Source organism: Anas platyrhynchos, chromosome 5 (genome assembly GCF_047663525.1).
Source record: "Anas platyrhynchos isolate ZD024472 breed Pekin duck chromosome 5, IASCAAS_PekinDuck_T2T, whole genome shotgun sequence".
In the NCBI taxonomy this organism is placed as follows: Eukaryota; Metazoa; Chordata; class Aves; order Anseriformes; family Anatidae; genus Anas; species Anas platyrhynchos.
Window position 1 is genome coordinate 23,434,275 of NC_092591.1, and position 1,134,936 is coordinate 24,569,210.

Consider the following 1,134,936-nt stretch of genomic DNA (forward strand, 5'->3'; position numbering starts at 1 on the left):
TGCCACAGGCCAGGCAATACAGCGGATGCTGCGGCGAATTACTGCTCCACCCTCGCCGCTCACCTTCAGCCTCATGTCACGGGCATGCCTCTCAAGGTCTTTGCGGAAGTCTTCCCGGCTTAGTTTGTCCAGATCCAGGATGGAGTGCTTCCATTCGATCTGCTCCACGCTGTGCGGGTCGTGGGACACACAGTGGCCCAGCTTCACCTTTTTGAGCGTGTGCCAGCAGCGGCGATACGCCTCCTCGAAGTCAAAGATGAGTTCGCTTAGTGTGCGGAAGACGGGTGCTTTGTACATGAGCTCCTCACGTCGGCTGATGCCCAGTGCCCCATAGCGGCCCCCAAAGTTCACCCCCAGCACAATGTGTCGGAAGTAGTTCCCTGAGAAGTGGGTTTTGAAGCTGATGGGGAAACGGTCCAGCGTGGTCATGTTGTTGGTGAGGTAACTGCCAGCAGCCACTGTTCAGGAAACAACCAGCGATATCGTTTGTGTGGCAAGAGACTTCCTGCCTGCTCCAAACCCTGCCGGCCTGCTCAGCACACTCACCGCCGATTCAGGCATCACATTGGCAGGGTTTGTTCTCCAAATCAACAGTCCAGCTCATTGCAAGCTGTCCTACTTTCATGGGGAAATCAGGCAGTCAGCAATGGGGAGTTAATTTCCAGGCAATTTTGTGACACAGAAGTTGCAATACTAACACCTTGAGTGTACTATATTCCCTAGCTACCTAGCTGCAATACCGTAGCATTATTCATCAGTTTGTTTTAATCTGTTTTACTAGCTGTTATTTCAAATAGAGACTGAGGAACCTCCAGGACAAAGTACTCATCAGACCACTCTTCTGAACCATTCGCCATCTGTGCCCCTCCCGGTGGTTTTGCCAATGTGCACCAACAAACCAGCCCAAGTGACGCAGGTAATGCCTAGAAGGTAGCTGGGAAAGACATATTCTTTAAGAAGGCACAAGCCAAGAACTAATAAAAGTATTGCCTAAGCTGACAGGCAAGAAACCTGCATGTTGGACATAATACTGAAGTGACATACACCATAATTAGATGTTGGGGAGGATCCCTAATTTATCTTAGTGTAGAACACGTGCAGGCAACACTGCAGTAAGGGAACGATGTTATCCACAGAGGACCTCCTGACCTAACTCTAGCTAGTATTCTTGCCCCCTTTACATGTTCCTTAGATCCTTTCTTTCTCTTTTACTTGCTTCCAGAGTTTTCCAGAGCAGCACCACCCTTCTTAGGGAGGGAAGAACAACTCTGAAGAACTAATTTGGCTATTTCAGGGGATTGCTTGGATTTGGATTTTATTGGCAGTGGTTTTAGGGACACCTCGGGAGGGAAAACGGATGTGGGGTTTGGAGACATTATCAGCAGTCTCAAAGCATGATAAGAGAACAGAGGAGAAAACGCAGGGATGGGCAGGCATGCACATTTCCAGGAGGAAAGGATACATTCCCAGGATCACAGCTTCCAGGCATTTGATTGGCAGGGCCTCTTTGGTCATTTCTTTGGCCAGATCCATCAGCCTGTGGAGTGGGACAAGGGAGAGACGAGGAGAGTTAGGAGGCTTGCACTATGCAAACATGGCCAGTTCGGCCCTTTTGCATATACGCAAGGTGGGTTTCCAGGAGAGGCAAAGGCCCGTCGAGGACAGGGAACAGGTGTGTATCTTCCTTAGGAAGCTGTGAAATCCAAACCCGCTCTCCACCACTTACTGTCACCGCTTACAAGTTGCTCCTTCAGTGAGTTGCAACAAAAAAGCTGCCTATATGGCCATCCTTGTTCTCAGGGAGGCAGCAGCTCTCAGCTTATTAAGTTCTGGGTGGACACCTATGTGACCACGAGCAGCTCAAAGGACCAAGGGCCAACAACATTTGCCTCACAAGGCTCAAGGGCAGTGAAGGCCTCTTCTCTGGCATCAAACAACCCTGCTCTTCATTCGGCAAGTACTGTGGAGGAGACATTGCACTGACTACAACACAAAACATCTGGGGTTACATAAACCTAGGGACTAGACCAAGAGTAAGAAGCCAGTCTTGGGAGAGTCTCAATATGCTGGCTGATAAAACCAATGAACATCTGGTGCTTATCTCCAGGAGCTTATCATGTGCAGTTCTCCGAAGTCTGCGGTCAGAACTCCCCTCCTCCTTCAAAGTATAAACTCTTCGGTTTATACTGCAGGAGTTTTACAAGTCTGGATACTGCAAAGGCACTCACAAGTACTACGAACTTAGCCCTGTAAAGGTGCTTGGCTTTTACAGGGCTCATTTAGGGCAGGACCTAGCTTCAGAATCCATCAAGTACATGTAGTTATACAGCAATTAAAAGCAGGCAGGATCTGTACATCTTTGAAATACAATTCTGTCATTTTACTGGCGTTACTGATTCATGACAACAAAACCTACCCTTGTCCTTGAGACAGGCCAGACGCAGCTCTGTCCAGCCATACCCCAGGCAACAGACAGTGAAGTCAGCTAACGCAGGATAGAGCTGCAGCACTGAAAGCACTGACTGTCAGCTAACCTTGGCCAGTGGGTACAGCAGGGCCCTACCATTTTAAAGCAAGGATTAAATGTGGCAGAGGCTGCCAGCACTTACCCAGTCAGAGGTCTGCTCTTCTTAATCTCAAAGAATTGTGTCCCAGTGTGATTGTACCTGGAGGCAAGACATTAAGGGCTTGACAGCTTGGAAAGGAGAGTTTGAAGAAAACCTTTCCGAAGAACTTTATTTACTTACTATTCTCACAGCAGTGAGGATGCTACAAATACAACACCAAAGCAAGACAATTCCTTCCTCGCTATCCTGCATTTCTCCCATTTATAGTCCCACCTTACTCCTGTATTTCTTTCTCATGTTTTTCTCTCCCTCCTCACTGTATACAGGTTTCCACTCCGTTTCCCAAAAGTCCATGGTGACAGCCCACACAGAGGGGCTGGATACCACAGATGCACAAAAGCAGGGTTGCCAGCTCATCTCTGTAACTGTCTTAAAGGCGAGTCCTCGAGTAGGATGACCCAAGAGGAAGTTTTCCCTCCGCCACAGCTCACCTATGCCTTAGCAGGGAGGTGACACACTGCAGTCCCTCTGAGACCCGGCTCTCAGCGTCTCAGATATGTAGTAAGGTAACAGTAAAGGATACTGAAGCTCCCTGATGTAGCGCTGTACAGCTTCCAGGCGCTCAGGGATGGGGGTGGACGGCTGGAACGCAGGCACACTCGGTATGGGAATCTGAAACGGGGAGCAGAACATCAATCACTGCTTCCAAACCCCTTCAGCTTCTCGCTGAACTCAGTGTCATGTAGTTACACAGAGCGTGTTCCTCTAAAACCAGCCCCTTTTTGCTGCCTGAAGTGGCCACACCAGGTAGCTTTCTGTCCCCATCCTGATAACTGGGCATGGATTCAGAAACTGGCAACACCACTGAGCTGTCAGAGAAACCACGTGAAAGGGTCCGGCTCTTCGGCAGCATCACCAGGGAAGAATTAGATCAATTAAGTGACAAGGCAAAATGTCAGACAGCAAGGCCATCAGCCAAGAGAGCTCGGGCTCGTTTGAGTATGCAAACCGGAAGGCACAACACAAAAACAAGACGGAGACAGAGAGAGGCAAAAGTTGAGAACGAATTTCCCCAAAGCCACTGGAGCATGGAACAGGCTTGTGAGCAAGGGCTTACAAGTCCCGTACTGCCTCCTGGCACCTCGGGTGAGTTGGCACTGACTAAGACACAGGCTTGACAGCATAATGACTCCCCACCTTCAGTGTCTGTTGTCTTGAATTACGTAGTCAGAGAATGACTTCCGAAAGTTCCCCATTCAGGCTGCTGTCCTATTCTGAAGCCTCAGCCTTATGGGCCCAGTCCAATTTTCCTCTCCATTTGCTCCACATGGGATAACTGCAGCTTTGTCGGCAGATGAGAAAATGTGTCTAAGGAAGGAGAACAGTCCTGTCTGCTCAGCTACAGTGGACAGGCAAGCTTGGATGGCAGACAGCCCTGACGACACATCCATTCAACAAATATAATGGAAAAGGCACAAATTTGGTGCTACTGACGGGCTTGGAGAAAGAAGCCTGCACCTTCCCTCTGAAGGATAGCTCCTGCCTTTCCCACACCCATCTCATACCAGGCTGCAGCTTTCCCCAGCACTTGGCTTTTGAGCATTTCGGTTCCTGCTCAGACTTCCCCCAGAGATGGGCTATCCCCCACCTAAGAAAGAGTGAGTCAGAGCCAGCTCGTCCCTTGGGGCCTTCCACGCCGCTCTGCACTAACTGTTAGCTGCAGACGTGTAGCCAGCAGCACTGCTAAGCCACTCATCACCTTCCACATGTATTTCTGTGGCCACTCATTTCCGTAGCGTCTTCCCCCGCCCTGGGTTGGCGGAGGTGGCCAGTGAACCAGCTGAAAGCCGAGCCAGCGCGCGTGGCTAGGTTTCAGTGCGAGCTGTTCCCTGACCCGCTTTGCCACATGGCCACACGCTGCTTGTGCCAGCGCAGCACAGGGGCTGGCCCTGCCTCTGGAAACTAGCTTGAAAAAACACTTACAGGTTATCTCCAAACACCATCAGTGAGTAAACATTGAGTGTTCAGCCTCTATCTATTTTTTCTCCCCTATGTTTTTAACCCTTCTTTTCTTTTTTTGGGGAAAAGAAAATAGCATCATTTGGCTACTGGTACCCATTTCCCCAGCACTTTACCTGTTATTTCCAGTGCCTTATTTCCATGCCCTGTCTGGAGCAAGGGGAGGCGTTTGCAGAAAACGGCACAAGAGCAGGGGCAGATATGAAACTGGGTTTGTTCAGCCACAGCAGGAGCAGGGAAGGCTCCAGAGAGCAGAGCAGGGATGGAGCCGTCTCTGGAACTGTGCGAGCTGAGTCAGTTTGGATGCTGTGAGCTGATACACTGAGTCATAGGAAATCATTTCCAGGCAGAAACAATGAGAGAGGTATCAAGCAGGACAGCCTATTTAACTTTGTTTCATTTCTTCATGGTGGAGACTCTCATGCTTTTTGGGTGGAAGCAGACTGATGAAGTGCATGTTGTCAGCACAGACTAATGACTCTGGCCAGGTACTCCTCCTTTCACTACTGCAGCCCCCCAGATCCCCTGTTCCTCAGAGGACCATGTAGCACTGACACAGAGAACTGGCAACCAGTTCAGCAGGGGACTAGTTAATGCAGAAGAGCCGCCTGCACCTCAAGTAATTAAACTGATGAAAGTACAGCGTGCTCACTCTCTCTCTCCCAGATCTGGGCCTGCAGCCCAGACTGGGCTACAGTTTCTTTTGCATCAGGTCTACAGCATTTTACTGGGGCAAGAGAGGAGAGGAATAAAGTCTCCATCCCTCAAACCCACACAGATGGGATTGGACACGCTAGCACATTATTCTTGCCCAGCACCATCCACTGCATATCTCAGAAGGGCTATAAATATTAGGCAGTCCTCACAATCCTCCAGAAATCAAAGAAGAATTAATTTGGAAGAGAAACGGGGGAAAATCACATCTATTTTGCTTTCCCTTTGGTTGCACTGAAAGCTGGAGAGAGAGCTAGGAAGAGAGCCCAGACTTCCCAGAGCACATACCTCTGCCAGGCTTAGCAGACTGCTTGAACGTGTCCTTGGTCCCTCATCACTTGTGTGGAGGGGCTGCATCACCCCACTCCTAGGTTCATGCACGCGGACAGGCTGGCTGCATGTGTAAGACTGGGACTCTAATTTCAGAAAGGGGATCCAGAGAACAAGGGAATTTCCTGTACTAAATGGGACACACTGTACATGAGAAAAGGCAGATAGGAGAGAGGAATGAAGCTCCACCCTTATCCATATCACAGAGGTATGTTTTTGACCAGCCTAGTTTAGCAACAGCTTCTGTTATGGTGCTTTAATGTATCTGAACTCCTCCCTCATTTCCCTTTTGTAAGCCACATGGGAACAATACCAATCCCAGTTGTTAGCCTGACTAAAGAACTTGCGTTTTTTGCTTCTCCATCTATACCCATTAGATGCAACACTTCCTGTCTTTGCCCTCCTAACTACCACACTTAAAATCCTGCCTTTCTTAATGAGACGAATGCACATCATTTTGTGTTTCCATTGTGCAGCTCCAAGCAAAGCAACACCACACCTTGTAGCTAGAAAGGAAACAACCTATGAGAGGCTGGCACTCAAAAGCTGTGCATGCACGGCCAATCGACTGCATCCTGCCAACCTGTCTCAGCTTGTTTGGTGGGTACCCCAAACCTACCAGAAGGATACCTTGGACCCCTGAGGAGATTTCTGAGCTCTCAACAACTCAGTGAAAGACACAACCCCTGCAGCTGATCTGTGAACACTTCCATGTCTGATCACAGCCTCGTGCCATCATCATTTTATGGCAGTAAGTTTAATTTATGGACAACTCTTTTAAAGAGTTATTTTCCCCAACAGCCAATACTGGCCGCTCTTCAAGGCAAAAATTTGGAAATAGGCAAACCACAGTCTGACTCCAACACCTAAAGACATATTTGTCTTCTAGCATATGGACAGCGTTCAGCCTTCCAGAGGAGCTGGCCCTGCAGAGTACACTCACTGCTCTAATTCTCATCTGTTGCATCAGCCATGCAAAGAAACTTAGTGGCACAGAGATGCACAGTGATATAAGCAAACCTCAAAGGTAAAAATACACCCCTAGAGGGGGAAAGGAGCTAGGATAACAGCTCGTTCATCCTAGCTGTTTCCTGCATCCCAGCATCCTCTCATCTGTACGCCTGGTGAGCTCGGGCATGGCATCTCAGATTGCAGAGCACCGACGAGAGTTTATAGATCTGTTTCCCAGGGGTGCTAGCAGACACACACACACAAATGGACAGACTAATGTCATGTTATTCCAGAGGAGCTCGTACTGCTTATGTCCCCTAACCGTAACCATCTGGCACTAAGACTGTATAAGACAGCTACGTGAGAACAAAAGCAGAAGTACTTCGCATTAAGACCCAAGGCAGAGACTGAACACAGTACTTCCCTCCCCTCATGCACCATTCTGTTGCTTGTGAGCTTCTTTCTTCCCTTTCCCCTACCAAACCAGACCTCTTGGTCAGGAAATTAAGAACTGCATGTTCTGACTGATCAGAAACATGCTTTCAACCTTCGCCCAGGCTCAGGACAGTCTGAGGAGAAGAAGGAAATGTGAAAGGGAAAGCAAAGTCTTGTGGGGTTAGAAGAGGGACCATAATCTGGATTCAGGATTTGTTCTGGGTGCTGCCACATAACTGCACGGCACAAAGGAGCTCAGATCACACACTGCTCCAGAGTTCCTCGTGGAGAGTGGTGCTGATTGCCTGTGCACTGTATAACACCACGGTTTCGCTTACTTCAATTTTCCATCCCAAGGAATTAAGTCCTTGCAATAGGAAGCCTGAGCAGAAAACCCTTCATCCTTTTGTATTTGAATTTCCCCTAACAGCATGATGGGAACACTCCCCTAGTTGGTCAATGGAGTGACACACCAAGTGTTTGCAGTGCCTTTTGTTCACAGGATGCCAAAGGAAAGGGGAGCTTTTTCTCCAGCTGAGGTGCAACAGCAGACAGCAGCTATGGCCAGGGTTCGGTTCACATGTGAATGATTCAGTCCAGCACAAGGTTAAGCGAAACGATCATCGGTTCCTCTTTCCACAGAGCGCTCTGCAGCAAGGCCAGGGATGCACTCAGAAACCCCAGCTGGCCCTACACCAGCAACAGGCTCTGTGTTAGATGACTCCTCTTACAACTCCTGGGCATCAGGGGTCCCTTCTCCCACCGGCACGGCTCTGTGCAAGAATCCCTCATGCAGACGGACCCAAACCCGGCTTCTTCTGCTTCAGCGCCTCACCTGGCTTCTCACCCCAACTCTCTGGCCTCCAGCCTCACTCCCTCACCCCCCATCACCCACCCGGCCCCCAGGGACCCTGCCCCGAGCCTCCGCTCCCTCTGTACGCCCTGCGGGGCCCGGGCCGGGCCGGGCAGCGCCTTGTGGGGGGGGTCCCCGCGGGCTCTCACCTTGGGCAGGTCGGAGGCACCGCGGATCCTCTGCGCCACCCGCTCGCCCTCGGGGTGGATCCTGGCCACATGCCGCCACATCCGCTCCCAGGTGGGCTCGTCCACCGGCAGCCCGCCGCGGTTGACGAAGAAGGGCACGCCGCCGTCGCGCAGATCCTCCTCGCCTTCCTCCTCCTGCTCCTCCTCCCGAGCCGGAGCCGGAGCCGGAGCCGGAGCCGGAGCCGCCGCCGCCGCTTCGCCGCCCGGGGGGCGCCTGGCGGCGGCCCCGCCGCCCCCCGGCATCGGCATCGCCGCCCGCTCTCAGCGCCCGCCGCCCGCCGCCGGGCCCCCGGGGGCCTCGCCCCGCATGGCCCGGCCGCGGAACCGGGGCCGGCAGCTCCCCCGGGGCAGCCTCACGCCGAGGGGGCTCGCATCGGGCCGCAACGGGGCTGGGGGCGGAGGGGGCCGGGCCTGCCGCCGGGGCTGCCCCCGCCGCGCCGCCTCCCGAACGCTCCGCGGGGCGGGCGGAGACAGCGGCCGCCCCCCCGGCCGGGGCTGCTGCTGCCGCTGCTGCTGCTGCTGCATGCGGGGTAACAAAGCCGCCGCGCCCCGGAGGGGCCGGGCAGGGACCGGCCCCGCTCCGCCCAGCCCCGCTCCGCCCAGCCCCGGCGGCTTGCGGGGCCCGCCGGGCTCCCGCTGCTGCTGCCTCCCGGGGTGATAAGGCCGGGCCCGGCTGGGCCGGGAGATAACGGGCGGCGATGGAGCAAGCAAAAAGAAAAAAACCAGGTGTTTTGGTCTGCTTTCACAGCCTGGTTGCAGCCCTCCCGCGGTGTGGCAAAACATAGCTCAGAGTGGGCTCAGCAAAATGCAGGTCTGGGAGCCCCTCCGCACCCCGCATGCTGCCAGCACCACGCTGGCCTCTCACAGACCCCATGGGCACGGGCAGGGCTGCTGGCCATGTTTCCTCCCCGCCCGTGTCATATGAACGTCCCAGATGTCATTAATGCGTTTATGGGAGCTCTAGCATAAAGGTATTTCCTAACTTGGACGCCAAGTGAAAGAGGCACATACCCAGCAACGTGTCAGCTGTTGAGGAACCTGCTAAAGGGCATCCTGAAATGTTGCCTTCAGCAAGCCACACAAAGGGCTGTTGTTTGGCAGCAGGGCAGGGGATGAAGGAAACACATCCTGGGGATGGTTGCTGTGGGATCTGCAGTCCTGAGAACTGGGAATAACCTTTATGGAGACTGCCAGAGGATTTCGGAGTGAAATGCCACTTTTCCTGTAATGTTCTGCAGGCAGATGTTCACATGAGATTATTTCTGAGGGCACAATACTTGAATGCAGCATCTGTTTTCAACTCAACATTGCCCAAATTGCCAAAAAGTGAATTTTCTCTCAGGAAAATTAAGCTAAATGCATGCCCCTTCTTCTTCCTTTCTCCAGCCTCCAAAAAAGGCTACCAGTAGTGCTTCATGCAACCTACACTGACTTCCATAATACTTAGCCCATACTTCTCTGAGTGAGGATTTTCTGTTGTGTGGGGACTTCGAGCAGTGCTGATCAATCATTTCTGTAAGATTTCTAGTGTCACAGTTGTCTTTGCCTCTTACCTGTGTGCAAGTGGGGACTGGTGGAAGTTGACTCCTTATATGGAGAGGCAGCAGAGCCTGTGGCAGCAGCCACTACAGCCCCTGAGCAGACATGGTTGGTCCAACCAGTTCACTATGCCTGTTCCACGATCCCTTCTTCCCCTAGCTCCTCTCCAAACGCAGGACCAGAAGTGTGCCCAGCATGAGATGGCGGCTTAGTGCCATACTGGGGGACAGCACCGTTTTTTTCGTGGAGTGGCAGGTGTAGTTGCAGTGACAGCACGAGGGAAAGGACAATGCAAAGCTTTTAAGTGCTTCTGTTGGAGCTGTGTTGCCTCCCCTGGCTTAAATTTAAGTACAGCTGCCATAGAAGCAAGGATGTTGGCTTCAGTTTTGAACTCCGTCACTAATTCATGGTTGGTCATTCTCATTGCCTTCTGTGCTTCAGCTTTTCCCTCTATCAGAGGGAAATGCTGATAACCCTGACTTGCATCCAGAGATATATATATTTTGAAGATTAGTTAGCATTTGTGGCCCAGTAAGAATGATTCTTTTCTAAGAATTAAAGTGATGTGCTATAATAGAAGTGAAATACTATCCATGTATCTTTAATGCCTTGAAATGCACACTCAGAGGAAGTGTAGCTGATAATCTCCAGCAAGCCTCAAAATAAGGCTGATCAGGGGATTCTTTGTTTCAGTTTGTCTGAGTTAATTATTAGGCAGCGTCCCTCCCTTCTGGCCATCACTTAAATAACGTTGCGACAGCAGGAGATCAGTATTTTAAGGTAATAACACAGCACAATGTTTTGTTTAGTTGGGAAAGACCAGAGCAAACAGAGCCCAGCTGTGCTGAGTGAGCTGGTCCCTGCAGCGTGGACGGACCGTGCGTGGGGTGACAGCAGAGGACAGAGATGTCACCGCCTTGTCTCCGCAGCTGGCATTTCCGTGTCTGTGAATGTTGTTACCTGTGGCCCAGGCTGTGTAATGGATGGCAAACGCTGCCTCTCGTTGCTGGCAGCAGATTACTGTGGCTGTGACAAGCAGGGACTGGAAGGGGGAGGTGATTCTCCCCCCTCTACTCAGCTGTCATGAGAAGCCACCAAGAGCACTGCCTTCAGCTCTGGGCCCCCAGCACCAGAAGGACATTGCCCTGTCAGAATGAGTCTAGAGGAGGGCCGTGAGGATGATCAAGGGGCTGGAGCACCTCTCCTATAAAAAGAGGCTGAGGAAGTTGGGTTTGTTCAGCATGGAGAAGAGAGGGATCCAGGGAGACCTCATTGCAGCCTTCCAGTACTTAAAGAGGGCCTACAGGAAAGCTGGGGAGGGACTCTGTCAGGGAGAGGAATGGTAGGACAAGGAGTAATGGCTTTAAACTGAAAAAGGGTAGATTTAGATTGGATGTTAGGAAGAAATTCTTTACTTGGAGGATTGTGAGATGCTGGAACGGATTGCCCTGAGAAGCTGTGGAAGTCCCATCCCTGGAGGTGCTCAAGGCCAGGCTGGATGGGGCTTTGGGCAGCCTGGTCTGGTGGGAAGTGGGGATTGGAACTGGATGATCTTTAAGGTCCCACCCAACCCAGACCATTCCATGATTCTATGAAGATGGTTCAATTTTCTTTAATAATAATTATATAGAGCTTTCTTTTGTCTATCCTCTGTAGGGTAAGGCTGTGCAGGCACTCTCTGTGAATCATAACTGAGGAAGGTTTGAAAGGGCGAAGTTTTTTTATCACAGGGAGTTTGAGACTTGCCATTAGTGAAAGAATAAAAATGTTGATATAGAAAGGCTTGAAATCAAGTCAGAACTTCTTTGAATAAGATTGTTCAGGAGATACAAAATAAGTGATGAATGTCTTCAAGTAGTGTAGAGAGCAAAAAAAAAATATTGCCTTTGCTGTTACAGGCAATTTGGGATTTTCATCTTTGTTAAAAGGGCTCCAAAATTTGTTTCTGTAAACATGGACCGTAGTGACTGATAATGCTTTCTGTTTTGTAATGTCTTTTACATTCTGATTAATATTTCATCTTTTGATTTCTGCCAATCATTTCTGTTTATGCTGTCATTTATTTATTTTCTTATTTTAAATATTCAACAGCATCAGGCTGTTATTTAAGCAGTGTCGCCATGAACTTGCATAACAGCAATTAAAACACCTACCAGAAATTTCTAGTTCTTGGTGGCAATTTTAGGTCACTGTTTCCATGGTTTAATTAGCATTTGCAGTTTCTTAGCGTGAACTGGAGCCTTTCATGTAACATTGTGTTGCTTATAACATGGACAGGGGTTGTGCTGTCTTGGCCTCTTTGTGATTTAACTTCTCTGTGCTGCTCAGTTCCTTTTTTGAAACCTTCAGAGTGGGTTCCCTTTTCTACATGCCTCAAGAGTTCAGTGAACAGCCTCTTGTGACAAATCAGCATCTCTCTTAACCTATTTCCTGCAGTTGATGTGGCTCTAAAGCTGTTATCAGAAAGCATTCAATTTCCTTCGGTGTTTTTTTTAAGAAATATTCTGTTTATTTGTGTGTGTGTGTGTTCAGAATGCTTGTTTCAGAGGCACCTGTAAGTTTGTTTGAGCAGATTTCTCCACTGGCCTGAGTCACCCAGAGCCTCTGTATGACACCAGGCAGCCTGCAGCATACTTGGTGAGAGTTCTTCCCCCAAGAGCTGTGCTCCGATGTACCACAGCTCCCCTTGCACCCACAGGAAAACTGTGGGGCATTCCTGGAGATTCAGGCTTGACTTGATTCAGGTTTTCTTCCAGGCTTGACTCTGGTGGCAGCTGTGAGAGGAAGCGAGTGGCCGGAGGGCAGGAAGCGAGGTTTGGCCAGCTGGGGTTTGGTGGGCTGCGAGGGATGTGAGGGGTTAGCAGAGCTCTGTGCTCCGTGAAGGGGTGGGGAGGAAACCTCTGCGGCTTCTTAGTTGCAGATTTTCTAAGCAAAATAATTATGTAAGGTATGGTATTATTTGTATTCACTCTTCTGTGAATGCATTTATGTGACTCTCAGTTTATCATGTGGGATAAAGGGGGGAGCTGACTTTGTTTAACTTATGGGAAGAGAAGCCTGGGAGGTTGCAGTCTTTAGGTACAGAAAAGGCCATGGAAAATAGGTGTGATCTGCACTTCCATGATACACAGAACAAGAAGGGATGTAAGTTTAAAATGTAATGGGAGGGTTAGAAATTAGAAAAACTTTCCACAAGGACAATGGAAAACTGGAACGAGTGGTCTCAGCAGAATATGGAGTCCGTACCACTGAGAAGTTTCAAGCACTGTTCATCAGCTTTCAGTCAGGAATGGTTTGGTTAGAGTTGATCCTGCTTTTGGGAGGAGGGAGAAGGACCTGTGTGACCTGGTAAAATGCCTTTATGGCCCTTTCTTCTCTGACTGAAAATCAATAGCCTAATGTATTGTTCTCTGAAGAGGGGGAGGGTTTTTGCTGATTTGAAGGGCTCTCTTGGTGGTAAAGTAAGCTAAACTCTGACCCTTGTTCATACAAACAGCCTCATGGCTTCCAGTCACTGCACTTAAATGAGAGAAATGGTGTATATCAGGCTGGAACATCAGAGCAGAGTGGTTTAATGGAAATTTTCTTACTAATATTGTTTTCACAGATTATGCAAACTACCTCTTTAGTTTGATTTTTTTTTTTTTTTTTTTTTTTTTTTTTTTTTTTTTTTTTTTTTTTTTAGCTACTTTCAGTTAAAGATAGAGATTTGCAAGTCATGTTTTAAGTGGTGGTTTATGTTTGTGTGTTGTTCCCTTTATCTGTGTTTAGTTTTCTCCAGCTCACAACTGTACTGCCTTGAGCCTGATTATACAAATTGTCTTTATCTAGTGCAATGAGATTGTCTGGTGTGCAGGAAACCCTTGTGAGGTCCGTGTACCACCAAGTCTTATGCATATGTTGCAGTAGATCTTTGCTCGTAGCAGGAATTCCACCTTTGCCCCTAATTCTGCTTTTGCTGCAGGTCTATTCAGGAAGATCTCTACAGATAACAGCAAAGGTTCTGTTATTTGATTGCAAGGCCGATGTAACCTTTAGTCTGTCTGGGCAATTGACTGGCATAACAGTGCCAGAACAGCCCTTGTTTTGTGGGCAGCTACGAATGACTTCATCGGTGGCCAATACAGCGAGTGCACATGTTTTCCTGTTCAGGTGCAGTTATACTGATTACTTTCCCTATGTAGGTCAGATCTAAGAGGAAAGAGGCATGGATCCAATCAACTACTGAAATGTCAGCAAATACTTGTGAAACTCGTGCATTTATCTTCCTTTATCATTGGCCTGTTGAGCTATAGCACAACCGACCGACCTTGCCATGTCACATAACCCAGCACGTTGTCACATGGCACCCCTCATCCCATCCGTCACACGGTGAATAACACACCAGCCACACGTCTTCCTGCATGTAGGGATCTAGACAGCAGGATGCAAGAAGGCTGGAAGGATAGGACTCACTGGGACGAGGCAAAGACTGTACATGGTGATCAGAACTTTACAATGGGTTTGTTTTATTTGGAGTTTCTCATTTGTTCTTAATAATAACCCTGTTGATGAAAGGGACTTAGACAGGGCTTGGCTGTGGCATTTCAGGGTTGGGACAAATGTCTTGCTTCTGTGCCACCCCAGCTTAGAGGCAGGGTGTGAGACCAGAAGCTAGAGTTTTGAGTTGTGTGCAGAAGTGGCATCTGAAGATTAGTTAATACGGAGAAGGAACAGAAAAAGCACCTTGATACCTGGGGGCCTGGTGCAAGAATGGTAAGAGTAGATGCTTGCTGAAGTTCAGCTGTTTCCTTCGGAGAAAGACCGTAGATTGAAATGGTTTTACATCAAATTTCTGTGAAAGGAAATTGAATAGATAACAGGTATTAAGTGTTCTACCTAGCTGGGAAGGAAAAAGGCTTTGTTTTCTGAAGATGAGTGGCAAACTCCAGATTTAGGAGTCTCAAGACAGTTAATAGAGATTTCTTGTTCTATAGGAGTGATAAACAGACATAACAAAGTCGGAGTCTGAAGATACACTAGATAAAAAACAAACAAATGAAGATACACTAGATAAAAAACAAACAAACACCCCCAACACAAACAAACAAAAAACCCCATCAAAACAAAAACACATCAAAAACACATCAAAAACAAAATCCGAACACCTGGGTAGCATAAATTGGAAATAAGTATACCTGATTCTAAAGTTCATTACCTTCTCTGGTGAGCTTTTAGAAAAAAAAAACAACAAAAAAAAAAAACAAAAAAAACCTAGAAGGTTCTTTTATCATAAAATTCTTCTTTTCTTTTCTCTCTATCTGATATTTTCTCTAGAGGTGGGGAGGAAATGGGCTACTCCCGTAAGACCCTTTTTCCTGTTCAGCACCAGTACCAAAACCAGACACCTCTGGAAGGTTTAACTAGAACCAGAATAACAAATGCACGAACATTCAGGCTATGTATTTGGTTTGTTGGAGGAACAACATTCAAATTCCACCAGTGCTTCATGTGGAATAGAGATTTGAGCATACGTTTCTCACATTCAAGTAGGTGTAGTGACCTTGGACTGCAATGCCAGGCTTTCTTCTATGGGCGAAAGCGAGCATTCAGCTATACACATAAAATTCACTTCTCCCAAGCTAGCCACAGGTGCAGTAGGTCAGGAGCTTATGTGGAACCTTAGGTTCAATTCCCTGTGCCAAGTCCCAGTGTGCATGCGATTTGAACTTCAGTCTCTCCTATCTTTGACCCTACAGATTGTCAGGACATCCTGGAACTGGCATCTCTCCCTTTCGGTTTGATCAGAAAATCCTCTCTGAACCCAACCAACCTTTCTTAGCAGAAATTTGTTTTTCTTCAGCCAATTTCAATAAACTGGTGTTTTGCAAGAACGGGTGTGTTTTCTCAAGATTTTTTTTGATTAATTCTAATTATTTTCTCAGTAAAATTGGTCCTAAGCAGTTTGCTGTTTACAGCTTGATCCTTACCGTTTCCAGTTTTATCTGTGTGGTTCAGTAGCAACAGATGCTTTGTTTCCTGAAGCCTAGGATAAAGTTACTGCACCAAAGAAACTTTGAAGTGCTCCAGGGGCTTCAGAGATCTGTGTTGCATTCTGTTCTCCTCCTCTCTGGTACTGTGCTGTCTCCATGCTTCACCTGTTTTCTTGATGCTACACCTACAGCATCTTTGCAAAACATGAGAATACTATTCTTCCCATTCTGCAAATGGAAAAAAGAGATAGAGAACCTGAGCACATGCTTTTACTGAAGATGAAAAGCCACCTGAGCTGCCTGTGTGATCATTGACCTCCAATAGTTCGCGCAGTGGAGTGAGCCAGTGGAGTAGTTCAGAACCACCTCCACACAACAGTATCTGAACGTACCAGTGCTGGCCCTGGCCCGTGTTGGTAGAGCAGTGCCATGCTATGTGCATTCCTGATTTGGGAACAAACTTGGCAGCGCTCTCTGCTGTGAGGTGTAAACTTGTCCTGAGTGACTTGGCCAAGATCACACAGGAAGATTTTGGCAGAGCAGAGATTTGATGGGGCCACAAACCAGCCGTCTTTTGTTTCTAGGCAACATAAGTGGCAAGGGAATGAAAATTTTGTCCCTCTGGAAAGTCTTCTCTGCAATATTTTTTGGAAAGTAGGTTAATTCCTATAACAAGATGAATCTTGGGGACTGGAGAGAATTACTTGGAATGGGATTAGTTATGCTAAGGAAGTGCTTAGTTTGTTTTTACTGCTGGAAATGCAAATTAAGTTTTGATGGACCAGACTTCCATCTTTCCTTTATTGAAGTTAGAGCAGCAATACATCGTTTTGCACTATTATATCATAAACTGAAAGGAATTGTTCTACACTGAGGATTTTATTAGAAGAATATTAGTAAAATGTTTCATTCAAAAACTAGGTTTAATAAATTAATGTACCATTAATAAATGGTACATTCTTCTTGTCAGTGTTAATCTCCTGGCTCCTGATGTGCTTTTTTATTATTATTATTATTTTTTTTTCTCCACACTGTTACTAATTTATTCACGGCCCTATTATGCCAAACTTACTGACAAGAATGTGAAGATGGAGTTACTTTTTGGTGCTGTCTGCAGGGTGGAAGCACTTATTTGGACAACGTATTAGACATTCACTGTAGAGTAAGTCAGCAACATTCTCTCCCATCTTGACAAGCATGGGAAATGTGAGGGAACTGGAATGTGAGTGGATACTCTTTGCAGTGTGTTCCTGACGATCCCCATTCAAAGAGTCAAAAAGTCTTTGAAAACTGTTGTAGGAGTCGTAGCATTTCCTTCTTCAAACAGAACCTCTGCAAACTCTTGAGTCACAGCATAAGAAAAGGACCAGAGGGACTGCTCTGGTGTCTTAGTTTGCATTTCACTTGGGTTCAGAGTGAACTCAATTTTCTCCAGTTTAGTTCCCAGAAATAACATACAGGCCCTTAGGAAAAGAAAATACACTTCCCAATATGAAAGCCATCTAGAATATAGCTCTGCTTATATTTTACTAATGGATCAGTTTTTCTTCATTCCTTCTTTGCAGTATATATCTCCTTCCTTAGAGGAAAGCTGGCACATTAGGATGCCAAAGGAGGATTTGAAAACAACACAAAAGTAGTTTGAAGGGAGTCCCAGCCAAACTACAACAAACCCAGTCCTATCCTTAAATAAATGTACAGCGCAGTTCTTCCTTATTACCCTGGTTTGCTGAAAATTGCTACTCTCTTGGCAATGATACTTATACATTAACTAATGTATTGTATCTTTTGTAGGTACCCTGTTGAATGTGCTTTATGCTACCCAGTGACATCTATATTCCTGCAGAGGAGAGAATTTGTGGCGGCAAATTTCTGAGGTAGGATGGGGTTTACATGGGAGTTAAGGTGTAGAGCAAAGAGCACTGGTTCCTCGATGTTGTCACATTGAGCCGTATTAGAGGGAAGTCACTTTTTGGCTATGGGCTAAAAAGATAAATTTACTGAGGGAATATTGTGTAAGTAATATACTGCAGGGCCTAATACCTACGTACTGGGGGTATGAGAATTGAGCCTGCAAAGGCTCAAGAGGTGTTGCCTTCTGCCCAGGTTGTTAATTTTGTTAGTGTTGGAACTCAAAATTCATTGAACGGTTAATAAGTCTGTGTTTATAACTATGGATGTTATACTTTTCACCCTCTCCAACTGGAGGTGGTGCTGAATCTCAGCTCCAAAACACCTTGACCCATGAGTATTTGCCCTCTAGATTTTTTTCTTCAGGCTTACAAAGAGGTTGTGTTTGTGTAGGCTTTGTGCCATATTTGATCATTTGTAATCACTATCGTGATTATTAAGCAGTTTTTTGGGGGAATAGAAATCTTGCAGATAGTGTAGACATGAGAAAAAATGGGAAGAGTGACATCTAGTGGTTTAGTAATGAAAATGTGCGTAACTTTTTTTTCCTCAGGAAAATTAAAAATAATGCTATTCCTAATAATTGACATATGATTCACCTAGAAATTATAAAACTTGAAATTATACACCAGTTTAGACATAAGTTTGATGATTGATGCCAAGGAGTGAGTTTGATGTCTGATGCCAAAGCCTGGCTATTCTCAACGTGTTCTAATGACATCCTGTTTTTATTTTCTGTTTCACAGTTTGTTTCTTCTTTAGAATATTTTTACATAGCTATCCATTTCCCACAGCCAGAACGACTTTAGGATCATATGGCTGTATGATTTTACTTAAGGGTTGGAAGAAGGTCATCTTATGAATTGCTCAGTTGTGAGGAAAAATTATTTGAAAAGAAACTGATCTTGGCAAAGATCAACTGTTTTCTTCTGTTGAGAACCTAACTTTCTTATTTATTGCTCTTGGTGTTAGAAGAGTTGACACTGCTCCAGAATCTTACACTGGGAAGGATTCTAGTGTAGGACAGGACTTTTGTCACCCAGCCCTGTTCTCTGCTAGCTCAGCAACCTTGTCAAATGGGTTCTGCCTAATGATACAGTGTGTTATGCCCACATCATGCCAGGTAGAGAAATTGGGTAGTTTTAATAGGTTCTTTCCCGATTTAATTTCTGAGGACTCAGTTTCTAGGCTATCGGACCAATGTAACTAATCCTGCTACCAACTACTTAACAGACAAATTCCAGCTGTCCAGTTCCCATTGAAGCATGAGCTAGATGAAATTTCTACTGCTGCTTGGCAGTGCTTGGCTTCTTCTGTTATACAACACTATGATTTCAGGTTAAACTTGGAACGCCAAGAAATGAGCTAGTGTATGGACATTTTCTAGATCTAGGTAACAAAAAATGTGTGTCCTCACTGGCCTGGCTGCCTTCAGAAAGAATGGGAACAGACATTTCCCTTAGACTTGAGAAATGAGTGGGCTCCACTGTGATAAGATGGAATCTCTCTCTCTCTTACCTTTCTTCCCAGGGAGTCACAAGCAATCTCCCTGCCCATCCATTACAGTACAAAGTTGGTTAAGTTTGTTGTGTCAATTTTTCTTCTATTTGTAGAGCACTGGCCATTGCAGTTGGGTCAGTAGTTAAAGTAATACAGCACATCCTGTGCTCCAGAAGGCTTTGGGGATGCATAGCATATAAATGCACATGTAGCTGTGAAGAATTCTGGAAAAAGAGGTATTTAACACCTAGAAGGAGCAGTAACTTGGTCAGGTCTCACGAGTCTTTGGTGGGGCCTTGGATACATCCAGATGGCTGCTGCCCAGCTTTGTTTCCTTTCAGTTCTTCAGGGCTGCAGAAATGGAGTGGAAGGTAAGAGGATGTGTGGTGCAGGTGCTGTGTGTTTCAGTAACGTGTCTGTCACAGCTGTGGGGGCTGAATGGAGAAGGAAGGAAGCAGGTGAGCTTTGTTGTGCTCAGAGGAAGTCAGCATGTGTCGGGATGCTAGCAAATGACAGAATTTTCTCTTAAAGATCTGTGTTCTCATACTGTGAGAAAGGGACAAGCTTTTCATTGCTAGGTCATTGTTAAGTGCCTCTCTTATGAAGTTATAAGGCAAGCTTATTTGGATACAAGTTTTGTGGAGAAGTCCCTATTACAACAGGCACAAAAAAAAAACAACAAAACAAAACAGTTCATTTGCATCAGGGAGTGTTATGGACAGGAACTGCATATAGAGGAAAACAAAACAAAGATTTTTTTTTTTTTTTCCAACAGTGCAGTAGTTGCAGCTAGCGGGATATAACAGAAACCATTCTGAATTTAGCTTCTGTACTTCAATGAGCAACAGACCTCCAAAATTTGTGCTATCACCTTTGAACTTCTACACATATTTTCAAGTATGTTATGTGGTATGACAGCAATTACAGGGTGCTGTAATTTTGATTGCTGTACTAGCTGCTTTTCCTACAGGGAGGCAGGGTTCTTAGGCCTGTGGTGTCAATGACCTTTCCCCAGCCATGGCTTCAAGCATAAAAGTGTTACCAGTGCCTTACTGTGCCAAACCTATGGCACATCTAGGCTAGTATATCTACCTCTGGCAGTAACAGCAGGCAATTGTGTTTGGGGCTAAGACATGATCCTGAATGCTTCCTGTTGTGCATTCCCCTCATTCTTCCCTAACATCCACAGCCATTGGATTTAGGGTAATAATGAGGTACACATGTGCCTGTTTCCATACCTGTTTTGAAGCTGTTGCCCATAAATTAATCCTCTTTGTACAGTCTGCTCTTTTCATCAAGCCTGCTGATATTATTGTTCTGCTCAATCTTGTGTGACAGCACATTCCACAAATTCATTACTTGCTCTGTTCATAAAGAAAAGTTATTTACTTTGTCTGCTTTAGCTATCTTGCACATAGTTTGAGAGAGTGCCCCTACTTCTAATATTACAAAGTTTGGTGAGTAACAGTTCTGCTCTTTCTCCACCACCTTCAAGATTTTGTAATTCTCACTTATATCCCCCCCAGCCTTCATGTCTCCAAATAAAAGAGAGAAATCTCTCCTTGTAATGCAGCTGCTATATCCCCTAAATTCCTGTTGTATAGTTCATGTGCCTGCATGAAACACGAGTGCTTAAATGTGGATACAGATCAGACTCTCACTGTCTGTATGTCCCAGCTGTCTGTCACAACACAGAGTTAGCTACCCAAGTAAAGCAGCCAGAGCGATTGCAGCATAAATATTTTTTGGAGCACCTTCTATTTGACCTCTTCTAGAGCTGTAGTGAGCAGATTCCAAGAACACTTGTGGGTTGAACTGCAGCAGTTTTCTGTGTTTGTGGATGGAAACTGGCCAATTCACAGCCATCCCTATGGATGCCTAGCTTATTCTTGGACTGAGACCAGCTGTTACAAAGGGCCAGAGCCTCGCCAGTTGTATGTTTCTGGTCATCTGGGTTACAGTGATGGCCAATTTGTACTTTTGTTCAAATAGGTGGTTGCTGCCTGTCTCAGAGCTGAGTGTATGGAGTCCTGCTTTACTTCTTGGTAGTCAGTACCCTTGCTGCATGCACCAGGATACCCACTGTGAGTGCGTGGCCAGCTGCAAGGCAGATAGAGGTAACAGCCACACTTGGAGGCATTCTCACTCTGCTGAGGACACTGATGCCCTCTGTCTTGAAAAGTGACGCTTTAAAGAAAGTTGATGCTGCAGACAACATCTATCAATTCTTTGGTCTCTAAAAAGTGGAGGTTGCTTTCATATGATGTGGTTACGATAAATCTGGTTCTTACATGTTGCTGTTCTGGAGTTCTGGCAATTTATTGCAGATTAAGTGGTCTTGTTTATTGAAAGTAATCCAGGTGTTGCTTTTAATCATAAATCATGTAGTAACCTCTTTCACAGATGACTGAGTAGCTCTTATTGGGTTCCATTCTGAGCAAGGATTCTTTACTCTTTTTTAAGTCATATGTTTTGTTCACCTTTTATCTCTCATGTCTTATTCTCAAGAGAATCTTTCAAAACACTTTCTACAAACAATCTTAGGAACTAAAAACCATAACCCTAAATGTTATCATAAACTATGGACTCTCTGAAGATACTGTTTTTATAGCAAATTATAGTGTTGCTTCCCACAGCTCTCACTGTTCCTGTGGTGGTTTTACCCTGCTGGGCAGCTAAACTCCACCACAACTGCTCTCTCACTCCCTCTCCTCAAGAGAAGATGGGGGGAAAGAAAGTATGATGAAAAGAAAAAAAGTGACTCAGGGCAGCTGCTCCCTCTGCTGTGCAAACCTCCTACCAGAAGCTTTGCACTTGCAGTTTGCATTTAGCTTTGTTTTTCCCGTGACACAGTTATGTTGCTGGGTGTTGATTCCTTGTGCATACTAAGACTTTTGAGAAACCCTCAATTCCTGGGCTCACAACAACATAACACTAATTTATTGAGTCACACTGGTAAAACAGAATCATGTTTTTATGTTTATAAACAGTACTATAAAAATAAAATTTCATAACAGTGTAACAACTGTAAATTATTTAAAATTCTATGAGATCTCACATTTATGCATCTTTAAATAAAGTCTTTCTAGGATTTTGGTTTTATGAAGCAATACTACACCAGGAAAATTTTGATTGGGATGAAGAAGGTAACATCTACTGTTTTCAGGAGTTTTTCATATGCCGTAAATACACTGCTACTTAAGCAGGTCAAGGAAGGATGTAGCTAACTGGGTTGTCCTAGGGGAGTACACCTTCAGAATGCTTCAAAGATGGATATTCATTCTTCAGTCTAGTTGGGACTTGATCTACAAATAAACATCAGCTGCAATTCCTTTACTTTCATGCTTTGTTTCTGAACAGTTGTGTGCTTTTAAATCAGGTCTGGTTGCCCTTGTTAACTGCAGAATCATTTTACAGGATGATTCAGGTATGTGTGAACCACATATGAAATCATTTGGAAAAAATGGAACCAAAAGCGCTGGTTCCAGGTATGCATGAGATACATCCAACCCACAAGAAGCTGCAGAAGTCTGAAACAAAGATCGTGTCTCACTACTGTGAAGCACTTCAGCGTGTCCTGAACATTCCAGATAACCTTTGAGGGTGCAGTGAGTTCAGAATTGACATGAACTATGCTAGATATCAACATTACATGGATATTTCCTGACCTGCCAGTTGGGGAGTATGAGATTGTGATTGCTCAGAAAGTTGGATCTCGGACACTGCTGAATGCTTACGTGCATCAGCCAGAATACACAAATCTAGAGAACAATACGTGGCCATTGAATAAAGTTATGATGAAATAGTGTGTCACTGAATAAAGTTATGATGAAATAGTGTGTTCTAGGAAGTACTTCCTATGTATCATCTCCTCAATCCACATCATGGAGATTGCTGCCTACTAGAAATAATAAATCTCAAGCTAAAGTTCAGAATAGGCTCACAGAATCACAGAAATGTTGAGGAGCCCCTGGAGATCATATAGTCCCAAGTCTGTTCAAAACTAAAGCAGGTTATTCAAGGCCATGTCCAGTCACATTTTTGAATAGTCTCCAAGGATTATCTGCATAACCTCTCTAGAAAAACTATTCCAATATTTGGACAGTCACTCTGAAAAAGTTTGTTCTTATACTTAAATGTAATTTCCTGTGTCTCAGTTTGTACCCACTGCTTCTTGACATGTCACTGGATGCCCCTAGGAAGAATCTAGCTCCATCTTCTTTACTTTCTGCCATCAGGGATTTGTACACATTAATAAGATACCCCCTGAGCTGCCTTTTCTCCAGGGTAAACAACTCTACCTCTCTCACCTTCTCCTTGTATGACAGGAGCTTCAGTCCTTTAATCATCTTTGTGGCTCTTCAACGAGCTTGCTCCTGTTTGCTTACGTCCTTCGTTCTGGGGAGCCCAGTGATGGACACATCACTCCAGGTAGGATTTCACCAGTGCTGAGCAAAGTGGAGAGATCACCTCTCTCAAACCACTGACAGTACTGTCCCTCATCCAGCACAAGAGACCCTTGGCCTTCTTTGCCACAAGGGCTCATTGCTGGCTCATGTTCAACCAGAATCCCTAGGTCCCTTTATTCAGGGCTGCTTTCCAGCTGGTCAGCCTGCAGCATGTACAGGTGTATGGGGTTATTCCACTCTAGGTGCAGGATTGACTACACCTGTTGGCCTACTTCTTCAGACTTGCAGGGTCCTTCTGGATGGCAACACAACCATCTGGTGTGTCAGCCATTCCTCCCAATTTTGTATCAGCTGCAAAATTGCTAAGGGTGTGCTCTGTCCCTTTGTCTAGACTATTAATTAAGATGTTAAATAATATTGGCCCCAGTATCACCCCTGGTGTGCACCATTAGTGATTGGCCTCCAGCTGGACTTTGTGACAAAGATCACAACCTTTTGAGTCTGACAGTTCAGCAAGTTTGCAGTCTACCTCACAGTCCATTTATCCAACCCATGCTTCATCAGATTCGGAGGGATTTCAAAGACTTAGTAAATAAATGATATGTATGAATAGAAAAGTGAATCCTCCTTCTTTTAAGATCTATAATATGCTTATTGGATGGAGTGTAACAAACTGCTCCTGCTGAATTAATTTGATTTTCAGTTTGCAGAAAAAATCCACAATTCCCAGTTTGCTATTTCTGCATGGATGAGGGAAATATCTGGTTTATTTTGTCATGAAGAGGGACTTAATCAATGTCACTGCACAGCTGTCAGTGAACAAGGGAATTCTACTGTCATATAAAATATTTGGCTATTTGTATTTCATGTAACTAGGCCATCTCTAGAAAACTGTGCAAACAATGGTCATAAAATCAACTATGTGAGTTTTTTTCCTATCTTTTTAATGCTTTTTAATACTATTTTTGAACAATTGAACTGCCTGTTTTTTTGCCAGCTCAGATCATGAATGAGTTCATGTGAATGAACTCATATTACTGCATCACCCCGAGGGCAGAGAGTTTTGTATGAGATCTCTGTGCAGAATAAATAGCAAAAACTGTGTCAGTGCAAGGTCCTGAATCTTTCTGTACTTTGCTTAGTACCCTAATAATCTGCATGGGGGAAATGCAGAGCTGTTTCTGTGAGCTAACTGAACAACAACTGGATCTGAAAGAACTATCTCCTTCAAAATGTGCAGGGACTGTCCACACACTTTGATGCTTTCCAAGTGGATTTGTCACTGCCTCTCCTGTTCCAGTTGATGGGATTGTGCAGGCTGTCTTCTGAAGGATGTTGCTGCTGATTGTTAAAGTATTCTGAGAGTTAAGTACACTGAAATGGAGCGTTTCTTTGCTTTTCCTGGATTGAGCATGCTAAGTGTCTGGGCTTGAGGAATCAGCACCTCAGACCCACTAAATTCTTCTACATACTCAGCAAATACTTCCCTCCCTTTGATGAGTAGTGCCCAAGAAAACAAATGCCAGAACCAAGAAGAACATCATTCTTTTTGCTTTAATGTCCATTTATATGTCTCTAAGCCTTTCTGACTCCTTTCTACATGCCAATATTATCCTGAGGATCTGACACCCCTCCAACAATTCCTGAGACACCAGTCTTCTCTCAGGTCTAGAAAACATCATTACATTTATCTGTATTTTAATTAACCATCTTTATTCTTCCAAAGGATCTTGTCAAGCAGACTCTCTGTCATTCATTTCTCCTTTTGTTTATGTAGCATTATACAGCAGGGAGAAGTTCAGAGGGAAGTTGTGACTCTCTCAGCCATCCAGAATTTATGTTTTCGTTGGAACATAAAATACATGCATGAAGTTGTTCCAGCATCAAAACAGAGGTAAAAAGGTCATTTCTCAGTGGAGATCTCTTACATAATCTTCTGCTGCAGTTTGAGAAGCTAGAAGTTAATTGTCTGCTTATTGAAGAGAGACAGAGCAGTGGGAGTAGGCCTGGTGAGACTCTCTGGGGGGATACTAGCAAGGAACTGGTGGGAGCTTTGCAGGGCTGGTTCAGGTAGAAAAGCAGAGATGAAAATTTCTCTTGGAAGAAGATTTTTACTACCAAACAGGTTAATCTACTTCCCTGGATCAGAACTGAGCAGGACAGAAAACATTTTGTATTTAAGTGTAAGGTAATTCTCCTAGCTACAAGCTCAGCTCAGTTGTGATGGCCAAACAGAGTGTGCAAAGCTGGGAAGGGCAGTGATAAACAGGACAGTAGATGCTAAAAGATAGGGTCACTAGTCACAGCTTCCTTTAAGGTTGTAAAGTTGCTTCATGTCTTTTTAATTCCATTAAAGTCAAATAGGTGGTAGCCAGCTGGCAGAGTATTGAGCTCATGAATTTAAATGCTGAAATTGTTAAAATGTGTGGGGTAGAGCCTGGGGTGCAGGAGTTATCTCAATCTTTGGCCATTTGTACAAAGTCTGTGTCTGTATGGTTCATGGAAATTAATTTGTAAATTCATGAATTTGGATGCAAATGTCGTCCTCATCCTGTATCAGACGTTAAACTAGTTTGTGCCTAGGCCAACCTAAGTGGTCAGGAAAGCAGGGAGCCTCACTCAACCCAATAGGTTTTGCCTCTGACCAAAGAACTGGTGCAGTGCTGGGCCATGGGAAGGGCTCATCTCCCCGAGAAGCTGAGCTGCTGACAAAGACAGCAAGAGGCACATGCTGCTGACACTGGTCTCACTGTGTGGCTAGCGAAGCAGATGTCTGCACTCACTTTGCCCCAGTCTTCTGGCATCACCATTTATTTTTCACAGTTCAGGCTGAGAGCATCTCCTCCCTCACCTCTCCCCAAACATAGTGCTCAATCTGTGTTAAACTGTGCACGTAAAACCTGGCTACGGGCACTTCACCTAGCCCTGGCCCAGTTATCATCTGCCTGTTGTAAGAAGCCCATTGTGATGTAGTGGGGAGAAGACAGGGACAGACCTTTTTGGGGCTTTTAAAGGGCTTCTGCGTTCTTTTTTTTCTAGCGAAGTGAGATTAAAGGTGGGGACACTCTCTGCCATCTAGTGGCAATTCAGTACCCCTGTCTCAGCAAGAATTTTATTCCAAAATTAGAGGATTTTTGGCTAAAGAGCAGAAGTAAGATTATTTCTTATACAAAACACATGTAAGAACTAGTTGTACATAGGCTCCAGATCAAGAATATTCACACAGATTATTCAGTGGATGGCTTTATTTGAATAAAAGTTGATGACAAGGGAAGGGGGTGAGCTATCAGATGCTGGGAGACAATTCACTACAGTTAATAAAAAAGCACTTGAGCAACATTACCTTTGTTTTACCATTATAGTTAGATGTTTCCCTAAGAAAAAAGATCCATATGCACTGTGAACAATTCAATTTGTAGCTTTTACTCTAATTTTGGTAGGTCTCCTTTTGGTTGGCTCTCCTTGATCTACTGCAAATGGCAGGACAGCTCATATGATCCTGCCTCATAGCTCTGCTTTTCTGCAGAAGTGCCAAAAACTCCTGTGTGTGTGTGTGTGTTGTAAAGGCTCCTTCTGAGGGAGTGGGTTCTGCAAGCATTTAATGTATGTGGGGTGGAAATGGGCACCAGAAGACAGCAAGTGAAAGAGGGGAAAAGTATATGCTGAGAGGTCATGTCTGAAAACCTCCCAAAAACTGATAAGGTCCGGAGGCTAGCAGTGCTATCAAACCTACAAGCATTGATAAATTAGCACCAGAGTCAGCCAAATCTGTCAAAGGCCACCAGCAAACAACAGGATCAACAGCGGGCAGCGTGACTCATACCGCATCTGAGGCTGTGGTAGTTGATATCTGCAGACAGGGACCACAGGTAAATATATACAGCAGCAAAAACAAGGGACCCCTTGTCACGCTCTCCAACCACCTGCCTGGAAGCCACTGAGAGCACAATCCTCTGCTTGTGAGGTGACAGCTGGGGTTGGCCTCCCAGCTGCTGCTCCAGCCAGAAACTGCAAGTTAGTGCATGGTGTGCAAAGGAGTGAGCTGTGTGAAGGGAACGCCTTGTGTGTAGTTATCTGCTGTTATAAGTCACAGCTTAATTCTACTAACAATAACTTTATTAATCAAAACGTGTTATTGAAAATAGGGGTTGTGATCTCTGTCCCCTGTCAGGGAAATGAACATCTTCAACATATATACTAAGTAATCCAGACATACAGATAAATCCATGTGAATTCCTGAATGATTCCTGGCAGGTAAAGAGGCCACAACCAGCGTGGAGGGAGGTCAGGGAACTTGTGCTGGAGTGAACAGGGTCTGGATGCCATGGATTGAGCCCGCCAGTAGTTCTGTTCATACACACTTCTAAAATTACCAATGTAGGCTAATTTTTTGACTAGTCAGGTTATTGTAATGGGTGCCATGTTTCTTAGGTGCTAAGTTGTCTGTGTGAGGGATTGAGTTTTGCAAGCTGCATTTCGGATAAAAAATAGATTTATTAGCAATTTGCTGTAAAGTATTAAATATTTATTAAAGTACCTGAAATATGCTAGGCACAGGGTTTATTAAGGTCAAGAGCTCTGCATTTGGAAACTTTTTAATTTTATTTTATGAAAATATAAAAATTTTATTAGTACTTGGAAATTTGATTATCAGATACCTAAACTTTGAAGACCGGAAGCAAGAATGAGGTACAGGAGGACAGAAAGTTTTATATGAAATGAGGAAAGCTACCAACTGGTGCCAATAATGCTGCAACATGTAGGGGAACAGACTGGAAGTCCTAGGCCCAAGTTTGCTACATTTTGGCAGTGGTAGATGTCATTCCAGGGCTTTTACATGTAACCGAAAACAGGAATATATGTTTCCTTCTTTCTTAGTTCCTGGCTGAGTTTCAGTGGTCATTTAATTAATATGCATATGAAGAAAATCTCTCATCACTCTCTAGGTAGCAAAAATTATACTTATGAAGGTATAATTTTTTGTATAACGAAAGCTGAAAATACTAGGAGAGTGGAAAGAGAAGTTTTTGCTCTGTTGTGAAAACTGAAACTATATGCATCATGAAGGATGATGTTTTATAGAAATGAAAGACTGTTATGTAAATTTGTATTTGTCAGAGCTGCAAAATGGAGAGTAAGTACCAACTATACCGGCAGTGTAGCACAGAGCTTTGATTATGAAAGGCTGAATTCTGTAGAGCACATCAGTGCACAAGAGACAGGCTGGTTAGAGGAAAAACATAAGACTTCTATTTAGCTGCAAAGGCAGTTCATTCAAAGAGGTGTTCATCCTGCTGGGAATATCTATTTTACCCTAGGCAGGCTTTTACTGTGTGCTTCACATAGGGCATAGTTTTAGCAGTCCCCTGAAAAAAATTAAATTAGCATGAAACATGAAATAAGGCACAGTCTTGCAATGATGGTAGAATGGCTTTTGGGAGATCACAGAGCAGCTTTTAATATTCAAGTGCTGTCTGCATCTGCCAAAAAAAAAAAAAAAAAAAAAAAAAAAGTGGTGAAATCATTAGCCTTAAATTTTCATGGAAAAAGTAAAAATTGTTAGTTCTTCAGACTTTTACTGCGTTGACTTTGAGGCAAGGACTTGGCTCAGTAATAAAACTAATAACTGATTCAGTCTTTACAGTTATTACCTGTTTGTTTTTTACAGAAAGGTGATCTAGCAAAGTGGAATATGCCTCTTTACAATTCTCAGTGTGATGCTTTTTAGGAGCCATTTATGGGTTACCCTGAAATTTCATAGAAAAGATAATATTATTTTGTCAGCTAAAGATTTAACTTTCCTTTTACTATTACCAGTGTAAATGCAAACACCTTAAAATTGTTGAAATTCTTCCTGGTTTACAAAGCTACATAAGACAGAGGAAAAGCTAATTTTTTTATGATCTGTTTCTGTCTTGCTTCACCCTCATGTGAACTTACCTAACACGAGACATCAAAGCATCAGGTGTGATGTTAGCTGGTGGGGAATGTTATTTTCCTCATATTGCTTACCAGCTGAAATCTTCAATAAAAACAAAGTAATAGAATCTAGTCCTCAAGACAGAGCCTTTCACAGACAGAGAACGTTATTTGAGGATCTCCCAGTCTGTGTGATCAAGCACTGTTGAGACTAAGAAGGGGTAAGAAGCGCAGTGCTGCAGACCGCACAGTAAGGAATGGTTCCCTGGGTGAAAAGTTCCAGTGTTCCTCAGCTCAGAGACATTTGTATGGGGCAGAACTGTGAGGAGAGAGTTGGGTTGGAAGGCACTTTAAAGACCACTCAATTCCAAACCCCTGCCATGGGCACACACCCCTCCCACTAGACCAGGTTGCCCAATGCCCCATCCAACCTGGGCTTGAACACCTCTGGGGATGGGGCATCCACAGGTTCTCTGAGCAACCTAATCCTGTTCTTCACCATCCTCATAGTGAAGAAAAATCACTTTTATTAACTAATATAAAATTAAACTTAAAAAAATCTGTATAACCTATTTGAGACATAAAGATCTAAAGTATGGTGCTTAGTAGAAGCACTAAACCCATGTTTTTCCAACATTTGTAACTGGATCCGTCTTATCCATCTTCCAGGCTTGCAGTTTGAGTGTGCTATTCCAAGAAATACAAGATGAGCACAGGGGAGTGTTGTGGTTTAACCCCCAGCAGGCAGCTAAGTGCCACCCAGCCACTCATGCACTCTTTCCAGGTGGGATGGGGGAGAGGATCAGAGAGGTTAAAGTGTGAGAACTCATGGATTGAGATAAAGACAGCTCACTACATAAAGCAATAGCAGAATGCACAAGCAAAGCAAAACAAGGAATTCATTTGCTACTTCCCATCGACAGGCAGGTGTTCAGCCACATCCAGGAAAGCAGGGCTCATCATGCATAATGCCATCACTCCAAATGTCCCCCCTTCCTCCTTCTTTACTTCCTTTCTTCTTTACTGTCATGCTCAGCATGTGCCGTATGGTGTGGGACATCCCATTGGTCAGTCTCCTGTCCTGGCTGTGTCCCCTCCCAGCTCCTGGTGCACCCCCAGCCTCCTTGCTGGCTGGGCAGAAAATTTCTTGGCTCTGGCAAACACTGCTCTTCAACAACTAAAAACATCAGTATGTTATCACCACTATTTTTGTTAAAAAATTCAAAACACATCATTGTGTGAGCCTCTACAAAGAAAATTAACTCTGTCCCAGTCAAAACCATGACAGGGAGGAAGGACAGAACTGTTGAAACCAAAATCACAGATTTACTCTCTGTGAAGTACTCTCTGAGAGTAAATCACAGGTTTATTCTCTAGAGCTGTAAGATCATCTAGTTCAACATTTAACCCACATGAAACACTCTTTGCTGATGCACTTGTTCCTTTCAGCTTCTCACCTGTAAGACTGTGTCCCCCAAGATAGACTGGATCATTGGTGCTGTGCACGTCCTTGTGAATCAAAAGACCAGCTTTGTGGGGTTTAACCTGCTTGTACTTAAGGGAGACATTGATGCAATTCTGTCTTAGGCTTCTCCCCTATTTTTCTCACATGGATGTGCTTTGAGACTGGAGACATGCCCATGACAAGCTGTGGAGGATGGGAATTTAGCGACACATGATTTTGAATATCTTCTGCTGTTGTGCAGGTCTTTAAAGAGAGAAAATCTCAGCAGAGCATGCTGGTAAGTAGCAAGGTGAAGTTTGGATAGGGTGATAGGGCCTTTCCAAGTCTTGTGGTACCTGTCTGTCTGAATTAAATGACACCTAACCTTGGTCAGGCCTGGAAGGACACTTTTTGTTCAAAAAAAGAAAAAAATGTACACGGTGATAAGACCATTTCCTTTCTCACAGCGTCTCCTTTAATGTCAGGCCTGAAATATGAAGTCATTAGGGGATATTAAAACAGTGCTGACAAACTAATTAACAAAAGACATTACGCCGGATGGGCTCAATTTATCCTTTTTAATGGTTCTTATAAATGGGTGCCGCCAATTAAAATTAATAAAGATTTACCAGCGATTGCCCAGCATACACTGTTAAGGAGCTCCACTGAAGGTCGCCTTAAAGTCAGCCTTGTCAAAGCTGCAAGTTCAGCTCCCGATACCAAGCCGTGCTGAGTTGCTCTCAGTTATTTTTTTCCAGGCAGTTTCTCCCTCTTTGTATTTGGCTGAAATCTATATATTTCTGTCTCTGTCTCTCTAAAAACCCATCCATCTGTATGGTGACTCTGTTAAAAAATATCCACCCCATGCACTATAAGATTTGTCACAGTTTCACAAAGGAGAATTTCAACAATCAGTATTATGAGGACTCTGTCCCAAATCTGTCTGTTAGGATGAAAATCGTGACATAAAGCTTTCTTTTTAGACCGATCTCTATTTTCTTGCTGTCAAATTAATGTACAACAACATCCCTGCTTAGGGGCACAGTACAGACAGTCAAGAATGCCTTGTGTGGTTGTAGCTTTGTTCAGCCTAGGCCCTACTAAATATCACCAGGCCATGCTCTTCTGGCTGCCGGGGTTCCACCGTGATTGTTGCTTATGTTGTGTGAACAAGGAGGTTTGGAAATTCATCCTTATATTTGGATGACAATGAGAGCACTCATATTGAAAGAGTTTCAGCCAGCAATGTTGGAATTTAAAACAAAGGCTGGTCTAAGTGATGAGGCAGGCATTACAAATATGATTTAGGAATGGGTCATGGGAAAAGTCTGTTAATACCCCAGTGACTAAAAATTTATTACAACATCTTCTTTGCCACTGGGTCGCTCACAGCAAAACAGCTAGAAAGATTACCTTGCAGCCCTAACTTGACCATCTTTGAGGCTCTGCCCACAATTTCCATTTTGCGAGGCAGTTGGGCAAGTAAACTGGCTGAATGCCATTCTTTTCTCCCTTCCCTTGAAACAAATGCTGGCAGAAAGACTGCTCTAAGTGGCCAGATGGAGTTGTGCTGGTCTCTGTTGGCAGGTCTGTGCTGATCCGTGTCATGGGAATGTATTGACCACAATGGGCAGGAGACAGACTGTGGGAGAAGGTGGAAACGTCTGCTTGAAGGGATGAACTGTTTGGCACAATCTTTTTGTTTCACTGCTGTTAAGGATGCCCCAGAGGGCAGTACTGAGGGTCACCTGCTGTTATCTTCTCATGCACATTTAGAAGGAGCCCCAGTGCAAGGTGGCAAGAACATGGTCATCTGTTGGAAAGTAGCAAACAAGCTGAAGATTCATTAGTCCGCAGGACTCGGTAAATGACTGCTGTATGCTGGAAAGAGGAGACCAGAAATGGTATCCTCTGTTCTGTTTTATCATTTCTTTGTAAAAATACTGATGATTAGGAAGCACAGTACATTAACAGTTCAAAAAAGGAAAGAGACCCATGGGAACAACGGTGAAGTCAGTTCTATGTGAGAGAGGGAAACAACTCAACTGATTTTGTGGGAAACCGTATCAAATAGCCACAACCAGGGCAAAGTGACCCTGCTGGGTCAGCTGATGGAACTCCAGGGAAATGGGAACGATTGCAGCTGTGAGAACATCAAGAGAGTTGAAGTTTCATGTAGCTTCTTACTTCCCTTGCCATTGCTACCTCACATCCCCACTCTTGAGTATGCTAAGCACATATAGAAGATCTATACAATATAGTCCAGGATTGAACGTGTCCTTCCTGTGCAGCTTAAAGGACAGGATAACAGAAAAGATCTTCAGATTTGTTGGAGATGAAGCAAGAGAGGGGATAGGAAAGGAAGGGAGGAGAAAGAAAAGAAGTAAGATATAAAGATGAAGTAGAGAGGAAAGAAAACAGAAATGTTTTTACTGAGTAGAGTCTCAACCATGGTGTGAAATATTAGTAACTCCTCTAGATGAATATGGATTGAGTATTTTTTCACTTACAAGTAATATTCTTCAACTGCAAGGTACATGATTTTTCCTGATTACAAGTATGACAGACTGGGAGTAGGAGAGAGTCTGGATTTTGGAATCAAGCTTGCTGTATTGAAACAAGTTAACTGCAAGATCAGGCGTAGAAATGTGAGTCCATGCAGGCTTTTTCAAGAATGCCTTGTGGATCCACCCTGTATCAACTTTATTCCTATTATATTTGCTGTGTGAAAGACATCGGACACAGGTCTAGAGCACAGAAAAGATGCAGCAGTATGGCAGCTGACAGAATCTGTGAAGCCATGTATTCTCAGTGGAGGAGGACTAAATCTGTTTCTAGGCTTTCCGTAGAATAAATTTCACATCTATGATTAAATCTGATCATTTTAAAATATATCTCATTACATAGCCCTCAGAATTTCTCTTGAGCTGTCTGAATACCTAAAAGCCTTAATAACAGCAACACCTATGTGAGACCAGTTGCCCAAAGCAAGTTCCCTGTTGGCTTGCCTGGTAAGTTGATGACAAGACAGTATTTGCATACCACATCAGCACTGATTTTAGCAGTAGGAAGAGTCTGGACTCTTCCTATTACTTTTGGCTAAAGTCTCATTTTTAGTAGTGTTGAAAGTATCCTGGAAATAAGTCTTTGGATAAGTCCATATCCTACTCTGTGTCCTATTCCATTTAATGTCACAGGTCAATTGTTTACTGTCCCACGGTAACATTTTGGCACAGACATTTCTGGCACAGCTCTTCATCTTTGCAAATCTCCTTAAATGTCTTCTTCTGTGCCAGCCTGTTGGATGATAGAAAACCTGTGTGTTTATCATAATGTGTAATGTTTAAGTTCATTGCTTTGTAATGTTTAAGCGTATTGCTTTTTTTTTTTTTTGACTTCTTGTTTATTTTGCTAAAGAAGCCAAAAGCTTTTAGGCTCATGTTGCCTAACAGCAGAGTTTAGAACAAAGATTGTTTCTCTCTGGATTGTTGATTTTGTCTCTTCATTTTCTCCCTATTACTGATACAAATGTGAGTGTAAGAGCTTTGCGGTGTCCCTGCAAGCTGTTCCATGTTTGGTATTCAGTTTCATGGGACTCTGGAGAAAACAAACTGGCTAGAACATGGCAGCCCTTCTGTAGCCCAAAGCAAGACCATGCGGCAGTTAGAAAATATCTGCAAAATATTTCTCAGCATCCTGCTAAGCAGCAGAATAATATTGGAGAGACAGTGTAGGTGTGAAAACTAAAAGCAGGAGTCTGCTGTTACTCTGCTTTGTCTTTTGCCAAAGGGACTACGTGTCCTGAGTTTTGGCTTATAACTTCCCTGGTAAATAGCACTAAGCCCAGTGGAGCAGGTGGGTTCTGCTTGCAAGATGGGACATATCATCAGTATCTCTACTGATCTACTGCCACCTCTTTTGCATGCCTACAGTTTTATTTATTTATTTATTTTCAAAACCTACTTCCAAATGCCTCTTTTAATTGAAGATAGTGGTAAGCTCCTAGGTGCACCACTGAGATTTTAAAGTCTGGTACAACTCGGATCCTACCATATGCAGTGGCTGCTACTCTGGTTTACACAGGATGTGTTAAAGGGGAATTTTAGGGGGTATGTGCTATAACCTGGTTCCAGGCTACTAAGCTTTGCAGCTTCCTCAAACAACCCTGCACAGAGGGATCACCAGCTTTTGCCTGTACTCTTGATGTACAGTACATTAATCGTGCCCTCCCTAATTCCTGCTTCAAGATAAATCTCTTGCGCTCCCATTATTTGGCTAATTGCTGTGGATTATATGGCAGTCGGGTGCTCTTTGGCAGGGAAAGATTAATGGAGGACATTTCCTTTGTTTTGATTTCATTTGCTAATTGCTGTGTGGAGAAGTGGTTATGTTAATTCATCCTCTCACCCTGTTAGATAGCAAGGATTTGTTTAGTGTGTGCTGGGAAAGGAGTAGTTTGCCAGGAATCCTAAATGTTTCTTTGCCTGTGTTTTGCTCAGTGGATTTGGGAGGGGGGAAGTCTTCAGGCAGTGGGTTGGCTTTATCATTGGGTAGATGGATTACTTGTGCGTGTGCTTTTGTATGTTTCCATGTACAGGAACTGTTACAGGTGCACAAAATGAGAGACAAAAAATTGCTGCATTTTTTTTTTCCTAAAAGGTTGAATCATCTGTTTGTTGACTATTTGGTCTCTTTGTACCTATGTCAGACTCCTGGTAGAAAGCCAGAACCCTGTTGTAAAATGTGGGTCTTCTAACTTAGCAGGTACATCACCAGTCTGGCCACTGGACAAGACGCAGGTCGGAGCCTGTGAACAGTTAGTTAAGTATCCCTGCTCTCCCATTGAACTTGATGGGAATTGGGGGATGTTGCTAACCCTGTTTATATTACATCATTTTAAAAACAATTTTCATCAAATATGCACTTCTCTTAGATAGATGCTTTAGATAGATGCAGAAGTCTGAGGGAACTGGCCAGATAATTGAGCCATTCACAGTTGCTAGCCAGAAAAGAGTCCAAGCTGGTCACTGGAGACTGAAAATTGCTGCCATCTGTTGCCTGTTCTCTGGCTTTTGCAAAACGTCTTGAATGTCAGTCTTTCCTGCTGAGACAGATGTTCCCATTGCACATCTACAGTCAGGGATTTGTACTAATTGCCCCTTTCCATTGACAGGTTCATCCATAGCCATAAAAAAATCCACCTTTATCCCAACAGAAATGCCTCAGAACAAGGATTTTATTGGTGTAACATCTGAAAGGCATATTTGGGAGGAATGTGCCCTGTGCCTTCTGTAATTTAATTGTTCTGTGAATAAATGAGACACCTCAGTCTCCAGAGTTATCAGCTTGACAGTTTTTACTAGAACAAAATTCTTTTGGTTCAGTGGCTGCAGCTATTAATTTCAAGACCCAGACATAAAGACTTTATCATGGAAGACTGCCAGTCTTTCTACCAAGCAGGCTGTCAGTCAGTCCTCTTAGAAAGTCTGGTGAAGATGAACAAGCTGGGTGTCTGTAGGTCTGGTTGTTTCAAAGAACTTTACGTTGAGAGCAAAAAAATCAACCCTGGACAGTAATAGAACTTGTTGTGCTAAGCTGTTTATGTTTCTGATACTTCACAGTAAAGTGGGAGGCAGGGGGTTGTTGTCTTCAGATTAATGAACTCTACTTATTATACTTTTTTTTTTTTTTTAATTACCGTGGAAGTTTTTCTGTTTTCAATTTATGAGAGTATAGACAGGAGCGTACTTAACTGATCTAGACAGTTCATTATTTTTCTATTGCTATGAGAGAATCTTTTGTCTCTTTGGTAAACTTCTTGCCAGGATGCTTTAAGATGCTGTCCTGTTTCAGGTCTCCCTGATATTTGAACAGGCTCAGTTCTGCTTTGTCTTAAGTGGCTCCATTTGGAGCACTTGGAACTCCACCCTTGTCAGGTTGGCAGACCTTGGCCCCATGCATGATTCTTGGTGTAAAGCTGTCATTGTCTGGTGTAAGAAATGTGGTCTCTGGAATCTCTTTATAGCTACTGAGAGTTTTACGAGTTATTGCTCATGTCTAGCAAGGAAATCTGCTTTCTTTTTGCCATATGTGTTACTGCAAGAATGTTCCTGTTGTTGTGGCTGAGGGTGGTGCAAACACGAAACATTATCGGGTATTTCATGCTGGAAATTGTTTTGAGATAGTTTGTTACTATAAGAGTGTTTTATAATAGCTGTCGGGCCCTACTATGAGAGAGAAGGCCCACTGTCAACCAAGTCATGTGGAAATGATTCCAAAACACTTAATGTATTTTGCAATTCATAGTACTTATTATCCATGACTCCCAAAGCACTTTCAAGAAAGGTTAATGTTGTGAGAAGTCTTTAACATTGGGGGCTAGTGGTTTGCATGGAATAAGCTCACAGAATCACAGAGCAGGATGTCGAATTGGGCAAGGTGACTGGGAAATCCAGAGAGGAAAGTTTGTCAAGGAAAGGAAGAGGCTCAGATCCTCAGAACAGCAAGGGGACTTTATTGCTTCCAGCAAGGTGTTGGAGCTTTGCCTCGGGAGTCCTAGTTCTTAATTCATGCCAAAGCCCATGCCTACTGCTCCCTGACGTGGTAACATCAATGAAACAATTGCAAGGCTAGATAGAGGATGCACTGTTAGTTTGTGGGAGCAACAGCATCAGCAGAAGTAATCCAGAGCCTCTCCAACACTATCCAAGTGTTAAAACAACTGGAGGTTCACATGGTCTCCTTTATGGCACCAGCAACAGACAACGCTGCCATCACGATGCTGAAGCCATGCAGTCTAAACATCAAGTATCTAGTGTTGCCTTGAAAATGAAAAGAAACAATGTGTCATGGGTTAATATGTTATTGCCAATCAGTGACCCAGCAATTGGATGCAGAGGCCTTCATCACGCATGTGTATGTGCCACTGAAGAACGAACTGAGATTGTAATTGAGTTGGTGAGGATGAAGATTGCTGCTGGCAACATGGGCTTGCATACAGCAGTCATTTGGAAAGCAGTTCTTGATGAAACACCATTAGCAGCATATTCACTGGGAGAGTAGAAATGAATTTTGTAGGCCAGAGAAGCAAAACCAATCATGCTTAGTGTTGTGTCCAGTCCCTTACTGCCCCTTCTGATGAACTTGGAGGCTGTGTAGACAGAAGGGGGTTAGGACATTTTGTCATATGTGCCTGCCACTTTGTCAGCTGTTGTTACTGCTAGTAATAACTGATTCCTCAGGGTGACTTTCCTGATCTCCTAATCTTTTAATTAGTGGGAACTGATAAAAAGGAGGTGACCTCCACAGACAGGGCAATGGGAAAGATATCGAATCCCAAACAGAGGGAAGATTCTTACTGTATTTTAGAACTGAATACTATTATTTAGCAAATTTTCCATACTTCAAAGTTGTTCAAGGGAACAGAGAAGGATAACCGCTGCACACCCACATTACTAGCTATTTTATTTCTCCCCTGAGCAGGAGAAATACTGTCCATGGTGATGGAGGGATAGAGTTGATGTGATCCATCAGGCTCTTGGCAAAGTCTGCTAACTGCACTGGATGTTTGGACTTCCTTTGTTTGCCTTCCAGATTCTAAAATCTACTTATTCATTGTATGTAGAGATGACTCCCAGCAGTTATTGAGATGTTGCTGGCAGCTAAGCTTATGCCTTTAGTCAGGCTGTTGTTAGTTACCTAAAGATAAATATGTCTCATCCATAATGCTCTGGACTGCCTTATCTTTCAAGCCTGCTTGGAAATAATTTGTGCTGTAGAAGCAGAGGACTCATTCTCCTGTTGCTTGGCCCTTCTGACTTCCAGATAGTTAGAAGATGTCTACAGAACTTGCATTGTGTTGTTTTACTTCTGCTCTCTCTTGAGTGTTTTCCTTCTTTTCAAGAGGTGTCAGTCTGCCTGAGGCTGAGTTTCCTTCATTCCATGCGTGGCATGTAAGTGTGTGTGGTTGCTCCAAGTAGTATCTATTCCTCATCAGGCCAGAAGCAGAGAACATATTGGAGGCTTCTTTGTGTGTTAAGGCACTACACCTTCCAAGGAGGGTTGTTGAGCAGGAAGAAGGCAGACAGAGACCATGGTGGTGGGTCTTTCATGGCAGGATGTGCTAGTAATGGGATGTCTTGACATTCTGAAGTGGATCCATGGAACTGCCATTCCTATGAACCATCTCTCTGTCTTAAACATTTTTAAGGCTGTGTTTCTGGCTTGTTTTCAGAAGAAAAAGCTAATTCTTCATCCTCCATCTCCATCTCCATACTCCATCAATAACTGAGTGGGTTATACACACTCAGTCAAGTGGAAATATGTTTGTGCATTATTCTTTGGATATACTTCCTTCAGTAGAGGAGGTAAAATCACAGGGCTGAACCAGGACCCCATAGTTCTATACACTGCAGAATCACTGAAGATATTGACCCCTGTCCTGAAAAATGTTAGTTTGTTTGTACCTGAGTTGACTTCTGTGTGAAAAGGATGATTTGTTACATAATTTTAAAAGCACTTGAAGATCCTTCCAGCCCTGTAAAAATATATGGAATTATCAACAGAGAATATGATGCCCAGCTGTGCAAAGTCCTGGTGATTAATAGGGCCTGACTGTGAGAAATGATTTAGACCATGGCAGATCAGCTTGAGATTCCCAAAGGAGAATAAGCAAAGCAGTCCCATGATTCCCCAGAGACTCAGAAGGAATACCATTAAAAAATTAACCTTATTGGAAAATAGAATTTAAAATGCAGAATGCAGCCAGGTAGTGTCCTTAACAGAGGCCAGAAAGGTCATAGTCATTGATTTTTATTTTTCTTCACGGGATGTTGCCATCTGAGAATGCTGTCATGTCCCAGGTTGAATTCTGACAGAGGGAGTTTGCAAATGCATTTAATCAATCTGTAATTATTGATTTGGTTTCAGAGAGGAGAGTAAAGTATGGTCAGTGAAATGACAGGCAGGCTGTACTTTCCATTCTCTTTCCAGGACCTGAGGAAAGACCATGCTAGTCCAGGATTATTGCCTGACTCTGTCCCAGGCAGTCTTTTTTCAATGGCTCCCATATCTTTGATGATTCCTGCATTACAGTAAGGGACAAAAGTGATCTCTTGTTGTCATACACGTTCTTGTTCACCCTCAGAGAGAAAATTCTTCCAGTATAGCAGCTGGCAGGTCTCTGAAATGGAGTACAGCCAGAACTTCCACCCCAAGACAGCATCTGTTCTTTCTTGGAAACAGCAAATGCACATCAATCAGAAGAACACATGCAAAAGTCAGCCCATAAAATGTTAGTAGACCTGACCACAGCTGAAGTTTTCTGGCCTTGCAGCAAATCTAACTAAATCATGCAAAGTCAGTTCTTGAACTTCCAACTCAAAATGACTGACAAACTTGTCTTGGGTAGATGTACCTCTTCCAACTTTATAGCAGGACAAATCCTACCGTTCTTAAATTGCTAACTCTTAGCCATTCTTAAACTGTTTATGGATACTTTCTGTGACAGATCCATGTTCCTGTCATCAATTCAATGGAACTGGTTTGACAAAATCAAAATATGTGGATGGAAAAAAGATGAGAGAAGAGAGTGCAAAAGAGCACAAAACACAAAATACCCATCCACTGCTCACAAACTTTTGGCTTAAAATTAAGGAAAATCTGCTGAAATGTAGAGAAAAACAAACAACAACAACAAAAAAAAAAACCAACAACAAAAAACACAAAACCAAACAAACAAAAAAACAACAACTCTTGTACACGTACAGAGTTGTGGTAAAGAGCTGATGGAAAATGATTTCTCTTGTACTGTAAGAGGGTTAAAATGGTAAGAAACGAGAGTATTCAATAGATCAGAAGAGTTGGCTGAGGGTACCAGTTCATCTAGTCAGTTTTTTGACTCACTTGGACAAAACATCAAAGAGAGAAAAACTTTTTAAAAGACTACAATCATGAGATCAGTCTTCAGAAGGGTCAGAGGAGAGCTTCCAGCAACCACACTCTCAATGCAATTACTACTGAAGTAGCACAAACAAATGTATTTAGGCTTTTGTTGAATATTTGCTTGTGTTTCTACATAGATAGAATGGACAAAGGGGTCCCTAGGTGAAGAATCTGTCTGTAGTAAAGGTAAATGGCTCCAATAGGGATGCTGAGTCTATTTTTGTAGAGCAGTCATCTCCAGTGTGTTTTGACTGCACATCCCTACCAGTAAAAAAAGTTTGAGAATGCTCATCCACTTGCATCTGAATCTGCTGGGCTCTGAAGAAGTTGCCTGATTTTCTGAGCTCTTGTGCTCCCCTTGTTCCCATTAGTTTCAGCTGGAACATTTTCCAGGATGTCCGACTCTCTGCTGGAAGTACCATAGAGCCTGGCATGCACCACTGCAACTAAACATTTCATTGTCATGAACTGAAAGAATGGCATAGAATCTTGTATGTCTGAAAAAGAGCTACTATATTGTATTGTTTCCCAAGCACATTGATGCTCTTGTCTTAGAACTATCCCAAGGAGAGATTTCTGTTATTTCTAGTGCTGACAGGGTGTCTGGCATTGCACAAGGCAGTGTTGTGTGCTCTGCCTTAAGGTGTATATGCTGCAGGCCCTGGAGAAGGTAGTGGGAACTTTTCTGCTTATTTCAATAGATTGAAAATGCAGCTTTTTGTCCAAAGACAAAGCAGATAAAACACCAGGGAATGAGATGAGTAAACTAATAAGATTGATGTCTTCAGAGAAAATCAAACTTTTGGTGCTTAGATACCTTCTACTTGAATTCATTCTAGATGTCCCCTACCTTCCTTAGAGAAGATGTTTGTTAGGAAGTCTTTTCCCTTTTGTTTGAGTCTGTGGAGAAATGAAAATGTTTTCTGCTAAAAACCAACAGTTTGAATACAAAAATAACAATTCTTTGAAAGTAATATTTCTATCTGGTTGTAAATGAGGTATTGAACCTTTCACTAGAACAGTATCTTTGATCTAAAATCTTAAATCCAGAGCCGAGCTACAATAGCAGTACTCAGCCAGTTGACTCGTAAAGGTTTGACAATTTAGGGTTCAGAATCAAGAAATCTTTGGAAGCTGGAAGTTCTCTTCTCTACCCTGTTCTAGTCTTACAAGTATATATATAATTTATAAGTTTTCAGTGTGATTTGAAAAATGCAGTACCTCTATTTATTTGCTCAATTAAAATCTCATCTTTTTGAGTTGTGTGAAGGTATTTTTAATGTTTAGCAACACCATGGTTTCTTTTTAAATGGCAGCTATCTGAAAACTGCATTTGAGTGATTTCAGGGAATCCTTTCAAGCTGTAGCAGTCTGGGCGATCAGTCTGCCAGGTAGGAGAGACCTCTTTTCCAGTATGTTCATGTGCATAGACCTAAGGCCAAAAATATTTCCCTGTCTCTCATATGTGCCATTGATCAGGAAGAATGGTGGCACTTAGTAAGGTTTCTCAACTGCCTGGAGTAAGGAAAGGGGAAGGCTTCAGGTTTGCTTTTCTAGCTAAACTTCTGTTTTCATAAGGAAGAGTTTAAGTCAAAGGAAAATCCATTGCAAATCAAGAATTTTCTCACTGTTGAGCACCATGTAACTCGAGGAAGATTAAAGTAATCCATCAGATTCATTATCCTGTCCTTTGGATTAACAAATTCAGTTAAAATCCAATTTCTTTGTCCAATTTTATTTCCATTACAGGATTTTGCAAGGGTATATGTATTCAGATCAAAGACTTATATTAGAAACAGGAAATGTGATTTTTAATCTATTTTAATCTTGTCATACAATGTTACATTTTAAATTGCTGAGGAATTGCTAATTTTATTTTGGTGATCATCAAGTCCCTCTTTTTTTGGTAAATACATAAAGGTCAGTATGCCAAGTATACTACTACTCCTGACCAGAGAGATGTACTATGTCTATCTGTATCGGCTTGAGTTAAGCAAGGATGTAGTTTCCTAATTTTTACATTTTATTATACTAGAAAATCATGGGTTCATTTTTATCAGAAGATTAATTTGTGTCAAGATCTAATTGGACTGAAATTGGAATTCAATTACAATGGAAAATCAGCTTAACATTTTTATTAGTTATCTATCCAGACTGTTGAAGGTAGTCTTACTTAAAACTTAAGAAAATATTTAATTGGTTAAATCTGATTCTAAAAAAAAACAACACCCATCTACTTAGGGAATTGAACAGATTATTTCTGTTTGTTGATGCATTTCAGTATTTGAAACTAACTTGATATACAGTCTCATGCCTTATTTTTCTTAATGTTTTATAAAAGAAAAGTAAGCCTTTCTGGTTTTCAACTCCCAGTTGTTTTATCAGCTTTCAGTGAGCAAGTCTTTGAACTAAACTAGTCAAATAAACCTAAACATCTTTTTGTACTAAGAAAAAAGGCTCTTCTTATCAAAATGAGGTTTCTTGTTTTAACAAGCAACAAATCTAGGTGTTTGGACAGTTAGTTACATGATTTTAGTGGTTCAACATAAAGTGTGAGCAGAGAACACCTGTACAGCTTGCCCTTTTCAAGCTGAATTTTAAACAGATCACTTTTTAGAACGTCAATAGGGAATATGCCTCTGCACTTTAGCAGCTGTATTTTACACTCACACATAAGTTTAAACTGCTGGTACTGGTGGCTTGTACTCAATACATCCTATTCTGTATGTCCTGCAACAGCATCAGTGCCTGTTGGCTTCTGAGAGGGGCAGGTATCTGAGTGTCTTAAACTGTTGAAGCAAAGACATCATAGCTGCCTGTTAGAGGGCTCTTGGAGGGGGGTTGTGTGTAGTCACCCCATGGGATGAGCTGGTCCCATGCTGTGGATTAAAATTGTTGAAGACTGTGATCTGGTGTAAAGTAGTTCTGAGTAGTTCTGTGTTCTGAGTAGATTATATTGTTGCATATTGCACTGAAAACAGGAAAAAAGTAATCTCCATCCCCCTGTTGCTGAAAGCTAGGCATTCATAATTTCATCATCTTTCTGCCTGGAGGGGAGTGTTTTTTGCTAAGTTAATTCTGTCTTCTGTCTTTTTTTTTTTTTTTTCCCTTCTTTTCTTTTCTCCCCTGCAGAACATGAGAATAAGACTTAGGAAGCCCATTTCATGTTAGAAATCTTCTTTTGGCCAAAAATTAGACTAGAAATAGTGTGCAAGGATTCAAGTGATAAAGGGTAAAAATGCTGCAGAACCTTAGTTTGAAAAACCAGCCCAGGACTCTTTTCTCCAGAGTCCCTTCATCTTCAGCCATTCATAAAGATGATTAAACAGATTCATACCAAGGGAGACAGCCTGCCCAGGTTTTCTTAATATGCAGCATGCATTCTCCTTTGCTTTGTGTCACCATCTCTTGTCCCTGCCAGGTCATTCCCTTCTGTTGTCATTGCTGAATTTAGCCTGAATTTCTCTGTCTTTATAAATCAGTACCGTCAAACTGTTGCCATTCTGCAGTTGGTACCGGATCCCAGCAGCGAATATTCATGGAGCAATGCCAGGATGGTTACCCCTCTGCTTCACACTGAAATGTCTGTACCCCCATACACAGGGTGCCTGTATTATACCGTGAGCCCCAATTTACTTCCTTGTGCTCTCAGCTTTTGTCCAGACAGTGGCTTGCTGCTTCCAGGCTGGGTACCCCCAGTGAATGTGTATTGCTGGTGTCTTTTTTTCCCCCTAACTCTCTTTGAATTGTCTCAGTTAATGCCTGGAGCTCTTTTCAGTCAGCTGTTCAGTCAGCAAAATGTGTCTTTACGTGCTGTTTGCCCTTAAGTTTTTTCCCAATGCGTGTTTAAAGAGGGGTTTGTAGGAAAACACTCTGGTGGCTCTTGCTGGTTTTCCGATGATCAAATGCCCCCCACTGACAGAAGCGGGCTCCCTCCCTCCCCAAGGTGAAAGGCGGCTTCCCTCAGGTGGGCTCTTTGGGCCAGTCAAGCAGAGTTTGGGAGCTTCCTTCACCAGTAATGAAAGGCAGCGCTGTTGAAACCTTTTCTCCTGAAAAATCCTTATTAATCTTTATTGCAATTTTTATCCAATCACGTTTTGAAACAGAATAAACTTTCAGCTCTGTACTGAGAAGCAGGAGGGGCCGAAGCCATCAGGGCCGCGTTGGCCCCCGAGGCCGAGCAGGCCGGGCCCTGCTGTTCTCGGCCGCCGCCACAGAGGGGCACCAAAACCTCACGCTTCGGGCCGGGGCCGGGGCCGGGGCCGGGGCCGGGGCCGGGGCCGGGGCCGGGGCCGGGGCCGGGGCCGGGGCCGGGGCCGGGGCCGGGGCCGGGGCCGGGGCCGGGGCCGGGGCCGGGGCCGGGGAAGGGCAGGCTGTGACATCAGGCTTCTTACAGGTGCCACCCGATGACACAAATTTTTATAATCTTGAAGCCCTCTGAAACTGGAGGAGGTTGAGGAACATTGGGAGAGCTGAAAGTCTAGAGTACAGGTCAGTGTACAGTCCTGAACTGACTGATGGCCCCCCCATGCACAGAGCTGGGTTATGTGACTGTTGCAAGGTCACACTAGGTCCTCAACTCCTGTTTGCTAGTGTAAAACTTTAAAGGTTTTACAAAGCTTCAGAACTGAAATCCCTTTTCAGTTCTCTAGCTCTGTGATTTTCCCCTTCACTTTTTAATGTAAACCAATTAATTCTCTTAAGGGAAGGTTTCTCTGTTTGTAGAAGATCACCTAATCTAGCCCAAGGTGGGAAGAGATTTCCAAACCTGTAAATGCTAGACAAAAACCCTGCAGAGTTCTGTGTAGTTTATTTAACCTTTGCAGAACCAGACACGTGAAAAATATATTTTTGCCTTATATTTGTAAAGAACAACATGCTTGTGTATCATGTGAGGATCCAGAAGCCTCCCCAGTCCATTGGTTACCACAAAAGAGTATTAAAAAAACTCCAAACTGAGAAAATACTTCAAAATGAGCAAGTCAGTGTCTTTAGGAAATCTTTGAATTACTGACACTAGCTTTTGTTCCATTTGGGGATTTCTTTTGTATTTCAAGGACTATGATATCACCTGGAGAGGGTTCACCTTGGGTATGGAACAGAAACCAGCTGAGGGCTGTGATTTCCTATTTGTACTGTTTGGTGGTACCTTTGGGAGGAACTACATCACCACACATCTCTTCTGAAATTTTCCTGTTCCATTCCCAATCATGCTATGGCTTCATCCTGCCCTGATTTTGTATGCCAGAAGTAAAAAAAAATAATAAAAAAATAACAAAGAAGCAATGGAAAATCTGATAGGAAAGTCAGTTGCTAAAGAAAATGAATAAAATTAATGTCATTCAACATAGCTTTATGGAAACTAGGTCTTGTCAAACAAACTTGATCTTAAGAATGTAATCTCAAAAAAATGGATTGTTAAAGGCAATTGTGTAAACGTAATGTACTTAGACTTTAATAAAGCATTTACCTTAATGATAGTCTGGCTAAAAATTTAGCATTACACGATATCAGTGAAGTGTCTGTTGAATGGCTTAAGAGCTGGTTAGCTAAGAGAGCTCAAAGGCATCATTTGTAGGAAGTATCACTGAATGAGAGAGTATCCAGGGGATTCAGCAAGAACTGATAGCAAGTTCAATGCTATTCAACAGGTTCATCCATGACTGGGAAGTAACTATAAACCACATCTGAGCTTTAGTATTTGCAATGTCACAAGAGCGATATGGTGATAAATAAAAGAAAAACTTTATATGAAGTGATTATCCTCACGAGGAAAGTCTAATTCTAAGAAAATATATATTAGCATTAGCAGTCATATACAAAGTAATACACTTGGGATTAAGTACTGTATCTTGCAATCCTCCATTCTGTAGCTATATGTTGAGGAAAGGTTATTGCATTCCTTAGATCTGACCATAGGAGCAGTTAGTAGGAGTGATTTTTAATCTATATGAATGGCATTGGCGTATTTACAAGTAGCATATAGCACATAGCTCAAGTATCAGAGATTTTCAAAGGAGGAAAAAAACTGAAGAGAGTGCAGCAGAGGCACCAAGATGACTTGGAATGAGCATGGAAAACTCTGTTTAGTGTCTCAAAAAATATTGAGAAGTGACTTACATGTTGCAGATATACCGTCATGAAGAAAAAATACCAGGCGTACTTTTTCAACACCATGATCAGAGGACCCTTTTAAAATAATAGGAACAAGCATCTGGAAACCAGAGCAGTTTACACGATTAATAAGGTAAATTCTTTTAGTAAGAATTATTGGAAACACTAGCAAAGATGTTTTTCATTTCGGGTGTCCCCTGTGCCATCCAGTGCCTTAATGAAAGAGTCATTCTAACTTATCACCATTATGCTCAAAGCATAGTTCTGTGGCCTGAAGTATAAAGGAGATCATCCACATAGTCTTGTTGCCCTTAATTATAACTCTATGAAGCTAACAACATGCTGAAGAGATTCCTGTTGTCTTTGTCCTTGAGTTATACTAAGGTCATAGACAACCCTGCGGTGTCTCTCTGTGCCAGTATTCAAAAAGAGCAAACCAGGTGACCAAGTGATGTCTTGCATATAACTTGCAGGAACATTCTTCCTTCTTGTGCTCCCCAGCCATGAGTGTGTTTATGGTCACAAGAAGAAAGCTTCTGTTAACAGCTTACACTTTATTCCCAACCAGCCAATTTCAGTCAGCTGGCCAACTTTAGCCAACCTGCTGTATTTCAATCTCATTTTCCAGCCCCTCAATCTACACCAAGAGCTTTGGTTGACTATTCTTAAAAATTCACTTGATCCACACTGCTCTAGATCCCTCTTTTTCAACCCAGAATGCAAGTAAGCTATTTTTGGCCTCCCCTGCTGACTACTTGATGGGAGTCAATATGGGGACATAGGGGAAATGAAGAGTGCTGAGGAAGTCTCAGTAGGTCCAAGTAATAAAAACGTCTGTTGTTTCTGCCTCTTTGCTCCTGTGGGTTTGCATATCCAAGGGAGGAGAAAGACTGGAAGTATTCAGAGGCTTTGGATGAAAATGAATTAACTTGGAGAACAGAAAAACAGGCACAAGAAGATATGAGATATATGGAGGAGAAAGAACAGTATGCGGAAGCTGAGGGGAGGTCTTTATAGTAAGATTTTCCATTAGATTTCAGGTGACTAAGCAAAACCCATTTGCAGCTGCTTTGGCAACAGCTTTGCTGTTTGAACAGCCAGAGATTTGTGTGTGGCCCTCACCAAAGAACTGCAGCACCATCCTGTTTCTTTCTCATTATGGACAGGGGTTTACATCCCCTACTCTGTTTTTGTGCATCCAACGGATTTGGCTTCACACAGAGCTGAGGCCACAGCTGATCCTATTGTAAATACCAGTGCTGCTTTCCTGGCAGTAGCCCTGTATTCCCACAGTGGTTATGACTGGGGTCAGTGACCCTTGCAACGACTTTGTGCCCTTTACCCTTGCCTTCTTTCTGCTGTAATGGCACCACCAATGATTTAATAGCATTAATGTTGTAAGGCTTTCTCAGATCATTCTACTCCCATTGGCCCTCCTTTTTCATCTTAATTTGGCTGGAACAAATGGCAGCTCTTTCTTGCTGTTTGCTAATGAACCTGGAGTAAGCAAGAAGAATGGCCTTATAACGACCTCTGTAATCTCAGTTCAGAGCAGGACTTGACTAGAACAACTTTACAGTTGGCCAGGAAAGTAATGGGTCTGTGGCAGACATCGAAGTCTACCAGAGTCTCTGTGGACCATACTTTTTCTCGGTATGTTTCGTTTTCTCAAATCCAACAAATTATTTTGTGATAAAAAATATATATATATTTTCTGTTCCATGCATGATTAAACCAGGACTCTGTGAAACTTTGTCAGAGGGGAAGAAGAATTTTATAGGATAACCATTATCCAAGTTGTCAATATTCTTATGTGGGATACTGCAAATATTTACTGGAGCAGACAGAGATTTGATCTGGGATCTTCCACAGCCTAGTACTGTAGCAACTGTAGGACTGAGTCCTTGCCAAAGAAGCACTTATTAATTCACTCAGAGTGAAAGAGTTCCAACAGGAGAGACTGTTCCCAGAAGAAATTACACCAATCAAGTCATTTAGCTGTGCTGGGGGAGAGCCAAGTTCAAGTCTCTGGTCCAGAAAAGCAGACTAGAAACCTGAACCGAAATCTCTCATATAGATGTAGGTCTCCTTCTACATGAAGGCTTCTGTATTGTCCACTGGGAATTAAGGTTGCAAAGGTTGACTCAGGGCAGTATTGTCCCGCAAAACATTTCGATTTCAACAAAAGGAGTATTTCCCAACAAAAGTGGCTATGCCAAAGAGCAAGACAAAACAAAACAAACAAACAACCAAAAAACAACCAAGAGTGGTTCTATGAATAAGGTGCTGACAAGGTAGAGAGGGAGGTGTTCAGGAGATAATTAGATAGTTGCCCAAGCATGGGCAGACTTGTGACAGCTGCTTAAGCCATGTTTTGAGTTCTGTTTTGAGTTCTTGCAAGCATCTGCCTTACTTGGACTGCAGTGTGTGGCAAATGAAGGATCATAGAGGGGATTGGCAGGTTTGCATCATTCTCTCCTGAATGCAGTGCGTGCCTGCAAAAGACCACACACCCTTTCCTTTGCATGTTTCCTTTCTGCGTGAGGGAGGAGTGGAGCTGTTGATTGATGTCTGGTGCTTTCATGTATAGACGTGAGCTTCAGGATTTTGGCCTGTGTGGAAGCAAGTCATGCCATTACATTTGCTCTGCTTTTTCTGTTTTCAGTTTCATTGTTTTGGAGCAGCTCCTAGAGCTTTTTGTTTCAGACACATGGCCACTTCCCCTCTCTGCTCGTGTGGACCAGGGCTGCCAATCAGTGCTATCAAAAGAGATCTGACTAGATTGCTGGTTCACTTCATTCCACTTCCTAGAATTATTGTGGTGTTTGTTTGTAACTGGAAGGATTTGTTCCTTCCAGACACTTGGTATTGCTTTGTGTGAGTTCAAGACCACTTCTACAGCACTGGTTTTCATCCAGCTCCACTACTGCTTGGAAAGCATTCTCAAATAGCTGTTTGGCCTTTGGAGTAGGTTTGACCTAGTGTTTTACCGGTGGGCATCTGGGTCAGAATCATGGCTGGCATTGACTGGTCTCCTTGACAGTAGTCTGGGCAAAGAAGCCAGGGCTTGATCAGACCATTAGGTAATTAGAAACTACTGCAGTGACATATACTCAGAGTCTATAGAAATGGATGCAAAGACTTTTCTTGCGCTCCTAGAGGTAATATCTCTAAAGGAGTAAGACCAACTTTGAAAAAAAAAAAATTCCTTTACCTGGAGTGACACCCCTGGATGTATTGCAGGATTTTACTGAGTTTCCTGAGCACCTGCTTTGTGCTCCTGGTGGCACTTGCAATACCAAGAGGCCTACAAAGAGGGGCCCGAATCTTTCTGTGGCTTGTTCACCATCCGTATAACAGCTACATGCTACCACTGCACAATCTTCTATTACTGGCTGAGGAAACAGAGGGAAAGTAGCCAGATTCCCAGAATGTAGACAGGATGATGGGACTGGCAGTTGTGATTGGTATCCGTGACTTTTGAATACGAGGTCAGTCAATGTCAGTTGCATGGTGCAGTTTTTGTAAAGCAACTCTGCAGAACTTTTGGAAAATTTTTGAGTTTTGAGCTCCTGACTCCAGCTTTAGATCATTCAGAATAGAATAGGACAGAACAGAACAGCTCAGTTGGAAGGGACCTCCAAAGATCACTGAGTCCAACTGCCTGACCACTTCAGGGCTGACCAAAAGTTAAAGCAGATTATTAAGGGCATTCTCCAAATGCCTCTTGAACACTGACAGGTGTGGGGCATCAACCATCTCCTTAGGAAGCCTGTTCCAGTGTTTGACCACCCTCACAGTAAAGAAAATTTTCCTAATATCCCATCCAAAGCTCCCTTGACACAACTTTGTGCCATTCCCTTGAGTCCTGCCAGAGGTTATTGGGGAGCAGAGACTGGCACCTCCCTCTCCACTTGTTGTCCTCAGGAGGGGGACTCTAGTTTCAAAGCTGAAGTTGAAATTTCAGTTCTGTTCTCACTTGGGTGAATTACGAGGTGATAAATGTTACAAACAAGAGCCTTTCTCTGCCAAGATGGGCAGTAGGTGCTTGGTAATGCTTGTTCAGATGAGGCTGTCTGGTGGCTACGCTTCGAGGAGATTCTTCTACAAACAGCAGGCACTGGCAGCATAGGGGAGGACAGGGAACCGGAAGGAACATGGCTATTACTCAGTTTAATAGTTTATGTAAGGACAAACTTCTCATCTCATCTTCTTCATTTGGGTGAGAAGGGAGGACAGGCAGTACTCTAAGCTGAATGCAGGCTATTGCTGCAAGGTGTATGCAGAGATGGAATTAAATCCCAAACTGTACCTGAAGAAATTGACTCATCCCTCCACAAAAGTGAGCAATAGCACACTAGTACATTTTCTTCCCAGAGACACTAAAATTAATTTCATGTTTTTGTTTTAAAGAGAGTTCTTGTTCTTTTCTTCATGCTACATCGGTCACCTAGAACTAGCTGTTAGCTTTGTCCTATGGTCTGACCATCAGATAGCATCTACACTGTTTAGATCCTGCTGTTGTTGTTCTTGTTAGAGGACTATATCCTAGCCTCCTTGTCTTTAATGGAAAAGAAATTTACTTAAAAATGTGAGAAATAGTGCTGACATAAGTATGGCCTTAGGACACTTCTATTCAGAAAAGAGAAATATAGCAATGAAAAGCATCTTTTTTTTTTTTTTTTTTTTTTTCCTGCTGTGAATTAGTGTGTCTACAGTCTTTGGCTACGTGTCTATTAAGCTAGGCATTGGCTATAGAAGTGGAGTAGCACCTTGTCACTATAGCTGTTCTGCCTGTTCTGCCTTTCAAAGGGGTTGCCAAGAAGGTGGTAATTATCTGGTGACACATGAGCGTCAGGTCAGTTCTCTGGAAGGGGATGTTTCGAAACATTGCTTATTGGTTCACTTCATCAATTGAAAAACATTTAGTGTTTGGCTGACACCAGCTGTACTATACACTTTGGTAGTTCCTGATCATTCCTCCAAACATGGAGTGTCTCTGATAATCTTTTTGTTATTGTGTCCTCATGTCCTCAACACTCTGTCCTGTGCAGACAATTTCATTGTCCTGTTCCTTTTCAGCCCCTCCTCAATTTCCAAATACTCGTGCCTTTCCACACAGTGTGCTGGAAATGCTCTTTCCAAACTTCTTTATGAAGCTCCTTTAAATGTTTATGATGGTAAAATGGTTAAAATGATCTACAAATCATATATTATGTGGAGTCTTCATCAGTTATATGTTTTATTAACACCCACAGCCCCTAATTTGCTCTCAGATATATACAGAGCCCCAAAATGATACACAGAAGATACAAAGGATGGGGTTGGTCTTGAAATGTTCTATCTATAACTCACTTCTTGTTAGTTTTAGGGGTTCCTAATGCTTGAAGTATGATAATTAATACCATCACCTCCTCCTGTTTGATGTCTAACTGTTGTGGCAGCAGTTTGCAGTGTAGTTTTCTGCCTGTATCAGTCCTGTACTACATTTATTTCCTTTGCTGATGATTTTGACTGAAATAGAAACTGTTAATGGATTTCTCCAAAGGGAAGACTGCACACTCCACATAATCACCTCCCAGAATGAATATAACTTTTGTTGTTACGGTGACCTATGATAGTAACAATATTTTCACTTTAATTGGAGGTCTATGACAAGACTTAAACAGATTTTGGAACTGTAGTTCAAACAGGTAATTGAATGATGGAAATCCAGTGGGAAACTCTGACCTTTGGTAAGCTCTTGGGGAAAAGTCATTGTTGGTATAACTTGCCTTCAGCACTCAGAGGACCACAGTGCCAGAGCTTGCAGGATCTCAGGTTTACAGTTTAGAGAAAATACGGAACTGCATGTGGGAGCAGTGGTGTGTCTAAATCAACCTTGTAAGGCAAAGGAGTTCATGGTGCTGGCCTGAGGTCACATAGAAAGGCAGTATCAGAGATGAAGGAGTATTGCAACTGCAGGCTCTTGCTCAGGCTGTGTGCCTCCAGTATAGAACTGTACAAACCGTTCAGTCTGTGGGGCAGAATTAATATGACTAGGGAATGCCACAGAGCTCTTAGCAAACTGCTAGTGGTAACCTTTCACTAGGTAAAATCTGCATTACCCAACCTTATGGAAGCTAACAGCAAGCTGAAAGATTTGATGATCATATTGTTACCTATGTTATATTCCACCATGCTGAGGATAAAAATATTATCTTAATGCACCTGATCCTCAGAAGTACTACCAGGAATTTGAGCAACATCATTCTTTGTGCATGTAGCTTTTTTCCTCACACAGATCTTGCTGATTTCCCCTCATTCTCGATTGTCTCTACTGATTGTCACATATCATTTCAAGAGCTAACCCCATCTCTGACTGCAGCTATTCGTTATCAGTCCCTTTGCCTTTACCACTTCCATTTGTAATTTAAACACCCTAATTTAATAGGTTTGTCTCATTATTTTGATTAATCATATTAACTCATATTAATTAAGAGATGGATTTAGGTAATGACAGAGGTTAATGGAGTCAGTTTTCACTTTCCCCTGGTTTTTCAAGGGAGGGGGGACACAGGGGTAGGAGGAGAAAATAAAAAGAGAGTAGGAAGAGAAAAAAAGAGAAACTATTGGGGGGGAAATCTCAGTTAGCAATCAGAAATTCCCTGCTAATTGAATGTCTGATTTTATTAATGATGAAATTTATAAAGGTCCTTAAGAAAAGAAAAGAATTTAGCCAGTTCAGCAGTTAAGTGTGAATATTAACTAACTCTGAGATAAAAGTTAAAATATCCATTTTCTTTTCTTTTCTCTACTTCTTTAAATGAAAAGCTCTCTTTGACACTTCATCCCATTAGAGCTTTACCTTCCTTTGCCATCCATTTCTAAATGGCTGGAGACTGTGCAGAGAATGTAATGTCTTGGATGGTTTAAGAAATGCTGACCTTGGAGGGCAGGAAGTTAATACGTGGATCATCATAGTGCTTATTTTCCTTGATGCTTGCTTTCCGATGATGCTTTGATAAACGGAAGAAGGATTCCAGCTCTGCCCTATGCTCTGCCTCTGCTCAATCGCACTTGTTTCCCTGAGGCTCAAGAAAACCCAACTGCAAACAGAGTGTCAGATGCAGAGTGAACTTTGTGTTGGAGCTGTGGGCTGCATTTCCATCTCAACAAAGGAATGGTGAATCCTTTGCTCACTGAAGTTCCTCCATGACGGGTCTCATGGTTATCACTCCTGGGCATGTCCAGCAGCAGACTGCTCCTAATTTGTCTCTTTTTCCTTACCTGGGCCAGTGCTATATAAGTGTAAAATCCCATTTGAGGAAGGGAACTTTTTATAGCCCCACTCATGCAAATAACAGCATGAGGGCAAGTCAGTGGAAAGCTCTTTCATCCTGTGCTCCATGGTACTTCAACTGACTTGCTTGAATGAACACTTGAATAGAAAGATCGTTTTTTGCTGAAGCTGGCAGATAGTGAATTGTGGGATAAGTGTGCAAGACCCCCGAGCAAGCAGTTATCTTTTCTTCTTAGCAGAAAATAAGTTTTTAGTAATAATGGTAAGATTCCCCCGGTATGCAAAATAAAGGGAGGTAACCACACAGGTAGACGAACAGCTATTTACACCCTATATTAACAAATATAAGCAAAGGGTTTGTGTAAACTAACTTGAGTCTGAATCAAAAAGGAGTTCAGACAAGAAAGTTGTTTTGTGAACAAACTATTACTGAGGCAACCTGACATCTTTATATATGCTATTCCAGTAAATGTTGCTGATGAGATATATCCAAAGGTGACTTGTGAAATGTAGCCACTAAGTTTGTAAGACCATGGTCCAGCTAGAAGTGTAGTGTGCTGTCATCCCTAAAATTATTCAGTTATAAATTACAAGGAAAAACACCAAAGAGTGAACATTTCCTGTGAGGTGTTTTTTGGGAAATATTCTTTAGGTGTGACCAGCTGTAGTCATTGCATTTACGTTAATTCAATAGAATAAGCTGCCTATGAAAGGACACATCATGCCTCTCGACTATCCCGATTTCTTGACTGCAGTACACTTACTTGCTTTCATCTGCTTTAAGCTAAAGTTTCCTACAGTCTGATGTTAGTTTTTAATTTCATCCAACTAGACTCTAACACCTAACCTGACTGCCACTCAGATGAAATTTTAATATGAATTCCAGAAGTTGATTACTTTTTGGTGATCTGTGATTAAAATAGCGGAAGTCTGAAGCGGATTTTTTCCATAATCAGTATTTCAGAGTGAATGAATGAAACAAATTTCAGTTTAAAGGGCACTAGAACAGTTGAAACCTGATCAGACTGACTGACCTTTTTATGACTTTGATGAGAACATCCAAAAACAATTTTGCTTTTGCAATTATGTTTTATAACAAGTGAAAATACACCATGTTTCAAGACTGTTGGCAACTTCAGAATGTTGGCAGTCTGCTTTAAGATGTTAACAGATGCTATAAAATCAACATCCCTCTTTGTTTGTTTGCTTTACCTTTGCTTAATGTAAGCATAAGTTAACTAGGCAATGGTTTCTGTGCAAAATCAGTTGACCAAATGGTTTCTGTGCAAAATCACAGTGGAGAACCATGAGTTGGAAAGATCCAGATGGCATTTCCAACCTGGTATCTTTTGGCTTACACATAAAAGTAAGAACATATACGATGTGCATTTGAAAAATACAGGGTTCAGAAGAAAGAGAAATCTGGGCATTTAACATTAAGAGACTTCACAAATAGATGACTAGGAGAAACAAAATGCAGCCTGAGATTGTAAAGTGACCCAATGAAATCGCACTAAATTGGGAATTGGAACAAAATGACTGGCAGTGTGTTTTTGTTCAGAGAACTAAAGTCTTTATCAAGCAAGAAAACCTCTCAGGCAGACTTTGTCGCTGTGGAATCTCCCTGCACAGTTACTGACGCATCACAGCTGCCCCTTTACCTCGAGTATTCCTAAAACTACAGCCTTTGAAGTCCTGCTTTTTGAAATACCCTCAACTTATTTTATTAAAAGCATGCAAAGCTTCCACCTGTACTGGATTTTACATTCTGTTGTTCCCAGGTTTTCAGTACAGGTGAAACAACAGAATGTAAAATCCAGAAAATGTAAAAAACAGATAGGAAATTCATATATATGTATGTATATATATATATATTTAAAAGAGAACAATACTTCGTGATATTTTAAGACAGTTTGGGGATTATTTTGGAACCTGACTCAATTCTGAAATCTTGCATTTTGCAAACCTGTTGATTTCAGTGAGGGTTCAGACGGACAGAAGACACCAAACACACTATTTTCATTGCAGGATTGGGAAGGCTGGACTTCTCTTTTTATGAGACTTTTAGTGGATACTCTTTGAATTCACATGTGTGTAAAGGGCAAATCTGAGTAAACGAGCTTGAATTTACTGTTTACGTTTTTTTTTCCATATTCCTCCACTTAAGTTCGCAGTACAGATTTTTTTTTAAATTAACAGTAGACGCACAACTAGGGATTTGCAAACTGCTAGGAAATACTAAACAGGCAAAATCAGAATATAATTCTAGCCTCTGACTAAAAATGAAGGCTAAAAAAAAAAAAAGGAATAACAGAAAAAAAAAAGTGTGGAATTGATATCTTTCTCAAAAAAAAAAATAAAATCACTGTAGTTTAATTCTGATTTTACCTCTGTTGAATTTATACCAGACAAAAGTCAGTGGTGTTGCTTCATAGTGTACAGTAGCATGAGGTTAAGACTGGGTCTTGTATGTTAAAACATTGTCTGTAAGTATATACATACTTCTTTGTGGTTGCACTGTATCTCTTTGTCTATGCATATTCAAGTGTATATATTTCACAGCTGCTGTCTGCATCATTCACTTCCAAAAGCAGCATGCATTCATTTTCATAACTTTTTGTTCTATTACAATATTAATGGGACTATCAATGGGAAAGGACAAGAGAAGCATTTTTAATGTTTATCTGACAGTTGCAAATTTCACTTGAGGTTGTTTACTGGGATCTGATTGTTGGCAAAGAGGAGTGGGGAAGGCAGCAAGATGAATGAGATCACAGGGAGAAGAGATGTATTTATGGGTCCTCTTTGCACCATCTAAGAGTAATAAAAAGTCCTGTCTTACCCCTCCTTTACCAAGTCTTAAGTTTTAAACAGCAAAAAATGAGGGATTGTTTTAATTAACTTCTATCTAATCCAGGCAGCCTGTTCAAAGTGAAACATGTTGCATTTAGATATGTGAAAATTAGGTGAAGTTCTTCATTCATTCTCATCCAGTGTATTTTCCCCTAACAGGGAAAATGCCTGGAAGTAAGAAAGAGTTTGTGGACTTGCAGATGAACCTGCATGTGATATCAAACTGTGGTTGTAGCTTGTATTTTTGACCTTCAGTTCTAGGATTGAGAGGGGCTTATTTGTTGTGGGGAGAGCTGAACCTTTTCCCAGTTTTACTTTGCAGTTTTCATTGCTGTAAACAAATCTTCAGACCAAACCAAACCAAAAAAAACAAACAAACAAACAAAAAAAAACAAACAAAAAAAACAACCAACAGTTTTGGGGTTCTACTTCTTTGTCTTTTTAGTTTTTAGTTTAAAATATCTACTTTAAGTCTCAGTTTTTAGACTAGAAATGAAGGAAGACTAACTTTCCTTCTTGATATTTCTATGAAAATTTACACAAAGCTGCACAGCTCTACCAACCAGTGTTTAAGAGTGGAATCGTATATTGATAGACTACAGATAACACAAAATTCTATCACAGATGACTGCAGGAACAGAAGCATTTCAGACCTAGGTGGCTGGCTGAATTGTTTGGAAATCCAAAATAACTGCTATGTAGATTTAACTATTTAACTATTAGCTGCTGCTTTCTGGGAATTACAGCACAATTGTGCTTGTTTTCCTATTTTTTCTCAACAGGCTTGACTCTCCTGGTGAATTACATCTTTGATGTGCCCAGCTGAGAAGCCTTGGTGAGGACTGACCGGAGCGCTGTGGCAGATCTTTTGAATCTTTCTAAATGAAAAATATGAAGTTCCCACAAGAAGCTGATATGTTCCCCAATACTGTAATGTAAAAGGTAACTAATTTTGGGAAGAGCTGCAAGAACTTTCAGTTTTGAGAAGGAAAAAGAAAATAATTGTCACGGGGCAAGAATTCTTACTGTGTTTTGAAATACCAGAGTACGGAAAAAATAAATTTGGAAAATGGCACATTCAAAACCCTTGGATAGTAAATCAAATGGCAAAGTGGGGGTCTTAGCTTCTGACGTTTGCTGTGCTTTTGGCAAAGCAATTTTCAGTCAGAGCTAGACTGGCTTGTCCTGCGCTGAAATACTGTGTTAGAAAAACATGTTTCACAGCCAGTGCACAGAAAAGACAGCTTGGGTGGGTAAAGAAGAAACTTGGCAGTGAACCAGTCAAACAAACCAGAGACCTCTCCAAGATGCTTTTGTGAGCCTGCTTGCTCTGTGAGCGTTTGGATGGGATGGTTTTGGTATCACAGAATGGTTGGGGTTGGAAGGGACCTCTGGAGGTCAGCTGGTCTGACCCCTCTGCACAAACAGGGCCAACTGGGGCAGGGTGCCCAGGACAATGTCCAGACGGCTTTTGAATGTGTCCAAGGAGGGAGACTCCTCTGGCAGGGGCTTTCTCCTCTGGCATACAGCCCTGCTGCATCTGGATCCCTCTCTTCCCCCTTCCTTGGGTTGGAGAGAGCCATGTAGGCAGACAGCATATAGCCATGCATGCCAACCAGCTGTTCTGAAAGACTGTCTTGTGTGAGGGAGGGAGAGAGGGAAAAAGGGACGGACAGAGGAGGTGAGAAACTGCTTCATTACTACTCATTCAGGGGGATCCCTGAGAGAGGAAGAGACATTGGTGGAGTCCACGCATCACAGGCTGGTAACTCCACTCACTGTTTATCAATTACCAGGACTAATTTCTATTCCATGTTAGGTTTGGTTTAATTACAGTTAGGTTCCTTTCAAGAGTTAGTTTAATTACAGTTGGGTATTCCTTGTTGTCACTGCCCCCAGAAGAGGAGTCTGACACTGGCCTGTTTACTTCCTGCAAAATCCAAATTCAAGCTGGGACTAAGGAAATCTGGACCTTTATTAAAAAGCCAATGTAGCATTAGCCTCATTGAACATATTTTCATTGCCTAAGGCTCCCCTGACACTTTTAACCAAAGGAATCTAGGTTGGGGGCATCCCTGCCCATGTGTCTATGCTATGCATTGTACAGAACAGGCAGTACAGGCTTAGCTATTCACTTACCTCTGGGATCCACATGCACTTCTCCTCCTACAGAGCCACTGTGGGCAGTGTCTGCCTTCAAAGCTGGAATCTCTGCAGGTAAAGAACAGTTCTACCCTTTCATTTAATACCAAAACTGTTGGGCAATATCATCTCACTTATTAACCAGCTGCTGGGGCCAAAACCATTGTGATTTCTCCCAAAGTTGCTGCTGATTGAGCTTTGGACTCTGGTTCTTCACAGAGTGACAGCCTCAGCAAGCTACCACCATGAAAGTAGCACCAGCAGGGCCTTTATCTCTGGCATCCAACTTGCTACATCCTCAGTCCCTAATCATTGTGTCTTTCCAAGGTGAATCCTCTAGGAAGGGGCTAGTGTGTCTTCTGGACACTAAGATGGCCATGTGCACAGAATATAGCCTTATCTATTGGGCTAAGCATTAAACCAAAAGCCCAGCCACTTAACATCATAGTCCCAGCTTCTTCCTCTGGGAAGACGAATCCTGCATCCTTTTGCAAGGCAAAGAAGTAATGGGTATGGCTGATGGAGTTGCAGAGAAAGAGGTAATGGAGGAGGCCTTGTTTCTCCCTCCTGGCTGCATGTGATGTTATTCGGTACCCTTGTAGTAAAAAGTGTCCCCAGACAGAAAAAAGATCTCTCACAAAGAAGGCGGAAAATTTGTGTGTTCAAAGAGGCATGAAGCAAATTTCTGGACAGCAGGCTCCTTAAATGGGTGCTAAAGAGAGCACAAGGAGATGGTGTTGTGCTTCACAGCTCTGAAGGAAGAGAGATGCTGTCAGAGTAGCGTTTAGAAGAGGTGGTATGTGACTCTGCTTACCTACCTTTGTTTTGTAGTGTTGCTGTCTTTCAAAACAGTGACAAAACTGGCAGTGACAGGACTAAATGGGAGGTGTCCTGAGGACAGGATTCCAGAAGGACTTGTGATCCTACTGGCCTGCACAGGTTCAAAGTGAAGACAAATACCTCTTCTGGCCTTAAGATAGTTGTAGCACCCAGTAGGTTGTTTCCCCAGGGTGATGCTGACTGAAATGTTATTATTTATGTGCTGAAATTCTCCTTAGCATATCCCAAGTTGGCTGGTGGATGAAACCAGACACACATCAATAGCATACCTCTGTGGAAAAGTATTTTCAGCAGTGTTATATGTTCTCAAAGCCAAGAGCGTGTTCTGTGGCTCAGGAAGTTAAAGGCAGACCTCATGCTTTCTACATCTGCTGCTCTTAAAAAGTCCCTTTAGCAATAAAGCATTGATGTGCAATTGGCTCTGCTGAGCTTGCTGACAGCAGTGGTTCCCCACTGAGTGACATGGTTACAGATGGCACCTACTCATACTGCATACTTGACCTGGAAGCTTGCTTCACAGGATTATATCAAGGTATTGAGAAAAGCTGTGTTGTTACAGATGGGAGGGGAGAGTTATTACCGTGACTTTTTTAGGCATATATGGTACTGAAAGTCACATGCCATCTGCCTGTGTGAAGCCCTGCTCTAAGCTGACCTGGTTCCATCTCCAGGTCAAATGCTGAATTGGTAGAGTTGCTTACTGTATTTTTTCTTTCCACAACTGTATCTTTTAGCTTTACTCATCTTTTATCAGAATGACCTTTGGTAGGAACCGTACAGGAATGTGGGAAGTTACATTTAACGTATTTATGGTTGCCTTTATTCATGTTCATAAAATACTTTGCAGGCATTTATAGTGTAACTTCAGATCATATTCTGAAAGTAAGAAAGAGTTATGTCTAACTTGAAGGTAGGGAAGTAGAAGTAAAAGGAGGCAAATGGATTTGCCCAAGTCTGCAGACAGAGTCAATGGGGACTGGCATCTCAAGTCTGGTTCCTGCCATTGTGCCCTAAAAATGTGACTACATTACTGATGGACTGGAAGATCACTGAATAATTATTTTGCTATTCTGTGCAGTAAAAAAAATAGCTTTCATCTCTGCCTGTTGGGAGGACAGCATTGGAGAGAGGTGTGTGCAGAATGGAAAATGGTTGGTTAGTTTTGATAGAGGCCTACAAAGTTGTAGAAACCAGTGAGAAAGACTCTAGGTTTCATTGGGTGCTGTGTGAAAACCAGATGAAGGAAAAGCTCTAAGTATGCAGATGAATTTAACTCTAAGATTTATTCTCACTGGATTTTGTTGGGGACGAAGAATATAAATGGGATGAGATATTCAAGTCCATGGATAGCTAATGAACAGAATGGTCTAAATATAGCCTTTGGCTGTACAGACTCCTGAAAGGAATGGGTGCTGGAAGAGTATAACTGGAGAAGGTACACTCTGTCACAAGCAGCTGATGCTAGCTGCTGGTGAGGCAGGATGTTGGGTTTGATGGACCATTGGTCTGTCTGTTCCTGTGACCTTGATCATGCACATTTTGTTGTGATGGGAGATGTAGACTCTAATCTTCAGAATAATGGGTACTGAGTAAGGCAAGAGCTGTGACAAGATCCTAAAGCAACTCTTCCACTCCAGTCTTCCTTGCTCTGTCCTTGTAGCACTGTGCAAAAGTCCAGTTCCCTGCATTCTAACAAGCTAACAAGTGTTAGGATGTATGTGGGAAACCCAGGTCCTCTACTCAGCGTTGCTCCAACTATTTTGAACTCCAACTATCCTGTGCTTGTGAGATTGCAATCCTACAGAGACAATTCAAGACTGAGGTCCTGTTGTGCAGATGCAATAGCTGAGGTTAATGTTGTTATAGAATTTGACAGACGTGTTAATTATATTCTGTGGTCTGTAAGTGCTGTTACTGCAAGATTGTTCACTTTCTGTCCTGACTGTTGCTGCCTGACTTGTGAAATAACCTGCCATATTTCCTGTTTAGAAGTGACAGTGTTTTAAGAGGAGGTGAGATGATTCCTACTCTGAGGTCTTTTTGAAATGAAACACTGCATGTCGTTAGCAGAAAATAATAAGCCTTCCTTCAAATTCCATTTGAGCAACAAATCTGCAGTCATCCTAGGGTTTTGTATGTTAGTGAACCCAAACACTATTTAGAAAAAACAAGTATCCCATATCAAAATTGTAAGACATGAAAAGAAGCAACTACAGGGGAAACGCCACCACTACACCTTTACTATTTTCGAAAATTCTAAACAAGTTTAAGCTTAAAATCTGGGGTTCACTGATGATCTAGGCTGGTAGTATTCAGACTTGCTCCTGTGACATGCATGGATGGGAAAGGAAGAAGTTTTGGAGCATAGCGAAGTTTTTCCAGAAATCACAAGCCTCTTTTGCCTGTCTGCCTGGGGAGAATGTAAATGTGAGTGTGTTTTCTGGTGATTGTCCAGGTGATAGCCTCTTCGGCATTCCACTGAACGGCCACCTGTCCGCCTGTAATAAATGATGGCTATAAAGGGAAGTGATCGCAGCTGTGATACAGCCAGAGGCATTTGTTTATATTCTTATAATATGTATCAGATTGAATAGAAATTATCACTTACAATTGACAAATGGAGAGTGGAGATAGTTGGTGGGTATCAGGAAGCTCAGCCAGAGCTGGGCCAGCTGCAAACTTTCTTCAGTGAAGGCTGTCTGCAGAATGCAGGTGTTGAGCCAGCCAGTGATTAATGGTGAGGCTGGATGCTCACTTTTGTTAATGATCCACATGTCTTTGGATAGCTGCACACAGTCGGGAAAGCTTGTTTCTTCTCAGAAAGAATCCCTATGGGTAGAGGCTGCCATTTCAGGGGTTGAGTGTGCAAGTAAGTAAATGGGGGGCAAATTAGAGGGTTATTCCTGGGTATTTCTCTAGCAGAATAGTATTGCTGTGTACTGCTGCCTCTCTAAGTAGTGTACAAGACCAGGATTGCTGAATCTAAACAGAGCACACCTGGTGGGATGGGGAAGTGTTATTATATACTACTGCAACAACAATACTGTTGTGTGAGCAGGGGGGAAGGACTGATTCTTGGATCTCTTTCTGATCAGAAGAGTCTTCCTTATGTGAATTATTGTCCCGAATGGCTGTGAATGTCTCTTCCTCTTGTCTCTGTGTAGACACAGAACTTCCTCATCTGGGTCAAGAAGGTGAGCGAGCCCAAGAGAAAAGCTTCAGAACTGATCAGGGGCTGGAGAGACGGCCAAGTACATTCAATTCGCAAACGAGCTGAATGTTTCAGGCTCCCACTACTATTTGATCCTTTTGCCAAGTCTTGGGAGGGTTACTGGAGCTAAAGAAAAATCTTGGACCAAAGATAGAAAAACAATTTCCCAAGACAAGTGATACCATCTCTGCTGCTTGGCATAAATTTAAAACTAGACTGGACAAATCTGTAGAAACTATGCAGCTGGTAGAAGGGGCGAACTATGTGCCCTTTACAAACAATTTCTTAGGAGATCTTTTTGAAGTCTGCATGTGAAGACCTATTTCTGCAGATATCTGTAGTGATCTTCCATGTTCTTATTTGTTGTCTGAAGCTACTCAAAGGTGGATATGTTGAAAGAAATCCAGTAGGTGTGGCTAAGGAACAAACTTACCGGCAAGAGTGTTGCAGTTCAGGTCACTTCCATCCATTGTATGTCTCCCCTTTTGGTATGAAAGAATAAAGACAGCATCATCATCGATAGACATTTTGTAGAAGAAAAAATTATGGGACATGGAGCAAGCTGTAGCATAGAACTTAATGTCCTCTCACCCACCTATTCACCTCTGAAAAATGCACATTCAGTCACCAAAAGTGTTAATCTGTGAGTTTATGGCATGCAGAGCTGACTTGAGAGAAAGCTCCATATGAGAGAGGCCAGCCATATAGCTACTGCCAGGAGTAGGCATAGGCTTGGTAGTAAGCTGTCTTTGTGCTCTTCTTTCTGTTTACTAAAGTGCTGCTGAGTGCCTGATAAGGGGGGCTGTCCTCTAATTCTTGGAGTCTTGCCCTAAATCTGTCTTTTCAGTTTGGTAGAAAACATGTCCCAAATCTCTGAGAACTCAAAACTCCTGCTGGTTGACAAGTTCAGGGAGAACTGCCAGTCAGTCCTGTGCAAGGACTTTCAGCTTGGAAAGGAATACTCTTAATTTGCTGCTCAGAGACTGAATACTATTAGGGGGTGGGTTAAGCATAAGTTGGGTAGTTCAAAACAATACTACACAAAAATAAAATATTTGAAAGAAGTATCAGTTTCCTCTAATGCGTTAGCTCCAGTGATGGCTCTTACGTTGGGTTTCCCCACCAGCAGAGGAAGCTGTTGGACACAAATGAACTCTCATTTTTCTTATACGGCTAATAGCTAAAAGGCAAATGGTGCTTTGTCTGGCTTGCATGGGACAACGAACTGTTCTGACTGCAGACCCACTGGCTTTGGCTTCCTTCCCTGGCTTAAATTTCATTCACATCTCATGTTTGTGCAGCGAGAAGGCTTCTTTCCAGAGATCTGGCTTAGATAGAACGTGCTACTCTGCTCACTGCTGTCTGGTCTTGCTAGGACAGACAGTTCCTTACAGAAGTTCATAAATCACATAATGCATGATGTGATCAATACATCCCTTCTGTATTGAAATTCCAATAATCAGCTTGCCCCAGCAAGCAGGAGGCTGAGCTGGGTACATGCAAGCACCTCAAATCCTTCTATGTCTATCAGCACATTGCTTTTAGGGATTTTGTCACAGATGCTGGCACTGTAAATTCTCTAGAGCAGTAATTATGATGTGTTTCTGCTTGTGAAGCATCATTCAACGATAGGACATTATTTTTATCCTATTGTTCAGAATTATGTGCCTGCTTTAGCTGTGGGTGACCCACAGTCACAGCTGTGGGTTTGTATTCCTGGTTTGGTCTCTGTGCTGTAGTTTTTGGTGGGACAGTAATACCTTAATCTGAAACCATTCCAAAGTCTTCAGGCAAGAAGAACTACATAAACAATGTTTTGTGAGTGAAACTGCTACTCTTAATGATAAAAGAGAAACTCAAAAATCTCTTTCCTGGTTTCTTAATATCATTTTGTTTGGAAAAATTAATCTGTCCCTGTAAAGCTTATGAAAGCATAACTTTGACACTTGTTTTAAACATGAAGGTTTTAGTAAGAAAAACTTTCTTACTAAGTAAGAAAAAGTTTATAAAAAAGTTTATTACTGTAGTTTTACCACACTTTATCTGTTACACTGACCTGTTTTTCTCCTCTTTTAATCTAAATAAATCCTGTTCCTTGGGGGAACGTAAAGCAGTCTACGTTTGTCCACTAGTGTCTGGTGGTGAATGAATAAAGTGCTCATAACTTTGGTTAGACAAATACCACTTTAAATGATATCAAAAATAAAGTCTGCAATAAGTTAATTTTCTGCAGCTTCAGTATAGCCATACTTACCTGCTATAAAGTTTAGCTGAGTATTACTTTGCATGTTCTTACTTTGTCCTCTTCTTGTAACTGAAGTTGAAAGTGTCTAATGTCATGTTCATTTGGGAACACTGTCTTTCATTCAGAGATACATTTGAGCTACAGAAAAGCATTCAAAATGAAGTAGAAATAGATAACAGGTAGTGACAACATATCTTGACAGTATATAGTGCTAAATTCATGAACTTATACTAGTAAAGTTATGGGAGACACAAACGAGTGTGATATATTGATTATGTAGCTGCAACATGGGTATTTTCATAGCTGCAAAGGCTTTCCCCCTAACATAAACTGCTCTCTGTTGGGTGTGGGTTTTCTTTCTAGAACCAGGAGTTCTAGGCATAGAATCCTGAGTCTGGCTGCAGGCTGGAAAGTCCTCCCTATTTCATCAGCATCGACGTATGAGAAAAGCTGTGGAGAATGAGAGAAACTGAAAAGGATCAATATAGTGTGTAAATGATACAGTGAGTGAATCTAAAAGTAAGTGTGAGCTGGTAAAAGCCATTGCAATGCTAGGTGGAAACAAGGAGCATGGTTCCTCAGCATGCTTCCTAGAGGGGAGTATCTCACCTCTGCTTTTGGCTGTTGAAACTTTCAGTCGTTGTGTCTCTTTTTTCATTGACAGAATCCATGGAAACTGTAGCAGTGTGAAGCAGCTGTAAAAGTTTGAACAGAAATTCAGGTAGTGTGGTATGCTGTTTGGTAATGGCCCTATTGCATACTTCTGGGAAGAACAGCAGTGTTTGGTAATCCAGCAGTTTAGAGGCTTCCAGAGCCAAATGTTTCGTTCTAACTACTGTGATGAAAGGTCCTCACAAAGACCTTTGCAAGCGTAGGCTGAACTTTGTTTAGCAAGGCAAGACAGGTAGTAGTAAGAATGATATCCTCTCTTGATCCCTGAAATATGCACAAAAGCATGATCCAAATACCTTCAGCAAGCTCCAGAGTAGCTTGTAGGGTATTAGTGCCCTGACTGTTTTGATGAACTTATTAAAACGCAAAGCTCATCTTTAAAATATGTGGAAAGGAGTTCAGTGAAACCCTGTGACCTGGACCAGAAGATGCCATCTGTATGGCATTGTTTCAGACCAGAAGAGCTCTTGTTTGTTTAGAATAGGATTAGAATCACAGGGGGAACTTGTCCTCACCCCATAAATGAGCGATTACTTGTGTTGCTGTTACAGAGAACAAACGTAGCCTTGTTAATAATGTTGCAAAGGGAACTGCAGTCATTATCATCAGAAGTTTGGATTGAATTATACCATTACCCTCCAAATTTTACAGCTTTCTCAGAGCCCATGGCACTCGTAGTTCCTGTATGAATTATGACTGATTGTAGCTACCTGCCTTCCCTACTCAGTACAGGGCAATGAAGCTTGGAGTAAGAAGGAACATTTGTATGTGAGACTGGTCTGAAGAGGTACAGTGGACAGAGGATAATGCCTTAAATGCAGTCCAGGAGCCTGCAGATTGGTCTTGGCCGTCTATGTTATAACCCCAAAGAACAGCTGGTTGTGCACAGTCGAACAGACTCTCAGCAGGCTCAACCACAGGTTCCTGGCAAGCTGATGCTATTTAGAGAGAACATTGGCAGCTCTTTTGAAGGAGGTGAGGGGGAAGGAGAGAAGAAGTATCAAAAAGTCATTACTTGCTACACAAAGTGATAAAAGCCATAACAGAGTGTAGGGGTTTTCCTCCTTGTTATGGGTTTACTGTCTACTGTCTGTCTTCTCCCTTTTAAGAAGAGTCTGGGTTTTGAGTTTTTTGTGGAATTTTGCATGTGTGTTTTTGACTTTTTCTTGCGTTTTCCCCACCTGATGGTTTATCTTCTCTGTGTCTGGCTCTTCCAAGCTGATATATGCCTGCAGCATGAATGCAAAAGCTTCTGGCATAAGGCCATCCTCTTTCCCCCTCTTTGCCCCCATAGCATTTGCCAAATATTTTAAGAATCAGTCAAGAGGACTGCTACAAAAATAATAGCATTGATGTTATCTCTGTTCCTCCTACTGCCCTAGGTCCTTGTGCATCATTCATGCATTGCTGCTACCAGGATGGTGCTCCTACTTCCCTCCACGGTTCTTGGAAAAATGGTCCTCCTAAGTGATGTTAAGGTTATATCTCACTCCTGAGGGTTTTTGTTTGTTTGTTTCTCTTTCTCCTGTCTCAGTTGTATATTGTCTCTAATTCCAGTCTAGAAGGTGACCTCTGCATTTTTCCCTGTCGTGGTTGGTAGGGAACAAGAGGGCCTTGTAGCACTGGCGTTCTCTTTCTCTTCTTTCCCCAGAGATCCTGCATGCAGGTGGCTCTTCATCCTGTATAGGTGTGATGGCAGTTCCCTCCAGAGTACACCGGGGCTGACCCTACTCTGCATTGTGGGATAGGAATGAGAGATGTAGTATCTCTGGTCCTTCCGTAACAGTTTTGCCCCATGTGAGGGATATATCCCATGGCAGTACAACTCAACATATCCTCAGTGCGTAGTCATGCTCTGGAGCTGACTTTTAACAGTGATAATTGCCTTCCCTGTAGTTTTCCACTAAGGACCGGCCACATGCTTTGCATGGGTTAATGAATTAAGTACTCCATGTGACACTGATCTCTCTCATTATGCTTGTTCTAGGGGGACGAAGGAAACTAAGCATTATGATAATAATTGACAACAACTAGTTGGAGCTACATGCAGACCAGCCCCCTCTGTCCACTAAACAAAAGTGTAATTTACTTGGAGCTGGGTAGCTTTTGGGACCTGACTTGCAACCACCAGCTCCTGCCACTAGGCAATGCTTCCTGTTCTCCCTACCTCTTTCCTTTTCACTTTGGCTTTTCCTTCTGCTCTCCTGAACCAATTCCAGGAGGAGAGAGCTAACAACACAAAAACTCAGGATGGGAATTTTCCCCTGCATCCTCACTCCCCCCACCCTCCCCTCCTGTCCATACAAGATTGATAATGAAACCGATACCTTTCACCGGCGTAATTTTCATATTTAATGAGCGTGACTCAGAAACTATTACATTAATTAGTCAAATCCCACAAACCGTTAATGGTGCACGCGGTAATTAATATTGTATTCAATTAAAAGCTGACCTGTTTCAGGTGCCTTCCCCTGGTTTGGGGGGCTCTTCAGAGACAGCGTATGTTCCAGTGCCTGAGGCCAAGCCTTTTATTTTGTTCCAGTGGTGGGCAAGGGAGATATTCTTCTTTTCTGTTTTGCTTTTATGTTTTTTTCCTCCATGAACATATGCTGGTTTCTCCCCCCCTCTCCATCTCCAAACGTGGCTGCTCTCACTATACAGACAACCTGCTTGCTGTGATTTATGGGTTAGCACAGTGCGGGGCTCACAGACTGGAAAATTTCCAGTTTACACAAGAATTCCCTGAAAAATGAGCTTGGTTAATTTATTTCTTTCATTAACGAGTTCGAACTGTGAGATAATCTTTCTGAAACCCACTACCCTCCCCTTCACAAACCCTGAGAAGCTCAAAGTGCCCCTGTTCTGCTTCCGGAGGGCTCAAGTTCACCCCTCAACTAGTTGTGAGCAAAAGCGTGTTTGCTGAAATCTCTGTAAAGAGTTTTTGTTTGTTTGTTTGCTTGCTTGCTTACTTGAAAGTGAAGGGTGGAGGTCCTAGATCCCAATGTTAATATTTCAGACCTGTTTATCTGAGTGGTCTTGCTGCTGTGTACTGCTGAAGCCCGTGGGTTTGCTGCTCATTGCTTCTATGGGAGCAGGGTGCAGGGATGATTTTATCACAAATGCTTTTTTAACATGTATCAGAAGACAACTTTTGTGAGACAGATGGGTGATAATAACTCCTCTTTATTCAACATTAGTGTGAAGGTTTAGTGCTGTATTCAGTATTGGTCCCTCGCATGGCAGAGCACAGGAAAATTGGAGAGAGTCAAAACAATGTCTTTGAACCTGCTGAAGGGATTAGCCAGTATATTCCAACCCACAGAGCATGGAATTGAGACACAGCAGAGCACTTAGAAGCAGATCATAATTGTAACCAGGAAAAAAAATGCAAAAAGGAGTGGTTGATAACTCTGTTGAAATGTCCCAAACTGATTTCAAGCAACAGCTCCCAACAGCAAGGTCACTGTAGCCAGCGGTCTCCAGATCACATCATCAGACAGGGGTGCCAGGACTAGACCTACGTACAACTCATCACCTCCTACTGAACAGGAGGAAACAGCACAGGAAACTGCTGGATATGCTCTGTGGATCTTGAGCAACCAGTGAACCACAGCTGAATAGGAGAGGGCAGCTGCAACAGAAGCTTAGCTATGCTTCAGAGCAGTTTGGTGTCTGCTCTGCCCAAAGGCTTTTCATTGGAATCTGTTGCCATAAGGAGTTATTTTCCCCTATAGATATATTGCTAGTATTTGTCTATACAAAGTTTCTGCAGAACAGGGGAAACAAAGATGCTCTTGTCCTGCAGATATGCTCTTGTTACAGGCAGTTTGAATAAGAAATACAAGAAATATCACTGGGATTTTTTCCTAAATAAATTTGGTCTTTTTTTTTTTTTTTTTTTTTTAAGGAAATAAGAAATGCCATGAAACAAATGTATAGATACTTTATAAATACCTATTATCCTCCTGTAAATCAATAGGATTTACCGAGAAGGAGTTTTACTTAGTGGCATTAAAGACTTTCATGGCAAGTTCTAGTTAACAGTATCCACATATTGATGCCTGTTCATTAGTCCAGCTAAAATGTTGCTCTCTTTATGTAGTACTTACCACACTTATAATGGGTTTCAGCTTTTTTTTTTTTTTGTGGACTTCTGTAAAAACTTTCCAGTGAATATCTGGTCTCCTATATTGTGACACTGAGCCTCCTGACAACGGGACTGCTTTTCGTAGTTGCTGCTTGTGATGCTCTTACAAGTATTTCAAAGAAACCCAGAGATATACACATTGTAAGCTGTAAACCATTAGTGTGGATGATGTGGACATGCAGTTCTTTTCTATTGCTTTTTGATCCTTGTCAGGAGTTATATGTACGGTATTAAAGATCTAAAATTTACCAGCTAGTTATCACTAATCCTTCTAACCTGCATGTGCTTCTGTTGGAAAGGCAGGTATCAGGTTGCCAGAGTGAGGATGACAATGCAAATGAACAGCTGACTTAAAGTGCTGATATTACTACTCGTGGTAAGCCTCTGAGCCACTACCACCCAGTTTTCACTGAGTCCAGAAATTTTAGTGAGACCCACTCAGCAAGAGTCAATGGGCTGTCTACTGCTCTGCAGATGCGGGTACACACTGTAGGTGTACCTCGGGGCTGGGGGAATACTGGAAAACATGGGATCTCCCCCAGGGACACGGCAAACATCCTCTGATTGCGAGCTTGCAAAGGTCAGACATTTACTTGCACACTGCTTTTTATTTTTCTGTCATTACTGTGAGTTATGCAAACTGGAGATGGAGTGTTCAAAACAACTGAAGAGAAGATGAGTTGGGAATTGTTACCTAACTTCCTGAGGCAAATCACAGGGTAATGCTTGTGGAAAACTGATTGGACTCACTGAACTATTTAAATCAGTATAGGCTATATTCTTGTACCATTGCTGACAAGTACCTTGACAAGCATATAGCCAGGTACAAGTGCCGTCCGCTGAAAAGCTGCAGATATAAGTGCTGCCCACACTCATACAAGCGGCAAAGGAAGAGCACGCTTGTTAATTCCTGAATACCTCTTCAATGTGACATAGGTATTTCGTGCACAGCTAGCTGGGTTGCTAGTTGGGTCCTCTATATTCTTTTCATTCAAGAGCAGTTTGGAGTTTGCTTGCAAAACAAGCGAGACCTTCCTCTATGTTTACATTCTGTAATGCAGTGATGATCTTCCCCATATAATCTGCAGCACTTTGTGTTAAACAGATAGGCAGATTTGTAACTTGGACAGTTGGCTTACCTATCTTCCTTACATCATTATTCTAGGCCACGTGGTTAGGGGAAACCAAGAGAATTTTCTGTTACTTTCAGGAGCTGGAGTTTTCCCCGGAGGAATCGGTGATGTTCACTAAGGAAAGTCAGGCAGAGCAAAGTTGAGTGCATATTGAAGCTGAGCTCCTGTCTTTCCTCTAGAGACTAAAGTTAATGGGGTGGCATGTGGAATCCTCCTGGTGCACAGCTACATGGTCACTGACTGTCTGGCAGTTGTTTTTCTCCCGTCATTAGGAACTTTATTGTGCCTAAATGAGGGAAAGGATGATTTTATTTTTTATTTTTTTTTGAGGGGGGGGATATATATGAAAATGTACGTACTTCTAAAGAGGAAAACAGAAGAATTCTCTAACCCTTGGTCACTATACTTAAATAGTCTCAATCTAAATGTAAACTCTAAGATAGGAGGGCAAAATCCCATTGACTATGTTATGCTAAAGTACGCAAGACAAGGCAGCTAATCTGTGATGTGTATTGCTTGATAAACTTTGTGTGAAAGAAGAGAAAGGGTCCTTTGCATATGAGTTAGAAGGAAACCAAAAAACAAGTAGGAAAATGTTTCTTCTGCATCTGGTTCCTAGGACAGTCCCACTCCTTTAACATAATTTGCAAATGAGAACAAATTCAAGTAAAACTAATTGGCCATCTCCTGAGAGAATCAGAGAAATAAAATGTGATTCAGCTCATCTTCTGCCTGGAAGAAGTACACTTTTTAGATCAAATGACATTAGGGCAGTACCTCTCTGCATTTTTTATTTCTTTCTCTGTGGAAACACCCTAGGTTAGTTTGCCAAAATCCTGCCGTGGTGAGCTGAGAACATTACTTCACTGAAGAACTCATTTAGAGGCTAGATGAAAACAATCTGGATGCATATACATTTTGTTATTTACAGTTTTTATCAACTGGTCAGCCACAAGTTACTGAAGTTGATATGTTTATAAAAAGAAGGAATGAAAAAAGGAATAAAAAATGTCCCCCTAGGACATGGTACACACTAGAGCAACTGGCCATTGTATCTGTTTGCAAATATGATGCAATTTCTAGAAGCTCTATCACAAGTTCCTTCCAGAGGTTCCTACCAGGTGTTGTCCATATACAGTTCTAGTTTTCTGAGCTCATCCTTTGGAAAGGCAAATGAGTTTTAAAAGTAGTTCAGGTTTGAGTTTTTTTCTTCTGTCCTTTTCCTTAAATCTATTTGTTTTGACATTCCTTTTCTCTTCATACTAAGTTTTGCTTCTAAGTGGCTCGTACATCTTGCTCCTACATCTGCTGAGTTCTAGCTGGCCTGATGCTGGTAATTTTGTGCCCTTTTCAGTCAGCAAGTTTTTCAGAAACTTGTGCTTTCTCACTGGGTCTGACTGTAGGGAAGAGGGTGGTTTTCTCTGCCACAATAATATCATGCTGAGCCCATTGTAGTTGAGTTTTTGGGGCAATTTCATTGGCACAATCAGTTCTGTAAACCTGTCTCTAATGTGTCCATATTGGCAGCATGTAAGTACAGATGTGACTGCTGAAATCTGGTTGTCCACAGCCATAAGGAGGCTGTCTGAGATCGTAATGCTTCTGTTGCAAGTTAGCTATCTTCAGTAGAGTAACTCTACAGTTAAAGAACTTACTACTGTCAACTCTTTGCCTTATCTTTTCTGTGCTGGCTTCAGCCATTTATTCCCTGGCTTCATATAAAGTATAGCTCATTTTATTAGTAGCTTCTTCATTGCTTCTGTAGCTTACAGCCCTTTGCCTGATGTCTGCTAAATCTTCTAGCCTTGAGCCCAGAGACCTCTCACTCACATTTATTTTTCTTTCCAGAGGCTGAATGAGTAACTCCTTGGCTAATGCCCAATTTGTTGCTACCCAGAAGCCCTCTGATTTGAGAGGCAATAGAGTACCTGTTTTATAGCATATCTACTTATCTTATTTCATATCTAATGTGGACAGGGGCATTGTCTTGGCTTTAAACCAAGATGCCTGCAGTCCATGTTCTGGCCTGATGGAAGACGCCTGAATGTGCTGTACCTGTGAACATCATCAAAGCACACCATGTATTTTTAAAGTTACTTTCCCCTTCTCTTCCAGTTGAGGCTCCTCAATCCTTCTTGTCTCTGTAACACTTCCATCATGCCTTGGAGCTGCTGCTGTTGTTCTGTTATGCAGTCCTCTGGGACAGAAGCAGAACTCCTATTCTGCTCGGAATGGAAGTCACCTGGTTTGGGACTGAGCCACAGCTGTCTAGAAGAAAGTAATAGTTGTAGTCCAAAGCATGTGTGGTTCTGTTAGTTCCAAGAGACTTTTTTCTTGTTTACAAAGAAAATCCATAAAGCCTTATTTCTTAAACACAGCAAGGGCAAACATTTTTTTTTTTTTTTTTAAATCCTGATAGTACTGGCTAAAGCCCAACCCAGATCACCTCTGTCTCTGTCTCCTGGACAAATCTTCCTCCAGGAGCCCTCCCACTGTACTTTCAGCTCCTGCTGTATACATGTTCACCAATTCATGTTGTTCCTATTGTGTTTCATTTCTCTAGGAGACCTATGCAAGAAGTAACTCAGACTCAAAAGATTTCCCCTTGTTGCCCATCACCTTGGATGGAATATAAAGGTGGCAACTGCAGCAGCAACTAGGATTAGGCTCGTACACAGATGTTTATCAGCAGCCTCAAACACGATCTGATACATTATGATCTTTAACTTTCTAAGAACTGTTTCGATTCCCTAAAAATGATAATCTTCACATGATCCCCATTTAGTCAATGACAGTTGAATTAAAGAGCCTGATACTTGGCTCGCTGTACATGGATATCTTTCAGAAAGCAGAGAACGCCTTTGCTTTTCAATTCACAGTGCTATGGAGCTGCTTGTGAGGATGGGTAGTACCCATGCACGAGGCAGGCAGTTGTGAACTCTGCATCTGTGTCTCTGTGTATATATGTGTGTGTGTCTCCATCCCCAGCACAGGGAGAAAATCCAACAATATTTCACCCAAATGAGAAATGTTATTCTGCAGATTAAAACCACGCAGTGCCTGGTTTTGTCTTTATTTATGCCTTTCTATTTCCTTCTCTGCTGACATGGGTGCACATGCCGGGAAGCACTGAAGGACATAATTGGCGTTGTGAAAAATTATTGGGAAGCCAGGACGTTCCCTTGCAGTGATCCCCCCCTTCTCTTTCCCATCTGTCACCATCTAATGTGACAAAGTTTTTATCGGGCATTGAGGCAGAGGAGATTAAAAGTAAATACTGCAATCAGGAAGCAGCTGGGGGGAAAATGTAACACATTTCACACTAAGCTGAACAGCTCATCAACTTAGCCTTGTATATCTACAGCGGATGAGAGGGAGGGAGGATTGCAGGGGGATGGTGTAGTGCAACATGCTCCTCCACACTGGAAGGCTGAAGAGGATCATGTGTTTTTCTGTACAAGTAGGATTCATGCTTTCTGGCACTTGCTTGCTTTGGGGAAAAACAAAACGAAACAAAACAAAAAATGACACAGGATCACAGTAGTTTTCCACTTGCTTTTGTAACAAGCTCCTGTAAAGTACTGTTTCCCCAGGCTCTGATTCACATGTTTTTGGACTCCCTTCCTGCTTTAGTGATGATTGTAGGTACTGTCATGTCCTATTCAGCTATCAGGGCTTTACCAGACATGTAGCTCTGGCTGCCGTATGTTCCTGTTGCACCATCTTTGGAGAGCTGCAGCATGCAAGGTTTGTTGGCTAAATGGTAAGGATTGTGTACGGGCAAATACAATGTTTTAGGCTTGTGAAGCTGAACAGTGAGATCTATGCTAAGCACTGCTACATTTTGTCCAAACTCATCTGCTTGCAAAGGCATGAAAACTTGAAAAATGTATGTCATATTTCTTAATTAGTATTATTTTTGTGTATAAAAGTTAAGGTCATTGAGCACTACCTGTCACATTCTCTTCTTGCAAAGGTGTTAAAAGTCTTTGCTTTCATTTCCCAAACTTCTGGCTGTGTTTTCTTCCTTTTCTGCAGTAGTGATGTGACATGAGCTCAGCGCTGGTGAGCAAGGATAGGTTGATGGTTGTGGAGGGCTGTCAGAATCCTCTTATCCTTGGGATATATAAAGCCGGGATAGTCAAGGCAGCCTTCTCTGGCATGTTTACCCCTCTGAATGTGACTTCTGCTATGGCTGGAAGGGATTCTTCTAGATCAGGAGGGTCTTCATCTCCAGCATTTGTTTGGTCCTTGACTTTTCTGCTGAGTGCCAGTAAAAGTTCAATTTATGTCATTTATGATGGTATTTTGCGTGACGTTAAAGGCTATTTTGCTAGGAAATAGACTCTGACCCTGTCACTTTAACTAATATGATGGGTTTTCCTTAATTTACAGTTACTTCCGGGCTTTCTTATCGCCTGTTCTTCAACTTACATAAGGTGTCCTGTGTCTGTTAGAAAGTTGTCCAAGAGCAAAAAAATCATAAAATCTTTTCAACTACTTGCTGAATAGTGAGATTGCACAGTGTCTTTTCACACAGGGTGAACTCCTTTTCTTGTGCTTGTTTTCCAGGGTGGCCCTCAGTCAACTGATGTAGGTTGGCATTGTGTAGCTATTTGGTGCCCTGCTTTGGTGCTGTCACTCTGGGGTCATCCAGCCAGGAGAGCTGTGACTATGGAGAAAGTGTATCCCAGCATCAAGCAATAACTATGGGATGATTCTGTGGCTTCCCTAAATCTTCCAAATAACAGAATGTAAGAATTTCTTGGTATTCTACTGGTATGCCTGTTCCTCCTTGTAAATACTTGAGTTGACTTTGATCTAATGAGTTAATCATTCTTTGTTGATTGTAAAATCCACCAAACAGGACAGCTATGCAAGTCTGTGCTTTCTAAATGTTTGGTTGGTAAAAATGTGGAACCTGTAACTTCTTTTGGTGTTAACTTAAAACACAATATCCTGCCACTGGACTGCCAGCCATGGGTGCTTTGTCTGTATTAAGGCATTTACATTACTGGCTAAAGAACTCATATGTCCATAGTATGGAGGGAGTGGGGTAAGGATTTAAAATATGGCAAAGGGTCATTATTATACTTTTCCCAATATCTCCTCATTATCAGAAATAGGCAAGTTATTGAGGATTTTTTTTTCAGTAGCTTATGAGTTATTCCTTAGTGTTTGATAGCTACATTCTGATAATGCTGTCTGCAACAAGCAAGCACTTGTCCTCATTATGGAAATACTCATTTGTTCCCCTGTTGATTTGGTCACGTGTTTTATCTTAGGTTTGTAGGCCTTGATCTTGTCTTCTGTGTTGCTCTATCTCCAAACGTGTGAACACGAATATCTTACAAGCCAGATCTGGAAGTCTCACCCTTAGTCTCACTTCACTCCTAGTGATACCAAAGCCAGATAGAGGAGAAGGAACCATGATGTCCTGCAGAACACAAGACATGAGAGGAATTAAACTGGTGAGGAAGGAGCTTAGGAAAACTGCTAGATGGAGTGTGTGCGGGGAGAATTGAGCTGGGCCTTGAAAACCTCCAGGGATGAAGATTCCAGAGCTCTCTGGGTAACACATTCCACTGCTTAGCTATGGTAAAAAATGGTTTTCCTTGTATTCAGTCAGAACCTCCCCTCCTGCAGTAGATGGCCACAGTCTATCATCCTTCTGCCATGTGCCTCCATGTAGATCCTGGCTGTATTTTAGTAACTTAGGATATGAGGAAATGGCCTCAATTTATACCAGGGAAGGTTTAGATTAGATGTCAGGAAGAATTTCTTCATGGAAAGGGTATTCAGGAATTGGAACAGGCTGCCCAGGAACTGATGGAGTCATCATCCCTGGAGGTATTTAAGAGACGTGTGGATGTGGTGCTTAGGGACATGTTTTAATGGTGGACCTGGCAGCATTAGGTGATGTCAGGGCTTGATGATTTTATGGGTCTTTTCCAACCTAAATTATTTTATGATGCTATAACCTCCTTTTAGGTGTTCGAGTCAAACAGGCAGGTCATTCATACTGGGGAGAGAGAGGAGGATATCTCTGCCTACTGCCTCCTTAAAACCTCACTCATTGTCAAAGAGATTTTACTGGTACTGCACAAGCTGCTAGAGCTGGCCAAAATAGATGTGGAACATGTACAACTGAGGGACAGTCTACAAGCATATTGGCCTGAACGTATTATGAAGCTGCTGGATAAATCCCCCCATGTTCCCTATGTGATCACCCCCCCAGGAATTCATGTTACATGGGGGGTTTTCAGGCTGACACTGTCACTGTTGCTGTCATACCCATTTTTCGAAATACCCATGTCTTCAAGGAGGGATTTTATTCTTTCTTCCTTTTTTGATCTGATGTTAATAAAGAATTTAGCACAGTCCATAATGTCATATGTCATATTGCCATATGTCATATGTAAATCTAGTACTAGGTTGGTACCTTTTACCTTCAGGTATCTGTGAGCTATTTCTTTTTGGATTCCCAGAGTGAGCTATTTCATTTGGATTGAAATCCCTTAGGAGACGGGGCTTTCACACAAGCATTGGATAACTTGACATGATTTTATCTTTGGTCAGGCTAGAACTGTCCATTTCAGTCCTGCAGCCATGACAGAAGTGATACAGTGGGGTAGAAAATGTATTTGGGATCTTGTACAGCTTATGCCCATAGCATACTGGTAAAAGCCACCATTGACATTTTATTGTCACTGGCACCATATTTATTTGAGAAATTTTGTTCCTTTTTATACAACTCCCTTACCTGTCTGCCAAAGTCATGGACGTAGAGATGCTCTGGCTCCTTTACAACACTTAGACTGAGGGGATAATGCGGAAAATAGCCTTGGGATGATTACCTCAGTCTCCATCATGAATTCACCACTTCACTCTGTATCCCTCATGCTTGGAAACTCTACAGACTACATTACAGGTTGGGAACTTCTTTTCCCCAGTCTTCAAGGTGGGAATAACAGCAGTTGCTGAAGCCAAAGTCACATACCTGGTGCATTTCCTTCCCCAACCAAAGCTGAACAGAGAAGATGACTGGGTAATTTTCTTTAAAACATTAGTGCAGAGCATCATGCTGTGGCTAAATATCTGCTCATAATTATCACCAGAAAGTTTGCCTGAGTCTTCCTTCTGCTTCTGTCTTCTGAATCCAGAAGAAACCCATGCAGTCTATATTTATGCCTTCTAATGGTCAACTGACGGTACCTTCCTGTTTAATAGTGTGTTTTTTTAAATGAGAAAGAACTGACTTTGAAGCAGCTACTGCCTCAGAGTGCAGTCATGTGAGAAGGCTGGCTCAGCCCTTGGAGATGTCCTCTCCAAGGAATGCATTGCTGCAAGAAGCCTGGCTGGTAGCACAGAAAGTAGTACTTCCTAAGGGTTAGGTGGATGCTTTGCTGGTAAAGATTCTGCCTTTTGGATAAAACATAAAACTGAGGTTCTGAACACTTGCATATTTTTATAAGTGCTCCCTGACTCTCTCCTAGGTGTATTATAAAGAGTGCTTGTGCTTTGTTTGGGCAATACCAAGTACTGTGATGAAGTGCAAGTAACTCAATGGGATTTATACGAGCTTATGAAGCGGAGAATAAACCCCATAGTTTGCACAGTAAATCAATTTGTAAAGCGCTTTGGGATCTTTCTGGATGAAAGGCGCTATATAAATGTAAGCCATGACCATTCATCATTATTGAATATGAAATAGAGATATACACTCTATCAAGCTAGCAGCAATAGGCTTGGGCTCATGATTGCTCACAGGCTCCAATCAATCATCAGATCACGACATAATGCAGCTAGAATAAAAAAAAAAAAAAAAAAAGAAAGAAAGAGAGAAAGAAAGAAAACCCACAGCAAATCATTCCAAGCAATGCAATTAATGGGCATCCAGTATAAATAGTGGTCTCAGTCAGAGAGACTGGGCTTTTCCTGAACTGTAGAGTCGATGCCAGAGCTATACAGTGTGAAAGAGAGAATTACTAACCTAGTGTTAGCAGGAAAACGAAAGATTCCTCACAAGCAGTATACCATATAGACATTCACTACAGTTAGTCTAAAAAGACTTTGTGAATATGGTTTTCAGAATTGGCTTTATTTATTTATTTATTTGTTTTTATTTGGGAAATGGAAAAGAAAAATATTTTTGTGTAGAAAATGTTAGGCTTTGTTCTACATTGAGTCACAGAGGTGCTGTTCATTTTTGGCACTAAGCTGTAGCCCAGGCACCTAACCTATCACCCGCCACCTAGCCTTGGTTGCCATCTGTAGCATATGTGGCTCCTGCAATACAACGTGCACCAAAACACTGTCCTCATAGGATGCAAGGATTGGGAACAGACTGCCTTGCATGCCAGGGTGTATAATCTGTTTTCTGTTGCTCATCCTTGGAGAGGCTGCCATGATGTGCTCTATTTTATACCAATTTAGATGGATGAAGTAGGGATGCTCCAGTACTAGGCCTCAAGAGCCATGCAAACTGAGGGCTTTCTTCACTTGGTCAAGAGCTTTCTGTCTATATATATTTGCCTTATAAGAGAAGTCAATACCAGGTGTGAGGTTCCCTTCCTCCCCCCTTCAATTGTGCTGATGCATCTGTCTCTCAAACTGCTGTGATGCTATGGGATATAATATTCTGCTCTCATTTTCTGTTTGTTCGCTATTACCAAAGAAAGATTGAAATTTAATAAAATATAAGAGAGGGGAGTGAACACTGGAATAAGAAAGTGGGGGGAGGGGATCAACAATCCCATTACATAAAACCTGTCTTATCACAGGTCAGCTCGGGTAGACCAGGTAACCTCTTCTACTGCTGTGATCACCACATGGTAGCCTACAGATTACATACGGTCCATAGCACCTATATTGCAGCCTGCAGCTATCTTAATTTCCAGTTTAGCGGTGTAGCTTGACATATTCTGGAATCACTAGGTAGAGCAGATCTACAGGTATCCTTTCTGTGCTAGAGGTGCTGCAATTCACTGCTCTGTCAGCGGGTTGACTGTAGGATTGGGAGATGGAGGATCCTGAACACTGAGCCCACAGGTCTTTTAAATAAAGTCTTTTGCACAAGACTTGCTGGCAATGTGTTTTCACTCACACTTTCCATAGTTTTTGAATTGTGTGTACTAATAGCAGGTGAAATTCTGCTACTGGTTGGCCTTGTCAGTGTGGGGCAAAAAATATTATTAATAATAATAAAAAAATCAACAATTTGAAAACTTGGATCAGAGAAGTTACAGGCATTAGCTGCAGTCTTGCTCTGTAACATGTATAGCTGCATGACGAGCTTGGTTTGTAAAGCAGTTGGCATGGGAGCAAGAGGAAAAGAGTAAGAGGATTTCTAACCCACCTGCCCTCAGGAGTAATTACATTCCTGTCCCAAGAGGTCTTTCCACATTTTGCGCCTTGGAGGAAACAGGAAGGGTGTCTGCGTTCCTTCCATTTTACCCCTGTTTGGGTGCATCTCTTGGTCTTCCCTGCTTCTGAAGGTTGTTACAGGATAACAGCAAAGCTTTTGCTAAGGCTTAGACTGAATTGAGTCATAGGCATAGAGCGAGCAGCATGTACTGAGCAATCCTTCCCATCAGAGGTTAATTAATTGGTAAATACCAATTTTAGTTCTTATCTCAGTAGGTCTCTGAGAACCTATAATACATGCAGCATCTGATGCCAGGGCTGATAAATACAGTAAAAGTGTGTTTTCTCTTAATTTTTCCTAGCTTTTCTTCAGGGTGGGAATTTATTCCAAGACAGGATCTCAGCCATAGCTTGGTCTTTTCCTTTTCAAACAACCCCTCATACTTAGGTTTGGCAGTACAAATTCTAGCTCTTTTCTGGTTTCCTATGCCACAGACCTTAAGCATTTATCTCAAATCCATGCTCATGAAACCACATAGATCCGTGAACTATTATATCTAGCTCTGAAATTCTTATCTATGCACCACAACATTGCAATTGCATTGTTATTTCTAGCAACAATCGATATCCTTTCAGTCAGGCTTTTAATAGCTTCTTGATTAATTAATTAGTTAATGTAGCTAATTTTGTAGCTTCTTGATTAATTGATTAATCAAGTAATGTTTTTTGCAGTACTTCTACAGTAAAGTGTGGTATAAGTACTATGTAATAGGATATTAATTATTGGCTTTGTTTTAATACTGTTCCAATTGGCTAAATCCTACCAAAAAGTTCATTTGGGCTCAGTATTTTAATATTAGATCTGCCATGGAGTTCTCTTAGTTTGTGTGAGTGGGTGAGCTATATAAGATCAGAACAAACAGAACAGATACCGTAGATTTATTAAAATCTAAAAGTGTTAAATTTTTCAACTCTCTGTTAAAACTCTGCAATATTTTAAGAACCTGTTGGCAGCATATGCCTCTACAGTTACTGTGTCTATTTGGCTTTTAGGCTATAGTTTCATATGGGCAGGGATACACCCTTACAAAATGCTGGTCCCCTTACAAGATAGCATCTGGCATATAAGACTGATATATTTAAATAAATAGGTTACCAAGTGAATTTCTGTAGTTGGTAGAGGTTTATTCCTTTCTTCAGCTGAGATTATACCTGGAAAGCTGTTCCATATGCTGGTGCCAGTTCCTAGCATCACTGACTAACTGGTGAACTGGTGAACTAATATAGCAGCAGCAGTGTAGCTTAGCTGACAGGGCTTGTAGCAGCCTCATCTTTTCACACTCAGCACAGTCCTGATGATAGTACTATGTTTGCTTTAGGAAGTTTTGGGAATGTGTTTGCATTTATGAAAATCACAGGGAAGGAAGGTAGTAAAAATACTCCCTAATTCTAAAATCAAGGAAGGGAAGACTCTCAGGCCAAGGAGATCCCTAGAAGCCATAATTGATGGTCAAGTGCATTGCTATGTGAATAATTAAAGGAAGAATCACCGTGATAGAGAATTCCACAGTATTAAAAATATGAACTAATGCCCAGGGCAAAGGCAGGGAGTAAGAAGAACTGACCCAAACTATGCTGTGTTTTATATTACCACTTGGGAAAGTATTTTGGGTCACAACGTTGGATCTCTGGACACATCAGCCCAGTGCCCCAAGGACACAGTCTTCCTCTTCCTGCTCTGTTTCTGACCCTCTGTAAGTATCTGGCCATTGCCAGAGGTAATGTTCTAATGTTGATTGCAACCTTGCCTGACATAGCTACAGTGTTGGACAAAATGGATCTTAGTTTAGGAGATCATAATGCTTGGGCAGAGTGGAAACTCGAACAGGTGGAAGGGAGAAAGCAGATTACCTGTGGAGTGTGAATGGGTCTTCTGATTTCATATGGGACGGAGATGATTTTCTTCATCATAGCTGGCATGCTGCTGTGTTTTAGGATATCAGTAACACACCAGTATTTTAGTTTTTGCAGAGCAGTGCTTACACTGAGTCAAGGACTTTTCTGCTTCTCTTGCTGCCCTGCCAGCAAGGAGGCTGGGGGTGCAGCAGGAGCTGGGAGGTGGCACATCAAGACAGCCAAGACAGACTGGCCAAAGAGATATCCCATACCATATGGTGTCTTCTTGCTCAGCAATAAAAGCAAGAGTGCTTGGCCAGTGGGGCTGCTGTTGTTTGGGGACTGGCTGGGCATTGGTTGGCTAGGGTCAGCAAATGCATTATGCAGCACATTATTATTATTATTATTATTATTATTATTATTATTATTATTATTATTATTATATTTGTATTTTCTTTCTTTCTTATTAAACTTCCCTAATCTCAACTAACAAGTTCTCACACTTTAGCTTTTCCACTTTTCTCTCCCATCCTATTTTGGGGGAAGTGAGTGAATAGCTGTGTGGTGCTTAGCTGTCTGCTGTTTTTTTAGATTCAGGACAAATGTAGATCTGTTTCCAGGACAGTGCTAACACATGTTCAAGGCATTCTGGTAGAAGAGTGCAGCTTGGTGAAAACCTAATAGGCTCCTGAATCACCTTTTACCAATCACTTTTTACCAATAGGCATTTCCTCATAGACGGTTACATGTGTATGAACTGCCCTCAAACACCTAGCTAATGATGAGTTTCAGTGACATTAATAAGGATTAGAGGAGGTAAGTGTCCCCATGTGAGCTTATTTGCACTTGATAACTACCTTGGAGAACTGAGCAGCAAAAACAGGGCCATAATCAGAGACTGAAGTCCCTGCTCTGTAAACTGCCCTACCGAATAGAGAATGCCACAGAAGCTGGGCTTGCAGTCAGACCTTGTTTAATGTCTTCTTGATTGTTTTCATGCAGCTTTATTCTGTCAGAGGGAGTATCAGACTACCATAATCTTTCTTCAGTTCTGCTGACTGAGAGAGCTTTTTAAAATAGAAGTCCTGAAGGAGTTCCTGTAGTTAGTGCTGAATTTCAGGTAGCATAAGAAATGCATTTGTGTGCTGTTTTTGTGAGCCTGTTTCCAAATGTTGCATTTCTCATTTTATGCTTACCATTTTTAGAATAGTCCAGATAGGATGTCTGTCAGCTGTGCCCAGTAGCAGACAACGTGTCTTCGGATATTCAAATTAGGCGCAGGTAAAACTTCCTAGGAGACCTGTGCTGTGGTGAAACACGTTACCCAGAGATGTGGTGGAACTTCCATTCCTGGAAATTTCCAAGGCAAAGGCACTGTTGACATGTTCTAGGGGTGGTAATAGTCTCCTTTCATGACTGGACTAGATATCCCCCAACAGGTCTTTCAAAATGACCTGGTGAGCTCACTGCTTCCTTTGGGACAGCTCCTCCTCTCTCACAATTCTCACAGGAACAGCAGACCCATGCGCAAATAGACAGCTGTCCTCCACCTAACACTAACTGCCAGGACCTCCTTAGCTGAGAAAGGTAATTTTTACTTCACCTCGGGGGCAGCCTAGGTTAGCCATAGCAGAAGCTGGTGACTTGGTTGCATCTCCACGTTAGCTTGTCTCCAGAGAAGTCAGTGTGAGGTGTATCAGTAATGATTGAACTGAACGGTGAGCATTGAAAGCTTGATAGGCGTGAAGCCTTCCTCTAGAAGCAAAAAAATTCATGCATTGGTGGAGACACTGGAAAAACTGGTGAAGTGTTGACAGGATTCTGTTGCAGGAAACAGGCACTGAGGCCTGCAGGCAGCAAAACAGTCAGATCCCCAAATCATGCTGTGCATGGAGACCATGAAGATGTCAAAAGCTGACATGAACAAGGGCTTCTTTCACATAGTACAGCCACTGGGATTTGATTCATATTGTTTGGGGTTATCCTGTCATGCTGTTACCAATGCAAATGTGTGTGCACCACTGTGCCAGCATGGCAGAGCTATGAAGAGATCAATTTGTGTTGAAATACATGTCATTTTCGCTAGATCTGTAACTGCTTTTTGGAAACTCCTTCCAAGTAATCGGTCTGGAATAAATCACTACTTGTATGTCTTCATTTTACCTCCACCCCTCTGCTGAATCCATCTGTTATCCCATTTTAAGGGAAAAGGCATCTCTGACGCTATGCACAGAAGCCGAAGCTACTCTGTGGCACATAATATTTCTGTAACAATGAAGTTATTGGTCATAACTCATGGCCTTTTCCATTTATGCCATAGCTTTCCCAACATCAATAACAGAGAGAGCTTTATGTCTGCTTAGGCGTATTCCTTGGGCATACTTTGAACGATTCCAGAAACAAAGTTGCAGGACACACCATATTCTAACCGGCTGTGTGGACCGCTCCAGGATCTTGTCCACCCCTGGGCTTTTGTAACTTCATTCATTGACACCCTCTTGTCCTTTTTCACAGGTTAGTCAGGGGTGCTGGTAGGGTCTGTTCTTGGTGTGCTGTGAGCTTTCAGTTTGGTTGTGCGCAGAAGAGGCAGACACACCCAATACCTTGCCTTCCGCTGTGTCCCTCTGAGATTGGAAAATCCTAATTATACACAGGAAAGACAGATATATACAGGGAAGCCAAGACTACATGGATATCTCAGAATATCCTACTTTAACCCACTTTCCAGGGGCACTTCACCATTGTGAAACATTTTGAATTTGTTTTTGTTTCCTGTGTCAAATTCATCTGACTTTTAAAAGAACTTTATTTTCCTGTCATACTGTCACAAGAGGGCAGAATCAGGGCTTGTACATGCAGTAGCATTTAGTACAGCCGAACAAATTGCTGTGTATCTGCTGAGCTGTGCTAACAGAGTTGTGTGCACAACTAGCCTGCAGCTGACATGGGGTAATTCCACTTAATGCTGTCCTCTCCTAGGTTAAGTCAAATGACCTTGCATTTATCGCATGCCAGGAGCATGCATGCGTTCAATTACCAGGCTAAGATTATATGCCATGACTTCTTAAGCCTCAGTAACTTAATCCTCTATCTGAGCCCTGAAGGCTGCTAGTAGACCTTGAATAGGTATCTTCCCTAGGTATTTTTATAAAGCCAGACTGCAGTGATAGTCAGAGCAGCACGTGGTGTCTTCTGCAATGCCGTGAAGAACCTGCTGCTCATTCCCTTGCTAGAGAGCTGCTGTTGGAAACCTGGGTCTCTGTGAGAGCAGTCCCTGTCCAAGTGAGGATATCTTCACCTTGCTGAGAGCAGGAGCTACCTCCTCGTGCATGGCTACCTGAGACACCTCTGCCAATGCAACAGTCTAAATTTAAGGGTGACTGGAAATGTTGGCTTAAATCTGTCTGACTGATAGCATAATTGCGTGGATTTCTTTTAAACAATTAGCTTGCAAATGCATCCTGCTTTGCGTAGATACTTAAAATGTCACATAATTTTAATTACTAGAGAAACTTTAAATACTTTCTATTTTTTCTTTCTATTTTTTTCCTTTCTCAAGGCTAAAAAGTCTGATAATAGAACTACGTTTTTGAAGGATTCATTCATTGTCACTCAAAATAATTGTTGTGATTTGGTTTCCCATTGTCAATGAACTTTGAAACTATTTAATTTACAATGAAACCGATCACAGCTTTGAAATTAGTGAAGCACTCACTGCGAGAAGTGTCTGCTGAACTAGTCTGCATCAATTTGGCTGACTACCAAGTAATTTAAATTAAATGGATTCACATCTGTGTGTATGCAGACAAGGCCTCAGATATGGTAGGGTTAATTCCAGAACTAGTTCAAGAAAGTGGACAAATGCCAAAGAGACCAAAGGTCTCTCACATTCTAACTGACCCTGCTAAATTATCATCAGTGGCAGCACAGAATTTCATGTGCTTTGCTTTCTAGGTGTCCGCTCTCTCAGACCAGAGAACCACAAGGATATAGTCCATGCAGACAGGACCTGAAATATGTCCTTTAAGATGGCTAAGTCTTTACCAATGGTGGTACAGTTTAATGTTTTCCTGCTAATTAATCCTCTGAAAACTAGTCATGAAAGGATAAACAAATCAAGAGACTAGAATCATAAACAGACTTCATGTCTGAGATTCCTGAGTGAATTGCACTATAACTGATCAAATAATGTTCTTCCCTAATTAACACCTCGACATCTTGCTAAGCAGAACCTGTAAGACTCTCTAATATCGCTTATTGTCTTGAATGCTTCGACAGTGCCACACACAACTATGACTGCAATCATCCCTATTAAAGATGCATCTATCTGGAGACTACAGGTCCCACAATGCAATGAGGAAAGCTTCTCAAATAGAGGTAACTTGCTGGGATTTGTAGTCTCTGGGACAGTTCCACCGTACAGAAGAAGAGGATGTCAGGGATTTTACTCCACTAGAGTGAATTAAGAGCTTGTTTAGAGCTCCCAGCAAATTGTTCTCATTCAGACAAAGTTTGGGTGACCTCAGCCTGGATCATGGAAATTGTTCCTCTGGTTTTCCATTTCCCCCAGCTGCTGCTTAACACTTGAAATGGCTCTGGCTTTTTATCTGCTTCCCTTTGTGGGGACAGAGGAACCTGTGCTCTGTGTGTGTGTGCATGCATGTGTGTGTGTCTGGCTGCCTGTCATTACAGCACTAATGGAAATACTGCACGGATCACAACTCTCAATTAGCTCCTCGGGAGATTGCTGTGACAGCCAGTTACTGAACAGCAAGGCCTGAAGGAATGAATTAATTTGTAGTACACGGCAGTTAGAGTCACAGTGTTAGCAATGGAATGAGACAGCAATAGACCCTTATTAGGCTCAACCTGTGTGATGCAAGGGACTGTTACCTGAGGGATGTCTTTCTTTTTTTTTTTTTTTTTTTTTTCCTCTACCACAGCCCCCCAGGGTTAGGAAGGATCTTGGACCACGAGTGAATGAGTTTAGAGTTCTCAGTTTGGCTTGTGGAGTCACTGTCTGCCTGAGGCTGTTTGGCAGCTGGCACTGGGGTTTTCATTCAGCACAGACAAGGGCATGCTGCTCTCCTCCTGGCTTGGAGCCAGGCCAAAGCCACTAAGTGAGTGGTATTCAGGGAAGGTAAGGCTATCTTTCTGTCTGTCTTCAAACAACATCTCTCTTCCTTATTAGTTCAGATAAGTGTGTATCACAGAGGATATCCTAAAGCGGCTGCACCAGGGGATGCTAGTGCCTTGCCTTTGCAGTGCTACAGCTATACTGAGACAGAAGCAAAACCTGCTTCGTGAGGCATGAGCACTCAATCTTTGCAAAGTGTTCCTAGAAAAACTGGAGATCTTCACAGAGAGCCTGAAGTTTCCAAAGATTCAGCCTGCTAACAGCCACACATCCCTGTACCTTGAAGTACCATGCTATGGCCCACCAATACAACTTCTCACCCTCCTATTTTTCAGCTCTGCTGTTTAAAGATTTGTCATCTCTTAATCTGACATCTGCAAAGTTGAATACAAAGGCAAGTCTTGTCTTTTCTTGATCGTGCAATGACTTTTTCCTCAACCTCATTTTTAACCTGTTCTATAGATTTGGCTTCTTAGTGTGCAGAGTGGATTTTCCTGAGTGGACTACCAGCCTTTCTCTTCCTTTGAGGAAGACCATTCACCTGGCAAGATGCAACATGAAGCCAATGAAGTTTTGGGCATACTGCTTGCACAATATAGTTCTGTTTGCTGATATATATCTACCCTCCAGAACCATGTTACATGTAGAGTTGGGAAGTAAGCTGAAAGCATAGGAATGTTCTTGGAGTAATCCTTGCAGAAGGTAAGAAACAAGAAAGGAAAATTTCCTACGGACTTTTAGAGAACTTGGTGCTTGAGAACAGAACTCTGCTGTGTTGCTTTGACAGTCTGAGGAAGATGTTAAATACCACATGGGAATAAATGGAGGAGAGTCTGTTGTAAGTTCTTTATGCTCTGGAGAGAGATGTGTGAATGGTGAGGAAAAGAGAGAGAATTCATTGACAAAGAGCTGCCCTTAGAGGTGGATGTCAGATGACAGTTTATGTTACCTATGTCAACAGAAAGCAGGAAATCAAGCCCAAACTCCTCTCAGCACTGGTGTCTTCATAACTTGGAAGTCAGCAAAGTGGTTGTGAAAGGGTTTGCAGACGTATTAGTGCTCCTCCTGTGGGCAGTATTGCCTTGGAGTGCCTCTTGCTGTCCTTCACATCTGATTGCAAACGAAAGCTGTTGCCTATTGTTTCATTTTTGCAGTCTCTTCCATGATCTTTGTATCTGCTGCTTGTATGAACTGCCTTATTGTCTCCTGCTGCACCTTGTGGACAGTAAGTGGTTCTCCCCCCTTCCTTCCTACAGCTTCATTCTTTATGCAGAGCTCAGAAGTGCTGTCATGCACTGCTGTTGCTTGCAGGTGTCTCACCCAGACAGTATGTCATACTTTGATGTAGTGTATTGATACAGTAATGGTATTTCTGAGTGAGCCCTAATGGTGTGTTCTTAATGATAGAACTTCCTGGCATTGTCCGGTAGACTGCACTAGAGATTTTACATACTGCTGTATGTAAAAAACTGTATTTTACATACAGGGGTCCACGAACAGGTCCCTCTGACAGAGGCCCAGAATAGGTGAACCCCAACTATTTTTCCATGCATTATGTTGAAAATGAAGAGGAGAACATTCATATTGCTGACATGGCTATAAGAAGACCAGAAATGTTACGAAAAGACGCCCCAGGGTCTCTTTTTTGGATCCATATGTGTCCCAGTGCTGTCTCTTGCAAATTAAAGAAAGAGGTTTTGCAAAGGAATGGGATTTGGCTGGGAAAAGGAACGAAGTTTCTCCATGGGCCATTTACAGCCAAGATCTTTTCAGTGACACAATTCCACTATGAATTTTGATGTCCACGATTTGGATTTTTCCATTCTTGATTGTTACTGTATTTTTTTTTCCCCAGATCTTTATTCTGGCTTGGTATGTGTTGAATTTGTTCTGCGAGGTGCAAATGATGACACAAGGACCAAGGCTGAAATACATCAGTTCTTCTTTCTTGTTCTTAAGTGACGGGACAGTTTTGGGACATGAAGTGGCAAAAAGCTACCAGAATGGTTTTGTTACAGAAATGGAGTAAAATTTAGATGAAGAACAGGGGGAGAAACAGACCAGAAGAGAGAGGCAAAGAAAATGGGAATATAGAAAGAGAGGAAAATTGATAAATAAAAAAAAAAAAAAGAGAACTGACTAAAGCAAGAGAAGAGAGAGGGAGATTCTCTCCTGATTAGAATTCATGAACTCCATTCTTACATTAAGTCTATATATGACACCTGGCCTTTAATGTGAAGCTGCCTACGAGCATTAAAAATTAAAAGCAGAAGGTAGGATCCATCCATCTCGGGCAGCGCTGCTCCCCTCCTATCTGAGCTCTGCACAAAGCTATTACACATTGATAAATTATTTTGGGTAATAGCTGAGATATTACATTGTTTCTGAGTGAAGGTAAAATCTCTCCATGACATGGGCATTTATCAGGAGCGCATTTCATCCTATTTATTATGGCCGAGACGAGATCGCAGGCTGCGGGCAGAGCTGGCACGTCGTGCTGATCACCTCCCCCATCGCCTCCCTTCCCTCTGTCACTTAGATGATGGGATATTGATGGAGCTCATGACAAGTTAATTATTAACTAAAGATATGCAGTTCACCTTTGCCAGGGGAGGGGGCATAGAAGAGAGCAACGATAGTTCTTAAAAAAATAAATGTATCCATTGTATCTTAGGATTCTTCTTTCCACCTTCCTCTCCCTTCTACCTGTGGTATTTTACAACACCCCCCCAGCATAATCGGGTAGGTTATTTGAATTCCAGTAGGGTCTGGAAGGCCAGCTGACATGGAAGAACCTCTAAGAACTTTAGGTCTTGTTCAGAAAAAAGTTTCTACTGAAGTTCTTCCCTGTTGGCTTGGCACTGAAGATAAATGGGGAGGAATTTTCACTGTTCACAAAGTAATAAAGACTTCTCTAACTCTTGAGAGGGACAGAAAACAGAGACATGGAATCTTGATTCTGTCCAATAAATGTATATATTTTTTTCTTTGTAGGGTAAGGATGTCCTAACAGACTGAATAAGTCAGCTATTCCTTTCCATGGAGTGCTGGAGGTTCGCCTAAATTCTAGCTGGCTTGCAGGACAAAGGCTGAAAGAGGATGCCACAAAGGTAATGAATGCTTCCTTTCTTGCTCCTCTAAACTCCTGGGGTAACCAGGAAGAGTTTGCTGGTACATGAGGGGCTGTGTCATATTTGCTGCTTGATTGTCTTGGTCACCAAGGGAGACAGGTGCAATATGTGGACCTTTGGGTTAGATTATCAGATAAACTGAGGTATTACAAATAAGAGTTGCTCAGTCCAGGCCATGGATTGAGCAGTCCTTCAGTTTGCAGCGTACAGCTTGCAGTGACACAGTAACTATTACCACATGGCCGGGTACCGTGGGTTACTGTCCCAGCTGAACTGGTATCTTATTCATGATGCAGAGAGAGTCCTTCAGGAAAAAATAAGTGTGTTTGTTTTTCAAAACCCAAGCTGCTCTGGATGCAAGTTTAAAACTACAAGTGTGCCCAATTTCATGCAGGTTGGATTTGAGCCTTAGAGCTCATTTAGGTCCCATCTACTTCACTTCCTTGAAAAAAAGCCAAGGATTGTGATGTGAGGATTGTGGCCCATTAACTTCAAAAATTTCCATAAAATGAAACTTCTGCTTTTGTTCTGCTTGTGTTTTCAAGTGCTGTATCTCAAATGCCAAGTATAACAGATGGGAATGAAGAGTATATACAAGGGGTCTCTTGGCTTAAAGAAAAAATGATTATTGTCCTAGTTGTCCTCATATTGCCTGTGGTAAGGGATGGAAGAATCCTACCTGGTGTTTCTGCAACAAATGTTCTCCCCAGAAAAAAAACACTTTTTACATACTTTCTTCATGCTTTTCAACCTGAAGTATTCAAAAACTTGTGAAAGCTGATGAACAGACATCTCTAATTCTTTGGTGTAAAGCTCTTGTGCATCAACACTGAGCAGAGTAGGGGAAAACTGAGTACTGTTCTTTGAAATCCACCAGTTCTGGACTTTCAGGAACAGGCATAGACATTTCCTTTCACTGACTTTTGTCTTTTACTGTGTGATCTGACAGCTCCAGGGTAATTCTGAGAGATCGATTTCTAAATTATTATTATTTATTTATTTATTTAAATAGCTGCATTTCCTGCTCCACAGTTTTGAGGAACCTCTCTTTTGAAAACATAGATCTCTACTTCTTTGCCTCAAACTGGGGAAGTTGAAGTGCATTTAAAAAAACAAGATTTGGATTCTCAGGTGTAACTCTTCCTATCCGAGGCTATGCTAGATGCTCTTACATCAACAATGCTATGTAAAAGCAAAACTTTCAGAGTGCTCATTTGCTTTACACACTTTGGCTTTCTGAAATCTCCGAAAATCTAGCTGCTTTCTATCAAAGGAGAAGGAGAGATGGGATAGGGCTCCCATGTACAGATAAAGAGCGTTGTCTGAAACATGGTGGGTAGATTAGCTGTCCGGACTCCAAGTAAGAAACTGCCCATCATTGCAGTAAGGCTAATCTCCCTGTCCTTGTCTGGTCATAGCGATCAGTTTGCCCTCTACTTAATATAATAAAATATATAATAAAAATGTATTAACAACTGTGAACCACCCTTATCCCCTTTCCAAACCCCCCTGGGATCCCTTCAAGGTTAGAGGATGTGCAGTATGCGCACCTCAAAGAAAATGCGAGTTCATTATCTTCACCCTTTTATGGTACACCTTGTCCTTGCCTGTTGCCTCTCTTGCAGTTCTTTTTACTCTGGACCTCAATCTTCAGTCCCTGCCTGCACAATGTAGCTGTGTGGACATCACTGACAAAATACTAATGGTGGTAACACCTGGTGGTCCTGCTTGTCTTCCAAAGATACATTTCTGGTGAGTTTTGTGGGAATCTCATCAACCTATGGACTTTCATGTATGTGTTCAGGAGGGCTGGGCTCTTGACTGTCTGTGACTTCTTCAAGGCAGAGTGTCCACCATTGTTTCCAAACAAGCTGCCCACCTACTGGTTTGGCAATAACAATTCTTACAGCTTTTTTTATTTTCCCTAATTTTTGGTTTTACTTTGACTTTTCCTCCCAAATGCCTCATAACACAAGTTTTAATTACTTATTCAAAGAATGTCTCTCACAGTGACATAGGTAATAGCAGGATTTCAGTGCCATCAGGTTGTTCATGTAACACCCAGTTCTGTAGTACTATAAATAAGGGGTGGAGTGGAGATGGGACTGCTCTCCTTGAACGTGTAGATCATTGTTTGTAGAATACGTATTGAAAGCCCATAATGAAAAAGACTGTACTGAGAGGCAGTAGCATGAATATATTTTGCTGACATGTGTTTGCACATTTGGAAACGTACTTATCAGTAATATTTATTTTTCCTGGCATAAAGATGCCGATGTGTGGTTATGCTACCTGCCAGCTACAGAAATATAAGTGAATCCTCAGTTAAGTTAATCTTAGCTTTTTTAGAATTAGCTTGGTTTTGAATGTGCTTGGTGTGATTTAACTGGACTATACCTGGGAAAGTGTATTCAGGTTGGTAACACGAGATGTGTTGCAGGACAGACAGTAGCAACAGATCTAAATAGATCAGAATATGGCTCCTTCAGAAGAGCTAGAACTGAATGTGCAGTTTAGCCAATGTGTCCTGTCATGTATGATAGTGTGTCCATCAAGGGTGAACTGTGTGGGCAGGTAGTATGTTTGTTCAGCAAGACTTTATGGCTGCCCTGCCCCATATAGCAGGTCATATGCTGCAGTGATGTGTCGGACCTGGTGTCCTTTGCCAGCCTGATACCTTGTCTTTTGCTGTGACTGACATAAAATACGTTGGAAAGGTGCAAGGACTTTAGGCAGGAGGCAGTTATGGGAGCAGCTGGTCAATGGGGTCACATCTGCTGAGCCTGCATATGTAGAAATTGGCTAATTCTGGAGGGGCTGGGTTGCTGACAACCACACCAACCATCTGAGGTGTGGATACCTCTGCCCTTACACCAGCTTGGTCAATTGTTGGTTCAGTTGTGCCGAGCTCCTGACATTAATAGCAGTTGAGGTGAAGATTGCACCAGATAATTATTTGTGTGTGGGAAAATTACTTTGTCATCTTTTAATTTCAGTGAATAATCTCTTGTCCTTTTTACATCCTAGTTCTAGAGTAATGGCAATAACAAGCCAGTTCCTGGCTTGTATGTTTTTGTGTTATCCTCAGTATTCTCAGCAACGTGTCTTTCTGTGTCTTTTTCTCTCATTGGTAGCAGAATCCTATCTGGTCTGCCTCCTCTGGTACCCTTTGTACTTTGTCTTTTGTCTTCCCTTAGCCAAATGGTGAAAGCACTTCCTCCTTCAAATCTCTTCATGTGAACCACTTCAGTATTTTGATGCTTTTAGGAAAATAACTGATGTGAGTAAGAAAGTTAATATTTATTAGTATTCGTTCGTCATACAATTTACTCTTAAAAGTGTTTTAGATGAGTTTGTCATTAAGTCATCCGGTCTTCCTTACGGTGAGTCTCCCAGTGTATGTCAGCTCCTGCTTTCTGCCACGTGTTTCAGTCTTACCTGTTGTGTCTCACCTGAATCTTCATATGAATTTAGGTGGTAAACTGAACAGTGAGACCTTGTACCTGAGGCGGTGGCTTTGGGTAGCATTGCAAAATAAATCATTCCTAGTAATAACCTGATGTGCACTGGGCCACGTATGTTGCTGCTTTCTAAGGTACCAAGCACTCATGCAAATGCCAGAGGCCACGACATACCACTGTGGTTGATCCGTATTCATGCAAGCATCTGACGTGTGCACACAAATACACGCATGCACCCCTTCCCTCCACCATAGCATAAACACAGGATCATGTTCCATATGTGCCCAGGTCAACACTGAGAAAGAGTTTAAGCAGCTCACAGAAACACACAGCAACTTAAAGAGTTAACCCTACAGTAATTGGAAGGCAGGGGGGGAACACTGTAATGGAGGGGTGAAGAGTTTCCATAAACCCATTGCCTCAGCTCAGAGAACCTGCTAAGGGGCAGTGGTCAGAGAGAAACAGAAGGAGAGAGAGAGATATCAAGTGTAGTAATCAGAATGAAAAATGGAGCTCCGGTTACTTTAAACAAGAGCTAATTTATCACGAGAACGAGTGGATAAGTAGCTGAGTTTCAGGCGTTCAGTAAGTTCCCCGTTCTGCTCCAAAAATTATTCCACCCCTGTCTCCATGCTCCCATAAATCATCCCTTTCTTCACTTCTGCTCCGATTACCAATTACTCCTGCCTACGACACGCTTTCCCCTGCCCGACACAATCTGATGGGGCCCTGCCTTTTAATTTTACAAATGCTTTTTTCTTCTTGCTTCTCAGCTCCACGTCCCTACTCCTCCCCTCTCCAGTTTCTTTCTGTATCTTTGTTTCCCCTTTCCCTCCTCACCTCCTCATCTACCTTTTTTTTTTTTTTTTTTTTTAATTTGAGGGAAGGGAGGGCAGTAATGTTTTCTGGCACCTCCCCCTGTGAGGTTGACGGAGTTGAAGGAGAGGAATAGAAATTAATTATTTCCCCCAACCTGAACTCTCTTTGGATTTGTGGGTCCTCTTCCTAAGCACATGAAAAATTCTAGACTATCCAGTACAGCTGTATCAAAGGTGGAAGACTTACTCTTGAAAGGATGAGTTGCTCTTTGTTGAGCCTTTGAAGGAAGACATAATTTTTTCCTTTTTTCCCTTTTTCTTTATTGTACACAGAGCTTTTTGCAGACTAGAGATATTTTTTGAGCTGCACAGCTTCAGGCAGGAGAATTTTAATTTCTTTTTCAGTGTTATTTTTCTGCATATACTTCACCAGTGCTAATATTTACTTTGCAGTAGTTCCCAGTTAGCTGTCATACAAATATAGAGGCACTGATCGGGTCCCAAAGCCTGGTAATTTAGGCTAGGTCTGAACAAGAAACTTTTGTTGACTTCATGGTTTCCATACATGAAATTATCTTACCCCAAATTTGTACTAATAAATGAATGTCAGCTTTAGGAGAATGTGCTGAATTTACTGATATAATTATAACTTTCTAATACAAAGAAGTTAATATTTTTTATTTACAGTATTCTAGCGTATTGTAAGTCTGGTGCACTGTTTAGATGCTGGATGGATCTGTATGTGCATTGCATACCTAAAAATCCTAAAACAAAATTCAAACATCAAAAATTGGTATGCAATAATGCATTGTTTTGCTTATTCATGTTGTTTCACAACCTAGTTTATTGCTTACTATCTGTTTGTATAAGCTACAGTTGGAGCATTTGAAACCATTTTATGTCATGTTTGTCAATTCAGCATGGAGGCAACAGATTTGTTTGATTCAGGTAGTTTTTGAAGGCTTAATTAACTGATGCTTAAGTAGCTTTCAGAAAATGAAAAAGGTTCAGGGGGGCTAACTTACATAAAAATACATGCTGGCAAGCCCTAAGTTGGAAAAGCCACCACAACTGAAGAGAAGTGTTTATGCAGGTCATCACTCCAGCCTAATGTACACAGAGCTCTTATTTCCACTGTTGAGGTATTCAGCCAGATTGCCATGAAGCTTACTGAATCTGAAAAGACAAAATTCCCTTGCCCTGCTGAGAACAGGGCAGGCAAAGTGACAGCTCTGCCTTCTATGCTGCAGAGAAAACTGCTGTCCAGGGCTGATTTTTGTGCAGGATAATGGATGGAGGAGATGGATTACCAAGTGATAAATCACACAGAGAAATTGGCTGGTGCCAGAACCCATGAGCAAGGAGATAGCTGGCATGCTCTGAAGCAGGTATTGCCATCTCCACCTAAGGAGCAATAGCCTTTATACTTACACAGTAAAACAAAACGAGTTAATTACAGGGCAGCTTCTTGCAATAAGGCATTTACAGCAAAACAAGGGTGGCAAAGGGAACATGTCAATTCATGTCTGTCTGTATATCTTTATTATTTTGGGGGGAAAGATCAAGGGAAATCCTCTTTGTTCTCATTTTTCCACTTTATTCTCATTCATTAAACCCCCTAGTGTTATTTTGTAGGGAGAATCAAGGAGAATCACAGGCATCTTTCAATAAGGAAATAGAGGACCTAACTGAGCATGACACAAATCATTCCTATTCCACATGGTTTGTATGCACTCCCTCTGTCCTGTCAGGCAAAGAATAGTTGCTGGCACTCACTATATAACTCTGTAATCAATTATACTGCTCCACATCACCCTGAAGACCAATGATACTTCGAGCTCGGTGTACTCTGGGCTGGGCAATCTATGCACTAGACAGAGTTACTTGGAGATGGTGGAAATTTGGCTTAGTCCTACAGCATCTTCGTGTGGGCTGAAAGACTGTACTATGCTAGGCACTGTTAAGCACATCAGAAAAGTGTGCAGTGATGTGCTCTACATGTCAGATTTCCTGAAATGTGCAGCAGAAGTAGGGGCAGTGCAGCTCTCTAGGAGGCTAGGGAGAGGCTGGGAGCACCCAAAGAGTTTGTGAGAGAAAATCTTTGAACTCATTATTTTCAGGAAGACTGCAGCCCATGGGCACCTAAGCTTTGTCCCATCAAAGCTTTGGGTAGAATCTCTAAAAGTCTTGTGTGTCTTGAGACTTCTTCAGTAAGCGTAACCTGACACTGTTGTTGTTAATAATGTAAAGGATTTGACTGAACCTTGGCAAAGCCATCCATTACACATGGAGTTAACTCATAACTTCTGTGACATGTAGGGTAACTGAGATTCACTCTACCCAGACATATGGACACTGGGTTAGCATCTAACACACCAGTAGGCTGGTGGCACTGACCATCTCTTTTAGGTAAAGATCCTTGAAGCTTGACCTATATTTTTTGAACATGATATTAGAACTGTGGTTAGATAGTTGATTAATCTTCCAGCTGGCTCCTCCCAAGGACCTGGCATGTATTGAACACTGAAATGACAGATCCACTACCTTGCTCTGCTGTCTCATTGTTGAAAAACCCTGTGTGAGTGATTTAACGTTCAGAGTTTTCCCTGGAAATCCCTGCTATTTCACAGCAGTTTCATTCTGAGAAAGAGGTGTTGACATAAGATTGCCTTGAATCAAGCTTTTTTGAACTTAAGTTTTTAGATATTCTGACAGTTCCACTGTTTCATGGCAGTATGAAATTTGACAGGGAAAGAACTTGTAAAAAGGGCTTTTTTTTTGTCATTTTCAAGAGTTGACTGCTGGAAATCACTGTTTACATGCTGTAGCTCATGTTTTCCTGGGAAAACACTGTTAAGGTATCAAGGCAGTAAGTAAACATGCAGGCTCCAAGCTGAGGCAGAAAATTACGTTGAGTAGGCTGAAATCTGGCAGAGTTGCATAAGGCTGTGGAGCTGAAACTTCTGGCCTTGCATGGGACTGCCTCACAGCCCACCTCACCTTCTTTTGAATCTGTTAGATACCTGCCCCTTGGCCACATACCCAGGGCTCACACGAGATGAAAAGCAAGGTCGCTGCATTCTCTGCACTACCTCCCAGTCCTCTGTGTGATACCAGCCATCTTCTCCCCACTTTAAAACAATACTGACTCCTCTAGCTGGGAGCAAGAGCACCTCAGTGGTAGAAAACCATTGGATTTGGAGTAGAATAATTTTTCTGACACCCACATTTGATGTGGGGGGAAAGGATGTGCCTGAGTCTTTTTCTTCAGAGCAACTATGGCAGGAGCAATGGCCATGTTCTCAGTACTGTCACCTTGCTTGTGAAGGCACTTTGTTCAGGAGTCAGGAGGGAAGGTTTGTCCCTGCAGGCCCAGCTGGGTGACACCAGCACAGGACTGAGAACTGCCTTTTCGTTCCATAGAAGGATGCTGGACCTTGCTGAGGGGACTGGATGTTTACAATACTATCACTGCGATAAAGGACCCTTCTCCTCTCGAGAGATCTCCAGGCTGTGCTTATGTTACCTGCCACATCCAGTGTGTCTTGAAAACAAATCTCTGCAAGGAAGGTTATCACAGAGCTCTTTAACCGATTCCCTCATATGTCCATCACATGAGGAAACCAATTAGGCTGTGCTGCCTACACCTCGCTTAGAAGAGAAAGGAGCTGGCAGGACTTAGGGTGTGCTGGAAAAGAGGGAAATGACTGCATTTCAGAATGCCTGCCTACAAGAAATCTCTGGTGCCCATTTCAGACTTTATTTTTTTCACTGACACTAACAATGAAAAGGAAATGGACTTAATACTTGGGCTGCCTAAAGCATTTGGTTTGAATGACTCATCTATTGCATTCAGTCTCTCCATCCTGCAACACCTATTTGCCAATTGCTAATTAGCTGGCACTGAATTTTCCAAATAGTACTGAATACTTTTTCAGTGATAAATTTGTTTAAAGAAACACATCTGACACCCCTTGGAGAGAAAGTGGAGTTGATGTATTTTACAAGGAGGGACACATTTTCTTTAAGCATACAGCAAGATGTCTGATTGCAGAAGGTTTAACCAGAAGGACAGAAAGGCACAGAGAGACTCATGGATTTTGGAGGTAATACTCTTTATTTTATTAAAAAATTTCGCTTAGCATTTTCTAGAAGTTGACTGGCATTTCTTACTTCTGTGACATGACAGATACAGGCTTAACACTGACCTTTCTAGAGTCTTAGAGTAGCAGAGTTAATCTCTGCTCTGAAACGTGATCACAGTCAACTTTTCATTAATAGAGAGGGCTGGGATGCCCCAGATAATGGGGAAAAAAAAGAAAAAAGAAAAAGAAAGAAAAATACATTTTTGAAGACCATCTCTGAGTATGTTACCTTCTTGTTAGCAGTTATGTTAAGTTAACCTTACTGACTCTGAAATGAAAATAAAAGCATGTGTGATCTTTTACTTTGTAGTTCTACTGAGGCAGTGGTGCCACGGGGAAAGATGCAGGATGCTGTTCCTCCGCTACCAACCAAAGGGTGCGATCTGACTTCCCAGAAGGCACATGGCAGGAGGCAAGGGAACGGTTGTATTGTGCCCGCAGCATTAGTCAGAACCAGACAGGATTTAAACAGCAGAGCCGTTCTAAGTAGCAAGGCACAAGAAATTAGATGATTTTCTGAGGCCTGGGTGAGTTTGTATTCACAACAGGTGATGACAGCATTATAAAACCTAAGCACATTAGAGTTGGAGTCATTAGGCTTCAAGTACTCACACCATCTCAGAAAGTTGTACCCACCATTTAATTTATGGAAGCACAGGAATAACAAATAGATATGTGTTTACACTGCACTATGCACATATACACATACATGCACTGATGGCCAAGTGTTTTCAACAGAAACAATTCATTTTGTGCATCAGAGCCCAGCTATACTGACCTTATGGAGTCCAGCAGGGCTCATCTCTTTCTTCTGCAGAAACAGCCTCCAGGTTTTATGGCAACAGGCTTTCAGCTTCTGCTTAGGAAAGATCTTGAACCTGTGTAGCTTCCAGGGAAGTTGCTGGTGTTTCCAGGTGCTCAGTAGTACTCTGAACTGGAGCTTAGACGGACTTTGGAGTAGCCTGGGTCTCTTTATTTATGTGCTTATTAATGGGGATGTTCTGGGAGGGGTTTTTTCATTCCTTTTTATGGACATGCCTAGGTTTTTATAAGAAGACGCATCATATAAATTAACTCATAAATCTTTATTGTGGTCACTTCAAATAATCTGTGATTCACAGTACAAAAATGTGGTGCCTTGGTTTACCAAGAGGCTGCCTAACTCAACTTGCTTTCCTGAGTCTCTTCTGCTGTGCTAGGGCATTTCTCAGACCACATATCAAGTTGCATTTTTATTATTTTTAAATGCCTCCATGCTTAAATGCTAGAAATCTATCTTTAATTCCAGGCACTAATATCTCTGGAGAAATGCTTTTTTACATTAATTCAAAACAAAAAGAGACTGGACTAAAAAAAATGGAGTAGTTCAGAGGCTGGTTATGCTGCTGAGACTCCAAAGAGTGAGTAAGAAAACATAAGACAGTATCACCATTGCTCCCCCCAGTAAGGGGACAGAATTGCCTACCTGAGTGCCATAACTCATTTACCATTAACAGGCAATAGGGATTTCTTTTTATCTTGTAGAGTAATTTTGTACTCTTAAAGGAAGGAAAAGGACCTGTGCAAAAGCAAAACAGAAGTTGGGATAAAAAGCAATGAGATAGTTGGCCTTGACAAGATAACTGGCTAGAGCCTGTTTATCGTGAGTTCAGAAAATCATCTGATAAGGTGCCACGTGGAGATTAGTGGAGGAATCAGAAGGGAGAAGGGGGGGACAGCAACAGGTGGTGATGAAAGTCAAAGTATTGTGCTGGAAAGAGGCTTTTCCAGAAATGATCTAACCATTAATGGCTTTGGCCATACGATTGGCATGGTGCTGGTGGAAGCTCTGAAGCTGGTAGGCATTTTCAGTGTAGAGGTGCTTCCAGGAGACAAGGGGAACTATTGTGCAATTGTCCAAGGGCCTGTTACAGCTGCTCCCGAAATAGCACATACAATTCCACCAATATCCCAGAAGGATGGGTGTGAACTGGAACAGAGCACACAAAGGTACTAGGATGGCCAGTGATACGGGAAGCCTGTTTTACAAGATTTAGGAGCTTTGCTAGTTCAGTCAGGCAAAATGAGGAAAGAGGGGCTATGATTTCTGTCTATAAATACATCAAGCCACAAAACCCTCAAGAGAGAGAACAGCTATTTAAGCTTAAGGACAATGTTGGCACAAGAACAAATGGGTATAAACTGTCTGAGAATAAATTAGTCTGTAAATTAAATGAAGGTTTCTAAGCATCAGAGAAGTGAGATTCTGGAACATCCTTCCAAGGGAAAAGAAACAGAATGAATTTTAAGATGGAGCATGATCTTTCATGAAAGGGCGCCTGTGATGGTGCTGGTAGCAGGAAGAGGGTGGACTGTATGACCAAGAAGTCTCTTCCAGTCTGTGCGCTCACCACCTTTCCCCTGCCCTCACCCTAGACCATGCCCCTTCTTTTTTTTAGTACTCTGAGCTCCACCTGCTCCCGCTCTGAAGGCACCATGGACCCCTTATCAGAATTCTGCATTGCAATAGGTTGTTTTTAATCCTCCCCATATCTCCCTTATTTTTTTCCTTGCCGAGCTTGCTGGGCTGTAATGTTTCCCTTCGTGTAATCCATCACAGACACAATGTCGCTTGTGCAAATTAAAATGCACCTCGGAATAATAAAAAAGGGGCTTTTTTTTTTTTTTTCTTCCTTCCCAGCAGCAGTTCCTCAACACAAACCATTTGTCTCTGGGCAGGAATTCAAGAATGTTAACCCTGTGTGTGCTCCTGTGGGGTACACAGCACCTCCTGTGGGATCAACAATTACTGGAGACCTATGCAGTGAAGGAGGCTGCCTTGTGGAGTGGACCTTGCAGATAGCTGGAACTATAACCCAGTCCTTTGCTCCTGAGCGCATTGATGGTAAGGCCCAATGCAACAAATTAAAGGTCCTCCATATCCGAACAAAACGGTACAACCCAGGAAACCTTCGTAGGAAACCATGTGGTGTGCCACAGAACTCAAAGAGTGGTTGGAGCTGAGCATTGTATAAAGGGTCACCAGGCTATCCCATATTGCTGTATAGTTCTGGAGGCTGTAATTGGCCTCTGGGTAGGGCACTGGTAACTTGTGCCTTGGAAATAAAGCTACAATGAATCCTTGCTGAATGAATTCCATCCTAGCTGAGACAGTGCATCTAAGAGGTTAAGTCAAGGACAGGATTTTATGTCTTCTTTCTTTCATTTGGGGGGAGGGTGTGAATTTCTCCTCGGTGGCATATAAATTCTTTCAAGTTAAATATGCATCTTAAAAACCTATTTCATATGACAAGAAAGGTCCAGAACTGGACTGAGAGGTAGGCAGGTACTAGAAGATCTGAGTGCTTGGCTGTAGAGAGGATGTGGCTTTGAACAGCCACCCAGCATGGAATGACACAGGAATAGTAGTTGGGGGGTGGACAAAGACTGAATACGGTCCCTGGGAGGGGAGCACTGGTGCTTGGATGGAAAATGCTGCCATAAGGTCATGATTGAGAGATAAAACATATTTGTAGTTTATGGCTTTGGCTTTTGGTTTATGGCTTTGGTTTTTGTACATCCTAATTTTTTCTCAGGCACAGTTGGATGATTTTTCTTAATTCCCCAAACAACTGTTTCACCCTGGACTTTGACTCCCATCAGAACTGTTTTATTTATGGTAAGGGTAGGTCACCTCTCCCTCCAGCAGGACCAATATTTCTTATTCTCCAACTCCTTTCTTGCATCTCCTCCAGATCAGGAGCTTGCTAAGCTCTTCAGTGCGAGAGCTAATGGCAGTATTAGTGCAGTAACACTTCCACAGCTTTCCACGTCAGGCATGGGGTTTGAATCATCCAGTTTGACTTGGGGAGAAAGCTTATTCACAGAAGGGGAACTAGAACAGGCTACTCAGGATACAGAAAAGAAAACAAACCATTTCAAAGCTTGAGGTTTCTGGCAGAGGAGATTTCTTCATTGTTCTTAATTCTTCTTTGGAATAACAAGGTCAGGAGTTGTTAGAAAAATGGGCACATATCCAACAGTGGGGAAATGCACAGGCATGCTGAACACGACCAGCAAGGTTGCCAGAGGAGGCTCTTCTCTTTGGGTTGGCCTGATTTTGCCCTCACTAATTCAAGGGACCTCAGCCATTTTACTGTGCTGTAGAAGCTGCGTAGGTGGCTGGTATTCACTCTGTAGAGCAGCGAAGTCTATTGATATAATAATTGGCTTTGTATTAACAGCAAGGCTGCTCTATTCATCATTTCCTTCAGGGGTCCCAAACAAATGACATAAAATCCTGGGAGATTGTTCCTTTTCAATTTATTATTTTTTCCAGCTCTTCCTACTGCAAGTCTTGCTCTTTCCAAGCTTCATCCTTATCTTCTGAAAAGAATAATTCCAAGTTGGATCTCTGCTCGTAATTCTCGGTGCCAAAGAAATAGTGCTGCCTTCTTGCAGTGTAATTGTCTTCTTTAATCTCCCTCTCATAATGCAAATCCTCTCATAATTCAAAGAGCCACAAATTTTCTGGAAAACTTTCTGTTTCCAGTAGATCTAAAAACAGCCTTAATTCCTTCAAGACTTATTTCCAAGTGAAAAAAGGCTTAAGTGATCGAGCTGTCTGTCTGTGACTGTCAATCTGTCTATAGTTTTTCTCTCATTCCCAACAATAAGTTTTGAATCTGTTATCCCAAATGGATTTACTGAAAGAGATTCAGAAATCTTAAATGTGCTGGGCCCTAAGAAGTTCCCTGGACAGGGAAGAAGACTTTTCAGTGTGTGCTTTGGAATAACATTTCCAACCTCACCCTTTGCTAGACAGACAAAAGGCAGTCCTTTAAAAGGGGTGCACGAATGTCCTAACAGTGGGAAAAACCCTGATTGGAGTTCATACACGTTTACATGCAGCACAGTAAATTCAGCACACGGCAGAAATCAGTAGGAAGGTGAGATTCATTCACCCTACTGATCATGATGCTATATTTAAGGACTTCAGTAGATGATTTCAGAGTTACACAGCTGTGCTCAGTTCTATCTGGTGTATTAATTTGCATGTTCCTTTCTAATGCCTTCTTCCAGGCTGGATTTGTATTTTCTGTTGCATTTTTTTTCACAGGACATACGTTGTTCATACCTGGCTTTTTCTTCTGAACGCTCACGTTTTTTCCCATTTTGCTGATGCTTTTGAGTGTAGGCTGACTTTAGCAAGGCAATTCATGTTGCTTAAGTTTCTGTGTCCCTGGCAAAGAGGTGAGGGAGAGCTGGTAAAAGCAAAACCAGGCATGACCAGCCTGCCCCATCCCATTCGTGACTCTACCCTTGCCATAAATCTTTTCGTCACTGCCAAGTTGTGGGTTACAACAAAAACAGGAGGGCAGCTGCATTGAGCAGGATAATAACTCACTGAGCCTGCTCCTCACAAAGACTGACAGAGGTGATTTGGCATCTCTCCCTTCACCAGCTACTGCTTTTGCGCTGGTGACCTCCTCCTGTGAAGATGGGGTAAGCCCCGGGAAGGGATTTTTGTTCTTATCTGAGGGATTGATGGCAAAGTTCTCTGGGGATCCTGAACCTGAGGGAGTATTGTGAAGCATATTTGTTGCTGTGGCCCTCATCTTCTGGACTTCTCTCTCCTTTCTATGTTAGGGCCCCAATGCCATCACCTTGCTCTGCAGTGCCCTCACAGTACCCTTGGGTAACTACTAAGACAGCGTGAGAAGAAGCCCATGATCATCTAGAGCTCTCTACTGCACATCCTCTTGTAACTATTCTGCGCTGGCATCCAGCACTGACTTGCCCCTGCCTATTGAGTTCAATGTGCTGTGGAGCATCTGAGGTTCTTAGCTAAGTGTAGAGAAATAACTTCCCCTTTGTCCCGTGCCCTCTTCTGCAGGAACCCATTGGCTCAGAGCAGAAGTAACCTGGTAGCTGTGTGCTTCTCTGGAAAGCAACCACACTGCCCTGTGCCCACATCTTGTTATGTGCTGGCATCATTGCTCTGACAGCATGAAGGATGTTTGGTTTTGTTCCTAATGCTGTTATCATTTATCATCCTATTGTAAAGCCAGAACCCACTGCTCACCCGCCCTCTGTCTGTTCCAGGTTTTCGACTCCCCTGCTTTCTGCTATTGTCCAGGTAGGGAAACAGCTTGTATCGTAGGAACAAGCTGTATTTCCCCTGGGTACTAGAAAAGAAGAAGCATCCTTTCTGCTCCCTGAAGAGACTGATGATGATGCTGTGACTGACGATGATGCTGTGACTGATGATGATGGTTTGACTGGTTTTTAGCCCTTGAGCTTTGGAGAAACAACTTCAATTATGGACTGAAGAGCTGATAGTAAGCTTACTTGATAGTTGGTCATCCCATAGCGATGGTAGCTGGTCCTGAATACGGAGAACTCCTATGCAGGTGATGCCTTTGGAAGATCTTAAGTTTTCTAATGCTACAGATGGAGAGAGGGATGCAGTGTGCAAACTCCCGGCTCTTCAGATAGTGTAAGACCCTCAAAACTGCCTGGGATGTAGCATGCCTGGAATATTCCATAGCCAGAGCTGTGGAATATGTAGGGGTAGAAAATGACTGAAGGAGTATCCTGTCTTATTCAGTCTTATATTCAGGCCTCCAAATGATACAGAAGCAGCCCTCTAAGTGCAGATCAGTGGCCCATCAGTTTCTGTGGGCAAGCTGAAGTAACTCAGAGGCAAAGAGAAGCATCTGTTGGGACTTGGAGATGATGAGGTGAGGAATGAAGACAGCACTCACCTTGTTTTCTCTGGCAGTGATTTCAGGTAACAACAACCTGAAGTTGACAAAAATGTAGATTGGAGCTGGAGGTATGCAACATATTGCTAACATTTGTGGTGTAACCACGAACTGTGCCAAAATGATTTTTCTCCTGCCTCTCCTGCCTCACTCTTGACTGAGTAGTAGTGATGCATCTCATCTCTAGAAGCCTAGAAACATTGCACTGTGTTTCCAGAAATATTGTGTGCACCCTGTATGGGATTCCTCGGCCTGTCTTGGAGAGCCAGGCCGCAATGATAAGACTGCTTGCAGAAGGAACAGCTTTGCTCTTGCTGTGCTCAGAAGGGCTTTGATAGGTATTGGACTTCGGGTAGGAGCTTGTTTGGTATGAAATCTTCCAGTAAGCAGAATGATCTCACTCCATGGGCAGGCTTTATCCTATGCATCTGTTGGAGCTGTCAGCATTAGATTCTTATTATCCTTATTTATAGAGCAATATAAGTGCTCTGAGCACTTCACAGATACATAAAAGAGAAGATTTCCATTCTCTAAGGAGCTGGCAGTAACTCAGATGTACAGGAATCATGGGACAATAAGTCAAATTCTGAGGAGGTGTCCTGGATTCAGCTAGGATAGAGTTAATTTTCCTCCTAGTAGCTGGTATGGTGCTGTATTTTGGATTTAGGATAATAATGCTGATAACGCACTGATGGTTTAGTTGTAGCAGAGCAGTGCTAACACAGAGCCAAGGACTTTCTAGCTTCTCACTGGTACTGCCATGCCAGCGGGGAGGCTGGGGGTGCACCAGGAGCTGGAAGGGGACAGAGCCAGCACAGCTGTCCCAAACTGGCTGCAGGGTTTTTCCATATCGTATGGCATCACGCTGAGCAATTATATGGGGTGAGTGGCCAGGGTGGGAGGAACCACTGCTCAGGGATGGGATGGGCATCGGTCAGTGGGTGGTGAGTAACTGCATTGTGCATCACTTGCTTTGTATGTTCTATTATTATTACTATTATTATTAATAATAATCTTCCTTTTCTGTCCTAGTAAACTATCTCAACCCATGAGTTTTTACCCTTTTTCCCCCTGAATCTCTCCCCCATCCCACTGGGAGCACTATGTGCCCGTGTGGTGCTTAGCTGCCTGCTGGCTTAAACCCTAACAAGGGGGCAGATGTGGTGGGGCAGTTACTCAGGGCAGAAGTCTTTGCAACAAGAGGCTATGACAAGAGGGAAACCCTGTTAGCAACAAGTTCGTGCAGAAGGCAAGTGAGGGTGATGGATCAAAGGTGCCGATGAGGGAGGCTAAGAGATGGTGGTGAGACAGAAAGCTTAAGAGTTGACTGGGAAGAGAGGGTTTCAGTGGATGACTCAAAAGGAGCCCAACTCATAGCGCTCCATTCTTTTTCTGCTCCCAGCACTGAGAGAAGATTGAGAACATTTGCACCCTCCCTACTCTTCTACTTCCCTGGCTGCTGAGGAGAGGAGGGAATGATGCTAATGACTATCATTAACAATACTTAAAGTACATCTGCCAGCAAGTGCCAGGGGCTGCATTTGCCAGAGAAGTTTGCTTGTAGCTGTAACTCCTCGCTCAGGTTGGGGCCTTGCCTTCAGTGCTTAGAGACCACCAGCTCCTGAAACCAGTCCTGTGCCGTCACAGGGAGCCCAGCGCTGGGTCTTACGCTGTCACCATGCTGGGCACTGCCTGTGGGCATTGCAGAGTTGCTAGCACCAGCCTCGAAGAGCTGGCACAGGAGCAGTGGGGTGTTTTTTCCTCGATGACTGCCAGGACCTGTGTGTCTTCCTTCTCCTTCAAGTAAATCCTTGCAGTGTTTCTCTGTAAAACTCTATTTGCGCTAGTTAAGTAGGTTCTAAGCTTAATAGCAGCATAGTTGCTTTACTTACCTTTATTTGTGAACCCACATGCCTCTGTGAAGGGAGCTACAGACTGCAAGTCAGCAGGGTCTCCTGTCCGTGTCAGCGTACATCATCCATGCTGACCTCCCTCCACAAGCCTGCTGGTGGTTGTGGAAGAGGGCTGCAAGGTTTTGCTGCTCTTTTTTTTTTTTTTTTTTTTTTGCCTGCGGTAATGGACAATGATTTCAAAAAATAAAGATACCGTTGTCCTCCCCCCTCAGCTCCCCCTCTCACTTTGTGCCCTGGTCGAACTAAGCGCTCCTGCTGCCTTTTATTAATCTTCTCCCGGGACGGTGCTATCAGCAGCCCATCAGCGTTCGACATGCCCTCAGTCAGCAGCGCTAACTCGATTAGGGCAGTGAGGAGTGACTTACAGGGGAAGCTCTTCTCCACAGGCAGTATTTGCATACAGTGATTGATGCTGATATGTCCTCTAAACACATCCACATTTTGCATTTTAAACAAAGCAATTGCTGTAGAACTGTTCCCTGTCACTCAGCGGGATTCCCAGCGTACCTTCCCTTTCTTAAAATGGCCTCTCTCTTTCCCCAGGAGGACTCTCAGGTGGGATGAAGAGAAGGTCGCTGACTCCACCTTATGCTTAGACGGGAGGAAAGAAAAGCCTGCTGTTTGTCCTGGCTTGCAAAGTTGCTTCTGGACAGCTCTGTGCTGCGTGGGCAGTGTTACACAGTCAACGGGCTTTCCACCAAGAAGGTCAAGTTTAAATGGGGCAGGTAAACTGAAGAGCTCCCATGTTTCCTTTAAAAACTCTTTCCTGGTCAGATTTAAGGCTCAGGGTGGACTCTCCCAATATTGACTGTCCCCGTTCTGTCCTGGGAATATATGAGGTGGCTGGCACCCATGCAGTACTGAGCATATGTACACGTATGTATGCATAAATTCACCTTCCTTGAACAATTGTCAAAAGAAGATGCCATGCTTCCTTCCAATTTCTGCTGGGCATTTTATTGGGAGGGCCTGTTCAGATGAAGTTCTGATCTGGAAGTGATGTCTTAAGCCATATCTTCTGTAGAGGAGAACATGCAGGGAGAAAATGGGTAAGTTTAACTTCTGTTGAAGGAAGGACAAAAGAAACAAAATGGTAATACTGGTATTTACCAAGGGAATTCAGCTTGCTTTGCAAAGAAGACAAAGAAGATACATTTTTTTCTTTTTTTTTTTCTTTTTTTTTCTTCCTTTTTTTTTTTTTTTCTTATATCCTAAGTATTTCTTTCGTTTCAAAGAAAAAGTAAATTTGCCCAGAAAGCAACTCACTTTGAACAGCAGCAAGGACTTAGCTGTCACTTAGGCTGTTAAGGTCCTTGGAGCTGGCACTCAGTCCTCCCAATTACATGTGGAGTGCAGGGATCACACAGGAGGAACGATAATAAAATTTACGTAACATTGTACAGAGGTCCCAGAAAGAGCATCTCCTAGAGGCTGCCAGTGCTCTTTGCTTTCTAGGTACTCGTGGTTTGCTGCACTGTTAGGGCCTAGGACCTTCAACAAGACTCAGAGGCCTGTTGGTGCAGTGCTCCAGTGAGACCTAAAAAAGCTTTGCTTAGGCATGGTAGGAAATGCCTTTTTTCACCCATTCTGTCACTGCATTCTCATCTTCTGCTTATCTCAGAGGACTTGGAGTGTGCTGCTGATTGCCCTTCGAGTCTGAAAACCTGATGGTTTTACAAAGCTAGGCACTTCGTTCATGGGCTCACACTGTCTGGCTCCGTAGACACGAGAGCTCTGCAGAGAAGGTGGCCCTTTCATCTCCTGCCACACCATATTAATTTTGCAAATGTGACAAGCTCAGCTTCGCAAAAATAACATATTGCCCGTGTCTTGTTCTATTTAATATTGTATTCAAATGGTCCAAGTGCTCAGCGGTGTGGGCTGGGGGGAATGGCTCTGCAGGTTTCACTGTCACTTGAGTGGCAGCTGGCTTCCAGAGGTAATTATAGCTGTTCGGTGCCGTGGTGCACCAGGCCTCTTGGGGATTAGTGGGGCGTCAGGTGCACGATGTCTCAGAGGGAAGCACACAGATGCTTCAGTTCCCAGGCCCTAATGGCCATAAGCTTTATGAATCGTAATATCCACTTGGACCTGGGACTAAAGTGAAAAAGAAGCATTGCAATGACCTTGCAAAAGGTGTTTTAATTTTCCACAAGTCCAAAAAGGCAAATTTAGACCTAAGGAGCTTGATTAAAAGTGAATTGTATTGCCATCATCTGGATGCCTGGAAGGTAATGTCCCCTCAGAAAAATTCTGGGGCTCTGATTTCTAAGTTAGAAAAGAAAACAAAGCCATTATAATTATGAAAATTGTTAAGTTAGAATGTTAACAAAATCTGTAGAGGAATTATAATAACAATTTAACTATGGTAGTATCCAAGTAAACACTGAAGTGAGTTTAATGAAAGTGATACGGGTAATTGGTATGAATTATAGTCTAATGTGTTCATTAATGTCACTACTTAGTGACATTAGGTGCTTACAGAATTAGGTGCAAGAAACTTTAAGTACTTAGAAAATTAATGTGCAAACTAGATAAAGTAATACGGGATCAGCGTGGCCCTTTCTTGTCTTCTTTGGGGTGGGGTTTCCAGGCACTGGACTGCATTAAGAGGCATTAGGCAAAAATCCTATATGCTCTACCTGAGCAATAAAAACTGTTAAAACTGGTAACTTGTTAAGTTTCTGCTCAAGTAAAGTGATTTTCTGGAGTAATCGCAGTACCAAAAACAAACCTGACAAAGTAATGTGTGTTAATTAGGCTCTGTGATCTTAAACTAATCTAAAAGTTGTTAATCACTAGGCAAGAATGGTTAGACTTGCAAATACTCATGGTAAACAGAATGAAACTGTAGTAGTGTCTGTCTGTGCACCTCCAGGGCACATCAGGTGCAGACCGAGTGCCTCTGCGTCTCCGTGCCTCCGGCATAGGTTAGTGCAGGATGCAGTCCTCAGCTTTAGGCCCTCCTGGTTGGGAGCCCTCTGCCTCTGGCCTCTGATGCTTACCCTCAGGTAGGAACCTAGCTGCACTGCCTGGCTGCCCCATAAGGATCCTGTGCTGGTTCCTGTCTTTGCGTCAAGGTCAACTGCTCTTCATTCCTGCAGTGGAGGTTACTCTGTATTTATCAGCTGCTCTGCTCCTGGCTTGCCTCATCCTGGCTGCATTTTCTATAGCCTGGCCATACCTTGGCCAACATCTTTGGAAGGCTGCTGCTTCCTCCCTACTACAGGTTCACAAAAAGGAGTTGTGCTGCAAGATAAGTGAAAGTCCCAAATCAGTGGGGAGGGGGAATGGATGGGAATGCTTATTTCTGAGGTAAAAGCTTCTAGGCACAGAACCAAGACACCTGCTGGATCATTCTTTTCTGTGTATCTTGCCAAGGAAACAGAAGAGATCAGCCGGCCTTTCTTTGCACCCTAAGGCTCCATCTGGACCAGGCATCCTATAAGGGTTGAAGTAGTAAACTCTTTGCTATAATGTCCTTACAGACTGTTGTATGGCCCTTCTCATGGCACAAGTCGGTCAGCTGCCAGTTCTCATCTGTTAAGACTGGGACAAGTGAGGGACTGATGCTGGAATACCAGGACATCAGGCATAATTTCTGCTACTCTCTTTTGTTGTAGTGCCCACAATGGAAATACAGTTAGTACAGGAATAAATACAAATATTTTGCTTATGCAGTTTTTCCCAGGACAGCAGTAGGTGGAATGTGGGAGGATGAAAAGCAGTTTTCTGTAGGATATAGCCACACACAAAAAAAAAAAAGGGGAATGAGGTAGGCAGAAGACTTCGGGAGAATTAAGGGATCTTTTAAGGTACAAGGGGGCAGTGGAAAAGAGGGCAAGGACACTGGAGCAAAATGAAATGACTTCTTTGTGCCAGTCCTTTCCCGTGTTTCTAATTTTACTTGATAATTCAACCAATTTACCTGATTCAAAGTAAAGCTCAGTGGTCTGTGACTTCCCAGATCACCCCACATGCCTTTTTTAGAACAACTTACAGCTTTGGCTACCCTTCATTACTCCAGCAGAACAGCTGATTTTAATGAGAGAAGTCATGTTTTCAGCAGCTCAGCCACTTCCATCCCAGACCCCTACAGACCTCCTGGATGTACATGGTACACCAGGCAGGCAACGATTTGTTATTCTTTAGCAGTTTGTTCCAGCATCTGCTCTCCTGACACCTCAGTCTCAGTAGGTGTCTCATCTTCATTACTTGGGAAGGGTAATTCTGGGAGAGATGTCTTTCCAGCAGGTCTCTCTCTCTTGTGGCGACTCATACAGAGAAGCACTATCTTTTGATGTCTGGATAAGTATTTACCTTTACGGCCTGCTTCTCCAAGAGAGACTTTCCTGTGTGATGCAGCAACAGACAATAGCCATCCCTTCTCCATAAATAAAAGTACTAGGAACACATGAACATGGGACTGGGAGGAATGCTGTGGCTCACACATGTACATGGACCAAGCTACATCTCAAAGGTAGCTGTAGTTTTGTTGCTGTCCTTCCTGCTGGGCAGCACTCCCAGAACATCCTTGCTCCAAGTCTAATGCCCCTTGTTTACCCTGTTTTGGATTCTTTGCTGCTGGCTATCAAAACCCAGATTTTGGGCAATAGGTTGAATTCTGTTTCTTAATCAAAGAGGTGATGATTCCCAGAGAGCAGAGCTTGCAGTGAGGGTATGGGGAAACCTCTTGCTGATGGGAAAAATATATTGTAGCTTTTCTGTTGGCTCTGAAGAGTGCTTGGCTTCGCCTGCCTTGTTCAGATGGACTTTCCTCATCCTCTTCTATATTACTGTCCCATCTGGAAGTACGGAATATGCAGTAAAAGCACATAACAGCTGCTTGTCACCCTTCCTGTATGTGGGAGTCTGATTAAGTCCATTGATTCTGAAGCTCTGAATTGACATATTCTCCCTTTTGCTATGCATTTTTCTTCCCTTTCTTTTCCTGTATCAGCTTGTAAGCCATGAGAAATCTCCCAAATTTCTCAGAATGCATCATTAGTACCATGTTTTTGGGGCATGTTCCATGAGAAAAGCAAAAAAAAGCAAAAAATAAAAGGGGTCATCGAATCCCTGTCCAGGTTGATTCAAGCAGTGCAGCCATTAAATCTCCTCGTATTTTGAGAAGTCCCAGGTATCACTTACATGAGGTTTCAGCCACTTTTCCGGATATATTTATTTGCAAGCAGCATGCCTTGGGGAAGGAGAGCAGAGCCAGGGGCTTGCTTTATGTGCCCTGAGCAGCCACAGAACAGAAAAGAGACCCTGCCCAAAGAGCTGGCAGTAGGCATCATGTGGAGAAGGAAATGCTTGCTGGGTTAGCATGGCAGTACTGATACCTGCAGGATCTGTTACTGATCTGCAGAAAGGGGATCACATTTGCTTTTCTATTAATTACATTTTCCATTAGTTATCGATAGTTATAACGATCACCTTATAATTTTGGTAAACCCAAAACATTTTAATTGCCTCTCTAGGCAGGCATGAGGTTTTGTTTAGCCCTTACTCATTTACAGCTGACAAAGTACATGGGGCACAAGGTAGTCCACGAGCTTTCCTTTTGTTTAGAAAAGGCAGAATGGTCTCCTGATTGAAAAAAGTTGAGAAACACAGCTGTGGAGCATATGTCCTGGCTTTGTCCTCTCCTTCTGGCTCCTTGGTTCTCTCATGATTCTATTCTCAGACACACTTGGAAGGTGTTTAAGATTTATTTGTAAAAACGTTTTTATCTGCTGTGATCACTAAATGTGATCATGATGGTGGTTCTATAATTGCTGTAACTCAAGTCAGGTTAGTAACTATTTTGCCAAATGAACGCAGCATCACGGGAATGCCACTTTTCTAGTTCAACACTGGCAACATCACATGCTGCTACGTGCTACCCTGCTGCACGGCCTTGCTGGCTCCTGCAGGTAGATTTCAGGTTCTCTTGAATTGCACCGTGGAGCATGAGATGAGGATGGTACTTCACTGACAAGGCAGATGCTGCATAGTTTTTTTATTGACTAGACCTGCCATGGAAGCTGCCGTGGTCTAGTCTGACTGAGGACTGTGGACTTCATTGCTATCTACTTTGGTTGCTTTGTGTTCCTTGCAGAGCTGGAATGTCAGCACACCTCAGGAGAGCCTCAGCAAAGGGGAACAATAAACATAGTTAACTGGGGTGCCCCTCCTTCCAAGTGGAAGCTATCCAGAACAGGAGGACTCCCAAGAGGGGTTTGGAGCAGCTCAGTGTGGTCAGCTGGCACAGGAGACTGCGTAGTCACTGATGTTCTTCCCACCCACACGGGCAGTGTGACAGAGACAGGGCACGAGGAGAGAGGCAGGAGAAAGAGAGGCTATCACAGCAGTGAAGAAACCAAAACACAGTGCCTGATCATGAGAAATCAAAAAATTGAGGTGGAAAGAAGAAGATGCAGTAGCAATTTAGTTTTTTTTTCTGCAGCTCTGAAAAGCTAAAAATGCTCAAGGCAGTGGCAGAGCTGAGGCTAGCACCCAGAAAAGATAATGCCTATGCTAATGCAGTTCCCATAAGCATCACTTCCTTAGGACGCTGCTGAATTTTTATGGTTTGATGAAAAAAGCAGTGGGGGAAATAAGTGATTACCCCAGGCTTGGTTACAGGGGTTCATTAGATAGAATAATAGCCAATGAAATTGTATTTCTTAAGATTGACCCAAAGGATCGTTGATTTGTAGTAGCATTAACCACTGGCAAAAAAATATAAACAAGAGTTTGGTTAATGTGTTTGAGTTTAATAATGTAAATGGTAATGGAAAATTACTTGCACAATTGACTGCTTTCAGTGTTGCAATAGAAAAGAATTTACAATGCTGGAAATGTAATTATTGAAGGTGATTATAATTTTGGCTTCAGTTAGATCATTTTCCTTCCAAATACAACACTCTTCACTCCAATGAGATTATTCATAACTTATGTATTGCACTTGACTTAATTGGCATATGGTGTAAATTAAGCCCTCTCAAAAACATGATTTATGTGCTTTGTTCTAACCGATCTATTAAAGGCAGCTTGTTTTGCGTTGATTCTTGCCAATTTAGGCAAAGTGATTTCAGTTTGCTCTGTCGTGGCTTCTCCTTATCTGATCACTGTCCTGACTTATTATTCAACAACTGCAGTTAAGTTGGAGCCGTGTGATAAAGCTGATTGAAAATGTAATGCCAGTTTCTTGAAATCAGAGAACAAAATGTGTAGTAATTTCATTCATCAGAATAATGCACTTTTTATAGCATGGTCAATGTGCTCATTTTAAGCGTTTGGAGAAGCAGTAGATTGGTATTTATGATTTTTAAAAGCCAGGATTTCTAAACAGAAAACAAATTTTAAAGTGCAATAGGAAGGAATATATTACCCAAAATCTCTTATCTAATACATCAAGGAATTCATTAAAGATCATCTGCTTTTAAAACACATTTCTGCTATAACAAAAGGATTAGATCAGATAAAGGCCAAGGAGTCTTTTTAGTTCCCTTATTTTCAGATGGAAAAAAAACGGAGGAGAAAAACCTCTATTGGGGAAAAGGCCTCACCCATCTATAGGCAGAAGGATTCTGATCTGTTAATGTTATTATTGTTAGAAAAATATGGTTTAAATAGGTTAATTTTTTTAAAGCTATTTTGAAGAAAAATGCAAACTTCAGTAGTGCTGTGAATGGAAGCATAACCAAGAGACTCAGTGGGTGAATGTCTGCATGGAGATAGATACAGGAAGAGTGCCCTGACCCTATCTGTGTGTCAGACAGGGACTAGGGTTTTGTCTTTAGAGATCCAGCTCAAGTGGTGCAAGGCAGCCATTTACCTTTCCTAATTTAGTTGGTGCAGTGTGTACCCAGTGAAAGGGGTAAGGATGGCAGCTGCATTTCAACCCTACAAATAAAGGACTGAGGGTGAAATTGAGAGAGACATAGAAGAGTGTGAGCAGTAGGAAAAGTGAGCACGGGACACTGTTCCTTGTGTCTTCTAATGCAGGCTGTACGGGCATGAAATGAGACTTGCTGATGGCATGTTCAGAACAGGCAAGCAGCCACTTCTTTGAATAGTGGGCTAAGGAACTCGTTGCTGCTGAGGAGCTGAACACTTGGATTGGTTAAAAAAAGTGACCGGACAAATCCATGTAAGAAAAAATCATCAGGGGATATTAAACACAAAGACTTCTAAGATCTCTAGCTCCGGAAGTCTGATCCTTAAATGGCTGGGAGACTTGCTTTTATACCTCCTTGCCCTGTTTTTACAGCCTCTGGTCATCTGCTGCTGGCCACTTTTGGAGTGAGGGAACTGGCCTAAATGTGCCTGCAGTCTGAACCAGTACAGCTGTTTCTGCGTGCGCTGCCCAGAGGTGGTTGCACAACGCTTTCAGCAACGTTAGCATGTGACTGGTGAGATCTAAGGGCTCGGTGAAGCACTGAAATCTGTAGCAGTCCGTGATGAGTCAGTGGTAGCTGTTGTCTTTCTCAGTTTTTCCTACTAATGATGCTTTGAGCCTTTGGCCAGTTCTGGTCTTTCCCGTGACTTGACTCCTGCTTATCGTTATTTGGATGCTGCTACTCCCAGGGCTGATGACTTTTCTAGCCTTACCCAAGCCCCAAGGAAGGAAGCACACAAACACCATAACCATGCCGGTCCTCTCAAAGCTGATTAGCACTTATGGAAAGAGACTTTCTGGCTGCAGTTCTTTTGGATTGGGGCTGTTGTTTTTGGCAGGCTGGCAGCAGTCAGGACTGCTGTGTTTTGCTGAACCATCCTTGGGCTTTCTAAACCCCATGCTCGTTAGTCACTGCTCAGCCTCTGTCTTTTCCAGCCACCCCCAGCACACTGCCAGGTTAGTCCTCCTGTTCTCCAGGCACAGGTGCTCAGGTTTTTCCACGGTGTCATTTCAAGTAGGTTGCAGTGGGAGAGACTGACGTTGTAAAGAAATGGGCACAAACTCTCCAGCTTTCTGTTACTGGAAAGTTGAACACTGAAATCTTATGTACATTATCTAATGTTTGCTTTTGTTCCATGTGTGATACCTTAGCCTGAAAAACGTTGTTGGTTTTCATTTTATTTTGGGTGCTGGTAGTCACAAGCAACTACTTCAATCATTTGGAGTTGAAGAACATTTCCTAACAGTTAAACGTGCCTCTAACTTGACTTTAGAGAACTCAGTACAAAGAAACCTCCTCCCCAGCTACTCACAAAAACAAACAAACAAAAACCCCAACACCCTACAATTTAGTATGAAGCTCTCCTGTAAGATGCAATTTCAGGTTGCCCTCAGCCTTTCTCCCACTGTTCAGTGCGCCTACTGTAAGCTTTTTTGTTATTATTTTTTTAATTCCAGGGTGACTGAATAATAGTAAGGAAAGCCTAGAAGAACCTGATGGTTGCCAAAGCAGAAGGATGCCCAGGAAATGTAAGGAAGGCAGTTGCTACTATAGAAGTACAGCTCCGGGTGCCACACCAACTTTTCAGAACCCCCAAACTACTGCTTTTCTCAGTACCATAGATCAACGATTCCCAGGTTGTATTTAACCCAAAGTAAAGTCAGGATTAAACTTCTCCTACCATGGTGGCTAAGATCTAAACTTGCTATGAGCTGTTACAGAAGTCAGAGAAGGGTGAGGGCTCTAGATGTGGGTGGACTACAAGGACGAGCGTGAATATGCACATGCAGACTTCCTAAGGGACTGTGCTGGTTCAGACTGAGCCCATCACAGAGCAGTATGACTGGGAGGCTGGAGGCAGCTCTCTTAAGTGTAGAGAAGTCTTGTCATTCTTCACCTCCCTCCCAGCTCTGTGCTCATCTTTTTTTTTCAATTGTGCCTATTTCTATCCCATGGCTTTTCCTACCAGCCACTGCTTCTTCAGCCACCTCCTCCTCTTCCTCTTCTTCCTCCTCCCGAGGGCAGGCTGAATGGCTTCTTGGTTGCATGTTTTAGAGGAGCCATCCCAGTGAGTACCACTGTCTGTTGAAATTGTTTCATAGAGGGCTTTGGCAGCACTGACTGAGGTGTATGGGGATGGCGGTGCTTACACGGGGTGTGGAGCTGTCTGTGCTATAGACTCAGATGTAGAATAAAAACCTGGGGTCCTGATTTCTCACATCTCTGCCCCAGTCGCCACAGCACGTTTCCTTCTGCTTTCTCAAGCAGACACGAGCTTGCCCTCCTGCAGCACCTCACCGCCAGATCAATGCAAATGCCATGACTTCAGCACTTGTACCCACTTTATAAGCACTGGACAGCTGCTGCAGTGCTTGCAACACTCCTGATGTCACCGTTGGGCTTAAGCCAGTGGTCTATTTTATGATTAGAGATTTTGTTTTTCCCTGGAACAACTTCAAGGCTTTTTCATCGCTAGCTCATGTTTATTCCTTGCACCAGTGAAGTGCAGGAGGTGGGGAAAAACGGGTGAGTGGAAGAGACAGAGCGGTTCGTGCCAGGGCCTGACGGCAGTGCCTGCTGAACCAGCCCTCAGCAATGCTCATCTTACAAAAACTCAGAAGCTTGCTGAGAATTTTTTTTTTTTTGGATATGGGAAAACACCAAAATGAAGGCTTCTACGTGAGAGGCTTGGACTTATTTTCCTTTTCACAGCGTGCAGTGATCAGGCCTTCCCCCACCCCGGCCCCGTCAGTGGGCCTACGTGCCTCCTGAGGGGCAAAATGGATCATGTCCTAAACACAATAAACATTACTCTGTCTGGGTTAGTTTTTACATTTCTGTGTTTTATTTCTTGTTCTGTTTGAAATGACCTGTACCACAAGAATACAATTTATTTCACAGGTTTTTCTTTTTTTTTTTCTTTTTCTTTTTTTTTTTTTTTTTAGGAGCAGATAATAGTTAAGTAGATACTGTTTATGTCACTGACTGTCTATAACTCCCTGCATCATTCTCACAGCCTCTGTCTCCCCAGCTTCCCCATATAAGCCAGCCACAAGATCAAGAGTGGCCTTTGGCCATATGATTGATTATAGCTTGTGGATACAAAGTGGAAGCACTTTTTCTCAGCTCCAGTCGGCAATAAAAGCTCAACAAGTTACATTCTAGGGTCTTTCTCAGTGATTTTCCCCTCTAAGAGCTGCTTACATGTTCCTGGTGCAGCATGTTTTATTTTATACATTTGTTAATTGTTTTAAAAAAAAGATGACAGCTTACAAAGAGAAAAATAATGCCCCCTTAGCGTGAACAATACTGCAAGGTTCTGATCGTTGCAGGGGAGTTTCTTGTAGCTTCACAGTTTTGCTGCAAGGTGTAATGCCCAAGTTTCCCCAGAAACCTAATTCTGTGTGGTATTTTACCCTTTCTTCTAATTGATCCCCATGAGATTCATTTTGCATTACAGGCCAGAGACCGCTGTTCCCAGAGAAGAATGTGCCCAAAAGAGAAGAGCTGGTCACTTGGGAAGAAGTGCCTTTTGCAGAGGCTGACAGGTAGGTGGTTTCTGTTATCCGCGCATGCAAATCAGGGGCTCGAGCTCTTTTACCATCACAGTAGCTGTATGTCGGCTCCATGCTTATTCACCATCACTGATACACTTACCTCGTTCTTTTCTTTCAGTCACAGAGGCCGTTTGTGTCCCAAGGCCCAGACTCTGGCACCTTTTGCCCCACGCAGAAGGACAGCTGTATGGAGCTGACTGTGACTCCCAAGTTACAAACAAATGGTATAAAAAGCACCGACCAGAGCCCAATTCCTGGTTCATGGCTCAAGTACCACATCTCCAGACCTTTTTGTAAGAGGCTATGAGCATTCAAAGAACTAAGCAGTTGCTGAAGCCTCATTTCCTATTTCCAACTGCACTGAGAGAACTACGCTAAGATGCCACCCCTCTCTACAGGCCCAGCTCACCGTGTAGCTGGACATGCCCCTCAGCTGTGGCAGCGTGCTAGTACTAGTGATGCACAGACCAGAATAGCTGGGAAGGGAAGAGGCGCATGGGATTCCTGCACCTGTCTGAAGGGTCTGAGAGACCTGACCTGCTTCCCAATTAAAGATGGTACAAGACTTTGAAGGGTTAAATTTAGACACGTGTTTCTGTCCCAGTTCCTGGGGAGGAGTTTGCATTCCTGGTGTAAAGAGATTAATAAATGTTAATTACTGCCTGGTTCAGGTCCCATCCTATTTCAGACGCAAACATTTCCGAGCCTATTACCTTCAAGCAATGGGGGATAACCAGATGGGCTCCAAGGTTATGCAGCTGTAATGGAGAAAGATGGTCCTGAAAAAAAATATGCATTTGGTATCTTTGTATTGTTCTGCCAACGCAAGAGCTGCCTCCATACCATAGCTCAACTCTAAATAGCCAGCACTGGCTGTGGGCTACAAGCTGATGCAGCAGCTCTCCTTTATAGTCATGCCTGTAGGTTGTTCTCCCTTCTGTTCTGGAAAGCAGGCCCAAATCCAAATTCAATAAAGCTGGAAGAGCCTTTTGCAGCATCACAGAGTGGTTGAGGTCATCTGCTCCACGCCCCCACTTGATCACTTGGGTGACTTAGAGCAGATTGCTCCGGACCATTTATTAAATGACCTTTCCAGCCAGGATCCCACAGAACAGGACTTGCTTCTAGGAGCTTTTGAGCCCACTTTGGGACAGCTGCTTATGCACAGCTGTGAAGCAAGTTCAAACACAAAGTACTGCGGCTGGCCTGAGCGGGACTCGGCTGGGAAGCAACAGTGGTCAAGTGAGTCCCACTTAGAGGGGATCGTGCAGCCCAGCAAACTTGTGAGTATTCGTGCCACAGCCAGAAAGAGTTGCCAGGTTGCAACACATGGCAAGCTGGCTCCAGTGATGGCTTGCATTTCAGTTTGGTCCCTCTCAGTCACAGATGGGTACAGGGATCATCAGCGCAACCAGAAGCTATAATTTTCTCCCCAGCTGCCTCTGGGAGGGAGATGAGGAAGAGAAGCACAAGTATCTGTTCAAAGCACAAGGCCACTGTGTAATTGCTGCTGCAAGCATGAAAACAGTCCCAGCTCCCATGTGCCTTCTGCCCCTTAGGTCTCTGTTGGTTTACTAATGTGCCTGAAGCAAGACCGAATTCCTTTATTGAGTACAAAATGGGTGAGAGCAGCTATGACTGTACAGTGCACGGCGAACTCAGAGGAGATGGAACCGAACTGACTCACGTACCAGGAGTGGGCTGGCTACACGAGCTGAGAGCTCAGTATCAGCAGCCTCAGTCTCTGAGCTAGCCTGACCTTCACACTGCAGCACCGAGAGCCTGCACAGTGACACGTTCTGCTCCAGTAGAAAACAAGCACCCACTGTCTCCCTGATCACACACCTTGACCATCTGGAAGGGTTCCTGCTGGGGCCACAGCACCTGGGCTATCCAGGAAAGGACAGAAGCTTGATGGGAACAGAGGCAGTAGAGGTCGTGGTGTCTCAAATGCAGATCAGAGACTTGCTCGCCTCTCCTGCCATGCCACTGACCACAAAACAGACAATACGTTCAGGTTTCATCAGCTCAGGCTGGCTCAGATCTAAGTGACCAAGAAAATAACATCTCAGAGAATGCAAACAAGCTGCTTTTGTCAGTCACCCAAATTCCCTTCTGCCAACTGGGAATGCAGCAGTTGTGGCTTAGACAGCAGATCTAAACCAAGGCTTGGATGCAGCAGGAACCTTGTTACATGAGAGGAGTAAATAAACATTCCCCCACTTCTTCTCCCACCACCTCGAGGTCAGGTATACAGCTTTTTCCATCAGCAAGAGAACCTCTTAACAGGTCCAGGGACAACCTATGCTAGCTAGCTCTTTTGCTGCTGTTGAGGATAACAGGATGAGGCAGGGGAAGACAGTAGTTGGGATACTGGATTTGGGGGTTCCACACCACCCTCTAAGTTTATTTCCCTAGGCTGTCACAAAAAAAATAAAATAAAAGCAATCTCTTGGGCTCAGGAGCTGCCTCCACGAAAAAGCGGTTCCTTTGATTCCTAACTAGCATTTGGCAATAAGCCTTAGTCTGTGTGGAGGCAAAGATCTATCACTTTAATGAAGTCTAGGAAAGCCCTGGTTCGGGGTGTACTTATACTTGGGCGGTAACCATGCAGACAAAGCCTTGTGTTCTGTGCCACAAGGAACGAGTGGGGAATGGCACTCAGCTGAGCTGAAGAGGCAGGTTTGATACACTACAGGGCGAAAAGTGTGGAAGAATTGTAGTTAGCACCACATAGGAGAGGATGCAGAGATTATCAAGTCAACCCAGCACGAGAGCTTACATTGGGCTCTTCTCTTTCCTTGCCCTCTGGGAAAGGAGACTCGCGCTCTCTCAGGGACGCACATCCTGCCTCTTCAGGGTCCTGTGGGGATTGTGCATGGGAGGGACTAGCCAGGCGTAATGACACACTGTACAAGGTCGCAGAATATCTTACACAGTTAGGAGCATCTTTCCCGGTAAGAAGTGGGGCCTGTATGTACAAGTGTTAGCTGTCGCTAGAGGAGCCCGGGAGGCAGCCGTTGCGATCAGGAGAGGTCCAGTAGTGCCCCTCTCCAAAGGAGCACCCGCCCTATGGTTAGAACCAGAAAGGTGGCGAAGTGAAGGACCCTGGCTGCTTCCCCTTCTATCTAACCCCTCGCAACACCAGCAGATCAAGTTTATATTGACTCTATTCTTCCTCTCTTCCTGCTTTAGTCCCCAGTCCCCCTCCAGCACTGGCGGAGGGAGCTGGGGAGCAGGCGGCCTGGACAGTGCTAAGAGCATCACCGCTCAGAGGGGCCGAGCCCCAGCGACCGCCTCAACAAGTGCAAGAGCATATTCTGGTATTTCCCACAGAGAAAACAAATGAAAAAAAGAGAAACAGGTGACTGATTAAAAGAGTTTCCCCCCTCCTGTACACGAGATTCTGCAGTCACGCCGACAGATAGACATTAAATAATTCTTCCATAATAAATGATTGGAGATAAAAGCCGGCGGTGGCTGCTGCTGCTGTTTGGATTGCTCCATTGTCTGCATCTTTGTTTCTAGTTTGTTCCCCGGCCACTGTCGGCTGGCGCTGGGGCTGTCAGACCTTTGCCTCTAGCATTTCTAGGAAGAGTTTATGCATGGGAACCTTGCCCTGCAGTTTGATGCTGTAGAAGTGCTGCACAGCTTTGGCGGCCGTCTGCCGCAGGAGGGGCAAGGTCAGGAGCAGCTTGCCTGCTCGCCGGGGCTCCTCATTGCGCTGACTCAGCTCGTAGTCCTGCAGGGCTTCGTGGAGAAGGTCCTGGAGTTTCTGCACTGCATCCATGTCCTCTATGTGCATGGAGTCTGGGGGGAGGGAGAAGAGAAAACAAACAGCAAAATCAGACATAAGGAGGGAAACGCGTTACAGTCCTTAAGCTAAAGATGCTTCCTTTATTTTATTGCTTTTCTGGTTTTGTTTTGTAAATGAAAAAAATTTTACTGGGTAAAAACACCTTGCTGGCAGGTGCTGCTGCTCCAAAATTTGGCATGAGCCCCCAGGAGCTGGCCCTAGGAGTGCAGGAACAGTGAGGCTGTTGCTGGGGTTGATGACACCTTGTGCCCCGTGTGCCCACTTCGCTGGTACCCCAAGTCTGTGTGGGGGTCAGCCTGGGGCCTTTGCGACTCACACTTCCACTTGCCCTCCATGCTCCTGCCGGGGAGAGTCACCCTGCAAGGGGCAGCATCTGCTGTGCTGCCACTTGGGAGCAATCTCATTAAGAATAATTAACACTGCTATAGTGCTTCATCTGTCTAAACTGCCTAATTGCCGTGCAGCTGCTCAGGGTGTCAGCAAGACAGAAAAGCCCCAGTAGGTCACAACCGGTGTGCACAGGGGTGTTGCTGGCCCCACCTTTGTGCATATGCCCCTGCTTTCAGAGACTGCCAGCAGCTGCTCGGAGAGCTTCCCGTTTCAGTCCATCACAGAAATCCGTGTGTCCTGCAAGGCCCCTTCCCCCAGGCTGCCAGTCAGATTCCTACAAGCTGCTGAGGGCCTTGCAGAGTGTGCAAGGCTCCCTGGTGTCTCTCTGGGGCAAAGGTAGCTCGTAGTGACCCCATCCAGGGTCAAGCTGAGGTATGTGAGGTGAACACGGGCGAACACAGGCTGCTAAACTCGTGGGTAAGTCCTGATGACAATGGGCAGCACCACCGAGGGGAGAGGTTGTTCTGGAGAAGCTTCCCAAAGACAGCATCGCTGATGGCTTTGCTCCCTTTCATCTCGCTGATACTGGCTTCTTCCTTACAACTCCAACAAGAGCAGGACACACCGTTGCCTTGTCTTCATTGTTCAGAGACTTTTAATCAATATTGAACCTATTGATAAAGATTGCTGCCACAGGGCAACGAATCCAGGAGCAGCAGCAAAGGGATGCTAGAATAAGCACGCGTGCACGCAGAACTGCACCCGTCTGCCCCTCTAGCTGGGCTTTGCAGTGTAACAGGGGGCTGGCTCAGCCCACACACATCCAACACAAATGTGAGGGCTTGGGTTCCTGGGTCTGACAGCAGTGAAGAGGAGGGAAGCTGGCTGAAATGCCCAAATCTCTCTAGAAATATATGTCACCTCTGTGGAGAGCTCAACACAAATTAGAGACTGTGAATTTCATAAAATACATGTACAGTTATATCTACTCATGGTGCATGATTTATGAAGTATTACAACAGTTGAGAAAATATTCTGTCTAGCAAGAAAGCTGTTTAAGAAGCTGTTTAGAAGGACTCCACTAATTAGAGGATATTAAAGGGTTGAACTTCCAAGAAGCCTAGTGAGGAAAAATCATTATCGCTACATTTGCTTTTTGTATCGAAGAGACCAGGCAACAAAGGCCAGAAAAGGGCTGGCAGGTCTTCACAGAGACCTGAGCTAGCCACAAAGGTTAATTTGGAGGAGTAGAGAGGGAGAAGCACGTTGCCAAATCAGTCTGTCGACTTCCCCCAGATAGGCAGCACCTCTGGAGAACTCCCATGCACAATCAGGGGAAGCAAGTGTGCTTCCTTCCAGATGGCAGAGGTGATTTTGGAGATAGAAGCATCAAGAGCTGGAATTTGGAGAGAAACATGCTCCAGCCTTCTTATTTAATGTTTTTTTTCTGGCCAGGGGCACATGGGGGAGAAGTAATCATATCTTATCAGAGCTCACAGAGCCCAGTGGGTGCCAGAGGTACCAAGCAGTTAAGCCATGCTTCAGCTCAAGGTGGGTGCTCTGCTTTTGAGTACTGATGCTGCTGTGCAGTAGACAATGCTTAAGTTGTGCTCTCATGCCACCTAACCTCTGTACAGTGAGACCTCATAGCCCTAAAAAGCTAGGCAGATAGGTGGAGAGAAATTGGGGAAATAAAGATCAAGGCCTGCCTTTCCTCTCTTTCCTGAAAGCAGCTCAGAATTGGCAGCTGACTGCAAAAAATAAAATAACATTGCAGGATTAATTTCCTTGCAATCCATCAATGAGCTGGTGTCAATGGCATTGATAAACTGTTAATTACAAAATCAATAGCTATGAATTTTTACAGCTGCCAGAGCACTGAGGTGCTCTGGAGGCTGCCTGGCCATGTCCCTGAGGGTCAGCAGGCCTAGATGTGAGGCTATATGGCAGGAGCCCTTCTCTCCAGCACCGCTGGCATGGCACATAGGGCAGGCGGGAGACTGGACAAGGCCTGCTGCCTCCTCACCTGACTCTCTTCTTGCAGCTTCTGGCAGGAGGAGGAAGAACCTACGAGGACCCATTAATGTAGAATTTGCTACACATCCCCTTGCTAGATCCACATCTTGTTCACTCCATCTCAGCATTAAATGTACTGGCAAAGAAAAAAAAGGTGGGGGCAGGGGATAACGTTTCCCCCTGGCCATTTTAGGTTGTCCTTAACTGAACATGTGCTGAGGGCTCTTCAAAACACAGGTTGATCAATTTGTATTCTTGAGGCAAGAGGACCTAGAAATGTTTAAGATGAGGCTGCTGTCTCTGAAGGGTAACAGGGTAAGTCTATAGCATGCTTACTGTGTCAAAAAATGGGTGATGATCACACTGTTGGAACATGCTTGCTGCTCTGGGCATTAAGAATTCATTTCTCAGCTCTCTGAAATGCACCTGGTAAAGACAGTCTTTGCTTGGATTCTCTCACCCACCAGGTGAGCCCTGGTGGCATTTCACTGAGGATTTAGAGATCAGCCACAGCCCTGGCAGGGCGGCTCCTTCAAACCAATGCCTGCCCTATTGTCGGTTTCTCCTCTAGCGAGGAGTGAGTGAGCTGCCCCTTCTGGTTCCATTTGCTTTAATTACTAGAAACAAAGGGTCAACGTACAACGAAGAGAGGAAAGTCCCGAGAAGCTGGATTACATGAGCAATTACACCCAGAAGGGATAGGGAAAATTCAGGAATTTACCTAGATGGAAGGCAAGCAGCAGAAGGCAGGTCTAGGCAGCACAGGTGCTAATCTAAGAGTTCAGCTTTAAACCCTGCCTCTGACCCAGGGGAGTTATGGACTAGCCCTGAGGTAGTCTGCATTCTTAATGGTTTAGGAGTCAGCTGTTTGCATGCAAGCAAATACATGCAGGCTCTGCAAGTTTATTCCATGTCAAAAATACATTGAGAATAATAACATATTAAAAGAATGCAGGGTTGAATGTGAAGGTTATATTATAAAAATACAGCTTGCGCTATCTAGCTTCCTTGTACATGTGCCGAAAGGCTCTAGCTGCATGAAAAACAAGATCTCATGTTTTACTTTCAGTAGCAATACGATAACAAAGCAGGATTGTTGTGGCTTATGCTCCTACAGAACCGCACTTCTACCTGCACCAGAACAAACCGGTGAAGTCAGAGCGGCTCTTCCCATCCAGCTGAGGACATGCAGTGGCCTGTGCCTCCTGACCCTTACCTCGGTTTCTTTATTCCACAAAGCTGGAAGCAGAACCCTGAAGCAGCTGATAAGTGTTGTTTTTTTGCTCTGTCATTGCTCAGTGTTCCTCCACTCCTGATACAGACCATCCCATAAGCCTTACACTGGGCTTAGTCCTGAGAGCAAAGTGAGCAACACCAGCAGAGTGCTTCCGTTGCACTGTGAAGAGCTTGATAGCATCAAGGCTGGGGTCCTACAACAGCTCTGCTCATAGCATGAGCCAGATAAGTGTCCCAGTATGGCTCTTCTGTCACCCTGTCACTGCACTGAGGAGCCCTTCTCCTTGTTCAGTCCTTGTGACCTTCCTGGTAGACAGGAGGCAGTTTTTTTTTTTTTTAACAAGAGTTGATTACATAGCCAAAAGCCACCGTCCCACAATCGAGAGAGGCCAGCCTTGGCCATCTGCCCATCCTGGTTCAGTGGCAAAGTGAAGGCAGCAATTAGAGGTAAAAAAAAAAAAAAAAAAGCAATATATGAGAAATTGAAAAAGGGAACTAGATAGCAATTTATATGAATCAGAAGTTATGAAGTGTAGAAAATCGATAAGGGAAGTGAAGGACATTGGAAGAAAATCCAGGGCTGAAAGGGATAAGGACTCCTCAATAAAGAAGAGTTTTATAAATATTTAAGAAAAACAATCATTTGTAGGGGTGCTCTTTTCTGATGGAGATGATTAAACTATTAACAGAATGGGGAGACAGAAGTCCTCGGTGAGTATTTCTGTCCTGAGCTTAGAAAAAAGAAGTGTTATGTACCTGTCTTACATGAAATGAAGATCATCAAATCATAGAATAATGACAATGAAGACTCCTTAGTCTGTTGTTTATGCAAGAAGATACTAGACATCTGTTAGGTACAAACTTCACAGAAATCAGCAGACCTTGCTTTAAGAGATCTAAAATTGCTGGTGAAGGCTCGTCTAGGGCAGATTAATGATGAACAAGTCTTGGTATTTTTGAGAAATTCAAAATGGCTGGAGAAGTTCTAACGATGCATATACTTTCCTGGGTCCTGTTCGATAATTGCCATGGTAGCCTGGTGTGAACCAGAGCAAATAAAGGAAAAAGAAATGTGATGTTCAATTAAGACTTAAAAGATGGTATTACAACTACTGCCAGTCAACAGAATACTTTGGAATAAAGGTCTTGTCAAACAAACCTGATTTCATTCTCTGATGAGATTACAAGTTTGGTTGATAAAGTTAACTGCATAGATATAATAGACTTAGGCTTTTATAAGGCACTTGGCTTAGCACCACAGGACATTCTCATTAAAAAATTAGCACTGTGCAATACCAATAAAGCACACTTTCAATTGATTAGTGAACTGGCTAGATGACAGATTTCAAAGTAGCTATCAGTGGTGAATCATCCCTGAAGGAGGAGTTTTCTAGTAGAAATCCACAGGGATCAGTAAAAAAAACAGATGCTACCCAACATTTTTATCAATGATCTGTAAGTGATTTCTTTCTTTCCTTTTTTTTTTTTTTTTTTTTTTCCTTTCAAATTGCTGCTAAGATGTGTGGAAGACAAGGAGGAACAGAAGGCTGTAAAATAGGCAGGATAGAGCAGCCTCACAGAGTGCTCTGGACACTTGAAGTAACACATCTATAGGCAAGAAATGCAGCTATGGGACAGGAACTGTATCATGTCAAGCTGTAAGGTCTAAAGGACCTGGGATCACAGGAGGCAGCTCAGAAAAGATCAGTATGTGGAGGATGAACTCAGGCAAAATCACATTAGGAATATGGTACCTTTTTTTTTTTTTTATATAATTGAGGGAACAATTTATTTCTAGAGTCAGCTATCATGAAAGATTTCAATTACCCACTTTATCTTTCTGGAAGATGGCTTTAGCTGAGCACAGAAACTGGACTCAGTGCTGACCTGCAAGGGTGAATTCTGTTGAAAGTTCGGCGAGATGTGAGACAGTGAGACTCCGGGGATGTAGAGGGAGCCCTCGTCACACGGTAGCTTCAGCCAGCTTCCCTTTGGAAGGGACTCCTGAGCAAATATGTGTCTGGCTGTTGTGCAACAGCAGCACAGCACGCAGCACCTCTCGTGTCTCCCACAGGCACAGGCTTCCAGCCTGCTGGCCTGAGAGCTGTGACCTTCCCCACACTAACATGGAGGCACTGGGCTGAGGGCCCTGGCCTTTCTCATCCTTTTCCCAAGAAGAAATAGCACAGTCACAGCAGACTTTTGCCAGCACATCTTATTCTCTGTCATCCAGATGGAAGGGACCCGGGGGGTGGGTGGGATTGAGTGCTTGTTGTCACCGAACATTTCCAGGACCAGACCAGGCAGTCCCAACCCAACAGGGTTCTTTTTTTGGGGGGTGGGATGGTGGGATTTAAAACTGGGACCAGGGTGTCCCTGTTTGTTGTAACTGACCAACACTACTTAGCTGAATGCATGCTTGGCCTAAATTCCCTTATCTGAGCTCACGGCACACGGCCCTTCTCTTAGGGCCAGAAGCCAGCAGCCAGCCCAACCCTGGCTGGTCCCACTTCCTAATACAGACACAGATTGCAACTGGGGCTGTAGTGGCAGCAAGCAGTACTTTTCCCTCCTTTTCAGCTTGGAGCCTCCATCTCTCTCCTGTCTGTGGACAGAGGAACTTTGGGGATGCTGTATGACACGGGCAGAGCACCATCTCGGGCACTGGGCCCTAGATTGCTCCCAGGTCAGATAACAGCACGGGCTTTAACTCCCTGATCGTGAGGCTGCCTGAGCCAGGGCTGTACCTGAATTGGCGAGGGCCAGAGCTTTGAGCGTGACAAACTCCTCCTTTTCCACCTTGAGCTTCTTGTAGCGGCGCACCAGTTGTAGGATGGCCAGGTAGAGCTCCAGCAGCCCCGTCAGACGAGAGTGTTCTTCGTCCATGATGTAGTCCTCAGCATAGACAAGCTTGTCCTCGTACGGCAGGGAGCGGTACACAATGCCCAGGATGAGGATTTCCATCCAGGCGCTCTGCAGGAGGCTCATCTGGTCCCCAAGGGAGAGATTGGAGAACCCTGAGAGGGCAAAAGACAGCCAGGGTCACAGGGGTGTACAGCAAAGCCTCTAGGAGCCTGGGCTCCTTAATTTCCTTGGGATTCATCCCAAGAACTCTCCCCCACTGGCCACTCTCAAAACAAGGCTTACTGAAGCAACCTCTGTCTGTCTGGCAATCAGCACATGCAGAATATGGCAACCCAAGGCTAATGATAACCTCTTTTTAGTGAATTCTACCTCTCCTAATGCAGCAGCTGTTTCATACCACATTTTCCTGCTCACTGTTCCTCCACAGTTTTGTACTGCAGCCTATTTAGTCTCCCCAGCTGAACCAAAGAGCAGAGCAGAGCTCCAGAGAGCAGAAAAGAGGGATCTGATGGGATAGGAGGAAATGACACGGGCCTGAATTTCAAGCACAGCATAATCTCATTCAGCCAACATGAGAAAAGGTCCCACCACAACAGAGCACTGAAGAGTCAAAAGCTGAATTTATCTGTGAACAGAATCCTCTTCCACTTGTCACCACTCCCTGAGCTCCATCAGCTTTCTGCCCCTCACAGCCAACAATCCTACGCAGCATAAAAAGACCTTTGTGGTGCTATTCAAGTACCTAAAACACTGCCAGAAACCGTAGCAATGGAACAAGCAGCCAGCAGTGAAGCAAGGCAACCTCCCCAGATACAGAAAGAGCAATCACAGTCTGGACATCGACAGTGACAGCCCCGGAGCCCTGCTGGCAGTGCTGAGAAAGTGGAGAAGCTGGAACAGAGAAGTCCTGTCTGTCCTGAGGGGAAAGGGATAACAACAACAAAAAAAAAAGTGCACAGGAAGGAAAGCTGTATCCGTTCTGTCCTCTGTACCAGGCATGTGAGAAGGCCAGACCACAAAAGACCCTAGGAGGCAGGCACTGTACACAGCCATCACAAACAGAGATGTGTTGGTCCCCTCTAGGCAGCTCCTGTCCACCGCTGACAGGCAGGAGCTGTGCTTTTTGGCAGCTCCTGGTGTCTAAAGGTTCCCAGGGCTGTGGGAGAACAGGACACCCCCAGCTGTGCTCCACTCGCCTCCCCTGCCAGTTTTAACCCCAATGCTTATTAAACCTTGGGGCTCACGCTCTTCGAGAGGCCTGGCAGCTCATTAGCTGCTGTCCCCAGGAGCCTCCCAGCCCTGCTCACTGCGTGCTAGGCCCAGCAGGACGCGTCTGTCCCACAGCCCTCCCTGCTCACAGTCCTTGGCCCCACATCGGGGCCTAGGTAGCCAGCCACCATGATGATCATTTGATTTCTCTTGTTATCAAGTTGGCAATTAACAAAAGAGCTGATGATTGCTATATTGACTGGCTGTGGGTTCTCTTTTTCTATCTGCACTATCTCAGCCGGGGAAGGGAAGGCAGAAGGGTGGGTTAGTGGTATTTATTTATCACTGCGCCATGTTTTGTGTTTGTGTTGCCAGGGGAAGCAAAGGGTGATAATGGCCTGGCAGCCCTTGGACATCCAATTTCCCTTATCAGGCCACTGAATAGAAAAGAGGCCCCAGGCCACATTAATTAACAGATACCAATCAGCTGTCACGTGTTGTGTGTGCAAGGTCTGAGGGGAGCAGTGGGTGGGAGGGAAGAATCAATAAACCACTGGGGAGGAGAGCCAGAGGGAACAGCTAAAGAGGAGTCCAGGCTACTGGGGAGAAGAGCTGCACATCCAGCTCCATGGCTGTGAGACTGATCCTGGTGCAGCACAGCCCGTGCTCCACGTAGCCCTGCACCTGGTGAGGATGCGAGTGCTGCAGCAGTGCTGACCTCCTCCTTCACCTCAGCCTCCTGCAGGCAGTGCTGTGCTCTTGTGCTGCTCCTGAATGCAGCTCTCCTGACCGAGTCCAGGAGCAGGCTGATGCAGCTCTCAGGCTTGGGATCCTGTATCCTCACGTCTCCTTGCTGCACAGGGATCTGATGGAATCGGCCCTGACACAGGGAAAGCACCTGGAATCTGTACCCTGCAGCCAGCCAAAAGCAGTCCTCCGGGCACCTATCTCCTAGTGCTGACCACGGAGAACAGCCCAGCATTGAGGCTGCTGCCTTAAGTCCAGTTTCTGGGTCAGTGGCCGTTCTGCACCGTCATTACCCATCTGGGTTACAAGGGGGGTTATGCCATCGCCTCAGCACAGCCTGCCAACAAAATTTGTAAAAGATTGTGAAACAGTGAGGTAGTGCAGGGAGAGGATCCAGGACAGACATGACTCACGCATTTCTGCTAGAGAATAAAAAGTGGAAAGTTTTTACTTAACCCAAGCAGTAGCCTGTACACCCAGCATCTCTGTGAATCATTCCTTCCCAGATGTAGTTATGGCAGACAGGGAACTGCACAGCAGAGACCGTGCTTTACCTGTGCCAAGGAGGACAGAAGAGCCAGCTGCAATTGCCCTGCCCACCTGGCAAAGCCCCCTGCCAGCAGCAGTCTCAGGTGGCCAGTGACTCCAGTATCAGCAGGTAGGCATGAGGGAGGGAGTGCTGCAGTGACAGCCCTGGATTTGAAACACGTAGCAGAATTGGGACCCTCCTCTTCCAGCGTTTTCACAAGTAGAATGCAAGTGCTGGAGGCCTGTGCTGTACTATATTGCACTCTGCACAAACAAGGGAAGATCAGGTAACGTGGGGTCTCCCAGGGTATAAAACTTGGGATCTGAAATGATAAATGCTAATTTCACCTGGCCAAAATCACAGGCTTGCTATCATGGGTTTGTCACACTGGAGAACCTCCAGCTGTGAAATTCAAGGGCCTTGCCATCATCTTACAGCTTTCAGAAATTGCTAACAATCCAGCTCTTTTGCATTCCTGAGCTATTTGATGGCACAGCATCCAGAACTTGCCCTTAATATGTTTCTTGCTTTTTATTCTTGCTGCAGGTCTTATCCTGAAAGATGCTGAATACTCCACAGGCATCAGGAGAAGCCCGAGAAAGTATTTCAGGACGCAGAGCCTCCATCTCCAGCACAGAGCTGCGTGAATGTTTCCCTCCTTCCCAGGTGCAGGTTGAGCAAAGCTGCTTTATTTGCAGCAGCTGATGTGACATTCATTCTTTTTCTTTTTTTTTTTTTTTTTTTTTTCAGTGGTTTGGCAATGGGAGCTCCCAGAATTACAAAAAAAAAAAGTCACATAATTTGTGGCAAGTGGAGTTCATAATCTGTTAATTTATTATCATTTCTGTCATCCTGGAGGGCCATTAGCAGAGGTAATAAAGGGAGATGTAATTATAGGATCTGAGGCCACTCCAGACACAGCTGCTGTCACTCCACTTGCCATATTTCATTCCGTGCTAGTACTACCATCTTCCTAGTGAGAACAGCACAACAGCTACCCTGGGAGAGCCTTCATCGTCACCCCTCGAGAGGAGTCTTGTCTCCCTGCATCAAGGCATGCAGAGAAGGTAGATGTTGTTCAAAGACAATTAGCACAGGGGAAGGGGGAGTAGCGGGGAGGGAGCCTCCTACAGAAGTGTACAACTCTGTACTGGCTAAGTGTGGCTTTTGAGCTAATAGCTAATAAGGCTATTGAGCTAATACCACTTGCTGAACACCATTAAATCATGCTTCCTTGTTATCATAGGAGAGGGACTTACTTAAGCTTCACTGATTTTATTTGCTAACACTTGAGGCAGAAGTTTGTGCCAACATCTGGGATCCTGAAGGGTTGGCGTGACTTTAACATCACGCAGTGCTTTACTAATTCCAGTGTGAGCACAAGGCAGGGATATATGATTTTTGTTCCTTTCTCAGTGCTCTCTGTGTCCAACACACAGGAAGCAGTGTCTGTTTTTTCTCAAAATCTTTGAAAGGCAGAAAGAAATACAGGGCATGCATAATCCAGACACCTGGCAGCCTCCTGGCCCTGCCCTGCTCTGCCCCCTTGCTGCCTAACTCAGTAAGTTTCGTACTTGTTTCAGAACTATAGGGTACTTTGTTCCATTTTTATGAACTGTCTTTTATTATGTCTGATTCTTGGTACTGCTCCCTTGTGTAACAGCCCCTGAGCTCTCTCCTGGATACACAGTTGTGTTATGATACTGCCCCTGGTCTGAGCTGTGCCAGGCTGATGGCTGTTACCGTGTTGCAGGGGCTTTGACAGGAAAGGAAAATACAGAGAGAAAACTGAGATGATGGCAGGTGTGTCCTGCCTTTCAGAAAGGAGAAGAGAAGTCCTTTTCAAAGTGCAGGAGTCCTACTGTACTCCCATTCTGGGAAAATGATTATGGCAAACTCTATAGGAGCTTGGAGCTGAACATCCCACACTTATCCCACAGCTGTAAGCAAGGGAGCTTCAGCAGGGCACCCTGCACAAACAGAAATGGCCAAGGTTAGAGGAACAGACAGCAACACCTTACTGGATGGCCGTAGTGGATGACTGAACTGCATTAAAACCACTCCTGTTAACACCCCAAGTACTGGGTTAGTAGAGCAATCCGGGCTGAGTTCCCTAATCGCCACTGTAACCCCACTTGTGATGACTCAGCCCCAGATGGATTCCAGCACTAGCAATGGGTGTAATCCCCGCAGATCTCATGTAAGAAGGGCACCACTGATATTAACCTCTAGTCAGAAACACTGCCCTCAGAAAGTTTCTTCAGACTTTACAGTCCTGCTACGGACTTATTCCGTATAGCCCAGAATACCACTGACCTTTTAGTCACAGGAGAAATATTCACACTGAGAAAGAAGGAGCAGCCATCAAAGAGAAAAAGAGGGGTGACAAAAAGAAGTAGGAGAACTGAACTGTCTGCTCACTCATGCTAAGATGCCTCACCAACAAGAGCTTAAAGCCAAGAAGCAAAGTCTGAATCCATCTCCCCAGAACCTCCTTGAGGCTCATGTCTGCTCCTTGTGCCTGGGCCCAGCCTATCTGCAGGTGTGAGACGCTGGTGCTATGTCACTCAATTGCACAGGCACACTCAATTGGATACAGACAGCAAGCCTTCAGAGGCCAGTCACATTGCCAATAAGTTGTCCTCATTATTTTTCAGCACAGAAGCCTGGAGATTCATTGACAATAGTGAGTATGTCCTCCATCCCAATGGGACGTGTTCTGTGATGAACCCAGTATGAAGAAAGCTTTCCTGAGTCTGGGGGCAAGAATGCCCACTACAGACAGGGTGGGTACCTGCCTTGTCATTAGCACTGAAGTCTGGTCACTATTGTAACATTTATTCATCTATAGGCACAACACACCCAGCACTTATTAATGCAGTTCAAAACCTCTAGAGTCCAGCATTCCAAGGGCTGTTCCCCAAGGGCTTTCTCTGTGCCACTCAATATCAAGTATCACGAAGAACTTTACTATAGCCTCTCAAAGCCTACTGCATAACCCCAGGGCACACACACACACAATCATCAAATTATGCACTTGCACCAGGGGCTATAGTGGAGTTTGTTTCCCATGAAAGCCCACCACAAGCAGTTTTCTGGGACAGTAATTTCCATCCATCACTATACATAAAAATCCTACTTGCAGACAAACTGATAAGCACAGTGATAAATAATAGCTCCCTTTGCTGTTCATGCTTAGGCCTTATAATTTCCCCTGTTTACCTGGGATGTGCTTTGCCCAGCCAATGATCACCACCAGTTCCCTGTCTGCCAGGTCACAGAGGGTTGTCAGGGCTTTGATGTCACTCTCCGGCATGGTTGGATCAGGCATGGCATAAATCTTCTCTGGCTCTGCCACCAGCAAGTGGGAGACGATCTTAGTCACTGCACATTTCAAAGGAGAAGTTGTTGTTGTATCTCTCATGACATAAGGTGTCATAACAGCCCTTTCTAGAAGGGCCTTCCTGGGAGAACACAGCTAGAACACAGGCTGCAGGACCTCTGAAATGGTTTTGGTCACAACAAGAGGACACTACACTGCAGTTCTGTAGGCTGTAGTAATCTGCCTATGTCAAACCAGCTCTGTACAGGGCTGACAAAAGCAGCAAGCTACTCTAAGGCTGTCAGCCGCTGTCTCAGGTAGGTCCAACAAGGGTGGGAGGAGACACAAATTACAAAAAGTAATGGTAGGACTTGGAAAAGCTTAGAGAATTGTTGGAGAGTTATTGGTGATTGGAAGAGAGAAATCAGCACAGGACCAGTTTTGCCAATGCCAGAAAAGTACAGAAAAAAAAACACTACATGAATTTTATAATCTCCTACGAAAGTTCAGTGATTTAATCCTAGGTACAGTATGTATAGCACCTGGGTTACACCTTAGATGTATCTCATCTGCCTATGCACTATGATCATAAGAAAAAATTCCTAGTTCTGGTGACCAATATGGGAACCAGAAATGACAACTGCTCCGTTGCACATTTTGGGAGACCAATGAAAAGGAATGTAGTGGCTGTCAGAAGACCACAATTGTAGACCAATACATACGTGGCTTTTTAGCTGGAGGAGGGATCTGTAAGCTCAGGTAAGTGCTACTCTCAGAATCCAGTCTCCTCTTGTACTTCTGGCGGCCTCCTCGGACTCGATCCAGACGAACACCTGCAGATAAAACAAACACGATAAATTCTCATGATTCTTTATTGCCACAGGAAATCTTGACATTCAGATGTAAAAATCTGCTAAGATGTCCCCCACAGTCCAGGGATTGTCTCTCTTCCAAACACTTGAGATCCTAACTGAACCCAGGGATCCCAGTAATACCACATAAACTGCCTCCAGCTCTAACAGTACTGCTGTAAGCTTTACTTTTATTCAAAACATTAAGGAAGACAAAAATTAACCCATTTGAACTCTTGAATCACCATCAATCAAACGGACAAATGAAAAGCCTCGGAATTCAATGCCCTCTAGATGATCTTGCTTTTAAAAGAAAGACTTTAAATGTCAATCAAACCCGCCGTTATAAAAATAAGCTTTTAGATTGTTCTTAAAAATGAGAAGTTAAATGTTCTGTGACCTCTCACTATTTATATTTGAAAAAAGTGATCTATAGCAAATAGATTATGAACTATGAATTCAACAAAAAATGTTTCAGGTTTCATCAAGTAAGGAACTGTAATAAAAGTAGAACCAAATAAATAGAAACAACCTCTTCTATAATAAAGCAATGATAAAACTGAGGCAGGGAGACACTGAAGAATTTGTTAGAGTTCTTTCAAAATCCAGTGAATCACACTGAAAATAGCACGCTGAAAACAGCTCCCAGTGACTGTCCTCATACAAAAAAAAAACAACAACAAAAAAACACAAAACAATAGCAGCATCAATAACCAATTGAACAGGAACAGCAGTTGAATTGCTGTTATCTTGTACTGTATCAGGACAAGATACAATATTAAAAAGCAAATAGTGAAAAGAGCCATAGACATTTGTCCAATTGTCAGTTATTTCTGGCCAGTCATATTGCTTCTGGTAATCAGCTCCTGTGAAACTGGGGTAACTCAGTCTTGCTGGGAGAAACAGCCATCGTCAAAAAATCCTTCAAGGTAAAAGTAGGTGCGGACAAATAGAATAATTTTTTGAATCTACTCTATACAGGTACTTCCTTAGAAACACAAGTTTATCTGGTCTAATCACAGGAACCAATTATGAGATACACTTACTAATCACACTGAGACATTAATATTTGCAATCAATTTACTGCATAAACACAAACAACCAAAAGCAAACACTCCAAATCTGTTTTGAAACGATGCTTTTTGAACAACCTGTACCTCTGAAAAACCTGGAGCTGGCTGTCAAATATTTGACCTTAGAAAGAGGCACATCTGTCATTCACACGGTGTGTCTTGAGCCAATGCCACGTTTGCTTACTATAGCATGGAAAAGAGAAAGCTTTTACTGTTGTGCTCACACCAGCCCACTGGCACCACACGAAACCATTACTTGCCCAAGACCTAGATCCTGACACTTTGCAATTGGAGCACCCAAAGCAGCTGGATGGACAAACAGCACCAACATCAGCAAGAATGACCAATGCCAACCATACCATCAGTGCCATTACAGCGTGCCAGCAGGAATCCCTGCAGAGCAGGTCTGGAGCTCTCCAAAGTAAAGGAACTGCTGCTCTGGGAGGATGGAAGACATTAGGTGGATAGAAAGATATGAAGCAGAATAGGAGAATTCGGATCAAACCTTTCCTTCCCCTTCCTGTTTTCTATTTCTGACACAGTATGGAGAATTCACTGATGTCCATAAGCAGAAGTACCACCTTTCCTCCTTTACACAGCAGTTTTTCTGCAAATGTTGCCTACTGCTTCTTTTATCACCATTCCCTGCAGCAAGTAGTCTGTGGGCTAAATTTCTTCTTGGGAGCTCTAGTATGTTCCAGAGAGTGATTTCAGGCAGCCAGGGAATCCCAAACCTGAGATCATCTAGGGGGATCCCCAAGGAACAGCACTGGTAGAGTCCTGGGGGAAGCAGGGTACTTGCACTTCTGCCCATGATTTCTTTCCCACTATAATCATTCCCTGGTTTCATAAGAAAGGAGACCTCTATGCCACACTGGGCTGAATGAGTGACAGCCACCTATAGTCAGGAAGGAAGGAGAAACACAAATTTCAGGAAATGACAGAAAACTGAGTACCCAGGTGTGAAAATTTGGAGGATCGGGAATAAAACTGTTCAAAGGTTATGGAGGAATGCAGAAAAGGTTGCAGGATCCTGAATCAGAGTTTCCCAGGACCCTCATAGAAGAAGAGACACTGGAAGGTCCATTCCCTCATGCCACTGGGCAGGATGTCACTGGAACAGGGAGACATCCTTCTCAGCCCAGGAGAAACCAGCACGCAGCTCTCTAGGATGCTTTTGTTATGCAGTCTGATAAACAGTGCAGAGGGTGGGGTGAAAATGGGGAAAGAGCTTTCTTTTCCTTCTCCCAAGGAGAAGCGTGCCATCTCCGGTGCTTGGCAGAGGGACGGCTGCACAGGTTGCAGCAGTATTAGGGACCCTCAATCAGATTATAAGGACACAAAGGACTTAAGTGCATTAAAAAAAGATAAGAGAGACGCAGGGAGATTTACCCTCCATCCCTCCTTCCCTCACCGAGTAGATAGAGGTCTGTTTGCCCAAGGACTTCAGCTTGTTAATTTTGAACAAGGCTTTGTCCTCCTCTTGTTCCCCATCCTGTGCGACACTCCTTGAGGCAAACGCTTTCAATCAGCATTTGCTGAGCCACTGCTGTACCCTGCCATCATCAGCTCCAGCCGCAGAGCCAGTGAGCGGGCTGACCCCTACGTAGCGCATCCCAGTGCCCGCTGCTGAGTGCAATAACAAATAAAAGCATTTCAACCCGAGTCCCTGACTGCAACAGTCCAGAGGTGAGCAGCAAGGCCAAAGCCCTTCCCTAGAGATCTGACAGTCTACTGGGTGATATTCAGATGGCAGGAAAGGGCACAGCCAAAAAGCAGGGTCTGATACTGAGCTGTGGTATTGAGGTGGCTCATTAATGCCGGCTGCTCTATGATTTGCTCAGCGGCTGATTTAAGATGGGGAGGGCTGGTTATAAGGCAGCTCTGGAAGGGGACACACTACGGGATGTTAAAACAGAGTGGGGAGGCACAGTGGGTAGCTCAGAGAAGCAGTGTGAGGGGAAACATCGAGTGAAGAAACGGAGTGGGAAGTAAACTGAGATACGAATGGAAGTGAGGGGGGGAGAAGGGAGATGAGAGGCAGATTTCACACCAAACATACAGCCACCTGCACTTTAACTGGAAGATGCAGTCACTTATGAGATGCAGTCAGTCCATACTGAAGACTAAGCAAGGGTTTGGTGCCACAGCCTGACAAGACAACAGCAAGAGAAAGCAGTTGCCCTACAGCTCCTGCACAAACCCATTTCTCCCATGGATCACAGCTGTCCAGCTCCCAGGAGAAAAGACACTCATCCTACAAAACTCACCACTACAGGCACTGCTGGACCACCCTTCTTGACACCATCAGCGAGGAGGGGCAGCTAGAGCAGTGGAAACAGGAGCGCTCACAGACATGATGTGAGGTGATACAGCACAGGGCAAGGTTTGGGAAGTACCACCCCATACTAACCTAACTTTCCGGCAGCTGCTTCTTCAGAAATGAAGGCTATCTGTGCTGGAAACATCCCCTCTCCTCCCATTCCCGTGATGCAAGGAACCTCCTTACCTTTGGGGGGAACAGCCCTGCCACCCCATGTGAGTGAGGTGTGGAGCTGGTCCCTGTGTCCACCACAGGGATCGCGTCCCAGCTCACCGGTGGCACGCTCACAGCTCCCCAGCCTGCCTGAGCCCACCTACAGAGAGAAGGGCAAACCCAGGGCTGGTGCAGGACTTCTCAGCTCAGCATCCCGCCTGGGGGAGGGCTGTCAGTTTTCGAAGCGTCCTGTGGGTGCCACTCGTGTTCCAAGCACTCGTGCGGAGAGGTCTGTGCCAGCACCGAGCCTCTGCAGTGGGAGAGCTGATCTGCTGATCTGTTCGAGCTCCCTTCATTTCTCTGACATGCCCCTCGGAGAGATGTCTGCCCGACAGCTTTGGGATCAGATGTCCCCTTGCTGACTTGATAACATCAGGCTTTGGGGTTTTTTTCTTAATGGAAGTAAAATAATTCCAGCTTTTTTTAAAAGCTGGAGCTAGGCCCAGTCTGTCGGAAGTAAAAATAGCCGAGTATGCAGAGGCAACAGCACACAGAGTCAGGTTTAGTTTCTCTTTTATTTTCTGGGGACTAAAAATAATCTTAAAAGCTCTGTGAAGCTGAGCTCTGGCCATTGGGAAATGCAGTCTAGGCCCAATATCAGCTGTCGTGTCAAATTACTAGCCTCACCTCACTTTCCATCGAGTCCTATCACATGCCTATGAATTGATAGGAACAGAAAGATCCATCTTGCCAAAAGAGCTAACAGAGGAGCCAAGCTACAGGGTTTTTGCACGGTACAATGTGTGTCTAGACCGAGAAGGACACGACTGAAGGGAACACAGGACAAGCACTGGCCAGGGAGCGATGTCCCCGGGACTGCTTTTGCCCAGCTTCCCTGTTACACCAGCCGGATCCTGCGCCCACTGCCCACCTATACCTTGAGTTGCAGTTTCTGCATCAATGCATCAACCAGCCTGGTTGCTCTCCTGGAGTCTGGGCTGGGGTGGTGCTCTGCAGGTAACAGAGACACCTCTGTCCCCGGGAGCTGCAGTCTGAAGCCCAGGGGTTGGCACTGCCCAAGGAAGCTGGAAGGGAGAAGTTTTCTGACCAAGGTGTTCCCTCTCCCCTGTTGCTCTGAACCTCAGGAAAGACAAAAGGATGTGGCAATGGGAGGAGTGAGCCAGGAGGAGACCTATCAAAGAAACAGAGCAACTATGACCATAAAAGTTAGGCTTGCTAAGATGGGGAAAGAAATAGATGATGGGGAAAAACAGGACTGTCTAAGGAGAAGATGGAGAAGCTGTAACCTAAGCTCTCTTTTGTTACTCTGAGATTCCAGCATGGGAGGGGGAGAAGTCCTGTACATACCATTAGGCTCTTGAGCTGCCGCAAAAGGATGCCAGCCCCTGAAAAATCTCCTGGTAGATGACTGGTGCAATTCCCCAACTCATCTGTAATCTAGGAAAGTGACTTGGGGGTCACAGGTCAGCATGGCCAGAAAAACCCTGTGATTAGCGTGGTGCATGTCAACAAGCCTGGGAGTGACACTTGCAGCAGGAGGGTGGGGAACTAGCCTGGGGAGAGGGGCTGTGGCATCGGAGAATCCATCTCCTGTGTTATAAGGGCCTACAGAAAGACTGGATCAGGTCAAGCAGGATGTTGCAGATTGCTCTCCCTTTGATATTTTCAGGGATGTACTAGTTATGTAGAAAAGCTCCTTTCCTGCCCATCTGGCTAAAGAGTCCCTGGACTCGGAGGGACAGGTTATCCCTGTAATGTCTGATGATATACCTGGTTCCAGAGGCTGTCCGTGCCTTGGAGCAGCGATACAAGGTGCCCTTGACCCTCACACACACAAGCTGCACGTCCCAGGCGGTTGGTTCTGGTGTAACCCGCACAGCTTGTGAACGAAGCCTTCCCCTCCTCCACTGCCTCTGCAGCACTAGCCATTGTTGTCCCTAAAACATACAGCTTCCTTCCCATGCTGCAGCCCCTCAACCTCACCCCCAATCACAGCAAAAAAAAAAACACAACAGGAATTAAGAAGGGCTTCAAGGGCAGATGGGAACAAAGAATACCTTAGTACCTTGTTCAGCTCTCTGTAGTAACCCCCACAATCATACTCTCACCTTGTGTTCAGGGTCCATGCAAATGTCCTTTGATGGTTTCCCCTCCTAGCCCTCTAACCAGTCTGAGGCAGGACAGCGGCTCTATTGGCTCTACTGCCCACAACAGCAACACCCCCACAGCAGCAGGCTGAGGGGCACTGTGTGAAAGGAGAAGACACAGGCATGCACCTGCCAGGAAAAGACCATGGATGACTTTCACAAAAGGACCTAAAAGATGGCAAAGCTCCAGCCCCACTCACTCTCCAAGACACAGTGCTCAGAACTAAATCCCCTAAGGGGTGTTTTATGCCTGGGTGTGATTTGACTCACTTTACTTTAGACTTTAACAATTTTCGTCTGTGCATTTGGGCTCCTTTGACAAGCAACAGAGAGAAGCAGGAACATCCACATTCACCTCACCCTCCAGACGCTCACCTGAGGAGGAGTGATGACAGATACTTCTCTCCACCGACTATCAGGGGAACCTCCGAAAGCCCTGCAGGGTCAGACCAATGCTTTCTGTAGCCCAGTTTCTTATTTTAGTCTATTTAGGTAGAGAATGCAAGCCTTTTGGAGTAGGTAAGGGAGCATAAGCATGGGCTAAGAACCAAATTTTTAGATTTGTGACAGCGGAGAGGCCCCCACCTGTGTGTGGAGAGAGGCTCACTTGTGACAGAGGTCTGCAGGGAGATCCTCAGGCCCACCAACACAGCGTGCTGCCACTTCAGCCAGGCCTCACAGCGCAGCTCTGCTTGGGCCTTGCAGCCATAACTGCTCTCCTGAAGCTCTCACCTCAGCAGTGATTTTTCCAATACTCAGAACTAGCATCCAGCTAAAATTTAATTCTTAAAATAGAACAGCTTTGCTGGGCAATTCTGAGTAAATACCCCACCTCCCCCAGGATACCCTGCAGCCCAAGGGCTAGTGCGGTCTTCTCAGGTAGATGAGAAAAGGGGATTGAGAATCTCAGCCGAGCTGAGTCATTGGTGAATGTAGGTCACCAGAGCCCATGAAAATGGTCGTGCACATGCCTCAGGTTACTGTAGAGCAGGGGGACATACATCCAGTCCCAATCTGCTCCTGGCTACCTCAAAGGATCTCACTGCACTGTTAGAACTGCCTATAAGTTTGTAGCATGATGGTTGGCAACTAAAGATCCTTAAATGGTTGTGTTTTTTATCAGCTTCCCCTTTTCTGTACATGTTATAAAAGTACTAAGCATAATTTCTGGTGATGGAGTACACAGCGTTTATCATATACCTGTGTAGAGGTGATGCCTCTCTGAATCTGCACTGCTGTACATCGAGGGTCTGAACTGCTTGTTTGATAGAACAGAGATTTACTTATGGCAAGAGCCATGGGGACTCATCTAGGCAGGTCAATGGTTCAAAAGGAATGGAGGAAACCAAACTAGACAGATTGATAACCCAATGGAAGTGCCAGAAGGTATGGGGAGAGTCCACGATGCACCAGTGATGTGATCAGAAAAGAGACACCAAGTGCCATCATCCCAACACACACTTTATTACAGCTCATCCACTGGAAGCCTCTTTGGAGATTTACAACTGCCCTGCCAAAGGCATCACATGCTCTGCGTCACACCACCACCAAGCCCAATTCCAGACGCATCGCAAATGCTCAATTCATGCCTTGGAAAATAGCTGGGTGTGGAAGATATAGACATCAGGATGCCACTCACTGCACCTGGAGATCCTGTTTCAAAGAATGGGGAGGTTGCCTGTCTGTTTTTAAACACAGGGGCATTTTAGAGAAGGAAAAATCATTTTTCATTCTCTCTCTTTTTTTTTTTTCATTTGGATGCCTCCAATAGTGATATTTCTGGCACCGGCTGGAGGCAGAATACTCTATAAATACAAAGCCATTAAATCCCATGCAGCAGCAACCTGATCAGGGCTGCCTTTTAATTTCCTGACATGAGCTGGCCACTAACCCAATTACCCAGAGTCCCCGGAGGAGCCCTCATCCCTTCCCAGGAAGCACAAAGCAAGAACCCGAGCATATTGCAGGGACATCAGCTGAGCTTTCACTGAAATCAAATATCTTTTCGAGAACACATGGTTTGGAAGCAGGGATGGGGGCAGGAGGGAGAGCTTGCTGGAAACACTTTGCTCCATTGAGAGATTCTGACACTTAAAAACTGAAATGAAACACCCTCCATTTAGTTATGTTGCTAAAAAGGAGCTCCACTGTTGATTCAGTTACCTCAGTTTCAGTGAGCAATGAAGGCAAAGTTACTGCGATTGCCAGTGGTAGGAATCCCTTGTTCAGATACTAAACGACTGCACCCAATTTGTACAATCACAGAGCCAGGCCAGCCCAGAGGTGATGGATTTGTTTCCTTGGGAAGCATTTGTGACATCAGCCCTGGTTGTAGCTTGTAAGGGAAACTGCAGAGTTAGGACTATTTGTTAGGGATGTTCCACGAGCTGCAGGCTTTCCTAATCAGCCAGGGTCTTTAAAGGAGCAACAAGGATTCAAGAAACAGCCGCATCTGAAGTCTGTTGATTTCATGCTCCATCATCTCTGCACTGAAGTGGGGACCACCTCCAACATTCAGAGATGCAGGGACTTGGGCAGCACAGGAATTATCAGACTGTTGTAAGTTCCTTTCCTGCTCCACAGAACAGGGAACAGCGTAACTGCAGAAACATTATATGTGGGAATCCACTGAAGAAAACAGTCTGCAGGGCTTCCAAAACTGTAAAGAACCCATGTCCAGACAACAGTTGGTATGCTCATGAACTTCTACAGTTGTTATCCTCCTAAAAGCTGCCCAGAAGCCTTCCAGATGTTGGGCTACAATGGCACCCTGATGTTGATTTGTTATGTCCAGTATTGCCCATTTGTCATTTCCATCCAAGGAGGAGCTCTGTATCGAGGGGCCTTGACATCCCATTGCACCTCACCTGTTATATCCCATCTCTCTTCCCATGTCCCCAAAACACTTCCCTCTCAAGAGATTAACACAAAAGGAAGGATTAACATCACTGTCCCCACCGTGTCCTTGCCTGGATCATGGTTCTGCAAGGTGACACGCAGGACTGTGACTTCAGAGAGGCAGCAGAGGTGTGCAAGGCAAGGCTGGGAGGTCATGTTTAACCAGCCAACGTCCAAAATCAAATGTCTGAGCCCACTTAAAAAAGCCATGTGTCATCTGAAATTACATCCACCTCTTGATGACAAGCAAATTGCTGTAGAACAGAAAGGCCATGGGTAGCTAGAGCGTGAATGGCAAGGGTATATTCTCCCCATACCTGACAAGGTATATTGAGGTTTTAAAAGAGACCTGCCAAATCACTGAAATTTCTCTATCCATCATCTTAGAGAGCCAGAGAGACATAGACCTATGCTGTAGAGTCCAGAGCTGAAGAGCTACACTTAGGCCATTGTGGGCATGAGACAGTGCTGGGAGCAGACAGGGATGCCCATCTCTGAAAAATACCTCTGCTCTGCAAGATGCAGAGACATTTTCCCTCACAAGCCATCCCCACTGCCTCGAATCCTTGTAGATAACATCTCCATGTGGGGACAGCAGTAACACAGGTTGCTCAGGTCTTCCTGATTCCTGCAGAACAGGAGACCACACATTTCGGTTGGACAAAGCTGTGGAGATGCCTCAGTTCCCTCTGCCTGCAGGGTGGCAATTCAGGGAGGCCAAGAGCAGCAGAGCGTGGGTTTTCTAGGGACGAGACCTCTCCACGGGGGCACTGCAACTGGGGTCTGCAGGAATCTCAGCCTCCAAGTTCGACACGCTCCAGATGGAAGGGGAAAGAGAGAGACAGGCAGCCAGGTGTGCCAGCACCTTGGACATTCAGGCCAGCTGGGCTCTGCGGGCAGAGCTCTCTGCCTGCTGCTTCCCCCAGCGAGTCTCGCCTGCCCTGCAGCGTCATGCCTGGAGAACCTGAGACAGCAGCACAGCTCTGGTGTCCGTGCAACTCCCTCGTTGCGATGCATTGATCGGAGATCTCTTAAAGAAAGTGGCCTGGATATCCGAGACACCTATTGATTGCTCCATCGGCTCTCTTCCTGCCCTGATCCTCATTCGCTTGGCATTGTCCGAACAACCTGCACCTCTGCACTAGGGGCAGTCTGCCCAGTCCTTACAGGGTGACAGCCAGCTTTCTGCCCCTCTGCAGCCCATGTGCAAGGAGAGAACATGCCTGGTGACCCTCACGCACATTCACCACGGAAGGACCTAAGTCTGCTCCCACTGAACCCAGCTGAGCGTTTCAGGAGTAATGGAGAGGCTTGGAATCATCACTGCATGGTTTTTGACGTGTTTGAATACTGGTGCCCCCTTCCTAAAAACAAACTCATACCACATGCCCAGCAAGCAGAATGTGGGACATACATCATGTATAAGGACAATCACCAGAAAAATCTTTCCTCTCTTACTGAAAAGAAATCATGAAGCCCTGAACTAGGTACTGATGGAATATCATACTCTTCTTCCTCAGAGGAAGGACATTTTCGTTACTCAGAAATGTTGCCAGTAAGTTACCAGCCAAATGACAAGGACCTCAAGGAGAAATGTGGCAAGAGAGGAATCAGTTTCCAGACCGCTCATTTAGCCACAAGACAATTTTCCCAAAACTCCTGGCAATCAAGCAGGAGAAAGAATCTGGCTTGACAGCCTTCTGCCATGGATGAACCCAAGGAAGATGAGAGGTAAATCAAGGGTAAGGAGAAATAGGAAGGGGAACTACTGAAAGGAAAAAAACCTCATATCATAGCTTGCACATCAAGACACATCTTATCCTAACGAGTGCAGGGTAGGCTCTCTGGGAAAGCCAAAGCATCAGGGACTTTTTATATGGTCAAACTACTAGAAACGTACAGCAGGGAACACTGTTGCCCTGGCAAATAAAGGGGTGGATGAACTAACAGAATGACAGATCAGAGACGGTAAAAACCAATGAACCTTTTCTAATCCAAAATCCCTTGTCAATTCTGCATTTTTGAGCAAGTCAAACAATTATGGATTTGTTCTTTCCAGAAACTCCTGGCTCTGTGGAGACCGAAGACTGCGAAACCATTTTTCTTCCTTTTTGGATTTTGCTTTTAAAGATGTGTTTTGATTCAATACTGTATACTAATACTTTGTGCTTCCACCAGGCTTCACTTAAAGTTAACTAATCGGTCTTCACGATCATTTTGCAAAGCAATATAACCCTTATTTCTCAGCTGGGGAAACTGAGCAAAAGAAAGAAAGAAAAAGAAGCATGTCCTACATCACTTGACCACTCAGTGTTAGGACACAAGACTCCTGTTCATGGATTGCTATTGTAGGCTCTTCTGCTTCCCTTGATATTGTCACATGTTCTTGCATCCCACTGCTATCAATAAATCTTTACACTGTATATTCCACAGCTCTAAATATTATGGGCAGGATCACAGATACACTAACATCAATAGCAAACCACCCTTCCCTAGTGGCTTTAATGATGCTCAATCAATCCCTATATGAATAACTAAAGACACTTCAGCACAAAAGCAGCCTCAAGAGTCAAATTTCAGTTTGCTGTGGGTAGTATCCCCTAGGGTTCAGGAGTTCAGGCACAGCATGGTGTCAGTGAACCTGCATTGCCTTGCAGCCTACCTCTGGTCTGCAAGGAGTTAATGGTTTTCATAAAACTTGGAGGCTAAGCCACTGTTCAGATCCTGCTCTGGGCAGTGTTACACTCATACAGCTGGGAGCAGAGGTTGTCCTGGCCGCAGTCAGACAGGCCAGAATGGGCTCCTGCAGCTCTGCTCCCTCAGCTGCCAACTCTGAAATGCTCAGCTACATGGATGCTGGGCAGTGAGCATGCCTGGACCTATGCTGCTGCTCTGCAGGGTGTCTGGAGCCACATCATACTTTTAGGGTTGTTTTATGGCATTCATATGAACAGGCTTTCTCATTACCAATCTGCACTCCCACTAAAACCGGTGTCACTAGCATGGACTGGCGTGTGGGTGAGGAGATATTACACCACCCCAGAGCCACCACATGCAGAGAAGCTGGTTTCCAGCAGTCCCTCTCTAACTCCAAAAGCAGGTGCCTCCCTCCCAGCAGTAGATCAAGATCCTCTGTCTATCACCTCTACACCCCCGTGAGGGAGGCCAGACTATAGAAGTCTGCATCTCCTCCCCTTGATACCTGGTGTGCTCCAGCAGGAAGTTATTTACCCACAGAAACTATACATCCATCAAAGCACGGGACAGGGTTTAACATCTAATCTACATTCTTAACAACAGTGGCTGCCATCAACTTGCCTCTCAAGAAATGAGAGAGCGCCAGTGCGAAGCAGAACACGCTCAAGTGACATCGTGCAATTCATCACCAGCTGCTAAAATGGTACGACCTGGAAGCACGCTGCGTGCTGGCATCTTGGCTCCAGCACGCTGGACTTGCGCAGACCACAGCCAGCTGCTGGTCCTTGTCGCTAAACTGAGGGAACCGTGCTCTGCCAGGCACGGCAATGCAGAGGGTTACACACAACTCTTCTTCCTCCCCCCTCCTCCTCTCGCTGCCTCTCCCTGAGGGACCCAAAGGAAACAAAGCTTTAAAGTCAATCCATAAGAATGTGTTTAATTGCCACTGAATTCCCTGTGGTTCACCTTGAATGGACAAGGATTGGGGAGGCAAGGGGGGGAAGGGAGGAAAAGCAGCGCAAGAAAGAAGCTGAACACTGCTCAGAGAATACTGAACAGATCAATAGGCTCAGCACAACGCAGGTTGAGCATGCAGGGCAGACGACCCACAGCTCCCAGACAAACCTGTGCTCGCCACCATCTTCAGAAAGTCTCTTGAGTGGGAATACGGGCATACCTTTGCAGCACGCTGTGCCATAGCTCTCCATTAACTCCATCCTTCCCTTCCACAACCCAGCCAACTCAGTCACGATCAAACAAGATCCTCTCCTTCCCAACACTGCAAAATGACCTGGAGGGCAAGGAGAGCAGCACCTTCCAGCATGGGGTTCCTTCAGGAAATCAAATAGTCTGGCACAGCCAATTTCTAGTTATTTATCAAATTTGCTCTGATGCTGGAAGTAATATCCCAGCACAAGGGTGCTGACTAGAACCACTCTCCTCTCTGGACTGCCCTCTTGGTCACTGCTGATCCTGACTCTTTTAAAAGTCTCTTAAAGAAATACCCTAGAAAAGTCAGAGAGGGCAAGTGTGTAGTTATTCTACGGCATCCTGCAAGGCCTGGATCCAGTTGCTGCCAGGACAGACAGCGATTCTGAATCTGACTCTGTCTTACCTTCTTTCAGCATCCCCACTTTGAGGCATTTCATGAAGCGACAGGCCTGACAGGACTTGCGCCTCCGTTTCGTGATCTCACATTCATTGGTGGCCGGGCAGCTGTATTCAATATTCCCTGCAATCAAACACAGAGATGGTCACCCATGTTCTCCTCACTGATCCAGGGACAGGCTGCAGAGCCCAAATATTCCCAACACCATCAGTCTGTAAGTTTGCTCACTCATTCGCACATACACACACACACACTGAGACCACAGCTGGCTTGTGATGGCTCTTTTGAGAGCCCAGCACTACTTGTCAGAACACATTTCAGAAAACAAAACAAAACAAAAAATAATAATATTGCTGTAAGTATTGGGAGAAACCTGCCCATCCAAGGGGCTGACTCAGTGCTTAGCTTTCAGGCACACTGTGTCCTCCCAGCACATCATCACTCCTTGTGCTGCGTTAGTTATAATGTGGCCTGTTCCCTGGAGCCCAGGGCTGGGAGGGGGAGCAATCCAGATATTAGCAACATTCCCCTTGCTGCCCATCTTGCTCAACATCTGTGGGATGGATGTCACCTGTCCTTTCTTGCCTTGCTCAGGGGACCAGGGAGCTCGGAGGCAGCATTTCCTCCTTTGCTTCCTCCTGTCAGATGATACCCTAAAGGTAGCAGGGAAGCAGTGACTGAGAAAGATGGATAAGATGTCCTGTAAAATGAATGCACATCTTTTAGATTTTACTTTATGAATCCTTGTGCACCTGCCTCTCATCCCTTTGCAGAGAAAAATCAGCATTTCTTTCCTCATTCCCTTTCATTTATGATTACTTCACAACACTGCCTCCAAGACAAAACAGGAAAAGAAGCATCCAAAATTTATTTTTGGTCACATCATATTTTATCATAAGCCAAGTATACAACTGAAACATGGATGCAGGGTCCTGATCTGAGGACATAATTGGAAGTACACTGAATCACGAGTAATCCAATGATTATTTAGTCCTAGAAGACAATAAACAGAAACAGCTGTCCCTATCCTCCATTCACTTTGAAGATTGTCAAGAAAGCTTGACAATGATGCATTGACTATGACAATGTATTTAAGACAGTCTGGCTGCTAGGTAAAAGAAGCAACTCCTGAAAAGCTTTCTAAACTCTACAGTCAGTTCAGCAGAATGGTTGTTTTGGTGGTTCAGATACTGGAAATTGAGATTCAAGAGTTCAGTCAGAGCTGTAGGAGGGAGCATAGGTGAGAGCAGAGAGGTCACAGTCTGGACTTCGTATACCATCAGGTTAGAAGGGAAGATCAGAGTTTAGTAGCACCAGGACAGGATACTTGAGTTTTGTTCCTACTTTGGCAGCGGATTTCTATGCTCTTGTGCAAGACACTTCCTTCGTCTGCATGAAGACCAACATGTAGTACAGAAAGTACATACCACTCTCTGGGAGTGGTGATTAGACCTTGGGGCTAAGTAGTTGGAAAGCCCATTGAGCATCTGAGTTAAAAGGGCGTGGATCCAAAAGGAAGGAAGCACCATTTGATTTATCTCACTATGTTTGGCCCCTTGAAACCCCAAGAGCACGCAAATCTCAAAGCATAAACGTGGCCTGTCTGGTAGTTACAAACCTTGTACCCCCTACCTCCTGCCTTGTCAAAAGACCTACAACTTGACCCTCAGCTCCAGACCAGCCATCCCATTTCTCTCCATTGCTCCTCTGTGCCCAAAACGCAGTCTGTCTGCAGGAACAGGGATTGCTGCACAAGTCGCTTCCGTTCAGACTAAATTTTGTCATTGTGCAGCACTTGAATTTCAATAGCCAACAACGTATCAAGGTTCTCAGCTGGAAATTGAGATTCAGGCCTGATCTCAAGGCAATAAACAAACCCCTGCTCTATATACAGCGCTCCAGCACCTTATAGACTCATGAGTACACAGGTCCTGACCTCATGATCTGATACTTGCTGTGTCCCACATGGGAAGGGAGAGAGCAGGAACAAACCTGGGATAAAACTTAATCACAAGCTAACTTTGGAAAGTCTTTCCTAAGTTTCAGTGTCCACTTTGCACACCAAAGCCAGGACCAGAGTTCTGGAGAGCTATGAGATTTCATGTTTGTTGGTCCCAAGGTAAAAAATTTGCCACCTAACATAGATGCTACACCAAAGACACTACGCCCTGAGAGCATCCGGAGGCAATGACAGCCCTCTCCAGCAGTTCAAGGTCACTCTACTGAGTCAGGCAGATCCTCCAACATCCTCATGCCTCTCCTTGACAAAGCACTGGGAATGGTCTACGAAGCCTACATCACAACTAAACTGTGATGGTGTCAGAGTAGGTATGGGGTACCATACACACACTTGAGTATGCAGCTCAGAAAGGCATTTCGGTGCTGGGATCACACCTGCTAAAGCAGCAGAGCCAGATGAGGGTGGGCACGGGGCAGGCTCCCCTTCCCAGTGGCAATGCAGTGGCCACCGTGTAGCACAACATCCATGGGGATTGCTGATATACAAAAGTGAAAAAATACACCCAGCAATGGTGGGACATCCCTCTGGGCACATCATACTGCCTTTGCATCCAACACAGGCTTGTGTGTCCCTTCCACACACGCTGTGCACAGTCCCAAGGAAGGAGGCACCAGCAACTGTGTCTTACAGCGCTCTTTACAAGGGTACATGCTAGAGGTGAGGCCCAGGGAGCCCCTTCACACAAGACAAAGCTGCCAAAGCAAACGGACTTTATACCAGCCTCCAAATGTGCCCTGCGCTGCATGGATGGAAAGCTACAGCTGGGGGCGATACCTGCCATTTTTGCAGGAAGCAGGGACATCACCGGGGAAGGCACAATCAGCATTACCCAAGCAGAGCTCATCCAAGAAAACTATCGTCTCCAAAACTTTAACAAACTTCTCTGACTTTTTTTTTCTTTTTTTTTCTGGTCTCTCAATTTCTTTTATGGTTCCTGGGGCCGGCTGCCAGCACAGCGCGCTGCTCACAGCTCCCTGTAATTTCTGTAAGTGCCCTGTGATAAAGTGATGAGATTAACTCATCGAAATTCCAGCAGCCTCCCAGCGGCTGGCGGTCACACCGCCTGCCCGGCTGCCGGCACAGGGGGCTCAGAGAGAGCTCCCCCTTTGCTGCGGCAGCTCAGGGTGCTGCCAGGCCCTGCTGAAGGGTCTCCGTGCACAAGGGCTCACAGAGACAAGCCTGTACTACATGAGTGTAAATGTGGGGCAAGCCTGTGTGTGATTATGTGACCCAGAAGGAAAGGGCAGAAAATGGGATAATCTAACAGACATGGCCTTGCTTTGAACTGTCATTTATTAGAAGAGTGTTCCTTGATTTAGGCAATATTTACATTTGGTCTGAAAAACCTGCCAGGACCTCCCTGATGCCACTGCGCAAGATTAACCTTAAAAAATGGCTTCAAAAAAACCCACAAGTGGCTGGTGACAAGATCAGAGTCTGGAGTTGCTCTAGCCTTCATATGTAGCCTTGGAGGGCAAATCACTTCCTCTCTGTGTCTTAGGCTTCCCATCTGCAAAATGAAATGAGCACCAAACCTACCTTCTGGGGGGATCGTGAGTCTTGATTCATTAAGGTCTAACTGCACTTTAAAGCCTTTAGATGAGAGATGCTAAGGAACAGCCAAGGACTATTAAAGTGATAGATAATGTTTTTTATGCTGGAGAACTGCAAAATTACCCTATTTTCTGTAAAATGGGGACCTTTGACTGTTAAACACTTTGGAACATAATTTGCAGTGTACACATAATAGGAGCACCTGAAAACTGCACTCCAGAACTTGGTTATCCAAGAGACACCGTGGTCACCGTAGCTCTCTGGAAGGGGCAGGACTGGAAGAGGAGAACTGGGGAATGTGGTAGCATCCCCCACAGCTCCTGCTTAGGTCATGGACAGGGCTCCTCAGGGGAGATGAGCTCCAAATCAGTATAGCACTGAAAGCACAAGCTGCTCCCCACCTTACTTGCTGATCCTGCCTTCTGATAAAGCCTTCTCCAGCTTATACAGGGGAACTCAGGAGAGATCAAACAGAAGTAACCATGAAAGTCTTTAGAGCTAAAACCTTTTCAATCTCTGCTTTTTGAAACAAACAAACAATTCTTCTTTTGGGTTCTTCTCTCTTTCTGGTCCATTCCCTTTCACCATTCTTTCCCTCTCCTTTCCTTGCATGCTCCATCCTGCTCTGAAATGCTGCACATGGACCTCTCCTTTCCTCTCTTTCATTGGGAAACATCACTGTAGCTTTTCCCAAATTTCAGGGAGAAGACCAAATTTGGAGATAACTGCTGCTAAGTGCCAAATTCTATTCACTCAAGACAAAAAGTCACACTTTTCACCCCAGTGACTTGATGCAGCACACTGCAGTTGTGACCAGCATAGTGGTGCCACTCTCCTTCGGGACCCTAGGGCCAGAGGATTGAGGGCTAGAATTCCCAGGGAAATCCATCTCATAGCCTTCTCAGCTCATGCATTTGTTTCCTTTTATCCTCCCCCCCCCCTTTTTTTTTTCTTTGTACAAGAACTGCTTGCAAAATACCATAGGTTTAGGGAAGTCCCATCAAGCAGTCAGTACAGTGCCTCCATGTTTGAGCTGCATGTGACAGTCTGCAGGAGAAAGCAACCAAACCTCTCAACAAGCCATTACCTCCTTTTATTTCAGTACCCCCAAAATTTGGTCCAAATCCTTTTTATCTCCACTTCCAAAGGCAAGTTTTTCACTTAGGTATCCCAGTAAAAAGGGACCTGAAAACTGTAAAATGGCCACAGTGAGTGCAGAACCAGACTAGTAGAGCCTCAGCACCCAGCAGGCACCAGTCCAATTTCCTCTGCACCAGGACAGGGGAACACTGATAATATACATGCAGTGGATTCTCTATTACCTTCTGCTTAAATTAACAGAGACATCATAGTCCGAGTCCTGATGTGAGGACAGGTGTGTTGTGAAAATCAAAGGAAAATCTCTCCAACGATCTGAGCGAGGTGAGAGGAATTATTTTTTAGGCCACAGTTTTTAAGGAAAGGGATTCTAATATTGGACCTGTACGTCTGTATTTAGGCACCTGAACAACAGGCTTGATTTTCAGAAGGGTTATCCTGGGCTTCCAGGAACACGCTCCTGACCTAGGTGCCTAAGCATATGCAAGCATCAGTGGATGCTCCCATTTTCTGAGGGGAAAAAAAAAAAAAAGCCTAGTATCTGTGTACACCACAGCCTGGGATGGTGCTTGGATTAACCAAAATTTTACTTCACATAATTAAAACTGAAATAACAGGGCCAAGGCTCTTGACACTGTGAGAGCAAATGGGGCTAGCTATGGGTCTAACACCAGCATTGTTCACCTTCTCAGGGTGGCACACCTGGCTTCTGCTCCACGCAAAAGGACTTAGACATTTGCACAGCCTGACTCAAGTCATTCTCCTGCCTGCAAGTGGGTGCAGATGTGCCCCAGGGCTCTCTGCTGGCAGCACACATCTTTCTCTAAGCCTGATGTGCTTTCTCACAGACACTGGGGTTCTGACACAGAAATCCTTATTTACCAAAGGTTCAGAGAACAGATCCTTCTGCACAGAGCAATCTCTGCAGATGCACTGAGGCTAAGATTGAACAAAACTAACAGAGCTGAGTTGGACTGGAGGTAGTTTTCTGACTCCAAGTGCTAGGGCTGTGACAATAAACAGCACTCAAGCACCAGATCCTAGATATCATGCTTCTTCTGGTTATGTTGCAAAAGCTTTTGGAAAGCTTAGAACACCTCCTGTGTTTCGACTGTGAACTCCCATCTGAGAAGCAGCAGGCACATTTCTGAGAAGGACAAAGGGACAGGACAGGGCCTGACTGCAGGGATGCAAACCTCCCTCCTGCATCTCACGGGCCCTTTGCTGCTCCTGTGGACAGAAACACACTTCCACTCAGGAAGATGTGCAAACTCTCTCAGCTGTTCCTACCTTCCCAGCAGCCATGGTGACCACAACAACGACAACCAGGAGGCCCTAGAAGAGTATGGATTTTGTTACAAATCCCCGCAAATCTTCTGAGCTGCATTATCCACATGTTAAGCCCCTTATTGGTGTAAGGGCATCTCAGCACAGCAGCTGTGGAGCTACACTACAAGAAGCTTGCAAGACTCAAGCAAGGAATCCACAGATGCAGACACTTTACCTCATACACAACCTGCCCACTCAGAAAATGATGGTCCATGTCTCTTCTCTCTGACTCTCCAAAAACCAGTTCTCCCCAGTACAAATGCTTGCAAGTTCTGTTGTATCACCGTATAGGTATGAGTTCCAAGCACGCAATGAGCCGATTCACAAAGGTCAGAGGGTGAAATCTTAATTCAGATTTATTTTGCTGAATTTTAAGATTTTATTTTATATTAATAGGTCATTTTAGAAAAAGCCTTAATTTTTTTCTATTTAAAAATGAAAAATAGATGAAGGGTAATCATGAATATGTTGAATAATAAAGGGCTCGTATGGTTACATAGCACTGTTATTAGTTTAATATTCAGAAAAGGCAACTACTCACCAGTTATAACGACTGATGAACAAAAGATAATGACAATATATTTGATTTATATATTATGTTCTATCTACTGAACAAACTACTTCAAGAATGAATATACTTCGATTAAGAACATGTATCCTATAAGAAATTCAGCATTTGCACTTGTCCTGAATTTGGATGAAAGGATAAGTTAGGATTTCCATGGAATAGAAATTTAAAAAGTTTTAATTCAGAAACATCCAAAACACATTACCTTTCCCGTAACAGACCTTTTCCATTTCATTTGACTAATGTGAAATTCTTGGTTTCAAATCAGACCTACCTTAAGCACCAAGAGCAGCAAACTTCAAGGCACCTGAAACTCAGGTTCTCTCCTATCTTGGCTGGACTGCACCATCCACATGCTCACAGTGGCCACAGTGTTTACAAAGGATATCTGCATCAAGGAGGTAAATGCAGACTTCCCCTAGAATCTAATAGGGACCCAAAGCACAGTTCTCACAAAGCAATACATTGATAGAAAAATAGGGCTCAAATTTTGTTGGACAGCCTAATTGACCAAAAATGCTTCAAGTCAATTTAAAGTTTCTAACCCTTCCCCAAAGCACAGCAAGTCCACCCTGGGGACAAAATGACATGTTCAGAGAGAAAGGCCTGCAGCCCAGTGGTGTGTGCTATCATCTGGTCTCAGATTTTTGCCTTTTTATCTCAAGCACTGCCAGTGCTGCAAATTGGAGATGACAAAGGTTTCCAGGCCTTGATTCTTGCCTTGGGTCACATCACACAACAGGAGAGATGTCACAGGCATGACCCCTATTAACCTGCGGGGCAGATTAGGTTGTGGTATGTGATCCCGGCTTAGTTTGGCAAAACCAACTGTTCCAATTCAGCTTGGTTTGGATACTCCCGACTTCTTTTTTTCCTCCTATCATCAATATTTTCCTGGGGGAATTCTGACTTGGTAAAAATTCTGCTCTTTGGAGGAATCTTACTGATGGAAAACTCTAACATAGCTGTAGTACTGACCTTGGAGATAACCAGCCATGTACCTGCTAGCTTTCAGCCTATCTCCCTCCCATCACTGGCCTGGCTAAGGGGGAAAGTGAGTGGGAGTTGCCAGGCTCTGCCATACTTTAACTCAAAAGAGGTCTGCAGCTTGGGTGTCTGTTCTTCTCACTGCTGTGGCAGAGGGGCTGTTGCAAGGTCCTCCTGTCTCAAGGCATGTAGGTTTTACACGTGATAATGCAGCTAAAAAAACACAATACAAACTATGTCATTTGAAAGGGGGTGAGGGAGAACGGAGCTGTTGTTTAGAGGGGAACTTAACCTGACATTCTGTCTCACGATCAGGGATATCTAAGATAAGGCTGTGGTAGTCTAATCATCCAGGAACCGTTTTATAGCACCTATTGCTAAATAAAGGCACCAAACGTAGAGCCAACAGATTAAGTACTCTTGTAATAGTAATTGGTTTTCCAGATCTCAATACTCAAGCACAGGGAAGTGGAGTGGTTGGTCCGAGATCACAAGAGCTGGATGACAAATTTAGCTACTACATCCCCAAAACACCTGAAGCTCCCTTCCTGTGCACAAATCTTTCAGTCAACACCATTCCCAAATACCAGAACCACGAGAAGACATGAAGATATGATCAGGGAATGCAGCTGTATAACACACATATCTGCAAGCACCACAGAGACATTGGGCAGCCAGGATGAAGATTTTCCCATTTCTTTAGCTAGACAGTTAACAGATCTACTGAATGTACTACAGTTGACAAATGAATACCTTTTGGAAATGTTTTTGCCTCATTGTCTTGTATGCGATGCTTAAACTCTTTCCCCTACATGCCCAGGGCTGTGCTTGAATACATCACGCGCTGCAGCACCACTCTGCGAACATTTTCTTGACTCAGCCAAACTGTGCAGCTCTATTTCCTACCCAATTTCCTCCCTACTTTTGTCCTTCTCTATTTCCTCCCAGCTCAGCCTTCAGCTCCATAGCTGCAATTGCTCCTCCTCAGCAAAGCACTCCAGGTTCTCCCACTCCTGGGAACTGAAGCATTTTGGTGTCTCCATTGCTAGCCCAAACTGATGACAGCGTGAGAGAACTCTCCACTCTCTCCTTCCCCTGTCTGTTACATGTTAACAGACAATCAATTAGGGAACCACAGGGAGAATAGGGCTGTGCTGGGGAGAGGGGGTTAGAGGGTAGCAGCCTCCCTTCCTAGGATGAAGTCAGCTGCCATATTACCAAGGCTGATACAGGCTCTAGTTACTGTTTCTCTTCAGAAGAATTCAAAAGAAAATGATGCAAACTCTTCAAAACTTCTTAGGTTTTTTTGTTTGTTTGTTTTTAATTCTCTCTCTCTAGGTTAAGCCTATCTTCTCCTCTGCTGCAGATGCTCCTGTATCACTCCTATGAGGGGTTAGTTTTTTGGTATTTTCCTCTATAATAAGTCCCTAGAGCTTTGCTTTCAGAGTACTACCCTGTTCCTGCTTTACTACCTGAACATGCCAAAGAGAAACACTGAAAATGGGTTCAAGTGCTGGAGAAGGGACAGTCTGTGATAATACCTAGAAGTACGAGTAAAAGTTCAATCACAGGAGATTCAACAATGACAAATCACAGAAACTCTGCGAGAGTAGATGCCAATGCCCTAGGGATGAACATGCCTTCCACTTGGCATAATGAAAGAGGAAAGCTCAGTGGAGCAATACAGAGTGATTATTTCCACAGCTGGATAGCAGTAAAGAAACACATCTGGAACCTATGAAATTAAGCTAGAAATAGTTGATTCTGTAGAGATCTGGGCTGAACCACACCCTGTATTGCTCTGTCCACTCCAGAGCTGAACACCCCCAGTGACGGAATGTAATCAGGCATGACTGGCCCAGTCAATGAACAAAACTAAATTGAATGTTCTCCCCACATGTGCATTTCTTTCATTTTGCAGGAGTCAAGGGAGTGCTGGTGTGGTGGGTTGAACCTGGCCAAGTACTCACACAGCTGCTCATCCACTGAATGCCTGTCTCTAGTCAACCCACCACAGCTGGGTAAACCCAATATGCTTTTGTGAATTATTCTGTCCTTTTTTTTTTTTTTTTTTTTCTTTCTCCCCCAGATAGAGAGTGTAGGAAACAGGGAGTATTCGTGTGTTTAGGCACATATGCTCCCACACAGCCTGCTCGTGTAAGTACACCCAAGCATCCCTCGATATTGGAGCTTGCCCGGATGCACTTCTACTTTTGGCTACACTGTTGTACCTGTACCTGTGTGCATCTTCGGCAAGCCTTTAGCAGTCAGGACACAGACAGATACCTCATATGTGTATTGTACAAGGAGATCAACGCACTGCAATTTGTCTACCCATACACGCACTGAGGTTTTCAAAGTCACCTAAGGAATTTCCAATCCTTAGTAAGACTAACAAAAATTGGTACACCGTACCTTGAATAGTCCTCTTGAAGAAGGCTTTGCACGCCTCACAGGAAGCCACGCCGTAGTGGTACCCCGAAGCAATGTCCCCACACACCAGGCAGAGCCGCTTGGGGATCGCATTAAGCATGTACTCGCACTTGGTGGGCGAATCCTCCATGATGGCACTGGCGCAGTCATCGTAACGCTTGCGGCAGGACCCACCGCCAATCCCCGTGCCGTTGAACATGGGCGGTGAGTCCAGGCCGTTGGGGTGGCCGCCCATCGCAATGCCGTAGCCACCGCTAGCATCGGAGGAGCCGCTCGGGCTGTGGTGGCTGATGGCGTCGATGCCAGAGGATGGGCTGGAGGGCTCGGTCTTGATGAAGGACCCGCAGCTGGAGGAGAGGTGCCGCTCCTCCGTGGCCATTCTGCCGAGCAGCCTGCAGAGAAAGAGAGCAAAGGCACTCAGTGGCCTCCTGGCTAAACGCAGCTCCTGGGCACTCCAAAGAGAGCCCTCCCTTTCCCACCTCAGTCCAACTCCAGTTGGCTCAGGCAGTTCAGCCCCACACAGGTGCTTCTCCTCAGGGATATGATCACAACTCACTATGAAACTGCTTCCCACCAACTCACACCAGGAGAAAGTCAAGGCTATTCATGTAGATCACAATTTCAGGCTCTCCACAGTTTACACTGCTGGGAAGGGGTATCAGTGCTGATGAGGCACAATCCACCCACTCCAGGTATCCCCGCAACAACAGAAAGAAATGAGCCTCTCTGTAGCAGGCCAAATTAAAGATGCTCGATTAGTTCAGGATGCCCCACCCTGGCTCTAAGCAAAGAGCTCACAAGCACACCCTGCAAGAAGGATGTGCTCAGCTTGGATTTTTATTTGTAATACAGAAGACTTCGGCTTATTTTCATGTTGGATTCATTCCTTCCCTTCATTAACATCACTAAAGGGGGAGATCAGAAACAGAAGGAAAATCATCTGATCAAAAGCTTCCTCCAGCTTAATCTTAATCTTTATTCTATCTACTAGTATAAGTCTTTTACATGGAGAAGCTTTTCTTAAACTTTCACTTCTTAGAGTCTTATGCTCCGAAGTTGCTAGCATAACTAGCAACAGCATCTTTACCAAATCTGCAAGCTCTTCTTCTTATTTATTGTAGTCATAGATAATCTTATTGCTCATACAAACGTTCAGTCTTTTTTTAGAACTCTGCTAATTTTGATGGTATCTTATGGCAATGAGTTCCAGGGGTTACTTGTGCAGTCTATGAACAAAAGGAAAAAAAACACTTTTATTGTGCATGCTGTATTTGCAGCCTTTCAGGTTCCCTTAATATCTCCCGATTTTCCTTCTCAGGAAACGTTCTCCTCATTCAGCTCTTCATTATCTACACATCTGTTCACCACGCAGAAGTTGTTGCAGACCTCTTATCTGCTTCATCATTCACCTCTGAACTTCCTCTAGTCTGGCTATTTCTGTTCAGTCCCTAAGAGTTCAATGAGGCAACTCTTCAGCAGCACAAAACTGGCACCACTCCATCACTCCTCCAGCTGAAGGTCTGGACAGTAGTCAAGACAAAGGCACGCCATCAATTACCTAGTGACGTTACCATATTTTCAATGTTATTTTCAGCCCATCTCTTATATAACTCCTTATATTGTTTGCTTTTTTTTTTTCTCTTCTTCAAATTAGAATCTAAATTGTTACTATATCTTCCACAGACTATATTAGCAAGTTACTTACTGAGGTCCTCAGATCTTTTCCTGAGTTGCTACAGTTAATTTAAAATCCATTAAGATCTATGAAAAATCAAATTAATGCCTTCTGAAATGCAACCCTCTGCAATGGTCAACAGTGCACTTCATCTACCACTGTGCTGTCCATGTACCCAGCTTTATTACAATCCTCTGGAGTTCTTCAGTCTTTCTTGAAAATTTAATGTCATCTGCAGAGTCTCATTGTTCGCCCACTTCCAAGTGGAAGTGCATCATTAATGCATGGATCAAACACCACAACACAGATCTTTGTGGGTCATTCATGTTAACCTTTATCATGCTGAAAATTGACTTCCCTTTCTTTTCTGGGTAGGGCATGCCTACTCTTCTGTCTCAGATGCTTATAAATAGATAATAGTATTAACCTGAGAGGTTAAATTTTCCCTCCAGCAAGACAATTTGTCAACAGCTTTTAAGAAAACCTAAATACGTGCTAGCAAATGATTTTCCTGATGACATGTCCAAAGAATTCTGACTGGCTGGGGATGCTTGACTTTTCTTCTTGGAAGCTCTGGTGGTTTAAAGTTACCATACCATGGTCATGTGGGTAATTTCTATTTCTATTTCAGTTTCAGCCTATTTACCTGGTACTTGTGGCAACTCCTCCTGCCAAGAGGTCAGACCCATCAGGAGATAGGACAAAACATTCAGTGATACAGCAAGGCTGGGGTGCACATGTTATATGCATCATTTCTGTGTGTCTGTGGGTATGAATGTACATACTTGATATGCAGCAGCTTCACAGTCCTGCATCCTTATGATCTCATTTGACCCAAGTATCTCTTAATTTTCCCTTCTCTCTTTCATCCTCAATGTTTGACCTCATCTCCCATCTCTGGGATCGATCAGCCAAGTCTGTTATTTAGCAAGACTGTTGACCTTGAGAGTATGGGCAGGCATCTCACGTGTCTGAGCTGCTTTGCCTGGTGTTACTTGAGAGGAATCCAGAGTTTGGTCCCACTCAGAGACGGTGTGATGAGTTGATGAATGCCCATGCCTTGCCCAGAGGGTCACACTGAACTAGGGGCCATGGAGCAGTTACAGGAATAATTGCTGCAGGTGCATTCCTCTTCAATCCTGCAGGACAGCTAGACAGAGTGCAGATCTGCTGGTGTAGTGCCAGCTGACCGTGTGAAGGAAGATGAAGCTTTGCTGGATGAGACCAGTTTTTAGCATCTCATAGCAAAGCTGAAAGCTGCTGCACTCACCAGATTCTGGAACCTCTCCCTACCTGAGGGGTGCATATGTAGTAAAAACCTGAAGATCGCCAGGCACAGAAACCTGAGGTTAGGGTTAAAGCAGAAGGTGAAACCACCATAAAACATGCTTCTGCACTGAGGAACTCCACGGTAAAAGAAGTTGAAGTTGCAATGATAAGGACAGAGAGAGGACAACACTGTGAAAAAGGCATTACAAGGAAGTGAATTACACTGTCAGACTCGGTCAGGGAAGTTCACATCCCAGCTTCTGTCTCTTAAAATGCCCAGAATTCACTGACTGGGAAGAAATGAAGAGGCAACAAACAAAATTCTGAGCTACATTACAACAGATACTGAAAACTGGGAGCAGAAGGACTTCAGAGAATTAAGGTTAAGCAGAGGTGACAGAAGTCCTCTGTGTCCATGCTTTTATCTACTCCAACTAGGGAATAACATTTCATGTTTCTCATGTTAGTCATAAATGAACCAGCCTCACCCTGGTACACTTCCTAGTCCTAGAGTTACCCTTTACAAGTACAAAGTCAAACCTGTTTAAGGAAAATAAAGCTACTACTGCCATGTCTGGTTATGGGAACATGAGGCGGGGTGAACTCTCCCATTGTTGTATGGTACAATATGTTCAGACAGCTACTCACTGTCTGAGATTCACAAGTATTTTTGGAAGTCCTGTCTCCCGTATTCCTAAGTGAAATCACTATTTGTAAGACAAGATCCCACAGTGGAGATTACCTAGGAACACCATTCCGTCAGCCCGTCATAAACCAGGGAACTATTAAAAAGTTGTTTGCAACCAGTTCTCAGGACCCTTGCCATACGTCCAGGCCTCACCATTTAAAAAAATCTTGGTTCTGGACTGATAGACATGACTACTAGCACTGTTTCGTCACCAGCAAGTTAGGGAAGGCTGGGCTTGCCTCAAACCGACTCATTGAGGTGTTTCCCTCCACTGGAGAAAAAACAGCACAAAACACGAGGCCAGTCTCCTAGGACCATCTCACTTCTCAACTCACAACCTCAGTTATGGAGGCCGGTGGTTGCAGTGACTGTCTGGTGGTCAGTCAAGGAGAGCAACACCCCCTTCATCCTTACAGCTGAGGACACTCCTGTTCCTTTCCAAGACACAGTAATATATAGCAAGCTCTGGTTAGAATTGAACAAATGCTTTAGGGACAAAAGCCCTTAGCACTAAGACAGACCAAAGATCCTAGCTAAGGTGTCTCCGCCACTCCAGAGGTTGTTTTTCTTTTCTGGCCTCTGGTACAGCTTGCATAGTTGGCTTCAGCTGGGCAGCACACACCAAATCAAGCCTCACCAGCTCTGACTTTCCTACAAGTCTCATGAAGATCCTGCGGTGATTTTTAAACAGACTCAGCGTGTACCCTGGCAAGGAAATAAGACATCTTGAACTTCAAGAGCAGCTAAACGCTTTTTGCAAAGAGTTCAAAGTGATGAACAGCCATTTTGCTCAGCTCTAGTTACCTTAATAGGAAAGTAAAAGGAGAGAGACTTGATCCAACTCTCCTCCGTGCTGGCACAGGAAACTCCGTTACTATTTCTGTGCCCATGTAACAGGCTTAGAGGTTCTAAACGTTTCGTTCTTTTCACCTTTCCTCATCATAGGTCATTCCTTCTAATCCCTTTAGCACCTTTGTGGCCCTTCTCTGGCCTTGTTCCAACCAGCCCGGGTCTCTCTTGCAGCAAGGTGCCCTGAGTCGCACACTGCAGCAATGCCACAGCGCTACGGGGAGAGAGGCTCTGGAAAGCACACAGCCAGGCAGACTCACCGACCAACTGAGCGGCGGCTTTGCCAGCCACCAGGCTCCACACCAGCTCACATTACCTGATACCCACTGTCTCACCGGGACCTCTGTGCACATAAGCTGCTTTTGCCACCTCGCTCTGCACAAGATGAAATTTGGATTCTCCTTGCTGCAAAGCAGACCCGTACAGTAGTACCACCTTTAAACCACACACTACTAACTGATGCTTGTTTTACTAAGGCTTTTTAATAATGCTTTTTTTTTTTCTTTTAGCCTAGAACTTTTTTCCACTCTGAATTGTGTCTAATATTTTCAGGTGTGTCAACTGTAAATTTGAGAACAACGTCTTTTACATTTTCCTCCAGGTCACTAATGAGTATATAAAACTGAAACACTGCCCTTTTGGATACCACCTTTGCAGAAGGATAAAGAATGTCTCTAACCCTTCTGTTTACACTCTGTCAGCTAATCCATGATTCATTTCACAGGATTTGTATCAAAACCAATTTGATCTAATTTCCCTAATAAGATCTTGAACAGCTTTGTGTCAAAAGCCCATGTACGGTCCAGAGACAGTCTATCCACTGCTTTCATTTTGCCCACTAATTATCTAATTGTATCAAGAAAGGTTATTGTCTGCTCTACTCCTGTTTGATAAACCCACTGCTGTTTATCATTCACAGCACTGTTAGCCTTTGTGTGCCTCTAACTGCCCTCCGACAAGCATGCTCTGATCTTTATGATCCTGGATGTAGGTATGAATATTTAGACCAAATCAAGATTGTGCTTTAGACATTCGCAGTGTTTATCCTTCAGCGTTATCTCCTTTGGGCAGTGATGCTGAGTTAATGTTACAAGTTTCTCCAATTCTTCTCTAGCTTTTCACCTTTTGCTACTCCTTTACAATGGCTGGAGTGCTTACAAGTTCAATGCTGTTTTGAGAACAATAGCAGTAACGAGAGAGAAAGACTACATGGACAGGACCAGAAAAGGAGAAAAATTAGTGTTTTAAGTCCAGGGAGTAAATATTCCCTCCTTTTTTATTTTTTTTTTTTTAATTTTAGTTTTTCCTTTTAAACCTGAAGGATTACAAGTTTCAGATCCATGCAGATAAGGCTAGTTTATTAACCCCCTTTGAGGTTATTTTTTTCCAGAAATAGTCATTTGTAACTGTTCACCTCATTACCCCAGTTCTAGATAAGAAAATGACAGGAATTTAGTATTATCTATGTACAAGTCTTTACCTTACTCAAAAGAAAAAAAGACACACCTCTCACACTTGCTTAGCAAGACAGCTAAAACAATACCCAGCTCTGTAATAGATGGTAACTTTCCCCCACCAAAAGGATTCTCTATCAGCTATGATATCCAGAATTCAGTAATTTAATTCCCTCTCAGGAGCTCTCAGTGCTGATGCAAAACCAAGTATCTCACCCTGCACCTTCTCCAAGCAGCCCTCCATATTCTGATCTGGAGCTAGGAGAGTTTAGAGGCATTGCTTCTGATGTTCTTTAATGGTTGGTCCTCATTACATGACCTTCGATAAGAAACTCAAGGTTATCTCGGTGCTATGCTCCAGTTACCTGGAGGAAGGTAAAAATGGGCATTAGAAGTTCTGCCATATAATCCAGTCCCTCCACCAGTATATTCTAAGAAAATCACACACCCACCAACCCAACATGCTGGATGTTTCCAGCATTAAGACTGAAATTGTCATTAGAATGAATGTTGAAGTATATCTGTACGACTAGGATGAACTTGGGGAAGGAGTGAGCAAGGGAACACTCTCTCAGACGCTCCTCAGGCAAAACCTTTTTTTCTGGGTACAATGCAAAAGAACAAGAACAATGCAAAAGGTCAGAAATGGTCTTTTTTGGTGGTTCTCATGGCTGGATCTGGATTCCAGACAGCATTAAATCTTGAACTTTTAAAGTCCTAAGATCTACCATAAAACTGAAAACCCCTGCAGGCAACATGCCTGTACAGGTTGTAACTTCCAGGGGCCTGATGGCTCTGCTTGTGGAACTGTGCGTTAGTCCTGAAGGTCACAACTGGGGAGTCCACAGGGGATTCAAGCTTTTCTTCTCTTTTTTTTTTAATTTTTAATTTTTTTTTTTTTTAAACTGAGAAGACTGCCAGTATAAATCTGCTTACTTCAGGTCCCAGCTTGTGACAAAACCACACTTTGGCCTGCACAGACATTTTTAGACCAACCACGAAAGACCAAAGACTCTTTAATCAGCAGAAACACCAATGGTTAAACAGAGATAAAAAAAAAATACCACCTCTTCTTGGTTACAGGCCTATTTTTACTATCAGTATTTGTTAGCCCAGATGACAAACTTACACTGCATGTGTAAATGAGATGTGCATATCATGCCATGGTGCCATTTGGGCAACACAGACTTTGTGTCCTCTGCAGGCCATATGAGAAAGCTTCGCAACTCACAGCTGGGTGACAAGCGATAGATCAGCTTCTCAAACACTCGCCGCAACTCCAGGAACAAGCCAAATTTTGTCAGGTGTTTGTTTTTAGATACAGGAGACAGAAATAAATAATGTTTTCCAAGTGGCAGGCTAGACGTGACAGCTGCAATAACAGCCCGTGTAATTTTGGGTCACGTACGCAAGGAGCCCGTGTCACGGAGCCGAGAGGCTCGCACCCGCCGGGCCCCGGCCTGCACCATGGACAGCTCACACGCGGCTCCCTGCTTCTGGACACCCCTGTGGTGGTGCTGGGGAGGCGAGGTTCAGCACGCCCACCCGTTCTGCTCATCCTTTCGATACGGACTTCGGATGAAATACACCTCCTCACCCTTACTGAGGGGTCCTCTCCACACAACGGGCCATGAATAATGGGATCTGCTGATGTGCCACTTCTGCACTGCGGGTAACTCAGCCGTACCCACCACAGTCCAGGCAGCTGTTTGGGGCATATGCTATCAAACAAGAACATATCCTCTTCCCAGGGCAACCTTCAGTTCTCTCTGGGGCTAGGCAAGAGCTTGGGTGCTGCACAGGTGATGGGCTTAGTTAAAATGTTGGACACCAGATCATAAACATAAATTGCCAAGTTACCAGTGCCTAGGCTTTAAAGGTTTTTATTCAAGTAACATTATTGTCCTTTGCTGTAAAGGACAAGAAAGTCAGAACCTCAAACCAACCTAAATATTTTTCTCCAGAGTGCAAATATGATTTCTATGGGGTTTGTCATGCTTGCTAGCAGAAGCTTCCTTTGGCTTGCATGGGCTACGCTGCTATTTTGTAGAGCATGGCAAGACCCAGACAGACTGTTTGCAAGGCATTTGTCCCTAATATGCCCACACAAATACCACATGCTTGTCTTTGGAACAAACACAAACCACAGCTTAGCAAAATGCTGATGAGTTTGCTCTCTAATTTGGAGTGGAAAGCATCGTGTGACTTCTACTCCACAGTATGAACACCAGCCTGGACTGTCAGGTTGCACCAAGGTCCAACCGCCAGCCTTTTATTATAAATGAGTGACACCGTCCTAATTCCAATTGCAAACTTTTCTGACACATCTGGCTTTGCTGGGCATCTAGACCTGGCTTACTTCGTAAAAACACATCACACTTGTCCTGCCTTTTACCCCTGCTCTGAAGACAGATACGGAATTTTTTTTTTTTTTATTTGCTTTATAATTTGAGGAGGTCAAGAGAACTTTTGAGTCAGGAGGCTGAAGATGCTAAAACGCAAATAGGTAAGGAAGCCAATAAAGTCCCACAGCTCCCTAGCTGCAAGAGCCTATCTAGAGATCCATCTCCAGTGCTCAGCCCTGAGGAGAAGTGCATAGTATGAGATCTACCAAAGTAGGTCATGGCATGACACCAGTACTGCCATGTAGACTGGAAGAACAGATTCCTTGCAGAGGAATGGGCAAAGGAAGCCCAAGCTGGTCTCTTCTGCAAGATAAGGAGATGTGGGACAAGTGCTCATACTCTGGCTCTTACACAAATAGTATTTGCTTGTCTAATGCCCAGGAGATATTTTATCCCTTTGACCTGTTGCATAACCAGAGCCCAGTTACGTATCGGTAGATCTGCTCTAGTCCAAGTTAGCTCACGCTGATGAAACCTGCTGCAGCAAACTGTCTGGAGGCTGCTTAATAAATAAAAAGCCTTCTCGTGGGCAGAAGACATTATGGATTTCCTGCTAGTCTTCATCCCTCTCCTCCTTCTTGTAATTTCTCTTCACCCTTAGGACAACACTCTTGTTAGTAAACGGCAAGAAGTATTACACAGATGAAGTGACAATTAATCTGGAGGTGTGACATATATTATCAGTTCATTCTCTTATTAACACATTGCCTTTTGAAAGTACCTTGCCCTCTGGTGTACTAATGGCACTCCCTCCAGAGTGAATTGCTTTAGCACTTGAGCTATTGCTTCTGGCTTATACTTTCTGTTGATACCACAGCAAAACAAGGACCAGGATTCACTTACCATTCACTCTTTATTCAAATACTACCAGCACCCTTTTTTCCCCCCATGTTGCCATTCTACATTTCATATTTCCAGGCTGTCTATACTTTCTTCCCCCAATACTTCTGCATTTGGAAGATTGATCACACCAGCTCAAAAATTTTGCTTGCTGCAGCAAAGCTGGAACTCAATCCCTGTTGAAACGCTCAGCTAGACCTTCATTTCTTCTTGAATGTCTTTCTTTACACTGTGCCTGTCTAGGGCACTTCTAATCTATATCTCTCTTAGTAGTACCTTCAGTGTCCTTCAGGCACTTGTGAATGAGACTCATGCAACAACATATTCAGTAGAGCACACTTCAAACACTTATACGTCAGAATTTTGCTTTCACCTTTTTGGCTGGGCAAGGAAATGAAAACTTCCATCACAGTCATTCATGTCACATTCATTTTTGCATCCCAGCCTCATCCTTCGTCTCATCTCACATAGACCTTTTCTTTCAGTCACTACCCTCCTAGCATTTCTGACAGAAAACTGCCATCAGTGCAAATTCCTCAGCCTGCCCCTCCTTGCATTTCAAGATACCCACTGAAGACACCTTTCCCTTCAGCCTTACCTACGATTCATGGCGAACAATAGCAGAAGAAAAAAGAAATGCACAGAACTATTGCTTAATTATTGAGAAAGGGAGGAAGGACTTAGGATCAGAGATACCCACTTATCAAGAACATCATCCCAGAAACAAATCTAAAAAAAGACTAAAGAATCAATATTTCTTCTGAATACTAGCTTACTGAAAGGGTACTGAGAGTTTATTCAGAGAAAACCTGAACTTGTGTGTTCTCCAGCCTGGAGGCGTTTAGGAATTCACTGAGTCTGAGCAGTAGTTAATTTTGTTGGAGGGTGTCTCTTTCTTACAACTCAAAACTTGTAACTGTGGCAAGACTCTACCTTTTTCTCCCATCCCTGCTAAGACAATCCAGTCAGGATAGATGAGCTTTACATAGATTCCACCTGTAGCTCCTGGAGAAATCTATAATTAAGTGGCTCATCATGAGAAACATTACTCAAAAACAGATAGGTCCTAAAAAAAAAACCTGAATGAAATTAATTCCACATAAATTACAGCATGCAAAATAACAATGAGCAATTAGTGCTTTTCAATTTGATTATTTTTTTTTTAAATCCCCAACTCACCTGGAACCATTTCTAAGATGCTACAGAAGTAAACCAAGATAATAGCATGAGAGCAAACACTGGATCTGTCATGGGCAAGGTCTCCCAAAACCACTGAAAAATGTGGAGGCTAGAGTGTGTGGAGTCATGGGTGAGGAGGGAGGCACAAGAGGAGAACTGCATGGGGGTCAAGGAGGGACAAGAGGCTCATGCTACCAACTGGGACCAAGGTGCAGTACTTGAACAAGCAAAGAAAGTGAGTATGTGAAAGAACCACAGCTAACAAACACCACAGGATTGAGAAGACTAGATGTTGGAAAGACCCAGTTTCCTTCTGCACACCTTGGACTGCTGTGACATAGAGGATTATCTTTAGCTACCTATTTAAGATATCCCCAAGGTTCAGTTTTGCTGAGTCTTTAAAACCCCACCTTTGGTAGGTATTTAGCAGATTTTCTACAACAGACTGCATATACTAAGTAGCCAGTTGTAGCTGACCCAAATTCCAGCCTTGAACCCTAATGACTTGTTCTAAATCCATTTCATTCATCCATCTTCCAGACTGTCCCCATTTCCTTTGACTGACAAAGTACCTTCAGTCCACCTGAGCCCAGCCCTACCTCAGGCTCCATGGTGTCCTGCTTTCTTACTTGCCTAAGCCAAGAGGTGAGAAGGAGATCGTGGTCAACAAAACACTCTTTAGACAGAAAACTGTGTAACAGAAGAAGCACATACTTCATTTTCCCCATCACTCTGGCTTGTCTTGCACGTTCTTTTCTCTAGAAACCAACAAGAACTCCCATTCAAAAGGAAATCTAAAGCCAAATGTCCTTAAATTCCTTACACTTTCCTTCCAAATTGGCATCACTGAAAATTTAACTGAATGTGGTTAAAAATATATAAATAAACGTGCTCCTTCCTATCATGATGAACAGCTCTTCTCATCCCAGGAAGTTTTCACTTTACCCTGTTACTATTTTCAAACACGAAAGAGAAGAAAACAAGCCTGCAAGATCTTCAACCCATTTCACTTATTTTTCCCCTGTATTTAGCATCCCTACTAACAGACAAAGAGAAGCCAAGACAGACATGGCAATGCAGACAGATGGGCAGTCGGGCACCTACAAAGATTTGCAGCTGCTTCTACACTTTCACACAGCACCTTTCTGAGACAGGCTTAAGTGTTACATAGGACAAAGGCTACCTTCAATAGGGTATCTGTGTATACCGGGTATGCATATGCACACAACCCCATTCCTCACCCTCACACATCTCTCCTTTCCTCATTATCTCAATGCACCTAAATACCATTCCAGCAGTTCACTACAGAAGCCAAACTATGACTTCATATTTCCAGACCATCACAGTGAGTGCTCAGACCTTTACAGGAAACACAATGTACTAAAGCAAAAGATTAAAAAAAAATAATAATAAAAAAAAGAAAACACGAAAAGAAACACCCCCTTCACTCACAAACCAAACCAACAAAAACTCTACTGCTTAACTGGGCTACATCATCTGCAGCCTGCACCCTGATCACGGCCCTGTGTCTACCAGAGCATGAGAGGGAGAAGACTGCACATAATTTTACGTATGCCTGCACTCTGTCATGTTTAGTGTTTAAGAACTCTCTGCTTTCTATCCAGAGAGGGTCTGCGACCCTTTGCAGACACTACGTGGAGGGGACTACCCTCTTCATGGAGGGGACCTGAAAAGAAGCAAGTTTCAGCAACCCCCAGCCCGGTGTGACCCAGCCCACCCTGCCCGCGTGTCCTCCCCACTGTGCTTGTTCCGTTTGCCCTTGGAATGCTATCACTTATTATCACGCTGACTTCTCCAGATGGGGCATTTTGGCTATTGATCTGATAAATAAACAGCCTGCTCGCTCGATCAAAATGTTATTTTGCATTTCAATTACTGTTCACTAATGCAACCTTCATCCCGCCAAGAGCGCTGCTGGCAATGACACTCGACCTGGCACAGGCGTTTGCAAGCAAATTCGGCAGCGCCTGCTCCAAGCACCTAACGGGATTACCAACCTCCATTAGATGCATAGATGGAGAGGGAGATGGACAGACAGGACTGGGCTGAAGGGGAACAGACGTGTGCAGAATAGAAGGTGTGAGCAACCTGGACAAGGGGCAGGGATAGGCAGATGCATAAATCCATTCACAACACAGTTTTGCCAAATATTTTGACGGTGGGAGGTCTCAGAAGATGAAGACATCCCCTCCAACCCCCTCCCCTGACAGCTCATAGCAGACAGAATGAGCTCACTGTGTGTGAGCCATGCAAGAGTTCAGAGCAATGGGAAATGGAAATCAATGGCTGGTGATGAGCCAGCAGTGAGCACTGCAAACCCATCGGGGCAAACAGGGTCATTCCTAAAGCAGATTCTGCAGCCTAGGACCATGGGGGTTCAGCTGGCCCCAGAGCTGGACACAGGCTGCAGTGTGTAAACCTGCAGGGAGGAAACCCTCTTAGTCCTTGAGAGTTCCTCCAGTAGAGAAGAAAATGTGACTGCCTCTGGAGAGCATGGTGGTGAAACAGGGAGAAAGGGTTATCCAGATGTGTTGGTAAGAGATGGATCTTTGGCAGGTGTTGGTCTCTATTGATTCAGCACTGTCTACATCAGGGAATACTTTGCCAAATCCCCAAATTGGTTTCACTCAAACCCCACCTACAATGGGAAAGAGCACAAATAGCAAGTCAGCGAGTAGCCACCAGCAGTGAGGTCAGGCATGACTGGTTATGAGACAGACTCTAGCCCCAAACTCTTCTGTTCATGTGATGTGCTCCACCAGATGGTCTTGCTTTCTTTGTCTCGGCCCCAGAATCCTCCTGCATGAAGCAGAATGCACCTTGGGCCCCCGTCTTTTTTCCTAAATTTCTAAATGCAACTGAACATGCATCAAAACCTGACTCAGCCATTCAGCAGTGGCTGTAAATGCTACGAAGTCCTTTTACCACCTCCTGTGTAGCATGTCTCTGGGCAGGTGCTGGACTTAGCTCCCAGGTGACAAAGCAATACAAATTATCGAGAAAATGCATTTATCTTAATTTCCAGAAATCCTTTGATAAAAATCTCCCACCAGACCTGGACTCTCTTCCATCTCATTACCAGACAGAATCCAGACTGAAACTGCCGGTCATCCATGAGTTAAAAATAAACAAACCCATATAACACCCTGACATTATATAAACAAAATGCTAAGTATACCACAATGAACGAGATCAATGTGATGCATAAAGACAGGATCTATAACTCCACACACACACACTTCATCTGCTTTGTGTGGCCAGCTCCCAGCTCACTCTGCCCTTGGCAAACTGAGCCTGTGTCCCACACCCACCTCCCTCTGCCCAGGTCTGAGCTGCAGACCTTGTTCTCCCAGATCTGGCTCTTTTTGCCCATCCTTTCTTAGAGCCCAACCTATTGGAAGCAGAGTCTCTGATACATCCCACACCTAGAACACCTCTCTCCCCAGCCACAAACACAGCCCATGGACCCATGTATATGTTATGGCTCCGAGTTGCTGGTTCTGTACTTATGCCACGGGGCAGTGAAGTATAATGTACTAAGCCCTTACAATGCAGCCAAAAAGTCTCATAGTCTAATTCTAACCTCAACACTAATCTTGTAGACTTCAGCAAGTCACTGCAGCACCCCAAGGCACTGCTTCACCAACTGAAAGGCACGGTTATGGTCCTCAGTGACCTCCCAGGAGCACTGTGAGCATTAATCAGCAGCTATGCTTAAAAGAATGGAGCGTGCAGATGAGTGTACTAAAAAGAACGATGGACAGATAAAGCCCTTGTGCTCACGTGATGGCTTCCACTCCAGATTATCAGCAGAATTTGAACATCTTTCTTCAGCACTATGGCCCGGAGCTTAGCCTATATAAGTAGTGTGAATAGTTAGTGTCTTCCTGCATGCAAGCTAGCCAGAGAGGAATAAAACACTGGTTTAACAAATGTGTCAGTGTTATACAGACCAGTCCTGACCTCCTCCCAAATCTGACTCCACTTTAAACCCAATCCCCTGTGACCCAATCTACACAATAACCTTATCTCTAACACCAGCTAATCCTATCTCCAGCTCCCTGGGTGCTGCTTCACACACCAACTGCCTCCTGACCACGCCACCATGCCACCCATTTTTCTATTCTGCTTCACGGTTAGACTTCACTAGAAGTTCTTCATCAAGAACTTATTTTCTTAAAAAATGCTTTTCCATTTCATTACAAAACTAACTCAAATTTTGAAATGTTTTGTACTGTAAGATTTCCAAAACAAGACTAAACAAAATGAGACGTTCAATTTTGCTTTGTTCCTAGCGCTGTTTAGCCTGTCACGTGCTGTCTCATGTGTTGTTTGACTGACCAAGCATGCATTGTTTCAAGAACATAATGAAACAAAATACTGGAAGTTTCCTTTAAAGTTTAACAGAATTTCCACTCTGCTTAAAATTTCAGGTTGCAGCCAGATTTGGGGTAAAACATTTGCACTCCTTACATCTTCCAGACAGCCCTCTGCCTGCACTTCACTCAGCAGGTCTCCTTTCTCAGTTTATATTTACTCAGAAACATGTATCAAAACATTTCTATGTACATTAGAACATACATTTATTACCTTATCCTCTTTAGCCAGGCAGCTTAAGGAGAGAGATACAAATAAATTCAATCTGAATCATCTGAAACATTGGAACTCTACAGAAAAGTTCTGGAATTCAAGAGTATCATGGAAGCTGTGCCATCAACTCACATAAAGTGGACATCCTGTATTCATCACCGCTTTTACATAGTAGGGATTAACCATGCGTCAAGGAGCATCACGCAGTCAAAACTCAACCCCTCTGTTTTGAAAGGCGTGTGCTGCTGGAGAAATCCAACTCTGCTTTTCCATCTGGTGCCATTTAAGCTTTACCCCTTTCCTTCCGTACCACAATGAAATCACTGCTGGCACGTAATCAGAAGCTCAGAAACCCTGGCTCCCTATCAACTTACAAAAATTGACCTGGACTTTTTATCCACTTTGCTGAGAGCTTGAATGAAACTTCTTTCTCATTCACTCATGAGAAGGAGTGCAGCTGAGCGCTTCATTTTACAACGTATTGAGGAAAATTGTTAGAAATTAGTATAAATATTCTGTTACCTGAACCCTACCCAGCATTTTGTAGTTACAGTCAAAATAAATCAGAAGGAGTCGGGACAGAATCCTATCTCTTCATTTAAAAGTCTTGATCCAACTACTACTGAAATTAAATAGGGATTTCTATTGATCTGAAAAGGAATTGGACTTCAGGATCTGAAGAGTCATTTGAATGTTGAACACTGCAGCTACTCCGTGCCCTTCACTGGACTTCAGGAGACTCGTCTCCTAATGTTAAATCACTTTCTCCAAATACACTTGTATTTCAGATGTCCCTGGGTGAGGAAAGCAAGATGAACAAATCTTTCCCAGTAGAGGGCTTTCTCAGAAAAACCCGCTCAGGTGCACAGATCGATAACCCTACCCAACGTCTGCAAATCATCGGGCACAGTGAAACCCTTCACACATCTCAGTCACCAGGTGCCATCCTCAGCAGGTAACTGGCCCGAGCACCCCCTGGAAATCACACTGCTGTCACCTGTGCCAGGCTTGTCCACCTATGCAATTCAGTCCAGAGAGGAAATTTAGCAACTACAGATTCCCTAAAAAGGTCTAGTAATGATCCAATTAATTCCTTTGACTCATGTTAAGCAAATAAATAGTACAAGCTCTAGGTCCATCTGACAATTACCCTGTTTGCAAAGAACAGGTCCCTGTTCAAGCAATTTCCTTACTTCCCACCCTACAAATAGCATTATTCTCAAAACTGGATTAATTTAAGGAATCCAAGATGCAAATCAAAATGGCTACAAGTAGAAAAAACATTCCCCATGCCATACCGATGAACTCCCCAGAGGGAGTTCCACTCCACAGGGCTGACAGCAGCTACTTAGTAGGAAAATCACTGCTCATCCCATGTATGCCTGAACCACCTATTCTGCCCTACTGGTGTACCGGATGCAGTGCTACTCACCACCTGGCATCCACAGCAAATCTGGTACAGAATAGGGATCAGCAAGGGAGCCACTGAGCCCGGACTGCAGGGCTGGGAGAGGTTGCTCCTGAACGTGCACAAAGGCAGTGCAAACACGAACGTCAATATTCGTTTTCCTATTTTTTGTACGTAATTTGGCTGAGGTGTTTAAGTATCTGACAAATCTGCAAACGCTTTAAAGTTCCTCTGTCCCTGAAGAACTGCTGGGCAGAGTTTTAGACCACACGTTGTTGAAAGAGATCTTTTTGATATGTTCCTTCCAAAAATTAAAAAGAAAACCATCAAATTTGGTACAGCAAATACCTCATCGACTACAACATGAGATCCCTCCCTACAACATGAGTCACCTCTAAGGTGACTCATGGCCTGAAACTCTGCTGGAGAGATACACAACCAGTCGGACATAGGGCAAGGTTGTAAATTTGAAGCATGCTTCCTGCAAACCTATACTCATTAGTCAGTTTGGAACACTAAAACACAGAATGAAGTTGTTTTGTCCAGCTTCAACCCTGAACAGTGGAAAACTCATCTGTTTCACAAAAGCACTGGCTTGCAAACCAGAGACATCATTCAAGCCTTGTGAACTTCCACCAATCCAAATAAATTAATTTTGGTGAAAGCTATTTAAAAAATGACATCTTGCTGTCTAGCAAGAAGGTATATTTTAAAAAGACCCTCTGCATTACAACCCCGCACTTCACATGGCACCTGGAGAAGTCATGGCTGGAGTAGCAGCAGAGAGAGAAGGGAGGTTATGGATTCTGGTGTATCCCCTCAGAGCACTGTTTATTCTAATCAATCAACTGAAAAAATAGCAGCTGAAAGTAATTATTAATAATCAAGTAAAATTGGATTATTTCTCTGCACTGCAGTGTTGTCTGGACTGAGAAGCTGGTGTAGAAATAAAGTTCATCAGAGCAAGCTACTGAAATAAAATTGCTGACCTTGGCAGTTCATCAGAGAAGGTGCAGAAAGGAACCTCAATGGAGCATATGTGGATACTATCTGCACTGCAGGAAGGCTAACAAAGATATTATTGGAAGGCAGCTGAGCCTAGACATTTGAATCATCATATAGCCAGCTGTATATTCAAATGACAGTAGTAAGACCTACTGCCAAAGCTCTCCAGTTCGGAGGTATCTGTTTTTGTGATTCCTCACTCCTGCAAGCACAACTCAGGTCCCCCTTCCAAATGCATCGTTTGAAAGGAAGGGGCTCAGGTCATCTCTGAATATGTTATGCCCTCTACGCAGCTGCGGTCTTGGTTGATTTTGTACTCAAGCAATGGAATGGAAACATTGCATTATATTGTATACACACAACGTGATGCAATACACATCAAAAATGAACACTGTACCAAACATTTTGCAATATACTCCAGTCAGGACAGTTGATGGTTGCCTAAAACAACCATAACGTGGCATTGCACAGAGAGAGTCATATTCTCAAACACAAATACCTAATTGCAACGACAAAGCATGCACTTTTACTGCAAAAACAATGGCTCAGTGAACCTCATTCACAAACTCAGACGTAGAACTGCATTAGTCAGTTGTGTCCACGTCCATGCAATTACACACATATCTTCTAAGTACTTTGCAAACTTGATTTAGGAGTCTCCACTTGAAAATTTATCTCAGATATGGTATTAATGGCCAGACTGGATATAAAAAAAAGTGAAGGTCCCTTGCGGTAGATGGAATTGTACCAATTTACAAAATTTAGGCAGCAAGCCATGGAACTCTACACCTCAAGCAAGGAGACATACTACCCAAGTATGTCTGCAAGGGGAATACGCTGCTGCTACTGAAGGAGGCAGAACTTGGAGCTTTCTGACATCTGTATGTGTAAGACCTCAGCCATAAAACTGAATTACCACAGCAAACATTTTGTGTTTAACAGCTTACTAATTACATTTTCAAATTAAATATTTACTCCTATCTTCTACAGCACCCAACAGAATCTGAGTTACTCCCTCATTAAATTTAACAATTTCTTAAATTAAAATAATCCTTTATTTAAAGGGGGCTGGGCAGAATCTGGAGAGTTTCTCTTCCCTCATAACCGTTGGATGGTGCAGAATGCTACACAATCCCCAACACATTAATGATCTTACAGAACGAGGGATCTGAGGAGTGAAGGGTAGCAGGCAGAGGATATATGCACCTACTCTGCTAAGTCTAGTGATCCCCAGGGCAGGCTTTTCCTTATCACTTGCAGTAATACGCTGCTTTCACTGTCCCCCTGCAATCTCTGCCACACTGGTGTATTTATTTCTAACACTTATTTGTTTCAGGAAGTGAGGAGGAAAGACGGGGAGATGTGGTTTAATGTTTTTCTTTGAGTCAGATCAGTCTGGAAAAGTTCTGATAGCATGGATTATTTACCAGAGCAAAAACATACCATCACTTCTGCAACATTAGTGTCTGCTTCAGGTACCAGCAGAGCAGCATTCAGGAATGGGAACAGGATAAAAAACCATGCTAGATCAACAGCACCTTGGGTTCTCACTATCGGTGTGAGAAGAAAGGATTAAACCTGCATTGAGGTTCACATCATCCTCCATGGTTTGTGTAAGACCATCAATCAATCAATCTTACTCTCTCCTCCTTTTCTTCCTGGGAACCACTGCAGGAACATCATGCCCAGGATCTTGTTTAAATCCACGACTCCTCTCTGTCAAGTCAATTCTTCCTATCCTCCCTCAAGCACCCCCACCCCCAAGACACCTCCCTCCCTCTCTCCCCGAAAAGGGGCCTTCTGAGCTCGTTTTGCTAATGTATTCTCAAACCAAATTAGGGGCCCTGACTCTCGGTGAAGTTCGTGAGTTAGTTGCCGCGATGCACTGAATTAAAGATACCATCTCGGACTCAAATCAGATTAGAGCCCACACACACACATGCAAAAGCCCACTTTCTAATCAATTTTATAAAGGGCCTTCAGCAGAGATACACTAATGGTATTGAGCTAAGATCTTTAAACTAAGTCTGCAAGAAGTCTGCGGAGATAAAATGCACACTGTATTAAAGAGAAAGCTCTTCACTGTGCCCTTCCTACTGAGAACCCAGAGCACATTGGAAAAGCACCTCAAAACACGAAACAGCCCTCCTGAGCCTGAGATGTACCCTCCCATCCTACCCTCGTCTTCCTCCTTCAAACCTTTAAGTCTTTTCTTTCACCCACCTTGTGTCAAGCTGCAGCAGAAGGTCCCTGTACAGAGGGCAGAGGAGACGGGGGAGCTACAGAGCCCTGGCATACACTAACAATTAGACGTAATGAAAATGTGTGGATCCTTTTGGGATTCCTTTTCCATGAATCTACAAGAAGCAAATAAGGTTGGTGATCAGCCGCCCAGGTTTAATGGGGCGCTCCTACTCCAATAAAGATGCTCTGCAGTCATGTGCAAGATGCTAGGCACGGCCGTGCTGCTTGGAGCATATAAGTGGGATGCCACTGCAGCCACAACCCGGCAGAGATGTGACTCTGCATATGGCAAGGGGATCCCTCTAGAGCAGGAGCTGTGCACACCCAGCATCCTAACATCCTTCTGTCTTCATGTTTCTGGGTTTAGCGGTGGAAGGTCTTGTCTGTGGCAGAACGTTTAGCTCTCTGAAGCCAACAATCTGGCTTGAACGTGGAGCCCAGAAAAGGAAGAGCAACAAGACATGAGAAAAAAAAAAGTTAGGTAAAGATTGCCCACAGACAGTGACTTTGAAGGGGAGGAAGAAGAGAGAGTTTAATAAACAAGCTGAAATTGGTGATTTAATAGCCCAGTTGTTGCTCAATCACTAACAGCCAGGAGAAGAAAAAAAAAAAAAAGCAAACTGAAGACTCTGGTTTTGCAAAGTTTTGTGTGTCAGATTAGGAAGCAATCGTCTGCTCTGTTTTAATATTTTCAGTAAAAGCACCTCAAAACATTTCACACATTACAAAGCCAAATCTCAGAACCCAACATCAGTCTTTACAGCTGTTCACTTTCTAAGATGCTGCTTCTAAGAAAAGGATGAGAGGACGTGCTTAAGTAACAGAAAGTCTGTGTCTTAACAACAGTCCCTTAAAGACAAATTCCTCTTTACCCATGAGAAAGTACATGTCTTAGATCCTCAAAAATTCTCAGATGCTCAAAATTTTCTTCGTTTCTGAAACTCTAGTCAGCAAACTGAACCGTGACATTCCACATATACAGTACAGAGCCCCCTCAAAATCTTGACAGAAATAAGCCAAACACAAAATACAGTTCTCTGACCACTGACTAACACACACACTACTCTAACAACACACTGGAATTGACCACCTGAACTTTCACAGGGCCAGGCTTGAGAAAAGCAAGCCTTCCCCATGGTTTTCAGACAGGTGACAGTTCCTAGAGCTTAGAACACCACCTGTGGCATCCTGCAGCAAAGAAAACCCCAGCTATACTTTTTAAGGGGCTGAGGCAACAATCTTCCAAGAGCTTGAGCTCTGCACACTGTTAGCACAGAAGAGAGAGGGATTTTAAGGGCCTTCTCAGATCAAAGCTGCAGCACACGGAGACCACAATTCCCAGGCTGTCATGTGCTCCTTTACCTGTTGGGCTCTGAGGAAAAGCTGGGGTTTGTATGTGCTGCTCCTCCATATTAACTGCTCGTGTGCATGCAGGACGAAATCCAAAGGCTGTGCATAACTAGTAAGTGCCCTTTTGACCATCACCCCCTCACCAGCTTCCTCTAGGCTGAGAAATCTGTCCCCTACCAGCAGCTCAGCAAAGCTTCTCAGAGCTCAGACGGGCTCTGCTTTCCCTGAGACAGCTTCAGGCCTCACACCACTCCAGAGTTTTACGATGTTCGTGTGCTGAGGATGATGCCAGTTTTCAATGCAATTAACCTTTACAGCCTAATGAAATGGCTCTATTGGCTGCGGTGGCAGCAAGGAGCCTCTTGGCTCTGGCAGGCTCCTGAGGATGGGTTATCGAGGTTGCAGAGCATCACTGCTCCACTTCTATTTGCAGGCTGCTGCTAATCAATGCCAGACCTGAAAGGAGTAGGCAATGCCAGCCCCAGCATCGTACTCCGACACCATATTGATCCCTGGGAGGAGAGGGGACTTGGGTCTGCGCCCATTGATCTGCTGTGTCACAGGCAGACTTCTTCCAGGAACGTACCCAGGCAGCAGCAGCACGCAGCTGGGAGAAAGGAGAAAATTCCTCAGATGGGAAAGCGTAAGGGTTACATCATAGGGGACACCGAGGCAGCAATCTGCCCTGTGGCTTAGGAAGAAGATGATGTGGGATGGATATTAAGGCTTCTGTGCTTGCTGTTTTATCCTCCTTAGCTGCAGTGACAGGCACATCAGTACTCCCAGGGGTGGCTGATGACTGCTGCACCCCGAGGGCTGACACTGAGTCCCTTGCCTCCTCTCTAGCTACTGAGCTTTGGGAAGCGGTGGTGGTGGGGAGGGAGGGTTGCAAGTCTGATGTTACCCAAGGAGGTGACAGATACCTTCGTCTCCCACACCAAGCCATCCTGCCAATAAAACTCACAGAGCACAAACCTGACCCATATTTGCATAAGACTTTAACCATCTCTGTTGAGACTTACCCTGCAGTGCTCAGTTGATCCCACTGCTTTAATTCCAAACCTGCCACAGATGTGCCATCACATTCAAGCACTCTAAATTCTAGAACCTACATTTCAATCTTGAAAAATTCTAAGGATGCTTTTATAATCAGTAAATTCATGGACTAAAAAACATTGGTGTCTGTCTCAGTTGTCTAGGTGGCTTCATACTCTCACACCGTATCATTTTTTTTTCTACAATGCTGAAGGCAAGAAATTTGCATTAAGAAATAAAACCATAACCTCCACATCACTTCAAAAAAAGAGGCCTCTCATCAAGTATTGCAAGACTAGAAGCTTCCTCCTTTCTCCATCTTTGTTGCTTTTCTGCTTTCAACAAAGCTTGCTTTTGCTTGCACTGTTTCTGGCATCATTATTTTCACACACCTTCCTCCTTCTTTTTTAGAAAATTAAATTTTTCAGATACTGTGTGCATCCTTCAAACACAGTCCTGGCTCAAGCTTCATACAAAACATACAGCCTCAGAAGCATCTGCACTGCTCCAGTGTAAGAAAAATGCCTCCAGGACACAGCCAGGACTTAGCTCCATGTCCTGTCACAACGAAGGTAGGTGCTGCTGGTGGTGGCAGCATCCACACAGGTGAAGGTACAACACTAATGTTGAAACCACAGTCATTCGGTGGTGAAGGAGGAGACAAGGAAGTCAAATTACAGTTGCAGCAACTGAGCTTTGCTTGGATCTGAACCGAGCTTTTCTGCTTTCCGGTTACAGAACACATTAGACAAATAGATGGTGAACACAAACTATTTGAAGACTCCCAGGACAGAGAGTTCCAACATCAGCCATCCACAGGCCTTCCTCTCAGGTACTGGTGCCAAGGAGTTTCCTTATCAGAACCTTCCTCTTACACAGCCTTTGGCCACTCGGTTCCCATATCTGAGCAGTAAAGGATGATAATGCAGAACTGCCCAGGAGATTAACCTGAATCACAGTTTTGCCCTACTTACTGACCTGGGAAGTAATTAGCTCACCATATTGCCCTTCTTCATGTTACAAGGCTCCCAAGAATAGCAGAGGCACATAGCATTCACATCGGTAGAATTCAAAAGCTCCAGCTCAGCCAATCTGAGGCAGAGCAACCCTGCAGATCAGGGGGAGGCCTGGCTGAGTCGAGCGGAGAAATGAACCTTCAAGCAGCTAAAAAAGGCACGCGATGCAGTCCTGGGAAGCCCTGGATTTCACTAAAGAGACAGAGCCAATCCAGAAAGATAGGAACGATGGGAGATGGGGTGAGAAGAAAATAACTTTCTGAAGACTCCGAAAGGCAGCAGAAAAGAAAAACAGAAAATAGGTTCTGGTAACTGTAAATCGAAGATGATCCAGATCAGCTTGCAGCGGATCTGCCTTAAAAGGAGACGGGCAACAGGTAAGCCGGAGAAGCAAGAAAAACACTTTGTCCTTTATGCCTTTGGCACACAGTAAGAATAGAGGCAGGGCACAGACAGTATGATATAGATGCTGCCAGGGCAAAAAGGTCTCTGAAATTAGTGCTTACGCACGCAGTGCAATACACTGGGAGCTGCTCTCAAAGGAGGATATTTTCCAAATACAAAGTGTGCTTATCTCCATATCTGGGTGTCAAAATCAGGACTGCCACGTGCAGCATATGTTTATATATACAAACACAGGAACCTGCTTGGAAAAGAAGCAAAGGCTTCTTTGCCATTCAGCCCCAAATGAGCAGGGACGCTCTCATCTTTCTGTGACCTGTGTCAAGGTAGAACAGATGCATCTGCACTGCACGTAAGCTTTCATCTTGATTGTAGAAATTCAAGCTGAAGGACTTAGGACATGTCGCACCCATCTTCAGGACCTCCTCTCCACTAAAGCAAAAAGGAAGTACAATCTAATTTGTGTGATTGTGACTGGGACAGGGCAGGCTTTATTATTAAATGCATTCTTCTCATTGCAAAAGCATTTCACCCAAGGTGTTAGGCGGTGTACTGCGTATTAAAGCATTCGCCCACAAGAACTTGGATTTCAAAGGCAGACTAAAAGAAAGGAGATGCTTCGATCCACAATTTACAGACAGGGAGAGACTCAGAGACTTAAAGTCTTTGCTCAGATCACTTTGGGAGGTTACAGAAAAGCCGGGAACTGGGCTTTGATCCTGATCCCAGCTTTAGACCTCTCAGCCTCCTTAAGAACAGAAATTAGGAGAATGGCAGAACCAGAGGAGTTACTGTGCGTGCTTCCAAGAGCAAGGGATATATATAATTTATCAGTAGGGACAGAATACCACAGAAAATTCAATTGCTTTTTAACAAAGCCCAGCAACAATAACAGTCATTCACATCTGCATAATCTTTATAGATTTGCTCCCAAACTCATTCTTCAAGTACATCTCAACATTTCAGGATATTTCTTCCTTTATATGTTTGCTTAGATTTTGTTTCATGTATTTTAAGAAAAAGATCATTTTCACTCAGAAATGACAACTATGCGAGGACAACTGTTACGTTTAAGCACAGCTAAAAAAAGTCAATTTCTTCAAGTTAAAATTCTACCAGTTCCTTGAGGAAAAAAAAAAAATGTCCCAGAGGTAATCCCCACTCACTGGGAACACAAACCAGATAGCAAAACGTTGCCCTGGACAGCAGAAACATCCACATGAGTGTCTGCAGAAGGAAGGAAACAGGGAAAGGATCCCCCTGTCAGGTCAGAAAGCATCAACTCCGCTCTCTGTGAGCACCGCAGCTAGGTTTGGGGAGTCTGTGCTGCCATCTTCAGGGATGCTCTCTTCTTTCTGTGACCCAAAATCGCAAATGAAGGAAAACAAGAATTTAAACAATAAGAAAAAAAAAAGAAAAAGAAAAGGAGATACCAGCTCCAGCCTTTTCCCTCCAAAATTTCTGGTTGCCGTGTCTTGACAAGCTCACAGAGAATCAAGGAAATTAAAACTGTGAGAGCCTAGTCCATATACATCCCAAGGCTGCAGGAAAACTAACTAATCATTGGTGCTTAGCCCTGTCTGATTTTTCTCTCTTCTAATCCAGAATGGGATCGGGTGATTATTCAATGTGCCTCGATGGCAGATGCTCAGTCGATGCTAACTAACCATCTTCTTTACAAAGCAATTTCAAAGAGACAGAGTGAGAGACCCTGACCCCTTCCCACAGGGCTGAATTAAAATGAAACAGTTAATTGTGTGCCCACAGGGTTCTAAAAGCCCTGTTTTGCAAGAACAAATCACAGGTATTCCTAAAACTCATGTATGTGTTATTCTTCCTCAGACTAAACAGCTAGATTGGAGATGCTGTGGGGATACACGCTGCATAACAGCAAAGGTAAATTGAAGGGGACAAACCAGAATCTCCTTGTTTCTGACCTAGCAGACGTGTACGTATCTTGAATCATTCCAAAGTGCCTTTTGATGTGTGCAAGTCCCCCCCCCCCCCCCTTTTTTTTTTTAAAGGACAACCCATCCTATATCGCTGTGAATTCTTTGTCTTTTCTCTGAGTTCTTACCTTGTTACATGTACCTTACATTTTTCAAATTGCTTTACAGGCTCCTGGCCACAGGGCCCTCATGGATCAAATATTGCACAACAAAATACAACCCATTAATACTGTGTTTTCAGGTTGAAAATCATGTGCTTGCTCCCCAGCTGCTATGCTGAGACAGGACTTTCTTTGCTGGTCGTAACGCTGACTGAATGGGAACCGTATTCTTCAGATCTCTATTGCCCTCTGGCCTCACTATCCCCGTGCCCTCGGTAAACATAACTGCTCCATCTTCTCAATTCATCTACATGACAGAAAAAGAAATAATGTTTTTATTCAAATTAAGCACCAACTATTTGCTCCTCCATAGGTCAGGATAATCGCTGAAGGTTACAGATATAAAACAGTGCTATCATTTTTTATTAATATTAACAACCCATCTTTGTTTAAAGCTTTTGGCTTTGTATTTTATTTCACCTACGATACAGTTATTACCTCACAAAATGGAAGAGTTCCTTTTTTATCCACTCAGGTCACTGTAAAAAATATATTAAAAAATGATGATTTACAGTGAATAAGAAGCAATACGTAGCACCTTTCAACCACAAGGACTTCAAACTGCTACTCAAAATCGTATGCGCATTAAGGGATTGTTTCGCTCATCTGTCTCTGATGCCTAACGCGGCAGCTCTTCTGCAGCACACAGCCAGAGTTCAAGAATTGGAAAAAGAATTGCCTGTCCTATGGAAACTATAGCAGAAAATAAGGAACCAATGTAAATTTCTGAGCTGGCATTTTATCAGAATATTAGTACCCACCAAACAAGCAGTACCGCAATGCCACAATGGGTGCCAGGCTGAGGTGCTGGCTCTTGGAACAATGAACTTGCATTAGCAACACCAGCTCTTGCCCTGCCCTCCACATTCGCTTGCTTACCTTCTGCTCAGCTTTGCTAACCTGCAACAACAGTCGGGATCACAGTTTAGCATATGCACAAATGAAAGAGGAAGGAAAAAGCAAATGGTTTACTCCTAACTGAAGAGACTCCAGCTAAAAAAGGCTGACTGAACAAAGAAGAAAGCTGTCGCTTTGCTGATGGATTATTTTAAAGCCATTCCTCAAAATTTAATAGACAGTCTCTTCTCACACGGTCCTGGCCCTTTCTGTGATCCATCACGTAGACTCAGCTTGGTCCATCTCTTTTGCATGTCTCTCAAACACGCACCTGCCTTCCTCCATGCCATCCCTCACTCCAGCCAACCGACTGGCTGGCATCGCCTCGCAGCCAATGCCCTCGACACGTCCCTCTGCAAGACCTGCATCTCCTGAAAAAGCTGGCAGAAAGCAACTCACTAACGATGGGTGCGATGTGCAATGAAGGACTCGTGCTGCCTTTTCAAAACCTTCACAAAGTGTAAATGCACTCACAGCCTATTACATTGGGTGGATTGTTCTTCTTTTCCCCAGTCCCGGCCTGGTGCAGATCAGGTGGAAAAAAACAAAACTAGCAAAACCTTTGTCTTCTTGGCTTTCCAGTTGCTGCCTTGGTGCCCTCTCTGCTGCTCCCTTGCCTTTCCCTGTTCACACCAGGCACTCCAGGGCAGTGCAGCATCTCCACACCTCTATCCGCAGACAGCACACCGCGACCCTGTCCTAGGAAGAGGCATTCCCCGTATCATCCTCGAGGGAACCTGCAAAGCTGCTGGTCTGCGTCTCTGAGCCTCCAACACTGCTCTCGAAAGAAGATGTAGAGGTGCTGGGGGTACATAGCTTGTGGATGCTGCTACAGAGGAGGAGATGGAGGGACAGATCCAGAGGTAGCAGCAGCGGTTACCTTAGGCCACGGTGGAGGAGCCTGAGCAGAGCCGGTCAGAGGCAGCTTAGCCGTACTGTGCTTTGGTCTGTGCAGTAATATCAGCCTCTCACTTTCATGAGTGCTAAATTCTCACAAAAATGTTTTTTTTAAAACCCACCACAGGCGATTAAGCTGTGATCTAGATTAATTAGCTGCCATATTTCATTTTTAAAATCAGAACTGGCCTGTGCTGACACCGAGGAAACTTATAATATTTTTACTCGTACCTAACCGCCTCTGATTTTTCACGCTGCCTGGAACTGAACGGCTGCTCGGGGCCTGGCTTACCCGTGCCAGGCTGCTGCCTGCACCCACTGCTGAAAGCACTGCTGCTGCACCCCTGGGGACGGTGCTGGGCTGCGGGTGGGGGACCAGGGATCTCCTAATGAAAGTGCTGACCCCGCCGTAACCCACGCGCCCCCAGTAGCATTGCTTCAGTGCTGAAAACAAAAGATTGATGAATTGTATAATGTACTTTTACTGCTGTTAATTTTTCTGAGTGCTGCTGCTTGGTGTCTCCTGGAGGCTAACAGGCCCCTTTGGCCACAGAACAATATTTACTCCAGCCCGGCAGCTGGAGGCAAAACCTGCATCCTTGCCCTTCCCAGTGATAAGCAGGCGTCAGAGCGCGCATCAGGGAAAGGACACGTCTGACAGAGGTACAGCATTACTGCATGGAAACACGGCTCACCTTCTGTCTCCGATTTCCTGCGAAGATCTTTCACTTTGCACCTGTAAATCCCTAAATAAAGAGGGGATAAGCTACAACCTTGCCTAGGCAACACCGCAGATTAGCCTTTCTAAAACTATTTTCCAAGATGCTAAACTCTTTTACCCAGCCCTTTTTTGCTTCCTGTCCATTAACTCTCCAGAGCAAATGATGTTCAACTCACCTCCACAAAGCACCTTTCAGTCTTGATGATGCTTGAAATAAATGTTGGCTCCATAACCCCAATCCCAAATCTGCATCTCCCAGAGTCAGGAATTCTCTCAGGGACTGAACGTGTTCATCCAGCCCCTGCCATCAGTTCACACTCCTGTCAGGCTGTTTCAAATACTAACATTTATCACAGGAGTCGTAACAGCACCCTTCTCAGGCCAAGAAGATGCTCTGAGTCTCAGTTCAGCAGGAGGCACCTCCTGAAAACCAAGCTGGAGCTGTGCAGGAGGTAACCGTGCTTGCTTTAGTACAGACAGACACGTACAAGAGGTGTGCACGAGATGCACGTACAAGCATAAGTCATATGGGTGCAGAGGCAAATCCATTTAGACCAAGTAGCAGCAGGTAGGCACCATGTAACTCTCTGTATATTTAGTGTCATATAAGTATTTATATGAATTATCAATGCACTGTACTCTACAAAAACAGGTAAAATACAGAACCTGCTTTACCTTCCTCACACCTGCTAGAGCAAGCACTGCACAAACGTAAAGAGAACAGGAACTACCAAGCAATGCCATAGGCCCACGAACTTTTCAAGCAGAAGAGGTGCTGCCATGTGCTGTTCTCTGCTCCCTTCTTCCCACTCAGTAGAAAGGACTTCAGGTAAAAATAAAAGTTAGGAGAAAAGTGAAACCATCTCCCGCACCACGCTGCCAAGAGCCAACAAGCAGCACGCGGTAATTCTGCACCGCAGCACTGAGACTTGAAACCTGCAACAGTTTACAGAATGGGCCAGAAAAGTCTTTAAAAATTGGTTGTAGCCCCCAGTTCCCCCCTTTTCCAGCACACTGAACATGAGTTTTTTTTCTGCCGGGGTTATTCCACAGTGTTTCTATCACAACAAAAGGGGCAGCTGAGCCTTTCCTTCTTCCATGCTACACCAGGGTTGCTGTAATTCACCCCAACCACCGCACAGGACTCCAGCCCCATCCCACCCCAAAATGATGCGCTGCTCCTGTCTTCCCTGCTCCCATGGAGCAGAAGTGCAGCACAGGCCTCCTACCAGCGGCTGATGTGCATCTTCCTTGTCTAGTTGCAGGGATGCTAAACACACTGTAATAAATCTCCTCATCCCACGGGAGCTGTTCACTTTCCTCGGGCCCCACGACATTACACACAGCAGCTCTTTCCAATGTCAAAAGCTCCATTTCAAAGCTCCTTTGCCCTCTGAAAGATCCTGCTGCCCTAATGCCTTATCTCCCCCCACTGCAATTTGCTCCCAGCACCACCCAGCTCCCAGATTCCCCACCATGGGTGCAGGAGGCAGGCTCTGCATTCAGCCAGTGACAGAGGGATGTCAGGAGGAAGGGACCCGCGTGCTTGCGTGGGCAGGCTTTACATACATGTTTCTTCCTCACCTTATAAGGACACCGCCAACAATTCCTCCTTGTGGCAAAGAGACAGATCAAATGAGTCCACAAATTAGAAGAGAAGTCCATTCCCAGCCAAGTGGCCACACAGTGCACATTGAATTAAAAAGCCCTGAGAGAAACAATTTCTCACAAAGAGAATTTTTTAGGCAAATCCTCATTCAATTTTAGCAGTTGAAACCTATAAATGTGCTACCAAAATCTTCCTTCCTCCTCTTGTGATCTCTCCTTCCCTTAAAGCTGTTGTACTCAAATTCCAACTTTTTTCAGGAAGAAATGGTCACGCATTATCAGTGTGTGTTCAGTACTTTAGACGAGAAAAGTGGTGAGAAATAGATTTTTCCTACTATGCTGCAAACAGAAACCTTAGACAAGGCAAGACATGGCCACAGAGACTGGACTGCTGCTCTGGGCTTTTCAGCCACCATTGCTCCCTCACAGTGTGATCTCAAGCTCCATGACCCGGGTTCTGCCTTTGTTCACCTTTCCTCCAGCTCGCCATCTCCAAACACAGCTCTAACACTGTCCAGTGGAAGGATATAATCCAAAATCACAGAATCACAGAATTTCTAGGTTGGAAGAGACCTCAAGATCATCGAGTCCAACCTCTAACCTAACACTAACAGTCCCCACTAAACCATATCCCTAAGCTCTACATCTAAAAGTCTTTTGAAGACTTCCAGGGATGGTGACTCCACCACCTCCCTGGGCAGCCTGTTCCAGTGTCTAACAACCCTTTCAGTAAAGAAGCTCTTCCTAACATCTAACCTAAAACTCCCCTGGCGCAACTTTAGCCCGTTCCCCCTCGAATGCTCAAGATCATTCTGCATCATCAGCTCTCCTTGGGATCTCCTGTCCAGAACAGTGGAACATAGCTGGCCGTTGCTTTTCACATTCCCTAGCAGCAGCAAACCTCACGACACTAAAGAATCAGATGGCGTTCAACTTAGATTTCCTACCCACAGGGGGATATCAGTAACGTTTCGCTTAAAGCATGGTTTGTTACATTTGCCTTCCATTTTTTCTTAATCCTGTGTTTCTGAAGATATAATTGCTGTTCAGTTTGATGGCATTTATATATATACACACCTTAAAAGAAACTTGACACAAGAATCAGGTCTCTTCTTCCCAGCTGTCATGTTCTAGTCTTTCTCCTTTTGTACAGGCCTTCTTCTTCTTCCACTGGTTTCATCTTTATGGATTTGGCAAAGGACATTCTTATCTGGAGCTCTCGGGAATCCCCCGCATATTGGAATGCTTCCTTGGAGTCCTGCTTTACTCTCCTCTGTTGTGTTTTTATCCCAATAATATTCTTTGCAACTTCAGTGAGTTCACACTTCACCTCCTCTCACACCTCATTTGGCATTTTGTCCTCTGTGCATTTTAGCCATGCATCAAACTGCTCCCCAATTATCACTGTAGAGCCTTCCCCAACATACTCCAAATTATTCCCAAAGGGCTGAAAGAATCATTTCATGCACTGGAAGCATGAAAGCTGAACTCTGAAAGAAGCAGCTGGTGATCTGAGGCACTAGCAGCACCTGGCAGAGTTTTAGACAAGGAAAATGACTAGTTCCTGGCCTTCCATTCAAAACTTTAGTTTCCCCCCCCCCTCCCTTCAATATGATCTCTTATAGCAGTTCAAGGGATATCTTCCTCTACTGTGATGTTGAGCTGAATGGGCTAATATTAATCTTGTGCCAGTTTTATACTGGTGTATGCCATCTGATTTTGACAGTTACTTATTATTTATACAAGTATAAATGACAGCCGATTCAGGTCCAAAGCACCTTAAAAGACAATTTTAAAAAGCAAGTTCCCAAACACGCTCAAAGTTTGTAGATGGTTTCTTCATCTTGTGGCTTCTGCTTGTCTAGATTCCCATATAAATTCTTAACACAAGCCTCTTCCTTCAACAGCACTGACAGCATTTCATGGTTGTTAGTTGCTTTCAGAAGATGAAGTAACCCAATATAAATTACCTATTGCTGCGAGTGAAACAGAACCTGTTAACACAGTAGTTGCTGCTAGAAGGCAGCAAGTACTGACTACATTATTACTGGCAGAAGGTTTTCTGTCAAGGTAGAAGTCATTTTAATATGGCTTCCTCCTCAAAGATCTTTCCCTATGGCTATTAAAGGTTTTTTTCCGTGGTTCAGTAGTCCATATCATGAGAAGTGGCAAATCTGAACTCACACTCTGGTGAGAGTATCAAAGCTACAGTGAGACCAGAGAGATGTAGTTCTCCCAGAAGAAACTAGAGACACTGAGGACTGGGGACAGGGGTCAAAATAATGTCAATCCCAAACTGAATGGATTGTTCCCTGTTAAATCTGTATTTATTTGCTGCTCACAGCTATTCATCCTATGAAGAAAAGAATCCCAATAAACCAGCTACTGGTAAGGGAAAAGATATGGAGAGTATTTAAAACAAGTATGCCTACATGTTCATCATATTGTGATGCAGACAAGACTAGATGAGAAATTAGCTACATAAATTCCTGCATCTCCTGGCAAGGCACAATTGGTTCTCTTGATGAACCGGTTATGAATTTCAAGCCAATATACTTGTGATTCTTAACTCAGGCTGCAAGAGCACCGTGATTCAGATCCCAATGATCCAGTTATTCTCCCAGCTGCCACTCACCTACAAAAGTGACATCGAGATACACTGTCAGGGAACCGGGTAGGGGATACTTCATCTTCATATAGGTTTAACCTAGATGCACCTAAAATTCTAGTTGTCACATTATTAGGGAAAGAGTGACAAACTAGGTATTTTAAGATACCAGAAAATAGTTGTGTCAACTCAAGAATGAGGAAAAGCAAGACATTGCTTCATTTAGGAAACAGTATGCAAACACACCAAAGATGCACTCAGAAAGATGGTAACGTAGTTCCTTGTTGTTTTTCAGTAATAAGATGGGAAACACTAAGGTTTCTCTCCTAACCAAGCTTCTTTACCGTGAGATCTCCACAGCCAGTGGAATCGCTCCTCTGCGGATGTGGTGACAGCTTCCAAATATGTACCAGCAAAACGAGGAAGGGAGTTTGCAGGGTAGAGCTGGTCAGGGATGACAGAGAGTGTCCTTGGAGGCTCCACAAGGTCCTCAAACATGGAAACCCTCTCTTAATGCAGAAGCGAGAGCACTGCCAACGTGCCCAGGAAAAACCCGCATACACCATTTAGAGGGCAAAATAATTTGAACATTTCCAGCGAGCCAGCCTGTGACAAGAAAGGCGTGATGGTGGGTCCCCAGGCAGCCCCTTCCTCAGGAGCGAGGTGCCCGGCGCACTGTCGGCAGAGCCCTGCAGATGGCTGCAGAGCTCCTCCAGCTCCTACCTGCGCTGGGGCAACGGGCAGGTGGAGGCAAAGCGTCCAACCTGTCCCCCACCGAGGGAAGCAAAACCACTCTCCTTCCACACGAAGGACATTTCCATTTACCTTGCCTTTATTCCTACCCAAATCTAACAGCCAGTCCACCTGCAGGCTGAGTAGCAGTGTCTAACCTCCCAAGGATCCTGCTGCATGCCACGTCTTCCCACCTTCTTCTCCCCCTCTCACGTGGTACAGGATATATCTCTGCAGGGACAGGATCAGGTTTTGCATCACAAAATTTTGGGAGCACATCCTTCCTCTACCTCATGATGATAATGATTTTTTCCTTCTCTGTGCCTGCCTTCTGCCAGTTATATGCTCTGAGTGCAGGGCACCAGCCTGTGGTCAGCTACCCAGCATGGGCAAGCTGATGCTCAGCACAATTTGGTGCCTTCCTTGAAAATGCCAGCCACAGCAAGGAATCGTGAAACATTCCTTTACGGTATTTACCTGGTCCCTTTTCAATCTGCACACTTCTGAATCAAATAAATTATCTCCTAAGAGGGAGTCCAGAACTTATAATAGACACCAACCGCCCGGCCTCTTTTAATCCATGCAATATTAGACTCGTTAGTCATCAGGATAACAATCCTATTTGCAAATCAGCTACCTTTATCAGATAACCAACGGGACCTAGTACAATATCTATTAGTCCAACAACATCAGCACCAAGATATATAACTGCTTCTCTACAAAACCCCTTCTTCTAATCCTTCTTAAACTCAACAAGACTGATTGGTTTTTATTATTCATGAATTAATTTTTAACTCTTGGTCCAACAAGGGAATTGAATCTATAACATTTTGCAGAGACTGAGGCAAAGAAACGGTATTGTGAAAAAGCAGGCAATCCAAAAGCAGGTATTTTTTCTTCTTTCAACCAACAATGGGAGGGGGGAACCTGCATCTGTTTTTCCCTGAACACCTGGGGTGAAAATTCTAAGGAAAATGAGCACATTAAAGCAAGTATAAATACCACATCACTGTACTGCAAGAGCTTTTTTGTTTGTTTGTTTGTTTCATAAATATGTTATTAAAAATGGCTGTAGAATTAAACTTGTTCATACCTTTAAAAACAAACCCATGTTAGAACACAGAAATGGGGAGATTTCTACAGTTACAGTCCGTATTATCAGTGATACAGGGATCATGGCCACAGTTAGGGCTTAGAGTTCCCTTTGCAATGACAGTCCCCTAACTGTAATTGCTGGAAGAAAAGCACCGGCTCTGTTTTAAAGTAAAGAAAAACAACAAACCACATCTAAAAGAATAAAAAGAGAACGATCAGAAACACTGTAGGTATTGAAAAACACAAAGCACATTCCATCTTCATATAACTTTCTGAGCAAGGGATTCCATAAGGAAAGCAAACTACATTCCGTGCCTTCCAAAAACAAGAAGGGATTGAAAAGAAAAAAAAATAAATAAACAAGAAGTTTCCAAAATAACCGGAATAGAATAAATAAATAAATAAATAAATAAAAGAAACAAACAAAAATCAAAACCAATGTTGTTTTTTTTTTTGTTACGGCACAAGAGCCCAGCTTTATCTGGAGAATGTTGTAGCGGGATCTGTGTCTTGCACATTGTTTTTCAAATTCCCCTGTGGCATTTTATTAAAAAAAAATATTTGCTTATCTTTATAAATCACAGATTTTAATATGCATTGATTTGTAAACAGAACAGCTATTCACAGTTGTTTAGTAACACCTAACCCTATATACCTACTAATCATTATACCTACCGAGTCCTAACAAAAACACCAAATATTTTTTAAGCACAAATGTTACGTATGGCATATTTGGACGGCGTTCTACTTTTACTGAACACCTTCCAAGCAAGGCTATCGAAAGATATACAAACTGTGATTAAGAAAGACTCAGCACAACCGTGTGATGCAGACAGACTTACCCATTCTTATTATTTATGCATTTATACATGCATACTCACACGGAAATACGCAACCACATGCAGAAAGACTTGAGTATGGGTATGAAGAGACATTGTAGAGATAACTGTTTGAGTGAAATAGTGCACATACACAGCATAGAATGAACATATTTTATATATAAAATGATCAATTTTATACTTGTATTTTCTGTTAACTTAGTGTGTGCACGTCCATTTAAAAATAAGTATGCACACACATCTCCTGCTAGACGTACATTCATACACTTGCAGATCTCTACGCAAGAAAACTGTTTCTGTCATACTTTGACTCATTCTAGTCCTTTACAGCCTGCTTGGTGCCACTACGCAACTTGCATCAATTATTCTGAGGGAGACGCATCTGGCATCATCTATGTAAAGTAATACATACAGACACGTCAATGCACTTAACCATCATTTTCAGAAGGTCACATTTGCTACAATCTACTACAGCAAAAAGAACCCACAAGAAGCAAAGTTAGCGTCCTTCACAAAGCCCAAGTACTGAAAAGCAAGTCCCCAGGTCGGGATTTCCGTGGCTTTGACAGCGAGGCAGGGTTGTACCTGCGGCCCCCTCCCTGCCCCTGTCCCTGGGCAGGCTGCGTTGCGGGCTGCACCGAACCGCTTGGAAGTCGCTGCTTAATGCAGTTAGGTGTAGGGACAGCTCTGATCCATCCAGATACCTCTGCACTACAGACGAATCTGATAACAAAAAACCTCTACTAAACCGTGTCAGGCAATAGGCTGCAGGGCTTTCAGTTTCACAAGAGAATGGCCTCAGCATCCCCCTGTACCATTACCCCCCTAGACTCCAAAAAGGACTCAGAAAACTCTATCAGCAGAAACACAAAAACTACAAAGTAACTGAATCAAACTCAGAGGTAAAATGTAGAAGCAACAAACCATAAGTCTGAGAAAGGGCTGAAGAACTGAATTGGTGTGTTCCACCTTCCAGAGAATTAAATGCCTCTTACTCCTGTACTGCACTTCCTGAACTGTATAAAACTAAATGGCATTTGCATGCCAGACGTAGTCCTGAAACAAGGAAAAATAAAAGTGCTGCAATTCCTTAAAATTTCTTTATAAATTGAAGATTGCTTTAAAGAATAAAAAGCAAAGTACAAAGGAAATGTATACATTAAAAATGTATAAAGACTAATTCTGCTTCTGTGCACCAGAAAGAATTCTGAACGAAGTCCCTGAAACCAGTAGCACCCTATGTTCTCTCTCGTCGTATTGCCAAATCTGTGAAAATCTCATCTAGATAGGTATAATTTCTTAAATCAGGAAATAAATAATATGGCTGAGAATTAGAAAGTTGTCAGATTGACTGAATCAAAACAAAAACTACACAGAAGACTAGAGAAAAATAAAAACTGTTGAATAATAATTCTGTAGCATCCTTTAATTTTTTAATATACAAAATGGTGTAAATTTCAGTGAGAAACCCGGTTTGTGATTGTTCACGTCAGCACCTTTTTTAAAAGGTACCAGCGGCAACTGATAGAAAATTGTATTCCTGTCTTATTTTCACCCAAGTGTTTGTACATTCTAAAAATGACCACCTCCATATGCAAAATCATAACAGGAGAATTGAACATTTTTTAAAGCTGTTCTTTTGACCTTTCTCTTGAGTAAAAGGACAGCGAGACAATACACTCACCAGCATTGTTCACGGTGACGGCTCCATCACCGGAGATTGAGGGCCATTATTACTAAAGGGAACTTTAAAGTGCCAGGAGAAAAAGGGGAAAAATTAGAAAATAACACTTCTTAATATGCCATATGTACCAGCAGCCTTTCAGAAGAGTAGACACAGAGCAACAAGACATCTTCATGTAAAAACAGCTGCAGTAAAATAGACAATCGGTTCAAAACAAAAGGTGCTATGATAAGAAATTGTCTCCTGTTATGCAGGATACTCTAAACTGAAGGTCCCAGGCACACTCCCATCTCCTACATTATAGGCTTTTCTAATTTAAGAAAAATATGTGACCCTTAAAATACATGGTAAATCTGACAGCATTTCGAGGATTGGAAAAGGAAAATCTGGACTGGAGGTAAGGGGTTCTCATCAGCGTCTCTCACCCTACCAAGAACAAACTAGAACAGGCTTCCTTTTCCTTGCCAGCTTTCAACAGGACGCAATATTTGTGAGATGTCCTTACAGCCACGACAAAAATTGTATGAAAACAGCTACCCACCTCTGTGTTTAATATATTTCCTCAAACATACACAAAAATGCAGGAATAAATAAAACCCTTTCCAAAACAAGAACAGTACTACCATTGCCTTTTTATTACAACTTAAGTCTTATCTTGAAAATGAAAAATTAAAGAAATGAGTTAATATTTGCATGAAAAAGCAAAGGAGTCCTCTTTTCTTTATATACACACAAGTTTGTGACTTTATGAATGGATTCTGTGCTATTCACTAAATCCTTATGGGGCAGGAATATTTTTTTGTAGGACGACAAAGTCAGCCTAAGGGTAACTATACGGAGATTTGCTGGGATCCTTCAAAATGAACAGGATTTTTTTATCAATTTTTTCCTCCCCCATTCAGAAAGGGAGTGCAAGAAAATTCCAGCTCAGCAGGGACACAGAGCCATCGCAGGTTGTGTGATAACAGCTTGCCACCTGCTTTTCGCAAGTTGTCTCTGCGAAGTGCAAGGGGCACTGAATAGTAACGTTGCCTGTGGTGATAGGAATGCACTGAACAGCTCAGTATGCAAAAGCACTTACTGGTACACAGTGCTCTTCACAAAGGGCATTGCAGAATGCTTTCCAGACTGTGTCAGAAATGCTAGGAGAGAAAGTATTAGTGCGTGTGTTGCGGGAGGAACATAAGCGCTTGCCATCACAATAAAAGAAGGTATTAGCAAATACAGGTACAAAGCTGCTCGTAGAAGGAAAAAAAAAAAAGACACCTACCAAACAGCAAACTTAGCAGCAGTCAGACCAAAAGGAGCATTTCTTTGCAAGAGCAGCAAGGGTTAACAGTGGCATACAAGCTCCCGTCCGGTCAAGATGGGGTCAAATGATGTGCAGTGAAAGTTTCAAGTCCTCAATCCCCCAGAGCTTGTTTGCTAATTACATTTGCAATTACAAACATGACAAATATATTAATATACAGTGCGTTCCACCTTGAGCAGGCATGTTTCTCCTCGCAGACAGTCACTGCCAGCAGCCACACTCGCAAGCCCTGGAAGAGGCAAAGTACACAGTGCTCCAGAGGCGAGGATCGTTTTGTGGGCACCTCTCCTGCTCTGAAGAGTCAGGGCAAAGCCCGAGAGAGAGCCAGCACAGAAAGGATGGACAAAGACCCAGAGTAAGTTACTACAATTTAATTCCTAACAAGTAAAACTCACCAGCTGAAGAACTATTAGTAATAAATAAAACTAAATTATGCTCTGTTCCCGATGGCAGGCACCAAGCACTTTGCACATGCAAGCCACGCAGAGACGACTACATTCCCAACTCAAAGGCAGCTGATACTCAGAAGACTGAAAGAAATCAAGATTTTCCTATTTTCAACAAGGTCATCACGAATGAGTAGTGCTAATATCTTCTTTGTTAAGTCCCTTCGCTACACAAACAACCATCTGATTCACAGTTTTCTGTGGAAGCTCTGATCTTGCTTTTTTTTCCCCCAGTTTCTATAGCAGCATTACCTAGGAACCTCACTGCTGGGTACTGGACAGATGCTAAATTTACTTCCTCACAGTGCACAAACTAAAAATTCTGTTGTGTTCTGGCTGTAAAGTTAACGTCAGTAGATCCGTGGAATAAAAAATAGGTCTTACTGGGAAGAATTTCCCAGTCTCCACAATCTGCGATGGAGCTATTGGCTTGCAACGCCGGCGGCTGCTATGACCCCCCGACTCCTAAACTGAGCAGCAGGAATTAGAAGAAGCTGGAGAAAGGATTTTGGCTTTCAGATCCAAGGCTTATCACCATCTTTTTCTACTTTTCCACTCTGAAGCAATTCTACCACGCTCCCCACGGAAATTATGAAGTTCATCTGGCCGCAGGTTTAAGCCTTTTCCCTTCTCCCTTCTTCCATCCACTAAGAGCGCTTGTGTCCTTTGAGCCCTGGCAAAACCGACAGAGACCCACTGATATAATGCACAACAGAACTTCGTATTGAACTAAAATCATTTGAAAAATACAGGATTTTTCAGATGATGTGAAATTCTGAGCAGTAGAAACAGAGCAGAAACAGGGCTGGGGAATATCAGCAAAAAAGGCACTGAGGATGGAGCAACGTTCTCTGGGAGAGGAAGAAAACGGGATGTGAAATCTCTGTCACAGCAACTTTCTCTGATGCAATCTCTCCAAAGTCTTTCCCCTCTCAGGCTAAATGCAATATTTATTGATTACTTCAAATCAATGCAATGAAAAAAATCCTATTTTTTTTAAATATATTGATCTTTCCATATTTCTCAATAATTGATAATGATTAGACCATCTTTACTTTTACAAACGGAATTGGAAGAGGAGGGAAAAGTTGATACAAATACTGTAAAGATACCAATTTCCTCATCAGCTTCGTGCTCAATACACTCAGTGTAGCAAGACCCCATTCTGCGATGGGAACCAAGTCAGGAACCCCGCAACTAGGCCATTTCCCTTACAGAGGTTTTTCAATTCAGTCTGTCAATAAAAGCCACAGCTCCCTCCCCATTCTCCCCAATTAACAACTCCTCCCTATCCCAGATTTTCAGAGATAGTCAGAGCAGACCATTGCATTCAGCTTCTCTGACTCAGATTTCCTCCCATTCACAGAATATGGACATTTCCAGTAACCTCTCAAATTAAGTCACATTTCCTCGGTCAGTGCATTAGAGTCAGTGACAACAACTTCGTCAATTCTCTTCTGCAGGGTCCGGAATTCACTCTTTCATTGACTTAAAATTCCAGTGTTATACCTTTCCGTCTCTCTATCAAATATATCAGATATCCCTTTCAACTTCTTCCTTCTGCTCATGAAATAATTTTCATTTTTATCAGATCAGTGACTCATGTGTCTTTCTTGTACATCAGAGGAAACTGTGTAAGAGACATAGCATCTGGCAGGATGCCCTTATTTGCCAATGATTTTTATTTTCCCTTCATTATGGTTACTTGGTCAGTTTCTGTCTGTCATGTAGAATATTAATTAGAAACAGAGATGGCAGTTTTGTAGTCCTATCAGTATTTCCAGTAGCAAATCTAGCATGGCAGAAAAAAATATCTCTGGGACATGGAAGTTAAGCTAAAAAAGTAAAACTGCCCTATTTCACTCTCCTTTGAAGCAGCCTCAGCTTTGCATATGAGGTACACATAGCACTGATATTCAGCATGACCATATGTATGTGCACATAGCTACATATAGCTATTTCTATACGCACACATGCATTTGTGTGAATATAATCCCACATTTGATGTGTCCGGGTGCATATTCCTGGTGTCTGCACGCGCGTTCCCCTCCCGCCGTACTGCAGACAGACGTTGTCAGCGCAGTGTAACTAATGTATTCTCGCCATATGCCTCACCTGAGAGACAAACCGCAGGTACAAATCGTTGCCTTTGTTAGTTTGCCAATTCGAACTCATACAAAAGCTTCTCCCTTGGAGCTGCAGCACCTACCCCAGGAATAATTTGCCCAAAGGTCAGTACCAAAAGGTAGGTAGTGGTCGCTTAAGCGTGGATTCCTGTACAAGAAACCAAACAGATAGCTGCCGTAGGACACATGCACAGAGGGGCAGAATTAGGTATAAGCATTTTCTTACTCTCACTGCAAGATCCTGCACCGAGGGAAGCCACACTACCCGCTGACCAGGACTCCCTCAGGTTCCTGGTGCAATCATTCAGCTCAACACACTCAGACAGAGGAAAGGGAACTTTCACTGCTTCAGGAAGACAAATCCAAAAGCTAAAGAGCACGACGAGGGACAGTGAATTCCTTTGCTCAGATACTTTTTGTTCAGTTGCGAGGCTATTACGAATACCAAGTTCTTAAACTTCAAGGTGAAGGGAGTCACTTCTCTCCTTTGCCTCGTTCATTCTCTCTCAATAATTGCAAGGTGAAATACAGTTTCCAGGTAACTGTATGGATCACGTATTGAGTGACCACGTCCACTTCTCTTCCCCCCGTTATTTCCTATAGCCTCACAGGCAACTAAGCATGAAGAGGCAGTTTGCAGTATTTTTAAATTCACTCTTAATTTAAGGTTTAATTTGACTAAAAATGCTGCACACATAATTAAAAGCATTATTTTTTTAAATGAGGAAAATAACTATGAAAGTCTTTTTAGTGGCTAAAAAGCCCAGCAGTCAGAACAATGAGTAGGTCAGTACCATAAGGATAATATGCTCACACAACTAGGTAGCGATCCAGGCGCAACTACAGTCCCTGTATTTGCATGATATGTTAACAATATAATTGTCTTACAGTGGGAAGTAGAAATTGCTATAGAAGTATATATTGGATCAACTTTTCCCCTCAGTTATAAGAATGCAATCCGAAATCTACCCTCAACAAAACCAAAATGTAAATCAAAGCAGCACCTGACACACTGCACAGACACCTTTAATTATACTGTGTTTTTAAGGCTTCTCATACCTTTTCCTTCTCTCAATAACTTTTTCCAGACTTAGACATATTTCCCTGCATTGTCATTGTACTCATCAAATAAAAAAATATAGAGATGAAGACATTTAAATTCATATTTCTTAGTCTCCCTTCCCCAGCCTCAGCAATGTTAAAAAAAAGGTTAGCTGGCACACAAAACCAAGCCAAGCACTTCTCTAAACTGACAGCACTCCGACACTTTCTCTTCTCAAAAATCAGCCCTCCATGCGTACTGTAAAGCTGTAGGGGCTCGGTGGCACTTCCCCCAGGGCCACCTTCATCTGTCTGCTCTGCAGCCAAAGAGTTGTGAACATGGGCAAGGCGCCCTTGACATTACTGGGCGCTGCCTGAGAGCCCGTGGTGAAGTAGCAGGGGTGAGCAGCAATCCCCCACGCAGATTCTTCCTTGCTGTTTTCACGTTGTTTGAGTTCCTTTTCTCAATTCCCAAAGTAGAACAAATAAAAGGAAAAAGTTAACAGACAACACAGTAAGCGATAACGATCTAGCTTTTGATTGTGGCATTTTGTTTAGTTGTTTTTTGTTGATTTGTAATGAAGGTAAATGCACTTTCTATTTTTGACTAAATATTCCAAGACTCCCAGTGGCATACAGAATACATTTCCCTTAAGAAACTGTTTGTTTATTTTTAATTCAAAATGGAGCAGCCACAAGTGAAGCACCAGTGGGGAAAGGAAAATCACATGGGTTAGATTATTAATTTGTATTAACAATACTAAGTCTCATTTTAATGAAACTGCTGGAAGCAGGGGATTAAAGGAAGGAGAAATGTGCGTAAGGACGGATGGAATATGGGCAAACGAGACAGGAAGACAGGTAAAAGACAGCTGTAATGAGGGAAGGGGGGTAAGTATCTTTGTGGGGTTTTTAAGTGTTTAAATTTTACTAAATACAAGGTGTTCTTCTGAAAACAAAAGCAATGAAACAGACAAAATTGCTTTGCTCCCACATCTCATGACACCACCGAACCTGCGTAGGTGACACACGGATTATTAACATGCAAACACACAAAAGGGGACTCAGCTCAGGCTGAGATTTATCGGAGAGGAGAAACGCGCGTGGAAATGAATCGTTCCAGCAGGCTGGATGCAAACGCTGAAAAGATTTCGCCTTCTTTCCTAACTTCCCCGAAAGGATGGAGCCAAACTTAGCAGGTTAAAGTGCGTTTGAACGCGGCATCGCCAGGCACAGCCCAGTTCGGAATACAAAGAGCAGTGGCAGGTGCTAAGGTATGTGCCAGCGGTCCCAGCTCGGGATGCCTGCTTTGCTCGCCAGCCCTCCTGCTCGCTCCACTCTTTCCCAGGGCGGGCTACCCGAATAGAAAACCGTGGGAAAGTACGTTTCCAGGGGGGATTTCGGGTGGAAATCGGACTTTTTTGGTTAAAAAAAAAAATAGGAAAGAAAAAAAAAAAAAAAGCGCATCCACTTTCTGCAATTTCCTACGCACGTCTCTTTAAAGACGCCTGGCAGTAACTCATCTAATAAAAAAAAAACCACCCGGCACCGACGGAAAGTCAAACTGCGCCGGCAGGACCGCGGCGCGGAGCGTTGGCAGCCGGCTCCCGGCTGAGCGGCGCGGCCCCAAGTTGCAGAGACAGGAGCCCAGAGCCCCCCGGAGCTCAGAGCCCCCCGGAGCCACCCCCGGGCGCTCCCCCCGGCGGTGGCCGGGCTGGGGGTCGCTGCCCTGCCCCGTCCCCTCCTGCCCCGTCCCGTCCCGCCCCCGGCACGGCTGGGCACAGCCCGGCAAGGCACGGCGCAACTCACTGGTTGTGGTAGCCGAGCGGGTCGGAGATGCAGAGCTCGGAAATGTCCATCAGTCCAGTTTGAGCATTCCCGGTCGGAGGAGAAAATTAAAAAAAATAATAATAATAATAAATAAAAATAATTAAAAAAATAAATAAATAAGGGGAGAGCAAAAGGAAGAAAATAATGATAATTTAAAAAAAAAAAAAAAAGGCAGGAGATGGAGCGGGGGAAGGCAAGGAGCGAAGTGGCGGAGCCCGGCGGAGCGGGCGGCAGCTCCCTGCCGGGCGGCCACGGAGCAGCGGCGGCGGCGGGAGGCGGGCGGCGCGCAGGACCCGGCCACGGGGGATTTGTCCGGCCCGAGCCCCGCTGTAGCTTTAACGCCGGGAGCCGGCAGGAGCCGGCAGGGCGGCCATTGGCTCCCGAGCGGGGGCCGGGCTTGCGGGGCGGCTGGGGGAGGCCCGGCCCGGGGAGGGGGGAACGGGGGGGGGGCCGCAGGCACCGCGCTCCCCCGGGCAGGGCCGGTGTGGGTGCCCCGGGGGCAGCCCCGCAGCCCCGGGCACGCGTGGCACGGCCCCGGGCACACGCAGCTCGCCCCACGGAAGGCACTTGGGAAGCTCTGCCTGCATGCACGGGCTGTCACCGTGCCCACGCGTGTGTTCACACCTGTGCGATTGCACTGCACCTACCGCGGGGATGCCACAAGGCAGGAGGCTCGCTGAGGAGCATCTTTATTGAAGCACCCGAAGCTCTCCGGCACAGCACTGACAGCACAGCTCATGCAGAGGTGTCCTACAGGGGCTGCCCAGCCACTGCTGCCGACCTTTCGCCTTCCCACCTGTGCTCATGCAAACCTCACCCATCCCTCTTCCACGCTTCCCATTTAGAAATCAGACAAATATAGCGAAATTACCTTCTCTGATAAACCAGAGGCCTTTTGAAATGGGAAATACAAACACCTGGGTTAAGACTTCGTTCTCCTGTATCAGGCAAACAAAAAGAAAAATGTTGGAGCTAAAATGTTATTCCTCAATACAAGAGGTGGGAATGAAGTTGAGGTGAATGCAACACACCTGGAGGAGCGATGAGCTCCCAGAGCTTCTCAGATGAGGGGGCCTGTACAGCAAAGCAGAAAAGGCACTGTGGTTCGGTGGCAGCAAGCACCAAATTGTACAAAAAGTTTTAGTCTAATCAGTATTTGTAGAAACTTGAAGCAGATCATATCCCAAAAAAGGAATGGTCACAGCCACTGCAAACCATCTCCTTCGCTGCTGTCCGTGTAACTTCTGCACTACACCCTCTACCAGAGATCTTAGCTACTATAGGAAATGCAACAAAACTACCCTACAAAGCAACGGTGCGCCCTGGTGCGTCCCCCAGCTGCGGGGGACAAGCTGGGTGACTCTGATCAACTTCCCTTAAGATAAGGCAGCCCAAGGATATCCCACAAATGAGAAATCCGTTATGGTGGTGGGCTTCTGAGAAGAAGTTAAGGAGAACAGATACTTCGTTTAGAAAATGGGAGCAAGAGCAAGGACCCACCCGCAGTTTTGTAAGTACAGCAGAGTCTGCTCACCTGCATGTTTCAGGTGACACAAAATTCAGACCATGCATCCATCCAGGAAGCAGGATTAAAGCAAATGGAAACATACACACATGTATCTTTGCACACCCAAGTGATACATCAGCACTGTGGAAACTCTAAGATGCTTTAAATGTTAATGAGGCAGAGGACAAGGGCTTGGGGGCAGCACGAGTAGGGCCCAAGACTGTCAGGAAGGAGTCTCACTGTCCACGCTGTAGAACACCTGATTCAAAGAGGGTCAAGGAGGAGGGAACCAGCTCCAGGGTGGTCCCGATGCGCAGCAGCGTGGGAGCCTGGGGAGGCACACAGGGCCAGGACGTGGGGAGGCTACAGCCCAAGAGGAGCTAGGATGCTGCTTTTCAGCCAAAACCAGCTTCCTGGTTTTGGCTGAAAGCAATTTTCTCCAGAAAGATGCTCAACGGCTGCATCCTGGCTGTGCAGAGATTGGGGTGGGCTCTGGGTGACTGGGAGACCTGGGGGGGAATAGCCCGGTAGGTTCTGCTTGCCCAGCAGCCAGTGTTTTAATTTGTCTCTTTAAGTTTTATTCAGGCCGAGGTGAGGCAAGCAGGGGCCCATGTGATCGCCTGGCACAAGGTCCACGGGGCCGAATTAACTGATAGCGGCAGCACAATGGTGGGTTTGTGCTCTGGAAATGGGCTGCTGCTGACAGAGAACTCCCCGGGTGAGGTGGGTATTTACAGAGGGGTGCAGAAATGTAACTTTAATCTCTTCTGACCCAGTGTAAACGAACAAATGGCGCTTCCCCCACCTTGAGAGGAGCTGTGCAAAGGCCTGGCTCTTCCTTTCGCAGAAGGCTGGAAAGGAATTACCTCTGCTGGCTGTGCCTGACCTGTGAGCTTGAATTCCTTACGGAAGGGGACAGGAATCCTGCAGGCTGGCTTTGGAACTTCAGGAGGCTTCAGCTTCCTTTGCAACCCCCATGCTTGCTTGTGCTCTTCTCACAGCTTTTGCCAAATTTCTCAACCCCCCCAAGAATAAAGAAGGAAACATTGATCCCACCATGGCCTTCCTTCCAATTCATGTTGTGAAAAAAGTGCCGGAACAAGGACTCAGGCTGCCAGATCTGGAAGCCAAAAGCCCCAGTTTGGGTAAACACAAGGCAGAACGGCACACACAACAGCAAAGCGAGCTGCCCCCATGAGCACAGCCTTCGTTTGCTGGCCTGACCGAGCCCTGCCATGCTAAGTGCGACCTGGTGGGATAACAATCATAAGGCAGCCCCTGGATTTTGAGGCCCCCAGTTCTTCTCACACCGATCCCAATGCAGAGCAAGAGCTTTCCATCACTGCTAGCCTAGGATGGAGCCACAGCAGCACCAGGTCTTTGAGATAGGCAAACTGCCCCCTCCCAGGATGGAAAGCAAGAATTGCAAAGACATCTTTTGTACTTTCTCTGGCTCTTCCAAGAGATGACAGATTACGAATTTCTCTAGAACTTTTCCCCCCAGCTTTTAACGACTACGCTATTTTTGATGGATTAGCTTTTTTACTTTTTTTTTTTCTTTCCAATTTTTATCATGGAAATAATGATCAACTTTCCAGCAAGCTGACTGATTGACTGACAGAAATTTCATTTGGACTAATATAGGAGCAACTTGCAAATCATGCCAAACAAACCTGATTTCACTTGTTGATAAGGTTATTTTTTTGTGAATAAGGAAAATACATGTACAGCAGATTGAGATATCCAGTTACTTTCAAGGGTTTGGGATTTTTTTTTTCCCTTTTATGAAGGCCATACTATTGTATTCTCACAAGGAAGTCAATGAGGAGGTACACAGGGCAAAACCCATCCAGAATTAGGAGAGCTAAGCTGAGCAGACAGACTCGTGTACACACACTCTTGCCTTGTCCAGTGGGGAAAAGGAGCTCAATAAAAAGCCTTTCCCAGCTTCCAATTCATTTAAGGAAACAACAGTTACACACAGACCATTGGGATGAATTTAGAAGACAACCCTTTTACACTTCACAGGCCAATAGTACTGCTTGGACTTCATAGAAGTCACTGCATTGCATGCCCTGATCCCTCCGCTTTGCAAGGAGGTTGGTAACTGTGGAGAGAAACTTAAGTCCTCTGAGCACAAGTCCCTGCTCACTGGTGGGCATTCACCACTCCCACATATATCACCCCTTGCTCCACCTATCTCAGATACAGACTCAACCCATGTGGACAAAACAACTTTCTCTGTTTTGGGGCTCAGTTCTTTTTTCCCTTCCTGTGCCTAAACAAAACAGTTCCCCGTCCCCACCAAAGGCAATTTGTTGATCTCTACCAAACTCCATATTGATTTTTGTTTCCTCCAAAACCTCTTAATTGGCCTCCTGAACAATGTATTCCATCTAAAAGGCATCACCACCATCCGTGCTAAGCTCAACATCTAAGCATGAAATAGTTTTTGCATTGTTATTTTTAACTAACTGGCCATCTGAACATCCTAAGACATGCTTCAAGCATTACCTAGTCTTGGAAACAATAATTCTCAACCTATAGATGTCAAATCATATCATAAAGAGGTTATGTGACTTGCCCAAGATCAATCTGAGCAATATGCAGCACAGCATGGCTCTGAATCCGTATCTTAACCCTTACTGTCCTGCTTTGACTCGGAATTTCCTATCCCCAAAACGCGACCTTTCATTAGGTTCTGACTTTTTCCTGTTTTGTGTTCAGATACAGCAATGTTAGGAGCCTCGAGAGAAGACAAATGTAATCCTTCCATTATCAATGAGAAGTTAAAACTTTCTTTTACTAACCCCTACTTTTGGAGGGCCAGTGCTGTTTTTTGTCTTTCCATACCTGCTTTCGTCTTTGCAGTGTTAATAGCAGGACAAGTTCTGCTTCCAGAGCAAAACACAGTCCTGTTGGCATCCTAGATGAAAGTGCCCAGATACACACACAAATACAAGCTAGGAGAAGCCATATTAACTTTTACACAATTCAAAACAGGGCATCAGAGTAAGAGCCAGGCACTGAGTGTTTTACTAAATGTGAAGAGATACCATTTTCTAGATTTTCAAAGACCTCATAGTAAGAAACATACTTTCTTTTGTATGAGGAAGGCAAGAGAGTAAGTTTTATAGCTGGGATTATGCTTTCATCTCTCTCGCATCATCAGTTTGCTGGGGTATTTAATATGGACATCTACCCTCCCTTACTCAGAAATAGTACAATTTATCTGCTTCCATGTTTTGTCAATCTACTTCGTCAGCCAGACTTTGCCAAGCTCTTGTTTAACTAAGCAGTCAGCAATCGTCCTCAAAAAAGGTAGGTAATTACTGAAGTAGATTGATCTTGTAGACTTAGAAAATCTCAGAGGAGGGCTGTGTCCCAGCTCCACATTTTGACCTGTTGCTGATGCGTTTCCTGTGATGTATTACAGTAACCCTCAGTTGGGCCACCTTGGTTGAGCAGAACATGACCAAGACATTAACTGGAAAGTGATTTTATCCAAACTGACAGCTACACATCATCTACCAGCACACTCACTGCTATTTCCCAGACTCTCTCCAAATTGCAGCAAAGCAGAAATGAACCTTTCCCCAGCCATAATCCCAGGTGTCCACAGAGCAGCACTTGGGCTATTTGCTTAGCCACCAAGAGTAGGGAGGCAACACAGGGAATCAAGGGGTCTTGAAATTCTGTTTAGCCACCACAGACCCTTCAGCAGAGACATGACAACCGTGGCTCTCCCAGTATGGTGGTTCATCCTGTCAGATGGGACAAAGTCAAACACCTTCACTTTCTTTCCTACCTGAGTACACAAGCTTCAAGTCTTGTATTTGAAAAGGCCCAGGTGAGAGGTCAGGAGAACAGGGGATGCTTGTTCATACCTCTAAGCTGCAGAGATGATTTGCTGCTTCTCTCTGTATTCCCATGCACTCTAACCAACCTGAGGACCCCGGTATTCACTGTACCAGTTTACTCACTGAACTGCTCAAAAGAAATACCTCTTTTGTCAAAAAGGATAACAGTTACTAATTGTAATGCTGCAAGGAAAGCGTTAAAACATTTTTTGGCATGTGCAATGGTAATGCTCAGTGTCTCAGCCCAGAAAAATTGAGAAGCTTAAAGAACCAAAATGATTCAGGGTTACACCTGTTAGCAAGCATATCCAACATAGGCTAAGCAGTGAAGATGGAGTATAATTTTTCCAAGTCTATGATTGAAACAGGCACCTAAGCACGTGCAAGATAACTTTCTCTCAGCAACAGCAATAAGGCAGCTGCAGTGGACCATGCTTTCCAGTTTGAATTCTACGACGTGACAAAAAACAGTGTGTATGTGTGCAATTTCCTCTTTAGCTGGGTGCTCTGCATAGGTAACAGACCTTTTGGAAAGTGACGTAGGACGTTATAAAGAAGCAAACCAGTGAAAGGTTTCCATCCAGGGTATATGGCATGTAGAAAGCAAGGATTAAAGGTTTTCTTTTCCCTGCAGGAACCTCCGCCTGGCCTCATCTGGGTACAGTCAACAGAAGACTACTGACTTCACATGGTTGGCCAGACCAAACACAGAAGAGCCCACTGACAGTGGATCTGTGCACAAGTGTTTAACAGTGAGACAAATCTGCAGATTCCAAGTGACCTTAGGAAACCTGATGCGTGACAGTCTGGAAAAAAAAACAGAGATCATCACGCGACCAGGACTGCCCTTCTGGTCACCTTCTCCAGCCCCAGAATATTCCAGTTTCGAACAGTAAGGGGTTACAGGGTTTGGCTGAAGCCAGACACGACAGAGGCCAGCTTCTTTCTGACAACAACACAAAAGCACCAAGCCCCCTCTGCTCTGGATCCTCCAAGCAGCTCAGTTAAGTACACCTACACTCTGAAGATCTGTTCTGCACTAACTTTAATGTTTTACAACAGCACAGATTTGTTCACAACTCCCTCTTGAGTGTATTTATTACTTGTACAACATTTAGTTCACTTTCTGGACAGGAGCAAATTGGAAATACGGGTTGAGGTTGTGACATCATTTTATTAGATGGCTTTTATACGGTTATAACAAACCCTATCCCAAACTTAACATACTTTTAACTTCTGAGTCCCATCAGCTGTACCTCAACACCTGCAATAAAGTGCATATTAGGAAATCAAAAGTCATTAACATTCACACACTACATGAATGGTCAGGGTTTCACAGTGCTTTTTCAAAAAAGAAATTGAAAAATAACAAGAAATCCAATCCTGACCTATACCACATACCTAAACACTATTTAGGGGTGGCAGGGCAACTCAGGACCAAATAAACTTGTCTTCTTTAGCTGTACAATATATGCACATACAGGATCATGAGGGTAGCCAGTCAAAAGGAAATACATGCTAATTACCAGAAAGCTTTTCTATGCAAAGGAAAGGAGAAGCTTCACTAATCAGCCCTACTTCGGCTAAGCAGACCTGTGTACTCCAACAGATAGCACTCTATCATGTGTGAAAATACAAGTCCCTAGGTGTCTTTGTTACAGTCCTATTAGGGTGACTTCCAAGTCTTTAAGTTACTCAGAGATCCAGGCACAGAAGAAGTTGCGGGCAGCAATAATGCCATCTCCTGATGGACCCAAATATGCATCACTGGATTTCAGCAAATACGCCTTCATCCTTCCTGTGTTGCCAGCTTTGCCATTCTTGTGACAGCATTAGAGAAAATTACTTCTCAGTATCATTGTTAAGGCAAACTCAAATCTCACTCCCATGTGGTCTGAGGGTGACTTTGGTGCTGCAGCCTCCTAGCAACAGGTCCCCCACTGTGCTTAGAAAGGAAAATGTGGTTTTGGTCTTTCACTCATCTCTTGAGCACCTTTATTGTAGTGATGATCTAGTACTACCAACATCCACCTCTTTGCTCCTCCATTAAATATACCAAGCTTCCATTAAATATTTACAGCCAGATGAAATCAGCAGTACTCATCTTTTAGGCCTTGCTTATCAACTTTTGGCAATGCTTCATAACTCATGTAGTAAGCAACGCAGTAAAGGGTAGGCTTTATGCCAAGACATATGTATGTATGCTCCACAGGTGGTTGTTACCAGGTTCCTCCTGGGAACCATGCAGCCTGGGGCCACCACTCTCCCCTTTGCTGCTTTTTCAGAGTACCAAGAGGCCAAGCAGAAGCAAGGCAGAAGGAAGACGGTAGGAGGGAAGGACTGTCACTTCTTCAAAAATAGAGGTCCACAAACCAGCCAACGATGTGGCACCTGGGAGGGCTTTGCCTTGCTTCCTAGTTAGAAGGTACCAGGTGAGGGTACCTGGAGAAACCACGTTGTTTCCAGGGGCTCATTGCAGGAGAAGAGCCATTAAACTGATTGGTCAAGCAAGGTGGTTAAAGCAAAGACAAAAATGTAGGTCGTCAGCCTTCATTAGCCAGGAATCATTTTAGTTGAGTCCACATCCCATTTGGCAGTACAACCATACTCACGGCAAGCTGCATTTCACCCAGCCGGCCTGTTGCCTCTTCCAAAGGCACCATGAGGGAGCACCACTGGCCTGCAGCACAACTCCAGGCTGTACCAGTACACGTCCTGGGGAACTGCCCAGCGACGTAATGATGATCAGAACATGCCTTGCACGTCCTACTGCCCAGCACGTGTGCTCTGCCTGCAAAGGCATTACTAATACTTCCAGAAATACAAAATACTTCTCCATAGACACACCAAGATGACAGCCATCAGATAAGCAATAAATGTTTTCAGGGGTTGAACAGGGCTACATACCAAGCACCTTTAGATTACATAGGACCAATTTTAATTTTTTTTTTTTTTTAATCTACTACAGTTTATATATACAAAGTTCAAGAACACCACTGTAAGCCCTAAATATTTGGCCAGCTCTCAAACACCCGTTAATGAGATGTTGTAGGTCAGCTGAGCAGACAACTGAGAGCCTGCACTCTGAATTTAAGTTCCCAAACTTTTTCCTACTCACTGTGGACAACAAATAAGCACTCAGATGACTCAGTAGAATAGTTCAGATGGAAGGAACCTTCAAAGATCATCTAGTTCAACTGCCTAACCACTTGAGGGCTTACCAAAAGTTAGAGCATATTACTAAAGGCATTCTCCAAATGTCTTTTGAACACTGACAGACATGGGACATCAACCACCTCCCTAGGAAGCCTGTTCCAGTGTGTGACCACCCTCATGGTAAAGAAAATCTTCCTAATATCCCATCTGAACCTCCCCTGGCACAGCTCTGTGCCATTCTCATGTGGCACAGAGTCCTATCATTAGTTACCAAGGAGAAATGACCAGCACCTCCCTCTTCACTCCTCTACCTCAGGAAGTTGTAGAGAGCAATTAAGTCACCTCTGAGCCTTCTTTTCTCCAAACTTCACAACCCAAGTCTTCTTAGCCTTACCTCACTGGATATGCCTTCCAGCACTTTCACCAGCTTTGTTGCCCTCCTCTGGATGCTCTCAAGCATTTTAACATCCTTTTTATAGTGTTGAGCCCAGAACTGCACACAACACTTCTGTGCAGTGATTAGCTCTCCCAACAGTAAAACATATCCAAAATTATAGTACGCTTCCTTAGAGTGCTGCTAGGATTAAACGTTTGTGAGGTGTCCACATGTGCCCAGTGCTCTCAAGCAAGGGTCAATGCTAGCTGCAATACCTGGGGAGGTGCCCAGCAGAGGTTTGTCAGAATAAGCCATGGGGCAGCACGCTGGAGCCAGTATACTGTAGGTGCACCTGCAGTGCTACCATTTCAACTCACCCCAAACTCCTGACACAACCTAAATACCCCCCAAAACTCTCTCCCTAAAAGAAATTGTTCCTTCAAAAATAGGAGGAGAAGCTGGGTCATCAGGTGAGGGTGAAATTGGTTTAAAAGCCATTAAGAAGAAAGCAACCCAGGCGTTCAGGAGCAATCACAGCTGCTTGGGCTGATCAGGAGAGACAGAGGGGATTATTTATTTATGGAATTCCTGCTCTCCCTAGGCGGGCATATTCACTGGGGAAGCTTTAAGAGAAGTGGGGAGCAGGAGGCTGCTGGGAATCCTCCAGAGGTTTTCCTGGCTTGGGTCTCAGGAGAGCTAAACACAATTCATGCCCAGAATGTCCAGGAGGCATCAACTGTCTCTCAGAGCAGGAAAGGCCAGAAAGAGCATCGCACAGGTCTGCTGGGACAGAGCCCCAGGCACCCAGGGTGCCATGCAAGCTCTGCAGAGCTTTCCGTAAGATCCCTTCAGAGCAATAGAGCTTCAGTACATAGCTGCTTCTGTTTCTCTTTTCTCGTGGTTCAGCTGCTTCCTTTAAACACAGATCAAGTGTCTCAAGGGACTCAGCAAGCGTTTAACAGACCTGCCTGATGGAAGGACCTCCAATGAGAAAACCAAGACCTGAAAATCCCAATAGACAACCTCAATTCAATCCACAGCTGATAGAGCAACCCTGAAGTTAGATGCAACCAGATGCTTCTGCACAGAAAGCACATCACTCTAGTCTGTATCCACAGCTCATCCAAACATCCTAAACATAGGGGGAGGGAGGGACTAGCAGATTAAACAAAAGGAAATAACCGAATTGAGAAACAGCATGGAGAAAAAGATCAACTATTCTTTTTCAAGGTACAGTACAGACTTTGCTGATAAAGCTCCTCGTTGTTCCCCCAAACTGGGAGGTGAAGAGGACTTATTCCCTAAAACCATGAAGTTTCCTCCCATATTCAGAGCCGACCTTTCACCACAACTAAAAAAAGAGCTGTAGAGACAGACGCGCACAGACCAGCCCAGACACATCTGGTAACTACCCTCCTCTCCTGACTTCGGTCAGAGAGCCACAAAGGGGAACCAGGGCTTGGAAACTATCAAATATGACCTGAATTTCTTGTTGGAAAATGCTGCAGAAGAAAAACGTTTCAGAAGGGTCACTGATGGGGGCCGAACAGATTATATGATTGGTACAGCCTGTGCTGTGTCAATTCATGTCTCCCTGCAATTCATTACTGATGAGATGCCAGAGATTGAGATGAAAAGGGCAGGAGCAGACAGTGCACTCCTGCTTTAGACACATTTTATTCAACATTCCCACTTTCTTCCTGCTCCCCCTGCCCAGTATCCCTTGCATTGCTCCCCAGTGATGCTGTTCCCTCCCTCTTCCTGCCTCAAATCAGGATATTGCTGTGTGCTGCTCAAGTTCCTGCAAAGCCAGTTACGGCAGCAAAATAGCTCAGGAATACATAAAGTAGTTTGGGAAACCTTTGAAAATGTAAGAACTGAAGGACAACAGGGTAGCATCTTCATCAAGATCAGTGATCCAAGGGAGCCTCAACATCAGATAGGCACACAGTGAGAGAGCTTCAGCAAGTCCTAAGTCACAGACTGTCTTCCCCTTGGTCTGCTTCTCAGCATACAAAACGTGATTTCTGCTAAATACAGGAAATACACACGAACGCAACAAAATAGCTTTGTTCTTCCAGCCTATGTTCCTTCAAACAAGGGGCAATATTAAAAGGATCCATTTGCAACGAAACAGGTCTTATTTGGCCTTTCAAAGAGACCTTCCTTTGCTGCCTGTTCAGAAACAGGTTGCATTTTCACAGTTTCTATGACCTTTCTTTCCCAGTCTGGGAAGAAAATCATTAAGCACTGATAGCTGGTTAATCCTGATGGGAGACTGCTCCAGAGAGCGGTCTCCCCAGGGGAGCTGGAACACAGAAGATCCAGGACTCCTGGGGGAGCTCTCCTGCTTTGACCTGAGTAGTGGCTTAAAAATCTTTACAAGGCCACACCAAATACACTGCTAGTTTACAAGTGCCAGGTTTATTATTTTATGTATTTTAATGCACACTGTTTGGGAATTCCAATTCATCCCTTATTTTCCAAACTATAGCTTTAGGTTCTTAAATCCTCTAGAGTCTTCATTGTTATTTGCCTCTTCATGCTCTTGTTTGCCTTTTCTTTTTTTTTTATTTCCTTTCCAACTTGCCAAAAGAAAAAAAAACAACACATGTCCATTTTGACTCTGTTCCTGGCCAGTCAACCTTGCTTTCAGAGTCTGGCACACCAATTTCCCCTGCTGCAACTGTCAGGTTACAAAAACAAAAGGAGAACATTCGCTTCCTTGTGAAACACTTCCCATTGAGATCTTTCAGTCACAGTAATTTCTGCAGCAGGCTCTGTGCTTTCACAGAGTCTCAATTTTGCAGAAATCCAAGGCTTAATCTGTACTTATTGATGTGCCTTTGACAGCCAGGAGGAGGCCTCTCCTTCCTGCTACGGTACACTCAGGCCTCTGCACGGGTGACATTACCTCTGTACTGCTGGGCACAGGATTCCCCCAGTGGCACTGGTATTAGAGACGTCCAGTGTTTGCCTCCTCTCTTTGCAGGCTTTCTTTGCATGATGTGACTGCAGTATGATTCAAGGTACAATTTAAAATAGATTATTTTAAGCTCTAAATGTGCAAAAGGCTCTCATTACTACTGAAACTAAACCTGTTTAGGCATCTAATGAGTCCAAATGAAGTATCCTCAAACTGGCAGGAGAGCATCCGTGGTTTGGATTTTCACTAGTTTAAATGGATTGTCTCAAAATCGATCCAAGTTTAAGTGTACAGCTTCCTTGTGTAGAACAGATCTTCTCCGGACTGAGAAAGTGGCATCACTTACAAAATAAAATACTGCCTGTGCAAGGGTACAACACCTATTAACAAGTACCACAAAGCAGCACTGAGAAGAAGGGGCAGAGGAGATAGCTGCATGCAGCTCGTTAGGAAATACTGCACCCAAGAAGGGGTATCCAGAAGCGACAGCCAACTAACAAAAGTTTCTGGGATATCCCAGTATATTCAAGATCCTCCCACGGTTGGGAAACATAAGGAAAAAAAACATGTGGGTGTATCTCCAGAGACGCAGAATGTTTTCAGGTGCAGTACCTGCATTACACAGGGGCTCGGGGCTCTCTGTCAGCAGAGGATGCAAATTGGTTAAAGCGAACGGCACACAGAGCAAGGCTGCCCATCTTGCAGCACTCTAGCCCTACATCCCTGCCTCCCAGGGCAGCTCACAGAGCCTTGCTGTCAAGAAAACCCTCCCAGAAGACGCAACAGCCTTTGTGGGAGGCTGGGGCCAGAATCCGCTCCTGTCAAACAGCTCTCCAGCCCAGGATGTGACTGCGGCTGCTGAAACATGTTAGCTAATGAAGATTGAGTCAGGCAGGCAGAGACGATCCCCTCAGCCTGTTAATCCACTTAGGGAAGGAGAAGGGAAACCTGAGCTGAATTCCTGTGCTCCCTGTGATGGACTGTACTCTGCTTCAGCACCTATGCAGAGCAAAAACAACCAGAGCTGGACTGGGGAGAGCTCTGGACACAAGATGAGTGCTTTTGGGAGGCACGATGAAGAGGACAGACTCAGGGAACAGCACTCCCTGTGCTGGCTTTTGTGCTCACTGGGGCTAATAAACCAAACTGTGCTTTACCTGCCCCCTCAGCACGAGGAAGCAGGATGAGGCTGGATATGAGCTTCTGCCTGACAGCAGGGCAGGGCGAGCACAGACACCTCGAGCTGTTTTTCACAGAGCAAAAAGGCTTCCCAAGGGGTCAGCTCGGATTCCAGAGTCAGAAAATCAAAGAGAGCATTTGTGCCCCACACATCCATCATCACAGCAGCGACAGAAAGCCAGCCCAAGCCTCCTGTCCAGTTTAGCTCCTGCGATTTACAGGGATGATGGGTGCCAATCCCGGGAAATGTCAGATTATCCTTAACCACCAGAGGGTGCTCCCCATCTCAAAGACAGAGTCAATGTCAGATTCACCCAGACAGTTAGAGGAGCCTTCACTTCCAGCAATCGGGGAATCTGAGCAAGGGAAAAATTAGAAGATTAATAATAAATAATTATTAATGAATCTGATCCTGTGTCTCCCCTCTCTTTCCCCATCCCTCCTGTCCGGGCAAGGTAAGGCCCTTTGTCCTATTTGTCCTCTGTGTCCTGCTCAGTCAGGTGATTTTCTCACACTGGAGGTTAAATCACTTTTATTCTTTTCTCCTAGATCATGGATCCAGAGCAGCAAATAAACATTTTCCGCTTGGCAGGTCTGTAAAGAATGAGAGTCCAGCCTGCCTGCCTGCGAGCACGGTAAGGATCGCACCCTCTGGGCACACACAGCTTTTTGCAGTGTCAAGGCCTCGCCTTACCCCTGCACAGCCGCAGCAGGGTGGGGGGCACCAGCCCTTGTTTGCAGGCTCATTTTCCCTGCTCTGTCCTAAGCCATTTTTCCAGAGGGCAGGTGCTTGCTGTGCAGAGATGCCTCAAGATGATGCTTTCAGAGCCAATGCGCCCAAGTTTTTGGGCACTAGCACTGCCAATAATACAACTGGAGGGAAAGACAGTTCACTTTGGGAATGCAGGGCCCCCACAGCCTCTCTTCCTCTGCTCACTGGCAAGGAGCAGAGGCTTGTGACTGAAGTGACACGCTCAGGAGCCATGCACCTGGCAACATGCTGCTTTGTGCATCGCCTTCCCTTTTGCATAGGTTAGAAGTAATACCCCAGAGTTACATCATATGGGGAGAACACAGCAGTTAGGGTTTAATCACAAGGGTCATATTGCACCCTGGCATTCAGAAAAGAGAGCTTAAAGCATGCCAAGTAAGATCAGGCACCTATGCAAAGCAGGCCGGCTCTGCTGACACGTCTGGCATAACATCCATTTGCCTCAGCCCCAGCTTGCTTTGATAGTCCAGGTTTGTGTGTCCCACGGGGAAACCAGCTCTCGTTGATGGCTCCCACCCAGCACACATGCTGCATTTGCTGTCTGACCACCACAAGAACAGATTGTTGTATTCCTTCTTTAATTGCTCTTTCCTCTCTCCTTTGGCCACTAGTGCCAGGTCCTGCCTGCAGGGATTTTGGGTATCCTGGCATCACTTTTTGTTCTGTCCTCTTTAAACCAATAACAACATTTTTTCTGATAAAAGAGTGAAAATCAAGCAGTTAAACCCCTGCACAAGGAACTCTCATTCAGTCTCTTACACAAACTAAAGCATGTTTGATAGGATTGGCTTGCTTAACGTCCAGAATGAACCATTATCTGCAGTACATGTGGGAACTAGTTCTTTCCAATTCAACTGGTCAACAGTGACACTAGCCATACTTGAGAGAGGCTTCACACTCTGCAGCCAAATAGGCCAATGAATCCTCCTCCAGTGTTTGAAATTGTGAGAAGGGAAAGAGGTGAAAATATGAAAGATTTTATGGTCAGTTCTCAGACATTTGCAATAGACAATTCTACTTGCTACAAACAAAACTTCGGGGCTATGTGTCACAGCTACACTTCTTGCACTACTCATACCATTTTCCTTGCAAACATAGCAAATACCAGACATGGCACAGAAAGGTTAACCAGTGTTGGGTTTGGACACCAACCATCCTAGCATTATTAACATTCAAATTCTCAACTCAATAAGTTTTAACACTACTCCATTACCATTCCGGTCACCATAAACGTGTTCCTAAACATGTACATAATCAGTCATCAAAAATGAGGTTATCTAAATATAGGTATTTTTATAATTACTTTTTTGTGTACTTTCACTAGGAGCTCAAGTTTTGTCATTCTTCCTCCTACCGCTATAGCAACAACTTTTCACATCATTTCACAGCCCTAATGACATTCTCCTTTCTTGCATATTGCTGCATAGGAAAATTATGTGGGTTTTTATTCTTTTAATTCCTGTTAGTGGGTTTTAAGATCTCAGATTGTCTCTGATTCCTTTACTCTTCAGAACAGCAGTATTTGGACGTCATTTTTGCTCATGAAGCCAAATTACAGCGAGATCTGTCTTCCACATGAAGTTGCACCCCAGTGGATATTACAACTTGGGGATTACATACTATTTGAGATGAACAGGTTTTGACTACCTGTAATTAGCTGCAACTACACAAAATGGAAACACTTCCTCCAAGCAGAGACGCTGGGACAACACCATCTTACAGCACATAAATTTGTCAAGTACAACAGGAACAGCGAAACAAAACCAAAAAAACCTGTGCATTAAATAGGGCACACTACAAATGCAGTTAAGAATTAGAAAATGACACAATTGTGTTTACTACAAGTGAGGAACACTCTTAGCTCTTGGGTACATGCACATTATTTTACAGACATTAATTACATGATCATATTTTTCCCCACAGGATCTCACCTCAGTCTGCACTCAGAAAGGATTGTGTCCATGCAAAGAACCGCTATTTGAAATACTGTTTTCTGCTCAGAGTGGCTGGGGTGGCCCCAGGCCTTATTTACTACACATTATTCAAACCTGGCTCTGGAGATTTACTCATTTCCTCATGTGTTTTTCTTTGGGCTTATCATTACACTGTCCAAGGGCTTCACCATCCCAAGATCATTTATTTTCACACACCCCTGTGAAAGGAGGGGGTATTTTTATTCCCATTTTATGGGTGAATAATTGAGGACCACTGTGAAAGGTGTTTGCTAATTCTGGGTGCCGAGTCTGAGACATACACAGCATGACTGACCTGTGTTTGTATAGCACTGCGCTAGTGGATTCCCACGCACTTCATCTGCAGCTGTAAGCACTCACTGCTTCTGTAAAGTAGGTCCTTTGGGATCAAAAAAGGTTCGCTATAAAACAGGGAACGCACAATTAAACACCCACTGGCACAACAGCTGCTTAAAAAACTTAAAGACTATCATACAGAAATGGTCAGAGAGAAAGTCAACTGCCAGGTCAGAATTTCTCTGCCTCAGCCATAAAAGCTTCTCTTTCTCTCCCGCCGTCCCTTGTCTCACTCACTACACACCTGACAAATGAGGCAGGGGTCCTACAGATGGTCTCTTTCACCGTGCAACTCTGATTTATCTCAGAGAAGGTCCATCACACGCAGTGAATGAGGCAGGGGTCCTGTGGAAGAAATAGCATAGAGGATATGTTGCTAAAACCTGAGTTGTGTAAGACGCACAGTTAGGTTGACAGAAATGTACAGAGTATAACCGGCCTTTCTCCACCTTCCAGTTCTTGTGTTAGCACCCTTCAGAGTGCTCTTTTCAGTTTGTTGTTTCTTTCACAGAAAAAGAAATAAAATAATAATCCCTCACAATGCATCACAATGACATTTCTGTGGGTTATCAGAAAAGACAGACCCATCATGCTATTACCAAGGTAATGGAGCAAACAGGCTGTAGGAGTAGGTCATTCTCCTCTGTGAAGAGTAACATGAGCAGCGTGAAACACCAGGTGAATTTCAGACACTGATGATTACCGAGGAATAATGAGTCAGAAGCTCTGCTGACCATTCAACCCAAGTTGTGCCTCTTTTTCTCCAATCCAGACCATCCCAGCCCACTCTTCATTGTCTTTGCCTCCTTACCCCAACCCTTCCCTTTGCTCTCATTACCTCCCCAAACACCATTCCCCTACAATGTGCATTCCCAGCTTGCTTGTTCAACAGCTGCCTGTGACCATTCACTACCCCTCCTCACTTTTTTACTACCCCTCCTCACCTTTTTGCCCATTCTCCTTGCCCCATCTTCCCATTACTTTGGTGGCCCCACTTACTGATATCCCATCACCCGACACAGTCCTGTCTGTCCATCCAGGGGGGCTCCAAAATGTAATTTTAGAGGTTTATGAAATCTTCTTGAATTATTTCTACACAGAAGGAAGGCAAAATCCAAAAACACAGCATAAACCCTATTTTGTCTTTTAAAACACGTTATTTTTGACAAAAGTTTTCCCCAAACAAATCTGTCAGAGATATAGAAAATGTGTAAGGTAATGACTAAAGCTAGGCAGTGGTATGAACAGCTTAAATGAAATTTTACAGGGAGTACTAGTAGAAAAATGCAGTGCTAGTAGTCTCTGCTGCAGATTTGAAGATAAAAACTAAGGAAGATGCTTAACCAAGAAAGAGTGCTGCTGCCATCTCTTTTTAAAACTTCCCATGGTTGGTCATATTAGCATTTGGATGGCGGGCCTGTGATGGTTAGCAAAGTGCTGGTACTCCTTCATATACTATACAGGTAGCTTATAGATGCTAGCACTTATTTGATACACACACCTGCATCCATCTCAGGCTTGCGTCAGCTGGTCACAAGATCATACACATCTTAGAGTCACGGGATATAAGGCAAGGACCAGGTCAGCTGGTTGCTGCGTCCCTCTGTCCCAACTGAGGATCAGCCTTAGCAGCATTATGTTGACAGATGTTTTTTCAGCCTGCTCCAAAAATCTTCCACCACTTCCCAGTCTGTGTTCTAATGCTTCTGTATTGTTGCTAACACAAACTTTGTAACAGAACTGAAATCTCCCACACTGCACTCAAAGCCCATTTACTTCCAGCTCTAAGAACAATAGATAACAGCAAACAGCTTAATTGCTTCCTCCTGGACAGAGCCTCTTACAATTTAAAGAGGCATTCCCCAGCCCCTGTCTAATATCTAGATTTCAATGAAAGAAATATTAACCAGCCTAAACAAAAACTAATTAGTACCTCAGTCCCTCCGATTTCATCTCTCCAGGTCTCTAAGCTTATCACTTGGAAGGCCACAGGTTTTGCAGCCAGCAGGCTGGCTTGTGGCAGACAAGCCAAATTTCCCTTCTCTTCTAGGGAACTCCAGCTGACTCAGTAGCCATGCCTCACTGCAGTTCCAACAAAAAAAAAAAAAAAGTGTCCTGCCTTCCAGTGCTGTGCCCTGAGCACAAACCAATCTCCTCTTGCTGACAAGCAGTGACGACATGCCAGATTTCATATGAAGCAGCTCCCAGGACACTGCAAGTCCACCACCTTGGCACATGCAGGACAGAGAGCATACAGAATGACTGGAGTTGCACAGGAGCAACGCCATCGAGTTATAACTTTTGGAACTTCGCATCGTTGGGATAACAAAGGTTTGCCTCCAGTGTTACAAACAGCTCCCACAGAGGCCAGGAGCCATTCTGCACAGATAGGAAACGGGGACCTTCTCTTCCACAAAGCCTTGGTGAAGTGTTGTGTGGGGGAAGGCGAACTGACAGCCCAAAGGCACATGCAACTGCTCTGCACTGTGTTTGCACAACTGCGTGAGAGCGTATCCCTTGGTGATGTTATTCACAGGCCTTGGCCGACAGTAAATAAGACAGTGGAGCTTGATTCATGAGGGATGACAGGAAATCTATAACATGTGGGCTCTATAATCTGCTCGCTACTGCGTAGCAAAATGAAAGAACAACAGTCCAATTACCGAGTCCTTGCTGATCCCAAGCACATCCTCCAGATCTTGTTCTGCTCAGAGCACGGGGAGTCTGTGGGCACCGAGGGAAAGCCAGCTCTGGCTCAGGCCCAGTTTTCCATGCTGGGCAGCGCAGCAACATTTTGGAAGCATCAGACTACCTTCCAGTGGACACAAACACTGCCTAGGCAGCGGCGTGAACTTCAGAGGAAAGTTCTAGAGAGCGGCAGGCAGCTGAGCTCAGATCACCAGCTCAGGATATCAGTCACTGCACTCCATTGCGAGCCTCTCTGGGCCCAGAGGGCCGGCCTAGCCAGGGAGCACAGATCCACCAGAGCAGCCAGGCACAGCCAGGGTTAGAAACAGCATCAAAACACACCTTGTGGGGAAGGAGATGAGCTGGGGGGAGATGTGAGTTCTGGGGCCAGGCAAAAGAGGGGTGACTGAAGAGAAGATTTCACATCAAGTGGAGAGCTGGCCCATGAAAGAGCAAGGAAGAAGTCTGCTCTGTGGCTGCTGCTCTCACAGACTGCTCTCATGCCACCAGTGCTGAGGACACATGGAAAGACAGAAGAAGGTTTCTTTTGGACAAAACAGCGATGCAGGGGGGCTGCTAATCCCAAACAGAAGGAGGAGGAAATGATTTTGCGTCCTACTGTGCGGTGTCAGAAAACCCACAGGGCTGCCCAAGGCTGGGAAGGCACAGGACAGCTCAGCTGAGGGCCCTGGCAGCTTGGAGGAGGCAGTTCTCTCCTTTTTCTCTAACCAAACTTACACTTTTCATTCCTTACATCTCTGGCCCTTACCGCTTCACACCTTTCAGATCTACCTCCTGCCTCCTAGGAAAGGGGCAAAGGGAACTTTTCTCGCTTTGGCAACAGGTAAACAGCATGGCAGGATGGGGAGGGGGAACAATTTCCACTTGATCCCTAGTAAAGGCTTTCTCCTTTGCTGAGTGCACACTCTGGGGACTGCTGTCCTTTCCCTGCTTCCCCCTACAACCATCTCTGCCACCACCCCCCTTCCCCCCCTCCCCCTTGTTATCTGTCAGTAAACAGTAATTAAAGATGTGGCCTGCTTGATAAAGCTCCCGCCCGCCCTCACACGGTGCTGCCCTCTCGGACGTGTCTAATTAAAATCCTGATGAGAAGATGAAGAAATCCCAGCAGCTGGGAATCTGCTGACTCTCCCCGCGCTCGGCCTCTTCATTACTGACGACGAGGCAGAGAGATATAAAGGACCCCGGGAAACGCTCCGGCAGACCAATCGATACAGCCTTTTGTGGGACGTGACGGACCGCTCCAGCCTGCCTTTTGAACTGTGCAGGTAATGAGGATGCTGGAGCGTGGCTCACTGCGCAGGGCTGGTGGGCAAGACTTCCCCACTCATCCTGCTATGGTGCTGCTCCTGGGAACAGCACCCAGAGCCCCTGCAGCTTGGCAGCCCCTCACACCACGCAGAACTAACACAGATGTAGCAGCTGGGGGATTTACGTGTCCACCACCAACCCAAGCTCCAGAAATCACCGCTTGTAGTACCAGAATGCTGCCAGAGCTCTACCCACTCCATCACTTCTATCCAACGTGTGCATGTGTGTACATACACTGCAAAATGCTAAAAACCAGCACAGAATTGTCCTGAATGAAGCCAGCACCAAGAGCACACTGTTGTGTCCACACAGACGCTCATGGGAACAGCACGTTTTCACACCTCTGCCAGGGTTTTGTGCTAAGGTGACATTCTTGGTATGCACAAAATAAAACAGCAAAGGTTTGCATGAAATGCACAGCAATATCATCATCATGAATCACCATACCTCTATTTAGACACACTTCACTTCATGTAAATACATCAGCTAAATGGTTTTATTCTTGTGTTTTTTCTGAGCCTCGTTTTACATGGAAACATGCGCATTTTCACTCATGTTTATCCAAATATAAGCAATGAAACTGCTTAGTTTCAAAATGAAAAAAATAGTAAAGGAATAGAAGCAGACATATTTCCTGAAGTTTAGAAGTGTATTTCAGGCACCTGCTCCCACATCCCTTGTGAGCATGCCCACAGGAGGCACACTCATCCTGGGGACTAGGATCACGTGCAAGAACAGGGTGTGTATATGGTTGCAAATACAAGTGCATTGTGCATGTAGGAAAAGCATATTCCACGTGTAGAATCAATAAAATAAAAAAAGTGAGTTTTTAAGTTCACACCTCCTGCTCCACAAACCACTTCTGCTCATGCAATCAGCATCAGTCCAGCAAAAGCTGGTGCTCTCAGGGTCTTAGCTAGGTCCTTGAAACCTATCCCCCCAAAAAAAGAAACCAAAAAAAAAAAAAACACTCCAAAAAAAAAAAAAACAAAACACATTTGTTTTCTTTCCTAGTCCCTCACATTTCATTATCTTTCTAGATCACATGGATCAAAAAAAAAATACAAAAGTTGAAAAATAAATTTCATTAAAAACTCAGAAAGTAAGTAATGCCTATGGTTATGATTTTCTGACTTGCCACTGTCCTGCCCCACTGTTGTCAGTAAGCCTCCAGGTCCAAAGAGAAACCACATAACAAATCATTCCTGGACTGATTCAATACTGAGTTAAACTTCTGCAAAAACAAAAAATATATATATATCCCAAAACAGCTCAAAACAAATAGTCCATAGCACAATGTTATCCGTAACAGCAAGAAGAGGTCAACCAAATGCAGAAGCAACATGCCCAAAGGTGCTACTGAAAAGGGACTTTGGAGATTGCTCTGGAAAAAATGAGTGAAGAAGGGCAGCAGAGGGGAATCCTGGTGGGAATGGTGGCAGCAGCACTGTTGCAGGGAAGCTCACCGCCTCTCCTGGCCCTGCAGCCTCCCTTGGCAAGAGATGGTGCTGTGCAGAACAAGACAGCAGCACTGAGTGCACAGAGCTCTCTGTGCAATCCCCGCCTGTCCCAGTACCTGTACTTGATGGAATGACACATTGCTGCAGCAGCTAATAAATAGAAGTAATTTGATTAGCTTTCCCTAACTAGCGATAAGATCCTGACAAACCCTTTTTAATGCGTTTCTGGAGCAGGATGAAATTGTTTCATTTGGCGAGCAGGGCCCCACGGGAGTTGCCTCCAAGCTCCTTTAGTGAGAGGTAAAAATATGCCAATCATTAATGAGGGGAGAATTACGGAGACTTTAATGCAATCAGAAAAGAGGAGCCCTGAGGCAGCTGGGGAATAAAACCTGCCCTTAAATCAGAGGCAGGCAGCTGGAGCATGGAAATAAAGGCATACACAAGCATGTACATGCACACACACATACCTACCGCACACAGAGATCGTGTACAGCTGCTGAAAATACACTGGGAGATTTGCCTGGGCAACAAATACCCATCTCAGCAAATGGTATCCATCTTCACCAAAAAACAATTGTAAAAAAATAAATCACAACAAGCTACATCCACTTGTCACACACACACAGAGGGAGGGGACCACTGTTCGTGCAATCCCCACACACTCACACACGTAGAACTGCAGTTTTCAACATTTCAAACCAAAGCCTTTTGTGGAGGAGGCATGTTGGCTGCTTGGGCATCGAGCAGCAGCAGCGAGGCAGCTTTGCCAAGTGGAAGGGTGCCTCTCTCAGGGCCAGACTTGCTGCGTGCACACAACACGTCCAAACCCCTTGATCTGTCCTCCAACCAGGGCACTTATGCCAGAGGCAGCATCTACTCTGGATGTTGAAAGGCAGCTCCTCCCATCCCTTCCCCACTCCCTCCTCAGCCACTTCAGTGAATTCCCTTCCTTGGGTGAAACAGCTCTTACACGAAACCTATAACTTTTATTCTGAAGCAAACGAGAAGTCTTCAAGCTGCTGGCATTTCCCCTGGCACTGCGGCAGGCAGGAGCTGGGGCAGACCCGTGTGGCCTGGCTGGCTCTGATTTTGCAGGTGTCTATGTTCTTTCAGAAATTCCTTTTCTGACAGACAACATCCCATCCTTCTGCAGCAACGCTCTAACTCCACCCAACAGAAAGCAAACGGCTGTGTCAGCACGGACCATCCCAGAGAACACTAGCTCCCAGTTTAATGGGGAAAAAAGAAAAGCCAGGATGGCTTTTTCTATTCTCTCTTCCAGATCTTCCACCTTGTTTACTTGAAAATAACAGGCTAGAGCACTGGGATAGCAAACACCAACCATCTTTCCTCTCCCAGACACACAAAACATGATGCCACGAGGTCCAAACATGCAGTACTTTTTCCCGAATTTGAGTTAACACTAAAAACTAGGAGAGCAACTGAATGGTTGGTGAGAACAACAGGAAAGTCAATACTTAATTCTGGCCTTAAAACACACACGGGGAGCTGCAAGACAAGTATTTCTTCCTTGCAAAACCCCTGTATTATAGTCAGAGTACCTGTAGCACCCCTGCCCTCTGCTAGATGGGATGACTGTCCTGCTTAATGTACACCGTAAGGCTTGCATTGAGAAAGCTAAGCTGATTCTTCTGACAGAGACATTATCAGACACTTCTGCCACAAAAAGGCTGTGCTTCTACACCATATTCTCACGTATACTAGATAATTGTGGGATGAGAATGCTGGTGTGACTATTAGCCATTTAATCCTACAGACAAAGGAATTACAGTCACCAAGACAGAGTAAAAGATAATGGAAAAGTAAACAGGGGTCTGTCCTGAGACAGGGAGCTCGAAGCTCAGCATGTAAGTTAGGGTAGGCAACAGGCAAATGCGTATCAAGGACAGAGCTGCATGTCCCACTGCTAAATGAGCACAAAATACTCAGTCATAGGTGAGGGGGCTTCACGTCCCTCAAAAACAGCTCCTGACTGCTTGAACCATGCAATGATGGGCACCTAAAGCAGTACAGAAGAGCTCTCTGTGGCTGAAAGTTCAGAATGAAAAATATCTCAGAAGGTAAGAAAACCTCAAAAGGTTCTCCCAGATTCTCTCAGTACTGTCCAAGACTGAAAGGATCAAAGCTGCTGTTGGGCACATCACCCAGTCAGACTGCATTCCCTGAAAGACAGAGAACTCACCTCCTAGAAACAGAAACAACTGAGATGACCCTTGCAGAGAAACCATCAAGACTAACAGGGAATTCAGCATTGTGTTAGCACAAGGCTTTCTAACATATAGGAATCGTATTTCTGCCCTTTTGGGACTGGGGCCAGTTTTGATCAGAAGCTCCAATTGAATTCAGTGATTTCTTCTGGTCAAGAGGTTTAGACCATTCAAGATAATGGCTAGACTCCCTCCATGGACGCATTCTGAGGCGATCCAGGTTTTACTACAGACACAGTCCAGCCCAGCCCAGCCTACAGCAGAGCTGTACGCAACAGCCTCTGAGCAGCAGGCAGAGGTCTGAGCTGGTGTCACACAGTGTGGCTCCACATACAGGACTGCCTCACTGCAAACAACTTCTCATCCTGGTTTGTTATGATTAAAAATGCACGTCACCCAGAGAGGCCTTGGAGTGGAACCCAGCTGGAAATTGGATCATTAATATTCCTTCTCATGCCCATTGCCACAAATTTCTTACCTCCCCAGAAGCAATTGCTAATGATGCAACAATTTAGGGTCTTGGACTAAAAGCGAAGAGAAGTCAAGACTAAACTGCCCATCGTTACTCCAGTTCATCCATCTTTGCCCATATCCTGACATCCCATCAATCTTATGCCAGCGTGCTGCATGTCAGATATCCTTCAGCCCTTTCGAGCACCTGTTCCCAATTTATTTACCAAAAGGCCTTTAGCTTCCTAAAGCATCAGGAAGGAGATTGAAGATGATCCTCATTCCCGAGCAGCTGGAAACACAAGGAAAGAAAATGATTTGTTCAAAAGTCTTTTCCACTGAGTGTCTGGCTCTAACCTTTGGCCAGCACACTTTCTACACCATTAAGGTGCTGTCCAAGGGCTGGAGCAAAAAAATGCAAAGCAAGTGTAGGACGTACCACACAACTGAGAATCTCACAGATGTATAAATGGGGATGTACCATTTTTAGCAGACAGGTTTACGTAGGAGCTCACCTCAACCCAATGAGTTACAGCAGTAACAGCACATGAAGTGGACAAGCTGTGAGAGGTACAACTCCCCCATCACTGCTACAATGGCCCTTAGACAGAAGGGATCCAGAAGCAGGACGCAGAGCAAGTGACTGAAATCCCCTGATAGTCATTGTGCTCACTCACAGGCCCATCTGAACCTTTCCCCCTGTACAGTACATACATTAGACAGCAAGAAGCACAACTTCACCAAGACTACACCACTGATCATGAAAATAATAAAATAATGATAAAGACATTTTCTCCTGGGACTTCAGCATCACCACTGTGGACTGCTCATGCACATTGGTACAGGGCAGAGGAAGTTTATTCTTGTCAGCTGAGCTGATATTCATTTGGCTGCAGGCAGCACAGACTCCAAGAGGCTGAATGTCTGGCTGAGAGGTGGAGTAGCCCGACAGACAGCAACTAGCACAAGGGAGACAGGAAAACAGCTCTGGTCACAGGAATCAGGTCACAGGAATCAACTCTAAGTTCTGTTGCAAGCATCTATTAAGCCTCCAGCGTCTCAGACAACTACCCCAGAAGCATCTGTCTCCTTGTAAGCATTTTGCATCTTAGACAGCTAAAAATTCTTTGGGAATTTTTCAAAATGCACATCATGCTGAGGACTTGCTCCACGTGTCTCTCTGTAACACCACTGCACCACAAATAGCTCCAGAATGGGGTGTTTATTAATACACTGCTGTAGTTTAATGGGAAACTGCTCCTGACACATTCAAAGTTGTATGTTTGACACTTGCACTTTGATGCCACTGGTTCTTTTGTTTTACTTCATGTCAGAAATAATAATTTTCATTGAAAAAAAACCACAACTTTGGCAGTAAAATGCATAACTACATCATCAGCTATCTCACTGCAGGAACGTGAATGGTGACAGTAGCAGAGTGATGAGCTCAGTGAATGTACACAGCAGTAACAGCTCAAAGTGATCTGGAAAAGGAGCTGTCCTATCAGTCAATTAGTGTAGCCAAGACCCTGCCACACCAATTTGAGATGAGGACAAAGAAGAAGAAAAAAAAAAGAACCACCAGTGGGTCCAGAAATATATGATTGGTCTTACCTACTTCAAGCACATACCTATTTCAAAAAAACAACCAACCTAAACAACTTACTGGGCCACACCACAGATATTTCCGTATTATTTGAATGTAATAAGCAATCACCACCTCTGCCTATTCCCTTTAGCAGCTCCTAGCAGCTGTTTGCATCTCAGCCTAGTGGTCTGTTCACAAGGGCAGCGCCTTGGTTGCTACTGGAAGCCAACAGTGCCCCAGTGAAGTCAAAGCTACAGCCCAGACGAAGGTGGATAAGTGATTAAAGGTATTTTCAAGAGACAACAGATAGGAAGAAAACTCTGCCGCAGATTTGTCAGCTCCTGTTTGTGTGGAATAAACACAGAGCAGACTCCACACAAGGACTGGTGACTTCTTGCACATCACCGAATGCCACAGACTGCTGGGTGCGGGCAGCTGAATCATTCAACCTTATCTCAAGGCTGCGGCCTCAACTCTTCCTACTCAGACTGAGAGACAACCCCTGAGCCCTCCTCACCCCCCAAGCCTCAGCCTCCCCGACATTTCTGGGACCCACATTATGTGCCTTTGCAGGACGCCCCCTCTGTGAATGCAAGGGCAGAGCAGAAGGGTGCCCTTGGTAGTCCTGCTGAGGGAGCAGTGTCTGCCATGCCACAAATTAACATCCTCCTCAAATTATTTAGGGGGGACAGAGGGAAAAAAAATAATCTCAAATAGTTTCTCCTTTCCTGCCAATTGTCCCCACCTTCTACCTCAATCCTGGCTGGATTCCCCCTTCCCCCTGTCCTCAGCTAGCACCGCCAGGCTCAGTCCTCCTCACCCTAGCCCCCCCTCCCCAAGGACAAGCAAAGTTATTACAATAATGAATTAGCCAGGCTGCTTACTGCTGCCAGTGGCGAAGGCAATTATCCCACTCCACGTCCCCAGCCACCGCTCAGCTCCCTCATAAAGAGAGGCTTTTGGGGCCGCTTTGTGCTTTGATTGGAAATGAAGAGATTGCTAATTAGGGAACCCCTGCTGGGATCGGGCTGGCAGGAACAATGGTGAAACGGACGGAGCACACGTCCATTTAGAGAGGGGTGGGGGGAGAAGAGAGAAATGTGAGCTCCTCTGTAATGTAGTGCATCCTCTGCTCATGCCATAAACAACAGGGCAGACAATTTTATAGAGCTTTTCACCTTTTAAAGCATGCTAATTTGTTTATAGGAAGCGATAATTTGGTGTGTGTTTGCATAGGTCAATGCCTGTAGTTTCTGTGTACAGTATGGATTGATGCATGCGTACATACACACAGTCATTTCCAGAGAGGCATTTCCTTAAAGAGTGTCTACACAGCTGACTGTATATTTCTTGTCATTTGCTGAGCAGCACGCATCAATCCTGCATTAACAGGGAAAGATGCGTAGACAAGTCTATTGATGAGTATTAACACAGAATTTAATGCCTGAATTCACAAATCACCAAAGTTGAAAATGACTTACCAAATTAGTCAGTTCACCTGAGGCTTGCCCAGCACCTGCTTCCATTGCTTTGCCCAAGTGCTTTAAATGACAAATAGACCTCCAGAAGGAAAAAATTTCACCATTAATACAACATTTTCTTAAAACTCCTCTCAATTCAATTGCGCTAACTATCCATGGGGGTCACAGAAGCTAAATTCACCTTTCCAGGCTTATGAATTGCCCACAAACAAGTTACAGAAAACCTCCCTTGCAGTGCACGAGCACATCTGCACAGCTTCACAACACTGCACCAAGAGCCCTCATATATGTAACACACATTTTGTGCTCTAGCCACTTTTAACCACTGTCAAAAAAAAAAAAAAATACCTCCCCCAACAGGTCAACATGCAAATCATACCACTTATAAAATACAGCCTATCAACAAGAGCAAATGCCTCACCTTTTTGTGCAAAGCTGATACAAGGCAGCTGGAACCTATCCTGCATTGCTCAGTTAACTAAGTAAATCCATCAGGGAAGGACACAGGTACCATGTAAAACTGAAAGTATAGTTTTCATCCCACGTATTTGCCTTGCGATACAGGAAATTTGCATACTGTTGATTAGCATTAGGTGACTTATGCAAGGTAAAGCAAATTTCACATTTTAAGCTTGAACTTACATTTCAGAACTCCCTTGTAGATACTGAAGCATTTGAACTACTCAAGTGTGCTTTTCCCTGAAAATGCTTTCAGTAAAGTACAAGTCTTAACAGAAAGTGAGCACTAAAGGGTGGAAACATGGTTGAACTGAAAATGACTTTCAAATTCATAGACTATTTCTCCCTGCTGTTTGCTCACCTCTAGTGTTTATATCCTTCAAACAGTTGTAGCTAGTTTTCATGTTCCCTTCTTAGTCATCACTTAGCCAAGCTCCACATATTTAGTTCTTTTGATCTTCCCTCATAAAAACAATCCCTCCAGCTCTGTCATCATTTTTGTTGTTCTTCTCTTACTACCTTCCAAGTTTTCTCTGCATTTTTTTGCTTCTAGTGCCCAGAGCTGAAAGTCTCTCTCCAGAGTGGTACAAAGCAGGAACACTACATCATTGCTTCATGATGTCCTGCCTCCATACTACACTGTCAAGTCTCACGCAAAGGCCAACGTTTGCGACCTGCCCACTTTTTCGCCTTGGTCTGAGGTGCTGTAATGTCAACTCAGATTGGACTTGCCAGGCACCACCATTCCCCTTCACTCTTTCACTCAATTCTCCAACATGTTCCACTTACCTGAGGAGTGTTTCCCTCAAGTAAGTACAGCCTGAAAGGAAAATCCTGTGTCAGAAACATGCTTAGGGTTGCATTAGTTTGCTGACAACCCTGTATTTACCCACAGCATGTACAAAACATGACCACTTAAAAGCAAGGAAACATCTACCTATGGACATCAAGGGCCAAGTTGTAATGTGGTATACACTAGCAGAGCTTGTTGGTTTCACCACAGCTGTGCTGGTTTACACCAGCTGAGAAGCTATTTCCATAAGCCTTAGACTGGCTGTATCACAAACAATCACATTATTCAGAGAAAGTACAAAGAAAAGCATGTTTCACCCCAGCAGTTGCAATTCCTGATGCTCGAAGCCCTGTTACCTTGATTTCATAATCCAAATATTTTCTTTTAAGGGATATGGCTACAGTGAGCATATTAACAATTAAACACATCTACCAACTGGTACTGGAATTCTTTGTAAAAGCATTTACAACTGCTCTCTGACAGCAAGACTAATTTGGAAAAAAAGAGATTCATTCATAGGGTCTGATTTTGAGTAGCCTAATATCCTAGCAAAGGTGGATGAAAGGAGGTGGCCTTCTCATTGCATTATAGTAGGCAGGTTGGGGCAGTCAACAGAAGAAATAATCAGATATTCTAAAATCCTGAAAGGCAGAAGCAAACCCGGATTCACCCTCTCATGCACCTAACAATGGGCTGCTAGTTCTGATCTTATATGAACTCATTCTCTTTCAGAGCACAACTTGCTTGAAATAATAATTCAGTTCTTAACAACCATTCCTGTGCAAAAGGAGCAAGTATGAACATAGCAGTACCCAACCCCGGATTTATTCCCCATATTCGTCCTGGAGCAACACAACTACATTCTGCCACATGCAGTATGGGTAAAGGCCAAAGTCTCTTAGGGCATACTGAGTTTTTTTCTCTGGGAGATTTTAATATAACATTTTCATCTGGAAATTACCAAGCAAAGAACCACATTCTCTTCCCCCCTCTGCAGAAGTGTAGATATCCCTTTAATTTCATAAAGATAACACGTGTGTTACATTCAAAGAGCATAAAACTTTGTTCTCCTTGCCTGTTTTTCTCCTTTAGGAGTTTGGCTCTTACAAATCAGATTGTAGGGGAGAAAAAAAGAAAAAGGGAAAAAAAAAAAGTCTCTCTCTACATAGGCTGCAACTATGCTTTAATCCACATCTGGTGCTGACAGAGGAGATCCCACTGTCCTTCCACCCCCCTCATTCCCACATTTGTCCTGTGTCCCTTAAAATCATGGAATATCCTGAATTAGAGGGGACACATAAGAAACTTTGAGTCCAATGCCTGACTCCACACAGGGCAACCTAAGAGCTAAATAATATATCTAAGACTGTTGTCCAAACACACTTCTTGAACACTGACAGGCATGGGTCTGCGATGACTTCCATGGGAAGCTTGTTCCAGTGCCTGCCACCCTCTCAGTGAAGATTTTTTTTCCTAATATCCAATCTGAGCTTCCCCATATGCAGTATTGCATTAAGCAAAGTAGTGCCAGCAGGTTAGGTGAGGTGATCCTTCCCCCCTCCACAGCACTGGTGAGGCCACATCTGAACTGCTGCATCCAATTCTGGACCACCCAGTACATGAAAGACACGGATGTACTGGAGATAATCCAATGCAGGACTACCAAGATGCTGAACGGACTGGAGCATCTCTGCTGTGAGGAGAGGCTGAGAGAGTTAAGACTGTTCATCCTGGAGAAGGGAAGGCTCAGGGAGCTCCCATCAATGTCTATAAATAGCTGAAGAGAGGGTGCACAGAGAACAGAGTCAGGCTCTTTCTAGGGGTGCCCAGTACTAAGACAAGAGGCAATGGGCACAAACTGGAACACAGGAAGCTCCCTCTGAACATCAGGAAGCACTTCAGTGCTACACAGGTGATGACGCTCTGGCACAGGTTGCCCAGGTAGGTTGTGGAGTCTCCCCTTCTTGGGGATCTCCAAAAGCCACCTGGATGTGGTCCTGGGAAACTTGCTCTGGGTGTCCTGGCTTGAGGAGGGGATTGGACCAGATGACCTTCAGAGGTCCCTGCCAACCCTAACCATTCTGTGATGCTCTGATCTTATCACTGGTCACCAGAGAGAAGAGATCAGCTTCAGATCCCCCTTGTGAGGGGTTGTACACAGCAGTAAGGTCACCCCTTAGTCTCCTCCAAGCTGAAGAAACCAAGAAACTCTACCCATAAGTTACACCCTCTAGTTCTTTCACCATCTTCATTGACCCTCCTTCAGGCACATTTTAATATATTCTTTTATGTCCTTATATTGTGTAACCCCAAACTGTACTCAAGACCACAGTACTCAAGGTGAGCCTACACCAACGCCAGCTATAGTAGGACAATAATTTGTTCCCACCAGTTGACACATATGAATGTATAGCTCAGACTGAGGAGATGATCTGAGTTAAAAATGCGAGAAGGTTAGTTTAATTCAAACTGAACACAAGATAGATTACTGCAAACCCAGGTGTACATGACATACGGCATCCACATTGCTAATGTACTTTCACAGCTGCTGTAACATCAGATACTTTACTTATGTTTGGGGTATTTTTCTTTTAAAATTTCCATTTTTGTGCCGGTAAATGATGACGTGGTTGAGACAGAATGAGACTGAAAGACATAATTACTGAATTGAAAAGCATGATGCTGTCAGCCCAGTACTTGCTAGAAACAAAGTCTATCCAGTGAGAGATCTGAGAAGCATAATAAATTTAATTCCAAGAATAGGCTAAGGAGTGACCTGATCTAATTGTAAGTGGGGGGAAAAATTAGAGTTCTTTAATCTAGCTTTATAAGGATGTAAGACAAGAGTATTCCTAGTATCCAGAACTAGACAAATTCCACTTTGCAATAAAGAGCATGTTTTCATTTTTAAATGGCAGGAATTGGCCACTGGGACATGTCAAGAGGCATTCTGGATAATCTATCACAATGTCTTTAAGTCAAGGCTGTGTGTCTCTCTAGATGTTGATGTTGGGAAGCTAACAGATCACTACAGGAGTTACAGCACCAAAGCAGTGTGGGTCTACCTTAAACTCTGTTTAGATTCCTTTTGATTCTTTAAGAGTTGTAGAAAGCAAGACAAACATATACAAATACAAACATATACAAATACTGCTTTGGTCTGTTGAAACAGTTCACTAAGAAATGTTTGTGTTGTACTATCCAGAACTTTTTGGTTCCCTATAAGCTTCAACAAAGAAGAATCACAAATGGCTTTTATAAAGCAATTTCTTATACATTATAATAAACAAAGTGGCTGTTTAAATCTATTAATGTCTTGATTTTTATTTTATTTAAGACCTGCTTTATTTTAAAATTGTATTCAAGCTTCATAGAGTAAGCTGCCTATAGGAAAAATACATTGTAAAAATCTGCCACATCAGGGTTACAAAATGAGGGAAGAGAGCTGCCTCTCAAACAGCCAACACCACTGCTATGCTGTCCAGGTTTGCCTTTACTGTTACAACATGCATTTTTAATATGGGGGCGTTGGAAGCCTGAAGTCAAGCTATGGACTCTGCTGTGACACATGCTCGTAAACAGGAGAGGAAATATTTTCTCTTTGAGCTTCATATACTTTGGCTAACCAGACACTGATCTAGTTTCAACAGCTAAAACAAATCTATCCTTTAATTTCAAGTGACTATAGCCATGTTCCATTGGAAGATACTGTCACAGTACTGTGATAATATTTCTGTATTTTCCTCTATTAAGTTGCAATGCACTATTTTACTGCCTATTGAAGGCCTCTTAAACCCACACACTGCTGTTCTCCAACTAGCCCTCTGGTTTGTCATACCAGGATGTTCTCAAAAACCGTTCACCTCTCCTTTCCGCAACCTCTCTCAAACTTCAGCTTCTAAAACAATGCTAGCAAGACTCACTTTCCTACTACAACTTACTGCCTCTAGCCTCTTTGTAAAATTTATAGTGCCTTTTCTCCAAATGGATCACAACCACCTTTCCAGATTCTACTTTTCTATAATGGTGACCGAGGATTAATTATGTTCACCCCATCACTCACCTGGAAAGGGAGAAGAAATTACAAAAGAAAAACACTGAATCCACTGAATATTTTTCTAGAGTTTCCTTACTCTGAAATTAAATTCTTAAATATGCTAAATATTCTAGTTGAATACAGCGAGGTGTCTCTTTTTTTTAATCACTTGCAGAACAACTGATGGTAGGGGAAAAAATCTTTCATGACATTGTTAATTTTTTAGGAAGCCCCAGTCACACTTACTCATTTGAAAAACTACACTAGCATAGCCTTGGGGAAGAGGAGACAGCAGCTATAAGGGTAATATGTGTTCTCAGTTTCAAGTACATGACTGAAGAAGCAACCCCTGAATCCTGGCAGATGCAGACTTCCATTGCAGAGCTTTATTGATGCACCCACCATGGCTGCAGAGAGGCTGGCCCAGACCACAGGTGAGGACTTGCCACGTGGCAGCCTCTGGAAAAAGGTCTTCTCCAAGCTTGAGAGAGAATGTCCTCCTCTCCATAAAGAACTGCTACCTGTGTCTAGCCTTGCACCCTGGCCTAGAAGACAGGTTTAAGACACAGAAAGGAATCACAAAACTCAAAGCACAAAACCTTTTCAACAGAAACACAACAAAAGTTACAGAGCAGTGCAAGAGACTGATGCAAAGTGCTAGCAGGGGTCAAAACATTGAGTTTTGTTGAGGAAAGGAGGATTTAGAGATAGGACTCAAGTTCAAAGAGTACTGAAGAGTGGAAACAGTGAGGAAGGAAACTCAAGAGGAAACTAGGGAGAAAAAAAAAAAAAAAGCGAAGAAATTAAGACAGAATTTAAATCGATTAACCAGTAAAAATTCTGTGGTAACAGAAGGGCTCGAGCTGTAGAACTGTCACCCCAGCATGGCATGGAAGAAAGTTGTGCAAGCAAAGCAAATCAGACAGAAGAAAAAGGACTGAAAGCTAAGAAGCTTTTTCCACTTCTGACCGCTGTGATTCTACATCCCAGAACAGCTGGGAAGCTTAGAAGAGGTAGAGCTACTGTCACAAAATATCTGTAGAAAATACAGGACCACCACTTCCCCCAAATCAGTAGCACATTACTGACGGAAACAGCTTTCCATACTCAGAAAAGATTACAGGCTTCTCCTTTAAGGGACATTTAAGCAGGGAGTATTTTTTCTTCCCTAATGATAGGAGAAGGAAGCGAAGGAGGTCAGAGTTCTGCAGACCTCTTTGCACTCCCTGTGGTCTAGTTAAGGAGACTTAAAAGGATTCAGATTAACTGGGGTGGCTTTGTCGATTACACACAGAGAAGAAAATGACCCCGTGTGGTAAGTGTTTCCAGGACAGCTGCTCCGTTGGTGAAACACTGCTGCATTCCAGAAATAAACTCCTACAGTCAAATTAGCAGCTCGAGCCCTCTCTCCACAGAAACGTGCCTTTACCGAAGTTGCAGCAGTTCCCAGATGAATGGGAAAGCAGCAGCATAAATTCCTGCTTGGCTCGACTTTTAAATAGTAAATGGTGCAAACATATTTTTGTACAATATCAGCCTATAGTCACATAATTGTCCCACATTATTGATGGGCTCCAAAAAAAAAAAAAAAGGAAAATTGGGAATATTTCTGGCTGGGTTGGAGAGCTACAGCTAGCATGAATCCTCACCAGTCCAGGCCTGTCATGAGTTTTTCAGGTCTCAGTAGTTATCGGGACTTCAGTGTAAGAGATTTGGGTTTAATTCCAACGTGGGTCAGTACCTACCAGTGCAAAGTATAGCAGAAACATGTAAAAAAACAGTCAACATTTGAACCAAGACAGGAGGCACTGTTGCCTGGCCTCCTCTAGCTCCCAAAAAGTAACACAGAGCTGCCCTCTCACTACAGAGGTGAATTCTGGGCTGTGAAAGAGAAATTTGCTCAGAAGCCCCAAAGCACACATTCATGTTTTACTGAAGACATCCATTAAGCAGCAAAACTACAACACGACACAGCTTCCAACTTTACACAGGTTTACAGATGGCTGCATTGGAGAAGGCCCATGCAATCTTGGGGGGGAAAGAAAGAGCCAAAACATGAAACTACAACTTTCAGAAGACAGCAGTGCACGTTTTCAGTGCTCTGGGCTCACAAGGTAGGCATTGGGCAAGCAACAGGCTGCTCATGTAACCACTGAGTGCACAGAAGTTTGTGATCCTCTTCTCTTTTTCACACTGGATCCTCAATTTATAAGCAAAATATCTTGTGTTTGCCCAAATGCCTCCTCTGTCAGGTAATCAAGAGCTCTGGGAACATGCGGGAAGATGTTCCACTGCATAAGGAAAGTACTGCAGGCCCACCACGTCCCCTCACTCACAGATAGGAAAGATGAAGCTGGAAGCATTGCTGTAGTTGCATGGAACAAGCATCAGAATGCAAATAAACTGCTGGGTGTTACAGTATAGTTCCCATTTAATTCAACACATCTTCTCCAGCAGGCAACACAGCAATTCAATGCTCTTCTGACTCAACACACCACCAAACCAAAGCCCATTAGGTGACTAAACTTTCTGCAGCCCTATGCAGTGCAGAGCAGAGGATGTTACACTTCGAAACAAGCTCACAGCTTCTGCATCGTCTGGTTTTACACATCCTCTAATCCATTTCCTCTTTTCCTTTGCGCCTTTCTCTGCCCTGCAAATTCCACTGCAAAAGGCACCCAGCCTGGGGGAAGGCACACAGTACTGGTCAAAAAGGATAAAGTCAGGAAGCATCATTTGTGCCGAGCCTCACCTCACTCCCTGACTGCATTCTCGTCTTCACTGCTACTTTCGTGGTGGCTTATCTACCCCAGAAACTTCCACAGCTTTGGGAATGTGGCCTGTAACAGCAGAAAACCATTCAGTGTAAACAAAACATACATGCTGCATGTTTTTAATGTGGCATCAACATAAATAGGCCAGAGGCCAGCACTGAGTGACAACACCAGTTCTACTCACAACAGGAGCCACGAGAACAGCCACGCCAGGTGAAGTTAGGAGGTTAGCTAGTTCCATGTTTCATCTCTGATAACAGCTACTAGCACATGCTTAGGGGAACACTAACAAAGGAGAATGTTGTTCCTGCTCTTCACCTTGCTGTGCTTTTATGGCTTAGACTGTTCCCTTTACACCACAATTTGTACTTTCCACTGATAAGACGACGTATTCCCTTAATTCCTTGATATCTTCTTCAGTTCACCCATACCTTTGCTACTGAATGATGCAAAGGCCAACAAATCCCACAGTTTAATTTTGTGTTATATGAAAAAATACTTCCTTTGGTTTCTTTAAAGTCTGCTTCCTAAGAAGCATTAAAAAAAAAAAAAGAAGAAAAGAAAAAAGAAAGAAAATGACTACAGCATTAGAATAAAAAGGAAAACACATTCATGTACAGAGATACTGTGTATGTCTAGCAAAGGTCTCTTCTAGCTAAGAAAGTGGAGGTGCTAATTTTGCAAAGCAAAGAATTAGTCAGACTTTACACAGAGACAAAGGGGCACACTTTTTTTTTTTTCTTTTTTGTATCTTTTAGTTAAGCACACAGTAAGTAAAGCTACCTGCATTCAAAACCAACCACACTCACAGCAATGCATTACCACAAATTCCTGTCTCAGTTACCCTCAACTTTCTTATTGCCACAGACTTCATGACTGACTCTGCTCCCGGTAGTCTCTTGTCTTGAATCAGACTGTAGGGTCTTTAGGACAGAAGTGGTCTCGTAACTAAATGCAGATGTCCCAAGAGAGGGGATTTTGTCATGATATAAACAACAAGGGCAAAATGGAAGCAACAGTCAAAGCTGCCAGCACAACTCGTAGCCATAGACTGAGAGCTAGTTAAACAAAAGTGGAACAGTCACAGCATGGGGTTTATTAAGTAATAGATAATTTTACATTACATAATACACAATGTTGCATACTATATTAAACCCAGTACAGTAAGCCTCAAATGTTCAACTACTGATCAAGTCCCAAAATAAACATAATTATATTCTCTTATCCCCCCAACCAACCAAAAGAAAAAAAAAAAAAAGCTGGCTTTACGCTTTCTAGTTGCTCCCTAAAACCTTCAGTCTAGACACTTCTGTCTTTTAAAAGAAAGCTGCAATTTTTCTCATCAATTCCTTTCACATGGTGGAGATGTAAAGTAAAACATCAAGTACAGCAAAGTTGTTGGCAACATCAAAGGAGATGAACTATAGAAATGATATATAGGGTAATTAAATGGCTCTAAGTTATTTGCGTATCTCTATATATAAGCTGGCCTGACTTAATAAAGAAACGTTTCACAATAGCTTTTTTGGCCCTCCTGGCTTTCTGCAGGATGCTGTAATCCACTCCAAATGGGCCCAAGCTTTCATGGCCTTCTGACCTGGCTGTGGGAAGCTGCAGAGACCTGTCCGAGCCTCCTTGTAACACAGCAACACATCCAGAAATGGAAAGGGTGCAAAGCACGTGAGTACGAAGCAGGGAGAAAAGGAGATACGGAGCACGATGAGCAAGCTGCCCTTTTATTTCTGCAAGTGAAGAGTCCACATTTGTAGTCACCAGCAATGGTCTAGCTAAGGCTGTGAGCCAAGCCCAGTTTGCAAGCTGACTGCAACTGGTGCCTCGGGGGAAATACTGTCAGAGCTTCCCCAGCACTCTGTGCTGCAAGGAGGGTCCCACAGCCCAGAAACAGCCAGGAAAGCGTGTGCCCCCCACCCACGGCCACAGAAGCACCCTACAGACCCTTAAGGCTGCCACTCCACATGCTGTGCCCTTTGGACATCCGATTCATGCATCTACAGGCGTCGGTGTAGCTAAGCAGACAGAAAGCATTGCTCCTTCAGCAGCTCCTGTAGCAAGTCAGTGTTTCTCCTTCTACCACCCTGGGGTCAGAAAGAAATGCCTGACTTCTCAGGGCAGGTTTGAAACTTCAGTGCAAAGCCCGTGGGATGTTTCATCACCCCACCACCAGCCCATGCAGGTGGCTAGAAGTTAGCACGGGGCTCAGGACCAAGAGTTCAACCACGTTAGCCACTATAAGGCAGTAACGCTTGCTGAGCTGCCTCCCTGCACACGCACATCTCCCTGGGAGCAGACAGACGAGTGGTAAACTTGACACATGTCTAGCACGGGTTTTTTCTGGGATGGGTTAGCAACAGAACAGCTCTGCCTTTGCACTATCCTAGGTAAACAGAGGATGTTGCTGGTACAAAGTGCCTCAAAGTGGCAGGAACAGCATTATCACTTCAGTGCTGTTTCCTGAAGGATCAATAAGCCAAGACAATCAATTCTTCTGGCTAGTCCTTATTCCCCAGGAGAAGCCCCGGCTCCCAGCCCCCATCATTTAACCCTTCACAAACACACCAAGCAGCACCAGTAATTGTATCCTCCTTAAACACACACTACATGAGCCCACGTGCCAGAAGAGACCACAGAGCTGGAAGGAACATGGCCAGGTGAGCAGGGGGTTGCAGAGAGGAATGGCCCATTACCTCAGCTAAGCAATAATATCTCTATCTATCGCCCTTCGAGCATGTGTCCTTGCATCCAATTTCTTTGTATGGGATAGATTGTCCCAAAGAAACCATACCTTCAGCTCTCTATCCCCCACTACTTGTCTGTGCAGGGAGTAGAGGGTGCTCCCAGGGCACCAGCTGGCACTCACCGAAGAGGGCTGCATAGGCAGTAGATGGCACGGAGAGTTATTACAGACCCAGGGCTAGAGCCTGCTACGCACAAAAGTGAAGTTTAATCCTATATAGCAGAAAAAGAGCAAGAAGGATAGGGAGAAAGCTCAGGATGAATGGAAAAAAAATGATTATTTGCACCGTGAAAAAGGGAATAAGGGCTACAGGAAGCAAAACACTGGGCCGCACTATGAGTCTGCAGTAACACAAAGCGTTTTGCTGTGATCATGCAACTCTCCAGAGGCCACGGAGAGTGGGCAAGCAGGAACCCCATTTAAGATGGGCAAAACAAATCATCACATCAGTGAAGAGACTCACCTTAGGCTGAACAGAGAGTCTGTGTCAGAGCTAGAATTAAAAAACAACAGTGAAACAAATTGCTTGGTATGAAGGTTGGCCATGAATACATTTAAGCTGTTCACAGAGTTTTCTACCTAAAAAGCAGTAGGGCGTGGGATAGGTTCCCAGAAGGACTATTGAGGGAAGCATTAGAGAGGATCCTGATGCAAGGAACCCCTTCCTAGCTTTTGTTTCACTCACAAAATCCTTGCAGTTTTCCCCCACCCAAAGAAAGCATTAGCCAATGGTTTTAATTTGAGAGCAGCCCTACTGTCAGGGCTACAGATTATGGGTCCAAGAAGCAGGACTGAGAAAAATCATATTCACAGGAGCTCTCCAGCAATCTACATGAGTTCACGTCACCAGCAACGAAAGGTTGAAACACCCTATCCTATGCTGTGGGGACTCAATGCAACAGGGAAGAACTTCCTACCTACGGGGAAGCAGTAGAAAGAGCTGCCAGCGACAGCAGCTGAGAATTTAAATAACCCAGGAGTCCTGGGGGAAAGAGAAAGACCTGAGGATGGAGAGTAAAGCAAAGAAAAAGAAAGCTGTCTGACAGGCCTGGTGGCAGGCATACCCTCTCTTCTCACCCAGAAAGTCACCCTCCAGGCCCTGTGAGCTTTATAGGGATGTCACTGACATGCCTGTGTTTTGGTACGTGGCTCCTGGTCATTTGCTCAGGCCTAGTACAAAGAGGTGATCACGGGAGGCTGGGGAAACGAGAACTTCTGGAGCGCATTTCCTGCTGATCCGGCGAACACAATTATGAAGAGAGAGAGAATCCATTCTGAGAGCAGCGTGAAACTCTTGTGAGCAGGATCATTCGCATCTCACATGGTAGAGGGAAGGGAAAGGGCAGCGACTCCTTAATGAATAAAAATAGCCACTTATGCTTCCCTCTCATACACGTGAGGTTCAGGCTTTGTAGCTTGGCATATGCTTTCCAGTATTCAAATAAGATTTAGTTATGAGTTTTATCCCATTAGAAAGGGTAGTTTCCCCTAAAGAGACAGCCTTTTTTCCTTTTTTTTTTTTCTAGAGACTTCCAAACATCCCAAGGCTTTAAAAATACCATTACTTTCAAGTCAACACGGCAAGTAAACTGTGTTCTACGAGTTTAAACAGTAAAAGTGTTTGCTTCCCTGAAATTCCTACACCACTATACAACCATCTTTTAAATAAACGTGGATAGATGGACAACAACAAGAACAGAGTTTTACGTAGCTCATGGAAGAGCTGAAAATCATTTTTCAGTTCCCCAGTTCTTCATAATCTGTATGTATGCCAGGCAAAGCTGCACTGAAATACAACTACCATCAGAGTAAACAGCAGCCCATTGAAAGGATTCAGCATAGCACTGGAAAGGAAAGGGGAAAAAAAAAAAAAAAAAAAAAAAGGAGAAGGAAGAGCAATTTGTCTAAAAGTTAATCAGGGAAAATCTAAGTATAAACTTAGATTTATACTTAGGCCATGGCTACACCAGAACGGAGCAGGAGAAGAAAAGGCTCAAAACAGAAGAGAAAGTGGGATGGGAAGATGGGGAAGGTAGGAAAACAATGTTATACAGCGCTCAGCTCAGCCACAGAAAGCTCATGTCTCGAAGTGATCTGCTGTGGGTGCCTCTTATTAGAGGGAAAGAACACAATTATTATGTATTTCAAATGCATTTAATAAAGTACACTCTAGCTGGTGGTGCTCTCCTCAGCAGGTCCAGGCACAGAGCACAAAGAGAAACGGGCCTCAGGCATTCACATCAGGTCGCAGTTTTAAATAATTTTTCAACTAGGGCAAGGTGCCAATTCTTACCTCAAGGTGCTGCACCCAGATAGACATGTCAGCAAAAACACGAAGTTCAGTATATAAAGGATGACCACCAATACAGATGGCTCCAGAGACAAACAGGAACTGATTTTTATTTTTTGCCAGAGCTTACCACCTATGAAAAACGAACCCAGACCTTCATCTCAACAAGAGTCACCAGGCCCAAATTAATACCAAGTGTGAAGGACATCTCAATTGACTTTGTTTGGTTTTACTAGGAGTAAATTAACCTTCTTTCTGCTTGCCTTATCCAAACAGGACGACCTTCTTTGGTGGCTTGTACCAAATGTACTTAAACACAAAACAGCAACAAGAAGAACAAAAAACCCACCAAACCCAGCAATGTGGGGTAACTCCTTGTTGCCAGCACAAAAACCTCTTGTTTTCAAGCTATGCACCTGTGTCAGTGATTTGCAGTCAGAATGCCATAGGCAAACCAGCTATTTGGGGTGTATTCAAGGTTGTTCTCTGTAGATCTTAGAGTACTTTTGATGTCAGCCATATATCATTTTACAGGCAGGGAAACTGAGGAATACAGAGACATGAGTTGGCCGTATGGGTCAGAAGACAGCAGGTTTCTATCCTTACTCCTTTTCAGGATCTCTTTACGGAAGAGGGGCGTGACCATGGCACAGCCTTAATTTTGTGCAGTCTGATAGAAGTTCTAAGTCCAAGCTCAGAGCAAAAAAGCCTACTGCTAGCTAGTTGACAACACCCCACTTAGCAACACAGGTCCTCTGCTTGCTGCAGGCAGGACAGCTCTTTCTCAGCAGCAGAAGGGTCTACCCAAGCATTTATGATGAACTCATCACAAAAGCAATCAGGCATTAATTTGGTCAATCATTCCTATGATAGTGAACCCAGTTCTCCAACTAAACTACTTGACCACAAGACTCCAGCTAACCTGGAGGACAGAAAAAAAAAGCCAGACACATTAGTCTATTGAATAGAAGTGGAACAATTTAGATATTAATTTACCCATACTTTTTTTTTTTTTTTTAAGAAAAGGTTAGCCAAGAGTTAAATAGAACGAAAAATACAATACATTAAAAATGTATTATTAGTGCCTGGATTTAAAAGGAAGCCCACCCTCCAGTCCTTCCCATTTAGGAGAGCATTTATTTGGAGTTTCTACTGGGCTACAGCATGCACTGCATGTGTCCTGCTTTGCTAAAGGAGAGCCTTTCTGAAGCATCACTTGACTTTGTTTTAAATATCTCACTACAGTTTCCATTTTAGCTCTGTGAGATGATTATTTTTTTCTCACCAAACTGAAGTTATACAGCAGTTGAAAATGCTGATGGCTTAACTGGTTTCTTTCCCCCCCGCCCCCCACCTCCACAGCAGCCCTGAGGGGTTTTAACTCTTTCTGCAGCACTGAAATCCTGCTTTTGGAGTTCAATGTTTAACTCGCGCTGGGAGACTCATAAATATTCGGAGTCACTCTCTCCCTCTCTGTTTGATTAGGAAATGAGCCTTTAACTCAATGTAATCCCCAAGCCATTAACAAAAAAGCCCTCAACAGCTCCACTATTAGAATTTCACTCCTAACCCACAGAGGATTGAATTAGATTAACATAACTACCCGCAATCTGAGTTTATTTTCTGTGCCAGATAGAAATGTGTCTTCAGGAAAGGAAAAGAAGAGAGCGGGAGAGCAAGCATAGCATAATGAAATGTAAAAATAGAGAGATGAGAAATAGATGGACAGATGTACAGGTGAAACGATAAAAGAGGTGAGAGACAGCAAAAGCAAGAGATAGCTACACAATCTTTAATAACTGGCTGCTGGCTTTGGGGGTTTTATTCAGAAGGCCCCCAAAAAACATAGAATTGTTTCAAGAAGAGTATTTTTTCTTGATGTTTACTCCATATTCTCAGTGACTTACAGCGAGACACCTGAGCATGCTGTACTCCAGACACCTGTGCAGAAGATTTGGCACAGGTTATATTTATAATTCTCAGGAGGTGTCATACTCTGCAATGGAAGGAGGGGCATGAGAAAGAAATCTGCATGTCAATCACTACTTTGCCATCAAGGAAACAAACAAACTAGGATGAATAATAAAAAAGATTTTTCATTCCTTACATACATATATAATTAATTAAAATAAATTAAATCATGCAACAGCTCTGCGATAACTACACTAAGTCAGTCACTTTGGAGGTTCATAGGTGCTTAGTCCACATAAAATGAATCATTAGTGAGACAGAAACTAAATAACAAAGACTTCCTTACACATAATGCATCAAAGTCTTTCTATAACCACAGATAACTCCTTCCCTCCCCTCAAATAAAAGGGGACCCTTAAGCCTTTGATTGGTACACCACAGGGCAGTAGATGCTTAGCGATGTTTTCCAAATGCAATAATAAAACGATACAGCAGGTTGAACAGGGGAAAAGACACATGTGGTTAACAGCAAAGGATAAAGTCCAGCAGCTATGTGGACACAACTACTGAATAGTCCAAAAAATTCTTAAGACTAAACCTTTTCCAGCTTTATACTCAGAGGACTTCTTTGGGAATGCCTGCTAAAATGTATCATAAAGGAATTTTTGCAGTAATTCCTGAGCGTAGTCATGCTGAAATTTCTCTATTTGTAAGAAGGAAAAGGAGTCAATTTTTATTTTTCGAGTGATAAGACACCACTTGGCTTTCAATTTTTAGAAGGACCTCAGACCAGCTATTTGATAGATTCTTTGTTAGTTACAGAGTCAGCAATTTTATTTTTTAATGTCTTTCAGAAAAAAATCTGCTCTCCTTTTATTACACAATAACATTGCATTGTCACAGAGAGGCAATAAAGGTAATCTCGTGCCAAAACAAACAGAAAGGGGGCTTAAATAATTTAAATATATTCATTTTTAAGTAAAGCAAAAAGCCTTAATAATCAAAAGGAAGCTTTCTATGATGAGAATGGTCAGGCTGACAGTTTTGTTTTATTTGGGGGGAGGGGAGCTTCAGAGCATGCAGCATATTCACTGGAATCATTTGGAGCATTATTTGTGTATGAAAATTCACCGTGTTTATCAGTATCGTCCTAAAAGCCTGCCTTAAATCTAGAATTTTAACTGAAAGAAGAAATAGTTATATCCATGATTAAAAACTTAAAGATAATTGTAGTCAGTATTTTTGTTCCTTGAACTTAAGTTAAAAACTCTGAGAATTATAAAATATACATCAAATAAAATAAATAACTGCCTCTTTGTCACATTTCTACTGCCAGTCCAAGCAATTCAGCAATCATCTGTTCCCAGCACTTGATATTTTAATTGTGAAACAGCTCTGGTTTAATTGTTCTATTCTTATTAGACACTTGTTCCATCCAAATTATGTTTAAGTTAAGCTTTGTTTTCCTTCTTGTTGCTTTCAAAGATTACAATGATGGGAAAAAAAGTTTTTATAACATTTATTCCATGTGCAATTTATACTAAATTAAAAATTACAAATTATAATTCTTGCATTTTGGGGGGCAGATATTATAAACACAAGAAATCAAGGAATATTTTCCATGCTTAAAAATAAATTAAAACTAAGTCCTGTAAAAGATGTAACCCAAACCTCTGAGGCCAAAATAAAAACCTCTTTGACTTCCAGTATTTTGTCAAAAAATATGATAAAAGCTATTAATAAAAAAAAAGTTTGTAAGTAATTATTAGGTCTTGCTTCTCTTCATTCTCCTGCTAAAAATAAATACTCAAAAAGTGTATCATTGTTCAAATCATTTTGCATTTTGGCTGCTTTAAAGCAAACAACTCGCTGGCAATCAGAGGCAGAGTGAGTTCCTTCTTGGATTGCCACTGTGCCGACTTTGCAAAGACTTGCACCCCTCTTTTGTCATTGAAGAGACTTCGGTTGCTTTGGGACTTTTAAAACTGGAGAGACATCAACTGCTCAATGACAAAGGCATTCAGTAAAAGCAAAATTTCATTTTCATCTTTCTGCTAAGAGGAGACTTGATATGCTTTTTTTTTTTTTTTTTTTTGGGGGGGGGGGGTGGTAAGTAGAGGAAAGGGTGTCACTTGGTTCTTTTAAGACAGGACTGCTGAAGTTTCCAGGTTTGCCTTTACCAGCACGGGATAAATAGCACCTGTCCTTGGTAAGCCCTTAAGCAGAGTTACGTTATACATTGACCTTTTTGGAATGCCAGCAAACCTGACCGTTTCTATTCCCAAAACGCAGCCGTTCCACTCAAACTTTCACTTGCTTATTTCCAGAGGAAAAAGGAACTCTCATACAGTGCAACCGTCTGATTTCTATAAAGTTCTGAAACCAACTCCTATCCTTGTGGGTCACACTGACCTTCCTTTGACAGGGTGAATATAAAAAAAAATCTACGTTACCTTTAACCACATTATGATGCTACCATAATTTTTAGTCCAGATAAAAGGAATGGTGCAGAGAAATACTTGGATCAAAAAAACACCACCAAAAACAAAACCCAAACCACAAAAAAAAAAAAACAAACAACAAACAACCCCATAAATGCAATAAAGGTAGAAGTTCAGTACTTACATGCTGCAGGCTGAGAGATGAACCTCGAGGCTGGAGTAGAATTTCCCTTGCCCTCAGGTGTTTCTAATTGCTGATTAAATATCTTTTGGTTCCGCCTGCACCAGCCGACAGTCCCCTCTGCGTCTCTGCCTCTCTTTGTGACTAGGACACAGTACTCCGAGTCCCAACCTATAAATAGATCCCAGCTCTGTGATTGATATAACAGGCAGCTGACAAAAAAAAAAAAAAAAAAAAAAAAAAAAAAAAAAAAAAAGGAAAGAAAAAAAAAAGAGAGAAGAAATAACCAGGTCTTAAGCAAAGCAACAGAAGCTGGGCTTTTAACTCTGTGCTGTGCCCAGGGAGGAGTCCCCCACAGTCACCCGTGGGCATCAGAAAGAGAAAGTGCAAGGCAATTACTTTCCCAGCAGCATTACAGCAACTTGAGGCATGTAAAGCGAGTGAACAAAATTCAATGCACAAAGAAGGAGAGGGAAAGCACGACTGGCGGACTGCATCCAACTCTTCTGCGACTTAACAGAAATAAATGTTATTTTAAAAACAAGTTAGGGATTCTGACAAAATGAAAGAAAAGTTCAAAGTTGAGTTCTGGGGGTTGGTCCTGGCGTGTTTGTATTTCTGCTGCAGAATAAACTGGGACTAGTGGGTAGGTCAGCAATTTAACAGTTTGGCAGTTTACTTAGCGTCTCAGCCCACAAACACTATTTGATGAGGCTGCTCCTGAAAACAGAACCGAGGGTATTGACAATGCATTGCCTACTAGCTCAGCAGAAATCACTGAGCTCTCACGGACCGAACCATCACTTCTGATCATATCCCTGACTGCCAGGAGAAATCTCCTAACAAGTTACAGGGATCAGCACAGCTCTTTTGCAGAGGCTGGGCTGGGAGTCTACGGTCGGGGCAATGACCTGAGATAAAGCATCAGGAATGCTTTTACCCTGGTCCCCATTAATGGATTGGAGTAATGGCCCTGGACTTTCTCTATCTAACTTCTACAGGTTCTCCTCTTGGACCCACAATCAGGCAAGGCCAAAAGCTGCTCCAGGAGGCAGCCGGTCCTCCACGCTCCTGGATGATCACAGCTCCCAACAGAACCTTACTGGTTAAGCAGTTTCCGAGCAAATGGACTCAAAGGCAAGGCAGCTCCAGATGAATGCCAGGAGAAAGGTAGGAAAGTAGAGGGAGAGCAGTCGGCTGAGAGTGAAAGCTGTTTTGCCTCTACACTGCTACCTTTGGCAGTACCAGCTACAAACATCCCTAGCACCACACTCAGCTCTGCAGGCAGAAGTACTAGTGCAGACAGAGCAGCAGATCCACCAGCCTTCTTTTCAACATACTGCTAGGCTTGCTTGTGCTGAGATGCTACAGAAATGCTGAACTCATAAAGAGCAGGATAAAATCCTCAGGCACTAAGCCCATGCTGAACCCCATGGTTCTTTGGCTCGGTGGCTCAGTACCTGAGCTATTTAAGCTAGTTTAGGCATGTCTACGTTGCACTGCAGCTGCTGCTCTTGCTGGAGTAAAGTGAGTTAGTTCAATAGGGGCAGCTATCCCAGCCATCCTGAAGTCAGTCAAGGACCCACCACATCATAGCCACGGTCTCAGATCAATGCGGCTATTGATTATTTGGGGAGATAAAAGTCAGTTTTTCATTTTGGGCCAAATACAGCTGCATGAATGATTTGCCTCTTGCCAGTATGCTTTGTGTCTAAGCTAGTAGGATTTAACCAAAATATTAATAAATAAATAAATAAATAACAAAACACCTTTCTCACAGGATGAGGACCTGATGAAGTGCTGTGGAAAGACTCACAACTTCTAGACATTTTCCTCAGTGGAGGTTCTGCACTGCAAAGTTTCACATGCCACTTTACCACTGCTTCACATCCCCCAGTTTAAAAAAAAACAGAGATAACAATTCTTAACAATGCACTTTAAAGCACGTGTCTACAGATGAAGACGTACAAATGAAGAAGGGGTAAAAAAAAAAACACAACTCTCTGATAGGCTGAACTCTAGTGTGGAAACACACCCTCCATTCCCTGCCAGATTCTGGTCCTTCACCTTCACCTAGTTGAATGATCCACCTCAGATAAAAATTTACCTGACCAAACAAAGAATTTTTTTTGCATTTCAGACCTCTCATTTGGTGTAGTACATAATACAAGGTGTTTTGGGCTTTAACATTCAGAGCTGTACAACATTTTATACCTCCCACTGCTATCAGAAGGAATTTTAGAAGCTCAGTACACAGAATAATCAGGCTGAGGCACAGCATATCAAGGTCCTAAAACAGGGGCACCTAAATCCAGCAGTCACTTTTGAAAAAACTCAGCTTTAATAACAGCATATTCAAATGCAGACCCTGAATATCTTACCATTTTCAAGCTGTTGTTTGCCATTCTATATTGTTGACATGTAAAGATCTCCAAATACTACACTGTCAAGCCTTGTTTTGTGTAGAACGGTACTATCCCTGCCCCATCACACTGCCATGGGCCAAACATGAACCCCATGTCTAAGCTTTGGGCACTTCTCAATCAGGTTGCCAAGAAGCTCTATTCAGTCATCAGGTCCAGGTGCAGTGCTTATCATTGGCACCCCCTATCCAGAGCTGAGCAAAATCAGACACACATTAGTCCCCCATCCGCCCACTTTCCATCTGGAGGACAAAGGGATGATGAGGACCTGCCAGCATGCAGCTGTTAGCTAGTATGGATGAACCTCGAATGGAAGCAGCATTCCTCCACCCTCCCTCTTTGCCTTTAGGCAGCAGCAGATGTGACCTTAACTGCTCCTGACTGGGGTACCCAGCAGTTCAGAGACCTCCCTTAGGTAAAACCTCAAACCCAAGTCCCCTGCCCCCACGGCCATCACCTCCTGTGTACAAACACCTCTTAATTCCAGGCACTACAGACTCAGGGTGAGGCAGGGAATGCATCCAACAGTAGAGGCCACAAGACTGAATGCCTGCTTCAAAACACTGTAAAAAGGAAGACAGAAGATTTCAAAAGAACCCTCAGATACTTTAAAAAACAACCACCAAAAAAAAAAAAAAAAGATTAACATCAGGTGCTTGTAGACTCTATAAAGGCTCAACTCTTTCCTTGAGGCACCCCAGGAAAGTAGAAGACATTGTAAAGTGCAAGTACAGCTTTACAGTCTTTTCTGCTTGTTTTTTTTGGGGGAGGTATTTTTTAAAACATTTTGTGCCAGGGCTAGTTTCATCATATGCCTGTATTTCAGTATCAGATTTTGGCAGACGTAAAATTTCAGAACTAATTTTTCTTCAAACACAAGGAGTTTAAGGCTTGCTGCAAATCTGGGCAGAGTTTGCTTGGATACATACATGCCATTATAGAATAATGCAAAATATACTTTCCTCCAGATGATAAAAATAAATACAATTCAGTTACCCTTACTAGACGAAGACACAGCAAAAACAGTTCAAGCTTGAAAATACTGGGCCAATCAATGGCATCCAATGGAATGCAATGGAATTTTCACCCACACATTAAACCACGCAGATAATCTTTGTCCCTTCTGCCATGAGCCTTAGGATGCTTCTGTGCACATCTGATTTATGTGATGTAAGTGTGGAGCTCAGAATTACTGCTGCTTTTATATCAGGGAATGCAGGTATGAATAAAAGTTTTAAAAGAAACTAAAAGTCAGCTCTGCAATTTCAAAGTCTAGCCACAAACTAAGAAGAACAATCATAAAGCACAATAAAGTTTCACCAGCAGAGTCATGCTACCCTGAAAGTCTTGCAAGCCCAAAATTCCAGGACAGTGCTGTTAGAACCCTGCTGGATTTAGCAAGGTCTGAATTTCACAGATTTCAAACAGGGGCTACTTCCAAGACCAAGAAAGATACTAGAAAAGGATAACTTTTCACATATAGGAAGTGAATGTAAAAAAAAAAAAAAAGCAAAAAAACACACAACTCTTTCAGGACTGTGAAAACAAAAACATAAGGCATAAACGACATGCAAAAGGAAAAGTTTGAGTAGTAACATTCCCAGATGCTTGGCACACATAGTATTACTCGTAGATTTGACTTAACAGGTAGTTAAATATACTATGCATTTTGACACAAAACAAGTACTCTGAAAAACAAGATGCTCAAAAGGAAACAACTGATATCACTGTGAGCCATCCTTATTTGATTTTAATGCTGCAAACTTCTTATTACATCAATACCCTTTGTGCAACCAGTATCCTGAGCAGGATACTTTTGGACACTGGAGGAAGTCACACTGCTTGGTTAACATATTTGTAAACTTTGCTCCTACGTATTTTATTAATTTTCAGGTATGTGAAAATGACCAAGATTTTCACACAAGTTCCCTACCAGATTTAGCCATTCCAGCTGAAGATGTTACCACCTTCTGCTGCCTGCCAGCTGGAGATTAGGGTTCCAGAAGCTCTGCAGCATAAGGGAACCTTTGAGAGTTTTCTAAACTTCAGGCAAAGGACATCAAGTTAGGGCTCCAGAACTTTCCTGGATTAGGAAGCACACAAATCTGTTCTTTCATTTCCAAAGCTGCAGGCAGAAAAAAAGTCTTCACCTGGCATCTGTGGCAGTTTAGAAGAGGTTATAACCATTGGCTTTAACAAGAACTACAGCAAGTCCAGAAAAACTCTACCTTGTTTTTGTGAGTTCACCAGTAATAACAAAAAATGAATAAAAAATGGCTTGGCCTGAGCAGCAGACACGTATCAAAGTACGCCCAGAGAATACCCAGAGTGAGCACTCTGTTCTACACATACACACAGAAATAAAACCTGGAAAGATTTAACTAAAGTCTGAAAGCACCAGGGCAACCACATGCCAGATTACATTTAAACACGCAACTTTAGTCAATCTGCCGCACACAGTGTGATAATAGAGCCCCGTCTACCCTTACCTCACTTAGATCCCTCCTAAACTTCCGCTGCTACTGCAGACCTGTGCCTAAAAGAGCTTCTGTGTTTACACCCAGCAAAATACAACGAAACAGAAGACTCTCTTGGACGTGCTCCTACCTAAATTGGTGTAACCACGATATACTCTCTCTGGAAACCACCATCTTCTTCTTCCAATCGCACGCTGCAACGCATTTCACCGACATTGGGCTGTCAATTCCATCACTTGGGGCAGGCGCCTTTCTCGCTTTCAACTTGTTGTGGATGCTTTGCAGAAAAGCTCATTGCTGTTGCTGTACCACTTGTTTAGGACCTTGTTTAGCACCAGCAAGTCCACACCTGTGCTGGCAGGGCATTAGCTGTGCACTCAGACAAATCTCAAAGCAGCGCGGCAGCCTAGCAAGGTCGGCTTCAGGCAAGAGATAGTGTTTCATGTTCTCAGTGACCTTGGCAATGGTGGGGAGGGAGAGGAAGCAGGGTAGATTTTTGAAAATAACTATTGTAATAAAGCTCATAGCAATTCTGATAACAGGAGAAGCAGGACAAAGTGAGATTTAAACTAGTTCTGGTGCCAGATCAAATAGGAGGGATTGGGACTGCCAGAAACAGGTTCCCCCTGGGTTTTTGTTTTTGTTTTGTTTTTAATTCAGATTCCTTCAGAGAACTTCTACAAAACCCAAACAACTACATTATAACCACAGACAGGCCTAACCATAATGTCTGGCTCCAGATCTAAACTCCTTACAGCCAGACTGTTAGTTCAGCTCCCCAGAAAAATCATCACCATTTTCCAAAGGCATGCATGAGGGTGGGAGGTTATTACTGCTCCCTCTTCCCCTCCCCAAGGAGAGGCCACATATTCTTTGATTGTGTGTCTTACTCAATAAAAAAAAAGATATGAAAAAAATAAATGAAAATAAAAATTTAACAGATTAAGTTCCTCAAAGAAAGGGGATGTTCCTGGTTGCAGATATCCAAATGAGGAAAAAGCCTTTACAGAAGCCCTTCGGGCACACACTGAGTGGCTTCAGGGCTGCCCACTCACCTCCGTCCACGCAGAGGACATGCCTGGTGATTGGCACAATCCAGGTGAGTCTACAGAGGAAAACAAGTGCCAGAACAAGCTTCTCAGCCTCTAAACCAAGAAAATAAAGGGAAATTCTGAAGTGGGTCCCTCATGAGCCCCCTCTGAAGCAACACCACCAACCTCCCAACCTGCCTGATCTCTGAGTCAGGTAAATTGTGTCTGAAAGACCCTTACCCCTGTCCAGAGCTGGTCTCAGAGAGAAGACACAGCTCTCACCGTCCTCAAAATGCCATCAAACAAGTGTCTTTCAGCACATCTGCATTGTGTGTCCATGTCCAGGCTCTGGCTGTGGTGATCTGCAGGGGGAGCTTCTGTGAGGAGAGGCTGGGGCTGCCTGCTGCTGGACACAGGTGGCCCCAATGCACAGCACAGCTGAGCCCCTCAGCCAAGCTGGTGGCACTTCAGGGAAACCGTGGTTAAGAAAGGGCAGAAAATGCAGCACTGGCAGTGAGGAGTGAGAAAAAACCTTGTGCCACTCAGGGGTGGAGGAGGGAAAACAGGAAGGAAAGAAGGGAGTGAAGTTTTGCCTGGAAAGAAGAGGAAGGTGGGGGAAAGTGCTTTAGTTTTTGCCTTTGTTTCTCACCATCCTACTCTATTTTAATCAAAAATAAATTAAAATATTTTACCCTAAGTTGAGTCTGTCTTCCCCATGACAGTAATTGGTAAGTGATATCCCCATCCGTACTTGACCCACAAACTTTTTCATTTTCTCCCTTGTCCTGCTGAGGTAGGGGAGTAAGAGAGCGGCTGGGTGAGGCTTTGGCAGCTAGGAGTAGACAGGACACCAAGAATAATCCAGAATCGTGACGGAAACTGTTTCGTTCCTGCAGGAGAGGCTACTCTCCCACACAGATCTATACCAAAACCCTACCTCCAACTCCTGACTGACGAGGGAATTAAGCCACCAGATTTGGGAGCACTTCAGGGCACACGTGACTTCCACAGACACTGCAATCTGTCTGCAGAGGCCTGCCTCAATTCCCTCGCTGGCAGTGAAGTTCTGCCACCATAAACACTCCCTCACAGCGGGTAAATCAAACACGAAATAGCAGACTAAACACAACTCTCACAGCAGCCTCTCCAGCTCATGGCTGGACCACTCACTCCCCTGGAGGAACTGGGATCCATATCTTCAGCTAATGCCTCTCACCTCTGTGCCGTCTAAAGTAACTTCTGAGCCCACTCTCTGGCTGCCAGGACTTTGGCAGAGAGTTGTAAACCCTTGTGGCTGTTCGCAACATGTACAGACCCAAGTAAAATCCCTTCTCCCATATCTCTCTAGGCTAACCAAAAGAAGTTACGCTGAATTTAGGCTTCATCGTAGTAATACGCGAGGTGGGTTTTACCTCTTCACTGCAATTTTGCTGCTGTCTCCTCTGCTTCCTCAACTCGCCCCTCGAAGTCCTTCTTAATCCAAGGGCTGCCAGTCACATCTGAAAGTTCTCCCCATCCAGACCCATAAGGCATGGGAGTCCTCACCACCCTGCGGTCTGTAGCACCTCAAAACTCAGCATTTCCTCTCCAAGAGGACAGAGAGAGGAAAGGAAAGAAGGGCGGGACCCTTTTATTTAAATGTAGTTATCCATATCTGCAATGAAAAAGGTTTTTGCAGAAGGATTTGGTGATCCCCTCTTCTCCTTGGGCAGACAGAAATTCATCTCACCAGCTCAGAGCTATCCCACATGAAGAAGCAAAGCTAGAGCACACACATAGTGGAACAAGCTGCAGGGACCATCAACACCCCTGCCAAGCATTACTGCTCATTTCAGTCACTGAGGATTTGGTGCATCAGTCACTTGATGCTTTGCACCAAGAGGACCTAAAAGATGAGCCACAGATGTGGTCCCAGCAGAGAGGCAGCAGTGCTAGGGAGTACCAAGATAACACGGCTGTTGCTCAGGCAAGTATACCACGGCTACCCTTCTCAGCCAGCTTGAGCCACACGCTGCAATTTAACACCCCCCACAGCCTGAGAAGGACCCCCAAACCCAACAGTTTCCCTGCCAACCATCCAGAGCCCCTCTCACCCAGACTTGTGGCACCACATGCCACAGACAACATCCCCCTTGCAACGCATCTGAGGCCCCCATGGGATAGCACCCCGTGCCTGCATCCATGCCCCTGGGCCTTGTTAGTATCCCACCAATCTTCCACCCTGCTTCCAGCCCGCTCCACAGACAGCAGCCCCCCAGGGGACAGGCCTCTTCTGGACACAGAGGTGCCATGAAGTTCACTACAAACAGCTTTCACATTCTTACTCTGCAGTGGATTTACCCAAAGCCCTTGGAAACGGCTGGTTGAGGAAGGTTCCTGTCAAGTCCACGTTTCAGAAAAGACATTTCTTCGCTCGGTCACTTGCTGCCGCTTTAGTCCATGCTCCTACCGCACTGGGACCTAGCCTCGCCTGGAATAACCAGTCCCTTCCATCACTTCTGCCTAGGGCCCTGCAGCCACCAGGAGGAGAGGCCCAGCTCCTTGCCCATCCCCTCCCTTGAAGAAGGTGTCATGGGCATGGCCTCAGCACGCGCCTGCGCCAGGCCATGGTTCCCAATGGCGCACAGAGAGGAAGACCCAAAGCACTCGCATGTAGCTTCTTCCCTGACAGAACACACACCAGGCAATCCTGCGCTCACAAGATTGAAAATATTCCACAAACTCACTACCCTTCTGTTTCACATCTGTGCAATAGTAAGTTCTGTGCAAAAAAGTGATAGATTCAGCCCTCTGCACCTTTGTGAGGCAGGGCAGCGGCTTCTGAGCACTTTGCAAACAGGTAACAAAAACTTCAGCAGAAGCAGACCCTTTTTTATGTCCTGTAGCAGGTAAGGGTATGATAACAAAATGGAACTCTAAAGGGCTACTTCATCACGCTCTGATCAGGTTTGGATTTTGGCAGAAAGCACCATTCATAGGGACCTTACATCCAGATGAGAATCAGGCTAGACTAATTCAAATGGAGATCACCATGAAACAGTATCCAGGCTGAGTTATCTCCGCGTGGTGCTCTCCTGAGCCCTGTAAATACACATTAAGTTAGCATAGACAAGACTCTTGCTCTGGAATAAATCATGTGCCTTGACGTAAGCCCCTGGGATCCACTCACATGGTGAAGCCCCATGGAAACCTCCTGCTCTTTGGGAAGCCTGTTCTCCAGAGTTGTTGTGCTATGTATGCATTATTCTTCTGGAGAAATATTTTTTTGCCACATTATCAGATGACACGATTCACAATTTTAAACCTGTAGAAATGGGATGTCAGAAAATGTATAGTCAGTGGAATTTTTTTCATGTCTCCTTCTTAAGTACCCCAAGAAAACAGCTTATGTTTGGAGAAAGAAAAAAAAAAAAAGTTTATTCTGTTCTACACTTTCTCAGTGAAGCACACAAGTAAATGGTTTCCTAAAGCTCTGTCAACATTTTATGAACAGGAAATTTAACAAAAATGTGAGTTTGGGAGGAAATGTTTGGAAGTCTTCTATGTTAGACCTCTTGTTCTGACTAGTAATCGGGAGAAATTGTTACTCACTCTGGAAAACTTTAATCAAAGAGTAAGACTTGACACCAAAAGCCACAGTTATTGAGAAGCAGGCCCCTGCCCTGAACTGCTCATTGATTCCCTTCTTCAGAGCTGATTTCTTGAGCCAGGTTCTGCATCACTACAAACTCTTATTTCACCTTCTTCTTCAGAACATGCAGAGAAGCTGCTTCTGCATTATTATATCGTGCTTGCAAAATGTTACCCGTTCCCCTTGCAAACACTGAGACATGAAGACAGACAGCCCCAGTAGTCCGTGTAGTAACAAGATTGCAGACAAAACCCATTCAAACATTACTTTTATTTAGTGGTACAGAGCAAGAAAAAAGTAAGGAAATTCCCTAACAAAAATGTCGTTAAGACTGTGACATGACAGAGATGGCTACGGAATTACTCTTCATCTCTAAGTATTCGTTTATGTTTCCAGATGCCTTGTAAATGATAATTTTCACCACAACTAATTACAGACACACAGTAGTGACTCCCCAGCCAGACTTGTATCCCTTTTATGTTATTATTATTATTACAAGCAGCATTCAGAACCTCAGTGAGGTCCTGGACCCTTTGACACTAAGCACCATGCATATGTATATATGCAAATACGGTCTTTATTGCAAATACTTTGTAATTTGAGGCCTGGTCTGCATCATTTCTGTATAAACATAACTATCCCACTTCACAGGAGTGATTCTATAAGAATATTGCACAGAGCAAAGTTATGTAACTATAACCAGATCCATGTTATTCCAGCTTACATCTCCAAAGAAGCTATCTATGCTGAAAGAAGACAAATCCAATGAAAACCAGGTCATCCACAAGCTAGAGGACAGAAGATAAGAGTCAATATAGACATCAGCAGTTTCCCATCTGTGTTTTTACAACTGCACCCCAACTTACCTCGTGAAAGAATCTTCTACTGGAAATTTTGGGTGTGCATTGCCTTCTCAGGGATGTGAAACAAAGGTGCCTTGTTTCTCTTGTGTTTGACTGTCTTTTTAACTATTATTCTGAGGCTGCAATGTTATTCACCTCTTACTAAATTCCAGGGAATCCACATGCATTAGCAGTATTATGAATGTTCAGAATTAGGGAAGCTCATGCCTTTCTAGTTACTAGAGAATCTCTGTGGGTGTGTGGGTGGCTGTGTGTGTGTGAGAGAGAGAGAGAGACTGACCAACCAGTAAATCCTCTCACGCACACGCAGTAAGATGTGAGCCTCAACTGAACTCTTCTGTAATTGGGGCATTTGGACAGTCCCTGTCCCATGCGGATTTCCTGGACTCTAATAAGAGTGAGCTCATTCTGCAGTCTTTCCCTAAGGGATAATAATAAGGTCTTCCTCTTCTACCTGTCACCTATTTCATGAAACTTGGATCAACTTAATACCTTTCAGACTTCTGACTGGGTGTAAAATGTGTTCAAAATTAGATAACAGCTTCAAAAGTTGCAGAAACTTACCCAGTGCAATCACATACACAAGAAAGAAAAGCAGGCCTAACAACAAATCTGGGTTAAACTGACAAGGCATTTTTCTAAGGAACAAAATGTTGCAACATAATCTGTATTTCATTTACTTAAAACAAAACAAAAAACAAAACAAAACACAACTTTCACTTTTAAGCCAAAAAGATCTGGATTCAGGAATCCTCACCAGTGCAGTGCTCAGCTTCACCCTTGTTCACTCCTCTTGTGCTGCCATACCCTTCCTCACAGAGCATGTCCCACCTTGACCCTGCGCTGCCTGACATGCAGCATTGAAAGAGGGCAGGCATGTGCTGGTATGGCTCCATGAGGCTGTCCTGATGATTCTGTGATTGGAGGCAGATTTAGGGACAAGTTTCCTTGGCCCCAGCGTACATGCATGTACTAACTGTCATCTTTCATATGTTGATAAATGGTCACGCACAAACCCCTGGAACTGAAAGCCACATTGTTGTGCTAGATTTATTCCCTTTTCTTACCATGTTCTATGTTTCAAACCACCTCTGTTCACTCTGAGTCTCTTAGGAACAGTGTGGATATGAAGCAATGGCAGGCTGCAGCCTGGACACCTCCCTTTACTTCCCTTCAGCGCTGTATTGCTCCAAGGAGGCTGGGTTGGTCCTCCGCATTCTCAGAATCCAACTTCCTACAAGGCAGGTTTCTTGGAAGAAAATGCTGCAGACGGCTATGTTCTCTAGAGTCAAACCTCAGGATAAATAGGTCTGGATTGTGTTGGTCCCATATGAGGCATCAATGCTATGTCTTTGTCTTATCACTCCACTCCTCCCCCTTCACAAATCCAAAACACTTTCTCTGAATAATCTCAACTGCACTGATTTCTTCCCTCTGCAAGGGAGCCTGGAGCCTGCACTGATATTTTTAGGTAACCCACTTGCTCAGTTTCTTTCCCCTCTGTGAATAGATCCTTCACTTATTCTAACTCATACTGCCGCCACACACATTCCTCATCTCGTTCTTGTTCTGGCACTCTCTCAGAACTGTAAATGCAGCACCTACTTCTTAGATACATGGCTACACTATCACTTGCTGCTAGTTTTTGTGTCTGAGCTCTCCTATGGCTGTACCCCCAATGACCAGTACAGAGATCATAAGGAGACCTTGATAATGCTTCAACCACTTAATATTTTTATGTAGGAAGCCAAGCAAAAATTCCAATTAGTATTTTTATGATTATTCATTAAGCCTGATATAGATCCCTTTCCAAAGGAAAGGGAGTAAGATACCCAGCCAGCATGTAGCCTACAATTGAAGAAGTTTCTCATCCAAATTCTGTCTTGCTTCATAACAGCAGTTGGCATAAAATATTGCTAGTCTGGCAGGAGGAAGCTTTGGTGCCAAGTTTATTGAAGTACGAACAAGGAAACTGGTGACAACACAGGACGGGATCAATCCAGTTGGATGGCTGCATCCAACCCATGCTGCTGTCACCCCAAAGGAATTTCCCTTTTGGTACTAACTATGACCTGGGTTCTTAACTCTTTTCTGAAGCCGAAGATGGCATCTTAGGAATACCTTTTTACACACACCTCTTCTTTCAGCCTGTGTGCTTTCTCCCATCTAATTGCTTTTTTTTTTTTTTGCTTCCTCTCGCTCTCAGTCTTCCCTCTTCTTTTTATTTTGGCCCACAAACAAACCCCTTCCCCAGCATGTCAACAGCAGTGGGAAGTAACCTAATTAATAGTTCCTTGATAGCCTACCCCACACACGCGCACACCCATCCCCCCAGTATCCCACTGGCAATTCAAGAGCCCTCTCTAAAGAAAGGAAAATATTTCCATACTAATTAATAACAACATCGGGTATTTCTGGGCGGAAGGATCTTGGATTCCCATCTGGGCCTATATCTCTCGAGCTGACTGAGCAATTGTACCTCAAAACACATTTCCCTTTCCAAATCCTTGTGTCATTAACTGTTTGTGCTGCTCTCTGCATCAAACATCTTTGTCAGCCTGGCTTGTATCTTAACTGGTATATTTGCAATTGAGTTCAGGCTAAATTCCTTCAGTGCTCAGCTTGTCTCTTTCTGAATGTGCCACTTGCTCATAAACCTACATTGCTTCCCTCATGTCTTCTCCATCAGGATTCATGTGAGCCAAGGACCTTTCCATGTTGTGGTTCTCCAAGGACACAGATGCTACCAGATCCATTTAAAATGTCTCTGCTGCTTGACATCCCCTGACATCCACTTCACTGTCTCTGTTTCTGCCACAACCGCTTTTAAAAAAAGTGCTGCTTTTGAAGCACGCCTGCAGAGGTGGAGGAGATCTCAGAGTTGGCTGATCTATGGCACAGATTTATTCTATATGGCTTGTGTTTTCATGTATAGTCCTACTACTGTCTTCTCATGCTAATAGAAGATGCTTCACTGAGGACCGTGTACATTTGGGCTTGCAGGGAAGAGAGGGACCATATGAGAATTTTTCCATCCTGGCCTGGAATCACCAAAAGGAAGAGTTGTGTCTCCTACCCCTAGAGATGACCTGAAACAGCTAGACTAGTTAGTTCCTCTATATCTCAGGCCAGCAAAAGAACAAAAAGCAAATAAAGACAAATGTGGGAAACACTGGTGCTTCTGAAGAAAAAAATGCAGGAAGGCAGAGCTCTTCCCAATGAGAAAAAACAGTAGGGGTCCTGTACCACCTACCAGTTCCTTAAAGCTGTGACAAATGAGCAAGAGTATTTCTATAAGCCCTATACAGACAGAATTGTGGTAGGGGACACCAGCATTGAAAGAGTCAGCCAGACCCCATCCTACACACTGGAAGACACCAGGCTGTCTCCAGGGACTGTCCAAGTAGCAGGAACAAGAATAACAGCTACAGAAAGGTTCACAGCAAGAAGACTCCCATAAGCACTGGGTCCCTTTTCTACACAGAGTTAGCTGAAAAATACTTTCAGATAAGCATTTAGATAAAACAAATGCATAAGGAGAATGTTTACTCAGCAGTGAGCTGGTGAGAGGCATCTTCAAATCAGAGCAGTAAAGAAAGACCTGTAAAATGCAACAAACGAGGAAGATAAGTGAGGTGCCTCCACATATTCTGTCGCTGTGGTGCTGCATGCACAGCCTCCACCACGTCACATACCCCACGTGTCCATTTCCTATGCCAGCCTTCTTCTGAAGAGCCTTTTAGAGCCTGAGGAGCCCCAGCTTTTCCCCAAGCCTCCCTACGTCCTCATAGCCCCCAGTGCCTGCCTGGCCACAGATTTGCCCAGAATCCACAAAACAAAACAAAAAAAAAAACTGCACAGCAGTGCCGTGCACAGCAAAACACACGTTTCCATCCACAAGGCTGAAAGAAGGAAGGATGGAAGGAACAGCAGAAGAAAGGATCCCTTTTAAAGGAGGGGGAAGAAGGATGGCAACAGAGGCAAATAGGAGGGAGAGTGAGAGGGGCCATAAATTCCCTTCTAATTCCAAATAATTCCGATTACATGGATGAGTAGTTTTCAATCAGAAAGATAATCTCAAAGATAGATGGCAGGATAATTGCTCGTTGGCGCGACGTAAATATTGTGTCGTTTCTATTAATCTCAGCGAATCGGGTGTCAGGGTTGTCACTCATTCATCAAAACAAATTAAAAAAAACATATTAAAAAAAGAGAGTGATGCTAGAGGGAGGGGGATGTGTATCCAATAAGCAGCTGAAGGCGTGCAAGGTAATGAATGCTGCTTACATGCTGTTTGTATTTTTTGGTTTATAAAAGCTAAAAGTAATTCAGGCAGTAGGTCTTTATTAACCTCTCAGTAGGGACTGCAAGGGGCAGTGCTGCATGCAGAACAGCAATAGGGCTGCAGAATGGGACTGGGAGAGCACAACAGGGGGAAGGAAGCAAACAACAGGCCCCAGATATCATGACTAGGTAGTCTGGGCAGGAGGTACTGCAGGATCACAGTACCTGGGAGAAAGGACACAGATCACACCATAAAACTAAGGCAGTGCCACCACATGCCACATGTAGGAGTGGGCAGGGAATGGAGAGTGGTGTGGGGTGGTTAGCAAACAAGGCACATGGTGCTCCTAAATGGTGCAATTTGCCAACCAGCTGCATGATAACAGCATGTCTCTGCCTCACTGTTATAACCCCTAGCTCCCTGGCACTGTATCCCTTAGGCATTGTGCCCCCTCTCCCCAGCCGTGTAACCTGCCTGCTCTCAGGCACTGTCCTTATGGGACAAATACAGCCCCTCAGTCCCCTGGCCAGGCAGTAGTCTACTCTCTTAGTTCATTTCTGCTGACCCAACAGGAACAAGCATCCCCATTTCCCAGCACTCTCCCATTCTGAAGGGACCCCTCACTTGCCTTGGCCTGCACTTACAGGTAATAGCTTGGGTCACACACTGGCCATTCACCATGACATCACCCCGATTACACAGGTAAATTCCTTGGGAAGACCATCATTCCACTCTCTCTCTTTCCTGTGGGTTGACACCTCTTTTCCCAGGTTAGAACCCCTGATCTTAGCATCTGTGCATGGGATTTTCCCTGGTGGGTGCTGGTCTGAAAATACCACTCACGGCACACAGCTGACATGGGTTTGCTGGTCCAGAGAGCTTGGAGCAAATGACCTCAAAGAACAGGCTGCCTAAATACCTTTCTGTGTTCCCAGGGATACAGTCACATCATTCCAAGAGTGGAAAACTTGCACTATAGACCATAGCCTCCAGCCATGCCATCCTGTGCTGCGCCCCACAAGAGCTGGTAGACCCATCTAGAAAAGCATTTGGAGAGATGAATGCCCCAGGAAACTCGGCTGTGGGCAGGAAGCAGTTCATAACCGAGCAGGGAGGTTCTCCAAGTCAGAACTATTTGAGCCTGCTGCTCACTGCTGTGATGTGACAGGGAACCTTTACCATGCATCACGAGCATCCGAAGTCACTGAAGATCCTATGATGCTCTTACAACAAGTCACCTCCATTTGGTGTTGTCTATGCAGTATTTTTGTGGGGCTTGAAAGCATCTGTTCCTTTCCCTGCCTGCAGTCTGGAGCGGCCAAAACACTGCTTGAAGCTTGGGCTCTGACTGATGTGTTGCAAGTACTTTGAGATGAAAGAAATGCAGAGGTATTATGTTTTTAGACCAGGCTTAGTCTGTCAGCTAAGACAAGTTTTACCCTCCTGAGCTCCAGGAAGAAGCTGACAGATTTTGGCTGTAAGTTAGCTTAGTGCTTTGCAAACAGCCTGCTAACACAAGGACCTGAACCAGTGCCCAGTGGCTGTCTTCACTAAACGGATTTGAAAAATGCTAATATTTCATCCCTGGCCACAACAGTGTTTCTGTTCATTTACTGCTGTTGTTTGTTAAGTGAACTTATTTATTTAAAATGCCATTCTATGGGCAGCTCCTGTTGAAAGCTGGAAACAAATTCCCCATGGATGTCCTCATGCCAGGCTGTGGCAGACCTGGTCCCAATGTAGGCCAAGATTCATTAGGATTGAGTGCTGTTCTCACTGCACGGTCCTCTGGGACAGAGGGAGCGCAGAGACTTGTCCCAGCAATACTTTTGACCTGTCAATCCAGCCAGCAACGCAATATCCGCTGGGGATTTCAGCTGCTTCTGTGATCCTGCCTTATCTCCCTACATCCCCTGGCGTGCCCGCCACTCGGTGAAATGTCACTTCTCTCTCCCCTTCTTCCAAGATGGAAGTGAACTTGTGTGCCTGGCAGGGGGGCTGACAGACATGAGCTGAAAGGCTGTCAAGGACCCACTGAAAAGCGGGCAAGCCACGCTGTGTCAGATTTCGGGGTCTAACACTGCAGCTTTCTGTCTGCTCCTGGGCCAGCTCTAAATGGAGCCTTTGATAGGCAGCCAGGCAGCTGTCATCACAGGGTCAGCCTCAGAAGCAGGAGGGTACGAGCACCTGGGAAGCACATGCCAGTGCATGGAGAATAGCAGCAGCATTGTGAGGCTGGGCACTGCCGGGAACCAGGGGCATTGGAACAAGGGGAGAGCTGAGTGTTAGACAGCGGGATGCACCGAGTGCCTCCGTCCACAAATCCCAGAGAAACCTCAGTTCCACGGTGATTTCTCATGGGTGAAGTGCCACCACAAAACCAGCCTCCTAACTCCTCAGTGCTCATCTTTCTCGCTATGAAATTAGCCTAAAGGAGACTCCTAAAGCGTAAAGTGTGCAAAGAAAGCTACATGTATCTCTGATAACCACTCAATGTCATATCCCATTTCCCATGAGTGGGAACAGCAGTGGCCTTTTACTTTGCTATGGCTGAACTCAGGGCACCTAAGCATGAGTAGATGCTCAAGAGCAGCGTGCCTCCTCCCACTACATCACAGCTTTTCTAGTGAGCACCTATGTAGGTCCCTAATACAAGAGATTCAGCTCACCCCTGATGGCTGTGTGGGAAGAATAAAATGCTACGCTGAAAGGTGTCTCCGTGATAGCTTCACCCAAAGGCCTGATACCCATGCCCATGCAAGCTGGAGTTACAGTTCTCAGCCCAATTTATGACTACCAATTAAGCCAGTTCTATCACTCTGGAACAAGAGTTGGTCCTTTGCTTAGAATCAAGGACTTTCAAATTACACCTGAAACACCTTGGTGTGGGAACCAGCTCACAGTCTGGACCCTCAGATAATGCTTTTATTTCTTTTCTTCTTCTTCCAGAGACACTTTTGGAAAACAAGCACCTGTAGAGCGAGAGTTCTGTCACAAATGAGAGATTGGATGAAACTGAAAATGTTAGTAAATGATGAACATCATTGCTAGTCATCAGCAAAAGAACAGGTCAAAAACTCAGTTGCACCTGGGTCCGTGCTAGGACTACTGATATATATTATGAGTGACCTGAAAACTGTTGGTAGAAAACTGCAGATGACAGCCTTGTTTAAATTAATCAAGGTAAATGTGGACTCAGAAGAACCTCAGACTGACAAAGCTAGATGGAAGGGCAGACAATTGGGATTGAAATCTAGCATCAGCCAAAGCCGGACAGGGCAGACTGTCCTCAGCACTTCCATAGGGCTGGAATTTCCAGATGAATACAGGAAACAGACGTTTCAATGGCAATGACCTTTAATTCTACAGCAGTGTCAAGAAAAAAAAAAAAAAAGCACAAAACACCACTCATTCAGATACCCCAGGAAGGAAATACTAAGTGATAATAGATAGGAATTTTTGTCCCTATTTTCTGTACTCTACAGAAGCACTGCCTCTGAGGAGAAATGCCTTTACCCTTTTATTCCCTTCCTCGGATACTACTATAAAGAGCACACTGGAACTATGCTCTCTCTCAGGGAGAGCTACCACAGTCAGTTAGCACTGGATAACTTGTGGATGAAGACAGGAGGAAGAGAAGTGCAAAGCTGAGAGATAAAAGTGCCTGAAGAAGCCACTGCAACATGCTTCTTTGCCATAGGAGCATGGCACAACATTCAATGACAGCAAAAAGCAAGTCCTCATTTAGAATATATGTAGCCACATTAACTCACGGGATTTACCCCCACCAGGTAGCAGTCAAGATACTGATTAAGCAGGATTTAAAATAGGATTAATTAGGAGTATGAATTATGAGGTGATCTATACAGGCTTTCCAGTCATCTATTCTCTCGCTAACAGCAGCCAAAACCTGCTGCAAGAGTCTCAGAGTAGTTTGGGATAATCTGCTTCCTAACATTAGGATACAAATATAAATTATAATCTCAACAGAGATCCAATTTAAACCTGCAGCAAGTGGTGCCCTACTTCCCCAAAACTTCATAAGCTGGCAGGACTCTGCACACTGCAGGGTAGCAGTCTTCCTACAGAACATTCCTCCAGAAAAAGATTAGAACTGTACACAGCTGTCCCCTCGCCTGGCCAAGGCACCACCAACCAGATCCACCTTCTAGGAGAAAAGGCAAAGAACACCCACACGTGGAGGCTGAAGTCAACCTCAAACCAGCAGGAGAAATAACTTACCCTCCAGACTCCATGCCCAAACCCAGCTCTCCTGGAGCACCCTATATCAACCACCCTGGGAGAGAGCACAAAAGGAGCAGGCAGATAATTGGTGCCAACCTGTGGGATAACTTGTGCATCTCAGCCCACCTAGGTCTATTTCAAGTGCTGGATGGCTCCTTTCTGTGTAATTCCTCTGCACCTTCTCTCCAGACCTCCCTCCTCTGCCCCTCTAGATGAGGAGATAGCTGTGGGCACCAGAAGCTACAGGAAGATAAGCCTGACTTGTTACCCAGAGGCAGAACAACTGCACCGGCCATGTGAACCCAGCGTGCTGGGGTCAGGCTACAAAGCACTGCAGGGTACAAAAAGCCATCAAAGGGAAAAAATGATAATCTTCCTTCCCTGGTTACATTTCCCAGCTCTGCCTTGCCCTTTCCTGACCTTTACAGACTGACAACCCACTAAAGATGAACGTACACACACAGACACACACACCCCTTGCACAGAGCATTCCCCACATGGCATAACTGCCCAGGACCAGCCAGCTCCAACATTCGGTCGCATCAGGATTGATGCTACCCTATGAAAACACTTGCATTATACGTTCCCTTTAACCTGCTACACTTAGGATGAGATAGGCGCAGCAGACCCTCTCCAAACTGGTGAGTACAAGCTCACCCTAAGAAAAACCCACTCATTTCCCCTCACTGGAGCACTACAAGGACTGCGTAGAGACTTCATCACTGCATGAGCACCTCTGGGGACATCTAAGGCCCTTCTCACTGGATAGTCCCATGCAGAGCAGCACAGCACTCATAGCTCCCAGCTGTGAGAAATGCAGACCTGCTCTTCATGGGATGTGTTTCCAGAGTCCTCTGGACAGCAAGGTGATGTGAGAGATCACACCTCTAGCTAGTGGAGAAAATAGGGGCATATTTAGCACATGTCCCAGCTGAAAAGCAGGAATGTCAGGGCCATAAGGCAGCATAACCTGCAGCAATGGCCCAACACAGTCTAGGCCTGACAACAAGGCAGATTCCCCAACAGCACAAAGGGTGAACATTAACCTCTTCCAAGAGCCCTACTGCTCCATTTTGTCTCTCAAACGCTAAATAGAGAACACAGAGTCTAATGCCACAACAAAAGCCTGGAAGCCCTGGTCCTGAGCCTGGCTCACCCACATTAACACCTCCCTAGCACTGACTTCATTACTTCCCTGCTCCTCTGTTTCTCCACAACAAGTTCCTCTGGGGATGGTGTTGATCAGGGTGGCCATGCCTGAGTAGCTCTCTGGAGATGCTGAGAAGGAAATACTGGAGAAGGACAGAGCAGGTTGGTTACAGTGCATTTGGTTACAGATTGCACTCATTTCCCTCCGTCATTTACCTCCATCAGCCTTCTGCTCCTGCACTGCAGCAAAATCCTTCTGATCCCACACCTGGACCCCATTCAGACCCCTTCTGTCATTATTAACTACACTGCCCTGAGGGCACCCTAAAGGCAGAGCTCCTTACAGAGGGCACAGGTCTCCTCTCCAGAGCATGCTCACAGACCCAGCTGTACGCACAGTGCTTCTGACCACACTCCCACTGGCTAATCCATCAGCACTCAGACACAGACTACATGTCTATCCAAACCTCACGGAGGCCTCTGGGAGGATTTCCACTGACTTCCACAAACAGTGAGTCAGACTCGTTTGTCTCTCCAAGGAACACATTCTTAGGATTCCCCCCATGGACAGTAACCTACCAGTCTCCAGATACCAAATGACTAACCTCACATGGCTGCACATCCTCCTGGCACTGCAGTCTGTTAGGCTTCTCTTCTCCAAATATCATGTTCAATCTGGTTTGCTTTCACTCGAACATCTCCTGGCACCAGGAACCTTTATTTCTTACCACTGTTTCCAATTTCCAAATCCCTTTGGCATCTCCATGCTGCAGTCACTGGTTACAGTGCTCCCAATTTAGTTTCCTCTGTGGATTTAATTAATAGATATATAGAAGAGGAGGAAAGCAGATTAATGAAAAGGATTAATCATACCAGGCTGAATGCTGATCCCTGTCCCACCTCACTGGTCATCTCATGCTATTACATACCAGCTTTTCAATGACTAAGACAAGATCTTTCTGTCTCAAACTTACAATGATTATCCTCCGACCGGTTTTCAGTTTCCATTCTCTTTCCTATCTGGAGAACAAATGAACACTGCTAATGGGATTTCATATAGCAGATTCACATAGCAGATTCACTAGGACTCAGATACATGTAAGATATCAGCCAAAAAGGTGAGTGAACAAGCAAAAGCAACCACAATCTCAGAGCACTTGCCTGGCCTGGTTTACTCTCCATACCGTCTTCACAGATGTCATTACTTGCTCTTAAGAGCTCCACTTCATTTCTTTCTCTTTTCCATCTCAGTTTCCAAGGAGATACCTCCACCACAAGAACCTCAATACTCCCACCGTCCCTATCCCTTGCTTCCAGTCTCTCGAGCACATTTCTGCTCACATCATCTTACACTAAAGCTGGAAATAAGGAAAACCAAGGTACAATCTGAAGAGCTCAAGAATTTATATAAGCTGCACGTATAGAGATGTCAGTGGATGTAAAGTCACATTCAGCCCTGGAAAGCTCCTCACTGCTTCTCACAAGTAGGAAGTGGCCACAGAAAGTGCTCAACATCCAGAGGAACTTTGCAGCTTCAGTTACAACTGCTGCATTTAATTTGCCTGTGGATCACTAATGATGATGCTGACAGATATCTCAAGAAGAATGAGACCAATGCTCTATCTCATTCTGAGGCCTGAAAAAAAATATATTAAAAAATCAATTTATTTGTTATCTGAACATCTCTCAAGGAATATGGTGGGGCAAATGTGTCCTTCCCATACGGACAACATTTGCTGGGCTGGAGTACAGGTCCATTTCCCTCCTCAGGGAAGGCAAGATACACTGCTTCCCAGAATATCTCCAGATTGATCCAAGATTGTTATGAGCGGGCTAATAAATGGGTTAAAACTTGATTGGAAGATTAGTCTCAGAGGGCAATGGTTACATACTGCCTCAAGGTCAGTAACAAGATGTATGTAGGGTTGCATCCCGGGACCCGACCTGTTTAAAATCTGTGTGGATGATTTGGAGGATGAGAATGTGCTTTGTCACATCGAGTTTACACTTGACACAAAACTGGAGGAGTGGTCAATATACTCAAAGCATGGCTGCCATCCAGAAGGACCTACACAAGCTGCAGGAATTGGGCTAAGATGAACCTTGTGGCATTCAACAAGGACAAACGTGAAGTCCCACACCTTGGAAGAAATAAGACGCTGCAGCAGTCCACAGCATGCAATGCCTGGTTGGGCAGCAGTTCTGCTGAAGAGGACCTGGGGCCTGATGGGCAGTAAGCTGAGTAAGGGCCAGCAGTATGCCCTGGCAGCAAAAATGGCCAACAGTACCCTGAGCTGTAATCACAGGACCACAGCCTGTAATTATTTCCCTTCAATTAACACTTGACAGACTACATCTTGAATATAGCATTCAGATTTGGGGGCCTCCGTACAAGAGAGAGATTGATAAATAGGAGCAAGTTAAATAGAAGGTGAACAAGGTGGCCAGGGAGGCTGGAGCATGTGCCTTGCAAGGGAGGACTGAGGGCACCAGGCTTGTTTAGCCTGGAGAAGAGGCGGCCTTGGAGGGACCTAGCAGCAGACATTCAATTCAGACACCTACCAGGAACTTATTAAGAGCCAGACTCTTCACAGAAGTACATGGAGGGATGGCAATACACAACAGATAGAAATAGAAACAAGAGAGGCTCACAGTGGATAGAAGAAAAAGCTTTTCCAGCATGAAGACTGTCAAACATTGGTACAAGCTGCACAGAGAGGCTGTGCCATCTCCATCTTTGGAGGTTTTCAAGGTGTGACAAGGATAATTTATACCAAGAGCCTCCAAAGATCTTGCTGGTGATCTCACTCAATACTTAAAATAAATAATTAAATGAAAATTTTGAAGTCCCATGAAACTCAGGCAAAGTCTGAAGCAGTGATAGTGAAATTCCCGTATTCTGAAAAGGACAAATGGATGTTGTCAGGGAACTCTAGGTTGGTTAGGCTTGATCTCAGCCTGGACAAAACAACGAAACAGTTAATTCAGAATTATAATGGGAAAAATAAAATCAGAGGCTAAAAATATAACGGAAACTAGGTCTTGTCAGGCTGCTACCCTGCTGCCTTATCTCTTTGGCTCTTTCTTCCTTTTTTTCTAAGGCAGGATGACAAGCTCTGGGCTGGGCTGCAGAGGAGAGGGGGGCAGACCTTTGCCCAAGGACTGTCAGGTAAGAAAACCGGGGAGAGATGTGTCCCCACGGAGACAGAGGGGCAGAGCTGGGGGCTACAACCTCTGCTCCTGATTAAAGGCAGGCTGCACACCTGCCTCTGAAGGAACAAATATCATGAGGAGCTGGGCAGGGTACTGAGATGTGTCCTGGACTGAAACAAGGAAGACTGAGCAAAGTTGTCAGGAAACAGTGTCTCCCACCATCTTCATAAGCAGATGGAAACAAAATACAAAATTATTTGCTTCTAACTTCCTTCTATTACATCTGAAGTAGCAAATGCATACTGTGAGCAACCTACATGGTATGCAATTTATGGATTAAAAACTGGCTTCCCATTTGAGATCTGAGAGCATCTGTCAGTGGTAAGACAGCACTGAACAGAGAGACTAGCATAAGCCTGCCTTGTCCCACTGCAATTCCAACTCGTTGGTTTACATACTACCTACAGACTGGTGGAATGAATTAAAATGAGGAGAGAGGCTACTCTCAGCCACATAATTATCATCACTCTTTATAACTCAGCAACACACAGCCCATTGCAAAGTACAAAGTGGGACTGATGCTGCAGGGGGTCATCACAGAGGCAAACTTTGGAGTCCCAGGCACAACACGAGCTCTCATGTAAACCTTGTATCTATCACGTGGGAAAGTTTGAGGAACAGGTAAACATCCTGCATGCATCAATAAGGCAGTCAGATCACTTGCCCCACAGCAGGTGCAAGCATTTTGCTCCCTTGTTTATTCAAGGCTGCGAGGACACAGCATGGCAAAGCACCTGAGAGCAGGGTGCCAGGCTTGTAGGCAGAACTGGAAGGAGTTCCAGAGCCAGGAGGTCGAAGGGTGCAGCTTCAGAATGAGGCATTGCCATGCTGCCTCCCCATGGTAAGGGGAATTACAAGAAAGACGAGGCAGATGAACTCACAGTGGCTTGGGGCCCTTCGCACAAGATTAGTTACAACCTGGACGAGTGTTTATGAATCCTTGCAGACGTTCTGGATGAACTTCTGTTGCAGGAATTTGTTTGCACCCTGAGCAGGATACACCATCATGGATTGCGGCAAGACAGACTGTGCACATCTGAGAACTTATTAAAAGCTGTCTACAGAGGATGTGCAACATGGCTCTGAGTAGATATGGACAGATTGCACAAGGTCACTGGAGACATGACTGGCTCACAGCTAGCCTGGTTAGTTGTATTTGCTCTTTCCAACAGCTCAGTTCCCAAAAAAGACCCTCATTTCTATCCTTCAGTAATCAGTCAAGGGTCAAACGAAATGCAGAAACCATCCCAGAAAATGAAAGGGAAGCTGATTTCATACAACCAATTTCCCTTTTACTGAGAGCTGCCACAAACAGTCCCCAGTGCAAGTCCTCTTTGATATGTAGGCTAAGAGACAAAGTAGTTCTGAGTGCTCCCGTGTCACTCCATAAAAGCACTGCAATAGCCCACAGTAACTGACCACTAGCTCCCTATCACTACACTCCCTGCTCTATTCCCCATGCTCCTTTTTGCCAGGAGGCATCGTCTATTCAGTCCTTGCTGGATTGTTTTGTGGAGCACTCTGATTAGCGCTGAACCAAAATCACCCAACCCTTGTGGACCTTTTTTCCCCCCTCCTACTACCAGAATGAGATTTCATCTTGATGTTCAGAGCCTGGAGACCCAGAGGCCAGAGGTCACCACACGATCCACTGAGCCACCCAGTCCCTAGATCACAATGTTAACAAATCACCATTTATCTTTGTTACTGCAGCAAGTGTCCAAGGCAAAACGGTGCCAAAGATCACATCTGTTGGGATAACCTATTGATTTGTGTCATATTCCGCCCAATCCCTATTTTATTCTTGCTCAAGCAGAGGTCAAGGCAGGTTAAAAATAACTCCTTCAGTCTGAGGTGCTGGACTGAGGAATTTAAAGGCGGCTTGTTCTTCCCAAGGGTGGGGGCTCAAAAATCTCTCCAACAGGCAACAGGAGTAGTAAAGCTACAGCCATCACCAGCAAGAACTTGCACTTGGGGAACTCATGCCACAAGAGGAGGTTTTGCAGCTTTAACTAAGAGACTTTTTTTTTTTTTTAAGAGAGAATAAATCAGTCTTCTTAGTTCATTCAAGCAACTAAGCATTACAAAAGTTTACGTGATGTACATACACAGTATATGCTTTGAAGTACCAGCGCAGGCTGATGCAGCTTCTATTACAGCATTCACACCTCCCAGCCAAAGTACACAGGCCAGCATCAGCATAATTCATTGTCCTTATTCTACAGTAAGTTATGTTTTTGAACTTTATTACAGGGGTAAAAAGAACAAAAAGATCAGAGTTGAAGGTGTTACTGCTGTTCCTAACACTTATGCTCATGTATCATTTTTGTCAGAGAACTCTCTAGGTAGATGCAAATTTTTATTTATATTATTTTATCCCATTTCAAAACACTTTACACGGGAGTTAAATTGCCAACACTTTAGAGATATTTTACCTTCCATTAACATTATGGCCTGTAGGAAATTAAATTTTAAACTAATACACATTTCCCCAGCTTTTTCATTAAAGAAACATAATGTTCATTCAAAGCAGAAAACAGATCTTTAGAGCATCTACACAGCCTCCTGAAATTTTTCCCAATGATGCGAAAGATGATATTACCTTTACTCAGGCTTTGGTAACTCCACCCCTATACTCAGATGATTAGGAAAGCAGCCCAGTTTGTTATTTCATCTTCTTCTAACGCCAGTCCCTGATGTTCTTACTAAAGCTCTAAGGGAACCCTAATAAGTGGGCATGTCCTCTTTTCATCTCCACACAGATACACATTTGCATATTGTTCATCTAATGACCACACTATAGAAGGCCACTGAAATCTTCTGCAGAAGGAAGCTTTAATCTAAGCAACTTGTGCTACCAGGTGGTAGAAATAACCACTCTGGTAGAGAGAGAATAAAATCAACCACAACAGTTATTACCAGCACCTTGCCTGTAGAGGAGAGGGTATCAAGAACTACAACATGTCTCAGAGAATTTCCTTGCTTATCCAAAAAAGTGCTGATAAAATTGGTTCCCTTTCCATTTCTTCCTTGGAAGTGAGGGGCCAGTATATTTTAGGAGCACACTTTAGTCATAGTACTCTGGACAAGAAACAAAAAAAAACATCCTGGCCTTATGTAAAAGATGTAGTGTGGCCACGATGATGTTCACCTCCTTGGGAAGTGAACATTCAGAAACCCCACCTCCAACAGGACGATGGTGTAAAACTTCCCTGTGAAAAGTCTTTGTATAAGGCAGTTTACTGGATTACACCAATAAAAGCCGGGCTCTGTGTCTGATGATCCAGACATCAGCCACCTTAACGCTGTCACAACAAGCACAAGAAATATCAGAAGGGGATGATGTTCTCCTGGACCTGCAGACAGGCACAGGAGATGCAGCCATTTCACCCTTCCTCAGCATCCTGCAGTTTTGGCAGAGACGGCAGGGGGTACTAGCCAAAACCTCTCCTAGACACCACCAAGAAACACACATTTGTTAGTCCACAGAACTACTCTGTCCCATGGCTAAGCACGCTCTGAGATCACCGACAGTCACCAGATCCCACATGCAGCAGCCAGCAGAGTCGAAGAGCAGCTGAAGTCCCAGCAGTGCCACGCTCACCTGTGCGACGCACTCTCCGAAGTTACCTCCTCCCCAAGGCATCCCTTCACTGGGTGTTTCTCCTGCAGGAGGGCAGAGCCCAGCACTGGGCTGCAGGAGCCAGCTGCAAGAAGATTTAACCAGCCGTGGCTGCTCATTTACAGGTTAAAGAGGAGACCTCCAGCACAGCCAGGGGCAGGAGGCAACAGGGAGCTGGCGAAGCACTCCCCTTTCTGCTCCCTCTCGAGCGGTTCTGCGGGCGATTACTCCGGAGCACCCAGCCATACCGAAATCAATAAACAATTTCTACGCAGCTCGGAGGACTTTGCCACAGTTAATAAAAGTCTCCAGGCACAGTTATGGCTTCATTTCACCTTAACGTCTTCTTTAACTGCCCCTTCTTTTCAAGATCAATTAGAAGCACGTGCAAAGAGAGTAAAAACAAACAAAAAAACAACAGGGGAAAAAAATAGATGCAAGGTCAACTAGGCAGCCCAGCTCTCTTCCTCCCCTCACCACTCTTTCAAGGGGCACGTGTAAATACAGGGACTGACAGGTAACTCATGCCCATTACAGCCCCTGGTTCTGGGCACAGACCAGCCCAAGACCAGCCTTATTTTGGAGAGCTGGACTATCTGGTAAGACTCAACCGAGCCTGTAGGAGAAACCTTTGTTCCCTCAAATTTCAGTGCAAATTCAGGACCCCATAACAATTCCAGATACGAAGGGTTGGTTTTCACTCTACCTATCCTTGAAAGGGATACAGCACAGGCACATCTGAGCAGGTCTTTGTCTTGTCCTCAGGTGTTTCCAGTCTCACTATCTCAATCATGCCTTGACTTCTGATGAGACATCCAGAACCCTGCCACTGAACCATCCTCGATTCCCCAGCAACTGACAAGAGGGAAGGGGTAATGAAGAATAACTTCCATTATTAACAGGAATTGGGGGCAAATGGCTGCATTTTGGCCTCTCCTCCAACCTTGCAAATTAGGGTGCTAATATTACTTTGATGTTATGTATTCAGGTTGAATGTATTATAAAAATTTGTATGTGTTTTTTGTTGTTGTTTGTTTTATTTTGTTACGACTGCAATAGCTGGTTCTGCACCTGGGACATAAGCTCTTGCACAGACCATAGGACAGTGAGGTTGTGGAGGACCTGTCCCATACACCCGACCTGCAGTCCCTAAGAGGCTCCTTGAGTCCAAATGCTTCCTCAGATAGAACCCAGAGTCCCTGCCCTGGTTTTGCTGAGCCTGCTGGCCACCATGGCTATTCAGTCAATGTCAGCTGAACCAACTCCTTCATCATTTTGCAACATTTTAGACCTATGCAAATTCAGATTAAACAGCTCCATGCCCCTGACGTCACCACAGTCCCTTAACCAAAACTGTACAGTACAAACTGACTGAAATCATTAAAACTCATCGATTCTTCTAACTGCTGCAGGAATCAGCAAGGGAATATCTTGTTTGCACTCATCCCATCAGACATGGGAAGGAGTCAGCAGAGAGAAACCCTGGGCAAGCAGCCCAGGGGGGCTGAGCCATCCAGAAAAGACACTGCTGAACTGCCTCCGCTTGGTAGCGTTAGCCCAGGAAGTACTGTTCCCAGAGGTTTGGCCTCCTAGATTGCTGTTAGAGAAATGGATCCTCCCACTGAAAGAACAGCTTGAGAGCACAAAGCATGGGGACTACAGAAAGCAGGACACCACTTACCACCGTGCCACTGTCACCAGCAAGGCATCTCCCAACTGAGGCCTCAATTCACAAGTGCATCTATACCGAGTGTGGGTCTCTTTTTATGCCTCTTTCACAGGAGCAAAGAGTACAAGGGAGGAAGCTGTGCTCCCCAAAGACGACTACTTAATATCTTGGTTCCTCTTCTTGCCTATACACGCCTTCAGACACACGTCTTCCCCGATGCCTTTCAGTGTGCTTTAGCTGGTATCCTGGGATGCCCTGGCTCAGGTTCTGAAAACTAAGAACCTATCAAGAATTCTCTTTTTTTTGCATTTTTATTTCACACTGATGTCATCACAGATCATGTGTCATCCTCTCTTTTATTACCTGTGGCCTACACCTTGTCTCTGCTTGGACGATATAATCTCTGGACAATAGATACTCCTATTTGAGGCCTGTAAAACATCAGGGTTAGATAGACTTCAGTGTTGAGCAGAACCTTCTAGGGACTATAGAGGGACTATAGAAAGCAAGTTTACAATGATCTTCCAGGCTACAGCAATCACTCAGAGTATCACCTTGGTCGATGGATTGCTTTGCTAAAAGAACGCTCCTTACATCTCCTAAATATAAGCACAACTTTTCCAGGAGGCCACCCAGTGACTGATCTTCACATTATCCTTGCTGAAGGAGTTTAAAGTTCTTTAGCCACCACTCACTGGACACTATGCAGATTTCTCTGCATGCTCACCATGAAAACTTCAAAATAACCCAAGTACACATCAGATAGAGTGAAGCATTTCAAAGCAGGTTATGCAAACCTGCACCTGGTAATATAATTTGAGGCCCCTTAGAGAACATTGAGATCACCAGTATATTAAAGAACACATCAGAAACTAATAGGGTGTTAAATATTTCCAACTGCGAAGAGCTTACATGGCTGGAAGGATACAGCTCCAGTAAAAGTCTGTATGCTGCATCGCAAGCCTTCAGCAAGAACTGTGATTTTCTTGTTTGCATTATTTTACAGACTGTTCAAGGCTAAAGAAAATTTAGCTTTATTATTTAAACATGAAATATCTCAGTGATACCCTCTCATAGCAAACTGGTCTTCCCCTTTAATGTTTAATCTTGTACGGTGTTTCTACAACCTGAACTAGTGTGGGGGTACAAGGCAGGGCCCAGAAACTGTGACCTACAAGGGAACATAGCAAAAACAGCCATATCTATAAAATCACAGAAAAATAGTCTTTGAGTAACTCCTGGTTTGGCTGGGAGCATTTGGGAGGAAGAGAAGGGGGCTAGACAGAACGGACATGGAGGCCAAATAATGAAGGCCCCAAACTTGTCACTTGCACGGAGTCACGAAAAACCATCACTTGAAACAAAAGAATTCAGTAAAAGTATCACCAAGACAAAGGTGACTTGACATCCTTGACAAAGAAGGGATGAGACCTCTTAAACCAGCTGCTAAGGTGTTTGGAGTCAGAAGGGAACTTTATACTCCACAGACACGGTACTATATATTTATTACACATCAATTTGTATCTACCTGGAAAGAACAAGTTAGAAGCAAGGTAATCTCCCAGGCTGTGACAAAGCCAGCTTTCTATTTAGAATCTGTAATGCCAAAATAAAAGAAAGTGCACAGCATTTTCAGAACTGCCCAAGTCTTCTCACCTGCACATTCAACCCTGGTTTGTACGCATACAGTACAGATGCAAGTAATCTGATTTTTTTATTCTTTTTTTCTCCAATGACCAAGCACATGGCTACATGCAAGCAAGACCAGGAGTTCACCATTAGTATTAACACTGTCTTGCCTCAACAGAAGTAAAACCACCTTTAATGATCTGATTCTATGAACATATAAAAGTAAGATCCTCCAGAAGAAAGGTAGGAAGCTATTAATCACACACTATACGATTCAACTAATGTTGTTCAAGGATGAGCCCTATCATGGCTGAAGCAACCTTTCTTTTTTGGAATAAGCAAGCACCTTCCTACAGTTTCCATATTTAACAGAAAACCTGTCTCAGTGTTGACTGACCAAGGATCCTTATCAGGATGGGAATTTATATCTACTATGACATCCAAACGGATATGGCAGATAGGAGAATATGAAGATCTTTTTGCATGTGAATGCACATCTTAATTGACCAGGCGTGCTTGCAGCTTTTTCCTCTTTTTTTTTTTCTTCTTTTTTTCCTCTTAAATGGCAGTCATTTCTCTTCAGGCCTTCAGGACTCCAGAGCATTTAGTGTAGCCAAACTGAATAAAATCCAATTCATAATGATCTGTCATAATTCTGTGCCAGGATATGGGGAAATGGACCAAATGGTTTCCCAAAGGGAGATTTATGTTGGAAGGGGGAATGGCAGAAAACATAAACCAAGTCTAAGCTTCTGAATATTGTGTTGCATCCCCCAAGCACAAGAGGGAAATGGAAGGACAGCTTAAAACACGGGTCCCTTTACCCTGATCCCTCTACTGCTGGCAAGGCTGGGATTTTATACAGGAAAGAAGAGAGAACTAAAAGAAGGGTCTGGAACAGAAAAGATCAGAGCTCTTATTCCCTTTGCCAACATGACAGCCCTAAGGACCCAACAAAGGAATGTATCAGCTTGTCTTCCCCTGTTAAAGATCACTTGAGCTGTGGCATTTTACTGCACCCTTCCATCCAACTGGATCACCTCCAGTGACACTTATTCTTCAATTAACAGGAGGAAGGATTTAATGCAGGAATGCCCTCATGCTGCTGCCTTGCCAGAGGTGCATGAAGTGCTCCAGGACGCCAAGAGGCCTGACAAATACACAATCTTTTGGGATAAGGGCTTTTGTACCTTTTCTTGGGCTGATGTGGAAAAGCTCACCAGCAAAACAAGTCATTGCAGCATGTGAAAATGAGAACATTCTGCCCAGTGAACCAGTCTGCTTTAGGCCTTCCTAGATAAAAATACATGGTCCAATCTCAGGTTCTTTCCAAAAATCCAGGAGCAGAGAGAGTAACTGCACTTGTGTCCCTGAGAATCACTCAGCACAGCCCACCTCTGCCTTGGGTGACAACAGCATTGCCCTGGACCACCTCCCCATGAGTACACGGGGGCTGGGGAGCTGGGCTCGCCCTCCCTCTGCTGAGGGACGTCAGCACCACAGCTGGGCGCACCCAGGGGCGCGGAGCTCAACCTGTGCTAAAGCATCAGCACCACCCTCAGAGGATGAGCATGGCCTGGCTCCCCTGGACGTGGCAGGCAGGAGAATACAAAGATCTTTTGGAATTTGAATGCCTATCTAAATCAACCAGGCCTGTTTGGGGCCTTTTTTTTTTTCCTTTTTTTTTTTTTTTTTTTAAAGGTAGTTATTTCTCTTGTCACCCTCAGGACCAGGGAATATTTCAGCATTGTCCACGTGACTAGCTTTCCTCCACCCTACTTACTAAAAGTGGACAGGAAAATAAAAACATCTGTGCTCAACAGGGCAGATGGATTTGTAAAACTGGGTGGGACAGGGCAAGCTGAAAGCTGGTTGTTGATATGACCGTGAACATGAGGGAGGGCTCCAGAGACACATAGGTGCAAAAGAATGATCAGCGTGTCCCTCGTTCCAAGACAAGTTTCTCACTCCTGTTACTTCCTCACTGGCCATCTTGTCCTTCCTTAGTGAGCACTTAGCGAGTTTCCCCGTTAACCAGCCTTAAGCCTCCCTCCCTTTCTCAGGTGGCAGCCTGCTGTAGGAGGCAGCCGCCTCACCAGGCAGCAATACATGGTGGAGAGAAAATTCCTGTAAGCAGCTTCCTTGTGACTGAAGCAGCAACCTTGACCAGTCACTTCAGAGCCCCGTTACATCCATAATGATACTGTCTCCACCTTTCCCTTCCCCCCAGCATGAAAGATGAGTGGTTGTGTGGAACGAGTCCCCGAGCTGTGATGGGAATCCGTCTCGCTTGGCTGCAAAAAATATATATATCCTGGTATGGCTATGATGAATCCTTTCATTATTCATCTGCAATTGCCCTGCTACTGCTGCTGTTCCGTTCTCTCTCTCTCTCTTTCTTTTATAAATAAAAATGGAAACAGATTAATGACAAATGTTGACAGTGATTGCTTTTAAGCAGCCACACCTGAACATAGGCTGTGGGAGAGGAGCAGTGGCACAGCAACATCAGAGGGATGGGAAAACCAGGAAAGACTAAGCAAGAGATGGGAAAAGATAAAGATGCTCACTCCAAGTGGGCTAGATGAGCAGTGACCGGAGCAGAGCATCTTTCTGGTGGCGATGACCTCAATTTGCTCCAACAAGCGAGCTCTGGGTTACCAGAGCTATGTATCCAAAATACCTAAAATAACTAGCAGCAGCCATTGGTGCTGTTAAAGATTTCTGGAGAAACGCTTGCAGAAGCTCCACCAGATTATTGACAGGATGAAATGGCAATGCACAGAGAGGCAGTCACACACAGCAGACCCCAGCCATGAATAAATACCTGAGAATCCTGCTCATCCCACTCCTCTCCTGGAGACCAGAGAACATCAAAGCCCTAGCTGGTGCAGCCCCTGAAGCCACTTGTGTCCTGGGAATGTGGCTTGGACAGGCACAGGCAGCCTGTGACCGGTCAGGCCACAGGCAAACAGTGACTGAGAGCATCCAACAGAGACAAATCTGGCCTCATGACACCCTTCCCTGTCCACTCCCACTGCATCAAGGAACATACCAAGTCCTTTACTCAAGTAATGCTCCAGGAAGCCGCATTAATTATTCCCAGTGAATGTTTCACTTCTTTATTGAAGAAAGGACAGGAGAGGAAGAGAAGCTGGAAAGGTGGTATCCAGGCCTTTGAGAAAGAACAACTGACTCCCTTTATTTTTACTTCTGATCTTAAAATCCTTGCAACTATTCTGAGCAGATGGGCTGCAGGTGGCAAACTGCTCTCAAGATGCTGCCTTCTTGTAACCAAACTGTACGCATCCTGGCGCACCATCTCCTGGTCCATACTTCGAATTATTTCTACAGACAGGTGGAAGACCTGACCTCCAAAAGGGCCAGCTGCTTGGTGTCCCACACACTGCTGCAGCATTGCAGCCATTGCACGTGCCTTAGTATTTAACCCAGATATTGCCCCTCAGACCTTCTAGGTGCTGTGTACACAACCTGTGCTCAATGGAATCAATCTTCTCTCCCCCATGGGAGAGCCAGAGGTCATTCTCTTGTCCTTCACACCTATTATACTATTATCCAAACCAGCTAGGGATCTAGAGGTTATATTCATGTTTTTCCATTCTTTTCTTTGCTTTTTCTCTCTTCCTCCTCCTCCTCCACATACAATTTGAGTTCGCTTATCATTGATTTATGTCTCCCTACCCCATGGTCATCTCCAGCAACTGTAGTCTCCTCCTCTAGGTCCCAAACTTCCTACCTTGAACACCACCCATCCACCCAAAGATACCATCTCTGGTAGACAAATCCTCTCCCAAACCATCTCCATGGCTAGCTTACCTTCGATTATACCCTCTAGCTGGCTCCTTATTCCCATCAAACAGTTTGGCATCGCATTTGTGCCCAGAGATGTGCATGGACACATTGCTGTTTGCTCCCTGCCAGCCTCCCACTTAAATAAAATCATTTTTATCCTTCCCTCAGAATTGCTCCTGCTCTTTCTGTGCCAAGCCACCCTCCTGTTGTCCTCAAAGCTGCTCACACTGCTCCCTGGACTTCTTTCAACAGCAGCTAATGCAAGACATTACAGCACAGGAGCCTGCGCCAACACCCAGCGCACAAAGACCAGATACATGAGAGGAGGGAACACACTGTCAGCATTTAATAATGAACACTAATTGCAAACAGAGGGACGGAGTTCTCCATCCCTGTTCTCTCGGCAGCCAGAAGCCACCCGAGCCAAGCGACGTGGCCATTCACAACCCAGGACCTGCTCATTGCTGAACGGGCCCTGCTCGGCAGCTCGCTGCCACCAGCCCGCTCGGTGTCTGACCGACCCACTGAACAGACAGCCCCTTGGAGCCTTCCTCGTGTCCCACCAGTGCAGACAGAAATACAAGGCCCTCAGGCAACTTCACAAGCTTTCTGGACCTGCTGCAGATTTGCTCTGCAATCCTTGTGAAGTTCTAGCTTTCCTGACCCTCTGGTTTTCTTGAGAAGATTGCCACACACCTCCCGGGACACTGCGGGACGTGCTGTTTGCAGGCCGCAACATCTCTGAGGCTCTACTGAAAGTGGCTGCAGAGGACAGCAGGCTGCTTTAGTAACATTCTTGTTCACCAAAAGGGCTGTTCTCATCACACACCTTCTTAGCTCAGTGAGATACCATCATTTTGCCCCATTGCCCACTACTCCACACAGGATAAACAGGTTACCCCCCAGGAAGCAATCCACCTCAAGGACACTTCAGATTCTCCAAAGCAGACCAAACTCCCTCCAGCCATAATCTCTTTTTTAGGCAGCATATGCAGTTGTCTCACAGGAAATATCCCATCTTACCTTTTTATGGTGTAAAAACCCATAAGGAACACCCAAAGAGGAGCACAGTTCCTGGTGAGGCAGTTCCATGTGACTTTACAGCCCCCGCAAAGCACCTCTTGCAGCCTCAGACCGTGTGGAGTTGCCATGAGCTGCTGAATCCCTTGAGAACACGGGGTAGTGGGCACAAGTCTGTGAGTGACTGCACCAAAGTTAAAAGCTTGGTGCTGCCAGTTGGGTGAGTCTCCCTCCTTCACACTCTTCTTTCCCAGGCCTTTCCCCCGCAGCCCGCCCTCCTCCCAAGGCCCAGTCCTGTCCTCATGCCTTGTGTTGCCTCTGGCACTCCTCACACACATCAGTTCAGCCAGATCAACTGATTAAACCAGCAGAAAACAGGTTTTTTGTTGTTGTTGTTCTTGCTGTTTGTATTTTTGTTCCCTCCAGTTAGTCTCCTGGTAGGGGGTTGATGCAACTCAGGGGTGTCCAAGGTGTTCAAGGATATCACAACCAGGCATGGGAAGACGGTGGGGTGGGAATGGGAGGAGAAGGCTTCCCCTATCAGCTGTGATGAACTGCTTACCTCACCCCATGGCATTTGCACCCTGTATTTTCAATTAAGAATATAATTACCTTAAAAGTACAGCCAACTGTGAAGACTTTGCAGGATGTATTTGGATAAGAAAGTAGCAGCAAATTGGAAGGTCAGCACTCTTCCACGTTTCTGTATGCTGTAGGCTTTCAGCTCCCACAGGCATTCAACATGAGTGCATGGCCAACCTAGAAATTCTGTGATTCTGTGTGATTGTAGCTGAACTCACCGTCCTAATCTATCCACCTGCATATTCAGTCCATACTACGTGTTGCTGTAGCCCTCACTCTTCTTCTAGGTTTTTAACCTACACAGCCCTCTTCTCTGTCTCAGTATCCATCCCTCTCCTCCGGGTCTGGGCCAGTAGTTGCATAGTTATTGGTGGAGTTATTGAGGACAGCACCAAGAGAAAGTTTCAGCTTTTGCCTTGCCTTACAAACTCTGTTACTAGTTTTGATTATGTTTTTCAAATGAACACCCTGCATTAAGCCACATGAGCTTTCAGGCTCGACAGCACCAACCAGATTTACACTCTGTGGAAAGACAGAAGACCTGAGGTCTATTGACCTTCACACCACATTGCAAAGTCCACCTTTCATTCAAGCTTAGGTTTAATGAGATGACATGAAGAGCCTAAGTAATAGGATATAGTATTCATATGGATATGAACTGTACAAGCAAAGGCCTAGTCTGGCCTCTTTTTCTTCCTTATCCTGCCCCTTGTGTCTCACAGCTTCACCCTTTTGCCCTTGCTCTGACTCTTTCCTGATCCTCCCATCAGGTGACAATTTGAATTTTAAAGCCATTTACACTCCAAAAGGGGCATAATCAGATTTTTATCCCATACTTTTCTGATGTGACTTTTTTATTATGACATCAAGTACTGACCCATAATAAGGATGTAAATGCCCACTTTAATGTCTATTACCCATATCTGCAGATGCATATAAAATTATAGTATCATCACATAACTACATATTAACCTCTTGAGCTCCATGACAGACAAGCTCTCCAGGGAACACTGTATTCCAATTTCCAGCAGTAGTTCAGTGACAAGCAGTAGAAGTTGTACTCATCCATACCCCAAACACTCAAGGTGCCTGCAGAATGACACAGAACTCACATTCTGAATACACCAGGTACGGTGCTTTCAGTCCCCAGCTTTCTGTGATAAGAATTTGAGTCCTTCCCCTGAACAAGTACCACAGTTACATTTAAGTATACATACAGGTGTGATGTAGCTTACCCAAAATCAATTTGTGGGTTTCAGCAGAGCTGCATCTGAGTCACATGGCAGTGCACAGTCATCTCTTTACCCACAGGGAGTAGCAGAGAGAGCATAAGCTGTACAGCAACACTGTGTGTCATCTCATGCCTCTGAAGAGCAAAACATGCACTTTGCTCAGAAAGTACCCATCTTGCACAGGTGTAAAGGTGCAGTGTGTGAGCAAGGGATGATGTGGTCCACAATGCGCATGAATCAGGATACCTCAAGTGCAGTTACCTGTCCCATCTCAGGATGGTATTTGTGGAAATTCAAGGAAATTGAGACATTTCTGATTTTTCAGTTTAATGGCATCTGCTTACATCAGGAATTGGGTGTTCATCTATGAACAGAGCCTGTGAACCACACCTGACACAAGAATCACAGAATGGCTGGGGTTGGAAGGGACTATGAAGATCATCTAACTCCAACCCCCCTGCCATGGGGAGGGATGCCACCCAATGGATCAGGTTGGCCAAGGCCCCATCCAGCCTGGCCTCGAACTCCTCCAGGAATGGGGCATCCACAGCTTCTCTCAGCAACCTGTTCCAGTGCCTCACCACCCTTACAGTGAAGAATTTCCTCATACTATCTAATCTGAATCCTCTTTTAGTGTAAGACCATTCCGCCTTGTCTTGTCATTATCTATCCAAGTAAAGAGTCCTTCCCCATCCTTTTTGTAAGGCCCCTTTAAGAATCCTACAAAAACTTGCAGGAAGGGTTTTTGTTTGGTAATTTCTAAAGAAAAGGGAAAAAAAATGAAGAGTTGTTAATTTCTCTACAAGATTTAAACCTGAGAATCAAAGTAGAGAACAGAACAAAATGCAGGACTGGCAAAAGTTAATGCCGCTTTTCTTAATACTTTTCCCCTTTGTTTTCTGATGCAGCTCAGTCAGATAATTGATTGTGGTTCCAAAGACGGTCTCTGACCTTATGGCAGAAATATGAACAAAGACTTCTCATATTTTAACTCTCTACTAAACTGGGCACTGACAGGCAGCCTACCATTTGTTAAATAACAGCTGTTTTTTGCACTGTATAGTCATTGCTTTGGAGTTTGGGGGTGAGAATCAGAAGGCAACACTTGAAGCGTCAGTGCAGGACATGTCAACAGTCACATTGTCCTGTGGTGTTCAGGTAAAAGTATATGCAGTGCAACTGCTCAACACCAATTTTTCACCTACCTATTGCTCTTCTTCAAGTCATAGTGGACAACCTATTTCAAAGCAGATCTTCGGTGAAACCATGCATTTGGCCTGTCCTTTGCTTTCCAATTCATTTCAAAATTAGGAGTCATAGATATTTACAGAGAGAAAACATATTTTGGGAAGCCATAATATCCTGTAAGAAAGCTCCAGCACAAAGTGAATAGATACCAAAAATCCCTAGCTTAAAAATAAATTTTATATAATAAATATATATATATACATACACTTATGTATGCATAATTTTATATATGTATATACACATCCGGTTACAGATACAAATATTCAAAAGTGAAGAAATGAACTGCCATCCTAATTCATCCCTCTGCACATATGCATTGCAATAACATCAAATCAAACGAGCACACAGTTTATTTTCTATGAACTCCAGCCTCATACAGAGCACAGAGCACACACCTCTGGGGAGGTGAGGTCTGAGAAGTCCGAGAACTGAAGGAGATTGGGTCTGACTATCTGCTGCTAAAGACAGAAAGAACACAGACTGAAACTGTCAAAAACAAAATTATTGTGATGAAAACAAGTGACCACCAGCCCTGGAGAGATGCCTGCCTGCCACCTCTCTGAGGCCTGAGAAGCAAGAGAGATACTCCAACGAGGAGCACAGTGCTCCTCACCTCATTGGCACGTTGTGGCTGGATTTCCAGAAGCTCTGAGCACTCACAGGTGCCATGGAACTTAGTAGGAAATTGATTTGAATCTACAAAAGCTTACAAATTAAGCCATTCCAAATTGCCCATTCCTTGGTACCTCATCTTGGCACCCCAGCTCCCAAGAGACAATCCCTATTTTTTGTTTTATTCATTCCGCATTCATCTATAAAATAAGGGTGACAATCATAGCCAAATTCCTAGCACATAAATAAACCCATTAACATTCTAAGCTACTACAAGCAGGAGGCACCCCGAAGAGACTGACAAGGATTGATGGAATTGGAGCCTGGTTTGTCGTGGAAGCATGAAATTTCCACTTCTTTCTTTCTTTCTTTTGTTAAATAACACACTTTGTTTAAACGTCTAAATAAATGGAAACCCAGGAAGCGTGTGTCTTGCAGTCATGCAGCATCCCCAGCGATGTGGTCAGGAGGATGGGAAACGCCACCAGCTCCAGGGTAGCCCCATGGCAGTCCCTGCGCTGGTTGAGTGCATGGCCACGACAGCCCTACATCATCCCACGGGAATCCAAAAGGAACAGCAAGGGAGAAAAAGCACATGAAAGCTTGGCCTGCTGCTGATTTCTATAGGCAACTTTTGTGATGACACTGGACAGACAGGAAAGAAATCACAAGATTTCTTTCACTCACCACACAATGCCGAGCATCAAGAGCATCTTCACCTCTGGCTTTCTCAAAACAGGAGTGTGTGTTTCCCCAGGGAAAGGGGGAGTGAGGGGGAAATCCACACATTTGCAAACTATGTTGTGAAGCAGGATGAAGAAGACTCCTAAGGCAAGGTTGGTGAAACTTTCGGGAAGAGTTCTCCAACTAGAGTTCTTCCGATACATTGCAATTTTAAAGGTGTTCTGCAAAATCCATGTTTCATTTCCCTAATGGCAGCACCTCCTGACTAAAGTATGCTCAAGTCTGCTCTTGTTCTCGTCTTTAGGTATGTCCCTGTCACTCCCCAATGGGATTGAATGAAATGAATATCACTTAGCTTTTTGAAACTCTATATACTACTTTATACAACTTTTCATTAAAAAAAAATTAAGTAACTGCCGTTACTGAAAAATTTGTTGACTTTGGTAGAGAACAAATTTTGTACTCCTAGTTATGAACTATCGTTTATTTAGCTGTGTGAAATCCTCCATGAGCACATAGTAAGTCTACCTGTATTCATTTGTAGTTTCAGGTGATTCTCTGAGCTGGAAAATTATAAAATGAACATGGTCTGAAAAACTCCAGTAGAAGATAAAAAAACCACCACTTGGATGGGACCCCACAGCCAGCCCGGCTACTGAAGTTACCACCTGCTTTTGCATGTAGAACTAAGGGTATGTGAAGACAAACAGAAAAATCAGCTTAAAAAAAAAAAAAAAAAAAAAAAGACATCCCAATTATCAAATGAAATGCTTCATTACAAAGAAAAAATGCAGGTAGGTGTGGTACAGCATCTGACTATTTTTGACTGTTACCCACAGCTCACCATATTTGTCAAACCGGGGCACATCCTGTAAGACAATCTGTTCTTAAGAGCTCTTTTCACCTTCCTCCCAACAAAAATCAGCACATCCGACCAGAAACACTTCCCAGTTCCCAGAGGTGTGGCTTGCAGATGAGAGAGAAAAAAAAGCAACATTTCTAAAAATTGGAAAACAAAACAAATTAAAAGGACATGCATAATATTGACAACTTGAAGCAGTTTCTAAAAGATCTTGATCTTTGTTTAAAAGCATTCAATCAGTTTGGGTTCTAATTTTTCACAATTTGTTTGTGGGAACAGTTAATGTAGAAGGAGCCCTACTTCCACAAGTATGTATAGCTGTCAATTTGGGGATGAAAATACATGCAAAAGGAAATTCAAAGTCCACTGCTCATTTGATCTTTGAAGCCACTGCTACCGTGGTTAAAAAAATAAATAAAAGAATGAGGCTAATCAATCTTAAAAGGATGTTAGTGTTGGCAAAATAAATGGATATCCATTAAAATATCAATTGGAACTGACCTACTCATTTAAATGAAATCCTTTTTGGGACTGGGTAGATCTGAAGTGGTGACTTGGAAGTGAAAGACTACTTAAGAAACTCTGGAATCTTTTCAAACTCCAAACAGGGAGCATCACAATTGCCTAGAGATGACATCATGACAAACTGGGAAACAAAATCATTGGAAAAAAAAAAAAAAAAAAAAAAAAAAAAGGACATAAGTGAGTTACCTGAACTCCTTGACTTCAGTTTGCAGTTCAAAGGAAAAAAGCACAGTAACTTCCTACAGACCCTCAGCTAACAGCTTATATTTAAGAAAACTGTCAAGGAAGCATGCAAATTATGGACATTGCAGTCCTGTAAATCTACTTCAGTGTCACTGTACCTTCTCCTACTTTCAACCCAGTTTGTTTTGTATCAGATACAACAATTCTTTCATAAATTGATTTATTTCCAGTTTTTATAATCAGAACAGAGATTCTGCAAGACCCTTGTTCAGAGAATACATGTTTAAGACAAAATAATACAAGCAAGAATCTTATTTACATGTTACCCCCAAAACAGAGTCCTAAGAATCCAGAGTCTATTAAACAGTTAAATCTTATGACCACGTACAACATTTGTAACATGTACAATGTGGCTCGTTACAGGTTTTGAGCAGTAGACCTGTTTGTGAACTCTCTAGGTAAGCTGTCTGGGACAGAAGGAAGCTAGACTGAAACTGATGGCTTTGGCTAACTGTCTGGTGTCACCAGACTTGAAAGAAAACTCAAAGGCTTCAGCAGTGCCTAGGGGCTCAAGTCAGGCCAGACCAGTCTCAGCTCACGGCACTCACACACCATGCTGGACAACAACAAGAGGTGCTGGCATGAGACATTAATACTACGTCCAGGGCTTGGGATTTGATTCATAAAATAGGTTAGGTTGGAAGGGACCTTAAAGATCTAAGCAACAATTTGAACGTGGCATTATTCCTTCACTATATCTTACATCTATTTTGGAACAAAGATAGCACGATGTATTTTAAAGCTGCACTCCACAAGGTCGCTGCTCTGTAAAGTTGTACAAAAAGTACAAAAGTTAGAGCACAGACTCCCAGAAAAGCACTTCCTCTGGTCACAGCATCTCCTCTCAGGTGATTGCAGCACAACTGTTCCACAGGAAGAAACCTCCCGTCTTGCTCTTTTGGTGTGATAGTGAAAGCTAAAAGCCACCACCAAGACACTTCTACTGAGAGGCAGCTTTTTATGCCACAAAAGAGGAAAGATGCAACTATCCTATCAGGGTAATAACCCCACTAATGCTCTTCCTTCACTTGTCTCCAATTCCAGTGCAATGTTCACAGAGTTGAATTTAAAGAACTGAGACAAAGCTGCTGAAGCTAAGCATGAACATCCTGAATGCCACCCTGAGACAGCAGCCAGTACAGCAAGAACGAGGAAGTCCTCAGCAAGGAGCATCTTCCACCGAGTGATCATGTGTCTCAGCACTGCACACTTGTATGTCATTGTACTGCTCAGAAATCAACAAGCGTACAGAAATGATGCATCATTTCAGATGGCAGAGGTAATTTTTTCTCATCTTTGCACCTTCCCATGCAAATTTCAAGACAATTTTTTTAGTAACACCATAAAACTTCCACCACCATGTTTTTTCTCTCTGTTTGCCAAAAGACTTCCCATTTTTCAACAGATCTCTACAACGCAGAAAAAAAAGCCAAGCCAGACTTCTCCGAGATTCTAAACCAGACGCAACTCTCATTTCATGTAGACAGTAAAATCGAACAAAAGTGACTGGAAAATCCTATAAAATTGACCATTCCTCGCCTTTTAGATGCCTCTGTATTTATCTCAGTGGTTTATATTTGGCTACAACACTCTTTCAAGGAAGCTGCTGCTGTCTTCAAAGCAAAGCCTGAAGATACAAAGAACCTACTGTTTCCACAGTGCTTTGTTCCATGGTTAATTTGTCCTTAATGTTCAAACCTCACACCCTATTTCTACCTTGAATTCATCTGACTGTGGCTTCCAGCTTATTTTTATGCCCATCTGCTGAAGATGTGAAATGCTTTATTTCCTGGTATTTCCACTTCCATTGGGGGCTTTCTACTACACAGGCAAGGCATCTCTGATCCTCTTCTGATAAAACCAAAGAGACTGAGCTCTTAAGTATTCTGAATTAAGATCCTTTAGTCCAAAATTGCACTGTAATACAGCTAAAGAAACATGGTGCATTTCAGAATAATAATAATAATAAAAAAGATTATTATTTCTAGGAGTCTGTGCATTGAAAAGCAGCTATAAGAACTTTAGATCGAGTCTGCTGCCTCCATACCAGCGTTATGGTAGCGTTACAGCAGTGTCTGGACAGCAAGGATTAACACGATGTGTGGTTACATGAATATATGAAGGCTGAATAGCAACAGGCAAGCAAGATTTCCTGCCTCTGTAAAGAATACTTTGTGCAGACACTAGAACTGAATGCAGATGAATGTGGAATACTGGGTATTTTCATGCAGGAATGGAATTAAAAGGCTGAATGACAAGTTTTATAGTGTGAAGCTTATGAATAATGACTTACATGTGTTAATGGATTACAAGTACTTGTTGGCTGTGTATAGCTAGTTATACAAGACAAAGAAGCCTAGTTGTAAAGGAAGAATAGGACTTCCCAAGCTTGCTGGAAAAAAAGCATAACAAGAAAACGCCAGGATGATGATATCTATGAAAAAAGAAGATGCAATTTCCTAATAGGGAGGGCAATTAATAACAAAAACTAAGGAAGATGAGTTACTCCTTACTTGAAGCTTCTGAAGTCAGATTACTTGTCCTTCTAAAAATATAATTAAATCCAGTTGCAGGATACCATAGCTAAAAGGTTCACAAAAGCTTTCTCCAGCTTTGAAGAAAGTTAAAGTCTTTTTTGTTACCTGGCACCATGGCTAAGAGAATGTAAAAGAGAGGTCTCACTACATAATTCCTTTGTTCTCAGGTACCCCCTAGACATCCAAACCTGGCCACTGTGAGACAGAATACAAACTAGACAGACCTTCAGCCTGACCCAGTGCAGCCTTCCTTATGCTGTTCATCCCATTCCTTCAGAGGTTACACGGAAAAGAGGCCAGCTTTGCAAAACCCTGATCATCCTCATAATACTGGCAGCTCTGCTTTAAGACAATGAATACACTGGGTCACACACGCAGGGGTCAGCAATACTTTTTCCAATTACTTTCTGCAGATATATGTATTTTGCTTCTTTCTTTCATATAAAAGAAGCTGTACCTGTCCATTTTCTACTTCTACCAATTCTTTGAGTTGGTGCAAGAATTCTCTTTCTGAGTGTGCCAGTTGGCACACTATTCTCAACACACTACAGTCACACTAACAGCCAGGTCTGCACTTGAGAAGGATTTTTACCTGCATTAAAATTGTGATGTACGTTGAGGGTTCCCTATGTCTCCACAACACAAGTCTGTTACCTCACTGAGGGCTCCAGGAACTGGTGCCAGTTCAGTCTCACCTGCCTGTGAGTCAGTTTACTTCTTTAAACAATGAGATGCTTTGGTATAATTAAGAGGCTACGTTCTCTCTCTGTGCCAAGCTCTGTCCTTGTACTGAGTAAAAATTAATGGCTTAAGAATCTTGTCTTGCCTTATGTAAAGCAAGTAGCCCCTTATGTTTTATACTCTAAGAAACTTTACTACATTTTAAGGTACAAAAGCAGGATGTCTCCAATGCAAACACAAACTGGAATAGAAAGCAGTATTACAGTGAGAGCAGATTTTTGTCCTCCTTTGATATTCTCCTAAAATAGTATTACTACTATAACCAATACCCCTCCTGAAGTACATTTTCTGAACAAATGACTGGTAGCAGCCTTTACTTTTGTTTCACTGAAATTTTTCTGGTTAAGAAACTGATCCTGAAGACAACAAATCAAAGTTCTTATCTACTTTACATAATTTCTTTTCAGTTTCCTGGCACATATGTTGTGTTTTTTTGTAGCATGTTCTTTCTTCAGTGCAGAGGGGGATTACAGTGTTAAAAAAGACACACAATCACTCTCACTGCTGCCCCTCCACCTATTTCCCTTCTCATCCTCTGCCCACCGAGCAGCTGTCCACAACATCCGCAAGGTAACAGCATGAGCTTCTGCAATTTGAAGGACAGCACTAACCATCTCAGTGTCATTATTCAGGAATGGTAGCAAGACACACCTCTGCACAGCACAATCACGAAGCTAATCTATCATTCGGTAGCACTACTCCCAGCCTCTTATGAGTTTCTCTCCAGCTACTGTTTTGCTGCTTTCTTTGCTCTTTATTGCACCTTATCTTAAAATCATAAAACCATTCTTTTAATTTGCACCTCTCCAGTACCTACTAAACTGGAACTTAAGCCTCACTAGAGCTCATTGGAACTGCTGGAAACGTGCAAAGAACAGCTACTTAAATGTGTTCCTCCCAGATCTTTCTCTTCCACTGAATGTGCACCTTCTTGCCACACATACACAAAATTCTTTTTGCATAAGAGTTTCATTATGAGCTGGTCTCCATAATCTTTGAAAACCTGGGGGAAATTGCATGATATGACAGGGGCAAGAAGGGCAGTATATTGTGCCTCTTTCTAAAAAGGCATTGAGGACCACCTGGGGAACGACAGACGAGTGAACCTTACCTCAGTCCCTCATAAGTTTATGGAGAAAGTTCTGGAAGCCATTTCCAAGCATCCAAAGGACATAAAGGTGACTAGGAACAGGCAGCCATATTTAACGAGGGAAAATCATACCTATTAATCTGACTGCCTTCTAGGATGAAATGACAGGCTCTGTGAAGGAGCGGAGGACAGTGGACGCTGCTTACATGGACCTTAGCAAGCCTCTCGTGGCAGTCTCTCATAGCATCCTCGCAGCCAAATTGGGGAGCTATGGAGTGGACGCAGCCCAGTATGAGAGGTCAGTGAGAAATTGGTGAACTGTCCAGCTCAAAGAATAATGAACAGTGGTTTGAAGTGTACATGGTGCCAAGTTATGAGAAGCACACCTCAGAAGACAATACTGGGATCGATGCTGTTCAGCATCTTCATAATGATGTGGAGAACAGAACAGAACATACTCTCAAAGAGAGAAGGAAAATATGCCATAGACAGGGGGAGCTGCTGATATGATAGAGGGCAGGGATACCATCCAAAGGGACCTTGACAGACTGAGCAGACAGAATCCTCCTGAGTTCCAACCAAGGTAGATGCAGATTCTTGTACCTGGGACAGGTTTAAGGAACCTGCCTTGGAGGAAAAGAGATGAAGCAAAGAACCCACTTCATTCATTTAAGAACGCTGCAAGTATTCAAAACTGAATGAAGCTACTGGAGTATGAAGATGAATTTAGATAAACACCCTGGAGGAACAAGATGAAACATGACATATGATTCATATAGCTTGTCTGCCAGTCAGGAGAATCAAATTTGGTTGAGAGCCTGACTGACCTACAAATGGATTCCAACGTAGAAATAGGAAAGACAGGGAAGCTACAAGAATTTAGGTCTCCCAGCACTTCCAGGAAGCTGCCATAACCAGAAGCATGATTAATCAAGACAAGGCCTGCTGTAGTTACTCTTCAGTAGCACGACAGGTACATTCAACCTTTAAAGGCAAGGAGGACCTCCTAGGAAGCTTACAACCTTAGGGCTTACTCAGATGAACAGTGCCACTGACCTCAATAGGAAAATCTGATGATAATTTATCTTTCACTGCCCCCAGAGGAAAATCATGTGAAGTCTGGTGTCCTTCCTCCCAAGAGGGAGATGAAGGCTGTCGATTCCCTAACACCTCTTGTAAAGGTTTTAAACTGTCCTGCCACCACAAAAGAAACAGTATTGCTCTGAAGAATACTTGGAATATATCTTGCTGTATCAGAATTGTTCTAAAAAAGGGGAACATAGAAGACCAGATTTTAAAACTGCAACTAAATGCTTGATAACTGGAATGAGTCTGTTAAATAGACTCAAACCAAGAGAGGTTGTGGAAGAGCCTTCATGAGACAAATACTGAATTGCACAAATGCTCTTTCAGGGGACCACTCCCTGCAAGTTGGGTTACAAAGCTCTAAACCAAAAATTTATTTGCTGGCTGTCAGGAGAATGTGACCACCATTGCCTTCACTGTGCTCACAAGTACAAGACAGACAATTGCCTACTTTTCAGGTTTCCTTCCTCTTTATAAATTCTAGATCACAGGCCCTCCAAGTGTTTAGATTTCTTCCATTACCTCTCAAGCATCACTGAGCCAAGTGCTCCAAGTACAAAATAAGACAATCCAAGGGCTTCTTTAAAACAGGAACACTCCTCATTCCACAAAGCCTTCGCTGCTTGTCCCATAATCCAAACTGACCTCTGTACACCTTTGGCAAGGTAAAAAGGCTTTCCCTGTTCTAAATAGTTCTAAAATGTACCACTAAAAACAAAATAATATTTTGAGGGGGATTTGCATGGGCAGATCTGACAGTTTGCTTGGGCTGCGAAATATAAATCCAATTTGGATCTCTCCCCACGAATAAGTAGGTATTAGGGGATCAGACACAGGCCGTGTGTCTGTAATGTAACTGTATTTGTCAATCATGATTTAGACTGAGCTGTTCAATTTTTTGTTTTGTATACGTTATGACCATTTAACATATTAATACATAATTAAATATAAAACACTGCCTTATAGCTTTGAAATCAAATCTGTCCCTCAGCTATTTGATTTAAAAGGGAGAGGCAAACACTGTAAAACCACTAAAAACACTGCAAAAAAATGGTAAAAACAGTGCTAACTGCACTTCCACATTCAAAATGAGTTTTACAAGCTTCAGTTGCCCTGTCTGGAAGCTCCACCCAGAGAGAAAAACAAAAGTAATTGTGTTAATACAAATATGTCTTATTTTTAAAGGACTTGGGAACCCATGAGGCCATGGGCCCTTTGACATGTGCTATACAGGTATATATCCTAAAAATTTAGCCCAAAATAAATTCCAGGCAGAGTAACTCAATAAAAGTACATGTAATGTGATCAAGAATAGATGAAAAAGAGGGGAGAAATCACTATCCGTATATTCTGCAAGAGAGAAGGTAACAGAGGACCAAGTGCAAGCATTACAAAGAGAACAGAATCTCTTCTGTGCATGCTGCAGAGTAAAGTACAATCAACAGCAGGTGGAGACACCTCCAACAGATAGAGCAGACAATGCTTTTTTGAAGGGAGTGAGAACATGAGACAGATATGGTCTGATCAGTACCAAGAAGGCTTTGAACACAAGTGACACTTTAAATCTTTTTTTGTTGTTGTTGTTGTTCAGTTACATGGTAACTTCGATGGAAAATGTCCTGGGAAATGCAGACAGTCTCTTTTGAAGTTAAACACTGAGAAACAGAAGTTAGATATAACCTCTACCATACTTGAAGGATATTTGAGGGCCCAGGTTCCTTTCCATGACACCAGCTTCCACATTTATGTCCAAGTGGTTCTTCCAAATCCTTATCCAGTAGGAAATTTAGGAAAGAACATGCACTACACAAAGCAAGATGAAAGACATTCAGAAGAAGGGAGAAGGAAATGGACCATGCTGTCAGTGAGCCTGGGGCAATTTCTGAATGGACAAGCACTGTATTTGCTTCACTAGAAGCAACATGGTTTGAGTTCATTCACACATGGCCTAAAAACATTCTGCTACTACAGAATTCAGGTTCCATGTTTCATCTTGTTAGCATTCCCTCCTAATTCCCCAGCCAAGAAGTCTTCCTGGCCTTGGAGAAAGCAGGGGGACTTTCACACAGAAAATGCCAAATGCAGTAAATAAGCAACATGTCCATGGGTGAATATAGACCAAGATCTGAAAATCCAAAAGATTCTGTATACAACCCAGCACATAGGAGCTGGCATCAGGGAAGGAGATGAATGCATAATAAATACAGCAATAGCAAGAACAGTTTAAAAAGTCACTGCAGTCCCAACACTGATTACCTTTTTTTAAACACAGATTCACAAACATCGTTTAGATATGCAGGGCACGCAGATCTATCTGGACGATGGCACGCATCACGTGCCGATACTGAAGATATCACTACTGCCAAACAAGATGTTTGATGAAGACATACACCAGAGTCAAACACTCCCAAAATCCAGCAAGCTTTTACAGTTGCAATGGTTTCTTTTAGCTGTATCCGGGGCTCTTCTCTGGCGGCATTTTAAAAAAGTTAGTGGAGGCAGCAATAGTGGCTTTCTCAGCTGCTGGTGTTTTCCCTGTCCACTCAGAGTTCTGGGATCTCAGGGATGTTGTTGCTGGTAGGTCTGACTCTGCAGCATCCGTGTGCACAGATAAAGTCGCTGGAATATAAAATTGCAGGAAAGGGGGAGCAGAGGAAGAGAATAGGAAAAGGAGATTAAAAAAAAACAAGTTAGAACAAGTGATTTCATGGCAAACTCCTCATATATATCATTATTTATATAAGGGTGCTATTGATTGAGTTCCTGCAAGTTCTGCCCCCTCCAAATTCTTTGAAAGACAGGTTCTTGAGAGCATTAGCATTCTTGCCCTGATGATTCCCACATGTAGAATTCCAAGCTACCACTAACCAGTCCCCTTAGTCAGAGTTCCTATTGAAAATCAACAAGTCTCTGAAAACTTGACAATTTTCAGGTTGAAAAGCTCAGTTAAAGAAGAGAACATAGGTCACCATCAATACCAATGGTACCATGAACCTCCACATACATCCAATGTGGTAAATCAGACTATTAGAACAAGAAGCTACCTGGCTAAGCTAGGCTGGAATCCATTCCCATTTTCTCAATACAAATGCTGCTTCAAAATGGGACAGGCTATAATTAGCAGGAAGAATTTGCAAATCCACAGCTCAACCAACCAGTAACCCAAATTTCTAGAATGATTGCAAGAAAACCTAGAAATATGAGAGTTTGCTCCCATTCTCAGTATCCTGAATTACAAGCAGAACAGAGTAATGTAATAATTGTGTTTTTATTACAAGCTGCTTCTGCTGCTCTGCAGTGGATGGAGGATAGAGGCCGTAATAAGCCACAACTAGAGGACTGACTGCTTTGAAGTTTAAATAAAAAAATAGCATCAATGGCTGAGGTTCCACACTCAGTAGACCTGGATCCCAACAATCTTGCTCCTGCACATCCAAAACAGTGAGTCATTTCCACACAACCACAACAACGCAGCTGATAACAGCACACACTGTGTTTTACTTGTAGCCCATTGATTTCCTCCATCTGAACATTCCCAAAAAAAAAGAAAAACTAAGCAAAAGTTTAAGCTAATAATCACCACCGATATTACACCACTAGCAGCCTCCCCACTTGGGCTCTTCATCTTTGATCAAAGAAAAAAAAAGCAGGCTTCTTATTATGGGGTGCCATCACAGCATGGGAACAAGCAAATGCATTATCAAGAAATAAAGGGCAAAATTCACTAAATTGCCACTACTCAGACTGTTCTTTAATACGTAGTTTCAGAAGCAGTTGTTACCTTTTAGAATTTTTTGAATTACTTTATAAGTATGAATGCACGTCAAGACAGACAAAATCTATTTATGAGGATTTTTCCTCCAGACTCTCCCCTGCAGTAATAAGTGAATAAGATGTGAATTTCCACACACACTGCTACGTGTGTAGGTGACTAAAGCACACAACTGCTGAACACCTCAGTGGGAAGCTGGACAACTGTTCACTACGTATTTCATGACCATCTATACTAGTGGTCTGCTCTGAGAAATGGAAGACAGATGTGACAATCTTCATGAGATCCCTTTCAAGCTAGAGAATAACTACAATGAGAAGGAAGTTTTACAAAGCATTTTTGAGACAAGCTCTGCTATGCCCCAGGGGACATTATTCCAAATATATCTCACTGAAACTGAGTTTACTGAATACAAGGACACTACCCTTGTGTTTTGAAGCCCCTAGCCTTAGATCACTGAAAATCTGAAGGATTTTTATCACCACAGACTTTCCACTTCCCTAGGCATGATTGTTGGTCAATAAATTGGATGAACTTTTCATCTAATCCAGCACAGCCACTCTTTCTCACCGCCAGATTTTCTTATTCTACTGCCAAACTACACCAGTCAGACTTTTGTTCTTGCTTTGTGGAAGCCTCATGCTTTAGGGCTCTCACACTGCTGAATCACACAGCACAGAAAGCACGAACTTTAATTTTCAATCTCTCTCAACACTTGCATGTGACAACTTATTTTTGGTAGTAACAGTCATCCCCTGACGTGCAAATGAATTTTGAATTTTCTGGCAATTTTTTTTGTTGCTCTCAGCATCCAGGCCTTTTTCCAAAATGTTATTCTTCAACCACAGCTGTGGTATTTAGGCTAATTAGTCTCAAAGGGTGGACAAATAATGGAAGTTTAATGCTGTAACAATAGAGACCTAGGCACTTCTGCTACAACAATACATGTTTTTTGATGTTTATACAAAGGTCTCTAACAAAGCATCCTTTACCAGAACCCATAACTACTGTCATAAAAGCATGTGAGTAGACACGGAATAAACCTAGTTTGCTCGGCTCCCAAATAAACCTATCTCCAGCTCCTTTCTCTCATTCCTGCAATTAGAAGGGAGCTAGCATCTACATCTCATATTCCTTTTATTAGCATCTTCTGATTTCAGCCAAATTCAACTCAAAACTTTCAGTGGATGGCGGTGGCGGGGGAGGCGACAGGGGAAGATTTGTAGCTGCATGTTTAAGAAAGAAGCTAAATTCATCACAATGACAGGGGAGAGTGTTGGCAGAGATTTGAGCTATTTATTCTTTTAGGAAAATCCTATAAAGAATGACACGAGGAAGCCTCTATCTGCAGTCTTGTTCATCACACTAGTGAGGAGTCCGATAACAGATGTATGCAGTAGCGTGATTTAGTGCCGGGAGCTGGCCCCTGATGTGTATTAATACAGCGGCAAAGCGGAACGAGCCCCTCTTCATCACTCATCTCTATAAAAGAGGTGGAATCCGAGATGGCCCGATGTTCGGCAGAGCAAGCCCATTTGTTCTGCTGACTGATGGAGCCAGCTCAGGCTGTGTCCTTCACCTCCATGGGGCACTCAGGTTGCAAAAAAGGAGATCACTGAAGCAGGACCTGGTCAACAAGTGAGACGGGAGCAGTTGGACTCAGCTAAGAATCTATTTAAAAGTGAAGAAATCCAACACTGCGTGTGCCTGCAGTGACAGTCATGGGCTTGCGTTCTGATTCACCCATGTTTCATCTTTTGAAAAAGGAGTAAGACACCACAAACAGAGCCTCTGTAGTGAGAAAATGAGGCTGCCATGATTCCTCAGGGACAGGGGAATCCAGGGTAGGACATTTATGTAGAGATGAGTAAATGTATACAAGGCAGAAAAATCTCCATCTGCCTCAACAACATCTAACAAGTCTAAGAGGCTTCAGTTAATTCTACATTACTGCAGAGTAGTCCCGTGTTATTTCTTCAGACATTAGTCATTCTGCAGTCAGATCACCTTTGGTGGAAATAATACCAGTTTTTAGATGTTTCCAAGTTACATGCCCAGGTTGTGCTGCAGCTGCATTTGAGAGACTTCTGTAGAAAGTTAGCTAGGACTCAGCTGCAGTTACCCTATCACTTGAGTTTCTTTCTGCAAGCACTGTAGCAAACCCTGCCCATCTGTTAATGTTGCTGGGGCTGTTTATAAACAGGGTGTAAGGCAGAGCTCTTTACCATTTCTACCTTTAAAGATCCTGCAGCACTTCTCTCTTGATGATCATCACAAGCAGCTTGCCCAGCTTCCCAGCAACTACACCCTCCTTCCTTAATTTGCAATACTGTTTTTCACCCTCATCCTCCCTAAAAGATTGTCAGACATCTGTGCTACATTCCATTGCTGAGTTCCACTCCAGATGCAGCTTCAGCTCTGTAAAAAGATGTTCACTATACACTCTGCCTAATCAGTTAAGTAAAATGCACATAATATTTTGAAACATGCATGCATTAAAAAGTGGAAGCTCTCCCTATAGAGCATGAGCAGCAATGCAGTACAGAAGTTACACTTTGAACAAAAACTACACAGACAGGTAAAAACATCTCATAATGAGACACTAGCATTCATACCAAGAAAACCTAATACCTCAGAACTAAAATTCTGTGGCTACCATACACGATTTTACTAACCCTTTCACTTCAGAAGTCTGAGTACGCTAACACGAGATACTCAAAAGCTAGGAAAGAACATCCCAAATAAACTGTCAATAACAAGTAAGACTTCTGCTGAGCAACGGATTATTAATGTTCTTTTCTTTTTTAATATGGAACCTTTTAGGCAGTCTGCACTCCAGACCTATCACTTGAGGGAAGAAAGTTGTACTATCTCTTATTTCATTATTCTACTGTCTATCACCAGCCCAACAAAGAAACCCAAACCTCATTTCCCCCTATTCATCACCAGTTTCTTTGGCCTTTATGGTTTTCACATCACCATTTTTCCCATCAGTTCACCCAATTCTTTGTCACTGGATTACAACCATAGTTTCTTAATGAGCTAGTTGCGAGAACATCAGTCACTTGATAGCAGGCAAAATATTTTAAGAGGTAGGGTAGGCTGAAAGGCCAGAAGTCAGTCTCCTAAAACCTTCTGTGTTCTGTGGATTTACACTTTTAAAGATTCTGATGAGTAATCACTTTCCAGAATTAAATCATAGGAAAACACTACACACCCAGAGCAAGAAAAAGAAAAAAATTGACTACTTTCACCCATAACAGTAAGACAACTCCAAGGGAGTTAGGTCTTCTCAACTAATGATCATATAAAAATTACCATATTTCTGCTCCTGCCAAAGTGTCCAGAGGCATAATGAAAAAGGGCACAAAGCCACCAGCTAATGTCAGCCCAACACTGAAGGCACACACTGTGTACACCAATCACCTTCTTATTACCATATACTGCATAATTTAGGACCAGTGGAAATAACACCTTCTGGCAAAACAGATTATTAGCCCCTGCACAGTGGAGCATTAAGTTACCTTACTATAACTACACTATGAAAGATTTGTTTACTTGGCAGCTTTTGATGCTCCACAAAACACACATGATATTCTCTTACATGTTGCCTTTCTCTCACTTGTATTTTTAGTTTCAAATCAAGGTAATGCTATTTTTGACTGTTCTGACTCTGGCACTCTGCCCAAGAGGGACACAACTTTAGAAATGCTGGCAGACAGATAAATCCAGGTTACCTGATGTTGGGCTGGATGTGGAGGCTGCAGCTGGCTTTCGTTTCCTCTTGATGTCCCTTGAGCATGGTGGTCCCAGGTGTACATTTGCTTGCCTACAGAGAAATTAAAACAGCCAGTTAAACTCTGTTCCAGCGTCACCTTCCCTTGAAACTCTGGCCAGTCATCCTCCAACCCTCCTCCACAACAGCCTCTTAATCAATAGTTAATGTGAACCACAAGCTTCTCAGGGAAGTTTTCCTCAGATTTTTTGTTAACATAACATTATGCTCACACTTCTTTTAAGAGCACACAAAAATAAACTGAGCAAAATAATAATTATTTCCTAGCAATTAAAGGATCTAGTTTTGCATTCACTTTTAAATAACCTTTGCATAAGTAAAGACAAGATCAAGCAGAGATATGAGACACCCTATCATTACTTCTATACAAGTCTAAAAAATGTCTGCAATGTTGCACTGAAGAAATTACAAGACATTTATTCCCTTATTCAGAAACTAAACTAACTTAAACATATTTAAAACTGTAGTCATCTTACAAAGTATGTATAGTCTAAGTGTCCATGAATACTATTTCTACTGTAACTGTAAGTTCATATAGTTAGAAATGCAAAACTGTTTCATGAATTTCCAAAATCATGATTTCCTTATAGAAAGTGCAGTGAAAACAGCTGGATCTGGCTTGCAGTATCATCACCTCGCTGCACCTGTAAGATAGCTGAAAGGCATAATCTGTCCCAGTCACATCAGCTGTTGAGTCTGAAGCCTACCAATGACCACTTTATTAACCCTTTGCCAACTAAGAAGAAACCTGCCTTACAAGGACATGCTTGAACAGAGCCATCCTCCAGGTTCCAGACTTAGGAAGAACTGAGGTTTAATTCAGAAAAGACAGTCTTGGCAGCAGTCCAGAGAACCTTCTCAAATACAATCCATAATGAATACAAATGCATAATTTAGCAGTGATGTTGGATTCAAACCCCTGCTTTGTCTGAGATAACAGAATTTCTTTGGCAAGTTGTTTGGTTGCTCTCTGCATCAGATGTGATGTGACAAATGCAGAACTGCCGTGCAAATAAAAACCATTAAGGACTGTGAGGTGTTTACATCATGTAAAGATTGGAACCATATACATTTTGACAATTAAGTGATGAAATGCTTCTGTCTTTAAAGTTTATTTTGATTTCTTTTCCTGAACATTTAACATTTATCAAGTGCTGAAAACTTTTACAGATAGCAAGAGGGAAAGATTGCAGCTTCATACCTCCATGCCAAAATTTATTAAAAAAAAAAACCATATTTGTAATATATACAATTTCAGAAGCCGAATTTACACAAATAGGAAGTTTCCTGTTGTAGCTACACAGAACAATGCAGGGAAGCACAAAAAATTCCCTCTGCAAGCCAAAACTATAAATTGTTTGAATACTACAGGGTCTACCTACTTACCTGTAACAAGCATGCAACCACAAAATAAGAAAGAAAACAACAAAATAGCTACTATTCTGTATTCTCAACTACTATTTTGAAGTTCTACATGATTTGTCATCTTAATTTGACATTAATTAGTTTACATTTTTTTAACCTGTTATATTTTAACCTGTATATATTTTGTTATATTTCATTGAGGGCCAATTTTTCAAATCCTTGATTTCTGGGAGCACGTATTAACATAATCAGAACTAAAGGCTTGCAAAAATACCAGCACAACTGGAGACTGCACATACAAATCCTTTGTTTATACACATATATGACTAACTTGTAAGTGACCTCATGCATGCTAAAAAAAAATATGCTTTTGTACATGGTTGTGATAGTGGCCAAATAGTATTTTGGCACAGTTTTACAATGTATTCTGAAACATTTAGGCACACATAGCCCAAGGAAAAGATAGTGTCAATCAAGTGGAACATCAGGTTTTTATTTAGCATCACTGTTACAAGATTAGATTACTAACTAGATGACTTTATGATTACATACAACAATCCAAATAATCTTATTATATAATAAAGAAAAGATTCACTTTTAATTTTATGAGCTTACACTACATAAGCTAACTGATCCTTGGCAGATAATCACTACAGACTACAAAGGAAGTATGCACAATCATTTCTAAGTGACTTTATGCAATTTTTTCCCGGTTCACAAATGTTACAGCTAAATTTAGAATCAGAGCTCCTGGTTCTCAGATCCATGCTCAGACCACATCTACCTCTACCTCACAATTGCACAGAACGAAAGTAGAAAAAAAAAGTCTGAGAATCTCAAAATCCCTTCTTGTACTAAAAATAAAGGCAAATTGTACTCCAGCTGGAGACTAGTAGCAAGGATGCTGAATCTATCAGCCCTGCCTCTAACACACAAAGGCTCAGAGGTCATAAATTGCCTCTGTAACGTGTATTTCGTTCAGGTTTATCCCTTATTGATCACCCACACTCCAGTTAGTAAATCAGGAACCTATTGATTACTCACTGGCTCTGACTGCCCTGGTGGTAAAAGTGTCAGTTTCAAGTGGTTGGTGCACTTTACGGGCACCGTAAATCTGCATACAGGGAATCTCCAGGTAGTAGGTACCTTGGGAGAGGGAGAAAGAAGAATGCACACAGGAATGATAGACCTCATTAAGACATGGACAGGAAGGGTACCTGAGGCACATTTTATGAAATATGCTTTTTTTGGTAGCTAACACACCTTTCAATTTCTGTTTACTAACCTAAATACAGGTGCTATATTGGTAAGAGAATAGGTTGGCAAATACCAGTGTAACAGCAGACTCTTAGAAACACCACCACCAGGAAGGTAAGGCAGTGGGTATGCGTAGCATACCGCCTAACATCGGACAGGCTGAACTATGAATTGTGAAAATCTGTTACAGGCTGCAAGATGAATTAGTCGTTCTGTGAAAGGTAAGTTTAAACAACTCTTCTGTACAGTTCAAAATGACTCAGAGGTAAAACAGAACAAGAACAAGAGGAAAGGATGACTGAAAATACACATTGGTACACTGTCACAAGCCTCTGTGAAGAAGTCAGAGGTACAGAGCTTTGTGGGATGACAGATTTGGGCCTAAACTGAGAAAGCCGAATGGTACTTACTCCATCCTTACTGGCTATTTCTTCTGCTAGGATTCTATAATTTCCTTGGTGTTGCACAAACAATAACAAGTAAATAATTGCCTGATAACTTTTGGACAATGGCTGGTGGATCATAAGTAAAAAAAAAAAGTTGCAGTACTCAGTCTCTGTTGGATCCAATAGGTGACCACAGAAAACCTACCTTACAGTCCAGAAAGGACTGAAATTCTACCCTGGGAAGAGAGAAAGTAGAACATATCTGGAGACACACAGCAGGCTCCAAAGTACAGCCTGGGTACTTGGGTAGCCACAATATATCCAAATCAACACTGTGACCTCTCACTAACAGGAGATAACAAAAAATTACATATGTACAGAAAAAAATGGTTTTCTCTTAAAAAAAAGTATAGTTTGTTTCTGACAGTGATGTGCTTTTATTTATTTATTTATTTATAAATCATAAGCTAAATCCATATTTCCTGGGTAATTCCTTTTCTTTTGATTGTACCATAGCACTCAAGGTACCTGATTCTGATGCAGGTCACACTGGAGAAAAAGCAGGCGTTGCTATGCACAAAGCTGGGATTCGTTGTTGTCTTTAGTGTGTCAAAAGGATTTTGAGCAATGCTTTCTTTTTCTCTTTGACATACTTATTCTATGATGTTTTATTTTTATTTTCTTTAAAGGAACTGCAATTGCATACACCGGAGTCCTATTTCACTCCTACAGTTCAAGCTGACTGCATGTTGGACTATCGGGGTCATTTGAGCTTGCTACTCCTTAACCCTGTCATAGATTTAAAAATGGAAAACTGTAGGTTTTAAGTCTGGCAAACAATATAATCCGTGGAAAACAATGTCTGCACAAGCAGACACAAACTCACAAAGAACCTGACTGAACAGGATCAGGCCTCTCACACCTTAGTCTGTAAAGAGAAGTCTAGATTGTAAAATGACGTCCACTCAAAATCCGGAGTAAAATACAACTCAGTCTCATAACAGAGGCCTCTAAGAAGATCCTGCACAGCTAACTGCGACAGTCTGTGGCCTTCTTGGAAAGGGATGGCGTATCAGACACCTGGGGGTATATGCCTCTTGCAACATTATTCAGTTCTCAACATTATTCAGTTTCTCTGCTGACAACCTTTATTCTACCCCTATCCCTGGAAGATGCAGAGCACGTGGATTCTGTAGTGAAAATAAGGTAGCCATTAATCTACTGTCATACAAACAAGGGGTGCTATTATCCTCATGTTAAAAGTAAATGTTCAACAAGGAAACTGCTACCAAAAGAATTCCACACAGCCCAGCTGTAGCAGTTGCGATGCTGAATTCCCAGCAAACATAGGCCAAATGAAAGGTTCTTCCTCTAAGCCCTGAAGTGTTACCTGAGGCTGTTTATGGTGGCTTCACAAAATTAATAGTAAGAGCAGAGTTCCTCCTCCTCTTTGAAACTATAGACCCAGCTGGGCACCAAAGTCTGATCTGCACACAACATTTGTAAATCAATACAAGTTGCTCATCCAGTCTGCATATAAAGCTGCCATACAAGTAGCTCCTGTTACCACATCACAACGCTGATATTTGTCTGCAGCAGTCTCCTCTGCCCTGCAGAGCCTCATGAGACAACTGCTAGAGCACATTTTCAGATTTCAAAATCACTAACAGGTCAGTCCACTTCTTAAATCATCTGAATGTCACGGGCCTTCATGCAGCTGCACTCTGTTCCCCAAGTAAGCATTCTAACAAGAGGGAACACATTTTTTTCTATTTTCCCAAGTAAGCGTTCTGAATAGAGATGATGCGATCCCATACTGTGTTCACTGTTTTCGTACTGACTCATGGTACATGTGCCAGAAACAGCCCTAATATTTGCCAGGCCTGCTGAGTACACGGATTTCACAGTGGCAACATACTTCATAGAGGAAGAAAGAGGTAGTAAGTAAACAAGCTTCTGAAGCCAAGGGGAATTTATTTTTCACTCCGGAGAATTAGGATTCACCAAAATGGAAGCGTTAGGCCTTAGACAACTGCGTATGACAGTAGGTTGATAGCTGCTGTTCACTGCATGCCTGTCAGAAGAATTCAGTTATATCCCCAGCTGGAATATTAGCTAGGCTTTAGAAGCAAAGGAAGACATGAAAGTGTTCTGGCTAAGTGGAAAAAAAAATAAAAAATTTGAGAGAAAGATGCCTAAAGCAGTCAACAGCAAAGACAGTTTTATATACAGACATTCCAGGAAGATGAAGATGTGTGGATAGGTCACATGAAATGAGCAAGATACTATCCCGGTCAAGTGGGACAGCACGAACCCAGAAACAATCATTCACTCCTTCAGCTATCTCAGGAAGGGCTTGACATTGCAGGCAATCCCTATACCTCCACATGCTTGGGTAAGAGGCAGAAATGGAAAAGAAAAAAAAAAAAGTGATTTACTTAAACATGCATATTTCTAGAGCTGGAACTAGAATTAGAGACCTTCAAGCCTTTCCACTCTAAAAGCACCAACAAATCCAGGGTTTGGAGCACTTGGCAGTTTACTAGAAGATGATCACCTACCCTTTTAGATTTCTATACCATGTTCCAGGAAAGATTCAAGTCTTGCTTCTTAATGCAATTAAGCCTCTAGGTTTATCGTTAATATTAGTTGAGAGGGCATGCAAATGATTTACTCCTTTCTTTGAGGATTTAGCTGAACTGTTCAGAGGTCTATCTAACGTAATTCTTCAAATCTTCATCTTGAACTTCTACTTGCCATCTCACTGGGCACTGAGGTCCACTTTTCTTATAAACTCCGGTCAGAGCATTTAATTAAGTTTTTCACCCATAACCCTGTTTTCCAGGCTAGACACACCATAAATGACATTAGGGACAATTTATCATCTTCTACCTTCCTCTCTTGTTCTACCTGTTATTAAAACTTAAATTGAAGGGAACATTGGCTGTAGGCTCTTCTGAAACTCCGATCCTGCCTCAGTGGAATAACATTCCACCAACCCACAACCTATAACATCTTTCTACTGATAGAGCCATTGGATACCCAGAATCTAATAACATTCTGCTTGAGCCTGTAGAAAATCCTCTTCAGGAGAGTTAAAGACTTAAAGAAGAAAATTCTGTACAGACCACTCCTTTCACCCAGAGAGGGAAACAGGTAGAGGGTAAAAAGGCGAAGGATCACTTGGGCTGTCCACGCAAGTCTCTGCTTGCCTGCTTTTAACAGCCTGCATCGTCAAGCAGAAACCTTAACAGACAAGACATGATTAGCAAACGCTTTGTGCTCTTAAAGGAGAGTAATTATAGGCATGTGAAAAAAGGAAGAGATCCCCGAGGTACTCTTCCTTGCATGCCTCCCGAGAGGCAGCAGGGCCATTAAAAATTCCATGATGAAGAGGAAAAACAGCCTGGGAACAGCCAGGAGGCAATACAGCAAATTAATACACCAGCTGTCCCTTGGGAGGACTGCAAGAAAGCAGGAAACTCTCCTCGCTTCACAAAATAAAATTATACCACTAATGATAACAGTCACCACACACACAAAACTGCTTCTAATGATGGGTGTGAAATTCCCAGTGCTATGCACACACTTTGAATGAAATCTCTTCTCATCACAGACATAAAGCAAGAAAGGTAATCTTGGTAGTGTACAATTCACACAGCCTTTCAAATAAGACTTCCCAAGGAACCTTCCACATAGAACTTCCTCCTTGACACTGAAAAGCCTTTCTTGAACGCCCCCACCTGCGCTCAGTATTCTGAGCAACAGATCTGGTTAATGGAGGAATGGGTTACCAGTGACATGCTGCACTTCCAGACGAACTGCACCAAAATCCACCACAGAAGAAAAGAAAACATTTCCACTGGAGAGGGCAGACTCTACCTGGTAGTTATGCTCCATTGGACACATTTGTGATAGCAGAAGCTAAGCAGAGAGGTAGTTTTCCATCAAGCACTGGGCATCAAGTTGAAGAAATATCATCAAGACAAGTTCTTCTTTAAAGTATTTCACAGAATTCTCAGGAAATTAGCACCCCCACCCCATTCTGACAAATCTCTGAGCAGAGTTTCTTGAGTACAAGATGCAAGCTGTTAGGACCTTACTAAAGCATAAAATGCTAGAATTGACTCCATCCATGAAAAAAGAGGAAGAATTAACTGGGGCTTAATGGCTGAACAGAGCTTACAGAGATCACCTGAAATTCCTGTAGGAAAACAGACTGCCAATGGACTTAGCTCTTGAAGTACCTAAAGAACTACTATTAAGAGAACATACCTGTGGAGGAATCAATTTCCTTCTGTGCCCTTGGCAGCATTTTTACATAAAGCAGGCACCTCGCACTAAAGAATTCAATCCCTGCCACATTATTGGGCCATATAACATTTTTTATTCTTACCATAGTTGCCCTCCACTCCCCCAACCCCACCAAAGATGAGCACATTTGCCACTATAAGAAGGAACTGCTTTCCTAAATGACAGGCACTTAAAAATGCAGTCACTGCTAGGATGAGACAAGCAACTTCTCTGCCAACATTCAGTAACAATTCATTGGGGATATTGTTTGTCAGGACTGCAGTCACCTGCTCCTTAGAGGAAGGAATCAAGCATATGTCCATGGGTTAACTAGACTATATATGCAGTAAAACCAAGCAAGCATATGTCCATGGGTTAACTAGACTATATATGCAGTAAAACCAAGCAAACACGATCACTCCAGCTTCAGAAATCTCTTGCAACACTCAATAGTTTTGGAAAAGCCCTTCACTGATCATCATAAAGGCAGAACTTTGCTACAGTCAAATTTGCGGGCAGGAGCTGTCCAGATCTCCTTTCCAGAGGACAAACACCAAACAGCTGGTCTCACCTGTAATTTCTGCATAGCACAAAGTGAAACACATGAGGCACAAGAAAGGTTATCCTCACTGCAGATGAAGAGATCAATTAATCTTGCTTCACAGGCACAAAACATCCCCAGAATGGGGCAAAAGCACAGAAAGGAACCAATTTGCTGATGCACAATCTTCTGGATTCTTTTTATTCTCATCCAGCTGACCGTTTAAGAGTTCATTTCCCTCCCTTCCCCCTACCTCCTCTTCCAGCTTTAGCATGCTGGCTACAGCAGCATGAGGTCATGGTGCGACATCACAAAATTCCCTGCAGTAGCCAGTGGGAGGAGAGGCTTTGCTGGGTGGGTGCCAAGCTTCAGTTTAGACACATACAACCTCAGTACATTTTTCATGCTCTATTTGCTAATTAACAAGGGGGAAAAAAAGCCAGGAAGCTTAAAGTCCAGACAGTTCTTTCAGATTTGATCCTTCGTACGAGCACGTAAGCAGAGCTGTCCCCCAAGCAAGTCTGTTGCCTTGTATAGTGAAAGAGCTCAACCTTACCTTTAAATAGTCACCTGCAGCACAAGAACCGGAGTCACCTCCAAGACCAAGACCACCTCCAACACTTGGATTTCATATAGGCTTAGTCAGCAAAAGGTGCCCAAAGAGCATGTTAACCCCAACCACGCAGATTCAAACGTTAACCCCAACATTTGGCCAGACCAGATCTAAATTGCAATAGAGAAAGATACCAAGCCACTGGAGATCACCTCAGGTGAGTTCTGAATCTGTTCAGAGGATCTATTTTAGGCACCCAGGAGACCAAAATGCCTCAGCAAGGCACTCACACTAGTCTGTCAGCACTTTCCCTTTCATCTCGTTCTGATTTGAATATTGGGGAACAATACTGTGCCCATTTGCACCTACGTAACAGACTTGCAGCATCTCGTTGCACAATGAAAAACAGATCACATTTATTTCTAAAAAGACAGTATACTCTGCCTGTCTGTCACACAAAATATTTCAATACGTCCTGAGTGCTTAGAGTACTGAGTCTGCCAGCTAAGCTGCATTGGTATGTTCTATGCTAAGTTTGAACACAGGCATCACAAGGAAAAGTGCATTAACTTCCAGGCTGGTGAGTACTGTTCAGACTGCATAGTGCTCCTGAAGGGAAGTACGGGAGGGAAGTCAGACAACCCCAACAGAGCAGAGCAAGGGAGTTACCTGGCGGTGCAGTGTGCTGGTGAGCATCTTCGGTGGGAAGCATCAGCAAGCACATCCAGAGAGTACAGAGGAGATAATGGATTGAACTGGAAAGTCAAGAGATTTTATTTAAGCAAAGTGTTAAAGGAAATAGTCTCCAGATACAGCTGCTCAGATCTACTCCCTGTAGTTGTTCATACAGTATAAGTAAATCTTTTCAAAATCCCAATGGATGAGCCTAGGTGAGAACTGACTCTCAATTCAAATGAAAAGTTAGCACAGGGTGCAACAGGAAAAACTCATAACCATCTTCTCCCGACAGACAGCCCTACAGGCACACTTTTCTTCCACCTCACATAATTACATATGCTGGTTGACTAAGAGCATACTTGAAGAGCTCTACTGCTGCATACCACAAGCAAAAAGTTCACCTCCCTGTAGTGAAGCCCCCTGTCCACATTCATATTGCAGCATGGAAAGTCACTGCTACAAAGAGTGCAATCACAGAACTTCCCAACAGTGCCAATATTCCCGGTGGCCATACGTGTCACTGAAACAGATCTCTAGAAGGCTCAAGGCCCACCAGGCTCAGTTCACAATGAGCTGCCAATTCATTCCACAGCAAGTGAGCTGCTCCTCCTATTCACAAGCTTCCCTTGCAAACTGCTTAAAACGATTTTCTGAAACCACGTGTGGTCAGGCTAATCTTGCATCCTTCGTAAGATATACACTAGACAAACCCTAAAGGCATCAAGCCTGTGCTTCACTGTAGAAAACATAATTCTAATATATTTTTTATGGGACGGGAAAGATATGGAACAAATCTACTCATAAAATGCACAGTGAAAGCTTTGTTCAGTTCACATAGAAGATTTAGAGTGGTCTTCGGTCTGGGGTGCCCACGTTACACTTCCATTCAGGGTCTCCTCTTTGTTTATAATTCACACCACTAGCAAAAAAATCATTCCCATCTGCTTTGCAAGGTGCTTCACCAGTTCCCGGAACACTTGTTCTTGAATTACTAGGGTGACTGGTACATGCATTTCTGGATAGGGATAATCCACAGCTGTAGAAGACCTCTCGTCAGAAATGCTTTATGCTAGTCTAGAACTCAGTACTAGGCCTTTGCCTTCAAACTTTCTGGCAGAGAAGAGGTACTAAGTACAACAAAGCTTCTGTTATTGGTAAGCTCCTCCTTAAATTGGACTATTAGTTTACCATCAGTGAAATAACACCACAGCCGCACAGTAGGGGAGAATCACCAGTAACTCTCTGCAGCTGCTTCAAGTTCAGTTATGAAAAATAAAACTGATTTATACAGGTCATTTGAAAGCTTACAGAGTTATCATTCTTAAAAATATAAAAGTGGTATGTGAAATGCTGCCATTAACAAGAAACGCACAGTTGCACAAAGGCCCAGAAATTACTTTGCACAAAGGCATGGAAATAATTTCTTGCCACATATGTATTTATAGTCATCTGAAGGGTAAAACAACTTTCAGTCCTAGTGTTCACCAATCAAAAACCAACTTGCAATGGAGCAGAAGGGAGTGTGCAGTACTAGGAACACTGTCACAACACGACCGCTCAATTGGAAGTTGTTTTTTTCTTTGCTTGCTGCTATCAGGAACCTGTGCTCTTACACTGTAAGTAAAAAAGCCTCCTACCACTGAAGCTATGCAAGATTTACATACAGAGAATACAAAACAGTATGAGTACCTACACAAGAACTTCAGTCAGTTAAAAGAGTGCCTACTTCTCTTGCTAATCACCTCTTACTTTTTCCTGTTACAGTTGTTTATTCAATTAGTCAGGTGACTTTTTTTTTTTTAACCCATTCTCTGTTGAAGAGACTATCAGGCAGAAGCCTGAGCCAAACGAGGAAAAACAAAGCATTCAAAAAGAGAAAAATGTTCCAATTATTATAGAATTTTATGAGGCCAAAGTTCCTCCTGCCAAGAGTTACTCTCCCTCCCACTCATTATTGGAGAGGTAGGCATATGCTAACCTGAAACAGGGAGATACACAAAAGGAGTTTGTGAGCTATTCAGTTCAAACAGACAATATAATGCTAGTGACATGAGTTGCATTCAAAGCCCAGAAGACATGAGTTACTAAAACAAGAAGGGACAAGGCTACCTTACCTCACGTGCAAATGCCACAGTGTGAGGGAAATCAGAAGCCAGCACTTTGTTCTTTCTAGAGAGAATGAAACCAAGAAAATAAAAAAAGTAGAGCACAGTCAGCTTACCTGGTTGCGATCTCTCTTCCCCATGGATGGTAACCAAAAACTGGAAGGAGGCAGTCGGAAGGACAGGTGGGAGTAACGCCAAGGAAGGAAGGAACACAGGGAAAAATAAGGGTTGAGGATAAGGCCAGAAGGGCAAGAGAAGGACAAAGATGGAGGGAGAAAGAGAAAGATTAAACATCAATAGGACTCATTAAAAACAAGAAATTTCAAACCCAGGGAAGAAAACTGGATGCCAGCAGGTGGTGAATCAGGCTGGACCCACTGCACTACACTCAGGAGGAGCTACCTTTACTGCTTTTACCTAGCCATAGCCCAACAAGAACAACATTAGAGAGATGCCAAGGAATAGGCACCATGTCAATTTCTATTGCTGGCTACAATTTTAAAACACAAACTGGGGAAGGAGACAGAGAACAACAAAGAAAGAATGCAATGTCACTACTGCCTTGTCAGCATCATTTCTACAGTCAGGGTGTGTCACAATAGCATGAGTCCACAAAGAAGCTTTTTAAATAACTAACATACAGGGCTCAATCTTCTCACACTGTGCAGGAGATATGCAGTTATTACAATGGCACAGTGTAAGAGAGAGGGAAAGAAAAAGCTGACTGGATCCAAAAGGACATTTGAGCAGTGTCAACATACTAGGGCAGCCTAGTAACTAAAGAGTCAGCAATTGCATTTAAGAAAACAGAGAAGCTGTCAGCAGAGGACTGTCTCCCATTCAGCAGGTGACTGCATTCTTAAGTTACCCCAAAGCTCTTCATTCACAAAAGGGAAGAGGACCCCATAGTTCTTCCTCCCCTCCCAGAGCTCTACCCAACAGCTGTTAAGGGCCTTACTCTTTCTGGCGCGGATCACTAACAATATGACCTAGCCTCTCGGTGCCCACAGTGCTCATGGAGGTCTCCTGAAACACAAAGACAGGTAAAACGTTGCAGACTCATGCAATGAGCAGACCTAAGTTTGCTACTGCCCATAGGAATAGATCTTGCTCCCCCAGCCCACTCTCAGCTAAATTTACCCACCCTCTCCTTTTAGAATCTCAACCGAGTTGATTTAGTTAATTATAATGGCAGAAGACCATTTGGTTTTTGTTGTTGTTGCCATTGTTATTTATTTATTTTACTGTTTTAGCTACTACATTTGCTTGCACAGGGGTGCACAAAGAACTGAACCAGCATGAAGTATGCGGCACAAAGATGCAGTGAAGAACAGGGAAAATGGCTGAGGTATGCTTGTTTCCAGTTTGCTGGTGTCAGCTGAGCCAGGCACAGGCTAAGAGGTCAGGACATCACACTACCCACCCTACTAACAGAAATCTTCCTCACAAAACTGCATCCAGCCTCTTCAACCAAAGGGGAAAGGGACTCACAAAGAGCAGGTGAATGAAACAAGGAGGAAGCTTAAAGTTTGCCCTTCCTGAAAACAGCAATTTAGCATGAGGACATCTAGCATCTATAAAGAAAAAAGTATATCCAATGAGAAAGAACTTGCTCTGGGAGCATGTTTTTCCCTGTGATTCACTGCCCTGTGTATGGCTTGAGGCTGGTGCACACATATACACACAGCCTGAAGCACCAGCTGTTTGTATCTGCATAGCAGCTCCCTCCAGGAAAGAAAAATACTTTGTGGTAAGGGTGTGAAGATGAGGGTAAAAGGTTTTCTCAGTTAAGAATGTTCACAGTTTCACTCCAGGTTACATAAGCAAAACACATTCAAAGTTTAGGGGGAGTAGTAACAGCAGGGGTAAAAGATGGGCTATTTGTTATAGCAAGAAAATTATTAACTGAAAGTGCCGTAATGTTTAAATTTACGGTTTATTACTGTGTAAATTACAAGCCGTACTTTTGGTAATTAGCAGCTCGCTGGCGGGGAGCTCTGAATGAAACTCATTATTTATGATTACACTTTAGAGAGAGATGGGGAAGGGGGAGCAGTGACCTCCGCTGCAAATGACAAAGATCCCTTTAAGGTGATGAAGATGAATTAAACAAGTAAATATTATCCTTCTCATTTGGATCATTAGAGGTGCTGCCAACAGGCCCAGCCACTTGCAGGTGGCCTGAGGAACCCTACCCCAAAGCCAGGCTCTTGCCTGCTGAGGATTCATATTTTAAACACTTGTTACAACTAAGCAAGGTGAGTGGAAGGAAGAAGGGACAAACAAGTATCTTCAGGTATGACAACAGCTTCTGAAGAAGAAATCCCATTCACCTAGAATCCAAACCCCTCTAACACACCTTAGAGTTAACAAACTCTCTAAAGCCAGCCAATTCAGAACATAAGCAGCTGTCTTCAAGATCACATCCCAGTAAAACGTAACACAGCAGACTCTCAGAAACATCTTTTATAGTACACAACTGCACTCCACACTCCAACATCCAGACCATCTGCCAAGTACTGTTTATTCCTTTAAGAACAGAATTAGCATTTTTGCCCTATGCTTATAAAAAATGGTTAATGACCATAAAAAAAAAAAGGTCAATGGCTCTGGGTAACATTATTGTATATACCCTTTCACTCTATCTCATCACTAAAAATGGAACAGCTAAGACCGCCTGCTTCTGCAGTCATTTATATCAGTTTTCTTCCCAACCTAAAATTTTACCTTCCTTCAGCTTTTGGTTACTTCTCTGCCCTTGTACTCCTAAATTACAGGCATGTACAAGTCTCATGCTATCATTATTTTCCCCTACTTACTGTCTAAATCTTCCTGATATTTATGTTCTCTGTCATTCATCTTCAGACCTCCTATCATACTGATCTTAGCACTAATCAACCGTCTCTGCCACTCCAAGCCTGTTTCAAAATCCACTTGGTTGCTCAATCAACTTTCAGCAGTGAAAACATTTAACTGAATCAAAGACTATATGAAAAAACTGTACAGGGCTCCCTTTCTGCAGGAAAGGATTCAAGTGCAGTCTTAGAATAGCACTTCAGCAATAATCAGCATTGGAAATACAAATGAATTATCTTGCAAAAGGGAATACCTTGCCAACAAGCCTCCTTCGACCTTTTCGGAGACAACGGGCAGCAGCTCCTGGAAGGCGATTCAGGCGAGCATGAAAGCCTGAAAATCAAACACAGGAGAACTGAAAATTCTTCCTGGTAAAACAGCCAGGAAAAATTGTTGATTCAGTGGTCAAATTAGTATTTCTGTCTCTGTTTCTCAGTCCACATGAAGTAAATATGCCATTTTATTCACAAATCAAAAACGCCATTTAAAAAAAAAGACAGCTGATAAGAGGAATAACAACTATTGTTGTGTCTTCTACAGTACTAGTGCAGCGATTTTTAGCTAGATTTTTACAAAAACAGATCACTAATATCAGTTTATGTTGCAGCACCTGTGAATAAAATCTACTCATCATCAACATCAAAAGTTCACAATCACACGTCATTCCTTGTGGAGCTCACCTCTCTGAGCTGGTCGCGAGGGCAAAAGAAATGTGGAATCTGAGAGCTTTTCCAGTCCTGAGTCAATCCGCTCCACTTCAGATCGGTGGTCAGCTCCCCACTTGGGAAGGAGGTTGGGGACAGTGAATCCTGGGACACATTCTCCTTCATAAAACCAATCACTCTGCTCATCATCTCCTGAAGAAACAGGATGGAATTACCGATGAGAAACACCAACGTGCCCTGTGACTGTCCCACGAAGTACTACAGGTAGGCATTTTTGGATGTGGAACAACAGCTGAAGTCTCATTAGGAATTCCTTCCTGAAGAACCTTATATTTGTATTCTGTTTCAATCACCTGCAGTAACTATGGAGCCTCACTAAATGCTTTAAACTATACAACTCAGTCTACAAAATTTCCCTATAGAACAAAGCCTTCTTTATAGACCTGCCTAGGGCAGCTTTAGCACTCTGTTGCGGCTGCATCTCATCAACCTTAGTTCAGTGCTGTGTGATGTCTAATGCACAACTCTTCCTCTGAAGTAATTACTGTGACAGAAGTAGAGGCCAATCATTTGGCACACACGTTCTAGGCCACCACAGGAAAGATTTCACAACAGGACACCAGGCTCAGAATAAGCAAAAGGAGCATACTCACTGATGATGCAGATCCCTAGTCTCCTAATACAGCAGCAAACAGGAAAAAAATAAGGCTTTGAAATGGTCGCTCTGAGTGTAAATATTAACCATACAGTGAGTCTCACTCAATCAAAATTCCTTAAAATCTGTCAGAACTACAACCTCCCTGCAAAACTAGAGCAGCAGCAATAGAAGTCATTACCAAAACAACTCCATGAAGCAAGGCCACTGTAATTAATAGCTGCAGTCTAATACTGACCTGCATCGGACACCATTCAGGGTAAACCTGCCTGGCCGGAAATCCCCTGGGGGCAGTAGCACGTGAGAAGTGTAAGAAAAAGCAGGAAGACAGCAGAGAGACACTTAGCCCTTCAGTATCCCATCTAAGAAACAGTCCTGTGCAATTGCAAGGTACTTCACCTTGCCTGAAAACATTACTAACACACCTGACTTCGGGAAAACTCTCATTTGCCTATCATTAAGACACGAGGATTCCCAGTTATTCTCCTCTCTCTCTTTACCAAGTCACATTATCCCTGACTGAACTCCTTTATGCCTACCCACACGCCTTGCCAGCCAAAAAAGCAGAAAAAAACTCATCCAAGTATGAATCATCTCACACATAACAGAAGAAGCTGCACCCAAAACCAATCAGCAACAGCAAAGACAGCCAGAACACTTCAACCTAAAGCTCTCACACTGCTTATTTCTGTGATGTCAGTTGATCGAGAATGCTTATGACAAACATTTTGAAATATAGACATACCCCTACCCACCTTACATTAAACAAAAGGTTAGTAACGTTGTCTAGGTCTTCTAAGTGATCATAACTCATGCAAAAATATCCCTTACACTTTTGGCTCTGTGAGCATAGAGCTATGTCATACCTCAAATCACTACTTCCACATGACAAACATTAACAACCAGGATCATGTACTAATACCTCTGCAACATTTGCCTTGAGCGATTCCTGTGCATTTTACAAAAACTTGCAATCAAATTACACAGTAGGATCATCCTCCACTCACTGCAATTTCAGCTACCAGTGCATTTCAAAGACAACTCATTTAATTAGCCACAGCAAATATGTATTACACAACATAACCTCAAAAGGAGGGGAAAAAAGCTCTATTCCACTTAAGTACATTGCTATTTCAAATTATTCAGTTTGGGATTGACTAGAAAACTATCTTTGATATGATCTATGACAAAAAAAAAAAATCTTTTGTGTTCTCTCCACTTCACTGAAGCAAAGACCTGCTATTTACTTCTTTATGACCAGAAATTATCAAAAAAGGAGGGAAAAAGATGTTCCTTATTTAACCTGATAATACAACAACATGTGATTTTCTAAGACCTCATCAGCCCTTTTTAACGTAAGCTAAAACATCTTTTGCCCACAAAACCATCACAGTATAAACTGTTTAAACAAGCAGAGGTGACCACAAACCTCTAACAGGTGTGTATGCATGCACACATGTATTTGTGCACATCATCTACACCAATCTTGTCTTTAGTGATGAGGTAGAAATATAACACTTCAGTCACCACACTGCTTCAGAACTTGGTATACTAGTGCTCACTAATTTCAGCTCCCCAAAAAGAGTTATCAGCAAAAACAGGGGATGGGAGATTTGGCCTTCCTATTGATTTTGAAGTATGGGAGGCTGGAAAAATTGTTTCCAGAGCAATGCTGATCTCTGAAATTCATACTCTTAGGGAAAGTACTCCAGCCATCTATGGTCACAACAGATCAGCCCTACAGTCTAACACATCATCATAAAAAACTGTACGTATGTTTGCTAACACCATCCTGCCTCACACAGACACCTGGGCTGGTAGCAAGTTAGCAGGAGCAATATTTCCCACTGAGTTACTGGTTCTACTTCCTTTAGCACTCACATATTCCCAGAAGAGATCTCATCCAAATCTTAGCTTTTGAAATGTGACAGAGTGCACACCTGCATGAGCTACATGGCTTTACAGGTCTCTAGGGTCATATCCCACCTGCTCCAACTGTAATAGTCCCAAGTGCCTATGTGCCTACTGTAACTGCTTTTGCACTTACTTCCACCACATCCCCCAGAAACCGAGCACTAAGCTGTCACTGATAAAATCAGCACACAGTCCACACTCAAAACCCCTAAGAAATAATTTCTGCAGTAGACATTGAAGATATTAGGCTCAATTAAGGCACACAAGAGCAAGGGAAGAACAGGTATTTACAGAAATAAAATCTATCACACATTACTGGTTTTCTTAGCAGTTCCTTAGGTGACTTGTCATACTAACTGATTTTTGGAGCTTTCTTTTCCTGCCCATAGAGATAAAAATAACAACAGATTCAGGCTGTGGTATGTAAACAACATCTAAAACACCTACAGCGATAGAACATTAACTTTGCTCTCTCACTAGGGAAAGCTCTAAAACTTTTCTTCTGTTTCCAGGCCTTGCCAGAATAGTAGTTCCTTATATATACTAAATGTTATAGATCTGATATACAAGAGTGTACTGTTACCAAAAATCACACCTTTCTAGCCCTCTCAGATCATTTTCTTAACTTCTAGTACCTCTCAGCCACTAGCCTTTCTCCTGTACTTCCCTCTCTGTCTGTCTTCAAACTTAGATCCTTCTTTGTATTTATAAATTAATAGAAATTCTCCAGTAACACTCGAGGAAAATCACAGGACAGTTGTTACCTTGGCGGCCCTCATCATTGGTAAACAGGCCAGTATCACTGCTGCTGCATACACTGCTGGTTTCACTGCAACAAAAACAAACAAACAAAAAACACTAAAAAAATGTTGTCATTCCAGCAGATACAAAGCAAAAAACATTTTCTTACATTTTACTAGCTTCTCTGAGACCAAAACGCTATACATATTTCACAGAAATTAGGCACCATTGCATTTCAGATACATGACTGGCTCTAGTATGGGATATAATAACTTTCTGTTAAATCCTAGCGATGCTGCATCACTTGGAAAAGAGTAGAATCCTGTATCTAGTCTAGTTCTAACATATCAAAAAGTAATTAATACAATGGCATTTGCCTCGGGTACTAGAGTTAATAACCTAACTCTGACATTGTCTGGAATACTCACTAGGAAATTAAGTGTCGTTAACTGTCCTTGGGTCACTTAAAAGCTATTAAAAATATCTAAAGTTTTGTATTTCAGACTTTTTTTTTTTTTTCTCAAATGTGTTACAGAGCTGCATAAAGCCCCCTTCAATCTACAGCAACTTTTATTTTCTTTAGAGGGAAGAGCAATGTGTACATTTGTAACTCCTCAGCTAAATACCTTAGCACAGCATGACTTGCTACTGCTCAACGCCACACGCTTTGCATTTGCTGAAGCGGTTACAGGAGACTTAATTCCTGAACCAATGAATTAAACTAGAAATTAATGTGTAGAAAGCCGTTAATTGACTGTAAAACTAGATGAATATTTGCAGCAGAAGTACATGCTCAGGTCAGTCCCAAGCATCTGATGGCTTTAATGCTGATATTAAATCAATCCTCAGACACTTCGGGCAATACTTCCCCTGATTTAGCTGAGGGATATAAGAACAAGCTGAGCTATTTTCTGCCCACCCCTTTATCACTAAGGCCTTATAGGAGATGTGAGCACCAGGTGTAAGTCAGCATCCCAATCAATCCCCAGTCAGGGAGTGTTAGAAAGCATCCCTTGACCCCTCCAGGGGGATTGGGTCATACTAGACACCAACTCCTTTAGTTCTCAAAGCAGAAGGATGGGTTATGACACAAAGTGTAATCCCAAAGAACTGCAGGAACATAATAAACCTATTCTTCAGTATATTGTTGCTCTTGGAAAATACACTCTGAAGTGTAACCAAATAAACTCATCGTGTGGGGTATCTATAAGCTCTGCATCTTCATCGTTGCATAAAGGCCATTTAAACTGCAAGGATGAACGGTCTGTATGTTATTCCCACATTTCGGTATGTAAATTGATATCAAATTCCAAATCAATTCATTACAAAGTTTGGCCATCCATTCGCCCTCCCACATAAACACAATAGCAATTAAGGCCAAGGACCAATAACCATGAGTCATTTGTTTCACTCCTAGCTCTCCTACCAACTCACTGTAAGACCCTGGGCAAATCTCTTAGTGTGTCTGCTTTCCCTTTTGAAAGCCTGGATTAATAGTCCTCACAAGCAGCAGATGCAAGGATTGAGTGACTGCTTCGTAAGGGTTTTAGCATCTTCAGAGGAAGGGTGCCTGAGAAAGGAAAAAGCATTAAGTCAAGATTCCAGATCACATTAACAGTACTCTAAGCATCCTGTTGTACTGAGAGCTGTTTAGTTCCTTACAGATAAACATTACTGCCAGTGCCTTACTTGAATGAATTTTTGTGGCTCTCACTCACCCTCTCTACCACTCATTTTACACTTCAGGGCTGAACACAAACTAGACTCCTCCACAAGCCTTTCTGCAGGTCCAGTAAGCGCTGATTAATGACCTCCACTTGCAAAGGAGGCTACTTACCTTAACCATGAAATAATGAATCCTATTGATCCAACAACCTACTGCTATAGAGTGTTATTGATCACCCAATCTTTGGTTAAAATGGTCCTCATTTAGCAATTTCACTGTCACAAACACCTGGAGCAAAGCATGCTTATAATTAAATAGTTTGGGGGAGTTAAAGTGAGAGGTGATGGACAGAGATCTCAGGTTTCCCCCATTTATTCTTTCTCCTGAGCTATTGTTTGTGTCAGGAGAGATATTGATTTTCTATAAAAATAAGAAAACAAGAGGCACCGAGGGGCTGCAGAAGGTCAGGCTGGGCTGGAGAAGGAGGGGATGCTGAACACTCTGTCTTTGTCACTTGCCTTCCAAGAGAGGAATTTTTTCTTTACTGAGAGACTGGCCCCCAATTCATCAGCATAGCCAGGCTCTCGAGTGCCACTGCAGGCTGTCATCAAAACAGCTCCCTTCCAGCAGCGCTGGTTACACTCCCAGGCCAGAATACATCAGCATCAGCCAGCGAAGTCACAGCACTGGTGGGTCAGTGCAATGCAGTTTGAAAAAGTCAAGTTACAGCACGTGATAGTAGATTAGCCAAACCAAACATCTCTCACCAGTGAGCACATCACTCAAAATGATTTGTCAGACAGCTCTTGTACCATGGTTTGTTCTGCCCTCAAGCTAAACCCAGACCATTCTGAGAGTACTCAGCTTAGATCAACAAGAACTTCAGCACTCAATATATAATTTCCCTTTGCTTTATTATGGCTGCAGGGAATCTCGGAGCATTAGAAGAGACAGAAGGTTACTTCTAACAGTCTTAGCAGTTAATTGTCACCCTTGTACAAATATACAGATGACTATTTAAACTAACATCACTTGCTTCTGCTGTTGTTTCCACAATTATTTACAAATTAGGCTTTGAGTCGCGTCATTACCCAACTTAGAAACATCACTTTCCCTCATCATGTTCCTGCACATCTTTCCTTCTCTCAGTTTACGTTCACCTCTCGATATGTTTGGCAATTTCAAATATTTCATTCTATGCACAGTTTGAATCACAATGATGCAGCACATCTTCTTCCATAAAAAGATGAGGTGAAGCCCTACAAGCAAACTGTAAGCACTACCTCCCCATTAAGGATACATTTCTGAAGCTTTCTCAATGAATGGGAGTCTATCTATTGAATACAGTAGTCTTTTGATCTGACTTGGGATAAGGAGCTTTGTAGAAAGCAGAGAAAATGCCGGTATGTTAGCATTTAAAGAGATTCTTTTCTACATAACAAAGAAAAGCAAGTGTCATTGGAGTGGAGGAAAAAGAATGTGAAAGAAACCATCAGTTCTGAATGTACAATTTAGTTTGTCTAAAAACACATTAGTTTGGTAACACACCCCATCACTGGGGGGCTCTTTTCTCAGGTGAAAAGCAAAGGACACGAGGCAGGGAGGTGGTGGAGTCACCATCCCTGGAGGTATTTAAGAGATGTGTGGATGTGGTGCTTAGGGACATGGTTTAGCAGTGGACTTGCAGAGTTAGGTGGTTGGACATGATGATCTTGAAGGTTTATCCAACCAAAATGATTCCATGAACATCAGCGGAACCAATACAGCATCAAAATGCTCCATAAATTGCTCGATCATGATGGGTTGTTTCCAAGTACTGCGAGCTTTATCAGTCACTTTCCCTCCCCTCAGCTGGCGATGACACCCATACAATCCTCTCTCCTAGGCATCCCATTTTCTTCTCCTTTCCTCAGGCTATGCCCTTGTTACACATCTCTGCAAAGTACTCCTCTCATGGTACCAGGAAAAGCAGCTAGAGCAGAGTAAGAGCAGGGCGAGCACAGCCAGTTTTGCTCTGCTAGCAGCAAAGAGCTATATTTGGAGCGGCAGAGACCAAAGCCTGATCCTCCACTGCTGCGAGGGATAGTTAGTCTGCAGCAAAGAGAGTTGCGTGTGTTTCTCTCCAACTTTGACCCTCCCTAGTGAGTCACTGCACAGATCACACATGTGGCGTTGGAGACATCAAATATTCTGAGAAATATTTGATTTCTCAGAAAGAGAATCCCAAGGATTTGGCAGCAGATGGGAAGTGTCATTTGATGCAGACACTTGCACAATAATTAGTTTGAGAGCAAGGGACAACTGAGAGAGAACAAAGCGATATCCTCAGCATGGTCCTTAAGTAACAGTCCAGACAAAGCTGTTTGCTTACTCTTCTGAAGTCTGGCACAAATAAAGGCTGGATGAAAGCCTGCTGGTTTAAGTTCAAGTTTGACATGATGGAACAGGCTCTGACTGGTAGAAAAACCTCAAGGAACCCTGTCCATCACTGCCACATCAGGTAAGAGTATCTCTCAGTCCATCACCAGTGACATGCAACATTCAGGGGCTACTCAGTGTGTTTCCTTTCCTGGACTACGAGCAACAGCACTGAAAAGACTGAAGTGCTTTCAACAACACATAACAAAAGGCATCCACTAGTCTCTTGAAAAGCCCCGCTCTGTACTCACTTTTTAACCTAAAGAGAGCCACTTTTCAAGAAAAAAAACAGACCTTTTGACCTTTTTTTTTTTTTTTGCTACTTCCATCCTCTAACAGTCACATACAAACCAAAAAAGCAATAGTGGTTCCCAGGATCAGGACAGCGAGGATGTATCGCAGCCTGTGCTTCTCAGAGTCTCTCAGAAAATACCTTTGAGGAGTTTGCAGCTATTACCCACAAAGCCCTCGATAACCAAGTGCCACTTGTCCACTCTGACAAACTGCAGCAGCTAGACAGCCAGAACACTTAAATGAACCCGAACATATGAACAATTACACTGGAGCAAACAATTATACTTGTCAAATTCACTGCCCTCTCTCTGACAGTGCCTATTACAGCGGATGCCTGAGGAAAGAATGTAAGACCATAACGCCAATTGACTATCTCCTTGGTATGTTCCTATAGCTTCCAGCAGTTTCAGGGCTTCCTGAGCATGATCTTCTATCTGGGCTATAATGCTAAACAGCCCCTGATAAATCCGTCCTCCACATCCCCCATTTGGATACATGAAAGTTTCCCCAAAGTATCCCACAGCAGAATTCCAAAAATTGTGTGTATGAAAAGTAATACACTTTTTTATTGAATGTCTCCTGCTTCTCACACAATGACAGTCTCTACTCCCTTTTTGTATGCTATTCGTTAAGAAATCTCCTCCATTTGACTCTCAGCAATTGTTTCTTTTCTAACCTGAAAAGTCTCTTTGTACACAAGCAGCTTTCCAACCCTGAACACTCTAAAAATTAAACTCAAGGGAAAACTTCTCAAGAGCAACACACGAACAAACTCAGACCACAATATTTACATTTCTTATTTTCATCTCTTTACATTTCTTATTTCATCAGAAGTTCTTCAAAACTGGACACAGAGATATGCCAGACTCCACTGCTTGTGCAGACCTGTCCTGTAAGTATACAGAAGTTGGGTGAAACTGAATTAATCTTCTCACTACTTTCTCCCAAAGCTAGCCTTTCAGGACCTGATTCCAGATCCACTTAGAGATGCAGAACTGCAGACGAGATGTTTTGTCTGAGGTCCGTACAGTACCTACACAGAGGGCTAGTGGTCACGATGGGAGATCTGACCTGCTCTCTATTATTACTTATGGTAAATTCTGAAAACAAGACAGTTCAAATCAATCGGACAACCCAAGTGCCAGCAGGGGATATAGCCGCCCATTCGCAAGCCACAAGCATGCTACTTTGTAGCAGCAGGGCCACAGACTTTTCAGAGGGCTATTTGTATCATATAAGCCAGAAACATAGTAACTTTACCAACTTTTCAAAGCACTTGGGTCATCAGTACAACACTAGCAGGAAAGGCTGCTGGAAGAAAATCCACAGTTTAAAAGTAGCTGAGGGGTTTCCCCTCTTCAAAAAGAGAACAGCATTGAATAATTTTGATAAGAATTTCTAAAAGCAAAGCACGGGATTTGCAAGCAGCTGCAAACGAGGCAGCCAGCTAGCTCTAACACGGGGAAGAAACCGAGATCTCACCATTCAGACATATTTTCATCTGAGCCCTGCTTCTGCTCATCAGCTTCGCACTCCATCCGCTCCTTCCTTCCCCCTTTGCTGAGGAAGGGCCTGTTCTCTCCCGTTTCACAAAGGCCACGACTAGATGACGTCCAAGGCGCGTTTTCCTTCCAGCGTGAAAGACGCTGTTTCTTAGCTGACTTGAACCTGCAGCCCCTCTCGTAGTTCCACTCTGACACCCTGAGCTTTTGCTGCAGACTGGCAGCCACCTCCGATGTCACGCGTTTGACTTTCCGACGGCGCCTGAGAGGTCGACACGGCGCGTTCTCTGTAAAGGAGTCTGACTCATGCCACGAGTGTTGCTTGCTCCTCAGGGTGGCACTGAGAGCTGGATGTCGTTTGACCACTGCTGTGTCATCAGAGTCACTGAAATTGGCTGTCAGCACCTCCCGGCAATCCTTCACAGCTTCATCCAAGCTTGACTCTGAGGCCTCGCTGTAGCAGCAGGCGTGCTCTGCCTGATGCGTGAAGTCTGAGCGTCGCTTGCGACCCCGTCTCTTGCGAAGCTGACGTCGCTGCTGCCGTGGGCTTAGGGCCATCTCTTCCCATAGCTCATCCAGCTTGTTTTGTTCTGAAGTCTGCTCTAAGGCTGAAGCCAAGTCATGCACCAGTTCATCCATTGGCAACGCCTACTAAAAATGACAGCAAACAATTAGCACCAGACATAAATGTCACTACTAACACGTTGCTAAACTACAGTGTACTATAGCCTTCGTAACATTGACTGAGTTACACGCTTACTTTGAGCTGCCTGGAAGAAACAATGCAGCACAACTGCTGTTTCTTGGGCTAATGTTTACTCCTTCCTCCCTTTTGCAAGAGTTAAAGCCTGCTTCTAACCATGGTGGTAGAGACGTCACTACTGTGGCAGCTGGGTCAAGTGCTCTGAAAAGGCCTTACGGCTGCATCTTTTGCTTTGAAGGCATGTGCTCTATTACACATCTTAAGGGCGACAGAGCCTGCAGCTAGCTCCCTACCTGCTGTGATTGTGTTGGCTACTATAAGCCACAGGGATCAGCCCACACGGCAAGCAGATGGAAGTCTTCCCAAAAGTAGACAGGCAGCAAAGCTGGGAGCAAAACAAGAAGTAAAGCAGGCAGCTGGCAAGTCAGCACCAGCACAAGCCACACGGGACCCTGTGCTCCTTGCGACAGCGTGCGCAACACCAAGCCCTGCTTGCCACAGGCAGGCTTCCCACCCCTCCTCCCTCCGGGCTGTCAGCGCCTCAAACCCCTACCCCCCCCCCAGCAACCTCCCCCTCCGTGCCACGATTCCCCTCCCCAAACCCACGGCTTCACACCCAGCCACCGGGCCCCGTCCCACAGCAGCCCCGGCTACCTCAGGCCGCCCCACAACGCCCCCCGGTCCCTGCCGCGCACCGAGGCCCGGCCCTGGGAGCCCACCGGGGCCCGGCCCAGCCGCTCCCGGCCCCCCGGCCCCGCTCACCGGCCCGCGGCCGCTCCGCCCGCCCCTCGCAACGGCGCTTCCGGCCTCCCCGGGCCGCTTCCTCCCCGCCCGCCCCGCCGAGGGGCGGGCCTGGAGCCGGGGGTTGGCCCGGGACGGGGCCGCGGCGCCTCCCGGAACGCCCCTCGGGGCCGCGGGGGGGAGCCCTGAGGGAGCGCCGCGGGATGGCGGCGGCTTCCGAGGGGCGTCCCCTCAGCAGCGGTCCCGTTACTGCCCAGCTCTGCCCCCCCCGAGCCGCCTCCAGGCGCTGTGGGGATGGGGTGGGCGCGGGGTGCCTCAACGTGGCACCGCCACCACGCCACCGAGGGTTACTGTCACCCCAAAACACAACGTGTCCCACATGGAGATCCCCCCCCCCCGTGTCTTTACATTCACAGAATCACAGAATTTCTAGGTTGGAAGAGACCTCAAGATCATGGAGTCCAACCTCTGACCTAACACTAACAGTCCCCACTAAACCATATCCCTAATTCCACCCCAGTGACCACTGAACACCTTCAGGCACGGTGTACGAGGCCCTTCCTGAAGCTCAGCACCCAGATCTCTGCTCTCCACACATCCCTTGATTCACTGCGTGTACCTTATCAGGCGCCGCGGGGCGGGTTATGAAGTTCTTATTTATGGAAATATCAGCCACCGGCTTATCTGACCTCTGGCCTGCCTGCGAATGAAAGTAACGTCTGCCCTATAGAAGGCCCGGTGTTCCTGATCGATTTTCTGAAGATTTGTGCTTTGGTAGGCCCTGTTGTCGGAGTCCCAGCCCGTGTCTCTACAGATCATTAGCTGCTAATAGAAGCTGTATGTTCGCAGCCCTTGTCATGCGCTCACTCTTGCGCTGCTTGATTTTTATTTTTGGTTTTTAATTGCAAGATGTAGGTAACCAGTAAACTAGGTACCCAAACTCCTCCGTTTCATTCCAGTGCTGACACACCAATTTTATATATCTGGATGAAACTTTGTTATTTCTCACATTAAACCTCTCTGTGTAATACCCCTGTCCTTCTTAAGCATATTCTTAAAATCACTCCCATTTTATTGGTCACCTGCAGCCATCAGTAAAGCCAAGTGTGACCCCACACTCACGTTTTACTTAGCTTTCCCTTTTGTTTCCCATCTTTCTGTTTATTTAATCCACGTGGCAGCATTCATATTCAAGCCAATATTGGTTCATTTTTCAAGTAACATTTTACGAGGCAGTATATTAAAGGCTTTGCTGAAGTCCAGATATATTATGTACATGGCATTCTCTTCATCTGCTAATTTTGTAAATTAAATCAGAGAAAGTAATCAGCTTTGTCTGACATGATTTGTTCTCTATAAATCTACACCACTGCTTATTGCACATAGATCTATTATCCTTTGTATTTTTGCTTTTTTTTTTTTTTTTTTTCTGCTTCTATCCTGTCTGTGGCCAGGAACAGAAGTTATTCTGAAAGGCTGATAATTGCCAAGATCGCGACTTCACCCTGCTCCCCCCTAAAAGACTGGTACTGTGCTTGCTCGTCCTCAGTCCTCTGGCACCCTCCCTAGTTTGCTAAGATACTTCAGGAATAACCGTAAGAGAAGCCTTGAGCTCGTGGCTGACTCCTACACCCCTCTAGGACAATCACCATTTAGCTTCACTGAGTTCTCTCCATGCCATTTCTCCAACTCATCCTTTATTTTGTTCTGAGCTGTCATTTTAACATTTTCATTACCTTTTAGTCGTCTGAGAAATTTCCATGGAAAAAAAAATATTAAAAGAAGAAAAACAGTCATTCAGTAGATCGTTTTTATCCAATTCTTAATGTGTGACTTCAGCTAAGTTACTTTCTCTGCACCAATTCATCTCTAAATGTCTGTGCTTTTGTCGTTTTAACCCTTTCTATGGCATTAACTCACTCTATTTGACTGCAGCATTTTGTTTTCCTTGTCAGTTTCCTATTTCCAATACAGGGGTTTTCTTTTTACTCTCAGATCTGAGAGCCAATCCCTCCTAAAATCTAATCCTGTTTTACCGCTGCAATCCTTTTTCATGCTTCAGGATATAAAACAGCTACAAAATGTCTGGGTTAGAGAGAAACTCCCCTGATGGGAAGGTTATTCTGTAAACATCCACTTCAGAGCTTCTTACCCCTTCATTTCGATCACTCCGTGCTGGCTGCGGTTCTGGGCAGGACAACAAATTAGACAAACAGTTGTGTAAAAGCATTCCTGTGTTGGTGTGTCCTGGGCAGATGCACAACAGCAGATGCCCAGGCTAATTTCTCTTATTTTCCATTTGTTTTCCCAAACAGTTCTCTGCTGTTCTTTTGGTCGGCAAGCTGTTTTGCAACTGATATAAATTTTACTTCACCTGCCTATTTTTATTTTTTTTTTTAACAAATTTCAGCATTTTAAACTAAATTTCAACAGATGTCAGCAGCTTCTTCCTGATTTGGGGGAGGTGGGGGCTGATTTTCTGGAAGAAGGTTAAAGGTAGCAGAAGTGTTTTTGCAATTTGCAAGAGTCACAAGAACTACTAATATGATCCAGAAATAGTTCATTCACAGTACAAGAAAGAAAAAAGAAAAAAAAAAAAAAGAGGCGCTAGGAGTGGGAGAAATAATAATGGGGCAGTTGGGATAATCTAGTTTTGTACAGTTTATGATATTTCTGTTCTGTCTCACAAAGTCGAGAAGTGAGATGGCGACTATAAATTCTGAATCCTTGCCTGAGTTCAACGTAATCCCTCATCCCTGGCAAATTATTTAATCTTTGTGTAGTTTGTGGATTTCCTGCATGGACAACAGGAACTGGTCCATCTTCTCAACATTCATTTTGCTTGTGAAATGCTCTGGGCATGCAAAATGTTCAGCACTCTTATCCTAGCTGGATTGTTAGCCTTTCCTGGGCTTTGCACATGCAGCTATCCTTTTCCTGCCCAAAGGCTCTCGTGACCAGCACCAAACTGTTTCTGGGACTTGAGATGGGAGCGGGGATGGTGGTGGTGAGGGATGTTCCTGAGGTGAGCAGGAAAGGAAGGTCCGTGGGATGCTTACAGCACGTTGTTGCTGCTTCTTCGCCCAGCTCATGCTCCAGCTGGCACAGGGAGAGGTATGGCCTGGTAGGACGGGAGGAGTAAAGGGGTCGTTGCTCTACCCCCACAAATGATCTGAGTGGTCCCATGGTGCTTCTCAGCAAAACCTTCCAGGGGTTAAAAGGAAAAAGAGAGAGACAGAAAGGGGACAAGAGACAAAGGGAGGAATAAAGTCAAAAAATGTGCCGTGAAGCTTCTTGCAGCAAAATGCGGAGAAAGTCATTTCCAACTTCTTTCATCTCGGAGATGAAGCCACTAAATAAAAGGGCAGCGCAGAACACAAGGGCTTTTAATCTGTCTCATCTCCTTCATAATAACTGCAAATTTTCCCTGGGCTCCTGGGAGTGAGCCTCTTTCCTCTGTCTTTGCCTTATCTCCCCCCTCCATATTTCACAGCCGGCTCGGCTCCCCTCACTCGGCTGCCCCCGGCCTAGTCTCCGAGAGGCCTGTGGGAGCCGCCAGCTCCCAGGGCCGCATTGTTCCCGGCTTGGGAGGAAGCTCAGGGAGGGAATTGAAGGCAAGTCAAAGGGAAACGGCATCATCGCTGCTTCATTAATGGGAACCTTTCAGCAGAAAACATATCAGAGCGAGGTCTTTTCAGAGGCAGTAATTAGCAATTTGGAGCCTTCCCCCCTCAGGAGATGCAGCTGCGATCTAACAAGTGGGAGCAGTGCTCGCCTCCTTTTACGCTTCGTATTTATTGTTTTTCATTTTCTCCATCTTCCTCCCATTGTCCGGCCTCCTCCTCGCTGCCAGATAAGGGCCCTTTATTAATCGCTCCCTTTTAATTCTTCATTAATGATAATAACTTTCTCTGGCACGCGGAGAGGAGTTAATCTTTCCTGGGTATTGAGAAAGGACAGGGCTGAAAGGGAGGGAGCGAAGAAGTGCATGGTGGACAAGGCTGTACCACCACATACTGCCCTCCCTCCCCACCACCCAGAAAAAGCTCCTGGAGACTTTGGCTGTCGAGCCGTGAGATGCCTCTTGGAAAGTCCTGGGCTGACAGTGTGGATTTGGTAGGACAAACCCTGGCTCAGGGAGCAGGTATACTTGGGCCAGATGGAGGCAACTCCTCGGTGTCTTTGCCAAAAAGCCAGTGGATTGGTGTAACTGGTGGTCTGTGTCTACTCATCTTGCAAGAACACTCCCTCAGGCACCTTCAAAGCCTGATTTCCAAACTGCCGATATTGCCCAAAATTTAAATAGCACATGCAAGTGAAAAAAAAAATGTATCTGGGAGGCTCTGCACAGGACAAGGCCCTCCTTGGTGCCTCCCTCCAACCAGTCTGTTCTTTCTGAGCACTGAATGGAGATGCAGATCCAACCTCAGTCAGGATTCACGAGGGATTTACGGCTGCAAGCAGCTGGCTGAGCAATGACCATGTGTGGAGCATGTGGTGAGAGTTGTGACAATGGGCCAGTCCTGCTGATATGGCCAAGTCAAATTCCTATCTACTGTGGAGAGGGTGCTGTGAGCAAATGGGTGTGAGACAGCTTAAAGCAAACATGGTTATTTCCATGATAGGCAAGAGACAAAGCATCACAGATGCAGAGTTCCTCAGGAAAGAAATTTAAATAGTAAGAGAAACCAGTTTTACTTGGATTCTTCCATGGCAAGGACATTTATATATAGCATGCAGGGTGCTAATAGTGCTGTAACTTAGAAGTAAGTTACAAAAAGAGAAACTGAGTGCAATCAAGGCAGGAACTGAAGAACCACTAAACAAGTTACAGGAATACCCCTAGTCTTACAACCAAAAGGCCAATCGTGAAGCTCCTCATCTCTTACTTAACTCATTTTATTTGATGATTTTCTTTACTTGGCAATAGATCACTGCCTCCTGTATAATTGTAACAGTCTGGGTTCTTGCTGTGGCTGCCTGTCCCCCAGCCATCGCTGGTGTAATAACAGTGGCCTCTGAGCCACCCAAAGGGGCACTCATCAGTCTCCCAGCTGGCCTCTAGGGCCCAGCTAAATTCTCTGAGTTTTCTTTGATGCTCAGAAAAGAAATACGTTCACTGTGGCAGCAAAGAGCTGGAAGTGGCACTGGTGATGCTGGTGGGCACTGGAACATCGTGGACATTAATGTCGGGTGGCAGGAACTGGATGCTAGCTTGCCGTCAGCAAGAGCAAGCAGCATTTCAAAAACGGTGGGCCTCAAACACAGCCAGCAGAGCCGAATGCAGGGATCACCCACAAGGACTGGTGAAGCCTCAAGGAGGGTGAAATGATGACTTTTTCAGTTATAATAATTGCGGGTTTTGCTTTCTGAAGGTCCTCTTGCTCCCCTCCTGTTGTCCTTGCACCTTGTCATTATCTGTCTGTTGCAGTGAGAACACGGGAATGCAGAAGGTCTTTGTAGATAATGCTGCAGGGCATGCCACAAGTCTGCATAAAGCAGCCAAGCAGAAGAGGCAGAAGGCCTCACTGGCTGTATTGTCATTCCCAATTCAAGGGGAAGATGAAGATGTCCTGCTAGCTGCATGTATGAGCAGGGCTGGGCATTTCAGCCAGGGGCACACTTGTTGGAGGAGCCCTGAAAGTTGTCTGGCATCTGTAGGTTGGTCTGGGCCTGGTGCTGCTCTTTACACATGTATCTCTTATGCATATGGGTCTATAAATGCATAGCTTTAGAAAGCAACCAAGACAGCGTACCCTGAGTCACAAGTGTTACTAAAATCTTTGCACACAGCAGCAGCTGGGTCCCTGTCCCAGGCTGTACCTAACCTCCCTCTGCCCTCCAGTCCAGCCTGCAGCCAGGACTCCCCTCCCTGGGCTCCATGTGGTTGCTCATCCCTTCTACCATCTCTTTCTTCCTGCCCCATGCATTTTCCTGGTCCTTACCTCTTGTTGCTCGGGACCTGAGCTGATCTGCAAGCCCCCACTCCTCAAGCAGATCCTGCTCACTGCCTTACCTGGCTTTCACGTGCTGGGTGCTGCGACTTTCCACGGCTGTTCCCAGCACGGAGCCCAGGCACCCCCCTCCTGCTGCCCCATGCAGTGGCCAGGGGAGCCTGTGGTGCTGACATTGCCAAGCCTTTCGGAGGTTTGAGAGCGCTTCATGGTAAGGAAGAAGGCGGCAGCATGGATCTGCGGGGAGGGGGAGGGGAGCAGCCTGACAATCCCCTTCGAATTATAAACATATCCTCTTTAAATACATTTCTAAGGATAACATTTGTATTACTGCGTCCTGTGGCTGCTGATAGGGCCCTGCTTATCGCCTTGGTCTCTCCTCCTTTCTCTGGGCCCTGCTGGGAAAGGTCCCTATCTGGAGCCGAGCTGGCAATCCTCCGCCAAGCAATTGTTTCAGTCCAGGGGAAAAATTAATTTCTGCCTATCGTTAATTGAGAGAATTGTGTGGAGAGCTGGGAGGGGGGCTGGTGGGGGGAGTGGGGGATGGAGTGGGGAAGAGAGAGATCGTGTTATTAACAGTGTCCCTTTCATAACCAAATACCCTGATTTCCATCAGTGAGATGAGAGGCTCATTACAGCAAGAAGGTGATTAGAGAACTTGGAGGAGCTATCAGGCTGAGCAGGAGAGTGGCAGGGAATTCGGGAGGGACTTGCAGCAGAAGGGCAGCCGCACCAACCAACCATCCCCTCTCACCCTCACTGCCTTCTCCTCCACCCCTCTTCTCCCTCTCAGACCATGACCCCCTGCACACATCGCAGGAAAAAGCCATGAAGAAGTTCCAAAGATCAGCAGTTTCAGCTGGAGAGATGCGTTATGTGGGGGCAGAGGCTACACACTCATAACTGAAAACCCACTGGAGGTGACCAGGTCCTAAAGGCCCAGCTGAGAGTTCATTTCAATTCCTTTTATAATCAATGAAGAAGATGCAAAAAACATTGACCTCCTTCCAAGCTACACAGGGAGGTCATGCATGGTCATTCAGGGTGTCTCTAAATTGATTCCTCAACAGGTGGCTAAAAATTAGGACTCCTAACCATCTTGCTCACCAAAGTTATATACAAGTGGAAGAAAACTACCCTTGATGCTACTCTGATCCAGCTTTTGCACCACTCTTTGCATGCATGTCCCCTACAAGATATTTCCCGTGTTTTAGAGGTATCAGTGCTGTGATACAGCCCACCAGCCCCCAAGCCATCTCATGCACCATGTGTACGTCTTCATGAATTTGCTGTCCTTCAGCTCACAATTGCTCCCCTGACAAATAGCTGCAGAATCCCCTTGATTCCTGACATTGCTAGAAATAACTTTCTCCCCCTTCGGGAAGGTAAGCAGCCTTGAAAATTCATCCAGCCCACATAAACATTAGGGGATGGGACTCGGATAAAAAGTTGAACTTCTCCCACCCTGCATGCGAATGAAGCAATGAAAAAAATCCATCAATTTAATTTTCCTTCTTTTTTAATATAAATCTTTGGCATCCCAGAACAAATCTGCAGTGGACAAGATGATAATAAAGATTCTACTTAATTAGAGCAATCTATCTAACCCATTGTTAATATTAGTTAATGCTTTGGTCATTAGGATTTTTCTGTTATTAGTCCATTGCCAATACTGCACTTAAGACTGTTAAAAATCCTTTTCTTAGATGATAAAGGAGTCTTCAGCAAGTTCCAAACTGGAGAGAAAAGGTGCAACAGAGAACTCAAAGTATCAACTGACCAGAGACAGACTGAAAACATGATGGGGACTGAACTCTCCCCTTCCTTTGATGAAAACCACTCCTCTAGGGTAGAGAGAGGGGCAGAATGTCTCACTCCCAAGACTCCAAGAAACTCGATATAGTATGGCACTCACCATAAATTGATGTGAAAATAGAAATACTTTTAGAAGGTAAATGGACTCATTTTCCTCTAAATCACACAGAACATGAAGGCAGACAGAAGTGTTCGGTTTCACAGTACACAGAGTTCTCAATAAAGTAGCACAAACAACCTCTCCTAACTCCCACCCCATGCAGATCTCCTACCTCTTCTTAGCCTAATCCCATCTACCCATGACCATGTGTTGAGCTCTAGTAATCTCCAGCTCCTCAGGGAGATCCAGACAGAATCCAAAGCAGACCCTCCACACAAGGCAAACCCTCCCATTTTAGCACTAAGTTTCATTGCTTTCAAGTAGAGGAAACACCCAGAAGTATGTGGCCTCTTGCAAAGCTAGCTGGAGGGCAGAGTGGTCACCGTGGTCCATTCCATCCTTAGCAATTTCTCTTTGTTCACTTATCCCCATGAGACAATTACCAGCAAACGGCAAATTGTTAAGACTGTGCCAACGGTTAATAGTAGGCACAGAGCCAGACTCAGAAAACTTTGAAGTCAGAATGATTTGTGAGAACTTGTATATTTAGCCTTTCCTCTTTAACGCAGTCCATTTCTTGCTGATTTCTTGTGGAAATCACCAGTAAAATGGAAATGGAGGAAAAAAGCCTGTCATAGTTTGTGTTAGTCATGTCATCTCCTAAAGATGCTGAGCTCCATCTTGAATATCTAGTATTATCAGTCAATTAATGAATAAAGAAGATCCCAAATTCGTAGGTAGCTTTGGTCTAATACAATTGATAATTAGGCCAACACAGACTTCGTGGCTCCTCTGCTACTCTGACCTCTGGCCAGAGGGGCACTGGAAAACAAACAAAAAAAAAATACAGTCACACGACCAGCAGTACTCAGCCCTGGGCAGTTGGACACAAGCATCCTCCAGCCAAGCCATAAAGAGCTGCAAGCTGGTGGTAGCCTCTGGCTGTGGATACCTAGTCTGAACTATTGTCCCGCACTTACATAACTGAGGTTGTCTTCAAGTGGCGAAATCAAGGACTTACATCTCAAATCAAAAATGATCAGGCACTTGAAAAGCCTCAGCTGCTAGCTGCTTTCTGCCTCAGACAGTAGTCTGGCACCAGCTTTGCGAGGCTGCAGCAGTGAGGTCTGAGGAACAGCCTGCATGGCTGCTTCTCATCCTCTCACTCTCTGCAGCACATCAGGAAAATGGTAAAGAGGGGAGAGTGCCTGCTCAGCCTCCCACTAAATCCATCCCAGTTGATGGCTCTGAAGCATCAATTAGACTGACTAGTGTAGAATGAGACCAGGAAAGGGGACAACTGGAATACATAAATGGAACAGAAAGGGAAGATGTTTGGAGGAAAAAGATCCAAGTAGCGACAGTGAACCAAAAGCAGTGACTGAGGTAACTCCAGAAGGTGGATGGGAAAAACAAGAGAGGATTACAGCTTCTCAGACAGGAAAAAGTGCTGAAAAGGAGAAAAAGAACAGACAGAACTTTAATATTAGAGATATAAGATCTATGTGATCATTTCCTTAAATGGGTCAATGAGAAAACAACATAAAAGTTGACAGATGGTATACAAAGAGAAAAAATTAAAAGCAAATTAACTGAGGGAAGGTGGGAAACCAACCAAGAAAGTACCTGCAGCTTCAACGCTACTGAACTGAAATGACCGATGTTCCTATTTATTTTTACTTTCTTGGCCATCACCCTGCATCTAACTTCTCTTTGCCTCTTTTTGTTGAGTCTGTCAGCATGGGATTCAAAAGGGACAGTGATTATTTTGACCATATCTTTCTGCATTATCATGAGTTACTCTAGATCTCGTAATGAGACAGCTAAAGAAGAAAGGAGAGCATAATTGAATGCCACCAAAGCACGCTGAACTACCTCAGCAATTAAGAAAGCTCCCTCCCACACACACAGCTGGTTCTGCTGAAACCCTTCTTGGTGCTCACAATGCTTGGGTGATGTCGAGGGCCAAATTGCAGTTAGCTGGAGCTCTTGGAGAGAATGGGACAAAGGTGCGAGTGCTGGAAACCAGTTCTTAGGGCAACTCAGATGCTCTGATGATCTGTTGTGTCCCAGGGCAGTGCAATCTGGGACAGGCCCTGCTCTGTCACGGGTGTATGCACTTCCCAGCATCTTTCCTCCAGAACATCAGTTCAGCACGGAGAAAGTGAGAATCAGCCAAACTCATTGAACGAAAGAGAACATGACACCTGTACAAAGAGGGACAGACAGAGCTACAAGCAGAGAATGTGGGAGAATTTCAGGAGGAAGAGTTTGAAAAACAGAAATGTGACTACAAAGAGAGGAGAGTGAGGGTGAATTAGACAGAGAGAGATGGAGACAGGGGTCGTGTTTGGAGGAAAGAGCACGGGGGGAGAAAGGAGGGGGCAAAGTCCGAGGCACTCAGCGAGTTCAGAACAATCTCCATTCTCCGCAGCGCTTTCTGTTTAAAAAAATAAAAAAGGAATGATGGAGAAGGGGAGAGAGTCAGACAAGTTTAATGATGTGTGTTCAAAGCTCAGATTGGAAAAATGACAGAGAAAAGCAGCCTGTTTCGGCTCTAATAAATTGTTCTTTGCTGTAAGAGACGCCTGTCGCAGCATTAATACAGGGCCCTAATACACGGGTCAGGGTTAAGTAATTTTCTCCGGCAACTTAAGCGAATAATGAAGCTGGCAGCGGCTAGTGGCGCAGTGGGAGAGATGGCCCGGGCCGCCAGCACTTTGTCTTCATTTATTATGCCAGCTCTCATGATTTGGGTACTGGCTGCAGCAACGGGAAGCCTCCGCCGAGGAGATATCGCTTCATTTCGGCAAGGTAATGAAAGCTGGGATGGGGGGAGGATAAACCAATTTGCTGGCTGACATGGGAAGGAGTGATTTGCAGACCTGAGTGAGGGAGGGGGGTGGCCAAGCGAGAGGAAGCACAAGGCTAAACCAAGGGGGGTGCTCAAGGCCCTTCCCTGAGGTAATGGCACCATGGTTGTGGGGAAGGCAATGGAAGATCAGGCAGGAGGGGAGAGTGGGGCTGGAGCACAGGAGATACCAGCTCCTGAGGGGGCAGGGAGCAGGGAAGAGCCACCAGGGAGGACAGCAAGGGTAGGAGAGAGGCAGAGGCTGGTGGAAGAAGCAGCAGCTGGAGCAGGTTCAAGGGCTGGTGGAAGTGGTTAGTGGAGCAAAGCTGAAGAACACGCAGTGGTGGGATGAGGAAAGACAAGCAGAGAGCAGCTGTGTTGGGGAAGGCAAGCACAAGAAGCAGGGTGAAAGGGAGAGCACAGGAGGTCATCCTGTCATTGATGGTAAGGGAGACTCATCCTTGTCTGAGGCATGGACACTCAGGAACTCACTGAAGTTCACCCCCACCAAGCTCATCACTCTTGTCATGAGGGAGAAAGTCCGGATGAAGCACAAGGCTACCCTGCAGCCACAGCACTCCAGGGAGAAGCGGGAACTTGTGTCTCCTGGACTCTCTCCCCACCACACGGGCTTAGGCAATGCTGCTGCAAGCCTACTTCTTCAAAGCAGATTAGCAATGACCGATTTGGTGACTTAACTCCCCAGCCGCGGGTGTCACTCAGACCAGGCCGGGCATAGTGGTCGTGTGCTCTGAGTACTCTGCACTGCTGTCTTCTCTTCTCACCCTGCCTGAGGGATATATCCCAGCAGCTGGGATGCCATCTTCATCCCTGTTCCAAAATACCTGCACCTCTCAGAGCACATCCCTACCTCCTTCAACCCCTATGCTCCCTGCTCCCAAAACAGCACAGGGAACAGAGCCCGGACAGAGTCGAGCCTGGGACTCTTACATTTCTCCCCTCCTCCCCCTCCTCTCGATGTGGGTTAAGGATTTCCAATAAGGACCAAGTGTTGGAGGCTTAACACTGCAGTCTCTGGAGAAGCAGGCCAATTTCACACTAATCTTCCCCATGAAGGGAGAGAGCATCGGAAGCAAGAATTACATCAAAGAGAAGTTAATGCTGAGAAGCAGACGACAAAAAGGAGCTGCTTTCAGTTTCAAATGAATACACACAGCTGGATTAAGAGATCAGGCAGCTCAAAGCCTGTATCACAAGCTTTGGTACCCAGGATTTAGCCAGCAGGGAAGAGTTCTGATCTGGGGGCTCTTTGAAAGGAGAGGAGGGTCTTTATGGAGCACTGCAGGTATTTGAGAAGAGCTGGGTAGAAGACACAGAAGGCTGATCTCTTGGTCTGGCCTCTGCTGACCTCTTCTAATAAATATCATGACAGACTCAGATAATGAGATGGGCTTGTGCAGCCTACATAGCTCCTGAAGGCTTCCTCCAGTAAGCGAGTGGTTATCCTGATATTTCCCCTTGCCCCATGTGCTAGCAGACACAAAATCAGCCAGGGTCTCGCAGCCCTCCCTCCCCTTTTAGTCTGGGGCATTTCAGCTGTGTGGGGAATAGCCCTTCAGGTCCTGAGATGCAGGCAGTCCTTTCCCTCCTGGCAGGAGGCACATTCAGCTTCAAGCACGAGTAGCAAAGGCAGCTGAGCTCCCTGTAATATAAAACGCACCCTCTGGAGGAAAGGCGAGCAGAGGCTGATTGCAGTAATGTGTCTGTTGTCCCATTTTAAGTGGTGCTGAAGTGAGTCCCAGCACGCTCCCCCCACCAGGAGGCTGACAGGTGTAAATCCCGCGATGAATGAAGGCACCGAGCCCTATAAAGCTGGTGTCTCTCCACGCATCTCCGCTCTGATTGACTTGTCCGCTCTCTAAGGCTGACTCTATCAGCTCCTTGCTGCCTCCAATTCCAGGTGTGATTTAGTTTGGAGATGAGAGGTGACAGTTAACATTGGTACTCGTCAGTGTAGATCAGACACAGTCACGCTGTCTTCTCCTGCCTCGCTCACTTGCCTCCTCCCCCATGCTCCCCACCCCTCGGGTATCTCCCACTCTTAGCTGTTGCTCTCATTCTCCCTGCCTATTCTCATCCAATCCCTCTGTTTACCATCATATCTTTTGGCCTCCCATCACCGTTGTCACAGCTCATCTGCAGCAAATCATTTCCTTTTGCTTCTCTTTTCTGACCCGGAATAACAAATTCTTAATGCCTTCTTCAAGGAAGCTTCTCTTGTGCAAAGACTAGGAACAGCTGTTTTGGCTTGTCCTTTCCAGCCCCCTATAAAGCCAAGCAAGTAATATCTCACAAATACTCTATTTGCCAAACTTAACCTATTTCTCCATTCATGAGTTGTTCATTCAGGTTTAATTCTCTTGAGTGTATTTGCTGCTTGGAATTCACCAAACAGCTTTGAGGAATGAGTTTGGGCTTGATGACAGAAGAAAAAAAGGGTTTTGCACTTGGTATGTGAGATTACAACTGCCTTGTTTGGTTTGGAAGGGCTTCCTGTAGTCCATATGCTGTAATATTGTACAACAACCCTAGATCCAACATTTCTGATACAAATGCTCAGATTTCATATTTGGAATTCCTCCTTGATTTAAGATTCCCAGTTCACCAAACAGCTCCTGCCAATGCCTACTGTCTGTAATCCTTATGAAAAAGGAACACAATGGAGATGAATCACACTTAGTAGAGGTAATAACTGCAAAGTCTGATGTAATCACACAGCTCCTTTTAACCCAAGTAACTTAATATTCTATATCAATATTAGTCTCCCATTTCCCACTCATGTTCTATTTTAGTCCCTAGTACTTTGCATAAGAGGTTTTCTTTAAGTCACACTAAAAATACAATGACTCCAGCATGATCAAATAGGAGATGACTCAGTGGACAATGCACTGGTTAGGTTAATCCTTTTTTCTTCCTACCCTTATCATTTTCAACAAGTTTTGTAGCTGATTCCCAATGATGTATACTCTTCTCTTTTCCAAATGGTGGGTCACCCATCATCAAGAGTTTTACCACAAAAGAGTAGAATCAAATTTACAGAAGACAAGCTGGAAGAGACTGCATGAACAATGGAGAACAGGCTAAGAATCTGTCTGGACAGTCTGGACAAGAAAAAGGTGAACCAGCCAGAAGGACCCAGGGAAGCTGAGCAAGAGTGATCAGAGACCTTGAAAATCTGGCCAGCAAGGTAGATTTATTTAGTCTAGATGGAAAAGAAGACTGGAGGGGTACATGATAATCTTCAGATACATTATCAGGGTGCTTCAAAGAGGCAGAGTCCTTGGAGAGTAGAAGTTGTCCCCTTAAACTTCATGAAGGGAGATTTAGAAAGCTGGGAGAACTTCTTGGCTGTCTCTGTAGCAAAGTCCTAAAAGAATGTGGTTAGAGAGGTGGAGGTAGCACCATCGTATTTCCTAAGGACCAAGCTAGGCAAGCATTTGGAAGGAATCACATAGGTATTTTGGGGCTGGATTAGATTAATTTTCCCACTGCAATTTCTCTGAATCTGCAAATATGTTGATGACACTGCTAATGTGACAAACCACCCATAACTCATAGTCCCTTCCAGAAATAAACACACTACTGAAAATCTGCAGTAGAACCACATTAGCATGGAAATTATAACAATATGAGGCATTAGGTAATCTATCTATGATTCCCAGCATGGTTATGACAAAATGGAGAGGAAAAGGAGAATAGCCACTATATATGTACCACGACACTGCTGAGAATCTGGAGGAATGTGTCGTCGTCTTTGCAGGAAAGACCAAGATGTATAATTTGGAGACTGCAGGTTGCCTGTTCCAGGTATTGCTGAGTTTTGTGATTCTTTCTAAGTTTAGGTGTTTTAATGATAAAGTAAGTTATGAGTCCTTGTGCTTCAATGAGGTGTGACAGTAGTTCTGTCCAGGCCTGGTGAGAAAGACACTTATCCTTTAATTCAAACTGGATGAATAATATTTACTCTTAGCTTATTCAGTGATATTTTTCCTCTAACCATAAATTATTCCTCTGGTTAAAGATCTGCACTTCGAGCTATACCAGTGCGAGAATAGTGATGCTATGAGAAGCTACTAAGGCCAGTTGATTCCTTTACATTTGGTCTCTTTTGGATTGGTTTTGTTTTATTTATTAGAAGTTTTGTTGACATCTGTGTGTAACCACTCATCCTCCTAACCTGGAGGCTCCATTAATATCTATCCCAGCCCTATATATCACCAAGAAGTCACATCTGTTCCTCCTGACACGTTTGCCCCTTCAGTTTGAAGGGCTGTCCTTCCCTGTACTGTCAAACAAGGCTAGTCAAAAGCTCAAAGTGGCACTGTGTACCCCATTACCATCCTCAAACTATGTAAGGTTATGGGGAGACCTTATTTGTGTAACACACCAGACCTGTGGACAGAAAGAGGAAATTCAAACATCCAGATGCACCAGGTAGGCTGTAAGACTACTCAGGCAGCCTCAGCTTGTCCACAGAAGACTCTAGACATGGGAAGTGCTAAGGGAAATGGGCAGTGCCAGCACAGGGTGCCTGAGCCTACCAAATTCTGTCAGCTGAGCCCAGCAGATTTTGCAGGCCTATCATTTCTGTACGCCTGAAGACACCCCTGCCAGTGTAGTGTTGTCAGTGCTGGGATGCAGCAGCAGAGGGGACTTGCAGCACTTCAGTGACCAAAAGCCTCTCCAATCAGTGGGCTACCACCTGATCCCTGCAGCTTTCCAAATGCCCTTTCTCTCCATCCTCCCCTTCAGAGGCTCAAAGTTCAGTTCTGGGGAGCAGAGAGGCTTTTACACTTCCTACTTCTTTTGAAAACAGAGCCCGTTTCCCATACCTCGCTGTATGTCCATCCGCTCCCCCTCCCTGCCTCAGCACCTCTTTCCCTACCTCCAGCCCGGGTGACGATCCATGAAAGCCCCCAGCAGTATGTCACGGGAGTGATAATTACATCCCCCGCTCGCATCATGCCGCCTGCTGCTGACCTCTCACCCCTCCTCTCTTTTAATCACCCCCTGGCATCAGTCACTCTGACAGGGCAGCGGCACGGCACACGTGACGTGTCAGCCCGGGGACATGACTTATAGGGCCCGGCCGGTGGACAAAGGGAAGGGAGATAGGCAGCATAAATCTCCAGGGTGAATAAAAGAGAGTGATGGGGCACTCTGCCGGGGCCTGCGTTAGCAGATTCTCGGCCTCTTGTTATTCAGCCCAGAGTTATGGTGATGAGGAAGTGGCCGAGAGTGACACGCGCTGGTCCCAATCAACCTTGCGAAACCTGTGGAGACCTGGAGGAGCCTTAATGTCACGCCTGGCTGCAGGGCCCCAACGAGGCGCAGGCGCATGTGGGCCAGAGGAGCAGCCGGGGCAGTCCCCAGCCACCAGAGGCATCTGACCAGCAAGGGCTTCATCTGTCGGGGCAAGGCACTAAGTCACACAGAACAAGGACAGAAGACCCCAGGTTGTACCTCTTCACCTCAACTGAGTGTGGCTGGGGCAGGATCTGCACATCAGAGCACCTGCTGGTGGCCCAGGACACCTCCAGCTTCTGCCCCAGCTCACACACCAGCCCTCTGCCCACTCACAGGGTCACCTGCCATACATCTCCTTTCCATCTCCTCCTTGCACTCACCTGTTGCTTGGGATTAAATCACATCAGTCAGCTGCTGCTGACTTCACACCTTCAGAAAACATAAGTTCAGGAGAGCCTACACGAGCACACCACAGCTGAGGGGTCTCATTGCAGAGGGCTCAGCACAGCCATAACAGCACCCCACATGTCCTGTGGGATACCCTTTCCCCCCATTGAGTGTCCCCAGCTGGGTTCCCCTCCATGCCCACCATTCCCCAGCCCCTCAGCAGCATGAGAGGAGACTTTTGGCTGGGCTGGGACCTGCTCAACACCAGAGATGAGACCAAACGTGGCCCCATACCTCCCACACCATCCTTCCTGAAGGCCCCATCCTGCCTCGTGGCTTCTCTCTGGGCTGAGGGGGAAGCCCTGCAGCCCCCTGCCTCCTCGCCAGCTGGGTCCTAGTCTCCGAGATGGGAACACACAGCTCCCTGCCCTCCTCCCCCCCATCTGCCTTTTAACGATGATGGAAGCTGCTGTCAGCGTGCAGCGACAGTAATAAACACTCTTCTTAATAACACAGGGTGTCCCTCTTATTAAAATGAATAGACTTCTGTGGTGAAGCCGGGCTGCCTGCCTTGCAGCCTGGTGGGGACAGCAGCCCTCGAGCAGAGCAGTTTATCTGCTGTAATTACTACAGCAGCTTCGGCTCCAGGACATCTCTAGTTACAGCACGGTACTGTAGCCCCAGACAGAGGCACACGGACAGCCCAAGGTACCTTCCACCACACAGAGAAATGCAGGCAGATAATTACCTGCATGTCTGCAAACACCTATAGTAAGTGCCATGATGCAGAGACATAGAACAGGGTTAAATGCACTCACAGCCAGGCTTGTAGGCATCCTAAGCCCTACTCCTGCCTCTTCTCTCCTGCATAACAGGCATATTAATACACATCTGTAACCACGCTGTGCTGAATACAGGTAGAAGAGGACAAATACTTGGCCTGTGGGTGAGAACCCCCTCCTCCAACAGCTCACAGTACACATGCTCAATCTTTCATTCCCTGGTCAATGAGAGCCACAGGATAAATGTCTTTCAGGCTTTATATACCAGCATTTCTCACCCATATGGGAGCTGCCTATTTCCCACCCACTCATTCCACAGGATCTCTGTATCCCAAGCACCCTCTTTCACCCTGCATGCTGTAGCCAAACACCAAGTTGAGCATTCACGGGACAGGCAAGGAAATCATCCAATATGATGTTCGACAGCAGTTCTTTTGGAGGTATGCTTGGACTGGCTATTACAGAAGACTGTGCATGCTTTCTGGCCTGGGAAACCAAAGCATTCCTCTCCTCTGCCCGTTTTCACAGCATTTACGAAGCTGTCTGTTTCTGCAGATATGCCCAAGGGCTACATGCATGTGGAAGAGCTGCACTGGGAAGCACTTTTTACTCCTTTGGAGGATTATCCAAGGGGGAAAAAAAATCTATCAGAAAAATGACAGTAGCACATCCCTACATCCAACAGTTCTCTGGACTGCAGAGACCCAGCAAGACCAGTTCAGGTCTACTTCATCTCACCCATCAAGGAGTAAGTAATCACAGAGGACCAGACCTCAGCCACTGCATCGTTTTTCTGCAGCCTCAGTGCATTAAGGCAGCTTCCTGCATTGCTGTCAGCATCAAACCCTGAAGAACTCCCTCCCTCGCAGGCCTCAGGTGTTGAGGCCCACCTAACCTTGCAGTGCTCCTCACAGAAGGCCCAGCAGCAAATCCAGCAGTTGTCAATTTAGCAGATTTGGCAATTGGGCGGAATCAAAATCTGATTTGTGTACAGCCAGGAGCAGCAGTCTGCAGGACCTTACCACAAAAAAAAACAGACTGAGGTATATCTGCCATACCATCTGAGAGAGAGACTGGCCCTTCCTAGAAAATTTAGGATATTGAAACCTTACTGTTTTCATTGGTGTTTGGTACAGTAAGAGACTAGGGCACTGGACCAAGTAGGAAGAAAAGAACGCAACAAATAATGATGAATAAACCAGTCTTTCTCAGCCAGTGGTTTCCTGGGTTCACAAGTCACATGCTTCACAAGAAAGCTGCAGACCTGCTGTTTATGCATATTTCTCAAATCCCTCATGTGTCATGTCCTGAATTATCCTCAGAGGAAGGTTAGCAAGGATATATTTTGGGGGGTAGCTGACAAATGCAAAACAAGACAAGGATTTAATATATGCTTCAAGACAAGGATCTAAGAATGCTTCCAAAGACTCAGTACTACCCCAGAATGAATCAGTCTCTCTACCTACTTGCAAACAGACTACACCACATTTGTCAATGTTACTTCCACCTTCCCAGGTTCTGGCATGGATGCTCCAAAGCCCACTTCTCACCAGCAGACCTAGACTTCAAGATTCACACAGCTCACCTCACTGCCAAGGGCTGCTGGCCAGGGCTTTCCGAGCTGCAAGCCTCTGCTGGCAGAGAGGCCTGGAGCAGCAGGGAATGGGTGCCCTGCAGGGAACTCCAGGGGCCAGAGAGGTCCTGATGCACTATCTGCATAGCAGTAATGGGTGATGCAAACCACTGCAGATGGAAAATAAACCTATATATAAATAATTTTTCTTTCCTCCTGTTGAGAAAGCAGTTGAAACTTCATTCACTTGCAGCCCTTGGTTCAGGCAGTGATATCAAAAAGTGCTGCTCTCTGGAGACACTGGGCAGCAGCTCATTGCCTGTCACGACACATCACGTGGAAAACACAAGAGGGAAGGAGGCTGCAGTGTTCTGAGTGAAGAGTTTCTCAACCATGGATACTCCAAGTCCTGAACAGGCCTCCTGCTTCATGTAGCCTGCAGAGGAAGTTTTTGCTTGAGGACACAGTTCAGTGTTGCTACAGTGAAGTGAGTCACATTGGAGAGCAGAGGACCAGTCTTCCAAAAACCTCAACACCAGCGACACTGTTTGCAGTGACACCAAATTAACATCAAGGTTTTGCTGCTGGTGCTCCTTGCTGTGGGATGCTGGAGGACTTCATTACTCCATGCTGGAGTTACAGCGGCATGCACACAGAGAAAAAGGCTGAGAGCTGTGGCCAACAGCCTGGCCAGAGGGTGAGGAGACAGGGAAGGACCAGCTCTTAATGCTCTCTAGAAAGCTCAGACCATGGTTTTGGCAAATCAGTTTCTGAGCAGGTACCTCGGTGGTTGGACAGAGGGTGATGTGTGCCACCCAGCTGCAGAGCTGTGTGGTGCTGAGCAGGGTGCTGGGAGGAGCTGGGCTCTGGGGAGAGCTGAGCAGCTGAAGGCACATCCCAAACAGAGATTCTCAAGTGCCTGACATCCAGAGAAACTGAGCCATAAGGATTCAGCCCCATGAATTCACCAGGCTCACATGCTCTACGAGGCTGTGACATGTCAAGAAGCAGATGAAGAAATTATTCCGAGCAAGTGTATTTTTCTCCCATTGCCCCGCAGACAAGCACATACAGATAAAGAGAGACCTCTAGTGATGCTGGAGGGACTTTGCCTGTCCTCCCCCTCCGAGCATCCCTCACAGCCAGAAACAAACAGCTCGGTTGCTCTGACTAGTGCAGTAATCACTTTACTCCTGAGCCAGGGAAAAACAGGGGCTGATCATAAGAATATTTGCTCAACCACAGAGCTGGAGAGGTGCCACTCTGAAAAATGGGCTCAGATCTTGGCCACCTCTGCTCCTCCAGTTGCAGCCTCCCAAACTCCAGCACGGTCCCAGGCATACACTTCAGCAGGCATGTGGAGAACAGCAATTGCCAGGGCCAGGAGATGTTCAAAACTGCAGCCCAAGTGCACATGTGGCTGAAACTTGCATCTGGTAGGAGCGGGAGCTCAGCTGCTGGCAGCTCAGCACGGCTGGAGGCAGGAACAAGGAACAAGTTGTGGCTGAACTGTCACACCAGGAGACACTGCATCTCCCTCACACGGCTCTGACAACTGCAGCATCACACATGCAGCCACAGGACAGAACAGCACTTCGGTTCTTGTATTCAACCCCAAATTCCCAGGGTACAGCCTCACAGCAGGTGATGGACTGCATGTATGGGTGTGTTCATGCCAAGCTCCCCATGCCCAGCACAGGGAGAAGGCAAGCAAACACCACCAACATTCACCATTCACCTCCTCAACTCTGCCCAAACAAGGACAGGACACAAAGCCAATAAAAGAATTTTTAAGTCTATTCAGACAGCAAACTACTACGTTAAGCTTTCCAGGTATGAAAAGGATTTGACAGGAAACACCAGAAGAAGCACAAGCTAGAGGCACACCTGGCTATGGCAGAGACACACCAATTGCTCTATGCAAAGTGAAAAGGCAGACAAATATAACTTGTCCTGTATACCCATAGCAAGAAAAGAAAGGAAGAACTCCTGCCACCTTCTCCTCAGTTCAGAGCCTTGATTGCTCAGTGAACAGCTCCTGTACTCGCTGCCTTCCACTCTGCAGTCTCTCCTGTTGCCCAGCCAGTCTGTAAATCAAGAGGGAGCAGCTCTTTTCCTGGACTTCTTTTCTCTTGTGCTAGTCCAAGCCCCGGTGACCTCCTGCTGGGAGGAGGGGGGCAGTTCACTGGGGCTGTCGTATTTTGCTGGAATGTTTTATTTTCTGTGCTGAATGAAGAGTAATTGTGGAGGGGAGGGAGAGCGCAAGCACAAGAAAGTGTGTGCACTGCCAGCCAGGCTGATGTCCTTGTCCCACAAGGTTATGGAACCATTTTAGCTCAAATAATAATAAAAAAGCCTCATAGAAGCAAGGGATTCATAAAACAAAATATGAGCTGGGCATTTGGCAGCAGCTGCCCACAGAGTGGGAAGCACACGCTGAAGTCTGGAGGTAGACAAACTCTGTACCCTCCCAGCAGCTCTGCAATTTCAGGAAACTGGCAGGGTTTATCATAGCACAGGCATGGATGTGCACACATGTAGCAAGAGATAGCTGTCACAAGCCCGCTTGCTTTCCTTGATTACTTGACTAATGTTATTTCAGATATTCAGGCCCACAGAACTGAGAGGCACTCAGACTAAGGAGCACATCTGACCCGCATGTGAGCAAGGTGAGAGCAGCTTGCCCAGGGAGCTCCCCCTCTGCCCCACTGGGTCCCAGCACACTACACAGGCACAGCAGAAATGTGGCTTCAACTACTGTATGAGGCACTTGCACTGAATGTTTCTTTCCTATTTAGAGGACAAACATCAAGTAGTACAGAATAACAAATCAACCTACGCAAGAGACAGAAAAGCCTCCCCTCCTAGAATTCAAAAACTATGGGGACTTGCAAACTTGGGATGAAATCCCAGGAGATATATAAATTCTTCCATGTGATAAATAAGGCCCTGAGGATCAAATTCAAGACTTTCTAGAGAAAAAAAAAAAAAAAAAAAAAAAAACACAATTGTGCATTGTATTTTAGTGAGCTACAATAATGATTACTATTTGTTGTAACAGGCCAGGCACACATGAAGATTTCCTGACTACAAAGGCTATGCTGCTTGCTGATCTCTAGTCTGTCAAGACAGACATTTGGAGCAAATTCAGAGGGACTGGGGACAAGTTAGGACTACCTGGTACTTTGGAGGAGTCCATTGTTAATAAGCGATAGGTTAACAAAAAAGCATACTGAATAATATAGAAAAATCAACCTGTGTTGTTAAAAGACAAGATCTATTTCTTCCTGATGGGTGTTCTTCCATTAAAAAGCCTACAGTTAACTATGAAAGCTGAAGGCAGGATCTGAGCAATCAGGTGGGTTTTGAGTTTACGACTCAGCACAAAAACTAGACTAATGACCAGCAACCACCAGCCTACACTGGAAGCAGCTGTGCCCATCAACTCTCCAAGGTCAATGATTCAAGACCAGAGAAAACACACCATAGGAACAAATACAAAGAGAGCATGAGGACAAATCAGAAATGCTTTACTGAAAGAAAACCAGCTATGATTAGTCTACAAATAATCTTGAGCAACATTACAAGAGAAAGAAACATTACCAGGACTTGCAAAACAAGGATGCCATCTTGAAGAGGCCACTGATAAAGCTGAATTACAAGGAGGTGAAGGCAACAACGTAATCTGAGCAGGAATCACAAGGATTAAATTGCTAATTTCAGCACAGCTGACAAAAAGCTTTGGGATGCCAGGATGAGAAGTCTCCAAAACACTGTTTGATGCATTTTTCAGGGACTAGGGGCTTAGTAGAGCAGTGGCAAAAGTCTTGGGCTAAATTTAACAGTATTAGCAAATCCATGCCAGAGAAGCAGTAAACTTGAGAGACAGAGAGCAGCAGGCATACCCAATGCTGAGGGATACAAGGCCACACACACTCACCTGTTTGCTGTCTCCAGACCAACTCCAACTGGTGATCCATGTCAGCAAGCAGTGAGGATGAGCTGTTCTTAAGGGAGAGTGGCCCCAAAAGCAGGGGTAACACAAACCCAGGCAGTGTCTGGACAAGGGCACAGTCCTGTAGCACAACAAGCAGAGGCATGGCCCATTGACAGGCCCAAGCAAGGCAAAGCAGTGAACCTGGCCCAGCAGCCATCCAGGGAGCATGACCTGAAGCAGCAAAACATGGGGCTGAAGTGACCGCTGCAGTATTGGTGTGGGGTCTATCTAGAAAATAAAGCCAGAGACACAGCTACAGACCTATACACCTACAGCAGGGCTAAAGAAGCAACTACAGCCCCAGGCTGAGCTTAAATGGGCCCACAGGCAGAGAGAGGGTGGGGTGCCCCAGGTGAGACCACTCAGGGCAATTAAGGCCTGTTGGTGCCCTCAGGGCTTGGCCAGTTTTGCTGAATCTACAGTTGTTCTTCACATGGGGTAGGATCATCCACTTAGGGAGCTGATGTGGCATCACGTATCCTCGCTAGCTGTCTCTTAGTGACAGCCTTCATTAGATGCTCCTGTAACATGTCTGCTTGAACTCAAACACAGGGGAAGATGTATGCTCAGTCCCTGAGGAAAGGATTTAACAATATTCATGCAATAACACTATAAAACAAACAACTACAAAGATATGTATATATATATATCCCCTCAAACTGAATTAAAAGTAATACTACTCTATTTCAGAGAACCACAGAATGGCTGAGGTTGGACAAAATCCCACTTGTTCCAGAAGCCCACAGTCCGCCGGCCTATGTCCCCATTCTGACACCAGTAATGGCACTAAATTCCACCACAATGCTCCCCCAGCAGCTGGTTTCTGGGCACAAAGTCTGCAGGACTCTTCCAGATCCACAGAGCTGTACCCCCCAACTACTGATGCTGGCACCCCCACCCATGCCGGTGGCTGCACCACAGGCCAGGGGCGTCCACTCCTGACTCCTGCAGCCATGACCAACCTTCACTCATACACATATAGCCCGTGCCTGGAGCTGGCGTGTGGTCTTTGCAGCATGCAGACACATGGGAGAGAGTGTGAATACACAGAGAGAGCTAGGAAAATGCTTCAGGACCAAAAAAAAAAAAAAAAGAAAAAAAAAAAGTATTGCCATGTTCCCAAGGAAGCAGAAGGCCTCCGATTCGAGCGAGCCAGATGAGAGCACAGCATCCCTCCTGCAGCTCCCTGTGGCCAGGTAGAGACACAGTTCCCCACGGGGTCAGTTGCCTTGGGCACAGGGGACAAGACAGGAGGCTCTTCCAAAAAGTGCCTTTTTCATAGAATTATAGAAAGGCTTGGGTTGGAAGGGATCAGACAGATCATCTAACTCCAGCCCCCCTGCAGGGGCCCTCCTCTGGACTCTTTCTAAAAGATTCACAGCTTTCTTGTGCTGGCAGCCCCAGACCTGGATGCAGGGCTCCAGGTGGGGCCTCATGAGGGCAGAGCAGAGGGGGACAATCCCCTCCCTCAACCTGCTGGTCACTCCTCTGTTGATGCAGCCCAAGACACAGTTGGATTTCTGGATTGAAAATGTGCACTGCTGGCTCGTGTCGAACCTTTCATCCACCATAATCCCCAAGACCTCTCCACTGGGCAGCTCTCAATGAGTTATTCTCCCAGTCTGTACTCCTGTCTGGGATTGTGTCTTGGCCTTTTTTACCTGTAATCTTCAATTGTGGCCACCCAGAGCAATGCAGCACAGGGGGAATAGGTCTGTTCTCACCCCTGCCTGGGCAGTTCACGTGCTAAGAGGGGCAAAAAGTGCTACAGGATGAAATATCAAAGAGAAGCAGCAGGGAGGAATAGCGGGGAATGGTTTGTTGCTGCAAGGGTGCCTTGTGCTGGGAGCTGCATGAAGCCCAGTCCCAATCCCGATAAGCTGGGTGAGACCGAGGAAACGCAGTGTGTCTGGGTGAGCTCGGGGTCTGCTGCTCCCCTCCCTGGCACCACGCTCTCCCCATCCACCCCACGGGCTCTGAAGGAAGCAGCACAGCAACTGCCATGCCCATAGGCGCGTTGGTCACTTACTCCCCCGCTGCATCTAGCTATTTATTTATTTGATGTAGAAGCCTTCGTGTGCTCCCCCCCACACCCCTCGCCTCTTTTCGCCATCTGTCCGTTCTCTTGGAAATCTGTTCCATCTGACCTCGAGCTGACCAGCGCATCCCTCGTCCCTCCATCCTGCCACGGGCTCCTCCAGACGTCCCCAGCTCAGCTCAGGGGCTTTTAGCTGACTATGCAAATGTCGCCCAGCCAGCTGGTGTCTGCCTCCCAGAAACACATGTTCCAAAGCCCCCCGGACAGCCGGGGGGGAGGAGGGGACAAGTCCCTATGCCCCGGCCCGGGGGCTGTGCGGAGAAAGTTACTTAGCCAGGAATTATTCAGCAAGCAGATGGGAGGAGGGAGGGAAGGAAGGAAGGGGAGCAGAGAAAGTAAGAGCACGGCGCCTCTGCGTGAGCGCACGTAGGTGTGGGTGTGTGGGGTCCCAGGTGTGTGAGCGTGTGGGGTGTGAATAAAGGGATGTGAGGGAGGCGTACAGGTCAGGGGAGGATGTTGCTGGTTGTTTTATGGCCCTTTCCTCCTCATGACAGCTTGTGTGGCATGCAGAAGGGGCTGTAATAGCGCAGCGTAAAGGAGATGCAGCTGGCAGAGCCAAACACCAGGCCCTCAGAAAGAGCCCCTCCAGAGAGGTGCTAAAGCACGGCAAGGCCAGAAGGCCTCATTTTAATTTATTCTTCAAGATCTCTCTCTTCTCCATGCCCTAGCATGTAACCAGCCACCCCAGCTCTCTGGATCCCCATTCACGCAGAGGGAAAAGGCAGAGATGCTGGAATGGGAGCTGAGGGTTTGGGGAGGACTTTGGGGCTGAACCAAGTAGGGAAGGGAGCAGGAGATCATTGCCACAGCACCCCACCAGGGCTAGTAAACACTGCAGGACACGTGCCCAGCCAGAAAGCCACCCGCAGGTAGAAGTCCAGCTCATTTGGATATCTTTACAGGACAAAGACTCTGGCACAGGCATTTCCTGGGGTGCTGGCAAGGAACAGGATTAATGTGATGATAGTTGCTAGGTCTTTGCCATGTGTAAAATTAGAGGAGGTATTGAAGAGAAAAGGCTAAAGCACCCACAGTGCCTCTTGTGGACCCCCTCGGCCAATTTGGTGCCTGTGCTGCTACAGCCAAAGGCTAATGCATCCCATTTCTCGGGCGGAAAGGAAAGGTTGGGTCCGTACATAATCACACTGGGCTTGGCCTCCCTTTCTCCACAAAGTGCAGAAATTCCTTTTCTTTGCCTCTTTCAGGCACACTCCCTCAAGACTTCAGGCTTCTGCGTATTTACTTCTGGACATTTTTACTGCTAGCATTTGAACAAGGGGACAGCAAGTCACATTTCACTGCCTCCCCTAGGCTTAAGAAAGATCAGGACATTGGCTCTTCAAATTTAACAAGATTCCTCTTTATAATAACAACTAAAACTAGAAGTAGCCAAGGTACCTCTCTTCCCCAACCTAAATTTCTCCTGTCACAACAGCAGCTCTGTCCCTCTGATGAGGACCCCCTGGGCTCCCTGGGAGAAGGCAGGATGGCAGCTCCAGATGTAGCTGACAGATGATGCTCTTCCTGGCCATGGGCAAGAACTGCGAGATGGTGAGCTGCCAGGAGCAGCTTAAGGCAGAACTGCAGAGTGTGTGTGTGAGGGAAACTGGAGGTAACAGCAGCATCTATGCAGTGCACAGAACTGCTGGACAATGGAGATGTCTCCTTTGGGTCCTGACTACAGGCGACAATGAAACCTGTCTCCAAGTCAAACCTGATGGTAGAAAAAAAGCCCGTTGTATGAAACAAGCCCAGGCAGTGCCACGTGCTCCTCCTCAGCAAGGTTAGCAGGACACCAATCAAGGTAATTGGGGCTGAGTTTGTTCCCCTAAATGTGCTCAGAGTGTGGGGTAAGGACTGCCACCATCCACAGATGGAAAGGACTGCTCCTGCCCACATCTGTGGCCAGCTGATCTGCATTAGAGTAGCTCCCAGAATATCACAGTGTTTTACAAAGAGCAAAGTGAATGTGAATGGGTATTGCCAGTCCTTAGGTATACGCTGATGTGGTTGGGTTTGGTGTAAGAAAAAAAAAAAAAAAAAAAAAAAGTTGCTCTGTTTTGGTTTGGTTTGGTTTGGTTGTTGTTGTGTTGTTTTTGTTGTTGTTTTTTTGTTTGTTTGTTTGTTTTTGTTTGTTTGTTTGTTTGTTTTTTACTGAAAAAGAAATCTGGATTATGTTTGCTGAACAGCAAGGCTCAACAAAGGCAAAGTGAGGGGAAACCACAGAGCAGGTCAGCAGATCTGAGCATACAGCCAGGACTAAGCATACAAACCAGGCTCTAGCTCTGGCACTTTGAATGTGTGCCAGCTCCCATTGGGGTGCGGGTCCCCTCCAGCCACCACTCCCAGGCTCTTCCCGACCATGGTTTGTGGGGGAGCACACTGCTCCCCAAAGGAGAACAGATGAGGCCATGTTGTTCCGTGGTGAAAGAGGTCTGGGGACATTTCAGCGTGTGCCATGCCATACAGCTTGAATGTACTCATACAGGCAACACTGGAGAAGCCCATGAAAGGGCACCAAACCCCATTTCGAAGAGAAACTCAGAAACTGTAAATCAGCACATGCCCTCCGATCCTCAGTGCGCAGCCAGACCCACCGAGTAGGAGCCAGCACCTGGGCCTATAAACCCTCATCCTGACCACAAAAACAGAACTTGGGCATCCACTTGGCTGCGGCCTCAGGCAGTAGTCCTCTCCTCCTGGCTGCCAGCATACACGAGGAGCCCGGGGCTGGCAGTGCTGCTGCCACCAGTGCCACCCCAAGGGAACGGGAGCGGGGCTGTGTCCCTGCCGGGCTCCCGGCCTCCTCGGGGAGGCTGCGAGGCAGAGCGTGGGCGAGGAGGGGGAGCGGGCTGCCTCTCACGTCTCCTCTCCCTTTGTACGTACCTCCCGGTACGATTATTAAACGCAAATTACAAACGATGTGACCCAAGCGATCTTTATTTCTTCTTTCACCAAGTGGTGCCTGCGGGGTCCTGATTCTGAATTCCGTTTCAATTACCGATGCCATTTTAACACAAAGCGGCTTCTGTCTGCAATTACCGGCACCGACGGCAGCGCAGAGGCAGCTCGGGTGGCAGAACACAAAAGCCTGGCATCTTCCGCCTGTTTAGAAACTTTCATTTGCTGTGATTAAAGGCAGGAGGCGCGGGAGGTGTCTGTACGCAGCAGCGTGCTCTCGGCTGCAGCGCTCCGTCGCGGTGAAGTCCCTGAGAAACCAACCCTCAGCGCTCACCTCCACGACTCGCTGGCTAGGAAGGACTGCAGCTGATGTTCCAGCCGCTGTGATGCAGAGGGACCGGTGGCATTAACCCCATCATGCCTTCACTTAGCGAGCAAACTCTCTGCTTTCACCTGCAAAGCCAAGCAGCCGGGGCTGGGGAGCAGGTCGGTGCGAAGATGAGTATTTTTCCTTTACGTTGGCAAGCTCAAGCACTTAACGCTTTACAAAACAAATTCCCCTCACCTGCACAGGAAATGCAGCCTCCTGTAGGTAGAAGGGTAGGAAATGGCACTCCCACTCAGAGGAGAGGGAGCAGAGGGACCCTCTGGAAGATGCTGTCATGCCCTTCAAAATACTTCCAGAGCATGCATGGAGCGAGTCTCAAGGCTCCTGACCCCAAAATCAGGCTGAGGTAGGCGGTCTGTAGGGTTGGGAAGGCGGCTGGCCCCCAGGTGCTGCACAGCACCCATTTTCCAGCAAGCCCCCAGCAGGGAGTTGAGTGGGTTCCTCTTCTCTAGAGGTTCATTAGGGGTTGCTAAATCCCACAGCCTCCCACGAGGGTGGCTGGGACAGCCTTTGTCCCATTGATGGCAGGCAACCAAGGACACCCTGGTTCTCCCCACCCCACGGTGCCGCACCGTGGGGCACCAAGCGCTGCCTGAGCCCCGTCCCCGGGAGCCGTCAGGGGGTGAGGAGGGGACAATTTACAGCCCCGGTGGCGGAGCCGTTTGTCACGCCGAGCCCTGGCACCTTGTTCTACCCGTGTTGTGCGTGTTTTATTGGTGTTGAGCAGAGGGAGGCCGGAGCAGAGGGGAGCCTGGGAGGAAAGGCACTCAAGTGAAAAATGAACCAAGGCAAACAGGATTGAGAAAGAGAGAGAGGGAGAGACATGCAGGAGAAGGGGGCGAAGGGGCCAGATTATAAAACACAAGACAAATGTCCTCACTGGCAGCAGGGTTAGGGAAAAAGAGGGAGAGGGGAGAAATGAGGGGGGCAGGGGAGGGAAAAGAAAGAGAATAAAGACGGTGCCTTGTGGCCAGCGCTATCCTAGTGGGATCGGGGAGGCTCGTGTAGTCAGAAAAATAATTCTCAGGCTAACAAAGCAAGAGGAGGGGGGCGGGAGGGGAGGAATGCTACAGATCCAAATGGAAAGTGCCCCAGGGTGTCCAATCTGCTGGGTTTAAAAAAAAAAAAAAATCATTTTGCCTCATCCCCTTCCCTCCCCCACCAGGGAGCCGGCTCCTTCCCCGTCCCCCCGCCGCCGCCACCAAAAGGAGCGGGCCCAGGGAGGGAGCAGGAGGTCTGTTTAGAATTTCACATCCCTTCCATCCTTCTCCCTCAGTGCTAAACTTTCAAGACAAAAATCATAAAACGAGGCGCTTTGTTGGCGAGGCAGATTCAGAGATCTTCCTGTTAGGAACAAGAAAGGGAAGAGAGAGACAGAGAGAAAGACAGAGAGATAGCTAGATGGAGGGCTGGCTTTGTGCTTGCAACAAGCCACTAAAGGTGCATTTTTAATTAAATTTATACAAAATGTGTCAGTTTTATCTCTATGTTTCAAACCTGACTCTTTTCTATCAAAGTAAAGTATTGATCTTCACTGCCCCGAAGCTACCTGACTGAATTAAACAGAATAAATAGAAGAAGGACTGAAAGGGCTTAGAAACAACTGCAGAGAGGCGAATGTTTAATGGCTCCATAGTCATTTGCTGCAATTAAAAAACAAAACCGTTTAGAGGGGCTGTTAACACCTTGAAGTCTGAAAATCCTCACTTCAAAAAAGCCCCAAAACAGCTCCCAGGCAAAACATTTTAATTGCCATAAATACTTCCAACCTCCGCCATCGCTGGTGTGTGTGCATGGTGTGCAGACAGACAAACAGAGCCCTGGACCCAACAGGACAGAAACGCAGAGCTGGCAGGGTACAGGTACGCTCTGTAGGGTGCAGACACCCCCAGCCCAGGAAAGGAGTGTGCCCAGTGGGACCCAGACACACATCCACTCTTTGTAAGCAAAAACACCATTAACTGGGCAAGTTAAACGTGGTTGTTTTAGACCCACACACGTATTCCAGGGCCATTTGCCTAATGTGATATTTTTCTCAAAGCTGGCCATACCCAACTGCATATCATGGGTGCTTTACAGGGCCCCCTCTGTGCCTGTCTCATGTCACAAGAAGCTGCTGTGGACTTTGTGCCACAACTGGTCCCACTCGGTCAAAAACTGAGCCGGGGCTGGGACACCTGTGACAAGAGCCCCTGGGACAGGCAGGCCCAGCAACTGCATTAAATGCTCTTAATCATCCTGCAAATTACAAAAGAAAAAAAAAAACATAGGAAAAAAAAAAGCACATTTATATTGACTTGGTTAATCTCAAAGCATGTGCTACTTACCCAAAAAAAACTTACTAAAGCCTTTCTGAATGCCCTGCACATCCCTCAAAGTGGGGATCTCCCATCCCGTCTCTGGGGTCCTGCTAGGGTTGAGCTCAGCAGAAGAGCTCAATTTGGAGACTTTTTAGAGGGAGACAAGCAGGCTGAAGAGCCCTATCGGCTTTGGGCTTCCAGAGTTTGGCATATCCACCCATTTATTCAGTGGGTTGATTCACCGAGCCACCCGCACACATAACCCTGCAGGCCACAGGGAGCCACACGCTTAGCTCCACTTTGGCTTCGGACCTCGAAGCGCTGAGAAAGTTGCTTGACTTGGACCGAATCCTCTGGCAGTCTCCCAGGGCACTTTCCTGGCTTTGTGGGCAGTTTCGCTGATCGGGGCGATGATCAAAGCAAGCCTCCAGCCTATCGCTCGGACTGGGAGTCCGTCTTTTTCACCGCTTCAGAATGTCCCACAGCACCAAAAAAGGTGTCCCTCATCATTTCAGTGCCAAAAAGCATCCTGAGAATTTCCCTTACTTGGATCTGGAGCAGGATGACTTTTGCTGGAGGAGCAGGGTCAGATAATAAAAGCTCAGACCAGCTCTTAGTGCCTTATTAGTTTAGGCAAGTAAACTCTGCATTTTCTCATCTTTCAAACATTTTGTTCAACGTTTTGTTCAATTCAGTAATTGTCACTTGTTGTCTGCCATCAATAATCGGCTATAAAACAGCCACACTCTGTAGGTTTTTTTTTTTCCCTGACATTTTCTTGGGTGGAAGAAAAGCGAGGCAAAAGATTTCCTGGGAGTAAGAGGACACTGCCTGGAGGCTGCAGCGTGGATGTCACCATGCACAGCTCCTGCCTGCTGTTGGTAACAAACCCCGTGTTTTCAAGGCATCTGCTTAGCCATACACCTGGGTCTGTGCTGCTGCAGCTCCTAACCAGCACCTGAGCTGCAGGTGGATGCTCATCGCAGTCGGCTGAGATGCTGAAAAGCAACAGAAGCGCAGGGACGGAGAGCAGCGCGCTGCTTGACAGCATTTCAGAGCCGTGCTCCCGCCTGAGCACCGAGTCCTGCCCTGTCCCCTCCGTGGGCCTGCAGCCTCTCAGGGGTGGAGCAGCCCTACAAATCTGAGCCAGGTGCCATATTCAGTAGCAGGGGGTACATACGCGCTCAGTCAACACCACGGCGTGTGCATCCCAAGCGAACCGTCTGGGAACCAAGGAACCTGGCGCTGAGGTTGAACGCTCCCGCTGCTCCCTGCCAAGCTCCTGCTGCTGCACTTCAGAGCGCTTTGCTTCGTTACGGACCCCTGATTAACACTTTCTAAGCATTTCAGCCCACCCTCCGGTCACTTTACGGGTTGCAATGAATGCAGATTGGAGTTTATGGGTTCATAAAAGCGTGAATTAAGTCAACAATTTTTCCCCCAGCCTATTTGCACAGCCCTTCCTCGAACGACCTGGCCCTTCAGACAACACAAATATTTCAGCTCAAGCGAACTACCCAGCAAGGCATTTTTAAGGGGTCAGACTCAAACCAGTGCCCAGGAAGCGCTGTGCAGCCCGGTGCTTGCAGCTCTTCCAGCCTCTCCCCCGACATCCCCTATCTTTGGGCTGTGGAAAACGCTGTCACCCAGCAATCTGCCCCTTTTCCTGCTTGCTGCGTATCGCTGCTGTGATCAGCCCTATCTCTGCGAGGAGGAGGGGCTGGCTGACCAAATTTCTTTAATTAAAAGAAAAAGGATCAGGTTTATTCCAGATAAGCAGGCAGGATTAAAACAGACAGAAAGAATAGACAAGGGGCAGCTGTCAGCACTCCAGCCGATCCAGCGCGATTATTAATAACGATAAGCAGGAGAAGAGGGCTAATAAAGGGATAATGAAGCGGTCCTGAAAGTGACAGGAGATGCAGCCCGATAAGAGGCCATGTGGCCCGGAGCTGCCCCAGCCCCAGCGAGGTTTGCTGCAGAGCATCTCACTGGGGCCAGCTCGGGGAGCGGACACCCAGAGGAATGGTTCTTGGTATCTACGAGACCTTCCCAGTCTGGATTTCTGCTCTCAGCTCTTGCAGTGCCCCCACTCTCTCTCAGCACATCCCCAATATGCAGGCTGCCTGTGTCCTGGTTCACACTTGCGGTTGTCCAAAAAGGTGGAGGGATGTGGCTGGAGAAAGAGCAGCCAGTGGAGAGTTGGCTCTGGGTGCCCTTTCCTGAGGGAAAGCACACGTGCAGGGCACAAAACACAGACAAAAAGTGCTGCAGCCTGGAGGCAACACGTGCACCCACCTGTACCAGCTGGATGCAGGTCCTGGCCACGGTGCCACTCATCGGAGGGGAAATACAGAGGGCAAAGTTCTTTCCTGGGAGCCATTAAGCAGTGAATGAGAGCCTGCCGAACAGCAAATCCAGGCTCTGTTCTCTCTGTTGGGGAGAGGCTCAAATCGTCTTTTGGGATACTCAGCAGAAGTGGGAAACAAGAGGGAGAATGAGGAGTCGGCGCCACACAGCAAGCTGCAGGAGGCCACATGGCTGGAGAAGGGTGGGCTTGCTCAGGGAGCACTCTGGGAGGAATTAAGGCTGTTTGGGACAAATTTAGTCTCTTTTCAATTCAAGCATCCCGCTTTCACCCCCAAGCCTAGAACATCTTCGTCACAGAGAGGAAGACTGATGAAGACCATGGGCTGAGCCCCCCCCTGCTCTGCCAGGGCTGATGGGGAGCAAGGCCCGAGCGAGGAGCGGGAATTGGGCTCTGGCTCGCGCCGCCTGGCTCCGTGCTCTTGCCACTCCAGGTCACCACAGCAGATGCTGGGAGCATATGCCATGAATTAATTCCGCTTTCCCTGAGACGCTCCGGCGAGAGGAACGGCAGCGCCTTTCCAGCTTATTACCATAGGAGCCCCCCCACCTCCCGTCACTTTGTCACACTTCATAAAACAACCAGCCAGGGTCCCTTTAAGAGGCTCCAGGCTGGCAGGCAGGCTCCCTAGTGGAAAGTTGCTAGGCCTGGATTTTTTTCAGCTTTTATTTTCTACACTTTCATCCAGAGCTGTGTGTGCAGACTGTCCCAACACCCCCTCACCCCTCCCCAACAAACTGTACTCTAGTAAGGCATCTCCACTAAGCCAGTCAATACTATACCTATTATAAACAAACCCAAAGATTCTTAAACATGATAGGACCTAGAATTCTTTTTTTTTTTTTTTTTAATTTATGAATTTCTTTTGCATTGTCTGTGACGAGGCTAACCGCTCACCAGGCCTTGGAGAGGCACTCGAGGGCACACTGCTACACCACACCTCACCCTCCGTGATGCAGGGCTGAGGGGGCTGACAAACTTCACAGGATGGCCCTGCAGCCTTACTCATCAGCACTTGTGAAACACAGAGAATCTCCCTTGATCAAAGTGGTAAAAAACAGTTTTTTTTTTAAAAAAAAAAAAACTACTCCTCAGCTAGGCACAGCCCAGATGGCTGATACAAGATCGCTGGAGCAGGGCACACAGTTCTGCCCTCACTTCTCACTATGCCTGAGGATCAAAGAGTGATACACCTAGAAAAAAATTACACCTGCCATTTCCTCCTCTGCACACTCTTCCACTGACTTTTCAGAAATGCAGGCTCCTGAGCAGCTCTGTGACAGCCTCCACACGCTGGTGCTTCACCAAGAGCTGGCCTGGGCTGGCAGAGGCACCTCCTTGTTTCTTTTCTGCACCAGGACCTGAAAGGGAGAAGGCATGATCTCAGCCTCTTCCCAAGCACCGCAACCAAAACACAACTGCGGAAGGAAGGCAAGAGGGAACAGCTTCCTGGAGAAAGGCGAGGAACCAGACAGCTCACCTCCCTTCTTCCAACTGGGGAAGTAATTGAAAAGACATGGAAACAAGTCTCAGTCTATTAAGTTTATTGAAGGAAATTAAAGAGACAACTTGACCACAGTGCACATAAATACTTGAGCAAGTAGAAAATATCTGACAGCATGGCTTATCTGGGAAGGTGAAAGCGTAATCAGACTCAGGGAACAGAAGATGAAACAAAAACTGAGTCTAGAAATAAAGCAGATTTTCAATCACAAGGGCAGTCACCTGCTGGAATAATGAACCAGGGAAGACTTTCAACTACACTGCCTGTCTTTCTAAAAGGCAGGCGAAGCTCAGCCACATCTCACTGGACTCTGCCACGGCCTGTATTATAGCAGGTCAGACAAAATGATCAAAGCCGCTCATTTTCCCATAAAACAGATGAGGCTGTGATTTTTTTCAGGCCCATTCCCAAACTCTGCCCAGGTATGTTTTGGGCTCCCAAGGTCCCAACCTGGCCCACGCACTTTTGTCTCCCTCCCACCCTGAGGCCCCGAGGCACGGGGAGGCCGACAGGACTCTGCCCCAGGCACACTCCTCTGGGGGATTTTGTGCAGCTTTACAGCAGCTCCTCCAGCACGAAGCCACCACAGCTCAGCAGCAAAGGCCTCGTTAAATCCCACAACGCTTCTCGTGCACTCTGTTCTCTCCTGCCTCTTCGCCAGCACCTGCTCTGCCCTTGCTCCCCTCCAAACGTTACACAAACCGTGTTCCCAATCACCCACCCTCCTTATTCCTCTTGCCCCTACCCTTGCTCCAGGCCCCCCCTGTGCCTCAGATGGCCCCCCATGCCCTCTCACCCTCCTACCTCTCACCAGAAAGGTCTCTGGGGGTCCCGTGTCCCTCCTGCTCTTGCTTCAAAGGGTGCTTTCCTCTTCGTCTTGATTCCTGAAGGGTCTGCGTGGCCTCTGAGGGGCTCAGCGCTGTTTCACAGCCCTGCTGCACTTCTCCTCCCTCACTGCTGGGGCAGCAGCCTCACAGGGGTGCTCTGCCCGCCCAGGAAGATCAGAGGCAGAGGGTGAGATGGGCAGGATGGTTGGTGCCACACACGGCTGCTGGAGGAGCAATGGGCTTGGCACAACCCCTGCCTGGAGCGCTTGTGCAGCCTACATTTAGGCTGCCATCCTAAATGCTGCTTAGCTTTCCCCTCTTAGTGCTCTGAGTGGCCAGCAATGCCACCTCGCCACGTCCCTAAAGAAAACTCCACAAATATGCCACATGTCACAGAGCCAGTCTCAGGCTGGACAGCCAAAGAGTTGGATTCGTAGATCACCCACTCTTGTGACTCAGGCCTCTCAGCTTTTGTGGTCACTGAAAACTGGTTGATTTGCACTGAATACGGTGGAACCAGGCAAGCAGCTTAGAGGATCAGTGTGGATTAGTGCCTCAGCTCAAGTAGAAGGGAGAGAGCTCACACTCGATGGTCTGTCATTTGTAACTGAGAGCAGAGACTCTGCTTTCTCTGTTATCCTTGAGATAGGAACTGCACAAATCTACATCCCATTCCTCCCTCTCTTTACCATTCTTTTCCTCTCACACAGGCTTGTTGGGCTTGTCTAATATACTAAGCTACTTTAGTTCCTAAACTTAGTATGTGTTTTTATTTTTAATAATTATTATTATTGTTCGTTTTTTTTTGTTTGTTTGTTTGTTTGTTTTTTTCCAGGAATGTAGGAAGAATCCTAAATTCTCTTTGGCCTTGGTGTGTCAGTGAAAAAGAGACATTGGCCCAGCTGGGAAGTTTCTTTTCATGCCAAAACAAATTTCTCTGCTCATGGAAAGATTTCAGGACTATTGTCCACACACTGAACCCAAAGCTTCTCTCTCACCTAATTTTCTACTTAGAGGGGAGATTTCTTGATTTTACCAAACTTAGCACCTCCTTCAGACAGATGATCCTTCTCCTGTTCTGGTGGCCCCAGGCTGGGACCCAGTTGCTTCTCTCTTGCTGGTAGATTTTTTTTTTTTGGCCTGTCAACTCTGATCTGAAATTTTTCAGAGTACTCAGCTGTCCTGCTCTCGGTGCAAGAATAAGAATGCAGCGCTCCATTAGACCGACCAAACAAGCTAAGAAAAGCAACACAATGAGCCTTCCTCCCAGCACCTGCACTGCCCCCCAGAAGTATACAGCAAGATCCTCCAGTGGGACAAGGCTTTGAAGGACATTGGCTTAGAAGTAATATTACTGTTTCCTGCAAATAATGACCACGGTTCTATGGGGACAGGGCATTAACAGCTAAATGGATTTTTTTTAGGTGACAATGAGAGTGGGTTACTTGGTTCCAAGGAAACACACACCGGGGAGTTACCTTGTTTCAGAGCAGCAGGCTTCGTTCTTTCACGTGTGGAATAAACGGTATTATCTTTGCAAGCTACCTATTGCCTGGAGCCATCTCCTTCCAAACTGCGTTCTCATCTGATTGCAAAAGCTAAGCAGGTTGGGCCTGGTCAGCCCTTGGCTGGGATTCCTGAAGGGAAAAAGAGGTGCTAGAAGAAGCAGAGGTGGCAGTTTAATCGGTGATGCTGTTTCCTCCAAGTCAATACAGAGGTGATGTCCCAGGGGAAAGGTTAAACTAGCACGGGATGGCTGGAGGCTGCTGGATGAAATGTAAAGCACATCTCCTGACAATGTGTGGCATCTGTTGTGGGCAGATGATGATCTTGATGTCCTAGGCAAACAAATTGTATCAACCTAAGCTCCTCTGATAGCTATCACAGAAAACCACACTCCATTCTGTGGCTTTGTAAGATGGTCCCCCAGAGAGGCTGAAATTTTGGTTGAAGAAAGATTGACTGCTGCAGTTATCTGCAAAGGTGCTGCAGTGAGGTGGAAATGACTGCTCGTAAGTAAATATTTTCTTGTGTTTGGAATTCTTCATCTCTTTGGAGAACAAAGAGTCTCATTACAAAATATCCAAAACTCCTCCTGAGCCCAGTTTTCCTATGGAGCAAGCTCCTATTTATTTCCAGTCTGAAATTAATTCTCAAATACAAACAAATGAATAGAAAATTAAAGTGATAAAATATTTACAGTGAACATGTGTAAGAGGAGATGTCTGGTGTGCCAGTGCTCTAGGGCAGACTGATGTGGTCCTCTCTCTCAGACTGTCCCAGCTCCCACTCAGTCACTAGTTCTGAGGATACCTCCGTGAAGAGATGGTCCCAATCCCAGGTGACATCATCCTACCAGAAGGAAAAAGATTAAACATACTGTAACATTACTGGTGACTCCCAAACTAGCGACTCGCTCTGAATGATGCCCCTGCCATGGAAGGCAAAGACTTTGTTGGCTAGGATAGGAACCCTAGTGAGAATGAAAGGTAAATCCATGCTACAATTTAAAGATTTTGACAGAATGATGCATGTTCTCAAATCCAGTAAAGGACACATTTTTGGTATTGTTAATCTTAGATACTCTCACTCAGAGTACAAGGAGGAGCCATAAAAATCTTCCACCCTTCTACATGTCTACTGGAGCATCTGCAATTTTGGGCTGCAGAAATCCTTTGTTTCAAGTCCCGAGCTTCTGCCTGTCCATTTGTTCCAAGGTTCTTCTGTGCTGATTTAAAATTGCCCTCTGCCCCAACCCTAAATGCTGTCTGCCTGGTTCTTCTGTACCACTCTGCAGAACCACCTGGAGAGCATGGTGGCTACCAGGACCGTACAACAAAGCACTGTTTCTCTAGGGATTTGTGGCAGTACTAGGCTCTTCACAAGCTCATTACTATCTCTTTCAGACTGAAGGAGGTCAATCACACACACAGAAACACCTATAAACCTTTAAAATAATCTGCTGGGGAAATTAGACCTCCATCAGCTTTAACAAGCTTCTCTTCACAGACTCCTCCTCACATCTCTCTCCCCCGTGACACCAACAGAGGCCTAATTTCAGAGTACAACCTGAGAAATATAAGAAGCTTTTATCTTACTGGTGTTTCCAGAAAAGTCTCACCTCTCGTAGTTCATGTTCTGGAGCCAAAACTTTGGTGAGAAGCTTTAGGTCAACCTCGCCATCCTATGAAAACACACATGATCATACTCTTACAGACACAGAGAAAGCATCATTTCACCTGAGATGGTGTTGCTAGAAATATAGACACAGTATTTTGCCCCATAAGCGATATAAGCCTTATCTAGAACAGGACCTCACACAAGGTGCCTCATATGAGCAACAGATACTATACCCACACTGTCTGCAGGCACTAAGAAACCTGAAAAGCACCTTGCAGAAAGGAAAAGACTTGCAGGCAGACCAGAAGGTGTTTGGATCATAGGCTGTACATTTTATGCAGCTGAGTATCACTGTTGAGGATGAAGGGGAACTGAAGGAGAGGAAGTTGCACTGGTCACCCCACAGCAACAACCACTTACCAGAGTCTGAAAGGCTGCAAACTTCATCAGATCTTTGTCCAGGTCATGGTATGTCATCACTCGGTTCACCTGCACACTGCAACCAGAAATAGGCAAAACACAAGCCTGGTAAGTGTGGAATCACATTTGAGGAGAACGGTGGCTTGAACAGGAGTCTGGGGACACCTGTCTCAAGTGCCCATATTCATCACCTAACATGGACACTTGAGGTCAATGTCCACAGGCAGAAGCACATCTCATTCAGCAAATGAATGGTCATTGACAAATCTGTGTGCTGGGTTGTACAGATGCATAAAAAAGGGTGTGAGGCAACCAGGGATTCCTTTCGAGAAGCCAGCATGCCAGAGAGAAAATCCACAAACTAGCTGCAAGGGCCAGAAAGAAAACAGAAAGGTAGTGAACATTCAAACATACATACCCAGAAAATAACAGCCAAAATGACTCTCCTAGCTTCCCAGCATGTAAAGCATCCCCTAAGAGCCTCACCATACAAGCTATTGAACAGTAGGGACTTTGAAATTTCCATGTCTGAGCTGAGTAACAGCTATCAAATATAATTTCTTAAAATGTAGGCTCCAAAGATGGTCAGGGGGCAATATACTGGCATGCCATGCTTCCCTTTGCAGGTTATGCAATCCTGAGAAGACCTGTATTAATTTATCTTCTGTTCATGTTTGCCCCTGAAAATTACTTGTCTTCTATTGCAGAGTGACTATGGATACAGGAAGAACAGATGGGATTATACAAAAGAGAGAAAACAAATAAATGAACTCTGGTGAGAGAAAAAGTCATTTTTGATTCACTATTGTAAAGCGTCGTTTAATTATATTAACAGCTATTTAATTACAATACCCACTCCATATGTGTAAGAGAGGCATCTGTGGTCAGGAGGAAGACATCCACCTCTCCAGACAAGGCTCAACAGAAATCCTAGGCCATGATCTTGGCCATAGGCCCAATAGGAGAAAGAAGAATTTCCTGATACTTTTAAGATAAAAAACGCCAAACTTCCATTTATTTTATTTTTTTTAAACTGACTGGTGTCCTAAGAGTTATCACTGACTGTGATAACACCTTCAAACAGGATTGCACTTTGCAAATTAACCAGGCACTTGAGTGAGAAGGCTATCATGTGGAGGGCAAAACTGTGTGTAATCAAAATGTGCATGAAAATGTGTGTGTACCGGAGGCATTTGTTATACATGCAACCTTGAATCAGGCAAATCTTAACTTTTCACTTACATTTTGCAATATCAAATGTGTTGCTCTAATATACTTTTTGTATATATAGAGAGAACATGCAGTAATTTCTATCTCTGTGTAGTAGGAACCAAGTTTCCCCTGTTCAGCCTGGAGCCCCACTGTCACAACACACGGCATCGATTGCTGCTGAACGGCCGTGCCACCGACATCCATGGCACATGAGATAAAATGGAGTTTAATTTCAACCAGCCATTTCGCACTGCAGATGAGAGCCTCCAGAGCACCTGGCAGTGCTTTTACCTGGGGGGAGCTGCCACTTGCATGGCCAGATCTTCCTCCTGGACTTCCTCCAAGTCGGGGATCACAGGAATGTCTGCAACAAGAGAAAGCAACAGCTGTAAGTGGGAAGTGTTGTGCTCTCCTCTCACTAGACAAAGGCTCCCTTGCTTCACAGATATGAAACAGCCTGTCTCTTGTTAGAGGAAAACATGAGGCAGTTATTTAGCAATGATTAAAAATATATTGTTTAATATTAAAAAGAAGGTAATAAAGCTTTAATGCTTGGAGTCAAAAGAAATCTGACCAGAGAAGCAAATTCAGGCTGGGGAGAACTCAATAGCCATGGACTGAATTTGAAGACAACCTTAAAGCTGAAAAAAGCTGGCTGCCTACCTGCCATCATCCTAAGACTGGCAACAACTTGCCTCCTATAAGATGTGTGATCTTTTGCTCAGCTCAGCCACCAGTTTCCTAGAATCTGTTAGGAATGAAACATGGGACAGAAACTGGGAGAAGCCACGTGAACCTGCATGTTGAAGGGGATGCTGGCTGGGTCTCACACTGTGCAGAGGACTTTGACCTTTCTGATAGCTAAGGAAGGAAGTGCATGTGGTCCAGCTGATACAAAGCCTAGGGAAGATGCACTGTGTTGTAATGTCAGAAATCTTTTCATTTTTTCCAGTGTGAATCCGGAATAGCTGATAAAGGTCACTAGATATTCCCAGCACGAGGGCTGTGGCTACTCCACCTAAAAAGGATGCTAGAAACAAAAGAAGGGAGGAGAGCAGAAAAAAATGGGTGCACAGTGAATCCTGCTAAAAGAGCAAGGCTCGGGAACACTGGATGCTTTTTGGTCTAAGTACTGTAAACATTTGGAGATAGGGCAAAAAAGGAGAGGGGAAGAAAAAGGAAAGTATCTGGAGGAGCAAAGCAAGGACAGAATATGCTAGCACAGAGCTCCTTTCAAGACTGAAGGCTACTAAAGTTCTCTGTGGTCCCTGAGCACTCAGACTGTGGAGATGGTCAGCTCTGGGAAGAGGTTTCCCTCACACACGGTGGGGACAAAGCTGACCCCTCCAGTGCTGGGGCAGGCAGGCTGCTCCTGCCTCAGCCAGCAGTGTGGGGCCGTGTTACTGCCGGGCCACAGCAGGCGGCTGGGCCTGCCTTTGCCCAGTTCTGCAGCCCAGGCTGCCATGAATATTCAGGAGCTGGAGAGATGTCCCCACCTGTGGCGCTCTGAGCAGGGTCTTGCTGAAGAGCCCCTTGTCCGGCCGCCTGTCAGACCTCCACAGGCTCTCAGCTGCCCTCTCCTGCCTGCCGTCCCCTCCCGGGCTCACCGGGGTGGGAGGCAGCCGTGGCCCAGCTGCACGGGCCATGGGTCAGCCTGGGCTTCATCGTCGGGGCCGTTCGGTGCCGCCACACAGTGGGATTTCTCACTAATTGGCTGCCGGGTGGAGGGGCTGAGCGGGACGGCGGCTGCAGAGAGAGCCAGGCCGAGGCGAACGGCAGTGACAGCTTGGCCGATCTCAGCAGAGCTGTGCCTTCGAGCTCCCCAGCCACCCGAGGAACAGGTGCCTGCAAAGCGGCTTTCTGGCTACGGCGAACTTGCCAAAGACGTTTAAAGGAAAACTGCAGCAACAGGCCTCCAGGATGGTGCGTGCAAGAAATGCCTCGCCACGGTGAGAAACAGCCCAGTCTCTCCAGATCTATTTCACCCCTTTCATCGGGAGACTGCGAAGGCTGCTCAGCAAACAAAAGGAAATGAAGAGCTACCTGGGAGCTGAGCTACCCCCAGCCACCGGGCAGCATTTCCTATAGAAGGAGAGGGTCAGATCCTTCTCCTCTTTTGGCAGCACAACCAGGTGTTCACAGCAAACTGAATTTCTTCACACAGTGCTCTTTTTGGGGTCCCTTCTTCCTGTTTTTTGCCTTTGTTGATCTCTTTTTGAACTAGAGAAAACTGTAGTTAGTGTTCTTATCTATGATGCACCCTCCGTTTTTGCAGGTTCCTGAAAAGTCCTGGATTTGCCAGTGCTGATTTTATCTCATTGCCATCAAATTCCATGGAGAGATTCCCAAGCACCCTGCCCAGTATCCTCTACTCTGTATTTCCAAAATGCAACCACATAGAAATTCTTTCCAAAAGAAATTCAAGGCTCCAATATTTTATAGGCGCTTTGAAAATACTACAGACAGAAAAAGTAGAAATGCTCTGGGGGCTCCTTCCTGCCCCTCCAACAAAGGCAACTGCACGATTGTTCTTAATGCAAAGTGCAGGTGATTTTGTCCATTTCTAGGCTGAGGCAATGCCCTTTAGGACTGTCAGACTGACAGGAATTATAAGACAATATCAGCTCCCTAAGCTAACTGCTATCAGTAGCAAATCGGGCCTGAAATATCTGGGTCTTAATTTCACTTGTTGCTCATAACCTCCCCCTCCCTCTGCCAATTCCTGTGGTGCCACATCTCCACAATCCCTCTCCTTTCTGTCTCCTTACAGTTCTCAAAGTGTCTCCTTTCTCACTTTATTAGCAAGTAGCCAACTCCTTCTCATTCGGTCTCCAGCCCCCTAATCACTCTTGTTACTCTTCTTAGGGTTTACATCTCTTTTTTTTTTTTTTTTTCCCCCAGTAAGCTTTTTCTCATAACACAGCCAAGTCATGGCACTATGTCAGCTGTACCACATGGGCTACAGTGCTGCAAGAATATTGGCATATTCTTTAATATTCCCATTAGGTGTAGTGAGACTACTTATATGTAATAGTAGTACCTACAGAAGTTTCACAGGACCATGTTCTCCCAGTCTTGCAGTGCAGCATGCATTCAGCTGGAAAAGGTTTTAGGTTTTCCCAACAACAAGGCCCCATTACAAACTCTCATTCTGTGTTCTTTGCCCTGTGACCCACTGTTTTCCCTCCTGTTGAGTGTGTGGGTTTCAGCTCATTCCCCAGAACACTGACAAGCCTGTGTTTCTGGTGAGGAATCTTACCACATAATTTACTGCCAGGCTCCCGTGCCTGGATTCAGTCCCCATGTACATAAGCTTTAGAAATAATTTCACAACATACCTACATGGCAAGGAGCTGCCTGTGTGCAAAAGGGAACACTTTCATGGCTATCACGTCTCTGCAAGCAAGTGAACTCATGGCCTGGACATTACGAAAACAAGATGTTTTGAACATGAAAAGAAGGGATAGCCTCAAAACCTGGAAACAAAAGGTGATTCTCTGCAGACTAGCTTTAGGTTTTTCTTTTTTCTTTTTCTTTCTGCATAATTTGGCTGCATTTGGAAAAGAGAGAAGACTCCATATCATTTTTAAACAACTATTTTTTATCAAAACTGTAGGCAAATCTCAGAAACCACATGAAAATCTCACAGCTTCAGCTTTTCTTCCCCCACTTTCACATTCTTTCCTGCAGACTTTGAAATCAGAACAAACTGATATGATAATAATAGTAAGAAACGTTAAAATAAAACTTGAACTACTAGTGAAGAATTTAAAATAGGGCAACAAACTGGGTACAAACCACATTACTGACCTTGGTTTTCCAGCTGGCCTACGAGCCCTGTGCTATAGATGAATGCTTCCTACGCAGCCCCCCTCAGACGGTCTTCCCTAGGCAGAACTCCTCTGAATCCCCATTTCGTATGGCAGATTTCAGGGAAAATGTTCCTACAAATAGCACTCAACTCCTCCTGAGTATCCTAATTTCATTTGAGCTGAAGGGAAGGGAGAACAGGTGGGCACACCTGCCAGGCAGTGCTTTAGAAGCAGTAGAGATGTGTATGCAATAGAAGGTGGAGGGGGTAACAAAAAACAATCAGCGTGTACAGTCACCTTAAAGAGAAATGGATGAGGCTTCTCCTTATTGCTCAAAATAACTGGGAACACAATGAAACAAAGCCTTTCCCCATAGATTTCTCAGCCCAGAAAAAGAAACAAGATACTAGCTTCAGCAACAGCTCATGATAGAGACGTAAAATACTGAGCACCAAATGCTGGATGACCATTGCAGACTCCCCTCTATCTCCTAGGTGATGGTGAACAATAGTGAACCATCAAAAAATGAAGCCAAAATCAGTGCAGCCACAAAGACTTAGGAGACACCAGGACCAATTATTGGCTAACAGGGGAGTTGCAATATGCTGCACCAAACAATAAACAAGGAATAGCCATTTTTAAAGTCATACATAAAGCAGGGCTCTGCGTGTTCATCCTAGAGTGCATGCAGTGCCAGCACCTTTTTGCCCCTTAGCAAATGACTTACTGACAGCTGAGGACAGCAATGGAAGAAGGTGACAAGCAGGAGACAGAAGAGCCTGCACCACCCTACAGCCCAGGTGCTCCTGCAGGTTGTGGAGTTGCACTTCCCCTGCCAGGCAGAGCTGATTTTTGGTTTAGTAGCAACACCTGCAGGCTGGGTCCCTCAAAGTGCTGCAAGCTCACAGTAAAATCTGGTCCTGGCCCCACAGAACCGAATTCTTTGTTAGAGAAAAAGTGGGGACAGGCAGAATCTGTTCAAGGGCAGGCAATAAATCAGTGTATGTAAAAAGCATGTCCCAGGTCAGGCCTGCAGTTATTCAGCTGTGTGGCTGCCACTTACTTGCTCACTGAGCTGTTTGAAGAGCCAAAACCCTGCCACACCTCAAAATGCCTCCAAAAGAATGCCTCCATCACACTTCATCTGATCCAACTTCTTCCAGCCAGGTGAGCCTTCCAGAGGCCAGCACAGAGCAGGCATTCCAGCAGCAGGGACTGAGCTGTCCTCTCTGTTCATTGCCACATCCAGAGAACAAAAAGGGCAGCGGCTTCTGGAGCTGGCAGTCCCCTGCCGCTAAGCAGGCATGAGAATGAAACTAACTTTAGTTTAAGTTACTCGCTCCTAAAATGTAAAAACGAGATAATTACAATATCTCTGCTGCTGCAAAACTTTGTTTTACTGAACGCTGTTACCTTCTGCATCACGTTTGGGGAATTTTAAACAGGCAAATGGAAGAAGGTCTGATTGAAGATGAAGTTAAGTGAAAGAAATTGGTCTCATTTAGCACATGACAGGATTCATCTGTGTTCTCAAGTCCACTGAGGTAGCATCATGGGCGTTTCATATTCATGAGCTGCTGCGACACTGTGTCCCCTCATTTACAAAGCACCGTGTTCAGCAAATTCTGTCCCTATGGACACTCCGTGCATTTCATGGTCTTGTCAGAGAGACATCAAACACTTCAGTAACCAAATACCAGAAAATGGCTTTAATTAGCGCATCTCAATGCAATAAATAATTTTCCTCTCTAAGTGGAAAAATGGAGAATTAAAAAAAAAAAAAAAAAAGGATTTTTTAAAGAAAAAAGTGGAAAGCAACAGGCAAAAAAAAATCTTCAAAAAAACATAAGGAACAAGGGACACATACAGCTTCTGCTGAACACACAATCAAGCTTGAAGCCTCTTGGAAGCTTTCTCAAGAGAGCAGCAGGCAAATGGAGAAGATAAAGAATACATCTTTGGACGCTGGGACATTAATTTCATAGGGATACCTTTCCCTGACTGAAACTGCCCTAGCAGCAGGCTGATACTGAACAGCGTACGTGCCTGATCAGCCAGCAGGGAGATGAAAACAGCAGGGTAAAAAAGCAGGCGGTACCACAGCTGCTACGGCGCTGCCTTAAAAGCTGAGACAAGCAGAGGATAACCTGCCTGTCCCATGCCCCAAAACGCCCTTTAGAGAAGAGAACGGTAACAGCACAACCTAGGCAGCTGAAGGGAAAAGTCACCCAGTGGGCAGTTGTCAGGGGAGGCACAGGATGTGTGTGGGTCATGCAGTAGATGCAGTGCTGACCCTCCAGCCTTACCTTACAGAGGCACCAGACAAAATCATTTTTAAGTCAGCCTCAACGCTCTGACGATACTGCCAGCTAGATGGAGGGCTGCCTGGGAGGTCGGGTGGTTCACCGAGACATCCCGCTTGCTTTGATAAAGCCCCTTGCTGTCTCAGACTGCTCAGCACAGTGTGACTTGCGCCTCACGTGACACTTTGCTGGGGCAGGCGTCAGGCACATTTGCTGCTGCCACAAAGCCTCTGCTCGGTTTCAGTCCCTGGGAAGCATGAAGAGAGGTAGAGAGACACTGCTGCAATGCCAGGAGCAAACCAAGGAACGGTTTTGCTGCGATGCAAACCAAGGAGCAGTGTCAGGTGAGTCTCTGAGCTCTGTGCTGGGCTTCACCAGGCAGTAGCCTGTGCTGTACTGTGCAAGAAGACCAGGCACCAGCAGCTTGAAAAGATGAGGAACCACATAATGCACAGGGTTTTCACCAGCAGCAGAAGACAGGTGGGCTGGAGGCCAGGTTCAGGACCCAGCATCCAACATATTCCTGAGGTTATCAGCATCTGCAGTGGCCAGACACCTCCTAGCCTCACCAGCAGCCCACTGACAGCGTACTGTCCCTGCCCTCCTTTCTGTAACATCTGTTTTCCTCATTTCAAAGCTGTTCCCAGCTCCTTTGCAGTATTCCCCTGCTGAGATGCACTTAGGAGGTGGTGGGGCAGCAAACGAGAAGGCACGAGGTACTGAGGGAGGGTCTGGTGAACTCAGGAGCACAAAATCCTCCCCAATAACACCGGAGATGAGTGATTTTGTGTTAGAGCTTTAGTGTGGCAGAGAAAGAAGCTTCTCAAATGCTCCTGTGGAAGTATGTTCAGGAGCAGCCGTTTCTGATTCTATTTCATCCTCTTCATGTAACGCTGGAAAAACAAGACAAACTACATTTCTTTTATGCTAAATCCTTCGGTTTTTTATTTTTTCTTATATATATTTATTAAAAAATGCCTCTTTGATCGGCAGCACCCATGACATTTCCACATCCAGCAACTCCTCAGAAGCCTCCCTCCCTCCACACAAGGCCACCGCTGCTGACAGCCAGCTGGGTTTGATCAGAGCCACTCAGAATCGGATTTTCATAAGACAGATGAGGAATCTTACTGCTGCTCTCTCTCATATCAGATGAGAAACTAAGGGGGAGGGGGAACGGGTCCTGGGGGAACGACACTACAATCAAGGGCTACGCGGTTCTCTCTCTGTCCCTCCACTGCTGCAATTTTCAAAGAAGTTTGCCTTAGGCAGTTTTAAATGATGGTGTCTCAATTCTGTAATCATCTTTCAAGAGCTTTTTCTTAAAGGGTATTTTAGGTAAACCTAGTCCGTCAACTACACTTATGGACTCAGCAATCACAGGACCAATATGGCTCTGTACCTACCATGTCGCAGAATTTAGTGGTGGAAGATGCTTAGCTGGAGGATTTTTTAAGCCCCAAACAAGCTGTGCTTCCTCCCTTGCAATTAAACTGCCCACTGCCCCCTGACAAGTGGTTAGTCACTCCAAACAGCACTTCAGCCACATCCCCTGGGGATATGATATCTGCTCCACCACATCCACTCTGCCTGCCAAGACAGAGACTTCCTCGAACACCCCAGGCTCTAGATCCCCATGTTGTCAGCAGTCCCTGGAGGAGTTCAGGCTGGACCAGCGGTAGAGGGGAAACCTTCAGGTTGGTCTGAGTTTGCCCTTCACTGCCCTTGTGCAGAGATTCAGGGCAGTGCTGTAGGGGAGCAGCCCAGGGGAGCAGCCGGTGTGCTGACAGCACCACACACAGTCACGGTGCAGAATCCAAGAAACTCAGCAGTTTCTGTCACCCTGCCCCAGGCTCCTCTCAGCCCACTCACACAACGTCCCAAACACCTTGTTTTCCTCTCGGTCTCCATTGCACTGATGCTCAGCACGTTGAGTCCATTCAGCTCTGCCCAAACTGTTCCCAGTGCTGTCTCCTGAGCCTGTGAAGCTCCCGCTCACCATTTCCCTGACAGTTCCTGCAGTTCCTCTCACCCTTCTGCCTAATGCTTGGCCAGCAGAGCTGCTTTCTCCATCACAAACTCCTTGCAGCCACAGTCCCTGGAATCCACCAGCACTCAGTGGCTTAAAACAGCAGCTCTCCGGGGAAGCAACCACCAAACTTTGTCAGGAGTGATGCAGGCAGCAATAACCCACACCCTGCTCTTACTCTCAGCTCTGTTTGGAGCAATTTCATCATTGGTGCATATCTGCATGCAGTTTGTGAGGTGTTTGGTTTTTTTATGACTGTGTTTGTCCCAGGTGCCAGATATCCTATGAGGGCCGCCTCCCACCTGACAGGCAGATGTCACTTCCCAGGAAGATGCAGGGACCGTGGTACGTGCCCATTTCTTTCTCTATTTTTTTTCTTTCTTTCTCTCTCTCTTTTTCTCTTTTTTTTTTTTTTTCATCCTGTTCAAATGCAAAGGAGCTACTGCCACATGCTAGAAGGGTAAGAAGTCCTTCTAAAGGTTTGACATTGTATAGAGAGGTCTCACCGTTAGCTCTGCTTCCTTGAGGAGGCTTCCCAGCAGGCAGGAAGGGGTTTTGCCTTGAGGGCACAGATCTAGTGACTGCCTCCCTGCAGCTTTCCTCACCTGCAGGTCAGGTTCAGGTTGTCTGCATAGCACAGGCAGGCTTTCATTTCAATCAGCTCTCTCATTCACACACACTATCTGCTTTAAAATAACAAGCTGTTGTTCCCACAGACAGAGAATTGCACGTGTCACAGCCCAGTCCTCCAAGGGAAGCCCTGTACTAGGAGCTGTGCATCCCCCGAGTAAGAGAAAGAAAAGGAGAAGGGACTTCTGAAGGAAACAGTCTGTGCAGGAAGGGGAGCTTGCAGAGAGGTGCCGATCTTAGCTAACAAGCCCGCACTGCAGTGCTGAGGGGAAAAGTCCAAGGGTGATGTAGTGAAGAGACAGGCGTTGAGGGAGCGCAACCCAGCAGTGCAGAACAGGTGGACGAGAACAGAACAAAGGGGAAGCTTTTAACCAGCATGATGAAGTAGTTTGCTGATGGAGAGCTAGAAAGAAATGCCAATACTTCTCACCCCAACAGGAAACAGCCCTTTGTAGCTGCATGTCAGAATGAGACACACAAACCGAGTAAAGCCAAATGAAATACCCAAGCAAAGCAGAAGCGGTGTCACTACTGTCCTGCTGGAGAAAGGAGCAAAGGGAGGGAAAAGCCCTCTGACGTGAACTCAGTCATCCTGTCCTCCTCCCACTTTATGACAAAGAATAGTTTATACTGGGGAGAAGCAGATCTTGGATGCTACAGAAAAGGAAATAGCGCTCTGCGGATAGCACTTCTTAAATTCTGCTGATAGTCTCCCATCTCACACAGTTTCCCTGCTGCTCAGCGCTCAGTCACTGCTGCCCATTTTCCCTGTTGACATGGACAGAAAATTGAGCAATTACCCTTAACTCCTCTCTCTCAGATTGCCCAGATTGCTACATACATAGCATTAAGCCCCCAATTGCCCCTGGCCAAAACTGACTCAACTGGGCCTGTCCTCTAGGAATTAAACACCTTTTTGTTGCTTATGAAGGTTTATTATTCCTCAAGTTGTGCTGCATTAAATCCTGTTAAAGCAGGAGCCCATGGTGCCAAGGAGCTGGGCCCCACCATGCCAGGGTTTAGCTGGACACACATCAGCCTGGCAAAAATAGGTTATCCATTTTCTGTGCCTATGTACTAACAGGTCCCAGTGTCTGTTCAGGAGGATGGGCACTGAGCTCAGAGCAGGTGCTGTCGGAAACCCAAACACCCAGCAACTAGACACACCAGAACTAGTGCTGGAGAGACACTGCACTTTTTCAAATCAGTCTTTCCAGATTGGAGTTTTACAGGAGGACACGGTGCTGCTTTTAGTCAAACACATTTATTTGCTTCCTATAAACTCAAACCTGGCTCCTTTTTAAAATGGCTCTCTTGTCCTGGGCAAGAAGAATTCCTACATTAATTCCTACCTTCCTATATGAAGAAAAAATATGGATTAAAGAAAATGGATTCTGAGCAAAGCCTGAACCAAGGTACTTCATTTGTAGGATTTTGACAGTCTGTATTATGCATTATGGATGACTTGCACCTTCTGGGTTTCCCTGTGCACCTGCAAGGAGTGGCCAGAACTGCACATGGTTCTGTGCTTGTCCCTGTCTGGACCACCCACTTACCTTCCAGGTTATTCCAGTTTTTCCCCAGCCTTCCCACAGCCTGTGAAGCAACTGTCCTCTCCCCAAATCCCATGGAGATGAGTACTCAGATGCTATTTCACACACAGTGTGAATGGTAGTGAGAGAATTCTAGTTTTACTTCTGAAACGACAAGGCATAATAAAACCTAAAGTCTCCACTTGGCTGTGTGACCTTCCCTCTGTTCTCCACACGCCGAACTGTAGGCTCTCTCCAGGGCCTGTGCTTTTTTAATGCTTCCTCCAAAAGACTCCAAATTCCGAGCCTCTGGTCATTAGTGCCATACAAATGATCACAACCGAGCACACTTCAGATACATAGGGCTATCTTTTTAAGTGCATACAGTTTTGTCTTTGATACTTTCAATAAAAAGGTTGGATGGGGGGCAAGCAATGTTAATGGAATGGTAGAGCTAACCTTTCTAACGGGTTAAAGGAAGGCAATCCAAACATCTTGGTTGTCAGCAGCAATCAGCAGGCAACCACACCTGTTCACATTAAGGCATACAAGCTAACACATTATGCAGCACAAAATAACCATGACCCATCCTTGAGGACCCACACGCCAGGAAGGGCTGTGTGAAGGGGAGACCTATATGGCTCAGTTTACAGCACAACTGCACAGTGCTGCTCCCTGCCTTCTACACTGGGCAGTTATTTATATCTCTCAGCTTATTCACAAAATTAGTTTTAATTAGGTTCTGGTGTTTGTTTGTACGTCAGTTTTCTTCAGTGCAATTACTAAGCCCACACGGAGAGCAGCTCTCCCAGAATTAGCCTGTTTGCACTCCCTGTAGATATAGGACCACAAGCATGCAAAGTACTGATCATTTAGAGATTTTCCATATGGAAATTAGATCCACAACCCAGTGTACCTGACTGTACTAGAAACTGCCTGGGTACGGACCATAACAAGATTAGCAGGATCCTTCTTCCGACCCATACATATAATCTAAAAATGAATTTTGATTAGCAAACAATCCAAAATCAACCATTAACAATAGGTTAGGTAGAGGTAAATAAGTGAAGTGTAGTATGACTTACCGTGTCTTCATAGCACATTCTGTATCAATTCTAGTCTGTGCTTATTACCCAAGGTGTAGGAGCACTAAAAGTCACATGCTGCTACCATGTGGCAAGCATTTTTACGCTTAGTTAGCAAAGAAAGTTGTACTCTGAATACAAGTCCAAGTTTCAACAAGAAGGACAACACATATGCAGTCAAACAGCTATTCAGAACAATCAGCCTCACTGGTGTACGCTGAAGTCTATGAAGCCCAAGAAACTTCCCAGGGGGAAAATCAAGTCTATTCTGAAGATGCCAGCGCTGCAAAGGTGCTACTTGTGGCAGTCATATGTTGTAATGCTTTATTTGTCTGGAAGACCCAAATAAGCCTTCTACTTAGTCTCATTAACCATATTGATGTCTGATCATTTGTGACTCCTACTAGTTCTTCAAATACTTGGAGATATTTTATAGATGCAACGTTTTATACACAGTATAAAATCCTTAGCCCTTGAAAATTTAGGAAGCTCCTAGAAACTTCAAAGAATTTCTATGTCTTACAGGCTTATATCTCTGGAACTTCATACTGTGGATTTTTCCTGAGCATTTTCTTGGTTTATCCAGTTCTAAAAGAGTAAATGATATAAGCTATAAAGAAAACTACTGCTAAGTCAGGAGTCCAGTAGATTTCATAGCAGCCTGCATTTGGCAAGTGGATTCTTTAAATGAAGAATTCTCTCATGACAAAAAGCCCCAAGAGAACTGTGCAGGCACTCGTCCTGACTGCTGCAAGACTGGGGTGTTATCATAAAACACAAGAGGGGCTTTAAGTAGAGCCTGCTCTCACCTAAACTAGGGGACAGCAGTGCCTTCTATCCCTGCTCTGAACCTTTTATTGGTCTTTTAGCCCTCTTCTTACTCCAGTGCACTATTCTCCATATGGAGGTAATCACAGAGAAAAGTGTCCCCTTGACGCTTTCCTTCTTCCCCAAGGCTTTTTATTATTCTATTTTAATGAAGAGCCAGACTTAGACTACAGGCTCACTTCCTCATCCTCCTCTCTATCTCCTTTGCTCTCTCCCCCCCTTTCAGCAGCTGGGGAACTTCAGCAGTGTGATATATGTCTGATATATGACTGAGGGAATTTATAACAGCAGCTACCACATTTGTTTCCCCTCCAGGGTGGTTCATTCCCTTGCCATTTCGAACCAGATGCCTCTGCTCACTTTACTGGAGAACCCCCAGACACGCATGAAGGCCATTCTTGCAGTCAAGTAGGTAATACCTTACCTCCTCCATCACTTGATACCTCCAGGCTCTGCTGCCTGAGACGGTGGCTGCAGCAAAACACAAGGAAATAATTTCAAATGCAAGGCCAGAAAAGCACCTGTGTCCCCTTTTTCCCCACAAGCCTTGTACCTGAAACAAACCCTTAGGCTATTACACATGGCTTAGACAGCAGTGGCTGGGGTGAGTCTGCTGGGAAAGCAGATGCTTCTCCCTCTTTCCATCACATGGGAGTGACAGAGCCATCACCTTACTCCACACCCAGGGAACTACAGAGTGACCAGTACTGACCCACGCTAGGACACCCAACCTGAATTCATGCCAAGTAGTTTCAGATCTTGGTGTACATGAATTTAGAGTTGCATGCCCCTTCTCCATGAAACCAGATGTAGAAGTTGTAAAGGAAGTCTTAGCAACAACGGGAACTTACTCTTCCACTTCTTCCGCATGCTTTTTTCCTAACCTGTAAGACAAGGAAAGGTTTATGTTTAGAAAAGGCTAGAAAAACTTATAAAAAGCACACCTTTCCCTATATAACTCTTAATGTGCAAAACAGTTCCTGTATCCAGGTCTGATATCACACAATGCACCCTTAAAAAGTTCTGAGTAATCAACGAGCTAAAGTCCCTGAATACATCAGGTTAATGCTGAATCATTTAGATCCCAAAGACGGACAGGTCCAGATACAGTGAGAGCCACAAACACTTGTTGTGGTTTTTTTTGTTTGTTTGGTTGTTGTTGTTGTTGTTGTTTTTTAAGTTTCTCAGATCCTTTTTCATCCTCTCTGCCATCAGCTATGGGTAAAGTTTGCCTTACCTGAGTACAGAGGTCGGCACATCAGCAATGAAGAAGAAGGCATACTTTTTTTTTTATCTACCCCTGAGAGATCAACAGGTTCTTCCTGCCCCTGGTTGTGCTTAAAGATTATCTGGTTGCCTTTGCTGGTTAGGAGCCCCACTTGAGCTGGCCAAGTTGAGGTCAGACACGCTGTCGCTGCAGTAAATCAGGGTTGATCCAGCTGAGTTAACAGGAGTTCATAATAATAACGTGGAGGGGGGGAGGCACTGGCAAATGGCAGCTCCCTTGCTCTCCACCCCAGCAAGCCCAGAAGTAATTCAGTTCCGATTAGGGACGCTTGTTCAATATTCAAAATGTAAAACATGGAGGTTGCTGAACCAGCACTTTGAAAAGTTAATTAAATGCCAGGTTTCTTTTTAGCAGATACTCCATCACTCGCTGATTGCTTTGGCCATTTTGCAGAGTGAAGTTTCATCTCTATGCGTTGGGAATAAATATTCTCCCCTCCCTTAAGTCAGGGCACCATGACAAGGGATACAAGGGGCTCTCCCCTACCACATGCACTGTCCCAAGACACGTCAAGATGCAAGAGAAGCTGCTTCATTGCCTGGCATGGCTCCTTTCAAAGCAGTTGCATGATATGGGGCAGACTTTTCATCAGTTCTCTGTTCCAGCAGGCCACCATCCTCTTCTAGTTCTCCTGTGAATTGTCTGCTCTTGTAAGAGCAAGGAGCAGGACACAGAGGATGTCTGGCTATGAGAAGGAGAAAGCCCCTTGTCTCCACTGCTCTCCTTGGAGCTTGCAGTCTATGAGAAGCTGAAAATGAGACCGAATCAGTGATCTCAGCTCTATAATATCCACTGCTATGGTCAGAACTGCAGCCATATAAGTGACATCTGCACCCAAGCTTTCAGCTATATCTGCAGGCTGCTTTTCATGACAAGGCAGAAGCACAATGGAGTTGGGGAATTCAGGAGTGTTCTTTCAGTGAGAAGCATTTGTTCAGTTGCCTCCTTTTCCCCAGTTTTGTGAACCCCTGATACTATGGAGAGAGGAAGGGATGGCTCTAGAGAGCCCACTGCCAGCTCACGCTGGTGTATGGAATCTGAAAAGACAGATATGAAAAGATGATGCAAGATTTATCTTATTTTATCTCTCTCCCTTCTTCCTTCGCAGAACTGCTTCCCACACGCTGTCTTCAGACCCTTGCCCTCACAGTGGGATCGTTTCCTGGAGGTTCAACCTAACCTCTTCTTAGCATGATCCCATACTCTTGATAATTGTCCAGCCCCAAATAACCCTTTTCTTTCCATCAGTACTCACGCTTCTTACATCCTTCTCCATTGCCTGTCCCCAGGCAAGAGTGCAACACTCCACATGCTTATACTTCCCAGGAGAGTGCCTTGCTATCCCCATAAGCAATTTCTGTTTCTTTTTCCTGAGCTCCCTGTCATGGCAGGTATTCAGCTGGCCCAATGGGAAGGCAGTCATAAGTTACTCCTAGAGGCAGAGACTATTATGTGCATTCTCAGACTTAAAACGTTCCCAGCTTTTCCTAGTTATGTTAGAAAAGGACTCACTGAGGGCAATAAGCTAACATGCACAGTGAGAATTCACCTTACTGATCTAGATGACTCCAAATCTGGGCAGCTTTGCTGTGGGTCCCAATGCCCTTGCTTAGGTTTAATATTCTGCCCTCACATTTTCATATTTTGTACAATGCACTCAGACATCTGCACAATTCTAGAATAGTGTAGTTTCAGCATTCCCAAAACCATCTGCAGATTTGCCAAATAGCTTTACTTCATTATGAAATAGCTGCACTGTATTGGAGAAAATCGTAATTTGGGGAAAAAAGTCATAAGCAAGGAGAGGACAAGAGTACTGCCTGCTTTAATGCTAGAGTCTGGGTCTTAGGACTCTCTCCCACCAAACAGGATAGTTCTCTCCTGGGCAAGCTAAAGCCCACTGTCAGCCCCTGCAGGGGAATGCCCCAGCCCCCATGCTTCAGGACACAAAGGTGGCAGTGGGTAATGCCAGCCTCTCACTTTGACAGTACCATGGTTTACACAGAGCATTTAACTACCAGGGGAAGTAGAGCAGGAGCTAGAAATGACTGCTGTCCTGTTTAGGAGACATCTGCTTTCAGTCATCTGCTCTACAGTGGTTTGTTAATATATGACTTGGAACAGCATCAATTGATGAAACTGGCATTTCAAACCAGCTCACAGGTAGAGAACTATCTGGGATTTATGGCATGAAATTTCTGGAGTGCCAGCAGAAATTGCAGCAAACCCCATGTTGCCTTGATGACCAAGCTATCAGGTAAAGAAGACACCAACCAGCTTACTATTCCCTTTTCTTTTTTTTTATGGAGCCTTAAACCCAAAGTCTTCCTTTTGTTTTGTTTAATGGCATGTTACTTTTTAATTCCTTGTTTCAAGCTGGAAAATAAAATTACAAAATATTTTTGGTTTGTTCCTAACTAGTGTTCATCCACAAGGGCACAGCTTTCTAGTGATGAGTGGAAGCAGGCACTGAAGAAACCGGACTGTAAACTCAAGCCAGTATCGACAGATTTCCTACCTTTTTCTTGTGCTCTCAGCAGCAAGTGTGCTGCCCTGCTCTGTTTGCTCCAGCAGGAGGCACAGCGCAGGGAAGGCAGCAAAAAGCATCCACAAAATGAACAACCGTGTAAGAACTATAGAATACAACACAATACAGTGCAATAGCTCTGCTGGAAGGGACCTCCGAAGATCACTGAGTCCAACTGCCCGACCACTTCAGGGCTAACCAAAGTTAAAGCAGATTATTAAGGGCATTCTCCAAGTGCCTCTTGAACACTGACAGGCATGGGGCATCAACTACCTCGCTAGGCAGCCTGTTGCAGTGTTTGACCACCCTTGTGGTAACAATTTTTTTCTTACATCCAGCCTGAATCTGCTGTGGCATGGCTTTGTGCTGTATGGATACAACCAGTTAAGTAAGGGCAAACAAAATAATGCAATCCTAGGAGCAGTGCTCAGAAATGCACTGCTGTATTATACACCAACTGTCTGCTGTATTATACACCAACAATCATTGGTTTTTGTGCGGGTGATACCTCTGTTTCTCTCATTCCATCCAATAGATTCTGGATGGCCAAAGAAAATGAACTGACCCTGTCACCCTTAAACTTCATTTCACTTCCAGGCTGTCTGTGCTCCCAAACAGGACCAAAATCCTAGAGTATTCCCTCAGGCTTTGGCCAGCTGCTGATCCCCTCTCTGTTTCACAGTGTTGAATAAAAGAGAAACTGGGCAGAAGACCCCTGACAGACCCCAGTTCACCTTGCTATACAACTCCTACTACACAGCACCTATTTCTCTCCAAGCTGTGTGCATGGGCAGAGGATATAAATCCGATTGTGCTCTCGAGCACTGAGTTTGCTCAGTTGTGGCCAGCAGGAATCCTCCCTCTATGTTAATGCCAGGGGGTTGAGCCTCAAAAACGAGGCTTTCCCCCACCGCCACCCCAGCGCCCAGCTCAGCCGGGTGGGAGCTTCCTCGCGCTGTGCTGAGGGGTGAAAGGCAGGTCTAATGTAGACATGATCTCCGTTAAACTGTTTCTTTCTCATTTAATGGCCTACCACGGAGATCTAAATGGAGATAAAGTAGCCGGGCTCAGAGAACCGCCAGGACGCTATCTTTATGCGGCATGACAATGTGCAGTGCTTAATTACACACCGTTAACCTATTTTAGCAGGGGACATCACCGGGACGAATGGGGGGGAAACGTCCTTGAAACCTCCTAATGCCCACAGCTCGCGGGGGCCGCGGCTGGCGGAGGGGGGCCGGACACCGGCCCCTCACCCTACAGGGCTCCCCCAGCTCCTCCCCGGGGCATGGGGGCAGCGGGGCCCCGGTGAGGGGGGGACCGGGCCGGGCTGAGCCCCGTGAGGCGGCGGAGGCCTGAGGCGGGCCGCGGCCGCCCTCTGGCGGGCCGTGAGGGGCCCTGTTGCCGTGGGGCGGGCGCTGCACGGGGCCTGGCGTGTCTGAACGGCTTCTCGGCTAAAAGGGAAAAAAAAAAAAAAAATGTCGTGGTGTTGGAGATGTGTCTTGTTGGGAGAGAGCGGAGCAGAGAGAGGGGTTGTTCTGGGCAGCATGCTGCCTGTGTGCTTCCACCCAAACCGTACCCACCGGTGTGGCTTGGCAGAATCTGCAGGGAGACACGAAGCCTTTTGCCTCAGGGGCACTGACTGTAACTCAGGTCTAGGCCTGAGGGAGGGGAAAAACATGATTAAAAAAAAAAAAGGACATTGTACTCTCTTGCTCAAGGATTTTTTTGGTGCCCATCACCGCAGCGAGTGGGTGGTGAGCCACGAGTTGCAGCATGTTTCATAGCCTAAGGCATAGCTGGTTACACAGCCCAAATGACGCACAGGCGCGAACTGATTGGCTCTCCCAGCTCGCCAAGTGTGGGCCTCGGCCACTGCTTGTTTGCTGAGGCACAGGGAGTGAAAAATGCTCATCAGAGCCGTACAGAACCGCAGCCCGTGCTGGAAAGCAGTACCACAGCCCGTCTTCTCCCTTGTGCCATTTCACCTTCCGTGGGGCTTTCTTCAGTTGTTCAAGTTTCTACCCCCTCTCCCTGGGCTGTGGCAGCCTGGAAAAGGCTGCTTTGCCACAGTAAAATCAGGGAGTTAAACCTCCACATCTCCTAAAATCAAGGCAGGCTTTGCCATCAATTTCAGCAGAGTCAGGACTACAGCGAGCCTTTATTTCTGTCACTGCATGGCACTTCACAGCCCTCTGCTTCCAAACATTGGGGCACACGGATGTATGTCTGCATCTCCTCAGTGGGGTTTTGGGCAGACACACATTTTTGGTACCCACAATGGTCCCACTGATGACTTTCTAGCACCTCACAGGCTCCCTGAGGTGCCTGGCCCGCACTGCCCAGAGCACTGCATGGGCAGAAGAAGGACCTGATAGATGCTGTGGCTAACCAGCTCCAGCTGAAGCAAGCTTACCAGGCACTCATTATTCAAACTGTAACAAAAAATGTTGTTTCTCCTCATGTCCTAATACACAGGCTTGCTTAACAGAAGCAAGTAAGGAGGAAGGCTCTGGCAAGCAGGACTTTAGGAACTGGCACGAGGGAACAAGCGGACAGCCGGAGTTCACAAGGGTCACTGAACCTCAGCCTACTCACTGCAGCAGCCCCGTAACAGATGTTCCCAGGGCTCCCCAACTCGCTCACTGGTAAAGAGCTGACCAGCAGAGCCGCTCAGAGCTCCCACTGAGCAACAGAAAAAACAACAACACTCAATACAAATTCCTGCTGTGTGGGAAAACAGCACTGCAGTTTCTGGAGGTATCCACCACACATCTTCGTTCCCTGAGAACAGGGGCTCCTGTCCAAGAGATCACGTCTTCGGTCTCCAGTAACCACCAGGGCCAACTCTCACACCAAATGGCTCCTGAGGTTACAGGAGCACTGCAGTTTCCATTTAAAGGGAAACATACAGTGCTGATCCCCATGGTTACACAGAAAAACTGACTGCTAAAGGGGACAGAACTAGAAAGGAACGTAAAAGAACCCAAGCTTGCTTGCCTTTTTTTTTTTTCTTTCCAAATCCCACAACAGAAAACAAACTCTTCAGCTTCTAGGACCTGGCCAAAGTCCATTTATTTGTGATTGGCCTCACTGAAAACATTAAAAAAAAAAAAAAAGAAATAGGAATTTGTTACTGAGTGGCACCTTGTGCTATCATCTGAGAGCCACAGTTCTGCAAGAGGGCATTTTATAACTTGGGTTAAAGACTTCAGAATAGTAGAGGGGTGGTATGGGGATGGGGGAGGACAGAGAGGGAGATAGGGTCAAAGCAGTAAATCAGATCATCTTAGGTCTCTTTCCACAGGTAAACTGCATTAAGTCAGACTCCACAGTCAATTTAGAGGTGACTTACAAAGGCCAGACAAGTTTTTAGCCTTGGCTTTGATGTATAGAAAAAGGTTGCTTGCAAATGGTCTTCAAGAGGATTTTGCTTTTTTAAATTCAAAATATTTGGGAGAACAAGGATGGTCTCCTGTGGGTGTGCTGGTAAATTCCTTGGAGATGCAGAGAACTAAGGAAGGAAAATCAGAGAGACTTCACCGTGAGCACACTTTGCCACCTCAGCAGCTTACCTGGACTGTTACCAAAACGTCAGACTCCCAAATTTGTCATGCAAACTCCATTGCCTAGGGTAGCTAGATTTTACAACCTTATTAGCTCTTCAGCTGCTCTGTGTCTTTCAGGAAAAAGCCAAAGAAAACTTCACTAATAAAGACAAACATCAGCAGAAATATAGCTTTAAAAAAAAAAATTCCAACTCTTTCTCGAGGTTCCTCTGAGCGCTGCAAAGACACAAGTATGGGCATAAGCCTAGCACTTTCTCTTTGCAGGAAACCCTTGCAAGTTGCTCTGTGCAGGATTAAAAGGAAAAAAAATCCCCCATCACAGCCATGCTACTGAGGGATTCTCAGGTGACTCTTTTGTCTTTTAGGGAGTTTCATTTTTCTGCCAGTTATCTTTCCTGAGTCTAAACAGAAACACCAAGGAGAGCTCACCCCAGCAATGACATGGAGGGACAAGAGGACAAAAGCCTGTTAGCATTCCTGGAACATCCAGCTTATTAAATAAAAAAAAAAAAAAAAGAGAGGGAGAGAGAAGGAGAGGAAAAAACCCACCCTGGGCCTGCAGACTGCAGCTTAGCGCCATCTTGATGTCCTTGATGCGTGCCGATGGTGTGGAGGCGGCTGGCACCAGAACAGCCCAAGAGAAGGAATGAGAGGCCAATGGAGATTTATGTGAGGAGAGTGAGATGGACAAGGTAAAATTGTCAGGAGGAGTTGTTAGAAAGTAAAATATATTGTGACAATTCCACTCCTGCCGTTCATCAATAAACTGACAGATCATTTAGTGTCAATTAGGAGTGATAGATGGACAAGTCCCCATGATCCTGGGCCAAAATTAATGGCTGGGAGGGAGAGGGTGATTGAAAATGACGGCTGACATTGAGAGGAAAGTCCTGAAGGTCCCCAAGGGGCCATTACTTGCCTCATTCCCTTGCAGATCAATGCAGGGACAAACCCAAAAACAGACACTTCAAGACAAAACTTAATCAGACTTCCTTTTCTTTCGTCTCCTTCTAAGTTGTGCCCCCTCACTTGGTAGCCTCAAGCCTTTGTACCTCCACTGTTCTCATCTCTGAGGACATCCACAGATGGCTGCAGGATGCAGAGGGAAGCTGCTGTCTTCCCCACAGCCTGAAGCATGGCTCTGCTCCCAACATGGCAGCGTCACAAGGAAGCCCAGCCTGAGATTTATCTCAACATTGCTGGACTGGGAGTAGAGGGCAGACACAATGACATGAGCTTTCCCCTGCCACACCAGATAAGAGAAACTCATGAGCTCTTTACTACTCCCACTTGCAAGCCAGGGATGGCCAGAGGTTCTATAAACCAGACACTCTTGAGGATCGTTTCATATAGATACGACACAGGATAGTTTAAGCCCATCTTTTTGAAACAGGAGGTTTTTAACTTTAGCTACCTCTAGAGACCCTGAACCATAAAAAACCTTAATCTCTTAAATAACTTTCCTCCAGCTCCAGGGTGCAATCTCACCATTGCCCACCCTCCAGAGCCCTAAATTATGTCTACACATTGCTTGGGTTACCAAAGCTGTTCCGCTCTAAAGGTCACCCCAACCGCATCCACTTCCTTCTGACAGGCCCTTGATATCCCGTGAAATGCATTCCTGGACACTGTACCAACACGTGTTCCAAAATGTTCTGCTTATTCTCCTAAACAAGCCTTGATTATTCCAACTCGGTATGACCTACCCCTCAGAAAGGAGGAGAGATTTCAGCTGTGGCTGGAGCACCTGTTGCTAAAATGCCAGGATTCCTATAGAAGAAAGGAGACACATGTGCAGGCGCTAGAAGGGATTTCCTCCTGAAAACAGCACTTGCTTTTTGCTTGGAGGACCCACCTGAAACAAGCTGTGTTTATTCCACAACAACCCCAGCTGCAGCCTAGAGAACTGCTTGAAATTTAAGGGGCTCACCACAGGGAGGTTTCAAGACCAAAGGGAACAAGGACCCAAGTAAACTGCAAGTGTCCCTAGAAGAAAAGAGAGAAAGAAAAAAAAAAAAAAAAGAAACAACAACAACCAAAAAAAGAAACAAAAAAAAATAAAGAAACATACTAACAGGGACAAAAAATGGAAGAAATTCTGTAAGGATAATGAGCTATAAGTAGTCAGATAGATGAGATCAGCACAAGCTGGAATTAAACAGATCTTGGAAGCACCTCTCCTTTATCAAATCCTCACCAGTGTGCAAAACTGAGTTCCCCTTTCCTTTTTCCATTGGCAGGCACTTTGTGTTTCTTCCTTCTGATGCAGGAGATAACTCGACAATAAAACCTCTGCTTTGCTTGTCACAAGTTTCAACACTGATGTCATTAAGGACATCAGCACAGCCTTCAGAATGGCACTTGGGCTCCATCCAGTGGTTGGAGAGCTGCTTCTCTAGAAAAAATCTGATGTAATTACTGTTATTTATATAATCTCAGCAGGGTACTAGGACCCAAGTGGCTGCCTAGGTTCTTGGCTGGTCCCCCTTCCTGTAACACTGCAGCTACAATATTGCTGGGGCAGCCAGGGGACTGCCTGGTCTCACAGAGAGCTGTTCTCTCTCTGTACAAACTGAAGTAAATCCAGCAGATTCAGTTGCAGAGGGCCCTGTCAGTAAGGAAAAGAAGATGCTTCTGTCACTACTTTGCACCATTTATTTGCTGATAGCAGAGGCCAAGTCTGAGGGTTTGCTCAGACACTTATCTGCAGTGCTCACTATTCCCCATATTTACAAAACTGAACTCCTAGTAATGACAGATGTTTTACAGAGGTACTGGAAATCCAAAGAAATCTCTACATGCCTGACTTTTGAAAACTTATCAAAAAAAAAAGAAAAAGACATCATTTCAATAATTTGATAGTTCTTGGGAGTTTAAATTTCTGACACTATGCTATGGAGACTTGTGATAAAATTACCTTATCTTACTTGCCTACAATCTGTGCAAATTAATTTTAAAACCAGTTACAGGCTGGAAAACTTTGAGGGGTCTCCTCCTCTTCTTATCTTGCAATAGTCTGAGACAGCACTGGTCTGATGGAAGGAACAAGTAGGATGGTGAGAATATTTGCAGGTTTACCGAGGTATGACAAGATCTGGGCAAGTAAGGGACTAGGAGGAAGCAGCAAAGGTAGAAAAAAACAAACAAACAAACAAACAAACAAACAGAAAACCACATTGCAAATTAAATTATACTCTAACATGTCCCAAATGGAAATAAAAAGAACAATTTCAAGTCATCATTTCACACTGATAAGACTTTGAACTAGAAATATAGCAGAAAAGAATTTAAGTATCCCTGCTGGGAAAGCAACAAGTATGCAGTTGCAACTGGCTGAATCTGTCAGAAACAGAACTAAAAGCTTAGACCTCAAATAGAGAAGAGAACACACAGACAGTGACAAGACTGCTTCACAGGTGGCTGCAGCATCCCATCTGGCCCACAGCATATTCACACACCACAGAAAATCTAACTGCAGCCACTCTGCTCACCCTTTCTAAGCAAAAGATCACAGATTTCAATACTGGCAGTTCAAAATTACTTAGAGAAAATTACTGAAAGCAGTACACTGCCCAAGCGTAGGCTCAGTTACACTGCCACAGGAGTCCTTACAGCTGCATCAGACGTATCAAAAGAAGCACGGTATTTTAGTGTGATTGCTTCTCTCATAGTGAAATTGGAGCAAGTCAGCTTGATGGGCTTCCAAACTGAGTCAGATTGGTAGAAAGCTGTGGGGAGATAAAGCCTGAGAAAACAGAAACAAGAAAGCTGCAGCAACATTGGTATGACATCAGCCGATGACTCAGACTTTTCACATGAAGGTTTTTACTCTGGGATATGTCACAAAGACAGCCTCACAGGCCAGCAGCTGAGACTTTTCTGAGGAAGAGGAGAGAGGGAAGAGATCACCCTGTTGAGAATCTGCCACTGAAGGAAAGAACTGAGAGGGAAGCGGTTGTACAAAAGTCTCGTCCCTCCTATGCCTAAAGAAAGTCAGAACAAGACTTGCCATCATAAAATGCATTCCATAAAAGCTCTTAATACAAAGGAAGAGAATGCTGTCAGATAAAGCATGAATTCATGTATGCATGAATGAGCAAGGGGCACGTCTTCATCTCACATCCCACTGGGCAGGGTCATACAGGTAGAAAGGTCTGCAGCCCCTAGCTCCTGTTCTGCTTCTTCAGCTGAATCGTGTCCAGCCTCGTAGGAGCGTTTACTCCACGCACCTGCTGTATCTATAAACCATGCAATTGGGATGCCAGAGAAGTATCACTGACAGCTACTGCAATCTATCAGATGAGGCTGAAGTTAAACCATGGAAAACATCCTAGAGGAGCACACAGCACAGTGCCATTACATTAGGAACCCACACACTGTCCTTCAGGGCACATTAGGCTCAGTCCTGAATAAGTGTATTAGCTCCTATCCAGTCCCTCACGTAGCCACCAATTACATGATTTATTTTTCCTAAGCAATGCAATTCACCCTTGTTCTCTGCTATCACATTTCCATAAAGCTTCTACTTGGTTCTACAAAGAGCTGATTTATTCTTCAGAGACAAACAAAGAGCGATAATTTTCCCAGAAAAGTACTGTTTTTCAGAATATCGACCACCTTTCTCACCTCCTAAGAAATACTGGCTATGTAACAGGTCTCTGGATGTCCTGTCCCATTCTCAGGGTTCCAGGAAAGAAAATATATAACTTTTCCAGAAATCTGAGTGCCTCCAAAGCACATGTTCAGACATACACACTCTTATTATAGGCTTTAATGTATACAAGCAATCTCACACCACTCCGTGGCAGAGGCCTTCAGTTCAGTGAACAGAAAATATAACACCAGTGTAACTTTACAGCTTGAAAAATAATGAATAGATTGAAATCTCCTCCTGGTCCGAACTATCTTTTGGTTTTGATATTAGCATAGCTGAATATTTCCTTTCTATTAGTTGTCCTTCATAAGCATCAGGCTTCTCAGCATACATTATACAATTTGTACAGTTTTTTTCTTCCATCTCTTCTCTCTGACCATCTCCATCCATCTCCATTATAGCACAACCCCATACACACATACACATTGACAAATTTGACCTTTGCTGTCAAGGCTAATCACTAAATCCCGAACTGTTCATTGCACACTTGTCAGTGGGACACTGTCATGTGTCACTCTTCTGGAAAGGACGCAGGCAGTCAAATCCCACCCCACCAGCTCCTGTATTTAACATGCTTGTTTTGTTCTTGGGCTCCTTCCAGTTACTATACCAGGTGAGGACCACACCGCCTCCCACAGACAGAGATGTGTACACACTTCTGAGCCCAGGCAGAAGCGTCAATTTATAAATTTAATAAAATATAAACATTTGCTAGTGGAGCCATGCAAGAGCAACACTTCAAATGCTTTCAAGGAGTTACAAGGATAGTGGAGATACAGCCCATCTACAAGACTCAGATTTTTTTTTTCCAATGCCTGTGGCAGCAAAGCGCAACCAGTGATGTTCAGTTAATCCACACCTAAGCTCTTAATAAAAAAAAGAGGTGAGTACTCACTTGGTAGGTGCCAGCACAGGATCATCTGCCCAGCCTCCTTGCCGGCGTGGGGGCTTAGGTGGTGGATCCTTTAGTAAAGAGAAGAGACATGTTATAGCCAGCTCCAGTCAAGCCAAAGTCAAGGCATTTCTGACACCAGGTTCACACATACTAAAGTAACAACTACTCAAACAGAGAGAGAGTGTTTAAGATGCTGTTTAATCATAAATAGAAGGAAGAGAAATATTGCAGGACAGTTTTTTAAGTGTCTTTGTAAGCAAAAGATGTACCACTCTAGTCAACATCTTGACAAGTTGCAGGTCTGGGTGCCTTTGACCTACCCAAAGCACAAAGGAGATTAGATCCACAGAGGATGTGCTGTTCAAGGCATGTTTCACAGGAACACCTTCATTACCTATACTCACATTTTGGCTGGGAGCATCACATTTTACGTGTTTGCTAAGACACAGGTCAGCCAGCACACATTTTAGACAACTCATTTTAGATGAGGAATTGTTCCCTTAAAGTGTCTGCTTTTCTCTACTGGCTAGAATAGGAAGTTAGATGGCAAGTTCAGATACGGACAGACACACCACAGACCTCTAAAATTAGAGGAGATGAACCCCACCACCACCAGCACTTCTGAAACGCTAAAGGGAAAGTTCATTTGGAGCTTAAAGACACTCCCTGCTATGTTCTTGCACTGTCTTGTGTGCCACTCCGCCGCATGGCAAGAGAAGACAAGCCTTCAGCTTGGGGCTTACGATGGGAATTTTCAAAGACTGGGCACTCTGTGTGGGATCTGCCCAGCGTCCTCTGCAGTTTGGGGCTCAGCCCCCTGCCTGAAGCACCTCGTACAGCAGCGGCTTCAGTGTTTTGCATGGCAGGCAGTGGTGAAAGCAGAGGAGCAAGGTGAACCCAGGGGGTGAACTCAAGTTTACGTAGCTCCCACTTGATGGTGCCCAGGTGGATGGACCTGTGAAAGGATCACTGGAAGAAGGGATAATTGGGTAAAGTGATGTCTGAAAGAGAGGAAAACACGGTCAATGCAAAGGTGTCTAAGCCAGAGCAACGGAAAGGGGACATGTGGCTCCCACAGGTTTTAAGAAAGGGAACGGACTGGGTGACTCCTGAGGATTTCTGACTTGACAGAGGGGAGCTTGCATGTGTGGTGGGGTCAGCCCCGAGCCAAAGCCGAATTGTCTCTTGCCACAGATGAGGAAGGGGCTGAGCTAACCCCTGATGGTAGGGGTCTCCCGTGTTTATTTCTTGAAGCAGAAGCATTGTTTGCGAGTGTGGGAAATGAAGAGAGCCTGCCAGGGGCAGCCGCTGCCTGCTGCAGGGAGGGGGCACGACCCCGCATAGCTCCCTGATAGGAGCAAAAATAGTCATTCTCCAAAAATAAACAGAGAGCAGGAATGAGGCAGGAGCCGCAGTCCCAAAATACCAGCTTTCTTCGGCAAAGGGAGCACAGGAGGGCAGAGGGACAGGCAGGGAGCGTGAAACGCAGGAAACAGGCTCCTTATATGGGCTCATCCGCAGGGGACAGAGCTCAGCCGACTGGAATGGCCATGTCACAGAATGTGAAGCCTTCGGGGGCCCAAGTGAATGGAGTTTTCTGATCTTTAAATGATTCCCCCAGATTCTTAAGATGCCAAACCAGAGAAGAGGCTGCAGTGCCAAAAAAGGAGCATTTTGAATTCGGTTGATCTGGACACACCCAGAGCCCAGGAAAAAGGGGAAAAACACACCACATATGGGCGTGCGTGCCACATAAACATCCCTATTCCCATTACACACGCCCCTACCTCAAAAACACACTCCCTCCCACGCCGATCCTTCCCATGCAAACAACCCTTCTCCCTCCTCCCCGCATGCCATCGCCCGATCGGCAGCAGCCTACGTTCCCTTACAACGCCTCGCAAAATCACACCGAGGGACACACGTGCCACCAAAGAGCTTGGACAGAAGGCTGAGGGAAAACAGCACCTCCAGACCATCCCTGTGTACTTACAATTTCAAAAACCCCATCCCCAAAACTAATCTTTAACTCCAAGATAAGTCAAGCTGGGCACTCCAGATGAAAGGGTGCTGAGAATGACTTCCGAGTGCTTGCACAGGACATGACTCCGATGTGATTAGGGGCTTGATTCCAACGTCTTCCCAATTTTATAGTGTTTTCCCATTGATCATATGCATCAGGCAACCGTGAATGTCTGTCAGACCCTGACAAACAGCTCACATATACCTACAGGCCTTTTATTCCTCTTGCAATAAATCAGGCAATTCTTTTTGAACTGCCCACAGGAGCACTAGCAACAGGAAAGGCAATGTTAACTGTCAGCTGAGGATAAATAGTTTTTCTTCGTCGGTTGCCTGTGAAGTGCCATAATAAGGTCACACGCCACATGCACTTTTGTCAAGTAAATAAACTTACCTTCGTATGCCTTCCCATTTCTAAAATGTAATTTACAATTGAGAATGCAACGTCGTGCATGGCGATAATATGGTCATGGCTAGGGACCTTGCAGCTGCAAGCAAGAGCTTGAGGCAGAAAGTGAGAAGAATGTCAAGCCCTGAGGGAGCAGGGCAGAAATGGTGGATGTGGTTCTTCTGTAATGGAGCAAATGAGCTCCTGAACACGCCTTTCTGATGAAAAAAGACAGTGGGCTTTAAATGATTAGCACCTGTTGGTACTACGTGCTGTATCTTGGGCAAGTTTTATTATACAAAGCTATGAACCCAAGGCGATTTAGTATTCAAATCTCTGAGACTCCACCAGCTCCTGACAAGTGTCCTCTCTCATGTCCTCTCCCAACCACACCACTAACTAACCACTTGTTTGTTGCCATGGTCTTGTTTTATTTCTCCTCAGAAATTCAGTCATGAAGGCAGGATTTCCCAAGCCTTCTTCCCAACACTTTCATACTACCACCGTAATCAGGGTTTTATCTCTCCCTTTGAAAAATGACTGGCCTCGCTCGGTGAGCCTGAATTCCATCTCTCTTGCATTAATGCAGAAACGCTACCTCCTTCTTTATCTGTAGTCAGGCCCCTTCTTATCAGACAGGTGTTCGATTCTAATTTGGCTTCCTCATTAAGACAGAAATTTCCAACGTACTTGTCAGATCATGTCTGCTGTTTTGAAGGTGCTAGTTGGGTATCGCTTCCCTCATGGAAGCAACTAACCTGTGTCTCTGTGGGTCCTGAGGATCCAGCAAAGTTTCTGTTCAGACCCACCACAACGCAGGCAGATTACGGACACGTTGGGTCCCTCAGATTCTCGGGAGGGTCTGGAAATGTGAATTAATTTACCTTCATCAACATGACAACTCCTCTGAAACAGCCAGCACCCTGTGCAGGGAGGCAGGGACTCAAATGACATTGACGGTATGCAACAGAGGACATACGATCTTTCCGTCATGCTGTACAGCTCCTTAAAATGTGTGGGATCTGTGTTCTGCCCCTATGAAAACACGGTGAGATTTGTACATGATTTGTGTCCTATCTTCACCTACTAATGACCACGGAGCAGAAAGAAAGGCGTTATGTCCAGACTAGAGCTTCCTTTACTCCAGCAGGTTGCCAGAGTTTCCCCTGACTGAGGAAAAGCAAACGTTCAAAAACAAGCCTGATTAATTAGTTTTGACTGTTGCCAGTTAAGGAGCTGTAAGTCAAATAGCTTCTAAGTAGCTACATAACACTCACAATCCACACAGATCTCAGAGCACAAATTATATCAAAAAGGGTTCAATTCCCAGATCTAGGCAAGCCTAGTTTTTTTTTGCAAAGAGCAGCCCATCTCTGCTAGCCCTCTTTATCACATCCACAGACAGCAGAAATAACACATCTGATTGTGATGAATCCCCTCTAAGGACTTCTGCATGTCTTAAATGCCTAGTAGAAAACACTGGATTTTCATTTCTTCCACGATGTGTCATTCTTCATAGTCACTGACCTTCCTTTATAAGGGAAACTGCTACTGAGATGGAAACGGTTCTTGGGGGGCTTCAAATATTCTTCATCATCCACCACAACAGGTAAAGGGAAGCTCATATTGTTAAACATCTGTCAAGAATTTCTTCCCTAAAACAATGGTCAGCTAACTAGTCCCTTTACATGTGTATCTGCTAAGAAGTTGTCATATTGCAGCATTCGACACCTTAACCTGCCTCAAGAGTCATTGCTCTTTCCTGCATGAAACCACCACAGCGTCACACCACAATCTGATTCTGTGATGGGGATCTCCAGGTGGAAATCCCTCACAACCCACAGTTACAGGGCTATGCCCCTTCTGTCCCCCCTAGACACAAACATCTCTCATCCAATTTTCTCCTACCTCGTGCTACCTACTATCAGAAGCGTTCCCATGCATCTACACCACTCCTTTTGTCTTTTGCTTCCTTCAGGTGGGTCTGGGAGAACTCAAACCATGACACAAATGTGTGGAAAGAAAAGGAAAAGCTTTCCATAAAATTATTTCCTATGCGATTGTCAGGGTCTGTCCCTAATCCACATCAAGGTAGCCAAGCAGGAAGGACACGACTAGAAAGGCTGGGAAACACGGCTGACCAGAAATGCTATTTCAGTAGATGTCATCAGAAGGGTAGCAGATAACCTCAGCAAGCTGAAAATAACTGCCCTGCCGGCCAGCCGCTTGGGGTGCACGGGAGAGAGGCAGCGCGAGGCCTTGGGGAGCTCCGGGCCACACAGTGCTGGGGCTCACACTGGGGAAGTTGGCCTAATTAGGGAACAAAAGTTCAGCTGCATTTTTGAGATTCCTCCTGGAGAATCTGGCCAACTTCCAGCGGAGCGGTCCCCGGGAACAGGCTCGGAGTCCGGCATTTCTACAAGCAACCAGAAGACCACTGGAAAAAAAATAAAATAAAAAAAGGAAAAGAAAAGACGCAATCCCTATATAAAGGAAGCAGGTAAAAAAGCCAATGCATGCTTGGATGCCGGTTCCCATCAGTGGAGGGTGTTTAGCAACAAAATCCAAACAGGGGACAGAGACTCTTGGACACGGAGGGACAAATTCAGCCCAGCCCAGGACAAACATGCAAAAATGGCATTCAAAACGTGCACCAGCTACAGGAAAATCTGCCTCAGAGAGCCCTCCCAGGTTCCCAGAAAGGCCTGTCACTTCAACAGCTACCTACTGCCAGTCCCCCCGCTCCCAATTGCATGCCTAAGAAGGCAAACCCTGGCAACAAACCATGCAGAGAAAGTAGCTATTCCCTGGTGAGAGCTGCTCTACAAGCTGAAGATCACAAGAGAGAAGAGGATGCAAGAGAAAACACAGTAAGACTGCAACGTCTTTGGGATGTGAACTTCTTGTCCACCATTCCCTAGATTTTACTGCCATGCGAGCCATGGATCCCAAAAGGGCTACAAGACCATGTTACAGTTATCCAGGTCCTCTTAGGTAACAAACTCTCTGACTAGTGGCTGGACAGTGCCTATTTTTGCATAAATAACATCCCCCAGTGAACACACAGCTGAGTGCATCCAGTGTCGGGCTCCTCTGTCCCACATCCTAAAGCCATATGCAGGAAATGCGGGGAAGATCACCCGGGGAGCGGCTGCTAGGCAGATTGAGACCAGACCAGACAAAGCAACGAGCGTTTGGAGCTGGGTGCCAACCGCTGTGCGGGGGTAAGAACTGGGTCAGGAAAATACCGCTCTGATTAAAGGCCCTGATCATACAAAGCCCAAGGCCATGTCTACACCACAGGTGCAGACACACCTGCAAGCAGGGGCCCTGTGAGTCAGCTCCAGTCTGGAAAGGCTCTGGCTTGAGTTGCTTCTGGGAACCACGCTTGTACCACCCCGCAGCACTGCCCAGCTGCTGCAGGTTGCTTCTTACTGGGGGATCCGTGTCGTCTGCCCCATGTTTTACAATTCAGACACACAAACCTCACCAAATAAGCCCACCACTGGCTTCACACTTCAGGGACTTAAATAGCTGATAACTTCTTCCAACTCATTGAAAACATTTGTTCCTGACATGTCTTCTTCACCTAAAAAGTCACCGCTGGGACCTACAGCTACAGAAGGACTTCACTGCCCCTCTGGAAAGGTCAGATTCTCAAATTCTCTTTGCAATTTTCACTTTAAAGTATGTCATCGCTCGAACTTTGAGAGATAAAGAGCCACAGATGTCAGCATCCACCTAGATATGGGTCAGAAACCAGGTGTTCTCCCTGCCATAGCCCATGAAACACCTCAAGGCTACCTACAGCATGCCTGCCAAAACAGAACTACAGAGCAAAGTCCCAGCTGGATTCACTAGGACTAAACCAGATGTCTCCCTGCTCAAATGTTGTTACCCTGAGATTAGAAAGTCCTTGCCTGCGTTCCAAAACTTTTCTCAGTTCCCTTCTGCAAAGCAGAGCAGCTTCAAGAGAAGGGCCTGAGAGCCTGCTCAGACCAGAGCAGCTCACAGCTTTGTCATTAGACATCATATTCTCTAGGGAAGTGGGAAACATGGGTTTTAGACACACTACAGTCCCCAGTCACTCTTTACCACCTTAACAGATCCATGGTCCCACCCTGACACCGCCTACATACTGCACAGTGTGGGGATCTAAATGGGCTAAAATAGTGGATTTTGCTGTTAGGGTTAGGGATCTAAATCCTTCTGTGGATCTGTGTTCAGGGAATCCCCACTGCTTTCCTGCACCAAGTTCTATTCCTCCTTTCAGGCAGGAGCTAAAGTAAACTGGAGAAGGGACTTCACAAAGGCCCCAGAGCAAATCTGTGGCAAAGCCAGGAAGAGAACCCAACAAAAATCTTGGCTCCCAGTCATGTTCATACTCCTCCTGCTTATTCTGCCTCTGCAAATTAACTGAGATATTAGGATACACCCTTTATTATACCATTGATCAGCCTTACAGCCTTTGGCTAAATGTCCCAGGCAGCCTTGGAAGGTGCAGCCAAATGAGTGATTCAGCTGGCAAAAATTCAGATGCAAGATGAGTGGTTTGCCAGGGGATGCAAAATGAGTCTCAGAGCAGGCAGATGGCTGGAGGGCAGGACTTCAGCAGGTACGTTCCCATCAACGGCACAGATGGGGCTGCTGGCTGCTATTCGGGCAGCCACAAACTATCTTCACAGCAGCAAGAGGAAAGGGACCAAATCCAGGAAGAGTTCAGATTGTAACACTCAGCACTGCCCAAAGGGAGTTCAGGAAAGGGTTGCATGAGCCATCAGGGGGACAAAGGGGCCAACCTCGGACAGATGATTCAAGAAGCCAAGTATTTCAGCTTGGCCAGGCAATGACTAAGGGAGGGATATACTGCAACTAAACAAGTTCTGGATCACACTTTTTATTATAAAGTTCCACTAATAATTGGTTCGGATTGCGATACAATTAATAGAAGTTAGTAAGCATTTTAAAGTCATAAGTATTAAAAGTTACAAGTCTGAGTGCTCCATTAACCATTTTGTTACCCTTCACAGGCACTTACAAATGGAAAAATACTTTGAAGTGTGACTGTGCTGCTGAAGAGCATAAGCCTGAATAAAGGGTGCAGGAATTATTCAGACAGGAGGGGTTTCAAAGAGGAGATCACCTCATACCAAGGAAAATCTCCTTCCCAGGGACCATTGCACAACATCCGTGAAGCAACAACAATTGCTCATGCAGAAGTCACATCAGTTTAATTGTTTTGAAGAAATTTAGCAGCCAGGAGGAAGAAGAAACCTGCAGCATGTGACCAGCCACCACCCAGACTTCAGGAATCAATGAATTAGGACAAGGCACGGAGGTGGAATTAGTTCCAATGAAACCACTGTAAGGACTGGTTACAGTGAGGTAAAAAAAATTTAAAAAGAAAGTTTAGGTCAAAATTTGGAAAAAAATAGGAAAAAAATCTACTGGGTAACCAGTCCCCTAAACTAGACCCATCCACAGGAGGTCTGTTTGTCTGATAAATGGAGAAGTGCTCAAGATATAGTTGTGAGCCATCCATCGCTGATTAACAAACTCAGTGGATCTTTTTTACAGAGTCATCTCTGGCGCTACCAAGAGAATCTGAATAGTCTTAACTCCTTGCAATAAGTACCCCACTGAGGCCAGAAATAATGAGATGGTTGGTACAGGTTTCTTTTCTGGGCTTTAAACTTCACAAATGGATCTAGTACACTACTACTGCAGGGCTGGTGCTTCAGCAGAAGGAATCAGTGTATGGGAAAGGATGCTTTAATTATCTAACATATAAAGTAGAGCTACTCTAGCCAGGAAAATTCAACAACACCAATTGCATCCCTCAGAAGAGTGCAAGACTATTAGCATAGAGAATTTAATAGAAACAGGTATTAGTTTGCAGCTCATTCTGAACAGCACCACCTTGTCTCCTAATGCCAAATAAATGCTGAGATTTATTTTAGCTTTGCTGTGTGATGAGAAAGGAGGAGTGTATTCCTTTCCTCGGTATAGCGGGAGGTAGTAAGAAGCACTATGCTATCCCACTAACCACAACTATAAGCATTCCAGAGCAGGTACAGTAAAAAGGAAAGACTCACAGGAAATACACAAGCACACATCCCTGTTACTACCAGCTGGCCTTCTCGTCTGGGGCACCAGCAGGACTCCATAATCCCTTAAGACAAGTTTTCGTGTTATGGGAGCGAGCTAAACATAGTGGACAGGGCATCTAGGTAGGCTCAGGTAGGTTCTGTACTTCATTAGCTAATTGTTGCCCTGACTTTTAAATGAAAACAGAACATCTTTCCAGTGGCCACGTGTAGGTCTGTGACCTCAGTACAAGATGCAGCAGCTGATAATTATCTTTATAACAGCTGCTGTTAAAAACAAAAACAACAAGACTGTCAATAATAGGAACAGAGGATGCAGGAGAGGTACTGCATCTCAGGCATGATTTTATCTTATTCTCCAGTGCTAGAGTCCCCTCTTAAGGTAGTCTCCAGACACATGGATAGGTTGGTCCTACTAGTCCCCTTCAGAGGAGCCAGCATCTATCTAGAAAGCCTCTAGTCTTACATGGTCAACCTTTTCCTCAGGGTCTTCATCCTAGAAGGATAAGGAGGGAAGAAGAAAGAAAGAAGTTAAAAGGAAAAGCTACAAAACTCTACGCAAAATAGCGTGGAAGATCAATGTGAATGGCTGTCCTGCAGCACACACTTTGCAACCTCCATTGCTTGAACAAAGTACAAAGTTGATCCCATTGTTGTAAGATTGTATATCCATGGTCATCTATGCATATACAAACTGTAATACTACAAAGCATGTCTGTTTGACTGCAGAGGCAGGAAAGTCTGCCAGCAGTCATATCCTTGAAAGGAATATTAAAGAAGAAAATAAAAACTCAACTACAAATGAAAGTGAGAGGAGAACAAACTTAGTTCTAGTAGCATGAGAAAACCCTAATTTTTCAGTCACATAGGATGCTAGAAAGGTTTGAATGGGCAGACACTGCAACCATGCCAGAGCCCACAAAGGGCAGACCAGTCATGCTGGGGTTATACACCACAGCAGGTTGCACCCCTGTTTTCAGGAACCACTGTTTCTCAGACCAAAGTCAGATCCTCCCCTGGGAGCAGGAGCTGTAGCCGTTAGCTTAAGTTAGCCTTAGCTGACAATAGCATTGTGTAAGTGCACGAACTTCAGTTAACCCCATTGTATAAGGGAGCAGCTTAGTTGTGGAGCAGATGAGTAACTGCAGTAAAGCAGCCTGTTAATCACTGCGAAACTTGTGAGCTGGTTGAGAACCTTTCTGAGGAGCAGACCGCCAGAACCAGCAGCAGCAACCACTTGTTAGGCACCAAATACAAGGAGGAGGCAATTAAGAACCTGGTAATCTCTACATAATCCTAGAATAACAGCATTCAGAATCATTCAGGGAGAGACTATAATGCATCCCATGACCTTGCACCAGAACTACACACAGCATGGCTGGAACCACTATGCTAACCCAGCTTTCTTCTGTACTGCATCATCTCTCCTCCGGAACAGGGAAATCATGCAATTTACTAATTCCACGTATCTCTGATTCAAGTGTTTTGGTATTTGAGTTCACTTGGTCTCTGTGCTGTCATTTGGTCCTATGGTCTTACTGTGACAAGAACAGAGGGAGGCTACATGCAGATTAGGGCAGCAGGGGTACAGAAGTGTCTGTATCAGTGAGCACCTAACTGGTAAAATCTGTCAGAACTGTGTATCTATCAACCAGGGACCCCTGATTCTCAGACCTGAGAGCCAAAAGGCTTCTGCAGGGCCCAACATGACCAAAACTTCTCTGGATGTACAGATCCCAGGCAGTACAGGACTTACAGTCACACTGAAGGATATCCAGCTGGACAACACATGTTGAAAAAGCATTTAAATAAAAACATTTAAATAACCACCTATTTGAGCAATCTTCCATCTGGATTTCACCCTCAGCAACTGCTGTGTAGTTGTTTGTTCACTTGGGTTAGATAACCAGAGTGCTATTTAAATGCAGCTTGGATGTCAGCCTCAGGAACATGGCCAGAAGTCACTACCACGAATATCTGTAAGCTGGGTGGTAGAAATCCAAATAGTTTCTCTGCAAAAGTCACCTGTGGGAACATCCTTCCAACGTGCAGTGGAATCAGCTCGAGCTTTTGTCTGTTTGCATGAACCTTGCCTATATTTTTGCAGCACAGAAATACTCATTTTTAGCTATCACACACAGACCAGAACTGTATAAGCAGGCTTAAAGATATCAGGTAGGACAATAAGTGAGGAACATACTTCCACGAGTGAGAGCACAGGGACTTTCCACAGGGCTTGGTGAAGCACGTGGAAGAAGACCATTGGGAATTATAATGATTTTGAACAAATCCTGTTGAAATCCTGGAAGTCCTACCTGTATGGAGATACTCTCAGCATAGCCTGGAAAACCCTCATTCTTTGGGCTGGTACACTGCCTGTTAAAAGCAGAGGATCTACAAAGTGCTGCCAGAGGGACATCAACAACACCATGTTGAATGCCTAAGAGACAGAAACCCAAGGAAGTCTTGAACAAAGTCCCAAAAGAATCTCATCACTGTAGGATAAAAAGAAAGCTGACTCTGGAAGCAGGATAATGTGAAAATCTTTTTGCATACTGATTTCTTATGGAACAACAAATAGTTCACTCTTGCTGAGAAGAGACACAGAAAAGGAAAAAATTGCTGATATAGTTAAATGAAAGGGTTTTCCACTCAGCTTTCCAAATCAATCTCATCATGAGCTCCAAACCTGGCTGAACAACTTCTTTTGGTGGATGTCATCAAGCCAGCATTCAGGCTGTTGGACATAGTAACGCTAGAGCCAGGAAAAAGGTTTGACTTTTATTCTAGACAAGTGTCCAGAAGCCCTGGTAGAATGCGAGAGCAAAGATCTTCAATAGATCTCGTTATGTGATCTGCCCCTCCCATTATACAAATAACATGGCCAGCTTGAGTCTGTCTGATTTTGTCAGAAACCCGATAGCATCAAGATGAGTGAAAAGTAACACAGCAAGCCAAGGGATGGGAAAGGCCTCCCGATGGAAAAATGGCTATATTACCCCTCTGAAAATGAATGTTTGAAATGCAGAGTTCTGGCATGCTGCTAGCAGATTTATCTCTAGGAATTCCCATTTACGGCATATTCCCCAGGGTGCCCAAGAAGTGCCTGCTAATTTGCCAAGGAGCTGTAAAGGCCAGGAACACGCACAGCCATTGTTGCAGGAGGATGCTGACTGCACCAATTACAGCAAATAATCATGTTCCTTCTTGCCTCTTGAAATAATACATAGCTGCAATGTTGTTTGTTAGTACTTGTACTTCTGAAAAGGCAGGAATGCTCTGCGTGTCAGTGGCAGGCTATGAGCTTTCTGACACTGAGCTCTTTGAGGAGCCAGTGGTCTGAATTTGAAGGTAACGCAGATGCTTTCCCACAGGAATGGGAATTATCAAATAGAGATTTGGGCAGAGGAACCATAGAGGTACCCCTACAGTTAAGAAATTTATTGTGGGAGAGTAAACACCATATATATTCAACAGACACTCAAAAGAGTTAAAAAATATCATATTTTTATATTTTTATAGGGGTTGGGGGACATATAGCCTGCTACAAGGCACAAGAGATTGCAGCTGTGCCCTAGAAAAAAGGTTTTCACAACACAATTGTGAAAGACGACAGACAGGTGATGAGATGTACCATCGTTTGGGGTCCCTTTTGGAAGAGAGTCCAGGTCAACAAGAAATCAGCAGTAATCTGATAAGATCTAAACTCCAAGTCAGAATATTTGCATATTGACTTGAAAACCAAAGATCTTTTTAATTATGTTAAATGAGTTGTTCACACCTCAAAGTGATTTCCTTGTAATAAGCTCAAATGTTGAAATGTAGACAGATAGACAGGTACTTTCTGCTTCCTTCAAGCAAGCTGCTCTGACTGGAAAACACATCCAGGATGGTTCTCACTGTCAAGAAAAGACCAGAACATTAAGACAAATGAGATGTTCATATCAAAAGCTTGAGCTGGGTGGAAGCTGAGCGGATTGACATGGAAATACTAAAAAAAGAAGCCAAGATGAATATTAAAACAGTTCTAAAACCTTGAGGAACCACCTAGAACTGAATCACTATCCTGAATGTGAAACTGCCCATGAAGGTGTCAATAGGCAAAGGTTTAGGACAAATCTCTTTGTTTTCAAAATCACTAATAGGAATAAAACCTCCTGTTATTAAATTAATTACTGGCCACTATTGCCAGTTCTAGTAAAAAGAATGATTTTTATTTATTTCTTTTGAGTTTCTTTGGGGAAGGTTCTTTGAAAAGGTTTCAGGATAACTGCATGAGACGTCCATTGTAACGACTGCCCCCACCAGTTGGAGGCAAGCCAAGACCAAGCTTCCAGAAAAGTGAAAGGTGGCTGCCAACCTAGCGTGAAGGAAAATGCAAGCTTAGATCTATTAAATGCTCGTTTTGATATCAAATATGACCGTGTATGAAAGGTCTCCAATTCTGAAGCAAAGGAAAAGGCTGAGGTTTATACACAGTAGATTTTGTCTCTTCTCCAGTAGCTCCAAGGTTTCCAGTTAACAGCAACACTTCGCAACAAAGAGCTGTCTGAAGGGAGAATATTGACACAAACATTTCTTCCTGGTGGTTAAGATCCAGTAATAACATATTTGAATCGTTTAAGGCGTGGAAGGCCTCACCCTTCTGCTGCTGAAAAGCTCACTGCCTTCGGTCAGAAGATTCTAACTATTTCTTAGTCCTCTCCAGGGATGCCCAAGGACTGGAGCTGTTATGATCTCTTCACAGCGATTAGGATGGCTGTGATGTGAGACGCACCAAGTAAAACTGCAGTACGGTACAGTCAGTCAGTTCCCCTACAACATGCCTTGGTCACTTTCTAACCAGGGAATCAGTCCATAAATGAGGATGGGCAGTTCCAGCAGAGAACAACCTGACAGTGAGCTGCCTTCATCTGGAGGTTAACCAAGGTTAACACCCACGTGCAGCACCAGCTATTTTCTTCAAGGCTTTCTTTACCTATGGGCCCCATTGCTATTTTGATTTCTAAATTACAAAAGATCCTACTACTAGGTGTGGATAAAGAGCTCCATTTGCTTTGCACAGACCTGACATTTCCTATCAGGCCTTTCCAGCGCTGCAAGGACAGATGGAAGAAAGCACAGGCAAAACCATCTACTGTTAGGGCCCGTGTGCCTTGCTTAACAGGAGTTTCACGGAGCTCACTGATGAAGCACAGAGCCTGACCAGGGGAACACCTGAACTTCTGCGAAGGTATATTCAACTTCTTACTATGCAGGAGCTAAAATTTTAGAATAATTTCTGCTAGTCACATGAAACAGCCAGGATGAGGCTGGGCGTCACATCTAGGCAAGTATCAGTTATTCCACTTACTATGAGTGCTCTTCCTCATTCTCTAGTACCCACAACTGTGCCAAAAGGAGTTGGTTTGATTTGCCTGTAGAAAGGGATTTAACCCCAGAAACCAGAGCACTCCATTTTTGCTAACGTGGCAGAGAACTGCTAAATCAAAGAGGATGCGCTCTGCAGAGTTTAGGTGACCTCTGAGCATGGGCCTTTCACTCCTTCCAGAAACTTCCTCACAGAGTTCCTCCTGAGCTCCTAACATAACTGGGGAAGGAAGAGTGCATAGGTGGGAAGAGATGATTCTCTGTTATGCCTATTAAAAGAGAAAACAGCATACTCTCTCCAGTGGGGAATTAAAAAAGCTACATGAGGTGTAATTGTAAGAGGAGCTGTAACAGCATGTTTTCAGCAGCACAGAAGGGACTCCAGGGAAACAACCCCTAGAAACACATTTTGACTGGGATGCAGCTACTCAAGGTGAGAGTTTTGTCATGCCACAGAGTATCAGAGCAGTAGCCACTCCTAAGACAGATCGTGCCAGGGCTGTGAGCACAGAAGCTTCAAGTACAGTTGGTGCCAGGGTAGTCAGCAGGGCAAAGTGGTTTTGCAGTTCAGAGAAACCAACGACGCAATATGGTGGAGAACACTGCTGGTATTGCAAAAAGCTAAGGATTACCTCACTTAAACAAATGCCACTGCCAACGTGCTGGAAGTTTGATGACCCTTTTATCCATGTGAAGGTGTAAGGGAAAACGTCTGACCGTCATTTCCTGACAGATAAATGCTCCTTTCAGCAGGAGATGCCTGTGGAGAGCAACAGAGAGCAAACTTCCAGGGTTTAAGGATTCTGCAGCATTAAGCAAGAAAGTGAATCAAAAGGGTTCAGATCTTATCTTTCTGGGTATTCTAGGATGTTGCTTCACCCCCCTGTGAAAGAGGGGTTCTTTACAGCCTGCTGTTTTCCAAAGAGGTGCTGACAGAACAGAACCTGAACACAAGTCTTTCTCCAGAGCCAAGCAGGAACTGAGTTTGCACATGACTGCCCATGAGACAAAGTCTCATGCTGCAAAGCTGGCTCCTAGCATGACCTTTGTGGCTGTGCATGGACGGAAGGAAAAATAATGTTGCTGTACAAACCTGATGGTGACCACCAGGAGCTGTACTCTGGCTCCAGCAAAAGCGAAGTTGAAAGGAAAGGCATCTGCTCACCTGCACTCTGCCTCACTACCACGGATGGTGGTAGTAACCACCAAGAAGGCAAAAGTGGTAACAAAGCAATCACTCTGCTCTTATTTTGATACCCGTGGGAGATATGTAGGGGATGGAGAGGCCCCAGGGCTGCTTGGTGCAACTCTCCATGCACCTGAGAAACCACAGCCGCAGGGAAGAGCCTGTGTGGAAGGCAGCAGGGGGAAGGGGCAGGGCTGCCTCTTGGGTGCTGACTCAGGATAAACTCCACCGGGCAAAGCACCCCGTAGGGGAGACTCCCCGTGGGGCCGGGTCGGGGCCGGCAGACACCCCCGGTTGCACGGGGAGGGGGCCACCCACCTCTCCGGCAGACGCAGAGGAGGAACTCTTCCTGCTGCCGCTCTCAGCGGGGGGGAGCTCCTGGCGTGCCCTGCGGCCCATCCTCGGCACCTGCGGCAGAGAGGGGAGGAGCACACGGTTACCCACGGGGCAGCTCCGGCCGAAGGGGCCGCTCCCAGCCCCGGCCCCGCTCACCCCCGGCCGGCGCGGCGCCGCCGCCCGCTGCCGCTCGGCCTCCATCCGCCGCCGCCGCCGCCGGGGTTTCCGGCCCGGGCCGCCCCGCCCCGCCGGCCTCCCACCGGCCTCCAACCGGCACCGCAGCCCCGCAGCCGGCTGTGCGAAATCATCACCTTCCAGATATTCGGCTCTTCTTTGATTATACGGGTTCGGGTGCCCGTCCGTGGAGCGGGCGCTGCTCCCCCAGCCCTGTGTTTTACCACACGGGAATGTGGCCCCGCATCCCCAGGCCAGACTGCAGCCCCGGGTCGCACCAGCAACTGTGGGATGTGTGAGTGAAGGTGTGCCATCACAACTGGCTTCTTGCTCAGCAAATGGCACCTGAGCAGCGTGATTGTACCCACAGCAACGTCTGCTAAAGCAGCAGGCCCTGGGCAGTTGGGACCCCAAACTGGTGGCTGGTGGGGTGCTGCTACCAGAGGAAGGGCAGGAGCAGAGGAGGCTGCCGCCTCGAGCTGACAGATCACAAAACAGCAGGACCCATGGGTTGGCTCATCCCGAATTGTCCCTTCCCAGCCCTCTCCTCGAGATCTCTCCCTGGTCCCCACCCCAGGCATGACCCCACCAGCACACCCCAGCCCCTCCCAGAGACGCGGGGTGCTGCCCACTGCAGGGACACCAGCCTCAGGCTGACTGAAGGAGGGTGATGGAAACAGGCCACACGCGGGAAAGAAAACAGCTGAGCAGTAGCAGAACTGAGCCTTGCCCCAGAACTTTGACTTGTGACTTCAGAAATCCTCCCTGGGAGAGAAGAGCAGATATGTAGAAAGAATGAAGCCTAAAATCCCTCCTGCCCTGCTCCTCTCCGTGTCCCCACACAGACACATCCACTCCTCAGAATGGGCTTTGTCACCCGCGCTGATATGTTTTTGCCTGCTTGGGGGAGGCAACAGAGGAGAAAGAGTTTTCATCCCTCGTTCTGTGCTGTGGTTAAAATGGGTCTTACTTGCTTTAAATGTTGGTGTCACTCATTCTGAGCAGCATAATTCCCCCCTGTGTTTGATCCTGGACCTAGACCAGCCCCTACTCAACCAAGAAGGAGAAAGAATGAACAGGACAAACCTCTGTTCCTTCCGTGGCTGTCTAAAACCACCTTCTGCACTTGCTTTTTGTTCAGCTTAGGTCTGTGGTGGCTGGGTTTCTCTTTTCCAGTGTATTCTCAACTCTCACCCTGCCTTACTTGTTCGGTTTTGTCCCCGCTATAAATCAAAGTGCAGCCACCCCCTCTGCTCTGAACAGCAAGAACTACGTAAGCATTCCTTTCACATACAAGTTCTCACACCTAAGCATGGACTCCATCCATCTGGTTTCAACCCAAATGCAATCACACAGAATAGGACTAAGAGTCCCCCGCTAGCACCTTTTGCTGTTGATTACTTCTTGCCTGGACCTATGAATAGAGCTTGTGTCTAGTCCTCCTTCTGCCTAAGAGAAAGCCTGGAGAGCCTGGGAAAGCAATCACGCCTGAGCATTGCCACATGCTTCTGGTCCTAGACCACTTTTAAAGCAAGTGCACACACGTGCAGTTAAAGCTAGAGCCATGGTGGAAAGCCCACATGGTAGCACTACAGTGGGAGCGAACAATGACAACCTTATTCAGAGCAGCTAAAGGTTTTGTCAAGCAGCTCGCAGTCAGCTGCAGAATTTATAGGATGCAGGGCACCTCTAGGAGCAAGCAGTGACACAGAGCGCTGCGCCTTTCTTCCTCACCCTTCGCACAAGGCAGCTGGCCAGACTCCTGGTTTTGGCACAGGACAGTTCACCCTAAATGTTAAGCTCCCACTGGGAAGCAAAGAGCCAAGCAAATGGTAGCTTGCTCCACCCTAGCACCACCCTAGCAGCTCCAAGCACCTCACTTTGATTTTTTTTTTTTTTTTTGCATTTTTTTCTCTAAGCACTTGAAAATACGTACTCCATCTCTCAGGGTTTTTGGTGGAGGGGAAAAACTATGAATATTCTGTTACTCACACAGATTCTGGGCCAGTATATCCTACCGTTGTGAAGTTTCAAAAACGAGATTCCTCCCTCTGAAAGGAGAGAAAAGGCCCACACTTTGGCCTGTCTTGATCTCCACAAGAACAGCCGCTGTTCGAGTTACATCAGCCCCAGCTCAGACTGACAAACCCCCAGCAGGGTTGCCAAGTGTGAAATATTTCCTCTGATACTCACGTGCTCGGTAGCCCTGTCAGGCTCTCCCTCAGCCCAGCTGGATCCCAGCACGTCCAAGATGTGCAAACTGTTGGCGATTGCTCTTTGCAGCCACCAGCAGTGGTTCCAGCGTGTGTCAGACCATGGAGCTTCTTTTCCACCTCCTCACAACCTACAAAGACCAACACAGTGAGCGGGAAGTGAGCAGCCTGATACTGGAACCGGCACTGCTCCCACATCCTTCTTCTGTGCTACTGTTCCCAAGCAGTAAGACCCCACTGTTAATCCACAAGGGCAAAGTCAGCTCGCAGCCATTAGCAGCATAATCTCGCATTTTCTGCTATTGAACGTCATCCCATTTTTTCCATCTCAGCCATCAGAATTACCACCCCCTCCTGTAGGATATCCCAGTCCTCCCCTGTATTGACAAAGCCTCCCGACTTTGGACAAACAGCCAATTTCATTAGCACATTCATTTCAGCGTGCCAAGATCATTAATGAAAACTGGGCCCAGGACCAGCCATTGGGGAGCTCCTTTCATAATCTCTTATAATTCCTGCACTTATCTCCATCTTAACTAATAACTCACCATGTGGCACTGGAGCAAATGGATTGCTGCAGTGCAAAGCAATCAGTTCTACCGCATTTAGCAACGTAACGCGTTGGATAGAGGAGTTCCCAGAGTGGAGAAGCATCCAGAATTCATCTCAGAAGCATCTCATGAGCACTAGAAACATCCATCCCCATCCCCATCCCACGGACAGTTAACGGCAGTGCTCAGAATTTGCAGTCTTGGTTTCCCTGCAGTCACTTTGGAGCCACCAGACCTTGTTCCACCTTCGTCTGCTCGGTCTTCTGCGGAACTGTTTTCACAAATTGACCTCCCCCAAAGCACAGACAAGCCATGTCCAGCTCGCCCTTCAGTCTCCTCTCTGAAGGGTCACACAGCCTGCGTGTGAACGCTGCTCAAACCCAGCGTTCCCAGCCACCCCGTGGATTTCCACCGCACCTCTTCCACACTCGGTGTCTCCACCCGGAGCTGTGCTCCCCCCACAGCAGGACCCCAGGCATGCCCTGGTGTTTCCAGCCCCGCACCTTCACAACTCACCCCCCAGCTTCTTTGGGAAGGCAGCCAGTGGGCACGAAGCCCCTGACCCACCCCAAATCCCCAGACCTCTCATCCCCAGGAGGTCCCCAAGCGAAGGTGAGGCCAAGGGACACATCCCACCTCCCGGAGAGGCCCCGTGGAGCAGGGGCAGAGGACGGACGAGTTCTCTGGGCAGCCCCAGGGTGGGCAGGGGGCCAACATTTTGTCTCCTGGCTCCTTTCGGAGGGCGGCGGGGCAGGTGCTGGGGGCTGCCACCCCAGGGCAAGACGCCGCACCGGGGAGCTCGGGGGGGCGCTTTCGGCCGCTTTTCCCTCGGTTAACGGGAGCGGCGCCCCCGGGGACCACCGCGAAGGGCTCGGCCCGGCCGCTCCCCGCCCGGCTCCAGCGGGGGGCGCCCGAACTCCGCCGCCGCGGCTTCTGCGGCGGCCACGTCGGAGGGCGCCCGGTGCCGCCCCGCCGCCGGGGGGCCCGGCCGCGGGGCTCGGGGTGGGGGGGGTGCCCGGTGCCGCCGGCCGTGCGGGGGGCCCCGGCGGGCGGTGGTCGGGGTGGGGGGCGGCGGAGGGCGGCCGGGCGGGGAGCGCCGTAGCCGCGGTGCTGCGGGCGAAGGCCGGGCTTGGAGCTCCCCCCCCGGTGCCCCGTCCCGGGGACGTCATGGGAGGGAGGTATAAAACGGCGGCGGCGAGGCCGGCGGAGGGGCAGTGCGCGGCGGAGGGCAGGCCGGGGGACAGCGGGGGCAGCCCGGCCGCTGCTGGTGCCGCCGGTGCCGCCGGGGCGATGCCGGTGGCGGCGGGGGCATGAATGGTGCAGCGAGAGGGGCGGGCGCCGCTCTCCCCCCGCGGCGGCGGCGGCGGCGGCGGGGCGGCTCGGGCCGCTGCTGCTGCTGCTGCTGCTGCTGCTGCTGCTGACACGTGCGGCGGCGCGGCGCGGCGGGGCGCTCCCGGCTCCGCGGGGCGCGGGGCGGCGCATGGGGAAGGAGCCCGGCGCGGCGAGGCACGGCGCCCGCCGCCGCTTCTCCTCGCGGAGCGCTGCCAGCTCTTCCTGGAAGTCGTGAGCGGCGCTCGGCGCGGTGAGTTCATGCACCTCCTCGCCAAGCCTCAGCCCGCGGGATCTGGGGAGGCTGCCGCCGGAGCACCGCCCGGTCCCCCGCGCCCGCTCGCCGCCGCCGCCGCCGCCCGGGGGGCTCTCCCGGGGGCCGCCGCCGCCCCCTCGCCCATGAAGATGTACGTGCAAAGGGCTCTGGTGCTGCTCTCGCTGCTGAGCTTCGCCACCGTGAGCCTCGCGCTGTCCTCCTGCACCACCTTGGACCTCGACCACATCAAGAAGAAGCGGGTGGAAGCCATTCGGGGGCAGATCCTGAGCAAGCTGCGGCTCACCAGCCCCCCGGAGACCGTGGGGCCGGCTCATGTGCCCTACCAGATCCTGGCCCTCTACAACAGCACCCGGGAGCTGCTGGAGGAGATGGAGGAGGAGAAGGAGGAGAGCTGCTCGCAGGACAACACCGAGTCCGAATACTATGCCAAAGAGATCCATAAATTTGACATGATCCAGGGCCTCCCCGAGCACAGTAAGTGCCGGGCTCCCGTGCGCTCCGGCCCGGCGCGGGGTGCCGCGCCCGGGGGCAGCCTGCCCCGCCGCACCGGGAGCCGAGGAGCGGCGCCCGCCGGGGATCCGGAGCATCGGGGCCGGGGCCGGGGTCCCGGAGGGGCTGGGGTGCGGGGGTGAAAGGGGCCGGGGGCGCGGGGCTCAGCACCCCGCAGGTGGAGGAGGCGGGGTGCTGAGAGCCGGCGGGGCACCCAAAGGGGTCCCCGGCCCGGGAGCTGCAAGGGAAGGCCGGGAGGGGAGGGAGGGCGAGGTGGGAAGGTGGCAGGAGAGGAGGAAGAGGGGGCTTAGGGTGAGTGTGGTGCGTGGGGTGAGGGAAAAAAGCCCGGTCGCTGGTGCCGGGCGGGTGGCTGGGCTCGTCCCTGCCGCAGATCCAGGCAACCTGTTCGGTCAGCCGGCACCCGCCTGGCTCCAGAGAGGGTGGCGAGGCACTCGCTGGGAAGGCTCCTGCATGGAGGACGCCGTGGAGGATGTTACGCTGACAGCGGCGAGGGATCGGAGAGGGAGCAGGAGATAGCAGGGATGCTGAGCAGGTGCAAAGCAGACAGTGATGCACAGGGGACCCCCTAGGGAACGCAGGCACTGAGGAAACGTGACAGATGTTGAGCAGGTGCAGAGCAGATGATGAGCAGGCCCAGATGCAGACACTAAGCAGATTCAGGTGCAGAAGCTGAGCAGATGCAGATGCAAAGACAGAGAGTGAGCAGACATGAACCCCGAGTAGACTGCAGATGCTGAGCAGATGTAGGCACAAGCAGTGCTTTCGGTCTGTGCTTTGGATTCCTTCGGGTTGGAAGATGTTGGTGGGCATGCAGTCATACCCCGTCCAGGGTGTCCTCTCGTGATGTAGTGCGGTGTTGGGGACTCTACTTGAACGCCTGCAGTTCTGGGGAGGAGCTGTGACTCGGTGCAGGCAGCCTCAGAATGCAGTTACTCTGCCAGGTTTATGTTAATCTTGACATATGATGAGCTGGAATAAGAGCTACAATGTGGTAATGCAACAAATTTCACTTAATCTCTAGCAGACGGCACTCCATATGGTTATATGATTAGCTCTTAGTCCAGGAGGCACCAAGACTCGAGGAACAGAAAGTGCACAGAGTACTAGCAGCTTACCCAGATTTCAACATTTTTGACCTACTAAAGTGCAATTCTAAAAATATGTGGGGAAACGAAGCGTCTGTGCAAAATACAGCTGCACTATGAACTGGTGTGTTTTGGGAAAGCCTAACAGTGGGAAATGAAGTCAGAGGAGTGGATTTGGATAAAGCAGAGGGGTAAGGTGAAGGAAGATCCGCATGAGAAGGAGTGGTGAGGCAGTGGGGAGGGTCTAACTGTGGAGTGTGAGCGTATGGAGAGAGGAGAGCTCGGGGAAGTAGAAGTGGGTGCTGCAGGTGGGCATGGACATTGCCATAAGGAAAGTCCCACAGGTTCAGCCACTGTCCACCACGTGCAGAGTAACACCTCCATGCCTATGGAAGTGAACAAACCTGCCCCACGTCCCTTTAGGACACCACGGCAAGACCAAGTTGTGCTGAGATTGAATTCCTGGGAGTGGGCAACAGAAAGGGGGAACTTTGGAGTTGGATCCCAGCAGGAGAGAAGAGCTGCAGACGGGCCATGGTGTCAAGAGGCACGCTCCTCTTCAAACCTGGGGAGTTTCATCTCGTACACCATGGCTGAATTTGGCCCCGTGTCTTCAAAAGTGGCTGATGTTCAACTTTCCCATGACTCTGTCACTGTGCCAGGCGGTGATCTCAGAGCACGTTCGGAGCCAAAGCCCGTCTCCTCCGGGGGGGAAGGGGAGCACGGCTCCATTGAGGGAACTGAGAAGATGATACAGACGAGGCTGAAATGCGTGTGCGCGCGCACACGCTGTTCTAGCTCCAGAGTATTAATCGAGCAGTTTGTTGGCTCAGAGAAGTCATCCTTCTCCAAGACTTAAGGCCCAACAGTGAGCAAAGTTGAGGAGCAAAAATAGCAGCAGGGAGAGCCTGATCCTTCTAGGAAGGAAGGATTTTCAGGAGCAGGTCCCTGTCCCCACCCTGAGCTGTCTGATGATTCAGGGAATGGTCTTCCTGCTGCTGTGCCTCTCAGGGATGTTGTCTAAATTATAAAGAATATTTTTTGAGAATAGCTCCCTCTTGATCAGCCATTCACTTCAAGGAGCTCCTAAAGCCCATGGGGGTTCAGAGCCCCTTGAGCACTGATTGTTGCTTAGATTCAAGCTCAGAAAGCAGCTGCAATGGTCCTACAAAGAGCTCTGCTTTCCTTCCCAAGGAAGACCATGCCATTTTCTAAGACAGCATGAGAGACAAGGCAATTAAAACAATTGGTCTTTTGGCCAAGCACCCCTTCCTTCCAAATCTGCCACCTGCAGTTCCAGAAGGATCGTTTTTTTTCTCTTGAGTTCTGCAGCTTTGACATTAAGCACCTTGAAGTACCGGTGCTATGACACGGAGTGAAGCAGCACCTGCCTGCAGCCAGCCTGCCCTTCCTTGACGTCAGACTGGAACCACACAGCGATCAGCTGCCTCGAGGCGGGCCAGAAACAGTAGCTGTGTGGGATTGGTGGCACATGGAGAACCTGCACCTTGCTGAGAGCAGTTGTAGGAAGAGGGGATTTCCCAAAGAATGTGCTCCCTGCATCCCACCTGGCACTCCAGGAGGCTGCTGGTCTCATTTGTTCCATCAACAGCTCTGAGGCTGGCTGGGCTCCACAATCATAATAATATGATAGCAGGGCCCGATTGTGAGGATGCATCCTGTTGTATCAGACACAGAGTGGCATGGGTACACAGGTGTCACAGATTCCCTGCCTCTAGGCTTCGTTACAGCCACTGGCTGTTGTGGACTTGCAGGAATATTGCCTCTAGGTTTTGTTCCTTGCTGGTATCTGGACAAGTCCAGATTCCAGCATAGTTAGCGCACCATGAGCTGGGACTGGACCCAATTCCCTGAAAACATCACCTAGCTGCACTTGCCTGTGACCTCTTAAAATAAAGACTTTGCCCCAAAGCAGACATCTTTCTGGGAGCGAGACATGTTCTGGACATCCAGCTGTGGGAAGCGGGCTCCAACCTTGCAGTGCTGAGCACGAAACAATGCAGCTCTATCACCCCATTGCAGAGGGCTGGTTCCCAGGGTATGAAGGCAATAGGAAGCTTCTCCTTAGGAAAGGGAAAATAGCCATTACCGTTTCCACTAGGAAGGTCTCCAAAGACACCTCTGCCTTACTGGGGAAGGAAGTAGGTAGGTGGCAGCGTGGAGATAGCAGGGAAGTGCAGGAGATGGCTATTTGTTACCAGCACAGCTGCCTCACCTCTTAGGCAGAACATTGTAAGGAGTCGATGAACAATAAATCACTTTGTCTCTCATCTGTGCTGTGCTGTGGGACCAGATTTGCAGTCTCTTAGTAGATTATCAGATAAAGTGCCAATGTTGTAAAAAGCTAGTGGGCTAGTCTGACCGATGATCTGATCTAGAAAGGCATTTTGATGGCTACTGGGACACCCCTCCTGGACAGGCAGTCGGCCCTGCAATGGAAGGGCAGGCTGTCAGCAGCACTATTAATAGGGCTAGGATTACAAAACAGCTTAAGGGGGTATTAAAACGCAGTATCCACCTAAGTCTGTAACACAGAACAGTTATGAGTGTTAGGCTTCAGCTACAAAGATGCCTTGGGGCATTTAATGAGATCAGAGCTTGCTGATCTGTGCTTTTCCATGGCACAAAACCTAGAAGTGGTCACAGTGGTGGAGTCCCCACAGCGGGTGTCCTCTCGTGGCTCGGTGCACTCTGTGCCACAGGGCTGTTGGGCTGAGCATACCAGCTTGCAACTGCAATTGGGATCCGATCTCCTGGGGCTACCAAATATTCATGTCTTTAATAGTAGGCAGAGATGTTCCTGTACAGAAATGCTGCTCCATTCAACAGCAGAAATGGCAAAAAATCCTCCGATCAAATCTCAATGGGAGCATCTGGTCATTAGCTTATTGAGTAAAATTTTTGCAGCCTAAGAACACATCTTTGTAAGCTGTCAGGCTCCTGCTTGCCAAATCTGGGTGTAGCACAAGAGGAAGACGTTCATCTTCATGGAGATGACTCCAGAAGTGCATCAGCATTGCTCAAAGCAGAATTTGGCATGGGAAGTGAACTTCTGCTCTCAGGCACTGTTCCACACCAGTCCCTCTTCAGAACCTGTTTCCCTTGGGAGACAGTGGTGCTATGAAGAGAGGGGCCAGCTCCAGGAATATAATTTCAAGGTTAGCAGGACTTCCAGCCTGTTTGTCACAGAGTGGAACTGTGGCTGGGAACAGGTGACAGTTTTTCTTTTCTTCTTCTTTAATATAAAATGAGAAAGGAAAGAAAAAAAAAAAAAAACAAACACACAAATATCAGCTGACATGAGAGCCTCGTGTTGCCTTGGACAACAGCCAGAGGTCATATGAAAAGCTTTGTAGAACTGCAAACAGATCTGCATGTGGGTGTAGAGCAGGAGTTGCTGTGCCTTATCTGCAGGAAACCTTAAAGCCTTAATGATGCTGAGCCTTGAAGGCTAACGGGTCAATAGGAGAGGAGCAACAGGAATCACAGCCTTTTCTATGGGACCAAGGTGGTCCCAATGAAGAGAAGCTTTTTTTTTTTTTTCTTTTTTGAGAACTTTTTTGGACCTTGTGTTTTTTACCCACTGTCTTTTTGGGCATCTGAGGAGTGGATTTTTCTGCTCAGCAGGCACACATCCAGGCAGAGACTTGCTGTGCTATTTCCTGCCCATGTGTCTGATCTCCGCAGGCCTCTCAGCACTATTATTCTGTCCTTGAAGAACTCTCTGTCTGGTACTATCCATGAATTCCTCCTTCAGGTCATGGGTGAGAACTGACCTTAAAACCCAGTTCTTTTGGTACACAGAACAGTCACGGCTCCCAAGAAGTCTTCCACACCTCATGCTTTGTGGACACTTGTCTGGCTTTCATTTTAGGAGACAATGTCAAGGTTTGTAACAGGATCACCTTCAATGTACCTTCATCTCTCCAGCATGAGCACAGGATCAGAGTGACACCACCACGACGACTGGGAATGGATCCTACAAGCTGCAAATGCCTTGGCTGGGGTTGTCATTTTGAATGCAGATTTAGGAGTACTCGCAATGTGCAATAAGCAGAGTTAGAAAAGAGGATTAAAAATAATGCTGTTGATCTGCAGTGATTCTCTGGTTTGCAACATTGAAATAACGGTGGCAGTAGTGGGAAGATCTTGCAAAATATTCCAAACATAGAGCAAATCTGAGTGAATTCATCCTGTCTTATCTTTAGCCAGGTAACCATACTTTTTAAAGGTGGTGAGATGTTTGAGTGGCAGGCCTCAGCTGGCAAGCTCTTTCTCAGTCTGTTTATTTGAGATCCCTCACCTCTGGCCTGAGGTTCTCAGTCTTTCCCTCTGTCTTTCTCCCAGATGAGTTGGGCATTTGCCCCAAAGGTGTCACCTCCAACGTGTTCCGCTTCAACGTGTCCTCGGCAGAGAAGAACAGCACCAACCTGTTCCGAGCCGAGTTCCGGGTACTGCGTGTGCCCAACCCGAGCTCCAAACGCAGTGAGCAGCGCATTGAGCTCTTCCAGGTGGGTATCCTCCTCACCTTCCCCAGTGCCTGAGGCTCCTTAATCACTGCCTCAATTGATGTGAGCAAGGCGGTGCTGTCCTTTTTCACACTCACATGGCCCAGCTGCTCTGAGCACCCCGCTGTGGTGCCCGCTGCAGCTCTGTGCTGCACTGAGAAGGGGGTTGGAGGAGGCAGCCCTCCCCAGTGGAGGATCCCTGACCCTTCTGTCACATCTGCATGCGTAGGTCCCTTGGCAGTTTTGTTCCTCTGACTATCGCAGCACAATGCAGTTGGTGCTAATCCAACGGGTGGAGCTCTCTGACTTGTCACAGGCTTACTGGAAAAGAAATGCTCGCTTTCAATGTTCCTTTCACCAGCAGTTGGGTGCACAGTTCCTGGCACCCTTAATGTAGATGCTTATCTGGTGTTTGGTTTGAACTCTTGGGCTCCCCTGGCACCATCAGGTCTGGTTCGGGTTTGGAAGTGGTCTCAGGCCAGGCCGAACCACCCAGCTAATGGCACAGTTTAGCATCCAGGCAGCACGTTCCCACAGGCTGGTGTCTGTCCACTTTCTAGGAGGAATGCAGCTAAAATTGCCCTTTGCCTGTTAGCTCTTCAGGTCTTCCTGGAACTGAGCTTTAAAAGTCAGAGCAGTTCTCTACCAGATGAGAGCACTGACGAGGAGGCAAGCCCCAAGCTTCTCCATGGGCTCTGTGTCCTGTGCAATGAACCCAGGGTGCTGCAGCAAGGTGCACTTTGCACAGACTGTGGTTGCCTGTCTGGAAATGGCAGGGAATATCAAAGCAGGGGGGGAATTCTCCAAATCTCATCAGCCCTGATGTTTTTTGGTAGAAGCTAAAGAGTGGAGGACACATGAAAACACCACTTTGTAGGACTCAACAAGTTTGCAGAGCAAGGTGTTCTGTTACCCATGGCTGGGTCTACTTTGAAATCCAGATCCACATCCCACACATTAATACAGAAATAAAACCACCTGTTCCATCTGTTGCTGCATGCTTCTGCCGCTGGGTATGTATCCCGAAGCAAGGATGGGCTGGGAGAGGTGAGCCGCGTAGGACACAGAAATAGATGCCGTGTAGCTCTGGAGTTCAGGTTGGTTTTGAAGTGTTCCCCTCACTTGTGCCAGGGTATTCTGCTGTCTCATGTGTTGGGCCACACCTGAATTTGTTTGTAGCAAGCTGTGGAAGAAAAAAAAAAAGCCACAAGGCTGTTCCTTCCTCATGCATGGCACTGGCTGATTCTCTCTACCACTCCTTCCAACGCAGATCCTTCGGCCGGATGAGCACATAGCAAAGCAGCGCTACCTCAGCGGCAGGAACGTGCAGACACGGGGCTCCCCTGAGTGGCTGTCCTTCGATGTCACCGAGACTGTGCGCGAGTGGCTCCTGCACAGAGGTAGGGGTCTTACCACGACTGGGTGTGTCAAGACATCCATAGAAATGTGGATCAGTGCTGGCAGGAGCATATGTTTGCTCCTGGTTTTGCAGGAGCGCTGCTCAAATAGAGGGCAGCTTCTTTGAGCTTGGGAACAAACCTTCCCCCAGAAAGCCACCTCGGTGTGTGACATTTGCAGCCTCCCAGCTCTGGCCTGGAGTCCCCGCTGGGTAGCTCTGTGGGCTGAGTCAGAATAAGGTTTCGTCCTGTGGAGGAGGAAATTGTTTTTGCTGAGAGATGCTGGAACTTCTTTTGTTTCTTTGATTCTAAGCCCAGGGAGACCTCTCCGCTGGTCTAATCTATCATCTGCAACTCATAGAAAATGAGGATTGCTCTGCTTTAACTTTCCTGTGAGCTAGAGCACATCTAGTAGGAAAAAACAGCATGGATCCCGATTTCTTTAGCTGTTTACAGCTTGGCAGGTATAAAGGTGAGGAAATACCAGAGGCTGACACACCTAGACAGAACATACCTCTGCCACCACTGGGCAGCCCTACAGATAGCTACGGGGCAGCTCCCAGCAAGAACACTGACCCCATTCACAGCTGGAGCGTAGGCACCGTGACTCACAGCTGGATTGGCCTCACAGATAGAAGCTAGGTGCCACTGAAAACTGGAATGCAGGCACTGGCAAGCAGCCGCTCCCTGGAAGGATAAGCTGTGAGCTTGTAGGCTCCTCCTTTTTGAAGCGCTCCCAGTTGTGTCCCGATGGCTGGAGTTCAGCGCTGGAACTGCGGCGAGCTCTCTCTGGCTGACAGACACCATGGAGTATGCTGCGCTTAGGAAAAAAGGTGCTAGGCACCTTGTCAATGCCCCAGGGAGCCAGATGTTTCAATTCATGACACAACATAGGAAAAAAAAAAAAAAGAGCTTTCATAAGAGTCTTATGTTCCCTGGGTCAGGCCCACACAGCATGACTGGTCCAGGAAGTTATTATGAAAATAGACTTGCCTCTGGAAAGTCTGTGTGAATGAGACTGCTAGCGGCTCAACCAAACAGGAGGCTGCAGCTGCTGAGAAAAACGCTTCCAGTGAAATTACTTGTCCATATCCAACTTGCTTAATTTCAGATCTCTCCTTCAGACACTAACCAGAAGCCAGATAGCAGACAGGTACTGAGGACAGCAAAACTAATCCAACACAGACACCACAAAGCCAACTCTTCAAAATACTTATTTTCCAGTGGAACTCTTCAAAGATCACAAATGTTTTTGGGTGCTGAATAGACTAAAAAGCATAACCAGAAGCACCAGGTTATCAGGAGCATGGCTTTTGGCACAAGTGAGGCCACAAAATTCTGCTTCCCGTTCTCCTTCCCAAGTCAGCTCCTGTGCCCTAGCTCTGGTAGCACCCCTCACTTTGAGACAGACCCCACAGCCTAGGAGTTCAGCACAGTCCTCGTCCCAGCCGAGGAAAGCAGTTTCTTACAGAGTCCTCTCTTTCTTTGCAGAGTCCAACCTTGGCCTGGAAATTAGCATACACTGCCCTTGCCATACTTTTCAGCCCAATGGGGACATCTTGGAGAACTTGCATGAGGTGTTGGAGATCAAATTCAAAGGTGATAAAACGCTGGATTAGGGGAGGCCGTTGGAGAAGGGAAGGCTTGGGGTGTCTAAAGAAAAAAATGTGGTCTTCCTTTGCATAATTGAGGATTTTACCTTGCATAACATTTGTTGTACAGAATACACCTCTGGGTTTGCATGCTGATCATACAGGTATACCCATTTTGTAGATAGATTTGAAATGGGGGAAAGCAAGCGCCGGCTGGGTGGGTTTGCACGCGTGCCTGCAGAAAGGAGTAATTTTGTATTTCGGTATCTCTCTGGGAAGCTCAGCTTGATGCCTTCTCAGATTTCCACAGAGGCTCTGCTTTCCAGTTAGGGTGACTGGAACACAAGGAAGTCAGGCATCCTGTGTGAGGTGGCCCAGAGAGTCAGTGGCTTGGCTGGCCTAACAAGTAGGAACCTCCTGGCTTGCAGCCCTGGGCTGCAGCCACTGGCCCCCACAGGCTCCATTTCTGAGGCTGTTCTGCAGAGTGCCAATGATCTGACATCTTCTTTAAACCATTCATCTTCCTGCCTGTCCTGGGCCTGAAGCCAGGAGCGAGTGGGATGGATTAATGGCCCCACCAGCAGTTTACAAATGGTAAAACAGGTGGCCCACAAGACTCTATTTCAGGCCTGCAGCAGTCAGATTCACTGGGAGTGCAGGGGTCCCTGGGAGGGGAGAAGTCCAAGCAAAAGTGGAAATGGTGCCTGAGTCCCTTTTGCCTTGGTCCAAGGGCAGGCATGAAAGCATTGAATGAAAAATCTTGTTGTGTCCTCCACTTTCACACTGACATCTTCTCTGTGGATCCCGTTTCTCTCTGAAGGCATTGACAACGAGGATGACTATGGCCGTGGGGACTTAGGGCGCCTGAAGAAGCAGAAGGACTTGCATAATCCCCACCTCATCTTGATGATGTTACCCCCACACCGCCTGGAGAGCCCAACGCTGGGGGGCCAGAGGAAGAAACGGGCCCTGGATACCAACTACTGCTTTCGGTAAGTGAGAATCCTGCCGTTGTCACCGGGTCCCACGCCTGAGGTTGGTTAAGCACGGCAACACTTCTCACCTCCAGGAAAGGCAGTGCCCTCCGAGGGGGCTGTGGGTCACTGCGGAGCTGCAGGGGCCATGTGAGGAGTGCTGCTCAGCCGACTGCACCCTGTGGTGTCCAAGAAGGACGCTGGCCAGCTCAGCAGAGTCACTGTGAGCTTCTGGCTGAGTTTCAGCAGCCCCTTGCCAGCCCTGGGAGTGGGACAGCAGGGAGGTGCTGTCCCCGGGGCTAGCAGCAGGGTTGCCTGTCAGCGTGTGGGCAGAGCCAGGCAGCTGACTTGCCTGCCTCTGCCTCTTCTCCGCTCCCAGAGCAGGCCAGCACCGTGTCCCACTGATCATAGCCCTTCTCTTCGGGAAGCTGCATCATACAAGCACATTTAAGGCCCTTCTCTAGATTCACCGTGTGCCGATGCTGTGTTTCAGGAACCTGGAGGAGAACTGCTGCGTGCGTCCTCTTTACATCGACTTCCGACAGGACCTGGGCTGGAAGTGGGTCCACGAGCCTAAAGGCTACTTTGCTAACTTCTGTTCGGGCCCTTGTCCGTACCTGCGCAGCGCAGACACCACTCACAGCACGGTACATCCAGCGTCTTTTCCTCAGGGCTCTGTCTCTCCCTTCCTTCCTCAGTCTTATCACATCTGGTCTCTTCGAAGCGGCAGAAGTAGTTCAGATTAATACTTGTAAAAAAACTCGAAGGAAACTGCAGGAAAGAGTCTAGGAGGTTCAGGGGGGAGATGTTCTTCGTAGGGAATCAGTACGGAGTCCATGCTTCCAGCCAAACACTGAGGAGTATGCAGTATCTTGGGTGAGATGAGTAACAGGACTCACAGTTTTAGGGTACCTATTTGGTAAGGGCCAGAGTGTTAACCAAATCCCTCAAATCTAATGTCAATCCTGGTCATTATGTTCTGCCTACGTTTTTCCTGCATTTTTCAATGGATAGAGGGTTTTTGTACACTCGGTATCAGGTTGTCATGCAAAGCTGCTGAGCCATGGCACACACCTGCTGTCTACTCCTACAGGGGCAGCTGTAGTCCAGAAGTAAGGGGGTGTCCATGTCCAGAAGTGAACATGGCTATGCAGCAAGCTTCCCCTTTCTGCACTGCCATCCTTTCCAGCTGTATAAATCCCACCTGGCCTATGGGAGGGAGGAACCCACTAGGCAGTGATATTCACAAATATGACTGGCAGAAAGCAAATATTTTCATGTAACTTCCACATAACCTCTGTTTAACATATGTACACTGGGCAGTCTTTGGGAAGAGTGCCACCTGAGCCCCACTACAGTCTAGAGCATAGAAAAAAAGGCAAAAGAAATGCATGCTAATGGAAGAAGCACAAAGAGGAGCAGACAAACTAATCGACTGACAGTCCATTGCTAAAGTTAGAAAAATCAGAGGAGAATCCTGTGCTTCTGTCCACAAAAGAGAAAAGGCAGCAAGTCAGAGAATGCAGCAACTCACTTGAAACTTAGCTTCAACTTTCACTAAAAAAGTCGCTGGAAAAATGCTGACTTGGCAGCAGAATAATTAACTGGGTAAAGATGATATTGTAGGAAAGATGCTAACATTTTCTTGACAGCTTAAGAGTCTGCAAGGCTCACTAAGGCTAAAGGATTGGTATGAGTGGGAGTAGTTGATCTAAGGGGATGAAGGAGTGGACAGGTGCTGGGCAAGACAAGTAAACGAACAGCTTAGGAAGGGTAATATGCATGCCGGGTGGTACATATACCATCTAGTTGTCCTGAGAAATTCTCTAATAGATACTGGTATGAACGAGCATGAGAGAAAGGAGAATTTAGTACGGTCCCTAATGTTCTCATCTTGCTCAAGAAAGGAAATGCTCAAGCAGTAAGTTCAGCTGAGTGATCTGAGCAATCTTCAGAACAATACCACTGCTGACAGGAAAAAAACTAGGAAAAACATGGCAAAAAGCAGATTTCTCACCAGTTTGTTTAACTTACTCTGCTGAGTACAGCAGCCCCAGAGGATGTGGTAACCATGTGGTACAGCCAGGGCCTTCACTCAGTATTCCAGACAGTTTCTACCAAAATAACTGGAATTACGTGGATCTGGGTGATAGAACAGGATGCCTCCTTAAAACCCCTGATCCCCCAGGACCGTAGTTAACAGACAAGGTGCTGGACCTTGTCATATAACCCAGAGAAATGCTAATGAGACTGCGGTAGCACAGGTGAGATCATGTTTTGGCCCCACGATTCAGCAAGTTGCGTATCACTGAGAAGTGGCCACCTCTGGGAAGAAACATGGCAATTCTTTTGTGGAGGCTGCGGGGCCAGAGTGTACAGTCATCTGTGGGACAGGGCCAGCTGGGAGAAGGAATCCAGGGCGGTCCCACAGGACACCGTCCTGGCTCCAGCATTATAGTGTAATGACTTGGAGGAGGGAGTGGAGAGCGAGAGCATGAGACGGTTCAAAGCTGGGAGGGAACTGTGGATACTCAAGATGATGGGCATCCATCCAGTGCTATCTAGAGATGTTAGCTGAAATAAGCAGCACTGGTTTTCCTTCTTCTGTTTTCTGTAATGGAACCAAAGACAATGTGGCCCTGGGCTGGTTATAAGCAAAAATTGTGACATTATACCCCACACCTCATCAGAAATTAAAGAAGTGAATTACTCCTTGCACTTCTTCAACCCTTAGGCACTGGCCAGGGGCTACACTACAGTTCAAAAGAAAAATGTCTTTGGGTCAGGCCCAGATAGGTGATACCCTTTAGGAGTAGGCCATGGTCAGGACATGATGAGTATGACTCACATCTGGGAAAAGCCCTCTGATGAGCATAGTCCAAATACCTAGAGACCAAACACCTTCCTGTCCTCAACCAGCTTAAATGGATTCCTGGCTCTGTCACCACATTTGTGTGTTTCCACAGGTGCTGGGCTTATACAACACGCTGAACCCTGAGGCATCTGCCTCGCCCTGCTGTGTCCCCCAGGACCTGGAGCCACTCACCATCTTGTACTACGTCGGGAGGACCCCCAAAGTGGAGCAGCTCTCCAACATGGTGGTGAAATCCTGCAAGTGCAGCTGAAAGGCACCCTGGCCCGCCCAAAGCCAAGAGAGAAACTGTCAGCACCCACTCTCCTGCTCCCAGGCTAACACAAAAGGAACCGGGGGTCAGAGACTCCGCATGCAGAGGGCCGAGCACCAAACCCTGGGGCTTAGGGTCTGGCAGCCCTCGGGAATCTCTTCTGGAACATTTCTCGGTCTTGTTGGCAATGTCGCCTTCCCTCTGGGAGCTACTTTGGTGTCACGAAGGCCACGCTCTCCAAAATGGCTGGACAGTTGGTGCAGAAGAGAAGGACAGAGTGGAGGAACTGCTGTGTATTTGAATGCTGGGGTAGTTGAACTGGGAAGGCAAGGAATGAGAAAGAACATTTGAAAGGGGGAGTGGAAATGGGGCAGCATTTCCTTTTCTAGCTGTAGCTATCTTGGGACCTCAGCCCTCCCCACTGGCCTGAAGAATTATTTTCTCCTGCAGGACAAAATCTTGGAATTTTCTTCAGAGAAAGAAAATACACCAAGAAGGGAAGCTGCTCAAAGAGGAGATGCTCAGAGATGCACACAGACTTTTGTTCCTCAGAGCTGTGATCCAGGAGTCGTGCAATTGTCACTGTGCTTCTGCCAAACCTGTAAGATCAGATGGCAGATCCTGGCTATTGGTTTCTGAATGCAAACTGCAGGGCTCCCAGTCAGCCTGCTGAGGGTGGGCAAATACAAGCAAAGAGGGTGCTGAGTCCGTTTTTAGAAGGACTGATGCCTCCATTCAGCTCGTTTCCCTTCCTGGAAGTTTCTGAATGATGGTTTCTGGGTCAGGGCAAGAGCAGTATCTGTGGGTACCTGAATTTTGGGCCCATTCGCTCATGAGCTGATACATCCTGAGGACCTTTTGTCTGTTGTGGTTTGTGAGGTGCTTTGGGGAGTTCTGCACAATGATCTCAACGTGGCCCAGGCCTCACCTGCCAAGACTTAAAAAATATTAATCTCAAAAACATTGTAAAAAATAAATATTTGGGGGGGAAATGGTCTTTTTTTTTTTTTCCCACAAGGAAGTTGCTTGTTGAAGGGCTAGATGGTTTGTTGTTTTTAAAGTGCTACTGCTGTAGCATACTTGATCACTTTGAAATCTTTCCCCTTTCCAGGATGTCTCTTCAAGGGAATGGGTACGATTTAGGCCAGAGAGCCCCAGAATGGAAATCCCTTCATACCTTCAAAGAATGCCTGGTGTGCATCTGCTCTGCCCTTCCCTCATCCTTCAGATGTACACATCACCTCTGCCATTTGATTTTGATAGACTCATATAAAGCTCCCCTCAAACGTAAAACTTCTTACAGTCCTGTTTAAGTAATCAGGGAATTGAAGTTGTCACAGCTGACAAATGCCCTATGTTCAGTGGAATATATATGGGCTGCCAGTACAGACTTGCACACAAAGGTAAATAACCCCCCTCAGATTTACCATAAACATTGGAGATATTCATAAAAAGTTCTCAGATGTGGCCTAGGCAAGTAATGAATATACTCTTTCTAAAAAGTATGTTATTTTCAGCCACAGATATTCCCCAAAGTACAAATCTCAAGTACTTGCATGTCACGTGAGATTCAGAGGCTGCCTCTCTGACTCCCTCAACCACAACTACTTAAAGCCATGTACTAAAGACCACAGAGGTTCCTTCCTGTCCCCTCCCAGTTCCTGGTCCCCAGCAGCTGAGTGTCAAGTGACACCTAGCTGCTTAATAGCTTGTGGCCAGGGCTCTCCGTGGGCAGCTCAGGCTGCAGCTCTTCCAGCCAACCCTCTGCGTTTGTGGCTGCTTCCATACACCTCACTGAGATGCTGCGATAGTGTGTAATCTCAAACGTCTTAAAAAAAAAACCTAAACAAGTCCTTCATCACCAGCTGGCTAGAGATTAGGAAGGGTGGGTCAATGGAGGGAGCCTGCCAACCTTGGTGACATTTTGGCTGGGGCACACGTGCTCTGATAGAGGCACTCCCCAGCACTCAGCTGTATCCCTTTCATCTCTCAGGGGCTCCTTGACCTGTCTTTGGTGTTATGACGAAATGTACAGCTCTGATCAGTCCTGCAGCACTAATTTATTGCTGTACAGCTCTCCATACCCATGCTTCCCCCTTGCCTGCCAAAGGAGGGAGCAGATAAATGCATTGCAACTACACTACCATGCTGATAGGCCAGAAATTTAGTGGCTGTGCTGGGGGGGGGAAGAGAAATCCAGATGCCAATTGGCGCAGGAATTCTCTCTAATCTCCTTTTAGCAGCATTCCCTGGGGAGGTTTTGGTTTACAAGCTGCAGTCTGTTCTTTGGTCATTGTTCCTCGTGAGCCCTGGGTTGGCTCTGCTGCCCATCCAATTGAAGGGCTTTCTCGCTAGTAAGGGGAAAAAAAAAAAAAAAGAAAAAACAGGGAGGGGGAGCTGCAAAGAGCCGAGCAAGAACATGAGCTTCACAATCATACGTGGCACTTGGAGCACGCCAGAACCACCCACAGATTAACCCTGGCAAGCCCCTTGAGGTGGGTCTGTCTCACTAGCCCTTGTTCACTGCTGCTCCTTGGAGCAGGGAGGGGTGGCAGAGGGATGGGACCGTGTCTAACAGCTGCTGGGAAAGGAGACAAAATGGAAAGGGGGGATCAGGGGAGAAGCGTCTTGGGGTGTCCAGTCAGTAAAGATAAGGTAACCTCCTGGTTACAGCAATCCGCAATGTCAAATGCTCCTTTCAGTTGCTCCTGTCTCCAGACTTCAGTTTTCCCAGCTGCGTTTGAGAATTAGGTTTGTGAGATAGGATCTGAATTCATTTTCTTACAGTCAAAATAACTTCCCTAGGGCTGTTTTAGCTACAATCCAACAACAAACTCTACTACCTATATGGGGTTAATAACAGACTGAACACACTCCTGGGCCCAGGCTTACCAAAACATTTCAGGACACTTGTGTGGGAAGGAGGAGAGGCAGAGAGCAGTTCCCTATATGCTGTGTTACTAGGTGGCAAACTGAAGAAGACAATGGGAAAGAAAAGTGGGCTCTTCGCTGTCAACAATGAATACAGCTCCCAACAGTTCCCTTTTGTTGCTCCCAGGAACAAACAAAAGCTGATGAAAACAATCCCAGCACACTTTCCCTCTCTTTAACAAAGATCAATGGTTAGAAAGAGTAAAAAAAAAACAATTCTGCACTGCAATAGGGAAGATCCTACACAGCCGATCAAATGGCCATCTTTGTAGTCCCTGTTTCTCTGTGGCATACTCTGACAGCATGCCAGAGGCCTAGATCTGAACTTGAACACCTCGTTTTTCAGGCTACAGTGTAATGTAGAGCTCTGCAAGGAATACTGCTTCAGTAAATACAGGCACATACCCTCATATTTCAGCAAATAATACACTCTTTGCAGACTAAATGAGTCTTTATCCCCCGGTCTTTGTGATGGATGGTCTCTGGCTATCTTGCTGCCCTCACAAAAAAGCAGCAGCACATTCCTGTTACTGCTGTGTGAACTCGGATATGGTGCTTTGTTCTTCAGCCTTCCATAACCAAGAGGCATCAGTACAAACAGTAAACCAGACAGACCATGTCGAAAAGCAATGAAAGATATAAAAGACAAACATACCTGTCCACTCCTCTGGTAACATCGTGGCTCTGTTCTGCTCTGTCCTATGCTTTACAGCTCCTTCTGTTGTGATGATCAAATCTCCGTTCTCTCAGTTTGCAGATTCCTTACCTGTGATTAGGGTGTCCTCATCAGGGCAGAAATAAAGGAGGCTTCCTGGCTCAGATTACTTTTGTCAATGAAATCACTACAGCCATCCCATGGCAGAAGAAGATCCCTTGCCAACACTGTCTTATGATGCAGATGTCTTCAGCATCATCCAGGGTCCAGAACAGGACAGGTTCAGTACCACAGGGTGAGCAGGATGCAGCTCTAGGGCCAGGTCCGTTGAACAGAAAAGGCTCTTTATGCACTGCAAGTGTTTCTAGTAGCATGCAAATCATCAACGCTATAGTACTGGGTTGTCTTCTCTTAAAAAGTGGCTGGAAGGCAATTAAATCTATCAAGAAAACAGTTTTCAGTGAACATGGAACCAACAGGGTGGTATCTATACACTTGCGAAGCTATCCTGATTTGCAAGTGTGAAGAAAAATAGATGGCTGTTTGGGCTGCCTATAACCTACATTAATTGTGGTTTAGAATAACAGCAAATATTGGAATAAAGTGCAAGGAGGAATGCATGCCTTATAATTATTTAAAAATAATATCTATTAACATTTTTTACAATAAAAATCACTAGAATATATTGGTTGAAAGCTGTATAAAATTAATAACTAGTGTGTGCACTACAATATTTAGTAAAAGAACCTGGATTTTCGGGTCCTTGATTTACAAATATTTTCTTTCATTTTTTATTTCATTTAAGCTCTGGTTCATTCTTGACACAGCTCCACAACTGACAGACAGAAGCAAAGTTCAGTGTCCTTTGTCTTCTTTTGAAGAGAGGCTTCAGATGCCCTGTACAAATGTAAGATCCTTTATCATGCAGCAAGTCAAAACAGAAGAGGCAGCTTTACTCACTGGGAAACAGACCGTCATTGAAATGACTTCAGACACAGCAGCGAGAAATACAGCAAGTGAAAATTGCTAATTAATGGTTGTCATTTCTCACACTTCTCTAAATAACAGTATTGCACTTGAAACGCCACTTATGCCCACAGTTTCAAAAACAACATTATACAGTACTTTGGATGTCACAGTGTGTTTCCTGGAAAGACCAATTTCAAAGATTACAGACTTTAGTATTCTATGATTCTAGGATTTAGCAGCTACTCATCTGCTTTTCAAACATCCTTATCTAGGGCTAGGTTGCACAGGAAAGATGACAGAGATGGTCTGAAGGCATTCAACCAAGCAGCCTGTCCATCCCCAGTACTGGGCTATGATTCCATGAAAAATGCACTTAAGGATAAGAACCTTTATATCTAGTACAGAATAGAGGTTCTTTACAGCTGTGGTTTGTGGCAAAACAAAAAAACAAAACACACACATTATGGTTTCCCACTTCCTGCAGACTTAGTGAACAGCTTTCAGGCAACAGCTCTGCTCCCTGTGGTATATGCTGGCACTGCTCAGTTACACCAGGGAATACCAATCTTTCAAACAGCATCTTCTGAAGACAGAGATTTATTTCTCCCTTTTTAAAGGGGGTAGTGTTCTTTGTGCAGGGTGATAGTTTTCACCTCTCATTCCACTTATTTGCCTAGGCAAGATGATGCCTCATTGCTGTCCACAAAGACTGATGCAAGAAGTAATTCCACGTAGGGGCTATGCATGTGGCAGAAAGCGAAAGTGACTTTCTTCTGTGGTTTGTCAACACCTGGACATTTTTCACTAGCTGTGTACAGATTTTCATTGATCACATACAGAAATTAGCACGAGGCATTATAACAATGTGTCAGGACCGCTGCATGTACCTGAGTTGATGAAAGAAGCCAGCTGGGTCATATCAAACCAGAGATTTCCTGACATTCTTCAGGAAGGATTTCTTTTTTCTTCTGAGGTTATTATCCCCTTCAGGAAGCTGACAAAGCAAAGATTTGCTGTACAGCCTGGCGCAAAACTTACAGGATCTGTGCAATGCATGTAGTGTAATGACTGGGGAATGTCTTGGTAACCACGTTCTGAGTGTTTCTTGAAACAAAATTATGTATTGTCTTTTGAAGTGCTGAAACCCTGTTATAGGTAGCCTACACGCTTAGGAGATCTCCATTGCTTTCAAGGATTTGTAAGAAACTTCACTTTTTGGAGAAGGCAGTAGCAGACAGCCTGACTTGCAACAACAGTCAACAGAAGATGTCTGGCTTACAACAAGCTGCTTTGAGTGACACAATTTGATATTTTCCCCATCAAAGCACACTTGTTACAGAAATCTCTATACTTTAGGATCTGAAGATCCCATTTGAGTACTATTATGCTAAGCGTTCTCTTGTGCTAATCTGAAGAGCTGGAAACAAAAAGAACAGAGAGAAAATAAAGGATATGATGACAATCTCAGGGAAGCATGGCCTTGCAGCAGTTACAATGTGCTGACTACACTTGTGAAATTGTCATGCATCAGTGTTGTCACCTGAACTCAACCAAGTCATTCAGAAGACCTAAGAAAACTCACACAGCCACAATTTGGCAGGAAGAGCCACCGATCTTCATTCTTAGATGTTTTTTTTCAAGAGAAATTATCAGTAGACATGCAGAGATACGAGTTTTGTATGTCTGTAGACAAGAAAAAAACTTCCAGGCTGCTATCAAAGACAAAATGTATTACGTACTGAATTTCTAGAATTAGAAATGGTGGAGATAATAACTCTTTCAGGAGGGAAGACATCCCTGATTTGAATGGGGGAAACAACACACAACTGGAAGCATAAGATCTGTGACTAGTGACACTAATGCGATGGCTACAGCTTCACTTGCCCTGCTGGGAGATTCACAGCTGTCTGCCTGCACACCTTAAAGAATGGCACAGACATCCCAGGTGTATTAGATAGATCTGATACAGCAAGTACTTTTCAGAAAGTCACATAAATAAGGCAAAATCACTTGAAATATATGAAGTGAATCCTATATAGTAATTACTGGAAATAGCTGGGAAAAATCCCTTCTAATTTTTCTTCACCCATCTTAATGAAAAGGCAATTTTTTCTATACAGTGGAATGAGGGAACGACAGCCAGACATTTGGACTTGGTAGTAAAGGAACTTTTCAAAGATCCCTTCATGACTTTGACATGGTCTTACTCGTGACACAGGGATTAATTAGATCAATAAGCCCAAAACATTTTTTCTAAGGAGACTTTATGACTCAAACATAACTACGCTGAGCACAGTAACCTGTCTCCTCTTAAGCCAGGGGAAGGAGGCTATACTTTACCATTGCTATATCTGTGGTGAAATGATATTTTCTAAAATACTCTTGCAGGGACACCAAACTAAACAAATTTTCTGTGTTTGTCTCGTGTTGCACATCCCAGAATGCCAGTAAGCAAAAGGCCAAATACAATGCTGAAATTTCTTTCAGAGATGACACCACCTCCACCTGCCTCAAGTAAATGTTTTGAATTTTAGTAATAAAAGATAGATTTTGAACTACCCCCAAATTCTTAAAAATTACATCAAATTTCTTTTTAAGGCCAATTTTTTCCTTTTTTTTTTCTTTCTTTTTTTTTTTTTTCTTTTTTTTTGTGTCCAACAGGTCAGATAAAGAAGCAATCCCTTTTCAAAGAATGTAAGATTTCTCAAGTTCATTGTGTGCACTGTAGGCGTGGACTTTTAGAGAAGAGGCCCTGTTAAGTATACTCTTTTCCCCAGGGAACCACTATGATTCACTGAATACCACTGGCAAAGACTTCACACCAGGGTCTCCACAGTCATCAGTGATTCTTTCCTTTAAATTGGAAACAGCAGTGAAAACTCATTTTCAATGAGTGCCAATAAAATCCTTTTTTGGTAAGGTAACAGACAGAGCAGACTCCTCGTGGCAGGCTTGGTGCCTTGTTTGTCACCTTTAGTTCAGTGGAGTTTGTCCTCTTTGTTGAAACTGCACAGAGAGGCTGCTTCAAAAAACTGGGAATCCGACAATTTTGCAGTTTGTGTTTCCTAACTACTCATCTCTAAGGCAGCAAGGAAACTTGATCTCATTTTTTGGAAAGGGCAGGAGTGCTCTAAAGTGAGAAGAAAAGTTACCAGGTACTGTAATTCTTTAAGACGTGCTGTGATTGTGCACATTCACCTTGAAGGTGCTTTGCACTCAAGCACTTTAGAAGACAAACACTGCAAGAAGTGAATGTGTGCATGTACAAGATAACTTGACTTGGCTATTCTAGTAGGCTGTACTGCAACAGACAAAATAAAACATCCATACAAAGGCAGACTACAAGTCCATTAGCACTCACCTTGTTTCTGACAGTGGTCAACAGCATATAGCTCATAGACAAGCTAAGAACTGGAAAATTTCATTGTGATGCTTCTCCAGAACAGTCATTTGAAAAGGCTTAGAAATAGTCTGCTATTTTTTTGACTTTAATATTTAATATGCCCCAATAGATTTCTTTTCCATCTATTTGTCTACTTGCCTTTTCAAGCTACACTTTTTTTGCCTCCACAAAATCTTGTGACAATACTGTCCATTACATACTGTGAAAGAAATCACCACCACCACTTTTTTCTTTGAATCTATTATTTGCTAATTTCATTTGATGATCCTACTTCTTTTAGTGGGCAAGACTGGAACAATCATTCCTTTTTCTCCTTCCCCCTTACACTCCTTGTCTATATCTTTCCCTATTTAATGGTTTCTGCCTGAAAAGAACTATGAATGCTAAGTTTTGTGCTCACGATATAACCAATCTCGAGGACTCTCTGACAGACCTGATTCTGTAGGGATAAAATAAGGGTTTATTTATGATGTTTAGCATAAGCAGGGATGTCTTAGCTCTAGAAACATGAGATTCTAGAAAGAAGAAAAGGAGGTCAAGTCCCATGTTTAAGTAAAGCTCAGAAGTTTCTTTTGGAAGAAACTCATGACAGATCCACAGGAATAATGTGTCCAGAAGGAAGTGATATGAACAGGATCAATCAGCCAGTTACTGAAACAGCAACAACAACAACAAAAATCCAACTATTTAAATAGCACCAAATAACCCATATGGGTTCAAACAGTAAGCCCAGGATTATCATGAGCAGCAAATGTAGGACAGACTGAGAAAAAAAGTCCTTGGCAGTTTGATCAAGTAAACCTTAACAAAAATAAGTCAGCAGCCAGATTACTTTAGTTTCCAGAAAATAATCCAAAACGACTGGAACTGTTATATTAGTACAAGGTACAGCCCTGAGAGAATGCAAGCTGAGATTCCAGGCTGTTCTATAAACTCATCTATAAGCTGATGATCTCCTTCACAGCTCAAGAAGAGGAATGGTCTCTCACTGCCAGCCGTTCAAATCCATCCATACAGAGACTCCACAGACACAGCACTGAAATTCCTTCTAGCAAACAGATGTCCTGATACCAAAACCTCCTCATGGAAAAAGTATCACAGATATGTATGGTGGCCTTCAAGGCCTCAGAATGAGGAGTCTATCCAACAAAACATGTTTGTCCAAGAGAACATCTGGTCTTGTGAATACAAACTCCAGTATGTCTCACTGGCATCAAAGTCCAAGTGGTCTACACCTAGTATCAGAGCATGATCTTCCACTGATGGCACTCACACCACCCATAAGGCTGTTGTAAAGGCTAAGATGAACAACCTAAATATGAGCTTAATACATCATGTACCGAGAACCAGTCAGCTACTTCTGGAAGGGAGGGCATCTCATATCCTTCTCTTAATATGTATGTTGTGATGTGCTCCTAGCCTGAACACAGTATAAAAGGCTTGCATGAACATTGTATGAACCTCTCCGTTGTGGCCTCTAGTGTGCACCCTAATCCATTCAAAACCAACAAGCCCCATTCTCTGTCATGGAAAAGACTCTGTAACTTACAAGTGATGCCAACACCACTGAGTAGGAGAGGAGAGGAGAGGACGCCTTGGTTACATTATGCTGTCTCACCACCAAAGCAGATGCTGAATGATTGTTGGGGGTGCTGTACTGGCAATTTTCTTTTCTTATGGTAAACAAAGGCACTTTTGATGAAACTCATTGGTGAGCGCAGGGATATAAGTGTCATAAAAGCAGACAGAGACAAACTAATATCCACTTGAAGAGAATTTATATAATTGTACTCCCCTCACGTGCAACTATTATAAATTCAGAATGCTTTGCCATTCTTCTTTTGTTTCTCTTGTACCAGAAAACACTTTTCACAAAATGCATTCTCTCTGAGCCGTGGGGAAAACAGTTTTATGCCTCCCTCTTGAATTACTTAACTGAAACACTCTTTGAGAGAGGTTTTTGAAAAGAGACAGACATGGAAGTAGCAGACCTGCAAAGAGACAAAATACATGCTACATTCAGTTCACAGTATCCAGCAGGCACAAATACATATGTGGACTCCAGGCTGATGAGTATAAGGAAGTAGGAAAAATAACAAGCTGGAATTGCAGGATTTATTCCTGATTCTCTATTGTATTGCTGCACATGCTCTCAACATAACAGCAGCTGTGCTCAGAGCTAGGATCAGCAGATGCCCAAGGCAAAGTAATACTGCCATTTCCTTTGAAGGTCTGGCTGCCCTAACATATCTCGAGGCTGAACAGGAGTTCAAAAATGAAGTGTTTGGCTGGAGGTAAAGGACCAGTCTTGATATCTCTGGATTTTTCATTTGTTGGAAGCAAAAGAAAAATTTTTCAAGGACAAACGATGCATGACTTCACTGCTCCTAAAGCTGACAAAACTCATCCCTTCAAAAGGATGGTCTTAGATTGCAACGTGCATTTCTCTGAATATTTAAAAAATCATAGAGGAAAGATGTCTGATATACTTCCACTAAGCCATCATAGTTACAGATGTGGTGTTGGCTACGTTTAACATACAATGCAAAGAAGTTCAGAAGACGTGGGCTACAACTGAGTACAACTTGTTATCCCAAAATCAGTGGGCGGGAGACTAGCAAAACTGACAAAAAAAATAACTTACTTTCATAATAAGCCAGCACTAACTGGTAAATTGCCAGACAAAGATATAAGAATGTTGTTTCTGTTAATGATACTCTGAAGACAATCACCTTTCCTGAGCTATCATCCAAACCTCTGTACAGTTTTCAGTGGTGGCTGTGACAACCTGAATGAAGAAACTAGAGAGAAAAACCAGATGAGATGAGAATTCCACAAGGATGCATATCCTACAGCTACTCGATCCTGCACATGAAACCCAGTGGAATAAAGGACAACTTGGATCCCCTGGGAGGAAGCAAGGAATGGAATCAGTTATCTACTGAAGCTAAATCTTGTAGGGAAATAGCACCTTAGTTCTGGAACAGAGCTGAAGGCTATAGCCAACACCAAACATGGCAGAGTAGGCTATGAGAAGACAGACCCAAGGTCTTGAAGCCCACAGCAGCTGAGGATGTGCAGAAGTTTGAAATAAAAAGCATCTGTAACTGAATTTTCACTAATGATGAGCCAACAACGTGACACACCGGTAGAAACAGTAAAAAACTTTATCTTAAACATCCCTAAAAAATTGATAAGTACAGAAGTGACTTGATCTGGTAGTAACTTCACAAGATTCTACAGAACTCTTGGTCACTGGTGATATATGATGGTGGAACAGGCATCAGACAAGTGCTGCAGAAATTCTTGAAGAACAGAGCTGAAAAATGCAGAGAAAGTGAATTAGATCATGACTGTCTAGGAACTGAAACATAAGCCAATGAATTAAGAAGAGGAACGCTACATCAGAGAACTGGATTTTGAACAAATGAAATATTTGATCTTTGTCATATGTGTGAACGAAAGAGAAATAGTAAAATGCATGTTCTGTCCTATGAGTTTATGCCTGGAGCAAGTGATAGTTAAACTAATGGGGTATGAACCTAATTGTTTCATCCTCTCACAATTTATCTGGTCTTGAATGACAAGAAGTATGCACAACCCAAGAGTGAACATGAACACAAACACTCTTTTCAAGAGAAAACACTTTTGCCCTCTGACACTATTTCTGTCAGCCGTTTGGATTGATCATTATCTAATTTGCCAGCACATTAGAATGATCTCTTAACACTGATTATACAGGGTAGATGTGACAGGGAGGCTGTGGAATAAGAAAACAGATCAAACAGGCTGTTAGAATCCAATCCCTGAGGGCTCCAACACAAGCAATAGGAAACACTGTACTCTTTGAGAATTGCAATCATACCGAGTGCTGTTTGACAAGGGAGAAGTTGGAAAATACCACGAAAATAGTTTTCCTTTAACCTGGCACCAACAAAGAGCCAGAGCTGAAGCTGCTTCCTGTTCATTTTAAGGATGGGTGGATCTTCTCTCCAATACATTTTCCAGCTGCTGAAGTTGTTTGCTAACACAAGCAAATTAATTTTCATAACATTAAGCAAATTCTAACTGGAGTGCTTCACTAAGCCACTATTGCAACTGATAAAAGCCACCTGGACCTTAGGGTTCAACCTTGGGTCTAAAAACATCAGCCAATTAAAAAAGTTTATATAGCCTAAACAAACAGAAATCAAAATACAAAAATAAGCCACACAGAACATAAGCACCCAACAGTGAAACATAAAGACAAATTTTAAATCCTGTCCAATATAGCAAAAGCAAATATTTTGAGGGTGTGAATTAATAACCGAAATTATAACCAAAACAAACAAATGAAATGACTTTATTCAAATGGAGCATTTCCATGGCTCTGTGCCAAAATTCAAGTCGGCGACTAACAAGGATGTCTCTGCTCATATGGTCTAATATTTTTCTCTGCTGTTGGTTGCCGTGTGATGACAGCAGAGAATATTGGCTGTTACTGGACTAGGACAGACTGAAATGGCTGAGCAAAGAAGTTTGAGACTTTATGTTCAAACTTGGACCTTGGGAAGAACGATACAGACAGTTGGAGGACCTCTGTCTTATAGAAAGATCTCACAGTTAGTGATCGGGAAAAGATTGGAGGATAGACCCCAAGGCTCAGCACAAGAAGCTCTCACAGACAGTCATTCACCTCAGCCTACAGCTGTATCACCAGCTTCTGCAGATGTTCAGGTACTCTCCTCAGTGGATTGTCCTCTCAGCAGGGACCTGTTCACCGTCCCCTGGGTGTTACAGGTGTGTGGTGGTCCGAAGTCACTGCTGCTTTTTCCTCTGCCCCATACTTGAAGCAACACCCTGGATTCCTCACCTGATGTTCAGTGTTAGTCCTTCTCTGCAAGCAGAGGCTGAAAAAAAACAACACAAAGCAAAGCTTTTGAGTAATCACAGGACTGTTTTATTTAAAACGCTGCTGAACTGCCCTGCAAATCTCAGCCACCACCAGAAATCTGGATCTCCCTACCATATACCCTTTCTCTGCGCTACAAGATGAGATCACAGTATGACAAACCTAACTTAATGAGCTACTATCTGAAAAAGTGTTCTTGGTATTCCTCTCAAAACTCTCAATCTGCACTTCCCTAAGCCAGCTCATCTCTTCACATGCTCCTCCATACCCAGTTTGTGACTCAGTCTTATCCAGAAAGGGGAGATAATACTTTTTGCCCCCATGTGACTGAGTCACATAACTCTAAACCCTCTCCCATATCAGCATGCTTTGCCTTTTTCTTTCTGCATCTTTTATTCATTTGCTTGCAGGGAAATCTACTCCCCCACTCCAAAAGATGCTGAGTACCTTGGTGCAGAAGAGGTGGGGATGTGAAAAAGTTGATTTTTAAAAGAAACAAGATGGGGATAAGAAAGATTTTCTTCTCATTATTAGAGAGACATATTGCATATAGAGATATAAAGAGAGACATACTGCAATATTTTCCTTCTTAGGAAAGTTATGGGAAAAAGTCAATGTCACTGTCACTTCTTTTATGTCAAAAAGCTTAGATATTCCCTTAAGAGAAAAATTCGAAACACTTAGAAATGTAAAAAGTTTATTTTGGACAGTTTGCATTGTCCTGTGTATTTAGCCCATCAGCTTGCTCCTAAATACGACTGACACTTGTTGAGAGCTGAGTTTATTAAAAATATTTCTGTATTTTTAAAAATACACTCTCCTTGAAATCCCAGCATAGAGCCAAACACCACACAGTACAGAGGATCTGGAAAGATGTTTAGAAAGCAGTATTGCCAGCAATGGCCCTGCACAGAAAGTTTGGAACCTGAATTAGGCACCAAACTGTCAACCATGTGTATGAAGATAGGATACCAGAGCAGAACACTGTCCCTTGGCAATATGCTGATATTAAGAAAACAAAGGCACATGAGAGAAGCAGACAACTTCAACCTCATCTTCCTGAAGTGTTTTTTTTGAGCCTTCCTTGTCTTATAGAAATGCATAATACAGTTTGTCTTTTCTCACAAACTGAATTAAAATCACCTAATGTGAGTTCATCCTGTGTGGCTACCTTCAGGACTCAGCACAGAGGGGCATTCCCACGTCTACATGTAAATAGGTGCATTCTGACCATGAGTCCAACTCATGGCCATTGCTATGATTTAATTATTTCAGAAATCTTAATGTAAATGACCCTATGAAGTTTTCTCATTTCAGAGCTACTTGTGAGCACTCTACCTCCTTTTAAGTTCTGGTTGAGTAGGGGGAACAAAAACCTCAGATGATTACTGACAGCAGCCAACATGAAGTGTTGATTCCCTCTTGCGATGAGTGTCATTGCAGTGAATCACCGCGTAAAACAGAATGAATTTCCTTTATCCCTTGCCTGCCAGGAGGTGTTAAAACAAAGTATCTGCCTGTGTGTCTGTCCACATGTTTACATACTATTATGTCATCCATGACTACACCTCAAAAACATTAACACTTTGGTACTTTGAACAGTCACATGGGGGCAAAAAGTATTATCTCCGCTTTCTGAATAAGACTGAGTCACAAAGAAATCACAAGTTGTTTAAATGTGATGATATGTGTATGCTACAATCCAGTGCTATACAGACTTTCTCAGCAGAGGTTTACAGAGTTCTGGTCAGATATCAGCACCTCATCTACTCTGCTTCCAAATTGCAGGAATGAGAGCAGAATACTGGGTTAGTCTGACAGCACTGGGTCAGGGACCCGCGCTAAGATTTATTAGTGCTAGTTTGAACTGTTCCATCATACCCATAGCAAGTCTATAGCAGAACTGAGAAGCATGTCCAAATCTCTTGAATCCAGCGTTGAAAACAGGAACTTCCTCTCTTCCTGAAAAGCTCTGATAATCCTAGAAACTCAGATCTTTTATCCCAGAGCAGAGGGAATTTCTAATCCCAGAGTGATGCCCAGCATTCTCTCGATAATATATAGTACAACTAAGAAAGGCAATAAATAGATGGGGTTTATTTATATCCTTGGGTGACTGACACTAGCAAGCCAGGACAGCTGACAACTGAAGACCAGCCTTCCCTCCCCCTTTTACTTATGGGCACAATTTCAAGTTGGCTTGCTGGACTGGGCAGACAAAGGAAAGCAGCAGTTCCCAGTCACAAAAAAGTACTGGGGGGACACACACCAACAGCACACACACAGCTGCATTCATTAGAGTGAAGTCTCTCTGCATTAAAAGAGCAGTGAGCAGCCTCATTAACAAATGGACACGTGGTGGGGGAAGCCAGCATGAGGCTCCCTCCTCCTCGTGCTACAGAGAAGAGGCTGGGTGGGCTCCTCACCCCGACTGCTAAGGGCCTTCTGCATTTGACAGGCCTCATTCTGCTTTCTCTTACTCTGTTTCCTACTCCCTGGTTTGTTGTGGCTCTCTGTTCTCTGGCTCTTCCACACATTTCATTTCATAACTTCAGACACTGCTTTTACTCTATTCACACACAGTTTGGCTTCTATTTTTAGTCTCAATAAAGTAATGCCAGATTAAAACAAAATCCAATTTGGATGGGCAAAGTCATCCTCTCTATAGGTAGCTTAATGCCAAAGGGCCAGATGTGAGACAGGCGTAGCCAAGATATTATATAACCTTTCCCCAGCCTTTGCACACCTGATCTTGAATGACATTTCCAACCCAGCAAGGAAATACAGGCAGTTCGCCATCACCTCACTACTGAGAACAAGCAAAGCTCAGCCTCCAGTCAGGCAAAAATGCCAGCTGCCTGAAGTCATTACTTATCCTGCTTCAGAGTTTTCTCGGAGTCTGTCAGAAGTGAAAGCTCCTAAAATTCAAGCTGAGCTCTAGTTCTCAAAAAGGGAAGCCAATTTCTAGAGGCTCTCCTTTCCTTTTTCTCCTGCTTTCCCAGTGTTCCTGAAACTTGGAATGCCCTTTCCATGAGGCTGTGGCATGAGACCAGGAGCAACAGGAAAAAGACTTTCATAAAAGGCTTTCTTTCATAAAAGAATGGCAAAAGGTTGACTAAAGGTGTGAGAGGTGGGCTGTTGTCACAAGTTAAGCACTAAATGTAATTTCTGATCATCAGAAGCGAACACAGACCCTCAGCTCTAGCTGAGAGGCAATTGCTGAGTTGGCAAGATCTTGTTAACATCTGAGAAGGGCTGAAAATGCTGCTTTCAGCAGGGCTTTATACTCTGCTGAGATTCAATGAGACTGCCACAGTTTTCTGATATAAAACATAGTCAGGCCCTGTTTCAAATTTTAGGTGTGCACCTTTATGGTGCATCTATTCTGCAGGTACACGTTAGACATACCAATATATGCTTAGTGCAAGCCATAAGGGAATGGCTCCCTGCTTCTTCAAAGAATACCAAGAAATAGCTTAAGGAGAAGGTCTTTCTTCACCTCTCTCCTTTCCCTTTTGGTACATCTGGTAAATACAGGCTTATCTGTCATTACCTGATATGGGATAACTGCAACAACTATGCCAGGGAGAAAAATGATCTTTTCCCCCATTCCATCTTTTTATCCCATCTTCTTTTTTTTGTGTCTCCCTTTTGGGAGACAATAGGATTCACCTCATCTTTCTTTTCTCTTTTGCTCAAAGAAGCTGTGGATGCCCCATGCCTGGAGGTGTTCAAGGCCGTGATGATGGGGCTTTAAGCAACCTGATCTAGTGGGAGGTGTCCCTGCCCATGGCAGGGGTGTTGGGATTAGATGGTCTTTAAGGTCCCTTCCAAACCATTCTATGATTCTATGTTATTTTACCTCAAGCTCCACTGCTTTTCAAAACGTGATACAACAAACTGATTATGTTTCTCAGTAAGCCTTTCTCTGAGTGGAGATGGGACTACAGAGAGGACAGAGAAAGGTGCTGACAGAATGTTATTGCTGCTGTTGCCAATGGCTGTATAAGGGGTGAAAAGCAGCACTGGAAGATCGATGCAAGGTGCTGGATATCAGACCAATGATCCCTTTCAGTAACCCACTGAGAGCTCCTCAGCCAGACAGGTGGTTCTGGAAGGATTTATGTGGAAAAGTTTGTTATTCTATTCCGGGATGAGGATAAGCAATGAGATGACAGCCACCAAAAGTTGCTCTTTTGTGTCACAAGATATCTTTTGCCTAAGTAGCCAAAGTAGTCTGAGGTAGAGGTTATTCGAGGTGTCCATTTGAAGGTCACCTTTCAAAGTCAAGACCACTTGTGCAGTCAGTCACAGCAACAAGAGAGAACCAGGAGAGTGGCAAACGAAGACTGGAATTAACAGGATTAGTGGGAGGGTGGAGGCGTACCAGCAATGCTCTGTGCAGAAACCCGAGCGACTTCTCCCAGCTGCTCCTGATGAAGGATTTGGACAGTGTGGTGAGACCAGCTGAAATCGTAGCCAAGGTTCCTCTCGGGAATGTGGTATCAACATAAAAATAAATACATTGGTGCTCAACAATCTATTGCCTCCCCATGCTACAGGGGAGCCTGGCAGAATCTGAGGAAGCCTGGACAAGACTGGGCAGCTGGGAATTCCACCCTACTGCAGCAAATGGCTGGGTGTCTGACACAGGCCATGCACGGTGGCAACAGTTCACATCCCATTCCATCCCATCGCCAGCCTTTGTACTACAGGAGAGTAGAGAGACAATGGCTGATAAACGAATCTTCGATTTCCAGGCATTTTCTTTGTGAAGATCTGGCAAATAATATGAAATGATTGCACATACCATGTTTAAGTGCCTGTTGTGTTTAGCTGAGTTTTTTTTATTTTTTTCTGATGCAGAACAACTTTGAAGCTTGCACATTTACATTCCTGCTAAAAAGATCTCCCCCCCCCCAAGCCTTATACAAAAGAGTCTGCATTTCAAGAATGATGTTAATTCAGGCAGCGGGTAGCCAACAGCCAGTTACAGCTGAGCATCTCCACCATCAACTCTAATTTCAGGTCTCTGATGACAAGATGTACATGACCTTCTAATGAAGAACCATACAACATTCCTAGATATAAAAAAAAAAAAAATCTTTAGAAATGCATAGTCTACCTGCATATATCCTGTAAAATGAAAATTCTGGAGTTGTGGAAGATGCAAAGAAGAGCAAGTAAAAAAGTGCTCTTTTTTATCCCTGTGGCAAGCAGGTTCTATTCATTGCTCTACACCTGACCACACTGCTTGCACATTCATCTTACTTGGATAACATTCAGATACCTTAGTCTGAAGAAGGAAATCACTAGAAAACTAAGAACAGCAGCCTGCCTTCTATGTGGATGAAATCCAAAACAACTTACCAATCCCCTTATTCTTCAACATGTCTCTTGGCAGTGCAGGATCCAGCTCTAAATCCTTACAGATGATGATGATACATTATTTCAAAGAGTTGCATACCTTCAGTTGGCAACTGAAGTTGGCATTTATGCACATATGGGGACCAGGTGAATGTCCAAAGTAAACTGCCAATTGTACATCATCCTGCAGCTAAGCTCAGATACAGACCTAGGAACCACAGTGAGCAAAATCAACTGCCTAACACAAGAAGTTTCCTTACTAGCTTCAGATGAAATTCTGACATTCACCTTCCCTATGAAGTATTCTCAGAGAACTCAAATACACAGAAATCAGTTTGGGACTCATGCTTTAAGCCATGCTAGGTAGAGATCTGAGACTTTACATGAACTGGCAGTCTTCTCTACTGTCAAACATGGATAGCATATTATTAAATTTCTTATTATTAACTTTCTCCCCTAATCAGTAGCCCTAATACCCCTTTCTTCTCCCACCACACTCAGTGTAAGAGCCATGAGGACACAAGTAATATAAACTTTAGCACAATAAAATTGCATCGCTGTTAATCAGCCTGAGAATAAAAAGGTGAAAATCCTGAAAAGGCTGGAGCCAGGCATCAGTCTTGCCCAGTTTTAATCATGATTCATACTTGTTTGCAGTTACATATGTAAGTTATTAGCATATTACTTATGTTTTTGCCACGGCAAACCAGAACCCCATAAGCATTCTGTGTTCAGAAGCTTTTAAAACGCAAAGAAACAAATAAATAAAGATTTCATGACCACTCAAGAAGCTGGCAGCAAAGGAAACAGAGAAACATGATGACAGAAGAGAGATTTCACTCACAGCTGCTGTTACCTTTACAAATCAAATCAGTTGGGGTCAGTACCTTGTAGGTCCACACCCCAATTGCACTGAGGAGTTAACTATACTTTCAAATCACTTCTGTGTCCAGGCTCTCGCATACAGGAGTCCAGCTTAGGTACAGAGAAACTGCCTGGAACTGTGCTGTTATGTTTTCAAAAAGTAAAATTTTACTTTATCTTCTATTCTCTCTAAAACTTGTTTTGTGTTAGCATTTTCAAAAAGGATGAATAATAAATATATTAAGTATCTAGCTACATGGTCTTTAAAGTTGCTACAGAACTTCCTGGATGTTTCTTGCCAGCTGTTGAAAAGCTAAATTCTAATTGAAAAAATACACCTTTTTATCTAGAATTCCACTTAAAAAAAATCATGCAATATTCACCTAATGCCTCTACAGAGCAGTAGAAAGTAAAACAGCAAATCACCTCCATACTGCCTTGCATTGTTAACATACACAATAAAAAATGACCAACCCATAGGTTCCTTCCTTCATCATCATCCTCATAAAGACAGCCTGGAGCTGAACAACCCACTATACTACTTAGTTTAGCCTTCTGTTACTCAGCAAACTGTAGTCTTGGAAGACTTGGAGAAGAGGAAGACTTGAAAAGAGAACTGATTTCTTCGTTTAAAATCACCCTATTGCACTAATATTAATTGAACTGTAAAGTTCCATGAAACAGAAAGCGATCAGCACAATGCTGAGAGACCCTCAAAGTAATGCAGGATACAAACAAACAACAATGATTGTGGCTGTAGGTACAGCTTTGTTTTCAGAATGACTGACAACCCAGTACACTAGGCAACTAGGTGTTCAATTTCACTGAAAAATCAGGTCAGAAGCATTTTGAGTGTTCCCCAGAGGTAGTAATTCCTGGTTCTTCTTTAGTAGAATAAATCCCCTTCAACTTTCAGTAACTTTGATAGGGAACTGCCTGTTCAGAAAATACAAATAACCCCCAAGTGATAGTATGCAGGTTTTGATATTTAGATTTTCCCCTCTAGATTTAAATATCAACTCCCCTCCAGTAGATACTCAAGAGAAGCTGTGCCTTATCTCTCATTACCCCAGTGGCATACAGCTCACATAGAACTCATCTGTCCATGAAATGAGGATGAGGCCATGGGGATGAGAGGCTGGGCCACTTTTCTTGTAATGGTGCTTTTTTTCAGAATCCTGGGCTGCTTTGCAGAAATGCTGACTTTTAGTCTTCCTCTTATTTCATCTCATCAAATCTGTACTTTAGAGCTTGAGCCCACTGCACAACACTATTTGCTATTCTCCTACAACTGCAGTACTAACCACCAGGGAACTGTTCTATGAACAATTTGGTTGAAAGTTTCCATACTACTTGACTCACTGTTCCTTTGAGCGTCATCCTCACTTTTGGTTAGCTCATTTGTGACATCTTTATGCTTCTCTGCAAAGCTTCACTATTTGCTATTCCTTGGACAGACTATTAGAGTAGATGAAAAGAAGAATGGACTAGGAGCCTGAAAGGCATCTGCCAAAGTCAGACAAGGGCCCAGTTCAATAGCAGACAAGCCTATGGTACTCAAATGACTTCCTCAGTCTCCCAGGATGTTTTCTTCACAGAAGCTGTCTGATAAAATAGTATGAAATGGTTGTGCCATCTCGGCGATTAATCATCCCACAGACCTTTATTCAAATAAGGCCTATTCAAACTTCTCAAACATTTTGAACATTCCTGTGCGTGTTTATATGGAGGTTCTGCCCAATTCTTCTATCTCCACAACTTTTCACAGCCTGCTATCTTTGAATGTTTGCAGTTTATTCTGTAATCTGCTTTATGACTTGTATCTCCAATTCCTCTAGTTGGTATCTAGGATACCAAATACATGCAGAACAGTAACCCCAAGTAAGTTGATGAGGAAAATCAGGGCCCTAGTGTAAGCAATCGATGAAAAGAGTGAAGAAGAAAAACATCTGTTCCTGCAGGAAGGACCAAAGTAGTCTCTGAGACACACAGACTGGGCACAACAGCCTCTGACGCATACCAGTGGCTTGGTGCAAAGCTGAAAAAAATATCATTCCCCCAGTTTCCAAGAACAAACATTTTGCTCTACTTACTTCAATCGCAGCAAAATTTAGCCCTGTTCTTGGAGCTATATACCTTTTCTAGGGACAAGCTTTGAGTAGCCTGCTCACTAGATCCTGGTTCTGCTAGTCTACCCCTAAAATTGCAGGGTGACAACTGTGAAGCACTCTTAAAATTGTTAAAAAGAGGGCAGAATTCGGCACACAAATGCCTTCATGTAAATCCACTTAGCAAACCAGTTTGGTCATATATTGAGAACTATGTTTTTACATTTACTTGTAAATTTGTGTGCAACCTTGCTTTATATACTGTATGAAAAACTCAACTTGAATGATGCAGTAAACCAGAACTTTTGTCTCAACGGCACATATACTACAATGTTGACAAAATTGTATTTTGATTATTCCATTATATTGCATTCCTACGCTGTCGTGTTCCAATGTGCTGTAGGGTCTTTTTTATTGACTCTCGCTATTCATCCTATAAAATCTCTGGTAGGATAGCTGAAGTTTTTGGCAGGTGGTAAAGCGTGGGAGGCAGTTTGGAATTGTACAATAAGTGCATTAGCTGAATGTTTGTGCTAGAGGATCAGCAATAAAATCACTGACATTAATACTGGAAATGTCATCTTGAAGTTTCAGAGCTAAATATCCACAAGATGAATTAGGCAGTTCACCCCTGTGCTAACTTTTGTTTCAGCTTGTGAAAACATACAGAACACTGCTTCAGTGATACTTAAGTCACGTTTTCAAGGTTTTTGCAGCAAAACTAAAGGTCAGAAACATAATTCTTTCAAGGCACTCTAGATGATAATTTGCCCATATATTCCATTACAGCATCATCACAGATTACTGCAGGCCATGGGCAACAAGGGTTCATCACAACTACACTCTACTGCAAATATGTCTGTGTCAATGAAAAATGGATTGGGTCCTCATTTACTAAGATCCTCACTGAACAAATTAATCACTAGGGAGGGATGAAGATCTGATTCTATAGGCCTCAGTGATTTTTCTTTGGGAGGTTTCACCTCTACTGACTGACTTCACTATGTAGCTGATTCACAAGTCTCAACTATGTCTTCCTGAACTAAAGCACTTTTCTGCAAGACTGAAGAAAAATGTAAAGAATGTCCTGGCCCTTTATTACAGCCCAAGCTTAAACAACAGAGCATCTTTGAGCCAAAGCCTAAAGCAAACAGGGGCCATTATAGCCAAGTTTTTTCCCAGCCACATTTTTAGGGATCTTCCTCTTCCAACTCTACAAAATTCAGCCTTTGCTCCCTTCTGTTTAGTCTTCTTTGTCCCAGGAGGAATAAATTCCCTACACAGCTGAACCCAGGCTGTTACCTAGGAACCACTATGTGCAGGGTAGACAGCTGTGTTTCTTCCTCTTGCTGAGTTTTTTTTTTTTCCTGCCAGTTCTTGAGAAAGATAAAAGCACCCCAGCGTGCCCACCCCCCCCCCTTCCTGGTCTTCAGCACTGGCACTCACCTGTGGAATTTGACCCTGGCTCACAGGATGCAGCACTGTGAAGGCTGTTCTGGAATCCGTTCAGTTGCCTGTCACTGGAGGCCACCCTAGCAGGTAAAAGCATCAGATTAGAAAGGATGAATGAGAAAGGGTATACCAAGGAAGCGTAATGGTCTTGAACATAAAAGTTATAATTCTCCTAGTTCACATAATTTCACTAGGACTGCAGCTATGAACATGATATGAGATAGGCAGTGACAGCAACTGGCTCCAAGAAGGCAGGGGATGACAGACAAACACTCGAGCTGCCAGCAAGACTTCAACGTGCCTAAAGCTTTTGTCCCACATGCCTTGCAAGATGATTCTGAAGGATAAAGGAAATGGTAAATAATATTGGTCTACCAATGCACAACTCAACTAGTAATGCTGTGGTATACTTTCTCCAGTGATTTGAAGCACAATGATTAAGCAACCTTAAAACAAAAATGAACATGAGAAGGGGGCTAGCCACAAGATGCTACTCTCAAAATCTAAGAAAATCTAAGTCCTTGTATCTTGTCCCAACAGAGACAACTGATCTGGGCAAGATTTCTCACTTGTCTCAGGAACTGAGACCCACAGGATGTGTATAGTCTCCAGCAGTGCAGCACAAGTCCTCTAGCAGACACTTTATGCAAATCCTCTTGCATTTAGCTCAGCATTTGAATTACAGCAAAGCAATACTCTGTGGAGTACAACCACACTCTCTGTAGCTATTATAAAGATTCATTTCCAAAATGAGACCATTCTCTCCTACATAAAAAAAAAGTGTCTACTCACAAAAGTAGGTCAAGTTGTACAGCTGCAATTACCTTTTCTGTCCTTAAAATCTACACAATCAATCCACCTATTCTTGGTCTATCCTCTCTTCTCTTATCCCTCCTTGCCTTTCCTCCCTGCCCAACTCTGTTCTGATCACTACAGACTTCTGCGTGTACACCCCTGTCTCTCTGCCACAGTGCTTTTCCTTCACTCATTCACCTCTGCCATGAAATACAGTTCCTGTGAGCTCTTCCCCAGAAGAACACTGTGATCTCCAATCCCCACGTGATGCCATGATGACTAACAGACCCAGGCACATATGTGCAGTTGCTGTATTTTTTTTTCCCTGAAACATTCTGCCTTCAAATTTTGAAGTCAGCAAGTTGCCAGCAATCCAGGTGCTCCTGGCAGTTGAAAGGCCAGTGAGGGACTCCTGTATTTTATCTTAGCTGGACTTGAGTAAAATAAATCAGAGTCCATATGGGAAGGGAAGGGGAAGCAGATATGACATTTGCAAAGCACAACGCCTTACTTCAATCAGCTGTAATTTGAAATGCTGTTGTCAAATGAGGTGCCTGTTTCTATGTTTATTGCCTCTTGGAGAGAATTTTGGATCTGTACTTATGGTTTCTTTTGCTGCGTGGATACTGCATGGTCCATCTGGGGGTGGAGAATCCAGATGGATCTTTATCCTTTTTACATAAACATTCCATGCTCATAATTAGCTGGTCAACTTCATTAATACAGCACAATTGACAGCCAAAACTAGTTCACCCTTCTGTAGGTAGAATGCAAAACTGGCAGTTGAAAATATCAGGGATGTTGGCCAGTACAACGAAAAAAAATATCAGGGAACAGTTACCCTTCTATCTTTATGTCTGATTTACATTTAGAGACTCTATTTCCCTCTCCAGACTTGCAATTCCTCTCTTCTTTCTGCCCACACTGTATACTGATTGTTGCGGTTTCAACTGTCACCTCCACACGGCTCATTCTCAGATCTACCCCACAACCTTGACCTCCCACCATGCTAAGCTCACCCCTCAAGTTCTCTCTTCCCTCAGCTGTCCTGATAGGATCTCCAGTCCCAGAACATATTTCCTGCTTAAACGAATTAATCCCTTTCCACTTTCTTCCTCCTTGGGTTAGCTGAAACCCCATTACCTTTCTAATTTTCCTACTTTTAATGTCTGTGGAGTTTTTGTTCCTACTTCTGCAATGAAATCCTTTGTTACATTCTCAATTTCTTCCTCTTTAAAATGAACAAAACCAGCCTTTTCTCCGCTGTCCCCCTCCAACTATTTGCCATTGGCCTTTTCTCTCTCTTATGCAGCAAAGCTCTTCTTGAAATTGACACTGACGTTTCTTAATGCAGGCACTAAACCACCTCTAAGCCGCCCAGCCTGGAGGGTGCTCTTGTTCTAGAGGTGACAAAGAAATATTTTCTTGACTGAAGTCTGAACACCTTTAAAAAAAACAGTTCTTGGGATATCACGAAATGCATCTAATGTTCCGTGGGGACAGGACTGACACCAACAAATTCACATCACACAAAGCCCAGGTTTGACAAGAGGACAGCAACAGATGTGAAGAGCCAGAGCCAGGAAGGCTTGTTCCCCTGTTGCTCTTGGCCAGGGTATCTCCACATGTGTATCTGCGTGTAAGATCTGAGGCTAGCCAAGGGCTAAGAGCTGCAGGCCCAGTGAGCCCAGCTGTGTCAGGGTGTTAAATCAAGGCACGTCTCTCAGATGCACTGCTTTTGCTGCCAAAAATGTCTAAGGGTCAGGCAGCCTGATTAACCCAGATGCTCAGGAGCTAAAAAAACAAGCATGCCTCAGTACAGCAGTAGCAAAAAAGTAAAAGTGGTCTCAGTAACTGTTACATGTTTGCTCCCCTGATGCTTGTCCTCTTTTTGGTGGGCACTCAGCCTGTATACATGATCAGCTCACTTGAGATGCTTCACACATGCCTGTGAATAAGCACACATAGGCAAGACAGGATACAAACCAGAACCGTAGCATTTTACAGAGCTTGCTTTGTGGCCATTCTTCTATTTTTGGCATATTTGCCAAGCTTGGCCAGCCTGTCCTGTAACAGCTGGCTGCTACCATATCTGACTGTAGTCAGGACTCCACCCATCTGTGGGATGGAGCTCCTGAACCCTGGAGAAATGCATCACCTCTCCCCTATTTCTGTACTAGCTACAATAGAGCAGAACTTTGGATCTTCTGCTGCTGGCACCATGCAAAGCAAATATACAAGAGAAGAACAAGGTAGAAAGACTATGTGCTATGGTGTTGGGACTTGAAGGAAATGCTTGTTCTGAAAAGTTTCCTGAGCAGAGTTGTTGGGAATGACATTTACAGAGAAGTTCAGTAAACATGCCATGAAGAAATTATGCTGTGTTGTTTAACATCTCCAATAGTTTTTGATGTTTCAGTCTATTCAGACTACTGCTGGTAAAGTCAGCAATTTTCTTGGGCTTACTCTCTTCCAGATAAAATATTGAACTGTATGTTCCTTCTCTCTACCAGGCATTTTTTTTCTTTGCATGCAGTGATTTAACATCGACAGCTGTATTTTTTCTGAGATCTTTCCTTTGACTATCTGTTCACAGGCTGCCCAAGCCTTGCCCTACCTGATGCTTTTACAGTTAGAGTGCAGCAAGTTAGTGTAGGAATGATGCAGAAATCTGTGCTTATTGTGATTTATTCATTACTAAAAGCAGAAAGATTTTCTATCTGCCACCTGTACCAAATCACTCTTGAATTCTCACAGTTGTGCTAATATATTTCCCTGCTTTGTATGCTGTCATCTGTAATGAAGGTCCTACCCACCAAATGCTGCTTCCAGGGATATCTGCTTCATCCTATGGCTTACAAATACTATTTCAGTGACCTCTGTCTCAAGATACTGCTGACAGTTAGCAGCAGGTCCCTTTATGGTTCACAGACATGCCAGTAACAGTGGCAACACAAGGACCCAATCTGACTCTTGGAGAGAAAGAAGAGTTTGTTGTGTTAGCTGTTCAAAAAACTATCTTACTACCTGTAATCTGAGTATGTTTAATCAAAACTATGGAGCCCCAGGAGACCATTTCATGAGTATACATTTCTGAGTAGAGCTACGTATTAAACCATTTCTCCCAGTTACTATAGTCTTTTTCCACACCTTAATGTGGGCCCCAGTTTTCCACTCTGTTAGCTTAAGCAAGGAGTCTGCTTTGGACGCAATCCATTATAAAGTCAACCTACCACCTTTTACAAGTTGAGAGACTGCGAAAACAAGAGAGGCCAGGAACTGAAAAGACAAAACTCAATTGTCTGGCTGTTGCATTACTTTTTTCCTTTATGTTTTAACCAGAGAAGCGTCGAAGTTACTAGACTCCTTTTAAATTAGTCAGTATTGTTCATTTTAGTATCTCGCTCTGTTTGTAGTCAAGCTTTCTACTACTTATTCTTTTCCTTCTCTTCTGGAAGCCATGTGTGCAGCTAGGAGAGAAATGATAACGCATGCAAAGAAGAGATAGGTCAAAGAGACAAAGTTGATTTTAGTTTGTCTTCATGGTCCAGTCTCTAGAGGGCTTCTACAAACAACTTGAAAAAGAAGGTCTTTATTAAGATGTTAAACAAAAGCCAGGCAGTGCAAGAGCAGACAGAGAAATAAGGTCTGGTTTACTGAAAAATATGAAAGAAAAAAAAAAAAGAGAGAGAGACACGAGAGCTTTAACAGAACAGGATTAGTTTCAGTGAGCCTTGTGGAAATAATATATATCAGTGAGATCTTCTTTGAGGAAAGAGGTCAGGAAAACAGCCAACAAGAATTAGGGGGTGAAAGCTAGCAGCAGCAAATCAAAGATGACCTTACAGAGGAATGAAGCAGCCAAAAGCCAAAATTAGATTAGATGTTATGGAGAGGGATATTTGCTATGTTATAACCTAAGGATCCAGTAGTCCCACACTGGAAAAGTACAATTCTAGGTGCCACAATTGCAAGCATCCTCACTGAAGAAAACACAGTAAATTCAAGACAATTAAAAACTTGGCAGGTGGAACTACTATCTGAGGTTAACAAAACCTCAACAAGTCTAAACAACATTAGGAAACTCCAAGAAGCAGAAGTTATTCAAAAGACGGAAAGTATTTGCAAGGGAAAATGTTGAGGGTGGTTCAGGAAGGAGAAACAAGGTACAATAGGATGAAACAAAGGAAAAACTCAGATTGCACGTCAGGAGAAACTTTCTAATAATAAGGTTATTTAGATTCTTAAAAGGTCTTATATAGCCCATGATAGGGCTTCTGCCACTCAAGTTATTTGAAGGCAGGCTATACACAGTGTCTGAAAGTATTTTGCACAGAATAACCAGGGACTGTAAAGAACAGGCTGGAGCATGCAAGACACCTTTTTCATCTCTAATCTAGATTCAATTGAGGCAGAGGCTTGTCTTCATCAACTCTCATCTGTAAATGCACCTCTGGTCTATTCCTGACAACAAAGGATGGGTTAAATTAGGCTGAGACACAGCAGTTTTTAAATTATTAGCTCTCAGTATGCTGGAAATATAGCTGGGCACTGCTGCTTTCCATGTAAGTGAAAAAATGTTACTGCAAGATCCCATGAATGGCAAGAATGGGTTCAGAGCCTCGTACTGGAGTCTGAAAGGCAACTTGGAAAGTATTTCCGGAGTGGCTCCTTGCAGCCTTCAATACTTGGATTAGTTTTCTAAAATTCTGAAGGAATCTTTTGCTTTTTTTCCCCCTTCTGTGCATTTTTGGTGCTGAACTTTTTCCGGTTTTCCCACACTCCTGCCTGTCACAGAGCAGAAACCACAAAAATGCAGCAAAGTAAAGTCTGTCCAAGGAGCTGCAATTCCATCTCACAAGGATAAACATTTCTTCTGCCAACAAGTGAGCACAGCACACCGGCATCTTCAAATACACATCCCTGCTGCCCAGCAGAGAAACCCACTGACACAGCCTGTCACCTGTACTAACATGAGCTATCCAACATAAAAGACATCAGATTGCAAACCCACCAGCATATACCTGCCAGACCTTATGCTCACATCTGTATTTGCTGAGTTGACAAAGTCTACTGCCATTTTATTTTCCTTTTAGATGCTTTTGGGGGATCCGTTTAATGTGCTAGCTCTTAGAATAGCAAGAGTTGAAGCAGGAAATACACCAGCTTCCCCAGCACAGTTCTGTCCAAGTTCCTTAAATATGCCTTGCAGTTCCAGATTTGATCCCCACACACTGACAGTGCCCCAGCAGCTTTCACAAGGTGTCTTTCATTCGTGATCTTTTACTAAGCCTCCCCTCTTTAAACCAGGAAGGAAACAAAGAACCAGGAAACCTCACAGGAACCTGTTAAAGTTTTACAACTCTTCTGGCCATACAGTATAAGGGAGGAAGTTACGACTGCAATTTTTACCCTTCAGCATTCAGGGATGAAATACATCTGAGGACATATGAGGAAAAACCTGCCGAAGAATTTAAATGGCAGAACTGCTTTAGACAAAGAAGAGATAAACAGAGAGCTGAGGGAGTTAAAAAGAAATGTAAAGAATAAGAAAAAAAGAAAACAGAAGCCTTGCTCACATTCTCTCATAATGCACAAAAGAAAAGACACAAAGAAATGGAAAGGAAGGAAACTTAAAATCAGTAAACAACATTTGAAGGTGAGTGTTGTATTTTGTTTTTAAAGATAACACATGACAAATTCATCTTCTTTATAATGTCAAGTGCTAAAACTAAGAGATTAGTAAAAATTAGAAGGGTGGACATTTTTACAGATAATGAAGAAAGCTATCATTACATTAGACACATAAACAATTTGAATGAAATAAAAACTTGTGCCTAAAGGCATGAGTCAATGTTCATGTGTTAAGTTTACAGGAAAGCTTGGCTAAAGGGCAAATTAGCTTGTTAAGGATATTGGTGGGTTTAGGGTATTTTTTTTTGGCAGCCTTTTCTGACCCACCAGACTCTGGCCTCCATCAAAGATTAAACATGAAGCGAGTGACTCAAGTGCCTAAACACAACTGTCTAGTACCATACATGATACTTGCAAGATTTTTGAGACTTCTGCATGGGACTGGTAGATTCAGCAAGGTTTGCAGAAGACTTGTGCTTAACTGGAGCAGCAGCTACAGCCAGGTAGGATAGCCTTAGGCATCTAACATCGCGCTATTAACCAGTGTTTAGGTAACTGAATCCCAGCCTGGACCACACACTTCTCTGATTCAATCTGGCAGTTACATCCCTATGTTTGTATGATGCTACAGTCCTGTTTACCTTACCATTGTAAAAGATGAAAATGCATGACAGTACACATTTACTTCAGCTCACACAGGTCAAGCTGTTCTGAGATTTATCTTGAACAAAACAGCCTGAAAGGCCTATGTCTGAATCACACGTAGACAGGTTCTTCACCCATACTTCTGAGGGGAACCAGTGCCAACTCCCTGTTGTAGATGGGAAGAGATAAAACTTACTTGGAAATCCTCTGGGCTGCAGCCTTTCTGGCTACTGTCTGTCTGTGGTTTGCTGGAGGCTTTGGAACCAGCTGAGAAGGCGTACTCTGGGATGGCATCACTTTGTGCAAACTGGCTGCCTTCTGGAGACTAGAAGTGGCACTTGATGTCTTGCGGGCACCAGAGCCAGTTGGCATAGATATATGGCTGGTGCTGGATTGCGAGTAGTTGGCAAAGAGAGCCTGGTAAAAACAGAACAAAATAATAGTAATTGGTGATTGTCTCTCCAAATACTGCTGAGAGAGCTGATGGAAGTGGGTGATGTTATCTGTCTGGTGAAGGCAACCCCCAGGGCTCCAGGGACAGTCCCAAGCACAAAAAGAAGATATAAAGGATCAAGTCAGTGAAGTGGTTTTAAGAACTGAATTGTATACCCTTGGAAACTGGAACTAGCTTCTAGGAGGCTTATTACTGCCATATAACAATACTATCCTGGGAGGAAAAAAAAAAAAGAAATAAAAAGAGGTCGTATCCCCAATCTAAGCATGCAGTGGGCTCAAAAACATAAAGTTTTTATTGCTTTGACTGACTTTCTGCACTTACCCTGGTAAGCTATTCTTTGTGGGGGAGCTGGGATTGAGACAAAGTTCAAGAAAAAAAAATATGAGGAAGATGCTACAATGCCAGTTCTTCAGTCCAACCCTGCAGGTGCTTGGAATAACAGGAAGGCTCTAAGCTACCTTCTCTGAAAAAGGGGACTTGAGGTCAGCAGCTAACAAAATGGAAATCCCCCAGTCATACCAGGGAACAGAAAATATTTCTATTCCTAAAGCAGGTGGGAGAGTAAGGACGTTGCAGATTTGATCCAGGGAACAAAAGAATCTGCATGGTGTGAGACACCAGAGACCAGGGCAGTGGACTGGCCCAGCAGGGAGTGGGCAATGGTTCCCTTGGGGAGCTCTGCAGACTGCTAGGCTCTTTGCACAAAGGAGCAACCTGCTGGGAGTTCTGCCTTGTCTTTCCTCGAAGTTTCTTAGTCAGTTTCCCAGGGCAAAGAGGCAATGCCATAACCCTGTAATTTGGCAGCTAGAGGTCAGTGATAGGAGCTGAGGGGAAGAGCTGAGCAACTGCCAGGCACCTCGGTGTAACCTTGGGAGCAGCGCACTTCACTGCAGTTGTCCTCAGTTTCTTCTCCGGTGAAAAACACAACAAAGCCACATAGAGTGGGCTCCAGGCTCCAGAGAAAACCACAGTCTGAGGGCTGGCTGCGTCTCAGCACACAGACAGGAAAAGCCCCTCTCCCCCGCAATTCTCTGGCAAATGGCAGGGCAGTGGTGTGTGGGAAGGCGTTTCTGACAGGCAGAGCTCTAGGGAGAAAAGGAAGTGCGGGAGCCAAAACAGGCCTGTTTCCTAACCAGAGCTCACTGACAAGATCCCCTTGAGCTCCCAAGCTTTTCTTAACCTCTCCCTCCCCTGAAGCCCTACCTTGATGGCAGCTTTCAGGTTTTGAAATAAGTAGCTGGTGCAAAAGCAGAAGTCTGGAAAATAGCAGTCACACCCCACCTCTCCCCACAAAACAAACTAAAACGAAACCCGGTTCTGTTGCATCTTAGAGTCTCAAGCAGTATGGGGTTGGGATGGAGCCCCTCAAGTCACTGCACCCCTCTCTGCTCTTTCTTATTCAGAGGTGCCATTTCACCGTGTGCTGCTCGATATGATGCATATTTCCTGTAAGTTGTTTTTTTTTTTTCTTGTTATTAAAATCATTATGATCCTGGTGTCTGCAAAGCACAGTCTTAACCCTTTCCATGTGTTAACATGCACAGGCAGGGAGGTCTGTGACTCTGAAGAAAGAATAAGAATGGATGCTCAAATAAAGCCTGATTAGCAAAAGCTGGGCTGATACCTGCCTACAGAAAGGTCACGGATGTTTTTCTTGGGGTTAATGGACTTCCAAAATGGCCTTTGTCTCCATGCTGTGCTGAGATCCTGGCTGCCTTCCAGGCAAGGATGGAGAGAGTGGAAGCTGACACGGACCACGGCTTCTGGATTCAGCTACAAAGCACACTGCCCTGCTGGGAACTCCACGGGGACAGGACAGGAAACCAGGAGAAGCTACTGTGCAAACAAAAGGGGCAGCTGGGGAAAGCAAAGCCTGACCACACAAAGGAGAGGTTGGGAAGAGATTCCAGAGATAACCAAAAAGCGGGAGACACACCTCATCGCTCAGGATCCTGACTGCTCAGGACCTAGGGAGAGCAGAAACCTAGAGAAACCCTGACAGAGACATTTCTAAAGCAGGTAGCACCCTGCAACTGTTGGTGCTGCAAGTAAATAATCTGGACCCACACTTTCCAGGCTGGCAGATTTAATTTAATTCTGAGAAGACATTTGCTTCCCCCACAAATTCTTCAGGCTACAAATCTGAAAGTCCTTAAACACTAGCAGATTTTTTCGCTAAAAATCACCTAAAGCATTAGTGAGCTAATTCTCTTGCATAATTCTCTGGGGAGATAGGACCATTCAGAAAAGGACAGCATTAACCCTGTTGTGCACACAAAGCATGTTAGGCACTGACCAAGTGATCTTCCCCAAGCCACAGACCGAAGCAATATGAACTGCTAGGTTGTGAGCTCAGAGAGGATCCTGAGTCCTGATCCCCAATTTGCCCCGTTATAACTCACCTCTCCTTACATCCAGATCTACACTGCACTGCATAGATGAAGTTATCTGCACAAAAATTGTCATTTTTAATTAGAAAATCTCAACATGTACAGCTTGTCAGTAATGACAATACACATCTAAGGGTATTATTAGCCGGTAGCAACTGAGCTTGGGCTGCTCGTGAATAAAAGCAGGGAGGTACTGTGGTACTTTGAAGAAAAGCAGATATATTAATGATCTTCAAAAACAGAAGGAATGTTCCTGGCACTTACCATTCCTGTATCTAACACCCATCCCTAGCACAGTAACGGAACAAATGTTGCAAGCAAAAACATGCTCATTCTGTGACCAGAGGAGCTAATGAAGCTCATTTCCTGTGAATCTGTCTTGGGGCTGAATCTTACAGTATGTAATATAAAGTATGCCCCAAATTATGCTTCCCTTCATGGGTTTGAGGCATTTGTGTGAGGATTTCTGCTGTATAATTATGAGTGCCCCGATGCTGCAGCTTTGCCTTAATGGAAACAGTAGCTGAGTTCCCTTCCCAGATTCATAGGTCTTTATTTTCATGAATTTTGTATGAAATGTAGCTTTGAGATTTCTGCACCATAGTTGTTCAGCTTAAATTGAATGAGCAAGACTGAAAGTGATGAGAGACTCAGCAGTGTGTGAGAACTGACAGATATACGTGCACATGGACTGCACAAAGATCCGTGCAGCTAGGCAGCCAGTTCCACACCTCTACTTCTGGAAAGCAAGATGTTGATAAGCAATAAACAATGATGAGGATTTAGTTTTAAAAAAATCCAAAAAAAAACTTTTAGAAATTTTAGGAAATTGCATTTCTAATGACTTTGCAAAAATACAGGGATTCAAAAGGCTTCGATGAGCTTTGGATTTATACAAATTGTTTAGTGCAGGTTCCTTTGAATACATATTAATATGATCATTTAAATAAGTTTGGATGCAACAATCAGTTGAGTTGAAAATCCACAACATTGAGATAATAGCACATTTTGACCCAGTTATTTAACTGCCACGGTGTTAAATTCCATTAAGAGGAGCATCTTGGGGTCATCAAAAAAGTGAAGGAAGAAAAGCAAATTCGTGGCATTCACAGAATGTCCTGAAGCAAGTCTTCCTTGGTGAATTCTTCATAGAGGTATTAAAATATACTGAAATAAATTGACTTGGTGCTTCCTTCTTCGACTCTCTTCTTGTATATGGTTTATCTTTTCAACCTGGGAGCTCTCTGAGGCAAGATTTGGGCCATATCATTGTATTGCAAAGACACTTAATACATCTGGGCGTTACCATAATTCTAATAATAGCGATGGGATTGGAAACATGGGGACAAAGTTTCAGCTGGTATAAATCAGCACAGACTACTGCTTTCAGAACAGTTGTTCTGCTTTACTTAGTCTAAGTCTTTGACTCATCAGTATCACAAGATTCAAATAGGAAAATGGCAGTTAGCACATCTAGAGGGAAAACAGTCTGAGGGAGAAAGCTGCAAAACAAGAAAGAACGAGAGACTGCAAATCTGACAGCAGTCCAATATATAATAGTTCAGAAAACAGTTAATGATGTTTAAGGCTGCACTCAAAGAGGTCCTGTATCCTCAGGCCAGAAAAATGTAGTTCTAGGAATACTAGGAATATTATTTTAAACATTCATTAATCCCAGTAAGGTTTAAATAAATGGCAGGAAATTTGGAGTCGCATATGTTGAAAGGAATAATGTTTGCTGAATTTCACAAAGTAAGGAATATTTCAGAGAACGTACCATGACCTTTCAAATATTCAAATGATTAAAAGAGGAGAATTATTTAAGATTTATTTAGCCCGATGTTTCGTAGTATAAAATCTACTTAAACTTCTGATTCAAAATGTGATCACAACTGACCACACAACTCATTAACATGATTTATGACTTGCTTAACATGACCTTTTTTGATATAAGTAGGACTGATGGGGATCATTCCACTATACGACTGAACTTCTCTTGTTTTAATTTAGCTTTTTTTCCCATGCGAAATGCTTGGCATAAAACTCTAAACCCAGTAGATGCTAGGCTAAGCAGACAGAACATAGCCACACAGAGAAAGAGGAACCTCCCTAACAGCTAATGGCATCTTTCCAGTACAGGAAACAATTAGAGAATAAACAATGATGGTATATTAACTGCCTTGCCAACTGCAGCAGTGATACTAACATCTAGGTCATAACATGTCACATGGAGCCTCCTTTAAACATTAAAAAATACTGCTATAAACCTGTTTTTATTGTCTTTTGGTATGATTTTGTAATTCTTTTTCCTTGATTTTATTGATATCAGATTTAAGTTTCTCGTCTCCACTTTCAAACTCTGTCCCTTTCTTTTTTTTTTTTTTTCCCCTCAGGCTTTGTATTGTCTCTGTTCCTGGTCCCTATCACTGCAGAGCTTTATCCATTTGTTTGCTAGATTCTCATTCAGTCTGGTGCTTCTCTTTTTGTTCAGGGAACAAAATACCTATTCTGGCACTGAAGATTTATTTCCACCCTACTGCATGGTATGAACTAACTTTCACATACAATGAGTGGAAATTATCGGTTATTATCCTTTTATCCACCTCCATAGTACGTGCTGCCCTGCAAATTGTGAAATGCTTGGAGGAGAAATCATCATTTTTAAGTGTCTGGAAAGCACTCATCCGAGAGTGGGCGCTACCACAAAGAAATATGCAATAAGCCCTCATGATCAGATACATCCACTGCATGGCAGCGGGGAGTATTCCTATTACACAAATACTTGGCTACAACTCTTACGCTTCCCAACACATCTAGCTCATCTCCAACATATCGAACTGGTTAACATACAGGCAGAAGCATCTGGCTGTGTTATTAATCATAGTGCTTCTGTTATTTGTTCACATGCTATCCATATACATACAACCAGTTCATTTGTCACAAACAGAAGGAAAGATGTGCAGCTAATTATGTTGTATGGTCATGCCACACTCACAGTGTACCTTGAGGTATCTGAATAAATACACTTCAGCTACTGATGAATGGCTAGTCTGCCTTCCAACAAGAACTTGAACAATGAGATGAAACGCATGGTTTGGAGACGTCCTGCATGCATTTCCCAAAGCAGAGAGATCATGACACCCTCTCAAGTAACAAACCCTCTCCTTTTTGTGATATATTTGTTCTGTTGATGGAAATAGGCTTTCACAACTGCAAAGCATTTCATGGAGGGGATCAGTGCGAATCTGAGAAACTGACCACACAGGGTGGAGGTCATTTTCTAAGGATCATCCAGTAACAGCCTGACAGCAGCCAAGACCAAAACAATGGCCTCCCACACTCCAGAGCAGTGTTCTGGCCAAGTAGCCTTTAATTCTAATTAAGATCATTAAGGAAAGATCCAGGATCCACTAAAAAGGGTGAATCCAAACTTGTGGATCCCACAGAGCTGACTTCTATGGTTTTCTGTTCATGAAATGGACAAGGTTGAGTCCTTGTTTCCCTCTTTATCATTCTTTCCCCTCACCGCCAGTCTGTGGCAGTCTCCCCAAATTGTTCTGCTAGATCCCCCTCCCTTCCATCACTTGCAGTGCTTTAAATATTTGGAGAAGCAATTTCCAAATGGATGTAGATTTTTTCCAAATCTTGTCCAATGTATTTTCTTAGATCAGAGTAACTAACAACTGTTAATTGTGTCCAGACCAGTCTGTGAGTGATGTGACTGAAAAACGTAATCCTTACTACCCTGCTGAGGGTTTCCCATAAAACATCCAATTTTTTCTAAACTCTGAATTCTCCCAGTTGCATACATCTTGCATAAGACCAGTATGCTTGCCCCATTTGCAGCATCAATGTAAAGCTGCTTGGGAAGAGTGAGTGGCAAAAAACATGATAGCATATCAGAAAAAGGTCTTTATGGATGGCAATCTACAGCAGATGAGAAAGAGAGGGAACGTATGAGAAAAGAAAGACAGCAAAGAAGGAGATTTAAGGAGAAGCACTGAATTTGAGGTTCTTATGCTATGCAGAGCTCAGAATGAGAGACTTGCCTCTGGCTTCTCCTGTGTCCATAGTTTTCACTCTGATTAAGGAAACTAGAAACACTTTCCATACTTTCCTGGTATGAGTTTCCTACAAGGGAGGTCAATGCCACTGACACAAGGATGCTTTATCATGGAAGTGAAGATAAGACAACAAAAACAGAAGGCAAGTTCCTGGAAAGGTCAAGCCAAAGGACTGAAGTCTGAGAAGGAAAAGGTCAATAACAACAAACTTGAGAGGGAGATGGGGATAAACAGATGAAGATGAGGGTAATGCAATCACTGGGAGGGGCATCAGAGCATCCATGCAACTGCGACTGGAAGGGGAGGTAGGGCTGGCTCCAAAAGAGACGGTCATGTTATTAAGATATAGTTTACACTCCAGAAAGTCTGAAAGCCCCCATGTTCAGCAAATCCCTTTCTTCATTAATGGCAACTTCAGAGCAGCCTGAGCCCTGCGGTAAAGTAATAGCCTCAATACTGCAACTCTGAACTGCTTGGCTCAGAGAGAGAAGGGAGGGAAAGCTGTGAGGGGGATCTTGTGGGGGTGAGTGGAGGTTTAACAAAGAATCACTTTAACAGAAACTCCTGAGTAATGGCTCTACCCCAGGCCAAGAATAACATCAGCTCAATGTCAGCAATTAGAAGAAGGCTCAGCCAGGCCCCATGGCCAGCTCCAGCCTCCTCACAGGCACAAGCCAGCTTATAGTCCTTTCCTGAGCAGCCACTGCTGCCCACCCAGAGCCCTTTGGATGCAGATGAAAGGAAGACCTCCTGCTCCTGCTGAGAGGGGCTGCAAGTAGACTGTAGGTGGGGGAATTCAGGGACAGAAACCACATGGCTAAGTGAGGACCCTGAGAGAAGGAGCGTGAGGGGCAAAGGCAGAAGGGCCTCTCCTTTAAGACACTCTCAGAAAAGGATGGGGGCAATTTGCTTATAAGCTGTTCTCAAGGACTCTGACTCGTGACTCATCCACTTCATAGAAGGGAGAGTGGGTGTTCACATGTTAGCTCTGTTCATGGTCTTGCTGAAGTCCAGTTCTGCCAGACTGTCCAGCAAATAGCTCTAAATCTATTTGAGAGCAGTCTCTTTTGAGTGGAGGCTTGTTCACGCAAACACTTCTCTTTAGCAAGAAAGCCTCTTGGCCACCACTCAGAAGAAAAAACATACCTCCTTCTCAATAATAACAAAGAAGAGAAAGGAGTGCATCAGTGAGCTCATTGTGACTTCAGAAGGTTCGCCAGGCAGGATGGAAATGGTGTCTTGCCTTGGCATCTAGAAATTGCTCAGAGCATCAATAATACAAAGCCATTTTCATATTTTCTCTGGCTCTTGGACATTCAGCCCGTCTCTTCTCCTTACAGTTGTGACAAAGGAGTCATATGCCTGTCAGTGCAAAGCAGTGAAAGGAAATCTTAAGTGTAGTAATAACAAAATGTGTAGGAGGCTTTGAAAAGATTTTCAGGGTTGCAGAAAAACTTGCACCCTGCATCAGGGTCAGTGGCCATGTCTCCTGCACACTGAAAGCTCTTAAAAGAAATTAACATATTTCTCCAAAAGAACGATGAAGATTCTCCAAAATATTTATTTAAGTCCACTAACATGCTATTTTTTGGTAACTGTATCTTATGAGAAGACATCCAGTAGGAGAGGAATTTAGTCACGATGAACCCTTGATGGGGTCTGTTTGCTACAGAGTGCACAGTTGCCAACATAATTTCAAAACCCCACGTTTAGAAACATAACATTGAAATATAACAGTGACCCAGCCTGAAGCACTACCCAAGAGGAACGCAAGTCGAAGCAGAACCGTGTCACCCAGTGACAAGTGACAAAGAACCATTGAGACTACAGACAGTTCTAAAGCCATCTGAGGCACTGGAAGTGAATGCCTTGAACTGGTGCAGAAAAGCAAGCAGCAGCATGCCAATAGCCAGATGAAGGAGGATGTCAATGTGGTATAAGAGGCCAAAGGGAACTACAGGTAATATAATTTCAATGTTCAGTGACTTTAATAATAGTTCTATTGTTGTAACACACTGGAAGAGCTACTTCCTTCACAAAAGCTGTGCCACATGCACATGTAGGACTCAAGTCAGTACTGCTATTATGTCGGAGGCAGGATTTTTCTGAGTTACCTGGTGCCGGGCTTGGCTTTGCTCCAACAGCTGTCGTGACTGAAGTTTCTGCTGCTGAAGTTGCTGCACAGCAAAATGCAGCTGATAGTTGGGGTGTGTCAGTGGACTCCGTGTCACAGGGGTGCAGCCACTGTTCTCCATCTCTCCTTCCCAGGCAAAACGATCACTCTCTGGAGCCCTGGGAAAAGAAAAGACATCAGTCTTTCACCACTCTGCTTTTAAGGACTCCTGCTTACAAGGCACTATCGCTCCTTACTATTTAGCCAGCTACGAATTTGTTTTAAGTTGCTCTGACAAGCACAACACCTGATACAGGTTATCATGTGCTAACTGCCACCTTGCTGAGGAGTGTTTTGAATTCCAGGCCAGAACTGCATTACCAGCTGTAACACCATGCTTGAGGGGAACAAAGAAAGACAAAAGAGAAGAGAAATTCAAAACTGGAGCATGTCATTGTCTGTGGCTGATTAGCACTGAAAAGAGGCAGCATCTCAACAGAAAAAGAAATGAAGATTCCCATCACTAACGAGATAAGTATCTATTTGGATTTGTAGAGATTTTGTTAATACACTAGAATAAGGCTTACACCAAGCACACGCATGCTGCACTGAGGGTGGAATAAAAGAGAGGCATGTAAAATAATATCCACAGAAGGGATAAAGGACTGGGAGGATGAGGTTGCAACTAGGGCATATTTTGACTCCACACAGTTACAATCCACAAGACCTGAGGGGACTCATAGGTTCATTTCTTTCATCATTTCAGTCATGTAAGCCTTTCCCAGAGGAGAAAAGGCCTCCTGCAAAGAGGTAGGAGTTCTTACAACCCAGGCTTACGTGGTGGAAGTTCAGCTGTGGCGTGCAACATGATAATACCGCCAGGAACTCACTGCCTTGCTTTGAAGTTCGTAAGCCGCGGCAAGAAGGCAGCACCAGCACACTTACACACAGGGCCCAGGGGCTTTGCAGAGAACAGGTGGCAGACTGACAGGGCCACAAGGTGTCCTGAAGAGGCTATGATGGCCCAGCGACCCACACACCCCCTGCTCACAAGACAGGATGCCATATGGCCTACTGAATCCTGACACTCTGGCTAATAAAACCTTCAAGCCTCAGTGCTCAAGCTTCCCAAGTTTCTGCTGATCTCTGTCATGTTTCTCTCAGCCACTCTTTCCAAACATTTCCTTTTGTTTCCCAGAGAAGACTCCCATTGTATTTCCTGCGTATGTCATAACTATCTGGGATGTAAAAGACACCAAGTGTTTCATGCCATGATTCAGAGTGTAGGTTATGGTTTTGGCAAGAGTCAACAGCAACCTCCTTGCTTCATGATTCCATCAAAGCTTAGAACCTAGATTCTCTGAATGTGTCTCAGCTTCCCTTGCAATCTTCATTATCACAGAAACCCCTTAAAATGCTCTGAAGAATGCTTCAAACACCACCAGAAATAACTGCCAGCACTACATCCTCTCCCTCAAAAATAACCTAATGTGTGCCTTTCAAAATAAATTGACGACAAGGACTCCAATTAGTAAAGGGTTCCTCTCCATGCTCATCTCCTCAACAACGGAGCAGTAAGACAACCTTGTGGAAAAGACATTAAGCCACCAGCATTTCCACCTCTTATGGGCCACTGGATATAGGTAACCTTCTCTAGACTTCTCTGTTCATGGGATCCCACCTTTGCTTCTTCACTGCTTTGCTTCCATTGCAGCCCAGTGCAATGCTGGATGAACTACTCTTGCACTCTGCCATCTTTTGTCACACCTCCTCAAGATTCTCAGTCTTTGAGTTATTTTCCTCTCACCAGCACTTGGAGAACTGCACTGTTGCTGGTGGTACTCAGGCCTTGGAACCGAAGTTGTGGAAGTCTGAATCTGGCTCTGAGGTTCACTCCCTTGGGAGAGTTTCTCCCCTCTTCTGAACCTGCCTTTCCCCTTCTGCCCTCCTTATGGAGCAGGGATCACCTCCTCTTAATGCTTTATACCATAACAGTTCTCTAAGGTCATTTGATGTCTGAAAATACTATTAAAAAACTAAAATACATACACTTAATAAATATCCCAGTTTTTCAGCATTCCTCAGTTTCCCCTCCTATAAAGCCTGATTTTTTTTCTCTTCCTTTCCTTCTAAGACTCTCTCAGGTGTTCCTTTTACTCTTAATTCTGTGAAAGAATCTCAGATACTTCCTCCTTTCTCTCTCCATCCTCAAACAAGATGAGCACTGGGTAACCTCTGCAGTGGTTACATTCAGGCCATGTGTATTCTTTTAACCTCCCCTAGGACAGTAATGGGGTCGTGGTTCTCTGCTACTGTGCTTTCATCTGCAATTGTTCAGCTATGGATCCGTGCATGCTGCTGGCCTTCCAGCACTGTCCCCTGCTGGGCACAGGATGCCACAAAAAGCACAGTTTAAAAGAAGAACATGACAAGGCACAAGGAATCTCTGAAATACTCACCAGCTGTCTCCTCTCCGATCCCAGCAGCTCACCACATGGGTTATCAGCAGGTTGGACTCAACTCCCACCCCAAGGGGAGTATCTGTTCCTTCCACGGCATGGATACTGACTCCATCACCCACCCACATATTACAGCTCCCTGGACTTCTCCCTCGTGTGAAGCAGCTGCAGTCTCTGTTACCACCTTCCAGTAAAGTTAGGGCACGCTCACAGCTGAAAAGCACAAAGGACTGTGCTGAGGTGTCCTTTGGAATATTGCTGGCAGTTACTGCAGGCCAGGCCTGGAAACAAACGTCGACTGCAGCAGGTACAAAGACGAAAAGCATTCAGGAGCTTCATTAAAGTCACTGTAGTGCTTAGTAAACAGTCTGATTAATTACTCATCAGCACTACTGAGAGATCATGACCTTCAATATCTCTGTTTTGAGGTAAACAATGTTAATTTGTCAATTTGCCTCGAGTCTTTCTCACACCACCAATTCCTCACTTGAGAAAAATTTGATAAGGTCACTCAAAATGTTCCCGAAGAAAGTAAGCCAACATGGGATAAAGGGGATACCTCTCATGGATCTGATAACTAGTTAAAGCATGTGAAACAAGAGCTAGAATGAAAGGACAGTTTCCACTAGGGTCCCATAAGAATCTGTGCTATGGTCTCTCCTGTTCAAAACACTTACCAATGGTTTCAGAACAGGGAAATAAATAAATAAATGGAAGTCTGCTGCTGGAAAAGTGAAAGTCACTGAGAACTGTGAAAAAACATCGCCTTACTAAATGATCAGACATCAAATCACTAGATGACATTCCACTTCACTACAGAGTTGTGCACCCAGAGAAAGGCAATCCTAGCTTTACACAGTAAGGGAATTTGAACCAGTCACTTCATGAAAAGACATTATAACTATTGTAGCTTTTTCTTTGAAAACATCAGTAAAATACACTCAAAAAGGAAATGCAATTTGGGCTTATGTTGTAGCAATCTCTTGATACTGAGGATAATTCTTCCCCATGTTTCTCCTCCCATCTCAGAAAACATACAGTAGGACTGGAAAAACTACAGAGAAATGATGATGTAAAGATGATCAAAGGTATGGAACAACTTATGCATTGAGGAATGACTAAATAAATAAGGACTCTTCAGCATGGAAAAAAAGACAACTGAAAGGAAGTATGAAAAATATCTTTAAAATCATGAGCTTCAGGGAGGAGAATGGGAAACAATTACTCCTTACACTACAAAACATAGGGAAAAACAAATGAAGCCATCAGGTGGGCAGGTTAAAACAAATGAAAGGAGCTACTTTTTCTCAGCACATAATAAAACTGTGGTTGCCTTCTTACTACAGTAAGATAAGGATGCCAAAAATGTACAGGGGTTCAAAAATGAATAGACAAACTAATGGAAGCAAGAGCCACTAATGCTATTTCTACACAAAGATACCAACTCCTAGCCAGAAAACCACTCAGTCCCACAGAGTACTGGGGAATTACCATCATGATTGTCATCTACTGCTCTTCCCTCGGGATCTGCCATAGGGCACTGTCTGAACAGGGTACTGAACCACAGTACTCCTGCTCTGAGGCAATGCAACCAGTTTTGTTTATGTTTCAGAGGTCTGAAACTAAACCTGTCTCAGGTCTCAATCAGATGTTAGAGAATTCAGTCAAGTTGCACGATTCATTCTAGAAATCAATATCTGTTCCAACGTCTCTCATATCTACCTCCAACTCAGAACCTGCAATGCATAAATTCAATCCTTTGATCCAAAAGAATGCTTGGGAAGCTAAAGATTGAGGCAAGATGAAATGAAGGAGAAAAAATTGATGTAAATGAAAACTACACTGAAGGTGGACCTGCTGATAGCCAAACTGGCTTTGTGCCGCAGATGTGGTATACGGTGACTGCAGTCTGTAGTACTGAGGGCCGCTGACAGAATGGCAAAACTTCAGTATCATTTCCTTGATCCTTATTTCTTTTGTTTTGATATACCAAGCTAGGGATTAACTGTTATAGGAATACAAACAATGCAGACTGATGGTCCAGTTTTTAAAAATGCACTGAGATTGCTGCCTGGATCTAACATTTGTTCACTTACATGGATTCTGAAATGCTTTCGTTTAGTTTCTAACCAGTTTTAATACATTTTTTTTCTAACTAATACAAGATTTATAGACTACAATATTTTTTTAGGATAGCATATTGCCCAGGTAAGCTTTGTTTAAACTACCTAAGTACACTCTTGAAACTATGCCTCCAAATCTTTAGGAAGTATTAAATTTAAAAAAAATAATAATAACACAAAACAAATCCCCCAAAACCACCTAACCTTTTTGTGCAGTGTAGACAGGCTCATATGCAACTGCCTGCAGTTCCAATACTTCTATTCCACACAATGCAGCACAAAAGCACCTACTTTTTCCTACATATGATACTGAAAACAGTTGCTTGCCTGAACAGATTTCATTCTCATGGCCTGCAAAATCCTTCTTTATTGAACATAATTGTTAGATACCAGGGGTTTTCCTTCTTTATAGATGGAATTCAATATAAATTCATTGTACTAAACTTCAAACATCTTTAACGTAAGCATTAAATACCTGACAACAGAAAGCTTGCATATTTGCAAGTCTTCAGATCCCTTTCATATATATGTAGTTCATCAGCAGTTTTGGAAAGTCCCCATATAGGATATTACATCTGAGGACAAGCTTCCCTTGGTACAGAAGAACTGGGCTTATGGTCTGAGACTCAATGTTCTGCTGCCAGTGTTGTGCTCAGTCTATTTGCCATGCTCACAGGAATGCCTCCATGGTGTGGATCCTCAGGCTCTGCCTGTCAGGTGATTTATCAAAGCATGATAGCACCTTTGTGCCCTTCCTGAAGTCAGCCTTTCTGCTGAGGGAAATCTGCAACAGACTCAGCACAGTAATGAAGGCTGGAAAAAGGCTGTAGAGGACCTCACAGCTTAATAGATCCTAAAGAATTTACATGGCAAAGAGACTCTAAAAATGCCCCAGCTGATGGAAAAGCTTTTTCACAACTCACACCTTTTTAGACAAAGTCAAAAATAACCAGAAGAAAACTCACACCCCCAGTGGAAACGAGGCTTCACTAGAGTTGGTACGCATAGGCCTTCTTGCTTTCAGTTAGGGATTATTGCTTGAACATTAATGATTCCCTGAATACGGATTTGCTCACATGTACAGACGACAGATATAGGCATAGATGCACACACATGCAAATGGGAAACAGAAATTCCTGCCTCTGCCACCAGAAGAGATTGGGTTTCATTCTGTCAGCCAGGCTGGTTGTGAGCAATCTTCTCACAGCTTGCTCAGGATTATTTATGGGTTGCTTAGTTTAGAGACCTGGCCAGGATTCAGACCTTCACTATGTACAGGAAATCTCAGCCTCGGCATTATGGCCCATCCTTTGTAAGCAAGATTTTGTCCTTCCAGCAGCTCTTAGGGCTACTCAGTATTTTTGGCAAGAAAGCCACTGTGTTCCTTTCTTTGAACTGCAGTTTTCATAAAGCCTGGGCCAGAATTCTCTCTTCCTCTTCACTGACAGCACAAGACCTTTCTGCTGCAAACTTTCTGCCTCACAAAAGGCACAGGTTTGCTTTCCAGAGCAATTTCAACAGAACTCCATGCTAGTATGAGCACAGCTCAGCCTAAAAGTGCTAGAACACCACGGACCAACCTTCAGGTTCACTGCTTCCAAATTCCCTTTCCTGTTTTGTTTCTCTACAAGGACTCTTTCCCGATTCATTACCCCCCTTCAATGTAAGCTACCCTTTCACAAACAACTACCTACACTTCAAATACTAAATGCTAATGCATTTCTTCTCTAAGGAAGAGATGAGGTGATCAGCTCTTACAAAAAAAGGAGGATGCTGGCTTCTGTCCCCACTTCAAATGGATTTAAAGGGAATACCAAGGATTGAAGCTGTAGTCAAGACCTCAGAATGCCATTTTCTGAGAATCCTGTAGTTACTATCTGACATACAGCAAGACCCTACTGAAAGAATGACTTCATTTACTTTAATTTCTGTTTCAGCTGAAGCCTTCTTCCCATGGCACAGCTGGGCACTTGTTTGATAGTGACTCCTGTGTGGCAGGCAACAATACCAATTCATACAGTGTGCTGGTGTTCCCCATATATCACTTATTAAGCAGGAACTTTTGAAACATTTGAAAAGTGCCTACATCCTACTGAAAGGCAATGCAAACTATGCTCAAATTACTTGTGAAAATGGCGCTTCAGCAGTTCTGAAAAAAATCCTTTATGTTTAACCCTGCTTAGTTTGTAAGAATTGATAGGATCGCAGCAGGAATCAGTAGAGCGGGAGGTCTGGCAAACAGAGAAAAAAATGATCCTCCTTTTAGACGAGGAAACAAGCTGACAATGATCTTTTACATCCTTTCCTCTAAAGGCTGGAGCTAAGGAATAGCAAGGGCCCTTGCTGGCAATAAGTGAACTCAGTGCATTTATAAATCAGAGCTCCCACCTTGCCAAGGAATGCAAGACAATCTCAGGCAGTAGTTTCTTGCCCACAGGGCATTCAGGTGGTATGACACGTCCAGGAAGCTTCCAGTACAAAGCTCTGGTGGGCACCAGCTGCTAGAAAGTAGTTGGAATAATAACTAATGACTCTGTCTAGCGTGGCAGCTCCCAGCATCCTGCTGACTTATGTTCAGGCACTCAGAAAAACACAGAACATTTTCTTTGGCACACTACAAGCTTCTTCCATCCCTAACAATAGGCCCTAGATTGGGGCTGGCTATGGAGCAATGATAAACATAGTGGGACAAAGCCCAGGACGCTGGGGGCCTGGCTGGGGTGCAGGACTGTCGGGCCTCTCGCAGCGCCGCTTGCCTCAAGGCCTTTCTTTGTCTCTTCTCCCTCTTTCCCTCCCCTCAGCTTCAAAAGCAATAAATTACAAATTTAAAAACAGAGCAACAAGCCTTTCAGAGTGGCTTGCTCCTGTCCTTTGCTGTTATCAGGAGTGTCTATGAAAGTATCTTTGGTATGGTTTGGTCAGCAAGAGCCTGCGTTTCAGCATGGTCTGTAGGTGTGACGGCTGGAACGTGCCAGCCCTAAAACACAGAGGGTAAAGAAAGTTAACTTTCCAAAAATCTATGGGGGAACAAAGCATTTTTGATATTCCTAAATGAGCTCTGCCTGGGGCTTTGGAGGTCTCCTGAAGGCCAGGGAGGTGTCCAGACCTCTCCCTGGCAGAGGTACCTCCAGCCGGGGAAGGGGCAGGAAGCAGCTGGCCCATATAAAAGGAAGGTGCCATCACCTGGCCTGCAATCTGCTTTCAGGCTCTGCAGGAGAAGCCAAGGAAAAACTTTCAAAGTTAATGTGCAGCCTGTGAAGGCTGCATTGGCACAGTAAACGTGTGGAACAGCATTTTGGGTTCAAATCCAGTTCAAAGTGACAAATACAATCTCCCACAGTGAAGGTGTTGCAGAGATGCAGAAGAGTTTCTGTCCCAGACCATCAATCAAACTTTTGCTTCTTTAGTGATGAGGCACAGATGCAGGCAACTTGTAATAGGTTCAGCCTTAGCTCTTTGGCTCCCTGCTTTCTCAGCAACCCAGCCTGCTTCTACCTACACAGCAGGTAGGAGAGGCACCAGGACATCTGCTGTCCCATGGCACAAAGACACAAGGCGCGTGTGAAAAGCTGGTTTAGGGAAAGAGCTGTGGGTTCTGCGGATTTAATACAATTCCCAGATCTAGATCCATTCACAGGTTAACTGTAATAGCTACCAGAGGCACAATTCAAACGTCCCAGAACATTTTAATGTGCCTAATTATTAGCAAATGTCAGGAGTCCCCCTCTGCTATTCCCACAATTCCTCCTTTCCACTGAGAGACTTGATGTTGTCACAAGAATTTTATTCAAAAACAAAGATGTGAGCAACAGCATCCAACTCATCTCCTTGTGGTGCAAGATTAGCACATGTTCCAGTGGCTGGAGGAGTTTCTGTGTCACACCCTCAGCTGCACACCATCGCAGGCAGGTACACATTCAAAGTCCAGAATTTTCCCTTAGATTCCCCATTAAACTTAGATTTTTGCTGTTTTACTGTAAAACCTTCTCCTTACTTTGGGTCTTAACCTTCCCTTCTAGCCTGATGTCTCCTTTGAGCTTAGCCAGCGTTCTTTTCATCTTCAACTCCATCTTCTTCCTTAACTCAGACCCTTCAGACCTGTGATCGTACATTGCTTTTCTCTGCACTTTCTCCACTTTATCACTATTTGGGGCTAGGAAGGTGCTCAAACCTGAACATATTATTCCAGGTGTGCACACGCGATCGCTATAGAGGGAAGGCCCGTTACCTTCCTGCTTCTTTATTTTATTCTGCAAGTACTATCCAAGTTACTGAGCTTTCTTTTCTGGAATATGCTGATATATAATATAATATGCTTTATTTTCTGCTCCCCAGCTTCTGTAAACTATTCCTGCTTTTTCCTTGCTATTGAGTAACCTGAGTTTTTGGAGCAAAACGAGGTTCTTATAACAAATACAAAGTACTGCCTGCTGAATTCTTCTGCAGATCAGGAATTAAGTGCACTTTAGGGTCCTGGATCTCTGTGTACAGGCAAGGCCATGAGGGTAGCAGGTTTGAAATCAGATGCATCCAACAGCTTTGTGGCAGCCTCGCAGAAGAAGAACAGGCTGTGATTATGGAACACCAGCAAACCTCTGCAGGTGAGCCCTAATCTACTTCAACTGTTCCGAGATTTAGCTGGCTTTATCAACCTGTTATTTAGAGGAGCATTAAACTTGCCAGTCTTAGTAAATGAAATGAAACATTTACCCTTCTGTAGAGCTATTTTTTTCTGCTGGGCCCCTGGCAGTGTTTTTGGCTCCAGTCTCTCTGATCTGGGGAATATGTGGCAGGTAAAAAACAGCTTGTTTTTCTTCTCTTTACACATGGCAGCTTTGAAATTCACAAGTAGAAAGACTAAATCAAGAAGAAAACCATCAGCCAGCTGGCTGTAAAGTTCAATGCCTCCATGCTGTTGCGGTTCAGCAAGCCACTGGAGAAGCAATGAAGGCAACAGAGTGCATCTCCTCTGTGTGACCTAGTTTAACAAGATCACGTAGCCTCAGTTAGTACAAACACTGAGGTGAAGCATATTGAGGGGAAGGTGCTGGCCTCATGATCCCTGCACATACTTTCATACCTGCAAATGCAAGCAAGGCCTGCAAAAACATTTTAATAACAAGATATACTAACACAGAAGCCTGGTATCATTCTGCTCTCGTAAGGGGAATCTTGGTGAAGATTATTTTCGTAAATTTCTGACATGAATTTCTGATATGAAGTTCAGATAGAGCAGATAAACTGAGTGAATTCACCTCGCTACTGTCTTGCTCTGCTTAGATCACAATACATAATTCAGAATTGGAGAAAGGGCTATGTAAGCACTCACCTTAAATTTGCTCATTTGTCCTAGTCCAGGGAGTTTCTGGGGTGAATACACAAACACACACCCCACACAATTCAATGCACCACGAACTCCAATGCAATGCTGTGCTACTTACAAAGATGCAAAAGGTATTCCTTGCTTCAGACGTTCCACTGTAAAATCCTAGCATCAAGTGGCTCAAAACAAATCATGGCTTGCACAGGCAGTAGGTAACCCTACTGAAAACCAAACTGGAAGAGACTGATGGGCTCTGTTCCTGACTATATGTTTATTAGTGCTTTATCCAAGCAGATTTTGCATTTCAGGATAGCAGCAGTATCACAAGAGGATGAAAACATAATAAATGGGCACCACTATCTGTCTAGAATATGCTTATGACTGGCTCTGTAATTGAAGATACTACTCTGTAACTCCCCTAAAAATGCATATTTCCTACCTCTCTCCAGAGGTGCAAGGGTTAAGCCGGGACCAGTAGGTTAGCCCTGCACCCTGTAATGCCTCCTTTGAAAAGCCGCTCACAGTTTACAGGGAAAGAGTGAGTGCAGCTGCTGTCCCAGCCAACATTTGGTTTCTATTACAGTGAATAAAAATCTCCCCCTCCCCCTTTTCTTTTTTTTTTCCCCTTTTATATTAAAAGTCCATCAAACACTTTTTTTTTTTCTCCTTAATATTTTCCATTAAGTTTCCTCCTGCGTAGGCTTTCCCAGAGTGCTGTGCTCCTTGCTCTATGTGCTCAAGCAGCAGCTGCAAGATCCCACTGGATCGGAGAATGGGGAATGAAGGGAGCAGCTCAGGCCCCTCACTCAGGTCTCAAGAGGCAAATGAAAACTTATAATTGGGCTAAACTGGTGAAATCCAGAGCATTTGAGAAGAATAAACAAAACAGGCTGCTGAGTTTGGTAGGATTAGGATGCGCGAGATGGGAGAGAGTGCTCAAAGCACTCTGCCCCTGCTCAAGAGCAGAAATACCCTGCAGAGCTGAACAACTCTGCCACTATTGACCTCCCAGAAGATGCAGGGCAAGATGGCATTACACTGCAGGGCTTCAAGGGTTCCTCCACGGTTGTCTTGTCCAAGTCTCATACCTCTCAAGGCCCAAGTGATTTTCTAGTTGTGTCATATGACCACAGAGTAGGAATGTCACGCTCTTTGTTACCTAAATATTTTAAAGTAATAAAAATAATAATCTAAAGAATATCACAAGCCTCTAAATTCTGAAAAAATTGCACTGAAGTTCATGAAAGCTTTGAGTTCATCAACTTTGTTTGACATCCAGTACACGTATCACCTTGTTCTGTGGTAGATGGAGATACTCTGATGTGCTTTTTTTTTTGATAAACCTCATAGCTTAGAAGGCCTGGTTATGGAAACAAAGCATGCTGAAGTATGGAGTTTCCTGACATCATGCCACTAACATGTCAAGGCCAAGAATCATAGCCAGGTAACAGAACTTCACGAGAGAAGCAACACTTCTGTATTTATCATCTGTATTCCTAGAGGGAAGGCCAGAATCAGTTCTGCACTTCCAGAGCAAAGATGTGCAAATTCAGCTAATCAGGGATTATGGAAAGTGTCATCTGAAAGCTGGCTGGGCAACAGTAATGTTAGGAGGAACTTTTCACTCCAGTGAAAAGTGAGTAGCAATATGGCACCAACAGGAGACATCTGGTGTAACATAAGTGAAGCTGTACAACATTTAGCTGCTGAAAAACAAGAAAAGAAATTTCTCTGGGTCCTTGTGGTGCGGCTGTATGCCTGTGGTTAACAGTTTCTTGTTATTCCCCAATCAGTTGATCAATTTCCCAAGCATTGATACATTGGCAAAGTAAGGTTCCTCAAAAGATCTTTTTCCTAAAAAAAAAACAAAACCACAACCAAACAACAACAACAAAAAATCATCAACCTAGTTCCAATGTAATGAAGCTAAAGGGATTTCTCAGTAAAAAAGAAGATAGACTCACACAGTCTCATAAACCTGAGGTAGTTTACATGCTCAACAAAGAGGCATCTCAAGCATTCCAATCTTCCTTGTGTTATACCTTTGTTTTCTTACGTAGTTTCTGCTCTCCTCATCCCCCAGATAGATTTAGATACTGTAATAAGTTATGGCAACAAATGGACTGGATTTGAGTGGCAACAACAGAAACCCCACTGCACTGCTTCCTCAAAACTTCTATGTATCTGTCCACCACTACAGCCACCAGAAACTGGCGATGACTTACCAGGTCTGGCCTATAAGGAACTGCAAGAAGAGAGTGGAGACACTTATTTTTATAAAGCCTCACCTTAAAAATCAAGCTGTTCAAGTACCGCACAGCAAGAATCTCCTCATCTCTGGCACTTTGTCCCCCCAAGGATTTATACCACAGAAGCACATTCCCTTGCAGAGGAGACTATTCCAGTTTATGACAGTTTTGGCCTCCTTGCTGTTCTTTTGTTTTAAGCTATACAGAAGGCAGCCCCCCATTTCACTCCCAATATTGCTCCATAAATTTCCAGCTCCTGTTGGGAGCACCTACCTCTACTTCTACAGAAAAGAACAGAGCTGAAGAACAACCTACAGCATCTCCAGTAACCCAGTGTCTCGATAAGAAAAATCACTGAGGAGTTCACATCATCATAAAGGAGTTCAATATTCAGCGGAATAAACAGAATTACAGCACATCCCTTCTGGCAGAGGAAAGCGAGTGAAGGGGAAGCTCCCAGCAGACTGCCTCCAGCAGTGAATGGTGTCTGTCCCTGCTTTGACAGAGCCTTTATGAGGCCCCTGTTCAGCCGCCACATTTCTCTCTGTCTCAGTTTCCCTCACGGGAAAGATGATCTGGTCCCTCTGGTTACAGCAGGGAGTTCTAGGGCACCATGGATGTAAAATTCTGCCTATTTTATGTGGCCAACTCAGAACAAAACATTAAAATTACTATGATTATTGAGGGGGGGACCACTGTCCTGGTGCAACTATTTAACTGTTTCCTGGCTGGAATAGTTAGCTAAAGCAGAAGAGAGGCAGGAAAACAGTAATTGGGAAAGCAAAGAAAAATAAAGTGAAACAGATTTATTACTCTAATAGGCCCAAGCAAGCGCAAGGTGCTTCACTGTGGCATGAAGCACTCTAACCCAAAGGGTACAATAAAGCAACACTATTGCTAACAAGCACACTCTTGGTTTAATTAATTTTATTTGATTTCCCCTCTCTCCATCCTGGCACGTGTAAAGAACGCAACGCACAAAGCTGGGGGCAGAAGTGCTGCACCAGGCTGAGGCAGCATACCTGGCAGCTGCTAAAACAAAACTTCAAAGTCTCAGCTGCCTTTGAAAACCCATCAGGCAAGAAGCACTCCTCCCCTTCAGCTTCTTTAGGAGCTGGTACACTTAACCACTTCAGCATGTTTGGCAGTTCTACTGCTGCTTCCAAAGCAGGTGCTGCAGTGGAAAATTGTGGGAGAGCCCCAAATCACTCAGTTGTCTCCCTTTTTCCCCAGCTGGCAGCAGTGCGTGTGCTGACCAAGCAGTCCAGCTGACGGACCACAATTAGGTGCAGCTAACAGGGTATTTGTGATTACACCACTGAAAACACAGAAAAAGGCCCACGTTCATCTGAGTTGGCAGTATCTTTCTCCAGGAAACTGCCAAATCTGATGACAGACAAAGTCTGTCATTAAAGGAAAGTAAATAAAAGGATGTTCAGATAGTTACATTGTACGGTACAAAGAACTGGCATGCTCTAGGAGACAGTTCCCAGACTTGTCTAGGATTTGTTGAAAGATCCCACTCTGTCAGACCCTGTTTGCAACAGATGCTCGAGTTGCACAAAAACTTATTTAGATCACCTAGCACTTGAAGTCTTACACACAAAAATTCTGCCTCTGCATACAACTGCAGGCTAGGAGATTAAGCACTGGTTTAATTTGCAGCACCTACAAGGCTTTAGATTCAGTCCATTTGAGCAGGCACACATTTTTGCTATGCTTTCTCCTCCAGTGTGGCCAGAAGAGCCTACTCTACAGTTGTGCCAGCTCTGCTGGTCATCACAACTGCACAGTACATCCATTTTTTTCCCCCTCAGGGGTTTGAGAAGGATAGAAACCTAGGGATGATGCTGTTCTCTAGGGGATACAACTTTGTTGCCTTAATGACTGATTCTCAGCAGGCTTTCAATTGCTTCTAGACTGTACATGGGTGTTGAATATTTCTAATGACAGTGAAAACCAAAAGCCAGAAGCAGGTATCTTCAGAGAAATGCAATAACTTTCTTAGGAATTTGTGGTTGAAGATGAAAAAAAGTTATGCAATCCTATATTCCAGTCCAACCCAAACCCTTTTTCTAGAGCCAAAATGGAATTGTTTCCTACAGCTTACAGAGAAAATTGTATAATTAGTCAGAAGCTCCCAGACTCAGGAACACAGATGGGAACCATGGAATCAGTACCTCAGGAATTTCACCGAGTGATTGCATGTAATGCTAAGCATGAGCACATCAAAGATGCAGCTGCAGATGCTAAACCCTTATAAGGCCAGATTAAATATCCCAGCCACTTAGAGGAATAACACTCTTTCAAGATTCCCCTCCTAGCACAGATAAGGCACACCAGGAGAAAACAACAACAGCAGTGTCAAATGTCCAAACAAGAAGACTCTGTTACATGTCACGTCTTTATACTTGATGCCTTTTGTGTTGTTTCAGCCAATGCTCTAAACAGAGTAGGCTTTTCTCAAAACAGCAGAACCTCTACACAACTACAGGCTCATTTTCTGTGAAAAGACAAACATGGCCTCCAGATGGCTTGATCTGAACCCGGTAACATTTGCAAGGAGGATAATCTTCCAGTTTTGGTGTACTGTGCTTATGGCTCTCTAGAGACTAGTCAGAGAGTAAGACAGTAAGCAACCTCTCATAGTGGACACCAGAAAAAAAGCTGAAAGTAAATCAAAAGAATAGGTGTTACCTGGTTTTGCTACCTAACAATGTATACAAGTGGCACAATGTATGAAGTTATGTGATATCAGCAATTTAGATAATTTCCGAGTGAGACCTGCAGACAAACAAACAAAGAAAAAAACAACAGCACAGTTCTTTCCTTCCACAGAAATGCTATTCAATAACACAAGCCTAATGATATCTATGCTCATGTATTCAGGTTCCACAATGAGGTCATAATGTTTACAAAGAATTTATTCTACTTAGAAAACATCAGTAACGAAAATCACTGCATTATATGAATCATTCTGTCCCATATGCATCATACCAGTCTAGAAATCTGTGCATAACTTTAGTTCCCTTTACTAGCAGAGGATACTTTCATATTTAAATCATTTAGGTGAGCATCAGGAAAGCAGAATTTTACAAAGAATTGGAAAGATGACTGTGACCTTCAGAAAATAAAAAATGTTACGCAAAAACAAAGTCCTGAACAGAAAGACAAAATATTTTTAAAAATAAGAATGGATTGGATCTAAATTTCTTGAAATATACCCAAATAACCCAACTATTAAAACTGGGCAGCCTTTTGTTTCATGAGGGATAAGCTCTAACACTGTTATTTTGATAAGGAATTTTGAAAACAGAATCCTAGTGGGATCACTGTCAGTAAGAACCAAAATCTCACTCTCATGGAGAAAATTATTAGAAAAGAACTGCATACACTATTTCCAGAAGGAGATGAATTTATCAATGCATAACATCTTAAGAACAACAGCAAAGTCTCTTGACTGTCTCTTCTTGGAGAGGTTCTTGGAGAGTTTCTAGAGCCTGTGCTTAGATTTTCCACATACACCTTTTTCCCTGTTTGTTTTCCTCACAGTGACTGAGATTGTGTTTCTCTTTACCATGTTGGCTGCTTACATTGGACAGCCCTTTACTACTCATCCACCTGAAAGTATTTATGGAGAAACCCAAGTCTTCAGCATCATAAGACTGTCAAAGAATCTTGCAGCCAAGTGCCTGCTAGTGGAGCTGAGATCAGAAACATATTGAATACAAACATGCTTTCAAACCAAAGTTACTTCAAGCTTTTTCCTTAAACCACAGTTTCAGGTCTTTCAGGGAACAGCCATGGGAAACAGAAGTCACAACACAGCAAGCTGTATGTTGTCTTCATTAAGTACTGGAAAGTCTTCATTTGAAATTCAGAATTATTGCTTGTAAGTGTCAGAAGCCATAAATCCTAGATGGTTATTCATCAGGACTATAAAAGACTAACATGGGCGTCTAACCTGACCTTCTGACTAATGCGAAGAATATTATTCCAGTTATGCTGTCCTGTGGCTAAAATCTGAAGTGTGGATGTAAAAGTTCAAAGAGCTTCTACACATGCCAAGCCTTCACTGGTATGAACGTTCCCTCCTTGTGGATCTACACTCCGTCAGCAGCAACAGCAAGGAAAAGTACTCCAACTTATTTCATTCCAGGTCTCAGCATCTGCAGCTTTTCAAAACACTGACTGAAGAGAAGCTGACACCTCTCTGCTCATCAGCATCATTTTCCTAATACCACAAACAAAGCAACAACAACAAAACAAACAGATAAACAAACAAGATGGTCCAGACCCAAGACTCTTCAGATAGTCTACCAAACTGGAAGTTTTCTGAGACAGATTTTGACAAAACTGCATTTCCAACATTAAAGACATGCACAGCTCAGCCTGGCTACAGTCTTCACAGGGCAGATTATCATCAAATGTGTTTTTCCCCCCCAGTAACAACCAAATAAAGACTTTTTTCTGCATACAAAAGGTTAAGACCATATAAGCCACAGCTGCTTTGTTCAAAAGGGTGACTCTTGCCCAGGCTGAGCATCCCTGACAGACAGCTGCCAAGTAGCATGCACAGCACTGCCAGACACAATCTTCTTGGACTAACTTTTTCGTCAGGTCCCACGTGCCAGACAGCAGATAGATAGAAAGGGCAGTGAAAGACATTTACCGAGCCAGATACAATCTATAACTCAGGCAAAGAAGCCCTGCAACATCATGGATACCAGCAGCTGGAAACAAACAGCGTCTCTGATAAGGCCCTCTCACTTTGAAATTCTTCTTACTAAAGGCTATTGTCCCAGGGCCAGCTTTCAGTAGACTTGGATCAGCCAGGCTGCCTTTGGCCTCTCCCCACCTGGTTTGCTGTGGACAGTAATTGGATGAGAAATGTTAAAAAAAAGTTCAGAGAGTGCAACAGGAGAATGTCTGGAAACTGCAGTATCTTTAAACATTACCTGGTGGGTTTGCTTGACTGTTGTTGTTTGGGGGATGAAGGGAGGGTGGAGGTGTTTTGTTTTCTTTTTCCATCCTCTAAAAGAGGATATCCAGCTTTCAACTGCTGTTACAGAATAAACCCCTAGAAACAACTGCTCGTGCTAAAGGACCCTGGATGCATCGGTATTTCCATATAGGACTTACTTTATCCTGCCATTGCAGGCCCTACCTTTACCAGAGCACTTAAAAATCTTTGCAATTGGTGCTGGTTCTGGACAGTCCAATATCCAGCCTTCCTGAGCCACTGGAACACATTCTGGCTTATCACCAATCAAATCCTCCTGCCCACAACATTTTGGTCAAACTACTCACCGTCTGAGAGCATACAGCGCTGGGTAAAGACTAAGAAAATACTACTAATCACCAGTGTTACTCAGTATTATAAATTCACATTACTCCCCAAACAAAAATCTGGCATTCCACCATGGAGTTCTAGTTGCCCCATCTTCTTCAGCTTACACAATGTACATACAACTTCAAACACCTATGAGCTAGTGAACAGCATCTCCAACAAAGCTGTCACCACATACACAGGAGAGCTGAAATACTTCCCAACTTCTTTATGCTTTTATTTTCCCCTCCTCCTCTATTTTCAAAAGAGGTTTTTGTTAAATGCTGGAGCCCTGCATGGCTCACAAACAGCTGCTGACTGATACCTGCAGCCCAGAGAAGCCCCGGAGAATAACAGGCTGTCACGAAGCCAACCACATACATTCACAAACTCCTGTGTCAGCTACAAAACCTCCCCAGTCTGAAAGGTGGGGAAAATTAGGTGACAAAGCAGGATCTTCATAGGAAGGGCTGACTAACACTTTCAGGGATACGAAAGGGAATTCTTTGTGCTCCTGGAAGGGAATTCCCGTTTATATCACAGGATGAAACACCAAAAAGAGTGTTGTGTTCACCCTGAGTAAGCCAAGCCTGGGCTGGATGGAAAATGTGAACATGCATTGGTGGTGGAAACTTCACTGCACAAGGGAAGGTAGCCCCAAAACAAAGCCTAACAGGAAGGAGGAAAAGCCTTTGGCCCCTTTTGCTACCTCCTGCTCTGGCATTCTTACTTGGTCACTGAAACTTGATTTTATCTGAACTTGACTTCAGGCTCTTCAGCTGCTGACTTCCAAGAGTTGTCCAGGGACTGCACCACGAGGGCTGCCTTCTGGAAAGGCTTTCCACATGGATCTCAGATCACACCCTGCTCCCAGCATCTGACAGGCTTCCTGAGATTATAGAATACCAGTAGCTCCAACACCAGAGAGACCTTTCAAGACCTTTGCACTTACCAGTAACCAAGCTTTCAACAAACCTTCTTTCTAACACTAAGACATATTTTATTTTCACCCTCTACGCAATTTTATTTATTTATTTATTAAGTGAAAAGGTATAGGGCAGACCCAGAAACCTCCAAAACACAAAATATTCACAGAGTTCAGCCTCAGGAAAGCCCTGGAGAGCATGAGGCAAACGAAGGAAAGGTTGCTAACCTGTCTTGTCCGTCAGAAGACTGGTTTACAAAGGGACTTTCCATTTTCACAAACGTGTGTCTGGTAGGGAGGATACTGAACATGCAGCTTGGAGGTTTCGAGTGCCTCGCTGTGACCCACAGGAATAGCACAGTTCAAAGATGGGCCCGTTCAATCCCTCTGTTCTTAGGCCAGATGGACCTGCCCTACGATCAATGCCAGAAAGGACACTCTTCTGGGAAACTTCCCAGTGCCCTTCTCAGCTGCACAACGGTGAACTAATTCCAATGGCTGTGGCATGGTAGCATGGCTTTCATTTCCATCTCACTACCTGCAAGGCAAAGCAATCGACAAAAACTGAGGTCCCTGTGCGAGAAAGAGCCAGGAATGGATAAAAATATTGCTGAAAAACTTAAGAAAGGGGAGAAACCAGACATTCGTGGGATTCCCTGACAGCTCCGTGCAGAAGGAAGGGCTGGGCTGGAAAAAACAGGGCCCCAGGTTCCTGCCAAGCTGTCTGAGGCCCGTCCTTTCCAAATAGCTCAAAGAAACAGCCAAGGCTCCCTTGTAACCCTTTCAGAGCTCCTCTAGAAAGGAAGAGTGCTCTGGGCAGAGCAGCCCCCAAAGAGCACCAGGCTACTGGGGTTCCCTCTTTCCTAGAAAGCTGCGGGCAGCAGAGTTCTCCCCACAAACTACCAAAGTGAGAGGTACGGCCACATTAACCCTCTGAATGCCACTATAAAACTATTGTAATGGCGATTGGAGGTTTAACTAAATGCAGAGAAAAGGGAGATCTGCTGATCACTTGGCAATATGAAATATCTAGGACCTACACAGGGTATTTCAAAGAGATCTAAGATCGGGGTGGCTGGGGGCAAGGTTATGAGACAAGTAGTGCAAGACACTAAAAGGTTTCAACAAGCTCTATATTAAATTAAATGCTTACTAGAACGGAAAACAGCATGTGACTTCCATCACAGCCAACAAAATCCACTGGTGGCAGCTAAAAGCCAGGAAGAGGAGAGTTCATGGGTGAGGAATCAAAAAAAGAATTGTATCAGCATGAACTGCCTATACCTGTTGCTCAGTTTTATATTAATTGCAGCAGTCAAAGAAAAACAACTGCATATTAATAATAAAATCCAGTGTTTAGTATGGTCAGAAGCCAGCAAGGTGTAAGCATATGTAAGTTATGAGAGATAAAAGTTAAAAATGATAGTGTCACATAAAATCTATGTTTTACTCCTACTTGATGTGCTGTTTTCGTTTCTTGTCATCTCCATAAAGACAGAGAGCTAATTATTAGAGGGTTGGAAGATTTCCATTTAGAACTTGAAGAGAATGGGACTGTTTAGTTTAGGAGAGACAAATAAGAAGGGAGATGATAGAAACATACAGAATAAATAGCGCAGAAAATAAATCAAGCATTCCTGTCTGCCTTCACATAATACGGGGGCAGAGACTTTTAACAAATTTGGAAAAAATCCAGAAAATTAAAAAGGAAACTTCTGCATAATATGGAATATACCTGTGGAACTCACTGCTACAGCTCATGAATGAGGCAACAATATTCCCAGAAAATAAAAATATGATTAATGATAACACCCACAGCTAGACTATGTAGAACAGAAAATATGGTGAGATCTACAAGTCAGCTGTTTGCAGCTGGGGGGCAAAAGCAAGCTTCCCCTAGAGACTGGGAATATCTTTACTGCCAATCAAAAAGTTTTTCTGCTTTCACTGAAGACATTGGTGATAGTTACTCTGAAACACAGGACAGGAGAACCAAAAAGATTAGCAGCCCAATCCAGCATAGTAAATCCTACATTTACGCTGGGGTAAGGTCAGTTTGTGTAGGCAGCTGAAACGAGAAAACCAAGAACCATTATGCAGCACTGCCTTCAGGGAAGGTATGAAACCCCTGTCGCTCCCCTCTACCTACCAACATGGCCTGCTCGCTGGGAATAATGGGAAAGGTTGTCATACCTTCTCTGAAAGGAAGTCATGCAGTCAGAGCCGGGTGCAGGAAGAGAAACCTGTCCCCTCACATCACTAGAACTACTTGCAAAAAGCCCATCTCCCTGGGCCCAGCAGACAGGTGGAGGCGATGCCAACGCTGTGCCCACTTTGCTCAGCTGGAGCCAGCCCAAGGGAGGCCCCCAGGCTGCGGCTCCAGAGCAGCCTCCAGCAGCAGCCAAGCAGAGGCCACGCTCGCATGAGTTGTGCCCTGCTCTGCCCTGCTGCAAGGCCCCAGCTCTCGCCTCCAGCTCCCAGCCCCGGCACTGGCTCCTACGCTCTCTCCCTGCGCTCAGCCCAAACCCCCTTCGCCTCTGGAAAGGGTCCTGCGATTAATCTCACTTATTACCTCGGAAAAGTAACAGCGCGGCGGCTGCCAGCCAAGTCCGACTCAACAGCGTCTGGGGAGCCGAGGCTGCAGGGCCAGGCCTCAGACTGTCTGGGCAAGTCACGAGCTTTCCGCCTTTCCTCTCCCGGAGGCTCCAGGCAGCCAGAGCCAAGGCCTGGCTGTGGGAAGCAGGGATCCTTCAAGACGGTGCCAACCCGTGGTGCGGAGGCTCAGGGCAATTTCCAAGCAGGATGGAGAGTAATTGGACCTGCCATCACAAGTTTCATTAGCGCGACCAAAATCTCTCTCTATAAGAAGTAACGCAAGGCAAGCCACGTACTTCTGAAGTTTAAGTCAGCCAATTCACTTCCACAGTTAACAAGTTGTCACCAGTGACCCTGGGAGACACGTAAAAAAAGGTAAGAGGTTACTGGGGCAGGAAGGCTGTTACATGTACAAATATGTGGGGATGGAGGAAGAACATGCAGGAACTAGAGACAGGAGGAGCTGCAAGAACATACAGCTACAGGCAGCATTTCTGTTTTTCACCCTCCCTCCTCATCCTTCCTCTGAATAGGAGGTGATAATAGATCAACCCACAGCTTCAGGACTGTCAGAAATGCTGCTTCTCAAGGGCCACAAGCATATGTCATACGACAGAGCTGCCAAGGGGAAGTGGACAGGGGACTGGTCACAGAAAAAAAGAAAAATCACTACACCCATCCTCATTTACTCTTCCATCATGAATAAAGGAATGGAATTAACTTAGGCATTAAAATAAGACAGGCCTGACATAGGGAAAGAAATCAGGAAACAGGAATCAACCTCATGTGTCTGCCCTACTGCAAATAGCCACTCTGGCTGAAAAGGAACTGTTCTTCCTAAGTCTTCCTAATACAGCTCTCATCCCTGCAAGCAGCAGCATGAAAGGACACTGTGAGCTGGGGTCCCTCCCAGTGCTTTAGCAACAGAGAAGAATCAAAGGTAGCAGCATTAGAATAACCCATGTTAGATTTGCTTCATGCTCAAGACTCTTCTGCCCCTCAGCAAGAATGAGGACAGCACATTTTGCTAGTGCTGGGTATTAGAAGCAACATCTTTACACTAGGAAGGAATGAAAAAGACTGTATGGTAATTATGAAGCCTGCAGAAAATGCAGTGTAGCGCAGATAGACTGAGCTCATAATCAGACATTTCCTCTAAGAGGGAAAGTGAAGGGGACAAGTTGTATCAGGAGGAAGGAACAGACACATGGCAGTGCTGGCACAGGACTGCACTCAGTCGTCTTGGTCTGCTGCTGCTCTGGCACTTTTGTGCTGCCTAGCTGGAAGTGTAAGGTCAGCACAGACTTTCCTGAAACTGAAGGCCTGTTCTGTAGCCCTCAGCGCCTGCTGTTTTCTCCTTTCATTTCCTCCAGAGGTATCAGTACAGCACAGACTCTTCAACATTAGCCTGCACCCAGCTGCTGAGCAAGCATACTTGGCAAGCGGGGCACAGCACAGAGAATGGACAGTCTCTACCTGGCAAGTGACTGCAAGGAGCTTGAATCAAGCAACTTGGAAGAGTGTAAAGTCACTACTAACCCTTCAGATGCAGAACTGCATGGCAACAAAGAGAAAGAGATCTATTCTTACAAAAACTTGTCATTAGCTGTCAAGATTACTAGGAATTCTCTCCTCCTTACTTCTAGCTGCAAGCCTATATGTAGCTAGCTCTTTCCCTGAGTCCCTGCTGCAAGATCCATGCTAAGCCCACCTTAGCACGAGTCTTGCAAAAAAAAACAAGACAATCCCATCAACTTCTCACCCTCTAGCACTGTGAGAACCACCTTGTACATTAGCACATCCCTTGGCTATTCTAGTATGATTCTACTCGTAGCTCTTCATATCCTGTCTAGTCAAGGTCCAAGCACTCGCCTGATTTCATATTTTACCTTCTACATCTTGAAAATTTAAAATAAAAAATTGAGCAAATAGTGAAGCCACTTTCACCTTCCCTTTATGTAAAACAAGCTACCCCTTTGACACAGAAAAACAGGATTTTCAGACCTGAGGCATACGGTTTGGGGTTCCTGAAAGCCTGAGATGACAAACGTCTGCACGGAATCTTCTAGTTTCCCATCCCACTCGAGATTTCCAGGCAAGGAAAAAAAAAATATGAAAATACACAAAATAGAACCTGTTTGGGAACCTGAACATATGGCCACTATATGCGCACAGCCCACAATGCTCTGAGTTGTTACTACTATTAATAATGATAACAGAGTGAATTCAACCTATATACTCCTAGATCAGAAAATCTAAACTCTGATTTTATACTGTATAACCCAGATTAGTGTGCCTGCCAACAAAACGTCATTTTCTGATGAACCTGAGCACCTTGGCTCAATGTGTGAGCAAAGAAGTATTTTGAGCATGTTAAACAACAAGAAGAGCAGAACCCTTTGTTTCTGACTGCAGTAGCCCTCCCAAGCTGCCTGATATAATTTGGACTGCCATTCTGCCCTCTGAATGGTGATAGAGAAGCTTGCTTGCCTGCCTCCCCTGACCAAGTTAGATAAATCTGTCAGAAGATCCAAGGCAACCATATGCTAAGCTGGGTTGATTTTGTCTTTAGTTTTGAGAAAGATGTCATGAAAGAACAAGAAGCTAATGAAACAGAGGTGTGGGAAAACAGTGACCGAATCACCACTGAGTTCTTGCCAACAGACTGTTTGTATGAGTTCAAAAAGGTGAACCTGGAAAAGGGTGGCTATTGTTGAATCCAAGGTGCCTGCTGAAAACACAGAAATCTGTACCAATTAGAAAAAAAAACTCATTAGCTTTGATTCAGGTCTTGGACAGAAAGTGATTTGCAGAGTCCAAGTGATTCTTTGAGGAGAATTTCAAAAACAAGTGACACAGCAGCTGCAGATTCCAGTGACAGAAGCTTCTAGGAAAGTCGACCATCCTCATCACTAGTGATTGTGCAACTATTTGCCAATGGGTACTGAGAAATTAGTTTAGGTTCTGAACAACAACTTTCATTCTCTTAAACACTACTTTCTACCTTTATCGTGCAACTGAGAATGCTTTCAAGAGCTGCTCAATGCCCCAGTTCTAGTAAGGTCTTAGTATCCATGTCTGGACATGAGTTCCAAAGGATAATAAGGAATCATTTTCATATTTGTTGTCCTTAGGTTACATTATTAATATTGTAAAAATTATCAATGGTAATCTTAAATTACAAAACATGTAACTGTAACATGTTAATGCCTTTACAGCAGAAAGTAAATAAGTGAAAATCCTGCCTGATAGAGTGAGAAGATGAGACAGAACTGAAATAAGGCCCTCAAGACTAGGGTTAAAGAATGAAAGAGCAGATTTAGTATAGCTGCAGGGAGCTTCAAAGGGCAATAAAAGCTGGGCTGCTACAAACATGGTAGAGGGCCTCGGACAGCTCTATTACGATAATGCAACTTCGGAACATCTCACCTCTTGTACTGCCCTGCAGGCTTCTTTGTCCGGGGCATGGCAAAAGCCTAAATCACAAGCTGAGTGGGAATAGAGACAAAGCTCAAAGAAAGTGACTAAAACAAAAAAGTCTCAAAAGGGACAGCACTACAGATTCGTACAATAACTTTTTAATGTATCCAGAACTGTTCTCTGTGTATTACAAACTCAAGATCTCCTTTGCCTCTTGGCAAGCAGATTATTGATTGGGTAACCCTTCTCATACAGCCAAAGGAATTCAACAAAAGAATGGAGATCTAACTTCTGTTCAGAAAAAAAAAAATTAGATAAGTCAGTACTGGGAGAGTGGGAATTAAAGAGGAGGAAGATTTGTCATTAATAGCCTGAATCCCATAGCTCAAAAGCATCAAAATCAAATTTTCAAGCCTCAGAAGCACTAAGATGGCTCAGATTTACCAGAGAGCCATACAAAAGCTGTAGGGACTGAGCTTCAGAGGCAGATGTTTGAACTGGAGCCAAGCACAAGCCAGATAAGAGACCCATTGACAAAATATTTCCATCCCTGCTGAATTCTACAACTGATAGACCAGAACCTCAATGGAACAAAACAGGAAGCTTTTCTTCAAACAGTCATCTAGTACAGAGCACAGGCTGACACCCATCAGATGACCCTCTGTGAACTGCTGAGCTCCAATGTAACAGACTGAGTAGCAAAAAAGGCATTTGCAACACAAGATAGCCATCCCCATATATAACCTCGATACTCCTTTTGGAATTCTTTCATTAAATACAAGTTCACAGCTCATGGAATCTAGCACTGCCTCAAAAATTACTTTTTTTCATTTCCATTTTTATGTAAAACTTTTAACTCCCGGCAAATTCTGGCCATTTGACATAAGCAGCCACAAAGATAAAATAATTCAACAAAGGCTCTTAAGATATCTTTCTTTGTCTTGCTCTGAGAATAACAACAGAATAACTCAAGTACTGAAAGCCCAAATGTTTCATCAAAAGTTTGAAGATGGAATCACCAGCTGTGGTCAGACGCTTCTGAAGTATTTTGGATCTTTGTATGAAATAAAACAAATTTCTTCACTGAACTACAAATACAATGCTAGATGAGGCACGGCTCTGGAAATGGTTCAGAGTGGAGCTCTGGACATTAGAAATTGGGCTGTCAGATCTACAGGTAGTGACATAACAGAAATGGTTTCAGAAAAATGTGGTAATTACAATGCCTTCCACAGAGATCCACAACAGAAGATTTTGACTGAGTAATTTCTTTCCAGCCATGTCTGAATCCATGCAGAGTTGCAGAGATGAGAAACGAACAGAAGCTCCAGGCCAGCCTGCACGCTGCTGCTCTCTAAAACTGTGTAGAAGGGGAAGGCAGCTTACACCTGTTGGATAGGTGTTTATTTGGATTAGGTAATAGCTCCCCTGGCTCAGCTCCAAGAACAGAATCACCACCTCTCTCAATAACTCCAAACCCCAGAGGCAAACATTGTGCTGGAACAGAAACAGGCCAGGAATTCATTTCTCACATTCCTCTTCTCTAGGCAGGACAAAAAGCAGTGACTGATGAAATAAGAACAATTTTACTTGAGCTTTCCAAAACCCATTCCAATCCTCCTATTGAAGGACCCGTTTGGGAAAGGATGACCACCCAGGTCACGTATTCCTTCTGTACTGCATATCTGTCCTCCATTTTCCAGTAGCATTCAGGTACCAATGGCAAGAATCAGTATTTTCATGTACACAGCAAATTAAAGTCCTAAACTTGTGTTGTGGAAGCCCTGCCTCATTATTCTATTTAAAAGGACAAGAAGGCAAACTCAGGCAAAGGAAGAAATCAGAAATCCCAAGCGGTTCTGGGCCTGTGTTAGGTCCAGCCTTCTGCAGCAAGCTCACCTTGCTCTTAGCTTCCAAGATCCAGAATCCTTGGAGTAAATATTGCTGCTCTTTCAGTCCCAGAAAGAATAGTTTTTCTAACTGCAGAATCATGGTCCTCTGCCCTGTGTCCCATGAGTGTATCAGACACAAAAATTCCAATATCCAAAATTAATAAAGAGCAGAAGGAAGCCACAAAAGAAAACTTAGTATAACACTACAGGATGTTACTCTATCTTTGAACAACTTAAACTTGATATTCTAGGAAAATACATGAAGATGAGGCCTTGGTGGTGATTTCTGCAGTATCAGGAATAGGTTTGTACTCTGCATGTCTCAACAGCAGTGAACCCAGACTCACAAATACCAGGATAAGAAATAATCAGGGAAGAGAAACAGACATTTCCCTTCCATTCCACATGTTCATTTATTTCCTTATTTCACCATGAACCTGCCAGCACTGGAAACAAGTTCGGTTTTGCAGGCCTAGTGTCTAGGATAGACATGAAAAGAACTGGTTCTTGGCCCTTAGATGTTATCTTCTGAGCAAGAGGATAAACACAAGTTATGAATGAGCTCCTGAGTGCCATACATGCCCCTTCAAAAATTTGGAACACCAGCTTTATCTTACCTGACTGCTGAAGATCTTCTGTCAGCTGCATGAGTGTCTGACTGAACAGCCCACAGTGACCCTTTCCTGTTGACTGTTGACCGGTAGCTCTGGGGCCCAGCTGCATTCCCCTTGCTTACAGCTCCACTTGCCAAGTTTAAGCTTGTTAACTGAAGAGGCAAAGAAAAAGACATCAGAAACTGTTAAAAGCCAAGAAACAAACAAAAGGTGACACTAAGTAAACTGGAGAGAGTATGTACTAAAGACTGCTAAAGAAGTCAATCTTCAGATGCAGAAGAATTTTGCTAGCTACATAAAGGAGCCAGAGATGACACCAACAGCAACCATGCTTGAGATGAATTCACATACCAGCATTAAAACTACAATCCTTCCATTCACAGAAGCACAAAGGAGGATGAGAACAAGAATCGGGCAAAAATCCTAAAGCACAAAAGCATTTCCTGCCATGGAACAAATAACAAGGATGAAGTAAAAATTAACTCTACATTAAAAGATTAAATCTACAATCAAAAGCTAGATGCTTATATTACTCTTTCTGAGCAGGGCTCAGTGTATCTGCCCTTTCATCATGAGCTGTGTCACCAAACCATCCATACACATCTGTCTCCTCTCTACCTTCCCCATCTATGCACAGAGATATACCTTGGATATAAAACGTAGTATCAAACTACACCACACATGAATAAAACTTCTCACCCAAACCACCTTCAAAGTGTTCACACTGGTAACTATACAAGTTAGTTAATGACAGCCTGTAATCATGTTTGGTAGACGTTTGTTACATCAAACTGCAAAGCAAGTATCAATGTGTTTTTAAGCATATAAAATGCATTCCATTGTTTCTTTCTCTGAGCATTCTCCTTGTGCTGCTCATCTTCTAAAAAGAACAAACTCTACAAGCAGACTCTACCTGTTGGTTTACTGAAGAGAGACTACATTCATAAGGCAATGGTATCTATTATAGAAGCGTAAATGATGGTTTATATTTAAAAAACATTTTATGAAGGTTACAAAACACTATAAAGGTTGACTGCCTTTAATTACAAGATCACATATTGCTTTTTTAGGATCAGAGAACAGACCTGGTTCTGCATCTAGATTAAGGTTGCATGCTAAACAAGACTTGTTTGTACTGCCCCTGCTCATTTCTGTGGTAACTGGAAAGCACATAGCCTGTGAGACACAGGGCAACCAGAAAGAAGAGCCTGAAGACTAGCCCTACATCTGCTCCAGATCTCAAAGGTGATGCTCATTAAGTCACTCAAGTATGACCTAACTTCCTTTAAATGCTCAAGCATAGTTTGTGAATTCCCAGCTTTGTTATCTTAACAATACTCTTTTACCAGAATTCATGTGAAATTGTACTAAAACAAAGGTATACAAGCTTCATCACATAATACTACACTCATACCTACAACAGTCTTATGCAGGCCGGCAGACTTCATATCCTCTGACTGAACTCTGGAATGTGAACTAACATTGGATCTGGAAACACAACAGGTTGTCACCCCCTCAGTGGTTTTGTAGTACAAGGCATCTAAGCTTTTCCTGACTTCAGAATGCTTAACTTCTACTTCAAATTCTGGACAGAGTTAAATTATTATGGTTGCATGCTATTTTTCTGCCCATGTCTCCAGAAGGAGCCCCTTCTGTCTCATCCATTCCCAGTTCGATCCTTTCCCATTAGTCTTCCTTGTCTGTGCATTGTTCTTCTCATCCAGTCCCAGTTTCCACACTTCATACATCATTCTCCTTTTTCTGCTCATTCCAGTTTCAGTCTTCCTAACTTCCAGCGCTGGCGTCCACACTACTACTGGCCTTTGAGCCACACCATTCCTGACCTTGGAACTTTCCATAGGAGTAGCTCATTTGATCTTTCTCCCCACACTTCTGTCCTTAGTTCCTCTTCCAGTTGCTCACGCACCCTATCCGAGTTGTTCTAGTTTTTATTCCCCTCCCCAGCCTGCTCATTTTGCCAATCTATTTGTTCATACAGTCCTAACACCTGGGTTCCCCTTTGGACCACGTATACCACACATCCTTCAATTTCTGTCTTTTCACCCTAATAATTCTCAGCATCCTCTCCCATGTTGTGTCCAGGTCCAAATTTTACAAGACCCCTTGTTCAAGCTGTTCTCCACACCTTTGTGGAATTTCTCCTTATTCTGCATTCAAGTCAGCCAGGCTGCAAGCCCAACACAGACCAGGCCACTGAAAACAGAGGAGAAAAGGGTCTCAAGACTCAGTACTCAAGAAGTGCAGAGAAATTCAGCTTAGAATCCTCAGTGTGGAGGGAACCTCTAAGATCTTAAAACAAGGTCTTACGGTGGGACATACTGGGCAGACTTTAATATAAAGCCTTTTCATTGCAACAATAAAAACAATCAAATTAGATCTAGGTCTAACTGTGCCAGGCACCATACAAATACCTAACAGTTTCTGGCCACAAATTGTTTATGATGGAGAGAAAAAAAAGGCAAAAACGGCAAATGAGGCAGGGGCCAACATGGTAAGTGAAATAGGATCTATAAAATTCTTAGCTTGTCAGCAACAGGAATCACAACTTTGCAAACACAGTCATGTGTGAACATAGGATAACTTTATCCAATCTTCTGTCCTCATCATCCTGATACCGAGACGCATTTAGTCTGATGAATTACCAACTCACCCCTGCTCTATTAATGTGGTATGCTTTCTTCTCTCGTACTGTATCATTGTTTATTTGAAAGCTGTCTTTCCAACCAAAGCAGGTGAGCAGATAACTTAGCATAGGTAAAGGGACATTTCACACATTCCAGAGAGACAGGTGTTTAAATTACAACAGGATTAAAAACAGGCAAGGGATTCAGAATGAGGGAGGGAAGACCAGCAAGAGAGTAAGGTTTAGCTGCAGCCAGCCCACCCAGATGGGTGTTACTGCTTGATACTGTGCCATGTGCTGAGACATTCCAGCTGCTATAATTAGCTCGCCAGGATGTTTTGGTGGATTGCCGAGGGACCCCCAACACATCTGCACAGAGTGGGTTCATTTTCCAGACACTAGACCTCCTGTATACCTGATGCAACGGTATTCTTCTCTTCGTAAAAAGAGAAATACTTAGCAACAAATCAATGATTTCTTTGGCTTAGAAGATAATGCACAGTACCTGGACCAAAGCACATACCAAAAACTCCATATATTTTGAAGCTTGCAGCATAGCAGTAGTGGAAAACAAAAAACAAACAAACAACCAAAAAAGAAAGGCTGTGAAGCTCAAAAGGAAGATAGTTATTCATGAAGATCTACAACAAAAAAAAGTTAGTGTGTTTGTTGTTTATTTTTAATAAAGTGTTTCAAGGTGAGCAATGCATTTGCCCTCTTGACAGTAGAAATGCATAAGCTTAAAAGAATCAGGTCTCTATGGTCTTGCTTTATTCAGAGAAATATATTTCTGAATAAATTTAAGACTGAAACCAAGATCAGAGAATGATACCCAAAAGCGCCAGATACAAGAGTTGAAGGGTTCAGTTTTGTTAATCTGCTTTATAACTGAAATTACAAATGAGAAATCTTCAAATATAGGTAGGAAGAATGAAAGCTCCAATATAGAACTTGTTTCTAAAAAACAGTATTCTATAGACAAAGAACCTTTAAAATAAATCACAAGCAAAAGTCAGAAGAGAAGCTTAATATCTTTCACGTTCCTAATCTACATTACACCATTCTTTCAAGTTTCCCATATTCATATTCAAGAACTTGAATAAAACACATCATTTTCATTTTGATCTCGTTTCAAATAGGCTAAAGCATAAAGCAGCAGACATTCTGATTTTTCCAAAGTAGCAACTGTTAACAATGACAAAAAAAAAAAAAAAAAAAAAAAAAAAAAAAACAGCGCTGCAGATTCCGTCAAGGATTCAGGAAAAAGTTCGCGAAAGGTCAAGTGTTTCTCTTGCTGCTTTGCAGGAGCCAAGCAGCATGAATAGGGACACATAATCATCAGATATTGTTACTCTGCCCCTCTTGGCAGTGGAAAAATGTCTTTAAAAGTTTCATTACCAACATCCTGAACAGCAGATCCTGAGTTTCACTGGTCACTGTGTTACAACATTAAGCAAGCAATGCCATACAAAAAATGCCTACTTCACACTCCCCAGTTGACAGTTTTTGTATTTTTCTGCCAGAGGCCAATCATATCCTTTTACCTATAAAAAATGTGCTGAGGACTGAAGATCTACAGAATCTATAGCTATTTCTTCTAGTTGGAGCCACAATTCCATCTTCTCCAGTTCACACATCTCAGATTTCCATTTGGGTCTTCCTGATTAGTGAGGAAGAAAAAGGATCCGATCCAGGCAGTCAAGACATATTTCAAAGATCAAAACTAAGATGGACCAAAGATGCAGTGATCATAGTCCTACTTCATTCCTTCCAGAAAAACCTCCAGTATGATGAAAATCTCAGGCTGAAACAGGAAGAGACCTAATGTCACAGTTTTTGGCACAATGTCTATAACCAGTAAGTTTCAAAGTTGGTTGGTTCAATAGTTCATTGAGGAACCCTTTTCCTTTAAAGAAAGATTGGACAGGGATCATGGTAAGACACATGTAAGGCAGAAAGAAGAGCACTGGCTTTATGATCAGACCAGAACATTTAAGCTTTGATGCCTCAGATAGGAGAAGATAACACTGTATCATAAGCTCAAAGAAGGAATCATTCCATTAGAAAACTAATGAAAAATATGCAAAATGCCTAATCATTTGTGGGATCTTCTCTTTTGTCTTTTGATCTACTTTTTCCTTTGTGCTCACTCTGACTTCTTCAAGACCCCCCAGTCAATCCCTAATTTCCCATTTTATTAGTTACTAATCCATTCCATCCATCAATGCCATCTTTATATCCAATAGCTTGTAAAACAAATGTTTCTTTTCTTTCATTACCTGGCTCGCATAGTGACTTTATTTTCACCTGCCAAGCTTTCCTTAGACACATATCCCCCAGAGCTTTTGAGATCATTGAAATATTTATATCCCCAGGAACTGAGGGTAAGAGCTAACAACTTGCCTTTAAAAAAAAAAAAAAAGAAAAAAGAAAAAAAAAAGGAAGTATTTTGCTACATTCTTTCAATGATATTTCTCTTTGTTCAGCCTTCAGAGATGACTGACTACATACTGCAATAACATAAATATTCAATATTAATCAGTCCCCTCATCAGCCTTTGTGCTGCATTTTCTTGGCTTCACCACAGAGCTCCCATGTACATTTGATCTAGCCCAGGCCCACACGATGTGGTCTAACAAAGCACCCAGGTCTTCTAGAGCTATTGGGCACAGTCCATCTGCCTTGCAGTCCATCTTCCTTAATATATTGAGAGGCTGGAATCCAACAGGCAATCCCAGTATGGGAAACATCAGTGGACCTTAACGTGCTCTTTTCTGAAATGGCAAAGGAAACCCCAAACCACAATCTCAAACACGTGCACTTCCACTGGCTGAACAGTGGCACAGAACACACCTACTGCAGGTTCCTTGGAGAAACCACACAATACAAACATTTTTCTAGGGCCACCTTCTTGTGACCCAGGTCAGCTTGCTGACCACACCCCATACTAAAACAGCTTCGTTTCATGCACAATTTTGAATTTGCAGGAGCAGCCAGCAAGAAGGGAAGAACTGGGGCTAACAGCAGGCTGGGAAGTGTGAAAACTGTGTGTGTACCAAGGCTAATCTGGCCAAAGGCCTGTGACATTCCTTCGCTGCTTGCTGAGCTTACCAGCTTACAGGATATACATATGCATACAGAGCACAAGTGTTCCAGTCTCCAGAAAATGTTCCAGACAAAGACCTGCCAGAGACATTCCTGGGAAACCTGACAAACTTGCAAATTCCTTTGTAGTGTCTCCAGCGTATGCATCCACTTAACAATGAAAAAAAAAGGTTAGTACTGCTGCTGTGGATGACTGAACTCCTCTCCTCCTCCTCCTGAAAAAGTCAGGCTTTCATTTAGACACACTCTGCCTCAAAACTTCCCAGTGGGAGTGATTTTGATAAGACATAGTCCTGCCAAACATTTGAAGACCAGGGTGTAATCTTTCCCATAAGATGAGTTCTAACTGCTCAGCCTGGCCCGTTTAGATCTGCAAATGCTGCTGCACCAAAACAAAAGCCTCTGCTCCTAGTCCCTCTGGAGTCCCAGAGCAAAAGGGTTCAACCCCTGCTCTGCAGAAACCACACTGACATTTTTGCTTCCTACAGCCTCTGCTGTACCCAGGTGTAGTATTGCTGATGCTACAAGTCAGTAGTCTTAGAAGCAGTTCTAAATCTTGCATCAGCAGTGTGGGGATGAGGAGGAGATGGGGCCCTGAGATGAAGACCTCAGACTTCATCTCCTGTCTTCTTGCTCCTCTTCCTGGTTACAGAGCAAGATGCCTTTTTCCTCTACAATTCCCTTCCACTCTATCAGTGTAAAAGTAAAAGCCAACCAAATAGTTATGTCAGGAAATCGAATCAGACTAAGACTCAGATAAAGGGAGTTGAGTCAAAGCAAGGGACTAACACTGGAGAAAAAAAAGGAAAAAAATAAAAATTGGTGGGGAAAATACCCCCTAAGTTCTGAAAGTATTTATTGCAGTCTTTGTAGTCACCATGTTGCACTGCTCAGGTCCAGAACTGAAAGTGATGACCACTGGGACCTGTATAGGGTTTTCACACACTGGCAGTTGGCTTTGTGACACTTTTCCTCTGCTGAGGACAATGCAGGCCAGGGTACCAAGCTGTGTAGTTGAGAAGGGTAACAGAGGAGGAATGATACGGGTTCAAGTTTTGCTGTAACTGATGTTAAGTTGAAGCTTTTCATTTTGAGATTCCAGTGGCAAACAATTCCCACAAAGGCAATCCGGGGCACGGCAAACTGCCCATTCCATTTCTTCCTCGCTTCCTCTCCACTGTCCTAATGCTCAGTAAACTCACCTTCGTCCTAGTTTCCACTTTCTGTCCAAATGAAAAATGTAGAATGAAGTGAGCGCCCCGTCCTCCTATGGGCCCGTCAGCATGTTTGCAGGAATCCTAGCTGCTAGATTCTGGGCACTGACTGGTTGCATAGCTGAGATGGAGACAGCTGGGTCTAGCCCTTGCCTGGGTGGTCTGATGTTATCCCTATGATTGAACTCCCTGGCTAGAAGAATTGGAGCTATTCCTAATGATAGGTGGGTCCTGAAATCTCACTCTCCTCCTCACAGAGAAGGGCAGAGCTCCCACAAGGCTTCCCCTCCTCCTTCTCTTCCTCCTCCTCCTAGTGAAGCTGGCCAATTCAACACATTCTTCTGTTCACTAGCATTAATAACTATAAAGTACTCCAGCCTGGCAGCTATCAGCTGCAGCCCCTCCACACCAGCCAGTGATAGGGACCTCACACAGACCCAGCACCGCAGGAGAAAACCCTCCTTTTACCTTATGGTGTATTTCAGAGAGAAGTAGCATGCTATTCACAAAGGAAAGCATATACAGATCCAGGATTCAGCCACCTGGTGCCAGATCCACACACGTGCTGTGCATTTTAACATTCTCCCTGTAGAAAGTCCTACAATACAAGCACACATAAGTATTTTATGCTAAACACACTTTAAGTACAGACTTTGGGATTAATGCCTGGTAAGGAACACAGCAGAGGAAAAAGAAGTCTAGATTATTTTTGTCACAGCCTTCATCCACCAATTCATCAGGTAAGACCAATCACTAACAGTCGGTACAACCAAAAAAAAAACCCTTAGTTCAGCTGTCCAGAAGTAGCATAGGAGCCAGTGAGGACCTTGTATTACAAGCCAAGCCAACAAACGCAATTCAGTCCCTAATACAGCTTAGTAAGCCTTTTTCATTGTATCTTCAGACTTCATTCCCACATTCACTAACGTATCTGCCTTCATTCTCCAATATTACTCTTACTGTCCTAGGCTCATGCTTGGCAATGGGCAAACAAAACAAGCAAAACTTCTGGACAATCTGAAAGAGTATTATTCTGAGGCAATTATTCCATTTCATCTTGTCCACATAAATAGCCAGTTTAGCTCTGGATCCTGTTAAGCTTTTTACCTTAATGGCATCTTGTTGCAGGTCATTTCAGACAATAAGCATGTTCTGTGACAGTAGCTATTTACTGTTACCAGTTTTTAGTCAGACGTCTTCCTACTGAACTGAATACCCTCCTTCTTCTATTATGAGAAACATGAATAAAAATCAACGTTATTTACCTTGTCATCCACTGCTCTGTATAATTCCTTCATATTATTTCCTTCCTAAACAACCTATCTTGCATTTTTAATGGGGAAGTGAAAATAGCATTATGTATTTAACCATTGCAGTCATTCATCTATTCATCCCAGATATTTTCCTAAATTCACTTTAGAAACGGCAACCAGAATTGTAGACTGTAATTTGAGGGAGGGAATGTATTAATTTCCACATAATTGCATACTATTTCCTATCCTGTTCCTAAAACAGGCAATTATTTTTGTTTGTTGTTATTTTATGCAATTGAGGTTATTGCTCATCATGCAATCGGTTGTTTGTAAACACTGAACTTCATCTAGCATTGTGCTGCACTTAATGAAGTTAGATTTCTCTTTGCTTTTCTCATAATAATCAACAGAAGAATACAGATATACTGACAAATTCCAAGAGTTAGGCTAGAGTTCAAGTTTACAGCACACACAGCTTCACAGCAAATGAACGTCTGGACACTTCTAGCCCACTTTATACAGAAGATAACAAGAGTTGCCTCACATAGTAAACATAAGCTGCACAAGTATGTGTTCACATGGATGAACACTACAGAGCAGTTAATCTACCGTAAATTCACACCCTATATTACCTTGCAATAACTTGCTTTTATATTCACACTTGGGGTAGTAATTTGCCAGTCATTATTAACCTCCTCCTTTCAAATTTAATGTTACACTCCAGCTTGTGCATTCTGTATTTTCTAACTTCAGTTAGCCACTTGCTGTGCTGAAAAGTGGCCAGATACTCATTTACTTCCTTTTTGTTTCCAATCTATATACCCCTCACCCTGAAACACCTGGCTTAACAGTCCTTGCTGAAAGATCGCCAAAAACTCTTTTGTAAGTGTAAACAACAAGGCTCAGTTCCACAACTTGCCACTTTTCTCAGTTCAAAGAATTATAACAGACCAAGACATGGGAAGGTTGTTTTTGTTGGTGGTGATTGTGGTTTGTTTGTTTATATTATGTTTGTGTGAATTATTATTTTTTTTAATTTGTTTCAGTGCCTGGTCATCTGGTTCTGGAGTAAGACTCCCTACTTTAATTTAATGGAAACTTTTAGAACCTTTGTTACAGAAAAGTATATTTGCTACATTTCTGTCTTCTGTAACAATGACACCACCAACCACACCTTTTGTTAGAAACTTTGTCGCTTCTCTTGTTTCATTTCTTCATAACATCCAGCCACAGGAGCCTCACTAAACATTTTTTTGCCTATCCTATCTTTTCTTCTGGTAGGAGTCTAACTTCATTACCTGGAAAGAAGATACATTTACTACAGTGAAGAAAAAATAATACAAAGGAAATGTAATCTCTCTAATGCCCTTATCCTCCAAGACTTGTTTCCACAGACCTAGACTATATCCCAAATACATTAATAATCTACCAATAGCAGAATAAAGAAAATCTGTTTTCTTTGGCATCCTTGAACATCTCCCTGGCCAATAACCACGTCTTTTACAAGCCTGTTCCCTGTGACACCAAGATCTCACCTCCCTACAGCCAGTAACTTAGAAGCAAGATGCAGCACACGTTGCAGGTAGTTCCAAATTAGTCCTGTTCACTGCTAATTAATACATGCATTTTGTTTGGTTAGTCAAAAATCCAAACATCACTGGTACAGTTGAACTGCAGTTGCTTGTAGCCCTTGACTGAAACATTCATTTGCCTCGTACTTCTACGCTCTCAACATTTTCATGAAGGAAATAAGAACGTTCTATTTTTTAAGACAAATTTAGTTGAATCTCAGGGGATTTGGACAGGGTTTCTCAACTGCATATTTGTTTTCTTGTGACCTTTGTAACTCAGATGCCTCCTTATTAGCGCATTAGCCAGGAATTTATCAGGATAATACTGGACCCTTGATGGCACATATCTTCCACTGATATCTCCACACTACGTGCTTACAGGACTTAGTGGGAGTTCGCAAGAGGAACACCTTGTTGTTTTTGGGTACTATGGAGTACTGAACTTAGATGGTGAATACTCAAAAATCAGGAAGTGTTTTAAAGATTTCATATGGATGGAGGTACAGAATCCTCACTGTTTTTCAAAACCTCACAATTGGCTTTATTATTAGACTTCATGTAAGTCTGTGTAAAGTAAATAAAATGGAATAAAACTCCTCAGAAGGTGTTAACAGTGAATGGTAGCTTTATGTTTAACTATAAGGATTCTCCCTAGCAGCTTCAGTGTATTATTCATTTGCAAAACTGAACATTTATTTTTCATAACTTAACTTGAGGCTGTCATTCTCTGGTGTGTCCTTAAGGAACATCTTTCCTGCAGTTATCGTTAATGACAGTTACACAAGTCACCCATCTGGTGTTTCAGAAGCAAATGGAGAGGACTGACAAGACAGTCGGATGATATAATCACAAAATCTTGTTTTCTGAAAACAGATGTTACATTTGTTCAAAGTTCTTCAGCTACTTACATATAAAATTTGCCCTTTGAACATTGTCCTTTCAGTAGCCAATGGATTTAAATTAAATTCATTTAATACAGACGGTAGAATATAGGAGTGTGAGAGAAAATGTGAAGCAGGGGCTGCAGGCATGGATAGGAAACAGTGAGCAACAGCAGGGATTAGAGAACCGGAGATGGACTCCCAACCAGAATGGCAAAATCATTCAAATCACAGCTGTTGAGGCTACATTCCCAGGAACCCCAGAGACCCAGGATAGTACTTGGATAGTAGAAGCAATTCTCACAAGAACTGGAATGGAAAACAAGCTTCCCAGCTGCTCTTGGAAGGATGCATTGGATTAGAGTACCCCCACTCCCAAGACACAGCTGGGTACAACACAGAGAACCAAGGCACAGTCAAAAGGCACCCAACTCACATACAAGTTCTTGCCCTTGGAAATGCAGAAGCCCACAGCAGTAGTAATATTTTCAATAGTTTTTCTCCCCACCCCACACCCAACAATCAATAGTCTTAATCTTGCCATTAAACACTATTAAATCCAAATATCAAGTCACTTTCATACCAGTCAGGTACTTTCAAACCAGGTACACTAACTCCAGTTTGCTGGACTGGCTTTAAACAACTGTACTATTTTTATTATTTTGGTAAGTGATGATCTCCTCCAGGGGTTTTCATGACAATTTGTTTTAAAATACTTCTACTTTAAAAAGACTGTGATATTTCAAGAGGCTTAAATGGAAAAGTAAAAAAGGGAAAGCATCAATTCAGAGTACCCTGACTAGAAACACATAGGAAGGTAATGCAGTACTACAAAATTGCCTTAATTGTAGATTGTACGTTGTCTTAAAAGAATAGAACTAAATTGTCCTCAACTAAACTATCCACATTTTCATACTAAGCAGGCTTCAGATTTAATCTGTCTAGAGGGATTATTACTAAAACATGGCCTAGAGAATTACAGTAGAGAATGATGTCTAGAGCCAAATAGATGCAAGCTTGGGAACGAAACTCATTGCTGGACAGAGCCCCAGCTCTAAACTTTTCATTGATTCATTAATCCCCTTCTTCATTCTGACATAAGACCACCAACACAACCCAAACCATGTTCTGAATTTCAATATAGAAGCAAAGCCTATAAAATAGTGTGTAGCCCGATGCAAAAATGTATCAAGGTCACTGAGAAAAATCTACACTTCATGCTACCTTCTGAGGTCTTCATTGTTTGCTTGTCACAAAGAAGCGAACACTTCAGGAATGAGGAAGCAATTGTCATGGAAACACAAATCTGAGAAGACTTGTTTTTTTTTTAATAAGACCAAGCATGGGTCTGTTATTTTTTCACAACATATTTTCTAATCTTCTGCCCAGGCTCACTTTCTTCTACAAAAAGGACTTTAGCAATGTTCTTGTCATCTCACAGAAAATCAAAATTCTGGTCAATGTAAACACTTCCAATTAACAACATGACAAAAAATCAATTTTCATGAGATTTACTCTTTCCAGCATACCTCATCCCAGCTCAGTGCTGACACAGAAGTTTGTGACAGATTTTTCTGTTGTCACAGGGACTGCAGCTTACATACCTGCTGTGTAAGGAGACTGATGTGGCTTGGTGGGGAGTACTGACAAGCTGCTTGCTTTTCTGCCAGCTGTTGCAGTTCTGCTGCTACCATACTAGGGCTGTAACGTTTGCCCTGAGAAGTAGCGTCTTCTGTATCTTTGTGCATCCCGGCTGGGCCCACATGCTGTCCACCTGGACTGCGATGGCACAAACCTACCAAACAAACATCTGGTCATGCTTAGTTAGCAGTATCATAAAGATTAAACCATTCTATGATTCTGAGGTCCCTTCCAACTCATCTAGTTCCAACCCCCAACATGGGCAGGGATGCCTTCCACTAGATTGCGTTGCTCAAAGTCCCATCCTTGAACACTTCCAGGAAAGAGGCATCAACAACCTCTCTGAACAAGCTGTTCTAGTATTTAACCACCCTCATAGTAAAGAGTTTCTTCCTTAAACTTAATCTAAACCTACCGTCTTTTAGTTTAAAACCATTATCCTTTTTCCTATCACCACACACTGGTAAAGAGGGTATAGTCTCCCCATCTATCTTGCAGGCCCTCTTTAGGTATTGGAATGCTACAAGAAGATCTCCCCAAAGCCTTCTCTTCTCTAGGCTGAACAACCCCAACTCTGACAGGAGAGATGCTCCAGCCCTCTGAACATTTTTGTGACCCTTCTCTGGATCCACCCTAATAGTATGTCAGACTCTTTCTCAGCCTGCTGATCACAGATGAAAAAGCAGGTATCATACTTCTTAGAGGTTTTAGGGGGATTACAGCTTTCTGTTCTGCACCGGTATTACCTATATGAGCTTTTGTCAATGCCAAACCCTCATTCTTCTTATTATAATGCATCTAATAGCACCCACTGCCAGAGAATGCTGTCTGGCTATTATGTAAGTTAAATCTATAATGCTTTTCCTTGAAAACAAATGGACTCCTTTAAATAATGTACTCAGCTGGGAAGTCAGATTTTTTTTTAATGCTAGAAAGCTTGTCACTATATAGAGTTGCTGCATAGCAACTCTAGTGGAAGTGTGCTGACTGATGTATAACCCAAAGCAAATGCACACCAAAGAAAAGCATGTTACTGGGAGCACAGCTGTTAGCCTCTGTATGCTTCCTAAAACTTTCTTAACATGTTACAGTCTGCATCCATAAATTTCTACAGTTTCTTCCACCCTTCAAGTTCCTTACACTCTAAAGATGGCTTGCTTAACTATGTCCTATCTTAGAACAGTAAATGTGTAGTTTCTGGGTCTTGTTTTTGAGATACTCTTTATTATATCAGTTCTGAAAGGTCCTAAAGAATGAGATACAATACCAATCCACTCATATCTTTCTTTCTTTAGAGGTCTTGACACAGCTTTAAGTATTAAAAAATCATGGTTTCATTAGCAGATTTTCTGTGTGAGAGGAATATAAGGCACGAAGAACAACACAGGCTGAGAATTCTGCTAAACAAAACTACATTAAAATCACCAAAGATAAACAATAGATCAGTAATACAATCAAGTATACAATACTTCATTTCCAGCTTTTTCAGAAGTTCAATTCCATGTTTATATGCTTCATAAAAGGGCATCTTTGGCAAACAAGGGATGCTTCCTGCATTCTTCCCTTCCACGAGGAATTTATCACCATTGGAACAAGACTCTTAATTCTAGAAATGTGAAATTACCACCTATTCCAGAAGAGAGATTACAAAATCTGTATAGTGAACTAGCTGGTTATCAAACAACATAGAACACTCACCTGCTTTTGCAGATGATGGGCGGGACAATCTTTGGCTGTAGATCTGAGCAGCTCTCTGCAAAGACGAGAATGGCCCAATGGTGTAGCTACCAGAACGACAACGATGTAACCCTGCAAGGCTAGAAGCCTCACTGGACACTGGATTTGTGAAGACAGAAGAGCTGTCAGGTGCTGTGCTCTGGGAGGAAGGTAGAGAAGATGAAGACTGAAACAGCCTGGGACCAACTGGGGGAACCGGCAATGAATGGTAACCAGGCACCTGTGGATTTCCAGATGCTGCAGGTTGAGATGGTAACTGGGAACTGGTACTTCTCTGGAACATAGTACCAGAAACAGAGGAAGAAGCACTAGAAGGGCTGCACCGAGGTAATTTCAGTTCAGTATTTAAGGAGAAGGTGGGTCCTTCTGGAACTAGAAAGAGATGGTGAATAAACTACATGAGAAAAGCTCCCTCTGAGGTCCTTCAGAAAACAACATACTTGAGCTGCCTCTATTCATCGACCCACCGAAGCCAAGATGACCTCATCTATCAGTAAAGACAAGAGGCAGCTCTACATGATGAATATCCTCCTTCAATGACTGCCATATCTAGATTATTCCCCACAGAAGAGGAGCTAATTCACTTGTACTGCTCACCCTACGGTACCTGTCTTAGGTCTAAAATAAAAAAATGCAGAATCTTCCCCAAAACTGGGCATTCAATTACCTCAGTTTGAACCCACAGATTCTAACATCTATTTGAAACCACATTAAAAATAGTAGATTAATTATTTTTTTCTTGATGAATGAAGTTCACTTACGGGTTGATTTAACTTCTTTGGGTCTATAGCCTCTTGCTTGTCCTTCTGCAGGCAAATCTGCAACTGAACTTTTGGGTTGATCACCTTTTATTTTTTTCATCACTTCAGGATGCTCTATAACACAATCCAGGAGTTAGGAATTAGAATAATTCAAACTGGGGTACCACTGGAATGGGACTTTTTAAACACTGCTATAATGGACTTTCTTGCTAATATTTTAGACCATGCAACTCTGTTGATCACAATTATGCTGTCATGTGCATGGACTACTGGATGTGAACAGCCAGCACAATGCTGCCTTCCATGGAATGCCTAATTATACTCAAACATGCAGGCTCTACTTTCTAATGGGTATGCTCACTGTAGGCCACACAATTTAATAAGCCTCAGTTTCTTTCAACCATTATTTTGATTTCAGAATTTCACATTTCAAATGTCAGTATCTTAAAGTTTCCATATTCTGATTTCAGTCACAAGCCACCATATCCAGTTCCTTATAAAGGCTAGTCCCAATTCACCCCATTTCACTTCACTAAAAGAAGATGGGATTGGAGTTACTCTAGTCTTCATCACAAAGAATCACTGGGGATTAAAAAGAAAGAAAGAAAACAAAAAACACAGCCTCCAGAACTCTGAATAATTTTCTGTAAGGGCTGCTCACTTTCCATAGACTAAACTGAAATTGAATTAGTCTGGACAACATCACCTCAGAGCAGCCTACAATACTCACCCACTTTAGGCTGATTCTCTGATTGGTTACTGGTGTTCCTGGGTTTTGTAGTTCTGGAGTTTGTTCCTAGGAAGACACTCGCTGACTTGTTTTTCTGGGTGTAAAATGTCAGCACTTCCTCCAGCTCACTCTCACTACAATAAGGAGAGAAGAATGGAACTAAATGAGGTCTTTAAGCTTTTCTGCCTTCATGGAACAATCAAAGAGGAGAGACAACAAGGAGGTTAAAGAGAAAAGTGAGAAAATGGTGAGGCCAGGCAAGTTACTTGCATAGTTCTGCAGGATAAGAGTGGAAGCCTTGGTTAAATCTGAGTTTCCCGCTAAAATAACATTCTTTTATGCAGTCAAAAATTCAAGGCATCCAGCAACCTACCCAGGGCAATAATGAGCAAGTGAAAACTCTAAAATTCATTCTAGGGGAGACTGACAACAGGAAAGAATCAATTCTCAGTTAAATTAGTTAATTTTCCCCAGGTGCTCTCTAGGACAAGCAGCTGTCATGTTCATGTGAGAAAATAATCTCAGTCTCTAAGGTCATCATTAGTAGTTTCAGTACAGCAGTAAGGAGAGAATAGGAAAGAGCTTGTTAATTAGCCAAACTGCAGGACAAACAAACAGAACAGTCGATACTTTTGTGAATCTCACAAAACTTGCATATGTTTCTTTTTATTATTTTCTTGACAAGAAGAAAGTCTAACTGAGAGTTTGGATCTTCAGGGCATGCCGCAAAGTTCTCCTATCCAAAAGCAATGAAAATAAGGTGAAGAAGAAACATAAGAGTGAAGAGTTGGTGGAAAGATGCTTTCAGCTATAAGTGAGTTTACCAGCACAAGGATACACTTTCGTATTGCAATGAGGATATTTAGAAGCAATTGTAACAGCATGTGTATAATTAAACACGGTCCATCCATGTAATATCAAAGTTACAGAGTGATTGGGACAACCCCAAGTATTACACGGTAACATTTATTGCCCATCTTCTCCTGTGTGCACTCACTGTACTGCAGAACACACAGAAGTATAAAAATGTCTCGTTTTCTTGGCTGCATATGACTTGCTTGATGATTTAAGCTTCAAGCACAAAGCAGTGTCAGCTATCAGAGTTCTTGAACATACTTAGTACTTCTTAAGAAGCAAAAAGATAATCACTTGAAACTGTTCTTTATCACTAGGGCCAGCAAAAATCTCCAGCTCCAGCCTACACTGTGCATCAGGCCACGGTAGTCAACAACACAGAGGAGTATGCAGTTCTGCCCTAACCAGCCATTTCTTTCAGCATTTCTGGTAGAAAGGAAAATGGCCTGCCCTAGGAGACAACAGCAGTTTTAGTGGCAAGAGATGTCAGAGAACCAAGAGCATATTGTGGACCCATGTAATCTGCATTTCTGCTGACAGGAGTAGATACTATGATATATGGTAGTCATATCTTCAGTGTCATTCTTTTCTAGAACACTATTTATCTGAAAGGCAGCAAGTTTTTTCTTGGAGCCTGTAAATCTGTTGCTGTAACGACTCCAATTATATCAGCAAAATATAAAAATCATTGTGCTTGTGAGAATGTAGCAAAGGAGATTGTGCTGAATGTAGCTGAGAGGACTCAGCTATCACCCACTTTAGATCAGTCACTAAGAATGCTATCCCCAAAGAGAGGAAAACAAAGAACAATTTCATAATTGATTGTAAGAAAGAAGGAAGCAGTGACTGTGAACTTTGTTAGAGAAGACTGAAATGCATTAAAAGGGCAGATGAACTTTAGCTGTCCAGATAGTAACAGTGGTCCTTGCCAACATAAGCATATCATATATAGGTCAAATAAAGGAGTCAAAAGGAATCAGATTTTGTGCTCAAGAATCAGAAACTTGAGGAAGTAATTCTGGTTCACTGAATCATTTCAGACCTCTCCATAGTCAGAGGGCTATAACACCATTGTTTTTCCTACAGTACCACAGGGCACGAAGAGGAATTACCTATTTTAAAAATACATTTCCCAACAGACTCTTGTAAGAAAGTCAGAGAGTTCTGAGTGTACACAGTTAGAAAACATTGCATTTTCTCTTGTTAAACTAACTGCTTGCACTGAACTGACTTAGCAAGCCAAGTAAAAGGCTAGGATGATGACAGGGAGTTTAATTCCCTTTTTTCCTCATCTCAGAGGGTGTAGTCCTGCAGGGTTCCTGAAGTAGAGGCAGAAAGCATTAAATTTGTTTCTGGGATCAGTAACTTGAGACCCAGAGCCACGACAGTCATTCAACCACAGCAGATCAAGGTCATCTGAGCAGCAGCTCTGGTCTCCTTCTCCTTGCAAATACTTCTGCATTTGTTCCAGCATCACAGGAAAGCAGACCATAGCTCACCACCATCAGGTTAGAATTTACTGAGAACAGGGCAACCAGTGCTGTCCTTTGGGGATCTACTTAATGCTCAAAACATTTATTGTATACCCTTCTCTATGCACCAGATGCTGACTTGCATTTGGTTGCTGGAAGGGAAAAAATAGGAGACAAGTTCGCTGTCCCTCAGCAGAAGGTGGTGCTAATGTCAGTACAGGTATCTAGAGGCACAATCCAGTCATCTTGGGGGTTGGGAGATCCTTTACCAAAGGGAATAAAATTCATTCCTACCTTGCTCTGGTAATAAAGTTTTGAAAACCTTCAGGATTCACTCCCTCCTCCTCCTCTTCCTGTTTCTTTTTTGATTGCTTCTGAACCATCTGCTCTGTCTCCTGTGAACAAGCAGTATTAGTAAGTCTCTCTATGTAGTTATTCTATGTATTGTAGCATAGCTGCCACACAGAGAAGAAAAAAAGCAATTCCATGGAATCTAAGAAGAAGAACATCAACTCCAAAGTGACAAATTATAAATGTATTTCAATATGTGTGTAGAGAGCCCCAGAGATAGCAGGCTGAACATACACTACACCTCATTCATCTACCTGACATAACTTACTAGAGGTGACTTGCTGAGAAGATACGAAAGTTTGACAAATACGTGCTTCTACTTCAGATATATCCTTTTCTTGGACATAAGAGAATATGGAGGGGAAATAAATCATTCTTTGCAGATATTAGGTCCCCTTTCTACTTCTGCTGTCTCTGTCACAAATAGAGTTCCTCACAATACCTTTTATTTCAGCATCTGTCCCAGAAGGAGATATTCAGGAGGAGAGGAGAACAGAAATGTAAAATTAAACGGGAGAAACTAAATAAAGGAGGTTGCAAAGGGCATCTACATTTCCTACTGTAAACTAAGAGCTCTCCTTTTGAGTTAATTTCTTTTGTCATACAGCAAATTGCTGAGGTCTTATCTACATACAAATAATATACTGCATAGCAAAAGCAAAGACAGTAAAACAGTACAGCCTGTCACAAATACACACATACACTAGAATATACTGTAATAAAAGATGATAAACCTTTTTGAGAATGGGAGCAAGCTATCAGATATAAATGATCCTTATATTTTACACTAGTTGTTACAACTAAAATTTGTTGGCGCTAGAGGTTGTATACAAACACTACTGTTAATAAAATAATAAAAGAAGTCTACAGACCTATCTGAAATACTAATACCAACATATAAGCCTCAGTTGACCAGACTTGACCTTCACTTCACTGCTTCTTACTGCTACTTCAAGCTTTCCCAGGACAAAATGGTCAGATATATCTTGTGAAAGTGTGGGGAGAAAAGGCCACTCTGGGACCCATGTCTACTCTTCATTACATAAGTAGAAGTCTTGACAATATGCAGTTTGTTTTACTTAGTTTGCTGGAGGCAGTGTTTTTTCTTGTGTCAATACAGATGATGCATAACAGCTAGTAGGAGTCCCCTACTAAATGCAAAGTTACAAGTCAGTTAAAGAATTCTATATGTTGAAATCAGACACCAAAAAACCCCCACATAAGTCAAGAGCCTCTCAATAGCTTAAACAAGTATGTCCTAAAACCTCAAATGATCTGTTTTCAAGTGTTTTAACAAAGAAAATGTTTATGCAGTGATGTATTACCAGTTACACAGCTTTATTTTGTGAATTTGAGAGTTGGCAGAAAAGCCTAGTGTTTGAATACACTTCGAGTGGAAATTATATCCAAAGCTGTTGCATTCTTAACTCACCACAGAGCCACCTGAGTGTTTTGCAATTACTCCGAACACAGTAATCCAGTGAACACTAGACATACAAGACACTTTCTTGAATAGATTTGGTTCAATACCAACCTTGCTTTGACAGATCAAGTTACCAGATGTCAATTCTGAAAAGGTGCTGCAAGTGAACACCCTCTACTAACAAGCAGGAGCTTGGAGGCCAGTGTGCACAGCAGCCTCTGAAAGCAAAATTCAAACTACCCTTGTTCTAACACCAAAGAAATGCAAGGGGAAGGGGACGCTGTATTTGCAAAACAAGGATTAGCATGAAACCACTATGCTAAGAACATCATCTTCAAAAATGAAAGAGGTAAAAATTGTTAAAGTTGGGATTTACTTCTCCTTGTCACTTAGCATGCAGAGCTCTACGCTATAGATGGCTAGCACTCCTTAAGTGTACCACATGAATGGTAAATATATATATACATGTATATGTACAGTATGTGAAATATATATTTAACCTCTGTAGAAGAATCATAAAAACAGGAAGAAATGGGAAGGGGCCTTACAAAACTCTAGAACTAAAGACAAACCAACGAAAAAGCAAGCTGCCAGTTAAATTCCCATTCTTTGATTTTTATTATTTTAACTTTTATGGACATGATTACTGGACTACATATATAACATTGTAATGCTGTTGTCTATCTGACAATTTGGAGAGACAAACTGCCATTACTAGATGCCTAACTACAAACAGACTGTAAATTACAGAACAGAGCCCTTCAAACAACTTTGTCTTGACTATGACAGCAGCCAGCAGCAGATACATTAGAAGAAGATAATAGAAACCAAATCACTAACAGCACTATGGTAAACTGCCTCATTATAATTTCTTACACAAGTTAGATTATAAAATAATACGTTTAAACCAACAGCATTTCCAAGGGGTCCTAAGCTTCAGAAATCCTTAATAACTTGGCAGTTATATATGAATGGGTGATTCATATCTATCTCCTGGCCCTTAATATGCAATAACCACAGTAGACACTGCTGTTGGAACTGCTGGAGTCTAGCAGCCCTGGATACTCCACTGTTTTTGTGCTAGAATATTATACACCAACAAGATCCACTGTGGTACCACAAAAGCAGCAAAGCTTGAAGGCACTGAAGTGAACTAAGTACCTTAGCCCTCTGTTCAGTGGTGTAAGATATCAAAAGAAGAATCCAGAGTTAATCACCTTGTTATAATAGATTATGAACTTGCCCAGCTGGTGAGCCAGGATACGACGACGATCATTGAGTCCTAAGTGACGGCTGGGGAGCAGCACTCTCAAGGACTGCTGAAGATTGCTGGCAGCTCGCTTCAGAAAGCGTACCACAAGCTCCTGCAAGCAAAAGAGATGGAGTTAAAAATGGAGCAGCTGCGAGATGTGGGGAAAAGAGAACAGAGGTACTACATTGGCTCCTGATTGGCAAGTACTAAACATACTGTCTGTGTCTAATGCGCTGACAACTGGCAGACAAAAGCGTTCTGTAACGTGCATTTTTAACATAGGCCTACAAATCCAAGACCGTGGAGAGGAATGATGCTGTGCCTTGTCCAAGGTGAGCCAGAACTGAGAACACCTGATGAGTATTTGTCTGAAAAAAGCACGAAGTAGCAACAACATAGAATAACCTGTGAAGTCCAATGCTTTGGGAGAACATCTCCAAAAGACAACCTGTAATGTGTTAAAGAAGGCCAGTAATGAAGTGTATACACTGACATAAAACCCCCTGAGCACTATCACAGGGAAGGGAATCTTGGTCAGGTATTTCCACTACAGTAATGTATCCCCATTTCTGTAGTTTTCATATATGTACATTGTCACCACAGCTTTTCCTCAGCAACAGATGGCTACATCTACAGCCATGTAATTCCAGTCCCCCAACCAAGCAGGCTCCACATCTGTGTGCAACTTCCAGTGGGGGAAACTCATGACAAGTCAGATCCTAAGGCAAGATAGATCCTGTGGGTGTTTTGAACCCTTTCTGTCTCCCCTCTGGATTTGCTTTTGGTTAGAAGCACTGCAAATGCATAAATGAGCAGCCTCACATCCAAACTATTGGATTTCACAGCTCGCCTCTCACTGCCATTACTCCAGGCTGGTTTGATCTGTTATTTTAAATATCATTTCTCACAGCACAGCAGACAAAGTGACTCTCAAAAAGCCAGTTTTAATTTCTACTTGGAAAGAGCAGGGGTAACATTTTCCACTGAGTCGACTGATTATTCCTGACACACACTTTTATCTCTGAACTGCACTGGCTGTTTCCCTGAAACATGCATTCAGCAAGAACACATTTGGGTTTGCAGAAAACTCAAGAGCCTGTTGTACAAAGCTCATTTAGGAAGGTTTTACAAGGGAATCTGGGCTTGCTGCACTCTAAGATGCATATATACCAAATATATGCATCTTAAAATATTTCCTAGAAAAATATATCACATTGCTTTAAAGCAAAAACAAACAAAAAAGAATAAAAACTTCTATGCTAGATAGTAATTTTCTCTTCTCAGCATTTCTTACTTTTTCTTCTCTATCCAGAATACACAAAACACTCCTAAATGCAGATGCCCATGACTAAAAAACAGTCCATCAAAGAAAAATCTTAACTGGATACCTGTTCTATTTGATGTGTGCTTTGTTTAATGAATCACAGCAGGAACCAGATACTGCTAAATAATCTTAAAGAATCCCAGACAGAAGAGTTCAAAACAAGTTCGGCTCAGAGCCGGGAGATCCAGTGAAGTAGAACCATTGAAAGATCTGAGCAGCTCAAGTGTCAACCACACTACTCATCTAGTGTCTACTCTGTCACTGCTCAGATGTCAGTCAGCATTCCTACCTTGTTTTTATGCTAAAAATACAGCACTGGCAACTAGACAGACAAGTATAATAATCTCAAGGTACTTTCGGACTTCATTTTTTCCAACCAACCTCAAAACTCAGGGTAGATTTCACATTCTCTAGACCAACACAAAGCTCCTTACCATCTGCTCATCTTCTTTGGCAACCCAGGCAGCATTCTGGAACTGGTCACCAGCCTCCTTCATCAGTCGCAACTGCACATGCTGCAGATAGGCAGAGAAAGCCCTGCGAGCCTGCACTTTGCTGTGGGCCAAGAAAAACACAGTCAGATACCCTCAGAGTAGTAACAGAAAGAAATCCAACAGTCAGGCACAGCTTATGGAGTATATTCAACAAAGACCTTGCAGGTACAAAAATGATGAAGCTCAAGGATAGAAGAATAACTTCGCCCCACCAGTATTTTCACCCTACCAGTATTTTCTTCACCAAGATAGGCGACGTAGTCCAACAGATACAACAGACTGCATATGCCCTCTAAGTTCTAAACCCACCTCTAAAAACTAAGTGCTCTCCTTGCCTTCTCACAGCCTTAGCAACCCTCCTCCAAAAGCCAACATTACAAAAATCAGTAAAACTGTGTCTTTTTAAACCCAGTTCAAGGCTCTCCTGGACCTCTGTCTACAAAGCATTTTGAACACCACAACAACAGACCATAAATTAAACAAAGGGCATAACACCACTGCCAGAGTTGTAACAAAGGCCTTGCAATTCCCATTGGAAATAACAGCATTAAATCTGTGCAAGTGAACTCTTCCCCTGCTGGCCCAAGAACACAGGCCAAATTCGTTGAGCAAGGCACCACTGAAGGAAGAAAAAACATCAGTAAATCTGCTGTGCAGCTGGCTGAGCACATTGGGAAGCTGTGAGCATGAATTGAGGAGAAGACTGGAGCAGGACAGAAAGGAACATATTGGTTCTCATTCCCTCACAATAGTAGTCACTTTAATGTATTCATTTGTTGCAAGAGAAATTGCTGAAAGCTTTGGCTATTTCTGTTCAGTGTCATCTTGGCCGAAACCCTCTTCTCTTCTCCAGCATTCTGCTCTCCCACTCCCTACTCTTCATCACAGCTTCCTCTACAGCCACTACAAGCTGTCCCTTGCATTGTCAAGCACACTTTCTCCATGCCTTTTCATAAGAGCATAGAGGCAGATGGGCTTTAGCGTCAGTGACAAATTGCCCTTCTGTCTCAGGCTCTGACATAACCTTTTCTATAAAATTATCACATTTCATCTTAAAACAAATAATATTTTTCAACCCATTACCTTCTTGGAATGTTATTCCAGAACTGTTTTAATAATAAGGAACCTTCTTTTACTACCCAGCCTAGCTTCATTCATGGACAGGTTATATTTGCTTTCTTTTTTCACCATTGTCCTATATCTTAAATAATTTTTCCCTTGATGGGGAATGCATTTATTAACAGCAATCACGTCCTTTTCATTTTATTGGCATAAGCTATTACATTTTCAGTCTCTTTTTACAAAGCACACTGACCACGATGAGTCTAGCAGCTCCTCTCCACCTGTTCCAGCCACACCCTCCATGAACACGTAGAGGTTAGGAGCTGTATACCAAACGTGAAGTCTCAGAAGTATCTCAAGCAATAAAGCACAGACCGCATTCGGTATTTTCATGCATGTGAGAGCTAGAGCTTCACAAACCTGTGATCAACAAGCATGGAAGGTATTTTTCCTTATAATTCATTTTCACTTGAACATCCAGACAATAGAATTTCTGCTGTAAGTTACAAGCTTGTAAGAGCTTGCCCTTACACTTTGTGCTAATGAACTTCATCCTAGTTATATTAGTCCTATCCTCAAGGTCATCCAGTTCTTCCCATATTTATTCTACTACTTTTCTCTCATGGAATAACTCCCAAGTCTTTTCCATCAACAAACTTCATTAGCTTATTTCTACATTTTACATCATTCCTAAATTGATTATGAAAATCAGTCTCAAACCTATTCCTGAGGAACCTCACCCTTTTTTGTCTACTTACTCTCTGCTTCTTCGGAATCCTCTCAGACACTTACATGGTCCTCACAACTCTATCTACACAAGTCTCTGAGACTTCATTAAAACACCAGTCCAGAAACTTAAGTCTTCCTATTTTACATGCCTGCAAATTTCAGGAACACTTCTTTACAGTGCTACAAAACTCATACAACACAATGGTACCTATAAAGATCAATACATAACTGCACATCAAACAATGCACAGCAATTTCACATATGTTGGGAAATAAGAATTGACGTTAAAATAAAATGTATTATAAATACTCACGCTTCTGCCTAATCATAAGCTTTTAATGCTTTTGGAAGACTATGCCCAGCCCAAAGAGGGAAATAACATGAAAAAACTGCCTGGTTACGATTTGTGTCTTCCAGTGACCTCCAGAATACACCACAGGCCTTATTACACCTCCAAGCTCTACATGCTGCCAGCCACCACAGCTACCTTCTCTTCACAGGTGAGCGCAACATCAGAAGAACAGCCTGAACCCTGACTAATACTCTAATCACCATGCCAGGATATATCAGAAAAGATTCTCTTCTGGGAGCTCTGTAGGGCTTCCTAGCATGTTTTAGGTGCAACTCAAACACCTCATGACCATGAGTTCAAGTCTGGTAGGAGTTCAGGACCTCCACCATCAGCTTGAGAAGAGGAGTACAGTTCTGGACCTGTATCTGACACTTCTATGACTCCCAAAACAGGAAACTGGAGAATGTCCTTGAGGTAAATTAAAATGTTGCCCCTCCTCCAGCCTGTGGAATATTGAAACTTGAGGCTGTCTCAGGTTTACTCTCTCCCTTTACTTTCAACTTTCCTGGGAATGGTACAGTGGTTCCCCCCCATGGCAGGGAGGCTGGAATTAGATTATCTTTAAGGTTCCTCCCAATCCAAACCATTCTGTGATTCATTCCACTGTCACCTCTCCATCGATAATGCCCAATGCAAGGAAGGCAGAGAAGCTCCCTCATCAGGATATCTAGAAGGAGAGAGAAGTCTTGCCATTTATAAAAAGCTGACTGGAACAGGCCTGGGTTTCTTTTGGATGAAAATGTCATTACTTCAGCTCCTCAGCCTGTTGACCCAGCAGCAAAGCTTTCATCAATGACAGATTGGATGAGGCCAAGCCCAGCACAGTCCTGGAACATGAAGTCACCACAAGACTTACTTCTGTGGGGGAATCCCAACATCACTGGGTGCTGAGCAAGATTCTGCCAGGAACACCAGACAGAGCTTACGTTCTTGGCAAGAGTCAGTTCTATATATAGGTAGATGACAGCATTGCTATGTCCGTCCTTAGAACAGGTTTCAGAATCTTCTGTCATTACAGCAAGTCTTCTTGCCAGAAGAAAACCTCTAAGCAATCCACAAATCCATTCGATAATTCATAAATCCTCCCAGAAACTAAACTAAGAAGGCAGCAACAAGCAACAATTATTTTATCTATCTTTGGACACTTATTGTGCAAAACAGTATTTCTTACGTAGAAAATGTAAAATCCTCCTACACAGCTTTGTATGATCATTTTTTGTCTTTCATGTCCATCTGCAAATGGGCAGTTTTACTACCCACATTTAAGGGGGAAGATGACTTCTACACATTTAGTCAATCCACACTGTCAAGCTCAACAGTAGGCAACAAAATGTTTCAGTAACTTATTTCTCTCAAATGACCTTTTGTCCTGCTCTCAGGTGTTGCCCCTGAGCACCAGAAACTTCTGTTAGAGGTTAAAAAAAAAAAAAAAAAAACATACAAAACATAAGCATAAAAAAATAAGAAGTCTGTATTTTTATGGAGAGGCAGCACTGATATGTTCCTTCCCAACCTTTCTTGAATGGCTTAACATGTGTTTACACCTATTTATTTAGAAATGCAGAGAATTAAAAGATAAATTTTAGAATTCAACAGCAGGCATCTTGCATTAAGATAGCGGCATTTCAGAAGTCCAAGTTGACTGAAGAACAGCTTACATCACCTGATTAAAGAACAGCAATGGAAGCTACAGCTTATGCTTTACACTGATCTAACAGGTCAGGCATTTAGGTAAACTGTCAAGTCTCTGCAAATATCTCTCTCCTATGCCAATTAGTCACTTAGGCAGGCCACAGACAAAAACCCAGGCCCATTACTCTAGGCTCCTCTTATCTCCTCACACCCATTCATAATGTGGCACTAAGTCCAACTCCTCCATATTTTAAACAGATATTTGCAGCCAGTCAAAATTCAGGGCAATATGCAGAAATCTCTCACCTTAGATTTCCATTCTTTTGAAGAATCTGCAGCAAGTTAAACTGAGGTTTTGAATCTGTTTTTTCAACAAGTGGCTCTCCTCCATCTCCAGTTTTCTTATGAAGTTTTTTTGTCAACTGCTCCTTGCAAGTTGTTTTCACCAAGTCAGAGAGTTTTGGCTTGCTTTTCACCTGGGTGTCCGAAAGAGAGCCAATAGCTCCATCGAGCTCTTCATCTTCATCTGCCTCCTCTTCTTCCTCACCTTCTGTGTCTGATCTGAGGGACACCTTTGTCGGTTCTGACATCCCTGTAGTAGAGAAGAAATCAACCCTGCTGGTTAAAAAAAAAAGTAGACAGGGAGATTCTCCTGCTAACTATTACCTTTGGTTTACTCAACTCTTCTGCTAGAAGGAAAGACCACCACCATTTTAGAATATCATGGTAGCTATTGCTGCCTTTTATTATTCTTTCTGGTTTTCTGTTTGCATATTAAACAGCTGAGAATCCCATTTTCTCAATTTCACAAGACAAAACAAGGTTCTTAACTTTACAAGCAAAAAATAAAAGAAAGGCACTTTCCTGTCTCATTGGCAGGCCTTAAGTTCACCTTTTGGATTTTTGTGCATCAGGAAAACCAAAGCTAAGAAAACTAAGCTTTCATGTGTGCCAATAAAGATCGCATAACCTAGCATAGCACCAAAAGTAATTGTATAACATACTGACTGCCATTGGAAAGGTTGTATCATGTAGCTACTGGAAAGAGTTTAGATAAAGGCTTAAGGAACAGCCACTTATGAGGATCATTCCCCTCTGTATCCTTTTAAGTCTTTCCCACATTGGTTCAAATAAAAAGGATTTCTCCTTCCAACAGCTTAGAGTCACTGTAATGCAGAAAATGCAGCCTGAAAGGTCCCAAGTGTTCATTTTTCTCTGAAAAAATGGAGAACTATAGAGGCACATATATACTGACAAATTATTGTACCCAAAATGCAGCTACGAGCTGCTGTTCAAGAAAATATTGATTACATTTAGTCATATATGTGGGGGTGGGAATGGACTTCTTAGCATTATGGAACTATTTGGGTTGGAATCATCTAGTTCCAAACCCTGCCATGTGCTGGGATACCTTCCATTAGACCAGGCTGCTCAAAGCCCCATCCAGCCTGGCCTTAAACATTCCCAGGGATGAGGAATCCACAAATTCTCTGGGCAAAACAAACAAACAAAAATGAATTAACCACCCTCTTAATTGTTTTTGACTAGATGCTCATCTAACTCTCTAGTAATGCATACCTGATGATCTTGCTCGTGCTGCTCTAGCCCTGCCATGACATCGCCGGCGCTTCCGTAACTCCAGTGAGAGCAGCTTTCTCTCATAAAACGGAGCATGAGAGTCTACAGCTTCCAGCTTCATATCCAGCCTCCCATTAAGACCATCTCTGGAAAGCGTAATAGAGAGGCATCCTCAAAAACTCTCTTTATACTTCTCTGCCGGATAATACAAAAACTCAACAAAATAAATTTCCTCAAAAAAGTTTTCTTGACATGGGGAAAAAAAAAGAAAGTTATGATCAGCCTAACTTTGCTCCATTTAAAGCTTACAAATGTTTGAAGTGCATCTTGCAAGTACTTCACAAAACCCCCAAACTCATCTATCTATTGTCTTGCTTTAAGAACTAAGCAGCATCTGTCCAATATACAGCAGCTCAAGGCAAAATTATTGAGGAAAACTGAACTGAACAATAAGAATACAAAATAAGGGACAGGAGTATGGAGAGAGCACGTGGACTCCAATCCTGCCTGCAAAACCTTTTACGTAGATAGCTTGTTCTTCACTGTTAGGTCAGAAACATAACATAATGTAGGTGAAAAGTGAGAACCTTTCTACAAGTTCTGACTAAACCAAGAAGGAGCCCCTGCCAGATTCCTTAAGAGAAACAAACACTGTAATTTTCTGCCAGTGCAGAAAGATCCAGCAAAGTGTTCTTTATGATGCAGGTGGGAACATCTACAGAAAAATTTTGTTGTTCCATTTACCTTTTGGATCTAGCAAAGTGAATATATGAATGTATGAAGTCAAAAACCCTCATGCATTACGTAATCTTTTGATAGAGCTCATGTGTAAAGCTGATCAATACAGCAGAAATGCCAGATTAGCAATCCTAAAAGGGGCAATTTTAAGGGCCAATCCAACAAAAACTTTAGCTTTCCAAATGCTGGGACACTCTTTGCTCACTGCTGTTTACTTGACAAAATTAGTTGTGAGAAGTGGAAGCAACACAGCCTCTTCTTATTTTGATTGATTCCAGGTAGAATAGACCCAGGACTTAAGGCAAAGTTGTAGAAATATGAATTTAGAGTAAATATTAAAAATTCAAATTATTTCTCTAAAAGGAATTTACCGGGATCTCCCAGTGACGAAGTCTCCTTTCATCTTGTCCCTACAAAGGGAAAAAGGGGAAATATTACCTTTCATTCTTGATCATAGACTGCAAGAAAAAGTCTTTCATATATAAAGTGAAATGGCCAACTTTACAGAATGTCCTCTTTGTCCTATCTTAAAGGAGGAAAAAAGGCTTTAAAAGAGGAACTCTGAACAGATGTTCTGCAACTTATGCTTACATCTGTCTAACTCAAATTGGAGATAATGTCACTTGGAGCTAAACCTCTAGAAACATCCCTGAAATCACACAGTAAAAAAAAATAAATTACAGTGCTGACACAGGAAAAAATTCTGTTAATATCATCTTCTTAGTCAGCAACCTTACCTTTATTCTGTAGTAACCTTACGATAGAACTTGGGTAAGAAAAACTGAGGAAGAGGAGGGATGTTAATCGTACAGTGAAAGTGCATACAACTCTCAATGGAAGTTCAGCTAGACGCATGAACCAAAGCATAACCCAGTGGAAGAGGCATCAAAGAATGCTCACATGGGTCAAGAGATAGGGATACTAAACCTCTGGAGTAAATTTCCAGTATTTATTTTACATGAGGGACAGCTCTGATGGGACTTTAAATTTGAAACAAAAAGGTAAGCAGGGACCATCTATATCATCTCTTCACGGAGAAAACTAAGTGCTTGGAGGTTTTACATGTCTACAGTGTCATCTGTCACACCAATGACTCCCATGCCTTTTACATATTGCCCTTTTTGCCCTTGGATTCAGAACTGAGTCATGTAAAAATGCAGGAAACCTCCACAGTCACTGGCACACTAGAAAAGACATGTACAACTATTACTACCCTTGTGAATGACAGACTGGTGTTTATAACATTGGATGAGTGAGGAATTAGTCCTTTTCATGCTGTTTGTGTCTCCTTTGCCTCCCTCCCAAATCCAAAAGCTTTCTACCTGTCCTGAAACAGACGCGTGGCCAGCATGTAGTTCATTGACGTCTTGTACTCTAAAAACGATCTAAAACCAAAACAAAATAAATGACGTATCAAGCTAGAGTTCAACATATTGAAAGGCAGCATAATACAGAAAGAGGTGATCTATAAAAAAAATCCCAGAAAGTCTATCGAAACAACATTCTGTACCATAATAGAAAGAGAGCATTAGGAGAGCTACCAATTATTAGCTGAAGTTCCTGAAGAAGCGAGAGACATGAAGAAATATTACAGATTGGAAAGAGAAAAAAAAAAAAGTATAGTACCACTCACAGGATGAGTCCTATATTGGGTTTATGGCCCAATGACAGAGTACACAGGTACACAGTATATGCAGCTGCAGGATGTAAAAGCAGATAGCAGCAATAGATTATTTATAGTGAAGACATTTTTATTCTGACAGAAAAGCAGTATCAGTACTTGTAAAATAAGGTTTACTCTAAGGTGCAGTTAAGCAAAGCAGAAGTTAAAAACAAGGGATCAGGAAAAAAAGAATCCTCAGCACTAAGAATAAACTCTACCAAAATCCTCAGTAAGCTCACAACTGGTGACCTTGTTAATCTACATGTACCTAACACAGAATACTCCTCAATACAGAGTGTCAGTGTAACAGTAAGCCATCCTAAGGGATTCTGATACTTACCCATAAAGGTCCCATGTTACTGGGGTTGGGAATATCCGGATGAAACCTCCTCTCCGTTCATTCTCCTCTCTCACTCGACGAAGAACTCTTATCTTAGAATAAAAAGAGGAAAAAATAGCTAGCAAAACAGATACAATGAAAAACAAACCCAAGAAAAATCCTTGAATTTTAGAGGACAAGAATGCTATTACTACAGTCTTGGGAGTGAGGTCGGTACATATTACATCTTTAGGCAATTTTATCTTGCATTTGAATTCTGATGGAGTCCAACACAGCCCGGAGTGCATATGTATGGTTGGCATGACTGAGGACAGAGGCAATAAAACCTAGTAGTTCTGTTCCAAAAACGTTATACTTTTGTCACGTTTTTCAGACATGTGCCCTTGCTCTTTGCTGAGCAAGTGATCCCATATATTGAGAGAAAGTCACGGTAAACAAAAGATATTTAATAACCTACTTACCTCCTCCATGGAGAGACCTAGCACAGAGATGCCTTGCCTTCCTGTTGCTTTTTCCCTGCCCGAGGACATCATGTTTTTCATTTCAGCATCACTGGCAGACAGAGGACGGGTACGCTGCAGAGACAATGTGAATCCAAGTCTTTCCCTTCCTCTCTCAACTTACTTTAAAGAAAAAAGTCACATTCAAACTCCAGGACCCCATTTCCAGCAGAATCTACACTCCAGAATACTAAAGCCAGAATTCATGGTTCTGCACTACAGCTGTTTAAGAATATGATCTATATAATTATAATAAAAAAATGCATTAAAAGAGTTTATCTTAGAAGTTTTCATGCTTTTGTATAAAATTCAGATTTCCTCTTGAGAGCAAACCAAACAAAGAATACACTAGAGAGCCTTCTTTGCCTAGAAAGAAGTGAAAAACACAACAGAAACCTTAATTGAGAAAAGCTCTGGGAAAAATCCCATACTGCTCATATAAAACTAAACTCATGGCAACATCAGGTTTTATCATTTTTTGTAAGGACCGCTTGAATTGGAATTGAATTCCAGTCTCTATTTCATTAGAAATTGCGCACTATTCAGAATCTACAGATAAAGCAACAATAGCAAGAGGCATTGCACTAGCATGAGTTAGGCTGCAGTGATTAGCAGAGAAAATTTCAAAGAGAAAACTGGCATAGCAAGTGCCAACTGAAATATTTTGTTAATGGAAACTGATTAAATAAAACAAGACAAGACGAGATGAGAGGGTACCCTCTGGATGAGAGGGTAGGAGACAAAAGCATTTGTAGAATAAAAGAAAAATCAGTAGCCAGACAGGTTCGCGTGATGCAGTAGGTGGCCTTAAGTGAAAGGATTTTAGTCTTTCCTCCTAAACTTTCCTCCAAGCCAAAAGCACAGCTCAACATCTTTGCTTCAGTAACCTCCACTTCCTCCTTTACTGCAGGACTCTCTCTGGCTATAGCACAGAAATGTCTCCAACTTCATGAAATTCTTGCTTCCTCTTTGACCCAGCTTATCTTTAAAAGTACAGATAAGTCCAACCACTTTGATTTATCTCCAAATTCTGAAAGCATCTTTGGTTCCCACATCATGATTCTCATTATACTAATCGCTGACAGCAGTTGGCACAAAGATCTTTCCTATTCTCTGTGAAACCTCATTATTCAGTCAGACTTTTTTCTTCCAGTCTTATCTTTTCTCATAGCCTCAGCTAAACTTATACTGAATGACCTAAATGGCAGCCCAGAGAATGAATTAGGATCTCAAGATGATTCCATCTGTGCTACCTTCTTTCCTGCTGGGAAACTGCAGAAAATTAGAATCAATCATCACTATTGTGCCCATAAAGCCCAGCAGCAAAATAATGCCTACCACGTCCCCATACAGCCAGGTGCTTAGAATTGTACACTAACATTGATTTGTCCATATGGCTTGCAAGGAGGGTGCCAAATTTGACACCTAGAAAGGTGGATCAGTCTGACTTATACCAAAGATAGTTCTATATTTTTCCCATTATCTGTGAGAAATCTTTCTTCTAATCTCCTCCAAACAATTTGGACCCACTTCACTCAAATTTTTGTAGTTTCTTTTAGATAACTGTCTTACAGACAATAATTACTTCACTTACTGTGAAGCCTGAATTTTGGCAATACAGATTCACCTGTGCTATCCTTTTCATCCAAACTTACTCCATCCTCTGTAGTATATAGACAAATATTCCTTGCCCTTTTCCCGTCTGATGCAACACTCCTTATATATGCTGCTGCTTTCATATCACCTCTTTGTTTTTATATTTTCCTTTTCAGTATCCTACAAAATCCAGAACACTGTGCTGCCACTGTCTTCATCAACTGATGAAGAGAAAGCAAGCTTTCTTTAAATATCCCTATCAAATTTCTTAAAAATGCAGTCTAGAAACACCTGCAGGCTTAAATACTTTGACAGATTTGACGCAGCTGATCTTGCCTCCTGCATACTTCTATTCTTTAAGCTGCTAGTACTGATCTAAATACTTTTCCAGCCTTAGCTCATACAACAGGGAAATGTATTCCAAATATATTCCAGTACCTATCCATCTCCTCTTTTCTAGGCTTCCCCTCCTTTCCCCTACCTTATTTTTTTCCTCACACCCAGGCTACTTAGCTGTAAAATATATTTTGGGACCAGTTGTGCACAAGGTAACGTGAAAACACATTCTTTATTTTGGTGAAGGGAGTTGAATCAAGTCCAGTACTTACCAGTCTGGTGCTTGCTGGCTGGGACTGTGCAGACACAGGACGCTGCAAGAGACGTACAAAGGGAATAAAAACCTTGGGTTCTTCAAAACACTATCATCCCTGCCTGAGCTGCAGAGGAACGGTGAGTGCCCTAAAGCAAACAGGTATAACTGAAGTCCAGAGAAATAGTCAACAGATTCTATCACTTCATTCCAGATCTTGCTCAAATCCACCACAAATGTATCCTGTCCTCGTTACAGATAAAACACTAATGGTAAACTCAGATGTGCTCAACTGTTTGAAAATCCTGCAGAGGCATTGCAAAAGCACACAGAAATCAGCTCTTTGGAATGGATGAATGAACTCAACTTTCTAGACAAGAATTCATATTTTTGTAAGATAAGAGTTACCTGGAGGAAAATATTTATTAGCTATGTATTGAGAAGAAACAGATGCTGCCAAGTAGAATTGTTCATAGAACAGATGGAAGAAAAAAATAGTAAGAATCCTAACAGAAGCTATTTCATTGAAACGTCTCCACATCATTCCAGTTCTTGTGGAGAAACAAGATGCTATTTAACAATCTAGTACAGGTGTAGAAACATCAGCAGAATGTTAAAAAGTACCCTGTATTATTTAATAAGGATTCCTTTGGCATCAGGCCTACAAGCAAGACCAGGTCAATAGCAGCAGTATGTTGGAAAGAAAACTGTTATCATAGGAGTTTCAGTTCTTTTTGCCTTTAGTGGTATTCAGGCTGCCTTCCTCCTCTCTAGTGCCCAAGGGCATAAGAAGGGATTCTCAGGAGACCTATCCATCTTTTCTAGCTGTACTACTGCCAAGTTCATCTCTATAGTCTATCCATACAAATCAGGCCAAGGTCCCTTCATTGCTTATGATTAATTGAAAGAGTTCCAGACCAAATCAACAAGTTACAAAGGAAGCCACTACATTGTTCATCTCTCTAGAGGGAGAAATGCTCAGAGTCAAACCAATGGAATTGCACAAGGAACTTGCAGTCCAGTTCGGTGAAATTCAGACAACAGAAGTCACCATAATTATCTCATGACCCAGAATGCTGGTATCAGGATTTCTTTCCCAGGAAGTGACTATTCCTATGATTAAAGATGGCCTATGCAAACAAAACTTAGAAATCTTGAAGAAGTTTTAAAAAAGAGGTCATAATAACCAAGAAGCCACAACCAAGAGTAGGTATAGAAATATCAAGAATTTGGCAAAACCTGAAATAAAACACTTTCAGCAAAAAGCAGGCCAAAACAGTCTTGAAGCACAGAAAGATCTATAGACCTACTTACCTGTACGATTCCCAATCATATTCTTAATAAAACAGTCATGTAAAACTATCACAGAAGGCCATTCCCAGTAAGCGTAGGGGAAGCAGACAAGTGTCCCAAAAGAGAATTTAGTCTTATCTTGTAACCACTGCTCTGTCATGTGAATCTTTGCAGGTTTCTGCTGTCCCGACCTTACAAATATTTGTAGTTTTTAAGCAAAATAAACTGATAAGCTTAAAACCTCCTTAAAATTCAGTGCTTCCAGTTCAATTTTCTGAGACTTTTACAATTTTTTCATATAAAGGGCTTCAAGTTATTAGGATCTGATATAATTACTGCAACAGAAAAGGTTACTTCCTTCTTACTAGTGGCGTCCCCCAGGGCTCGGTGCTGGGGCCGGTCCTCTTTAACATCTTCATCAATGATCTGGACGAGGGCATTGAGTGCACCCTCAGTAAGTTTGCAGATGATACCAAGTTAGGTGCATGTGTCGATCTGCTCGAGGGTAGGAAGGCTCTGCAGGAGGATCTGGATAGGCTGCACCAATGGGCTGAGGTCAACTGCATGAAGTTTAACAAGGCCAAGTGCCGGGTCCTGTACCTGGGGCGCAATAACCCCAAGCAAAGCTACAGGCTGGGAGATGAGTGGTTGGAGAGCTGCCAGGCAGAGAAGGACCTGGGAGTGATGGTGGACAGTCGGCTGAATATGAGCCAGCAGTGTGCTCAGGTGGCCAAGAAGGCCAACGGCATCCTGGCTTGTATCAGAAACACTGTGACCAGCAGGGCTAGGGAGGTGATCGTCCCCCTGTACTCGGCTCTGGTGAGGCCGCACCTCGAGTACTGTGTTCAGTTTTGGGCCCCTCGCTACAAGAAGGACATTGAGGTGCTTGAGCGGGTCCAGAGAAGGGCGACGAAGCTGGTGAGGGGCCTGGAGAACAAGTCCTACGAGGAGCGGCTGAAGGAGCTGGGCTTGTTCAGCCTGGAGAAGAGGAGGCTCAGGGGCGACCTTATCGCTCTCTACAGATACCTTAAAGGAGGCTGTAGTGAGGTGGGGGTTGGCCTGTTCTCCCACGTGCCTGGTGACAGGACGAGGGGGAATGGGCTAAAGTTGTGCCAGGGTAGTTTTAGGTTAGATGTTAGGAAGAACTTCTTTACTGAAAGGGTTGTTAGGCACTGGAACAGGCTGCCCAGGGAGGTGGTGGAATCACCATCCCTGGAAGTCTTCAAAAGACGTTTAGATGTAGAGCTTAGGGATATGGTTTAGTGGGGACTGTTAGTGTTAGGTTAGAGGTTGGACTCGATCTTGAGGTCTCTTCCAACCTAGAAATTCTGTGATTCTGTGATTCTTCTGGAATGGTTCTACTATTTATCTAATATATCTTTTTTCTGCCACAGAGAGCACCTTTATGATCAGAGGGGATCTGCATGAAACCCTATTTATACAATGAGCCTCAGAAGCTTTGGATTCAACCAGGAGATCTATAGGTGTTTAAATGTCATGTTAGCAACTATTTACACGTCTCAAATTCCAAATTTTACAAGAAGCAAAGTCTTGTGATTTCCGTAAACTTTCCCTTAACCAAAAGGTGGACAAAAAGTGTATTGGTACTCTATCACCGAATGAAGACGACTTCATTTCCCAATTGAGTTTGAGTTAAACAGCCATGCTGTATGCTCCTCGCAGGATGACATCAGCTGCAGAGAACATCAAGATATTCTGTTTGTCTACTTGCCTGGTAAGATATACATTCATGTAAAAATTCAAAGGAGATTGGGGATCTCCCTGCCTTTTGTGGTTGCTCCACTCTCACAGCTATTTATGGGATCCAAGTGGAGCCAGAAGGAGATAGAGAACAGCTGCCCTTGAGCATTACATTGCTAAGAAAGTGCTGTCTCAGCAGAAAAGGTAATGTGCAGTCACAGCAAGCCACACCAGGCCTCAGTCCAAGGATCCAAGGGAAAGGAAGGGAGAGATTCCAGGAGTATATGTGCAATAAGCTCTACATTTCAAATGCAAAAGCTCTTCCTGCCTAGGAGGAGGTCTTCAATACATTCACAAAGCTCTAGACTTCTGGAAGCTTGTTGCCCACAACAAAATGAAAATGCCTAAACAGATATTTTCATAGCTCAGCTGCATTCTCTGAAGCTTTTCTGTAGTTTTGCTGGAAATCCAGATAAACTCACTCACTCATAGAATGATTTGGGTTGGAAGGGACCTTAAAGGCCATCCAGTTCCAACACCCTGCCATGGGCAGGGACACCTTCCCCCTAGTCCAGGCTGCTCAAAGCCCCATCCAGCCCGGCCTTGAGCACCTCCAGGGATGGAGCATTCACAGCTTCTCTGGGCAGTCTGTGCCAGTGCCTCACCACCCTCTGAGTAAAGAATTTGTTCCTCATGTCCAATCTGAATCCACTCTTTTAGTTTAAAACCTTTACTCCTCATCCTATCACTACACTCCCTGACAAACAGTCTCTTTCTTGTAGGCCCCTCACTCACTGAGTTTCTCACCTTTGAGCCAAATTCAATGTGAATTACTTTCCTGCTATCTCTCTTCAGCTCTGGCTTGTTGAAGTCACTTACCTGCAGCTTCTGGTACAGATTTCTCCTGCCAGATTCAGATGAATGATTAATGGCCCGGCCTGACCGCTGGCCTGGATCCTGGCATACAAAGCCTGTAAGAATCAGAAGCCATATGACAGTTTATAAGACAGGCAAGTCCTGAAACATAAACACAGTGTTTCTCATCTTAGTCTATACATAGACTTCTTGTCCCTGGTCAAGGACCAAAAAGGATGCTTGCTTTTTTTTTTTTTTATGTCCAGTGTCGTTTAATTCCAAACTTTGCATACTGCATTACATTTTTGGAATAAAGCTGGATCTTGCTCTAAAAGCACATGCTTTAATCAGTAAGAGGGGTAACTGTATAGCAGTATAGATATAGACTTCCTTTCTCAAATAACTGAGCAGGCTACTGAATATACATGACAATTCTTTTTTTTTTTTTTTTTTTTAATCATTAGGGGTAAGTTGCTCAAGTAACTGAACCAAGATGTACTACAGATGCCTAAAAGGTGTTTTGCACTAGGAAGTCACGCAGCTTTCACAATTATGACTCCACTTCTACAAAGCATAAACAGAACCCACATGTTCAACCTCAAAGTGCACAAACACTGATTCTGAGAATTAAGCAGAAGTTACTTGCTTAAAACAAAGAGTGGCATCTTAAAATACAGAGAGTATAGACTCTTAATACCACCTAAACATCGCAAACAACCAGATTATTTACAGGCTGAAGCTGAAATGTTGACATAGAACTTCCCAGTACTAAATGCAATTTTTCTCCTTAACTAGAATTCTCCTTTATTATACTCATGTAATAACCTAATATCCAAGTGCTTTCTAGCATACCTTTTATTAGTTTTAAGTGGTGGAAAGATTCAAGGAGCTTTTTGTTACACTCACCTACAAGGGTGAACATATCTGAGAGCATGCTAGCTTTGATCTTCAGGTCCAAAGGAGCATCACTATCCCCACATGCAATAAAGAACAAGAGGAATTATTTATCTGGTATTAAATGAGAGGAACATACCAGTAACCAAAAATCCATATTTTCTTTGCATTGCTCCTTAACATTGTCATGATCAACATGGGAGGAAGTCTAGGTGATTCACACACGTATAAGTAAATACCAAGCAGCAACAGATTTGTGTATGTCTGTTTACAGACATTGCATCTGTTGATTTTAGAACTCTTTTACAGCTTTTGTCTCCTAACGCAGAAACATACAGCCTTGTTTTACCTCTGCTTGGCCAGAAACATTCTCTGAATGTATCTACACTGTGTTTAATAGAGGAAAGATTTCTGTTTTCACAGAATTCTTAGCATTCTTAAAAAACACAATTACCGATACCTTTTCCATGTAAAATCATGAAAACAGATGGATTAACTCTAATAAATGGGAATAAACGGTTAGGGAAAGTGACAGATATGAAGAGATCAGACAGTAAGGTCAGGTAAAACACATCCATAATTTTTCCACTAGAAACATCAATAAAATTTAGGTCAGACAGGCAAAGTTGGATTCCTTGGGAGCAGAGAAATCATCAATTTTCTACTACATAGTGAAAGATGCCAACAACTGGTACAAAAAGGCTGGCAATCATAACAAAGCAGAGCAAAGGATGTGTGTGTGAGTTGGAGTGTTTTAAGTGGTAAAGAATGCAAATAATCCACTATGTACATATATAAGCACAGACCAACAAACACAGAAATTAAATGTTGTATAAACATTCTAGTTGCACCTGAAAACCAAATAGGTACTGTGGAAACTAGGGTGATGAACAGTGTGTTGAAGAAATTTCTATGCAGGATAAAGAAAAGGGGAGGGATGCAAACCCAAGAGGAGGGTCAGATATGGCTAATTACAGGAATATGCACATTACTCACATGGCTGGAGATCTACTAAAATAAATCCCAAGCTTTATTAGGGTACAAAGGTCAGAATAAGGGCCAAGACTGCACTCATATTGTGGATTTTAGCTAACAAGTACTAGACCAAAAAAATGTGCCCAATAATATATCTGCATGCACAAGTCACACATAATGCCTGAACTCTGCTTTGACTCCTAAACCTTAAAGCATCTATTCAGCCAAGCAGATGGAAACACCACACAATAGTCTGGAGAGTTTCAAAATTTGTCTATGGTGGGAGATTAAGATGTGTTAACAATGATGATGGACTGTAGAGGAGAAATAATTAAAAAGAAAATGGAATCCCAACTGGGTTCTTTCAAAGCCTTTTGCTGCAATGAGTTTATTTCTGCAAAGGGAAAAGCAAAGTTCTGTCCTGTCAGCTCTTAGCAGTGGAACAAATACTCTGCAGGCCTCATGAAATCATGCCCTCACATGGGGGCAACAAGTTTCAAGGACAACTATCTCCAGCAACAGTTCCAGCCTCGTATTAACCTAGAAATCACTTACCAGGCCAATGATGGGGATAGGTTCACTTCCAAAAGCCAGGGCTTGAGTGTATCATCAATAAGGACATCAAAACCATACAGCTCTGAAAACACAGCAAACATGGTAAATTTACCTTCCAGCACCTTTAAACATCCATGTAAAGTCCAACAATAGTCTCTATCACGTCATTTCTATCTACATCATGCATGTGAAATCCAGTGAACTCTCTAGGGCTGAATAAACAGCATTCCACAAGCGGGAAGTTTCACTCCCTCAGAATTCAGATTAAATATATTGTTTGTGAGGAAAAGAGAAAATTAATCTAGGGAAATATTATATACAAAAAAAAATCTTTGCCATCCACAAACTTCAGTTCATGCAGAACTTGTTTCCACACAGAATTTACCCAAGCACAGCAGTCCACTCTGCTTTTTTCATTGGATCCTGGTAACAACAGAACTTCACTCTCCTTTTGCCTTCTAATCCCTGTATTTGTTGTTCCAGTCAGATATAGAAAATTATGTCCTTCAACATCAGTTTCTTTCCAATTATTCCTATATGTTTTTCTGCAATATCCTCACAAGAATACAAGGGTGTTCTCTGCAGAGAGAAACCTCCCACAGCTCTTTATCTTATTGACAGTTTGCCACTTTGCAGCAAGTCACTATAAAAATATTCTTTCCTTAGCTTCTAAAATGTCTCTCTCCTTCATAACGTATTACATCTGCTAGATGTGTTCTGCTTAACACAGGCCAGACTGAAGCCAGCTTCCCATTCCAAGACTGATTTTACTGCTTCACTCCATACACACGTTCTCTCTAGTTTGGATAGAGTTGCAAGAAGGATGCTACACAAAGACAACTGTAAATCAGAAGTTGGCATTAACGCAATTCTCTCTTCCAGCATTAAGAAATACAGTTAATGACCACGAGGGCAACTTATGCACATTTTTTCAAAACACCACAGAACAGGGTATTGGCAGAGAAGAAAGATTTCCATGGAATCAATCAGTTCCCTAGTGCCTGAAGTGAAAGCTGAAGAATTTCTTTGCTGTGCTGCTTCCCTTGAATTCTGGCCCTGGCTTTTTGTCGCCTGCCTGACGTTCACGCTGGCTCCAGGGAGCTGGACTGCTTGACAAGATCTTCCTAAGCAGAGAGCTGTATGAGAGTTCATGGAGCTTATGATGGAAAGTTAATGAGCTGCAGGGGGGACTTGGAAGGGGAGGAAATGGCAGCAGGATTTGTGAGTGTTGCCTGCTCACTTTTCTAGACTCTGTAGCCAGACAGTGAGCGGGAAGCAAAACAACAGAGAGTTAAGGAGTTGGTTCACTCCAAAGAAATGAGGCTGAATCTATGTTTGGCTCTCTTGCTCCCCAGACTGGGAAGGTTGCACTGTAGGAAAAAGGAGGAGGTTGGGATTATAAGAGTAAACATTAACAAAGCACTTCAACCAAGAGAAACCTCTGGTGCTTTTAATATGTTATTTCAAAAGACAATCCCAGACTTAGTGAAGACCCGTGACTCTTATTGCACAGCAAACTCCAGTGGACAGGAATCTCATGCCCAGGGCAGAGAAGCAATGAGTGGGCCTGTGGCAGCTGCCAGGCTGCAACCTCCCAAACCCAGTCAGGAAGCAGAGCATTTTGTTTTGACTAGCCTCTGCTTCTTTTGCTGCTGGCCATTCCCCCCTTCTGACCCTCAGAGGACCTCTGCTAATAATTTGGCTCCTCTGTATTTGTCATCCTCCTACACTTACCTCCCTCTTCCAAACCACTTGCTCTTTAAGCCTCCCTCTTTCCCACCCCAGTAGTCCTAATTGCTCACTTACTCCGTGCACTTTTACAGATACATATTGGATACCTCTTGACCTTGGCTGGTCCTGACCACGTTGCTAGTGCTCCATTCCCTTGTGACCACGTTGTTTATTAGGAAGGTAGGTTCTTCTGGGCATCCCTCTCCACTCAATTCCATTGCTAAACACAGGTACCTAATACCACCCACAACACCTTAGGGTTTCCTGCAATACTCCACCACCACTCCACAATGGCCCAAGACTCCCCTGTGTCCTAAATTGTATCTTCAGTGCCTAGACAGATGTCTCTGCTACCTCAGAGCATCAGCAGTTATGCATCATCCATGTTCTGGCACCTGAATCAAGCCCTGCGGGTTCCCATACAAGGCGCAGCACAAAAAGTTCTCAAGTCTGACTGGGATCTTACAGCACAAAAATAAGATTAATTACCTGTGTTTTCAATTATCCTAATAATCTCTCCTTGGCCCTCCTCCACATGTGGAAAATGCAGTACCTAGATTAAATGCAGAAGTAGCATCCTCCTACTATGAAACTCCACTGCCATTTGTACAAAATAAAGAAAAGTCAAGGTCATTTGTAGGCAGTACAAAAATGTAGAATCACATGAGCATAGCAAAGTCCAGAAGTATACCCTCTGTAATTACCAGCTTCAGCAAGACTGCTGCTTCCTTTTGTAGAGAGGATGAAGAAAACAGAGTGGGCAAAACAGAAACATGTGCCTCAGGCTGCAGCAACAGTAGCATACAACAACCCTTCTTGCACCACTGTTGTTATTAACAGGAGAACAGAAGAAACTAAGATAGCAAGTTTCTACTGTGCCTCCCCTTGCTCCCCTTCTCTTGCTACTGTGATCCACAAAAATATGTTTCACCCCTGCAGTTTGCTAAGGAGACTGAAATTATATCAGGAGGTATTGGCTATTGCCAAGACTCAGCAGGAACAGCGTCTACCCTCCCACTCCCAGAAAGACAAGTCACTGCTGACAGAGCTTCACAATCCTCCCAAGAGAAGTGCTAGAGTTAGACTAAAGTCTAGCAGCAACAGCTCAGCCAGAGATTTTTATTTATTTTAAACCAATGTCATTATTTAAGAATAAGAGGAAGGTTTGAGATGTCTCAAGCTTCTTGGTTCTAATAAATTACCATGTGTTCCAAGTTTGGCTTATAATCCTGTAAGAGACTGTAATGGAAATCCTTTTTAGAAAATATTCCCAAAGAATCTGCTATTCTCTATAAATCTAGCAACTAACTCACAAGAGATAGCTTATAGTGCAAACAATGTTTCCATGATTTTGCATAGAATAAGCTCAATTGCTAGAAGGTCACTGTAATTTTAGTCTTTGTTCTCAACTTGTCCACTAGGGAAAAAGAAGCAGCCTTATTGCAGAGGAGGTTTTCTGCAACTGAGTGGAGGCAACCTGAGGTTATGAAGTGACACATACACACTGAAAAAAGTTGCATACTATGCAACTTTGCTGCTTTTGCAACAGAAACAGACAGTCTTATTTTAAGAAAGAAATTCCTAAGTGCAAGGAACTACACCTGTGCCACTGGAATTCCAGACTTTGATTTTTCCTTCTTACTTGAGGCTTCAGAAGCTGCTAAGTATTTTGTAAATCAGTCAATGAACACAGAGATCGCTTTACCTTGTGATGGTACAGTACCTGCTTCAACTGTACATCTTAACAGCTACAGTGCCATAAAAAGTCTGCATGTTGGGACCTATCACCAGCAGGTTTTCAATCACTCCTGTTACTCTACAGGAGGCCAGCATAATAGTTTCGGCTTTGGTAAGCAAAAGGTCACAGTGTCTCACACCAAGTGATCGTAGATCAAAGCCTCTATTCTGGACAGTGTTCTGGGGAAAGCAGGAACTTGCCTTGCGTTCCAAATAATACAGGTTCTTTAATTCCCTTCTTCAGAGGACTTTATTTTAACAAAGGTAGGCTTTATCTCTCAGTGTTAACATTAGAAGAAATGATCCAGCTAGAGGGGAAACAACAGGCAGAATCAGGATTATCCTTCCACTGTGGGGGCAGAAAAGCTAAAAAGGCAATCTTCACAGTTAAAAAAACAAAGAACACAAGTCTTGGTGCAAACTGGGCTGCCTTTATAGTGCTAATCTTACAGGGTAAATAAATTATCCTCCATGAAGGAGAATGTTTTTCAACTCATTATGTGAAATCATAGTCAGTGAAGAGGTTAGCACCCCAATAACCACCTCATGCCACCACTTGACTTCCCTTATTTCATCGAGGAATGGAAGAGTTGGTATATTACTTCCTAGTCTTCAACAAATTTGGGTGGCCAAGTTAAGAAAAGGTAGTAGCAGGTAGATCAAATAAAGACAACTGACTCCACAGACACCTGAAGTGAAGAAAAAAACAGAGCATATTTCCTGACTTTACTAACACAGGTTCTTCTGATTTCTAACTTCAAATTCCAAACTCCATTAACCTTAGCCCCAGCAATGCAGGAGACCTCACTTCCATATTCTTTGCTATCTGCAGAAGACCTTAATGTCACTGCAAAACCAATGACACAGTAAAAGATGGAATGAGAGCATAGTGTTGATTCAGACTTCGGTAACAAGTCCACTGATCGTGAAAAGTTGACATTTCCTTATTACTGTTTTTGGAAGAGTTCGTTCCTGCTACATCTGATACAGTGCCCTAAGAAAAGAGGTTAAAGAAACTGGTGCTAGCAAGCTGAGAACAGTTTCCTAATGGAACCAAAAACTCCTGTGGCAGCAGGGATTTTCACTTTCAGCTAAGCTCTGGGTCCTAAATCCAGCAGTTAGGTACAATTGAGAGCTATGAAGTGACAATTAAGGAAAACAGTGCATGGATAGAGACTAGCTCCTATGGGAGCTATGCCTTGAAGACCTATTCCACAAACTCTTCTTACTGTTCATGTTCAGATGACTGTTTCAGTCAAATCTGAAGATATACATATATTAACAAAAACTACTTTGGCACAGTACAATCATTAGGAGACCTATTCAGAAAGGTACAGCACTTCTGAATCTGATGGGAGCCAGAAGACTCAGAGGACAATCTTATTCAGATTAAAGCTGGCATCTTTACATACCAGTTTTAGAGCACAGACTGACATTAAGGAGCTAAATTGAATGGATTAAGCTTTGCAAAAGAAAGATTAAGTGTGAGGAACAATTATTCTGCTATTAGTTTGGCATATCTTAGTCTGGTTTCATAGACAAAAACGTGTGTGGTATACATAAGGATGGCCTAAGTCTCCAAGCAGGGACTCTCCTGTAATCATGTCAAACAAGTCAGTGCAGAAAACCCTTAACTGCACATTTTTTGTATCCTTCAAAATTCTTTATAAAGCAGGCCAACACTGTTCAATACTACAAAAGACTACCATTACCGCAAACAGGTCAACTGCTACTACTAGGAAAACCAAGTGTTCACAAAGAGCAGTAATGTAGATGGTTGAAGACTGGTGATTAGATACAAATTAAGACTTTTTAAGTGTTTAGCTCCAGGTCAGCACCACACAAGTAGTACAATATTTTATATGCTCCATTCCATATTCATGTAGATTAGTAGCATAAGCCTGGCCAATTTCACCCTTAGGACAAAGAAGCAGCTAAGATGGGTGCTCAGTAATGCTTTGGTGGGATCAAGAAACATGCACAATATTCTAGCCTGCCCTGCCTTCTTGACTGAAGAGCTCAGTGGTGTCACTGTTGGGTTGGCTAGAGCAGGGAGTGAAACAAGGGACTTAATGTATTGCTTCTCCAGTCTCATGTTTCAGTGAGTGCACAAAGTGGTACTACACCAAATGCTGGCATAAACAAATGCTGCACCCAGTTGCCTTCATTCCATCTACCACTGAACAATCCTATGGAGAGAGTTTTCAGACTGTCTGAAAGGAGTCCTCAATGCCTTTTCTAGCCCACCCAGAAGTGCTTACTCCAGGAGAGAACAATGCAGTCTTTAGTCATCTTGATTACATGTATGCCCCCTGCACCTCCTGTTCACACCAAGATGCAAAAATCCAGTGTGCAAAAAAATTCAGTCAGTGCAAAATCCAGTTTCTCTTAAAGAAGGCTCCAGCAGCAGCAAATAACTCAACTGGTGACCAGTTTTAGGATGATGCACTGATTCAGAGTACTGCAGCAAGCCCTTTTCAGGAACAACTGGTAAAGCATACTTACTTGCAGCCTTATTTTAAAGGAGGAATTATTGGCTAATCAAAGGGGGAAAAAAAATAAAGACCTGAGTTCATGTTGCTATTATCAATGTACGAACAAGCTTGCAACAAAAGCACATGGTACTTACACTACTTTGTGATGCACTTTCAAAGAACAAAACTTGTGAGCATCACAAGTCCTTTGAGAATCAATTTTTACTAAAATGCAGTAAACAGCTAACATTGCATAACCAAAAGGGGACTCACTACAATCTTTCCACAAATTTTGAGCAGTACCACACTTTAACATTAGAAAAGAATCATTCTGACCTACCACTCTCACTTTCTAGGCAAGCATGGGCAGCTGGAACCATACAGACAGTCTCACCAGTCTTGTTTTAGAACATGAAGAAGCCATGGCATGAGTCTCTTCCCTCAAATCTAAAAGAAATGTATACTACGTAAAAAAAGTTTACTTGGGAAAAGAATGAAGCACAATGACAGATCTAAACTGTTACAGAAATAAAGTTGACAGTGTAATCTAAACACATTATTTCTGATTTAATTTTTAGGAAGAAGGTGGTAATTGTGCTATAGTCCTATCTCCCACAACAGCATTATAAAGACTACAGCAGAATACACATTAAGTTACTCATGTTTTTCTATAATCTTTTCAAATAAAAGCTACTTCTGTATCTGAACCTCAGAAACATGTTTCAGAAGTCTGAGATATTCTGTAAGTGATCAATCTCTCTCAGGACACACATGCAGCTTCATTGTTCACAGCCTAGAATGAAGAAAAAGGCTCCTGGGAGCCTCTGCATGCTGCCTTGAAATCTTCATTCCCAGTTTTCTTCCTCATGTTAACAGCTGAACTCAGCCATTCTGACTAGAAAAATTGCCTTTTTAATTTTTTTACAACAGGGTTAAAAGTGGCATCAGAACAAGACAAGGAGATGAAGAACAAGCCAAACAGCATGACAAGGGCAGCTCAAATCCTTGGGATAAGGACCACCACTTCTTCGTGGGGGAAGGTGGCAAAAAGTACAGAGCTCTGGGAATGCCTCAGGCTCCCTAGGGAAGCAGTATGGCTCCTGCTTAAGCTCTCTTTCCTGGGAAGCTCTTAATTTATGTTTACACTGAAACAAATGGAACAAAACAGTTTATTTGTGGGGGAGCATTTGAGAGGGTGGTTAGTGCAGCCCTGGGGAGGCAGCAGGAAGTGGGATAACCTCAGAGCCAGGCCCAGCAGAAAGTACATGAGGAACATTAGTTTCCACATACACAGCTCAGTGGAATCTAGAGACACGACAGAGAGGAAAATGGGAGAATGAAAAAAGAGGCAGTTAAGAAGGATTTTTGTTGTTTTTGTTTTTAATCCAGTTGTTGATATTTCTGGAGTAGCTGCTAAACTATTACTTCACTAAAGAGCTCATCTAACTCAAGCCCCCATGTATGCTACAGTTTTCCAACTTTGAACAAAGGCAGAGTCATTGAGGAGAAGCTAAGGACTGAGAGGTAGCTGATTTGGCAGGTAGCTGATCAGCCGTGGCCTCTCCTTGGTACTTGACCATGACTCATCAGCGCAGGGAATCCAAAGAGGACAGCAGTTACGTTAGTGTAGCAGGCTGTACGGCTATAAACACCCAAATGCAACGCAAAGACCACACAAATTGATTTACCTGCCACAGCTAGTTTAAACAGAAGTCCCAACACCCAAACACAGAATAGCCTAAGCTAAGCTTGGTCTTTGGTTTAAGCACTGACCAAAACACATTCTAGACTCTTTTCCCCTGCCCCAAGACTCCTCCCTTGTGCGTGCTTCCACGTGAGCGGAGGGCAGCTAAGAGCAGGAGGAGGCCTCTTTAGGGAAGGTTGGGAAGCAGCCACTGGAAAGCAGGAGAAGGCACACTCTGGTACCAGCCGCTGCTTTCTGGACCCCTTCCCAGCATCTGCTGCCAGCAAGTTCTCAAATCCCTTTGCCAGCACATAGCTCTGCATCCAGCTTCTGCCAGAAATAAGCTTTGACGCCGCCATGCGGTCCTCTTGCACAAGTACAAGCCCAAGAGGCATTACCACCACTGTCATTCCAGGAACTGCATTACACATTTCTTCCTTAACCCTCAGACCCACGTAGGGCTCTAACTCAGAACTGCATTGAGCCATCTTGCCCACAGTATGAAATGCTCTGAGGGGATATTTCATTATCCACAGCCATCCTTTGCAAGGACACTAGTGGGTCAGTTACTTCAACTTTCCAGCACTTCTCCAATTCCCTTTCAAGTCTCTTTTCACCATCCCCTTTTCTAGCATGAAACTCTAATGAATGGTGCAGGCACAGGGGCAATTGTGATTCGACATCCTCCAACCTCAGAAGCCTATACTGAGAAAAAAACACAGAATCAGGCTTCCTTGCAATATGAAATGCAAGTCTCCATGTAGCACTGGAAAGATGGAAGTTTCAAACAGAACTCAAGAGCCAGTCAACAAACATGTCCCTAGTTCCTTACCAAAACAGCTGCCACGATGTGAAAGAAAAGTCTTACAAGCTGTAGCAATCGCCAGTTCAGCAGAAACTACAGTCTTGATAATCAGGTCTTCCACATTGGCCATCAGTGCTGCAAGGAGGGGAGGGAAGGGGGAAAAAAAAGTAGATTGTGAAGCAGCACATGATATCTAGAAAAGCATGAGTATATGTATATGGACAGATACCTTTGTGAATCAAAGCACATGAGAGCCTATGGATGATAAAGCAATGTTTGTTTGGAAATCCATGCAAGCAGGAACATGTACGTGCATAAATATCCTACTGCAAAAGTGCTCACAAATGAGTATGATAAGAAAATAAGTACAGTGCAAGTAAGCAGAAACATGTGGCAAGCACATCAGCACAAGTCAGCTGGAGTCTGATCACCACCCACTCAGAGTATTAGGAAGGATTAAACAAGAGCGTGCTAGTGAGGTGAGCCCTTAAACTACAGGGTATAAGCCACAACCACTGAAGTACAAAATTTTTTCTTGTGGACTTCCATGATATAACTGTTCTGTGATGTTGCACCTTCCTCTAAAGCAGCTGTTCCCAAACCATGATTTACAAATTATTTCAAAATGATATAATCGGCGATATTTTCCTGTCCTGCTGACCTACAGATAATCTCCAGTTTCAGTAAGGAAGCTCTCTCTGGCTCCTGTATAAACCCCTAAACAGAGCTCAGGAACAAGAAGCTGAGACATGCAGCAAAGGGCAAGAAAAGATGCACGTTAGATAGAGACCTGGATCCCACACTGGGTTTGGGATGAGTCATGCAATAGAAAGAACAACACACTTAGTTTCTGTTTTCAAGGACAAGCAATAGAAAAGTGAGAGGAAGAGGGAGTGAGTAAACACTGGAGCCATAGTCTGAAAAATTAGTAAGGATGATAGCGCAGCCTCTCCCACCCCTCAAAGGCAACACAAGCAAACACACCAAAACCTCAGCAAACCCACGCAAACCTTTGGTAATCCCTGTCCCAGAGAACATCTAGTACAAACCACTTAACTAGAGAGTTCGATTTAGGCATACAATTACTATTTTTCATGTTCAGCTGATGACATGCAGGGGCCTGAATAATTACAAAGGATCATGCAAGCAAATTCAGATGCGAACTTCTGTGCCAGAGGAAGACTAAGTGGAAGCAACATAATATGGGGATGTCTAAGTGCACATAAGCATCCCAGAGCACAAAAAAACTCGCCAGTCCAGACATGGCCAGCACTTTCCAGCTAGCATTCTGCCTCCATATGACCGGAACCAGATGCATCAGAGAAAGGTGCAAGAAGCCTTGTGACAGACAGTTACAGAGCAACCTCCTTGCATTGCTCAGCAGTTTACCTATGAGCACACGTCTTGTACTTGAGGGGTGAGGGAGCAGGAGTTATCAATATTAATAGCTATATCTACAGAGCTGACTGAAAATGTATGGTACAAGTAATCGGCCAGCCATGCATACACATGATGGGGAAAACGTCTACTTCCACCTGAAAGCCAAATTCAAACCCCTTCCTCCATCATTTACGTGTTCCCTGGCAACATTTGCAGGATGGGCTCAGCTGCTATCAGTAGTGTAACTGAAAGCTCAGTATCACAGGTAATGTATCCCTTAAAGGATATACCTGGATTCTGCTCCGCATATGCATTTACTCCCAGCAGACCTGGCAAAGGTGGGGAAGAGGGAGCAACTTTGTATGAAACACAGACTGAAATGAAAACACTCAGCAAAAACCTGAGCCATGGAAAGATGACACCACATCCAAGAGTCATTCAAACTGGCACAGTTCTCCAGAGGTTGGTCACTCATCAGACTGAGCAGGCCATGGGAGCAGTAGAGGGAGGGAAGCTTTTAGAAGGAATGGGATGACCTTAAGAAACGGGAAATGTAGGTAAAAATATTAAGAAAAACACCCTGAGAAAATTTCAGAATATTATTTGCAAAAGGGAAGGGGATAGGCCTTATCTCTGGGGATAGGACTCATCTCTGAGGATAGAGAATAAGTGCACAGCTCTAGAGAGTATGCTGTAAAGAACAATGCTTCCCTCCACCCTGCTCTGATGCTAAATGGGACTCCCTGTGACTCTTCCCTGACTTCTTAGGATTCACACTAGTGGGATGATTAAAATCCAATAAAGGAATAAAACAACAGGATCTCTACTGACCTGCAGTGTCTCTCCCCTCCTGTTTTAAGTACCTCAGCATTGCACTCATGCTCCACTTGTTTCCATAATCCTCTACTTCAGGATCATCACAGCTAAAAGAAGCAAAAGAAGCAAGTTTACACCAAGTCTTATCTTTCACAAGTCTTATCCCTGAGGGCTGGTACCAACTTCAGACCAATTTAGGTAAATTAACCCACCCTCTAGAAGGAACTCTAGAAGTTCCACTTTCCAGCCAAGTACCTGACATAATCTCCACTCTTCTTGTTGACACTGTAGTTGGTCAGATGCATAAACTGGTTTTTAATGTTCTTGGATGCCTGGTCATACCTCACAGTTGCAAACCTGTAAAGAGGGATAAAGATTTATAGTGTTTCTGGAATGAGCCATGTCCTTGTTAAATATGACCTACTACATGGACAGTTTGACTACAACAGCGAGAAAAAGGATGCATGTAATGTGACTTCAAGTGCAACCACTCCTCACAAAAATACAGTTCAGGGCCACATTCAGACACATTTAGTCTCTTTGCAGTGTTTTAAAGCAGGGGGCTCCATTTATTTTCCTGGGAGTTTCTGTGGTCTAACAGTATACACTTCACACTAGGCACTTTTTTTCCTGACTACTTAGATCTGAGGTCCTCAGGCATTCTGGCCATGCAGGACATTTAAGTTTTTGACAGCGTCACAGGCCCTTCAATTTCACAATAGAACCTACCATGAATATGTAAGATCCACTGGTCTTGGAAAAGCACCCACATATATAGCAGTCTTGCTACATATGCTTACCGCTGTCAATATTCTCCGAAGTCTTTTACGAGCACAGCTCAGTTCTTGTGTACTCCGCAGATGCCTTAGGAAAGGCTGACTGTGGGAACAGATTTCTATTACTGACATCTGTACAGCCTACAACTGTCAATCCCCTTTCTCGAGAAGTATTTAGGGAACCAGGCAGAACCTGCAGGCCAGACCAATTTGTCCAAGGAGGCAGTATCTGCTCCAGGGTGTTGTCATTCTCTGGGACAGTGCAACCTTTCTGTATCACAAAGATGTCATCTAACTTGTGTAGGAGGAAAGGACAAAGGTGCTGCAGGGAAGATAGCAATCAAGAGCAAGCCACTGCTACAAGCTCACCTAGTCTCTGTTTGAACCCTGTTGCAGCCAACGATGCCACAGTTAATTCAGCCTGTTTATTATGGCAACATCAGCGGTGAATTTCTGATTAAAAGGTGTTAATTAGCTGTACTGCAACCTAGTGCTCCATCAACACTCCCTAAGCCATAAATTGCCATCAAAGACGTTTGCACTGAAATGAATCAAAGAACTGATCCAACTGAAAAATAGCCCAGATTTTGGTTTGTAAGGAGTTGGAGGGACTTTTTTAATTATTTTTTCTTTTTTCTTCTTTTTTGTTTTTTTTTGCCTTTATGTTGGAAGTAAGGAGGCAGAGGGAACGGTGTGTGAAAGAAGGAAAAAGGCAGACCAGCACCGAGATCCTGCCTACTGTACAGCTACAAAGAAAGTTGTAATTTCATAAGTAATTGTTTTCAGTGGCCACATAAACTACCCATATTCTTTCCTCAACTACCCACCTTCATTCTACCTGCACAATTCTGACATGAGAGAAGAGTGTTGCCACTGTAGACATGCCATCTAAAAACAGTCTTTTTGTGCTAGTACTGGCAGTACAGTGGCACATGCTACCCCTCTGTTAGAGTTCATATTATATAGCCAGAAGGGAACTGATCACATACCTGTGTCAGGAAAGGAAAAGGTCAACAGGAAAAGGAGAACAGCTGCAAGGAAGAGTACAGGACTGTTTCTTCCAATAGCAACACCTGTTTAAAGTTTTTAATATTATATCTTGTGCAAAAAATTGCATTCTAAACATGGAGTTGTATGATCAGCCTTTGTCAGTGTACAGATACACTGCAGCTGAAAGCTCATCCCCTGCTCACTTCCATGTTCCAGCCACTCTCCTTGATCTGCTCCACAAATTGGGTAGACACAGGCAAGTCAGATCAGTTCATGGATCTGACTGAACAGCCACTAGAGGAAGTATAGAAGGATGCTAATTAACTTCAGATACAGGTACACCCTCTTCTGGGTGGAAGGTGTTAGTCAGGATACAGAGTGGTGCCTCCATTTTAGGAGGAGGCCACAAATCATCTTAAAAAAGCAAACATTAAGCAGAGGATAATACTGTTTGTGGCCATATTTGCAAAATCCTACAACCAGATAAGGACCTGACATCAAGTTAAGTGTGAGATAATAATAGTTATTCTGCATGTTATCAGTTCTCTTTTCAAGATATATTTTACACTTCGGATTTTGGAGAACATTACATAGAACAAAACATCAAGCACAGAATCCATGGCATCTGATTTGCAGAAATACCAGTGTGAGCCATTGCTAGCCACCACAGCTTGTAACAGCAGGCATGTTCTAGTGGGGAAAAAAAGCCAACCAAAAAAAATCCACCTTCTTCACTCTGACCCTTCTCCTATACCCTAGTAGGTTAAGACGTTAATGTAGGATCATTCACAAGAAGAATAAATTTGATGAACCCCTCAAAGCAGGAAAAAGGAGACAGAAATCAAGAAAAATATAGGAGAGGAGGAGGGAGGAGTACCCAGATGTGCAATGAACCTAGCATACACAAAATAAAAAAGCATCCCCTTTCACTTTATTAAAGTCATCTCTCTTCATCCTTCCCTTATTTGCCACAGTTCAGAAGATGCTGGACTATACAAGGATATTCAACAACAAGTTACACATACACACACACACACAAAAATCCTCCTTTAGAAAGAACTGCCAAATAGCCCATTTCTCAGTGAAACTGAAGCCACTAAGGCCCTCGTTTGGTAGCCATTTTGAGAAATCTCTCTCCCCACAGGAACAATACCAGCAAATCCATGTCAAATTAAAATTAAAAATAAATACACAGGTGGGAGCAGGAAAAAAAAAAAAAAAAAAAAAAAAAAAAAAAAAAAAAAAAAAAAAACACAAAACTCCACGGTGTAACTGAGTGGCAAGGTTAAAAAACTGAACGTGATCTTGCACCAGATTTTTCTGAGCTTTAACTATACATGAAGTTAGAGCAGTTGGCAACAGAAAGGAGTTTGGAAGTTTGAATCCCCTTTCCAAATATTTCCACAGCTTAAAATATTTGCATTTCTTTTTCAGTTTAACTGTAAGTTTCCTGGATTTAGCTCTTCTGCTTTGAAAGTAATGACAACAGCTCCATCACGTATTTGGTTCTTAATTATGACTTAATCTCCACCTTAACAATCACTTATTAGCAGCATACTGAAAGCATTTTGTTGCTAATATGCTTTTAACCAGATTCTGGAAGACACTGAGCATAAGTAGCAAGCTATTTCAGAAAGTCAAGGCTCCTTTGATACTTTGAAATAGAAAACAATTAGGTTCACCACACTAATCAATTTAATTTTTGTTGTTCTTGTTGCTAATTATGCACATAATCAGAAATATGAGAATATCAACCCCTGGTAGGTATAAATGATACTTCTAAATAGTAGTTCTTTTAGCTTTCAAACACTTGCATTAGCTTCCTTCTACAGAGATTATCCTTATTATTAGCTGGTCTGAGCTCTATGCCATAAGAATAATAAGGCTACTACAGGATTTACATTTCCGTAGGAATTGATTATTCAGAAGGGATTCCAGCGTATTTGTGAGCTCTCAATGCATAAACTTCTCTCTCTCCGAGTAGCATGCTGTCATTTTAAGGCATAATCACAGTTCAGTTCAGTAATGCAGCAAAAAAAAAACCACACAAAATGTTAAGTGACTCAAGTCTGCTATCAGAAAGACTCCAAGCTTTAAACAGAATCAAATGTCAACTTAACACATTCTTCCAGAGCTGCTCTGACAGCCTTACTAGCCTTATCCAAAGGACAAGTCTGCAAATTACAAATGGAAAACCCAAGTTCTCTCTTCAGCCCTTATCAATACTCCCTGGATGTTAGAATGGCGATGGAACATGGGGACAATAGCCTACACCCCTTACATCATGTTAGCACTTGCTTGCAATGCAAGAGTGTCGCTATCACTGAAATACCAGTTATGATTACCTTTAGCACTCTCTAGTTCCACAGCTTTTCATACCATACATCACAGCATCTTCATTCCAATGCAGTAACAAAACTATTCACCTACCACTCTCAGTCTCTCCAGGAAACATGAGACTTGCACACTACAGAATGCCTTGTTTCAACAAAAATTTCGAAATTATTTTTACATACAATAAGGTCATGGCAAGAGGCTATGACTGGAAAGTAGGAAGACTTCAATGTTTGTAAGATCACCTAGTAAATTCTTCTGAGATCATAACAAACTCATGCTAACTCTTTCAGTCTTTTAAAGGATTATCAAGTTCCTGGCCACATCATTAAAAAGCATAAGTAACCTTTTATTGATCCGAAGCATAGAACATTTATCAACAAAAAGATAAGGGCCAAGATCCTAAGAACAGTTTAAAAACTATATGGGAAGGTGGCACAGAAAATAAAGGGCAAGCCTGATGTTTTCCCCGTTACACAATTTACCATGAGCACATGCTGCAACTTTCTGTACAAGCTATTTTCCTAAGCACTAAAGGCTTCATGCCCAGGTATCTCATATTGCTATAGTCCAGCCAAATAGTGATGAAGGCACAAATAACTGAGGCCAGGTCATCATCCGCCAGGATAGGACCATTTCCTAGCCAAAGTATTACTCGTGGATGCTGCTATGTGGGAGCCTGCAATCAGCCAGGAATCCAAGAGTGCTCCTAAATTACAGGCCAGCCTGTCCGAACGGGGAGGCAAATCTGCAGCCAACGGAAACTATTTTACCAAGTGAAAATCTTCAGAAATGCCATCTTGTGTTCACTAACACCACCTTCTTGCTCTGTCTCAACCAATTCTTATTTTCCCTGCTGTGAACTGGCCCTGTCCAAGCTATGGACTACACAGAATGCTTTGCAACACGGAAACCCAGCACACTTGATATTGTAGTGTGTTGCTGGTAGTTAAATTGATGTGACATGAACAGTTCAACCACTAAACTCACACTGCTTCAGGTTCTTACAATTTTCATGTAAGGCTTTAAAAAAAAAAAAAAAACTAACAACCAACCTTCTCTCCACCCCCTTTTTTTAACAAAATTAAGGACACCCACTAGCATGACATACAAGAGATTAGATTCCAAAAGCTTCTAGATATAAGTAGAAGTGCTATCATTCCAGTAGAGCTTCTATCTCAAAAATACACCTGGAAACAAGGAACATGAAAGTGAGGTTGACTGTGCGCTCTTCAGTTTCCACTAAACTACTGCCAGCGATACAGCCTCCCAAGCAGAAGTAGCAGCAATCAGATTGTGAACAGCCCTGGCAGCCTCCATCCCTTTCACTGCAGCTTCTCTTTCCTCAGGACAGCATTAGATACCCTTTATTTCTGAAGTTAAAACCTAGAATAAGAAGCGGCACTCATGCATTCAACAGTTGTGACACACCTGCCTACATCTATCTCAGCTGAAAGTCACAAAGGCACATCCAGCTCACGCCAAAGGCAAAAACTAGCTCCCTTTAACCAGCAATTGCACTCTGTGACAGGGCTCACCTTCAACAAGAATACATTTGCCTTCCCCCTGGCTGCACTTTCTGTTGGATCACAGAGAGAAGAAGAGCAATGAAAAGCAAGTAGTGGGACGGCAGGAGTGGCAGCAGGTAGCCTAGCCACCGGGAACAGAAAATTCGAGGGAGAATTTCTTGCTAATTCCTTCAGACTCCAGAAGGACCCACAGCCTCTAGACTAACAGTAAGTCACCCAGAGACACACCCTTACATTGCTTTAATATAACCTACCCTTTTACTGTCACACATTCACTGCCCAAGAGGTCACACGCTGCTCTTTGCCTTACTCTCAGCACTGCTTTGGGAAACAAACTGACCACAAGGTGAAGTTTATCATATGCAAGTCATTTTGCAAATACGTAAACTGGATCATTAAATATTTACATAAGATGTTGCATGGTTTTGCATAAAACTTGGCAGCTCTGGAATGCTTATTTGAGACATCTAACCAGGGCCTGGGAAAGGAAGAGGAGAAGAGAAAAGACCTTAGAGTGGGAAGAAGGAAAGAATAGTTAATCCCTTTTCTCTCAAACAAGTGCTACAGAAAAAGCACACATTACAACAAGTCTTTTCCATGACTGCACATAGGGTTCCTGCCTAAATGTCCTGGAAATAACTAACGTAGCGTTTCTATAAGCACGCTCCTCACATTTTTTGCTTGGAGTCACTTTTCTCAATCCCTCTTCCCTCCCCTCTGCTCCTCACACATTAGTCTTTGGCTTCCCTGTTAGTCTACTGGCTGCCACTTTGTTCAGGGAACTAAGGCCACATAGAAAGTTATCTGCACCACTCATTTCTCTTTATGGTTCTTGTGAACTGCTGCTAAACTCAGAACTAAAAGAAATATGGTGCCCTGGGGAAACTGTCCAACAGACTAGAACTGGTAGAAGAGAACTACAGATGCTTCAATTTTAAACAGTATCAAGGTCTGGATTCCAAAATGTCACCTGGGAGTTGCTTTGCAGTAAAGGTCAAAAAATAAATACAGGAGTATGTAAGGACCATCACACTCTCCCCTGTTGTCAATATAGTTTTTTTTTAATTTATTTTTCCAGCATCTGATATGTCAGTTAGCAGAAGCTTAGGAATAGAAGCCAAAGCTTGTAGGGGAACTACAAAACACAAAAAGGACTTTTAGTGACATCTCTACTATGATCGAATTTCCTCTAACCAAAGGTTGATAAAATTACCCATGCATTTTTATTGTTAAAGAACAAGATTCAGGAGTAATTCTACCAGATGCCTGCAGGGAAAGAAAAACACCTGGGTGTTGTTGTTTTGTTGTGGTATTTGTGTGTGTGTGTGTGTTGTTTGTTGTGGTTTTGTTTGGGTTTTGTTTGTTTGTTTTAAATCTTTTCATAACCACTTTGAGTTTCCAGCATAGGCACTGCCCCTAGCAGGATATGGACAGACACAGGTTGTCTAGAGAAGCCGTGGAGTCTCTGTCCATGGAGATACTCAAGAGCAGCTGGACTTGCTCTGAATGGAGCAGGAGATTTGGACTAGATGACTTTCAGAGGCGTCTTCCAACCTCAACCAGTCTGTGATTTTGTGAACTTCTCCTATTGTTTCCCAGTCTCTATAAATTATTATATTTATTATACTTACATATATCAATATGTATTTTAATATATATAATCACTTTATATATATGCATATAAAAATATGCATATAATATAGATTTTACATATTATATTTATGTATGTTTTATTCATATACATAAATATACATTACACACACACTCTACTGTGTTAGAGACAGTAACAGCCCGAGGTCCAACTACTCGATTTTATACAAGGAAATTCAAGGTAAAAAACAGTCTAAAAGGAGATAACCGGTGCCTGTGGAGGCAGTAAGTTTCTATTAAGAAAACCATACACACATAGGTGGATCAATCTTTCCCCTCGGTGATTCAAACCCTGTTCATCTCAAGCAAGGAAAGAGCAGAAGCCCTTCTGACTGGCTGCACTATCCACCAGTGCAAAGTCCAGTGGGGATGCGTAGTGAAACACTGCTCCTTAGCTCCTGGGCGAGCTGATGTCTACTGAAGTGGCTGCAGTTTGATCCCAGGTGTCCACACAGAAATAAGTCGCGTTCCCCAAGAAGCAGAGGCCTGCCAGGCAGGGGTTACTGCAAGGGGGGACTGGGCTGCTGCAGCAGGCTCTGGCCTAAGCACAGGCTGTGAGGTAATGTGAATTCCTTGGCTCGCAGCAAACACCTGAATTCTTTGGAAACCACAGGAATCCAGCACAGAAAAGGTAAATATCCCAGCGGAGCCAGTGCTAATTAGGAAGCCAGGCTACCGAAGGAGGGGCACTGTGTGGAGGAGCAGGGTGAGCTCAGGCAGCAGAAGGCAGCTGGTGGCAGCGCTGGGAAGCCCGTCTGCCCCCTCTGCCATTACTGGCAGTCTCGTGTCGCTCTGGAAAGTTTCCCCCCAGCTGCTGCTCCTTGGGCCCTTTGCAAGAACATTTGGTTTTTAGCTTAGTGTTACTTTTTTTTTTTTTTTTTAATTTAAATCTATTTTTCAATTTCAGTGTGAATCAGACTAACAAATTCCTGCTGGACTAGGACTCTTCCAGCCACTCAGGCTCAGAAATAAGGCTGCCGAAATCCGGTGATTTAGGCAAGAAGTAGGCTATGGAGAAGTATCCCAAAAAGCAAGGAGATGTTTCACTATGAACTCCAACCACCACGTCCCTATTATGTCTGAAGGCACCAAGCAAGACAGACCTACAGACTCCTTTCTGTCCCACTGGGAGATACACAGGAAGAGGGAAAGTCAGATGGGAAAGAGGAGCATCCCTAGATGGCAAAATGAGGAAGGCTCTCACAAACAGCATGGGATATTCCTGGCCCTGTGTCCTCTTCTGCTGTACTTCAAATACCAGTTAGGCTCATTCTCATCATCCTAGGATGCCCCTCCAAAAAAAAAGAAAAGATCAGCATAATGCATCAGTTCAATACTTGCCCTAAGAGCTGCCTTGGGACTTCCACTTGCTAATGCCCACATAAGTAGTCACTGTGGTATGGAGAAGGCTGAGATACATAATGATTATTTGCCTAAGTCTTTGCCAACAAAAGCTTCTGCACACAGCCTGGGCCCCAGAAGGCAAAGGCAGGGACTGGAAGAATGATGAACTGCCCAGTGTAGGAAAAAATCAGGTTCAAGACCATGTAAAGAACCTGAAGGTGCACACGTCCATGGGACCTGATGAGATACATCCATGGGTATGGATACTGGATATTCTATTCACATATTTTAAAAGTCTCAAATAAAACAACCCATATTTTTAACATGAGAACAGATGATTGAGTTATACCCTCAGGTTAACATGGGTAAGCTTGTCAAGACTACCTCATTCTGGAATATATGCTGCAGGCAGTCAGTCCAAACCTACAGCTTCAATACACAAGTACCAGCTAGAGGTCTCCAGGCTGCAAGTCACAGATGGTCAACGTAGATGATAAAATACAGATATTTAGCAACTTGGTGCCTGAAAGGACAATTACCAGATGTATGCCAGCATGCTTCGTCTACCTATTTTTGTTTGTTTGGCACTTCCTAAGTTCTATTCAACACCCCTTTGAAGATCAAATGAAAAAAAGCTTTATGGTCAACATCTGCCTGAAAAGTTGCACTGAAGAACCTCAACCAGGACAAAGCAGACAGTTATTCAGTATTTCTAGCACAAATCAACCAGCAATAGCTGAAGGCTTTTTTACATACCTCTGTGTATATACCCTTCAGACCTCCTTCAAAGGAAACTTTTTCTTCATTTTTCCACATGGAAAATGAAATACAAGTCACACAGGCTTGATCCATAATCCCTTTCTTCTCCTCAGCACTGAGGCCTCAAATTCCTGTCTAGATCACGTCATGACAAGTCTAGCTGTGCCAAGAGCAACCAGGCCTAAGAAAGTATCTAGTCAAACATCAGATCACAAACGCGTATAGTAACAAGTCTGTCCCTTTGCAAGATCATTACATCTTATGGTTTCCTGATAACACTCCTTTTCTGGTAGAGGTTCCAGCTTTATTGAAGCAGTCAGGTTCCTCTATTATTGGAATACACAAACCATAAGACTGGAGCAAAACATTACCTTACAGACAGGCTAAAAGAAGAAAACAGAGGAAAAAAAGTCCCTGACTACACTTCAGGGACTACCTATACTTTCAGAAAGCAACCTCTGTACATGGAAAGCACCACATAGTATCGCAATTACTAGTGCAGGTCCCTAAAATAGAGTCCTTTGTTCTGCTGGTGGGTTTCCCCTTAGATTGCTTCAATACTGACTTTTATTCCAGGCTCCTATGTTACCTCTCAGTTCTCTGCTACAAATTGCTTCCACACTTAAGCACTGTTTCTCCTAAGTAAAGAACAGAAACCAGCTTCCTCTCCCAAAGGTTAAGGCATTTCCTCCTGCCCCACACAAGTTTTGTCCCAGCTTTAAACCAAAGTGTTACAGCAAGTGAAGCAATAAAGGAGTCTCTCCCAGCACTTAACACCACAGCATTAAATGTAAGGCCAAGGAACTAAACAGGAAGCCAGAATCCAGTAGCTCCGGGATCCTTACCTTTCCAACTGTGAATTTGGAAATCCAGAGTATGGGAAAATTCCAAATCACTAAAACTAAAGACCATTAGTGCCATCTGCAGGCCATACAGAACATCCCACCTCAAGTTTTCTGTCACCTCTACTTGCACTTGAGCATTGTTTTCTAAAGCAAGTTTGCCAACAAGCATAACTCTGCATAATAAAGATAAAGGTAAAAGTTTAAGAGTAATTAAGAATATTGCTCATAAATGTATACGTACCATGAGAAAACATTTAACTGCAAGTCTTGTTACAAGTCTTTAGCTGTAAGTTTGAGCACTACTCAGCTGAAGTTACTCAGTGAGCAGCTGAAATTCAGTAACAGAACTAGGACTATCCTTGGACCAGATAAAACACATCTTGCTGATCCCTCTGCACTAGTCCCACAGCTATACAGCTGACATCATCATTTATCTGGTGCTACAGCTCATCTCCATATACTAGCTACCTCCAACAAAGAACCGTGAAATTTAAAGGAAAGCGTAATTATTTACCACACACTATTAGTAATATCAGTGTCCTGTGCATACAGGACATATTTGTCGCGTATATGGACACCATGCGATCTAGATTAGATTCCATGTGCTTAATCTATAATCAAAACATACTAAGGATTTTAGAACACTGAAAAGTAGCATTATTGCTTCATGGAATCTTACAAAGATAGAGTCCAGAATTCTTGAAACTGATGCTTCTGGACGCATAACCAGAAAGAAAACTTAAGTTCTTTGCTCAGATCTGATTACAACACCATTTCAAGCCCTAAAGCTGAATATTCTGAACCTCATAACAAAGAAATTCAGTCAGCCAGCATCCAGGTTATCAGGTAAGGATAGACAGACAGACTCAAGAAGTTTTGAGCCTCCGGTACAAAAAGTCTGTCAGAATTATTAAAATGGTCTGAAAAAATACAGTGTAAAAGGAGCAGCTGAGGAGACAAAGATTGTTCAGCCAAAAAATGAGAAGGTTAGGAGTGGATCTGACTGCTGTGTTCAACTACTTAATGTATGGCTACAAAGACAGAGTCAAGTTCTTCTCAAATGAGCATAGCAAAAGGACAAGATGCAACAGTCCAACTGCAAGGAGGGAAGTTCTGATTAGATAAAATTAAAAAAAAAAAAAAAAAAAAAAAGACAGATTTACAGTGAGAAAGATCAAATACTGGAACAAGTTGCCAAAAAAGGCTAAGAAAATTCCATTCCTGAAAAATACTCTAACCTTTATGGTATAAAGCCACAGAGTACCTATTTGAACTTTGAAGATGGCCTTGTCTTGAGAAGGAAGCTGACTATAAACCTCCATACTTCCCTTGCTATCTAAATAGCTTGATGATTCAATCTTAATATATGCTGTCTGGCCAGGATATTTCAATCAGAGGAAGATACTGGCTTCCTTCCTTATTTCCTTCCCTAGACCTCTGATATGAACAGAGTACTTAAAAAAAACAAACACCCCCAACACATGTACACACACACACACATCAACAGTGGAGTAACATGTTTGTCTTCAAGAGACAAAAATGCTACATATTGTGGAATTGGAACACTTGCTTCCTAAACAGAGCAGAAAACTTGTTTCAGATATGTTTGTTTGTTTGTTTGTTTTCCCAGAAGTATACCTATTTGTTACAACAAGATCAGCAGAACTAACTTTAAGAACCTGGTTATGATGCAACTCCTGTTTTGGTGGCCTACAACAGACTGCTAAGACTCTCTGAAAACAGGCATATTCAACACTGGATCATCTTGGAGATGATTTTGTTCATCCCTCTTTACTCCCCAGTAACATGCAATAATAGCAATTAACAATTCCCCAAATATAAAACTTGTGTGCCAGATGTGTTTAAGACTCCTTCTCCAAACTGAATACAGTTGTCACATTTTTCACTGACCAAGATGAGCCACCTGTTCCAGTCCCCATTTAGAGAAGTGACCTGTTCACAGCATCATTGCAGGCAAAGGCACATCACAACAAACCCGAAGGGAATCTGTTCATCAGTTTAAAGAATTACATGTATATCTCTTGTGGGATCATCATTAACACATCTTTTTGGATTTGGTACCTGCTTCAGATAAAAATATGCTGGATTCAGTACATGCCTCCGTCAGAGCCATGCAGGCCCAAACCCTAGTCTTTCTGGCTTTACGAGGTGGGTTTAGAACAGATTTAACAGTGCTCAGGACTGTTGCAGATGACAGCCCCACGATGCTCTCATCTTAAACAGTTAAGTTTATGGTCTGAGCTGGAACTAGTAAGGATTTAATTATCTTCACTTGGAATTTTGGAGGGGTGATTGTTTTAAATTTATTAGTTGCTCAGCTATTTAGCTAAACTTCTGTGATGAAAGAGAAACGGGTATTTTTGGCAAATAAATGTTCTTCCTGGGAATCTTAACTCTCTTTCATAACTTAAATGCAAAAGAAAATTGACATCTTGCAGGATAAGAACAGTGAACCAGTCTTTACTTGATAATGCAGAAAATACAAACGCTGACCTAAAATTTAAAAGACAAGTTGAAGGTATTAAGACAGAAGATACCAGCAACGGGTCTCTGTTTTTGTCTTTATGATTAAATGGAAACGGAGAAAGTTTAGATTCCTTTCACGCAGCATGCTCCTAGGCCAAAAGGATGGAGAAGGGGTACAAAGGCACCAATAATTCACAATAGGTTTAAGAACCTGACCTTTACAATAAACATCTTATTAATGGTATGTGGCCATTCAACTCTTAAAAGCTGATTTTTTTTTTTTATTACTTCCCTTTGTAATAAAGTCCCTCACTAAAGACTCTATAAAGTAAACTGATAGGACACTGCACAATGATAAATCATCTACAAAAACTCTGCAGAGCTCCGGAACTGACATTTCCTTCCCATTTGTTACCATCTCAGAAGTACAAAGGCAATACAAGACATCTCTTGACCACTGAGTGCAGGTACACTAAGGAAGAAAAAACGCTCCCCTACCTGGCCAGTCCTTCCTCGTAGAGATAGATGACAAGTGGATCATAGGATGTAACCAGAACATACAGGCGCACATCAAATTTGAAGTCTGAAATACAGTTGTCAAGAGTCAGTGACTACAAATATCTTTCACATATCATATTCAGCTGAGGAAATTCAACAGACCCTCTAAACAGTGGGAAGAATAAACCATTGCCTGCTGCTGCCATACAGTGCTTGAAGTTTTCCCAGTTAAAACGCTTCCTGATTTCAAGGATTCTTTTTTTTTTTTTTTTACTTTTTTTTTTTTTGAGAACTACCGCAAGATAGACCATTCAATTATTCAGCTAAATTCCTACAAAAGTTGTTGAGCTCTTCACATCCTAGAAGCAAGAAAGAATGTGCAAGCAAGAAGCAATTTCTAAGCACACTCACCATCTATTAGCAGGGGGTTGCTGATGTAACGAGAAACCAGGATGTTGTCTTCTAGAACAATCTGGTTTGGCTACAGAAGAACAGAGAATCCAGGAGTGAGAAAACCAGGAGGCTCAAGGAGTAACAAGATGACTAGATCAAGCCTACTATTTTTCCAGCATTCACCTCCTAACACCACTCTACACCAATAACTATGTCAGGGGTAGGGGGAAACATGACCAAAAAAAATATCACCAGTCAGTCACAATACACTTAAGGTAAATAGATCCTAACCAGAAGCTTGGGAATGATCGCATTTCCAAAAAACGCCCACTGAATTTTCCAGTTAAGTGTTCCTTAGAGTGAAATACAGGTTTAACAGACACATGGCTAAACAATATAACATAGGCAAGAGAAAAATCTGAAAGTGACTACCACTGTTTGTTTCCTGAGTGTTTAACCAGACACATGGAGGAGGGATTTTCTAGAAGCCATTGGAAGGAGTATGTAACTACAATTGGTGAGGAATTCACAAGTGAAGAAAATTAATACTCGTGATCTTTATGGCTGGACCCAGAGCTGGTACCCAACCCTTTTGCTTACACAAACATGTATCTTCTACTGAGGATCAGTTCACAGCAGGGGCTAAGGTACCAGAAAGCTACTCTTGTTGCACAGAACAGAAAGCTCTATGACAGCAGGTCATGGGACCTGCTGAAAAAGCTTCTACTTCTTTGCTGTATCCAAGTCTTTCTTCTTGTAACCAGTTTTAACTACTCATGGAAACAGTTTCTTGCAAAATAGTTTCCAGCATCCAGCTTGCAAAAGAGCCAAAAGAACTCCATCATCCTGAATTTATTCAATTTTACACATATTCAGCCTTATCAGTGTCACAAGCAGGAAATCTAGGCATATAGACTGCATATGTACAACATAAGAGAACAAGCTCAACTTCCTTCAGCATATCACAAAAATGACAGCCTCTTTTACAATGGACCGGATAAACTGATTTTTTTTTTGCCTTTTTTTGTTTAAAAAACAAACATTTTTGTGATGAAATTTTGGAAGACACTCCCTTAACGAAATCACACTGAAGGACACTGAAGTCCTTGGGCCAAACTAGCTAAAATGTTTCTGGAACAGATGTACACAAAGGGAGATTGGTCCCAGAAGGGTCTTTTCCCCAGTTCATGGCCAACTGCCATTTAAGCCTAAACTCGTTCCTCTCTTTCAAGCAAAGAAAAAGCTGAGTGCAGCTCTGGAAATACTTACTTCATACACTTGGCGAATTGCTCCCTTATTTTATGGGAAAGAATCCAGGTAGAGAACAGATGAGACAGCATGACCCTTTCAGTGCAGGGGAGGCTAAAGGGGTTTGAGTGAGTGAAAACAAAGTGACTCACCAGTCAGTTTTGCTGCTGAGAATACTTGTTGGAATATCCTCATGTGTTTTGGCTCCTGCCCAGATATATTTGTTACCTATGACAAGCTAACTCCCTGCAAAGCCCCCACAATGGCAACAAAACACTAAGCGGTATATTGAATTCAAAGAATCATTCCTATTACTCAATAAAGGCACACTAGCATTTAGATTACAAAATTCTAAGACTGATACACATCTTACAGTGTCATATAGTTTCATTTCATCTAGTCTTTTACAGGGGTGAGACGGAGAAAAGGACACTGGGTGAGGACTGGTTAGATTGCACAGGGCAAACAACCAAGGAGAGTTCTGGGAATCTTCCCAAGGCCAGCCTACTGTCAGCCACAAGGAGAGAATGAAGTAGCACAGATTCCCAAACTGTCTCAGGGAGTATGAACTTGCACCTAATAAGCCAAGACTTAAAAGTACCATATCGATTGCAAGAGACACACAGCAAATAAAGAAAGAGCTTGGTTTTGGTTGCACAGTATAAAGCCAGGGCAGACTTTGCCAGCTGCTCAGGACTGTTAAACTGCTCATCAATGTACTGTTGAAATCCAGAGCACAGCCATTGTCTGCTTAGATGTTTGCATGCACCTTGCCTGGAAGCTTGCATAGTTTTGCAGCCCTTGTTACTGAAAAGCAGCCCTTCTGATGAACACTTACATTGTTTATCAGGTAGACACCTCGACCCCTGGAAGATGCCACGGGCTTCACTATCCATGGGCCCCTGTCCTTAGAATAGGTATCTGGTTAAAAGAAAACACCAGTCTGAAACATCTTTCATTTTGATTATTTACAGAGGAGCAAGAAAATTGCTTACAGTAGAGAACTCCAGGAAGAGATCAAGACCTACTTTTTGATGTCCAGTTTTACCCCTCAGAACGCACTGCAATTATTACAGTTCCTTCTGCTGCTTCGATATATTCTTTTCTCTGCTTTACACCTCCTTTTGACATTTCTCTTTTCAGTACTCCCAGATATATCATCAACACTGGCCTCCAGAACTGAGCTTTCTTTGTGCACAAAATCCACAATCAGCTGCTTGAGGACTTATATAGGCAAGGAACAGGCAGCAGAATGAAAATAATATAAAAAAGTAATGCATGCCTTTTCTACAGTCTTTCCAGCTTCATCAACAGTGACATGACCAACAGACTCGAGTATTAATAGCGATTCCCTTCCCTCCTACCCAGTTATTCTACTTTAGGTCTGGACATCATCAGCCATTCACTTACTGCAGAAGTCCTGGTACTCTGCTGGGAGGATGAAGGTCTGAGGTAAGATATGGAATGCCTTGAATCCATGGGCCAGCTGCATACGACTGACATTCTTGTACAGTCTGTCCTTCCGTGTCAGTTCATACGACCTGAAGTCCCAAAACAAGAGACTATTATCTATTTTCCCAGCGTAAAAAAGAAAGAAAACAACAAAACACCACTGCACTGTAACAACCTATTCTCCTAGTTACTAAAGCATCTATAGCCCTGTCAGATATCTCAGCCCTAACCTGCAACTACTCTTCAGTTTTACTGTCTCTGCTCTATGGCTGCATTGATAATCACCCTCATCTGTAGTGCCTCTTGCTTTTCCCAAGAGGGACTGAACCACAGCAAACTGTTAAAATGGTGTTTGCAAACTTTAACGGGTGATGTATGACTACGACCTGTAACTAAGAACCCCAAGCCCCAAACACGTTATATATATACCATCAAATAAAGGTAGGGTATAAATCAGTTTTTGGGCTATGGACAAGTGCTTCAGCTCACATACTATCCCCCCTAGATCCCCAGAGACTGTTTAAAATGAAGACAGTACGTGGCACACATCCAGCATGCTGCTGGGACTTTGCAGTATCATTATTACAAAAAAAAAAAAAAAAAAAAAAAAAAAGCAAGCTATCTGTGCTCATATTTCTGCAAACCATGACAAAGATGTTCAGCAAAGTATGATGTCGAAGCCTTACTTAGGGAAATGATTGACTTTCTGAATATCTGTAAGGGAACGCAGCAAGTAGGGTTTCAAGTGTGATCCCGTCCACATGAGATTATAATCACTGCTACTAGGGTGCACCTAAAAAACAAAATAAAAAAAAACACACACATAAAGCTATGGAAATTGTGATAAACACCACCACTTGTCCTATAGACTGTGCCCTTCTGTCTGTGGGACCACAGCAATTCTGGTTTAAGACAATTTCCTTTATCCATCTCTAGCATTAGGGCATTTCTACATAGACTGCTGTCCTAAGCTACTGTACAGTGGTGCTAGGAAATAAATGTATCTGTTTTCTACACAAGCTTAGGGCTTTGCTCTTTTAATAGACCATCAAAACCCAATTTATAAAGCATTTTAGATTTTTCCAGGAAACTTGGGAGGGAGACCAATTCCCCAACTTTGCCGTATTCAGAAGAAAATCCACCACCCAAACACTTTTCTCAAACTGTCGCTAGCTGCACATAGGACATTCTTTAGAGCAAGGAAGGTGCTAGAAGAGAAAGAAACATACGACACCACAACAATACTCCCGTGAGCTTGCGAAGGCTGAAAGATTAAATCCTTCAGATCTTCCCAAGGGCGTGAAGCAACGCTCTAAAAGCAGGAAGAAAAATGCACAATAGCCTTGACTTAAATATCCCTTTTAGGCTTAAGTCTGCAAAATTAAGTAAAGGATAATCCATTTAGAGTGAAAAATCACAACATTTTTCCGCAACTGGCAAAATATAGAGAAGAGCAGGAGAAAAAAGAAGAAAAAGAGAAAAAAGCCAAAGTGGGTCCAAGGGAACTTCCTGTTTCTAATCCTACAGAGTAATGAACAACAAAAAACACCACACACAAGACATGTACACATGCAGACACAACTTCCAGCTCAGCACATAATCAGACTTGCCAACTTGCTACTAATCCCGAGCTTGTTGCACTCACCTCATGGAATCCATGGGCAGTCAGTATGCTTCGGACCAGGCGGCTGTCCGTCCGTACGATCTTATAGGACAAGTGGTAATGCTCTGTTAAGACAGCAAGAGACACAACATTAGAGTCTGCACCTAGAAAAATCAACCAAAGTTACCTGTGCTACCAAACCACAGAGAAGAGCACCATAGGACTTGGCACAGAACAGCTGCACTTAATCCACGGTAGCAGCACATAACAGACAGGTAATTTCTGTCACCATTTGCCTACATCTTGAGGCATTAAATCCAATGATTGCACTGAAGCAAATTACATCTGTCATCAGGTGTAGTATTTCTACATCACTGAACCCTGTCCTATCAAAATAGAAACCTGTTCATTTGTTAGAAGGTCCTGACATATATATATATATTACTATTTTTTAACAGCTCTACATAGCCTGCTTTATAACATTCCAAATAACAATTTCAGCTCTTCCTTCTTAATTCAAGATGAGTATTCCTAGCTAAAAGCAATCATGCCATATACCCCTCACTGAGGCAATTAGATTGCATGACTACTTTTAGCGTTTTATTTTAGTCTTTCAAGGTCTATGAATTTTTGTTCACATCTCCTTCAACTGTACTGATCTTCCAACAAATAACTGCAAAAATGGTAGGAAATAACATAAATAGGACAAGTAGTAAATGAAAAAATATTACCCAAGTAAAAAGTCATGATTAGGTCTCAGAAAATATGTTCTACCAGTAAAAATAAGTCTAAAGAAAAGAATAAGAAGTATCATCATCTGGGACTGGACAAAAGTCTAAAGGAAATTTAGTTGCACTGTCCAGTAGTAGACACGTTAAATAACAAAAATCCTCTACGGCCTGAGAAAAAGTATAAGAAACACCGCGCTCCAATTAGGGCACAAGTTACAATCACCATCAGCTTCTGCCACCAAGTACATTTGTAACACACATCAAAAGGATCAGGAGTTTTTACACACAAATCACCTTCTCCACCCCTTACCCAAAGGAGCCAAGAGCATTTCTGCTTGGCTAGGACATTAGAAATGAGTGCACCAATTATCTAAGAAAGGGAGAAGCAAGAGAAGAAAGAGGTGTCAGCATCTACACAAGAAAAAGCTGAGTGTATTTTAGTTTTTCCCCAACTCAGCACATCCAGAAAGAGTTCCCAGCCATACACACCCACAAGCACTAACTCTCGCAATCTGGAGTGACTCTTTATAACAACTTTGCCTTATTTAGAAGCTCTCCCTTGTTTGACACTAGACAGGTTTAGTCTGACTGTAGTGCTGTTATAAAAGCAATCATTTTGCTTACAGCCTTACTCACAGTTGTGAGGCTATAGAAGCTGAGATTTGTTTTTAAACCTTACTACTATTAATACCACTGCAGGGCTGGCGGCTCTGTTTCATGATGAAACCCTCTGAAGACTCAAAACTCACTGGAAGGATTGATTTTAAGTTCTCAGCTAAAAATTAGTGCATTTATCTTCTGGTCACAGGTTCTAGCACAGCCTCCAAATATGATTTGTTCCAAATCAAAACGTTCCAGGACCCATCAGAGGGCCAAAGATAAGCACTTGTCACAAACCAAATGTGATACACATTCACCAATTCGACCAAGTGTTTCTGAATGTCTCCAAGCTCAGAGACAAGAGATTGTAGTTTCCTTCCTATCAATTCCTCTCCCCCACAAAGAGAAGGGAACATCTCAGTGTGAGACTTCTGCTTCACACCTTCAAGCTGTCGTCTTGCTGCACCCACCTCCAATTAGGCGGAGGTAGCTGTCGTTGGTCAGAATGGCATCAGCATGAAAGACGAAGATAGGGATCCGCCTGCAGCCACCACCAGTCCACCTGATGCACGGATGATCCCTAAAATAGCAAGGCAGTTAGTGTTAGCAGCTGCTGAGCCTCGCACACACGCAGCAGTTACTGACTGGGAGGACACAGCAGTTCCCTGCGCTTGCCCGTGCTTGCTCACCTAGCCCACGGGCAGGACACGGACACACGCAAGGTACCCTGGTTCTCAGCTAAAAAGGGAACCTTCTAAATCATCCTCTTTGGGGGTCAGTCTTATCATTTTAACTAGGAGCTTCACTTAATTTGTATTGATTTGATTGAGCACAATTTGGGAGAAAATCCGTGAATTTTCACAGCTACATTTCTCTGGATTTACAGCGCATCTGAGAACAAGATCCATAGCTCAGAGTAGGCTGTCACTACTGATATCCACACAACCAGACCTTACAGCACTGGTTTCAGTCCCTAATTTAAGAGATTAAAATCTGTGCATACTGCCGGGTTGTAAACCTGGACTCTAAAGTGAGCAAAAGGGCACTCCTGCAAAGTTTGACAGACTAGAGAAGATTTGGCTCAATGCAATGATTTTATGTGTTCTTCCTTTCTAATTTCTGCCAGGCGCAGGGGAACGTGAGCCCAGAATTCAACAGCGATGCCCCCAGGAAGCCACTCAAAGCTGCTCCAGGTTCCCAGATCTGTCCTGCCCGAAACAACAGCCCTATGTTGTGAACTACCAGCTGCTCAGATAGAGGAATTAAGGACACACACACACAAATAAAATTTGTGATACAAAATCCTAAGATGACAGAAAGCAAGCCTGTCAACCTGCTGAAGCAAATAAAGCTCAGACTGCTTATTACTCCTTGCTCAAGGCAACAAAACTATGAAAAAGTTAACAGAAAACAGAAACCAAAGGGTTGGAGAGGCATATCTGTATCTTTCTACGCCAAAATAAATAAATAAATAAATAAAATGGAAGAGTGGCACAGAGAAAGAAGCAGAGAGAAGCATTTGACAGAGAGAAGCATTTAACATGCAAGATTGTGTGCCAAAAGTTTGGAGACACTACAGAAGACAAAAACACTTCCTATACCTAGCACTAGGAAAGTCCTTTTTAGTGTAACCTTGGTCCTCTTAACCAAGTTACCCCTGACAAATCAGTTCCACAGCACTGCCAGCTGCTTCTGCTGCCTTCAGAAATCAACTGGTGGGGTGTAATGAACTGTTCAGATGGAAAGGACCCAAGAGGATTCCAGAACTTACAGGACAGGCCAGAGCCTTATATAAGTGGGAAATGAGCTGAGGCAACAGAAGGGGAGGTTACGTTAAGCCTGCCCCGAGGATTTGCAGTAAGGCTACCAGGGCTCAGACAATCCTCCAGGTGACCGTCACTCATTCCTAGCCTGACACTTGGCCACTTAACACAGGCAGGCTGTTAGGAAGACGTTGCAGTCAAAGGCAGCTCTTCACCTGGTGCTCCGTAAGGGTCTGGCAAGGCTGAGCCAGCTACTGCTTGGTGTGAAGGGAGGTTTCACTTCACCCTAGAGCCCTAAATCCTGAGCCCTAGCGAGAAGAAAGCAAGCAGAATGCATTAAAGTGAGTGAAATTGATATAAAAAATAGGGATTCTGGCCTGGGGAAGAGGAAGGGAGCAAAAATAAAAGAAGATACCAAGCAAGGATGGAACAGATACACCAGCAACTCACAGGAAATTCAGAAGCTGAGGGGAAACACCAGAGCTGCCATAAGCCAGTTTTAAGCCAGGATACAGAACAGCGTGGGGCACACCTCCCTTCTCTGCGGGGAGCTCAGAACTGCAGCTACACAGCGACAGCGACCAAAAAAAGCCGCCAATTTCCCTCATTTCCCCACGTGCCCCCAAGAAACCTCCCAACCTGCGACCACCACAGAAAAAACACCACAGACAGACGCAGCTTTGGAGCCCGCCCCCCCCGGGCTCCCCCCCACCTCACCTCAGCCCGTCCGCGGCCCCCTCCTCGCCTTCCTCCTCCTCCTCCTCCTCATCCTCCTCAGCGGCGGACGAGCCGCTCTGCTCCGCGTCCCGCGCCGCGGCGCCCGGCATGGCCTCAGGGGGGCTCTCGCGGAGCTCCCGTCACGCGCGGGGAGCCGTTAACGGCCGTTAGTGGCCGTTAGTGGCCGTTAACGGCCGCGGGGGGCCCCAGCCCTGCCGCCTCAGCCGGCCCCGCTGGCGCGGCGCTTCCCCGTTACTACAACAACCGCCGCGCCCCGCCTCACTGCGCAGGCGCCGCCCGCCGCCCGCACTGCGCAGGCGCGGCGGTAGGCACGGCCGGCTGAAGGAAAGGGGCGGGACCGAGCGCGGCGAGAGAGGGAGCTGATTGGTGGGTGGGGCTCTCGCGCCGCGTGGCGCGCGGCCGGCGGCCAATGGGAGCGCGGGAGGGAGGTGGGGTTGGGCCCCGCGGGGAGCGGGAGCTCAGTGCGCCGCCGGTCGGCCTGGCGGCAGGATGAGCAGGTTCCTCTGCGTGCTGCGCAGCTGGCTGCTCATGGTGTCCGTCATCGCGGCCGGGAACACCCTGCAGTGCTTCCGCGACTACAGCTTCGTCTCTGAGAAGCTCTACACCGCCAGCCCCGGCCTCGGTAAGGGCTGAGGGGCTGGGCGCATCGCGGGGCCTGGCAGGGCCGCGGCGCCTCGGGGGGTGTGGGGGCTCCCCTGTGGAGCGTCCCCCGCCCACCTCGGTTCTCTCCCCCCTTCCCTTGCAGTGAACGGGCTGCAGGCCCGGACGTTTGGCGTCTGGACCCTGCTGTCCTCCGTGGTCCGCTGCCTCTGCGCCCTGGACATCCGCAACCAGACGTATGTGGGGGAGGCAGGGCGAATGTGGGGCATGGGGAGCACCACGGGGGGTGGGGGGTGCAAAAAGTGCTTCTGGGGGGCTGGGGGTCTCTCTCTGGAAGGGCTTTGGGAGCAGCGCAGGGTTTGTGCGTTAGCTGATTCTGCCTTCTGCCTGCGTGAGAAGAGCGTGCTCCTTTGTGTTACCAGGTTTTTATGTCATGTGTCTCCGAGCCCCAGCTTGGCAAGCATCTGCAGGTGAGGGTGCTGCTCTGTGGGTGTTAAGCTACCTGGTGATGCTGATCCCGCTGGTACCTTGTTTCCTGTGACAACTCAGATAACAGCTATGGCAGGTTGAGGGAGCCCTTGCTGTGCTCCTAACACTCAGCCTTCTGTCATATATGCTTTTACCTGGGGCCGATGACATGGCCTGAGGCACAGTGTGTAGCCATGGCAGATGTGGCAGGAGGCAGGCTGTGTGTCCCCTGTAGTATCAGGAGTCTTTCTGAGTGGGATTTTCCTGCAGAGTGACCTGGGTCTGTGCTAGGCAGAGCCTGTGCTGGAGGCTGGTGGAACTCAACTACTGTCACTGCCTCCTGCAGCCCCAGGGACTGCCCAGGCTTGTCTGTGGTGGGGAGCTGCAGGGACTCCACTTACCTGTATAAATCTGTGGCTCGGGGGGTACTGGCAATAGCGATAAAGCCCCTTGTTTCTCAGAAGGATTTTGTGTCTTGCAGCTCATGGACCTGCTCCCTTTCTACAGCTGTGGCCCCTAGAGGGTAGCAGAGCACGGGTGGGAAGATGTCTTCCTGGGGGATGCAGCCTGTAGGCAGTCATGTCCTGTTGCCCTGTTCCTCAGTGCATCCAGTTCTCACCTCTTTTTGCATGCACACTTGCTTCTCACTTCACCAGTTCCCTACCTTTGCTCTCCCCCCTCTTCCTTACCTTCAGGCCAGACAGTGACAGTGGCTTTCAGTGCACCAGTGAACATGTTGCCCTGTTCTCCTCCCAGCTGGTGCCAAGTGCCTTCTGCTCCCACAGCGAGGATGGACTGGGCAGCATGCAGGTTTACTGCTTTTCCACTCAGCCATGCCTGTACTATGGGGCGTGTGATAACCTGTTTCCTGCTTTCCAACAGCCTCTACTACATCACACTCTTCACCTTCGTTGTGGCCCTTGCTCACTTCCTCTCAGAGGTCTTCATTTACCACACTGCAGCCTTGACAATGGGAATTATGGCACCCCTCATGGTAGCGAGTGAGTAGAGCTCTGCATCCTTCCCTCCTGCCCCCCAGCCTCCCTGGAGCAGTGCAGGTGAATATCTCATCTGTTCAGCTCTTTCTACGTGACTTAGACTGTATCTCCATCACAGGTTTCTCTATCCTGGGGATGTTGATCGGGCTGCAGTACCTGGAGGTAGAAGCGCAGTCACAAAACAAGAAGAAAAACTGAGACCAAGTGTCTTGTCCAGGTCAGCATTGGCTCCTGTCTTCACTGCCAGATTTTGACTGGAGCTCTGCTGAACTCCCCCAGGACACCAGTCCCACCAGCAGATCGATGTTGGACTCTGTCAATCATTCATTGCTGAGTTTTTTCATGTCCAGGCAACACTTTGACTGACCAGTGCCAACAATCAGGCCCCAGAGGAGTTCACGCCAAAGCTTGCTGGGGGCGTTTGGTGAGTGCCTCCCTGAGGGATGGCAGGGAACGTCTCTGGCATGCCCAGTGCACTAAGGACTGTGCTCCCCATGCACTTGTGGGGAGGAGGTGTAGAGCCACCTGGGATCCACTGACCATGTAGACGGGAAAGAGGGATAATGTGCTGCCCCTGGCACTGCTGTGTGACTTGCATGTGCATGTTCTACAGGGGCTGTTTCTAATAAATGACAGAAAACTGCAGGGCACTGCGTCTGTCTTTTCAGCTATCCAGGAGGGAGTAGAGGATGTACAGCCTTGGAACAGGCAGTTTCTACTCCATGTTGCAGGAAAGATCCTCTCTTTACAGCAAGATGGGAGTTTTTCCTTGACTCCTTCCAACAAAGCTCCAGGTCTGATTGATCTCTCTCCCTGTCACACACAGGTTGTAGTTCTTGCTTCTGCAGCATATAAGTGACAACAAACCCCATGCATCCATGAGCGAGGACTGAGCTATAGCTACAGCAAGCAGGAAAACAGAACAGGTTGCTTAGACCTAGATGAAATAATGCCCGCAACAGATGGGCAGTGCACTGAAGGCAGGATGGAACCAGAAGGAGCTGCCAGCTGGGAAGCCTGTGCAGAAGAAAGGGAAAGAGGAAAAGAACACAACAGTAGCAGCGGGCAAAAAAAGGATTATTCTGCAGTATAGTTCAGGCTATTAAACAAAAACCACCTGGAGACAGTTTCAAGCATTTAATATGAAATTGTCACCTTGCATTATACACTTAGTGTTTTTTAATATAAAATTTACATTTAAAAACCATTTTAGGCCCCAACTATCAAAGAAAGGACTTCTGGTTCAAACACTGCACATTTTCTCTTAAAAAAGTTTTGTTAAAAACCCTATGTTAGAGAAGGCCGTTTTTATCCATTCCATATTTGTGCTTTGTTTTTTGTTATTCCAAAATGGCACGTACATCATTGCATGATCTAAGTTTAAGAACACTTGATGTCTCCCACCAGGGGATGGATGCTGGAAAGGAAGGCAAAGGGATATACGGGTCTCTCTCCCTTTGTGAGTGCAAGATGAGCAGCAGCATACAGAGGGGCAGTGTCTACGAGACACAAATGCTGGTGAGAGGGCTTCAACCCCCACCCTTTCCTCCTGTTCTCTATTATAAGGGGGAAGTTCCCACACTACAGCACCTTTTTTGTTCCCATCATGCCCAAAACAACTCCCCAGGGCAACACAGCCAGCCCTGCCTGGTTGGCTCACTGTAGTACCCCACTGACTTCTCTGTAGTGTCAAAACCTGCAAAAGGCACTTTGTCAGTGAGGAGGAAGATGTGATCCTCACGCTGTTGTCCAACTGTCCTGTTGCTGGCATAGTGTTGAGCTGGGCTCAGGCTGTAGCTTCAACATCTGCCCCAGAACTAGACCTTGCCTCCAACAGGAGATCCATGGGTTCCTCTCAGTTACTCCTACTACATCAGAGCAACTTCAGTGAATTCTAAGGCGGATTATCCTTAGCCTGATACAAAAACTGCTCCTGGCAGCAGCAGCTGCACTGCTTTGCAGTGACTGGTGATGTGCTGAGGGCTCTATCATCACCCGTGCACCATGCAGAAGAGCACAGGCACTCTGAGGAATCCCTCAGAGGGATCACAACTCCCACAGGGTTACTCACAGAGTAAACATAGTCCAGCATCTGCATTCCAGGTCACACCTTCCCTGAGAGAAGAGACCACCTGCAAGGTGCCACCCTCACACGACCAGACTTCTCCAAGCATACGTGGTAGGGGCAGCAGGGGTTTCTCCCAACTTTTCCTCTTAGCACAGTCTCCAGAACAGCAAGATGCAGAGGTACAACCGACAAACGCAATTCCCTTCTCGTTTCACTCTAGGAGCAGTTCTCAGCAGCCCCCCACCAGAATTCAGGAGGATGGTGCAGGTAGCAAAGGTGGGAATGAGGGCAGGGGGGAGCCGAATCCTCTATCTCCCAGCTCTGCCACCCCTCTTTTTTACAGCTTTGATTCCTTGAGGACTACGGGAACAGTGCAGGCTTCTGGCATCACTTTCTGCAAGTCAGACAGAGGAAAAGAATATGGTTAGGATCCCACATGGCCAGACCTAGGCTTCAGAGACCAGCTGGCCAGAGGCTGGCTCATTCACAACTCCCTGTAAGCATGCAGGCATCAGATAATCACAGAACAGTTTGGGCTGGATGGAGCCCTTACAGATCATCCAGTCCAATCCCCCTTGTCACAGACAGGGACATCTTTTCACTAGGTCAGGTTGCCCAAAGCCCCATCCAATCTGACTTACATCCCCAAAGGCGAATCACCACCCTCAGGGAGCTCAACCCAACCTGGCTCCCTCCTCTGCCTCCAGAGGGTTTTAGTGCTCAGACAAGGGACACTGGGACACCAGGGCAGAGCAGCGATCCCACTTCCCTTAAGCTACTTGCTGCAGTCCTCATGATGTCCCTGTGATGTGAGGTTGACCTCAAAGTGGTGAAGCTGCAGGGGCAGTTCTCCGGGCAAGGGAAGAAACTGGGAACTCCTCCTGCATGCCGTGGAGAAGGGCAGTATCCGTGCAAGTGCCACAGAACCTCTATCCTGTGCACCCTCCGAATTTTATAGAAGGAGGCTCAGCACAGCAACTAGCTCCTATCTTCTCTGTCACATCAGAGGCATCAGAGGGCTTCTTCATCTCCCTGACAGGTTTCTGGTACTGCTCACCTTTGAATCTACACATCCCCATCTTACCCCCGTTCAGCACTGGCACCCTCTGCCCACTTTCTTCCCTGACCCCAACTTAGATTTATGGCTGGGATAATTCACAGAGTAATACCAGTAAAGCCTTCTCCAAAGTTCATTACTCATATCCTAAAAAAGCCATAAGAAATAAAACAGAAACCTCTCCAAGTTCTGACAGCTTATAGTGGGACACAACTGTCACTGAGTCAGAGCACAGCACACAGACTGGTAAGGGTAAATGTGGAGTCTCCCAGAGCCTGGACTTTGAGTTAACTCACTGTGGGGCAAAACAGATCTGAGGCAGGAGTCAGAGGTACATGAGAAAGGCTCCGTGCTGTTCAAGAGAAGTCCACGCAGCATGGAAGCAAGAGTTACAGAAGAGTTTCATTTTGAGTAGCCTCTTGCACAAACTGCAGCTGAAAAGGTTGTACAGAGGGCAGCAGCAATATTCCAAAGCAGAGGAGTGAGGTGAGGAGAGCTCCAAAGAAATGCCTGGAGGCAAAAGCAGTGCAGAAAAGCCTCCTACCAGCAGGAGGGGTTGCATGAAGTAGTGCCAGCAGTAGGAATAATGGGAAAGCTGCATTCAGGCTTGGGAAATCCCACTAGAATGAGTCAGAGCAGCATGCTGGCAGCCCTGAACAGGCTCCCCAAGCAGCTCTGGGATCTCTACGCTGCCTACCTGCAGTGGAGCTACAGGAACAGTGGTTTAGGAGATAGCCAGCCTGCAGGACTCCCCCGCCTTGGTAAGGGAAGGCTGCTGCTGCAGGTGGGAGTGCTACAAGAGGACCTGCAGTTGGCCTGCCCATGGCTTGGGGAGAAGAGAGCTTGCTACACAGTAAATACAGGAAGGGAGCATGGAAGTTTAAGCAGCAGGAGATGGCATGCACACTGTGCCTACTATGCAAGATTCCAGCAGGTTTTTGTTTTGTGGGTTTTGTTTGTTTTTACTGAGCTAGAACATGCTACAGCTTGCAAGGTATAGAGGTAGAATGCCTTCCCTGAGGCCCTAACCAGCCTCTAAATCACACTGTCCTTGAGATGAAAAGGAAACACACACGGGTATTCCACTGAGATTCATCACATGCATCTTTGCAACTAAAGAACCATCAATACAAGGTGCTTAGCCCTGAGCAAGTCTTGACCTATGCTATACGTGGCTGGAGGACACAGCAGAACTTCAGTCCTGTTTCAAACAAGTCTCTTCCTGTGGCTGTACCTCCAGAATGACCTGTGACCTCAAAACCATCTATACACATCAGTGCTCAGCTCTGCTGCTAGAGTAACACTCCAGATTACTTTTTTTAAATTTTATTACTATTCAAAAACTGGAAAAGAGTCAGAAAGCACTCTACTCCATGCTTTCTACTACCAAGAACAAGATCTTGACACACAAACAGAGTTAAGTTTATCTTCCCCTATATGAAACCACTACAAAGTGCCCTGAACACACCTTAATCAAATTTGCTATTTTCAACGAGATCTAGCAAAGTCCAGTGTATAGAAATAAAAGACAATCCTGCCTTTCTCTATAGGATGAGCAGAGGCTGTACACAGCATATACAGGACTCTGATATGTATCCCGAATCAACTGACAGCACTATGAAGCCTTAAGGCAGAATGTTGGAGTGACTTCAGATACACCTACAACAAAGGTAGTCCCTTTTTGAGCTCGTCATCATGCAAAAAGGGCATTTGATCCAAGTGACCTGAGATAAAGAAAGCTGACCCTGCTAACGCTCTGGGAACTGACAGAAACAGGAGGTTAGCTGCAACCACATTACAGCTTTTTTAATAGAGGACAAGGTGTTCACAGTGCCATTAGGCTAATTTAGATCCACTGCAAGTTCTATTAATTGCTTGTGAACACAAGGCAGGTCCTGCAGAAAGAAGGGAAAAACATCCTTGCAGTGTGGATGCAGTCACCAAAAGCTCTGACAGGTGGCTGCTTAGAGGCTGTGATCCCTGGGCAGAGAGTCAAGGCTGAAAAATGCTCGCTCTCTTCACTGAAGCTATGGCATGACACACTCCTCCCTGCAAAATGAACAGTTCAGCCAGATTCTCGTCTTTCCCTTTCATCACCAGGACACACTGCTAGGTGGAGATCTCTCTGTGTAAGAATTAACTTCTATATTTTTTCCCCTTGTGTCTTAACACCCTGGAAAACCAGGCTGTCTTGCAGTCTCATCCTGCACCAAAGCTGAACATCCAGTTTAAAGTTGTGACAGTTCTCCACCAGATCATTTCTCCACCAGGAAGACTCAAACCAACTAGGCCAATACTCAGGAGGTGGGAAGGATGGGTCCTGCACAGCTCCACAACTCTGCATCCTCTGCAAGCTCAAATCCAACTCTGGAAGCCTGTCCTCTCCTTGCAACAGCCACACTGCAGCATGCCTGAGCCTCACAATGTCTGTTTTGCAGTGGGGATATCAGCAGTAACACCGGCAGCTGTACCAGCGTAGGGCTGATAGCAGTGAAGGCAGTGACATAAGCTTCAGCCACCAAAAAAATTGCCAGTACACCACCACAGGCTCGCCCAGCTCACACACTCTCCAACACTCTGCTGTTATCTGTTAGCCCTGTTGGCTGTGGCCACGAAGTGATAGACGCATTTAATGAAAAGCAAAGGGCAGTAAGGTTAACCTGACAGGGCTGCCAGCCAGCACAAAGCAGAGCACAGTGAGTAATAAAGCACTGCACCCGAAGCAACAGCTGAGGAAATGCCAAGTGCAGCTGAGATTCACAGATCACCAAGCACAGAGCTTTACAATTTTCAGAGATTCATATACTAAAAGGCACCAACCCAATGACTTCCTTAGAAAACATTTTGTTGTCTTTTTTTTTTTTTTTAAATAAACTTCATGTAGTTGGCCACACACCCTGCTTGTGATGAGAGCCAACTCTTCTACAGAGCTTCTGGTATCACTTCCAGCCAAGAATCTGGGCAATAAAAGTATCAGAGGAAGGCCTACAAATACCTGCACTTCCTCTCCTCAGTAACTTATTGACACTTCAGTTTTTCATGTGCTCCAATGCCCAGCTCTGCTTTGCTGCACCTCTTCAAATGCCCCCATCTGATGCAAGTCTGGTGGGATCATTCAGGAAAGCTGAATTACCTTTCCTCTCAAACCTGCCCCCAGGAAGGCCAGCACTCAGCACTCTGTGGCTATTGCTGCTGACCCACTCGTGTCATTGGCTTGGTGCCTGTGCCACCCGTGAATGTTCAGACAGGCAGATTAGCGTGATTCTCCTACCTTTGTGTGTGAGCTAGTGAACAGGAATGGGAATTGATGGGGTTAGGGTTACAAGCTACAAGTCCATAATCCGTGATCTGACTGCTGCCCTGGAGTCTCTGTAACAACAGCCACAAGTCAGATCCCAGAAAAGAGGGAAGCGAGTAGGGAAGGAAATGAGGGGAGGGAAAAATCAAAGTAAGAGGGACAGGCAAAGAAAGAAACCCGTAAAAATCACCCAAGCATGTGTAGGGCAGGCATGCCAGGTAGCAAAGCTCCAGTACATGACCCCATCAGAGCTCTCCACAAAGGCAGCACACGGTGCCTAAGCCCAGCTGACTGAGGCACCCACGTTAATGCAGAACACCAGGGTCAGCCCTGTTTCAGGAGGTCAAGCACCCGGGGTTCTTTGTTAAACCTGAGAAATAACCAGGTGAGCTCAGCGATTCGGAAGCCACGTTTGGGGATGAGGAGTTGGGGGGGGCATCCATGACGACTTCCACAGAGCATGACTCCTTGGGGAGAAGAAGCTGCCAAGGAAGTTTTTGACTAACGGAGACCTATTACCTCACACACGTCCCTCTGGTTCTTACTGCAGTCAGTTCTGGAAGCCTTTAGGATTATACAAGTGACGCCTATGCTACCTTTTTCTCTGGTCTCAACACCCCCTCTCCAGCAGCAAGATCTTACAACTGTATTTTAGATTTTTAAAAAGAAGTGGTAAAAGCATACAATTCATCTGGTGAGAGAAGCGTCTGACAAAGGTAAAGGACCTTATTACTGCTAGGCATTACATGCACTGCTAAAGGACCTTGATATCTCACGGATTTCCACAAACATGCTTTGAATTAACAGGCAGTGTCACCAGCACTTCTCCCCATGGCCCTTGTTACCACAGGGCTTGTACAGAATGATTTAGCCTTAAAATTTATCTCCTGCTTCATCACTCTAATCGAGGGACACAGGCAGTTTGGTGTGCATCAAAACAGACTGCTCTTTACCCCAGCTCAGCTTAGCTAAGTGTCTTCCAGTTAACTCCACTCGTGCCAGGACTCCAGGAGAGCAGTAGTCTTCTAGCTCAGACCTGTAGGCCATGAGGCTCACCACTACTGAAATCAGCCCAAGCTGTCAGCCTCGGAGAAGAAAAATAGCAGGAATTCTTAAGTTATGGCAATGGGAGGGACTCCTTTACCCAAACTAGATCAACCACGCAGCTTTTTGTTTTGTCTACTCTAGAACTTTATGTGCAACCACCACCCAAGGCAGCATCAGCTCCCTCTACTTATCCTACCCTCTGTATATTTGCTCAGATAGCTTTGTAAAAATAAAACAAATTAAATTTAAAAGCATGTATTTTGTAATTGAAAATCCACCTTCCTGAGCAGCCAGTTGCAGCAGGGCTGCTTCTTGCACCTTCTGGTCTCTCCCCAGATTAGATTGGCTAGATTATCTGAAGGAAGGCAGCACTGTCGTCTGAAAAGGGCTGACTTGAGCAAGCAGGGAACAGAGCTTATGCACTTTGGTAGTCATGGTCATTGATGGCTTCACGAACATGGAGTGGATGGCTCTGCTAATGCCCTAGAAGAGGAGCCCAGAGCAGTAAGAAGTGCCCCAAGAAGCCACCCGTCCCCTCTCTTTCCCTATAGGGAGAATTTGAGAATATCCACTGCAGTTCATTCACTAGAGGTCCTCTCCCACATGCAAACAGCTGCATTTATGGCACAGCACGCCACAGGTACCCTGAATTCTAGTGCTCACACATGAACTAGCAGCCCTATCTATAGAACTGCACGAAGTGGGAGGAGGCAGGCTGCTCAAGCCCCAATTTGGGCTTTGCTACTCAGTTTCCTTGTGTCCCAAGCAACGAACTCCACTTTGTAGCTGAGGATAGGAAATGACAGGAACAATCTGCCCCTCTAAGGAGCTGGAAGAATGGTCACCCAGCTCTAAACAATGCGAAAGCACTGGAGGGCTCGGTGCATTATTAAAGAGAGGCCAGCACAGCACTGCCCCACATCTCTCCTAGCCACTACCAACATGTGTGAAGCCCTGCAAATTCCCACAGGACCGGAGCCTACAGAGACTGCATGACATTAAAGCAAGCAAATATGGGCCCCCAGCAGCTGGCAGAGCTGGGATTACAGCCACCTGTCTGAAAATGCCAGCAAGGAGCTTCCCTATAGGCTGGGCAAGTGGTGGGATAAGAAAAGAGAAGCACAGCTACAGCTGTACCTCAGAAAGGGACAGCCCCATTCCTAGAAGGGAGGGAGGTTGGGGGTTGTCCTGAGCTAACAGCAGGTGTGCAACAGGGATTGAAGGGGATTTACTCACTGTACGTTCACTTTCCACATTGGCCTGCTGTCTTCGGAGATCAGCCTTAATGAATGCTGGGACAGAGAGAGGAAGAGAAATGTAAAGGCAGTTCAGTTGCCACACAGACCCCAAATCAATATCCCCAGGATTCTAAGGGGCAGCAGAGGCCTCAGAGGAGAATGCATAATGAGAAGCAATTGAAACCACTCTCCCAGAGGAGGAAGACAATTCTGAAGCAGGCACAGACTCCTTACTGCAACATGCAGAAGGCACATCTTGGAGACCCCAGCCAGCAGCCAGGGCAAGAAGCCTCAGATCTTTTTTGTAGGCCAGATGCTTGAAAAAGCACAACAGCATTGCTATGGGGCTGCCACGTGGGTCCTGTCCTTTCCTGAAGGCACCACTACACACGCAAGCCCTTCAGTTCACATGCCAGGCTCAAGGGGAAGAGTCACAGCAGAACACTGAGAAATTTAATTACCTGTCATAATGGTCCCCAGGAGCAGGAAGGAACAAAGAAAGAGGTTTCCTGCCTTCGTCCCATAGCGATCCATGATCTGCCCTTGGCTGATGGTGAAGGCAATACCAAAGATCTACAAGGAAAGGCAGGGTCAAGCTGTACAGTTATCATAAAGCAGCCTGAACAGCTTCCCAGCTTCATCCTGTGGTTTCCCATAGGATCCTACTGGACAAAACGTCCACCATACAGCTAAATAAAAACATCATACGATGGGTGAGCAATTGGCTAATGGGCAGGGCCCAAAGGGTTATGGTAAATGGGGCTGCGTCAGGCTGGCGGGCGGTCACCAGTGGAGTCCCTCAAGGCTCCATTTTAGGGCTGGTACTTTTCAATATTTTTATAAACGATCTCGATGTAGGAATAGAAGGCATTTTGAGCAAGTTTGCTGATGACACCAAACTTGGAGGAGTTGTGGACTCGCATGAGGGTGGAAAGGCCTTGCAGAGGGATCTGGATAGGTTGGAGAGCTGGGCGATCACCAACCGCATGAAGTTCAATAAGAGCAAGTACCGGGTCCTGCACCTGGGACGGGGAAACCCTGGCTGCACGTACAGACTGGGTGATGAGATGCTGGAGAGCAGCCTAGAAGAGAGGGATCTGGGGGTCGTGGTAGACAGCAAGTTGAATATGAGCCGGCAGTGTGCCCTGGCAGCCAGGAGGGCCAACCGTGTCCTGGGGTGCATCAAGCACGGCATTGCTAGTAGGTCGAGGGAGGTGATTGTCCTGCTCTACTCTGCGCTGGTGAGGCCTCCCCTCGAGTACTGTGTGCAGTTCTGGGCACCACAGTATAAAAAGGACATGAAACTGTTGGAGAGTGTCCAGAGGAGGGCTACGAAGATGGTGAAAGGCCTGGAGGGGAAGACGTACGAGGAACGGCTGAGGGCACTGGGCCTGTTCAGCCTGGAGAAGAGGAGGCTGAGGGGAGACCTCATCGCAGTCTACAACTTCCTCGTAAGGGGGTGTCGAGAGGCAGGAGACCTTTTCTCCATTAACATCAGCGACAGGACCCGCGGGAACGGGGTTAAGCTGAGGCAGGGGAAATTTAGGCTTGACATCAGGAGGGGGTTCTTCACAGAGAGGGTGGTTGCACACTGGAACAGGCTCCCCAGGGAAGTGGTCACTGCACCGAGCCTGTCTGAATTTAAGAAGAGATTGGACTGTGCGCTTAGTCACATGGTCTGAACTTTTGGGTAGACCTGTGCGGTGTCAAGAGTTGGACTTGATGATCCTTAAGGGTCCCTTCCAACTCAGGATATTCTATGATTCTATGATCTCAGTATCTGAGCATAGGCCGACAGCTTGTCTGACCTCTACCTAGGCTAAATTTTAGTTATAAACACATCCAGGGGCACCTCCTCACAGCTAAGAGAAAGACAGGTGACCCTTAATGCTGGAATCCCATCTCTCACTGGAGAGGAGGCAGGTCCTGGGCTGTTAGCAGCGATGTTGGAAAAGGCAAGGATGACTGGTATCCTGATGGACATTCTCCTCAGCAGAAACAGAACAGAGAAATGCCACAAGGACTGTCATTGAAAAGCCACATCCTGATGCGCTTGGATTCATGGTTCAAGACAATAATCATGGACAAGAAACGGAGGTGAGAGATGGGAACAACAGTTTGATATATCTGGTTTTAAAGAGGGAAGAAAAGGAAAAAAAAAAAAACCACAGAACACCTACCTGTGCTGAGACATTAAGGAGCCCTGATGATGTTCCCTCTGATTCTGGGTATGTCAACTCTGCAGCAAACTCGAAGCCCAGGGGAAGGTACCCTGTCATGAAAAATCTGAAAAAGAACACACGGAAAAGGTGGCTCAGTAACTGCTAGGAAGAAGACCAAAGAGGCACAATGCAGCCCAAATGCCTGTTGGGATGCTTGACTGACTGCACGGGATGTTTTCCCTATTATTGCCATAGCCCATAGAACTGAGTCCCTCTTCATGGCATAGGTCCCCCCTCCTACCCACAAATACTTTTGCCCACAGCCTTGGGGCACAGCATCATCTACAGCACCCACGTCCCATTCACTTCCCAAACACTTTGCCTTGATTACCTGGGACAGTTAAGGCAGCTGCAGCTAAGCAGGCTGTGCTAATGTCCCTGAGTAACAAAACATGAGTGTGATGGGAAGCACAGATCTTTTTGTCCTTATCCCATGGGGGAGCACGCTATGGTTCTTCCCAACCCCTCCAGGATCGTGACTCCTGCCTCCCTGCCATATCCTATTAGCTTACACGCAGAGGAAAGCAGCCTGCACATGAACTTACCCCAGCACACCTGCAGTCACAAAGACCACCCAGAGGTGGCCTAGACTCAGAGTGAAAGTGTAGACTATCATTCCCACCAGAGACATGATATAGACCACTAGCGTTGTCTGCCTGCAAGGAAAAGCACGGTCAGGGTTTCATTTAATCAAATCCTACTATTCTTTTCACCCACAGATCTTGATATAGTTTGCAGCACACGGTAACAAAAAAAAAAGTTGCACAGCTTTCTCACATCCTTACCACAGACAGAGGAACTGGACTGCTACAGAGCTCAGCATGGTCTGCACAGACAGCAGGAGAAGCAAAAACAGGACCTAGGAGTTCTCATATCCCAACCTCACAGAGGGTTAGCTCTGCGTGGGGTCCAGGCATCACACCTATGAAGAAGCACCTATGAGGCAGCCAAGAAGCTCAGGTCCCCAGTCTGACAGGGGACAGCAGCCTGGTCAAAAGAGGGCTGACTGCAAGGCTCAAGGCAAGAATTACAGCTCACTGTGCTGTGCAGACCAAGTCCAAAGCAGGTGGGGCTTCCATAAGCAGGAGTCTCCAAGCCATGCAGGATTCAGTGCTAAAATACATGCTCAGCAGCATTGGCCTCCAAGAAGCACCTACAAAGCTTAATCTCTGCTAGCAGGGACAGTTGGGACACCTGGATAATATTTTACACCCACCCCAACTAGTTTTGGTCTCAGTGCAGAGGTCTCAGGTTAGTCCTATGAAATCTCACCCAATTTCCAAGCCTCGTGGCTCAGGCACTGTGTGCAGTTTGTAACTGATTCACACTCTTGACGGTTGCCCACATTTGCACTTCGTTCTTCATCTCCAGGCAAAGAGGATGAATGAGTTAGTGACCAGATGTGGTCAGGACCTTGTTTCACATTGATGCTGTGTCATTAGTCAAGCTGCAAGAAGGAAGTTCCCAGAACACACGATCCCTCACTAAGAACTAGAGGAGGCTGCCTCAGAGAAGCAAGCAGCTCTTGCAGGTTAAAGCACATGGTGCTTTCCACTGGAGTTGCAGAATTACAGGGAAAAAAAACAAACAGAGGAAGCTTTTCCATCTTGTCATGGATACTGCACCTACCACACGTTAGCTGGCTGAAGGAGACAACAAGCTTTCCTTGTTAACCTGTTTCCCCCGCTCATTAGGCTTCAGCAGTACAAAAGGAACTGACAAATACTTAAGGAAGGAACCAGACCCCAGGCTTGCATACTGTGGAAGTCACGCACCAGGAAGGACCCTGAATCTCTGCACTGAGCAGGTCCCTGCCTGCCACAGTCCCTAACTGGGACTTCAGCACCCTAACTGGGACTTGAGCAGACAGCCCCAATGCACCTCTTGCTGCAGGGAAGGGCCCCAAGCACCCAGGCAGACTTCTGCTAAATCGGACTTCAACAAGGCCACGCTCCCCTGAGTATAGCACTGATGACAAAAAAGGAGACTTCAGTGCTCGGCAGTCTACACAAGGCCCAGATTTTTGCATACGAGCAAAGGGCTTCACTGAGGCATAAGTAGATGGGGCACAGGGAATCAAAGGAATCCCCAGGGAAAGATAACATGGTGCTTGCTCAGGAAGTGGTCTTGTCACCACATTTGCTGGGCAGAGGACAAGGAAAATGCTCTGTGACCCTAGGGGCACCAGGGCATGGCAAATGCCTTGTTTTCCTTGATAAGCCTCTTATCACAGCCATAAATATCTCATGGGAGAGAGAAAAACGTGAAGAAGAAACAGACTCATGGAGGACATTTGCAAAGCATCCTGGTATTTGTAGCAATCTGTGCCCGTGGTGGCCCTACAGGGACTGAAAATCATCCTTGGCTGGGACAGGTACAGCCAGCCTCCCCCGAGAGGCTGCCCACTGAAGTGAGTGCACGGTGGAAGTTACACGCCCTGCTACATCACCTTAGGACAACCAGGATTAACCTCTCTCCGTGCCACAGGGGGTGAGAAGGAAGCTCAGGGCACCAACATGCAGCACCAGCTGGTTTTGCATTTCTGTGGCAAAGGGAAATCCATGAAGGAGCTGACACGCTGATCGCTTGGGTGGATCTATGCTGTCCTGACACTTACCTGCCCCGCAGCCACATTCCCCAGCCTTTTTAAGAGGTGGACTAGAGAGCTTGTACAAGGGACTGAGAGAAAAGAGAGATGCTGGGGAGGAAAGGCAACCAGGGTCAGAGCTAGCAGGACACAGGACTGAAATGGAGAGCACCACCTCTGCTGTTCAGCCAACTCCAGAGGAAGCTCTCGAGCAAGGAATAACCACAGCCCAGCTCAGCTGTGTCTCATGAGGTCACACGGACAAGGAAAGCCAAAGGAGCAGAACCAGATTCACAAGGGATCTGAGCTGCAGGAACACCGGAGGCTGTTTGAACAAGGGGCAGGCGGGCTCACAGCTCGCTGTACAGCTTTAGCTGCTCACTGGGATGTTCTGTGCAGCTCCAGTGCTCTCTGCTGCATGGGCTGGGATGACAGACAGCCTCTGCAGGTTTTACCATGGGGACAGGACATATTCCAGGCTGTACAAGACCCTAAGTAAAGGCTTTGTTGCCATACTCAGAAGGATCTCACTGTTGAAGACACTGAGGCATCAGATTCTGGAAATGGGAAGAATTGGAGAGTACTGGCTTGAGTTTTTTTTGCTGTTCTTTTTTTTTGTTTGTTTGTTTACCACCTCCTTCAGCATTTAGTTTTATAATACTTGTGACCTTCACACAAGAAAAGTGGCATGTTATGGTAAAGGCATGTTCACTACACAAGGATTAGCCTGGAGGCCACATGAACACTGCCCTTAAAAGTCAAAGAGAAGCACTGATTAATCCAGTCCCTAAGCCCCTGATTCTAAGCCAGGCTCCCCTGCAAACACCAAGGCATCCAAAGCAAACCAGCAGCCTCCAGGTGTCAGAATCCCATCTCTTTTCTCGGCCAGGAACCTGAAGGATGCACGGGGAGCCCTGTTTAACTCAACATCAGAACGTGTTCTTTTAAGGAGGTGCTCTGCTCTCAGCCAGACATCCACCAAAGGCAGCCCGTGCTCTGGGCCGGCTCACTCGTCACATCACTTACGCATTTGCATGGGCCAAATCTGTGCCTGGTAATTCCAAAATAAGAACAGTGCCGGGGCTGCTGCAGGGACTTGCCTGCCAAATAAAAGCAAGAATGCAAGGCCATTTGGTGCCTGAGCACAACAGATGGGGGAAGCCGGACTTAGCACAGCCTCACCCTTGCAAGGAACTGCTGATGGGACAGTGAAGATCAAACATCCACACAGTGCTCTGCAGCGTCTTGTGTTATTAGCCTCCCTCTGCTCCTCTCAATCACAGCTGGATCCCATTAATTTGCTCCCCTCTCTCTCTCCAAGCTGACTAAAAAAAGGACTTGACATCTTTCCTTCCTGATTTTCATGTGCTTACCATTTCATTCCTGACACTATTTGAGCAGCAGAGAGAAGGGGGAGGGTACCTACCTAGAACATCTGGCATCTTGACAGTTTTTGAAATAGACTTTTAAATGAGGCTAAATAAAGACTCTGTAGTATTCAGAAAAAAAATTTTGCTCATTCCACAGAAATCCCACTTAGTGGACTGCAGTGGAGAGCAAGTTCTTAGCAGTGTTTTTCCTCATCTAAGGCTAAATCTATCCTCAGATACCCTTACGAGTCTGTAGGATAAAATCCATGGGTGGCAGAGGCCTATTTTTCTGCACTCAGACAGCTCTGCCCGCCTACGTGGTCCCTCCAAGCAGGGACATTGGAACAAATCCCGGATTTTTTTTTTTCCTCCTGTGCTGCCAAATTGCAAGCCCCATCTCTGCCTCGTAAGCCACAGAGCTACTCAACATTTGTGCTACAGCCAAGCTCCATTTAGGGAGAGTCAGGAGGAGCATCCACCCCAGCAGTGCCAGCTGAGGCTACCTTGCCACTAGCCCCGGGCTGGAAAGAGCCAAGCCAGACCGCACAGTTCGCTAGTGCAGCTCACAACATCTGTGTTTCCATTTCCTCGGCCTGTCAAACGAGAAATAATCAATGGTACACCATCTAGAAACGGCAGCGAGCAACCTGCTGGTCTCTCTATTAGTCAGCTGCTCCTGCCCCCCAGCACCCCCAGGAGTCCTCGCGTACCATTCTTTCTTGTCACAGGAGCCCAGTTCCTGTCCTCTTTTGGCCTCTGTACTTGACAGCGAGGACCACAGGCTGCTTCAGAAGCTGCGAGCCCACAGCTTGCCAGCTTCACCCAACCTGCAAACAGCAGGGTACGCTGGCCAGATTTGCTTTCCCAACCCACCAGGCAGCAAATCCAGAATCATCCACCCACAACCCCAGCACCCTTTGCCCCTGCCCTGAATCCAGCAGCGCACACTTGCACAATGCCTCTGGGCACTGGATTCAATGCATCTTTCATTACACAGGACAAAGATGCACAGAAGCTGGTTTGTAAGGGCAGAGAAATGGTCTGGTACAGTCATTACTCCACTTGTGCCAAGAACTCTCTCATCCCTGGCAAAGGAGCTGCCAGCCCATCTCATCCTCTCCCTGTGCTTCCCTAGGGAGCACTAGAACCAGACCCTGTATGGTCCAGCACACACAAACACGCTCCTCTAAACTTCACTTTAGACTAACTGGATTTTCAAGACCTGTGTTTTTTTTTCCTACAAACCTCTCCCAGCGATTCATTACTTAGACCGCTGAGTTGCAGCTGCACTGGGTTTGCTACTTGTACAGAATGGGAGAAGAGCAGATTCACTAGGGGCACAAAGGCAAATAAGGGACTTACTTGTAGGTTTTGGTTCTGTCCAACCAGAGGCCAGAGATCAGAGCCCCAGCCATCCCCGACAGGACAAGGGTGAGTCCGATCCTGCCAGCATTCACCTCCTCCCCCTGTGGTAAGACACACACAAATGCAGGAGCCAAGTCACAGCCAACAACAAGCAAGGTGTGGAGAACCCGGACAGGAAGAGACACCAAAGTCCGTGTCCCACACACATCTCCTGTTAACATGCTAACCAGAAGCAGCGTTTGCAAGAACCCTTTTGGGCCTAGGCACCCTCTGAACCAGCCCAGCAAAAAGGTGAGCACTGGCCAACAGGCACTCTGCTGGCATCAGGATTGGGCCGGATCAGCCAGGGGGACCTGAAGAAAACACACCCTCATCACTTAGGGTGTAAAGGAGTTGTCTTTTCTAGAGCTCACCTGCTTTTTCACAAGGCGTTGTAAAGAACAGAAAGAACCAACACCCTCAAGCCAGCCCGCCAACCTGTGCCAGAGGCAGGCAGAAGTGCTGCAGTGCTGTATTTCCCACTCGGCAGCTAGCCCGGGTGGACAACGGCAGGCTGGAGAACAGCAAGCATCAGAGGGCCAAGAGAACTGGGTGCACTTACTGGGTAGTGATGGATCACCATGCGGTTCAGCAGAGTGGACAGGGAGTAGAAGCAACCTGTATTCAGACCTGAGGGGGGATAAAAACGCAGCACGTTCAGTTGGCTACTCTCCTGCTGGGTTGTGAAAGGGCAGCGACACCTTTGGGACAGTGTCCTCTAACATGGCAGCAGAGTATCAGGAGAGCCAGCTGGACTGGCTGGACAGAGGTTACTGGCAGCAACGCAGACCAAGGACAACTAGATCTCAGCATGCAGGAGGAAGCACCCTACAGTTTCAGGATGGCTCTTACCTGAAGAAGTAGAAAGGCTGTGCATGTTTCTAGTACTGAAAGGTCATGCAAGTCCTTCACAGGGTCTCAACCCACCCTGCATAGCCAGAGGCAGCTTCAGCAGTGGAGCTTTCTCCTCCCCCCAAAGTAAGACACTGGCAAAGCACCCACCTCAGCATCACACCTCTAAAAAGGGCCTGGGATTCAGGGAACACCAGTGCCATTGACCAGCGGGGTTTCCTTCCCAAAGAATCACCTGACACCATTCTCCCTGCTGACAGGCAGTGAAGAACAGCCTCCCAAAGCCAAGAGATACCCGGAGGCAAGTGGGAGCAGAGCTGATGGCGAAGCACAGACAGTACTTCCCCCAAGCACCTGGCGTTTCTGTCTGCATGGGAACAGGCTTATATTTTTTACAAGATATCACTGAAGCCTGAAAAAAAATAAAAAACAACTGTGAAAGTAATTGTCTTTCTGAAAGGGAAGTTAGATTAACTGTTACAGGCGTCAGCCACCTGGTGAAGGTTTCTCAGTATCACCCAAGGTGAGAATGGAAACCGTTGGGGGAGATACTGGTCAAGCCCCATCCAGACACTCCGTTTCAGCATTCAAGCAACTCTGAGCTCAATGCATTCCTGAAAGTCACAGAAAACAAGAATCCCCTCTTCCTCCCTGTGGAAATATCCACGTGGAATATCCACATGGGCACAGGAGCAGCAGCACTGCAACGGCTCCACTCTCACCTTGGCTGATACTGAGAAACCTTCCCCAGGTGGATGAGGTCTGTAACAGTCGACTCAACTTTCTTCTCAGAAAGTCATTTACATCTGCAGTTAGTTTCTCTTCAAAGCTTCAGTGATCCTGGTAGGGGGAGGGATGGGGACGCATTTCACCACCGCAGCTCACACATCTCTAGGCTCCAGAAGGTGGCATGGGTTTTAAAATTCTGGCTCAGACGTCTGCCATCCTGACAGCCCAGACACACGTCAAGTTCCCACTTCCTGCTTTTCCTCTTTCAGCCTCAGCTAAAAGCAGCAACATGGCACTACACGATACAGAAGTGCAGTCTAGCAGGCAGAGCTCTGACAAAGGGAACAAAATCCTGAGCTGCAGCTCCAGCTCCCCTACCCCTGAAGCCCTGTGCAATCCTGCTGTGCCCAGCCCACTCCTCCCCTGCGAGCCCACTGCCCTCCACAGCTCCTGTAGTGCTCCAAGGAGCCACCACATTGACAGCTGGAGGGGAGACCACGCTTCCTTCACACGCCCTCCTCAACAGCATTCAGCAGAGCTAACTCCACAGCTTCACGGGACAGAAGAGATAAAGAATCTTACGCAAGTAATCCCATAAGCCAATTGCCTGTAACAGGGGTCCCTGCTCCAAAAGCACCTCTCAGCACAGACCAGCACAGTTCCTCTGCCCGCTACTGCTTCACCTCAAAGCTGGGCATAAACATAGACCAGTCATGTGTGTGCTCCTGCTTCCCACCCAGCCAAGAGGACAGCAAGCTTGTGGGGACAGCCAGGGACAGCCAGACCCCGACAGCTGATGCTGTCAGGACGCCAGCTCTGTAGAGGCTGGATGATGTATGCGGCTTCCCAAAGAAGGGCCCCTTCGCCCAAGCTGGGTAGAAAGAGCTGCGGGGTTGGCAGCAACGCTTGGCACCAGAGTCAGACAAAATATTCTAAGAATCGAGACAATGTGCCCGATTTGCATTTGTGAAGGCTGGCAAATGAAGTGCGCCTTTCACATGTCACAGTTGCTCGGTGAAGTTTCTCTGTGAGTTGCAGCCAGCTGTTTGAATGCCTGTAAAACAGGCGAGGGATGTTTCCAGTGGCAGTGCCCAATTGCCCATGCAGACAAGGAAACCAGGTCTAGAAGCTAAGAAAAAGACATCTGAAGATCCAATCCCACCTGATTCATTGGTTAGTTACCATGGTTGCTTGTAATGTGCTGCGTAACAGCATTTGAGACCTCAGTGTCTCCTCTATTTTACAGAGGCCAAAAAGGGGAAGCTTATTGCCCAAGGCTCCAAAAGGAGCCCTTATTAAGTCCTGGACTAGAACTCAATTCTCCTGTAGGCGCTACGCTGCTTAGTTACATGCCAGACTACTGCTCTTCCTCCTCTTCACCTTCATCTTCCAGGACAATGGTTCCTTGTGCAGATCTCCTCAGCTGCCCTGCCTTCTCCTCACTGCCCCATCACCTTTCCAAAGTCTGATTCTTTGGAGCTGTCTCATCATTCCCACTTCACAAGCCTTCCCCAGGCTTTCCCACCCTTTTCCTGCTGTCTCTGTAGCTACACACAGCTTCAGTGCAAAGCCCAACCCAGTGAACTCAGAGTCCCTTAATGCCCACCCCACGTTATGCCTCAGCTTTACTGAAGCAATGCCAACAGTCTTTGGGAAAAGGCAGGCTGAGGGTTCCCTGAGAAACAGTTCACCCACACTACACAGATGCAGCGCCACCGATGTTTCCAGCACTGCAAATCTTCCCACAGGAAAGGAGTCGGCAGGTGCTGGTCATATCACTTTACCTCAGAGATCTGCAGCCCTGCTCTGACCTGGCATCGTGTGAGGGCCCCCGATCTTTCTACAGCCATGGGAGATGAACCAGCAGGCGATATCCCACTCTCACCCCTAACTCACACTATGTTAATATAAAAGCTACAAGAGGCTGCAGGTATCTGTGTTAAACAGTGAAGATGATTCAGTTGCACTCACTTGGCTGCAGCTGTCTTAAATCCTGTCCAACATAACTTTTGACTTGAGTAGGAAAAACCGTCCCCGTTTTAAAGCCAGACTAGTAAAGAAAAAAGGTTTCACTGCTTAGTTCCCTCTCTGAGTAGCAGTCACCTTATCTTCACTGCCAGCAGCCTGAAAGTCAAGTTGGAGACTGACAGGAGGCTGACATAGGGAGGAGCAGAATAAATGCACAGATGACTGGAAGGCAGACAGGATTATGACCCACTGAACGCTTTCCACATCATTTGTGACTGCCAGGAGGGAATTATCCCACGGAGATCAGATTCTAAACATGTTCTTCGTACTGAGAATCTGCCTCTCTCCTCCAGGGCCTGATTATCCCTATTAGAATTAATGCTTTCCCCTTTCTTTTCCCTGAAGCATGTGAATGAGCAGATGCCACAATCCAGCTTTTATAGCCAGTCTGCCAATGACAGTTTTTCGTATCTCCACTTTTCTACTTTCTCAGAGGTCATCAGGCACTAGGGAGGGAGAGTGGGGAGCAGCTGCAACGCAAACCAGCGGAGCCCAAGGGTGGTCTGAGGGGCAATTCTAGAAGCCTACTGCTAGGGAGGAGAAGAGAGAAGGGAGAAGAGATTTCAGCAGGTCCAAAGCCCATCAGTACTCCCAGAAGGTACAAAGCCACCATGCTCTCTCCAACCTGACTTATCACTCAAAGTCCTTTAGGCACAGCTGCTAGGGGAACCACAGAAGTTCAACAACTATTTATCTTTCCTCCTGAGGAGCTTCCGCAGCAAGCAGGTGGGAAATGGGGACAGACCTCTCCTCAGAACAGCTGCCTAAAGTATATCCTATCCTATCATACAGGTGTAGTTTGCAGTGGCCTCCTCTGTCTCTGCTAAAGACAAGAATGCTTCTCCATGTGACAATTCAGCATCAGGAACAGATTCAACACACCAAACTCCCCTCAGAGAAATAGGGCAACACCGCTGAAGGGAAGAAGCAAACCCAATGTGGAAGAACAGATGGCAGAAGTACGTGGTCTCCAATCCCCCCTTTCATTTGCTTTGTAGGGATTTGCAAAGGGGCTGGTGCAGCCTGCACACCTACATGCTCCACATCACCTCTGCTGGGAGGCCTGCCAGCACACACTTTTCTTCGGAAGTAACTTGCTATCAGTGCGGCAAATCGCACTCAGACACAGCTCCATATCTTTCTTAGGTGAGCATTTAGATTAGTCAAGTTATTAACCAACTAGGGGAAAAAAAAAAAGGATTATGGAAATCCCCTGAACAGGAAGTGGTCAGAGGCTGGGAAAAAAATATATATATCTAGTGGAACACATTGACCTCTGCCCTCTAGGTATTTCCTTGGAACCACTGCTGGAGGGAGCTAGAAGGACCCCGGTCTGTGGCAGCACAGCTATCCTTACATTCCCATACCACAGCTCAGGCCAGTTACTGCCCTGGCACAGCACAGAGAAGGAGGGGGAAGCTAAGCACGTCCAGCAGTGATGGCTGCCCAGAACAGCCAGACCTTACCGTACGTGACCATAAGCAGCACAAAGCTGGTGTTGCGGAGCAGACGAAGGATTGATTGCACGTAGGAATATTCCACTGTCGGTCGCGACTGGATCAAGGCCTGAGCTTGGCTCGGAGGGTATGGGGGCTTCTCCTTGAAGACTGAAACCAGACACAAGGCAGACCTGTTTGTAACAGTGTAACTGGGGAGCCCGGGCACACGCTGAGGTTTGAGCTGTTCATGGGACAGCACAGGGGCTAGTAAAAGTGTATAAAATACATCAGCATCCTGAAGCTTTGATCTCTGTGCACGAAGTTAACCAGGAACAGGAGAAGACAGTCTCCCCAGTAACAGCTCCTGCCAGGGGGGAAACCTTCAGGCCTGACCCTTCTCAGTCTGGGCGTGCTGTCTGCTGTCTCTAACTCGCACTAAAGCGGCACCCAGGAATCCCAGTTGCAGGGGATCCACTGCTGTATTAGGGGCAGCACAGTCACTGTTGTACTTTGTCTATTCCCCACCTGTGAATCATTAAAGTCTACATCTGACTCAATGATCAGGCAACATAAACAAGCTGGCAAGAGGAGTCCACAAAGTCTACTGCCTGTAATGCTTTCTTCACCATGCTCGTAGCTGGTTACCTTTTTTCCCCCTCCTGGGAACAGCATGTTCTTGTGAGGCAAGATAATCTACCTCCTCCTCCATACCCTTAAGATGTAATCAGCCCCAAGAACCCTGTCTGCAGGCAAGAAGGATGAGGACCTTGCAGTATTTCTAAGACTGGTTTTTAAAGAACTTATACAGAGAGTTTTATTGTGAGCAATCAAAGGCTGAAATGAACAGTTTGGCAGGCTCACTCACAACCTCACGGGGCCCCTCACACTCAGGCTGATCTCAGTTCCACTTGGTTTCACACACACGCTTCCCACCTCCTTACCTATGACGACCAGGATGAAGAGGGCTGTTGCCACGCCTGCTGTCATGAAGAACATGATGCTTATGTGGTAGGCCAGCTTCTCCACATTTTCCACATTAGGAACCAGCACAGGAGGGACCAGAAAGCCCAGAGCAATGCCAAGCTGAGCAGGACAGAGAGAGAGGGGACACAGGTGTGACTTGGAACCGCAACATCGCCACGAGCTCAGAGCTCACCCCTTTGACGCAATACTCCCGCACACAGTAAGACCTCAACTTGGCCTCCTCCAGCTTCACCTACGAGGAGAAAATCCCCTTCACCACCTAATAATTGAAAGATAAAAGCCAGCTACCCACAGGAACTAGGCCACAAGAGGTCCCCCCCCACTGAACTTAGTACTATAAGGATATTCAAGGCACGGTTTTAGAGCAGAACTGAGTAGGATTAATACCTGCCTCCACCAAAGTGGAGTTCTTGCTTCCCCTGTCCTCCCACACCCACACTTTGCCCTGCACACACACATCCCGCTCCTTATCTTGTGCCTATGCTGGTGCTGACCTGATCACCTGCTCAGCTGACTTGGCGCATGAAAAACAGCAGAAAACAACACCATCAAAAAACACCACAGTTCCCTACTGGGTTAATGAATTGAACCTATTTGCCTTCAGGCCAGACAAGCACAAGGGGTGACGAAAGGCAGAACCCTGCCCACTCGTGATGAGTAAGGTATCAATCTGCCTCGGCCATTTTATGACGCTGATTCTGATGGAGCTCCCTCCCGAGACAAGGCTCACCCTGCTACCACTCACGCCTTTCCCACTGCACCAGGAGAACCTAGACAAAGACAAAAATTGAGAGCGAAGGAAGTGCTGACAGCACGTATCATAAATGTCGAGGTTGCGTGATGGGGCTTGGCAACTGCCCAGCTGAAACGCTTGGCTCTGAAGGGCTGCAAGAAGACACCCTGCAGCTGTGGCCTCTGCTGTGCTAAAAGCCCCACACGTCCAGCTGAGGAGCTCCTGCCACGACAGCACACGCTTCGGTGAGGACACTGGGGGTCTTCACTCAACAGCTGTTTCCTCCAGGAGAGCAGCAAGGAGCTGTGGCAGCGCAGATTTTGCCACGACGACAAGCAGCGCTAAATGGCACACACCTTCAGTGCCAGCCCTCAAAAGAGGAGAAATAGCTGCTTTGATGCCTGGGAGCACTCTCTTCATAAAGTTGAAGCCAAAGAGCAACATTTGGAGTACTCTAAAGACAAGAGGAGGCATACAAAAGCTCCCCCTCTGCCTTTTTTCCCCCCCCTCCCCTGTGTTTGTTTCCCTTTAAAGCCATGTTACAATCACCATCTAGTTCCCAAGGAGTGTATTTACCTCCTCCTCTGGCCCTCCTCAGCACTTGCAAGCTCTCAGACATCAGGAAAAGAGCCATACACGAGCTCAGCTCCTGCTTGCTCTCAGAGAGGTTCTGCACACTTAGCCCTGTACAGGGCAAACACATTTTTTTGTTTAGTAACACTTTTTCTCTCACATTTCCTGGTTTCATCCGACATTTGCTGTTGCAGACAGTAACAAGGCACACACAAGAGCCTGTAACAGATGCAAGGACTGAGAAGACGCACACAAAAAGAGACAGCAGGTGGCCATGCAGCCATCCTCATCCCTGCTTGAAACAAAGATTTTCAATCTCCTTTGCAGGCTGTACCATTAGCTGGGAGGTAGAAAAGCACTCGCATTACTGGCACAGTGCTAGCTGAGCCAATACAGACCAGCAGTACAAAAAAAAATTACTCATGCTACACCAGTGCAGCCTCTCTACAGCCACTGCCCTCGTCCTCATGCTGACAGGAGGTAATATGCAAAGCATGGAAACCAGGACATATTCAAACTAAGCCCGTTGCATGTACCGTTTCCTCATGGGAAACACCAGATAGGAATCCATTAGCAAAATCAAGACCTGTTGCCCCACAGTAATGCTGCCCAACAGAAGGATCCGGTCAGCAATGTCTTCAGAGTCTCTGGAGAGGGTCAGTTCACGTAACTGGTCTTACTCTACAGGCAAGGAAAGCAAGGATCAAGAAAAGCGAGGACTGTGGTGCCCACGTCACTGCCAAGCATGGCAGAACAGAGCAGAACAACCCTGAGCCCTGTCCCAAACTCAGGCAGGTCTCCTGCCTTGCCCTCTAGCAAAAACTCCCTGCACTTTCTGCATGCTTTTGCCATCACACCTCCATGTTTCGGGGACGATGACAGACTCATTTTGGGAGAGCCACTGTACCAGCCAGGACACAAGGTCACAGAACAAACACATCCCAGGTGCCACAACTGCTGGCTGGGACAAAAATGGGCTTGTGCACTCTAGCAAACTCCCCACAAGCCCTCCTCCTCCTCCATCCAGCTGGTGGATCTTTGAGGTGGGGAGAACGCTTATAGATCAAACAGAGCTGTCTTCTAGACTCAGAGACAGCATTTAGCTTAAAGACATGTAACTTTCAACAGCATCTGACCAAACTTTGTGTCAAACTGTGCCCTCCTCCACTGGGAGGCTGCAATAGCTGAGGTCAGGATTGCAGCAGACGTCTCTGCTGAGTTCGTTCCCAGCACCGGGGCATCCCAGGACCTGGTGGGAAGAGTCACCAAGAGACTACAAATGTGCCACGCCAGTACAGGCCATTTTCAGCAGCGAGAACATTCAGGGGTTCATTAAGCACAGTGAAGCGAAATGTAAACTGGGATGTCCCCAGATAATAAGCCAAGGACTGGAGGAGTTTGAGACAAGTTCAGATACCACCAGTAGCAAAGGCAAGCCTTCCCAACACCCACGCAGCACAGGCAGCCTCCGACACAGGACTGAACTTGCCAGAGCTCAGCTTTGTCCAGACACAGCCTGTCCCCTGGCCGTTACAGCTGCTCAGGGCTGCTCTCCCAACCCACGCTGGCTGCTGATATGGGAGACTCGCTGACTACCCATGAGCTTGACCATCAGTTGGCTTAGGGGCTTCAAGCCCCAATCTTTGTTAAATTGCACGCTTCCCTGTTCTCTGTACAAGGCAATCAAGCCTGTAGCTTCACAGAAAAGGCACTTACACTGAAGCCAGAGCACATCCAGAGGGCAGAAGCCTGTTTGTCTCTGCAGCAAGTTTATTTTGGCCAGAGTGCAGTCCTGCTGCTCCACCCTGGGCTTCTCAGCGTTCCCTGAAGTCCAAGCTTCAAGGAAACGACTCTCAACACTGCTCCTTTCCAGAGGAGACTGGAGCCCTCCCAGCCCTCACCTACCGGGTTCCACGTGGGTTTCTCCACCTTTTACCAAGTGAGGTCTATAAATTGCTTCCTGGAAACTGCTGCCTTGCCTTACTGCCCTTTCATTCCTGGAAGAACCAGGCTGGATTCCTGCGCTAGCTGCTGCTGCAACAATCACATGATGCTCACATGAGTTGCTGACCCACGGCAAAACATGCACAGGAAGAAGAGAGGTTTCTCTGGGGCCACAGTCAAGATTCACTCTTTTCAGGTCTCCCTCTATCCTCTTCTACCTGAAAAAGGATATTGAGAATCTGTTCTGCACAGCACTTGTAAATCCATTTCTGAGAAGTCCTATAGCCACCACCTATCAAAAAGGGCTTACTCAGCTCTCCTGGATACTTCTGTTGGCTTTTCAGAAGACCTGAACAATTTTTCCTAACCACGAAAGGATGCTTGTCCTCACTGTTCCCCTTCCAGATAAGGTAACGCTTGTCCACTTGGTGTTTCTTAAACCTGTGAAAAAATAGAAGGTAGAGGGGACAAAAAATGCCAGCATAGCACTAGGAAACATTTTATATTTCAGGGTCACTGACATTATTAATCCTATGAAGAGGAGATCCCATGACTTGGCTAAAACTGAAGATTTCCCAGGGGATACCCTGGATTATTCATTGCACTTTTAGCAACAAAGACAAGTTCTCAACATCATGATGAGTATTACACCACACCTACTTCACCTTCCACAGAAATTTTCAGTTTGGTTCTCAGCAGGCCAGTACCCCTGTTACCACCAACCCAACAGGCAACAGCGTAACCCATCAGCAAGAAAATTTAAACATTCCTTCACGGCAGAGAAACAATTTTTCTCCCTTCTCCACAGCTCCCACATCAGGTCTGGGAAACCAAAGCTGGCTCTGTGACGCTCTGTGCTACCCCTCTCAGAGCCATCAGGGCTCATAGTGCAGTCCCTCTGCCCAGGACAAACTAGCATCTCCAACCTTTGTGCAAGGTCTCCAAGACCTATACAAATAGGGTCTCACTCCCAAAATTCAGCATTTCCTTAGTCTTACAACATGAGAGCATCCCCACACCCATAAAATGCGCAGCACTGTCCTGATCCTCATGAATCTCCCTGCAGGAAGCAGCCCGCTGGCACTTCGTTTTATGGCTTTGGGGTGATTTAAACAGAATAACAGGGAAGTCTACAACCACAGCAGAGTCCAAAGGCTGAGAAACAAACAGTGGAAAGAATCTATTTCCTACCTGAATTTTATCAAGCTGCAGTCCTAACACTGACTTCATATTCAACCATCCACCAAAACAGTTGATAAAATTGAGAGCAAGTGGCAAGTACGATGGTATATATGTACCCAAGGTCTTGAAACGGACAATGGGATGTCTGATTTATTTGATTGTATACAAAGAGTCTGCCAAAGAATGATAATCAGTGCAGATTCAGCATAGAAACTGTAAATGAACGATCGATGCAGGAGCGGGTCTCCACCTTAAAGAAAACTAAGAGTCAGCAACAGGAATACAGAAGCCCAATAAAATCCCCAAGCAAGCAGGAACATTGACAGAAGAGACCACCACACCAGGAAGGTCAATTAAAGTGTTAAAAGGCAGAAAGAGACATGCTGCAAAGGCAAAAAAAAAAAATACAACACAGAGAAATTGTGACAATGCCCTTGCAGGCTATGTAAGTGTCATGAGAGGGATGATGCAGAGGCTGCGTTTTTAGGTTCCATGAAAACCCTCTTGTGAAGACAGCCTCTAAGAGGCACAATTCATGATTCAGGCCTAGGGCAGCACAGCGTGCCCACAACCAATATTAGCAGACGGTTCTGCACTGCACTCACATTCAGCTTCCTTGCAGCCACGAGCTGGGGGGTGGAAACAGCTCCAAACCACCACGGCAATTTTAACTTGCAAGAGGGAACTGTCTAGAAGGAAAGCTTCTTGAAAGGCAATTCTAAAGACAAAGGAACTAACCGCTTGCAGGTGGCATTGAGACTGCACAGAGACACTGAGACACCACATCAGGGGCTCAGAGTAAGCGTACAGAACGTTATCAACACTTCTAGAACAGAAGAAATAAAAGCAATCACGGTTAAAGAGCAAAGAAGGAAAAAAAAAAAAAACACCACACACCTCAAAAGCTGTGCTTCATTTCTTCAAGCAAGAAAAAGAGGAGACAGCAAGCTGGACCAAACTAAAGTCAAACCATAATTAGGCCAAAAAAGACTGAGGAACAGCTTGACAAACTAATTAAAAACTTCATACGCTGCACAATCAGGAAGCCTGCCAGGAAGTCTGGACAGCCAAAAGATGATCACCATGGAAGGAAAACATCTGAGACAGGGAGAACTAGATGAACTCTTGCATCAGCACTCACTACGTGATTTTTTGGGGAAGCTTCCACCTCGATAGAACCTCTTAATATGGCAAAAAGTCTGAAGTGCTATCAGTGGTAGGCTTTATTCAGTTTATTGCAGTTTGTTCTATGAGGTGTCAGGACCAGATGGGATTCATCCAAACATTGAGAAGAACGAGACAACAGAAAACCCACGCTACTCACACACAAACACACCAAACCGTTAGCTCTGGTCCCTTACCAAAACACCCAAATCAGGAATGCGGGAAGGCACTTTCCCAAACTGAGACTTTTTTTGGGTTAGTGAAAACAGAGCGGATCCTCCTCTCTCTTTTCCATAGCACTTACCAGGGACCACTGACTGCCCCAGAGCTGCCTGACCTAGGCCAGATGCTCCCATGTCCTCATGTACTGCACCTTTCCAAAGAATTGCTTCATGGTGAAGAAAATAACCAAGGGCTTCACCTGCTTTCAGCAAAGAGAGCTTGTTGCCTTTGTCAACACACCACTGGAGCTGTTCTACCCTTCTAATCCTCGACATCCACAGCGACCAAGGAGATGAGGAATCCTCTACAAAGCCAAGAGCAGTACCATGCTTGGAAGAAAACAAGTGACACTTGAATCATTTTAAGGAGTCCAGCAAGAGATGAGACCAGGTCAGGATGCTGCAAAACCCACATTAGTGATCTTCTGGTACCAACCAGTGCAGAGGTGCAGAATGTAACTGGTAGTGGCAAAGGGACACGTGTTTAACTGGCAAGAGGAGGAAGAAGCAGCACAGTCTGTTGGATCTGGACACCACATCTCGTTATGGCAGGAGAACCCTTAGGAAAGTGAACAGAAGGGCTCCCCTTCCTGTACATTGCTCTCACACATCTGGGAGGGGGACTTTGACCCCCGCTCGGTACAGACACCGGACAGTTCTGCCAAGGCAATAAAATACATGGGACCAGGATCTTCACTACATTCACTCACCCTGGGAACCCCTCAGAAGAGGCACGTGTTCCAAAGTCCTGGGCACCACAGCTTCTCCTGTTACTCACGTCCATGTGTCACAGCTCTGCCCTGTAGCATTTCCTCCTTTCTTAACTGCAGGTGTCTCCCATGCTGTAACCACGATATTTCTCCTTTGCGATAAGGGAATTACAGGGTCATAACCTGCAGAGAGCAGACAGCCACCCCCTTCCACACCCTGTGACTCCTACTGCACACCAGCTTCCCAGCCCCTTGCTAATAGCACAGGTCCCAGCTGCCTTTGTGCAAAAGGGCTACAGTAGAACCAAACATACATGGCAAAAGATCTGTGCAAAGCAGCAGCTGCCACTTCCTACCCAGTATATTTTTATTTGCATTGCTGCCCAGAATATGCTTCTTCCATGGATTTCAGTATTTCTGTCAGTGGCATAAGGGCCCACTGAAATCAATGTACTTAAATGTTTGCATACCACCGTTTAGTCACCTTTTCTGCAGTGTTTTAAGAAGCAGAAAGGACCCAAGTGGCGAGAGGAAAAAATGTAATCCAGCCCTCACGAAGAGATAAGATAGAGCTTAGGCTTTTTTTTAAATCCATTCACACTGATATGAGAGAGAAGTTATTTCTTCAAACTGCACTTGCACAACCAAAGCTCTTCCGGAAGCAAAGTAAACTCCTTCCTCATTGTACTTCTTCTGTGGCATCATCTCCTCATACCGTTTAACGCGATACAATGCCAGATAACGAAGACCACTTCTCCAGGCAAATCATTTGGGGCCTCTCAGCACTGAACACACCTTCGCCCGGTTTACTGGGGAAGAAATGCAACGCAGCAAAACAGCAGCAGCAGATAAGAGACAGTAAAGCAGAAGAGGGGTTTGGGCTCCAACAGCAACCTCAGCAGCTGCTGAAGTACTCAGCCGGGATGACACTTGGGTCAAGGACCTATTACAGTCACATAACAGAGCCAGCCTCCAGGGATCCTGCAGGGCAAGTACTTAGGGTGCCATAGGGCAGCCCCTCCCAGCAAAAACACTGCTGTCATTCATTTAACTCCCATGCTAGTTCAACTCAGCAAAACCCAAAAGTTGTCCCCTTCTGTGAGGGAAAAGGGTGTGCTGCTTTTGGCGTGTGGCTGGGGAGGGAGCACCAGATGAAATGAGCAGAAAGATAATTTCAGGTTCCTGTGCCCTTTATAGAAGCTCAGGCATTCCTGGGATAGCCACGTCGCTGTTTGGTCAGCACATTGAGCCACATCCAGGATCTCGGGGAGCTGCCCACATAGTGCTCCTTGTGATCCCCATGGCCAAATCCACCCTGCCCTTCTTTGCAGGAAGGGAAAGGAGCCAGGGCGGGAAAATATCACCTCTAACTATTGCCACTACTGACTCCTCAGTAAAATCTTCTCTGTCCTAAGAGCTAAAACCCCAGGAGACGTAGGGCCAGACTACGGAGGCATGTGAGGCTGACTACCCCCATCCCTATTTCTAATGGGGATCAGATCTCATCAGAAGATATGATCAGGGAGGGAAGAGCAAATGAGCTCTAAAAAGAAGTCTGCTTGAAGAGATGAATCCCACTGGACATGCTCCATTTCCACAACGCTTCTTGGACTTTCAGAGGCTGCCTTACCTGAAGGGCAAACAGCACAGAAGAGGGTTAGCGAGGAGACAAACAGCACAAAAGCAATGGCCACTCAGATGTCGCAGACCTGATTGCTCCCAGACACTCACCCCACACCACCTCCTGCAGATTCTTTCCCTCATTTCAAAACACAAGAAAAGAACCTACCAGAAGAGAGAGAACATTTCATTCATGCTTTATCATCCGCTTTACCTACTTCAAAAGCCATCACCTCATTACTGCTACACTAACGCTCCCAGCACTATGCAGATAGCACCTCAAATCTCCGCCTCAGGCTGTTTCTTTAACAGAAGTCCTAAATCACCTAAGTCACAGAGGCATCCCAGCTCCATCTGAACAAGGACAGACCCCACCCGGAGATTAGTAAGCTGTTGCATCATTTTTCCCCCCCCACAGGCAGAGACAAGCATAAAATTGAAGTTTCCTTTCCTCCTAGTCTATCAACAACTTCTATCAACTCCTGCTAAAACATGAAGCATCAAAATTACAGCAGAAAAATCATCCAACAGCCTGAATCCTTACCCCAAGTCCCTCAGAATGGAGAGAACCAGGGAGAAGTTTGTTTTAATCAAAATCAACACAAACAAAAAAAAAAAAAGTGCTGGTGGCAGAGCAATACAAAGTCACAAACACAAATGTCTTTCATTGCTCCAGTAGAACACAGTTAACACAGTGCTCTTAACACCAAGAAACCTGAACAAGCATTGCCCAAGCATGGCAGTCCAGTACATGCCACAGGAACTGATGCAGAGAGCTGAAGAATTCCAGGACCTGTCCAGCTGGCTCCAGCTCATATATCTCAAATAGTCACAAGAATTCACCTCATTACTTAAACATCCCCACCACAGCAGAGATTAGTGCCATCAGGCCACAGCACCATGCTTCCTCACCCCCAAAAGGCAGCAAAGCAATTATTTTAAAGAAAGGGACAAGGCCAGCTGCTCCAGCTAACCCACGCTCCTGCAAATGCTAGCATCTCAGAAGAGTATTTTTCACCTGCAGTCTTACTACCAGACAAAAATGACGGGACAATCTCCCTCTGAGGTGGAACTCAGAAGCCCATCTGCTGGAAACAGCACAGCCCTGATGCATACCACTCCCTCCCACCCAACCTTTGTGCACAGGACTAATGCAGATGTCCAGCACCACATTCCTCCACAGGTGACACTGATGATGATGTAGAAGACCCACCACCACTCACAGCTGCATTTCTGATGCTTATCAGTCAAATTCCTCACAAATTAAAACACAGCTGAAAGGCATCACTTCTATTTCCTTATCCTAGAACTTCGGCCTGAAGAAAGATGCCAATGTAGATTTTCTTGGTCTTTTAAATCAATAAGCTGATAGTAATATTTTAATGACATTAACGATCTCGTGTCAAAGTATCCAATTTACAAGTAAATCCCATTCTATACCAACCCATATACGAACTTGCAGGGACAAGGAAAAAGAATACAACAACTCGTGCATTTCTCTGTTAAAATAGGAAGAAGTACAATGTAATGTATACGAGAAATGGGTAAATAAAGAGACTGTGAGAGTGCTCTGTCTAATTCTTCTTTGCACTGTGATACCACAGCCAACGCACCATGACCAGAAAAGCGTGAGGAGAATCTGATATTATCTAAGAGGATTTTTATTTATTTTTTTTAAAGATATTTAACACACCACCTGGCATTTCAATAATTTACTATTGAGAGCTGAGCTTGAACCTGAAGGTTACTGTCACACAGCAAGCAGTCTCTGTGTCCTGAGCAGACATCAGCCCAGCAGTCACGGATGAGCAGAGCAGCAGAGCTCCCCTCAGGACAGCACTGCTGAGTGCAGTTTAAGGTGGACAGGACCATAAAGATGCAGGTGTATCAAACAAAGAGGCAGTCAAACTGCTCTGCTCACCCATGTAGCTGCTGGTACTTCTGCCAGATAGGGATCTTAGTGCTTGGCACTTGATAAATAACCATGTCAGAGATGTCTACCTTGAGGATCTTTAACTTGGACTGTAATGAAGTAACACGGCTCTGAAAAGAAAACCACACAGTTGTAAGTGAATGACCAGAGGGAATAATTTGCCATACTGAAATTACAAACCCACCATATTGTGCCCTTCACTGTCACTCCCTAAAACATACTCTTTAACTACAGACTCAGAAAAAAAAAGGAAGCTTCTATTTCTTCCCCCTGGTCAACCTCAGCAAAATAGCTACTTTTAACTCACCGTAATTATGCACATCAGGACCCTTGATTAAGGGAATGAAATGAATAGGTCTTTGCTATGGAGTACACGCTGCCTTTAGTCATTGCCATTTCTTGTCTCCCTGATTCTCTAAAACGAAAGTCTGGGCTTACAAAGCAAGGGTTATGTACTGACCCGTGGCCTAACTGCAATGTCAGTTCAACCCCCAGAGCAGTGTGGAGAACCAAACGTCTAACCAAAGTTTGCCTTTCACAATTGTTAGACTAACCCACCCCTTTCAGGGAGATGAAGATACTACCTACGCACATAGCACGGGCTGAACACCTCATTGTTTGGATTTCTTATGCACACTATTGAGTAATTCCACCTGAATAAAAAAAAGGAAAAGTCTGACAGTGAAATGCTCAGTTACTTATTTACTCCTAAATCAGCAGTGTTCATGCCAAGTTAAATGCCTTCCACTCTAAAGATTCATTTAAAACACATAAAAAACAGCCCACTAGCTTGGGTGGTAAGAGGAAAGTGAAAGAGGAAAGTTTAGATTCACTCAGAGAAAGGTGAGCATGATTTCTCTTTCCAAAAGCTGTAAGCCAGAGTCTGCCTAACACAGTTCCACAAATGTCAGTTCCTCAAATGTTATCTCTGAGCATTCACCTCTTTTTGCTACAGCAGTATTTCTAATCAGTACAGAAAGGCAGGATCTTGGGGAAAGGAGACCTTGAATCTTGCTGATAATTTTGTGTGCTGTAGGAAGAATCATGCTTTACAAACTACCCAAATGGCAAAAAAAACACCAAAATCTGAATGGTGTCCACCCACAGCCCAAACCAGAGTCAGCTGAGGGAAGTGTGCAGTCACATGGAAGGGATTACATCAAGTGTTGGAAGTTGGAGGCACGGGTCTAGCTAAGCTGCTAATGCCAAAATACTTCCCTCTTCCTCATGTCAATGTCACAGAGCTGGCCTCACTTCTCTTACTCTGTGCTGCATCAGCGTTAGTCTATCTGCTTCACGCAGCAGGGATCAGTGGGTGTTCCAATGCAAGGGTCAGCAGGTTATTTCCCTGATCCTTTCAAAACTGTGAAAAAATTATCTCCTCCAAGCACCAGCTAGCTACCAGAAAAGCATGTTACAGCTTGAGCAAGCGTGAGCCACTGGCCTCCCTGACCTGCCTTTATACAAGTGTGCTCAGAGGCCTTACCTCCTCCTAGCCTGGTGGAAGATTCGCTTCATTTCACAACAACTGTGGAGACTCCGTTCCTTTTTTTTTTTTTAAGGGAGAAAAGTTGGTTAAAGGCCTTTTCCCCTGGGCCCAGACACAAGGAGGCAGCAGCTATTCTCCTTCACCCCAACTAGTAGCCAGCAGGAATAGGATATTGCCCTGTCAAATCCCAATCCCAATGCAACCGCAGCCCTGAGATTTGCTGGACACTCGGCTGACAGCATGTTTCTCAGCACCACGCTTCCCTCTCCACTCCATCCCTCTGCTACCCCACCACACCGCTGGAGCAGAGACTCACAGACAGGGGAGCAGGAGGGAAACGGGGAAGACTTCAAGGCCCAGCACTGCTTGATGCCAGACCTTGTACCGCCTCCAACTTCGTAGACCCAGATCCCACTCACCTTGGCCACTGCATCCACCCCACAGCCAAATTCAAGCTGTGTCCCTCCCCATACAGGCTCTGAGGGAAGCTTTGTCCAGTTGCCTCTTCCCCTGGCTCCATCCCTCCAGGAGGGAGCACACCGAGGCCCTGTGTATCTCCTCCTCAGCTTGTCGCTTGGCCCCTTGGCACTCCCTGGTCCCTCCAGGTGTCACCCAGCCCCACCTGGGCAGCACCCACCCCGTACCTGGTTCCCAAAGACAGCGATGGAGCAGGCGGTGGAGACCTCGCGCGAGCCGAACCAGACGGAGGCGATGCACGAGGGCATGCCCAGGATGAAGACCTGCGCCAGGGAGCAGATGACCTGCCCCAGCACCGTGACAGGGAAGAGGGGCGGCCGCAGGCTGCCCAGCTTCACCCAGGCACCCAGGGCGTTGAGGGCCGAGCCGGTGAGGGCGATGAGGCGCAGACCCCTCCTGTCCAGCAGCCAGGCGACGGGGAAGAGCAGCGGGATGTAGGTGAGCATGTAGCACATGGACAGCCAGTCGATGGCGAAGGCGCTGACGCCGTAGAAGCGCATGAAGACGTTGCTGATGCTGCCGTACTGGATCCACTGGAAGGCATTGCACAGGGAATAGCTGCTGAAGAGCAGCAGCACAACCCAGCGCCGCCGGGACACCCGCACCTCCCCGGCCACCCCCGGCCCCCGCTCGTCCCCGCCGGGCTCCGCCGGCTCCTGGAGGCTCTCCTGCCGCACCATGCCGGCCCCGCTCGGCTCCCCGCAGCCAGCTCCGGCCGCTGGGCCGAGCACCTGGCCGGGGAACCTCGCCCGGCCGCCCTGCCGCCAAGCCCCGGCCCCTGCCACCGCCCCCGGCCCGGCCCGGCCCTCCCGCCCCGCCCGCCGCAACGCGCCGCCCCTGGGCCGCGGGGAGCGCCGTGTGGAGGGGCGCTGACAGGGCCACGGGGGCTGCCTCTGGCCTCGGGTGGTCCCCAGGGGGTGGCCGCCGTGCTGTGTGCTCCAGCCCCGGGGCCTGCGCCCAGAAATCGTAGCACCTTCCCCGGCGCTGTGGCACGCTGCTGCGGGGGCAGGCTGAGCGATGGGGAAGTGTTCAGCCCTCAGCCGGGGTGTGTTCAGCCCTCAGCTGGGGTGTTCTGCCCTCATCTGTGGTGTTCAACCCCCAGTCCTGTTGTTCAGCCCCCAGTCCTGTTGTTCAGCCCTCAGCCCTGGTGTTCAGCCCTCATCTGTGGTGTTCAGCCCCCAGTCAGGGTGTTCAGCCCCCAGCCCTGGTAATCAGCCCTCAGTCCTGTTGTTCAGCCCTCAGCCCTGGTGTTCAGCCCTCTTCTGTGGTGTTCAGCCCTCAGTTAGAGTGTTCAGCCCTCAGTCCTCTTATTCAGCCCTCATCTGTGCTGTTCAGCCCTCAGTCAGGGTGTTCAGCCCTCAGCACTGCTCACCTCAGAGCAGAAACAAAAGATCCCCCCCCCAAACACCAAGGTGCCCCTCTGCAAATCGAAAGCACCAGGCAGCCCATGCCCTCAATGCAGACCGTGGGGACACATCCCCGCACCAAGCCGGCTGCCCAAGGCCCCCGCCAGAGCCCACAGATAAGCACTGGGCAGGGACACAATGTCCGAGGGCACAAGGGAGGGTATTGGCGTGCTTTCTAATCCCTGGTGCAAGACAGGCTGCAGCAGACAGATAAACAGGAGTCACAAAAAGGCTGTGGATTGGCCCAGAATTTTGGTCAGGGACAACACTGTGGGGGTGTGTGCAGCCTCTGACCCAGTCTGAAATGCCGCGGTGGGTATCTGGAGAATATCTGGAGAAGGAAGCATTTTTGTTTTTCACTTGAGTTGGCTTTCAGTGAGTTTTTATGCTGGGGCACACTATGAAACGAAACACGCAGTGAAGTCAGAATTAAAGCATTTCAGTTCGACTGAAGCAAAGCAGACAGAAGTGATGTTTGTTTTCATCCTCACAGGGAACTCTCAGTCAGTGAGTCAGCTTGTGTTTTCCAATTGCTTTAGGAACATGTCACCATGGCAGATTACTGCCTAGAGATCACTTACAATCTGTAATTCTTTCAATTAACATTGTTATCTGAATTGTATAAAGATTGCTCAGCATAAGCGTTAAAACGTGGACGTGATTGCACGCTGGTGTTGTTCAGCTCCCTTCCAGCGTTAAACGAGAAGCTCAAAGTTCACTTGAAAATATGTGAGTGATGACCTGTCTTTAGGACGTCATAAACAAAATCTGAAACAAAATCTTAGGCCAGAGATGAAAGAGTGATGTTTCTTTGGCTTGTATTTACTTTGTGGACCACTATAGAAGGTACTGGCGCCATCCTCCACCTTATCCACCTGACTGTTGCCAGGATCTAAGGCAGATGCTCAGCTTTGGTGCCTTTTTATCGTTACCTGCTATGCAATCAAAAGAAGAGAAGCTTTGGACAAACGAATTCCAAGGAGAGCAAAAGTCATCTTAAGTGGCTCTTGCTGCGTATCCTCACAAAGGTCATATCTTGTCACCTGTGGGTTTTCTTACTCACAGGAGTGGCCAGAAAGCACAGCTGGAAGCAAGTGCAACCCCTGCTGTGTAGTCTGCTGAAAGCACCACTGAGCAGAGCTGCAAACCATCCTGTTCTGCTCCTCCAGGTCATCTGCCCATGGCTTTGCCAGTGAGCCTCCAGCCTCACCTGGGGAGCTCATGGTATTGCTACAACATACAATAACATCGGCTTTTTAAATAATAACCAGGAAAGACAAATTTAGAAGCAAGAGCCAGAAAAGAGGTTTTCAGTTCCATTTATTGTTAGGTTAGGCATCCAGATTTTCTCCAAGTTCTGGGCTGAGAAAACAGAAATGACAGAGGAATTTGTTCTCCTGATAATATAAATTTATCAGGAATGTGATGAGTGATAGTGGCACAGAGAGCAGAGGTGAAATGGAAAAGAACTGTCATGGCCCAATAGCTATTTAGTCTGAGAACTGTGAGAATAAAATAGTACAGAAATTTATCTTTTAGGTTCATCAAATCTTAAAAGATCTCTACAAGATTCCCCACAATATCATAAAGAAATCAAAGTTACCCAGAGGTTATGAATATCATTGGTCGAAAAAGAAAGATCGAGAATAGAAATAAACAGACAATTTTAGCATGACAAACTGCATTTGCTCAGAGGAGTGTCGTTTGTTAATAATCCTGAAAGCAGAGGGGGGAGCACAATTTGCAGATGGCAAGACATTATTTTTGTGTTGTTCAAGACCAATTTAAACATCACTTACATTTTGTATGCAGGTCATACAACTTCAGGACTGTAGCTTTAGCTGTCCAGAACTGAAAGTGTTATCACGGTCCTTGGCATCTCTAATTTGTAAACCAGGAATAACCCAGAATAACGGAGTTGTGTCCCGTATGGAAATCTGTAGAAAAAGAGCTCTTGGCAGCAGAAAGGAAGAAATCAGTGACCATCCAGGACTGAGCATTGTTTGCGGGCTTGGGTCACACAAAAGAGAGGGAAAAAGAAAAAGTAAAAAAGAGTGTAATTTAAAAAAAAAAAAAAAAAAGTTTTGATACTGGTATGCATTAGGAAAACATTGAGGGCAGATATATTTCTTCACATGGCTAAAGGAAGAAAAAGGGCACGTGCAGAAAAATCTTTAGATATATGAGGGGAATAAGTAATACACTTAATACACTTTGGTCCTCCCTATTCCAAAGTAGAGTCAGAAGCAGTCTGCCATCCTGAGTTGCCTCCTAGTCCCATCTTCAGCTCCTAAATTTCTCCCTAAACTCCTCAGTTTTACCAATTGCCACCAAAAAGTTTATAGCGGAGCAGAGCCTGCCAAGTAGGAAGCCTTCTGCTCACAGCAAACCACTGTCTGAGTCCAACCAGCAAAGTCAAAGAGTAAATTAAGAATGACTAAAACACAGCCCCTACTGAAAATAACAGCTGAAAGCAGAAGCATGAAGGCCGCGCTCAGACCCTGGTGACTGGAGCCTGTCAAGCCAAGCAGCCCTGAATCCCCCACAGTCAATTCAGTCGAGTATCATTCATATACATAGGCCCACACTTCCCAGAACTCCTCTCCTCTGGTTTCAGGGCTGCTTGGTTTTGTTTCTGGCTTTATGAACTCTTCAATCACCCCTTTATATCATTCGCCAATTTCTGGACAAAAATAAAACTCCTATGCTTTGCATTTCTTCCCCTCTTCATTGCCGCATCTGTTTCTACTCAGATAAGCCTCTCTCTCTTCTAGAAGCAGCACAGCAGCTGCCTTTGGATTTCCCCAATCACAGCCTCTTTATATAAAAATTTCTTAGCCATGAAGAATTATTTATATTTCAGGACAACCCCTTGAAGTGGATTTTAAAGCTTGAGGGAAATCTCCTGTGTAGCGAGGTTGGCACGAGTACTAACAGAGGTTGCAGATTTCTGTAGCCAAAAGTATCTGTGAAGGTTGGAAGGCACTAAACCAGAGGCAGGTCCCAAATTAAATGTAACTTATTAGGCCATCAGATAGAGCCTAACATCTCTGCCTTCCTTACTGACCTCAGGAAAAGCCAGCTTCTGACACTCTTGGAATACGTTGTGCCTTCGTGACCAGTGAGGATACGCAGCTTATGTTCTGGAAGGGGTGAAGAATATGCCTTGGAATGAGCTTGGTTTTCTCAAAGGTCATCCAAAAGACAAGTCTAGGGATGATGTTGGCTGTGATAACACAGCTTTCTGATTTCTGGTGGATGAGAACAGGTCTTAGTGACAGGCAAGGACGTTGAACGGGTGGTGGGAGTTGGCTTGGAAAGTGTGAGGAAAGCACCTTAGAAACTTGTTCAGGAGAGTGATTCTGTGATGCCTTTTCCCTCCCACATTGGGTCAGAGGCCCAAGGAGTAGGTGGCCAAAAGGTGAATGTTACCAGAGGAAAAGTGGGTGCTCAGGGATCTACCGGATCTTCCAACCACGCAGATCCTGCAGAGACTTCAAAGGAAGCTTGGGCCTCCGAACGGGAAGTGTGTGCACTCACAGGATCCGAGGATGTCCCTCGCTCTCAAATTCACAGCAGTGATTTGTGCCTCTTAACTCTTATCATTGCACTTGAAAGGTTTAGTTAGCACAGCCCTTAGGTGGCCTTATCGCGTTTTTGACTGATGGGATTAAGGTCTAGAAACAATGTCGGAAGACCTCCCCTTTCACAACAGGGAAGATTGCGAGGTCTGTGTCAGGGGTGGCTGCCACAGGTAAGTTAGACATTAAAACTCAGTGACTTTATCAGAAGAAAGGAAAGAGGGAGAAAGCTGGGCTGCACATGGGTTTAGGCTGATAAGGACAGTGGCTGGGGAAACATTTTGAAGGCGTTTTAGCTCCTGACCTTAGAAATTGCAGATAGAGGGGTGTGTTCGTAACCACAGTGCTGCAGCAGTCCCACCAGGAAGGACAACACCGCCACTGGGTCCAGCGCCCCAAGTGCTTTAGTGGAGGTCTTCAGAAGCCACCACTCATGCCTCCAGCCCCTGCAGCAGGATCCGAGCCCAAACCCTTGTTCCAGGCCAGAGCAGGGAAGGCTGCGAGCCCTCTGCTGGCACCTGTGGCTTTCTGCATCCCACCGGCCTTCAGAAAGTGGGAGCCAGCACACAGCTTACAAGTCCAGTGGCTTGGTGTGTTGCCGTGGGTTAAATAGACGATTATTTGGATACCTTAAACCTTTACAAGTCTTTCCTCTTATTTTCCTTGTGTAGAGATCTGGGGACACAGTGACGAAGGGCTACATTTACAAGTGCAGCGCACAGGCCCTGCAACATTCAAAATTATGCAAAAATTTCCCCTACACAAAGCAGGATGGCGTGGGTGCACAACCTGGAATATCACCTAGGGAGACTGCAGGCCTCAGAACCACCACAGCTGGTCAGGGAATGACTCTGAGCACCCAGCCTCAGATGCTCAGGTCCAGCTCGGGTGTGGTGTTGTATGGAGGAATCGCACAGGCTTGAGCTGCAAAGAGTACATGGGACTGCAAAACTGGTGTGCTAATATTCACATCTGCCTTGCTGCAGCAAGAAAAAGGCAAAAGAGGAGTGTACAGGGTGGAAGAGCCCTTAGAGCTCTGGTTCCTCAGATGTGCCGGTTGTTGGTTAGCACACACCCCTTGAGACACAGGACGGTTACGGTACCTCTGCATGGCCTTCTGCAGACAGATACCAACTTGCTCTGCCCCGTGCTCAGATCTGGCTGGATGAGAACCATCTCTCATCCAAAAGCGTGCAGCTGTGGTTAGTGTGGCTGTGCTGCTTCAGCTTCTAAGCCCAGCTCTCAGCTTTTTCCTGCGAAAGGCCGTGGAGACAGCCACGCACGGTCTCTGTTGGCTCTGTCGTTGGAGCAAAACCACCTCCCTTCTCTGCTGTGCACCAGGCACGCACATGGAGCATGAACACCTCTCTGCTCAGTGCAGAATAAAAGAAGTGAAAAAAGAGCCAGCTAGACTCAAAACTCAGCCACAGTCTAGATTTACATCCCCAGTCCTGATCAGGGTCACAGATTAACCCCAAATGCCAAATTCTCGAAGTATATAAACCCTTCTTACTCAGCATCCTCCAGCCTCGATCTCAGTGAGTCATACCAGTTCATGCCAATGACACAAAAAAAGGTTTTCATCTCCTAATGCTTGCAGCTGGCATTAATGAATTCGTAATTAAAGAGTGCTGGAAATGTATGTGGCTCAGTACCGAACTCAGGCATGTTCCTCCTCTTCCTCCCACTCTCACTTCAGCAAAAAGGAGAAACCCAGGACAAGTACTGGGCACCAGGGTACCATCACTGGGGCTCAGGAGAGAGTAAAGAATTGGTGCAGGGGCTGGGAGGAACGCCCCTTGTTCTGCGTGGATGTCTCTGAAGTGGTAAGAGTCTCAGCAGCTGGCATCTGCAATATCAGCTTCAAGAAAAATGATGTTATGTAGGAACCTTAACACACTGCTTCTGACCCTGCTCTGGCAGGAAATAAATATGCATTGCCTACGGCTTAGTTTGGTAGGCTTTTGATTAACCTCATAAACCTTATGATTAACCTGATTTTGATACAACCTCATGTATATAAATGTTGCTGCTTCCCTGCTCAGATCCCATCCAGAGCATTAATAAACAAGGTGGCAACAACACGGCAGAGCAAGGACGCAGACCACACAAGCACCATGCTGTTTTCTAGGAGAAAATCTCACTATTTTGCACCACATTTGCTTTCTCTCTCCTTGCCAGCTTTTGATTTGGTTCTCAGCAGTGATTCCTGATCTTGTTTGAACTCTGAACTATCAGCACCCGGACAGTATTCTTGTACAAGTGCTGCTTTGGACACTGTGCTCATTCTAAGAGACAGAGGGAGGGTCTCTTTTGTGGGCTGTTGCTTCGGTTCAGCATGCAGGAGATGATCCTCTTGCTGATGTGGGCTGGCAGCACTAGGAGAAGTGACTTCTGGGACAGGCTTTGCAAAAGGAGTGTATAAATACTCTGGAGCCACAGCAAAGTGGGCAGCAGGGGTGCTCAGTCTGTCCTTTGCCAAATTAAGACATAGGCCTCAACTTCTCTTCTGGCTCCTTGCATGCTGTACTTGTGTATTATCCCTTTTTCTCCTCTTGAGAGAGAAAACTGAACAAATTGACCTGCATAAATTTGGAGGGAGGACATCACAGTGGTGACAGCTGGGACCATAACAGCCCTATACAATAGGAGGAATGTACTTTCCCGTGGGCTGGCTGTGTTTCTCCCTACCTTGACACTGAGCGCATCAGGAACCTGCAGCTGAGCTGGGGAGGATGAAGCAGAAAGGGAATACCAGGCATAAATAGTGCCCAGGGCTTCCCAGCTGGGGAGGTACATTAGGCTTACGTCAGCACCGGGTGTCATATCTTTATTTATCTTACTGTAGAAGCAGCCCTGAAATGCTGAGCCTGAATCCTTGTGAAGTGCTGAGTACGTGCTTTTCAGGGAGATGGAAAGGAAGAAAATGAGTGCACCTTCTGTATTTCGTGACTTGCTGCCCTTCTGCGGAGTCGCCTGAGCGCCGTGGTCTGTGGGAGGTACCGAGGTTCCGTGAAGGACATAAGGGAAAACACAGCTCTCGTGTCCTCCTGCTCCCCTCTGCAGCTTCTGGCTGTGTCAGCAGCTCTGTGCCTCTGTTTCGTCCTGCTGCAGAGGAGACACTGGGCAGTACATAAATTTGGAGACAGCTTTTGCTAAGGCTTGAAGGGCATCCACAGTGGCTGCCACCTCCTCCCTGCCCTCCCTGCTCTCTCAGCCCCCAAATGTCTCGGGACCTGACCGTCTCTCAGCAGGAGCCTTCACACACGTTAACCTTGATCCTCCCCATTTTTTCCACGGGGTCTGGTATCAGCCAGGCTGAACTCAGAGACACTGTGCCATACGGGAGTGCAACCAGAAAGGTTTCTGGGCTGTGAGAGCTCAGCCTGTGCCCAGCAGAGGCCAGCACAAACGCAGCATTTCGGCAGGCTGTGACAGCAAAGAGCAATCTTTCCACTTGGCCTTCCTCCACTCAAAAGGAGCCTCTCTGCCTGCTGCAAGCTCTCATCGCTGCTTTGAGAGAGCTCTTACCTAAATGAGGGACAACGTGGTGCAGCAGAAAGGCACCGACACATGGCTGCAGCCTGCCTGGATGGGAACAGGCCCAGTGGCACCCCATTTCTGTGCCCATGTCACCTTCCCGGGAGCAGCACCGTGCCCCTGGAGGCTGGGCATGGCCACGAAGTGCTCCCAAGGCCCTTTAGAAGTGCAAGATGCCGCTGAGATGAAATTCAAAGAGAATTGCAATCAAAGCAATGGAAGATGACTGCCCTGCCGGGCCACCACCCTGTCCTTCACTCCTCATTTGAGTTTGTTAACAGCCCATTTGGTGACAACAGTGAGGGCCATGCTGGAGGACAGGGATCAAAACTATTCGGGCCCAGGAGCCTGGGAAAGAGGAGCAAGAAGCAGCAGAGGTACAGCAGTGATGGGATCTCCTCACGTTGCCTGAACAAGCAGCTTGTGCAGCATAGCCTCAGGGCAACCTTTTTATCATCTACTGGCAGAAAGCGCGGTGGCCCTGAGCGGATGTGCTGTCCCCAGTGTTTGGGTGCTCGGGCCTGTCTCCTAGGGGACCCACTCCTCACAACACAGCAAGACAGCCTCTGAGACACCTAAGAATAACCAGCAAGAGTAGAGAGGTCAAAAACCGCTTGAACCATGTAAATCATCTCCTGTGATGAAGACCGGGGAAAAGACAAGTCAGATTGGAAGTTGCTTGGCCTAGCGCCAATGCCGAGTGCGTGGCCGAAGCGGCCGAGCACAGAGCTGCCTGGAGGCCTTCCAGCTCGCGGCCATGCAGGGGAAGGGCACCCTGGCTGATGATGCCAGGACTATTGTTTAGGTTCTGGGGAGGATGTTGTTGCACACCCGTCTCCCAGTCTCACCACTTACCACTTATTTTCGTTCTGAGTTGCAGTAAGAAGTCTGAGACGTTACCAGTGAGTAGTCTAGCAATTCTGTGGGCATTTCAGAGAACCCCACCCAGCCTGCAGCATCTCAGACCTTGACAGCTCTGCAACAAAAATAGTGCCTTTGTGTCTGCGTGGTACCTGTGCATCAGCCTTGGACCGTCTCCATCTGCAGCTAAAACCAAGCTTCGCCTCTAATAGCCACGGAAAGCACAACGGCTGGCAGCAGGGATGGTGGTTTCACATTGTTGTCAGTGATGCTGCATCGTAAGTCAGTGCAGGCTTTGCTGGTGCTGTGCTGCACCCTCCAGTGAGGAGGGAGAGCCTATGGTGCCCTGCACAGCAACCCCAAGCGAGGCAGCAGGAGCTCTTTTCTCTGGTTCTGCATCACCCAGCAAGCACAAGTGCACCAGAGCAAGGGAAAAATCCAGGAGCAAACCCACTGGAAGCTGAAGGAGAAGAAGTGGAGCCTCGTAAACCCCTGTAGAGCTCAGGATGGTCATAACTGCCAGGCTTAAAGGTCCAAATCCCTGAGAAATGCAGTTTGGAAAGGGCCTGTGTAGCCTGGGTGGCTCCAAGCAAGGCCCATGCAGGAGACCAGCAGCTCTGGCTGCTGCGTGAATAGATGGCATGAAGCCTCCTGGTGTGAGATCTAGCAGAGAGAGGGGGTGCAAGGCACTGAAGTGGCTCCTGAGGCTTTGTTTTTTCAAACATGGAGCCTGTAGGTGCAGTCTGGGTGTCTTATACCCCTGCTGCCACCACCCTCTCCTGTGTGAGAGCATCCCAGCATGATCTCCCCTGTGCCAGCACTGCTTCTGTAGGGTGCTGACAGCCGGGCTGATGAGCTGACACCCACCCAGGCGTCCCCAGCCATGGTGCTTCCCATGCTGTCTCTCCAGCTGGAGGCAGGAGGTTCTCAAACCTCTTCAGAGGCCACGGCAGGAGAAATGGCTGTGCTTCCTGCACCTCTCCTGAGGATGGCTCCCTCAGGCACGACATGGCTTTGTTACCACCCCGCTGGTGAAAACAGGCACAGCACAGCACACTAAAGGCTTTTCCTGATTGCTCTCGGGGCTAGACTGATGGGTCTAAACCCACCTGGAAATATGCCCCTTCTCCTTGCCTGAAAGAAGGGTATGTAGAAACTGAGGCCATTTAGCTCAGTTCCTCAGTTAAAAGCCTGCTTCTGGTACCTTTTCCTGAAAAAATGGCAGCTGATGCTCCTTGGCGAGGCCAGCAGTCCTGAACCAATATTAGCAACAGGACCTGCACTGGCAAGGAGGCTTCAGCCTCATGCAGGGGCTGGTGCTGCTAGCCAGAGCAGGAGTGAGGTCCCGCTAAAGGGTGAGGCCCCGCTTCCCCATCCCCTCCAGCACAGCGCCACCGCCCCCATCCCTACTGCCGTGCTCCTTCCCAGCCGTGCTGCTTTGCAGCCCCCAGGCCACCCCACAGGTCCCTGCTGCTCAGAAATGAGGCAGATGAGACATCAGCAGACATGGGGCTGTTCCCTGAACTCCCCACTCTCCCCTGCCACCGCCCCGCTCCCACCGTGCCACGCAGGGCCTGTTGAAAAACAAAGCGCGCAGCATTTTCATTCTTTATTTTACAAAAATAAACCAGTTTTGCCCTGGTACTCTATGGCCCCCCACCTTCCCCTCTGCCCCTGCTTCTGTTCCTCTGCCCGGAGCTCCCACTGCTCCCGCCGCAGCTCGCACGGGGGCTGCCCGTGCCCACGCTCCCGCGGGGTCCCCAAGCAAGCACCGGGGAAGGGGTTGGTGCCCTTTTGCGAATGCTCCTCTTCCCAGGATCCAAGCTGGAAACTGCCCGAAGATGCCTCCTGGTGGCCCTGCCGTTTCTGCACGGGGAACAAGTCTTGGACAAAGTCACTCAGAGTACATACACGCTGTGAGAAGGGCCGTCTGTCTGTCTGTCTGTCCCTCTCCGGATGGAAAAGCGAGCCCCACGAGGTTGCTTCTTGGCCGCTCAGTGCTGGAAGCGCGGGGAGCTGATGTGGGGCTGGTGGAAGGAGTGCGTGGCGTAAAGCACCTCTGGGGGTGGCGGCGGGGGCGACGCCAGGATGGAGCAGAGCGGTTCGTGGGAGCTCAGCACCGAGGTGAAGTGCTTCATCTCCTCCGTCAGCTGCCGGATCTCCCGGCGCAGGGCCGCGTTTTGCCTCTCCAGGTCTTCGCTCTCCTGGGGAGACAAAAACAGGGGGGGTTCCTCAGCTGTAGGTGTGAGTGGGGAGGCTCTGGGGTGCAGTGTGGTACCTGGTTATTGTGTGTAGGGTCTGTAGGAGCTGCCCCACATCAGGACACACCACAGCATCACAAGCTGCAGCCCTCCCTGACCCACCTCCTTGCAGCAGGATGGGAGCGGGCGGAGGAGGTGGCCGTGCTGGAGCTGGGGTCCCGTCCCCGCACCTCTCAGCCCAGCAGTTTCCAAAATGACAAGTTTCCGGCAAATTCTGCCCCGAGCGGCGGCTGGGCAAACCCCCCTCCTCCAGCCGGCCGGGTGCGGGCGCGATGCTGGCGGCCCCGGCGCGCTCCCCGGCCCCAGCTTACGAGAAGTGACTGGGGTGTGCGCCCGCCCAGGCTTTCTCGCTCCCTCTCACGCACACGCACGCCGTCGTCCGCTTCCCGGGCCGCCTGGCCGGGGGGAGGGTGCGCTGAATAACCGCCGTCTTTAACCAGAAAACCACCTGCCACAGGAAACCTGTCATTGCCCTGGAAAGAAAAGACTCACTGCTTCCTGCTAGCAGCCGGGGAAACCAGCGGCCCGGCGGGGAGGAGGGGGAGACGCTTGAGTCAGAAGAAAAGAGAAACCGAGGCCTGAGAAGAACCGAAGTATTGCTGCTGTTAATGAGGATAACAACAAAGGGTCTGATGGTGATGCTCGGCCCTGCCTTGAGGAGAAAATCACAGCCTTTGCTGCACAGAGGAGCCAGCTCCAGGCTGGAGCATCCCAGGCTCTGGTAGCCTGGGCAGGACCAAAGGAGATAGGGAGGACTCGGTGCTGGGCTCCACGAATTCAACCAAAAGCAGGACCCAAGGCTCCGAGGCCCTGGAGAGCTGCAGCAGGTCCCTGGCAAAGCGAAGCTGTCACCTCTCCAGCCACCATGCTGGCTTTTGGAGGCGCGTGCTCTCTATGCAGAGGGTAAAACGCGGCTGCAGCACCAAACGAGCATCTCCGGGCCGCGACAAAATGCTTTGGAAATCGTGACTGACGTCAAACGCGGGAGCTGACGGGAATCACCCGCGGGCCAGCCTCCCGCTGACTCATTCCCCTCAAAGCACAAGCTGGGAGCCCTGGGGCAGGTGGAGATGCTGCGACACCTCCACAGCCCAGGCTTTTCTGAGCAGGACTGCACCCGAGAGGCACGGTCCTAATGCTTCTGCCATTGTGTCCCTGCCCCTGGGAAAGGTAGGAATCTGTGCTATTGGTGGCATCTGAGCACCTAATAACATCTCTTAACAAAGTGGTTTGTTGTCTGCCCTGAGAAGAGCAGCTCATGGAGCACAGCAAGTCAGGATTTTCCTGAGGGAAGAGTTCAAATCCACCTCTAGTTTGGCCTTGGACAGAGCACCAGCCCTGAGGAAAGGCTCTCCCTCCATCCCTCTCAGGCACGGTCTCCCAGAGCCATCGCTGCTGACAGACCTAACAGTCGGCCCAGAGCCGTGCCTGCTCTAGCAGCACCAGCAGCTGCTCAGGAAACAGTGAAATGTCCATCGGAAACCCACTGCCAGCATGGACTGAGGGCGTGATGAAAAGGGAAAGGCTCAGGACCAACTTATCAAGAATCCGTCCCAAAAATGGGGATTTGGGGAATACAAAGACTCCTAAGTCAAAGGGTGTTTTTTTGAAGACCAGCCTATCACATTTGAAGGGGCAGCCAAGCCCTGGGCAGGGACACAGATGGTCTCTGCACGTTCTGCATCCTGCTCACCAACGGCCCAAAACGCATGGGATTGCGCCTACCGAAATGCAAAGCACACGAACACAAAGCACCCCTGTGCTCTGACACCGCCCACACACACACAGCAAGAAGTGGCCATCCCTCCCGAAATGCAGCCTCACGCTGGGAAGAGCCACCAGGGTACCATAGGAGGAGAACAGGACAGGGAGAGTGAAACCAGAGCAGGGAAAATCCATGCTGGGCAAGAGGAACAGCCCCCAGGCACTGCACAGTGCTCAGAGGTAGGAAGGGATGCGAGTCCTGCCATAGGGACATCTTCAATATTATAAACTGATTAATATTTATCTATCTCCACGGTGTGGTGCCTCAGAAAACAGATCAGGGGCAAAGCCCGTTTGGTTCTGCAGGGCAGCACTCTCCATAGCAAGGGACACAAAGTGCCACCGTCTCAGAGGGGTGTCCCTGTGCACCATGGCATTGCTGTGAGTGACGGCATGAAGCACAAACCCAGGGAGCACCAGCCCAGGCGAGCCCACACGTTTGAAGAGCTTCTGCCTGAGCCTGTCAGGAGAGGCTTGGAGAGGAAATTGGTAATGTCAGACTGAGAGATCAGTCTTGTTCTTGATGCTAAACCGCCTGCTAAACTGAGGGCTTCGGTGGCAATCCCCCTTTCTGACGGGCGGTGACGACAGGACCTGCCAGGCATGAATCCTGGCAGCAGACCTGTGTCTGCCAGCAAGGACACCCATGGGGATGGGGGGAAAGGTACTGGTGACACAGAGCAAGTCACCATGACGTTTAGTGGATGAACAGGAGGATTTCGCTCTGGACCTGCTGAAGGAGGACTGTGCCTGGGCATCTGGGTGGAGAAAACCTGCCCGCGCTGGGGCTGTGTGCTCTCAGCGATGGCACTGCCACCAACATCCTGCCCTGGCCCCCCTGTTCCTGCCCTGCCCCCACTGAGCACTTCTCCAGGTCCCCAGGGTGCAAGCACGTTGTCCCCGGGGTGAGCCCTCAGCGCCGGGGACGGGGAAGGACGGGAGCGCTCACCAAGTGCAGCGTGTCTGCTTTCTGGGTCTGCCGCAGGCGGCTCTTCTGGGCAGCAATGCGGTTCTTCTCCCTCCTCTGGACTTTCCTCATGTCATCGGAAGAGTCCTAGGGAAACACGAGGCATGGAAATGAGTGCGATGTTCTCTCCCCGCTCCTGCTGGGCAGGAGGTGGGGAAGGGGACACCGCAGATAACATTGCTGAAGCACGGGACATGGGACACATCTCTCCAGCACTGAGCTAAAGCCCTGCCCCAGGGACAGGTGATGCTCTTGGCATCCCAGATGCCAGGAGGGACAGAGCTGATCCCCAAACCGTCCTGGCACAGCTGTTTGATGACCCTGCCCCTTCACCAAGATGTGGCTTGCCCGGGATGTGGCTTGAGGGACCAGGGCAAGGACCTCTCTCCAGAAGAGAGACAAATTGAATTCCTTGCCCGCAAAACCTCTTTGTTCCCCGTTTCCCTGCAGGGATACAGCACTGCAGTCCTTCCAGCTCCTTGGCTAAAGCACCTTACCAGAGGTTCAGCCTGTGCTTTCCTCCTTCCATCCCATCAGATCCCAACCCCTGCCCATCACCCCTCTCCCTCAGCCTTTAAGGGTTTTGCAGACCCTTACGGTGTGGCACAGCTCCCTAAGACACTGCATGCTTAACTAGGCAGGCTCCAAGCTTTTGCCTTTTCCCCAGCCCTCCTTTGCTGCAGCTCTCCTGTCTCTGTGCTTGCTCTTTTCTCAGCCCCTCGGCAGTGTCTGAAGCATCTCTAAAGCCCCTCGGGCAGAGGGGAGCTGGGTTTCCCGGCGCCAGGTCACGAGCTCCGTGCAGCTCCCTTCTCTGCTCAGATCTGGTCCTGCTGCTGCCTCCTGACAGTTAAAACCGTCACACAGACCCTTTCATCTTCTATTTTCATATGGTACTGCCTCTTTTGTGGACTCTCTAACATTCACATCACTGCTCCCCCACAGGACTACGAAACTCAGCCACAAAAGTTATCTTCCCAGCCCATCAGTCTGTCCACATCCTCTCCCCCCTCCACCCCGCCCAAGATCTTTTCTCTTCTTTGAACTTAACCGTTTTATCCTTGCCTTCGTTGCCCTGCCAGCTCCTCAGATGCAGCAGCTCCCAAGCCCTGCACCAAGCCCGGTCCTTAGCAGCCTCTGTGCTCCATCCCCTTCTCCACCAGGAGGCATCCCCATCGTGGGCTGCACGCCCCAAATCCCCTGCTCTGATCCTCCCTGAGATTCCTGAGCAAAATCGGGGGTAGGTGCTGGTGGTGCCAGCCCTAGGCAGACGGGAAATGATCTCTATAATAAAGCTGGGCCAGAAAGGCGATGGGATTTCTGTTAGCAGCGGGGCTTTTCCCGGTCCCTGAGCGCTGTGCGGGGCAGGGGGAAGCAGGCAGGTCCCCCGGAGCCACCTGCTCCAGCGAGGCCGGACTCCCCAAAGCACCAGCACCCTGCTCACCGCCTCCCACCCAGCACCCAGCACAGGGCCCACGGTGCCCAGGGGTCCCGGCACCCCCTCGTCTTGCCCTTGACTCAGCCCCAGCCCTCGGGGCTCCCTCTCTGCTTGGCAGGCGCTGCTCCCGGCTCAGCCCCGCATCCCGCTCTCCCCGTCACCGTTCCTAGAAAGCCCCAGCACGGCTCATGGTGCAGATGCTGGGCTGGTACACTTCCTCCCGGCCACCCAGGGCCACCTGCCCTCCCTGGAGGCCAGCAGGGGAGGGCTGGGGAAGGCTCCCTGCTCACCTGCTTGCTGGGAGGGGGAGACTGGCTGGAGCTGCTGGAGTCGCTGCTGTCGGAGCTGTGGGGCATGGCTCCCGTCTCTGGCTCCCAGGGCCTCTTCAGCTTCCTTTATGCTCACGGTGTGCCCGGCTTCTCTCTTTCTCCCTTTGCTTTGCCCCCTGTCCTCCTCTGCCTGCCCTGGGATGCTGGCTGGCCTCCCTGCGTGAGCCCGTCCCGGAGGCACGCTGTCCTCCTGCCCCGCGCTCTGCTACTTTCTCTGCTCTCCGCTCAGAGCTCTGCACCTTCCCTTTAGGTCTCAGGCCTCCTGTGGTTTCTCAGAACCTAGGGGATGTAAGCTGAAAGTCACGTGGCCGGAAACTTTAAGGCGAAGAAGAAAAGTTACAGAAGAAGAAGAAGAAGAAAAAAAAAAGCAGAAAAAAAAAAAAAAAAAAAGCACATCTGGGAAAAACGAGCTTCAAAATAGCCTGAAAAACCCCCGAAAAACACCTTCAAGCGGTAGAAAAACAGCGAGATGGGTTTTCTCCGAGACAAACAGCAAAGATGTAAAGGGAAGAAAAGCCCCGGCCCTGGCTGGGAAAGCGGGACCCTCAAAGGAGGGCAGCGCGGAGGAGGTGGTGCCGGGAGCCCCAGAAACTCCAGGGGCCTGAGGAGCGGTGTGCCCCGGCTGGTCCGGCACCACCCCGGCCCCTTTGGGAAGTCCCTGGGAACCTTCCCCATCCTGCAGCCCACCCGCCCCGTCCCACCACCCCCAGCATGTCCCAGGAGGAGACCAGCACCCTCAGCAGGCACCAGTGCCTTGTGTATGTGCGGTGACCAAGGCCCACCTAAGCAGAAAGGCTTGGGATGGAAGAACGTTTGGACTGGTTTTGGTAGATTGTAATGGCCCTGCGGGGCCAACAGCTAAGCCTGAGGCATAATTCTCACTCCACACCTCAGCATGAGCATGCCCGTACTCCACAAGCCTGTCGTGTACAGGTCTGGCTCCCTGCTGCTCTCCTCTAGCCCCTTCCATCACAGCTGGCAGCAGAAGGCAGGACTATGGGGAGATAGAAACATGCTGTGGGCACCCAGCTTGGGGCACGGCCCCTTATTCCTCCCCTGCTCTGGCACAGCAGTAACTCACCGCTGCAGGAAGCAGCAATTCCCAGTTCCCACTTACTGGTGGGAGTTCCTTCTGCTTCCTGACCAGGAATACTGCAGCCCAAACTGCTGCCCAGCCCGGTGCTGCACCTCCAGCCCCAGCAGCCCACGCTTTAGAAGCACAGAACAGTTTGGGCTGGAAGGGACCTTAAAGCCCACCCAGTCCCACCCCCCTGCCATGGGCAGGGACACCTCCCAGCAGCCCGGGTTGCCCAAAGCCCCATCCAGCCTGGCCTTGAGCACCTGCAGGGATGGGGCAGCCACAGCTCCTCTGGGCAGCCTGTGCCAGTGCCTCACAGCCCCGTGTGAGTGCCCCTCACGTGGTGAGCAGCGTTCGCAGTGGGACATCAGCGAGGGCACCTGAGATGCGTTTGTCATCAGGGCAAAGCGTTGGGAGCTCCGGGTTGGCAGCCTCGGGGCAGCACTGAGCACAGTGACACAGAGGAGAGCAGACTTGGCACGTAGCACAGGTTTGTGTGGGCACTGCCGGCACCCCTTCGAGCCCTGGCACTCAGACAGCACAGGGACGTGGGGCTGGCTACCGGCTTGGTGGCTCGGGGAAGCCACTTGGCCTGGCTCCAGTGTCACGGCCGCTCAGCCTTAGCCGTGTCCGTGTCCCTCTTCAGAATACCCTGTGGCACCGCTGCGCTACCCTTGGCCCTATGACCTGAGCAGCTCACAGCCCCCAAAGGCAATGCAGGGCACTGGTGAGAAGAGGGCTGAGCGGGGCAGTGAATTCGGGGCTGGCAGCTGAACCATTGAACCATCCATCTGCTCGCTACACCACTACACTTCCTCTGAACCCTGCAACCCCACACGGCGCTTCCTTTCCAGGAAGCAGACCGTTGGATTCCCGCTGTCCCGAGGAAACCCACGCTCCTCCCGCACCGAGCAGACCTCACAGACCGCCTCGGCACCCGGCCACCACCTTCGGGCATCAGCGGCTCCTTCAAACCCTCCGCAAGGGCTCTACAAGCTGTTGTAGCTCAGGGCAGGACGGAGGGAGCTCCTTCCTCAAGGAGAAACGTCCTTGCCCCAAATTCAGCAGATAAGCTGAATTCCCTCCTCCGGCATTTGGCAGTCCCAAGCGGCCGAGGGGTGACAGCAGGCGGCGTTGGCAGGGCATGGCACCGGGAAGCCAGGTGTCCAGGTGGGAGCTGGGCAGTCTGCACAAAGCTAGCCCCGACTTTTCTGCAGGAAAATCCTGTTTGATCCACAGCAGGAAGGTCTGGAGCTGTGCCACAGCCTGCCCTTAGCTGGGCTTTTATGGACAGCCTGGGGCTGATGGAGGAATCCCAGCTGGTAGCCTGCTGTCCCAGCCCAGGCTGTGCCCTGCTGGCGGGGGCAGCTCAGGAGCCAGCGTCCTAATCCCTGAGCCTCATTTAGGTGACTAAATGTACTCGGTGAATAGCATCCCCTGACTTTCTCTCTGGGATCATTGAGGTTTCTCGATCGTAATCACAGCAGCTGTGAAATCGTTATCAGCACCACTGGAAAAGCTTACAAGGGTTAAGTCACTGCCGTGCCAGCAGACCTACAGAGCAGGGATAACTCTGAGAAGAGTTTAGGGGAAGGAAGGGGCCACCCAGTTCTGCATCGGTCCCTCGTGAACAGCAGCAGACCCTGCCGAAGGGATCCCATTATCTTGGGGTGTGCAGGCGATGTGAGGTCAGAGGGCACGACCTCGAGTGCCGGAGAAATGGTTTGGCAGCAGCAAGGTGCAGTTCAGCAAGAGCAAATGCAAATGTAAAGCAACACGAGGTGTGTGTAGAAGAACTGGGGAATAACCAGCCAGGCAGCAGAATGGCAGGGAAATATCCGGGGGTTGCAGAGCATCACAGATCACATCTGGGGGTGCAGGATGCGAGGGGGCGACAGCTCCTCCCAAGCCCTGGAGCAGAAAAGCCCAGAGGAAAACAATACCAGGGGTGAACACACCGAAATCCTGTGCTAAGAGGAAGGAGTGAAGACGCTGCTGGCTCTGTTTAGCCTAGAAAAGAGAAGTCCTGGGGGCGGGCAGGGGGCGGGGGAGGAAGGAGCCGTCTTTGACATGTTGTAATGGAAAGAGTGGTCAGCTGTTTTCTGTGCAGCCAAACCGGGCTTCAACAGCAGCAAGGAAGATTCAGGTCAGAGGTTTGAAACAGGTTAAGGGTTAGGAAGGCCTTGGGATGGGCTGTTCAGGAAAGTTATCCCGTCCCCTTCGCGTGAAGCAGCAAGGAACAAACCTCTGTCAGAAATGGTCCAGGTTTAATCCTGCCTCTGTACGATGGGTTAGAGAGGCATTCCCAGGGTTTAAATAAGGAGACCTGTTAAAAATGAATGAATGAATAAATAAATAAATAAATAAAGCTGCTAAGAGAGTCAGGTCTTAACTGTAGGCAGTCCCTGCATCCTGCCTGTGCACACAGGAGAGAAAGCTGCAGCTGCAGCTTCCTCATAAACCTGCTGCAGGCTTCAACAGCAGCGTTCGAACTGCAGCTCACCTCATCCCGCTCACTCACCTTTTTTGCATGACCATTTAGTGAATAGTGCTATTTAAAAATCCAGCCTAGAGAAGCTGTTGACTTCAGCCTCTTGTAAACCACCGAGGTTGCTTCTGCTTCGTGTGTAACATTTCATGCAAATACTTTCTCACAATATTTGGACAATCGCAACAATTTGCATATCATTCCCCATATGAGTTCAAAGACTCGTGTAGGATACAGTGCTGATAAGAGATGCGGAGTGAATGGTGATGCTGAATGAAGTCCTCACTCCCTACCAGACAAGATCCTGCTGCATCCCCTTCTGGTAGCACACATTGGTCCTCTCTGCACCACAGGTGGCTTTCCCAGCTGGCAGGAGAGCTTGTCTCCATCCCCAGGGCTATTTATATCATGCTGGGCTCCACAACTCCATGATCCACAAAGGTTCCTTCCCTGGCATTGCTGCATTACCTTTCTCACTGTCCTGGGGTCAGATCCTGCTTTGACATCCTGCTTTTCCATTTCTCCACAGACCCTTTCTAGGGTCCATCACTCCGGCATCTGAGTGCTTCAGCACTGCTAATGAAATGGTTTTCTCAGCCACCTTTCCAGGTGAGGGGGTAGAGTTATCCCTGTTTCACCACCATGAAACACAAGACAAAGAGGGATTTAGGTCATTAGTACTCTTTAATTTTAGACACACCATTTTAACCAACTAGAATCTAATTCTTCAGTGTTTTTGGCTCTATAGAGTAATTCGTTTAACCAACCCCCAGCTCCCAATGTCTGCGACTGCAGGTGCAACCTTTTAGCTCTTCTGTAACCCAGACCTGGCAAATGAGGAACAAGTGGCTGCTCCTGTGAAAGACTCACTTGTGCAGCTCACCGAGTTACTTTGAGGCAGATGCGGCTCTCCAGGGAGGCACTAAGGGCCTGCCCAGGAAACCTTCTTTCTTTCTACAGGCCATTGCTTTCTTGCCTGGTAGCAGTTTCTCAGCCCTGGTAAGAAAAGAGGCAGCCCAGTGCGCCAGCTTTTCATTCCCTCTGGCTGTGGTCCAGCCTGGGGGATAAAGAGGTGGCCATCCAAGGCAAAAAGCAGGAGGTGATTTTATGTGCAAGGTATCTGACACTAGGTTGCTCAGGCAAAGCCATTTCTGGCAATTTCTAGCTCTTCAGTACTCATCTATGACACTTTCATGATTATTATTTTTTTAAATGTCATTAGTTCTCTTCTGGCGTGTCGCTGTCTATGTGTTAAAAGAAGCAAACTACGGAAAGTAAACTCCCAGTGTGCTCCCAGTGTGGGGGGGAGGGCTGCTGGCAGAGCCTCAGGCTCAAGACACAGATAATTGGTGTTCGCCCCAGGCTGCTGAGGGGGTCAGCCACAGTCTGCCATCCTGTACATACCATCAGGTTGGGTAATTAATTGAGCAACCTCTAATCAGTCCCTGGCAGGGCTTAGCAGCTCAGGAGCAAGCTCAGGTGTACGTGTACCCAACTCCCCAGGCCAGCAGATCCCGAAGCCTGGCAGAGTAGTGAGAAGCCAAGGCCGACCACTCTCCCATAGCCTCCTTCACAGCCCCTGGCCCATTTCTGGCCAGGAGCAGACCCCACTGCCCAGCCTGGCTGGATGAGCCCCCCGGGAGCTGCGAAAGGCCTCACGTGCAGACGCTGCTGGTGGAGCAGGGCTTCTCTGCCTCTGCTGCACGGGGCCGGCAGAACTATCCAAGCGCATGGACTGCAGGGCCGCAGATGTTGTCTGACGGTTTGACTCATCTCGGTGGCAGTCTCGTTTGGCGATGATGGGGAAGGCCCAAAGAGGAAGGGCAGTGACCCGTTTAACCAGAATGGCTGATCCACCCAGGGGCACGCTTACCGGTGCTGGCAGGGGGCCGCAGCCCCAGCTTCCTTCGTGTGTTTCCAGGCCACACGAGCCCAGCAGGCCTTCCCCGCTGCTGGGACAGCAGGACCTCGACTTGGACCTGTGCTTGTGCTGTAGCGTGTCCAGCCACAGCAACCAAACAGCCAACATTTTGCTCCCATGGGATGGCCGCAGCCTGAGGGGTGTCTGATGCTCACTGGGCCCTGCTGCCATGCCCCGTGGTGTGGGGGCAGAGGGGTGAACACATTGCTCATCTCCCAAATTAATGCACGGCTCTTGAATGTATTACTTGGCTGCTGCATGACTTAATTCAGAGAAAAGCGTTCATCAATGCCACCCGTCACCTTAAGATATGTCCAGCCCTCCCAAGGACTGGGCACAGCTTCCTCAGGGCATGTCCCTGCAGATAGACTCAAGCCACCCCTCTCAGCAGGGGATGGCTGCGAACAGCACAACTGCTCGTAGCCTGCTCCCAGCCCAACAGCAGCTGCTTCGCGTTTGGCTTAGGGGGCCAGATACGCCATTTCTCCCTTTCTGTCCCCATTTATCAGGGCCTCATCCCCAGCAGTGCCTGGGAGGTGGGACAAGGAAGAGGGGCCACAGCCTCAGCCCTGCCCGCAGTGGTGCCAGGAGGCCCTGGCACAAGGGGCCCTTGATGCCCCCAACAACCCCAACAACGGCTTCAAAGAGGGGACAGGAAAAGGCAGAACCACCTTCCCCTGAATTCCAGAGCCATGCTATTCCAAGAGCCATGCCATTTTCCAAATGTTTTTAGTCAAAGCCTTTGACCTGAGCTGTGAGCATCCTTGTTTTCCACGAGCACCTTGTCCTTCGTGAGCCCTCTGTAGTGGCTGGCCGGCAGGCACCTTGTCCACCTGTGCAAAGCAGTTCGTTGCTCTGTAAGAAGCGTGTCAGTTTGCCAGCTTGAAATGAGTTGTCTTTCCATTTCTTTGAACATCTTGTGAGGGGGTGAGCAGAGGAACAGACTTATCTCTAAGCCAGGCATTGCTCTGTACCTCTCTATCACACGGCATTTCACTAGTTTCCACTCTAAACTGCTGGGACTTTTAGTCTCCGCATAGGGAAATTTCGCTACACCCCTGATTTAGGTCAGCACCCATCTTTGGAGGTCTCCCGTTTTCACAGTGGGGCAACCAGAAGCAAACACGAGACCCGAGGCGAGGTGTCCCACAGCCATCTACACTGGCAGGACAGAGGTTCTCTTCCATCCCATTCTTTCTACAGGACAGATGGGCTCTTCCATCCCATTCCTCAGGCACCTTTCCTCTTCCCCACTGCTGTGCAGCCAGGTGGGCATCCACTGAATTTGGAGCACAGCCTGGCACCCTTTCATGCTCTCACTGAGCTGCAAGCCACCAGTGCCCAGCCACCGAGCAGCCCCAGCACGTGGAGGCTGTTGGGCAGAGAGAAGTGCCAATGGTGCATCCCAGGTGGCCAAGCCCAGCACGGTGGCACCCAGCGCTGCTCCTAAAGCCCTGTGCACATCAGCTGGCAAGCTGGTGGTGTGGCATGAAGCCACATCTAAGCCACCTCGCTGCTGCAGACCTTGGCACCCTGGCTCATTCAGAAACATGCAACGGCTGTGGGCTAGAAGAGATGCACGCATTGGGTCACTTTGGTAACAGGGAAGGCCTCCACCGAAGGAGAGGGATGCCTCACTCGGTAGGTGACTACATAATCATGGCAGTGACTCTGCCTGGCACCCACAGGGCTTGCCTGTGTGGCAGGCCACCTCATCCACACACCGTGAGACACCCACCGATGCCCACAGACTTGCTCCAGCACAATTTCACTGGCCTACAGCATTTATCAGCACCTCACAGCGAGATGTTGGCAGCAACCAGGCTGGCGTTAGCCTGCCCAGAGGCTCCACTGGCTCTGGGAGCCCACGGGCCTGTGTCAAAGCCTCGTTTGCCCCGGCCTCACCTGCTCCAGCAGATTTCCAGTGGCTCTGCCTGGCCTGGAGGTGCTGCTGGAATTGGGGTGCTGGCGGAGCAGCCACAGGAACTGCAGCGTCAGGAGTCAGGACTTCCCCTGACAGCGCCACAGATGACAACTCAGCAAGTTCATTCTGCAGAAACTAGATAACATCAGCGCAAGGTGGTGGTTACTGGCAAAGGATCCGTTCCTGAAGCTTCATCTGAGACGTGACAGGCGGCAGCGAAACCTCGCTGTCACACAGACCCAACGTGTGCTTTTGCTTCGAGCCACACAGGCTTCTGGAAGCAGCGCCTGGCTGGTACATCACGGGTGCTCCCTCTGGCAGGGCTGGGACCGTCCCCTTGCTCCTGGAGAAGCCAAAGATGGGGAAACAAATGCCCAAAGGCAGTGGAGAGCCAGGCCGTATTTCCAGGCCTGGGGAAGCAGCAGGAGGGTTTTCTCATTGCTCTGCAGCCATCCTGGTGGCGCTTGAGCCTTTCCCGGCTGCCGGTCCTGCTGCCAGCCACGGGCTGTGCTGGTGCCACTCAGAGCACGCTGGCACCCCTGATCATGAAAGCAATTTCCGTGGCTCTTGGTAAATAGCAAGGCTGGGGATTTTCAGAGGTTGTTTTCCAGCAAGATGAATAGAAGAGCCAATAGAGAGAAAGATAAGTGAATACCTGGTGGCCTTGGCTCATAATGAAACTAGAGTGGCAGGTCACTGCCAAAGGTCAGCTGATAACACTTACCGCATGTCACGGAATCACCCTCCGGTCCTGCCAAGATGGGCAGAGGAGGTGTTTTTCAAACACAGGATGAGAGCGATGCTATCGAAAACTGCAAAGTAATGGCCTGCGAGCCTGCTCTGCCCAAGGAGTGGTAAGGGGCTGGATGCCCTTGGCAGGAGAAAGCCCTGCAGGCAGGGGTGCCAGAGAAGGGGATGGGGAGAGGGCAAGAGGAGGAGGAAGGGAAGGGAGCCGTGAGCAAGCTTTGGGCTGCTCAGTTGTCCTGGGATGGTTGCAAGAGAGAGGGGTGAGAAGCTGATGGGCTTGCAGGACTTGGGAAACTGGGGTTCTGCTGCCCAGGAGAAGAAAGGAGGCAGGCAGAGGGTGCGAAGCACTCAGAGCAACCCCCAGCCCATCACCCCAGCACTGCCTCAGGCCTGATGCGCTGGGTCAGAGCAACACCCACCTTCCCCTGTAGGCAGGGGAAGAGGCGAGAGAGGCTTTGCCATGGGGCACCAGGGAGAGGGAGGCAGGAAACATGGCCGGGTTCATCCACCTGGGCTTCAGACAAAATCTGGAGTCATGCCCTGGGAACAGCTCCTGCTGGCACTGGGCAAGGTGGGCACACCTTGCATGCAGCATGGCCAAGGCCCCCCAGGAGCAGAGGTGTGCTGGTGCTGTGGCCGTGCAGCTCCTCCTGCTGGTGGCAGCACCCAAGAGGCCACCAGGAGGGAGGCCCACGGCCTCCGGCAGCGCTGGCACAGGCCCCTAGGTGCCATCCGCCCTGCTAGTGGGTGGGTGGGTGGCCTTTGAGACGTGGCCTTTGTGAGTAAGTCCCCCAGCATTATCCCTTGTGCACCGAGGGATGCGGCTGGGAGGACGTCACCACCATTGTGCGTTGGGTTCGGGAGCACCACACTGGCACTGGCAAGTGCTGGGCTCCTCCAAGGTGCAGGCACAGACGGGGCTGCATGCACATCCCCGGTGGTCTCTATTCCTAATGAGGGAAAAGTGACAAGAAAAAACTTAAATAATACAAGCTGTGCCCCCAAAGAGCTGATGTAGAACTGCAGAGCCCCGTGCAGCAGCCACTCATCTCACCTCCTTGTGGCATGACAGAGATTCTGCCCAAATTTCTTGGACTTCATTCAGTCTCTTAGCTGTCGGCAACCTCCACAGCCCCTCTGAGAGGGGTTGGATTCTCCCAGCCCTCCCTGGCACGGCCGAGCCATCAGCAGCATCCAGAGAGCCCCACCGCCAGCTCCAGGATCCACCACTACACTGCTGTTGCCTTTGCTGGCTGCTTCTGGTGCGCTTGGTTTCAGAGGGCATCTTACACTTCTCTTTGAAGCCAGCTGTTCTCATAGCAGGCAGTTTTACTGCAGGGTGGCTGTTTGCCAGAGTAGGGCCTGCACCCACGGCACTGCCAGGGCTGCTGGAGGTGTGTGGTGGGTAGGTGGGAGTCTCCACGTGAGGATGAGCACACGGGCTGTCCAGGCGAGCAAAAAGCATGTTAAGACAGAAGTTATAGAAGGGGAGGGGAAATCCAGGAAGAAAGTATGGGACAGGCAAAGAACCAATGTAATATATCACTGGAGGTTAGGGGGTAGAAGAGAGCCTGCAGAGATAAACATGCGTTTGAGAAACAGTCATGCTCAGGAAAGACCTCCTCCCATGCTATTACCACATTTAGGGCAAACTCATCCTGTCCCCACCACCACATCAGTGTTAGTGGCTGGAATGTGCATCCGTACCAGACACGGAAAGCTTCTTTCACTCACCAGTTGCATCGAAGTCACTTCATCCGCACTGGGTATGACACCAGGCTGGGAGATGACTGGGTTCACCACTGCCCCATGAGACATGTGGGTCACCACCGCCCAGCGGTGTCCCATGGGTGAGACGGGGCCTGCCCCAGTCCACACTGAGGTACCTTCCTGCTGCCTGTGGCTGTAGGGCTCAGAAACACACCAATGTAGGGACAGGGCTTGGTTGTACATGTGGGGATGTCCTTTCAGTGCCAGCAACCCCTTTAGTCCTAGCACCTCACCACCACCTGGCTGAGCATCTGCTGAACCCATCCCCATGCTGGCACTGGCTGATGCCCAGGGCAGGGGTTGGCTTTCCCAAAACATCAGTCAGGGGCAGGGCTGGAACCCAGCGGAGGCCCAGAGGTCTTCTACCATCTTCCATGAAAGGGATCACCACCATCCCAACACTGCAACAGTTCTGGGATCAGCTTCCTCATCGTGCTCAGCCAGAGGACACCCAGCACAGCCAGAAACCCAGCAGCTGCTGCCACGATGCCGAGCCCACCACAGCCTGGCCCAGACAAAGCACAGGAGGACAGTGTATGTAAAGGTAACATTTACTGAGAGATACAGAACTGAGTATTATGAAGGACATACATGGATGGAGACGGCAGCGACGGCCCTGCGGAGGGCTGCTGGACCCCCTCCCCAGCGTGCTGGGGGAAGGAGCCGGACGCCGCCGGACAAGTAACACAATGGAGATAACTGTGGCATATGCATTTGTAACAAACAGACCATCATAACATACATTTCTATGGGATCACATCTAGTGATTATATAAATCCATATAGAGATCGCTGTATAAAAACTTTGTAAAAAATATCTTAAAAAAAAAAAAAAAGTGTAAAAATGTGCATTCAAAAGCACGGCCGACGCGGACAGCTGGGCTGTAAACATTATACTGAGAGTGTGCTCGTGGGGGGCGCCTGCGCCACCGAGCCCCGACAGGCCTGCCCACCAGACGGGGCCGCGTCAAGTGTTTGCGGTTCTTCGGTTGGGGTTTTCGTGTGGAGTGTGCGCCAGGAGCGGCGGCGGCCTCCGGGGATGGCTCCGGCACGCGGCGGGACGGGAGTGCTGCAGGCTCCGCTCCGCCGCCGTCCCTGCCGCCTGCAGGCCCCGCTCCTCCCCGGCACGCTGAGGGGCTGTGGGAAAGAGAGAGGGTGAAGCAGGAGCTCCTCCCGTGCCTCCTCCTCTCCTCCTCCTCCTCCTCCTCCTCGCAGGACGTGCTGCCATGCCGTGGGGCCGCGGGGCCGCGAGCAGGCCGAAGGGCCGCGATGAGGTATCACAGAGAGGTTGCCCTCGCCCGCGCCGCTAGCCCTGCTCCCGGGTTCAGCCTCAGAGTAGACGGTTGACAGGTTCCCAATCTTCTCTGCCCCCAAAATTTGTTTGGTCCATAGTTCCCAAGGAAGCCCACTGGGTCCTGGATGCACCAGGCCTCGGTGCACAGTTCTTCATACAGTACATACGTTAGAGACCCTGGAAGACCCTGCGCCACTGTCTCCTCCTCCTGGCCCAGTGCCACCTTCACTTCTTCTCTAGCTGCTCCAGCAGCGGGTTGGCTTCGCTCTCAGGTGTCTTGATGCTGTCTGTCCGCACAATGCAGGTCGGACGGTGCCGGTTGAGCATCAGGATCAGCTGCTGCCTCTCTTGTTTCAGCTCTTCTATCTGGGCCTTCAGCTCCGCGTTCATGAGCTCCAGACGCTCCGACTCCTAACAGGGCAGAAACACAACTGCATGCGACTGCTTCAACGGAACAGATACAATAAATATTTGGCCAACAAGCCACCTCTGCTCAGTGCTGCTCCTCAGCCCGTGCTGCACAGGAGCAGCCTGAGGACATGCTAAGACACCAGGTTCCCCCGGGCAGTTCCTACCCAACCCACAGCCAGCTCCCAGGGCAGTGAACACCCTGCCTGGCTGCTTTCCATGGGCTGGAAGGGCACCAGGAAACAAACCTGCATTTTTAAATTTTGAAAGGTTCGTCCCCCATCAGCAAGGAGCTGCCTTTGTGAAATGGCTCCTTGTCCCAGCTGTGTCCTTTGCCTGCATCCCACCAGCCCTTAGAGAAAAGCAGTCAGGCAGTGGGAGTGTTCTTCTGCCTTGGGGTCACAGCCAGAGGGAACCTGGCCTCTGAGTGGGGAAACCTCCAGGAATCTGGGCAGAAGGCCCCTGTCCTGGGCCACATTCCCAAGGGTGCTCCTGCTCCAGCACAGACACCGGCAGACCATCAGAGCCCTCTTTCCCCCAGGCCCAGAGCCCACCTCCAGGTCAGGGCACCCACCCGCTGCAGGAACTCTGTCCTCTCCTTCTTCTTGTTACGACATCGCGCTGCTGCTACCTTGTTTTTCTCCCGGCGCCTTTTCCTCCTCTCCTCTTCCTCATCAAGCTGCAACAAGACGGAGAAGCCCAGGTCAGAGCCATCAAGTGGAGGAGGTTGGCAGCCCCTGGCAGCCCCGCTGCCGCCCTCACCAGTGGTCACCAGTGACGTGGTCCAACCCTTACAAGGGACCAAACGTGTCGCTGCCACAGCCTCTAACGTTGATGTGCCTTCAACATGGGGGCCAAGCCACCAGGTCACCCCAGAAGGTGGGGACAGTGGGGTGCATCTCCGATAAGGACACGGGACACAGCAGTGCCGGTGCTGTTTGCCATGACTCAGTCACTCCCTGCTATCTGATTCAAACCGCACACACCAGGCTAATAAGCCCTATGGGCTGGAAACCCATAATCAAAGTACTTAGGGAAAAGTCTGTGTAAGTGGCCTGTGGCACGCTCACAGCCGAGAACCCAAACCAGTTCCTTCTCCAGAGAACTGCGAGTGCTAGAAATCTTCATAAACTCAGCATCCAGGTGACACCTTGCAGCACAGCAGTGGAGAAAAGACCCTTTGGGCCTTTAAGACCCACAAACAATAACCATGAGCATTCGGCCTGGGACTCTGAGATGTCAGACTGAACTGCCTTGTTCCTGTCAGTTGGCAGCTGACAGCATACATCTTTTCAAATACAGTGGCAGCCACTTTTACTTTATGATCATTTCCACAGTCTACTTCTACCTTCTTCAAGAGCAACTCCAGCCTGCCAAGGCAGCCACATCCTTCCCTTCATACTTCCCCAAGCCAGCGGGATTGAGGGACATATCTCCCAGATGAGCCTCTCGCAGCACACGTCATCTGAACAGCCTCACTGCTCTCACACCTGACTTAGGGACCTCATAAGGAGCCAAGAGGTCTCCAACACCATGGGCATGAAGTGGTGGTGGGTGTGGGGATTTTGATTTACAGAATCAAAATTCCTCTAATCAAAACATCTCGACGTGATGTGCCAGGACAGAAGGAAATGCTAACTGGGCAGAATTAAGTAAGCTGCATGTCTAATCTCCAAAGGACAATATCCAAGCTTTATAGCACTAACAGCTTTTGCATATTCTCTGTTATTTCCCAAGCATTTTACCAAATTTGCCATTTTAGATGGGAGTAAAATATCAAGCAAAGGCAGCACAAGCTACGCACAGACTTCCCACAGTGCCAGGCTGCAGCCAGCCCTCTGCCACAGCAGCACTATGCTTAGGAAAACCAGGATGGGATCTGTGCTGATGCCCCCATGTCCCACCAGAAGCTTCCAGCTCTCACTACACTGTGATGGGCATCTGCAGAAGCGACCAGGCAGGCTCTAACTCCGTGCTCTGCTGCCTTTTCCTGGAAGAACAGTGAGAGCACCAGCCCCACTGTCTGCCTGCGAACTGCCTGACACATTTCCACACCTAGTTGCTCTATCTATTAGGGATCAAAGAGTAAGTGTCCCTTCCCTGTCCCCTTCAGCTTCCCCTACACCCACTGGGGCCAGCGAAGGGCCGTGCCCTTTAGATGGGACCTACAGATGCTCAGGGAGAGTGGCTCAGCACAGATAGAGCAGCCTGAACTCTCGGCTCTGCTTTTTGTTGTCCTACAGCTCCTGCCACTTCAAGAAAGGAGCTTTTCTCCTTCCTGCCTCTGCTTCAGTTCAAAAAGGCGACATGGCCCCCTGGTGCTGGGGGTTAGGACTCAGCTCTGTTACAGGCACAAGGGATGGTAATGGTGCATCCACCACCCCATACATGGGCTTTCTGTGCACTGCCACGGACAAACACCCCTGTGCCAGGGCAAAAAGCTGCCTTTTCCCCAGCTCTGCACTGAGCATGGCATGCCAGCACCCAGCCTCCCTGTGCTCCATCTCCCTGCAAGAGGAGAGCAGCTGCAGGCTGCATTGCAAAATTACGCGTGGGTTGCTTCTTGGCTACTCACGGAATAAGCAGCTACTGCTTCGGCTCTCCCAGGCTTTTGCTGCAAAGCCTGTGCCAGGGGAAGCTCCATTTGCCATCCTCAGCTCCTTGGCTCCACGGGCCGTGCAGGGGAGGAAGAGGCTACAAGGGGAGGCAGCTATTTGGGGGCTGCTGGTGGGGTTCCCCTCGTCTTTCCTCTACATTTCCCTGCAGATCAAGCTGCTATAGAAGTAGCAGACCAGGAGCTTGGGACACATTTGGCTTTAGATGCCAACTCATAACTGCACTGCCCATGGAGGGACTGTTTACCAAACAGTCCTGACCGAAGCCACCACTGTCACCACTTTGGGGCCTCACACTGATGGACTTCCAGCTCCATTTGCTGGCACTGGTTGACACAAGCAGCACCAGCACAGCAAGGCTGAAAGAGCCAGACACAACACGACGCAAGCACACAAGGAAAACGCTGTGCAAGTGTCTCCCAAGCCCCTGCAACACAGTTGTGACATGACAGCCCATGGGACCGAGCAGCAGCCGCCCACCACCCCTTCCCCAGGAGCCCCACAGAGCGACCTGGGCAGCGGCAGGCACCCCTGGGGAGCAGCCCCTGCCCGTCTGTGGGGCCGCCCGCAGGCAGCAGCCCCCAGCCTCACCTCACTTTTCACGGGCTGGGGCCTCTTCCCAAGCTTCACCTCCAGGAAGTGGAGCGGCGAGATCATGGCCCCGATGTTGCGGATGTCGGCGTACTTCAGCTCCTCGGCGGTCAGGGCGGTGCCAGGCAGTCCCGTCAAGGGGCCGAGCCCAGGCAGCGCGCCGGCCGTCAGCGACGGGTCGGGGATCTGCCCTGGCATCATAGCAGGGGACACGGCTCCGCGGGCTGCAGGGAGAGAGACACGGCCTGTTACCTCCCCGCTTCCAACGCGGCACGAACCCAGCCGGCTCCACAGGCCCAGGGAAAGCTGCTGCTCTCCCCCAGGGATGGCAAAGGCAAGGAATGAGCACAAGTTGGGTGGCAGAGACCAAAATATACAAATCCTGCTAGGAAGGACACGCTACTGGCCTGTAGATGAGGAAGAAGAAGAGACCTGAGAGGCAGAGCACCTGAAAAACAGGAGCTTGGTGCAGGGACTTAGAGGATCAACAGTGATGTGGTCCCACGGGCTGTTGGTCTTGGCACACCTTTGTCTGGAGTGCCGAAGATCAAGGTTTTGCTCTTACTGCCTTTTGATTAATGCGTAGGTATTAGGCCGAGAAGAAACCAGCATTGTGGGGACCGCACCGTGCCGCGGGCTGGCTGCCGGCTGGGCAGGCTGAGCCTGCTGACCGGGGTCGGGGCACGGCGCACGGGGACCGAGGATAAAACAATGAAAAGCTGCTGAGGGAGAAACCTGCCGCTGAGCAAACATCACCCAGCACAAACACGAGGAAACAAAGGCTGGAGGGGAGGGGAAGCGGAGCAATGTGCAAAAGGCTTCTTCTATCAGGAGAGAAAAAAAAAAAAATTGGAGCTTGAGAGAGAGTAGGATTGGGACAAGCTTTGGCAAGTCACTCATAGGCAGAAGAAAGGGAGTTACCAGGAAATGTGCAGAACAACTGGCTAAGAGATACAGAAATAAAATTAGCCCTAAATTGAGAAGCCTGTAGAGCTGGAGCTGTGCTATCAGCCAAAAGGCAGAGGGAGCAGGTGGCTGCTGGCTACCACCTAAGCCTGTCTCTGCTTGCGTAACAGGCCCGGGACACTCTGGTGACCCAGTTACGACACGCAGCCACCTGCTGTCCACGCAGCCACCGTTCCCCCACCCCAAGCACAGCCACACGGGGAGCCTGGGGACAGCCACCCCATCCCAACCTGTGTCAGGAGGCACCCCAAAGGGGAGAGGGGCTGCAAGCTGGCAGCACCCACTGCTGGAGCCAGAAGATGCATGAGGGAAGGGTGAGGTGCGCTCGCCCTGCTCCTTCCCAAGCAGCCACACTTGGATGCTGAGAAACAGGGCAAGGGGTGATGCAGGCTTTTGGTTGACGCAGTACAGCTGTGCTAAATGCAGGCACACACACATTAACAAGGCAGCTGCCACAGCTGCCCAGCACTAGCCACCCCAGGTGGCAGATCTGTCACCACCAGGCTGCGAACGTGCGCAGCGAGTGTGGGACAGGAGTGACGGATCGCTGAGTCGCACAGGGACCTCTAGAGGTCACCTCGTCCAACCCCCTGCTCACGCAGGTCAGCAAGTGCAAGTCAAAGTCTTAACCACGACAAGCAGAGAAGGCAAGGACTTCTTGGCACTGGCACGTCTCTCTGCCCAGGAGGCTATTTGATGTACTAGTTAACGTCAGGGAACAGATGAGCAGTGAGGGGGAAGGAAAGCCACTCATACAGGTTAGTCCAGACCAGAGAGGCAAACAAAAGCTGCACGGCTCCCAGCACGAGTGCTGTGCAGGGCGGCCTGCTGTGACAGACCAAGGGATTTGCATCAGAGAGCACCTATGAACTGCAGTATCCTGCAAGCAGCCATACACTCTAACCTGCCACCGAGACCCAGGTGTCACTGCGAGCTGTCCCAAGGCAGAGTGTGCTCGGCAGAGAGCAGCGGTAACCAACAGGACTTGAGAAAGAGCATGGAAAGCAAATGCAGCACCACCATGACCGTACAGAGGCAGTGGCACGCAGTGAGCAGGAAGCAAGCCCTCTGCTGCGGTCATCTTTCAGGAGGAGAGACGAGAAAGGGGAGGGCAAGGCAGCGCTCCCAGTGCTGGTATGCAGGGGGAGGATGCTGGGCTGGGGGGAGATGATCCGCACAAGGATGTAGCAGCCTGAGAAGGAGCCGATGGGCAAGAGAGGAGAGCTGGGTGACTTCTGAAGGGAAGTGATGCTACCTGATGAAACAGACTCCTGCCCGTCTGACAATAAAAAATTTGGTAGTGACGTTTGACCACACGTCAACTCCCTGGGACTGCAGAGCCCTGAAACAATCTGAAGCATTTATTCCTCCAGAGCACTCCCCAAAGCGGACAGCTGTAACTCCACGTTGCGGTGCCAGCAGTGCTCTGAAGCTGCCACCTCCCTTCCCTGCCATCCAGGCCTCACGCAGCAAAGATACCCAGAAACCAGGCACCGTCCTGCCCTAGGCTGCGCTCCAGTTCCAAAAACACCCGCAGGTATTGCCTAAATCCCTCCCGTCTTCCTCAGAAACTGTCCCTCTCCACAGGGCAGCGCCTGGTCAGTGAGGTGACACAGCAAAGCGGGGGACACCTTCCCCAGACACATTGCCACAGGACATAGCAGCGGGGTTATCTCACTGCTGTTTGGGGATAACTACATGCACTGCATCACGAACCCGTTCCCAGCCACCACCAGTAAGGTGACACACGGTGGCACTGGGAAGAGGCCCACCAACAGCAGCACAGCCAGGGCCAGCTCCTGCACACCCCCAGCAGCAGTCCTATGGACGCCCACCTCCAGCTTGGAAAAGTTTGGACATAATGAAAAACTAGGACTCTGTGGCAGAGGTATATGAACACCCTGAAGCCTCCTTCCTGCAAATGCTGTGAGCTGTGCTGGCACACACAGATTTGGGGCCTTGGCCCACCCTTTGCTATGGTTCAGGCTGGAACCTGACTCGAGCCCACTGCTGGATGCTTAAATTCATTCTCATCTAAGGGAACCTGGTTTTAATTAATTGTTTTACATCATGACAGCAAGAGTATCTACATGCCAGGCTGGACATTCCAGGTCTTCAGCTACAGAGAATTCATGGTCAATATAATTTATGAAATAAGGAGGGAGATTGTTTTTTTCTTTCAGGCTATGGGACTACCTGAGCACCGAATGCCACCCTGCACTCCAGCTCTGAGCAGCTCCCCAGGGAAAGCTTGCTAAGGATTTGAGAAAGTGTTATGCTCTGTCTGGTCCACCCTTTCCTTCTGCATCTTTGGTCTAGTGGCTTGATGTGCCTTGAAGGAGCCTGAGTGAAGGAGCTGGCCCAGTACCTATTTTGCTGCCTGAGCAACTTATCCTGAGCCCAGTTACTCCATGAGCAAAGCCCACAACACACATGCATCAGCTTAAATTAATTCTAAAGCTGTTCAAACCAAAGCACAAGGAGGCACCTGGCAGAACGTGAGCCTGCACATTAGGAGGAGCTGAGAACTGGTCGAGAAGGAAGGCTCCTCCAAATGAGGTCCTGCGCAGGGGTCAGGAAGCTGAGGAGCACACCAAGAACTGCCAAGAGTCAAGCTGTGTTAGACCTTGGAGAGGAATGTAAACCATTTCCAGCAGAGCTGTAACCGCAAAAACGAGGGAATGAGGAGAGATGCCACCCCCCTCAGAGCAGGGTGCAGTGAGCATTAATCCAGCCCAGGCCCTGAAGCACCACAGCCGCAGGCACCATCGCTGCTGATCGCAGGGACTCTCACCTCCAACTACTTCTGTTCCCAGGTACCCAAGTCCCAAATACTTTCACCTATTTCCCTGCATAACATTACAGGTAAGAAGTTGTACTTCGATCACGTTAAAAATGCCCAAAGATGTAATTTTATTTAATATTTGGCCTTATTCCTGAGGCTGTTACTCTGGAAGACACCAACATGCCTGCCTAGAGCTCCAGCATATTTCTACCACATTTGCATGTTAGGACAGAAATAACTTTGAGGTGCAAGATCTGAGTTTGACCTTTAAGTTGCAGCTTTTCAATAGCCAGATCTTGCTGGCAGTGGTGAATACAGCTGGTGCATTGCCAGTTCGTAATTCCTCCCTGCATTTTCCCTTGCAGTGTTTGTTATTTCTAGGGAACGTGAACCAGCTCACCTCTGATTCCTTCGCTTTCTAACACCGTGCTTTAGCTGGGACTCTTATTAGATTTGTTCTTTTCATAACTGGTTATTAACACAAACTTTTTTTTTTCTCCTCAGTGCCAGGCGGTCTTTCAATGGCTCCTTACATGAGCTGAAAGAAGTTGCATCCTCAGTAAAACCTTGCTTTCTGGTGTCCTACTGCACAACCACACAATTCCTGCATTGTATCAGCTACGCTTCTTCACATAACGAAGCCAACAGCAAAGCAAAGCAGCGAGGGGAAAGAGAATGTGTAGTCTTCCATCTGACACTGGTATCTGCATGACGCCAGCTGCTCCAGTTTACATTCCTTGTAGCTGTGCGTTCTGCACTGATGCTATTCATCATTTTGTGCCACAACATCTCAAGATGCTCCACAGTGAATTATGAGACAGAGGAGGCTTTCTTAAAACTTCAGCTCGGCGATGCACAGCTTGTGTCATTCAATGCTCTCCGTAGCAACTAACCTTACAGCAAAAATCTGGTCAACACGTGATTTCATGGGTCAAAACTCAGTTTGTACTTCTTCAGCTTTGCTCCTACCCTCCCCTTGTTCTGGGTAAGCACTGGAACACACGACTTGACCTTTTGCCAAAATGTCTGTAAACCCTCCTAATTATTGCAGTCCCTTTTGCATCCTCGCTCTGGAACTGCAGGTCTCAGACCTGCAGTCTGCTGGCAAGCTCAGTTATTTTATCTGCAGCCTCATCTCCAAAAAGCTGACAACAGTACAGCTTCCTTTTCTCACCTTTTTGCTGCATTTTTCACAGCAGTGACGAGTGGTTCTGTCCTTTGTCCCCCAACCACGTCTTTATGGTCAACGGTCTGTGACACTGGCTCACTTAATGTTTTATTAAAGGCAGCACGAAGCTCTCCTTGTTTTTCTCCTGTTGCTGGGGTCTGTTCCTTTCAGGAGCCAGTGGGAAGAAGCTTTACCGAGCTGTTACTGACCCACACATTTGCTCAGCTTCACTGTCCCTGCATATGCTTCTGTTCTTTTTCTTACACTTTAAGTCTTTATTTCCTTGTGGTTTTGTTGTTGTTTTGTTTTCCATACTGACTTCTGTTGCTTTTTCTGGGGACTCTGAGTTTGTTGTTTTTTTGTTTTTTTCCTTTTTCTGAGGTAGCTGATGTTTGCGCAGCAGTTACTGCATAAATCTAACGTGCGTAGGCATAATCCACGTAGCCCAGGGTCCCTGGGGGCTTGTATTCTGGTTGCTAGCCTACATTCATGCCCCTCCTGCCACCTCTTCAGTGCTATTCTTACCCACAGCCTAAAACCAGCAGAGGAATGCCTACCTGTGCTGAAGTCACACATTCATTTCCCTGTGCAGAAGCTGACTTAGTCTGTATCTGCTACTCCCCTGGGAGCATCCTGTGCATCCTCACCTAGCCAAGCGCACGGTTTGCTTCTTTATAAGCCAGAAGCAGTTGCTGCTTTGTCGACAGCACCATCCTACATCGAAGACCAAAGCAGCTTTCTGACAGACACCCATCACTTCACCTTAAATTGCCATTGCTGCCTTATCTGTGCTGTCAGCTTCCTTGGTGAGAGTGGGAGCTGTTTACAACCCTATTTTCAGTTTCTGGTTAAAGTGCTGGCTATAAATCACGGTCTCTTCCAGCACAAGCTCTGCCACACGCTCTGACATCTGCAGTGGTTGACCCCAGCACCCTTCCCATGCTCAGAGAGCCAGGCTGGCACCTCCTGCCAGCCGGGGGGGTTTGCCACTGTAAATATCAGCCTCTTCCTCTTTTTTCCAGGCTAACAAGCAGTGCCATAAGGCAGTCTGTCCCAGCAGCCCTTCTCCACGCTGCCAGCAGAACCAAGGCCCTGCCTGCCTGTTGTTCTGCCACGCCAGGCCCGACCTGGGTGCCTGCCATTACTTGCCAGCTGCCATGCGTCGGAGCGCTGCCAAAGCCTGCAACCTCCTGTACGAGCTATCTTTGATCTCTTCATCAGTACGTTAGCACTCAGCATACTGCTGCCATTTGTTCGTGCAGTCCTGGAGCCCTGGGCTCTAAGTCAGCCCTTCATCCGTTCACGGCCAACAAGCAAGAATTCTGCTCTGGAGATCAGAAGTAACACTGCCATCCATGAGAAGCAAATTGTGGTCCCTTGGAATTTACTATGGCTTTCCCATCCTTTTTTTTAAACTTTTCCTTTTAGCTCCTGGCTATCAAGTTTGCTCAGTCTGTATGCTCTACACCGCATCTTTCCAGTTCCTTCTCATTGGCAGAAGGATGATTTATATGAAAGCCCTTTCCTGACATGCCCGACTTCTCATGCCTCAAGAATGTAACTTTCTAAACAAAGACAGGGCAATTGGCTATCACTTGTTTTCTGAAGCACGGAGCCACTTGCTTTTTCCCCATCTGGACTTTTCTGGTTGGGGGGCTGCAGGGGGCTGAGGGCCAGTGGAGCCCACAAACACTTTTCCACGTCAAGGTTCAGTTCAGCACCCCGTGAGCGCCGCGTTAACGCCACCACGCTGACGGCACAAAGCCACACCTCATATGCCCAGTGCCAAAAGTACCTGAACACGCAATTACCTTTTTTTCCCGTTTTCTAGAATGTGATATGCTCCCACTCCCGGGCAGCAGCCACCAGCTCTGAACGCCAGATGCACCTCGTTGGAAGGAGCTCCTTACAGCAGGTCACCCTGTAACCTCCCTTCTTCTGCTCTGCATTTTTAAAAGCAGTTACTTCCAGTGCCAAAGGCCACACCGATCCGTATCAAAGTTATTTGCCAACCATCAAAACACAGCAACAGCCAAGCCCTTTGGTTCTAACCTGTCCTTCAGACACCCGTGCAGCAGCGCTGGCAAACATGGACTTTAACAGGCGCTGTGCGTTTATTCATTCATCTGCTGAGCCCGTGGGTGCACAGCCCAGCACCCGCGGTGCGCTGAGGCGCCGCAGTGACACCCACCGGGATTAAACTCCGCATGGCCCCCCTTCAGCAAGGAGGTAGGACTGCTTAGTGAGTGCTACAAGGCATCTGGGGAGGTTGCTCCCTGTCTAAAGACCAGTTTAAGGTCTCACAGCGTGGCTTACCAGGTGTGCCGAGCTGCAGCGCGCCACCTCCATATGGCAGCCACCATGGGGCCTCACTACTGCCACTCCACTTCCATCCCGGGAGGTTTGCAGCCAGCTCCTGCAACCCAGGGCAAAGACGAACCCTTCCCACAGACACCCCCAGCTGCCCCTCCTGTTCCTTCTCTCCCACGGGCAACGTGGTGGACAAAGAGCTGCAGGGTTTGTGAGCACCCTTCCATGTAGTGTCCCAGCCCGGATCCCTCAGCTCCACCAAGCGGACCACCATGCTGAAGAGAGGAAGGAGCTATGGAAGAGGAGGAAGGAGCTCTGGAGGAGGAGATCCTCAGGAGGTGGAAATCTAGACTGTTTTCTTGAGTGGGAGCAGCCTGGCGCAGTCTGGATGTCTGGTTTCACACAGATGGCAGAAGAACGCCCGAATTGCTCACAGGGAGAAGACTGTGAGGAGCTTTCTGAGAGCAGGAACACGGAGAGCCCTGCTGCCTCCCTCCTCTCCTCCCCCAGGGAGGCACCCAGCTCCTGACACTGCACCCAAGGGGCAGCCCAGAGCTGGCATCTCACCGGGGCACGCGTGCAGCCCCCACACATCTGCCTGTCTGCTGCTTTGGCTTCTTATTCCCATTATGAGAAGGCAAGAAACCAGTCCTCAACTTTAGCAATAACCCCCTCTTTGCCATCAGCAAAGCAGCCAGCTCAATCCTCCTCCTTCCTCCAGCGTTTTCCTCCGTACCTTGGCCGGGCAGCAAACAGCTCCAGTTGAGCACCACGCTGCCCCTACCACTGCAATGCAGCACCTTCAAGCGACCTGGACCAGCAGGGGCTCGCACAGCACCCAGCACAGCCAAGGCTCCTCGCAGCTCCTGCACGAGGAGGTTGCCATTAATTACGGCTTTGGCATGGAGCGTGGCAGACATTTAATAACGCGGCACCGCTCCACGGACGGCAGCACACAACAGGGAGGTAGAAGAGACCTTGTTCCGACCCACAGCAGTTCAGATGGCCGTGGGGAGGAGGGAGTGTGCTGCTCTGAGCTAGGCTGCAGCTCAGGCACTGAGGTTAACAACTGACTTGTTGAAATCCCCCAGGACCTTCCACGGCCGCATGTGGTCAGGGCTGGAATCTTCTTCAAGAAGACAGCCCTCCCCTGGCACACAGCTCCAACCTCAGGGGCAAGGGTGGCCTCAGAGATGAGAGGCCCCCCTACAAACTCCTCAGAATTGTGCCCTGGATGCCAGGGTCATCCACAGAGACCCCTAAGCCATATAAAGACCAGCTCTGGCTGGCTTGCAGCAGCCCCGCTCAGCTGAGAGGCCCATACAGACCTTCGGCTCCCAGGCTGCACGCTAAATAGCCTGCAGGGTTTGGACTGACGCTCTGGGCAGTCCATGCAATGGAGAAACCCACACAAGCAGCCAAAGGCAGATGGCAGCAGGCTTGCTGTGCCTGCTCCTTGCCACACGGGCACTGCAGGACACGTGCAGGCTGCCACACACCACGGCTTGGTCCTGGGGCCAGGTCGACGGGGCACGGCCCACTGCAGCAAAAAGAGCTTCTGGGCAGCTTCAGGCTCTCAAGACACTGCGTGCTGCCCGCTACCTGGCCCAGGTGGAGCAGACAAAGTTGCAGACACCAGCATGGGGAAGGAGAGCACCCGGCGGATGCTCAGCGCTGCCTGCTCTCCAACAGCCCGGCTGGGCACGCTGCTGAGGTGGAGGGGATACCTCCTCCTCCTCCTCCTCCTCCTCCTCCTCGGCCAGGGCCACAGCCGAGACCTTGGCACCCTGTAAGGAGGGACGTGCTCAGCTGTAAGCAGGAGGGAGCAGCAACCTGCCATGAGCTCCTGGCCACCCCGGGAAATCGCAGAGACCCGAGGAGCACGGCAGCCAGTCGCGGCCTGACACAAGGACGGCTCGGATGGCAGCTCCAGCACCCACCCACTCGTCCCCCAGATGGGCAGGTTTTTTTTCTTCCCTTTTTGAATCACCAGGAGTCATACCGAGGATGTGAACTCCAACCATTGGCATTCCCAGATGTCCCCGTGGAAGCGGTAACCACCAGATTCCCCGCGCGGACTCTGGCAGCGGCCTCCAGATCGAGTTTTTCCTGCGAGTTCTCCTGAAACCAGCTAAAAAATCCTGCTCCGAGCTGCTGAAGCATTTGTTTCTGCCAAGCTCTCGGAGTCCAAACACACGCGCACACACACACAGTTTGGCAGTGGTTGTGTTCCAGGGCTGGTAATACAAGCCATGAAGGAGGCTGCCAAGACAAGCAAGAGAACGAGCCAGGCCCCGTTTCATTGGCCACCATACGCTGCATATGGCCCTGGAAGCAGCCAGCGCAGTGTTCTCACCCTCCTTGAAGGCATAGGAGACCCTGTGTTTTCAAATACACCTCCACAGGGCCTTCATTAAAGGAAAATGGAAACATAATGTGGCTCTCGCTCTCCTGCTATTTCTCCCTTTCCCCCAATTTGCTCCCAACCCTATTTCCCTACCACGGAAAAAAAAGCAAAGCAAAGTGCCTCCCGGAGCAAGCCGTGCAGAAGAACACAACTTCCACTCAACCCCACGCCCGGCTGCCCCAGCGGGCTCGGGACGGGGCGGCAGGGATCCCGGGGGGTCCCGGGGGGTCCCGGGGGTGCCCCTCTCTTCCCGAGCACCCCAGGACCCCGCACCGCGAGCGGGGCCCCCCGCAGCCCCCCAGCCGCACACCCCACGGGCAGGTGGAGCTCGGCTCCTCCCCGCACCCCCAAAAAGCAGCGGGGGGCTCCGATCCGCGCCCGGGGGCCCCATCCCCGCGCTCCGAGCGCCCCGAGCGCCCCGCGGCCACCCCGGCAGCCGCTCCCCGCTCTCCCCCCGGCCACCCCCGCTTCCCTCCCGGCTCCGCCGTGCCCGCACCCACCGTGCACGGGGAGGGGGCCGCCGGGATGCCCGCGGGGCCCGGCAGCGGGCTGCGGGTTCAGCCCCGCCGCCGCCGCCCGGCTCGGCTGGGCTCGGCTCGGCTCCGCCGCCCCCGGTCGCTGTCGGTGTCGCTGTCGCTGCCGGTCCCCGCCGGGCCGCCCCGGCCGCCCCCCGCCGCCCCGGTGCGCGCCTCCCGCGGGCTGTGGCGGGCGGCGGGGTGGGTTGCATCAGCCCCGGTTATATAGCGGCCCCTGGGCTGCGGGGAGGGGTCGGGAATGCGGAACCGGCCGGGCTGCCAGCGCCACACGTCAGGGAGGGAGGGCGGGCGAGAGAACGGGGCCGCGGGGCGGGGAGCGCCGGGATGGGGTGGCACCGGCACCGGCACCGGCACCGGGACCCGCACCCCCCCGGCACCACGCAGTGCCCGGCCCGGGACGTGAAGGACATCGCGGGCGGCTCTGGCAGCCCCCCACCGGCCTCTCCGCGGTGCCAGAGGTGAAGCCGGGGGGTGGCGGCCCTCCGCTCACCGACCCCACACCGGGGGGAGAGGAAGCAGAAGGGTTTGGGGAGCCCCCGCCCAGCTGCTTCGGGTTCCCTCCCGGTTTGGCACCGGGATATCCTGGGGGACACTGCCCCCCGAGGCACCTCCCCGGCCTCGTGCCCTGGCACCGAGGTGGCAGGTGATGACTGCGGGCTTCCTGCTAACTGATTTGCATGGGTTTGAATCGTTTCCTTCCTCTTTAACACCAACCGGCCCTTTCTCCCACCTGCCCAAGTGCTGCGGGAGGGCAGCTCCGCAGGGCCACGCAGGACCTGCCGCAGGTACTGGGTGTGCTGCTGCTGCCAGAGCAGCCCCGCTCCGGGACAAAACCCCTAACCTCTGGGAAGGAGAAGCAGGGCAGCAGCTGGGGAAGCTGCCCCGCTGAGCCACACGAGTCCGTGCACAAGTCCCTGTCCTTCCCACCACCCACCCCACCCCGTTTTCCTCCCCCCGTTGCTTCTTTTCAGCATCCACAAAGTTGATTTCTTTTCACCCCCAGCAGCGCATGCTGCTCATCACCCACCACCCGCACAGCCCCGCTCTCCCCACCGCTGTCCGAGCAGGAGCAGGGCACCAGAGCCACCCCCTTCCACACGGGATGCTCCTTGCCCAAGCTGTCCTACAGGACACAGCCTGGATCTGTCTTCCTTCCCGCTCTCCTCGTGCTCGTAGCCTTTTATCTTTTCGTTTCCAGAGAGGCCGAACACTTTCTGCACACCTTTGCATCCAACCCCAACGTTTCGTTAATCTTGGCACCTCATCCCAGGGGGAAGGGCGACGCGCACACAGGAATGTATTTTTCCCATACGCATTCCTTCCCCTTCCTATATCAGATAGGACGGCTTTTTGCAGTGCCTTGAGCTGGAAGGAGCCCGCTGTGGTTGACAAACAATATCTCGCCAGCAATTCACACGCAGCTGCCTTCAGGGCAGACCACAGCAGCTCCCCTGCAACTGCTGCATCCCGAGGGGAAGGAGAGGGAAAAGCACGGGGATTTCAGAGGAGGCTGATGGCCTGGCTGGGCCACCCAGGGCAGCACAGTTCCTCCTGCTCCGGGGGATGGTGAGAAAGTGCCATCTGCCCTCCTCGGTTTGGGGCTGGAAGACAGCTCTGCCCATTCTTTCTTCCACGCGTTTTCCCACCCTGTTTTTTCCATTTTCCTAGCGGGCAGAGCTGAGACATCTCCCTGCAGCACAGATACACGTATGTATGGCCCCAGCCTCGCGTGCTGACCTCCTCATTGCTCCTCTTTCCCCCCAGCCAGCCCCAATTCCCTGACTCCCCTCTGCAGGTCCCGCTGGCAGCTGAGCCTCCGTCACGATGACAGTCTGAGTTATTCCTGTGATTTCTTACTCTTAACTATTTAAGGGCTAGTTCCAGGGAAGCATCCTTGTCCAGGACAGTGCTTACGCACACGCTTCGAGGGACAGACTTGCATCATTCTTTCTCGAGTTGGGAACTCTCAGCTCACAGGGGAATTTTCCTCGTTCTTGCAGCCACTTGTGCTTGAACTGTTCTTTTCCCAAAGTGGGTTTTGCCTCATGTAAACACAAAACATGTTTACTTTTCAGATACGGTTTCACTTGGGCTAGAAAAGGCACAGGAATTCATTGAGAATTTGTGGCTTCAGTGGGTAAAAGTGAACAGCAAAGTCTCCGGCAAACAGACTGCTTGCCGAAGGATGCCGAGCGCTCGGGTAAACACGGCCGTCCTACCCGGGCTGGTCAGTCTTGCCACTGTTGTGGAAACATGTGCTGACAAAGACAAATTAACCAAGCGGGAATGGCAGCATCTGCAACGGAGACAGGAGAGGCTGGGGGAAAAAAAAAAAAAAGGCACAAGTTCCACTGCACGAAGTACAAAAAGCTGTCGAGCACATCGCCGCTTGGAAGGCGGCTTTCTCCTCGCGCCGAAGGGGCGATGTGCGCGTTTCTGTTCAAAATAAAGTGTGCAGAAGGTGAAGGCTCAGGGATGTGGAAACACAGCCCGGCAGCACAACACGGGGGCCAAAAAGTTATCAGGAACAGAGCGAACTCTAGAGCACAGCAGAGCTGCACCAGCACAGGGGGGTGATTGCAGAGGAGTCGCTCTCAGCCCTTGGGGAGATCTTTGGGTTTTGCCTTCCCCATTTTTGCCCCTCTCTTCCTGGCTGCCTGGTGGCTCTCTGGGTGGGACCATGTCCTCCGAAGCCGGGCAGAGGAGGCAGAGTTGGTACCAGTCCATTTTGGCAAGTTTCTCAGCGTAACTCTGTTTGTTACGGCTCTGTCTGCAGCACAACGATGAGAGCACTGAGGAGGCTCCTGATGGTCCCTGACATGTCCTCCGAGAGCACTGAAAGCACATTCAGACCCCAATAACAACAGCCCTTTCACACCCTCCTGACACCACTATCAATGGTGATGATCCACCAAGAGCCTCACTGGGACTCCCGTGTGTCCCTGTCACGTCTCTGAACACAGTTTTACATGCCTGGTGTTAATTTTTACACACTAACCTGCCCTTGCCATGGCCTCTCCTCGGACGGGCTCCTTGCTCCCGCATAGGCCATCTGACATGTGCTACATGAAGCGGTGCTTTTCATCCGTCACCCATCTCCTAAATCACCCAGATCCTCGTAAACTTGCTTCCCGTGCTCCCAGCTCCTTGCTTTGCCTTCAGCTTTGGGCTCATCTGCTGGCCTGATGGACAGCACCACAAACCATCTGCTGAACGATGGCCCTGGGACGTCCTACAGCCTTTTCTGGCTGCCCTTCAGCCACCTCTGGCTGCGCATTGCAGCCACAATTCATTTGAAGCTCTTCCCTTCACCCAACCCTATTAATGTCTAATCTGATTATTATTTTTTTTTAATTTCATTTTTTAAAGTTACTCCCAGTCACTTTGCAGAATGGGGCCGGGGATCAGAAGGACGACTCACACAAGCAGTAGGAGCGAGAGGACGGCGTGCTGTCCCCAGGTCACCACTGGGAACTTTTTGGGGAAAGTGGCCGGGTCTGGGCTGGAGGCGGTCGGTGCTGAGCCCACGGGGGTCAGACAGAGCCCTGAGGGACACGGACTGACAGGCTGATTGATCCCCAAGCTGCTTGTTTATAAAAACAGGGCTGATTAGATACCAGGGCTGGCAAATGTTGTCTAAGAGCCTGCCTCTGGCAGGGCTGGATCCTTCAGTTAAATAATCTTTGTTGGACAGTTGTGGAATAACCTCTCCAGAGAGGAATTTCCTTCTTATCTTTGTCAGCTAGGCATTGGCTTAGACTTTGAAGTATATAGCCTCTCCTAAAAAAGTTATAGTCCCATCCAGCTCATATCCTATTACCATTTATCTTCTTTGTAAACTCGAAGGCTGTGTTTCTTGCAACCCCTGCTCACATGGAAGCGTTTCCATCCTCCTAATGGCTTTCGTTATCTGCCTGCATCTCCCCCATTTTTCCCAGCACGGGTGATGAGAAGCATACAGAGAATTATCCCAATGAAGGTGCATCCCAGGCTCCCTGAGTGGCTCTGCAGTCACATCTGGATCGGTTTCCATCCGACTATAAAACCGTCCCTGCGTGGTTCCCAGGCACGAGCTGCTCCAAGCCTTCGGGGCCTCGGGCTTCTCCTCCTTTGAAGTATTCCAGCAGTGCCCGCACAGATCACCTCGTGGCCACTTAGCCTCGTCGAGAAGCTCCTTTGAAGGACCCCGCTCACACCCCATTTTAAAATCCGTGCTCTGCTGCACTTCCTACAGCAGGAAACACCGCATAACTTCTGGCAGCCCCGGGAGCACCACTCTCCTTCGCGGAGGGAAGCGAGCTGCAGATTTCCCTTGCTGTGCAGCAGGGCAGGTGGGTGTGCCGAGGGGACACGCAGACCCTAAATGACCGATGTACCTGGCACTGAAACACGTCCTGTGTCTGCAATCCCTTGGCTCACTCTGCCCTCCCCTATTTCTGTGCACAGCTGCTGGTCCCCATCAGTCACTCTGTTCCCGAGGCGCTGGTGCCTGATCCCAGGGACTGCTGATTTCCAACACACCAGCAGTTCCTTTTATAAGTTCTACTGCCCGAGGGTACCTCATCTGCACCCTGAACTGCACTATTACAGGGGTTGTGTTTTTTTCTTGTGGGTATAGGAATGATTTAGCTTCCCTGCAGTGTCCTTACTTCCCTTAGCTGCTCTACTTTCCTCCCTGTTCCCAGACAGTCTGTCAGACCTCTCCCAGGCTTCTCACTTCCAACAGACTTACATAAGGTCCTATACATTTTTATTTTTTTTTTCTGGGTCTTTATGCTTCACATTCTCTCCATACCCACCAAATTCCCACCCTGCATCTTCCCTGCTGCAGTCTGTGCTCCCGCTGGCTGCTCTGGGCTCGGCTGTTCGTTTTCTGAAGGATGTCTCTTTGCCTTGAATAACCTCTCCTGCCTCGCGTCCTAGGCAGATGGGGGGTTCCTTGCCTTCCTCGGGAGATTGCTGTTTGCTGCAGTAGTGTTATTAATAAAAGGACCAATGGAAAACCTCTCCCGGGTATTTCCCCCAAACTCCCTTCTTCGCACAAGGCCCTCTGTCCTCCTTCCCCACTGCATTCCTTCCCCATGCCTTCCTCACCCCGCTCCCCTGCACGCTTTGCCTTCTGGCTTTCCTGGCTTCCTCCGTCCCTCCCCCCCGAGCTCCCTCCTTCTCTCTCTGCCTCCCTTCTTCCCTCCCTTCCTTGGCTCGGGCTCGAGGTCCCTGCCCATAGCGACTGAGGGAAAAACAACAACACAACACTGGGGAGGCCGGGGCACGGGATTCCTTCCCAGAAAGCTCCGAAACCAGGGAAAAGAGGGAAAGCAAACAGTGAGACCGGGAAGAGGGCTGAAGGGTATTTGGAGGGGGAGGGATGAGCTGGTATCTCAGGGAAACGTGGTGGGGTCTGAGAAAAACACAGCGCAGCAGGGGCAGCCCTGCAGTGTCGGGGAGCCCAGCTCCCGCAGAAAGAGCCCCAGCACACAGCTGGCCAAAGGACAGAGATAGCTGGGGAAGGAAAGAAAAGCGGGGACCTGCTCTAGGCAGCGGAGAAGCCAATGCCCTGGGCCACCAACAGAGGAGGTCTCTGTGGCAGCAGGAGGGCCGGTTTCCCCAGGAAAACCCGGTGGGGGATTTGCCGTGTGAAGGAAGCATTTGGAGGGTTAATACCCCACAGGAGGGCCCTGGGGAATCCACTGTAAATAGGTGTGGTTTGTGCTGCAGCTCCAAGAGGCATTTTCTCTCTGTACCAGTCTGGACAGGTGAGAAATCGGAAGAAGTTGGAGCCTGTGCTTCCCGCTAGCACAAAGCAGGGCTGTTAGCACAGGTCTCGCTGTTTGTTTGCACACTCACAGCCCGGCTGCTTAACGCCCTGGCACCCGGTGCCAGGAACCTCTGGCAGTCAGCATGGTGGTCCCCCGGGTACAAGCACCTGCCTGTTAATGGAAAGCCACAGATTAATGGAGCAGCACAAGGAGCCTTAGTCAGCTGCCCGCTGCAGACGGGATAAATTCAGCGATAAGCAGAAGAGGCAGATGCAGCGCGCACAAGAAAGGCAGCCCGCTCCCTTCCCCTCCTGCCAGCCGGATCTCGTGGACCTGCACACCCCGACACCCCCTTCCCAGTGCTGCTCTCGACCCTCCTTCCTCGCCCCATCACTCACAGCCGCCCTCCCCAGGGCCCTGCCTTGCCCTGGCCATGCCACATCTCCTCCCCAAACCACAGGACCTCTGCTCCTTTCCACGGGTCAGCCTCCTCGCTTGCCCTGGCTCTGCAGCTCGCCTGCTTCTAGGCAAGGATAACCAAGAAGCAAAGTTTTCAGTAGTCTCTGCTCGGTTTTCCATTTCTAATTCAGAACATTTGAACCTTGAGGGCAATTTCCTCATCTCCAAATGAATTTTAAACCTAGCTGGCCCCAGAAAGGTAAGACTGGGAGAGATGTGAGATCACTGAACCCAGCCACAAGGTCTAACGCCATCATTTACTTAATCCTCGTCATAAACTAACCAGGCTCAGTCTTGAAACCAATTTGGGTTTTGCTCTCGCTGTTCCCACTAGAGAGCTTCTCAGGGATCGTACTGCTATGAAAGGAAGAAACATTCTGCTAATCTCCAGCCTAAATTTACTCATTCCCACTTGCTCTGGCAATGAAAGACAGCACCCGGGCAGCAAAGCGCTGGGTAGGACATAAGCCTCAGAGCAGAATTCAAACAAATCAGGCTGAATCACAAAGAGTAAAGCCAAAGAATGGAAACAGAACTGTTTGCAAAGCAATTAATCTCAGCCTTGGATGCATTCATTCCCCCAGCCATTTCAGATGCCCTGGGCTCCTCAGCCCTACAGAGTCCCCACAACTCTGCTTCCCCAAGTGCTTATTAGATCCATGACCCCACTGTGCTCCAGTACCAACACTTCTTCTGAAAACTGCTTCCAGGAAGACACATTTGCATGAAGGCATATCCCCCACCCGGCTCCCCGAGTCCTACCTCGCATAGCCAGCACCAAACCAGCTGAGCTTCAGCCCAGGAGGGCTGCAGGTGAGGAAACGCAGTGTCTGCAGGGAGTACACGGGTACGTTGTCTGAAGTGCAACATATGAAATAACAAAATGAGCTTGCAGAGGGCTGAAAGCTGAAGAAGAGATACTACAAAGTCCTGGGAAACAGAAACTGCAGGTGCCAAGCATTCTTTCTGCGCTTCACTCATGGACACCACTGAAGTCAGCAAGAAAAGTTGTTTATTTTAGGGTTTCAGTTGAGTTCCGCTTAGAAGAAGCCAAAATGATGATGCTAGACCCAAAGGCATGTCACCTCCCAGCAGAAGCACGGCTCCCCAGTTTACACTGGTAGCTATAGCTGGGCCACGGACACTTGTGCTGAATCACAGATTCCTGTCATCCGACTGCGGACGAGGACAGTGGGAAATAAGACAGAGGAGATGGGGGAAACCATCTGCTCCTCCTGCGGGATTGCGCTGCGAATCTGTAGGCTCTGTTTGGGATAAAACAGCACTTATTTCCAAGGCAACAAATTGCAGTGTCATAAACAACAGAGGTCCAGGAGATGCCTGCAGGTTGGGAGCTAAGAGAAGGAACATCGCTCACGGAGGCACAGGCAGAGAGACAGAAGACGAGGCAGGCCCCCATGCTGCTGAGCAGAGCACTCAGTTTGCCAGTGCCACCGTTCAAGACCTTTTCCCTGCTCCTCCCACTTACAAGGCATCTACAGGGACACAAAGCACATATTCTGTTGTGTCTGCATGTGGTAAATGCTCAAAGCCAAGCAGAGGCCCACAGAGCTGGTCCTGAGAGCCCGCTGTGAAGAAAACGGAGCTGGAAAGGTAAGACTAAGGCCCAGAGAGGCGTGAGGTAAGTCAAATGTGTTGCGTTGTTGTGACTCGCTGTAGGACTGCCCAGTGTGGCAAGTCCCAGACTGCCAGAGGACAAGAAGACAAAGTGCAGCTGGACCTTGAAGGTGGGTAACAGCTGGAGGCAAAAAACTGCAGCATAAAGGGAAGCCTTCGTTAGGGAAGGAATGAGGCTGAGCAGGAGGAACAGGAGTGATAGGCGTAAGTGACACTGATTTAGGTAACCCGCTGAGTGCTCAAGAGAGAATGAACGCCCTGCAGAGGAGCACAAATGATTCAGGAGAAAGAGATAAAGGGCTATTTGCTGGGGATGGAGGACATCCTCTCCTCGTGGACCTGGAGAAGCACACAAAATTCACTTTGTGGCACTAACGTGTGGGTACAATAAAGACAGGGGAAGTCAGCGGGTGAGGAGAGGGAAGCCACAGCAGGAAGGGGAAGTAGGAGTGAGGCTCCAATAACAGACAGTAGAAGCTGTAATCACAGGAAACATGAGCTGCATGGATTTTGACAGCTTAGGTGTCTGTTTAAAACGTAGACTTGGGATCCAAAAAATTTAGTAAATTGGTTTCTACCTCCACCTGTAAAACAGGGATCCCCTAAATGCCAGGGGGCTTGAAGACGAGTGTGCATCTCTCATGCAGCACCAGTGCCGCAGCTCCTGGGATGCTCGCCCCCTGCCTTCCAGCACTCCTGGGACTCTCAACACGGGCATGCCCAGAGGGGCTTTGAGTTGTGCTCCTACAGGGCAGAGAGCAGGCTGTCTGAATGGGCGTGGGAGGAGTTCCCAGATGTGCCAGAGTGTGACGGAGAAGGGCAAGGGGCAAAGGCTCCAGAGCTGACCTGCCAAGACTGTAAAAACAAAGAATAAGCTGAAGAAATGGGAAAATGAGAGAGGAAAGTGCAGGGCTTGCTGCTGGCCATGGAGGAGGGAAGAGAGCTGGCCGGGGAGAAGGTGGAACTTTACTGCAGGCTTCTCTGAGAGAGGCACTGGTAGCAGAGTGAGAACAGCTAATGAGTTACAGGAGAGACCCCGAGGCAGAATTGGGATGGGGCGAACAAAAGATCCCAGTGTGAGCATTGAGTGGGGCAACCTACAGCTCCCCGATGAGCCTGACAGTGGAACAAGGGGCAGAGAGAAGCGGAGCGGCATCCCTCGAGACCCTTCAGTGATCCGCGTGCTCCGGAGCCAAGGGGCTGCCAGTAGGGCCTGCGCGAGCCAGCGCTGCTGTACGAGCTGGACTGGATGTTCCAGGAACCGAAGGAAACCACAAAACGCCTTTGTGACATGGACGAAGCGTGCACGGAGCGGCCTCGTGCACACAAATGTCCCGGCTTGTTCCAGCCGACCAGCATCAACCAGTTCCCCCAAAGTATGCGCCACGTAAAGCTGGGTTCTCCGGTGCCACAAATGCACGAGGGATCACGAAGCCAGGTGGAGCCCATCATTTTTCAGCCCAAAGGATGGAGCAGCCCCTTGCAGGCTTGTCCCCTGAGAGACGTGGTACCTCCATTTTACAGCGGGACAGGTTTCTGCCTTTCCTCTCACTGCTCAGCTCTGCGCAAGCACCTTCCTCCTCCATGAACTCCGTGACTCCATCGGGGCTTCCTAGTACCAGGCACTGTAAAAAAGGAAGTCTTCCTTTTGTGCACAGTCAGCTTCGTGTCACTGCTGCTTGGATTTGTACTCCAGCAGCCCTGAGGAAATCCAGCCCGGGATGGGGCTGGCTGCTGTACAGCGGGGTAACACAGCCCCGAGAGCACAAAGCTTGCCCTCAGGTGTGTGAGGGGTTAAGTCCACCAAGCAAACGCTTCTGCTGCTTAAGCCAAAATGACTCTTTTTCTTCTCTCTTTTTTTTTTTTTTATATATATATATATATATTTTTTTGTCGAGGAGTTCATGAAAAGGGAAAAAAAAAAAAAAAAAAAAAAAAAGCTATTTGTTTTGCCCCTGCTGGAGCCATGAAGGGAGCTCTGCAGCGCGGACAGTGCAGGCACTGTGGCATCGCAGCAGTGAGGGAGCTGAACCGGGAGCCGCGAGGTGAAGGTCCCTGTTTAACAGCTTTCCGTTTGTTTACCGAAAAAATATTGTTCCATCATAAAAATTCCCAAAATAGTTCGCGTCTTGACAGACTGACTGGCAGCTGCCCAGCTCTGCAGGATCCTGCTAAATGAAAGGAAATAAAAAAAGAGCTAATCTGGTACCCATGGCCCAGCGCTTGCAGCTCGGGAACCTGCAGAGAGTCGGGGCTCAGCTGTCCCATGAGGTGCAGGGCAGGGAGGAGAGCCCCGAGGCTGAGGGGCCAGCTCTACGGATGGCAAAAGCTTTTCCGTGGGTGCTGCGCAGGCTGATGAGGAAGCCAGTGCTTGCCTTGCCATAAATGGCCAGCTTCTGCTTTATTTTTAAACCAGATTATTTTTTTTTTCCCCTCCACCCAGCTCTGTAAGGCTTTACCTTGACAAGGCAGGCTGCCCCACGCTGGTGGCTCCTCGGTCTGTAATTCCTGAGAGCTGCCAATGGCTCCTCTGGGAGAGCTGTGCATACAGGCCTCATCCTGCACCAGCACGGGCCCTGCCTGGCTAATAATGTATGGCTTGTTGCTCAGAAGGTCTTAGGATGACAAGGTGCTGCGGATTGTGGTGACCTTACCAGGCAGAACTGGGAAAGTGTCAAAGAGTTCATGGCACCCAACTCAAGGAGAGCCATCCCCTAGGAAGAGCAAAAAGCCACCTCGAAGCCCTGCGGCCCACCGCAGCCACCCAAGGACCGTGCACGCCGTGAGTCACTGCGCAGAGGCTCGGCGAGCCCAGATGAGGTCATGCAGAAACAGCAGCCTCTGTGGAAAGAACCTCTCCCCGCCAGATCACAGATGTCTCCCCAGCTGCAGGCCTAACTTCTCCTCGGCCCTCACGGTGCTCGGGGCAGGTCTGCATTAGGGAGGGGCGAGGGGAAGCTTGCGCTTCGGATCGGTCCCAGCCTCGGCCCCATGGGACTTCCCCTTCGTCCTTTGGATGTTTTGGGACTGGGTCCCCAAAGCAGGGGGATGCTGGAGGGACGCCCCTTCCCCTGTGCCTGCCCCGGGCAGAGGCCCGCACAGCCAGGCTGGTTGGTGCTGTAGGATCAGGGTGGACGTGTGGGGACGTGGTGGTTCCTCTTCTGGAGGCGAGGTCGGTTTGGTGTCCCACTGGGGGACATTCCTGAGCAGCTACCCACACTTGCTTAGTTTAGGGACTGTCACAAAAGGGAGGTGTGCTGCAGCACCGCTGGGGCTCGCTGGGTTGGGACGGCTGCTCAGCTCTCAGCCAGCTCATCCACAAGCAACAAAGAAGTGACAGGGGACACTGCCAATGGTTTTCACCTGGCTGTGGCTCCTTTCACAGTGCACGTGGAGTGAGTGCTGCTGGCTGGGGCTCTTCCGCCCATCTGTAGCACCTGGGAGGAAAGCTGACCGCCAATTTTCCACTGGATGTACACTGCCACTGCAGGCTGGCCCCGTCCCATGTCAACCCACCCTTCTTTGCACTTGTTACTGTGGTCTGTGACCCATTTCCACGTACCGAGCTGTCTAATGGAGCCATGTGGGTCCCTCACCCAAGGGAAACCAACCCAAGGGCACTTGGTACTACTTCTGTCTTTTCAGCTTTAAAGGACACGGGGAGCTGAACCCTCCTGGCCACCCCATCCAGCCCAGCACCAGCTCTTCATGCTTTCTCCCCCGTGCTCAGCTCCCCCGGGCTGTGCACAGCAGTTTAACCAGTGCACACCAGGAGCGTGCTGGGGGTCTGGTTGTTGTGTGATGGCAGGGTGACCAGGGTTAAAAAAATCCCTTATTCAGGATCCCTGTAGACGATGATCTTCCTCATCTGGCTGTTGAAGTGTGTACTCAGACAAACCTGCCCCAGGACAAACTGACTTCAGCCAGCAGCCCCTTTCCTTGCCTGCCTTCCTCATACCTCACTTCTACGTGGTCAAGTGCCCTTTGGTTTGACATTTCCACGAGGTGGGCTCCTGTAGGGCAGGGCTGGGAACTCCTCTCCCCCAGCCCTCCCGGAGCTGGCTGGGGGCAGAGGCTGACCCCTGTGGGCAGCATTTCAGCCCTCCCAGCGGGAGCCTGTAGGGCAGCTGCCCCTCCGTCCTGCCCCGCTGCCCTCCCAGGCCCTGACTCACCCTTTTCCTCTGTCACTGGCGGGGCAGGTGATGTGCAGGGCTGCCTCAACTCTCCCAGCACCCTCACAGTCACATTTTCCCCCTTATCTTATGACTACCAGTTCGGAGATAATCATCAACAGACCAAGTGGTCAAGGGCACAAGCGGAGGGTGTTCCCCTTTCACATTTTAACCCTCCAGGACTGGCACTGCAGCCCACGCTAAACGAAACCAAGGTTTCAGGTTTGCAAAGAAGACAAAATGCTGCCACCTTGCTCCAGCGTTGCCAAATTAAAACAAGGCTTCATCACTGACCAAGCCAAAGCCCCAAAATACTGAAGAGCCCTGGCCTTAACCCCATCTTTCTGAATGGTGTATAAATAGGACGTTGTTACTAGTCTCTTTCCAGGAAGCTAGCCACAGGGGAGCCCTCATTCTTGGCCCTCTAATTTGGTGTCTGGGGATCACTCGGGCCCACAGATCCAGCTGCTCATCTCACCAACAGCTCTGCCTGCTTTGCAATCAGGGCTCCCTTTGGCCAGGGCATTTAGGGTCTTGGCCACACCCCAGAGGAAGCGCTTCTCACATACTCCTGGATCTGACTGTCCACTCGAGTCCCTACTCCAGCCCCTGGCTCATATCACAGAGCAACTCCTCCAAAACATAAATTTGCTTTTCTGCTTTCTCTGCTGGGAAATCTTTTCCCTCCAAGCAGCATGAGAGTGACATAAAGCTGTGCAGGGGTCCCTGGGATCCCACTGCCAGCAAATAAAGCACAAACTGATTGTTGCTGTACCACACTCCTCCTCCTTTTAATTAATTAATTAATTTAAAAAAAAAAAAAAAAAAACTCAGAGGAGGGGCCTGGGAATTGTATTTTTCCCCTGATCCAAAGTATTGCGTGAAGAAAAGCCTAAATACAAGCTTTATGGCTCAAGGCAGTCATCAGAACTGCCAGGCACACGCTGCCAGCATCAGCCCCTGCATTTGGTTATTACCAGGTTGCATCTAGCTCTTTATCAAGACTCATTCTGCATTATTTGTTACCATTACATGGCAAGGAATTAGATTTGTCATTACTTATGGCCGTTCCCATCCTGCCAGCTATGGGACCCCCACCCCCTCCCTGGGGAGACACAGCTCGCTTCTAGGAAGCACTTTCCTGTCTAAATTTTCTCCTTTGTTAATGCAATCTCCATCTCCTCACAGATGTTTGGAGTCAACAATCCTTCCCCCACCTTAGTCATCTTTTGGCTAAACTGGCTAGCATTATGCTCCATCTATCTTCCCAGTCTGTCAACAGCTCCAACTACCTCAAATTCAGCTCACAACGTTTGGGGAGCTGTTTGGAGGAAGGCTCTCGCTCTCCTCCTTGGAGAGGAAAATTGCACAGGTCTATCCTGCAGCCATCACACGACAAAGACTCCCTCCCTAGCTTGCTCCCCGCTGCCGTCCTCTGGGCTGCACTCCAGAAAGCAGCAGAAGATGCAGGGAAATCAGTTCTTCCTCTTAGCTTTCTGGTTCCTTAGGAGTAGCACTTTGCTTGCTACCAAACTGATGCTCGCAAGCTTAAACGAGTCATGACAGCCCTGCTCAGCCAGTCTGCCAACAAGTGTCCCTGCTGGAGTAGGTGAGTCCGGGACATTAGACTTTATGACAGCCGCAGGGAAGGGTTGTTATCTGCCTTACCCTTTGCTTAAATTGCACGTGAAGTTGGCTCTTCGTGAGCAGGACGGCAGGAGCCCCACACTGATCCCATCCACCACAGGTGGCAGGGGAAGAGCAGCCCGTGCTACTGAGAAGCCCACGTTACCACACTGGAGAGGAAGAAAAGCAAGAAGAATGTGCACTGGCCACGGGCAAGTGGCTAAAAGAGAAAGCTCTGCCTGCCAAAGCAGCTTACCAGGCCCTGCTTTCACTTCTCTCAGCGTGACACAACAGCCCCGTTAGCCTGCAGGTCTTGCTGCACAAAACGATAGAGGGAAATATCTCACAGACGTTCTCCTCATTTTGGTTTGAGAGCAGCCACAGAGATAATTGCTCGTTGAGGCAGTCTCTGCTTGACATCATCCTTCACGCTCCCTGGGCTATGCAGGACATCGCTCGCTTGATTCACATGAACTGGCTCCAGCCTCAAGCTCCTCCTTCCCACCCTCCCTTGATCCTGTGAGCGGGTGGGTCACGCTAAAAAAGCAGATTTGAGAGCAGCTAAGCATTCCCTGCGTGGTTTCACTCCCCACCTCCAGAAAGAGAGACTTTCTGAAGTGGGAGGGCTGTGCTGTGCAGACAAAACGTTCAGGGGAAGCCTCGCAGTCAAGCAGGGCTTGGTGCAGGACTTGTACCTGGCTCAGACAGCAGCCAGGGGCTCTGCAGGACCACAGGGGACACAGCGAACTGCAGAGAGGTAGCACGGGAGGGCTCCTGCAGAATTCACCTCTCGGTGATGTTCCTGCAGAACTTCACCTCTGTGGCAGCAAGGAAAGCTCCACTGCTCATTTACCTCTTCTATGAGTGGATTAAGCAGAAGTGCAGGACGCTATGCAGAGTTCAGCGTGCAGGGAGACAGTACAGAAGAGGCGTTGCTCTCACACCCTCCATCCTCAGCACTCCCTGCCACATGTGGCAGAGAGATGGCAGCAGCAAGGAGAAAAGAGAAAGAGACGTCTCTTTTGATGCCTGGTCATGAATGAAGGCCATTTCCAAGCAGTGTGGTATGTATGGGAAGAAGGAGCGTTAATTCCTCTCCTTACAGATTTGGAAAGGACTTGTGAACGTTTCCTTTCCTGCACTCTGCCGCTAACAGTTCTGCAGGGTGATATCATCGGGGCCTTTTCCAAACTCAGACCGTCTCAGACATTACAACACCAGGTTTTGGCTGCCTGTGCATATCACCAGCTACACCCACTCCAGCCCCCTCCCTGCAACACCCCCGAGGGACCAGCGAACCTCCCCCTGCCAGACTCCGAGCTCTGCTCAGCATCGCGGCAGCCACGGGCTGCTCAGACACCATCCCCAGACACTGTACCTACACCTCCTCAACTGCTCAGCTAAAAATAGGCCCTGGCTCCTCCAAAGAGCCTAACGCTCCAAGTCACCTTGTTTTTAAGGCTGAAAGAGCACGTGGCTCATGGTGCTAGGTATTGGGATGCCAACGAGAGGATCTGGAATAGAAGAGAGGAAAAAAGAAGAGCAATGCCTCTGAAGAGCTTCTCCAAGCAAAGGTGTATTTCCATGGTGCTGTAGATGATGCACTGGGGAAATCAGCAGCACCAAGATGAGAACTTGGTCTTGAAGAAGCCACTCGCATGCCAGAGGAAGGCCAGCTGCTCTCCAGGCCCCAGAAGTCTTGCGCTCGTGTTCTGCATTCCTGCAAGTTCACCTCTGCTGCGAGCTGCAGCGGGGGAGAGGTGAAGCTCTGCTCTCTGTATGGTGGGGCTCACGTCCAAACCAGCTCCGTGCCAGTGGACAGAGGAAGTATCTCTGCTGATGGTAATGAAATTACTCTGGAGTGTCACGTTAGGCCGAGTGAGAGCAGAAGCAGCGTACTTCAATACGTTGGAGATTTGCAGCTACAGCATGGCCTATCAGCAAAACAGACAAAAAACAGTGCTGCGGGGAAGAAATTTTCGTTTCAATTTGTCCAAGAATCACAATGAAGCAGTTGTTTAAGAAATGCCTGAGCTCGGTTCCTGCAAACAGTGGGAGTTTCGTTTAGTGCTTACCCCGAGCGGTGTGTTAGCAACGCGCTCGGGCCTTCTTCTGTGAAGAGCAAAAGCGCCAAAGGCCTAAGGAAAATAAACAAACCAAATGCCTGGGCTGCTCCACTGGCCAGCCCAGATGTCAGATTCGCTGTTAATGCCGCCGATGGTTTGAGCTGCCCCCCTGCCTGCGGTCCTGTCCAGGAAGGTGTGAGGAGCCCCCGGAGAGGCAGGCGGCATGTGCTCCGAGCGGAGATGTCCCCCCGTGGCTTCTCGCAGCAGGCTGGCAGCTCTCCGCCACAGATGTGCTCTGTCAGGATAAAACCTCCCAGGGCTCTCAGCCTGCTCCCATCAGCCTCATCCACTCCCCCTTGTGCTTAAAGATCACGGAGCTGCAAGGCTTTCTGCTGTTTACTGTAAGGAGATGTTGCCTGGATCCTTTTTGGATGGAAACTCTCAGCGACTCTGCTCTCTAGCAACCTTGGTCGAGGTTCCCCAGAGCTTTTTCCAGCCCACCGGAGGGTTTAGTTGCTCCAAAACAGAACGGGCTTGGTTCAAATCCAGCATTTGATCCAACTTCATTCCTTTTAGGCTGCTGCCCTCAGTGTCGCCGCTTGGCCCGTGTAGCGAGCGGCCCACTGGTGAGAAGGACGCGCACATACCGGTGGTTACTGGGCTCACCAAAGCAAACTAACCACCAAGGTCCAGAGCTGGCAGCCTTTAGTCAGGCAGAGATCTGCTCCTCTGCTGTGCCTTTGTGCTGGTAGCTCTCCGCTGCTGTTGTTTCCCCTCTTTGAGATTTATTTTGGTACTGGCAGGGCCACTGCAAGGGCCTCTCTTCCCTTTCTCCCCACTAGAGAGTGTTTTCTTTCTCTCCCACTCTGTGTAGGTGACAGAGCCCATTTCCCTGTCGTGATTAATCCCTTTTGGCCCTCAACGTGCACCTTGCATCACATAGAGTGGCTCCGAGCACTTCCCTTCAGGAATGTGGGTTAAAATCCAGCCTTACAGTGGGCACTCAAGGAGGACATGGTGGGTAGGGGCAAGATACGTGGCAGATACTTGACTAAAAGGGTTGCTGAGCACTGGGGAAAGGAGTGGGGAGAGAGACCCCAAAGACTGCCAGCTGCTCCATCTGCCCCGTAGGAAGTTCAACCTGCTTGGCCTCTCAGGCAGAAGAAAGTGCCTTTATGCCCCTGCAGTCCCACGGAGCAAACACGAGGCACTCAGAAAGCCTTTCATCTCCTGAAGAAAGGAAGAATGGTGACCACAGCCGGATGCCATAACCGGGCAATTCCTGATTAGAAATAAAATGCTGTTTTGTGGAGCGTGGCTGCACAGCCAGTGGAAGTGGTAGATTCCCTGTCGCCAGTCGGTTCTGCACCAGGGCTGTTTGACTTCCCAAAAGCACCGCTGGCAAGCACATATTATTGGGTGTGGGACAGGGGTAACTACACGAAATGAAGGGGCCAGTCTTATACAAGAGGTGAGGCTGGATGGTTGCCTGTCAGACCCGGGGAGCCTGTGAATTACCAGAGCTCTCGTTTCGCCTGTGGCATTTCTGTAAACCTGCCGCAGTTTCTTGGTGCTGGTTCAGCGCTGGCACATGGCCTGGAAGCACACCTTCTCCAAGCTGCTCCTTGTTCCAGGTTTGCTGGAGACTGCATTCGCTCCCCTGCCTCTGGCAAGAAAGTTTCATCTTTCCTCGCATAACCTCGCAGGAGCAGGGGGCACAGCAACCAGGAGGGAGCCAGTCACACACACCAGGCCGTGCACTCCCTGTTCAGGAAAAAAGCACAGGATTTCTGCTCAAGGTGACCCCAGAGTCACGGGACACAGACAACCCATCAGATCAGCCCAGGTGGGAAGCACTGCAGAGAGGCAGGGATGAAGGAGGAGGCCCCAGGGCGTGCAGTTAATCATGAGCATCTCCTGGCAGCGGCTGTGCTGCGGGAGATCACCTTGCAAAACAGAGCTGCAGCCCTTCCAAAGTAATGTGGTAAGATGTACCATAAGGCAAAAAACACGGCTTCTGCTTGGGTCCGAGGCCATTTGTGCCAAGAAATTATACTGTGGTGCTGTGAACTTTCTGCATAGGCAGAACCCAGGGAAAACTTCACTGCAGCTTCACTTGCCATGGAGCATCCCCCCAGCCTTTGTTATCCCATACACGTGAGGGGTGACAGCATATTTAGGCCAGGCACTGAGAAGTTTCCGAGCAAAGAAGCGATGCCACCCTAGAAACCTGCCAAGAGCTGCTGGGCTGTGCCTAAATCCCCCAAAGCTCCTCAGGATGGAGGCACTGTTTTCAAGCTTCCAGCCCTTTAACAAAGTCACTCAGGATGCAGCCAGCCACGCGAGTCTCACACCTCGAACAGGGAGCTACTGAGGTGTTTCTAAGCCTCTGCTGGTGAGCACAGGCCATACAGATTTCTTTACAGAATTTAGCAACCTGGCACGGCTAAGGATCCTGGAACAGATAAAAATAGCCAGTGAGCCTGTTCTGCATTTGTCTGCTGTGCCCCTGCATGCCTCTCCTGCACTGCATTAATCCCAGTTTTCCCTTCCCCATTTTTCCTTTCCCTCCCTGCTCTGGCCAGTCCTGGTGTATGCGTGTGCAGGCTGTCGCACCATGTGCACCCTGCACACACAGGGCACAGCCACCAGATGAGCCCCGTATCGGCTGCACCCTCCCTGCCTCTGGCAAGGCACTGACCTGGGCCCATTCTCCTTCCACCCGCAGAGCATCACAAAATGGGTAGATCCGTAACAATCTTGGAAATTCCTAATCTTTTCTCCAATCTGCTTGAAGCTGTCCTATACGCTCAGAAGTTGCCAGGAGGGCCCCAAGGTAAACAGCACAACTACGTAGGCTCTGTCACCTTAGGAAACCAGCCAGGAGCAGCCCAGGGGCCCGTAAACTCCATCCCCAGCCCTGCTGGTATCTGGCTGCCGAAGAACACGGTGAGGAGGCACCCCACGTGCACGGAGCAAAGGCAGCTGCTCACCAGCAGCACTTTGCTGCCTCTCCGGCTCGCCTGCACCTTGTCACTTTGATGAGAAATAAACCACTTAATTAAGCAGCCAGCCCCGGGTTCGCCTGGTTTTGTTGACGGTGGCTGTCGGTCCTCGCTGCGGTGATTCATGACTTGACACTCTTCTCTGCACTCCCCTCCTGTCTCCAGCTGGAGCGCCCGATGCCCTTGGCTCTCGGCCAGGGTGCAGGGAGAGCGTCTCTCGCTTGTTTATAGCAGGGCTGGGGGATGTTTAAACGAGGCTGCTGATGGGAATCTTGGGAATTTCGCAGCCAACGTAACTGCAGCTACAGTCATCCTCGCAGCAAACGAGCTGCTCACAGGGCAGGGTATGAAAAATTCTTTATCTAAGGAGAAAGCCACTGACCGGCTGCTTCTGGAAATGAAGGTGCTCGAGGATCACACGAGCTGCAAAGCAAATTTAAAAAAAAAATACATAATCGTTTATGGGCTGATCTCTAAAAGGCAGGAGTCCAAAGCAACAGGAAAAGCCGTGCATGCAGCTGCACGCTTCGCTGACACAGAGCTGCCGCGGCTGCCTGCATGAAGAAACACTTTGACAGAAGTGAGAGAGCCTGGCCCAGCCGCCGTGGCAAAAGCCCTTCGAAGAGCAGGTCCGTGCCATAGCTGTGCAGCTTCAGTGCTGCTGGTGTCAGAGTACAGTCACAGCTCAAACAAAAAAATTCCCCAGTCATTCATTTACTAAGGAAGCACTACAGCTTATTACTAAAGCTGAAAGAATTTGTTTAGATCCATGCTGGGTTTCATTGCGAATGTTTGTTTTCTTTCAGCACTTCATTCAGCTTGGACAATGACACCAGGCTAATTAGTTTCACATTTGCCCATGCTTTTAAGCCCATCTCCTCTGCCACATTCCGTGGCTGTAGTACCAAGGCTGTAAGCACAATGGGCAAAGGCACATTTGCTTTTTTTCCTCGAGAAAGTCTTCACTTGATCTTTATTTTTGATCATCGAGTGATTCCAATAGGTTTGCTGTTACATAAAGCCTAAACTGGAGGGATAATGCTGACCTGATCATGTTTCCTTTCAAAAAAAAAATAGAATTATTACAACTGACGCCTAGCTTAGGAGACTGAAAAGTTTGCAAGCCAAGCAGCTCTTTTTTTTTTCACGACGAATCAACTCTGATCTGTTAATGAGCTATTTATTTAATGCTCACTCCTCAAAGGACAACGATGTACTTGACTGGAGGAGCACCAAATGCCAGGACCCAGCAACTCCATTCCTATCTGCAGTTCCAGCTCAAGATAACAAACACTTTCAGGATCTGTGACGGGCTGGCTGTTAACAACCCTTTTCTAGCAAAAGTGTTTGGACTCCTCATGGGACATTCGCAAACACAGGAGTTTGGAGAAAGTCTGCACAAACAATTTCCATGTGCGCTGCAGTGCCTGAAGCTCCTTTTCGCAGGGGCAGCTTTGCCTGAAAGTGCAGCTTAGCACTGGCTTTATGGAACACACAAAATTTGGCCCTGATGAGAAGGGGGTGAGTAGCACGGGCTCAGAGCAGACAGATGTCCCACATAATTACACCTGAGCACCATTCCAGGGGGCAAGGGTGGCCAACGTTTCCACATCAAAGGGAACACGGATAATAAAAGGGACAGTAACAACCAGCACAGCACCGAGTTGGATTTCTGCTTTCAACCCCACTTACCCTGCAGCCAAAATAGCCACAGGCCCTCTAAAACATTTTCCAACTGTCTGCTAATTGTCAGGATTCGTAGCTAACACCTTTCTGAAAGCTGGGGCCAACCAGGAAGCAAAAAATAAATAAAATAAAATTAGCTTTTCCTGCTCTTAAACCTCTCACGTGTTTGTCCACACGCAAATGTTTGGAGGAGGCTGGGCTGTGTATTTTCTGGGGATGCAGCACCAGTTACAGCAGGCCTAAAGCCAGGTGCCTTGCACAGTACCGGTTAAAAATCTGAAAGCCAGGAGGGGCCAGGTGGCAGCTTGTACCTCTGCCGTGTGTGCTCCTGCAGCAGCATCACCACTGTAGTCCCAAAGCTGGGAAAAAACAAGTAACAAGGAAAAAACAAGTGCTGAGCCTTGGGTCACTTTCCTGGGGCCAGAGTTCCCCTTGCCACAGACCTACCTCTGCTGGGGAGCCCCTGCAGCAGAGCTGCCACACAGCACCTCAGTGCCAGAGTGGGTCAGGCTTTGCCCATGTAATTCCACCGAACAGCAGTGTTCCCAGCGACCTGCCCTTCACCAGACCCACAAAGTGAGTGTACTGCCCATAAAAGCCAACATCACACCTCCCCTGTCCCTTACGATTACAAGATTTCATTTTCTCTTCTCTCTGCTTCCTTCCCACGTTCTGCCCCAGCTTCCCTGTCTAGTTTTCATTAATTTCTATTGATGGACAGACCGAGCTTTTGGTGAATAAAAGCCAAAGGCAGCTGTATCACAAGCAAGGAGAGCACCTACACTGCACACACGCAAAACCCGGGGACCCAACAATTGCTGCTCTCATTGCACACACCACAAGAGCCACTCCATGCTCTACCAACGCACCTGCCTGCACGTCCCACACATCATCAGCCTGGGGGCTGCTGCTGCTTCACCACACTGCCTGGTGCCCCAGCTCCAAGTCCCTCGGCTACAGGCGACTCACGACAGTGGTAGGGGTAGTGGGCTGCATGGGGCGACCACTCTGGGTAAATTTGTAACAGCTGAGACTGGGGGAAATTGGAAACACAGCCCAACCTGAGTGCCACTGTGGTGAGAATCTGCTGAAGCTCTAGAAAAAACTCCTGCTGACTGGCCTGAAAACCCCTTTCCTCCTCTTCCTCCTCTGCTGAAGGCTAAAATAAAGAACAAGAAAGTGGGTTCCCTATAACAGGCAGCGAGAGACAAAAATCCCCCCAGAAAAAGAGCAGCATTTTCCACACCGGTGGCTGCCTCATCATGGAAAGACATCTGAGCCACTTCATTAGTCACTGCCTGCAGCTTGCCTCTTCAATCATGTCCCCAGAAGTGGCAGAGACCAAAAATACAATGAGAAAAGAGGAATCTCTGCATCTCCTTGCAAATGTGGAAATAACTGAAGTGGAAGTTTAGATGCCAGGCAAAGAAATTCCTTGGCATATTTTACGGGCCAAACTCTGGCCTTTTCTCCAGTGCTACTTTCACCTGTAGGTAACTCCTCCAGGACAGGGGCCAGCTCCAGAACTGTGCTACTAAAAAAAAAAAAAAGCCCAGGAGTCAATTTGTCACACACGTATATTTGCAAGCAAATCAAAATCCTGCAAATCACTTAAGGCTGCCAGCGCCCACCAGAGCTTCTCTCCCAAGTCTGGAGGTGCCCTGGTAAAGGAGCCCACGTGCTAAAAGCTGGGCTGGATGTGAACAAGGGCTCCCGACTGTCCCTCTGGAAGGGGTGGAAAGCCTTCACTAGCAGGGTCAGCAGAGACCACTGGGAGGAGCCAGAAGAATGGAGAAAGCAGCAGGGATGGAGGAAGGTACTGCAGCGCCTGAAACGGGTCTTTGCAGCATTAAAATGTTAAGAACCAGCAAGGCACGGCACAGATCTCCCTTCCAGATCTGCCCCGAGCCTGCACGCAGAGCACCAATCTGTACAGGAGTGCACGTGACACACAAAAGGAGAAAGGCCAAGAACAGAAAATGGCTCGGCATCCTTCAGAACTGGGGTAAAATCACGGTGCTCCCTGGCATCCTGTTGTCCCCTCTCACGCCCTCATCACTTCTAAGCAATGAAACGGGACGTGTCCTCCCAGCTCTGGTGAGGGCACTGCCAGGGATAGCAGGGATAGCAGGGGTAGCAGATACCTGTGGGACCTGCTAAAGCACAAGGCCTTAAAGGGCAAAGCTCTGACCTTCAGATGAGTGTGTTCATTTTGGTACAACAGCCCTCCTGAGCACAAAGCCTGAGCCTCTGCCCAGGTACCTGCAGGCTCAAAACACGATCCAAGGAGCTTACAGAGAGGAAACACAGCCACAAATATTCCTAGAGGGCACGGGAAACGGTTGTGAATCTTTTTTCCCGGTGAGCTAGCAGCCGTCGCTCCATCAGCTCCAACTTTGTGGGGTTGGCAGGGTGCAGGAGAGGCACACAGCACCCCACGCAGTGGGCAAGCCATGCTCACTGCAGGACAACGTGCTGGGAAACACCTTATTGGCCTCACCACAAAAAAAGACTTCCCTTTTTCCTCACCCTTTCTTCCACAGGGAAGCTCTTAACTCCCAGATCCAGCTACAAGTCGAGAGTCGGTTATCTGGAAGTGCCTGGTTGTGGTTTCAGGCTATGGTGCATGGCACGCACGGTAATCGCTCCCTCACTCTCGCCACTAACACTCCTCCTCCCTTCAGTTACCAGAAAATGCAGCAAGGCTCCCTTCTGCCCGCCCCTCTCTCCTCCCTCCGGGCTACTCCTTTGGAGAATTGGCTCCACAGCTGGATTGTAAAATAATCCAGCTGTTCCTATGACAACGCGCTGGCAGTGGGCAGAGATGACGCCAGCACACGGTGTTGGCCCATTCACTACCAACACCCAGCTCTGTTTGTTTTGGTTTGGGATGCATTTGTTTTTCTATGCGGGCAGCTCTGCCGAGTACATTTCTGAAGGCCGGAGGGGCAGGAGGAGCCACAATCCCAGAGACGCCAAGAAAGTTGCTGGCTCTGTGATTTACCCTTTTTTTTTTTTTTTTCCTTTTGCCCCAGCTCTATCTGATGCGAGGATAAAACTCCCTCCAGGAGTCTTGCAGCTGCGCCCAATCTTTGCAAGACTTGATCCAGAGCCTGAGCTGAAAGGCACGGTGCAAGACTTTGCGTGCAAGGCTTCCAAGGGGGAAAAAAAAAAAAAAAGAAAAAAATAAAAAAGGTCTCGGGTAGAATCAATAAGAGCTATGCAGCCTTTATTTTAATGCCTCGCCTGTCAGCAGCAGGATTGCCATGTAGAAAGAAGCAAAGGGAAAACTTTTTCCTCGTGAAGCATTAGCCAAATACTAATGCACATGAATGGCCCATTAATCCAAGTGAGTGCAACAAAACGAATGCACCTCAAAGTGCACGGGCTTGGTTCTCTGGTGTGGCACGGTGAGTAGCGGGACACACCAGGCTGTCAGGTACAAAGGGAGTCAAGAGATCGGGTTAGCTTAAGCCTATAGATGCATCTTTGGTGACAGCAAATTAACCCAAGTAACCAGAACCGTGCCTGTTTCCGAAAACGCCTGAGCAGTTACAGACCTGGCAAAACACCAGCACGTATTGCACTGTGGTCAGTTGGGTTTGGTCAGACCTTTGCACGTTTAGGAAGTTACTGGTCTAAAACTACACCTGGCATGACTGTAAGTCTGCTGCTTCTGGAGGTCTCACCTCCTCAGCTCCCCACAGCCATTTCCAAGCCACTCAGCATCTGTCCCCAGCCCGCTCTCCACCCTACCCACTCTCTTACCCATGTCTTACTCCTAACTCCCCTCCTCGCCACACAAGGATTTCTGTTCTGGCTTCAAAAGATTAGAGATAGATGTCACGAGCCATTTGTGGGCTTAGGTTTTCTCTTGCCTTCCATTTTGCAGGAGGACATAAGTAACTGAGTGCAGAAAGTGTTGAGGTTCCTTGCTGCAGGGCTGTATTTCCCTGCCTGTTTACTTACTTTGGAAGTCACCCCAAGCACCACACAGCACTTGAATCCAAGAAGCTCTGCATCCTCCCGTGCATCCAAAGAGCCCTTCAATACTCAGTGCCACCTGAACCCCTGCTGCCAGCGTGCTAATTACAGCAAGACATTCCTTCCAGGGTCTGGCTTCTGTCAGCCAGTTTGCGTGAGGCTCCCTGGCCCAAAACAGGCTCAGCCCAGGATCTCCCCAAGTCCTTCCCGCAGAACACGGTTCAGAGAGTCAAAAAAACAGACTTAGAAAAATAAACAGAGGCCAAATTCTTCCCCTAGCATAGCCCGTGGGAGTCCAGGCTCCTCGTGTGCTGCGCTTCAGCACTGCTCCCAAGTGCCAGATCCTAACCCACAGCCTCTGCCAGATCCCAACCCCACAATCTCTCTCTCTTTTTACCATTTCCTAGGGCAAAATCTGATAGGAGGTTGCCGGGCCCCCAAATCTGCATGGTATTTACAGGAACGGATCACTCCATCCAAGGCTTCATTAGGGAAACTGCACCCAAGATCAGCACACACACATATTTGAGAGGATTAAGGACAGGAGATTTCATCAGAAATTATTTCGATTCTCAGACTGCACAGCAGATGCACGGCAAGGCAGAGAGGTGCGGGGCAAGCCTGGCCATGTATCAACAACCTGTCCTTCCTACAAGAAGTCTCCCTGCCTACCTGGCCCTGCCCCTAGGAAGCGTGCCCCTATTGACCGGGTGCGTGGGTAATAAATAAGGTGGGAGGGAAACTGGCTGGAGCACCAAGCTCCAAGCTGATCAGCAGTAAAGTTGAAGTGACGACCGACAAAGTGGCATCTCTCAGGGGTCACTAGTGGGGCCGGTACTCTGTGACGCCTTTATTAACGCCCTGAACAGAGTGGCTGAGCACAAACCCAGCAAATTCATGCCCCATACGCAATGGGGGCAGTGCCTGCAATGCCATACAGCAGGGCTACAAGCTGGAGGGACCCCCCCGGGCTGAATTCACGGGGGTCGCATCGCCCCGCCGCACCGCTGCCCGGCCTGCCAGGCACCAGCAGGGAGCAGTGGAAGGCAGCAGCAGGGCAGGGAGGCTGCCGGCCGACAGAGGGCACTGCGACATGTCACCAGCCGACAGAAGGCACGGCGACATGTCGCCGGCCGACAGAGGGCAGCCGGAGCCGCAGGGACCCAGCCGATTTGGGCTGGGTGCACAGCGCTGCGCCCCTTGCCTCCATCCAGCTCCTGGGGCTGCGGGGTTCGTGTTGCTCAACCGGAGATCTCGGCACACGCTGAGCAAAACCGAAATGCGGGTCCTTGCCCAACCGCCCGGCCCCAGGCGCTTTCAGAAATACGCAGAGCGTTACGGGAGAAGTGATGAAACCTCCAGGAGCACCAAGACTTCGCTGGTACGGGAGCTGGAGGGGACATGGGCAGCCTTGTGCCGCTGTACGGGACAGCTCTGCTAGGGGTTAGGGTCCTGCTGCACATCCAGCATGAAGCTCAACTAAAGCCTCAAAGATGTTTCCTCACTTTGGTCAGTTCCAGTAAAAACTAGAGCCCATTTCCTAAAGATACGGCTCTTTGTACGCATCTGACAAGTCGGGAAATTCAGACATGGGAGTAAGAGCCCCCAGCAGATGAATGGTGTTTCTCAGGACCCCAAAGACGTGGGTTTAGAGCCTAAAAGCACTGCCTCAGGGTCTGACTTAGGTGTTGATGCAACCAGCTGGGTGGTTTCAGGCATTCCCATGGCAGCCTCTCCACCCTGTTCTCCTGGCCAGGATTAACACACGTGTTGCAGGAGGTATGGGAACTTCAGCCTCTGCCACTTGGCATCTGGGAACTCTGCACAAGCCCTTCCCCACAGTTGCTACCAGGGTTAGGGACTGGGGAAGGTGCAGCACAGACACTCCTTTCTGTCACCAAAGAGAGCTATAAACCCTCTGCAGAGCACAAAGATGGCATTTTAAACTGCTACAGTTAGATCTGGCTGAGTACGTCACGCAGATTGCGGAGGCACTCAGAGATGTTTCGTGCCTCTGGAATAGTGCCTCAGTTCCTGCTCAAAGGGCTTCGTCGAGCTTGGCTGGAGGCTCCACAACCTCTGTGGGCAACCTACTGCAGTGCTGGAGCACCTTCATGGTAAAACATCACGCTTTTGGCAGATGCTCTCAGGAGCCAGTATTCCCAAACTGAATTTAGGGAAATCACTTCTGTCCTCGGTATGCTGCTCTACACACGCTGATAGCACTGTCAGCTGCAGGATCTCTCTCTTCCATTGCTCCGCTACTAGCATTTGACTGATTCTGCAGTACCTTTGGTTAGGGACCGAGTTCAGCTGGAATTTAACCCTTCCACATAAAAACATTTTTTGGTGCCAGTGTAACTTCCGAACCATTTCACTGAGGGGTCAAGCAAGTGACTGTGCAGAAGTCAGGAAGGGCACAGAACCACACGGATCAGAGTAGCGGACACAGCAGGACCAGATTCATTTAAACTATCCTGAAACTGCAGTTTCAGTGCCTCAGTTTACCTGGCTGTTAACATGAATCACAGCCGTCACCTACTTCATGTGGTGCTGGAGGGCAGCTGAGTCAGTTAAACTTGGTTCTTACCTTCAAGGCACTTGGTGGCCTGGCACCAGCCATGAAAAACAAGTCACCTGGGACACCGAGATAGACTGCAACCAGCAGCTACCTGTGGTGCGAGAGCACTCTGCGATAACGTGGTGCTTGCCTGTGCAGTAGACCCCATTTTTGGGGGACCTGTCCAAATTGGCAGAATGAACTCCCCAGGGACATTCAGGGCCTGCCCCTGCAGATCACAAGGAACGCTTCTTCCACCTGTGCTGTGATCACACTGCAACCCAAAATCCACCGGGGAGAGGAGAGGGGACCAAACCACACATTTGCGTATTAGTCACATTTGAGGTTAATGGGAAAGTACTCGGATGCTGCTCTGAAAAAGCTCACGGTAAGATGCAGAATAGAACAGAATGCTTTAATCATTAGCGCCCGTGAGGAGCTAAGAGATCCTCGGGTGGAAATCATTATATAATAATAAATACTTTGTCCTCGTAAACACAGATGATTATTCCAGTGCATGATGTATCTTAAAAGGAAATACAAACCTTTGGTTAAGAGTCAGAGCTGGTCTTTACCACATTCTGTGTCTGATCACCTGCAGGGCACAATCTGTCATTCAATATCCAGTAATTAAGTCGTATTTATGACAAGATTGGAAGCTGTGAGGTCATTCCCCGTGCAGCTCCACGTGCCTTAAATTAGCTATGGTAATCATTCTCACATGCATGCAACAGTTCAGGCCTTTCAGCCACTGTCTGATCTTACAATAGCAAGTGAGAATACGGCATGGAGAGGAAAAGTAATGCAGACTCTGGTCCTAAAGTTAAAGTGGTTTGGAAGAGGAAGATTTCGCTGGGTTTTGACTACGTGGCCTTGTATGCATTTCCACATGTCCAGCAAATGGAACTGGTTGGCACTTTGATCACAAACGTACACACACTGCCAGTTCCAGAACTGTCTTATTCATTCCTACCCTCCAGAAGGAATCAGCAAATAATCTACGTGTATTTTTGCCATGAGAATAGTTGTGAAGCATTTCTCGTATTATAGGTTAGAAAAATTATGAGGAAAAATTAAAGCATTTCTATTCTGAAGTGCTAAAACCTTCTTAGCAAAGAAGTTTTATTTGTACATTATAATGACAGGTTTATCAGGAAGCCGCATTAAGCCTGTCCAGGTGTAAGGAGCAGAAGTCCCACGCTCCTGTCGTGCCTTCACACAAGGACTAAAGCTACAACAAACGGTGTTTCATGAGGAAAAAAGTTACAAATTCAGGTCTTGACTAAATGTGCTGGGATTAGGAGCCAGAAGCCATGCCCAGCGAAGCATTTGCCCTCAGAAGGTCCTTAGGCAAGTAGGGGTATACAGCCTATAAATAAAACTTTTCTCAAATGAATGTTCCTAATGAGGAACATGCCTTCTGGGGGAGGTAGCCTGTTTGAGTATCATCCTAAAGTTCTAACAGCTGTGGAAACCACTCCATCAGCGTGCCAGGCCCCTCAGCTCAGCTTGCAGGCTGAAACAAAGATCTGGAAGATAAGCAGTCAGGTAGAGTATCATGTTGTCTTGTGTGGTATTTCACCATATTCATCTCCAAGTACAGCTACCTACCTACCTTTTAGGGAAATAAATTATTTCATATTTCCCTTAAGTCCTACCCAATATGTAGGACGATTTGGAGGTAGTTTGCCAAGCTCTTTTAGACACCGGGGTTATTTTTGGAGCATTAAACACCTTACGCAGCCATGAGGTAAGTAAAGGACTTGTCATATGCCAAAGTGCAACAAAGTAGGAAACGCAGTATGAAACCTGACAGGGTATTGCTGCATGACCAGGGAGAGCGGCGGGAGCCCAGTTTCATTGGCACAGCCCAAAAGTATTTCAGGGACTAGGATTATTACTGTGCAACAGAGCAGGATGGAAAATCAGCAGTCCCATGCTCCCTGCTACCTACCCCTAGGCATAGCTCAGGAGCCCAGGCTTGTGGCACCTGGCCACCTGGAACTTGCTGACAAACCTGGGGGGGTGGATCTGCAACTCCTATGAAGAGTTAAAGCTGTGAAGAGCTGAATTCTTTGAAAGTCTCAGAGCAAAATCCTTATCTGTGCCGAAACCCCATTCTTGGCTTTGCGCTCAGCTCTTATGTAATGACAGCAGATGACTTCAGTTTATCTTCCTTTGTGTCCTCGAGGTTAGTGACACATCACGATTAGGTTATGCTACTGTTTTAATTGAATTGCCACAGCACATGCTGAAATGCTGTAACAGTGCTTGTCCTCTCTGCTGTGTGCTACTGGCATCTGCCATTTCTCCTACTGTTACAGTTCAAATGCTTCATAGCAGGAACCACATCGCTCTGATGCTGAAACACCCACTATACATCAGAGCAGTGTCAAAATGATGTTTTACTTAAACCCTCAATGGTAATATCTGAACCTACACAATTTAGGCCATATGCTTTAGGTCTGACACTGCTATGGACCTTGTAACACTGTTACTTACTCAAAACAAACACTTAGTTTTGCAAACAACAGAGAAATACCTTATGATGAGCCTGTTTCGTTTCCCTTATTCCCTAGCACAAGAAAATTCAAGATGGGCTATTTAAAAGGAGCTGAATTCTTACCAGATGGAGGCTGTGGTGCAATCGGAATTCAAACGGCTGCTTTAAAGTTGCACCTGGTTGGCTTTAGCCAGCAGGATCAAGCTACAAAATATTTGTGTAAAAACAAAGCTCCAATATAATCAGTGAAGAGGAGCTAAAAATCTGTTGGTCTGAAGACAAAAAAAAAAAAAAAAAAAAAAAAAGCGGAACAAGAGCTCCATAATTGGAAACAATAAAGAAGATATTTTGTCCACATGTTAGTTTTGACCTTCTTTTGTTTTCCCATGGTATCCTGTTGATATAACATCCAGGTCCCTTGTGGATATCCGCTGTTGCCATATCAGAAGAATGAGTGTTTGCTGGTTTCACTTCAGCGTCTCACCGGGTCACCGGTGTACCCGCTATGACTGGAAAGCTCGCCGGAAGCCACAAGAACAACCTTATCAGCAAAAGATCTGAACGGATGAGAAGCACAGACACATGAGATCACATTTTGTAATCATTTAAACAAATTTCAAGTCCTGCCTCAATAAGGAAGCACAGAGTAAGAGCGAAAGTTTAGCTAAGTATTTACAAAACAATAGAGGAGTAGTCATAGCCAATCAGACCAAGTTTCCCTTCCTCTGCTTCTCCCCCTCTCTGCTATCATCCAGTCTTCTGACGCTGGCTGACAGCAACCCCCTAAAGAAGGCTGTAAGCACAATGTAAGGGCGTAATGCTGCATCCTCAGAATATTGCCCAACGCCCCCGAAATTTAGAAAAATCAGAACTTCCTCAGCCACAGGGGGTATTTTTTATTTAACAGCACTCATTGGCTTGCTCTTCTGTTTGTTTTCTGGACTCCTCTCGAGCTTAAACAAACTTCTGTTATCCACAAATTCACACGGCCAGGTTTTCCACAAGTAACCACGATATGGAACAAGCAACCCCCGTAAGTTTGTTTTCAACTCACATTTTCCCTAACTTTCATTTGATGTCATCATTCTTATCTTGACAGGTGTCTCTTCAAGGCTGAAGAGCCCTCCTTAATTTAACTGCTCCTCACCCGGGAGCTGTTCCACACCTCCCAACACCTCTTTACTTCCCTGCACCTCTCGCAGCATCGCATCCTTCTGAAGATAAGATCAGAACTGTACACAGCACTCAAAGCACAGGCACACCGCGGATTAGCGCTGTGCTTTGAAAGCTGCTCTCTGCTTTGTTCTCTCGTTCTTTCTTGACTCTTTACATTTGATTTGTTTATTTACCAAGCCTTGAGCTGAGATTTTCAGGGAACTCATATGACGCCAAGATGTTGTTTCTGAGTGATAAATCAGCTTATAGGCTGGCTTTGAATATGTAAAGGAAGGATTGTCTTTCCCCTAGTTGGAACACTTCGGATTTACCTACACAGAATTGCATCACTCGCTCCTGTTAAGTCTTACGTGACTTCCTCTCAGTCACCTCACTATTTACCACCTGTTCCAGACCCCAGGCTCCACTTCAGATCCTTGTGCAACTTCACATGAAGGCTCCTTCCACCCAGGAAAACATTTTTAGGTTCTTAGCGTCTCATCTTTTATACCAGCCTCATCTACTCACATGAAAATTTCTTTTCTTATCACATAGCACCTTAGTTTCTTCAGCAGCTTTGGCTGATAGACATTATGGAATGTTTTCTCAAAACCCCAGCAAATGACATCAGAGGAATCTCTTTTCCCTATGCTTGCTGACTCCTGCCAGGACTTCAAACAATGTGTGAGGAATGCTTTAGAAAAGCTGCCAACTCACCTGGTACTTTTTTTTTTTTTTTTTTTCCTTTTTGCTCAATAGTTTGCCTTTTTAAACAGTTTTCACTACCTCGCCTGGTACAGATGGCTGGCTTGTTGGTCAGCAGCTTGCCAGAATTTTCTGGGCACTTTGTGTGGCACATTAACCACCTTCCCATCCCCAGGTGTCGAAGCACCGCTAAATGAGATGCTGCACTTAGCCACCAGTAGGCAGCCCAGCTTCTTAAATCTTAACTTCTCTTAGAAACCTTGCAGGAATACCACCCAGCTGTGCCTGTTTGGTGTTTTTAATTTGTTTCATAACCTTTGTGTGGATACTTTGGCATTGAACACACCCTCTGGTAAATCCCTCAGAGCACAGGAACCTCCTCAAATTCCTCCACAGCGAGCACAGAACTTTTTTTTTTCTTTATTTCTTTCCCCTAAACCCTTATCTCCCCTGAACAATCCCTTTATTCTCAGCAGCCCAGTGGCTCCGCTGGCTGTTTTTGGCAGCCTTCCTGCTCTGTTTTGAGTGAAAGTGGAAGAGTCAGGTTTTTTGGTGAGACAACGACAGCACACCAGCGGCAGGTTTCACGGGCAAGCGGGGCAAATACGTGTGTGTATATATCTACAATTTTATTTCATCTAGGGCCGTGTGGGGATGCAAAGTGCCACAATTCATCACGACAGTGCTAAGCGGGGCCAGCCCAGCTCCGACCCAGCAGCGCAGGTGGAGCTGGGGCAGCCCGCAGAGCCACCAGCTCCTCGGGGAGGCGTAATGGCGGCCTGACGGGACTAATGGCGGCCGCCATGGGGGCGGGGCCCCGCCCTCGCGCCCTTCTGGAACCTTCCCGCCGCAGCGCCTCACGCGCGGCCGGGGGGGGGGGGCAAAGTGAGGGGGGGAAAGCCGGCGCTACCGCCGCTTTGCCATATATGGGCAGGGCCGGAAGCTCTTGCGTCACGGCGCTGGCTCGCGGCGGCTCCGCGGGGAGCCGGGGACGTCACGGCCCTGACGCGCCCCGCCGCGCGCCGCCCTGGCAACCAAACAGTAAACACGGCGCCGGGCGCGCATGCGCGGGGCGGGCCGGGCCGGGCCGCCCTGAGGGGAGGGGGAAGGGGGGGGGCAAAATGGCGGCCGCGGCCCCTCAGCGGGAACGGGACCGGGGACGCGGCGCGCAGCAGGGCCCTGGGTGGGGTTGGGTCGGGTGGGACGGGATGGGATGGCGCAGGGGGGCTGCCAGAGCCCTGCCCCGAGTCCTGCGTTAAGCTGCCCGGTGACTGGGGTGGTGGGGAAGGGAAGGGAGCGCCCCCCCCTCAGGGCCTGGTGTTGGTGTAGGGGCTGCTCTCTGCCTCAGCCCCTCCTAAACCCCTCTAAAACCCTAAAACCCCTCTAAAATCCATCTAAAACCCCTCTAAACCTCTAAAACCTCTCCACCCGCAGCCGCAGACCCGGCGGGGTTTCAGCAGGAGGCTCGCTGTGCTGCCAGGCCCTCGCCAGGTTGCCCGTCACATAAGTCTCATGTCACTGCACCCACAGGGCCAGGGCTGCTGCCCCTGTGAGCCGCAGCTGTGATGCGAGAGGAGCCACTTCTAAGTGGGCGGCATCTCGGGAGCACCGGGGTCATCCCTTGCCAGCTGCCGGCGCCGAGAGGAGGAAGCTGTGTGAGCAGTGTTTGCTTTTGCACGGGGCGGGAGGTGTTGAGCAAGCCCCGAGCAGAGCAATGCGCACTGAGAGACATCCTGTGCGTGGCCTGGATGGGGAAAGGGTGAGGAAAGCAGAGCTTGCAGCAGCCACCAGGAAACCTGCAGTTGCACAAAATCCCAGCACCACGGTCCTACAACCTGCAGAGATTTCCTGAGAGCACGGTGTCAAGGCAGTCTTCAGCCAGACACAGGTGCTGGTGCAGGTGGCACCTTTGCCATCACCTTGAGAAAGGCAATCCTGAGAGCAAGCAGGCTCACACAAGCAGGAGAGGGAGAGTAAGAGCACTCTGCACACCAGGGTGATCTGCCCCAGCCCTGTGAGGCATGCTGTCCTGACAGAAGAGCAAGTTTTGCTGTGCAGGCAGCAGGAATGACAGATCTGCAGCCCCCTTAAACTAACTGGTGGAAAAAGCCACACTGCATGGATCCCAGCAGGGAGAGCATTACCAGAGCATGCAGGCTGTTTACCATAACTCTCATTCATTCAAGGACTGAGCGAACTAATGCAAAGTGAAGGGCAGGGGAAATGTCAGTGTTATGCCATACACTGCTCTGCTAGAAGGAAAAGTGGAAGTACCTCCCCCTGTCTCCCTCCAGACACACACAGTAGCTGCTCCTAGAAGAGCCAGACCAAGTCCAGGGCCACCTGGAGCCAGGGAGTGTTCCCAGCCCTGCCCATGCAGGAGGAAGCTGGGCTGTTAGCCACATACTAATGACAGGGTGGACCCCAGCCTGGAGCCAGCCTCAGTGATTCAGAGGCTGGAACTCCCCTGCCCTTTATCCCCTGCAAGAAAAGGCTCTTTTTGCAGAAAGGCCGTGGCAGGCAGAGGAGCAGGAGAGTGCCAGTCCCAAGGCAGGCAGCCCCAGGCAGAGGGGACAAGGGGGTGGCCAGAGGATGGGTGACCCCACAGGTAGGTGGGAAGGGCGTAGCCACAGCCAGTCCTAATTAATACAGGCAGTGACAGATTTGCACTTAATGGTTTTCCCGCCCCAGCGTGCCCTGTGCCTCAGGCAGCTTGCACCAGGCTGCAGTTCGCAGAGCCCAACCCAAATTGGAGTTCAGGGAGCCCCTTCAGGGTCACAGGAGTGATGCAAAAGGTAAGGCAAGGACAGTGCCAGCGCTCAACTTAAATGCTTTTATTGACAATGTCTCTGAACAATAATAAGCAAACAATGCTTAAGTTTCATCCAAATTCACTTTCCACATGTCAAAAAAGACCTCAAGGTAGAAAAAAATAAAATAAAAATATAAATATCTGAGAATCCATCTTAATAAATAAATTAAAAACACAATAAAAACGTTTTCATGGAAAACTTATGTCGGAACATTCAGACCACCTCAACAATGCATGATCAGTAAAGTTACAATGAACATCGATGTAGAACTACAGTACATGGATATAGCTAGTTATCTACCTACTAGAAAATAAAATAGAGTCTCTTTCCCCCCACGTAAATGGGTCATTGCTAAGTCATCAGAACACGATATTGCCAGGAACACAGTAGTTATTGTTAATCAGCTGCACTAGATACGAGTTGGAGATACCCAGCACCAGGTTAATTCCAATCATTTAAAACCAAGGGATTAATTAGTTAATGCTAGTGATACTAAGGAGGGGAGGGAGTCACCAACCCAGCCATGTGGGACATGCTACAGACTACCAGCTCTCATGGGTGGGCCGTTGGGGACAAGACAAACTCCATGCGCTTTGCTACATCTCTGGAGGAGGTACGCGGCCTCGGCACGGGGCGCCCAGCCAGACACGGGGGGGGCAGCGGCGGCGGGGCCCTCCCCAGGCCCGGGGAGCCCCAGGGGGCGCGGCGGCGAGTCCGTGGGGGTGCAGGGGCAGGGGAGGGGGCCCGGCAGGTCAGTCAGTGCGGGGCGGCCGAGCCCCTCACAAGGCCAGCAGGGTGGGGGAGCTGAGGGAGTCGGACGAGGGCTCGTTGCTGCTGCTGCCCTTCCGGTGCGCGGCGGCGCAGCTGGGGAAGGCGTCCGCCTCGGGGTAGGTGAAGACGAAGGTGGAGGTGTAGGTGCTGGGGCACGGGGTGCAGGTGACCACCGGGGTGCAGAGGGGCTCCAGCTCCACGCCGCTCCCGGCACCCAGCGGCTCCCAGTCCGACGCGTAGAAGGAGGAAGCCCCGGGCAGGTCCATGTCAGGCACCGAGCGGGAGGCCTCCCGCGGCCCCGTGGAGAAAAGCAGCTCATCGAAGGGCTCGGCCTTGAGCTCCAGCCCACCGCTGCTGGGCTCCTTGGGTGGCACGGCCGGTGGCGCCTCAGACATCAGCGGCAGGGTGAAGGCAGCCTCCTCGGCCGCCGTGGGGCTGGGGGTGCCCAGGTCCAGCGCGGTGGCAGCTGCCAGCTCCTCGGAGAAGCGCAGCTCCTCGGGCATCTTGCAGGCTGGCCGGTGCGCCGCCAGGATGAACTCCAGCTTCTCCTTCTCCTTCAGCAGGTTAGCAATCTCCGCCTGCAGAGCGGACTTCTCCTCCTCCAGCTGGTCTGTCTCCTGCAGAGGCAGCGAGCAAGCGGGCTGTCAGCCAGGGCCGGCCTCACCCCAGGTGGGTGCGTTTTGGGGGAAGCCCCCCCTCACACACACTTTCCTCACGCCCACCCCGGGACCTCCCAGGCAGCACTCACCGCCTGCAGCGTGTCGGTCAGCTCCCGCCGCCGGTTGCGGCACTTGGCCGCTGCCATCTTGTTCCTCTCCCGGCGGATCCTCCTCTTCTCCTCCTCCTCCGGGGACAGCTGAGGGCAGAGCAGCGAGGGACCCGTCAGTGCCGCCACCAGACCCTCAGCCCGAGAAGCAACCCCGGTCCTAAACCCTAAACCCCAACCCCCACACCCCAAATCCTCTCCCCCCGGGTACCCCACTCCCCTCTCACCTGCTCGACTTTGCCCCTGCGTCCGATGCTCTGCCCGCGACCTCCTCCAGGTGCCTTGAGCACGGCGGGGCGGCTGTAAGCAGTGGGGGCTGGCGGTGCCGATACCCCGTAGGGATGCCCGCGGGTCTGCGAGGGGGCCACGGAGGAGATGAGGGTGGGCTGCACCAGCCACTGCAGGTCGGGGCTGGTGGAGATGGCCGTCACGGTGGGCACGAAGCTGGCGCTGGACACGGCGAGCTCAGAGCAGAAATCCTGCGGGATTATAATAAGGGGGGTACGGTGAATAGTGAATAGGGGGGGAGGTGGCAGCGCTACCGGGCCGCTCCCCGCCGCCCCCGGGGCCGCGCTGCCAGCGGCGGCTCCACACGAGAGCGGGGCCGCTATAAATAGCTCTGACGTCCGCGCTGACGCAGGCGCCGCTCCGGAGTCTCCTCAATGAACTCGCGTTTTTATCAATGGAGCCGCTTTACGCACCCGCCGCCCCGCGCCGCCCGGCCACGGCTCCCCCCGTACCCCCGCACCCCGCGTCCCACCGGCACCGGGACGCCCCCGGCGGGGCCGCGAGCAGCCGGGAGCCGCCGGCACCGAGCCTCCAGGCTGCCCGGTGCCTTGCTGGGACCCCGCCGCCCCCCTCCACCCCCCTGCATCCCCCCCCCGGCTGGCAGCCAGCCCCTCACCTGCGGGTTGACGGGGGAGCCCATGCTGGAGAAGGAGTCCGCCGGGGACGGGTAGTAGGTGAGGCTGTCCCCGGCCGGGGAAGCGCTGCTGCAGCGGGAGGAGGGCGCCTCGTAGTCGCCGGTGAAGCCTTGGTACATCATGGCTGGGCGGGCTGCGGGCCCGGGCTGCGCCTCGGATGGGAGCTGGGAGAGGAGAGGCGAGAGGAGAGGAGCGGGACGGGGGCCGCCTGCGTCCGCTGCGCGTCTGCCGCTCCTCCGCCGGGGCTGCCTCTGGTGCCGGGGACCCGCGCCCGCCCCCTTTTATACCCTCCCGCCGCGTGAGCGCCGCATACGTCACGCGGCGCGCACCACTCCCACCCGCGGGGGGGGCCGCCCGCTCCGCCCCCCCCCCCGCAGCCCGCCCCGCTCTGCCCCCCCCATCTCCGCGCCACGATGGCTGCGGGGGGGGAACCACCGAAAAGGGAGGGGGGGGAGAGGAGCGCGGGGTGCCCCGCGCGGAGAGAGAACGGGGGGAGCGGTGAGGGTTCCCCCCCCCGCGGTGGGAATGGTACGGGCGGGCTCGGGAACCCACTGACGCAGATATCCTTATATGGGATACATCCTGTGCGGGGGGGCGGGACTGACGGGAAGCGCTCCAGGGCTGCAGCCAAGTGCGGCGGGGACGGGACGGGACGGGACGGGGCGGGCGGGGAGGGAGGGGAGGGGGGCGGGGAGCGGGGCCCTCCCCCCACGGCCGCCGCGACCCCGCGGGGACACCCCCCGCCCCGCCCCCCCCCCCCTCCCCTGGGGCTGCCCCCGGGGGGGGCTCCGGTGCTGGGGGCACGGGCACGGCCCCCCCCGGGCTGCTCGGGGCCGGGCTCGCCCCCGGCTTTGTTTTGGTGGCGGCCGCGGCGGAGCCCCCGGGGCCACCCACCCACGTCGGGGCTGTCAGGCTGGGCTCGGGGCAGGCGGGGCCGGCAGCCAGCCCGCAGCCTGGGCTCGCACGGGAGCCAGGAGATCGCGGCTATAGATAGCAACGGGGGGGGTGCGGGGGGAGCTGCAGCGCCCCGGCCGTGTTTACAGCAACAAACAGAGCCCGCAGCGCAGTCTCCAGGCGGGGAGCGTCACCCAGCCGGGCTGCGAGCCCGCTGGCAGCCGCCGCCGCTCCTTGAGCTCATGGGCTAAATGCAGCGCCTGATGCTGCCGCCGCTGCTGCTGGGCGAGCGGCTGCTGTTCTTCGAGATCTGGGCCACGGGGGCGGGAGAACTGGGCCAGCCGCTATTTTGGAGCCGCACGGCGCAGCGGAGGGGACAGCCAAGGACTGCTGCAGCGCACGGCCACACCGGCCCAAGGGAAGGACCCAGGGTTTCTCACCCACCCGGGGGCTGCCCACCCTCTGGGACACCGTCACACCCCCCAAACCCTCAGGGCTCTTCGCCCCAGGCTGGCTACCCAAGCAGCAGGCCGTGGCTCCCTATAACCCCCGGGGGCCAGCTCAGGTTGACAAACTCCTGCCCATCACGGGCGAGTGCCCCCAGCACACCAAAATCCCCCACGTTTTCCAGGCACGCTGCTAACAGCCCACAAAGCCCTCCAGCGCTCTCCTCCAGCCCCAAGGGAACCTTCTGGAAAGCAAGGGGGGGACACCCGCCTCGCGGCCGGCCCCAAATATTTTGGCGGTGTCCATGCAAACTGCCGTTGCCATCCCCGCCGGTGGCCGAGGGCGCTGTGTTTGCACCAAACGGAAAGCGCAGGGGCGCCGCACGGCCCCAGCACGTGCCACCGGCGGAGGCAAGGAAACAGAGAAACCGAAAACACATGACGTGGGCTTGTTGTTTGCTCCGAGCGCGGGGCACACACGGCGCTACCACGGAGAGGAGGAGGAAGCGAGCGGCCCCACAGGGACCGAACGCTGCCTGGGGGACGGGGATGTCCTCACCGCCACGCCACGGCATGGCCACTGCGCTGCCCAGGCACCACAGCAGGGCAGGGACAGCATGGATCCAAAGGGGATCTTGCCCTGGGGAGCCCCCCAGCTGCCCGGCCCCACACTCCCCCCCGGAAAGCTGCTCGCAGGCTGACAGCGAGTGCCCCCCACCCACCGTCAGAGCCAATACACTGAGCCTGGGCTTGGAAAGCCGCAGCAGAGAAGCGCCCTGGGCGTGTGGGCCGGTGTAAACCCCACAGCCCAAACCAGCTTCTGGGGCAGGAGCCGGCTGTGCCTAAATTTGGCTGCTCACCAGGGGAAAGTTCATGGCAGCAGCGCGGCGGCGTGACGGCTCCGGCCCACCCGCCGCGATTCACTTGCCGTGCACACACTGGGCGCCTGCCTGCTGCCGATATGGGGCTGTCAGGGTGGGGCGGGGACCCGGCAATGGGGCTGGCACTGGGGGACGCTGGTGCTGGGGGCCCCAATGCATGCCCACGGATGCACACACACACTGCTGCCCGTGCCTCGCGTGCTCCCAGCTCAGCACGGGGCATCCTCACCATCCACCTTGCCCCTGCAGAGCTAGGCAGAGCAATCAGGATGGAGAAGCGGGCTGATAAAGCAGTTTTGGGGCCCTTATCGTGTTATGGGGCTGGGGGCTGAGCCCTCCTCCTCGCACGCCGTGGCTTGCCACCGGCCTGGGAGCTCCCAGCAGGGCAGGGCTCCCACCTTTTCGGGTCCGTGAAGCACAGCGCACCCCCACAGCGAGGCATAAACAATAATTAGCAACCCCAGCAGCCAGGAGTGCGGCGGGGCCATCCTCCAGCACCCACACGGCCAGCAGAGACACCCCGGCTCCTCGTGGTCGCGCCGCCAGCCGGGAATTTCGCCCTCGCACCCGCTCCCCCGGCTCTCCCCGCTGGGTGAAGCCACCGCCGCCAGCCCCACACGTGCTGGCTCAGCGACGGCGGCTCCGCGGCGCCCGTCGCCGGGCTCCTCGACCTTGGCCCCAGCGGGCAGGGTGTTCCCAGCCGGGCACCAGGCCTCTTATCTCCGCGCCGTCTCGGCGTTATCACCCCGCTGATAACATCCCAGGGCACCGAAGGCCCCAGCCACGCACGGTCCCGTGTGGGGTTTGACGGAACATCCCGAAACGAGGCAGGGACGGGCTGTACCCAACAGGCGGGACCCAAGCCAGGTGGGCACATTGGGGTCCCTATGGGCACATTGGGGTCCCTATGGGCACATTGGGGTCCCTATGGACCTATGGGGTCCCTATGGATCCCAATGGGGCTGTGCAGTGTGTGTGCTTGTGAACTCAACCAAGGGGCTGTGGGGCACCCTGAGGGGCTGAGGGGGAGCCCCGGGGGCTTGGGGCCGGGGCCGGGGTTGGGGCTGGGGCTGGGGCTGGGGCTGGCCCCCAGCCCCAGCCCCAGCCCCAACCCCGGCCCCGGCCCCAAGCCCCCGGGGCTCCCCCTCAGCCCCGCTCGCAGCCAATGGGCGTGGCCTCCGCCTCCCAATCCCCGCCCCCTCCACCCCTCCCAGCCAATCCCCGCGCTGTTGCTGGGGCCGCGCCGAGCGCCTGCCGTTGCCTAGGAGACGGCGGGCGGTTGAAAACACACACACAGAGCGGCGGGTGACGTCGCGGCGTGGTTTCCATAGCAACGGGGCGGCGACGTCATCCCCCCCCCCCTCCCTTTTACCACCGCCGGAGCTCTGGCGCGCGACGCAGGCGGCGGCGTCAACGGCGGCGCGAGGGGCGGGGCGCGGTCGCCATGGCAACGGCGGGAGGGGGCGGGGCGACGTCGCCATGGCAACGGCCCAGGCCTCAGGGCCCAGGCCTAGGCCCCAGGCCCAGGCCTCAAGCCCCGGGGGCTCCCCCTCAGCCCGGGGCCGCTCCGCCGGGCGCCAGCGGTTGCCCAAGCAGCGGGACAAGGGAAGGGAGGAGCCGTGGGTGAGGGCTGAGCCCCGAAAGTGTCGTGGGGCACCCCCGGGGGGAGGGCTCGCAGCCGGCCGCAGGCCCAGCCCTCGCCGTGGGCCAGGCCCCGCTGTCCCCGCTGTGTGTTTGTTTTGGCAGGCGGAGGGCACCGGGTTCGGTGAGGTGCCGGCTGTTTTACGAGGGCTGGTTCCCGGCCCACGCCCCGCGGCCGACGCCTTGAGGATCCCCCTCGCCTCCTCGCCGCCCGGGGCAGGAAAGGGTGAGGCTGCAGTTAGTGTTTGCTTCTCAAGGGCAGGCCCGTGTGGGGCTCGCCCTCAGGAAGGTGAGCGCTGCGGGGGAGAACACCGGCGGCTGGGGACAGCCGGATGCGTGGGAAAGGGACCAGGGGGGGCACAAAGGCAGGGGCTGTGCTGGGGTCTGCACAAACACCATGCAGAGTGTGCCCACGGGCACCTGCTGGGGCTGCACAGCTCCTCCATGCTGGTTGCTTGCGGCTAATCCTGCAAGGATTGGGACCCACGATCCCATGGCAGCACAGACACATTGCTGCTGGCATGGGTGCTCAGCCCAGAGGTGAGACCAGGCAGCCCGGCGTCCCCTGCTCACTGCCTCTCTCCTGTGTCGCACCCCGTCGGCCGCCAGGCCTCACCCGGGGAAGGAGCAGTGGGGCAAAGGCCGGAGTTCACCTCATGGCACCACTTCCAGCCCAGCCCTGCCCCGTCGCTGGTTCCCAAACCCACCCTGCCCCGCGGCTGGGCCGTGACGTGGGGCAGGAGGCTCGGGAGGGGCGCCCCACGGCAGCTCAGCCACCGCGGCTGTCTCTGATTCACCCTGCTGCCCGAGCTGTGCATTTCTGCTCCTTCTCATGCACTGGCCTGGGAAATCCAAGGGCTTTTTTTTGCCAGGTTACACACCAGCTAGGGTGGCTGCTGCTCAGTTTTGCCGTGGGCTGCCACGGCTGATAAACCCCCTGCACTCCTTGCCCTCCATGCCCCAGCGCAGAGCTGCTCTCTCACGCTGCCTCAGCAGAAAGCCCTTTGCTGCTGTCAGTCAGTGCCCTGGCAGTTTAGCAAGGTGAGACAGCTGACAGCAAAGTCAAGAAGCAGGCTGGGTGCTGTGCCAAGAGGGCTGGGAAGAGCGAGCCTGCAGCGGCCGGGCTCGGGCTGCCACAGAGCTGCAGGCTGGGAGGGCTGGTACGTGGTGGTGGTCAGTGGCTGTGGCAGGAGAGTGGCCCTGCACGAGCAGAAAGTGATGATTTTTCTGCCAGATCAGCTCCCGGATCCGGCTCACCCAGTGGCTGCGTTGTGCCGGCACAACGGGGAGGGTGTGGGTGAGCGCTGAGGGGCTGGGATCACTCAGACCGCTTCAAAGAGCCCTGGCACCGAAAAAATGTAACCATGGCCACAGAGAGACCCCACGTTAATAGGACTGCAGTTATCTGCAGAGCCTTTGTGAGGCCGAGCCTGATTGAATCCCTTCCTGAATCGCCTCGCTATGGCCGAATTAATGAGTGCTGGATGTGAGCAAGCAGGGGGCACGGCGGCGCTTCCTCCTGCCCTCCCGCGTAAATCCCGCACTCATTTGCAACTTCAGGCAGAGCTGACGGGGAGGATGACTGGCTGCTTATCCCAAATGCGTAACGTTTCCCCTCCCAGGAGCATTTTGGTTTCTCCTCAGTGCCTCCCTCAGCTGCTTGCTGTGTGTCCTGGCGGTTTGGTGGCCCCACCATGCTGCCCGGTGTGCCCGGGGAGCTGTGAGCCACCCGCTGCTATCGTGGCTGTTGCGAAACGCTTCGACTTCCTAGCGGCAGCCCCTGCCTGCCAGCCTGCGCCGGGTGCTCACGCCTCCAGCGCTCACATCCCTTCTTCCTCCTCACTGACGTGCGCACATGCACGCTCCTGCACGCACGCCCCTGCCCTCCCCTGTGGTGCCTGGTGGTTTCCCAGCGGCGAGACCCTGCCCCGCAGGAGCGCGTGGCCCCAGGGAAGTGACAGTGAGGCTGTCAGCACGGACAGGGGATGCACGGGGTGGATGCAGGTCCTGCTGCCATAGAGGCAGCTCTGCCACCTCCGTGCGGGGCACTACAGGCCCCTTGTCCTGTGGTCGATGTGTCCCGGCTGTGGCAGGCACGGTGCCGAACGCAGGGTGGTCACCTCCAGCCAGGAGGCCGCTGCTGGTGGGGGCACAGAGGCTGAGCCAGGGCAGGAGGAGGGTGCAGGTGACCCGGCGGGGCAGGGCAGGGCACGGCAGGTGCTGTGCCAGCCGCGGAGGCCCGGCCGCCTTCCTGGGAGGTGACTCTTTAGGAAGTGGGTGCGTCCCCTGGCGTGGGAGCTGCCGGGGAGCGAGGAGAGCCGCGGGACGGGCAGGGCCACGCTGTGCCCCCCCCCCAGGTCACTGGGGAGGAGGGAAGTGGCAGCAGGGCTCAGAGGAACACGGGAGCTTGGCAGGGGGAGCAGGGCTCGGCTGTTTGCAGGGGTGGGAGGGCAGGGCTGGAGCTGGGGAAGGGCAGGAATCAGCGCTGCCGGGCTGTTTGCAGTTGCATCATGACACGTTGGGGCTGACTTGAGCTTCCAAATCCACATTGTGCTGTTCAATTCGCTGATTGCGCAAGAAACAAAAGCGAGAGGCATTCCCTAAAACTCCCTCCTCCAGCGCGTAACCCAGATGTTGGCAGACCTGCCTGTGCCAGAGGGAGGGGGAGGAGGGAGTCCCGGTCACGCCGCCTCCTTCCAAAAATCCCACAAGCGAGCGAGCGGGCGAGCCTGCGGCCCCCTGCCCTGCCTCCCAGCCGCAAACCAGGCACGGCGCCTCGCTTGGAGCCGCAGGAGGAGCCAGGCTGAGCTCTGAGCCCACAGGGAGCAGCCTTTTTGTGGGGCCAGGCGTGCGGTCAGGGCCGGGATCACCCCACGGCGTGCATGACGTGCAGGAGCTGGGCAGCGGGAGAAGCCCTCGGGGCCGCACGCCGGAGGTGCTGGTGCTGCTGCCACCTCACGGGGCCGCTCCCACGCCCCGAGCACACGTCCCGCGTGGCAAAGCAGCCGGGACAGAGCTCCCTGTGCCCCCCTGTAGCCGTCCACCCGTGGGTCTTGCGTGGGGGCCGCGGGAGCCGGCGTTGGGCGGCCGCGACGGGGAGAGCGAAGCGGCTGCCGAGCAATGCGGGTCATGGCAGGATGCTTTATATAACCCAGAGCCACGGAGAACACCAAAATAGCTGCCTCCCCGCTGCTCAGTTAGTCTCTTCCATCAAACGCGGATAAAATTAGAGCAGGCGGTGACGCGCGCCTGCGTCTGCACAGGGACTCCAGGGAGACGCAGGGAGCCAGCTCGGGGCTCTGCCATCAGCAGCGCGGGCTCGGAGCTTTCAAGTAACGTCCGTGGGCCCGGCCGGCGCGTGGCCGCAGGGGACAGACGTGTGGACAGACGAGGAGGCGGTGGCGGGGGCCCGGCTACCGCAGGCTCCCCGGGGACTGCTACATGCCTCGCCTCGGCCTTTCGGGGAGGCAGCCGACCCCGAGCAGGGGGTGCCGGAGCTGGGGTGTTGCTCCGAGAGCTCCCGAGCTCCTCCGTGGGCTGGCAGCCAGAGCTGCTGGCTGTCCCCTGTGGGTGACCCGCGCCGGCCAGCCCCGTGCTGCCTCTGCTGGCTTTGTGGCTCGGAGGAGCCCCGGGCTCTGTAGTAAGGGCGGGCGGTGAAAAGCTGACTCAGAAAGCGCTGCTCCCAGGCTCAGACCCCTTGGAGGAAAAAAATAATGAGCAGGAAAAAAGGGCCAGGACAAAAGCCTAGGCGAGGAGCTGGAATAGGGTTGCCTGCATCTGTGTTTAGACTCGCAGATAAGGTCTGAGTCCGTCCCTGATAACAGGAGAAGCTGCAATTGCTAAAAGCCTCTGCATGCCAGAGACTTTTATTGTTTGGTTTACTGCTCTGGACACAGGGGAGGGAGCCAGGAACGCGGTTGTCTACCCCATGGAGACACTGCCCTGATCTGTGACCTTGGGCACATCTTCTCCTGACGTTTGTATGAAGATTTGTCTGCCTCAGAGTCCCACCCTGTCCTCTGGAGCTAATGCTCTCCGTCCTCATCCCGCTGACAAGGTAAGGGCCGGGGAAGGCGAGCGAGCGAGTAACATCTGGTGAACACTCTGAAGATGGCAACAGCCCCGGAGGAAACCTCAATGTTAATTATTATTTATAAGAAAGCAACCTAAAAAAAAATAAATCAAAAGGTTAAAAATTGCTTTCCTGGTCTGGAGTTGAATATCTCAGTGAGGACGAGGGGAGGAAGAGCCGGGTGAGAGGAGGGTCCCTGCTCCATGCTGCGGGGCCCCTCCTGGCCCTGCCCTGTCCTCAGCCTGCCGAGGTCTCCTGGAAGTCCTCGCCTTCTCTTGGGGACGTGCTTTGCTCAGCCGCCATCTGTGCCTGCTATCTTATCTCACTGATAGCCGGGCTTTCTGAGGAATTACCCGGGAACCCGAAGGTCAAACAAGGCGCCGCACAGCACTCGGCACCTTCCTGTGCTGTCCTGTCTTTTCCTCCTGTGGTCGGTGTGAGACTGAGGGCATGCACAGGGGCACCCAGGGGTACAGGAATTGGCATGTGCTGGTTTGGTGTGCCGTGGAGCAGTTCCAAAGGGGTGTGTGTCGAAGGGACTTCACGTGACTGTGTACCCAAGCCCACCTTCTGTGGGTTGGTGAAGTCTGTGTGACACCCACAGCCCCTTGAGCGGGAGCCACTTCACTGGAAGAAGTGGAACGACTGCTGAATGTCACGGGTATTTGTTAGAGACGAGCAGGGGAGCACGGCGATACGGGCTGGGATTCCCCTGGGGTTGCTCAGGAGACTGGTATTTACTGGTGGGCCCTCCGCTGGGATCAGCTGAATGGGAGCAGGATTAAGTGGCAATCCCTCTTACGTCAGCGACGGAAGACTTAATGACTGGGATTTCCCTCCAGTTATCCTGGGGGAATTGGAGTTTATTTTACGAGCTCTCGCCCAGCGTCAGGCAAGGAGCCTTTCTCAGGCTGTTTGAGTCTCCTCAGGAGGCTTTAGGAATAAAAACTCTGTCCCGTGAGCAGTGGCAAGGAGTAGCCTAGCCCAAAAGTGGCCTGAAAAGGATCCTTACAACAAGAGCATCGTTTTCCTCAACCCCTCCGCACGTTGCTCTTTCATAACTGTTCTGTAGCCCAAAATAACCTGTCCAGGCAGCTGGTGCTACTTGCCCAAAGAGGAAGCTGAGGCCCCCAATGAGGTCAAAGGGAAGAGCACCCTGTCTAGACTGACATCCCTGGGGATTTCAGCCTCGGGCTCCTGGAAACCCCCCTGGTCCCAAATTGCTCTGGTGACTCACAGGCACTTGCACAAAGGCACCAAGACAAGCTGCAGGGCTGTCCTGCCTCCTCACACCTCTCCCGTGCCCTGCCCTCGTGAGAAGGCCTCTGGGGGTCTTCTCATCTACACCACAGGGCGAGGGAAATTGCTGCTGCTCCTTCCCCTCCACGCTGATCAGCTCTTCCTGGACGTGCTGCAGGATGGGTGAGAACCATCCTGCACATCCTCCCATCTCCATCACGTATTTTTCCCCCTCCCTCCAGCTGGAAGGCCTCTTTGTGCTGCTCACCACCAGGCCTGGCTGCTAGCACCCTTTCTTCCCCATCAGGTGTCGCGTGATGCTCACCACGCCTGGGGCACCAGCAGGGCCCACCTGTCTTCGGCGTGATGCTCAGGAAGGACTTTTTGCCTGGGGCCAGCAGTGACAAAAAAAAAGCAGTATCCCCGAGGCACCTCTTGGTTTTGGGGTGCCTCCTGCACCCGCATGCAGCCCGGTGGCCCAGCGTGGCCTTGCAGAAGGAACCCCGCAATGCAGAAGTTGCCCATCTGCACGCGGTGGCTACGGAGGCTGTGGTTTCGGTGAGCCATCCTGCCCCGCAGAAGTGTTGCCTCGGAGGAGTTATTAATACTGCCATTGCCCACGTGCCATGCTGACTAGCTTCCAAGGATAAGCGCTCCTCTCATGTGCCTGTGGAGAGAGGGGACTTCCCGGCCCTAATTCAACGCTTCCCATCCCTTCTTTCTGACACACCAATCTCTGCCGAGGCTATGAATATGTCCTGCTGATTCAGTGCTCATCCAGCCAACTTCCCCTTTTCACAAGGGGAATTATTTATAATCTAGCACTCAAGCCACCACACAGTGCAGCTGGTGGAAGACATCCAACAAACATCCCATCTCTGCCGTCCCCGCTGCCAAGCCTCCCTCCCGAGTCCTGGCGACTCGAGTAGCGTTCAACCTCCCTGTTGATGATATATACGAGTTGATTTTTTTTAACCCTATTCTTTTTAAACCTTCAAATAACCAGAAAGGCTGTTCTGAGAAATAAAAATAATATTAAAAAAAAAAAATGTCAGTCTGGAAGAATTCATTAAGGGTTGTCTTTGGTGGAGAACTGGAATTGGCACTGTCTTGTTTGTCCCTAGCATGAAGGTGTCTTTGAAATATGCAGTGTTCCCATGCACAAATCTCTGTTTATCATTGCCAGGTAATATGAGGATAATATCATTCAGAAATAGTAGCTCCATAGCTACAGCTGAGGTTAATTTTGTGTTTAAAATAGGGATTCGTGTTCTCTCCTATCTTGGTGTTTCCTCCCCAGCGTTCTTCCACTCACTCGCTGTGTTTAGGGAGGATATTTCTGAGAACAGACAGCTACAAATGCTACGTAGCTGAGAAGAGTCATTAAAATCAGCACTTGAAGAACTACAGCTTCTAGTAACAAACCTTTTTGGCATTTAATCATCACCATAGTAGAATAATATAAAGACTTCAAGCTTCCTACGCTCCTACACGGTACAGGCTTACTGCCATCGTGTGCAAAACCTACACAAGATTTTTTTTTTTTTAATTCCTAGCTATTTTCACGTTACTTCAGAACTGTTCTTTTAAAAACGCTACTCAAGTCACAACTGGTCTTAATTGGGGATCATCTGGGAAGAGCTACTTTTAAACGCACTCCTACCTGAGCCCTTCCTCATACCTACTCAGGAATTACTCAGGCATTTCTCTCGGTTGCTGTCTCCCCACACCTTGGGCAGACATCTTCCTTGGGAGCACTTTTGGCTGCGTTCCCTTCAGGAACCAATTGAGGGGTAGGTTTGGTGACAGATAAGTGTTCAGGTATGAAAAGCTCAAATTGATTAAGGAAATACGTTCACAGACTTTGGGGAACTAGACCATAAGGCATTTAAGTCAGAAATTCCACGATATTAAAAAACATATAATGGCCAACCACCTCCTATTTAAGGTGCTATTCATTATATGTTTGCTTTATCTCTTTATTTCCCTCATCTGTTTCATGGGTGAGGAGACTGTTAAGACTTGTGCTGAGCAGAACTATGCAGTATAACTGCTGATTAAACCGTGTTTTCAGCATAAATTCAGTTTCAAGAAAGCTGGGTGGGATTTAGCCCACAAGCTTTAGATGCCTCGTTCAGGGTGAGACAACCTCTGTAGACCAACCTCTTTCTTTCCATCTCTTGGAAAGGGGCTGCAGCCCCTGGCCCCGTTGGATGCAGAGGTGTGCATTTGATGAGATGAATCTCAGCTCCAGCCTTTTCAGAAAAAAGTAACTGGAAAGTCATGCCCCAAAACTTTAAATGTTTTCTTTTATCTTGCCCCGAGACTGCACCGAGTTTCATAACTGGAACAAAAATAAAGGCATGACATAACGTTGGAGAGTTTGCCTGTTAAAACACGACGGTACCCCGAGCCTCTGTTTTTTTTTTTTTGGGGGTTGTGGCTTAGGTAACAAACTTGCGTGCAATGTTTTGCGGAGATTCTTGAAACTTCAAACCCTCCCTGAGCAGTAGCGTGCTCCTCGCAGAGGTCAGAGGAGGGCAGTGCCGGGCTGGGAGGGAGTGGAAGTTTCCAGGTGGACTTTCCATCGGAGTTCATAGGACAAGTGAATCCCAACGCAGCCAGCAGGAACGGCCACCAGGCCCTGCTGTCCGGCAAGCTCCAGCGGGGTAATTGGAGGAACTGGGCTCTGGAAGTGGAAAGAGGAACAGGCTCGCCTTGAACTTCAGCAGGGCAGTAGGTGAAAGTTCCCGGGAAGTAAAGGGGAAGGTTTCCTCCAAAAGCTGGGAAGGAGCCTCGCTGGCCACGCTGCGGCTGCTGCTGAGGGCTGGGGCCAGCTGGGAGAAGTGTTCTGAGTCCTCGCTTCCTCAGGGCGGTTTGTGTGTGATTGAATCTGTGCTATCTTTGATGAAGGATGTTTCATTTCCCTAAATGAACTCGTGTTTTAGATTAAGTCCCAAATATTTGATTTCAGGCAAAACTCGGTGAAGTGGAAACAGATGTGTGTAAATATATTGTAACAGCAGCTCCTCTCCTCAAACAAAACGCGGCCAGAATTACCATATATGCTGCCTCTCTCGATGTCTAAAGGTTATTTTGTCCCACGCCTCTTATCGAAATGTGATTTATTTAGCTGTATGACCAGGACACCGTATCTGGGGTCTCCAGGACAGATTACACAGGAGGCAGAGCAGAGCAATGCTAATTTATGGCTGTTCAGCTACCGCTTTATTTTTAGTTGATTGAATTATGTCCCAGCCTGGCTTGTGACCGTGATGGTAATGGTGATGGCTATATCTTGGCAGTGAGATCAAATACGTACCCTTAAGAGAAGAGGCCTTGTGCTTTCCAGAAGTGGCTGAATAATTCTGCACGGTCAATAAAACCAGCAGATTGGATCCCAAACTCACACAGTTTTTACAGAAGTTTCTCAGTAGCTTGCAGTAGGTTGCCAGGTGCAAGGCAGAATGCAAACGGATTAGAGCATAAAAGTGATTCTGGAATAGTTTTTAAGAACGACAAATTGCTTTAACTTTTTATTGTTAAAAACAAGGAAATGCTGAAATGCCAAAGCAGCTGACGCAGAAAGAGGGGGAAAAAAAGTCTAATTGCCACATTCTCACACATTCATATACATTGTTTTGTGGAGACAGACAATTAGTGTTGTTTTCTGCAATTCACCGTGGAGATAAAAGAAATATTTTGGTACAGCAAAAATTGATTATTGCCAACAGTCTGTGAACTTCTTCTTCAGTCGAGAAAACAATTGCGAATTTTGTGGGAAATGGCGTATTTTTTTTTTCAGTGACCATTGCTGCCTCAAACTACAGAAATACCAAAAGTTTTCCAAAGCTTCTTTGTGTCTAAAGGGTTGAAAGCTAAACAATTCATTGCTTTCTTCATTATTTTCCAGACAGCAATGAAACTGTATTAGGGATATTTGAAAATACAAAAAGCACATGAGAACAAAGTGGTTTAAAGTTTGACAACGTACAGGCAGATGAAAAGGCAATATTTACTTTGGGGACACACCCATGTGTCTGCAGATTAATGGTAGGGAGAAAGGATACCTGCTTTTAGCTAATTGCCAAGCTCCCACAATGTGTAAGCCAGCAAATTACACTAAAATAGGTCATCGTTTCATCTTGAAAGTTGCGTAACAAGTTATCAATCTCTTCTTCTCATCTGTTAAGTGTTTCAGAATTGCAGGAAGTATTTCATTTTGCCAGCCTTGAATATGTGGAAACGTAAAGGCATGTCCCTGCAAGACTGTTATTTCTAAACCTGCAGCTGAAAGGATCTTAAACTGCTTTCCATCTGCTATGAGTTACTTTGCACATGAAATGAAGATTGCCCCATTGCATTTTAAGCACTTTAAAGAGTGAAGAGGTGGGGATTGTAAAGAGACTTTCAGCGGTTCGGTGCTACTTTCTTTCACAACACGCTGAAGCACTAAAGCATGTATGATAAAATTTTATAATTAGAACTGAGCGTGTGTGCTGTGGTTTAAAGCATAATGCATTCATTACACGACAAATTCAAACAGAAACTCAATGACCGATTTGTGGGTCATAAAGGCAACTCTTATCTAAAAATGTACCGTGACAAAATGGACACAATAGGAAGGGATCGTATTTAGTTATATATTTGCTCGTCAGTAGTTGACCTCACACTTTGATTTTAGAAAATGAGGCTGCCTTTGCATGAATGGGCCATTTTCTCCGATATTTGCCCCAGAAAATAAAGCATTATTGAACGTTTAAAACTTGCTGGAAGACTGGGCACATATCATTGGTATGAGGAATGTTCTGTATGGAGGAATTTGTTGTGTTGTGCATGTTTCATCAGGAATTTTGTGGCAGAACATTACAACATTTCATATCTTCAGATTCTAGTAATCTATGTTTCTTAAAGCTTGTGAAATAGTATCTATTTCTGCTTTAAGTGCTGCAACGGAAAGAATGTTTTCATTGTGCAAATATACTTTGACATACTGCAGAAACAGCTAAGCATTTATTTTATTAAGGTTGAGCTTCAAATTAATTGCCCAAGTAGGGAAAGGTTTGTGAACGGATTAGAAAAAAAATATATATATAAAGATGTATTGAAATGTGCAGCAAGTAACCAGAAATCCCATTTCAAACAATACATTGGAGTTAAAAATAAAGGAATTGACTGACTTTCATTTAAAAGATAAGCGCTATGCTAAGGAAAATTGAGTTTCCCTAAAATATTGTTTAAATAAAAGACAAGGGTCTAGTGGTGGGAGGTTTTTATTCCTGAGGGTTCTGTTTGTTTCCCTCAAAGAAGAGATTTCTCTATCACCGTACAGCTGGGGTAGGTTTCTGTTCCTTCATATGGAGGGCTTCATCATATTGCCTCAGTAAATACGAGCATGTGGAATAGCAGAGCTCTTCTTCAAAACACTGTGGTCAAGGCTTGGCCTATCTTGATCTGCATATGAACATGGAGGCGTGAAGTCTGCTGGTTTTCAGGCTCTTGAGACTGAAGTTTGTCGTGGTTCCCTGTTACTGCTTGTCACTAAATACATGGTTTGCCTAGAGAGAGGAACAATGACGTTTAGGAAATTGAAGCCAAACAATGGTTTATTATTTTTATTTTTTAAACTCTAGTTAATAGAAATCAAAGAGCTTTTTATTATTATAATTTTCTAGCAACGTTACTATTCATTTCTTTCTTCCCACATTTCCTTGTATCTCAACACACCCAAACACTTGCGGACAATCCCAGGAGCTGTGTTAATCACAACCACGCGTTTGGGAAATTTTCCTCCCGCCTTTCCCGCTGCGTCAAGCCAACTAATGCTGGAGAGCGCAGCCGAGGCCAAAGGCACACAGAGAGGACGTGACTAAAGGATCGCAGCCAAAAACTCGCCGTTCCTCCGGCGTGCCCTCAGCCGCCTGTTCCTGCCACAACTTGCACGTCTTCCCCTAGGCCTGGCCCTGCGGGAGGCGAGGTGCCAGCGGGCAGGGGCAGGCAGGGAAGGGGGAAAATGGAGCTGAGGGGTCTGGGGGGAGAGACCACCAAAAGCTGGTATGGCTGTGGTGTGGTTATTCGGTGCTACATTCCTAAAAAGGCAAATACTTGAAGTATGCGTGACCAAAATATATTAAAAAAATGTAGGTCTGAGGAGATGCTGGGGAGGGAGGGGGAAAAAAGCCCCTTTGAAGCTGTCAGAATTTTATTTGCTGTCAAAAGCACTTGTGTGCCTCTGCCACTGTCATACGGTATTTGCATGGTGCTGATCCAAAGGAGCGAGCTGTCTGAGCAAAGGAGCGAGCTTTGTTGGCTGAAGATGACGGGGGAATTACTCGGGAATTAAAAAAATATAAAAATATACTACATGATGTTAGGAAAGAAGCGCATCTTCCAGGGGAGGGCTTGGGAGGCGTTCAGATACGGGTAAAGCCCTGTGAGCCTGTGAATTTAGACTGTGCGCGCCTTGCTATGTGCCTGCGTGTTTTATTTTATTTATTTTATTTTATTTTATTACAACACCTCGGGCAGACCCGAGCCTGACGAAGAACCCCCTCAGCGAGGCGGCGGCCATGCCCCCCCCCCCCCCCCCCCCCAGCCGCCCGTGAGGCGAGGCCCCGCCCCGCGGCGCGGGCCCGCTGCGAGCTCCAACGGCTCCCGCGGCGTGACGCAGGCGGCGGCGGCGGTCACGTGGGGCGGAGCGGGGCGGAGGCCGGCCCCGTCCTGCCCGAGCCGCCGCCATGCCGCTACTGCCGCTGCCGCCCGGCCGCCCCCGACACAGCGCCGGGCCCGGGCCCGTGCCCCGGCTGGCCCCGCTGCTGCTGCTGCTGCTGCTGCTGCTGCTGCTGGCCGGCCCGGCGCGGCCCATCTCCTTCCAGCTGCCCGGCAAGGCGCGCAAGTGCCTGCGGGAGGAGATCCACCGCGACACGCTGGTCACCGGCGAGTACGAGATCGGCGCCCCGCCCGGCTCCTCCAGCGGGCCCTCCGCCAACCTCAAGGTGACGGCACCGCCACCGGGACCGACACCGACACCGGCACCGGGGCCGGCGCTGCCGCTGCTGGGCCCGGACGTGGCGCGGGGCGGGGCCGGGGCGGGGCTGGGGGGCGGCGGGGCCCGGCCCGGTGTGGGGGCAGGGGGACGGGGCTGTACCGGGGGGCGGGGGGGGCTGCTCGGGAACGGGGTCACCGGGCACGTGGAGGCCCTGCGGCAGCTGGCCCGGGTCGTGGGCTGCCTCTGGGGCCCTGCTTTTATTTATCTTTATTTATTTTATTTTATTTTATTTTATTTTATTTTATTTTATTTTATTTTATTTTATATCTGTTGCATCATCTCTAAAAGGGAATGTGTCTCTACGTGGGCAGCTTACGTGCCGGAAAACCTTCCCCTGGTGAGGCACGTGTGTTTCGGGTTGAGCACGTCCCCCTGTTTTTTCTCTTACCGAGCATCCTGCTCCTCGGGTTGCCCACCCTGACCCCGCAGTCTCTTCCAGACCCCCCTCCCTACAGAGGCCTTGCCTAGGGAGGTGCTGAACGCTTGGGTCTCGCTCTGGCTTTGCTGCTGAAGCGGGTACCCAAACAGGAGTGCTTCTGGAAGCTCCGTTTGACCAGAGCTATGAAGTTCCATTTTGCTGGAGCTATAAAATCAATTCGATGTAAAAATCAGTAAGTCTTTGTCCCATACTACCCTCAAAAGCCACAAGGGACAAATAACCACCTCTGCCATTCTTCCTTTCCATCTTACCACTCAGGTATGGCCACCCGATGCTCTGGGCCTGCTGTGAGTGTGGTAACACCTGGGCTAGGCACACACTCCTTGCTCCTTGTGTCTCAGTTGCTGTGAGAAAACACAGCTCAGGACATCCACCCACAGCGGTCTCGCTCCTTCCTTGCTGCCCGGCCTGCTCCAGTCCCCGGGATGGGGCCACCCAAAGGTGGGAGGCTGGTGGTGAATTGTGGCCATGCTCGGTGCGGCTCCCATCTGTGAGCTGAGCGGGGTGTTTGTGGTGCTCCCACACCAACAGTGGCAGCCTCTGTTCCGAGGAATCCTCGCGCCCTGCCAGCTGGCTGCAGCAGGGAGCCTCGGGGCGGATGACGTCCCGCCGGCATCACATCACGTGCGGCTGTGCCGATGTAGGGCCTGGCGGGACGGGGAATCGCAGGGCTCTTTGTAAGGGGCGAACAATGCCCTGCCTGTGGAGGGCCGTGTTACTGTAAATAACGTTGGAATATCATGAAAAATCCCTTTCAGGTCAGCCTCTCCCCCGCAAGTCTTCTGGCTGGGCTTTTAGCAGCTTCTCCCACCCCCGCACGCCCAGCTGAGCTGATGCACGGGGCTGATTCGGGGAGCAGAGCACAGCTCTTGCCATCTCAGATTCCGATTGTGGGCAGGCCATTGGAGCTGGAAAGGACAAAAACAGCTCAAGCAGCGCAGTATCCTCTCGCTAAAGATTAGCTCTGCTCTCTGGAAAGCCCTGAGGGAATAATGCTGGAAACAACGGGGGCATTTGAGGGCTTTCTTTGCGGTGTTCTTGTCACACAGCTTGGTGAGAGCCCAGCACCAGCTCAGATGTGCAGCCGGGCAGGTGCCCTGGGTACCCTGCAGCACGTGGTGACCGGGACGTGTGCCCATGTGCCGTGCTGGCACAGCCAGGTGCCGGCAGCCTGTGCCCGGCTGCGTGGCGTGCGCTCATTTGTGCACAGCTCACACACAGGTGGAGCTCTGAAAGGGAGCAGCTGCAGAGGCTCCGAGGTGTTCTCAGGTAGACAAAGCCATATGGCACAGGGGCAGCGGCTGCACGTCCTGTAACACACGGTTATGGAGTAATCTGCGTGCAGGGGGAGCTTGTTCCTTATGCCCTGAGGCTGCAGGATTTATACCTTTATTATTTTTCCTGCCTAGTGTAGCGACTCGTTATATCCACGTAAAAGTCTGTACCTGTTCCGGATACGAGCAAGCGGTCAGTCTCAGTGCTGTCCTGTGGCAGGGAGTTAATTAGGTGTTGAAATAAGAAAAGAAGCGTTTCCCTAAAATCATTTTGGGTATGTAGCCTTTCCATGTGGCTCTTTTACAGGGAAATAAGGATGTAGATTGCAAGGTTGTAGACTTCAGTTGTAAGATGGAGTAAAGGAGAATGTCTGATGTATCTGCTCTGTACCACAAAATATGTTCTGCACCTCTGCCTTCCGCATCCTTGAGATGATTCTCGGGCTCTTCAGACATACCTGCTGAGGGAAACCAGGAAACAATGCAGAGGAGAGTGCTGTTGATTTTCTTGCAGCATGGTAATGCATTTTTTTTATCCAACTCAGCGTATTTCGAGCGGCTCGACCTTTTAATTGAGCACAGCAATTGTCTCAGTCTGTGCCACGGAATGTGTGTCCTTTTTTACTCTTGGGTGAAGCATTTTTGTAGATCGAGTACAGTTTTTACCTATTCTTAGTAATTTCAGAGACGTAGTGCAAAGCAGTCATTACTCTGTCTGTGTAGTCTGAGTTCTCTGAAGTGGCCACTTCTATGGACCTTGGCACCCTGACCTTGTGTAACTTGGGGCCGCGCTGATTGTTCATTTGTGGGGTAATAGATACACCCTTCTTTGTGTCATCTGCTGGGGAATGAGCCTTTTTTGTCCCGTAAGGCTTCTCTGCGTCTGCTACCATGGGAACTTCTGAATTTTGCTTGCAAAAAGAAGGCAGCGAATGACAGTTTGGCACAGCTCGAGTTCCTAAATGTAGTCTGTATTCAGGGGTTATAGGAGGAAGAGAAATCGGTGTGGTTTTCGGTTTTGGGTCGGTTTTCATTTTTTTTGGTTTTGTTTCTTTTTCTCTATTTGTTTTGTTTATTTGTTTAAGAGTGAGTAGTTATGGAGAGGCACTCTGGCTTTGTCAGCTCGGCGGGGATCCGTAGGGGAGGAGTTGATGCAGGTGCAAAGAAGAGGGGAAACCTCCGAAATCAGAATGTGGCAGATCCAGGAGGGGAGGCTGGGAGAACTCGTACAGTTTTTATGCTGTGTGAGCCCATGGCAGTGCAGTGCTGCTCCTTACCCTCGCCGTCTCTCTCTCACACAGATAACTGACTCGGCGGGACACATCCTGTACGCCAAGGAGGATGCCACGAAGGGCAAGTTTGCCTTCACCACTGAAGACTATGACATGTTTGAGGCCTGCTTTGAGAGCAAGCTTCCCGTGGGTAAGTGTCCTTTAGCTTCTGGTGAATTCGGGTGGATGTGTGCATGAGAGGTATGTGGATAGTGGTTCTGAGCAGAGTCTGCAGAACGTTTTGACTTTTAAAGCTGTTTCTCAGGAGTTTGTGGACAATCTTACCAGTGCAGAGCATCTGCTGTCTGTGTTGCATTTGGAAGTTAAGTATTCCCCTGTGGCTGTTGTACAGAGCGCTCAGGTTTCCTCTGAAAGAGGCCTAAGAAAGGGGAATTGTGTGCTCCTCCTACACAGGTCAGCACAGTCGCAGTGAATGGCAGCATCAGGGTGCAAGCCGCACCTCTCTTGCTCTTTTCATGCTTCTCATCCTGCAGTCGAGCCAGAACAGAGCACGATGCCATCATTTCCAGGACCTGGCCTTTCTCCCCTGCTGCCCATCTCTCCCCGTTAGCTAGAATGTGACCTGCAGAGCGTGTGCTTGGCTGCAATCCTGTTAGGTTAGCAGCACGTGGTGGAGAACATGGCCGTGGTTTGCACCCACAACTGCAAAGCAGTCAATAAAGGGAAGGGGAAATGAGCCGGACGTCAGCTTTGCATTTGTGCTGCAGGGATGGTTGCCTAACGAGCGCCGAGGCTCGTTTCCTGTGAGGTGACGCATGTGCTGCTCTGGGTGCTCGGGCTCATCCTCGGGACAGATGTGCTGAAAGCAGCCAGCACGTGGCTTCCAGTCTCCTGTGGTGTGGGTGAGCCTGTGCAAGCTTGTGAGTGCTCGCGTCTCCTCACCGTCACTGTCTGAGTTCTGCTCCCTGGAGCTGATTCTTCTGTGTCTTACCATATAGACCCCGAAGAGCAGTCACTAGCAGCGTTCCCCGGATCTGCTGAAAGGCAGCATCTGCTTTGCTGCTCTGCTCCATGCAGAAGATGCAAGTAATTTGCAAGCTGCAGAGAACTTTCCAGAAACAGAAGGCCATCTTTATCGGTTCGGGGAGGGATCTGGCTCGTAAAACCTCTTCCATCATATTTTGCAGATGAGATAGTGACCCCAAATGCTCAGGGTTCTGCTTTTTCATGACGAAGGTAGGGCTTCCCAGTGCTCCTTAACGCATCGAGACATGCAGGCCCCGGTGACTCATCCGGGAGAGCTGCTGCTGCTATTTACTGTCCCACACCTGGGTGGTTGGGAGGCCTCCAGACAGTGCCACAAACCCTTTCAGAGATCACGCACTGCAGTGGGAGAGGCTTCTTTCTTTAGTCGTGTCTAGACTCTTACTTCAGTGCTTGTGACCAGAGGTTTCTTGCCTAGCCAGAGCCTCTTGTGGCTCTTTTTGTTGCGTCAAGTGTTTGCTCCTTGGTTTCCCTGCCTTGTTGCAAGCTTGTATTGGAGCTTTTGGTACCAACGAGGATAACATTTGTAAGCGCAGCTTCTGCTCAGTGACTAGTGGGGACTGAAGTGCCAAAATCCAGAGCTGTTCAGTTGGGCAGTTGGATCTTCTTCCATAGGCCTTCTCTTTAGGGTCCTTCAAGTTGCCAGTTTCTTCTTTTACCCAGGGGCCCCATAATCCTTGCTGACAATTTATACTGCATGGTGGGTGTCTGCAGATTTCCCCTGCTTGTGCTGGATTTTAAGGAAATGTTGAAGCAAGGGAGGTTGCACCGTGAGGCCTGATCAGTGCAGGACTCGGTTGAGGTGCTGTGGAAGAAGTAACCGTGTCACAAGGCAGTGCCTCCTTTCCCCTTTAATGCAAGCAAGGGGATGGGGCAACTGACCAGGCTCTCTTTTCTCCCCACGTTTCTCCTTTCCTGTTCATAGTTTCCTCAAGTAGGTGGTCAGGACTTGCAGTGCTGCAGCAAGGAGGGCGTTGGAGCTCTGGAAGAGGAGAACTGTTGGTAGAGGAAGCCCAGAGCCGTTGGGCCCTGAGAGATCTGAGCGACTGGGATTTCTCAATCCTTCACCGCAGAAATGAGGAAGAGGAAGTGAGAAGGAGACCCTGAGCAGAAGGCCCACACCAGGAGAGGGAAGGAGTTCTTAGAGTGCTCCTTGAAGCTGTGCGTGTTCGTACAATGGGCTTTTTGCCCCGCTTCCAGGGTGGAAAGATCCTGTCTTACTGACCACTGATCTGTTCCCAAGGGCACTTTAGCATCATGAGCCAGTTTCTGACAAGCACAGCACCAGACCAGGTTGCCCAAAGCTTTGAGCACCTCCAGGGATGGGGCATCCACAGCTGCTCTGGGCAACCTGTGCCAGTTCCTCACCACCCTCTGGGTAAAGAATTTCTTCCTCATGTCTAATCTAAATCTGCCCTCTTTTGATTTAAAGCCATTGCCATTTGTCCTATTGCTACACTCCCTGATTAAAAGTCCCTCTCCCATCTCCATCTTTACCTCTTTGCTCCTTCCATAATCCTACTTTTCCCAACTTGGGGTTTAATACCTTATTTTTTCTGGCATTCTTTTGTGAAAAAAATTTGACATCCAGTTCAGCCACCTTGTTTTTGCATTGACTACAAATGAGGAGCTCCTTTAGTCTCCCAGGAAACAGCTCTGTACTTGCATGAGATAACCTCTTGAAGACCCTGGGGGTTGTAGGTATCAGCTGGATGGCTTAGCTGGGACTTGCTGCTTTTTTTGGTTTGTTTTCTTACTGTGCTGATCTGATCTCTGCTCTGGTGAGCCCCAGCTGCAGGAGGTATAAGGAGGCGCAGAGGATCTGATGAGCTTAAAGGAAGCTTCTGCTCGTGCCTTGGGCTCAGTAATCTTCTGCAAGAGCAGCTTGAGGTTTTCCAGGGCAGTCTCTGACAACGTTAACCTCTTGCAGAATGTCTGCTTTCCATCCCCTTGCTCCCAGCAGCTCTCATTTTTCTGCTTTTTTGGCAGCTCTCCCCTCCAGCCTGACAAATGAATCCTTCCAGTTCTGTTCTCTTCACTGTCCTCTTCATCTTTCTCATCTCTTCCTGGAAGCTCAAACTGTCCAACCAAGTTGCTGTAATTTAAACAACATAAAAAAAAAAAACCCTCTCTGAACTGCGTGCTTTGCATTTTCTTCTGCAGCTACTGTCTATCCCCCTGCCTGCCAGTCTGCAGGCATGCTGATAGGCATCAAAAGTGGTCAAAACTTGTGGCTGGAGGAAGGAGCACTGCATGGTTGTGTACAACATGTCTGTTAAAGAATGTGCTAGGTTTTAAGTTCATTTTTACAGTAACTGGTCTTTCATACAAAAACATCCTAATTCTGATTTATCTATGAGGCTTTTAGGTGGCTGAGTGAGAATTTTGAGCTGCAGTATCCCTCAGGAATTAAGAAACAGTTTGCAGATGATAAGGGTGATGTTGCTAGTGGATCATTCTGTGCTCTGACAGCAGTAGGTGGAGGTGATTCCAGTCTGCTGTTGGAAGAGCTGTTCAGTGGAGAGAGACAAAAACCGGGGATGTTGCATTGAAGACCTGCAATATGTTGCTGACTCTGGCTGCAGTGACCCCGTGTTACCTGTATGTTGAGTTTGCTTGTGGGCTGAGGGAACGTCCACCTGGCAGCTACCTAAGGCTCGGTGTGAGAATTGGACGTGCTCCTGGAGAAAAGCTCAGAAGTTTGCAGTGTGAGGGAATTCAGACCTTGTGCTGTGCTGGCAGCTAGTGGGGGACAACTGCGTGCCCCCAAGTGCTGGGCTTTAGGAATGTGTTGTGTACAGACATTTCCGTGGTGGGTGGCAGAGTGCAGTATGATGCTCGGGTCAGCTGATGTGCTGCATTCTTTAGAGTGTCTTAAATGCATAGACGCTTTTCCCCCCCTCTTGTGAATATTCTCAGATACGAAAATTTGTAGCAGTTAAAAAAACAAACAAGGAATTAGCAGTAGGCTTCTCCAGCAAGGGGCCACAGCCTTAAAAGATACTTGTGCTGTTGACTGCAGCCTTATCCTCCTCACTGTTTTTGTGGCTGCAGACATCTTGGGGTTTGCATTTGCAGCGTGGGTCTGAGAACAGTGTGTCTGGTCAGTTCTTTCCCTGTAAAGATCCTGCAGTAAAGATGCTGCCTTCGCTTCTGCAGATAGTGCAGCATGTGAGGATCACTAGTCTCCATATGCTGCCTTCCTCAATTAAAGCAGCTTTCCTTCTTCTTTTCTAAATATAAAATCACTTCCAACCTCAGTAACCTTGGTGGCTGTTGGTGTACTTCCTGCGAGGAGGAACACGGGCTTCCCAGCTTGAAGAGTTGTCCCCCTGGTGACTTTAGCCAGGCTGCCTCGTGGCAGCTGGTATTCATTTCTAATCCTCTGCAGTTTTTACAGTGATTTGCATCCTACACACACTTAGCACTTTTGGTTACAGCTTGTTCCCATTATCTTTGGGAGGCTCTCCCTCAGCCAGGATTTATTCTGAAGTCTGTATTTTTAGGCTGGACTGTGCTGCCTCCGCAGTTAGCTGCAGACACGGAGGGGAGGGATGTTGTGAGGCCTTCCTCGGTGCTGGGGAGAGCGAGCTGGTGATTTCCTGGCAGGCTGAACGTTTTGCACAATGAATCCTTTCATTATGCTTCCAGGAACAGGGAGGATGCCGGACCAGCTCGTGATTCTGGATATGAAGCATGGAGTCGAAGCAAAGAACTACGAGGAGGTATGTCCCCTGGCTGCCTGCCCTTCGGACTCCCCTTTCCCAGCACTCACGTGATGCTATTTGTAGATCTGGGGCTCATGATGGGAAGCCGTTTTCCCAGCGGTGATGAAAGCCTGTCTGCAACTTACAGTCCCAGGGAAGCTTTGTCTGCTAGGGGAAGAAAAAAAAATACATAAATATCAACTGACATTTGTTCTGGGCTCTGGGAACTGGAGCCTAATGTGTGAACTTTTATTTATATCTTTGCCAGGGCAGTGTGACCCAGCTTCTGGGCATAGGTATTACAAGCAACAAGATACTGAGATGTGCAGTTTCCCCTGCCCTAGCAGTGGAGGGTATTTTAGGTGAACGTCAGAGCCTCCTAAAGGTCAAGCTGCATCGTTACTGCCTTCCTCACGGGGAGATGTGTTGGCTTGACAGCCCTGAAACGGTGCTTGAGAGTTTCTAAGAACTGGCCCTATATCAGTGTAAAGGTATTTGGCAGAAGGTATTTAGCAGTTGGCGTGAAATGTGTATTTGGTTTGCAGGCGTCACATCGGGAACAGGCATAAAACCCCGAACGTTCCCATCCTGGGAGGACACAGCTTGCTTAGCCCAGGAGCAGCTGTGAGGAATAGCAGTTGCTTTGTGGCTGGGCCAGTCTGGTGGTTTTGGGTGCCGAATTTTGATGGCTGCTGCTGTGCTTCTGGCTTGCTGGAATTTGGGGTCGAGCAGCCCCCAGCAGAGCCTGAGAGTGGTTAGAGGAGAAAGGTTCCTACCTTAGGGAACAGAGGGTAACAGGAGACTGCGTATGGTGGCAGTTAGGGAACTGATGAATTTCTCAGGTGGGCATGCTGGGTTCTGCTATCCTTCTGAACTCTGGGCTAGCTGTTCCTCCGTGGCTTACGTCAGTACAGTCACCGTACGTGAAGAGTAGAAAAACTGCTTGGGGCTGGGGAAGAGCAAAGCAGGCAGTGGGCAGTCTGTCCGGCTAAACCAGCTGTTGGAGGATTACGAGATGGTGAAATCCTACATGGTGACCCCTGAGAGTGTAACCGGGAGGACTCTGGTGACTGTGTTTACAGAATGTCTTTAAAACAGCCCTGCAGATTACTCCTGAGTTACGTTATCAAACCCAGTACGTGTTACTCTTGTCCCCAGTGTAGCTCTACCAATGGAGAAGGGACAAATGTAGGAAAAGAAGAATTCAGACTTGCAGTCCCACCTGACTGGAGATCTCGACACTGCCAACAAGCGTCCTTGCCTCGTGGGGACCTCTGAGGGACAGGCTGTGTCGAGCCTTGTTGAGCGGTGTGTCTGCGAAGGACTAAGTCTCACCTAGTGCTTGTAAAGCTACTACTGATCTTTAGTCACACTGCTCTGTAGTGGTTTTTCTTTTTTTCACTCTCTGCCCCAGGTTGCTAGAGTATTTGTGTTTTAGGACTTGACAGGTTGTTGTAAGGCCTCAGGGGGAAGGCTGCTGCCAGATTTCCCTCCTGGAATCGCTGCCTTTTTGAACCTTTTCTTCGTGTCCTCGGAGCCAGCGGTGCCTTTGTCCTCCCCACACTGGTTCTTGCTGAACTCCTACAAGAGTTGATGCAGGGGTTGGATTAGGGACAGTGATGCTGTCCTGCTTGTGCGTGGGCATGGGCAGTGGGTGCAGGGATGATGTCCTTGCCTGGCTTCATGAACTTTCATCAGTGCAGATGTGTTTGGAGCAGAGGAGCTGGGAGAGTGATCCAGGTTAGAAAATCTTACTGCCCTGCTGCATGGCAGTGACGGGCCTTAGTTCTCTGGGATGGGAGAAACACCTTTCTTCAGTCAGTAAGTAGGAATGAAAGGACTTTTCAGAGGACATCGAGAAGGCTTGGAGATTTAAACTTCTTAAAATTCCTTTCCGGATGAGCAACTCCTTGCCAGTTCCTGCCTACAGTCTCTCTCTGTGCTAGGCAGGCTTTGATACACCTTTAAGTGGCCCCTGAGAAGCTCAGCGGAGTTGTCTCAGCTGTTTGTTTGGTACGGATGTTCTTGTGCCTTCCAGGACCGTGGTGTTCCACCACCACGGAGGCTCAGTGGGCTTTTCACAGACTGTCTCAGAGCAGCACTGCTCTTCGGTTTCACTCGGGCTGAGAGAAATCCAGGTTGTGTGTGTGAGAGTACATGCAGGACTGAAATTGGCTGTCATGTTTTTCTAGCTACACCTTTTAAAAGCAGCTGAAGGGATGCAGGATGGAGCAGAAAAGCCAGAGTTTTTCCCAGGGGAACCGTTGAAGCCTGTGGGTATGGAAAAGTGCCCTCCAGGAGGATAACAGAGGCAGTCAGCTCAGGGTTGTTTTGTCAGCAGAGGTCCCTGACCCCTTGTCCCTGGCACAGACCTGCTGCTAGAGCTGTGTCAGCAGAGTCCAGGCAGTAGGCACGCTTGTGCTGCTGCTAGTTTTTTTTTTAGCAAAGATCTGCTGGCAGATGTGCATCCTGGCCAGAGTTTTGTCAGTGCGGCCTCTTGACTAGAAAGCCGGGAGGGTTTTAACCTCTCATTTCCTACGCCCTCTTCGCACGTGTGCTCCAAGCTGACACTGCTGTGCTGGCAGATTTAACGTACAGCTCACCTCAGCATAAAACCGCTCAGATGACTGCTCGAGAGCCTGCTGCTTACCCAGATGTGTGTCATGCGAAGACCCTTCAGTGTCCTGGCAGCGTCTCAGCAGCGCTGCAGCTTGCCCGCTCCCCCAGCGCCACCTACTGCCTGCCGGGGGGGCTGGGGGTGCCTCCTGAGCCTCCTCTGCATCACCGTGGGGACGCCCATGTGTTCTGGTGCTGAGCCTTCCCTGCGTGGCGTCACCTTCCTGGCGTTGGCCTGTCTGTCAGTCGTGGTAGTGACAAGTTTTGTGTGAGAACCAGAGTTTTCCAAAGCAGCCGTGGCAGGAAATGCGGTTAGGAATGTCCTTGTCACAGATTTTGCATGATGTTTGGTCGGGTTATGGTTGGGATCAGGGCAAGAACACGTGCTCATACGCTCAACTTCAAGTATTTCTGTTAAAGAGTGAGCTTTCTGATTGAATTCCCTGTAGATGTTTCTTTTATATACAAGTCTGTAGCTTGCAGGTTGTGTGATCTGCACAAAAAGTGATGTCTTACCAAACCAGCTTTTACGAGGGAAGCGTATTTTTATCTTTCTGACTGGCTCAAGCACAGCCCATCCCGTAGGTATTCCCACAGCGGCATCTGGTGGCAGCTGCAGTGCTCTGGAGCTGCGCAGCCCTGCCAGGAGCGTGTCCTGGCCTTGAGCTTCTCAGCTCACAACCCCCAGGCTCCTGTGGGTGTAACTGAACCACTGCTGTCAGGATCAGGCTGCCCCGACTTTCTGGGGCAATGTTTAGCCAAGTGAGCCTCAGCGCTAATATCCAGTGTGCACAGCCAGCAACATTACACACACGTGTAAGTTAAAATCAACTTATCTTGAGCTGTGATTGCTGTTCACTGGAGGTGTAGCCACGTGGCAGGCTCCTCTACCCACTTGTCAGAAGCCAACTGTGAGTAAGGTAACGCTGGGCCGAATAAGGAAGGATGTGTTGTATGCATGCTGAGCTCCTCTGTTGAGTAGGAGGGGCAGACCCGAGTGTGTTTCAGCAAACAGGTGGGAGAGGTGATAGCAGTTTATGCAGTGGGAGTTTCTGGCTCGTAGAGGTGTTTCCCGAGGGGGAAGGATGCCCCAGATCTGGAGTGTGTGAGGAGGAGTGGTGCAAAATGGCAGTAAAAGCCCGTGTAGGAGCTTTTGGCTTTGGTTCAGTGACTGCCTGACTCTCCTGTTTTGTAGATCGCTAAAGTGGAGAAATTGAAGCCTCTGGAGGTAGAACTGAGGCGGCTGGAAGATCTCTCAGAGTCTATTGTGAATGACTTTGCCTATATGAAGAAACGAGAAGAAGAGATGAGGGACACAAATGGTAAGAGACTGTGCTCCTTTGGGGGGCTGGAGCTCTAAGATCCTTACTTCTGCTGAATGTGGTGTTAGGGAGAACAAGCAATTACAGCAGTCTCTGCCTGTTCTGTTCCTAGTACAAGAATGCCCTCTCTCTTCCCTTGAGCAGTCGTACTGTCTTGTTTCCCATTTCTAGAAGCCATTTCTTCCTGTCTCCGTTCCTAATGAGCATTAATCTTACCATTTCACGTTGCCCATTAACCGAAGTTTCACCTTGTTCCCTCTCATTGTTCCCCCTGCGGTTATTCTCAGGTACTGTTGGTGCTTGGGCGCCCTCGCCTTCGTGGTGTTTGATATCTTGCCTTTGACGTTTCGCAGGGGTGGGGAGAGAAGAGGGCGAGGTTCCCAGGGTTTTAAGGAGCATCCCGTGATGTCAGACTACCGTGCAATGGTTTCTTGTCTCTTTCAGAATCGACAAACACCCGGGTTCTGTACTTCAGCATTTTCTCCATGTGCTGTCTCATCGGACTGGCCACCTGGCAGGTTTTCTACCTGCGTCGTTTCTTCAAGGCCAAGAAACTGATTGAGTAAAGGAACAAGTCCTCCTCCCCCTCCTCCCAGACCCAGCTGGACACCGCTGGGACCAGCCGTGCCCCCCGGAGCCATCTCACAGATGATACCCACTGACTGTTTTCTGCAGGAACTTGGACCCCAAAGGGGGAGGGGAGCATAAAGCTGGAGGCAACTGGGGACTGGAGAAATCCTGTTGGATGTTGAGGGTGGGGCAGCTTGTGATGGGTTTGGGGTTTCCTGGGGCAGCGATTAAATAAAAAATGATGTTTCCATGACAGCTGCAGCGAGCTTTTTGCGCTGTCTGTTCTCCTTTTGTAATCTTGATGGTGTCTCCCATCTGTCTGTGACTGTAGTGTTACCCTGAGCCACTTGGTCCTGCTGAGCTCTGTAGGTGCCATGCAGCCAGCACCGGGGCGGAGTGAGGGATTCCCTGTTCCGACCAGCTGGGATCCAGGCCTCATGCAAACGAAGGTGAGGGCAAAGAAATAGGATTTACCATTCCAGCAGAGCCTTAGGATAATAGAGGGGGGTCCAAGGTTTGGTCCCTGTTGTGGACCTTGGTGTTTCTCCCTGTGGGAGCTGGTGGGTCAAGGCACCTGAGCATACGATGGTTTGGCCTGGAGTAAGGGGAGCCTTGGAAGGACAGCTTTGTAATGTGCTTGAGCTTGGAAAGCAGAGCCCTGCTTTGCTCAGAGAGGCTGTCCAGCCTTGGTCCTGCCCTTACTCCAAGTGCTTGTCTTGGATTTGCCTCTCTTGTCCTGAAATGATGCAGCAATTTTCCTGAAAGCTGTAATCAGCGGCGACCTTTTGTGCAGAGAGAAGGCCTCAGATACAGTCACAGAGCAAATAGGAGCAGGTTATGTTAGGGAACTTGATCTTAAATTGAGCAGGAGACTTTTTTCAGCTAATAGCATAACGTTTATTCAGCAGGCAGCTGGCTGAATCTCATTTCCCGAGACCTCAAAGCAAGGTGAGCTGCCATTAATGTGGAGCATGAAGGCCTGTGCCCTGCTTTGAGGTCTGAGGATGCAAGGGGTGCTTTGAAGGACGGCAGAGGAATTGTTGGAAGAATGGGGATGATCTTGAAAAGCAGTACAGGATAGGAATAGGCTAATGCTACATCTGAAGGGGGTCTGAACTGTGCCCTCTACAGAATTGTTCTTCTGTGCGGTACCACAGAGAGCAAGCAGCCTCTCATGGTTCCTCAGCCGTCCAGATGGGATTACAATGAATAAGCAGGCTGGGGAAAAACGGTCAGGTTAACTTCCTGGACTTACATACTGCAGTTTGTAGGCAGCGATTAAAATTCTTTCACCTTCTCTGCATTCCTTCAGAGCAAATGGTTCAGCAGCACAGTGTTCTGGTCTCACGTGCCTCGACCCTTCTGGCTAGGGAGCAGGTTATCATGGCCCTGGGTCCAGCCTACCATTTGGGAAAAAAGCATTTGTTAATAATTGACAACCTGAACCTGATCTATTGCCGGCGGGAACGGTTGTCCAGGGTGAGGCTATGGGAAAGGGTGAAAAGATGACTTACTGTCATCGAACAATGTTAGTGTTTTGTTGCTCCTTTGCCATCACCACGATCCTGGGGTTGTTAGTTCCACTGGCAAGTGCTTATATTGCTTTTTTTTTTTTTTTTATAAAGCCATATTAAGAATCCAAGTTCACTCCTCTCCCTTAATCCTTGTACGTTTTTAAAGCTGTTACACTGCAGAACAGCAGTGATGCCACAGGACTTAATTACAGAAGTCATTGGAAGGTAGCTTTTAGGTCCTACAGTTTGAAGCCTGTAGATCTGTTAAGGTTTTTGCTTTTGTTTTTATATGAATTGAAAAGACAGTACAAGCAAGGGGCCTTCCCCGTCTTGTCCATTGTGATTCCCTTCTCCCTGTCCTTCTCAGAGTATGAAGACACCGTTCTCTCAGAAATGTGGTGAGGCCTTACGTCCTCCAGGTGACTGTTACAGTGTCATTGCTCTGGTGCTGCGCCTTGGTCCTCGCCGCGCTGGGGTGGGTACTGGGGAGCAGATGTGGGGGACTTATGGATTTCTCTGTAATGACTGCTTGGGGAATTTTGTCAATTTTCTCAAATAAAATTGTTTTGGGGAAAAACAACCTACTTTAGTTGTCTGAGTCTTGTCCTTTGTTCTCTTTGTGGGGTTGACACAGCCGGTGATGGTCATTCCAAAAAACATCTCTACTAGAAGTTAACCATTTGTTTTTTTCCCCTTCCACTCTTCCTAATCATCTCCCTCTTTACATGGAGGGGTCTTGAGGCTACCAGCTTGTCTTGTGCTTGGCTGTGAAATAGGGCTGGTGCTCTAGAGCACAAGGTTGGATTGTTTTCACTGCCAGCTCCCAGGGAGAATTTACTTCATTAAGTCAAATCAAATTACTTTCAGTTTCATGCTTTAGAGGAAGATTTAAATTGTCACAAAGATGAGTTTGCCCTTTGCAAGTCAGCTGCTCAGTGAAGGGAGTGATCTGGTATTTACCTCCTGCTGCTGCCAAATCTCTGCCGAGCCTGTGATCCCTGTGCCAAGCAGGGACCGAGCGCGATGGCACACGGCAGAGCTGAGGCCATGCGAGAGCTTCAGAACCAGTTAGTGTTATCGGGGAGAGTTTGGAGAGTGGGAATTCCCAGATCTCTGGATAAGGATCAGTGTCTGCAAGTTCTTGCATGGATGAATACTTGAGCATGTGAAATCGTACAGCTGTTTTCACGCGGTAGGTTGCAGGTGGGTCTGAGCCGTGCTGTGGATGTGGAGCTGCCCTGTTCGTTCCCTTTTACTTCTGGGAACCGGGCAGAATTGGAGCTGTTACAGATCCTTGGGTCTGAGCCCATCTTTGCGAGTGACAGATGCATCGCTGGTGAATCTGTAATTGCCTGTAGCAAACAGCATCAGACGTACCCAGCCTCTTCCACCCACTTGTCAATGTGACTAACAATTTAATTATCGCAGCGCTCACGCTGCGTGTGCGTGCCTTGAGAGACGAGCAGCTCGCACTTGGTTGCTCATTTCTCCCAAGTCGGTCAGATATTTGAGAAACAACCCGGGTGCACAACACCTGCGCTGCCTCCGAACTGGCAGATCAGTGCATTTAACGGTGGAGCAGCTGCCGAGAGACTTTTGGCTCAAAGTAGTTTGCCAACGTTGGCAGGATCATTAGGGGATTCCTGCCTCTGTGTTTTGTAAGGTCCTGCAGCAAAGATCCTGGGAAAGTAGCCTGGGCTCTCCTACCCGCTGCAAATTCATTTAATGGATTTGTCTCATCTCTTTAGCTGTGCCCTCTGCTGTGCTTGTCTTGCTGTGGCTGGAGACAGCTTTGCCAGAAGTGAGCAAAATCTTTGGGAAATGAGCTTCCCAGAAGTCACTTTAAGGTTGCTTGGTGGGAAAGAAAGCACAAAGCTGGACTGGATGCATCTTTCGGAGGAGAAAAAAGCTGGGTCAGAGAAATGTGTAGCAGGTCAGGGTTGGTTGTGCTCTTCCTCCACCCAAAAAAATTTTATCAGGCCCATCTGCTTGTTCTGTTCTTCCTACCCTGAACAACCACTGGTATTGGTGTGGTGACTCTGGGGAAAAACTGCCTGTTGGCATTCCTTGGATCTTTCTGCAAGCTTGAAATCGATGAGCCCAAGCTTTTGCTGCAACACAAACATTCTTTGTTCTGTGTTGCCTTTAGAAGCCTGTTCTGCTTCGTGCTGGAGGTCTGTTTGCACAGAAAGGAGCCAGGGGTTGCTGTGTTTCAGCTGAAGTGACAGACTTTCAGCAAAACGGCAGGAGTTGATGCCTGACTATCCCTTGCGTTGCAGGTGGTGGTTTATCACCTCAAGCTAAATGCATTACCTCAGCCTTGAGTGTTCCCAGCATGCTGAAATAGCCTGTCAGAGGGCCTGTGATCTCCAGGTATCTGTATCGGTGATCTCAGCTGTGGGGATCGTTTGATTAGTTTGTATTTGGAGCAAGCTGCCGTACCCAGGAGGACTATCTGACTTGTTTTAGTTCAGTGTTTTACAGTAAAATGTTCAATAACTTAAAAAAAAAAAAAAAAAAAAAAGCAGGGATAGAACCACTCTTGGATAGTTCAGTCTCATTTCTATGCTTTCCTCTGTCACTTGATTTCCTTTCATAGCTGATATTCCCGAGGAACTTTTCCCCAGAGCTTTTAAACCAATTACACGATGTGATCTTTGCATAAGCTGCACCAGGCGGTTTGGGTAGTTTTAATGAGATGAACTGTTCTCCTGGTTCTTTAGGGCACACTGTTCCTACATCTGCTGAGCAGATCATGTTTGTGTTCTTCAGCTACACTGCACTGCAACTCGAGTCTGGTTTGCTGCAGAGCTGTACCCTCTAGGTTATTTTTTTTTTCTCCCATACCATCTGCTCATTCCTTTCATTATTTTTTTTTTCTCTCTGAATATAATTTGAATAATCTTCCCTCAGGTGTATATTTGCTATACGTATTTAACTGGAATCTCATTGTGTTGTCATCTTAATTACAATTAACCACACAGCTGACTTTTCATTTCTTCCTTCTCAGTGTGGGCTGTACTTTCCTTATGTTAGTAATGTAATTAATGTGCTGCCTTGGCTGCTGAAAACCCTTAATAACAGCTTTGGATTAAACTGATATTCACTGTGGTGTAAATGAGAGTATTCCTCTGAAAGTCCAAATTCCTCCTTCAGCAAGATTTTGCAAGAGACAGGCTGGCATATTGCCTCCAGACCACATGGCTGCTCTCAATATCAAGTGAAAAATTCAGTGTGAATTTGGGTGCATGTTCTCCATCCACATTCCAATGATCCTGAATGGGCAGCATCTGTTGCTTGCTTTGTGTGTCTTGCTGTGAGACCTACTGCATGACTCTGTGTTACGTGAAAAGTGTCGGGGGTGGCTGAACGTGTTGTAGGCACTGCTTTGAGCATTGGTGTGGGGAAGGCTGTGCGATGTTGCAGATAATATACACCATAACTCTATTTTTCAAACACGGGGAAAAAAATGAACATTGACTTTTTCAATTATTCTTCTGGTTTTCTACAGCTGTTGCAGACTCCTTAATCCCATTTCCATGAGATTTTGGCATTGACTTTTTTTTTTTTTTTTTGTCAATATCACAGTTTGCCTTTATGCTGGAGGAATTGAATCACAGAATTTCTAGGTTGGAAGAGACCTCAAGATCATGGAGTCCAACCTCTGACCTAACGCTAATAGTCCCCACTAAACCATATCGCTAAGTTCAACATCTAAACGTCTTTTAAAGACCTCCAGGGATGGTGACTCCATCACTTCCCTGGGCAGCCCATTTCAAATGCACTTAGCAGAACATACCTGAGCTTTTTCATGGGTTCCTGTAAGTTTTTTTGTTTGTTTGTTTGTTTTTTTTCCCCTGAAACTAAAATATCATTTTTGCTGCTTGGAAGAATAACATCTTTGTATGGAAACAGTTACGGTGCACAGCCAATAAACCTTGCTGGACAAATTGTTCACTTTTAAACCAGGTGCTTATAATGGAAATACCCAACAGCTCTATAACATGCACTGCGTTGTGAGGAACCTCCCTTGTTTCCGACAGAGCACCACAAAGTCTTCTCGAGGTGGAGATAAGAGCTGGCCAGCTTTGTCGTGCTTGGTTTTAGGGATTTGTGCCTCAGCTCCTGAAGTCCCCTGTACCTGCAGGGTCAGGTAACCCAAGGGGACATTCCCTGCCCTCAGACTGCTTTCTGCTGCGTGGCTGTGCCTGCTGAGCTTCGAAAACAAAATACTGACATGATTATGAGGTATATTACCTATAAAAAATAAATATTTTTCTGAAATTAAGGTTGTTAATGGCTCCTCCTGACAGAGCGGTTAGCGGGGTCTAAAAGGTTATTTACAAAGTTTCCACTTTTTCCTCAAAATGCCACCAGTAACGAGTAAGGAACACTTTTACTGCTTGAGTTGGGTGCAGAGGGGCTGGGGAGGTGGCAGCGCTCCCGGTTTGTGTCAGCGCCCAGAGATCGCCTCAGCGCCCGCTGTGAGGGGTTCGGCGGGAAGGGACAACGCCACAACGGCTCCCTTGGGCCGCCTGTCGCCGTGACACCGGGCAGCTCCCGGGGCCCGGGGGTGCCTGTGGGTGCCCGGGGGGTGCCCCTGGGTGCCGGGGGGTGCCTGTGGGTGCCGGTGCCGGTGTGTGCGGGCTCGCTGCCGGCGGGGGCGGCGGCGGGGAGGTCAGGGCTGCGGGCGGAGCGGTTCCGGGTCGGCGGCGGGAGCCAAGATGGAGCCCGCGGGGCCGCGCTGAGGGAGCGGCGGGGCCGCGCTGAGGGGAGCCTGAGGCGAGCCGAGCCGAGCCGAGCCGAGCCGGCGCCATGTCGCTGGGCGAGTACGAGCGGCACTGCGACTCCATCAGCTCCGACTTCGGCAGCGAGTCCTCGGGCCGGGCCGGCTCCCGCGGCGGCGGCGGCGTGCCGGGCGAGCAGGAGGAGCTGCACTACATCCCCATCCGCATCCTGGGCCGCGGCGCCTTCGGCGAGGCCACCCTGTACCGCCGCACCGAGGTAGGCCGGCGGCGGGCTCCCCCCTTCCTCCTCCTTCTCCTCCTCCTCCTCCTCCTCCTCCTCCTCCTCCCCCCCTGCCCCCGAGGAAGGCCCCGCGGGTGCGGCGCGGGGCTCCGGGCGCTCAGCCCGCAGGGTGCCGGCTGCCCATCGCTAACGGCTTGCTCGTCTCTCTGCGTTTTCTTCCAGTCGCAGAGGACGTGGGGGCACCTCATCCAGGTAACTCTGCCGCGGGAGCACGGTTCCAGGGGGAGCAGGCGGAGCTGGCCCCAAAGCCGGGCCTGCCGTGGCTTGGCCGGGCTCCTGGGGTCTCTCTGGGGGAAGGCAGCCCCAGGGACCCCCCAGGAATTGGCTCCAGGTGCACCTGGGTGGGCCCGGCAGGGGCAAGCCAAGCTTGGTCTCATGCCCTGGGTACTTGTGTGGCTGGGGACCTCGTACAACATGCTGTAAACAGAGGGTCGGAAGGACAGTATCTCCCTATTATTGAACCAGAGTATGTCTGGTCCTCACTGAAACCAAACAAACCCTGCGTCCCTTCCCTGGAAGCCTCGTTCCCTTTTTCAAAAGGAGTGCCAGACAGCTAGAAAAACAGCTTCAAGCCACTACTCCTAACACTAAGTATAAAAACTCAAAGCTTATTGTTGTGAAGAATCTTTGTCCGAAACCTTTAAGAGGCAGGAAAGCCTGTTTGCCTTTCCTGAAATTTTAATTTCCTGCTGTAAAGGCACACGTTGTTCTCTTCAGAGTAGTGTGTTTTTAATTAAAAGATGTTTTTGTGTTTCAGGATGACTCACTTGTAGTGTGGAAGGAGGTGGACCTGACCCGTCTGTCAGAAAAGGAGCGTCGTGATGCTTTGAATGAAATCGTTATCCTTGCTCTGTTGCAGCATGAGAACATCATTGCGTACTACAATCACTTCATGGATAACACCACGTTGCTGATTGAGCTGGAGTACTGTAATGGTGAGATCCCCGCTCCCACTTACACACAGGAGGCTGCTACGTTGCTGAGTTACCCTCCTACAGAGCCTGCAGGGAGTATTGCTGGGGTATCCCTGGGGGAGTGGAGGAATGGAGGTGAATTCTGCTGTGTAGCTCCAGAAGAAGAGATTGAGAATCCTTCTGGGTGATTTGTGTCTCAGGTGCACAAGAAAAGCCCAGTAGTTAGCGCAGGCAGTTCAGGCAGTAAATGTTTCCGTGTATGTTCTGCGTAGCTGGTGCAGTGACGGTAGTGGGTTACCGGTGGCGTACACTTCCAATGTGCTTTCCTTCCTTCTTGTAGGAGGGCGGTGGGAAAAGTCTGTGAGGGTATTTGGGCCCCTCTGCCAGTACAGAGTGGAGCTGGTTTTCAGAAGTGTCGCTTAAACAGACCCCCTTCATTCAGCAATTATAAATCAAAGCTTGAAAATCTGTTGGCACACCACGATCAGGACTTTTTCTTGTCTTGTGCTATCAGCTTCTGTGCTTACTATTAAATAAGAAAAATCTAGTCCTTGTGGTGGTGGAGAAAACCTCCAGGTTTCATCCAAGAGCAGATCAGATGATGACATTTGGAGTTTGCAGAGTAAGCAGTGCTAGCTGCGGAGGTGGAAGGACTTGATCCAAGGGTCTGAGCTGCCCTTAGAGAGCTGGAAGGAGAGGTAATGCTCAGCCAATACCCCAAAACAGGGAACCTACCCAGACCTGCAGCCTGCTTCCTACTGGGGTGCGTGGGGCAGCACACCTGGCCAGCTGTCCTGTGTGTGCTCGGGGGCTATGCTAACCCTCGGGCTGTCAGCAGAAGCTTTTTCTGATGGAAAAGAACACTGACGTGGTGGCATCACCTTACACAGACAGCTTTCACTGGGGCTGGAGAGGGCGGCAGACTTGTCAAACGCCCTGGTTGACACATTGGCCAGAGCTGGTTTTGCCTCTCGAGCTCACTGTGTTTTGCTATGCAGGGTGGACTCGAATGCAAGAGGAAGGACGCTGTAGCTCTTTGATTTAGGAGTACTCTGTGGGTTATTTCCCTGCCCCAAAATGACTGCACGCTTGGGGCCATTATAAATTTGCCACAGGACATGGAGAGAGGGTGTGTGGTATACATTTCTATTTGTTACAATGTTCAAGCCCAAGATAATTAGTAATTTGTAAACTATGGCTGGACTAGTTGCACTTTTCAGAATCCGAAAATACAGCAAGGACAAAAAGAGTAACTAAATATCCAGAGTTCTTACTGTTTGATTGGCACTTTTTTTTTTTTTTTTTCTGGAGATCCGGGAAAGCCTTTTAAATCCAGGTAGATATTAGCCCAATTTTACAGGTGAGGAAGCTGAGTTATTGACCTCTGCACAGTTCTATCTGTATATAGTGGTACCGTAAGACTCAGATTGATCATGGAAATAACATAATTGAATACATCTGAACTAGATTTGGGAAGAAGTATTCCATAAAACATCTGTTGAAGAGAGAACAGGCTCAAAATTTCGATGTGATTAGATGAAACAAAAAAAGAAAGTAATTTGGTTTTCTTTCAGTATGTGTGCATAGAGGTATTGATTATCTGAGTCAAGAGCTAATTCGTCTCCTTGTGTAGGTTTTTGGTGATATAGTACTTGGTGTGCCACACTTTGGCTCAGAAAAGCAGAAAAAATATGGAATAAAATTAAGATGAGGAACAGAAGTTGCTAAAAAACTGTGTAGTCTGAATCACAAGGAAAGGTTCATGAGAAGAGGCAGAAGCAAATACTTTGGTTAAATTGTGAATGTGAAGAGTCATTCGTAGATCATTTACAAGCGTGAACATAAGGCTGGAAAAAAAAAAAGCATGTTGGAAGATTATAGCAAGGCAGAATGAGAAGAAATTATGCAAAGTGAATCTCAACCAGAATATCAGAAAGATCTGCTTAATGTGGAAGTGCTGAAAGCCCCTCAAGGAGGCAGAGGAGCCATTGCCACCCTTTCTGGACGTCTACAACTTGACAGACCCGTGGAAGATACAGAGCAGGAAGCTGCTTTGTATTGTACCCGTGGGAACGGGCAAGGGCCTGGTGTTCTGTTACAGTTAGGATGTAATGTACAGTAATGGGGAAATGGAATAGCAACAGGATATGACCAGAGATTTGGGATTTACTGGTAAGATGCTAATCTGGCAGAGAGTCTCACTGCCTACAGCACTCTGCATCATTTCTTGTAGCTCGCCTTGATTTTTCAGTCTTTTGTCTTGAAGCTGTGAGGTGCCCTCAGAAAGCTGTTTGCTGGCTTCAGGCTTCTGTGGCTTGCGCTGCTGTTGTCAACACTTTGTGACTTCTTTGTCGATGTATTTGGCAGGGCAGATGGAGAGGCAGGTCAGAGCTGGGCAGTACGTGGGGAAAGGCAATAATTTGTGTTTTCAGAGGCTTGTGTGACTTTTAATTGTGTTGTTTTGATGCTTTGTTTTTAATGCACTATCTTCTTTTTTTCCTGCTGAGCAGGACAAAGTCTCACACGATTCTAGGTACAGGTTCTAGATGTCTGCATATCCCAAGAAGCGCTGACAAGTTGGAAAAAAAAAACATAGGGAGTGCTAGCCTACCTTACCGATTCACTTTTCAGAGTACTGAATGGTGGTGTTAGAGAAAGAATCATCTCTGCTTAAGCTTAGGTACGCTGGTGAAGTTCTTAGGCAGAAGAAGAACTTAGTTTTGTGAGTGCCTGAGCAGTGTAAGTGCAGGGTAAGGAGGGAGAGCTGTAGTGATTCATCGGATCTCCTATGGGATTTGAGCGTTTCCAGCAGTAGCTAGCGGAGTAACTGCTGCCATTAACCAATATGATGTTTTTTGTCTTTCTAACTCACTCGTGATTACAGGAGGGAACCTCTACGATAAGATCCTGCGGCAGAAGGACAAGTTGTTTGAAGAAGAGGTAATTTGGACTGGTTTGAGGGAGCGGCGGGGATGTTCTGGGCATCTGGCTGGTTATATGAATATGCTACTTTTTTTTCCTTTCTATATCACTCTTAGAAATTTTCTGTATAAATCTGGGGACTGACATCCTTCCTCTGTATTAAGTATTGCAAACGTTTATGGACTATCAGATTTTTTTTTTTTTATTTTCATCTTTGGCTGTCTCTAGGCAGTATAAATTTCCAAGGGAGGAAAAATGAAATGGAGAGCTCAACTGGCTTTGGTCTCCTTACCATCTTGGCTAAAATTTCACTTTAAAATCTTTATTCATGGTTGGCAATGTTTCTCTCCTAATCATTTTCTATTTTTCAGAGTTGTTACTTTGAACCTGTCTCACTTTGTTTTTGTTTTGTTTTGTTTTGTTTTGTTTGTTCTGTTTGTTTCTTTTTTTTCTAAACATATTTTCTGCTGTCTGCTTCCACCTCATGATGGATGTGGTTGATGATTACACTTATCTTATGTAAAGCATTTTAAGGCCTTCTGGCTCACAGTGAATACTGAATGGTCACAGTTCAAATTCCAGAGACTCCAACTGTAGATCTTTCCCATGTGATCATTAGCTGTCATTTCTAATTCTTTTTTTTTTTTTCGTTGAACTCAATGATGTTTATCAGGACAGGCACTATGAATGGCATTAGACCAAGCTACACTTTGGAATATCTTTTCAGAGATTTCCATAATAGGAAATTCTCAAGGGAATGACACATTTTCATATTCCTAAAAGAGAATCTAAGTGGTATGGTCAGGTCTTCTTGCTGTGCCTCTCTGTGTCAGAGATGTCAGAGGATTTTTGTCTTGGTTTGTTTGGTTTTGAGCCTCCCTGTTATTCCTACCTTTGCAGATGGTGCTTTGGTATCTCTTTCAAATTGCCTCGGCTGTGAGCTGCATTCACCGAGCAGGAATTCTTCATAGGTAAGTGTGGTGTGGAGTAAGGCTGAGGTAATGGCCTCATCCTGCCACTCCTGGACATAAGTTACTCCGTTGAGTAACCTTTGCTTCTGTGTTTAAAGCAAACAGTTTATCTGTTCAGAGCATAGCTGGACTGTTTAGATGCTAAATATCACTGCTGTAAAGACTTTTTTATTGGGGTAGAAGCAGTATTGTAATAAACATGGAAGAAGTCTTTTATTTGAAAATGGAATGCTTGTCTTTGCACGTTTGAGAATGAGGAGTTAATCCGTATGGGAAAGGAATCGACTGGCCCTTTATTGCCATAGCACATAAACGATGTTTGCTAAAGTGGGTAGGAAGAACAGTTACTGCTGGCCAAGGGCACTTCCCACCTGCTCCACCAGGAATAGCTTCAGACTGCTGTGTACATCCTTCTGTAGTTCCTGGAGGGTGAGGAGGGTGAAGACTCTGCACTGATGCTTTGCTATAAGATACCCGGGTGAAGGTTTTCAATACAGCTTTTTAGCAGGTAGTGGCAATTCAGACACTGATTCTGAGATTTTAGTGAGGAACTAGTTAGGTTTTTGTGTTTGGCAGGGGTAAATTTCATTGCTTTTGTGTGTGCTCCTGGAGTGCCCAGCTCGTGGGCAGAGTGAGGAGACTGTGGGGGTCTGGGAGTGCCGCACACAGACAGCCCTTTCCGGCAAGGTTGGGTCGAGTACTGCACAACTTCCTTCTGTGACTGTGAGAGGACATGTCTTTGAGACAGCATCCTTGCTGCTGCCATTCTGAATCTTGTAATTAGCAAGTCTCGATAACGAGGAGTTGGTACCTTACACTCCACGAAGCAGTGCCTATGCTTTTGGCCTACAGCAGATGTCGTGTCTGTCCTGCTTTGCTGTAATTTTCTGCTTATCACCTCTGGTGCCCATCTTCACAGCAGGGTTCGTGGCCCCAAATCCTTCAATAACAATGAATTGAACGGATATTTAAATGTTTGCAGTGATTTCCTCCTGCTGCAGACATTGTCAGAGTGACCCAGGACTTTGCGATGCCCCAAGTGGATGAATGCAAAGTGCTGCTTTACTTGGTGGTGTCCTGATCTGCACTGGGAAGTTGTTGATGGTACGTTAGGCAAAGGGGGTGTTAAGAAGCATCGGCCATGGGAAGCAAATCATGCTGTGGGGGCTTCCTCCCTGTGTTGATCTGTGAATCTACATATAAGCTGTTCTGTCTGGGACAAAATGTTTTGGTGTTCCACATTTTTGTGGCCATCAGACTTGACCTTTGGGGTGTAGTACATCATGCTATAATTACAGAGTTGTTCCTCAGGTGTAAGATAGAGGGATGTTATGCTTAAGATCTAGAGTGGCATCTGTTTCACACCTCGTGTGTGTGTATTTATATTTACATGCATACATATTTTTGAGTGAGCTCAGAGACACCTGGCTTGGATCCTTTTAATAAAGCAGGGAAAATAAGAGTTGTTCAATGGCCTTCAACTGAGAAGAGGCTGAGAGGAAGAAAAGAACCATCTTGATGGCTTTTATATAGGTGTCTGGAAGCCTGAACTTTTTAGACTGTGTTTTTGTGGGCATATGATAATATAGCTATGTTTACTGCCCCAGTACCTGGAGTCAGATTGCCTTTGGTGAGCTGTTGGAGCTGTCTGCTGTTAGAGCAGAAGTTACCTCATGGGGAGGGAGGGGGAGTGTGGGAGTGTGTGGAAAATTGAGAAATTTGGAAGTGTGTTTGAACATCTGCATTTTTCTGTCTCCTTTCAGAGATATAAAGACATTAAATATCTTTCTAACCAAGGCAAACCTGATTAAACTGGGAGACTATGGGTTGGCAAAGAAGCTGAACTCTGAGTACTCCATGGCTGAGACCGTGAGTATCTGATGTCTTTTGTGCGGAACCCAGTGGGTTTTGTTTTTTTCCCTTTCATCTCTGTATGCCTAGCAGAAGACCAGGAATGCTGAACTTTCTTGCTGCTTGTATGCTGTTTTTCCTTCTCCTCTCTACCTAACTTATCTCACTGACATGGGCAGATTTGCTGATGTGTTGCAGCCTACAGTTATCCTTGCTCCCAGGTTATCTTTTGGAGGTCTCTCTCTCTGCAAAGGAACAGCAGACTAAAGATAAGTGACACTGTGGGCATGGAGTTGTACCAGAGCCAGCACAGCTAGGTTAGAGAGTGCTGTTCTTTCCCTGGTACCTAGTACGGGAGTTCCAAAGGTGAATTTACATAAGATGAAGGTGGTGGTATCAGAGGGCACACAGACAGCAGCATAGTCACATGAATAAACTCTCCCTCAGTGCTCATCAAGCCCATCTTAGCAAGTTAACTGGTCATTCTGCTGTGCTAATGGGTATTTTTGTCTCAGTTGGGTCTGAGATTGCTCGGCTGTGTTTGCCTGAGATTGCACCGTGCCTCCTATCTCTTTGATATGTAGACTCTGAACTGAATTACGGAGAAGCAAGGGAGGCACGTGTGCTTCTTATGGTAAGGAGATAGTTAGTATAGTTTATTAGTAATGCTCTTGGGGGGAAGGAGGAGGGGGACAAAGCTTGCACAGGAGATGAATTCTAGCAGAAGGCTGTCAAGTTTGGCTTATTTCCAGACCCTTCCAGAAAGCAGTTTCACAGCCAGAGTTATGAAACAGGATAAGCTGTATTGCAGGCACCTGAAAGGCTCTGCTTAGATTTCTCAGCTCCATTAATTTCTGTGGTTGAGCACTGGGCTTGGAAAGGAAGGCATTGTCTGGAATTTCTATCTGCTAAAGGCTTTTATTACAGTTTAGGATGCAAGCCAGCTTGCATTTCCCTTTACCAGGCCTTATAATTGGACTTAACGCAAGCTATTGGTGTTCTGTTAGGATGTGCAGTTAAACACTTGCCAACTTCCTTCCAGAATATGAACGTTATTGTGCAGTTGGACAGTAAATGGAACTCGGGGCTACTGCATAAAGCACTTCCTAAGCTGGGCTATAGCAAAACCATTTCTGTTTCATCACATTTTTCATGGCTTTCTGGCTCTCAGAGGAACTGCCGGCTGTGTTATAAGTTACCTGTTGTTTTTTTTTTTTTTTTGCCTATGTTATATATGTTTATCTACACCTATGAGCTTTTTTTCCCCCCTCCTTCTTCCCTACTGAAAGATTTTGAAGTAAATACTTTCAGCCACCTTTCTTCCTGTATCTGTTGTTGGTGCTGTAGGCTAGCTCTGCACTTTGTGGTGTAATAGCCAATGGCAGTCAGGAAGTTGTATGTTGCAAAATGAGTGCAAACCAGTTGTTATTACTGTTTTTCATGATGAAGCTTGTAATTGTAATGGTCAAATCACGATTTTATAAGATATTTACACCTTTATGATTTTGTGAAACACATACACATTGCTTACTAAATGCTCATTTCTTAATTTATCCCCCATTTCTCCCAGTTACCAGGGAAGATACAGAAAACTGTCTTGCACGTTTTTTAAGCACAGGACAGTGTAGGTGCAGTGTCCTAGTTCTCCCTAGGATATTCCAGCTAGCTGGGGTTCTAACCCTTCCTGTGGTTAGGACTCGTGCAGCTCTGTAGCTGTCATGCTGCGTCAAAGGAAATGGAAGGTAGGCGACAGATTCGGAATGTGCCTGTTAGGTTTCAGGTGTACTATTAGAGGCTAATGAAAGCCACAGCCTTTGTAATCCTTGGAGCTTTGCTCAGAGAGTTGAAGAGGGCAGCTATAAATATTTCCTCCTCTCTTAAATTCTGTCTTTTTCACTTTATTTCACTGTCTGCTTGCTTGCTAGGAAATGAGCTCTGTTCACAGCAGCTTCATTCTTACACCTTTCGTCGTGCTCTTTCTGTGTCTCCTTATTGTGACTTTGAGCTCTGCCACTATTTCTGTTGTAGCTGGAAGGGCTTCTCTATATAAGTGCTGGGGTTTTGGATTTGGGGCATTTTTGGATTTACTTGAAGCAATTGTTCAGGAAAGCCCACTTCTGAAGCAAAAATCTTTCAGGTAGGACCCAAGCCAGCTTTCTACGTACTGACCCCAAAGTAACTTTGGTCAAAGACAGTTGTCTTTGTCCCAGCAGTGCCTTGTGATCAGACTGGCTCCATAGGCATGGGCTGGCATCTTTGCTAGATCCCTTTTCCATCAACCTCTCATCAGGATTTCTGCGTGTCTGGTCAGTACAGGAATCCCTGTCTGCCTCTAAATGCAGGATATGTAAGAGAGGGACAAGTCCTTGCTGTGGTGTCGTGATTGCTGCTCCTCTGAGAAGTATGTGCCACATCAGAATCTGAGCAGTAGTGTCTAGGAGCTTCTAAGAAACGCAGGCCCAGGGTTGTGGATGAAGAGGGAAGAAACGTGGTTGTTGTTCCCATTCCTCCAGCACATGGTGGGGTGAGTCACCTGTGTCACTAGTGCTGCGTGTTGGGGCTGTGCTGAGCCCTGATGCTCGTGGGCCTGTGTGGACAGGATGGATGCAGAGCTTCAGAACTGAAAAATGCTGGATTGTTTATGATTTTCAGATTTTTTTTATTTTTTTTTCTAGCTGGTGGGAACTCCTTACTACATGTCCCCAGAACTCTGCCAGGGTGTGAAATACAACTTCAAATCAGATATCTGGGCTGTGGGCTGTGTCATCTTTGAGCTTCTTACTTTGAAGAGGACCTTTGATGCTACTGTAAGTCTGCAAACCAGGACTGAATAACCTTGTTTTTATCACCCTGTGTTATACACTTGTTTTCTTTCGTTGTTCAAATCTGCTGATTAAGAAAACAGTGGCTTGGGATTGCCAACTACAGCCAGAGATTGTCTGAAAGATTTCCCCTGCCCTGGACTCCAGGTGCCTCTGTGGCCTCTGCCAAACCCCTTCTTGTCTGCAGCTCTGGGTTTACCAGACGCAGATTGTAAACTGTGCTCATTTGCCTCCTGGTTGCGAGTGAAACATCCTTTTCTCCACAAGGGGGAAGTTTGTGATTGCGTAGGGGTGGTTGTTTTTTTTTTTTTTTTTTTTTTTTTTTTTTTTCCCCCAAGCATTACTAGCTATGAATTTTCTGTGCAACATTCAGTAGGGAAAACTTCCTGCCTTCAGGTTTCATAGGATTTAGTCCTGTTATTCTTTCCCAAAGTTTGGGTGCAAGAGAAGAGTGGTCAGGCTGTCAGGGAAGCAGTAAAAGGGGGCATTGCTGGCTGGAATATGTGATTTGCCTGCTTGTGGCATCAGGTGGGAAAAGCTGCAGGCTGACACAGTGTATGATTCTGTAACTCTTAGTCATGTGAAAATACATCATTTCCTGATTTCCTCTCATCACAGCTACTGAGCGCACAGTGACTGTGCTGCTGTGTGGTGTTTTAATGGCAACATGCTCTGTAGGAGCTTGCGTGCAGAGGGGAATCTGTCCTCCCTCCACTGGCAGGGGATTTGGTGAAAAAGTGGATGTTGCCACCAAGTCCTGGTTATCAGGGGTACCGTTCCTGCAGGAACTATTAGGATTCTGGAGAGCCTTGTAGGCAGGGAAGAAGAGGGATGTGTTCTGATCAGAGAACTGATGGTTTCTGTTTGTTTTTGTTTTGTTTTGTTTTGCCTAGAATCCCCTGAACCTTTGCGTGAAGATTGTACAGGGGAATCGCGCCATGGAGGTTGATTCCACTGTCTACTCTCGGGAGCTAATCCAGATGGTGCATTCCTGCCTCGATCAGGTTGGTGAAATACTTGTTAATTTTCAGACCCCCCTGCCCAGCTTCCTGAGCCGTGCAGTTCAGGGGCGAAGGGGAATGATGTGCCTGTTTCAGCATGAGGACTGTTGGTACAGGATAATTTCTTTGAGGCCCGAGGCTTCACTAAGGCTGGGCTTCCTCCTGCTGTCTAAGAGCATCATCTCAAGCTGCCTTTCAGCCCTGCAGGCTCTGGAGGGATGCTGGGTTTGCTCTGGTTACAATTACTGTACAGGCTGGCAGAAGCAATTATTTTCTCATGCAGTGTTGTGGAGATGAGAGCATCATCCCAGTACAGCCACTTAAGGTTCTGGCTTTCTGATCGTAACTCTGGGTTTCCGTAGAAAATTAATTTTTTGGAAGCAAGCGTAGTATTGATACCTTCAGAGTGGGGAATTCTGTACTGCACATCCCTGGCATTTATCCCTATTCGTTCTGAGTATCTGATCAGTTCCTTTCCCTTCTGAGGGGAGTCAGGGAAGAGAAGGTCCTTGCAACCTCAGACCAAGGTTCAGTCATTGCAGGTGATGAGCATTCCCTAGAGAATGACTTGTTGCTCACCTCTTTCAGGATCCAGAGAAAAGACCTACTGCAGATGAACTGCTGGAACAGCCCATCCTCAGCAAACGGAGGAGGTAATGGGATGGATGGTGTTGCCTGAAACCTGGACAAGCCAGGTGGCAAACGAGTAGCATTTACAGTTTTGAAGCAGAGTCCTTAAGTTAATTTGGCCTGATGCGAGGCAGTTGTTGAAGTACATTTCACGTTCTTTAGGATAGAAGGGCAGCTTTGCTGTCTTGTTTCCTGATCAATCCTTGTCTTGTTGGTACATGAGAGGTCTCTGCACCCCTTGTCTCAGAAGCTGTTGTACTGGGAACCTTGAGGCATCCCATTCTGACAGTCCTTTGAGGAATGCTGGTTCTTGCTCTTCAAGTCTGTAAACGGAGTGTTAGATCCTCACCTGGTCATTGAAAAAGGCCTTTCATAATGTATGTCTCATACAGTGTAGACACTGTCACTTTTTTCCTGTGCCTCCTTTTTCCTGAGGGAATTGCATTGAAAGTGGTCCATTTTAGCTTCGTTTGACAATCAGCCTGCCTGCACTGTCTTTTTATGAAAGGTGGAACAGAATTTTGGACTGTTTGAATCCTGCTTTGGTTGCCTGGAGGGCAGTAGGCTTAGTCCTTTACTCTGAAATTGTTACTTGGTGGTCACCGAAGCTTGAGTTTTGTCTTGCTGGATGCACTTTGTAAACATAAATCCCAAATCCTGGTAATACGTAGCCTTTTAAGATAATTCTATTGCAATGTAAGTATTGGTTGGCCAAGTCCTGGTAATTATCTAGTTTGTCCTCTGCACTCCTGGAAGTTTGTTAGCTTTATGGCACATTACTTCTGCCCTACTTTGTGTATTGCTAGGAGCTGGTAATAAGCTGTCTCGTTTCCTCCAAGAGGGAGCAGCATTTTATAGGAAAGGAAAGCGTCTGTGCATGCTGCTCGTCAGTAAATTGCTTTGGGAGATGTGTTGCTGTTTCCTAAAATGTTTTTTGTCCTTTGGCAGGGAGATGGAAGAGAAAGTCACACTGCTTAATGGGCCAAATAAGCGACCGAGGTAATTATTTGGGCATATGTTTGAAAGGAAGTTGGGATAGAACAGCTCCCCAGAGAGGAACTTTGCTGAGTGTTAGTCTGTGACAACCTTAATGGGATGGTGTTGTTTAGAAGATCCCTAAACGCTAGGAATTTGACAAATTTGTTACGTGGTTGTCCCACATTTTACTCTGCCTTTTATACCTTGCCTCTGTGTATGGCTGGCCCCTTACCTCAGCAGGTCCTCACAGCCGTAATCTGTCCTGCTGCGGATGTAGACGTCACAGCCCACATATCTGAGGCTGTAACGTAAATCCCTGCTTTCAGGCAGATTTCCTTGAGCAGGAGAAATCTAGCTACCTGAGTGTTGACTATGAAATGAACATGGATATCTTTCATAGAACTGGATGTGTGCAGCCCCTGGAGACTGTAAGCAGGGTTGCTCCATGAGGCAGATAGTTTCTGTGACATGTAAAGCTGCATACATGTGACATACCTCTCTTGAATTATCAGATAGTGCTTCCAAATTTATCAGAAAAAAAGGTCAAATTCTATCTGAGCACTTTAGGTGAGGTTGTTCCAGTTGGCGAGTTGCTCACAAGCTGTTTACTTTGATTACAACTTTCATTTTGCAATCTGTTTGTGAATTGATTTCTGTCTGCATTGAAGAGTTACACATTTTTCCCTCGGATGGAATGCCTGTAATTTAAAGAGGAGATAGAGGGAATTTATCAGCTTTTGGATGTTGCTGGTTTTTGAGCAAAATTTCATGACTCTTTTTTTCAGAATTGAGAACAAGTCCATGGCCACTCACTGAAAGCCCAGGTGTTTGCTTCTTTTTATGCCCTCGGTTGGATTGTAGGCTTCCTTTAATGCTCACTGGAGCCTATTTTCTCTTCTGCTCTGAGCCATATTTGATCCCGAGCCTGTCTATAGCAGTTAAGGCCTCAAAACAATAACAGAGAGCATTTTGTGGAAATACAAACCATGAACGGTTGTGAAGGGCTGCAGCTTGGGCTTGGAAATTGGGAGAGAGCAGTAGGAAACTGTGTAATGACAGTGATCTCAAAATTACTAAAAGCGTGTGTTTTGGGGGGGGTCCTTGTGCAGGTCGAGCACCATGAACGAGGCTCCCATCGCAGTGGTGACTTCGCGCACTAGTGAGGTGTATGTCTGGGGGGGCGGGAAGTCCACCCCCCAGAAGCTGGATGCCATCAAAAGTGGCTGCAGTGCACGCCAGGTGTGTGCTGGTAACACTCATTTTGCTGTGGTGACGGTGGAGAAGGAGCTCTACACCTGGGTGGTAAGTGAGAGAAACTGCAGGAAGGGGGCAGTGGGCAGGGGGAGGGTCCTGATCCACTGCTCATCTGTCATGAGCTTGTTAGGATCAGATGGATGAGCAGCACAGAAAGAGAGAAATGTGATTGCAGGGGGCAGTGCTGGAGGCCATCTGGTCTCCCGAGACAAATGTGGTTTGGGGTGAAATTTTCCAGCATGCCAGGAGGTGCACTGGAGATTGTTTGTGCACTTGGGAATTGGTGGTGGTGGGCCTGTAGGCCCAAACAGAGTCAAACATCTCTTTTTCACCTTCCTGACTATTAGAAATGCAGTGGAGGATTTGTGATACTCTGTTGACTTGTATATTTTTGAGGAATGTTTTGGAAGACCAGGAGGGTTGGGATGGGTGCCTTCACTGTAATAGAGATGTCACCTGTGAAGCAGCTTGTGGATGAAACCAGAGCTGTCTCGTACTAAACATCTCTGCTTTTTATTATGAGTGGAAATTCTGCAGCAGCTTTAAGTGAACACAGACGTGGTGGCATCTAATGCATTTAAAACAACCAAGTTCTTGGACTGAGATTGTCAGTGACACGGAGGTATTCTGCATCTCCAGGTTTACGCAGGCTTTTGCACCGATGATACGGAATATGTTAAGACAGACCAGACAATTCTAGTAGATGGGTAGGAGAAGGAAGAGATCCAAACAGGAAGAGAACAATTTAATGTCACTTGCTGGATATTCCTACAAGAATGGCCACTGAAAACTTTGAGCTGGTTATTAATGTTTTAGTTTCAGCTTTAACACTACTCAAAGTTGTTGTTTTTATTTTTTATTTTTCTCTGCAAACTTGTTAGATCTGGCTACTTTGGAGACATTTGTTTAATGTTATAGGCTTCTCTGCAGCCATTAGAATTTAGATTAAAAAGCTGAAGGATGAATTGCAGTCCTGCAGCAGGGAGGTGGATTCTGTAGCCTGGCAGATGAGAATAGGATTCCTCACCTCTGCTTAAACCCACCAGCTGCTGTCCTGACACCACATCAGTTATTAGTGCACAACTGCCTGAAAATTTGTGCTGCTGTTTAAAATGTTGCCTGCTGTTATTCCACATAGCTAGCAGTCTCTTCCCTGGGGTAGTTAACACTTTCTCTTGTTCTATGCTGTCTTCTGTCGTTCCTTGGAGGTGTTGTAAGTATTAGCACCTTCTCTGGAGCTGTGGATGCTTACCAGATGTTTTTGTCTTGCAGAATATGCAGGGGGGCACCAAGCTGCACGGGCAGCTGGGCCATGGAGACAGAGCATCCTACCGGCAGCCAAAGCACGTGGAGAAGCTTCAAGGAAAAGCCATCCGCCAGGTGTCCTGCGGAGATGATTTCACAGTGTGCATCACAGGTGAGAGCTGGGAGGGGACTGCTATCCCCTCGCTTCGTTCTGCTGTGGCCCTGTTGGCTTTTACAGTAAGATGAGGAGAAAAGGAGAAAGTTCTGTGTGTCACCCTTCAGTTTTATAGAGCACAGATGCAATAGTGGAGATAGATGAATGTTCAGGGGAAAATGTTGACTCCCAAGAAGTCTGGGTGTGTTTTTTTTCCCCTATTTGGTGATGAAGATGAGTGTTGAGCACAGCTCCTCATGGCCGTGCAGAGTCCTTGCTTTTAATGCTGTGTATGTTGGCTAAACATGTACACTGTATTAAAGGCAGAGGAGCCCCAATCCAAGATAGTACACGTGTTTGTGTGGGTGAGAAAGCCCCATAAAAGAAGAAAGAAGAGTTGTATCCAAGATACAACTAGCGCATGATCATCCATCTTACTGTCATCAAGAAAGGACTCCGTAGCTTCCTGCTGACATTATTCTGCATGAAAAAGGAGGGTGATAACAGAAAATAGGTTGCTCTGACCATGTCCTAAGAGGTTAATGCACAGCCTAATACGAGCTCTGTGTGCTGACTGAGCTTCTGTTGCCTCCTGCAGATGAGGGCCAGGTGTATGCCTTTGGCTCAGACTATTACGGTTGCATTGGCATTGACAAGGCTCACGGCTCTGAAGTACTCGAGCCCCTGCAGCTGGACTTCTTCCTTACCAACCCCGTGGAGCAGGTCTCGTGTGGAGATAACCACGTGGCGGTGCTGACCAGGAACAGAGAGGTTTACACGTGGGGCTGCGGGGAGTACGGTAAGTTGTTTCCCTGGGGCCTAAAGGCGCTGCTCCAGGCAGTTTGGTGCAGGTGCGCAGTGCTGGGCCTGGTGAGGGCTGTCTGGAATGTGCTGGGGGACAAAGAACGTTGTTTCTGTGGGATTTTCTTTCCCAAATTAATGGGAATTCCTTGTGGATGGGGCAGTCATTCTGTGAGCAGGGTTAGATTGCCATCAGGATTGGCAGGCAGCGGTGTGTACAGGGGGCAGGTTCCTAGTTCTGTTGGGAGACTTAGAGCCAGGGAGAGGCTGTACCATTTCTTAGGGCTGGGTACCTTCTGAGGCTATTTCTAACTGGTCTGTTTTCACTGATACAGGGCGCTTGGGCTTGGATTCAGAAGAAGATCACTACACACCTCAGAAGGTAGAACTCCTGAGACTGCTCCTTCCTAAAATCCGCACAGACATAACTCCAAATTAGTTGTTGTTTGGAAACATCAGCTGCCTGAGGCTCAAGCGGGTTTTGTTTGTTTTTGAGATATTGCAGAGTTTGCAAGGGCTTTATTTTCACTTCATTTTGCTTCATATATCCCCAGAGATGATGGCAAAGGGATGTGCTACTTCCAAACTAGCCAGTATGATGACTTAGAGCTCATCTCCAAGCTGAAACTGGAAATGCTGAACTTAGTATTTTAGAAATCATAGTAGGAAATACTAAATTGCGTGGCTCAGATTTGTACAGGGAACTCACAGCACTGCAAACAACTGTGAGTCTTTGAATCTCACACGATATGAGTTCAGTAAGATGAGTTCAAAGTAAAAACCCTCTTGAAACACAGTGCAAATAATAATTGAGGTAAGCTAACCCTCTGAGGGTTAGAAAGCAGGAAAGGTGTGCCTGGTAGCCCAATATCTGCAGCCACGGAGTATCATACCCACACAGCACAGCCCCAGCCCTCCTTGCCTCCTGGATCTAGTACTCATAGACCCCAGCTGGCTGGGATGCCTGTCCACCACACTTCTGGTTCCTCTGCTGGCTCGGAGGTGTCTGCACACAAGGTCAAGAATGCCTTGAATTTCTGCGCTGCTACCAGCACTTCAGTATCCTAGATACTTTAAGATGCTTTTAGACTTCCTCAAGCCAACAGAATTAGGGGCTGTTAGCGCTCAGGCCAGCGGAACCACAGCTTTCCAACCCAGTATGTTTTTTGTATGCTGGCTTCTACGTACTAGGTGTTGGCATTTTGTTTTTCTCAGGATGTGTTTCTTCCGCACAGGTGGATGTTCCAAAGACTTTGACCATTGTGTCTGTTCACTGTGGCTGCGATGGGACCTTCCTGCTCACCCAGACAGGCAAAGTGTTGGCGTGCGGACTCAACGAGTTCAACAAGCTGGGCCTGAATCAGTGTACATCGGGGATAATTAACCATGATGTAAGTGCATTTGGGACCCCGACTTCAGCTTCCAGCAGTCAGTAGTGTACAGGGAAATGAAGGTCTTGTGACAGTTCGTTAGATTAGTGCCAATTAGTTAGTTCCAGTAAAAGACAATGGGTGCTGGTACTGGGGGGAGAGGCAAATTGTTCCTCAGCTTCCTGGCTGCCCTGTGAGCTTGTGTCAGATCCAAGGTAGTGAAACAGGTAGTGTGCTGCTCCAGGGGAACTTTGGACAGATTTCACGTCACTTGTGAGGTTTCCCATACCTGTGTTGGGACTTAATGTGATTAATGTGGTCTGCCAAGACCTGCTTGAGTAGGTTTTAGCAGATAAATGTGTGGTCCTTCACCCTGTGCTCCCCCTTCTGTCCGTTCTCAGACGTACTGTGAGGTGCCCTATGCTACTTCGCTTACCCTGGCCAAGCAGCTCTCCTTCTACAAGATCCGAACCATTTCTCCAGGCAAGACGCACACAGCATCCATTGATGGTGAGCCACATGCACTAAGGAATGAATACTGGTTGCCTGATTCCTTTACATCACCTTTCCCCTTGCAGCCTGGCTTCTCTTGGTGAAGCAGTGCTATCAATGCTGTGATTGCCAGCCCCTTGACACTGAAGGTTATCCTTTTGGTAGCTGGGCTCATGCCTGCTCCAGGAACTGAGAATATCTGTTCCTCAGCTGAAGCAGAAGCATCAGCTGCTGGATTAACCCTCCACTTGTTGTTTTTAAGAAAAAAAAAAGGGGAGGGTTACAGGATATCCATTATCCCTTGGGATAGTGGAGGAATCGTTTGATTGGTGTCACTTGGGCAAAGCCTACCTCAGTCAGAGGTTTGCGAGAAGTCCCAGTCCTCAGCATCAGAACAGGGGAGCAAAGGGAGAAGGAACTGGGGCGGAGTTCCCAATCTGAAGCCATCCCTCTCGGCTGGCACTGTTCCCTCCTGGCCTGGCTGGCTTCTCAGCAGAGACCTTCGTGGTCGTGGGCTGTTGCTGCTAGTTCTCTGCGTGCATGGCTGCTTCCACGTCGGGCCCTCGCTGTGACTGTCTCCTCGTTCCTCCTCTCAGAGCGAGGCCGCCTGCTGACCTTCGGCTCCAACAAGTGCGGACAGCTTGGTGTTGGGGACTATAAGAAGCACCTGGGAATTAACCTGCTGGCGGGCCCCCTGGGGGGCAAGCAGGTGATCAGGGTTTCATGCGGCGATGAATTCACCATAGCTGCTACCGACGGTGAGTGGGTCTTTACCAGGTTGCGGTGGGGTCTTTGGGACTGGATCTGTAGGGTGGTTAATGGGCTCCCACTGTGCATTTTCTGGACTACCTCCACAGCACTGCTCTGAAATAAAAAAAAAAAGAAATCTTCCTAGACTGGGACTGTCTGTGCCCCAGCTCTGCATTGTCCTGGTGCAGCAGCAAGCATTTCCTGTCCCTTGGGCTGCAGAGTGCTGGCTTGGAGGCTGCCTCTTAGATTTGTTACCAGTTTGTCCTCCCGTTGGCAAAATGGAGCTGGTAGATCAAATGCTTTGGGGCAGCAGTTACAGCAGAGGGGCAGCAATCCCTGTAACAATTACAGGCTGACAGGGAGCAAGCGAATCGAGTCTTCTGAATTTCTCTCTCCTCAGACAACCATATCTTCGCCTGGGGTAACGGCGGGAATGGGCGTCTGGCGATGACACCGACGGAGAGAGCGCATGGCTCGGATATCTGCACCTCGTGGCCTCGGCCAATATTTGGATCTTTGCATCACGTTCCAGACCTGTCATGCCGCGGCTGGCATACCATCATCGTGGTTGGTAAGTGCAGGTTTGGGATGAAATTTGGCATGTCTTGGTTATGATGACGTGTTGCTTGCCCGGGGCTAGACTCTAAAACCTGCCTGGGGACAGGCCAGGTGGCTTGGGGGAAATATGCCAAGCTGCTCAGAGCTCTAGGTCTTACAACACCGCCTTTGTTGTGTGCAGTCTGCAGCAGTTCCTGTGCTTTCTTTGTGGCTCTCTAACTGAAATGATGTTTGTTCTCCCTGCAGAAAAGGTGCTGAACTCTAAAACCATCCGCTCCAACAGCAGCGGCCTGTCCATCGGTACTGGTGAGTAACCTGCCCCGGGGAGCTGCGTTTTAGGGTAGTTTGGTGGTGAGCTTGGTTCTGCTGCTCTGTGTTTGAAAGGCCTCACGGAAGGGCTCAGAGAAATGCAATTGGTGCTCTGTGTTGGAGTGGAAGGCCCAAGGCTGGGGGGAAGAAGTGAAGCAGAGGAGGAAGTACATGGATGCAGTGAGGCCTTTGGAGCTGAGAATCTTTAATTTGACAAGGAAAAGCTGAGAGCAAATTGCTGAGGGGAGCTGATAAGAGAAGGGGGTTCTGTGCCAGCTGCTGCGGAGATGGAATCCTGTTTCTTGGACCTGTGGGAGGGCTGGGGCCAAGATGCTGCAAAAGGCTGCTGTGCATAAGCCTTCCTGGGGCGGCCTGCAGGGAGTGTTAGGAGATAAGCAGCTGCTGAGGGAGATGCCACCAGCACGTGCTCTAACTATGGCTTTACAGCCCTCATTTCTGCATCTCCTCTGCTCCGAATTGGGTTTGGCACTGGAGGAATAGCAGGGGTGGGAAAGTGTAAAGTTGTCGCTGTTGTTTGCTAGTGACTCAGAGCTGCACAACTGGAGGAGGAGAGGAAGAGGAAAACGAACGTGAAGCTGAGACCCCTGATCCCAGCGGAGGCTTTCGGGGAACCATGGAAGCAGACCGGGGGCTGGGGGGCTGGATCAGCACCACAGAAGCCAAGGGAGGCAACAGTGGTGACAGCAGCTCCTGCCCTGGCTGGCTGAGGAAGGTAATGTGGTATCTCAGGAATGCCCTCGAGTAGGGTTTGAGGCTGGAGAAGAGTGAGTGCTGTGCCTGTAGGACATGCTCAGAAACATTCTCAGACCTGTGCTGTGTGGGGAGCTTTTTAGGCCTAGCTCCTTTTTTACCACAAGAGGGTACTGGTGCACTGCTTGATTAGGCCAGTAACAAGAAGGGGAACATACCTAACAGTCCTGCTTTGGTGTGTCCAGGAGCTGGAGAATGCGGAGTTCATCCCAATGCCTGACAGCCCTTTTCCCATGAGCATGGCATCTTCAGAGCCTGAGAAGGAGACTCTCCCTTACCAGGAACTTCAAGGACTCAAAGTGGCCCCTGAGGAACCTGCTGGGTTCAACAAGCCAAAAACAGAGCACTGGGTAATGTTTTTAGGTCTTTCACAGTGAATGCTTAGCCATAAGCTGCTGGGACCATAAATGGTGATGTTTGAATTATGGGGAGAGCCGGGAAGAGTTTTTGGCTTGGCCTAATTTATCCGGGTGAGGAAAAGAAGGTTGTTGATAAACAGAGACAATGCTGCAAAGATTCATTCATGGGAATCTAGGACATGAAGCTGGGGCTTGGTTAAATTGCAAATAACGGGATCGGTCTTCTGGAAAAATGCAGTTCGTGTGATTGAAGAAAGAGAAAAGCAGAAATTGCTGTGAGATAGAAGAGGGACTGACATAGGAAATTGCAGTGAGACCACCTTATTGCAGGGTTTTTGTCCCAAGAGGAGGTGCAGATGCCAGGCTTAGGGAGAGGGCTGGACCTGATGGATTTTGGTGGGGACAGGACCAGCTTTCCCAGACAGATGAAGAAGAACGTCACTTTGTACTGCATAGTGACTGGTAGCTTGCTGACCTGGCCACTAGAAGTTTGGGAAGTCATAAACTGAGTGGGGTAACACTTCCTCTGCATGGTTTCTTCTCGTGGCTTACAGAATTGGCCTAAAGGTTTCCTCCCTCCCAAACCCAGCCTGACTTCCCTTCTTGTCTCCGCAGCCTCCTTGCCTGAGCCCAGCCGTGCCGTGCAGTGAAGGAAAGGCTGTGCCCCCCGCCGCGGGCTGCATGTGCAGCGCTCTGCAAGCAGAGGTGGCACACCTCCGGGGCCTGGTCTTACAGTGCCTGGATGACCAGAAGAAGCTGCAGCAGGAAACCCTTCGTCTGAGTGCCCAGCTCCAGAGGTTCTGCAGGGGGACGGAGGGAATGCAGCAGGTGAGGACCTGGGTGCACATCCAGGCTCAGGACTTGATACCCCGATCCTGGGTCCTGTGTAGACTGTGGAGAAGGAAGCAGCTCTGAACAGATCCCGCTCTTAAGAGTAGAGAGAAGTGTGCCTGATTCTTGGCTGAGCTGCTGATTCAGCTCTGGTAGTAACGACAGGAACGAAGCCAAGAAGCTGGTTTCTGGTAAGGACATCCCGGTCCTTGAGGGAACTGGGATTCCCCTTTAGTTCTGCTGGTGAGGAGGGACAGGGAGTCAAATGTTGTGGAGAACAGCAGTCGTGCCTTGTGCAGCTCCTAGCTTCCTTGCAGCCAGTCCCAGAGCTGCTGAGAGTTGCTGTGTGTTTTGGCAGGTGGAGGTTCATTCCAAAGGAACCCAGACAGCCAAAGAGGAGCCGGAAGTGGATCCGAAACCTGACCTGGATTCAGATTCCTGGTGTCTCCTGGGAACGGACTCGTGCCGCTCCAGCCTCTAGTCTCCTGAGCCCACTGGGATCCATCTAACTTCACAGCACACTAACCGAATGCAGAGAGCGGCTTTCCTGGCTTCAGGTCACTCGCAGACAAGGAGCGAGGCCGGAGGCTCCAGAGCAGCACCCACGGACGTTTGATATGAACTAGGAGTGAGTTTGAGAGGGGAAGGGCCCCTGAGCTCTAGGCCAGCTCGGTGATTGAAGCGGCAGCAGCTCCTCTTGTACCTTACCTGTTAACTCTGCACGTGAGGCAGAACGGCCCCGTTACGGCTCCGGTAGCAGCTTGTGGCCCTTTTCATTGTTTCACCGCTTCCTGGGAGCTGCCTTTGGGACCCCAGTGCTCATCACTGCACCTCTAGGTGAGAGGAGGAGGCGCGTTTCGGACTGAAGCTGGCTGAACCCTAACGCTCGCCACCTTTAGGGCGCGAGGGGCTAGGATCCTCTCCCTGCCAGGCAGTAGGGCGAGGCGGCTCCCCTCTGCTCCGGCACAGAGGGAGCAGAGAACATCTCGTTGTGGAGGCAGTGGGGATCTTGCTGCGAGGGAGATAACAGCAGACAGCGTGTCCCGGGCGTCGAGGCGCAGCTTCTGGCCACGTGGCTGCGTCCGGCGGCCTGCACAGACGGAGTTTAAGGGCCTTATTCTGGGTGCCTAGAGCTTTCCAACTTCCAGGCAGCGATGAGCGAGTTGGGTGCGATTTCCCAGAGCTGCAGCAGGGACTGAGGAGACGGGATCGCTGGTGCTCGGCTCCAGACCACCTGCTTCCCGACCAGATGACGAGCGTCTGGTCCTCAGACTAAGCGACACGTTTCTTGCTCCAGCTGTCAGCTTGGTTTGGGTGCCAGAGCTGCTGGGTTCTTGGCGTAAGCCTGTAGCTGCTCCCTGCTTGGCTTCTGTTCCGCTCAGCCCCCGATGTGGGTGTGGGAAGAATCGGTATTTTTCCGCTCGATGTTTTGATGAAGCTGGAATGCGTTTTCCTACCCAGAATAGGTCATTAATGCCGTGGTCACAGGATGCAGCCTTCCTCCATGACCATGAATGATCATGTCCCTGTCTGGAATTCACCTTCTTTCTAGAAGCGAGAGGCTTTCCCAAGGCAATTGGCGATGGGAAGAGGCACGGGCTGATGCTCAGGATTTCCTCATTTCCCATTAGAGAATGAGGTAAATTTTTATTTCCCATAAATTTTTTAGCAAGCTGATTTTGAGCTAAGCTCTTGGGGTCAGTAGGCTGCCTGGGAGCAGCTGGCCTCCCCCCGCCTTACGCGAAGCCTCTAAGGAATCCTGAGTCCCTCTCACCTTTGCAGTGAGAGCGGGGTTATGATTTCGTTAGACTTGCACCGTCCCCATCGCTGGCACGTCGCTAGAATTGCCTTAGGTCAGTTGGAGTTGGTTATCCCGTCACCTCTCCTAGACGTCCTCCTTCCAGAGACTGTCCTCTGGGAGCCAGCGTGCCCCCTCTCTCTCTAGAGGTGGATGCCGAAGCGTTCTGCTTGTAACCTACGCTCCTTAAATACCTCCCCGGTGCCTCTTGCTAGAATCTCGGAGCTCAACCAAGCGCGGTCTCTACGGTGCAGCGTCCGGGGCACGGGCAGTAGTGGTATGCCCCTCCAGCGGGGTGGCAGCGGCAGGAAAGCCCTGCTGGGAGGTGGTGAGGTGCCTGCCGTGGCCGCGGTGCTTGGTTGCCCTTGGGACTCTGCCCTCTTCCCTCCTCGCGTGCGCCGGAGCCGGTTCTCAGGTGAGGGGCCCAGCTTGAGGGCGGCTGTCGCGTGTGGAAGCGCCGGGGTTGGGCACGCTGCGGCCGTGCCTTGGAGGAAGCCGAGGCTGAGCCGTGTCCAACAAGCAGATGGGAGTCGCTCTCCTGCCGTGCACTGCTATCCTCATTTCTCAATGCTCTGCAGGTGGGAAGCTAGGTGCACAGACTGGATTCCCCTTGGATCTGGTGGAGGAGCAGGGCCCCCGACAGAGGCTGCCCTGGCCTCCGCAATCTCATATGTGCCTTAGAGGGTTCACGCTATCCAGGTCGTGCCTGTTACAGACCACAGATTTCACACCAGCCAGCTACGCAACCAAAAAAAAAAGCAGTTTAAAGCCAGCACCTTTGTCTTGGGCTGAATATGGAAGGGCAAGTGGGCAGAAGTGCCTTTGAGCAGTTTCCAACCCCTTTGACTTCTCCCCTTCTTGCAGTGCTAGCTCCGTACGTGTCGGTCTCCTGCTAGTATTGCTGCCGAGTTGTTATAGTGGAACACAACTTATGCCTGCTCTGACACTCTGGCTGAAAACTAGTTTGTCGTTGTCTTTTTTTGAAAGGTTAAAGGGTGGAGTGGTTTGGAGTTTCTGTTTAAATAAATGTTTAAACTCATTCTCCCATCTTCTGACTTTTTTTTTTTTCCGAAGGGGAAGGGGAAAGGTTTGTATATGATCAGATGGATTCAAGGCATTGTCTGTTTTTTGTTTTTGTTTTTTTTTTCTTAGAGTGCCAAGGGGCTTGCAGGTTCTTTGCTATGGGAAAAAATGTCGGGTTCTGTGTCCCTTCGAAACAAAACAACAACAAAAACAGCTCTTTTCTTTGACTGCTGCATCTCCTCCTAGTGACGTCAGGGGGCCTTTGTGTGTGGTTTCTCAGCAGTCTCCGTGCCAAGTGGGAAATGAGTAACAGGAAGAGAGGCTGACAGGGAAGAAGCACCTGTTTCTCTTGAACAGCTTCTCCTGAGCATTACGGTCTGCGAAGGTGAGAGCCTGCCTGGCACCTGCTCAGCAAACTGCACGCTGTGATTAATGGCTGGCTCTAACTTTTTATCAGGGTTTTTAATAAATTGCGAAACGCCATGAGAGGGTTTTTTGTAAATTGAGAGGCAGAGCTGCTTTAGAGACCTGGGCACTGGAGAGGATCAGAAAGTGAAAATGCAGCACGTCTCGGAGAGGGATTGTACAGCAACAGCAAAGGAAACTGAGCCAGCTTGAATGAAATATCCTGAGTGGTATCTGATTTAATGTACAGCTTCAACCCCAGCATTAGGTGTCACTTAAGGGAAGTCTGCAACAGCTGGATTTATTTTAACAGTATCTGAAGCCATGTTTGTACCTACCTCAATGACCATTTGCATTCTGTCGACTTTAAAATCCACTGAACAGTCAAAAAACAGCGCAAGGGAAATGGAGTCAGTAGTACAGGACAGGTAGTGGTACTGAATTTCTTAACTACTCCTTAATTCGGTTACATTTTTCATTAATTCATGGATGTAGGCATAAATCTTCCAGTTTTTCCCTTTCCTGCCTCTTTCCTTGCCACCTCTTGCTATCCTGTATTACCCTGTGTCAATGAGGTTTGAAATTAAGGCATTGGTCTTGCTTTTCTGATCAGTTTGGATACAGTGACTTCTTTTCCCTTGTTTTCTGTCCCTCCTCTCAGGGTTTGTACGTTCTGATCCATACCTGACTGACAGCGCAGCACTGACCCTTTCTGGGACCTTCGTGTTTTTCTAGGGTGTGCCACGGGATTGGGATCTCTGCCCACATATCTATAGGGCAGAAGCACTCCAACTTCTTTCAGGAATCTGGTCCACCCACGGCAGGCTGGAGTGTTTCCTCGTGTTCAGCTTTTCACTAATCCAGTTCAGTCTGGTTGCTTTTTAGCTTTTTTTTTTTTTTTTGACTCCTGTGAGCTGGCACTGCATTACTGAGGGACTTGCAAAAGGAGCTGCTGGATTTTTTTTTTGTTCTTTGTTTGCTTCCTGTTGCAACTTTCTCATACAAAGTAGGCATTCTTACTTCGAGAACAAAAAGCACTCTGTGACTGTTTAAAACAACTTTTTACACAACAGAACTAGTCTAATATTAGAACTAGTCCAAAAATCAGAAGCTGGAAAAATAACTTAGACATGGGCAGCAACCGTTGCCAGCTTAGAGCAGATGCTTCTCTACAGGGGTCTATAGGACATCTATCTCCCCCCAAAAGACCCTTTAATAGTGTGTGACAAACTAAGACCTTCAGCATAAACCCAAACTTACCAGGAACTATCCTGCACCTCAAGAAGAAAGCAAGAGAAGGGGCATATTCTTGTCCTAATTCCCTACTATTGCAACAACCAAGGTGAAAATGAGCAGATGACTTGAGGAAAGGAGAAAGCCCTGCATGCTGGAGGTCCCTGCTGCCTTGGCCTGCAGGACATCTCCATCTTTTTGGTATTTAATTGTTGGTTTAGCCCTGAACGTTAGTGCACCAGCTAACAGGCGTTCTAATGTGACATTCTTTGGTGTACTGCGTGGTTGTTTTATTTTACTGTATTTTTAGCCGTAGCTGCTGTTAAACATTTTGGATGGAAGACAGTCAGAAGCCGTGGTAGGAATGGGGTGGAGGTGGCTGTGAAAAGGAAATTCCTTCTCAGCTCCTGAAAGTGATGCACTGAGGCGTGGAGCTCTGGCTGATCTGCTCCTTGTACTTCTTGCCACAAGCCCAGGGAGGCACAAACGCTCCCTGTCACGCTTCTTCTTTTCTGGCTCATGCAGTGTGGTCCCTTCCACGATCTTCCCGAAGTCTCGTGAAACAATGCAGGTTCCTCGCCCTTGCTCCAATCTAGTTGGAAGGATTTTCCCTGACCTCACTCCTCTCCTGGTTGGAAACCCAACTTCCAGCCTAAGCTTATTCATGGCCTATTTTTGATCTCGTGTGGTGCTATTTTTTGTTTCTTCTTCTGCCCTTTCCCCTTTCTGAGCCCATTATTGTACGGGGTAAGCAAGCACTTTGGGATGATTGTTCTGCAGCCTGAAGGGCCTGGCCAGCTCTGAGCACCGCTGCTGCCCCGTGCACATGAATCAGCACAGAGGCTCAAGCAGTAAGCACCTGCTCCTGCTGGCTTTTCTATCCCCATCAACTTCTGAGCCTGAGGTTCGGGTGCTGAGGAAGCATTTAATGGTACCCCTACCCCAGCGGTTCTGGTTCAGATAATATCCTCAGTTTACCTCCCACTGATAGGGGTAGTGTGCTAAGAGAGTCCCAGGATTGGCACTAACGTTTCAGAAATAAAAGTCTGAATAAAATAAAAATCTATATAAAATTCTTGGGCTTGAGCAGAACAAGAATGCAATAAGCCCAGCTCCACAGCTTTCATTGTTCAACTGCCCAGGGCTGCAACAACTCGGACAGAGCAGGAGAAATGACCAACAGGCACCTCTGGATCCTGCTGTCTAACACAAAGAGAGTAAAATGCAGCAGCCTAGGGGCTGCTTTCAAAGTTCACTGCCCACATAGCCCCCTCTCCTCCCTCAGCAGGACTCTTCCAAAGGCCCTGTCTAAATACCGGCTAGTATTGAATGTAGGGTGTGTTCTGTGGCCAAAAATAAGCATCTCCTCACACCCCTGTCTCTGGTAGGTAATTGCAATAGCAACAGCGTGGCAGCCAGAACCCCTGTCACTGTTGGCACGCTTGGGGTGATTAGCTGCACCTACGGAGCGCTGAAATGAAAGGCAGATGCGCTCTTTGGCCCGGCTGTTTGTCTCATCCACTGCACTCCTTGCTGTTGTGGAAGGGAAATAACACAGTGTGCAGACACTGCTAAGCTAAAGGAGAGCAGCTATTTTCACATCAGACACCCTTATTTTCAAGTAAGAGAAAACAAGCCTCTGTAGCCTACATAAAAAGAAAATGTGAAGAACAGACCCTCTCTGATGGCTGTTTTGCTCCTTGTTGCTGTCCTGGGCTAGCTGGTAGCAGCACCCTCTGTCTCTGCAGTGCCATCCTTGCACCTACACTGGCTTCTTGCTGAGATCGCTGGATGGGGGGCGCAGGCCCTCGGCGGGCACCACAAGCGGCACAACCCAGCACAGGTCAAAGTACAGAAAATTTAATATTCTGCTTATATGTCCTGAGCCGTTTGCTCGCTGTAAATAACAGCTCACTGCTGGGAACAAGGGAAGTGCAGGGAGCTGCAGGCACAGCCGGCTGCTGCCTCAGCAGCGTCTCCTCTGCGGTGGGGACGGGGGCCTGCTCTTGATGCTTTTGCATTTGGGAACGTGTCTCTCGGCCACCTGGGGCGCAAAGCGGCGTCTGCAGTAGGGGCAGGCAACGTAGTCTGGATTTTCAATGGGGGGCAGCGGCGGCAGGTCGGACACCTTCCCGCCCTTGGAGAGCACCTGCTGCACCTGCCGGGCCTGGCGCAGGGTCTGGATGAAGATCTCGTGCTTCTGCCGCCAGTTGTTCCTCCTGGGGGGCTTGTTCTGCAGAAGGGAAACGCAGTCAGAGCCGCCGGGGCTGTCAGCCTCTGCTCTCAGCCTCCCTCTCAGGGTCCAGCGCGGGCACCCCTCCCCGAGCGCTCCCTGCTGGTTAAAAGCCTCCCCCATAAGCTGATCCCACAAAGGGGCTCGCAAGGACCGGCGCTAAGGTTTGAAGGACTTCCTGCTGGAGACGGCAGTACTTGGAAAGAGAAGAACCAGAGAACTCAGCCAAAGGAATGCAGAGAGATGCCGCAGCTGCTCTGCAGGAATCGAGCTGTGCGTTTCCACTGCCCTCATTTCATCAGCCCATTTTATTGCCCATTTTTTCAGTCTGCTCCCTGCAGCCCCCCCAGCGTCACAGACCCACTCTGCCCTGACACGAGCATCCTGACTACCGCAAGGAATGAATCTTCTGGAGCACACCCACGACGCATTACAGAGACAAGCCAGCTGGGACTGATCCCCCCAGAAAACATCTCTTTAATTTTAAATCGATCCACCTACCCAGCTGGCAAGTGCCTTTCAGGGGCAATAGCTGCTCTGTGTCCCCCAGCCCTGTGTACACATGAAGATGCCCCCGTCCCTGTCAGAACTAGAGCTCAGGGCAGGAGGAACGTGAGCAGAACGTGTGGGCTGAGGGAGGCAAAGGGACCGCACGTTACCTGAGGCCTCTCTGAGCTCTTCCACTGCTGATACTCCTCCAGCTCCGTGCCCCTAGCTCTGGCCTTGCTGGAGTCAAACACCTTCCTCTTGGAGCCTTGGCTCTTGCTGCAGATACTCGTGTGCTTTTTGAGCCTGCTGCAGAGAAACTTGCGTCCGCAGAAGCTGCATTGCCCAAGCTCCCCCGGCTCTGCAGCGCTGGCAGCCTGCACGTACAGCACCTCTGCAGGCAGGTGCTCACCGTAATCGGGGTCTGGGAGGGCAGAGGGAGGAGGGCTGTGCTTTGAGGCCGGCTCTGAAAAGGAGGCTAAACCCTCCACGGGTACGCGGTCTCGAATTTTGTTGTTGCTGGCCACCAATCGTTCCTTCTTCAGCTTCCCCATCGCCAGCTCTTGGGGATGGAGCACGGTGCTGGGCCTGGGGACAGTGAGCTCTGCAGAGTGCACCCTAACACAGTCCCCATCACCCGTCCTGCCTGTGACTTGCACGGTTTTCTCTTCGGGGTGCCTCAGAGCCCTCCACACGTGGGTCCTCTCCACGTCTCTGGCTCTTCTCTCCTCCGCCTCCACGAGCTCCCTCTCTCTTTGGATCCTCCTCAGCTCCTCTTTGGTCCTCCTCAGCTTCTCCCTGAGGAGAGCCTCCTTCTTTCGGATCTCCTCCTCCAGGCTCTGTCCGTCTGCCTCCAGCCTCAGGATGACGGCCAGCTCCCTCCTGCACAGCCGGGAGCCCGGCAGCTTAGGCTCTGCCGCCCAGGCAGGCAGCACCGCGGCCGGCAGAGCCCTCCCTTCACCCTCCGAGCCAGCCCTACCGCCTGGCGGCTGCCCCGCGTCTCCTGAGGCAGCTCCGTGGTCCCGGAGGGGCTTCAGCGGGTAGGAGCGGTCCACTCCTTCCCTCCGCCGCGCCGCGGGCCTGGAGGGCACGGCCCGGGCCTGGCCGCCCGCCCGCCCTCCCCGCAGCCCCGCTGAGGAGGAGCAGCCCCGGGGCCGGCTGCTCGGTGCCAGCTGCAGCTCGGCCATGAGGCGCCCCGGGGCCGGGGGCTCCCGTCCCGAGCCCCCCTGAGGCGGAGGCGGCGGCGGCGGCGGGGCCGTGACGGGAGCGGGACGAGGCCCAGGCCCGGCCCCGCCGCCCGCTGTTGGCGGCCGTTGCCTGGAGACGGCGCGCGCGGGGCCGCTCTGCCCGCTGGAGGACCGCGTCTCTATGGTCCCGGGGAGGAGAGGAGGAGAGGAGAGGAGAGGAGGGGAGGCCGCAGCCATGGCGGGCAGCGAGGGGCTGCTGTCGGTGGACTACGAGGTGTCCGGCAGGGTGCAGGGCGTCTTCTTCAGGAAGTACACGCAGGTGCGGGGCGGGGTGGGCGGCGGGGGGGCCCCACCTCCCTGGGCAACCCATCCCGCACCCCCCCAACGCCATTAATGACACCTCACTCATTGCCGCCAGCTCTCCCAGCTCACCTCTCTCTGTGTTCTCTCCGCAGGGCGAGGCGCAGCGGCTGGGGCTGGTGGGCTGGGTGCGGAACAGCAGCCACGGCACGGTGCAGGGGCAGGTGCAGGGCCCGGCCGAGCGCGTGCGGGAGCTGCAGGAGTGGCTGCGGAAGACGGGGAGCCCCCAGTCCCGCATCAGCCACGCCGAGTTCCGCAACGAGAGGCCGATCGCCGCCCTGGAGCACGCCGACTTCAAGATCCTCAAGTGACCTCGTCCGGAAAGCGGCACCTGCGGCACGAGCCGTCCCCCCTGTTTGTTCTGTCAGCCGGTGTTCAACCCTAGAGAGATTTATTTTGTTACTTGCCTAATTTATTGTTGTGTTGTACCATTAGTGTGACTAAACCATTCATGTGCTGGCAGGCAAGGAGCTGCTGTGTCTGCTGAAGGGGCCGTGTAGCAGCCAGCCTGTTATCCTGGGTGTGCGCAGCGTGAGGTTTGGGCTGTTTGTGTGTGTGAAACACAGAATTTGTCAACGCTGTGCTCAGGTGAAGGAAGGCACAGAGCCGATGCCAGTCTGACTGCTAAAAGCGCTGCTTTAGTGACCGAAACGCCTCGGAAACGACTTATTTTGTGCGTTATCTGCCAAGAGGTTTATTTTCTATTTAGAATAAAAGTGTTTGCAGCTCCCTTGTGTGTGTGCAGCGTGCCGCGGCAGCCCGGGCCTCGCCACCCTGCAGCCCCTGTGCCCCACCGGGGCTCCCCCCTCAGCCCTGCGCAGGGACGCCCCAAAACTACATCCCCCAGCATGCCCTGCGGCCGGCGCGAGGCCTGCCGGGAGCTGTAGTCCCGGCGCGGGGAGTCCCTGCGAGCCTTCACGGCGCTGTCGCGCATGCGCAGCCGGCTCCCTGCCGGGGTCCCTCAGCCCCCGCGGCCGTTGGGCTCGCGCCGCGGCCGTTGGGGTGGGGGGGCCTGAGGGGGGCGGGAGCGGGGGCGGGAGCTCGGCAGGGACCGGGAGCAGCGGGGAGGGGCTGCGAGGGGCTGCGGGGGGCTCCCGGCCCCGGGGGCGGAGGGAGCAGCGAGGGGAGGGCGGCCCCGGGCGGCCCCCGCGGCGTGTGTGGTGCTGAGGGGAGCGCAGCGCCCGGGGGTGCGGCCTCCCCTCGGGGTGCCCTGGGTGTGGGCAGCGAGTGCGTTGTGAGGGGGGCCTCACGCTCAGGTTCTGGCTGCCTGCCTTGAAGGCACTGCCTGACGGGTAGTCCGAGCCTGAGCGGGGTGGTAATCACTGAAAAAAACTCTAAATAGGAGAAAAACAGGCACGTTATATCCATAAGGGTGAGGGCAACAGGTATCAGGCCTTTAATTACAGCTTCTTCCTCCCCCCCATGCAGGTGACTGGGAGGGCATGGCGCTGTGATCTGCCACCCGCCCGGCTGGGACATGATCAAGTACCTGGGTGAAGATGTGCGCGCCCGGCTGCGCTCCGGAGTCACCATCACCTCGCTGGGGCAGTGCGTCGAGGAGCTCGTCCTCAACAGCATCGATGCCAAAGCAACGTGTGTAGCCATCAGGGTGGATCTGGAAGCTTTTAAGATCCAGGTGGTGGACAATGGGTCCGGGATGGGGAAAGATGATTTGCATAAAATGGGAAAACGGTATTTCACCAGTAAGTGCAGCTCGCTGGGAGACCTGGAGAACCTGACGTACTACGGCTTTAGAGGCGAGGCTTTGGCAAGCATAGCTAACATGGCCAGCGTCGTGGAAGTTTCATCAAAGACCAGCAGGACAGCAAAAACCTTTGTGAAACTGTTTCACAACGGGCACGCGCTGGATGTCTGTGAAGCTGAGCTGAGCAGACCAAGTGGCGGAACGACAGTGACCGTGTGCAATCTGTTCCATCAGCTACCGGTGAGGAGGAGGTGCATGGATCCTGTGCTGGAATTTGAGAGAGTGAGACAGAAAGTAGAGGCAATTTCGCTGATGCATCCCTCTGTTTCCCTTTCATTAAGGAACGATGTTTCTTGTGCCATGGTGCTCCAGCTCCCTAAGACGAGAGACGTTTACTCTCGTTTTTGTCAAATCTATGGGCTGGGCAGATCACAGAAGTTAAGAGAAGTGAGTCATAAGTCTGGAGGATTTGAGATAAGTGGTTATATCAGTTCTGAAGGACATTACAACAAGAACATGCAGTTCTTGTATGTGAATAGGAGGCTTGTTTTAAAGACGAGGCTACACAAACTAATTGATTTTTTATTAAGAAAACAAAGTGTCATTTGCAAAGCAAAAAGTGGTCCTGCAAACAGACAGGCTTGCTCAAGTCCTGGTCGCCACCGTAGTGGCCCAGAGCTGTACGGGATCTTTATTCTCAATGTGTCCTGTGCATACAGTGACTACGATGTGTGTCTGGAACCTGCAAAAACACTGATCGAGTTCCAGAACTGGGATGCTCTTCTAGCTTGCGTAGAGGAAGGAGTGAAAATGTTTTTGAAGCGAGAACATTTATTTATTGAACCATGTAGTGAGGACATCAGAGAATTTAATGAAGATAATGACTTTTGTTTGTATAATGCTCCAGTTCCAAAGCCCTCGCTCTCTGAGGAAAAGAGCATCGAAGAAAACTTTAAGAAAGCATGTGATGAAATTTTGGATTCCTATGAAATACGTAAGTTGCAATCAAAAGATGTCAAAAGAAAATCCACGATGGGAAAAAAATCTTCAAATCCTACAGAGTCGGATAAAAATCTACAGGAGGTTGAAGTTTCTTCAAATCAAAAGATTGCTGAACCAACCGATCCGTGTAGAAACAGTAAAGCAGAGATTCCACTGCCCAGCAGAGATGACACAACTTCTAATTTCACTGTATCAGATATCTCAGAACAGGAGCCAAAAGCCGCTAATTGTCCCCAAACAGTGCCTGATGCTCACCTCAGATCTTCAGAAAATCTCCATTCCTCTTTCACTGAAGGGGCCAGATCAGCGATAATAAAAATAGACGGTTGTCGTGACCTGCTGCATCGTGCAGACAACTGCAAAAAAGATGTGGGAAACCAGCAAGACAAAGTAGTGCAGCAAAGCACCACAGTCAGTAACTTGAATGCTGATATTACTCGGTGGCTGTCTGAGAGACAAGACCCTACTGAAACAGCAACAGAATCTGAAACTGTCTCTGGAAGTTCACTGATGAGACTGTCTAATGCAGGAAAAGGAGACAGGGGGACAACTGAAGTGGTGGATGATGCCGGGAGGGGAGCTGCTAGTTCAGTACCCAAAAAAACATGTTCTGTAGGCCTCAAAACACATGTGCAAAGTGAACCCCCACGTGGGCGTGAACAAACAGAAATAAGTCTTGCATTAAACATGCACAGTAGACCTGGCCCTGTCAGTGCCAAGCACACATTTAGGCACAAAGTGAGTTTTCCCGCTCAGGCTTTAAATGCTAAGGATGTTTCCAGTAATACAAATAAAGAACACGCACCTCCCTGCAGCAGAGAAGGACACACGGCTGACAGAGGTGAGCAGTCAGAGAACAAAAGTTTGTCAAATCAGGCAAGTGAGGGGATAGCCATGGCCACTGCTGCCAGTAAAAGACATTATGAAACATCTGATGTTACAGAATTGCCGTTGGCAACATCTTTAGGTAATCCTCACAATAAAGCTACAAAAAGTCCTAGAAGACAAAGAGCTGAGCCAAGATCCCAGCCCTGTAAGAAGCTGAGCCTATCCACACAGCTGGGCTCCCTAGAAAAGTTCAGGAGATACTACGGGAGAGTCAAGTGTGTGCTGCCAAGGCCGTTAGCAGAGCAGAACAAATCTGGTGTCCCTGTTTGTAATTTACAAGCTAACCGTGACTTTTCAAAGAAGCAGAATGACGGTCATGGTGGCTGGAGTATTTGTGAGACTCCGACTTTGGAACACACAGATTCCAATAATAACAGCCAGCTTGTGAGATCTTTAGATGAGACTTTAGTCTGCAGCGGAGAAGTTTCACCAGACAAACGAGCCGTTTGTCAGAGCCCTTTGACGTTGTCTGATTACTCAGAGGTTAAAACAAACATAAGTAGTAGAAGATCTCCAGGATCATTATCATCCAAACTGTCCAGAATGAAGAGCGACCGCAAAGAAGTAAAACAACTTGGTGAGCAATTCCAAACAGATTCCAGTGGAAAAGATAACACCTCTTTTGATCTTGAATCTTCAAATAATGATGGTTTGTGCAATGCACATCAAATGTGTAAATTGACAGCGGAAAACATGAGGGAAAGTTGCGGCGTTTCTAAGGGGGATGCTTGCCAGCCATCAGACGACACGAGAGCAGAACTCACGAAGCACACTGTCAGCTCATCACCACTCAGCAGCACTGAAGGGGAATACACAGTCTCTGCAAGCGGTGTTTTACCATTATCGGCAAAAAAAGATTGCCATAACGTCATCTGTGAAGATAAAAGCGTGTTAGCTGAACTCTCAAAACAAAACTTGAAAGATTTGGAGGTTCCCTGTGTAACCTTCCCAAGTAACGTGGCGTTCTCTGCAGACAACACAAGTAAAGGCGACCCCAGAGATGATTTGCGTTGTTCTGACTGGCTGCAAGATTTTGATGCTTCCTCGGGTAAGACGATTTACATCAATACAGCAACTGGGCTGAGCACCTACAGCACTCCTCCTGCTAAAGGATTTCAGGCTGCCTGCGTTAAAGATATAACGACAATGGCTGTGAATGTTGTCTCGGAGAATGGTAAGAGGGTGTGTTGGGGTGAAAACAGAATGAGGAAAACAATCTGTGTTCTGCTAGGTGCATAAAATGCTTTGCTGGCAGTTTGTGTTGAAATGCTCACTGTGTTAGCTGTAATAGCTGTATGGAAAACAGGAAAGTGTTGGAGACTGTGGAGACAGAAAAGCATTAACATTCAAACCGTTAAAAAGGTAATTTTAAATAAAACAGAAAGAAATGGCAACACCTTGTCAATTAACAGGCAGCTGCTTAGTTTTCACTGGGCATCGTGGCATTCACTGTGATCCCAATTACATATAACTGCTATTGTTTATAAAGCAAGACCTACTTCAAAATAAGTATACCAGAAATGTATTGTGTTTTTTTTTTTTTTTTAACACTTTGTCCTAAATGATCGTGTTTCCAAGAATGTGTTGTTACTGTGAGCCCCATATTAAACCACAAAAACGGCCCTTTTTTCAACCTGCCTATAAAATTGAAAACAACACTTGAAAAATGAACAAAAATCTGACATTTCATTGAGAATGCTTAGTCTGTTCTATGGATGTTGGAGGGCTGTTCCTTCACGCTTCATGTTGCAGGAGATGTTGTACAGCATTGTTGGCAGTTTGATGGTGGAGCTTTTCTTGAAGTTACAGGGCGCTGTGCTGTATTGTTTTGTCAGTGGTGGAACATTTACAAGTCCCCATTGATCTAGCTGTTGGTCTTGGCTTTCTGTGTCCTCAGTATTTGGCTTGGTAGCATAATGTCTGATAATTTTCCCTTCAATTAATAGATCTATTCAAAATTGTTCTTTATTCTGTCTATAGGCAGAAATACTTTGACCAAAGATGCAGCCATTCCACCTGTAGGCTGTGTTTTCTTCTATGTAATTTGTTTTGAAAAAGTAGCTTGGCCTTGTTTCCAGTAGTTCTGTGAAATGTTTGGCTAATCAATATTTGGCCTGTTTGGTTCCCTTTTTTGTCTCACTTCCTCATCACCAGTCATAGAAAACATGGTGCAATAGATGTTTCAGGTGTCGTTTCCTTTTAAGTGTAATAATTGATGCCAATAGTTCTTAATATTTGTTGTAATCCATTAAAGCAGATTTATTACAAGGGGAAGAACATCTGTGTTTTTACTAGGTAAAACTAATGGGAAGTGCAAAAGTACGTTCCCTGTCTAACACTTTCTTTTAATTTCTGTGGTTTACCAATTTCCGCTGCCCCCAGAGCTGTTTGGTAGCGAGCCAAAGCACGGAGTCGTGGAGCTCGATCTTCTATCCAAAATGTTTGTGTAGTGCATTCCTGATCATGTTCACTTGCTATGGGTGCTTTCATTCTGCTCTTTAGAATAGTGTCAGTAACGCCACGGTGTTGACTGTGTTTCAAGGCCAGGTGACTTATTAAGACGAGTGTCTTGCACACAAGTTCAGGGAAATTAAACTGGTTGGTGGCAGGTGGAAAGAGGTAAGAATAATCCGTGTTCTCTTACGGATATCTTTCATAGCCATCACACCAGTGGCTGGCTGTTATCTTATCTCTCACATCCCATCTACTCCATGTGCTCAACAGAAATGCTGGATTTTGTAGGACAGACTCAGGTGTCTTTGTATGGATTAAATTGGCCATTGCAGGAAAACTTATCAAGCTGTGTTTCCATATCGAATGGCTTTCTGAATAATCTGATGCTGTGCATTTGTATTAGGTTAATATTCTTTGTACTAGATAGACACCCCAGTTCAGCTTGGTCTTTGTTGCCAGCTATGTCTGTATTTTTTGTTTCTTTTATTACATTATTGATCAATATGTCCTGGCACCAATACATTTTAATAAGCTAATTGAGGCAAGTGAAAATTAGTATTCTAGTGTGCTAATTGTATAGGTCTGAAGTAGATAAGTTATCCTCAGCACCTTTTCTGATGTTACCCACCAGAAGAATCATATCAATAATATCTTTGCCAGCTCTGAATTCTCACTGGCCGTTGGGTAAGACAATCCTTTGTGAGTCGTGTACATCCTGATCAGAGTTTTCCTGCAATAAGAGGCAGGGAAGTGAACTGTAGTTTGTTACATGTGTAAACACCGTTCTCCTGTTCACAGAAATGATGGATGCTTCTGTGAACTCGAGGGGTAACATCTTTCCATGGTAGTAGCTATAAAAGTTCTATCAAAGTCTAAATGAGATGGAAATCTTCATTTTGCCCCGGTTTGCTAAGAATCACATCAAGTCCTCTTGCCCTCTGTTCAGTAAGAGTCTGTGACTAGGTGTTGGGGCACTTGGACGCTGAGTTCCCTTCCTGTGCGGGACTGCCAGTTTGGATTCTTGAAAGGATTCTCAGTCCCCAGGGCAGAACCATCCCTGGGCTTTCCTGGGCTAAAGCCAACCGTCAGGAGTCTGTGAGCTGGCCGTAGGATCTCACAGAGCTTTTTCATACTGAGCTTATCAGCACACAGCTGGTTTTCTTTGGCTTTATCACTGCCACTTTTCCTGCATGCACACCCGTAATTTCTTAGTAGAAAGGAACTTTATTAATTCATTATTATTTCACAAAGAATAGAAGGCTGAATTGTACCAAAGGAAGGGTGAAATGTTTACCGCTGTGCTGGAAATCAGAGCCACTTTTCTTAATAATCTTGATAACAGTGCAGGTTTATAATATCAATAAATCATTTCTGGGTGGGTAGGAACATGGTAGGCTAACTGATATCTCATGTGGTCTCACCAGCTTGTAGATTGTAGTCTTACAAGTTGCTGATAACTGCATGAAGTATTGATGGGGCTGGTGATTGACATTTTGCCATTGAAAGTCAAGAGTGTTTTGATATCTGAAAGACTTAACCTATACCTTCCTTTTCCTTTGAGGATGACACTTCTGATTGCACTAATTCTGGAAGTAAATCTTATGCGATTCAAGCAGCAACTAATTTTTAAGGGCAGTCTTGCAGAAGCCACAGTAATATTTTAAATAAATTTCCACATGCAAGTATTTCAGATAATTCTCAGTATTTTCCATATATGCTGCTATTTCTCAATTTTAGATGGCAAAATCTGTGAAATACTCTAATTTGCCCAGGGCTAAGCACACTTTTATTTATGAGAATATAATAAGTGTGTAGCTTTTTGTAATTTTGTGTGTTGATGAATCTGCAGCAGTAAATTTATGTTGTGTTTAGGGGTTCAGTGCAGGTGCCATCCCTTTAGAAGTGAGATTGTGCTACCCTTCCTTCCTAGACCTCGAAAAGAGAAGACTCTAGCAAGCCAGGATCCGAGAGGTAGGGCCAGCTTTCCAGGACACAGTGTTCTGTTGTAAAAACAAATCAAAGAATTCTCCCAGATGTCCCAACAGGAACCCAGAATTACTCAAGGTCTGTTAACAATGGGACTGTGTGAGTCATCTCAGATCTAGAACTGGAAAAAAAATTCTTCTAGGGTTGAAGGCAGGTTAGGGGGTACTTATTTACAGGATGAAATACCCAGTTCTTTGTTGAATTATGTCAGAACTTTAAAGAATAATTACCTACTCCCTTCTTTGTACTCATTCCAACCTTGGAATGTGAAAAATAGCTTCAATCCTCACTATTTTTTTCTTTTTTTTTGTGATGGAAAGGATGAAATCACCTTTTTGGTATGTGGCTTTGTCCAGGGGCAGTGGGTAGCTAAGCAGGTGCTTTTTTCTTTTTCTTTTTTTAATTTTCCTTGCCACTTCCAGGGCCTGTTGAATTGTGCTGCAGCATGCTCAGGAGACAGCAAGCTGCACAGGGACCTTTCTAGTTAAAGCAGACAATAGAGAAGCCCATTCTCATGTTCCATTATTTATCTGTCCATTCTCCCCCTTTTTTGATGGAGAAAAAATGTAATAATTCTTGCGTGAGGTAGAGGTACCCAATGTACCTTGTACTGATGGCTGGTGGCAGTCCCTGTATTATCTGTATGTTCTTTCCCAGATGCTGAAGGCGAGTCTCTCCAGTCATTGCTTTCAGAATGGGATAATCCCGTTTTTGTTCGCTGCCCAGAGGTAAGCATTATCTTGCATCTCATGCTAAAACAGGAGTCAGTTTATCCTTCTGTTACTTTCTGACATGGGGACCAAAATTGCAAATATATTGTAACTGTTGTATATAATTTATTCAGTGATATATTAGACTGCAGACCTTGCAATTGTATTTTTATAGATAGTTTATATGTAAGTCATTTTTGTGCATATATTCAGCCTTTGAATAAACATCAGGCTAATCTTTTGCTTTTCAAAAGCAAAACATTATTGTAGGCTGTCTTTCCCTCTACAGAAATGTTCATCTTAAAATAAAAAGTTTTCAAATGGCAAAATTGCATTTTATGGCAGTTGTTTTTGTAGCTTGGCAGGGCTCTAGCATGTGAGAGGAAAACAATGTTTGAGCTGTTATACAGACTTCTGTTGTTGTCACGATGAAGCATTATCTTTAAGCATCGTGTGTGTGTAAACATACGTATGTAATCACTGCCACCTGCAAACAATGGAGATGGAGTAGCAAACCACCTGCTGGTGAGTTTCTGCAGAGGAATGTTTGTTAGTTTGTTTGTTACAGTGAGGTACTCTGAGTCATCTCAGGGTAGTGCATCTCATCTACTGAGAGCCTGCGTAGGCTGATTGTGAGCTTCAGGTTTGCTGGTGGGTAATTCAAGTAACTGAATGCCTTGAAATTAGCAGGTAATATCCAGATGGATATACAGGGATAGTAGCAGAGAGATTGCCAGATGGTATCTTTAGCTAGTGCTGTTCTTGTGTAGAAAGCTTGGTTTGTCAAACTACAGAGAGAGCAATCTCCAGAATGTTCTTTCCTAAATCTGATGTGTTTTGTTGTTGTTGTTGTTTTCCCTTATTCTCCACGGGCTGCTTGATACTGTAAACTTGTAAACTCTCCATGTAATTCTCTTTCTACAGATTGCTGTGGATGTGACCAGTGGTCAGGCTGAGAATCTGGCTGTGAAAATTCACAATATCTTGTATCCTTATCGTTTCACCAAAGACATGGTCCATTCAATGAAGGTACAATATCTATCTCTAGTTTTCATGCCAAAATTCCCATTGAGCAAGTGGGGTTTTCTGAAATTTCTGCCTTGTAGGAGAGAGGTCTCCAGGGAAACAGATCATATCCTTAATTTTCACGGGCACAAACAGAAATCTGGGTTGGTGTGCAGTACCATCAGACATGTATGTCATGTGAGATCTTAGCAGATTATCTATCAGAAGATCCTATCTGCAAAGCAACTAAAAGTCCTTCACTGTATGGTTAAATCAAACCAAGAGGCAGCCCTGTTGCCACTGTTTTGAAACACTGTTAACTAAATGATCATTCAACAGGCAGGTTTTTACATTTGTTGAAGATAATTGCTAGTTTGTATTCCCCTGAAGCCTGTGTCCTACATGTTCTATATTTATTGACCTTAGAAATTTAATTCTTCAGCATAGTGGTTTCAAAAGCAAATCCCAGATTTCCTGGAAAGACTTGAAATTTCCTTTTAAGATTTATAGCTGCTCTGAGAATTGATTCTTAAAAATGGCATCATGGCATGAAGCTTAACTATTTTAATGCTTTTTTATTGAATGTTTTGGTTGTTAACTTAAAAGCTGATGTAAACGTATGGCTGCAGCTTACATTGTTTGACAGTTTGCCTGGATAAAAATGCCAAAGTGAATTCTCTCCATGTGTTACTTATTAATAACTAAAGGCTTGTAAGCCAAATTAGCGTCATTCTCATGTGATCAGGTTGATGACTTTGAGATTGCAGGTTCTGACGAATGAGACATGGTAACGTTAAGCTCCGGGATGGAGAACGTGAATGATTCTCACTTATGTTGTGTGTGCAAGAATAACAGGAGTAAATAAAGTTATTACAGGAAACGGGTTATGTTTCAGAAAGACCAGAGAAGAAAGCTGGAAAGCAGAAGGAAAATAATTGTTAATGCCTTGTATCCCTTCAAAGAAATAGGATCATCTATTCATTTTTACCTAGGGGGTGTACAGTGCGTGTTCAGTGAGACAGTACTCCCAGGGAGCTCTGTCCATTTGACTGAAGGAGAAATTCTTCTCTAATCCTCTGTTAATTTAAATGTAAAAATGAGATACTCAAAGCATTGTGCATCACTGCACAGTATTCCATCTCTAGCTCAGGTTGATTTATGATGCTGGAAGAGAAGGTGGAAGCAGCTCTCAAAGGCAAGTTAGGCAAAAGAAAAAGAGGCAAAACAAATGCTTCCTGGCTCCTACAGATGATCAGCACAAGCCCTTAGACACAGCTCAGATTATAAAAGGTTGTTTATATTTTTTTTTTGGTGATGTCAGCAGATCAGATACTTAGAGTTGCTGTGTACAGCTTCAGTTCTTAGCTCAAGGAGGCATCTACACCACTGTTTAATCCATTCTGTAAATTTCCAGCCCCACCTTGCAGTTCTTGCCCTTACAACTGTCTTTGAAAAGACAGACCCAGAATTGTTTTCTTGGCTATTTTTAAACTTTCTTATAGTTCCAGACTAAACTGTTTCATGACCAATTTATGGTCATTTCACCAGCCAATGTTGTATTTTAGCCAAATAATTTCTGCCTTTTCCATATTTAGCCCCTCATTTTATTATAAAGAATATTTATACATGTATATCGTCATGTTTCAGTTTTGCTAGCTCAAATTCCTTGAGCCCTTGAGACTAGAAAAGATGTGATTTCCACTCCCCTAATCATCGTAATAGCTGTTCTGTGTGTTTGATCCCTTTTGATTGTCATCTTCTTCTGTTTACCTTCATTTTAAAAATCATTTTACCACTGGGTATTGACTGTTCTGAGTGTCTTACAGGTTCTTCAGCAAGTGGACAACAAATTTATTGCTTGTGTAATCAACACCAGGAATGAAATGGATAAAAAGGAAGGTAAGAGTAGTTATTATTATTAAGTTAGGTTTCAAATGTAGTCATATTGCAGAGGGAACACAGTCCTGCTTGTCCTCTTGTCTTGGGATGATATCGTGAGTAGAGCAAAATGTTAGCCTTCACATGAAACTGCCTGGATCTTCTTACTCTTTATTTTGGATGTTGTTGAACGTTCCTACTGCCTTCAGATTAGTGTTATAAAAATAGATTATACTCAAATTACTAACGTCTTTCAGACTGTGTTCACATTGTCTGGACGTATTCATTGCCACAGCTTGCTGAAGCTGTACAAAAAAGGCATTCAAAATCAGTAGTTTTTGTAGTGTTTTTAAAGACTGTATTAAATAGAACAGTTTGTGGGTGACCTCAGCTCTCGTTCTGAAGTTAGATGAAGATGTCAATAGACAAGATTTTCTGGCTTAATCCAGCTACCGTTAATTTAAATGCTCCATTTGGATCACCAAATTTCAGCTCTGTAGCGACATTGTTTTGCCAAGACAATCTCCTTCTCACTTCATTTTTGTAAAACTAGTTGGTATTTACCTTCTAAATGTAGCCTCTAGGGAGTGGTCATCCTTCTTTCCAGCCTGTGCAGTTGCTGGTACCAAGTTGCCTATTTTTAATCTATTGTGTTACATTTTTAGGTGGAAACCTCGTGGTTTTGGTGGACCAACATGCAGCACATGAGCGGATCCGCTTGGAGCAGCTTATTGCAGGTGAGGATTCAGGTGGTTTTAGGAAAGGTAGTGCACAGGAAAGTGCAAACAAGAGCTTTCTTAAAGGGAAAGCTTGCTAACTGATTTGTCATAAGGATAAACCTGGGATATGTCGAACCAATAGGATATTGATTTGTCATCTTGACCCTGATCCCTGTCAGAGTGCAGCCATTCAGTATGGGTAGCATTCAGAGCATTGGCAGCTGAAAATTGTTACAGCGTTTCCAAAAACAGAAGATATGCACCCTACCCACAGAACTATCAAACTAAAATAGTCCTGACATAATGAAAGAGCAGGAAGACTGATAGGAAAAACAATGAACAGGAAATAGAACAACATCAATAAGAGCATATGGTTATGCTGTGAAGAATAAGACGTGGGGTGCAGAGTAAGGAGCACAGTTAATTTGGTTCCTTCTTAGCTGAATACCATGCTTAAAGCCTAACATTTCTTCATTCTGAAACTGAGGGAAATAATGGTCTTTTCTGTAAGCTCATTAGCCATTGGTTTCAGTATTAGAAAGCACAATAGCTATCCATCAAGTACTTAAAAATCATTGACCTTCTCTTTCATTGAGAAATAGCATGAAGTTCCTGCAGAGAGGATTCCAGGAAATTTGCTCTCTTTGGTCAGGTACTGAAAAAAGTTAAAGACTGAAGGGAGAGATGCTTAATGAATAGTATTTTAATGCCTTTTATGAGAGATTTTTCTGTGGAAAAATTGCTCTCTGTGAGTTGAACTAAATATATCAGTAGGGTTGTTGGTTTTTTTGTTTTGTTTTGTTTTGATTTTTACTTGTTTTTTTTGTTTTTCGCTATTTAGGGTGACTCTTTTTTGGAAATGGTGGGAAAAAACAAAGTGGCATTAACCAACCCTTCCCCAGAGACTAGATGTCTGGTTTGTGACATTCCCAGTCCTCCACAAGTTTCAGGAGAAGGCATTCTGTGGTCATTTTTAAATCCAAACAGAGGATTACATGCCAAACCATAGGGTCATTAAGGGTAATGCCTGCGTAAATATTCAAAGAGGGATACTTGCAAATGTTTCATTCACAGATTCCTATGAGAAGGAAGCTGCAGAGTGTGGCAAGAAGAAATTACTGTCCTCCTCCATCTCTCCCCCTATGGAGATTGAAGTTACAGAAGAGCAAAGAAGAATCCTACGGTTAGTAATGGCCAGTCGCTCTAAACTCTGGGGGAAGGCTCTACTGACCAGGAAGATCTCTCTATATAACTTAGGTCACCACCACAGCTGTTCTTGCCTGAGCAGAGACCAGTTGGGTATATCTATTCTGTGGAAAATAAGTGGGCTTCTGGCATGCCATCTCTGTGCCACTGCCATACCCTCTGGTTTTCTGGGGAAGGTGAAACTTGGGGCATGAGCCAGGAGAGTACCAGAGCAGTCTGCAGCAGATCCTCCTGGCTAGGGAGCAGCACTTGGAAGTGCACGCTGGGGTGCAGTGCTCCCTGTGTAGATATAGGCACCGACTTAATAGGCACTGTTGGAGAGGAGGAGGATGTGCTATGGAAAGCTTGTGTTGCGAATCCTTCAAAAATGCATTCCTTAATCCTAGGTGCCTGCCAAGAGTAACTAATGAGCACTGTTTCCCAAATGTTTCAGACTGGTAGACTGGTTGCTATTAGGATACTTAACTTCTGTACTGCAGGAGTTTAGGCTAAGATGCAAATGTATTGTTGGACTACTATAGACCTACTGGACACTAATTGATCATTTTTATTTTCCCCCAAATATCCCTGACTGTCTTCTGCCACGTGCATTTGTATTTTTTCTCATGTTCTTCGTGTTCAGTCAAAGTTCCCTGTTAACTTCCACAGGTCCACCTCATTGTTATTTTCAGATGTCCCCCCCATTTTTTTTTGGTAATGTCTGCGGCAAACTCGTCAGCATTTAAATCACTCCTTGTTAAGGTTGCTGCCTTTTATAGGGATGCACTTGTTTGGTGTAAAGCCCTTTCTGTGTGTATTCTGATCATAATGGTATCGCTGCTATGTCCGTTTGGTAACTCGTGTGTTACGATGGCTAATACCAGAAATTCCAGAGGAAAGGGTAAAGCACTATTATTCACCACCTGCTGTATGGAAAAATGTGAGAATGTAACCGCTGCTGCTCATAGTTCAACAATATTTGGATGCCTTTGTTGTTCCTATCTTTTAATGATATTCTTGCCAACATCACCATATTTTTAATGCCTCTTGTTCAACTTGGAGTTATTTTTACGCTCATCTTTGAATGTCTTCCATGTTTGACATACCTACTTTTGAGACTGGATGGCCAAAACTGAATACAATATACCAAACGGCAGTGTCCCACTGATTTCAACAATAGCTTTACAATTGTTCCCATGTCTTCTGTTTGTTATATATACATGGGTGTATATATACACCTAGTATTTTTTCTACTTTTTTTTTTTTTTTTGGCTACTGCTGCTTAGATGAACTGCTTATTTATTGAGCTGTCATGACAGTAAAACAGCTTTTTTTATTATAATTTTTGCTGTTTAATGTAGAAACAAACAAAATATATGCATAGATCAAATTATTCCTACTACTTTGCATTAATTTGTCCTTATGAGCAGCAAATCCATTTTTTCATTTTTCATTTAACTTTTTAATTCATCAGACTTGCATTTCTAGCCACTTCAAAGGCTTTTTGAAAGCCCAAATACATTCTCTGAGGTATTGCTTTTCAACAAATATATCACAAGCATGCTAAAAAAAATCAGTAAGATAAAGTAAATCAGAGAGGCATGGTTTTCTTTTATGGAAGCTGGTTAAATTATTCAGCGTATTGGAATGCCAGTTGTGATTTCCTATTGCCACATAAGATAATTGATTCAAGAAGCTTTCTGCTGATGGCATATACTGGTGTTGGCTTACTGGTGGTTTTTTTGTATTCCTGTTTAGCTTATTAGTATTTACAAGCAGTCTGTGAGACTAACTGTACTAAAAGTTATTAATTAAAAGCACTATGGAAAATCTAAATGCTGATGTTGCTTGCAAAGGTCAATGTATTGAAATATATCAACTTTCCTGAAATATCTTTCTCTTCAGCTGTGCTTGCTGGTGGACCTCTGGTTCACCTGCGTTTTTGATTCTGTTATTTGGCTAGTAATTGTTGCAGTAATGCATTGTTCTGCTTACTCTCTTGAACTTCCTTTTTTACTAAAAAAAAAAAGAAAAAAAGGAGGGGGGGGCTCAGTTGACTCCACTAGCTCCGTGGATTCTGTCATTTCACCACAATGGACTTTTTCAGTCTTTTTCCTCTCACTGTAGGCTTATACATGGTCTCCTTGTCCTTGTTAGAATTATACAAGTCATCTCCGTGTGGAGCATGGTAATTGCATTATTCTTGTGATTGATTTTAGTAAGTTTGGAATAGCTTCTTTTTTGTTCAGAGAATCTCTTTTCTATAATTTACCTTCACCACCTTTATTTTAAGTGAATATTCCCTGAGTGAATAATATATACAGTATTGTGAATATATATATTATTATAACTGTTTTTTTACTATTGTTGATAATAATTGCTGGCTGTTCCTTCTCTTTGATGACAAGTTCTCATCTGACTGTGAAGTCCAGTTTTTGTATGTATTTTTCTATCCACAGGGTGACAAATGTCAGATTAACTAAAAGTTGTTCTTTCCTGCTCTCTTTGTTTTATTAACAGAACATAAGTTCTTTAAACCAGCATAAATTTCTTGCAATATTTTTTTCTGTTGTAAGCATTTGCCATTACATGTCAGTTGAAATCATTTTTTTAGGTTAGACTTAAAGCAGCCTTTATGATGTGTAATTTTTATATTTGAAGGGGGTACATGCATGTTCCTGTCTGTATGATGAGTTGGTAATTTTTGCTTGAACCAGACACCTGCTGCATCTTTAGAAAAGAAAGATTTATAAATTTAAATACAAAGTTCTCTGCGTAATCCAAGAACTCTTAGATCTTTTAGCTGTGGAGCATGCAATATGCATAGCTGATTGGAGTGAGAAGCGTAGGTGTATGTAGAGTGTAAGGGCAAAATTAATTGGAATCTTGTGAGGTGTGTTTTTCAGGATTGGAAACTGTTGCAGGAAAGAAGAAACATAGAAATTGCAGAAATATTTAGGCATGCTGTGTAGGTGTAGGTGGTTATGTCTTATTTCTGTTGTTTTGCTTTATTTTTCTCCTCAGATGCTGCTACAAAAATTTGAAGGATCTGGGCCTTGAATTATCATTTCCTGAGACCAACAGCTCCTTGATTCTAGTCAAGAAAGTGCCGCTGTGTTTTATAGAAAGAGAGGCCAACGAATTACGACGGAAAAGACAACCTGTCACTGAAAGCATTGTGGAGGTCAGTTATGGATGTGGATCAGAGCAATTTGTGATACTGGCTTTCTGGGTTAATCACTGTTATGAGAGAGTTATGGCCAGTGTGGGGGCCATCTCTTTTAGTAGCTGAAAGTCCTATACTGAAGTCCCTGACAGCAGTGATAGGAGTCTGATTCAGACTAGGAACAGTGAAAAAAACCGAGAAAAATAGTAGGCAGTTCAGATATTTCATCAGTTTACTGCTCATCCTTCTTGAACGCTTGAATGAACAGTGAAACAATTGTTATTGCTGGTATGGAATATTTGTTAGGATTTTCATGAAGTCTGCATGTGCAGTTCAGCTTTCTAAAAGCTGCTGTTCCAGATGTTCTGTGGTTTGAAGAAGAAATTGCTGAACTGATTGCTTGCAGTTTCCATTGTAAACAGTTCTCCACAATTGTTAGTGGAACGAGGACTCTCCTTACAAATTGTTTCTGGAGTACCATATTCAGCCACTAGGCTGAGCCATTGTGAATCAGTCCAGTCTTGCCACTTGTCTCTTTTGATACAAAGAGAGAAAAAGATAATTCATCTGATTTAATTTATTTTTCCAACCCTGCTAGAATCAGGTAAAAGTCAGAATGCACTCTCCTGGTGTGCCAAGAGCCCTGAAAATGGTGGCAGAGTGCTTTTTTGTTTTATTTTTTTGAATGGTAGCTGCAGATCATGTCTGTCCCTTACCAGCACTCTTTCTTAGCTGAAATGTCAAGATCTCATGAGTGTTTTGGCAGACCTATTCTGCAGTCCTTTTTATTTTAATTAGGACTAGTAGCACCTATTCATGATTGAATTCTCTGTATCTTAGACATTAGAAATTAAATCCACGTGGACTATTATTCAAAGAAGAAATGGCAATTATTCAAAGAGAGCATGTATATATTATACTCTGAAGTATGAGAGTTCCATTATATCCATTTTTCAGGTATATTCATATATATTTTGTATATAGAAGGTCTATTATATAATATGCTATATAATAGAGTATATTTCTACAGGAAACTGGTGCAGAGAGAAACCAAGCGATTAGTCTCAGGCCTGACAAGGTATTTGTGAGATGTCAGGACTTGTGCTGGGAACTTTCACACTATGGTCAATGTACAAGCAACTGCATCATTTTTTCCTGGGGAATATTGGCATTTATGCATTAAATTATACACAAATGTGGACAAAGCCGGGTATGGGCACCGAAAGGGAGGAATAGCAACTGATCATTTTGCCTTTTTCTTTCCAGGAGTTTATTCAAGAACAAGTTGAGGTGAGTAGCTGTCTGCTTCTAAAGTTGACCGGTATAATGCAAAGCTTATTGCACAAACTAGAGGGAATAAGAGCAATAAGCACCATAAGAGAGATGTGGATTTAGCTCATTCTTGTTATATTTCTCCCTTTCTTTTTTTTTCTTTCTTTTTTTTTTATTAAATGGAATGTAAGATAATGTTCCCTTACTACTTTTAGCTAGTGCAGACCACAGGACGAGCACGAGGGACACTGCCTCTGACGCTTCTGAAGGTGTTAGCTTCCCAAGCCTGTCATGGTAGGGGAACTGTACTTTTTCTTTTCTTTCATTCCTTCTTTATATTTAGTTTTTCAACCTTTCTGCTTCTACATAGCATTCTTCCTAGGGCAGTAGTTTCAGAATGTGTTTGCAGGAATTCCAGGATTACAGTTTCATAGGGATGAGGAGATAATGGTCTCTTCGTGAACAGTACCGTGAGGGACAACAACCACTGCGCTGGTTTATTTGTGTGGTCCTGAAGTAATTTCCAGCCCACACATGAAACACTGATAAAATGCGGTGTTTTATTCACTGAGATGCTCTCAACCCTGGGAGCATTCAACCAAGTAACAGTTCTTCCTCACAGGTGTAGACTGCAGTAGGTCTAACCTCTTGGGGCAGTTTCTGTGTTATGTAAAATATTAATGAGATTGTGCTGAAAGGGTAAACCTGAACCAAAAGCATCTATTTTCATGCTGTGTCACTGCATTCTACAAATGGCAGACTGTATATTACAACTTTTTATATCTAAAAAAGTCCCACAGCTGAAGGGCAGGATTCATACAGTTTTGTCAATCTGTGAAGGCTAAAGTCTGCAGGCACCTCTGCTCTGCCTCCTTAACGTTCTGCTTTGATTTCCTCTGGATGCCATTAAGTGTCCCTTTGTGAGAAAGGACTTAAGGGCAGGGTCAGTAGCAGGCATATAAAGCTGATAAAGCCTATGGAACTGGTAATAGCTGTCTTCTGGTTTTACTGCCTTTATGTGCATCTCCAGTCCTTAGGAAAAAAAAAAAAAGAAAAAGCTCCTTTGCTTCTTGCAACATCACCTGGAAAGCCAAAATCTAATAATCCTACCATCTATCAGACTTAGATAAGGTGAAAGGGTTTAGGCTTTGGATAGCTGATCCGCATGCAGTAGCAGGAGGTGGTTTGCATTCCCTCTGGCAGCACTTTCAAGAATTTTCTCTTATTCCAGGAGCTATCAAGTTCAATGACAGTTTGACTTTGGAGGAGAGCTGTCAGCTCATTAAAGCTTTGTCCTCTTGCCAGCTGCCCTTCCAGTGTGCTCATGGCAGGCCTTCCATGATGCCCCTTGCAGACATCGACCATCTGCAGCAGGAAATTCAGGTACTGTGTGGGGCACTGAAATAAGGCAACGTGCCCTGGGTTATGAGGCTTATCGTGTACGTGTGTGTTAGAACTGGAACAGACCAGCACTGTCTGTATCTTACACAAACTTTTACAGAGCTGTTATCAGTAAAATAATAAATAATTAAATAAACCTCTGTCCTGCAAACACTTTAGAAAGGATTTTAACATGTTCCATTTGAATGGTCACCCTGGCTTGAAGCAGGTTCACTAGTGGTTGAAGTCAAGTTGTGGTTTTTAAATGTAAGATTTGGAAAACATGTAAGTTCTGATATTCCGCTAGTAGCAAGTGTGCTGAAGATTGAACAAACACCTATTTTCCCAAAGTTTAAGATGCCTTAAAATAGGGAAAGAAGCAAAGAAATAGCAACATTTCTTTAAAATTAGAAAAAAAAACAACAACCTCCTCTCCTGTGAATACTACAGTATATTAGGTTATTAAATTAGATTCTGTTGAAAGTCACGTGGGACTTTGAATTAGATATGACAAAGAATGGGAACGTCTGTATTAGGGCAAAGAGCACGGAGACATTGAACTAGATTTATTTATTATTATTGCTTAATATTTTTCCCTCCAGCCTAAACCTAACTTGGCTAGACTGCGGAAGATGGTTCGAGCATGGCACCTGTTTGGGAGCAAAGACCCTAACCAAAAGAAGTACTGACCTAGGAAGCAGAGAGCAGCCAGGAGAACACGGCAGAAGCCCAGCCCTGAAGCCTGGAGAAGCATCTTCAACGTTAAGGAACTGTGTTGTAAACCTGGGTCACGTCACTGCTTGACTATCAAGGGCAAGTTGCAGCCACTCACAGTTACTGCAAGCACAGCAGGATTCTGCATAATAGAGAAGAGACTTTTAATTAATGGATTTTATAGTGCTTTGAAATTGAAGAGGTATTTATTAATAAAATTAACACTAAAGTATTTCTGTGGGCTCCTGGCAGTGGTTGGAATGAGGACTGACCAGCTTCATAGTAAATACAAGCCAACTTGGGATCAAAAAAAGGTGTCTCTGCTTTAGAAGGCAACGACACACCCAGCTGTTTTCTCCATCTCCCTGCAGTTCACATTCTTGAGTAATAGGTTTCTAAATCCTAGCATAGCCCCACTTTCGCCGAAACATACCCTTACAGAAAGGACTAAATAGCTCATGGCATTTCTAACACTAGGCAGGGTTTTTTTTTTTTTTTTTTTCGAACACATTCCTGTTCTATTTTGCATCTCAGCCTAGGCTAAAAAGGAGTATTTCAGAACAGTAAGAGATGCCTTTTTATTTAAATCACAGCCATCCTTGTTCTGTGTTAAAACCTACGTTAAAAAATAAATGCTATTGACATCTGCTGCCCCTCACAAAAAGCAAGAGCTTTCAGAACAGGACAAGATGCCTGCCAGAGAAGAATAATCCCAGTCACCCAGTAGCAAATGGGAAGGAAGACCCACAGACTCCAATAAGCAAAGCAAGAGCTTGAGCTCTGCCCTGTGATGCAGAGGCGAACAAGCTTGCTGACAGAAGCCTGCCTTTCATCAAGAAGGCAATTTCTATTCCAGCACGTTACAAAAAAAATAGTTGTATTTCAGCAACTCAGCAAAAACTGACATAAAATTCTACCAAAACACTCATTTTTGAAACACATTACTAGTGGATTTCTATTACAGTCGTAGGCAAAACACACCTTCAGCTTCCTACGGCAGCACGGGTGCAGGCAGCTCACTGCACTGGTAAGACTCCTGCTAGTTATGGAAACAAACTAATTCTACATGGAAACATGAGTAACCCTGAGGTCACCCTGAACAGCCTTTATTACAGCACACCTTGAAATAACAGCTTAGCTGCCCCAGAGAGTGACTTGGATGCCTTGCTATTTCAAAATTGAAGTTGGTTAGCAGCTCCCTGCGACTTGTAACAGCAGAGGGTCAAAACCTGTACGAGCGATCTGTCTTCTGGTCTTTCTGGTAGGGAGGACATTGCACTGAGCAGATTCCCCACAGCAACTCATCTTTGCAACACAGGCGTTAATTAGCTGATGCATCTTTCTCTTTAGAAAGATGGGAGAAGTCTGGAGAGTGACAGACGTGCTTGGTGTTAGAGTTCGTAGTCATCTGGGTGGTAGAGTTCACTCATGAGGCGGTAGATATAGGAAGGCGCGTTACCCCCGATGTTAGAAATGAAGAGAGTAATGAGCTCTGGTGGGACGTAGTCAAACACTGGGCAGTGCACGTTGATCTTGGCCAGGATCTCCCCTGAAAAGTGAAGAGCAGCAGGATTAGACAAACAACCTAGAGAAAGCACGCTCAGCCTTCTGTGCTTAGCCCCCTGCTTCTTCCTGAGCCCCTCAAACTGGCTATGCACATGTCACCCTGAAGTCAGTACCAGGACATCCAGAATCCTTTCCAACTTCTCCACCAATGTCTTTTAATCACAAATACACAGCAATCCTGGACGAGTAGCAGCATTCTCTGCTCTTCTGCTAGTTTTTTCCCCCCCAGCAGTAACCCTAAGTCCCCTCTGATGCTGATTTACAGAAAACCTGACAGTATTTAATCAGAATACAGGAATCCCAATGCTGCCAAAGTTACTACTTAAACAAAAGCTCTGAAGGCCAAAATAAAAAGCCTGCATCAAACCTGATATATTTTTTCCCAAAAGTCTTTGTCCCATGGAAACGGGGCACTTAGAGAGACATTACTGTCTGGGAGGGAGCCTGCGAGCTGCCACCTTGCTAAAGGTGGTGCTCGGGTGGGAAGCCCGTTGCAGAGAGACTGGATTTCAGTGAGTGGATCATGTAACAAAATTTCAAGAAGTTACATGAGTCCTGGGAAGGAAAGCAGTCTGCCCCCAGTGTCAGGCATCTGCTGCATCCCACAGGAAATTGCCATCTGTCTGATACCATTATCATAATCCTATAATAAAGTGCTGAACAGCTCAGAGCAGAAGCAAGACTACAAAGAGAGACAATGTTCAAAAAAAAAAAGAAATCTTGACCAGCCTGTATAAAAAAAAACAGTACCTTCTGTGAATGGCAGCACTTCCTGTGGCGACACAAACTTGTGGAATGAGTCTTCTTCATTAGGGAACTGAATGAGACAGAGTACAGAAAGGTCAGGGGAAAAAGAGCACCTTGTTATCCTTAGTGAAAATATGCAGGGTGCTAAAAAGAACTAAAGCAGAGAAAGAGGACTTGCCAGCAGATAATGCGTCTGTTTACAACAATTACACAGCAGTTGTGGCAAGAACTCCTGCAGCACCTACAAGTGAAAGGTTTTCCCTAAACATTTTTAGAGCTATGGCCTGTACGCCCTTCTGCAAAGCCTAGGGAATGGGAACAGAGACACGACTTCCTCATTCTGCATCTTGATCTGTCAACACTGAAAACACTCAGTGCAGGAAACAGTAGAGAGCATCCCCATCTACAGAGGGTCCTTCACCACTAAAGACATAAACAGCAGAAAAATGCCACTTGGCATAGCAGGGAGTGCTTCCAGGAGACCCAGATGTGCGACAGATCTGGGTAAGGATCTCCTGTCTGAAATAACAGCGCCAGATTGGGGAGATGCTCGTTTATCAACCCCCCATTGGGACAGGTGGTGCTCTCCACCCTAAGCTTCCCCCAGCAGAAAAATCCCCCCCTTAAATCCAGTGAAGGTCGGTGCAGTACCGAAGGGGCGCTGCACTTACCTGTGGCGAGAGCTTGAACATGGGGGCGCACACGATGAGCGGGGTGGAGTGGTGCTTCGCTGCCAGCGCCAGGGTGTGAGTGCCGCTCACGGCGATCAGCGCCCCGTTGGCCAGGATCGTCTTCGTACCAATGATGACCTGAAAAGGCAAATTAGTGTTAGATGCATGCTCTGCAGCAGAGCTTCCTGGCTCAGACCCTCCCGGATGAGATGGAGGAGTCTGTCAGGACAAACAGGGAATGCCGGGCAGAACCTGGGCTGCGTTCCCTGTTCTGCTACAGGCCTACAAAGGAAGCTTGTGCGAGTAACCTGACTGCTGACCGCAAGGACTGCCTTGCTGTAACGTGAGAATGAGCTAAAGCAGCTTGAAATAAATAGATGAGAAGCGGTGGGACTGGATTTTATTAATTAGGATGACTTTTTTTCCTGTTTGGGGTGTCAAGTCCTTATCTTGCACCTCAACAACTCCCTTCACCACCCATCTTGTGTTCCAGGCAAGAGGAATTTCTCCTCTGGAAATGCTTTCTGTTCCATTTTCTTTAATAACTGGGAAGTTAATGCTTCAGGGCTCTCCTGGCTTGTTTTTTTTGCAACTGTTCTGTCCGTTACCCACAACAGCAGCAAAACCAATCACTATGCAGTTAGTCATCATACTGATTTGGGGTTGCACACTGCATTTCTACCCCATCTGTAAGCAGGGGATTAGTACAATTGTGAACCTTCACAGAAGAAGCACGTCCATCATAAATGGGACCTGCAGCAGTTTGAGGCCTAAGCACCAAACCTGCGAGAACTCCCTCGTGCAGCAGAGCCCTACTCACCTTGTTGACTCGAGACATGACAGCAAAAATAGCTGCGTCGCTCATGACAGTAGTCTCGATGTTCTCTTTGGACAGCCGGACTGCCATTTCGTGCCCCTGAAAAGAGAGAGAACCTAATTGTTTCCCTGGAACACAGCTCCTAAAGTGCAGTTATAGATATTAGCACTCAATTCTTGTCCAAGCCACAAAGATATCAAGGATCAGAGCACGCGCGCAGCTCCCCAGCTGAAGGGCACAGGGCAAGACAGCGGGCAGTCTTCAACCTCACCTGGCAGAACGGCGCGCACTCCGCCACAATGACCTGGAATTTCCTCTTGCGGGCAGCCTCCTTCAGGAAGGCCTCAACAGTGCGAGAGTAGCCAATGGTCATGATCACCTCGTTGGAGTGGATGTGCTCCAGTGCCTGCATTGCGATGTTATCCGTGGTGCCCTCTGTAACGGAAGGGAGCCGTGAGCAGAAAAGAAGCTGGGAAAAGCAACACTTGTGAAGCTGTCCCCCAACAAGGTTATTTTTTACTTAAAGCAATGCTGTGAAGACTGGGAGAACAGGAGCAGCGTTTCTCCCCGTTACTTTTACGGGGAGGGAATGAGAAGCTGGCCCTTGAATGCTCTGTGCTTCCAAGCTACTGGCCCTATTGAAAATTCCACCGCTAGTGGAGTGGGCTGGGTCAGCAGCAGCCAAGCACCATGCCCACACGACAGAAATTCCAGTTTTCCAGCCCAGTAGCACTACAGCCATGTGGAAAGGAGATGTGGGGCAGCCTGGAGGTGCAGCCAGTGCCTGATCTGTCAGGAGACTACAGGAGAAGAAAAACGTATCCCAGCGCTATGCACAAGGGCAAAATTATGCTCATAGGGAGTAAGCCCAACCTCGGCAGATTGTTCATCCTCTGCTTCACAGGGCTCAGCTCAAGACTTCCCAGAAGAGCAACGGAATAGTCAAACAGACGCTCCTATTTCCTTCATCTCTCTAAACCCAAAAGCAGAGGCTGCTCCCCTAACACACCTTCCTTCAAACTAAGCCTCCCAGCTTCTCACTGCCTTCTTTCCACTTAAGAGCAGAGAGAAGCATCAGCCCCATCCCATAAGGAGCCGCACTCACAGAGCAGTGAAGACCCCCCCATACCTAGCTCTATTAGCAGCTCGTTGATAGCTTCAATAACGTTAGCTTTGAGGGTAGGGTAGGAGGTATTGAAATCCTCATTCAGCCCTCCAGAAGTCAGAAGCTTGTGCAGGGATTCCTGCTGGTCGCTTTCCTCGCTGCGCCCGCGAAGCCTGTGGAGAGAAGGAGCCCTTCAGCCTCGGGAGAGCACGTGGGGCATGGCCTGACACAAGGCAGCAGGAGGGCTCTTGAGCTTGTGTCCCCGCAGCACAGCACATGGATATGAATCGAGGGGAAGGAAAAACTGCATGCAGAGGTCATGACACACCAAAGTCTCCTTAGATGTCTCTGTCAGAAAGACACCTGACACTCCGCCACTGAGAACTTCCCCAAGTCGTGTCTAAAACCTGCGGCAGGCACATGGAGAGCAGCGCTCAAAGCCACCGCTGCAGTGGAGCAGACCCTCCTGGGAATGCAGGGGGACGAGAAGCTAAGGGGAGAGCCCAGGCTGCTCTGCTGGGGACAGGGAAGCTCACACACCCACAACACACGCCGGGTGGGGTTTCACTAGAGGCAACACCCCCGCTCCCCCTCGGCTCCCGAGGGGCTCCCCACCTGCCGTACTCCTCGCGGATGACCTTCAGCACTCTCCGCACCATGTTGCCCACGGTGGTCTCGGACGGCTGCGCCGCTGCCATCCTGCGGCCCTCCGCCCGGATCAGCTCCATCAGCTCCCCTGCAAGAGGCCACAGCCGCGTCACCGCCACCGCCACCACAGCCCCCCCGCTGCCGCCACAGCCGTGACGGGGAAGCCGGGCCCGCGGGGGCCGGGCCGCAGCCGCTCACCGGCCGAGCCCCAGTGGCCGTGCGCGATGATTTTCCGCAGCAGCGCCAGCGTCTGCCTCGCCGTGTCCTCGGAGCGCGGCCGCCCCCCGCCGCCGCCCCGCAGCCGCGCCACGAAGGCCTCCATCTGCTCCCGCAGCTCCGCCGCGCCCGGCATGGCGGCGACCACCTCCACCGCCGCTCCGCCACCACCGCCGCTTCCGCCGCCGCCGCCGCCGCGCCTTGCTATTGGTGGAGACCGAGGCGACCAGGAGAGGCGGCCAATGAGAGGCCAGGGGAGGGGGTGGAGGGCCCGCCCCCGTTACCTGGGAGACGGGCGGGGAGCCCCTCGCTGCCCTCCCTCCCCCGCCGCGGGGGGTTGTGGGAAGGTGGCGGGTGGGCGCCTGAGGGGGGGGTGGGGGGGCCATGGCTGCCCCTCACATCTTGTGCCCATCACATTTCATTGTGCCCCTCACATGGCTGCCCCTCACGTCTCCTTGTGCCCCTCACATTTCATTGTGCCCCTCACATGGCTGCCCCTCACATCTCATTGTGCCCCTCATGTCTCCTTGTGCCCCTCACATCCTGTCCCCCTCACATCTCCTTGTGTCCCTCTCATGGCTGCCCCTCACATCACTGCCCCTCACATCTCAATGTGCCCCTCACATGGCTGCCCCTCACATCTCCTTGTTCCCCTCACATCTTGTGCCCCTCACATCCCATTGTGCCCCTCACATCCTGTTGTGCCCCTCACATGGCTGCCCCTCACTTCTCCTTGTGCCCCTCTCATGGCTGCCCCTCACATCTCCTTGTGCCCATCTGATGCCCTCAGTGCTTGCTCCATGGCCTCTGCCAGTCCCTAGCATGCTGTCCAGGCACATCCCTCCTTCCCTGCTGCCCCCTCTGCCCCTTCACCCTAGCATCAGCTGTGTGCCATCTGCAATCCTGTATAAACCAGAAGCTCCATGGAGTGCCCGCCCAGCTGCGTCCATGCCATGGGCAGCGCCATTCCCCCGTTTTTGCCCCTCCACACATGAGCGGTGTGAGGCAGGACGGGGCTGCCCGCTTCTGCTGCCGTGTGCCGGGCCGTGGCATGCACAGACCGCTCCCACACACGCACCCTGGGACCATGGCACGCAGAGATTCGGCCAGAAAAAAATATCCTTGCTTTGGAGCTTTGCTTTGTTTGTTTACTTGTCTGGCTCGTAAACAGAGCAGCTCTTGGAGATTAGGCAGGAGGGAGCAAGAGGAAGGGAAACCGGACTCGGGGGTTATGACCTCCGTGTGGATGCCGGGCTGTTTACATTCCCCGCTGTGGCCCCAGTGACCATTGCGGGGCAGTTTGTGCTCAGCCTCCTGTCCTGCCAGCCTGCGGGGTTTGTAGCTCCCTGCTTGCGCTGCCCCGGCCCTGTTCCCTGCAGCACTTCCCGCTGGGCACTGCTGCCACAGCCAGCCCGAAACGGCTGCCAGCCCGTTGTCCCCGAGGGGCAGAGCCCTGTGTTCAGCCTGCTGCCTCGCGTTTCATGAATGAAAGCCTCTGAATGGGGATTGCAGGATCTGCTAGCCCGGTGGCCCTGTGGAGCTGAGCCGAGCCAGGACCTGTGTTCCCCTGGAGAGCTGAAAGGCAAACACTGGGCTCTGGCTGCTCAGAGGGACCGTGGCTAAGGGACATCTGGTTGTCGTGAGCCAGCAGCTGTGCCAGGGGCTGGTGCATTGGGCCAGGAGTGCCCAGCAGGAGTGAAAAGGGAGGAGGGTGGCACAGTTCCAGCAAGGGCAGCCCAGGGAGCATGGGGCACACAGAGGAAGCAGCTGGGAAGACGCCTTTTGGTGTCCTGGTACACTTGGTACACTTGGCTGGGATCCTGCTGGCTTGCAGGCTGTGCTGGCTGCTGTGGCAGAGGCAACGAGGTGGGGGCCCACATGTGGGTCCTGGCCAGCGTTACAGAACAGGAGCTAAACCCTCTGACCCCACTGTCTTGCTGCAGCCTGCTGCCTCCTGCACGTCACACCCCTCTTTCTTCCCTTCCTTTCCCGGGTGTACCCAAATCCCCCGGGAAGACTTGGCTGCTGTGGCTTCCCAGCTGGTGCATGAGCAAATGCTGTGGGCAAAGGAGCTGAGGAGGGGATGAGCTGGCCGGCAGAGCGAGGCTGCTTTGCACGTTTCCTTTGCCTGCGGAGGAGCTGCAGCATGGCTCATCTCACGCCCAGCACGGCGTGCTGCTCCTCGCTCAGGGATGGCAACTGGGGACACTGCTTTCCCTCTGCCCGATGCATTCTGCATTTCAGTTAGCTTTCCCTGGGGGCTGAATGCAGTCCCCTGAGTGCTGGTCTGAGGGAGGAAAAGGCAGCAGCACAGAGGCTGGGTAGAGACTGGGAGTGCTGGAACATCGTGTGCTAGGAGGCTGTTTGGATTAGAAACCCTGCGGATCAAGTGGGCTGGATGAAATGCCAGGGAGGGGAATCAGAGTTTGCTGAACTCTAGTAATTGGACTCGTCTGTAACACCCGGATAGGAAAGTGAGCTGCTCACGCTCGGCACAGATGAAGGGAAGGAGCCAGCAGAGACCAGCCCAGTAGGAATAACAAGGCAGCCTGGATAGGTGACAAGGGGGAAAGGAGCTGAGGGCAATCGCTGGGTGCCAAAGGCACTTTCTGAGCACAAGTGGTAGAGGAGCAGTTAAGGACTGGTGTGGTGCAAGGTCTGGGGGGAACATGAACCACAGCCTAAGGAGAAGGGTGCCCCAAAGCTGTCTCTGGTATAATGTGGTGCACTGTGGAAGGTCCGTGTTCAAAAACTTTGGATAAAAACGGAGGGGATGGCTCCAGCCAGGAGCTACGACAGCCGCAGTGACAGATGTGGCTGCGCGGCCGTGGAGGCAGAGCTGTGAGGAAGCAGGAACAAATCTGCTGACGGGCTGAAGGAGCCCAAAGCAGTGTTTTCTGCGTGTTACTGGGAAGAAAATATGTCACGTAGTAAGTGAGGGGACTGGAAATGAGAGGCTGAACCAAGCGCTGAACTCATGTTGAAAACTTGAGCTTTCAGGAAAAGAAGACAAAAACCCCAAACAAACAGCTGATGATCAAAAGCAGGTATGTGAATAGCTGGAAAACTCAGCTCTGTGCATCTGGAGGAGCACGCAAATGTTGCCTGAGTCATCGGCAGTTTTAGCATGCTTGAAATTCACGTCTGACTCTGCAGGTACTGGGGAGATGTTCTGCTGGTCTTTGCAGACCTGGTAACCATCCCCTAAACTGGTGCTCCTTAGGAAAGAGTGATTTCTCTCTCTGGGTGGACAAGGAGGGACAGACGGGGCTTGCTGGGGGTGCTTTAGCCAGGCTCGTGCAGCCCTTCAGTGGGTGCCCGATGGGAGAAACAGGACCAGCTCGGTGCCTCGGCTTGGGTGCAGGTCCCTGCCCGGCAGCTTGCACCTACGTGCACCGACCTCTGCCTGGCAAGCAGCTGACGGCTCACCCTCACATCAGCTCAGCGCCCGCGGGCAGGCCCTGGCAGTGCTGACACACTCCGTGATCCCTAAAGGAAACAAGTAGGCGGTCCTGAATCCGGCCCCGGGATCATCTCTTCTGCCAGCAAGTTTGCCATTTGCCCCTCTCTTCTTTGGAGCCTTAAAATAGAGACCGAGGCTGGGAAGCCGGAGGGTTTTGCTGGAGTTTGTTGTGGAAGCAGCCCACGCTCGTGTCCCCAGTGGGTTGCGCAGGCTGGGCTGACCCCTGGGGACAGGCAGGAGAGGCGCGGGAAGCTGGCATCGATGTGCCTGCACTGCACATGGAGCCTCGCTCCTCTTCTTGTTAGCCTGCCGCCGTTCCCCTGGTCCCCTCTCGGGATGCAGACAGCTGGAGGCAGCGAGTTCAAAGGCCGGGCTGCTCAGGAAGAGGTGCGGGAAGTGCCGGAAGTCACTGGCTGTCATGTAGGAAAACAAGCCCGAGCGAGGGACGAGGGAGCATGGGGCAGGGACGGGCAGGAGATGCTGGCCCCGGCATCGCAACCAGTGCGCCGGCCCTGTCCCCGCTCAGAGGGCACACAGCAGGCTGGCTCGGCCGGGGAGGAGGCGATACGGGGGGCTCACCGAGGTGCATCCCTCCAGGATGGGCTCAGGGTAGCCCCCGAGCAAACCTGGCATCGCCGCCGCCTCTCCAGGAAGCCGGGCCCTTTGGGGGAGACAAAGCAGGGCCGGCCGCTTTGTGGTCACCGCGGGGTCCGTGACACCAGCTCTCTGGGCTGCTTCCTGGTCACCGGCCAGCTCCGCGCAGTTCCTCCGCTCACGCGCTCCCCGCGCTGCAGCTGGCCGCGGGCTTTGCTTTGCTCATTGTCTGCGGGTGATGCGAGTTATTCAGCGGCTGCCAGCTTGCAGGCAGAGAGGGAGATGAGCCACTCCTCCGCCCACGCCATGGGAAAGGCTCCTGGACGAAGCCCTGCCGACGCACACGTTCGCTCCTGCCGGGGTGAGCCCGCTGCGGAGCCCGCACGCAGCGTCCCCGGCGGGGAGCACAGCCTGGGAGCAGCCCGGGCTCTCCTTCTCCTCGTGTGTTTGCCTGCCGGAGCCAGACGGAGGCTTGCCGTCACTATTCTTTTGCTTTGTGTCAATATTATGACAGCTAAAAGCAGGAGAACTGCATCCACACGATAAGCGGCCAGCAGCTCTGGGCTGGGCGTGGATCGCGTTCGTTTGGCAGGGGAGAAAAGCGCCTGGGAGCCCCTGTGGGGAGGCGACGGGCAGCAGCAAAGCATGGAGGCTGCCCCACGCGCCTCTCCTCCCCGTTAAACCTTGGTTCCCTGGTGGAAAAGCCACCTCTGGCTCTCACGCCAGCCCCACTTTCCTGGGGACGGGGCTGCGTGGGGCAGCTCGGGAGCGTCTCCGCTTCCCGCTCCGGACTCTCAGCACCTCCTGCACCAGGGGCTGTTGTTTTGGCACGGTGACTGCACGCCCCGCGGAGGCTTGCTCCGGGCAGGTGCTGATGCAGTGCTTACCTGTAGGCACCCACGTATGCTCGGCGCTGCGGTTCGGCTCCCTGCTGCCTCACCCTGCTCCTGCAAACACCCGCGTCCCGGCGAGTCCCTGCCGGCCGCCGGGCAGTATGTGCTCTCCGTGACTTCCCCGCCGGCTTCCCTGGTGCTGCTGCGTCACGGCCGGGCTGGGAGACGGCCAGCCAGCCCTAACCCTCCCTGCCGCCGGCATCACTTTGCCCACAGCTTCACCTCCGTGGGAGCAGGGCTCAGCCTCAGCACTGAACTGAGAGATGAGAACCAGTGCCTGGCAAGCCAGACACCGACCCGAGTACCTCAGGGCCCTGGGAGAGAGAGATGCTCTTTGGTGACATGGCCACTGCCCCCCTGAGATCTCCAGGGGGATTTTGGCTGTGTGTGGGAGCAGCTGGCCCTCCTGTGGGTCTCCTGCCTCCAGTGCTCCTGGTGTCCCCACCAAGAGCTGTGCCATGAGCGGGCTGGCCCCAGTGCCCATGAGCACAGGCAGTGTGGCATGGGGGGGCTCGCCTGCCTGCATGGAACCGAGCCATCAGGTGTCTGAGGTTTTGACCGGCCCTACGGAGAGGCCACAGGTCCCCGGGGAGGCCGAATCCACCCCAAGGAACCAAAATAAACAGCAGAGTTCCTGCCACGTGCAGCCCGGGGCTGACTAAGGGCAGCCGCTTCCGCCTGCCTCGGGCAGCAACAACAGGCGCCGCCAGCCACAATGTTCGGGGTGCGCAGCACGGCCCATTTCCCCCTATTGTCAGCCTCCTCCTCGGCAAACACATCCCCCTGCGCACCTGGGCTGGGAGGAGCGACCGCAGCACGGCGCAGCCTGCGGCCAGGCGTGGGCTGCCCGACCCGCTCCTCGATGGTGCCCGGCACCACGGCCGCTCCGGGGAGTCCTACGGGGCCCACGGGTCTAGCCTGTTGTCTGCGGGGTGTTTCCTTCCAGGGGTTGCTGTCCTGCTCGTCCACAAGGACACTTGACAGCCTAGAAGCCTGGCACGTCGCATCTCTGTGACATTTGGCCGTGGGGGTCCTGTCACATCTCCGTGACATTTGGCCGCAGGGGTCCTGTCGCAATTTGGGGCTTGGTGCCCGAGGGGCTGGCTCCGCTGGGCACCAGACGACACGGGGTGTGGTGTGGCCCCGGGTGGGAGCTTCCAGCCCTGGACGAACTGGCTCTGGTGTCAGAAATAGCAGCAGCACAAAAATAATGACCTGAGGTTTTCTGGGTGTTTTCGAAGGGTTCGTCGAGTGACGCAGGAGGGCCCGGAGACAGCCGGCTTGAGGAGGAAGTGGGGATGTTTTTTTGGGGCTGTTTTCACCTGAGACGCTGCAGGTGGGATTCTGTAGGGGGGAAGACTCCTGTGAGGGGATGTGGATCCTAACATGGGGCTGCTTTTGGGAAGGAGGACGGCTCAGCAGGGCGAGGCTTCACAGGGGAGAGTGGCTGCCCGTGGTGGGCCGTTCAGCGAGGTGGGCACGGGGGGCATCCCAGCGGGGCCATACAGCGGCTGTCCCCTACTGAACCGCCAGAAATCCGCACAGAAATGAAGCAGAAATCCCTGTGAGCAGAGCGGGGAGGTGGCACGGGCACACAGTCGAGCTGAGACTCCCGGCCTGCAGCTGCCACATCTGTCCCATCAGGAAATGTCTCCGCGTGCCTTCTGCCCCCAGCCGGTCCCCTGAGCCCTGTCCGCCTCCGTTCCCAAAGTGTGTGGCTCCGGACGCTCGTGGGAGGCAGCGTGAGAGACACCAGGGCACATTTACAGCACCAGCAGCAGCCCTGTCCTGCAGCGTGGAGCACAGCCCCGGCAGCTGATGTTTCTCCCATCCACGGGGGGACATTGCCGGTCACAGGTTACCCGCGTCCAAATATTATTTCTCTGCTCCCGTCTCTGCTGCGTGCTGCCTAGGAAGGGGATGCTCATCCCAGGAATGTAAACTCTGCCCAAGGCCTCTGAGGAAATAGCTTCAGACCAGGAACAGGCTTGCACTCGGCAATTAAGGGCTGGTCTCCCCAGCCACACGGCTCCTGGGGGAGAGCCCTTTGCTCCGGTGCCAGAGGCTGGCCTTGTGTCTGAGAGGTGGCCCCAGGGGACCTTCCTGCAAGGACAGGCGGGAGGCCCTGCGTGGTCACGGTCTCTGCAATAACAGCGCTCTGTCCTTCCAGCGAGCTGGTGGCAGCGACCGCTCGGGGCAGGAGGAAACGCTCCCTTCACCCCCAACCCCAAAACTGCCCCTGGGGAGGAGGAGGGGGTGCCCTTGGCCGGGAGGGGCCGTGGGGCAGCAGAGGGGGAGCAGAGGCGGCAGGGGACATCACAGCAGGGACATTAGCAGCGTGTGGAGGCTCCAGACAGAGCCCGACGCCTGCTGACGCCTGGGCCACGGCCACCTGTGTGGCCCCATGGGGCTGGGGACGGGCCACCAGCGTGTCCCTTGTCCTGGGGACCGACTGCGTGGCACTGGGGACGAGCCACTGCTGTCCTTGTGCCGCAGGGCCAGACCCCACAAGGAGGTGGACAGGGAAGCCCTGCAGCAGCCTCCCTGCCCTCCTGGGACGTGAAGCCTGGCAGGGACGCAGAGCCCGTTATTTCCCCGGGACCTGCAGCCCATGGGGGATCGTGTTGCCCGCTGGCACCCCTTCCCTTCCCTTCTCTTCCCTTCCCACCTCCTGCAGCCGCAGCTTTCCCGGCCACCGGCACTTAAAAATAGCACGGGAAAGGCCACAGAGCTCCTTGGGGCTTTCCTCCCAGCAGCGGGGTTTGGCCTGGCCGCCCCCAGCCCCGCTGCAGGGAGAGGCTCCGGATCCCAATGGGGTCTGCGGGCAGGACCGGGGGGCTGAGGGGCTGCAAACCCATGGGGCAGGGAAAAGCGGGCCAGAACGGGGGGATAAAGGGCTGGAAGCCGTGCCGGGAGAGGCGGGGGGGGGCTGCAGGCGGGGCTGCTCGGTGGCCCCCGGTGGCACCGGCCGGCCCCGCAGCCGTCGGGGCCGGGCACCTGCTCCCGCCCCGGGGGCGGAGCGGCGGCGGTGAAATAGGGGCGGCGGAGCGGGGCGCGCTCCCATGGCCCGGCGGAGGTGGTGGAGGAGCGGTGCCGGTGCCGGTGGCCCTGCCCCGGTGTCCCGGTGGCTGCGGGGCGACATGCCGGGGGGGCGGCGCTGGAGGCGGTGGTGGCGGCGCTGAAGCCGGCCGGTGGCGGAGCGGCGATGCGGCTGCTCGGAGCCTTCCTGCGGCTGCTGCTGGCCGGGGCGCTGGGGGCCCCGGTGAGGAGCGGGAGGAGGGGAAGGGAGCGGGACAGGGGATGGGGGAGGCGCCGGGGGTCGCGGCGGAGCGGTGCCCCCCCCCCCGTGCCGCCCCCGCCAGCCCTCGCCTTTCCCCCCTGCAGGCCCCGGAGGCGCGGGGGGCAGCCAGCGCCGAGGCGCACGGTGAGTTGGAAGCGGGTGGCAGCCGGTGCCCGGGGTGGGAGAGGGTTACGGGGGGCGGCTCCGGTGTCCCGGGGCCGTTATCTGCCCGCCCGGAGCCCCAGGGGGGGGTTCGAGTGGGATCTGGGGGGATTCCGCGATCTCCGCGCCCCGGGGCTGCTTTCCCGTGCGCAGCCGGTCCCGGTCCTTAAAAGCCGGCAGCGCAGCCTGGCCGCCGAGGGGATGGAGGGGACGGAGCTGGCAGAGCCCCCCGAGGGGTCCCGGTGGCTGTGGGAGCCCCCCCAGCAGCGTGGTGATGGGCACGAGGGGTCCTCTCCATCCCTGTGCCCCACGGTGGGGCATGACCCCGTCACAGCTGCTCCTGCGCCACCCCATCCCCTGCAACGGGGACACCTCAGCGGGGGGCTCACCGGGGTCCCCCCTCCCCGGGGCACCTCCTTAGAGCCCCCCTTGGTCCCTCGCAGTCGTGAGCTTTAAGGAGATCTGGAATCGCAGCTTCTGCCGGCCGCTGGAGCAGCTGGTGGACGTCATCGCCGAGTTCCCCGACGAGGTGGAGTACATCTTCAGACCCTCCTGCGTCGCCCTGCAGCGCTGCGGGGGCTGCTGCGGGGATGAGGGGCTCCGCTGTGTCCCCGTGGAGACCAGCACGGTCACCATGCAGGTAGGAGCTGCCTCTGGGGCAGGGTGAGACCTCTGGTGGTACCGACCTCCATCCCTGCTTCCCTGCCCTCTCCTCGGTGCTCAGTCCGACCTTCTGGCTGCTGTCACCTTTCCAGACTGTCCCTGTGGGGCTGGGGTGGCCCTGTTGCTTGTGATTCTGCCCGCTTTGGGGACAAAGACGCAAAAATCACAGTGGAAAGGGAAAACTGGCAGTGTGATTGCCCTCGTGTGCCAGGAGATGGCTGTGGTGGTGCTGGCAGCAAGCGTGCGATGGGGAGAGGGTGAGCACGAGGGGCTGCGTGTGCTGTGCTTCCAGCCCCATTATGGGAGCTGTACGAAGTGGGGAAGGGAAATTTAGGCTATGAGCAAACTGTGTTGGCTCTTTCCAGTGTGCTGCACAGCCCCTGCCCTCGCCCTGCTGGCATCAACCTGCTGCTGCCGTGCAGGGGTGAGGGACTGGAGAGAGCCTGCAAGAAATCAGCAGCAAGTTTGATCCTGCAGGGACTGAAAGCGTGTTGGAAAGGGAGGGTAGGAGTTCCCAAAGAAAAAAATCCTGACTTAAGTGGAGTGAAAGTCTCTGAAGTGATGAAGAAGGCAATGTTCTGAGCTCCTGCTGGGCTCCCCTCCACATGTGGTGTGGTGATGCCAGGCACTTCTGCGGGGTCAGCGTGGATCACAGCATGGATGAACACTCACAGTGAAGCCCCTGGATGTCCAGCCTGGCCTCCAGGCTGGGCTCTGGGCTGACACGTGGCAGGGCAAATCCTGCGCCCCTGGGCTGGGGAGGCACCGCGGCACCGGCTCCAGGCTGGGTGCGGTGGGAGAGGCGGCAGGAGGAGGCAGCAGCAGTGGGAATGGTCTGGAAACCAGGGCTGGGGGGAGTTTCCTTCAGGGAAGGAGGATGTACAATGCGGACAAACATGTGAAAGGGCTCCACAGAAGCAGAGACCAAAAAATCTGCTCTGAGGCTGGGAAATCCCAGGGCTAGGGGATTTAGATTACAGACCCCGGATGCCGGGCGGTGGGAGCAGAGCCTCCCGAGCTGCAGTGCCTGTGGAGGTGGGGTCTGCGGTGCCGAGGACTGGGTCTGACACGTGTCTGGCGGAGGGGCTGGGGTGGACGCCATCCTGCGCTGGCCAGGAGGTAACCTTTGTTCCTCTTTCAGCTCCTGAAGATAAAGCCCAACGGGGAGGCACCCTACGTGGAGATGTCGTTCACTGAGCACAAGAAGTGTGAGTGCAGGTAGGGCTCGTTCTGTGCCGCTGCGAGCCTGCCAGCTCGCCTGCTGCCCCTCTGTGGGGACGGGGATGTGCTGGGGGCACCTTGGCTTTGTTGGGAGCCCTCCCTCAGCTCTGTTGTGCCAGGTGCTTGCGGGGCAGGCTGCCCCACCTGGGCACGGGGATTTGGGGGTGTGCGTTTTTGGAGGATTGTGAAAGCTGGGGAATGGGAGTCCTGCTGGGCAGCTGTCAGACGTGAGGCTTGCCTGGAAGAGCGTGAGGATCCCCGTGCTGGTATTCCCCTGCTGTGCAGGCGGCCGTGCTGGAGCAGACCCAGGGGCCGTCCGGCTCCGCGCTGCCTCTGGAGCCGTCCTTCAGCGGGCGCGTAAGGAGGAGTGGGAAGGAGCACGTGTGCTGCTTCCCCCTGCTTCCAGCTGTTTTCCGTGCAGGGAATTTCCTGAGCCTGTTGTGGGTTTCCTACACGGGGTAGCTCCCGGGGGAACTTCCTCAAATGCTTGTGCAGCCCGTCCTTTGGATTCGTGCAGGCTTCTTGCATCTGCAGCACCTTTTGTCTTCTCGTTAAGCAGCCTTCAGCACTTCTGTGGCTCCCCCTTATTGAGCTTAGCGGAAGCGGGGTGGATGTCCTGGCCTTGGCTCCTGTGGGGGATGCCTGAGCCAAGTATGTTGTGGCTGGTGTCAGACAGCCACTGCTGAGACTGAAGCAAATCCCATGTGTTACTTGGGGCCCTGCGTCGGCTTTGACCAGCTGAGCGATGAAAGCTGTCGCTGAGAGCAGCCTAAAAACCGAGCCCGTGCTTCCTGCCCTCATGGGCAAAATGGCACAGCCCCGAGGGGAGCCACCAAAGTCTGGGTGGGAGAAGTCACTGGGTCTGCTTTAAGCACGAGTTAAACCCGGTGTGCTGCAGGTGGCACTGACCACGTAACACCTCTGCTCTCCCCGCAGGCCACGGCAGGACCCGGTGAGGCCGGGGAGGTAAGTGGCACTGGGGGTGACGCTGCCGCCCGGGGCTGTGGCCTCACTGCCCACGCGTCAGTCTCTCTTGTGCTGCTTTCCTTTTGAAGGAGGAGACCCAAGGGCCGAGGTAAGAGAAGAGGAGAGAAGAAGAGACGTAAAGACTGTGAGCTGTAAGTGAGCAGGGGCAGGCGTGGGTGCTGCCTTCTGAGTTCTGTTTGCAGGGAACAGCAGGATTTTAGGCCTTTACCTGGCGCTGTGAGTAGCGATGGGTTGAGGGGAGAGCAGGACGGAGGGGACAGCAGGTGGCTGGGGGAATCCTCCACTCACTGGGGGCTTGGTAGATGCTTGGTGGCCTTGAGGCTGAGATGCTGAGCAGGACGGAGGGCATGGCTTGATGGTGCGTGGCTCTATTGCCGTCACAGACTGTGCTGTCAAAAAACAACCCGTGAATTTCCTGTTCCAGCCTCCTTTTGCTGCCAGCCGTGTCCTTACTGCAGTCCTTGGCTGGCTGCTGTTTGGGTTACTCCCAGCCTTCCCCACCTTGTGTTCTGCTGACTCTCACAAACAGCCTGCTGAGGCCGTGCAGGCCAGGCACGTGCAGGGGACGCAGCCTGGGGCTGGCCCTTCCCTGTGTTGTCCAAATCTTGCTGCCCAGTGCATCTACAACCCCACAGCCCCCTCCTCCCCACGAAGCCCTGCTTCTTGCGATCCCATCCTGCGGTTTGGTGGGGAGGGAGGGACCTGGGGGGCAGCGGGGGGTGACCCTGGTGGTGCTGACCCAGGTGTGCTCCCCTTGCAGATGCGGCATGCCGCGCAGGTAGCCTCCGCTCTGCCCCCGGCCTCGCTCCTGCCTCCGGGGCCTGATCCAGTCCCATTCCTGCCCAGCGCGGGGGACGTGCGGAGCTGAGTGATGGTGGCTGGGGAGCAGATCCGCAGCGGGAAGGAGCCGACGGGACTCTTGCTTGGCCCTGGAGCCGAGGACTCCCTCGCCCTGTCTGCACCGGTTGCAGCAGGACTAAAGGACCCTTGAAGGAGGATGAGGAGCTGGAGCTGCACCGTGGTGCTGGAGGGCCGCGAGGAACGGAGCTGGTGGATGTGCTGCTGGGGGTGGCATGGGGTGGGGGCTGCAGCCACGGAACTGCTCTGTCCTGCCGGGCAGGGGAAGGAGGGACAGCCGGGACAGGCAGGGCTGCATCGCTCCCAGCTTGGCACGGAGCAGCCCAGGAGGTGCCAGGGGGGGTGGGGAGCTGGCCTGGGGAGGCCTCCCGGGGGGCACGGGGAGGGAGCTGGGGTGCTGTGGGCCTTCCTGTGCTGGTATCCTCTTCGTGGCCTCCCCCTTCTTAATAAAAGCTGGGGGCAGACCCAGGAGCTGGCAGGGTGAGTGCTCCTCTCCTTTCCAGCAGCTGCAGGCTGCTTTGCTGCTGGTGACATGGGGTCCTGGGACCCGCTCTGGGGAGGGAGCTGCCCCTCTTTGTGGTGCTGTGTGCGGCTGGAACCTCTCCCTGCTCCCCATCCCCTTCCTGCTCCAGCCCCAGCCTCTCTGCCCTGCTGAGGGCTGGTCCCAGCTCTGTCCTGTGGCCACCCCTTCCCCTGGTGGGGCTGCTGCAAGGCGGGCAGGCTGCACGTTTTCCCCACTCCTGCTGTGGGAGGGCTGGATCTGGCTGCCGAATGCACCCCCGTGCTTCTCCATCCCCTCCTGCAGTGCACGGACCCGAAGGCCAAATTGGGGCACCAGCACCCCCCTGGAACACCCATGGGGCACCACTGGTGCCCTCAGTGCCACCAGCCAGTGCCACCTCCTCGGGTGTGGGGCTGGCTTCTGAGCTCAGCCCACCTTCCTGCAGGTCCTAGCTGAGGTTTATTTCTCCAGGCTTGAAGCAGAAGCCTGGGTGAGAAGATGTGCAAAGGCTTAGCTCTTGCCATCAGCTGAGAAGAAATGCGGTTTGTTCCACCTGGGTTAACCTGCTATAGCATGTGGGTGGGGGTTCAAGGCAGCTCCCCCTGGGTCTGGCACAGTCTGACACTTTGCAGGGAGCTGGGGCCCTGCTCTGGGCAGGTTTGGCTCCTTTCAGCCTGTCTGGCTGTGCCTGTAGGATATAACAAGAGCTGTGAGCAGCACATGGGGGGTGGCTGTGACGGTTTCTGCACTTGTAACAGTAAAAGTTTCACCAGGGTAGCATTACACCTATAAAAAGAAAACTACGTAAAAATGAGGGTGTTAATCAATTAACCTGTTAAGCGTGGTTATGAGGGTTAAAAGCAGAATGGCTCTATTACCTGTGACTTGGAGTGCCTTGCATCCTCACGCAATGCAGCTGTGTTTCCCAAAACCTTGGTGCAGCTCTGCTGCCACAACCTGCTGTGCCGCATGGGCAGGCAAGGAGATGGAGGGCAAAATCACCCAGCACTGGGTCCTTTTCTCCCCGAGACCTTGCTGCTGGCCTCGTGGTCTGGATCCCAGCCGGAGGTCAGGCTGGCAAGGCCTGGGGCTGGTGATGCCCCGGGGAGCAGCAGGACCCCGGCCGCCCCGCTGGGTTATCGGTGTCCTGAGGCTCACTGCCTCTCCCGGCGCTGCGGGGCAAAGGTTTGTTTAAGGAGGCTTTAGGAGAAGGGCTGGGGCAGGAGGGCTTAGAAAGGGTAGGAGGGAAGGCAAAACATCAGCTGGGCTCCGGGCTGCAGTTACGGTGTGCTTTGGGGGTGCACCTGGTACGGTGCTGGGGAGCCCAGGGGGCTGGCGTTAAAGGTTTTGCTGATAGCTTCAGGAGCATGCAAGGGAGCCGTGCAACCTTCCTGCTTGCTGTTAGCAGCTTCTGGGGGATCTGAGCCATTTTCAGCCCCCGGGGACCACTGGGACCCGCTGCAGACCAGGCTCACCCCTGGCAGGAGCACACCGGGGGCTCTGCAGCCGCAGGGATGCTCCGGGTCGTACCCGGGGGGGCGCCGCCGATTCCCCCCGGCCAGGTGCGAAGCCGGGGGCGAGCGCGTCCCCGCGGCCCCTCCCTGCGCGTGCCCGCGGCCGGGCGCGTCCCCGCGGCCGGGGATGAGCTCACCCGCGGCCAATCGGCGCCGCGCCGGGGCGGGCTCCCGGGCGCGCTCCCCGCCGGGCACCGGGGCTCGGTACCGCTACCGGGGAGAGGGGGTCCGGGGGGCGGGGGGGGGGCGATGGGCGATCGGCAGCCCCGCGCCCCCCGAGGCCATGCGGACCCCGTGGCGGGGGGCGGGCGGGGGCGCTGCCCACGGGGGGAAAGCCCCCGGGGGGACTGCCCGCGGGGGCACTGCCCGCGGGGGGATTACCTGCTGGAGGCGGCGCGGCAGCTGCGGCTGGCGCTGGAGCGCGACGTGAGTGAGGATTACGAGGAGGCCTTCGCCCACTACCAGAACGGCGTGGACGTGCTGCTGCGCGGCGTGCAGGGTGCGGGGGAAACGGGCAAGGGGGTGTCCGGGGGGTGTCGGGGCGCAGGGGGGTCGGCGGAGGTGCCCTGACGCCCAGCCGCCCGCAGCCGACCCCAACAAGGAGCGGGGCGAGGCGGTGAAGAGGAAGATCGCGCAGTACCTGCGGCGCGCCGAGGAGATCTTCACCTGCCACCTCCAACGTGGGCTGGGCGACGGCAGCCCCGCGGGCACGGTGAGCGGCCGCGGTGGTGCGATGGGGTCGGGGGCTGATAAGGGGCTCGGGGAGCCCGGGGAGGTGGTGGAGGCACCGTGACGGGGATGTCCGCGGGATGGTTGGACGTGGTGCTTGGGGACGTGGTTAGTGGGTGCTATTGGTGGTAGGGGTGGTTGGAGCAGGAGATCCCGGAGGTCTTTTCACAGAATCACCTAGGTTGGGAGAGACCTCCGAGATGACATGGTGCACCCTCTGACCTAACAAACCAACCTTTCCAACCCTCGTGGGTCTGTGATCCCCTGGCCCTCTGCTCGCGCTGCCTCGCAGGGTTACAGCAGCCTTCGCTTACGGCCCATCAGGACGCTGAGTGCGGCGGTGGAAAACCTCAGGCGGTGTAAGGTGGTGGGAGTGATCGATAAGGTGAGGGCTCGACATGGAGCTGGAGGGCTGAGGCTGGGGACCGACCAAGGGAAGCATGACAAGGAGGGGCCTGGCCGTTGGGATGGGGGTGATGGCTCACCAAGGAGCATGGGGGTCTCCATCCACACTGTTCCCACCAAGGAAAATTCACAGCGGGGAAGCCAGAAACTTTGTTAGCTGGCAAGTCTGTTAATTTCCCCTTTGCTCTTGCTTATCAAAGCTTCCAAGATACTTATGAGGAAGCTGCTGCATCCAGGTCTTTCCCGTGTATGGGATCACGCTCGATGGCCGGGTACAGTGGTGGTGGATTCCTGCAGCTAACCCAGACTTCAGCAGCAGACCAGCTCCCTGAATGAAAAAGCTAGTTAGTCATTTGGGATCTCAGAGCGAGGATGCCAGGCTTTCTGTCTCCATACGTGCACTGGCACGTTGCTCCCCTCTGCTGTTCTCCTGGCGTGGTGGTTTGTCAGGGCTGGGGTTATTCCTGCAGGCTGCGTGCCAGGGGCACGGTGTCTGAACAGCTCTGTGTACGCTGCCTGCAGGTGCAGATAGTCCAGGATCCAGCCACCGGAGGGACCTTTATCCTGAAGGTGGGTGTTTATGGTTTCACAGCTCATCAGCTTCCTCGTCATTAGGAGGAAATTCTTCATTGTGAGGGTGGTGAGGCCCTGGCACAGGCTGCCCAGAGGAGCTGTGGGTGCCCCATCCCTGGAGGAGTTCAAGGCCAGGCTGGATGGGGCCTTGGCCAACCTGATCCAGTGGGTGGCATCCCTGCCCACGGCAGGGGGTTGGAGTTAGATGATCTTTAAGGTGCCTTCCAACCCCAGCCATTCTGTGATTCTGTGATCTGCCTCCATCCCCTGGGCATGACCGTGGGGCAGGAGGTGTCTTGCAGCCAATAGGGCCAAGTGGTGAATGTTCCTTAGCTCCTTTTCTATGCAGCTCAGCAAAAAGAAGATTTATGAGTAACAAACTTCCTCTAGGACCTCTATGATCTGCTATTTTTGTCCACTCACCTCCCTCAGCCACCAGAAGGGGAGAGGTTCTCCTTGTTCATTCGTGTGTTTCTCCGCTGGGCCCCGGCCTTGTAATGGGGTGACCCAGGCCCAACACCCGTGTCCATCTGAGTCCAAAACGGGTGGCGGTGTGCTTGGTACAGGTGGCAGGGTGTTTTCCAGTGCCCTTACAAGTAGCTGTGTGTAAGAATAAGACTTGTTTAGCCGCTGGCGAGGAGGCCGTGGCGTGACGGAGAAGCGCCATTTCCTGGGGGAATGTAGAGGTGGTGTGGTGGAGTCCCACTGGAAGCAAGGCCCAGGAGGCAGTGTCCCCATGTCCCGTGCACTGCAGGAGCTTTGCAGAGCCCTGTGCTGTCACAGCTGGGTGTTGGGGACAGACGGACAGATGGACAGACAGACATACCACCACGAGCTGCAGGTTTCCACAGCGTGGGGCCCGCAGCTCTTCTGCCTGTCCTCCTGCCCTGCCTGGTCCCATGAAACCCCAGCCCCTTCGGTGCTGTAACCCCCCTCTACCTGTACCTCCTCAGAGCCTCCCCAAATCCCACGTGGAGACCCGTGAGCGGCAGACCATCATCCCTCATGGCGTCCCCTTCATGGTCAAGCTGCTGTGCTACTACGCGAGCGAGGACTCCATCTTCCTCCACCTGGAGCACGTGCAGGGTGAGTGGGGGCAGCACTGCCTCTTGGCCAGGAGCATCCTGCTTTTATCCATTTTACAGGATCAGATTGGTTTCTCCTGGTGGTTTAGGACTTTTTTGTTTTTCTAGTAACAGCACACGTGCTTCTTGAAAGGGTGGCTGGTGCCAGGCCTTGGAGACTTTGTGGGAGTTGCTGCTCAGTTTTATGGGGGATTTGGGAGATTTGATAAGAGCTGGCTGAGGAAGTAACCTAGAAATGGGGCTGTGGAGACCTAGGAGGAGGAGGCTGGGGGGGCAGGGAGTGTAATAGGGAAAGTAGCTCTGGGGATCACTGTGTCCCATGGGAGGGAATGGTCATACAGCCATGCCTTGCTGTAGGGAAGTTGGTGTGGTCTGGCAGCTTGAAAAGAAAAACCTCTCTGCTTTATTGGCGTTGTCTGGCTGTGGCAGGAAAATTATGGAAAGAACTGAGTGAGGTGGTTCACTTGGATGTTGTAGAACCAGAGGCTATTGGCAAGACCTTCATAAAACATTATATGGTTATAAAAGAAGAGGCCACAGTGGATTTTGAGATCAGACCAAAGAGAGGAGATGGAGGATCGGGGGATGAGGGGCAGGGAGCAGGTGATGTCCTGAGTGGGTAGGCCATGTCCTGTGCTCAGGAGGATTGTGTCTGCGGGGTGGGGCCTGGTGCACTTTGTGCCCCATCACTTTTTCTTCTCCACTTCCCAGGGGAGACGCTGTGGTCTCACCTGCGTGCCAAGTACCGTGCCCAGCAGGGCCCTCCCCACGGCTCTGGCTCCCTGCACTCCAAAGCCGCCCCGGCCCCGAGGCCCCGCAGCAGAGAGGACGCCGAGGGAAGCGCCCCGGGGAGCAGCCACAGCCCCATGGACCCAGCAACATCCACCAAAGGCCCCAGCCGCTGTGCCCACCCCCAGGACTCTGTAACCACCGGCGAGGCCGGGGGCTGCGTGTCAGCCAGAGCAGCCCCCCGGCACCATCCCAGGCTGCTGGGCGGTGAAAAGCTGCCCCCACTGCCTGCCCCCATACCCAAAACTGGGAGAGGGGAGCCCCTCCTGCCCTCCTCCTCGGGTCGGCAGCAGCTTGAGCCAGCCCTGCAGGAGCCGAGCCTGACCCACGGCCGGTCTGCGGCCTCCTGGGGACTCCGCAGCGCTCCGGGCTCCTGGGGGCACGGCCGGAGAGCTTGGGCCGTGAAGGAGGAGCAGGTGCGGCTGTGGGCAGCAGAAATCCTCTTGGCCCTAGAGGGGCTTCACCAACAGGGCGTCTTGTGCCGGGACCTCAACCCCAGGAACCTGCTGCTGGACACGGCTGGTAGGTGGTGGCCAAGGCGGCCGCCCCCAAGGGCTGGGAGACAGCTGCTCGCCCCATTTCCAGGGGGCTCTGGCTTTCCTGAGCCTGCTGGGGGAGAGGGTGGGAAGCTGGGGATGTTTGGATGTTTCTGAGCCTGGAAGCGTGGTCCCAGCTGGGGTTTCCAAGAGGTTGTTATGAGAGATGTCCCTGCGGAGGGAGCGTAGCTGCAGGAATGTGCTGCTTCTGCTCCCATGTGGGGCTGGCTGCCTGGGAAATCCCAGCACGGGGCAGCTGAGAGCAGCCGAGCTGTGCCTGAGGTCAGTGGGATTGCTGTTTTTCCCCTGCTTGTACTTGTGCCCCCAGGGTCTCCTTGAGCCTGTCCACCCCTTCGAGCCACGGGCACCACTTGCAGCACAAGCTGAAGAGTTCCTGGTCAGCTGGCAAGGGCTGGGGCAAACTGGAGCGATACAAAACACCTAGGGAACAACAACAAGGAAAAAAAAAAAAGTGTCCTGGCTGTCCCCGCTGAGGGCGTGTTGCCAGCTGAGGGGCTGGGGCTGGGCTTTGAGCTCCCACCACCCTCCCCAGTGTTGTCCTAACCTCCTTGGTGCTGCTCTGCAGGTCATGTCCGTCTCACCTTCTTCGGCCAGTGGACAGAGGTGGCACCACAGTGCTGCAGCCAGGCGCTGGAGGAGCTGTACAGTGCCCCAGGTAAAGAACATGTCCCCTGCCTTCTGCCTGGTGCCACCGAGCAGGGTGGAGGCCCTTCTGCATGCGGCGAGACCAGCCTGGAGTGTACCAGCCATGGGGCTGCCTGCCTCCAGCCCCAATCCCTCTGTCCCTGTCTGCAGAAGTCGGGGGGATCACTGAGCCCACCGAAGCAGCCGACTGCTGGAGCTTCGGGTCGCTGCTGTACGAGCTGCTGACAGGAGTGGTAAGAGGCAGAGGTGCTGGGACGGGGGGACAGAGGTGACACTGTGCTGCAAACGCTCCCGTGCACACCTCATTGCTCCAGGAGGGCAGCTCCTGGTGCTTGTTATGGGCTTTTGGGTGCCAAGAGCCTGGATTTTACATCCTGCCGTGCTGGGACGGGGTCGGGTGGTGATGAAGGCTCGGCAGGGTGTTACTGCCCTGCTCAGTGCCGTTGCTCACCACCACCCTCTGCTACTTGCAGCCGCTGTCCCAAAGCCACCCATCAGGGATTCACCCCCACACCCAGCTGCAGCTGCCAGAGGGGCTCAGCCTGGCGGCTGCATCGCTGCTCACCCAGGTGAGGGGCTTGGGAGGGAGCACGGGGCTGGAGGCTGGCCGAAACCCACCCTGGGCAGCTTTCCCAGTGTTCCCCTTCCCTCTGTTTTCCCTGCAGCTCCTGCAGCACAACCCCAAGCGGCGTCTGGGCGCTGGCGGGATGGCCAAGCTCAAATCCCACTCCTTCTTCAGCACCGTCCCGTGGAACAAGCTGGTGGGCTAGGCAGGAGGGGACACCTCCCGCCCCCAACCTGTGAACCCACCGGGGGGCTCTGCCCGCGGAGGGGGGAGGTTTTCCTGCCAGGGCTGTGCTGTGCGGGTGTGTAGGGGGTTTTCGAGGCATTCGATGTTCTGTCACCACTCCTGTGAGGCCGTGGTCCCCTCCTGTTGGTCCCCACAGTGGGATGGGAGCCTGTGCCCTGAGCCCTGCTGTGCCACCCTTCCCAACCATCCCAGGACACACTGACGGCCCTCGCTCTGCTTAGCACCGTGCCTTGGGGATCTTCTCCCTGGGGTTTTCTCTCTGCTGCTACCACCCTCGACCTCCCGTTATTTTTTTTTGTGGTTCCCAAGTGTGTTTCCCCTGGGCCCCGCTGGCTGGTGCCCGAGCCCGTGCTCCGTGCCACTCACCGGCTGCATGTGGACGGGCAGCACCTGCTGCAGGGCATATAATAAATATAATAAACTGCTCCTGACTGCTCGCAGCCGTGTCCTGTTTCTGAGCTGGGCTGCGTGTGCCAGGTGAGGGAGCCCCCAAAGCTGCCCAAAACCTGTCTGTGAGCCCGGGGTTGGAGCCTGAGCTTTACCAGGAGCTGCTGGTTCCAGGGCCTGATGCCAGCAGGGGCAGCACCCCGCTCCTCACCGCCCTGCCAGCAGCGGGGCTCCTCCAGCAGAGGGAGGCAGAGCCCGGCAGAAGCTCAGGTCCCACAGCAGCTGGGCAGATGAAACAAGCCAGGTTGCTGCGCTGCCTCGGTCTGAGGGCTTGTGACGGTCCCTTTCACTGCCTGGGTGGGTCCAAGGCTGCCTTTATTGCAGCTCCAGTAACTACAGGCACCGCCTTTCCCCAGCCTCCTTTATACAGGTACTGTGGGCCCTCTGCCTGCTAAAGGCACAGGGGTGCTGGGCACCAGCATGTTTCATCTGAACCTTCTCTTTAACTCATTTATTTGTGTGACAGCAGCTAGACACGCTGCCTTTCCCTTACAGCACACAAGGGTTTTCCCCTTCTCCCCCCTCCTAACCTTCTCCCTCCCTCAGGGATGAGGGAAAGCTGACTCCGCACACATTTCTCCCCGGCTGCCAGGAAGCAGCAGGGACCAGTCCTAGAAAATGCTCTCTCTCTCAGCATCACAGCTGTGGGTGCAAGAGTTTTCCCTGAAAAGAGGCTGCCTTTACTCCTGGCTGGAAAGGGCAGCCATTCTCTGAAGTTGATGTCAGAAATGGAAAAACCCTTCCCCAAACCAGGAATGATTTCTTAATGCCCCAGCAGGGACAGCTCCCTGGGAAAGTGCTGTTAGCACCACAGCTGAGACAGCTTCTGCTTTACACCTCCTTGATCTTTTTGCCTCCTTTCTCTCTTTCCAACCCCTTTCTACCCTTTGTCCCACTTTCATGATTTACAACACCCCACTGACCTGGCTCCAGCTCCGTACTTGTCCCTCTTGGCCCTTGTGTCATTTAGCAAATGCTGGGATTTCCTTGCTGTCCGTAAGGGTTCTGCTGATAGACCAGGAAAAGGATGACTTCCAGCCCTCAAACCTCATCTTTACTGGGAAGAGCCAATTCTGTGCCAGAAGGTTTGAGAACAGGAGAGTTCAGAGCCCGAGAAGCCTCAGCTTACTCTCACTATCAGCTACCCAGCTGCTTACACGGCCCTGGGGAGGCTGCCACTGCCCAAGGCCTCGCCCCAGAACCAGCTCACCCCAAACACACCCCACCTCGCAGTCGTTGCCCAGTTTTATTTTGTTTAAAATCCGCCGTGTTAAATACTTTTAGTTACAAGTTCTGTGTAGAGAGGGTACGAGTAATAGACTCCGCAGGCACTAGCAACCCCCTCGCCCCCCCCGTACATGTGTGCGCTATTGGATTAAGGACTGCCCCCCACCCCCCCCCAAAACCAGCAGCCTCGGGCTGGGATACACCTTACACTTAGAGGCCTGCCCCCCAGCTCCCTCCTCGCTGGAGGAAGGCCAAGCCCTCGCAGGCAGGAAAACAGCAGCCGGCCCCACCATCGGTGCGCTGTGACACAAGGACAGCTGCTGGGGGCTGGTTCTCAGCTGAGTGTTGGGCAGGTCATGGTGAAACGGGTGCCCCCCACCCCCAGGAACAGTGTTACCCCCCCCAGAGATCGTGTGCTCTGTCCCCCTGGCCACGAGCGTTCTTGGCCAGGCTGGAGAGAAACAAAATCTCCACGGGAAAGCAGGGGAGATGTAACTGCTGCGTTCCTGTCCGAGGTGGGAGTGTAACCAGGGCACTGCCAGAGGCATGGCACCTACCTCAGCCCTGCTCTGATCAAAAACTCTGTTGCAGTCGGCCTGGGGGACCCCAGGCCGCCCTCACAGAATTGATGAGTGAGTGTGAAATATTTTCAAGCAAAACAGGGACAGAACAGCAGCCTTTCCTCTCCTCCCCCCCCCAGGAATCTCAGTGCTAGGAAATAAAGCTGAACCTGCCTCGGAGGGGCAGGGAAGGGTACCCTAGCACAGCAGCAGCAAGCATTTTCCAGTGGTATAGGACAAGCTAGAGGTGAGAGGTTGGTGCCACGAGGGAGAGGACGCCCTAGAGACGGTTCTGGAAAGGCAGTGCCATTCAGTGGGTGGCCCACCGCACAGCAATCCCCGTGAGAGACCGAACCGTCCTCGAACAGAACAGGAAAGGAGGTAGGAGCCATCCTCGCCACCCCCTCCGGGACACCTCCGACCTCAGGGGAGGGAGAGAGACTGGAATGACCCCTGCCAGTTCCCGAATGCCCTGCGTCGCCCCTGCTGGTGCCGCGGCCCTGCCCTGGGTGGGTGGCGTGGGGGGGTGGCTGCTCTACAGGTCGAGCAGCAGCACGCGGGGATCCTCCACCGCTGCCTTGATCTTGCGTAAGAAAGTCACTGCCTCTCTGCCGTCGATCAGCCGGTGATCGTAGGTCAGTGCCACGTACATCATGGGCCGCACCTCGATCTGCAGGGGAACAGCGAGACGGGCATTAGCGTGCTCAGCCCTGCTGCCTGCCCGAGGCCCTTCTCGGAATTTGGGAGGGCCTGGCTTTTTCCTATCCTGAATCAGGGGCTTCTGGGTGCCTCCTGCCTGGCACTGCACAGGACTCGGCCCCTTCCTGGACAAGCAGATTATTCAGTTGTCCCCCTTACAGATACTGCACGGCCCCCTGCACACCTCAGGCAAGTACCAGTGCCAACCAAGTAGCTCTTCACCCATTAGCCCCGCTTCTCCTTCACCGTAAAGCCTTGTAGAAAGTAACATCATCCCCCTTGAAAAAGCACGTGGGCTGTGGTCCTCAGCCCTCTGAGCCCTCTGAAACCTCCTGTGCAGCTCTACTCACTTTGCCTCCAACAGCCACAGGCCTGTCAACGATGGCATGCATGCCCAGGATAGCAGACTGGGGTGGGTTGATGATGGGTGTCCCAAAGAGCGACCCAAAAACCCCTCCGTTGCTGATTGTGAAAGTGCCGCCATCCATGTCTTCGATGGCCAGTTCATTCTTCCGTGCCTAGAAGAAAGGCAAGGTCTTGGAAAGCCACTCACATCACAGGAGACAACAAGGGTTTGGATGATCGCCCTCTCCAGGAATAAATGCTGACAGCCAGAGCTTCATTAACTAATTTGTTCAGCTGGTAACAAGCATAAATTACTGGAAAATGCGTTCTGGTTTTAAACCTGAACAGTGCTGTCTTTGGGGAAGGATTTTCCTGCCTTGGATTCCAACTCCTATTTTTGCAGGAGACTTCTTATCCCAGGGGAGTTGAGCCTTGGCCTCCAAAGACAAAGGTGAAGATACATCGTGTCACTAACAAAGAGCTGCCCTTCCAGAAGGCCTCAAACGAGTAGATAGATCTGTCCTGTAAGGCATGGCACGGCTGCAGCTGTAACTGGATCGCTCCCCGCAACACAACTCAGTGTGTTAGAGGTCAGAGATGACACCACACAGGGACTGAATCAATTCATGCCTGTCCAGCACCCTCAATTCCTTCAGTTCCTCCCAACCCTCTCCAAAACCACCTCCACCTTCACTTACCTTCTCCCCCAGCTCGTAGATAGCTCGCTCTATGTCAGCAAAGTTCATATTTTCTACATTCCTAACGACAGGAACCACAAGACCCTAGGGGGAAGCAGAGTGCACAATCAGCAAACTCAGGGCAGCGACAAACAGAGAGCTGCCACCGGGCAGGAGCCTGGCCTCAGCCCACAGCAGGTGGTTGGCACCGCCACCTCGCGCCCTGCCAGCCTGTCAGGAAACCTGGCACGGCACCCTCAAAGGGCCCGCAGAGTAAATCAGACTTCATCTTCGTACAGAAACCCATCACACAGCCAGGACTGTTCCTATCCCAAATCAACATCCATAAAAGCAGGTGAGACGATGGGAAGGATTCAGCCATAGCCTCTTTCTCTGGGAGAAGAGCGCAATCCCTTTGTGCAGGACCTCCCCTAGACTTTGGGAGCAGTGACAGTCCTGGCCAAACCTCTCCCTCACAACAGAAACAACTAATTCAGTGTGTATCACCATCCCACACTCTCCCTGGACAGGAAAATATCTTTGAAGCAGCAATATAATTTACAAAATGGTGGGACAGTACAGTAGGGTTAGTCCAAGGACACACCTAGATGAGCAGTTTTATCAGTTCCTGCTGCAGTGGGGCTCAAAGCTGAGTCAACTCAAAGTGAGCCAGTACCCATCCTAAAACCAAGGCTGCAGGGAACATGGCCAAGGCATCCAAGGTACCTACCCGGGGAGTTGCTACAGCAACACTGATGTCCACATAGTCCCTGTACACAATCTCTTTGGTCGTGTCATCAATCACTAAGTGAGGAAAAAATGGAAAGAGTTGTGTTATGCATACAGCACCCCAGATAGAGAGCTCAAAAGGCTAGGAATATCCATTAAATCCTAACAACTTGCTCATCTCTAGCTCAAGCATAACTCCAGAGAAGACTGAGCCTTTACTGCTCCTGCAGGAGAAGTGTCAGGACAGAGCTTTGCTAACAGGGCTCTTGGCAAGGTGTCATCTACCTCTGTAAGGGGCATTAGCAACATCAGGAGGAGCCCAAAGGACTCTGTCCCCCTCTTTCCTGTGTGTTTGATTTGCTTGCCCGAGCTATTAGCCCTGCCTTGGACTGGCCCACCTTGCCCCACTCACTGACAAGATGTGCAGCTCACCAGCAAGGGTCACCACTCACCTGCATTCACAACAGGCTGGTCCTGCAGAGCAAAAGCTGAAGCTTTCACAAAAGCTGACATGAAACCTAGTTTTAGGTTGTGCTTTTTCAGGAAGGGATCCTTGTGTACAGCTCTCATCTCCCGGATGTTGCTGCAAAACACAACAGTGGTCAGCAGGGAGTGCAGGAAAACACCCTTCCCTCGCTCTGTAACAGCTCTTGGTGTCACCCCAAGGACTGAAAACCTGCACTACCAACTGGCAAAACCCCAGTCCCCTGAAAAATCCTTCAAATGTCATAGATGAAATGGGCTGAGGGTGGCTCTAAGGCCCCTGCCAAAGGATCTAACAGGAACTGGTCCAGGACCATAAGCTCAACAGGACAGGTTTAAGCCACATGAGCTGCACTGCCAGGCACACAAGCAAGATGAGGCATGGTTTATTTCCTGCTGGGGCCTGATGAAGCTGCAGACAACCCTGCTGAGCCTCTGGAGCCACCACTGCTGGCCCCAGCACAGCACCTGCAGATGGCAGCTCCAGCTGTGTCAGGACTGACCCCGAAGAGTGAAAAAAACAGGAAATGCCAGGAGAAGAAAAGATGCAGGCAATGAAAGAGGCAAAAGACTTCAACCGCTGCACAAGTCCAGTGCCAGCCAGCACAATAATGCTTCTGAACACCACTCTCTGGCTCCAGGAGTTGCATGACTATAAAAGAAGCCTTCCCAGATGCTATGGCAGCAGGGGCTAGTTCACCCACAGTCCTCAAGCAGATCAGTTATGTTTCTCCACTGTCCATGTTTATTAGAAATGAGAACATTTACACCCAAGCAGTGGCCATGAGCTCTGCCTCTTGTAGGCTAATCCAGATGCTGTGGAATTGCATGGTCCATCCCTCCTGCCTCCAGAGACCTTAAGTCTTTGAAGAGACAGTTTCAGCAAGGGGCAGGGGTCTTTGTGGTTTAGAGTGTTTGTTTTCCTGCACCTAACCTCGTTTAGGGCTAGGATTACTGCCCAAAGACATTAGTGCCTCCCAAGACACGAGGGCTGCAGCAATGAGGAGGAGGTTTGCTCTGAAAGTGGCTCATTAAGGCTTCCTCCTTTCAGACGCTGCCCCCCCCACGGGAAGCAGGAGGCCCCAGCTCAGGCCCTCACCAGCCCACAGCGCAGCAATCAATCCAAAGCAGATTACCAGATGCAACGAGAGCCCCAGGCCAGCGTAAAGCGACACCTCAGTGAGGCTCATAGAGGAGATAAAGCTGCAGCACTTCCCCTCCAATCAAGACTATTTTGCCAACCTTATTGTTCTGAGACCCAAATATTTACATGTTTTGTCTTAAGGAGCAGAGTAGGATTTCACAAGGCAATTTGATTTGGGCACAATTTCCCCTTAATGCACTGTAACCTAAGCCGCCCACCCTCCAAAGCCATTAGTGTGCTCAGCCCATGCAAGCACTTGAGTCAGAAGACCCCCACCTGCCTGGAGGGGAGGGGGAAGGATGTTGGTCTGTCTCTGGGAAGCTGAACCAGCTGACAGCAAGGGCCTCGGACCTGTGTAATGCCCATCTGAGAGGCTGGCGAGCCCCAGGGAACCACCTCATGGGAGGCCAAATATGCCCAACTCCAAAAAAAGTAAGCTGGTGGAGTGGCAGAAAGCAGATGATGCACCTTGGTGTCTCCTGGTAGCCACTCTACAAGTGACACCAGTTACTCCTCTTCTGCTCAACATCTACCTAAGCTCAACCAAGAGCCACATAGATGAGGAACTGAGCTGCCCCTTTAACAAGCAGCAGATGACTCCCAAGGAATGAGAGACCCTCAGGAAACTATGCACCCCTCCTACTGCCACACCGCCATAGCCCTCATCTCAGGAAGATGTCCCAACAGACACGTTGTTGGTCTCTCCAAAGGGGATCAGTAAGGTCTTGGCTGCTATTTAAAGACAGCTGCCTGCACCTATTTAACCCAATACAGGGGAAAACAGAAGGTCTGCTCCTCACCTCATATCAATCTCATTGAAAGTGGTCAACATGGCACAAGTATTCTGAGCCTCCTTCAGCCGCTGAGCGATACGCTGACGCATCCTGTTCATTTTCACCTGAAAAGTGAACAGAAGTAAGCAGAGGCTGCCTCAAGTTCATCCAAAACACCCAAGAAACTCAAAAGACTCTACTTCTTGCCACCTTGTTGGCCAGTAATTGGGTTAAGGTTTTCACTTCAGGTCTCCCTGAGGAACACGATAGTTGAGGAGCTGCCCATTTCACTATGGTGCTGCCCATTCAGACCCGTGTTCCTCAAACTCCAAGCATGGTTAAATTTCCAGCACAAGGCTAATATAAGAAGAGCAAGACAGCTATAAAAGCAGGCTGCTCAATCCAATTTTCTTAGGAATGCACAAAGCATCTGTACGTTCTCCATCAGCACAGCGCAGGACAAGACTTTTGCCTGGAACTGAGGCCAGACCTGGCTTTTTCTCCACCCCACCTCTAAGTGGTGCCCTCATGCAGAGCATTCCCAGTCTGTCACAGTCCTGCCAAGCTGGGTGCCAACAGGTAGATACGGACCCGGCCCCAAATTCACAGCTTGTGCTAGAACAAGGTGTCACCCCACAGCATGAGCAGCTTACCCTGTGCTCTGATCGGGCACCTTTGCTGGGCGCTGCCTCCCCAGGGGGGGCTGCCACTGGAGCTGCAGCCGGCTTCACTGCAGACACTGCGGGCAAAGAAGGCATCAGTCAAAAAGGGAAGGCAGGACCTGGAGAGAAAGCCCTGAGGCAGACAGCCTGTTTGAGCCCTGTGTTAAGCAACAAGGTGCGTAAGCAGCTGCAAAGTGGGCCAGGCGGATTCCAGGCATAGCTGAGTTCTGCAGCCTGGAGCATCCAGGGCAGTAACACAGGGAAGCTTTCAGGTTAAGTGCCAGCCTGCTAATTGCTTTTAACCTTACAAACTCTCCCCAGGGAGAAGAGGCTTGACAAGAGGAGAAAGCAGCTGTTGTCTCACCTGGTTTGCTGTCGATGGGCTGAGCTGACACAGGCGGCACTGGTGGCATTGTAGTGGGAATTGGTGCTGCAGGAGGGGGAGGAGCAGCTGCAGCTACAGGTTCAGGGGCTGCAGGAGGAGGAGGGGCTGCTGCTGGTTTGGCCTTGGCAGGAGCAGCTAAAAGACAAGGAAGAACAACCATCATAAGAGCAACCACGGTTTCTTTTGTCAGGGATCTGTGAGTCCAACCAACCTGATAAAAGTTAATCCTCTGACAGATTGCCTTTATGTTCTCAACACTAGAGAGCTGCTAAGAGCCCCCCCGAGAGGATCCCGTGGTGTTTTACCTCATCAACACCTTAGATCTCCTCACTGTGCAGGAGACTGGATGGCAAAGAGAAGAGAGTGGAGAAGAGAGTTGTGTCAGGGGAATTCTCAGCTAATTTTAGCCTACTGCTGCTATCTCCTCCAGAGGGAGCAAAAGGCAACTTTCCTCCTCAGAAGGGCTACAACTATGCCTTTTCTTTTTTTTTTCAGCCACTCTCAGGGTCCTTCCAAATGCCTGGCTTCTGTCTTCAGAAAAAGACAGGTTGAATTAGGAAGGTCTGCGCAAGTTACACATGTCTGACTCACCTCCAGTTTTCCTGAGTTTGAACAGAGGTGTCCCCCCTTCCACTTTGCCGCCGTCAGGTACCAGAAGGGCTTCAATCACACCAGCTGCTGGGGCTGGGACTTGCACCGATGTCTGCAAAATGGAAAATCTTGAGATTCCCCCAAATACTGGATGGGGAACGAGTGCCCAAGTAAAGATGCTGATATGCACAGATACACGTTGTAATTTGGCACAGACAGCACCTCTGTCTTGCACCATTTCCACCGGTTTGCACAGCCTCCACTGGGACTTTGTGCCAGTACTTGGAGCCATAGGAGATGCTGGCAGTAGAATGCTTAGCCTGATCTTCCTGCTCCAGGGTACAATGCAGAACTGATTGTACTACTGCCAGCATCTTCCTGACAGCAGCACTGGAAGCAGAACGTGGCAGGGAGTTTTAGCAAGAACTTCAAAACCCAAGGGTTCTTTACGGGGTGAGTACATTTAAAGGCTGGATTTAAAGCAGTCATCCCACAGCTATGCAGATTTCTGTTTAAACACAAACAGGTTTTCAAGCTTAACGCACCCAAGTGGGAAGAAGGAGTGGAATCACAGCTCCCACAAACATCAGCACCATTGATGCTTATTCAAATGCATGAGGAGGGAAGAATTGTCAAACAACTCTCACTTAAGGCACAGCCAAATTTCATACTAAGTGAGAAAAGCTTTTCTCTGTGAAGGGAGCAGGAGAGACAGGAGAGAAAGGAGAGCAGGAGAGGGCCTGCAGGCTCGGCTGGAGAGGAGCCATACCGGGTACTCACTACAGAACTAGAAAAGTTTTGGTCCAGAAGACTCCTACCTTGTCTGTTTCAATCTCACACACCACTTCATCTTCTGCCACTGTGTCTCCAACAGCTGAATGACAGACATGAAGAGCTCTGTGAGGAAGGAGGCTCCAGCCTCCCCCTCTTAACCCACAGCCATCTCTCACTGGCCCAGAATTTTCTCACGCCGGTTCTCCACGACTTCTACAGAAAAGTCTAACTCAGTCTGCTCAGAGCCCATTCCCAGTTTAACCATCTCCCTTCAACATCACCCAGGACAGAGGTAATGAGGCAGTAACTGCAAAAAAATTAACCTTAACTGCCTCGTTTGTCACAGGCAGGCTCTCAGCCAGTGAACTGCAGCCCACCCCTGAGCTTTCCCGTGCAGAAGCAGTGGGGCTGAGAATCGCAGGGAAGAGGTAAGTCCTTACCTTTCTCCCACCTGACATCTCCTTCTGTGACTGACTCTGCAAAGGCTGGTGTGTTCACCGTCACCACGTCATCCCCTGTGAGAGAGGCAGACAGACAGACTTGAACGCATTCAGAGCTCAGAGCTTTTGGCACTGCTTCATTTTTGTCACCAGGACTCTAGTAGAGCTGGCAGGTCAACAGACATCAAACATTAGCCTTCTTGCTTCAATGCTGGTTAAGATCTGAACACGAGAGAAATTCCCACCTGGCCAAAAGTCACACTGTGACAGAAATACCAGACAAGAGCTTTAAGGCCCAGAGACAAAAACTCAGCCACCCACTGGACCACAAGGATGGAAAAGGCAGCTTCAGCTGTTGTCAGAAGAGCGACAGATAGCACAGGAGTCACCCTGCTGCCTCCTGACTTCTTACTTACTATGTACTGCTGTGGTTCTGAAGTAACGGACAGCGAAGACACTGGAGCTATTTACTCTGCAGAGAGAGAGAGAGAAAGATATGAACACGGAAGAAAAAATACTGTCTTCTGGAGGCTGCGAGAACCAGTTTCAAGCTCAAAATTTACATTTGCTTGTTTCACTGATTTGAAGGCTGCTCAGCTGTTCGGATGTATTTGTTCCAAGGGACTCCTACTTACTGGTTCGAGGTGCAACAATCCCACTAGGAAGCATGGAAATAATTCAGTTTACAGTCACTTGTGCTCTCAGAAATTCAGCGAGAACTGATATTTATGAAATCTTAATTTAGGGAGCAAGCTCAACAGATCTGCTGTAGTTTAAATACTGATAAAAGGCTGACCTAGCCATACGCCCAAGATGAGTGCAGGAACTGTATTTTACCTTTAGATCAGGACTGTCATGCCTACAGAAGTTGCTAGATTGCTCCAAAAAATAGAATGCATCATTAATTGCCAACGTCAACACATCCAAGAGACAGCTGTTTCCCTCCACCATGTCCCTTCACAGGGAGCTGGCAATCACAAGCGTTCAAAGGATGTTTTTTTATACCTACTCACACCGTATTTGGAAACCCGAAGTAAAAATGCTTTAGCTTTCCTCCAACACAAGCTGCTTGGTGCAAACGGACCTGGGTTTCAAGCTCTTATGGATGCACTCTTAAGGTAAAAAATGTACTTAGGGAAACAAGCAGACTACCTCAGCAGTGCAAACCTTGTCGTGTGACTAAGAGCTCCCCAAACTATCGCACTTCTCCTGCAGGAGACTAGTGGAAATCCTACCAGGCTGCCAGCACAGAGCAAAGATTTATAGTCAGAGAAACACGGCGTAGAGACCAATTTATCACTGGTCTCCTCATTTCTGCCCCTATCCTACCTTGCAGTCTGCTTCCAGACAGACCTTATTTTCTTGCAATGTGCCACAGTTCCTGACCTGCAAAAGCTGGAGAGCCCAGATTTTTCTAGGGCTGGCTCCACGCTCCTATGATGCGCAGAGGGATTTTAAGGCAGCTGACTGTACTCAGCCTCCCAGTTTCCAAGTCTTGTCAGGGTTAGAGCAGCCTCTACGTATCACAGCTTTCCTGTGGATACTTACACGAGCTTCCTGCTGTTGGTGTAGGCCAGTCCCTGGCTGCCAGCCACACCTGTGAATGAGAACGGTGTTACCCCATGGGAACATCACCCAGCCCACGGGTGTCCCTGTCAGCAAAAAATAAGTAAGAACTGCAGAGGACACCGCTGGAAGAAACTTGGGACTAGGAGGGGACATACGGCCAGACAGAGGCACCTCAGCCAACCTGCCCAGAGCCTGCTAAGAATGGTGGCCTTGTCTTTACTTCGATTTAAAGAGATGGGGAAAAAAAGAGTTATATCTTGACCTCAGAGCTAATAAGGATAACTCTGAAGAAAAGCAAACACAGCAGCAGTTACCCCAGTCAGAACAAGAAGAGATAGCAGCGACAGGGGACACATCCAGAACTGCTAAAGCCCCCATTGCTGGTGTGTTATCCCCAGGGTAAAGGGGTTCCTAACAGCTGCAAGGTATCAGGCCCCTACGAGGTGCTCCCAGGAGCCCTCACAGCCACACGGAAGGATAAAAACCACAAAAACGGGGCAGAGGGCCAAGCAGCAAGCCACTGGCATCCCCTTCTATTCACCACCTGGCCCAAGAACACTTCTTTTTCAAAGCTCACAATAGGGAAGGTAGGTGCACGACTTGTCCGAGTGCCCCCTCCCAGCCAGCTGGCGTTCCCTGACGCTGCAAGTTTTGTTACACCCTGAACCTTTGCCTCTGTCAGGGCACTGGGCATTTTTCCAGGCTGATCTGAAAGAGAATCAGCGTAGCAATTGGAGAACATAATTATCTCAATTACACGGGGCCAGGAGGATTTATTGCATTTTTAAAAAGAGGTGACACAACATTGACACCATCCCCTAGTAAAGAGCCAGTAATCCTGGAACCCTATAACCAGAAAGGTGAGGAGATTTAACGGATTTCTCACAGCAGAATCAGTGAGTGATGTAATCCACCATAAAGGCATTACAACTAGCAAAAAGAGCTCTGGGAAAATGCAGCTGAAGTACTACAGCACTTCCCAGGCATACGAGCTTTGACATTTCAGTGAGCATTCACCCATTGTTTCCGAAGCAGTTTATTAGAGAGCTGCTCTTTGCAGCAGTCTGTGTTTCCAGCACCGCAGCCCCTGAAATACAATGCTGCTGCTGTGAAGTCCTCACCACAGCCGAAGGGATCGGGTGGCATTACGCTAGGCAAGGGAGGCACTCACACGGGAACGCAGCGCATGCATTTCACCAACTGCTTCTTCGCTGCATGACTGACAGAAGTAACCCCCAATCCAACCTCCTCCTGTTTTCCATAACCAGCTCTGTTCCAAGTAGCTTGAAAGGAAACAAAAATGTAAGACTCACCAGACAGCGAGCGTCTTGCCAGAGTGCAGTTCCCCTGCCGGAGAGAAGAGGAACCATCAGTATCTCGAAAAGGAGGCCTGTCCCGGGAGGGCTCGGGCTTTTCCCAGGAGCAGAGACAGGACCCAGCAGGCAGGGCCCACGCCACCTTCCCACAGCACGCTGCGGGCAGATGGTGACAGCACCCGCACCCGTTCCTTCCTGGGTGCTGCCCTGCACAGTGACGTTAAGGCTGAGAGACCTGGGTTGCACTTGTAGCTCCTGCTGCTTTGACCTTGGCCTGCACACATCCCCCTGCAGGAAGGAACACATTCCTAAAGGCCCATTTCACTGAGCTTGCTGTGAATGGAAGGTCAAGGGTAGCTACTGGGTCCGATAAAAACCTGTTCTGAGATGTTTAATCCTCCAGTCACAGCATCTGACACCTAGCATGTTTTTCAGTTACTGGTTTCTCTGAAGGCCACGGAGCCTTTGAACTGCAGAAGGCCAGGACTCCCCTCGCTGGAACAACTCCTCCTGCCGTGGGTGAGCCAGGAATCCCACCTTCTGGCGACCTTTCCCTTCACGCCCAGTAATCATTGACTGCACTCCTAGGTCAGCATAACATCCCTCAAAAGTAAAAGACGTTTTGAGATAACCTGGTTTCTTTACCTGCTGTTATTCAACCTTTTGTTGGTATTGAACCTGCAGATCTGAAAGCCTACAAATTCTTTACAAGCCACAGGGAAACTCTCTGTAACCACGACTAAAATGCAGCCAGCTACGGTTTGGAACCGCGGCTGCTCAGCAGCTCAAAGCACCCTCATCCAGCAGGAAACACAGAAGGTAAAAATTAGACTCCATTCAGGGCTTCAGTTTCTGAAAGGAAGTTTGTGTAAAAACCCCGATTTCAGCTTCAGCAGAGCAAGCAGGGTAGGCCAGAACTGATCTTAAATACCACAGACACTTTTGGAGATGTGGGGGAGCACAAACACCAAGGTCCAGGGAGATACTTAAACCTGCCACACCACCTACAGGGCTGCAGCCTGCACGAGCACCCCCAGCGAACGCTTGGCACCGTCAGAACAACCAACAGCTGCGGACAGGCCCCTCTGCAGCTCAGCTATCCAAACCCACAGGCAGACGTGGCTCCCCAGATAGTAACTGCATTATCTACAGGCTGCATCCAGCTGTGCCGAGGACACACACACAGCACGGCTGCTGAGCCCGTGGGGCCTGCCTTGGACAGCTATGAAGCTGCGTGGGGGTCCAGCAGCATCCTGCTGCTCCATCTGGTGCCCGCAGAGCTGGCCCTGCTGGGACCAGCACGACACACACCACAGTAACTCCATTTGGTCGGAAGCCCAGCGCCCCACGATCCCCAGCACTGTCCCAGCACCCGTATTGATCAAATCCTGCCCGCGCTCCGCAGCGGCCCAGATAACGCCAGGTTAATGGCAAATAAAACTCCAAGCAACCCGGGCTCACCTCTACCCATTAATGTTTTCCCGGGTGCTTTATAGTTGTAAAGGTAATCCTGGCATCCCAGGCTGTAACTTATTAAGAACGAGGCACAGCCTCAGTGAACGTTTACTGTAAGGTTAAAAAAACAGCTTAGAAGCTCTGGGCTAAAATAGAGGGCTGGGAGAAAACACATCTGCGGCTCTCTTCCAGGAGAGGTGCCAAGTCTGTGTTCCACAGTCACGGCAAAATTAAGGAAAAAACGAGTGCCTCTCTGCCTGTCTGCCTTCTAGCTAAGCGAGGGATGAGCTCTAACAGGAGGAAGAAGCTGCTAATGAAAGCCACCAAGGCGCTTGTGTTCTGCAGAACCGCTGCGTGTCCATCCCTTAACCACAGAGTGCCACACACAGCTCCGGGGTGCCCAACGGGGCTGTTTCCCGTTCCCTTTTTTCCTGAAGGGATCACTGTGATTGTACCTGCTCCTGACATCACCTGGCATCTGATCCCAGAGCTTCTTCAGTGAAAGCAGCAGCAGGCAGGTCTGGCTAGCTGGCGCCAGTGCTCTGGGTCACTCTCAAGGCACAGCATTCCCCTGGAGAAGTCTCTGGCTGATCCGCCACCGCCTCACGCACCCGGCCATCAACTTTTCCCCCCAGTTCCACGTGACTTCCCAGAACTGCTTTCACACTGTGTCAGCGTGACCCCGGCACACCGCATCCCGGCCACACCTTTACGGAGCTGTCTCCTTCCAGCAGGTCACGTCACGGTGACATAACCCACGGAGTACACCTGCTAACAGGGCACCCTGCGTGCCGCAAACCCCTTCTGCAGCGGAGCAAAGAGGGAATGACCCAAACTCAACAGGAGCACACAGCTCACTGCCCAGAGCCACAACAGGAGCCCAGCTCTGAGGACAGGCGAGGCAGCAATCATTTTGCCAGCCCGTTTCCCCACAGCTGCTGCTTTAGCAACAAGGATGAGCAGAAATCGTGGCCCCACAGAACACCTCTGCATGTCTTTGGGGGGTGTTAACACAGCTACACACAGTCACCAGGACAGGGGGCTGCCATCTCCAGCACACTGAGCTCAGGGAGGGCAGAAGCTCTCCATAAACCCCCCCCAGACAAGCAGGGCTCCGCTGACAGCTGCTGACCGAGGCCCCCCGCCTCAGGGCAGCTCCCCGCGGGCCTCGCCCAGGCCGCGCCTCACACCGTCCCCCCCCACACCGCACAGCACCCGGCCCCCCCTCCCCAATCCCGTTTTTTCCCTCCTCCCGTGCCCAACCCCAGCATTTCGGGAAGGTTTCAGCGCCCCCAAGCTCGGGGCCGCCCCCTGAGGCCACACCCGGGGGGCGCTGAGGGCGCGGGGCGCAGCGCTCGGGGCGCGTCCCGGTGCCCTTGGCGCCGCCGTCCCCGCCCGGCCGGGCGCCGCCGCTCTCCCCCCTCCCCCCTCACCCCCCCTCGCCACCCCCGTTCCGCTCCCGTTGCGCCCCCGAGGCCGGTACCTGGCGCGGGGCTGGCAGCGAGCGGCCCAGCGGGCGGCGCAGGCCCAGGCAGCGGGCCCGCCACAGCTGCAGCATCGCGCCGGGAGCCGCGGGGCGGACGGCGGAAACTGGGCCCGGCGCGGGGGGAAGTGCGCGGGGAGGGGCGGGGAGGAGGAGGAGGGAAAATGGCGGGGGGCGGGGATGGGGATAGGGGCACGGGGATGGGGGCACGGGGCTCGGGGAGGGCGCTGCTGTTGTCCTCCAGGTTGGAGGAGACCTCCAAGGTCACCCAGGCCGACCCTGTGCTGACACCGGCCAGCCCTGCACCGAAGCACGTCTCTCAGCTCCGCAGCTCCACGGCTTTAAAACACCCCAAGGGGTGGTGGCTCCACCACCGCCCTGGGCAGCCCGTCCCAATGCCTCACAACCCTCTCAGGAAAGAAGTTTTTCCTAATGTTCAACCTAAAACACCCCTGGCGCAACTTTAGCTCGCTCCCCCTCGTCCTGTCACCACGTCAGGGGACAGACCAACCCCCACCTCGCTACAGCCTCCTTTAATGTCCCTACAGAGACCAATAACGTCGCCCCTGAGCCTCCTTTTCTCCAGGCTGAACAATTCCAGCTCCCTCATCCACTCCTCATAAGCCTTATGCTCCAGACCCCTCACCAGCTTCATCGCCCTTCTCTGAACCCACTCAAGCACCTCCATATCCTTCTTGTACAAAGGGCCCTACCCAAAAAACTCACTGCAATGTCCAAGAAGTACCTTGGGAAAGCCATGAAGTCTGTCTGGCGATCAGACATCTCCCAAGAAGCCAGGTCAAGATTACACATACATCCTAAATTTAGCCGTGGGTTAATAATACATCATTGCTAAACTGCAACCTTCACAAGAGTCTCCTAATATAAGTTTGCAATGAATATCCTCGGTGTGGTTTTCAAAAAAAGGTTGAAGAAAAATCAATAGGGTGTCGTCTCTGAGGCCTCGGAGATGTGCTGACAGCTCTGAAGCACGGCAAATGTGCCAGGAAGGCTCTCTGCCAGGGATTTCTCTGTGGTCTGCCTATAGAGGGCTCATATCCTTGAGCAAGGCCACCCGGTGTCAACTGCTTCTAACCACAGCCGCCTGCCTACCAAGTGAGTAAAACAAACCTCACGGTGTTAGTTAGGCGTGTGGAGGTGAGTTAAACAGAGACCTAGAAAGGGCAGAGGCAGCTCGGCTTTCTCTAGCTCCAGGGAACTTCCACCTGCTCCTCGCCTCCTGCACCAAGCGTCAGGCAGATCGGTCCTGGGGGTGAGGTTGGGATGTGCTGGTGGTAGAAATGTCTCTGATGTACCCCACAATAAAAAACATACTGAATTTGGCTGCTTTTCCTATGTCATTCCACTTCCCAGCCATTTCCTACACCACAGACCCCCGGTATCCCCACAGCGGGGGATGCTAGAAGAAACTGGGCACCTTCAGCAGGAGCTGGGGGGCACCTGGAGCTCCACACCACAGGCTCCACTTACCTCGAGCCTGGTGTATTTGTGTCATCTCACCAACAATTCACCACCCTGGGTCCTGGATGGGGTCCCAAGGCCAAGCCACAGCTTCCCAACCCTCTCAAGGTGCTGCTAGGCGGTGGGACAGCCCTGCAGGGGTGCGTGGAGGGGGCTGGTCGCAGCTCTCTGGGCCAGAGATTGCCTCCTCGTGAGCCCCAGCTGTGACCAGCCCCTCGGCTGCCACTGCACAGCCCCTGGGATGGCAGAGCCAGGCAGGCATCGCCCAGCGAGCATCGCCCTGCTCTGCCACGAGAGAGGCTGGGGGCTGACGGACAGAGCAAACCCAGCACTGGTGCCACTGGTGCCGTGTCTGCAAGCCTGGGAGGCAGCTGAGCAGGGTGGGAGCAGAAGGTGGACAGACCCCTGGACGTCCATCTGCATATTCAGGAGTCATTCCCAGCCGGTTGGCTGCCTCCAGCCACCCCACTCCCTCTTTAAAGGACCTGAGCACAGCGGGAGGACGCACCGGGGTGGCCTCTCCGGCATCCCACAGCGCCCAGCACGCTGTCCTCAGGGCTCCCCGTGCCCGGCCAGCCCAGGTGAGCGGGGCAGAGGGGGGCGAGAAGCTTGGGCTGGGGTCCTTGGATGGAGGCGGAGGGGATGGGGCAGCTCGGGGGGTATTTGCAGTGCTGGGGGGGCAGCAGGCTGCTCTGTGCCTGGCTCTCCCAGCAAGGAACAGCTGGAAAGCCTGCGTGGGGTTGCTCCCGTTTCGGGGAAGACATGCCTGGTTGCTTTTCTGAGTAGCTTTGTTGTGCTCCTTGGTCTTTTTCTTCAGTTCAGAGGAGCCTCAGCTTCTTATTAGTATTTCGTAAGGCAGTGCTGGTGAAGGCTGGCTGTAAGAGCACCCATCTGTTAACTCGGCAGGGAAAGGGCTCCATCAGCGGGAGCAGTTTGCGTGGGGCAGGACCTCCTGGGCAGGACATTTTGGCAGGGTCTGGATGCAAAGCAATGCCTGGAAGCCCCTCACCTTCACCTCCTGCCCTCCGTCCTGAGGCTTCCCGTGCCTGCAGCAAATTGCAGCCTCTCCTTGGGGCTGTGGTGGCTGGGGACTATGGGTTTTGCTCCCACTCCCCAGATCTGTGTGGGGAGGCAGCAGCTCAGGTGCTGGAAGGCTTAGCCAAGCTGAGGGGACAGCGTGACAGAGGAGGGGAGCAGTGTCTGTGTGGTACTGAGATGACAGGATGGTGATTTACAGGAGGGGCAAGCCCGAGGACCCACGCTGGGGTGATGAGTTGTGATGGGCAGTTTACAAAAGGTAGAGCTACTCTCCCGAACACCATCCTGGAGTAAAGGGCTGTTCAAAGAAAGGCAACCTGCTATAAAACAGTGAGTAGAAACATTTTCTGCACTGCTCGGTAGCCTGGGGGACTTGCTGTAGAGAAAACAGTCGTGGGACAGGAGATGAATAGGGCTGAAAATGATCAGATGTTTCTGGGCATAGGAAAAAGAATCTCAGGCACTTTAAAGATGCCTGGAGAAGACATAAACTGTCCTACCTCAGGTATGGAAAGCTACTGCTAAGTAACGTGGTTGATGAGGAAGCATCCCACAGGGATTTTTACACCGTAACGGCCCAGGATATGAGCTTTCGCTCCTCCTTTTGCGAAGCTGTCAGAACAAGCGAGTGGAGGAGGTGGCTGCCTGCCTGCACTCAGCATGACAATTTTAAGCCTGGGGCTGCTGGCTCAGGACTTTCCTTCTTCCCTGGTAATCCCCATCCCCACCCCTTTGATTCCGTGTTTTAACAAGCCCCTGGCAGCCCTGTGCTGTGGTAGCCTCAGCATCCCAGCGGTCACACCATGCTGTCCCTGTCCCCAGACCCTTCCCGTGGGAGGCAGGTGCTGCCCATCTCTGTGTCCTTGGGGCTCTGGCAGCTACGTGCCATGAATGCCTCCACCAGGGCTGCTGTCCCTGAGCCCGGGCACCCTGCCAGTGCCCAGGAGCACCTGAAAGCACCTTTGCCCAGGCACACCTGGAGGAGGGCTCTCTCTGGTGCTCGCCGCCCTCGTACCGGAGTCCACCAGCCCAGCTCTGTGCTCCCTTTCTGCTTATCTCCCTGAGCCCGTGCCTTGCACGTACTCCTGAGGCTCCCGTTTCCTTGGGGATAGGGGAGATGCTTTGTATTTAAAGCCATTGCAGTGTTTATGGAGAAGCTGAAGTCAAAGCATGGTGAGATGGATTTCCAACCCTTCCCAGGGACACGGCTGTGGTGCAGGAAATCCTCACATTCGGGGCCAAAATGTTTGAAGTGGGCTCCAGGCACCATAAATGCTGACTGTCAGCAGCTCACGTGTTTTACAGTGCCTGGAGATTTCTATGTCTCATTCCCCTGGGTTTTGCAAGGGATTTGGGATGCACTGAGAATCTGGGAGGAAAATCTGTGTCCATGTGCATGGAAGGCAGCTGTGTCCAGTCCTGCCGAGTGATGTTTCTTGCTCTTTCTTCAGCTCCGTACCTCTCGCTGGCTGAAACCTCGAGCGCCTGGGCTGCCTGCCAGCCCGTCACTGGAAATGATCCCTTACCAGCTGCAGGGCAGCCCCCCAGTGCCCAGGAGGAAAGAAGACCCGATGGATGGCAGGAGGGCCCCTGAGCAGGGCAGAGACCCTGCTGCCTCAGGGCACAGCCAGGGGCTGAAAACAGAGCCCTGTTTCCAGAGGGACCCTCTGATGTCCTCCCCCAGCGCGTCCCTCGTGTCACAGCTCCTCAGCCACACGGTGGTGAGCAGGAGCCTGGACCCCTGCACCCTTTTCCCTTCCTCACGACCAGTGGGGCTGCCCCAGGGCTACGAGCTCGGTGTGCCTCCTGCAGAAGGAGCACAAGCCCTGGTTCTCCCCAGGACCCGTGCCCCAGCTCCTGTGCCCGGTGCCGGTGACAGGGAGCCGCTCTCAGACGAGCACCTCCGAGCCAAGCGGGCCAGGGTGGAGAGCATCATCCAAGGCATGAGCCTCCCACCGACCCCACAAACCCCTGGCACCGGCGTGGAGGGAGGTGTGGGGCAGGACAGGGAGAAGGGTGGAGAGATGTCCTGGGAGGGCAGGAGGAAGCCGAGGGTGCCCCAGCCTCAGCGGGGTGTGGGGGTGGCTGGGAGAGGGGCACCCAGTGGGGGCAGCCCCCATGCTGCGGGGTGCCAGCAGCTGAAGGAGCAGCTCTGCTTTCTGGAGCAGCAGCTGAGGTGGCTTCAGGAGAGGTTCTCCCAGGTGTGTGACCCTGAGGACGTTGCCCAGCCCCAGGGAGGTGCTGGGGACAGGCCGGGCAGGGACGGTGCCGCTGCTGCCCGCCGCCCCCACAAAGCTGCTCCCTGGGGGAACTCCCCAGGGGCGGACGGGCCCGAGGGGACGCAGGAGGATGAGGGGATGCAGGAGGACACGGGCGGCCTGCCCTCGGTGGCCAGGGTCCTCTCGCAGGCGCTGAAGCAGGAGCTGGCCGGGGTGACGTCCCGTGTGGTGGACTCTGTCCTCACCAGCGTGTGGCCGAAGGCGGCCGGCCACCTCCTGCAGCAGCACCCGGGGCCAGGGGCGGCTGCCAGGGGGGAGCATTTTCCTGCTGGGAAATGCAGAAAACCCCTCGCTAAGTCATCCCCAGTGGGCACGCTGGGCTCACCCCCACCTGAGGCAGCATCCCTGCCCTCAGGGCACAGCCTGGGCCCTCAGGGCAGCTCCTTCAGCCCCACGGCACTCAGGAACCCCCACCAGGCACCCGCTGTGGGGTACACGCTGGGCTCGGCCGTCCCCTCAGCGCAGGAGGGCCGGCTGCTGGGCCAGCTGCTGGGCTACGGCCACTGGGGGAGCCCCCCTGCCCCGCAGAGGTGTCCCCCCGAGGCCCCGGACCCTCACTGGGGAGCCCCCAGGCTGCGGCCATCAGCGGTGAGGCAGCAGCGGTGCCCCTTGCCCCTGGGCCCTGGCGAGGCGGAGGGGGACGGGGCGCCCTTCGCCCCCACCCACGTATCCTTTGGGGCCTGATCTGAGGAGATGGTTTGAGGAGATGATTTTGGGGGTCCCTTCCAACTGGGCTGTGCTGTTTTATGCTAAACACCAGCAGCCCAGAGGCTGTGGGGTCTCCGTCCTTGGAGACCTTCAAAAGCCATCTGGACGTGGTCCTGGTGGCCTCCAGAGGTCCCTGCAGCCTCAGCCGCCCCGTGATGCCAGGTGTGGGGATGGGTTTGGGCAGGCGAGCCCGGGGCTGCTGCGTGCTGGCTTTCCTTGACCCCGAGACGCACCCAGGAGGCGCTGACCCCAGGCCACCTGAAGAAGGCCAAGCTGATGTTCTTCTTCACCCGCTACCCCAGCTCCGCTTTGCTGAGGTCCTACTTCCTCGATGTGCAGGTAGCTGGGCTGCGGGGCGCCGGGAGGGACCCGTGGCGGGTGGGATTTTGGCGCTGGTTTTGCTGAGACGCCTTTTTCTTTCCCCTTTACCCCCGGCAGTTCAGCCGCTGCATCACCTCCCAGCTCATCAAATGGTTCAGCAACTTCCGCGAGTTTTACTACATCCAGGTGGAGAAGTTCGCCCGGCAGGCCCTGCTGGAGGGCGTCGCGGACGCCGGAGCCCTGCGGGTCTCGCGGGACTCGGAGCTCTTCCGCGCCCTCAACACGCACTACAACAAGGGGAACGACTTCCAGGTGAGGGCTGCGGGCTGGGGCATGGGGCCGTCGGTGCCCACCCGCCCCGGTACCCCCCTGCCCGTCTCTCCGCAGGTGCCCGGGCGCTTCCTGGAGGTGGCCAGCCTGACGCTGCGGGAGTTCTTCAGCGCCGTCAGGGCGGGCAAGGACGCCGACCCCTCCTGGAAGAAGCCCATTTACAAAATCATCTCCAAACTGGACAGCCACATCCCCGAGGTGTTTAAAGCCGTGGGGTGCTCCCAGGAGCTGCTCCGCAGTTGATCCGCCGTGCAAGGGGGCTGAGAAGTTTTGGGGTAACCGCTGGTGGCTGTGCCGGACATCTCCCGGGCACAGCTTCTGGCATCCATTGTTCTATTTTCTATCCATCCTAAAAGACAGCCTCCTGGGGAGAGGTCTGCTGCTCACCCCAGGCACCAGGGTTTTATGCTGTGTGTTTTATTTGGCTGCTCAAACCCGCTGCCAGAGAGGGGACAGAGGGAGAGGAAGCCAATAGCTTGGAGCCTGGGAAATGGCCGGTCTCCAGGCCCCGCTCCAGCTCCCCCCGGGACCTGGGACCAGCCACCTTCCTCCTCATTTCCAGAGGGCTGCAAATCGGGGCAGAGAGCCTGTTTTTGTTTATAAAGCAGGCTGAGGTCCCAGCAGTGGGCAAAGTTTGCTTGGCACGGCAGCCCAGCACGCCGTGCCCGCCCCAGCAGCACTCCTCGGGCCCGGTCCAGATACAACACAACAGCGTCCAAAGAAAACATCTGGTGAGTTCCAGCGTTTCAAGCAGCCCATGAGAACGGCTGGCTGTGCCTCGGGGATGTAAAACTGTGTGTCACAGCTGGCACAGACAGCCCCTTGCCCTGTGGAGATGAAGCCAGGCAGCGTGGCTTCTGGTGGAGCTGCCCAGGAGCGATCACACAAGCTCTTCCTTGCGGGTTGCAGGCCTGTTCCTGCAGAAGCATAGGCCAAAGGACATCGCTGCTCCTTGTGGCTGGGACTGAGCAGCTGCTTTTCCACCAGGTGAGGTGTTTTGGCTCTCCCGTCCTAGCAGAGGAAGCGCTGGGGGAAGGCAGCACACCTGGTGGAAAGGCTGTGAAGAGGAGCCGGAGGAAGGCTCAGAGAGGGGAGAAACCGTACGACTGTGTACAGGCAACGACATCCCTGAGCAAAAGGCTTGGGGACAATAGGGCTGGGAAGGGGTCAGGACGGTGCTGGACATGCTGCAGGGTGCGAGGAAAATCCAAGCGTCAGAGCACACAGGGAGACCTGCAGGCTGGGTTTTACCATGGCCCTTTGCCATCAGACGTGGGGCTAGCCACATTTCCTGCCTGCGTTTGTATGTTAATTGCTTGAGGTTTGTATGTTTTACCACCCCAACTCCAAATTTACTCATCCACTTTTAAATAAATGCATAGTTGCGACTTTACATCCCCAGAGACCTATCTGATAACTTTTCCTCTAACGTTTTACCTTGGGAATTTCATACATTTTGTTGGGGAAAAAAAAATAACACTACGAGAGAAGGGCTTACTGCTGCTGCCAGCATTCCTGTGGGGCCGAGCCACCCTGGCTAACAAATGTGCTCGTGTAAACCCACAACCTCACCCAGAGCCTCAGGTCAATCTGCTGCAAACGCAGCAGCCAGCAGGAGGATGAGAAACTCATCCCAAAGCTGATGGGGGCCGGATTCAAACATCCATCCATCACCTGAGAAGTGCTGTTGGTGACACCACGAATGTATTTTCGTAGAGCCCAGTGGTGCCCGAAACACAGCAGGCAGTTTTCAAATGAAGACAAGCAGGTGCCTGCCACATAGGGATTTCTATTAGCAAAGTGAGTTACTTACAGGGCTGGGGGGAAAAGGAAGAGATGTAGTGACTCCTACGCGTGGGTGGGCTGTGCAAGTTCCACAATTATCCACTGAAACAATGGGGGAAGTGCACTCACCTCCTGCTGACTCACTTTCAACTTTTTTAAAAGAAGAGTCCATTCTCTCCACCTATCCAAATGCCTGTGGTATGTACAATAAATAAATAAATAAATAAATAAATACCCAGAGCCACCAGTAACTGTCTGCTGTGAGAACAGGTCCACAGGGCTGTCCTTCTACATTTGCAATCCACCCACAGCAAGATGCCCAGCCCACACAGCTAAGGATCGCAGAGACCACTGAGAGCTAAATACTGCTATTCCCTTGCCTCTGGGCTCCTACATGTCCTGTAGCAGCTGAAAGAGGGAGATGCGACCACATTTGCATCTTGAGAGCCCTTAGTACTCGAGTATGTTATTACTTATTGCAAGGGCTCTCATTACTCACATACAACTCTCAGTACTCGTGTACAATTAGAGCTTGAGGAAGTCCCTGCTGAACATTCAGCCCACGTGCCATAATAGCTTGGGGAGGAAACTCTGACGAGCAATGAAACATCTCAGGCTTTTCTTTACTGCTGTGAGTGGCTTGGACCCGTTTGCTGTGACTGAACCAGCCCTAGAGGTTCCCAGCTCAAGCAGAAGTCCTTGAAAAGGCCCTGCCCTCAAATACCCATCATGGACAGTGCAGCGGTTTTTTTTAAATAAAATAAAAAAAAAAAAAACAGAGCGTTTTTTCTCCCTTTGAGATCCCTGTCATCATATTCACAGTGAGCAATCACACCTACCGCCGGTCTCTGCAGTATTTCCATTTACTTCCCCAATTTAGCCACTTGTTTTTTAGCACTCCCAAGCAGCGGTTCAGAGGGTGATTTTCACTTTGTACATGAGCATCAAACACCATTCCTGGGTTTGCTATTCCAATAAAATCTGCACCACAAATGCTTTCTGGGGCTACTTCTCGTTATGTACTAAGCAACTGCAACCACACAGCAGTAAGCCTAATTGGCATGAGCCAAACCCGGCAGCCTCCCCGCTGGTGTTTATTGCCCAGGTTTTTACAGCTTTCTTTGGAGTTGTTCTACTAGATTAAGAAGGATTAGCCTTAAAAGTGTCAGCCTGTAACGAACAGGTTCAATCTTTTTGTCTTACCACAACTGTGGAAAACAAGAAGCTAAAAGCAAGCAGTGAAGTTAAAAGCTTGAAGTAAAGCACAAAAAATACAAGATCGAGGAAAAAAAAAATGAAATGTGAGAAGTGTTTTAATGTATTTCCCAAAACACGTCATGTGTTGTCCACAGCTTTACACAAAGTACAGAAATTATAAAAAATAATTTGTATTATTTTAATAAACTAGCTAAGGCAAACATCTGAAAACATATGCATATATACATATATATACTCCTCTCCCTTTAAAAAGCTCTCACGGGGGTCTCAGAACATAACAGTAAGTAATCATTTTCCCTTTCCAGTTGCCAAGTCTGTAAGTAAGGAACAGGAAAAAATAAGGACCATCTCTTGCAGACAAGGTGAACTGAGGGCCAAGGGAGAAGTGTGCCAGCCCTACCCATCCGCATATCTGAGCCCCCAGCCTGTGCTCAAACAGAAACAATTACAAAGGCTCTTTTTCAATAAAACACTTTAGGAAGAGTAGCTAGAGTTACAAAAAGATAATGCCTTATAAACCGTATTTTTAAAAGCCACAGCACTCTCCTGTCCTGAGCAACCCTTATAAAGCAGAATTTAATCTGTTCATCTTCAGAAGTGTCAAGGGCTGGGATCTTGAGGCTGAACAGCAGCAAAACCAGATCTTCTCAGCTTTCACAGTTCATGGCCCACCTGAGACTTCTCAGTTTGTTGCATTTTTGCCATGGAAGGCCACGTCCCAAGCACAGCATGGCGAAGCTGGCACTGAACTCCATGTGCCTGTTACCGTGCTCTTCACACACCCTTTGGGTAGGGTGCAGGTGCCCCAGAAGAACCTTTAGAAAATGGATTTTGTACTCAGGGCTGGCCAGTGCAATCGAGCCATGTGAATCCATCACGAACAGCTGCTGGAACTGAGAGCAGACGTTTCAGGTGAGAACAGGGCCTGGCAGAGCAGCACGTGGCAGCTGGAAACACCACCATGGTCAGCACGGTCCATCTGCTGAGGGACCTCTATTCATGACATGGGGTCCTGCCTTCCCAAGCCATAGCAGGAGTGTTTGATTGGTGGCAAATGTTCTGTTTCGGGAACTTCACGGAGCTTTGCTTAGTAATTGAAAGTAAAGGAGTGACACCACAGTACTCAGCCATATGTCAGCACTTAGCTGGAGACACGATTTGCTTGTGTAAGCATCTTCTGTCCCACAACGTGACTAGGCAGCAGTGCTCTCCGTATCTGACCTGGCGTGCCATGCAGGGAAACAAAGTCCTTGCAGATGGTGGGTCTACTCATACAGATGCCTGCATTTCATGTTTAGAAGGGGTGCGTTTACTCTGGAAGGAATTCTCTCTGAACATTGTTCTTGAGCAGCTACTATGGGGAAGGCTGCAGCGGCGCAGCACGTGCTTGGTGCTGAAGAAATTCTTGCCACGTGAACTCTCCAGTAACCAAGACAGAAGTGCAGGATCCTCTTTCTCCCGAGCTGGTGTCAGCTTGTTTCCATGTAACCGTGCTGAGTAATTCAAACAAAAAGACAGCAATTTCTTTCCTCACATGCTCAAACACCAGCGGCCATCCTCCTGCCTTCTAACAGCCCACGGTCTGTCTGCATCACTGCTCGTCACACAGCAACCTACTGACGGGACCGAGTCACTCAAATCACCACGATTCTGGGGCCACTTCACTGGCTAAGCAAAAACAAGTTTTGCTTTCAACTGCGTCATGAATCACAGCCGGCACTGATGGAGGCATATCCCAACTGCAACTCGAGATCTGTTTCTGAACAGATGTTGAATGTTAAGTCAGTCGGGAGGCTGGCCGAGATCTTACTGCCCGTAGTGCTTCTGTAGGGCCTGTTACAGAAACCACAGAGCCCCAGCCTCAGAGCCCCCCAGCTGCTCTCCCCGCCAAAGTTGCTCTCTGGAAAGTAGTGGCAGCAGTCTTTGCAGAGCAGCTCCTCTCTTTGCAAACGATGCTGGAGAAGTCTTTTTTTGGGGTATTTACAGGTGCTTGCGCAGTCCCTACGACATGCTCCAGCAATCCAAGGATTTTGATCGTTGGAGAGTTTGCACGACTCTATCCACCACCTCCCAGACCTTGTCCTAGGGGCATTCTTGTGCCAGTTCAATTGTCTTTAGTCAGTACTACTGAACGCTCACGTCTTTGCTAGCAGTGAGTGGTTTCTTCCACTGGAAAAAGACCATAGAGTTAAGAGCCCCACACCCAAAGCACAACAACGCACACTGGGAGCTAAAGCTGAGAAAGGATCCTCAGACATACAAGGTAACAGCTGAGAGATGGGGGAGAGGAAGGTGGAGAGGATGGATAAATGCAAATACTGTAGATGTAACTCATATCTTGCAGGTGTAAATCAGAAAGCAGAGGTAATGGAGTTATGACAAGGAAAACATGGTGCTACAAAAAAAAAAATTAATCAGGCCCTACATATAGAAGACCTACGCACACACGTCCTAAATTCAAATAAAAATAAAGGAACACTGAGATTAATAGGGAGAAAGGTTTTACACAGAAACCTCCTTAAAGCCTTTTTTTTTTTTTTTTAACCAAACAAACTTACTTTTAAAGTCTATTTTCACCAAACTCAGTGACATTAAAAAACAAACAAACAAAAATCTCAGCTGGCAATTGTACAAGTGAAAAAATGGAGGCCAACTACTACTGAACGTATTTCTCTCCAAGACCACCAAAGGCATCATTTTAAATGCTATACTATTTTCAAAACCTTTGTCTTACATCAAAGAAAGTTGGCCAAAAAAGGAATCTGAATTCTAGTTTGTACTCTTTCACAGTATTACTTCTACTCCTGTGATTTCCATAATTCCCTAGAATACTGTTCAATCTTGATTATGTTGTTAACTGATATAATTTTTGCCAGGGAAGATGTTTACCAGGTGCTTATTTGTAGAATACATTAATAATTTAAACTAATTTAAACTCTATTGCAATTAAAGCGCCAGAGACCTTCCTTTTCCACACCTGGTGTATCAAAAACAGGGAACAATGAAACCAATATTTAAAAAGAAGAAAGCCATCAATATATTGCAGGAAGTTAACAATTTTTCTATGATACATGGACTCCATCTGTACACTCAGATACACTGAGCTCTATACTGCTTCAGGTCTATAGGACTTGACACAAAGGGGGTGGGGAGTGGGTAAGTCATACAGACTGAAACTTGGAAAGTGACAGAGGGGAAGGTGCTGGAGGCCAATCCCAGCTGGGCTGGACTCATCCGGCCAGAGAACTGAACATAAAGACAACTGATTTCAGCATCACACATTTATTTTTGTTTTATATGACATGCACGAGGTGGATCATACATTTGTTCATGACCTGTAAAAAATGCAGAAAGCACAGAAAATAGGTAATTAACCTAACTGGACATCAGGAGAGAGGTACATCATTTCTATCTCCTGTACATCTACACTTCTGCTGTTGAAAAGAAACCTTCCTCATCTTGATGTATGGAGACAAGGACAGATTAAGATAAAAGAAATGTCAAAATAGTCGAGAGAAGGAAAGTTAGTGACTACTGTAGAGATAAACTACATACTTTTATCTCAGAAAAAATAAAACTCCTAAACTGAAGGAATTAATACACTAAAGACCCCACCTAAATGATTCATCTAAGTAAGAGGCTGATTCAGAACAGCTGCATAAATCATATTTTCCAAAGGAATGGCATTTGGAATCAGGCCCTCTGTGAATAAAAACACCCAGATGAAGCACATCCATAAACTGCACTCCTGCACAAGTGCAGTCACCTTGTTACCAATCCCAGACTAAACGTCAATTGTGCAGATATTTATAAATAATGTGTATTTCTGAAGCTGTTTCATCAGGCATGGTAAACAACCATCCACGACAAGAACACAGCATGCCTATTTGCTGTTTACAGAACTTATCACCAAAAAGGTCAGATATGGAGAAGAAATGTCTGAATAGAGAGAAATTTTGCAATATTCCTTGAGCAAAGGCAATCCCTAGCAGACCCTGCTGAGGAACCTCTCTGCACCTGGACGCTACTGCATTGGGGCATGCAGTGCGTGGAGGGCAGCCTTTGAGACAGAAATTCTCGGTGGCTTTTAAAATTAAATGCAAGACTAGGATTTAGATGCAGAATCCAATAAACCATCAAAGCAGAACACAAAACAACAAGACGACGTGGTCAGTGTTTTCAGATTTAGTAAAAATGTTAATCACGCCAGTTTTACTGGTCTTCTTCTGTTTTTACTGAGGTGAATCTGGCTTTTTAGTCAGACTTTTATTTTGCTCCAGGTTAATCTTCAAGTAGGAGATGGTCATTGACTACCAGTGTACCATCACCAGTGCATACTCACCGCATTGTGTCTTGCCCCAACAAATCCTGTTGACGCACTGATTGAAGGTACCTGAATATTCTTCTTGAGCTGCATCTGAGCCACATAAATGCAGTGAGGCGATAGCAGACAGACTTATAAGATAGAGGAATTTCATACCCAAGTTTCCTTAGGGCCATCCCTTCAGCCTCGCAGCAGATTCTCGCTGCCTGTTGGGAGAAGGGAAGGGAGATACAAACCTTTATATTCCCAGGACAGGAATATGCGGATTGTAAACTCCTTAGAAAAGGGTATTCACATTCCTCAACTGCAAAGTACCTGCTGCAAAAGGTGCTCTAATCATGTCATGCAATGTGCATTTGAACCAAAGTTGTTCAAATTGTTCATGTTAGCGCTTCAAGGATTCCTTGAGACAGATCTTGGTAGTATATCCGATCATGTTGGAGCTCTGTGGTTTCTTAGCTACACTGGAGCAAGCAGGGCTCTTCTTCATGTACCCCACAGAAACAGCTTGCTCTTGTCCACAGCTGAGCTTCCCATGTTGATGATTTTAAAAATGAATACCCTGATACGTGACTGTTACAGGTGATATGACTCCCTTCTAGCCTCCACAGAATCCGCAGCTGCTAATCCACGTGCTTCTGTGTGGAGGAACTACAGGTGAGTTTTGGTCGTCCAGCTCTCATAAAGGAAGGAAGGTGTTGTCTCAAATACAAAATAAGAACATAAAATTTCATTCGTTATGGTTACTTAGTATTTTATCTTGAAATTAGATCAGAAGTAATGTTAGAGCTTTGGTTCAGACATCCATCCTTATTTTTTCGTCATTCCAAGGGGAAAAAAAAGTGAAAGATTCAGTAATAAGCCTTGGAAGATGTCAAAAGAAGTCATTTCTTGCTACAATATATTTAGATGCTACAATCCTAAAGCAGCTACCAGCAAGTTGAATCCTGTTTTCCATTAGATGTCAGCAGTGGTCAAGCTTTTTAGCAAGACATAAAGAAACCATTTAAATTTGATACGTCTCCTTATGGCAGAATGAAGATCTCACTCCGTATTTATGCAGCATGTAGGTTCAATGAAATGCAAAATCTTGACAGCAGACTGCAAGTGATACTCTACACAACAGTGCAATGTTAACCCACTGATTTATTTATTTTTTTTTTCCCATGGAAAAATGGTGGCTTTTTCATGAAGTAGAAGTTAATGGCTTAGAACTGCACTGGGCAATGGGAACCCACAAAAACGTAATGGTAGTGGAAACAATTTCAAACTTTTGGTTTTTCTCCAGTTTAATCCTAACATGAGAACAGAGCTTTAGTGCCATCTGGTTGTCATTACCTGAAAATCTTGATTTCTGTGATTCAGACTGAGGAGTATATGATGAGATTTTCCAGACAAGTTAATCTGTCCATGTCTTCTTCAAAGAAAAGAATTTGGCAACTTCAATTCAAAGGGAATAGAAAAGCAAACACCTCCAAGAACACCAGTAAAGACTGATCACTTGCACAAGAGTTCTCAGCATCCACAGATGAATAATAAATTGAAACACTGCAGGTGTTTGTCAGTAAAGATGTTTTCTGTGCTCCAAATAGTACTACAGTATTTTTAGAAAAAAAGCAGCTACACATACAAAGGCTTAAACCTGGATCAGCAACAGTGGTCAAACTCCATTATTACTATGTCACACTTACCAAAACAGAACAAAAAGACAAATTTAAAATGCTGCTTAAGATATCTTGCCTTCCACAGAGCACATAGTGCCAAATTGAAGTCAATGCCTCTATTACCTACCTGTCAAAACAGATACCTTGAGATCTGTACTCACAAGGTAAGGTCATTTGTGTTCCAAAGCAGGGCAGAACTGCAGCACTGCTCCCTCTGTGTGTTAAACCCTAGAGGAGGAAAATAACATCCTACAAGTCTTTGGCAGAAGGAATCTTAGGTTTTTGGAAAATGTTTCTATTTTTTGTGCAATGTTTCAGTTTACACACAATCTGTTAGTGGCTTGTGGTTTTAAAGAGGATTAAGAAGTACTTTCAAATCACCCTTGATAGGCTTTTTCAATACAAATTCCTTTCAAAATCAGCTTGCTCAACTATACTTTGACCTGTAGACAAAAAATGATATGGATTATTTTATATTTTCCTCCAGAATTATGTATAGTTGGACTCGATGATCCTGAGGTCTCTTCCAACCTAGAAATTCTGTGATTCTGTGATCTATTGAGTTACTATGGCAGATACCTCAAATATCAGAGTCGCTAGCACATTCTAGCTACATAAGACAGATTGCAGCTCAGATAATTAGAGTACAACTGACAGAATTCCCATTTTTTTTTCCATTTTTCCCCTCCCCTCCTCCACTTAGATGCATTTTTTTTTTCTTCTCCAAGGAACACTGCAGTTACAATTTCCCTCCAAACGCAGCAACATTTCGAGATCTAGTAAGCAAGGGTCTTCATGTATTCCCTTGAGATTACTGTGTTCAAACACAGCAACTTCATGTATGAATACAGGGCTTACAGCAGACAGTCCAGATGCCATCCAAAGTATGCCAAAAATTCCGGTGTAAAACTGAACATCCATTCATATGCTCTTGTGCATAAATACAAGGGAAGAAATAAGGAGAAATATTTGAATGATTCACATTCCAGAATACAAACACTAGAAATAGGTCTAGATATTCCACATGAGGTTTCCAGAAGTTAGAAAAATAAAGGAAAAAAACAAAAACAGCTATTTCCATCCAGGCAGCTTTAAGGTTTTTCATATTAAATTTTGAATCCTAAAATTCAAAGAGATCAGAGACTCCTGAATAGAAACCCAAACCAAAATGCCAACTACTTCAAATACACTTGGAGTTTTCTATTTCCAGTAACTTGCTGTATTTTTTGTCTGCTAACAGTACTTGGGCTTACCTGGTTTAACCAAAAGCATGAACAGAAGCGTACGTTCTGCTTCCAAACAGTATTAATCACCTACCAAGTAATAATCCATCTCAAATACTGTCATTACCAATTTTCCATCCTATATGCATCAGGGAGATTTAAGGCTCCAGGCTGCAGATCCAGTATGAGGGAAATTTGGAAGTGGTAGAAAAAGACATCATAACTGCTGGAAGAGTCCACTGGTAAGAATGAAACAATAGGATTTCACCATGAAACGGATTAATCTGGAGCACAAATCAGAAAAGTTGCTCTGTGTTCCTTTAGTCAGTGGTAGGATTCTGACTCTCACCTGTAGGAATGGGTAAGTAGAAGAGAAAACTACTTTTCAGATCAGGCTTTATGAGACAGTAATGAAGATTGCCTTAGAAACTCAAAATAAAGAGAATTGTGTAGTTCATATTTTAAATTCCAGGAATTTTCTCTCTTCTCATTTCTGCAATAAGAAAATTAAGTATAATCAATCTTGCACAATGCTGTAAGAGCTTGAATTTCCTTTTACCCGCTTACAATTCACGCTGAAGATGTGTAGGTCTCATCAGAAACGGCCATCTCTGTTCCTCAAGCACTTTATCTCAAGGTACGTAGTTGTGTTGGCACAGTTTGATCTCAGACTCTCTGTGGATCTCAAGTGCAGTATTGCAACCTTGATTCCCAGGCGTAGTGTGGGAAAAAATAAATAACAAAGAGAAGCATAATAAAAAGGAACAACATACCCATCAGCATTTGACTTCCTGAGGCCACAGACCACGTGAACATTCCCCACACCAAACTCTCAGTACTGCTTCTCCTGTCCAGGCCATGCACACCGAGTTACAACAGTCCAAGAGAGTTCCTGGGTTGCAGTTGAATTAATTCACAGTTAACTAGCTGGATGGCTTGTTAAGAACTTGAAAAAACAGAAGTTCAATTTGTTTCCATCCATTTGTTTCCAACCATGTTTTCTTCAAGTCCTGAGGCTTGTCCAGTGTTTTCCATAATTACATGGCAGTAACATTAATAATGAAATTGCACCATCTGCTATAGGAAATTGTGTCCAAAGGGCATGAAACAACTCATGATATCCGCATTAATTAAGTGGATTTATATCAGGCAAAGACCTTTCTTCTTCTGTTAACGACAAAGTTGTTGAGGTGGCAACAAGCTGTCCCACAGGCCAAATTACTTCGTTCCTTTGAAATCTCAGAGTGTTCCAGTAACGTTGAGATCTCCAATTGGGAAAAACAGATTTGAGCTCAAGAGGTCTTGTTCTAATTTAAAAGCACGGTAATGAATGAGACTATTTCTGCAGGAAGCATACTTTCCAGTGTGACTTACAGATCGCCATCCTTCGTAACTTTTAACTATTCAAAGCAACTGGACTGAATGAGGGATTTTTGGCAGGTAGGCTAATCATTTTAGTGTAAAAATACATTTTTTTTTTCATTTCAATCCTTTCATAAAAAAACACAATTGGAATGATACTCAGGATCTAAACGGTATCTAAATGGCTGTTCAGCAATTAAAGTGCTTCAGAAAATAGTTAGGGCGGTGCCTTAAAAGCAGACAATAACAGCAATGTAATGTTTACAGACAGACAGGCAAGGAACACAGTTAATGGACAAGGATCATACAGATGACTGAAGCAAGTCAAAAAATACCAAATCCAATCTGACAAGTGAGAAGTGAAAAATCTAACATACCAAATGCAAACTGTTCTCCTGTAAAGACAGAAAACTAACAATACAAGGTAAGTTGTTCATCTATGTTGACGTAAATGTTTAAGAAAAAGCAAACCATGACATTTCCAGGTGATGGAATATTATATGCTGCATTTTTAATCTAGCATACCTTAGTCAGGCCGTAAAGCTCAATGAGCAATTGTAGAGTAAAACACACATGACGACTGAAGATGACAACTACGCTCTGTTCATGTATCCACACATTGTCTTAGGTTACATGTTTCCTTGCAAAAAGCACATGTACTTCTTACATGAGGTAGGTAGTTTCAGTATTCTTAACAAAGCAGAAAGTCTTAAGAAAAATGAGGTGCCATTAAAATCGCAATTCACAGAAAATACTCTTAACAGTCAAATTTGCCCAAGAGGTAGCAGCAGTTCCATTCTGCAGCAGCTGATGTTTTTTTTTTTTTTTTCAGGGTTGTGTTTTCAAATGTGATGCACTACACAGTAACAGTCCAATTTAGAGTTAACGTAATTGCGTGCATAGAAAAAGATGGATCTGAAAGTGCTGGATGCATATTTTCCTATTTAGCCACTTATCAACATGAACATTTTTTCTGTTCATTGCTGTGACAGATTCTAGAGCCAATATCGTGAGCAGACGAGTTAAGAACTAAATCAGGATCAAGCCTTACTGGGTTCTATAGCAAAAGATTCTCCAGACAAAACAGAAATCACTCATCACCAGACTCTGACTATAAGCCAAGCATTGGACTACCCAGCCACTCTCAGTTCTGTGCCAGCAGCAAGGACGAATTTCTCATTTTTGCTTGATTTATTCACTCAATGAAGGACTAAGGTATGAGGAATCTGTTACACGCTGTAGCTCTGGCAAAATGTTATTTTCTTTGAGAGCCACTTGCCATCAAGCAGACGAAAACTAACCTGCAAAACTTTCAAACCAATTGAAACAGATGGCAATATCACTGAAATGGAAAAGGTGGAACTTTAGGGAGCCAGAAAAAAAGAACAAGCACCACTAGCACCCCCAAGGTGTTTTCATAATTGAAGTTTTGCCCTAAATTTGAAGGCTGATACATTTTCTTTCTCTTATTAGAATTAAGTATGACCAGGTGAATTTTCTGTCCATCTCTTTAACTCTGCATTAACCACACAATAAACTTGATGTAACCTGAGCGTTATCTGCTGAAAAAGTTTTCAAAATTGTTAATAGTAGTACACAATAAGATCAGTTCTGTCACATGCTATTCCTTTGCATGCTCCAGAAATATTATTTAGCCTGGAAAGGTAGTGTTAGAAAAGGTCCTGGTTTAGTTTTTTTTCACCAGAAAAACAGACAAAACAATTAACAAGTCAAGAAACTTCTTAAAAGTCAAGAAACAGCATCAACTCTTAGCAGTGGTATGTGTGCCACAAGAACTCCAGTTCTCTTAGGGACGACTTATGGTAAACTGAAAGCCATTTTACACATACCTGTGAGCAGCTTCTCTGAAGTGAAGCTTGCCTGATTTCCACAACAATATACAAGGTCTTATTTCTTAACTATTATTTTTCCTTTGTGAACAACTCTCAGCCAGAATTCAAAGATCACTTGGCAACATTTAAAAGAGAAAGTACATGTGCTACACAATAGCATGCATACACAGCAAATGCGTATTCATTACCTTCAACTTTAAAAACATTGCATTCAGGGAGCTTGGTTTTCTTGTATTAAACACATCCAGGGCATAACACAAGTTCATATATTCACATATTTCCAGAGAGCTTTCAATCATGCACCATAGACAAAGATGGAAAACCAAAAAACCGAGCCATTAGAATGGCAAACAAACCCATCCATTAGCACCATTAGCTCTCGTCAACAACATAAACCATAACCACATCAGAACCAGCTCATTTCCCAACCTAGAAGAAAACCACAACGTAATCACTCAGCAGAGCAACAAAGAGTAGCAGAGAAGGAAATTCAGGACTTCATTTGCTTCCCTCAGAAAGATCAGGAGAAAAATTTCAGTTCACCACTAAAACAATTATTTTAGGATTTAAACACCTTGCCTGGTCACAACATTGTCAACACAAGGTATTTGCTTCAAAACCTGAGAGGACAAAAGAAAGTTTTCACCGGCAAACCTGTGATACTGTGCAGAAATGGTATGTCAGCATCTATGAAGATTTTGCACCACTTTTTATAGTGTGGACTATTATTTTTCAGCAAGTTCAACGTACTTATACAGGAATACATGGGTATAACTTCTGGTGTCTGTTGCTTCTTTTTAGGATGTTTCTCTACAAGACAGTAGACTTACAAATGGAATGAAATGTCCTGAAATGTCAACCAGTGTTGACTAAAAGACATAGTAAGACCAAAATGAATTTTCTATGCTGCCCTCCAAAGAATGCTACAGTTGAATGCCATAGCTTTCAAGTTCAGCATTAAAGAACCATTTTTCTTGCATTACTACCCTGAGTATTTCAGAGGCATCCAAAAAAATTTATACTCACGTAGTAATGGAAATTTGACATAACTGAGAAACTAGGATGCAGAAAATGATCATTTCTGCTCTTCCAGAAGAAAGAGAATGATAATGGCTCCTAAAGGCCAGCAAAACCTGGGGCCTTAATGGAGCTGTCTCTGCGAGGAAGAGCAGGTGATAAACCTAGAAGACAGGACACATTCCAGAGTTATGAGCACCTCTTCCAGGTAAGGATGGCTCTGAGCACTGTCAATATGTGAACACACAGACCACAATTAAAATGTGAAACAAAAACCATGCTATATGGTCCACCAAGAACACAGAGTTTATAGTGAAATTTATTGTTCTGCTTCCTAGTACAATAAGCTACAAGGTACATACAGTATAAAACGAGAACGGCCACAAAGCAAAGGTGATAAACATTCTGTGACAGTACAGTGGAGGTAACATCTGTCTAATCCTTCCACTTTATCCCACAAACAGCAGCTAAAACTACTGGCCCTCCCCTTTCCCCCCTCCCCCCCTTCAAAAATATTAAAAAGTAAACTGTCTCTCTCACTTAGGAGCAGCGGGATTTTTTTTTTTTTTTGAGGGCACTGGTTATTTGCCAATATCTCAAAAAATTGCTGAAACTAAAATACCAAAAGAAAAACTGTGAAGGTGGGAGTGACATGACCCATGCAAGATGCTCATGACACCTTGGTTCACATCTCCTCAGAGCAAATGGCCTGTAAAGAAAGGAAAAGTTTGTTACATCATGTAAAACAGCAGTTAAAATGGTCAGAGTTAAGATAAAAGTAAGCAAAATCTGAACTAGACAGGCCAAAGCATACAGCTAGGCTATTCTTATAATGAAAACACTTCTCCTTTTAGCAGGGCTTGGAGACTCTGAGAGTTGCCAATTTTTCTCCTTTAATTTTTAGATGCTGTACAGGGGAACGCACACTGAAAAGTGCACAGCTGACAGCTGCTATACAGGGTTCCAAATCAAATAATCTTGTCTGGGAGAACTCTTAACAGAGGCAAGACCTGCAACCCTCTAAAAAACCCAACACCCAACCCTAAAAAAAAACAACAACAAACTAAAATAACCAAACAAGTAAAACAATACCAAGGCCATAAATATGCAAAACCACCGTATACTTACCTTAAAGGCACAAAATTCCCATTAACCACGTTTTCATATATACTTGGTACGGTTGAGGGCTCTCTCAGCAAGATGACCACTTTCATCTGTTATCTTCTCCCAATCTGTTTGTCCAACAACAAAACCAATGGCCCTTTTCCTGTCTGCATCTTTTTTTTCTTCTAGATCTGCCCACCGCACCTATGGAGAACATACTATCAGTAGGACAATCCCTTATGAACTCCTGAGACACATCTAAGCTTCCCACTGCAGATGAGAGTATAAGAATTCTGATTTGTACTCATTTTAATTCCAGCAGGTAATTATTTTGTTCTCTGATGAGTAAAGATAGAAATGGCACCGGTTACGTTATTTTTAATTGAATATCCTGAATGCTCAATGAAGTAGAAAAAAAGGTACGTGTGATTAAAATTTTCCATTTCAATGCCATAGTGCTGAGAGATGAAGAATCACTACAGTTACTTTCCTACGCAAAGCAATGCTTCCTTCCCTTTCCTCTATGGCTCTTCACTGTCATGCAGATCACTTGCACTCATCCTGTTCAAACACACACAGTCATTTCCTCGCCCACAAACCCAGACACGATGTGGGGGTACGGGGAGGGGAGTGTAACTGCGGGGAGGGAGGAAGGTGATGATGAATGGCCACCGTCCAGGAACTCAACAGCAACACACAACTGCAGGACAAGAAAAACAGTAAGTGAAGGAGCCCTGACATCCTGCTGATTGGTCCCATTCAGACTGATCTGTTACTTTTGGACGTACCCATATCACCTTTCTGCCAGCACCCCCCTAATTCCACATTCTATCTGAACTTCCTCAGATATTCATACTGATATGCAATGCCTGATTTCTTCCACCATCACATCCCCTGAGAATGTCTTAGTAACTCCCTTTCTCTCACACACTGTTCAGTACCACCCGTGTTTTCTACTTGACTTTACAAAGCAAACCAACAAACCTAAACACGGACTGTCAACTCAAACTACTTTTAGGGGCAAAGTTGAATGAATTCCATTGCTGATCAACTCATTCACTAAAAAATAAGTATGAAAAATAACTTGGCTGCAAAATCAACTGTAGTCTGTAGAAGACCCACAGTTTCTTATCAGCTTTAGTGCAGAGCTAGCTGTAACAGGTATTTCTAGATTTGTATACATATACACACATCATTCTCCCCTCCCTCCCTGGTTCCTTACATTTTCCTTGAAGCTAACATAACAAGCTCCACATACTTTTAACCTCATGTTTTGTTTTAAACGGATTAATATACAATATAATAAACAGATTAACAAACAATAACATATATTCACAGTGGATAGAGATATAAATCCAGACAGTTGAGTATCTGCTTGAGTACAAAGCTTATGGCAGAAGCAATGAGTTAGAAAGCATGTCTGAGTATCTTTATCTGGTAGTAAATGTTTCTTCACATACTGTATTGTTTGCACAGATGCAAATGATGTTCCTTTTTTTGTTTGTTGTTCTTTCATCTTTAAATAAAGATTCATGGGACATATAGAAAAGCAAACTAAAAAAATTAGTCTGTAGTTATTAATGTTGGCTACTCTCTGAATGTAAGCTTGTATATTCTTTTCCACCACATAGTGGTATTTGTGATAATCCTACCATTTAAGAATACAGAAGAATACCAATGTGTTATCCATGTCAAATGGTAAATTTTAGCATGTTGTATCAGTCAGATTTGAACATGCAATTCTGAAAGCAAAAGCTTGTCTGTTTTGGAAAAAATAAGCACCCTACCTATTACCTCTTTCATCTTCCTCTATGATTTTCTTTTTTCAGTGGTATTTGAAAAGCAGTTTATGCTCAGAACAGAAGTACATATAGAATGGTTGAAGCCATCTTCTTAAACACCCTCTCCCAAGCTATATGCAAGGTATATGCAGGAGATAACTTCAAGGCTTTACTGATAACGGACCTACATAGTTGATGTTTTCCTCAGCTGAATCTTTTTGAAAGTTAAGAACAGTGAATTGTTTCTCTGCCTACTTATTATAAAACCTAACAAAAAATTAGTTTAATAAAGTCACCATCATCTTGTCTTAGAACATACACCGTATATCACACCATTTCATCACACAATGTAAAGCCTAAAAAAAGACTCCACATGTTCCTCTGAAACGAAGTGCATCTTCTTCCTCAGCACGAACTGGGACACGACTCCATTCTCAATCTCAAAAGCCATGCCATGTGTAGTTATCTTTCATTATCTACAACTCCTCACTTCATTATACATGATCTGTTTACCTCTGAAAGAATCTATTCTCCTACAGAATCTAATGGAAAATAAAAAGCGAATCAGTGAAATCCCCGTATTCATATACGCTGACTGACTTGATACAAACTCTTCATCACAGAAACCTTTCAATGGTCATCTACAGAAAGTCATTTGAAAGTTTATTACCCTTTTCTTTCCAGGTTCAGAAGCACGAGTATCATAGTCATCTGGAAGCTGTAGATAATCTTCCATTCTGCTGGCAATGGCTTCCCAGTCACGTTTCCTTTTAGTGCCAGTCCGCAAACCATCCAGCTTGTCTGAGAACAAACACAGAGCCTCAGAGTTAAAGGAGATTTTTTTTCCTATTATTCACACAAACAAGATGTGAGAGGAAATATTTTCAAAAGAATGATCAGCAGAACTTGCACATCCAGCTTATCTTGATAGGCAGTATGATGAGAGTTGAAATAAACTAGAAGACTCAGCACCATTTTCAAGTTTTATTGATCTTTCACATTAACTGTGTGGCAAGAACACTCAGTCTTGTTATTTGTACGAGGGGAAACAGCTTGCTTTTCTGGATGCTCATACCATATAGAGTCTGTACTTACAAGTACAATACAGCCACCATAGCTCTTTAAGGAACTACAGATCCACCTGTTCTATATTAGAACACAAGACCAAAGCTGTAGCATCTCTCCCAGATTTGGGGTTTAATACTGTGTCAATCATTACACACATGCAATATCACGGAATAAGTGACGATCATATAATTTTACGCATCGAAAACAAGTTTTTGAGGTTCTGTTTCTGCTGAACAAAACCGTCCCCTGAAACCCTGACCTCCCATTTTTCTTCACCCTGCAAGGAAGAACCACCCCAAAAATTCCTCCAGGACTGGAAAAAAAATCTCAGATTTTTTTTGTTTCATGATGCAAGAAGTCAGTCACAAATATTTGAGAAGTATGCTTGTCCAACAGCCATCATTTTCTTCTTTTTCTTATTGAACAAATAAATGCATGAAGAGAAACAGTTCCACTCCTAGGTTCTAAAATTTTGTTCCTCTTTAGACACTTATTTTCAGTGAAAAAATAACACCTTCTTGAAATTATGTGGTCAATTGCTTTTGGAAAGGAGATGAAGGAATTTCTCATTTTAAGATTATGAACAATAAGACATGAAAATGAAAACAGGCTTCACAAGTTGAAGTAAATCCTAGTACTAATTATGTTGCTGTACGCTATCATTTCATAAGCCAAAAACTAGACATATGCAGAAGGAACACTAAGCTTGGTAGTTACGTTCTGTGAGCCATTTCCAGTGATGTTAGTAACCGTGCTTCAAAAGTCACCACTGTAATTAAATCTACCCACCAAAGGTCTCTGAAATAAACCAAGTACAAAGCAACATATTTTCTGGAGAGCAGAAGAGGATGTTCAAGAGTATGCATTTAAAGAAGATCAGTTCAGAGATGATTTTTTTTTTTTTTTTTACTTAGCATTGGAGAGAGAAGAGCAACAACAGAGAGGATGTGAGGCAATGGTGATGTAGACATGATACTAAAGTTCAGTGCCATAACCTGGTGAAGTAATTTCTCTCTCATACAACTCTAAAGTTTTTAAGAATCCACTTCTGTCCCATTTCTCTAGAACAGATACAGAACTTCTTCCAAGAAAATATTTTAATCCCTCTCTGAAAACAAAACAGAAAAGCAAAAAAAAAAACCAAAAACAAAACCCAAACCAAGCAAATCAAAAAACAACACTTCAGAAAACTGTGTGCAGAATATTTGTATCTGTTTCATGATATCTTGTGACATGATTCATTTAAAGTTCTTCTTTGCTCTAAGTTAAATCTGCCAAGTTTGAAGCTCAATCTCCACAGAAAGCTGGTACTCCCTCTAGAAGACAAAATTAATTTACAAAATATTCCTCTGTTACTCCAGCACACGCCATACTCACACTATTCCTCAGTATTACTTTCAGATCGATCAGTGTAAAACATTCACGGAGTAAGGGTTATGAGAAAAAGAAGAGGTATTTGAAGGGATAGCAACAAACAGATTGAGGAGCATTTAGGAACATAAAGAACTGGAAGTTCAGGAGCTCTGCTGACAGTTATGCATAACACAGGCGTATTCCTGTTGGAAGGCAACCTGCTGTGATGCAAGCAGATCTTATTTCCAGCGTCCCACTCCCTGCTGCACACAGACCAACTGAACACAGTCCCAAGAAATGTGTAACTCATAACCAGGGGAGCTCAGGAGGCATTCAGCCTATCAGTTCCCCTCCGTCCCTTTTTGTTAGTGCTATACAGAATTTATTTTAAAATGTTTTCTCCTTCCATTTTTGAAGTTGGATTGCCTTCCTTTCCAGAGAGATCTGCTTCCACCCATACTATCATGGTTCACATGCAGCAGACACACTCTAAGGAAATGTCAAAAGCCTACCACAAAATATATACATATGTGTTTTTTCCTGAAAACAAGACAAGGTGTCATTTTGTAACAACAGTGCTTGTGAATATTTATGGCAGATGATGATTACTGAGTGTTAAACTATCAAACAAATCACCATTTCAATTTTAAAAGCAATGAAACATCAGCATTTTTTAAAATCTGTAGAATGAAAAACTCACCTTTAGAATTTTAATAATAGCTTCTGAAAGTAAATTACTTACTTTGCTCAAACTAAATCAATCGACTACTTTTTTTTGTTTGTTTGTTTGCCTTTCTTGTACAAAAGCTACAAAGATTTAAGTTAAATGTTATTTGCATTCCAGAGCAAATTTTACAGTGATATCAGAACTTCAGCTATGGCATTTCTCCTTTAGTAGAAGTTTGTCCAACTCACCGCTAAGCCACACTTTGAAACACAGTACCATACTAAACACTTAACACAGTCAAATTTTAAGAACATTAGTCCATTTCTGTAAGTTTAAGAGCTTGAGTGTACAATGCACTGAGACAGACTGAAACAGTAGTGACCAGATTTTAGAATAAAAATGTGGCTGTGCAGTCACAACACATAAGGAAACGCTGTACCAGCATACATAGTCAGAGGAATGCATCAACCCTGCCAAAGTAAATTTGAACTAAAGCAAGTGCTCTGGGGCAAACAGCATGGGGACTGGCACAAGTCAGCACTGCAGCTAGAAGAGCTCATGTTTTTCAGACCTTTTCTAAGGCTTTCTGCGATTAGTAAGATCTCGTGTCCTCCTGTAACAATATCTATTCAGAACGAAAACCAAAAGAAAACCAAAAACAAAAGAGGACTTACAGAATTGTTTTCGGATTCTGCACTTAGACAACCTCTGCAAGTGCATGCCCGCTGGGACTCATGCAATAAACCTAATGGGCAGGCCAGCTCCCAGGAAACAACCCAACTTGGGAATGACAAGTGCATACCACAGTTTACATGCCTTTCAGGAAATAATTCTGATATGTCATCTACTGAAATGGGCCTGTGAATAACCAAACAAGATCTTACTGTGAATTAAATATAATTATTACTCAGACTGCAAGTGCTTATAAAGCATACCCTGAGCTAAAAGCTGCCTGCCCTCACAAAGTAGTTTTTCAAAAAGAAACAAACAAAACAGCATTTGTTACGTAGGAATGCCAGGCTTTTTATAACATACGTTCTGTCAGAATTTACTTTTAATCCGTAGTTCTCTATATTTATAAATATGAATCCAGAGGAATTCAGTAGTTAGGAAAGTAAAATTATGAATACAGATTTAATAGAAAGACCTTCTCAGCACCTGTGACTTACAGTCTGCTAAGATCCAGGTTGTTAGCTGATTGGTATTATTCCAACAGTCTTGCAAGTAATTTATGTTAGAGTAAAATTGACTCTGCTGCTCTCTCCCAGTTTGACGTTTATGTTAACTGGAGACCATACAAAAACCCTCTTGTGTTTTCTATTATGAATTTTCCACATGGAAAGAAAGTCAGCAAAATTCTGTCGTTAGCAGTATTTGATCATGAATGAGGTAGATTTTGACAGCTATCTGTAGATTTCTGCTGTAGCCACAGTCCCCACATTACTAGAAACTACCCATAAAAACTTTTAGAACACACTCTGGACTCCTGCCATATTTATAAAAGGCATGGGATGACTTGAAATTTCTCTCTATGCAGCACAACACATCTGTTCCTACTTAGTATTTAAAGAAGAGTATATATTATTTGGAATAACACACAACGCCATCAGAGCCTTGCGTTCTTCAACAAGGCAGAGTTGGAAAAAATCATTACAAATTTAAGAAATAATCTTAAGATATGAAAAGCAATTAACTTGTATACCAAGAATGCAGAAAAATCTTTGTCTTGAACTGCTAAGCTGTTCGACATGCTGCAAGCATTGAATATGAATCTCCTCCAGTTTTACTGCAGGTGCCACAAAGCCAATATATTCCACAAATACTTAAATGACTTAAAAGAGAGCACAGCAGCAGAAGACATGGTGCAGCTAAGCAGTTAGCAGCAAGAGATGAAAATTTGCTTTATGTAAGCCAGAATTTCTGATGCTGTTTCTGTTGTACAAATGTTATTTTGGTTATTGGAAAGTAATCATACACAGGGCTGTACCACATGCAGAAGATCTCAAAAAATGCTAAGACATACTGTATCCCATTCAGGTATTTATTACTTCTCAAAGATGTGATAGAAAATGGTAGTTTTACGCACTTTCCATTCATAAAATCTTGGCTTAGTACCATTACTGTTCACTAGGGAAAAAAATAGAACGAAAAATCCCACAAAAACATAATGACTAAAGATGTTTTTCCACATGTACATATTGCATCATATCCATGGTGCCTGCATTTCAACCTGAAGGTCACTTTTGACTTTGATAGAATTGTAATATTAGCACTTATACACAACGCAGCCAGCAACACTAATCGGAACAGAATTGCAGCAAACATCATGCCCTTGTAAGTCCTGGATAGTCCATTCTGTATCCTACTAAGAAAAATCCTAGTACCCTCCTGGAATTCAAAATGCTTAACAAACTTTAACTCATTAACACATAACTTATTGAAAAGATGATGCTGATTCATTCAGAACCAATTTCAACATATGGTACTTCTTTGTCCTCATACATGCCAGTTTTTGCAAGTAAGATGCATCATCAATGCAATTTTACCTATTATGCAAGTCTCCAAGAAAGTGAGTAGTTACTGACAACATTTATGCTTGAGAAACACATATGCAGTATGAACAAGAATGCAGTGCAATGTAAGTTGACTCGTCACTTTTTATAATACAGAGGAGATGAATAAATAATAGAAATACCGTTTTAAAAAAATTTACAACACAATACCTTCCTTGAACAGATGGAAGAACAATTAATGAGTATATAAAACAGCAATGGTTAGAAAGTCATAATTCCCATGCCTCTGGTGGCAGAGAGAAATTCCTTTTCTGTATTGAAGCTTTTGCAGTTTCAGATGTGTATGAGACCAGTACATTTATTTGTCTTTGGTAGGGAGGCACAGTGAAAATGGAAATTAAAGTTTTGCAAATATCATCAGATACCAACTATAAGAAACAGGAAAAAATAAATACCCACCTAGCTTTGCCTCAGAAGTGTCCATCTCCCATTTGCTTTTCGGAATGTAACCCTAAATCATACACAGAGAGAAGCTCGGAGGATTAGAGAGAGCAACACATGCATATCACTTTTGAACTGGAAACAGCATTACAATGGGAGCTTAAGGTATTTCTTTTTGTAAGGCACAATTCTTGTTATCAGATGGAGGAAACAAGTTACTCAGTATTTCAGAACTTCTGCATCCACTTACTTCCCTTTCAGAAAGTGACTTTAGCAGCCCTTGCACATCATTACAAGAATGCTGCTCTGCCAACACAGAACTCCATAACGAGTCTAACAGATAGCAGTGGTGCTGTGTGCAGTTACTAGGTTATAATATCCCAAGAGGCAAAGTTATAGTGACACAATTTATCAGGCATTAAGAGTAGTCAAGACTTTACAAATGCAAGTTACCTTAGTCAAATGCAAAATATACCTTAGTCAAACGTTTTTAATATATTTCCAGATTTACTACACACAAGCTTCATTTAATAGTCCTTTCAGATGAACATACTATACTCTTGTATGAGTAGTCAGTCCACAATTTTTTTTCTAGTTTAAATGAGGTAGTATCTGCTGAAACTGTGATTTAATCATTTTTTCATTTAAAAATAACCCTCATCATGGTTCAAAGATTATTTCCAAACACTTTTTTGCTACACATCATCATACATTTTACATATAATAATCTTAAGCCAGTTCATTCCCTGCAAATGAAAATAATACTAAATTTGGCAAAAAGGTATTTATTTAAGGTATTTTCTTGTAGTCTTTTCATTTTATACTCTTACACAAATAAATCCTTGCTAAACAATTATTGATAACTCTTATAAGTAGTTTTATTCCTAATCTAAGCAGCTGAAATTCTCTCTGCAATCACATAAAAAGCTCACTGTCGTGAAATGGAACCCTTGTGAGAGTTTAATTGTTTTAATGATTTTTAATATGGAGGGAAAAGAACTACTCTAGCAGATTTCAACAAGAAAACAAACAATTCACAGACCAGTTTTAATGTACTAATTCCTTTCCTGCTCTATTTATAGGTTGCCTCCACTGCAAACACCTGTGTATTCATTAATGTTGAGTTACTAAATCAATGTACCATGACAGAGAGCTACACTGCTTTTGTTTACGTTCAGCGTTCTCTTCCAAAATCTTTTACAGACCCTTTATTTTTCTATCAAGCATGTATCAGTGATTTGAGATTATCAGATTTCTCTATTTTAATGTTTTTAATCAAGTCTGTAGTTAATACAAACTAAAACAGTTTGTGCTGCAATATTTCACTGTGACAAATAAATGAATGTATATATGTATATTTGTACTTTTCAAACATATTGCACATAAAAATATGCTCAGAAAAGTTATACCACAGCTAGGAGCATGTATTGAACAAAGCAGTGTGTGATACGTTGGTGAGAACACTAAGTTAAATGTGTCAATAATTCATACCATCAAGCACAGAAAAACAAGAATTGTCTGAACGCTTCAAACAACCCTGTGAGAGTTGACAATAGCAACAGAAGAGTGACTTTGATGGTGTGAAATGCCCTAATGTGTGCTGAATCTGCATAATATCCCAGTCTTCGGATAGGATAAGAAAAGATTCAGAATTCATCCTTTGGTACAAGACAGTTGGATATTTCAAGGACATTTGCCAGATGGAGCTTGAGACTTCTCTCTTTCCCCAGGATTAAGAGAAGTACAGGAGAACAAAATGAAACAGTTTACCAACTGTTCTCAAGAAGGCGACAGATACCAAATACTTCTGTCTGACACACCTCTCTGAAATCAGCCATGTGACTGAATGGCAAAGATTACATACGGCAGATTATTCTTTGCTGTTTTTCACCTCTTGTGACTTGGAATAGAAAACATTCTTTTATGTAGTTTACTTTTAGATATTAATAATTTGCATAGTTTCCACCACCATGCTTTCTCCTTGTCTTATAAAGAAAAAGCTTATTTTTATGATGTGCTGTGCAACAGGACACTCCCCAGAGCCCATAAACACACACACACAGAGTTATGCACAGATTTCTCTCAAATGCTAAAAGACAACTTTCTATTCTAGATATAACTCATTTTCAAGAAATGAGAAGCTAGCAGCCATATTCTTGTAAACATGGATGCATTTTTAAAGAGTTCTAATCCCACTTTATGCAGTCTCATACTCTGTGCCAGAGAATAATTTAGCAGAGAATGAATCATATCGCTAAAAAGAAGACCAAAGAAAAAAGAAAAAAAACACATGCAAAGCCCCAAACCAGATGTTTATTAAAATCCACTCTTCCTAAATTTTATTTTTGTTATTGTGTATTTCATCCGTTTTCTATACTACCACTCATGAGGAAGAGTAATTTGTAATTTTCCATCAAGAGAATGGACTTTGCTCATCCCAGACATTTTTGGTTACTTCCTGTTTATTGGAATTTAACTGCTTGGTTGTGGGAACCAGGGTTTGACACATTCAACTCTTCAAGCACTGACCAGTTGTAGCTCCAACACATACCAAGAAGTTACATTCAGAGGCCTTCCGCAGCCTTTTAAAAACTTACCCAAAAAAGCCAGCCTACAGAACTAATCTCTAACCTTCATTCATCCAAGAGATCTAATCCCTTCGCTTGGAAATACCTACTGACAAAGTCAGAAAGCCTCAGCAGCGAAAATATTCTTCGTAACTGTTGTCATACACTATGACAGTTGAGACGAGTTCTTTAGACGTGTGAAAGAAAATAAGCTAAATGAATCTGTGCCCATTCTTCCCACCCCTCCACCTGGTATGATACTTAGACAAGCTGGAAGAGAGAGCTATCGTGTACCGTAATTTATAAATAAATATTTGCAAGAGGCATGTTGCCATGATACTCTGATAATGCCATTTGTGGCATACACTCTCAGATTATTTAAAAAAAATCAGATAGGAATAACATGATTTGACATTAAAGTTCTCTTAGAAATGTTTAAGGAACAAATGACTATAGATGTGTGTATTAAAATCGCACTGCTAAGAATGGCAATGGGTTGGCATTTATAAGATCGAGACTCTCCCTCAGACATATTAAAAAGCATTTTGTTAGAGATGGCTGATGTGTCTCCTACCAGTTCACTCTCTTCTTCCTCTGCTGCATCCTTCTTGGCTTCTTCTTTCTGGTCTTCAATATTTGCATCAAAATCCTCCATCTCCACCTGTTACAAAGCACAAGCACAGACTTGCAAGGCACTGCTTGACTTCAAAATCTCATCGTTTTAGTAGGTTAAGCAGAAGATTCCAAGCTCAAATAGAAGAGGAAAGATGGGATTAATTTTTGCAAGCATTATGCTGTGGTTTATATGAATACTGGCTTTACTTCTGCTTCCTTCAAAGCAGGTTCCCTTCTTGCTGTAGTGAGAAACTGTTGGGAAAGTAGCAATACTTTGTGATCCTCCTTCACATGGATTCTTTGTGCTACCAGTATTTGTAACAGTAAAATACGTCCCTTGCATCATACACAATCACGTTTCAAAACCTGAAATTTCATAAGAAGATCTAAACTTATCACTTATGCATCACTTGAATGGCACTCTCTGTATAGAATGCATCTTAGTCAAGCCTCTAGCTTAAGTATTTACTTATCACAGTGTAATGAACAAAAATGGAATCTTTAAAACACATCTAACGCTGCCAATCTAATGGAATACTTTCTGGAGCCCATATCTCTGAAATGCCTGATACTCACACATGCAGTTATGCAAACCATTAGTAAAACTTTGATGAACATATCAGAGTAAACCCCTAATATGTCCTTCTCTGGGTCTACTTGAGAGCTGAAACTTTTGCTCTCCTCTTGGAAATTACTATTTTACAATAAAAAATATCTGTAGAGTAGAAAATAACCTGCTGAGATCATGACAAGCTGCAAAGAGTAAACACCTTTCTACTTCAGCAGGTCAACAGTTTCTATGGCCACGGCACGAGCTGTTCTGACAGTAACATGCAGCTCTGGTACATTCAATACAACCATTAACATAGTAGTTTATTTCCAGAGCTCCTGAAATGTCTGTCAAAGACCGCAACAAATAGAAAGATAACATATCCAAGATATGTCATGGCAAACCATAAATGGAATAAAAGGTAGCATTCCTCTACATTAAGTGTAATCTTCCGCTATATGTGTTTTATTTACTACTTTACTGCACAGGTCTAGATTTCACACAGCAGAGATCCAGAGGAGTTATCAGCTATTTCTCAAATTGTGAACCACTAAGCTGAAAAGGTGCCAAGGTTTGCACGAGGGAGCAAAAATAGTCTTTAATTGCTACTAAGCAGTTGCTAAAGTGGCTTCAACTCTTCCTCAAAGATGCGCAAGTTGGGACTCCAAAAATGCCTTAAAATATAGCTTGTGCCTTTGTATTTAGGTCGTTGATAAGAATAATGGAATACACTTAACTGACAGCAATTACATCTTTCTATAGTGCCAATTATATGGCAGTCCTGTTTGTCATCATACCTCATCATACCTTCCTTTATTTTTTCCATTATAGCTACATCTCCATAATTCATCATTTTAACATGCAGAGATACTCTTACCTCTTCGATAGCAGCATCTTGCAATAGGGAACGAATGTCCAGGCGCATCATGTGACGTGGCGCTGCCTCCCAGTGATCAGACATCTAAAAAAAATGCACCAGAAAAACCCAAAACATAAAAATGAAGCACCTCCAAAAAACATAAGAGACTGAACAGAAAATTGGGCTTCTTATCACAAGAAAAGATCTATCTGCACTTAAGTCATTTCAGTCAATCCTGTGAAATAACTACCAGCTCTTCTTAGAAGAAAATTGTAGGGGTTATGTAGACTAAAATAAGCCAAGTTTTCCAACAACAGCAGGAGTGAAAACAAAAGGAAACTTGCAATTAATCCTATGACTCCATATGTATACAGTTACCCTGCTGATTTCCTTTAGCTTGCGTCCATGAATATTCCTCTTGGAACACGTCTGGTTATCTGCACTCATTTCAGCTAAGTACACCTAGAAAGAAGAAGACAATATTAAATGTTTTAAATCAGTTTTTAGAGTTTTTCTATCTGGTCATAACTCCACAGCTGTACATTCTAAGAAAGGTAAACTTGCAGCTCTAGACCATAGCACTCTTCCTTCAGTTGGGAAGGACTTTGCATTCAGAAGTTCAGAAATGCTGGTATACAGGTGCTAGGAAATTCAAATGCCTTTTAGGTATTTACCTCAAAACCCTTGGTTTTTGCTGCACTCCAAAACTGCTCAAAATGTCGCACTCTATCATTGATAGCATCAAGGATAATGAAGGGAAAGAATCCATCATCCAAAGTCTTTTTGAAAGTTTTAAACATGCTGGTGCGATAGGTCTCTTCCATATCAGCTTCATATTCATATTCCATCACCTGAGTCAACAAAAACAATTTAAGAGGACACCTATTAAGCTGTTAACGTTCAACTGCTGAATGTCCTGACCACAAAGTACATTGGCATGAGAAAACCATCTTCCAAAATCGACTTTCAAATATTTGCCCGTTCCACCCCTACGTTAGATTGATTTGTTTTTGAAAAACAGTCCCCACACCTGTGCAAAGCAACAGACTGAAATTCCACAGTATCTTGCTTCTTTGTCAAAACAAGAAACTGAATTAGGAGTACCTTCTTTTTTACTTTTTTCCCTGTATCTGGGTCTCTCTCTTCCTTTTCTACTTCAGTGATAAAATAGTCATCCAGGCTGAGCACTCTTGGTGCAGGTCCTCCACACTCTACTTCCTTATCCTGGGAAGAAAGCAAAACAGAAATACTCTTGGGTACCTGTAAAAAAATCCATTCTGTTACAGAAGACCTTAAATATGGTTTTGGCAAATGTCAGTTCCCTTCTCTATATTCAAAGCAAGAAGAAAGCAGTATTCCTTATGGTTACTAAGAGTGGACAGGATTCACATGCCACATGAGGACACAAAACATTAAATAACAACAGACTGAAATTCCAGGTCTTGATCTCATCTCTTCCAGGTCTTCCTGCTTTTTCCAGTATGTCTGACTTAATTTTTATCTTGGAATACTGTACAAACAGAAATAAAACAGTAGAACGTATACAAAAGAGACAAGCAGCACTACACAGTGAGCAGTCCTTTACGTACCCTGATGAGTTTTGCTACATGTGTCTTCCCACTGCCAGGCAAACCTCTCATTATGATTACAATCTGAAACAAAGATAATGTAAAATAAGACAGAAGGCTGTACTAAATCAAATAAATCTCTTACATAAAGAAATTCTAGAAAATTATGTGCCCTGGGCTCACAATTTTGCCAACAACAAGAAAAGCCAGTACCATGCCTCACTCCCACATTTTACAAACCAGGTTGTAATGCATGGTGGTAGTTCCATGGGAGTAGTAAGATTATGTGATGTTAATCGTCCCAGCAGCTCACACTGCACAAGATGTTATGAAACTGTTTACAATAATTGAATTAGTCTTGTCTAAATGTTTTATTGCCTGGATCTTATTCTTTCTTTTATATGGTGTACTGCCAACTCTCTGACAGGATAAAGCCAAGTCTTTCCTCTGATACATCAAAAATCCAAGTAAAGATCTCAGAAGAATCTAAAATACATGAATATTACCAACTAAGAGGAATTTCATATTAGCTTTCCTAGGAGGTTTACATCTCCTGTGGACTCCTTAGGGCTAGGCTACAACATTCTGAGTATTAGCAATAGAACCAACAGAATTTACAGTGCTTCCCAATGCATTCAGACTTCAGAGAAACTGATTGTTGCTGTTGCAATGCATACTCACTCTCTCTGGCCTGCTATCCCGCCCTGGTGGCTTCAAAATATCATCTACATTTTTAGATTCTGGCTTTCTTTCCACTCGTGGAGCAGGTGGTGGCTGACGAGGCATAGATGGAGCAGAAATTGGAATCCTTTCCTCAGGGTAATTTCTACGATCACCTTCAAATTCAGAAGAATTTTCTTAGTTCAGTGAAATTAGAAATTTTAACAGACACTCTTTACTTCAGGATAAATTCATGGATGTCTCCCCAGAACAATTCAAAGTTCTAATCTTGAAACTACTACACAATAAAAGATATTTTTAGCAGAGTATGTAATTGTCTTTTCCCGATCTCATCACTACTGAGAAACTAAGCTATAACATTATCCAAATAAATTTTCCTGAGTTCTATATTATGAAAAATTATTTCTTTGTTAAGAATATTTTAGTAGGTATTCAGGACTGAGAAACCATACCTCCAAACATGGAAGGCCCATGATCATACGCTGGACGATCTGTCTTTCGTTCATATGGTGGTCTTTCAAAACCACCCCGCCTGGAGGAGGGATGTTCTTTCTTGTCACGGTAAGACTGAGTCCTTGAAGGTGCAGTAGGAATAACCCTGCCAAAATAGTATTCTGTGTATTCGTAGAATTTTTTACTATGGATTCCAATGAGAAATTAATAGGTACCTCAGTCAAAACAGACAGCCTGACACACAATATAGCTTGAACCAGATTGATTTCAAAAATGTTCCAAAACTACACACCTATCATCTCGCGGATGACGCTCTTTTTCAAATCTCTCTCGATCATAGTCCACAGAACCACGGTCTCTGTGCAATTCCCGCTCTCTCTTGAAATCCCGGTGGTCTGTATTTGAATTACCTTGACGCTCAAAATAGGGTTCACGATCTCTTTCTCTGTTGTAACGACCAGGGTGATCTGAAAGGAGAAACCCACGGAAACCCAAACTATAAAAACATATCCTGAATTTACTATTTTTGAAGGATAAACAACAAAAGTACAGGAAAAATACATAGAAATTCATGATGCGAGGGCTAAAACAAACTCAGCCACTGAATCTCTTTCCCAAACTGTAAGAGACAACCATAACATGCAATCCTACTTAAAGCTACTGAATTGAGTCTTGAACATGGCTTGATCAATGACCGTATTACTCCTCTTGATGATATAAACTGTTATTTTTATGGGCCTTGGAAGGCAATAAAGTGGTTCTTATTTAAATTAGGAGTTACTTAGTTTAATACACACTTGTAGTGCCTTACAACCTTTCTTATAGGCTAACTAATGGCCTGTGAGCTAACCAAGGGCTCCCTACCTTTTTGAAATGTTTGTCTCTCCGGCAAAGGTTCTGGACGCAGAGTTACCCTCTCCCCATATGGAATCTGTTCCACTTTACTGGTGGTTATATCTGGTTAAAAATAATCAGAAAGCTAAGTAACGTCTTAAAATACCCCTCTTCCATTTCCTTCCCAATGTCGTGAAAAGCACTCAGTCAATGGCATTAGAAGTGACTGAAATAACTTACCAAAATATACATAAATACAGAACACCAGGGTTTTTAAAGCCTTAAGTATGTTTCTGTGTGCGTAAGTATGCATACAGTTTACCTAACAATGGGACTTTATCTCTTTGGATGAGTTCGGGTAGCTTGCACAGTTAGGTTATATACACTGATGCTATGAAAGTTTCGGTAAGTCAAGCTATGATAACGTTGAGAATATTACCTGAAATGCTCTCTTAAGAGACTCCCAACAGTCACAGTTTTTCTAACTGCTTCTAGAGAAACATCTACTTAAAGGAATTGCCGTGGCTTCAGTTACAGAGAAAAACTCTCTTTAACGGCAACGCACAATTTATGTACAACTTTACAACCCAATTTCACTTTTGCAAGAAAGAAAACCTGAGAGAAGTTGATTCAATTAAAAGGATAGCGTTGAATTTTAGCTTTGATAAACTCACTACTAAAAATCAGAGGCTCTCACTGCTTTGGTGTTAAATGCCTGTTTAGCATGCCAACTCCTCAGAACCAGGACATTGGTTCTAGAGGGCTCTAGGTATTGTTAGACGGGTACCTCATACCCATTAAGCAGCATACAAATAATGCAAACATTACCCACATTCTGCTTTAAGTCACTTCTCAGAACTGTAACAAACCAAAGTACTTTCTAACACAGTTACAGTTCCCACACTCTGTTATAAAGGGATTAAGGGAAAGTCTCACTATCAATCTACATATAACGTTGATGTGCCCATATGAGCTGGTGTTTAGTAGAAGCAGGCGTGGACGTATACCATTCAATTCACGTGACACAGCTTTTCAGCATTAGAGAAAACATTAAGCTCAAGACTGATTACTGACTCCTTAAAATTGCACTGTTTAGTATTAGGTCACGATGTACACAGCCTAAACGTCAGCTGCAAAATATATGTGGCATATGTTGTGTGCCACACTCCTTTAGGAAGCAGTTAATGGAGCTAACTATCTCTCTGTTACAGAACGGACAAATACATTCACTGCAATACCCACCTCGCCCATGGCCATAATCCACAGTTTGCTGAATTATAGGTGCTTTAGGAACGGGTGGAATAACTGGAGGAAGTGACACTGGAACAGCTGACGGAACAGAGGTGTGAGCAGCAGGTACTTTCACTGGCGAGGATACTGGTGGAGGCATCATTGACTCCTGTTTACATAATTCGTACTCCATATTTGCTCCTTTATCCTCGTTTGTGTCCCAGAGTCCGTGGAAAGAATCCTCATCCCAGCGTTCCTGTTCCACAGCAGAAGGTGATGGTTTTAAAGACTGACCATGACTTGGGGCTGTAGTTGGAGTAGGAACTGGAGCATGTGGCCTTGTCATAGGTGTAGCAGGCCTTGCCAGTGGGGCAGTTGGTCTTGTCACTGGGGTGGGCTGTCTGAACAACACGGGAGGCTTTATAATAACAGCAGGAGAAGGTTTAATAGCTTGGGCTTCTACTGGTGCCTCTGAAGATAGCTGAGAAGAGACCTAGATGCAGAAAGCACTTTAAATAGAGATCTGTAATCTAACCTTCTCTCATCCTCTGCAAGTCAGTAAGCACAATGGCAATCTGTAATTAAATTATAAGCATTTTCCAGTACCTCCATCAAGGTGCTACAGGTAGGAGGACAAAATTTCAAGAACTGGCGGCCTGAATTAATTTGGCGTTTGCTCACTATGCAAAGGCTTGAATATTATATATTTTCTCCTTCAAAATAATATTAATTAAAGCTCCAGTGGGCCTATCTCAGTTCAAAGGTGTCTACAGTTTTATTCCCAAAGATTCTTGTTGTCTGTGAGGAGGCTGAAATAGTGGGAAAGTAGGGCAGCTTGGTGAGGCACAAAAGGATTGATAAGGTCAGCTTCTTTCTGGAAGTCACTGGAAAAATTCCCAGAGGACAGTATCACCTACAAAACTCTTAATAGAATCAATGTCAGATCAATATCAGAAATGGGGAGGTGTTGCCCAGTGAAAAAATCCGGTCTTGAACCAAACGTCCCCATGGAACCCCGTACATTGTGTCAAAAAGGGCCTTTTCAGAAGCACAGCAGATGCCAAGTTAGAGGCAGCTTTACTAGCAGCATGCAAAAGGACTCAGAGAAGGGCTGTAGATACAAGCTGAGATTTGTAGCAAGTTCACAGACATGGCAGAAATCCCAAGAAAAATAACAGTTGTTTGAATACCTCTGGGCAGATGGGTGAAGTAGGAAATACCAAAGTTAGGAAGTAAAGTCACTTCCTAAAGATGGCAACATATCTGCAGCTCTTGGTAGCAAATCTGTTCCATTACTTTACTTTATAGACACTGTAAACAACGAAGAGGTCAGCTAGGCAAAAAGAAAACTTGTAGTGTATCATGCACAGCCCAACGCTTCTCTGCAGGGAGGGACAAAGAAAACTTGGTCTGGCTAAATGTCAGGCTCGCAGCTCAGTACAGCCAAATTTATTGGTACCAGTAACTTTTAGGTTACGATGTGACGAAGAATTAAGTCTGTGCATCAACTCCAACATACATTTAACATACAGTTATCAACAGTTAACAACATTCATTCTAGGAAGGATTTATAAACCTGAGTAAACACGACTGGAGAAATTCAGCTGTTTTCTCACCTGGTATGAACTATCAAAAAACAAATTTAGCATCTGAGAAGAGTTCCCAGGACAAGCCAGAAGATTGGACAGTGGAGGAGTAAACTGTATCACAACAGGAGATGAAGGCACAGATACACAAATGTGTGCTTCCACACGCTTTGTGATACTCCATCCAGTACTGAGTATTTCTAATAAAAACAGCCAACAGAAAGCTAACATCCACTTTATCTGAGTTTCTGATGGAACTATCCTCAAATTCTCTTTCAACCTCTTCAAAGAGGAGGGAGCACTTAAAGCAGGAAAAGCAAAGCAATCTGGGATTTAAAGATAATATCAGAACCAAGTTATGTGGTGAAAAGGAGGGTCTTCTCATGAGCCTTACGGCCTTATTTGATAAGAGCTCACCTCATCTTGCACATTGTCCTACAGCAGTCTAGGCTGTTAAAACCTCATGAGCAACTGTCCCCAGCAGGTTATGTTCAGAAGACACGGTGGACTGAACGAATAAGAAAGACTTTGGAAAATCTAAAGAAGTTTCTTTGCCTCAACAAAAGACTGAATAAGTTGTAAGGATTGCGAGGGAGGCATTCCACAGAGAAGTCTGACCACCAGAGTGCAGAAAAGATCTGAAACACACAGAATTACTTACTACCCACGTTACGACGTCGACTTGAGATGAATTTACCTGAAAGCCACCTCCTGGCCTTGTGCTGGTGTTCTGTGGTCTTGGAGAGTCCTGTGCGGAAATGTCGGATTTAAACTCTTTCAACTTTTGCATCTGTTCTTTTTGCTCTCTGCACATGAATCACAAGAAAATGGTATTAGTCTGTAGCTCAAATGAAAACTTGAAAAATTAAAGATTTATTACACTACCATCACTGGCCAAGTCCAAAGTAGAAAAGGACATAAGCAGGCTTTATATGGTCAACACTGATTCAGAAATCCCTGTTTCGCACCCATGGAAGTATATCTTATCAGCCTCCTTTTTTGACCACAGATTTCCTCTGTGGCCAGAACCACTCTGCTTTGATAGTAAAGAACAAAGCCATATTTTTAGGTTCCACCAAGACCTGCAAATGGGAAGCCCAGGGGAGATGCATGCCTAAATGCTTTCAGGGACTCACTCTGGGATGCACACTAACAAGACTGAGGCCAACTCAAAGCACAACAAAGATTCCAGCATTTAAACACAAAGTGGTGAGGTTAGCTTTCCTTGCTTTATGTATCTAAATGCTATTTAATACACAACCCACACACCGTCTATGGAAAAGAAACCAGGACCAGCAGGGAAAGCTGTGACCACCAGGTTACAAAATTCTATTCAGTGTGATTTTGTTTCCTTTGAGTTATTGTTAACATCTTTTTATCTTGTTTTTCTTTGATTGTAGTAACTCTGTTGATATTTAATTGCATGTACTAAAGTAGTGCCCAAAAACCAACTACGGGATCCCCTCTGTACTACTAGGCACAACATAAGCCATCCTGATTAGCAATGCATCTGTTCAGCATGCAGGGCAAGGGGAACATGGCACGCAGAAAGGGATCCCAAGTGCTGCATTAGCGCAAAGAGCATGAGCAACTGCCAGCACTTATAAGGTCTTCTTTATGCTGGGTTTAGGAAAAATAAACCAGATGATAAATATAGAACAGCATGCAGCTCTGAGCATGCTGTCATGTACATGATAAAAGCAACCTGACGTGAAGTACTGGTCTAACTAATGTTATTAATATCCTCAAATCAAACTTAAAAAGAACAGTACCAACAGTATCACATTTATATTTCCCCTTTTCAGTGAATTAGAAAGACATATAAATCTACTTCCTTACATAAAACGTTTTAGTTTCTATGCTCAAGTATCTCAGCTCTAATAAATTATTCACTTGGGCACTGATCCCCAAACTATAGCCCTTAAATTAAGTCCACTGGCTTGCAGCCATTCACATTAAACAGCCCAGCTGGCCACCTGAGGCTATGAGAAAGCCAGGAAGCTGAAAACAAGCTGTTGCTCCAAAACTTTTGGCAAATGTTGCGTTATAACACAGATTTCACAGTTACTAACACCTGTTGAATTAATCTAATTGCAGTGAAATATTAATGTATTCATAATAACACTTCTGCCTTCCCTTTTTGAAATCACTTTTCTTGCGATTTCTGCATGTAACTAAGCCCTTCCTTCCAAATGGGACAGATGCTTAGCAATAGCACAGATGCTCAGCAATCTTACGAGTTTGGAAACAATACAGCTTCAAGAAAAGCACAAAAATGTCTCTATTTTTCAACATCGTTTAATAATAATGTAACAGTGATAAGTGAACACTTATTTGAACTACTCAATATTTTAGTAAAATATCTTCCTTGTGAAATTAAATCCTTGCCTTTACTAGGTACCACGGGATCTATCTCACAAGAGCTATCTCACAATAACTCATGGAGAAGATGAACCACGTGAACCTCTGATAGATTTCTTCTTTATAATCTCCCCTTAAAGATCTCACTCCTCACTCACTGGACATAGTAAAAGAAACTTATCTTTCCAGTTCTCTCATGAATGCATGTAATGCACCAAAACTCAGGCATCAAATCACAAAGAAAACATTTGGATAGAGGGTATGTGCTCTCTTCTTGTATTACTGAATTTACTGAGCCCTATCCTACCGGATATTTCTGATGTTTAAGAGGTTATTATTCTATTGCTTCTTTTAAAATAAATGCTTATTAAAGCATTAAGGAGTCATGTCCTCCTCATTTGACATCACGGTTGTGTTGATCCTCAGAATTAAGATCAACCAAGCTTGACCAAACTACTCATCGAGGATGCTGGAGTTCAAATGAGAGAACATTGTTAAAAGGGAAAAAAAGCACCTATGCTTTAAGAATCAGTATCCAAAATTTTAATAGGTCCCACTGTGTGAATTAGGAACCACCTTAATGCGGATCTTGACATGTATTTAAAAGCAATTATCAACAAAGTCATCTGAGGATAACAGAAAGATTAAGAAGCAATTATCAACAAGCTCCTTTGAGGATAACGAAAAGGTTGGTCAGGCGATGTGGACAGATTTGTACTTGGGAAGTAACAAATGGAGATGCCCTATTCGTGGGGAAAGGGGTGAGTGTTTATTTAAGGAAAAAAGCCCATCCACAAAAGCTGGGATGGAGATCTTCCAAATAACTAGTTCCACCCGAGCTCCCATTACCATGCTGTAGTGAAAAGAAACGAAACCATTATTGTGTAAATTGAGGAAGAAATCAGGAAAGGGGTATCATCTTCACAGAAGCACCAAACTATGCTGGCAGCTTGTCTTTAAATAATCTGTTGGACAGTTGCAGGGGGATAAAAATAACAGACTTAAGGAGCATCGATATAAGACACACCATACATCAGGTTCTCATGGCACCTATCTTGCAACTCCATTAGTGAATAAGTGTCCAAAAAGGAGGTTCCAAAAGCTTGCCAAGGTCATGAATTTTACAAAATCACATCAGAACAATGTTTTCTTCCAATAAAACAGTGAACACTACTGTTAGGCTTGGAGAAGTATCTGAGTAATTGAGACAACTCCTGGAACTGGAAACAGAGTGAGAAGCCTTGTCTGACACTCTGCAAATATATAAAGTCCCCTATACAGGGACCCAGTTTTAAAAGTAGGACTTCTTATGTATGAAGTAAAATGCAAGCATACTTTTAAACATATATTTTGTTCTGAGAAAGGCATGAAGAGAGGAGGGAGTCAATAAGTTTTGTTTTGTTTCAAAAATAAGCTCTGAACTTCAGAGGCAGCCTGTTACTGATTAAGATTTTGACAATTTCATCCACATCCAAACTGCCCATATGGCTGCTTAGAGCTACAGTAGGACTGAATCGGCTATTTAATAGCCAAAACTGGAGGTGGATTCACAAACCCAAGGAAAGCTTGGGACATCAAAATTTAGCTGTTTCTATTCAAACCCAGAGTATTTAGTTTGCATTTGAAAGAATGAGGAAGATAGGTCAGAAATACAAGAGTCAGCTCATCACAACCTACTATTGCAGGACAAGTAACATTTAGCACAAAGATGTCCAAAGGGAAATTAACATCCTCCACACAACACCATACAACTAGAATGTACCAGCTCAGTTCAACACTCCAGAAAAGATGCAGTAATATCACAATGTACAAGAAAATCTAATAAGCCTACTTTAGTAATTTCTCTCCCCCCAAAAGTGACAGAATCAAGCAACTCACCGAAGCATTTTGAGCTCCTGGGCAGCTTTCAAAATTATCTCATGCTGTCTTTGGCTAAGGACCATCACTCCCCCCAAGGACTGTTCCGAGTCCAGGTTTGAATCTGCTCCCAGCATATCAGAGGAATGTGAAGGTGGGAGAAGGGATGAATCCAGCTGGTCACCCATAGGTCGCAGCCTGTCTCCATCATCTGGATACCACCGATCCGTCAGCCGTTCCCTCTCCCAGTCAGTCCTTTCAGGAAGGTAGTCCTGCTTCTCCCGCCACGTGTCGTACCTCTCGGGGTACTCTCGAATCCTCAGCTCCCCCCTGTCTCGGAGGTCTCTGTCGTAGTGATCTCTGTTCCTGTCGTCCCTCCACCTATCTTCGCGGTATCTGTCCAGAGGTGGGAGAGGTGGTAACGGTGGGAGAGGAGGGATATCTAGGTCACGATTGCCCATTTCTCTGTCATCCATGGGTCTCATGTCCCAGTCTCTGTTATCCCATTCTCTGTCCACATCTTGATCATAAATATCTGTGGATCTTCCCGTCCTATCTAGATCTCTCTCTAGTTCCCTCTCCCTCGGCCTCTTCCAGTCATCCCACCATGAATCTCGTCTGTCGTGATCAGATGATAAAGGAGGTAGTGGTGGCAGGGGAGACAACGGAGGCAATGAATGGTGAGACTGCAACCTCTCATCCCTATCATACGGATCCACAGAATCATCCTGATAATCGGAGTTGTGGTCTCCCCAGTATCGTTCTCTTTCCCAGTCATCCAACCGCTCGTGCTCCAGAGGAAGGTCATCCCTACTATCTAAAGGAAATTCCTCCTGCATCCCCTCATCCTCATGACTCCAAGAACCCCTGAGCGCATCGTCTCGATGGTACGGAGCCAATTTGTCGGGATCATCTCCTAGGTGCATTGGTTTATCCATGCTGCCAGTGTCGGACCTCCCCGCTTCCCTCTCCCGGCTATCCGGCCTCCTGACGTGTCCCCTCTCGTGGCTACCTGCCCTCCTGACGGGACCCCTCTCCCGGCTACCTGCCCTCCTGACAGGACCCCTTTCCCTACTGCCTGCCCGCCTCATGGGGACCCTCTCCCTGCTGCCTGCCCGCCTCATGGGCTCCCTCTCTCTGCTCCCTGCTCGCCTCATGGGCTCCCTCTCCCTGCTCCCTGCCCTCCTGACAGGTCCCCTCTCCCTGCTGCCCGCCCGCTGTGCCCTGTCCCTGCTGCCCGGCCGCCCTGCGAGCTCCCTGTCTCTGCTGGACATCACCCTCTCCCTGCTGTCTGACCGGCCACCCAGCGTCCTCTCCCTGCTGCCCGACCGCCCGTCCGGCATCCTCTCCCTGCTGCCCGACCGCCTGTCTGCCATCCTCTCCCTGCTGCCCGCTCTCCTGAACATCCCCCGGCCCCGGATGGATGCCTGCCGAGCCTGCCCTCTGCCCCTGTACACGTATCCCCTGCCACGGCCCTCGTCCATCCTGCCCATTCCCCGGCCGTGGCCGTCATCCATCCTGCCCATTCCCCAGCCGCCGTCCATCCTTCCCATGCCCCGGCCGCCGTCCATCCTGCCCATTCCTCGCCCGTCCATCCTGCCCATGCCCCTGCCCCGGCCCATTCCCCAGCCACGGCCATCCCCCTGCCCCCTGCCCCGGCCATCATCCATCCTGCCTTGCCCCCTTCCTCTGTTTCCTGGTCCCTTGCCTCTGTCTTCGTGCATAAATGGCCCTTTTCCTCTGCCTTCTGGCCCGGACAGGCCCTGCGTGGTGTCCGAACCAAGCAGCTGGCTCTCTGAGGAACTCAAATCCTGGTTTCCCGTTACAGGGGTCACCGCCCCTCCTGGCCTTGCAACGCCTGACTGCAAAGCTCCAGAGTTGCTAGAAAGGGATGTCGAAGTTTGGTTCTGAACAGGCGGAGTAGTCGCTTTGGAGTCTTCTACTTGCTGGTTAGGATCGTGTGAACTCCACGTCCACTTCTTAGGAGGATCTGAAATAGTTTCTTTGACTTCACCTTTGGATGGTTCCTGTTGAGTGCTTGCGAGGTCCTCACTCGGCTCCACGGAGCCTGTACTCGTCACGTCAGTAGACTGCGTTCTACTTCCAGCCTGCTGATTGCCACCCATGTCTGTAAAAGGCTCTTTGTTTTCTGCTCGTGAGTCTGTTTGGGACTGCTGCTGTCCCAAAGGAGGCCTGGGCCCCCTCCACCGTGGGCCGCCCGGTCGGGAACCGTGTGCATGTGATGTGTTTTGGGAAGTATAAAATTGTGCTGCTGGTCCCCGGGGGATAGTTCCCCATCGACTCGTGTGCTGTCCATCAGTGTTCTGGCGGTCAAAACGCGACCTGTGTCCCTCGGAGCGCTGGGAGTCAAAACGGGGCCCTCTTGGTCTTGAGCCTTCAAATTTGTCGTATCCTCTTCCTCGAGGGCCATCAAACCTGCGCATAAAATAACAGCAGTTTTATTCAAATGAACATGTCAAATAAAACTTGTCTAAAAACCAGTTTCACACTGCCTGTTTAACTGATGCATCCTAGCGTGCTGTAGGATCAGATCCGCTTGAACCAGTGCAGAAGCACCAAGACCTTCTCCACCCCAACACTGTCCTGTGAAGACCAGCCTAAGCCACCTGCAGACAATGTAACCCTAAAAAGAAAACTTGGCTTCAGTATCCCAGGATTGAAACTCACCTTGAAAAAAACTTGCAAACTGAATGGTGAGAAGTTTTGATCTTTTGTTTAAAGAAACTTTTGTTGAAAACAACAACTCTTGTTGAACTTTGGTTTTAAAACTTCGCAACACGCTTACCTAACCAAAGGCCTTATAGACAGATCTATAAACACAGATCCTCACAGAAAGTGCAGCGAGCTGTGATATTAACCAGTTCGATGCAAGACAATATGCCTAAAACACACACATTTTTATCACATCACCTTTCTTTTTCCTTTTCTTTCTTTGTCTACAAGCAAGAGTAGAGGTCAGGCAAACCGGCATAAAGAATAATTTATGCAATCATATTTAGAAAGGCTCATCTAGTCAAAAAACAGCCTTTAGGCATATGCTTAACTATTGATTTACAAGACGCACACATCAAATTCATTTTACACAAAACATCGAACTTGCTCCTGAAGTCCAATTGCTTGGATATTTGGGATTCACAGTCATCTCTCCCTGGATATGAATTCATTATTGCCTAGTTACCAGCAGCTGTTGACTTTTTGCAGAATTTAATGTTTCAGTGAGCAAATTACCAAATGAGCTCATTTACACAACCTCAAGAATTTTAATAATCCTAGTAAGACAACACTTCAGCAGAAAAAGTGGAAAGCACGGTTTCTGTTGGAACAAAACTGCCTTTTGCTTGGGGTGTATGTGGTCAAGATGAACAGAATTAAAAGAATTATCAAGTGTGGTAGCAAGGTATCTTCGATTTGAAGGACCAGCTTCTACATGTAAGGTATAGCAAGAAGAAAAGGTTGGATACTGTAAGATATCCTTCACCCCCAAAATTCTGCAAATTAGTTTAAGGGAATTCTTCAGAGTTTCTTGAGAAATGTTAATTGCTAAAAAGTGGTGGGTGGGAGTGTGTCTTTTTATACGTCTAATCGTTACCTGGCACTTTGGAATAGCACCAGGTAACACACAATATTTTAAATTTATCACAGGTTCAATTGAAAAGTTATTACAGCCCTGTTTTCTACTGCCTGTATTGAGAACAAACAGTAAACAGATTTTTGGAAAACCTTTGATAAAACCATGAAATAGTCATGCAATTACAATATAGGAATGCACAAAGGTTACAGCGTTATTTAAAAAATTCTTTTTTAAACATTTTAAAATATTTTATTGTCAGTGGGCTCAAAAATAAAGCCATTGTATGTCCTTTCTAGAAATTTCTGATTATCCATAGTCTATGGTCACAGAGCACTGAGCTCTAAACTAATGCATGTATAAAAGACACGCACTAGCAAATCACTGAAAACAGTCTGCAGAACTGCACATCCAAAAAACCCCCAGGACTAGAAATGACACTTTTTAAACCCACGGGGAGACAGAAAATTATTCAAAAGTTATAAAAATTCAAATATGATGCCTGCACTTCATGAATTACTATTCATGAATGATCACTTCGGAATCAAAAAGGGAAATGAAAATGAAGATATGAAAAATATGTAAATGTAAAAATCTAGCAGAATATGCACGGATAGAACCAAATCAACGGAACAAGGCTGCTTTTTGGTGCACGAGGCATCACATCAGTCTTTAACTAATGACCAGACAGAACAGATGTTTTTGCAACCTGATATTGTCAACCATGGAAAAACAATAACAAAAAAAACAGTCCAAAAGGAGTATCTCGGATCAAACCATATCACAGATATAAAACCACATAAAAGACACAGAACGCTGGTTTTTAAAGTAACTTGACACTGAGACAGTAGGCCATCCACCTGACAAAACGCAGACTTAAATTTGAATAAAAGTACACCTCACAAGAAGATAAAGACCAAGACCATCAGATGTTATGCAAAACAACAAGAACCCTACCATTAGACTAAGGCTCAAATCCTCTCCTTCCTCTCGTTTAAAATTCTTTGAATGCTAACTAATGCTGCACATGTAGAAAAACACTGATTTGGATGCAAGACAAACATCACCTCTCTCTTATCAGAAAGCTATTTTGAGAAGTGCAGCAAATAGGGCAATCGTCTAGTTACAGAAATCTCCCATGCTAGAAGTTAAAGTACAGGTGAAGAGCTCCGAATCTTTAATTTCTTTTTGCTGCAAATGGATTTCGGTTGCAAAAAAATAATAAATTTTGCTGTTAAAAACAAAACAAAAAAATTAAGTTTCTTGTAATTAGATATCATAGCATATTCAACTGAATATATATCTGAACACTTTCCTGAATTCCTTTCAGGAGGTCCACTTTAAGGTGCTATTGTACATAGTAGTAACTTAAAAACACTCCCTCAACACTTTTGCTTTACATATTCCTAAACTGCATTCCAAGTACTACAGATGAAACACTGGGAATTTAAATGGCTTTTTATGAAAGGTCATTCTTTCAAATGTGATTTATCATTAACCTAAAGACAGTAAAGATGTATCAAATATTTACAGCATCTTTCCTGTTTTCAGAAAACGGATATTACATTTCTGAGAATGAGAATGGAGCAGTGCGCCCAAGCATTTTACTAGAGAAGAGTATTTGACTCTAGGTAACGCTCAGGTGAACAGCATTTACCTGTTTTTGCTTTAATCAGATAAATACAGAACATGGTGTACACACATTAAGAGCAAAACTCCATCAAATGCACAATTCACATGACCTTAGAAAAATCTGAGAATAAGGCGTAATGTTTCATTTCTTAATATACCAAAAGGCTGCCAGCCTTGAAAGCATATAAATCAATAAAAATATCCTTACCTGGGACCTCTGGGGCCTTCAAAACGTGCTGATCTGGGAGGATCTGGAAGCAATCCACCTGATCTCACTGGTTTATCCTGCATGGTAGGGGTGTGTGTTGAAGACAGTGCAGAAGGGGCTTTCAGTTCCCCACATCCTTGCTCAGATGACATAGAGACATTTTGTTTATTATGGTGAACTTGAGACTTCCCGTGGTCTGAAGAGCTGAAGGATGAACTTACTTGAGAGTGGTAAGTTGAATATACAGGTGAGCTACCTATTTTTGATGCATAGGTACCAGGGGTGGGAAGCAGAGCTGGCCTTGGTGTTTCAGTAGACTGATTGCTTTGAGAACTAGATCCTGAAGGGACAGAGGAATTAGATAACTGAGATACAGAAGACAGAGGTGGAGGGACCAGTGGAGGTGTAGCTGAAGGTAAGGTTGGAGGCATAACAGGAATGCCACCTGGAGCCGTTTGAGAATATGGAACAAATGGAGGCGGAAGCGAAACGTTTGCAGGGTACTGATTCTTCAAATTTTGGAGCGAGCTCACTTTCTCCTGCAAATGGGACTGAGTGACCTTCATCTGTTCATCCCACGCTTTCCACTGTTTCTCATACTCTTGCAGCTGGTCTTTGTGAGGGTAGGTTTGAAGCTGATGCTGCCACTGCTGGTTCATTGACCGCTCCCAGTCTTTATGAAGCTGCTGGAACTGTTTTTGCTGTGTCTCATAATGTCGCAGCTGCATCTCCACTGACATTGTCTGCAAGGAGAATATGAGAATAACTTCAAAAGAGCATCTTAGCTATCTTCAAGGCCACGTATTTTAGTGTCACTTGTAACATCACAACTTCTGACTTGTGCAGAAACCTGAGGAAGAACTACAGTGAAACAAAAGCAAACACTGTGATGTCTAAAGTTAATTTACACATTGCATGACTGGAGGGCAAACATTTAGTATAGAAGACTTTTTTTTTTTTTAAAGAAGAAAGATAAAGAAAAATATAATCAAAGGCCTCCACGCTCTACTATTACTGCATGCTTACAACAGCTATGAAAGCCCAAATCAATCTTCACGCTTTCAATACATGCAGCATGTGACTATTTCTCAAGGTTTCAGTTTCTATTAATCTACACAGAGCTGCTTCAGCTGTCAGCAATGATTTTTCTCTAACCTTTTGCTAGATCATAATTTGCACAGCGCAGCTTCTATCAGCAGTTTGTCTTTCTTATGTGTACACACAGGTCCTAATACCCATGGGCTTAATCTGTTCTGAGATTTTTAGGTTTACATTTTTTTTTTTAAACAAACCCGACAGCCCAAACCACTTAAGGAATGCTTAAACCACGAAAAGCTGACTCAACTAATAAAGCAATCAGCTTCTTCTTTAAAGGCTGCAACAGGGATATAATTATCTGAATCTGTTATTAAGACACCATCACTGTACACATTTGTACTGTATGACATTGTAAAAAAAAAAAAAAAGGGAGGGGAGAACACGGCCGGCTACCAAATTACCTCACACCATCATCTGTGTAACTGACCTTTCTCCTGAAGAATTTCTCCAGCAGTAAAATGTTCAAAACTGAGTAAATTCAACACTGTGTTCAGCTTTGCTCCTGTACCACTCAGGTATGTCTGAAAATCATTTGACAAGCATACAGTCTTATATTTCTCATCCTACTAAAGCTTCATCACCACCTCTTAATTTTTTTTTTCATTCTGAAGTTGAGTGCCAGTAGGAAAAGGGGATATAGACTTCTGTGCACGCAGAAAAAGTAGCTAGACAAATAAGCCAGCCATGGCAAATTATTCTACTACTTATTTTGCAGTAAAGCATAACTGTTAGGTCACTCACAAAGTATATCAAATACCATCTCCTCAGTGTTTCACCTGTAAATGTGGAGGCTGTTGCATGATCTGTTGATACTGCTGTACTATCTGCTGCAGCTGGGCATGCTTCTGCATTATCCTCTGGTACTGAAATCCAACTCGGTGATGGGGATGCTGCTGCCATTGAGCTGCTGCTGCTTGCAACTGTTGCAATCTCAAATCTTCCTCGGGGTCATCAGGAGGATCAATGTTGAGCTAGGGAAATAGGCAAATATTATAAATAAAGGGAGACTTCCATCAGAAGAGAAGAACGCTGGGTCACTACGCAGTTTGCAAGAACTTTCTCAGCATTCCTTATTTTATCAGCCTGTATTTCAGTGTTCTGGCCACCCCTAACTGCTGGAAGTCTGATTTGTATTTCCTTTATTCTTGTACAGTCTGATCTAAAGGTTAGGCTGATGGGGATTAGGGTGTTCATACACACAGAAACTTACCTGTAGGTAAGAGATTAAAGCAGATCTGTTCAGTGCTGCTCACACCAAAGGCAGTGAGACAGCAGTGCTTTTTCATGATGAGGTAAAGGAATTCCAAATGCATCATTTTGCCACTTGCTAGGAACCTGCACACCATAAATTTAAAGCGCAGCACATCCTGTAGGGTAATCTACCACCTTACAGTAATCTGTTCAAACATCCAAGCTGTTGCCTCCATCCATTATGGAGCAACTGGCATTAAGCACTGTCTAAATATTCTGTACCAAGCTCTTGGCTTTCAGAAAAAACTATAATATGCAGGGAGAAGGGGAGACAGAACTGAAACTGACAGAGAAGAATTAAAAAATCGTGTCCAAAAGCATCTACTGAGTGCTTGATTTTGCACTTAGGTATCGCAATGTGTTTCTCACAGACAAAGATGACAACGCTGGGGAAAACGCGAGTGAGCCAAGCCTGGTGCATGTGTGGGTGACTATGTTAAGTCTGCATATGAGAGTATTTTTTTTTAATTGGTACAGCCCTAACAAATGTTCTTTTCATGTTGTTTTACGATATTTAGTTATTGTTACACAGTATGCATGAGAATATGATGGAAATATTTCCCTGTTTTGTCCCCTTCTAGCACAATATAACACAGCAGCATCTCCCTGCAAAGCCTACCTGAGTTTCAGTGGCTGTAAGAGAAGAGTCGTCTTCTTTGGAAGCTGGAGGCAGGGATTCATTCAGCGGAGGAGGTTCAGACTGCTGAGTTGAAGCACCCATTTTCCCTTCTTCAGACTTCACTCTCTGTTCAGACGTATCCTTCCCTACTCCTGGCCCTTTCATTTGCTGCTGTCCCTGAGCATGGGCTTTTGCCCTTTGCTGCAGGCTAAGCAGGTGTTGCTGGTACCAGTATTGCTGCTGTTCCTACAACAGACAGAAAGTTTCTCAGAAAAACAGCTTTCATGGGGAAAAAAAAAAACAACACGAACATTAATTCATGATAGTCGCTAGAATCATGCAGAAGAAACATAAGCTAGAAAAATGTTTAAATCTATTTTGAGAGAAAACTCACTCATCAACAGCAGGGCAATGCAGGTCAAAAAATATAATCAAAATTCAGACACCACCGTGGTGTGTACCATGCCTCACTTAATTTCCTGCTCCAAAGAGCTTACAACTAAAGAAAATAATAAAAATCAGAAAAATGACAAGTAAATCAAAGTACTACAGGCATGTAGTAGGTACCACACTTATTAAGTTTAGTGCTTTTTATTCCTAGCAAATATACGTACTGATTTTGAGACTATATTAGGTAAAATGAAGGGAAAACGGAGGACAACGAAGGCGAGCGAGGGAGAAGGAAAAAGTATGAAACATACAAAAAAGATGACAAGCGTGAATGGCAGAGTAACTGGGATGGAGAGATTGGAATAAAGGTTTGGAAAGGAAAAAGAACAATCAGAGCCAACGAACAGTGCGGATTATTTGTTATCTGGATCCTGATTAACATTCAGCAGCTGAAAGGGTAAACAGATATGGCTGCACCCGAAGAACCAGCCATCTAAGAAGCAGTTCAGCTTTCAGTTTTAAATACTTCAGGCTAGAATTAGGGGACTCCCAGAGCATGAAAATAGCTTCAAACCACTGCGAGCTGCCGCCAGCATGAAGAACCAATGACTAACGTGGCGAATCTCAATGCTTACCGGACAGTGCCTCTTAAAGAAAGCCAAGCAGGAACCAAGTAATCTCTCCAACTAGTACAAGAGGTATCAGGCATCAGATCGGACTGGCAGGATAGACTAAAAACTGCCAGGAGGCAGCTGAAGAGTGAAGGTGAAGACCTGGCACGGCCTTTTGCTATGCAAGTCCCTGCCAGAGAGCACGGCAGGTGATGAAATGTTATGGATTCAAGACACAGCTCCATAAGCTCGTAGAATAAAATTCTCCAGATTTTAAAAGCAAAGATAGTGGCCACTGCTAGGGCAGCTCCTGTATTTTAGGGCAGAATATACTTGATTTTTAAACTTTCACATCAGCTGTACCACCTTTGAGGATCTGTGACTGCTCTACATCTTTTTTCATATTCTTCTGTCCTTCCTTTCCATCCAAGCATGCGCTGCTGAGAAAAGAAATCCCTAAAGAGCCTACTCACAAACAGAAAAGAATATTTTAAGATGCCCTTGCCTTTTGGGTAAGTGTGAGAACTGCAGTCGTAGGTGTTGTCTGATGTGATTGCTCAAAACTGAACCATTCAATTTATCTTTAAGCGGGTTTAAGAGAAGCACAGGCTTCCTCCAAAAGCCTACCTCACACTCAAAACGGGAGTGATGGTTTCGACTGCTAACAGCCTAGCAAACACAAGCACGCAGATGTATTCTTTAAAAACACTTCTGTAAAACTGCAGCTTGGAGATGAGGTCAGCAAAAGGAGAGGCTATGCCTGGACTTCATGGTGATCCTGCAGTGACTTCAGCCAAGGGTCTTTTTAACAAGAACATGACTCAGAGAAGCTCTCACGGGTGGAGGACGTGCATTCACGCTGCAGCATGGAACCTCTCGAACATCTTCAACAACAGGCTGTAATGAGGGTAAATTTCAACAGCAGGGAGGAGCACACATCCCTTCCCAGTTACACAAAAGATGATTAAATTTATCCCTTTCAAACGGCACCGTAAGGGGATTTAACATGACAGGGCTGGATGCCATGCTCTAGAGGAATGAGAACGAGCACCTGTTATGACTGCCATGAAACTCTTCATCCGGAGATCCACCTCGTTTTCTCCTCATTCTAGGATTCATAGGACTAGGACTAGGATTATAGGAGTAGGATTCACAGAAAGAGCTTTAAATGACACCACCCTGCCACATACTTTTCACAGCAAGGTCAACAACACACGCACTTGCAGATGTGAGCTGAAAAGTGAGAGAAAAGTGAAACGCAGGTTTCTATTGCTCAGGCTGAAGAAAACAGAAGTATTCATGGAGGAAAAAAAGCCAAGTCCATTCTTCAAGTCCAACGACAAGCCCTATATCTAAGGAAGACAGCAGCACTGACAGAAGCCTTTTTCCATCTCTGGCTGACCAAGAAGTGCCTCTGGCATCACACAGACACCACCAAGACCAGCCCTGACCACCTAAAGCACAACCCCAAGCAACACAGATCCGCTCCGATGAGGAGTTTCAATGCAGCCAGTTCTCTGCACGTGACAAAGGCCATGAACTCGAGCTTGACAAAGGCTGGGAAATCGCAGCGATGTGTCGTGTTCTCTGCTCCCTCTCCGCTTGGCTCCGTGCGTCCTCACAGTCCCCAGCTGGCGATATCGGCCCAGCCATGTTCAGAGCCATGCCAAAATAACAGAGGAGGGGTTTTAGAGAGGCTGCTGAAAGGTGACCCGGTGAAGCTGTGGCAGCTTTACCAGAAGCATATAAATACATATTTATGGGTACAGCTGCACCCGCTCAGATTTGCTCCCTACTGTAAATAAATAGCAGCATACGGCGCACAAACATCAGATGGAGCATTAAGGAAACACCAGGAGCATTTGAACAGAACTTGTCAGGAGCTGTATCTAACTGCAGGGAAAGACAAGAAGCCAGAAACCTGCCCCAACTGTACGCTTGGGAAAAACTGCACTAAACTCTCAAGGTTGTCCCAGCAAAGAAAAGTACCTTACACTTGAAAGGGAAACAGCGGAGTACTCAGAAATGGCAAATTGCACAGCATTTCCTTTGTTAAGAGAAAAACAACAATCTGTTTTGGCTGCAGCCGCTGCTACCGTTGGATGAGAACAGAAAGAATTGCTTTCAATTACCATTAAAAAAAAAAAGAGCTTAATAGGATTTTATAAGTGATGAGTTATGGTCCCCGCTAAGCTTTTAAAATCACTAGCAAGAAAGCCTCACTGCTTTGCTTTCGCTATTCCTATTGCGTAAGGATTTGCTGCCCCAAATCCTGTCTTGTAGTACAGCCAGACAGTCAAAATTTTATCAAATTTATGACCAGCAAAGTACCATATTCCTTTTGAATTAACAGTGAATTGTGTAGGAGACTAAGAACTACTTAAGATACAAATTGTTTGTACAAACAGTCGTGAAACAGACAAGGTAAACGTTGGAGATGCTTTTCAGCAGCACTCTGCTCCGTCTGTGCGTGCAGTACAATAACACATTAATTGTGATTATTCTGGGAAGGTCAATTGCTGAGGAAGAATTAAAAAAAATCTTAGCAGTTATGAAATTTCCAGCTTCATAATGGGGGAGGAATTACTTCAGTGCTTGATCTGGAGTTTAGTAATTTAAGAATTCAGCAGCAGCCTCAATACCAAATAAACATCCCTTTCAATGTCTGATTTTCCAAGGTTTTGGCATTAAAAAAAAGAATCCCATTCCTACCACTGTAAGACATGAACCAATACTGTTCAAAACCTTCATGAAATTAAATCCGTGAATCACTTTGCTAGGCAGGGATCAGCTACATGGTACAAACTTAAAAATGGTACATTCTCAAATGCATCTATGCTCAGGTATGAAATTTGAATGGATACAAATTCAAAGGTGTCTCAATGATCGACAAATTTAAAACGTCACCAACTTCAACACGAGGCAACAGTTTTGCAGACTTAGCTCCACATTGGTATCCTAAGATCAATTTGCCAAAAATATTTTGAACTTACATAAAATCCATCAACTTGTGAAAGCACACACGTAGGCTTTGTTCTTGCAACTGGATCTCTACAAACTGACCCTAAAATCCTGCAGAAGCCTCAGCAAATCTGAACGAACTGAATACTTATAGCTGAGGACCTCAACTCGCACGCCTTTGTCCACACTCAGCCTTCAATAAGTGAATTGCTCCTAACTTCTTGCATCAGGACAGGCACATCACCTGCAGAGGAAGCGCTCCCATCTAGGATGTTAAGCACGTGTACGCTTTGTGGTCACTTTGGCCCTACTGTACCTATAAAAGTACACAGCCTCAGCCATAAGAGTATGTTTTGCCAAAAAAAGCATTTCAGAACACTTCTCTCTGTTGTGGTTTAAGCCGAAACCAGGACACTCTCACATGCCCTATGCAATCTCATACTGGAGGACCAAACGCACAGCACAAAACTGATTTCCAGAGAGTGAAAGGCAATGAGGTACCACGGCAGCTTTAAGCGTAGCTGGTAAGGGTGAACAGCCACAACTCTGTACCTGTCAGAGCAACTGAAACAGGGTCCCCAAAGGACAGCTCAACGAGGAAATTAGAGAAAACAAGGTCAGAACAGGGTGCTGCAACATGCCATAAGCAGCCCCCCTGCAGCACCCTACAGAGGATGAGATGAAGCCAGCGAAGGCTCGGTGCGTTTCACCTCCGTGCTGCGCTTTGGGAAACAATTCTCCAGAGCCCCCCGGACCCATGGGGGGAACCACATCCAGCGGGGAGCCGGGCGATGCCTTCCTCACCTGCGGGGTCATGGTGGCCGGGTCTGGCTGCGGGGCGCCGTGCTGCTCGGGGGGGGCCCCACTCTCCTGGCCGCCCCCCTGGGGACCCTCGGGCAGGGACAGCGCCGGCGGGGGGGTGAAGTGCTGCGGGGCAGCCTTGGGGGCAGATAGGGAAGGAGCTGCCTGGGAAGGGGACGCCTGCGAGGGCAGCAGGTAGGGCTGGGGGGGCGCCAGGTAGGGCGGCCCGGGGGGGGGCAGGTAGGGCTGGGCGGCGTTGGATGCTGGTGGGGGCTCCAGGTAGGAAGGGGGCGGCTCGCTGAAGGAAGGGGGAGGCTGCGAAGCTTGGGGCCGGGGCAGGTAGGGCTGGAGCGGGGGGGACTGCCCGGGGGGCGGCTGCAGGTAGGGCTCCGGCTGGGGAGGCGGCAGGTAGGGCTGCCCGGAGGGAGGGGGGTGCAGGTAGGGCTGGGGGCCGGCGTTTGGCTGCGGCGACTGCGGCGGCGACGACAGCTCCATGTCCATGGGCACCGGCGAGGAGGGCAGGGGCTCGCCCCACTCCCCGTGGCCGCCGGGCGGCTCCTGCCCGTCGCGGGGCTTGCGGCTCGGTGGCGGCGGGGCGGAGGCCGTCGGCGGAGGCTCTCGGTGGGCGAATTGCTTCTGGTAGCTGCGTACCGGCGGCACGGCCACGGGCGGCGGCTGCTGCTGGTGCTGCTGCTGGTGCTGCCAGTCCCCGAACGAGCCCGGCAGCGGCGGCGGCGGCAGCCCCGGGGGGGGCGGCCCCGGGGGCGGCGGCGGCCCCAGCAGCACCGACTGCAGCTGCTTCTGGTGCATCTGCTGCAGCTGCTGCAGCTGCGCCAGGTGCTGCTCCTGCAGGCTCAGGAACCCCGAGGTCCCCCCCGGCGGAGGGTGAGGAGGAGGAGGGTGAGGAGGAGGAGGCGGCGGCGGAGCGGCGGCGGTGCTGGGCGCGGGGCCCGGCGGCGGGTAGCTGGGCAGCGGCATCGGCGGCACGGCGGGCGGCGGCACGCTGGGGGGAGGCATGGGGAGCGGCGGAGGGGGGATGGAGGTGGGCGGCGGCGGGTAGGGCCCCGCCGCGCCGTACAAGCCCCAGGCCGGGTACATGGCGGGGCGGCGCGGCCACAGGGCCCGGCGGCGGCGGCGGCTGAGGTGGAGGTGGTGGAGGGGGAGGGAGGCCCCACGGCGCCTGCGCGGGGAGCTGGGCCGGCCTCCCGGGCAGTAGAGAGGCAGCGCCGCGCTACAGCGGCCCCCCCTGCGCCGCCTATCGGGGGGGCGGCGGGGAACGGTGAGAGGGAGGGAGGGGAGGGGAGAGCCTCGCGCTGCCTGAGGGAGGGGGGAGGAGGGAGGAGCGGCGGCCATTTTGTGTGCGCGGGGAGGGTGGGTGGGTGGGTGTGGGCAGGAGTTTGAGAGTTTGTTTCACCTCACAGGGTTGTGATGGGGATAAACTGAGTGACCACAATGGGAGAGGAGCGTTGGGTGTGGGGAATCACCTCAGGCAGCACGGCGGCGGTGCTGCCTCGCTGCCCGCTGTCCCTCCACAGCCCGGGCAGCCGTCCCGGTGTGTCAGCTCCAGTTCATAGCTGGAGAGCAGCATCCCTGCCCAGTCAGAAATCACAAACGAGAATCTCCCAGAAAAACTGCAGAGTTTGAACTTAATGATAACACACAAATCCTTGGGGAAGCCACCTCAGTTCCACACACACAACTTTCCCCTTTCCTTCTGCCCAGAGGTGGTTACTGATCATTTCCTGCCTGTGGTGCTCCTTTATATTCACAGGATCACAGAATCATTTAGGTTGGAAGAGACCTTCAAGATCACCTAGTCCAACCTATGACCTAACACTAACGTATTATTTCCCTTACAGTGAATATGGCTCCCTGATAGCATTTGCACCTCTTACCCCTGCCTCTTCCAAATACTACACGTAACACTTATATCCCCAAGCCCTTTAGCCTAGTTTCCTCACTAAGCTCTGAAAGCCTGTCATTTCAAAATAGAAAACTTCTGTGGCAAAAATCCTTTGATTTATCCTCCTGAGTTCCCTCATCATCAGTTTATTCAGAGTTCCTTCATGCAGGTGGTCTCTTCCAATCTCCTTGCCATTTGTTGTGTTTTTTGTTGTGCCATGAAGAAATCCGTTACTTCCTCTTACCAATAAACACACAACCACTTGCCGTAGCATTTTCTGAGCTACATCTGGGAGGCTGAATTTAAGTGTAGCTTCCAAATGGCCTGAGAGATGTTTCTGTCAATACTCAAATCTATTTTCGGCAGCACTAGAATTGTCTCCTCCCAGCCAAGATTATTACTGGCTTTACCCAACATTACCTTGTCCTAAAGCAACCCTGCTTTGTCCATCCCATGCTATCTTGCTCTTTTACAGTCTGTGACATTATTAGTGTATGTCATTCAGCTGTTTTTATTTTTTTTAATGGCTCACGCTCTTCCTAATTGCTGTTCTACCACATTTCGGTTATCCCTCAAATAGCCCAAGTCACATCTTGGATCAGTAGCTAAAGTTTCCTCACTTCAGTGGTGATAATGGTGTAGCAATCTTGGGCCTTCTGGTGGCCCCCAGAAAAGAATGGAAATTATTTTCTCCCTTTCTTTGCATAACTTCAAACGTTTTTGGGAGTGGATTTTTCTGCTTCCTTTCTCTGTCTTCAGAAGCTATGGAAACTGGCTATGGCAAAAGACAGGATGTGGGGGAAGCTGGAAATCCTTGAGTTATTGGGAAACATCATAGGCATCTGTTTGTTATCTTAACTTGTGTGCAGGTTTAAATCAAATGCCAGAGTTGGGTCAGGCAGGAATTTATCTTCTGGTTTGGACCAGCAGAGTTCTGCATTCGTAGGAACATCAAAGCATTCTCGTTTACCAAGCTCTTTCCTATTATGCAGATAATGATCTTTCCCACCTCTGACCTACTGCAAGTTGGATCTGAGGCTGGGATGACATGGTGCACATGGGGTAAATACTTTCCCTTCAACTAAGTGTCTGATCCGCAGGTTCCCTGAGGACTGCTGGGGTTGGACTTGATGACTGAGGTTGTCTTTTCCTGTCCTGAGTTCCTCTTCTCATCAGGCTCTTTGCATTAATACCCAAGATTTTCTGTCTTGCCGATTACACTCACTTTACAAAAATTTGCTGATGGATTTCCCTGCTGCTCATCCTCCAACCCTCAAGAAGTGTACTTCTTGAGCAGCTCCTTATGCCTCCTAGTAACAGGTTCTTCAGGTTACTAGAACAAGCAAGGCAGATTGCTGACTCTCTTATTTCTTAAAGTTTCTTGTAAATGCGCATACTTGCTTGGATTCCTACCAGCAGTTCATTCGACATACATGTATTTTCATGAAGTTTATCCAATGAGCATTCTGCTGGCAAACATTCCCCAGATTCATCATGTTGCTGTGCCTTTGACCTCCCCATCGTGAAAAAGACTTTGTCAAATACTACCATAAGCATCCATTTCTTTCTCCTCCAGTCTCAACTCAAGCAAAATTATTTGTATGGGGACAATTCTAGTTAACTCTCCTCCAATAAGTCTTTTAAAACTAGTGTTGCTCTGAAAACCAAGTAAAATAGATCTAATCCTACAACTGTTCCTCAGTCCTTGTTTGACTAAGTGTGGCCTTCAAATGTGCATGACAATACTTACTTTTAGCTTAAAGAAACATGACTTGGACCGAGAGTAGAAAATTAAGGATATTATTTTTGACCTGTACAGTTTTACACTGTCAAATTTCAGGTTGGTTGGTTGGTTGCCCTCTTCCTGGCTGGAGGTGGAGAAGATAAACTTCTACTGTGATAGCCTGGAAGGGACTGATGTGTTCTGAAAGAGTCAGCGTGCTGGTAGTTCAGGGGTAAGTGTAGCAGGTGAGCCTGCAGCAAGCAAAGAGGTAGTATGGGGATAAGTCTGATGTGTTCCCAAAGTTTCCTACAGCAGCTGTAAAGGAATGTGCTAGCACAAAGGTTATTAGCATGTAGGGACATTTCCCAAGGACAGGAAATGATTAACAGAGAAGTGTTATTTTCACTGCTGCCTAGCCTACAGGGATTTGAGTTCAGCCATTCTCTGCAGCCTGCACCAGTGTAAGGCACCACAGCATAAAAGCTCTATTAAAGTTTGGACGTTTTCTTAATTATACCAAGCATATCAATTTCAGTCTCCTGTTCACACCCCAACGCCAGTATTTTGGCCAGGAGGCACACTGCAGCATGTGGGCCTCCGGTGACTCAATTCCTCTCTCATCGCTCAGTCTTAAAACTATTCACTTCACCACAGAGGAACAGAGATCAGAAGAGCAAAATAAATTACTAAAAATAAAAAAGTAATGGGGAAGATATGAGAATGCAGAGCATGCCTCTGGGAAGACAAAAGCAATATAGCTTTGAAGTACTTTTTCCACTGCATTTCTCCATCTGGCTTAACCATCTCACTCCTGACCACTTCCTTCCCATGTTGCTGCAAATGCTGCAGGTCTCTGAGACTCACTTATCTGCAGCCATTTCTCTTATTTTTCCCCTCCTACTCTGCTCCCAGCCCACATTAACACCTTTTACTTTGACACCTTCCTGTACACACCGGTGTTCTCCTCTTCCATGACACCTATGGAAAGGAATGACACTTTGAAGTGCATAGGTGCCAAGCAATCAAGAGGGAGAGGTACATCCAAACCCAACAACCCTCATCATCACTCTGCCCGTAAGCAAAAAAGCTGGGCTGCTGGCTGATCCAGTAAAAATATGCTGCAAGATGATGCCATTATACCTTAAGTACAAACTCCACTGGTAAGAAGATTAAGAATGCACTAAGTACCTAAGTGAGGGTTAGATGAACAAGGATACATTGAGTTTAGGAAACATGGAGCAGGACACAACTTGATTCCACTCAATGTATTGAGATACAGTTGAATAAAAGACCATCAACCCAAAATTAAAAAAAAATCAGAGCACTGGTCCAGAAAAGGCAGCCTACTGGTGTAGACTTGACGGCTTTTCTTCAGCATGCAGCCTCCAATTTGCTTGTGGGACAGATGTGAGGGAGTATTACAAGGAAATACTCATGCTGCTGCAGATGCAGAAATATGAAACTTCCAATACCTCTGTGGTTCCATTCTCAGTCATAGTTGGACCATCACTTATATTTATTTAAGAATGCCAAAATCACCTTTTTAAATAATCCCAACACGAAAATGAAGAGGGAGTTAGGCATATTCTTGTCCATAGAGTCCTCTTGTTCCCATATCCTCCTCCCAGCTATAGGTTATCAGGTGCAGTCAGAACAAGGATGAATAAAAAAAGAATCCTACAAATAGCTTTTTCTTAGAGGGTCAAGGCTATGAAGTCAGTCCAGTATCACCCACAATCCTGTCAGCAGGGTCCCAGCAAAAAAGAAAGCAGGAGGGTTGGGAACAGAAGGACCCTTATCCTGGCTCAGAGTCCTGGTGTTCATGGCTTGGCTGGAGAGGTTAGAATCGAGGAGCTCCGTAATCATCTGGCATCCTCTCAATATTGTATCTGCAAAAGAAAGAGGGAAAATGTATGAAGACAACCTGCTCCATATTGTTCCCCTCCCTGTGCAGCAAGATGCTTACAGGGAGACTGAACAGCAAACAGCTTTGTTCCATTTCTATCTGCAGCTCAGATCGTAAAGAGGGAAAAAGCATTACTTACGAGAAAAATGTAAAGATTTCATAAGATTACCCTCAGCCTTAACCTCAAACCCTTTAGAGCTCAGCTATCTCAAGAAGTTACTATCCCCAGAGAAGGAAAAAAAGAGTGTTTTTTGTAAGATCTGCCTTAGGCTTTAAGAATAAACCCACTGTGCAGAACAGAACTTTGTCCATTTGACTTGGGATTCAAGGGCAAAATGAGTAGGGGCAAAGATATTTTGAGAGAAAATCTCCTAATCACATTCTAGGTACAGATCAGTTTGAACTCCATGTATTTATGCAATTTTAGCAATTTGCCTCCTCATTTCTGACATTCTGCTCTCTGTCTGCATATTACCAGACTCTCTCCACTGTTAGCACACCTGCCTCCCAGTGTCTCTCCCATCTCATTCAAAGACTGACTGTCTTCTCTCCACATCCCATTTCTTCTCCCTACCATGCTATCAAACATATCTACCCTACTTTGAAACAATTTGTCATAGTTTCTATGCAAGATAAAACTTCCGTGTTGTAATTATGCACAAGAGATATTAAAACAGTGTATATGACAAATGAACATGAGTAAAGTCCTCTTAGTCTAGGCTTTACAACAGGCACTTCAGAAGGAACAGCAAACAAACTTAAGCAAATGCTGTTACAGTAGATCACTGCTTCTAATGTATATGTATTTAAAAATATATATATTAAAGCAAGCCAGTGCTTGCACATTTGGGAAAAATCTGTTGCTTTGAAATTGCTGCACTAGTGTCTTTCCAAGTTGGTTTGATTTTTAGCTAAAAAGCAAATTCAGTTTCTTAGCAGAGGGTACACAGAGTTTCCAAATAGAACATGGAACACGAACGTTTCCTCAAAAATCTGTAGAATGCACTTGCCTGACAGCCTTGATGCTGCTGCTGCTAAGCAGCACTGAACTATGGAAACAATGGCCTCAAGGAAACAAATTTCCAGATAAAAGCAAGTGAACGTGGAGGCTGCAATAAAAGCAGGTCTATAACCAGTCTCTTCCCAGCAGCAGCCATACATCTACTTTTGTGCAAACACTAGGCCCTTTAGCACAACCTGTGCTATAGACAGTGCAGGAGAGATGGCAACAGAGTCCTTGTCAGACAATGACTGAGCCTGGCATCGATGTCAGAGGTCCCTTACCTGTGCCTGGAAATGTACATTATGGGTACTCCTGGGATTTTTCGTATTCTCCTCTTGAGCTCTTTATCCACTGTGGCCACTATGTAGCATTTGTGCTGAAAAGAAGAGGCAAGTCAGATTCATTACTAGTGAACTGGCACAACAGACAAAGCCAAGCAAAAGCCTCAGCTCAGTAAGCTCAGTAAACACAAGAGGGCTGCTTGTCCTTAGTGAGGCATTTCTAGGACTTGGTTATTCCATAGGCATAACATCCTTCTGCTCACCAAAACAGATTCTGAGAAACATCTAAAGGCTGTCCACCCTTTCCAGCCAACAACTTTCCCACACTGGATGCTTCTTGATGCTGTCCTATACAGGAATGCGTGGGGAAGACTAGGTACTCCTCCAAAGAAAGTTGTGCTAAGGACTGAAACTGTCCCTTTACAAGACTTTGCAGTTACTCTGCAGAAAAGTTAAGTCATCAGTAACCAGCAGGGTTCAGGAATTTTCAGAAACATTAGTACCTGAGTGACTCTTTGTACCAAGCAGTCATCAGCATAGGTTCCTTTGTGCATACACGGCAAGCGTTCGAACCGAGGGTCCTTGGCAATTCTGTGGGGATACGTACATTCAGCATCACGGCAATCAGACCAGGAGAAGCATACAGTAATACACTTCTTTCTGTGATGTGCAGCAGGTTATACTCAAAACAAGGGCTTAAGGTAGGGAGCAAATGGTACAGTTCAGTCAACCGTAATGAGGAGCAAAACCAGCATGCAATTTGGCTGGGTAAGTTTTTCTTAGTACTTGTTAGCTGGGTTCCAAGATCCCCACAATGTTAAGCTCTCACTGAACCTGTAATACTGATCTCATGGACCCAGAGAAACAAAACCCAGTTCAAGACCTAAAATCCTTCTGGTAAAATAGCACCATCATGGCAAGTCCTTTTCATTTCTTTATATCAGAATACGAAGTTGTAGAAACAGAGAGGAACACCCTGCACGTACCTTAATGCCACACGGTACCTCTGTCCTAGCTTCTCAATTTCAGCCATTACGCAATCTGTGATACACGGAATACCTAAATGCAAAAAAAAAAAGACAACATTAAAAGTCTGTATTAGAACAGTGGATCAGTGTTTAAGGCAATTGTCTGACTGAAACCAAGGTTGGTTCTGGGGTTACCACAGGCTGGTCCAGAGTTACTGTAGGCCATCGAGAATGAGCTCCGTGAGCTCACTACAGCACGTAGCTTTTTTCAAGGCATCTGTTGCCCTCAGCCAGTGGTGTGAGGCTGACGGGGCACATCCTACGCAGCCCAGAAGCGTGGCCGCCACTCACACTTGGCGTAGAGGCAGTCCATCATGGACTGCACCAGGTCCAGCTTGGCTTTGATGGAGAAGTTGATGAAGTTGGTGTCCACCAGGATGTGGTACGGCGGCCCGAGCTGCGTGTTGTACTGGAAGAACAGACAGGACGGATGCTGGGGGCTGCGGGGAAGACAAGGAATCGCCTCAGTTAGCTGTGAGCGAGGAGATGAGAGATCCTACAGCCTGTAGTGCGCGAAGGCAGGCACTTACACCTCCCGCTCCTTGATGGCGCTCGGGTCCTCCTCCTTCTTCTTGGCGGGGGCTTTCGCCCGCTCCTTCTCGTTGCTGTAACGAAGCGGGGGCACCGCTGGGGGACGGGGCAGCGGAGGGGTCCCAGCAGCACCGGGACCGTCCCCATCCCCATGTCCATCCCCATCTCCCCATCCCCGTCAGGGCACTCACATGCGCTGGTCCCTCAGGCTGATCATGCGCTTCATCACCGCGTACTTCCGCGCCTTCTTCTGCTTCCCCTGCAACGAGACGCGGCCGCCGTCAGCAGGGCACGGCTCCCCGCTGTCCCCCCGGTGTCCCCCCGGTCCCCTCACCCCGTGTCCCCCCTCACCATGCTGCCACCACCACCAGCACCACCAGCACCAGTTCCGGCGCCTCCACCCAGCGTCACCGTGTCCCGCCCCGCCGGGCAGGGCCGGCCCCGCCGTCACTTCCCGGGGAGGCCGAGCCGGGAGCCGCCGCAGCGGAGCCGGAGCCCTCGGTAACCAGCGCGGGGAGGGGGCTGCGGCACCGGGGGGCTGCCCGCAGCGGGGCCGGGGCCGTGCGGCTCGTCCCCGGGGGGGGCCACCGGGGGGTGGGAGCCCCGCAGCGGGTGTCCCCGTGCTCCCCCGCTCGGCCCCGGGTTGCGGAGGGCTCCCCAAGGAGCCCCGCTGCTTTATCCCGAGCCTCAGAGCCTCAGGGAGCAAAGCCCTTGAGGGGGGGGTTGGTGCCTGGGTTGTAGGTGCAGGGAAAGGGGAGCCGGGCCTCACCGCTCTCCGCTCCCTCCTGTGTGTCCCTGGGTTAGCCAGGAGCTGTGGCTGCTGGTGCCACACAGATACAAGTGGTTCTGGGTAGAAAAAGTGTGGCTGAAGCCCGTGAGCAAGCTTCTTCCTGGAGAGCTTCCCTGCTGGGAACGTGCCCGAGGGTCCAGCAGTGAGGCTGCGAGGAGTTGGTTGAGGAAACCACGCTGGTGATGGACCAGAGCTCACTGCTGGGGGATGAGATGAGGTTGGTGGGGCTGTGCCGGCGCTGCTAGGAGAGCTGGGGGGCTCACAGGGAAGGAAGTGGTCAGGAGGAAAGGGGACATCATCCCCAGGAGGCTGGCCACAGAGCTGCCGCCCGGCTGGCTCGCTCTGCTTGGGGAGGAACTCGCAACCCTTGGGGTGAAAAGTCCTCAGGCAGCTGGCAGAACTCACCCATATTCATTCATTTTTCTGTTGCCGGTGTTTCATTGGGGTTGTGTGTAAATGCGTGTGTGGTAAGTGCCAGGCCTGAAGAGAGAACGGCAGATTTACCTTGTACAGACCTTTGTCATTGCGCCTTTTGTCCTTGGTGGCTGATACAGGAGTCAGCTCCCTGCCTTTTGAGCTGACTCCTCAGTCTTCTGTGTATTTTAAAGCAAGTTCCCATCAGCATTCCTGCTTGTTCTATCGTGCACGCTTCCATTAATGTGAGAAAATACCAAGTCTTTTCACTCGAAGGGAAATTGCGTTGTGTGTGGCACGAGATGCTGGTGGTGCTGGACATTGCGCATGTGGATGGAGGGGATGTCCTGCTCAGGGGCAAGCACAGTGCTTTCAGCTTGAATTCTCTGAGGCGGTATCAAAACCACAGAAAGGGTTATAAACCATTTTTCTTCTTAATGCTGGAGCTTCTCAAGGGAGAGAAGAAAAAGTGTTAGATTTATCAGCGCACCAGGAAAACTCCAAGAGTCATAGAAGGTTTTTAGGAGCTGAGTAAATCTGTCCTTTATAGCATGCCCCCAGCTGGCTCCCATAAATGTGCCATCACTGTTATAGCTCCCCTCTATGTACAAACACATTGGTTGTTTTTTTTCCAGGAGATTTGCCTTGTGTTCCTTTGGCTTTGCAGAAACAGTAAAGCAAACAAAACTTATTCCTGTTACTGGCCTTGTTTTCCTTGCTGCCTCGAGAGAAGCAATGGCACTGGTATTGTTTACCTTATGGGTCCATGCTGTCTCTCCTAGTGTTTCTCCTTGAGATGAAGCTTTCCAAATCCCCATTTTCCCTGCAGATGGCAGGAGACCATTGCTTGCCGTGCCCTTGGATCGGGATCTGTAAGGTCAATTCAGCAGTTTTTCAGCCCAGCTAGGATGGCACCTTATGCTGCAGCGTGTCTGAGTTAGTTTCCCAGCTTGTGGCAGTTCTTAGCACAGAGTCTATTTTAATTTGGATCTGCATTCTGCTAAGCGAGCTGCAACCTGTCTTGAACACCAGCTCCTAGCGGCTCGGATCTTTACCCAATGTTTCCCAGCTGCAGGAGCATCCTTAAAGCTGCTGCCAGCGCATGTGCTCGAGGGAACGTGGTTGTGCCACAGCCTCTTCATCTCTGCTGGCCTCCTGACTTGGCACCTCGCCTATATCGCTTCACGTTGAGATGATTAAAAGGAGAAGCTGCTGGGCTGATTGAAGGAGACAGCTTGCTGGACACAGGGGGTTGCTCTGAAATTCTGCAGCCCCGACCGGGAGGCTTTAGTTGACTTCAGAAACCCTTGTAGTTGAAATTGCAGGTCTTTTCCTCCTCTCTTGAGAGAGGCTGTCGCTTGTAGCATGTTTTTTTCAGAAGGGAAAGGGTTATGGGTTGAGGCAGAAATAGTTTGAGTAGGTGAACCCACAGTGTCACTTCCGTGTTGCTGCTTTTTTGGTGACCTGAAGAGACTGATGCTGTGAGATGCTGGGAGATCTCACAGACTGCAAAGCCGTGGAGAGTTTCTGTGAAATTCCTCAGCTGTGCAGGGAGGAGGTGCACACTTTTCACCACCAAGCCAGGCAGGAGCAGAGGTTCAGCCAGGCACTTGTGGCACAGGCAAGTGAGCATTAAAGACTGTGTTTCAATGACACTTTGGATAAGAACTGAAATATCAAAGAAATTGCTAATCTGTGATTCTAAATATACAGAGAGAAGAGTTTATAAACCTGAAGCTTCCTCTAAGAGGAGAAATAAGAACTTGTGCCCCTGGGGACTGCAACGTGTTCGTTCAACCAGAGGAAAGGAGAAAATAGCTGAGTGGGTGGGACTTTCCCTGAGGCGAGGGGGAGGAAAAGACAGCGCGAGTCTGACTTCTTCTGCAGCACCTTCAAAAACCTGACGGCTTTCCTACGAGTTGGAAAGCTTAGAGCTCGAGTAGCAGTGTGCAAATGCAGGAGGCTCTGTGTGATTGTTGCGATGGAGAGCAGTGAGACATCGGAGGAGGAAGGTAGGAGAGCAGGGAGCAAGGAGTGGTGTGGCAGGCAGGAGGAGCACGGCACTCGCATCCCCAGGGGAGGTGGCACTTCAGGGAGCTGCCTGGGTCTGCTTCATTCTCACTCCTTTACGTAATCTGGGTTCTGAATGAGTAGGTACCAACTGTGTAGGCTCTGTGGCTTCTCTTCTGGCATACGTCCTGTTTTTTTTTTTAATGTGGGCTGCATCAATTCTTGCTGTTAGATTTTATTTAAATCTCAGTACTGACAGTAAACGGCAGTTCAGTGGGTTGTGCTGCTGAGATTGAAATGCCGTATGAGCTAAACAGTTTTCTGAAGGCTTAAAACACCGGTGGCAAAAATCTGTCTTATCTGCTCAAAGGTCCAAGAGCTTTCAGAGTTGTTTTTTTTTTTTTTTCTTTCCTGTTTTCTTCTTGCATCTAAGTAGTGCTCTAGACATAGGAAAAAATAGGTTGTGATAATATATGGCATTTTGTGGCATTTTTTTGGCCTTCCAGTGGTACCTGGTCCTCAGTGCTATTCTTGATTAGCACACAGCTTCCTGGCTGCTCTGGGAAACCCAGGAGCTCAATGAAGCATGTGGGGACATGTTATAGTGGTGTTTTTCCTTTTTTTTTTTCCCCTCTAATATTGAACTTGTCAGTTTCAGTGGGTCCTATGAAATGAGATAGTTACGTGGATGCTGGGGGCAAGTTGAAGCCTCGCACCCGATTGACCTTGATATCTTCACAGCACTGCTTCTTTGGATTTGACATCTGGTTGTACTTTTGCAATGCCTCTCACGTGTTTCTAGTTGCTACATTTGTCCTCAGCAACGGAGAGATCTATCTAACTTACATCTCTTTCTTCCTTTTCCAGGGAAGCTAACAAACCACAGGCTACCAGGAGCAGCGTTGCAGAACAACCTTTTTCCACAAAGAGGAAGAGATTGCTGTGCTCAGGTCCTCGCCTTTCAGCAGTGATTCTGTGATGCAAATTCCAGGAATTTCATTTTCTGTGATAATCTTCTCTATGGCCTCTTCTTGCTGACGCTTGCCCCAGTGTTGGGCACAAAGAAAAAGGATGCTGAAGAATGGGTACCCTCCTTTTGGTTTTTAGAACATGGGCAGTTGTATAAAGGTACGTGATTGCTCTTCAGTCAGAGGGATGGAGTGTACGTGGAGGGCAGCAGAGGGGATTTGTTGGGCTGGAAAGCGATGGCCATTGTGGCAGGGTGTGTGTGTGTGTGCCTCATTGAAGCTTTCTGCATGCTAGCATCCACTGCTGCTGCTGTTGAGATGACCGATGAATAACTCCCCTTTTGTGTTTGCTCAAAAAAAAAAGGCAGTTTGAATGCACAATGTAGCTTCTCACTAACTGACTGGTGACATGGTGAGCTATATTGTATGCATCAGTGTATGCCAAATCGTTTGTCTGATTGTCACACACGTTCATCGCTGCTGCTGCTGCTTGTTCCATCTGCCAGCTATGTCCTATCAACCAAAGAGCATGTCGTTGTTCTGGGCGTAGTCTTTTTACTACATGTTTGTTTAGCAGCCCCCCAGTGAGAACTTGATTCTAGATCGGTGTCTCTAAAAATTGCTGTCATCTTAACAGTGTGCAGAACCAAGGTTTTAGCTTGCATATTGATCAGGGAGAGTTTCAGCTGAGAGGTTTTGCTTTGCAGAAATGAGTAGAAAAATACAGGTGGACTGTTTTTTGTTGCATTTATACTTATTTGTACTTTCTGTACTAGAGGCATAGGGTGAAAAAAAAAAATTAGCCCTACCCTAGGAAGATTTTGTTCTGAACAAGTAGGGTTGGTCTTGTCCACAACCCTTTTATTCTGTTCCTTTTTTCTAAGGTTGCTGATTGAGGGTCAGTTTCTGTCCATTTTGGTGGTGGCTCTGTTTTGTGCTTTTATGGTAGCGTAGAAACTTGTGACTTGCTTCCTGTAGGTGTGAGAGTTTGGGTGAGTGGCTTTCAGATGTTGTTGCTGAAATTGGTGATCCTGCAAAAAGTAGCCCCTTATTGCAGTACCCAGAGCACACCGTCACTGGTTTCTGAGGATAATTTGTTCTCCTTTTAGATCCCTGAATCTGTAATGGTGAGAGAACTGTTCCTTGTAGCATGCTGTGCTGTTTGTGTATTTCAGTCTTTTGGAATAATGCCTTAGGGATGTAGTTGGAGAGGAAAAATGGATGATAGGTATTTGTCTGAGGAATCATAGATAAAATTTAGGCCAATGTGTGTGAGGAAGAGTCATTGGACTGGACTTGGCCTATTTTGTGTTCTAGATGCAGCTGTGATCCTCGGCTGTGTGTCTCACCGAAGGGACCTGATGTTTTACATTATTGGTAAGTGAAGGAAAGGCTGCCACTGTATTTGTTGACCTCTCCATAGGCTTTAGAGGAATTTCTTGAAAGCCCCGGCTTTCACGTTAGCTTAGAGTCTACCTAACAAACATGAAGTTATTGTCACCCTGCATTGTGCCTTCCACCTGGCAGACTTGCCCCTTCTCCATTCTTCTTGTTCCCAAAGTCCTTCCATCAACCTCACTTGTAAGCCATTCCCTTACTCTTTCTCCTGAGAACTAGTGCAGGGTTGTTGCCTCCATGATGCTTCTTAATCCAGTCTTAATGTGATGTGCAGGGCTTGTGTGGTTACCTGACTGTTTCCCGTAAAGGAATCTTTGTAGTTATAATTTGCAACTCAGAGGGAATTTCATTCTTCTGTTGGGGCATCTGCTGGCCATAGCTGAGACTCGGTACCACCTTTACCTATTTCTCCTCTACTTTCAGTCATTTGCAGTGTTTCAAGGGACGTGTTATTCTCTAACCTAACTTCTAGCATAACACAAGCCATAAATGTTTGCACAGTAGCTTCTGCCTTGAACATCTAATTCGCAATTGACTAGAATGTCGTTAATAAAAGGCGTCTTGGGCTGAGGAAGGTGGGACCTCCGTGCCAGACTCAGACGTGCTGCTGCAACCACCCTCTGTTCTCTCCTTGCTGCAGGTGGGATCACAGTGTTTGTGGTAGCCTTCTTCTTCACCATTAAGTTCCTCTTTGAGCTTGCCGCACGTATAGTCAGCTTCCTTCAGCATGAGGACCGGGAACGCCGAGGGGAGCGAACTATTTATGACTACGTGCGAGGCAACTACCTGGATCCCCGGTCCTGCAAAATCTCCTGGGATTGGAAGGACCCCCACGAGGTGGGCCACAGCATGGCCTTCCGAGTGCACGTAAGGGAATATTTCTGTTTCCACATATCTTTGGGGGCAGGGACAGAGGTCTGAGTTAGGGGTGGGCCCTTCAGTTTATTTTTGAGAGTGGGGGACGGGGGAAACAAGCTGGATGTAACTTAAGAGTAGGAAAGCTTTCTGTTTGTGTCTTCTGCTCCCCCCAGTCCCAAAAGACCAAGTCTGGGGGAATGGAACAATTATACAAATGAGATTGGTGAGGGGCCTGAATGCTGAGGGTTTGGAGCTTTGTGGAGAAAGTCTGAGCAGGCTTTGTTGGGCTCATGTGCTTTCTGTCCCACCTTCCCCACCCAGAAGGGCATCAAAGTAAGAAAGGTTCAACTAGGTTGCCGTACCCATCCATTTTAGGGAGGTGAGAAAACCCTTCTGCTTTTGGTGTATGAGGAGCAGTTCTCTCTCCAGGACAGGCAGTGAAAAAGAGCTGAAAGGAAAGGGATTTGTTTAGTTCCTGCTATTTAAATTTACCCCCTTCAGCTCACTCAGTCTCACTCACGGCAGTTCCATCAGTCTGCCTGTGTACCATACTCATCTCCTGTTTGCTTAGTCCTTAATTCACCAGCAGTAGCTGTTGTATGCACTGGTTCCTCTCCCTGCCAGTCAATACACATACTCCTTCAGGCTCTGTATGCTCTCTGTATGCAGGGAACAGTGGTAACTTTCTGCTGATGGCAGGAAGGATTTATCCTGCAAACCAAGCTGCACACTTAGGGTTTCAAGATGTAATTATTTACATGCAAGGGAGTACTGGTTAAGGTGTGCCAAAATAGTCTGCTGGATAACTTGTGATTGAGCTGAGTGATTGTGCCTAACAAGTTTTTTTCATGCTGATGCTTCTTACCAGCATGATAAGAAGCTCCTTAACATGTTGTTTTCTGTAATAACTCAGTGAGAGCTTAGCTGGGCACAAATGGACAAGACAGTCTTGTTTCTCTGAAAGGACATGGCTTTGCTTTTCTCTTTCTTTGGGCAGTGTGTTCTCTTGTTTTCTCTTCTGATACACACTAACTGTGCAGAGAAGAAATGCCTGGAGGCATTTTCTTTTTGAGTCACTCATTTGAACCCTGGTAGGAAAAAGAGAATGAGGTTGTTCAATGCCCCCTTGTGTCCTGTTGGTTCCGGAGGACGTAGCCTGTGTGTCAGAGCTGGCTGTTTCTATTCCTGTGCCGAGCTAGGGGTCTTGGCCTTGTTGTCCCTTTGTTGCAAGGTGACTTGCTTTCTGTGCACCATGTATTTCTGCTGACATGTTTTTCTCCATTTCCCATGCAGTTATTCTATAAAAACGGGCAGCCTTTCCCAGCTCACCGGCCTCTGGGGCTGCGAGTTCACATCTGCCATGTGGAGCTAGCAATTGATATTCCTGTAACCCAGGAAGTTCTTCAGGAGCCTAATTCCAACGTGGTGAAAGTGGCCTTCACTGTGCGCAGGGCTGGGAGATACGAGATCTCTATAAAACTCGGTGGCTTGAATGTGGCCTACAGCCCCTACTACAAGGTGTTTCAACCAGGTAAGGCCTAGGTGGCCCTGTAATGATTCCAAAAGTAGATATGGAAATATTGGAGGCAGTTAGGTGTACATATTTCCAAATAAAATAGATAAGTGACAGGGAAAGGGTTACCCTTCGCTGTTATCTTCTTGCCACGTGTAAATCCCAGCAATAACCTGTGATTAAAACGTACTTGTGACTACCAGTACATGACTAAATAGAAGCTGTCTTACAGAATAAGTCATTCTTCTTAAACTCCCTAACTATTTGTGGCATGTTCTCAGTTTTGTAATAATTTCTTCGTGATCCATCTAGTACTCAGAGAATGCCTTTTGTGAAAGTAAGCTGAACTGGAAATGCTGTCTTGATTTGATGCTTTTCCTCTTTTGAATACCCCCCTCTGTTCCTTTGAGCTCCTGGAACAGTTGCTACCTTTGAGTATATGCTTCTTTAGAAAGATTTCCTTTTTATCCTTTTTAATTTTTTTCCTTCTACTTTTGCTTTTTGACCCCCATCAGCATCTTTTATATTTCAGACACATTTTCACTGAAGGTACCTCCATTAAATTGCATTGTGAATAGATACAAAGCTTGCTAAGATACCCCTTCAGAAAGGGGGAGCTCAGATTTAATTTGGGTATTCTTCAGGCTAAAGTTTGTTTGATAAACTGAATTTGCAGGTTTTCTTGGATGTCAGCTGGCTTGTCCTTTGTATTTGCAGTGAAAGCAAGTTCTAGAGCTGAAGGTTAGGATGGAGGACAGGATTTAGTTCAGAGGGCTGGTAATTGGGCTTGTTTTATCAGTATTGAGATTCTGACCCAAGGTGACCCCAGTGCACCATGCTGTGCATTTTAGGGCTCAGATATGTTGATTTTTTGAATGTCAAGGCATAGAATATGTTGAATTTTTATCCATTTTCAAGGGGGATTGTGCCCCTAGTTGCTTTTCTTTTGTTCTTTCTGACTCTAAACTGTTGTTGTCTACTTCAGGGATGGTGGTTCCCTCCAAAACCAAAATTGTTTGCCATTTCTCCACTCTGGTGCTGACCTGTGGACAGCAGCACACCCTACAGATAGTTCCCAGAGATGAGTATGACAATCCCACCAGCAATTCCGTGTCCCTGATAGATGAGCACAACTACAGCCTCTCCATCCATGAGGTGAGTGCAGCCCCATCCCTGGCTGATCGTTTTGGGGTGAGCTCAGAGAATTGCCCTCTTCATTGTGTGTTTTCTGTCTAGCTGGGTCCTCAAGAAGAAGAGAACTCTGACGTTGTGTTTGAGAAGTCTGTGGTGTCCAACCGGCAGACTTGCCAAGTGTTCTTCCGACTCACGTTGCACTGTAGGGGATGTTTCCATGCCTGCATCTCCTACCAGAACCAGCCCATAAGCAATGGTGATTTTGACATCATTGTTCTAAGTGGTGAGTCAAGAGCTGCTCAGTATTCATTCTCTGAGTGTTCTCTTGCAGGATGCTACACACGTTTGTGTAGCAGAGCTGAGTGTAGCATCTCTGCAGGCCAGCCATGCTTAATTGCTCAAGGAATGCCTATTCATTTAAAAATGCTAAATTAATTTGTTGCCGACAAGGGAGATCTCTGAAGGCTGATGTTCTACTCCCTCATCAGATAAAACCATTCATGCCTTGATACCTATCTCGGGGGGGCGTTATCTCTGAAATTAGGCAGTTTGTGCTGCTTGCTAGTCCTTGGCATCTGAGCCATACAGAAAGTGAGCTGTGTATTGTATGTTGAGCTGTTTGTATGAGGATCATTGTATGAAAACGATGTGCTTTTTTGTTGTTTGTGGTGGTTTTTGTTTTTGTTTTTCAAACTAGTCACAATCTGAAGTCAGGGCAGACAAACTACTACCTTGTAATCTTTGCATCCCACTCCAGTGTTCTCTTTATCAGAGTTTCACTTCACCAGGCTTTTTCCCTGGATCTGTTAACCTTCTGTTAATTCAAATCATAATTTACTAATTTGTTGTGGGTTCTTTACTTTCTGGTTCTGGGCTGCATTAAGATTTGTACAACTCTTATCCGTTTCCTTCAGAGAATGAAAAGAATATTGTAGAACGCAACGTGTCCACCTCAGGTGTCAGCATTTACTTTGAAGCCTACCTTTATGAAGCTTCTAGTTACACCAACACTCAGTGGCACCTTCCACCAACACACCTGAGCTCCTCCCAGCGCCGTCCTTCTACCGCAACCGAGGATGAAGACGAAGATTCTCCCTCTGACAGCCAAACTCCCGAGAAAGTGAAGAAACCTAAAAAAGTCTACTGCTATGTGTCTCCTAAGGTAAGACCACAAAAGTACCAGTCCTGAGTGCGTGCTCAAGGAACACAACAACTGAAGAACTTATTTGTACCCTATGCATTGGCTCCAGATTTACATGCCATAAATTTGGCTAAAAAAATTTTTGCCTGTGGGTAGACAGCAAACAGATTAATATTAAAATGCTCCTTGAAGCTTTAGGAAACAGTGTTTTTCTAGGTCTCATTCAAGCCTATTAGGAATCTTGACACTGATTGTTCAATAGGTTTCCTTTTTGCCTGTCCTTTGCTCTGCTCAGGTCAGGCTAGCAATTCCCTTTCTCAGTTTTTGATACCTCTAGACCTGAACTTAGAGGAAAACACTTATTGGATTTTATGGATTTATCTTTCCTATTTCTTGAATGTTGCAGGGAAAATAAAAGAAAAAAGCGCTCAGGGTATGAAGGGCAAATGTATAAGTAGAAGGAACATGATTCAAGCAAGTCGAGGGAAGATGAAGATTCTGTTGTAATAAGACTTCTAGCAGAAACAATTACCCTTTCTTATTGTCTCGAGCATTCAGGGAAATTCGAAAGAAAATTCCACTAAATCCTACTAATGGATTCACTTTGTTGATCTATTAATCTGAAAGCATTCTGGAAAATGTGATAAGTATCAGTGTAAATGGCTAATCCAGGAATTGTTTTCCTGACAAAGAGAGAGGATTATTAAACAGTTGTAGGATGGAGGATGTTGCTAGAGATTTCTAAATCTCTGCAGCATTCAGCACTAAGAACTGACTTTGAGAATGAGTTGCTGGGTCCTCATGAGCTCAGCATCCTTTCATCCTTGGAGGGTTATTCTGGAATTTTGTAGTCTTTTCTGTTGCATTACTTGGTAAAGAAAATCCCCAGAAGTGGGTACTAATGCAGGTTCCCTGTAGATGACAAAGTTATGAATGTGTTTCAGATGTTTGCATAATTGTTTCCCTGGATCTCTCTCTATATACCTAGAGCATCTGTCCTGTGCAATAGCTGACTGTTCCTATGCTGTTATTTAAGGTGTTTCTGCTCATAATTGCTCAGTGGAAAAATGCCAATCAACATTTTTTTCCAGTCACTGCAGCTAGAACAGACTTGTGCAGAAAATTAGTTTTGTGTTTTCTCTAAAGATGCTAAAATTTCATCTTAGCTTGCTCTCCAGAAGGCAATGGTTCCACAATTGGTAGCCATTTGTTCCGGCAAAAATGCACTGTAAAAGAAACTTCTCCAGATCTCCTGTATTTAGCAATTACAAGGGCATTTTTGGTTTAATTTTTTTTTTTTGAATTGGTTGTGAAAATTAAGGGATTAAAGAAGTAGTAGCAAGAGTTCTGGTAGATAGAACATAACTTTTTCCAGAATGTTTTTGTCAGTGCCTTAGAATCTTGTCTTGAATTCAGCCTCTCAAGTGTACTTAATTTTTACCCTTCAATTAGACTGGTGATGTTCTACTGAGCACAGTGGCTTGCTGCTGTATAACCTGTACCTTGCTAGTATTCCACATGCATCATAAGTGTGCATGGTACAGTCTTACTAACAAGTTGCTTAGTTCTGCATGCTGTTGCCAACTTTAAAGGTTTTTATATATTACACCACAAGAAGATTTCACCAAACTTTTCCAAAACCTGTCCCTGGGGTTAGAGGGAAGCCTAACTTCCATGTTTGTCCTGTACCTCAAGTGTTTCAGGGAATACCCTTAACACATGCGTGACCTTTGACATTTTCTTGTTCTTGTGATTACTCAGCAATTCTCAGTGAAAGAATTCTACCTGAAGATCATTCCGTGGCGCCTTTTCACCTTTAGAGTATGTCCTGGCACAAAGGTGAGTCTCTTTCCACAAGAGGTGGTCCTCGTAACTGAGAGTCTGTCTGTTTTTGGTTTTGTTTTCCCTTTGGAGAGAAGGGCTTCCACCCACAGAGCACATTGTGTTGCATAAAATTCAGATTCTGGAATGCTGTAACAGTGCCTAAATTCTGCTAGTATTTATGAGGATGAGCCAGTTGTGTTACTCCTTTCTGCTTTTTGTCCCAGTTCTGGGCAAAAATCTTGATTCCTTTTGCATTTCCGTTGTTTGTTTTCTTCATAACCATGCTAAAATGCTGTGACGGTGTGCAGTGAAGCCTGTAGGCTAGGGAATGAGGTTTGAAGCAGCCTCCCAACTGGAGTCCAGATGCTTGAAGTAGTGTTCCTGTTAACTGCGTCTGCATGGGTGAGCAGAGGGAGTCTGAGAGCACAGGTGGTCTTGCTGTCTGCTGTACGTGTTGTGCCTTTTACAGTATGCATTAAACCCTTTCTTACATCTTTTTGCTGCTAGTTTTCATACCTGGGTCCTGACCCTGTGCACAAACTACTGACACTGGTGGTGGATGATGGGATCCAACCGCCTGTGGAGCTCAGCTGCAAGGAGAGGAACATCTTGGCAGCCACTTTTATTCGCTCCCTGCATAAAAATATAGGTAAAGGGCCAGGGGGTGGGTACAATAGTTGAGGAGTTAGAGCTTGTCTGCTAGTTTTGCTTGGGAATGAAGACTGTGAGCACTGAATGACCTGTGATGGGAACTCCTGATTCCTGGAGTCTCACCTTCTGTTACTGGTGGTGCTTCCAGGGAACGTATTTCATCATGCCAGCTGTTCATGTTTGGCTTTTCTGTCATGCTTTTTAAAAGTACACCTGTAAGTATATGAATGTCAGCAAGAGTAACTGCAAACTGCCTTTAGAGTTCTGTCCCAGGTGTTGCTGTAACAAACTCATCCTTGGACTGTAAAGCTGACCTGTACGGTTAGGTTTAGGAATGCCTTCTAGATGTTTGAAGTGTTGGCAGTTCAGGCCTGACACAAACTGTTACCGTTCACAGGAGGCTCAGAGACCTTCCAGGACAAAGTGAACTTCTTTCAGCGAGAGCTGCGTCAGGTGCATATGAAAAGACCTCATTCGAAGGTCACGCTGAAGGTCAGCCGTCACTGTCTGCTGGAGTCGGTGAGTGTACAGGTCACTTCACTAACGCCCAGTGCTTTCTCCATCCTTTTTCTTCATCTCAGTGCCTAAAGAAACCCAAACTGATGTGTGCCAGGGCAACCAGGTTAAAAATGATGAGTCCTGTTTCAAGGTGGATGCCACTAGGCAGCTGGACACTGGAAAAAGAAAGAAGTCTTAAGGTAGCTCTTTTGTGTTCAGGTTTGGTAACAAGTGGGATGCCATGTTCCTCCTCAATGCCCAGTAAAATGGGGTCAATTTCTTAAGCAATGAGGAAACTTCAGCTCTGATATTTTTTTTTTAAGGAACTTGTCAGAGTAAAGCAGGCCCTGAGAGATGTCTAGGGTAAATGCATGCATAGCCAGTAAATGTAGGAGTTCTGCTGGTACTATTCTGTCCTCATTTTACACTGGGACCTGAGGCTCTGAGAGAGGCAGTTCATCTGGACTAAAACTGAGGACAGAAGCTGGAGTCCCTGAGTCCTTGTCTACTGTTTTTCTGCTACAGAGCTATTCAGTGAGGTGAGCTCTCATGTCAGGTATTACTTAGCTGCACACATGGAACTATTGAAGTGATAATAGTGGTTCGGTGTGACAGTAAAGTATTCTGTAGAGTTCTTGCATTGAGTCTTCACTGAACCTGACCTGAACTGATACATTCATATAATACAGTGCTTAACTGACATTCTAAATACTGTGTACACAGAGCAGGCAGTTATCCTGACTTATTGTTTCCACATGTGTCTCCTAACAGAAATGTTATAAAGATGGAAAAACATTTCTGGGGAAAGCAGGACTGGCTGGGATTCCCCTTGATTTACACTCAGTAAATCTGTGTTTTGGAATATTTTCTGCACGTACAAGCTTGCACTGTTTACAAGATTAAGTTTCAGTTAATAGCTTCATAGAAAATGACTTCATTTCTAACAGTATTTCCATGACTATTTTTCTTGCTATTTTGGAAATTCCTGCACTGTCATTAGCAGTGGTGTTACAGCCTAGCAAGACGAAACAAATTCAGTGCCATAATAATAAATGTAAGCTTCAATGTACAAGGTTGACAGGCACAAAAATGTGACCAGTGTGTTTAGCCCAAAGCAGTGACTAGCATGATGCTCTAATCTATTTGAAGATGAACTAAGCCAAAGCTAACTGTATGATTGAGGACAGCTGTGTAGCATTTTTTTTTTTCTTTAATTGGAATCCAGAATCGGGACAAAGGAAGTTCTCGACACTTGGAAGACTGTTACTTTCTTGCTTCGTGACTTGCTTTAAGTATGAACTCAGTGAACCCTTCAAGCTATTTTTCTAATGCTCTCTGAGAGGTTCCTTTTTTAAATCTGACTCGTGGGCTGAAAGTGCTTTACAGAAATTGCTCCTACCCACAGGCATTTTAATACTTTAAACAATACTGCAGCCTTGAGAGGGATATATCTGGGTTGCGCTAAGACTATTGTTAAACCTCATACTGGTTCTGAGATGAGTTGTATTTTGTGCATAATGCTTCTCTGCTTCTCTTAATAGAAGATGAGGAATTGGCTTCTATGGCTTTCAACAAATAAGAATTAGACCTTAGGAGTTCCTAATTCTCCGTTTTATACTTTAGAGTACTAGATTGTGTTTCCTGTGTACAGTGTTGCTTAAATTGCCCATCCACATGAGCAGGATTTTATATTGGTTGCAGGATGCCAAGCAGTAACAGCTGTTGCTATTTTACTTCTTTCTTCTTTTCAGTCTTTTAAAGCAACGCGAAATTTTTCTGTTTCTGACTGGAGCAAAAACTTCGAAGTGGTTTTTCAAGATGAAGAAGGTGAGTTATCCTGTGAACTTACTTGAGGAGGAAGTGAAGGGAATGACAGTGGAGTTCTTAGTCTGCAATTCTGTTTTCTTGTAGCATGTCTGTCCTTCATGGCTTTCCAGCTCTCACTTTCTCACAGATGTTAGTGAATTATCCTTCTGGTGCTGTGTATCCCTACCCTACATAGGGACCTGGAGCTCCCTAAAAATGTAAAAATGTGTATATCAGGGCTCTGTTTGGGAGCAGAATGTAGTGTTCCAGAGTCCCTGTCTACTGCTTTCTTTTTACTACACAGCTTTCATTGAGATGAGCTCTCATCTCAGGTAATACTGAGCTGCATGCACAAAACTGCATGCATGAAAAGTTGATGACCCCTGAATGACTAACTTGTTTTATCTTGTAGCTTTGGATTGGGGAGGTCCACGCAGAGAGTGGTTTGAGCTCATCTGTAAGGCATTATTTGATACCTCCAGTCAACTCTTCACCCGCTTTAGTGATAACAACCAGGCCTTGGTGAGTCTGCAGTTTCCTGTGTTGAATAGTCAAATCAAAACTCTGTACATTGGCATGCTGCTGGCTAAATAATACTGCTGTTAAGTTGAGAAGTGTGCAGCCTTATGCATTTATAGGAGGCCTGCCCAGTCACTTCCACTGCCTTTCTCAAAGCTTTGCAGAATGATCTTAACCCATTGAAATGCAAAAGAACTGGTTGGAGGAACAGCAGAGGGTTGCCAGTGAACATAGGGACTCCAAATGCGTAATAATTCAAGTACATTTTTAAGAAAGGTCAGACAGAAGCTTTAACTACTATTGTTGTAGCGAGAGAACATTTGGACAGTTAACAAGGCCAAGTACTCACCCCTGCGAGGGATGGAAGAAGGAATCGAGCAGTGAAGCTGTGACAATATGGGGAGATGGCTCCTGCTGGAGCCTGTAGGAGTGGCACATCCAGTATTGTCTTAGCTCAGAAGTGGGTGGTTGGAAACAATCAGCGACTGCTAGCTTTAGTCAAAAGGAATGTTCTTTTAGTTAGGATAAACTTCTTAGCCAGACCTCTCAAGTCTTAAGTACCAATAATTTTACCACCATACCAGTCAGCAGGGAAGGATGGATTTCTGGAGAAGAGGAGGTGGCATCAGAGCTTCTAGAGGTTTTGTTGGGTCTGAGTGTTTCAGAATCCATTTCTGCTCTCACACAGCCTCTGACCTGTGGATGTGAACCACTTTGTATCCTTCGTAGGCAGGCTCAGGCATTTAATTCTATTGCTTGGCTCTGAGGATATTACCCTGAAGTTCTTTGGACACCTGAGAAATGCAGCTTGAGCTGGTCCTGTACCTACTGTTTGTGCTAGCCTTGTCTGGTACTCAAGTATTTCGTTTTTTCTCTTTACAGGTGCATCCGAATCCAGTGCGTCCCACGTGCGTACGACTCAAACTGTATGAATTCGCCGGCCGCCTGGTAGGAAAGTGTCTTTATGAGTCATCCCTGGGAGGTGCTTACAAACAGCTGGTGCGAGCTCGCTTCACCAGATCCTTCCTGGCTCAGATCATAGGGCTCCGTATGCATTACAAGGTAAAGCTTAGTCTGGGAAAAGGAGGAATATCAATGTGGTAGAAACATATTCAAAGTCCTCACTAGCAACGTATGTAATTTTTTCCCTTGCCTCTTCTTTCTCACATTCCTTTCTTCTTTTCTTTTTTTTTTTCCCCGCTCAGTATTTTGAAACAGATGACCCAGAATTCTATAAATCAAAAGTTTGTTTCATACTGAACAATGATGTGAGTGAGATGGATCTGGTCTTCGCTGAAGAGAAGTATAGTAAAACAGGACAGCTGGAGAAGGTGAGGAGGTGGTTCCTGAACATGGGGCAGTTTAACTCCTTCCGAACTGTACCAGGGGAGGCTGAGGATTGTGTACCCCAGAAAACTGAGCTTACTCTAAGCGTTAGCAAGGAGGATTTATTCTGGGTGGGAGTTCAGGTTTGAGGAATGCTGCTGGTCACACTCATGTGAAGTGTTCTCCTGTTTTCAGGTGGTTGAGCTGGTGACAGGAGGAGCTCAAGTACCCGTAACCAATGAAAATAAAATTTTTTATCTGAATCTGCTTGCACAGTACAGGCTGGCCAATCAGGTTAGGGAGGAGGTAGATCACTTCTTGAAAGGTAACATGCTCTCTGCTTCCCTCTCTTTTCTGCCGTTATGTCCTTGGGGCCAGCACTTGCTTGCTCTTCTCTCTTCTTTTCTTCTAGGTCTTAATGAATTAGTTCCTGAGAATCTACTGGCTATTTTTGATGAAAATGAACTTGAGGTAATTGCTGGCTCTCTAAGCATCTCTACCCTTATTTCCCCTCCTCTCTGACAAATGAAGAGCTTTCGGATCTGGAATAAAGCCAAAATGTTTCTTCTCTAAGTATTTTAAGCATTTATGATTTGGACAGTAGCTGTGTTTTTGTTTTCTGGCCTTCTGTCTGACTGCAGTCTCTCGTCTTTCAGTTGCTTATGTGTGGTACTGGAGATATCAGTGTCTGTGACTTCAAGGCACATGCTGTAGTGGTAGGAGGATCTTGGCACTTCCGTGAGAAGGTAGGTGAAAAGCTTTCTCCCTCCTGTTTGCTGTCAGCAATTAGCCCAACTACAGAAGCAGGCAGCTTAAACTGGGAACAGCTTTCTTGGTTGGAAATCAGGCTTACGGAAGGACAAACGGGGAGATCTGGGAGTCAAGAGCATGACTACAAGCATTATGAAATAGCATTCCCCCAGAGGGTTAACCTTCAGCCTTGCTGAGCAGAGATTCTTAATCAGTTGGAAGCAGGAAAAATCCAGCAGCCACGTTCTTTTTAAGAAGAGCCAACAAAACCCTAATTAAATGCAGTTCAGCAGGACATCAAGAAGAAATGGTGGGAATTATTGCTAGTGAAGACTTTCATGGTAGTGCACTTATCTCTAAGGGACGCTTTAAGATCATGATTGCAGCCCACATGGAGTGTTTGGAGTTCAGTGCTGTGGTAGAGACTACTGATGTAGTAGCCTAAATTTGTGCCTTGTAATTGTTCCCATCCCTCCCTGCCTTTCCCAGTGGGAGGAGGATGGGAATGGAAGTAGCTTCATTTAGAAAAATAAAGGAAACTGCCAAAACACCCAGGCTGAAGAGAGATTGGGAGTGCAGTGTTCTAGCTGTAAACACTGGGATGGCTCCACCTTCCTGCAAAAGTATCAGACATGTGGAAAAGCAAAAGATCAGCATAGTGCAAGAAGCAAGCGAGCTTCTCCATTGTAAGCCTACCTGGTTGTCTGTATGGGTATTTCTAAAATCTCTAAGGAAAGCAGAAGTATTTCTGTTTTAAGGGAAAGGATGTGGTGGGGAAGCAATAGCAGGAGACATCTTTTAAGAAGGAACTATGTAATCCTTGCCTCTGTCACACCTGGTGAAACAGCAGATCGACTGTTAGTAAAGCATTAGCTTGCAAGATCAATTGAGTCATCTTGTGACCTGCTCATATTTTATGTATTTTATATATATTTATATTATATATATTGAATTGCTGACCTTACCTTTACTGCTGCCTAACAGGTCATGAGGTGGTTCTGGACTGTTGTCTCCAGCTTCACACAGGAGGAGCTGGCCAGGCTGTTGCAGTTCACAACTGGCTCATCCCAACTGCCCCCGGGAGGGTTTGCTGCACTCTCTCCATCTTTTCAGATCATTGCGGCTCCAACTCACAGTACTTTGCCAACAGCCCACACTTGGTAAGTATCCCGGAGGAGTAAGACTTTCTGCGTTGTGCTTTGGGAATGACACTGGCTATTTGTGGTGGGCAAGCAGCATATAGCAGCTAATGTGTGGGATATGCGTGTTAACCCGTCTAAAATCAGCTGATGTCCCCTTTCAGATCTGGCCTGAATGGGATTTTTCTTTTGTCTTACAGTTTTAACCAGCTGTGCCTCCCTACTTATGACTCCTACGAAGAAGTGCACAAGATGCTGCAGCTAGCTATCAGCGAGGGTTGTGAAGGCTTTGGCATGCTGTGATTTTTTTCCCCTTTCCAGGAGACCGTTCAGCCCCCTGGCTCTTTGTGGCAAGACCCAGGTTCAGTCCATTACTTGTTCTTCCCTTCACATGGGTAATGAAGGCAGGGCAAAGACTCTGTGTAAAGGAATTTGTCATCCAGAAGATGTCACGTGGCCTTTCCATGTCTCAAATATGTCATCAAGACCTCATCTTTTTCCTTTCCTTCATTCTCCCTTTGGTTCAGTGTGAAACAGCAGCAGGAGTGTGGTGTGCTCATCACGGAAATACTGCACAGGATATCCCTGCACCCTGTACACCCGTCCGTCTGTGAGAAGAGTACATGAGCAGAAGTTGCAGTGAGGTGCAAGCAGCATGCTGAGCTGCCTTGATCGTAGCTCTCAGGGAAGAAGGGGGAAGACCGGTGTGGAGCTCTGCTGGAAACCTGGTTCACGGGAAGCCCTAGTAACTTCCCACGTCTTGGCTCAACTCCCCCAGTGATGCTCCCCAACAGCTCATCTAACTCCATCACTCATGAAGGGTGCAGGGTTGTCCCTCCTTCCAGCACCTGTCCCAGAAGGGTTTCTGCTTCTCCTTCTCCGTCTTGCTCTGGATGCTGCTATCCCGTCACCCGTGCCACCGAGAAAAATGGGCAGTACCCCTCCCTGGAGGGAGCAACCCAAAGGGGAGATCAGTCTCATCAGAGCACAAGTGCTGGCCCTGACAGTGATTCTGTACTACCTCCACCAGGGTCCAGCAGCTGAAGCGTCCTTCTCCAGCAGCAGCTGGTAATGAGCCTTTGCAAATGAACTGGAAGAGGAGTTTCTCCTCCGCTGAATGTTTCTGATTAATGATGTTGCACAGGAAGCTGTCCCACGCCCTTGCCTTCTTTTTCCTTCCTCAGGAGAGAGGGTATGGGCATGACTGTGATCCCTCAATGCTGAACACCAATGCCTATCCCACCTCCACCTTCAGGGTATGTATGTGATGTAGGAACAGTGGCAGGTCGGTGAGATGCTACGATGCGTGCTGGTCTTGTGTTGTGGGGGCGATGGTACCGGGCAGAGCACCGTACCTCCTCCCAGCCACACCACAGGGTCTTGGCTTCTACCTCTGTCATGCAGCAGCCTGAGGCTTCTCTCTCTTTACTGCATTTCAGGCAGAGTTTGCAGAGGGTTGTTGGTGCCTGCAGAGCAGCTGGCTTTCTGTCCTACCTACCTTCTTTCTTGAGCTCTCCTTTTCCTGCTGCCCCGTTCAGGGCTGCTGGCTTTCCAGCACGAAATGTTAATTAGAACTTCACTCAGACGATCACTCAACAGCCTGCACGGATGGTACATCACACCCACCACTGTCTGGCTTGTGGGGAGAGGAGTGGGCAGACCTGCACGATTAGGGTGTGCCAAGCTGGCAGTCCGTCCAGCCATCCCAAGGAAATAAAGGGAACAGGCGCCTGGGAATCTTGATAGGTTCTTCAGTGAAGCAGAATTCAAGAAGATCTTTAAGTTCCCAGCAGTTTCTTAGTTCAGATCAGGAGTCAAAGGCATGCTGGCAAGTGTGAGAAACCTGCATTGCTGCTGCTTGCAATGTAAGCTTTCACGGGATTATGGAATGGCTGGATTTCTTCCGGAATAGAGTCTCAAGCTGGCACCCCTGAGCTAACTTCAGAACACCATATTAGATAAAAATTCACTTCATCCTCCTCAGCCCCCTTCTGTCCTCAGTCTGATCCAGGCAGACTTCTGCACAGTAAGAATTTTTTAAGATAACTGTATATTCTTTTCCCAGTGTAGCTTAGTTGAGTTGACTGGGAATTTGGGGAAACATTCTGTATCTAGAAAGTGTTTCTGTTAAGGCAGCATCTTAGCCATTCTTGGTCTGAGTGTGCTACTCCTGTACAGAAAGATACAAGCCATTTTGGTGCCAAAAAGCAGCCAGCTGAGCATTGAGACTACTCAGGGGGATTCTTTGCCCTGTGAATTCATTCCATCACTGGCACCGAGATGCTGGGAGACTGCCAGCTTGAGAGGTGCCACCACTGTGCTCTGACAGGTCACTTCAGTAGTGTCTGTGCTCCCCTTTCTAGCGCAGTCTCCGTTTTGTAGGGTCCTGACCTTTGGGTGGAGAGCACAGTGCTGTTTTTTACACCGTGGGTGGCTTCCATGGTCGGTACAGGCGTGGCTGCTGTCTTCTCTGCACCACCACTTGACTGCTTTCTCCAGAGGCTGAGAGAAAGGTGGCGGTGCTTGGCTTGACTCCTGTTTGCTGGGAGGTGCAGCCTGCTGCCCTTCCCACGTTGCAGCCCTGTCTTGCAGTCTCACCTGCTGAGAACATCTCCAGACTCGTAGGTATGGGCCAACTTTGCCAATGACATCTTCCTCAGGAATCCTCCCTTCTACTGAGCTGGACTTCTTTACTCTGAGGACGAAGTAGCCGGACATTGGGCAGTCTTCCTCTGCTGGAAAGAGCTCCTTAAAGTTTCTTACTGTCCTACAGCCAGCACCCCACACTTCTCAGTGGCTGTACAGAGCCAAGGAACTTCTCAACACAAGCGCAGTCAGAACTGTGATGGGTGCAGGTGCTGTTAGTCAGTTAAACCCATCTCCATTGTCTCCACAGGCTCCTAGGTGATCCCGTGTTCCTGGGATCCCTCACAATGTTTCTAAACTTGTCTCTAGCTTTATACCCTTAAAAGTGTGTTCACTTTTTATGCTGCCCTTACCACTGGCAGCGGGGATGCGCTCTGGTCATGTTTCATCTGACACAGGCTTGTTACTTTTCTTTTTATCCTTATTTATTCCCACTTGATAGAGGCACTTCCCTAGAAGGCTTTAGGATCCTGGTACTGTGTCAGACAGGTTCCACGTTTCCTGAAGCTGTTTTTGGGGTCTGGCTTCAGCCTGCACCTGCAGACCATGTTGCATGTTTTTAGAAACAAGGAGCTGTGGATGATACAGGTCAGATTCTAGTTCCCTCTGTTGAATTTCTGGCAGAGTTCAGCCAAAATTTGGAAGCCTGTGGTTGTAGTAGCTGATTTTGTAAATAGTTTGTATAATAAATAAAATATTTTAAAAATGCTGCCTTGTTGCTCAGTGTTCTTTCTGGGCTGTGCAGAGGGAATCAAGCTGGACAATGCTGTGCAGGGGTGAGGGGCTGCTTCAGGTCTCCGGGCCTCTTGCTGAGGCTCCCTGCAGAGGGTAAAGGGTGAGCTCTGCCTGTGGCCTTGCAGGGTGCCCGACTGAACCCAGGTCCTCTGAGATCCTGGGAAGGGGCAGCATTCTGCTCCAGGGCTCGCACGCTGCTGTGAGGCTTCTGGAAAATGGGCAGAAGCAACTGGTAAAGCCAGAGGGTATTTTAAGGAATTCTGTGTGTACGTTAAGAATGCAGCTGGTGCAGGTAGGTTTTAATCTCACTGTGTGCCACCTGACTCACTCTGAGCTGCAGGTGTTGATGCTGCTTGTGTTTCCCTGTACAGCCAAGAGGGCTGGATGAAAAGAGAAAGGGAAAGGGGAGGTATCTGAGACCTTTGTGTCTTCTTACCTTGTACAAGAGGCTTTCAGATTGCAGGGTGCCTGTGTGTGCAAGTGCCTGCTAACAAACAACTTGGTAAGGTTTCAGCTGGTAACCTTCAGAGGCCGTACTGAATTGCTGTGATTCTCTGAGCTTGAGCTGCTCCCAGCTTGGATGAAAAGGGCATTTACCACTAGTTTTCCTTGGACTGTTTTTTTTTTTTTTTTTTTTTTTTTTTAAGATTAAGGATTAAAATATTTATTTTTAAGCTTGAGTAAATTCTGCAAAGTATTTGTGTCTGTTAGCATTGCTGCCTATAAGCAATGAAAACAGCATTTCCTGAGCTGTGCAAATATTTAGCCCATCTTTGGAGCGCATAGCACTGGCTCTCTGCATGCAGTCCGCCATGTAACTTGGCAGATGCTGTTACAGATTGTGAAACCAGCATCTAGCCTTGGTTCTGGCTGTCAGGACCTGAATTCTGGCTAAAGAAGAGAGTGAGCAGTATATGTGAGGTTTGGGGATTGCCTCTGGTGTTGTACTGGGTGGTGGCATTATTTCGAAGCTCCCTGCAGGAACAAGGCCTTCTTATTCTCGACTCAGAGAGGGCAGATGAAGCAGTGGTGTCATGAAGAATCCAGAGACTAAGTCCTAGCATCCCCTGGAAATCTGTGGTTGTGAGTCTAGGGCTGGGGTGAAGGCACTTAAAGGCGAACAGCTTGTCTGCAACCTGACCAAAATGATGCACAGCAAACCACGTGGACGTGTCTTTATGTGCCGTGCCTGGTATTTCTCGTGGGAAGAGAGCCAAGCTGAGGCTGGCATTTTCAGAAACACGATCCCTTTGGGTGTGAAGGAGAGCTTGGTGGACTGAATGACTTCAGCGTGATGGAGGTGCTAAAGTTTCTGCCCCTGATGGCAGGATGTGTGATGCCATCTGGCTGCCCTGGTCACCACTTTATTGTGATGTTTCTTCAGATAACCTGAGTGAGTGGAGCACTGGGGGAAAACACGCTTTATTTGGATAGTATTTTTTTTTCTCTTTCAACTGACCAGCCCAGCTATAACGTTATGAACCAAGCAGTAACTCCTCATTCCCATAGTGAATATGTACGCTTTTTACATTTCTGGCTGTTCTGCTACCATCTTGTGTCTGACTGGCACATGAGAAAAAAGTTCAAACATATGATTATGGGAACTAGAAAAGAAAAACACTTATGGGAAACATTGCAGTCCACCAGAACCTCAGCCTGTCTTGGCATAAACCTTCCGGTGCACAATCTGCAATTTTCGAATCTTCCTGTTAAACTCTCTTCTTATTTGTGCTTTGTGGTTTTTCTTTGCTTTTCTCTTCTATATTTTTTTTTTCATTGAATGCGTGAGAAACCCTAATCTCTGCTCTCAAGAGCATGGAACTTGATTGTAGGAGGGAGGTGTTGCTGCATGAATGTGTTCATTTTTAGACATAATTTGCTATAACTTTTTTTTTTTTTTTTTTTTTTTTTCAGTAAAACAAAACAGCTGTAGCTGAAGTTCACCCAAAATTCCTGATCAGTCTTTTCCAGCTACCCTTCTGCTGGGATGGCGTGCTACGAAGTATGCTGGGGCGTGGGCAGTTGCACACTGGGTTGGAAGTGGGGAGCGGGGCTGGGAGCCAAGCTGTTCTTGGGACAAGCTGCAGTGAATACAGACAAAGGAAGCTGGGCTCTTGCACCAGATGAGGGATGGAGAGACTAGAATTGGCCTAAGGCTGCTCCAGGGTTTTCTGTGAGGCATGTGAAGGCCAGAGTGAATTTGGGTGTTTTTGTGGGGGGAGTGACTCTGCAGTGGCCAAAACCACATTCTTCTCTCCCTCTTGAGGCAACTCTCTGATAAGCTGTGAGAAGCGTGTTGGCCCGTACCCATCCCTTAATTTAGGGATTTATGCTAGCATAATGCTGAAGCCCTGTAAACTGATGCAATTGTCTAAGTAATCTTAGAAATTTAATCTCTTACCAGCATGAACAGCTGCCTGGGGCTCTCTTGTGCGCCGGTAGCTGAAGCGTAAGGTTGCTGTGCGATGGAGCAGTGCCACTCGCTGCAGTGGCTGGAGAGACACAGGGAAAGAGATCTCTCTCTGGTCCTCTTGGAGGATGAAGAAAGCAGCGCCAGGAGGCTCGGATGTGCCCAGGGAAGCAGTTTGCTGCTTAGAGGCTAGATCAGAGTCATGGAAACCTTCGTTGCTGGTGGGGAACAGCCTCAGCCATTCACGTAGGGAGCACTGGCAGCCACCTTATCACTAGTTTGTGATTAGGGCAGTCAGTGGTACGCTGCCTTCCCCCTCCTAGGCCCTTCTAATGCTTGGGACCAGCATGCGACACGCTGGTAGCAACTGCTGCAACTAAAAATTGTGGTAGGAAATATATTGCCCTGGGGTCTTCTAGTTAGACACAGTCGTTGGGCTGTGTCCTGCCCATCGACAAGAGCACCCAGGACCACTCTGGGATGCTAACCAGTGCTGGCGTGTCTCCTCGTCCCCATCTTCCCATCCTTTGTCTCCGAGTCGCCCCCACCCCAAGGAGCTGACAGTCTCCTGTGCAGCCCCTGGCACAACAGGGCCCTGTTTCGGGACTGGGGCTCCAGGAGAGAGAAGGGGAAGGATGGGCAGCCGCCGGCTGGTCTGGCAATGAGCCTTTTCCCTGACCAGCAGCCAGATGACAGCGAGGTGACAGCGAGGTGGCAGCGAGGTGGCAGCCCGGCGCTGCCGACAGTGGGTGCCTGCAGCTGCTTGGCCACCAGAGGGGGGCCGATAGTCGCCTTGAAACCCTGCGGGTTGGGTTCCCGCTGCCTTTTTATTTATTCCCTTATTTTCAGGCAACCTCTTGGTCTAGCAGAGGGGTTGGCCGGCAGATTTTCTTGCTCTAACCCTCAGCTTGGGGTGTAGGGGAAGGCAGCACCCAGGAACCGTCCCCTCGTCCCCGCTGCCCCTCTCCCCCTTGCCCTTTTGGTTTCCAACCACATGAAAACGCATGGGAGGAAGCTGGATTTACGCGCCTGTGATTAACCTGCAGCAGGCTCTCTCAGGAGGCTGAGGACAAATAGCTCAGCAGGAATAATGTGCTCGATACGGACAAACACCAGCAGTAACACTAACCAGATTAGATGCGTTCCCTCAGGCTCTTGGACACACATTAGTCATCGGCGTGAGGGGGGAGAGGGAGCTTTACCACATGGACCACGGAAGCGTAATTGAGTTTATACACAGAGCTGATGTTCTCCTTTTAGGGCTCATTATAATGAAATGGACTTCTCTATTAGCTGCAGGCACCGCAGCTTTCCGGAGAGCCTGTGGGAATGGAAGCAGAGCTAACTCGGTTGGTGCTGACTGCTCTGCTCAGTGGCACTGCAAAGAGCAGAGGGAAAGGCACCAGGGAAGGGGGTAGGATGGTGATGCTGCACCTGAGGCATCTTCAGACTCCAGAAACACTTATCAACCAGAAAGTGCCTGTCGGTCTGCATTTCTCAGTTCCACACCTCTCTCTGCTCCTCAGGTGCTGGGTTCAGCCTTGGAGGCCTGGGGTTGTGTGAAGGCCCAGGCAGAGGCTCGGGTGCTGCTACGAGGCTGTGGTGTTGAAGCAGAAGCCTATAAAAGGATAAGAGGGTGCAGAGGAAACGCACAGCTCCTCCCGATCCCTTTGTCTTGTCGAACACGGTCAAAGCGGCTGCCAGCAGGGACTGAAAGGCAAGGAGCACGTGGCTGAGCGGAGCTGTCTGCTCCACAGATGGACTGAGGAAAGCGAGAGCTTTCCTCCCTGCCCTCCCCAAGGGAGGATAAAAGGGTGCGACATGGATGTGGATAATGAAAACACCCATGGTTAAATAAGATTTAAAGCAAACAAACCTTCCTGCTTCGGGGCCAAACCCTGCCTCTGACGGACAGGAGTTAAAAGCAGCTTTCTCTCTGCTTCCTCCTGCCTGCCTCGAAGCAAGCCCAGGATGCTAACCTGGAGGAGTGTTTGGCAGCTGGCGGCTCCAGGCAGGAAGAGGACAGCAGAATCTGCTTTAATCCTGTCATAGTTCTCAAGCTAATTAGGATCAAGCTAATTTAATACTTGAACAAGGAACAGGCAGATCCTTCACGGAACTGGGTGTTAACAGCTTTCCAGAAACCCTCTTCCCTCTCGGGAAGGGCCACCCGCAGCATCCTGCTGGGCCTGTAAGGGGGGCTCTCCCTCGTGCCCTGTGGCCCTGGTGGGTGCTGGCACCCGTGTGTCCCTCTGCACCTCAGGAGTCTTTGGCACGTTTGCAGACTGTCTGGCTGTCTGCTGCCTTAGCTGAATTTTGGCAGTGTTGTTCTGTCACCCGGACAAGTTCCTGTGTAGTCTCTGTGGACTGCTGGGCCATGTCCGCTCTGTGCCCTCCTCGAGCCGCCAGCCCTGCCTGCAGGCACAAGAGCATGCTTTTTCCTCCATGGCCCCGGCCTAGCACAGGCTCAGGGAATCAAGGGGGGGCTGTCTGCTGAAAACCGTCCTCAGCGATCCCGATGGCTACGGCTGCAGTTGTCATTTCATCTCTGCCTCCTCACCTTCATCCCTCCCCCTGCATCTCATCCCCTGCTCTGTTTTCCACTGCTCCTCTGCTCCATTTGCGACTGTGGCTGTGGGGAAGATGAAGTCTGGCTTGGCCTTCCTTCCCCAGAAACCTGCGCTGGGGGGGGGGTGCCCTCCCCAGTTTTCTCTGGCTGCCTTTTGCCTTCCCAATCAGTCATGGTAATTTCCCCTGGCACTGTTTGGCAGGGGCTGTACCTTGGCATAACGAGCAACCAGGGTCAGCTGTCAGCCTCTGAGCCATGAGCCTAATGCAACACAACAGATGTAGGTATTTTTTCCAAGTTTTCTCTGGGCAGCAGGATTAAAGTCTCTGTTCTCAGCTGGGGTTCCCAGTGTAGTCACTTCCCTCTGCATTACACAACACCCTATTAAGACGAACAGCACAAACATGTTCATTGGGATCCCTTCCCCCAACCCCAGAAGGCCAAGGAACAAAGACGAGGAGGTTTCCAAAGGCTGGGAAGCTGCCTCTTTGGTCCAGGAGCCCTGAGATAATCCTGCCCGGACATCCCCTGCGAAATCACCCTGTGGCTCTCTGCTCATCTCCATCCTCGTGGTGCCAGGGGTGAGGGGTAAAAGAGTAGTGGGGTCACGTTCTGCTTAATCCATCAGGCTGTGTGCAAAGCTGGGTGGGTGTAGAAGGGGAGAAACTGGTGTAGCAGCAACCCCACCATGCCTGGTGCCTGTGCCTGCCCTGCCTGCTGATGTGGAGGCTTCTGAGTGTGTATGTGTGCATGAGCCCAGCAAAAGACAGTGATGAGGAGGATTTTCTCAGCACTAGCAATGCAGACAGAGTTATGGTGTGGTCCAGACACACTTTCTTGCTTGAATTCAAAGCTTTCATGCCATGTCAAGACTCTGGTGCTTTTCTGCTGGACACAAAGCTGCCTTAGGGATGTGGTGTGCTCTCTGTAGCCGACTGAAGCGGCTGGTCACAGAGAGGGACTCCGGGCACCCTTGGTGAGACAGAGAGGGCTTCCCCAGCAGCCCGAGGGGAGCATAAGTTCTTGTGAGCACACACGGAACAAGGATCTGCTGCTGCTGCACACCAATTACTCGCTTTATTGACAGAAGACCATAAATGAACAAGGGAATTAATTAGGGCTGCAGCAGGCCAGGTTGGATGCCTGCAGGGCTGAGAAGGCTGGAGCTGGTTCAAAGCGCAGGGGGAGCAGAAGGCCCCGGAGCTCTGTGTAGCAAACAAAGGTGCTGCCACCGGTTCAACCCCTCGGGGAGAGCTGTGAAAAAGCCTCTGTGACCAGAAGGACAGTCCGTAGGAGGGGGAGAGACCAGTTCCTGGCAGCATCTGTTTGTTCAGGCCTCGGATGAAGGACTTAAGCAGCTTGTTAATTCGCTCCTTGTCCAGCTGCAGGCTTAGTCACTGTGAGCGGGCCTCCAGGGCAGCCCGCGCGGTTGTGAGCCAGCTCCTCCAGCCCTGGTACTTTCCGTGTGCTGGACGAGCCAGCGGTGGAGCCGGGGGGTGTGTTGCAGCTGTCTGGCCCAGCTCTAGCAAAGCGCTCGCAGCAGGTCCTTTCCATCTGCCTTGGCCCAAGAGTGACCCTTGCAAACCTCCTCTCCCCTGCCGTCGCCTCAGCAGATGGTGGGAAGGCAGATGGGGAGGAGGAGATCTGTGAAGCTGGAGTGATAGAGGCCTGGCCCAGTGGCACCTCTCGTCCTTGCACCTCTCCACCTTGTGTTGGTGGGGTCTTTGAGCCCATGAGCCTGGGAGGGGTGTGCTCAGCTGCTGCGAATCGCTGCAAGCCACTTCGGGCAGCTGATTTCTTGACACCCTGTCTCGCCCCACATATTAGATGCTGGATGCAGAAAATCTGCACTGGGAGCAGTGCAGGGAGTCGTTTCCTCACCTAAAATTTTACTAGCCTGCAGGAGCTCAAGGAGGTGGAGCGAGGTGCTTGGCCCACTGTGGAGGAAGCTTCAGCTCAGCAAAGGGTGTTTGGGACAGCTGAGCTGTGGATCACCCGCCAGGCTGCACCAGCTGCTCTGGAGTCAAAATTCAAACCACAACCAGACTTGGTCCTGATTCCAGACTTTTCCTTCACCTCATTAGTTAGCGGCTTCGAATGCAAATTCTGTGGCCGGTACACGAAGGCCTGGCCAGCGTGCAGGGCTCCTGTCCAGCTGCCCTCGTTCGATCCTCCTCCCTGACGGGCCTGGCTGGACGCAAGAATCGCGAAGGTCTCGGAGGGAATTTGAGGGGTATCCAGGTCATAGCATTCAGCGTTGTCACGCTTTCTCTCCAGGTGGCAGCAGTGGTTGACTTGGACAGAGGGCAGTCCTTTCCCAAAGACAAGTCAGGCAGACGTGTCCCAGCGCAACACAGAGGTGCAAGGTTTGCTTTGCAGAGGCAGTTTGCCCCCCTTTGCGTTACAAACGATGCAGACAGCTTGTGAGAGATGACCCTGCCTCCTGCAAAACAGCTTGTGCAAGCAGCGTGGACAAGGAGCAAGAAGCAGCCTGAAAAGGAATAGCAGGATGGTGGAGAGAAGCTTGGAAAGGTTGTCAGGCCCTTGCAAAGGCAAAGATGACTAGGGGCCATGTAGAGGGGCTCCACTGTAATGTTTGGTACCATGCCCAGCCTGAACCTCTAGCACCATTTAGTAGGCTGGACCAGCCTTGGACTCTGTCTTGTTTGGCTAGATGGAAGTAATTGTCATTGTGTCCTGAGCACAGTACTGCTGTCACTCTGTAATTCCTCCAATGAGGTGTTGCAAGCAGATACACATGTGCTGTAGCTGTGCTTTAGATTTGGATTCGCCTCTGGGGACAGGCAGTGATAAGTGTTAAGAGCTGTTTAGATCCCAAACTGTTGTTTCTGAATCGACTTCCAGTGAGAGCAGAAGACACGAGGGTGAGGGAGCAGCCGCTTCCCCTGCCAGGAGCATCCTGCTGGGACAGGAGGCACCCCGAGCTCTCCATGCTCTCTCAGCAGCCTGGGTTAATGGCCAGGCTGATGCTGGTGGTAGGGTTTCCCCACAACTGTGGGGAAAAAGGGTTTGCCCTTGTTCAGTGCCTGCCCCCGGGATTTTGCCTGTCAGCTGCAGGGGCAGGTTTGGGTCTGTCGAGGCAGTTCCCCTGTGGAAAGAGGCTGCTGTGATTAATGACCAGTGATGAATGAGAGGGAAAGGGGTAGGGGGAGAGAACTGCCAAGGCTTTAACTCCACTGGGTGCAAAGGTTCAGCCTGCTTTGGATCTGCCGGCAGGAGGGGAAGGCACGTCCAGGTCCTCAGCCAGCCGGGGTGTTAACAAGCGAGAGGTGAGCCTGGGTGATTAGGATGTCCACGGCTGCGTTGCATAAATCAGACTTGGAACGCCAGGAAAAGTCTCCAGGGTGATGAAATGTCTAAGTGTCATCAGCTCTGCAGAGATAATTAGAACCAGAAAAGCACCGGGAGGTAAAATGGCACAGATCAGTGAAAACAGGCTTGTGGGCTCGGGATCCTCGTGGATCTGCGCTGACTGCAGGCTGGTGAGGGGGGGGATGGCCATGGGGGAGGCTGGGTGTTTATGGAGGAGTTGCAGGGGTTAATCCTCCTCAATCTTGGAGACAACCACCTCTGAAAGAGGGAAGTCTTCCTGCCAAATGTGATTCCCTGCTTATTCGGATGCCTTGAACAGAAAGTGAGGAATGGAGGGGAACGGCGGGGATCCACTGCTGCTCTGCCTGTGCAGTCAGTGCGAGGGAGGGCGACCCCCCTGCCTCACTCTGGGCTTGGCCTCTGTGAACTGTAAATCCCAGCCCTGTAACGTGGGGGTTGGTGTCATCCTGGGGGACCCCGCTGGGGGCCAGGAGGCTGTGTGGGACCTTAGGCTGAGCAGAGTCACAGTGTGGGTACAATGTCCCCAGGAGCCACCGGCATCTCCTCCAGTGGTGACCACACTCTGAGGACAGGTCCGCCCGGACCATCCCCAGAGGTCCTGTCCCACCTTCAGTCAGTCGGGGACTGTGGGAGGGAGCTCTGGCAGCTGCAGCTGCTCTGCTGCCAGCACCACATGCTTGTCCAGCTGCGGCATGGAGGCTCGTGGCCAGCCAACATGAGGACAGGAGCCACTATTTCCAGTGGCTTGGTGGTGGTCGTGAAGAAGACCCTGTGTGTCCTCATGGAGCCATCACAAAGCTAGTTCCTCGCAGGAGAGCCTCATGTGGGGCCGTGGCTGGTGCTGGCTGAGCCCCGTGGAGCAGGATTGCTCCTGGGCAAGTCGCCGTGCTGCTGGAAGCCACCTGAGCTGTGCAGACAGGCTCAGAGCTGAGCTGCTGCAACACGTCCGCCTCCAGGCGCTGCGGTGGTGAAGCTGTTCAGCTTTCAAGCCTCCTTGAAGGAGGCAAGGCTGTGAAGCAATGTGGAAGTTAAACAGCAGCAGCCACTTGAGCATCTTTGACGTCAGGTCTGACTGGCTGGTGGCAGCGGCAGGGTTATTTTGCAAAATAGCCATGAAGTATCTGGCGGGGTTTTGTTTTTCTAGCTGCCTCCTTGCTGGTGCCCCAAAGATTTACAGTGAAGGGCAAATGTTTGCTCTCTCCCCTTGTACCTGCCTGTGCCCAAGTGCTTGCTGATGCTGTGCTCCTAGCTCGGGAGGAGCTCTTTGCTGGCTGTGAAATCTCTGCCTGGATTAAGTGTCAAAAGGCAAGTCCTTGGCTTATGGGAAGAGCACACTTGACCTCTGACTCCTCAGAGCTGCGCTCTCCCTTGGGAGGAAGTGTTGGTTCAGGCCCTGAACAAAGCACTGGCTGTCATGAGCATGACCTGCCCGCCCCGGCAGTGACAGGCTGGGCTGGGGTCAGATTTATGCTCCGGAGGGGAGGAGGAAGAGACAGAAGACCCCGTGACCTGGAAGCTTAGAGGTGACCAGCTCAACTTACTGAGAAAAGCAAAGCTACGTTGCCTCCTGTGTTGGTCACAATACATTGTCCAGGCAGATGGGCCACTGGCACATCCAGGTGTGAGAAGGGAAGCTGCTTGGTAAGATCCAAACGGTGTTTTGAATCCCCTTCCTCTCCTTATTTTCTAACCCATTCTTCTCTGTTGTGTTTTGCAGCACCCCTCTCCCTGAATTCCTGCTAACATCTTTGCAGCTTCTCCAGGTCCCACAGAAGATGTCCGCAGTAGCAAACTTGGCCCTAGCCTGGACTTAAGACAACATTACATGTGGTCTGTGGTAGGTGCAGCTAAACATACTTGCTTTCACTGAGCAGTGACATGCATACGGCTCTCACCCGAATCCAGACTTTTTCTCTTGCAGCATGCCCTTTGCTCGATATAACTTGGCTTGCTGTAATGCCTGCGGGCCCAGCAAGGATGTGGGCAAACACAGTGTGGGTGTGTGGGATGGTTTCTTTTTCCATTTCGTCCCTGAGGGGCACAGCTAGGCGCTTTATCTGAGATCGCAGAGGAAGGCAGCAGCAGAGCCAGGGCTGAGCTCAGGTGCCAGTGTCAGCACCCTGGGGCACTGCCCCGGCCCCCTTGCCATGGGCTCTGTGTAGAAGTTGTCAGCTCTCCCTGTGCTGATGCTTTTCCATGCACTCCACTGAGTCAGGCTGCTCTTATATCCAAGCTTATTTGGGACCCCTGCAGCTCAATATTACTGAGAGGGGGGCTGAGAAGGAAGAGATTTACTCACGTGGGGCTGATAAAAGAATCCAGGTCTGCCCAAGCCTCCAAAATGCTGTAAAATTGTTATAAATATGCTCACAGTCAGCTGGAAGAGAAGTGAGGGCATTGGTCCCTTGTGAAATAACATCTCCTTTTGTGTCATCTTTGCTTGTTCCTGTAGGTATTTGTGCAAAATGGGAGGTGAGCGCAGACCCTGCCAGCTGCCAGCCAGGTGTGGATGAGGGGAGGAGCAGTGTCTGTACCCTCTGTACCTGGTGTTGCTTTGCTTTACTACCAGGAGAAAGATTGTTCATCAGCTGCTGTGAACCCAGACCTAGGACAGATGAAGATTTTGTGGCAAGGAACAACCACCACATAACCAAAGCCCTCCTGCATGCTAGGGGCAGAGCTCCCTCCCGCTCCGGCAGCTTACGGGTCTTCTGCACCTCCTGCCTCCGTGTCCCTCACGCCCCAGAGGATCAGCTGTGCTTCTGTTGGCTGGGAAGAGACCGAAATCAGGGCATTTTGCTGTGCGTTTGCGTGGGAGGGCTGCTGTTAGCATGGGCGTGAGAGCCGCACATCTGAGAAACCAATACAAGGAGAGGGGCCGCGCACGTGAAGCGGCTCAGGGCAGCGGGCCACGTTCCTCCTTTAGATCTGCTCGGTGCTGACAAACCCATTAGTGGCAGCTCGATGCCGCTGCGAGCAGGGCTTTGCTGAGAGCCAGAGCCCCGTGGGCTGCCGATGGTGTCTGAGCCACCAGAGCCTGTCCTGCATGGCGCACGGAGCGGCCCCACAGCGGCATTTTGGGGAGCTCTCGGCCTAGGGATGGGTACTGCTGAGTCAGTTCCCTTCCCCATTCCCCTCCTCGAGCCCTGCTGACATGGCTTCCTGGCCCGGTGCTGTCAGGAAGAGGTGGTTTGGTTTTTGGGGAGGGCGTGAGTGTGTGTGCGGCCCGGCCTGGCCCACGAGGGCGTGAGAAGGGCAAGGAACCATCCGCCCAGGCCAGCTGCTTCCTCCACTAGAGCACCGAGACGGAGCCCTGCCATACCCAGACTGTTTGGAAACATGTTGATAAACTTCCAAACGTCTCTTTCACAATCCAGATGTGCTCGCCTTGGCTGTAAACCCTCATCTGAAGAACAGGTGTGCTATAATGTTTCTAACAGTGGCCCCAAAGCCAGCTGGAGGCTTGAGCTGAGCGGGGGCCAAGGGGCTGGTGCCATATAGGATATGGATACCGGGGCAGGGACAGGTGAGGCGGTGAGCTGTAGGTCAGCCGTAGTTCACAGCAACCTGGAATCAGATGGAGGGAAGGCAGGGACGGTGCCAGAACATCCCCAGCCCACAGTCTCTGCTCAGCAGCACCAGAGCCATCTCTGGAGAGGCTTCCCCGGCTGTATGGGCAAGCTGGGTGCACCCATGGGGTGGAAGCACGGGGCTGGAGCTGGCCACCAGCCTTGGTGGTATTTTCTGTGGTTTCCCTCTGCGCTCCCACCAGCTCCCCGCTGGCTCTGCTGGAAACACTGAAAAGAGGGAGATGCTTCTTTGGGCCAAGCTTCAAGTGTGCCTTGGGCCTGGAAAGCAGACATCCTACCCGGGGTGGGGAAAGGTGCCTTGTTCTGCGCCTGGAGTAACCCCTGTCCCTGTAGGAAGAGGATGCTACTTCATCCAGAGCTTCTTGCTCTGCTCAGGAGGTGGTGGCCTGATGTGGTGCAGCATGGAAAGCAGCTTCCCTCCTCTTCTCTGCACTTGCCCTACACTTATTTCTTCGTTAAACTCTCATTCCTCTTTATTCTTGTTTCCAGTACAAACCTGGGCCTCGCTGCAGGCTCTAGGAGCGTATGCCACACCTGGGCGTGGGGTGGGTGACAGCAGAGGCAGCGTGGCAGCCGGTGAGGGGGCTCCTGGAGCTGTGATGCCACTGGAGAGCTGGATTCCCAGCCTGTGAAGTCATCGCTGGGAAATTGGGTACTCAGCCTAATCCCAATAATTACCCAATGGGACTGTAAAGTGTAAATGAACTAGCCTATTGCCTGATGACTGACTACTTGAGCTCTAACACACACCACCTAATAATTGGCGCTTTCTGCAGTTCTCTAAGATTCACTTATTAATAAGCTATTTAACATGCACTTGAAATAACCGCATTGTAACAATCTGAGATCATTTCTCACACAGTCCTTCCAGCTCCCAAAGTGGTAGGAAAGCATCTAAAATTGTGTGAGGGGAGTGGGCCTGCCATTTCAGGGTGGCAGATTAGCCAAGCAAAAATATGGATTCAATGCCAGCCACAGAGGTCACTTCCATTTCAGGGTGCGTGTGGCCATCACCAGGTTTCCTCTGAAGTGCAAAGCTTGAGACTTCCAGCCTGAGTTCCCTATGCCCTCAGCAGGAGAGGGTCGTAAGGAAGGACCAGAAGCTTGAAGGACATGGAAGCTGTTGATTTTTAGGATGGCTGCTTTGGAATCAGAAGCAGGAATGAAATTACTTTAATCCCAAACACTCAGTAGAACTCAAAGCTTTACAATGCTATTAAGAAAAGTTCGTGATGGTAGAGATTTCTCAGAAAAAGCTCCTTCAGCACAGTCTGGCATTACCTTGTTTCTCCCGTCCCCACTGTTGGGTTGTCTTGTTTGGATCTTTTTTTTCTCCTCCAGGTTGTGGACCAGCCATCAGGGAAGGAGATCTTCTGCCCCATGGTTCCTGCATCTCTTCAGCTGTTCTTCCCATTTCCCCGTTCCTCGCCAGTCTGTTACAAGCTGGTGTTCATCAGCCACCTCAGGAATAGCCTTCTGGAGGTAAGACCCTAGAGAAAATAGGAAGAGAAAGCTGCAGAAATCCATACTACCAGGGTCCTTTCCTCACTCCTCTCAATGCGCCCTGACCAAATGGGGACCGTTCCCTATTTGTGAGTCAGAGCCCTTAAAAACCAGCCAGATGCTCCTCTTCTTCTTGCTCCTTCTTCCCTTTCCCCCCTCCTGGAAGCCACTGAGTGCCTGTTCCTCCTGAAGCCCCGCCAGGCGGGTGCCCTGAGCAGGTTGCTCTGGAGGAGGCCGTGGTGGAAGGAAGGGGCTTCCATGCGGGGCAGCCTCCCTGCACAGCGGGGCTCTGTGGGGATGGCCAGACCCGCCTGGCCTCCAGGCCCCTCTACCAAAAATGGGGCTGGAAGAGGCAGAGAGGCCAGGCCCAGCCTCCTGGGGGGATGGAGGCTGCAGTCGGATCACTGCAAATGGGACTTCATTAATTATAAATGGACAGGTTCCCCTGAGCTGCTGTAGCTCTGCATGAGTCACATTCTAGCTGTTTTCTCTCTCTTTTTTTTTTTTCTTCTTTTTTTCTTCTGGACGAGTTGCTGAAGGGGCTTGAAATAACGTGATGGATAAATAAGGAGCCAGCTGTGCTCTGCAGCCAGCCCCACCAGAGCCTTTCTGCAGCAGTAGCCCACAGCGATCTCCTCTCTGCCTCACTCCTCACTCCCATCCCTTGGGTTCTGCCATCTGTTCCTGCTCTCCAGGTTTCTCCTCCTTCACAGCAGCATGTTTTCCTCTCGTGTTGTATCCTCCTTTCCAGCGTGTGGTCTCAGCCCCCGGTAACGTACGGACATGTGTTTAGACAACAGCACGACCAAAGAGTCTGGCCAGGGGACACCCACTTGGCTGGGCTGTGCCTCCCGCCCCCGACTCGGAGAGGGTCCTGGCTAAACGAAAGCAGAAGGAGCAATAAACCCAGCTAGGAGGTGCTGGACAATTTGTGTTCTGTTTTCTGACGAGATGCCGTCACTGACATGGTTCTCGGCTGCCTGCTGGCCTCCTCGTCACGGGGGGAGGCCGGGATGTACCCTGAGGGACACACCGAGAGTGGGTGGAGGTGGCTGGAGGGCCAGCGTGTGTCTGCTTGGGTCTGTTCCCAATGGTCCAGTGGGAACATCTCCTTCCCTGGGTGTCCTGCCAGCGTGTGTGCTGAGCTGTGTGTGCACTGTGGCACAGCCAGGGTGTCAGATGGTGTCTGTGGAGGATTTGCTGGCTGTGCTCTCACATTTAGACACCACTTTTCTTGCCTCTCCAATGTCCTTGGTGTTAGAGGTCCTCTCCAGAGATATCTGCACTGCTGGAAGCTGTTTCTCCATCCAGCTCCCTGTGCATTCCTGCCTCGTCTCTTGACTTTTTTTCAGAGTGGCTGTGACTTGCACCTCTGAAAGGTGGCTCTGTGCTCTGCTTTTTGAGCCGTGGGGCTGGCCAACCTTCACCTGCCCTTCAGCCCGTGCCGGGGGAGGGCTCCTTTTCCTCTCTGGGAGCTCCAGGCAGCTCCTGAATCCGTGGAATGTGTCCCATCTGCAGCGCGTTAGGGGTCCGCTCACAGATGAGGAAGAAGCACATGTGGGTTGTGAACCCTTCAGAAGAGGAAGAAAAGGGGCTAATTAATCTAAGGGATGCAGTGCCAGGAGCCGCATCTGGGGGCCAACTGGCCCTGGACGCGTGGTTCCCAGGTGCTGCCCCTCCGAGGGGGTACTGCAGAGGCGGTGTGGACATGGAGGGTGGGGGAACGAGGGTGCACAGAGGGGCCCTTGTGGAGACCCTGCATCTCCATCTGACCTTGGCCTCTCCTTCAGTGCTGTCTCAGCCACCTAGAAGCCGGTGCATGGACATACAGGGAGGGGAACGCGGTGGCCCTGCTTTGCCCTGAGCACTTTGCCCACCTGCAGCTCACCCTCCCGGGCCAGCGCTGTGCTTCCCGCCGTCGGCTCGCGCTCTCCATCCTCTCTCTGCTGCTAATCTCTCTTCCCAGGCGTGGGTTTGATCTCGGCGGCGAGCAGCCCGACCGTCCGCGCTCTGTCTGCGTGAGTTCCTGAGAAATGAGGTATTTCGTGTTTGTCTGCTGAGCCCCCGCTGAGCAGCGTGCTGCAGCCCAGCTCGCCTTGCAGCTCCCCACGCATCCCAATTTCCAATTCATTTTTGGGGAGGGCTGAGTGTGAGACTGGGAGGCAGCATCCCTGTGGGTGTGCATCACCCCCCTGCTCACCCGCACTGGGATCACTGCCATCACTCCTCACCCGCTGGGCACTCACCATGCCCTCGGTGGCCACTGCTGCTCTGTAGCACTCCTGTAGGGTCGAACAGCTCCGCACATCCCTGTGAGAGCACCTGCTTGCTGGGTGAGGCTGGGAAGGTCCGGGGGCTCTTGGTGGTGGCTGTAAGCACAGCACGGGGCTGATCTGAGATGGGACGCCAGCCCCCCCTGGCTCCGTGTGGGGCACTGGCTTTATAAACCTCATTCCTCAGCTCTGCGGGGGAGACGCAGGCTCCTGCAGCCTGGGCAAGGCTGAGCCTGCATCTTCCCAGGGTGACCCCGTTCCCCCGGGGGCAGGAACCCCCTGGTGCCCCGGCCGAGCCCGCAGTGGGGCTGCCTGCAGTAGCTCCGAGCACTCTTTCAGCCGCTCTGTTTATGGCTTTGTTTATGGTGTTGATACTTTTCTTGTGTCAGGTTTAGGCACAAGCATTCTTTCCACTGCTGCATAAGAAAGTAATTAGGTGAGGATGGAAAGGACATTCTTCTTCCTCAGAACAAAGAACTGAGCCCTGGCTGTTATCGGGCACTGCTCGAGGGGTCCAGGGGCTCTGTGAGCTTCTGCCCAAGCGGGCGGAGAGCTGGCCGCATCCGGGGAGCACGGAGGTGCCTGCTGCTCCTTGCTTTGATGCTGTTGCCAGCTGCTGTCACCGAGGCTGAAGCCCAAACCCACTCAGCCCCCCTGCTCCTGTCGCACTTGCTCACCTCCAGGGGCTCTGGTTCCAAGAGCCCCTGCCCTGCAGGCAAACGTGAGGGTAGAGGGAAAGGATTGCCCTGTGCGTCCCCCATCTCTCGTGTTCTCCCGCAGGCATCCAGTAGCTGCTCTCAGGTAGGGATGCTGAGATGCACCTTTCATCTGCCCGACCCTGATAGAACAAACCCGAGCTGATGAGCATTGCAGGACACCTCTTTTTGCAAGACACACTGCAGGGACATGCTGCTGGGTATCTCCCCGCCTTGAGTGCCCGCAGCACACTGCTTTGCTCTCCTCATGTGCAGAGATACAGAAAGAAGTTTTTAGCCACCCACCGAGCTCACAGCCACCACTTGCGGGCCAGAGGGAGCCCACCCCAAATACACCGTGCTGTCTGGCAGGGATGGAGCCTGTGCTGCTCCAGGAGGACTCGCTCCTGCCCAAAATGGCCAAGGGCAGTGGAGAGCAGCAGGGACGTGGCAGAGGATCAGGCTGAGCTGGCACATCTGGCTGAAAGGAGACTTTTGGCCACTTTCTCCCTCCTGCCACTCTTCCCTCGGTCCTTCTCAAAGCATTTAAGGCTCACTGGGAGCCAGGTGCCCGCAGGGAGGCGGATGGGAGGGATGGAGGTCTGCCCAGCTGGCGGGCTGTCTCCTGGAAGGTGCCACTGAGCTGAAGGACCTGGAGCTTCTGGGTGGGTCCTTTCCCAGCCCGGACCTACACAAGTAAGCACGAAAACCCTGAGCCGGGCTTGGGGGTGAGACCTCGGAGATCCCCGGAGCCAGCACGGGATGGCAAATAAAGCTTCCACCGCCGTGCCTCGGCTCTCTGCTGGGAGATGCCCCCGGGAGCCGCGGGCCGGCTGCCGGTGCTGCTGCGGCTGCGGAGAGCCCCAGATTTGGGGTCGGGGGCGCGTTCCTCTGCCCGCCCCCGGTCCCGCTCGGGGCTCCCAGGCTCGCTGCGGGCAGGGAGGGGGCAGCGGGGGCTGCTCGCTGCCGGGCCGGGCTCCCCGGGCAGGCAGGGGTTAAGGCTCCTCCGTTGTAGTTTGTTTCCCTTTGCCAAAGTGGGTGTTGCTGGAATGTCTCCTCTCCTAAGGAGGGGGGCCGAGCCGTGTCCTCCGGAGAGGGGGGGGGGGCGAGGGGGGGGGCGATGTCAGCATCAAAAAGACACAAAAGGGGGAGGTTTCCAAAAATAAAACCCTCCATCCCCTCCAGGCTCTGCCAGTGCCAGAGGCGGGCGCGAAGGTGCTCGGAGCTGCCCGCGGAGCGCGCCGGGGGGGGGGGGGACGACGACGACGACGACGAGCCGCCTTCCTCCTCCTCCTCCTCCTCTTCCTCCTCCTCCTCCTCCTCCTGCCGGGCCGCCCGGTGGGCAGCAGGTGCCGGCGGAGCCCGGCGGGGCGATGGGGCAGTGAGGCTCGGCTCCGCCGGGCGCACCGGAGCGCAGCCGGCGGGGCGATGCCCGCCCCTCGCCGCCGGCTCTCGGCCGCCCCGCGGGCTGACAGCATGCGGGGAGCCGCGGCCAGCGTCCTGCCCCTCACCTTCGCCATCCTGCTGGGGCTCGGCGACTGCCAGCGGGACCTGGCGGCCAGGCTGGAGCCCGGCGCCTCCCGGCGAGCCGAGCCCCGGCGCTTGCGGGGCCAAGCGGCGCCCCTGGGGGCTGCGGGCACGGCGCCGGGGCTGCCCCGGCCGCACCGAGCCCCCCAGGAGGCAGCGCCCCTGCCCGCAGCCCCCGGCCCCGGTGGCGGAGACGGGCTCGGGGCCCGGCGGGGACACGGCCACGGCCACGGGCACGGGCAGGGGCTGGCGGCCACCCGGCAGCGGCCCCGGAGCGGGCTCCGACCCCGAGCCGTGCCCCGGGCGAAGGAGCCGAGCGGCGCCGGGAGGATCGCGGGGTAAGTGCCGGGACCCCCGCGGGACCCCCGGGGGCTGCCTCCCCGCCGTGCTGCGGGCTGCGGGACGCCCCCTCCGCTTTTCCCCCCGGGCTCGGTGCCCCGAGAGGGGCTGCAGGGGCTCGGCTTTCCCCGAGGGATGGAGCGAGGCCGGGCGCTGCGGCTCGAGCTGCAGGTACCTGGCCTCTTGGCTCCTTCCTCCCATAATGGGCCCCTTGTAAGCGCTCCGCACGGCAGCTTCCCATGGCTTCAGCTGGCTCGGCCGGGGGAGGCTTCTTCCGAGCCGCCTGGCAGGGCTGCGTCCCGCTCCGGGCTCTGGCTGCAGCCCTGTGGAGGTGGAGAGGAGATCATATGGCAAGGCCAGCTGCTCAGCGGCCCAGGGGAGCTGCAGCGGGACGGCTGGCACGGCGCTGAGAAACCCTTTCCCCTGGGCTCCCTGCTCTGCGGTTCCCTCTGTGCTCCCCTGCTGCTGATGCCCCTCGGGATGGGTGCCCCTGCTAGAGGGATCGGCCACCAGAGCCCTGGCACGGGCAGCGGGACCGACACATGTGGCAGCACGCATCCACTCCCCCTGTGAGCCCTTGTGGGGGGAAGCAGAGGGCAGGCTGTGGGCTCACTGCCCTTGAACACGGGCAGAAAGGTCTTCTGTAACGTGGGGAGGGATCTGCACTAGAATGCAAAAGGCAGCTTCATCCCTGAGCTTTCCCTCTCCCGTACTCGTCTCCCTGCGAAGTTTCAAGCCAGAGCTGTCTCCGTGTAGTTTCTGCACCCCACGTGGTTTCCTACAACTCCACAGAAGCAGTAAACACAGCCTCGCTTTTCTTCCCCATTACGTCTGATACTCAGAGTCCTTACCGCTACCAGCGAGGCAGTGGCAGGCAGGTCCCGAGCTGTTGGCTTACTGACTCCTCTAGCCGTGTTTTGCCCGCTGCCCAGAGGGACAGCACGCTGAAAACATTCCTTGGGAGACCCGGTCCTGCTCACTCGGGTTTGGGGTCCTCTGGGCTCAGGAGGATTTTAACCTTTCTGCAGCCCCGGTGTTGTCAGCCGTGCTTTAGGGTCTCGTGGCAGCTCAGCTGGGGCTGGTCCCTTGAGACGAAGCCCATTTCTTCCCAGTGACCACCCTGCAGTCCCGCGGGGTCCCCAGGCTGCGCCCAGTGCCAGCATCCAGCCCACGCTGCCACGGGGGGCGAGCTGCCCCGAGCTTCATGCTCTGTTTGGAAGACCCTCTGAGGAAGCAGTCCCGGTGTGTCCATCGCCGCCGCTCTGTTGGCCTGTTATCAGAGAGATGTGGCTCCCTGGGGCACGGGGTGGTGTCCTCCAGGCTCTGGGGAGCGAAGAGCCGCACCTCGGAGCCGCGCTTTGTCTGCACTCTGCCTCTGCTCTGGAAGGTGAGGGCTGGGAGGAGTGAGCTTGCTGTGGTCCCCGAGAACTTGAACTCTGGAACGTGCCTCTAATGGCCTGTTGGCAGTAGCTTTCCATCTCTTCTGGAGTCCAAATCAGCACTTTTTAAACTTCCCTGTGACCTACCGTCTTTGGCTCCTACGAGAAAGCCGAGCTAAAATCGCCGCCGGTGAGTAACCACATGGCGTTGCTCCTCATGGAAAGCTAGCTGCTGCTGCCTCCAAGCCTCTCCGTGAGACTCCCGGCCTTCCACCTCATCCATCTTCTTATGTCCCTTGCTGCACTGGACACGTTTCCATCCAGGAAACGCAGGGCCCCTAAAAAACTTCATTTTATGATGTTTCATTTTTTTGCCAGGTGGGATATTTTCTCTTCTGCTATTTGCACTGCACTCTTGCTGCTCTCTGGTATGTCAACCTTCATTTTCCCTTCCTCAGGTGGCTTTGCAGCCTGCTCTCCACCCCAGTGCTATTTATTCATGTAGTTACTTTGGCTTAAAATCCCAGCGTGGGATGCCTTTCCTGGTTCCCAAGTCACAGTTTTCTGCTGGTACCTCCAGTGGCCTTGCCCAGGTCTCCATGCTTACTGTGAAAAGGCATCATGTGGCTGAAAAAAATGGTTATTAGCATGGTATCTCCTCTGCAGAATTGGCTTCCCACTTTGTCTGACAGTAGCATATCCCAAATTGAGTTTCATTCTCAGGGACCGTTTGGATGTGTGCAGTACCCTGCTCACTGTGCTGCAGGTGGGACCTGCTCACACCCTCCCCTGGGAGCATCCAGCCGAAAGCCTTGCCTGAGCTGGCTTTTGGTGTTTTCTCCTGTTGGCTTGTTGTGAGGTGACTTCTGACAACACAGCATGTATCGTGGAAAACTGCTGTCTTCTAACACTGACCACAAGAAAGGATGCAAAAGGATGCTGTGAACAAATCCTCATGTGCTGCACACTAAAACTAGAGGGAGCTGGGTGGAAGCCTCCACTTTTGCTACTTGCCTGGACAATTTTGGGGGGCATGTGATGCTTTTTGACAGGGAATCCTGGGCTAACAGGCTGGGAATCCCATATTTTCTCCTTCTGCCCCCTATTTTCTTTCTGTGCGTTGGCTAATGCACAAAATTTTTGACTAATTCCTGTCGTGGATGCTGCCTGCAGTTGTATGGTGCTGGTTCACCCAGGTTTTTGGGATATCGGCTCTCACTGCAGTGTACACTTAGGACTGCTCAGGCACAGAGGCAGTTAATGCTGATGTGGACTTGGCAGAGCGTTTTCAGTGGCTCTTTGATGCCAGCAGCCTTTTGCTAATGTTTTTCGCTGGGTCTGCCTGCAGATATTTCATACACAGTTGGATGGAGTTCACTGTCCTGCCGTATAAAGGCAGACCTGGTGATCTAATAGTCCCCTGGCCTTCTGTGAGGATGCTGTGAATGACTCGCATGGAGCCAGCGTATCTGGCAGCGGAGCACTGCGTGAAGTCGAAGGATGATGCATGGATTACAGCTCAAATAAACGGAGAAAAAATGCTTCTGCCGAATGCTTCAGAAACAAACACCGTGTGATCGCCACCAAGGCTGTGCACATGCTTAAACTATGTGAAGCCGCGATCTTACTACTGTTTTCTGCTTTTCCTTCCCCCTAGCGCTTGTTGCAGTTGTTTGGCTCTGGTTTCAAATAACACTGTGAAATCTCGCTGCCTTTTCTCGCCCCGAGTGCTTGTGTCCCCCTTCCCGTGGCGGGGACCTGCTCCTGACGGCGTGCTCCAGCTGCTGCAGCGGAGTGGGTGGTAAAGACTTGGCTACAGTTTTTGCCAGGCTGTGGGTTATGCTGGTGCATCCAGCACCACAAATAGCACTGCTTGACGGGGAGGAAGCTTCGTGGCACTGAGCTGGGCTGGGAAATATTCTGGAGGGTTCCTGTGAACCCTGCAGCAGTCCGATGTCGCCGACAGCCACGTCCCAGCACCTGGGAACATCTCCAGCCATGTCACCCCCCACTGCCCTTCTGCTGCCCACTCTCCTCTGCCTGCTGCCTTGCCTCCAGTTTGCAGGGCAGCACGGCGAGCAGGAGGCAGGCTGAGTGCTCCAAAGCTGGGAGCATGGCCTTGGCTCACGTCGATACCTCACGGGTCCCCTCGCCAGGAGGCTCTGCCAGCTCCTTCTCATCATCCCTTGGGAGCTGCTGTCCCCTGGGTGATGCCCATCGGCTGCCTGGGTACAGTGACACCAGGCTGGAGGGACCCTGCTGCTGGTTTTGCCATCCCGGAGCAGCCCCACATGCCCAGGGGTGGCTCACAGCCTTGCCCTGGTGTTGGTAGTGAACATGCCGTGCTCCTCGGACCTCCAGGTGTGAGCAGATGCAAGAATTAATTTGACTTGTTTGCAGGAAGCCACAGCGAGGGAATTTAAGTGCTTTCTCCCTGTAAAACCTACCTGGGTTAACAAAATGTTGATCCTGAAGGGCTGGATAATGCTTTACAAATGATGTGGCTTCTCAAACCACTTCCCCTTCCTACGTGCGGTGACTGTGTCTCTACTGGCAGCTTCCAGGGCAATCCTGGCATGCCTGCTGCCCACCCCCTTGGCTCTCCTGAAACCTGAGCCCCACACCTTGAACTCTGGCACCTCTGGCACCGCCATCTCATGCCGTGGGAATGCAGGAGTCATGAGGATGCTGGTTCGGAGCAGGATCTTCTTCTGACCCTGTTGTGTTCATGTGAAAGTCAATCCAGAAGACAAATGTACAAGTTTCCATGGTTCCTGTAAATTCTGTCAGCAGCTCCAACTGCCTTGTCCAGCGTTAGAAATAAACCACACTCCCGACTTGGTTTGCAGAGGCTTTCCAGAGCCGTCAGGCTGCCTATTTCTGACTTTGTATCGTTTGACAGCTGTGCTCTCCCCTCTACCTAGATACACAAAAGTTACGCATTCCCCAAACTTTCCCTCTGCGGTGAGTAAATGCTCTTGGAGAACAACGTGCAGCTTGTTCTCCCTCCTCCTTATCGATGTGTCAATAGGAGAGGTGGCCAGAGGCAGCAGGGCTGCCTGCCTGCTTTGGTTTTGCAGGGCGCAGCGATGTCCCTGCCAGCCACCCGTGGCTGGTGATTGCCACCTGAAAGTGCTGGTGGGGAGGATGCTGTCCGTGTGAGGGCAGCCCAAGCGACCTTGCGTCAAAGTGCTGGAATTAACAGCCGTGGAAATGAGCTGAGCCTGCTGGATCGAGCGTCAGCACGAGGTGCTTAGCTGCAGAGGGCTGGCAGGCCGCAGGCAGACAGCAATGGCAGGCCGCGGCTGCTGGCGCGTCAGGCAGGGGAGGCCGCGTTGTCTTCAGCTGCAGCCGCCTGGGATGTGTCCGTGGGCGAAACGCTGTGGCCAGAGTGGGAACGAGCCCGATTTATGCCCCAATGCCATGGAAAAAACACAGTGCCATGAGGTCTGTAAAGATGGCAGGCCTCTGGCCTGCCACTGCCCTCAGGAGGAACGTGGCTCCTCAGCGCCGTGCCGGCTCGGCACACACTGCCGCATTCACGCCGTCCCGGGGGGGTTTCTTCCAGGCACTTGAACAACTCAGCCCTTGTCCGATGGGTTTTGATCTCAGCTGCTGGTCCATCTGGAAGGAAATATCAGATGCTGCAGGAAATAATTTTGCGGGTGACTCAGAGGTGCTGGCTGCAGAGACCTCGGCTCCCCCTGCTCCTCCTCATCGCGCTCTTTTGTCTCTTTGCTCAGGCCCAACGTCTGCGGGAGGCAGTGCTGCTCGGGATGGACCGTGGCCCCTGGCACGAACCGCTGCATCAAACGTGAGTAGGGACACCACAGCTTGCATGTCCCCAAAGCATCGGGACCCTGCAGGTGGACCCCACGCTGGGCAGGGCAGGGGATGGGCTCAATCCCCACACTGGGGGCAGCATCAGGGCATCCCCCGAGCATCTGGCTTTGCTCGAGTGGCAGCAGCTGCCCAGATGTTTGGCTGGAAGGAGCTCGGCGTTGTTTGCCGCGGGGTCTCGCAGCGCTTGGGCTGCGCCGGGATAATTGCATTAGCAATCGCCGTTCGGGAGCGAGGGGCCAAGGGCTGACTCACCTCCTTTCTCGCTTTCTTCCCCCCTCTCGTCCACAGAAGCCAAACGGTAGAGAGCGTGCTGTGCTGCCAGACAGTGTCTGTAAACAGAGCGGGAGGCCAGCAATGGCAGCATCTTTCTCTCATTAGGGGTTTTTGTAGGAGCCGTGGATCTGGGCTCGCAGCCACGCAGGCTGTTGAGCGCCTGCTCAGGTGCCGCTGTTCCCGAGGATTAATTAAAAGGACACCATCAACACGATCAGGCCTGACAGTGTCACCCCAACAGGGGATGGGAAATCTCAGGCAGGACTTGGATGGAGAGCGGTGGTGTGTAAACATCGCCGAGTTCCCAGCTACCTCCCCCTGTGGGCTTTTCTGCTGGAGCTCAAGCTGCCGGGGACACTTGGCTCTGTTTAAAGCTGCCAGCGCAAGCTGGACGGCCCACTCGGGTTAATTTCTGTGCTGCGATGTTGTTTAATTTCTGATCCCATGCTCTTTGCTATGGGGCATACCAGGGCAGTTAGCAGGGTGGAAGCGCAGCCGGGGGAACCTCTCAGTGTGGTGAAGCAGGGAAGAAGCTGGCAGTCGGGTCATGGGCAGGGCCGTCCGAGCCGGGGTACAGGAGGAGAGTGGGCCAAACGCTTGCTTTAATCTAATCACCATTGCCTACCACGCACAGTGACATCTTCCTTCTCCAGGGACACTTTTTCCAGGGACTTTCCTCTTGCAAAACCTCCACACATGTCAGAACTCAAGCCTTGGGCAGATTTCTCCAGCCTTTTTTTTTTTCCTTAAGCTTCTAGGGCTGAAGGGCAGTGAGGACTTGGGTTTTTTTCAGAGAGTCAATGACTGGGAAGATAAAAAAAAGAACTGTCTCACTTGGGGACACTGGTGGGGTGAAAGCAAGCTAACGGAGTTAAGGACAATCTCATAGATAATGTAGCTGTTCCCTATCACCTCATCATTCCCTGCTCATACAGATTCCTTGCCCTCTGCTGAAGAGCAGGGGAATCCTCCTGCTCAGCCTCCCAATATTAGCCTGTCCATCTCCACCCTCATCAGCAGTATGTGTCGTGGTTCTCTGCTGCTTCCCAGGATGGCAGCCTGGTGATGCAGGATGAGTTTTTCTCTGCCATGGGTATTTTAAAGTTTAAAGGAAACATTTTTAAATTAGCATGTTGGGAAGGACTAAACAAATCCATGCACTTTCTAATCTCGTACAGATGGGCTTGTGGTTAAGATGCTCGATGAAGGCGCAGGGATCCCAGGGTCTGTCGCTGGCTCTGCCTTGGTCTCACAGTGTGTCTTCAGACAGCTGCATTAGCACCTGGGGCTTCTCTGCATCTGCAAAGCAGAGATGATATTCACATGCCCTCTCCTTCTGTCTGTTCTCTGTGCAGTGACTGTAGGGTTCTTTTAGTACGGGCTGTTTTTCATTGAAGTTATGTTTTCAATCTCTTATTCATACATTGCCATTGATCTACCTGCCTGTCAGCATGCACAAATCTCTCACTTAAGTTGTCCTTCCCTTCTGGGTTTGCTGACACAATCAGAGCTTTAGGTTAGAACTGCGGTTACATATTCTGTTGCATCAATAAGCAAACTTTCCCAAGAAAAAGTGGACTAAACCACCCCAGTGGTACAAGTCCTTCAGCACCTTCCCAGCTTTCCTGTGGCTGATGGACAGCTTCTCCCACAGTTAAATGGGACTGAGCAGGAGAGCAGCTCAGAGAGCCTACAGTGAAGATCTGCACCACTGCCCTAGACCTCGAGCAACATCATTGCTCAGTCCTGGGCCAGGCGTGTGTGCAAGGCGATGAGAGGTTGGACTCCGTGTACCATCCTGCTGCCTTGCCTAGCTGGGTGGCTAGAGCCAAAGCACACTTATCTCTGCAGCATCCTCCCAATCTTATCCTTTTATAAAGAATTTTGAGATACCTGTTTTCGCTTTCCTTAAAGCCCCAGCTTCAGGAACAGGTGCTTACAACGAGAAGAAAAGAGGGGATTTCATCTCACCAGCAGGTGTTCATAACCCTGCGGCTGGGGAGGGACATCTCTGAGCAACCCCTAGGCTCAGAAGCCAGAAAGCAAAGAGAAAGACTCCAAATATATATACACATATATATTCAACTGTTTTGTTTCTTCTGACAATTTTATGGTTTCGGGGGTCTGACTCATGATTTTCACATTTGGAGTTGGAAGGGCTCTGACCTTCCTGCCTTGCACATCTAGACTGAGTGAAAACCAGTGACCTTTGAAAGCTCTTTCAAGTCATTTCTGAGTCTCCAAAACAAACAGGGAAGTGGATTAATCCTAGAGCTGGAGTATTTCAGCTAGGGCCGCTCCCCGCCCATCCTGCATGAAGGCTGATCCCATTCCATTCTTTTTCTTTTTTATATTGGCTGCCTCAGGGGCTTCCAGAGTGCCTGGTGGCTTGTTGCTGCCAAGGGGCAGAGCCTACATCCCATGCCACTATTACAGCTGTGCATGGGAGACATTGTGAGGGCTGCTGTGGCTTGGGTCTGGAGCTGCTGCTCCGGTGGGTCCCTGCTCTGCAGGATTTCAGCTCTCCAAGCGGCTGTTTGGCACGGCAGGCTTCCTGGGGTGGTGCAGCTTGCTGGGAGATAATGGTATGGACTGGCAGCCCATTTAAATCACAGCTGAGCTGTTATAAATGACCTCAAATTTTGGACTGCCAGGCTTCCCCAAGACAGCTCATTCCTGCTTGACTAGGGCTCTGTCCGTGTTCCAGAGTCTGCAGCAGAGGCTGATTTATTTTACTGAGGGATTTCATCGAAAGCTCTGGCTTTAGCCTATACAGCGCTCCATGGCTTGGGTTCTCCCTTTTCCCTTGATCTGTCTCTCTTCCTGAGCCTTAACACGGTAAAATAAAGGTCAAATGAAGTGTTCCAGCCAATGTATCGCTGATGCAGTTAGGAAAAGCTGATGGCAGACCAGTTTTGGGGTCAGGGAGTGGTCCGTGCTGTAGTGAAAGGACCCTGGAGTCTGCACGGGGACTTCCCTTGCTTGGTGCCAGCGGGGTGATGTGGGCATGGCACACGGGGCTAGAGCTCTGTGGGTCTGTTGTCCAGAAAAGCAGCATGTCTCACAGACCTGCTTGGTTCCCCCAGCGATGGATGCAGTGTGAGAACATAACCAGGAAGGGAGAGAGGTGCTCGTGGAGCCTCGGCAGCTGGGTGTGGAGGTGCTGGGACATCAAACTGGCTCCTGCGGCCACCCAGGGCACTCCTGGGGAATGGGCCTGGAGCAGAAGTGGTAGCTGCACACTGCAGCTCATCCACAGGCTTTCCACGTTTGCCTTGCATTGTCGGGTGAGGTTTCATGGCCTCCTGCCAGGCAGCCCTTACCTTCCTCTCTTCTTTGAAGGAAGACATCGGTTTTCAGTGCCTCCTCAATTATGCTTGCTCAGAACATCTAGCCTGGTCCTACCCAAGTGAGCTGTGCTTCCCTGGCTCTCGCTGACTGGGTTATAAACCCAATTTGGCATCTGTTAACTTGGGAAGTGTCAGGGTCCAGCATATAATTAACAGCACTTTCCTCCCGGGGCGCAAACTGAAGCTGATGTGCTGTAATTAGGAACACACGCGGGCTTGGAGAGTGGTTTGGGCATGAAGTTAATGAACTGGAAGTCCCTGTAACTGCGGAGGAATTTGGGCATGGTGACTCCAAAATCGGCTGTGGGAGGGAGAGCTGGCAAGGGGGAGAGGCAGGAGGACCGTGCAAGTCAGACCCCAGAACAGAATAAAGCAGAAAGGTAGCACACAAATTGCTGTACCCTTTGCTGCCGGGAGCCCCGTGTCCTGCTAACCACCTCCCTGTGTCCCCCCAGCTGTCTGCGACCCACCGTGCCAGAACAAGGGCTCCTGCAGCCGGCCCCAGGTCTGTACGTGCCGCTCGGGCTTCCAGGGCTCCAGATGTGAAGAAGTCGTCCCCGAGCAGGAGTACCACCCGCCCGGCATCGCCCTCCAGCCCCCCGCCAGCTCCCTGCGGAGGAGGACCAGCACGGCCGAGAGGGACGCGTCCCCGCGAGGGGCTCAGGCGCCCATCCCGCGGCACGCACCCACCGGGTAAGTCTGCTCCAGGGTTCCCAGTTTGTCCCCAGTGCACTGTCAGGGTCCCCGGGCACACGCAGGAATGGGACGTGGTCCCACAGGGGAGGAGCTGTTTGTCCCTGTCCTTCGAGCAGCCTTGGGGGCAGCAGGGTGGGCCGAGAAGTGGGGTGAAAACTCTTTCTGAAGAGGATGTGTCCAGGGCACCCTGTGCAGGTGGCACCTGGGGGAAGGCACACAGACCTGAGGTGTGCTGTTAAATGTGGGTTTGAGCCAAATGATGATATGTGCAGTGCTTCTGAGGTGTCTCCCCTCAGACTCCAGCTGTTACTGAGCTGGGTGTTCCCTGCTTTTGTGCCATCCTGTGGGTCACTCTGCAGCCTGGTGTGGAAGCAAAGGTGCAGCTGTTGGTGTCCAGAGGGGTTTGTTCAAGAGAGGCCCTGCAAGAAGCATGTTGAGCTCAGGATGATAGCAGTGGCACCGTCTGTTTTTTTGTGTGAAGAAAAGCTTAGGGCTTCAGCCTGGCTGCTGTGAGTCGGTTCTGAGGTGCTCTCGTCCTCTTCCACATTTTGTGTTTTATGAAGTCCCTCTGGAGATGAGGGTTCTTTGTTTATAGAATAAGGCATGAAAGGCAGAATCAGTCACAGAACCTGTGGGTGGCTGAGGCTGGCAGGGACCTCTGGAGGACACCTGGTCCAACCCCCTGCTCCAGCAGGGCCACCCTGAGCACGTCCAGGTGTCTTTTAAAGATCTCCAAGGAGGGAGACTCCACAGCCTCTGGGAAAGGCACTAAGAGGCAGTAAAGGCATGAAAGGTGCCTTTCCCTGACAAGTGCCTTTCCCTCTACTATTCAGGCCGCTTGGTGGGGATGGAGAGGTGGTAATGGTACCTGCTGGTATAGAAGAACCCACATATTTTTTCAAAAGAAATCATCTTGGCTTCTTTGTAAGAGTCCATGGATTATTAAGCCCACTCCTAGAGGCCTGTGTCTTTCTTGCTGCTGCTTATCCAGTTGCTGGGCCCGAAAGACTCGTTGCTGGTAGCCACCACGGCTGAGAATTTGCACATGGCTTCCAGCAGAAGTCTCTCAGTAACAGTGAAGAAGCCATTGCAGCAAATTATGTGCCCTGGAGGTGCCAGACCAGGAGGTAGCTTCAGTTTCTCCTTTTCCTCTGTGAGCTGTTTTGACTTTCTCTATCAGCACTACTTGGAGCTGCCTGGGGAATGGGCAATTTGGGCTTTGGTTTTCTGCATTTTTGCTGTTGATTTTAAAGTACTTGTTGCATTCAGTAGCCGTTGTGGTTTTGTCTCTTCTGAAGCAGAGGCAATGTATGGGCTGGAGACATTTCTGGACATGCACTCTTGGACATCTACAATTTTGGAGGGGCTCAAATGACTGAAAAGGGATGACTGACACGAGGCAGTTCACTGAAGCCAGCGTATCTTGGTGCCTCAATGAAAGGCTATCTAATGAGAGCCAGATTCAGCAAGGCCGAGGTGATACTCATGGGGAGAGGTGGCCAAGGCCATGTCGCTGCTGCTGGGGAGAGGCTGGGTGCACAAGTGAGCAGGCAGCCTTAGCACATGCCCGCGATCCCACTGGCTCCCGACGAGCTTCCCCACGGCAGTGACCTCCTCCCACCCCTCTGTGTGCAGGGAGGGGAGGGAGAGCGGTGCCCCTGCAGATACGCCACCTGTTTGAGGCTTTCCCAGTTAGGAACATGACCTCAGGCTCCGTGCGGAGGACACGGGACTGTGCAGGCACCGACAGAGCGGTGCTGTCCAGACAGACACAGCGCCTAGCGAGTGCTGGGCTGGGACTGCTGAATGCCCAGCTGCCTGCTCTACCTTAAATCCCTTGGCACAGTCCCAAGGAAATAGGATGCCGTTAAGGACCGTGCCATGCCTTTCCTCCTTCGTTCCCCACAGGACATCACCCCATCCCTCACTTCAGCAAGAGCGTTGGATGTTCGTCCTTGGCCATGCTGTGCGGGCTGGTGTGGGGCTGCCTGCACCCTGGCACTGGTCCCCGTCTGTGCTCCTCCCTTCAGCCCCTGGGCTTTTTCTCATACAATCCAGTCGCTTAGGTTTTGTCCATGGACAATGTAGCATATGGCATACAACTGGCATGGCTGAAAAGTCTCGCAGCTATTTGATGGGTTCTTTCCCAGCTATTTTCGAGTGTCCCCTTCGGCCAGCTAGCCATGGAGCACTGTAAGAGGGAGTTCCCCCTGCAGGCTGTGCTGCCCCAAAGCCCACAGCCAAAGGGGCACTTCTGCTGGCATTGCACCCAGCTGTGCCCTCCCACTGCTTCCTCTGCACTGCCACTGCTGTCATCTGGCCCCTGGGTGAGCTGGCTCTGCTCTATAAGCCAGCAAAACACTAACACAGCAAATTTAAGGATGACTTTCTGCCCTTGCAGTGGGGTAATTTGAAGCACAAAGACCAGAAGGATTGCAAAACCAGCAGTGAGGGGAAGGAACGGGGTGGGCTTCCCTTTTGGGGCAAGCCACTTACTAGAATGGACATTTGTCTCATGAAACTGTGCTCTCGGACCAGTCTGAACTTGGAGCCTCGTTCTTGCAGTTGCAACTTCATCTGTCCCTGTGCTACCACCGAAGTGCTTTCTGTGCTTCTCCATCAGGCTTTCTGCATACAAGTGGCCTGTAGCAACAAAGGCAAGAGGCATATTGGCCTTCCCACAGCTGGGTAGGTCTTGCTTGGAATTACAAATACAAGGATTGCTTCTTAGGTGCTGGCAACACAGGCTCATCTTCACTGGGGTTCAATTCACTTTGAGAGGAGCAGCTTAGGTAGATTTTCCAGTCCTCGGTCTCCTGGGTAAGGAAGAGTCATGCTGGTGGCACAATGACCTCTTGTAGTGAGCCCACCGTGGTCCCACAGCACCTGCCTTGTTGTCTGATTTGCTTATAAGTATAGAAGAAGCCGTAGGGTGGCTCAGGGGGTGAGGACACTGGTCACAATTGTTGTGAGGTGGCTTTGAGATCCAGGACAAAAAATCAGTCCCCAGTCTCCCTGCACATTCTCATTGCTAACAAGGAGGAATTGCGCAAGGGTAGGAGCTTGTAGACCTCCGAGCCCCATCGTGCTGTGCCAAGACAGGAAATCAATCCTCACGTGAGTGAATTTGCTGTCTGTTTTTGTTTGTTTGTGTATATGTTGGCTCTATATGTGTTTGTTTGTACTGAGGTGGTAATCAGAAGCTGTGAAGTCATGTACTGGAACAATGCTGTAGTAGATGCTGCACAAACACGCAGCAAAAAACACGAATGCTCCCCAGAGACCTGCTCTCTGAGCAGAGATGGGGCTGATTCTGCTTCCAATGTATTCTGAAGGGAGCCTGCAGACAGAGATAGAAGAGCAACATCAGGGGTTATTCAGAAAATTTCTGGACCAAAATATTCCCCACTTCCCTGAGAGGTGGGGCTGGCTTAAAATGGTTTCTTAACCTCAGCTGGTCGGACTTGCCAGCGATTTAAATTTAAAATCGCTACTGAGATGCTGAGGAAAAATGATGAAATCTGTCTGCCTGGCGGAGTCCGTGGGATTCGGTGTGGTGCCTTGTCCTGTCTCGTACTGGGCACACGAGCTGGGAGTGCCCTGTTTCTGTGCTGTATTGCAGGATATCCCACCTTTGGCACTGGGCAGCTTTTCCCGGAGTGCAGGAAACCAGCAGCACGTGCGAGGTGCTGCAGTGAGACAGAGCCTGTGCCAGAGCTGCCTGCTGTGCCCTGGCCTCGGGCAGCACCACTGAGAAGGCACGGCTCGGAGATGGGTGGCTCTGGGATCACTTTGGTGGCTCTGGAGCTGGTGATGCTCAAGCTTTTGGTCCTTACAGCGCAGGCTGGGCGATGAGTGTGACTCCCCAGCTCCCTTGATGGCGAGGAGGAGGTTTGGAGCCGGGTGGCTGAGGGAGCGTGGGGACCTGCCACAAGCCAGGAGGCCCCGGCCCGAGCTGTTTGGAGCAGGGAGTGCTCCAGAGAGCAAAATCCTGGGGGCGTTAGAGGCCCTCCCAGCACGGGCTAGCAGCAAATCCTCCCTCATCTTGATCTCAGCCTGAATCTCTGCCCGGGGAAGCAAAGCCCCGCCGGATGATTGCGCGGGTGGAGCTGCACCTCAGCCCAGAAGCCGAGCTAAATGGAAACAGCTTTGTTTTCCTAAGGCTGGAGTATCGGAAGAATTCCTGTTTGTTTAGCAGGGGGTGGAGAGGGCTCGTGCCCCCGTCCCTCCGGCTGGACGCCTGCCTGCTCTGTGGCCACCTGTCCCTGCGGACAGCAGCCCGTGGGGAGGGACCTGCTGCTGCCACCCAAAGGTCCCTCCTGGGGGAGCGGAGTGCTGGGTGCCCGGGTGCTGGGCCCGTACCCCCCTCTGCCCCCGAGACCGTGCTGCCCAGGCAGGATGCGTGCACTGGGGTAGGGAAGCAAGGCCTTCCTCCTCCCCCAAAAAAAAAAAAAAAAGATGTGACCAGGACCTGCAAAGCATTTTCGCAGCAAGCCGGGCAAGGGGAAAGGAAATAGCTGTGGTACAAGGTGCTGAGACACGGCGCAGACGGCTCAGTACAGCTAAGCCCTGGAGAGCAGGGAGCTTCCTCCGGGAGGGCTCTGTTTGGGCAGGGCAGTTGCTAGGAGGTGCCGGCTGGTTTTGGGGTGGAAAAGGAAGAAGGCTGAGTTGGGACATGCCCTCCCTGAGTCCTGGTCTCCGAGCCTGCTCTCCAGCACCCAGGAGGAGACATCTCCTCCCTTCCTGATGCGAGGAAGGGCTGCTTGCAGGCCCGGAGGAGCTGTGGCAAGCACTCCTGGCCTGGCGAGGCTGGGGGAGCCTCGTGCCAGCAGCGAGGCCCTGCCAAAGTCTCGCTCCTCTCTCCGGGAAGCTAATGATGAGAACAGCAGGGAGCAGGCAGGAGGCAGGCTCTTGGGTGTGCAGCGGAGGTTACTGGATGGAAAAAGTATATTTCCCCCCTTCTGAAAACCAGCTGAAGTAACTCGTCACGGTTAGAGAGTAGCTCCTGGTCTGGTGGCAAATGCCTCGCGTGCTCATTTCTGAGGAGAGTGGCATCCGTGGCATACCATGGATGGATGTAAAGCTCTCCACCCTGGGATGGCTGCTTGAAACATGACATTGAGAGCTGTGGCTTGGCAAAACCAGCTGGATTAGCTTGTTGTCATTGAGGGCTAGCAGATAAAATGAAACATCAGTGCAGTATCATCTGATTTTTGAGGATGCTGCTCCAAACAGAGCAGTCTTCATTGTTAAGGCAGTATCTGCAGCCTCCTGTCTTGCCAGCTTTGAACTTCCCATGGTTGTGAGGAAAGTGGAGCTTCCTTTCTGCCTTACCTGTGCTGCTGCGGAGTGTCCAGGACGATTTGTCCCCTGCAGTGACACAGAGAGTGCTAGGAGGAGGCTGGTACCAGCCACCCACCTACTGAACATGCTCCTGCTCTTCTGCTCATTTATGACTGTCATTCAGTTTATACTTACGAGGGTTACAACTTATTAATACCCAATTAGCTACAGGAAATAAAAGCCATCCTGGTGGAGAAGTCCCTGTGCGCAAGCGCACTCCCCTTGTGGGGGCTGTTTCCTCCTTTGCTTGAGATGAGAGCAGCTCAGGAGATGACTTTGAAATCCTGGGGTAAAACGCTGGTGCCAACCTTGCCTTTCCCTCTGCGGCGTGTTTATGCTTGTTACTTGAATGGCATATTTCCCTAAAGCAGATAAGCTGTAATTGCGGCCTTCTGAGGTGCTTCCCTATGGCAGTATAGTTTTCACAAGGTGGCCAAGCACTTATGTTCCTTGATCCAGAGCCAACTTTGAGTAGATATCTGAGACTTTATTAAAAAATTGAAACTGAAAAGCCGGTGCCAGTCCGTGTGAGAATATGCAAAAATGAGATTCCACTCGGGGCAATGAGAGCTCCATAAGTTCCAGGTCTCAGCCCCTCTCCTGTTTTGACACAGTTGAAAGCCCTTGGCAGGCTGTCTGGGAAGCCTAAAGGAAAAACTCAAGCTACCCAAGAGGAGTGTAAATGTAATTTTTCTTATATAAAAATACTTCTATTTTTAAATTGCAAGATACACCTTCTTGAGCCTGGCACCAGATACACTTGCTCGACTTTCTGGTGCTTTAAAGCTGTCAGCACCATTCTGGTTTATGTGTTTTATGTATTTACTTTCTAGGGGGTTGCATACACTTCAGAGCAGCGGGAGGATAGCGAGCTTTTCGGGCTCCTTTTAAGCTCCAAATATGGTCTTTATATTAGGCCTGGTTCTTCTGTACCTCCTTGGGAGCCATTCCTATAACTTAATTCAGCCTCTAGGCTTTGGGAGAAAACGTTCAAATGCACTTTTCCTTCTACCTGAAAGAAAAATGCTGCTGCTGTCAGCTTAGTCTGAGACTACACGCTAGACAGCAGCCTGCACGGCAAATGCGATGTGCATGTGATGGGTGAAGTAGTACAGAAAATCCAGTTTATAGCCGATTTTATATACTACACATCTATCACTTGGGACATTTATGACAATACAATTTATATAGCAGTTGTGTGAAAAAGAAAGATGTTAAAAAAGCACCGAGGCCACACGATCAAACACTGGAGAATTTTTCCCTGATGCCTGCATTGGTTTGTTGTCCAGCTTTCTTTCAGCTTCCTTGTGCATACGGATTACGCTGCAGTTTCTCATACCTGGTCGTATGCTGCCTTTTTTGGTTTAAGCTGGTACTTAAGCAAAATCAAAGGGGTTCTCTTTGGTTCTGAGTGTTTCCATAAATCACTGAGTGCTGGCAGGACTCGAGGGATGGATTGAAGCTGATTTGGTACAAGGAGGGGTTGAAATGGAGATGTAGAAGTCCCCAGGAACTAAGCGTTTGCAGGAACTATGAACAGATTCAGAGTGGAAAAATATTATCTGTTACAGCCGAAGGAAAAAATCCTCCATGGGAGGAAGAAATCCAGAAGAAGGAGAGGCTGAGGTTTTGCAGAGTGGGAGCGAACAGCAAGCAGAGAGCAATGCAGTGTGGCTGCATGTGAGGGACCAGGCGTGCTTGGGACGTTGGAGGCAGAAGACCCAATCGCATGGACTTTTTTCCTGTGCTCCCCGGGGTCCTGCACTGAGCCAAGGTGGTTTTCATTGCCAGAAAAGATCCTGGCAAATTGGAAGGGTGGGAGCTGAGGGGAACAGTTAACAGACCCACGTCTGAGCCAAAAACTGGCCTGGGAGCATGGGGAGCACGCTCAGAGCCTGAGGCTATGTGGATGGGGCAGGCAGCATGTGTTATTAGATTGCCTGTGCCTCGGCAGGGTGGCCACCCTGATTTCTCAGTGACGAGGCTTGCCACAGCACCAGAGTGCCAAACTCTTCCAGGGGCGTTAGGACAGGCTGATAATGACCCCGGAGCTCTGCCTTCCCTGTCCCTGTCCCTGTCCCTGTCCCTGTCCCTGTCCCTGTCCCTGTCCCTGTCCCTGTCCTGAGACGTGGAAACCTAACTGAAAGGAGCTAATAGACCCAAAGGCCAGGGTGTCCAACCTGCATACAAGCCACTATTTAAATCGAAACATGTCTTAGAGTGTTCCCAGGGTGAGTGGGTGTCTCCCACACCTGTAGATGAAAAGCCTCTTTACCAGCCGAGAGGATTAAACACGTCTCCTCTCCACCCTGTGCCCTCTGGGCCTGCTTTTCCCCCTGCTGGCTGTGGGAGAGGCTTTGCCTGCCCTCTCTATGCCCATGTAAAACGGGGGGAGGCTGCTGGCTGCCCCCGCTCGCCAGTGCACGGGCACATGTGGGTGTGGGGCTGAATAGTGCGATGTGTTTCCAAAGGGCTTTGAAGCGGGCAGCTCACTGCAGGGGGCTGGAGTTGCTCACCAGCAGGATGAATGCAAGCTCCATGCTTGTTTCCTGCCTGCCGTAGAGGGGGACAGGACACCCCACCTTCAGTGTGCCCAATGCCTCTGCTGGGAGTTCCATCGGATGGGTTTGGGGTCCTGGCATTTTGCAGGACCAAAGGGGTCGGCACCAAAATCTGACCGAGCCAGCCAGGGCCCCCTGCTGCGTGCCAGCCCCGTGCCGTGCCCTGCTGCCTGTCTGCACCCTCCTCGGGCCGGGCAGGTGCTGTTCCCATGCCTGGAGAGCTGGCCCGCTTCCAGGGAGGCAGTTGCTTGCTCGCTAATGCGAGAGCACAAAGACGAGCAGTGACGGCGTGGCAGGTGGCACGTGTGGCGTGTGGGGCAAGGTTTCGTGTCAGCAGGGAGCTGAGCGGAGACGTGTGAGCAGCCGCTCTGGCCAGGCTCCTACATCCAAGCGGGACAGAGGCTGGAAGGAGGAATGGGGTGGCCACTCACAGTGATAAGCCAGGGCTGGGCAGGTTTCAGAGCTTCCTCTGCTGCTCGTGGGGATGATAAACGGAGCCGAGATTTATGGACACCGTGTGGGTGGGCTTGAAGTCAGGTGCCTTGTGTGGTGTGGTTTCCCCCCTCCTCCCTGCGTCCTAACAGAGCTGTCTTCCTTGTCAGCATGTTTGCGAGCTAATTGATAATAGACTTCAGTGCTCTCGAAGCTGTGCCCCCCCTGTGCTCCGGGGCCTGGAGCCCGAGCCATGAATCCCGTCTGCCTGCTGAGGAACCTACTCCGAGTCCAAGAAAGGGGAAGTTTCTGGTCTGCGGTCAATTTGCTGCTTTCCAAGGCTGGCTGCTTTCCTCTCCCCCTGTAGACACAGACACTGGTGTGGAGGCTGCCCATTCTTCTGTGATGCTTTAGTGGAAAATCGGCAACCGCAGAGCATTACAAAGGGGGAAGTGAATCACTGCCTTTGGTCCCTGTGGCCTCAAGCGGCAAGGGCGCCTGGCCAAGGGGACAGGCGAACGGACAAGACAGATACCGAGCATGTTGTTTGGTGTTTCAAGAGCAGGGGAGAGCCCTCCTGTTGTCCTGGCAGGTTATCAGGGGCTGAGCGTGACTCAGCCCCCGTCCTGGCTGCGAGCTCTCCTCTTGGAGCAGCCGGTGCAGGCTAAGGCTGGAGGAGCTGGGGGGGTTCCCCGCTGCGAGGAGCCTCACTCCGCAGCCCCGGGGCCTCACTATGGGGTGCCCCAAAACCCAGGGTCCCCTTCTGCGTGGGTCCAGGCAGGGAGGCCCCCCTGCCCTTCCCAGCTCCTTAGGCAAGAAGCAGCAGCCACTTGGGAAGGGTTGGCCAGCAGGAAGCAGGTGGCAGCAGCCACTTCCCAGAGGACAAGGCAGCAGGTTGGTGATGGACAGACGGAGCTGCTTGGACTCGGGTCTGGAGATGGGGCTTCCAAGCTCTTGGGAGATGGATCCTTCTCTGAGGGCCTCGTGTCTTCACTTCTGTTTTTGGCCCTGCTCCACTCCCCGCTGGTGTCCTGCTGGGAAGCACCCATTGCTCCGCAGCAAAAAGCGGGCCCTGCGCGAGCTCGCTGATACTCGCCGGGTGCAGATCTGTTTCCAGCTCCAGGAGTGATTTTCCAGCCCTGGTCCACGTCTGAGGCAAGCACCCCCTGCCCACACCATCCAGGATTCACTCGCAGTGCCTCGGGCTGCCCACCCGGCTGTGGTCAGCCAGGCTTTGGGTGGGGAGAGGGCAAGGCAGCCCGGATGAAACAAGAGCAATACTCCCGTGGCACTTGGCTCTGCGTTTCCTTTACGCAAGATGCGAAGTGCACCACTTCCAAGCTCGCTAGCGATCTGGCCAAAACCAACAGCTGAACAAAGAGCAGCCGAGAGAAGTGAAATCCAGGAAAGACTGAGGTGTTGCTGGTAGGGAGAGGGAAGTGCTTTGAAGAATTCGCCACCTTTGCCTCCAGCCCCAACGAGGATAGCTGCCCGTGGGTCACGGAGAGGAGCCGCAGCTGTACGTCCACCTGGATTCCTCATGGCTTTTGTTTACCCACACCAAGTGCGATCATCAACAGTCACCGGAGCGTTTGTCAAAATACTTTCTATATGCAGTGGGTTAGGAAAACAGTTTTGCTTTTTGGACCCCGAGGTTACGGTGATTTCGACTTGGTTATTGTGATCCTGTGTGCCTGGTCTTGAAATGACAGGCTGGTAAAGGAAAATGTGGTTGGTTCAGAAAACAGCACTCATCACACTCATCAGTGTGGCTACCAGGAGCCTGCCTGCTCAGCCTTCTGCTCTCCATCCTCTGTGGGGTGAGAGGTACCAGGTGAGACCAGCAGGACGGGCATCCCTGCTCCTTAGGGGCAGTACTGCTCCCTCTGCCTTCCCTTCTGGACCCATGCTTCCCCCCGGGCACTGCTGCTGTTATTGGGACGCAGCGGGGTCGGTGTCCTGGGGCAGCACAGGAGAGGTGTCCCAGGAGCCTGCAGGCTGTCCCTGCCTCACAGGCTGTGCCTGACACGGAGAGAGCTGTCAGCAGCTCTGACGGATGAAGAGCAGGGAAACCAGCTGCTTGGCAGGCAGTTGCCTATAAAGGAAGAGACCACTGCCTCTCTGCAGAGGCTCCATGCGGCAGAGATCTGTGCTGGCCTCGTGCCTGGCTGGAAGCGTGGAAGTGAGTAATGCCGCGCTGGGGGAGGCTGTGAGACTGAATGAATGTGAAGCCTCGGGACTTTCAGTGCCCCAGAGCGCAGCTCTCGAGGTCTCAACCTCCTCTTCCTCTTCAGTGCCTCTTCCCGGAGCAGGTGCATGGTGAGAGGTAGCACGAATCCTCCCTCAGTGGGAAGCCCTGTGGTGATCTGGAGCCACCCCGTCTGTTCTCTGCCCTCTCTGTTCCCCCAAGGCCAAACTCAGGGGAGAGAACTTGTGGCACTGAAGATCTCTGGGAACTGAACTGGAACTGAAGTCTCTGGAACAGGGACTTCAAGCTCTGGACATACATTAGGATCCACCAAATGGTTAGGGGTTGCTAGCGCCTTCTGGCCAGGTCTGTGCCGACGTGGGGAGCTCAGGGCCCATTCCCTGAAACCCTCCAAGCGAACCAGTCCCCCTCTGCCCAGCGTGGACTGACTTTGACAATTTGGAGGGGAAAATCTCCGTTTTATATTCCCGGACCTTGAGCCAGCCGCTTGGCGTGACTTAGGGATGGATTGGATCTGACAAACCGGGATGGAAAGACACCCTTTGCCATTGATTTCTGTGGCCTGGGGTAGGAGGGTGTTACCCAACCCAGTGTACAAATCCCAGAGCTCATCTGCCTAGAATAGATTGCCAAATAAACAAATTAATTCAAAGCAAATCTGCCTCTCCCCACTGCGACACACACTGGAATGCTTTGCCAGCAGGATCCCAGTAGGATGGCTTTTCCTCTGGTATGGTGAGGCTTGGGGTAACGTTCCTCCTCCATTTTTCCTTGATGAGGCTGGCACTGCCTGCCTGCAGTGAGCCCATAGAATCCGCTTTTCTTCGTAAACGAGACACTAATGAGTACTTTCTGGAAAGCTCTTCATATGTTTGCCTTTTTTCCCCTACAAAATCTGATGATCCTGGGAATCATCGGAGTTGTCCCCAGAGCTGAGGGATGGAATTCCTTTATGCAGCCCATGGGCTGTGCCCAGCCAAGCCCTTCTGCTTGCATATGGCACGCTCCCTTCCTCAAGGATAACCACGGTGTGAGTATTTTCAAGCACCAGAGCTGATATCTCTTTGCCTCGTGCCACTGGCCACCCTTACCCAGCAACTCATCAAAACTCAGGGTTCAGGTTGCCCTAGGATGATCAGGACCAGGACAGTAAGCATTGCAGGGCTGGGGAACTCTTACCTTTTCCCTCTTGGGTGCTTCTACCTATACAAAGCCAAGTCCCGGAGCCCCCGTGTTCACCCATAGGACTATGCTTGGGATTTCTCACCAGAAATTAGAGAACAAGTGTTCCTCAGCTCCCAGAGCTTGGTAGGGCTCCTTTAGCCTCCCTAGAGCTCTGTATGGCTTTTCCTTCTTTCCTGACAAAGGAAGTGGTAGCACACCAGGTAGCAAAGGAGAAGGCAACAGGAATCAGAAGTTTCCCTGTTGGCAGCAGGGCTGGATAGTAGCTTAGAAATGTAAATTTCTTGATTTTAACAACAACAAATGTTTTTATCAGTAGGTAACATCCCTAACGAATTTTGTTATCCATCCCTGCTCATTGACCAATGCTATTTGCTCTGCCTCCATCCCTGCATGACCTTTAGCAAGACTCCTCTCTGAACAGCGTGTAAACCTTCGGTCTGCAATGCTTCCATGCAGGAAGCATGCCACGCAGGAACCTGTGCTGCTCCCTTCTCAGGACTCCTGTGCCTGCCTCCTTACAGCAGCTCAGCCGTGTCACCTTCCAGGCTTTCCTGCATTAGAGACAAATAGGCTGCAGGTATCCAGTCCGGGGACTTCAATCAAGGCCAGAAACCATCAATAGATCAATAAATAAACTGAAAGAGCCTCTGTGACAGCACAGATAACTAATCTTCATTCATTTATATCTGTAGCTTTCCACTGATATGTCCCAGAAGTACTCTTTCCTCTCCTGAAGCCATGCTATCAGGAGCCCCCTGCTTTGGTGGTTTTTGGCAGAAGGAGGGCAGCGAGACTGATGCACGTGGGTGTGGGCGTGATTTCCAGCAGGGAATAATTTGGCTTTGGTTTGCAGATGTCGTTTCATGCTTTGCCTTTTTATGCTGTTTGTTAGATTACAAGGCTCTTTACACCTGGCAGTTTGTTCCTGTGGAGAAGCCCGTGCCCTGTAATCAGAGCACCTCTTCATCTTCTTTTTGATAAATTGAAGAGATTGACAACTCCAGGTTTCTTAAAGAATGGCATTTTCTCCAGCCCTCAAATTATTTTTGTCATGTTTTTTCCTGTTCCCTCCCTGGTTTTTCAACATCCTTCAGAACGTGTGACATATTTCACGTCAGAACTAGATGTGATATTTTAGCATATATGCTCCCTGCTGTGATGAGGATGTGCAGAGAGGTAAAACACCTCCCTGTTCCTGCAGTGTTTCGCTACCCCGATGTCAGGGTATCGAGCTGACAGCTCATATTTAATTGCTTGTCATTACCCCTGAAATCTTTTCAGAATTGCTGGTTTCCAGGGTAGTCTCCTATCTGCAGCTGCTGCCTGCATTCCTTCTTTCTAGAAGTATAATTCTGCATTTGGCTGTATTAAAATCCCATATTGCTTGGATGGATTTGCCCTCCAAAGTGATCCAAACCGCTCTGTATGATTGCTCTGTTCTCATCACGATACACCACATTGCAAATTTGTGTGTCAGCAGCACACATTATCAATGTCGATCGCATGTTTATTTCGAAATAAAAATATTTATTTCCAGATGAAGCTGCAGAGCCGTGCCAGACCTCGTACTGATCACTCTGGAACCCATCTAATTCGCTCCCCAGTGACAATTGCTTCTTGCGTCCTGTCACACCGCCAGTTTGTTATTCATTTCACATGTGCTTGATTGACACTCTACTGCTGTGTTTATTTTTTTATCGGAGTAGCAAGGCCTCCAAGCCTGTCGTGTGTGTGTTTGTAATTCTATCAAATGATGAAAATGGACTCGTTTGAGAAGAACAGCTCTCCACAGACCTTGTTGTCTCGACCTCATTTATGTATTCCTTTCCTTTAGTTTCTAATTAATCGACCTGTGCGTCATCTTTTCCATTATGTTGCTCGGGGTTGATTTCTGGCTCCCTGGCCAGCAGTTACCTTGTGTATCACGCCTGACCTGCTCAAATACCAGCGCACTGTTCGCTGCCTTTCCATCTCCCCAAATCCTACCATTATGCCAAGACGGCCAAGCCAGGAATATCAGTGAGCCAGAGCTGCGGTCAGCCAGCTCTTGTTGGATTATCTGCTCCTATTGATTTTAGAAATCCGTGCTCCCAGGCGACACTGTAACACCTCCCCTGTGCTGACTGTGACAGGGAAAATGGCAAAAACCATACAATGCGATGGACGTCTTCGTGCACTTCAGTGGGAAAGGGCGAGCCTCTTTGCCCCAGCCATTCAGTCAGAGGGGGAGGTGTTGGGGCGGACAGGGTAAGACAAAAACCTGTTGATGATTATGTTTGATTTTGGTGGAATCTGAGGCTGGGATGTTGAAAGGAACTTGGGGCACTTACAGGAATTGGTTCTTGGTCATTTTCTCGTGTTTGTGACTCTCGTGGGCCAAGCTTTGTTTATTTGGCTCAGCGTGGCACCGGTCATGTCCCCGGGCGTGAGGAATACCCGTTCCTTTTTCCTCTCCCGCAGGACCCAGAGCAGAATTGGCTCTCCTGTCCCCCCGCAGCACACGGGGCCCTCACGGACTGTCCGGCGGTACCCAGCCAGCCACGGCCAGCTCACGTCTAATGCGCTCCCCAACGGGCACGGGCACGAGCAGAGCAGCTCTGGGCCCCACGCGGCTTCCCAGGAGCACACGTTGGCTGCAAGGGGTAAGGCCTGTAGGGGTGTCAGTCTCTCGGGGCTTCTTCTTGTGTCCGGGGGTGTCACAGGAGGTCCCAGACATCCCTGTAGCACCTTGGAGGTGGGGAGAGGAGGAGAGCTCAGCTCTGAGGGGGAGAAGGGAGCAGAATGGAGAAAAACGGAGGACTGAGGAGAGAGGGGTGAGAATGGTGATGATGCTGAGCGTGGTGAAGAAGGAGACCCCGCTGAAGGGGAGGAAAATGCTGGCAGCTGGGGAGATGTGACAGATGCCTCCTGGGGCTGTTGAACATCACCCCAGCATGCTGCCCTGAAGCAGGGATTGCCTCAGCCTGCAGGAATGGTGCCTCCCAGCTTCTCTCTCTGTTAGAGCAGCCCCGGAGGTCAGATTGTGTAACCAGCACCTAGTTCTTCCCTTTGGCTGCCCCCTTTGTGCCTTCTGACACGAGCAGGGATCAGGCCAGGCTGCCTGCGGTTCCAAGGCAGAGCCTCAGCAGCTCCCCAGCTAGGACAGATGCAAGTTGTCTTCTGCAGCTTGGCTGCCCCTGAAGCAGTGGCTCCCCAAGGAAGCTCCAAGGCACCATGGAGCATCTCAGCCCTTATAAGTAGGGCTGCGAGCCCGACTGAAGTTGCAATCCGAAATTAGGGGTTGAAACGGGAAGAGTGGGGGGTGAGAACAGCAAGGGGGGACCCACAAAACTGCTGTCTTGCTGGGCAGGGATGGAGGGCTCTGGTGTCAAGCCAGCTAGTTCGTGGTTGCACAACAGCTCTGCCTGTTGTTCATTTTCCACAAGCCTCCAAGAGCTGTCAGTGCAAGTCTCCCCCGTACCTAACGTGATGATGGCAAGGGACCAGGGGAGGAGTGCAGGTAACCGCAGGAGGTCAGCAGACACTCGCAGGGAGACATGGATATACTTCAAAACCTCACGCTGTCCTTGACGGACACCGCTGGGGTTATTTGTGTGGGAGGCTTGTCAGTGGCTTAAGGGCAGCCAGGCTCCATGCTACTGAAATGGTCTGAGAAGGACTGGTGCTTAAAACAGGGAAAAAAAAAAAATATTGGAGTTCGAGTCCTTGCTCTGGGAATGCACTGGAGCTCGAGATGCAGATTAAGCGCCCCCTGGTCTGGAGATGCTTCTTCCACTTAGCACTGTCCTTCTCCTCCATAGGGGCCAACCTGACAGAGAAGATCAGGAAGATAAAAATCGTCTTCACGCCCACCATCTGCAAGCAGACGTGCCGGAGCGGGCGCTGCTACAACAGCTGCGAGAAGGGAGACACCACCACCCTGTACAGCCAAGGGGGGCATGACCACGATCCCAAGTCTGGCTTCCGCATCTGTGAGCACCCCAAGGCCCCCAGCCCGCCTTTGTGCTTGCTCCCCCTCTCTCCTCCTTCTGCCTTCCCTGCCTCTACAGACGGAGGGCTTGGGCTGGTTGGGGACGGGAGGAGATGGCCTCTCCCAGCGCTAGAAAGATGTCTCCTGGAGTCCTTGGGGCTCCCTCCATCTCTGTCTCTGGGGGAAGAAGACAGACCTTGCCTCATTGCTCTCTTTCCTGGGCAAGCAAATTCTGTTTCCATCCCGCCCCAGGTAGGGGGGACGCATGCACTCGAGTCAGGCCTGCAGCCAAACCCCGCCGCCCCCTCCTTCTCCGAGCCAGCTCACTGCTTTCATTGGCATCCAGTCCTGGGGCTGACTTTCATCACCTAATTTCCTCCTGTTCTCTCCTTTCACTCACGTGGCAGCCAGGAGAGCTGGCTGCAGGTTGCAAGCTGCTCCTATAGACAGGGCTGCAGAAAGCTCTGCTTGCCTTTGAGAGCTGCTGGGACTGCTCGGCAGGTCACTGGGATACCCGGCTGTGGGGTGGGCACGTTGACCTCCAGCCAGCTATGGGAGCAGCCAACGGGACCTGATGGGACTGCTCCTGAAAGCCTCTGTGACTCTCAGGTTCCTCCTACACCGAGAGAGTACAAAGTCTGGCAGTTGTGGACAATGAGTGTTATGGGGTTTGTGGTAATTTATGCCTGGATCCCAGTCCAAAGCGTGTCTGTTCCCCCCAGAACTGTCTGCTGGGCTCGAGCACATGAGCTCCCAGCAGGGTGGGAGCCTGTCCCCTGGGGTGAACATCACAAGCCGTGCTGGGATGTGCAATAGCAGTGTCTCATCTCACGCTGAAATGAGTCAGGATGATCCGCCGGGAAATCCCATGCCTTGCCCAAGTGCTGCTCACACGGAGAGGGTTGCTCCAGCCATCTGATGAGGCCAGAAAGACGTGACTTCAGTTTCATCAGCGGAGGCTTTTTTCCGAGCAGACGAATTGCTCCCAGTCCTGTCCCACTCCACGCTTCCCCCACCCCAGCTGCTGGCAGGGCCAGGGCTGGCCGGGAGAGAGGCCCTGCACGTGGCTCCCTGCCTGTTCTCTCCTCTGCCTCTCCCGTCCCTGCTCAGCTCCCTCCCGGGCCGGGAGGCAAAGCCCTGCCAAGTGGGGAGGGGGCTCGCGATCCCCCGATGCAGAAGAGCAGGAATTGTGCTGACTTGGCTGCCTGCGGACACCCCACGCTGGCCGTGGCCCCAAGCGAGGGCTCCTCACTGAGTTATGGCCCTGGCTCTTTGAGGGGCTCAGGGAGGACCCCAGATTCCCTATGTGCTGGGTAGTGGGGTGCAGGGGGGACAGGGTAGGCCCCTGGGGCACCACAGGGCTCGTGCCAGCTCCTCAGCTAGAGGCAGAGTCTCGGTGTCCCCACTCAGCTGGTGTCCCTTTGCCTTGCAGACTTCTGCCAGATCCCCTGCCTGAACGGAGGCCGCTGCGTGGGCCGGGACGAGTGCTGGTGCCCCTCCAACTCCACGGGGAAGTTTTGCCACCTGCCAGCCCCCTCTCTGGAAAAGAAGCAAGGAGGGAGAGCGCCCAACACGCCGCCCGGCGGCTCCATGAAGCACTCCACCTACACCCTGCCCTTGTCCAACCAGCTGGGTGAGCGCGGCCGTGTTGAGTCAGATTTCCTGAATTTTGTAGGAGAATTAGATTTGAAAACCCATCCTCACCACCATTTCCCATGCTGGTGGCTCCCATATGACGCCAGTTTCCTCTGCCAGAAGCCCAGGTCTCCCTGATATCTCTGCATCTTGCTCCACGGCTGCTCCTCAGACTGTCAGGGCAGCCATTCGCAGCCCCATGGAAGCCACTGTTTCCTTATGCTTGCATTTTGGGCTAGGTTATTAGAAAAGTGGTTCTCCTAGCTTCTGAAGGGCCCAGGTCGCTGGAGAACACTTTTGGGAGCTTTGTACTGTTTTGGGGACAAAGCACAGAAGCAGAGAACCCTGGTGGGGCCAGCAGACATCTCCTCTCTTATAACTTTGGTGGTGGACAAGACGCTCTTCAGGTGCCCGACGGCTGACAGATTGTCACGACTGTGCCCTAAACTTGCCTTCCAGCTTCCCTGAACCCTTCCCTGGTGAACGTCCACATCAACCACCCTCCGGAGGCCACCGTGCAGATCCACCAGGTGGCCAGGGTGCGGGGCGACTCGGAGGTGTCGGAGGAGAACAGCGTGGAGGCCGTGCTGGTGCCTCAGCCGCCCGCCGGGCCCTGGCACACCTACACCAACGCCAACGGCAACAGCATCGCCACCGAGGGCGGCCGGCAGCAGAGACCCCCGGGGCTGCTGGGGAGGTGCTTTCGGGAGGCTCTCCACGGGCAGGTAAAGGCTCACCCACCGGGTTTTGGGGAATGCATGGGGATATTGCTTGTTCTGTGGGTGGTGTGTTTGCCTATGGGGCAGGAATGGTAGCTTCCATCACGTGAATCTGTTCGGTGTGGACAGCACCCAAGTCCTAGGGGCATGGGCAGCGATGTGTTACGTGGGAAGAATGTATTGTGTGTGTTACTTGGGAAGAAAATCCCTTGTTTTGGCCCATGCTGTTTTGCCCCGAGCAGGCTGTGCCCCGGGGCAGCGTAGCCCAGACTTGATAGCTTTCACACACAGTCTCGTTTAAAAAAGGGTGCCCTATTTATAGCAACATTTACAGGCACGCTCTGTGATTATTGTAGGAAACGTATAAAACATAGGAAAATTCCTTTCCCTCTCAGACGATAAATGAAAGTCTGATTTCCATGGAACGTCGCCTTCCTGGGCAGCTCGGTCAGGGCTTGGGAAGCAAACGCACGTGAGGGGCTTTCTCACCCCCGTCCCGCAGTCATCATAATTTCTTATTTTGTCTCTCCCCATATGTTTCTCTTGCGTCACTGGAAAAGTATTGGAGGTTTTTGGCACCCACAGGAACACCTGTGAGTTCCCTGGAGCTGCTCGCTCTCAGCGAGACCCCAGCGGGGCAGCCTGGGACTCTGCCTCCTCTCCCTGCTCAGCCCTTTCCCAGGGCTGCTGCTGATTCCTGTCCCATCCTTTAGTTGTTCCCATCCAGGACACCCCTAACTGGATTCCCCAAATAAATAAATAATGAGATTGGACCCCAGGCATCTCAGAAGGGGGCTGGAGAAGCCCTGTTCCTCTGCGGGCAGACAATGGCACTCTGACCCCTGGAGCAGGCCAGCTCAGGGATGCTCTTGGGATCACTGCAGCTCCCTCCAGCAGCTCCAGAGCAGGAGAAGGTCTCAGAAGAGGTGAGGGGGAGGCAGAGGTGCCCCAGCCACGCTCACACCTTGCTTGGCTGCAGCGGGGCCGGTCTGTGGAGCCCGGCGGGGTGCGCTCGCCTCTCCCGGCTCAGCCTACAGCCCAGCTGATGGGAATGCAAGCGCCGGGCACGCCGCCATCCGCACGTGGACGGGGGCCAGACCTGGCCTGTGGGCTGTGGCGGCTGGGCTCTGATGGGGAAGCCTGTAATCCAGAGGGCCTTGCCGGGGGGTTGAAGAAGGGGGGGAGAGACTCATTAAGCAAAGGAAAGCGCCTGCCCGCCAGCTCCCTGCAGGGCTGGAGTGGTGCACCCATTCTGCTGGCTAATCGGCCAGGCACGGGGCTGAGCTGAGGGCTTTGCCGGGTGATATCATCTCTGGTGCGTGTTCTGCTCCACTGGATGTCCCCTTCCTCTCCGAGGGGTGCAGGAGGGGGAGCTGTGTGTTTTTCTGTCTGCAGAACTGTTTACTGTCTTAAACTGCATCCCCGGCCCTGCGGGGAGCTGTGCTGCGAGCACGGTGCCGGCAGCTGACCCCGAGCCTTGTCCCTGCTTGCCAGCCAGGCGGGACGGACGCTCGGTCCCGACCCCAGCCTGGAGGGAGACGCCTGACCTCCTGCTCCTCTCTCTGCAGTGCACCAACCCCCTGCCGGGGCTGACCAGGCTGGAGGACTGCTGCGGCAGCGTGGGGCTCTTCTGGGGGGTGGACCGATGCCTGGCCTGCCCCCCGCGGCCAGGTAAGCACCGCTGCCAGGGCACGGGGAGCTGCGGTCTGCGTGGGTGCTGGCTCCACGCGTGGCACGCTGCTTCCACGGCAGCCCTGTGCTGCCAGGGGTCCCTCCGTGCCAGACCCATTCGGAGGGAGAAACGGGAAAACAACGGCCGCGGTTTTAGGAGGTGCAGTCCCATATTAGCGGAGGAGGCTGCAGACTCGGCCCTATAGAGTTACGGGCTTGCTCTCAGCCCGACACGGGCTTGGCAGGGGCTCTGGAAATAACACTACATCAAACAATTGGCAGGAGCACACCCGCTGTCCGTTCCAGGGGCACAGGCATCCAGCGCTGCTGCGCCGGTGCTGGGGAGCTGGACGGGCCCACCCGGCCCCGGCGGGGATTCCTCGCACGCCCGGCAGCATGTGTGTGTTGTGGGGAGGGTGTGTGCCATCCCAGCTGGGGTGGGGGGCTCAGCCCATCGTCTATCACCCCCCCACGCCTTGCAGGGGGACGCGGAGGGGCTGTGCTGAACGGCTCCTGCCTGGGGGGCAGCCCCCATGGGAGATGTCCCCCTTGCACGTGGCCGTGCTGCCCATCTTCGCTGCCCAGGGCGTGGGGGCTCAGGGCTGGGAGATGAGATGGGATGGGATGGGAAGGGATGGGGTGAGATGGGATGGAGTGAGATGGGATGGGGTGTGAGGAACCAGCTCTAGCCTCTGGTGCTGGCTGGATGCAGAGCAGGGCAAGGTGCTGGCCTGTGCCAGCACTGCAGGGCGCTACAGGAGGCTGCAGCTCAGCTCGGGCAGGCAGGGAGCTGCTCTCTTCTGTCCTCCCTGCTGCCCTCCTTCATCGTTGCTTGGTTGCTCATTCACGTCTCCAGCGCACAGAAGTGCTGGATCAGACCCAGCGGTGCTCTGACCACAGAACAGAGGTGTCCAAGGCAGGAGGTTTTGTGCCAGTGTGATTTCGGTGCCTCCCAGCTCTGCCCCGGGGCTGTCTCTCCCTCCTGTGTACACCTCCCAGAGCTGTTTGCATCTCTCTGTCCTCCCTGTGCTGCCCTGATTCAGCTCCTCCTCAGCCAGGGGGTAATGCTGTCTGGAGCCAAATTCCTTGCAATCACAGACTGGGTTGTCAGCATCCTGGAACCCAGTGCAGCTCCGAGGAGCTCTGCCTGCTGCCATTTCCCTGCTCTGCCGTGGCCATGGGCCATGCTGCTGCCGGCCCGAGCTCCTCCGTGTGCCAGCCCCAAGGGAGCCCTGGGCACACCAGGGTGCGAGTGACCACACGGCTAGGGAAGTACCCCCAGAGATGCCTCAGCCCCTTCCTCTTCTTCCCATGGCACTCCAGTATTTGCTTTCTAATGAATATCCGACTTGCACACCCCCCTGGTCATGGCTTTCTCCTGCCCACCTCACAGCAGTCTCCCACTTGCTCTATTTCCCCACGATCCCTCCATCAGGGGAGGCCTGCTCAGCACTTCTGTTAGGCTGCAGATGGCTCCCAAATCTCTGCACCTCCTTTCTCCTTCCCCGTGCCAGGATGCTAGGCTTCTCTCGGCCGTCATGGCCAGAGCTACAGCGGGGTCTCCTCTGCCAGACTTAGACCATCAGGCTTCAAAATCATTCCTTAGTCACAGGTTTCCTTGAAAACAGCCATGAAATCCCCCCATGTGCTCTTTGCAGTCAGCCAGCTGAACAAATGTGTTTAAGAAATGCCTCCTGACTGCCAGCAGGTCCCACTCCCCCGGCTCGGCGCACGCCTGAGTCCCAGCTGCAGCTCCAGGGAGGTTGTCGCTGCTGGTCCTCATTGAGTGGACAGACACTTGTCTGGCTTTTTTTTCAGATTAATTCCACGGGGATAAGAAAAATGCGTCCCTGTGGGTCTGCTGTCTTCCTGTGCCACTAGAAAATCCCGTCCTCAGTCCCTCTGGCTCTGGGGGATACAGTTTCCCTATGGAGACCAAATGGATCATGTTGATTTTGGCAGGAATTCAGGCTGGCTGAAGGGGCTGTTTTGGTCCTCTTTAATTGTGTGCAAGCATCTTCCTCTGCTGGCTACCTCTGGCTGCCCTGTAACCAGCCCCACATGCAGGAGACCACACAGTGCAAGCGACAGGAGCTGTGGGGCAGGCACTGGAGGAAGGCACGCTTTTCTCCAGGGGGCTGACTTTGCATACAAGAGCTCTTACCCTGGGGTGGAGCCAAGGAAACACTCCTTTCTCTGTGATCTTTCTGCTTTAATGGAGCCACCGAGTGCCGTAACCCTCTGCTGGGACTCCCAGGTCTTCTGCTTCTCCAGCGTGACGGCATCTCTCTGCATCGCTCCTGCTGCAGACCACGTCCCGCACTCACGTCCCTTCTGTCTCCTGGGCTTGCTGGCTCGCGTTTCCCTCTCTCAGAGTTGCTGGGCTGTCACTCGGTGACCTGCTGTCACGTGCGCAGAGATAACATGTCCAGTGACTGCTTCCAGCTTTCCTCCTGGCACGGCGGACTTCAGCATTGCGCTCGTGCGTCCCGGGGAGGCATGCACCAGAGCAGACTTGACAGCTCTGGGAATTTCATTCCAGCAACCAGAGACAGAAATGGCAGAAGCGAGCTCAGTGTAAACACTTACAAATGTACAGAAGTGCAGCCAGGCAAGAGCTAGACAAATGGAGAACTTGTTTGGATTGACTGTCTGCCCGAGACACTGATTGTTAGTAGAGTCTGGATACGTCCGGATGTCTCTGTCGAGCGCAGCTTTCATGTTTGGTGCATGTTTGTGTGCGGAAAGACATCAGAGGAGAGGAGGAAACCAAGGCAGGCATCTGTCCGAGTGAACCTGCCATGACCAATCCCTGCTATTCTTTGTGTTTTGCCTCGCCTCAGAAAAGCTAAGGCACTTGCAAGCCCTGTCTGCACTCGAAAGGGACAGTGTTTGAAGCTGGGGTCAGAACAGAGCGAGAGGTGGGGTGTGAGCAGGCCAGGGCTGTCCGCAGAGGGGCTTACATCGCAACAGGCGGAAGATAAAGCCCAAAGAAAGCTGGTAGTGTGAGAAGGGGATCAGGCTGAGGAAGCTGCTGGAGAGAGGACACGTGGACGTGGCGGGGAGGAAGCCCAAACACAGGCAGGGCGTTGGAGCAGTGCCAGTATCAGGCACGCTGCTGGGCAGATCTGCTCCTGCTTACCTACCAGACCACATCCAATTTTGGGGATATGGGCCTGTGGAGAACACACAGGAGCAAGGACAAGCTACGGTCTGTGCAAAGTAAAACCAGCAAGGTCCAGAGAGTGTTTCATCTTTCCCTGGAAGCTACAGGTCAACACAGGTCTCAGGGAGGGTGTGAGCTGGTTTTCCTTGAGCATTAGGATGCCTTGGTCCTCCTCAGGCACACGGGGACAAAGGAAACAGGTAACGCAGAGTTGTTTTTTTCTGAAGGCAAGGTGTTTGCTATGATGTAAGACCAAGTTTCTCCCACCTCAGATTTATTTTCTTTCACTTTTGAACTCCAAGACTTGCCAGAGGGACTGCTTGCTGAGGTGTGCAGCTCTGAAAATCCCCGGGGTTTCTCCGGTAGAAGACACAAAGTGGACAAGCAGTTAGCCAGTAGAGGAGGGGGTTGCACTTGCTGAGATGAGGCCTTCTGTGGCTTGTCCGTGCCCCAGGCCCTCTTCTGTTCCACCTCCTCCCTGACTCCACAACCACACAGTGCTTCAGGAGAAACCCACAGCAGCGATGGACACCCTCTGCCATGCAGGAGCTGCCGGTTTGGGTGGGTCTGGGGGATTTTCTGACCACGGCAGCAAACCAGCATCTTCCAGGTGCTGTTTTTTTCACTGCCCACTGTCCTTATTTCACGCTGCAGCACAGGCCTGCAAGCAGCCCGAGCGTGGGCTCGGCCGCGCACCACGGCGCCGGTTGTGCTCGCTGCACATCTCCCCGCGCTGCATGAAGAAACAAGTCTTCGAAGGGCTATTGTTTTGTTTTCATTCCCCCTCCCCATGTTTTTTCAAGTTTTTTGTCGTAGAGAAAAGTCTGAATTTCACTGGAAAGTTGGATCCTGTAATGTCTGGCTTGGCGTCCGCCGCGCTCCCCAGGCAGACCTCCCACCGCGCCAGGGGTGGCAGCTCACCCATGGAGCCGGCTCCGCGAGCCACACGCTCCTCTGCGCCGTGCCTGCAGGCGCTGAAACGGCAGCAGGAATCCCCTTGAAAACCAACCCCCTGGTCTGCCCTTGTTGCAATCAGATCCGGGTGGATATGGAGGGGAAAAAAAAAAAAAAAGAAAAAAAAAAATGGAAATACGGGAAGGAGGCTACAGAGGGGGCTTTTTCTGCTCTGTGTGCTGCAAAGTCTTATCCTGTAGGAGTGCAAAGCTTTCAGGAGAGCCCCATTTGGTGGTGTTCCCGTTTTGCTCATCGCTCGTGCAGTATTGTGGTCTCAGTGCACAGCAGCACAGCGCTGCAGAAGTGTTTCTGGGGCATTGGAAAAAGTCCTGATGGAGCCTGCCTACCACAGACCATCCCGAGGAGAGATGTGACAGAGCAGGACCCAAGGTTTCATGTCCGTGTCTTGTCCATTCTGCCCGGGCATTCATCTTATCCCCACAGCCATGGCTTTTAGCTCTTGGCCTGACATCTTCAATGTGTTTTCTCCCTGGAGGCTGATTGTCTCCACACCAAACCGGGCTGAAGTTTGGCAGGGTCCACCACCCCACCACTCCTGGTGTCGTGAAACCACCCTGGCTCCTTTCTTCGCCCACAGGCTGGGAAATTCAGGGTGAGTGGAGGCACGGTGGCCACCTTGCTGGCTGCTTGCTCTGTGCCCAGCATGGGAAGATGCTGTGATCCAGCTCTTCTCTGGGGCCAGGCCAGGGTGTCCAGAAATGACTGTGGGTCCTGAAAGTGTCAAAGTTCTCCTTTTCTTAGAAGTCATCCTGCTAGACTGCAAAATGCCTGATTTCCATGCGTTTGTTTTCCTTCTCATTCTGTACTTGAAAATTGTCCTAGCTTAGGGTAGAGACGAGGAGATGAGGAGGGGCCGAGGGGGGGCAGAGCCCATCCTATAAGTGCTGAGCCCACGAGGCAGAAGTGCCCAGGAGGCAATGCTCCAAAATCTCAGCCTTGAATCAGGAGCCAGGGCATCCTGCTGGCAGCACGCCTGAAATCCCTCTGCCCAGCAGATGCTCAGCTGCTCCATGCCCGGGCTCAGCCTCCAGGAGAATCTCTTCCTGGACAGAGTGTAGACAGACAGACAGACAGACACAGGAGGCTGGGACCTCTGCCCTCTCCAATCGCCAGATCTGCTTTTTCCCAGGCATTGCCCCTTGCTGGTTTCCAGAGCAGCAGCCTCCAAACTTGTGCCAGTGGCGTGGGAGAGGGATGGATGCTGATCCCCTCTGCAGGAAGCTCAGGTGTCCTTGGCTGTTTTTTGGGAAGTGATTTGCTGCAGTAATGAGCTGCAGGTTTCTGCAGACTCGCGTTGGTGTGCCGAGGTGGCACAAGAGCTGCCCGCTCACCCCCATCGCCGCTGTTTTCTGCCTTGCCTTCTCCCCGGCAGCATCTGGCTGAAGGATGCTGCGCAGGCTCCCTTTCTCTGCAAAAAGCTTTGTGGAGAGGGAGCAGGGCTCTGACACATGTCATCGCTGTTTGATCTCCAGCGTGCTTGGCTCCCCGTCGCAGGGCTTGCGCATAACGATGCTGCTTCGTTTGAGCGTCTGTTATCACATTGTGCTGAGGCTGACAGATGCTTCCAAGCACAGTTAATGCCTGTCGGCAGCCCCGAGCCCATGGGCTGTGGTGTGGGAGGACCTGGAATCCCGCTGGGGCGCCAGGGATTGTTTTTCCCTTCCCAGAAGGTTGGAAGTGTACCCAGCGATTCCCAGTATCACCAGCATCCCCCTTTCCCTTAACAGCCGGGTATTTATATGCACCTCCTGCCTACAATCCATGGCTGAACTGTTGAAGGGGGTGAGTAGATAGATCTTTCTTCATCTGGCCACTGAGGATCTCCTGCACCTAGAGAGCCTTGCAGCTTCATTTAATGTACCTGGGGAACCCAGGCTTTCTCCTCTCCTCTCTGCTGAAGGGTGAGGAACAGCTTGTTGTTTCCATACATTTCTTTGCTAACCCCAAATGTCTTTGAATGGCTTCAAGCTGCATCACAGGGCAGAGTATCCAGGACAAAGACTTAACGGACAACCCAGTTTTCTGCCCCCAGCACACTGTTTGTTCTCTTGCCCTTTGCAGGCTCTTTCCGCCCATCTCCTGCCTGAGGCATGGTCTCAGTTCGTTCCTGGTTCTTGAAAGCTGCAATGTGCTAGGAAGCTGCCAGATTCTAGATACGGCTGTTGCCATCAAGGGCTTTCCATTTATGACGCCAGTGTGTGCTGCTGATGTGAGGCAGGAGGAGTTTGGGTGGTGGGAGTACGGCTGGACAGTCACTGAGCTCTTACACACACTCCTCATTTCCATTCATATGGTCCAGAATAATGTTATAAAGAGACCCCACCCTGGGAAAATCCCATCCCTAGACAAAGCACCCTTCTTTCTACCCCACCCCAGGCTTACTCACTCCTCAACCCTTCACCTCCCTGATTCCCTTTCCCTTGCTCCAAAATACAATGCCTAACTTTGCCCTTCTTTATATTTATGGGCCACATTTTATTTGCCTGTAAAAACTCGGGAGAGGTTTAATTGTGCAGGTTATAGGTCATTTTGAAACCCACAAAGCTATTTTATCTCTTTGGGTGAGACTGACTGGGGCAGGAAGAAAATAAAAAGAGGGAAAATGTAAGAAACAGGCCCTGGCCTGTTATTTCAGCATCTTATCATGGACCTCTGTCATTTATTCTGCTCTGATCCCCTTTGTCAAGTGCCACTTGGCTCTCCGAGCTGGCCAGGGAGGAGATGAGGTGGCACAGGGATGGATGGCGAAGCACAGGTAGCACCTCTGAGCCACCAGAGTGCCACCTGCCAAGCAGCAGAAGCCACCACTTGGGAAATGTGGCAGTGCCCACCTCTCCCTCTGCCCTGGGCATCATCACAGGCTTGCCCAAGGCAAACCCTTCTGCAGGGAAGGTGGAGGAGAAGGTAGGACGCTGATGGGTAGCTCTGTTGCCTATGTCCCTCACTGTTTGCTTTCTTCCCAGCACACCCTGTGGTGGAGAACGGACAGGTGGAGTGTCCCCAGGGGTACAAGAGGCTGAATCGGAGCCACTGCCAAGGTAAGGATGCTGCCTTCATCCCTCTCTCTCCTTCTAACATCCACTGTCAGGCAGAGGTGTAATTAACTACACAAGTAAAATACCGTTACCTAACTTGCCTGATAAAGATCTACAAAAAAAAAAATGTGTTTCCATCAAACATCTAAAGAAAAAAAAAAAAAAGAAAACCCCAACAGGTTACCTTGACCTACATGACTCAGGCTGTATGCAGTCAGCTCTGAGCTGGGCCAGCATGAGAGCGCTCACCTGTTTGCTCCTGCTGCTGGGATGCTGTCCCCAGATCCTGCTGTGCACACAGCAAGGGGCTGTGCTGCTGCTCTGCCAAGTGTGAGCACACAGCTCTCCTCCTGTAGTCTGAAGCAACAGCAGTTCTGTTGCCTGAAAACTGTTTTGGAAGGCTGACTGCTTGTTCATTTGCTGAGTTTTTAAGGGGGAGAGTGCCATAAAAGTGGATTCCTCTGTTCTGAGTGTGTCACTCGTGCACGCAGCCAGGCTGCCTTGCCTGCCCAGCGCTGCTGGGGTCTATCCATTTCTCACTCCCACAGTCCCTCAGCTCCATGTGGGGACGGCACCACCACACTTTTCTGTCTGGTTCACACTCATTTGGCATCCTTTGGCCCAGTGCTTGCATTTTCCGTGCTCTGACTACAGCGGAATTTTATGGTTCCCTTCCCGTGATTCACGATAAGCTGCGAGGTGTCATCTAGAAGATGCAGCAGGGAGCCTGGGCCCTGGCCACGCGAACCCAGGGCTGGCAATCTAATGACTCATCTCGCTGGGACTTTCCACCATGCTTCCTTAATTAATGATTCAACCTCCCCCCATTGTCCTGGGGGAGAACTTTCAAGGCACAACAGCTTCTATTCTCCGTGGCGCTCAGCTCTCACCCCTTGTGTGGCCATGGGCAGTGCCATGGGTGTGAGGAGCCACCCGGGGATGCTCAATGGGAGCCTGAGGAGCAGAGCAGCTGGAACCACTGATGGCAGTGAGCTGGGACCTGCGGCGCTGCTCTGGATCTGCATCCCCGCTGGAGCAGGGCGAGGCTCAGCACGCTGAGGAGCAATGGCAATGTGGAGTTGGCTAGGAAGATGTCTCCTCGCAGGAAAAGCCCTGAACCAGAGACGTGTGCCTCTGCGTGTTCCTTTGTAAGCTGGGCTGGAGAAGCACTGCTCTGCAGTCTGCTGCCTTGTGGTTGCTGCCTTGTGGTGCTTTTCTGATCCCTGCTGTTGCAGTGGGATGTGAGTCTGGAAGCCCAGCACCTCAGCTCAGCTCCAGAGTGAGTGATTGGGATGGCGGACTGGGAGAGGCCACACGGGACCTTCTCTTGCAAGCCCAGGTAGGAGGGGAGCCAAGGGGCTGGATGAGAGCTGCTGGTTCCCGAGGCCACTGGATTGTAGGAGAGGAGCTCAGCAGCCTTTCTGCTGGGCTCTGGCTTCGCAGGCTGAAGGGGGACACTGGAGGAGCGATGTGCTTGCTAGACACAGGGCAGAGGCATGTGTGGGCTGGGGTCCCTGGGGTCAGTCCCACACACACCTGCACCTCAGTGCCTGTTGCTGACTCGGGTCCTTTCTCCTCACCCCACACTGGTGTAAACCACGGGCTGCCTGGCCCAGCGTGGTTGTTCCTCAGGAGCACCAGCAGGCTCGTGTGGGGTGGGAGGAAGCAGCCGAGACAGCTTATGAGCCTCGTTTCACGGTGCCTGAGGCCTCTTCTTGTGGGTCAGCCATGGCTCTGGCCGGCGGCAGGGGTAGGAGCGTGTGGCACCGAGAGCGCCTGCCTGCCTCTGCTCCCCCCGGGGCCTTCCACTGTGGGTGGGTCTTCTGCTGCCAGTGGAAAATGGGGCTGGACCGAGGCCAGCGTGTGGCCCTGGTTTAAATTAAGCTCACAAAGCGCAGCCCTTGGTGCTTGTTTGTTTTGTGCGCTCATTACTCTAATCCCTTCAATCCCTTTGCTTACGCGGAGGCCAAGCACCTCATCCCCTGGGCGTGTCGGTGTGACACGGCCCTGAGTGGGGCCAGCGAGGGACAGAGATCAGCCACACGGCCCGAGCCTCCTCTCCAAGTGGGGTCCCCAGCTCATCTGGGGCCTGGCCGCTGCTTTTTGCTTGTGAACTCCGACCTGTGCTTGGCACCGAGCAGGAAAACGCCACTTGTCACAGCACTGTCACAGCCACCCCCTCCTCCCCGAGCTGCAAGGGACAGCACCACTCTGTGCACAGGTTCATGCATCATCCATGCCATAAAGTCTCTGCAGATCCTTTCAGAGAAGGTCTTCTTGCCATGCAGGGTGCTCTGTTGATCCTCCCTGCCGAGCTTTGTTATCTCTCTGTTGGGTTTCTGCTCTGAGGCCACCACTTCTGGTCAGCAGAGGAGATTCTCTCAGGACTTGCTCACACTTCTCTATCTAGGGAGAGCTTGAGAGTTGTCCTTCCTTGGGGTCTGGGGTGATCAGGAGGTATGCAAGGGGATGTCTGTGCAACCCACGTAAGAAGGCCTGGGGATTGAGTTGTTCTCCATCCTCTGCTGAAAGCTCTGCCCCAGGAACTGCATCAGGGCCGGCTCTAGATCAGTGCAGACAGATGCAGTTCCTCCCTGGCCTGTTGCACATCCCTGTGGCATTGGTACTTCCAACTGGCTGAACATCGTGACCTGGTTTTCGTGGCCCTTGTGTGCCTCAGCCGCGTGTGGGGCAGCTGGTGGAATGAACGGAGGAGTTTAAGAGCACAGGTCTGGAGAGGACCTCTCCGGTCAGTAAGTCTAAACTCCAGCTGTCACAGCTGGCTGTGTGACACCCCAGTTCTGCCAGCAGCGATGCCTCAGCTCCGAGGAATAAGCTGGAGTGGGGAAAGTTGTTCCTGTGCCTAGCTGCTGTCAGGCAGTGTTCTTCCAAGTGTCCCAGCAGCTCTTCCCTGCACCCCGTCCGCCTTGAGACAGTCTCTAGAGGGCTCCTGAGGTTCCAGCAAGGCCTTGTGTGCTGGTGGTAGGACTGCCCTGGGGCTTGGGGAAGTGGTTGCATGAAGCTGCCTCGCACCGTGTTGGCCTCCCGTACAGCAGCATGGTCTGTGGGCTCACTGGCTGCTCCAACCTCTTCGCTTGTAGCACATGAGATCTGTAGAGGAGTGCTGCTGAGGTTCGTCCAGCTCCACGCTCCCATCCAGCTCTTCCTGAACGGTTTGTGCTTCCCGAGACGGCACATTTCATCAGCACACTTACTTTCCTGGGCCAAGGTCTTTAGCGAAGATATAAAGCTGGATCAACCCGTGAGGAGTGCTTCCTTTTTGTCCTCCACCCTGAGATCTGCCCTCAGCTCCCCCCTTACGCACCTTTTGCCAACCCCCATCTTCTGCAGCTTAGCTCATACATTCCTGCGTGGTGCTGTAGGAAGGGCTTCACTGCTGGCCAAGCAGATGAGACTGACGGCGTTTCCCTGGGAGAAGCCCAGCTCCCTTCTGAAGACTGCCTGATGTTGCTTGCTGAGTCAGGGGCAGAGGCAGTGTTTCAACTTGGTGTCCTCCCTCTCGCATGACCTACAGCCCAGAAGAAGACTCTACAACAATGAGCCAGAGCCTGGTCCACCACCTCCTGCCTAGCAGTGGGCTCTCTCAGCAGCCAGAGCGCTGCCAGCACCCACACGGGGCACCAGTCCCTGTGCCCTTCCCTCATCCCTCCACCTCTGAGGCACCATCAAGGCTCTGGAGGCTGGTTTGGCTGGCAGCAAAAGGGCAGAGGCGGCTCCTCTCTACCTCGCAGCCCTTCCTGCACCCAGCCACACGGCCAGGGGCTGTCAGCCGAGCCAGGGCTCCCTCTTCCCACAGATATCAACGAGTGCTTGATGCAGGGCTTGTGCAAAGACGCCGAGTGTCTGAACACCCGCGGCAGCTTCCGCTGCACCTGCAGGCCTGGCACCATGTTGGACCCCTCCCGCAGCCACTGCATCTGTAAGTGCTCCATGGGGACGGGCAGGACCTGAGCAGGACCCCGCAGCTCAGTGGGGCTGCAGCTTTGTGCCTCTTGCACGTGGGGGTGGGTGTGAGGCTGCGTGCCTGCGTGCTGCCCCCTGCTCCTGTGATGAGACAGGCTGAGGGCACGGGCAGAGAAAGTCCCAAGTGGCTGAGTGCCCTCAGATCCCTCTTCGGTGGGCGCGGGGCTGGACCTCAGGCACTGACCCTGCCCTTGCGTTTCAGCGGACAAGGCGGTGTCGATGGAGCAGGGGCTGTGTTACCGCTCGGCGGCCGGAGGCGTGTGCTCCTTCCCCCTCTCGCACCGAATCACCCAGCAGATCTGCTGCTGCAGCCGCGTCGGCAAGGGCTGGGGCAAGAACTGCGAGGCGTGCCCCGTGCCCGGCTCAGGTGAGACCAGGAAACCGCAGCTCTGCGGGGAGAGCACAGCCACGGCTGTGCCTGGCCTTGCTTGGCAGCCCTTCTGTCTCGCTCGGCTTCCCTCACCTCTGCTGCTGGAGCAGCAGCATGTCTCCGCGTGGGGTAGGATGGGGAGGGGAAGGTGCTAAAATCCTCAGGGCTGGGAAAAATCTGGTGTGTGTAGGGTATCTCGAGTGGTGTGCGAAGTGTTTGGTGCCTAAGTACCAAGGAGTTGCTTTTCTCTGCTCCCTCACTCGGTCTGAACCTTTTTGTGGGGTGACCCTTTCCTAGCAGTACTGACCTGGGGAGATTTAGGTTTTGGTGTCCAGAAGTACCAGCCAGCAGCTGTTGAAAATACCTTCTGCTTGATGCATCCACTCACTGCAGCCAAGATGTGTTTCTGTCATGAGTTAACCCTTAGAAATCTCCAGAAAATGACAGGATGGGAGAAAGTGGTACCTGCTTTCACAGACACCTGCCCATTTTCACTCTTTCCTGCACACGTCCCACCATCATGTCTGGGTACTGCAGGCACATCTGCCTGTGGTCCCTGCATCAACCTCTCCCTTCCAACCTCTAAAGCCCTGATTTGATTTTCCCTCACAGAAGCCTTCAAGGAGATTTGCCCAGCAGGACATGGCTACACCTACTCCAGCTCCGATATCCGCCTGTCCATGAGGAAGGCAGAGGCAGAAGAGCTGCCCCTCAGCCTGGAAGAGCAAAGGGAAAGCAGCAACTGGACGCTAGACTGGACAGCAAGGAGACAGCAGCTGCAGGACAGCTTGCGTGGAAGCATCCTGCAGGCATTACCCCACCCTGGCATCACGGCAGGAGAGGGTAGAGTGAGGTTAAAGCTGCTCCATCTGGGTCCCTAACAGGGGAGGGCAATTCCCAGGTCCTACCGTGTCCCCATGGGTGGTTTTGTGGCTGATACGGGCTTTGTACATTTGTGTGAATATGCAAGGTGTCCTTCAGCCCTGCAGTATTCCTGGGGCATGAGACATCACCTCTTCAAGCCCTTGGAGGGGAGGTTGGGTGCTTCAGGCTCCCGAGACTGCAGCTCTGCAGTTGGTGCTGGCCAGGCTGCCTCCCGTGGGACCTCAGCTCCGCGTGGGAGCCCTGGCACTGCACTCCTTCAGCTCTTGTCCAGTACAGCTGGGGAGAAGTGTGACCGACTGCTTGTGCCAGCAGCTGCTGGGGTGGACGCTCCGGGGGTGTTGGCTTTGGCAACAAGCTCTTACAGGGGAGAATGAAGCACTGTGAGGCAGTGCTGTAGAGGTGGGACGAGGTTAGAGCTGCCAGGGTTGGAGGATGGAGGGTGCCTGCCTGCCTTGTCTCCACTCACCGTGCACTGTTTCCCTTTCCAGGTCAAGTTTCTCTTGCTGGGCAGGTGAGTGAGGTTTGTCTTGCCAAACGTGGCAGGATCACACAAACAGGTGATGGGGAGTTGTGAAATGTGGTCAGAGGCAGCAGCAAGGTGAGCGAGTAGCTGCACAGCCCCCCCCCCCCGGCTGCGCTGCGGTGACTGGAGGCTCTGTGCCAGGTGCCTGCCCTTGCTAAGAGGCTGTGAGCTCACACCAGCAGCACCTGTGGGCTCTGCGGTGCTAGTTCATGGCCTGTGACCTCCAGTTCCCCACAGGAGACACAGGGCTCCTTCCAACTGAGCTGTCTGGGGACCGATTCATCTGCAGATGGGCTTTGTTATTATGAGCCTGACTTCAAACCTGTCTCTTGATCCTGGCCATCATTAGAGGCTGGGTTATATCTCACCTCAGTGCCTCTGTGCCCCCTCTACATTAGCTCCTGAATATCCTTGCAGCCCCTCTGAGAGAGGGGACAGCACACTGCCATTGCCACTAGATGTGGACTGTCCTTTCCCAAGGACACAGGGAAATCTCAGCTGAGGGCAGATATTTGAACCAAAGTTTCCAAAGCTTTCGACTTTGAGGCAGAGCTGGAGTGGGGCTGCTGTTGCTTAGCTGTTTGTTATGGAAAGGTCCTCAGAGAGGAGAGATGGGTTGTCCCCTTTGGTGGGCACGGCATCTCAGCTCCATATGGGTGGTTAACGGTGGTCTGGTATTTCTGTCCCTCAGGTTGCTGCTGGTGCCACCCCGCAGCCCGCCACGCGCAGAGGTGAGCACGGGGCGGGTGGGAAGGCAGGGGGGGAGCGGTGCTGAAGGGGAAGGGGCAGCAGGGAGGGCACGGTGGCTTTGAGATGTCATCGCCCTCAGAGATAGCACTGGGCTGGAGGTTAAACAAGATGATGGTGAGGTTTCTGCAGCCTCCCTGCTGCCCCATCCTGGCTGCCCCAGGGATGTGGGCACCGGGACACCCAGCACTGGTGGGCTTTGGGTGGACACCCACCCCTGGGGCCAGGGGAAGGAGCTCATCCATGTTCTTCCTCAGCAGAGGAAGAGGAGTCGCGGCGTGCTCCTGCCCAGCCTGTGCCCACCACCACCTGGGCTGATGCTGCTCCAACACAGATGCCTGCACAGGGCTCAGGTGCGTGTCCCTCCCCTGCCTGCCTGCCACTGCGGGGAAATTACATCCTAAGCTCTGTGCTGGAGCTCTCTCCCTTCCCAGCCCTCTCCTCTTCCCACCTAACACCTGGGATCGCTGTCCCAGCCCTGTTGGCATGTCCCAGCCAGGGGAAGGCAGCCGGGAGCAGGGATGTCCAAGGATGACCCTTCCTGGGAGTGAAGCCCTTGGTTCTCCAGGCCCTTCCCTGCCTGCAGCTCATCTGCTGGGCAGCAAACACCAGGCCAGGGGGGGTCACGCGCCTGCTCGGGTGGCTGCAGCATGAGCTGAGTCACCGGGAAGCAGGGTGGAAGGGGCGGCATGTGGCTGCTGGGGCGGCTTGTTTACGGCGCAGAAAACAAGAGGGCTGTTGTTCCAGGGCTGCCGAAGCGTCTGGGAGCTCGGCCCTTGGTCCTCCGCCTGGGGCTGGAGCACCTTTGGGAGCAGGGCTGGCGGAGGCACCTTGCTGAGGAATGCGCCTCCCTCAATAGCCTTTTGTCCGGGGTTGGTCTGGCCCTGGGCTGGGGTAGGGAGTGATGCTGCTGCCTTCTCCTGTGCCCTGCTGCCCCCCTGCTGCCTGCACCCTGCTCGGCAGGGCAGGGGGCTCTGCTGTCACCCTGAAAGGCGGCCCCATCCTCCGAGACCTCTGGCACGCATGGGGCTGGCCAACCTGTGTGGGGCTGAGCACTGCAGGGGACTGGTGCAGCCCCAGCCCTGCTATCTCTCCACCCAGGGGCCAGCGGCTGTGCCTCTTCACCTCTCGCCTGCGGAGCTGGCACTTGTGTGCTCACCCCAGATGGATACACCTGCTTGTGCCACCCGGGCTACGCGTTGCACCCCGGCCATCTCCGCTGCATGGGTATGTCAGCACCTCCTCTGAGGTGAGGGGTGAGCAGGGCCAGAGCAGCCCTGGGGTGGGGGACTCCTGCTGGGACCGGCTCCCCCAGCCCTTCTGCTCAGGGCAGGTTAAAGAGCAGGGCCTCCCTGCCAACTGTCTGTAGACCCTTTGGTCCTACAGGCTCTTGGGGCAGGATTTCTGGCTTCTGTGCTGAGCTCTGCCCACACGGCGTGCTGTGGGGCTGGTGGGGGGCGGCAGGAGCTGCTGGTGCTGACAGCCTGCCTTCCTTCCCTGCCTGAGCACAGATGAAGACGAGTGCCTGCAGGATCCTTGTGCTGGGAAAGGTCGCTGTGTCAACAGCGTGGGCTCCTATTTGTGCCTCTGCTACTCTGGCTACACCCTGGTTGTCTCGGAGAGCAAGCAGAGCTGTCAGGGTGAGTGGGGGTCTCCTGGCACCGGGCTGCCACCCCCCCAGGGTCTCCCCATTCTCCCTCCCTTGTGCTCTCTCATGTTCATGCACACGTGCGTACGCTGAGCACTTCTTTGTGGTGGTGGGGTGGGGGTCCTGGGGTGGGCAGGTGGAGCAGCACATCTCCTGCAGCCAGCTGTGGAGCAGGAGGGCTTCAGGACTTGTCTCTTTCTGTGTTGCAGATCGAGATGAGTGTGAGCAGCCCTCTGCCTGCCCAGGACAGCGATGCATCAACACCCCCGGCTCGTACCGCTGCGAGTGCAAGGAGGGCTTTGCCATGGGGCCCCGAGGACAGTGTGAAGGTGAAGCTTCCCGCTGCCTGTTGTCCTTCATGCAGAGCTGAATACCTCTCCTCGCTGAGGGGTTGTCTCTCTTCCTCTTGGCACCCCTGTCTCGGAGTGGGACTCTGAGGCTCCAGCTGCAGGGGACACCCTGGAGGAGCCTGTAAAGATTTTGTTTCTTGGCAGATATCAACGAGTGCGTGGATCCCAGCCCTTGCCCCCATGGGAAGTGTGTCAATACCCCAGGCTCCTACAGGTGTGTCAGCTGTGCGGATGGCTACCGGCCCAGGAACGGGAGATGCATCGGTGAGGACCTGGGGCTGGCCCTGGGAGGCACCCTCACCCCCATGCAAACCTCAAAAAGAGCCAGGGGCACGTGCAGCACGCTTGCCTAGCACAGTGCCCTTGCTCCTTGGGTGGTGGAGACGCAGCTGAGCACCCTCCCGTGCCATATTGCCCTTCTCCCTGTCACACAGATGTGGATGAGTGCCTTGTGGAGGGGACCTGTGCCCACGGACAGTGCATCAACCTGGATGGCTCCTTCCGCTGCTCTTGCTACCGGGGCTACGAGGTGGCACCTGATGGGAAGAGTTGCCAAGGTACCTGAGGAGCTCTTGGTCCAGACCCAGAGCCCCCTGACACGTCACACATCCACCCAGAGGTTTCCCTGGGCTCTTGAATTCTTGGCTCTGGCCAGGTCCTGACTCTTTGGACCCCATGTTGGCTGTTTCCCTCAGCTTAGCTGCTGGTTGTGGTTTCTCCTCATTCTTCCTGCTCCCCTCACTCTCCCTTGTGTGCTTACGCAGACATCGACGAGTGCACAGCCCGGGCTGCCTGTCCCTCCGCACTCTGCCTCAACACCGAGGGCTCCTACTCCTGCATGGCCTGTGATGCTGGCTACGCCGTGTCCAGAGATGGCAGTGTGTGCGAAGGCAAGGATTCCCTTTCCCTGGGACAGAGGAGCGGGTGCTGGAGGGAGGGAAAACCCAGGAGGGGAAGAGAAATAGCCATGCCTGGGTTGTTGTAGGGCCTGGGGAATCCCTTAGCCTCCAGATCCTTCGGCAGCTGCTCAGCTCCCCAGCCAGCAGGTAGCACGGGGCCGCAAGTGGATGTCACCCCGAGCAGCAGGAGGGAGATCTTCACCCAGGAAAGGGATGGGGGAAGGACTCCTGGGCTAATTGTGACCTGAGGAGAGCTGACAAAGGCCAGGGGAATATGAGGAGCCCTGGAAAGGTGGGCAGAGACAGGCTGTGTGTGGTTCAGTTCAGAATCGTGTGCCTGGAAGCACATGCCCCAACCATAGGTCCTCAATAGAGGAATTTCTCTAGAGAGAGCTGCAGAGCTCTGCAGCTTACACATAGCTGTTGAAAAGCACCCAGGAAGATCTCACTTTGCTGTGGCTCTCAGAAGTTCCCCTGCATGGGGTCTCCACTTCCCCATTCCAATTCTCCTCTGTGTTAGTGCCTGAGAAACCCGGTGTAAAATGAGGTCACTTCCCATATGATTTTTGCGTGCAATGGAAGAGCAGTGGTTTGGTCCCCTCCATCTGCCCTCCCCTTTCCCAGGACTGCACATGACCCCCTTCTCAGCCACCTTGCCCTGGCAGGGTCACGAGGGCACCTTATCAGGGTTCGATACCGTTCGGGTCACACTAACCCAATGGCAGGATGGCACGTTCTTCCCTGCCGTGGCCCGTGGCCTTGTCTGTGGATCTGGGCTTCATAGTTGAAAAACGATAAGGGTTTCGTGATAGTTTTGTGATAAATAAACTAGGTCATGGTTCGTCTCCAAAAGGATTGAAGAGCATCGCTACTTGCAGCCCTCTGGAGCTGAAGATGTCTGAAGCAGGACACCCTGCCCTGAGGAGGGAGGGAGCTGCTTTGTGCTTGGGGCATGCTTGGTGCTCTGCAGAGAGGAAGAGAGGGTCCTTTCCTTTGCCCTGGGCTCACTGTGGGGACACCCGCAGAGCCTGTGGCACGGGGACAGGTGACGAGCAGTCCTGAGCAATGGGGCTGGCTGAGGCTGGGCCAGCTTTGCCAGGAGAAGGACATCTTAGGCCAGCCTGGCAAGTAGGAAAGCAGGGCCACAGGACGTGTGGCTGGTGCTGGGTTATTTTCACAACGCCTGCTCTGCTGCAGCTGGCTGCAGAGAGGGCTTGGCAGCACACATGGCTCTGCGCTGGCAGTGGTGGTGGTACCCGGCACAAAGCCCTGCTGGAGGCAGGCGCTGGGGCTCACAGAATTGCACTGCAGGGCAGCCCGAGCCCTCTTTGCAGGCTGACAGCGGGCTGAGGGCTGCCCTGGGAGGGATTCTTCCAGGGGAGGCAGGAGCTGGGGCCTCACTCTGCGCCGTGTCCTTCTGCTCGGCAGACGTGGATGAGTGCGAAGACCCCGCTGTTCAGTGCCGGGGGGGAGAGTGCAGGAACACGCCGGGCTCCTACGAGTGTCACTGCCCAGCTGGCTTCGAGCTCCTCAACGGCACCGTGTGCCAAGGTACGAACCCATCCCTACAGCCTCCTGGCTCCGGGGCACGCAGCTGCCCTACGGATCCCCTTCTTTCTTGGCAGGGAGGATGCCAGTGCCTAGGCAGGTGATGCCACCACGCACGGCACACCCATAAGGCTGTAGCCAAATGTGCATAGGGAAGGTCTCTCCCTCCGTGGCAAGAAAGCCAGGGGCCAGGAGCCCAGCGAGGGCAGCCTGTAAGAGACCGTGGAGAGGAACAGGACGTCCCCCAGGGCTGGGTGGGGGGCTCTGACTCTGCTCCTTCTGCAGATGTGAACGAGTGCCTGAACAGCGAGATCTGCAGCCCCAACGGTGAGTGCCTCAACAGCCACGGCTCCTACTTCTGCATTTGTGCTCCCGGCTTCTCCAACACGGCCGGCGGAGTCAGCTGCCAAGGTGGGTCTGTGGGCGGTGAGGGACGTACCTACGGCCCTGCCCCTTGCTCCTTCACCTGCTGCAAGATCCAGCCTGACATTTGGGGCCTGGTTCTGCAGACGTGGATGAATGCGCAGACAAATCCCGGTGCTCGCAAGGCCAGTGCCTGAACACAGAAGGCTCCTACAGGTGTCTTTGTGAAAACGGCTTCAAGCACTCCCAGGAGACCGATGACTGCGTAGGTGAGAGCTCATCACCGGGGAGATCAGCCCTGCTGCCTCCCAGCACCCAAACTTGCCCCATAAGGAGGACCAGCAAGGCCTGAGGGTCTCTGGCAAACTGAGCCTGACGTGTGAGCAAGCAGGGAACCCCACTTGACCGTCCCTGCCGCTTTGCCCTGCTCCCTGCAGACGTGGATGAGTGTAAGGAGTACGGGGATGCCATCTGCGGCACGTGGCGGTGCCAGAACAGCCTGGGCTCCTATCGCTGCATCATGGGCTGCCAGCCCGGCTTCCACTGGACGCCCCTGGGCGACTGCATCGGTGAGTACAGCATGCCTGGCCCTGTCCCCTCCCTGCAGGGACAGGGGAGCTGTGGGACATCTCTGCCAGGGGCGCGGGGGAGAAGGAGGAGGAGGAGGAAGCATGTGGCCAGTGGGGAGGCAGATAATGCCGAGAGTTTGTTTTCTTGGCCGAGCTGCCTGCTTGTGTCTAGACTTCTCTCTTCCTGGCATCTGGAACAGACACTGCATTGTGCTGCTTTCCGCTCAGGGAGAGTCCTGGGCAGGTTACAGCCATCCCAGGCTTGGGGCTGGACCACAGCTCCCAGTAAGCTGTGCTTGCTGGAGTGGCTGCCTGCTCCAGTCACCTGCATGGCAGCACTGGGCGAGGGGAAAGCTGCCACTAGCGGGGTTAGGCAGGCCTGGGTTTGGAGCTCAGGCTTCAGCAACAGGCGAAAGGAGAAGTGCGAGGGGGCTCTGCAGTTTTCCTGGTCCCTCACACCAAACGCTTGCCCTAATCCCCAGCCTTTGGGGTCAGGGCAGAAGGGGCTGGGCTGTGTGTGTGTGTGGTGGCATTGGGCTCCGGGGCAACTGCTGTGACTCCTGCTGCTGCAGACATAGACGAATGCGCCAACGAGACGCTGTGCGGGAGCCACGGCTTCTGTGAGAACTCGGAGGGCTCCTTCCGCTGCCTCTGCGACCGCGGCTACGAGAGCTCGGCCTCCGGGCACTACTGCGTGGGTAAGTCACTTGCTGGGGTCCCCGTCCCCTGTCATCACCCTGCCAGGTGATAAGGAGGAGCCTTCAGCCGATTGTGGACCGGTGTGGCAGCGACCCTGCTGTGTGGTGGCACCCGGGGCGTGGGCAGGGATGGTATCCATGCACTGAGAACCCCAGGCACAGACAGGAGCCTTGTGCTGAGCCACAGCACAAACGGAGCTCCCAGCTCTGCCCTAGCATCTTCCAGCCAAAGGATGCCCCAGTGCTGCAGCCGTGCTCTCCCCTCCCACCCCATGGGCCTTGCTCACACCTTGCCCTGCAGATGTCAACGAGTGCGAGCTGATGGTGGCCGTGTGTGGGACCGCGCTCTGCGAGAACGTGGAGGGATCCTTCCTGTGCCTGTGCCCCAGCGACCACGAGGAGTACGACACGGAGGCCGGGCAGTGCCAGCCACGAGCAGCCATGGGTGAGAAGCGGGCAGGGCAGGAGCGGGGCAGCCCCGGCTGGGGTGAGGGAGAACTGAGGGGGGTGAGGGGGTGCCAGGGCTGAACGTGCCCATGCAGGCAGGGGAGAGCTGTCTTCTGGGGAGAGCCGAGCACCTCCTGGGTGTGGGAATCCCATCCCTGCTCTGCTGTCTTGCAGAGGGCCCCGAGAGCCACGCGGCCCAGCCCTCGGACAGCATGGAGCGCAAGCAGTGCTACTACCACATCGGCGACGTCCACCTGTGTGACAGCGTCCTGGCCAAGAACGTCACCAAGCAGGAGTGCTGCTGCACCGTGGGGGCAGCCTGGGGTGACAACTGCGAGACCTACCCCTGCCCCATCGCGGGCACAGGTAGGCTGGCGGCCCTGCCACCCCCAGGCAATGCCAGTGCTCTGCCCAGCAGCTTGGTTGCACTAACGGGATGTTTTCTTTTGTCCCATCTCTCCTTGGCACCTGCCCCTCGGCCAGTGGAGTATCAAGAGGTCTGCCCTCTAGGGAAGGGCTACGTTCCCCAGGAAGATCTGCTCTCGGGAAAAGTCTCCTTCACAGGTACTAGCATCACTTCTTCCACTGGGGAGAGGGAGGGCACAGTGCCGAGCCCTGCGTGGGGATGGAGCCCCAAAAATATCTCCCCAGGGCTGTGGTGGGGGGTGCTGACATCCTGCTCGGAGAAATGGATGCTTTCCTCCATCGGAGAAATTACAGACTGGCAGTACCACCGAGCTGGAAAGTGCCTCTTCCTCCAGTCCTGCCTCACTGCCGGCAGTGCCCCTTTCTCTGTTGAACAGCCCCATGCATATTTCCCACCAGGGATGGGGTCCAGTAAGACACAAGCCTTCCAGTTACTGATCAGCGTTTCTAGTGGCCAGCTGGCTCAGACTTTGACGCTTCATCTCCATGCGTTTGCGTTCTCAGCCTTCCAGAAACACGAGTGCACGTCCTATTTGTGAAAGCATCCACTAAGAGAGCTCTCTGTCACTCCTCCTCCTGCTCAGCCTGTGGGTGCTCACAGGCGTGAGGCGGCTGGCAGAGGCAGGGGGCTTGTCTGGGGACCTCGTGGTGGCCCAGTCCGAGGAGCCACGTGGCTGTGCTCCCTGTGACACTTTCTCTCCTCTCTCCACCCCTCTCAGACATGGATGAGTGTGAGACATTCGGCTCTGAGTTCTGCCGCAACGGACAGTGCCTGAACACGGTGCCGGGCTACAAGTGCTTCTGCCGTACGGGCTATTTCTATGACCCCAGCAGGCTCGAGTGCGTCGGTAAGATGGCCTCAAAGAGCAGCGGGGCCACCACTGTGTGGAGGGACAGAGGAGCTGCTGCTCCCATAGCTGTCAAGGGCTCCCCGTGACCCTCCTGGGGATGGGAGAGGTGTCAGGCAGCGTTTTGGCAGGGAATGGGCCCCGCTGCCCCTGCCTGCCAGCCTGAGACTGCTCTGTCCTTGCACATGGGCAGATCAGGACGAGTGCCAGAACGAAGTGTACTGCATCAACGGCGAGTGTCTGAACACGGACGGCTCCTACCACTGCTTCTGCAGCCTCCCGCTCGTGCTGGATGCCACCGGCAACCGCTGTGTGAACCTCTCTGGCAGGGCAGGTGAGCCCTGGCACCCCTTCACCCATCCCACCCACAGTGGGGTCACCCCGAGAGGGTGCGGGAGGGAATGGAGCCGGGGCGTGTGGTTGTCCCCCCTCAGAGCAAAGGAGTGACCCTCTTCCAGAGGATTCCCACAGCATCCTTTGCGTGTGTCGCTCGCAGATGCCCTGGAGGAGTATGAAATCCACCTGGACGTCTGCTGGCAGACCGTCTCTGACTACATCTGCCAAGACCTGCTGCACGGCGAGCAGACCACCTACACCGAGTGCTGCTGCCGCCTCGGCGAAGCCTGGGGCCAGAACTGCGCGCTCTGCCCCCACAGGGCCTCCGGTGAGCGGGGCAGCACGGGCAAGCACCCCACAGTGCACTCTGAGGGTGCACCCATAGAGGGTGTGGGTGCACCCTCTACAGTCATATCATACCCTGAGCTCTGACCTTGCTTTTCTCTCACTCTGTGCAGCTGATTTTGCTTTCCTGTGTAGTGGGGCCAGTGAAGACAGTGACAGAGGGGCTGAGGTCCGAGAAAGACCTAGGTATGAGTACGGACCGGGCTTGGAAGACCCCCACTATGGCCTTACCAGCCCAGACATGGGCCCCTACTACAACTACCTGGAATCCGAATACGGAAATCCTGATGTGGGCTTCCCTCGGAGGGAACCCAGCAGCGAGTTTCGTGGCAGCCCTTTCCACCACGGCCCGGGGCGGCCCCCGCCCCGCTACCTGCCCAGCCAACCTGGTGAGTACTGGGAGACACAGGGGCTGCCTGGCAGCTCCCACCCTGGCTGGGATGCTCCAGGATGGCCCCAAGCTTTGCTCCTGGCTGCTCTCAGTTGGTGCCAGCCCCACCTGCACCATCTCACCAAGTGCCTGATGTCCCCTCTGGCCAGGCGGGCGGTCACCCTGCTCTGACATCCCCTTGCCACCCTCCAGGTCTCTACGAGGGCTTCGAGGGACTGCAGGCTGAGGAGTGTGGCATCCTCAACGGCTGCGAGAACGGGCGCTGCGTGCGCGTCCCAGAGGGCTACACCTGCGACTGCTTCGACGGCTTCCAGCTGGACATGACCCACATGGCCTGCGTGGGTGAGTGGCTCCCCGTCCCCATCAGCTGAGGCGGCCCCCACATCCCTTATCTGCTGCCGCTCTCTGCTGGTGCTGGCTGGGACGGGTGTAGGAGGTTTCCCTGCTCTGACGGGTGCTTCGTGGCCTTGGAGCTGGGAAAGTCCCCGCGGCATTGCAGCCTGCCTCTGCTCTGCCAACATCAGGGCACCTCGGGGCACCAGGGAACACAGGGAGCAGCTGCTCGCTGCCTTCTTTGCGTAACACCCCTCTGCCTCGTCAGCTGCTGCTGTACTTCTGCTTGCTTTCCTCTAAATCCTCCCTGTCCTACGAGCCAAGGTCTCTAAAGCTCCTCTCATGGTCTCTACACCCCCACAGTGTGTCTCTGCAGCCCCTCTCTTTCCTTGGGCAGGGCTCCTACTCCAGCCCCCAGCATCCTTACTGCACAAGGCGATTGTGCCACCACACAAACACACGGAGCCTGTGGCCTCTGCTTCCCCACAGGGCAGAGCCTATCCCCTGGCTCCCACTTCTGCAGTCGTGCAGTTTCCCTTTCCTGGGCTGCAGGGCTTTACGCTCGTCTTTGGTAAACTTGGACTTCTCCAAAGGGCTTCCCTGCTGGGCCAGGGGGGGCCCGAAGCCCCAAAGCACTTGCAGCCCGAGATCACGCACAGGTTTTATGAGCACGAGGAGTTTTCCTTTGTCCACGCTGATTGAATTGAATGGAGCAGGGGGCAGGATACGTTTTAAATGGCTTTTATGTTTGCAGCCAACTGCTGCTAATTATCTTTCGGGTGCAGCTTGGTGACCCATTGTGCGATTGCCACACTTTCATCTCGCCCATATTTTCTTGGTCTGGCTGAGTGTGTCATGTGAGAGCGTGTTGAAATCCTTGCCCTGGCCAAGACATGTTATATCCACCGTGCCTCCCTTATCGGACAGAGCAGTTATCGGGTCAGTGAAGGGAACCAGATTGGCTTGACACAATCAGGCCTTAACAGATCTGCTCCGACTATTTAACTACCCCGCTATCCTCTGGGGGGAGGAGGGCAATGACCTCATCACTCAGAAACCTGCTCTGTTTAAGTGGATGGGGGGGAGTAGTCTTTAATTCTGGATTCCCCCCTCTCTGTCCTCGGAGCTAGTCACCAAATTTCCCCTTCCTCAGGTCCCTTTGACCTCCTTTAGCCTCTCCCTCAGAGGGAACCGCTGGCTTCCCAGTGCAGGAGCACTAATTATTTGGGGCCGAGTGGCGGCAGCCCTTTAGCAACATCGTTGTGACAGCTTTACCTAATTGTCGAGCTCCTCCACCACGATATTGCCTTTCCCTCCCACAGCCTGCCCCGTGCTCCTGCCCCCTCTTCCACATACTTGAAACGTCCCTGCTGGCTCTGCTCACAGTGAGCATTTTTCGGATGGCTGGAACAAAGCCCGCGGCGGCTGCGCCAGCCAGCTCGGCATTGTCTGGCTTTTGTTTCCTCCCCCGATAAGGACCAGGCCTACATTCCCCATTGTTTCCTGCTAATGTATTTATGGAGCCTTTTCTTGTTGCTCTTTCTGTCCTCGCCTCGCCAGAGCTCATTTCGCACCGGAGCTGTTATTTTATCCCTCTCCGTTCCCCAGCGTGGGCTGTCACGTACCCGCACCACACTGCGAGCCTTCGGAGGGCTGCTGCGGCTGCGGGGTGCAGCCCATCAGCTCGTCCTGATCCCACAGCCCTGCCTGGTGTGGGACAGCCCCACGGCTCGGTGCTCACTGCTAGTGCCTCGCTGCTGCTGGCCTTTGGGTGCCTCTGTGCTGGGGGCTGCTCTGCCTGCCTGTGCTGCCGAGCAGGGCTCCTGCACGAGCACTTTGGCACAGTTTGCAGGTTAATAAAACAAGGCCTTGTTTGTGCAGTGCGAGGTTCCTTTCTGTTCTGGTCCTGGAGGTGATAACTGGCCTCTCAGGGTCACCATCATCTGCCTCCCAGCCTTGTCAGCCCAGCAAAGGGCATTTTCCAAGGCTGGAGGCAGCCTTTCTCCCAGATCCCAGGCTGGCACAACGTGTCAGCGGGAAGCTGCTGGGCTGCCTGGGGGGGTGCCTGGCTGCTTAGCATGTGGAGCCCTGTATTGGGGCTCCATCCTGTACTGCTGGTGCCAAATTTGGGGATGTCACAAGGGGAGCTCTGCAAATGAGCTGAACAAAGCGGTGAGCCAAACGGGTAGGGTGCAGCCCTGCATGATGAGGGCTGATGGAGTCACGGGGGGCAGCCTGGAGGTGCTTGGGGAAGACAGAGCAGCCTGAGGGGGCTGGCAGGGGCACGAGGAGACACTGGGTCATGTCACGCCACTGCCTCACCCCCCCCTTCTCCTCCTTGCAGACATCAACGAGTGCGACGAGGTGGGCGGCCCTGCGCCCCTGTGCCAGGGCGGCACCTGCGAGAACACGGAGGGCTCCTACCGCTGCCGCTGCTCGCCCGGCTACGTGGCCCTGGCCCAGCCCCACCACTGCGTGCCCCACACAGCCCAGAGCCCGGCGGCAGCGTAGCTCTAGGGGAGCGGCGGTGGGGGTGCTCCCCGCCGGCAACGCTGCTTTGGGACCCGGCGGCGCGGAGAAGGGTCCCCGGGGCTGTGGCTGCTTCCGAGCCCTTCGCCCCCTCCCCTCCAAAGCGCACAACTCCCTCGCCACCTTCCCAGGGCTGAGCTCCCGGCCTCTGTACCCCCCTCCTCACTGCCAGCCCCCGCTTCTGCCACAGCAGAGCCCTCCCCAGCCTGGCCCCCGCTGCACCCGCCACCGTGCCACGCACCGCGGGGGCTCGCAGGACGCCTTCCCCTGCCACGCAGCCCCAGCTCCTCCCTGCACCCCACAGAGGCTGGGCTCGCCTCCCCAGGGCGAGCATCACTGCTGCACTGAGCTAGCGGCCAGCCTGCCCCGCGCCACGGGTCCTGCCCTGGGGAGGACAGCCCCGGCTCCCCAAAGCTGCTGCCCACCCTCTCCACGTGGCACAGAGGCTGGGGGAACCCCACGGGGGGCTCGCCCCAGGCGCTTCCCCACCCCTGCCCGCACTGGCTGGGGGTGAGTGGGCAGGGGGGTGAGGTTCCAGCTTCGTTTTTCTGTAAAGTTGATGGTGACTTTTTTTTTTTTTTTTTTAACCGAGTCTGCTGGAAACTTCTCTCATGTTGTTAAATAAAACATTTATTTTGGGCCCTGTGGCTCAAGACACTGGGGCTGGGTCAGAATCGTGCTTGTCTTCCCCCTGCCAAGGGATACCAGCGTCCCCTCGCAGAGCCTTGCCAGGCCAAACACTCGCTTATCTGTCCCAGCCCAGCACCAGCTGCGGGAGCCAACTCCAGCCCCCAGGGGCTCCGCTCACACCCACCTCCTTCACACACAAAGGAGCTCGCAGCTCTACCTACAGAAGACAGCACACGTCGTTTTTCTTTAGCCTTTATTAAAAGGAAAGTTATAAAAAGAGGTTCGGGAGCTCCCAGCAGCTCCCGGTTGGTTGACAGTGCAAGCCATTGGTTAGAGAAAGAATCATCCCTGCAGACATTGAATGCCATTTGGCGTTGCATCCACAAAAAGGAAGTTTTCCCAGCCACAGTCCTGCTGGCCCAGGACCGCGCTGCCAGCTCAGGAAAAACCTCCTCTTCGTCCCTCTCCTTCGGCTGTAAGGGTGGAAAACACAGGTCCCAGAAGCATCCCGGTCACAGTGGAGCAGGAAAAGCACAGGAGGGTGAGGGTGGATGTAGCCAGCATTCTACAAGAGGCACTGAAGGATTACCAGGTAGCAGCTCAGACACTAGCCAGGTTCACTGTGGAGAAACTTCTTTGTGAGGACAGACAGCTCCACTGCAAACAACTGAAGTGCCTCCACAGAGAACCCGGAGGACAATGCCCTAACGCTCAGTCTCTCCTGGTGACAGCAGCAGACACTGCTCCCCCTTGAGCTGCTGTGAGAACACACCAGAGGGCTCTTAGAGGAGTGAGGGCTCTCTGCCCACAGCTGAGCTTGCAGGAACACAGTACTAGCTGCTCAGAGGCTGCAGAGCCCTGAAGGAAGCAGTAAGAAATACTTATATAAAAGAATTTGGCCTGTGTTGTCTTCTTTCTGTTTCTCCCCTCCCCAAGCCCTACTAAGAGCAGGGCTCCTCAGCTGGTGATCTGCACTGGTATCTTCCAGCAGAACAACATCTGGTCCTGGTCATCCACCAGCTCCCACTTCACAATCAGTTTAATCTGAAAGAGAGAAGAGGGAAGTGAGAGCATTTAGGAGACAGCAAAACAAGGACAGAGGGCAGTTTCAATCATCTGTTGAGCAAGGAAGTCCCAATAGCTCTGTGGAAAGAGGACAGAGCTGGGGCACTGCCCTGGCCACGTTAAGTAGGCCACACACGGTGACTCCTGCAGTATGTTACACGGAAGGAGGGTTCTGTTGTGTGACACAAGAGCCTTCCACACGCTGCACTGAGAACCTCACTCTCCGAATAAGCAGAGTGGAAACAACCTGCGGCATCCCAACCGAACTGCATCCTGCAGCTGAACACCCCAAATCTGAGAGCAGCAGGCTCTGCGGGGAGGCTACGTATGAAACCAGCACTCAAGAGACAGATATTGAGGCAGCTGAAACCACTTCTGAGCAGCTGGAGCTAGGCCGCTTCCTCCACTGGATCTATCCCAAAACAGGAACTAGAAACAGAAGCTTGCTCATAGCAGAAGTGACACTAGGTGGCCCGAACTCTTCTAACCTGCTCCCTACTACCGGAGGACAAGAAATCACTCCTTAGAGGTGGGTTGTGGGACTGCCCCAGGACAAAGGTAGCTCTGAGGAGCAGACTGGGTTCCTGCTCACTTACACTAGGGTACTCGCTCTTCACGGGGAGCTTATTCAGGTAGCTGTAGGAGTGCCCCTTCTGAATGGGGCACTGGATCCCAGACTTGCACCCGTCGGGCTCAGGGATGGGAAAGGGTATGTCCACGTGCAGCATCTCGCCGTACACCTTTGCTTTGCTGCCCTGGCTCTCGATCTCTGCGGGACACGGAAAAGTGTGAGTGCGGCACCAGAGCAGGGAAACACGTTTCTGTGTTACGGCCTTGTGTGGAGGCCACAGAGAACACGCTGAGCAGTGCTCTTGCTCCTCAGCAGCTTCTCCCCCCCCAGAGCCCCTCTCCAGCCACCCCGGTGACCCCGCAGGGCAGCAGAGAGGCCCCCACCCGGTACTTACTGCTGGAGAAGGTGACGTTGATGCTGTAGGACGTGCCCTTGACGAGCTGGCAGGGCTGCGTGGGGCAGGGGCTCACATTCACCTCCTGGATGCTGCCGTCTTTGGAACCTGCGAGGAGCAGAGGCAGGGTCACGGGCTGGGGCTGCACCCGCTCCCTAGGGGCTGGGGGCCGGGCCCCTCCACCCCCGGGGCTCCCGGGGCCGGGGCTCACCGCAATCCACGAAGCGCAGGGGCTCGGCCAGGGCGGTGGCGAGGAGAGGCAGCAGCAGGGCGAGAGGCGGCGGCACCATGGCGGCAGGACCGGGACCCACAGCGGGACCGGGACCGGGACGGGGCCGGGCAGCGGCGGCCGCGTCACATGAGCGCGGCGGGGCCGGCCCGGCCCGCCCCTGGGCCCGCCCCGGAGCACGGGGGCGGGTTGATAAAAAAAAAGAAGTCTGGGTTTATAGCAGGACGGACAAGGCCTTGTATACGAAAGAAGTAGCGCCTGCCCTGTGCTTTTAGCACGCACCGTGTGTAAACACCACGCTGGTTTTAGCACCAAAGCTCAGATGCTGCAGGGCGAAGCGTTCAGCGCAAGCCTCACACAACTCGCCCGTGTCCCTTTCTGATCCATGACGGCGCCCACCACTTCAAAATACTTCAGCAAGGCTCGCCTCAGCTGTAGGCCGGCCTCGTTCTGCGGCACAGCTTCCCCCCAGGTTACCGCCGTCACGCGGAGCTTGTGGTGAGGCACAGAAACTCTGGGAGAAAAAGAAAGTTAACAGGAAAGTCTTCACAGCAAGGCTGACACTCGAGGTCTTCACTCATGAAGTCCAAGCAACTCCATTACACGGGGAAAAAGTCTAAGGTTCCACTTTATGAGCCAGCTACACCCAACGAACGTAAATCCCTGTAACAGCGCTGCACTTGTAGCCCAGTAAACAGATACACCTGCAGGCACTGTAGCAGCAGCAAACACAGAAGTTGTATTTTCGAGAAAATACACATACAGGGACTAATCATTTTCTACCGCTCCTATAGCCAGAACACGCTCCTTTTGCTGTAGATCATCAAAATTCACACTAAAATGTGTCACAAGCCACTCTTGCATTCAACAGCCATGTCAGAGGTTTTAGCATCATCTGTTTCTGAATCACTGAAACAAGCTCAGTTTTCCACTGAAACAAGTACAAGATGCCTTGAACATACACGTTGCAGAGGAGACGAGAGTAGAATAGCTGTAGAATTCAGCTCACTGGCAGACCTCTTCAATACAGGGTGCTTAAAGAGAGCTAAAGGAGTTCCCCAAACCTAGGGGACGCAGACCTGAATAAGGAGAGGAAAACAAAGTATGATCAAACCTAAGAACAGATTACATCAAGCTATCAGCAACCACAAAACCAACAAAGTCACAGCCTAGGAAGGAATAAAATGTAGGCTGTAACTCTGGATGAGACAAAAACACCCCCTTGCCGCATAGCTGGCAGAAAGAAAAAGTAATTACTGATAATAAAAAGGTGCAAAGAAATAGCTCTTCTCCTTAGTTACACAGACCTCTACCAGCCACTCAGAACGTTTGATCCCAGCACCTGAATCACTCATCAAAGTCATGGATTATTAATTAGACTAAATTAACTCTGACTGAGGCTAGCTCATCTCTCCCTCATTTTCTCAGGCTACAATAATGGTCTGACCAACATCCAGAAATGCCTTGAAGATACATGTCAGATTTCTGACACTCAACGCTGGCAAAACTGAAGGCAGCTAGAAAGAAGCTATATCAAATCCCCCAAAGGTGTTTGCAGGCACAGCATGGGGCCATGAAACACCCGTGATAGTCCAGTACACCCTGCAGAAGAAAAGCCAGTACAGTGTGGGAAGCAGGCACCATCCTCCCCCTTTTCTCCCAAGAGTTCTTGATTCACTCCTCCACAGGTCATCTGCTTTTGGGACAGCACATTGATAATAACTCAGGAAACACCCCCAATGTTTTTAAAAGCATCAAGTGTTCCACTGTGCCTGATCTGAGGATTCATCAACTCTTTGCAGATAACTGGATTGATACCAGCTCCTCTGGGCCCCTGCCTGTGATGCTTTCATGGTTTTATGAGAGCATCATTAACCTCAGACTGAGAAAAAGTAAACAGTCCAAACCAGTCTTTATTTACATGTTCAGGGTGGTATAAATAAGCAAAAGCACGTGGTTACTTGAAAGCACGGGCCCCTCTCAGCCTGGCAGACACATTCACCACTAAACTGTGGGAGTGAGGCTTTTAGGATTTATATACATGAGACTTAACTACATGTTTACTACTGCAGTCACTTTACCACGCACTTGATTTCTATGCATGTGCCAAAGAAAATAATTCTACTTCCAGGAGACTGCAAGTCTCTGCGTGGAACTGCCAACTCCACGCTTAATGGACAATAACTTTGTCAAGCAGATCTCATTTTGGATTTAAGCACTTCCTTTGCCACTGTTGGGCTGCGGGGAGGTCAGGCTGTTCTAGACGTTGCCTTTTTCCGAGCGAGATGTGTGAGAGAGCTAACAGTCACCAAGTCCCGAGGTGCACTGACTTGAAGGGATCCTGCTGGGATGACTGGTTTTCCTCTCATGCCACTGCATGACTCCCCACAAACACCACCAGGGTGGGGGAACGAGATTGCGGGCTGGAATTCCTCCAGCAGAAGCATGTGAGGAAGAACGAGATAAGACTCCTTTAACCACGAGCACATCTCTGAGGAACAGGCCAGACTACTGTCACATGTCAGATGGTTGGGCTTGAGAGAAAAATTAAGTAGGGCTGCTCAGCTTAGGGCTGCCAGGCAAGTTCAGGACTTAGTCAGGTGAGACAAGATGATTTGCAATGTTCTTGGTAGAAGTATTTTAAGAGGAAAAGTATCTTTAACAAAATTCATGTAGCCTCTTATTAAGCCTGAGTTCCTTGCTCTGACTGCGAAGAGTTAATTGAAGAGCCATTAAACACCTACACAAGTTAAAATAAGAGGCAGCAGATATGAGCAGAGGGGGCCTGGGAGATGAGAAGTGCTGGTACTAATGCAGGCTCCGTGCTCCAAGGAGGAGGTGAAACCATGGAGATTGCATCTGGGAACAGTGCCTTCGACACCAAAGCCGAGATGAACGCTCGGATGTGCACAATCCTGCTGGATCCTGCTCTCACAGGAGAGCCGTGAGGAGCAGGAGGGGACGAGGTGGAACTGCAGAGGCACGCAGAAAGCTGAGCATGCAGATCTCTGTGTTTGCCCTGCCAGTCATAAATGCTGATCCAAAGGAAAACAGACCTCTACAGGGACTGCTGAGCTTACTTAGATATTCTCACCTGATAAAGGAAAGCAAAACAGAAAAGGCAATATCAGGAAAAATCCTAAAAAATCCTTGAGCCCAGGCCCTGAGTTTATTCTTGTGTTTGCGTAATTTCCCCTACAATGGCATCTCGATCCCTATCAGGGTCTCCGGGTACTACTCAGCGTAAATAACCCTCACAGCTAATCCCACCGCAAACACGCTGTGTGGAGAAGCGCTGCGTTATTTGCCAACTTATTTTTCTTTGGCGAGCTCTGCCGCTTTCGAAAGCAAAACGCCTTCACTTCAAGGACGGGCACAAGAGGCTCAGCCTCTTCCCAACCCCGAGACCGTGCTGACACAGCCACATCAAAACGTCCCCTACAGGGGAGTTCCCCGTCGCCTGCGGCAGGACAGCCGTGGCGAAGGGCAACCGGGGGCTGACAGGGAGGGGCAGTGCGCCCCTCACGGCCGCCATTTCCCCCGCCCCCCCCTTTCCGCCCCGCTGGGCGCCATGGCGGCCCGGCGGCGGAAATGGCGGGCGGGGCGCGGGGCGGGCGGGAGGAGGAGGAGGCAAGATGGCGGCGCCGGGGGCGCTGAGGCGCTGCTGGAGGCTGGCGCTGGGCTGCCGGGCCAGGTACCGGCCCCGCGGTGGTGGTGGTGGGGTGTAGGGCTCGGAGCGGCGCCGCCCGGTGCTGGAAGCCGGTGCTGAGGCTCTCCCCTTTTCTCCCCGAGGCAGCTGGCGTCCCGCACCGCCGCTCCGAGGACGGGCGCTGCGCTGGGCATCGTCCTCCTCGCAGCCGGGCCCGACGGAGGGCGAGGGGCAGGTGTACCTCAGCCAGAGCTGCGTGAAGGTAGGGCCTCGGCAGGGCTTGCCAAAGCGCCCCGCCTGCTCTAGGCACGGTTGGAGTGCTCGTCTGTGTGTTTGGATCCTCCGTCGTGGTTGTGTGCCTGTGTTTGCCTGTTGCAGAGGCTGCTGGAGATCGCGGAGGGCTCCGAGTTCCTCAGGCTGCAGGTGGAAGGAGGCGGCTGCTCCGGCTTCCAGTACAAGTTCTCCCTGGACACAGTTGTCAATCCCGATGACAGGCAAGGACAAACGGGGGCGGTGGGGGTCAGGGGTGACAAGAAAGGTGTGTGCGATGTGGTACCCTGACCTGAAGGAAAACCGCCTGTGAATTCAGGAAGGTGCTCAGACTGCTTCTCTGTCAGGTCTGCAGCACAATTAATGCTTAATTACATTGCTTTTCTGTAGGGTGTTTGAACAAGGTGGCGCCCGTGTGGTGGTGGACGTGGACAGCCTGGCCTTCGTGAAAGGCTCCATGGTGGACTTCAGCCAGGAGCTGATTCGCAGCTCCTTCCAGGTGGTGAGCAACCCCCAGGCAGAGAAGGGGTGCTCCTGTGGGACCTCCTTCTCTGTCAAATTCTGACGGGACTTCTTGTGGATGAACACGGTCTGCAGGTGTTTTCTGGCAGTCTCCAGAGGGTTTTTGCTCACTCTTTTCCCAGCTGTTCCTTCTCATCTTCCTTACTCTGTAATACAGCAGTTACAGATGGCTCCAGCTGTGTGTGTGTGTGTTTGAACTGAGCCTGTCTCCAAGACTTGTTGGCCTCCCCTTTAGAAACATGAAGTAGCCGTGAGCACGCACAAAGGAACATCTTCAGGAGCATCTTCAGCACTTTGTGAACCACCTGCCAGGTGGTGCTGACTCGCCTGCCTTGTCCTGAATGTGGAACCACTCGCCTCTGCCAAGAGAAGGCTGTATGCATGTGTGTTTATTGAAAGTTCTTACAAAAAAAAAAAAAATGAGTTTTTTTGGTATTACTTGTGTATTTCTAGTGGGTAGAATCTGGATTCGTTCCAGCATCTGCTGCTTATTCATTGTTTTTCAGCTGAATTGGGCTGTCACCTACCACTGTTGCTGGCTGTCCGCCCTCCAACATTCAGTGGGCTTTTGCAGACCCTTTGCTTTTCTTTTGCCCAGCAGACCTGTCTCAGTCCCAGGAATCTACAGTGGTGCTGTCAGTCCCTAGGACTGAAGTTTTGCCTTGTTCAGAGTAAGTGACACTAAAAGATTGAGGTGGCAAGAATTAATAGCTTATTTCTTTTATTAAAAAAGTAAAGAAAAAGGGTGGTGCGTGTGTGTGTATATAAATGAAATACGTAGCCCGCCATCCCCCATTACTATTTTAAAGGCTGTTCCTAAACCTGACTTGGAATTGTAGGTCATAACAAGGTCTCAGGTGTCATAGTATGTTCATTGCCTTCTCTTCTCAGCAGGAAGGGCAGTCTAGGTGACGCAGGTAGAGGAGGTTCTAAAGTATTGTTTAAGGGTCCTCAAGTCAGTTTGACTAAGTTGTCTGAGAAAAACTTGCTTCACCATTTAATCTGCCTGTCTGCCTGGTCTTACGAAAGAACGAAATATCTCCTTTCCTTTATGAAACTCCAATAAAAATGGGAAATCTAGAGGTTTCCAGAATAACGTCCTTTTGATTACTTGTTTTCTGTAGCTTTTTATCTGCCACTAGATGTCTTTTAAATCACAGTGATTCATCTGCTTCTGTGTGAAAGGAGAGATAGGGAAACTATTTTTGTTCCCTCTCTTGTGTTTTATCTGATCAGAACCAAATTGTTGAAGGCTTGATTCTTTCACGTGAGTCAGGGAGCGCTGCGTGACTTTGGTTTCAAGGAAGCTGTTTGTGGCAAACCATGAACTTTTTGAGGCTCTGTGCCGCAGGTATTTTTGTGGTTGTTGTTGAACTTAACAGATTCCTTCCGAAGCTAGTCAGCAGTGCGTACATATGCTACACGTCTGCCTACTGATTTCTAGTGCTCAGTTTATAGCCAGACAGTGTTAGCTTCATCTGTAAATGTTACTGGAGTTCATTTGTGATCTGCTGCAGCTTTGTCATTTGAATGCGGTTGGGCTTTGGAGCAGCAGTTCCTTTGGTTTAGCCTTTTTGACTTCTGTTTCTTGAAGTCAACAAGACTATGTTCTATGTAGCTGTGTCCCCGGCAGAGAGAGGTGGATGTAGCACTGTCCCGGTTTGTAACAGGGAGTAAAAAGATGTGGTTAAAAGATTTGTCTAAACCTCTGCAGGATGTCTGGGCCCTACCCTTAAGCTCCCAAATCTTGAATGGGATGTTTGCCCGAAATGCCTTTGAAAGAAACTATAAGACCTAAAGGCTTCTGTAGGAAGAATACGTTAAAAAAACTTAATTTCTTTGAGGTGGGGTAACCAAGCAATGAAAGATGGCAGGAGGCATTGTTTTCTGAACCAGAGAGTACGTTATCTAGTTCTTGATACGTTTCATACAATTTGACCTTGGTCAAGTGTCTTTTGGCATTTTTGTTGTGGGAAATGTAAGTGCAGTAGTACTGAAGGGAAGGAAGCAAACCAGGAACTAGCAGGGCTTTTTTTTTTTTTTTTTTTTTTTTTTCTTCCCTAAATGAAAACGTGTCTTTAGCTCCCGTGTCTTGGGTTATTGTTCGTACAAAATGTGACTGTGCTGTCTCTGCTGAACCTAACCAAGTGCCACTTGCCTTTACTCACTCCCGCTGATGAAGTAAATCAAATAAGTGCTGTCCACATGGAGTGCCACCACTTTAAGGTAACTTGCCACCTCCCCCCTCCTGGGGACTGTACAGAGGATGAGGCTTTGTTTCCACACCAGTGTCAACCAGCAGGTTGTCACTGGGCTCACTGGAAGCTTGTCTGCCTGCGGTTCTGGCAGTACTGCTTGAACTGCACTAGGTGGACCCCTTACTCCTTGGGATTCATTGCACTGGGCATGTACAGATATTTAGACTTGCATCTGGAGTGAGGTGAGATGTGCTCCTTGCAGGACTGAGGCAAGAGCATAAGCTTCTTTGCCTGGAGGCAGTCTGGAGCTGAGTTCTAGTTCTGCAGCGGTGTCGTCTTTAGATCAGAGAAACTGCTAGGAGCTGGAAAGGTTCCAGCTCTACAGTACGCTGCTCCTTGGCCTCCAGCTTCCTGTAAGTAGCTATAACCTACTGGCCAAAACTACTAGTCTTCCAGTTCCCAATAGGGAAAGGATGCAAAGGGCTGTCTGTTGTCTCCAGAACCCCACTGGCTCTAAAAAAAGCATGTCAGTACATCCGAAATTGGAAACTTCTGTCTACATGAAGAAAGTCAGCAAAGGGGGGGGTGGATGTGCCACTGTTGAATTTTGGCTGTGTAGGCAGAAAAGACTGGATTTTCCCCTGAAAAGGGGAAACAAACTATCGAGGTTTGTACACTGAATAATAGCCTTAGAGTTGTCACCACACTATAGGCTGTGGGTAAAGACCAGTGACCTATTTTAAAGAAAAAGATGGAAGCAGAGGTTTATAAGAGGAATTCAGTTCTGACTGGGCAGTGACTTGCACTGAAACCCTGAGAACGGGGCAGGAGTATGGAGCTGGAGATTCTGCGTTTGCTTCACTGCAAATGAGAAACCGCAGTGGAAAATCTTTCTCTGCTCCCACATGAAGGATTCTCTCAGTTCACCCACCTGACAAGGAATGAATGATCAAGAAAGATATTTATGGAAACCTATGTTAAGATAAAACTTTGAGGGAAAGGGCACAATCATCAGTGTCACTGACAGGTGGGTAGGGGAAGGTGCAATAGGAATTCTAGCTTTGTTCAGGGCGCGTTGGAGCTCTGCAGGGACTTGTTGGTAGATGACCAGCACATCCTCAGCCTGTTTAAGAGCAGCATTCCAGCCCTGTTCTTAAAACTAGGTAACTACTGTCACTTACAAACCATGGGTAACCTGCCTCTCTTCCAGGCTTCCAGGAGGCAGTACAGAAATAGCTGACCTTTGTCATGTTCCTTTTCTTGTGGGTTAGGGTTATGTGTGAGAAGGCCATGTTCACCTGGGGTGGACTTCTCTGTGGTATTACTTGATAAAAAGAGCATTTGGGGTGGGTGGCTCTGCAACCCGTACCCCCCTGATGACACCCAGTTGGGCTTCTGCCTCCCCCACGCAGTAGTATAATTTCCTGCTTTCTTAGGGCTTGCCTGAATCCAGTACCTGGGGGAGGAATCACTAAATGGTGGAGGAGGCAATAATAGGAAAGCAAAAGTGCATGAAAGAAGGTTTCTCTTGTCCGTGTCCCACACTGTGAAGACAACTGCTTTTGCATCACAACTCCCTTCAGCCTTGCAAGCGATTTGAACATCTGCTAGCAGTGGGGAGTAAAAACCAAAGTGGTAGAAACCCCACTATTAAACCCCACCCTTAGCTGGGGCTGGCCAGAGGAGCTCACCGAATTCAGAGCAAGCAATTTGTACTTCTAGGACGAGCTGCTACAACACATGCTCGAGGCCTGACCTGCGTGCGGTTTCCTCCCACAAATGCAGCAGTTGGGTTCGTTAGCAGTGTGGGAGAGGATCTGCACCATTTTGATGCTTCATCCTCTTTGCCTGCTCTTTCATGCATGCCAACGTGAGCTCTCGCCCAGCGTGCACCATCCTCCTCTGGAACAGGCCGTGGCTGCCGGCGAGATTGGCAGCAGAGGAAGGGATAACTTTGCATAATGGTTTGTTTGATACGACTGTCAGCCAGCGTGGAGAGAGAACCATGATTCAAGGAGACAGAGCTTTGGCAAGAATAAAGTGCAGCCACCTGTATCACATCAAAGTCTTCCATTTGGGTAATCTTTTTTATTGCTTTTTTTTTTTTTTTCCTTTTGAAGAGGACGAATCCTTGAATCAAGCACTATTAGGGGCTAGGCACAGGATTAATGGTGCTGTTTAGATCTTGGTAGGTTCTCAGAGGTGAGTTCGCTCTGCGTAGCTTCCAGGGTTAGAGTGCAAGTGGCTTTTTTTTTTATATCCCAAAAGGAAACAACTCATGGGTCATGGACCTGGGGTGGGCCGTGGACGGACGAGCCGTGATGAGGCAGCTGAAGCTGGGCACGGCCGCGATTCCCGGCTCCACGGGGAGCAGTTTGTGCGCAGGGCTTCCTGCCGCTGGCCTTCCCAGCGCTCGCGCGGCTCTTAATATTTCCTGCTTGAGCAATAAGAGTTTATGGCCCTAGTCTTTGTGGTTGATTAGAGCCCAAGTTTGTGCCCCTGTTTTAATCAGTGCTCATTTACCTTTGGCATCCTTCGGAGGCACAGAATGGTATGTCTTTCGGTCGCCATGGAAACAGCGAGACTAAATGCACATTTCCATGGCAACCTGCCATTATCTCCAGCTCTATCTGTGGGTCTCATTTTCTGACCATGGGGGTGGGGTGGTGAAAGTGGAGCTTCATCTCTTTAAAAAAAAAAAAAAAAATCAATTAAGAATTAAAAACTGTGCTACCACCACAGGCCCCTCTCCCTCTCTGCCCTGGGCCTGGGGCCTGAGGCACCCGGCTGCGGGGAGAGGCCCGTGGTGGCTGCCGCCATGCCGAGCGCTGGGGCTCCAAGGTGCTGGCTTCAGCTCCCTTCTCCCCTTCACCCTTCTAAAAATAGGGATGTTTAGAAGGATTTGATGACAGCGCTCCCGCACTTCTCAGGGCTCTTTGTTTCCTCAGTGAGCGCTCCCAGAACAGGCCCTTGAAGTTAATTGAACTTTCCAGCGGGCTCCAAAGGTCGACGTGTTCCAGCTCCTCCTGGTCCGAAGGGCCGAGGGTTAATGACAAAGACTTCTCCTCAGAGTCTCAGACCTTATCTTCTCAAACTGGAGGCGCCAGGGAACACGACCTTGACCTCAGGAGCAAGCGACCTTCTTGTAAGGAGGCAACATGGCCTGCTCCAGGAGGCTGTGACCATCAGAGAGCTGGGCATCAAAGGCAAGGCTGATTGCCTTTGTGTGCGACTCGGAGGGTGCAAGGCAGAGAAAAACAGGTGTCTGCTGTCTGATGGGACTTGCCAGCCCCCTGCCAGACGAGCTCTTGGCCCCTGCTAACATCTATGCCCCCCCCTCCCCAGTGACTGAGTCAAAAAAAAAAAGAGAATTTGCTGTACTTTGAGAAATTGCACACAGCTGTTCCTTAAGCCTGTGTTCATTATTCTTGTTCTAGCTGGCTTGACCTTTAGCTAATTCCTCTTATTCATGGTCTAATCTTGGTTACTGAGGGAAAAAGCTCGTGTCTTGCCCTGTTCTAGCCTGATGCAATTGAGTCATCCATGGACGGGATGTGTAGAGCTCTCCTTCCATGTCTGCCCCACTGGTCCTTCACAGATGCTGAAGCAGAGGGTGACAATTCTGTCCGCCCAGGAGTTAGCATGGTGGTCCACAGGGCAGGTGAGGCGAGGGCTCCTCAAGCACAGTCGTTTTCCTTGCTACAGTCTGCCAAAGTGCTGTTCTCGTGTGTCAGAGCTGTCACAGTCAGCCAGGTTCGTGGTGGCTCACCAAGGGGAGCACAGAGAGCATTGCTGAACGTGCAGGATTTCACCCCAGAAGAATTACTGCCCAACACGCTCCCAGGGTTTGGATGGGAGCTCTTTCTTGGAAGATATGACAGTGGTCCTTGAACCATGGGCATCTCCCTGAAGCAAGGAGCTGAGGGCAGCATTCCTGCACTCCAGAGGCTTTTGCAGCTTGCACTGGGAAAGCCTGCATGGTTCACAGGAGGATGTGTTGCCGCTGCCAGGCAGTGCAGGCTGGGCTCTGTGAGATGCTGCAGTGGAGGGTATGGAGGAAGGCTTGCTGCACAAACTCAGAGTTTGTGCACAGCAAGCTCACAAGCAAGGATGGCCATGCCCTGGCCAGCTCTTCCCGGCAGCCCATGTTGCAAGCTTCTCCTGGCTCTCTGCATACCCACGCATGCCTGCTGGAAACTTCAGACCTGGTAGATTCGTGTTAAATATAGAAACTTTTCACTCAGGGGCAGGGAAGAGCTAATAGCATGTGGTAAAGGGAATGACTTTGGTGACAGGGGTGGAAATAATGTGAAGATGCTATTGTTAGCAGAGCTTTATCTGCTAGCACTTGCACAAGCTTTGTGGGGAGCAGTGGAACTGTGTGGCAGATCCCTCGGCCCGTTCATAAAGCGCTTCCCCTGCTGCTGCCACCCTATGTTCCCAGATAACAGGCACAGGCCAGAAATAGGACGGCCGTGGTGAAAGAAGTTACTTAATCCTCTTCGAGCTAAGCAAAAACGTGTCACTGAAAAGCCAATTCACAGGGCAGAGCTGAATTACATGGGAGAAAATTGTGTCTGCAAATCAAAGCAAACTCCAGCACAGTGAGAGAGCGAAGAGAAAATGGACCTGGTATGGGAGAAGGGTGAATAGCCTGGAGAAGAGCAGGGCTGAAAAGATCCAGCCTTGGAGTGGAGCAACAGGGTCAGGAGATCAAGCGGATGAGGGCTGCGAGAAACCATTGGCTTTCTGAAGCAGCAAGGAGGTGGAACAGTGGGGAGGGAAATGGGAAAGGACACAGCTTGGCGGGCACGTGTCCTGTTCTTCTTTCCCCAAAGCAGACAGCACCAGGGGCAGGAGGTAATCACCAAGCCTCCCCTAGCTCCAGTGCAGGAGAACAAATTTGTGAACAGTAGTGGCTGTCAGAAGGTGCAAGGCACTTAAAGCTGCCCAAGACCTCTGCTACCAGAGGTCTCCACCTTCTACAGCTCTCCAGGCACTGCAGGACCAGCTGCCCATGACCCTACAAGCTTCTCTGGCCTGGAGGAAGGTGACTGCATCCTCCCAGGGGTGCTGATTTGTGTCGCTTCCTTTGGAGTCTGCACTCCCTCTGCTCCCTCCCCTCCCACTTCCCAGATGCACTTGGTTTTTACATCCTTGTTCTTTTCCTCACAGGAATGAGTTTCGGTGCGTATCGGTTGCGTGAGAGCAAATTGATGGAGCCGGCTGCCGAGCGAAGCAGCTGGAATCTTTCTTAGGAGAGCCGCAGTCGTTAATTACAGGAGCCTAACTAAGCCCCATCTCGAGCAAGGAGCATTTTCTAGGTCTCCCTCCATCCTTCGGTAATTCGCTGCGTGAGTTGTCACAGCCCAGCCACGACTCTGGGAGGACTCAAAGCGACACCCACCTGTTTTATGCCACCACCTGAACAAAACCTGAGTCCTGGTGAGCAGCTCCCTCTCTGCATCCCTCACCTCCTGAGCTGGTAAATGGCACCACAGCCAGGGCTGCAGGCAGCACACGTCCATCTCGTGGGCTTCGGCACCTTCCCTGCCCCAGCTGGACAGAGCTGGTGGCTCTGGAAAGGATTTGTTCTTTATGAATTTACCCCAGAGGAAACAGAGCTGGGGAGAAGCAGGAGGAAGCACTCAGGCATCCTTAAAAGCCCAACGCTCCCTATTGTGTGCCTCTGTGATGTGTTCCTGGCTGACAACCCCAGTATTTGCCGTGCTGTTGCCCCGTTTCAGAGCGTGCCCACACAGAGAGCCTTGTTTTAATATCTCCGGCTTGCTCACAGCCTTCACTCGCGCCACTTCATGACCTGCGGTAGGGAGATAAGAGCATGTCCTGTGGCAGGAGCCTTCCTCCCTTCACAACAGAGATACTGCAAGGAGAGAGGGCTGCGGACACAGCTCGGGCAGACAAAACTGATTCGGTCTCTGCAGAAGAAAGTTGCACATGTTTTCTTCAAATGTCTGTGGAGCTGCCAGGAGGTGTGCGAGCCTAGCCAAGGGAGGCAGCAGCAGCAGCAGCTGGTGTCAGTGCCCCAGAGGGATGCTCCTGGACTTTTGCTGGGGTTGGATAGGAGGAGGAGGGAAGGGGGCACCGGGTCTCTAATTAGGGGACTTTCTCCCTCTGGCTGCCTTTCAATTTGCAGTGCTTGTGGGGGGAAAGCAGAGCCTGTGCCTGGTGAGAGCGGTTCACCTGTGCTGGGACCCCTCTCAAAAGCTGCTAAACATTAAAAAAAATATATAAATCTGTGAGCGCTTTGATAGTCCTCACAAGAAAGTGAAACAGAAGAGCCTTTGAGCTGCACGTAGGAAGAAAAAACCTCTGTGCATTGCTGGGGGAAGAAAGGCTGGAGGAGCCGAAATCTGGCAACAGTCCCCAGCTGGCGAGGGAGGTGCTTTTCTGCCTGGAGCTGAGCTCTTGTCACAGCTGATGCAGAGAGAGAGGAAAAGCACAGGACGGACGGGAGGCAGCAACCAGCACCTCCGAACCTCCCGGGATGGGGAGGGCGAGCCAGGAGCCAGCGCTCACCCTCTACCTTCACACAGCAGCTTGGTTCTGGGCTCAGCCCCACAGAGGCAGCGGGTGCCCCTTCCCCGCATCCCCCAGGTTTCCATAGCAATCGGTGTCAGCCGTGCAGGGAAGCCGATGGAGGGAAACGAGGGTTTCTCCCCATCCTGGGCTGCTGTGGGGTGGGAGAAGGGGTGGGAGGATGCTGCAGCCCAGCCTCAGCCAGGCCAGGGCACGAGGAGGGGTTTGTACCCCACGTGGAAGGTTTTGGGGCCACCCATGCGAGCTGTGCCCTGCTTGGGGCAGAGCTGGTGCCGGCCCTGATTGTCCTCTCCTGCAGCTCTTTCCCCCGCGGTCTGCTCTATTTTTCCTTCCTTGGTGCTTTTCCAACCAGTGAAGTCAGAAACTAATCTCTGCTTTTAATGGAAAACAAGGTGTGGGGGCAGGAGGAGTGCACGCAGCCTCGAAGGCAGCATTTGTATTCCCCGGGTGGCGGGCTGGGGCACCGGAGCAAGCTCGCAGGGAGGGAGAGGGCTCAGGCAATCCACAGAAACGTGGGCATCCGAGCCAGTGAGGGGGAGGTTTGGGGGGGCTCAGCACTATGGGGAGAGTGGGTTTCATCGTTTGCTCACCGTCCTTACCCCTCCACCACAGGAGGAAGGTGCAGAGCTTCTCATTCGAACCAAATGGAAAAGCGATGGAGGTTTTCATGAAATAAAGGGGTCAGTGCATACCATAAAACATTCCACATGATTTTGCAGTTAAAAAAAATAAATAAATAAACTTTAGAAACTTAAAAACCAGGTCAGCTTTGAGATGGATCTGTCGTCTTGAAACAAAGCCAGGATGGTTCATTTAGCAAATGTCTAAACAAAATGTTTTGACATTTCTCAGGGACAAATTATCCGGTACATTTTCAGACAAAACTTGTTAGCAAACGTGACTGAAAAGTTTGGAGCCCTAAAAAAACCTGCGTGCTGGGGCAGGTATGCCATTTGCCAAGCATTTCACACGCTGCTGGGCAGAAGCCAGGTGCCAGGGGCATGAAGGTGCCTGGAGAGGTGCTTGGGGGTGCCCGGGGATGTGGGCTGGGCTCCAGCCTCAGCTCTGCTGCAGGGGAGAGCTGAGCCCCTGATCATTTTCAGCGTACAATGGTGGGGAAAGGAACTATAAATAAGCCAGAGCAGCCCTTAAATAGGTTGTGAAAGAGAAACGCGGAAGTTTTTGACACGATCAAGGCCCTGAAAGGGGAGAGAGATGGGAAGGCACGGGCACGGGAAGCTGCCTCCCTGCCTGCCCTGCTGAGAGGTGGATGTGCCTCCAGCAGGGCGATGGATGGCACGGGGAATCTATCATTTCCCTGTGTAAATAGCCTAACGCTTGCCCACCTCAGTGACCTGCTCTGGCACACCTGGAGACCTCGCCACCTCTGCCCGCGCCCGCCGGAGTTCCTCGGCTCTGACCTATTTCCATGCATTCACCATCTTCCCATCTCTGCCACTTTTGCTCCCGCAGCCTGGAGGAGGGGCCTGGCAAAGGGAATGTGAGAAAAACGATGTGGCTGCGAGGTAGGGGATACCAAAGCAGGCAGCAGATGTGATCCGAACCCCCTGCAAATCCCCAGGGGTCCTACTGAGCACCCCCCAGCACCGCTTGCTGCAGGTGAGACCCCTTCTGGGCGGGACACCTCACACCAGGCAGGTACCAGGGGCATCTACACGGAGCAGTGAGAGGGAGAGAGCTTTGCCCTGGGCACAGCACTTCTCTCTGCAGCTATTGCAGCTTTAATAGAAAACAGGCAAGAAATAGAGCTCGCTGCTGAGGCCAGGGCTGGGGCACGATGCTGCTGCCGGGGCAGCCGCCTGACCCGCTGCGGGGCCGAGCAGCCGCCGGCGTGGCTTCCTGCAAAGCCTTTCAGAAGGAAATGCTGTTTGTTCTGACATTTAGAACAGATTAAAAATCGTTACAGGCTCTTCTGGAACATTTTAGAAGGTGAAGCTATTGATCTAAAAACTCAACATCACTTTTGTAGCAGAGGGGAAATCCGCCCGGCTTCACGCACAGGATGCCCGGCACCATGCCCGCTTCCATCCCCGGCTCGTCCCAGCCCCGTGCCTCCTGTGGGGCCGTGTGAGGGGACACAAAGCCCCAGGGGCTCCCAGCATGTGGGGCTTCTCCTCCGTTCCATGGCTCTGCTGGTTACAGGGGCGTTTTCAGGCATGCCCTGGCTGCTGTGCAACACTTGTCAGCATGCCTCTCTTCTCCACCTCTCACCAGCCATGCTGAAGTTGGACCCACCTCATTAGCCAAATAAATACCATTTAATTAATAAGGATTGCCCGCCATGCAGATGAGCATCACCCATGAAGCAGGATGCGGCACTGCCCGTGCCCCCATCACGCACCCCAGCTCAGGCTCCTCCAGGCTGGCAGTTATTTGTTACCAACCCTTTATCTGCAGCTCACAGAGACCTGCCTGGGGACACGGGGCCCCAGGGAGGGCTGCCAAATGCCACCGGTTTAGGGACGAAGCTGTGAGGGCTGAGGACACTCCTCTGCTGCAGAAAATTAGCAGCTTCACTGGCCTCTGTGTGAGCACAGGCACCAATCCCTCCTGCCTCCCCCCCCGCCTGCTCGCCTGCCCCAGCTGTGCGTGCTGAATGGGAGCCAGCCAAGCTGCTGTTGGATTAAACAGCCCCACCGACCTTCATAACTTTGGCTCCACACCGATTTTGTGTGCTGCTCTGGGTGTTTCGCACGTGTGATGGGGGAGCAGAGGGGCAAGAGCACAGGCAGGGCCCCTGGGGCAGGAGGGGGTTATTAACACAGCAATCAGCAGCAGCAGCGCTCGGCCCCCCAAACTTCTTCCTGTGTCAGCAGAAGTGAAATGAAATTGCCTCCATGGCCAGCTCTGGAGAGAGCTCATATCTCTCGGCCCCGAATCAGGGCAGATATGAAATTTATTATCTGTGAAGTAAAAGGGTGCTGCGCTTCAAACCGTCCAATTATTTCTTGGATGAGTGTAGGTGAAGGCACTGCGAGGGGCCGGTCACAGGCACTTCACAGAGCTCAGCGGCGTGTTAGGGCACGGGCTTGGCCAAAAATATGCCAAAGCACACATGCTGCTGGCCAAAGCCACCCACAGGCTGCCAAGTGGGAAAGGGCTTAGGTGGGAACTGATGGGTTCAGGCTGCAAAGCCTGGCAGAAAGGACCTCTGCAGCCTGTGTGCACAAAGACCACGTCCAGAAGTCCCCCCACCTAGCCACAGAGCTGCCCCCACGCTCAGTTTGTGAATTTGCAAGCTTCAGCTTCACCAGGATCCCAGCACTGCGGGCCAGCCCCCAGCACGGAGACCCCAGCTTAATGCCCACCTCCTTTGGAAAGGCAGTGTTGTTCCTGGAATGAGCACAGCTGGGCAAACGCAGACTTTTTTTTTTTTTTTTTTTTTCTCTGAGGTGATGTTGATCCCCACCATTTTCCAAATCATTTTCTCTGTGTAAATGTTAGATGCCTTAGCATCCTCCGGCCAAGCAGCCGGGAAATTAATACAATAAAAATGCAGCTATGTAGAGCAATTCTCCAGTGAACTCTCAGCCTTCCTCTGATGGTAGGCTTTGAGTCTGAATGGGATTAATTGGGCTTCCTTCCTCGTTAGGGAGGCAGACTTCTGCTCACCCCCAGCCCACCCACAGCAGAGCTGGGCCTGCGCCGTGCCCTGCACACCGCCACCTGGATGGGAACCACAGGCTGCCAAAAATCTGATTTTTGAGATGAGGAAGGCTCCTGAATTTCGGTGATGAAATTCCAGCCGGGGGGCTTGTTCAGAGCGAGGGTCGTCCATCATCTTTTAGTACCCGTGGGCACTGCAGTGAAGTGCCTCGTGAGGATGAAGGATCTTCTGGGAGGAGGGAGCAAGGTACTAAAAGCCACCTTTAATATCTGGCTGTGGCTATTTGTGTCACAAGATGGTCTCAGGCACTCTTTTCCTCTTTTTTCATTAGTTTGTGACACATTATTAGAGCGAAAATGCCTGTGGAGGAAATGGAGCAATAAAGCCCCCTGGAAATTTAGGAAAGGACTTGAAATGCTGAGGGATGTAATGCCCTGGGCTCAGGCTTTGTGTCCGATGGAAACCCCACAGCCGTTATCAGAAATAACCAAGCAGCTGTGACCTGGCTGGGCCTCCAGAGGACAGACACCGAGCGAGGCAGGCTGCCCACGAACCAGACCAGCCCCCAGAAAGAGATAAAACACGCCAATGTTTCCCAAACATACATTTTTGCACTCAGTGCTTCCTGGCGGAGGTGCTCCCGATGTGACATTTAAACAATCGCGTTTTAGGCAGGCTGGCTCGGGGGCACACCGTAAGGGTTGGCCTGGACTCAGCTGTGGATAATGCACCTGGGCTGCTGCTCAGCGCCGCTGCAGTGGCACCGGGGCTTCTGATGACGTGATTCTAGCAGGGACATCCTCATCCGAAGCGATTGCGGCCACCCTGCCAAGAAAAGCAGCGTGCTGAGAGTGGCGGTGTTAAATTTTAACAAGGAGGCTTGGTACAGAAGAAGAGGAAAGTGGTTAAGGAGTGGCTTGAGACATCAGGGCAAATGTTAAAATCTGTGAACATCGCATGAGGGTTTCCCATTCCCTCATCACTGGGGCTGAGCCTTTTGGAGAGGAAATGAGGCGAGCTGTGCTGGAATACTACAGAATAATAAACCAGGACCAGGTCCTGTCCTGGGCAGGGGGACCACATTTCCCCGCAGCCGCTGGAGAGCTGCTTTCCTGAGCAGGAGCTGCTCTTTCGCTGCCGTTTGCAGACAAACAGGGGTTTGGGGAAATGCTCGCCGCCAGCTCGTTGCTTTGACAGCAGTGTTTTCGTGATGGCCTGTCAACCACTGATAACGGGAATGTCCTCACGCTCAGGAGCACAAGTCCCAGCATAATAAATCCTACGCTCTTGTCTCGGGTTGAGTGGCAGAGAGAGATGAAATTGGGTCGAGGCTGTTGCAGATTTGACGGCAAAGTTGGGGAAGCGTTCAGCAGAAAACTGGTGGCTTGTGAAGCCTCTAATCCCAGTGCTTTGACGGGCCTCACAAACATATCATGGCATTGATGAGCTCTCGGGCTTGGGCAGCGAGGTGTGCAAATCTCTGATGGAAAGCAGCAAAGAGGAAACAACAAACATAAATGCCCTCTAATGGGAGCAACTGGTCAGATACATTGCCACAGCAGCAGGGGCTTCCCAAGGATTCGGAGTGATCCTGTTGGAAAGGGAATGGGTTTGAGCAGAAATGGCTTTCAGGGTATGTTGTATCCTCAGTGACAAACCCCTCTGCTTATGAAGACAGCCTCACCAGTGTACAGGGAAAGCAGAGAGTGAGATGATACCCACGGACAGAACTAGATGGCTTCATTTTCTGCCTGGGGATCTGTTTTCAGGGCCAAGATACAATTAGTGCAGCCGTCTCTGGAGCTTCCCCACCGATCCTCCTCAAGTCACCCATTGCTGCTGCAGAATCCAGATCTAAAAATCTCCTTACCATTCTGTTCCTCTTTAACCTGGCCCCAGCTTCAGACCGCTCTCTTTCTACGACACCGGTCCACAACAAACTAGCAAGGGTTAAATAAATCTGTTTCTATGACAGACAGGTCTTTTTCTACTTGCCAAGGCAAGATTCAGAAGAAATACAGTCTGTGATGGTCTATATGGACTTTGAATCTTACGGACTCTGATCTATAATAAGGGCTCTGAATCGGAGAGCTCTTCCCGCTGTGTATGTGGGCTATTTCTGCTCCTTATAATTGTCTTCTCTGCCCCATGAAGCCCATCACCGAGTTCATATCTGAATTTGTTGTGATAGTCAGAAGACAGCCAGTAATAAACACGGCATGCCAGGAGGAGAAGTGGGGCTGAATAACTGGGGCTTTGGGTGTGCCACCCTTGAAGGAGAAGGATGGATTAGGTTACAGCTTCATACAGTGAATGAACTGTACCCACCGTGCGTGCTTGTACAAAAAAAAAAATTTTTTTAAATGAGATGGTATCAGAGCTGTAGAGATTTTGGAGAGGCTGTAAATCCAGGGGAATAACCTCTTTCTCATACCTTGGCTCTCCCTGCTTCTCTGCAAGAGGCTGGGATTTCAGCAGCCCAGAGCAGTGGGCTGTGCTGAGCTGGCGTCACCCTTGGTGCACAGAGCTGAGAGCAAGAGGCTGGACCAGAGTAAAGTGCTAATTGACTGCTAGAGCCTGCCAGACATAAAATGAGGGTCCTGAGGGTCTGGGTGCAGCCAGGCCCCACATGAAGAGCTGTGGTTTTTGGATGCACAAGTATCAACTTATCAACATTTATTGAGTGTTTGGGCCGTTATGGATGAAGCTGCCGAGTCTCCATACTGCAGTGTCTGCTCTCACTCCAATGCAAGCCATTTCGTAATGCAGTGTTCTTACACAGGGATTCCTGCAATACAAAAAAATATATTTTTATATATATAAATACATATATCAGGCCAAGGCTCACCAAAACTATACTGCATGGCAGAGCCAGCACCGAGCTGTCTTTATGACTTCACCATCTGGAGAGGACACCGTGGAGGTGCCCCACCACACGTATTTCACACCACATCCCTGCAGAGAGCTGCGCAGGCAGTGCTGTACGGGGTACGTATGTGAGGGGTATGCCATCCTGGCAGCCTCCTTCAGGTGGGTGAAGAAATTGCTGATACCATCGTGATGGAGGTGCTGGGCTTGGTGGGTTCGTGTCTGTGACAATGCCCGGAGAACCCAGAGCAGGATTTCTGTAGGTCCTGGATTTCTGTAGGTCCTGCTTTTCCTGTGGGAACACACACAAAGCTGTCACACACCACTCTGCTTAGAACGGCCACTCACGTGGGGATCTTTAACACTGACTTAATGCTTTATAACACTCCAGAAAATTAATCAGGGAAAGAAAACTAGGGGAACCTACGCGCTCCTCAGAGCCAACCTGACAGCAGCCATTGGTTTTAGGGCCTCGTACGTGGTGGCTGGATGCCCAGCAGTGCTGCAGGAGGAGTCATCGGGAGGCATCGAAACAAGGAGCCCCACGTTTCCTTCTCACCCCTGAGCGCACTTTTGGCTCAGCTGCCACTTCTGCCAAAGCAGCCCGCTGGCAGCAGCTGACCTCAGCCCATCGTGCCCAACGTGGAGGCTTGTATGAAGACGAATAGCAGACGTCGCATCAAATCAGTGCCCTAGCAGCTAGAGGCAGCTTAGCAGAAAGATTTGTTCAAACAATGAAGCGAGCCCCGTGTTTTTCAGGAGGAAGAGCATCTGTTCACGAATGCTTGACTAATTTCTCATTATCTTACTGAAACAGCTTATGCCACTGGAAAAGCATCCCCAGCACGGCTAGTGTCAGTCAACCGTTGGCTACCTGTTCTGATTTACTGAGATCACCAAGAATGACACAAGCGATGTAGGTACAGGCATAGGTATTTCAAGAGAAGGGACAAGTAAAAGCCACTCGTTTCAAGTGAGGACAAGCAGAACAAGCAGGAGCTGGTGGCTCTGTGGATACCTGTAGCTCAGGTCAAGGTGCAATGCTGGGCTGGGTCTGCCCAGGGGCTGCAGGGATCAACTTCCAGTCAAAGTACCTGCTCCTGCCTGTCTCCCACGGACTTGTCCATGAAATATTCACACCCATCACCATGCTGGTCTTCAGGTGTGTGCAGCTGCACTCAGTCAGCGGGCACACTGCAGCAGAGGTCCAGCTCTCTGCATATTGTCACTGCAAGTCTGTCCCCTGCCACCTGAAGAACAGGCTGGAGGCAGAAGAACATCGAACTTTGGTCTGAATTGTGCATTGCGGACTCCAGATTTGCAGTGGAAAGCTTTGTTACTGTTCCCACCAGGAGCTTCAATCACAAGTAATGGTTGGTCCTTGGGGCTAGTCCCTTTCGGTGATGTTTTCCTTCAAAGCATTAAGAGTGGGTACACTCTGCTTGTATCCCGCTCGCTCATCAGCGCGGTGATTTGTTTCAGCTCCTCCGTCTGTGTCACGGAGATAAAGTGATTTGCCTATCGCTGCAGAGCACTCAGAGAGGGCTGGGTGAGAAGTACTCCAAGAGCCAGCCCTCACCTTGCTCCGTCTGTAACAAGATTGGTCCCCGAAGGAGATTAGCCGGGGGAGCTGGCCCTCCCTGCCATCCTTCATCACTTCTGCATCTGCTGGCACCACGCTGATGCTCCCCGGGCATGCTGGAGCTCCGGTGCTGTGGCTGCGGGAAAGCAGGAGAAATGAAATATGCCTTGTGTGTACGGGGAGGAGGGAAGGGGCAGGGAGGGAAATGATGCCTGCTATTTCCATGTCTCAGGTATTTCATCATCATTACAGTTGTAAATGACAGCATACAATTTGCTGAGAGATAGGAGTAATGAGGAGGCAGAGGGGAGAGGCTGGAAGAAGAGAGGAGAGGTAGAGAGAAAGAAGTAAGAGAAATGTGGGCACAGTTTAGGGAAATAAAACAACACAGGGAAAGGAAGGAACAGTGACGGACTTTGGGAGCAACAGAGGAAAAAGGGGAGGGATAGAGAGAAATAGGGTTTAGAGGGCAACAGGGGAGAAAAGAGAGAGGTTCTCAGGGAATTGGCTGGCAGAGGCAGGAACTGGCTGCTTCCCCCGAGTTCAGAGTACTGATGGGTTATTGATCTGGGGAACCCGGTGTATTTCATACAGCAATATTTTCTAGTTGGGGAAGGCAGCTGATGTTTGAGAGGAGAGGAAGCCAGGGCTGCTGGCAGCCTGCCTTCTGACTGTGGGCAGCAGCAACTCTCCCAGGGCAAAACCAGAGTTGCAGAATGCCAAATACACAAAATGGGGACAGGGATTTAGGGGTCACTCGACCCTGCAGGATGACTTTTGGAAATAAAAAATAATAATAAAGAAATTAGCAGGTGCAGAGGACCACAAGGGACAGACAAAAACAATTCATCTAACACATGTGGCCGAGCAGGGCTTCTTGCAGGGGTCAAGCCACCACCTAAGGCTGCAGCCTGTGAAAAATGCACTAATACTCATTTAATGAAGAAATATTTGGGTATATTTATAAGCCTTGTGAAACTGCATATAAAATCACAGCACCTGCAAATACAGGCAGAGAAACGAACACTGAAACTAGAGCAACCTACAACACAGTCCCAAGACACCTCGACTCAAACCTGGGGGGGTCACAAAACTCTGCAGCATTCAGGCTGCAGCTCCCTGCTGGAGGTGAGTTGCTGGCATTTTGTCCAAGCATCTCCAATCTCACCTCGGTCCCAGACTCAGCCCCTGCAGAAGCACCCAGCTCTCCGGTGTGCTCTTTTACAGGCTCCACCTGGAGATCCTTCCATTTCATTTCTCTCTCCTCCAGCCTCCGAGCCATTTTCTCTCCTCAGCAATCTGCAGCACTTTTATCCCGACTGCGAACGTCAGAGCCAGCTGGCTGCGTGCTGACAGGAGTGTCTCAAGGCAGGTACCTACAGACCTCTAGGCAACTTTTCAGGGTATTCACTCAACGGCTCGCTGAGCACGGCCTCCAGATGGATTTTGAAGCCCACAAGACCTCTGTCATACGCAGCAGTAAGTCACCAGCAGCCTACAGGGCTTTGCACAGGTGTGCAGTGAATGCAAACAGTGGTGGGGATGGAGGCTCTGGTTCAGGTGGAGCACAAGCCCAAGTTGTTTTTCTTCAGGTTTATGTGGGCACCTGGGCAGTTTGCGGCAAGATGCCACATTTGGGTGCTCTCCTGCAGCACGAGCAGAGGCCAAAGTGCCACAACAGGGAAGGAGCCACAAATCTTTTCTATGCCCAGCCTCCCTTTTCCATGGGGTAAATAGAGGGGTACTAAAAACCATCCCACGCTTCATCGGCGAGCTGCAGGTGCTGCTCCTTCCCCAGGTGAAGGCATGCTCTCTCTCGCCATGCTCTGCTCCCCCCAGGAGCCACTTTTCCTGACTGTGGTCCTTTGCAGTGGCTTTTTATAAAACTCTTAATGAATTTCAGGGTTTGCCCCTTGCAGAGCCTGGATTAAACAGAATTTTAATGAATATTAAGAGTAATACCTTTAATTGAAAGATAGGCTCCATCTGAGGTGAAATCTTGGCTCCACAGGAGTCAGCAAGCAGCTTGCCAATAACTCACTTGAGCCAGGACTGTACCCATTAGTGTGAGGGCAATTTCAGGCATCTAGCTCTTTCACAGGTTTCAACAGAAAATGCCACAATTTGTTTTAATAACCCGGCTCCCTTTAATGAGCAAATTAAAAGAAGTTGGTACAGAGCAGGAGGGAAAAATGGGATGGTGAGGAGAATACTAAAAATCTGCTGTACCGGTAGGGTGACATTTTTCTGGTGATGTCCTTCTCCCCAAGAGCCAAGCTTGGTGCCAGTGTGGGCACCTTCATCCAGGCTCCATCTCTTGCCCTGCACATCGAGCCCGCGTCCAGGGCTGGCCAATCTCTTGTGCCTGCCTCCGCTGAGGTCTGGCCTTCCCCGCTGGATGAAGAGCCCTTGCTCTAACCCTGCTGCTGGTCGGATGCACGTGCAGCCAGCCCCTGCCTTGTAGACACCACCATGGTCCTTACCTCTCCATCTCCTTCAGCCCATTCATGGGATACACACCCACCTTTCCCTCTTTCATGTCCATGCAGTACCTGCTGCCAGTGTATGGCCTGTCCCTGGTGTCACCATGTGCTGGAAAACTGTATTTATGGAAGCCCACGCTGCAGCCAGCAGATAGATAGACAAAAATTACACCAACTGTGCACCATCTTTATCCTTCCTTTTCAAGGAAAGGCCCAGACCTCTTACTGTTTTGTGGCACTGCTGCAGGATCAGGCTAGGCTACGGCAAGGAAAGAGATTTGTCAAGACTTGACAGGCAATTCCTGTGCATATAAAGATGGGAGAACAGGACTTTAAAGCATCCATGAAAACATTGGCAAAGGCTTTAAGGACCGGTGAGGCCAAGTTAGTCAATCCGCTGCTTTAAAGCAGCAGAAGTGACGATAATATGATCGATGCAGCTCAAGCCAGCAAGAAGCATGCTGCTGCTTTCAGAAGAACCTGCAAGGCATGGAGGAGAAGCCCTGTGGAGAGGGAATTACAATAATTGAACCAAATGGCCGTGTGGGTGTTTGCTGCTCTTGCAAGGTCATCACGGGATGCAGTCAATAAGGGTGTAAAGCCTGTACAAATTGCACAACCAGGGAAAAAGACAGGATATACATCGGTAGCCCACCCGCTTGGCCTGAAGGGCTGGCAGGACTGCTGCAGGACCCCTCGTGCCTTCAAAGCCCACCCATGGTGGGTACAGGGCCGGGGGCGATACCCAGCTGTGACAAGCCCAGCCAAGGCAATCGTGCAAAGCTGGCAAACGTGGCTGGAGGGGGAGTTGTTCTTAAAAATACAGGAGCTTTAGGCTGCTGAGAGAGGCTGTGGACGGGAAAGGATTTCTGGCCATGCAGGCCGAGGCTAGGACGTGCTGCTGTGAGGTGACCCTGAGTGGGACAGCGCAATCCAGGAGCTACACAGTCGTGGTGCTCATCAGGCCTTACCCACTCGGGCCCACAGCAGTGTTGCTGTGGTCTCCCAGGGGTGCTGACAGCATGCTTGGTGACCGTATGGCTTCAGTGGGCATAGGGCAGGCCGAGCTTCACCACCTACACCCCAAAGGTGGTGCCCAAGCTTCACCAGCAGCCAGGCACCATGCCAGGAGGAGAAACAAGAGGCTTGCCCAGGCCCAGCACTCTCTTCTGGGAGCTGCCCCAGGCCAGGGGGTGCCAGGGGGACCTCCCCGACCCCTCTCTTAGCCCAGGCTGCAAACACCGTCTGTCTGGGGCTTGTATTTTCACCTTTTAGAAAGGTACCTGTTAGTTTGCATCTTTAAACGTCTCACATATAACAATATCTTGAGCCAACGGATTATGGTGCGGCTGCTGCAAAGTGTTACCATTCATGCCGCAGCCCGGCTTTCTGGAAACCTGAAAAACTTCCCTCTTTATAAATGATCTCTAGTCTGAGGTTGAGCCCATTATTGCTACAGTTAAATCTATAACCCCAAGAACAGACCCAAATGAAAAACAAGCAGCTGCATGGACTTCAAGCACAGTTGGCTGCTATAGCTGAGTCTCCACAAGAAAACAAATACACTGCCTACTTCTTCTTAGATTAAACCTCCCTGCCACTGCCTGCCTGCTTCCGAGAGCACCTGGAGCTCGTCTAAGCCAGCGTGGCTCCAGAATGGCTGCAGATGCCGAGCTTGTCACAGGTCCAGCTCTGGGGGTGTCCTGGGCTTAAGGAGAGAAGACTGAACGGGCAATTAACATGACCACTGCTTCCCTCTGACCCCCACTGCTCTTGTATTTTTGTCTCTACCTCCAGGCAATATTGCTTCCCAAGGTCTGTAAAACTTTTCCTCCTGTTAACCTAGCCCCTGCGGGGTATTTCAGCATCTGATGTGAATGACTGTTGGCCTGCAATGGATTTCAGATGGTTCTTCAGTGCCCTCCGCAGTGCTTGGTCTTCAGCAGGGAGAGCACTGCGCTGGTCCTGCTGCAATGACTGGAGAGAGAGCTTCAATTATAAGCACTTATTTTTGGTAGTTCATCACTCAGTACAAATACTACCCTTTGAGATACATTTTTGCTTGCTTCTTTCAGCCCACAGGTGGCATATTTTGTAAAGTTTGACAAAAATCCGCTTGGCTGGTTTATTTTATTCAGATAGGAGGGGGGTAAAGTGATTTTAGCACCATGGGTATCTTCCAGATTTTGTTTTTTTCTCTTCCTGCAGTTTGATGCATTAACTTCAGCACATTCCTTGGCTACTCTGCTCTCACTCAGGGCCAATGCTGTCATTCTGCTGGAGGATGATTTGGTTACGAGAAGCAGATTTAACGTGATGGCATGGGCTTTAGCAGGACCCAGAGCCTGAAGGAGCCATTGCCCTCAGAACGTGAGACTCCAAGGACGCCCGAAGTGAGTTACCCTTGCCACAAGCACATTGTCTGCTGCTCCACACTGAGGGTTTCCCACCCATCCCATGGACCACGCTCTCCAGAGCCCTGTCTCAAGGCAGGTGTGAGCAGGAGGGCTGTTCTCCAGCCTTGCAGAGGTGCTTGCACAGCCCCCTGCAGCGCAGCTGGCACACATCCTGTCTCCTTCCTCAGGTCTGCAGCAAGGCAGCCCACCCACCACCCACGTTAGCATGTGCTTGTTGCCCTCCCCAGGAGAAGCTCCAGCCTTTCTGCTTGCCCTAACAATGTGTTAGGGCTACCAGCACCGAAAAAAGGCAACCACTGCCCACGAGTGATATCAAAGCCCCCAGAGCTCCCCTGGGAAGCAGTCAGGCTACCACAAAACACAGCTGTGGCATTTGAGCCTCCCCTGATGGGACACACTGCCAGCTCTCAATCTGAAACCGTGTCACCATTAGCTCAGCACATCCTTGGCTCCTACCCCAGAGCTGAGTCTCACCCGTTTTTCCCCTTGACAGGCTGTTCCTGGGGGTCTCCTCACCTTCACCTCCCGTCTCCCAGCAATTTCTCCCTGCCTCTCATCAGTTCTCTATATAATCCAAGCATTTTGTCATCGGTGCAGAGTCGAAGGTCTGTGAGCAGTGCCGTGGGCCGGCTGGCCTGCCAGCAGGCTGACAGTGACCCCAAAAACAGCCTGGCCAAGCGGGCTTGGTGGGACATGGTGCTCGGGGTGAGGTGCACCGAGGGGCTCAGGCTGTAGGAGCTGGCATCCAGGGCTTGCCAGCAGGGGGTTGCACCATCAGGAAATCTGCTGAGAGAATGCTGAGGGGGACGGGAGGTTACTGAGAAGGAATCCAAGGTCTTTCTGTGGAGAAACAAAAATGGAAATTTTGACCTTGTCTGAAGATCAGAAAAGGGCTGCAGAGCCAGGGGTTGACATTAATGAGCTGAGAGCAGAAGAAGGGCCTCTCTGGAGGTGCCTGCCCTCAATTTATCCATTTTCTCCCTATTAAAATCACACCACTCCCTGGGGAAGGCAGCTCCAAAGCCCATCTCATTTTGTCATTCGAATGAAGTGTTTGATCTGAGAATTATTATTATTTAATATCTGATGGCCGATAATGCTTCTGGCGCTGACCCAGAACATATGGGAGAGCCGGTCCCTGGCCCCAGGCTTTAGGACAGTGGTTCCAGCTCCCATTTAGTCACAGGACACCAGGATCCTGCTCTTAATGAAAAACGATGTGACGCATATGTGGTATGAGTCATTATAATGTTAACTACTGTTACTTCAAGCCCAGACATTGCCAGGATCGCTTTCCTCCCTGAAGATGATTCATGTGCCTCATGCGTGACAGTTCAGCCATTTTTTTTTTGCTTATTCAAGTGAATTTCAATATTTTTAAAGTGTTTGGGGGACAAGGCCCTTCTGTTCCTGCTTGCTGAGCTGATTTTCCCTAAAATTTCTACAGCCGGCTTCCTGGAGGCTTGACACCGGGAAGGAGACAATTCACTGCAGAGAGGAAAAACCCCGGGAGCTGCAGGTCGGGGTGCACAGTGGGAACCTCACCCTGCAAAAGGCTCGCTCCCCACCCAGGGATGTGAGGTGGAAAAGGTCCCTGTGTGCCCAGAAGCTGTATACAAGGCTCGGGGACAGGGCAGCGGGATGCTGGAGGCTCTGCAGAAGGCTCCTGGGCCGTGCAGGCAGGGGTGCGACCCCTGCCACCCCTCCTCTGTGCCGGCAAGGGAGCGAGCAGAAATGGGGAAGGCCCCCGCAGTGCTCACAGGGCTGCCACTTGATATCTTATTCCTAACCCTGCTGCCTCCCTTTCATCTCGGGCTTCGGCAGCGCTGTAAAGCTTCATTTCCAGAGACTGTGCCTCCTGCCAGTAGCTGAGCTAGGAGCTCCCCGGGGCTCCGTCTGTCAGACCGTAACGATGCTTTATTCAGCAGTCGGGCGGCGGGGGACCTGCCTTCCAGCAGGTGACCTCCAGCACAGGTGGGCTCTGTCTTTGCTGGGGATGGGGGTAACCCTCTGCGCCCACATCGCAGCATGGGAGCCACTGCAGAAGGGGGAGCCCTCAGCTGCTGTGGCTCCTGCCCACATCGACCTGTGCTCAGGCTGGGACACGTCCACACTCTTTGGATAGAGGTGTGCAACTCCCAGAAATGAGGGGGGAACAGAAAAAAAAAAAAAAAAAAACAGAAGACAATAAACAGTTGAGGAAGTGAAGCTGCACAGATCAGGCTCCTGTGGGATTTAAAGACTGAACCCCGTTGGTTCAAAGCCAGCTCTGGAATGTGGGATGTTTCCTCGCCGTCATCTCCTCTCCGTCCACCGCCCTATCCTGCTCCTTCCCTCTCGCCCTGCCAGCCCCGGGGACCGGGTGCTGCAGGCAGCGCCAGCAGCGCGGCTGTCCCTGGTGCGGGGAGGCTGAATCACGGCTGCCAGCCATTGACCTCACTTCCATCCTCATCGGAGCTGGCACAGCTTTCCAGGCAGGCACGTGTCACTGACTTCTGTTCTGGGGAGGAATTACGGCAAGCCTGCTGTTTGTGCCCTAAATGCAACATAACAGGATGCAGATGTGTACAGACAGCTCTCAAGCACCCTCACCTCTCTCCTGGCCCAAGCACATCTCATTTTTTCTGTATGAAGCTCACGGATTTTTTGGTATGGGCTGCACGGCGTAGAGGCTTGGGGCTGACTTGAGGGTCAGTGGCTTTTTCCCCTTGATTTTCTAAATTCAGTTCCATCTTCAGCAGAAGTCCCAACTTGGTGGCTACTTGGTGGCCCCATTCAAGCACTAAGTGACCACAGAGTCACAGCCCATAAGGCTGGGGAGGATCTTGCCAAAGTCATTGCATCCATCTCTCTGCTCCAGGGAGGGATCAGTTCTGCCCAGAACATTTTGGACAGATATTTCTCTAACCTGGTTTAAATCCTCCAGGAGTGGAGCCTCTGCAGCCTCTGCAGATAACCTGTTCCACTGCCGAGACATCCTGACCATTGGAAAGTTTCCACATGTAACCTCAGCCATAAATAACGTGTGCAGGTGTCAGGACAGGCTGGAATAACAGATTTCTGGAGGTGCAGCCTTTTCGTTTCATTTTCTCTCAGGAAAACACTGTGGTCTTGAGTGCTGGCTACAGACATTCGTCTGGACACCAAAGGAGAGCCCCAGAGTCCCTTCCCAGATGATATCCCTGTGTGGCAACTACCAGACAGGTAGTCCCAGCCCAGCTTCATTTTTTTTGAGAGAAAGTTACGTTTTATGGCCAGATTTACCATAAGGATCTGGCTGCCAGCAAAAGCAGCCAAAGCATATGGACCCTTGTTCTGGGTTTAGAGCTGCTTTGCTTTGCCAAAGTGATGCAAAGCAGTGAGCCTGCACACTGGGGTCCCTCCCCTATCCCTCTCATCCTCCAGATGTCCTCCTGATCAAATCCCTCCTCCTCCTTGCCCCCATCACGTCCTTGCATATAGGGCACTGTCACCCCACTCTTCCAGCCTCTGCCTCGGCTGGCTCCAGTCCAGGAGGATGAGCTTAAGAGGGCATTTAGGATTCACAGAGGTCTCTCACCCTCATAAGGACCTGCTTTTTTCTGCAATGACCTCCTCGCCCTCTTGTCCCAAGCGGGATGGGCATCCACATAGCCATCCTGGAGGACGGGAGCTGCCTGTGCTGAGAGGAGCTGGAGCTGCTGCCACACACTTCAGGCATCTAGCAAGGCTTCCTAGCTGAACCAGGGGAAAGGAAGGTACCACTGAATGGCTATTCATGGTATGTAAATTGAGAGCTTAATTACCGCAAGATTCAGGTGCTCTGAATAGCTTTCTAAAGGCACCCGCCTTCCTCCATCAATCATCTGCCGAAGGAAAGCGCCTGGCAGCAGGCAGCAGGAGCACCGCTCCCGCACCGCAGCAGGACAAGCCCCGCTTCCCCGAGACCCCTCGAGGTGCTGGTGGGGACCAGGGGGTGCGAAGGGACATCCCTGAGGGCTCCTCTGTGCTCCAGAGCTTTTGGTTTGGCAGCAGCCGACATTTCTTCTTACCAGGAGGGAGGAAAACGACGCTAATCCCAAAAGGAAGATATTCAAATATATTGCAGATGCAGGCTTTTCCTCAGCTTTTTTTTTTTGCTTTTTTTTTTTTTTTTTTAAGTTTGAGGCATCCGCGTTATCAGGTGCTAATGGTATTAGAGGCATGACAAAATCTGATGCAGGGTGCCACATTTCTTAAGGGACCTGTAGCTTGCGTCTGGCTTACTGCATCCTGCAAAATGGCCAGATCTCCCCATGCATGCTTAGAAACTTCATTCTACACCCCAAGGCGCTTCGCTTCTACACAAAACTCTTCTTTTTTTTTTTTTCTTTTTACTGTATTTTTCATCATAAATAATCTGAATTTGTCTTCTAATTGAAAAACTGAACTCGTCCATAACAGCTGAGTCACTATCAACACAGTACTGTAATATTTTTATTATTTTCTGTATCCCCTTATGAAAGCAATCTGACAGCGCGTTTGTGTTTTTTTTCCTCACCACTGTACATTAACCAGATGGTTTTCACTCTATTGTCCACAGATCCACCCACATCTTTCTTCCCTTAATGCTTCCAGTTAATTTAGAAATCACTAGCGATTATGAAAAGCCGAGGTTGTTCCTTCCAATATGCTTCACCCTCTACTTGTCCACACTTAATTTCTTCTCCCATCACGCTGCCCAATTAATTAGGTTTGGCTGATCCCTCCAAAGCTCCTCTCTCGGTTCTAGCTTTCACTAATCTGATCATTTTTAATAGCTGCAAATAGAAGCTAATCTGTTCAGTGCTGCCCCAGTCCCCGCGGACGCATGTGCAGAGCCCCGCCGCTCGCCTTGCTCCCTCGGACCGCGGGCCCTGCCTGACGCCTCCTGGTTGAGCAGGGCTTGCTTTTCATCTCCTCTTCGCTCTCTCCTTCTGCTTTTCTGCAGCTGAGTCCTCACCTTGGCGCAGCCCTCCCAATGATTTGGGGTTTTAGTGGTTTCGGTCCCTGTCTGGCGGTAAATCTTCCGTCTCGCCTCGCCACTCGTGACTGGTTGGCAGGAGTTCAGGCTCTCCGCATAAAGTGATCTGGTTTTTGGCCGTCAATAAAGGAGTGTTACCAAATCTGTCGTGGCGTATTTATCTGTTGCTATGTCTGTAGCTAGATGAAGCATGCGAAGCTCAGGACATATTGGCAGTGAGTTTTGAATGTTTGATAGAACATAATCAAAAACAAAAACCCACCTTCCTGTGCAAGGCAGCTCTGAAACACAAGCACAGCCTTTTACTCGCGTATTCTATGTCTACGGCAACGTTTTCATAATTATTTTTTGAAGAGAGGCATCATTTAGCTGGTATAACAAGCCCAATGTGATAACACGTCGGCTAATATTTAATGTAATGAGATCTCATTTCCTTCTGCTGGATGGGTTCTTGCCAGAGGTCTCCCTTGCTGCCTGCAGCTGAGAGAGGGGGGCCATTTGTACATCCATTTTTCTTTCATTCACCCCAGTGGATGCATAAATCTAGCTACAACTTTCAGCCGAGCAGGAGACTCCGGGTGTTATTGCCGCCTCTGCCTTGAATTCTGGCCCTTTTATCTCTCCGGGTAGGGAGGTTTCCCATGGGTGTTTTTTTCCTCGCTGCCCTGGAGGCGGCTCATTCCTGAACGATTCCTCTGGGTCACACGTTCCTTTCAGCCAGGAGGGCACAAGGAGAGCTCGTGTCACATCCCAGGGATGCTGCCCCACTCTGACACGGACCCGGTGGCTGCTGTTATAACAACGACCCCAAAACCACACAGCTTAAGCTGTTTTTCACCATACCTTCCTAAGCACAAGCATGTCCTCTGATACAAGCGCATGCATGCGTTTCTCCCGGAGCCGCCTGAGGTCGGCAAGGCTTTGATTGGGGATGCTAATGTCACCTTATCGTCACTAAAGCAGGAGAAGCAGAGCTGCAGCTCCGCCGCTAAGTGCTGCCTGTAAAGTTGGAGAGGGCTAATCCCCCGCCCAGCCAGCTAATCGCCGCGCCTGCATTTTAATCCAGCGATTGTGCGCGGCCCATGTGAAGGACGGAGCTGCCGAAAGCTGCTTGCGGGGGCAGAGCTGCCTGCACGCTGGCGGTGACAGCACTGCCACCCATCAGCCATCCTCCCCGCTCTCCTGCTCGTCCTCCTGCTGGGCATCTCGGTACCTCGGCATCGCGTGGAGCTACGGCAGCTCCCAGGGCCTTGGCAAGCCGTGGATCAAGAGGCTTCATCCAGCTACCAAGTTTTTATCTCAGGCTCCCCCACAGCATGGAGAGACAGGGTTTCAAGCTCACGACTTGCTTCCCACCACCCCAAGCCCCTCAGGCCTTGCCGAAGGGCTGTCCATGCATGATGAGGCTTTTCCTTCCTGGCCTTCTTTGTCAGCCCTTAATTAGCAGGTGCTGGCTGACCGTGGCTGCGCGGGGGCCAATAACCAAGGCACACTGCAGGGCTGCCTGCGGCAGGCTGGGCTCCAGCGGAGCGCATGCCCACTGGTACCAGCAGCTCCCAGAGGCATAATGGGGACCCTGGCTGGGGCTGTCACCCTGGGAAGGTCGCTGCCACCAAACTGTCCCAGCAAACACCAAGTCCCTGTATAACCAGCAGTGGCAGACCTCTGATGGCAGAGATGCCATAGGGCTGCTTTTTAGCAGCCCACCCCAACCTCTTTGTGGCATCCTGAGCCCTTTCCCATTTATCCCACTCCCTAGGGACATCTGCATGGACTATGTCCTTCTTGGGGTTTGCAGGCTGTGCAGGAGACCCCCCTGAAGCTATGCCAGCTGGGTCTGGCCAACAGGAGCACTTTTCCCTGGGGATCCCTGTATTAATAATAGCAACTCCGTGCTCCAGCTGTCACCCTGGAAGACAGTCCCCTGGCTGCAGCCACCAGCCTGTGGCTGGCATTCTGGGCTCGCATCCTTCCCGGAGCTGCTTGGGGATGCAGACAGTGGGACCTGGTTTGCCCCCAGGGAGCTGAAAGCTGCCAGGCACGGGGCTGTGACACTTGTTGCTGGTTCTCACTGTGAGGACACAAAGCCCAGGTGCTGTGCTTAGCCTGCACCATCCAGCCAGTCCCTTTGGTTTTGGAAAAGGCTCTCTGCAGCTCCTGGACCCCTCTGGGGGGGGTCCAGGCGCCCCAGCCGGGCCACCCTTCAGCCTCTCACACTTCTGCTGGCAGCCGTCACGCTGCTGGGTGCCCCTGAGCCGGGGAGGAGCCGGGATTTGGGGAGTTTGGGAGCAAGTAGGGAGACAGCAGGGGGGCTCGGGGAGCTGCCGGAGCGGCGGGGAGCAGCAGAGCTCCCGGGGCACCGTGGGGATGGAGGGGGGCTGCGGGAGGGACGGGCTGCCAGGGCCCGGGTGCCAACTCGCGCTGCGCTGATGCGAATCCGGATTAACTCCGCCAAGCGGGGCGACCCCCGGGCGGGCGGGCGGCAGCTCCCCGCAGGGCAGGGCAGGAAAACCCCGGGCTGAGCCGCAGCAGCAGAGCCCCCCCCGGAGCTCTACCTGCCCGCCGCGCCTCTCCGCCTTGCCGGGGGCTCCCCCCGGGCGCTGGGGTTGGAGAGGGGGGGGGGGGAGCGCCGAGCGCTGCGCCCTGGCGAAGGCAGCGAGCGGGAGGCAGCGGAGCCACTTCCAGCCTCGCCGTCTGAACGGGTGGCAGGGGACGGAGCCGCGCCGGGAGGAGGCTCCTGGAGCAGGGAACCGGCAACCGGGGAACGGCACCGGCCGCGCTCCGCCGCCGGGCGCACCGGGGCGCGGAGCCGCCGCCGCCACCGGAGGGCTCCGCCGCCTCCCGGCCGGCTCCGTGCCCGCCTCGGCGCCCCCCGGCCGTGCCCGAGGGCCCTGCCCGGAGCCCCCCCGAGCCTCTCCCCGCAGCCCTCGCCCCGCCGCAGCGCGGCCCCCCCCGCCGCGGCCATGCCCGCCGCCGCCCCGCCGCCGCCGCTCCAACTTCGCGGCTGAGCCCCGCAGGTAAGGGAGCGGGCTCCGAGCCGGGGGAGCTGGCGGTGCTTGGGGGGGGGGAAGGATGGGGATGGAGAGGGGACGGGGGGTCCCGGAGGGAATAGATGAGGAAGGTGGCGGGGGGTGTCGGGCCGTGCCGGGGGGCTGCGAGGTGCAGAAAGCGGGCAGCGGGCAGCCGGGGAGGGAGCGCCTGCTGCTGGGGCCGGGGGGCGGGTGGGGGGGGGCGAAATGGCAGGATTTCGGGAAAAGTTTTGCAGGCCAGCTATGGCACGGGAGCTGCAATGGCACCTTGCGCTGCTGCGTGCACGGGAGGCAGCCTGCGGGGCTCCCGGCCAGGCAGCTCGGCCGCCCGCAGGACTTGGGGGCTGCCCGCCCTCCTGCCCAGCCCACGGAGCCCCCCGAGACCCTCCCCCGGCTCCCCCCGGGCACCCCCGGGCAGCGGCAGGGGCAGGGACGGGGCTCGCTCCTGCAGCCGTGGGCAGCGGGGAGCCGTGGCCGCCCCGTGCCCCGCCGGAGCTGCACCTCCGCCCGGTGCCCCTGTGCCTGCCTGTGCCCGGGGGAAGAGCCGAGAGCCCAGGAGTTGGGAAGGGGAGAGCTCTCAGTGCCAGACCAGCGCCTGGTTATGATTCCTTCTCCGAAGCTGCTGCGGGTTTCGCCAAACCTAGGCTCTTCGCCACCAAGCCACTTTGCCGGGTTGCTTTGCCTCTGGAAAACAAATCGCCTTTCCGTCAGCTCAGGATCTGTCACCGGTAGAAACCTTTTTTTTTTCCCCAGGAGGACCCCGAGTGGAAGGTAGCACTACGTAAATGACAGGGCTAAGCAGAGGAGCGGGGTCTGAGGCTGCCTGCAACAACACAAGGCAAAAAAAAAAAGCCCCGGTCCCCTGGGGATAATAGCTGGTTACTTTGTAGGCTGTCAGGAGCAGGAATTACCCAATCAAAGATGTAGTGGCTGCATTTCTCCGGCAAAAGTTTCTCGTGTCATGAAAATGGCTGGCAGACCGAAAGCTTCGGGGAGCTGAATCGGCTTCACTTCAACTCCCTGAACCACCATCAGAGGCAGGTAATAAACACGATTATTAAAGAATGAGTAATTTGCTGCAGCTCCGGCGCGGTGAATTTGTACAGCAAATCCCGGCTTTTGCCTGGTACCAAACCCCTCCCTGCCCTCTGAGGTGGGGGAGGACGAGGTGAAGCCCACAGCTCTGCCCATCCTGCCCCCAACCCCGTTGGCATCAGACCCTCCGGACACTGAAGCACCATGCCCCTTCCCCAGGTCTCTCACCTCTCCTTGACCACTGCCCTCCCTCCTGTTTAACAGCCATGCCCGGAGTTGTTTTCTAGCTCTCTTGCAGGCATTTGCTCTGAATCAGGCAGATTTTTTGCTCTTTTCTGCCTATTTTCTAAAGCTGGGCCTGATTCTGGCAGGCAGTGCTCGTGGTACAAGTTCAAGGGGGTTATTTTAGGCCAGATCTTGAGCCAGCTTTTCTCTATCTGTAGAATTAGTGATGGGCAAATGATTGACTTTTCCAGCTGAGGAGCCAAGCCACAGCATTGAGACAGGAAAAAAAAAAAAAGTCCATTATAGATTTCCTCCAAATAGTCTTACTGCTGCTGCTTCTTAGTGAAGCGCAAAAGGCAGCAAAGCAGTCCAAATGCCTTGGTCAGCCTGGAGGGGAAAGCTGCACTCGTCTCCAGTGTTTTTCAGGTGCCTCGCTTCCAACAGCTTCCCTTTGGAGCGAAACGTTTCATCTCTCTCTTGAAAAACAAAGGCAGGCACAGGGTTTGTCCCCAGGCTCTGTTTCTGGAGAACCAAATGATTGCGTGACAATTTCCACCCAGCCCCATGGGGCCAGGTCGAGCCTCCCCAGTTGTGGTGGAGCTCCGGGGCTGGGCTCTCCCCGAATGCCCCGCAGACCCCACAGACCCCAAGATGCCAGGCAGGGTGAGATGGACGGGGCTGTGGCTTGTCCCCATGCAGCAGGGACATGCCAGGAGCATGCTGACAGCAGCTTTAGGGGTGCAGCCTGAGCGCAGTGCCAGGAGGGGCTGGTCTAAATCCAGCCTGGGGAAGAGCAATGAGCCAGAAAGAGAGGGAAAGCATGGATACAGCAAAGGCAAGGGCAAGCTCAGGGGGCCACTCAGCAAGCCGTGGTCAGGACTTGACAGAGACATTAAAAAGAGCACATGACATCGGTTTTCATCGGCTCTTCCCAGCCCCATGGCAGGTAACCTAGCAGTCGTGTCCTGCGTGTCTTTGCCCTTGCAGATGCTCCTGGCTGCCCCAGGGGGCTGCAGGGCCAGCAAGAGCTGCCAGCAAGAGCTGCAGCTGGGTGACAGCCTAACCTTTGAGGTTTGTTTGGAGCAGGAATGGAGGGATCTCTTCCTCTGCTGGAGACCAGCTGGCTGCACCCACGATGAGCACAGGCCGTGTTTGGAAACTTAGGGGTTGGAAAAATAAGCTAGAGATGTGCCGTGCCCAGAGTGTAAGTTCATTTTTTAAAGGGAGAGCAGCTCATTGGCAAATGAATTAAACATCTGAAGTGTGCAGGGGCACAGGGATGCCCCAGGAGAACAGGGCCACAGCAAGCAGGGTGGAAATAGCCCTGAGCTGAATGAAGGCAGATAAAATAAACAGGACGGTGGGGAAGGGAGGTGATGGCATGCGTCAGCCTTCAGGGTGGTTATGAATCATTTGTACGTATATGTTTTAAACAGAGACAAATGAGCAGCCCCGAACAACTGCTTTACATTGCCAGCCTCGACTGACAGAGGGGGGACTTGGAGGGAGATCCAGGATGAAGCCGGGGTTCAGGTCTCTCTCCTGGAGGAAAGCAGGGTGATGTTTGCCAGGTCACTCCTGCTCTGGGTGGCAGGCTGTGGCCAGGGGAGCACCTCAGGGTGCCATGGCCTGGGGGACGTGAAGGAAAAGAGCCTTGAAGTGGAGATGGTGGGACTGGAGCACAGGGTGACATGTAAGGAGACATGAGAGGAGCTTGGAGCCACCTGGGATACCCACCGTGTGCAGTTCAGTGCTAGGTATAAATAGTGATGAGGAAAATGTGATGGGAAACCGAAGACTGTAACCACTGGCGTAGGAAAACCAGCCATGAGTAAAATTACAATCCACAGGCACAAGCTTCTGTGTGCCTCCCAGCAGCAGCAAGAACACCCTGGCCATCAGAGAGCCTTGGGGGAGCTCCGTGAGCTGCTCCTGGCAGCGTGGGCTTGGTGTCCATGCGGGCACCCCATGCAGGGAGCCTGGTCTGGGCAAGGAACGGGTCTGCCTCCAGGCTGCGAGCTTCTGCAAGGCACAAGGCCCCGTAATTTTGGTTCTCAGCAGCCCTACACACACGGGTGTTTCCAGGCAGGCTGTTGCACTGAGGGCTGGGAGCCAGTACCCATCTCTCCAGGCAGCTTCGCGTGCAGCAGCCACAAGATTTCCTGAGGGTGGTCCTGAGCTGGGCAAGGGGAGCTTGAAGCCTGCCCCCAGCCTGGGGTGATGTTCCTCCAGGCCGGTGATTTGGGTGTTGCAGCAGGATGGGAATTTGCTTTTCCCTGGAAATTCTGGGCTGGAATTGTGTGGCCGAGCTCTCCTGGCGGGCTGGTGCCTCCAAGGGCTGGCGATGCTGAGCGACAGCCCCGGCAGCCTCCCCGCGCTGGAGTCATCGTGCTGACCCGTGCTTTCCCCCAGCAATCCCTCTTGGCCATCAAACCAACGTGTGGCAAGGCACAGAGGCCTCCGGTGGGAGCTATCAATCGGTTTTGATGGGCACCGAGTGCTCCCGCTGCTCACCAGGGCTGGCTGCTGAGCGCTCTGCGGGGCTGGAGGTTGGGTGGGCGCAAGTGCACAAGTCCCTAGGGCTGAGCTGATGGTCCCAGCGCGGCTGTTGGCACCTCCAGGGCTCACCCAGCCCCAATCCTGTCCTGGCCACCTCCCCAGCCCAGTGCTGCCGGCCAGGTCACCCCTTGGGCAGCCACCCCACAGGCTGCAGCGCCAGGGCAGCCCCTGCATCGCACCCCGCACCCCGAGCCAGGCTGCGGGAACTCCTGCCAGCAGCTTTGTTTACTTGGTGTCTCTCCAGCTGAAAAAAAAGGACACGGAGAGACTCCGGACGTGCTAATTTTACACCTAGCCGCCCGCACAGCCGCGTGTCTCACCACCACCCCTCTCCTCCAGCCCTCCTCCATCCCCACCGCCCCCCAGCTCGGTGAACGCCCCCCTCGCAGCCGGGGCACGCACTTGGGGACCCCCCCGGTGCCTTTCCACTCTGTGCCTTCCCCCGGCCCCCGCGCTGCGTGGAGCACCTGGGACATCTAGCGGCCACCTCTCCAAACGCCGGGCCCGAGGGGACGCGGTGGCAGCGGCCCCCCGGGGGCAGGACAGCCGGGGTTGGAGGGCAGCCCCCTTCTCCTAGCTCGGAGCTCACGGCCGGAGTTGATTTCCAGAGGTTTAGGGGCTGGGGTCGCTGCTGCCGAAGCGCCCCGGGGGCTGGATGTGCTGTTGCTCCCCGTTAGGAGCGGCGCAGGAGCTCTGGGCGCAGCGGGGTGGAAGCGCTGCTGCAGAGAAACGTTTTAACCAGGGAGAGCAAAGGCTCGGCTTCCACCTGGAAATTGCCCAATTTGACTCGCCAGCCTTGAGAAGCAGCCCACCGCGTCCCAATTCTCGCAGCAATTTCGTCTCTGCTGGAGCCGGGAGCCCGCTGCCGAGGCCCTGGCTCTGTACCCGTTAGGAGATCAGACGAGTGAGAGATCAGCTCACCCCTTCCAGCTCCATCAAACTGGCTGCATTGAAGTTGTGAATTTGCTGCTTCCCATCACAAACACGCTCAGCTGTCCTCCCTCTAACCCGTGCCTGTTGGCTCCGTGTCAATCCTCTCCCACCGCTGCCCCCACCGTGCCCCTTTGCTCCTCTGGGTGCCACGGCTGCCGCCACGTGTCCTCATTCCTCATTCCTCCTCCGCCAGCCAGAGCACGGCTGCTTTCTGCAGCGATGCCTGCTGGCCTGATAAAAGGGTTTTTATTCTCCCCTCGAGCTGCACCTGACCCCAAGGCTCACAGCTGTGATGGGAAGGGTGCCGGCCACATCTCCATGTCCCTGCTCCATCAGGAGTGGGACCGTTGCTGTCCTGGGGCCACAGCAGCTGTACCTCTCTGTGATGCTGCTTCCCAGCAGTTTGTGCTGTCCCCTGCCCCCAGACCCATCAGGGACACGGCAGCACAGCGGGCATCACTCCCCGAGCACGCCAGCCTGCAGGGTGCTGGTCCCAAGGGACAGCCTCTGGCCAGGCAGAGCTGACCTTCTCACTCGGGAGCCTGGGGACGTGCAAAGAAATCCCAACCTCCTAATGAGCCCGGGAAGCCAGGCAGAGTGTTTGCTTGACAGGGCAATTAGACGATGATTGATTCCTGGAACAGCTACTTAATTCACCATTAACTGGGCTTATCGTGGCCAGCATCTGCGCTGAGGGTCCCAGCGAGGGCTGCGCCGCCAACCTGCGCCAGCCACGGGGCCGGGGTGCGGGGCTGGGCTGCACGATGAGCAGAGCTGGGGTTGGCACCTCGTTATTGTCAGGCCTTATTTTGGCTCTTTCCATCCAGCAATGGGCTGGAGAACGCTGCAGCTGCCTGGGGGAGCCTGGGGGAGCCCAGTCTCATGGTTCGTGGTGCCAGGGGGATGAAGCAGTTTGCAGGGAGCCAGCATTTGCTCCTGTCCTCTGCAGGGCTCAGCCTGCCTGCAGTGATGGCTGAGGCACGGGGCTCTGCCCCTCAGGGGTGTCCTGGCCGGACACAAGGCCAGAGGATGTCTGTTCCGTTCCTCTTCCCCCAAGCCTGGTTATTACCGGGCTTACTTTATTCAGTCCCAGTGTGGCCAAATTCTCTATGGGATCCAGATAAAACGAATGGGGTTTGGGGAAGACCGCAGGGCTGCACTGGTTCTTCCCAGCCCTGCACTCTCCCCGTGATTCCCTCCAGTATTATCTCTGGTGTTTTTATGGCCCAGTGCATGGTACAAGCCTGCCCTGCAGAGGCGTGCCATTGCAGTCAGCCCAATGGGTGCTACAGCTGCACTCCATGGTCCCGCTGCATCTGTATGAGAATGGCAGTGAGACCTTCATTCTTCATTTCCTCCTGGTCCCAGCAGCCCCGTTACCACCCCATGCTTCTCCCAGAGAGAGGAGTTGCTCTTCTGGGCTCCCCATGTGGCCACGAGGACCCCTCCTGCAGCCCCTGCTGGAGGTGGCAGCCCCACTTCATCCAGCTCGTGCGCTTCAGAGCACACACCCTGAGCACCCCCTGCCTTCTCCCACGCCACTTTTGGGGTTCCTAATGCCTCTTGGCCCTTCTTTCTTCAGCCCATGTGCTGAGTGCCAGCCAGCTGTGAGCCAGCAGCTTTGCCACACACCTCTCTCCCTCCTCAAAATCGGTGCCGACGACCTGGTGCATGACAGGCAGCATCCTCCACGCCTGCAGCATCCTCTTGCTGGCAGCCTGCCCACAGCCCGGCTGCGGCTGCTTCCCAGCACATTTGGGCTCGGATCCCAGCAGGTTGCCATCCCTCTCCATCGTGGTTCAGAGCCAGAAACACTTCTGGAGACGAGGTGTTGGTGCCTCAGCACAACCACCAGCTCTCTCTTGCTGGACCTTGGTGTCCTGCTGCAAGGTGTCCTGCTCCAGGTTGGGCTCCTACATTTGAGGGATGCTCAGGGTCTGGTCAGCCCTTATAATTTCATTAAAAAAGAAACATATTTCATCAGAAATCTAATCTGCATGTTGAGGGAAGCAAAGAAGATGTTTGTGCGTTCCTCACCTGGAAGCAGGGAGGAGGCTTTGTGCTCCGAGCACATTTATCTGGCTCTGTGCAGGAAATAAAATGCTCTGTGGTACCAATAGGCATCGTCTTTAAATATTGGGAAAATGCTTCGCAGCCATCTGCCACAGGAGCCACTGAGTGCTTTATTAGTAAGGTGGGAGGGTGAGGAGAGCAGACAATGATTTGGGGGAGGGAGGTGTGGAGGGCACTCGCCAAAATGTGCAGTGCTTTAGCGATGCAGGAGTGCTTTTGAATGGCTTCATTTTCCTGAACAGCTTTCCAAAATGCAACGACCGCTGCCAAAACAAAACCCATCAACGAGGACATTTACAACAGGCTACAGCACTCAAACCTGTGCACTGTGGCAGAATTCGTCTGAGGGGAACAGGACCGCTTGGGAGGCAATCGGGCTGTTCACTCCCTGGAGCTTTCGGCTCCAACTCCTTCATTTCTGTTTTCCTCCCGAGGGTTGGTTTGGAGCCAAGGTGATGCACCTCCCGTCAGAAAGGCTGGTGCGCCACTGGGAGCCCTGTAGCAGGTGGCAGCGTGCCTCTGCCGCGCAGCATCCTGCAGAGGAAGCAGCTGCAGAGGTCTCTGGGGAGGAGAAGCAACCTTTGGGCTTGCGAGGCAAGAGGGTGGCACGCTCCGGGAGCCGGGAAGGTGCCGGAGAGCGGCTGTAAAACACAGCGCTCGGGTGCCGAGGAGCACAGGGCGATCGTTTCTCTCTCTCCTGGGGGATTCGGGTATCTCACTACGCAGTGTCTTTGTGCCAAGGTGGGTTGGAGAGCCAAAATAGCAAGCGCTCCTCGGAAGAAACGGGGTTGAAACATTTCATCTCAGAAATTTTCATGCCAAAAAGAAAAAAAAAAAAAAAGAGAAGAAGCAGGGCGGTGTTTCAGCGCTCTGAAATGGAGGAACGGAGCAGGGAGGGGAATTTTCCTGAGGCAGGAATTGGTGTTGACATCTGTAGCTGAGGGATCCTGGCTTTCCTTGACTGCTGCCTCCTCGTGTCCCAGCCCTAGCCTGTGAAACGGCCCCAAAAATCAGCCTGTGCCCATGAAGGCCGTTAGCTGAGCACGTAATGCCCACAGGGCTGTAATTCCCCATGCCAGCCTCCACTTTGGGAATTCAGGAGGGCCCCTCAGGTGGATGTCAGCCCCTTAGCTACTTCAGTGCTGTTACGCCTTGCAGCAGCACAAATTAGGAGCCAGCACAAAAGATACAGAAGGTCCTTCCCTGCCAGGCTGTGCGTGGCCATCTCGAGATGCATTATAGATACAGCAAATCCTCGTCTTAATCCAGCCTGAATCAGAGCTTCCTGTCGCACGGCTGCATCCTTATCTTGCTGGGGAGGGACAAGGAGATGCTCAGTTTGCCGAGATAGCATTCAAGCTGGGGAAAAGGGGGGGAGGGCCCTTGTTTTCCCCAGCCTCGCCAAATCCTTCTGTTCCCGCTAGCCCCGCCGTGACATCGGCTCCGCATGGGCGACAGGCGTTTGGGCTGCCGTGCCTCGCTGCAGTGCCAGCTCTTCCCTCCCACTCTCTCTGCTCCCGCAGGATCGCTCTCCCCTTCCACCCGCAGCATGGAGAGCGTGCGCGAGCTCCAGGACCCGCTCCTGGCCAAGGCCCACGGGCACCTCCGCGGCACCTACTCCTACCACCAGCATCACAGCCAGGACTACCCCAGCCACCGCTGCCAAGGGAAACTCTACTCCTACATCTTCCAGAACACGGGCGGTGCCAGGACTCACCAGCTGCTGGACGCCAGCTCCCTGCAGCTGGCTGTCGAAGCCTTGTACGGCCCCAACTTCATCCTGGTGAAGGATGAGACCGCTCTCAAGGCCAAGGACAGCAAGGCGGAGAGCTGCGAGACCACTTTCACGGAAAGCAAAGAGGCCCCGTCTGAAGGGCCTGAGGGGCACGAGGCGCAAGGGTCACGCCTGGTAGAAAGCGACATCCGCATCCAAACGGTGTCCTACGAGGTGGAGGAGGAGGAGCTGCAGGAGTACGAGGTGAGCTCTGCGCGGTGGGACGGCACCAAACGCCTCCTCTGCTACCTCTGGTCCAACTTCTTGGGCATACATTACCTCTTCTTTCCCTTTAGCTTCGCTCCCAGACCCCACCACCTCCTGTCTCACCCCTCACTTTCTGTGCACCAAGGTTTTCTTCCTCCTCCTTATAATTTCCAGCCCGTTTCCCTCACAGCAGACCTCAGGAGGAGGCCACCAGCTTCTCAGGTCCCTGAGGCCGGCAGTGCGGGCTGCCCAGCCCAGAGCACGGCTCTGCCACAGCCCCGTGCCTCCCCCACAGCCGTGTATCACTCAGAGGACAGGCTGCCGGGAAAGCCCTGGCCGAATGCAGGCGGGTTCGTGGCAGCTGATCTGAGCAATGGGATTGCTAAGAGGACAGGACACATCGCCGCTCCGCTTCAGCCGCTTTCCCTCAATTTCTAAATTAGTTTAGCGGGGTATCGATCTGCCGGTCCCTAATGGGGATAAGGCACTTTGTTTAAGTTTGTTTGAGCTGACAAACAGCCAGTTCCACCAAAGCTCAGGGTATTTCAGTGTGAGAATATCTCCCAGGGAAATCCCAGACCCCCAGCAAACGAGCTCAGCGTTTGCTCTGGCAGGGAGCCGAGGAGCGGCTCCGCTCCTGAATGTGCTGAGCTACGGGTTTTCTCATCTAACCAGGCTGAGACACTGAGATATTTCTGAAACTCACCCTTGAACCTGCAGGTAGGAAACATGTGAGACTATGTGGTGGGGCTGGGGTGGAGCAGGAGGTGAGGGAAAGGGCTGAGAGGGAGCCTCGGGGCGCAGCGTGGCGAGGAGCCTGGTGGCACGAGGAGATGGGTGCCTGCAGCCCCTGCTCCCCCGCCCTGCCAGGTCGGGGAGAAAACTTCTGGGGGGCTTGGGGTGCTGTCAGACATTTCTTCCATCCCTGTGTGCTGCTCTGGCAGGGCTCTGATTCATGCAGGTTCATTAGGAGTGGATGGCAGGGCGTGGGGCAGCTCACGGACGTGCTGCTGGAGCTTCCCACCACCTTCCTACCAGCCCTGACTTCATCCCTTTTTGCAGAGCGACTCCTCCAGTGACAGCGAAAGCGAGGACCATTTCCTGATGCTTCCTCCCCGGGACCACCTGGGCTTGGCCCTGTTCTCCATGCTGTGCTGCTTCTGGCCCCTGGGGATTGCTGCCTTCTACTTCTCCCAAGGGGTAAGAGATGTCCCGGCCCCCTCTGCTTGCCTGCATGTGCTCAGCCCTGGTGCCAGGGTCCTGCAGGGACCTTTCTGCTCACCTCTGTGTTGTGCCCAGACCCCTGAGGGCTGGGGCATCCTGATCCTGGATGGCTCCACAACTGCCATGGGGCTGCAAGCCCTCCAGCTCCTATTTTGGGGGCAGGCTTTTCCTTTGGGCTTTCAGGTGCTGTTTAGGGAACCGGGGCTCCCGTTGGTTCCTTGCTCAGGTTCTCACCCTCCAGCCAAGTGAGGATAACAGCCTTTTCCACCTACCCTCCCATTCTCCAGTAGTGTGGAGGTCGTGCACCATAATTTCATCTGCACGGAGGTAGCCCATGACCTGGAGACCAGGAACAATGGGGACTATGGTCTCCCCATCACCGTGCGGCTCCACCTTGCCCCTGTTTCTATTCCTCGTTGGCTGAACCCTCTGAGCCAACACCAGACTGTGAGCAGCTGGAAAGCAGCATCTCATCCAATTAAAACTCCTCCAGGATTCCCAAAGATCCTGGGTTCGGGGTCTACACAGGGTGTCCAATTCCTCGTTGCCTTCCCTGGGGAGTGATGCTGCTGAGGGCACCTTTGGGAAAGCAGGAGAGGCTGGAGAGTGGCGGCCCTCGGGCTGCAGTAACGTGGAGGAGCTGCTGCCTTCTGCAGGGCTTTGCTCAGAGCCTGCTCACAGTCACGTTACTGTCAGCCCAGAATAATTCGTGTCGAGCCAGGAGATTCGCTCCGTGTTTGCACGGATGCTGTTGTACCGAGAATAGAAGGGGGACAGGTGTTAAGAAGTTAAATCAAGAAGATAGAAACAGAAATGGAAAAGTATCTAACAGGAGCACCTGGCACAGAGCCGGTGAGAGAAGGGGGAAGCTCCAACTGCCTGGGACCTGAGAAGTGGCTGATTTCACATTTTTGTGTGCGGTGTGGGGTCGCACAGTGCCTTCGCCATGTGATGATGTGCTTTGTACAGCTCACGCTTGGCTCCCTGTGCTGTAATTACCCTTTGGGTTCACTGTCTTGGCAAGGAGCATCCCTTCAGGCTGTGTCTGTGTCTGTTTGAGCCCCAGTAGCAAGAGATATTAGGAACAGGTCTGGATGCACCCCGTGCACTCGGGGAAGCTGGAAGTCTCCAGCCCTGAGAGCTAACACCCACGTTTGCCCCCGTCACGGGCTCCATAAGCCCTTCTGTGTCAATAGGTTTCAACTGAAGACTCAAACCTGACAAAATCCATTAAATATCGTTAAATGGCTTCCTGTTCCTTCATTTTGGTGCTCTCCCAGCCTTCCTAGGATAAAGTGGCTGGGGCTGGGCAGCTGATTCATCTGTGCACTGAACACGCACAGAAGCCCCAGCTCCAGGAGAGTGACAATATTCTGCCCGAGATCTTTTTAAACACAGACTGATCAGCAAAAAATGCAGAGCATCGGCAGGCTTCCCGCTTAGCCCACTCAAAGCACCAAAATCTGTTTGCAGAGCGCGGCGATGTAACCGATCCGCTTCCAAGATAAATTTAGGTATCAGAAAATGCAGCACTTAGCCTGGGGCCCTCCCCGGGTCCACACAGAGAGGACACCTGCAGAGAGGACATCAGGCCTGAGACTCCTCGCTGTGGATAGATCTGGCCCTCTGGGTTTGCCTGTGTTTTTGGTGAGGGGGGCCATTTGGATGCCTGCACACCCCACACGTAGCTTGATTGGGGCACGTTCCAGCTCATCCCTGTGCACATCCATCCCCCTGTGCGTGCTGCATGAACCCGTATCGCAGGGGGACGAGAAGGTACAGCTGTGTGTGCTTCTTCTTCCTCCAGACCAGCAAGGCTGTCTCCAAAGGAGATTTCCACCTGGCCAGTTCAGCCTCCCGCCGAGCCCTCTTCCTCGCGGCGCTCTCCATCACCATCGGCACAGGCGTGTACGTCGGGGTGGTGGTGGCACTCATCGCTTACCTCTCCAAAGGGGGCCACGTGTAGCTGCCGCCTGCACACCAGCACCGTCCCCAGCCGCCAGCCCTCCTGGGATCGAGCTTTCCTGCGGAGCACAGGGTGCCAGTGCTCGCAAGGGCTACCCGCACGGCAGGACCCAGCCCTGGATGCCCTGTGCAGGCTCTTTCCCTTTTCAGACTAACAGCAGATCCTTGGAGATATTCAAAACCACCTGGATATGGTCCTGGGCAACCTGCTCTAGGTGGCACTGGTTGGGCAGGGGTTGGACCAGACGGCCTCCCGAGGTCCCAGCCAGCCTCAGCCATTCTGTGAGCCGGTGACACCCGTTCTGCCCGGTGCTGTGGGGTGACACCATCCCACAGCAGGGAACTGAGCAGCGGGCTGCCTGCAGGGACCAGGAGGAGCACCTTGGAAGGAGTACAAGAGCGATGCCGCATCCTGCTGCCAGCTTGGTGCCCCCATCCCTGCAGGGCTGTGGCACCCCTGCAGCCATCAGGCAATGACTGCTCTTTCTTCTGGGCATCTGGGGGTGGTGTCAGGACTCCCATGATGGGGACAACGCTCTCGTTTTGGTGCCATGGGTGGCACCTGGCCCTTCAGCTGCAGCGAAGGAGGAGGGCACAGCATGGACACAACCAAAAGGTCCTGGGGTGCTCTCTGCATCCCCCTCGGGACAGATCCATGGTCACCAGCCCATCCCAGACAAAAAAAAAAAAAAAAGAACAAGGAGAAATGCAAGCTGCAGACACTGCTCATCAAAGGTGTCTGGCAGAGCCAGCAAGGCTTTCCAGCATTCATAACGACTGCCACGCTAATTGCAAGTCGGGGCCCCAGGAAGGCCGGCATCCCTCGCTGCTTGGCCCTGGGGAGACTTGCAGGGGGAATTTCTGCCCAAGAAGTGACCGGGGGGGAGGAACCAGGGGGAAAGACCTCAGCTCTCGGCACTAGGTCGGGGGCTTGAGCACCAAAGGGGTGGAGAGGAAGGGCTGGCACAGCTTGCAGAGCCTGGGGTGGGGTGCTGGGAACGAGGGCACAGGGTCCTGAGGGGGGAGGTCTTGGAGGCAGCACGAGATGGGGGCATCTCCATCATCCAAAGGCAAGGAAAAACTGCACATCCACGTCTACAACTTACTTGTGCCAATTTGTGTGTTGTCAGCGGCACACCAAGTGCTTCGGGGTGGATATGAAGGCAATGACTGCCCCAAAGGGCTCCCCCTCCCCAGTATCCTCCTTGCCCCTCTCTGCCCATGGCTCTGCAAGAGGCGCAGCGTGCCCCTCCGGCTGCGTGTCATTCAAATGTACATTTCACCCTAAAGAAGCATGTTAATGTCTGCGATTTCTGTTGTACTCGAGCCATAAAGGAGAGAAGCACATCAGAGACCTGTTCAGAAGCAGTTCTGAGAGTTCCCATTATCTTTTATAATGTGGAAGAGCTAATAAAGGAGCAGGCGAAAAGGATGCTGTTTGTAACAACGCGGAGCTGGAGCGGGAAGAGGGGAGCTCTGCAGGCTGCTGCGGGAGTGCTGAGCTGGCTGGGAGCTGGAGGTGTTTCTGCAGCTCCCTGCGGAGTTTATCATCCAGCTGGTGTCTGGGCAGCTCGGGGGGAGTCGTACTGCGATGTAGATCCCAGCCAGCAGCCCACATTGGGAGCAGGGTGGTAATGGGGGCTTCTAGCCATGTGGGGATGGATGAGAATTAGGTAGAGGATGGAAGGTTTCTGGTCAGGCTGCCTAGAGGAGAAGCTGAAAATAAAACAAGCTCAGAGAGGGGCAGGAAAATATGAATATTAGGAGTGACTAGCCAGGTCTGGCTTCTGATGGTGGAGAGAAGTGATGGGGTGCCCGGGAGAGGTGAGGGGCATCCCCGCCCGAGGAGCTGGATGCATGCGATGGGCATGGGGACCAGCCTCCCCCTGCCCCCATGGTCCCACTTCTCACCCCCATGGGAGTGCCCCCAAGGCTTGCCAGGGCTCATTCCCCAAATCTGCTCATCTCTGCATCCCTGCCCCTTTGTCTCCTTTAATTGGAGGCACACGAGGCAGGACTGGGCTAATTCCGAAGGACCAACAGAATTAAAGAGAGTTTTCCACTAATAGCCTGGATCTCTGATGATCTTGTAAAAGGGGGGGGAAGAGGCTGAGCAAGCGCATCCCTAAGGGGGGCATTATGCAAATGGAGAAATTAGTTGGAAACAGCCTGAAGGGAAACATGTGGAAATTGAAATCCAAGGACCAGCGTGGAGAATGCTGCTGAATAACTTATCGCAGACTCGCAGCGTCTGCTGCAGCTGCCGGAGCAGAAGGGAAGGAAGCAAAAAGCCTGGGAGCCACGGCAGTCGGGGGAGATGCGAGCTCCAGAAATGTGACTGAGCTGAGAAAATTAAAAAAAAAAAAAAAAAAAAAGAAAAAAGAAAAAAGAAAAAAATAAGCCCAGCCAGGGCTGTGGAGATGTGACTCCTCACCCCCTCCCTCCCATTCTCCCAGGTGGAAGGGACCCCCCCCAGGACCTGCAGCCCCACAGCAGAGCTTCATAGGTGTCCTGGCCCCACAGCGGGTTCTCAGAAATTTTGGGCAAAGGAGGACAAATTCTGGCCTGTCAACATTTCTAACCCAGAAAATAGAAGACTCAATGGGCAACCAGAGGTGCCCACCCCAGGGCAGTGATGCGTGGTGATGGGTCCCCAGGACTTGGGGTTCCCTGAGCTGGGGATGGGGGCTTGGTTAACTGGTGATGCCCCACAAGGATGTACACAGACACTTGCCCCCCGAGCCAGTGCTGTCAGGGCAAAACCACCTCCACTGCCCCACCGAGACTGCTCTGGGGCTGGTGAGAGAAGAGCCGCAGGGAATGATGACGAGCAGGGTTCGTCCTCCTCGCTTAATGGCACCACCAGTGTTTTCCCTCCACAACAATCTGGTGAGGAAATAGCTAATTAGCTGAGACAGGGCACATCATCTATTCCCGTAAAAAGAAGGAAAAAAAAAAAAAAAGGCAAGCAAGAGCATGTATCAGTGCGTGCCTTGGGCAGCCTCTCCTCTCCCCGCTGCTCCCCACAAACAGCCTGCAGCAGGGTGTGCGGGGAGGCACAGCCCGTGGCCATGCCCCCCCTCCGGGGCTGGTGGGAGGATTTTTGGGAGAGAAGCCAAGTAAGGGCCATCACTGCAGCACCAGGCAGGAAACCTGGGTGCTCATTACCTCTCTTCTCCCTCTGCCATCTCAGGCAGCCCCGCATGCAGGAGGGCACCATGGGGTTGAGCTGTCTGACCCTGCACGCCCCCCTCCTCTGCATCCCCCTGATCCCAAGGCATGGGGATGCTTGGGAATGGTTGGGGATCATCCTGCAGCACCCCACAGCAACGGGATTTTTCCACCTCCTTCTGTCAGCAAACAAACACCTGCAAGCTTCAGCACCGGGCATCATCCCCTCCTCTCCCCAGCCCCATCGGCACATCACTGCATCTCCTGAGCCAGGTCCCCTGGTCCCTGAGGTCCCCCGGTGAAGGAGGGCTGGGGACAGGGGTGGGGAAGAAGCCAGGGAAGGAGACCTGACATGCAAAGAAATGTGATCTCTGCCAAAATGCCATCCCCGAAGTCATAAATCAAAGTCTGTGCACAGACAGAGAACTCTTGACAGCATTGGACAAGAAAGATGGATTTTTTTTTCCTTCTCAAAGTGTGTTTATATTTGAGTGTTTTCTCCAAAGCTCGCGTGTTTTCCAGATGTTGATTAAGCTAAATCATCAGGGCACATCAGCTCACTTGTTTTCTAGAAAAGGGCAGGGAATGCAGCATCTGGGTGTCAGCCAAACAGCTGGCGTGGCACCGTGTGGACAGCTGTCGGGCAGGGCTGGTCCAGGCCAGCTGAGATGGGTGTAAATGGGGTATTCATATTTTAGAAGTTCTGTTGGGCTGGAGGGTAAAATCCTTGAAGATCAGGATGAGGGTTGGTCTTTTCCCGTATTCTCATTAGCAAGTCGGCAGAGGAAGGAAGGGTGCGTTGGTGACATTTGCTAATGAGACAAAATCAGGAGGATTTGGAAATACCGAGTACGAATAAAGAAATTGGGCAACGCTGAAACCCAGAGCAGTGGCACTGGGATGGGGCAGTGGGAGACACAAGGGCGTTGCACGGATGGGCTTATCCAGGGGACTGATCCAGGTGGTCCCTTTTTTTCCTCATCTTCTTTCCTCTCTTCCCCACATAGATATTCTTGATGATTGTTTTTGTGCTTGCTGCTCACATTTCAGTTGGTGACACTGGCTTTTCTGTCCTCCTGTTGCGGATCTATCTCCACCCTGGTGGGCCTTGCAAGGCTCAGAGCTGCTCATGCCCCCGTGAGCTGTGGGACCCTAAATCATCTCTGTTGTGGGGAGGTAACAGGGACTACCAGGGCTCCCGGGTCCTTTTGTCAAGACATCACTTCCATCACAAAGACCGTATCTGGCAAACCTCTTGTTTGAATGGCCCAGATGCCAAACACATGCTGAATTTCAAGACTGCAGATTGTTAGTCCCATAGGAAGGACAGCCTCTGGACAGAGACCGCTGCCCACCGTAGGTGCTCCTGCAGCACACCCAGGAGCAGCACCCAGACCAGCCCTTCCCGCAGGCCATTATAGCTCATTAAGCCATTCGCAGTCACCTGGTTTATTAGGCAGGCTTATTGCCCTGTTAGTCCCCATGTTTAACATCCCCATTGAAGAGGAACGAGCAGTCCCCCACGTAACCACCTGTTTTTATTGCAGGGATGACATTCCGCCTCCACCTTTGCTCTGTGCTGCCACCGGGTGGGACACTGCTCTTGGCCCACAGGACAGGAGGGACACAGCAGGGTGGCACCACGGTCCCTGTCCCCAGAGCACCCCTGCCACATTCATGTCCTGCCCCACCACCCCAACCCAGCCGGCACAGCATGATGGACCTAGATGGATATGAATTAGGTGTGTTAGCAGATGAGCAGAGCCCTAAATCACAGGCAGGTGGGGAGCTACTCTGCACAGCTTCACAGCATTTTAATCTCCTTTTACTGTTTTCATTTCCGTCTTGGTTTGGGGTCAGTGCTTTTGAGCACCCGCCTGTGAGGGATCTGAGCGACGCCTCAACTAAATCTCGCTCCGTGCCTGCAAAGGGGGAGATTTATCAGCAGCACAGGGCAGAGCTGCTGGGACTGCCTTGAATTCATCTCCTGCCATGCAAGCACAGCACAACGGGTGTGAATTTAGCACTGTGGATTTCCCCCAGACAGGCATTGCCCACCACCCACCACATCAGCAGCACCCCCCCATGCCTGATGGGCACCCTGCCCCTGTCCCCAGCCCACCCCAGGCTCAGGGTCCCCTTGGAGGACCTGTGCAAGCAGCAGCAGTCAGACAACCCACATCTCCTGCTGCCACGGCTCAGCAGAGGGAGGGCCCAGCCCCAGCCCAGAGGTCTCTCTCCTGCCTGCCTTCACAGCCGCTGCTGCCATGGAAAGTGGCTGTCTCCAGCCCCCGGCAGTTTGGAGACACGGGTAATCACTCTGGAGTAATTACCAGCTTGCTCCCTTGGAGGAGTTCACTGGTGAGAAGTCACGGGCAGCTAATTACTCCAATTACTTCCTGACACAGAGAGCCCAGGCACTCAGAGCTCTCTGCAGCAGCACCCAGCACTGCTCCCACTGCAGGCCCCATCCCCTCCCCAAGGCACCCCCAGCCCCAGATCCCCTCCCCTGGGACCACACACAGCAACCTGGCATCCCCTCACCCCACAGAACATTTTCTAGGGGTGGATCGATGGTGACAAGGTTCCACTAGCACCACTGCCAAGGAGCTAAGGGGTCACCACCCGGTTCTGAAAAGCAAAGGGAGAGGGAAAGGCCTTGCCCAGAAATCCCTCATGGAGGAGTGAGGAACCACACAGGACTGGGAGCAGAAGTCTTTATTGTTTTCAATTCTTACAAGTCAGGCCTACACAGCCGTGTTTGCTGCGAGGAGGCAGCCACCCTGCCTTGAGTGGCTCAGGGAGAGACTTTGGGCCCACGGGGTTTGGTCCCTGCCCCACACCTTCATGCAGGCACCAGGGAAGAGACACAGAGGAGGCAGCTGCCAGCTCTGAGTGAAGGACTGTGTGAAAGAGGCTATTGCTAAAAGACCAGGAAGGTCAGGGATGGCTTCTCTAGAGCCTAAACAAAAAACAAAACAAAAAAAAGGACAGCAGCTCCTGGCTTGGCAAGGGAACCTAACACGTTCCCAGCACAGGCTACAATGGGGACACAACCCAAAGCCGTCCTCTACCAGCCTCTGGTTCCTCCAGGGAAGATCAGGGCAGCTAGGGACAGCTATTAAAAGCTCGAAAGCTAAAGTGGCATCAGTGCTGGCCTGAGATTAAGCCTTCATCCTCCTTAACCGGGAGGAGCACAGATCAGAGATGTACACATATCCCCCCAAAAAACACTGAGCACACCCCAGGCCCCCCCTCACCCACAGCTGAGGGGATGCTGGGCACCTCCATGCTCAGTTCTGCACATCCCCACTCCTTCACACTTGTGCCCAGGGCAGACAGCCCTTCCAGTCCTCCACCCCATCACATACAGGGGGGCTGCCATGCCCTGTGACCCCTGCGCATCCCCTGAGCACAACTGAGGACAAAACCCCTCTGCCCCTCTCCTTTGGGGCAGCCAGAGCCTGCCTCCCACTCCTCCCATCTCCGGGAGTGGGCACCATGCAGGCACTCCCATACCTGATTGAACCCCCCAGAAAACAAAAAAAAATAAAAAAAAAATCAGAGACTAGGAACAAAACAAAATCAGAACAAAAAGTTAGGCCTGGGCCCCGGCCTGGACACCCCACCGGAGAGCCGCAGGGCACAGAGCAGCCCTCAGGCATCCACGAGGGTCAGCCCGTCGTGCAGGGCACGCTTCCACATGTAGTAGGTGGAGCGGGCTGTGAGGGGGAAGCGGGCGCTGAACTCCTTGTAGGTGGGGAAGGTCTTCGACTCGAAGCGCTGCTGCAGGAACAGCTTGGCTTGCGCCTTGAACTGGGCAGTGGCGATCACATCCATCACAAACATCCGGCTGTTGGCCTGCTCCGACACGGCGTAGCCCGAGATGGTGGCGTTGTACGGGGTGGCCGGTGCTGGCTTCTCTAGCTGCTTGCTCGCTACCTCTGCAGGGAACTGGGGTTTGTCACCCAGCTCGGCCCTGTGTGGCCCCAGGGCAGCCACCCGCTTCAACAGCCGCCTGGAGCTGGCCCAGCGCAGGCGCTGCCGCCTGAGCGCCCGGCTGATGCCCTTCCAAAACCAGTAGGTTGTGGAGGAGAGTGCTGGGTAGCGCAGGCGAAACTTGCTGAAGGGCAGCTGCCACTGCTGGACCTGCCTCCGGGCCACGTCTCGCAGCTGCTTCCTCCAGCAGAGAGAGGGCTTGAGCTGCAGGAGACTCCTGGGCGCTGGCCGGTCTCCGTTCAGCCTCTTCCTAACAGGCAAGCTGCCTGGCTTCAGCTGGAGGAGGGGTTTTCCTATGGCTAGAGGTTTGGGGTTATCCAAGGGAGACTGAGGGGGCTTGAAGTTGGGGTTCTCCTTGATGGCTTTTCTTCGCCAGTTGTAGTACGTGGACCTGGAGATGCCGGGGAAGCTGCGCTTGAAGCACCTGTAAGGCACCAGAGTGTTCATGGAAATGCATTTCTCCAGGTAGGATTTGGCTCCTCGCATGAAGATCCCTGCTTGGACCGGGTCTAGGGAAGGACTCGGAGGCCTAGAGCTCGCCTCTGAATTCGCTGGCTCATCCACAGCCTTTTTTTGGACATCCCTGTGAAGCTCCTGCAACCCATGGGCCTCAGCCAGAGCGGAGGCATCTCCATTGACCACGCTCTGCATCTCGTGCTTCCAGGCATAGTACGTGGACCGGGAGATCTCCGGGAACATCTGTCGGAAGTGCTGGAGGGGGACTACATTGCCCTCTTGGAAGCAGGACTGAAGGAAGTGTTTGGCTGCGAACCTGGCAGCTGCTTTCTGCCGGTGCTCGCGGGACTGGCGCTTCCAGCGGTAGAAGGTGCTCTTGGTGATGCTGTACCTGTCACGGAGGTTGGAGTACGTCAGCTGCGGGTCGCTGTTCAGCAGCTCGAGGGTCTTCATGGGCTGGACGGGAGGCTCTGGTGAGGGCATGGTGGGTTCCAGCTCCTCCAGACCCACCACGGCCACGAAGTACTGTGCTTTGAAGACCTGCCGGGAAAGCTGCTGCCCCGACCACATGATGTGGAGCGTGGAGGTCCGCGGGCCGCACTTTCTGGGCCGGATGAGGCGGTTGAAATACGGCCGGATCTTCAAGTTGCTCATGGGGTAGATGGAGTAGATGTTACACTGCAGCACGGAGGCCAGAGCGTAGACGTGCCACATGTTGGCGAAGGTGCCAGGGAAACAGGTAGCTTTGATATCGGCATCAAAGATCGCCTCCAGGATAGCCATGGGGAGGCTGGTCATCTCCGGGGTCTCCTCGGTGCAGAGGGAGTAGCGGGCAGCCTGCAGCATCACCTTGGAGTCTATCATGCCGTTCAAGTAGTACTGCTTGTGCAGCAGCATCTCCACCACCGTCCGCACCTGCAGCTCCAGGCTGAGGCTGGGGTTGCCCCAGAGCAGCACACTGGCGGCCTCGAAGAGGCGGTTCCCCTCCCCTTTGCAAACCAGGGGCAGCATGTTACTTGGGGCATCCTCGGGGTAGAGGCTCCTGGCTACTCGGTCAACTTCCAGCTCCTCTTGGAATTGCCTCCCGTGATAGCCGGGCAGGGAGAAGGATGACAGGGTCCTCTCCGCCTCCAGCGCGGCGCTGGTGAGGCCCTCCAGACCGAAGCATTCGGTGGCCTCCTGCAGCTCCTGCAGCACAGACTGCACCAGCTGGTGCCGCTGGATCATCCTGAAGGGCAGCAGAAAGAAAGGAGTCGCATGAGATCAAGAGAGCGCATGCTCCAGGCTGATGGGGGCCTGGTACCTCCTGCTCTTCCCTAGGCGTTAGGAAGGGGGAAGAGGGTGGAGGAAAGGCCTCTGCTCTCCCCCCCCCACCTGCACAAACACATCCCAAGGACAAAGGAGGAAGCCTGGGTCCCCACAGGCAGACTTGGGACAGGGACATGGGCTCAGCTTGCTCTGCAGTGACCTCCTGTGGGCAGCACGCATGGCACACAGCCTCCAGAGATGTCTGGGATGGATGGGTCAAACTAAGGAGCAACTGCATCCATCGGGGTGGGAGACGAGGCCAGCCTCAGCCCCCACACACCGAGCTTTGTGCCCAGCCTCACCCCTACCCCCAGCTCCCCCACAGCGCATTTAATCTCCCCTCTACCAGCAGTTATAAGGAGCCTCAGGGGCGAAATATTCATCACCTCAGCAGGAACAGCCAGGTGACACAGCACTGTGCAGGAGCACAGAGGGGCCAGCCTGCAAGGCATCCAGGCCAACAGCAGAAGGGACAGGGAGATGCTCCCTCCCTCAGAGCAGGGCACCTCAAAACCTGAGGCAGGAGGAACAGCTGGAGCCAAGCCACGGTTACGGGTGCCTGAGCTGACACTAGGTGTCACTTGCTGCTCAGCAGAGAAGCAGGGCCAGCCGGGGAGAAGGGGCAAAAAGTGCACAGCCCCCAGAAGCCCTGCCAGGCAGGAGGCAACCCCAAAGCACAAATGGAGAGAGAATGGGGTGGGTAGTTCAGAGGCTGCATGGAGCCCTTCTTCCCCAAATCAGCCCGTCCCAATCCCCTGGGTGCCAGCTCCCACTCAGGGGGCCCAAGGGGCCTAACCTGCATCCCCTCCTTTGCCAGCGTTGGTCCTGACACCCACATGGCTCTGCCCCAACCCCTCCAGGAGCACCCCTGTGATCCAGCTCCACCACCACATCCCCCTCCAGCATTGCTTCACCAGCAGCCAGCTCAGATCCCTCACCCCACCAGCCCCGTCCTTCCCTCTCAAACCAATCTGCACACTGGGAGCACAGCATTTCACCCAGAGCAGCCCAATCTGGTCAGTTTTCTCCTTATACAGAGCCCTGCTCGTTCTGTGCCACCCCCTGCATATTGGACATCACTTTGTCATCTCCTTCATTCCTATCCCAGCTGGAGACCCACCTTCTCACAACACTTTGGAGGCATCATTACACACCCAGCTCTGCAGGGAGATGCCACGGAAAGAGGCAGCAGCCCTGAAGCAAAGCAGCCGCCCTGCCTGACCCTTCCTGACTCTCCATCCCGTGCCCTGCTGCAGATAACATTACCGTTGCTGCAGTACCTACAGCCCCTGGCCGTGACCAAACAGCAAACGGGACAAGGTGCCACATATCACACCGCTGCATCACCACGGGGAGCCCCACGCTGCTGCTGCTGCCCCTTGCCTTTAATCAGGTCACCAGATCAGCTCCCCTCCCTGAGCTGAGCCCCTCCGTGGTCTCCCACATGTTGGAGGCCAGGGCCTTCTCCTACAGCTGCAGGGCATCAGCACTCAGAGACAACACAGGAGAAGGCCACAGCTGCAAAGGAAAGGGATAGATTTGTCCTCAGCCCTTTCGACCACGCAAGCACAGGGTTGTGTGCTGGGTCTGGCTGGGACGGAGTTAATTCTGTTCACAGCAGCCCCTGCAGGGGTGCGTTTTACATTTGTGACCAGAACAATGCTGATAACACACTGATGTTTCACCTAGTGCTAAACAGCACATGCACAGCATCCAGGCCTTCTGTTTCTCACTCTGCCCCCCCCCAGTGAATAAACTTGGGATGCACAAGAGGCTGGGAGGGGGCACAACCAGGCAGATGACCAAATTAACCAGAGCTATTCCATGCCATATAAGCAATAAACAGGTTGAGGAGGGGGGTTAGGGAGACCTTTAGCCATCTTTTGCTGGAAAACCGGCTGGGCATCAACATAGCCATGGGAGGTGGCGAGTGATTGCTTTGCATCATTTAGTTTTGTTCTTTCTTCTTCCACCTCTCCTTTGCTCACTAAATGATTTTTATCTCAAACCACAAGTTCCCTCACTTTTATCCCACCCCTATCAGAGTTAACCCACAATAGATTGTCACTTTGGGTCAGGTCTGTACTTCTGCTGCCCTGGAGGCTCACGGAAGTTTATCCTGCAGAGCAGCATTTTCATGAAGCCAGTGGTGTACAGCACGTGGCGAGGAGCTGAAGCAGAGCTGCCCCTCTGTACAGCCGGGCAGGGAGAGCCCCAGCACAGCCCAAGCCCTCACTCTCCATGGCCACATCCCCTGCAGCCGCTGGGAGAGCAGGGCAAAGAAGAGGTGAAAAGCTTTTTCCCTGGAGGGGGAGAGGAGCTGGGACAGGCTAGGGAGCACGGGGACCACGCCGGGTCTTTATGGCCTGGTGGGCATTTCCCACCCCCTTATGGCTTGGAGGGGGGAACAGAGAGAGCTGGAGGCACAGATTTAAATCCTCTTCTTAAGGAATAACCCGCAGCCTCAATGTCACTGCCAGCTCCTGCAGCCCAGAGCTAGAGCAACAGGACCCTGCAGGCAAGCCTGAGGCAAAAGCCAGGGCTCCGGCATCACAGATAAACTCCTGGGAGATTGCATGGAGGGGGGCCGGGCAAGCCAGAAGCAAAGGACATCAGCCCCTGCTGAGCTGCGGGCTTGGGCTCATCGGCAGAGCAAGCCCAGCAGCTCCTGACACAGAGAAGCTGCTGCAACGTGAGGGTTTTTACCCCCCGCTCCCCCAGCACAGCCAGCTGAACGCGATGGACAAATGCTCCCCAACCCAACACAGCCCCGAGAAGCAACCGAGGGAGCTTTGCAGCACTGATAACGGAGGTTTTCGCTAACCCGGCCGCTTTTGCATTGTAACAGATAAGCGAGCACTCGCAGATCACGTTCTCTCACCTAAACCGATGGGCTGGTGGCATCCAGTAGTGCAAGTTCCCCGAGCCTGTCCCCAAAACGCTCCCAGCAGCAGGAATCCGGGAGCCCTCGGCCCCTGAACCTCGCAGGGCTGCTGGGTGGGACAGCTCAGCTGGCTCTTGAACCCAGCTGCGGGCACTGAGGGCTTTCAGCTGAACCACGGCAGGGTCACAAGAGCAGCACAAAAACCTCAAGGGGCCGTCTAGGTGAGAAATATCACCCCCTGGGGCTGCCGCAAGCAAAAGAAGCCCGCTCCCACCCGCCAGCACCCCCCCCCACACACACACCCCTTCTACCCGGCTTTATTTTAAAGGGGGGGGGGGGGAAAAATAAATCCCCGACGTGCAGTAACCCAGCGGCACCTGGCTGCGGCTCCCCGGGGATGGGGAACTTACCTGCGGAGCGCAAGCGGCACCTGACTGCGGCCCCGCTCCCCGAGAGGAGGAGAGCCCCGAGCCCACGGGGACCGCGCTGTCGCCCGGGGGACAAAGGGCCGGGCTGGGGAAGGAGGGGACAGGGGAAGGATGGCGAGCAGCAGCCGCCGTCGGGGCGCACTCACCTGGCCCCGTCGCTGCGCACCTTTAAGGGCGGCGGCAGGAAGCGGCGCGGAGCCGCCGCCGCCGCCGGCCCCGGTGGCAGCCCCGAGGGGACCCTCGGCAGCGTGCGGGGACGGGACGGGCCGGGCCGGGGATGGGGTCGGGCCGCCCCTCCCTCGTTCCCCCTTCCCCTCCCCCGGCAGGAAGCGGGCCATCCCCGCCGCCCCGGCCCAGATGAAAGCGGAGCGGGCCGGGGGTCACTTCCAAAGCTGAAGTGCTAATGGCCATTGTCCCGCCGACAGCCAGCTTAAAGAGCCCGCCGCGCCCGGCCCCACAGCCCCACGGCCCCCACAGAGCCGCGGATGCCCCCACATCCCGCAGCACGGCGGCCCCGGGACCGAGGGGTCAGCCCGGCCCTTGGCGCCCCGTGGGATGGGGATGGCCCCGTGCTGCTGTCTGGGTGCCGGGGCTGCAGCGGGCATCGCTGTGGTTGTGGGGCTGGCACTGCCGCTGTGTGTGTCTGACCCCGTGCTCCTTGCACCCGGATGAAGGCTTCCAGACCTTCTCATCCGGGCACAAACAGCCGCCTTCTCCCTGCCCTTGCCCTCCAGCCACGTTCGTGCCACCCGCAGGCCCGTGCCCGCTGTCCCTGCCCCACTGCCTAATCTCGGCCCCTTGTCCCCCTCCTTCACTCCCGCACACACACAATGGGTTCAGCAGGGCTCACGTGAGGCTGTGCAAACAGCACGCGCGCCAGGCACGTCGCTCCGCCACCACTAAGCCACCAAAACCAGCTCCACCCTGCGTCCTCCTCACAAGCCCAGAGCTTCCTCTGGGCCCTTCCTCTTCCCAAGCTCTCCCCACCCAACCCCGTCCCTGTCCCAAAGCCCCCACTGACCCCAGAGCCTCCTGCCACCCGCTGAGCCCCGCACTCCTGCACCTCTGGCTCTCCTGCACAGCTTCTCCTGGCCACCACCTGGGGCTGGCCAGTGGGGGATGATCCTCAGAAAGACTCAGCCGCTGGCTGTAGCCACCAGGGGTTTCCAGTCGCAGCTGGGTGGGTTGGCCATTGGCCTTAAGTTTCACCACCTATCCAGCCTTAGCACTGCTCCTCTCACCTCCCAGGAGCACAGTTTGATAGGAGTGAGCTCCCTGGAAGCTGCGGACTGGCCCCACTCCCACCCCTCATGAGTCCTCCCTGCCCCAGATAAGATCCATCACCCAAGCTGACTGAAACCTGGGCCCCCGTGCTCCCTGAGATCTCTCATACTACACACAGACAAGTCGCACTGCAAGGAAGAGAGACCTAAACCACCCCCCTGCAAGCTTTTCCCCCCGGCTCAGGCAATCTTTGTATCTCCACCGCCAGCTCCACTCTCGCTATCAACCTGGCCAGCCCTGGACGCGCTCCCCGGGCGGCTGGTGCTCGCAGCCACAGCTGCTCCCTCCCCTTCTCATCCTTCATCCTTTTAACTTCTTTGGTTGCAAATGCAAAGCAGTGCTCACAGGGCAGTGAGACACTGGTAAATGCCAGAGTCAGCAGGGTCAGTGATTAACATAGGAGCTGGAAAACACACAAAGAGACAGCCTGGGCAGTTCTGTTATGCAGATCACTGCACACACGGGCTTCCAGCATATAAACAAGTAGTTAGCATTTTTCTGTTCCTTGGAGGAGTTCAGTGGGGGACCAGCACGCTTCCTGCTTTGCTGCTGGATGCTTCAGCATGGCAGCGGGTTGTGGAGACCTTTGCAGTTCAGCTCGGCTTGCCAGAAGCTTCTCTGCCTGTTGTGCTTTCACCTGCTTGCTGCAGCCCATCCTTTCACAGCAAAGGTGCACAGATATCCAGCCACACGTGGGCCTTGGTGCCGGGGGGCATGGACATCCAGCAGCACTGGAAGGCGGGTTTTGCTGCTCCGAGTTTGGGCACAGGCCAAAAGCAACCTCCGTGTTCAGTAGGTACAACTCTCATCGGTTTGAACCCGATGAGGAGGGTGTCCCAAGGACGTGGTGCTGCGTTCCTGCACAATAGTGCCACGAATGGGGACGATATTCAAACACTCAGTTATCCTCCCTGTAAGGAAAGCTCCCCAAACCCACCTCCAATCCCAGTGGATGGAGTCAGAGCTCCCTCCCCGCAGTCCATGGCTGGACCAGAGGAGACCATCCAGGTAGGATGGGAAATGTCTGAAATAATGCCACTGGGAGCAGGTCAGACTGTGGGCTCATTGCCAAAACCAGCTCTGGAATTGGAACAGATTGACCTAAACAGGCTAGATTGACATGTCCATCCTTCAAAAACATTGCTGGTATTCTGGCTTCTGTTTTTCCCATCTTTCTCCCCCCAGAGCACTGCAGAGTCAAAATCTGAGTGCTGTCATCCCTCTGGGAAGTCCAGGGAACTGGAACTGACGAAGCACTAACTGGAACTGACGAGGCACTGGCAGGACTGAGAGCATGGAGGGCTCCAAGGAGGGTCCCAAGTGTCTGCTGTTTTGGCTGGGTTTCTCCCCTAGCATTGCTCCATGAAGAAACACCAGTGAGCAGAGCTTGCAGCCTGAGATGGCAACAGACGTAGGGCCACTGCAGCTGCAGTCTGCTCACATATCTTAGGTGGAAGGAACGTCAAGTTGCATGAAATACTTCTCTGTGGTCCTGACGTGACTGTGGCCAGGGGGGCTGGAAAGCATGGTTACTCTCCAGAGTAACTTGTTCAAACTGAATTTCAAAAGTCCTGGTTTTGTGCTCATTTTGTCAGGTACGTCTCATTCCCAGCCCTGAAACCAACTATGAGCACACTGCCTCACACTTCTGCTGGAGCTCATAACGGGATGTGCGGGTAGACAGACCGGTGGGCCCCGCGGAGAGGACCTGTGAGGCTCTTTCATTTCTGTGCCTGCCTCCAGGCAATGCCGGTGCCAGCAGAAAGACAGTTGTGTTCAGTTCTGCTAACACTGCACAGAGAGGGAGAGCTGCAAATTACAGGGAGTTTACAGACAGGAGCAAGAGAGCCGCTGTGATTGAATTAATAGGAGATGATGTGAGGAGCAAGATCTGTTTAGTGGTGCTGAAGTGAGAACTGGTGGGCAGGGACAGCCCAGTGTGTAAATCACAGAGGGTGAGAGGAATTAATGGGGATGACCTCAGCTGTGTGACTGAGGACAGAGGAATGGCACAGAGGACAGAAGAACTTGGCCTGAACATTAGGACAGATTGGTGGCAAGGCCCAGCCAGGAGTTTCCTCTCCCTGAGGGCAGCAGGGAGTTGGCCTGGGCATTAGATCCCATCTTGAACAAGAGACTGGAGGCCCCTAAGGCTCCTCCGCATCCTGCTGCCCGCTGCCTCTGCAGTGACTCAGAGCTCAGTGTCATTCCCCATCACTCACATCTGCCTCAGTGCCACTTCTTACCCATCCCATGCAAAGTGCTTGGGTCCCCATTGCTGTTTTCCCACCTCTGCCTTAAGATTCCCCCTTCATTCTCGTGTGGGACCTTAGTGCTGTCCCCTGAGAGGGACACAGAGCACCCTGTTAGTGTGGCTGCCTTCCCTTTCACCATCTGGGTGATGTTCAGGATGTACGAGTCCAATGCCCAGGGGTAGTTTTTAAAGTAGGTCCCATCTCTAATTACCCTCTGCTTCTCTCGGGGCTCTTTTCCCTTTTCCAGCTGGGTTCCCTCTTCCTTCCCAGAGGGAAAGTTTGAACTTGGTGCTGGTGCCATGCCCTTGCCTCCAGAGGCATCGTGCTCCTGCTTGGGCAGGAGGGCAGTCCCTGCGAAACAGCGAGCGCTGCACCTCAGCACCAGCGAGGAGCAGGAGCCGTGGCCGTATCCTGGGGTCCCTGGGAGGGGTGGGGGAGAGCCGGGAACTGCTGAGGATTCAAAGTCAAGATCAAAGCGTTTCCCTCTGAAGCCCTAACACTCTCCTTCCCTCCCACTTGCACATAAAAGCACTCTGCCCTCAGCAGGCTCCCTAGGCGGGAGGGTGGTGGGAGGAGGGGGCTGGCTTCCCCCTTGCTTTTCCTGTGTTACTAATAGCTCTTCCCAGAGGTGAAATGGTGAAAATCCTTCCACCCCTCCTCCCCCATCCCTGCTCCTCTCCCAGAGGGCCTGAAGTCTTTTCAATGACTGCGATTTCATGGCAGACCTGGCCTTTGCTGGGGCGTTGCCTGCCAATGCCAGCCAGGACAGATGCGGTGAGCAAAGCCTTTGAAGTGTACAGTAGAAAGATGCTGTTAGAGGCGAAGCATGGGGAAGAAGGATTTAAAAGACAGCAGAGCAGTTGGGCCCACAGGAGGGGGAAAGGCTAATTAAGGCACAGAGCATGGAGGGGGAAAAGACAGGATCATTAAGATAGCACAGCGGGAGCCGATGGTGCGGCTCCAGGGTGGCTTCAGCCAGGATGAGCCTGGTGCCATCGGTTCTCCATTCCCACCCTCTGCTTTGTGGCGGCACGGGAGCGTTGGTGACTGCTGATGAGTTCAGGTGGCTGGTCCTGCTGCAAAACAATTGTTTTAGTTCATGCACTGGTATATAGAGAGATAAAGCTCAGAATGCATTATACCTGGCCAAATGCCCTTTACTTACTATTGAATAGAAACAGGGCTAAAGACTGCAAGTGATAGCAAGCTGAAGGAGCTGCAAGCTCGTGTAGACGTGTATGAAGAAGCTGGAGACTGGGAATGGGCAGGAAACGGTGGATTGAATTTTGGAAAAACCAGGAAGATGACATTCTTCTGGCAGTGCCTCATTACGAACCATTGCGCAAAACCGGCAGTGTGAGGAAAGACTCGGGATGGGAAAACTGAGGGGATGAAAGCTGGCAAGTCGAGACTGCTGTTCTGTGTCTGTTCTGGTGATCATGGCAGCTCCGGCTTGCTTCAGAGCTCAGGAGGCCACAGGGACATGGACAGATATGGAGAGCCAGCAACGCAGGGAGGGCAGGCACTGAGAAGGCCACACTGGTTTTGGGGAGGAAAGGTGGAAGGCAGAGGGGAGTGCTGTAAAAGATGTAAATGCCTGGGTGCTGCTCCGAGCATGGGGGTGGAGAGGTGTGGGGAGGCACCGTGCCTTTGTGCTCAGTCAGGGCTGCCTCAGAGAGGGTCCCAGAGCTGACAGGGATGGGCAAAGGGCAGGGAGGAGGAGGAAGAGCCACCCTGGCCATCACATCTCTGTGTCGGATCCCCTGGATGCCTTGGTGCTGGGAAACCATTTAATGGGCAGGGGAGGAAGGGGAGCAGTGCCCCCTGCCATGAGGCAAAGCACGGGGGTCATTGTCCCGGTAATGCCCGGCACGGTGACACACCGCATCCAGAGCCACCATATCGCACCGCAATAGGATATGGCTTCCGTCAGCAACCATCACCCAGGGCTGGCGCAACACCTGAGAGAAAAGTGTCCTTTTGAGTATAAAACTGAGTCACCAGGGAGATCGGCAGGGCTGATAGCACCGCGAGCAGCAGCAGCGAGGGGAGGCAGGGAGGGAGGGACGCCGCTTAGGGACAGCGCTGCTCGCTAGGGCTCCGGCTGGGTTGTGTTTGGAAGCACCTGGAACAGGGACAGGGGAGATGGGGCTGAGGGGTGGAAGCCAGTGGGGGCGAGAGGGTGAAGTGAAAGGGGGACAGCCCTGAAGGGAAGGTCGGGCAGCGGCCATCCCCTTCCCTTCAGAGCTGTCCCCCCCGCCTCGCAAGGTGGCGCTCCCGGCCGCCATGGAGGCCTGAGCCTGTCGGTAGCGAGCTCCTCCACAGCGAGGAGGGCTCCTGCATATCCGCCACTTTATTCGCGAGCTTTATGAATATTTAGGCAGGGACAGCCCGGGGGCGGGCCGCGCCATCATGGCGGGAGGCAGCGCCGGCGGTCGGGGCGCTGGGGCCGGCGGCCGGTGAGGCAGAGCGGGTTTGGGGTTTTTTGTTTTTTTTGGGGGTGCCGCCGAGCTCCCAGAGCTCGCGTCCACCCCCGGTGCGGCTCTTCCTCTCGCCAGGCCCCGGCCCCAGCTCGATGTGGTGTTCCTGCGGCGCTTCCTGAGGATCCAGGCTGTCTTGTTTCCCCAGTGGCCGTCCCGCAACGCGCTGATGTTCCTCACGCTGCTCTGCGTCGCCTTGCTGGGTAAGCCGGGGAGCAGGGCAGGTTGGGCTGAGCGCTCCTCAATCCCCCCAAAACCCCCTTTTTTTTTCACCACACCACCGTCCTTCCTTCCCATCCCGTGCTTCCCTCTTTCCTCCAGAGCAGCTGGTTATTTATCAGGTCGGTGTGATCCCCAGCCAGTACTACGAGGTGCTGGGGAACAAGGACTTCTCCGGATTCAAAGCGCTGACTGCCATCGCCCTCACCCTGATCGTGGTGAACTCCACGGTAAGACAGGCCAGAGGCTCCCTCGTCTTGGAAAGGGAGGGGACAGCTGCCCGTGGCTCTTGGCATGATCCCGTTGAAGGATCTGGGTCTGCCCAAGCCCCGTTGGGCAGCTATGTGACCGCTGATGCAAACTGCTAATTGTTTCATTTTGGGAAATGCTTGTTCTGCTGGCTTATCCCTTCCCATCTGTCTTCTTGCCTCCGTTCCAGCTAAAAAGCTTCGACCAGTTTATCTGCAACCTGATGTACGTGAGCTGGAGGAAATCCCTCACCGAATACCTCCACCGCTGCTACTTCCAGGGCCAGGTTTACTACAGCCTGCATGTTCTGCACGAGGACATCGATAACCCGTAGGCTGCCTGCGGCTTCTTTCATCCTCTTGCTTGGCTTCTGAGCTGCTCCTCGCCTTTTCCTGACCTCTCTGTATCTCTGGGTAGGGGTTTAAGCCATAGGAGCTTTTTTCTACCTAGACACAGATACACCCATCCAACCTGGGTGGGTGGTGGTACCTGGCGATGGGAACTCCCGTGACCACTGGCCTTGAAGGTTTTGTAGGCAGGATGTTTCTGTTGCAAGGAAAATGGAGAGCCATCAGAATAGGGATCTAGCACTGCTATCAGCCAATCCGTCTGCAATCTCAGCTCTTGGCACGTGGTGTGATGTTGCAAAGGGCCTGTGTGGAGGCAGAGAGCACTGCCTCTCCCTGTCTTCACGCAGCCAGTGCACTCAGGACAGTCCCTGGCATTCAGTTTGAACTTCAACCACCAGTCTCCGGCTGAACGCAGTTTTGCTTAGTAGGGTTTTTAGTGGTTTTGATAGCCTGTGGAAGCCACATTCAGGAAAGGCTTTGTTTTGCTCTCTGAGGGCTGCATTTCCTCTTCCCTGTTCCTAGGAAGGAAATGTCAGGGTTGTCGTGAAATTTGAGAGAAGGAGGAGCATTCAGTCCCTCCTGGTATGCCAGCCTACACTCAGATCATCTTCTAGTCCCTCTGTAGCAGCCTCTGACACAGCTGCAGAGAGGCAGAAGTTCTGCTTCTTGCACTGTCCTGGTTACTGCAGAACTGCTTTTCTCAGCAGAAAAGATCAAACACCTCCCTTCCTCGCAGTGTCACGTTGACCCCGGCCTTTCTGCCTGTACTCTGCACACAGGGCACTGCTGACACAGTTATGCAGTTTGAAGAGTTAAAGATCCTACATTAGACAGCACTTCAGAGGAGAGATTTTTGTTTTGTTTTGTTTTGTTTTGTTTTTCCTCTCTGGAATTTAAAGAACTCGTTATTAAACACTTGCTGAAAAACTAGAAACCTGGAGAAAACTTTTTCCAAATTTTGAGGCTTTATACAGTTGTGTCAAGACCACAATCTCTCTTCCCCTGAAGGGGGCACCTGTGGTCTTGTCCCTTTCACTGCTCTGGTGCCGCTTAGCACAGTGATGGCACATGAGGTGACCAAGTGTGGGGTCCACATGAGAAGTGACTGCCTTGCAGAGACTCCCAGCTGTTGCTGACAGTTCAAGGGACTGAAGCAGCCTCTGTGCTTCTGCTCCTGGTGCTCCTGGTGGCCTGTCCTTACTCTTTCATTGCACAGCATGAGAAATGGTACAGGATATGTCATACATTTTTCCTTTTCCTATATAATTTTTCAGCCAGACCTGCTCCCTGGCTGCTTCTGCTAGCCCAGTGCTGAGTGACAGCATGGGTAAGAACAAACAGCTGTGCCTGGGGCAACAGAAAACAAGGAAAGGGTCAAGCAGCCCTATTGCCAAACAAGAAAGTACAGCTTCATGATGTGCTTCCCAGCAGCTGGTGAAATTACTCTCATCTTCATTGAAATGGAATTGCAAGGACAGGTTAAGGCTTGCGGTTCCTCCCAGGCTGTGTAACACATTGGCCGTGGCTGGAAGGTCCCCTACACACCCATCTTTTCCTTGGGCTGGGGGAAGGGGAGCACAGGGGCCCCTCACCACATGACTGTCCTTAAGGTTTATTTTTAACCAGGGAATGTGTTCACATTGTGCAGTGAAATGCATGAGATAACTGGGTCTATCTGCTCCACAGTGATAGAGCCAGCTCTCCTGACCTTAGCACACCCAAAGCGTGGGATTGCTGCTGAGTATTTTTCATCACCCCCTTGCTTCTGCTCAAACATCCAATCTTATTGTTCAGCGCCTTTTTGATGCCACTACAAGAATTCTCTTTATCTTGCGGTTCTGATGAGATTTTTTTCCATGTAGGAGATATTTAGAGAATGAATTAGGGCAGTGAATTGGCTTACATGCAGTGCAAACCAAGCTAAGTGTTAGATGCACGGTGTGATCCTTCTTTCCCTTATAGAGCGAATGAAGAGTGGGCTTAGAGTGTCATACAAACACCGTGGCTCCTAGCAGGGCATTTGAGTTGATGTCTGTGTGTTATCAGTACGTGTTGCTTAATAGCTCATAAAAAGCAATATCCTGCCATGAGTTTACAGCATGAGTTAAATGATAACATCACAGGAACAATTACAGTCTAAGAAAAGGAAAAATAATGACTGTAATGTCAGTCAGGGTGGGAGCTGCCCCCAGATTGAATCCATTGCTGCTCCAGGACTGCACAAGAGCTGAGAGACAAATGTCCTTGTGGTCATATCTGCATGAATGGCTAAGCAGGACTCCAGCCTTGCTCTTTGTTGCATCCACACTCATTACTTTTCTGCCTGAGCTCAGAGCATCAGAGGCTGAAACCCTTACCCATGTGCTCTGGACAGATCAGACACTGAAGGATTATATACACTAAAATCCTTTCGAGTTACCCCAAGCTCATCTTTTGCCCAGCAGTGGGGCACGTGGGACCCGGGGGTCTGTCACCCACCTGCCTGCTGCTGCTGAGACAAGGAGGCTTGGTGCAATGCTGGCTGCTGTTGTGGGATGTGGGAGGGTGAGCACACTTTGCTCCTTGCAGCAAAGGGACCTGCTGCTGACTGGAAGGGTGATTTTGCTGGAGGACTTGCCTAATACCTTGCAGCTGGTTAGGGCTTGCCCTGTGCTCTAACCAGCCCCGGTATCTCTGGTGTCTGGGGTTGCAGCACCAATACTCAAGGTTTGGGGGAAAGCCAGTGGTTTTGTTAATACAAAGGAGGGACCAGGGAGTAATGAACAAGGATGCAGAGACCTTCAGCACAGAGCAGGCAGTGTTGCAGAAGGGGGAACAGGGAGTTAACACAAGGAATGGGGTGACAGTCACAACAGGAGCTGTCCTTCCTGGGTGCCAGGAAAGCCCTTGGGCCATGCTGAGCCATGGCAATTGTCTCCTAGTGGGGCAGCAGGAGGCAGGCTGCAGGTCCCTCCCATATGGAGTTGTTCCCATTCCCCTTGTCCTAAGTTCAGGCAGTGAAACAGCCTGGCTTGTGCCCTGTTAGGGAGGTACTACACCCTGCACCAGCTGGTTCTCACTCTGGGCTTTAACAGCGTCGATGCCTCTTTGTGTTGGGCAGGGACCAGCGCATCAGCCAGGACGTGGAGAGGTTTTGCAAGCAGCTCAGCTCCATGGCCAGCAAGCTCGTCATCTCTCCCTTCACGCTGGCCTACTACACGTACCAGTGCTTCCACAGGTAAGGGCCCACCCTGACCCCTCAGCACACCTCTCTGCTCTGTTTTGGAGCCTGGCACCCACCTTACAACTGCTGCTGTAACTGCAGGGGCACTGAACGTGTGGGTGACGGGGCTCTGCTCTACCAAGGGACTTCTGCCTTGTGCAGTGCTGGCCCCCAAAGTCCTGTGAAGGTGAAGAGAGGTGACAGCTGAGGGCTCTGACAGCCCAGGGGTGTCCTTCTGTCTGGCTTAGCCAACCTCTCTTTCTCCTCTGCAGCACAGGCTGGCTGGGCCCGGTGAGCATCTTTGGGTATTTTGTCATCGGGACAATCGTTAACAAGGTATTGATGAGCCCAATTGTGTCTAAACTTGTGGAGCAGGAAAAGCTGGAGGGGGATTTCAGGTGAGTCACAGTGGAGCAGCATTTTCACTGCCTATTTTGGCAGCTCCTGCAAGAGCTGCACTTTAGTCCCTGTTCAGTGCTATGTTTGCAGCTACATCTCTGTTTGCAGCCACCGCATGGTGGCGGAGCTCAAGGAGGAGGTGGAGAGGCTGAGGGCCATTAGGGAGTGTGAGCGGGAGATTGACTTCTGGAGCAACTCCCTGCAGGGCATCAAGGAGAGGTACCGGGGTGAGACACCCCAAACGGGGGTGGACCCCTTGCCCTGTCGCCGTCGGGCTGAGGGAGGGGATCTGGGAGCTGAGGAGGAGTGGAGACAGGTCCCTGTGCGACGTGGCAGGCGATGCCCTCCCCCTCCGGCCCCACCTTCCCAGGTGCCCTTACAAAACAGGTTTGAGGCCCTGGAGATTGAGAGACCGGTAGCTGAGGAAGAGATAGAAAGTGTTCCCAGGAGGATGCCTAGGGCGAGGAGGTCGACTCCACGCATCAGAACTGCCTCCACCAAGAAAGAAAGAAGGGTGATTGTCGTGGGAGACTCTGTCCTTAGGGGGACAGAGGGCCCTATTTGTCGGCCTGACCCTACCCGTAGGGAAGTCTGCTGCCTCCCTGGGGCCAGGGTCAGGGACGTGGCCAGGAAGTTCCCCAACCTGGTGCGCCCCTCTGATTATTATCCGCTCCTGATAATCCAGGCGGGCACTGATGACATTGACAACAGAAGCCTGAAGGCTATCAAAAGAGACTTTAGGGGACTGGGACGGTTAGTGGACGGAGCAGGAGTGCAAGTAGTTTTTTCGTCCGTCCCTACGTTGACAGGGAGGGGTACGGAGAGGACAACGAAAGCCCACCTGTTAAACACGTGGCTCCGGGGCTGGTGCCTACGCAGAAATCTTGGGTTTTTCGACCATGGGGCAGTTTACTCAGCACCTGGTCTGGTGGCCGTAGACGGGTCCCTATCCTTTAGGGGAAAAAGGATCCTGGGCCAGGAGCTGGCGGGGCTCATTGATAGGGCTTTAAACTAGGTAAGAAGGGGGATGGGGCTGGAGCGAGGACTGTTGGGGCTGTACCAGGGGGAGCAGTGGCAAGGCCGGAGGATAAGGTAAAGGCCCAGCTGAAGTGCATCTACACCAATGCACGCAGCATGGGTAACAAACAGGAGGAGCTGGAAGCCATCGTGCAGCGGGCAGGCTACGACTTGGTTGCCATCACGGAAACGTGGTGGGACCAGTCTCATGACTGGAGTGCTGCGATGCCTGGCTATAGGCTCTTCAGAAGGGACAGGCAGCATGGAAGGGGTGGCGGTGTGGCTCTCTATATTAGAGAGTCTTTCGATGTTGTAGAACTCGAGGCTAGGAATGACAAGATCGAGTCCCTTTGGGTTAGGATCGGCAGGGACAACAAGGCTAGTGTCCTGGTCGGGGTCTGCTATAGACCGCCGAACCAGGATGAGGAGACGGATGAGGAGTTCTACAGGCAGCTGACAGAAGTTGCGAAATCGTCAGCGCTTGTACTCGTGGGGGACTTCAACTTCCCAGACATATCCTGGAAGCACAACACAGCCCAGAGGAAGCAGTCTAGGAGGTTTCTGGAGAAAGTGGAAGATAGCTTCCTGACGCAGCTGATTAGTGAACCTACCAGGGGTGGTGCCCTGCTAGACCTTCTCTTCGCAAACAGAGAAGGACTGGTGGAGGATGTGATTGTCGGGAACAGTCTTGGGCAGAGTGACCACGAAATGGTGGAGTTCTCTATACTTGGCGGGGCCAGGAAGGGAACCAGTAAAACCACTGTATTGGACTTTCGGAGGGCTGACTTTAGGCTGCTCAGGACACTGGTTGGTGGAGTCCCATGGGAGGCGGTTCTGAAGGGCAGAGGGGTTCAGGAAGGCTGGGTGCTATTCAAGAGGCAAATCCTAATGGCACAGGAGCGGTCTATCCCCATGTGCCCAAAGATGAGCCAGCGGGGAAGACGACCAGCCTGGCTCAACAGAGAATTGTGGCTTGAGCTTAGGAGGAAAAAGAGGGTTTATAATCTTTGGAAAATTGGGCAGGCCACTAGGGAGGACTATAAGGATGTAGCGAGGCTGTGCAGGGACAAAATTAGGAAGGCCAAAGCTCATCTGGAGCTCAAGCTGGCTACTGCTGTTAAAGATAACAAAAAACGCTTTTATAAATACATCAACACAAAAAGGAGGACTAAGGAGAATCTCCATCCTTTACTGGATGCGGGGGGAAACTTAGTTACAAGAGATGAGGAAAAGGCGGAGGTGCTCAATGCCTTCTTTGCCTCAGTCTTTAGTGGTAAAACCGGTTGCTCTCTGGATACCCAGTACCCAGAACTGGTGGAAGGGGACGGGGAGCAGGATGTGGCCCTCACCATCCACGAAGAACTGGTTGGTGACCTGCTACGGCACTTGGATGTGCACAAGTCGATGGGGCCGGATGGGATCCACCCAAGAGTACTGAGAGAACTGGCAGAGGAGCTGGCCAAGCCCCTATCCATCATTTATCAGCAGTCCTGGCTATCGGGGGAGGTCCCAGCTGACTGGCGGCTAGCAAACGTGACGCCCATCTACAAGAAGGGCCGGAGGGCAGACCCGGGGAACTACAGGCCGGTCAGTTTGACCTCAGTACCAGGGAAGCTCATGGAGCAGATCCTCTTGGGAGTCATCATGCGGCACTTGAAGGGCAAGCAGGCGATCAGGCCCAGTCAGCATGGGTTTATGGAAGGCAGATCCTGCTTGACGAACCTGATCTCCTTCTACGACAAAGTGACGCGCTGGGTGGACGAGGGAAAGGCTGTGGATGTGGTCTACCTTGACTTCAGCAAGGCTTTTGACACCGTTTCCCACAGCATTCTCCTCAAGAAACTGGCTGCTCTTGGCTTGGACTGGCGCACGCTTCGTTGGGTTAGAAACTGGCTGGATAGCCGGGCCCAGAGAGTTGTGGTAAATGGAGCCAAGTCCAGTTGGAGGCCAGTCACTAGTGGCGTCCCCCAGGGCTCGGTGCTGGGGCCGGTCCTCTTTAACATCTTCATCAATGATCTGGATGAGGGCATTGAGTGCACCCTCAGTAAGTTTGCAGATGACACCAAGCTAGGTGCGTGTGTCGATCTGCTTGAGGGTAGGAAGGCTCTGCAGGAGGATCTGGATAGGCTGCACCGATGGGCTGAGGTCAACTGTATGAAGTTCAACAAGGCCAAGTGCCGGGTCCTGCACCTGGGGCGCAATAACCCCAAGAAGAGCTACAGGCTGGGAGAGGAATGGCTGGAGAGCTGCCAGGCAGAGAAGGACCTGGGAGTGATGGTGGACAGTCGGCTGAATATGAGCCAGCAGTGTGCTCAGGTGGCCAAGAAGGCCAACGGCATCCTGGCTTGTATCAGAAACACTGTGACCAGCAGGGCTAGGGAGGTGATCGTCCCCCTGTACTCGGCTCTGGTGAGGCCGCACCTCGAGTACTGTGTTCAGTTCTGGGCCCCTCGCTACAAGAAGGACATCGAGGTGCTTGAGCGGGTCCAGAGAAGGGCGACGAAGCTGGTGAGGGGCCTGGAGAGCAAGTCCTATGAGGAGCGGCTGAAGGAGCTGGGCTTGTTCAGCCTAGAGAAAAGGAGGCTCAGGGGTGACCTTATTGCTCTGTATAAGTACATTAAAGGAGGCTCTAGCGAGATGGGGGTTGGCCTGTTCTCCCATGTGCCTGGTGACAGGACGAGGGGGAATGGGCTAAAGTTGCGCCAGGGGAGTTTTAGGTTAGATGTTAGGAAGAATTTCTTTACTGAAAGGGTTGTTAGACATTGGAACAGGCTGCCCAGGGAGGTGGTTGAGTCACCATCCCTGGAAGTCTTCAAAAGACGTTTAGATGTAGAACTTAGGGATATGGTTTAGTGGGGACTGTTAGTGTTAGGTCAGAGGTTGGACTCGATGATCTTGAGGTCTCTTCCAACCTAGAGATTCTGTGTGATTCTGTGTGATCTCTTGTCCGTGACATGCAGTCAGCTGCTTCCCAGCTCGGAGACACCCAGCAGCTCAGTGCTGCCCCAAACTCAGTCTGCTGAGCCCCAAGCGCTCCTTTTGGTGCCCTGCATCGTGTCAGGTAGTGCCACTGGTTCAGTTCAGGGAAGTTTTGCGGTTTTCCCTGTGCCTTGGGGCACTCAGGGACAGCAGAAGCTGCTGTGGCACAGAGAGCCCAGACATGGGCTGTGATGATTTTGTATGATGGAGGTTCTGGGGTAGTAAATGCCCAAGGGGAAGAGATCCCCCAGGGCTGAGACTTGCAGTGAGCATGATACCAAACAAATGCACCACTGAGCTGTCCCAGAATTACGTCACCTTGCGCTAAGGTTTGGTTTCAGTGCCTTTATGAGCCTGTTGAATATTTCTGTGGAGAGATGCCTTAGATCACTGCTCTGACAGATGCAAGATGAGTTACCTTTAGTAAGGGTGCTGGTTGTATAATTCACTAGGCATTTATATATGATCCTGATGATGTTTTTTGGGTTGTTCAGGTTCAAGCACATGCAGATTCGAGTCAATGCAGAACCAGCTGCTTTCTACAGGTAGGTAGAAAAGGGATCCTGCCAGCTCGGAGCATCCTCAGTGTATTCCTGTATCCCAGAGGAGTCCAAGTGCTGTTGCTGCAGCCTGAGCTTTCTGTCCCCTCCACCCTGCTGCAGGTGCAGCATCACAGAGCGTCTGCTCCCTGCCACGGTGTTTGCATTCCATGCACTGCCTGCAGGAATGCTTCACAGCAGCTGGAGACAGCTGGTTGCTCTCTGCCTGCCTTCTAGCATGCCCAGAGGCTTGATACAGATTTGGTGCTGGCTTAGAGACCCTTCCTGGTGTTTTGCCATGGTCCTTACCTGGAAGATTGCTCAAGGTCCCATTGCATCTTGTCAGGATGTTCCCTTGGGGCACTTTTTGCAGGTTGCTTCTGGCCCCATCCTGCTGCTGCAAATCTGTGTGTCTTCTGGGGCTGTGCCAAGCTTTTGCCTTGCTTCGTTATCTCTGTGTGCTCTTCTGGGTCAGCCTGTGCCATGACCCTCCTGGCGCTGCACTGCAGCTCTCTGGATTTGCTTGATGCCATTTCTGTCTGGCTATTAGCAAGGCTCCCAGAGCTGAGCATAAAGCTGGGAGCCCAGCAGCACCTTCACGCTTAGTGATGCCCTGAGGTCTGCTGGTCTTTCTGTCCACGGAAATGGGTAGAGTCCAGCAAAAGGCCCACAGTTTTACTGGGGTGCCTGGTCAGTGGAAGAAGGTCATTGCTCAACTCTTGTCATGTGTCTGCCTTTGCTCTATGTGTTGTGCAATCACGCTTCTTCCAGGAGCTTAAGAAAGCAGGGGCTGCACTATCTCTGGACTTCCCTGACTGTGATCTCTATTTGCCCATTCTCACTGTAGTGACAGAGCATTTCAGGTGTTGCAGCGTTATCCCCAGGGATTCAAAATTGCCAGTTTGGTAAAGATTAATATTGGCAGGCATGAAACCTTGGTATAAGTAATTGAAATCAATCTTGTTTTGCATTGGCAAGTCTAAATTATTTCTTTGTGGACTGGTTGATTCTTATTGGTTTATGCTAATTTTTCTTAATCGAGAAGATACTTTAATTACATCCCCTTAGTTAAGTTGCAGTTTTGAAGTTTTTTATATACTATTACTAAAAATAAAATAAATTATCAAACTAGAAAATGGACTGTCTTATTCCAGTACAGTTCATAGGCAGAGAAAGTTAATCTGGCAGGAAACTAGAATGTAATCGAATTGTGTTAAAACTGACGTTTTTGTGGTATGAGTTAACTAAAAGCAAAGACAATTTTTAAGAGTTACATTCCTAGAATCCTGCAAAAGGAAGAGTGTGTGGTGAGTGGCCCGTTTTGATTGCCAGACTTCCCAGGCTTGTAGAAGCTGTTAAATCTGTCCTCTTGTACCTGCTGAACCATTGATTGTTTTGATAAAGGAAAACCAAAACCGGCATTGTCAGCATTTTGTTTATTTGCTTGCTTAACCTTTGGCAAACTTGCTTTGAAAGTGAATGGGAAGAAAAGCCAAACCAATCCAACAACCTCTACACATCTGCAAAGTAATAGTAGCTACCAACACTGTGCACTTCAGCCAAAACTTCTGCTCCCTGATGCCTGGCCTGTATCTCCCTGTGTCCGTACTGAATGTTCAGCTGCCACGGGAATTCATTGTCTGGAGCAAACCGTGGAGCTCTGTCTGCATTTTGCCACCTGAGGGCAGCCCAGCCCTTGTGAACGAGCAGAAGGAGCTGCCACACTTTGCTCAGGTGGTGATTTGGAGCAGGATGTGCCTCCCTGCTGCCTGCTCTGGGAACAGCTGGCAGTGCACACAGCACAGCCCTCAGGTGCTGGGGGACACGCTGATGCTTTTGGGAAGCTCCGAGAAAGGGAGGGCTTTGGGGCTGGGGTCACCTCGCCCATTTGCTTGCTGTCACCTCCTTTGCCTCTGTCCTCTCCTTTCTGGCTCCAGATGTGTGGCAGCACTGTCCATCTCTTCCAAAAAAGGCTTTGTTCAGAAGTGTGTGTTGTAATCGTGGGTGTGTTTTGCTCAAGGCCTGAGCCTCGCTGATAGTGTGTGGCCCCATCTCACCTCCTGTATGGGACAGAAACACCCATGTGCTCTGAAACTTGCAGGGCTGTTCATTTCAGCCGGAGTTTCTTGGTGTTTCAAGAAGGATCTCATGGGTGTTCAGTTCCAGCTCAACAAAAAACCTTGGAGGCTGAAGTAAGAGGCCCTCTCTAGGTCTTAGTCCTAAAGCCCAGGCTTTTACCCCATTGTGTGCTCCCAGGAAGTCTGGGAGTCATGTTGCTATATTTTACAGGGCCGGGCGAGTGGAGCACATGCGCACGAACCGCAGGCTGCAGAGTTTGCTGCAGACCCAGAGGGAGCTGATTGGCAAGGAGCTGTGGCTCTACAGTGAGTGGGGAGCTCTGGGGGGTGAGCACGGGCATGGTGTAGCTCTGTCGTAGTGGCCCACAGGCTTGGAAGCCTGACTGCTAGAGCAGCAGTGCTGGTTTTTCTTTCTCTGGGGCCTGTTCCAAGGAGCTCTTTGCTTGGCAAATGGGTTTTCACCCCAGTGCTTCTGCTGGCCTGTGAGATAGGGTTTTCTGCTCGAGTGCATTATGAGAGGCTGAGACAGGATCTGGGTCTTCCTTTTGAGTGGGCTGCACTTGGTCCTGGCTGGGAGAGAGGTTCCCACCCCAACTTACTGCCTTGTCCCCATGTGCTTCCGCCCAGTTGGGATCAACACCTTTGACTACCTGGGCAGCATCCTGAGCTACGTGGTCATTGCCATTCCTATCTTTTCTGGGGTCTACGGTGACCTGAGTCCGACAGAGCTCAGCGCCCTGGTCAGCAAGGTGAGCTAAGGGTTGTGACCCACACTGGGCTGGGGGCAAAATGTGCGCTGTGAGCTTGTGTCAACTGCATGAGCCAGCCCTAAGTCTTAGGGCTGTAAATTCATATGGCTGGGCCCTGTTGTGGAGCACTGAGGATGGAGGTTTGGGCTTCAGGCTGGTGGCAGGGGGGCTGAAAGACCCGCAGTGAGTGACATTCAGGATACACTGACCCTGCCCGTGGGGATGTGGAAATGGGAGCTGTGAGACTGTGAGCTGCAGGCTGACACCCTGCTCTGAGGTGCTTTGGGATGTGATTTCTCCCCAGAATGCCTTCGTTTCCATCTACCTCATCAGCTGCTTCAGCCAGCTCATCGATCTCTCCAGCACCGTGACTGATGTAGCTGGCTACACACACAGGTGAGCTTCTGTGGGTGCAGGGCTCTGCAGGAGAGGTCATGGGACATGGCTGTGCCCAAGTCTGTGATAAATACATAACAAACAATTTGTGAGTGAGTATGGACAAGGTTAGAAGTGAGGAGCTGCCCCTGGCATTCATGCACCCTTTTGTTTGCCCAGGATTGGTGAACTGCAGGAGACTTTGCTGAGTCTTGGCAGAAGAAAAAATGAAAACTACTCAGAAGCCAAAGCTGGCTGGGACCTGGACAGGTGAGTCTCTGAGTCTCCCCTCAGCAGCACGTTGGCTTGCAGCTTTCCTGCCAGTGTGCAGGGCTGTCACTGGGTGGAGGTGGCCCCTTGGTGTCACAGCCTGCTGCATGCAGTTGGTTGGACCAAGCAACGCAGTGCTCGCTGTGACCTGGGGTGTGTGGGGCAGGATTCATGTCATGGAAGCACAGGAGGTCTAACGTCTCTTCTTCTTTGTCTCGGTGGTGGCCCAGCAGCTATTCTGAGGAGGACGCAGTGCCAAAGGACACGGCTTTCCTTCTGGAGCGAGTGACACTCTCAGTGCCATCCTCTGGCAAGCTGCTCATTAAAGACCTGAGCCTCAGGATCTCACAAGGAGACAGCGTGATGATCGTGGGGAACACTGGCACAGGGAAAACATCTCTCCTGAGGGTCCTCGGGGGACTCTGGGAAAGCACACGGGGTAAGGACTGCAGGTCTCCATATCCTTCTCTTCTTCAACGAGGGCTGTCCTAGCTGAGTTTAGAAGGTAGCAACAAGAATTTGCAAGACGAGTGCCACTTGTGATATTAAACGTGTCACCATTTGAACTGTCCCTTCTCTGGATCACAAACTTCTCTGCGGCTCTCATCGCTTTGCTCCGTGCTGCCCATCTGCCTTTTCTGGGATGCGAAGGCGAATCCATGGCAGCAGCGAGGCGTTCCTAGCAGGCGCTGCAGGCTTAGCATGCGTGTGTCTCTGTGCAGGGAGCATCCAGATGCTGACCTGCTTTGGCCCCCACGGAGTGCTGTTCCTGCCGCAGCGGCCGTTCTTCACCGATGGCAGCCTGCGTGAGCAGGTGAGCCCTGGGCCAGCTGGCCCCAGCCCTGCAGGGCTCTTAGCGTGCCTCTGCAAACCCGCGTGCAGCAGGAAGGCCTGCAAGGGGGAGGATGCATGCGACTGCTCCTTCCCTTTTGGCTGACTTTGTGCCACCACCGCTGTGTTTCAGATGAGCCGTGTCCAGCTCCCTCTGACATGGCTTCTGTTGGTCTGTTTGACAGGTGATATACCCCCTGAAGGAGATCTACCCAGTGTCAGGTACGTGGAAATTCATCGCAGCAATTAGCCAACCCTGTGGTTTCAGCTCTCTGTTCTGTGCCCAGTGCAGCTTCTCCTCTCCCATGCCCCATCAGGAATGCTGTTTCACTTCTGTTGCACTCTGCTTTTCCCTGCAAGGTTTGCTCAGCATTCCCTTGCTTTCAAGAAGAATGCTTTCTCTTGATGCAGTGAGGACAGGCTGGCTGTGCTCTGCATGTTGTACTATGATCCGTGCTGAGACACCCTGCTGCTTTCTAAACTTGCTGTTGGGATTCGTCTGATCCATCTGGTACAACCTGCGTATGGGAAGCCGTGTTTGCCTTTATCTCAGTTTCCATGTACCATGTACCAGTGTCCATCTGTGACACACCAGGACCCAGTATAGATAAGTGGTTGAGTCAGCTCCAGCGGACCTCAGGAGTTTCTCCAAACCTTCCCTGCTGCCCCACGGCCTCCCCCTTGCAGCTGTGGTCTCAGCAGACGCGTCCTGTATTTAATCACTTTCTCCCCCAGGGCCTGCAGATGATGAGAGGATCGTGCGATTCCTGGAGTTGGCCGGGCTGGTGAGTCCCTGGTGGCGCTGCTGCTGGAGAGGGATGAAGGGATGAGGGATGAGGTGCTGTGGCAGCACGGCACAACCACGGGCTGGACACACGCAGGGGACTGGGTTGTAGCTGGGACAGGACTGTCCATGGGAACAGGCGGAGGAGGAGGGGTATGGAGCAACTTCAGACCAAGCAGGAGAAGACTGGGTAGCAGGGAGGGGATGATTGTACACAGGGCTGTGTCCCTGGGGGGCTGGCAGGGCTGGGGCAGTGTTCACACATCTGCTGTGCTCTCTGCAGGCTGATCTGCTGGAAAGGGCTGGAGGACTGGATGAGCAGGTGGACTGGAACTGGTAAGGCAGCTCACTGGGGGAATTTGGATGATCCCTCTGGTTGGGGAACGCTTCTAAGCAGCTGCACATTGCTGCTGGACTGGGGAGCATCTGTGTCCACCTGTGTCTTGTGAGAGGTGGGCTGTGCAGGGCTGAAAGGTTCCTGCCCCAAGCATCAATACAACATCAGCAGCCATGCTCTCTGCAGGAAACTGATTGCACAGTGGAGGGGGAGCACTGGGTGCACACAGGGCCAGTCATTTGCTGGGGTCTCCAGTACCAGCAACCACAAGCTCTTTAGCAAACAAGCTCTCTTTCTTAAGGGAGATTTTTGAATCTCGACCCTGCTGCAGGTATGATATCCTGTCCCCGGGGGAGATGCAGAGGCTCTCATTTGCACGTCTCTTCTACCTCCAGCCAAGATATGCAGGTGAGTGAACAACTGCAGAAGAAAGGCAGTGCCTTTGGCACAAACAGAAGCTGGTACAGAGGCAGCTTGGGAGCATGCTCGGTCTTAGTGATGATTTTAGGCAGCACACACAGGATTCAGAGGTGAAAATATTTCACTATCTTTGTGGCAGGGGGTAAATGAAGAGGTTTTGTGTAAAACCTCGTGTTCTTAGGGAAATATTAATGAGTGTTCGTGGTCCAGGTGTAATTACACCTGAGAGAGCACCCTCTCAACCTGCTCAACAGCTGCCATGTAAAGAAGCAGATGTGCTAGTGAGCACAAGCACAGTGTCAGCTGCCCTGTGTGCGGCTCACCAGCCTCCGTGGGGCTGTGGAAATGATGTGCCCTTGGGAACAGCTATAACACGGCAAAAGAGGACAAGAAGTGGTAGAAGAAACACTGCTGAGAGATCACAGAGGCAGCTCACGTTTGCAGTTTGGTCTAATTGCTTTGCACATTTAGATGGCTGGGGGGCTATTGGAGGAGTTATCAGAGGGGCCAGGGTAGATGTGTGTGCACAGAGCCAGTGTCAGTAGCAGGGAGCAACACTTAAGTACCTCTCATCTCCTGAAGCCTGCAGCACTGCTCTGTGCTATCTGGTCAGAAGGAACCTGAGGACTGTCAACTAAGAGCTGTAGAGATGATGTAAAACAAATTGCATTCATTTGCTCCAGGCCAGTAGTATTTGCTTTTAGCTGTCAGGAAGCCACGCCAGGCCATCCTGGCTGCTGCACCTGGGCTCTTGGCCAGGGAGGTGACGAGGCTGCTGTTCAGCCAGGCGCTCTGGCATGCAGCCCGTGTTGGGAAGGTCACGGCTTAGATTTCACAGTGGTGAGAACAGGGCAGTGGCTGGCAGCTTTTGAGGGAAAGGAATGAGGTGAACAGGGCTGTTTGAGTGGATTTAAGGGCTTGTGGGGAAGGGCAGCCTTCCCACTTGGCTGGCAGCAGCTGTACCAGAGTAAAGTCAAGGTCCTTAGGCTTCTTGCTTGCTCTTGGTGAGCTCCACTTAACATGTGAAATATCCCGAGCAGTCACTGCTCGTTTGCCCAGGGGGAGAGGACAAGTTGGGAGAGGAGGGATGTGTGGGGCTTACGGCTTGTTTCTCAGTGCTAGATGAAGCCACCAGTGCCCTGACAGAAGAGGTGGAGCATGAGCTGTACCGTGTGTGCCTTCAGCTGGGCATGACGCTGGTCAGTGTGGGACACAGGCCCAGCCTGGAGAAGGTGAGGAGGGGAGGTGGCGTTACATGACTGGTGGCAAGGGGGGGAGGCAGAGAGGGTGCCTGGTGAGCAGAGGGGAATGGCTGAGGCTGCAGAGCCTTGCTGTGGGAGAACACGCCCTCAACAGGAACATCCCTCAGTTGTTGTGTCGCTGAATTGCAGTTCCACAGCTGGATTTTGAAGCTTCATGGCGAGGGAAGATGGGAACTCATGCGATGTGAGAGGATGAAGCGGCTCCCATCTGAGGAAGGGTGCTGATAAACATGCCCGAGTCTGCACAGCTGCAGAACCTGCGCACCCCTGGGAGAGCTCTGAAGAGCAGACTGGGAGTGCGGAGCCAGCAGCTGCCAACAAGGCATTCGTTTGGTGCAAAACCAGTTACAGATTTTGCTGATGGATGTCCAGCCAAGTCTGAACTTCACGGGGGAAGGGGCTGAGCTGCTGTGCTGCTGCAAAAGACAACACTGCCTCATGGGTTTTGTATAAGCCATGGGCAGAGGAACCTCCCCTCACCCAGGATGCAGCAGTGCAAGGATGGGATGCAACCTGATGTTGTGCTGTCTTTGCCTCACCGGGACCTCTGCCTCTGGTGTACAGCTCTGCAGTACGGGCTTCTGTAGCTCTGGTTCTACCAAAAGGGATTCTGAGCTGCTGGCTCCCCAGGCAGTTAAGGGATGCATTGTAATGGGAGGAGGAGGCCGGCACAGAAAAGGACATGGCTCTCCTCTCCTTAAGACACAGGGTTAAGGTTCAAATAAACATTTTTGTATTAAAATCTAGGGTCTGTTATCCATGTTCCTGGAGAAGAATCCGTTTGTGTTATCCAGGCTTCTGCCTCTTCTGCTTTTTTTCTTTCTGCTTTAGGAGAGATGACTGTGTGTTGGCAGTGCTCTTGGACTAGACTAGTGGTGAAGAGCAGAGCAGGGGTAGGGCTGCATGCACTCTGCTGGGGTGATGCCATGGTGGCAGGCTCACAGCACACAACCTCCTCCTTCCCCTGCCTCTGCGCCTCCTCTCCCCTTGCTCCCAAGTCCCAACTCCCTCGCCTTGCTGAGCTGGCAACTGCTCTCTGTCAGAGCAGGCCCGCTGAGTAAGAGGTGGCTATTTTTACACAGCCACTTTTCTGACCAGCACAGAAGCCTTCCAGGAAGCCTTCCAAGCATGAATTGCTTTCGGATCTGATCAGCAAAGGCTGTGCACTGCCTGCCTGCCAGTACGGGCGCTGCAGGAGGAGCCACCAGTTACTGACCAGCAGGTGCTCCTGGGTTTGTCTGCAGCTCCAGCCACTGCTGCTGCAGGACAACGTTCCCTCATCATGCACCATCCCTGCACTCACCAGGTTTGGGAAATGTCCCATGCCTCCCTGTGGTGCATGGTCTGGCATTCAGCACCTGGAAGCTTCATGGGGAGTTGCCTTTGATCAGAGTACTACTGCCTCCCCTGTGGAGCTATGGAGGCCCCATAGCTCCAGGATGGACCAACAGCACTAAGAGGTCTCATGTTCTCTTTGCTCTTTGTGGCAATTCCCCAGGTATGCCTTGCCCTCTAACTGATCAGGGAGAGCAGCACCTGAGCCTCATCTTCTTCATATCTGTGTGGGCAGGAAGATGTTGGTCTCTCTGTGCTGCTTTGGAGCTCACTGAAATGCTTTCTGGCTAAGGTCTGACACCCAACCCCTTCTTCTCTTTGGCTGAATTCATCTTCCTTGAAGAAGTGACCAGACTCATACACAGTATTCCAGTTTAGTTTTATTCTCGTTCATATCTTTACAGAAAATGGCACATAAATCACAGGTTCTGAATGACTAGAAGTTGTTACAGCTCCATATCTCAAACACCTCAATACTGAATTCTTTTCTCACTGTATATACATTATTTACACACCGCGGGCTATAATCTAACACCTTGAACTTTGAACAAACTGGGGACAAAGACAGATGGGGGCTGTATGAAGGGGGTCAATTTTGACAGAATAAAAACAGTAGCTCTGGGGAGAGGGTGCTGGCAGCTGAAAGCGGGGCAGAGAGGGCTGTGTGGAAGTGACTGTCCTACATCCTCCTTGGGGAACACAGCCTGACCGGGATGGAAGGGTGATGGTAACATGGGGCACTGCAAAAAACAGCGGGTTTGGCTGCGTGGGTCTGTGTGTGCACGTGTGGGGTCAGCGAGGAGACATATGTACACATTACAGCATGTGTCAGGGGCGGATCTGCATGGCTGTCGTTCCCTTTAGCGCTCAGAGGGCAAGCGGGGCAAATTCAATTCCATAAATAAGTTTGGCAAATGTTGTTGCATCTCCTGGAATAATTTAAGCGGTAAATGTTTCCCCTGGCATTCGACCTCTCTGCAGTGGAGGCTCTGGCCTTCGGGACACAGACACATTTAGCCGTCTCTGCCAGCCTTGCGGGAGCAGCCTGCCCCTAGCGTGTTTTACAGCCAGGGCTGCAGGCATTGCTGTGCAGCGAGGTAGAAGCTGCAGGGATGGTGCCTGGCCCTGCAGCCCGAGGGATGCTGAGCTAAATAGCGTGGCACCGGCCTCCAGAGCCCACCACCGTGATGGCTTCAGCCCCTGAGTGTGTGTGGAGGAGACGACGGTGTGGGCCGGGGTGACCTGGAGGTGCAAGGTGTGAATGGGACATCAGGTCTGTGGGCAAAGCCTGTGTCTCCCCTCATAAAGGAGGCAAAAATCAACTGCCCCAAACCCACAGCCCCTGGTGCTGGGGGCCGCAGGCTCGTCCTGCCACAGGCAGGGCTGGGGCAGCGGGTGATGGCCGGGTTGTGGGGCACAGCAGCAACACGGGGCAGGAGGAGGAGCTGAACCAGGCTGAGCCAGCCTGGAGGAGGCTGGATGGGGCCTGGGGCCGGAGCCACGGTCCCCCCTGGGGTGGTGATGGAGATGAGGAAGGGGCAGGGGTGAGGGAGGCCCTGGGGGCAGAGGAGCGAGGGGCAGGGCTGCGCTCCAGGGGAGTGCCCCTTGGGGCTGCCCCATGCACAGAGGCCGGGCCCCATGCCCCAAAAGGGGGCGGCAGGGGGGGGCCTGGCCAGCTTCAGCCCCTGGAGGACACAGTGTCTGTTGGGGCTGTCTCCTGCTGCCTCTGCCCCCCCTAGATCAGCTTCTCCTCCTTCTGCGACACGCTGGACTTCTCCGTCTGCCTCTCGTCCTCTGCCGCCTCCTCCCCTTTCTCTGGCTTCCTGGGGGTGTCCCCAGCGATGGTCCCCAGGACTTTGGTGCTGTGCTCCTGAGCTTTGGCCCTGAGGGCGGCAATGCTGTTTTCTCTCAGTTCCTCCTGGGAAATGGCGGTTTTGGGATCTGGGCCCCTCTCTTCCTTGTCACCCTTGTCAAGCTTGGGCAGGGCCTGGCGCTCCACCTCCGTCTTCCTCCCCGCCTCAGCCGCTGCTTCCAGAGACTTTTTGTGCATCCCTAAAAAGAATTGTTGGTATTCGGGTTTAGAAAAGCGCCTGGGCATGGGAAAGCCATCTTGAACTGAAAACAGCAAAGATAAAGAGAGGCCAGAATTAAGGAAAAGCAGAAACCCTTGCTTCAAACAGCAGTCATGGCGAGCCGGGCGCTTTGGCCCCGTGCAAGGGCAACCCCGATTCTGTGGGGACGAGGGTCTCAGACACAGTGGGTGCCTGCACCCCGGGGCCATTCGCTTACTGGGACCAGGGGAGGTCTCCCGTTGCCTTTCCCTATAAGTTTGTTCCTCCCACAACCCGCCTCCTGCCTCCCCCAGCTTCACGCAGACAGGAGAGGACAGCCCATCGTTAGGACACCAGAATTCAGTTTTGGGGCAGAATCAGCCTGAAAGGTCAGAAAGCGGGAAGCAAAGAGCAAGAGCATGGCAGGGCAGCCCCACTGCATCCACCACCCCTTCTCTACAGAAAAGGAAGCAAAAGCAGGCGGTGGTGCAGCTCTCCTGAATGCTGAGAGCATGAGGAGGGACCGTGGGGGTCCTCAGGGGAAGGGGAGTGGGGCAAGGGTGAGGACAGGGGCTCCTGGCACCCCACACAGCCTCACAGGGACCCCAAGCAAGATAGGGCATTCATCCCCTTGCTTGTCCCAAGAGCTCACCCTCTCCCCGCAGGCACCAGCAGGCATTTGGGGCTAGCTGGTGAGCGGTGTCACAGGGCGAGTCCCCCCCGTGCTTGATGCTCTCCGCATCGGGTTTCCTCCTCATGGCCCCCCTTCACCTTGACCCCCTCGCCAGCCACCCGTGAGGGCAGCGGCTCTCTTACCCAGGAGCCAGGGTGCGCAGGACTCCATGATGCCATCCTTGGCCGACTTGAGGATGGACTCGGGCAGCGGGATGGAGTGGCGCACCATGGCGCCGTAGAGCCCGTACTCGGCCATCACGCTGCTCCGGCCCCAGCACTTCTCCCGCTTCCTCCACTTGGCCCGGCGGTTCTGGAACCAAACCTGGGGTGGGCGACATGCAGGGACGTGGGTGATGGGAGCAGGTGGGACAGTCCCATTCCTGCACACACACACGTGCCTGTGCACGGGGATGAAGAAGGGTGCACGTACATCCTCCTGAGAGCACCGTGGCTTTTCCCCCGTGCAGCAGCTGCCGGGTATTTCTCTCCTCACCCTCCCTTGCAGAAGCGATGAGGGCCAAGCCTGTGAGCAGGTCCCACCTCTCCCTGCAGGATGTAATTAATTTGCCATTGCGGTGTCTTTTTCCAATGGCTTTTGGCTCTCGTGCCTGGGATTTTCTTTCATTATTTACCGGGTGCCTGAGCCGCAGCGAGGGGCTGTGCGCCGCGGTGCCTGCGGGGAGGGCTGGGCCGGGGGGCACGCTCTGGGGAGGAGGGAGAAGGGGGAGCTGATCCGCACGGCTCGCCCTGAATTCCCAGTTTGAAAAGCCCCTCATCTTCTCAGAAAATTGGCAGAATAATCTCCGAGCTGTGACCTGGGGGGCAGCGAGCGGAGACGCAGGCGGCGGTGGGGGGGTGCTCGCAGAAATCTATTAGCGCTCGCTCTCCGATTTCCATCCCTCTTGTCTTGCCTGCCCTCCTCCCTCCCCGCATCCCCTCCCTTCCTGCAGAGCAGAGGCATCAGCTTTAGATGAAAAATTGCTCGAGGTCTATTCAGAAGGAGGCAAAGGAAGAGTCAGCCCCAGGGGCAGCCCAGGCCTGATTGAAAAATAAGTTAATTTCAGTTTGAATCGATGGGCCTCAGGCACTGAAATATCACGGGAAATTAAAGCAGCTGGTCCCCGGGGAACCACGCCATTGACCTGCGCTAATTAATGCCATGGAGTTACCAGTCCCCTCTCCGAGAGGCAGCCCCTCCCTCCCCGCGGACACCCCAAACACCTCCTCATTTAACTAATTAGACTCACAGAAAATTGGGTGTTAATTTGTTTAGGATTTTTTTTTTCTCCTATTTTTTCCCTCCCTTTCCCGGAAAGTACACGGCAGAATGGAAATGAATGGTGGGGTCTCGCTGGCAGATGGATGCTCGGGGTCACTCCGCAATCTTCTCCGACTTGATTGCTTGATTAGGTCGTTAGCACATTAAAAAAAAAAATTGCTTGCCGTCTGGCGCTGGCCTGATGAGTGGGATGAGGCGGGAATCGCCTGGGTAATTTATCTTTTTATACTGCAAAGAATTTGATTTCAATCTGCAGATATATGGAGGTGCCTTTGACACCTGTTTAACATTACGGAGCTGACAGCTTAACCCTCTCTTGCCTCCACCACCCAGAGCTGTGGGGGAGCACGGGCTGCAGAGGGGAGCACCAGGGGGCTTAGGTAGGGCCTGGGACCCCCAGCTCTGCCGTGGGGACCACAAGATCAGTGCCTCACTGCAACCTCACCACGGAGCCAGGCTCCTTTGGTGCAGAGCAAGCTCTCTTCTTCTGCCTGCCACCCCAGCACTGTTGTGATGGGGACAATCTGTCTCCCCAGGGGAGTGGGGACGTGGTTCCTGGGGCTGTGATCCCACCTCTCCTGGCAGAAGACACGCTGTGCACGGCAGAGGGGATGTTACAGCCAGGCTGCTTCCTGAAACATGACATGCTGGCACCTCCTCTGCATGAAAAGCAAACTCACTTACTTCTTCCTTCTGCCGATAGACAACCCCCTGGACCACTGATGGCTGCAAGTGCAGCAAGACCAGAGCAAGGCCCCTCAGGTGGGCTCAGTGTCCCCTCTCCAACCATTTCTGTGGCCAGATCCAACGCAGGGTGCCTGCACAATGCACGGGTTTGTGGCACAGTCCCTTGCTCCAGGCTGTGCACTCCTCCTGATCTCAGTCTCAGTGCCAGGCTGGCAGAGCTGGAGGGGACTGGGTCACTCCCTCTCCATCCTGGGTGTCCTCTTGCCACCACACCTGGATTTTCAGCCAGGCAAAGCTTTTTCCATCAGTTACCAACTGGGCCACTTTTTAAACAAACCTCAGTCATTTTACCCAGGTGCCTCCTCACTGATATCTTCATCACCTCTCCCTTCTCCCTTCCTCCTGTCTTGACACCCCAAATATCTTACTCCATGTCCTATGCCCCCTGTCCTCCTCCCCAGATGGGTTTCAGCCATGTCACAGCAGTAGTTTCTCCCACTACTGCCTCTAAACCTGCTATCCCAGAGCATCCCTTTTCCCACAGCGTGGACAAACAAATGCAGCCAGCAGCCCAATTTTGACTGGAACTTGGGGGGGGAAAAAATATGTCAAAAAATGCTGATACAATCACATGGAAAAGCAGAGCCTGGCCAGAGGAAGCATAATCAAAATTATCTATAGCTTTCTTCTCAATGTTGTATTTAAATCTCATCCACATAACATGTAAAATCTATGCTACAAAGCCAAATGAGTAAATCAAAATGACATCAACACCTCAGGAAGATCATTCTGAGATTTCCCAAATCGATTTTTGAGATTTGAGGGGAATTTCCTCATGGTTTTGACTGGGAAAAAAATACCATAAATAAATAAATAAATAAAAACACTTTGAAATAGCAGAATTTCTAGCATAACAGGAATGAGGAGGGCTGCCCACCTTGTTTTGACACCAGTGCCCATATCTCAACCTCAGGCATGAACTGGAGTGAAACTGGTGGTGCTCAATATTGAATATTACTGGGGTCAGGACCAAAACCAGCATCTCTACCACCACCCCATTCCAAGCACCTGCAGCCCCCAAACTATTTTGTACGGGCAATTTTATTCTCTGGGGCCCATTCTTGGGATTTTGCCCTCATTAAAATGGCTCCATCAGTAGCAATTCCTTCTGAGAAATCTTATTTTTTTCTTTGGATTTCTTGACATGTTACCAACATTTTCCTGTTCCTTGATTCTGGGAATAATTATGGAACAGTGTAAGTAGTTCTGAGGTATTTTTGGCAGTGTTGGTGCATCAGTAACAACGTCTGAAAATGCAGTTATTGATTATTGACTTCTCACGTTTCCTTCCTTGATTGGAGATGGTTTCACTTCCATTTATTTGCAGTTTTGGGATTGTGTCTTCTTTGGCTGCAGTTGTCTTTGTTTTCACGTATTTGTTCTACAACTTCGTGATGTAAAATTTGGTCTGCCTCAAGCAATGTTTGGATTTGTCCATGTTTGGACTTGCTCCTTCCCCCCACATGGGTCAGATCAGCTTATTTACCACACAGCTTTCTTCTCACTTGCTTTCCTCTGGTTCTCCATAGTACATCACAGGGTATGGTGAAAGGATTGAGTTTGCACTTCCACACTTCACGAGCAGTAGCTGAAACCCATTACTAATTTCAGACTGCGTTTACTGAAGCACATCTGATGTTTTTGCAAAGCTGTCGCAGTTTGATGAGCAAAGGTGTCTTTTGGACCAACATTCTACAGCTTAAGGTGATTTACATCTTTTTATTACCACAAAAGAACCTCTGTGAAAGATGGGAAGCTTATTCCAGAAACCCTATCCTCAGAAACAGAACATTAAAGAGGGCAGATCTGTCTTGGTGTTGCAAGGCAGTGACCAGAAAACCCAAGAACCAGCCCCTTTAAATACATCAGTTTAAATACATGAAGCTGAATGAGAAGAAGCAGCATTTCTGTGGCATAAGGAAGAAAAAAGGATTAAAAAGCACTTGAATTAGAGAAGGATGTGCAAAGAGGCACTGCAGGATTTTGTAGGGTAAGGATGAACGCTAGAGGGAGCGAAGGGGCAGAGATAGCAATGGGTGGAGATGAGCAAGGCATGGAAGGAAAGAGAAGCTGGCCAGGCTCCAGAGGAAGCTAATGCAGCATCTTGAGCAGGAGGGTAAACTGATCAGTGCTTCCCTTTAGGTCCTCTCCATCTACACAGAGTGCTCAGGGGAGCTTCCTCGCCCCAACTGAAGCCCTCATGCTCAGCACTCGTTTCCTTTCCTGGTCTGGACATCCAGCCGTGTTTAGCTGGTCAGTACTGGAGACTGTAAGACTCCTCTTTCATCACTGTTTGCAGTCAGTTTAACTTCTCTGTCTCATCTCTTGTCTTTCCTGTTCTCTTTAGAAAAGGACCTGGCCCTGCTTCCTGCCTGTCCCTCATTAGGCCAGAAAGTGGTACAATTCACTGACATAGGACTGGTATTTTCCATGGTCAGTGCTCATAAAACTTTTATCTCTGCCAATTGCTACCAGCAGTACAGCCGTTCCCATCCCATTGCTGTGACACCATCCCGATGAGACATTTTCTTCGCCACAGGACACATTAGTATCAGGGTTTGGCCCATGTGGGCACACTTGCTGTAGCAAATGCCAGCACCTTCAGCATCATCTGGATGCTTGTTCCACGTGCCTGTCCTCCTCTGACCCCTTACCAAAACCAGCAGTACTGGAAAGTCTGGGAATGTTTCCAATCCTAATCCTCATCTAATTCTCATCCCCAGTGTCCACTGCCCAAGACAATCTCATCTCAGGCACTGTGCACTGCACGGCAGGGTTACAGCACCTTGGAGTAAAGACTAGGAAGGTTATTCTTTCCAGGCTCCTCCTCTGAATCCCAAATGATGACTGATACTCCTTCGTATTATTGATGGTGCAGAGGAGCAAATTGTGGTAGGAGGAATCTCTCATTTTGCAAAGGGACATGAGGCTCGGTGTGTCCTTGTTGTCCGCATTCATCATATTAGTTAGTTTACCTAATCAGCTCCTGAAACACTGTCTGCTAAAGAAGGAAATCTGCCTGAGGCTAGCCACGAACCAGGAATCTCAATCAGCAAAGGGATATTTTAAGGTATCTGGTGTGTGTCTCTGTACTGCTTCTGTGCCCAAGCACAACCTAAATTTTTTATTGGTTACGCTCATTTTCTCTCATTTTCTTGGCTTTTGCTTTCCAAGCTGGGAAACACAGCCAGGGGAGCTGGAAGTGGCTATGGCTGTGTTTTGTCTTTCTATCAACAACGACAAAGAAGTTAATATTGCTTCATTCCTCATCCTTTAAAGGACAATACCAGGCTACATAATGGTGAATTTTTGCTTCACCAAGTCTCACGTGCTACCTTTGACGTCGTATTCCAGCAGGGCTCTCTCAATTAATGAGCCTGACTGATGGAGCACAAGATGGTCCCAGACCAAGGCAGTGCATGCTGCAACATCCACTAGATGGCCACAAGCAAATGCACGCACACAGACACAGACACACGGACACACCAGCATGTTCCTTTGCCAGGTCGAGGGTTGCTTTCTCCCTTTCCAATCCAAGCCTTTAAACTGAGAGTAGTCAAAGCGAAAACCTCCATTGAACAAAACAGTGACGTCCTCACCCTTGTACCAGACAGGGCCAGGATCCAATTTGAGGATGTGGGAGTGCAAGGAATGACCTTATATCTTCCCCTGGGCATCTCCCCATCCACGCTTACATGTCCTGGGGCTTTATAATGAATTGCCATGACAGTGTAAGGTCTGACAGGGTCCTGGGGTGTTCCCGAATCCCTGCTCTGCAGCGACTGTCCCAGGAAAGCTTCCTGGCCCCAGGCTGCTGGTGGAGACTGCACCACTCATGCACGCCTGGCAACAGCTTATTGATGTCTTTTCAAATGTAATGTCAAAATTATTGGCCCTGTTTATGGTGACATCACTTTCTATGGCTGGTGTAAAACGGATATGAAGTTAAATGAGAGTAGTAAAGGTTGCACATGGCCTGCATGGCTGATCACGGGCTCATCACCCCTCCACTTACTGATGCTAGGAAAGAGCTTTCTGAGCTCACGTTAGAAAGAGCAATTCCCACACACATCACGGCAAGAGCTCTTCCTGGTGATAGCTGAGATGAGCTGTGAGACAGTACTCACCCCTCCTGAGCAAAGACACAGTGGTGAGTTTTTGTCAAAGTGGTTCATCCAAGCTCGAGAATCCTCTAAGCTAGGCTAGCACGAGGCTCAATATGACAACCACCAACAGTGTGCCTGGCAACACCATGCTGCAGCTCTTGCAAGCCATGCATGCCTCTGAATCCCACTTCGAACAGCCCAAAGTGGGCCTGATACAGCTATTTGTTGCACTCTGAGTAATGCAGCCAGAGCTGTAAATATCTCACCTCACTACAGGCCTCAGTGCATTCTCCCACTGCTGTGACCCTAATCCTCCCATCCCTTGCACAGAGTCAAGGATAAAAATCCAAAGACAAATAAGGGGGTGTAAGGAGGCAAAAATCCCTTGTGACCAGGGAACATGTCTTAATTGTGTCCCCCTGGAGAACCTGAGGTTTTCACCTGGCCTTCCAGTTCAAGCAGTAGCATGTTTTATCACTGCTGTTGGAAGGGAAAGGAAAAACATCAGGGGTGTGGATGCAAAACAGACACAGAAAAGCTGGCAAGGGTGTGCCCACCATCAACCCAGCGAGATATTTGCCATTGGCACAAGGGGCAATGCTGCACAGAACGTCTGTCCTACAGGTGCTCACAATGCTGACGGTAAGCTTGGCCTCCATTAACCAAGCTGATATCCTTCCATGGTGTAACTCCATTTTGCCTCATTTTCCCATGCTAAAACTGCTCCACACCTCCTCTGGCACAGAGGAAACCTTACTGTGGGTCTTCATTAACATCCACAAGCAATACACTCTGTGAACATGCAGAGACACATCGTGTTGTCACCTTCAGCTTGGAACAAGGTGAGCCAAGGCATGCAGAGGAGAAATGGCACATCCCCCTTCATGAAGCCTTTCAAGGGACGCTAAATTCAGAGCCTGGGACATCAGCCTTCCTCGTACACCAGGATATTTTACATGACACCTCACGGCTCCAGAAGGCTCGTGCTCTGGGCACTCACTGCAGCTGTGTCACTGAAGCCTGTAGCTGATGCTGTCACCTTGGGCTAGTGCACAGCACAACTATGGTGCAACCCACAGGGCTGGCAAAACACACCCTGCTCCTGGACGCTGCTCCCAGCAGGGCAGCACATCCGAGCTCAGCAGGGCATTCCCAGGCATGCCCCATGCTTAGGGCACCCAGGGTAAGGTCTCCGAGGCAGGCCCCCTCCCTCTGTTGCACACTTAGCCACTGAAGCCTTGCTCTCAGTCATGGGGTTGTTTCTCCACCAACAACACTGCACACGTATTTACTCACAGCTCAGCCTTTGCTCAGACAGCTGGGAGCCTAACAGAAACCCACAGAAAGAGAAAGTGGGGAGCAAACTGCTCTCATTAGGCAGACCCTGAGCTGAACACCTCTTGCAGCTCCTGGGGTAATGCCACCACCAGCAGGCAGAGGAGCACCTAATGCTTTCCCATAGCCTCTGATGAAGGTGGGCTCTGGAAGCTGCCTTGCTATAGGATATTATATCAAGCTTGTTCTCCATCTCAGGTCCTCTTTTCTCCTCCCCAGGACCTGCCATCTTCACACATGCACAGATAAAGGTCATCTGCATGTCTGTTGGGCAGCTTGGTGCTCTGAGGAACTTCTGGGGTGCTCTGAGCAGCCTGGTGCATGAGGAAGATAGGAGTATTTTTTACATGTGTTCACAGGCCCATGCAAATCCAGGCTCACCGAATGTCCACAAAGAACAACGGTGAAAAAGGCAGAGGGGGGTTGTGCTGCCAGAAGAATCAGAACTTGTTGAGATCTATCAGGATAAACGATAAACGCTATACAGAAAAATAGATCCATTAGGAAATAAAGGGAAGAGTAAATTAACTGTGTCTCTAAAGTGCCTCTGTTATTGAACTGTTAAAAAAATCTGTATTCAAAGTCGGGAAAGGAGGAAAACTTTATAATAAAGGGTCATTAAAGGAAAACCTGAACACACAGCCATCAGTTGGTCCCTCTGCCAGCCATCCAAAGGCTGGAGGCGAATTAACTATTGACCTTGCTGGGCTGCCCAATTATTTTTTTTTTAAATAAGTTTTGAAAAATTGCAGAGGTGTCAGAGGAGAGCAAAGAAAGTTCATAATTTAAAGAACGAGTGAATGCAAGTATTTCTAGCAAAGAGTTTGAGGGTAGAGTTTCCAGAAGAGCTCAAGCGACCAAGGTACCACAGTGCCTAATCTAACTCAGAGAAGTGTTACCACTGTTAAGAAAAAAATGGGATGAACGTGGGGAAGAGAGCCTGAGTAGTCTCAGCCTGCAATTCTGTACCAAAAAAAAAAAAAAAGTCTTTTAAATTGCACCTCCAGCTCCTGTTCTGTTCTACCAGGGAAAATCCCACAAGCTGGGCAGGTTACCTGCATGGTCTAGCAACAGGCAGGAAAGTCCCCTTTTTCACAGATTTCACGGTAAGCTGAGATGTCTCAGGCCATCCATTTTCTTTCCTGTCTCATTTTTCCCTCTCTCTGCCCAAATTCACGCAGTGTAAAACTTTTCAGCTGGTAATCCCTCTGGGAAGGTTTGCACAGAGCCCTGCACTTGCACACCACCCAGCTCCTCTGTTTATGGCTCTGGTAATTAACTCATAAACGAAGTTCTAGCACATGGGCTGAAAACAGGCCACAGTTAAAGGGTAATGAAAACACTCCATTACAGAAAGGGCCAAATTAAACAACTCTTAATTGAAAAATGGAAATTAATATGAATTTAGATCAACTACACAAGCATGATATTGAAGAGGCAGCAAAGTAGATGAACTCCTCACATACCAATTAAAGACATGAAGGCAGAGATGCACCATACGCCATGAGAAACATTCATAATCATATTCTCACCAAGCCAGTAAGTTTGATTAGTTTTATTGCTCTCACTTGTACACTTCCTACATCTCTAAAAGCATAGGGGAAGTTAATGACATTTATCTGGTATCGTACTGCCATGGCTTGCCCCAGTGCTCAGGAATTATTGAGAAAGGTAGCCAGCACTGGCTCCTCAGCTCTATTGCACGATTAACTTCTTGCATGACTCTTTAAAAAAAAGAAAAATAAAAGTATTGAAATGGTTGTCTCACACAGGAGCAATGCTTTCAGCTTCTCCATCACCTTGGAAATGTACCTCCAACCATCCTACTCACCCTGGTAATTTATCTCCAGCTACATGACTGCCATGAATCTGCTTCAGATTCCCGCCTGTAGAGAAACGGGTGGGAACCCATTGGCCCTGTGCCCCGTTCTGGCACAAGTGTGAGAATAACCCAAAGTTCTAGCAAGAACAGCCAGGTCCTAGCCTACTGAGAGTGATGACTGGAACCTCAAAACCTTAGAAAAATCAACAAAACACCACTTTCTGCAGCACTAAGAAATGCCTTGGCAGCCATTCCAGGCAGAGACTCAGGAAAGGTCAGTGACCGCATGGAGCAATCATCCCCATTCCACACTTATGCTGTGGGATTAGGACTAAAATTCATTCCTTTGCAGAAATAATACTTCTCTGATTGTACTGCAAGCCCTGGCAGCCAGGATCCTCTTTATTAGGGTCTTGCATCCAGGAGCTGTGTTTTAAACACTACATCTGAGCAAGGGAGATTCTGGGGCATCTCAGGAGGGTTCCTGTACCCACAGAGAGCTGGAAAGGGATGGGAGCAGGAACAGCCCACAGCAGGCATGGGCAGCAGGGCAGGATGAAGTGACCAGATCCCAGTGCTCCAGCAGCAATGCTCTTCAGCAAGCTGGGAAAGCGAGAAGCCAGGGCTGCTAAAGCTGCACAGAGCCAGCTCTTCCTTCTCACTTTGTATCGTGTTTCTTGAGGGGACTCCATGGGTTCACTACCAAGCTCCTGCTCAGTGCAATACAGGTTCTTCACGTCTTTCCAGATCACATTCATCCCTAAATACTGAACATGCTTGCACAACTGAAGCAGGATAAACCTCTTTTTTTTTTTCTGGAAAAATACTCTTGGTGTGAATGTTTCCTTCCAAATAACCACCCCTCCTGGTTCTTCCACTCCCGTTCTGCTTCTAACAGGCTACACAGTGATACTGAAATGCGTTAATCTGACAGCAACCAAAACAATACATTTCCAATTACAGCTTTAGTTGGTTTTCTTTTGTTTTTAGCCAAAATTGCTGGATTCACAGTTTCCCACTCCCCAAACATGGCACAAACACCTCAGCGGCTTTCTTTTTGCTTGCTTGTGCAATTTAATTGTTCCAAAACACTTCATCATCATAAGTACCATATATTTATTTAGCAATAAAAATGTCCTTTTTTACTATTTTCATTCTATTTTTTTATTATTATTTTCCTTCAAAGGTGTATCTAGTGTCCCCACAATGGCAGTCAAGATTTTATGCTTTGGAAATTAAATTAAATGGTTAAATGATGCATTTGATCAGTAAGAGACGTACTGGAGTGACAAACATACACTGTTATTTCAATAATCCCAAATCAAACTGTTACTGACCTTTAATATTTTATATAGTGGCATTTAAAATTTGGAAGTGTCACATATTAATAAATTCAATAGGGATAACTTATCTAAAATCCACACGTTACATTTAAGAGAACCTGTTTTGAGAAAGACGCTGATTTAAGTCAGGTGTTAGAATACTTGTCAGCTTGAGGCCATTTTAAACACTTCAAGGTGTCCATTAAGGATGTACTTCCCCACAGAAATCTATTTATCCCACCTGCGTTTTACAGAATGGCCTGGGTTTATTTTAATAGCAGCACTTCAACTCTTCTGAATATTCTTTTAAATACATTGATTAATGTAGTCTTTTTCAAGTACTTTGCAAAATGGCCACGGTGACATTTGGTCTGACTGGTGTCTCACTAGGAAAATTAAATCCTTTTCCCGTGTTGCCCAGTGGGAGGATGCTCGCGTTCCTTCTAGGAGCAGCCAGCTCAATACAGGGGGAAGATGCATGCAATGCAAAAGAATGCTGCCTTGAAAAAAAATACATGCTCATCTTCTCTTTAAATGGAAGATTTGAATATTTTTCCTGAATTCAATGTTCTCTCAAACCAATAACTTTCCTGGCCTCTGATGGCTATTTGTAGTGTTCTGCTGAAGGTTTTACACGCAAGCAGTTCCTATATATCATTCTCTCAATTGCACTCTCTGAATTTCACTTTCATATTGAATTTCATAGGTGATTTACTTTCTCTTTGACTACTACCTCCTGAGAAATAATCCCATGAATGAAAATAAGGGGGAGATATCACTCTTAGGTGTGGATCCTGTGGGAACCCACATGAAATGCTGTGAGAGCCCACAGCATGTGATGTTCACAACAATCTTAGAAAACACTTTCATTAAGGACCAACAAGAGGGAGAGAACAATGCTGAAAGAGGGGAGGAAGTACAAGCTACAAAGAAAATGCAAAAATATAGAGCTCCCTTGAGCAGTTATAAACACATGCAAAGAAAAAAAGATAGGATGACGTGAAATTATAAATATTATGAAGAAGGGAGTAAAGATGAATTGTCAGCTGTCTCTTCCAAGGGCAGAAGTATGTGACATTAAATGATGTTAATAGATTCAAAGCTTGATTTACTTCACCCATGCAGTCCAGAGCATCTTAACACGTGTGTACAGTCCCAGGACATTGTTAAAGTAGTTGGTAAGTATCACTAGACACTAGCCTTGCTCTTATACTCTTCTCTAACATCCACCTCTCACCGCTGGCTGGGCCATTACTGTCCTTGTAAAATGCCATTTGGAACCCAGAATACTGGAAGGAAAAGCCTGAGGAGAAAAAGCTTCCTAAAAAAAAGCTTGAAGTGTCAAGTCCCTTAAGACCAGGACAGGCAGACAGGATGGCTTTCAAAGAAGAACGTCCATATGTTTCAGAGACTAATGTGTTATTTATGAAGAATGGTTTAAGAAAAGATCTTCACAGCTTTCTTAGGACAATGAAGAAAGCCAAAAGTGACAGCCAGGAGAAGAAAACAGGTGAACAGTTCAGATTTAAAGGGTGCAAGTGCTATAACAAGGGGAAAAACAAGCTCATACAAAGGGAGCTAAGTCACAAGGAAGACAAGGTGAAACATCAAGAAACATGACCAAAGCTGGGAATCATCTTGTCATGGCTTGTGACACAAAATGAAAGGTATGGACAAGAAGATGTCAGAATATGTGGTAAGACAGCCTGGTGCTGACCTACTGGGAAGATCAGTGGGAACTGACCCTTCTCCCCCATCAGTAGTCCCTGGGACTCTTGCATGGCCCTGACACTCACCCTGGTGTGATGCTCTGGCACTCACACAGTAGATGCCACGGAAATCCTGCTGTTTCTCTTGATTTCCCCTTTTACGAGGAGTGAAAGCGTCACTCAGGAATGCTTTCTCCTGTAATACTTGTGCCATCAGCAGCACCTGATGTTCAGGACAGCCATATCACGGGGGGTTTCTGCTGTCCAACTCTGGCCTGATCTCTGGGGCTGTCACACTAAATAGCAATCCTAGGTTTAAGAACTCTACAATAGAGGATGAGTTGCATTTGCTCATCAGCATAATGACAGGCAGCACGTCAGAGAGAGCTGAAATGAGTTTGCCACTACTTCCCTCCTAAGTCAGATAAAATATAAAATACTGGCTCTCTGCACTACAATGCCCCAGATGCTGAAGCAGTACCTGCAGCGTGCAGCTCTGCCCTGTCTGCCATAACATCTCCCTCAGCCTTACCACAGCGAGAGCCAGCTGAAGCTCTTCCTTGAAAAGGCCCTTTACAGGAAACCAAAGGACCTTCCTCCCAGCCCAGCATCAGACGGTGGATGCAGGCAACACTCAGCTTCTCTTTTTTGAGGTCTTTTTTCCCTCAACTCATCCTGGGCCACTAGTGGAGAAGTGACCCTCCATCCAGCCCCCTCCCTCTAGAGGCAAACCATGGGGCCTGTTGCTCAGAGCAAAATCCTAATGTATCGGGTAGGATCTGGGGTGAAGGGCCATTATTTCTGAACTCTGGTGGAAGTCCTCTCAGCCTGCAGCATATCTACAAGTGGCTAGGTCAGCAGCAGTCCTGCTAGCACAAGGGGATAAGAAGCACAGCTTGCTTTTGTTAAATTGCCCATTACATTCCTGTGCCTTTTGCAGCAGCCTGGTGGGAGCAGGATATGGGGAGGCAGCAAAAGCTGCTGGGGTCCACCCTGGTGAGCTTCATGTTGGGCCTGTCAAAGCACATTCTGCCTCCCACACTACACAGCCAGTGCAAATCTTCTCCAGCTCTTTGGGCTGTCCTGACTGCTTGCACGCAGGCTGCCACATGCCAAAGGCTGGTGCTGGCACAGCCTCGCTGCTCCTTGCCACTGGAGGGTTCAGCACGCAGCAGTGATACTCCACACGGCCTTGTTCTGCCTCCTCAGTGGCACAATAGGCACACGATTAATGCCCAAACATTAAAAATAATTAAAATGAAAGATCCCCAGAAATGTTCAGGGAAGCTTTGAAGGGGCAAATGCAGTGGACAAGACGGTGCAAACGCCTGCCTGGGACTCACTCCCCTGCAGTGCCACCCCCAATGGTGCCAGCTGCCTGCCACGTCCCCACGCACCCTCCTGTGCCCAAGGAGGCACTGACAAGCTCTTTGTCACCCACGCTGTCCATCCAGACCCAGTCTCCAGGAGGCTCTTGTTGCCTTCACTACTAATACCTCAAAACCTCAGTCTTCCCTCGCATACCAGTCCCCTTCAGTGATTTGGGATTCCCTCTGCTGCACACACCCCAAATCACCATTGTAACACGCCACATGTAACACATGTTGGCAGACAAACACCAAATACGAAGCAGCAAAGAACAGCTGGGCTGGCCGCCCGCACGCTTAAAGCGGGGAGGGGACAGCCCATGGAGATTTATGCAGATAAATGTGATCTGTCCCACGGCACTGCCTTTTCTTCAGGGAGGGATGAGTGTGGCCGGGAGGGGCAGGACAAGGAGGGGCAAGAAGCATGGTTACCTGTATCCTGTCTTCTGGCAACTCTGTTTTCATGGCCAACATCTCTCTAGCATACACGTCAGGGTAGTGGGCCTCATTGAAGGCCTTTTCCAGCTCCTCCAGTTGGTAGGATGTGAAGATTGTCCTGAAGGGAGTAAAACTCTTTGATCAAAAAACATAAGAAGCAAAGGAGATGGAGAGTCAGAGAAATGGACACAGATGCTGCAGAAACCTGAGCAACCTGATAATGCATAGCCTTTCCCCCCACCACCTCCTGTGTTTCTGAGCACAAAAGGTCAGGTGCCAGGGTGAAAGGAGAACCAGAAAATGCCAGAAGACAGCGCTTTGGGCAGTAACAAATCACCTTCCCCTTCGGGGACCTCCTGCTGGAAGCATCCCCCCCAGCAGCAAGCACCCGCGACGGCAGCTGCCCTCCCACCCCAGCTCTACTGCCACCTTTGGGACCCTGGGGGTGTCCCCATCCCTCGCCCTGACACCAGGACCACAACCAGCCCTGGCCTGGCCAACAGCCACCCCCTCCTCCTGCACCCAGAGGCTTCTTAACTTAACCCTTTGGTTGTGCTGAGATAAATCGGTGTCAGCTCTGCACCCTGTCTCAGAGGGGCTGAGCCCTTCCCCAGCAGCTTCCCTTAGCCTCTTCCTTAGTCAAAACCATCTTTCCCTGGAGCCTGGTCCTTGCCTGAATCCTCCAAAGCTTTTTGTCCTCCACTCTGCTCCCTCCTGCTTTATTCCAGCCCTTCCCCAAGACGGTGCCTCTCCAAGAAGCGGTGCAAACTCCTTTCCTCTGCCTTTACACTGGTTGCACCCACACCGACATCCCATTAGCTGCTCTCTGCCAGTTTGCATTACCCCATTATCCTCTGGAAATCCTCCTGGACCGCCCTGGGCGGGCAGCAGCCCAGCCCGCCTCGGCACAGCCAGTTCTCAGCTCGGGACAGCCAGATTGAAAAATCAGCAGCTGGAAAGCCGAGACGGATGAAAGCCCTTCTCCGGGGGGATGGATGAGAGATCTCACACCGTTTCAACTCCCCCGAGGGTTAAAATTGTTAAAATTCCCACCCTCCAACCCTACTGTATGCAAAGTGCAATTTTCAATAAAAACTATCAACAATCCAGTGGCAAAAAAAAAAAATAGCTAACCACCATCACCAAAAAAAAACAAAACACCAACAAAACCAACACAGAAATCAACAACAATAACAAAACCCTGCAGCCTTTGTTCAAAGTAAATGTATAAATATATTACCAACTAAGAAACATCTAAGTCCCAGAAGGGGGAAGGAAAGAGGGAGGGAAAGAGTCATTTAAAAAAATAAGAATTTCAGAAAAGCCATAAAATTCGAGAGAGCATAAACAGAAAGCCTCAGCAATATCCTCTGCTATTCAGAATCGAAATGATTCTGTCAGATCAATAACATTACCAACAAAAGCAGCATGCAAATGCGAGGGACCTGCCTGCAATCAGATCCTTGTTTAAATTCACTCCTAAATCCATTCTCTTTTCAAACAGTTTTCCTTCGGCTCTGACAAATCTGTGAGCTCTCGGGACAGCAGAGGCACACCAGCTCCTGCATTTTCTCTCCCTGGGACCAGAGGAAAGACGATTCCAATTTTGATCCAGTTTAGATTTGAAGCATCCCCCTGCACCCTCCTGCGAGAAGGGCACCGAAGCCGAGCGAGGCGCACCAGCAGGAGGGTTTTGCCTGACACCCACCTTAAGTTCCCCCTTCTCAGCCCCTGTCCCCGTTGCAATGCACAACGCGCGCTGCCTTTTGCTGTTTACATCCTGCAGCTATTTGCAGACTATCGGCCTGTCACCTGCCTCTGCTCCTCGGTACAACTGGAGCTTTTAACCATTTCTTACAGAATACACAACTACAGATAAATATTACGGATTTGATGCTGTCTAGAGCTGAAAATTAAACCAATCTGAAATTCATTTCCTCTCATTCATCCCAACCATGACCTGTACACCCGTTCCTGCTGTGCTGTCCCCCAGCCCGGTCCAGTCTGGAAAGGAAACTAATCCAAATTGACACCAGAGCATACAAACTTGCGGCATTTCCTCGGGAGGAACCCCTGATTTGGGATGTGCCCTCCAGACCAAGCCTCCTGTTGCAGGAAGAGCAGGACCCTCCTGGGACAGCCGGCCTCCTTCCACCCCGCATCCCGCTAAGCTTTCACTGGGGCATCTTTTAATCCATCCTTCCTGCATCGTGGCAGGATTGATTTAATTATTCCTAAATCGCCCACGGTGACAGTGTCTGGCCTTCCTTTGTCCTGGCTCTCCGGCCATGGCAATGCCAGGACCCAGCAAGGGATTTTTCGTTTCCGTTTGTAAAGCGCAGGTAATTCAATCCCATTTTAACTGGGGGAGAAGTCAGGCAAAGTGCGTTACCCAGACCGCTCCGGAGGGGAAAGCAAATCCCCTAACTACCTCCCAGAGTGGATTTTCGTTTCCTTAAGCAATTCAGCAGCCTTCTTCAGCTTCGAGAAGCAGGCAGCCTGCTTCCCGACTATTTAATCTATTGGCAAAACATTTATTTATAAGTAATAAAATGCTTAAACCTTGATAGAAATTGACAGCCCACGGTAAGGTTGCTAGAGGCGGAGCGGGGGCCAGTTTGGGCTATTTAACTGCAGCCAGGGAAACGAAATCTAAACGGCACCTGCGGCCGGTTCCCAGCTCCTTACGGCCACGTCCCAGGTCCGATTTATTGCGGAGAAGGAAGAAAAAGGAAGGAGAGCCGGGGGGGAGCCCTGGGCTGCCGGGGCCGGGCAGCTTCGCCCGGCTGCAGCATCCCGCGGCGGTGCCCGGTGCTGCCGGTGCCGGCGGCCCCTCGCTTACCTGTGCCGCCTCTTCTTCCGTTTCTTGCTCTGGCTGAGGGAGGATTTGGACATTTTTCGGTCGCTGGAGGAGACATCTTCGGAATCTGCGGAGAGAAGGGCAGCGGCCGTGGGCTGGGGCTCCCTCCCAACCGGGGCCCCGCCGGCCGGCCCGGGCCCGGCGGCTCCGCTCGTTCCTGCGGCCCCGGCCGAGGATTTCGTTGCGATCGCACCGCGGACGGGGCCCCGCAGCCGGGCGCTGCCTCCAGCCCGGCCCCGCCGCTGGTCCCGGGCCGGGGGCTCCGGGAGCTCGTCCCCTGCCGGAGGATGGCTCCGGGCCGGCACCGGGCTCCCGCTGTCCCCTCTCTGCCCCGGAGTCGTTTGCCGGGGCTGCCGCTGCCGTGCGGCTCGAAGGCGAAGCCGCCGCGGTCTCAACAGAAACCGTAGGAAAAAGAAGGAGCCGAGGCCCCCCGCCCCGCTGCGGGGACCCCGCAGAAACACCGGGGAGGGGAGGAAAGAGCAGGGCTGAGGCAGGTACCGGGGAAATAATAATGATAATAATAAAAATAATAAAAATGATCCCGGGCAGAGCTGGCAGCCGGCCGCCGTCGCCCCGCGTCCCCAGGGGTGCCCAGGCCGGGGGGTGCAGGGGGCAAGGCAGCGCCGGCTCGGCCCCAAAGGAGCAGCCGGGGGTCGGAACCGAGCCCCCCGTTTCGATGCGAGAAGCTGTGCCCCGCTTGCCGGGACCCCCGGGGATGGGGTCGGGGCCGGGCACCGCCGCCCGGTGCACCGGAGGGACCCGAGGCGGCCTGGGAGTATAAGGGCCAGCGGGCAGGGCTGCGGGAGGCTGCCGCCGTCTAGGAAGGGGCTGCCGGGCGGCCCCTAATTCCCCGACAACGAAATGGGGCCGCCGGGACCGCGGGGGGGGCCGCTCGGCCAGGGCTCGGCGCCCCCGGCCCCTCCACCGCAGCGCGGCCGCGGCCCCGGCCGGGGGTGGGTGCGGTGCCCACCTCCCCCGTTCTCCCCGGTTGCTTCCTCCTCCTCCTCGGGGCCGAAACGAAATCGGCGGCCCTCGGCCCGGGGCAGGGAGGTGGCGGGGGGGGAGTCCCCGGGGAGCGGGGCCGTGCCTACCTGAGCTGGCCGTCTGGCTGCTGTCCAGCTGCCCGGGGGCCCGGGCCAGCGGCTGCAGGTGGACGCTCTGGGGGTCGGAGAGCACCTCGAGGAAGGTGGGCTGCGTGTAGAAGCCGGGGATGCCGCCGGCCCCCAGCAGCCCCATGCCCACGCCGCCCACCCCGGCGGGGCTGAGGACGGAGCGGGCCGCCAGCAGGTGCCCGGCGGGCAGCGAGTCCAGGGCGGCCCGCGGGTGAGACGGCGGCTCCTTGTTCAAGCCCAGGATCTCCTGGATGCCGAAGCCGGTGCAGCGGGGAGGGGTGGGCCCGGAGCTGGGCTTGGCCCCCGCCGCGGGGGGCGGCGGAGGCGGCGGCGGCGGCGGGGCGGCGGCGGCGGCCGCGCCGTCGGGCTTGGGCTTGCCGGGCAGGCTGGGGGCCAGCGCCGCGCCCGCTTTGCCCGTCATCCTGCGGCCGTCGGTCCCTGGTGCCCGCTCCGGGAATGCCTGGGAGCCCCCGGCTCAGGCCCCTTTTATCCGCCCAGCCGGGAGCCCGAGCGGGGTCAGAGCGGCGCAGCCAATCACAGGGGCCAGCCGCGATTAGGGATGCCAAAAAGCCGGCACCGGCGGCGGAGGGGCCGCTGCCCGCTGGGGTAAGGCCCGGACCCCGCTTGGCCCCCGGGAGGCCGCGGGGAGGTGGGCTCGGGGGGCACGGGCACGGCCCCCCGGGGAGGGGTGCGCAGCAGGACCCTGCAGGAGAACGGCGGCTCCCCTGCTCCCACAGGGCTCCCAGGGAAATGCGTGGTCGGGGAGAAATGGGGGAGCGTGGAGGGGGCTCAGGGTTGGCACTGAGTTGTGTCGTTGAAGCAGGGTAGGGCTGGGAGTTGTATGTTGGAGAGACACCTGGTTATGGCACCGAAACACCTGGTTATAGCATCAGAGGTGCTGAAACGGCTGCTCGGACCCGTACCCGTGCCCAGTTCCTAGAGGACCTCTCACCACTCATGGGAAGAAACCACACACCTCGTCCCTGCCTGCCTGACCCCAGCCAAAGGCATTAAACTAAGAGAGAGCTTAAGTCTCACAAAGCTGGGGCAGCAACTTTTCTACATCGTGTACATTAAAAAAGGCAAACAGACCACAGCACGGCTCCCAGGCCCACTCATGCCAACCCAAGGCTGGGACTGCAGCCCCAGACCAGCACAAAAAGCCCAGAGCAGAGGGGAAGCAGCTCCGCGTCCCTCCTCTCCTCAGCCTTGTAGGCCTCCTGCCTTCCCATAGCGTGGGAGCTCTCCTGGTCTCTGGAGGAGGATCTGCAGGGCCTTTTTGGTGCACAGGGGCTGCATCTCAGCTTGAGGCCATGTTCTCATCGCTCTTTGCCCACCACCCTTCCTTCCTTGCTTCTTTCAGACCTAGCTTTGCATCCCTGCCCAAGGCCATGTACAGGGCTGTGGGTTATATGAGCATGCTTGTATGGACTGGAGTTTCTTGGTGTTTTCCTTGCTTTTCTCCAAATACTTCATCACCTGCCCACTAGGATGTTTTGTGAGGACAGCTCTGTGCCCCTCTGCCAATTTCTTTGTGACTTTGGTCACTGAGCTACAAAACTCCATGGTTGGCTGTCTGCTTTTTGATATGCCTTCACTTGCGCTTCGCCACTCTGCAAGCTACAGGAGCTTTGAAACAGAAATTATATTTCAGTAAGTCCAGTGGACTTAAGTCACTAGACACTTACTTATATTTCAATACCCCTGTGATTAATCTCCGGCAACCTTTTTCAGCCTGTCATGGCCAGAGTAAATATTGGCTTTATGTGAGATTTCCTCACCCAAATGACTCAGATGTTCTCCTGAGGAGAGGCATCTTGGTAGCTTCCATCCTTCTCACATTTTCATGATCCAACTCATCCTTTGCCCTCTTCCATCATTCTGCTGCATTATCCTTAATGCTGAACTTTTCCTCTTCTCCCACCTGTTTGCAAACATACATCATCCTGAGCATGCACGTTGGGCTGCCTTGGTTCTTCACCCAGTCATGACTTTCTGCCAGCCTTTTTCCATGTCCATGGACAACCTGAATCCCAGCAAGAAGTATTATCACCACCCCCTCAGCCTGCAGAGAGATGTCACTTCCCCTCCATTTCTGTCCCATGTTGTGCATCACTTCACCCAGCACCTGGTTCAAAGCCACCTTGTCCTTTGTCTAGAGAGACTAAGGTGCATTCACACTGGTCAGGTCAAACCTGTGCTTTCCATTCCTTCACAATGGCTTTTCTGTCCTGCCACTGTAGCCTCACTCATCCTGGTCTCCTCTGTGCATCCTCCCAGTGGAAGGAGCCACACAGCTCTTTTCAGATCCCCTATACCAAATGCGTGGTATAAAAGTGTCTCCCAGCACATTTTTATTTTAGCTGTTCTTTAACTTTAGGAAGCACTTGTGATCTACTGGAGTCATAGACACTGGGCATTTTCATTATCCTTCTGCCATATGTTGCACTGTAGATGGATATGGGACATGATAATGCTAATATGACAAGAAAACTTGCTGTATTAATAAAAACTGCTGAGGCACAAGGAGTGACGAGAGCTACCTACCCACAGATGTTGTAGATTCTCTCTGTCACATAAAGTCTTCAAATCAAGGCTGAAAGTCTTTTCAAGAGATGATCTATAACTCATCCAGAAGCTATTGGCTTGATGCAGAAATTATCTGGTGAAGTTTTGTAGCCTTTTGTTGCATTGAAGTTCAGGCTAGAAGATGGTGATGCTCCCTTCAGGCCTTAAAGTCTTTGACTCCATGGAGCTCACGTTGTTAGTTGGATATGCTCCTTTTTCAAACAAACAAACAAAACACAATCTTCACACATAAGAAGCTCCTGATGTCTATTCTAGAGTCCCGTTAAGCATATTTTTTTTCTTTACATGTCAGTGCATTGATTTCCAAATAATCACTGGAGCTACAAAGTACAAGATGACAAGGTGATTATGGCACCTGTCATGGCCATCAGTAAATGCTCTCAGCTGGCAGCCCTGAGCAGGACTCTCCATTTCTGTCTGCCCTGAATTATCCCGGTAGTTTCGAGTTGCACCTCTTAACCCCTGGGTAAAATCCTCACCCCACTGAAGTCACAGGGACTTTGGTCAGCGGCACTGAATAGAGCCAGGATTTCACTTTGCACAACACTTCTTGTGATGTTTTGCTTTTTTCATTGCACCTCATCTCTCCTGACAGACACACCTGTATTTCCCCCATGGTTTGTCTCTGTGGCTGAGCCCCTCCGTTCATGCTGTGTGGAGCACCCAGCTGCTGGGACCCCACCACACTGTGCCAGAAACCATTCCCCTGCCCTGCAGTTTTTCTGTGGCAAGGACAGAGCCCCTCATGGCACATTTCCCCCAGCATCTTTCAGCTGGAGACATTGAGCAACTCTGCCCTGCTCAGGACTAGGGGTTAGACACCAGCCCCATCACATCTGATCCCATGTCCCCTTGCTGACAGCAGGCTGTGCTAGATGGGCAATGGGGCAACACCAGAAGTTTCTTGTCACCCTTTCCCATCCCCTAAAATAAAAGAGAATAATATGAAACAAAGAAATGTTTCCATTTATTTTTCAAACAATCTTACTATGAGTGCAGGTGTGCTCTTAACTGTTCTGGAGCAACCAAGCTTATTTTTACTCAGCCAGTTTCAGTTGCTTCTATTGATTGATCAGAGAAAAAAAAAATAATAATAATAAAAAAAAGTGACCAGACAGGAACTACCCCAGGATACAAAAAAGTTTACTAAAATCTGTTCAGCAGAGATAAGATTTAAAGCCAACTAAAATGTAGCAAAGCAAAGTAATGGGACTTGACCTGGACAAACTAAACCAAGTTTCCATGAGCCTTCATAAAGTCTTACTTGATCCATTTTGCTTGTTGGCCACCTCAGCAGCCTGTTTATTCTAGTACTAATTTGGGGGGCAAGGATGTGCTGCTCAGTTCTAAATAATGTTCTGGCATATAAATACCACAGGACTTGTGCTAAGTATTTTCTCTGATGCCTTGTCCTTTAACTGCATTAAGTGGTCCTCTTTCTTAGTTTGTGAGGAAGGGGCAATTTGGGAATCCATTTAATGGATTTCTCATCCATTTAATGGATTAATCCTTTCCATTGCCATGTAACAAAATGGTTTGCCTTGTTTAGGGGAAAGCATGAGTCTTGGTTTGTGGGGGAAATCTAGGGAGATCCAGTTTTATTTCAGGGCATGGAGCCTTTCAGGAAAATAAAGATACAGGAAAATATTATCAAACCCAGCTTCTGTCCACAAGTGAATGTCTATACAGCGGACAGTATACAATAAAAAGGGAAGTATCTAAAGCAACTTTCTATCCAGTTGCTGGCTTGGGTTGCATCCTACTGTATCCATCCTTGGTTCCAAGCTTCAAGATTGATCTGAGCTAATTGGTGAGGAACCAGAGAAAAATAATGACATGTCTAGAAAGCCTGGATTTCTTTGTTCTAGAGAGATGACTGAGGTGAGATACCATCAAGTCTTCAGATACATTTTAAAAATGCAGCAGTGATGAGCTGCCAAATTTGTCCATTTTATTTATTGAGGGTAGGGTGAAATGACTTAGTCTGTAGCAAGACAGTAGGAGGAACTCCAACAATGTGAGAGTGTTAGGAGAGTGTTAGGACAGGATGCCTACCTCATGGGATAGGCATTAGTATAGGAAGACATTCAGAAGACAAAAGCCTTCTACTATGGGTGAAATCTAAAGATCAGAACTGGAAAGACATTTTGGTTTCATTTTGGTTTTCCTAAAGGAAGCATCCTTGTTTGCCAGGCCCTAAGCATTGACTAAAGAAAAAATTATCTTGCCTATAAAATTTCATCAATAATCTTAAAGTTATAACATGAACATCAAATTATGCTGGGAAACCTAAGCAGCCTGAAGCTCCAGCTCTGCGGAAACCTGCCCTTGTTCATGTCCTATGTTGATAATGGTGACAGGTCAAATTTCTCTGCCGTTCACTTTCTCACAGCAGAATCAAGTTTGTGTTTCATACTGGAAGAAGAAATCTATGCAGATAAAGGTCTGGTCTTATGGATTTAGCATAAGCTAAATGAAGCTGATTGTGAGAGAATTTGGTGTCTTCTGAGCTCTGGCAAATGTGCTTGGCTGTAACCCATCGCAAACAGCACCTGGCCCGGGAGTGCACCGTGGGCTGGGTTTAACTTACAGAAGCACTCCTGGTGGGATTTTCCCTCCGTTGCACCCGCAAATTGGTTGGGGTTTCCGAGCTGTGGCACACAAAAACTCTCAAAATGATCTAACAGCATGGGCTCAGGGTGACACCGGGGGCTGCCAGCACGTGTTATGAGCACGGGTGGAAAGAGACATCCCGGCAAGAAAGCACCTGCTGGGGCAGAGCTGCTGGGGGCAGAGGCAGCTATTAGGAAGATGCGGGCTGGTATCACCTCTGATGTGTGGGTCTGGAGCTGCAGCACACGTCCATGGTAGGATGGGGCTAAAAACTGGTTGTGGGATGTGGGGTCACAAGAAAAACTTCCCTGCAGCTGCTCAGCACCGCATCCTGCCTTCCCCTGCATCCAGAGAGCCCACCTCAGCCCCTGTGCTCCAAGAAGGACCAAGAGCGTCCAGTGGCCTCCTTACTCAGAACCCCTTCAGGAGGGATTTTAATTCGTGTAAATGAGTGTTTTTAATTTGTTATACTGGCCTTTATCTCTATTACCATCTCATTTGCTTTTAAACCTAGTTTTGCCATCCTGACTGAATTCCATTTGATGCATTAGGAGTAATTCTCTTCCCAAAGGGTTAGACATTTTCTCTCCACATAAAAGTCGCTTATTTTGGATAAAGAGACGATTAGATTTATCTTTAATATTTTAATGGCAGCCAGGATTATTGGGTGGGCAGCCCCGGTTTCGGTTGTTGTTGGGGGATTAGACTCTAATAAACTCTTCAGATTGGGATTTTTTTTCTGTTTTGCACAAAGTACTTGTATTTATTTAAAAAAAAAATTCACTTCTTTTTGAGTCATAAATTCCATTTGCTGTTTCCTATTAGTATTAAATCAAGTTGATTAAATTCGTAGTGACTATTTGCACATATATCTTTTTAATTTTAACATCCACTACATAAAATCTTTAATGGTGCAATTTGAAATACCTGCAACATACATTGCTATTGCTGTTTAAGCAGATGGAAATGAGGATCCCGAGACGGGGGGGGGAGGAAGGAGAGGAAGGGATGGAGAGATGGACAGACAGACGGATGTTTAAAAAGGGGTAAATTGGCTCCTCCCATCGCTTGTTTTGGGGAAGATTTGGTGGGTTATAAAGAGTTGGAGTTTGGAAGGAGCTCCTTTCCTCCGACAGAAGTCACCAGCATCTCTGGTGAGCAAAAGGAGCTCACTGCCCTTGCAGGGCCACAAGCCCAGCTCGCCTCCAGCCCTCCCAGCACCGGTGTCCCCAGAAGGAGGCATTTGCTCACAGCTGATGCCTGCAGGACTGGGCTGGTGCCAGCCCAAAGAGTGGGCTCCCCTTTGCCCCCCAGCCCCTGCACCCTGCTTTGGCTGTCATGGATCCCAGTGTAAGGCTAATCGGAAACTTGGTAATAGAATAAAATGTCAGCAAAGTAGAAATCAATAAGTGTTAATGCTCCAGGACTTTCACTGCTAGGCTCCCCTCTCTCGCTCCCCCCTCCCGTGCCATCCTGTCCCTTTGATTTCAGTCCCTTCTCTAATCCCCACCTCATCAGCTCCGGGAAGGGCTGATCTGCAGCAGAAAATCCCTCATTCGGGGCAAAATCAGCTTAATTTGCAGCAATTTGTAGCAGGTCTTTGCTGGGATTTGAGTCTCAAATTATCCCGCGGGTGGGGGCTGCAGCCCCGTGCAATATGGGCAGAGATTTCCCCGCTCCTCCGTCGGCGGAGATTTGTCTGGGGAGTAATTACAGCCCAGAGCGGCCCCCCAGCCACCGCTGCGCCCCTCGGCCCGTGGGGCCTGGCACCGGGCGAGCGGCCGAACACGCAGCCGCCCGGATTAGCAGCATTAGCGGCGGGCGCAGAGCCGCAATTAATCATTTGCTGGTAAATACAAGCGGGAGCCTCCTGCGGCTGCCGGGGCTGGCGGGAGGGGGCCACTCGGCGTGCAATGGAGCAGTGAGGAAAGGGAAGGAGCACACCCGGGGACCTTGTGGCCTCGGGACAGGAGATCAGAGCAGGCAACTTTCCTTCCGCTAATGCCGCTAATTACCGGCGGCAGCTCTGGCGTCGACCGAGGAGGGAACCCACGTGCAGGGACCCCCGTTTGCCCTGGGGCCTGCTACCACCAGCGGGTCCCCCATGGAGGTGGACACCAGCAGCTTCACCTAGGCTCCTGGCCAGCAGTCGTGGAAATCTGCAGCTCTAGAGAGAAAGAGCGGGGACCAAGGGAAGCCCTAACCATGACGGCATGTGTTACACGAGGTGCTCCCTGACCAATAATGTTGATAGGAAGGTAGAAAGATGAGGATTTCCAGGCACAGGGCTCAGCTGCAGGGAGAGGGCAGGGTCTGGCCATCAGGCTGGGTTCACAGAAAACATCTCTTGCCACACAGGCTCCGTGTCATTTCCAACAAGATGACAAAGCTGGTGGATGGAGGTGGCTTTGGTCGTCACTACACACTTCGCTGTCATTTTAGCACATCCCTTGGTAGTATGTGACCTTCTCGTTTTAAACAATAAAATTAGCTTGATGTAAAATCTGAATTACACCCATTAAATGAATTACAAACCGACTAATTAGTGGTTCTGAAAATTAAATAGGGAATCACCCACCAGTGGAGAAGCTTTGGAGACGGGTTGCCGAGAGATCATTTCTCGGTCCATACTACTGCGTGACGTCTTTGTAGCGACTCCGAAGAAAATATGAAATCAATGCTGGTAACGATTCCTACTTGACATAAAAATTGGTGGTGTGATAAATAACGATGGGAGCAGGTCAGTTATACCAAGCAATCTGGATCACTTGGCAGGCTTTGCTCATTTGAACAATATGTGATTTTAATATAGCCAAATGCAAGATCATATATCTCCGAACAGAAAATGAAGGTCACAGGATGGGGATGCTGTCATGGGAAGCAGTAGCCGGGAGGAGGATGTAGGAGATGTGACAGATAATAAAAGCTAAACATGGATTTTTGGTGTAATCCGCTGCATCATAACTATGCACTTCCTGGATGTATAGGCAAAAAAAAATATTAAATACCTAAATACCAGGATGGAGATGGTATTGGCTTCCCAAGACCACAGCAAATTAATAGTGCCCATTCCCAGTGTCTGTACTTCCAAAAATAACACCAAAGAACTGGAAACTATTCAGATAGGAGCTTCAGGAGCAATCTATGGGATGGAAAACCAGCCGTAGTGAGAATGAAGAAGCTCAATCTATTCAGCTTGTTAGGAAGAAAATTAGGAGGTGGCTTGGTCACCCTCTGTAAGTCGTTAGGAGAGATGCTTTCTGAGGGTGGAAGGTTCTTTAATTTATTAGACAAAGACGTAACAGGATTCAGCACTGGAAGGTCAAGCTAACTAATTCATAATTAAATTAATTAATTTAATTAAATATACAAATTAATATAAGGCCTGGATTTTTAACAGTGAAGATAATTAATAGAGTAGACCAGACAGTTTTTAAAGAGCTTCTTGTTGGAAAAAGCTGATGGAAATGTTTGGGGGTTTGACAGAAAAATAGATAGTTTCTTATAGAAATTCCTACAGCAATATATTTTGAAACAGTTTGTTTTAGAAAATTGTTCTGAAATGTATTTTCTCATGTTAATTTATGCATTCTCATTTTATATCATTGTACTATTATCACACTGTATCATGACAAATCGTTGAAATCTATTTTCATTTTAATTTTCAAACCACTAAGCGCGTTCACTACATAGTACTGAGTGAATACCAAATTGATGTAAAATTCCATCATTATAACAGAGCAGAGGATCTTCGTGCTGCCAAAATTGTGAATTATTTCATAGGGAATGAAGTTTCTGATGACTTTAATGATTCTAAAATATAAACTAGGAGTCAACTATTTCAGCTGTCCATCGTGGTTTGCTGCCAGCGATAGGTATGTGTGTACTGCGGGCAGTGCCTCTCATCTGCTGACCTGTCAGCACGAAGTGCAAGGCCAGTACAAAATATGACACAAACAAAGTTATAAGACAGCACTTTAAAATTACAAAGTTAATTCTTGATGGAGTGAAAATATCTTAAAATGTTAAAATTTCCACAGTATCAGGAAATCTGATTTACAGCTGCCTCTAGTATACAAGCACTGAAACTCTTTACCTAAGCAATGTTCTTTCGGTTTTAAGCTTTCTAAGATGCATGCTTCAGCATGGACAAAATTTACAGGTTTGGCACAAGAGTCTGTCTGGATTCAACATTTTGGATCTAGAGTGCACTCTGGATTCAAGGATGCCAGTGGTCTGCATTGCTATGCTTTGCATTGGGCAGGGGTCTCAGGGGATGGACACCGGTGTCCTTTTGGATAAAGCTGGATGGGAAGGTGATGGAGCCCGCCCCAGCACACTAAAGCTGCAAAGGGGTGTTCAGTCCATGGGGACAGAGAAGAGCTAATTCAAAGAAATCACCCCAAATACCTATCGTGGGATGCCAGGTGTCCCAAACCAACCGTTTCAGATCTCTTCTTTCACTGTGCTGGGGCTGGTATAGCTAGGGCTGCTATCGATGCTTCCTGGCCTCCTCTAATGAATTAATAACCTGTGGAGCACGCAGAGACACAAAATGCTGTACTGAAGCCACCAATCCAACACGGAGTGCACTCATAGGAATTTGGATTGCAGGGACAAAGCCAAAAGTTCCCTCAGCCAGGTGACCCCACGACGGTGTAATCAGGTGATACCATGAAAGCCCACCTTCTGGTCAGCATGGATTTCTGAAAACACCACAATCTCAATCTCCAGTCTCTTTACAACCCTACCTAGAAGAATTAACAGTCTGGGAGGGGGCAAGCCTCTCTCAGTGCTGCTGCTGTGTTGGCACATGTGACTGTGGTGGCTGCTTCTCCAAAGCCACCAAGGGAAGTTGCTCAGACACCACAGGGACAGGTACAGCTCTGCACTGAGTATCTGCACTATCCACATCTCCTGAACGGTGGGAGGGAGCTCCCCACGAAGCTGGCAATGACCAAATGACCCAGCTGAGAAATGGCTTTTGGTCTGCCAGGCAGAGGTGGAGCTGAAGGAACGAGCCAGGACATTGGCATGGTTGTTAGATGAGGATGGGCTGAAGAAACACCAAAGTACAAAATACTCTCCTTGTGCCCTTGGTCTTCAGACTCCCAGAAAAAACCTACATGGAAAAACAAAGCTGAACATCACTCAGGGCTTTACAACACACTCTTAGATTTGCTGTAAATGAACATCCTTTCCCTGAAAACCTCTTTAACAATCATCAGCACAAACAGCTTCAAACTGAAGTTCCTCCAGAGGTTAATAACCATTAGAAAAACACATACCAGAACCCTGATGGAAACAGTGAAAAAATGGGGGAATAAACAGGTACAGTGTGTTAAGGGGTTGATTTTGCTTCCAGTTCACACATAGCCTGACATAAATCTAAACCTGGGAAAATTAACATTAGAGAAATATTTCAGTAATCTCTTTAACTTTGAATCTCTGCAACAGAAATACCAAGGTGCATAGCACTTTCATGTGGGCTTCAGAGATGGAGTTATAAAACAAATCAAGACACTTTTTTCAAAATATAAAGCATTAATATACCTTCACTACCTATGGCTTGTCTTGCATTAACCTGAGGGGCAGAATTGCTACCTCTCCTCGTATTATCATATTGAGTAATACTCATAGAAGTCAACGGAACTACTTGTGAGTAAAATATTACTCAAAAAGTAAGACTATCAAAGCCAAATCATATGTAAATAACATCCTTCAAAGCCTACTGAACACATCTCCTAGCTACAGAGCGCTAACATTTTAATTATCAAAATACAAAAATGCTCACTGTAAAACCCCAAGAGTCCAAAGTTTTTGAATTAAGTCCATAAAAAATAAATATATTAGGTTGAAAATTATGGAAGGTTTTAAATAATGTATTAAGCTTCTTTTTTTGAGCACCAGAATGCCTCCAGTTTGTGTTGTCAAACCCTCTTCTGCAGCATTGTTGGTAGAAACACTTTCTATTAAAAGCTGAAATGCTCTTGTAATCCCTTGATTCAGAGAGCTGGCTCATCATGAAAAACCACAAATACAGTGAGATGCAAGACAACATTGTATAGTTTGGCAACAACATAGAAATTGTAATTAAAAAATTATTTTGCTTGCAGTGACCTGTAAAAGAGATATGTTACCTTAACAAGATCATGATCAGCTTCCTTTGGAGGTGGCAATCCACCCTGAACTAAAAAAATATGGGCCCTGTAATTCCAGCACTCACACAGCCTAGCTCATCCTATTTGCAAATATGTTTGAGGGTCAGGGTAGATTTTGCAAAGGAAAAAAAGAAGGTAATTGAGCCAGACTGCATGTTACTGAAACAACAAAGTAAATCTTTGCATTTACATTTGTGTTAACAAATGGATATAAATGGTAGGGCAATATAAACTGTACACATTTCATAGAAAATTGTTTCTGTTACTTTTAAAATGGCTCTTTTCTGTTTATGTTTTTGATGCTAACTTTGTGAAGTGTTTGCTGGCTGTTGGTGCAGCTGCAGCTTTAACTAAGTGCTAACAGCAAAGTCCTTTCTGTCTAGAAATGTATTCCTTTGCTAAAGAAATAAAAGATACCTTAAAGGGTAAAACAACCTCCAACAGCCACTACAGCGCTAGAGAGACCTCAGCAAAATGATCTGCAGCCCATCATATATTGTTTTCTGTCCAGGTTTTGGACCTTTTGTCTCTCCAGCCTCTGTACCTCCTCAGTAGGGGCAGCTGGGGTTACCCTCTCCAGCTGCACGAAGCCACTCCAGGTTCCTGCAAATTCAGCAGCTCCTGTAACACTGGCAGCACAGTCTTTACCTAAGCTAAGGAAGTCTGTAATAATTAAAAAGATGGAGAATGGATCAACATAGCACTAAAAGAAATACCTTCTTAAAGTTTTCTTTGACTATGTGGTATAGGAGATAACAAAAACACCAGCACACAAGGTGTTATTTATATCAAACGATTTGTACTGAATTACATTCATAGGATGCTCAGATGCCATGGTAATGAACACAGCATAAATATGTGCAAACACTTTCACGCACAACTCCGCTCCATCTAAAAATTTTGGAGCCTCTGCTGTTCTTGGGCCTTCTTCCTTCCCTGTTAGCTCACACCTCTCTGCAGCACAGCCAATGTCTCAGCCTTGAATTTGTGTGCAAGTGCTGCTGAGCCTGCTCCCAATCACGCCAATTTCAATGATTCTGGCCAGATCATAGTACAGGCATGGTTTGGGAGTATGGGTGTAAACTGATGGTGGAGGAGCACAGGAGCTGGCTGAGGTGGTGCAGCAGTCCCTGAGAAGGGCCCCATTTGTGGGCTGCTTTTGTGGGAAGAAGTACTTACTGCAGATGGCCTAGTGATGAGAAGAGGGAAGGGTGGACCTACAGGTGTGAGCAGTGCTCTTACGGGCAATGCTTGAAGGGGCAGCAGAGCTTTTAGCTCAGAAACAGGGCACCAGGGAAGAGAGATTCATTCATACAGTGAGCCAAGACTGAAGGATCGAGTATCTAGTACCTCGGAATGTGTAGATGAGTCCATGATAGTGAGTATGTTTGGCTTTTCAGCTTCTTTTTTCTTGTAAAAGAATGCTTCTCAAAGCCACATCTGTAATTATCATTGCCCACATACACCAGCATCTGTGCTGAACTAGGTGGTAATTTGACTTAAGTTGTTAACTGATAATTTCAAAGTCATATTAGGAAATTACTTGAAAGAAACAGTCTGCTCCTGCTCAACAATGAACATCAGCAAATGACTTCTTTTATTCTCCTTGTTCTAGTTTACAAGAGGAGCTTTGTGTTATTCATCTTTATGCCACTGCAAGTCAATAGCAAGTGATGGAGGCTCTCGCTGGGAGCCCCAGTTGATGTAGGTGGGTCACAGCTGGGAGGAAGCTCTGGTAAATATGGCATGGGACAGCGGAGGAGACCCACAGAGTATTTGGGTAGCATGGTATTGTATTTTTTGTATTTTGCATTTTTTGAGAGGAAAGAATATCACTGAAAAACAAACCCATGAGTTTCCTGGAAGTCTGGGCATGCCTCTCCAGGGATGCTGTGCTGACACCAGGGGGGCTTGGGGGCTTGCTGCTGGTTCTTCCTGGTGCAAAAGAAGGAGACGGGGGCAGTTTGCTTCTTATGGTTTTATTAAATGCAACACACTGTAGAAATCACTCTGCACAACACCAGAAGACATAGGGAGGGAAACCCAAAAGGAGTCTGGATTTGGAACCATTAGAAAAAAGGCAGAGGTTCCAAAATTATTTAAGAGAAAAGTGAGAGTATAAAGGCACATCATTATCATGGCTTGAAAGACAGGACCTTAATGCAGATGAAAGCTTTTGTTGGTCGGCCCCTGGCAGAACATCCCCAGCTAGGCGGGTGTATCAGCGGCCGGGGGGGCTTTAACTCAGTTGACGTAGGCTCGTATAATCGGGAAGAGAAAGTGGAGAGAAGGCACAGGAGGGATGGAGGCAAGAATGAGAAAAAGAAAGAAGAGAGAGGAGAAAGAGGAAAGAAAGGACAGAGAAAAGGGAAAAGGAGAAAGAGAGAAAATTGAGGGGGGGGAGAAGAGAAATGGGGAAGGAGAGCAAGCGAGACTATTTCTATAATTACTGTGGATTGGCTCGGATTAAGGGCAACTAGCTGTCTCTTGGTTTTTCCTTTTTATGTAACAACTAATCTCCTTCTAATCAGTTATTATTAAATTATATTCCATTTTTAATTCATTCACAGATCATTGGTGGCACAATTCGGACATCTGGACAGATAATTGAATAGAGATAATTTATGTAAATGAGGAACAGTTGTGTACAGAGGTGGGGGAGGGGATATTTGGGCTCCTGAGGCCGGCGACCTAATGAGGAGCCTGCAAGAGCTGCCCCCGCTCCCTGGGAGGACCCAGGTGCAGGGGGAGATGCTGTGGATATTTGGATATTGTATGCTGGATATTACCACATGTACAAGAGGGCATCGTGCCCGAATGCTCTCACTTGACCCAAGGGACCAACCTGTATCAAACATCGCTTCTCCCGAGGGTCAAGACACTGGCCAAATCGCCAGCCAGCTGCCAAACCTAGAACATCATGCAGACCTCATCCTAACCCTGGGGACTATTACATAGAATCATAGAATGGCCTGGGTTGAAAAGGACCTTAAAGATCATCTAGTGTCAACCCCCCTGTTCTGGGCAGGGTTGCCAACCATTAGAGCAGGCTGCCCAGAGCCGTGAGTGTTTCTTACTCCCCAGATTGCCTCTGTGCTCTTTGACAGAGATGGTCAAATCCTTCATTGCCTGTCCTGAAACCTGAATTCATGTCACAAGGGAAAAACTTGTCATGTAGCCTTCAAAGAGAGCCATCACGATCAAAGTAAGAGTTGAGCACCACAGAGGATCTGGACTAAAACACTGTGTCAGCAGCAGTAGGAAAAAATATCCCCCAAACTTCTGCTTATTATCATCTATATGGGAACTATAAGAATGCGTGAATCTGGAGCCGAATCTCCTGAGAGACAATAATGTGGCAATGGCATCAATTCCATCAGGAACATCTGAAGTGCAGGGAGCCCACATTGAGCAATTTCCCATTCTCGTCAGAGGGGATCTAGTCAACAGGCTCAATGAGCCTAGGGCAAAACTCATCTTACCTGGAAATAACTGCCCATGCTGAATTAGAGGAATTACATCTCCATTGCCTTTATTGACAAGATTGGTATTGACCATAAAGGTAGTCCATGAGATTGTTATTGACTACGAAGGTACTCCATGCCTAGCTCTGGTGTAGGCATCTGAAGTTAGGTGAGATGGATCCCACCCTAAGGGAGAAGAGAGATTGTTCTGCTTTTGCAGTAACGGAACAGCACAAATGCATATTCCTGTGCTCCAGAATGATGGTGAAGATTAAAAACAAGTTCTTGCTTGGGGCTGCAGTTGTATTATTTTTCTGCTATCTTTGCATACCACAGAGCTAGGTGCTGAAGAAAAAAGCATGATAGATAAATTTATCTTCCAAAGGGGGAAAAGAATGCTGGACTCAATTGCTATGGCAAAAATCTAATTTCCGTCACTCTGTCACAACAGGAAGAATTTTGCTGTGCATACTGAATTGTCTTAGCATTATGGAACTTTTATGGAGCACCACGGATGCATTCAACTTGTGGGAAAACTACTCACAAGATTTGTTTGACAAAATAAATTCAGGTTGAATTGCCAAGGACACAATCCAAATGAAATTAAACTGGTTCAAGTGACCTTCTTGCCCAGTGTCTGAAATACACTGGGCTTTGTTCAGCTCTGTGGTTCATTTTGTTCTTTTACTGTTGTTGGTTCTTTTACTATCTTTAGTAAATTCACTTTTCAGGTCTGTTCTTGAACTTCTAATTAGCAAAACATGAAACTGCCCCTGGGAAAATTATTGTGAATTTTCAGATAGAAGTTATCAATGAGAATGAGAATGCAGCCAGATGACTGTAAATAACAGGCTCTGAGCATAACTGCCAGGCAGGGACAGAAGCTCTCCAGCTAGAGGAATTTAAGTCTGCCCTTCTTAAGGTCTTAATAAATGATCAAGAAAGCAGCCCGAACTGCATATTAATGCCACTTGCAGATAGTACAGAGTTGGAAAAATTTGTGTCATTGGGGAACAGAACCAGAATGCTGTGGCAAAGAGAACACAGATGACACGACATAGATGACTCAGCAAACTGTCATAGGGGAAAAATTCCAGATCCAAAACTATTTCTGAGAGACAGACAAATGTACAGTGAGAATGGCTGAAAATAATAAGAGTTTGGTGTGATAACAATGCACATTTGCAATATTAGAAAGCTCTAAATAAGATCGAGACAGGTACGTGTTCAGAAACATGACATTGAAGAGCAGCCCATTAATGCTATATTGCTGTAAGGATAAGATTCAAATTTTCTGTGCAGATTTACACATTTGTTTCTTTAAAGAAATACCAACAAACTGCACAGATTCTAGAGAAGAGGCAAGAAAATGAATGGGAATTTGTGGATTTGGTCTGCAAGCCATGCATAGATGTGCCTGATTCCTTAAGTGATAACTAAGGGGAGGGGAGTAGCAATCCCTCTGATGGATCCTGGAGAAGGCATCTGCACCGTGGTAACTCTTATACCAGGTACCATGTCCTGTCCCCACACTCCTCACCTCCCTGCCAACCTCTTTGACATTTTCCTGCAGTCTTCTGTGTCTTTCCTGATGCTGCTCTTCCTTAAGCATACTTGGTGGTGCTGAATGTTGTGGGGCCTCAGAACATTTCTCCTTGTGACCACTAAGCCATTTTGGCTGCTGCTAAATCCAAGTTCCCTGTAGTCTGTTAGCAAAGGACTATCACATTTTTTGTTTGTTTAATTGTATTTTAAAATATTCATACCTTTTTTCTGCTGTAGTGGAAAAGCTCCTTAAGAAAGGAGCTGTGCTTCCTAAATGTATCCACTTCGGAGTAGTGCATTCCCTCTGCAAACTTATTCAGTAGCAAAACCTTCTTGACATTTATCTCCATTTCATCTCCAGTTTCACTCACTTCATCATGGACTTAGTCAACTGCATATTCCCACAGGAGCAGGTGGGCCGTGATGAAAATGCAGACTCGGACATAATTGACTCTGAGAGAGCTTTGAAGACCAGAGCTAATATCCTGGCTTGGCAGGCAACGAAATGTGAGACTCATCACAGATGCTGGAACAAAATGGTGAGCTGCTCACAGTGGCCTGAAGAAAGATGGAACCTGGGAATGTGTCCACCTTTCAGCCCAGATTAAGGTGGAAATGTGTCCAAATTAAGTTTCAACACCTATCTGGCCTCTTCCTGATCCTTCTCATGGTCCATCACTCATCCCAAAAGAAAGCACAAAATGCTCCTCAGACGGGCAAGGCTGTATGGAGCAGAAACGCACAGAGCCAAGGAAAGAAGGTGACAAAGGAAAAACATATAGATTGAAAGAATATGGGAACAGAGGGAAGTGAGCAAGGAAAATCCATTGCTTGAGGTGGACACTCATACCAGCAAGATAGATTTCTACCCTCACAAGATTTCCCAAAGGAAAAGTTGCAGAAGTAGGTACCTCCACTAAGGTATCTAGAGAACTTATAGTAAGTCTTCAAGCCATTGCTTGATTTAGACTTCCTAGCAGGGAGGAGCAGTACAAGCATTCAAATTCAGATATCTGGTGGTGACAGGGAGGCAGATAATCACACCACTGTTTTAACTCTAGCACCAAATAGTTGGTGTGGCAGTGATCTGGGTGGCATGCCCCTCCCTTTTCTTTTAGTGACATCCCAGAATGTGGGGGTAGGGCCCATCACTTTGTTCATCTCAAGGGTTCAGTTGTCTCTCAGGTCTCCATCCTGTTATCCTTCCTAGTTAGTAAATATCCATTGGTGTGTTAGTGAGGAGAGCAGTGATGTGGTCATCAAACCACACAATGCCAAAACTGTGCTGAGAACACCAACCAGAGTCTCACCAGTGCTGATTAGAATGAAAGACAATTTCCAGAGGTCTTGACAGCTGTAGTCTTCTTTATTCCTCACAGTATGAGGTATGCTTTTTGCATCAGCATAATATTTTTGACTCTTTTTTGGAAGAATTGCAGCCTAACAAGTTCTTTTCCAACTCCTGTTTATACTTTTTTTTTTCTTTTCTGCATCACTGATATTCTTTGCATGGTTTCTTACTGACTTTCACCTATGTTTTTTTTAATCACTTTCCCCATTTGCCAACATAATTTTGAATGCTAAGCCTATCCTCCAGTGTACTTAAAGCACCTTCTAGGTCTGTGTCTTCCTGATGTACCCACTCTCTTCTGTCATCCGTGTTGTTAATTAAATCACTGTATGGAACCAGATCCAGAATTGATCTTTGTGGAGCACTTCTCAATACATCCTTTACCACTGAAGACTATTTGCTAAGCATAGTTTTCTAACTAATTTTGTACCTATCTAACTAGTTTCTGGTAATTTATATTCTTCTATCTTACTTATAAAGATTTTTTTTTAAAGGAGACTAAACAGCTTACTGAAGTCAAGATACAAAACACCTTGTGTTCCATCTTTATCTACAAGACCTGTTGCCTTTCCACAGGAGAAAATGAAAGTAACTAACTGGACGGGACTGATCCTTGACAACTCCATGCTGAATGCAATTGACTGTCCAACTTTTTCTTTGAAATAACTTTCAAAATAACTTGGATATTTATTTCAGAATTTTTCATGGGAATGGTAATTAAGCTGATCAGTCCAAAATTACCCAGCACCTTTCTCCTTGCCTTTTAAAGAGTAATGTCTGTTTTGTCCTTTTGTAGTTTTCCTGTACAACCACATCTTTACAAGTTCTGGAAGACAGCCACTAGTGATTCTGAGGCTGCTGTAGCCAAATTTCTAAGTACCTACAATGAAGCTCTTTACACCCAATAAATCTGAACGCATCTAACTCAATAGTATGACCTCTACTATATTCTTCCCTTAGTTTAAGCCAAGATCTTACCTCTTTATCACTGTTATTAGTTTCACTAATATTATCCTCTGTCAATAATTTTCACTCCCTGTTGAGCAGTGATCCAATATTTTGCTTAGTCTTCTTCTTGCTACTAATGAATTTACAGAATGACTTCTTGTTCCTCTGAATGATCCTGCTGCTTGCAAACTTATTTTTATGCTTCGTCTTTTAGATTATGTTCTTGCATGCTCCTGGTGTTCTTTTGTATTCATCATTTTTGCTCTAACCTACTCATCTTTTGCATCCTTCCTTCACTGGTGTGAGGTCATGGGGAAACCATGACTTAACCAGGCTCTTTTAAATTATTTTTTTCTATTTTACCAGGAAACAACCTCCTCTGGAGCAGAAGAGGACAAGTGGCTCAGATAAATAAGGCTGGTTCTGCATAACCTTGTTGTTCCAGTGAACGGAGGTTAAAGAGTAGGTTGCAGGTTGGCATTTGGATGAGGAGACGGCAGAGGTATGGAAAGCAGCAGAGCTGTTTTTTCCACAGTCGTGTTGGTTATCTAAGCAACTATTTAGAATGCTATTAAAGATCATGACTCTAACTTCAGTGACATTCATGTGAAGGCAGTGTATGCTGGATCCTTACTCTCGGCAGCCTGAGATGTTACCCTGCTACTCCAGCCTGGGTGAAGCTGGTTGGTCTGAACCTCCCTCAGTCCACCAACAGTGCCAGGGCAGTGTGAGGGATACAAGACTGTGCTTCTGTGCTGCAAGCAGTCCCTGCTCTGCAAGGCACCCAGGGACATCGCTGGGACCCTGTCACCTCTTGCTAAGCCACCACCAAACCCTCCTGTATGCCTGCTCCTCCTGCACCCAACCTCAGCAGAGCAGAGGGCTGAACACACAGGCAGAGGGCTGTCCCCAAAGCTGCCCTGTGCCTGTGCCTTCTCCAGCATCCCAGCCCTGCTCCCCTTGCCTCTTTTATAGCCCACCTTTTGTCCTGACAACAGGTCCTCCTCCTCCTTGCATCATGGGGGCCTACGCAGACAGCTCCCCTCCCCACGCTCCTCATTAACACCCCTCCAAACAGACAGGCACAGACACCACCAGCAGCTCCTTTCCCCTCCAATCCCCTCCCCTTCCCTTCCATAATCTATCTACATATTAAAATGAGTTTGTCCCTGATTTACATGCGTAAGAAGGGATGTAATAATGAGGACGTAGATTAGAAGATTTAGCACAATCGTTTGTGTAGATTGTGTCCCATCAAAGGGCAGCTCTGACGAGCCGAGATTAAGGAGCAAACAGCTGCCGCTGGAATTCAGTCCATTTGTTTGTTTGCTGTTTTCTCTCTTGACTCCAGCAAACAGTCTCATTAACATGCAAGTGATTTGCCCCTTAAGCCTTTTCCTGTTTATTATTGGGGGAGTTGCTGACGAGGGCTTTGTAGAGTCCCTGGCCCAGTTCTGAGAGATCGACGTGCAAATCAAGATTAAAATGGGAAGTAATTAAAAACAAAGAAGGGGGCACGACACCTTGGTTCCCTCTTCCCTTTGAGGGGTCTTAAAGTTAGGGCACCGGGAGAAGACACACGGAGTGACAGCAAAAGGAGCACTGCCCACCAGGCCTGTGCATGTCCTTCTCAGCCACAGCACCAGGTTCTCTCTTTCTCCTGCCCTCCTCTGCTCCCCCCTCTGCCTCCCCCCTCCCCAAAATGTCTGGCTGTCTGCTAAACTCATTTGCAGCATTTGCTTCAATGGTCTTGTTCGGCGGCACCTTCCATATGGCCCCTGCTTGCTACCCGCAACGGTCTCGGGCCGCTGGGCCCGTCTCCAAGACCGTGGTTGGAAGGAGCTCCTGTGCTCCCACCCCACATGGACTAGCACCTGCATGTGCATGGACTCTGGCCTGAGGCCTCCACATTTTCTGCTCTGTTAGTGGTGTTGTCTCCAACAAGCATCGTGTCCCCACCGCTAGCCTCTGCGGTAGGTGAGGGACTCAGACACGCAGGGACCATGGCCGTACTCATGGGCATGGCTGGTGAGGTGCCTCCTCCCCAGCTGGACCCTATTTGAAGGTGGCTTTCCTTTGAAGGGAAAGCAGTGGTTGCACTTCCATGGTGCCCACCAGCTGAGTCCAGCGCACTGTATCTGCAGCCAGCCAGGGATACTAACCATGAAGAACAGCACAAAAGGCATCCTGGTCTGAGAGACTGCCACATAAATCCCCTGAAAATCAAGCAGCCCTTTCTCTTCATTTATCAGAATGCCTACTGTGTCTTCGGTAAGACAAGTAAAAATGTAATGAAGCCTAGAAACTTGCTCTGGGAAGCAGTAATGGTTATTGAGTGCACATCTACACAGACAAGCGTGGACAGATGTGGGTTTGCTCTGCCTGCCCTGCCAGCTGCGGCGTGGAGCTGTGCTGGAGCACCTCCACACCCAGCCCCAGGTCTTGGTCCTCCTCCATGAGGGGGCTGCTCATCAGGTGCAGCCATATGACACTGAATGGCTGTGAGATTTGTGACCCTCTTTCATCACCCGCTGACTGCTTTTTTAAGGGCCTGATGTTGACAAGTTACTGCACACCTTTCATGGTACCCAGGGCCATCAGGAGCTGGGGACGGCCAGCCCTCTCTAGGCTAGCAGGCAGTCCTGATGTCCCTGGCAGGGGGGGCTGGCTGCTGTTTTCAGCGAGGTTACCCAGTTATCGCTGAAGTTATTTTCACGCATGAACGAGGAGAGACTGCAGCACTGCAGATACACGATTGCAGATTGCATTGTAATGAACAGGCATAAGAGAATCAAGATGCGCATTAAAAGTGCTTTTCAGCCCAAGTGCTTTATTTTTATAATCTTGGGGTAGAGCCGCACAATTAGTCAGGAAAAGCTCACACTCCACGCTGCTCCAATTAACTATTGAGGCCAGAGAAGCCCACGACTTCCCTAGGACTGACCCTTTAGAGCAGCACTGCCTTCCACTAAAATCCTTTCTGCTACCAGTCAGGGCAGAACAGCAAGAAATGCCCGAAAAAAATCGCTGCCAGCCTCAATATTAGTGTGGTGCAGAGCGAGCCAAGGCTTCTGTGGGGCTGTGAAGTAAGTGTGGAGTGGGTCGCGATTCTTACAAACACCCAGTATTTCATACAGTCAGAATGACGTGTAGGGAATTCCCTACTGCTGTTCCTAACTCACTGGTCAAAACAATTAATTAAATAGTTACAATTTTACTTTGAAACTAAGAAAAGGGAATGGCCCTGTTGATCACCCAGCTTTTTTCGTGTTAGTCTGGGGAGTGCCAAGGGGAAGAGTGTTCTCCCTGCTGGGGCACTACCTGCAGGACAGCAGGGTCTGATACAGCCAGACTGGGCAGTGCATTTCAATGTCAGGGCTGTGACAGGAATACCTTTTCTTTTTTTCTGACTGGTAGCAGAACAGCCACTGGATTCGTCTGATCTTCTCTGGTGCAATCCTTCCTGCTCCTCTCCAGGTGGCACCTCCCAGCCAGCCACTGAGCTCTAGGTGTGCTCCCCCAGGAGGTGGCTACATGTAGCCCCAGCCAGGTCCCTGGCTTCCTGAGCAAGGAAGGTTCCTTGCACACTCACCTGCCCTGGATCACCAGGGATCACAGTGAGGTCTCAAGACAGCAGCAGCGCACCACCAGCAATAAAGCTGCCTCTCAAAGCACAATTTTTCCACCTGTAACAACTCAGCCCTGTCACAATTGATTTTCAGTGGATCATTGAAAGCTGCTCCATCAGTCTAGACCTAACGCATCCCTACTGCCTGCTTCACTGTTTTTGTTTGTTTGTTTTATTTCTAGAAAGATAGAGTTTGGGTTTATAATGGGATAAGGGATCTGTTGCTAGTGCACTTATCCTCATCAACATCTGAGCCATTTTTTCATCAAACACAGCAAAATCAAAGCAGCCAGAGTTTCCTTGGGTGAAGATTAGATCTGGAGAACTTCACACTTCCAGACTGAAAGACTTATGAGTGATTAAGAAGGGAGCTGATAATAGAAATGCTTAGTCAACCTTGATGTAAGTCACTTGAGTGCTCCAGCTCTAAATGCGAATGAGCCACTGAAATCGATGCGTGTCTGCAGCATGCCTGTAAATAAACACAGAGTAGGAGAGCACTGCTCACTGCAGTTCATGTCACCATCCAAGACGCAAGCACACAGCAGACCTCTCCCAGAAACACACTGATGGGCCCCAAAGAGCAGGACCAGTGATTCGGGCAAAGGAAGACACTAGTTTTCCTTGGAGAATACGGAGGGAGAGGTCTACAAGAAAAACACTCATAAATTGAGAGAAGTGAGAGTACTGTGGTGGCCCATGACTCCCCAAAAAAGAGCTGTCCCACCAGAAGGGTGGTGGAGAGATCCGTCCCGAGGTGGCAGGTGCAGGAGAAGCTCTAGAAAGCAGGGCCTATGCCTATGGCACAGGAGGGATGCTGAGTCCCCAAGCATCTCATGGGCTGTGGCATTGCGTGCATAGAGGGTGTCCTTGCCCAAACCTCCTGCTGTGGTAATTAGCACTCAACTGAGAACAGGACAGGCAGAAAAAACACAGAAAAAAAAATAATAGAGGGGCCTCATGGGCCTGGGTTAGCTTGTGCCACCACGTGAGCCAGGAAGGTGGGGGCATCTCTAATCCCCCAGGGCCGGGCCAGGTGCCAGGACCCAGCTCCTTTCTCAGCGTGGCAGCCCTACAGCCCCTCGCCCCATCCCCTCTCGTCACACAATGGCACCCTTGGCAGGGTGGGGACTTCCACAGCCCCACTTCTCAGGGCTTGTGCTGCAAATGGCTGCAGGCACGAAAATGCCAAGTTCAACGTGCACCTTCTCTTTAGAGGTCCAGGGGGCTTTGGGGACCTGCACAGACACCTAGCGGAGCAAAAGGGGCAGCATGCATCTCCTAACTTGACCCTATACTCACTGGTTGCTACTCACACCCACTTTTCTAGACATGCGCCAAGCTGTTGCTTTTCCTTCCTGTCAGGAATAAAACATAAAATCATCTTTCTGGACACAAGAGAGCAATTTTTAATCAAAGACACTCAAAGCAGGCAGCTCCTGTCTTCAGAGCCAAGAGATCTGACTCACCCTCCACCACAGCCTTCTTCTGCCGAATATGATTATTGCTGTATTACTATTGCTATTATGTCATAAATTGACGTCTTGTGTTCCTGTTTGTTATCTGGGGATTCTGCTCTAATCTTGACCATCACTAATGCAGTGTAAATCCAGCACGCTGGGTGATAATCTGGCTACATAAAAAAATGGACTTTCTAGACATAATCAAAACCTTTCACTTTAATATCGCACACAATACTTTTACTGTGAAATTGCATTTCCCTCAGCCCTTCTTGTCTGTGGCTCAGAAAGATCCTGAGGTCTGCTTGCAGTTAAATTAAGCTGGTGTTGGGTGTGTAAATGCCCGGATTTAGCAGGCAGGGTGCAGGATCCTGCCTGGCGCAGCAGAGAACAGTTTGCGTCCTGCATTCTGGTAACATCTGAAAGTTGGCAGGAGACCTGCTCCCTCCCCAGCCCCGGCAGGGAACTTCTCCTTTCCGCCAAACAGAGCTCTGGAGGATTTTTTGTTGTGTTAATTCCACATGAAAATTAATGCAATATGACTCATTTTTATTGGTAGTAATTAATACCCGATGAAACACCATTTTCCATCTACATATATCTCCACGCCATAAGAAGATGTGCTCAGAAACAAGGCAGGCCTGGCTCAACAAGCATTTTATTCCCCATTCTCGGAGAAAAATGAAAAACAGGAGTGTAGAAAGCAAACAGAGCAGCAACTACAGAGGGAAAACAGGGAGGGTGAGATGATTTGGGCTGCCCCTGCTTCCCCACGAGCATCTCCTGCCCCAATGAAAAACTAAACGCAACCCTTTTGCATTGCTTGGTTCAACCCTTCCTCCTGCCCACAAACACGCACCGACAGGTCTGCAGCATGGTCCTGCTGCAGCAGTTTCTTCTGCAACTGCACTTATTTGCTTTTCCTCCTCCCTCTTGTGCCTCGATCCTTTCCGTGTACCTCTCAGGGGTTTCTCTTCTGTCCAGCCCTTTACCAGTCTCTAACCATCCGTGGTTCCTCCACACTGTCCACACGCATTAGGGACACGAATGTTAAGCAAGAATAGAAAAACACGAGACAAATAAATAACACAAAACCGCGCCACGGCTCGTAGCAGGCAGCGCCCCGTGCTGCTGGGTGCAGACGAACACCCTTCACGGCTGCCCCCACGGGCCCCCCTCCATCCCTGGAGCCCCGCACGGGCACGCCGGGGCCGGGGCGCCCGGGTGTCGGTGGCGCGGCGTCCGGGGATGCACCGCTGATGCTAACCAAGTTTGCCAGCCATGCTTTTCTCATGGCTCCCGCACAATGGCCCGTTTTCTGCCCACCTGCCGATTATGCTTAATTAGGCGAGGAGTTGATTAATTTGAGGTAATTGACAGCTAATTACGGGCCTGAGGGCTCATTAACTTGACGTCCTGTCTCCGTGAATTGGCTGGAGGGGGTCAGGTGATGTGCAGCCCCCCAGGGCTCCCCTCGCCCTCACGCCACGTGGGCTGGGGCCGTGCACTCACCTGGCAGCCCCGGCTGAGCCCAGGGCAGGGCACAAGCATGGGCACCCATGGAGGACAAACACCCACAGAGGACAAACACCCACAGAAGGGACAGGAAGCTCCCCAGGAAAATAAAACAGGCTCCAGGTGGACAGGGGGGTTGGAGATCAGTAATGGGGTGGCGAGGGGGTGGAGAAGAAGGCCAAAGAGGCTGGTAGGAGCTGGAGGGGACCTGGAGTCCCTGTGGGGCAAGGTGAGTGGCCAGTGCCAGCAGAGGGGGTGCCACCAGTCCTCACCCACCCAGGAGCTCAGAGCAGACTGGAAACACGTGCTTACTGTACAGCAGGGCCCACTGCCAGGCAGGGTTGTTTCATGTACTTGGTGGTTGTAACAAGATATGCTGAGGAGAAGAGCAGAGGAGGATTTCTTAAACTATATACCTGGCTGCTGTGTATTTATGTTGGGCGGGATGTAGCCGAGGAAATATACTTGAAGGATCACAGAGGGATGGTGGCCAAGGTTCGTGATGGCTTCTCATTACTGTGGGGGTGCTCACCACCCTTAAATGCTATCTCATCTTTTGGAAGTCTTGCTCCAAACCCAAACAACTGATCATTAAGCTTGGTTCAGGATTCATTTGTAAGCCAGTAGAGAAAGTGGCAGAGAGGCTGAACTAGTAATAGTAATAGTAAGCCATGCCAGTGGGCTGAGTGACCACGGCACACCATGGCAGCTGGACTGTCCTGGCAGCCACAGGCTTCATACCAAGGTAGTTTGCACTGCTCACTGGCTAGCAGACAGATGATGAAGGCATAGATAACTGAAGTGGAAGGAATGGGATGGCAGCTCTTTGTGGGTGCCCATAAGGAAGTCTGGTGAAAAATTCAATAAAGTCACTTTCAAATACAGTCTGACCTCACCTGCTGGGGCTCTTTGTCCAAAGGAAGCTGCATCACAACTGCAACCCTCTCACACACTCCCCTTTGCTCACTGGCATCACCCTTCTGCCTTACCTGGGCTCTACAGCTGTGTATGTCTCCTATGGATGTGCTGTGCCATCCTCATATTATTGGTGTGATCCAAAGGGATGAAAAATTGTTAGGGGTGTCTTTTCTGCATATCGCTGAGTGGATTTGAGAGACTTGACTAAACAACTTCCTTCAATATCATGCTATTCCATTTACACCTAGCTTATACACTTCCCTTTATCTCTTAGAAATGTACTGGGTTTTAATTTTCTAAGCTCTCTTGTTTAAATTTTATGGAGATGGGTAAATCTGCCTGGTCTCTATGGCAATCATTATTTAATGCCCTCCTCTTATTTGTTGCTGCTTCTTTCTACCCTATATACACACAGACTCAGCGATGATTCATGGCACAAAGGCCAAATGGCCCTACGTGACGAATAAATTTTGCTCACCTGCTCAGAACCTCTCCTGTGTCTGTCTCTTTCAGGAGAAGGTGTACATAATTTAAGTTGTATTTGAGAGGAGAACACCCCAACAACTTTTATTATGGCATTTATCACATAGAACCTGGGAGAGGAGTTATATGGAGTAGCCCAGACAGGTAGTTGCCTCCTTTTCTCTCTAGATCCATTGTTGAAATTGGCTAAAGCTTGGCCATTTCTCATCTTGACTACTACAAGGCTGTTGCCTTCCAGTGTAAATACAAAGACTGTGTGGGTACAACACTATTAGGCATTAGGTAGTGAATTTCTTCCTCTTTTCTGTATTGACACAGATTCTATCAATAGCACATCAAAGTCTCATAAACAGTGATACATTTAATCACATGCATTGTCTGTGAGATCACTTATTGTTATCAACAATTTACAGATGGAGCACCAAGATCTGGGTAGATTAAGTGGTTACCCACGTTCAACGGGATGCCGAAGGTAGAACCGGACAGGAAATGCCCATTCTCCAAGTTTTAACTCACTAAACCTTTAGACCTCTCTCTTTCTGTAGGAAGTCTGATCCACCAAGCACCCCCCTGTAATGCTGAGTGCCTTCCCGAAGAAGGAATGTATTGTGGGAACCAGAACTCTTCCAAGAACTAAGCTTTGGGACAACTTCCTTGCTGTGTGGATGTGTAGTGACACATGTATCTTTGAGGGAATGGTTAAGCAGCTTATTTATATAAGTAACTTTTTTTTTTTTTTTAATTTATATAAGTAGCTACTTAGTTATGTAAGTGCCAGGTTTGTACATATGTATGTTGACACATACTATGCAGTGTCTAGAATGACATCTCTCCCAGATGAATGAGAAGTCTGCTATTGGCATTGCTGAATTTTAGGTCAAGACTCTTGTAAACAGCTTCAAAAACTACCACAAATATCCTTGTCCCATTAAGTTATACCAGTCAGGTCAACTTCCCAGTTCTGAAGTCCAAGGAAAGATATTTTTCAAATGCTACTTCTATATGTGACATGCCTATGTTACAGAGCTCCCAGTCACAGCAAACCAGCCCTTATTTTAAGCTTAAATTTGAAGGATTGAATTTTTATACTTCCAACCCAAACACAGTACATGATGCACAAATTACTGATAGATGTGCTTAACTTAATGTGCCTGAGAAGCCTGCTAGTTAGCAGGAGAGTGTACACAGGTGCACAGACTTTTTATAGAATTCCAAACATATTTCATCTTGAAGAGCTTTTAAGTAACTATTCTCTATCAATATCTGGGTTTCAGAAGAGAAGCTGCCTGATCGATTGCCTTGCTCAGGAGTAAGAGGGTTACTGTAATTATCTTGTTTGCAAGAAAAATAAGAACATTTATCTCATTTTAGGTTAGCAGGAGAAATAGCAATTGTGAAATTTATCATTACCTCAATTTTTTTTTATTTATTTTGCTGATGAATAAATGTCGAATGACCAGCCTTTGTGCTAGTATTCTTCCCATTACTTCTATAGGGATTTTGTATGTTTTTTTCCATAAAACGCTGGATTTTTTCACAACATTTGACCCAAATAAGAACAAACCATTGATATGTGATCTGCATTTTAACATTGTGAGTGAGAGGAGAACAAAAAGGTATTAGTTTCAATGCTGTAGAAAATAAGGAACATTTGAACAGTTAGCTTACACAAGACTGTTTAAGTCCACGTGCGGTGGTACTGACTTGTTGCAAACTTGTTTGAATTTAACTGAGGAGTTCTAAGGGGGATCTCATATCTGATTTGTTTCAAGGTGCAGCAAGACAGTAAGTATGAAACACGAGGATCAAATACAAAGAAACCTTTATTTTTAGATCAGAATGTGACAGAGATTACTAGTCTCCTGGAGTCCCCAAATGTGGCTGGTTACCTTGGAAAGAGTAAGCCACCAAGCAAGTTTCTCCTCTCAAGGATCCGTGTCTCTGTGCATCCAAGCAAAAACCACAAGTCCAGAACAAAGGGGGCTTTTTGGTAAGCATGGGACTGGTATCGGGATGCCAAATGATCTCCTATCCAACAGAAGTCAGGTGCAAGCAGGCTTGCCTCTGCATGGACTCGACTGATGCGGTGACCGTACCTCCTGCAACTCCAGAGAAGTGAGCCTGAAGAAGGAGCAAGGGGACAGATGATTCACAGTATCTAATCACAACTTCTCCCACATAAAGGCATTTTGAAGTTGCATATGTATTAGGCATTAATAGACATCAGATACTCACTCCTTTAAAGTACAGATTCTGTTTGCTTCGGTAAAACTCTAAGTTGGGATTTTAACCTATTTAGGTCTTAGAATTTATAGGGGTTGTTTATTTTGGCATTAATTTGAAGACTGATCTCCTATCCAATACTGAGACTAATACATTTACTGATCTGATAAGATAGCATTCTTTTTGTTAGCTTCCCTCAATAATATGTATAGCTTACATATATATATGTATGTAGCTTATATGAATTATATTTTTATTTAATTTTAAAGACATTTATGAACATTATAATGAAAATCATGTAAAAATACCCTCCTGATACTTCTTCAGGAGGCAATAACAATTGTCCAGAATGGATATTAGCAGGCAAAAAGCCTGACTGGATTCACTTAAGAAGTTAATGATTTCCACGTTTGTTTCACTGACAGCACTCTTGGCTAATCAAATATATAGCACTTTGCCTATGCAGTCAAGTGTTCAGGACTGGGATTTCTGATGTCTATTTACTCCTTATAAGGAAAATGACAAACATACTTTTTTTACCATGGATTTGATAAATTAAAAAAAATGGGAAGCTGTCTGGAGATTAGAGAAGAGGAACTGTGGCTCTGTTCATTAAAGAAGGAAAAAGGCAAATTTAGAGTTGTCAGGAATATCTATTGCCAGTAAAATAATAGAGTGAAAAATAGAGAAAAAAAAATCAGTAGCCACCTAAGGATAAGGATAAGAAAACTATTATTAGCAACAGGGATTTATAAAGAACAATTTGTGCTGGAGAAACCTGATTGCTTTTTTTTCTAATAGAATTATAAAATTAGTGGATGAAGGGAACACGATGGATTTGATATGTTTGGATTTTAGTAAAGATTTGATACATAAATCCTACTCAAAATTAATTCAAATTGGCTTGGCTACACCACCACATGGAATGAAAAATTGGCTGGAGATCCACAAATAAAGGATAATGATGCATAAAAAGGTATTGTGTTGGAGGGAGAGGTCTTAACAGTGACAGAGATTAGCATTCAGTTCTGTCCTATTTAACACCTCTTGACACCTTCTGCCTGGAAATAAGGAAATTTTGTTAAGAGAATGAAATGTGGAGAGACATATGAGATAGACCAGCAGAAAATAAAATGAGATTCCTGTAAAAACTCAAGTATTATCCAAACCACAGTATCCAGTTGTGAGGAGGTCCCTAGAAAACACCAGATGAGAAACACCCCAGCAGAAGCCAGCAAGATGGGCATTTGCAGTGAAGGACAGCAGAAAAATTGTTTGTCTAAGTAATAGAACTGCAATTCATCCCTATCCAGCAGACCACAACGTCTTTGCAGTATCTGTGTCCCACAGATGTGGTCAGTGAGGTCCCAGGCAGGTTTTGCTGGTGTATTCCACTCCAGTAATGGTAGAGGGAAAGGCTCGAGGGAAAAGACACCAGGTTTTCAATTTACTGACATGCTGAATTACTCCAGCAGAGCTCAAGTAGCTGGTAGGGGAGCACCCATTCGCACACTGGAGACACAAAACTGCAGTAAAAGATTTTCTTTGTAGAAATGACTGGTGCAGACACTCACAGTGAAGTTAGCCTGGTTTGGGAGGAGGGCTTTCAATGGATCTTAGCTAATTCTTCTTCTTTTTTTTTTTTTTTTTTTTTTTTTTTTTTTTTTTTTTAATGTAGAACTAGGAAAGAAAAAAGTCGTAAAATAAATTAAACACATTAATAACAGATATAAATCCCTATTTTCCTAATTCTTTAGTCTTCCCTATCTCTCACTCAATCCATTTGCAATTTCAGCTATTCACCATTTTATCTTACTACCCATCGATGTGTGGATTTTCAAATAACTTTGGATCTTGCCAGCCAATTGTAGACAATATTGTTGAAGGTAGATAATATACTTGTGTAAATTTTGTTATGTTAAGGAGCTGACAAAGGAAAGAAACCTAATGGCTGCCCTTGCCAAATTGTGAGCTCATCCTGTCAGACATCAGAGAATCCACGCATGACATACTCTTGAGAGAAACATCCATAAGCAAAGCCACACTTCACTGGCTGGTTCCACTGATTATGAAACTTCTGCTCTTCTATCAACTTGTTTTTGCTGAAACACAGTATTCCTATTAGTTCCTCCTCTTTTTTTTTTGCTTGTTTTTCACATTTTTTCTTGTTAAACTACATTTATACCTTCTTTATTCTTTTGCATTCTCCCCTGTGCCAACCCATGCCTTGCTATCTTCCAGGCTGTCTCCTTGGTCTCCTCTCCCTTTTTTTTACATCCTTTTTTTTTTCTTCTTCTCCCCTTCCTGTCTCTTCTATTCAGACTTCCATATCACCCAATTTCCACAGTCCTCTCCCTCCAAAATAGCTTACTAATAATACTTTGATACTCGCTTGTTAGTGAAACTCTTGTAAACCTTAAACAGATGTATTACACTAATGAGAAAGGTTAATATTCATTGTAGAAAGTTCTTTTCTTTCCAAACCTATTGAAGTAAATGAGGGAAGCAATCTCTTGTGCTAGGGAAGTGTTTTAGCTCCATGGAAAGCTGAAAAGAAAGCTTCAGTAACTGGTCATTTTAATAATGTTCTCTGTTATGGCAGGATCAGTCTCCCAGAGCATCAGAGCAAGAATTTCAACATGGCAGAATTAGGAACACTACATTTTCAGAAGAGTTTTATCTTCCCTTTCCTGGTCTGTCAGCAAAAATTTGGACTAAACAAGTGCAGAATGATATAAAAACTGGAAAGCAGTACTTACACCCTATCTGTATGAGTCTAAAAGGCTCTGGAAGGTCAGAATGAGCTCTCCTACACCAGTGAAGATGTTATAATTATTATTAGAATCTCTCTAATATTCACAGCTCTCCTGAATGCATGTGTACAATGTGCAGTTAATAGCACTGTGAAAAATCTTCCTTTTTAGTATTCTGTTTTTAAATTCTCAGTCTTTAACACTAAATTTAAGTGACTTTTCAAAAAAAAATTCTCTGAATAGTTCTTTCAGGTGTTTAAGAAAAAAAAAGATTAACATGACTAGTATTGCATTGCAATTTATTATTATTTAAATTACTAATGCCTGTGCATTGCTTAGGTGCCTACATTTTTTATTTATTTATTTTTGAAGAAACACATCTATTTAATGATACAACAAAGATGATGGCAAGCAGTGGAAGGGCCACTGGACTGGGGCTAAGACATCACAGTGTTTGCTGGATGACCTCCAACAAGTCTCTTCCCATCTTGGTGTCACCTTTTCTCAGTCTTTTACTGCCTCCTCTGCTCATAAGTTCTTGAGGACAGAGACCTTCACCTGTTAGTGTTTCTAGAATTCACAGCACAATCATTTTTGGATACTGATGTCACTGTGCCTTAAATGATTACTACTATGCAGTTGATAACTCAGACTACAAAAGAGATGTCCTCCAAACACTGCTCCAGCTCTCAGACCAGCTACTGTACTATTAGTAAATGGTATGTTCATGCTGGACAGTCTTAGTGAAGAACATAAGAAGCCATTGCACCATTTTCCTCCATGTGCATTCTGCATATTTATCACCTGTCATCACAATATTCTTGAGTACTGCTTATCTGTATGAAGGATGCTCTTCACCAGAGCATCTTACTTGGGAGAACACAAAAGCAACGATTTTTGTACATGGTTGATTCTTATCTGCATTTGGAAGTCAGAAACGTAGCATGAATTTATTTATACAGCATCGTGACAGCAACGTGTTCCTGGAGTATTTTCTCCTGCTGTCTGTGAGTGAGACACAGTCTCTCAAGGGAGCCCTGACATGGGAAATGCCATCAGTGCTAACTCAAGGAGGTCTCTCCATCCCTGAGCTTCCAGAGCACAAAAAATGCTCTCTGGGCCTTAATAAGAGGATTACGTATCTCCTCCTTCTAGAATAAACCTCTTTGCAGGGAAGATACTTCTCAAGCCCTCTTTGGAGATCTATCTGGGCAAGACTCCTAAGATTCAAGACATCACAGCAGCCGGTAGGAAATGAACCCCAGCTAAAAGGGAAAGGCTTCTACAGCTCTGCAGGCTTTCAGGGCTAGGACGCAGTGTATACAGTGCTGCAGGAAAAGGCTCCTTGCTGGGATCACAGCTGTTAGAGGCAGAAAAATAAGGAGGCACAAGCAGACAGCAGAGTTCAAGCTTCATCCCACATGACAGCATACTATTGCTGGAGCCTTGAAAAGACGCAGCTGACCTCACTGGAATGGTTACAACATCAGGGGCAAATAACCCAAGAAAAAAAATCATAGACCCTTTGTACCTTTAAAACTTGACAAAATGTGGGATGGAGGAAGGGGCAACATTGTAAGGGCACTGTCAAAGACAGACCCTTGCTTGGAGTATATCACTTCTCTGAAGTCTGAGGAACTGAAAGGCAACTGGGAGAATTGTCTAAAGAGGGAAAGGCAATTATCTCCAAAGACTGCTTTTGGGAAGCAGTTCCAAGCACACATTCCAAATGATTTATTTTTATCTTTTTTGGAATGTGAAGAACTGTCCAGGCTCCTCCTGCAGGAAAAAAATGCTGATGCCCCCTTCTCTTCCTTACTGGAATAGCTGTATGGTTAAAGAGAGCTATGGGGGAGTCAGAACACCTTGAATACTTCCACTTTTACATAACCTCATCTTTAATAATCCTTTTTTGCACTTTTTCCCACAGCTGATTTTGCTCCATGCTGCTCCGTCCTCCTAGCCCCAGGTTGAACACAATTCAGTAAGAGTTCAGGACAGGGTCATGTAACTTCTTTTTGAAGCCTCAGCAGAAGCACAGGTGTTGATATACTTTCCAATTGCTCTCAAAATAGTAAGAGGATACAGAACGAGTACAGAAAGCCATAAAATGAGCTTATTGAACATGAAGGACCGTTTTCCATTAAGAGGAGTCACATTACCCCTTCTCCACCATAAGGAGATGAAACTTCTTAAAACTCCCTAAAGAAATGCATACTGGCCACCACAAAAATCTGCAGGCCTGCTGGCAAGGACATGACTACATGAGATAGAAGGGCAGGGTTCAGCATCTGCTGTGATCATTAAAAAAAAAAATAAAAAAAAAAAACAAGAGAGAGAGAGAAAGAAATGGTTCTCCCACATACTTTCTGTCCAGGGAATTAAGAGTCTTCATTGAATAAAAATGGTTGAAAGAGGACAAGAACTTTGTTTAAACAGAGAAAGAAAATGTAAAGTTTTAGGACAATACCGTATCTGTTTTACTATATCTAGCCCAAAGACACTGATTAATTAGGGACCTTTAGAAGGACCATAACATCCAACTCAGGCTTAATCACCAATACATTCCTATCACTTTCGAAACCTCAACCAGCTATGACTTGTGCAAGTTACTACACTCCTTTACAAAAAACACTTATGTATTAAAAAGAAAATGTGTGACAAGTAAATGAAACTACTCACTGCCACCTGGCCTCATGCTCATTATTTTCCCTTCTGCTGAGGGATCTCAATTGCAATGACACTACAGACTTGCCCTGGATATTGTTTTGTCTTGTATTTCTCCCTACTTTCACTCTGGCAGGGTTAAGCTAATGGCATGAAAAGTGCATGCATTTTTTATAGCGTTTCCTATGACTCCTCCAGTCATCATCTTCACCTGCCTTAACCCATGTGAATCATTTTGATTTTGCTTAGCAGAAGGTCTCACAATCTGGGACAACAGAAATATCTTGATATGTACATACGTCTTGCTCCTCACTTCTGGCAATGCATCCCCCTATCAGCATGCAGAAGGACAGTCTGATTCACCTCCATGTCACCTCTCAGCTTTCCAGTCTTCCCTTTCCTGTTTACACGAGGCCTGTGATGATCACAGCAGGCAATACATTTCTTGAGGGCACCTGGAGGCCCTTGCAAGTCCTCAGGTCTCTCCCTGCTGCCCGCTTCTCACCTCTGCAGGGTAGAAAACACCTTGCACTCTACGTGAATACGATTTGGGGAGGAGAGATTGCTGGAGTTTGACTTACTACTGCTGCAGCTCTTTGCCCTTTCCCATTCTTTGTTGACCACCATAATGGCCCTTTGGCCCTTTTGGATGGCTGCTGGATGTCATAAGCAAAGCTCCTTCCCCTCACACACAGCATTTGCCTTGCTTGCCCAGGGAGATGGTTGAGTTTTGGAAGCACCAGGTGCAGCTTCTGGGACTGCTGGTTGGAGAAACATTTGCCTCCTGAGCCCGTTAATTAGCACAGTAACGGTAACTGTGCTCCATTAGCCAACCCATGTGGGCAGGTCCCCTCCCCGTCCACCAACCTTGCCCTTAATGAGAGCTGGAAGGGGGACACTCACAAAACACTGCCTCAGAATAATATTCGGCTTTGTCCACGCCGGTAACAAGAGCTGACAGGATCACTACGTCCATTTCTCTTCTAATTAGCACACTTCCAGCTCGGCCTGAGCCAGCAGCCAGAGAAAAGCGATCGGACAACCGTACCGAATCACAAACACAAAGAGGCCCATTCCCCATAATTAGGTGAGACAATCCCTCAGTCTTTTCTCGGCTGGAGCTTGCCGGTAAGACTCTCGCTGTTTTGGTAAGTCCCAGCAACACAAGTTACACGTCTCCCCAGGACACTAATAAGCCCCTAATTGTCTTCCGCTTCACACGGCTCGTACCATAGGTCTGACTTGGGGGAATGCTTCTAACGAGCGGCAGCCATTGCTCCCCGCGCCACAGACTGCATCGGGAGCCGCCTCTCGGGCACCGAGCTGAGAAGGGGGACGTGGAGGAAAGCAGCCCTGGCGCTGGGGCCCAGCCTTGCAGAATGGGGCCTGTGGCTTGGCAGCAGCCACTCGTTGCAGGGGCCAAAGGCCTTCTCCATCCTCTCTCTAGTTCTCCGTCACCATCGCCCACCTGAGCACCCCTTATCCTCCTTCTACCTACCAACACCTTCGCCGCGTCTAGCCGGGGCCTGCCTCGACAGAAGTGCAGCACCTGGCACATGCTTCCCTCCAGTGACACCATGCTGTGGGTCTCCTCCAGAGCTCAGACTCAGGAGGAGCACAAACATAAATGAGATCCTCTGAGATCCGCTGGAGAGGAACACGTGCAGAGTCTCATGGGACGGGTTTCTGAAGATGGCCCCCAGACGATCTAGAACATGCAAACTTCCACAAGTTGGGAGGTGGGTGGGAGGCTGCAGCTCAAACTCCCTGAAAAAGGTAAAGGGAGGACACACGCTCCTCTGACTTTCAGCCCAGCACCTTTTTGAGAAACTGTCATCAACCATATATATTTCAGCAAAGCATTTTGTCCAGAATCCAATGATAATTTTTGACAACAAGCCCACTTTGAGCAAAACATTCCAACCAATTCTAGTAAAGATATTCAGAGCCTGGAGATCCCTTTGCCTTCAGCGCAGCTGGTTACAAACTGATCACTCCTGCAAATCAAGCCAGCAAGGCCTGAACTGAGGGACAGAAGGACTGATCCCTCAGTTTTATATTGTGCTATTTGGCTTAGGTGGACTATGCAGGGAAGAAAAACCCTCCCTGGTGGGTGGAAAGGCAGGGGGAAAACTAATCCATGCAGAGTCCAAGAGGAAGGCACAGGTGACTACCTTAGAAGGCAATTTAGGATAATCAATATACATGTGTTTAAGTAAATCAATGAAAATTAGCAATAACTAATAAAAGTTTAAGAAAGAGTGAGGAAAACAATACAAGGGCCACAGAACCAGGCAGCTGAGCATTGATGCCCACTTGTGTCACTCTGCTGGTCTCCTGTCCCTCATTCTTATTTAACTTATGAGTCTTCCTACTGACTTTCTGTACATAACCTGCTGCATTTGGGGTTATTAAGGTAAGTGGAAGATGTCAAATGGCAAATTTCTGATGCTTCAGAACTGGCTTTACAGTTCTGTGATTACAAGGAAAGTTGTTAGGTGTGCAGGTATTTTTTTGCAGGGGAATCCTCCCTGGCATCCACATGCCTGGAAGCACAAAATTTAATTACCCCATATTATTACACCTACTCATCAGCTATTGGTCATAGAGAGAGCCTTTCAAGTGATACAGAATCAAGTCAAGTACTTTGTCCCTCCCAAGATCTGGTCAATAAATAAGGGGCAAGGTCATTCTTATTACCCATTTTTTCTACTAGCAATTAAGTAAGCGCTTTCAAGCTCACCCCTCTTCCTCTTTTCTGTTCCACACTGAGGTGTCTGTAACAGAGACAGGCAGGGAGCGTTCTGGCTTCACTGGTCACTGATCTGTATTATAGGAATCAGCAGGCAGGCCAGAGGTCAACCACACAAACCCAACAAGAGAACGCCTGTTCTGTGCACGCATCAGCTGCCAGGAGTCAGTCATCCTGCTCAAAGGGACATGGTGGAAAAGGTCAAGTCTAAAAACCAGCAGTTTCAGCAGATGATGGGAGTCAAAACGTGAAGAGATTCCTCCATGCTGAAAATCTAGCACAATCTAAACATGGCAATTGCCCATATTCTATGTAGATCATGGATTACGCTTGGATCAGGCCATACTTCTCTGGCTACATAAGCTTTTATATGTCTTCACATGGAGTTCAAATGACTGGCCACATTTCACTTCAGGATTTTGCATTTCATATTTTCCTAAAAGAAATTAAAAGCAAATAAAATATGCATCTTTTGCAGCATCAATTTGAAACATTGAAGCATTCAAAAAGCATGAAAACTCACTTCCAGTTGTGTGATACACCACAAGAGTCAGTGAGGCCAGCAGATGGATGCTGAAGAGCTCTGGGTATAAAATTGCTGAAATACTAAATGTGATACATAACCTTAAGAACCATAAAATGTAATACCTCTACTTTAAATCGAGCATCAGAGGAATGGCAGGTGACAAAACTGGCAAAAACCCTTAAAAAGGGCTCCTGCTCAAACTACAGACCACTAACCCTTAGCATCACACTGTGCAAACTGGTAGGAGCTGTGGATGTCTAAGTAGAATAGATGTAAGGATTCACGGTATATAAAGGGAAAAAGTAAACATAGATATAGTAGAGGATATTTTTTCACACATCTGGTGTGTATCTTACAAGACATTAACAAGCATATGGATAAAGCATATAAATTTCATGATATTATTTCTTCACAGAGAGGGTGGTTGCACACTGGAACAGGCTCCCCAGGGAAGTGGTCACTGCACCGAGCCTGTCTGAGTTTAAGAAGAGATTGGACTGTGCACTTAGTCACATGGTCTGAACTTTTGGGTAGACCTGTGCAGTGTCAAGAGTTGGACTTGATGATCCTTAAGGGTCCCTTCCAACTCAGGATATTCTATGATTCTATGATTTTGGATTTCACTAAAGCTGCTTTCTGGTTCTTGAAGAAACTAAGCTGTCATGAAATAACAGCCAATGTCCTTCTGTAGACCAATAAGAGATTAAAAATAGGAAATGAGCAGCAAGAATAAATGGTCAATTTTCATAAAATAGGGAGGTTGGCAGCTTGTCCCACAAGGACTGTTATGGGGCCTGCGCTAGTCAGCATCTTTGTCAATGATCCAGAGAAACAGACTGGGTAATGAGATGATAAAATGTGTAAAAATACAGATGTACAGAAGCACGGGGCTCCATGTGAGCTGTTCTCTTGCAGGAAAGAGACCTTCCTTACAGGCAGTTCTCTGAAAGACCAGGCAAAAATAAGGAAGAAAAGTTTATTATTTTTTTTTAATTAGCTATAGCCACAATAGCCCTAGGAAAATTCAAGAAAGAATTTTAGTAAAATTAGAGAAAACTCATAGTCTCACGCATTTTACTTTTATTTCCAAGTATGTTTCCCCAGGTAGATAACACTTATTTGGCATTGTACATACAGTATCTTCTGAAGTATTTGGAACACTGGCTGACATATAGGCTGGGATGTGCACATAGGAACCTCTCGTTTCGATATTTTTGCTTTGGGATGTTTTTACTGTGTTGACTATAGAAATATATTTACAGAATTTGCATTTGTTGTTCTAATCCCATCCATTCTGTTCATTTTTTTGGGGCCACAGGAAGTTTCTTTCCAACAGCAATTTGGAAGATGCAGACAGGACATTCTGGGAATTTTTTTTTTCAATGAATTATCTTCTTCCAGTATAGACTGACTATTGAATGACTTTTTTAAAAGTGTCAATACAGAATAGTAAATGAAATGGGTACACAACACTAAGGAGTGAGGAGAGTGAGGATTATTTTCATATTATATAATTTGCGTGCCATAAGCAGATAGCTCACACAGAGACTAGATGTATTTCTCTTTTTGGATTCTCCGTGGTGCCAGGGGCTCATCTTTAAGAGGAACCATTAGTTGGTGTATTTCCTGTAGCTACAACCTGCAAGTTGCCTTTTCTTTTGATCATGGATGTCTAAAAGTTCATAATAGTTTAGAAGTATTATAAAAATACTTATGCAATGCCACTGAATTTGTGATAGGCTAAGAGACCAGGCTTTTAGACCATACATAGATATAATTTATTTGTTACATATCACAGAGGTTGATGATGGAATTACCTAGTATCACTTCCTTAACACAAAACATTTGGCACAACTATCATCATGATTGGAAAAAAAAGTGTTGTTTGTCTACGACAAGTTACTGTGGGTGAAGATGAAGTAGATGAGATCAGCTGCACGCACAGACTGCAAATCTCAGTGATGATCCTGTTCTTAGAGATATACAAAACAGGATTTAGCTCATGATGATGTGGGAGAAAAGAGTGGAGGAACAAAATACAAGCTGTAATTACGATTTATACCCCTCCACTGTATGCCCCCACTGAACACGCTGCAGTTTTTATTAAGGCATCTCAGAACAGTTGTAACAGAAGACAGACAATTGGAGGATGACTAAAATAACCACAGAACAAAAGCATAACAGATGAAAAACCACAAATAGTGCACAGACAGGAGAAAAAAAAAAAAACAACACACCTGCTTCTGACAATAGAAGAAATGAAAGGTTCAAAATGGGGTTAGCAAATAAGCAGGTTTAAAACCAACAATAACATTAAAACAATTGACTTGCATAACTGAATTATGGAATTCACTCTCAGGGCATTTTAGAGGCCAGAAATACAAACAAATTAGGACTAAGACAAATGGATGAGGGTAGGGCCTACTGCGTACCAGATTCAACTACTAGCTCAGCAAGTCTCTAAAACAGGTTGCTGGAGAAGCTAACCTAGAGCAAAATCTGTGTGTAAGCCTTTTGTTTATATCCTTCCCGATGTGTCTACAACCATTTATAATCAGATGGAGCATTACAAGTAAGACAGGCTTGTGATTTGCCTTGTAATAGCATGTTACATTTTTATATAACATAAAAATAAGACAAAAGAGAATAACATTCAAACGTTATCTCTGCATTGGATTAGTCAGTTTTTAAGAATCTGTTATTTTTAGGTGACTTGATCAGGGAAACATGAAGTAAAACCGAGAAACTGGGTTGTAGGATTGTTCCAGAACTGTTAATTTTGCAATGGCAAAGCACTAGGTTGAATGGAGTATCGCCCTCTTCCATTGCCAGTGCAATTAGACTTTTATTCTGATAATGATTAATAGGACAAGAATTTATTCTCAGTTGGATTAAAAAGCAAAGCATTTGGTACTCCAAAACTGAACAGCCTTTACAACTAAGCATTTAATATAAAACTGACATTTAATAGGAACTAAAAACATTGGGTTTATTTCCAAGAGCCTGACAACAACATTTAACACACCAATACAACAAAAACACTTTATAAAGCAATGCACGAGCTCAAATAGTATTACCAAATTTTGATCTTATTATACTCTTCATTCACATCATTTATCAAAACCTTTTGTTGTCGTTTCAAAATATTTAAGTTTATCAGCACTAGAAAGTCACCCAGATTATTTTTTTTTTTGGTATAGACAGAGACTGCAGTGATGTTGGGAAGGATATCACTGAAGAAAAAAAAAGGAAAGAGGTCAATATGCATGAAAATCTTTAGTGCCATTTGGATATTGCCATCTATTCATTTACTGATGGGGATGAAGCATTCACAGGCTGAAAACTGAGGTGGTGATAAACAATGTTTTCCTTATTATACATCTTAACAGTGAAGAAGAGCCTATAGAAGAGCATTGCCTAGGTGACTAAGCAACAGATTCTGCATCTCAGGGGGCTCTTCTGGAAACCCAGACTACTCTTTGAGCTTTGCATTTGTTTACTATCAGACCACAGAGCAGTAACAGACCGATTACAATTCTCCAGCTAACACACAAAAATACATATAAATATTACCAATAAAAAAATACAGCACTGACTCTTCTTAACAGATGACAAGTACAAAGCCAATAAATACCAATTCTAAAGCATATATTGTTTGCTGCCCTATAGAGGATAAGTACTGCATGGTAAAGGCTTTTCTGTTTGTTTCCTTTTAAAGTATGTATACATTACCAAAAACTAAAAGTTTGAAAGTCTTTGCTGAACATATTAGAAAATATACATATACTTCCATGCCAAGCTTTGTTACCTTCTCTCATATTCCTCCTCCTTTCAGATCTCAATTTCTTAATGTGTTGGATCATCAAACCTCTATAAAATGAACTCATATTAGTGATACAGACCAAGTATCCTATTATTTCATGTGTGTGTGTATATATATATTATATATAGTATACAAGCTTAAAATTGCATTCAAAATGCATAATTTAACACTTAAAGCTACATCAACATTGGTTTGCATCAACAGTTTTCCTCTGTCTCTGAATTAGCACTTTTAGGTTCTCTTCACATTCAACTTATCTCTCATGTTCTCAAGGGATGGAGGTCCTGTTAAGCTCAGCCCTGCATAAATAGAAGCATAGAAATAAATCCAATAAGTTTAAAATCACACTCCTGACACACCTAAACATTCAGCATTTCTGTACGGTCTTCTGGGATTTGGAATTTAACTGCTTAAAAATAGTTAACAGGAGCTGTCCAAAAATGAGTCTCTCTCTCGCTGATAATCACCAAGGCCACAGACTGCAAAGCAAATGGCCACAATCATCTCAGTAAAAATTCAGAGTAGTCTATTTGATTAAAAATCTCCCCCTCTTTATTGCACATGCACCTGAAAACAGTCTCCTCTCTCTGCAAAGACAGAAATTTGCAATGCTCTAAGGACATTCTGTTAATGATGAGGCACAAGTACTATTTCCAAGTCATTTCTCCTCTCACATGTGACTACTGTCTGGGAAATGTCAGATTTTGAAAAGCCTGTGTGCTAAAAATAACATTTCTAAATGGGGAAAAAACTGCTCTTTATCCAACGTTTCAATATTATGTCTTACCCTAGAAAGAGGAACATATTTTTTAATGCTTAAAATGCAGTTTCCTAGGAAAAGGAAACAGTTTGAAATGAAAAAAGTTATTCTCTTAAATAAAATAAAATCTCAGCATGCTCTTTACCACTTCTTACGAATGAACATGCAGAAGTGCATTAACAGAAGGAAAATACATTAAATTATAGGACAAATAAAGTCCAAGATAATGTGCTGAAAGAGACCGGGTCACAGAAAATTCTCTTTAAAATATTATTTTTGCAGGTGAAGCAAGTTTTGAGATTGCTGTTTTCTAAGTAATGAAAATACTAAGAAAGGTTTCTTTCAGAAGTGTGAAGACTCCATTTGAGCAGAATATCCTTGCAATGGGGCTAACACGCCTGTTGTCCCTTCCTGGAGTACCAAAAACATTACTGCCTTTCAACTTCTTAACTTCCCTCAGTTTCTGGCTTTCTAAGAAACACACTGAGAATTGCAGGGGTACTGACAAAGCTGTTTCTTCCTGTATAGGCTCAAGTTTCTCGAGGGACATTTTCCTTCATGGTACAGTAACACCTCTTACTCTCTGCAGTCTGTCAGTTTAGATTTCACTAGAAAACCATTTAGCACCGAGATGCAGCTCTTGGTACACACGACGCTTGATACAAGCCACGTGAAACACATGGACCAATGTACTAAAGATCCTTCCTAAGAGTACCAGGCATGTTTCTCTGAAGGCAGTGAGCAACTGGAATCTACTGCAGAGACTACACTGGCCTACATACACTAAAAGCATATGATCCTGCAGAACCAATGCTATCAATCTACACCCCAAACTCTGCTCAAGTCATTCAGCACAGAAATTGCACATAGGAAAGCAATGCATGTAAGACAAGAGACACAAGAAGGCCAATGCACCACGATGCACATTGGCCTGTGTCAAAGAGCTGTTGGGTACTTCAAAGAGGTGCTGCCACTGAGAACAATGGAATAAGGACACCACGGCTGTTCACTTTGCCATCGCACACCAGGGTTAAATCCTCCTGTTGGGTATCTTGAGGTTGGATGAAGTCTGAATTCCAATGCAATCAATCGCAGTCCTTGTGACCTGTGCGTCTCCCCCGCAGAGAGATGAGCTGTGGCATCAAGAGGTGTTAGCTTCTGAAGGTCTGGAGCAAGAGCTTTGTACTTCTCTTTAGAAGTTCTGGGGTCCATCTGGATCCTTTTACATAATGTGGATCCAGACGGGGTATTTTTTTTGTCCCAACTCCAGATGCTGCAGCTACTTTTTGGGCTTCTCTAGGATGTTCAGGAATTTTCCTCGAGTCATTTCTCTAGCTGAAATCACAAGGGAGGAAAAAAAGATTAATATTGAAAAGCAGTCAAGAAATCCAAACAGAATTGTATAATTTGCAGTATTTAACCAGAGGGTAAGAAATTCATTTAATTTGTACTTATACAAATAGTAATGACTTTTTATTTAAATAAATAAATCTGCATTCCAGCCTGAATTCCTGACAATCTAGAAATGCAGGCAAGACCTAGAATCTTCTAAACTCAGCAATAATTCCCGTAGGCTGTCTCATTACATACAATCTCTTCTTCCTATTCCTACTGCATTATGCTCTTGCAGCATCCCCTTTTCTGTCTCTGTACTATCCTTCTCTGAATGGTATAATCCAGATCTCCATCACTCTGTCTCAGAGCAATTGTTCCTGGATGTTATAATCCGTCAGAGATTATGGAACTCTCTCTTTCTCCATTTCAGGATTATTGGTCCCTGGGTGCTATGATCTTCAACAGAAATTAGACAGCATTTTCTCTCAGCACTGTCAGTCCCTGGATACTGTAATATAATGGGGTTTATATTCCTTCAACGCAGTTCATCTATGGATGGTGTAATAAAGTAAAGTTTATAGAGCTTTGGTCTTCTCGCTCTCTCTGCATTGTCATTCCTTCGATGTTTAATACAGCGAGGCAAGGTTTATATGTCTCTCTCTCACTCTTGGCAACATCAATCTCTGGTAGCTGTATTACAGCAGGGTTTACACAGCCACTTTTCTGCATGAGACATTTCTGACTTGTGAGCCCATAAGCTCACAAGCTGGCAGAGCAGCCCAAACACTATCTTTGTCTCACAATACAACACAATGCATTAAAGACAGCACGATTAGTGACCGAATCCTCAAGAGAGACAATTTTCCCACTGGAGCTTCCCTTCATTTCTTTTACATAAAGGTGTGAGCTTTGTGCAGGACTGACAGCCATCAAAACCTGGAGGTTTTTATTCACAGGATTGATGAAAGCATGCATGTTTCCCACACCTAGCCTAGAGAGACTCTGAAAGGCGGAGACAGGAATTAATTTTCTGTTTTATTCATTCAATTCCTGACCTCTCTACTGAGAGGAACAACAGCAATGACAATTAGCATAAAAAACTAGAGGTGGGTTTGTTGCTGATGGTGGGTTTTCTTTTGACTACTCGCTATCTGTCTGAATGGAAATAAATGTAATAATAAGTGTTTAGCTTAAGATACTCAAATACAATCAGGTAAAGGCATTTTGTTATTCTACGTATAAAGGTTAGAAATTGTGCCTTGAAGCCTGGTCTCAGTTATTACATTCTAACTTGATCACCCAAAATTGTAGCATGAGGTGTGGTCATCACGGACAATATCGCTGTAAAATAATTAGTGTTAGGAAGTGCCCAGCACACACCAATATTCACAGGCTGCAAAGCCCACAGCCCTGCTGGGAACGTGCCCCACAGGCAGCTACTGCTTCAGGCTGCCTGCAGATTCAAGCAGATCACCTCATTATTCCCTTGGTTCATGCCTCCAGCTGTGAGTTATGTCATCTGGGATCCATTCCCAACTCTGCTTCTGATTCAGGGTGAGCTGCCACAAACATCATTTACTCATTTGTTCCTCTACTTCCCCATCTGCAAGACAGCTTCCAGTTCTCAGTGCTGCTAACACGACACATGGGTAGAAGGTGCTGCAAAAGGGCAGGGAGTGGACTGCTATTTTGTCAAGAACTAAATTTTAATGCACAAAGAAAATGATTAAATAAAAATCCGGGTTTCTCAACGTTTCAGCTAGGAACAGGTTTTCGCCACTGGTTCCTTGACACCTCCCTGCCTTGCACCGGTGACAGCGCAGGGTTTTAAAACGCTGTTATGTAAAAATCACCAAACCCACCTACAGCTGATAGAGTGGAAAGTTTTTCTGAGCTCAAGTCCCATATAGGAGATATACGAATGCATGACAATTCCGTTCCCCCAAAGAGGCTGCACCCTATAAATCAGGCAGAGAGCATAGACTCCTTCTGTGCGCTGAGCGAAATTACTGTGGGTTGGGGGTTGCTCCAAGAGCACGTGCCCTCCTGTTCACTTGTCATCGGAGATGTTAACATTTCTGATTAATTCACAGACCTCTCATTTTATTCTTCATTCCTTTATCCTTGCTATCCTGTTCTGCCGCAGCTTAAAGATTCTTACCGACCTGCTACAATAATCACCGCCCGCTTCCCCCCCCAACCTGGTGAAATTGTTTAGTGATGCCAACCGCGCTTTTAATTTGCAAGACATCAGACACAGAGGTAATTTATACCAACATCTGTTCATTTCTGACTTCTAAAACAAACTCGCACATGCTGCTACAAAATCCCATTAGGAGCAGGAGACAGCCTTCTGCTATTCTGTATTCCTCTTCTCCTCACATACTCAGGCTCGCAACAGGGCTTTATTTTTAAAGATATGATGCCAAGCTGAAAGAAAGGACCTTACGTCTTTGTATATGTATGAAAATGGCCGGGAAATAACATCCTCGTACCACAAACAAATCCCAGCCAAACTAAGGGCAAGTTTCCACAAACATTAACAATCTTGTTTTCCCTGCTTCAGCTGCTTCTCTTGTCTGCCCAGGAACCCCAGCTCAATGTATTCCTGGTAAACACAGGCCAAATACGTATTACACGGTGCTGCGTTCAAACATCTTGGCTACTCCTTCCCCTTTGTTCCTCTCTAATCTGCACTAGGGTATGCCTTCGGCTTGGGTTTTGCACTGAAGAGCCTCCAATACTAAACTGACTCCTCTACTCAGTGTCGCTTCTGAGAAATTAATCTTCAAAAATGGGAATATCATTTCCAACTGGGCCTTTTGGAGCTTGCTGGAGTGAAGGAAGAGCTTGTGAAGGAAGAAACCATCACCCCCATTCTAAATACGATCACAATCCAAGAGAGACAGCAAGACCTGTCTTAAGCAACTACCCCCAAGGGACCTGCAGAAGCCCATTGTATGGTAGACAGAGGTGGATTTTTAAATTAAAAGGTTGGACAAAACTGTAGAGACAACCTTGGGAATTTTTCCTTAAAATGGTTGCTTAAACTACGGACTTGTAGCGAAGAGAGGGCTTGAGCACAGGTTTCCTTGTCCCAGCGAACAGACACTACAGAGGCTGTGCAGCACGGCACAGAAACATGAATCTCCACAGCAGGGGACGATTTACAGCCTCGCCTTGGCTGTGCATCTACGACAATAGAAAATCAACAATGGATACGATCACAATAGCTTGGATACAAATTAATCTCATGTGTTATGGGGGAAGAAGAGGGTACCAAAGACCATAGGAAAAAAAAACAAACCACCTTAAGACGTTATCAGCACTGGTTCCAATGGAAGCAGAGTGCTGGGTAGACTCTCTGAAAGAGAATTGTACCAGAAAATGGTATCGGGCTGTTATCATTAACAGAAAATGTTGCAGTATGAAGTCAGTTTGCTGCCTGGGAGATCTCAAGAACAGGTACCGGACAGGGAGGACTGAGGCTGAAGGAGAAGGAGAGATTTCTACTTGATAGGGAAGCAGAATAAGGTTTAATATAATCTCCTCTTTAGAACTTCAATCCCTCAATCCCACATTTAGTCTTGTTGCCTGGGGCTCCTTTTCTACTACAACTGTCCCCAAGCTGCTTCTTTGCAGTAAATTTTGTGGTTGCTGGTTGAAAGATTCAGTAGTACAGATTGATTTCCTACAAGTGAGGAGATGAGGGATTACCAAAAGCAGTCCTGGTTAACAAGATTGGGTGCAGATCTCCTGCGAGAGCAGCCCACTCTGCCAGTGCTTTGCATCCTTTCACTATGACATACGGGTTTCATTACACGAAGATTTTCCTGATTTTAACTTGGAGGCGATTACATTGGAAACTCAGAGTTATCTTTACATCTGTAGCAATTTAAAGGTTAAGTAACTTTTAATCAAATGACAAGGACTCAATGTTTTTTTTTCCTTGATAGAAAATGAAAACTGCTGTTCCAGATACTCCTTCCAGTGACAATTTAATTAGAAAAAACACTGTCCTGGAGATTGGGGTCCAGGCTGATTGCTCCCCATAAAAAGCCTTCTCATACATATGACAGCACAAGACAAACTGTGTCATAAGGTCTGGATAGCCAAGAAATAATGAAAGGATTTACTGCTATAAAACCAGCAACAAAAATAGTGACTTTCACTTATATAAGCAACTTTTGATGAGGAGGATCCCTAAGCAACACAAACACACACGTACACATGTTCTTAACACAGCATACACTTCAAATAAAAGTGTAGACTTGGTGACAAAGTCTACGCAAAAGATGTGTTACAAACTGCATTTATCTTACATTTATTGTGATCCCTTCCACTGCTTACTGCTTCTGGGCTTATCCTAAAAATCTCAAAACAAAGCCTGCAAGCATCTTCAAATCATGGATGTTTTAAAATGAAGTCACCCTGCCAAAGACACTTTTCTGCCTCTCCCCACAATTTACAACTTGAGCAAATTTGACTGTGCCCCTCCTCTGACCTGGAAATGTAGCCATGTTGGTATCTAAATGCTTTGCTACTAAAAATATGGAAATGCAATTAATACCCTACGAACAGAAAATGGTTTTAGCCGTAATATGCTTTGTAGGATCACACTGAATGCTGCATTCTTTGGGCACTAACATACTTTGTTAGCTTTTCAGTTAAAATATTCCCCCTGTTCAATCCCTACAATTGTGCTTAGGGTAACGAAATAACTTGTTTTTCAACACAGAAGGATTCCCTTAAAGTGCCAATCATGCACTCAAACTGCTGTGTCTGAACACTACAGAGCCAACAAAACTAGCAGGGTTTTATTTGTGAAGAGCTACCAGTGGAAATTACCAGTTCAGGGAAAAGAACGTGAATTGCTGAGAGACAGCAAAATACTTCTCTGCTTTAGCCCTTCCATCACAAGTGAATAATGCTTCAGGCAATTACTTCTTTCGTCCTTTAACACAATGTGAGGATAAGACAACAATTCTTTTTCTTAGTAGGTAGGATGTACAAAAAGCCATAGAGGATTCCGCCAGGAGTTTGTGGGAGGTTTGCTTGACAGGACTTGCGAAAGCCAACGGCAAAGTCAAATCTCCGGGCTGCTCTCGACCACTATTGCATTTGGAAAGGAAATAAAATCAGTCACCAGGGGTGAAGGCAAGAAGGCAATCTAAAAACAGCAAAAACGTGGTAAGATTGACATTAGTACTAAGCAACTGCTGAAACAAAATGAGGTCTTTATTAGCCAAAATCAAGAGAATATTATTAGCAAGCCAACATAACCTCAACTTCTATCATCAGAGAGCTCAACCTGTTCACATCTCTGTCTCTGACTTGGTTTTGACTCCCAGGCTCAGTGCATACTTATGGAAGAACAGACCCCCAAAATGCCTGTTGGCACTGTATTATCCCTCTTCCTTCACAAAAAGATCTCTAATTACTCTGCTAACTTCATACTCTTTTAATGTAATTGTCAAATGAAATACTGTTTGACAACTGTAGGCCTCAGTCAAACATGAATCAGTGAATCCTGCACCAGGCGCAGTTCCACAGAGCTGGAAGTGTCAGCCCAGGAGAGCAGTGGCTAGCAGAAGCAATGCCAATTGCCTTTAAAGAAGATAAAAGCAGTGTATAGTTACTCAAACATATGCTTCAGAAACTGTGACACTGTTTCCACTAAATACCAGCATAACCACCTAGAACTCTTGAAGCACATTTTTCAGGTACGATGACAGAGACTCAGCATAAACCTCCAGGTGAAATAATTTGCGATACCATAGCATCTTTCAATAATCAGTATCAAAGCACTTGCAAAGTTTATGAAGCTTCATAATATTCTTGAGACATCTGGTGATTTAATTCCCATCTTACAGCTGGGGTCACAGCCTCAGTAAGAAGTGATGCACGGATGTACGCTAAAGGAGTCGGCAACAGTGCTAGAATTTGGGCTCTGAAAGATGAGTTCTGTGAAGTCTTGCTGCAGTATTTTAAAATATTAATACCACCCTTAGTACAAAACATTACTGTCCTTCCCTGGGTAGATGAGACAGCAGAATTTACCCTTACTTCAGCTCCAGGACGTGGTTTGGCATGACTTGTTTTGAAATGCTGAAGAAGGTGGGATTGCACAAAAGCTGCTGTGAACTAGAGCAGGTGAAGATCATGGTGTTTTCCTCCCTGCGTGCAATGAAAGCGGTCATCTCTGACAGAGGAGTGGTAAACAGATGAGACTGATAAAGTTTTAAACCACTGAAATACTTCAGTGAATATTACCTGGACCCTTAAGAACTTGGAGCCAAAGACCCAATGCCTTCTTGAACAATGAAATCCTAATGTGCCCTCATCTGGTCTCATTTCTCTCGATGCACAGTAGTTGTGTTTTACTGTATACCTGATAAGACAACTCGAGAGCTCGTTCAGGATTATCCACAGTGGTGATAACAGATCTGTTTCACGTAGATTGAGATTTCCTCAAAAATGTTGTTGTTAGTATCAATGAACATTAAAATTGCATCTGCTCTAAAAAAAAAAATAAAAAATATTCCATCTCTGCAAAATAATCACCTTACTCTCCTAACCAGACATCCCCACCTTGCAGGGCAGTACCATTCCCTTCGCACTCAGCTGCAAGCAATGATGTGCAGAGCTCTGAACACAAAAAACCCCACACAGCATTCATTCACGTATAGGTGGGCAAGGCCAAGCAGTGGGAATATGTGGAACAAGGGACAGTACCATCCCTGACAATGCCCAGGGAGCTACTAAACTTATGTTCCAGGTCACAAATACCAGAACATGCAGGTATTTTGTCCTGCGTGACCCCTGTTTTAAATGCAACTCCTACAGTATCTCCCACCTCCAGGAACTGCCTGCAGCCAACGTCCTGTGAGGCCAAAGACCTGATCCCTTTGACCCCCAAAGCAGGGAAAGAGTTACATCTTCTCTCTGTGAAGCCAATAAAAACCTCTCTTGATTATAATTTAGATAAGAGCCACTGGATTGAATAATAATGTCTGAAACTCCCCTGGCTGTTTCACCTTGAGACGTCCATCACTGGGTTAAACATGATGCTAATTGCATTTGGATTGATTAATTTCTCTCACTCCTGTCTATTCGAATAATGCTTAACAAAATAATCACAGCACCCAGAGCCAAATCTTCTCTGTCAAAGGAATGAAGCCATCAGAACCAGCAGAGATGAAAGAAATGAAGATGACCCGTAATTACTGCTACGGTGATATCATTACCATATTATAGAAAATGAGTGTACGTGGGGGGAGAGGGGGCTGCGATTATTATTTATTTTTTAATGGAACCGCACATCCCAAGAATACAGATCTGACACAGGGGAGCATACAGAAATACAGAACTAAAAAAATTATTGTGCATTAAATTGCAAAATACAGTGAACGCTGGGGCTCTCGATGCATTGAGTGCCGTGTACTGTGAGCTATTTGTTCACTTCACTGTTTTTTCATTACAATAATACTCTGCATATGACTAGCATAGAGATTCAAGATGCCTACCTTCCCCAAAAGGATCCTCAAGTATCTGTAGCAGAACTCACCCATAACCCTTCTCCTTTAGTATTACAAGTCATCTTTCTTTGCATGTTGGTGTTCAGATTTTTCAACCACAAGACCTAATTTGATGTTCGAAGAAAAGCTAGAGTGCAAGAAATTCTTATTCCTAAATGCAGATTCCTATCTGAGAGCAGTTTTAAATTCCATCACCAGCTGCAGTAGATTACTTTCAACCATTCGTTATGCTGGTTCTGCAGAAATATCAAATGGATAAGTCTGGAAGAATTCAAGCTAGGATTCAAAAACAAAACAAACAAAAATCTAACATTGAAAAGGAAGGCCTTCTGCTCCTTTTATTCTCCAAGATATACTCCCAAAGCCCCTCTCATTTGAGAAACAAATAGCTTGGCAATTGTATAAGATCTTCAGACACCTGTGCACTGCAGTTCTAATTGTGGTTTATACAGTTCACTTCTCTCCGTGCTGGTTATGTCTGCCCCCTAGTCTCAGACCGAAGACAAAAAAAAACAACACACAACTAACAGCTTAAAATATTTATTCTGGAGTAAAGCCAAGGTCAAGTACACACAAAAAAACTTCACACGCCAAAAATGTCAAGACCTAAGACCAGATGCTGACTCATGAAGCTAATTACACAAAGAAAAATGATGTTCAAGTATTTTATAAAGCTTAAAGGAATAAATTCAAGTTACGCTTCTAGTGTTAAGGGCAGTATGAAAGCCAATTTTACATCACATTTAAAAACAGTGGCAAGTATACCTGAAGGGGACTTGACTAGGGTAAGTTATCACTAGAACAGATACAGCTTGGAAAAACTTTGACCACCAAGACGCACAGATGCTGGAAGCAAACAGCAGGATAGAAAGGGGAATGTTAAACAAGAAGCACACTAAAGTTGTTTTTTTTTGTCTGCTCTTTCCAAAAAGGAAATAACTTCTTCATGCCCTCCCAACCCTAGCAGAAGCCCAAGAATTCTTGATCATTTAGGGTTTCCTACCCCTGTATCTCTAAAAGGAATCTTCTTTACCTAGGAACATGCAGAAATGAGATCAAAACTGCTTGCTTGAGAACTCTTGAGCATAAAACACATGAAAAAAATAGGTGGAAAGGCTGCACTGAATACTTGCATGCAGCTGGGCATGAAGTGTTTTTAAAGGTGAGCGGGTCCTTCTCAGAAGGCACACAACAGGCAGAAGCAATGTCTAAACTCCCATAAAACAGCACCCTGTGATGTGGCCTCCCTTGCCTATGCAGGGAGCAGGCATTTAGTGGCTGGGAGCAAAGCAGGTGAATCTTCAAAGTCACCATTTTTTCAAGTCTTATCAGTGGCCAGGGCACTCAGGCCATGGAAAAATCTCAGCCCAAGAGCCAATAGGAACAAAGGGATTAAGAGTTATTAGGAGTAGAGAGAATTACATATTTACAGTACAGTTACTGAAAAATAATCGTGTAGCGATTATGTAAGCCCCTCTACTCCTTTTGGCTAATAATGTTGGGATACAAGCTGTATGGTTATGCAAGTCAGGACAAACAAATCCACTCAGAACACAACAAGGCACACTCACGGGAGGCTTGCAGTCCTGTTTCCAGTATGGCTTCCTTGGCCTCCAAAGGAAGAAATGAGTCCCTGCCAGTAGGTTATTTAATGGCTTGAGCTGTGAAGCTCTGTCAACAAGCTTCATGATCAGAGGTACCTGGAGGAAAGAAGCTCATACCACCACAAGTCTGTATTTATTTTGCCAGATATGTCTTTACTTTGGAAAAGAGATTACATTTTTCAAGTGTTTTCTAATCCTCAGATTCCTTACTGAAACTTCTTCCACGTAGATGTCTGAGGCCATTGAGACAACAACGAATTATCAACGCTGACAGCCTCCACAAGAAGGTTTATGCTTTTTTATGACTGAACAATATTACTTGATTTACACATGAAGCAAACTAAGACTCCTTTTGCCACTAGTAAAATAATGTAACATAATGGAACTACAAAGAGGATTTCTATAATTTCTAAAAATACAAGTCTGTTTGAACAAATTCAAGTAAATTGTTGAAATCTCATTGCTCCAAGGCAAAAATCCCAACCTTAGTTCAAGTAGCATTATGGAAGGCCAGCAACATGCAGTTTGTGGGCTCTGGCTGCAGAAGAAAACCTCCACAATCACCTCCATCACTTAATTCTTCTCTCCACATGAATCAAAGACATTTTCTTCATTGTGTTTTTATCCCTATTCTCTTCCTCCCCAGCATATTCACTGTTTGCCTCAGTCCAGCTGTTTTTCAGTTATTCTACTGACTCATTTCAAGCTCTCAAGCCTCTTCTCCTGGCAGCAATACCCTGAGCTGAGAATATTTGAAAGTTCAGAAGAGGATTCAGAGAATTCAAAACCATCTTTACCAACTCCCAGTTGGTCACAGAACATCTCAGGAAATGCACTGATTTAGAAATGCTATGGTTTTCACAGCATTCAAATGCCACTAGAGTCAAGTCGAAATGAATACAGGGAAAAAAAAAAAAAACCAACACATTGGGAAGAGTTAAAAATCACAGAAAGAGTGGTGTTATTCAGAGAAAATAACACTAAGTTTAATCCGACTGACTTGATAAAAAATTGCAATACCACTCAGGGCTGCTTGGAATAGATATTAACAGATAAACATGCAGACTCTGCTAAATTAAAACATTTTAGCTGTTAATGAGCTCAAACACAACGAGGCAAGGCCCTGATATAAAAAATAGAGCCAAAACCAAACCCTCCCAAGACCTGTGAACAAATGCGAGAACATTCTGCATAAACATCCTTGCGCTTCTGGTTCCCATGCGTTTTTAAGAAAACCTTGAAGCCATGACTCAAATAAAAGAAATACAGAGGTATCAGTCTGCTGATACCTCCTGAGTACGGCAGAAAGAAGAAACCTCAGTTTCTTGAAGCTCAAATAAAGCATCCTAGTCAACTGTCATCCCTAAGGGGGGATAAAAAGCCAAAACAAACAAACAAACCATTCATTCTTTTTCTCTCCAGAAGACCTACTGAGAGCAGCCCGGTTAGCCTTATTACTCTTTGTACTCTTTGGCTTCCAAAAATCTCTTCATGTTTATTCACAATCCATGCATAGCACTGGTCTGAGAGCATGTCTACCATTGTTCTCTTCTTGTAAAAGCTGAATTAACAGTGCCATAGCAGACTAGTTAGTGTTCCCCATCCATTATTGGAAACCAAAAATTAGGGTATTGCAGCAAAATGAAAAGGAAACCATCTAGAAAACAGCTCAAAAAAGCAAAGCAGAAGGAAGATGGTGATGGCTATGAAGCATCCCCATAATTTACTGTCTGGTGCGATTGCTCTGATGGGTGAAAGGTACTAAAGAAACCTTCCACTGAACTCACCCCAGCTCACCAATGTCTCTCTCATGCCAGGGCGTGCAGGACACCACTGGATGTGGTATTACAGGTGCACCTCTACTCAACAACTGCTGAGTAGAGGTGGACAGTCACTGCTGGCTACAGTTCTATCAGCAGATGTACATGCAATCTTACATTTCTGTCCAAAGCATTACCTACCTGCTACATGTTCAACACCATTTCCTAACCATCAGTCCTTCACCCAGCCACTGCTTTGGTTATTATTGGAGGAAGCCTGAGAACCAGAGACAGGAGTCCCTGAGAAAGGGAAGCAACTGCTTTGTCCTCTGAGTTTTATATTTACACACATCAGTAGACAGAAATTGTGTTGTGTTTTTTTTTTTAATTTAATATGCTCTCTCTTTTCAAGTAAGCCAGGTACTAGGGATGAAAATCTTGAGGCAACCCTCAGAACTATCTGTTGAAAAGCATACGACAGCTTGGCCTGCTACCCAGAAACATCCATCACCCAGCCCTTTTCTGTTGGGATTTGTGTTGAATGACGTCTTCTGCAGGTTAAGAATTAGTTTTTAGCATAAGAGCCCTGTGTCATCGTCGTCATCTCCCCAGGAGAGAAAAACAGGCTGAATGATTTTTAGATTATATGCTCTGATAAGAAGCAGGCTCCTGGATCCCTGTGTGCTCGTGCCACGCAGGCCACCTGCTCTATGGAGCTGCCACTGGGGACACCCTCAAATGGGTTTAGTAATAATGTTCTCTCCAGAGATGCACCTCAAAGCATGCTTTGAATGTACATCCTATATCACTGACTGAAAACCTGTATATAAAATCCCATCAACAGACAGGATGTAAGACCAGTCTCTAGAAAAGAGTAATACAGAATACAGTAGACATTTATTTCCTCCTAAACACAAATGTGTCACATCTGTAGGCAAACAAAAATGCAAATGAACACAGGAATTGATACAACAGGAACAATTAGTGATCTATCTGGTCAGGTGTCCTGTCTGCCTGCACCCAGTATCAGAAACATCACAGGAAAAAAAAAAAAAAAAGCAACCCCATGATGAAGACAAATGGAATAATTGGTTCTGAAGCAGTTGATATTTCATACTTCATTTTATATTTTACCCTGATACACCTAGACATTTTCTTAGCTATTTAATTGCCTGATTCTTTTTCAATAGCTGCTAAGTAGTCACTCTAAAAAGAATCCCAATGTGGCAGAAAGTTCCACGTGAAATTATTCATCGTGTATAAAGCATTCCTCTTCACCTCTTCTAATATGACTGGTTTCCATTACTTTTTCCTGAATTCCACCCCCCTCATGCTTTTCAGGGCTGGGAGTCAATACAAATTTTCAGTTTATCTTCTCAATTGCAGAGATGTAAAATAACAATCGTGTCACCTTTCAAAAATTAGAGGTCCTTTTTTTCCCCCCTCACATTCTTATGAAGAAACCTCTTGATTTACAAGCAGCTCTCTAGAAATTAATGGTGTATTTCACAGCACCTAGAAATTACTCCTGCCAAAAGAGAACCTAAAGTTGCAAGAGAGAGAAGTCAAGCAGAGGAAGAGGTGGGAAACAGCACAGTGACCTGTAGCACGAAGACAGCAAATTACAACTACTTTACAACATCCTGGACAAAAAGATTTTGCAAGTTACATACAAGACAAAGCGTTTGGCAGCATTATGGCCCTCCAAGCAGCCTGCAGCTCATACAGAAAGTGAAGGTCTAGAGAGCAAACGTTACTACACCGTCTCTCTTCCTTTACAATATAATAAGCAAGGCTGTGACTAATTGTTGCCATGTTTGAACTTCAAATACTTCTTTTCCTGCTTCTGATCATAATTCTGAACAATATTATTTTGGTGTCAAAAAGCATTACCTCAAATACAAAAGAGTCGTGCTACTTAGAGGTAAAGTTTTGCTTGATGGATGCAATTATTGGGCTAAAATGGCAGCAAGCTCCAGGAGACAGGACGTTAGCCTGTAAAAGGAAACCTAGTTTGTATTCCTGACACACTCACTCCTGCTACGTGCCTTCTCCATCCCTTAGGCTCCCCAGCAGTAACTGGTACACACCCTTCTCTGTCAAGTTCCCAGACTAAGGGGATAAGATTTCCTAGTTTCATAATAATCCTATTTTAGTTCCATGAATAGTGAGCAGTTCAGGTCTAAGGCTTAGATCCATGACAACTAAATTAAGGTTCCTGACTAAGGTGCCTAAAAATCTCATAAAGATCCACAGAAAGAAACAACGGCCTCCAAAACAGGAGTTCAGCTTAAGACATGACTTCTTGTACAGCTCAGAGTGATTGCATTTCTAATTTGGAGAGTCCAGGTAGATGCTAAAAGGTAACAGCTGCTGAAACTGGTCCCAGACATCAGGTGCACCTTTTTGTGGTATTTTCTAGAGCTGCTTCTTAAGCAATCCATCAAAAGAGCCATGGATACTCCTGCAGAAAACCATTTTTATGTTGTCAAAGCCCTTCCTAAGTTTGTTCCATACTTACCTGCTGCTAGAACTTGGAATGCCAAAGCAGAGCAGAAGCCAAAACGTTCAACCAAATGCCAACATCAAAAGATGAAAACTGCCAGGATGTTAGCTTGACAGGTAAATTAAAATACTGCGATGTACATCTTGAATTATTATTTTAATTCCTGTAAGTTCCTGTTGATCCAGTAGCCACTGTGCTACAGGGTGTACAAACACACAGCAAGGAAATTCTGTCCTAAGGCACTCAGAAGAGACACTACACAAATACTGACAGACAACACAGAACAGTGTCTCAAACCCAACACATCACTAACAACCGGTCATCAAGACTTCTATAGATACTGTACAACAAATGGAAGACAAATGAGATTGCTCCCTGGGTGTTTATAGAGTATGCTTCCCACGTATGTGGAAGATTTAGATTCTAGCTTGGATGCCAACTTACCGGAGCATCAACCATTATACCTGGGTCACAGGGGTAAGTTAGGGACAGGAGAGCAGTAGTGTTCATAGTCACCATGAAAGAGGGATTGCAGATAATTTGTTGGAGACAACTACAGCTTAGAAGTAACAAAGCACCTTGCCTTGCATATTTGTACAAGTAACACTTGTACAGAAATTATATGAAGCTGCATATTTAATAAAAAGAAATAAAGATAAAAGAACACAAATACAGGAAACAAAGACAAAGTCCAGCAAAACCAAAGTTTTCTTCTTGCACAGTAAAGATTATTCATTTCTCAGCTTTGCTGCCATAGCCAGTTACCATCTGAATCATTACGCTACATCTACACCCCACTGTCCTTATGATTTAATTAGAAGCAGTGACACCCACTCTAAATATCATCAGCATCCACAATCTCTCCTCCCTCCATATGCAAAGGCCCTACAAATCCCTATTGTCACAGCCTCGGAGTTTTCCCCTCTCCAGGGCAGATGCTGTTGCTGCTGCCTTGAAGAAATTGTGTCCTGCCTGGCAAACCAGCAGCAGGTCCAAGCTGGCGAGTACTGCGGGACTACGCAAAAGGATGAGTGCTTAACACTGCCTTTCGTGCCGAGCTTATTGAAAGATCACTGCTTATTTGCCCATATGACACAAATACCAAGATAACTGGCAGACAAGCAGATGGACAGACAAACAATGTAAGCCAGGAAAGAGAAGACTACTAAAAAGGCTCACCCAAGTGCTGAACGTTTAAAGGAATACTTTGAAATCCTGAAAACAGATTTTGTTGCAGGGTACAGCATGCCAGCATTAAATTCCTTTCTCGTTAATCCATGGATGCGTTGGCTTTTGTTTTACCCACTAGGCAGGGGGCACTCAAAATCCTCATTAGGAAGCGATCTGCAGCTATGCACCAGAGAACAGGGAAGAGTACAGTCTGCAGGATTTAAGATTTTAGTTAAGGCACTGCTCAGCAAGAAGAGAGAGCAGCAGGTACATTTTCATTGCCATCTGCTGGATACAATGGACCACTCTAATGAAGGTTTGAAAGCACTGTTTTCCATTTATCATCATCAACACATACCAACAGGTCCCTCCTCTTCATACACTGCCTAAACGCAGATTAAAATTGAAATTGTCTTAATAAGCACTTATTATACCCCAGACTCTCAAGTTATCCAAGAAAGCAAGTGAGCCAACAGTTGTTTGGATGAGTAAAAATGCCCACATGTTACTACTGTTGAGAATTGAGAAGGTTAAGGAAATTATCTTAAATTACATTTTATGAGAAGAACTTGATGTCTAAGGTACAAAACATATTTCTTCATCAGGCCCGTGATATTTTCCATCCCAGAATGGTGAATATTTCTTTTTGAAGGAAGCAGTACAAGGAAAAAGTCTTAATACAAGAAGTTCTTTCTTCTGCCCCAAAGAATATTCTTCCTTTTAGAAAATCCAACACACAGCTAAAGTGGTAGAAAAACTGATTTGTCACAATGAAATGGAACAGAACACTACTCTGAAGAGACAAGTAACTTCTATTCCTAAGGAAGGCCAACACAGCAAATATCCTAGAATTTGAGGCCAGGTATTTATTAATACAGAGGGAATAAAAGGCCAGCTGACCTCTAACGTGAGGAACAACTTTGTGACTTTTGTGAATTATAACATGTTCTGGTTGATCAAAATACATGTCTTACCAGTTTCCAGAAACCTCCAATGCTAAGGATACCAATAATTTCTTATAAAGGACATCTGGGCCTTTCCTCTTGTGGTAACGAAATCAAAGAATTTCTGGACACTGGTGGGATGACTCCCATTATCTATCATGCCTTTTAGACAGTCTATTGAATCACCTGGATTAATAAACAAATGAGGTAGACATGAAATGGGGTCTGGCATGAGGTCCATATAATTGGTATAATAGGTACAGCAACAGACTGTATTCCCAGGCCCTCAAATAAAAAAAAATGTACTTGCTGACATGAAAAACCAGCAATTGTTAATAAACAGATATTCTGCTCTTCAACACTCCATATGGCAATCTGATGGATTAAACACCAGCAGTGTGATCACTCTAAAAGCTCATCGTGAGATGATCTGGGGAAATCTATCTACAATTTACGAATTCTGGTTAATTTAATTAAAATGCTGCATCACTAAGTGCCTTAATATGTAGAAAGCCATAAGCTTGTGAGGCTCCTGGCACATGCCTGTTTTCAGAAGATGCTGCAGAACAAACCAGCGAGAATCTCTCCTTTTTAACTAGGGATTCACAAAGGAAGACTACTGAACTAGAAAATTGGTCTAAGTTTAGATGCAGGAAGAAAAGAGCAGAAAAAAAAATCCAAAAGAGGCAAACAGAAGGACAGGTGATAGAGTAAGACCAAGGATGACAGTAGAATGAGAGGAACAGGGAGGAACAAGCTGTCAAGGCACCGGGGGCTTCTTTGAAAGGTGCCAGCCAAGGTAAAGGAAAGTAGATATGTTATAAATACTTAGTCTGCATGTTGATAGGGAGATAGATTCAGGAGAGGAACTGCAAAGTCCTTAGAAGATGTTTTCATGTTGTACTGAATGCTGCAGAAAGGTGAGAGCGCAAAGACTGGCAGAGGCACATACAGATCAGGGGTTTTTTGACCTACATCTCTCTTTAATTGGTAATTGTACCAATTAAAATATGACTGGATTCAAAACCATTTATAAAGTCACCATGGTCCGTGCTTTTGAGAAGAGCTTTAATGCAAACTGCCCTTGAGTTTGGAGATTGAGAAAGGATGGGCTTCGATGTCTCAAGGATCCAAGACTGTAAATACACGAGGCGACGAAGGCCAGGAAGTCCCCAGTGAGAAAGAGCCCACGATCAACACGCTTGGCCAGAGCCCGCCCAATGCTGTAATCTACCTTTATGAAGGGAGGTTTGAGATCTGGCTTCTTCAACTGAGACAAGCTACAGTGCATACACAATTAATTATTGCAATTTAGCTAAAGGGTGGTACCTGTTCATTTTCAATTTGGTGCCAACACTATCAAAGAGAATCCATGAGGCTGAGCCAAGCGTAGACACTTTCTTCTTTGTTAGAAGCATGGTTGGGTGAAAGAACACAGATATTCCCATGCAAAATCTCTTACAAAAAAAAAAAAAAAAAGGTGGTCAAGCTGCTGGAATCTGGAAGCAGATGATAGTCTGGGGAACTGAGATGGAAAACCTCTTCCATGTCTGCAGCAGCTCAGGGTTACTGGAAGCCAAGGCATTCCCAGTGCTATCATTACTATCTCTGAAATGGACTTGTATACATTAATACTTCTCTTTCATTTAATATCTACTTTTGTTCTTTATTAGCTAAAGAGAACTTAGCAGCAGAAGCTGAGAATGCTTCAGGGTTTCCCAGGCATGATTGCTAACATTTGAGAGGAGTCTGGAAAGTGGTGTTACCAAGGAGCTGTCATGGAAGAACAGACAGTTCTTTTTTTACTTCTCCTGCTTGCTATCTCAGAACACTCTAAAATCAAGAGAAAAATTTTTAGAAGGAAGCAACAGCAAGTTTCCTCAGAGCCACACTCAGCTGAGGCTCATCTCTTATTAAAAAACGTTAAATAATTTTGGATTTTGTTCTGCAGATGGATTATCTGGTATTATCCTGTTTATTTGGAGAAACAGGAGCAGTCTCTCCAGAACGGCAATTTGTCCCCCACTTACACTGGCAGATGTGGTTTTGCCTGCAAAAGAGGATCTGCTGACTTCCTGCAACAGAGAATAGGGCGTGCGAAGTCGTGAAGAAGGCCTGATCATGTTCTAAGTCTAGCACAATATCACAAAGAAAGACTGTCACCTGTTAAAGTGCACTTCAGCTATGTTTCTACAAAGCATTGCATAACAAGAAATAACATTGATATTTTACAATGATCATCCTTCTATTAACCTTTCCCACATTAACAGAACTCAGAAAATTTGACATGGAATAAATAATAAAGCCACATGATTTGTGAATAAAATCCTGATTTGAAAAAAGCCCAATCACATTTTTCTTTCAATATCCAGTATCATCTCCATGCTTCCTCTAGACTATTTCCAGCTGCTTCTTAGGAAAGGCATCTGAGCATGCTGGAGCCAAAGGTAATTATTTCCCTATTCAAATAGAAGAACACTGAACTTCTACACTATCAAAAGCATAAGGACCTAAAAAAAGAGCCCAAGACTGAAAGCAAGATGGGGGGAAAAAAAAAAAGAAAAACATTTTCCTCCCCCAAGCCTCCACTGCTTCAGAGAGACTGAGTAGGCTGGTTTCAAAACAAGAGCAAGTGATATAACCAAACAAAAGCAGATCTGAAAGGTGAGCAAACCCCACAAGCCACACAGTCATTATTACTGTGTCGACAGCACACTTGTTAAAAATGTATATTTTAATTTTCTGTATTGCTAAAGGTCCCAATTTGCCCAGGGATCTAGCTAAGCTGCCATTTTCTACCACGACAGAGTCTAATCTTTATTTAATGGATTTAGCATCTATCTTCACTAGAGTGGTCTCTAAGGGAAAGGGGAGGGGAGTATGAAGGGGCATGAAGAGATGATCAGAGCCCCCCTCTCCTTCATCCATCCGGCGCTCATGTTTGTGTTCAAAATTCAATTACCTCCTTATTGATACTTCACAGAGATATTTAAGCTGCAAACATGAAGCCCTGATTTCCCAGGGGGCCATGCCCCTCTCTATTTCACTGCTCTGCTTCCCCCAGGGTGAATTCCTGAGGCGTCCATATTAATAGGTAATCAGTCACAATTCATTTATTAAACAGCTAGCAAGGTTTATCAGCCTGCCCTGATTAGCCGGAAGAAGCCACTGAATTCCTAATTTATTTATGGAAATGTAAGTGTCTTTTTGAATTCCATTCATGAAAGAACGGGGTGCCGTGGGCCTGGCACACTGAATTCTAACAGGAAAGCAGCAGAAAACCCAGGGACTGGGGACTCTGCAACTTCAGCCTGGGAAATACACCATGGTGACACTACCTTGATCAATAGATTTAGGGCCAGAACCTCACGGAAGCATTCAGAAGACAGCTCTTCAGAGAGCAGGCATTGCCACCCGCTGCAGCCAGAGAAAGGTCCTTAAGTGGAGCAAGTTACAGGGTTACGCAACACTAAGAAACTGGGTAGAAATAATGAAGAAATAGAAGTATTAAGGAAAAGTTCCAATAAAACATTCAGAACAGTGCTGAAGACAACTGCCACATAACGCAAATACACACATTTACACAAAAAGTTCAGCTTTTTGAACATTTCAAAAGTTATTTTTGCTATCATCAATCCAATCAAAGCCATTTTTAAAATGCAACAAACGTTGCCACTCTGTTTTCCAACTAAGACACAGCAGCTCAACAATGCTGCTGGATTACCAGAAAGGGAAAACGGCTAATAAGAAAAAAAAAATCATTCTTCTCTACTGTTTAAATGAGAAATGGAGAAATTGATAAAATAAAGTAATAAGACTTATGCACATATGTACCACATCTTAAGGCAACTAGGACACATTTTCCAATAACCTAAAGGTTATATATAGGCTGCCTCTAAAGGTTCAAGGCCACCAGGGCTAAAAAAACACCTTTTTATTCCTTTCAAATCTGCAGTCATCTCTGAAACTTAGATTTATCTGAATTTTACCAACCACAGCTACTCAAATATAAACCAATTAGGAAGGGAAGACTACAGAAAATGTTTATTTCGATTTTCTTCCCCTACAAAACTGCCAAGTTTCACTGTTTCCTGCTCTGCATTTAGCAACTTTCCCAAACAGTTCAACTGGCAGGTAAAAATTGGGATTGTGTTCCTAACCCTGTACATGAGCAGGATGTCCCTCAGACAGGTGCAACAGCCAAAAGGTTGGGTTTAATTCATTTTTTCCTAAGTGTTTCAGATTTCAAAACTGACAAGATTTAACGATCTACAGCGTTATGTGGAATACAGACAGAAACACGTTTTAAAAGGCTGTATTTCTGTAGTATTAATTCTGAGACGCTTATCAGACATTTTGTTCAGTTATTTCAGTACTCTAATCTGGTTATTAACTGGCTAGGAAAGCACTTAAAGCTAACAACCCAGAGCATAAATAATGGAGGGTGCAGATGCCACCATACAATATTGCATTACACACAAAAATTACCGCCGTTCAATTACGATTATTTGAAAAATTATTTAAAATAGCAATACAAAATCCTACATGGCTTAAAACTGGCTACGCTTATGTCTACCCTCTGAATTTACAAGCAAAAGCTAAATTGGTACACACAAGGTTTTAATTTGCTTAAGAACTCATTATGCAAAAATTTTTACTACAGTGCTAAAATCTATATAAAAATCTCGCTTCACCGAAACTAGTACAACCCACACGCTGAAATAAAAAGAGATGATTTTCCTCTCAAGCTACAGTGGTCAGACATGGAAAGATGTAGTGCATGCAATAAATACATCCAAGCACAGGGAGGAAAGAGTGTCTGAATTCTCCAGAAGCTGAACACTGCAGGTGTTTAAAGTCTGGGGTGGCATGGGGAAACAGATCCTGGAAGAGGCATCTTTCACCACCTGAAAAAGTAATCAATCGCCTAATTGTCATCAGCCCGTATTTTATGCAGACAAGGGTAATTCAATGTAGATTTCCTACTATGAAGAGCAGCTCCTAGAGGAAGGGAAAAAACAGAGTTTGCAGTGGCAGACATCACACAATTGTGCAACAGGCCCAGACATCTCATCAGGATGTGGCTCTCAACAGCCAGCTTCTCCAAGCCTCATTGCTTGGGAACTGCCAGTGCTACCCGTGAAAATAAAACAACCTGTTCCCCTCCTGCATCTAGCCATACTTCAACCTTTTCCCTCTTCAGCAGTAAATTCACAGTAACGATTTCAAGCTATGACTTTGTGGAATAAATAAGAGCAAACACACCACTGAGCAGGTTAAACAGGGCACTTGTGCATGTTCTCATTGTGAAGCTCACTGAACTTCCAACCCCACGTTATTTTCACTGCCTCAATACATTAAGTTCCTTACACAGAAAAGAGCAGCACCATTCAGGACGGACATCCACCCCATGCTGCCCAAACATTTTGGAGAAGATGAGCTACTTTGCAATTATTTCTAGTCTTCACAAATAGGAAGAAAACTTTCAAAACACATCGTCACTCATCTTCAAACTGGTCATTAAAAGTCCATTCTAATGTACCCAAATCTGATACAGAAAGCCCAGGAGAACCCAGTATGATCCTGCACATCAGAGAGCTTGATGCAGAGCCACGATTTTTGTCCTTGCATAAAATGCAGAGGAAGGGTCTGGAAATAAAAGAACCCAAAATAATACAGAGGTATTCCTTCTTTTCTAAATGCCACTGGACACAAGCTGATGGTGTCACCTATTACTCTCCAGCAAATTACTGTTCACACTTTTGTCCTGCCTCATCCAGTCATCCATCTTAGCCATTCATTTCCAACGCTCCCACAACAAAGCCCACATACCTCTAAGGTTTCTGCAGTAACAAACTGCAGAGTTATAATCAAGGAAAGGATAATTATTTCCCGTCTTTCTTGCACACATGGTCAGTGCTGATAACAACATACTTCT

General features: G+C 47.5%; 31 protein-coding genes and 7 long non-coding RNA genes across 127 annotated transcripts in view; 16 read left to right on the forward strand and 22 right to left on the reverse strand.

The window, feature by feature from the left end:
• Nucleotides 1–8,557, reverse strand: part of VASH1 (vasohibin 1) — a 14,784-nt gene extending 6,227 nt beyond the window's left edge. Inside the window, exons 1-5 of the mRNA XM_027458440.3 lie at nucleotides 8,019–8,557; nucleotides 3,151–3,239; nucleotides 2,610–2,666; nucleotides 1,463–1,537; nucleotides 64–445 (exon numbers count right to left, since the gene is read on the reverse strand). Of these exons, the coding sequence (XP_027314241.1) occupies nucleotides 64–445; nucleotides 1,463–1,537; nucleotides 2,610–2,666; nucleotides 3,151–3,239; nucleotides 8,019–8,306 (891 nt within the window). The 5' untranslated portion in view covers nucleotides 8,307–8,557. The remainder of the gene's footprint in view (nucleotides 1–63; nucleotides 446–1,462; nucleotides 1,538–2,609; nucleotides 2,667–3,150; nucleotides 3,240–8,018) is intronic.
• Nucleotides 8,558–17,334: 8,777 nt separating this feature from the next.
• On the forward strand, nucleotides 17,335–119,641 carry LOC119717152 (uncharacterized). Of its 5 annotated transcripts, XR_011809593.1 has the most exons (9): nucleotides 17,335–17,445; nucleotides 57,725–57,884; nucleotides 90,726–90,841; nucleotides 92,488–92,614; nucleotides 102,005–102,170; nucleotides 105,371–105,524; nucleotides 108,489–108,670; nucleotides 119,295–119,382; nucleotides 119,510–119,641. It is a non-coding gene; the product is annotated as an uncharacterized lncRNA (long non-coding RNA). The 5 variants fall into 5 exon arrangements; XR_005266213.2 differs by lacking the exon at nucleotides 105,371–105,524; XR_011809594.1 differs by lacking the exons at nucleotides 102,005–102,170; nucleotides 105,371–105,524 and adding an exon at nucleotides 117,292–117,363.
• Nucleotides 118,737–280,758, reverse strand: ESRRB (estrogen related receptor beta). Of its 14 annotated transcripts, none has more exons than XM_021268424.4 (10): nucleotides 273,474–273,613; nucleotides 247,558–247,725; nucleotides 218,929–219,029; nucleotides 218,644–218,749; nucleotides 159,206–159,615; nucleotides 149,241–149,357; nucleotides 136,185–136,295; nucleotides 135,363–135,524; nucleotides 129,538–129,807; nucleotides 118,737–123,201 (listed from the first exon to the last, which is right to left on the reverse strand). In XM_021268424.4, exons 5-10 carry the CDS (start codon nucleotides 159,600–159,602, stop codon nucleotides 122,957–122,959), a joined length of 1,302 nt encoding a protein of 433 aa, XP_021124099.1. In that variant the 5' UTR covers nucleotides 159,603–159,615; nucleotides 218,644–218,749; nucleotides 218,929–219,029; nucleotides 247,558–247,725; nucleotides 273,474–273,613; the 3' UTR covers nucleotides 118,737–122,956. The 14 variants fall into 14 exon arrangements, with proteins under 14 accessions (XP_021124099.1, XP_071894534.1, XP_038036138.1 ...); XM_072038433.1 differs by lacking the exon at nucleotides 273,474–273,613 and adding an exon at nucleotides 257,983–258,110; XM_038180210.2 differs by lacking the exons at nucleotides 218,644–218,749; nucleotides 218,929–219,029 and adding an exon at nucleotides 268,264–268,464 and having other exon boundaries at nucleotides 273,474–273,602.
• A 7,997-nt stretch (nucleotides 280,759–288,755) lies between these two features.
• Nucleotides 288,756–327,115, reverse strand: GPATCH2L (G-patch domain containing 2 like). 13 transcript variants are annotated; one of them, XM_027459480.3, is made up of 11 exons: nucleotides 326,989–327,055; nucleotides 326,520–326,611; nucleotides 325,504–326,174; nucleotides 319,667–319,731; nucleotides 316,349–316,525; nucleotides 315,922–316,001; nucleotides 313,771–313,838; nucleotides 312,822–312,876; nucleotides 310,699–310,784; nucleotides 301,576–301,667; nucleotides 288,756–296,685 (listed from the first exon to the last, which is right to left on the reverse strand). In XM_027459480.3, the coding sequence occupies exons 3-11, from the start codon at nucleotides 326,160–326,162 to the stop codon at nucleotides 296,513–296,515; spliced, it is 1,455 nt and encodes a 484-aa protein (XP_027315281.3). In that variant the 5' UTR covers nucleotides 326,163–326,174; nucleotides 326,520–326,611; nucleotides 326,989–327,055; the 3' UTR covers nucleotides 288,756–296,512. The 13 variants fall into 13 exon arrangements, with proteins under 13 accessions (XP_027315281.3, XP_071894529.1, XP_021124091.4 ...); XM_072038428.1 differs by lacking the exon at nucleotides 312,822–312,876 and adding an exon at nucleotides 312,929–312,968 and having other exon boundaries at nucleotides 326,989–327,053; XM_021268416.4 differs by having other exon boundaries at nucleotides 325,504–326,171; nucleotides 326,989–327,047.
• A 1,249-nt stretch (nucleotides 327,116–328,364) lies between these two features.
• Nucleotides 328,365–349,966, reverse strand: LOC106015234 (uncharacterized). Of its 4 annotated transcripts, none has more exons than XR_011809596.1 (3): nucleotides 349,638–349,966; nucleotides 332,984–333,158; nucleotides 328,365–330,171 (listed from the first exon to the last, which is right to left on the reverse strand). It is a non-coding gene; the product is annotated as an uncharacterized lncRNA (long non-coding RNA). The 4 variants fall into 4 exon arrangements; XR_003497770.3 differs by lacking the exon at nucleotides 328,365–330,171 and adding an exon at nucleotides 331,794–332,389; XR_005266063.2 differs by lacking the exon at nucleotides 328,365–330,171 and adding an exon at nucleotides 331,794–332,682.
• Nucleotides 349,967–364,181: 14,215 nt separating this feature from the next.
• IFT43 (intraflagellar transport 43) lies at nucleotides 364,182–409,907 on the reverse strand. Of its 4 annotated transcripts, none has more exons than XM_072038439.1 (10): nucleotides 409,761–409,907; nucleotides 407,376–407,465; nucleotides 400,968–400,997; nucleotides 391,985–392,052; nucleotides 379,903–379,935; nucleotides 379,476–379,522; nucleotides 367,124–367,196; nucleotides 365,621–365,696; nucleotides 365,202–365,264; nucleotides 364,182–364,432 (listed from the first exon to the last, which is right to left on the reverse strand). In XM_072038439.1, the coding sequence occupies exons 2-10, from the start codon at nucleotides 407,454–407,456 to the stop codon at nucleotides 364,322–364,324; spliced, it is 582 nt and encodes a 193-aa protein (XP_071894540.1). In that variant the 5' UTR covers nucleotides 407,457–407,465; nucleotides 409,761–409,907; the 3' UTR covers nucleotides 364,182–364,321. The 4 variants fall into 4 exon arrangements, with proteins under 4 accessions (XP_071894540.1, XP_027314295.1, XP_071894541.1 ...); XM_027458494.3 differs by lacking the exon at nucleotides 409,761–409,907 and adding an exon at nucleotides 407,550–407,693; XM_072038440.1 differs by lacking the exon at nucleotides 400,968–400,997 and having other exon boundaries at nucleotides 409,761–409,897.
• Nucleotides 409,908–411,460: 1,553 nt separating this feature from the next.
• TGFB3 (transforming growth factor beta 3) lies at nucleotides 411,461–426,141 on the forward strand. Its single transcript, XM_038180222.2, has 7 exons — nucleotides 411,461–412,411; nucleotides 417,901–418,064; nucleotides 419,332–419,461; nucleotides 420,950–421,057; nucleotides 421,871–422,042; nucleotides 422,518–422,671; nucleotides 424,991–426,141. Exons 1-7 carry the CDS (start codon nucleotides 411,646–411,648, stop codon nucleotides 425,147–425,149), a joined length of 1,653 nt encoding a protein of 550 aa, XP_038036150.1. The 5' UTR covers nucleotides 411,461–411,645; the 3' UTR covers nucleotides 425,150–426,141.
• Nucleotides 426,142–437,433: 11,292 nt separating this feature from the next.
• Nucleotides 437,434–563,225, reverse strand: TTLL5 (tubulin tyrosine ligase like 5). 3 transcript variants are annotated; one of them, XM_038180219.2, is made up of 33 exons: nucleotides 562,923–563,223; nucleotides 560,913–561,022; nucleotides 559,154–559,236; nucleotides 558,195–558,301; nucleotides 557,467–557,597; nucleotides 556,895–556,977; nucleotides 554,827–554,896; nucleotides 554,416–554,500; nucleotides 541,459–541,560; nucleotides 541,219–541,310; nucleotides 539,035–539,142; nucleotides 530,577–530,658; nucleotides 529,059–529,120; nucleotides 528,177–528,268; nucleotides 524,323–524,364; nucleotides 522,080–522,193; nucleotides 521,619–521,710; nucleotides 520,938–521,000; nucleotides 519,987–520,025; nucleotides 518,878–519,023; nucleotides 517,606–517,891; nucleotides 513,465–513,585; nucleotides 511,672–511,818; nucleotides 508,975–509,075; nucleotides 506,354–506,487; nucleotides 505,624–505,737; nucleotides 504,824–505,234; nucleotides 503,089–503,279; nucleotides 490,820–490,968; nucleotides 463,889–464,066; nucleotides 455,060–455,280; nucleotides 447,784–447,869; nucleotides 437,434–437,996 (listed from the first exon to the last, which is right to left on the reverse strand). In XM_038180219.2, the coding sequence occupies exons 1-33, from the start codon at nucleotides 563,030–563,032 to the stop codon at nucleotides 437,956–437,958; spliced, it is 3,993 nt and encodes a 1,330-aa protein (XP_038036147.1). In that variant the 5' UTR covers nucleotides 563,033–563,223; the 3' UTR covers nucleotides 437,434–437,955. The 3 variants fall into 3 exon arrangements, with proteins under 3 accessions (XP_038036147.1, XP_071894537.1, XP_071894538.1); XM_072038436.1 differs by lacking the exon at nucleotides 437,434–437,996 and adding an exon at nucleotides 442,931–443,079 and having other exon boundaries at nucleotides 562,923–563,225; XM_072038437.1 differs by lacking the exons at nucleotides 437,434–437,996; nucleotides 539,035–539,142 and adding an exon at nucleotides 442,931–443,079 and having other exon boundaries at nucleotides 562,923–563,225.
• A 149-nt stretch (nucleotides 563,226–563,374) lies between these two features.
• ERG28 (ergosterol biosynthesis 28 homolog) lies at nucleotides 563,375–565,654 on the forward strand. 5 transcript variants are annotated; one of them, XM_072038442.1, is made up of 6 exons: nucleotides 563,376–563,565; nucleotides 563,689–563,779; nucleotides 563,966–564,013; nucleotides 564,894–565,012; nucleotides 565,128–565,226; nucleotides 565,360–565,654. In XM_072038442.1, exons 1-5 carry the CDS (start codon nucleotides 563,433–563,435, stop codon nucleotides 565,205–565,207), a joined length of 471 nt encoding a protein of 156 aa, XP_071894543.1. In that variant the 5' UTR covers nucleotides 563,376–563,432; the 3' UTR covers nucleotides 565,208–565,226; nucleotides 565,360–565,654. The 5 variants fall into 5 exon arrangements, with proteins under 5 accessions (XP_071894545.1, XP_071894543.1, XP_071894542.1 ...); XM_072038441.1 differs by having other exon boundaries at nucleotides 563,378–563,565; nucleotides 565,128–565,654; XM_072038444.1 differs by lacking the exons at nucleotides 563,966–564,013; nucleotides 564,894–565,012 and having other exon boundaries at nucleotides 563,375–563,565.
• A 477-nt stretch (nucleotides 565,655–566,131) lies between these two features.
• Nucleotides 566,132–600,339, reverse strand: FLVCR2 (FLVCR choline and putative heme transporter 2). Of its 13 annotated transcripts, none has more exons than XM_027458487.3 (15): nucleotides 596,498–596,580; nucleotides 595,591–595,644; nucleotides 593,860–595,489; nucleotides 590,893–591,023; nucleotides 590,697–590,800; nucleotides 587,290–587,431; nucleotides 586,376–586,516; nucleotides 581,863–581,930; nucleotides 581,259–581,362; nucleotides 576,485–576,595; nucleotides 575,898–576,003; nucleotides 574,179–574,290; nucleotides 573,716–573,771; nucleotides 571,406–571,503; nucleotides 566,132–567,471 (listed from the first exon to the last, which is right to left on the reverse strand). In XM_027458487.3, the coding sequence occupies exons 5-15, from the start codon at nucleotides 590,721–590,723 to the stop codon at nucleotides 567,465–567,467; spliced, it is 972 nt and encodes a 323-aa protein (XP_027314288.1). In that variant the 5' UTR covers nucleotides 590,724–590,800; nucleotides 590,893–591,023; nucleotides 593,860–595,489; nucleotides 595,591–595,644; nucleotides 596,498–596,580; the 3' UTR covers nucleotides 566,132–567,464. The 13 variants fall into 13 exon arrangements, with proteins under 13 accessions (XP_027314288.1, XP_027314289.1, XP_071894539.1 ...); XM_027458488.3 differs by lacking the exon at nucleotides 596,498–596,580 and adding an exon at nucleotides 596,195–596,438; XM_072038438.1 differs by lacking the exons at nucleotides 593,860–595,489; nucleotides 595,591–595,644; nucleotides 596,498–596,580 and adding an exon at nucleotides 599,546–599,662.
• Nucleotides 600,340–610,362: 10,023 nt separating this feature from the next.
• BATF (basic leucine zipper ATF-like transcription factor) lies at nucleotides 610,363–619,484 on the reverse strand. Of its 3 annotated transcripts, none has more exons than XM_038179957.2 (5): nucleotides 619,382–619,484; nucleotides 618,846–618,926; nucleotides 615,484–615,801; nucleotides 613,741–613,845; nucleotides 610,363–610,970 (listed from the first exon to the last, which is right to left on the reverse strand). In XM_038179957.2, exons 3-5 carry the CDS (start codon nucleotides 615,547–615,549, stop codon nucleotides 610,761–610,763), a joined length of 381 nt encoding a protein of 126 aa, XP_038035885.1. In that variant the 5' UTR covers nucleotides 615,550–615,801; nucleotides 618,846–618,926; nucleotides 619,382–619,484; the 3' UTR covers nucleotides 610,363–610,760. The 3 variants fall into 3 exon arrangements, with proteins under 3 accessions (XP_038035885.1, XP_071894547.1, XP_071894546.1); XM_072038446.1 differs by having other exon boundaries at nucleotides 619,122–619,476; XM_072038445.1 differs by lacking the exons at nucleotides 618,846–618,926; nucleotides 619,382–619,484 and adding an exon at nucleotides 616,412–616,429.
• A 6,501-nt stretch (nucleotides 619,485–625,985) lies between these two features.
• On the reverse strand, nucleotides 625,986–640,704 carry JDP2 (Jun dimerization protein 2). Its single transcript, XM_038179958.2, has 4 exons — nucleotides 640,494–640,704; nucleotides 630,358–630,581; nucleotides 627,726–627,830; nucleotides 625,986–627,154 (listed from the first exon to the last, which is right to left on the reverse strand). Exons 2-4 carry the CDS (start codon nucleotides 630,556–630,558, stop codon nucleotides 626,969–626,971), a joined length of 492 nt encoding a protein of 163 aa, XP_038035886.1. The 5' UTR covers nucleotides 630,559–630,581; nucleotides 640,494–640,704; the 3' UTR covers nucleotides 625,986–626,968.
• A 6,409-nt stretch (nucleotides 640,705–647,113) lies between these two features.
• Nucleotides 647,114–662,028, reverse strand: LOC110351699 (uncharacterized). Its single transcript, XR_002399447.4, has 3 exons — nucleotides 661,810–662,028; nucleotides 650,845–659,677; nucleotides 647,114–650,010 (listed from the first exon to the last, which is right to left on the reverse strand). It is a non-coding gene; the product is annotated as an uncharacterized lncRNA (long non-coding RNA).
• A 13,365-nt stretch (nucleotides 662,029–675,393) lies between these two features.
• Nucleotides 675,394–677,389, reverse strand: FOS (Fos proto-oncogene, AP-1 transcription factor subunit). Its single transcript, XM_038180229.2, has 4 exons — nucleotides 677,102–677,389; nucleotides 676,425–676,676; nucleotides 676,180–676,287; nucleotides 675,394–676,048 (listed from the first exon to the last, which is right to left on the reverse strand). The coding sequence occupies exons 1-4, from the start codon at nucleotides 677,240–677,242 to the stop codon at nucleotides 675,440–675,442; spliced, it is 1,110 nt and encodes a 369-aa protein (XP_038036157.1). The 5' UTR covers nucleotides 677,243–677,389; the 3' UTR covers nucleotides 675,394–675,439.
• Nucleotides 677,390–689,796: 12,407 nt separating this feature from the next.
• On the reverse strand, nucleotides 689,797–694,533 carry LOC140002600 (uncharacterized). Of its 2 annotated transcripts, none has more exons than XR_011809599.1 (2): nucleotides 694,032–694,533; nucleotides 689,797–691,851 (listed from the first exon to the last, which is right to left on the reverse strand). It is a non-coding gene; the product is annotated as an uncharacterized lncRNA (long non-coding RNA). The 2 variants fall into 2 exon arrangements; XR_011809598.1 differs by lacking the exon at nucleotides 694,032–694,533 and adding an exon at nucleotides 692,813–692,885.
• TMED10 (transmembrane p24 trafficking protein 10) lies at nucleotides 692,971–707,643 on the forward strand. The gene is made up of 5 exons (XM_027458009.3): nucleotides 692,971–693,288; nucleotides 696,356–696,476; nucleotides 700,982–701,055; nucleotides 704,849–704,975; nucleotides 705,420–707,643. The coding sequence occupies exons 1-5, from the start codon at nucleotides 693,031–693,033 to the stop codon at nucleotides 705,539–705,541; spliced, it is 702 nt and encodes a 233-aa protein (XP_027313810.1). The 5' UTR covers nucleotides 692,971–693,030; the 3' UTR covers nucleotides 705,542–707,643.
• A 4,086-nt stretch (nucleotides 707,644–711,729) lies between these two features.
• Nucleotides 711,730–735,907, forward strand: NEK9 (NIMA related kinase 9). 2 transcript variants are annotated; one of them, XM_027457826.3, is made up of 23 exons: nucleotides 711,730–712,063; nucleotides 712,250–712,279; nucleotides 712,845–713,022; nucleotides 715,886–715,941; nucleotides 716,824–716,894; nucleotides 718,658–718,763; nucleotides 721,421–721,552; nucleotides 722,461–722,571; nucleotides 723,157–723,221; nucleotides 724,147–724,197; nucleotides 725,286–725,478; nucleotides 726,703–726,847; nucleotides 727,428–727,628; nucleotides 727,966–728,012; nucleotides 728,866–729,021; nucleotides 729,402–729,510; nucleotides 730,089–730,250; nucleotides 730,643–730,813; nucleotides 731,047–731,106; nucleotides 731,652–731,842; nucleotides 732,066–732,230; nucleotides 732,855–733,067; nucleotides 733,429–735,907. In XM_027457826.3, the coding sequence occupies exons 1-23, from the start codon at nucleotides 711,875–711,877 to the stop codon at nucleotides 733,549–733,551; spliced, it is 2,925 nt and encodes a 974-aa protein (XP_027313627.2). In that variant the 5' UTR covers nucleotides 711,730–711,874; the 3' UTR covers nucleotides 733,552–735,907. The 2 variants fall into 2 exon arrangements, with proteins under 2 accessions (XP_027313627.2, XP_027313628.2); XM_027457827.3 differs by lacking the exon at nucleotides 712,250–712,279.
• Nucleotides 735,908–741,593: 5,686 nt separating this feature from the next.
• ACYP1 (acylphosphatase 1) lies at nucleotides 741,594–742,525 on the forward strand. Its single transcript, XM_027457828.3, has 2 exons — nucleotides 741,594–741,754; nucleotides 741,891–742,525. The coding sequence occupies exons 1-2, from the start codon at nucleotides 741,617–741,619 to the stop codon at nucleotides 742,104–742,106; spliced, it is 354 nt and encodes a 117-aa protein (XP_027313629.2). The 5' UTR covers nucleotides 741,594–741,616; the 3' UTR covers nucleotides 742,107–742,525.
• Nucleotides 742,526–742,673: 148 nt separating this feature from the next.
• On the forward strand, nucleotides 742,674–762,091 carry MLH3 (mutL homolog 3). 6 transcript variants are annotated; one of them, XM_038180087.2, is made up of 13 exons: nucleotides 742,674–742,797; nucleotides 743,224–746,564; nucleotides 749,717–749,815; nucleotides 750,488–750,558; nucleotides 751,465–751,569; nucleotides 753,372–753,444; nucleotides 754,089–754,160; nucleotides 755,217–755,325; nucleotides 758,352–758,511; nucleotides 759,760–759,783; nucleotides 759,981–760,059; nucleotides 760,997–761,148; nucleotides 761,748–762,091. In XM_038180087.2, the coding sequence occupies exons 2-13, from the start codon at nucleotides 743,273–743,275 to the stop codon at nucleotides 761,832–761,834; spliced, it is 4,323 nt and encodes a 1,440-aa protein (XP_038036015.1). In that variant the 5' UTR covers nucleotides 742,674–742,797; nucleotides 743,224–743,272; the 3' UTR covers nucleotides 761,835–762,091. The 6 variants fall into 6 exon arrangements, with proteins under 6 accessions (XP_038036015.1, XP_071894548.1, XP_005013911.3 ...); XM_005013854.6 differs by lacking the exon at nucleotides 742,674–742,797 and adding an exon at nucleotides 742,824–743,148; XM_072038447.1 differs by lacking the exon at nucleotides 749,717–749,815.
• Nucleotides 762,092–762,925: 834 nt separating this feature from the next.
• On the reverse strand, nucleotides 762,926–767,813 carry EIF2B2 (eukaryotic translation initiation factor 2B subunit beta). The gene is made up of 8 exons (XM_027457787.3): nucleotides 767,612–767,813; nucleotides 767,381–767,501; nucleotides 766,790–766,938; nucleotides 765,932–766,095; nucleotides 765,664–765,759; nucleotides 764,844–764,981; nucleotides 764,176–764,242; nucleotides 762,926–763,408 (listed from the first exon to the last, which is right to left on the reverse strand). The coding sequence occupies exons 1-8, from the start codon at nucleotides 767,763–767,765 to the stop codon at nucleotides 763,251–763,253; spliced, it is 1,047 nt and encodes a 348-aa protein (XP_027313588.1). The 5' UTR covers nucleotides 767,766–767,813; the 3' UTR covers nucleotides 762,926–763,250.
• A 7,829-nt stretch (nucleotides 767,814–775,642) lies between these two features.
• On the forward strand, nucleotides 775,643–780,369 carry PGF (placental growth factor). Of its 4 annotated transcripts, none has more exons than XM_038179883.2 (7): nucleotides 775,643–775,841; nucleotides 775,964–776,003; nucleotides 776,465–776,661; nucleotides 777,826–777,902; nucleotides 778,842–778,871; nucleotides 778,933–778,980; nucleotides 779,653–780,369. In XM_038179883.2, the coding sequence occupies exons 1-7, from the start codon at nucleotides 775,785–775,787 to the stop codon at nucleotides 779,672–779,674; spliced, it is 471 nt and encodes a 156-aa protein (XP_038035811.1). In that variant the 5' UTR covers nucleotides 775,643–775,784; the 3' UTR covers nucleotides 779,675–780,369. The 4 variants fall into 4 exon arrangements, with proteins under 4 accessions (XP_038035811.1, XP_038035812.1, XP_038035810.1 ...); XM_038179884.2 differs by having other exon boundaries at nucleotides 775,644–775,841; nucleotides 778,933–779,023; XM_038179882.2 differs by having other exon boundaries at nucleotides 775,645–775,841; nucleotides 778,961–778,980.
• A 1,546-nt stretch (nucleotides 780,370–781,915) lies between these two features.
• Nucleotides 781,916–787,796, forward strand: RPS6KL1 (ribosomal protein S6 kinase like 1). Of its 2 annotated transcripts, XM_072038450.1 has the most exons (10): nucleotides 781,920–782,265; nucleotides 782,354–782,478; nucleotides 782,788–782,880; nucleotides 783,423–783,470; nucleotides 784,427–784,559; nucleotides 785,270–785,869; nucleotides 786,470–786,559; nucleotides 786,700–786,782; nucleotides 787,023–787,118; nucleotides 787,215–787,796. In XM_072038450.1, the coding sequence occupies exons 1-10, from the start codon at nucleotides 782,016–782,018 to the stop codon at nucleotides 787,317–787,319; spliced, it is 1,623 nt and encodes a 540-aa protein (XP_071894551.1). In that variant the 5' UTR covers nucleotides 781,920–782,015; the 3' UTR covers nucleotides 787,320–787,796. The 2 variants fall into 2 exon arrangements, with proteins under 2 accessions (XP_038035807.2, XP_071894551.1); XM_038179879.2 differs by lacking the exon at nucleotides 782,788–782,880 and having other exon boundaries at nucleotides 781,916–782,265.
• Nucleotides 787,797–789,034: 1,238 nt separating this feature from the next.
• DLST (dihydrolipoamide S-succinyltransferase) lies at nucleotides 789,035–803,272 on the reverse strand. Its single transcript, XM_038179876.2, has 15 exons — nucleotides 803,120–803,272; nucleotides 800,179–800,212; nucleotides 798,845–798,893; nucleotides 797,713–797,768; nucleotides 797,297–797,371; nucleotides 796,901–796,956; nucleotides 796,083–796,194; nucleotides 795,471–795,626; nucleotides 795,098–795,183; nucleotides 794,472–794,569; nucleotides 792,497–792,627; nucleotides 792,046–792,119; nucleotides 791,337–791,420; nucleotides 790,644–790,811; nucleotides 789,035–790,264 (listed from the first exon to the last, which is right to left on the reverse strand). The coding sequence occupies exons 1-15, from the start codon at nucleotides 803,192–803,194 to the stop codon at nucleotides 790,130–790,132; spliced, it is 1,389 nt and encodes a 462-aa protein (XP_038035804.1). The 5' UTR covers nucleotides 803,195–803,272; the 3' UTR covers nucleotides 789,035–790,129.
• Nucleotides 803,273–806,648: 3,376 nt separating this feature from the next.
• On the forward strand, nucleotides 806,649–811,224 carry PROX2 (prospero homeobox 2). The gene is given in 5 exon segments (XM_072038449.1): nucleotides 806,649–808,584; nucleotides 808,864–808,995; nucleotides 808,997–809,044; nucleotides 809,047–809,259; nucleotides 809,335–811,224. Coding segments are annotated over 5 exon segments (2,010 nt in total). The 5' UTR covers nucleotides 806,649–807,153; the 3' UTR covers nucleotides 809,521–811,224.
• Nucleotides 811,225–812,357: 1,133 nt separating this feature from the next.
• Nucleotides 812,358–862,142, reverse strand: YLPM1 (YLP motif containing 1). 6 transcript variants are annotated; one of them, XM_038179277.2, is made up of 21 exons: nucleotides 860,975–862,141; nucleotides 856,209–856,454; nucleotides 855,115–855,309; nucleotides 853,241–853,983; nucleotides 847,833–850,247; nucleotides 844,291–844,399; nucleotides 842,020–842,500; nucleotides 840,808–840,900; nucleotides 840,236–840,410; nucleotides 839,943–840,064; nucleotides 839,491–839,645; nucleotides 838,831–838,893; nucleotides 838,346–838,465; nucleotides 837,916–838,092; nucleotides 837,620–837,703; nucleotides 837,260–837,343; nucleotides 835,792–835,878; nucleotides 832,669–832,720; nucleotides 827,279–827,409; nucleotides 824,852–825,031; nucleotides 824,025–824,432 (listed from the first exon to the last, which is right to left on the reverse strand). In XM_038179277.2, exons 1-20 carry the CDS (start codon nucleotides 862,067–862,069, stop codon nucleotides 824,885–824,887), a joined length of 6,774 nt encoding a protein of 2,257 aa, XP_038035205.1. In that variant the 5' UTR covers nucleotides 862,070–862,141; the 3' UTR covers nucleotides 824,025–824,432; nucleotides 824,852–824,884. The 6 variants fall into 6 exon arrangements, with proteins under 6 accessions (XP_071894552.1, XP_038035205.1, XP_038035204.1 ...); XM_038179276.2 differs by having other exon boundaries at nucleotides 839,943–840,088; XM_038179280.2 differs by having other exon boundaries at nucleotides 839,943–840,088; nucleotides 842,020–842,263; nucleotides 860,975–862,140.
• A 3,705-nt stretch (nucleotides 862,143–865,847) lies between these two features.
• FCF1 (FCF1 rRNA-processing protein) lies at nucleotides 865,848–869,796 on the reverse strand. The gene is made up of 8 exons (XM_027458125.3): nucleotides 869,698–869,796; nucleotides 869,538–869,605; nucleotides 869,346–869,420; nucleotides 869,107–869,255; nucleotides 868,774–868,846; nucleotides 868,291–868,378; nucleotides 867,788–867,882; nucleotides 865,848–866,486 (listed from the first exon to the last, which is right to left on the reverse strand). The coding sequence occupies exons 1-8, from the start codon at nucleotides 869,698–869,700 to the stop codon at nucleotides 866,438–866,440; spliced, it is 600 nt and encodes a 199-aa protein (XP_027313926.1). The 5' UTR covers nucleotides 869,701–869,796; the 3' UTR covers nucleotides 865,848–866,437.
• AREL1 (apoptosis resistant E3 ubiquitin protein ligase 1) lies at nucleotides 869,698–891,439 on the forward strand. 5 transcript variants are annotated; one of them, XM_072038452.1, is made up of 21 exons: nucleotides 869,708–869,847; nucleotides 873,428–873,688; nucleotides 874,846–874,905; nucleotides 875,567–875,793; nucleotides 877,078–877,315; nucleotides 878,283–878,452; nucleotides 878,534–878,714; nucleotides 879,346–879,593; nucleotides 881,334–881,411; nucleotides 881,904–882,045; nucleotides 882,445–882,500; nucleotides 882,629–882,745; nucleotides 884,297–884,372; nucleotides 884,764–884,873; nucleotides 885,753–885,932; nucleotides 886,076–886,201; nucleotides 886,392–886,521; nucleotides 886,609–886,667; nucleotides 886,853–886,942; nucleotides 887,931–888,106; nucleotides 888,286–891,439. In XM_072038452.1, the coding sequence occupies exons 3-21, from the start codon at nucleotides 874,890–874,892 to the stop codon at nucleotides 888,386–888,388; spliced, it is 2,523 nt and encodes an 840-aa protein (XP_071894553.1). In that variant the 5' UTR covers nucleotides 869,708–869,847; nucleotides 873,428–873,688; nucleotides 874,846–874,889; the 3' UTR covers nucleotides 888,389–891,439. The 5 variants fall into 5 exon arrangements, with proteins under 5 accessions (XP_038035857.1, XP_071894555.1, XP_038035859.1 ...); XM_072038453.1 differs by lacking the exon at nucleotides 869,708–869,847 and adding an exon at nucleotides 872,414–872,562; XM_038179929.2 differs by lacking the exon at nucleotides 882,629–882,745 and having other exon boundaries at nucleotides 869,698–869,847; nucleotides 882,445–882,566.
• Nucleotides 891,440–901,122: 9,683 nt separating this feature from the next.
• Nucleotides 901,123–903,602, forward strand: LOC106017681 (uncharacterized). Its single transcript, XR_005266041.2, has 3 exons — nucleotides 901,123–901,418; nucleotides 901,517–901,636; nucleotides 902,252–903,602. It is a non-coding gene; the product is annotated as an uncharacterized lncRNA (long non-coding RNA).
• An 851-nt stretch (nucleotides 903,603–904,453) lies between these two features.
• Nucleotides 904,454–910,405, reverse strand: LOC106017682 (uncharacterized). 2 transcript variants are annotated; one of them, XR_005266042.2, is made up of 5 exons: nucleotides 909,902–910,405; nucleotides 907,843–908,003; nucleotides 907,139–907,261; nucleotides 906,770–906,918; nucleotides 904,454–904,879 (listed from the first exon to the last, which is right to left on the reverse strand). It is a non-coding gene; the product is annotated as an uncharacterized lncRNA (long non-coding RNA). The 2 variants fall into 2 exon arrangements; XR_003497392.3 differs by lacking the exon at nucleotides 904,454–904,879 and adding an exon at nucleotides 904,906–906,463.
• LTBP2 (latent transforming growth factor beta binding protein 2) lies at nucleotides 909,043–965,067 on the forward strand. 2 transcript variants are annotated; one of them, XM_072038455.1, is made up of 35 exons: nucleotides 909,043–909,725; nucleotides 914,849–914,919; nucleotides 919,027–919,264; nucleotides 933,458–933,639; nucleotides 934,798–934,968; nucleotides 936,400–936,600; nucleotides 937,062–937,327; nucleotides 938,890–938,992; nucleotides 946,097–946,171; nucleotides 949,986–950,108; nucleotides 950,355–950,519; nucleotides 951,135–951,365; nucleotides 951,896–951,918; nucleotides 952,622–952,661; nucleotides 952,935–953,030; nucleotides 953,779–953,904; nucleotides 954,189–954,317; nucleotides 954,535–954,654; nucleotides 954,820–954,939; nucleotides 955,110–955,232; nucleotides 955,440–955,565; nucleotides 957,003–957,125; nucleotides 957,408–957,533; nucleotides 957,632–957,754; nucleotides 957,923–958,054; nucleotides 958,627–958,752; nucleotides 959,054–959,197; nucleotides 959,374–959,565; nucleotides 959,683–959,763; nucleotides 960,345–960,473; nucleotides 960,667–960,807; nucleotides 960,970–961,137; nucleotides 961,268–961,543; nucleotides 961,738–961,887; nucleotides 964,223–965,067. In XM_072038455.1, the coding sequence occupies exons 1-35, from the start codon at nucleotides 909,289–909,291 to the stop codon at nucleotides 964,387–964,389; spliced, it is 5,244 nt and encodes a 1,747-aa protein (XP_071894556.1). In that variant the 5' UTR covers nucleotides 909,043–909,288; the 3' UTR covers nucleotides 964,390–965,067. The 2 variants fall into 2 exon arrangements, with proteins under 2 accessions (XP_071894556.1, XP_071894557.1); XM_072038456.1 differs by having other exon boundaries at nucleotides 952,938–953,030.
• A 206-nt stretch (nucleotides 965,068–965,273) lies between these two features.
• Nucleotides 965,274–967,449, reverse strand: NPC2 (NPC intracellular cholesterol transporter 2). The gene is made up of 4 exons (XM_027457745.3): nucleotides 967,279–967,449; nucleotides 967,068–967,175; nucleotides 966,699–966,871; nucleotides 965,274–966,081 (listed from the first exon to the last, which is right to left on the reverse strand). The coding sequence occupies exons 1-4, from the start codon at nucleotides 967,355–967,357 to the stop codon at nucleotides 965,995–965,997; spliced, it is 447 nt and encodes a 148-aa protein (XP_027313546.1). The 5' UTR covers nucleotides 967,358–967,449; the 3' UTR covers nucleotides 965,274–965,994.
• Nucleotides 967,450–970,828: 3,379 nt separating this feature from the next.
• ISCA2 (iron-sulfur cluster assembly 2) lies at nucleotides 970,829–972,837 on the forward strand. Its single transcript, XM_038179579.2, has 4 exons — nucleotides 970,829–970,990; nucleotides 971,093–971,207; nucleotides 971,324–971,439; nucleotides 971,606–972,837. Exons 1-4 carry the CDS (start codon nucleotides 970,932–970,934, stop codon nucleotides 971,778–971,780), a joined length of 465 nt encoding a protein of 154 aa, XP_038035507.1. The 5' UTR covers nucleotides 970,829–970,931; the 3' UTR covers nucleotides 971,781–972,837.
• A 12,146-nt stretch (nucleotides 972,838–984,983) lies between these two features.
• LOC113843909 (uncharacterized) lies at nucleotides 984,984–990,797 on the reverse strand. Its single transcript, XR_003497836.3, has 3 exons — nucleotides 989,743–990,797; nucleotides 988,572–988,710; nucleotides 984,984–986,912 (listed from the first exon to the last, which is right to left on the reverse strand). It is a non-coding gene; the product is annotated as an uncharacterized lncRNA (long non-coding RNA).
• A 9,897-nt stretch (nucleotides 990,798–1,000,694) lies between these two features.
• SYNDIG1L (synapse differentiation inducing 1 like) lies at nucleotides 1,000,695–1,014,911 on the forward strand. Of its 4 annotated transcripts, none has more exons than XM_038180446.2 (4): nucleotides 1,000,695–1,001,472; nucleotides 1,009,734–1,010,287; nucleotides 1,011,353–1,011,490; nucleotides 1,013,322–1,014,911. In XM_038180446.2, exons 2-4 carry the CDS (start codon nucleotides 1,009,757–1,009,759, stop codon nucleotides 1,013,478–1,013,480), a joined length of 828 nt encoding a protein of 275 aa, XP_038036374.2. In that variant the 5' UTR covers nucleotides 1,000,695–1,001,472; nucleotides 1,009,734–1,009,756; the 3' UTR covers nucleotides 1,013,481–1,014,911. The 4 variants fall into 4 exon arrangements, with proteins under 4 accessions (XP_038036374.2, XP_038036375.2, XP_038036376.2 ...); XM_038180447.2 differs by having other exon boundaries at nucleotides 1,009,833–1,010,287; XM_038180448.2 differs by lacking the exon at nucleotides 1,000,695–1,001,472 and adding an exon at nucleotides 1,001,666–1,002,525 and having other exon boundaries at nucleotides 1,009,833–1,010,287.
• A 4,442-nt stretch (nucleotides 1,014,912–1,019,353) lies between these two features.
• Nucleotides 1,019,354–1,025,881, reverse strand: VRTN (vertebrae development associated). Of its 2 annotated transcripts, none has more exons than XM_072038457.1 (2): nucleotides 1,025,708–1,025,881; nucleotides 1,019,354–1,022,333 (listed from the first exon to the last, which is right to left on the reverse strand). In XM_072038457.1, the coding sequence occupies exon 2, from the start codon at nucleotides 1,022,330–1,022,332 to the stop codon at nucleotides 1,020,308–1,020,310; it is 2,025 nt and encodes a 674-aa protein (XP_071894558.1). In that variant the 5' UTR covers nucleotide 1,022,333; nucleotides 1,025,708–1,025,881; the 3' UTR covers nucleotides 1,019,354–1,020,307. The 2 variants fall into 2 exon arrangements, with proteins under 2 accessions (XP_071894558.1, XP_071894559.1); XM_072038458.1 differs by lacking the exon at nucleotides 1,025,708–1,025,881 and adding an exon at nucleotides 1,025,295–1,025,564.
• Nucleotides 1,025,882–1,031,364: 5,483 nt separating this feature from the next.
• ABCD4 (ATP binding cassette subfamily D member 4) lies at nucleotides 1,031,365–1,048,550 on the forward strand. 6 transcript variants are annotated; one of them, XM_038180277.2, is made up of 19 exons: nucleotides 1,031,421–1,031,723; nucleotides 1,031,823–1,031,947; nucleotides 1,032,066–1,032,193; nucleotides 1,032,403–1,032,542; nucleotides 1,035,663–1,035,779; nucleotides 1,036,037–1,036,162; nucleotides 1,040,654–1,040,704; nucleotides 1,042,988–1,043,082; nucleotides 1,043,404–1,043,525; nucleotides 1,043,830–1,043,921; nucleotides 1,044,081–1,044,170; nucleotides 1,044,401–1,044,609; nucleotides 1,044,893–1,044,984; nucleotides 1,045,187–1,045,223; nucleotides 1,045,737–1,045,786; nucleotides 1,046,069–1,046,121; nucleotides 1,046,454–1,046,530; nucleotides 1,047,659–1,047,774; nucleotides 1,047,934–1,048,550. In XM_038180277.2, exons 1-19 carry the CDS (start codon nucleotides 1,031,677–1,031,679, stop codon nucleotides 1,048,027–1,048,029), a joined length of 1,863 nt encoding a protein of 620 aa, XP_038036205.2. In that variant the 5' UTR covers nucleotides 1,031,421–1,031,676; the 3' UTR covers nucleotides 1,048,030–1,048,550. The 6 variants fall into 6 exon arrangements, with proteins under 6 accessions (XP_038036212.2, XP_038036205.2, XP_038036206.2 ...); XM_038180278.2 differs by having other exon boundaries at nucleotides 1,031,424–1,031,723; nucleotides 1,044,404–1,044,609; XM_038180284.2 differs by lacking the exon at nucleotides 1,032,403–1,032,542 and having other exon boundaries at nucleotides 1,031,365–1,031,723; nucleotides 1,032,071–1,032,193; nucleotides 1,036,042–1,036,162.
• Nucleotides 1,048,551–1,049,506: 956 nt separating this feature from the next.
• On the reverse strand, nucleotides 1,049,507–1,070,383 carry VSX2 (visual system homeobox 2). Its single transcript, XM_038180285.2, has 5 exons — nucleotides 1,069,942–1,070,383; nucleotides 1,068,833–1,068,917; nucleotides 1,065,985–1,066,108; nucleotides 1,052,007–1,052,187; nucleotides 1,049,507–1,051,191 (listed from the first exon to the last, which is right to left on the reverse strand). The coding sequence occupies exons 1-5, from the start codon at nucleotides 1,070,381–1,070,383 to the stop codon at nucleotides 1,050,875–1,050,877; spliced, it is 1,149 nt and encodes a 382-aa protein (XP_038036213.1). The 3' UTR covers nucleotides 1,049,507–1,050,874.
• A 28,124-nt stretch (nucleotides 1,070,384–1,098,507) lies between these two features.
• The window catches only part of LIN52 (lin-52 DREAM MuvB core complex component), a 55,229-nt gene continuing 18,800 nt past the window's right edge, over nucleotides 1,098,508–1,134,936 (reverse strand). The window contains exon 6 of one of the 4 annotated variants that reach the window (XM_027459621.3): nucleotides 1,098,508–1,098,758. In XM_027459621.3, the coding sequence (XP_027315422.3) occupies nucleotides 1,098,523–1,098,758 (236 nt within the window). In that variant the 3' untranslated portion in view covers nucleotides 1,098,508–1,098,522. Of the gene's footprint in view, nucleotides 1,098,759–1,109,325; nucleotides 1,113,477–1,117,480; nucleotides 1,118,589–1,133,297; nucleotides 1,133,906–1,134,936 lie in introns of those variants that run through there. The other 3 variants (XM_027459624.3, XM_027459625.3, XM_027459622.3) reach the window with 3 other exon arrangements.

What these genes read in the sequence shown, in the direction of transcription:
- ESRRB (XM_027459475.3), bottom strand. Translation starts at nt 202,628, where the DNA reads ATGGACATTTCCGAGCTCTGCATCTCCGACCCGCTCGGCTACCACAAC. An exon ending in CCGCTCGGCTACCACAACCA is followed by an intron (nt 159,616 to 202,578) that starts GTGAGTTGCGCC and finishes CTTTCTCTGCAG; the next exon opens with GCTGCTCGGCAGAATGGCCA. An exon ending in AGTGGGGATGCTGAAAGAAG is followed by an intron (nt 136,296 to 149,240) that starts GTAAGACAGAGT and finishes TTTTATCTGCAG; the next exon opens with GTGTTCGTCTGGATCGAGTC.
- GPATCH2L (XM_027459479.3), bottom strand. Translation starts at nt 326,162, where the DNA reads ATGGATGAACTGGTGCATGACTTGGCTTCAGCCTTAGAGCAGACTTCA. An exon ending in CCAGCACACTGCACCGCCAG is followed by an intron (nt 301,668 to 310,698) that starts GTAACTCCCTTG and finishes ATTTCTCTGTAG; the next exon opens with GCAAGCAAATGTACACCTGG. An exon ending in CACATCCAGCCCAACATCAG is followed by an intron (nt 296,686 to 301,575) that starts GTAACCTGGATT and finishes TTTATATTCCAG; the next exon opens with CGACTTTATCTGTGCACACG.
- IFT43 (XM_027458494.3), bottom strand. Translation starts at nt 407,594, where the DNA reads ATGGAGGCCGAGCGGCAGCGGGCGGCGGCGCCGCGCCGGCCGGGG. An exon ending in CAAGTGGCAGCTCCCCCCAG is followed by an intron (nt 365,697 to 367,123) that starts GTAAAAGCACTG and finishes TTCTGGTTGCAG; the next exon opens with TGTGCAGGTGAACCGAGTGA. An exon ending in CAGAACATGAACTACGAGAG is followed by an intron (nt 364,433 to 365,201) that starts GTGAGACTTTTC and finishes TCCTTCTGGTAG; the next exon opens with GATGATGTCACCTGGGATTG.
- TGFB3 (XM_038180222.2), top strand. Translation starts at nt 411,646, where the DNA reads ATGGTGCAGCGAGAGGGGCGGGCGCCGCTCTCCCCCCGCGGCGGCGGC. An exon ending in AGCGCATTGAGCTCTTCCAG is followed by an intron (nt 418,065 to 419,331) that starts GTGGGTATCCTC and finishes CTTCCAACGCAG; the next exon opens with ATCCTTCGGCCGGATGAGCA. An exon ending in CGAGTGGCTCCTGCACAGAG is followed by an intron (nt 419,462 to 420,949) that starts GTAGGGGTCTTA and finishes CTTTCTTTGCAG; the next exon opens with AGTCCAACCTTGGCCTGGAA.
- TTLL5 (XM_072038436.1), bottom strand. Translation starts at nt 563,032, where the DNA reads ATGCCGGGCGCCGCGGCGCGGGACGCGGAGCAGAGCGGCTCGTCCGCC. An exon ending in AGCCAGCAAGCACCAGACTG is followed by an intron (nt 522,194 to 524,322) that starts GTAAGTACTGGA and finishes TTGTCTCTGCAG; the next exon opens with CGTACCCGTCCTCTGTCTGC. An exon ending in GTAACATGGGACCTTTATGG is followed by an intron (nt 521,001 to 521,618) that starts GTAAGTATCAGA and finishes TTTTGGTTTTAG; the next exon opens with ATCGTTTTTAGAGTACAAGA.
- ERG28 (XM_072038442.1), top strand. Translation starts at nt 563,433, where the DNA reads ATGAGCAGGTTCCTCTGCGTGCTGCGCAGCTGGCTGCTCATGGTGTCC. An exon ending in CACCGCCAGCCCCGGCCTCG is followed by an intron (nt 563,566 to 563,688) that starts GTAAGGGCTGAG and finishes CTTCCCTTGCAG; the next exon opens with TGAACGGGCTGCAGGCCCGG. An exon ending in CTGGACATCCGCAACCAGAC is followed by an intron (nt 563,780 to 563,965) that starts GTATGTGGGGGA and finishes TTGTGTTACCAG; the next exon opens with GTTTTTATGTCATGTGTCTC.
- FLVCR2 (XM_027458482.3), bottom strand. Translation starts at nt 600,058, where the DNA reads ATGGTGCGGCAGGAGAGCCTCCAGGAGCCGGCGGAGCCCGGCGGGGAC. An exon ending in TCCTTAATGTCTCAGCACAG is followed by an intron (nt 574,291 to 575,897) that starts GTAGGTGTTCTG and finishes CTTTCCTTGTAG; the next exon opens with ATCTTTGGTATTGCCTTCAC. An exon ending in CCTGGGGACCATTATGACAG is followed by an intron (nt 573,772 to 574,178) that starts GTAATTAAATTT and finishes TCTCTGTCCCAG; the next exon opens with CATTCATTAAGGCTGATCTC.
- BATF (XM_038179957.2), bottom strand. Translation starts at nt 615,549, where the DNA reads ATGCCCCACAGCTCCGACAGCAGCGACTCCAGCAGCTCCAGCCAGTCT. An exon ending in CTCCCCCTCCCAGCAAGCAG is followed by an intron (nt 613,846 to 615,483) that starts GTGAGCAGGGAG and finishes GTGTTTCCCTAG; the next exon opens with GACTCTTCCGATGACATGAG. An exon ending in AAGCAGACACGCTGCACTTG is followed by an intron (nt 610,971 to 613,740) that starts GTGAGCGCTCCC and finishes TTGTCTCCCCAG; the next exon opens with GAGAGCGAAGACCTGGAGAG.
- JDP2 (XM_038179958.2), bottom strand. Translation starts at nt 630,558, where the DNA reads ATGATGCCAGGGCAGATCCCCGACCCGTCGCTGACGGCCGGCGCGCTG. An exon ending in CCCAGCCCGTGAAAAGTGAG is followed by an intron (nt 627,831 to 630,357) that starts GTGAGGCTGGGG and finishes GTCTTGTTGCAG; the next exon opens with CTTGATGAGGAAGAGGAGAG. An exon ending in GGACAGAGTTCCTGCAGCGG is followed by an intron (nt 627,155 to 627,725) that starts GTGGGTGCCCTG and finishes CTGCCCTGTTAG; the next exon opens with GAGTCGGAGCGTCTGGAGCT.
- FOS (XM_038180229.2), bottom strand. Translation starts at nt 677,242, where the DNA reads ATGATGTACCAAGGCTTCACCGGCGACTACGAGGCGCCCTCCTCCCGC. An exon ending in GCAGGGGCAAAGTCGAGCAG is followed by an intron (nt 676,288 to 676,424) that starts GTGAGAGGGGAG and finishes CTCTGCCCTCAG; the next exon opens with CTGTCCCCGGAGGAGGAGGA. An exon ending in TGACCGACACGCTGCAGGCG is followed by an intron (nt 676,049 to 676,179) that starts GTGAGTGCTGCC and finishes CTGCCTCTGCAG; the next exon opens with GAGACAGACCAGCTGGAGGA.
- TMED10 (XM_027458009.3), top strand. Translation starts at nt 693,031, where the DNA reads ATGCCGCTACTGCCGCTGCCGCCCGGCCGCCCCCGACACAGCGCCGGG. An exon ending in AAGCAAAGAACTACGAGGAG is followed by an intron (nt 701,056 to 704,848) that starts GTATGTCCCCTG and finishes CCTGTTTTGTAG; the next exon opens with ATCGCTAAAGTGGAGAAATT. An exon ending in AGAGATGAGGGACACAAATG is followed by an intron (nt 704,976 to 705,419) that starts GTAAGAGACTGT and finishes TGTCTCTTTCAG; the next exon opens with AATCGACAAACACCCGGGTT.
- NEK9 (XM_027457826.3), top strand. Translation starts at nt 711,875, where the DNA reads ATGTCGCTGGGCGAGTACGAGCGGCACTGCGACTCCATCAGCTCCGAC. An exon ending in TGAGCTGGAGTACTGTAATG is followed by an intron (nt 713,023 to 715,885) that starts GTGAGATCCCCG and finishes TCGTGATTACAG; the next exon opens with GAGGGAACCTCTACGATAAG. An exon ending in GGGCCAAATAAGCGACCGAG is followed by an intron (nt 724,198 to 725,285) that starts GTAATTATTTGG and finishes GTCCTTGTGCAG; the next exon opens with GTCGAGCACCATGAACGAGG.
- ACYP1 (XM_027457828.3), top strand. Translation starts at nt 741,617, where the DNA reads ATGGTCCCGGGGAGGAGAGGAGGAGAGGAGAGGAGAGGAGGGGAGGCC. An exon ending in TCTTCAGGAAGTACACGCAG is followed by an intron (nt 741,755 to 741,890) that starts GTGCGGGGCGGG and finishes TTCTCTCCGCAG; the next exon opens with GGCGAGGCGCAGCGGCTGGG.
- MLH3 (XM_038180087.2), top strand. Translation starts at nt 743,273, where the DNA reads ATGATCAAGTACCTGGGTGAAGATGTGCGCGCCCGGCTGCGCTCCGGA. An exon ending in GAATGTTGTCTCGGAGAATG is followed by an intron (nt 746,565 to 749,716) that starts GTAAGAGGGTGT and finishes TGTTGTGTTTAG; the next exon opens with GGGTTCAGTGCAGGTGCCAT. An exon ending in ACATGGTCCATTCAATGAAG is followed by an intron (nt 751,570 to 753,371) that starts GTACAATATCTA and finishes AGTGTCTTACAG; the next exon opens with GTTCTTCAGCAAGTGGACAA.
- EIF2B2 (XM_027457787.3), bottom strand. Translation starts at nt 767,765, where the DNA reads ATGCCGGGCGCGGCGGAGCTGCGGGAGCAGATGGAGGCCTTCGTGGCG. An exon ending in ATCCGCGAGGAGTACGGCAG is followed by an intron (nt 766,939 to 767,380) that starts GTGGGGAGCCCC and finishes TTCTCTCCACAG; the next exon opens with GCTTCGCGGGCGCAGCGAGG. An exon ending in TCATGTCTCGAGTCAACAAG is followed by an intron (nt 764,982 to 765,663) that starts GTGAGTAGGGCT and finishes TTGCCTTTTCAG; the next exon opens with GTCATCATTGGTACGAAGAC.
- PGF (XM_038179882.2), top strand. Translation starts at nt 775,785, where the DNA reads ATGCGGCTGCTCGGAGCCTTCCTGCGGCTGCTGCTGGCCGGGGCGCTG. An exon ending in CCGGGGCGCTGGGGGCCCCG is followed by an intron (nt 775,842 to 775,963) that starts GTGAGGAGCGGG and finishes TCCCCCCTGCAG; the next exon opens with GCCCCGGAGGCGCGGGGGGC. An exon ending in GAGGAGACCCAAGGGCCGAG is followed by an intron (nt 778,981 to 779,652) that starts GTAAGAGAAGAG and finishes CTCCCCTTGCAG; the next exon opens with ATGCGGCATGCCGCGCAGGT.
- RPS6KL1 (XM_072038450.1), top strand. Translation starts at nt 782,016, where the DNA reads ATGGGCGATCGGCAGCCCCGCGCCCCCCGAGGCCATGCGGACCCCGTG. An exon ending in GCTGCTGCGCGGCGTGCAGG is followed by an intron (nt 782,266 to 782,353) that starts GTGCGGGGGAAA and finishes AGCCGCCCGCAG; the next exon opens with CCGACCCCAACAAGGAGCGG. An exon ending in CTGCATCGCTGCTCACCCAG is followed by an intron (nt 787,119 to 787,214) that starts GTGAGGGGCTTG and finishes TTTTCCCTGCAG; the next exon opens with CTCCTGCAGCACAACCCCAA.
- DLST (XM_038179876.2), bottom strand. Translation starts at nt 803,194, where the DNA reads ATGCTGCAGCTGTGGCGGGCCCGCTGCCTGGGCCTGCGCCGCCCGCTG. An exon ending in GGCAAGACGCTCGCTGTCTG is followed by an intron (nt 798,894 to 800,178) that starts GTGAGTCTTACA and finishes TCTCATTCACAG; the next exon opens with GTGTGGCTGGCAGCCAGGGA. An exon ending in ACCAACAGCAGGAAGCTCGT is followed by an intron (nt 797,769 to 798,844) that starts GTAAGTATCCAC and finishes CTCTCTCTGCAG; the next exon opens with AGTAAATAGCTCCAGTGTCT.
- YLPM1 (XM_038179276.2), bottom strand. Translation starts at nt 862,069, where the DNA reads ATGTACCCGGCCTGGGGCTTGTACGGCGCGGCGGGGCCCTACCCGCCG. An exon ending in TGGGCCTTCCATGTTTGGAG is followed by an intron (nt 839,646 to 839,942) that starts GTATGGTTTCTC and finishes CTGAATTTGAAG; the next exon opens with GTGATCGTAGAAATTACCCT. An exon ending in CACTTCTGAGGCAAAGCTAG is followed by an intron (nt 827,410 to 832,668) that starts GTGGGTATTTAT and finishes GTTTGTTCTCAG; the next exon opens with ACAAGCTGGATGGTTTGCGG.
- FCF1 (XM_027458125.3), bottom strand. An exon ending in AGCCTGAGGGACCAGCGCAT is followed by an intron (nt 869,421 to 869,537) that starts GTGAGTGCCCTG and finishes GCTTCGTTACAG; the next exon opens with CAACGAGAAGGAGCGGGCGA. An exon ending in GCCATCAAGGAGCGGGAGGT is followed by an intron (nt 869,256 to 869,345) that starts GTAAGTGCCTGC and finishes TCTTCCCCGCAG; the next exon opens with CCCCCAGCATCCGTCCTGTC.
- AREL1 (XM_072038452.1), top strand. An exon ending in GTGATAACAACCAGGCCTTG is followed by an intron (nt 884,874 to 885,752) that starts GTGAGTCTGCAG and finishes TTCTCTTTACAG; the next exon opens with GTGCATCCGAATCCAGTGCG. An exon ending in GGCTCCGTATGCATTACAAG is followed by an intron (nt 885,933 to 886,075) that starts GTAAAGCTTAGT and finishes TTCCCCGCTCAG; the next exon opens with TATTTTGAAACAGATGACCC.
- LTBP2 (XM_072038455.1), top strand. Translation starts at nt 909,289, where the DNA reads ATGCCCGCCCCTCGCCGCCGGCTCTCGGCCGCCCCGCGGGCTGACAGC. An exon ending in CGGCCATCTCCGCTGCATGG is followed by an intron (nt 953,905 to 954,188) that starts GTATGTCAGCAC and finishes GCCTGAGCACAG; the next exon opens with ATGAAGACGAGTGCCTGCAG. An exon ending in CTCCGGGCACTACTGCGTGG is followed by an intron (nt 958,753 to 959,053) that starts GTAAGTCACTTG and finishes CTTGCCCTGCAG; the next exon opens with ATGTCAACGAGTGCGAGCTG.
- NPC2 (XM_027457745.3), bottom strand. Translation starts at nt 967,357, where the DNA reads ATGGTGCCGCCGCCTCTCGCCCTGCTGCTGCCTCTCCTCGCCACCGCC. An exon ending in CAACGTCACCTTCTCCAGCA is followed by an intron (nt 966,872 to 967,067) that starts GTAAGTACCGGG and finishes CGTGTCCCGCAG; the next exon opens with AGATCGAGAGCCAGGGCAGC. An exon ending in TGAAGAGCGAGTACCCTAGT is followed by an intron (nt 966,082 to 966,698) that starts GTAAGTGAGCAG and finishes TCTCTCTTTCAG; the next exon opens with ATTAAACTGATTGTGAAGTG.
- ISCA2 (XM_038179579.2), top strand. Translation starts at nt 970,932, where the DNA reads ATGGCGGCGCCGGGGGCGCTGAGGCGCTGCTGGAGGCTGGCGCTGGGC. An exon ending in TCAGCCAGAGCTGCGTGAAG is followed by an intron (nt 971,208 to 971,323) that starts GTAGGGCCTCGG and finishes TGCCTGTTGCAG; the next exon opens with AGGCTGCTGGAGATCGCGGA. An exon ending in GTTGTCAATCCCGATGACAG is followed by an intron (nt 971,440 to 971,605) that starts GCAAGGACAAAC and finishes GCTTTTCTGTAG; the next exon opens with GGTGTTTGAACAAGGTGGCG.
- SYNDIG1L (XM_038180446.2), top strand. Translation starts at nt 1,009,757, where the DNA reads ATGGGCGACAGGCGTTTGGGCTGCCGTGCCTCGCTGCAGTGCCAGCTC. An exon ending in AGGAGCTGCAGGAGTACGAG is followed by an intron (nt 1,010,288 to 1,011,352) that starts GTGAGCTCTGCG and finishes CCCTTTTTGCAG; the next exon opens with AGCGACTCCTCCAGTGACAG. An exon ending in CCTTCTACTTCTCCCAAGGG is followed by an intron (nt 1,011,491 to 1,013,321) that starts GTAAGAGATGTC and finishes TTCTTCCTCCAG; the next exon opens with ACCAGCAAGGCTGTCTCCAA.
- VRTN (XM_072038458.1), bottom strand. Translation starts at nt 1,025,317, where the DNA reads ATGCCACCAGCCCATCGGTTTAG. An exon ending in CCACCAGCCCATCGGTTTAG is followed by an intron (nt 1,022,334 to 1,025,294) that starts GTGAGAGAACGT and finishes GCTGCCCTTCAG; the next exon opens with GATGATCCAGCGGCACCAGC.
- ABCD4 (XM_038180277.2), top strand. Translation starts at nt 1,031,677, where the DNA reads ATGGCGGGAGGCAGCGCCGGCGGTCGGGGCGCTGGGGCCGGCGGCCG. An exon ending in GGCGCTGGGGCCGGCGGCCG is followed by an intron (nt 1,031,724 to 1,031,822) that starts GTGAGGCAGAGC and finishes TCCTCTCGCCAG; the next exon opens with GCCCCGGCCCCAGCTCGATG. An exon ending in GAGCAGGTGGACTGGAACTG is followed by an intron (nt 1,046,122 to 1,046,453) that starts GTAAGGCAGCTC and finishes ACCCTGCTGCAG; the next exon opens with GTATGATATCCTGTCCCCGG.
- VSX2 (XM_038180285.2), bottom strand. Translation starts at nt 1,070,383, where the DNA reads ATGACGGGCAAAGCGGGCGCGGCGCTGGCCCCCAGCCTGCCCGGCAAG. An exon ending in CAGCCAGACGGCCAGCTCAG is followed by an intron (nt 1,068,918 to 1,069,941) that starts GTAGGCACGGCC and finishes TTCTCTCCGCAG; the next exon opens with ATTCCGAAGATGTCTCCTCC. An exon ending in CGGAAGAAGAGGCGGCACAG is followed by an intron (nt 1,066,109 to 1,068,832) that starts GTAAGCGAGGGG and finishes TACTCCCTTCAG; the next exon opens with GACAATCTTCACATCCTACC.